The sequence below is a fragment of the Kogia breviceps genome, chromosome 5, assembly GCF_026419965.1.
Source record: "Kogia breviceps isolate mKogBre1 chromosome 5, mKogBre1 haplotype 1, whole genome shotgun sequence".
NCBI classification, from domain to species: domain Eukaryota; kingdom Metazoa; phylum Chordata; class Mammalia; order Artiodactyla; family Physeteridae; genus Kogia; species Kogia breviceps.
In genome coordinates this window covers 130,613,788-131,767,220 of record NC_081314.1, presented here as the reverse complement: position 1 = coordinate 131,767,220, position 1,153,433 = coordinate 130,613,788, and the positions used below count along the sequence as shown (strand labels likewise).

The 1,153,433-nt window shown below is 39.1% G+C and overlaps 5 protein-coding genes, 1 long non-coding RNA gene, 1 other non-coding gene and 3 pseudogenes across 30 annotated transcripts; 7 read left to right on the top strand and 3 right to left on the bottom strand.

The window, feature by feature from the left end:
* Positions 1–24,375: 24,375 nt before the first annotated feature.
* Positions 24,376–113,265, bottom strand: LOC131757664 (uncharacterized). The gene is made up of 3 exons (XR_010840822.1): positions 113,085–113,265; positions 51,881–51,981; positions 24,376–24,584 (listed from the first exon to the last, which is right to left on the bottom strand). It is a non-coding gene; the product is annotated as an uncharacterized lncRNA (long non-coding RNA).
* An 89,093-nt stretch (positions 113,266–202,358) lies between these two features.
* Positions 202,359–203,324, top strand: LOC131757658 (putative monooxygenase p33MONOX pseudogene; annotated as a pseudogene).
* Positions 203,325–250,097: 46,773 nt separating this feature from the next.
* Positions 250,098–533,947, top strand: APP (amyloid beta precursor protein). Of its 8 annotated transcripts, XM_059065308.2 has the most exons (18): positions 250,135–250,405; positions 308,408–308,575; positions 328,931–329,060; positions 362,992–363,104; positions 365,541–365,734; positions 411,466–411,668; positions 429,285–429,452; positions 432,013–432,069; positions 443,417–443,550; positions 448,881–448,955; positions 449,664–449,822; positions 465,919–466,047; positions 466,932–467,031; positions 506,199–506,420; positions 514,926–514,979; positions 521,358–521,458; positions 524,184–524,330; positions 532,713–533,947. In XM_059065308.2, exons 1-18 carry the CDS (start codon positions 250,349–250,351, stop codon positions 532,812–532,814), a joined length of 2,313 nt encoding a protein of 770 aa, XP_058921291.1. In that variant the 5' UTR covers positions 250,135–250,348; the 3' UTR covers positions 532,815–533,947. The 8 variants fall into 8 exon arrangements, with proteins under 8 accessions (XP_058921293.1, XP_058921292.1, XP_066891058.1 ...); XM_059065310.2 differs by lacking the exon at positions 432,013–432,069 and having other exon boundaries at positions 250,098–250,405; XM_059065309.2 differs by lacking the exon at positions 514,926–514,979 and having other exon boundaries at positions 250,115–250,405.
* On the bottom strand, positions 469,586–753,268 carry JAM2 (junctional adhesion molecule 2). 4 transcript variants are annotated; one of them, XM_067034971.1, is made up of 11 exons: positions 752,488–753,268; positions 712,816–712,881; positions 705,231–705,338; positions 703,179–703,331; positions 700,226–700,428; positions 696,056–696,155; positions 691,680–691,787; positions 691,531–691,556; positions 689,670–689,685; positions 686,872–686,915; positions 469,586–469,595 (listed from the first exon to the last, which is right to left on the bottom strand). In XM_067034971.1, the coding sequence occupies exons 1-10, from the start codon at positions 752,708–752,710 to the stop codon at positions 686,881–686,883; spliced, it is 1,038 nt and encodes a 345-aa protein (XP_066891072.1). In that variant the 5' UTR covers positions 752,711–753,268; the 3' UTR covers positions 469,586–469,595; positions 686,872–686,880. The 4 variants fall into 4 exon arrangements, with proteins under 4 accessions (XP_066891072.1, XP_066891073.1, XP_066891071.1 ...); XM_067034972.1 differs by lacking the exon at positions 469,586–469,595 and adding an exon at positions 604,818–604,827; XM_067034970.1 differs by lacking the exon at positions 469,586–469,595 and adding an exon at positions 685,213–685,310 and having other exon boundaries at positions 686,873–686,915.
* On the bottom strand, positions 632,862–670,544 carry GABPA (GA binding protein transcription factor subunit alpha). 12 transcript variants are annotated; one of them, XM_067034960.1, is made up of 12 exons: positions 669,507–669,724; positions 668,074–668,229; positions 665,280–665,417; positions 662,851–662,952; positions 658,949–659,093; positions 655,736–655,820; positions 653,403–653,648; positions 647,921–648,115; positions 644,086–644,139; positions 643,020–643,160; positions 642,576–642,768; positions 632,862–636,460 (listed from the first exon to the last, which is right to left on the bottom strand). In XM_067034960.1, exons 4-12 carry the CDS (start codon positions 662,925–662,927, stop codon positions 636,232–636,234), a joined length of 1,365 nt encoding a protein of 454 aa, XP_066891061.1. In that variant the 5' UTR covers positions 662,928–662,952; positions 665,280–665,417; positions 668,074–668,229; positions 669,507–669,724; the 3' UTR covers positions 632,862–636,231. The 12 variants fall into 12 exon arrangements, with proteins under 12 accessions (XP_066891061.1, XP_066891070.1, XP_066891062.1 ...); XM_067034969.1 differs by having other exon boundaries at positions 664,716–665,474; positions 669,507–669,716; XM_067034961.1 differs by having other exon boundaries at positions 665,280–665,474; positions 669,507–669,716.
* ATP5PF (ATP synthase peripheral stalk subunit F6) lies at positions 669,895–677,240 on the top strand. Of its 2 annotated transcripts, none has more exons than XM_059065324.2 (4): positions 669,895–670,509; positions 673,863–674,039; positions 676,487–676,611; positions 677,110–677,240. In XM_059065324.2, the coding sequence occupies exons 2-4, from the start codon at positions 673,876–673,878 to the stop codon at positions 677,145–677,147; spliced, it is 327 nt and encodes a 108-aa protein (XP_058921307.1). In that variant the 5' UTR covers positions 669,895–670,509; positions 673,863–673,875; the 3' UTR covers positions 677,148–677,240. The 2 variants fall into 2 exon arrangements, with proteins under 2 accessions (XP_058921307.1, XP_058921308.1); XM_059065325.2 differs by having other exon boundaries at positions 670,477–670,670.
* A 29,987-nt stretch (positions 753,269–783,255) lies between the features above and the next one.
* MRPL39 (mitochondrial ribosomal protein L39) lies at positions 783,256–806,458 on the top strand. 2 transcript variants are annotated; one of them, XM_067034953.1, is made up of 10 exons: positions 783,258–783,371; positions 784,165–784,371; positions 786,154–786,293; positions 788,974–789,073; positions 790,410–790,477; positions 794,359–794,471; positions 797,136–797,201; positions 798,414–798,567; positions 803,391–803,454; positions 806,355–806,458. In XM_067034953.1, exons 1-10 carry the CDS (start codon positions 783,308–783,310, stop codon positions 806,360–806,362), a joined length of 984 nt encoding a protein of 327 aa, XP_066891054.1. In that variant the 5' UTR covers positions 783,258–783,307; the 3' UTR covers positions 806,363–806,458. The 2 variants fall into 2 exon arrangements, with proteins under 2 accessions (XP_058921298.1, XP_066891054.1); XM_059065315.2 differs by lacking the exon at positions 806,355–806,458 and having other exon boundaries at positions 783,256–783,371; positions 803,391–803,591.
* A 61,075-nt stretch (positions 806,459–867,533) lies between these two features.
* Positions 867,534–869,754, top strand: LOC136794214 (protocadherin Fat 1 pseudogene; annotated as a pseudogene).
* A 71,860-nt stretch (positions 869,755–941,614) lies between these two features.
* On the top strand, positions 941,615–942,259 carry LOC131757663 (large ribosomal subunit protein uL30 pseudogene; annotated as a pseudogene).
* Positions 942,260–1,130,323: 188,064 nt separating this feature from the next.
* On the top strand, positions 1,130,324–1,130,427 carry LOC131757937 (U6 spliceosomal RNA). Its single transcript, XR_009336080.1, has one exon. It is a non-coding gene; the product is annotated as a U6 spliceosomal RNA (small nuclear RNA).
* Positions 1,130,428–1,153,433: the final 23,006 nt, after the last annotated feature.

Sequence of the window (1,153,433 nt, the reverse complement as noted above, 5' to 3'; positions counted from 1 at the left end):
CTTCTGTAAAACCCCTGCTCTTCTTTCCAGATATAGCTTTATACTCTGAGAATTCTGATCATTCTTCCAATCAGAACTAACTGAGTCCTACCTCTGCCCCTTTTTTGTACCTATCTTTGTACTCCGAGGACTATCTCTTGGACATCTGTCATCTCCAGGTGGTCACTCTATGATATTTGAAATATGAAATAGATGATTGAATATATTAAGTCAGCAAATAATATTTGGCATTAAAGAAAGTTAAAATAATTTTAAGAATGAAAGGAAGAGAGTTTATAGTGAGTAGCATATTCTAAAAGGGGTCCATAATCCAAGATATGGGTCAGGGAACTGGGAAAAAAGGCTATAGTTTTGTGGTTTTTAATTATGATGCATGTTCATCCAGATAAAGCTGGATTGTGTTTTTAAGCACAAGTTAACACATGTTGGCTAAGGTAAATGCACGCGCTAATCTTCACTGACTCACTTAGTCAAAACAAGACAACATGCTAGTTTGGGAGAGGCACTTTCATAATTCTTCAGATTAAAATTGAGCTTCTCATTTTTTCCATAAGAAAAATACCAACCAAATATCAGAGAAGATTTACCTCATAAATCACATTTCCATAGAATGGATCCTAATGTAATGTAGATTTCAGAAGCATTGTCCAAAGGATCCACTAAGGGCAGTTTTACTAAAATATGATGCCATTGTTTTCATATTACCATTCCTTCAAGGTATGTTGGAGAACCACTGAGTATTCTGAAATGAGACAAAAAAGACCCAAACTGCTGGAAACGGGTAATAAAGTGGCTACTAGCTTTTTGCTATTACTATTTTAATATGTACAGAGAGCAACAGAGCATTTATCCAAGTCCTGAAAAGCAATAATACCATTGTAAAAAAGATTGATTCTCAAGGGAATCCTCCCTAAAAATATCTAACTTTAAATCATAATAATAACAATAGTTTGGGGGGGGTGTTGGTGCCAGGCACTGTTGTAAGCACTTTACATTTAATTACATTTCATCTTCCAGTCCCATTGGTCTAGGTATTAAAATTATCCCCATTTTGCAGGAACTGTAGATACATCACTTCACAGTCCTAAAAAATATCTTTCAGTGACAATAAACTTTTAATGCTGCAAAGAAATATATACATATTTACACTTTGCTTGTAAGAGGTACCCATGGCAATCTTGGAGCTGATCATAGAAGCTTCCTGTTCATGGCTTGAGTTCCAAGTGGATGATTGTACATGTTTGAACAATCATGATGACTCATATCCTTCACTTGGTCTCTCTGTTGAAATTCATCACTTAGTCTCCATCAGTTCCAGTTCTTACATACTCTGTGGCTGAGATAGAGAGTGAAAGGACCCTTTCATTTCTGATACAGCACCTGGTCCCAGCAGATACTTTCACTCAGTTATCTCCCAGGTCATGACTTTTCACCTGTACAGAAACCACTATGAATTTTCAGTGGATGCTCTATATTTTCTTTTGACCAGACAAGGAATGAGTCAATATTTATGGAAAAGGGATAAAGGAAGGAGACATCTGCAAAACGATGTGAGCTTTTAACTAATTTTGAAGGGATAGTCATAAATATTGGTAAGAATGAATAAAAACTATAAAAACTGGTATCTACATTGTACACATCTCATTTTGTTATGGAATTGGTTGTTGGTTTTCTGTTGTGCATTTTTTTTTAGAAACTCGAGAGCTCTACAGAATTTTAAAAGAAAAAATACATATAAGCAAGAAAATATTAAAGGACATTAATAATATGTTAGAATAGTTAGGGAAGGACTTTTAAATGAGAAAAAGGAAATAGTAGCCTTCCAGATAATTCTGCACAAACAGCAGAGTTCTATACCAATCAAAAAATACAAGTTTTGCCCAGCACACAGCTGTCTATACATGAATGTCAAAATTAAAATATTTATGAAGTCTGTGCTTCTCCAGGACCTACTAATCTAATAAATGATATTTCTCCATCTTGGGCCTCATTTGCTACTGTAGGACTTCCACACTCCTGCAAAGTACAACCTATAATTATAATCGGGAGTCCCCAGAGGATATTTCTTATGGCCTTTCAGTTACCAGGTTGCATCTTCCAGTTTCTTTTTCTCCAGCTTCCTTCTACTGATGTAATTGGCTAGACATTTGCCAACCACTAGATTGCATGAAGGTCATGTGGCACTGCCCTGCTGCTGACGACCCCTATTAAGATCTGTGAATTGGTTTGCTGTGCCCAGACACCAGGATTCCTTCCAGGAGCTGCTATGTCACAGTATCACTGCCCACTATTGCAGTGGCTGAGCTATCATGAAGAATAACCCTGTGTGTCCACCTCCAGATGTTGTTGAAAGCTATTGGCCTCAGGTGCCATTAGAGTTAGGACACACACATCCTGAGGTCTGGGCCACTAAAAGGGTAGAGAATCCAGCATGCTAGAGTTTCCTCTGTTCTCTCCCTCCCTCAACAAGCCAAGAAAATATTGCACTATGAGATAAATGGGAAAACACATCTTTTTCTTTTACTGAAGACTTTAGGCTCAAAGCAGCAATACTTCATGTTCCCAATATCTCAGGGGTTATTTTGTGAAAATAGATCTTTCAGTTTTGACCTCACATCTTCTCCTCTCCCTCAAACTTAGACATGGATCTATAAGGATAGGACAAATTTTAGACAAATTCTAGTGATAGACACAGCGATATTATTATTAAAAAACATTCCACTCTCCTCTGAAGACTTAGACAGTTTTGAGAAATATAACTCTGGTTCTTTCCCCCTTTAAGATGAACCTTACCCAGGAGACTTCATAATCTCTCACGGAAGTAAACTCTTCGTGGACACGCTCTACCACTCAGTCCTTCGGACATGTCGGAGTGAACGGTTTAAGCTCAACATGGGCAACTGCCTTCTGCACTACTTACAAAATCCTATGATTTCAATGACTAGCCCATTTCTCCCAGGAAAGAATAAGTGGCCAAAATGTAGCACTTACCTGAAACTATTGTTTGGCTGAATTCAAATGAATTGAGGGAATAATTTTATCAAACTATTTAGATGGACTCATTATTTATTTCAATTTATTATATGAATTGACTATCATTTTGGATATCTGTAGACAAGTTCTTAAAGATATGTCAGTAGAAACCAAAATAAGGGCCAAATCCAAAGGTCTCTTCGTCGTATAATGATTTTTGAGCAAATGTATGGTACATGCCGCAACAAAGATCCTGCGTGCTGCAACTAAAAAAAAAAAGATCTCACATGCTGCAACAAAGATCCCGCATGCAGCAACAAAGACCTCGTGTGCTGTAACTAAGACCCAGCGTAGCCAAATAAATGATTTTTTTTTTTTTTAAAAAGATACCTTTTGGGTATCTTTAGTGTTGGATGAACAAAGTGTTGAATAGAAACAAAAGGTAAAAGAACCTTCTGCATTAAACCTTTCTGTACTGCCTACCTTCCCCCTTGCCCCTCTGGATCCAAACTCTACCCTTCTCCCCTCTATCTCTGCCCCAGGAGTATACACTGCATGACTGCATCAATGAGCTCCCTTGCCTACTAGGCTTCTGGTTGAGTCTGGTCAACAAGGAGCCCACTCAGAATATCATAAGGAAAACAGAGTAGGGATAGGGCATTTACTTGGGGTATTTCTGTGGGCTGTATCTCTCAAACAAAAGTCTCAATTCCCATGAGATGTCTTGCCCAAACAGATATTTCTGTTACCTCCCTCCTCTGGCCCATTCAGGACTAGGGCTAATAAAGCTTCCCCTCTGATACTAGCACAGGGTCCTGCATTATCCCTTGTTGCTTCCCTACACTTACCTATGCATTTCAGTAAATTCTCTTCAAATTACCCTGTCTGAGTGTGCCATTAGTTTCTTGCCCTGACTGAAACACTCATTCTTAAACAACAACAACAACAAATCTACACGAGTCATTTAATGTATTAAAATAGACAAGAGTCTCTTCTCAACTGCTCTAGATTTCATCACATATTTATTTGTTAAAGCAGGCAGGAGATCTGGGTTCCAGTCTCAGCTCTACCACTAACTAGCTTCAGGACAGTGAAGAATCCTCCAGGGCCATTATTGTCTTAAAAACAAAATGAAGGTGTTAGACTAAATGATCTTTAAGATAATTTTTAGCTTTGTGTCCTTGGAGGGACTACTAAATTACTATGTGGCAGCTCTCAACAATGAACAAGCCCATAAAAAGAATTGCATAGACTCAGAGCTATAAGGCACCATAGGAATATTTTAATGTAACAGCTTTATTTCTTAGGTGAGGAAACAGACACAGAAAAGAGAAGAGACATATTCAAAGTCACTGGTGATGAGCCAACTTGTTGGTGGCAACTAATAGGATCCCAAAGTCCTTGCTCTTATCCACTGCACAATGCCACTTCTCTACACAGCTGTTGGTTCAGGTTGTTATTTCCATTCTCTTTCCAACCTCAGGGCCTTTGCACATGCTGATCCCGATTTTTCTCACTGTTCAGATCTCAGTTTAAATACCAAACCATAAGATAAGGCTTCCCTGACAACCTGGTCTGAGAAAGGCTCCAACCACCCCTTACCATTACTCTGCATCACTATTTCCTGTGTGTTGTCTTCACATCACTTATTCCAAAATGTAATTAAATATTGTTTATTTGTTTCAATTATGTCCCCTTTCTCCACTAGACTGTAAGCTCCCTGAGACCAGGGGTGTGTCTGCTGGCTGTATAACTCTATATGTGGCCCCCTAGTAAAATGCCTGGGGCAGTACAGGCATTCAAAAGAAAGTATATGTTGAATTCACTATTGAATGTCTTTTACAAAACAACAAACTAGGGTATAGACTGCAGTTGCCCAAATGCTCTCCTAAGAGAAGAGTAAAGTTAGGTGTAAGCCCTAAATTTTCAAATTTCAAGGGATCGTCTCAGGAAATTATCTCCCTCCCTCTCTACTCCTTTTCTATACTGCCTCCCCTAAGGGGCACGATTCACAGTGAGGGCTGGTGGAAGAGGAAACAGCAGGCCAGAGGCTCACAACTCTTAACTAGATGAAGTAGATGAGATCTTCATCTACACATAAGGGCTCACAGGACCACTAAAGGGCAAAATGTAGCCGTGTATGTGCTTTATCTAAGGTCAGGCTTATAGCTGACATCATTACCACCGCAACCCAGGCCCAGGGCGTCTATGGAACAACATGGTAGCATTTGAGTTGATACAATGCCTAAGGAGATGCTACTGGCATTTAGTGTAGCACAAAAGACAATCCTATAAAACAAAGAATTTTCCTGCCCCAAAGGCCACAGGGGCCAACATTTTTCCCCAGATTTTGTTTCCTCAAGCACCTCAGAGTAAACCCAAAAGGTAAACATCCACAATTACATGAAGTATCATTAATTTAGAAATGTTTCAGAGAGTTAATGACCCCAAAACACGCTGTTAGCAGTGAATTGCTCCACTGACTGTGCTGGTCTGAGGAACAAGGGAGTATTAATAAATCTTCTACCTTCATTCTCTTCTTCAAACTTCAAAGACAGGCGGTTAAATAGCAAGAATAGCTCAAGTAGTGTTTTGGTCTCTCTGGGTGCAGTTTTGCTTCGACATCTATGTTTCACCCAAGTCATGGACATGTGTTCCGGCCTTCCAGTGATGGATGCAAATATCCATTGTTCAAGTCAGAATATACTTCTACCTGACAGCAAACTGTATTCTGTTCAGAGCGTAGCTGCTGCGTTTTATTGTTGGTGAAGAGGCGAGTGGTAACTTGTAGAAGTGGAAGTGTTGGAGTATGAATAATTGATGTTGGACATAAGTCCTTTCTTTTATGGACTCCATTCATTAGGGGAAAATCCAATCAGGAAGCATGGTTTTCATGACAGCAGGCTTAAGGTATATCTTTGGAAATAAAAACATTGGCTTTTTATATGTCCTGAGGGATTGGATTTAAATAAATCAGGTCCTGTAACTGTGAGAGACGACTGAAATTAAAATATTAGAGGCCACTTTTCTACTTATATAAGGAGAACAAAACAGAAAATTACTAAATGGGTCAATTGATCTAATGACATCTCCAGGCCTAGGTTTAAAAATATAAAGTTGGTAGATTTCAAAGGAAGGATAAGATAACCTCTTTCCAGCAAGTTACCAAAAGTAAGCCTGGAACATTTGTGGACACCCTCTTTAGAATTACTTTCATTCACTTATTCATTCATGCATTTGGGCATTTTTTTCAATCAATAGATTTTTTCTTTAATTGCAACCATCTTTTGTGTCAGACACTAAATGCTGGGTTGATAGCAATGAAGAAAATGGACAAGGTCCCTTGACTTATAGAGATTACAGCAGTCTCTGCTTACTGTATATGAAAAATACAAAATCCATTTATCGGATCCAATTGTAGGAAGTGCTGTGAAGACATATCAGTCCAAGATGCAACCTCAGAAGTCATTAAGCTTGACCCCATTATCTCAAAGGTGGGAAGGAGGAAGCAGAAGAAGTGACTTAAGTGAGTGTAACAGGGGAAGCAGCATGCAGGCAGCTCACACCAGTGAAGCGATTTTCTTCTGCGCGTAAGGCGGATAGGACCACTAATAGGCAAAATACAGCTGTGTATGTGCTTTAGCTATAATCAGGCTCATAGCTCATGTCATCTAAAGATTCTTCCTTAAGAACATCTGTCTTCTAAATATTTGTCTGAGAGTTCTTTTTTTATTGTTTGAATGTGACCAACACTGACTGTTTTCATTTAGTTTTATTTATTAAGCCTATATGTTATATCTGTCTATGATTTGTTTGCTTGGCTGTTGGTTGGTGGGCTATTTTTAGCAAGGCTTAACTAATTCACAGTTGTAAAAAGCCCTTCGTACAAGCCAATCAGAAAAGGCTACCTACTGATGACTCCGATTATAGGGTATTCTGGAAACAAACTACGGAGACAGTAAAAGAATCAGTGATTGGCAAGGGTTAAGTGGGAGGAAAGGAAGAACAGGAAGAGCACAGAGGATTTTTAGGGCCGTGAAACACTCTGTGATACCATAATGATGATTACATGTCATTACACATTTGTTAAAGCCCATAAATGTACAACACCAAGAGTGAACCCTAACGTAAAGTATGGACTCTGGGTGACAATGATGTGTCAACACAAGCAACAAATGTACCATTTTGGTGTGGGATTTTGATCGTGGGAGAGGCTGTGCTTGTGTAGGGGCTGGGAATATATGGGAAATCTCAGTACCTCCCTCTTGATTTTGCTGTGAACCTAAAACTGCTCTAAAAAAATAGTCTATTTTTTAAAGCCTTTTATAAAGAGACAAATCAACAATTCAGTAAACAAGGAAGAGACAAGTACTGCTATCTAGGCCTGCCTTTACTGATAGGCCTTCGTTCGTTCAACAGACGTTGACTGCACACCTACTGTGTGACACAACTCTAGGTGCTGGGGGTTTAGCAGGGAACACAAACTCCTTGGAGCTTCATTCTAATGGGGGAGAAGGACAGAATAAATAAATACATACATAAATAAGTGTGTCAACTGTGGAAAAGCTCTGAAGAAAATAAGCAAGGTCAAAGAAGAGAGGACAGAGTTGGGTAGCAAAAGGTTTTTTTTTTCTGGTAGGAAGATCAGGGGACTCTTGATTCAATGCCATTTAAGTAGAAAATGTAAAGTAGTGAGGGACTGAGGCGTGCAAATATCTAGGGCAAGCGTGTATACCAGGAAAAGGGAATAGCAAAAGATAAGAGTCTGGGATGGGAGAACACTCAACCCATTTGTGGCAGAGCAAGGAGGCCACTGTGGCCAGAACAGAGGGAACAAAAGGGAGATGAGGTCACATGAGTAACAGAACAGATAGGGGAAAGCCTTGTCAGCCACGGTAAAGATTCTGGATTTCATTCTGCGTGAAATGGGAAGTCACTGGAAGACGCTGAGGCATATAATGCTACTAGAATGTGAGTGTTTAATTCAAATGGCAAAATGGTATGAAATACGTTCGCTGTAATATTTAACACTTGTATATTGCTCTTCAGATTTCAAGGTGCTTTCATCTGCATGACTGCATTTGTATCCTCCTAGGGGTGTTTAATGGGAAAGTGCGAGAAAAAGCTGTGAAATAGAGATATATATGGATTAAGGCAAATATGCAAATACACAGCCTGAGACCATTTGGAATTAGGCCATGGTTATCTGTCCCATGGTAGCATGGTTTCCTTTATCAGGACGGCCCTTCCTTTAGCACATCCTTAATGGATATTTGTAGACTGTAGAAGATAAAGAAAATTTAGGGAATTGGGTCACTGCCGTGGATCTTGAGGGGGCGGGGAGCAGAGCTGGGTTATTGGGTAGCAGTTAGGAGCAGCTTACAGACAGGTGGTACTGGAATAAAATCAGGAGTACTTCAAAGCAGGGACTTACGGTCCCCTGAAATTTTTTCGACCCCCAAATGTCCCCTAATGCCTGGAGAATACTGGTCAAGCTCTATCCAGCCCTTCTCAGCCTATCCACCCGAGGCACATCCAGAAATAAAACTTCCCAGCACAAGATGAGGTGTGAAAAGTTCATTTTCATTTTAAAAAGCCTGTAGGTCTTCCCTCTGAAATGTTCTGTCGCCCTGTTCGTAGTTTCCTGGACTCTGGAAAATCTGGTTCTTTGCGTGGTTCAACCTATACTTCCTGATGTTTCTTATCTCTATAGTACACAAAAATACGCAGCCAATTTCATTCCTTTTTGGCCGGTGGGTATGTACAAGAAGGGTTGTGTCAGATAATTAGAAGTATAAGGACTGGTAAGTCCTTGGTTTTTGTAAATGTTCTTATGGACACTTTTACCACGTTTTTTGTTTGACAGAACTGACATGTAACATAGGGCCTTTTACTTCCAAAAGGTATTGTAATTTATGAAGTATATTTAATATCTTTTATGCATGCTTTGGGCAGGTATGAAGTAAGAATGGGAAATATTATTTTACTGTACTTCCCCTCTAAAATGAATTTAAGAAGTGTGTATACTTCTGAAAGTAGAAAATTTTAGTTTATTGCTATGAATATTTAATAGTCTACATTTCCAGTGATGAGTCATTTGATGTGTGTGCGTGTGTGCTGCTCATTTAAGCATGGGTACTAGCAAATGGATATGGAGGTGATGGCCAAATCCAGAGAATCCATCACATATTTATGAATATAAATCATTTTTCATCCCCCTATTAGTCCATTACAAAATAAAATTTACAAACCACGCAAATGTTTCCCATGTCAATTACCAGATTTTAATCCCTTACCTACATAAAACATTCAAAGGAGGACCTCAAATTTGGAAATAGCTACCGTGTTTTTCATTATAAGATTAACATTTTCCTTGAGTCAATAATTCATGACATTTTCCAGCTTTCTCTCGAAGCTATTCTTATAAGATGAATCAAACGACAGAAGATAAATGTGGACATTTTAAAGAAAACTGCTATCTCTGCCATCAAACTTCTTTTTTCTGAAATAATGATGCCGCCTCCCAACTCAAGAGCCAAAACATGACGATTTAGGGGTTGAATGATTATATTCTAAGGAAGGAATGCTATTTTATTTCTGACTTTTTAAACTTCCCATTTTCTATTTCTGAGTGGCATGAAGGAATGCACAAGCTCTTTGGCACATACAGAATAAAAATTAACTGAACTGAATATTGAAATTACCAAAGCACTCAATTTCTTAAGATGTAGCTGATCAAAAATAGGATATTCTGGGCTTCCCTGGTGGCGCAGTGGTTGAGAGTCTGCCTGCCGATACAGGGGGTGCGGGTTCGTGCCCCGGTCCGGGAGGATCCCACGTGTCGCGCAGCGGCTGGGCCCGTGGGCCATGGCCGCTGGGCCTGCGCGTCCGGAGCCTGTGCTCCACGAGGGGAGGGGCCACAGCGGTGAGAGGCCCGCGTACCGCAAAAAAAAAAAAAAAAAAAAAAAAGAATATTCTAATTTCCTTGGAAAGAGTGGAAGAGGGTGAGGAGTTTAAAGAGCTCTAAAATATATAAATTGTACCTATATACACACAGACATACAAACTATGGTTCTGTTTCTGGAAAACACTGACCAATACACTATCTCATGGTGTTTTTCTGAGGATGAAAGAACAAGTTCCGTATGGTGCTAGAATACCGTAGGTGTTTAGTAAGTTTTCATTTCTTTCCCCATTACTCATCCCCCCACCAAAAAAAAGTTGCAGGGAGTCCACTCATAAGGCAAGTTCTGCAAGCAAACTGGCTTTGTCCTCTGGGCTTTGTAGGAGAATCAGGGAAAGGGGTAGAAGGAGAGAAAGTCACAAGGTATGGACTCTCCCACAGGGGATGGAGCTGCCTAAGACACAAAAATTAAAGTCCAGGGTGTCATTAGCTGTCAACTTGGCCCAGATCCCAGATCCCACCCTAGGCTGGGTGTGACTCCACCAGAGCAGAACGCTCTATGCCCAGCCGGAGTCATTTTAAATGAGAGCTGTGGGCCTGGTTTCTGGAAACCATCTCACATCAAACCCAGAACCAAACTGTGTTTCACTTGAGCTCTGGCATCTAAGAAGCATGTGGAGAAAAAGAATTCAAAAATAACTCCATCAGAAGAAGCACTATAAAATGAGGCTAAGATTTTTCTCTGTCACTGAATGTGATAAAAATAATGCAATACCTTAAATACCATCACTGCTTTTTATCAGAATTTCTAAGGGAGAAACTTAAAGCCAAAGTCAGGTAAGTGAAAAAGTTGACACTAGTATCATATGGTAAACTGATCATATTTCTCAACAACCAGACATATAATTCACTCTCATCTCTCTCTCTCTCTGGACTCCCTCACTACCTTCTACTATGGGTTGAACTGATTTCACCCGGGAAGATGTTGAACTTTATGGTCATTGCTTGAGTAGACACAATCACAAACTTCCACAGTCAAACTAAACTGTTTCAAGACTTTAAAATTTTGGTGGTCTTCAAAATGCATTGAAAAAATAACTATTTTCAAAGATATGTGTCTAGTAAAGATGTGGGGTACAGGTACACTCATACCCTATGAGAATGTAAACTGCACAGCAGTTTGGCAAGTTCTGGAGAGCACTTTGGCAAAACATACACCAAAATGCCAAAGGTGCATATCTTTTGTTTCTAATTAATTTTTATTGAAGTATAGTTGCTTTACAATTTGTGTTTCTACTGTACAGCAAAATGAATCATGTATACATATACATATATCCCCTCTTTTTTGGATTTCCTTCCCATTTAGGTCACCACAGTGCATCAAGTAGACCTCCCTGTGCTATACAGTATGTTCTCATTAGTTGTCTATTTTATACATAGTATCAATAGTGTATATGCCAATCCCAATATCCCAATTCCTCCCACCCCACCCCTTTCCCCGTTGGTATCCATACATTTGTTCTCTACATCTGTGTCTCTATTTCTGCTTTGCAAATAAGATCATCTATACCATTTTTCTAGATTCCGCATATAAGCGTTAATATATGATATTTGTTTTACTCTTTCTGACTTCACTCTGTATGACACTCTCTAGGTCTATCCACGTCATATCTTTTGACTTCATGTTTTCACTCTGAGGAAATGATCTAAAAGAAATAATTGGACAAATACACAAAGGATGTATACATGAGAATCATAATAGCAATGTTGACTATAAACATAACATAAAATAATATCAATATAATTTTGAATCAAGAAGGCTAAATGCATAATGATCATTCACACAGGAAATACTCTACAACTACCACAAGTGAATCATGCAAAGCTATTTTATGTCTACATTGTATTAGGCATAAAAAGGAAGATTTAGAGTGTGCTGCCATTTTGCTTTTAACAAAAATACTATATGTACATAAAGTCCAGAAGAATATATACAAAATATATACAAAAAGATTAAAAATTGTTATCTTTGGATTGTTAGATAAAAGGGTAGTACTATTTTGTTCTTCCTTTTCTTTTTTTTTTTTTTTTTTACTTTCAGGATGAATAGCCCACTGATTTTTATAATCAGGAAACAATAGTAATTTAAAATTCTAACTAGATACAAATTAATATAAAAATTTGTTTTCACATATTTCAAGGAGTTTTAATATATGGAGTTTCAGAAAATTGGTCAATAATTTTTAATTTTTTGAGTTTCAGAAAATTGGCCAATAATTCTTAATGTAAGGCAGAAGCAGATTCAAACAAAACAGAATTCTCTGAAAGCCAAGGAAAACACAAGACAATATTTAAATGCTCAATGATCCTGCAAATAAGAGTGTAGGCTGAGATCCATGGTAACTACTGAATAAATACGTTTGTCAGTGTCTCTGAATCTGTGGGGCAGCATGAGTGGCTTGTCAATAAATGACTTATCGACGGTATCGTGAAGGTGAATTCCAAGCACTATCATTGACTCTATTATGAGCAAGTTGACAAAGCTTTTGTTATCTTCTCAGCTGGAGCGATTTTCACATTGTAAGTTTGTGTAGCAATTTCTCTCTGGGTATTCAAGCCCATCTTAAAATGAAACTTCAGCCAGAATATGGTTTAACATGCATTCAGTGATAAAGAGAGATCAATCATCTTTGAGGAGGGATGATGTGTTGAACAGAGAAATATAAAGTATTGGTCTGTCAAGACAACAAAATTAAGGGAGTGAATTGACTTTCTGTTCAAGGACTCACCCGTGAACAGAGAGTTGTGATCAGCCTAGTTTCTTCTAAGTTATATGAAAAGGGTGCCAATAAAATCAATATAAGTAATAAAGTGAATAAATAATCATAGATAATACAATTTAATAATAGATAAGGCTGATCCTGGAGTCCTCTGGTTATGCCAGTTTTAACCCTTGAGTTTCTGCACAGTGAGGAGGTGGGAAATGTGTCCTGTGGAGGAGAAAGTGCAGGGTGGGAGAATTTGGAGGACTCAGAAAAGCACCTATTTAGCAACTGGTATAAATTATTTCCATATTTTACCCATGCTGCAGCCCTCTGTATCTTTGATTCATGCAACTGGCACTGAGACTAGCTCTAGAAATGATGCCCTAAATCAGGATTTCCCTACATGTACTCCCTTAAGCCAGTGGTTCTAAAATGTGGGCATTTTTGCCATCCCCTGCCCACCAGGACATCTGGCGATTTCTGGGGACATTTTTGGTTGTCACAACTGGAGGAGAGGGCTACCAGCATTTAGCAGGTACAGGCCAGGAACACTGCTAACCATCCTATAGCCCCACAATAAACAATTATCTGACCCGAAATGTCAGTAGTGCCAAAGTTGAGAAACACTGCCTTAAGCATTGAATATAAAAGTTATAATGAAGTTTTCTAATAATATTCTTTGAATGGGTTAATTTGATACTTCAATATTTGGCACTTCTCAAAACAATGAGTAAAATAATGGCCATTTCAAATTATTTTTGCTCCTGGAAATTTTCAGCCATTTCTGGAGTTCTAGAAATCCAGACATGACACCATCTTTTAGTGATTTTCATTCTATGGACCTGCAGAAGGCAAATTCACAGAAAGACTTCAAAATCTTTTGATACAGCAGGGGTCTCAGTGAAAAACCAGGCATGAAATGGCAACTTTCAACATAAGCAAACATTTGAAAATTTCTACCATGCATTTCTTCTACAAAAGCTTATGAGGTTGCACAACAATGTGAATGTACTTAACACTATTGAATTGTACACTTAAAAACGGTTAATATGGTAAACAGAAAATGTAGAGAACAAATTTATGGTTACCAAAGGGGAAAGGGGGGGCATAAATTAGGAGTTTGGGATAAACATATTCACACTACTATGTATATAATAGATAAACAACAAGGACCTACTGTATAGCACAGGGAACTATACTCAATATTTTTAATAGCCTATAAGGGAAAAGAATCTGAAAAAAAATAGATACATATGTATGTACAACTGAATCACTTTGCTGTACACCTGAAATTAACACAACATTGTAAATCAACTATACTTCAATTTAACAAAATGAAATAACAAGAACTTATGTTTCTTTTTTTCTTCTTTCTCAGGAAATCTCATTCTTGGGATCTGTTGTGTTATTACCACTGTTTACTGGTCCACAGAAATAGATCTTCTGAATTTCTAAAACAGATCTGCACCAATTATTCATTAATGATCTGTGATTATATGTGTGTATGTGTGTGTGTGTGTTCAATTTTTTAAAAAAATGTTAAATTTTATGTCGTGTATATTTTCACACACACACACACACACCACACACACACACACACACACACACACACACACACACACAAGCCTACAATGAAAGCCTAGTAGGACAATCAATCCATGGTGTGAAAATTCTCCAGATGAGTCTCTTTCTAGAATTACAGGAATATATTAAAATTGAATCCATGCTAGAATCTCAGTATCACCTGTTTCTTGACCTCTCTTTAAGTGTGACGGGCTGTGCATACTCATACATAAATGGTCTGTGTGTTGGAAATCTTTAGTGCCTTTTCCCCTGTCCTCTTGGCTAACTGTTTTACTTCAAGCTGTTGCTCAGGGACGACCTCAGGTAGCCTGCCAGCCCCTCTCCTCAGGTGTGCCACCCACTTATCACTTTCTTCCCTAGGGCTTCTCTGCTGCTACTGCCTGGGACACCTTCAGGAAACCCACTCAGCGATTCAGATGTATGCACAATGTAGAAGTGGGAGGGTGTTAACACCACATGGGAAATCGGGCAACTCTGAGTCAGATTCTACACAGCTCATTAGAGGGTTCCCAGAATATAGTATATTTATATTTATAGATGTATATTCTTGTATATTCAGCTTAGAATCTCTCTGGAAGAATACCCAAAGAACTAGTGTCACTGTTGTTTCCAGAAAATGAAACTGGGTGGCTGAAGGACAAGGGTGAAGAGAGAATTTTCAATGATTATTCTCTTATGCCTTTAGACTTTTGAACCGTGTGAATATACTGCTTATTTAAGAATTAAATAAAATCAAAATTTAAATAAATGAAATTATCCTTCATAAAGTTAGAAACTCTGGGACTTCCCTGGTGGCGCAGTGGTTAAGAATCCACCTGCCAATTCAGGGGACACAGGTTCGAGCCCTGGTCCGGGAAGATCCCACATGCCGCGGAACAACTAAGCCCGTGCGCTGCAACTGCTGAGCCTGGGCTCTAGAGCCTACGAGCCACAACTACTGAGCCCGCATGCCACAACTACTGAAGCCCGTGCGCCTACAGCCCGTGCTCCGCAACAAGAGAAGCCACCGCAATGAGAAGTCCGCGCACTGCAACAAAGAGTAGCCCGCTCACCACAACTAGAGAAAGCCTGCACACAGCAACAAAGACCCAGTGCAGCCAAAAATAAATAAATAAATACTTTTTTTTTTTTTTTTAAAAAAAAGAGAACATCTTATTTGATGTGAGAAGACCTAATTATTCAGATTGATTCCAGTCCTATACGTTGGGGAAAAAAATAGATTAGATATGGCAAGGTTGTCAAGTTGAGAAATTACCTAAAAAACTCAAGCTTGTCACAGATTATCTGACCATAAAGGGGGCTTTTTATAGAGGAAATGGCATTTGTTGATCAGAAAGCAATTATCATATTATTTTGGTCATATTTTAAACAGTAAATGTCAGAAATGTTGGAATGAAACTTGGTTAGAAGATATTACTGGTGACTTCACATTGATTATATATCAAAAGTAGTGGAAAGGTGTGTCTCACACATCAGACTATTAAGCTAACTGACAAAGGCATTTTGCTTTTCTGTGATATTGTAGTAGAAGCCTTGGTCTAGAAGGACAATCAGGTGAATCCAGGTAAATTCTGTGCGATCATTTCAGAGAAAGAATTCCTTGATTTTGGTAGACTTCTTCTCAAAATAGCCCCACCTGCTTCTAGTGTCATATCAAACTTTGGCTACAAAACAGATTTTCATATCCTAAAATATAGAAACTCTGTATACTTTCATTACTTCTATTATAAACACAGTGGCTTGCTTTATTGTTGGTCTCTGTTATGTTTTAAACAAGCATGTGATATGAAAATCTGTTTTATAGGAAGGTTAATCAATGACATTTCAAATAATCAGTTTTCTATTCACATAATCTAGGTTGACAATGAAAACTTTCAGGAATATTTCTATGCATAAAACATTGTTATAATATTTTATATTACTTTAGGTAATCTTCTTCCTAACTATAATTTTTCCATTTTTATACATGGGAAACCTGAGGCTAGGAGATGGATCTGGCTTGCCTACCTCACACAGAGAGACAGCACAAGAAAATATATACAAGTTCCAAACCTCTATCTGTCTACACAAAGAGGGTGCTTTTCATTTGCACAGGCCAAACCATAAGCTGTGTTTCCCCTACTTCTTTCTGTGCTTTACTGATTAGCTAGGAATTTATTCTTGATAAGATTACAAAATAAAATATGAGTTGGATCAAACTAAGGAAAATGATAAAACTATGATTAAACTAGGCATTAGGCACAACAGCAAAGCAAAAGAACCACCACGCCATATGACTACCTTAAAAATTACACTATTGGTCGCAGTCCCAAGTGTTTGCTCACAATAATTCACGGGAAATACTATCACATGCTAGGAGAAAGCATAATTAAGTTTGCCTGCTGGCATTGCCCTACATAATATAATCTGTTTATTCAGAAGCCCCACTTTGTCTTCCAAAGGTTGATTCAGGAGCTTCTTAATCTGACAAGACAAGTTGTGTTATGTTTTCCTTTGTAATGAATATTGGAATAGTTAATGTAGGGGATGATTCTTTATTAAAAACAATATATTATAAGAAAAACTCTTACTCCGTCTGAGAAAGCAATCTCCCTGTTCCAGTGTGGGCTTATTAACCATCTAAATTTGATCTTTTCATGAAGCCAACTTTTAATTGTCATCAACAAATACATGCAAGGACTTATATCAGGAAAAAAAAGGTGACTGTTTTAAGCTAAACACTTATTAAGTAGCAAAAGCAATGAACCTCACTTAGTTTGTATTTATTAGGCCTTATATTTACTGAAGCCTGAAACTCTGGTTATTACTACTTATATAACATTGAACTTGGTGCTTGTGTAAAAGCATGATAAAGGTGACATTAACCAAATTAAAAAAAAAGAAAACTCCCTACGAGAGATTATCTGCTCATCATCAAGGGACATTTTAGAACTACCTAGAGATTTTAAATACTAAAGTTAGCTTCTAGGGTAGTTCAGAAAAATATTCCCTAGAACTCTGAGGGTGAACCATTCAGTTTCAAAACATTAGTTTCCCTTCCTATAACTGAGGTTGTTATGGAAGAATACATTTTTAGTCTCACATACGTAGTTTCTGGACCCCTGGTAACAAATGTTTTCTTCCTTCACTGTTCTAAAAATACATAGTTTTACTGGGAACAAAAACTGATTTTTTGGTTTTATTGTGTTTTGTTTTGTTACAAAAATAGTGTCTTTTAAATTCCAAAGTAGTCAAGGCATTGCTTGGGCAAATAAATTAGCCAATTCAACCCAAATTAAATCAGTGATATCATGTAAACAAAAACAAAATCATTGGTGATGATATTTCTTTAACCTGTCATTTGGTAATTTTATAGTTTTGAGAGAAAAAATATAAATTTATATTTTCAACTTTAACCCAGATGGAATTTATTCTCAATCCAATCTTGAACAGGTCCAGGTGAAATACCAAGGAGATATTTCAAGGCTAGTCTTCTAGTGTACATTTTAAGGAATGAAGAATCTGGACTTTTTTTTTCTCCCAAACTCACCTGAAGCACCTTTAAAGTATGAACACATCTTATCCATGAACTTGTTCCAAAAACATCCTTCTGTTTGTGACTCTCAGTAGCAGACAACCCCCCATCCCACCCCGGAGCTACTCTGGGCATGCTCGACACGATGCCTGACAATATATCGAATGAGAAATGACAGGCTGACCCTCCAGTTGGAATCGACCTGTCCTCTAAACTTTGAAGCTTGAAGAGTTATTTGTCATTTTCACTCAGTCTGCAGGTATGGAATTCTATCGTAACAGTTTATGGGGTTGAAGCTTTGGTGGCTGTGCAGGACTCGATTTCTTTTCCTACTGCAGGGATGCAAGGCCTGAATATGACTTATAGCCCAGGCGGTAACCAAAATGACAACATGTAGGAAAGAGTAAATCGACTGACCCCAGAGCTAAGTATCCATCTCAGAGATTTACAATAGGGACCACAAAGAGATATCCAGGAGCTAAGAAGTACTGCTAGACTCCTTGAATTCATGGTGTTCTTCATGTCAACCCACCTAAGAAATTGGGATTAAACTATAGTCTCACATCCCTCTCATACGACAGTAATGGTGGTACTAGTATTCATGCTATTAGTAGTAACAGTAATAATTGTCATAGAAACATTACAACCAATATCCTTAGAGTTCTACAGTACATTTTACCAGAAGCTTCTGAAGAAGGCTGAAGGAATCTAATAAAAGAACCACTAGGCCTATGTGTGATAAAGCCTCTTTTTTTAACATCTTTATTGAAGTATAATTGCTTTACAATGGTGTGTTAGTTTCTGCTGTATAACAAAGTGAATCAGCTATATGTATACATATATCCCCATATCCCCTTCCTCTTGCATCTCCCTCCCACCCTCCCTATCCCACCCTTCTAGGTGGTCACTAAGCACAGAGCTGATCTTCCTGTGCTATGCGGCTGCTTCCCACTGGCCATCTATTTTACGTTTGGTAGTGTGTTTACGTCCATGCTACTCTCTCATTTCGTCCCAGCTTGCCCTTCCCCCTCCCCATGTCCTCAGATCCAATCTCTATGTCTGCATCTTCACTCCTGTCCTGCCCCTAGGTTCCTCAGAACCATTTTTTTTTAGATTCCATATATATGTGTCAGCATACAGTATTTGTTTTTCTCTTTCTGACTTACTTCACTCTGGGTGACAGACTCTAGGTCCATCCACCTCACTACAAATAACTCATTTCTGTTTCTTTTTATGGCTGAGTAATATTCCATTGTATATATGTGCCACATCTTCTTTATTCATTCATCTGTCAAAGGACACTTAGGTTGCTTCCATGCCTGGGCTATTGTAAATAGTGCTGCAATGAACATTGTGGTACGTGTCTCTTTTTGAATTATGGTTTTCTCAGGGTATATGCCCAGTAGTGGGATTGCTGGGTCGTATGGTAGTTCTATTTTTAGTTTTTTAAGGAACCTCCATACTGTTCTACATAGTGGCTGTATCAATTTACATTCCCACCAACAGTGCAAGAGGGTTCCCTTTTCTGCACACTTTCTCCAGCATTTACTGTTTGTAGATATTGTGATGGCCGTTCTGACTGGTGTGAGGTGATACCTCTTTGCAGTTTTGATTTGCATTTGAGCATCCTTTCATGTGTTTGTTGGCAATCTATATATCTTCTCTGGAGAAATGTCTATTAAGGTCTTCCACTCATTTTTAGATTGTGTTGTTTGTTTTGATATTGAGCTGCATGAGCTGCTTGTATATTTTGGAGATTAATCATTTGTCAGTGTGCTTCATTTGCAAATATTTTGCAAGTCTCTTGGTTGCAGGTTTTTTCCCTTTCATCACTTTAAATATGTCCTGCCACTCCCTTCTGTCTTGCAGAGTTTCTGCTGAAATATCACCTGTTAACCTTATGGGGATTCCCTTGTATGTTATTTTCCCTTGATGCTTTTAAATATTTTTCTTTGTATTTAATTTTTGATAGTTTGATTAATATATGTCTTGTCGTGTTTCTCCTTGGATTTATCCTGTATGAGATTCTGTGTGCTTCCTGGACTTGATTATTTCCTTCCCCATGTTGGGAAGTGTTCAACTGTAATCTCTTCGAATGTTTTTTCAGAACTTTCTTTTTCTCTTCTTCTTCCGGGACCCATATAATTTGAATGTTGGTGTGTTTAATGTTGTCCCAGGAGTTTCTGAGACTGTCCTCAACTCTTTTCATTCTTTTTTCTTTATTCTGCTCTGTGGAAGTTATTTCCACTATTTTATCTTCCAGGTCACTTAGCCATTCTTCTGCCTCAGTTATTCTGCTATTGATTCCTTCTAGAGAATTTTTAATTTCATTTACTGTGTTGTTCATCATTGCTTGCTTCCTCTTTAGTTCTTCTAGGTTCTTGTTAAGGTTTCTTGTATTTTCTCTATTCTATTTCCAAGATTTTGAGTCATCTTTACTATCATTACTCTGAATTCTTTTTCAGGTAGACTGCCTATTTCCTCTTGATTTGTTTGGTCTGGTGGGTTTTTACCTTGCTCCTTCATCTGCTGTGTGTTTCTCTGTCTTATCATTTTGTTTAACTTACTGTTTTTGGGGTCTCCTTTTCACTGGCTGCAGGTTCATCATTCCCGTCTTTTTTTTGGTGTCTGCCTCCCGTGGGTGAGGTTGGTTCAGTGGGTTGTGTAGGCTTCTTGGTGGAGGGGACTGGTGCCTGTGTTCTGGTGGGTGGGACTGGATCTTGTCATTCTGGCATGGCAGAGTGGGCCATGTCCAGTGGTGTGTTTTGGGGTGTCTGTGAACTTAGTATGATTCTAGGCAGCCTCTCTTCTAATGGGTGTGGTTCTATTTCTGTCTTGCTAGTTGTTTTCCATGGGGTGTCCAGCACTGGGGCTTGTTGGTCATTGGGTAGAGCTGGGTCTTAGTGTTGAGACAGAGATCTCTGGGAGAGCTTTCACCAATAGATATTACGTGGGACCGGAAGGTGTCTGGTGGTCCAGTGTCATGGACTCAGCTCTCCCACCTTGAAGGCTCAGGCCTGACACCCAGCCGGAGCACCAAGACCCTGTCAGCCACACGGCTCAGAAAAAAAAGGAAGGAAAACAAAATAAATAAAATTTTAATAAAATAAAAAATAGTAATAAAATTTTAAGAAAAGGAAAAGAGGAGAGCAACCAAACCAATAAACCAATCCACCAATGATAACATGCACTAAAAACTAGACTAAGATAACCATAAAAATCAGAAACAAATCAGTCACAGACAGCAAAACTCCAAGTCTACAGTTGCTCCCAAAGTCCACCACCTCAATTTTGGGAACATTTTTTGTCTATTCAGGTATTCCACAGATGCAGGTTCATCAAGTTGATTGTGGGGATTTAATCCGCTGCTCCTGAGGCTGCATGGAGAAATTTCCCTGTCTCTTTTTTCGCACAGCTCCTGGGGTTCAGCTTTGGTTTTGGCCCCGCCTCTGCATGTGGGTCACCCTCAAGTGTCTGTTCCCCACCCAGACAGGAGGCGGTTAAAGTAGTGGCTGATTAGGGCTCTCTTGCTCTTTCAGGCTAGGCAGAGGGAGGGGTATGGTAGTCATAATTGGAATGCAGGGAGAGCCTGCAGCAGCAGCAGAGGCCAGCATGACATTGCAACAACCTGAGGTGTGCCATGTATTCTCCCGGGGAACTTGTCCTTGGATCTCAGGACCTTGACAGTGGCGGGCTGCACAGGCTCCCGGGAGGGGAGGTGTGAGGTAGTGATCTGCACTTGCTCACAGGATTCTTGGTGGCAGCGGCAGCAGCCTTGGCATTTCATGCCCATTTCTAGGGGGGTCTGAATTGATAGCCACGGCTCACACCCATCTCTGGATCTTGATTAGGCGGTGCTCTGCCTTCTGTGGGCACACAGGGAAGGAATCCCCTCTCCTTGCGCACCCCAAAACAATGGTCTCTTGCCTCTTCGGCAGCTCCAGACTTTTTCCCGGACTCCCTCCTGGCTAGTTGTGGTACACTAGCCCCCTTCAGGCTGTGTTCACGCAGCCAACCCCAGTCCTCTCCCTGGGATCCGACAGAAGCCCAAGCCTCAGCTCCCAGCCCCCACCCATCCCATCGGGTGAGCAGACAAGCCTCTCAGGTTGGTGAGTGCTGGTCAGCAACGATTCTCTGTGCGGGAATCTCTCCACTTTGCCCTCGGCACCCCTGTTGCTGCGCTCTCCTCCATGGCTCCGAAGCTCCCCCCTACCCACCCCCCGTTTCTGCCTGTGAAGGGGCTTCCAAGTGTGTGGAAACTTTTCCTCCATCACAGCTCCCTCCCTGAGGTGCAGGTTCTATCCCTATTCTTTTGCCTCTGTTTTTTATTTTTTCTTTTGCCCTACCCAGGTACGTGGGGCTTTTCTTGCCTTTTGGGAAGTCTGAGGTCTTTTGCCAGCATTCAGTAGGTGTTCTGTAGGAGTTGTTCCACATGTAGATGTATTTCTGATGTATTTGTGGGGCTGAAGGTGATCTCCAGGTTTTACTCCTCTGACATCTTGAAGGTCCCCTCAGGCTTTTTTTTTGGGGGGGGGGTCCAGTTTTATTGTGATATAATTGACATACAGCACTGTGTAAGTTTAAAGTAAACAGCATAATGATTTGACCTTCATATATTGTGAAATGATTTCCACAAGTAATTTAGTTAACATCCATCATCTTATACAGACATAAAAAAGAGGAGAAAAGTGTTATTTTCCTTTTAATGAGAACTCTTCAGATCTTTCTTAAAGGCTCTTGACAAGAGGAAAAAGGAAGAATCTTTAGGTGATGCAGAAAAAAATTGATGAGGCCAAGCAAAGAATTTGGACTCAAAAAAAATGTATACTCTTAAGGAACTATACAGACTTGAGTTATTCTAATCTCCCTTGCTCTCAGTTTTATCACTCACACAATGAGAGACTAAATGACATCTAATTTCCATCTCAATTTTGAAATTCTAAGATTCTATTATGAAATATGTCAAAGTGAATATTAGTTTCTTACCAAAATTACTTTAAAATCACATTTCATAAAATTACCACTTTAAAAATTTTGTATAAGGATTTTTTTTCATATTTAACCCTAAGCAACACTTGAGGAGGCATTTGACCAAGACTATCAAATACATTTCTTCATAGGGTGACCAGCAGTTAAAAGAGGACTGTCTCCGTTTTACAATTCAGAGGCCTATGTCCCAGGACTCCCCTTGGTCACCGGCAAGCCAGGAAGGCTCATCACCCTACGTCACCACAACACTATACTAGTCACTCCCTTCTACCACCTCCATAGCTCCCTTCTCCTAAAGGGATTAGTTCCTTCAATTGTCAGATTCAGTCCCAACCAGTTACTGATTCAATCTCAACCAAGAAAGACCTTCTATAAGGAACTATAATCTAGAATTGTCTTGGTTCTATTTCTCAGCTGCCATTTAATGAGCCTGGGAGAACCTTGGCCAGCTGCTTGCCCACTGAGAACTTGGTCCTGTATTGGTGGGAAATCCTGCTATAACAGCCTGACCTCTCATCTATGGCCTTGACAACTTGCCATGCCCTTCTCCCACTCCCATGTGGGAGCTGTACCTGCCATTTGTATTCCTTGATGAATAGCTGAACCTTGAAATTTGAACCAATTCAACTTTCCACCTGGTAGTAATAGACGTGAATCTCACTTCTACTCCTTTCATTTCTATGCAAAACCTCCCAGACTGGGCTGCCCTCTCACTATCCCAAACCACCCAAACACTCCTGAAAGAGAATCTAGGCCAGCCCAAATCTAGCTAGATGGCCATATCCCTATGAGCACCATCATTTGTGCCAACGACCATCTTTGCAACCATCCTTGGTTCCTCTCAATCCTAGCTTCCCTGTTCTCCCAATAGCTTGCATTGTTGGAGGTTCCAGTATGAGGTATGGAGGTTCCAGTCCAAAGTATGGCCAAGCTCACCCACAATGGGATATGGCCCTATCATTCTAAATGAGTCGAATTTCTCATATTTGACTCCTTCAGCTTGAATTTACTGTTGAAGGGACAGGTGATGCTAATGCTTGAGGCTCTGCTCCTTGCCCACACTGGTAGCAGCTCTGTCTCTGGAGTACAGAGTACAGAGTACTCTGTAGCTGGAGTACAGCTACAGAAAGGATGAAGTCAGTAGGAGAATGATCATGCTAACCCATCTCAGTCTCTTCAAATAATTGATGGCTAGTGAGAAGCAGCCGCATGGCACAGGGAGATCAGTTGGGTGCTTTGTGACCCACTAGAGGGGTGGGATAGGGAGGGTGGGAGGGAGGGAGACACAAGAGGGAGGAGATATGGTGACATATGTATATGTATAACTGATTCACTTTGTTGTACAGCAGAAACTAACACACTATTGTAAAGCAATTATACTCCAATAAAGATGTTAAAAAAGAAAGAAAGAAAAAAGGATCCGGGGGACTTCCCTGGTGGTGCAGTGGCTAAAGACTCCGCACTCCCAATGCAGGGGGCCCGGGTTCGTTCCCTGGTCAGGGAACTAGATCCCACACACATGCCACAACTAAGAGTTTGCGTGCCACAACTAAGGAGCCCACCGGCTGCAAATAAGACCTGGCGCAAACAAATAAATAAATAAAATAAAACAAATATTTAAAAAAATAATAATTGATGGCCAACTAGAATTTCATGCAATCTTTTTAATATACGTGGATTATATTATTTCATCACAGAAGAGTGTCCCTCAGAAAGAAATCAGGATCTTCAGCTTTAAAGGATGTCTTCAGAGGATACTGGGGAGGAGTCAGATCTGCTGTCAGCTGTCAGTCAGTAATCCAACCAGGAGATTCGTCTGAATCTAATCCACTCTTCCTGCGGGAGCTCTTCAGTCCTTAGTGGCAAGACCCAGGAATAATGAGCACAAGCTGAGTGAGAAATTAAGACCCCTCCCCCCACCACTCCCACCCTACGGTTAAGGTGGTGGCCATCTTCCAACCTTTAGGAAAGTAAGATCCTCACTCTAAGCTGAGCCATGGACCCCACAAAAGACCCAGTCAGATGTGGGAAGGAGAGAAAAAGCATGACAGTAAGTATTGTTCACTGGCCCTTTCCCCAAGAGTAGCTTCAGAGGATGGGATTCAAGTGCCTCCGAAAAGGGACAAATCTGCCGTTAAATAGTGCAGAAGACCTGTGCATACTACCTGCAGGTAGGGAATGTCATACAGCTTGGGAAATCTGGGGTAGAACAGAAAACAGACACAGAGGCAAAGTAAGTAGCAACAGGGAAGTGAACGATCATGGGGCAGGAGGCCAAGAGCCCCTGGAGCTGGAAAGTGCTGAAGAGGCCAGTTGGCAGCAACTCTGGAAAAGGGCAGCAGAGCAGAAGGAAGGGACAAAGGGAACCAACCAAGTCAGAGCAGCAGCAGCTGAGTCAGGGCAAAGCCTAGTTCTGTCTGGACCAGACAAAGTCAGACTGAGAGCAAAAGAGGTGTCATAGAGGTGACTCATGAGTACAACAGGTGGGAAACCATGGAGATGGGAAGCAGTGGGTTGGCTTGCCCATTATGACCTCATTGTTAAAACTCTTGACAAAAGGCACACCTTGTTAAGTTCTTGTTCCAGCTTTTCTTCACTGTAATCATTGCTTTCCAAATGCCAGAAGAATCAGTGTGTGAAAACACGTGACCAACCAGATATTTAAGTAGTCAACTAATGCACATCCAAGACTTTTATAGTCAGGGACCATGGAGGAAAAAAGTGATTACAATGATCTGAACCTACTAAAAATTTATACAGAATCTGAGAGTGATGAAACTGGCCAAACTCACTTTGCTCAATAGCACTCGCCACTGCCATTGGATTTTGGGTGTGTGAGATGGAGTACAGGACAGGCAATTGGCTTAGAAAGAGACAGTGTGTTTCTCTACTAATCCTCCAATTACCTACCCACCCATCACCCCTGCCCCCCAGCCAAAAAAAAAAAAAAAAATCTACATTGGAATAAGAAACCCTGAATCAATAGTTAAGAAACCAAAGGTCAAGATAAGAATATGCCACTCATAAATTATAAAATCTTAGACATTCATTGCCTAAATGTTAAGGAACTCAACTGCTTTATCTGTAAAATGAGGGTGATGCTGCTGCTTTCAAAGTGGAATGTGAAGAGGGTAAGGTACTATAAATGTACACTACAATTATGACCATATAGAGATCATAGGAGAGGCATTTTAAAATTTCTGTTTCATTTCCTTTCTTCCTTATTTCTGATTTTATTTCTCTATCTGAACAGACAGGGTATATTCTACTCTTTGACTGAACAACTTTCCAATTGTCTTCAAATAAGATAAAGTACAGAGAAGCCAAAAGGAATGTGGAACATCAGGTTTATCAGAAATGCTATTTATTGTGGGATCAATTGGGAGATTGGGATTGACATATATACACTAATATGTATAAAATAGATAACTACTAAGAACCTGCTGTATAAAAAATGAATAAAATCAAATTTAAAAACTAAAAATAAAAGAAATGCAATTATTAAGAAGAATTGTTAGATAACGTCTGCTTACTCATCATCGACAGAGGATGAGCATTAGCTCAATAGCACTAAGACATTGCCAACAGCCCTTTCTCTATGTTTTCCTTCCTGTCCTTCCATCATACATCTTACTTTGTTCTCCCTCCAAAATGGTGTCACTTTCCTGATTTTCAGCCAAGTAAGTCTTCTTGTCCTTGTGTATGGAATTTAAAGTCACTTGATTATACACAGAAACATTGTTAAAATAAACTTTGTTTAAAAATGTCTACATAATACGGTGACAATGTCTATTATTTGTCAGTCTCCATCTGATGGAGACAATATCTGAAGCCACTGGTCTGGCTTTTTTAACTTCCTTTACCCTCTAAGAAAAGGAAAGGGGGCAGGGGAAAGTGAAATAGGGAGAAATTGGAGAGTGGGAAATATCAGCAATAATTTAATTTAGCATTCGAAGTTGCCCTGTGCTATGAACTGAATATTTATGTCTCTGCCAACATTCACATGTTGGAACCTAATCCCTAATGTGATGGTATTTGGAGGTTGGGCATGTAGGAGGTGATTAGGTCATGAGGTTATATAACCTTCATGAATGGGAGTAGTGCCCTTATAAAAGAAGCCATGGAAAGATCCCTTGGCCCTTCTGCCATGTGAGGACACAGTGAGAAGGTACCTGTTAAGGAATCAGGCACTTAACAGACACTGAATATGATAGCACCTTGATCTTGGACTTCCAGCCTCCAGAACCATGAGAAATTAATTTCTCTTATTTATAAGCCACTCAGTCGATGGTATTTTGTTACAGCAGCCTGAAGGGACTAAGATATCCTGCAATCCCTCTTCTCCTGTATCCTCCACATCCAACTGGTCACTAAACCTATTTTTAAAATATATTTCTATTCTAGCTCCTCCCTCTTTTATTGCCATTTCTCTATTTCATATCCTTGTGATCAGAGATCTTATAATACTCATCTAACTGGTTCCTTCTTTCTGCCCTTTAATCTCCAGTCCATCCTCTAACTGTCATCAAGCTTCTCTGTTTAAAGACCTCTAATGGTTCCCTATTGCTTAGAGTCTGACATCAAGTCTCCAGAGCCTGACCCCAGATCAAACATCTAGTAAACCTGTCTTAACACTTTTTCACCATGTATTCTTCTCTTCCATCAGAGTGGACTATTTATAAATTATCACCATGGTGTGATTTTCTTTTAAATGAAGGCTCATAAAAATCATTTTAGAACAATCATATCTTTTGAAATTAGCCTTTCATTTAAAAGGTCCTTCTTTCCAGGAAATCAGTTTTTCCCATAGAACTTAGACCTGAGGAGAAAAACGTTACAAATCTAAATTTTAACATACTGATGTGGTTTCAGATGTCTTTTTACTCTTTCCACAAATATTTACAGAGTGTCCATCATGTATTCTTCTGTGTTTGGTGCAGTAGACCGAGTGAATGGTCATTGTCAACCGTGACTATTAAGGAATGCTTTGTAGAAGAAACAGAAATCCATCTAAGGTCCTGTAAATAGCAAGGAAAAGGACATTCCAAATGAAAAAGCCACAGGTGTACACGTGTATGGGGAAAAGGTTAAAGAAGGACATGGTTATAATGGGCATAGTTTGGTGGAGAATGTAAAATCAAAATATAATACCAAGGTCTAGTGCCACCTAAATGTTAAGGAATTTTTATAGACATTTTTGGAAATAAAAGTCACTATCATCTGACTGCAAGGGGATAAAAAATAAGGGTAAGCTTCATGATACACATGTTCAATGGATCACTATCAGCACTCAGGCATGGCAGGCCTTATTGTGCAGAAAAATTTTGATAGAGCACAGGAATGGAGAAAGATGAAACAAAAGGAAGGAGCACCCCAGAACTGAGATGTATGTCAATATTTTTGAGTATTTGGATCTCAAACAAAATGACACGTAGGCAAAATGGTACCACTGAATAGGCCTTTTGATGGCATCTTTTGCTATATCTGCAAAGAGATATGTTGGTAATATTAATTTTTTTGTGTTTGACTGACTTACTGGGTCAAACCATTTCAGGTCTTTTAGGATTGGAGTTGGGTTTCAGTCATAATTTATTTGGATAACATACTAATTATTTATTCTCACACTACTCTTGGAGTAGCAGAGCATATGAAATACTGTTCCAAAACAGTTCAAGAGCAGAATCGAAAGTCCAGAAATAGACTCATGGATTTATGATCAGTTGAGTCACAACAACTCGGGGAAAGGAGAGTAGAGAGCACAGCTTGACAATAAAAATGAACAACACAGGCAAAAAAGTGGGTAAATCTCAAAAATAGTATGTTGAGTGAAAGAAACTAGACACAAAAGAGAACATGCTGCATGATCCTATTTATATGAAGTTTAAGAAAAGTCTAATAAATCTATAGTGATAGAAATCAGATCAGTGTTTTGTCTGGAGTTGGGAGGAAGGGTGGAGACTGACTGCAGGGAGACACCAGGGAACTTTCACGGGTGATGATAATATTCTCTATCTTATTTGGAGTGATGGCTACAAGGTATATCAGTTTCCTAGGGCTGCCATCATGAAGAATCACAAACTGAGTGATTTAAACAAGAAAAATGGATTGACTCACCATTCTGGAGGCTAGAAGTCTAAGATTAAGATGTTAGCTGGTCCCTGTTCCTTCTGAAGGCAAAAAAGGGATCTGATTCAGGCCTCTCTCCTACCTTCTGGTAGTTGCTTGGCTTGTGGAAGCATAGGTGCAAACTTCACATGGCATTCTCCCTGCATGCATGCCTCTGTGTCCAAATTTCCCCTTTTTATAAGGTTACCAATTATATTGGATTAGGGCCTACTTAATTACTTCAATTTAACTCGATTACCTCTGTAAGACACTATCTCCAAATAAGGTCGCATTCTGAGGTTCTGAGGGTTAAGATTCCAACATAACTTTTTTGGGGAGGAGGGCACAATTTAACCCACAGCACATGGCTTTTACATTTGTCATAAGTCATAGAACTGTACACTTAAAATGTGTGCATTATATTGTATATAAATCATACATCAATAAAGTCGATTTTAGAAAAACCTGACATCTATGACATTTTTTGTTGTTGCTGTTGAGAGTTATGTTTTATTAGGAGGAAATTTTTAGGACTTCAAGCCCAAGGAGGCAGCATCTCAAGTAACCCTGAGAGAACTGCTACCAGGAGGTGAAGGGGAGAGCCAGGATATATAGGAGTTTTGCAACAAAGGGCAGGTAGTCGGAACATCAAAAGATTATTGTTAATTAAAGAAAACCAGATATGTCAAGTTAAGGAATTTAGCGCTTTTCTATGGATGGGAAAATGCAAGAGTCTGGGCTCACTGAAATCATTCCTTTGATAGGCACCTCAGTAATCTGGGACGAGTATCCTGTGTTTTCACATCCTGAGTTTCCTCAGGGAAAATTTTGACATCTGAAATGCATATTATAGAAGAGAACTCTTCTCTTAACCTTCTCATGTTATAGATGAACGCTCTTCTCTCAGTACAATAGTGTGTTGTAAGGACAAACCCTCATTTTGTCCTGCCTTTTTCCCAGCTATATTAAACCCAGCATATTAAACTTAGCAAAAAGACATCATTTGTGGGAATTCCCTGGTGGCGCAGTGGTTAAGAATCCGCCTGCCAATGCAGGGGACACAGGTTCAAGTCCTGGTCCGGGAAGTACCCACATGCCGCAGAGCAACTAATCCCATGTGCCATAATTACAGAGCCTGGGCTCTAGAGCTCATGAGCCACAACTATTGAAGCCCGCAGCCCTAGAGCCCGTGTCCACTGCAAGAGAAGCTACCGCAGTGAGAAGCCCGAGCACCGCAACCAGAGAGTAGCCCTCGCTTGCCGCGACTAGAGAAAGCCCACGCATAGAAATGAATACCCAACACAGCCAAGAATGAATAAATAAATTCATTTTTTAAAAAAGATATAATTCCCAAATGTTTCATAAGGAATATACTTTTTTTTTTAAAAAAAAAGACACCATTTGTCCCATTCATCCTCATGCAGGAACGTAACCAACTCTTACTGAATGCTGCTTATACCTTACATAACCCAAGTGACTTCCTGATGAAGAACTCACTCTTTTAAATACAAGGGTATGAATACAGTTAGACTCGAGGTAATGAAAACAGTAGCCCACATTTAGGATTCCAAATGATTTAAAAACCCTTTACTTTGGTCTCATCGGTGCAGTGCAGTGTTGAACAGGAGTATACCTCAGTGGAAAGAAATCTAGCCCTGGAATAAACTGGTGTGAACTTTATAAATCCAGAAACTAGTAGAGCAGCGGTCCGCAACATTTTTGGCACCAGCGACCGGTTTCGTGGAAGACAATTTTTCCACAGACCGGGGTTGGGGCGGGGGAGATGATTCAGGCAGTAATGCAAGCAATGGGGTGCGGCAGCTGAAGCTTTGCTCACTCACCCGCCGCTCACCTCCTGCTGTGTGGCCCAGTTCCTAACGGGCCACGGACCGGTACTGATCCACCGTCCAGGGGTTGGGGACCCCGTTGTAGAGTGAAAAACCATCGTAAAAGCCAATAAAACTACTCTCTTTTTGGAGACACAGAGAGGTTAGTGCTTTGCCCAAGGTCACATGGCTACTGAGAGGTAAAACAGGAACCGGAAACCACATATGCTGACAACTTGACTCATACCCTTTCCAAGTTCCTGCTCTTTCTACACTCAGTTCTTGTTACGCTGTGTGAAATGCAAAAGAGAGAAACAAGAGTCTAACACAATCACCACAGAAAGGGGAGGACAGAATTTCATGTCCAAGAAAGTAAAACTCTAATTTCTTTGTATGATAAAAATGCAAGAGTGGAAAAATACAATACTCCAAAAGTGAAGAAATCATCTGTATATGTCTTTATTGTAGATATGTAGTTTTTCCAGAAATTTCTGTCATGAGGAGTTGATATGTAAAAGCTTGAAAAACACAGATAATTTTGTCTTAAATGGTTCTCCACCTACAATTTAAGTATATTTGTAAGAGTTCGTATCTTTGGTTAATTAAAATACACTCATATTTTCCTTTCAGTGATAGAAAGTTCTTTTGCTTTAAACCTAGCTAAGTCATAGAGAAAGAATGTCACAATCATTTTAATACTTAGAGCAAAGTGAAATTATTTTGCCTCATTAAATAATATTTTTAACATTACAGGCATAGTTGTTACAAAATAAATAATTATCTGACAATCCAGTAATTTTAAATATGATCTCTGTGTAACTCATGTACATACACATATATTTGTGTTCATTCTTTCATTTCTTAATTCATTTATTCAACAAAAATTTGTTGAGAACTTATTATGGGTCTGGCTCACTACAGCAAGGTTTAAAACATAAAAATACAAAATGTTCTTTCTATTTCTTTATCAGAAATAGTTACTTAGACCTTAACAACTGTTAGAGCAAGATAACTCCAGGCCATCTGTCAAATGTTTACCATTATCAAAACTCTCCCTGGAGGGAGTTGCAACTTTGGCTCACCTCACCAGCAGTAATGTAATTTTTCCTAGGTTGAAAGTGTTCTAAATGCCTCAGGCACAGCAGAGAAATAAAATCAGATCCCTGGCTCTGGGAAGCTTACATTCCATTGGAAGGAACAAAAATAAACAAATAAATATACAATATAACTTCAGATAGTACAGAGTTCAAAGAAGAACAATAAGTGTAGTAGAAAGATGGCAAGCATGGGGGGAGGGGGGTGGCTATTCAAATAAGGTGGTCCAGAAAGTCCTCTCTGAATAGATGATGTTTGCACAGAGACCTGAATAAAATAAAAGGAAGCCTGTGTATACCTTGGGGGAAAGCCGTGTAGCCAAAGGAAACAGCAAGTGCAAAAATGTGGGTAGAAACATATTTAGTATCTTCAAGGAACAGCAAGGAGACGGGTGTGGCCAGGGTGCATGGAAAAGGGGGAGCGTGATAGAAAATGGCTTGGAAATGTAGACCTTTGTCTTTGTATTTTATAGTCACTGGGATGCAAAGTGTTTTGGAGGGTTCCGCGAGATAAGAATGGCATAATCTGATTGGCATTTCTAAAAGATCACTTTGTTTTCTGTATGCAAATTAGGATCTAGGAGAACAAGAGGGAGAGATGACTTGAAGGCTTTTGGTGGCAGTCCAGGTGAAAGCTTTTTCAAGGGTGATAATGATGAAGAATGGCTGGGGGCTTCCCTGGTGGAGCAGTGGTTGAGAGTCCGCCTGCCAATTCAGGGGACGCGGGTTCGTGCCCCGGTCCGGGAAGATCCCACATGCCGCGGAGCAGCTGGGCCCGTGAGCCATGGCCGCTGAGCCTGTGCGTCTGGAGCCTGTGCTCCTCAACGGGAGAGGCCACAGCAGTGAGAGGCCCGCGTACAAAAAAAAAAAAAAAAAAGAATGACTGGACTTTTGACATATTTCGGAGGTAGAGCCAAAGGATTTACTAGCATATTTGGGGTATAAGGAAAAGAAGCGTGATGGTTGAGGTTGAGTAACCAAGTAAGTGGTGGTGTCTTTCACTGAAATGGGCAAAAGTGGAGAGAGGAAGACATCAGGCTTCGGCTCGAGGGCATTGGTAAGTTTGAGACACTCACTAGACATCTAAATGGAGATGTCAAATAATTGAACACTTGACTCTGGAGTTCAGGGAGAACTCCTGGCTAGAAATAAAGATTTGGAAACCACCATCCTATTGATAATTTTTAAAACCTCAGGATTGCATGAGCGCAACTAAGAAATGAGTGTTAATTAGAAAAGACGCGGGACAAAGACTACATCCTCAACATCCTATGGACCTGAAAGAGGAAGAGGAGCAGGAAAGGGTTCTGATAAGGAACAGCCAGGGGAGAAGCAGGAAACCTGGAGAATGTGGCATTCAGAAAGGCAACAGAAGAAAATATATCAAGATGGAAAAAATGATCAACTGAGTCAAAACTGGTGAGAGAACAAGGTGAGGACTAAACACTCATCCCATGGAGATAAAGATGGAGGCTAAGACCTTGTCAACGCAGAGAGCATTAGTGATCTTGGTGAACGCTAGCGACAACACCTGCACAGAGTAGGTGCGAAAGAGTATAGAAGGTAGTGGTAATGTAGCTAACAAGTAGTAGAAACATTTTCCAAGAGTTTGGGTATAAAGAACAGAGATAGGTGGCAGTAGCTAGAGGAGAAACCCGTTCATATATTCTAGATTTTCTAGTTATAACTAGAAAATAATTTCTGCCCTACAATCAATGTAATGTTGGCAAGGGTTTCTACATGCACAGGCCTTTTCTTAAATTAGAAATTTTAATTTTCATAATGGCCATAATAAAACAAATTCAAGTTCAGGATGCACTTTTGATATTATCTGGAAATGTTCAGCAGGAAAATAAATGCTGAGAAATGCAAAGCAATATTTAGGTTCATTTAAGCTACCCAGCATCTGAGAGCTCTTCAGCATCTCCCAGAGGACATAACCATTACCATGCACACCAAAGCTCAGTAAATACTATTTAGATTGAATTTGACACCACCAAATCCAGAGAAATTAAGGTTTAAAGAAATACCAGAACAAAATATCTGAGGTTGCCTGCAGATAAGGTTCTGCCAAGAAATCTTAATGGCCATTTTCATAAAGCGTAGTACAAAGTCAAAGCAACTATGTGGGCAACTTGGATAAGATACATTGAAATAAAATCTGGAAAAGCTAGAAAAATGAAACCAAATCAACCAACAGAGAGAGGTAGATGTAGGGAATCTCTCTACATTTTTGTTTTATCCTTTGTGTCTTGTATACTGAAAATAAGGAGTGAGTCCTTTTTCAAAAAGTTATATTAATTCTCCATATAATCATTTGAGTTTTTTTCTGAATCTGGCAACATTTACAAGATCACTTCCTTTAATTAAAATGATTTTGGCTGTGCCCTCTGGGTTAAACATCTCCTCTCTATGCACCCAAGACTCCATCCTCAGGAGACGAGAAAGCCTCATGTCCTCAAAGTGAGACCACCCCTCCCTGGCCTCCACAGATCATTCAGAAGCCCTGAAGGAGGTGTCCTAGGCCCCCACTCCTTACTACCTCTAAACATTCAAAGAATCAACCTTGAGGCCATGAGGACTCACCTAATTATGGCCCATCTCACTAATTATATGTGTCAACCCAAGAAGCTCCAACTCCTAGGTGACCTTTCATCTCCTCTAATCTAATCCCCCAGATCTCACCATATCCCTGGGTCTGTTTCAATCCCTGACTCTCCCCTGAAACTCTTCCACTGTGCCCTCTGGAACTCGAGCCAGACGCCTTCAAAACATCCAATCGCCTAAACTCTCCGCAGGGGCTTTATTGACCTTCCTAGTCTAACAGATACCTGGATCTCCCCAAGGGCATGCTGCCCCCAAAACCCTCTCAAGAGGTGGTTACATTCTCCCACTGCCTCAGATTCTGAGTGGAGAGCTTGGGAAATGTCTTTCTTGATTCTCATGTCTACACCGTCTATCCTTCCTAAAAGCTCAGCTTCGAATTCCTCTTGTATCTCAAAAACCTTAGCGTCCAGCTCACTGTCATTCCCTCTCCAAAAATACCTCTATCTTTAATCCTACTGATTTTATTACTCATGTGAATGATGTTCCCAATACCCTAGAATCTCGGCTCATTAAACTCCTCTCTTCCATAATCTTGATCTGGACAGTTTCTCAGCCACAGACTCCCCTGGTCATGACCCAGGCCTAGTCATAGTAAATAAATGCAACCCCTCCTTAATATCAATTTCAAAAATTATATTCTCTAACATCCAACAGTCCTCTGCACCAATAAACAGTCATTCCTTTAACCCTGCCCCCTTTCCACTCATTCTCTTAGTGTCTTCCTTTTCCCCCTGAGCCCAAACTTAAATTCCACTTCAATCATTGTAAAACCTCCCTGGTGAACAATCTCAATCCCTTGCTCCTCTCTCACTTTGTAATACATTTTTAGCAAAACTTGAACCCTGGTCAAGTTCATCTCTCTACCTTCTCTACACTTGCATCTCTTCAACTAAACATGGCGAGGGTAAAATGGAAAAAACATGTTGGTTGGTCTCATTTTTAATTCATGACTACCAAATTGCAGTGGGTTCTGTTGCTCCCCCAAATTATGCTACGCTTCCTTAGACCACCCATGCTCATATTTATTCAATGATTGTGAGATACCTTCTCTTCTCTCCTGAATCTTTGACACCGTCCCACCCTTTCATCACACTCCAAGTGATCAGCTCTCTTTTCACTTCACTGAGAATCTTTAAATCATCGGAAGAGAACTTCCTCAAGTTGACCCACCTACCATCATTAGCCCCCATACACTATAATTTTCTCCTATTACTATCATCAGTGATCCTTAAAGAGTGGTCCCCAGCCCAGCAGCAACAATATCACCTGGGATATTAGAAACGCAAATTCTCAGATGGACTCAGATCTACTGAATCAGAAACTCTGGGGTTGGAGCCCAGCAATCTGCATTCTACCAAGTCCTAGGCGTGATTCTGACACACGCTAAAAGCTTAAAAGCCATGTGGGAAACATTTTTTTTTAATGTGTCTAAAAGTCCTCCCCCAATTAATGCACAGAAATCTCTGGCATTCTTATACACTAATGATGAAAAATCTGAGAGTGAAATTAAGAAAACACTCCCATTTACCACTGCAATAAAAAGAATAAAATATCTAGGAATAAACCTACCTAAGGAGACAAAAGACTTGTATGCAGAAAACTATAAGACACTGATGAAAGAAATTAAAGATGATACAAATAGGTGGAGAAATATACCATGTTCTTGGATTGGAAGAATCAACATTGTGAAAATGACTCTACTACCCAAAGCAATCTACATATTCATGCAATCCCTATCAAACTACCACTGGCATTTTTTACAAAACTAGAACAAAAAATTTCACAATTTGTATGGAAACACAAAAGACCCCGAATAGCCAAAGCAATCTTGAGAACAAAAAATGGGGCTGGAGGAATCAGGCTTCCTGACTTCAGACTATACTACAAGGCTACAGTAATCAAGATAGTATGGTACTGGCACAAAAGCAGAAATATAGATCAATAGAACAGGATAGAAAGCCCAGAGATAAAGCCACACACATATGGTCACCTTATCTTTGATAAAGGAGGGAAGGATATACAGTGGAGAAAAGACAGCCTCTTCAATAAGTGGTGCTGGGAAAACTGGACAGCTACATGTAAAAGTATGAAATTAGAACACTCCCTACACCACACACAAAAATAAACTCAAAATGGGTTAAAGACCTAAATGTAAGGCCAGACACTATCAAACTCTTAGAGGAAAACATAGGCAGAACACTCTACGACATAAATCACAGCAAGATCCTTTTTGACCCATCTCCTAGAGAAATGGAAATAAAAACAAAAATAAACAAATGGGACCTAATGAAACTTAAAAGCTTTTGCACAGCAAAGGTTACCATAAACAAGACCAAAAGACAACCCTCAGAATGGGAGAAAATTGTTGCAAATGAAGCAACTGACAAAGGATTAATCTCCAAAATTTATAAGCAACTCATGCAGCTCAATAACAAAAAAACAAACAATCCAATTCAAAAATGGGCAGAAGAAATAAATAGACATTTCTCCAAAGAAGATATACAGACTGCCAACAAACACATGAAAGAATGCTCAACATCATTAATCATTAGAGAAATGCAAATCAAAACTACAATGAGATATCATCTCACACCGGTCAGATTGGCCATCATCAAAAACTCTAGAAACAATAAATGCTGGAAAGGGTGTGGAGAAAAGGGAACCCTCTTGCACTGCTGGTGGGAATGTAAATTGATACAGCCACTATGGAGAACAGTATGGAGGTTCCTTAAAAAAGTAAAAATAGAAGTACCATCCGACCCAGCAATCCCACTACTGGGCGTATACCCTGAGAAAACCATAATTCAAAAAGAGTCATGTACCAAAATGTTCATTGCAGCTCTATTTACGATAGCCAGGACATGGAAGCAACCTAAGTTTCCATCAACAGATGAATGGATAAAGAAGATGTATATACACATATATACAATGGAATATTACTCAGCCATAAAAAGAAATGAAACCGAGTTATTTGTAGTGAGGTGGATGGACCTGGAGTCTGTCATACAGAGTGAAGTAAGTCAGAAGGAGAAAAACAAATACCATATGCTAACACATATATATGGAATCTAAGAAAAAAAATGTCATGAAGAGATTAGTGATCAGACGGGAATAAAACACAGACCTAGTAGAGCATGGACTTGAGGATATGGGGAGGGGGAAGGGTAAACTGTGACGAAGTGAGAGAGTGGCATGGACATATATACACTACCAAACGTAGGGTGGATAGCTAATGGGAAGCAGCCGCATGGCACAGGGAGATCACCTCTGTGCTTTGTGACCAAGAGGGGTGGGATAGGGAGGGTGGGAGGGAGGGTGATGCAAGAGGGAAGAGATATGGGAACATATGTATATGTATAACTGATTCACTTTGTTGTAAAGGAGAAACTAACACACTATTGTAAAACAGTTATACTCCAATAAAGATGTTAAAAAAAAAAAAAGTCCTCCCCCAGAGACTGTTTTTAAATTTTAGGGAATAAGAGGTGGACAATAGGAGTTTTAAAAGCTCCCGCATGGGGTTTCCCTGGTGGTGCAGTGGTTGAGAGTCTGCCTGCCGATTCAGGGGTCACGGGTTCGTGCCCCGGTCCGGGAAGATCCCACATGCCGCGGAGTGGCTGGGCCCGTGAGCCATGGCCGCTGAGCCTGTGCGTCCGGAGCCTGTGCTCCTCAACGGGAGAGGCCACAACAGTGAGAGGCCCGCAAAAAAAGCTCCTCCAAGTGATTCTAATGGGCTATTTTGAAAACCACTGCTATGAATGAATGTTCCACACTCATATCTAAGGACAACCTCTCAATATGATCAGTAGCTTCCCCCACCTTTGCCTCCTCAAAGACAATTCACCAGCAATTTCTTCTCTTCTCTCTCTCCTGAATCTTTGATTTTTCTTCTCTGCTAGAGTGTCCCCATCTCCCTAAAACATGCTGTTCTACCTCATTAAAATTTCTCTTAACTCCACCCACCTCCAGTTACTGCCCTATTTTTCTACTTATCTTTACAGCAAAACACCTCTTTTCCTTTATAAATTATTTTATCTCATTTTATTTATTTTTGGCTGCATTGGGTCTTCGTTGCTGCATGCGGGCTTTCTCTAGCTGTGGTGAGCAGGGGCTACTGCTCGCTGTGGTGCACGGGCTTCTCACTGCAGTGGCTTCTCTTTGTTGCAGAGCATGGGCTCTAGGTGCGTGGGCTTCCGTAGTTGTAGCTTGCAGGCTCAGTAGTTGTGGCACGCAGGCTCTGTAGTTGTGGCTCACGGGCTTAACTGCACTGCGGCATGTAGGATCCTCCCGGACCAGGGATGGAACCTGTGTCCCCTGTGTTGGCAGGCGGATTCTTAACCACTGTACCTCCAGGGAAGTCTCAAAACGCTTTGAGTGGTATCTTTTTTGATACAAAACACTCAAGAGAAATCTATGCTAATTATTTCCAGTGCACATATTTCCATTCCCATTCTCATTAAACCCACTCTAATCTAATCACTCTAGCTTTTCTCCCCGCTACCCTAGGAAATCTGGACATGCTAAGGACACGAATGACCTCCAAGCTTCTCGAGCCAATGGTTCGTCTCAGTCCTCATTATACTAGATTTATCAGCGGCAGCTGACATTGTTGATTACTCTCTGCCCCTGGAAATATGTTCTTAACTTTGTTTTCAGGAAACCATCTCCTCTTCTTGTTATTTTTTTCTCCCTGCTGTGCTGGCAGCTCCTTCTCTGTCTTCTTTGTTGATTTCTCCTTAGTGCTGGAGTGCTCCAGGCCCCAGTCTTTGGTCGCCCTGTCATGTCTCTCCACACTCACTCTTTTGGTGATCGCATCTCATTTAATGAATTTTAAGACCCTCTAACGTTAACATCTACAAAACTTCTATTTCCTGGTAAGACCTCACTCCAAGACTCATAAAGCCATCTGTCTATTCACCATGTCCCAACAGACACCTTAAACTCAACATGTCCAAAACTGATTGCTGAGCTTTCCTCCCCAGATGATGTTCTTTCCAATCTTCCCCAAATCAATCAACAGCAACTCTGTCCTTCCAACTAGGAGTCATCCTTGGTTCCTTGACTCCTGTCCTCTGCTCACACACACATATGTCATTCAGTCTGTCAGAAAATCCTGTTGGCTCTACTTTTAAATTTATTTGGAAACCCACCATTTCTTACAATCTCCATTGCATCCACCCGTAAACTACCATCTCTCTTGCCTGAATTAGGCAACAGCATCCTCGTTGGTCTCACGATTCCATCCTTGTCTCACCACAGTCTATTGTTAACCCAGCATCCAGAGAGAGAATTTTAAGATGTGCCAGCCCTCATCACCTTTTCACACAGAACTGTCCATCAGTTCCCTGTTTCATTCGTAGTAAGAGCTAAGGACTTTACAAGTCCCAACAACGCTCTCCGATTCTAGTCTGCTGTTTCTCTGACTCATTTCCTGGAACTCCTACTCAATCACTCCTCTGTAATCACAGGGACATCCTTGCTATTCCTCTTCATGTCAGCCATGATCTCACCTCAGAGCTTGTGCTGAGTGTCTTCAGTATAGGCCCCTCCAGACCCTCTCCCCACCCTTCTCAGCCCTGTTCTGTACCCTGGAAGGATGAACTCCACGAATGACCGTGACGGTCCCCCTGGCCCTCTGCTTCCAGGTGGATTCAGCCAGGGCGGAGCACAGCAGAAGATGCGAAGGAAGGACGAATGCGAGGTTAGAGTCTCCTTTTCTCTCCTTTGCGGTGCTTCCTTCCTGCAGTGTTGGTGCAGGCGCTGCGGCCCTCAACCTAAGGTCACGGCTCCCATCAGGCAGACTCTCCACGCAGCCTCTTATTCCGAGGTTCCCAAACCACTGCCCAGTCATCCTCTCAGGACCAGTGACAATTATAGTGCCCACATCTCTAGCTTCGGGAAACCACGCTGTCCCTTATCATTTCCTTACAGCCGGCCCACAGTTTTGTTTTTTATTTTTTTTGCAATACGCGGGCCTCTCACTGCTGTGGCGTCTCCCGTTGTGGAGCGCAAGTTCCAGACGCGCAGGCTCAGCGGCCATGGCTCATAGGCCCAGCCGCTCCGCGGCATGTGGGATCTTCCCGGACCGGGGCACGAACCCGCGTCCCCTGCATCGGCAAGCGGACTCTCAACCGCTGCGCCACCAGGGAAGTCCAAGTTTTTTTAATTGAAATGTAGTTGATTTATACAATATTGTGTAAAGTTTAGTGTTAGTTTTGGGTGTTAGTTTCAGGTGTACAGCAAAGTGATTCAATGTTTTATATATATATATATATCTTTTTTCCGATTCTTTCCTGTTATAGTTTATTACAAGATAGTATGGAGGGTCCTTTAAAAACTAAAAATAGGGCTTCCCTGGTGGCGCAGTGGTTGGGAGTCCGCCTGCCGATGCAGGGGACACGGGTTCGTGCCCCGGTCCGGGAAGATCCCACGTGCCGCACAGCGGCTGGGCCCGTGAGCCGTGGCCGCTGAGCCTGCACGTCCGGAGCCTGTGCTCCGCAACGGGAGAGGCCACAGCAGTGAGAGGCCTGCGTACCGCAAAAAAAAAAAAAAAAAAAAAAACTAAAAATAGAGTTACCATATGATCCAGCAGTCCCACTCCTGGGCATATATCCAAAAAAGACAAAAGCTCTAATTTGAAAAGATACATGCACTCCAATGTTCATAGCGAGCACTATTTACAGTAGCCAAGACATGGAAGCAATCTATAGGGCCCACATTTTAAAAAATAATCACTTTTTTTCAACTCTCCTCAAAATATCCAATGTGATTGTATCACCCGTCTCCTGCTCTGACTGATGCAAGGCCTTTGCACTTGCTGTTTCCTCTGCCTGGGTGCTCTTTTCCAAATATGTACATCACTCGCCCCTAAGCCTCTTTCAAGTCTTCACTCAAATGTCACCATCTCAGTGAGGCCCTCCCTGTTCTTCTGATTTAAAATTGCACTTTTCCTCACCCTCTTTCTCTGTACCTCTTCCCGACTTTGCTCTTTTCCATGGCATTTATCATCCTCTAATATGCCAACTTATTTATTTATTGCTTATCTCCCCCTCCTCCCACTAGAATTGAAACTCCCTGAAGACAGGGATTTTTGTTTGGTTTTAATTCACTGCTTATATTATGAACACGTAGAACAGTACTTAACTGCACGGGGCCAGTATGCAATAGAAGTTTCTTAAATGCATGCAAAACAAAAACCAAAAACAGAACAAACAGAAAAGCCCTCCTAAGATGCCAGGAGGTTAAGAAAACTTGAAAATCTTGCCAAGTTTTAGTAATGCGATCGGTTTAGCTTTATCCAAACCCAGGAGAATTGTTAACTACAGATTTTATTGAGTTTCACCACTGGTGACTTAAGATTCCTATTTGAAAAGGTAAAGTCTAGAAAGACAGACTTGTCCTTCAAATCCCACTTTTAAAGTGAATGTTAAAGTCTATAAATCATGTCAGTTGCTTAATTAGACATAAAGCCAGGTCTCAGAAGTGAACAGCAGAAATAGCTTTAGTTTGATTACATGTGATGACTCAGTGTTTTCTATCTCCTGGCAATATATTGAGCCTCCATTTTGTGAGTTTGTAGGAGAAAGAAATTTTTTACTCCAGTAATTTTGCATGGATGAATTCTCAGTACGTCAGTGCCATTATTCCTGACATGTAGAAAAGCCGAAAGCCCTGCATTTCTCTCAGTCTCTGGATCTATAATTCTTTCTATAATTTTCTTGCTCCCTTAGTTCACCTTCCCCTCATTGAAATTAGAAAAATTTTATTCTTTTGTGAATGAAGCCCTCTTGACACCAGCCTACCCAGGATGCAGGTATATAACCCACAAATTATTTAAAGTTAAAAGAGCTGTCATTCTAATGATTTCACTTGCATCTTATCCTTAGGAGTTTCCTTTCATGTGAGGATCTGAAAATGTTTTACAAGCATTATTGGATGATAATACCTGAATGTCCTCCTGCAGGTACCCTGGCCTGCTTTAAAAGTCTCCATCTCTGCCTTAAGCCTGCCAGGAGGACCCCACTGTTTCAACAGAAATAAAATGATGCTTTCCAAGGTTTGTGTATTGTGATTCATATCTTTCCAATGGTCCGTTTGAACATCTTTTATACTCTGGTAGAAATACAGGATACGATTAAAGTGGGCAGTATCTAGGGACTTCCCTGGTGGCGCAGCGGTTAAGAATTTGCCTGCCAATGCAGGGGACACGGGTTCGAGCCCTGATCTGGGAAGATCCCACATGCCGCAGAGCAACTAGGCCCGTGCACCACAACTACTGAGCCTGTGCTCTAGAGCCCGCGAGCCACAACTCCTGAAGTCTGTGCATCCAGAGCCCGTGCCCCACAACAAAGAGAAGCCACCGCAGTGAGAAGCCCACGCACCACAACCAAGAGTAGCCCCCGCTCTCCGCAACTAGAGGAAGCCTACACTCAGCAACGAAGACCCAACCCAGGCAAAAATAAATAAATAAATAAATAAAAGTAGGCAATATCTAAGGTTGATGCCCATTTCATATGCCAATATCAAATTTACAGTATGAACTGATATGACAGAACAATCATTTTATTTCAGATTCACAGGTGGATTCATAACTCCTTGATTTATTATGACGGAATGTGTTTAGGTGGTAGGGATCAGAATGTAACAATCTGAAATGGATATTTAATATGGAACTAATTGCTCAACAGTTAAAATTAGTTGTCATATATTATAATAGCTTATATTTCTTTTCTGACTAAAAAGTCACATTTATTGTTAGAAATGTGGAGTACATATAAATGCAAACTAAAGGAAAATAAAACTCACTCTTAGTCCCATGGGGCAGTCATAGAGATGTGTCACTCAGATGATGTTCAAAGAAGGAACTGTGGTCCAGCTTCAGTAAATGTGATTGGCAGACAACCTCCAAAGGTTAACTCCTTCAGCACCTGCGTCTGCTTCCAAGCTGAGGTCCTGCTCATCTCAGGGCAACCCCCACATGATGACTGAGCAAGGCCATGGTAGCCAAATTCACGGTAACCAAAGTCAAGGAAGTGATGCAAAGGACTAGCCATTTCTGCCCAATGCAGCCCCTTCTAATGGGCTGTCTTTGCTCCTGAGCTCCTACTGGCCTGACAGAGACCGTCTACAACATAATCTGGTGGTTCTCCTACTTAATATTCCTTCCTCCCCTTTTCTTTCACAGGTGTTACTCCCCAATAATCCATTTTTTAATTTCAATTGTGGTGAAATAATACACATAACATAAAATTTACCTTATTAACCCTTTTCAAGCATACAGTTCAACAGTACTACGTATATTCACATTGTTGAGACTGAAACTCTGTACCCATTTAACAATTCCCCATCTTCCCCTCCCCCAACCCCTGGCAACTACCATTCTACTTTCTGTTTCTATGAACTTGACTGCTCTAGATGACCTCATGTAAGTAGAATCATGCAGTATTTGTCTTTTTGACAAACACTGAGTACGATGTCCTCAAGGTTCAAGGATGTGTCCGAATTTCATTCCTTTGTTAAGGCTGAATAACATTACATTGTATGTATACATTACATTTTGTTCATCCATTCATTTGTTCATGGACACTTGGGTTGCTTCCACCTTTTGGCTATTATAAATAACACTGCTATGGACATGGGGATGCAAATATCTCTTTGAGACACTGCTTTCAATTCCTTTGGATATATACCCAGAAATGGAATTGCTAGATCATATGGTAAAAATATTTTTAGTTTTCTGAGGAAGCACTATATTGTTTTCCATAGTGGCTGCACCATTCTGCATTCCCACCAACAATGCTCAAGTGCTGTATTTTCTCCAGATTCTCATCAACACTTGTTATTTTTATTTTTTATTTTTTGATAGCAGCCATCCTAATGGGTATGAGGTAGTATCTTGTGATTTTGATTTGCACTTACCTAGTGATTAGTAATGTTGAGTATCCTTTCACATGCTTGTTGACCATTTGTATATCTTCTTTGGAGAACTGTTTATTCAAGTCCTTTGTCCATTTTTAAGTTGGATTATATGTTTTGTGTGTGTGTGTGGTTGAGTTGTAGTTGTTTACGTACTCTAGGTATTAACCTCTTTTCAAATATATAGTCTGTGAATATTTTCTCCCATTTCATAGGTTATCTTTTTACTCTGTTGAGTGTCCTTTGATGCACAGATGTTTTCAATTTTGATAGAGTCCAATTTACCTATTTTCATTTTTGTTGCCTGTGCTTTTGGTGTCATATCCGAGAAATCTTTGTAAAATCCAACGTTATCAAACTTTTCCCTCTTTTCTTCTAAGAGTTTTATAGTTTTAAGTCTTATATTTAGGTCTTTGATCACTTTGAGGTAACTTTTGTAGTATGTGGTAGTATAAGGTAGGGGGTCTAACTTGGTTCTTTTGCATATGGATATCCAGTTTTCCTAGCACCATTTGTCGAATTCCTAATAATCCTTTTACACTCCTAACTTTGTCACAGTGTCTGCTTCCCAGATGACCCAATTAGCACATCCCTGAATCAGAGGTAGCAACTGCTAAGGAAGGTTCTGTATCTATCCTCCCAGTCCTGTCACTCTCTCTCTTCTCCCTCTCCTCCCTACAATACACATACACACATGCCCTTCTTCATGCTGCTGTATATGCTGCTATTTAAACATAACAATATATTGTTATGTTTCTGTTTCATTAGATATTTTCAGCACCATCAAGTTTAAAAACTCTGTAGTGACTCATGTGGATGTACCATTATTTGCTTAACCAAAACACTATTTTTAATGATCATATATTAAAAGATTACTTCATTTTTTAGAAAAAAATCCTGTTTCCTTTAGAAGACTGACCTATGAAAAAGTATATGCTTGAATTACAGAAAAAAAAACTTTACTGGAAATGTATTGATTGTTGTTTTAATTTTTCTTAGTTTTTTTTCTTCCTTTATAGACTTTTGTGTAAAATATGAAAAAAATAAATATTTAGGCTTCTATGCCTTAGATAAAAATAGAATTCACTAGACCCTTCATATGGTGCACTGGGAGACCTAAAAATGAACTTCATCCAGGTTCTGGTTGGAAGTGATGGGGTTTTAATTCCTCGAGGAACAAGATGCCCTGGGATGGCAAAGCTATTTAGTGAGATTGTGAGTACATTTGACCTCAAGGCTGACCAGTGCTAAGAAACCCACTCTCCAGCAACCTCCAAGTTCTCTTTGCCTTGGATCTCCTTGCTCTATCTCCAGGAACTTACTGACTTCACTGGCTGCCAAAACTTTAAAAGATTCCTAGGAAGAGGGCAGAAGCAACTACAGGCAGAGCAAAGCCATGGAAGATGGGAAACCAAGTTCCCCTTTGGCCTCTTACTGGCTCTGTGATTCTAGATACATCTCTTACACATTCTAAGCCTTGTTTTCCTCATCTTTAAATTAGCGGTAGTAACTACCTTCTGCTCAAAGTTGTTATGAGCTTCAAATAAGGTAATATGTGGGGAAGTAATTTATAAATAGAAGGCATGATACAAATTTCAGTTGTTATTCTTAACAATTAGCTAGTGTGGTCAAGCGTGCAAGTAACCAGTGGCTTCAGTGCCCCGGGCATCACGGGGAAACAGGAGGGCTGGCAAACTTCAACTCTCACATGTAACAAACAACTTCACTCACCACAACTGGCCACATATTTGTCAAGCTGAGCCACGGCTCCCAAACACTACTCACTGATGGACTGATCTGCAGGTTTCAACCCAGTCAACGGCAGCTTTTTAACCACCACTGAGTATCCATAACAACCAGCAATGGAGATTTGCTGAGTCCTCAGACATTCAGTGGTGCCCAGCTGGTCTAAGTCCTCCTTACCAGAACAACCAGAGATTCCAGGGAGGGTTGGCAATCCCCTGGAGGAACAAGAAAATGTCATTCATTCCAGGCTATTTGATACTGTGTAAGAGTGAAGTCACAGGAACTCAGATGTGAAGAAAGTGCAGACTGCCTCACTGACCCTTGTGAAGTTAAAGCCTCCGTATAAGTACCGAAAGGCAGAGCCAACCTTCAATTCTATATCCTCCAGCATCCTCAGTCTCAGAGGTATCAAAAACAACTCCGTCTGAGGAAATTTCCACATCCATTTGACTCCCACTCTCTTCACTCCCTCCCCCACCCACCCCCACTGCAATGAAATGCTTCTGAAATCAATGGACTCCAACGTATTTTGAACATAAAGATGAACAGAACGTTCACCACGGTCCCTTTATAGGATTATAAATGCCTGTGCCCCTACTCTGGTCAAGAAAGGGAGAAGCTGTTTTCTGATTCTTGTATTAAAACACCTGAAATATGACACTGTTTAATCTTTCAATCAAAGAGAACTAAAACTGGAATCGAGGATTCGGCCTGCTTCTAAGGGAAGGATCAAGACTTAGGGAAAGAGAAAGTCAGGTTGACATTGTTGAGAACTCAGGATACAGCACTGTGTCAAATAAGCATCCTATTCCAGCTCAAAATCTTCCCCTGGCAGCATGGCGGTGGGGATTGTTCATATGAACTCACTGGAAAAAAAAAAAAATGTACTGATGGTGAATTAAAATCAAAACTCCTATTTTCTAAGCTCCTGTGCTTCCATAGGTAGAGAGAAAGAGGTAAAGAGGGAAGAAAGAGAGAAAAAAATATTTGATACTTAAAGAGTTAATAGTATTCGTGGAGGTTGCAAGTCTGAATAAAACTAGAAGGAGATATATAAATAGCATCTCCCCTCATACACACATTTGAAAGAAGTCAAAAATCTATTTCTTAGGGCTCTCAAAATAATTGCTGTTCAAGAAAAACCATTCCAACATTTCCTTGGAGTCAGTCCCCTCCCCCAAATCCTTCCCATCCTGCTCTAACCCCCATCCCACACCTCCCTCAGCCTATACCTTGGCTGCTCCAATCCCTCACTTCCATCTACTCCTCTATCTGCTACATGGGTCCAGCTTCCTCAATAACAAGTTGATTTTATTTTTGATAAGTTGAACAGTGACCCTGATATCATCAAATAAAATGGACATCTTTCTGTTCTTCTCTTACTTGTCCTTGTTGTGATTCTGTCCATCATTGGCCCTCTCAGCATCCCTCCTCCTCAGCATCTGGGATATCTCTCTATTCCAGCTTTAATCCCATTTCTCCTTCTGATCCCTTTCAAACACCTTTTGCACATTTCCTTCTCCTTTGTAATCTATGAAATGTTTAGGTTTCCACAGCTCTATTCTAAGCCCCCTGCTCTAATCGGTCTATGAACCAGCCATTGGTCAGCTGATCCATGTTTATGTGCCGATGGTTGTCTTCTAGCTCGTAACCCTCTGCTGGACTTCAATCCTGTATAACTGACTGTCCATGTTTTGCATCACACTGGCATCTGAACCCTCTCAAGCCTTCTAAGAATGGCCCTACCTTCCACCCAGTGACCACAGCCATAAACCTCATCGACATTCTAAACACTCTCCCTTTACTTGCTCTTCCACATCCAGTTAGTTGCTATCCTATAAATTCTATCTCCTTCATTTGTCTCAAAATCATATTTTCCCTCAATCTCCACTGCCATTGTTTAAGTCCACACTCTCATAATTTCACTCCAGGTTTAGTTAAATAGCATACTAATCCATTGCCCACATCAACTGTGCCACTATCTCCCTTCAACCTCTATTCTAGTTACAACTATGAGAATGGTGATTAAAAATTTCAAGTTTTTTAACTTCAAAGTATACTACAAATCTACAGTAATCAAAACAGTTTTGTACTGGCACAAAAACAGACACATAGATCAATGGAACAGAATAGAAAGCCCAGAAATGAACCCACACTTATATGGGTAATTAATCTACAACAAAGGATTCAAGAATGTACAATGGAGAAAAGACTGCCTATTCAATAAATGGTGTTGGGAAAGCTGGAAGACTACACACAAAAGAATCAAACTGGACTACTTTTTCACACCAAATATGAAAATAAACTCAAAATGGATTGAAGTCTTAACTGTAAGACCTGAAACAATAAAGCTTCTGGAAGAAAATATTATACTCTTTGATATGTGTCTTAGCAATTTTTTTTGGATATGTCTCCTCAGGTAAGGGAAATAAAAGCAAAAATAAACAAATGGGACTACATCAAACTAAGAAGCTTTTACACAGTGAAGGAAACTATCAACAGAATGAAAGAGCCATCTACTTACTAAATGGGAGAAGATCGTTGTAAAAGATATATCTGATGAGATGTTACTATCTAAAATATACAAAGAACTCATACAACTCAACATCACAAAAACAAACAACCTGATTAAAAAATGGGCAGAGTAGTGAATATACATTTTTCTAAAGAAGACATACAGATGGCCAATAGGCACATGAAAAAATGCTCAACATCACTAATCATCATGGAAATGCAAATCAAAACCATCCTGCTTTGTGACCACCTAGAGGGGTGGGATGACGCAAGAGGGAGGGGATATGGGGATAAATGTATACGTATAGCTGATTCACTTTGTTACACAGCAGCAACTAACACAACAATGTAAAGCAATTATACTCCAATAAAGATGTTTAAGAAAACCCACAATGAAATATCACCTCATATCTGTTAGAATGGCTAATATCAGAAGATAAGAAACAGCAAATGTTGACAAGGATGTGGAGAAAAGAGAACCACTGGGCACTGTTGGTGGGAATGTAAACTGGTGCAGCTAATAAGGAAAACAGTATGGAAATTCCTCAAAAAACCTACCATATGATCCAGCAATTCCACTCCTAGGTATTTATGCCCCCCAAAATGAAAACTCTAATTAGAAAAGATATATGCACCCCTAAGTTCCTTGATGCATCATTTACAATACCAAGATATAGAAGCAATCTAAGTGCCCATCAATAGATGAACGGATAAAGAAGATGTGGTACATATATATATATATATATATATATATATATATATAATGGAATATTACACAACCACAGAAAAGGAGGAAATCTTTCCATTTGCGACAACATGGATGGACCTAGAAGGTATTATTCTAAGTGAAATAAGTCAGACAGAGAAAGATAAATATTGTATGATTTCACTTATATGTGGAATCTAAAAAACAAAATAAAAGAATAAACAGAAACAGAGTCATCAATACAGAGAACAAACAGATGGTTGCCAGGGACTGGGATTAAGAGAGAGATAAGTGAGAGATTAAAAGGCACAAACTTTCAGTTACAAAATAAATGGGTCACAGCTATGAAATGTACGGCGTGGGGAATATAGTCAATAATTATGCAATACCTTTGTATGGTGACAGATGGTAACTAGACTTACCAGGATGATCATTTTGAAATATACAGAAATAGCGCATCACAATGTTGTATACCGGGAACTAATATAGTTGTAGTTCAATTATGCTTCAAGAACAAACAAACTTGTAGAAAAAGAGATCAGATTTGTGGTTACCAGAGGTGGGGGGGTAGGGGTAGAGGGAATTGGATGAAGGTGGTCAAAAAGTACAAACCTCCAGCTCTAAGATAAATAAGTATTAGGGATGTAATGTACAACATGATAAATATAATTAACACTGCTGTATGTTATAATATATAAAAGCTGTTAAGACAGTAAATCCTAAGAACTCTCATCACAATGAAAACGAATTTTCTACTTTTTTAATGTTGTATCTATATGAGATGATGGGTGTTCACTAAAGGTATTGTGATAATTATTTCATGATATATGTTAAGTCAAGTCATTATGTTGTACACCTGAAACTTATACAGTGTTGTACGTCAATTATATCTCAATAAAACTGGAAGAAAGGGCTTCCCTGGTGGCGCAGTGGTTGAGAGTCCGCCTGCCGATGCAGGGGACACGGGTTCGTGCCCCGGTCCGGGAAGATCCCACATGCCGCGGAGCGGCTGGGCCCGTGAGCCACGGCCACTGGGCCTGTGCGTCCGGAGCCTATGCTCCGCAACGGGAGAGGCCACAGCAGTGAGAGGCCTGCGTACTGCAAAAAAAGAAAAACAAACAAACAAACAAACAAAAACCCACCAAAAAAACAAACAAAAAAAAAACACTGGAAGAAAATAAAAAATAAAAAAATAAATATTTGAAAAATTAAAAAATAAAAGGGAAAAATGACTTTCAGGATTTTCAGTTAGAGGTCTGAGAATTCTGATCACACACTAACCAGATCCCTATGGGAAACTTCCCTAAATTTCCATTTCTTTACCTCTATAATGAGCCTAATTATACTTTTTTGGAAGTTTGTTAGGAGAATTGAATGAGATACTATGCAAGTAGCTCTTAAACATTGCCTGGCACATGAAAAGTTCCCAGTCAGTAAAGAAACTTTATCTTTGTTAATGTTACCTTATCATAACAAAATTCTGATTGTTTTACTTCCCTGGTTATAATCCTAAAATTACATTCCAGTGCACCCAGAATAAGTTCAGACTCTTCATTTTAGTTTCTATGAACTTCATAATCTGGCTTCTGCCTTCCTTTCACTTCATCTCCTTAACTGACCTCACGTGCCATGTCTTCCCTAGACACATGGGACAGCTATAGTTTCCAAAACATACCCTGCTATGTCCTCAGCATATCCACATTGCTGTCACTACTCTTGAATGCCTTTATTCTTTTTATCAGCCAAAAGATTCCTATTCATTCTTTAAAACTCAGATCAAATCTCAAAATCTGCTGGGAAATGTCCTTTTTCCACACAATCTCATTTATCCACACCTATGGGAATCGCATCTTGGGTGTACCTACATCTTTGTGTAACTACATCAAAGCTTTTATCATCTTCTTCTCTTTGTTTTTCTTAGCTTGACTCTCTCTCCCTGTTCCCCCAATCCAGTACCATAAACTCTATTGGTACATGGGTCTTGTCTGTGTGTTCACCTCCTCCTATGCCTGGCCCATAGCAAATGCTCAAAGCAAGTAGAGGAAGGAAGGAAGGAAGGGAGGGAGGGAGGGAAGGAGGGATGGAGCAAATGGGAAGATAAGAGTAAATAGATGAAAAAAGGAAAACCAGCCATTTCTTACTATGCTAAAGTCCCATGGTATTAGTTCTTCAGCTTCTCAAGTCTCATAGACCCCCATTTTGCTGCAGAGAGAGACGTTATAATCTCTCATATAGAGTTCGTGTCTTCATCTCCCTGCAAACAACCACCCAGGTAGCTTTGCTTCTGTGCTCCCAATTCAGTGGAATCCCTGCCTCCAGCCTTTCTTTTAATCCACTCTGATCCACAGATCTTCATCCTAACAAATGATCCTTTATTAATTCTGGAGAGATTTATCCCTTTGACTTCTTACAGTGCACTTTCAATGACGGAAACAGAAGGACAACCTGTGAAAAGAGCTAGAGAGGAATTTGTGCGTTACTTGTATGACTCCCCAGTAATTCAGTGATACATTTGAACAAATATATTTTGAACACTTGCTCTTTGCCTAATAGTGCATGATGCACGAGAACTACAAAACTTGATACACGAAGGTCCTGGTTTGGAAAGCTCACAGATTAGTGGATTCTTTCAACTGACCTTGTTTTGAGTTCCTACTATGTGCCAGGCACTGTACTTGGTGCTGGGGAAGTAGCAGCGAACAAAACATAAAAAGTTCCTGTTCTCATGGCAGTGACACCCTAGAAAGAAAAGCAGACAATAAACATTTGGGCTGCTCTGAGGATAAAAGAATAAAGAGGAACAAAGACGAGCACTGGGAGATCAATTATCTACTTGAGGTGGACCAATCAAGAAGTGATTGTAGGGCTTCCCTGGCGGCGCAGTGGTTGAGAGTCCGCCTGCCGATGCAGGGGACGCGGGTTTGTGCCCCGGTCCGGGAAGATCCCACGTGCTGCGGAGCGGCTGGGCCCGTGAGCCACGGCCGCTGAGCCTGCGCGTCCGGAGCCTGTGCTCCGCAACGGGAGAGGCCACAGCAGTGAGAGGCCCGCATACCGCGGGAAAAAAAAAAAAAAAAAAGTGATTGTACATTTCTTAGAGTAGGGTGGTAATGGTGGTAAAAGAAAACAAAAACAAAAAACTATTGAATTCTGTGGCATCGACTGAATCTGCTGACAGATTGAACATGAGTTCTTAAAGAGAAACATGAGTCACACTGACGTCAAGTATTTTTTGAATAGTACCTGAGAGAAAAGAGCTGCCTTTCCTTGATTTGGAAAAGTCAGCACGAGTAGATGTTTTTAGTGAAATAAGAAGCAAGATGATGATCTGAGAGTAAAGAATGAAGAGGAAGTGTAGAGAAGAGAGGAGAACTAGCTGTCTGGGAAAGTATTTAATTGTCTGTCTCCTCTGTGGTTTGAAGGTGAGAGGAAGATGAAAGATTAAAAATGTTTAAATTTATGTGGTATGTTTGAGATGCCTAGAAAGAATAACAGCATTTATATATAATCACTGGAAGATGTAATCACTAAAAGACATAACGGTGTAAATTTAAATCAGGATATACTGTGTTGGTGGAACTGTAACAGTGATATAACTTACCACAGTAGGGGTTCAGGACATCATTCTCCTGCATTAGAGTTAAGACAGGGGAATATTTTGTATTTTAGAAAATAATTGCTTTATTCTTTGTGGATTAGGATAAAGGACCACCAATACTTTAGGAGTATAATCTTTCTTTATGGCAGCAGAAGTTATAGATCATGAGAAATGGGGCTTATGTCGCAGAAAGAAATGAATATTCACCAACAGCCGAGAAAAGCATGGTTGACTCCTTCGCTGCAGGGGCACTGGCTTATTGCATGCCCGGCTTTATCAAACATTTAGCCTCAGCTGTACTAAGTACTAAGTACTTAGTACTTAGGCTGTACTTAGTACAGCCTCAGCTGTAAAAACTGTGGCAAGCAAAACCTTCAGTTCATATATCAGAAGAATCAGAGCGCATCTCAAAGTTTATCATCTGTATTTCAACCAAAGAACATTTGGTGGGTTTTGGTAGTGCTTTATGTAGAATGTGTTGAGTTCTTATATTTCAATAAATAGAATTTACCCCCTGCTTACATGGTAAAAAAAAAAAAAAAAGTGTTTTAAGAAGGAAGAAATGATGAACTGCAACAAATGTTACTGGTGGTTAAAATAAAATGAAGGCCGAGATTTACCTTTGAGCTTGACAATTTTAAAATCATTAGTGACCATGATAAAAACAGTTTTTCAGAAGGGGGAAGCAGGCCTGACAACAGGAGGTTCCAGAGAGAACAAAAGGAGAATAACTAGAAATACAGAATATAAATAACTCTTCTAAGGGGTTTTTCCCAAGAGGAGCAGAGATATGGACTCAAAGCTGCAGGAACATATGGGTTCAGGGAGGGTTGCTAAAATGGAAGATCTTATGGTTCCTTTGAAAGCTAATAGAAATGACACAGTGTGAGTAGAAATGATGATGCGGGAGGAGAGAAGTGGTAGGGAAGTAGAGAGAAAATGGAAACTAATGATGAAATAGAGGAATTGGCTTTAGATAAAATGAGGGAGGACAGATCAACCATGGTTACTGGAGATGAAGGCAAAGAAAAGATGTAAGTATTAGATTTATTAAGGGAACATGTCAAATCCTCTTTTTTTAAAGTTTTTTTCTTGATGTGGACCATTTTTTTAAAGTCTTTATTGAATTTGTTACAATATTGCTTCTGTTTTATTTTTTATGTTTTGGTTTTTTGGCCCCGAGGCATGTGGGATCTTAGCTCCCCAACCAGGGATTGAAGCCACACCCCCTGCATTGGAAGGCGAAGTCTTAACCACTGGACCGCCAGGGAAGTCCCTCAAATTCTCTTTTGATTGTTTTTCTTTTACGGCAAAATACAAAGCAAGGTTGAGACTAAGAAATGGAGAGATGGTGGAGGCTTGGGAGAGAGCAGAAGGGATGAACCAGTTAGTTACCTGGGACAGTTTTTAATTGTCTGTCCTCTCTGTGGAATATTTCCTGCAGAAGTCCCCCATCAAAACCACGTGAGTCTATGTCATGGTCACAGATCATGATGGAGAGGTGAACCCTTGTTCTAAATCTGGTTAATTCCGTCTTCTCTTAAGACCTCAACCTCCTGGATAAGCCTAGGAGTGAGGACCTCACACAAGATGGGCGAATACTGGTTCCTTCCATGGGAATTTCAGACCTGGAAATGAGAGTGTCAATCTCCCTCTGGAAAGGCTTGACTTGTGGAAACGCAAATCCTTATTTCATGCCAGGGGAAAATGAAAAGCATATTTGCGGGGACAGGGGTTGGGGAGAATAAAGTAGATGTGAATAAACAGCAAAGTGAGAGAGTCCTGAGAGTGTTGTTAACCTTAACTCCAGGCATTCCTGAATCCTAGACCTTGGATTGCAAGACAATCCCTAATACTGTCCCATACCCTTTTTTGCTTGGCATGGCTTGACTTTGTTTTCTATCACATGCAGCTATAAGGTTCCAAAAGAAGCCACCCTCCACCATGGCTGGCCTGGTGAATAGGCACTAAGGGTATATAATATGAGGGATTCAGGAAAGTGAACTTTCTTGAGCAAAGTATCTTCCCCAATTCACCAGCTGTGGTTTATGAAATTCCACAATGAGGGTGGAAGGGACTCCCCATTTACAGGGTGACTTCTAGAAGTCTAACCTTAAGCTAGGTGTCTTAAAAACATTATCTCATTGAGATAGTCCTTTGGCACTGGAGCAAAGCTTAATTTTCTAATGACCATGGAAGAAATGTCCCTTCCTAAAATATACACATAGATGTCCAAAATATCATTGTATATGTCTTTGTCCAGCTTTAGGTGGGAGTAACATTAATTATGATATTTAGAAATGATAAAATTATGATTTAATGAGAAGAAAGCAGTGAGGTAAGAAAATGTGAATTCTTGAGCTGGAGACAAAGACACTGAAAATAAGATTACAGTAGACAAAGGGCTAGGAGTGAAGTGGAAGTCATGAAAAATACAACAGCAGACAGAGGTAAATCAGGCATAAAAGGAAAAGCTATAGGCAGCTGCTAAAAGCAACACATTCAGACAGATAAAAAAAGTGTCTGGGAAGGAGAGAGACTGGTGTGTGGAAATGCCTATTAAGGGAATCAATTATTGCTCAATATGTCAGGTGAGCGTTCTCAACTGGATTATAAGGTTGGAAGGGATTACATAAAAAGTAATGTCCTTAGTTATCAGAAGTTCAAAAAAGAAAGGTCTGCCTGGATTCAGATTAAAAGCCAGTGGAGAAAAAGAATGTGATACAGAAAATAAATATCCATAAAAGCCAACTCTCTATCCCATGGAAAGCTTTTTATTTTCAGCTAGAATAAATAACAGGATGTTGTACTTACTGAAATTTAGCCACCAAAACAGAGAGATATCTAATGCATATATATCTATATAATACATATACTGGATACATATTGTATATCTCTTTGATTTGGTGGCTAAATTTAAAATATACAAATATAAATATATAAAGAAATATGTGTATATATATATATATATATATAAAATGCTCTACAAAAAATATTATTAAGAAAGGCTTATGGGGAGGATTCAAAGTTTAAGGGGCAAGGTTGTCATTTGGGGTGGAGAAATCCTTAGCAAAGAGCTCCCTGCAGTGGAAAAGATCAACAGTAGAATCTTTACACTCACCTCCCTTTTGGAACCAGGAAATCTACCCAATACTTAGTTTAAATCTTTGTTCTAGAACTTTTCTTCTCCCAGCATTCAGGCCCTGCTGAAGGAGAGCTCTTTACAATCTGGGAAGTATTCATACAATTATTTAGGCTCAATTCTCCCTTCTCCCTTTTCTTTTTCCATCTGAGTCTCATTTGAGAGATTTTTCCTCAAGCAATTCTCCAATCGAGGTGTGGGAAAAATATTTCTGAACAACAGGAATTGCAATGGTCCTCAAAGTGGCATATCCAAATGTGATTTGAAATGAATAACCCGAAACTTTAAAATTTTTCCCATCATCACAGACACACAGAATGAAAATGAAATGAATCTGAAAAGGAATTTAGGAACCATATGGTACAAAATGCTTACTTTGGTCATAAATAAACTAAGGCCCAGATAGCCAAAAAGATAGGACCACGGCCATACTGATTGGATCACACAACTGGAAGGAAATCGGAGATGTTCCACTCTCAGCCCCAATTTCTTCTGAAATATACCTTCTGGGACTTTTGAAGAACTTTCGTAAACTCCCGACAGCATTTGAATCTACACATTAATAGCTAATATAAAGGAGATCACTAAAAAGATGATTAACTAATTCAAAAATCTAAACAGCACATACCCTTTGTGAATGAAACGAAGCAATTCAGCAAAAATTGGAAGGGGAGAAAAAAAATCTTAAATAGTAAAAATAATGCTCTATAAAGTTATCCATGTACCACATAGATGAGCACCATAAAGTTACCCCTAAAATCCCACTCATTATAGAGTCACCAAAAAATGACTCTGGAAAAAAAAACATAGCAGAACCCTAGAAGGAGTGGTTACTGAGAGAGACTATCCAATTGATAGTCTTTTTCCATCAAAAGCATTGACAGCAGAGCACAACAGGTCTGCATCCAAGAAGATAGCTGAGAAAATACTAGAGTAGCTGGACAGGTACAGCAGAACTGTGAATTTTCTCTATTAAATTCAGGAACTGCTCTACATAGAAAAGGTTTGTTAAAATATAAGAATGAAGGCATTGATTAAATAGTAAAATGAGGGAGATTTCACTGAAGTCACTAAAGGGGGGCACTCACCCCAGCCTAGATCTAGTGCTCCCTACCCCGATATGGGGCAGGACTCAGAGACGGAAGATGTCAGCTGACTGGACTGAGGTCCAGAAACTCAGATGAGGTCTTTTCTATGGCAGTTAAGGAAGGGTGGAAAGATAGGAAACTTGGTATAGGAAGAAAGGTAAGAGACAAACCCTGCAGAAATGTGAGGAATATGGGAATAAAGTTGAGTCAGGCACCAACAGAGAGTCCATCAAGAACACAAATTGGGTGGGTAGCTTAATGGGTCATCGGCAGCCCCACCTAGTGGACAAGAGACCCAGTCAGGCTCAGCTGGCCAGCTTGGTTCTGTCTTAATGGACCCTTTGATTAGACAACCTGGGGCCTTAGCTCAACGCAGTGACTAAGAATCATGTGTTTCAACACTAAGCCATTTTAACGTAGTGCCAAATGAAAGTAAAGAAAATAGGGTGCCTGCCCAAAGGGGCAGAAATAATGGGCCTGCGAGAGCCCACTATTTCTTTGGTGTATTAACCTTCAAGGGAGAAAAGAGCTTTAAGGCCAGAGGAAGCAGCAGCTTCTCAGGCGTTAAGAAGATTAAGGGAAATAGTACTGGACTGGAACAGAGAGGAAATTATTTGCCTGTCTTGGAGAGGACATTTCTGTTGTTATTGCCCCTATAAACTATCTTCACCCTCAGTTCCAAATCAGGCAGGGCTGATGGGATTTGTGGAGGCAGTATATCAAATTAGTCTTGCTGAGGAAACTCTGGAGGGAGGCCTGTAGCCAAGGAGTGTCCTGAATTTATCTAAGTGACAGGACACTTATAAGAGCAAATGGAGCCCCTAGCTGCCACTGTGGACATCAAAGCCAAAATGATGCTAATTAGAAGGCCTGTGCCTTTAGTTCCAGGGAAGAAAGGAAGATTCGGAGAGCAGACCAATGTCCACCTAAAGTCTTTATTACCAGGCTTGAACTTGCGTGAAAATGAAAGACAACGTCATGAACACAATCAGAAGTTCAGAGATTTCCAGCACCATTAGGAGAACACATGAGGGCTATATAATGATGCACACCTACCCCGTTCATTGGATTCAGAATGATCAAGATCACACAAATATTATAAAAGCAAGTAAACTGTCTACTAAGCTTTAAGGCAAGAGGCTGTGGAAAGATATTCACCGGCTGAGTGAATCCTGAGGAGCCCCCTCCAGCCTGGAGAGCTGCCCTTTCGTCACCCTCAGGGTGTGGGAGGCATACATTGTGCTTAGCAAAGCCACAAGAGTCATCTGAGCTTCCCAGTGTAATGCAGTCAGCTTCAATAGACCACAGCCAAACACATCCTACGATTTATGTTCTTGAGGGTTCACAGCAAGTTCATCGTCTTCACACGGACTAGCTAAGCCCTCCCTGTCCCCCACCAACCTCCTCTGTCTCAAGCTGGGTTCCTCAAGAAGCAGACCCTAAGAGTTTAATGTGCAGAACGTTTACATGGGAGAGCCCTAAGTTTCAACACCCGAGCAAAGAAGGAAAAGGAAGCAAGATTCGGCAGAAGTTGAGTCATGATGCAGACCATGACAGCCTCAATCGATGTCATGGGCAGCTCTGAGGCAAGATGCCCCTTCAGAGTTGTCCTGAGATGGGTCAAGATGGCCAGGACTGTAAACCCTCCCTGATCAGTCACTAGATGTGGACCACTCGGGGAAGTGTGCAACCATTGGGCAGGGCAGCTCACTGTAGTTCAGGCAGTCTCTGAAGGGGCTGACAGCTGAAGGTTGGTGCCAACAGCATCCCAACAAGTGGAGCAACAAATCCTTCCTTAAAGGAGGATCTGGACAGCTCATCACTGTATCTACTACATGCTCTCCGTGTGTTTTCTAAATTTCCACGCAACTCCAGGAAGTGAACGTGGAATTGAAGTTTGAACCTCCCAACCATTTTCAATGCAGAAACCATGGCAGGAAAATCAAAAATGCCAAGTGTGAAAAATGCTTTGATGCCAAGCACCCTGAAGAATTAAAGTAACAGCCTCTGGTATTGCAATTATGAGACCAAGACTAAAAAGTGGCTTTGCTTTAAAACAATGTCTTCCCTTTGTCCCCTTCTGAGAAATGTTCACAAGTTTCATTCAGTCAGTGACTTCCTATAGAGAGTCTGCTATGTGCTCGGCATTGCACTAGATCCAGCTGTAGGAGATGTCAGAGAAATACAGAACATGATCTCTAACTTTGAGGACATTTTGGTCTAGATGGGGAGGAAAATAAACACACAAGAGCATAGGAGAGCATCTTTTTGCTCAACTACAAGCTCTTGGGAGGTCAAGGTAGCATAGTATAGCAAATTTTTACTTAATCACCATATGAACTTGGTCACATTACTGATATGAGGTTGATCGGGACAGCTACATCTATAAGGACCACTTTCCTCTTTTTTCTTTTTTTAAGTATGGTTGATGTATAATATATAAATTGCAGGTGTACAATAGAGTTTTTCACAAATTTTAAAGGTTATACTCCATTTATAGTTATTGTAAAATATTGGCTATATTCCCCCTGTTGTACAATATATCCTTGTAGCTTATTTTATATCTAATAGTTTGTACCTCTTCCCCTCCTATCCCTATATTGCCCCCTCCCCGCTGGATCTAGATCTACTGTACCTGGCTTACAAGTGTGTTGTGAAAATTAAGTAAGGCAAGGGTTATAAGCATGCTTTGTAAGTTGTAAGAAATAATGCGAGTATTTGCTGCTCCTTCCACACCTGACTGTTAGTGTGTCAAAGAAGGGAGAGAAAAACTGATGAGCTGGACAAGTTAGCGAGTTCAAAGAAGGAGACCTGAACATTGGAGCAAAGGCTGTGAGCTATTAGTGCTCTTCTGGCCCCAAATGCCCACAGCCTCTGTGATCTGTCCCACGCGATGCTACAGTTTGTTTATTCTGAATACCTTTAGAAGGGGCGTGTCATTCTAAACACGTTCTAGGTTCCAGCCAGGCACATCATTCCCCCTGTCTGTAAAGCCTACTGAACAAGCACTGTGAACAGAGCTGTGTCAAAGAGTTTGTTATTGAACTTGCTGCAGCATGGAGTGAAAACCCGAGGAACTGAGGGCCGTTGCAGGGGGATGTGGGAGGAGCTTCTTACGGGGTGTAGGCCTGTGTGAGAGGAGTCTGAGGAGGACTGAAGGAAGCCGGAACTAGCTGTGGACAGGAGGCTGTCGGGAGGTGGGGGTTTTTAAAGACTGATTAGCTTATTAAGTTTTATCTAGGAGGTGGGAGGGTTAAATTGAGGTTTAGAGTTGTCATGGGTATGTAGTAGACAGAAGAGGGGGAGCCTTAGTCATTTTTGTGTTTATAGGATATGGTCCTGTCTCGTCCCCAGTGTGGTGGCCGTGCAGCCCTGTCAGAACAGTGTATACACTCTGTGAACACGTTTATGATCCTCTGGGAAGGTCACGGCCTTGCTGGCAATGAAGCCACTTTCCATTTTTCGTATCTTCCATCCCACCACATGCACACATTTGCGTAAGTCTCTGGGTTTCTTTAGACATCTGGATTTGCTACTCTTGTAGGCTGAATTGTGTCCACCTAAAATTCATATGTTACAGCCCTAACCCAGTATCTTAGGATGTGACTGTCTTGGGAGATGGGGCCTTTAGAGAGGTGATTAAGTTAAATGAGGCCATTAGGGTGGGCCCTAATCCAATCTGACTGCAACCTTATAAGAAGAGGAGAGTAGGACCCACAGAGGGACATCAGGGATGTACCTCAGAGGAAGGACCATGTGAGGACACAGGCAAAAGACAGTTAACTGCAGGCCAAGCAGAGAGGTCTCAGAAGAAACCAAACCTGCCAACACTTTGATCTTGGACTTCCAGCCTCCAGAATTGTGAGAAAATAAATAATGTCTATTGTTTAAGCGCCCCCCCCCCCAGTCTGTGGTACTTCATTATGGCAGCCCTAGAAAATAAACACAGCTACCCTCCCTTAATTGAGATAGGACAACTTGTGAGTGAGAGTCCAGGCTGAAAGAAACCTAACTCTGCTGGGGGGCAGCCTTCAAGGAGCTGATATAAAGAGCAGTCTTGAGGATGAGTTAGAATGTGGCGAGCAGAGAAGCAGGCAAGGGTATCCCCTACAGCAGAGAATCTGGAAGTGTGGTCCCTGGACCAGCAGAATCAGCCTCACCGGGGAACTTGTCAGAAATGCAAATTCTCACCGCCCTTCTCACATGTACTAAATCAGAAACTCGGGGGTACGGCTCAGCCATATTTAACAAGCCCTTCAAGTGATGCAGATGCAGGCTAGGGTGTGAAAACCACAGCCCTCCAGTAGGCGAGAAGGCTCCCAAGTGCAATACTGAGTGGTGCAGGGTAGCTAATAAATACTAGCGTGACTCTGGAAAGGTTTAAAGAGAGAAGTGGGAGTTGCGTGGAGCCTTGAAAGAGGTAGAAAGGTGGGTCAGTGTAAGGAGGAGGAGAGGCAGTCGGGGATACAGAAATACAGACACACTTGTAAGCCAGGTACGGTAGATCTAGATCCAGCGGGGAGGGGGCAATATAGGGGTAGGAGGGAAAGAGGTACAAACTATTAGATATAAAATTAGCTACAAGGATATATTGTACAACAGGGGGAATATAGCCAATATTTTACAATAACTATAAATGGAGTATAACCTTTAAAATTTGTGAAAAACTCTATCGTACACCTGCAATACAGAGGCAGGAAACTCCTGCCTCTGGCTTAATCCTTAGCTTAGGACTTGAGGTCTAAACATTGCAGTGCTCGAAGGTCAAAATGACCCTAAAATTAAGAGGCTTAGGACCAAGGGCACATTATCCTGGATTTTCTACCAAAAGAAAGACTTAATGAAGAACTTGTTCAACATTAATCTGAAGTGATGAAAAACACTTAAAACGGTCCATCTGGAAAAGTTAAAAGTTCTCAAGCAGAGAACTGAAAGAGATATTGAAAGAGTTATTTTAGAGCCAAATTGAAGAGGACGTAAAAGTTGCATTAATCGTCCAGAAGGCATCTTTTGTGTGGAGCGCAACCTCAGCTACAGGTGTTTAGTGAAATTAAACCTCTTCACACCTCGCCAAACTTGGGACTTTTCCAAGTATGAGGAACTGGAGCCCACCTTCTGGAAAAGGGTGGGGGGAGGGTAGTGATGCAGAGGCTGAAGAGGAATGAAAACCATGAGCCCAGTGAAGAAAACACAATCTGCACCATGATACTTTGGACTTAACAAAATTCGCTGTTAGCAAATTGAGTCATTCAAATCTAAGATTGGAAAGTTTTAATTAGTCTTTCATTCATGCTGGGTTGTTTTCGTTCTTTGTTTTTACAGAATTGATAGTTGCCTTTGCTTTCCCATGCCACATGAATGCACCTGACCAATTACTTATTGTTTCTACCCCCTTGACAGGGATGAGTCTGTGTCCTGTAAATCATCGTCGCATTCAGTTTATTTGCTTGGAACTTGGACTTCTGTGTTGACAGTGTGTGACTAATTTTCATGTTTCTCTCTGCTCCCTTTCTCTATACCTTGCACAGATGTTATCATTTATGCTTTAGCTTTTTCAGATCCCTTTATAGCATAAACTAGTTTCTTCATGTTCATTTAATTGCACCCTGAGAAATTATCTATCCACATACTCAGTGGCAAAAGACAAGAACAGATGGTTCTAAAACTGAAATAGGAATTCTTCTGGACACTCAAAGGAAAAGATTGTGTTCAGGGACTGGATTGTGTGTATTTCACGTTTTTGGTTCCCATAAAGAAGCTGACTTCCTCAAATCAGATATAGATTTGACAAAACCATTTATTCAGCAATGGTTTCCTTGCCCTTCTTCAATGGTGACATAAAATACCTGAGCATTTTCTTTCCTCGCTGATAAGAAAATATTCAAATGCACTGCCATAATATTTATTTAATTAGTTTGCTGAAATCTTTCTACGGAGAAATAAATGTGACTCTACTCTTTCCCTTTCAGACTTGTAAAATGAAGCTGACTTCCAGGGCTACAATATTTTAGTGTCATTTGATTCTTCCAAAGATGAAACCTAGAAAATACAAATTTAAAAGGAGCCTCATATAAACTGTACTGTTATTTTAATCAGCACTTCTATTCACTTTCTTTTTTTTTATTTGCCAGCTTTTCTTCTGATTGTATCATAATATCTGTCTAGACACTGTTCTCAACTGTGATGGATTTTAAGAGACTGTACAACGGGGCCAGAAAAAAAATAAATTAGCAGTACTGTGCATTAAAGTGCCACAGTTTAAAACGTTATGAATAGAAAAATCATCGACTACTTACATGTCAGCTAAGATAGCCTGCTATCTATTCATTTTCTTCAAGCTTATAGCTTTTGATTAGGAAGTTCTTATCCACCTTGCTGTCAAAAGGTATAATAGATAATGACTTACAACAGTATGTTTCTATGTTCCCCATTTAACTTTTTGTTTTACACTAGATGTAAAAGCTTCATGGGAATCTTGATTTGGGGTTAAGTTACAGCTATGATTATAGTGGTCTTCGGGACTGGTCTTATGAGTTTCCGACTTCTTTGGGGATTTGCAGGACTGCCATAGGTTCAAAGCCACAGTTATTAATGCTTTACTTAAAGCAATAGAACAATGACAACAAACAATATCAGAAACAATTCTCCTGGTCTGATATTTAATCAGTAGGAACGGGTATAACCATAATGAAAGACTTCCTAACAGGCTGAAAATCAGCTTATGCCCTAAGCATCCCCTAACCCAAAGCCCTACCACTCCACCTCTGCTGCCTCAGCCCCTTCTCCAGTATCTCCATCTCTTAATGACCTGACACCCAAAGTTTAGCATCTGGCCCAGTAGGGAAACTCCATTCATGGTATGTTCTGACTGGCTACTACTCACTGATAAGCAAATATGCTATAAGTATTTTTAATGTTATTCCTGATTAAACCTTATCACTTATCACCTCAGCGAGCATGTTAATATCCAGGAAAGCCAGATAAAAATGGGTTTCAGAACAACTCCTAGATGTGTGAAACGAAAAAGAAGGAGGTAGAGGAAATCACGAAGGGGGGACTAAAAAAAGATGTATGGGGAGAGGGTTTCTGCTGCGAAGCTTCAAAAGACTGTTATAGTTGCAAACAAATCTCTATTTCAGCATTTTCTTTCAGGTCAACTTATCTTTGCCAATTACCTAATTGCTCTATAGGATTTTCTCAGAGGCAGGATGATTTACCAGTGTTCTGCAATGTGACCAAAGATATATTCAGCCCCTAAGGTTAGAATTTGGGAATATTCGTAAGTGGGCAGGATTCTGCCTGCAAGCTTACATGTATCCAGTAGATGGTACCCCACCCAGACCTCCTTTACTGAGCCAATGCACCCATCCCCCAGCAGCTGGTGTTCGTTTCTAGTGGTTCACAGGTGCACCCTCTTACAGGTAATTTGTGTCAGCCAAGGAGATCACCCTTGCCTGCAAATGCCTGGGAGGTATGCTTCCACCACCAGCAGAACAGCTTGCTCCTAAGGACTGATTCTATCCTTGCAGGATAATTTCCTGGTGCCATTCATGCTCCAGATCGTGGAATCAGGTTGAGCTAGATAACCACACCTTTGTTTAGCTTCTTCTCCTGCACCAGCCTGCTTTCCTGTGTCCTCGAAGACTTCTCCTGAAAGCACTCCCTTAAAGAATCCCTGTGTCAGTTTCCACTTTTAGATAACCCAATACTTTTTTTTCTTAAAGACTTGTTTTCCTAAATATAAATGACAAAAAATTATATTTTTACACTTTCATCAAGTCTAATTTTTAGACTTTTGTCAAACAAATTTGAGGGACATTAATAATGTTTAATGTTGCTTTTCTACAAATTATACCATTACAAATCTAAAATAGAATGTAGTCATAGTTTCCTTTTCTGTTGCAATACTTTTTTTCTTTTTGTTTGACTTCCGTATTTGAAACTCATGTTTTCCATTATGTTTTCCCTATTTCTGATTATCCTGCACATACAGAGATATAAAGGAAAGTGTCAATACATTGTAGACTACAATTAGCCACCTCAGCTAATAGAGAAGCCATCTGGGTATTGTTGATTTGCCCCCCACCCCATCCACTCTCCACCCTTCTCCATCCTGCTCTGAGCCCCAAGACTTTAACTTCTGGGGACTGTACCAACAGGCTTCCTTGCCCTCCAACTTTCAGTTCAGCCAAAGGAAGACATTTGCAAAGAAATTGAAGGATTAGTAAAGAATGAAGCAAGCATTTTTATTCTAGCAGCAACCTCCCTGCCAGGTCATCACAGGCTGGCTCTGACCCTCTATCCAAGGCCCCAGTTCCTTCTGGGCAGCCCTTTCCATCCAGCTATTTTCTCTGCATTCTGGTAACTAACTGCTTCCTACCCCAGACCCCTCAGAACCCCTGCTTTTGCTGGCTCTAGGGTACTGCCCTATCCTTTGTTATTTAACTCTGCCCACATCATTATAAACACTCCCTTCATTAAACTCCCTTCAGTGGTCCCTTTGAGAGTGTGATCTTCTGTCTGGACATTGGGTGAAACAATAGGATGTCCTAAATTGGTTAACATTGGAATGGAAAATATTTCTTACTTGGGAAAAAATGAATCTGCTAAAAATAAGTCATTCCTAGGGTATCTGTTTACTTAGGAACTCCTAGACTCATTATTACCCATTGACTTTTTTTTTTTTTTTTGGTTATAGTCATTCAATCATTCCTTTTTTTCATTTATTCCATAAACAGTTATTGATCACCAACTAAGACTGATGCTCTGTGAGCTATGGCAATCATGCAAGGCACAAAACTACAGTGTCATGCACTACATCATAAATTTCTCCTTGTGAATGATTTCCAGGTTACCTTTGAACAGTGACTGTAGGCGAATGAAAATGCTAAAGAATGGAAGTAAACATGCTGACCTCTATTTGGTACTGAAATGAGAAAGCCCAGGGATTAAAGGAATGCAAGTGACTTGTAAGACAATTGCTCTTACAGTAAGCAATTGAAGTACCACTCTGGAGAGGTCTCAATGGATGAAAAGGTGATCAACCCTTTGTATGGAAAAGCCTGTGCCCTAGAAGACGCCTGGTAGCTAAGTGGATGGTCTTAAAGCTGTGCTGAAAATTGGGGTGAAAAAAGCTGTGAATCCCAAATGCTTTGGAAACAACTTCCCAGGCTGTCTTACCTAAGGGGAACGTCATTCAACAGTGACTGAGCAGTCAATTTAAAAGTCAGTCAAACAAACTCTTTGATATTCTCAAGACTAAAAAACCAGTTGTGTGACTAAGTTTTTCATTTTTCAAGGCAGTCACTGTTGAAAGAATCTAAATTTTTCAGATGGTTGCTTTTAGAATAACACTGAGGTTTAATCTCTGAGTTGTTCTTTCTGCTACAGACATCTTGAAACAGAGGAAATAAATGCTGCAGAGTAAAAAAACAAAAAGTCTTCAGGACAAAAGCATGGTTTAGGGTACCACTTACAAAATATTTCTACATTTTGCTGCATGTTCTATATTGCTGAATCATAACTAAATATGTTTTGACCCCAAAAATGTATTTCTTTAAACTAAAGGAGCTAGGGGAATGCTGATATAATCAAGAAAAGGCATTGAACTTAACAGAAGTATAGAGTGTTGCCTTCCTTCTTAACCCCTACCACTTGGTCCAGTTTCCTGGCACTTCTGATTACGGCATGCAGATTGTTGAATGACTCAAAAAGAGCAGAAGTTATTTGTAGATGGCAATAATTCCATCTGTGTCTAAGAAAATGAAGAGACATTTGACAAGGATATTGACCAGTATACTAAATATTTGAGAGCTGGCCAATCCATGTAGGTAAATTTACCTGAAATAATATTATGCATAGATTTGTAAGCTCCTATCGCAATATAAAGATTTGCTGATATTTTCTGTGAAATACGGTGTTGTTTCTAGTCTATACTCATATTCATCACAGCTGCTATATGCAATCTGAAGACATTCAGATGGGGAATGGGAAGCATTAAATACTCCGGTTGCAAATTTATCTTCAAGAAGAATAGGACTAACCAATGAACATTCCTTTGTGGCTGTTGGTTGGCTGGTCTCTGTCAAATACAAGGGTTCCCTCCGATGATAAGAAATTTGGGAGTGAAACAAATTGTCAGCACAGGGCCTCTGAGTGCCTTGGGAGCCAGACGGTATGTCATTTTTATCCTGATATTCCAAAACCTAGGTCAGTGCTTGGTGTACACTACACACAGTGTATGCAAACAGTGGTCATAAATATCCGTGGAGTAAACCAGCGTGTTTTGAGTTTTAGCAAAGGGTAACATTCAGTGCTCCTCTTTAGGGCATGAAAGTGTCAAAACAATAAATGACCTCATTTGGCCAGGTAGGAAAACAGGTATGTCCACAATTTGACATGAAGTAACGCTGTGAGAGAGAAACATAATATGCACAATGTATTTATTTTCCTGGAAAACCAATGGCTTCCATTTATATGCAAGCCAAAAGGTTCAGCTCTTTATACATAGTCCTCAATGGTCAGCTCTGATAGAGATGAATTTTGTCCACACTAAGTGGGAGAAATATCACTTCTTTGTTTCTTTAAATCAGCTTAGTTGAGCTGTGATCCATCCCATTGGAATTCCTACTCATGCTTAGCCCCAGCTTCCAACGCCCACCTCCATGTGTGCATGAACGTGCGTACGCGTGCACACACACACACACGCACGCGCACACACACACACAGATGAGGCTCTGATGAGGCAAAGATAAGAATAAAACAAAGTTCTAGTCTTTGGAAAAAAGGTCCTTCTGAGATCTTTCAATTTTCACTCTCCTGAGTATGTTTAGTGTGTGGTTCCTTTATGTCTTGTAACCTGCCCCTGGGTCACACTGGGGGTATATAGGGGTTTGGTTGAGTCTGAGCAAACAGAGCCATTCCTTCCAGAGGACTCCTTACTCTCCCTGGTGCTGTCAGACTGAAGAGCTTGAGTCCACAACACCAGCAGCCTGTGGTCCTTTCTCCCCTTTTCATTCTGACTTAGCTCTTTCCCTGCTTCCAAATCCTCTCCCTTGTTCCTCACCAACTCTGGCACTCCATCACTTCTAAAGGGCTGAGATTTTTATATAAAAGAAAAAAGAAGCTTTGGGTTTGACTGCTTGTGTTTTCTGCCAGGCTAACATTATCCATGCAGCAAGAAATTTCAAAGCCTGGATTCTGCCTTGAAATAGAGCAAGGAAAAAGCAGAAGTAGAACAAATACCATTGAATATCTTAAATTGTCTGCTGCAAAACAAAGCCAAAGTGTTTTTGGTGAAATTCAAGAGAATGGTAGATGGCTATCTGTAATACTAACGTTGGCTAAAGGTGAATTTTAAAACTGTATTTTAGGAATTGTTTATTAATTACTCATTATGATTTTGAAAGAATCACTTTAATTGTACATTTTTACTTATGTCACCTGCAATTCTAGTAGATGATCTCGTGGTAGATTTGTGGTGGGACCACACTCAGTGTGATTTGTGAGGGTGTATCTGTGTGTTTCCTTATAAACTCCTACCTTGCAGTATAATTTCCTCCTAAGAGCTTAGCTGCTTTGAGAAATAAATTTATAACTCAGGTGAGGTGTCTGTTAAATAAAACCACAGAAAGCCTGGGAAACAATTTTTCTAATATTTGAATCTACCTCCAATTGGCAGGATTTACCATAATTCTATTTCAAACTTGACCCAATCTCTCCATATATATTTTTCATATGTGGCATGTTTTATCAAATATTTTACTTTAAATACAAAGAAAGTTCCTTTGTGAAAAAAAAACATATATTAAATCTTTTTCCTAACTGAGATGTTGGTCTAAAGCAATGTTTAAAATTAATGTAGAATTTAAAATTCTTTTTATAAGATCACTAAGACTACTTTTTGCCTAACAAAAAAAGGACCATTTATGGTAGGTAGGAAAGTGGATGGATAGATGTATTTTACATTAGGAAAGAGTAATAAATATTTAAGACTCATAGGCGTATCAACTGTGCTATATAGTTCGTGTGGAGTACATTTTCCTAAAATTTTGAACACCTATTTTTTGCAGAAAAAAATGCCCAGGTAATGCAGTCACTAAGCAACCAATTGGATGCCTGTTTTCAAGGACAGTTACACATACACACATACACATATAATATGCTTGCATGTATTTACCAAGTGTTTCCAAAATGCTTTGAAATCCAAACACACTCTAGGAATTAGCACTACTCTCAAATACGTCAAGGGCTCTGCAGTTCCCAGTAATAATCTGGATCAAAGGCCATTATGCATCCCCAGCTGGGCTCAACATCTGCTCTGAATATGTATTTACTAGTGAACACTTTAAGAATTTAGAGGCTAATCTGTAAGGACCAGATCAATTTGACCCGTGTTTTAATGTTCCTGTGTTTAATGCAATCTGTATTTGAACTCTTTGCTGACTCTCTGCACTTTTTCTTGAAGTTCCCGTCTAATATTGAAGAGAAAAGGTGTGGGAGGATCCCTTTTTTATTAATTGTCTCATTTGGTTAACAGATGCAGTTTGATAAAGAGTAAGAAGTCTTCGCAGGTGAGAAGGGTCTCAGATGTGGGCTCTTTCCTTGGCTCTATCAACTTTATTACTGTTTTTGAAATAGACTCCCAACCTGTTATAGACAAATCGATTTCACTGCATGACTTATAGAAATGTTGGTTGTCTCTGGGGCTTGTATTTGGCTGGTATGACTGGTTATTAAAATAGAAATCCTTGGGTACCCTTAGAATTATCCTAAAACTCCCTCCCCCACCACCCTTGGGACCCACTGACCTCCCCTGTACTCTAGCTCCATGACTGTGTCTGCTCTGATTGCTTTGTGGCCATCCACCAAGTTGTTAAATATTTTTCACATTATCTAAGTTCTTTTAATTATACTTGTTCTTCTGTGCTTAGAGATAGTAAGCCAAATTGATGGTAGGGTTTCCAGAATATTCTTTGTCAGGTGAGCTGTTCTCCATTATGAAATGAATCTTTTAATTCAGGAAGTGCATGACTTCGGAGACCCTACTCATGTTATCCTCAGGGCAGACAGGAATTGGAAATTAGATCATGTACCTAGTACTCCTCCACCCCCAGATTCTCATGATGACCCATGGAACTGGCACTCTCTGCTCCGTTGTGTAATGTGTACACCTTCTTCCCACCCCACTCTCATACACCTCACATTCAAACTGGTTTTCTTCATTCAACTTGCCCTACCTAGGACATCCTGTGTTCACCTTCACAAATTCCTCCCATCCTTTTCTTTTATTGCGGTAAAGTCACATAATATAAAACATACGATTTTAACCATATTTACCTGTACAGGTCAGTGGCATTCAGTACATTCACATTCTTGTGCAACTCTCACCATTATCCATCTCCTGAATTTTTCACCTTTCTAAACTGAAACTCTGTCCCCATTAAACACTAACTCCACTTTCCCCCCTCCACACCCCCCTGCCAAGCCCCAGCCCCTGGCATCAACCAATGTACTTTCTGACTTTATGAATTTGACTATTCTAGATACCTCATATAAGTGGAATCTAACAGTATTTGTCTGCACCTACTCTATACTGGAATGCATTTTTAAGGTTAATTTAATATATGTTCTACAAACAGATTGTACCTTTTTTCTTCCCCTGCACTATACAGTAGGTTCTCATTAGTTATCTGTTTTATACACAGTAGTGTATATATGTCAGTCCCAATCTCCCAATTTGTCCCACCCCTCCCCTTCCCCCCTTTGGTGTCCATACGTTTGTTCTCTATGTCCACGTCTCTCCCCACCCTCCATTTTATACAGTCCCTCCATCCATATGGCTCTGTGCTCATCCTTAGGACTTTGCTTTTGTCGTTCAAAGAAATTGATTATCTAAACACATCACTGCTGATGTGATGTTTACTGCTATCATGAGAAGAAAAGACTTGTACCTAGTGAATTGGGTTTGGACTGTGACATTCTGGAGTCAGGGTTAAAGACCTGCATTAGATCAGGTGTATCACTAAGGTCTGATAAAGTGGAAAAGATGTGATTCAATTTTACTTTGGTTTCAATTCTGTAGAATTGGTATGATCTTGCCATTTTTAGGTCTAATCTATTACGGTATGACAGTGGTTACCTTTAGTTTCTTTCAAACCTGTATAAATACAATAATTAGGAATATGTTGCAGAGATTGTGTGTGTGTGTGTGTGTGTGTGTGTGTGTGTGTGTGTCTGTGTGTGTGTAACTGTTCCTCTGGCTTTCAGTCCAACTATTGACAAGTGCTGTTTTGTCGTACTGTCCTATGGCAATGGCTTTTCAAGAAAATTAAGCAAGTGACAGTCTCCATTTTAGTACATCTTAGGTAATCTCCTAAAAACTAAAATGACTTTTCCTATCTAATGACAGAATGGTCCATCCTCCCAATTTGACTTTATTTATACAGGTAATTCTCAGAATCCTCACAGCAGCCAGTTTCCAAGACAGCTCCCTTGAATAATCCATACGATCACTTTTATTGCACTGTAGTCCAAATGTGAATCTTGCAGGGATTTTTTTTCATGGCAATTCATAAACATTCTAGCTCCTTTTTAGCTAGACTTGTCACTAACAAAGCATTTACAGTCAACATTTGCAAGGTGGCTATCAAAACTGAATTCTGTTCCTCCATACTAAAGATATTTATGTACTTATTAAAACAACTACTCAGATTCATTAAGTACAGCTATAAATCTTCCTCCTGAATTGGTGATTCTGCTATCTTCAAGTCTCTGCAGAAGCACAGTGCTAACTGCTGCAGGTTGACTTTAGCCTAGAGGCAGACTGCTACAGAGACCATATGGTAGCGTAGATAGAGTGTGAAAAGAATCCACCCCCCCCCAGTCTGCCCTGAGGTCCCAGGCAACCTTGAGCAAGTCATTTGGGCTTTTCTTTGCATTTCAGAGTTTCTTTCCACAACAATGGAAAAATCCTTGCATCTTCTCTCTTTGCAAGAATCATTCTGATATTGCCTTAATTTCTTCCTATTATATACATTTTTTTATTATTGTTTTCCTATTTAATTTCCCTTATGATATGACCATCCAACATTCCTGGGTAACTGTGTGATTATGTCAGAGAATCAGAGGACATTTATGCTTTGGGCAGGAAGTTGGATTAGAATAATTAGGCAACTGTTAAGGCCTATGATTCTCCTTCATTTCTCATGCTTCATTGACATGTTACAATATTTTCTTCATGGCCTTCTTTTTTTCATATCTGCTCCATGCCCCTTCCTCAGTCTTCTTTTATATAATCCACATTTGTTTTTAATATTTCAAACTTCCTAAACAAAAGAAAGGGCTAAAGATTACTGAGTTCTAGCATATGGGAGATGATTTATTCATTCAGCAAGCATGTAATCAATAACAGAGTTGAAGGACTGTCAGACAAAAATAGGACAAAGTTAGGAGAGTTTCAAAGAGAAAAATTTGTGACTCAGCATAAATTTTTTTCTTCCCATGTTGACTTGCTTAAATGTGAGACATGTAGGATAGAGAGCATTGCTTTGCTAGAAGAAGGCCATGTGCTGAAAAGGAAGGAAATTCTGGGTACTATCACAACCTGCATACAACTACCCTAGCTGCACAGGCTGGGCCAGCAGAATCACTGGCTTCTCCAATAGGGTTGTCAGAATAGGCCTGATGGCATCAGGCAGTGATACCAGTGGACCCTGTTCAGTTATTAAGGAGGTTCCCTTGCTATGATGTGAAGTCAGATTTCAAGATTCTGGTACATTATCCCATTCTCAACAGCACCCTAACCAGTGGCCAGAGAACCACCACCACCACCACCATTGTCCTTCTTCTCAGTGAAAAAGGACAGCCTAGAAATGGGGATAGTATCTGCCCCAACATACCTGGGTTCTGGCCCTATCCTAGTTTTAGAAAGAAACTGAGATACTGGGTAGTATAACCATGCAGACTACTGAGAAAAGAAAAGGGAAAAAAGCAGCCCCTGACATCGAGAAGGTGGCCTTGCACACACAGCTAGGTCATGTAATTTTCCAATTGGACATCAACAATCTCACAGAATACCAACATCAGACAAGGTTACTCTGAGACCAAGATAAAGTAAGACAAAACAAGCCTACTTCATAACCTTGTCTAAGCACAGATAAAACCGAGGTCACTGTACCACCCATAAAATACCAAACACCCCTTCTCTAGGCCACCATGAGTGGCTGCTCCTTCTTTACTAGTTTGCCCTGTCTATAGATAAGATTTCTTGATACCCGATTTTAGAACTGGCCCTGCTCTCTGAGAGCATCCAATCTAGAGTAAACGCCCTGCTTTTTTAGACCTTCCCTCATATCACTCAACCATAGCCCAGATCCTCGAAGACAGCGGTCCCCAACCTTTTTGGCACCAGGGACAGGTTTCCTGGAAGACAATTTTTCCACGGACAGGGGACAGGGATGGTTTCAGGATGATTCAAGCTCATTACATTTATTGTACACTTTATTTCTATTATTATTATTACACCGTAATATATAATGAAAGAATTATACAACTTACCATAATGTAGAATCAGTGGGAGCCCTGAGCTTGTTTTCCTGCAACTGGATGGTCCCATCTAGGGGTGATGGGAGACAGTGACACCTGAAGTGTGTGACTTATGTCCAGTCTACTCCGTAATCTCATTTTTGTTGCTGTCACTGCAGGAAACCCTGCTTCACAAAGACAGGATGTTGGAAATGGAAGCAGGCTTTTCAGTGTTTTTGTGGCCATATCAGGATATTCCACCTTGACTTTAATCCAGAACGCATGGAGATTTGAAGTTGTCTCAAACATATGTTTAAGGCCACCGTCATTTGCGATCTCAAGCAGCTGATCCTCTTCTAGCACGGCCAAAGTCGATTCACCTGGCTTATTCACAAATGGGTCACGGATCCATTCCTTCCCAGTTCCGGGGTCTTTTGTGGTTGGGAAGTAATGCTCAATCTCTTTTGAAAGCTGAGATAGGTGATCATGCTGGTAGAAAGAAGGCCCTGGCTCAGTCTCTTTCAAAATCTCTGCTAATGTTTGAAACATGTCAAAAATCCCAATGTTCACTCGTCGCCCCCATAATTCCAGTTTGGCTTGGAATGCAGCCACTTTATCTGCCAACTTGAACACAGCTGTCACTCCCCTCTGAAGTGACAGACTGAGTTCGTTGAGCAGGTTGAATATGTCACACAAGTAAACAAGTTTTGTGACCCATTCTGTGTCACTGAAATGTGCTGCCAGTGGTGACTGTTTTTCTAAAAGAAATCTCTGGAGTGGCTCTCGTAACTTAAAAGCTCTGGCCAGTGATCTACCTTCAGAAAGCCATCTCACTTCTGTGTATAAGAGAAGACGTATGTGCTCTGTGTCCATCTCCTCACAGAGCTGTGTGAACAGATGTGAGTTAAGAGCATGTACTTTAATGTGGTTGATAATTTTAATCACATCTTGCAAAACGTTAAGTTCAGGTGACATTTTTTGGCTAGGCTGCATTTCTCTATGGATGACACAGTGCATAGAGTCACATTCATAAGCAACCTCTTTGACCTGAGTAGTGAAACCAGAAAGCCGTCCAGTCGTGGCAGCCACTCTGTCCGTGCATATACCCACACGAAATGACCAATTCAGCTTTCCTCATATGTAATCATTCAAAGACTTGAACACTTCTGCAGCTGTGGTGTTGGTTGGCAACAAAAGTGCCACATAACATATCCTCATCACATCCTTCTGAAAAATATGTCGCACAAAAACAAGCACTGTTGCCTTGATGCCAACATCAGTAGACTAGTCAACCTGGATTGTGCACCACGGTGACTCATTAATCCTCTCTAACAATTGTGCCTCAATATCCTCTGCTATTTCTTCGATTCGTCTAGTTATGGTGCTATCCTAAAGAGGAACACATGCCACCTTTTGAACTGCAGCCTCTGCTAAAGGTTCACGACAAATGTCCTTAGCAGCAGGCAGCATCAACTCTTCACCAATAGTAAAGGGCGTCTTAGCTTTAGCCATGAGGTCAGCCACTAAGAATGATGTTCTCTGTGCAGATACATCTGAGGAAGGGGTGGCCTTCAATAATTGCTTCTGTTCTTCCTGTTCATTTTTTTTTTTTTTCTTTTGAAAAACTCTGAAGTCTTGTCTTTCAATGCAGGGTGCTTGGTCTCCATGTGGTGAAGCAGTTTTGAAGGTTCCGTGGCTTCCATGGCCTCGCCACATATTATACAAAGAGGGCTTGGAGAATGTGAATCACCTGTTGCAATGAACCCATAATTTAAGTAGGACTCTTGGTATTTTCTTTTAAATGCAGCTTTTTCTTGTTGGCAGTCTTAGAGTCTTCTGCTGTCTCATCACTGGGTCTTTCCCCCTTTTCAAAGAAGCTCTCCAGCAGCGTTTGTTTTTTACTCATTTTGTCTAGAGTTAGCTTGTGTGCTTACCAAAACTGTGACTGAGACAAGTGCATAGTGCAGGAAAGAGGCACGGATGGAAGTGGTAAATAAAATAATGGGTGGGCCACTTACAGACTAATATATGTCAGATTCTGACTTAAAGCCTGCCACCAGATGCAGCTTAATTGTCACTTGCCATTCAATGATAGGGTTTGGATATGAATCTGCAAGCAACTGATTCATTATGGTCTCTGTGCAGCCAAACCTCTCTGCTAATGATAACCTGTATTTGCAGCCGCTCCCTAGCGCTAGCATCACAGCCTCAGCTCCACCTCAGATCATCAGGCATTACATTCTCACCAGGAGCGCACAGCCTAGATCCCTCGCATGCGCAGTTCACAGTAGGGTTCAAGCTCCTATGAGAACCTAATGCTGCCACTGATCTGACAGGAGGCGGAGCTCAGGTGGGAATGCAATGGATGGGGAGCGGCGGTAAATACAGATGAAGCTTCACTCACTCACCCGCCACTCACCTCCTGCTGTGCAGCTTGGTTTCTAACAGGCCACAGACCGGTACCCAGGGGTTGGGGACCCCTGCTGTAAGAGGGTCTTTCTCATTTCTTACAGAGACACCCCATCGCTTCCTGTGGTGTGTGTTCTCCCTCACTGAAACAAGTGATAAACCCAACTTGTCCAATTGTAGGTGTGCTCCTCATGATCTTTGGCTGGAGGAACTCACACTGCAAAGTTGAATTCAAGACAGAAGCCCACTTCTAAGGAATGGGCCAACATTTAGAGGATGAACATTTATTACAACTGTAATACATTTAGAGTTACACAAACGGCTGAGGTTTGCCTCAGGCCTAGACCTTGGAACTAGTTCTCACCACAAGTCAATTCCAAACTACTCCAGAAAGTAGAGCTGATGTCACAGTTCTGGCTGAAATTGGGATCTTTAGGGTAACAGGAAACACTACTTGGGCCTGCTGTGGGGAGTTACGGAAAGAAGAAGCAAAGAGGGAAGGAAGCAGCAATTAGTGAGCTGAGCTGTTTTTATAACACTCAAAAAGCCATGTCATGTTATAGGCAAGGACCTTTATAATCAGAACTATCAAATCTGTCAACCACCCAGAGATACATTAAAGAAAACCAAAAATAATGATATTACTGTTGCTAGAATCTAGGAAAATCTTAAGAAAGTCTATGAGGCCATTTATACAGTATCCTTTTTAGTTTTATGCTGTCTTGCTTTCACTCTCTTTCATACACACAATACCTTGTTATCACTGTATCTTTATTTTTTTCTATTTTCAAGCCTTTTATACTTATTCTCAAGGCTAGGTGTTCTAACTTGTTTTATCTTCTGCTGAAAGCAGTAGTTCTTGACTTTGGTAGCTATGTGTTAAAATCCCCTGGGGAACATAAAAAAAAAAAGTTGTGTCTAGGACATACCCCAGACCAATTCAGTTAGAATCTCTGGAGTAAAACTCTGATATCAGTTTGATGTTTTGTTTTGTTTTATTGTCTGTCTCTTATGCACAGGTGACTCCAATGTACAGCCAAGATTGAGACCCACTGGCTTAGAGTTTCTGCCTTAGCTTTGCTAAGAGTCTCCTTATTTAACTGGTGAGTTCTTTTCCAAAGAACAGACCATACCCTTCAGCCATACTCCTCTAACACAATTCTTGACTTGCCTAGATCCCGCCTAGGGGCTTAATTTGAGAGTGCTGGGGTTGGCTCAGTCACCTGTATTGAGCACTGAACTTCCACCAGGTACACAGGGGGAATATTTAAAATAAGAATAGTTCATATCAACCAATTAGAATAGGTGATGACAGCTGTGCTGGGGGATTTGTGGGAAGAGGGTCAGAGAGACCTCCAAATGTGCTAAATATCAAATCTTAATTGCTGGATGAAGGTGAGGCACAAGGGATCCTAAGAAGTGGTCTGGGAAGCCAGGGCAGTCAAGTTTCATTTGGAGGACCTGCCACAGTGACCTTCAACCAGCAAAGAAGCATTTTCATGCTTTAACATCTGATGCAGGCTTTCCTGTGAGTCTGACCAGAATATCAGCACTCCACGAGCCTGCAGCTAGAGTAGCACCTGTCACTCTTGTGTAGCAACTATATATTTGCTATTTGAGAATGCATATCATGTGCTCAATAGATGCTTGATAAATGAATGAATGCATGAACTTTAATGCAAAGAGCCCTTTTATTCTTTCTCACAATCTTTAAAAATATTTTCTCTTTTAGACCATAGCCACCATCTTAGTATCTTTATAACTGTAAAGACCATGAAGAATATCATAATGGCTTTTTTGGAATATTGAGCATACTATGTGCTTAACATGGTATTTGGTATCATAAGGAAGAGCAGAATGTATAAGATAAGATTTCTGAGTTCCAGGTGCTTATGGATACCAGGTTAGACCCTTGGTGCCACTTCATCTCATGGTCTTACTAGGCCCTATGGAATCAGCACCCAGAGGGAGCATCTACAATGACAGCATCTCAGGTCTCATGGCTGGCTACTGGGGAAGGACAATTGGGGGCATGAAGACTTTTCTTTTACCCTCTTCCTTATAAATAACTTCTTATTCATAGGCACAAGAGATGAAATTTCCTGATCTATATCAAACTATATGTTGCTTGATATACATTATTTTAAGAGGCACCTCTTGATCCAATTACTTAACATAGCAGTGGAAGCCAAGGTCAGAACATTCAACCATCCTAACTCCAGTCATTAGTTCACATTATTTTTCATGCCTCCCTCTTGAAGAAAATTAAACCAAAGCCACCAGTAGGTAAAAAGCAGAAAGAAGAACTGCATTTTAATCCATAGACAGAGCCCATAGTGAGCATACATTTATACAGTAAGCATACATTTTAGCATTTCAGAAGTCTTAAAGTGATTTATTGATTCCAAAAATGTCCTAATTTTAAAGAACCTAGGCAAACCATTTTTTATTATATTTAAAATATATGGTTAATATATTTGATTTGTTTTAAATATTTGATATCCCCACAAGGATTCATATGATACACACATTTTAATCGGTCTTGAGAATTAATAATGATAATATTTGTTACTGTGAAATATCCACCCAAAGGTGCTCTCATGGGCATACAGTGCCCCAAACAAGTGTGGTCCTTGGCCAGGACCCTAACTTTAAGGATTACTTTCCTGGTCTTTCTCCAAACGGTGCCTCCATAGATAGAATGACTATCTTGATTTTTGGTCCAATGCACCTTCTCTTTATCTTAGAGTGTTTCTTTGCTGTAGTGGCATTAAAATTTTTTACAATTAGTTAATATCCAACACAGATCCATGAAGATAAATACTGGTCTATCCTATCAATGACCAAAATAAATTACTCAGTTCTCCATTGCATAGGAAAAGTCCATTTTCATGTTGGTATCAAGAAACACATTGAATGACCATAATTTAATCTTATAACTACAGGGTATTATTGTATGAAGCTCTTATCATTCAGGGACTTAATTTGATGGTTGGTATTCTTTATGATAAATGTCTGCATAATATTAGGTTTTGCTCCAGTTATTTGAATACCCAATGGAAGCCTAACATTCTATTAAGGTCAGTCTTCTGAAAATAAGCTGTGAGTTTAAGTTTTTTTAATGTAATCTTCCTTTGGTATCTCTCTGTGTTTGATAACTGTGAACACCTGTGTCTACAGGACACAGCTGGATGAATTTGCAGCTGGAATAATACATAAGCAGAAAAATATGCTGGGAATTCATATGAAGAGATAAAGCTTTCAATGAAAGGCCCAGCTAGCATAGAATATAACTCACAGAAGAACTCGCTCCATGCAGAAGGAATAAAGCATTTAAGTAAAAAGGATGGAAAGTAAACTCAAGCCTGTTCCTGGCCAGCCCCACTGTTGAAGGGATCTGAACTGAGGAATCAGGATGGAATGAGGCACTGGGACTTGTCTGCCGTGTTAGCTGTCAACTAGTCATGTGAGACAAGGGGATTTGCAATTGGAGGCAAGGCACAGCAGGCTGAGAGCAAACACCCAGAAACCTAGGGCATGGATTAGAATGAAATGGCAACAACGGGCTCCCCAGCTCAGCAACTGAGCTATCAGAGTAAGTACTACAGCCCACACCCAACCTGAACCCCAGTTGGGTCACACAAAGAAGGCAGTCACTGATGGAACTGTAAAAAGATGCTCTTGTTTAACATGTAAGGTTCCGTTTACCTCCGGGCACTGAAACTTCAAAAACGGCAGCCTGAAGAATATTTCCAGAACCTCTTGGCTACTTACTGAGGGGACAGCCAAGAGATCCATATGACAAATAAGTTAGAAAGGAGAATGAAAAAGATGGTAGCAGAAAAAATGCAAGGTCTCAGGACTTACTGATTGTTGTGTCCTATTAGTAAATCAGATCATTTCTAGGGCATATTTGCACTCCGTCAAGACCAAATTCTCAAATGCAATAAAATTGAACCAGACTCAAAATAAATCAGACTTAAGAAGACAAAATTTGTAATTTAAAAAATTGAATGATAAAACCAGATGCAATGCCATTGCAGCTTAGATGCATCAACTCATTAATTTATTCACGGAGCAAACATTTGTTGAGCAAATAACATGTGGTAGGCATTTTTCTAAACACCAGCGGACAAGACACAGAGATTTCTAATGGTGTGGGGGGGGCAAAAGAAATTAACAATAAAAATACAGAATAATTCCACATATTGTTTGTCACAGGAGGATAACAAAGTGGGTTCATGTGTTAGAGATTGACTGTGGAGGGGAAGTGAGAGGACTTCTTTAAATAGAGTGGTCAGGGGCTTCCCTGGTGGCGCAGTGGTTGAGAATCCGCCTGCCGATGCAGGGGACACGGGTTCGTGCCCCGGTCCGGGAGGATCCCACATGCCGCGGAGCAGCTGTGCCCGTGAGCCATGGCTGCTGAGCCTGTGCGTCCGGAGCCTGTGCTCCGCAACGGGAGACGCCACAACAGTGAGACGCCTGCGTACCACAAAAAACAAACAAACAAACAAAAAATTAAATAAATAAATAGAGTGGTCAGAATAGGCCTTTCCCAGAAGGGGTAGCTTTTGACTGAGACCTGAATGGTGGGAAGGACCTGGCAGAAGAAAGAGTTCCAAGCATAGAGTGAAGCAGTATCTGCTGCTTAGGGTTCAAGCACGTTTGGATGTGTTTTCTGAACTCATTTTCAGGTCCAAGAGATCCCAGTGTCTATGATTTCATCTGCTCATAGCCCTTGGTGTTTGGCTAAGATAGACACGAACAAAGGCCTGGTAAAAAGCAATGGAAGCATTGAGGAGGACTGAACAGTGTCTGTTACCCAGCATGGGTCCAGAGACCACCGTCTGAGACAAATGAAAACACCTGCTGCAGGTCAAAGATGGAGGAAGGCACTGTTTTCCAAGAGGCTCATGAGACACAAAGGAACACCATCTAGGGGACAAAGCACATTCCAGTGTAGAGGACGGGAATACCCTCTATTTTTTTGGGGGGGAAGCACGGTATATTTCAGGCTCATTGTAGACAAAAGGGAAAACAACACCGCTTTGACACCATGAGGGATTCAGAAAGTGAAGATTTCAGCATATTCATTAAGGGCCCCCCTATTGAGATGGTAAGAACTGCAACTCTCAAGAACTCTGGGGGAAGGATACTCCCCAAATGAGCTAGAGTAGAGGAGCAGGAGTAGACTGTTTACAAACATGTATATGACACCTGACTCCTAGAAGTATTTGCAGTCCACAAGAGAAACAGGGATTTGAGTTGGTAAAGCATGTATGTTACCACATTCCCGGCCCTAAAATCCCTTAGAAATTCACCCTCTTCTCTGAATCTTGCCTTCACTTTTTTGTACCCCTGAGGATACAGTTTTTCCTGCTGCTCCAAGGGGTGGCCTTGATAGCATTGGGTCTGCAGGTAGGGTAGGTGTCCTCATTGTTCTCTGTTGCCTCTTTCAGACAACTCTAATCCCTTTTTCCTAACCCCCGTCTCCAGCATCAATAGCATGTAATTATCAGTGTTATGGACTCAAATGTGTCCCTCCAAATTCATATGCTGAATTCCTAACCCCCAGTACCTCAAAATGCAACTGTATTTGGAGACTGGGTCTTTAAAGAGGTAATTAAGGTTAAACGAGGACTTTAGGGTGAGCCCTAATTCAATATGACTGGTGTCCTTATAAGAGGAAATTTGGACACAGACCCTCACAGAGGAAAGACCATGTGAAGACAAAGGGAAAAGATAGTCATCTACAAGCCAAGTAAAGAGGTTTCAGTGGAAACCAATTCTGCTGATGGACACCTTGATCTCAGATATCTAGCTTCCAGAACTGTGAGAAGATATGTCAGTTGTTTAAGCCACCCAGCCTATGGTATTTGTTCTGATGTCCCTAGCTGACTAATACAATCAGATACACATCTTCCTTGCTTCTGTTTATCTGTAGCCATCTTTGAAATTTTTTATTCTTAATTTCGTCTTGTTCCTCTCTCCTATACAACCTCTGTCTCAACCTTTGGTGATTTCTAGAACTATATGCATGATCCTTCCAACACCTCAGCTTCCCACTTCCTTGTTCCTCCCTCTGACCCAGTCACCCACCCCTAAGGTCATCATAGATCAGAACTCCTGAGTAGAGAGCTACTCTGCCCTCAAAGAGGCTGAGAATTGTGTGAGCCTGCAAAGCCCTCAGCCAATCACTACTGGCTTCAGGCCAGATTACTGTACAGATATGCTATAAACTGTTACCACTTTCTATGTGACCACAACAGGAAAAAGTGCTAGAAGGCACTGCACTAGATCTTATCACTACTAATAAGAGCACCCCATTCACAGCCTCACCTCAACAATGACTTTTTTACAAATCACCATCTCCCATTGTTCTGGCCTCCTTTCTCTAGTTATCTAAATCCAGAAATTTTTTACCCCATTAGGGCCTCTATGCTATTGAAACTTCCAAAATTAGTATTGGTTGAATAAATGAATAAATAGATGAATTTTTAGTGTCATCCCACCTTCTCTTTAACCTTTCTTTTTCCCCAAAGTCATGCGATTAGGATGGGGCTATCCGTGTTTCACTGAGGAAAGTGTGACTTTCCTAATACACATAGGGCAAAGGAATTAATCTCAAATGAGAATTATAATCTGTGGGACACAGCCTGAGAGCTAGGAAGCCCTCAGAGCAGCCCCACTCCACCTCTTCTCATGCTGCTCATCATGATTATCAAAACGGCATCAGGACTTTGTTTTTAGGGTTCTGAATATTTTTTTAGATGTTGTTCATCACAGCTGTTAACAAAAGCAAGTATTTTGCACTTGTCTTCAAGGACAGTGTGAAGCAACTGCTGTTATTCTGCAGAGGGTTGTCCATGTTTTATTTAAAGATTAGATGAGACAGTAAATTTGGAAGAAAATCCACTCAACGTGGATAGGGAAAAGTTCAATAGTCTACAGAAAATGTTGCAATCTGCTCAGATGTCCTATTATTCCCTATCTACTATCTTCAAAAACGTATAACTTCTTTCTTCTAAAGTTTTATATATGTATCTTCAAACCCTCCTGCTCAAATAATCTCACTGAGCTATGAAATTATAACTCTTGGCAAGACCATCAGAATTCACAATGACTGCAGATTCACTGTCAAGATCAATGTTCTGTCTTTCACCAGCCATTGACCAGAAGGCTGTCACCCACATGGTTGCTTAAAGCTCTGTCTCTTTAGTTACCCTCATCTTACCCCCTCCTCCTCCAAATTACAGAGACTTATCTGTTCTTGTTTTCCTCATTCCCCCATTCTCGTAACTATTTTACTTTTAATTCTCTAGAGTCTAGAAAATGTATGCCTTGTGGAGAGAATATGTTCCAAAAATATTAAAAAGAATTACTGTATATCATCATGCAGCCTACTAGGATTTTTTAAAAAAGAATTTAATGTGTATTCAGATCTCAGAGAGATATTTATATATAGCTAAAACTACATATGGTTTTATGGCTGTTACTAGCACTTTGTTCTTACTTTACAACACTTATTATGGTATATTACAGTCAACCATTTAGGTGTCTGTTTCCCAACTAAACAATAAGTTCTTCAAGGGAAAGTACAAGGTCTTATTCTTATTCATATCCAAAAGAATCTTGCCAAGGGTCAAGCACTTAGAATAAGTTGAATAACTATTTTTTTTCAGTGGAAAAGGCTACATGAAGTTATTTTATTTTGTGTGTGTGTTAATGTAAAAAAAAGCTGGCTGTTGAGTTCTACCTTCAGGAAAGTAAATAAATACATAGACTAAAATTCTATTTTAGGAATTTTTTTAAAAGACCTACAACCAAAAATATTTCATTGCAGAAACAGAGAAGCAATCAGAAACATGTGAAACAGTCACTCTAAAAGTGGCTTTGGAAGCTGGGCTTTGACATCATTGGTAAAACTGCATTGTCACCAAGAATAGAACAAGAGATCAAAAGTTGCTAAAAAAGCACAATGTGTAATGCATATTTGAATCACTATGCTTAAGGTCAAAACATTTCCCTTCTAGTTTACTATACACATATATGTGTGCTATGTATATATATACTTCACACACACACACACACACACACACACACACACACACACACACACACACTTTCCTAATTTCAAGTGTAGCCTTCAGGTCAGTTACAAATATTTATACCCAACTATCCCAAGTCACTTTGAGAAGAAAAATAATTGATTGCACTAGTAAAAAAAACTGACCATTTTTTTGTTTTTGTTGCTGTTTTTAATTGGAGTATAGTTGTTTTACAATGTTGTGTTAGTTTCTACTGTACAGTGAAGTAGAATTCCCTGTGCTATACAGCAGGTTCTCACTAGTTATCTATTTTATATATATTAGTGTATATATGTCAATCCCAATCACCCAATTCATCCCACCCCTCCTTTCCCCCCTTGGTGTCCATATGTTTGTTCTCTACATCTGTGTCTCTGTTTCTTCCTTGCAAACTGGTTCATCTGTACCATCTTTCTAGATTTCACATATATGCATTAATATATGATATTTTTCTCTTTCTGACTTACTTCACTCTGTATGACAGTATCTAGGTCCATCCACATCTCTACAAATGACCCAGTTTTGTTCCTTTTTATGGCTGAGTAATATTGCAGAGTATATATGTACCACATCTTCTTTATCCATTTGTCTGTCAGTGGGCATTTAGGTTGCTTCCATGACCTGGCTATTGTAAATAGTGCTGCAATGAATATTGGGATGCATGTATCTTTTTGATTTATAGTTTTCTCTGGGTATATGCCCAGTAGTGGATTTCTGGGTCATCTGGTAATTCTATTTTTAGTATTTTAAGGAACCTCCATACTGTTCTCCATAGTGGCTGTATCAATTTACATTCCCACTGACAGTGCAAGAGGGTTCCCTTTTCTCCACAGCCTCTCCAGCATTTATTGTTTGTAGATTTTCTGATGATGGCCATTCTGACCAATGTGAGGTGATACCTCATTGTAGTTCTGATTTGTATTTCTCTAATAATTAGTGATGTTGAGCAGCTTTTCATGTGCCTCTTGGCCATCTGTATGTCTTCTTTGGATAAATGTCTATTTAGGTCTTCCACCCATTTTTTGATTGGGTTGTTTGTTTTTTTGATATTAAGCTGCACGAGCTGTTTGTATATTTTGGAGATGAATCCATTGTCTGTTGATTTGTTTGCAAATATTTTTCTCATTCTGAGGGTTGTCTTTTTGTCTTGTTTATGGTTTCCTTTGTTGTGCAAAAGCTTTTAAGTTTCATTAGGTCCTATTTGTTTATTTTTGTTTTTATTCCCATTACTCTAGGAGGTGGGTCAAAAAAGATCTTGCTGTGATTTATGACAAAGAGTGTTCTTCCTATGTTTTCCTCTAAGAGTTTTATAGTGTCCGGTCTTACATTTAGGTCTCTGATCCATTTTGAGTTTACTTTTGTGTATGGTGTTAGGGAGTGTTCTAAGTTCTTTCTTTTACATGTAGCTGTCCAGTTTTTCCAGCACCAAAAGAGACTGTCTTTTCTCCATTGTATATCCTTGCCTCCTTTGTCATAGATTAGTTGACCATAGGTGTGTAGGTTTATGTCTGAGCTTTCTATCCTGTTCCATTGATCTATGTTTCTCTTTTTGTGCCAGTACCATACTGTTTTGATGACTGTAGCTTTGTAGTATAGTCTGGAGTAAGGGAGCCTGATTCCTCCAGCTCCTTTTTTTTTTCCCCCCCTCAAGATTGCTTTGGCTATTCAGGGTCTTTTGTGTCTCCATACAAATTTAAAAATTATTTTGTTCTAGTTCTGTGAAAACTGCCATTGGTGATTTGATAGGAAAACTGACCATTTGAATAGCCAACTGAATCTAATCAATTTGTTAAGAACCAGCTATCAATTATAGGCATACCCTAGAAATACTGCGGGTTCTATTCCAGACCACCTCACTAAAGTGAATATAGCAATAAACCAAGTTGCATGGACTTTTTTGGTTTCCCAGTGCATATAAAAGTTATGCTTACACTATAAAGTAGTCTGTTAAGTCTGCAATAGCATTATGTCTAAAAAAATGTACATACCTTAATTTAAAAATATGTTAGGGGCTTCCCTGGTGGTGTAGTGGTTCAGAGTCTGCCTGCCGATGCAGGAGACATGGGTTCGTGCCCAGTCCGGGAAGATCCCACATGCCGCGGAGCGGCTGAGCCCATGAGCCATGGCTGCTGAGCCTGCACGTCCGGAGCCTGTGCTCCGCAATGAGAGAGGCCACAACAGTGAGAGGCCTGTGTACTGCAATAAATAAATAAATAAATAAATAATATATATATATTTTTTATTGCTATAAAATATTAACCTTTATCTGAGCTCCAGCGAGTTATCATCTTTTTGCTGGTGAAGGGTCTTGCCTTGATGATGATGGCTGCTGACTGACCAGAGTGGTAGTTGATGAAGGTTGGAGTGGCTGTGGCCATTTCTTAAAATAAGACACCAATGAAATTTGCTGCATCAGTGACTCTTCCTTTCAGGAACAATTTCTCTGTAACATGCAATGCTGTTTGATAGCATTTTACCCACAGTAGAACTTCTTTCAAAACTGGAATTAATCCTTTCAAACTCTGCCACTGCCTATCAACCACGTTTATATAATATTCTAAATCCTCTGTTGTCATTTCAAAAATCTTTACAGATTTTTGTAAATCTGTAAAGGATGTAGTAGATTCCATCTCAAGAAACCACTTTCCTTGCTCAACCATTAGAAGTAACTCCTCATCCATAAAGTTTTATCATGAGATTGCAGCAAATCAATCACATCTTCAAGCTCCACTTCTAATTCCAGTTCTCTTGCTATTCCACCACATCTGTGGTTAATTTCTCCACTGAAGTCTTGAACCTCTCAAAGTCATCCACGAGGGTGAATCAACTTCAAATCTCCTCAAAATGTTGATATTTTGACCTCTTCCCATGAATAATAAATGTTCTTAATGGCATCTAGAATGGTAAATACTTTTCAGAAGGTTTCAAATTGACTTTATCCAGATCCATCAGAAGAATCATTATCTATGGTAGATATAGGCTTATGAAATGTATTTCCATTTTTTGTATTACTGACATACAATTGAGGTTCAAAATTATGTTACTTTCAGATGTATTACATAGTGATTTGACATAAGAATACATTATGAAATTATCATCACAATAATCCTAGTAACCATCAGTCCCCATAGTTACTGCAATATTATTGACCATATTCCTTATGTTGTATATTACATCCCTGTGGCTTATTTATTTTACAACTGAAGATTTATACCCTTCACTTATTGTACCTCTGCAACTCCCTCCCTCTGGCATTCATCTGTTTGTTTTCTGTATCTATGAATCTGTTTTCATTTTATTTTGTTTGGGTATTTTTGTTTGTTTTTTAGATTTTATATATAAGTGATAGCATACAGTATTTCTTTCTCTATCTGACTCATTTGATGTAGCATAATGACCTCTAGAACCATCCCTGTGGTCGCAAATGGTAAGATTTCATTTTTTTGGCTGAATAATACACACACACACACACAGAGAGAAAAAGAGAGAAAAAAATAATACACACACACGTGTGTGTGTGTCACATCTTTATCTATTCATACCATGAGCATGGTAAATCTTTCTATTTGTTGGTGTAATTTGAGAAGAATGGGTATTAGCTCTTCTCTAAATGTTTGATAGAATTCACCTCTGAAGCCATCTGGTCCTGAACTTTTGTTTGTTGGAAGATTTTTAATCACAGTTTCAATTTCATTACTTGTGATTGGTCTGTTCATATTTTCTATTTCTTCCTGGTTCAGTCTTGAAAGGTTAGACCTTTCTAAGAATTTGTCCATTTCTTCCAGGTTGTCCATTTTATTGGCATAGAGTTGCTTGTAGTAGTCTCTTAGGATGCTTTGTATTTCTGCGGTGTCTGCTGCAACTTCTTTTTCATTTCTAATTTTATTGACTTGAGTCCTCTCCCTCTTTTTCTTGATGAGTCTGGTTAAAGGTTTATCGATTTTGTTTATCTTCTCAAAGAACCAGATTTTAGTTTTACTGATCTTTGCTATTGTTTTCTTTGTTTCTATTTCATTTATTTCTGCTCTGGTCTTTATGATTTCTTTCCTTCTAATAACTTTGGATTTTGTTTGTTCTTTCTCTAGTTCCTATAGGTGTAAGGTTAAATTGTTTATTTGAGATTTTTCTTGTTTCTTGAGGTAGGATTGTATTGCTATAAACTTCCCTCTTAGAACTGCTTTTGCTGCATCCCATAGGTTTTGGATCGTCGTGTTTTTGTTGTCATTTGTCTCTAGGTATTTTTTGATTTCCACTTTGATTTCTTCAGTGATCTCTTGGTCATTTAGTAACGTACTGTTTAGCCTCCATGTGTTTGTGTTTTTTATGCTTTTTTCCCTGTAATTGATTTCTAATCTCATGGTATTTTGGCTGGAAAAGATGCTTGATATGATTTCAATTTTCTTAAATTTACTGAGGCTCGATTTGTGACCCAAGATGTGATCTATCCTGGAGAATGTTCCATGCACACTTGAGAAGAAAGTGTAATCTGCTGTTTTCAGATGGAATGTCCTATAAATATCAATTAAATCTATCTGTTATACTGTCATTTAAAGCTTGTGTTTCCTTATTAATTTTCAGTCTAGATGACCTGTCCATTGGTGTGACGTATTAAAGTCCCCCACTATAATAGTGTTACTGTTGATTTCCTCTTTTATAGCTGTTAGCATTTGCCTTATGTATTGAGGTACTCCTATGTTGGGTGCATATATATTTATAATTGTTATATCTTCTTGGATTGACGCCTTGATCATTATGTAGTGTCCTTCCTTGTCTGTTGTAACATTCTTTATTTTAAAGACTATTTTATGTGATATGAGTATTGCTATTCCAGCTTTCTTTTGATTTCCATTTGCATGGAATGTCTTCTTCCATCCCCTCACTTTCAGTCTGTATGTGTCCCTAGGTCTGAAGTGGGTTTCTTGTAGGCAGCATATATATGAGTCTTTTTTTGTATCCATTCAGCAAGCCTGTTTCTTTTGGTTAGAGCATTTAATCCATTCACATTTAGGGTAATTATTGATATGTATGTTCCTATTACCATTTTCTTAATTGTTCTGGGTTTATTTTTGTAGGTCCTTTTCTTCTCTTGTGTTTCCCACTTAGAGAAGCTCCTTTAGCATTTGTTGTCAAGCTGGTTTGGTGGTGCTGAACTCTCTTAGCTTTTGCTTGTCTTTAAAGCTTTTGATTTCTCCATTGTTTCTGAATGAGATCCTTGCCAGATAGAGTAATCTTGGTTGTAGGTTCTTCCCTTTCATCACTTTAAATATATCATCCTGCTTCCTTCTGGGTTTTAGAGTTTCTGCTGAGAAATCAGCTTTTAACCTTATGGGAGTTCTGTTGTATGTTATTTGTTGTTTTTCCCTAGTTGTTTTAAATAATTTTTCTTTGTCTTTAATTTCTGTCAATTTGATTGCTATGTGTCTGGGCATGTTTTCCATGGGTTTACCCTGCCTGGGACTCTCTGTGCTTCCTGGACTTGGGTGGCTATTTCCTTTCCCATGTTAGGGAAAATTCCAACTATAATCTCTTCAAATATTTTCTCAGGTCGTTTTTCTCTCCCTTCTCCTTCTGGGAACCCTATAATGCTAATGTTGGTATGTTTAATTTTGTCCCAAAGGTTTCTTAGGCTGTCTTAATTTCTTTTCGTTCTTTTTTCTTTATTCTGTTCTTCAGCAGTGAATCCCACCATTCTGTCTCCCAGGTCACTTATCCGTTCTTCTGTCTCAGTTATTTTGCTATGGATTCCTTCTAGTGTATTTTTCATTTTAGTTATTGTATTGTTCATCTCTGTTTGCTTGTTCTTTAATCCTTCTAGGTTTTTGTTCTTTAATTCTTCTAGGTCTTTGTTAAACATTCCTTGCATCTTCTCGATCTTTGCCTCCATTCTTTTTCCAAGGTCCTGGATCATCCTCACTATCATTATTGTGAATTTTTTTCCTGCCAGGTTGCCTATCTCCACTTCATTTAATTGTTTTTCTGGGGTTTTATCTTGTTCCTTCATCTGGTATATAGTCCTCTGCCTTTTCATTTTATCTATATTTCTGTGAATGTGGTTTTTGTTCCACAGGCTGCAGGATTGTAGTTCTTGCTTCTGCTGTCTGCCCTCTGGTGGATGAGGCTAACTAAGGGTTGTACAAGCTTCCTGATGTGAGGGACTGGTGGTGGGTAGAGCTAGGTGTTACTCTGGTGGGCAGAGCTCAGTAAAATTTTAATCTGCTCGTCTGCTGATGGGAGGGGCTGAGTTCCCTCCCTATTGGTCGTTTGGCCTGAGGCAACCCAGCACTGGAGGGTACAGGCTCTTTGGTGGGGCTAGTGGCAGATGGCAGGAGGGCTCATGCCAAGGGGTACTTCTCAGAATTTCCACTGCCAGTGTCCTTGTCCCCATGGTGAGTCACAGCCACCTCCCACGTCTGCATGCAGGAGACCGTCCAACACTAGCAGGCAGGTCTGGTTCAGTCTCCTGTGTAGTCACTGCTCCTTCCCCCTGGGTCCTGATGCACACACTACTTTGTGTGTGCCTTCCAAAAGTGGAGTATCTGTTTCTCCCAGTCCTGTCGAAATGCTGCAGTCAACTCTTGCTAGCCTTCAAAGTCTGATTCTCTGGGAACTCCTCCTCCCATTGCCGGACCCCAGGTTGGGAAGCCTGACATGGAGCTCAGAACCTTCACTCCAGTGGGTGGACTTCTGTGGTATAATTGTTCTCCAGTTTGTGAGTCACCCACTCAGCAGTTATGGAATTTGATTTGTGATTGTGCAACTCTTACCATCTCATTGCGGCTTCTCCTTTGTCTTTGGATGTGGCATATCTTTTTTGGTGAGTTCCAGTGTCTTCCTGTTGATGATTGTTCAGCAGTTAGTTGTGATTCCAGTGCTCTTACAAGAGTGAGTGAGTGCACATCCTTCTATTCTGCCATCTTGAACCAATCTCTCAGTTGCATCATCTTGTAGAATAAATACGAATAAAGCCAGCACTAGCCCTCTGAGGTACCCTGGATGTCAACAAGGTTTATTATTGGTGTAACTTCCTCACTCCCTTTTCCACTCGACCACACAGTTTGCACACCTTATTATAGCACTTATAATTTTGCATTGTGAGTGATTATGCTCTTTTCTGTTTTACCTGCTTTTCCTTAAATTCATCCAAGTAACTAACTACATCTTATTAATTTTGAATCTCTACTGTACCTAGCAGAGTTCACAGTTAAAGAGAAGCAAATGTTCTTAAACTAAATCACTTAGTTGATCAATTCTACCCAAAGATCAGTACAGTTGCTTGACAAAAGTCAGCTCTTTCATTTAAAACCAGCTTTCTAAAATATGAAGGCAAAAGTCAAAATTAAGGTAAAAAGAAGTGCTAAATAGAAAATAGCCTGAGTGAGTAGTCCGTTGAATATGTTAAAGGGAGTCTGAAACCCACTGGGGGGTCACAGGCTCCCTCTCGCTATTACCTCTATGTCAGCACAGTCCATGTTACATCAAATATTTCATTTGTGTGGCACTATATTAAAAGTTTCTCATTCCTTATTCATCTTTGCAACCCCAGTGCCTAGCACAGTGTGTGACATTAGGTAAGTGTCCAATAATATTAAATGATTAAAATGTCAAGTCCTGAATCTTAACTTTCTGAGAAAAATAAAGCTCTTAATGCTAACATGGATGAGATTTACATATTTTGACTCATCTTTAAAGAAACAACTTTCCTTCTCTTCTCCTCTTCTCTTGAGCATTATAAACTCATTCAAGTTTCTATCCAATTCTCATCTGTCCAAAAAGGGCTTCCCTTGACTACTTTTTCTAAAGTAGCTCTTCCTCAGTACCTTTCTATCCTTTCCCTCTATTTCTACCTTTTTTGTTGAATTGAGCACATGTGAATTCACCTTAGTCACCTGTTTTTGGTCCTCCTTTTTCACTCTGGAACATAAGTTTCCTTATCATCTTCCTGGTTTGCCACTGTATCCAGTGTCTAGAACAACATTCCCCAAACCTAATCTATATTGGAAACACAGGGAGCTTTTAAACAGATAGGTGCCCTGGCTCAATCCAGGACAATTAAACCAGACTCTCTGGAGCAAGAGATTCAAGCATCACTATTTTATCTTGCTTTAAGATTAACAAGCAATTGTAAAAGGCAGCCAAGTCAGAGAACCACTGATCTAGAACATAATGGATGATTACTAAGTACAAATGAATGAACTGACTAGAACTCAGTGCTCATTGTTCAGTATCTGATTTTTACATAGGATACACCCCTGTGCTTTGTTCAAAGCCACAGCTGGAATCCTAAATAACTCTCATGGATATAATGGCTTTTAATTTAAGCATCATCTCTTAACCGCAACTGGAAAAGCTACTTGTGATGAGTTAGTAGCAAATTCTGTTTATTAAAGGCAGTGCATTATGGAAACACAATAAGTAAAGGAAATCCTCAAAAATTCTAAGGATAAACAATCCTGTACATGATAAATGGATCAGTGTGATAAAGGAATTGACTAGCACAAACCAAGCCATAGGCAGATTTTGAAAAATGGGAGATGTCAGCTATACAGACAAAGCAAATATACAATACCCAAAATCACCATACCATGAAATTATTTTAAAATATTCTTGAAAAGATTTGTTTTATTCTGCCTTCTCTCAATCATTAAACTCTTCATGCAGTTCTCAGAGGAGGAAATATTCATGATTATATCTTGTACTTAAGTGAGCTTCTTAGACTAGACAGATTTATTTCTGCATTTTGTAAGTTATTCCATCACACTCTGCTTCAGTCAATAGTAGAGAAAACATCAAAAATCCTATCAATAATTATCTTTTGGGGTATTCCATATTTTTCTTTAGTCCTTCCCATCAGCCATGGAATGACAAGGATCATTTTTTCCGATTTCTAATTTAAAATGCTGCAAGTAACAACTAGGAACACTAGTTATTTAATAGAATCAACAATTCTTCAGGGTGAATACAAGCATAGAATTACCTTTGGGTAAAAATTATTGGCTAAACTATTTCTTTCCAAAGTGAGAGTAATTTATTTGACTCTAGGTAATACTCAAGAAAATAAAAGAGATAGAAAGGAATTCTATATTTTAAAAGAGATACCAACCAGTTGCGTTGTATGGATCTTATTTAGAACCCAGTTCAAATATACTGAAAAATAACTTTTAAATTCTATAAGACAACTGAGGAAACGTGAACACCGACAAGGTATTTGATGATATTAAAGAAATATCAAGTTCTTTTTGATAATGTATTATGGATGTAATATATTTAAGAGTCCTTTCCTTATAGAGATACATACTGAAATATTTACAATGAGATGACATGCCTGGGAATTGCTTTCAAACAAATCTAGAAGTAGGAATGTATGGGGGTATTGATGAAACAAAAATGGCCATATATTAATAAATGCTGAAGCTACATAATTAGATATAGGGTTTTTTTTTACTACCCTCTCTCTCTGTATAGGTAGATAGATATGTATAGATATGTACATCTATCTATACTTTATTATAGGAATTTTCAAATATATATATGTATACCAAATATATATATATATATTTGAAAATTCCCATAATAAAAAAATTATTTTTATGGGATTTTATGGGAATTTTAATGGACATTTTAATGGAAATTTATGGGAATTTTCAAATATATATACACATATATTTGAAAATATATGTATATATTTGAATATGTGTATATTTATATGAAAATGTATATATGTACATATATGTATATTTGAAAACTCCCATAACAAAAAGGTAAACAACCAAAAATACATTAGACAACAGTAAGGCCAATGATTACAATGATCAGATATTTCTTGGTGTGGTAATGCCAAAAAAAATAATAAATAGAAAAATGTGTACAACAAACTTTGATATATTGTACTTTGACCCCACTTTCATATAATTGAATGAAAAATAGATTTCAGTCCAGGACAATTCTATCTAGAACTCTATCCAAACACACTTAATTCTGAAAAGTAAAAAAAAAAGTGTTACTATATTAGATAGGCCCCCACATGGGTTATAGAGTAAGACAAGTAGTCTAAGGTACTCTATTTAAATTTTATGCTATCCTGTTTAAAGGGATTTCCCTTTACCATTTATTCCTTCAATAAATATTCTCCATCATATACTGTGTCTCAGGGACTATTCCAAGAGCTCGGAAGGCGGTGATGAATTGTATGGTCTCTGTCCTGGAAGAGCTTACTGGCTATGGGATAAATGATGTTGAACAGATCATCAAACAAATACACAATGAGATGTGTGATAAAAAATAAAGTAAATAAAATAAAATAAAAGACTTTATTTTAAAGCACTATAAAATAAAAATTACAGGCTATTTATTTTACAGAGATATTTGTTATATGGAAACATATAACAAGGCCACCTGATCTCCTCTGCGGGGTGGTGATGAGTAGCAAGAACTCATAAAGGAAGACTTTCCTGAGTCTTGCTCCTGATAGAAATGGGAAGCCTTTGCAGGGTTTTAAGTAGATATGACATGATCAGATTTTAATTTTTATAAAGAACTAAAGCACATCAGTAGAACATAGAAGATAAGTATAGAAGTCCCAGTTTTGCCACTTACTAGCCATCACCTTCAGTGTCCACACCTTTAAAGTCATAAAACTATAATTCCTCCTCTGAGGATTGTATTGATATTAAAGATCAAATGAGCTAGTCCATAGCAAGTTCTCAGAAATATTACCAATTTTTATCACAAGAGAAAGAAGATGGGAACTTGGGCCAGTCTATCAAATGCCAAGCGTTTGATTTGATGATTGAAGAAAAAACACATTTTCTTTCTATTAAGTATGCCTTTTTTGATATCAATACTTGGCTTTTAGAAGTCTTTAAAATTATAGCCAATTCTTCAAAATAAAAATAGACAATTTTCAAACTGATAATTAATGTAGAATACTCCCTTGTTAAAAGGTTAATAACACTTCTAAAAAGTCTATTTTATGTTCATATGCTGTGTTCATTTCTCATTTACAAGAATATCAGTTCATCTAAAGTGCATTAATAACATCGAAGTATTCAACCACAGCAATATTTTCCTAACTTTATCATTAGGTTCTGTCATGTCCATAGTCATGAAAACTATAGCTTGGCCAAGTAAGGAATTAGTCTGCATTTTGACTCCTACTTAAATATCTCATCATATAACATTCAAACAATTACAGATTTTTGTAAATCCCAAGATTTTTTATTGTATCCTCATTACCATTGTAAAAAAAAAAAAAAAAAAAAAAAACCACAAGCCTAGTATTCTTTGTTCACCAATTTTGGCTACTGTGAACTTCATGACAAGATAAAGAATTATGTTATTCCTTTGTTTCTTAAAAATTTTTGACAAAGGTTAAAATTTCTCTTCTAATAGCTAGCTATGTTTAGAATTCTGTTTCCTGAATTTTATTTTTCTTGTGTAATAGATTTCAGTGTTGTTCTATTCACAAATATCTAGAAATGAAGAGCAAAGATGAACTGGCTGTTCACTACTGTCTGCTACTTTCACTGATACAGCATCAGGCCCATAGCACAGGTTACTTAGAGAGGAAACAGCACTGCAGTGAAGTAAAGGCAGTTTGCTTCCAGGGTCTGACTTTGCAACTAATAGTTGTGTGACTTTGGTAAATCTTTCACTGATGATGGCATTCTGATGCTGTTATCAGCAAAATGAAGGAGGTTGACTAGATTAGGGGTAACAAATTTGACATTTGGACCAGGTTTCTTTGCAAGCCAAATCCATTGTCTTTTGTCAGTCTGCAGAATGCAGATAGGCAGGACATTCACTTTCTGGTACACCATAGCCCCACTCCTTCATTTTAATCTTTTTAAAATTAAGAGACATCATTTTTGAATAGTCTTATATTTACAGAAAAATTGACCAGATAGTACAGAGTTATATATCTCCTGCACAGTTTCCCCTATTATTACCATCTTATATTAGTATGGTACATTTGTTACAAGGAATGAACCAATGTTGTACTGATACATTATTATTAATAAAATCCTTAGTTATTTGAATTTCTTTACTTGTTGCCTCAAGTCTTTTGTAACAGACAACAAACCTGACTCTGTATCGGATCTGTTCCTTTAGCTTTAACCCTTGTGGTCTATTGCCTGTGCTTAGTCATGCTGCCTCTGCACCTTTTGTAAAAGGATATTGCCTAGAGCCTGAAATATACATGATAGCCCATTCTCAAGGCTCTGACCTTTAAAACCTAACACTTTTCCATTCATATAGAGATAGAAAGTTGCAGGACAGAGAATAACATTTGTCTTATTGGAGGTTTATGGAACATTGTGACCTACATGGACAGCTGCAAGAACAAGGATTCCTGCACCAAGAAGTTTGCAACAGGCAGCCATATCCCCTCCCCTTTTAGTACAAAAAAAGCCTGAATTCTAACTCGGGTAAGATGGTTCTTTGGGACACTAGTCCACCATTTTCTTGGTCTTCAGGCTTTCCAAATAAAGTCACTATCCCTTGCCCCAGCAATTCATCTCTCAATTTATTGGCCTGTTGTGCTGTAAGCAGTACAAGTTTAGACTCAGTAACACTTTTTCTGTTCTGGGATCCCCTCCAAGATACTATATTTCATTTAGTCATCATGTCTCTTGGGGTTAATCTGGATTGTGACATTTTCTCACACTTTTCCTTGTTTTTGATGACCATGACAGTTTTGAGGGGTACTGGTCAGGTATTTTGTAGGATGCTAATCTATTGAAATTTGCCTGATGTTTTTCTCATAAATAGGCTGGGGTTGTAGGTTTTGGGAAGGAAGATCACAGAAGGAAAGTACCATTCTCATCACATCATATCAACAGTACATACTATCAACATGATTTATGACTGCTGATATTGATCTGATCACCTGGATGAAGTAGTATTTGTTAGGCTTTTTCACTGGAAAGTTACTCCTTTTCTTCCTGTCCACATTATATACTTTAGAAGGAAGTAACTATGTGCAGCCCACACTTAAGGAATGGGTAGTTACACTCCTGCTCCTTGAGGTGGAATATCTCCACAAATTATTTGTAATTTTTCTGTATGGGAGATTTGTGGCTTTTTTCCTTTTAAAATTTATTCAATCACTTATTTATATCAATATGAACTCATGGATATTTATTTTATACTTTGGGGATTGTCCTAGCATTTGTTATCTGAAGCTTTTTCAGTTGGATCCTTTTCTTTGACACACCCCATCAATGTGGGTTTGGACTTTTTTTTTTTTTTTTTTTTTTTTTTAGCTCTTTCTTACTTTCCAATACTATAAGATGCTCAAGATTTATGTTTTACATTTCCTGCCCCAGTCCTAGAATCAACCATTTCTCCAGGAACCCTCATTTCTTTCACTGGAAAATGGTATTAGAAACCAAGATCTGGGTGGTAGGTATGCTCATTGCTACCAGGGTGTTGTTTCTTTTGGGTCCTCTCAGCTCACAGAGCCTCCCTTTAATTTTATACCTGACCTGAGCCACATATTTGGTTACTAGTCTGGGCATTGAAGACATTTGAGTTTTCTTGACCCAAGATCTAAATTACCTCTAAGTTTCCTTCCAACTGTTATAGCATTGTTAGTATTCCCTCAGTCAATGAAAAGATCACCAATTATGGGCCCAAACTGAAATGTAAGAAATGAAAATGGATAAATTTCAGGACAAATTTATTATGGGCTCTACCCAATCAGACACATCCTCCCATGAGTTCATTCTTTGCAATGACTCTGATATATATTGCTTCTTTTATTTACATTTCACCCTAGTCCAGGTCTTCCTCATCACCATGGACCTTTCCAATGCAAGATTTCTCAAACTTAACACTATTGACATTTTAAGCTGGATCATTCTTTGTTATGAGGGACTGTCCTGTGCAATGTAGGATGTGTATGCATGATGTCTACCTCCTAGATACCAGTAGTACCACCTCCCATTTTGGTGTGACAACCAAAATTATTTCCAGACATTACCAAATCTTCCTGAGGAGGCCAAATCACCCTGGCTTGAGAACCACTGCCCTAAAATGTAAAGTTAAATTTTCAGAACCTGCTGCTAAATCCTTCTGACACCACAGTTCACCTGCCTGCCTGGATAGACATGTTCATTTGGGAATGGCGCCTCTACTACAATGAGTACTATACTAAACTATCCCCAATTGTCTGCCCTGCCCCTGTGATCTCAGGGCTCTCGTTTTCTTATACTACCTTAGCCAACTACTGAAAAAGCCCTGGCTATGAACAACTCATTGTCTCTATCCTCTTGGTATTTGCTATTTGCTATTATCTCTTCATATGAATGTGTCTATCTCTACTTTTAACCTGCAAACATTTCAAAGTCAATGACTAAAATTTGAGCTTCTCTTTATCTCAGACATGTCTAGAAATGGCTATAATGTATAACTGTTGGTTCAGTGATCATTTTCCAACTCACTACATTAAGGAGTCTCAGTATATCAAAACAGTTTTTGAAAAAAAAATCAATAATAATTGGGAATAAGAGTAAAGTAAGTTTAAGTTATCTTCTTTGCCAAGTTAGCAATATTATTTTAATGGAGCAATAAGCTTTTATTGTTCTGGATCCCTATTCAAAGACTTATAAGGAGCATTTGGGGAATTATTTTTCCCAAAAATTGATTTTTGAGCTCTCTGCAACCCCTTGATTGTGGCAAAGATTTTTTTGTAACTATGGGACTAGGGAAGTGAAAATTTAAATGAAGATGGAAAAGTTCACGTTTTTCTATTGTTTTTTTATATTATGGCCTACTACCTTTCAGTAATGCCCACACAGCGGGCATCTCTTCTGGACTTCCCAGAACTTGCACCTACTTCTAGCAACAGCATCGACTGCCTTCCTTGAGGGAAACATTTTCCACCCACTCAAGACATGATTATGGACAAGCTGAAATCTCAGTGCTCTACTTTTAACCACATAGAATGGATTCTTGGGTGTGGCCAATCAGTCAAGGTTTTGTAAAGTAAAAGCTCCTTCTAACAAATCAGCCCATCAGGGATGTTCAGAACTAATTCCTGGAGAGAAGTCCTTATCCTTTTTGTTCCTAACAAGGAGAATGTAAACTTAGGACTGCTGTTCACTTCATCTTACTTTCCATAGTTGGAAGAAGCAGAGATGGTTACAATTGTGCCCCCAGGTCTAGGTCTGTCTCCATCTTCAATGATTCATCTTAACATCTGTGGTAGATTCTATTATTGCTCACAATGATCTGTGGCCTTCTCCTTAAGAGGACTCTACATCACTTCCTTGGTCATGTCACTTGCAATATCTCCCCATGGGAGGTGATACTTCCCTCACCTTTGCCATCAGTCTTGGCCATGTGGCTTGCTTTAACTGACAGAATACAACCAGAAGTAATTTATGATACATCCAGGCAAAAATTTTATGAGCCACCACCAGGTTCTACAATTATTTCTTTTCTTTTCCACAAGACTGAAATCAGGGGCGCTCCTTCAGCCCAGTTCCCAGAATGAGAATGTATGTGGAACAGAGACACAACCAGAATGTAACAGGAACAAGAAACAAACATCTGTTATTGTACAACAAAAACTCCTTCTAATAAATCAGCCTCTCTCTCTCTCTCTCTCTCTTTCTGTCTCTTCCAGATGGTTCCACCAGGTTTCTATCCTTGTAACTGGAAGCATTCTGACTAATTATCTTATGACTAATATATATTATTTATTTCATGACTAATACATACAGTTTAGCAACACATTTACAAAGCAGATTACGAAGATCCCAAAATGTGTGAAAGTATACATTTAACTAGTCTATCCTAGAAATGGTTATTTTAATGCCAAAGAATAAATTATCTTTAATGCAAAAGAAGAAATTATCTTAAACATCTCTGTTTAGCTCAGAGATGCTAAACAAGTTTTCACAGTAACACTAATTTGTTCTAACATTCATATTTACATTAAAGCTAATGTTTGTTTTCTCTTATCAAATACAAAAAATTATAATTTCAACTTATTTAATAATTCTTCAATGTATTTTCACTGCTTTTTATAGTTTAAAAAATTTAATTAGTTCTTAAGAATTGTTGAATTTACTTTGAACATGCAATATTATTTGTTTCATGTTGAAACTGAAACATATTAACATTTTCATATATGTTTAGATATATAGTAAAATTTATAAATTCCTCTATTTCCATTAGCTAATGTGTTATAGACTACTAGTGCATATTCATATCTGGTTCTCCTTTCCTTCTTACAAACACAAGAAGACCATTTTTCTCAACAATCTTGCAGTTAGAGCTGAATGACTAGTTCTAGTTCAATGGGTTTCAACCAAGAGCAATTTTCTCCCTCACTCCCCACCACTCCACCAGGGGACATTTAGTAATGTCTGGAGACATCTTTGGTTATCACAGCTGAAAAAGGTGCTACTGGCAACTAGTATAAAGAGCCCAGGATCCTGTGACACATCCTACCAAGTACAAGACAGCCTGCCAATAACAAAGGATTATTCAGCCCCAAATGCCAATAGGGCCAAGGTTAAGAAACCCTGTTCTAGGCAATGAAACTTCAGTGGAAGTAATTTAGTTCACTTCCAAACTGTGGCCTTCACGAGCCGCTCTTTGCTTTAGGAAGCAACCTTGGAAGCCATGTGTTGAAATGGAAGAACTATAAGAAGCAAATGGACTGGGTTCCTGGGTCATCACATGGAAAGGAGTGACCCTGGAGAGTTGCTTGAGCCTTAACAGTCTTTGTGTAATCATATATAAATCTCTTTTTGTCCCTAACCTTTATTGTGTTTCTTAGACCAGATTTCAGAGTTAATTTGTTACTGCAGCATAATTCATCCTATCCTTACTAATACCACTAGTTTCACAGATTTTCACTTATGTGCATATAAATATACTCCACTTTTTGTTACGCGGGCCTCTCACTGTTGTGGCCTCTCCCGTTGCGGAGCACAGGCTCCGGACGCGCAGGCTCAGAGGCCATGGCTCACAGGCCCAGCCGCTCCGCGGCATGTGGGATCTTCCCAGACCGGGGCACGAACCCGTATCCCCTGCATTGGCAGGCGGACCCCCAGCCATTGCGCCACCAGGGAAGCCCTATACTACATTTTTTAAATGACAGCTCATATTATATGCACAGCGTCAAGTAGCTTTCAAATATAACCTATTTTTAGGTAAATATCTTTTATTATTTCAGTCATTAATACATGCTGAAGATAGACAGGACATTATTCAAGCACGAACAGGATTTGAAGAATGTATTTTAAAGACCAGTTGACAGTACACTCAATAATCTTCCAAATGTAGAACATAATTGTGGGAGTGTGAGAAGAGGAGATCACTCAGGTTTGAAAATGAAACTGAGAATTTCTGACTTCCAGGGAATGTAGAATGTTTTTATCCACAAGTCATAAGAATATAAAATAAAGTTTGAAAATGATTTTTTTCCTCAGCAGAGTAGATACTGTGCTGCATTTCACAGCTGCCTAGCTACAGCGAGTGATGTATGCTCATAACACAGTGGATGGTGGCTTAGGAAGGTAATCCAATAAAATCTATGCTGGAGCCAAGAATTCAATTCAAGGAAAATGCCTCTAGTTATTCACCATAATCACTCCCCCTGTGTGCCAGAGAAGGGCTCACTTTCTTATTCAGTCTTACTGTAGATTATTTAAATTAGCCAAGAGCAGTGCTACAAAGCTAAGGCTCCCAAAATTTTAACTTAAAGGCAAGAGTTACCTGTTTTTTTCCATACTTTCCACTTTCTTCCTTTTTCAGTTAAAGGCATAATAATAATTTGTGAATCTTTCAATTCACATTTTAAAGTCCTTAACAACCATCCTATTATGAGACATAAAGTTGTTTGAAAAAGAAGAAAAAATGAATAAGAAATGTGAGTCCTACTGTGATGATGCCAGCGTGCAAAATATTGACAAGCTCCAAAATGGCAATACTTGCAGCAACTGTGTATTTAACTTCAGATTTTCCCAACGGAAACATTTTATTGACAAGGAAGCAATGAAAACCAGAACTCATATATATCTTTTTAAATCAAAAATTAATTCTATTGAGCATATCTCATGGCTACCTGGAGACCATTTTGATGTAAGCAAGGAAAATAATAGCTTTATCTAATAGTTATGTTTTTCCTTGATCAATAATTTTGACCTTGTGATGGTGCTTATTATTCTAAGACAGTCTCATGGAAGTGACACTGTATGATGTTCTGGAAGGTGAAACTGGCTGTAGTTCAGGGATTCAAATTCTGATACTAAAGAACTTCTAAAACTCTAGACTGCTATGCAAATATTGCTGAGTCTCAGACAGTCTCCACCACAAAACACTAGGACCTCACTTTCACCTGGAGAGGGGAAGAGGGAAAGTCCACATTTGAGACCACTGGATACTCAACTTTGCTGTAGGAGTAACCAACAAATTAATATATTTTGTTCAGGGTCACATAGAGAAGTCAGCCTGGTTCACACAGGTATGACTGTTCAAGAAGGTCCAATCCAAAGGGTGGGATGGACCAATAGAAGCATAAATGACAATATTAGTTCCTGTGGATGCTCAGAGAGGGAGGATGATCAAGTAGCTGATAGTACTGGAAGGATGATACAACATCACTTGGGAAATACCAGGGCCTCACAGATTGGAATTCCCAGTTGGGGGGTCCAAGCACTACAGGAAACTGGAGTTCTAGAGACACAGAGGTGCCAAACCCAACCCCATGACCTGGACTACCTCAACAGAGGAATGCACAGGCTGCCTAAGGAAAAAGACTACCAGGACTATGTCTGTAAAATTATATCACCTTCTACTTCCAGGTGGAACTAAAACTCCAAATTTACTCTCCATCTTAGTCAGAACTGGTGTCAAGACCAGAAAGGATGTTTGTTGATACTCACTTTGGAGTTAGGGAAAGGCCATAACTGAGAAAATACAAAGAATGATTTTTTTTTTCATCTTAACATTTTAAATATGCTTCTATACTTTCTTTGGAAGTACAAATGTAATCTCCTAATCCAAATGTTATTCAGTATATAAGCACTCCAGCACTGAGCATAAATGGCGTCAGTATTCTAATTTCACATTAACAGTATATAAGAAATTAGAAATTCAAGAGTTAAAATTAAGAGAGAATACTCAGCTATTTAGAATTGTTACGTAGTTAGAAACAAAAAATAAATATTGAACTCAGTTTATTCAAAGTATAACATAAACATTGTAAGAAACATTAAATTACATGACCTTTATTTTCTGACTGCATTTAAATTGTACCCACTGGTGCTAGACTGTGAAGATGGGTTATTCACCTTTGTAACTCTTCCAGTTTCATGATTCACAGTAGGTACTAATGTTCTCAAAAGGAATGTGTTCAAACCATGGCTGTGACATCTGCTTTATGATCTCAACTTTAACAGTAGGTTTACTGTACTGAAATTATGGCTATTTTACCCACATGGTCAATCAATAAAGTAACAACATTTTTAACAAGTACAAAACCCCCTGGGGCTTCATGAATTCAGTTCTAACTTGGTCCATAGGGAAAGTCATGTTGATTACAACTCTAAAATACAATTATCACACTGCAACAATAGGCCTTCATGCAATTGATTAGAGTTAGGTAATAGCTGCCTCTTTAACCAAGCATAAGCACTCTGGATTCTCATAGTTACAACCACTTCTTGACTCTGAGGTCTGTGTTATTTGCTATTTGTCACTCAATTTGAGTTGTTAAACTCAGCCTGCCCAATCGCTGTGGGCATCTGAGTTTGTCCCTGCTATTTAGCCTTGACAAAAAAAAATCCTGCGTTATCTTGCAAGTGTCCTCTCCTAGCTCTTGATTTCTCTCATATTTCTTGCAAAGCTTTGGAAAGGACCTATGGAAATATGACGAAGTCAGAGGACACTCACATAGCCAGCCAGATCAATGGCCTCAACCCATGCTATCAAGGGAAACAACTATTATACTTAAGAGCATTCTTTTCTCATGTCTGACATGCAAACATCATGAGGTCAATACGTTACTTTTAAATGCCATTAGAGTGATTTCCACTGACCATGTATTTTCTAAATGCCAAATATATCAAGAACCTTAATTTTTAAAGGCAAAAATTAAGGAAGTTTTCTTGGTATCATGATGTTATAATCATTTATCATAACTTCACAGTCTGGGTAGGTACACAGTTGCCCAAAACAACTCAAAGATGAGGTCCTTATAAAATAAAGAGAGATAACAGGTTATGCAGAATATGTTATTTTGCTGAAAGTCTTTAGTCAGCCACTAGGTTCATTTTTCTGAATGCCCAGCTTTCTCCTTCGGTGGTTTTGATTAAAATTTTGGAAACAGATGCAACTCTCTGGTAATATAGCAGGCAAAATGTAAAGCAGACCATATTAACCTGTCACTAGCTTTAAATATTCCTTCTCTTGTCTCATACAAAATGAGCCTCATCTACCATATATTTTCATGCCTCTGGCTCCTTTCAGGTTATTGATCTTTGTATTATTTCTACAAGCACATGGAAAGGTTTTATTATGTGTCTAAATTAAATCTATGATGCATAGAGGCTGCTTTACTCAGCCGAATGTGTCTTTAATACACTTCAAAGTGAATCTTTTTAAAAAAATCATCATTAAGAACTGTTTCCCATTATAACTTCTAAAATTATTTGATAGCCTTATGTAGTTTTACAACATGCACTAAATATAAATGAAGAGCAAATAAAAATAAATATTACACATCAGGAGTGATCATAAAATCACTGTGTAATTGTTCTGTCCTCTAACTAAGCCCAAGAAAGTAGCACCTAAAATCTTATTTTTAATGTTCTACACTTTCTATTAAAATGTTATGACTGCTCCCAAGATAAGGCCATACACTTAAACCAACATTAGGCAATTTCTCTTTTTCTCCCATTAAAGCAACAAAACAACACAAAAAAATCCAGAAGCTAAGCAAATTTAGCTTTGGCTTTTTAGTATCAACCTTTTTAATTAGGAAGATAAAGCATTTTAATCTTAAAAGCCAATTATTTATTCCTCAGCAGTTTATTTTTCCATAATATGTAATACTAAATGTTCTGAGCACATTATTTAAAATAGTAGATGGGTCTATTGGCCCCAGAGCATAAATACACACCATGATACTCTAACAATGAAGAAAGAGTTTATTCTCTTAATTACTTACAATGGTTTTGTTCTCTAATAACATTTATGGTGTGTTAAGAAAATAAATCAAGAACAATTTAAAAGTAGAAATATATGGAACAATCTCTACAGAGGTCACAAAATACAGCTGAAAGAAAAATGGAAATCTGAGTAGTTGAGGGATCTAACATTAATCTTGGGTGTCCACTTTCATGTAAATCATTTATTCTATTCCCTCTCATTAATTATTATTATTAATAATATTGCTATAATATTAATTCTTAAATAATGTAATAATATTAATTTGAGTTAATATTTAATTAATAATCAATCTGTAGGAATATGTAATTTATATATCCATCCAAAATGCTATTGTGCATTCTTATAGCAGACAGTATAACAACAGCATCTGGGGGACTAAAATTAAGATAGGAAAACTATCTTAAGAACTAGAGTCAATCCACAATGTATACAAAGATGAACACAAAGTGCAGCAAGGTTTAAAGTTCTCTGGGAATAAATCAATACACAAAAAAATTAAATTCTGCCCATGAAGGAGTGACTATTTCTTCCCCTAATTTGCCCAAGTACAAATAGAAAGGAATTTTCAATTTAAAAAAAAGGAGGATTTTCAATTTAAAAACAGTCAAAAACCTTGAAAAGGCATTTTATGAAAGAGTCTATCAAAATAGCCAATAAGCATATGAAAAGATGCTCAACATTACTCAATAGGGAAGTTCAAATTAAAGCCCCAAATAAGATACCACTAAACACCTACCTGTATGGCAAAAACTAAAAAGACCAACAATTCTTTTTTGGTTTGTCTTTTGTTTTTTATGTTTGTACAGCAAAGTGATTCAGTTATACATACATATCTTTTGTTTTCAGATTCTTTTCCCTTATAGGTTATTACAAAATATTGAGTATAGTTCCCTGTGCTATACAGTAGGCCCTTTTTGGTTATACATTATATAGATATAGATATAGATATATAGTAGTGTGTATATGTTAATCCCAAACTCTTAATTTATCCCCCCTTTCCCCTTCAGTAACTATAAGTTTTCTATGTCTGTGGGTCTATTTCTGTTTTGTATATAATTTCATTTGTATCATTTTTCTTTAGATTCCACATATAAGCAATATCATATGATATTTGTCTTTCTTTGTCTGGCTTACTTCACTTAGTATGACAATCTCTAGGTCCATCCATGTTGTTGCAAATGGCATTATTTCATTCTTTTTTATGGCTGAGTAATAGTCCATTGTATAAATAGACCACATCTTCTTTATCCATTTATCTGTCAATGGACACTTAGGTTGCTTCCATGTCTTGGCTATTGTAAATAGTGCTGCTGTAAACATTGAGGTGCATGTATCTTTTCAAATTACAATTTGCTCCAGATATATGTCCAGGATGGATTACTGGATCATATGGTAGCTCTATTTTTAGTTTTTTAAGGAAGCTCCATACTGTTCTCCATAGCGGTTGTACTAATTATATTCCCACCAACAGTGTAGGAGGGTTTCTTTTTCTCCACACCCTCTCCGGCATTTATTGTTTGTAGACTTTTTGATGGTGGCCATTCTGATTGGTATGAGGCAATACCTCATTTTAGTTTTGATTTGCATTTTTCTAATAATTAGCAATGTGAGCATCTTTTCATATGCCGAAAAGGCTAAAAATTCTAAGTGTTGGCAAGGACATGGAGCAAGTTAAACTCTCATACATTTTTGGTAAGAGTGTGAATTGCTACAATAAATTTGCTTTGGAATAGTACTTGATAGTATCTTTTAAAGCTACATATATACCTAACATATACTATCACCAAATAATTCCACTCTTACATATATATGCAAGAGAAATGAATGTATATGTCCACCAAAAAAAAAACAAAAAAACAAGAATTCTTAGCAACCTTCTTCATAATCACCAAAAACCTAACAACACAAATGTCTACTAACAGTAGAATAATTACCTAGCAGTGAAAAGAAAAAGAACATTGCTTAACGCAATGAACATGAATGATTTTCAAGGACATAAATAGTAACACCTATGTAATATGATAGCATGTGATAGAGGATAAAATTCTTCATGTAAAACTTCCTAATAAACAAGCTGAACAAATGTAGAAATGTTTGACTAAAAATATAAAATTTGTCCTTAACTGAAGCTAAGAAACTATGTTTTCTGTTTTCTCTTTTATAATGGCTAACTTTGGCCCACCTTAAGCAATAATAATATATATTTTTAATAATTCAATACATTTACTTTTCAAATATACATTATGTCTACAAGTTTAGAAATAGCAGTGTCTTTTACAAATATGTATTCTTTCTATTCTTTCCAAAATTATGTTATAAATATGTGTACTTTATATGTACTTTATATGTATACTATATATGTTCCAAATGAATTCCCTATTGTAATTAAGTATCTGAATTTATATTAGTGAACATTGAGCAATTATTTATATAAAAGAGATGTTCTACTAACAGAAAAAAAACTTATAAGTAATTTATGTATTGTATATTTAAAATGTAATTCCATTTATAAAAATTCGATTTTCATACAAGTATTTACCTTTGCATAGAATGAGACTCATCTCTGTAACTTATTTAAAATGCAGTGGTTATTGCATAAGAAACAACTTTGGTTTTCACCAGCTGGGTAAGTCATCACCACAAATCAAATATCCTTAACTGCTTTTTTGTCCTCTCAAACATAAAAAGAGAATTTCCATTTGTTAAATAGCTGCACAAAAATGGAGAATTGTCTTTTATTGTTGTGCAAAAGACAAGATTCTATGAAAACCACTAAGAAGCATTTTCCTGCAATCGCATTTTATGAGGTGTGGACTTAAAAAAGGTTTTTCTATTACCAATATTGTAACTAGGCAGAAGTCTGCTGCAAATATCCATGTCTGTGGGAATAAAGATGCAGACCTACTAGAGAATGGGCTTGAGGACACAGGGAGGGGACAGGGTAGGCTGGGACAAAGTGAGAGAGTGTTAGTGTATATATGGACATATATACACTACCAAATGTAAAATAGATAGCTAGTGGGAAGCAGCCGCATAGCACAGGGAGATCAGCTCCGTGCTTTGTGACCACCTAGAGGGGTGGGATAGGGAGGGTGGGAGGGAGGGTGATGCAAGTGGGAAGAGATATGGGAACATATGTATATGTATAACTAATTCACTTTGTTATAAAGCAGAAACTAACACACCATTGTAAAGCAATTATACACCAATAAATATGTTAAAAAATAAAATCCATGTCTGCATTAAGAGCCAGATTTTTCTAAGAGTCGACTATTGGAAGAACTTTGGATTATAGCACAAAATACTCATTATTTTGTAAATGAAAATTTTAGTTCCCTTGAATATTTTATAGGTGTTTTAGAAGATGGTCTTTAAAATGGAAACATAGGCAGTGGGACAAGAATGTAGCAAACCAGATACAAGAACATAAAGGAGAACAGCAGAGGCTGAGGGCTAGACCTTTTACCGAAGTCAGTAGCCATGTCCTATCATGGAGGCATCTTCCTCAAGGTATGCTGGGATTCCAAATAGTCTGGCAAAATGGGGAAGGGTGCCAGAAAGTAGTCTACCTGGATTGGGAGATACTACTTGGTTATGGATGCAAGTTAGAGGAGAATAGCTAACAGTATAACAAACTGCTTAAGTTTCAGTCATAACCAAGTTCAAATACTATGTCAGCTATTTATTGGTTGTGTGACTAGTAAATAATCTACTCTGACATCCTAAGACTTAGTTTACTTATCCAAAAAGCATGGATAGTAGTGGTATCTACCTTGTAGAGTTATGACTGGCATTTAGTGAGTAGTCAGTAAATGCTATTATCATGATTATTATTTTATTATTGCTTAGGGAGGTGATGAGGTAAAGCTCAACTAGTGTTTTTTGTTTGTTTTACTAGAAATTATACCTTTTCCTTCTCCTCTTTACTGAAGAAGCTCTAGAAGAGAAGGTGAAGTGATTCTGATGCTCAACCCCAGGTGAGAGCCTCCATCAAACGGAGAGAAGTTTGTGAAGAGCTAAGCAGAATATCCAGTCACCACCAATGCAGACTAAGATACAGGGCAACTGGAATATGCATTCAGGGGCCAATGTAAAGGACCAGATATGCAGATTTGCGAAACTCAGCAGCGTTTTGAGAAGATGCCATTTCTCTGGACAGGTAGGAGTTAGAGTCTCAGCCCAGATCCACTTGCTTAGACAAACTCCTCTTGCTGATGGGGCCATGGCCCTTGTGCTGTGTGGAACTGGTTGCACAATATAAAGAGGGGCAGACTTTGCTGGAGACCAGTAGTCATGGGCTGCATTGTGTTCCCCCCACAATCCATACATTGCAGTTTGAACCCCAGAACCTCAGGATGTGATTGTATATGGAAATAGAGCCTTCATTTAAAGAGAAAATTAAGTTGAGGGGCTTCCCTGGTGGCGCAGTCGTTAAGAATCCCTCTGTCAATGCAGGGGACACAGGTTCAAGCCCTGGTCTGGGAAAATCCCACATGCCATGGAGCAACTAAGCCCATGAGCCATAACTACTGAGCCTGCGAGCCACAACTACTGAGCCCATGCACCACAACTACTGAAGCCTGCGTACCTACAGCCTGTGTTCCACAACAAGAGAAGCCACCGTGATGAGAAGCCTGCGCACTGCAACAAAGAGCAGCCCCCACTCGCCGCAAGTAGAGAAAGCCCGCGTGCAGCAATGAAGACACAATGCTGCCAAACTTAATTAATTAACTAAAAAAAATTTTTAAAGAGATAATTAAGTTGAAAAGAGGTCATTAGGGTGGGCCTTAATCCAATATGACTTGTGTTCTTATAAGAGGAATTTGGACATTGACACATACAGAGGGAAGGACATGTAAAGACACAGGCAGAAGACCGTCTATAACTCAAGGAGAGAAGCCTGGGGCAGATTCTTCCCTCATGGCTCTCAGAAGAAATCAAATCTGCAGATACCTTGATCAAACTTCTAGCCTCCGGAAATGTAAGAAAATAATTTCTATGTTTAAGCCACCCAGCTTGTGACCTTTTCATCTATCTTCACGTAATCTTAACCATGTAAATACACCCACACAAACACGTCCCCACAAGTTAGCCTGTACGATGGAGCGATATTGTATTGAGTAGATTCCAAGTTACAGATTTTCCTCAGAATCAGGACGGTTTATTGTGCCTGTCCACCAATGTCCATGAGTCCTAGACAGCTGTTCCACTGTGAATGTTTAAGAGTCATTGGAACTTCTGATTCTGACCCTATAACCACCATTGCTACCAAACAGTTGGTGTTACTTCTAATTAATCAGGTGTATATTGAAGGTACTGTTAGATGGGGCCTCTAGCAGAGATGCAACTATTTTTAGCAAGAGAAAACCAGTGTTGTTTGTTTCTTTTATTGTACAACTGTAACATAAAAAAATATTATGAGTTGGGTAATTAACACATATGGTTCTTAAATGTAAATGTTTATAAATTATGATGGCTCTTCCTTCATATAATACACGTCATTCCAGGCACTGTGCTTGGCATTAGGAGTGTCACTATGTACAGGACAGGTATGATCCCTGCTGTTAAGGAGCTTACATTCAGGTGAAGGAGGTGGGAAAACAAACCAAGTGTCAAATAATTAAATAACTATTAGTGGTGGTAGCTGTGTGAAATAAACTAACAAGAATGAGCTAGGGAATAATAGCAGAGAGTAGATATTTTACAGGATAGTCTGGAAAGACCTCTCTGAGGAGGTGGCCTTTCTTTCAGACTTGATAACTGAACCACAGTCATGGTAAATTCTGTTCCATGATGACAATGTGAACATTTCAGCTATAAAGTACAATGTAAAAACAACGAACTTCTTCAATTAAACCTAAGTTACATGCTCATGTCCCTCTAAAAGCATGACAATCACTTGAACATGAAAAAGTTGATGTAAAAAGAAGATAAATGAGTAGGTTCTCATGCTTTGTCTTCTAGTTTTATGAAATTCCAAGCTCACTGTAAATAGCTTACAGAAATAAGCAGTTCATTGGGTTCAGTCCCTAGCAAGACAGCACACAGCACTTAATCTTCACCAGAGTATTACTGGTACATTCAAATCTATAAGAGAAATAAATTTCAGCACTCAATTACCAGCTCTAGTCACAGTGAACAGAAACAGGGAAAGATGTATTTACCCAATGTGAGAATAACATGAGTACTCAAGCAGTTTAGTTGCTTTGGTAAGTTGTAATAAATTACTATGTACTTTTAGCCAATGGAATAGCCAAAGGTACATAAAATATACAGTTCTTTCTAAATTTTCAACAAATTGCAATCTGCTCTAGTTTGGAAATTTTCCTTTATTAAACAAACTAGGCTTTATTGTAGAAAGATCATAAAATGTAGGAAAGCAAGGGAAAAAAAGAAAAAAAGTGTACCCCTGTGGTAAATAATGGCCCGAGTTTGTCACTCATCCCTATAGCTAGACCCTTTGTCTGTAACTCTATAGCAATCCTCCATCCTGTGCTCAGACATTTGACTCGCTTTAGGCCAATAAGATTATGATAAGTGCGACACAAACAAAGGCATGGAAGGCACCTGCATGATTGAGCTTACTTCTGACACTGCCATAAAAAGGACATGCCCCAGCAAGCCCTCTTGTACCAGGAGGAGAATGAGAGATGCAAGGACCAGAGCTGAGTTGTCCCAGTCATCCTAGCAGGACCATCCTAGAAGCCACGCAGATGTGGAAGAGAGCTTAGCCAAGCTCAGCAGAGTCCCTACCCAACCTATAGCTGACTGTAAACACAGGCAATGAGCCCAATCCAGGGCTGATCGGCTGAACCTGCAGACCGAAGCTAAATAAACACTTATTGCTGTATCCCACTGAGATTGTTGTTGTTTATTAAAGAGAATTATTGTGACAATCAATTTCTGATACACACACTACCCTGAAACAGAACAATTTAACATTGTTCTAATTTTTACTTTAGCTTTTTGTTCAATTTATGGACTTTTCTAAAGGTTAAAGATAGCAAACAACATCAGCATAAAGCATTATGAGTTCTAGTTTCCTAGATTTAATCATCACACTGGGCTAACAGAGATACTAGGAGAGAAAAATCCAACGTAGTTCTGATATTGAAAGTTCACTACAGTAAATTAGAGTAATTTCAGATTTGCTGTCCAGGCAATCAGCGGGGAAAAATTCTAGGGGGAAATAGTAGGCTATCCCTACTATATCCCTACTAAGTCAAGAAAGTAAAATGGGCTAGATGTAGGGCATGAAGCTGGAAATAGGGTTGGGTTGGGGGAAGACATTCCAAATGGAAAGAATAGTGTGACACTTAGGACTCTTTCCTTGCCAGCAACTCTGGCTAACTTAGGTAAACAAAAGAACTTATTAGAAAGTTTCTGGGTAGCTCACAAAATCAGAAAGAAAGCCAACCCAGCAAGCTTAAGTAAGGATAGGTAAGGGTAGCCCAAGAGAGCTCAGTAGTAGTAACATGTCTCTTCTGGATGCTTCCTCTAGGACAAGTCAGTTTTAACCACCTTTAGCCTAAGTTGTTACTCTGTTCAAAGTTAAAGACCTGGCAAAGATATCCAAATGTGCCAGGGTTACATACACTCCCTTCCCCCACTTACTGAGCAGGGGAAGAAGAGCAGGCCATTGTGGTCGACAGCTCTCCTGGACCCATGGAGTGAGCGGGGCGGATATGTATAAAGTAAGGGGGAAGTGTTTCAGGACAGGCAAAAACAATACACGTCTACTAGAAACACGAAGAGCAAGTGAGCAAAAGTTCTAGTTTATATGAGACAGTAAAGGGGAATAAACCACCTACTTTAGACTGGATTCCAGCTGAGATGGGAAATGGCCCATGTGCACCGAGGGATAGATGTCTCCAGAAAGGTCTCTCCATCTTAGCGAGGGCTGCTCCTCTCTTACCCTAAAGGAGCTTAGCAGTTGGGAGGTCTGTCTTGCCATGAAAATGCGATTGCTTCCCAGCATGGCTCTCACTTGGCCACAGGATACTGGAAAATGACCCAGTAAAAATAGCAATGCATATGCATCAGAGCAAAGGCAATGGGGACCACATGACTGACTCCAATGGGTGAAATGAATATGACCATAATTCCTAAAGAGAAATTCTCTATGCCCCATTATCTTTTTCTAAACCAAGTAAACTGAATTATCATATGAAAAATTAAATTTAAGGATCTCAATTGGGAAAATTTTTACTTCACAAGGTATGCCAAAGTGAATCTCGTGCTATGCAAAGTTCTGCTGAATTTATCGAGAAATGATCCAACAGGGACAAGTGGTCAGCTAAAGCCCCCACATTTGCAGGGCTCAGGGCAAGAGTACAAACGGAGGTCCCTATTCAATCTATCTTTAAAGATTTTTAAAGAGTTAAATCAAGTTAATACACTGTTAAATGAAATAAGTCCTACTCTCCTGCCTTGACAAATCCTCCGTCATGACAACCTGGGAGCCCAGGTTCAAATTTAGAATTCTCCAACATTTTGGTGTACTTTGCCAGAACATGAAGTGAGGGAAGAGCCAGCCCCCAGTCTCTGGCCTGAGGCCTGCTCCATTCCTTCCTACCCCAGCTCCATGCCACACCTCAAAGGCCTTCATAAACTCGCATGTAGAAATCCCAACTCAACAACTGAAACTCAACCGCAAGGCCCCACACCCCACAATCAGCCTCCCCTTGACCACACTTGGGAGCAGGGTATGTGTGCCAGTGCAGTTATCTCCTCTTTTGATAACAGACTCGAGGAAGGGGTCTGCTGTAGTGATCCCTGTGATGTGACTCCAAGACCCCCTTCAATGAAAGACTTGTTGCCCCATCCTACGGGACCGCTGCAGGCAGATAGATCTTTCTTTGTTATTAGCTTCTTTAGGATTGCTCAGCTGCAGGCAGATAGATCTTTCTTTGTTATTAGCTTCTTTAGGATTGCTCAGCTGCAAAAAGCTGCCTCACCCAAGGTCATGCTCATTCCACAGGCATCCCACATTCAATGACCGACTGATGTGAGACTATACAGGCCTGCCTCACCTGGTCCAATTCGAGCTCCCGAGCTCCCATGCAGTCAGCTAAGACTTGTGCTGGACGTGTAACACAGCTAAACTTCTCCCTCTGCCCAATCCTGCTTCCTTCCCCAAGCTTCCTCAAGCTTCCATCTCAAGACCACTCCTTTCTAAACACACTGTGTGCTAAGCTCCTCAGAATATGATTCCCGGGAAATCCAATCCTAGCACTGGCAGAGACACTAGAAGTAGGTTCAGTGATACGTGAGCAGGAATTCCAGGTTGCTGTGGTCCAAAGAGGCAGGGCACAGGCTCAGATGGGCACATTCCCTCTGCCCCATGGACACTTCATCTTAAGGTAAGAGGTCCTTCAGTACTAAACAGCTATGTTGCTTTTTAAAAAAAAAAAAAAAAAATTTATTTATTTATTTTTGGCTGTGTTGGGTCTTTGTTTCTGTGCGAGAGCTTTCTCCAGTTGAGGCGAGCAGGGGCCACTCTTCACTGTGGTGCATGGGCCTCTCACGGTCGCGGCCTCTCCCATTGCAGAGCACAGGCTCCAGACACACAGGCTCAGTAGTTGTGGCTCACAGGCCTAGCCGCTCCATGGCATGTGGGATCTTCCTGGACCGGGGCACGAACCCATGTCCCCTGCATTGGCAGGCGGATTCTTAACCACTGTGCCACCAGGGAAGCCCTGAAGGTGCTCAAATTGCCTCAAACTGAATGACTTATATACCTAGGCACATATTAATCAAACTATCAAAAATTAAATACAAAGAAAAAATATTAAAAGCAGCAAGGGAAAAACAACAAATAACACACAAAGAATCCCCATAAGGTTAACAGCTGACCTTTCAGCAGAAACTCTGCAAGCCAGAAGGGAGCAGCAGGACATATTTAAAGTGATGAAGGAGAAAAATCTACAACCAAGATTATTCTACCCAGCAAGGATCTCATTCAGAGTTGATGGAGAAATTAAAATCTTTAAAGACAAGCAAAAGCTAAGAGAATTCAGCACCACCAAACCAGCTCTACAACAAATGCTAAAGGAACTTCTCTAGGCAGGAAACACAAGAGAAGGAAAAGACATACAATAACAAACCCGAAACAATTAAGAAAATGGTCATAGGAACATACATATTGATAATTACCTTAAATGTAAATGGATTAAATGCTCCAAACAAAAGACATAGACTGGCTGAATGAATACAAAAACGAGACCCATATATATGCTGTCTACAAGAAACCCACTTCAGACCTAGGGACACATACAGACTGAAAGTGAGGGGATGGAAAAAGATATTCCATGCAAATGGAAATCAAAAGAAAGCTGGAGTATCAATTCTCATATCGCACAAAATAGACTTTAAAATAAAGACTATTACAACAGACAAAGAAGGACACTATATAATGATCAAGGGATCGATCCAAGAAGATGTAACAATTGTAAATATTTATGCACCCAACATAGGAGCACCTCAATACATAAGCCAAATGTTAAGAGCCATAAAAGGGGAAATGGACAGTAACAAAATCATAGTAGGGGACTTTAACACCCCACTTTTACCAATGGACAGATCATCCAAAATGAAAATAAATAATGAAATGCAAGCTTTAAATGATACATTAAACAAGATGTATTTAATTGATATTTATAGGACATTCCATCCATAAACAACAGAATACACATTCTTCTCAAGAGCTCATGGAACATTCTCCAGGACAGATTGTATCTTGGGTCACAAATCAAGCCTTGGTAAATTTAAGAAAATTGAAATCATATCAAGTATCTTTTCCAACAACAATGTTATGAGACTAGATATCAATTACTGGAAAACATCTGTAAAAAATATGAACACATGGAGGCTAAACAGTACACTACTTAATAAACAAGAGTTCACTAAAGAAATCAAAGAGAAAATCAAAAAATACCTAAAAACAAATGACAGTGAAAACAAGATGACCCAAAACCTTTGGGATGCAGCAAAACCAATTCTAAGAGGGAAGTTTATAGCAATACAATCCTACCTTAAGAATCAAGAAACATCTCAAATAAACAACGTAACCTTAAACCTAAAGCAATTAGAGAAAGAAGAACAAACCCCCCCCCCCAAAGTTAGCAGAAGGAAAGAAATCGTAAAGATCACATCAAAAATAAATGAAAAAGAAATGAAGGAAATGATACCAAAGATCAATAAAACTAAAAGCTGGTTCTCTGAGAAGATAAACAAAATTGATAAATCATTAGCCAGACTCATCAAGAAAAAAAGGGAGAAGACTCAAATCAATAGAATTAGAAATGAAAAATGTGAAGTAACAACTGACACTACAGAGAGATTACTACAAGCAACTATATGCCAATAAAATGGACAACCTGGAAAAAATGGACAAATTCTTAGAAATGAACAACCTTCCGAGACTGAAAAAGGAAGAAATAGAAAATATGAACAGACTAATCACAAGCACTGAAATTGAAACTGTGATTAAAAATCTTCCAACAAACAAAAGCCCAGGACCAGATGGCTTCACAGGCGAATTTTATCAAACATTTAGAGAAGAGCCAACACCTATCCTTCTCAAAATCTTCAAAAATATAGCAGAGGGAGGAACACTCCCAGACTCATTCTATGAGACCACCATCACTCTGATACCAAAACCAAAGATGTCACAAAGAAAGAAAACTACAGGCCAATATCACTGATGAACATAGATGCAAAAATTCTGAACAAAATACTAGCAAACAGAATCCAACAGCACATTAAAAGGATCATACACCATGACCAAGTGGATTTTATCCTAGGAATGCAAGGATTCTTCAATATACACAAATCAATCAATGTGATACACCATATTAACTAATTGAAGGAGAAAAACCATATGATCATCTCAATAGATGCAGAAAAAGCTTTCGACAAAATTCAACACCCATTTATGATAAAAACCCTGCAGAAAGTAGGCATAGAGGGAAATTTCCTCAACATAATAAAGGCCATATATGACAAACCCACAGCCAACATCGTCCTCAATGGTGAAAGACTGAAACCATTTCCACTAAGATCAGGAACAAGACAAGGTTGCCCACCCTCACCACTATTATTCAACATAGTTTTGGAAGTTTTAGCCACAACAATCAGAGAAGAAAAAGAAATAAGAGGAATCCAAATCAGAAAAGAAGAAGTAAAGCTGTCACTGTTTCCAGATTATATGATATTATACATAGAGAATCCTAAAGATGCTACCAGAAAACGACTAGAGCTAATCAATGAATGTGGTAGAGTAGCACGATACAAAACGAATGCACAGAAATCTCTTGCATTCCTATACACTAATGATGAAAAATCTGAAAGTGAAATTATGGAAAAACTCCCATTTACCACTGCAACAAAAATGATAAAATATCTAGAAATAAACCTACCTAAGGAGACAAAAGATCTCTATGCAGAAAATTATAAGACACTGATGAAAGAAATTAAAGATGATACAAATAGATGGAGAGTTATACCATGTTCTTGGATTGGAAGAATCAACATTGTGAAAATGACTGTACAACCCAAAGCAATATACAGATTCAATGTAATCCCTATGAAATTACCACTGGCATTTTTCACAGAACTAGAACAAAATATTTCACAATTTGTATGGAAACACAAAAGACCCTGAGTAGCCAAAGCAATCCTGCGAAAGAAAAACGGAGCTGGAGGAATCAGGCTCCCTGACTTCAGACTATACTACAAAGCTACAGTAATAAAGATAATATGGTACTGGCACAAAACCAGAAATACAGATCAATGGAACAGGATAGAAATCCCAGAGATAAAGCCACACACATATGGTCACATTATCTTTGATAAAGGAGGCAAGAATATACAGTGGAGAAAAGACAGCCTCTTCAATAAGTGGGTCTGGGAAAACTGGACAGGTACATGTAAAAGTATGAAATTAGAACACTCCCTAACACCATACACAAAAATAAACTCCAAATGGATTAAAGATCTAAATGTAAGGCCAGACACTATCAAACTCTAAGAGGAAAACATAGGCAGAACACTCTATGACACTAATCACAGCAAGATCTTTTTTTGTTGTTTTTTTATGTTGTTCTTCTGGTTGTTTTTGTGGTACGCAGGCCTCTCACTGTTGTGGCCTCTCCCGTTACGGAGCACAGGCTCCGGACACGCAGGCTCCGCAGCCATGGCTCACAGGTCCAGCTGCTCCATGGCATGTGGGATCTTCCCAGACTGGGGCACAAACCGATGTCCCCTGCATCAGCAGGCTGACTCTGAACCACTGCGCCACTAGGGAAGCCTGCAAGGTCGTTTTTGACCCACCTCTTAGAGAAATGGAAATTAAAACAAAATAAACAAATGGGACCTAATGAAACTTAAAAGCTTTTGCACAGCAAAAGAAACCATAAACAAGACGAAAAGACAACCCTCAGAATGGGAGAAATTATTTGCAAATGAAGCAACTGACAAAGGATTAATCTCCAGAATTTACAAGCAGCTCATGCAGCTCAATATCAAAAAAACAAACAACCCAATCCAAAAATGGGCAGAAGACCTAAATAGACATTTCTCCAAGGAAGATATACAGATTGCCATCAAAGAGATGAAAGAATGCTCAACATCATTAATCATTAGAGAAATGCAAATCAAAACTACAATGAGATATCATCTCACACCGGTCAGAATGGCCATCATCAAAAAGCTAGAAACAATAAATTCTGGAGCAGGTGTGGAGAAAAGGGAATACTCTTGCACTTTTGGTGGGAATGTAAATTGATACAGCCACTATTGAGAACAGTATGGAGGTTCCTTAAAAAACTAAAAATAGAACTACCATTCAACCCAGCAATACCACTATTGGGCATATACCCTGAGAAAACCATAATTCAAAAAGAATCATGTACCAAAATGTTCATTGCAGCTCTATTTACAATAGTCAGGACATGGAAGCAACCTAAGTGTCCATCAACAAATGAATGGATAAAGAAGATGTGGCACATATACACAATGGAATATTACTCAGCCATAAAAAGAAATGAAACCGAGTTATTTGTAGTGAGGTGGATGGACCTGGAGTCTGTCATACAGAGTGAAGTAAGTCAGAAGGAGAAAAACAAATACCATATGCTAACACATATATATGGAATCTAAGAAAAAAAATGTCATGAAGAGATTAGTGATCGGACGGGAATAAAACACAGACCTAGTAGAGCATGGACTTGAGGATATGGGGAAGGGGAAGGGTAAACTGTGACGAAGTGAGAGAGTGGCATGGACATATATACACTACCAAACGTAGGGTGGATAGCTAATGGGAAGCAGCCACATGGCACAGGGAGATCAGCTAGGTGGTTTGTGACCACCTAGAGGGGTGGGATAGGCAGGGTGGGAGGGAGACACAAGAGGGAAGAGATATGGGAACATATGTATATGTATAACTGATTCACTCTGTTGTAAAGCAGAAACTAACACACCATTGTAAAGCAATTATACTCCAATAAAGATGTTAAAAAAAAAAAAAAAAAGAGTCATGTACCAAAATGTTCATGAATGGCTGTGATAGTGAGGACTGCAGATCCTCTTGTATGACCGATGATAGAAATACCCTGGCGTAGGCAAGCCTTCTGGGTCACAACATCCCAATAGGCACCCATCCTGGTAATGCCAAGCCCTGACTGACAGAGCAATGTTAGCAAACATTTTTACAGCATTTTGTTGGAGTTAGGAAGTAAAAAGGGAAGAAGAGAAGAGAGACAAGAAACGGGGTAAAAGCTTAGAATCTGAGTTGATGGAAATGCCCAAGCGACTCCACAGAAACAGAAAGTTGGATATTCAACTCAACAGATCTAAAGCTGAGGTGTAACGTCCCTTTCCATTACCTGTGGCTTCAGTAAAGTTGGTGGCACACAAATGCCTGTGTGCTTAATGGTCCTCACTGGAACAACTAGATGAGGAAAAGGATGAGAATTCTCAAATTGACCAAATGAGCCATTTCCTGAATTTCTTCAGCAAAATAAGTCTCTGAGACAAAAAAAGTTTAGGAAAAATGTTTAGCCACATTTCTCCCTGGAAGCCTTCTGTGCTGCTGAGTCTCCTGGTCTTCAGGCACCACTGGGAGGGGGCGTCTAGCCAATTTCATCTGACTCTCAGGTCAAGCTGTCTCAAATGACATGTGAGCTACAGAAGCTAAACTGAAACATAAATAACATCAGTGCCATCCCATAGTCTCAGAACATGGTCAAAATAATGAGTCCTCACTGCACCAGGCATTTCCTATGAAAGTTACTGAACAAAAGCTATCAGGTCATGAGTTTCTTTTCTGTCATTTCACTTAAGTTTTCCTGGACTAGAAATTCTACCAAGACATATCTGAGCAACAGTCTCTCAGAAAAGATGAACCCAGGGCAAGCCAATTAGTACCTGTTGCCATGGATACCTGTAGATAATCTGAATGTAAGACTGGTCATTATGTTGCTTCTTCAGGGTCTTAATGAAGATGACAGAAGACAATTACTCAACCTGCCTGCTAGCTGGCTGGTTCAAACAAACAGAATCAGCTGGTAGCACACCAATATTTTTAACTCTTTCCTAGCTAGCTGCCTTTCCTCTTTCTCCCTTCTCCCCTCAACCCAAATAAAATGTAGCATTTTCCTGAATCTCTCAATCCAAACGTTACCCCCTTAACTCACCAATGACTCACTTGCTTACATATGTGTCTCCCTACTTCTCTAAAATACCTTGTTAGATCAAGGACATGAATTTTACATCTGACATTGAGCTTGGCATTTAGGAAATGTTTATAATACCTGTTGAATAAATGAAAAGTCATTTTGCCCTTCAGGGGCATTGCCCTTCCCTTGGAATTCTTCTTTCATGGCTTTTTAGATGTCTAGCACAATCTCGTCCTTAGGTCTTTGACTCAACTGGAACTTTTTATTGACTCATTACTTTCTCTAAAGCAGCCTCTCCCTGATTACTTTCTTAGGCATCACTTTGTTGATCTTCTTCACAGCAATTGTCACAATCTGTAATTACCTTATTTCTTTCTGTACTTTTAAAATTAATGTTTCTTTTATAAATTATCTGAGAGCAGGATCCTTATGTGTGCTGTTTACAGCTTTCTCCTCAACACCCAAAACACAGAAGCCCTCAAATTGTTGTTGAAAGAACGATTACCACATCTGAGTTGACAGGGGAGTTCTGTAATGGAGCTTTCTGCCCAGGACACAAACTAAGAAATACCAGCTACCCAAGCAGTAGTTTCTGAGTGTGATTGTTGTCGCTTATGTGCTAGGTTTGCACTTACTTGCTAGGTCTGTGAGGTGTGACATTGGATACAACAGTATGAATCTTACCTACCTGTGTAGATGTATAGACACAGAGCACCCTTGCCAATGGCAAGCCCATTGGCAGATGTCCAAATTCATGTTAGAGATCTTTAGGGCTGCAGAAGGATTCTGAAGGTTTTCCTCTTACACACATATAAATCTTTGTGATCTTTCACTTTATTTTGTTCTGACAAATCCAACTTTTTTCTCCCCCACCCCTTTTCTTTAAGGGAGAGAGGATTTGGTTGTTCAGTCAAAAATGTTTCTAAGTCTTAAATTAAATTATTTAATCTTGTTCCAAACTTTCACAAAAACAGTGATATTTTTGGAATGAAATATACTTACATGTGAGCATTTCTTACCATCTTAAGTATTTGAATAAATTTCCCTTTAAAGCTCTGCATGTATACACAAAGGCCTTCAAATATCTAATGAAGCACATTAATTTTTTTCATTTTGGAAACTTCAATTTACCTTGTTCTAAATGCTTTATTTGATTTGTTTCCTAATTATGGCAAATCTTCTTTTAATGAGGGAATTAAAATTCTGGATAACGTCATCATGGGAAAACTAGCATTCTTAAAATTTTCTTTAGGACAAAGTTATAGTTTTGGAACATATGTTCATTTCCCTTAAGAGTTTAATGTTTCTTGATAAAGAGAAATTTTTTTCCTTGAAAATATCTTGCTGTCTCAACTTTGTATATAGTTGTTGAATAATCCATGTCAATTTCCTGTCAAAAGCTAATGTGGAAAAAATATTTTGTTGTGGCCAAACATTTTATTTCATTTCATGTGCAAATGTCACAAAATTGGTCAGTCAAGAAAAGTAAACTTGTATTTTTAAAATAAACCTTTATCTGCTTGAAAGCAGAAAGTGAATTACTGTGTGTGTGCGGGGAGTGGTAACGAAAAGCCATGTAGTCCAAAATAAAATAAAATTTGATGTAAACTTTTGTAAGTAAACATTCCACATCATGTAGATATTTTTGATATATTTTTGTTACTCAAGTTCAGTATTTTTAACAAAACCAATTTTTACGTCTCAGCCACCCTTCTTTCTATGTCTCATCCTTTCCAATAAAGCAAGGTCCCTTCAGCCTGGTAACCAGGGTCTTCACAATCCATTGCTTGGGTTTTCTATCACCTCTCTTTTCCACACTTTATTTTTCAGGCACACTGAGGATGATTCTCCAACCTCAGATCATTGACATAAACATTCAGACTTCTGTGCTTTTCTGTATGATGTTTCTTCTTTCTCCTTCCCAGCTATCCAGCCTGCATAACCAATCAATTCCCCTGTGCTTCCATTCAACTTGATATATCTACAGTTATCAAATTAATTGTTCATACATCTGTCTCCCCATTGCCCCACCTCCTCAACTTCTCCAGAACAGAAGTCACTCCTTATTCATTTTTGTGTTCCTAGTACAGAGCATCATGTGGTCATACTCTGGCCTATGTAAACATGTAACAGATGTCTCAGCTTTGTCAATTTTTAAAATCTGCATGTATATTTTTCTGCTTTGTTCTGATTTTTCCAACTATTGCCAGAAAAAATTATATATATATATATACATATATATGTAAATATGTATAAAACATATCTATAATTAAAATGCTGTCAGTTAATATTTGGTGATTTAAATAATGGTCAAAGGAAATGATAGAATTTGTACCCCTTTGTATTTTTTGAAGGTCCTTATTGACTGACTGTCATGTAGTATTATATTATCAGGGTGAGTTGTTCAACTGAATATCCACATCTTCCATCTTTTCTTTAAAACAGAGGGGAAATAACGTGCATTATTCTGAGGACTAGGGGGAAATATCAAGATTGCTTACTCATTAATAATTCTTACTAATTTAAATAACTCATATTATGTGAGTAAGTCACTGAACCAGGAGTATACTGGGAAATCAAGTGAAGAAGAGCATATTTGCTGAAAGCCCTGATGAAAACATTAGAAAGAGAATAAATCTACACCAAGAAATGATGTATCTATTATTAGCAATCTATGATTTATATTAAAATAAAATCATAGATCAGATTACCTGTCTGTCTCAATCTCCTAATATAAATTACTTTCCCACCTTTGTCTTTCTGGTACAATGGAAAATTGCATGAAATCCAGCTCTTTTTGTTAAAGTCAGATCTATTAATATACACAGGTGTGATTTTTTTTTTATGGCCATAACTTCATCTTTGATTTCACTGGATTATAATAACACTGATGAAAACACTGGGGCTCAGGGTTTAGCAGTGGTGTGGTAAGCGAGGTTCTTTGAGGCCATGTAAACAGACTGTCTTTGCAGCCAGGGTAGCTATAATGTAAGCTCAGTCTAACTGGGACTACCATTGCTATGCATTTTCCAGCATTATCATATTTTTAGAGCACATAAAATATTAGAACTCTTATTTGTGTACATAAGAATGTGTACCAAATTTTGTTTTCTAAATGCCTATTAAAATAATAAGTTGCATAACTCTACCAACCTCTGGAAACTCCCCTTTCCATGGCATTGGGTATACCCTTAAATTAAAGCCAATCTTTAAAATTCCAACAAAGAATACACTAAAATAATTAAGGGAGAGTTAGAGGAATAATAGGTAGAAAATTTAAAATGAAATCTTAATAAATCATTATTTAAATGCTACAAAGAGACTAGCTATCATTTTTTGTTTTGTCGATATCTAGAAAGAGACAAGAATTCTATAAGGAATTGTTGAAGAAAATCTACCTTCTGTTGCCACAAAGCACACAAAACATTTTCGCATGCAAAGTTTGCACTCCTCCTTAAGACATTCCACATCATGTATGAATTTTTAAATTATTTAAACATTAGCTAACATATTTCATTTTTTTTATTCTGCAGAATAAGAAAAGCATACTTCTATAATGAGAAATACCTTTTGCACATCCTATAATCACCAAAGCTGATTTTGATTTTCAGAACATTGCAACATTCAATAATTTGATTTGTTGAACCTTCTTCTCAGACCAGTTTTACAGAAAACAGCATTTGAAGAGTGGGAAAGAAATAAAGCATAAAAGAATAAAATAACAATTTTGATTACTGGTGTACAGTAGTTCTTAAGCTCAAAAAAAATGGAATATTGCACAAGGAAAGATCCACTTTACAAAGAGATCAAATGATATGCAAAATGTTGCCAGCTTAGATTGTGCTCATTAAAGTTGTAAGACTGTAATCTTGTGACCTTTCTCAGAGGTGGCATTCAGCACTTGATGGTTGTCTCATGCTATTTGTATATGCATCTATGTGTAAAGAGATCAAAGTGAAGCCTGAAAGTAGACATCAAAGTGTTAGAATGTACTAATGCCTAATAGGATCTTTTTCCCATTATGGAACCAATAAAAAAATCCTTAACCAAATTTGGGAGTTACTCCGAGCAAAAATTATACACATATGTGCATACATACACACACACATGCACACCACATAATATATTGGCCTTCTTTTTTACAATAGTTTTATATTCTAAAGATTCTCAAGATAATACTATAATACTACTGCCCTCTCCTCTACAGACCAGATGATATGGCAGTTCAGATTGTGGTTCTGAAACCAAAATACTCAGGTTTAAATCCTGCCTATTCCATTCAAAGTGTATGAACTTGAAACAAATGGGACCTAATGAAATTTAAAAGCTTTTGCACAGCAAAGGATACCATAAACAAGACGAAAAGACAACCCTCAGAATGGGAGAAAATATTTGCAAATGAAGCAACTGACAAAGGATTAATCTCCAAAATTTACAAGCAACTCATGCAGCTCAACATTAAAAAAACAAACAACCCAATCCAAAAATGGGCAGAAGACCTAAATAGACATTTCTCCAAAGAAGACATGCAGATGGCCAAGAAGCACATGAAAAGCTGCTCAACATGAAAAGCTGCTCAACACTAATTATTAGAGAAATGCAACTCAAAACTACAATGAGGTATCACCTCACACTAGTTAGAATGGGCTTCATCAGAAAATCTAAAAATAACAAATGCTGGAGAGGGTGTGGAGAAAAGGGAACCCTCTTGCACTGTTGGTGGGAATGCAAACTGATACAGCCACTATGCAGAACAGTATGGAGGTTCCTTAAAAAACTAAAAATAGAACTACCATACAACCGAGCAATCCCACTACTGGGCATATACTCTGAGAAAACCATAATTTAAAAAGAGTCATGTACCACAATGTTCATTGCAGCTCTATTTACAATAGCCAGGACACGGAAGCAACCAAAGTGTCCATCAACAGATGAATAGATAAAGAAGATGTGGCACATATATACAATGGAATATTACTCAGCCATTAAAAGGAATGAAACTGAGTTATCTGTAGTGAGGTAGATGGACCTAGAGTCTGTCATACAGAGTGACGTAAGTCAGAAAGAGAAAAGCAAATACCATATGCTAACACATTTATATGGAATCTTAAAAAAAAAAGAAAAAAATGGTCATGAAGAACCTAGAGGCAAGATGGGAATAAAGATGCAGACCTACTAGAGAATGGACCTGAGGACACGGGGAGGGTGAAAGGTAAGCTGTGACAAAGTGAGAGAGTGGCATGGACATATATACACTACCAAACATAAAATAGATAGCTAGTGGGAAGCAGCTGCATAGCAGAGTGAGATCAGCTCAGTGCTTTGTGACCACCTAGAGGGGTGGGATAGGGAGGGTGGGAGGGATGGAGATGCAAGAGGGAAGAGATATGAGGACATATGTATAACTAATTCACTTTGTTATATAGCAGAAACTAACACACCTTTGTAAACCAACTATACTCCAATAAAGATGTTAAAAAAAAGTGTATGAATTGAAAAACTTACTTAACTTCATATTTTGATTTTCTCATGTTTAAAATGAAAATCTACTTCATACAGTTGTCAAGAAGTAGCACTTAAAATATGAAAAAAGTAGAATATGAATATTACCTGGTACTTTTGTAATAAAAGTAACCCTTTCATTCCTGCTCTAAAATATTGTTAGAAATTAAGAGGTAGACATTTTTGTTCATTAATTATGTAGAAAAAACAATGATTGGGTGATTTTCTTTTTCCAGAAACTAATTATAAGTAGCATCACAAGTAATAGATTTTCTGTGAACAAGTTTTGATTTGTCACTTATTTTCTATGTTCAGTGTTTGCTAATTCATTCATTTATTTAGTCACTTTGAGGGGAAAAAAAACCCTGAAAACATTTTAATTTAATTTTATCCACATAAATATGTTTATTGTTAATAAATCTCTACTCTTCACACATCAAATTATTTAAAATATAATCCATCACTTCTAAAATAGTTACATTATAATTATTTTAGACTTTAGAATAAAGTATGTTATCTTTACTTTATAACTTATTAGATATTTATATATTGGGTAATTTCTTTCTAAGAAATAAGAAGAGTTATAGGGATGGGTATGTAATACATAGTAAATCAATGATCCACTTTTTTTTTAAGGAAATTTTTCAGACCTATATGCTAGTAAGTTGTCTCAATTCCATTTGAGGTAGAAAATATTAGTTCTAAGTAGACTATGAAAAGTCAAGTATGTGTGTTGTAATCCCTAGAACACTAAACAAACTATAAACCGTATAAAGAAACATAGTAAAGAATACAATAGACAAACTAAAATGAAATATTAAAAACATTCAAAAAAACAAAAGGAGGCAGGAAAAGAGGAATACAGAGGAAGAAATAAAATAAATAATAAATGGTAGAGTTAAACCCACATATATAAACAATCATATTAAATATAAATCATTAAGCAGACCAATTAAGAGACAAAAATTGCCAGAATGGATTTGTTTTAATGACCTAACTATATTGTTTATAAGATACTCATTCAAATGTAATGAACTATGCACTTTAAAAAGTTAAAAGATAAACACTAATCACATGTAACACTAGTGTTACATGTAAACACTAATTACAATAAAGCAGAAGTGGTGGACTAAATACCAAAGTAGACTTCAGAGCAAAGAAAATAACCAAGGATAGAGAGGCAAACCACATAATAATAAAACCCTAAATCTGTATGTACATAAGAACAGAGCTTCAAAGTACAGAAAGAAAAGCTAACAAAATTAAAAGAAGAAACAGAGAAATCTATAGGTATATTTGGAAACTTCAAAACTCCACTCATAAGTAGAATGGTGGCTGCCAGGGGCTGGGGGTTGGGAGAAATGGGGAGGTATTGGTCAAAGGGTACAAACTTCCAGTTATAAGATGAATAAGTTCTAGAGATCTAAGGTATAGCATGGTAACTACAATTAACAATACTGTATTATATACTTGAAAACTGCTAAGAGAATAAGTCTTAAATATTCTTATCACCAAAAGGAAAAAGAAAACCAGGTAATTATGTGAGGTGATGGAGATGTTAACTAACCCTACTGTGGTAATCATTTCACAATATAAGTGTATCAAATTATCACATTACACATCTTAAACTTACACAATGTTATATGTCAGATATACCTCAATAAAGGTAGGAAAAACAAAAACTCCTCTCCCATCAAGCAATAGAAATAATAGAAAGTCAGAAAGGTTACAAAAGGACTGTCCAACATCAACCAACTGTAATTAAGTGACATTTGTAAAACATTCCACCCAACAAAACCAGAATAAACATTCTTTCAAGTGCACCTGGAACTGATACAGAAATAGACTATATCCCGGGTTAGAAAACAAGACCGAACAAATTTAAATTAAAGGATTTAAATCATACAAAATATGTTCTCTGAAAATAATGGAATTAAACTAGAAATCAATAACATAACTATAACACGAAAAACTCCACACACTTAGAAATTAAACAACAAACTCCTACATAATCCATAGGCCAAAGAGGAAATCTCAAGGAAAATTATGAAGCAATTTAAAGTGAACAAAAATAAAAATATAACATACCAAAATTTGTGGAATGCAGCTAAAAGAGTGCTCAGAGGGAAACTTATAGCAATAAATGCTTATATAGGCAGCCCTAGCTTTGGATAGTTTCAATATATATAAATTTCTGTTACCACAGTTTAACTAAATAATGTCAGCCTCCCAACAACACTCTTCAAATTTTAGTTACTAAAAACTATATTTTTAGTATATATTTACTGTGAATAATTGGATAAATTACAAGTTTTGTTTCTAGCTCTTTAGTCCACAAATCACTGTGTAAGTAACAGAAAAGCATCATGATCAGTGGCCAATTACTTCTTTCAAAGTCTATCAATAATTGGTCACTATAAACTTATTACTTAGTTCATGCACAGACAGCAAAAAGTGTAGTTGTGTTGAATCCTTTTTTCCCAGTGATAAACCTATCTGACATTTTCTAAAATGTATAATTAAAAGAGGAAACTGGCCAACAAAGAAGAATGTGCAGCTAAGAAGTGAAATGAAATTTGAATCCAACATAAATGGAGTTATAGAAGAAACAGCTGGCTGTGGAAATGGTGACAGTGTAGCCATTCAGGAGGTTCTGGAGGAGCCAGAGGAACTCTGTGCAGATGCACTTTTTGACAAACAAGGAAAGTGGTAGCAACCAAAAGGACAAAGAAGTCTCAAAGGAAATGACATTGACAAAACATCACATTAAAGAAACAATGGAAACAGTTCACAACATTAGGAACCCAAAGGAGAAACTATTGGAAAATAATCCAAACTTAGAAAGCAATAAGACAAATTGTCAAAGCATAGACAAGATGTTTGCTCCACACAAAGAGAAGTTCAAAATACTTTGATTAAGTTTTGATAAATAAAACATTTCATTTCTCAAAATTTATAACATTTTAAATTGCAGCATATTAAATAAGTATTAGTTTCATTGGTTATTTTTTTAAATTTGCCAAACACTTGTAACCAAGAAGAAGAAAGTATTTAATGTATTTACGAAAATTGTTAACAGTCATGGAGAAAAATAAAAACTTTTCTATGACTATTAAGACTATTTTGTACCATTTCAGCTTACATGGTCATTTTTGCAGCCCAGCACTAGCAGGCAAAGCAAGAACTGCCTGTATTAGAAAATAAGAAAGGTCGCAACCCAGTAACATAAACTTCCAACTTAAAAAATTAGAGAAAGAAAAGGGAAACAAATTCAAAACAAGCAGAGGAAGAAAAATAATAAAGTAATAAAGATGAGAGTAGAAATTGATGAAAAAGAAAAAAATCCAATGAAACCAAAAGTTGATTTTTTTTTTTTTTTTTTTTTTGCGGTAAGCAGGCCTCTCACTGTTGTGGTCTCTCCCGTTGCGGAGCACAGGCTCCGGACGCGCAGGCTCAGCGGTCATGGCTCACGGGCCTAGCCGCTCCATGGCATGTGGGATCTTCCCAGACCGGGGCACGAACTCGTGTCCCCTGCATCAGCAGGCGGACTCTCAACCACTGTGCCACCAGGGAAGCCCCAAAAGCTGATATTTTAAAAAGACCTCTAGCAAGACTGACAAAGAAAGAGAGAGAAATTACTGATACAAGGAATGGGAGAGAACATATCATTACTGACCCTGCAGATATTAAAAGTATCCTAAGACTATATTACAAACAACTATGCACATAAATGCAACAACTTAGATGAAATAAACCAATTCCTCAGAAACTAACCCAAGATGAAATAGACAACCTGAATAATCCTGTTATCTCTATCTCATAAAGAACTGAATTTCTAGATAAAACCCTTTTGAAAATAAAATCTACAAGCCCAGATGGCTTCACTAGTAAATTACGTCAAATATTTCAAGAAGAAATAATACCAACTTAACACGGTCTCTTCCAGAAAACTGGAGAGGATGGGACACCTCTCATTTTAGAGGCCAGTATTACCCTGATAACAAAATCAAACAAAGACAGTGAGAAAAGAAAGCCTCAGACCAATACCCCTCATGATACAGACACAAAGAGATCCTCAATAAAATTTTAGCAAATCAAATCCAGTAATATATAAAATGAAGAATATGCCCTGACCAAATGGAGTTTATCCCAGGAAAGAAAGACTGGTTCAAGATTTGAAAATCGATCAATGCAGTGTATCATATTAACAGCTTAAAGAAAAAAAATCACATGATTATATCAACTGACGCAAAATAAAGCACTTGACAAAATTCAATATTCATTCAATATAAAATCCCTCAGCAAACTAGGAATAGAGTGAAATTTTCTCTATCTGATAAAGGGCATTAATTAATGAAAAACCTACCTCCACATTACAGTTAATGATGAAAGATTGACTGCTTTCATCCTAATAGGAACAAGGTAAGTTTGCCCACTCTCACCACTCCTACTCAATATTATACTGGAAGTCCTAACCATAACAATAAGGGGGAGAAAAGTCATATAGATTATAAGGAAAAAAATAAAACTGTCTCTACTCACAGACAACATGATTTTCTACATAGACAATCTCAAGGAATCAACAAACCCCCCTCCCACAAAAAAAACCACTTCCTAGAACTAATAAGTGAATTTAGCAAGGTCACATGGTACAAGGTCAACATACAAAACTCAATCATATATTCCCATCTACTAACAATAAACAATCCAAAACAATATTTAAACATGCACATTTACAATAACTGCAAAAAAAATTAAAATCTATGTTCATGGAATGCAAGGTCCAACATAGTAAGAGAAGCCAACTCTCCCCAAGTGGATCTACAGATAAAACACAACTGCAATCAAAATCCCAGCAAGATTTTTTGGTAGATATAGACAACCTGATTCTAAAATTCATGTGGGCAAACAAAGTCAAAGCAATTTTGAGAAACAATAAAACTGGAAGGATGAATTTTAGGCCTACTGTAAAGCTATAATATGCTAATGGTAGAGGGATAGACACATAAACCAGTGAAACAGAACTGAATCCAGAAATAGACCTCCACATAAATGGCCAATTGATTTTTTCTTTTTTCTTTTCCCCTAAAAATCCTCTGTGTTCCACATATTCATTGCTCCCTCTTCATAACCCCTGGTAACCACTGATATTTTTACTGTCTCTATAGTTTTGCCTTTTTCTAGAATGTCATATAATTAGGCTCATAAGGTAGATACATCTTCAGATCACCTCTTTCACTTAGTAATGCATTTGAGATTCTTTCATGTCTTTCCATGGTTTGATAGCTCATTCCATTTTATCACTGAATAACTTTCCATTTTCTGGATGTACCATAGTTTATGTATCCATTCACCTACTGGACATCTTAGTTGCTTCCAAGTTTTTGGCAATTATGAATAAAGCTGTTATAAACATCTGTGTACATGTTTTTGAGTGGACATAAGTTTTCAGCTCATCTGGGTAAACATCAAAAAGCACAACTGCTAGATCGTACGGTAAGAGTGTGTTTAGTTTTGTAAGAAACTACCAACTGTCTTTCAAAGTGGGTATATCATTTTGCATTCCCACCAGCAATGAATGAGAGTTCCTGTTGCTCTACATCCTTGCCAACATTTAGCGTTTTCAGCGTTTTGGATTTTGGTGTGTAATGGCATCTCACTATTGAGATGGTTGAATTTGCAATTTCCTAATGATATATGATGTTGAGTATCTTTTCATATGCCTATTTGCCATCTGTACATCGTCTTTGACAAGTTGTCTGTCCAGGCCTTTTCCCATTTTTTAAACCAGATTCTTCACTTTCTTTTGACACTTCTTTTGACAACAGTCAAAAGTTCTGTTGACTTTTAAGAGTTCTTTTTATAGTCTGGATAACAGTCCTTTATCAGATATATCTTTTGCAAATATTCTCTCCCACTCTGTGGGTTGTCTTCTTATTCTCTTGAACCAATTGATTTTTTTTACACAAGTGTAAAGGTAATTAAATGCGGAAAAGATAGTCTTTTCCAAAACAGTTAAGACAACTGAACATACATAAGCAAAAAAAGTGAACCACAACTTAAATCTCATACCTCACACAAAAATTAACTCAAAATGAATCACAGATATACATATAAACGTAATACTATAAAACTTTTAAAATAGTTTTTCTTCATTACCTCAATTAAGTGAAGAAATTTTAGATATTACACCAAAAGCATGAATGCAACAAAAATAATCATAAATCAGACTTCATCAAAATTAAAAATTTTCACTCTGTGAAAGACACTATTAAGAGAATGAAAAGATAAGCTATAGACCAGGAGAAGATATTTTCAAATCTCATATCTGACAAAGCTTTGTATCTAAATAGAATATGTAAAGTACTCTCTAAATTCACCAGTAAGCAAACAAATAATCTGATTTTAGAAACAGTCAAAAGACTTAAATAAACATTTCACTAAGGAGGATATACAGATGGCTAGTAAGCACATGAAAAGATGTTCAACAGTGATCATTAGCCATCAGGGAAATGTAAATTAAAACCACTAGAAGATACTGCCATATACTCGTTAGAATGGCGAAAATAAGCAATACTGACAATACCAAGTTCTGACGAGGACACAGAGCATCAGTAACTCTTGTACACTGTTGATGGGAATACAAAATGGTAAAGCCACCCTAAAAAACAGCTAGGCAGTTTCTTATAAAGTTATATATACTTACCATATGGTCAAGCAATCTCTTTCCTGGGAATTTACACCAGAGAAATAAAAACTTATGTTAACCCAAAAATCTGTACGTGAATATTTATAGCAGTTCTATTGTTAATCACCAAAAAACTGGAAACAACCCAAATATCCTTCAACATGTAAATGAATAAACAAACTGTGATAGATCCTTAGAATGGAATACGACTCAGCAATAAAAAGTATCAATGCACATATATCAAACAACCTTAATGAATCTCAAGGACAGTATGCCTAGTGAAAGAAGTCAGTTCCAAAAGTTTATATACTGTATAATTCTATTTATATGACATTCTTTAAAAATACATAAACTATAGTGCCATAAAACTGATCAATATTTTCTAAGGACTGGAAGGAGGAGGGTAGTGGAACTGTTCTTATTCTGACTATGGTGTGATAATACAAAGCTATCACGTGTTAAAACTTATATACCTGTACTCCAAAAATTGTTTTAGTGTATGTTAATGTTACATTTTAAATTTAAAAATTACTTTTTAGAAATAGCCATATATCTAGGTGACTCATTCTAAGATGATTTTATCTTGACATGCTTCTTTGAATAATTATTTTTTTGTATTCTTATATATTTCTTTTATCCTGTACTATCTCTTTCGCTTTTTCATGTTATTAGTACTTGTGGTGTCATTCATTCTTGTGTTCCTTAGCACTCTTTATGCTTTTATTTACAGGACAGTAGATATATGGCACCAGAGTAGCATTCTTCAACTTTTATGTACATGGGAATCTGATGAGATGTGTGTCAAAAAGCAGATTTCTTACCCTTCTCCCTCAGAAATCATTTAGAGGGCTAGATTAGCTCCTTGAAAATCACCATGTGATATCAATGTGGGGTGTTACACTGACCACCCTTTGAAAAGTACTGTTAGAGGCATATGAGGCAAAATAATGAGAACTTCCTTAATTTGTTAAGCGTCTCTTCATGAAAGCACTCAATCATCTTGGAAACTGGTAGAAAATAAGATCAATTTGAAGAACTTCAGTCATTGTTACCTAGAAGATACTCTTAGCTTTGCCTATGGGGGTATAAACACCATGACCAGTATTTTAGTAATGCACCCAGCTATTTGCTGGAGGTCTGATGTCTGATATAAACACCTCCCCCAACTTTCACAAAAAATGGATCAAGTTTTTTCATAAGAAAAATATAATCACAGGTTGTATTTTCTCTAAGGATGTAAACTCAAATAAATTACAGATGTGCTTAGCAGTATGTCAAAAAACAGAGCTACAACTATTAACAATGTATTTGTTTAAATATTTAAATAATACCCTGAGCCCTATAAAATGGATATAGTTCTTTGTGTATGTACATGTTGGCATATATATACATATACATACATATACATGCAATATATATGTATACATATATGTATATCTATATCTAAGTGATATTGATAATAATAATAGATTCCAGGTATTAAGTACCTGCTATGTACTAGACAATGAGCTAACTGCTTTGTACTTTTTTTTTTTTTTTTTTTTTTTTTGCTGCACCTCTCGGCTTGTGGGATCTTAGTTCCCTGACCAGGGACTGAACCCAGCAGTGAAAGCGCTGAGTCCTAACCACTGGACCGCCAGGGAATTCCCTGTACCCATTTTCTTGTTTCATCTTGAAAGGAACATATTATTGTATTACCACTTTACAGATGATAAAATCCAGGAGCCAAGAGAAGCTAATTGTCTTGTCCAAGGTCACACAGCTAGAAAGTTCTATGGTAAACATGTAGGAACCAAATAAATATAACTATATTACGTCATGCATTTAACCTACTAAAATGAATATGCCAGCTATAATGACAATTAATAAACCATTTAGTTACCAATAATTCAGCTTTCTTTTAAACTTGTAAGAATTTTCTTATAATGATTTGGATGGCACATCTCAACAAAGTTATCCAGTAAAATTTCAGACAATACGTTATTTGAGTTTTCCTGAAAAATCCTCTGAGGCAAGAGAACTTCAAAGCTTATTCCAAAATAAATAAATAAATAAATAAATAAACACTGCTCAGTGTCATATTAAATTATGTCAATTTTCTTGTTTTGATATTGAACTATAGTTACATAAGTTACCACTCACTGTAGGAAGGCGGGTGAAAGATTCAAGGGATTCTATGTACTGTTTTTGCGACTTCTTATTAGTCCATAATCATTTCAAAATAAAAAGTTAAAATAAGTCTGCAGCATCCAAATATTTGAAGGCTTTCCAAAGCTAAGGTATGTAAGTATGGAGAACTTACCCTTACATTAATCCTGTCTAAATTCCAAACCACAACTTAGAAACAGCTTTGGAAGAGAAAAGGAGTCTCTTATGGGTGTTCGTGTGTGGAGAAGAGTAGAATCAAGACTAATAAGAGTCCTTGGCCTTGGTGCTATTGCGTTGTTGGATCTCTTGGGATAACTGCATTTGCAAGTAACAGAGAAGCCAGCATAAACTGGCTTAAACTGAAGTTCACTGGCTCATGCAGTTCAGAGGACATTTAGGCTTCTGGTAGCTTTGATAAGAACTTACCTCGCTTTATGGCACTTTGCAGATACTGTGTTTTTTTGTAAATTGAGAGTTTATGGCAACCATGCATAGAACAAGTCCATCAGCACCATTTTGCGAACAGCATTTTCTCACCTTGTGTCTCTGTCACATTTTGGTAATTCTCACTATATTTCCAACTTGTTCATTGTTGTATTTGTTACGGTGATCTGCGGTCAGTAATCTTTGATCACTATTGCAAAAAGATTACAACTCACCGAAGGCTTTATTTTTTAGCAATAAAATATTTTCTTAATTGAGGCATGTTCATTGTTTTTTAGACATAATGTTAATGCTCATTTAATAGACTACAGTATAGTGCAAACATAACTTTTATATGCACTGGGGAACCAAAAAGTTGTGTGCCTTGCTTTATCATGATATTCGCTTCATTGTGGTGGTCTGAAACTGAACTCACAATCTCTCCAAGGTATGCCTGTAGTTCTCTGTCATTCACTGAGCTTTACCACCCTGGTGTTCCAGCTTTATCCTGAGAGTGGCTTTCCTCATAGTAGCAAAGTATGTATAGCAGTTCCAGCCCTCACACCAAGACACTACACTATCCAGAAGGAGAGAGAACTTCTGTTCTCCCAAGCTTTGAATAAATGCCAGTCAGGGCTTCACCCTGATTGGAACAACTCATGTCATGTGAACCAATCTGAACCTATCTCCGTGAGCAGGGAGAAGGGATTGCACTATGGGCTAAGACAATTAGAGTCTAGTTCTAAAGCTAGAGCTCATGCCAATTATCTGGATTAGTGGCTCCTCTACTGTAAAGGAGGGATGGAATTGATGCTGGAGAAGCAACAATAATGTCCACTACAGACAAAGTCACATTTAAACAGAGGCTGTACCTACCTAACAATCATTTAGATAGTATTAACCAGAAAAGTCTGTTCCTTCATTCAAATAACAGATCTATGTAATCAAGTATGCAGGATGAAAGATATTTTTTGCTTATATGGTCAACCAATCATTCAAAAAACGTGATTAAAGCACTGAATCATTATTTCACTATTTTAACAAGACACCTTGAGAGAGTGGGCATCCAAATACTGGTTAAATTTTATATGAGTGTGTATTCAGACTGTGTTTATATAGGTCTATCATTTTGCAAGAATTTTACTGGCAGTTTTAAAAATCAATTAATTAAAGCAACAAGTAACTTACTCTTTTTAACAGGATTAATCAATAACCAAGTACTAATACCATCACGTTTTCTCTGCACAATATAAATTCAACCAACTGCAAAGTTGAGGAGCGCTGGGGAGTAGGCAAATAGTTTCTTTCTTCTGCAAGTTGACATATAACAGATTTATTACTACTTTCTCCTCCACCCATAAATCTGCTCGTAATTTTATCAGATCAACTGGTTGTTTTGGCACCGTAAAGCCACAATATATATTCAAGCTGTTCGACCAGTAAATGAACTACAATATTATGGAAGCATTTTTCATATGCAAATGAAGTGCACCAAACAGAAAACCAACAGCAGTTTCCTCTAAAATTTGAAAATCAACTCTTAAAATTGATCTTCTTTAACCATCTGGTCATAGTGCTAAATGACTTAGTAGAAAAACTGTCTCACATTTTTATTGGCTTAAGAGAGGGTAAATGTTTGTTTTTAATATGTTCTATTAATTTTGTATTCAAAGGAACCAAAAGAGAGCCACTGATATTAGTATATCTACTACGGAAAGCTCAGATAACTACTATGTATGTAGACTATTTTTGATCTAGAATTGTTCTTTTCTAAGTACTCCCACTTAAATGTTTCACTGTTATTCTCTTCCAGTCACATGGTTATTTTTTAAAAAGGGTTTTATACATACAAAAAGATCTTTTCATTTCTTTATTCTTTTGATTTATCGTCTTATCCTGACTGACTCATGGTTATTCCCCTCCTATATTTTAATTATACTGTGTCATCCTCTACCTGATTTTCCTTAGCTAATTTAGAGCAAAGGACCATGCAAATCCACTGAGTCTCTTTTATTTTTAAAATACAATATAAACCTTATTTCTTTTGTGATTTCCAGATCAGTATATTTTTAAATAATTGAATATTCTTTACAAATTCATAAAAATAAATTTTGCTCCTCTATTTCTCTCAAGATTTAGTCCTCAGGGATAGCTTGAGACTTCCTGGAACAGAAAAAAGATTACAAGCCATTTTATTTATAGAAAAAGAAAGTATGTTAACTGAGCAACTATAAGAAGAACTATTCAAATGTAAGATTTTAGAAATTTCAAAACCCCATATTTATCTTTCTCTCTGATCTAAATGTAGTTCTATTCCAAATTATAGTTTTTTTAATGCAAAGTTAATTTCCTAAATCAACATAACATTCTATAGTAGAAAAGATTAGAAACAGGCCCTCAAGAAGACAATTTTCACAATCAAAGCTATTTCCTTTAGCTATTTGCTCTTCTTTCTCCAAATATGGATGATGCAACTGCAATACAAGCTGTCTTGAAACAAAAATATATTGATTCCCAGTGACCTCTGGCAAACATTAATACCTTTTCTTACTTGTATAACTTAATTTTTAACCAACAAGAGAAGGAAGGAAGGAAGGAAGCAAGGAAGGAAGGAAAGAAGGGAGAGAGAGGGGGGAGAGGAGAAGAGGGGAGGGGGGGAAGGAGAGGAGAGGAGAAGAGAGGAGAGAAGAGAAGAGAAAAGAAAAGAAAAAAGAGAAGAAAAGAAAAGCCACTGTTTTGCAAGGACACCTTTGTCTTATACTCCTGGGGAGACAGGCCAAGTAACTTAGTAATTATATGACCAAAGGAGTTTTCATGCTTTTTGCTCTACTAAGATAACTAAGTAACCCAAAGGCAAATGGTCTCAGAGAAGGCGAAGCTAATGGTTCTGCTATTATGAGCTCACCTTTGCAGCTGGTCACAGTGAGGAAAGGATGCTGGCCACCCATATTCTGCACAAATGCCATCCAACCTCAATTGCACCTCAGGGGGACACCACCCTCACCCCAGCACTGCAATGACATCACACTGACTTGTTTTCAGATCCCAAACTCTACTCCAGTCTCTTCTCATAACCTCTTGCGTTGTTTTCCTCCATATGTAGAAAGGAGAAATTTACAGCACCAGTCTCAGGATTGGTATGAAGATTCAGTGAGATAATATACCAAAAATGTAAGACACATAGATTTTTCTTAAAAATAAATTTACAATCTAACCCTCTTTAAAGATCTAGAACAAGATTTGTTTTTTAAAAATACATCTTTATTGGAGTATAATTGCTTCACATGCTGTGTTAGTTTCTGTTGTACAACAAAGTGAGTCAGCCATATGCATACATATATCCCCATATCCCCTCCCTCTTGAGCCTCCCTCCCACCCTCCCTATCCCACCCCTCTTCACATGTCAATCACAAAGTCATTCAAAGATTCTGACTCATTATAACCAATATTATCTGGTTTTTTCCAACAGCAAAGGTACACTGCCAGCATCAAAACAATGGTGCAGTAATTTGATACAGAGAAAGCTGGTTCCCTCATATTTTTCCTCAAAAGAAACACAACTGAATATTATAATAACAAACATCTATAAAGTGCTTACTATCTGCCATACACACATATTAGTCATTCAATCTTTAAAACCTGAGTACTGTATTATTTATTATGCCCATTTTAGAGATGAGAAAATTGAGTAACCGAGAACTTAATTTTCCCAAGGGCAACAAGCAAAAGAATGGTAGAGCTGTGCTCTGAACCAAGTAGAATCTATGCTTTTTAACTTTAACTACTATATACTGTCTCCCTATGGATGAGATTCTATAATTGGGCCATTCTGTCATTAATGCCTAGCATTTGGTTCCTACTGGATGTGAACCAGTTCTTTCCTAGGAGACATCTGCGATGCCCCTCTTGATATGGCAAGTTGCAATTTCCTATCCAGAGGGAAAATAGTACACTTACAGCACAGTTGTTTAGCTCTAGCCTCTAGCAATTTGGCCTTGAGAAGCAGGACAAAGGGCCTTGAAAACAAACATCTCTGATGATTTAAACTATCTTTATGATTATTAATAAAAATCATCCAGAATGCATTCATTTTCCTCTTGTACTCACAAGTATAAGAATTGTTGCAAATTTGCAGAAACTTGAAGCACCTTACACAGAAACTTCTGGAAATGATACAAATCTAACATTTCACTGCCATGTAATTAATCAGTATCACCAGGTGATGAGAACTAGTATGATGGATCTTGGGCTTGATTATGATGGGTTTTGAATGGCAATTTATTCCCTAAAATAAAGCTTCCTACATCATCTACGTTTGACAATCTAGGTTTTATGGTGCTCATGGTGTATCCTTCAGTAGCTCAAAAAAAACCCTTTTATGATAGATGCTGTGATGTACCCACTCCAGAACTGAGAAATGTTCTAGCTGCTGCAATTACTGATTGCTGAGAGCTTTCAGCTGAGCCTCTCTCCAGGAATTGCTTGTGTAATAAAGAGTCACTTCACCCAAATTTCTGCCCCCTCTTCTGGGTCAGCCCATATCCAATGATGGTTAATATTGGGATCTAAGGCCCTGGCCCCTTTGCCTCTATTCGGAACACTCTAGAACCATCTCAGCTCCTCCACATCCCATGGGATCAACTGAGGCCTTTGTTGGAACCACATTAAAGTTCAACTTCACTGTCTGCCCAATCCTACTTCCTTCATTCTCCCAGAGCTATTGATCCCAAGAGCACTCCCCAATAAACCTCCTGCCACAAACCTCAGCTTCAGAATCTGTTTTCTGGGAACGTGACCTGCAACGATTGTTTAACAAAATTAGTCTCCATATCGTCTGGGGCACATATTTCCTGCCTTCTGCAGACCACACTGGCCTCATCCTTGGCTTTCCCATGATGAACAGTATTTGTATTCTGTGATAAACTGGCGGTGTCTCAGGTCAATATAATTATGAAAATTTCTTCAGTCAAGCACTGTCATTGAAAGGCTTTATTATAAACTCAAGAGTCAATCCCATAACATCATCTAAGAAATCCCTAAAACTTCATGTTGAAAAAGATAGTACAGTCTGCAAAATAAACAGCAATAACTTTACTGGACTATTGGCTCAACCTGTGAAATTCAAATCTCTTAAGAGTGGCTAATAATTCAATGGAAAATTATGATTTCAATGATAATAACAACTCATAAACCACTGATCTCAGGTAAAATAGGGAGAATATTCTGCTAGAATATGTTGATCTCCCTCCAATTCTTCAGGAGTATACATGCATCTCTTCAGAGCTCTCCATTTTGTTTGCTCAAGATTAAGACATTTTCATTCTAATAAATGGAGAGAGATGACATCAAAGCAAGGTATGCTCCACAGCCCAGAGCTCTGTTCAATTACCAACCAATACCAGAGTGTCTTCTTTATATACACTGAACTTGTGCAGCTATTTTCTCAACAGAAATAGACTTTTATAACCAGAAAAAAAAAAGTTCTGTTGGACAACTGCTTCAAAACAGGCAGACACACACACATACACACACACACACACGAAATAGCATCTCTCTAACAACAAAACCTTTTGTTTTTACAAAACTACTCTAGTCTTAGAGTGCCCTAATGGCAACTATGAGACCTTAGATGGACCTATACATTTGGGGCCTACGTGAACCTAAACAATCTTCCAAAGCATCTAAAATCTGAACCTAAAAATAAATAAAAAATAAAAAATAAAATAAAATAAAATCTGAACCTAAGACTAAGATTAATAAATTATTATTGTATTCACCAGCCAACCTTCCTAGAATCTGTAACTTTTCACTCGCTGATTATTTTTTATTGATTTAACATTATATTTAGAGATATCTTTATGTGATCTCTGTATTTCCTTAGAGGTTTATCTCTGTTCAAAAGAGAGAAGATATTTAAACCCAAATTTGTACTGACTTGCTCTTGTTTTACTTACAGCCAACTGTATTTTCCAAAGATGGCTGTAGCAATATCTCCCGTCTTTCTTGCTTTTCTTACAATATGATCATGTCATCTCTCACATGAAGCTGTAGTGTCTTTCTTTGAAACAGATGTATCCTTGTGACTGCTTTATCCAAGAGTATGAAAGAAGTGACACAATGTGAATTTCAAGGCTGGATCATAAATTGCATGTACTTCAGCCGTGGTCTCTTGGGGTTTGCTCTTGAAACCCAGCTGCCACGCTATAAGGAAACCCAAGCAACCTGAGCAAGAGCATCTCTTCATCAGGGAAAATTCTTTCTGAAGGCCAGAACTGGGTTAGGATCTCCCTTATATACTTTCATAGTACTGTGTATTTTCCCCATAGATGCATTAAAACAATAGTAATTAATTATTTGAATATTTATTCATTTCAGTCAACTTCTTCCACTAGAATTTAATTTCAGGAAGACTGCAACTGAGTCTGTATTATTCTTGGTTTTTTTTTTTTTTTTTTTTTTTTTTCCGGTACGCGGGCCTCTCACAGTTGTGGCCTCTCCCGTTGCAGAGCACAGGCTCCGGACGCGCAGGCTCAGCGGCCATGGCTCACGGGCCCAGCCGCTCCGTGGCAATGTGGGATCTTCCCGGACCGGGGCACGAACCCGCGTCCCCCGCATCGGCAGGCGGACTCTCAACCACTGCACCACCGGGGAAGCCCTCTGTCTTATTCTTATCTCCCTTATGTCTAGAATGCCTGCAGTGTAACAGACAGTCAACACATGTTGACTGAATTTAAAAAGGAATAAAACTGCCAAGCAATTGGCAATACCTCACACATCTGGTACTTGTGACCTTAAGGATAAGGTACAGCTCTTTCAAAGGATCTGAAAGCTTACAAAGGGACCATGACTATGGAGATATTTATATGTATTGCATGTTTCCCCAGATCACAGTTATCTGGCTCCACAGCCCTCGTTTTCGGCAGAAGCACCTTCCCTTTGCAGCCCTCTCACAAGGCTTGGAGTCCTTGTGCCTGTGGAACAGATCCTCTCATTTACTCAGAGATGCCTCCATATTTGTGCCTTCTTGTTCAAAACCACTACTGTGATACAGTCACAGGTGCAAGTTAGTCATAGGCGTTGGTGCTACTGACATGTTGAACTGGATAATTATTTGTTTTGGAGGGGAGGCGGGGACTTCCCTGAGTACTGCGGGATGTATACCAATATCCCTGGCCCCCACCCACCAGACAGCAGTAGCAACACTCCCTCACCCTCCCACCACATCCCCCCAAATTGAGTTAACTCAAAAATGTCTCTGGACATTGCCAGATGTCCCCGGCGGGAAAAAACTGCCACTAGTGGAGAATCACTGGTCACGGAGAAAACACAGAAAAGCTGCCAGGCAGCCATCAAGCCTCTGTCTAAGGAGCACAGTGCTGTCCACGTGGACACCAAGGGTGTCAGTGCCCACACAGTGTGGCTCGTGGCCTCCCCAGCTTCCCCTTACAGCCAAGTCCAGGCAGGTCTGGCCTGATGCTACATGGCCTCATTTTGTTCTATGTTGGGTCCATGTACCTACTGACCCCCAATAGCCAAGTACTCTTTACCCTCCTCTAAGGCTACACTCTGCAATAGAAGCCTCAAAGCAATGCTTTTGTGCATTAAATACCTTTTGGAGGTTTTAGACAGTTCTTTTATACATATTCTTTTTTATTGTAATCCCTCTTCACAGGGTCTGGGATGAGGCCAATTGGTCCATCCAGAGTACAAGTGATAGACACATGCTGCTCTTAGGATCCCCGCTACCCACCAAAGCCTCCTTCAGGACTCAAGATATACCCAAATATAGAGGAATCCAAGGGTGAGCATGGCTTAGATTGAGCCTAAGACCTTTACTGTAATCATGTATGAAACAAGTAGTGCCCATAGCAGGACAGAGCAATAAATAACTATATTGAGCTTCTGTTCACATTTCTATTCCCAAATCTTGCTGGAAACATTGGTGAAAAACCATCAGCTAACATTTCTCATAGGGATACCAGGCAAGTAAGTGTCATGAAATGAGTGTCTCTCCACATTCCTTAAAGTAGCCCAGGCTTCTCCAACGGTCATAATCCAAATGGCATTCCCTCAAAGTCAGTTCCACATTTCAACGCAGTAGAATTGATGTTGTTTCCCAAGCCCCAGGTAGTAGAGATTCAATAGCTCACACGCCTTTCTGCTTTCCTGCTGGTCTGTTTATAGAGTAGGCAGCCTGCTTACAAATTATTGGAACAGAAAAGCCAGATAATGATGTGTTTTGAGAACAGCCTCAGAAACATTGCCTGTGCTTAACTCCCTCTTGTGTTTGAGGGATGCCTATATCATATGGCTGTGAGAGTTCTGGTTTAATGGGGGTGATGCAGTTAAGGCCCAGCCCTCACATAGCCCTGTTTAAAAAATAGGGATTCCTGTGCAGAAGACAGATACTCCCAGGAGACTTGTGGTGGCCACTGTCTGATTTTAAAGCTCATGATTGCAAAGAGCCTCACCTAGGATTCAAAAGTTAGAATGAGGAGAATCTGTCTTCCTTCTCCGTATTGCTCTGGAGACGAATTTAAGGATGTCTTCCAAAGACTAATTGAATCACCACCCCTTGCTTCAGTTGCTCTGTGGAATGTTTTAAAATTATTTTATGTTGTTTAAAAGTTCAGATAACTCTTTACCTTCTGTGCAGTGATCTGACATTGGAAATCATTTTTCGGCAACAAGAACATTGAGAGTGAGATTTGAGGGTACTTTCCACCATGGCAACATAGGTATATGCGTCGCTCTTATTGCATCAATGAAGAGGAAGGCTCTAGAATCTCAAATAGGACATGAATATTCAGGTTATTTACAAGGAAACAGAACTCATCATTTACACAGATGCCAATGACTCTGACCTGCCTACCTTGTATAATTGGGAACCTGTTGGTGACACATTTGGGCTGCAGAGCATGTGCTCTGGAGGATGATACAGCTGAGCAAAGCAAAGCCCCAAGTAAGGAGAGCACCCTATTCCTTCCCAAAGGGGACAAGTGAATGAGGAGTCACAGGTCACCAGCCAATAGTGTTTAACGATTACCTGTATGATAAACAGTATTGGGCTCATCTACTTCAAGCAAGAAAAAAATGTTCTTTCACCTTAAGCAATTACTTCTATCAGCCAGTTAAAGTCCCAATCCAATGGAAAACGAGTTCAGGCAATCGTGTTCTTTGATTCGTAAGAAGAAAAAAAGACAGACTATTAAAAATAAAACTTCATGAGAGACCATGACCTTAGCATGATTTTGAAGGGAAAACAAAACCATGAAATATCAAAATTGCATAGCCAATCTGCAAAGCAGATTCCGAGTCAGCTCAACTAAAGCTTTCATTTGGGGTGAAGCTGAGCAGCTTCTCTGTCTTATCTGTTAGACTTTCCACATGCTTGACAGTGGATATCAGGTTTTTTTGCGGTATGCGGGCCTCTCACTGTTGCGGCCTCTCCCGTTGCGGAGCACAGGCTCTGGACGCGCAGGCTCAGCAGCCATGGCTCACGGGCCCAGCCGCTCCGCGGCATGTGGGATCTTCCCGGACCGGGGCACAAACCCGTGTTCCCTGCATCGGCAGGTGGACTCTCAACCACTGCGCCACCAGGGAAGCCCTGGATATCAGTTTTTGTTTCAAGACTCTCTAGGGCAAGAATTGCTGAAATTTTTCCACGTAGACTCTTTCCTGAGAACCAAAGCAGGTAAGCGTCATTAGGAATAAAAGGGAAAGAAGATGTAATGCAGAAGCCATGGTATTTGAAATTACTAACCATGCTTGGGGTAGCATTTGGGGTAGATTTCTGAGCTCTTCTGCTTCTATGTATATTGTCAGCTAACTGCAGGAAAGTCAATGTGGTGGAACAAATGAAGTAAAAATGGCAGAGAAAGGAAATTAAATAAGCATATTCTGAGATACTCTCAGGAACAACAGAAGCTGTGCCAAGTAATAAGCATAAACACAATGTCAAGCTAAATGTAGCTAAAACTGTCAAAACTTTTAAATATTTATTTACATGTCCAATTTTACCATTGCTGTGACCGCTGTCGTCAGAATGTCTTTGTTGCTACATTGGAAATATCTAGCCTGTCAACAGAAAATTGATATGCAAGAGAATAAAATGTGTTCAAATTCTAGTGTTCAGATATGTCCATTCTAGTTCATATTGTGCAGTCTCAGGAGGACGTTAGTATATGGACTGCAATTCGGCTACAGTGTAGTAGCGCTCTGTCCAGATCCTCTTTTGAGGGTGGCCCACCCAACTCCCAGTGGCTGAGGGCTTACAGCTGCATCCCACACTGGGAATTGCCTCTGTCACAGGAACTGCTTGGCCCGAGGTCACATCTCCTGGAGAAGGTGGTCCCACAGCTAATGACGAGCTGCTATGGGGACTGAAGGCCAAGCTCCCTTTCCTCTATTTAGGAGAACCTGAAGGACCATCCCAGCTCTAAAATTCCCCTTGGGATTAGCTGAAGCCTCCCTTGCAACTGTATTGGAGGTCAGCTTCTTGGTCTTCTCAATCTTATCCCCCTGACTTCCTTACCAGTGTATTTCCCAAGAACACTCCCCAACAAACCTTCTACTGCTGTCTGCAGCTCCTTATCTCAGAATCTTTCCAAGGAACCTAGTTTAAGTAGGTAGATGCCAGGAGTGATTCCAGGAAGAAGACACTAAATTCGGATTTGGGAGCTGGATCACCTGCCAGCTGGCTGGCAATGAGGACAGTAGGTAGCAGAAGGTAATAAATAGTATCTGGCATGCTATAGCAGTGCTATTGTTCAAACTTTCACTCGTACAGTGGATGTGATAGCACTGGAGGGCAAAGCACTAGCCAATGCAGTGTATCTAGTGTTTGAGAGAGAGGAGGAAAAAGGCAACTATAAGAATAGAAGTGGGTGGCTGTTGAGGTCCATTTATTCATACAAAGAAGCAATGACTAACTAAGGGTGATTTCGGCACCAATTCAAAGCAGAAGTGAATGTACCTATGGCTCTGCAGGAGCTGGTTAAAACATACGACCAGAAACTTGGAAAGTCCAGCTGTGAATATGGATTCTAAAAGAATGTTGGATCAAGGGATAAAGGGGAGGGATGTGAAGTTGGATTAGGAAGAGTTTATTAATCCTCTTTCAGAATACAGATTTAATAATCTGGCAAGGACCCTGGAAAACAATGCTTCTACACAACTAGGCTGGCTCTTGGAAACTGAGACAAAGCAATAGCCCACGCTCAGTGAAGTAGAAATGCCAGAACCGATATAACAGTGGGTAGGATAAGGAATCCAAGAACTCAAAAAGGTGGGCATGGTAAAGTAGATATACTACATAAAGCCTACTATTTTCTGCAAGTAGGCACACAGAAGACTCCCTTTGCTGATGCAGTAAGAATGCACTGGTGAGAAAGTTTTCAGCGTTACCAGGAAGCTCAGCAGTGGCCATATTCTGAAGAGCAGGGCTAGGATTGGCAACCTAATTTGCAGGGCCTCGTGCAAAATGAAAATGTGGAGTCCCTTGCTTAAGAAGAATTTCAAGCCTGCAACAGCAGAGCATGAAACAAAGTGTGGGACCCTTCCAAGTGTAGGGCTATGCGCAACTGCACAGGACACACGTTCACGAAGCCGGTCATGAATAGGGTTAATGGGAAAACTTGTTCTTAACAGAACCGGGCTCCCTCATGGCAATGGAGATGACAGAATCCTGAAATAACAGAGACCAAGTGGCAGCGCCTAACCCTGGGACGCAAGTGAGCACAATTATCCCGATAAGAAGCAAGGTTGGAATAACAGCCAGGAAGCCTGGCTCTCAGAGAACAATGGAAATGTTCCTAAAGGCAAAATGGGTAGCAGATGAGAGTCGTTCTCAACTTACATAATCAAGATGATCAGGAAGCTGAGAGCAGCCATCTCAATAAAAACTGGGTATCTCTTGCTCAATTTCCAGACATGAGCCTGTTCTCAGACCCTACAACCCACTGGCTATAGAAAGACCAGCTGCCCTTTGAAGAAAGAGTCTGAAACACCACAGTAAGTATATTTAGTAGTAAGTTCCCAAGTCCTTCCAAAGGGCTAATGCCATTTACTTAAGTAACTGTGAATTGAGGACAAAGAAATGCCCAGACCTGTCAAGAACTGAAAGATTCTAAATTGGATTGATACCCAGGGACCCAACACATCGCCATGGTCCCCTTATTGGGGCACATAAAGACCAGTAATGAATGAAGTCCTAGCCTAGGTCCCTCTCATCGTTCATTCACTCGGTCCGTGAACCCATCCAGTGGTCATTTCTACCAGACTCCAAATATATCACATTGGTTCCTTAATATGTGGTGTAAGCTATCCTAGTGGAGAAGGCCAAGTGAAAGGTCTGACACTGCTCCCTCCTTGACCAAGATAGTAAATCAAAACAAAAGCACGGTGGTGGGGAGGCATTGCCACCTTCACCGTTGAAAGAAGGCAGGGATGGTGGTCTCCGTGAGTTCTTAATTTAATCACTAGTCAGGCTTCTCAAACACCAAATTAATTATGGTGGAGGATAACAAGCTGTTACCGAATTAAACAAGCATGAGCCCAACGGCAGCTGCTGTGCTAGATAGGATACCTTTGCTATCACAGGTTAACACACAGGGTCTGCTACCTTTCATCTGACAAATTTGCATTCTTTTCTCTCCCTAACATGAAGAGGATCAGAAGCATTTTGTATTCACATAGAAGAGAAAATGGTAGACATCTATGGTAGACATCTAACAATAATATCTAACATCTAACAATAATATCTAATAATAATATCTAATAACATCTAACAATCATATACATCCTCTCACTCTTGTTATAATGTGGTCTGAAGAGGCCTGGACTGTCTTTTTGCACAAGATCACATTGGTCCACTATATAAATGACATGATATTAATCAAACCAGATGAACAGGAAGTGGCACATACAGTGGAGCCCTGACACATGTGACAGAATATAGAACATAAATCCTATGGCAGTCTCAGGAGGCCACCACACCAATCATGTGTCCAGGAGTCCAGGAGCCGGGGGTTTCCCAGAACATCACTTCTGAAGTTAAGGGCAAATTATTGCTCAGCGAATCTCCTAAGACAGAGGCATATTGCCTTATAAACGTTTTCAGCTTCTAGAGGCAGCACATTTCCTCATTTGGGAATACTATTTTGATCTATTTGGCAGCTGACAAGGAAGGCTGGTAGCTTTCAGAGAAGCCAAGAGCAGGTGCAGTCTGTGATCATTCAGCCCTGTCTCTTGGGTCATATAACCTGGCAGACCCTATGGTCGCAGAGGCCTGTGTGGTGGAAAAGAAACCATGTGGAGTTTATGACTGTTTCAAATAGCAGAATCACAATGTAGGCCCACAGCATTCTAGAGCAAGCCATACAGTCTCCAGTAAAGAACTACACACCAGGGGCTTCCCTGGTGGCGCAGTGGTTGAGCGTCTGCCTGCCGAGGCAGGGGTTGCGGGTTCGTGCCCCGGTCCGGGAGGATCCCACATGCTGCGGAGCGGCTGGGCCCGTGAGCCATGGCCGCTGAGCCGGCGCATCCGGAGCCTGTGCTCCGCAATGGGAGAGGCCACAGCAGTGAGAGGCCCGCGTACCACACACACACAAAAAAGAACTACACACCATGCAAAAAGCAGCTTCTAGCATTGCCCTTTTATTATCTGACTGTGGGACCCCAAGTGATCATGTGGCTGGAGCATCAAGACCTGGGCTCTGTCACATCCACTGAAAGGTAAAAGGTTGGGCAGGGGGAATTCCCTGGTGGTCCAGTGGTTAGGAATCCACGCTTTCACTGCCGAGGGTGTGGGTTCTATCCCTGGTCAGGGAACTAAGATCCTGCAAGTCAAGCAATGCGGTCAAAAAAAATTTTTTTTAATAAAAAAAATATTTTTGAATTAAAAAAAAATAAAGGTTGAGCAGGTCCAGCAGTCCATTGTAAAATGGATTAGATGCACACTCAGCCAGCAAACACAAGTAAGCTGCCTAATCAGGTGACCTAGACTATTATGTAAGCCACAATTGTCGCTTCATCACCTCTCCCTCAGCTCACACCTTTGGCCACACGGAAGGGTCCTTTATGACCAGCTGACAGAGGAGGATAAAGGCCAAGCTTGTTTCTCGGATGGGTTAACTCAGTAAGCAGGTGCCAGGCTTAACACTGTTTCATGTGATCTCACTCTCACTCAATCCTCATGGTCAGATTGAAAAAAACGCTTCATTAGGTCAGAAAGTTTGTCTGTCTTGTTCACCATTTAATCACCAGGGCCCAATACAGTGTCTATATGGTAAGTATTCTTTCAACAAATATTTATTGATCCCATAGTATATGCCTAAGGCTACAGCAATAAACACAACAGAATTTACTGAGTTATCATAGACTCAATAAGTATTTGTTGAAGAATGAAAGAATAATAACCTTTTATCATCTGGGGTCCCATCAGGAATCAGAATCCAATTCAAATGGCTAAAAAGTCTTTCTCATGATATGGTCAGAGACCGGAAATAGTGAGAAGACGTTACCACCCCTAGGCCTCAAGACCCGAGAGGTGGGGATGGTATGAGAGGGTTAGATTTGGAAATAGGAAGCCAGGACCATTCAGCAGAACAGTAGCCGAGGTGCTCAGCTATTACATAAAATACGGCCCACAGCAGAATGAGAGCCAGGAAGAAACAGCCCACCTCTCTCTTCCTTCACCCTCTGATCTCCACTGGTGCCTCTCTTTGGCAACAAATGGAAGCCAACCAACTGGTATGGAAACCTTGACAATGTGGTCTGCAGGCCTCTCCTTCCCAAAGAATTGACCTGAGCAGAGAAGATGAAACAATGGATGTGGGAGTAGGGGTAGAGGGCAGATGGAGAAAAGAGAATAAGCACTTTGGGAAAGGTATCCTTTTCTCCATTTTAACAGATGAGAAAACTGAAGCTATCCCTGATCATACAAGTAAAATTGCAGAGACACTATTCAAACCCAGGGCAAATGATTCCAGAGTCATCACTTTTAACCAGTACCTTACTTTGACTCTAGACATTCTGATTTCTGGAGAACCAGAAATTGCATAGATTGCATAAATTCTATTGTATATTCCCACAAGCACCTGCAAATTACTCTCAGTAAATGTTAGCTGATAAGGTGACAATACCCTAAATAACACACCTGGAAATTTGATCATAGAAAGTCTTGTAATGGACAACTCATTTCAGAGGGGAGTATGCACCAGGTCTGCGGATCGCTGACCCTCACAAAGGACAGTATTTGCAATATTGGCCCTACTGATAAGCTGGTGTGAAATAACAATGGAAAGTATCATACTTCCTACCCCTCCTCTGCGCATCTGGGCTTTATGCTCCTTGGCAGGCAGACATGAAGACTTCCCAGCAGATATGCATCATGGTGGTTTTACGTGAATCCACTTCCAGATCCTCAACTTCCACATGTATCCTTTCTACAATAAATTTGCCCAATAATGTGCCTGCAGGCTGCTAGTTTTCCTTTTCTGCCTCTCATCTCAAAATCACTGTTCTCTCACTTTACAAAAGAAAGGCATACCTCTCACTCATCCTGAGACCTACCGTGATATCTTGCCCGGAAGCTTACTAGCCAACCCGACACCAAGCAAAAGAACACTGGGAGACCATATTGCTCTTGAAGGTCAGTCTTTAAAGTACAAATTACAAAATACTCACGGCAAAGCTTCCTGCTTTAGCTAGCTAGCTAACTAGTTTTCTGAGTGTCGAATTATTGATTTAATCATCCTAGAATCTGTATTCTAAAATGAGACGGCTGTCACCAGGTTGCATGTTAACAAATGTATTTGAATGAAAAAAATAGTCAGACTTTTCTAATGAAAACTAAGTCTGACTTGGCTGAATGATTTGACAATAAGAACTGGCTTTGTTAATTAGATGATGTGGCAGCATGTACCATAAGCTAGATAAGTTAAATCTACAGGTCCACAGTTTTCATTAAAATACATTAAAAACCCTTATGCAACATACAATATGTTAGAAACGACATCCTTTGTAACTAAACTTATGACGTGTGGACTTAACAATATGGGGGGGTACACACCTCTTAAAAATTATTTTAGGAAGTACAAGAGCAAAACAGTTGGAGGATACTATCCTAGATCTGATAGTAGAACAAAATTTAAATCTAGAAGGGATATGGCCTATTTGGTACAACTTTATTTATAGAGAAGCCAACAAACACAGAGAAATTAAACAACCTGCAACCAATTTGTGACAGAGCTGAGATTAGATCCTGAGTCTCCTGGTCCCTAAAGAATAATTTCACTGGATACCCTTCTCTCCTAGGATTCTGCCCTCTATCCCACCCACACTGAGCCATGAAGGAGCCCCCCTCATGCAGAAAGCAGACATTAATTAAATAAATGAACAATTCGCTTCAGAATAGAAGTGCCAAAGTAGGCAGAATCATCTTGATTGCTTATCCTTAATGGCTTTTAACTGTGACACCAGTGGGAAGAAGTGGGATATGCAATCCTTGGAGTCTGAGGAATTAACATGAGTTACAAAAATATCTTGATGGGCCACAGGTTATTTCACAGTCCCGGGCCAGCCACTGAACTGGAAGATCAATTTCCCCAGCCTCACACAGTGATCACATCTGTCTTCTGAAATGTGTTCCTTGAGCTCACCCAGCTCCTCTTACTCCACTGCCAGATTTCAGCCTGACCCCTGGTTGCTTCTCAAAGTGTCTCTCTTTCAGATTTAATTAGCATGATGCTCTAGGGCAGCCCCTCACAGAGGTGCAATGGCCTGTGTCCCTAAGCACCTTTGGTCATGATTTTGCCTCACAGGCGATGAAATTATATCCCCCGTTGATTCAGTCATAACTTCCCTGCGACATAGTTCATGTTCTCTACTTTATTTTCCTGGTTTGGGTTTTTTGTTCTGTTTTCTTCCTATCCCAGAGAATTTCTATTTTTCTGTTCAGCTTAACTGAAGATGTTTACCTGCTTTAAGCTCAGAGGAATGAGGGCATATAAATGATCTCTGAAGGCAGGCAAGGGAAGGCATTTGGGTTTGTAAGATTCCACCGGCTTTCATTTACAATGACTAACAATGCTAACTAGACTAAAATCCGAAAACTGTATATGAATAGTGAAGAAATCGTCCATATTAATTGGGCATACAATTACAGTGGAACATTTAATAAGCAAAGTATAAGGGCCAAGAGAGCTCACAATAAAAATCATTGAAAGAAGTTCAGTGACCATTGATTTGGAATGGATGGCATTAATTTATGAGCAATCGATACTCTTTTAATTGGAATTTTGCTGCCTTTGGGTACATACAGAGCAAAGTCTATTAAAGCAAATGATAAGTCCTCTTTGTTTTAGAGCTTACGGCAGGGAATTGGAGATGAGATCTTGGATTACGACGTTTATAACACTGACTAGTATCATTTGTCTATGAAATAAAAGCAAAGAAGCAGCTCTGTTTACACCAGAGACTCTGAATCTAAAGAAGTATTCTCTCTCCTTCTGTGTATACAAATGCTGTCACCAATCACCCCCATCCTGCTTCCTTACTATCCACTATTTCAGAGAAAGCAAGGCCATGCACTTTAGAGAAGGATTGTTTCTTTTTCTTGCTAGGGAGATTAGATACTAGAAAAACCTATAGGAGCTTCCCTGGTGGCGCAGTGGCTGGGGGTCCGCCTGCCGATGCAGGGGACACGGGTTCGTGCCCCGGTCCGGGAGGATCCCACGTGCCGCGGAGCGGCTGGGCCCGTGAGCCATGGCCGCTGAGCCCGCGCGTCCGGAGCCTGTGCTCCGCAACGGGAGACGCCACAACAGTGAGAGGCCCGCATACCGGAAAAAAAACAACTATAAACAAGAGTGAGAGCTCCAGATTTCCTTCAGACGCCATTACTTATCAATTATCACACTTGACTTCTCTGAGATTTGGTTGGATCACCTAAGAAATAAAGATAATACTATTTACTTCCTCGGGTGGTAAGGATTAAATGTTAGAAGCAGTAGCCAATGTAAGTCAGTATGATGGCCTCTGCTAATGGATTCTTCTGGGTGAAGATTTCACTTGCTAGCCGTAAATGCTCACTCACTTTTCAAAACAAAATGCCCCCAAAGGGCTTCCCTGGTGGCACAGTGGTTGAGAATCTGCAGGGGACACGGGTTCAAGACCTGGTCTGGGAAGATCCCACATGCCACGGAGCAACTGGGCCCGTGAGCCATGGCCGCTGAGCCTGCGCGTCTGGAGCCTGCGCTCCTTAACAAGAGAGGCCGCGATAGTGAGAGGCCCGCGCACCGTGATAAAGAGTGGACCCCACTTGCCACAACTAGAGAAAGCCCTCGCACAGAAACGAAGACCCAACACAGCCATAATTAATTAATTAATTTAAAAAATTAAATTAAATTTTTAAAAAAAGTCCCCCAAGTTCTAGGAGACCAGGTAGTTCCATGGACAGTTCATCACGATCACATCCATATCACATTTTTCCTTGCCTTTCTACACATTCAAAATTCATGTGACTCCACAGGACATTTCCAGAAAAAGCCAAGTGCCCAAGCCTGCTGAACAATGCCAAACTCTCTTCCAACTTCAGACAATCTGAAGAACAGGAGGGATGCGGCCCTCAAAATGAAGGAGGGGAGTGAGGGAAGATGCTAGAAGGGCTGGCTGTCCTGAATGGCCTGATTCTAAGCAAATCAGTCCTGAGTGGACATTTTAAACATAATCTCTCCCCTTTCAGGACTCACATTCAATGGAGAAACGTGTGAGAGGAAAAGCCTCTTAAAAGGATAAGTTGCAGCAAAATTCCAAAAGCCTTGAGATGTGGGAGAAAAGTGCCAGAAGAAGATACTTGGAGCATGTTACACCCAATTGCATCATCTGTTCTGATGGGCAAATTTCATGAGGAGACAAACCTTGATGATTCTCCTCCCCTGTTTTTCAAAAACTGCTTCCTTAACCACCCCTCACTAAGTGGTGCAGTCTGCAGGTGTGCAGGTGTGCGCTTTGCTGGCCCCTCCCTCTCCATAAGGCTAATTCATTCAGGTGGGTGGTGCAGCTGGAGAGTGAGGAAGTGAGAAAAGTTGGGGGCAGCACATCTCCGCTGTCCCCAACAATGAGTCCCTGGCACACTTTCCCCTTATGCTCAGCTCTTGCCATGAATACATTTTCCATCTTGCAAATGTTATTGAGGGGGTTAGATTATTTGCTTGGGGAGCATTTGTTTCATTTCTTTGATAGTAAGTAGGACAGCAAAACAATGCCAATTCACTATAGGGTGTTGACATATTCTACAAACAGCATAGAAGAGCTGGTGACATAATGGGCATATCTTGCACAGTAAGAGTTTTGTATATTTTAATTGTGCTAGTGGAAGGGAATTAAAGAGGAAGATTAAAAATAAACAAAAACTACATTAAAAGTGTATTGAGGGAATTCCCTGGCGGTCCAGTGATCAGGTCTCCACGCCTTGACTGCCAAGGGCCCGGGTTCGATCCCTGGTCAGGGAATTAAGATCCCACAAGCGGCAAGGCGAGGCCAGAAAAAAGAAAGTGTTGTTGAGATGACTGTATAGGACGTGGAGCGCACACACACAGACACACACACAACTAAGTTTAGTGAATATTAGATCACAGTCTAAATGGGAAAGAATTTGAAAAAGAATAGATACATGTATATGTATAACTGAATCACTCTGCTGTACACGTGATTAACATTGTTAATCAACTATACTCCAGGGCTTCCCTGGTGGCGCAGTGGTTGGGAGTCTGCCTGCCGATGCGGGGGACACGGGTTCGTGCCCCGGTCTGGGAAGATCCCACATGCCGCGGAGCGGCTGGGCCCGTGAGCCATGGCCGCTGAGCCTGCGCGTCCGGAGCCTGTGCTCCGCGACAGGAGAGGCCACAGCAGCGAGAGACGTGCGTGCTGGAAAAACAAACAAACAAACAAACAAAAAACTATACTCCAATATCAAATAGAAAGTTAAAAAAAGGGACCCTATCCTGAAAATCTACCATATTAGCAGATGAAAAGATAGCGCTCTGAGCTATTTTAATAAATATTTATGTAATACGGCTATCCCAGGCCAAAAGAGGTTAAGACAACAGAAAGTCTACCTTTAGGCATGGGGGCCGTGAAATACTACAGGCAGAAGCGACTTCCATTTTCCTGTACGTTTTGCCCCAATACTAGAAGGTCTACCTCTCCACTGACCTATGTGCTTCTATTTTAAGCTCTAAACTATCTCCACTGCCTTGACCCAGAGATGATTTGGAAGTCAAACCAGAATATCCCACAGAAATGTATCAGCCCTTGAATTTTTTAAAGAGCTTGCTATTTGTCTCAAATGGTGACTCCTTTCTTAAAAGGACAAATGCTAGATTGATGTTGCTTTCCTGAGAAATTAAAATAAGTTATATCTTTGGTCCAAATCCCATTTCGTCTCCCCATTATGGCTCACTTAGGCAACAGACATTTATTTACTACTCCAGACCCAGATGGTGACATAGGAGGCTCCTGAATTTCCCTCCTCCCACGTATGCACCAAATGTACAGCTACACACACAAAGCAAATCCCTCTGAGAGATTCAGGCACTAGCCAAGTGACTGCTACACATCAGACAACTGAGAAAGTACATCGAGGGACTTCCCTGGTGGCACAGTGGTTAAGAATCCACCTGCCAATGCAGGGGATATGGGTTCGAGCCCTGGTCCGGGAAGATCCCACATGCTGCGTAGCAACTAAGCCCACGCGCCCGCAACTACTGAGCCTGCACTCTAGAGCCCGCACGCCACAACTACTGAGCCCATGTGCTGCAGTTACTGAAGCCCGCGTGCCTAGAGCCCGTGCTCCGCAATAAGAGAAGCCACCGCAATGAGAAACCCACGCACCGCAACGAAGAGTAGCCCCCACTCGAGAAAGCCTGCACACAGCAACAAAGACCCAACACAGCCAAAAATAAATAATGAATAAATAAATATTTTTTAAAAAAGCAAATACATCGAAACAGGTAGGAAAGGCTGAGACTCACTCTTGCCATAAATTCACCTGGCACAGCAACATACAACTGGGAGGGAACCCAAACTCTCAGCTTCTCCTGAGGAGAAAAGGGTTTGGACACCATATCTAGATCCTCAACTTTTAAGCCTCCCACAGAGGGGTGACACCAAGTCCCCTACCTCTGATAGCCAGTGAGGTCTTGTTCAACTAAGTCCCACAGGACTGTAGCAAACCAAGAAAGCGTTAACAGGACACAGGAGAACTCACCGCAGCGCAGAGAGAACAGACAAAAAGGCCCACCCCCCACGACCTTCCCCCGAGAAGGGTTTGACTGCATACTTTACAAGCCACTGCCTGAGAGTCTAGCTTCTAATTAGTAGGCATCTGGGTGATGACTGCGATCCTCCCCAGAGACTGAACGGGCTGGTGGGCACTTCCCCTCTCTCTGCTCCGGTTTGCCCCAACAATAAAACCAAGGGTCCAGTATCTCCCTGGAAGATGCTTGTCCACATACCTAGTGCTCCGAGTCTTATAGCAGCTACCTGAGGGCCTGGCCTCCAAAAAGCCCAGGTGATAGCCAACAGGACTCATGTGCACAAGTCCCACAGGACTACAGCAAACAAGGAAGCAGTTCTTAAACAGGTGCCTGAGTAACCAAGTACACACACACACACACACACACACACACACACACACACACACACACACACACACACACACACCCTGCAGCTCGACACCAGGACTCAGTGCAAAGGGAGCAGGCAAAAGTGCCCATAGCCCAGTTTCTACCCGGAAGGAGACTGACTGCTTCCTTTCCCAGTTACTGCCTGAGGGTCCAGCCTCTAATCAGCCTGCACCATCAGGGAAACGCAAATCACAACCACAATAAGCTATCACTCACACCTGTTAGGATCTCTGTTATCAAAAAGACAAGAATTAACAAGTGTGGGTGAGGACTTGGAGAAAGTGGAACCCTTGAGCAGTGTTGGTGGGAATGTAAGTTGGTGCAGGCACTGTAGAAAACAGCATGGAGGTTTCTCACCAAATTAAAAAGAGAACTACCATATGATCCAGGGATCTCACTCCCGGGTATACAGGCAGATCTCGTTTCACTGCCCTTCTCTTTATTACGCTTCACAGATACCGTGTTTTTCACAAATTGAAGGTGTGTGGCAACCCTGCATCCAGCAAGTCTACTGGCGCCATTTTTCCAACAGCACTTGCTCACTGCGTGTCTCTGGGTCACATTTTGGTACTTCTTTCAATATTTCAAACTTTTTTGTAATTATTTTATTTGTTATAGTGATCTGTGATCAGTGATCTTTGTTGTTATTACAACGACTTGCTGAAGGCTCAGATGATAGTTAGCATTTTTTAGTAATAAAGTATTTTTTAATTAAGGTATATACATTTTTTTAGACACAATGCTACTGTACACTTAACACAGTACAGCGTAAACATAACTTTTACATACACCGGGAAACCAAAAAATTCATATGACTCTATTATGATATTCACTTTATTTTGGTGGTCTAGAAGCAAACCCACAATATTTTCAAGATATTTCTGTACATGCAAAGGAAACAAAATCACTATCTCAAAAAGCTGGCTGTTTTGCCATGTTCATTGTGGCATTATTCACAAGAGCTACGGTATGGAAACTACTTAAGCATCCTTCCACAGATGAAGAGATAAAGAAAATGTGACAGATATAGACACAATGGAATACTATTTGGCCTAAAAAAAGAAAGAAATCCTGCCATTTGAGACAACACGAATGAACCTGGAGGGCATTACACTAAGTGAAATAAGCCAGACAGGGAAAGACAAAGAATACATGTTGTCACTTGTATTTGTAATCTAAAAAAAAAAAAAAAAAACAGTTTAACTCATAGAAACAGAGAGTAGAATGGTCATTGCCAGGGGCTGGGATGTGGGGGAAATAAGGAGAGGCTGGTAAAAGGCTATCAAACAGTTACATGGTAAGGTCTGAGTATATACAACATGGTGACTATTGTTGATAATACTGTACTGTATAACTGAAATGAGCTAAGAGAGTAAAACTTAGGTATTTAAATGTTCTCACACACCAAAAAAGGTAAGAATGCAAGGTGATGGATGTGTTAATTAACTCAGTGGGAATCCTTTCACTCTCTCTATGTGTATGTTGCTTCCCAAATTTAGGAGCTTCTCCCTACTCCCCACCAGTACACAGAGGGCAAGAAGTGACCAAAGAAAGAGGTAGACCACTCCAAGATTAGTATGTGGCAGTTTTAATAAGCAAGGGATTGAGGACACGGGAAGGGGGAAGGGTAAGCTGGGACGAAGTGAGAGAGTGGCATGGACATATATACACTCCCAAATGTAAACTAGATAGCTAGTGGGAAGCAGCTGCACAGCACAGGGAGATCAGCTCAGTGCTTAGTGACCACCTAGAGGGGTGGGATAGGGAGGGTGGGAGGGAGACACAAGTGGGAGGAGATATGGGGAAATATGTATATGTATAGCTGATTCACTTTGTTATAAAGTAGAAACTAACACATCATTGTAAAGCAATTATACTCCAATAAAGATGTTTTAAAAAAAAAAAAACCAAAGAGCCTGAACCAAGACGGCAGAGTATAAGGACATGCTTTCAGTCCCTCTTGCGAGAACACCAGAATCACAACTAGCTGCTGGACAATCATCGACTGGAAGACACTGGAACTCACCAAAAAAGATACCCCACATCCAAAGACAAAGGAGAAGCCACAGTGAGATGGTAGTAGGGGCGCAATCACAACAAAATCAAATCCCATAACTGCTGGGTGGGTGACTCACAGACTGGAGAACACTTATACCACAGAAGTCCATCCACTGGATTGAAGGTTCTGAGCCCCACGTCAGGCTTCCCAACCTGGGGGCCCAGCAACGGGAGGAGGAATTCCTAGAGAATCAGACTTTGAAGGCCAGTGGGATTTGATGACAGGACTTTGACAGGACTGGGGGAAACAGAGACTCCACTCTTGGAGGGCACACACAAAGTAGTGTGTGCATTGGGAACCAGGGGAAGGAGCAGTGACCCCATAGGAGACTGAACCAGACCTACCTGCTAGTGTTGGAGGGTCTCCTGCAAAGGCTGGGGGTGGCTGTGGCTCACCATGGGGACAAGAACACTGGCAGCAGAAATTCTGCGAAGTACTCCTTGGCTGAGCCCTCCCAGAGTCTGCCATTAGCCCCACCAAAGAGCCCAGGTAGGATCAAGTGTTGGGTTGCCTCAGGCCAAACAACCAACAGGGAGGAAACCCAGCCCCACCCATCAGCAGTCAAGTGAATTAAAGTTTTACTGAGGAGAACAAACGAAACCCAAAGTTAGCAGAAGGAAAGAAATCATACAGATCAGAGCAGAATTAACTGAAATAGAAACAATGAAAACAATAGCAAAGATCAATAAAACTAAAAGCTGGTTCTTTGAGAAGATAAACAATATCGATAAACCATTAGCCAGACCCATCAAGAAAAAGAGTGAGAGGACTCAAATCAATAAAATTAGAAATGAAAAAGGAGAAGTTACAATAGACACTGCAAAAATACAAAGCATCCTAAGAGACTACTACAAGCAACTCTATGCCAATAAAATGGACAACCTGGATGAAATGGACAAATTCTTAGAAAGGAATAACCTTCCAAGACTGAACCAGGAAGAAATAGAAAATATGAACAGACCAATCACAAGTAATGAAATTGAAACTGTGATTTAAAATCTTCCAACAGACAGAAGTCCAGGACCAGATGGATTCACAGGTGAATTCTATCAAACATTTAGAAAAGAGCTAACACCCATCCTTCTCAAACTCTTCCAAAAAATTGTGGAGGAAGGAATACTCCCAAACTCATTCTATGAGGCCACCATCACCCTGATACCAAAACCAGACAAAGATACTACAAAAAAAGAAAATTACAGACCAATATCACTAATGAATATAGATGCAAAATTCCTCAACAAAATACTAGCAAACAGAATCCAACAGCACATTAAAAGGACCATACACCGTGATCAAGTGGGATTTACCCCAGGGATGCAAGGATTCTTCAATATATGCAAATCAATCAATGTGATACACCATATTAACAAACTAAAGAATAAAAACCATATGATCATCTCAATAGATGCAGAGAAAGCTTTTGACAAAATTCAACACCGATTTATGATAAAAACTCTCCAGAAAGTGGGCATAGAGGGAAACTACCTCAACATAATAAAGGCCATATATGACAAACCCACAGCAAACGTCATTCTTAATGGTGAAAACCTGAAAGCATTTCCTCTAAGATCAGGAGCAAGACAAGGAGGTCCACTCTCACCGCTATTATTCAACATAGTTTTGGCAGTCCTAGCCTCAGCAATAAGAGAATAAAAAGAAATAAAAGGGATACAAATTGGAAAAGAAGAAGTAAAACTGTCACTGTTTGCAGATGACAAGATACTATACATAGAGAATCCTAAAAATCCCACCAGAAGACTACTAGAGCTAATCAATGAATTTGTAAAGTTGCAGGATACAAAATAATGCACACAAATCTCTTGCATTCCTATACACTAATGATGAAAAATCTGAAAGACAAATTAAGGAAACACTTCCATTTACCACTGCAACAAAAAGAATAAAATACCTAGGAATAAACCTACCTAGGGAGACAAAAGACTTGTATGCAGAAAACTATAAGACACTGATGAAAGAAATTAAAGATGATACCAACAGATGGAAAGATATACCATGTTCTTGGATTGGAAGAATCAATATTATGAAAATGACTATACCACCCAAAGCAATTTACAGATTCAATGCAATCACTATCAAATTGCCAATGGAATTTTTTATGGAACTAGAACAAAAATATCTTAAAATTTGTGAGGAGGCACAAAAGACCCCAAATAGCCAAAGCAGTCGAGGGAAAAAAATGGAGCTGGAGGAATCAGACTCCCTGAATTCAGACTATTCTACAAAGCTACAGTAATCAAGACAATGCGGTACTGGCACAAAAACAGAAACATAGATCAATGGAACAAGATAGAAAGCCCAGAGGTAAACCCACGCACCTATGGTCAACTAATCTATGACAAAGGAGGCAAGGATATACAATGGAGAAAAGACACTCTCTTCAATAAGTGGTGCTGGGAAAACTGGACAGCTACATGTAAAAGAATGAAATTAGGACACTCCGTAACACCATACAGAAAAATAAAAATAAACTCAAAATGGAGTAGAGACCTAAATGTAAGACCGGACACTATAAAACTCTTAGAGGAAAACATAGGAAGAACACTCTTTGTCATAAATCACAGCAAGATCTTTTTTGATCCACCTCCTAGAGTAATGGAAATAAAAACAAAAATAAACAAATGAGACCTAATGAAACTTAAAAGCTTTTGCACAGCAAAGGAAACCATAAACAAGATGAAAAGACAACCCTCAGAATGGGAGAACATATGTGCAAACAAATCAACGAACAAAGGATTAATCTCCAAAATATATAAACAGCTCATGCAGCTCAATATTAAAGAAATAAACAACCCAATCCAAAAATGGTCAGAAGACCTAAATAGACATTTCTCCAAAGAAGACATACAGATGGCCAAGAAGCACACGAAAAGCTTCTCAACATCACTAATTATTAGAGAAATGCAAATCAAAACTACAATGAGGTATCACCTCACACCAGTTAGAATGGACATCATCAAAAAATCTAGAAACAATAAATGCTGGAGAGGATGTGGAGAAAAGGGAACCCTCTTGCACTGCTGGTGGGAATGTAAATTGATACAGCCACTATGGAGAACAGTATGGAGGTTCCTTAAAGAACTAAAAATAGAACTACCATACGACCCAGCAATCCCACTACTGGGCATATACCCAGAGAAAACCATAATTCAAAAAGCCACATGTACCCGAATGTTCAGTGCAGCACTATTTACAATAGCCAGGTTATGGAAGCAACCTAAATGCCCATCGACAGACGAATGGATAAAGATGTGGCACATATATACAATGGAATACTATTCAGCCACGAAAAGGAATGAAATTGGGTCATTTGTTGAGATGTGGATGGATCTAGAGACTGTCATACAGAGTGAAGTAAGTCAGAAAGAGAAAAACAAATATTGTATATTAACGCATATATGTGGAACCTAGAAAATTGGTACAGATGAACCGGTTTGCAGGGCAGAAGCTGAGACACAGATGTAGAGAACAAACATATGGACAGCAAGGGGGGAAAGCCGTGGGGGGGTGGGAATGGTGGTGTGATGAATTGGGTGATTGGGATTGATATGTATACACTGATGTGTATAAAATTGATGACTAATAAGAACCTGCTGTATGAGAAAAATAATTTAAATTAAATTAAAAAAATTTTTTTAAAAAGAACTTCCCTACTCCCATCATAACCAATTTTCAGATGAAGAATCTGAGACTGAGGACATGTAAACTGCTTAAAGTCAAAGTGCTAATATAATCTGGAGCAAGGATTTAGATGCAAGTCTCTGTCACTTTCAACCACTGAACTCAAGAATATAATTCAGGTGTTGATTATAATTCATGCTTCATCTTTATTTACTATTCAAACATTCCTTAATGCAGCCAGTATGTTGTGTACAGCACTGTGTTGGGGACATAGTTGTGTAAAAATGTGTAACATAAACATAAATTATTTTCTGATAGAAGCTTTAGATTTCTGGTTCTAAATGGGGAGATATCTTCCATGAGGTGGCATCTGGGAAGGTTTTGGGGAGAGATTTTGGTGGTCATGATGATGACATGATTTAATAGGGAAGCCTGTTTAAATTTAGGGATTGGGGAAGGCCCTGGAGAAGATTTTAAATATTGCAACGATGCAAGATGAAGATGTATCCCTTGCCCTGAAAGACTGTCATGGAAGCAAGAAAGCTGTTTGTAATTATCTAAGGCTAGAACCCATCTTCCATTATTAACCGTTTTTTGTGTGTGATTAAAATATACAATGGACTTAAAAAAATAATAATAATAAGCAAGAGAATTTACATACAAGACTTGCCTTGGGTGGCCACAAGATGAGTAGATTTTCACACCCATTCGCCAGAACCTTAAAAGTTTATATAGAGGCCTTAATGGGGTTCAGTCACATACACAGTCCAGACGGTCTCAACAACACCTTGTTTTCTCAAGGCTGTGTCCTTGAATATGATTTCTACTGTGGGAACAGTGGGTGAATGTACATTCCAAGGACACGGGGCGGAGGTGAGGAACCTCTGATTGTCCTGGTCCGGCTCACAGCTAAACCAGCTGTCATACCCTCTTAATGACCTCCTCCAACAGCGTATCAAATTATCACATTGTACACCTTAAATACATTACAGTTTTATTTGTCCATTATACCACAACAAAGCTGGAAAAGAAAACATTTATTTACTGAGCTTCTGCTATTGTGCACTGAAAACATACATGAACATTTTAAAACCTGAAACTTGCCCTTAAGGATGTTTCTGTCTAAACAAAAAAGTTAAGACAGTCAATGAATTGTTATAATTCCAGACTGAAAATAATACACAAAACAAAAATGTAATTATAATTTACTATGATGAGAGAGGAGAGAGACTATTTTGCTGGGGTTAACAGGGGAGATTTTGTGAAAGAAATGACATCTAAACTGGATTTTGAAGGAAAGATAAAATTTGGAAATTTAAATCATGGAGGAACAAAAAGCACTCCGGAAAAGGCAAGGACTTGAATAAAGCAGAGAACAATCAAAAACTGTGTTAAATACGAGGATAACAAGTAGTTTGGTCTGGCTGGAATACAGATTTTATGAAAAAGATAGAAATCAAGTTGGAAGATTGTGGAAGACCTGAAATGCCAGGATATGGATTTTGAGTGGAGACTCCTGAAGATATTTTGAGCAGCAGTGTGGCATAATCAAACGCTTTGGGATGGTTGATCTGGCAGCCATGACCCAGACAGATTTGTTAGGGAGAAAGGAATCAACTGAAATTGTTTAAGTAAGTGGTCCTGAAGGGTTAAAATAAGGCAATGAGAATGGAAATGGAAAGAAGGGAAGAGCTAGGAAAGCAAAATGGACAGGAGTTCGCATCAACTGGAGCAAGAGAAGGTAACCGGGGCTCATGAGTTTTACAGCCCATGCAATTAGAACACAATGTCTCTTCGAAAGAAGACAGGGAAGATCTGAGACAGGATTCCATCAGGAAGACACTGTCACAAATAAGTGGTACCACTGATAACCACTGCCAGGCTACAGAGATGGTTGCCTGTGCAGAGAGTGTTATCAGCCCACTGGAAGCAGAAATAGCAATTTTTTATACATAAATATGCACACATAGCCATGGTCGGATGGAAGTAGGTATTGTCATGACAGAGTCACAATGTGCTTTCAGGAAGAAAAGGTGGAGCTCTCCTGCTGGGAGCTAGTCAAAATGTGTCAAAGGGCTCCCAGAGAAAGGGCTGAATAATGCTGGCACTCTCCACTGCCTGGTGGGAATGGGCATGGACCCACCCTTTGGAAGAATTTGGGTAGAATGTCCATCAAAAATTTCATAAAATGAGTCCACATTATTTCGCTTCTAGGAGCATACCCTAATAATCTAAATATACGGAAGCTTCTTATAGGTATTCATCACTGCACTATTAAAGTGAGTCAAGTAAATATTCTGTATCTGGTTGCGGTTATGGTTATTTGAATGTAAATGTTCATCCAAAGTCATCAAATTATTCATTTAGGATTGGTACATTTCACTATAAATTTTATCTCAAAAATTAAATAAGATATATATATATCAAATTTCTTTCTTTTTTAAAAACATCTTTATTGGAGTATAATTGCTTTACAATGGTGTGTTAGTTTCTGTTTTACAACAAAGTGAATCAGTTATACATATACATATGTTCCCATATCTCTTCCCTCTTGCGTCTCCCTCCCTCCCACCCTCCCTATACCACCCCTATAGGTGGTCACAAACCACCTAGCTGATCTCCCTGTGCCATGCAGCTGCTTCCCACTAGCTATCCACCCTACATTTGGTACTGTATATATGTCCATGCCACTCTCTCATTTCCTCACAGCTTACCCTTCCCCCTACCCATATCCTCAAGTCCATGCTCTAGTAGGTCTGTGTTTTATTCCTGTCCTACCCCTAGTCTCTTCATGACATTTTTTTTCTTAGATTCCATATATGTGTTAGCATACGGTATTTGTTTTTCTCCTTCTGACTTACTTCACTCTGTATGACAGACTCCAGGTCTATCCACCTCATTACAAATAACTCGGTTTCATTTCTTTTTATGGCTGAGTAATATTCCATTGTATATATGTGCCACATCTTCTTTATCCATTCATCTGTTGATGGACACTTAGGTTGCTTCCATGTCCTGGCTATTATAAATAGAGCTGCAATGAACATTTTGGTACATGACTCTTTTTAAATTACAGTTTTCTCAGGGTATATACCCAGTAGTGGGATTGCTGGGTCGTATGGTAGTTCTATTTTTAGTTCTTTAAGGAACCTCCATACTGTTCTCCATAGTGGCTGTATCAATTTACATTCCCACCAGCAGTGCAAGAGGGTTCCCTTTTCTCCACATCCTCTCCAGCATTTATTGTTTCTAGATTTTTTGATGATGGCTATTCTGACCGGTGTGAGATGATATCTCATTGTAATTTTGATTTGCATTTCTCAAATGATTAATGATGTTGAGCATTCTTTCATGTGTTTGTTGGCAATCTGTATATCTTCTTTGGAGAAATGTCTATTTAGGTCTTCTGCCCATTTTCAGATTGGGTTGTTTGTTTTTTTGTTATTGAGCTGCATGAGTTGCTTATAAATTTTGGAGATTAATCCTTTGTCAGTTGCTTCATTTGCAAATATTTTCTCCCATTCTGAGGGTTTTCTTTTGGTCTTGTTTATGGTATCCTTTGCTGTGCAAAAGCTTTTAAGTTTCATTTGGTCCCATTTGTTTATTTTTGTTTTTATTTCCATTTCTCTAGGAGGTGGGTCAAAAAGGATCTTGCTGTGATTTATGTCATAGAGTGTTCTGCCTATGTTTTCCTCTAAGAGTTTGATAGGGTCTGGCCTTACATTTAGGTCTTTAACCCATTTTGAGTTTATTTTTGTGTATGGTGTTAGGGAGTGTTCTAATTTCATACTTCTACAGGTAGCTGTCCAGTTTTCCCAGCACCACTTATTGAAGAGGCTGTCTTTTCTCCAATGTATATTCTTGCCTCCTTTATCAAAGATAAGGTGACCATATGTGTGTGGGTTTATCTCTGGGCTTTCTATCCTGTTCCATTGATCTATGTTTCTGTTTTTGTGCCAGTACCATACTGTCTTGATTACTGTGGCCTTTTAGTATAGTCTGAAGTCAGGGAGCCTGATTCCTCCAGCTCCATTTTTCGTTCTCAAGATTGCTTTGGCTATTCGGGGTCTTTTGTGTTTTCATACAAATTGTGAAATTTTTTGTTCTAGTTTTGTAAAAAATGCCAGTGGTAGTTTGATAGGGATTCCATTGAATTTGTAGATTGCTTTGGGTAGTAGAGTCATTTTCACAATGTTGATTCTTCCAATCCAAGAACATAGTATGTCTCTCCATCTATTCATATCATCTTTAATTTCTTTCATCAGTGTCTTATAAATTTCTGCATACAGGTCTTTTGTCTCCTTAGGTAGGTTTATTCCTAGATATTTTATTCTTTTTGTTGCAATGGTAAATGGGAGTGTTCTCTTAATTTCACTCTCAGATTTTTCATCATTAGTGTATAAGAATGCCAGAAGACACAAGAGGGAAGAGATATGGGAACATATGTACATGTATAACTGATTCATTTTGTTGTAAAGCAGAATCTAACACAGCATTGTAAAACAGTTATACTCCAATAAGGATGTAAAAAAAAAAAAAAACGAATGCCAGAGATTTCTGTGCATTAATTTTGTATCCTGCTACTTTACCAAATTCATTGATTAGCTCCAGTAGTTTTCTGATAGCATCCTTAGGATTCTCTATGTATAGTATCATGTCATCTGCAAACAGTGACAGCTTTACTTCTTCTTTTCCAATTTGGATTCCTTTTATTTCTTTTTCTTCTCTAATTGCTGTGGCTAGAACTTTCAAATCTATGTTGAATAACAGTGGTGAGAGTAGACAACTTGCCTTGTTCCTGATCTTAGTGGAAATTGTTTCAGTTTTTCACCACTGAGGACGATGTTGGCTGTGAGTTTGTCATATATGGATGGCCTTTATTATGTTGAGGAAAGTTCCCTCTATGCCTACTTTCTGAAGGGTTTTTATCATACATGAGCGTTGAATATTGTCAAAAGCTTTCTCTGCATCTATTGAGATGATCATATGGTTTTTCTCCTTCAGTTTGTTGATATGGTGTATCACGTTGATTGATTTGCATGTATTGAAGAATCCTTGCATTCCTGGAATAAACCCCACTTGATTGTGGTGTATGATCCCTTTAATGTGCTGTTGGATTCTATTTGCTAGTATTTTGTTGAGGATTTTTGCATCTATGTTCATCAGTGATATTGGCCTGAAGTTTTCTTTCTTTGTGACATCGTTGTCTGGTTTTGGTGTCAGGGTGATGGTGGCCTCATAGAATGAGTTTGGGAATGTTCCTCCCTCTGCTATGTTTTGGAAGAGTTTGAGAAGGATGGGTGTTAGCTCTTCTCTAAATGTTTGACAGAATTCGCCTGTGAAGCCACCTGGTCCTGGGCTTTTGTTTGTTGGAAGATTTTTAATCACAGTTTCAATTTCAGTGCTTGTGATTGGTCTGTTCATATTTTCTATTTCTTCCTGGTTCAGTCTTGGTACATCGTGCATTTCTAAGAATTTGTCCATTTCTTCCAGGTTGTCCACTTTATTGGCATACAGTTGCTTGTAGTAATCTCTAATAATCTTTTGTATTTCTGCAGTGTCTCTTGTTACTTCTCCTTTTTCATTTCTAATTCTATTGATTTGAGACTTTTCCCTTTTTTTCTTGATGAGTCTGGCTAATGGTTTATCAATTTTGTTTATCTTCTCAAAGAACAAGCTTTTAGTTTTATTGATCTTAGCTATAGTTTCCTTCATTTCTTTTTCATTTATTTCTGATCTGATCTTTATGATTTCTTAACTTCTGCTAAATTTGGGGGTTTTTTTGTTAATCTTTCTCTAATTGTTTTAGGTGCAAGGTTAGGTTGTTTATTCAAGATGTTTCCTGTTTCTTAAGGTAAGATTGTATTGCTATAAACTTCCCTCTTAGAACTGTTTTTGCTGCATCCCATAAGTTTTGGGTCGTCGTGTCTCCATTGTCATTTGTTTCTAAGTATTTTTTGACTTCTCTTTGACTTCTTCAGTGATCACTTCATTATTAAGTAGTGTATTGTTCAGCCTCCATGTGTTTGTATTTTTTACAGATCTTTTCCTGTAATTGATATCTAGTCTCATAGCGTTTTGGTCGGAAAAGATACTTGATACGATTTCAATTTTCTTAAATTTACCAAGGCTAGATTTGTGACCCAAAATATGATCTATCCTGGAGAAAGTTCCATGAGCACTTGAGAAAAATGTGTATTCTGTTGTTTTTGGATGGATTGTCCTATAAATATCAATTAAGTCCATCTTATTTAATGTATCATTTAAAACTTGTGTTTCCTTATTTATTTTCATTTTGGATGATCTGTCCATTGGTGAAAATGGCGTGTTAAAGTCCCCTACTATGATTGTGTTACTGTCGATTTCCCCTTTTATGGCTGTTAGTATTTGCCTTATGTATTGAGGTGCTCCTATGTTGGGTGCATAAATATTTACAATTGTTATATCTTCTTCATGGATCGATCCCTTGATCATTATGTAGTGTCCTTCTTTGTCTCTTGTAATAGCATTTATTTTAAAGTCTATTTTATCTGATATGAGAATTGCTACTCCAACTTTCTTCTGATTTCCATTTGCATGGAATATCTGTTTCCATCCCCTCACTTTCAGTCTGTATGTGTCCCTAGGTCTGAAGTGGCTCTCTTGTAGACGGCATATATATGGGTCTTGTTTTTGTATCCATTCAGCCAGTCTGTGTCTTTTGGTGGGAGCATTTAATCCATTTACATTTAAGGTAATTATCGATATGTATGTTCCTATTACCATTTACTTAATTGTTTCGAGTTTGTTCTTGTAGGTCTTTCCTTCTCTTGTGTTTCTTGCCTAGAGAAGTTCCTTTAGCATTTGTTGTAAAGCTGGTTTGGTGGTGCTGAACTCTCTCAGCTTGGGAGCTCTGGCTCAGGCCAGGGAGAGGGAGGGGTATGGATGCGGGGTGAGCCTGCAATGGCAGAGGCCAGCATGATGTTGCACCAGCCTGAGGCACACCGTGTGTTCTCCCGGGAAAGTTGTCCCTGGATCCTGGGACCCTGGCAGTGGCGGGCTGCACAGGCTCCTGGGAGGGGAGGTTTGGAGAGTGACCTGTGCTCGCACACAGGCTTCTTGGTGGCAGAGGCAGCAGCTTTAGCGTCTCATGCCTGTCTCTGGTGTCTGCGCTGATAGCCGCAGCTTGAACCCGTTTCTGGAGCTCCTTTATGCAGCTCACTTAATCCCCTCTCCTCGAGCACCAGGAGACAAAGAGGCAAGAAAAAGTCTCTTGTCTCTTTGGCAGCTCCACACCCGTCTCTCAAATTTATTTCTTAAAAATAAAGAGCCAAACACAAAATTAACCCAAATAGCCCAACACAGGGAAGTATCACCCTTGGAGGATCCATTTGATTATATCTCATGATATTATTAAAGTAAGGATTTAATCATGAATGTTTCTAATATTATAGAAAACATGTGCTAAGACATAAGTTGAAAATAAATACAAAATGCTATAGAGAATATAATGACAAGTATGTTAAAATATGCATAAGGCACAGACTGAAGGTTAACATGTCTAAATATTAACAGTAATTGTCATGATAGGATTATGCATTATTCTTTCTTCCTTTTATTTTTCTGTATTTTCTATATATTATAAACTGAAACTTATTACAGCAAAAAAAAAAAAAAAGTTTAATTATTTTAAATACTGAATAAGATGCTGCTCCCAGTCACTCCCCAACACATCTCCACTAAGTTCTTGAGCAAATTAGCAGGCCTGGGCAGCGCTATTCCTAATCAAGGATAAGAATTAATCCAAAAGGATCTAACATAAATACAATTCAAAAAGGAAATTCCCTCCAAAAAAGAAGTTAGCAAATTCATGACAACATTGGAAATAAGGTTGCCAGCAGACTAGAAAAATGAGGGATCTCCAGCAGTGATAGAGCAACAGCAAATAGCCTGGCAATATAACCCAAAAGAGCTGAGGAACCCCTCTCCGAAGACAAAACGTCCCCAAATAGTGCTCTTTCCCTGGAAAACTCCAGAATAATGCCACTGTCAGAGGCAGTGGAGGCAGGAAGGAGAGTATGATAGTGTTTTAGGTAATTAACTAACGAGTGACACAGATAAGACAGCAACTCCCCACTCACCCATTTACTGTATTTGTCCCCAGGTTAGAACTATGAGTAGCCCCTCCTAAGAAATCTGAGGTGTGAGACAACCAGGGTGGCTATTGAGCAAAAAAAAGGGAGAGAGTTTCTGTCTGCCAGGAGGTATGAGCAGTCTCATTCCCAAAGGTCAAGCCTGCTTCACACTTTCCTCTCCTCGCTTTGGTCTTCTTCTCCTGTAGACTCACCAGAGGTTATCAGAGTTGCGTCAACTGCCAGACAAACAGGGATTCTCATTTGGGCTGCGAAAATACACCCCAAAAGCAACAAAATGTTCAATCTAGAACTTTAACCACAAATAAGAGAAAACAAGAAACACTAAATAGTAAAGGAATTTAACACTGCAAAAGAGATACTCTGTACTCAATAAATACCTATTACAAGAAAAATTTTTTTACTAAAAAAACATTATTATAATTTTAAAAAAGTGTAAATATTGGAAAGAATAAGAACTACTATTACTATCAAACAATGTGAGTGTCCGTCTAGAATACCCAAAAGACTTGCTAATAAACTTTTAGAATAGACAGAGGGTTTAGTTAGGTGGATACAAGGTCAACATATGAGAATTAATAGTAGCTTTTATACCTCTGCAATAACCAATTAGAATGTATTTAAAGATTCCATCATAATAGCAAAGAAAAATATTACATATTATAATTGTGTCCAACAAGAGATGTACAATACATTTATGAAGAATGCTGTAAATTTTTACTGAAGAAAGAAAAAGAAGCTCTAAATTAATAGAAGGGCAAACTGGTTCTGGATGGGAAGACTCAATAAAGTATAAGATCTCTCCAAATTTATAGATAAATTTGATACAATTCCCAGTCAAAATTGTAAAAGGATGTCTTATGAAATAAATGAAATGAAGTGAAATAGCCAGTAAAGTTTGGGAAAAAGGAATGAATAATGAGGAGGGACTTACATGATCATTCTAAATATGAAAAATAGTGTGGCACTGGTCCAAAATTAGATAAAGAGATCAATATGAATAGATAAAGCAGGTGATATTTCAAATCGGGGAGAAAATAATTCAATAAGTGATGTTGGAATAATAGGCTAGCTATTTACAGACATTAAAAACTAAGCTCAATAAAACATTAAAAGCATTAAAAATTATATAAGTATTAGTAAAAATATATGAGAATTTTATGTCTTAATCTTAAAATGGGGAATGCTTCCATAAGCAAAAACAACAGAAGTTATAAAGTTAAAAGATTTGGCTATGTAAAAATTCAAATAGTTTGAATAATATAAAAATTATAAATAAAGTTCAAAGATGAGATACTGTGGGACAATATCAACATTGTAATAGGTAAGTATTAATAACCAATGTGAAGGGCCCCTAGAAATCAGTAAGAAGTGAAAAAAGGCCTTCAAAATATAGGCAAAGGAATTCACAAAGAAAAATGTCTAATGAGTATTTTTTAAAATATGCTGAAATTCCACTGTAATTTGGAATATGCATTTTTTTAAAATAATGAGTTAATATTTTTAACTTAGTGGGCAAAAGTGAAAAAGCAAGATACTGCTGCATTTTGACAAGGGTGTGTGCAGGGAAACAGACTCCCATTAAGAAGACATGGGGGGCTTTCCTGGTGGCACAGTGGTTGAGAGTCTGCCTGCCGATGCAGGGGACTCTGGTTTGTGCCCCGGTCTGGGAAGATCCCACGTGCCGCGGAGCGGCTGGGCCCGTGAGCCATGGCCGCTGGGCCTGCGCATCCAGAGCCTGTGCTCCACAAGGGGAGAGGCCACAACAGTGAGAGGCACGCGTACTGCAAAAAAAAAAAAAAAAAAAAAAAAAATTTACTTGTGCCTTTTCTTATACCTACAAAGTCCACTTCTAGGATTATATGTGATAAGTGCACTTGCAGGATCCATGTAGAAGACTGTTCATTGCAGCATTTTAGGGTAAATATGTGGCCAAGAACAGTAGATGGTTAAATAAACAATATTACAACCACAGCATGCAATAAGTCATTTGGTAGTAGAAAAATACGTACTGGTATTAAAAGGTCACCAAGATACACTAGTAAAGCAGAAAATTCTTATGTATAAGCATGCACAGGAAAAAGTCAAGAAGTAGACATAGAAAAGCATTAAACAGTAGTTACTTTTTAGATAGGGATGGGGTGAAGGATTGGGACTGTCACTTACTATCTATACTTTTTATGTTTGACTTTTAAAAAATGACCACATGTGGAGACCAGCAGAAATGATACACTTAACCAAGGTAAAGTAAATAACTTGGCCATTTAACACAAAGGTATACTTGATGGTAGTGTGAACATGGTTTTCTAGAGCTTTCCTTATGTAGGTGAGCTTATTCAGGTAGGTCAGGTAAGGGTCCTGACACTTAGACCAGCCTTATTCTACTCTTCACCCTCAAGCTCTATTTTCTCTATTTCCTGCAGCCTGGGAAGTCACATCCTAGAACCAGTACCTACCTTACACAATGGTGCTCTGCCCTGGGTCTCTCTCACCATCTAGGTCCAATTTTCCTAACACTGATGTCAGATTTATACCTCTCCCATCTAGGAATTGCTCTCAATATTGCATAAAAACTTTGCAAACAGCAGGACTGGTAATGGTATAATTGTTTAACACTTGTAAACCAAGGAGGGTGGAACTTACATCAAAAGAAGTACTACAGGAAATGGGGGGTGGGGGGGAACTTTGACAAATAATTCTCTACACTCCCAAAGAAACAAAAGAGGGAAAAGAACTCTCTGAAACGGAGAACTGCATGAAGAGGGATATGAAATTAAAGAGTAAATAAGATGGTGGCAAATGTGAATTGGCAGAGTTCATAAAAGATCGCCAAGTTAACGATACAGACACCAGAGAAATAAAAATGATATAGAAACACAAAAACAATACAAGAGATACTATTTTTGTAAAGAATTGGAACATGGAAGAGAGGCTTAAAAAAAAACGGCAAAGGACAAAGAAACAAAGGTAATTAGAAAGGTATATATGGAGAGAGATCAAAGACAGCCAACATAAGCTTGACCAGCAAAGGAAGTCAAACAAATGGATCAGAAATGATATTCAAACATTAAATACAACATGTTTCTGAAATAAAGGGAAACCTGAATCTGAGGATCAAAAGGACATACTGAGTTTCAGGGGGAAGCAGTTTGTTCCAGGCGGAAGCAGTCTGTTCCAGGCATCAACATGCTATGTTCTGGTGAAGGCTGCTCACCTTTAAGAATTCTATAGAATTCTATAAGCATTCAGCCAGAAGAAGCCGTTCATCTACCAAGGAGGAAAATCAGGGTGCGCTCAGATTTCTTCACAGCCACATTCAGTACCCCCAAAATTGTGAGCCAAGAAGTTTATAGGCAGCCTTTCTTGTGCAATAAAAAACTACTCGATGATAAAGTCTCACCAAACAAGGACTGTAATGAAAAGAATTGAGAAAGGAAGAATTCATGGCATAAAAGTATTTGTGATTTGCACTGAGTTGATTAGAATATAGAAGTAAGGCTGAACAATTATGGCAAAGGTATATACATTGAAATGTGTAATGCCGCCAGCCGCAGCGGGTCCTCAAAGTGCAGCAACAATCGACGAGAGGGGGTAGGGAATGGAAAGCACCAAGGTATGGGATCAGAAGGGCACAGACAACTGATGGTTGCAAGGCAAATTTAATAGCAAAGCATAGCCATATATATACCCCTAAAGCAGGGACTTTGCATAGTCATTGTAAAGCAGGGACTTTGCATAGTCATTGTAAAGCAGGGACTTTGCATAGACATTGTAAAGCAGGGACTTTGCATAGACATTTTTCTATAGAACTGGGCTTCTGTCTCGGCTAGTCGCCACCATATCTGCATCAGCGGGTTTATTGCTTGTTCCACAAAGGCACCAACTTCCCCTCCAGGGTTGGTTTTCCTAGCTTTAGGGAACAACCAGGGACTCCCAGTAACTGAGCAGGTCTCTGGAGCGATCTGGCCAAAGGCCATCTCCTTTTTTACGTTCATAGCATAAAGTCCAGGATGCATACCAAGGAGAGTACAATCGGGCCCTGAGGCTTATGAGGGTCTTAATGGTGCATTCCTCAGAGGGCAATGCTCGCCACAGTGTAAGTAAGAATATAGCTCAGAAAAATGGGCAATGGTGTGAAAAGATCAGAAAAAAGTACAAATATGCTAATTTCTTAATCTTTCATGTCAGGATTTAAAAGACATTATTTACTCTTGATGCTCCAATATTCCCTTCTGTCTGAAAAAGTTCCTTTAGTAATCCTTTAGCTGTAATGTAAGGTTGATTTAACATTAGAAAAAATATGAGTCATCGTATATTAATAGATTAAAATTGAACGACCAGTAGATGCAGGAAAAAATATTTTACAAACTTCAACACCCATTTGTGATAGAAGCACTTGCAGCAAACTAGGAATAAACAGAACCTCCTCAATCCAATAAAAAGAAATTTATAAATAAAACGCTAGAGACAAAAAACTACTAAACATTACTGAGAGGAATTAAAAGACTACTAGATAAATGGAGAGATATACTGTGTTCAGGAATCAGAAAATGCAAAACTGTTAAAGTAAGATATCAAGTATCCTCACATTAATCTATAGATTTGACACAATTCCAAAATCTCAAGTGTTTTTCGTAGAAATTACACACAGATTGTAAAATTTATAGAGAAATGCAAAACGCCCAGAATAGCCAAAAGAAAGGAAAAATTAAAGTTGGGAGTCTTTTGAAAAAGAAAAACAAAGTTGGAAGTATTAAACTCCCACTTAGTATAAAGCTTACAGTTTGACTTAGTATAAAACTACAGTAATCAAGTTAATCTGATATTGACATATAAATCAATGTAACAGAATAGTAAGTCCAGAAGTAGACCTATACATACATAGCTCATTCATTACCAACAAAGGGGTCAGTGTATTTCAGTGTGATAAGGATATTCTTTTCACAAATAGTGTTATAAAGTTGGATATTCACATACAAAAACAAAAGAAAGAACTTCAACCCTCATCTTCACACGTATCCAAAATTTAACTCAAAAAGGATCATATAGATAAATGTAAGAGTTAAAGCTTTAAAACTTCTAGAAGAAGTTTTAGGAGAAAAATTTATTACCTTTAGTTACATTAGATTTCTATAAAAACATAAACCATAAAAGCATGAAAAAAAGTTGGACTTTAAAAATTAAAGTTTGCCAAATGTGTATAACAAAACAGACTCTCAGACATAGAAAGCAAACAAGTGGTTACCAGTGGGAGAGGGAAGCGGGGAAGGGCAAGATATGGGTATGGGATTAAGAGGTACAAACTACTATGTATAAAATAAATAAGCTACAAGTCCATACTGTATAGCACAGGGAAATATAGCCATTGTTTTGAAAAAACTTTAAATGGAGTATAATCTATAAAAATGTTGAACCACTATGTCTGAAACTAATACAATATTGTAACGCAACTATACTTTAATTTTTTTTTTTTTTTTTTTTTTGCGGTACGCGGGCCTCTCACTGTTGTGGCCTCTCCCGTTGTGGAGCACAGGTTCCAGACGCACAGGCTCAGCGGCCATGGCTCACGGGCCCAGCTGCTCCGCGGCACATGGGATCTTCCCGGACCGGGGCACGAACACGTGTCCCCTGCATCAGCAGGCGGACTCTCAACCACCGCACCACCAGGGAAGCCCTCTACTTTAATTTTTTTTTTTAATTAAGTTTGCTCTTAAAAAGACACTGTTAAGAAAATACAAGGATAAACTGTAGACTGCGATAAAATATTTGCAAAGCATATAGCTGATAAAGGATTTGCTTCAAGAATATATAAAGAACTCTTACAACTCAATAAGACAAACAATCTAAATTTAAAATTGGGGAATTTTTTTGAAAAGACACTTCGTCAAATAAGATAGATAAATGGTAAGTGAACATATACAAAGATGCTCAACATTATTAGTCATGAGGAAAATGCAAGTTAAAACCACACTGATATACCACAAAACACTCACTAGAATTAAAAACAAAAAACAAAAAAACCCACTTCACTTAAAATATCAAATGCTGGTGAGAATGTAGACCTCCTGGATCACTCATACATTGCTGATGGAAATACAAAATGGTACATCCACACGAAAAAAAACAGATTAGTGGTTTCTTATTAACTGAAATATACTCTTACCATACAACTCAGCAATCTCACTCCTAAGTATTCACCCAGGAGAAATAACATATGCCCAAACAGAAATATGTATTTGAATGTTCATAGTCACGTTGTTCGCTAACCAAAAATGTGCAACCAACGCAAATGTCCATCAACTATTGAGTATCAATAAAGTGTTGTATATCCATGCTCGAATACTAAGTGAAAAAATCCAGACACAAAAAAACTGCATGTTGTGTGACTCCATTCACACAAAACTCTAGGAAGGGCAAAAGTACAATGACAAAAGGCCATTTAGTGGTTGCCAGCACAGGCGGAGGCCATTGACTACAACAGACCAGGAGGGAACTTTCAGGAGTGAAAGACATGTTCCAGATCATGATTGTGGTGGTTATTGCGCAACTGTCATAAACTTTATTTTTATGTAACTACACAAAATACAGCTGTATACATTTTTCAAAACTCAGAATTGCAAACATAAAATTGGCAAATTTTGTTGTATGTATATTTACTTCATTAAAGGTGATTTTTTTTTAATGCAAGATAATATATAATTAAGGGAAAGTCATTAGCATATCAAGACAATAACTGCAATGACACTTTAATGTTCTGAGTACGGTCAGTGAATTATGTTACATACCAGATGTTAAATGTCAGTAAGGCATTGTCCCTTCTGGGAAATCGTAGTTTATTTCTAGAATGTTAGCTTCATGGGGAGCAGGGATCAGACCCTTCTTTCCTACTATATCTGTTGGACCTAGTAGGGTACCTGATACCTAATAGATGCTTAATATGCTTTTTTTTTTTTTTTTGATTGGCTGACTGAGTCCCTATACCCACATGTTTCAAATGTGGATATAGGGACTTCCCTCGCGGTCCAGTGGGCAAAACTCCGCGCTCCCAATGCAGGGGGCCCAGGCTCCATCCCTGCGGAGGAACCAGATCCTGCACACATGCCACAACTAAGTGTGACCACGTCACAACCAAGAAGTTCATCCGCATGCCGCAACTAAAAAAAAGATCCCACAGGCCGCAGCCAAGATCCCTCGTGCTGCAACCAAGACCCGGCGCAGCCAAAACAAACAAACAAACACTGGGAATTATCATTTAAAAAAATAAAACGTGAATATAAAAAATAAAAGGAAGGAAACAATTTAAAGCTGAGAGACAGCACTATGAACTAGAACGCTCTAAACCATGTCTTTGGATTAGGTTTTCAAGCTGAACCTTGATGGATGAGTATGATGTAGAGGGATTTAGTCATGGAAAGGAGCATGGACATGACCTTCTGCTTTACAGTGGATCTGCTGGAGCAGAGGTTTCATCTGGCGGAGAAGGATACCAGGTTACACCCAGATGGAGGAGGGCTTTTAAAGTTGAATAAAGATGTTCAAATCTTTCAGAAGGTTAACATAAAGCCCACAAAAATGTTTGAACAGGAAAGTAAAAGATGAAAGTAATTTATGAAATATTAATTTCTTGGCAGAAGAAAGGCAATTGTAAGGCTATCACAGATTTGCTGTAACAAGCATCCTTAACATCTCAGTGGCTTAATACAAGCAATGTTTCACTTAGGTATAATATGATTATATCTTTGCTAAGTGGCCTTCCATGTAGTGATTTAAGATGTGGTTCCTTCCCTTTTTTGGTGCCAACACCCACAGCTTCCTTGGGGGTCCCTAATGGACACTTTGCCTTCAGCTTCCCAAGGAGTGAAGCAAGTAAGGAAAATGAGGTGGGACATCTGATGATCAGACCTGGAAATGGCACATATCACTCTGACCATGTTCTATTGGATGGAACCAGTCACATGGCCCAAACCTTAATAATAAAGCATCAGGAAAATGTGGCAATCCTATGTGTCTAGGTATAGAAAAGAGAAGTGGACAGCAATTAGCCAGTCTCTGCTGTGGAAGTCTAAAAGCTCAGAGAAATCTTGTAATAAAAAGTCTGTTTAACTACGTTTGCTTCATACTTTCTAAACTTACTTATGATTTTTAGTTTTTAGAATAATAAAAGGTGATATTTTTTAAAGCAGGAAATTAGAAAGGTCATATTCTCCTACAAAACACACTTCATAATAAAAGTCTAATCTCATAAATAGGATACTTTATATTATTTGTAGATGACTATTGCCACCTTGAAGAGCCCATAGGAATCCTTCAAACACTAACATATGAGAATTCAGTAAGATGACTGGCTATGAAATTAATCCACAAAGGTATTGATTGTGCTTTCCTACATGCAAATAATTAGTAAAAACTATAATGGGGGAAACATCACACTTAGGAATTCACAAATATATTTTAAAAATATGCAACACCTATATAAAGAAAGTTTTAAATCACTCCTGAGGAAAGAAAGAAAAAATGAGTAACTATGAAAGTGTACTCTGTTCTTGGTTAAGAAAACTTTGTATTAAAATTAAAGGTCTTTCTTTTCCCTAAATTGAACTATAAATTAATTTCAATCTCAATAGAACAGGCTCTAGAAATAATCCCAACTATACTTTCTGATTTTGAATTTGATTAATAAGCTACTTCAAATCATTGGAGACAAGACAAGTTATTTAATAAATGAAATTGGGATAACTTTTAAGCTTTAGGAAAATATGTTTACGTGTATATTTCAATCCTTAAGTAATAATAAATTCTGTTCACATCAAAGACTTACGTGCTAAAAATAAAACCATAAAGTTTAGAGGAAAATAGGAATATTTTTTTTTTATTATCCTAGGGTTGGGAAGATCTACCTAAGTTTACATAAAATTCAGAAATATAAAAACTATTAAATTTGACTTCATGAAAAATTTATCTGTGATGCAAAAATTTACTGTAACTAAATTCAAATGATAAATGACAAACTGGGTTAAAAGTAATTGGCAACACAAATGTCAAAGAGCTAATTTCCTTAAAATTAAAATTGTTCTCACAAGGAACAAAGAAGAGACAACCAACCAATAGAAAATGTGGCAAAGAACATAAAAAGGTAATAGTAAAGGGGAAAAAAGTGCAAATGGCCTATGAAATGAGATGATGCTCATTTCACTTCACTTACAATTAAAGAAATTAATATTAAATAGAGATAAGGTGCCATTTTTCACATAGATGAGAAGCCAACATTTGTTAATATTTGGCCATGTCCACTGCATGCCTCCTAATGCAGTAAGAAATAGGACATAGAACTTTATGACTAAGGGCAGCAGGAGTTGCCATTTATGGGAGTAATTACTCCATTGAGTGGTACCGTGGCCCCTGCCTCACCCAAATGGTATGAGATGCAGAGAGTATGCAGTCCTGGACACCTTCAATCTGAACCAGAGATTCCCAGGTTCACCTCCAAGAGGCATAAAGAAAGCTTTGGGCAAGCTCTACTGCAGTCATTCTCAAACTTTGGTAAGCATCAGAATCGCATGGGGGGCTTGTTAAAACTCGGATTGCTGGGTCCTGGTGTGGGAATGTATGATTCAGGAGGTCTACGGTGGCACCTGAGAACTTGCATTTATAACAAGTTCCTAGGAGGTACTGATGCTCCCCGGCCAGGGACCGCACTTTGAGAGCCTCTGGCCTAGTGAATACCTTTTGCCCTGCTTGCTTGCCGTTACAGTGGTAAACTGAAATAAAGGCAACATTAATCAGAGTCCCATTCTTCCTTGCCAGTTTTCAAAGCCAGACCAGCCCTCTGTGGTTTGGCTCAGTTTACCAGTTGGTAAAGACTCAGATAAAAAAATATTTTCCCTGAGTATTAGTGAAAAAATAAACACATGCAGCCCTTTCCAATTTAGCAATATTTCTCAAAATTCATATGCACATATTCTTGGCCCCAAAATTCCATTTCTAGATATTTATCCTGCACATATGCTCCCCCCAAAATGCAAAGATTATATGTATGAATATGTTTATTGCAGCATATTGACAATAGCTAAAAACTGGAAAGAACTTAAATGTCATTCAGTTGGGAACTGTTTAAATAAATTAGGGTACATCTCAAGGGAATACTTTGCAGCCATTAGGATGAATGTGGTAGATTGATCATACTGAAATGGAAATATGCCCACAATGTATAATTAAGCACAAGAAAGAAACCACAGAATGGTACATGGAATGAGGTCCATTTTTTGTCAAAATTAAAAGGATATATCTTATATAGAAGATATGACACATGATACATATGTAATATATATAAAGATATGATTGATACATATGCACAGAGTATGCACGCATGTGTGTGTATTCAAAGGTTTCTGAAAAGCTTCTTACAGGCTTAGCCCAGGGAAAGGGGGCTGGAGCTTCAAAGGCAGTGATACTGCACGGCTAGCGGGAGAGCAGGTATGACACTGAAGGACAATTAGTTCAAAATTTTCCTGTTTGAATTATTTTACAACAAGCACATATACCATGTCCTATCTCATTTATTTTTAAAGTACGTTTTCAAAGTCAAACCAAGAGCAACAACTTAATACCACTAGTGTCTTGGCCTTAAGCAAGTTTTATCTGTTGATTATAGATGGTTCTCCAGGGACTCTAATAGGGAACAATTTCTTTGCCTAGTTTTTAATCACTGGGTATAAATGAGATTAATAAAACAATGACATAAGAAAGATAAAAATAAGATAGGAAATAAATAAGCGGCCCACTTCAAATAGAGAGGGACCCAGTGGGCCTGGGCTCCTGCCACACTCTGTCCTCTGTTCCATTTTAATTCTCTCTCCAACATCTTGAGGAAAATTTAGCATCATATAATTGAAAATGTAAATGTTTATCTTGTGTCCGCAATTTCTCTGTTGACTCAATGGTTGCTTCGATAACTGTAAACTGAGTTGGTATGACACCTGCCTACTTCACGTGGCTACCATTTCTATGGGTTCTGGAAAAGCAAGGACAGTATATGATGCCAGTATATGATGATAATACACACGCCAGGTTATGCTAAAAATACTGGGGACCTAGAATCCCCTCGTGGCAAGGGTGTACCTGAAATTAGCAACATTTAGGAGAATAACAGGAAATTACCAACTTGTAAAGAGAAATTAATGAATTCTGCTGTGGGCCTGACAGGCAGCTAGGTCTTTCAGGCAGCTAGGTCAAGCTGGCATTTCGACATGCAAACCTACTGCTCCAAGGTATAAGGCCAGCTCTCAGGGGAGAGAGAGCAGGGCTAAAGGTACAATCCAATTTTAAACTTCTCTTTAGAGTCATGAAAGCTTAAGCCATGAGATAAATATTTATATGCTCTGGATTTAAAAAAAAAAAAAAAAATTCCAAAAAGCCATAATGGAACAAAAGCCTATATCACTCTTCAACCTGAAAGAATAAAATAAGAATGAAAATCTCAAAGAATCACACATTTTCTCATTCTCCCAAAAGCATATGGAAGAGGCCCTGGTACAATCTCTTAGTCACTCCATAAAGAGGCACTGATATTATCCATAAAGTTTGTATCCTTTGGTGGAAAATTCTGTAAAACTGGATCACCAACATCCAAACAGACTCAAAAGTTTATGTGTCAAACAATATAAACTAAGAAGTTTCTTGCATCCTGGAACCAGTTGTCCTTTTGCCTTAGCAGGCCCAAAACATCATGTGTTATATGTCGTATGTCATTTGCCATGGACTTAACACTTCGGTTATGTAACTGATTGATTTTGGCCACTCATGGATAATCTTTCTTCACTCAAACCAACTTAAGTGTTTTCCTTAGTCACCTTAAGGCTGGCTAAAAATCCTCAAACTTTTCTAATTTTTTTTACATCTACCCAACAGGTTAATTTGATTATAGCACCATCATTTGGGATACAGGATAGATAGGACATCATTGCACACTTGCAATTGTATAAAGGGAAATTGACTGGAATTGGGAAAGCCACAGAAAAGCAGCTGAACTACAAAGGAATCAGAGACTTGACTAATGCCAAAAGACTTTCCAATTAATAACACCAGATAAATCTTGTGATCCTAGCTTTCTCTAAGGGATTCAAAGTGCTTTACAACAATTATTGAATGAGTAACCCAAACATCCTTGCACATCGGCAGGGAGAATGTACTATAATAGTCACTTAATGGATTGGAAAAACTGGCACTGCAGAAACGTTAAGTGATTTACCAAATATTACAAAATGAGTCAGGATGAGAACAGAAAATAGTCCTCAATGACCCCGATCGGGTCACTGGCCCTAGCTGCATAAGCACCTTTGTTGTCTATTTTAACTTTCTCCAGGTAATAGTGACTAACAAAGGATTTAATCTTCTCCCCATGGGCTGCTCTTTGTTGGTTCTCTTTTGCTCCTCCTTATTTTTACTCCATAATAATGAAAATGATGCTAGTAATATTTGAATAGCATCATATCTCACAAAGTGCTTTCTATAGTCACTATCTCCTCTAATTAAGCAAACCCAGTCTCTGCATTCTGCATTTCTCTACTCCCTAACTCAAGCTGACTTGAAATTGTCAAAAGACATCATACATGAAATGTAGGGGCAAGAGTGGGATTTCCTTTCAGCCACTATTTTCACGATAGACACCCAATATGGGAGTGCCCACCATCTTTTACTCCTTTACTCAGTAAACATTCATTGGGCACCATTCTGTAAAGCTAAATACGAAGGATATGAAGATAATTAAGACAGAGCATTTAGCTTCAAGATGGCGGAGGAGTGAGATGTGGAGATCACCTTCCTCCCCACAAATACATCAGAAATACAACTACATGCGGAACAACTCCTACAGAACATTTACTGAATGCTGGCAGAAGACCTCAGACCTCCCAAAAGGCAAGAAACTCCCCCACATACCTGGGTAGGGCAAAAGAAAAAAGTTAAAAACAGAGACAAAAGAATAGGGATGCGACCTGCACCTCTGGGATGGAGCTGTGTAGGAGGAAAAGTTTCCACACACTAGGAAGCCTCTTCACTGGCGGGGACAGGGGATGGGGGGGAGCTTTGGAGCCACAGAGGAGAGCGCAGCAACAGGGGTGCAAAGGGCAAAGCAGAGAGATTCCCGCACAGAGGATCAGTGCCTACCAGCCACTCACCAGACCGAGAGGCTTGTCTGCTCACCCAATGGGACAGGTGGGGGCTGGGAGCTGAAGCTCGGCATTCGGAAGTCAGATACAAGGGAGCAGACTGGGGTTGGTTGCATGAAAACAGCCTGAAGGGGACGAGTGAGCCACAGCTAGCCGGGAGGGAGCCCAGGAAAAAGTATGGAACTGCCTAAGAGGCAAGATACCATTGTTTCGGGGTGTGCAAGGAGAGGAGATTCAGAGCACCGCCTAAATGAGCTCCAGAGATGGATGCGAGCCGCGGCTATCGGTGCGGACGCCAGAGACTGACATAAAAGGCTAAGGCTGCTGCTGCCACCACCAAGAAGCCTGTGTGCAAGCACATGTCACTCTCCTCACCTCCCCTTCCCAGGAGCCTATGCAGCCCGCCACTGCCAGGTCCTATGATCCAGGGACAACTTCTCCAGGAGAACACACAGCGCGTCTCAGGCTGCTGCAACATCACTCCAGCCTCTGCCGCCGCAGGCTCTCCCCGCATCCATACCCCTCCCTCCCCCCGGCCTGAGTGACCCAGAGCCCCCTAATCACCTGCTCCTTTAACCCCGTCCTGTCTGAGCAAGAACAGACGCCCTCAGGTGACCTACAAGCAGAGGCGGGTCCAAATCCAAAGCTGAACCCCAGGAGCTGTGCAAACAAAGAAGAGAAAGGGAAATCTCTCCCAGCAGCCTCAGGAGCAGCGGATTAAATCTCCACAGTCAACTTGATGTACCCTGCATCTGTGGAATACCTGAATACACAATGAATCATCCTAAAATTGAGGTGGTGGACTTTGGGAGCAGCTGTAGACATGGGGTTTGCTTTCTGCATGTAATTTTTTTCTAGTTTTATTTTTATTTTAGTTTACTACTTAGAGTTTATTATCATTGGTAGATTTGTTTATTGATTTGGTTGCTCTCTTCTTTTTTCTATATATATATATTTTTTTTTTTTTCCCTTTTCTCTTTTTGTGAGTGTGTATGTGTATGCTTCTTTGTGTGATTTTGTCTGTATAGCTTTACTTTTACCACTTATCCTAGGGCTCTGTCAGTCTGTATTTTTGTTTGTTTGTTTGTTTTTTTAGTATAGTTTTTCTGGCTTCTTAGCATTGGTGGATTTCATTTTTGGTTTGGTTGCTCTCTTCGTTCTTTTTTTAAAATTATTTTTTAACCTTTTTTATTTTTAATAATTCTTTTATTTTTTATTTTAATAATTTTATTTTATATTATTTCATTTTATTCTTTCATACTTTTTTTGTCCCCCTTTTCTTCTGAGCTGTGGGGCTGACAGGGTCTTGGTGCTCTGGCCAGGTGTGAGGCCTGTGCCTCTGAGGTGGGACAGCTGAGATCAGGGCATTGGTCCATCAGAGACGTCCCAGCTCCACATAATATCAAATGGCGAAAGCTCTTCCACAGATCTCCATCTCAAAGCTAAGACCAAACTCCACTCAACGACCAGCAAGCTACAGTGCTGGACACCCTATGGCAAACAACTAGCAAAACAGAAACACAAGCCCACCCATTAGCATAGAGGCTGCCCAAAATTATAATAAGGTCACAGGCACCCCAAAACACACAACAGCATGCACTTCTCCCCACCAGAAAGACAAGATACAGCCTCAGCCTACAAGCACCAGTCCCGTCCACCAGGAAGCCTATACAATCCACTGAACCAAACTTACCCACTGGGGGCAGACACAAACAACATCAGGAACAATGAACCTGCAGCCTGTGAAAAGGAGACCCCAAACACAGTAAGTTAAGCAAAATGAGAAGACAGAGAAACACACAGCAGATGAAGGAGCAAGGTAAAAACCCACCAGACCAAACAAATGCAGAGGAAACAAGCAGTCTACCAGAAAAATAATTCAGAGCAGTGATAGTAAAGATGACCCCAAATCTTGGAAATAGAATGGAGAAAATGCAAGGAACATTTAACAAGGACCTAGAAGAACTAAAGAGCAAACAAAGAATGATGAACAACACAATAAATGAGATTTAAAATTCTCTACAAGGAATCAATAGCAGAATAACTGAGACAAAAGAATGGATAAGTGACTTGGAAGATAAAATAGTGGAAATAACTACCACAGAGCAGAATGAAGAAAAAAGAATGAAAAGAATTGAGGATAGTCTCAGAGACTTCTGGGACAACATTAAACACACCACATTCGAATTATAGGGGTCCCAGAAGAAAAAGAGAAAAAGAAAGGGACTGAGAAAATAATTGAAGAGATTATAGTTGAAAACTTCCCTAATATGGGAAAGGAAATAGTCAAGTCCAGGAAGTGCAAAGAGTACCAAATAGGATAAATCCAAGGAGAAACATGCCAAGACACATATTAATCAAACTATCAAAAATTAAACACAAAGAAAAGCAGCAAGGGAAAAACAACAAATAACACACAAGGGAATCCCCAAGAGGTTAACAGCTGATCTTTCAGCACAAACTCTGCAAGCCAGAAAGGAGTGGCAGCAGGACATATTGAGAGTGATGAAAGGGAAAAACCTACAACCAAGATTACACTACCCAGCAAGGATCTCCTTCAGATTTCACAGAGAAAGTAAAACCTTTACAGACAAGCAAAAGCTAAGAGAATTCAGCACCACCAAACCACCTTGAAAACAAATGCTAAAGGAACTTCTCTAGGCAGGAAACACAAGAGAAGGAAAAGAACTACAATAACAAACCCAAAACAATTAAGAAAATGGTAATAGGAACATACATATTGATAACTACCTTTAATAACCTTAAATGCTCCAACCAAGAGACACAGACTAGCTGAATGGATACAAAAACAAGACCCGTATATATGCTGTCTACAAGCGACCCACTTCAGACCTAGGGACACATACAGACTGAAAGTGAAGGGTTGGAAAAAGATATTCCATGCAAATGGAAATCAAAAGAAAGCTGGAGTAGCAATTCTCATATCAGACAAAATAGACTTTAAAACAAAGACTATTACAAGAGACAAAGACGGACATGACATAATGATCAAGGGATCAATCCAAGAAGAAGATATAACAATTGTAAATATTTATGCACCCAACATAGGAGCACCTCAATACATAAGGCAAATATGAACAGCCATTAAAAGGGAAATCAACAGTAACACAATCATAGTAGGGGACTTTAACACCCCACTTTCACCAATGGAAAGATCATCCAAAATGAAAATAAATAAGGAAACACAAGCTTTAAATGATGCATTAATCAAGATGGACTTAATTGATATTTATAGGACATTCCATCCAAAAACAACAGAATACACTTTCTTCTCAAGGGCACATGGAATATTCTCCAGGATAGATCATATCTTGGGTCACAAATCAGCTTTGGTAAATTTAAGAAAATTGAAATCGTATCAAGTATCTTTTCTGACCACAACGCTATGAGACTAGATATCAATTACATGAAAAAAATTGTAAAAAATACAAACACATAGAAGCTAAACAATATACTACTTAATAACTAAGATATGATGGGGGAATTCAAAGAGGAAATCATAAAAAACTAAAAACCAATGAAAATGAAAACACGATGACCCAAAACCTTTGGGATGCAGCAAAAGCAGTTCTAAGAGGGAAGTTGATAGCAATACCATTCCACCTTAAGAAGCAAGAAACATCTCAAATAAACAACTTAACCTTACATCTAAAGCAATTAGAGAAAGAAGAACAAAAAACCCCCAAATTTAGCAGAAGTCAAGAAATCATAAAGATCAGATCAGATATAAATGAAAAAGAAATGATGGAAATAATAGCAAAGAACAATAAAACTAAAAGCTGGTTCTTTGAGAAGATAAACAAAATTGATAAACCATTAGCCAGATGCATCAAGAAAAAAAGGGAGAAGACTCAAATCAATAGAATTAGAAATGAAAACGGAGAAGTAACAACTGACACTGCAGAAATACAAAGGATCATGAGAGATTACTACAAGCAACTGTATGCCAATAAAAGGGACAACCTGGAAGAAATGGTTTCCTTAGAAATTCTTAGAAATGCACAACCTTCAGAGACTGAACCAGGAAGAAATAGAAAACATGAACAGACCAATCATAAGCACTGAAATTGAAACTGTGATTAAAAATTTTCCAACAAACAAAAGCCCAGGACCAGATGGATTCACAGGCAAATTCTATCAAACATTTAGAAAAAAGCTAACACCTATCCTTCTCAAACTCTTCCAAAATATAGCAGAGGGAGGAACACTCCCAAACTCATTCTATGAGGACACCATAACCCTGATACTAAAACCAAAAAACGATGCCACAAAGAAAGAAAACTACAGGCCAATATCACTGATGAACATAGATACAAAAATTCTCAACAAAATACTAGCAAACAGAATCCAAAAGCACATTAAAAGGATCATACACCATGATCAAGTGGTTTATTCCAGGAATGCAAGGATGCTTCAATATATGCAAATCAATCAATGTGATACACCATATTAACAAATTGAAGAATGAAAGCCATATGATCATCTCAATAGATGCAGAGAAAGCTTTTGACAGAATTCAACACCCATTTATAATAAAAACTTTTCAGAAAGTAGGCATAGAGGGAACTTTCCTCAACATAATAAAGGCCATATATGACAAATCCACAGCCAATATCACCCTCAATGGTGAAAAACTGAAGCCATTTCCACTAAGTTCAGGAACAAGACAAGGTTGCCCCCTCTCACCACTATTATTCAACATAATTTTGGAAGTTTTAGCCACAGCAATCAGAGACGAAGAAGAAATAAAAGGAATCCAAATTGGAAAAGAGGAAGTAAAGCTGTCACTGTTTGCAGATGACATGATACTATACATAGAGAATCCTAAATATGCTACCAGGAAACTATTGGAGCTAATCAATGAATTTGGTAAATTAGCAGGATGCAAAATTAATGCACAGAATTCTCTTGCATTCCTATACACTAATATGAAAAATCTGAAAGTGAAATTAAGAAAACAGTCCCATGTACCATTGCAACAAAAAGAATAAAATATCTAGGAATAAACCTACCTAAGGAGATAGAAGACCTGTATGCAGAAAATTATAAGACATTGGTGAAAGAAATTAAAGATGATATGAATAGATGGAGAGATATACCATGTTCTTGGATTGGAAGAATCAACATTGTGAAAATGACTCTACTACCCAAAGCAATCCACATATTCATGCAATCCCTATCAAACTACCACTGGCATTTTTTACAGAACTAGAACAAAATATTTCACAATTTGTATGGAAACACAAAAGACCCCGAATAGCAAAAGCAATCTTGAGAAAGGAAAACGGAGCTGGAGGAATCAGGCTCCCTGACTTCAGACTATACTACAAAGCTACAGTAATCAAGACAGTATGGTACTGGCACAAAAACAGAAGTATAGATCAATGGAAGAGGATAGAAAGCCCAGAGATAAACCCACACACATATGGTTACCTTATCTTTGATAAAGGAGGCAAGAATATACAGTGGAGAAAAGACAGCCTCTTCATAAGTGGTGCTGGAACAACTGGACAGCCAGAGGTAAAAGAATGAAATTAGCACACTCCCTAACACCATACACACACAAAAAAAATCAAAATGGATTAAAGACCTCAATGTAAGGCCAAACACTTATACCTCTTAGAGGAAAACATAGGCAGAACACTCTATGACATAAATTACAGCAAGATCCTTTGAACCCACCTCCTAGAGAAATGGAAATAAAAACAAAAATAAACAAATGGGACCTAATGAAACTTAAAAGCTTTTGCACAGCAAAGGACAACATAAACAAATGAAAAGACAACCCTCAGAATGGGAGAAAATATTTGCAAATGAAGCAACTGACAAAGGATTAATCTCCAAAATTTACAAGAAGCTCCTGCAGCTCAATATCAAAAAAACAAACAACCCAATCCAAAAATGGGCAGAAGACCTAAATAGACATTTCTCCAAGGAAGATATACAGATGGCCAACAAACACATGAAAGGATGCTCAACGTCACTAATCATTAAAGAAATGCAAATCAAAACTACAATGAGGTATTACCTCACACCAGTCAGAATGGCCATCATCAAAAAAATGTACAAACAATAAATCCTGGAGAGGATGTGGAGAAAAGGGAACCCTCTTGCACTGTTGGTGGGAATGTAAATTGATACAGCCACTATGGAGAACAGTATGGACGTTCCTTACAAAACTAAAAATAGAAGTACCATCGGACCCAGCAATTCCACTACTGAGCATATATATACCCTGGGAAAACCATAATTTAAAATGCGTCATGCATATACACACACTACCAAATAGATAGCTAGTGGGAAGCAGCCACATAGCACAGGGAGATCAGCTCCGTGCTTTGTGACCACCTAAAGGGATTGGATAGGGAGGGTGGGAGGGAGACTCTAGGGGGAGGAGATATGAGGATATACATATATGTATGGCTGATTCACTCTGTTATATACTGCAATTATATATGGCAGTTATACTCCAATAAAGATGGTTAGAAAAAAGAGCCTTTAAATTAAGGAGTTTATCATCTAAACATGGAAATAAATGACAAATATAATATCACAGGTGCCTGAGTGAAGGAATGAATAAAATGTCCTTGGAAATTCAATGAGGGAGAAATGAGTTCAGCTTGGGGGAATTAGAAAAAGCTGCTCTGCTGAATTGCCTTCAGCAATTTGCCCTTTCCCCCCGACATCCTCTCTCCACCTGATCTGTACCCCAGGGAGCTAATATTTGTGGACAGCATCACCATGCTCCCTTGCTTGCCTTCTAGCTTTTGGCAGGGTTGGGTAATGGCTATTTTCAGCAGGAGAGCATAGGGCGTGTAGAGACAGGTGGGGTGTTATTTCCCCGTTCCCTAGCTGCCCAGTTACAGTTTGGCAGTGACCATATTCTTCTATCAAAAGCCAGCATGCCTGCCCTAAAGTCACAAGTTCACTCAGGGTCACTGTTCCCTTACTTACTTCCTCTGGCCGAGGGGTGGTAGGTTGCCACCCTTAATAGCCCCAGAGAACCTCACCATCTTTGTACTGTCTTAACCCTTGGTAAATAATATATCCATGAAGATTTTCAAGTAGGAGAATGACTGAATGAGTTTACAGTGGGGAGTTATTAAATAAGGACGACCCTGGAAGCAGGGGTCCTAATTAGAAGCTGCTGGGATCTTGAATTCATACTAGAACATAAATTAAGTCAATGGTAGCATAGGATGGAAAAAAAAAAATAACTGACTTGCAGGATATTTTTGGAAGTTGAATTGCTATGCTCAACTGGACATTGAGGAGGGTGAGGAAATATGAGTGAAGCTGAAGGTAACTTCGAGGCTCTTTAAAAATGTATATGTATACGTACGGCTGAGTCACTTTGCTGTGTACCTGAAACTATCACAACATTGTTAATTGGCTACACTCCAATATAAAATTTAAAGTTTTTTAAAAATGAAACAAACATTTGAAAAGTAAAATATATATATATATATATATATTTCTGAAAAAATTTTAAAGTTATATTGGTATGAGTGATATATTTTTAATTAAATGTAATTCAGCAAAAAATACTGCTGTTTATTAAGTGTTCTGCCCTTACATTTGGCAGGAAATCAATAGTCACCTTCAAGAAGGTTTGCATTACAAACTGTGCCACCTGAGCACAGGTACCCTCAGGTGTAACACAATGTTATATGTCAATTACATCTCAGTAAAACTGGGGTGGGTGAGAACTCCTGCTATTGTTGCTTTCTCTCTAGGGCTCTACTGCTTTGGGGGGAGGTCATCAAGAGGACATGGGTGCCAGTTGACCCAAGAGCTGGACTTGGGCAATCAGAGGCTCCTTCCTCACTCTCTCCCTTGTCCTCGGAATATGCATTCTGTCCACCGTTCCTATAGCTGGAACCATTTCAAGGATTACCCTTGAGAGAGTAATGTGTTACTGAGACCATCTGGACTGAATACCTGACTGAACCCCACTAAGGCCTCTATATAAACTCTTAAGATTCTGGACGGCGGGTGCAGTGATCTTCTTATCTTGCTGGCCGCCCAAGCCTCAAATGTAAAACTGCCACCTGCCAATCTCAAGTGGTCTGCCTCTTTCTTCGGCCTCTCCCTGCCCTCTGGGTACGGGGGGCCATTTCGGATTTCACCCAGGAAGCTCCCGAGGGTGTAGACCAACAGCTGCCCACTTTAAATTTCCATTAACCTCAGAAGTGCAAACAAAAGTTTCTTTAATTCTATCATCAGAGTACTTCCACATGGCTGAAATTTCCGTAGAAATGCTTGTAAAATATATACTTATAAATAGATGAAGACCTAGGTGAGAATGAAATCTCAGAGGCCATAACAAATACATCCTTCTTTCTGGAATATGAATAATTAGGTATTATAACCATATTACAAATGCATTCCACTTCCACCAAAAGCGGAGACTGAACCTTAACAAATATTCATACTCAAATAAAAACCGAGGCTCAAATAACCTTAACGTGTCTTCTATTTATGAAATAAGGGGGGAAAACATTTTTAGGTCTTTATAAGGAAATCCTTTCCTTTAAATAAAATCTCACGAAGTCCGAGGAAGCAGGAGCTTTTCTGGAGGCGCTCTGACACAAAGCAACACATAAAATGTGAGGGTAAAAAGGAATAACGTAAAAAAAAAAAAAAAAGGAATAACGTGCAAAAATGTATGTACAAAGATATTGATGACACTATTCATAATAACTGAAAACCACACGCATCAGTGTTCAACGATAGAGAACTGGTTTGCTACATCTTCTTGGATGCCAAGGAGATGTTTTTTTGTTCAGCCTCATGTAGCCAACCCTTATTCCAGCAGCGTAAGTAGCACACTGGGTCACCGGCACAGTCTACTCTGTTCTCAAGGCGAACTTCTCTCTGGAGTTCTTCGTGCTCCTTCTTGTCTGCAGCCTTTGATCACTGCAAAGGTTTTCCTTAACACTGAATTTTGAAAAGCGAGATTAGTATTTCTTCCAGAAGGCACTGAGGCTTCTTATGCAAATTATTCCCCAACACTGGCATCTAATTCTGCATACCAAGAGAAAGGGCAAACTTGAAAAGTGACACAGCCTTTGAAATGTGGCTCAGATTGAAAACATGTGTTTACATCTTCTGTTCTCTCGCAAAACACTGCTAAAATGATGATTAAAAAAAAAAAAATCCACCTGCAAAAATAAGGAGATGAGGAGAGGAGACTACAGCAATCAAACTTGGATACCAAAAAGTAGACAGCAAAGCCGGGACTGAGAGAGAAAAAAAATAGGTCATACACACAGGTTAGGAATTAGAAGGGCATCTTCCTTCTTAACAGAAGCTCTGGACACAAGAAGAAAATAAAGCAATACCTTCCAAACCCTAAAGGAAAATGACTTCCAACTGGGAACTCCATATTGAGCCCCACGCTTATTAGAGTATGAGAGTAAAATAAAGATTTTTTTTCAAGATATGAAAAATTCCCCAAAACATTTACCTCCTGTTCCGCTTTACTCAGGAAGCTATCTGAGTAGGTGTTCTTCCGCATCAGAGAGTTTACTAAGAAAGCAAAAACAGAAACTCAGGGTCCATTTCAGAACCAGCAACATAATTTGCAGGATGAGACCCAGTATAAAATGAAAACACAAGACCCCTTGTTCAAAATTTATTAAGAATTTCAAGATGGTGACAACTGAGCACTAAGCCAAATGCAGACCCTTCCAAGCGTGATGGCACAGGACCCAGACCCCATGAAACCAGCCCTGGGTCCAATCCAGGAGAGGGAAGAGAGAATTCCCAGGATGATGGTGAAGGGAGATCCCAGGACAACAGCTATGAAGCGAGTCTAGACATCACCAGTCCACACTGGAGCTAGAAAATGGAGTGCTTCAAGAAGGGTATCTTCAAGGAAAACAATGAATTACTCAATGTAATTGTAAGGGGTTGAGAGGACATTTCCACTTCTTGGGGGAAGCACATGGAAGAATTAAGGATGGACACAGTTAAAGCAACTTTCCAGACAAATCCATTACTGGCAAGTGTCAATATTTTATGATAAGCCTGCTGTGAGAGCAAAGGCACTGTGCTCTGGAGCTCTGAAGACAGATAAACAAGAAACTGACCTCCAATCACTTACATATTCTTGGAAGACACAGGTGTTAAACAAAGCCTGTCTTGGTAGAACAGTGGGACTTTTTTAGGAATCTGAGATGGAGAGAGGCCTTCTGGTAGAATATAGAACAACATATACAAAGGCATGACAGAGCACAAAAAATGCTGAACAAGCCTGGATGAACTGAACTCTTGGCTAATGATGAGTGCCAGAATGGGGAAACGTTCTAGATTTTTCCCTCATCATCCCTCACAAATTTCCATTCAAAGGCTGATGTGCTAGAAATATATGTGAGTGAATGGCTCCTATTTGGGATCCTATTAGGACCTGTAAAACAAGCACATTTTGTTTTGTGCATATGGATTTCAGTGTATTGATTTTAATTTATTTGCTGTAATTAAACTTGTGTAATTATTGCAACGAAATTCAATGAAAACAGGCACAGGCATTTCTGTTCCACCAGCTCTCTCCATTGCTACAGTTCATTGAGATTCTCTCGCGGCTTGAAGGTAGGCATTCGAGGTCAAAGCAGAACGCTCCCCAATAGTAAGGGAGAGAGTAAGAGGCACAATTCAGAGCAGAATTATTTTTCCTTTGAAAGTAGCTTTATTACTGTTCTTACGATACCAGAACTTTCTGCAAGTTCTCACAGTAAAGAAAATCTCAAAGGAGAAATTAAAAAGTAATCCCAAATCCCACCATTTAGAGGTAAGCACGATTCACTTTTATCAGTTATCCTGCTGGACGTCTCCCTATGTACATAAATACAAAGAGAAGAAGACGAACACGAACATGAATGGTAAAACTGCATGTTACTCTGTGATCCACTTTGTTCATTCCATAATATATCTTAGGTATTTTATATGTCAAGATATTTATTTCTATGTCATCACTTTAATAGCTGCATGGTATACCATCTTATGTATGAAATAATTTATTTTAGAAACTTTTTTGCTGAGTGTATTTCCAATTTTTCTTTATTATAAAAATCATTGGGGTAACTTAAGTGTACATTATGCTTGTCTAATTATCTCCTTCAGGTAAATTCCCATAAGTGGGTTTGTTGGCTCAAAAAGAACAAAATTGCCACCTGTCGTCCAAAGTTGTTTTTTTTTTAAATCAATTTACACTTGCACTAGCAGCATAAGAAATACAAACGCCAATAAGTATATGAAAAGATATTAGCCATCAGGGAAATGCAAGTCAAAACCACAATGAGATATTACTTCATATTCACTAGCATAGTTATCATCAAAAAGACAGATAGGGGGCTTCCCTGGTGGCACAGTGGTTGAGAATCTTCCTGCTAATGCAGGGGACACGGGTTCGAGCCCAGGGCTGGGAGGATCTCACATGCCGCGGAGCAACGAGGCCCGTGAGCCACAACTACTGAGCCTGCGCGTCTGGAGCCTGTGGTCCACAACAAGAGAGGCCATGATAGTGAGAGGCCCGCGCACCACGATGAAGAGTGGCCCCCGCTTGCCACAACTAGAGAAAGCCCTCGCACAGAAACGAAGACCCAACACAGCAAAATTAAATTAATTAATTAATAAACTCCTACCCCCAACATCTTCTTTTAAAAAAAAAAAAAAAGACAGATAATAACAAGTACTGCTGAAGCTATGGAGAACTTGGAGCCCTCGCGCACTACTGGTGGGAATGTAAATTGGTGCAGCCACTTTGGAAAACGGTCTGGCAGTTTCCAAAAAAGAGTTACCTGACGACCCAGCAATTGCACTCCTAGGTATATGCTCCAAAAAATTGAAATCAGGGATTCGTATTCACAATAGCCAAAAAGTAGAAACGACCCAAGTCTTCATCAACAGTGAATGTATAAACAAAATGTGGTATATCCATACAGTTGAGTATTATTCATCTATAAAAGAAAAGGAAGTTCTAATATATGCTGCAACACAGATGAACCCTGAAAACATCATGCTAAGTGAAATAAGTCAGACACAAAAGGATAAATATTGCATGATTTCACTTAAATGTAATATCTAGAATAGGAAAATTCATAGAGACAGAAAGGAGATTAGAGGTTATCAGGGGCTGGAGGCAGAGGGGGAAATAGGGAGTTACTGCTTAATGGTTACATTTCTATTTAGGGTAAAGAACAGTTTGGAAATAGACACTGGTGTTTGTTGCATGGCATTGTGACTGTAACTAATGCCACTGAATTATGCATTTAAAAATGGTTAAAATTGCAAATTTTATGTTATATATATTTTACCACAACAAAAAAATGAAAAAAATATAAGTTCTAAAAATGTTTTAAAGGAATTCAGTACGGATACATGCTACAATATGGATAAACCTTGAAAACATTTTACAAGATGAAATAAGTTGGTCACAAAAGACAACATATTGTATGATTCCAATCTATATAAAATGTTCAGAATTGGCAAATCTACAGAGACAGAAAGTACATCAGTGGCTGCCTAGGGCTGGGGGCCCGGGGTAAGGTGGAGTGAAAAGAGGAGGGACGGGATGGGGGTATGAAAATGTTCTGAAATTAATTGTAGTGATGGTTGTACAACTATGTGAATATACTAAAAACCACTGAAATTTACACTATAAATAGGTGAACTGTATGCTATATGAAATATATCTCAAAACAATCTGTTGTCTTTTTTAATTGTGGCTTTCTCTGTGATGGATGAGTTGGACCATTTTTTCCATATTTAATGGCCATCTGTATTTATTCTATTGTAAATGACTTGTTCGTGTTCTTTGTTCTGGTTGTTTTGTTTTTGTTTTTATAAATGCAAAGATATATGCAGAGTCTACATTGACAAGTATTTCTCTAAGTACATTATTTTCTGGTAGAAAATACTGCAGGTGGCATGCCTCAAGCCAAAAGAGAAGGCCAGTTCTGAAGCTGCTGACAGTCTAACAGGTTGAATTGATTTTCTTTGCAGCAGAGTAAACTCAGCATGGAAGGGAGCACAAAGAGAACACTCCCTGAATTCGTCAGTACCAAACCAGGTGCTTTACAAATATGACCTCATGTAATCCATCATACCCATTTACGAAGGAAAGAGGTCAAGTTCCCCAAGGTTACACAGCCAGCTGCTGCAACTGGGATGTGAACCTCGTTCTCTCTGTCTTCAAAGTGCTAGTCCATTCTAAGTGCCCTCTGTAGAGTACTGATCACATAAGCATGACCAGTAATATAGGAAGCTATGATGATGCCCTTTGTACTGAGTTCCAGACACCTATGACTTCAGGGATGCTGAGCAGCCACTGGCAATAGGAAATCGCAGCTGTCAGAACGTACATTTCCTTCACTGCTCCCAGGGATGCCGCGTGGAGAAATTTACCAACACAAACATAACTTCTTCAAGGTCCCTCAAATGTCCCTGTGGAGAATGATGAGACTCCCTGGGTTATAAGGATTATACTTGGACATCTCTGCTCAGCCAAAGCTCTGATTCAGGATGTAGCAGTAATAGGTCAGATGTCACACACAGACCAAGAAAAGTCAAAGTCACACGAAGAATGACATACAGCCATCAAAAGAGCTAATAGATACCTCACTTGGGAAATTAATTTGTAGATTCCATAGGATTATGCTTCTGTGTAATTATGGAGAGTGTCATACAAAGATCAAATTTCTCCATTGAAAGAGATCTTAGAGTTTCTCTCTTCAGACCTTTTATTTTACAGAGGTAGAAACTGAGATCCTGAGATTTTAATTAAGTATTTTACTTAGAAAAATCTCTGAGGGAAAGGCAGCATGATTTCTGATGACTCCAAATCCCTAGCTTGGCGGCCCTTCCTCCTCACTCGGAAAAACGTCCAAAGTCATTTTTCTATGGCAAAACCGTATCCTGTGAATTTAATATTTTCTAGCTCTCTGTGCTGCACTGGGAATTGTTCAACTCTAACTCCCTTTAGCTATGAAGACTGGAAGAGAATACAGTTCTCAACACTGCTCATGTTTTCAAGTCACATGTCCTCAGGTTGCTAAAAATCTCCAGTCTGTGAAACACGAAATGAAATGCCAGGATGCTATTTTTGATTGACAGAGAAAGCAAGGAAGCAGATTTATATCCACTGGCAAAATTGTATGCTGATAGTGAGAAACTGCTAGGGATGATATGAATGTTACCACATTGCATCGATGAAGATTCCACTTTTCTGTTTAATATGATAGAGTGCTTTCCTTTGTCCTGTACTTTCTGATTCTAAAGTTAGACATTTAACTTTATTTTTAAATTAATTGTAAATGTAATTGTATCATAAGTGTGATTCAGCAAAGAGTGAAAAGAACAACAAATGGAGGTCACAAACCACTTGCTTTATCATCTTCTTTTTTTTGTGTGGTACACGGGCCTCTCACTGTTGTGGCCTCTCCCATTGCGGAGCACAGGCTCTGGACGCGCAGGCTCAGTGGCCATGGCTCACGGGCCCAGTCGCTCCGCGGCATGTGGGATCTTCCCGGACCAGGGCACGAACCCGTGTCCCCTGCACTGGCAGGCGGACTCTCAACCACTGCGCCACCAGGAAAGCCCATATCATCTTCTATTTCATCTATGTTTTCCTCCCCTTGGAATTTAATTATCTTCATATAATTTAATTTTTTTAAATACTTCTACAAATAGATATGCTCAGAAAATTTATATGAATTAATTTTTCAAGCAGATATTACAAGGGACAAAACCGAGTTCAATAACTATAAATATATTTTTAATCCTTATGTATAATCTAGCACAATAGAATGGATTGCTTTTAAAGATAGAAAGTGTTCATTTAATTTTTAAAAATATATTTCATGTGTATTCTGGTATCAGCCAACCCTGTGCCCTAGTAGCAGGTAATTCAAGATAAACACACTTAAACTATAAGGAAAATACTTAAAATGTCAAAGTCTGTGGCACATTTACATAGCAATATAGAATTCTGCTTCACTCCTTGGTTAATGAACATAATAGTCAGGCTTAAAAATAAATATTTAATATATATGCATATCTGACATATTCATATAATATATAACATTAAATAATTGCTTATATTTAATATATATTACATAGTTATTTTAGAATACAGTTGGAATCAATTGGAAAGTCAAAATATAATTTTATATATAAAGAGGTAGATATATACTGAACTAAATATATGTTAAATACAGAAATATATATCAAAAAAAAAGAGAAATACATATCAATGTAATGTATATATATATTATATATATATATATAAAATTAAAAACCTGACATCTTCTTTCTCTCCATTCAGTTAACTGACTGGTGATTTTTCACAATCATGTAGATAAAAGTACAAACACGAATATGCACTATGTAGCCAAGAAAAATCTAGAGTATTGTCTTTTTATCTTAACTCCACTTTTATTGTCTTTTATTTTCTAAGGGATTAGACTACTTCCAGACTTCCGTGTTTTTATGTTAGTTTTTTTCCAAGTTGATTTTGTTTTACTCTTTCAGTGCATGCCATTGTTTGCTGACATAGTGAAACGTGACTTACAGCACAATAACTGGCCAACTGGAGAACATATTATCTGGAAACTGGGAATGCAAACAGTAAAGAAGGTCAGGATCCACTAAAAATAGGTTTTTTGTTTGTTTGTGGTACACGGGCCTCTCACTGTTGTGGGCTCTCCCGTTGCGGAGCACAGGCTCCGGACGTGCAGGCGCAGCGGCCACGGCTCACGGGCCCAGCCGCTCCGCGGCATGTGGGGTCCTCCCGGACCGGGGCACGAACCCGTGTCTCCTGCATCGGCAGGCGGACTCTCAACCACTGCGCCACCAGGGAAGCCCAAATAGAAGGTTTTATACTTTCAATTTAGTCATCTTTGTTTGGGAATTAAAATCTTTTACTTCAGCTCATCGTGAGTTTTTTGGGGTTTTTTTTTTTTTAAAAGCATAGCGGGGGGAACAATTCAATGTGAAAGTTATTTTTTTTTAACTTTTTTTTTAGTCCATCAAATTTCAGTATACATAGTTAATAACCACTTCAAATTGCTATGCCAGGAGAAACCACTCTTACCTAATTGCCTGCCAAGGCTCATAAAGCACCTCTGTGCCACTGGTAATTCATTGCTATATTGATATCGTAACTCACAGTGATATTTTCTGGCTGTCATCTTTTACACTCTCTGATGCTCACTTCCTTCAATTTTTACATCCAGTAGTTCCAAAATTAAAGGCTATGTCTTGGCCATACGATTTTTAGTAGGTTCTTTACAAGTTCTCCTAAGTGGATTTTCTCTTTGTCTATACCACACACATATGCACACATATGCATGCATGCATGCATACACACCCAGACTTTAAACGGTTGAATATATTCTCCTCTGAGTAGAATTTTTTCATTAGATGTAAAACACTTCATTTTCATACTGATCTACAGTGCCTTTTAAAGCTACTCCAAAGCCTCGTTATGTGACACATTGGTGATCAAACCACTTTATCTCACAATGCCAGAATCTTTACAAGATCACAGCTAATGACTTCGTTTCCAGCATGGTGTCATGTGGCTCAGTTCCCAGTACCAAATCATATCTGTCAGTTCTTTTCACAGGAGCACGCATCTTCTCTGTTGGTATAGAGTGTCATGCGGTGCCTGGCACTGAGCAATGGCAAACAGCTCATATCAGGACCCTCCGTCTCTTTCCCCGGATGACTGCACGAGGTGAAGAAATAATGTTCACATCTGCCAAATTTCAGCCTCTCAGGCCACACACTAATTCATTTCACATTCTCAAGAGTGTGAAGAGCTGTCTTTTGGCAGCAACCTGACTGTCCTCTACTACCTCGGAGGAAAGTAGAATTCATCTTTCCTAGTAGAATGGAGAAAAGTTTGAGACATGATGGGAAATGGTTCCTGTAGGGAGAGAAGTTTCCTCGGATGTGTCAAATCACTGTTAGCTTCAGTAAACATGGCGACTCAGCTCCAAGTGGGTCAGACTCCTCATTTCTCTCAACACCACTTCCTGGGCCGTTACAGGACACGAGCAAAGGGTAGAAACTTGATCAATGAGGTCTGTGGAACCCAAGGTTGGCCAGGTTACATGCCACAAAGAAATCAGTTAAACAGAAATCAGTCCACTTCAGCTATAGGGCTGCCACATCAACCACAGCTTACAATTCTGTTTGAAAAAATGTACATTTGGATTGTTTTCCAGAAAGTGGCTATGACATTATACCCTGACTGCCTTTGCCTTTGAAAAAAATTAATACAATATTCTGTATAACTGTCCAGCTTACAGTGACAAGCTATTGAGCTTACTGCCTGCATCTATCTACCTCACAGATCTTAAAGTAACTCAAAAGAGCCATCTGAATGATGAAACGGTAATCTGTTTGCAAAATCATTTTGTCCACCAAAAATCACCTTCTAACATCCTTAGACCAATCAGTTCCTCCCTGGGTTTTTAAGCCAGAATTCTACAACTAACGTGGAAAAAGGCCACATTTTTTTTTTCTGACAGTGGTGTGAACTTTTTAACTTTTCTAGTTGTTGCTTCATTAAGGATCATATTCTTGAAAATTTCAAAAGAAATGTTATTGCTGTCAAGTCACCACTCAGCATTCATGTAAATGATGTGATGTTGTGATTCATAATAAGAAATATATTTCTGGGTCCCTCCCTGGTTGGTGCTTGGGGCCTTCTGTGTCTCCACGGGCACAGCACCACTCACACCATGGCTTGGGTCACGAATGCGCCACAGCCTCTCGAGAGATATGGGTGCTCGGAGCCTGTTTAGTGCCGGAGCTCGGGCTGCAGGTGGCTCCGCAGAGGCGGAAAAGCAGAAGCTCTGGAATGGATGGACTCTTCCGGAGCAGCTTTGCTAATTTGCAGCAGCTGGACAACGCTCCTCTTTAATACCTGTCAGCATAATCTTCACATCATTTCACTCTGGTGGCAGGGACTCAGCTCTGCATCCTGTATAGAAAAAGCACCTGGATCCCAGTCTTTCAATGGCTTCGAGACAACCAGAAGTGCCTGCTCTTGAGCCTAGTGGGCCTCTAGGCAAGGTGTCTCTGCCCATCAGGATGTACCAGTGGGCATTCAGCTATGATGAAGCCCTGGAAGACGGTACGCCCTTGACCCCTCCTCCATCAAACATGGGCAGCATCCCCTAGAAGCCAGTGATTCCAGAGTGCAAGTATCAGCACCTCGCCAAGGTGGAGGAAGGAGAGGCCAGTGTCTCGTCCCGGGCCCTGCCATCGGCCACTGACGGTGCGGACAAGGTCCCCGTGCTGAAGGCTAAAGCTTACCCATGTCATCATGAGGTCTCTGATCACAAAACGGACCCAGGAGAGCATTCAGCGTTTTGAGCAGCAGGCAGGGCTGAGAGATGCTGGCTGCACAGCCCACAAGGGCCTCACCACCGAGCAGACCAAGTACCCTCAAGTAGCAGAAGCACTCCACAAACTAAAGCTCCGGAGCGGAGAGATGACAAGAGAGGAGAAGCAGCCGGCCTCCACCCAGTCCACCCCAAGCAGCAGGCCCCACTCGTCCCCTAAGCAGAAGCCCAGGGGCTGGTTCACTTCTGGTTCTTCCACAGCCTCGCCTGGCCCCAATCCTAGCGCCATGGATTCTGGAAGCGAGGAAAAAGACAGAAGCTCGGCAGATAAGTGGAGCCTCTTTGGACCAAGATCCCTCCAGAAGTTTGATTCTGGAGGTTTTGCCATCCAGGCCTGCAAAGGAGCCCAGAAGCCTCCTCCAATGGAACTGATTTGCATGCAGGCCACCCGAATGGCCGAGGAACCAGCAGTGTTCAAGCCACCCAAAATGGACATCCCGCTGATAGGAGGGAAGAAACAGCTGCCGCGGGCCCACAATCTCAACCCGTAGGACTTGAATGTTCTCACACCCACTGGCTGCTAGAGCACCTTCCGTTCCAGGGACTCTGGATAGAGCGTATCTTGAGCCCAGCTCCCCTTGACCTTGGCTCTGACATAGGAAAAGTTTTGTTTTGTCTTTTAAAAAAATCTCTCAAGCTGAGGCTAGAGCTGGAGACTTAATTGATCTTTGAGAAACATTAGTGCAAAGTTTGTCCTTTTGCAGAAGAAGCCATTTTGTACTGCTTTCATTTAAAGTTAGATTAAACCTCAGCAGTGATGTATGGGGACCCCATTACCTATTTTTGTATCTTTACTCTACCCAAGAACTTTGATCATTACTTACTAGGTAAATAATGTTTGTGCTGTTCCAAAACCAAGGCTTCTTGATTCCTTTACCACTATCCATGTGCACAAAGACAAATCATGGCATTGCCGCCAGCCGCGCGGGTCCTCACAGTGTAGCAACAATCGACGAGAGGGGGCTAGGGAACTGAACGCACCCAGGTATGGGATCAGAAGGGCACAAGCAACTGATGGTTACAAGGCAAGTTTAACAACAAACCGTAGCCGTATATATACCCCTAAAGCAGGGAATTTGCTTAGTCACGCCTTATCGGCATCAGCTGGTTGATTGGCTTCTCGGCTTCTCCCTCAAAGGCACCAATTTCCCCTCCAGGGTTGCTTTTCCTAGCTTTAGGGAACAACCAGGGACTCCCAGTAACTGAGCAGGTCCCTAGAGCGATTTGGCCAAAGGCCATCTCCCTTTTTACGTTCATCCCATAAAGTCCAGGATGCATACCAAGGAGAGTACAATCGGGCCCTGAGGCTTATGAGGGTCTTAATGGTGCCTTCCTCAGAGGGCAATGCTCGCCACATTCCCCCCTCTTTTATTTTTTAAAGCTTGATAATGCAAATTTCAACCCATACACCTCCGGACGAAGAGCAGCGAGACGGCCAACAATAAAGCGTAATAAACAAGGTAATGCAATTAACATCAACAATACACATGACCCCACGGTAATCAATCCTGTGAGTCCATTTTGAAACCAATGCATTGGGTTTAACCATTGAAGCTGATCCAAGAGTCCTTGAATTAACTGTTGGGGCCCGTCTTCTTGTAGATGAGCTTCTTGAATTGCTTGTATTTCCGCATTAAGTTTTTGTATGTCCAAACTAATGTGTCCATCAGTCCATACACTTATTCAAATGAATCGTTTAGGTCTTTTTTTAAAGCTTCAGATAATTCTAGCCAAGCTTGTATACTAGTACTGTGATACCATGGTTCAGAAATATTTACAGGCAGCATTACATAGGAAGGTTGTTTTAACATCATAACAGAAAAAGTTCCTTTCATAGGCAGAATGCAAGTACTAAAAATACAATTCTGACAAGTTATATTATATCCTAAGGAACCAGAAGTAAACTCAATCTGTAAATCTCCTATTAGCAAGGCATATGAGGGTGTAACACAAGTAATAACCGGTTGATAAGAATAAGACAATGCAAACTTCCCAAAATCCCAATGCTTATAAAAAACCAAACTATTATCGGTAACAGAAACTGAAGAAATTAGAATGGTACCATTATTATAATTTAAGGTGCACCAGATTTGAGAATTCAAAATCAGATTGGGGAAAATCAGAAGGAAAAAAGGAGGGAAACTTCAAACTTGTAACAGCTTTAACTACCTTTAAACTATGGCCGGCCAGTAAAGTCCCTTGTCCTCCTACATATATTTCAACACAAAAATAGTATCTTTACCAGTCTCATTCTTTCCATTTTTGTTATTGTTGCCCTGTGAAATCATTATTTCTAGAACAGCAAGAAGATGTAAAGCTTTCTCAGCTTGGTAGGTTAATATATACAGGTCTACGAACAAAAAACACACTGCTTGGGCAAATTTTTCTTCAAAAGGTTCTATGAACTGATAAAGTTTTTCACCAATGGATATGGCTTCTGTATACTGTCAGACATGATACAGGATGACTGCTTGATTGTAATACAACATACTGTTTTCAACATCACCTAATCCATCCATTTCTTCCTGATTCTTCAACTGGTTAAGTGTCTGTCTTAAACTATCTGTTGTTGTCTGGTTACTTTTGAAAAACTCAGCTACAGCCATATTCAAAATTATATTATAATCGTCTTTGTTTATATCTTGTAGGCAGGCAAGATGTTGCAGACAGACATCATAATTTCTAGGTGTGAAAGCCTGGAAAACACTGGTGGACAACTCCTTCTCTTGATCAGTGATCCCTGGTCGCTTCTTGGATACTTCTTGTCCCATATTTTTTTACTTCTGACTATTGCCCCGAATTACTATCAACTTTACTATGTGGCCACACTTTCACTCGTAACTCCGGGGATTCACCTACCGAGATTCAGATGTCCCTCTCGTCCGGTCCCTGTTCGGGCGCCACTTGCCGCCAGCCGCGCGGGTCCTCATAGTGTAGCAACAATCGACGAGAGGTGGTAGGGAACTGAACGCACCAAGGTATGGGATCAGAAAGGCACAGACAACTGATGGTTGCAAGGCAAGCTTAGTAACAAAGCGTAGCCTATATATACCCCTAAAGCAGGGAATTTGCTTAGTCATGCCTTATCGGCATCAGCTGGTTGATTGGCTTCTCGGCTTAGTCACGCCTTATCGGCATCAGCTGGTTGATTGGCTTCTCGGCTTAGTCACGCCTTATCGGCATCAGCTGGTTGATTGGCTTCTCGGCTTCTCCCTCAAAGGCACCAATTTCCCCTCCAGGGTTGCTTTTCCTAGCTTTAGGGAACAACCAGGGACTCCCAGTAACTGAGCAGGTCCCTGGAAAGATTTGGCCAAAGGCCATCTCCCTTTTTACGTTCATCCCATAAAGTCCAGGATGCATACCAAGGAGAGTACAATTGGGCCCTGAGGTTTATGAGGGTCTTAATGGTGCCTTCCTCAGAGGGCAATGCTCGCCACAATGGCATAGAGGCATTCACACTGACTAGTTTAGACTTTAGCCCTCTTGGCTATGCTGGCACTGTGTGCTCCAGCCTCATCAGTTATGGGGACCCAAGATCTCTTTGAGATATGGGTATAGTTAAGAGCCAGCCTTGGCAGGGATCCCCTCTGTTTTCTGCTGAAACCGGGATCTCCTTGCTTTTGGTAGACCTCATGGATCACTTTGTCCTGCAGCCAGTTCTTACTGTAGAACCTCTTGGCCCAGTGCTGTTGGAGGGATGCTTCTTTTTCGTGTGTCACAGAACAAACACTAGCCTTACATATCCTTTGTTGCACTTGAAAGTGAGATTAATTTAACTCCCATTTGGTTGAAAACTTCCTAAGGGAGAAAGTTCAGTCTACTGGTTTGGTACAGATAAATGGACATTAAACTTTCTTAAAGGAGGCAGCAACTGCAGTTTGAGTATAGTTTTGCGGTTCATATGAAACTAGTGTCACTCTACTTTGAGTTTCTTGTTCAGGCCAGGGCCTGAAAATTTTTTTCCTGGAAGGTGGAAGAATTAAAAAATTTTCTGTATGCAATCATTTTCCCCCAAAATGAGCCTCATACCTTTATAAACACGTACCTCACTGAGGAAAGGAACTAGGGAAACCACCTTTTCATTTCTCCTCACTGTGTACATGTTCAATCATTGTCTTGAACACTGTCTCAAATTCCTGCTGTCTTTTGCTTTGGACAGTATGGTGTCTACACAAGGAGCTGAGCTGATCTTCCCACAGAGATGCCCTGGAGTCTAAAATGATCAGAACAATTAATTTATTTGTGTCTTCTGTTATGCTTGTTTCTCTTAACTTGTTTTGGCAATAAAAATCCTTACTACTTTCTCAAAAAAAAATAAATATATATATATTCTTGGTCTTAGTCCCTGTTTCTGGCACAGAGCTCCTAAAACTCTCAGAATTTCCTAAAGGTGTTTCCTAAAGGTGTTATGTTAATGAGGTGACTTGTGCAAAGCACCTAAAGATGGGGTCTGGTTGCCAGGGGAACCAACCATATGATTAGAGCCTTGGAACTTTCAGCCTCACCACCCCAGGGAGGGGAGAGGGGCTGGAGATTAAGTTCAGTCATCAATGGCCAATGATTTAATCAACCATGCCTAGGTAATGAAGCCTCCATAAAACCCCAAAAGGACAGGGTTGGGAGAGCTTCTGGGTTGATGAACACGTACAGATTTGGGGAGAGTGGCCCTCAGTGAGGGCGTGGAAGCTTCTCACCCTTTCCCCTTTCCTTGCCCTATTCATCTCTTCCATCTGGCTCTTCCTGAGTTATATCCTTTTAAAATAAACAGGTACTCTAGTAAGTAAAATGTTTCCCTGAGTTCTGTGCTGCTCTAGTACATTAATCAAACTCAAGGAGGAGGTCCCTGGAACCTCCAACCTATAGCTGATCAGTCAGAAGCACAGGTGATAAACTGGACTTGCAGTTGGGGTCTGAATTTGGGGGCGGGGTTAGTCTTGTAGGACTGAGTCCTAACCTATGGGATCTGATGCTACCTCTAGGTAGATAGTGTCAGAATTGAGTTGAATTGTAAGACACCCAGTTGGCGTCAGAGACTTGCTTGGTGGTGTGGGAAAATTTCCCCACACACATACATCTTGGAACTGGGTGCAGAATAAGAGATGTACCTTGAGGGAAGAAGAACCTGCAACTTAAAAGTGTGAACTTTTCTATGCGGGGACGAGTTGTGGATGATGGATAGAAGGGTAGTGGGAGGGCTTGGGGAAAAAGAAAACACAGGTGGGCAAACAAACAATCTGTGATGAAGGGCCAACTATTCTTCTAATTTGTATTTGAAAATAAAACAAAATGGAAATAAAATCTTAAAAGTCCAAGACTCACACAATATACACCCGCAGATTCCACACTGTGATGTCATAGCAATAGCAAGTTGCTATCAAATTCTCTCAATGTTTACTCTGAATCACTCGCCTAGGACCTAAGAAGCAATTCGCAGGCTGACTGCCTCATGTCACCAGTGGAACCTGCAGCCATTTCATGTCGGCCTGCTGCTATGATGGGCCTGGCAGAATTTTAGGATCTGAGTTTTCAGTCTTTTCACCAGCTGTGGCCCCCAGAGAGCAGCCGCTTTGTTCTGGGTTGCTGCATTTCAGCTCTGCAGTTACTCTGGCCCTCTGGAGAGTCCTGGAACACTGCTTCTCAGGTGAGAAAAGCCTTTCCCAATCTTTGCCAACCCCTCTTCACTCATCCCTGTGGTCCTGGGACCGGGGGTTGCATTCTTACATCCTGGCTTGTACTGCTTCCTAAAATACATGCTTTCTCTGCTAACAGCTGGTTTAACTGCTGGGAGAAGCTCAACTTCTTTCTCTGTGCTTTTGGACAGGCGGAAATGCCCATTTTATGTGGAATAAGATGACGGACTCCATGACCTTAATTCTTCCCTCTCTCTTGATGCTTTAGATGGATTCCAGAACTTGTTCCTGAGCCCACTTTGATCCTCCTGCTTACTGTGGAGTTTTAGCCTGAGAAATACACTCTATCCACAGTCCATTTGAAGACCTCAGGTGATTTACATACCCCAGACATATTGCTGTCCTTTACAGGTCCCAAATCTAATTTCACTCCTAACTGCAGGATGCTAGCTGTTGCCACCCACAATTATGGCACAAAAATTTGACATCAAAAACCCTCCCTGTGCATTCAGGAATGCTATCACATGTAAAGACAGGAGAGCTATTTTCTCACATCCCTTCAGGAAGGAAAATTGAGATTTATGGACTTTGAGTGGAATTTTTCCTGACTCTTGATGACTGGCTAGACAGAAACAGAGATTTACTTTCTCACTGGAGAAAGCCTGGAGAGAAAGCCTCCTCACTGGAGGCTTGCACATAGCCTCCTCACATAGGAGGCTATGTGCAAGCTCAGTCAACTGCAACCCAGCTTATTGGAAAGGTCAGTGGTACCTTTTGAGCAAAGCAGAGAAACAGACCTGAGCCAAACTGCAAATGTACATATTACTGTGACTGTGCCCCACTGAAGCAGTGGGAGGACTAAGAATAATGCTCACACCTGCCCAGTGGAGAACCTTTGTGAGACATTCTTTAACGCAAAGGATTGAAGGCTACTGCAGGAGAGGTCACTGTCAGTAGACTCGGTGCAAAATTAATAACACAGTGTGGTTGGTACCGTGTTTCATTGCTCCTGCAGAAGAGAATGTCTGCATTATGGATAAAGGAAAGGTATAAGAATAAGAAGGAAAGATGAAGTATGAAATGTTCCTCAATAACGGACCATAGCTGAGCAACAGAAGCTACAACATGCCACCTGAATCCTTCCTGAAGTGCAACGGAGGGTGCCATATTTCTTGAGCATTTGGTACACTCCAGACACAGTTATTAAGGTAAATTTCTATACTATAGAAGTAATAAACTACTGGCTTCTTTTCATCACTGAGAAAGCAGAGATTCAGAGAAGTTAAATAATATGCCTGAGGTTACATAACCAGCAAGTGGAAAATATGGGACCAATGTCTGTCTGAATCCAAAGCCCATCCTCTATGTACCAACTGACACCACAAAGAAAGTACGTAAAATGTTTCTGACTTCAGATCACTAGATACACTATTGCTACTTCAATTCTACTCTTCTATCAAAACAAAATACTAGCAGAGGACAGACAGAGGAAACAAGAAGAACTACAATCCTGCAGCCTGTGGAACAAAATCCACATTCACAGAAAGATAGACAAGAGTAAAAGGCAGAGGGCTTTGTACCAGATGAAGGAACAAGATAAAACCCCAGGGGCTTCCCTGGTGGCACAGTGGTTGGGAGACCGCCTGCCAATGCAGGGGACACAGGTTCGTGCCCCGGTCAGGGAAGATCCCACATGCCGTGGAGCAGCTGGGCCCGTGAGCCATGGCTGCTGAGCCTGTGTGTCTGGAGCCTGTGCTCCGCAACGGGAGGGGCCACAACAGTGAGAGACCCACGTACCACAAAAAAAAAAAAAAAAAAAAAAAAAAAAAAAACCCAGAAAATCAACTAAATGAAGTGGAGATACGCAACCTTCCAGAAAAAGAATTCAGAATAATGATAGTGAAGATGATCAAGGACCTCAGAAAAACAATGGAGGCAAAGATCGAGAAGATGCAAGAAATGTTTAACAGAGACCTAGAAGAATTAAAAAACAAACAAACAGAGATGAACAATACAATAACTGAAATGAAACTACACTAGAAGGAATCAATAGCAGAATAACTGAGGCAGAAGAACGGATAAGTGACCTGGAAGACAGAATGGTGGAATTCACTGCTGCAGAACAGAATAAAGAAAAAAGAATGAAAAGACATGAAGACAGTCTAAAAGACCTCTGGGACAACATTAAATGCAACAACAGTCTCATTATAGGGGACTTAGAAGGAGAAGAGAGAGAGAAAGGATCCGAGAAAATATTTGAGAGATTATAGTCGAAAACTTCCCTAACATGGGAAAGGAAATAGCCACCCAAGTCCAGGAAGCGCAGTGAGTTCCATACAGGATAAACCCAAGGAGAAACATGCCTAGACACACAGTAATCAAATTGGCAAAAATTAAAGACAAAGAAAACTTATTGAAAGCAGCAAGGGAAAAATGACAAATAACATACGAGGGAACTCCCATAAGGTTAACAGCTGATTTCTCAGCAGAAACTCTACAAGCCAGAAGGGAGTGGCATGATATACATAAAGTGATGAAAGGGAAGAACCTACAAGGTTACTCTACCCGGCAAGGATCTCATTCAGATTTGATGGAGAAATCAAAAGTTTTACAGACAAGCAAAAGCTAAGAGAATTCAGCACCACCAAACCAGCTCTACAACAAATGCTAAAGGAACTTCTCTAGGCAGGAAACACAAGAGAAGAAAAGGACCTACAAAAACAAACCCAAAACAATTAAGAAAATGGTCATAGGAACATACATATGGATAATTACCTTAAACGTGAATGGATTAAATGCTCCTACCAAAAGACACAGGCTTGCTGAATGGATATAAAAACAAGACCCATCTATATGCTGTCTACAAGAGACCCACTTCAGACTTAGGGACACACACAGACTGAAAGTGAGGGGATGGAAAAAGATATTCCATGCAAACGGAAATCAAAAGACAGCTGGAGTAGCAATACTCATATCAGATAAAATAGACTTTCAAATAAAGAATGTTACAAGAGAAAAGGAAGGACACTATATAATGATCAAGGGATCAATCCAAGAAGAAGATATAACAATTATAAATGTATATGCACCCAAAATAGGAGCACCTCAATATGTAAGGCAACTGCTAACAGCTGTAAAAGAGGAAATCGACAGTAACACAATAATAGGAGGGACTTTAACACCTCACTTACACCAATGGACAGATCATCCAAACAGAAAATTAATAAGGAAAGAGAAGCTTTAAATGATACAATAGACCAGATAGATTTAATTGATATTTATAGGACATTCCATTAAAAAACAGCACATTACACTTTCTTCTCAAGTGCGCATGGAACATTATCCAGGATACATCACATTTTGGGTCACAAATCGAGCCACAGTAAATTTAAGAAAATTGAAATCATATCAAGCATCTTTTCTGACCACAACGCTATAAGATTAGAAATGGATTACAGGGGAAAAAACATAAAAAACACAAACACATGGAAGCTAAACACTACGTTACTAAATAGCCAAGAGATCACTGAAGAAATCAAAGAGGAAGACAAATGACAATGAAAACATGACAATCCAAAGCCTATGGGATGCAGTAAAAGCAGTTCTAAGAGGGAAGTTTATAGCTATACAAACCTACCTCAAGAAACAAGAAAAAACTCAAATAAACAATCTAACCTTACACCTAAAGGAACTAGAGAAAGAAGAACAAAGGAAATCCAAATTTAGCAGAAGGAAAGAAATCATAAAGATCAGAGCAGAAATAAATGAAATAGAAACAAATAAAACAATAGCAAAGATCAATAAAATTAAAAGCTGGTTCTTTGAGAAGATAGACAAAATTGATAAACCATTAGCCAGACCCATCAAGAAAAAGAGTGAGAGGACTCAAATCAATAAAATTAGAAATGAAAAGGGAGAAGTTACAACAGACACCACAGAAATACAAAGCATCCTAAGACACTACTACAAGCAACTCTATGTCAATAAAATGGAGAACCTGGAAGCAATGGACAAATTCTTAGAAAGGTATAACCTTCCAAGACTGAACCAGGAAGGAATAGAAAACATGAACAGACTAATCACAAGTAAGGAAATTGAAACTGTGATTAAAAATCTTCCAAAAACAAAAGTCCAGGACCAGATGGATTCATAGGTGAATTCTATCAAACATTTAGAGAAGAGCTAACACCCAACCTTCTCAAACTCTTCCAAAAAATTGCAGAGGAAGGAACACTCCCAAACTCATTCTATGAGGCCACCATCACCCTGACACCAAAACCACACAAAGATACCATAAAAAAGAAAATTACAGACCAATATCACTGATGAATATAGATGCAAAAATCTTCAACAAAATACTAGCAAACAGAATCCAACAACACATTAAAAGGATCATACACCATGATCAAGTGGGATTTATCCCAGGGATGCAAGGATTCTTCAATATATGCAAATCAATCAATGTGATACACCATATTCACAAGTTAAAGAATAAAAACCATATGATCATCTCAATAGCTGCAGAGAAAGCTTTTGACAAAATCCAACACCCATTTATGATAAAAACTCTCCAGAAAGTGGGCATAGAGGGAACCTACCTCAACATAATAAAGGCCATATATGACAAACCCACAGCAAACATCATTCTCAATGGTGAAAACCTGAAAGCATTTCCTCTAAGATCAGGAACAAGACAAGGATGTCCACTCTCACTGCTATTATTCAACAGAGTTTTGGAAGTCCTAGCCTCAGCAATCAGAGAGGAAAAAGAAATAAAAGGGATACAAATTGGAAAAGAAGTAAAATTGTCACTGTTCGCAGATGACATGATACTATACATAGAGCATCCTAAAGATGTCACCAGAAAACTACTAGAGCTAATCAATGAATCTGGTAAAGCTGCAGGATACAAAATTAATGCACACAAATCTCTTGCATTCCTATACACTAATGATGAAAATCTGAAAGAGAAATTAAGGAAATACTCCCATTTACCACTGCAACAAAAAGAATAAAATACCTATGAATAAACCCACCTAGGGAGACAAAAGACCTGTATGCAGAAAACTATAAGACACTGATGAAAGAAATTAAAGATGATACCAACAAATGGAAAGATATACCATGTTCTTGGATTGGAAGAATCAATATTGTGAAAATGACTATACTACCCAAAGCAAACTACAGATTCAATGCAATCGCTATCAAATTACCAATGGCATTCTTTAGGGAACTAGAATAAAAAATCGTAAAATTTGTATGGAGGGCTTCCCTGGTGGCGCAGTGGTTGAGAGCCCACCTGCCGATGCAGGGGACGAGGGTTCGTACCCCAGTCCGGGAAGATCCCGCATGCCGCGGAGCGGCTGGGCCCATAAGCCATGGCTGCTGAGCCTGCGTGTCCAGAGCCTGTGCTTGAGGGAAAAAAATGGAGCTGGAGGAATCAGACTCCCTGAATTCAGACTATACTACAAAGGTACAGTAATCAAGACACTATGGTACTGGCACAAAAACAGAAACATAGATCAACTGAACAAGATAGAAAGCCCAGAGGTAAACCCACGCACCTATGGTCAACTAATCTATGACAAAGGAGGAAAGGATATACAATGGAGAAAAGACAGTCTCTTCAATAAGTGGTGCTGGGAAAACTGGACAGCTACATGTAAAAGAATGAAATTAGAACACTCCCTAACACCATGCACAAAAATAAACTCAAAATGGAGTAGAGACCTAAATATAAGACCAGACACTATAAAACTCTTAGAGGAAAACATAGGAAGAACACTCTTTGACATAAATCACAGCAAGATCTTTTTTTGTTTGTTTGTTTTTTTGTGGTACACGGGCCTCTCACTGCTGCGGCCTCTCCCGTCGCAGAGCACAGGGTCCGGATGCACAGGCCCAGCAGCCACGGCTCACAGGCCCAGCCACTCTGCAGCACGCAGGACCCTCCCGGACAAGGGCATGAACCCACGGCCACCGCACCGGCAGGCGGACTCCCAACCACTGCGCCACCAGGGAAGTCCGCAAGATCTTTTTTGATGCACCTCCTAGAGTAATGGAAATAAAATCAAAATAAACAAATGGGACCTAATGAAACTTCAAAGCTTTTGCACAGCAAAGGAAATCATAAACAAGACAAAAAGACAACCCTCAGAATGGGAGAAAATATGTGCAAATGAATCAACAGACAAAGGATTAATCTCCAAAATATATAAACAGCTCATGCAGCTCAATATTAAAAAAACAAACAACCCAATCAAAAAATGGTCAGAAGACCTAAATAGACATTTCTCCAAAGAAGACATACAGATGGCCAAGAAGTACATGAAAAACTGCTCAACATCATTAATTATTAGAGAAATGCAAATCAAAACTACAATGAGGTATCACCTCACACCAGTTAGAATGGGCTTCATCGGAAAATCTACAAACAACAAATGCTGGAGAGGGTGTGGAGAAAAGGAAACCCTCTTGCACTGTTGGTGGGAATGTAAATTGATACAGCCACTCTGGAGAACAGTATGGAGGTTCCTTAAAAAACTCAAAATAGAAGTACCATGTGATCCAGCAATCCCACTACTGGGCATATACCCAGAGAAAACCATAATTCAAAAAGACACATGCACCCCAATGTTCACTGCAGCACTATTTACAATAGCCAGGTCATGGAAGCAACCTAAATGCCCATCAACAGATGAATGGATAAAGAAGATGGGGTACATATATACAATGGAATATTACTCAACGTTAAAAAGGAATGAAATTGGGTCATTTGTTGAGACGTGGATTGATGTAGAGACTGTCATACAGAGTGAAGTAAGTCAGAAAGAGAAAAACAAATATCGTATATTAACGCATATATGTGGAACCTAGAAAAATGGTACAGATGAACGGGTTTGCAGGGCAGAAATGGACACCAAGAGGGGAAAGCTGGGGGGGGGGGGGGGTGTTGTGATGAATTGGGCGATTGGGATTGACATGTGTACACTAATATGTATAAAACTGATGACTAATAAGAACCTTCTGTATATTAAAAAAACAACTAAATACTATTCAAATGATAAAATATTATATTAAATTACTATAATTTAATACTATAATTATAATATAACAACATCATGTTAGATTATAATTAAAGCACTGGGACAGTGCCTAGTCCATGTTTGTTAAATAATAAAACATATAAATATGCAAAATGTGAACTTTTGTAAGTGCACAGACACGAATCTGTTTGTTGTATTACGTTATCCAAACAGCTCTATGAAATTTTATTCAATTAGATTACATTCCAGTGCAAGAACTACAAGTATGCTCAGAGTCTCAGTACATTTATTAGCTGTGAGACTTGATGAAAAAAATGAAATTTCTCTAGAACTTATCAAGCTTTGAGAACAACAGGAAACTATGCCATCCATGGACATCGGAACGTTTTTGAAGCCCTTTGCTACTGATGTGACTAGTGTTTTATCTATAATAGAGGCTCTACCAAAATTATCCCAGCCCATTTGAGCTGCAGGCTCAAAGTTCTGCCTTCATTCCCACATGGTGGGTTTGACATATCCCCAGGGATATCTGCCATAAGTATGAATAAGAAGGTTCTAGCATGTTTGTGAACATGCAAATTCTTGGACCTCACCTCAGGGAAATTTTGTTCCAGTCGGCCGGAGGTGGAGCCGAGGAATCTGCATTTTAACATACATCCATTTCCGACATAGGTGGTCTAATGCCTACTGATTAAGAATCACTGGACTAGAGGATCCTCCACTCAGTTTAGGATGAGCCCTCAGGTTCATGCGTGTACTCACAGTGTGGCTGTCACAGGCTTTCCAGCTGAGTCTAAAGTGTTTGAGGTTTTCCTGGATTCTCGAATTGCTGGAGCATTGCTTAAATGGAACCAAGTCTACGTATGATAAATCCCAAGGATATATCTGCATGAGTCTGACCTTTGCAACAGGAGTGCTGAAGTTCTATTCCAATAAGAATTTGCTTCCTTTTATTTGCTCTGGGCTGTTCTCAAAATGAAGCTGTGAACTGGAAGAATTTGGTCTTTGCATCCTACCTCCTATGCCTTCACCACTTCTAGCTTCAATATCCAAACGACATGTGGGAAACTGAAGCTTCTGGGCTCCTGAGGATCCACCAACTGAGGCACCAAAGCAGCCTAACCCTCCTTCCCCTGCTCTGTATTTCTCTCTGTCTCCTCCATCCAAATGCACTTCATCCATTTCCCATCTGGTCAGGATCCTAGCTAGCATCAGCACAGTGACAAAACTTTGATGTGATACAGCAAAATGAACTAACAGACTAATATTTTATTTGGAAGCCAAACTAGAGCTAAGAGAAGCAGCTTTTCTCTCGGGTCTCACACATTGCAAAATAAAGTTAATGAATAAAGTTAAAATGATGGTGCCAGGTGACGTGGGCATGCAAAGATGTTCCTTCCTCCACTTTTTTGTTAGAGAGAATAAGAACATACTCAATTTGTCAGAAATCTACAACCTTTGTTGACAATTCAACCAGGTCATAGAAAGTCTTAGCCAACTAATAGGGTTTGGAATTCAACATGGCAAAACCTAGACCTCAAGACGTTTCAATTTTTGGAAGGAAAATTGAGAATAATTTATTAGAATACAAAATATAATAAAAATTAAAAATAGGGGTCATATACCAAAAATATTGTTTGGTTAAAATGAGGTTCCACTGCACTGTTCAAACCTAAGACCAACTATTGTAGCATTAAAACAGACACAACAGCCAAGCAAAATTCTCAGGGGAAAACCGAGAAAACCGGTTCTCCCATAAAAGCTTTAAAAAGGCAGTAGAGACTTACTATATTTTAGACCATCATTGATGATGTCACAGTATCCAACATGATTAACACTTAAATATATCATGAAATAGTAGTAGTTTAGGGTAAGATAAAGGGGAGGAGGGGAATATCCCGTAATTTACTGATATTTTTGCATTGTTAGAATCATTCAAACTTTGGCTCTGTCCTTGGATTCAGACCTATCTAGAGGCCTTTGGCTTCTTAGTAGTAAGTCATTTACCCATAACTTTCAAACTTCATGGTTACAATTAACATTTAAGCCTTAATGGATGCTAATGGGTTATTTTTAAGGTAGCATGTTATTTTACAGGGGATTTTTTTATACAACGCCTTACAAATTTCAGGGAATGACTCAAAGTTAGAAACAGCATGCACTATATAAGATAGGAAGAAAGATATCAGGAGGGAGGTAAGCAGTCTTGCAACTTCTAAAATGAACAATACTATCTTGTCACCTACAGTCTCCAATGTATAGGAAAAAACCTTGCTGATTATAGGGCTTCCCACATGGTCCAATTTCAGCAGCAATCTCTAAGGGGAAGAGTAGAAATATGGTTCATATTGAAAAAGATCTATCAGGCAATAAGGCAAAATTCCAGCTCATATGGGCAGAAATCTTAATAACATCTATAACTTTAGGACAATTCATTTTGCTTTGCCTTGGACTGAGCTGCAGGTTTCTAAGGAGATCCTGTTAGCTTTGGAGAGTAGGAGAAGAAACACAGGCAGTCCTCTACAGAAACTCACTTTCAGGATGAAGAAAGGTCCTGGGAAGTCGCTGTGTCTGAATTGTATATTTTCGATACATGAGCATATACCTGGGGCTGAAAACTGACACAATGGTAGTAATAAACGGTCCTAGTGGCCACTGACTTAGAGTCAACCACTGCACTCAGTTCTTCACTGTGTGACTGCAGTGGGGTTCTGCATCTCTCTCAGCTTTTGCTTCCACATCTGTACAGTGGATATGGTAATAATCCATATCTCTCAGGCTACGGTGAAGAAGAAATGACACCACAGGTAAAAACACTTGATAAATGCTCAAGCACTACACAGTTCTTCCATAATCGTGATATAAAATCAGATGCTTTTCTCTCCTATGTATATTTTTTCGTAAATGAATAATTGGTCCCACCCAGATAGAGAGAAGCTTTAAGAATCACTTTAAGAGAGGCCTGTTTACAACCTGATTGTTTGAGCTTTGGATAAACATAATTGGCTGAAGCATAACACATGTTTTAGAGATTTGTGAGAAATTTCAGTGCAGTTGAGGAGGATGGCTGGAGAGCCAGAGCCCCTGGCTGTCTGTCTGCAGAAGAACAGCTGCTAAGTGGCTAATTCCACAACCTCGGCCCTCTCTCCTGCTGTTCTAAACCATACTGACCTTGTGTGCTCCGGTGGCAGATATCCTGTCGTCACTTCACAGATAATGTCTCAGTCGAAGGTCATTTTCTCAGGGAAAAGTGAACCACTGACCCCATTCAGACTAAGTTAGACCCTTCTGTTACATTCTCATAGTATTCTGTATTTTCTTTCTAGCACCTAGCAGAGTGGATGAATAACATTGATAAATAGGATTCTTTGATTTAATGTCTGCCTCTTCTGAAGTATAAGCTCATTAGGGTGCAAAGTATGACTGTTGACCTCCTCATTATAGCAACCCAGAACCTAGCTCATGGTCTGGCACACAGTGGGAGCTAAATAAATGTTTGATGCTTTAATCAAGAGTGAGGACTTGAAGCCAAACCCTCTGATGCCAAAGCCAGGGTTCATTTTACTAACAAAGAAATGGCTCTAAGTATTACCTGGGGAGCCCAGTAAAATACAGATTCCCAAGTATAGCTCCAACCCCACAGAATTAGAAACTCCCAGGGCCAAAGGACTCTTCATTTTCCGGTTGCAGCCAGTCAAAGAACAGCTATAAGAACCACTGCACTACACCCACGTGTGCAACAGCTTAACAAACGGTATTCTGCCAGAGGATCCAGAATCCTGGTCTCTTCAGTTCCTACCCTCTGCTCAATGTTGGAAGGGAACACCTTCCAGTCTGCCTCATATCGTGTCAGGTAAGTGGATGAAACTCAAAAGCAGCTCCCATGTCTTCACAGGGAACATGCACCGTGTAATCCTTCCCATAACTAAATCAAATGCATTTGAAAAAGCAAAACTTTAAAGCATATTGCTAAGTGAAAGAAGCCAGCCTGAAAAGGATACATACCATATCATCCCAACCATGTGACATTTTGGAAAAGGAAAAACTATAGCAATAGTAAGATGACCTGTGGCTGCCCAAGGCTTGGGGGGAGGGACGTAGTGATGAACAGAGGAAGCACAGGGAATTCTTAGGATGGTGAAATCGTTCTGTTCGAAACTGGAATGGTGGATACATGACATCACACATTTGTCAAAACCGAGAGAACTATGCAACACCAAAAGGGAGCCCCCTAATAGAAACTACAGACTTTGGTTAATAGTAACTTATCAATATTGGTTCATTGATTGTAACCACAGAACCACCTGAATGCAAGATATTAGTAATAGGGGAAATAATGGGGTAAATGGGAAGCTGGGCGAGTGCATGCAACTCTAGGTACTATCTGCTCAGTTACACTATAAATCTAAAACTGTACTTTTTCAAAAGCTTAAAAAATGAAAACATGCGCCAAAAATGATGGTGGAAGTGCAATACCACGGCTTCATCACACTCTCATTTACACAGTGCTTAGTGCATGGGGAGCACCAAGCTGAGAATTTTCAAACATCACCTCATTTAACCCCAACGATACTGCTCTGTGGCAGCGAATGCCAATATCCTCACACTCCCTTGAGGGTTAGGGAACCGCAAGTAGGTGCTGCTAAGTCCCTGCCCAAAAGAACACAGCCAGCCAGTGTCACTAGGTTTCAAACTCAGGGCCAGGTTGCCCCAAACCCCACACGTTTACCCACCGTGGGAACCTGCTTCGATTTATTTACTTGTAGTTGCTTTGGCCTATGCACAAACAAGTGGTTTACTATGACGTTTAATCCATAACTGTAAGTCAAAATGATTAGGGTATTATAACACAAGGTCAGATGAAAAGATTCTCACCATGAAGCAATGCCTGCAGATAGGCCTGGGACACACGCACAGAGGAAAACACACAGTGCCCTCCAGGAGCATGGGATGGTGGAAAAGCAGGGCTTATGAGCAACAGCATAATGAAATCAGGTTTCAAATGTTGAAATCATTTTCTAGGTCCAAGATGGAGCCACTCCTGCCCAGGGTCCCCTATCAGGGAACTGAAACTTAGATAACCTTTGCATCCCTAGAAATGCTCCCATTGACCAGAAACACAGAATATCCGGTCAGCCAATCCCCAAACGAGGCTGACTATGTGGCCCCAGCCAATCGGATATTTTCTATTTTTCTCTTCCTTGTTCTTTATTCTTTATCCTGGAAAAGCTTCCTGCCTCAGTCCCATTCTGCAGTTCTCTGAAAGGAGTATTAAATAAAGTTTATGTCACCTAAATTGTTTTCTGTAATCATTTTTTACCATGAATAAACCAATCACGGTAACACTGATGTATGAACTTAAACGACAACGTTTTGCTTTAAAACCAAACTATTTCTAAAATAACAATGACAATAAAAAAGGCCATAAAAAAGAGAGAGAGACTAGGAACCACCACACTGAAAGAGACTTAAGGGTCATATCAGCCTCGTGCAAAGTGTGAGTCTCATGGATCTTTATTCAAACCAACTATGGAGAAATTAGTAAATTTTGAACACAGATTGAACATTATATGATGCTAAGGAATTAAGTTTTAGGTGTAGTAATTTTATTAGAATTAGGTCTTTTTAAAAACATATATCAAAACTATTAAAGATAAACCTCACGGAGATGAAGTATTATATCTGGGATCTGCTTCAAAACAATTTGAGAATGGGTGGAGAACCGGTACAGGTCAAATGAAATTAGCTGTTGACTGATAATTGTATAATTGTTGGAGAGAACAATGGGTATGTGGAGTTCATTATACTCCTCTCTCCTTTTGAAAATGTTTGAAATTTTCCATTATAAACATATTTTTAAACTTTATTATCCAGCATTAGTTCTAGCACTTATCTAACCATGTACATAGCTCTCATTCAATAAATATGAATATGAACATTAATTATAAAAATAATAATTGTAACTAAAGCATGAGGTCCATATACAAGCATTTTCACTCTGATTGTTTTAATAAATCATGCTCTACAGTTTCTGTTAACGTTTTCAGGAAACAGCTCCACATCAATCGTTTTTTTTTTTGGCCGCGTTGGGTGTCGGTTGCTGCACGTGGGCTTTCTTTAGTTGCAGCCAGCGGGGGCTACTCTTCATTGCAGCGCCCGGGCTTCTCATTGCGGTGGCTTCTCTTGTTGCAGAGCACGGGCTCTAGGTGCGCAGGCTTCAGTAGTTGTGGCTCGTGGGCTCAGGAGTCGTGGCTCACGGGCTCTAGAGGGCAGGCTCAGTAGTTGTGGCATGCAGGCTCAGTAGTTGTGGCACACAGGCTTAGTTGCTCTGCAGCATGTGGGATCTTCCGACCAGGGATCGAACCCACCTTCCCTGCATTGGCAGGCGGATTCTTAACCACTGTGCCACCAGGGACACCCACCCACATCAATCTTCACTGTTTCTGTTGTCTCTCTGTCCTGGGTCTCTCACTGTTCATTTCCCTCAGGAGCCTGTGGCCAGAAGGAAGAAGTCCACGGAGCACTGTTACCTATTGATGTCTTCCCCTCAAGTGGAGGCCAGGATGCACTCTCAGGGCTGCTTGTGGCTGCCCTGAATACAGTAACAGGTCTCCTTCATCCCTGGGCATCACGCACTGCCACAGACACCCACATCTGGATCCAGGTGACCCAGAGCATCTTACAATCTGCATCATCCCCGCCCCCCACACCCGGGGTTTGGATTAGTTCTTCACTTAAGATACTTCGGAAGGACCATTCCAAGGACTCTGAGAGATTCACAGAAGATGTATAAGGGAAAATGAGGTTCTACCTCCCTCCCAAATGGAACAGGACAAGCCCTTGGCTAGCCACAGGGAGACATTAGCCAGCAGGCTGCTGCCAAACAGGAGGAAACAGTAGTGAAACAGGAGGGAAGGGGGCAGGGCACAACCTTTAAAAGAATGACATAGCCATAGTACAGGACGAAAACTAGTGAGAACCAACTAGGTCCAAGATGGCACTCAACTTCCAGTAGACCTTGAGCCTCATTATACGCTCATTGTAATACATTAGCATGCTAAATGACACACCCACCAGCGCCATGACAGTTCTGAAGCCAACCATAAAAGGTCAAAAAGTGGGCGGTGGCCCAATTCCTGGAAATCCCCACCCCTTCCCCAAATAGTTGGAACAATCCGCCCACTCATTGGCCCATAAAAATTAACCATGCCACATTTCGAAGCCTCTTGCCTCTTGCTTCTTGCCTTTCGAGATGGCCCACACTCTGTCTGTGGAGTGTGTTTCTCTCTAAATAAATCCGCTTCTTACCTATCACTTCATCTCCAAATTCTTTGGGGACAAAGAAAGAACCTTAAATTCACTGGCAACAGGAGGGATTCCATTTCCCCAGCAACAAAAGTATAAGCCTAAGTCATGAAGTACCTTCATGAAATCTAACTTCAGAGGTTGGCACATTAATTTTGTTGCAGAAGTTTCTTTGACAGTAATGTCCTAGGCCTGCCCAGACGTGGGATGATCACAGCAGTCTGAATCCCACGCCATGGGCGTTCTAGGATTATAAAGTTTAGTTTTGTGTTACGTTACATACGGAGCATATGAATAACTATGCAGCACATTATGATTGCAGAGGAAGCAAGAGGTGAAAATGTTTACCTCTACCCTCTTTCCTCCAGGGAGTCCCTCACTCCGAGGAAGAAAAATTTCACAGACAAGTGAAGTTTCAACTTTGGTTGATTTATTCAGCCAGCTGTTAAGGCATTCTTTGTAAACTCTTGTCATTTACTCGTGCAGTTTTGGCTTTTGGTATTCAAAACATTCCAGAAGCCTGCATTCATTTTCCTTTCCACAAGTTCTTAAAGGTGTCTGGGGAATTTCACTAAGCTCAGTGAATTAAAATTCTAAAGGTCAGGAAGTGTATCACTGTGTACTTAAACAGTGACCCTGTGTGGTACAAAAGTGAAAGATTGATTATGCAAATTGGCAAGTGCGTATTATCTGAGATGCTGTTGCAGAATATTGAACTGAATTCCAGGAGGGACAGAGGAGCTGGTCCCAGCCTGTCCATTCACAAAATGATGTTAGGTAAATTATGAAATTCCTCTGAGCCTCTGTAAGAGAAAGGATGCAGATTAGATGAGGGTCACTCAAAATCTCAGATTCAGTGAAATGCTTATTAACCTAATAACCCTTCAATTTACAATGATTTGGGTTTCTCTGGTATGCTAAGAGTTTGAAACATGATAAGCCTCCAAGAGGCTGCCTCAAACCCAAACTCCAATATGGTATTCCATGCAACGGGAACTTTCTCTGAAAAATGGCCATTTGCACAAAAGAATCCCTTTCTGAGGGTAGGTTCATCCAGGATAGCAAATTGTCATAGGGAAGAACAAATCTGACGCCATATTAGATCTGTTTTTTTTTTTTTACTTTAATCTTTGTATTCTATTGCTTTTGCTTCAAGTTAAGAAAGTTGCCTACAGCCTGAAATACACAGGATCGCTGATTCTCAAGGCTCTGGCCTTTAAGGGTGTAACACTTTTCCATTCATATAGAGATAAAAAGTTACAGAACAGAGACTAACATTTGTCTTGTTGGAGGTTTACAGGAACATCATGACCTGACCTACCTGGAGAGCTGCAAGAACAAAGGATTCCGATACCAAGAAGTTTTCACCAACCAACCAGGCCCCTCCCTCACCTAGCCTTTAAAAATGCTTTGCTGAAACCCTTCAAGGCGTTGAGGGTTTGGGGGGCATGAGCCACCAGTTCTCCTTGCATGGGCTGCAATAAACCTTTCTCTGCTCCAAACTCTGACATTTCGGTTTGTTTGACCTCACTGCGTGTCAGGCACATGAACTTGCGTTTGGTAACAAAATCACAGATCAGATGTTGCTTAGTGAACTTAGGATCAGAACATATGACATTGTGTTTCTGAAAACCTGTTTCCTGCAAACAAAAATAGCTTGTAAGAATTCAGCCATTACAAAAATATATCCATTTAGATACTCAGCATTAACCATGAGAATCACAGCATTCTCTCTTCGGATGAATTCTAGAGAAATGCTTTTGACGCTCCTTTTCCACTCCATACAGCCAGTGATCCTACAATTACAACATTATCTCACCTCTATAATAAATGATTACATAATGACTTCTCTTACGCTCTCTGCTTTCTCCTCCTTGTAGCAGACACTTGGCCACATCGCCTGGCCCACCAGATTTCAGCAGGACAATACTGTGCAAGGGACCAGCATCCACTTCAAGCCACACTGTGGCACCTCTCAGATTTGGGGCTTTCTCTGATGTCACACAAGGCAGCACAGCCCACAACTCCCCCCCACTAAGCACAGCTTGGAAGTGCATAGAGCTAATGAGCCTCCAGGGGCAGCCCTCAACCAACAGGAGACGGGAATTAACGGAGCCAGCCTCCCTGTCCTTCGCTGGAACATCTCTAAGGTGAATTCTTAAAGGGCTCCGACAGAATTGATCACCAACTGTCCACAGAGGTGGCCAGCGCAATAACTCACCATTTTCCCCACTTCGTGTCTCCCTCTCCCTCACCTCTGCTTCCTGGGATTAACTCCCAAGTAAACTATGTGTACCCACATATTTGTCTCAGGCTCTGCTTTCAGGGAGACTCAAACTAAGTCTGTTTTCATGGTCCCCTCATTTAGGATGATGACCATCAAAATATACTTCTTCCTTTTGTCTAATACATCAGGTTTGTTGAGGGAGATAAATGTCTGCCAGTCTGCTGGGGCCAATACAGTTCTCCCATGACAGAGAATTTTAACGCATATTGGCTGAAAGAGTTACGGTGGTTGGTCCACTTTATGGTAACATCTGATTGCGTCTTCTGGAGTCTCTAAATCATTGCTCCTCATTTTCGTTGTCTTGGATGCTAGCTGACTTGGAATCAACTGTGCATTCTGAATAAAGACTTAACACCTCCCCTTACGTTAATACTCTTAGACTTATTGCTTAGAGATGATTTGGGGAAAGAGTAGGTATATTGCCCTTGAAATTAAACTTTCTTTCAAAGCAAGGCAATGACTTTTTGAAGTGAACATTTTTGAAACTTTTTAGAACTTACAGTAACTAGTTAAACATTAAGAGTAAATATATTTGCATTTATTAAGTACGAAAACAAACTTACATTTGCAAAACCAAAATTCTCTCAACAGTTCTTAAGATAATTTTATTTATTACTTTGCTTTCATTTGGACTTTTCCTTATAATGAATTGTTTTACCTTTAAAGAAATGACTTTTTACAAAATACTAATACTTTTTACAATATACTAATATTGCATTTGCATTGCACTTTCTTGAATTATTTTATTTGAGGCTCAGAAAAAACTTTGTGAGATAATGATAATACCCAGTTTTACAAATAAGGAAACTGAGACCACATTGCTAATAAGCAGCAGTGTCAGCATTCAAATCTAGGTCTTCCAGCTCCAAGTTCAATAATAAGCCATTTGTCTCATAAGTATTAACACTTCCATGAAGAATGCCTAAAAATCACTTCCTAGCATTCCACAGAGTGAAACAGAAGCACATTTCTCAGCAATGGTATTCCAAAAGTAAGACAAAAAGTGAAGTCTCCTTCACGGAACAAAGGACAGAAACAAGTAACAACATCAGGTCATCAAGAAGAGACACCGGTCACCTCCTAGGTATTCAGACTCCAGGAAAGATAGTTTCATTGAGCATGCAACCCTGATAAATCCAGCCACCTGACAAAACACGAGAGCTTTAAAGGGCTCATTTTGGTTTGTCAAATCAATGATCCATAAAGTCAAAACTCTCTCCAAAGGAGAACTTGACATGACAGGACAGCAACAATTCTGTAGGGGCCGTTAGGGTTTATCACATTAAAGGCATTCTGCTCTGATTGACTAGAACAAATCTTAGAGATACGCTGATACTCAGGAAAGAAGTGACCACTGATCAAGGACATGAAATGGTAGGGTGTTAACACTGGGACCCTGGACGAAAGACCCCTGTGGCTCCACCTGGACACCCCGTGACCTGCTTCTGTGTGTCGAGACTAACTTTGTTATGCTCTTGTCTTACTAGCAGTTATATTTTGAGGAAGTGGGTCCCCATCCCTCACATAAAATGTGTTTGGTACTCTGTGAACTAGAAAAGTTAAAAAAAGACTTAAATGACTTAACACGTCCAAAAAAATATTATTTAAGAGCATTAACATTGATGGTACAGAAAAGTAGGTCCTTTGCAATCACAAAATCCAGAACCATTTCTCAGTAACAAAGAAATGAAAAAGTAACCATTGCAAAGGGTAAAAGAGTATGATTCAGTGAATCTTGACTGAAGGAAGGGAAGCAGGTCCTAAAGCTTTGTCTGTGGCAGAAATTGTATTGGTCACTCACCTCCATCAACGTTAAGCTATCAATCAAGGCTTTCTTCTCCAAGGTGCTGCAATTAACTTTGCGAGCAAAGCTTAGCCTTCTTAGTCTTTGTCCAGCACTCTTTTTATAAACTAATACCAGAAAAACCCCACCAAACTTTCCAGAAATATACTCCATCCTTCTCCTTTAATAATACACTGAGTCACTTAAATATTTTAGAAGTTTGACATTTAATTTTAAAATCTAACGAGTTGTTTTCCCTTTCTCTTCCTTTCCTCCTTGAACAATTTAATCATAAATCCAATAAGTAGGGCATAGGGTTCAGCAAAGTAGGCAAACAGGCCAGCAGGCATTGGGGTGTGGAGAGCTGAATGGCCCAGCTCAGGGTGCCAGAAACTGAAGTGAGTGAGAAGGACATTTGTGTAGGAACGCTACCCAGAGTAGAGTGTCATAGCCTAGAAGAGTGAAGAAGCAACTTCATGGAAGGGTGATCTGGCACGGGGTGTCAGAGGCCAAGCAGAGTGAGGAGAGCTTCCATGAAGAGCAGGGAATATAGCAGGGTCAATGGAAGCCTGGTTACATAGTGATCAAACAAGTATACATATTCAGTGTAATTGGAGCCGTTCACTGTCAGAGAAGGAAGATACAAATACTGAAATGGAAAAAATTAGAAAGCACTCAATGAACAAATTTAATTAGACTCAGCTATTATCTATCCCTCTACCCACAGCTAAAGAGAAGTTGAGGAAAATCATTCAGTAGAATATAGGTCTATTTAGATTCATAGTATTGCAAAATGAGATCTGTTAGACTTGTTTTGCCCCTTCTGGATTATTTCCAGACAGATTTGACTGACTTACATCAAATCAAAAGGAAGAAGGAGAGAATTTTATGGTTGAAGAAAATACAACCTCTTTCCTTTATACAAGATTTAAACGTATATATAATTTTTAATAATTTGATTCGGTAATTAAATTTCTCTGGTAGCATTTGCCTCATTATACCAGTGATTGATAACTGGTGAAAATAATGTTGCAGATTGTCATTTCAGCTTGCCAAGTCTGAGATGGATGTTCCAGAATGGTGCTTCCTCTCCTAAATACTGTTGTTTCGGCCCATGTGTGATTACAGTTCACTATTTTTCCAATTGGTTTTTCTTAAGCAATTACGATTATCTGGCACGTGTTCTTCTGTCATAGGAGGCAGTGGCAGGCATGAAAGTGGACTGGAAGAGAGTCAGGAGCAGACTCTGGAACAATCTAACCACGACTTTGGATAAATCACTTAAGCTCAGCATGTCTCAGTTTCCACTCCTATAAAATTAGAATATCAAGCAAGACCATTTCTAATGTTCCTTTCAACTTGTCTTCATTTTCATTCCAGATATTGCCTTAATTAAATTGCAAACAACCAACTTTAATTTTTGTTTTTATTTCTCACAGTTTTTCTGTTGTGGTTTTTCGTGGATTTTTGTTTATCATAGGGCCTCAGACATGTTAACAAATTATCAATATCTTGTCTTAAATTTGTAGAAAATTTTTACAATATTGCAGAAATTATCCACAATAAGCAAACTTGTTATTTCGGTGTTGTCTCAATTTATAGCTTCAATTTTGCACCTGCTAAGAAAATGTATTCTTTTTTTTTTTTTTTTTTTCGGTATGCGGGCCTCACACTGTTGTGGCCTCTCCCGTTGCAGAGCGCAGGCTCCAGAAGCACAGGCTCAGCGGCCATGGCTCACGGGCCTAGCGGCTCCGCGGCATGTGGGATCTTCCCAAACCGGGGCACAAACCCGTGTCCCCTGCATTGGCAGGCAGATTCTCAACCACTGCGCCACCAGGGAAGCCCCAAGAAAATGTATTCTTATTAGGAGTGATAAAAGCCTGCCCAATTTCAGCCATCTCTGTGTTTGCTTTCTGATATACACACCTGAGGACCAACCCCAGTAATACGAGCCATGTTAAAAATTTAAGCTATTTATAGAATACCAATCAATCAGTAAACATAGTAGAAATATATGTATAGTAGAAACAGTGACTGGAATCTATAAAATATAGAATTTCTCTAAAGCACACCTTTGCTACTTCAAGATACCCCTAAATAAAACCTTATTAAAGTTTTTTTTATAAATTGACAATTTACTTAGAAATTCATTTCCTTAGAAATTAACAATCTAAGTACTGATTTAGAACAAATGACCTTCAAATCAGGTTATAACTATTCGAATTTTTAATCTTTCTTAATGTATATAATTTATGTCCATTGTTTCATTATGTGAATTATTTGCAGAATATAAGCTTTTAAAAATGTGGTGAGGGCTTCCCTGGTGGCGCAGTGGTTGGGAGTCCGCCTGCCGATGCAGGGGACACGGGTTCGTGCCCCGGTCCGGGAGGATCCCACGTGCCGCGGAGCGGCTGGGCCCGTGAGCCATGGCCGCTGAGCCTGAGCGTCCGGAGCCTGTGCTCCGCAGCGGGAGAGGCCACAACAGTGAGAGGCCCGCGTACTGAAAAAAAAAAAAAAAAAAAACAATAAAAATGTGGTGAAATGAATAGAAGGTTGCTAAGTAATATAATTTATTCCTGATAAGTTAACTTTCTCAGAGATTGAATGTTATAAATGAAGAGCTCTTTGTAACATCAGATAAAATATTGCTTTTCTTTTAACTAGGTACTACTCTTATATTGAGAATCCACTTGCTTCCAATGGATTTTTAAAAGTCCAACAACCCATAAATCCCAAGAGGCTCTATGAGAATTAAGTTGACACAGGCACAAACACACTAGTAAGACTCCATCCATAAAGATAACATATTAAGAATCTGTTTACACACTAAATTAAGGCACAATAGTGTGCGAGTTCTCATACAGTATGGTTTTATGAAAAGAAAGTCATTTATGGAAATTTAAAGTACTTGGTTCCCAAAGTCCAAATTTTATTTACATATTTCTATTCTAAAAATAAGATACAAAATCTTTATAATCATTAAGAGAAAGATAACACTCTTCCATTAACAGATGAAAGAGCCATCATAAATAATTTTCTTTAAAGTACTTGGGAAATTTATCCCCATCAATCCATCTCCAGAGTTAGTCAACATATTCATCAAAATATAACAAGCTATTTAGCAAAATAGAACAAACTCCTGTTCTTTAGAAGGTTACATTCTAGCTACATATTCAGAATCCTAACTGCATACACTGTTTAAGATATTTAATTTACTTAAATAAAATCCTCAAAGTTGTGACAAACCAGATATAATGAAAAGATATCTACAAATACTAGTTGCTATGATTACTGAAATACAGATGGATTAGGGATAGAATAGGATAAATAAATTAACACACTAAATTCTAATGCATGACACAAGATGGCCCGATCTCTCACAAGTGGGAGTTCTTGGGTCCAAAAATCTTGAAGAATTTTACAACTTGGATGCCAATACTCAGCATAAGACTCCCAGAGATATAAGTAGCATTTTCATTTTCTCTGGGAAAAACAATTAAGATACAGAATATTTAATGAACACTATTCACCATTAAATTATCATAATTGTAGGGTTGGGGCTTTTTAGGGGCACAGGGAGAGAGATCCATTTTTCCCTATGACAATTTTGGAATGTGAATTAACTGAAGAGTTTAAGGCAATTGGGAAAAGCTTAGACATGGTTAAGTATTTGAAAGCCCTAGGAAACCACACAAATGTAGAACAAGACTGTAAACTCCAGAAATCATTTGCAAAAAGCATGGAAGTCAGACCAGGAATGATTACAATACAGCAAACTTGGCTTGGGAGCCCATTTCTGCCTTTCCATGTCTGTAACCACAGCAAGGAGCACAGAATCCCAGCACAGAAGAGGTGCTCTCTAAATACTGGTTAAATCAATCAATGAATGATCCTTAATCTCAAATCTATCATCTTTTTCTTTTGAAAAATCAGAACAGAACTTCTTGTCCAGTGCCTGGCTCAGCATTCGGCATTTCCCTTTCTGCTCATTTCCCAGTATCGTGCTTTTCTGGACTTACATAAACTTCTCCGGCCATACCGGCCACCCAAGCACAACACCATAGGGGAGATGTGTATTCCATCCCTGATCATGTAGGGTAAAAAGGATTGCTTCAATTTCCTTGCCCTTTGGGAAACCAATTTAAAACATTTGTAATCTTCATCCTCTCCAAACCAACAGTTTTTAGTCAATCGTTAATAAAATGTGTTAAAGATTCTGTTTTTGAGTGATTCATAATGCTAATGAATTGATCAATCCCATTATCACACATCTTTCTGTACATGTCAAACCGGATGCAGCTGACAAGGTTATGGCCATTAAATACAGGTTCATGGACATACACATTTGCTCTCGACAGGAGTCCTCTATGGCTAACCTTTGACTTTCTATGCTTCTATTACTTGAATGTCAATAATTGCATACAATTTTCACATTACTCTGTCACTGCATGTCAAAATTTCCAAATATCAATACATATTTTTATATATTTAAATGGATATCCTTTATTACTTTGTAACTGTCCTTTTTCCAAAAATGGTTTATATAACTTTAACATTTTTCAATAGTTATCCTACTTTGGGACTAGTGAGCGTTTTCACATAGCCTTTGTTTGAGTTTCCAAGAGGCTGAGCCTGAGATAAGGGTTCTTATGTTACTGATTCTTTGAGGGAGTGTTTCAGAAGAAACTTGTAAGGAAGTGAAGGAAGCAGGATAGGACACGGCGGGTGGGGGGAAAGCAAAGATGTCGTTTCAGCTGAAGTCTAGTCTCAGCCTGATCGCATAGTTTTGGAACAAGAGTGACACCACAAACATTGTCCCACCTTGAGGCAAAGGAGCAGGACGTTCATATTTCCTTACCGGTCAAGTGGGTGTGTGCTGCTCCTGGTTGGGGGTGAGGGGTGTTTCCCTCCAGGCAACGTCTGGGAAGGTGGGTCCCATCTGTGGAGGTCAATTCTTTATCAAATGGAGCAGCTGTGGCTTTTAGCAGCTAACACACATAGTAGCTGGGTGTGGGCATGCACGCCTCCCAGAGGGTTTTTTCCTGATATTTAATTTGACCAAAAAAAAGAACTTCCTATGGCTTGGTGGTTGTTTTATTGTCTTAGTAATACATACATGAACTATGTTTTCACTATGTAGACATTTTACTGAAAAAAATTTCAGTGATTTGGTAGCCCACCAATGGACAACTAAAAAATTACAAAGCAGATGAAAACAGAAAGCTTAAGTGATGCTTGTAATAAAACCTTAAATTCCAAATGCAGCTTTTCCTAGGAATTCAGTGCTGGAAATTGCATTCCATGAATGATGGCTACTGTGCAAATTTCATTAGATTATGCAAATTTTTATTTCATAAAAGAAAAAAATTTAAATGACTCACATTTTTATGTCACAAATGGTAGTAATTCCAGAAGCTTCTGTGCCATGTAAGTCAACAGCAGATTTACCAGCACAGGTGGGAGTTTTCCTTTCCAGGGTAAGGTCTCCCGTCATTAATGGCAATGCACCCACTTTAGCAATGGCCCTTCCCAAGGAGCAAGGAGCACTATATGATCTTAGAGCAACTTGGGAACCATAGACTTTAGTTAATTAACCTGTTCTCTAATAGCACAGTGTGTCTCCATTTCTTCTTTCTATGCCCCTTACATTTAATGCCTTGCAGGTTTCATCATGCCTTCTTCCCTGTTCATTTTCCATGCCATAGATTGCTTGTTCCTCTTTCAAAGGATTGACTATTAAAGAAGCAAGACTAGACTACCTCTCAGGTGGACCAACTGGATGGAAGAATTGGCAACAGTCCTTCTCCTTCCTTTTTGTGCTTCTGTACATTTACAGCCTGTGTTTGGGGACAGTTGGGCACCAAGGTTACCCCCTGCTCTCCCTTGTTGCTTTATCAATATGGAGTAAAGTACGAGGGCAAAGGCTCTGGAGGCTGGCACAGACCCAACTTAAAGGGTTGCTGTGGCACTTGGAATGTCAGGCACTTTCTCTTCTATTTGCTTGTTGTAGGGCTGCCTTGAGCTAGAAGCAGCAAATGAAGGTCCAAGATAACAATGTATAGTAGCTTTCAAAAAGGAAAAGGGGAACCAGTGACCACTGCTAGCAACACATATAAGAATAAAATGTGATGCCGGCCCTGATAGAGCCCCATATATCATCTTGAAGACCTAGGAATAGCCAAATTTCACAGGAGAACACAGCACCACTTTGTGAAGAAATAAATGAGTACTGTGAATACTATGGGATAGCTACATAGGCTCACAATCCACTATCTGCAGAGACGCATCAAAATTTCCAAAACAAGTATTAGGAGAGGATTTGAGGTCAGATAATAGTTGTGCCCTTTTCATGAATCATGGAGGGTGGAGTTTGGGAAGGATAGGTGTAGACTTGAATTTGGGGCTTGGGAATTTTCTTTTGTAGGCAGTCAGCACAACTGGGGCACCAAGCCAGGTCTGAAATTCATCTGTTTCCTTTATGCAGAGTTCTACAATCTGTTTAATCTGGAATATTATCTATGACATACCTCCTTTATCTCGTATAGTTCTGTCTTTCCAGGACTTGGCTGTATTGGGGACAACATTAGAATGTTCTTTAAGACTTTCTTTTTAGCAATTTATGTGTCACTTTAGAAAGGAGGTATTCATGAAATCTGTTTCCCACTCAACATCTGATGACAAATGAGGCACAGAGATGTTAATGGCTTATCTTATGTCACACAGCTATTTAGCAGGCAGTTGTAAATTATTGCATAATCATTCATTCCCACTGGCAGGCTACATATTAAGTAATTATATTTTCCCTGTGAAGATTCTTTATCTCAGATGCACTTTATGATCCAGCAATACTAAACTACTTGTACCATGATATTTCTTATTTATGTATCTCCTTTCACTGTTCCCTCTTCCTAGAAAGTTCCCCACCTTACCCTGGTCTGTCTCTATATACGTCCTGTACATTTTCACCTTTCAGGAAGCCTTCCCCCGGAACCCCAAAATGGGTTAGGAACATCTCATCAATACCACAGTGTATTATAACAACCTATTTTTGTATATTTCTCTCCAAAGAGCAGTGTGTGTCTTATCTTTATATCATCTAAGTATAGTATAATGATTGAGCGTACGTGCTTACTAAATTTGTATGGAATGAATGGATGAGGAGATGAATGAATACAACTATCAATGTATAAATAAGCAGTGTGAACAACAAGCTTCTATAAGAGGTAATGGACAGTGTTTATAAGACGAGCTAAGAAATGATGATGTTTATTTAGATAATCAAGAAAGATGCAGGTTAAGTGCTATTTTTGCTTTCCTGCATAAGATAGTCTTCGATTACATTTGCTACGGATAAAAGTAATTACCCTGGGCTTCTCTGGTGGCGCAGTGGTTGGGAATCTGCCTGCCAAGGTAGGTGACATGGGTTCGAGCCCTGGTCCGGGAAGATCCCGCGTGCCGTGAAGCAACTAAGCCCATGCGCCACAACTACTGAGCCTGCACTCTAGAGTCCACGAGCCACAACTACTGAGCCCTCGAGCCACAACTCCTGAAGCCCAGGTGCCTAGAGCCCATACTCTGCAACAAGAGAACCCACCGCAATGAGAAGTCCGCGCACCGCAACGAAGAGTAGCCCCTGCTCACCGCAAATAGAGAAGAGCCCGCGTGCAGCAACAAAGACCCAACACAGCCGCAGATAAATAAATAGATTTAAAAAAAAAAAAAAAAAAAAGGTAATTACCCTACTGTCAGGTTCCATCTAGATCTTGAAGAGTCTGGAACCCAAAGAGCCCACCAAAGTTGCCTGGTGCCTAAAATGTTACCTGATTTGCAGTTATTTCTCAGTAATTATTAACTAAGTGAATAAAATGCAGAAAATTAAGGACTGTCACAGGAAAGTGTTTCAGGCAGATGATGGTAGAATCACTAACTCTTAACATTCCCAGTGATGAGTATCAAGAGAAGTCTAAAATCCAGCAATTCTACTCCGAAGTATATACTTAAGAGAAATAAAAACATGTGTCTGCACACATACAAAAAATATACATTAATGTTCAGAGCAGCAGTATTCAAAATGGCCAAAAGACAGGAGACAACCCAAATGTCCACCAACCAAGATATCAATAAAATGTAGTATGTATATATACAATGGAATATTGTTTGGCCATACAGTACTGATACATGCTACCACATAGATGAACCTTGAAAACATTATGCTAAATGAAAGAAGCTAGCTACGTAAGACCACATATTATATGATTCCAATCATATGAAATGTCCAGAACAGGGAAATCTACAGAGACAGAAAGTAGATTAGCGGCTATTTAGGGCACGGGGAGGAAGTGTAGGGGATGTGATAGCTAAAGGTTATGGGGTTTCTTTTAGAGGTGATGAATTGACTGTGCTGATAGCTACACATATCTGTAAAATTCTAATATCCACTGAATTGTACACTTCACTTATGTTTTGGGGTGAATTATATGATATGAGAATTATACCTCAGTAAAGCTGTTTAAAAATGAAAGCGGGGGGAGAGAGACAGAGAGAGAATGCTGAAAGCATCTCAGACTAAGGCTAAAGGCTGCTCCTAAGAATCTTCCCAGTATGTTAATGAGATCCATTTCATTTCAGGCATTTGCTGAAGATGTTCCATATTAAGGACTTCATTTCTACCCAGCCAATTTCTAAGGCCCCAGTCAGAGGTCATTAACACTCAGCCTGTTTTAGTCCGCTACTGCATGGTGAACTCTTCTTTTTTGCTGTTGTGTATAACCAGTCGAACCATATAAAAGTCCCTGTCCAAGCCACATCCACAGTTTCAGTACCAAACCAGCATTTATTGCATGCCATTATGTGCCAAGCACTTAGCATATGTCATGTCTAAGCCTCACCATAACCCCAGGAAGTAGGTTGTATTACCTCATTTTACAGAGGAAGATACGGGACAGAGCTTAGCTAATTGCCATGGTGTTACTATGTGGGAACTGACGGAGCCAGGTGTAAGGTACATGTGTGATTTACAAGATCTGTGCTCTATTCACCAATTTGTGTCCTCGAAGTCTAGTGTAGTAGAGCGAAATACATAAAACCCGTATAAGAGAGGGAATAAAGAAGGAGAGAATGGACTGTCTGATAAAGACAACACGATCTGGTGTTCCAGTGTGGAACAGTGATGTGAGACTCCTGTTTAAAATCCTGCCCTAATGGCCTGCACGATGACAGAGTCCTCCTGGATCTGGGACCACTCAGGCCATCTGCCTGAAGAGGGAGCCTTTAAATTCTTGCTCTATCTGAGCAAGCAATAGCATACTCCCAGGTCAGTCTCTCTTGCAAAAGACCCCCGCTTTTGTTCATAATTCTAGTTGTCAGCCCTATTCCACCAACACTTGGTGCCGTATTTACTCTAAATACCTTATGTTTAATGTGTCCAGAATTAAACTCCTGGTCCTCCCCATTAACACCTGTCCTCCCTCTAAAACTGGCTACTCCTACAGTCTTTCCTACCTCTGTGCACGTTAACCCCATTCTTCCCACTGCTTTGGACAAAAGCTTTGGGTCAGCCTCGAGTCTTTTCTCTGCCACATCACAAATGCAATCCGTGAGAAAATCAGCTTGGCTCGAACTTCAAAATATATTCCAAAACTTCTCTCATATTGCCACCTCCCACCCTCATATAAATTTTTGCAATAACCTCCTACCTGACTTTCCTTCCTCTGCCCTTGCCTCACAATAGACAACTTTCAATTCCGAAGCCAGAGTGATGCCTTTAAAACAGGAGACAAATCATGCTCTTACTCTCTGCAAAGCCTCAAGTTGGCTCCTATTGCACTCAAAGGACTTAACAATGGCTTCCAGGGGTCTACATTATCTGGCCCTTTCCACCTCTCTATTAGTCTGCTAGGGCTGCCATAACAAAGTACCACAGACTGGGGGGGGGGGGGACACTTAAACAACAGAAATTTATTTTCTCACAGTTCTGGAGGCTAGAAGTCCAAGATCAAAGTGTCCCCAGCGTTGGTTTCTTCTGAGGCCTGTCTCCTTGGTTTCTAGATGGCCGCCTTCTCCTCGTGTCCTCGCACGGCCTTCCATCTGTGTGCGTCCGTGTCCTAACCTCCTCTTTATATAAAGATATCAGTCATATAGGACTAGGACCCACCCTAAAAACTTCATTTTAACTTAATTACCTCTTTAAAGACCCTATCTCCATATACAGTCATATTCAGAGGTACTGGGGGTTAGGACTTCATAATATGAATTTTTAGGGAGTAGGGACACAATTCAGCCTGTAACAACCTCTGTGACCTCACCTCCTACCACGACCCTCCCTCATTCCCTACACTAGGGCCTCAAGAGTCATCCTGCCCCTCTTCCAACAGTCAGGCTTATTCCTGCTTTAGGAGCTATTCTTCACGTTTGAATCCTCTTGCCCCCAAACACTTGCAAGCCCTCCTCTTCTCTCAATTCCTTTGTATGTGCACAAGAATGTCACCTTATCAGTGAGGTTATTCCTACACCAAGCCTCAGACCTCTTAACTACACACAGATCCTCCATCTCCCCCGATTCTGCTTAATTTGTCTCCATAGCCTGTATCATTATTTACCATCTTTACTATCTATTTTCTTATTTACCTGCTTGTTTTTCTTTGATCTCCCTCCACTTAATAGGTACTCATTAAATATTTGCTGAATGAATCAATAAATAAAATATATTCATTTGCAGAAAGGGATACCTCCAAAGTTCAGCATCATGAGAGAGCTGGCAATGATATCCTATCAGCCACTGTTCAGAAAATCAAATGTTTTGATTAGAAAAGAGAAGAGAGGCCTAAGGGAACACTGGGGATAAACGACCTAAAACTTCTGAAGGAGTGTCCTGTGGATGGCCCCAAACTCACTCTTTGCATTGAGCATTCCTCCACTCGGCCAAGTGGGGACCAACGGATAGAACTGAAGAGAAGGTACATTTTAGCTCAATATAACAAGAAAAAAAATCCCAGCGAAACGTTTATGCTTCCAGAAGATGGCTCCCAATCATAGAAAATAAGGAAGCAGAAACCAAGGAATCACCTCAAGAATATTGCAGGGAAGATACTTGCGTTCACAAGTGGATCAAACGGGTGATTTTTAAGTTGGGTTCCAACTCCAAGATTCTAGAAAGATTAATCAACTTTAGATGAGGAAAAACATCACCTCTTCACAAAGTATGGCTGGTCTCAGTGCCCCACTGTTTTCGTGACTCGGGTCTGGTGAGATTGCCAGGTCTGGGAAGTATCACAAGATAAAATGAGAATGTGAAATCAGGGAGACGAGGGCCAAGATTTGCCAATAAGTTGTCACACGACTGTAGGCAAGATACTTCACTTCTCTGGGTCACCGGTAAGTCCTCACTAAATTGAAGGCTTGGGTACATATACACAATGGAATATTACTCAGCCATTAAAAAGAACGAAATAATGCCATGTGCAGCAATGTGGATGGACCTGGAGATTATCATAGTAAGTGAAGTAAGTCAGACAGAGAAAGACAAATACCATATGATACCTCTTATATGGGGAATCTAAAAAAATGATACCAATGAACTTATTTACAAAACAGAAATACACCCACAGACATAGAAAACAAACTTATGGTTACCAAAGGAGAAATGGGAGGGGAGGTATAAATTAGGAGTTTGGGACCGACACATACACACTACTATATTTAAAATAGATAACTGGGCTTCCCTGGTGGCGCAGTGGTTGAGAGTCCGCCTGCCGATGCAGGGGACACGGGTTCGTGCCCCGGTCCGGGAAGATCCCACGTGCCACGGAGCGGCTGGGCCCATGAGCCATGGCCGCTGAGCCTGCGCGTCCGGAGCCTGTGCTCCGCAACGGGAGAGGCCACAGCAGTGAGAGGCCAGCATACCGCACACAAAAAAAATAAATAAATGAAATAAGATAGATAACTAACAAGGACCTGCTGTATAGCACAGGGAACTCTGCTCAGTATCCTGTAACAACCTAAATGGGAAAAGAATTTGAAAAAGAATAGATATATGTATATGTATAACTGAATCACTTTGCTGTACACCTGAAACTAACACAACTGTGTAATCAGACTATAGTCCAATATTTAAAATAAAAATTTAAAAAACAAAAGTATAATTTGCATATCAAAATGAATAAATAAAAGCTTGGCCTAGATGAGTACTATGTCCCTTCTGTTCTAAACACTGTAATTGTAGGTCCTTTTTCAAATCTCAGAAACTGGAAGAGAGTTGCAATGAAAGACGGTCACAGGGTATCATGGGATGGGGAGGAGGCACCCTGGCACGTTTGGATTGAAGGAAAATCATGTTAAATCAAATTCTTTCTTACCAGAGGAATTCAGAAATGAGAGAACAAGTTCCTCCGGGTCAGTCATCCAACATCTTCTCTTCAAGGGTGTGAAAGGTGAGAGAGCTCCAAGCCTCAAAAATCAGGATGAAACTGCTACTTATACTGAAGACTGCTTCCCACTCCCAAGCTACTAATAAAGCACTGGGGTGTGCTGTGTTGTGGTTCCTGGAGACTCAATCATACACGGAACGATTATCACTGAAGACTAATTCCAAACAGAAGTAAGCCTGTGAGTGAAAGCGCATTGCTGTGCTTGCCTGAGCTGCTTCATTTTGACTGAAAAACATCTCTTGTGGAAGTTTCCCAGGTGTTGAACTGAGACTAATAAGGCAGCAGTAAAGACTTGAGTTATTCCAGCTCCGTTTCTAACATCTTGGTCTACCTTCTGCTAGGCATGGCCTGCATATGGCTTTGGGGGCTGTTTAGAGATTTCGGTGGAAAAGTATCAAGCATTGTTGAACGAATCTGATTTTTTTAAAAAATTCCCAGTAGCTTCCAAGTAGTTGGGATTGAAATGGTACAATGGACTTTAAGCAAATCTGTGACCTATTTTCTTATGCAGGCCCAAAATTAGTACCAAATTTTATATTCTCCAAGATTTAATCCAGGGTAGATGCTCCAAGTCTAGAATTACCTGAGACCATAATCTGTGTTTTCACCATTGTCCTCATTTATTTCCATCTTATTTCACTCTTCTTCTGTGAAAGAAAGCAGACCTGCCTGGTTTCCCTTTTTATTTCATCAGTATCTCTTCCCAGGCTTCACAAACTCACCAGAACAAGGTGGATTATTTGGACCCTCGGTCCCATGAGGTTTAGATAACAGAACCTGTTTTTACTGAGAGCTGAAAAACAGAAATGACAACATGACTTTTCAGACTGGCCTCCCTAAGCCTTTTCCTTATTCTTCTTTTTGGTACAATAACGAGGGCTGGCAGGGCCCCTTGACACCATTAATGGTAAATGAATTTTGCAGTCAAGACTAACAGAGAAAAACTATGGAAGTTCAGATTTATTTTTTTGATCCAGAGAGTTCTGTAACTCCTTATGCCTTTGCTTTCCAGGTATACTTTATGAGAAATTTCAGCAAAAGCTTCTTAAAATTAATCCAGTAGCTGTCTCCTTCAACTCTCCTGCCTGGAACTCTTCACCCATCTGCGTAGAGGTCCTAGACACTTCTTAAGGGCCCCTATCCCAAAAGATTAAAGGCAGTGCAGTCAACTCAAGTCTTATCCTGAGCCTTATCTTCGTAAACTTAGCAATACTTCCTCCTTTTCACGTAAGAACATTTACAGAGAAGCAGTCTCACACGTGAATTGGATTCTGTCCCATTTCTCTCCCAAACTGGGAAGAAGCTGGTCATATACTTGCACATTTGTATTATAAATATTCAAAGACTCTAATCCGGTATCTTCCATATAACACACATTTTAACTCCTACTTTAAACTTTCAGAATGCTTTTTATGGCATCTGTTATGCCCTACTTTAAAACATCTGTCAGCCTAATATTTCTACTTTTTTTTCCTTTATTAATTTATCTTCAAGGTCATGCGTGGAAACACCTTTCAGGGGAAAGAACCCATCTGCTTTGGCGAAAATGTACACTATAAACCTCATTTCTGCAAGGGTATAAATTTTAAAAAAATCCTAGAGTCTATTAGAATTCCTTCAAAGCAGAGTTCCCTAAAGCTTGCTTTGTGTGACACTGATACCAGGAGTCCACGCAGCAAACAAAACAAAAGCAGGGGGGCGGCGGGGGGAGGGGTGTAGGTTCAGCATTAGGAGCTATCCTCTTTAAAATTCAAAATGCAAAGCAGCATTGTAAACGGTTGTAGGCATTCTAAAGAAAAGATATTTGCTTCATTTTATTTAACTGCTTAGTTCTCAAACGTATTTGATCAGACTCTTCTCCTGTATGAACACAATTAATAGTAACATGCTGCTGTACTAGGGTTCCACGGTACACAGTTTGGAAATTGTGCTAGGTGATACTACTCTTCATTTTTCAGAAAGGACTATTCCAATGCATTCCTGTATTGGAAAATAATCTCGAGATAGAAATATAGCTCACTTCTTTCTCACACTGTATTTACAGGGGTATCTAGGGGTCATCTCACAACAGTAAACCTCCAAGTGACTATTTGGTTCTTATAAGTAAACACAAAAATGTATCTTCTTTTTTTAACTTCATCTGAATCATCAACAGCTCATTGGCTGGGGATAAATCATCAAATCACAGACAACAACCACAGTCACATGGCCAGTGTTCATCTCTCACTCGCCTTCCCTTGTTTTTATTTGTCACACTTCAGGTACTTCTTACTGTATGTACTTCGGATCCCTAAATACAAACAAACACACAAAGACTCTAATTTATTATTTCCCTCATTAAAAAAAAAAAAAAACCATCATCAGTGATGTCCAGGTGAGACAGAGCAGGTGCCTTGCTCTTCCATCCCTTTTTGGCTGATTTAACCTCTCTCACTTCCTCATTTGTGACATGGAGGGTCACCGCAACACAACTGACGAGTATTCCCTGAGGTCCTGCGTGTAAAGTCCCCAGCTTGGCACACAGTAATCCTGACGCCTTATCAGTCGTAAAGTGTCCGACCGTGATGTCCTCATACACTTTTTATGGTCACACATGGAACATCTGGCATTCCCTTCTCACTCTTCCCGATCCCAACATTTTCATCCTCCAAATTACCCTACAACTTCCCCACTGACAGACCTTTCTCTAGAAACGTTAGAATATGTCCGATTGATGAGGAAACCTGTGGTGAGCAGCAGCCTGCAGAAGCCCAGTCCATCTGACCGAAGTTCCCCAGCTCCTCAAATATGAACACCTCCCTGCAGCTAACTCCCAATTAACAGCCCCATCAGGAACACTCTTGATGTATTCACATAACCCTTCCTTAAAACATTTTCCTTCTTGCCCCTTTTTCTTCCCTTTATATCGTGATATCCAATCCCCTGCAAAAAAAATAAAACCTCTTCCTGATGTCCCAGATTAACCCTTTCCAATACCACAGGTCTATGATTCTAATTTTCTTCTGATGAATTCATATATATACACTCAAGTTGTACTTACTGATGTATGTTTTTCACTATTTAAAAAAAATTTAATTGAGATAATTGACATATTGTATTAGTTTTAAGTGTATAAGAATGATCTGATATATGGATATAGTGTGAAATGATCACCACAATAAGTTAATATCCCTCACCACCATAGTTACAATTTTGTGTGTGTGTGTGATGAGAACTTTTTTGTTTGTTTTTTTGTTTGTTTTTTGTGGTACACAGGCCTCTCACTGCTGTGGCCTCTCCCGTTGCGGAGCACAGGCTCCGGACGCGCAGGCTCAGCGGCCATGGCTCACGGGCCCAGCCACTCCGCGGCATGTGGGATCTTCCCGGACCGGGGCACAAACCCGTGTCCCCTACATCGGCAGGCGGACTCTGAACCACTGCGACACCAGGGAAGCCCTCAAATGAATTTATTATTTTTTTATTAATTTTTTTTTTTTTTGCGGTACGAGGACCTCTCACTGTTGTGGCCTCTCCCGTTGCGGAGCACAGGCTCCAGACGCACAGGCTCAGCGGCCATGGCTCAGGGGCCCAGCCACTCTGCGGCATGTGGGATCCTCCCGGACTGGGGCACGAACCCGTGTCCCCTGCATTGGCAGGCAGACTCCCAACCACTGCACCACCAGGGAAGTCCGATGAGAACTTTTAAGATCTACTCTTGTGGCAACTTTCAAATACACAGTACAGTATTGTTAACTACAGTCACCATTCACTATGGCTTTTATTCCCCCGGATATTTTTCTCACATAAACATAAGCTCTTTAAGGGGAGTGAATGTATCAGTTTTTTACTCCGCCCACAGTGGAAGTGTAAAAAATTATGACTGATCCACCAGTACCGAACACTTTCATTCCTAGGAGTTATATTTATTCCAGTTTAACTGGAATAAATTACACATAGGACAGAAAATATTAATTGAGGGATATAGCAAAGTTGGATATAGCAAAGTTGCGGTGTTTACTTAGGGACAAATGACTGTGAAGCTTTTATTTATTTGGTAGTTGGTTTGTGTGTTTGTTTTGTCATTCAGGATATTGTTTATTTACAAAATGTGTTCAGGAATACTCAAGTTTTATCTGCCTGGAATCTTTCCAATCATTTTTGGTTTAGGGAACACTTCTCTGGCTACAGCCTTAACTCATCAAAGACTCTAGAACCTCTCTCTCTTTAAAAAGGAAACCATGAAGGACAATCCCTAGGCATGATATATGGAGACAAAGAGGTCTAGTTGCCTTGGAGCATAACAGCCCTCAGCCTCAACATTTGTCACCAACGTTGAGCAACACAGGCCACAGCAATCCTAGTAAGAGCTGTGACTTCCAGTGGCTGCTCTGGGGAGTGACTCTTCTTGCACATGATGTGGTCCTCCATCCTGCAGGAGGCGGCCAGCCCCATGTACTCCTCCTCTCTGCACCTCTGGCAAGCGGCCTTTCCAAGCACTGTGCCACCTGCAGACAGGATGCCTGTCTTTCACGTACCTGGCACACGCCCCTGGGGGTGGTGAAGGTTTTTTCCTAATTCTTAGCATATTGCCTAATCCTACATTATTGGAATACAAATGAGCAGCCTGATAAAAGAGTAACTTGAGTCTGCTCTCATTTCTGCGTCAAAAAAGTAAATCACTCACAAATATGGAACTTTTTTTTTTTTTTTTTTTTTTTTTTTGCGGTACGCGGGCCTCTCACTGTTGTGGCGTCTCCCGTTGCGGGGCACAGGCTCCGGACGCGCAGGCTCAGCGGCCATGGCTCACGGGCCCAGCCGCTCCGCGGCACGTGGGATCTTCCCGGACCGGGGCACGAACCCGTGTCCCCTGCATCAGCAGGTGGACTCTCAATCACTGCACCACCAGAGAAGCACCCCAGAGGGCTAATTTTTAAAGTGTTGTATTGTTTGAAGATATATGAACACTTCACAGGTGCGTTAGTGAAGTAAAGACCCATGAATGAAGCAGTAACTTAAGAAACAGGGCAAATAAAATGTTGCATCTTCTGTATAGGTGAAGGTATGTTAGCTATGTCCAGTAAAATAGAGGTACGTTAAGGGTTAATTATTCATTTAAAATTTTCTTTACGTCTGTTCATTAAAAAGAAAGAAAATCTTATTATGTGAAAAACTGTACCCATTATTGTGAGAAAGAATTTTATCATGAAAAGCTTGAATGACATGTACAGTTTAGACGTCTGTGGATATTGAAGGCTGTAGTCAAGATAAAGAAATATATAAGTCCCTCCATCTCAGAGAAGGTAAAAAGAAATGAGAGAGAATGCAACTCAAGATCCACTTCTGGTCCGTCCACAGAGAAGAATTGGCATTAATTTCTAGAAGGGAAGACAGGTGGTGAAGCATGTGAAACTCTCAAATATGTCACAGTATCTGCCATCACAGCTAATACTCAACAAGGTAGAAACTTTCTAGAAGGTACCATGATTTATAACACTATTGGAAGTCTGGAGTGACCAAGTTATCCAAATATTCAACCAGGAGGCAGCTAAAGAAACCACTCTGGTTACCTAGGAAGCAGGCTGGTTTCAAAAGGACGTGAATCAAAGGTGGCAGGAATCCACTCTCAAGAACAGATAGGAGAGGAGCTTAAATGTGAGGATAATGTTAGGGGTTCTGACATGGACTGAACTGTGCTCCCCCCAAATTCATATGTTGAATCCTAGTTCCCAGTACCTTAGAACGTGACTATATGAGGCATAGGGCTTTAAAGGGATACTTAACTTAAAATCAGGTCATTGGAGTGGAACCCTAATCCAATCTGACCAATGTCCTTATAAGAAGAGGTTATTAGGACATATAGAAAGAGACGCCAAGCATGTGTGGTCATAGAGGAAAAACCCAGTGGGAACACAGCAAGAGAGTGGCCATAAGTTAGCCACGGAGAGAGGCCTCAGAATCCAACCCTGCAAGCACCTCGATGGACTTTTACCTTCTGGAACTGTGAGAAAAGAAATTTATGTGGCTTAAGCCCCCGGTCCGTGGTATTTTGTTATGGCAGCTCTGGCAAACTAATATAGATTTTAATTGTCATTATAATCTTAGGCTTTGATAACAATATCTAAGGAAAAATGTAGAAGAACATTTTATTTACTTTCAGAACCAGCTGATCTTGGTTAAGGGTAGCTGCTGCGGATCATGATGCAGCATGGGAGGGAGAAAAAGCAGAATTCTTCAATATATTTTTTTTTTTTGGTTGAGCTGCAGTAGCATGTGGGATCTTAGTTCCCCGATCAGGGATCAAATCCATGCCCCCTGCATTGGAAGCACAGAGTCTTAACCACTGGACCACAAGGGAAGTCCCCTAAATTTCTACTTTTTTCTGTTGAGCTGAATGATCTTCCAATTGAAAAGGGCAGAAGAACCACTGATCATTGGTAATAAATGTCAGAGATTAGTGACAGGATTATAGAACAAGTCTTAGCTGCTCTAAATGAGCACCTGTTATAGAATGAATTGTGTGCCCCTCCTCCTGCCCCAAATTCATATATTGAAATCCTAACCCCCAGTACCTCAGAAAAATGACTATAATTGGAGATAGGGTCTCTAAAGAGGTAATTAAGTTAAAATGAGGTCTTTAGGGTGGGCCCTAATCCAATATGACTGGTATCCTTAGAAGAGGGAATTAACACACAGATACACACAGGGAGAAGACCATGTGAAGACACAGACACCGGGAGAATATGACCATTTACAAGCAAAGGAGAGAGGCCCCAGAGGAAATCAACCTTATGGACACTTTGATCATGGACTTCTCACTTCCAGAACTACAAGAGAATAAATTTCTGTTGTTTAAGCCACCCAGACTGTGATACTTTGTTATGGTAACCCTAGCAGACTAATACAGGGCCCACCTTCTGGCTCAGATTAAGACTGCTTTTGGTGGAAACTGCAAAACTCCTAGAAGAAAACATAGGCGGAACACTCTTTGACATAAATTGTAGCGACATTTTTTTCAGATCTGTCTCCTAAAGCAAAGGAAATAAAAGGAAAAATAAACAATGGGACGTAATTAAATTTAAGGCTTTTGCACAGCAAAGGAAACCACTGACAAAACAAAAAGACACACACCCACAGAATGGGAGAAAGTATTTGCGAATGATATGACCAATAAGGGGTTAATATCCAAAATATATAAATAGTTCATACAACTCAACATCAAAGAAACAAATGATCTGATTAAAAAATGGGCAGAAGACCTGAAGAGACACATTTCCAAAGAAGACATGCAGATGGCCAAAAGGCACAAGAAAAGATGTTCAACATCGTTAATTAACAGAGAAATGCAAATTAAAACCACAATTAAAACCATCACACCTGTCAGATGATTACCATCAAAAAAAAATACAAATAACAAGTGTCGGCAAGGATGTGGAGAAAATGGAACCCTTGTACACTGTTGGTGGGAGTGTAGATTGGTGCAGCCACTGTGGAGAACAATACTATGGAGGTTTCACAAAAAGCTAAAAATAGAACTACCATATGACCCAGCAATTCCACACCTGAGTATATATACAAAAAAACTGAAAACACTAATTCAAAAAGATACACACCCCAACGTTCAGAGAAGCATTATTTACAATGGCCAAGATATGGAAGCCACCTAAGTGTCCATCAACAGATGAATGGATAAAGAAGATGTGGCACATACACACAATGGAATATTACTCAGCCATAAAAAAGAAATTTTGCCATTTGCAAAAACATGGATCAACTTGAAGGGTATTATGCTAAGTGAAATAAGTCAGACAGAGAAAGACAAATACTGCATGATATCACCCACACGTGGAATCTAAAAAATAAAACAAACCAGTGAATGTAACAAAAAAGAAACAGACTCGCAGATAAAGAGAACAAACTAGTGGTTACCAGTGGGGAGAGGGAAAGAGGGAGGGGCAATATAAGGGTAGGGGATTAAGAAGAACAAACTACTAGATAAAAATAAATAAGCTACAGGGATATATTGTACACCACAGGGAATATAGCCAATATTTTATAATAACTATAAATGGAGTATAACCACCTTTACAACTTATGAATCACTATATTGTACACCTGAAACATATAATATTGCACATCTACTATACCTTAATAACAAAAAGATTGCTTTCAGTGATATTTGCAGGGCACAGATAACACGTTAAACACAAGATGACAGAGATGCAACTCAGCAGGACCCTGCATAAAATAGACAGGAGATTTGGGAGCAAATGTGACCAATCTGAGTCCACCCAATCCAACGCAACACTCACCCACAGGCTGAGGTGGGCAACAGGCTCCTCCATGCTTCAGTGGCCACAGCATCCTTGGACTACTGTCAAAAGACACAAACCGGAACACATTTAGAGGCATGTAGAAGGAACCAGAAACAGGTGCCATTGTGCCATCTACACACCTGTTGAGGGAAGTGGAGACAGGACGCTGAGGCAGAAGCAGGATGAAAACTGCTGGTTTTATTTATATGACGATCTGTGGTGCGGAAAAGACTGGCTTGGCTTGGTCACAGAGGTGCAACAAGGACATCTGAGTGGGAGGTTAAAGGAAAGGAAAGTGGGCTTTAAGTGGGGTAAGAACTTTCTAGTGACCAGAGCAGCCCAAAGACAGGATGCACTGTTGGCAGAGCTAGTGAATGTCTCCCAAGCTGAGGCATTTGAGGCTGGGCTGGGAATGTTGTGAACATTCCAGCCAAGGGTTGGTCAGTCCCTGTCCCAGCATTTAGAGTTCTAACTAGAGATGTTCTTGTATTTACTGCTCAGAGGTTCCTGAAGATACTTCAGGGCAGGAAAGAGGATAAAGCGCAGAACAGAGACAGTGGCTGAAAAGTAAAAGCCATCAGGATCTCTGAGCAGTGATGAAATGGGAGAAAAAGTAAAGAACGTCCATTCATTCTGACACAGTCAGCAGCTAGACATCTTCCCCTGGGGAACATCTCTTCCAGGGATGGGTGAGGGGGGGGTTGTGTTTCAACAGTGGGAAGGGAAAATGCCAAATCTAAGGCCTTGTATTTTCATAGTTAAAACCTCACCTCTATATTTTTGAATTTTGTGCTCAGTGAAAGTCCCTTACTCTTAAAAATTACTTCTTCCCTCCCAGGCCTGGCTCCATGGGCATGCAATCTGTTGGGTCATACAGGGTCCCGTGCTCGGGAGGGCCCTGTATGAACATTCTGCTGTTGCCATCTTAAAATTCTTAATTTTGGAACAAAAGGTCCCACCTTTTGCGCTGGACCCTGCAAATTTGGGAGCTGATCCTGTTCCCTCCATATCTTTGAGTCATACTCCTATTTGCATTCAGATGCTTTCAATTGCTCCTATAAACCTGGGACAGACAGAATTGTAGTGGTGGGTAAACATGTTTGGAAGCAGCTGGGTTTTGCTGTCACTGGGGCTTATCTCCCCTGCGGTCCCAACTTTTTGTTACTTACTTGCTGTCAGATTAGGGAGGAGATCCTTAGTGTCAGCTCCTAACTTATAAATGGGAATAATAACAGTAAGGGCCTCATTGACGTTCATGGGAAGTGAATGACATACAGCATGTAAACAAATGACTTGCGGTAACAAATGTTTGTCATTATTTGTTGAGGACATTCAGAGGTCATTCAGGGGGAAAAGTAATCCATGGGCAAGGCTTGGATGCCTGGTAAGTAAAGACAGAAGACAACACCTAGGGGAGCTGGCAGAGAAATACCGATTTCTTGGGAAAGAAGCCAGCATCCTCCTGGCTGAGCCGAGATCCCACATCTGAAGTCCGTGGCTTCCTTCCCTCCCACCAGGCCCACTCTGGGCTGTGCCTTGGTGGCTGATGCTCTTTCAGGTCGAGCAGAGGTATCTGGGCAGTTCTAGCCCATTCTAGACTCACTGGATACTAACCCGGCATTGGATGGCTTGTGTTTAACCTGGGAGAAAGTGGCTTCCCAAAAGGCTGATTTTGTAATTTAGGACAGACACGAGGAAGAACAAGGACAGAGTCTGAGGTCAGAAGTTCTGAGGTATGGGGGTCTAATTGGAATCATCGTTCCAGACCCTTCCCCTCCTAACTTTCACTTCACCCACATCTCAGATGATGTTACATCTCTGCCTGATTAAAAACCACAACAACAAAAACCTCAGATGACCGTACCCTTCTCAAAACAAAAACAAACAAAAAATAAACCCAAAAAAGGTGTTTTTAAAAAAAAAAAAAAAAAAAAAAACCTTCTTTCAAGGAGAAGTAAATAGGTCGCTGCTTCTTCTCCAGGACCGGCGCCTTTCTCCTTCGGTTCGGTCTAAAGATAGAAATTCCAGGTTGCTCGTGGTTGCTTTTGACGGGAAAAAAAAAATGAGGCTTTTGCTTCCTTTACAAGCAAAGAAATCCTATTTCCTTTAAGCCTGTCTTGTTCTCATTCTCTTCCAGAAACGCCTCCCCCACCTCTTCAAACCGAGACAAAAAGCGAAATGCGGATAAAAACGCACCCCAGAAGCAGCCCTTTATACGATACCCCCGAGCGGCCTGCGGGGTCGGATGAGTCAAGCTCACGGGTCACAGCGCGGAGCGCTCTCGACTTTTCTACATCCCAGACGTCCTAGGACTCACCTTTCCCTGGTCCTCGGCCGTCCGTCTCCCGGCCCCAGCCTCTCCCTCCTACTGCTCGCGGGGCTCAGGCGGCCGGCGGCCAGGGAGGCGCTCGGGGAACCCGGGAAGCCGGGGTCGCCGCACCTGTGGGCGCCGGGGGCGCAGGCCCCTCCCGGCCGAGCGAGCGCAGCTCCCCAGCGGCTCCGCTAGGGGTCTCTCTCGGGTGCCGAGCGGGCTGGGCCGGATCAGCTGACTCGCCGGGCTCCGAGCCCCGCCGCCGCGCTGCTGCTCCGTCAGTTTCCTCGGCAGCGGTAGGAGAGAGCACCCGGAGCAGCGCTAGTGCGGGGCCACAGGAGACGGCGGCGGCGGCGGCGGAGGCGACACCGGCAGAGCAAGGGCGCGGCGGATCCCACTCGCACAGCAGCGCACTCGGTGCCCCGCGCAGGGTCGCGATGCTGCCCGGTTTGGCACTGGTCCTGCTGGCCGCCTGGACTGCTCGGGCGCTGGAGGTGGGTGCCGCGCCTCGGAATGGGGTGGGGGGGGGAGGAGGGGACCCGCTCCCTCTGAGTCTTTAATGCAGAGAGCCGGGGGGCAGTCGAGGGGACCCCTCTCCTCTCCGCGCCCAACACCCCCGCTTGCGGGCGCCCTGCGCATCCCCGCCTCCGGCCCAGCCCTGCCCTGGGGACGAGCGCTCCGCCAGCGGAGAGGGAGCGGGCGAGGCGTCGGGCCCCTGGGTCCGCGCCAGTCGGGGGCGAGAAGAGGAGGAGGCTGTCCTGAGCTCGGACCCTGACTCAGTCCCTTCCTTGGGGGCCGGGGGGAGGCGAGAGACGTCCAGATGAGAGATAGGGGGAGGGAGCACGTGGGGAAAACCGAAAACGCAGCGTCCCTGGATCCTGTCCCCGTCACTTAATCGCTGCCCTTCCCTTTCTCTCGGGCCCTGGCGAGGAGGAGTCGGGACAGCTCGGGAAGCTGGGCACCCCCCACCCCCCGCTTCCCTTTGCCTTTTCCGCCCCGTTTCACCTTTTCTTAGCATCCCCACCACCCCTTTCCGGCCAGACCTCCTTCCTCCTCTTTCCTCTTCACGGCTGCTCGGGGCTGCCGCCCGAGTGCGACCCCAACATGCAGGGTCGCGCAACACCCTCCGCAGGGCAAACTTTGTACATTTCTGCGTCTCCCTTTTGTGTTAAGTTGAGAGAGATGGGAGGGGTCGGACACCCGCAGACACCTCTCTCCTTCCCCAAGCCAAGACATTGCGGGCGTTCGCTCGCACCCTCCGATTCTCCCGGTGAGGGCGAAGGTCCCCGGGAACAAAAGCCGCGACACCCCGCCCTCGCCAGCCCGGGGCGCGGTGGGCTGAGCCGCGTTGGTCTGTGCGCCACCGAGGCTGCCGCCTGACTCCCTTCCCAGCGCTGCGCGTCTGTCCCGGAGGGGGCTCTGGCGGCGCCTCGGGGCCCCTCTACTTCCCCCCCACTTCCCATCACCTCCGCGGCTTGCTGATTCTGTGCTCGGTTGTGAAGTCCTTGGGGAGAGATACACGGAGAGTGGGGTGTGCGTCTGCAAAGGGCAGTGGCTGGTGGTGGGGAGGCACGAGCACTCCCCTCCTGTGCATCAAAGGAGGCGTTTGTCTGATGAAGGCGCGGCCTCTTCCCTGGCAGCGCTGGGCACTCTGGTTTAGCTCCTCTGGGGGCGCGGGCTGCTGTGGAGGGTCCTCAGGGTCTTTTTTTTAGGGTGCAGATGAAAGGGTTGAATTGAGTGAAGATTAAGACGGAGAAGATGGCGCCTCTGCAGTGCAGCAAAGAAAATCTGTGGAGGCTGCAGCCTGGTGAAATCCACCCACCGCTAGGTGTATAGCAAGTCTTCCCCATTGATCCAACTCTCGAACATTCAGCTAACGCCTGTGCAAAATAACTATTTTCCTTTTTATCTGAAGATGCTTAGAAGTTGTTTGCTTGGCAGCTGGGGCAGAAAAGGTTGTATTTCGCATCCTTTGGGTTCCCATTCTGTATTTTACCATTGGTAACCTCCCTTCCCCGTATGTTTGTTTGTTTGTTAGTTTCTCCTTTTCCCCTACCTCATAGTGATTTTCCAAGAAAGCAATTTCTGGACAAATGTTTTCCTGTAATTCCACTGAGACTATACTGAGTGTCACACCGTTACAGCTTTTTAGTCCCTGATTTACAAGGTCATTGAACTTTTTTCCTCTTGTTTTTCCTACAAGTGGCTCAGAAATCACCTCAGGGCTCGTTAAGGCAGATTGTTTTAAGAGTTGAAGAATTTGGTTTTCTATTTAAAAAATGCATTTAAGGGAGCTGGGATTTTTCCAATAGTTGAAGCTTTTGCCAAAAAGTAAATATTTAACTTTTTTGAGCAATATTTTTTTCTGTGTAAAAGGAGGCAGCGTGTAGGCAAATATGATTCAGATTTATTTTTTAGCCTTTTTGACTGCATTTTTTTGCTCTTCCTCCCATCCTTTTGGACATTTTCACTGGTTACTGTCACCTCCTTCAAAGGGTGGAGGTGAGATTCACAGTTTGCATTTTGCAAAGCGTTAATGGAAAAGTAGGCAATTCACTCTGATGAGGTTTGAGGGGGATTTATGCAGCTAAATCTCTGTCCACTGAAAAGATGTAATTATGAGTTGACTGTCTTTTGTAGGGCTTAGAAAATAGATCTGCTGCAGATGGCTCGAAAAAAGAATGGATAAGGGCAATGACAATGCGGGCTCAGCTTCTGGGGGAAGCTTCATTACCTGAATTGATGATTCTCCCTGGTACAGTGACAGAGTATGAGTTAAAAAGGCCCTGGCATTTATTTATTTAAACTTGATTCCTCGTAAGTTTTGTTTTCCTCTATTGTGGGATTTAACCTAATCACAAGTATCTGCTTTCATAGTGGTGCTGACTCACAGATAATATATACCTACTCACACTGGCCAGAACTAACCTAGTGGTAGATGCCTGAGCACAGAATAGTGGAGCTCAGATTTGATGGTGAGCTATAAGGAATCACTGTTTCTGCCTGATCTGTGGAAAGCCATGACACGGGCAGGGCACCCAAGCGGCTCTCTTGTCACCCTAACCAGCAGTTATGTGATGGGTACTTGGGAGGCCATGAGTACTCCAGAAAGAATAATGATCCCTGGTTCTGGTTGGGGAAATGAAGAGGAACATATAACTAAATAAATCACAAGGTTAAATTAGGAATGACCGATTGAAAAAAAAAAAAGGAAATAATGTGGCCCATTGAACATTGGCTTGAAGAAAAATGGAGAGGTCAGAAACAGACTCACGAATGTAGAGAGCAGACTATGGTTGCCAAGGGAGAAGGGGGGGCGGGGAGGTTGGATTGGGAGTTTGTGATTAGCAGATGCAAACTGTAATATTATATATAGAATGGATAAACAACAAGGCCCTACTGTGTAGCACAGGGAACCATATACAGTATCCTGTAATGAACTATAATGGAACAGGAAAAAGAACAGAAAAACATAGAAGTTATCCTTGTGGAAAAGGCTTTCTCCCTGTTGCTAGAGGACCTCTATTTTGTGTTACTTTTCATGGCATACTAGAGACTTCTATACAGATATTTGTATGAAGATGGTTGTCAGTGATTCTAGAAATAAACAGAGCTATTATGTGCCTTTCATGTGGCCACTAAACTACCATTGAGTGTGGTAAAATTCAGTAGAAATGTACCTTCTCTTTCTGCACATTTGATCTAGGAGGGGATATGTATTACCTTAAGAGACTTACAAAGCATCTTCGATGAATATACTTCTCTGATCTCTGCCTAGTTACATCAGTTACAAATGCAAAGATAAGCCTTATACATGTACTTTAAAAATAAACCTCCACGAAGTAAGGTTTAGATTGACTTGCATACACCTTATTTGCCCTCACCCTTCTTCTCCTGTTCCCAGGAAGTTTGCAGAGTAAATAAGACGGGCACATGATTATGAAAGAAAACAGAAAGTGTTAAGTACCAAGAGGAAAGTACAGATTAGGTTGCATACTGAGTAAAATATTAACAGTATAAACATCTATATATAAGGAATAAAGGAACAGCAGGATGAGATAATCCTGGAGAATTTCTTGGTGGTTCCTTTCCAGCCAGATTTGTATCTCAGGTTGGGGGAGGGGAGATTAAGTCTTTGCTTTTACATATTTGTTTACATACCTCTCTCCATCTTTCCCCTCTTAGACACACACACCTACACCCCTGAGGGTGTGGGTGGAGCCAGTGTTGGATTTGATTTTCTTAGTTTCTCATCTATTCATTTGGGACCTTTTTAATTGATTCTCCTTTTGGACCAAGCTCTGTCCTGTAGCCCTGAAGCTAGTCTGGTGAACAAAACCATCATTTGCTTCAGGAAGCTTCCAGTCTAGTGGGGACCGTACACAGACCATACACAAATCATTATACGTGTGTGCTCATGAACTGTGACATGCTAAGACAGAAAGCAAAGGTGCAGGGTACACTCTGGAGAGGAGTAGGGAATATTCCAAATAAGGAGGTGAAGGACCGAAGGTGAGGGGCTGAAAGCCAGGTCTCAGAGCTCTGAGTCGGCATCTTCAGTAGGACCTTGAATGAGGGGATGAGTACATGATGAAAAAAGTGATTCACTGGGCAGCAACGAGGAGGCTGGGGAAAATAAAATGTTCAGCTTGTTGTTGTTTCTGGTAGTCTTCTACCTCTTCATCTTCTACTTGACTATGAAATGGTTTCCTTTTTGTAGTAGGACCTCACATACATATGTACGGAGTGAGAATTGACACTAGCACCATCTTCTGCAAATCCTTGGGGATGCTGTCACCCTGTGTGTCACAGCCCATATCCAGATACACCCTCGTGAGTGGCTGGAGGAAGGTGGAGGGTGGCAGGCAGAGGAGGCCAAAGTGAAGGAATGAGCAGACCCCCTGAATGAGTAACAAGTTTAAGCCAGAAAATGTCTATTTCTTAGTTTTCCTTGTAGTTGTTAGTAAAAGGAAAGCAAATAGCACCTGAACCCTCAAACTGATGAAAACCAGAGGAAGGGGAAGATATGTAACTGTTTTTTTCAGTTTAACGTGGATAGTTTAAGAAATAACTGTTTCAGTGAGGACACTAGTGTTTTTCTTTGAAAAAAAAAAAAATCTGGTGAATTTTCCTCTTCAGATTAATGGTTAATAGAAATGCACCAAAAACTAGATTCCAATGGACTGCTCTAGGAATAAAGTAAGTCACTGAAAAAAAAGAAAAGAAAAAACCTGGACGTGTTCATGAACTAATAGATATCTGAAAAAGGGATGCTGAATAGATTAGTTAGCTGACTATTCAGAGTGGGATACGGAAGACTCAGTTTCACAGGTGAAGTCTTAGCTGAGATGGGGAGCTCAGAGGCCATTTTACTTATTTCGTGTAGCTACATTTGGAAGAAACATAACATACAGATTTAGCTTGAGTGTTGCTAGGATTGTAGTATTTTATGAAAGAAGGTAGTGGTTGAAATGGGGAAGATGAAAGGCTTTTAAAAGCCAGCTCTATGGAAAATAGTGGAACTGTTCCTACATTTATAGCCTTGATTTAGACCAAGGTGATGTCAGTCCAGCAACCAAGTCGTGGAGTTTCTCACGTGTTCTGGGAAGGCAGCATTTCACATTGATCAAGATATTGACTGTGGGTAGCTCCTGCCTCAGTTTCTTCCCTTGTAAAATGGGGATAATAATGTTTATGGTTGTTGAAGATTGAGTAAATATATATGTAAACTTCTAGTAACAGTAAATGAGTAAATATATGTGTAACATGATGGCACCTTATAAGCACTACCTGTTAGTTACAATTACTGTTTATGATGATGATGATGATGATAATGATGTAAAATAGATACATTTAATCTCATACATTGTTGAAAGTTTAAAAAAAAACTACATGATGTTTCATGACTTATTGACTAATGCACTTACCGACCAGTTAAGACTGTTACAGGAATTTGGCAGCTTGTTTCTGCAAAGAAGGAATTAATTTGATTTAAATTGTAGAAAAGACATTGCAGATAAAATTTTAATCACAAATAAAATTTTTAAAATATATATTATAAAATTTCATTTATTAAATATTCATATGTATTTTATATTTCAGTTGGCTTTTTTAAAAAGCATTAAAACAATTCATGCTAATAGAAAAACTTGAACAATATACAGAAATATGTAAAAAGCATAAGCAGTTGTTACACAAGTGAGTAAGACCTATTTTAAATGTGTGTGCCCTGGCAGCTTGCTAGACATGTCTAAAATTGAGCAAGTTTATATTCTGGCTCGATTATTAACTCAGCTATTAGTTGATTATCAGCTGTGTGCAAAGAGCTGTGAATAAGCTTGGTTTAGTTCTCAGCAAAACCTTTTCTAGAAAAGTGAATAAACAGGTTTGGCCAATCTAGGCAGAAATGGAAGACTTCAAATGCCAGCAAAAGAATTTTGATGCTACCTAGAATAGAAGCTTGAAATAATCTTCATCAGAGGACCAGGAAACCAAAAAGCAGACTGCTTGAGAAGGTAACACTTCTGTAAGAAATCAGTTTTCAAAATAAAATGAATTATTTTACTAGCTAGACGATCATAAATTCTATGGTGGTCTACTCTAAAACTTTATAGTGATCTACTGCTTCATTAAAAGCATAGTTTTTTAAGTCAGCATATTTTGCTCATTATAAAATAAAAGGTTTCTAATCTCAGTTTCAAAATTAGGCTGAAGATATCTGAGAATACCCCAAATTGGTGATACTGTGGTGAAGGTATTAACACATTGAAGAATCAATAAGCAGAATCCCAAGGAATCTATATGTTTTTTTAAAAATCACACCAGTTCATGTATTTCTTTATCACTGTCCTGTTCCGTCAAAAAAAGTGAGTTCAATTCAGAGGATGCAATTATTGTAGCCATGTTTGAAATAAACATGCTGCTCCGAATGGATACAGTGGGGAATGCAGGCCCCACAACCACTTATGTAGGGTGAAGGAGCAGGGGCAAGGAATAAGCAAGATGAACATTTCAGAAAAGGGAAAAGAACAATCACCCTGTTTTGTAGATGAACAAATTCTAGAATTCTTAAGGTCTTATTAGTGATGGACCCCAGTATTTGTATCTTCTAACTTCCAGATGGTCTCTCTATTTTTTCTTCCCGAGTTGCGATGACTTTTAGTTGAGAAGTTTGAGCAAGAAAAAAAATATTTGCTGATTTATTTTGTTGATATGAAATAGTTCTTTGCTTGAGTCTCTTTCATAGAGAATCTAATAATTTGGCCTATGCTGTCATTTTGCTTCCACAGAAACCCACATTCTATCTGCACTAAAGAATGTTTAAGACATCCTAGGTGATTGGGACCGATAAATTACTTTTCAGCCTTAAAGGATGCTTAAGAGAATAAGAGATCTGCTCTGTCAAAAAGAGTCATTTGGGGCTTCCCTGTTGGCGCAGTGGTTGAGAGTCCGCCTGCTGATGCGGGGAACGCGGGTTCGTGCCCCGGTCCGGGAGGATCCCACGTGCCGCGGAGCGGCTGGGCCCGTGAGCCATGGCCGCTGAGCCTGCGCGTCCGGAGCCTGTGCTCCGCAGCGGGAGGGGCCACAACAGCGGGAGGCCCGTGTACCGCAAAAAAAAAAAAAAGAGTCATTTGTATTAAGTGAAGAAATGCATTGTTACTCTTGTTGCTTTGTTAAATTTCAAAGCTTTAATGACTGATATATTTTGACCCGGTGGAGGCATTTTACAGGAATAAAGACAAGAGGTTTAGTCCTACACTTGAGACGCATTTGTCTACTTTAGACCTGACCTCTTACCCCCAAGTGACCACAAACTCATTTTTTGTTTCTCCTGTCTGCACGTGCTGGATTACAGTAAAACTAACAAGACAGCATAGTTTTTATTTTTAGGCAAAAATGAAGAAAATAGTATTGTCTATTAAGGCTTGGTTAGTCCAAAGAAAGGACTTTTTATTTTTGCTCTTACTAATGGATGGCTTTTCAAAAGCATAATTATTGTTTTTATAAATAACACAACTCAGTTATTTTGTAATGGAATTAATAGGCACACATGATAAAGATAGATAAGTGCTGCTTTGTAACCATATTTATTGATTTTTTTCATCTTTTGAAGAAAAGAGGCCTTATCTACTTGGAAGATTGAGCCTTTAAAACTGATGCAAACTTTTTGAAATCTTTGCTTAACTCTTCAGAGACTAACATAAAAACATCATATGAAAAGTTATATTTGAGAGCAAATATTCCCCATGCTGATGCTCTTAATTACTTATGTTTTTTTTGTTGTTTTTTGTTTTTATTGGTACGCGGGCCTCTCACTGTTGTGGCCTCTCCCGTTGTGGAGGGAGCGCAGGCTCAGCGGCCGTGACTCACGGGCCCAGCCGCTCAGCGGCATGTGGGATGTTCCCGGACCGGGGCACGAACCCGTGTCCCCTGCATCGGCAGGTGGACTCCCGACCACTGTGCCACCAGGGAAGCCCCCTTATTTTTTTTTTTTTTTTGAAACAAATAGTTTTGTCATTGCGGTGTATTGGTTTGAAGATACAAATGTTGAGTTTTTAAGATACTCCCATAGAAACTTGCAAACATGCAGACTGATCATTCCAATAATAATTTATTCAGATACTTACATATTAGATGAATGAGCAATTTAAAATTAAAATCAAATGTCTATAGAGAAGTTACTAGCATATTTTCATATACAGAAACTTAGATTTTTATAGGCACACCCAGGAAAGGAAAATTCACTCCTTCATCTAACCAATATTTCTGAGGTCCCTCCCCTCATGGGACTTTACAATATAATGAGGGGTAGACAGAATAAATAGCAAGTAATAGGGGACTTGGAAAAAATTAAGGTGGGTAAGGATATCATAAGCAAATGCTAGGTGGAAATCTGCTGTGAGTGTGATATTTTATGTGGTGTTATCAGGAAAATTCTCTGACCTGGTCACTACCCAGATGTAAACTTAGATATCTGGAGGAGAGAACTGTTTATTCACTGTGATGTAAAACAATAACCAGAGACACAGATCTACTTTGGCGGTTAGATATTAAAAACAAAAATGGTGGGGCAGGAACTCAGGAAGGTCTAGGAGGCTGAAGGAAGCCTATTTCCTACAAACAAGAAACGGGGGAAAGGATTTTTACCTGAGAGGGTCCTGCTCAGTTTCAAATCCAGCTCACCCCATTATTTCAGAATCCCTATCCACATGCGTGGCATGTCCTCCACATACGTATTTGTAGAACAGAACAATTTCCCAGGCGGTGAGAGTACCAGTTTCTTCCTTGTGCTTTTCTGTATTTTCCAAGTTGCCTAGAGAACTCTTGAACTGCTGCTATGACAAATCAACATGTAAAAATTTAAGTGGGAAGGGTGAAGTTATTCCTGCTTCAGAAGCATAGGAAAGTCAAGTAAGCAGAGGCAGAAAGCCCCAGGAGGGCAAAGAGTAGGTGTGGCCAGACTTCAGTCCATTCAATATTTGCAAATCTGAATGGTCCCTGTGTATAAAGGAGTTCCAGAGGCACACTGCCCCCTCTCTTTGCCTGAAGATAGAAGGTCCACACAGAGTTCCTGAATCCTGGAGATTTCTCCAAATGAAAAAGCTTCTTGGGACTTCCCTGGTGGCACAGTGGTTAGGAATCTTCCTGCCAATGCAGGGGACACGGGTTCGAGCCCCGGTCCGGGAAAATCCCACATGCCGTGTAGCAACTAAGCCCATGTGCCACAACTAATGAAGCCTGCATGCCTGGAGCCCATGCTCCGCAACAAGAGAAGCCACCGCGATGAGAAGCCTGCTCACCTCGACGAAGAGTAGTCCCCGTTCGCCACAACTAGAGAAAGCCCGTGCGCAACAAGGAAGACCCAATGCAGCCAAAAATAAATAAATAAATTTAGTTTTTAAAAGTTTATTTTATATTGGAGTATAGTTGATTTACAGTATTGTGTCAGTTTCAGGTATACAGCAAAGTGATTCCGTTATACATACATTTATTCTTTTTCAGATTCTTTTCCTGTATGGGTTATTACAGAGTATTAAATATGAGATCCCTGTGCTGTACAGTAGGTCCCTGTTGATTATTTTATGTCATTAGTGTGTATATGTCAATGCCAACCTTCTCATTTATCCCTCCCCCAAGCCCAAAATTGGGATGTTTAATATCCCCATTTAAGAGAAGGGCAAAATGAGGTTTGGCATAGGGGGAAATCATCTATGTAGTGATTGACGTCATGTCTTAATTGTGATAAGATCTCATTAATTGGGAAACTACCATTATATCATTATAGTGATAAGTAATACTATTGTTGTTTATTATTGTTTTCATAGGAATGTGTTACCATTATTACCACTATTTTTTGTTAGTACCTATAAGAATTACCACTATTACTTATAAATATTGCTATGATAGTAATAAGCATTACTATTAGGAACATAGTAAGCATTACTATTATAGTAATTAATATTACTTTAAGTATTATTATTATCATTAGTAGTGCTTAAAATGACTGTATTATTACTTACAATAAGTATTTTTTTCTTGTAATAAGTGTTACTGTGATTATCACTATTGCTTTTTTATTATTTAGAATAATAAATACTAGTATTATTTGAAAAACAAATGGTGGGGCAGAGAAGGGACTATTGAGTATGACCACACACGGTTTCCTATAATTTGTTCCGTACTCACTACAGTGCCTTACATCTTACATCTAGTGTTTACGAAATATTTGACAAAAGTTTTAAAATCAGGACTCTAGGAATTTTATACTGTAATGATAATTATGTTTGATTTTTGACAGTTGAATTAATTTCTCTTATGTTTATGAAAATTGTGAATGACACCTAACTATAAGTGTACAGAAAACAATTAAGCCTTTTAAATAAGATTTCTTTTTTTCAGGCTTTTCTAAAACATTTTATTGTGAAAAGGTTCTATAAATGCTGTCAACGACTTCATTTGCAACTCTTTACTTCAGACATTCAGTTGACCTAGCAGAAAAATGCCTTGTTCATGAACTATTTCATCAGTCCTCTGATTGACTGGGACATTTTCAATTGAGGATGCCTAGAAATGATTTTCTTTGAATAAGATAGTAGAATTTAGAAAGCACACATTATGTATTGGAATGAAATTGAGTGGACATCAAAATGAAAATTTCATTATCATTGTCTCTTTTCAGTTTTCTGCTTTTTTGCCATTTTACAGCTAATATTTACTTTTTACTTTAATGTGAACCGGGATCAAAATTGGCCCTTTAAGAAAAAAATTGAAATTCTATTACTTCTATTCTCTAAAGGAACTGTACTTTTCAAGTTCAAGGGCTTGAAGCCAATGCCACTATATACTATTAACTTGACAGGCATTGAAAATCTAATTGAGGTCGTCATGATTAGCATTGTGTCTTGTCAGTGTTTTCTCAGGCTTATTTTTAACGTTTTGTGTCAAGTGTTAAATCCTCTTACACCACAGAATCCAGAAAATTTCAATCCAATAAAAGTAAACTAAATTTGAAAATCCTATAGTTGTTTTGCGCGGGGCAGGTTCTTGGCTAACTGATAGGACGATGGAACAGAAAGGCAGCTTATGTACTTCTATTGATTTGAGGAATTGTGAAAAGCTCCAGTTTCAAGAATACATTTGTGACAAAACTGCAATTTTGGAATCACTGCATACTTGTTTAGTGAATTATGAGAGGAGGGAATTCTCTGAGCGTGACCATGTGACTGAATGGCTCAAATACTAGAAGCAAAGGCTGCTGGGTAGAGAGCTTAGTATAGTGCTAGTACCGGGAACTTGGGACTGAGTAATTAATCAACATGGCCATTTGAGACATCCAGGACAAAGATGATGAACAGGGAGGATATACTTAAATAAACAAGATAGGAAGCAGACCCACCCAGTTCCCAAGCAATTCCTTTCCTTGTCTGTATTTTCCATTTAAATATTTCACTTCACTTTCATGAGCCTGGACTCAAAGGTTAAATCTGTATCTTTGTGAATTTTCTGGGTGGTGCTGTAAGGACACAGATGGGAAGTATTGAGTTTGTTGGGAATATTTCTTGTGTGTGTGTTCTTTGTTGTATTATTGACTTCATAAGTAGCCAGTAAAGAGAAAAACATTTTAGCTTAAGTTTTGGGGTTTTTTCCTGGAAAAAAACAAAAAAACAAAACATTGGCTAAAATATCATTCTCAGGGTTTATTGCCACTGTTAAATTATTTATGCTTTTAAAAAAAATCTGACACATAACCTCATTGTTGGTTTGCTCATTCATCTCAGAAATGTAACATGTGAAACTCAAACCCAAGCCTGTGGATTGATCCTTCGGTTAGCAGATGAGGGGAAAGTTTAATGCAGGATGTTTAATTGGATACTTGGATTGTGTGTTCACCTGTTTTGTCTCTATTCCAAATTTTCTCAGGGTGTTGGTGGTTGGTGTCTGTGTTACTGACAGTCACTTGGATTTTTGATTTTCATTATTCCTAATTTTCTTATCTCACTGCATTTTTCTCCTACTTCTTGAATTTTTAAAAACATCATTCATTTTTTTGGACATGTGCTGGATGCCTTCTGTATTTCAGGGTGACAGGAGCCCTAGAATCTTCGTGGGGCTATGTATAAACAGAGAAGTGATTCAGTCTGTTCCTTGAAGGATTTTCAGCCTGACAGGGGAAGAAAGAGATGCAGAAATAATTAAGTACAGTGTGCCAAAGGTCACAATGGAAGAAGGTACAAAGTCTTCATGGAAAAGACTGGCAGCATTTGAACTGGGTTTCAAGGATGAGTGGAGGTTAATTGGCTCATGGTAGGGCTTTCCAGACAGAAGGGGCAGCAAGTGTGTAGAGGTTAAAAAGAGGAAGCCATGTGAATGTGGGTAGGGGGGATGGTGTGGGGACAGTAGGAGATTAAGAGCTTTGGATGCCTTGATGAGTTTGAACTTCATTTTCTCAGCAAAGGGGTCCTTTTAGATGTTCCTAAAATGGGAGTAGCCGTTGATGACTGTGGTTCAGTTAGGTTTAGGAGCCTTTGCAGAAGTCCTTGTCAATGTCTGCTTCATCTTGCTAGCCAGATGGTAGCACCTAGCTGCAAGGGAGGCTGGTACATGTGGTCTGTTAGCTGGGAGTATTGCCACCAGGAATACATTCCAGGTTTCCTTACTGATAAAGCAGAGGTAGGGTATTGGGTGACAGCTGGCATTCTGGGATGTAGAGGAAATACAATACAAAGGAATATAGACAAAAATGGGTAGACTAATAAACAAACCAAAGGAAAGGTTCTCTCTGAGCAATTAGATTAGGTTTTGGGGATTTGCCCACTTCTCCTTATCTGCTCGCTAACCTCATAAGAAGCACATCTTTGGGAAGTGATGGAGGAGGAGATGGAGAATGCTGTTTTATTTTTATGGCGGGAACACCCAAGAGCTAAGCCTTTACTGTGGCAGATTGTACCCAAGGTGGTGGGGTCCTGGAAATCCTTTCAATCAGAGTGATGGAAACAGGTGTAATTCCAGTGGCTCTGTGGATAATAATGGCAGTATCAGTTTACTCTCTGCACTGGTAGACTATCTTTCATTTGATCTAGAAGCTTCCCTAAAGCACCCTTGTTGTTGTGCTTGTTCTTTGAAAGGAATAGCAGATAAAACAAGCTTTGAGGTTTTAAGAGAAGAGGATGATACTGGGAATCTCTTTTGAGCTATATTTCCCTACCATGTTCAACTTCTTTTCCATTGCTACACACCCTTTCAGATCTGCTTATGTGCACCTGTGTTATTAAAACAATTGTAAAATCTGTGGAAAAGAGGAAAATAAGCCTTAATATATTAGTAAATTATTAGTAAATAAACCAGTAAAATTAATAAATAAATCAGTAAAAACGAGGCTGCCATTTTAAAATTCATCTTAACTACTTATCTATTTTCTTATTCATTTCAATTATTCTAGATGTGGACAAATGAAGATATTTACCAAAAGTATGTGATGAAATAAAGATGAGGGATAAAAACTTAGAATCTTGAGCAGGCTTGATATAATTATCCACGTTACGGCATAACTGAGTTTTTATAGTAGGCATTTTACTAGCACCTCAAGATTTATTTAAAATATGTCCCAATAGTTTGAAATATTGTACATGTTTCTGTCTTAAGGAAATGTCTAAAATATCATGGTTCCTCAAAAACTACTCTTGGTTTTATTTTCCACATTATTTCTTTTTGAACCCTTGGTTCTCTTTAAGACTAATCAAAAGCATAGTTCAAGTTTGATCATCTTAAATCTTGGCATTTCTTTTCTTTTTCCTTTTGAAGTGTCTAGCAAGGAAAATATTTTATCTTATCACTTAAAGAGACTGCCTTCAGAAAAACAATTGACAGTTTGTAGTGTCTGAAATAGTTGTTGATTAATCATGAGAATCAGAAAGAGGAGCCAGTATGTGTTTGAACATATATTTCTCTCACATTATCCTGGTCATATTTTGAAATTATACTGTTTTTTTCCCCATAAAAAGAGTGGGTGGTAAATTATATCATGGAAGTTTGAATATTTGTTTTAAATATATTAGCTAGAATTTGAAAATATAAGAAAACCTTGTTATTTAATTCCTGAATAGTTTTCTAATGGTCATATAGATTATATAGAAAATCTATTTTTAAACTTTATTTATGATTATTTATTATTTAAAAATTCCTCAAAGGGCATATTTTATTCTGAATTCTGTTCTGCTTTCATATATCTGAAAATATTTGACTTAATTACTGGCTATGGTTTAAGTCCAGTCTGAAATGGTTGTGCCTTTAGTTGGCTTTGGATTTCAGAGTTAGGGACTGTTGCTTGCTTTAAATAATTGGTAGTTGATTTTGCAGGCAATTATCAATAGATGGATTCCTTTGTTTAAGATTTCCTAATTGAAAAAGTTGGCAGTCCAAGAAAATGTTCTGAGAAGAATATTTATTCTCGACTTACCTGAATCTTATATTTTATTGGCTTTGTTCATAGCCTGTTGTATTTCTAAGTAAACAAGCTCTCTAGAAATGATCTCTGCTTCCTTGATCATTTAAAATACATTAAATTTAAAAAGTAATAAAATAAAATACATTAAATTAATTGATACAGATTGTAAAAATTAGTGGGAAAGTTTCTAGTTAGATATCAATGAAATGTGCTCCCTCCATGCAAGTTTATTTTAGTTGTTCCTATTAAATTCGAATGTGAGTTTTTAAAAAAGAAGATTCTGATCATCTTTGTGAAGGTAACTCAGTTATTACTTTAAATATATAAGCAATTCAAGGAAACGGAAAACAGTTGTGTGGGTGTGAAGGCGCATCCATTTACGATTATGCTTCAATCCTGTAATACAGCCCTACAGTTGATAATTAAGATTTAGCTTAGAGTAAATGAAATGATATTGATTATTTTTAGGCCCAGTGTTATTTGCTATTGATCCATTGTTGGTGAGCAGAACAAGAGAACAAAAGCAAGGCTTTAAAACAGCCATTTATAAGTATTGTGTGGAAATGATAAGCTCCAAGTCCTAATAGTGAATAGCCAGGGAATGGCAATGTTCCACTCAGATGCTCTCCTGATGTCATTTCATCTTAGAATTTCTCTGGCCCTCACTTAATGCCTAGGCCCAACTCCAAAACAATGCAGTTCAATACAGGTATAATAGGACCACAAGTATAATTTAAAATTTTCTAGTAGCCACATAAAAGAGAAAAGAAACTGGCAAAACTAGTGTGTTTTAGTGCACCCAATAAATGTAAAATATCATTTCAATTTATGGTCAGTATAAAAATTATTAATGAAATATATTACATTTTGGGGGGTCAGTATAAAAATTATTAATGAAATAGATTACATTTTTTGTGTGTCCTCAAAATTTTACCCATAGAGCATACTTTAATTCAGACCAGCCACATTTCATGTAGTCAATAGCTACATGTGGCTGGTGGCTACCATACTGGACAGTGCAGCTATAGAAGGGCCATCTCAACTCACTACTGTCTAGGAAAAGAATCAGTTTTTAGAGCAGGTAGTATCCTGCTCTATAAGGAGCAGGAGGAGGTCTATAAGACCTCCTGTCTATGCCTCTTCATCTTACAGATGAAGAAATTGGGATCTGGAGATGCTGAGTTGCCCAATATCATTTGAATATTAAGGGTCAAAGCCCTATCCTTGTCCTCTGGCTTCTAATATTTCTTCATCACCCTGATTCTTCCTTCTTTTCTATGTTGCAGAGTCCACTTAAATATGTACTAATGTTAGGTGGTTGCTATCAGTTAAATACTGAGTTTTAAGAAAGTCTGGCTCACCTGAGATAGGCATGGCCTGATCCAGACAAAACTCTCTTTTGAGGCAGGGTAGATAAAATTACCAGGGATATCTAGAATCTCTCAGGGGAATAGTAATGTGAGATGATGGCTGGGTCCAGTGATCAATTTTGTCTTTTTTTGATGTGGGCACTGTTGGAGTAGGAGTTGGGTGGACCCTTTGGGACTCATAGTATGTAACTCTGAACACTGGTTGAAATGTCAACTGCCCAGTGAAAGGAAAGGAGATCAACAAGGCATTATGTACTATGCACAATGTGTTGTGTGTATGAGGTCTCTTCCTGGAAACACTGGGTTAAGCTTTCTTTTTCTTTTTTCTTCCATTTTTTGGAAGGCTGCCCGTGTGTGCCCATAGCCCTTACCCAATTATACTTGAAGTATGATATTTTTTGACAACTTAAGCCCAGTGCACCCCTGGCATGTAAAGTAGTTATTTTCCAAATGCAAGCAAATGTGGAAAACTTACCACACAGCATTGTGGGTTGGCGAAGGCAGGAGGTTGATGTACTCCTGGGATCATTGCTGTAAAGTATTTGTTTTATGGTATGAAAAAGCACGATGAGTGAACTTTTAAAGTTGGAAGTTGTTTTAAAATATGTATCAGCCTGGATGTTGTAGATTGTATGAGTGCTTTGAAGAGAGTTTAAATTTACTCGGTGACTTAGGTTTAGTGATTTTGGATTTAGTCTTAAACGTGACAATTTTTCTATTTGAATCTTAGGACTTCCCAACTGTGGCTAGACTTTACCCACAAGGTGCGATTGATCTTTAAGTTAAGCATGCACTGCGTTTTCTTCATATTCTGGGGTGAAAACAATTGCATTTTTGCAAATGCTGATATATGAGACAATGCTTAAAGTGTTCAGGGCTTGCAGGAATGAGTTAAAAGTACAGGGATATCTGTATCTCCTTTGGCAGTTGACTATTAAACTTAAAAAAAAGATCTTTAAGCCTAAAAAAATTCACTTTTTTAGCCATTTTCCATATATTTTTCATAGTATATATAACCAAGAGAAACAGAAGTTAGAGCTTTACACTGTTTGGGGGTGTCATATTTTTTAAAACTACATATAAGAGTTTTTGAGTTAGAAAAGTATTACAACTTCACTGTAGGTAACTTAGAGAAAATATAAAAACATGCATGACCCTACCACCCACAAATGTGTTTTATTTCATCTTTTAAAGCATTTTTGAGATCATGCTGTAGATTCCATTTTATCCAATCCTGCATTTTATTCCTTAACATTAAATCTCATGCCATTCTCAGTTGTTCATAAGTATAATGTCTAATGGATGTATGAATCTGTGTAGGGCAACAGGAGCTCTGTAATAGTGGACATGTGCTTTTGGTATTTGGCATTTCCAACCCAAGGTTAGGATAAAAGTAGTGACGTAGGGAGGGACACTGTGCCGAATACTTGTCAGTATTTTAAGTAGTTATTGAATGATCTAAATTGCTGCTCTCAAGGAGTGTTCAACACAGTGGTCCGTCGGCTCTAATATAGTACTCAAAGAAAAATAGATGAACAGAAACTAGAGATTAACGAAGATGAAGAAATAAAGAAAACCTGACCTAGTAATTCAAACAAGCAGTTCTCTTATTCAGTAGTTCCATGATCACTTTTGTAGGAAGAAGTTTGACTGTAAGAAGTTATTAGACCTGACAAATACAGTCAGGGATCGAATGTAGACATCAGTGAAATTGTGATTTCAGTTTCTAGAGCCACTCATTGGAAGCGTTAATCAGGTAATGTGATTACACAGATGTAAATAAAGCATCCTCCTTCCATTTCCCTGCTGTTTAAGTTTCTCCTGATTTTATGTGGTTAAAAAATAAGTCAGAAACATTTACTCCATGAAGTTCCCCAAAGTAAGAATCTTTAGCCACAAAAAAGAAGTAGATTTGTCTTTTTTTTTTTTTTTTTTTTTTGTGGTACGCGGGCCTCTCACCGCTGTGGCCTCTCCCGTTGCGGAGCACAGGCTCCGGACGCACAGGCTCAGCGGCCATGACTCACGGGCCCAGCCACTCCTCGGCAATGTGGAATCTTCCCGGACCGGGGCACGAACCCGCATCCCCTGCATCGGCAGGCGGACTCTCAACCACTGCGCCACCAGGGAAGCCCGGATTTGTCTTTGAATTGAACAATGTGAGATGAAGTGTCACTTCCATAGAACCCTGTGTAAGGTTGTGGAACCCATTCAGCCAGACTCATATTAATCTTTGATTATTAACTGCTATTCACATGGACATGTAACCAGTTATATCTTACCATATTTCATATCATAGGTTTTTGGAGCAAGGACTATGTTGTTTACTTTTACTTATTTTAAATAAATAGAACACAGAAAATATACAATCAATAAACGCCACCCCTAGAAGCCCAAACCTCTTTTTCTTTGTCATGTCTCCACAATTAACTGCTCTTTCTTAAAATGTATATAATCTCTCAGACCGAGTCTCTTCTTTAGGGATGTCACTTCTTTTTTGTGAACCTCTTCTTACCCTCCCTGCCCTACAACCCATGTAAAAATGTTAACATCAAATAAAATGTGTATGCTTTTTCTCTGTTGATCTGTCTTTTGTCAGTTTAATTTGCATTGAACCAGGAACCAAACCTAAGAGGGTAGAGGAAAGAAACTGTTTTTTCCTCTCCTTCAAGTATTCAAGCTAGAGGGAATGGTAAATGCGAAGGCCGTGAGGAGTCTGAGGAAGTATGTGAGCTGTTACATGAATTATGTGTACATAATTTATCACTGACGGTTCACACTAATGAATCATTTATGGAAACTAATGGTCAGCGTCTTCCATATTGAATTTACTCAGTCTTGGAGAAGAATGTATGTTTCAATCAAGAGGGATTTATGGAAGACGTTCTGTGTTCTAAACATTCAAGAAAGCTCTTAGAGTGTGTAATAATTCATCTTTGCCTCTATTCAAAAAGTTAAAATGGGAAGAAATACTGTTTTACAGTTATTTCGGGTTTTTTGTTTTAGTTTTTGTTTCTAAGGTGCATTACAAATTTGGCAATCATGTTATGTTGGTGTGATTTATTAGTTCTAGAATAAACAGCTCTATTTCTGGCATATGGAAGTCTAGATGCTTTCTTGGCTTTTGCAAAAATAATATTTTTGCAAAAATAAAATTATTTTTTGCAATAATAAAATAAGGTATCTAGCTCTTTCTATGATCTGAGCAATGTTGGAAGTGCTTCTCATGTATTCAGCAGCTGCCTGTGAGGGAGCTACTGGTAAGTTATCCCCATTCCATGTATCAAGTCCATGAAGTATCAGCAGGGAAGAAGCTGGAAAGTGGACCAGGTTCAAGCTCTCTATCTTTACTCTCTGTATTCTTAACCACTTATCTCTTCTGCCTCTGGCAAAATGGAGTAGTGGATGGAGTTCAGCGGGTATTTCCTCTTGGACTAGGCATTTAGCTCCTTGAGGAAGCAGACCGGGGTTACAGTGGCTGCTTGTTGAGCAATAAGACTAATCTGTTCCACCTTCAGTTCCTGGAGGCTCCCCCTCCCTCCAGCCTCACCTGCACAAAATTCCAAGCACCAATGTCTCTACATGGTGCCCTCTCCCCTTCTACAATGACCCATTCCATCCCAATCCTGTTACTTCCCTTTCTCTCAACCCCAAACAAGATTGTTCAGAGTGTAGACGTTGGTGTCATTCAGACCTTGGATTTGAGTCACAACTCCTTCAATTAATTATAGAGCTACAACGAGCAGGAAAATGACTTAACTTCCCTAGACCTAAATTTCCACATCTACAAAGTATCTATAAATAAGCCGGTCAGGAGGAAAAGTCAATTTAGAATCAGATACAAAGCATAGAACCTGAACAGTAGCAGGCCCTGAATGAATAATGGCCCTGGTTTTCATTTGAAGTCTCTTTGTAACGTCTCCTCGGATCCTTCACAGCTATCCTTGATGTTCAAGTCAGCTCCATTTTACCCCTGTGAAAATGCAAAGGCTGGGGAAGCAGCCCAGTGGCCCGTGACACTGCACTGTTTAGCTTCACATTTCAGTGCTATCAAATAGCTGGAAGGCTGTGTTATCTCACCATTTCACTGATAACATTTTCAACATCTGAAAACAGGAATGACCTATTTTATTTTTTTTAACATCTTTATTGGAGTATAATTGCTTTACAATGGTGTTAGTTTCTGCTGCATAACAAAGTGAATCAGCTATATGTATACATATATCCCCATATTCCCTCCCTCTTACGTCTCCCTCCCACCCTCCCTGTCCCACCCCTCTAGGTGGTCACAAAGCACAGAGCTGATCTCCCTGTGCTATGCAGCTGCTTCCCACTAGCTATCTATTTTACATTTGGTAGCGTATATATGTCCATGCCACTCTCTGCCTTCGTCCCATCTTACCCTTCCCCCTCCCTGTGTCCTCAAGTCCATTCTGTACAAGGAATGACCTATTTAAAATCCTGCATAAACTTTGGTTAAGTTGTTCGAGTCTGAGATGTCTGTGAGCCCAGAAGAAAAACCACTAGGAAAGGAATGTCAAGCATGTGCATCGCATCCGGGATGCCACTGTCTTCCCCGCCCACTTTCCTGCCCCTCCCAGTTCTGCCCCTTGTTGGCATGTTCAGCAGTGACCCTATACAAGCGACAGTCTTGGCTGTTGGGACCAGCTGGAAGCAGCCACAAAATTCCTGGCTGCTCTCTTTCAAAGATCTCTGCTAACCCCTTTGAAAATAGAGATTGTTTGTCATGTATCAAAGGGGACTGGGAAGGAGATAATTGAGACATCTTTCTGATGGGACTCGTGGCTTCTAGCACCTGCAGAAGCTTCCTGAAATGGTAGTGCTCATGCTTTAGGTAGAAGCAACTTAAACCTCTGGGGACCTGCTCACATGTTGTTCATACTATGTATGAGGAATGTGCATTTCTCTTCACATTTGATCGGTGTACTTCTGTTCTCATGTCATGCAGACATTAGATTCAGGAAAAAAATCACCATGTACCTTTGATGGTTTCAGGTGACTCTTAAATTTCATTAACTCACAAAGTATGAATAGAATGGAGCAGTCTGTTTTTGTTTTGGGGGAGTTTTATTTCAGTGTTTATTTCAGGGGGTTAATCTGGATTGGGGAGGGGTTGAATTTTTCAAGACAGTCCCAAGAGACTGCAGGGGTGTTTGATGTTTTGATTCTAGAAGGATAAACATTCCCTCTTCTCCATTTCTTCCTTCTGACCTAGCAAGTGTAAGGCCCTATCAGGTGTTAGTCTGTGCGATCCTGTTACACTCACATCCTGTAGCTGCATCCAAGTGCTTTGAGGCTGACTTAACACAGATTAATTTAACAGTTGCTGTGTGAATACAGATGCTCTCTGCTGCTTATTTCAAATAAGTTGATCAAGCCATATAAAAAATACTTTTCCTCTTTAAGAAGTCTCGTCTTCCTATTAAGCTGTAGAGCAATAAAGAAAAACTGAAACGCTTAGGACTAAAATTAGTGTATTATATTTAAAGCTCTTCTCCTCATACTGGTTATGACATGCTCCTCTATTGAATTTCTAGTCAAGTGCTTATTCATAAAAATAAGACTGATATAAATGGTAGTGTTCAAATGTTACACCAGTCTGTTTTTGCAGTTTGACCTTTCACAGTAGCTAAATAAATATTTTTTGCACTGAGAAAAGAATTATTTAACATTCGTGAGCTAGCGGTATGTCAAGTGAATTCAGAATTTGAATGCAACAGATGAGACCCCAGGTAAAAACATACTGATGTCAAAGAAAAAACCAAGCTACACTGTGTTAGAGAAGCAGTTCTAGAGGGAGAGATATTTATAAGCATAATAGATACTTAGGAAAATTGACACAATTATTATAAAAGTCATCTGGGAAAATCATTAAGTAAGAACAGACAAAACAACTCAGGAAATATGTTGATATAGAAATTAAAACTGCATAACATATGCAAAGACAAGCCAAAAGGACAAAATGGAAGTCTAGAAATAAACTTGTCTGTAGATTGGAAATGAATGCAAGATAAAAGTGGTTTTCCAGGACTTCCCTGGTGGCGCAGTGGTTGAGAGTCCTCCTGCCGATGCAGGGGACACGGGTTCGTGCCCCGGTCTGGGAAGATCCCACATGCTGCAGAGCGGCTGGGCCCGTGAGCCATGGCCGCTGAGCCTGCGCATCCGGAGTCTGTGCTCCTCAACAGGAGAGGCCACAACAGCAAGAGGCCCATGTACCTCAAAAAAAAAAAAAGTGGTTTTCCACATCAGAGAGGGAAAAGATAGATTATTCAATAAATGGTGTTATTGATATCTGTCCATAGAGATTATTTACAGTTTCTGTAACAAAAGGCAAATTTCTTTATTCTGTAAAGTGTTCTTATAAATCAATTAAAATTACTACATATGATCCAGACAAAACTATAATTCGAAAAGATACATGCACACCTCTGTTCATAGCAGCACTATTGACAATAGCCAAGACATGGAAACAACCTAAATGTCCATTGACAAATGAATGGTTAAAGAAGATGTGGTATGTATATATATATATATATATATATATATATATATACACACATATATATATATACAATGGAATATTATTCAGCCATAAAAAAGAATGAAATCATGCCATCTGCAGCTACATGGCTGGAACTAGAGATTATCATACTAAGTGAAGTAAGTCAGAAAGAGAAAGACAAATACCATAAGATATCACTTATATGTGGAATCTCAAATATGACACAAATGAACTTATCTACAAAACAGAAACAGACTTGTGGACGCCACGGGAGAGAGGGAGTGGGGAAGGGAAGGATTGGGAGTCTGGAATTAGCAGATGCAGACTATTATATATAGAATGGATAAACAAGTAGGGCCTACTGTATAGCACAGTGAGCTATATCCAATATCCCATAATAAACCATAATGAAAAGAATATGAAAAAATACTACATGTGAAAATCATAAGAGAAAAATGAGAAAAGCACTTTAAAGAACTATATTATGAAAAAATTAAAACATGCAAAAGAGAAGAGTGTGATGAATTCCCAGGTACCTGTCACCCAGCCTCAGAAATTATAAATGTATTGCCAACTTTACTATCTGTTATCTTGTTTTACCTGTAAATACCTCCCCTCATTCTCCTCTTCCTCACTGGGTTATTTTGAAATAAATTCAGTCATATAATTTTATCCATATATACTTCGTTATGAACCTCTGAAAGAATTGAAAAGAAATCGACCTGAAAAAAGAAAGAAGCAAAGAATGTTAACGAGTAGTATTTTTCAGGAAAAAAAATAGACATAGCCAATAAACCTATAAAGATATGCTCAATCTCATTAGTAATCAAAGAAATGCAAATTAAAACAGTGAGATAAGTTTTTTTTTTTTTTTTTAACCTTCTGATTGGCAGAAACTGAACAGTCTTGCCAGAGTCAGGAACTATGTGAAGAAACACATTTTCTCCTACTGTCAATGCTACAAGAGCATTATCAAGAGCAATCATTCACAACTTTATGTGCATACCATCCCTGATTTAGCACTTCTAGGAATTAGAACTATAGCATATAAGTGCCCACAGATGAGGATGTTGTTGGAGCATTATTTGTATCACTTAAACAAACCTGTTTTTTCACTATATTGTACAAACCAGAATGTTATGCCATCATAAATGAAAAATAATGTTAAGTGAAAAGAGAAATTTTCAGAAAGCAGGCATAATAAATTACATTAAGGAAAGTTTTACAAATAAAACAAAATTTCTGTGCATAAAACGTATCTGAAAGATTCAAGTAAATCTAACAAAATTTGCCTCTAGATGGTAAGACGATGGAATGGAGGAGACAGTAGTACATATTTATTTATCATTGTTACCTTATGTAACATTTGGATCTTTTTAACCGTAAGCAGACACTTTAGAGGTGTCCCACCAAGATGTCTCACCACATCTTGGATGTATAACTCCTTGGTTCTGTCATTCCTGGTAGGTTGATCTAGCCTGGTAGCCTAGATCAACCTACCAAGCCTGCTAGGCTTCTAAACAGTTGTCCCCAGAGACTTCCTTCCACAGACAAGCCATCTCATTCCATTTAAAACATCTCTACTTTTAGGAAGACCTGTATTTTGATGAGATATCTAGAATCCTCCCAACTGTTCTTCTAAGGAACATTACTTTTATAAAGTTGAAAATAGCAAGTTTTATTGTATTATAAAACTAGGTCATTTCAGTGAATTTCATCTATTTTCATGGGTAACTGATTCTTATATCAAAACTTGCTTTTGAAAGTATTGGAAATATAAATTATTACTTAAGGCTCATTTGCCCTACATTGAACATCAAGAAGTAACTTCTTCACTGAGAAGTTTCTAGTGTGGATGCTTATAATATCCCTTCTCAAATTGATACTAATACTAGTGATGGAATTCTTATCAATTTAATGGAAATATTCTCTCCCCACTGAACTTAATTCTGAGATTTGTTATATTTTCTGCATTTTAACCCAGAAAGTTATTGAAAAGACTTGGCCGTGATACAATATTTGTCTTTATCTTATTTTATACTTCCTTAACAAATGGGAATTATAACTGACTTTTTAATTTAAGGTTGAATATAGACCCTCTTAAGGTAATAACAAACGTTTTAATGACTATGTAGGTATGGAGCAATATAATAAAATGTACATTGTTTAAGATAGAAAATATTTGTGCAGTATTATGCTGAATTAAAACTGTAAATTGAAGTTGTATCAGGGATAATGTAAACCAAATATGAAACATGGAGAACTTCTTTCCAATTTACCAAGATGTTTGGAGTATAAAGACACACTCACTAACTTGATATTCTTTACAGCTTTGTAAGAAAGGCAGGGCAAGTACTATCTCAAAATAAAATATGAACAACAACATCAGTGATTTAAAAAATTCAACCTCTTTTAATAAAAATCTAGTATTGACTATTTCACTTTAAGTTTTGCCTATTCCTGAAATACAGGTAGGGTTTATTTTTCCTAATTTTCTTAAGTGATGTTGAGTGACATTATCTTAATTTTGAAACATCTAATAGGGAAACATTTAATAGGATTGAAATGGCTCTGTGGAAAAATGGGTAAGCTCAGTGAAAAAAGTACATGATCTTCCCATCTTAGAAAAGTGTTAGTTACTGCAGTAAACCCGCAGCAATATTGTTGGCAAAGCTCATCAGGAGGAGGCATCAGGCTAGGGATGTCTGGTGGAGCAACTTGAGTTTTCCTAGCTTCTCAACGTTCTTCGCTTGGTTGCCAAGGTATTTCACCGGTCCTGGATGGGTCTCTAGCTTTAAAACCCAATGGGTATTTACCAAGCAACTTATACCCACAAACATGTTACAGTGAAACTCCAGCATAATCACCTTAATGGTTACAAAAACTTCTTTTGCAATACCCATCCTTGGGAACTAACATCTGGATTCTGGGTACCATTTCTTTTCCTTCGTCTTGCAGCCTTGTCCATAGTTTACATAGTATAACTAGGCAACTCATGTGTGCTCCTTACAGCCATGTAGACGTGACCTAATGGGGCTTACACAATTGGTTATCTCTGAGGTGTCGGCCATCTGTGCAGGTCAAGGGCCTTCCACAGGCCTTTCTGAATTCTTGAATGCTTTTATTTGTGAATCTCTGTGATGTCTTAACTGTTACCATTTCTTTTGAAAACTCACCTTACACCTCTCTGTTTCTTTATCTGTAAAGTGGGAATAATTAGAAAAGTACCTAACTTCTAGCGTTGTTGTGAGGATTAAAAGAAATAATATAGCCCATAGGACATAGTATATGCTCAGTAAACATTTATTATTATTACTACTCTGTAAGCCAGCATTGATGATTGGCATATAACATCTTCTATTTGCCAGACATTTTCAGAGGCTCTGCCAGTGTACACACCCATGTGTATAAGTGACAGCATGTAACCTTCTTAACCCCCTTCCTTCAGCATCAGTTCTTATCCCCAGAGTGAAAGAACTCAGTCATCCCCAACCCTGTCTTGCAGTTCCATTTTTCAATAGAAAATTAAAAGCACTTTATCTTTCCTTTGGTTTCATTGCTCTCTTTTCTCTTGTAATGTGACCATATCTAAAATGCAGGCAAAAATCAGGAAACTGTAAAACACCGTCAGGCTATTCATATTAAATGTAAAACATTTAAGTCAGATTCGAGGTAATTTGTGGCTTGTAAAAACTTCCAAGGCTCATGTAATGGACAAGTGATATGTAATTTTCTGAAAATTTTAATTAGACTCTCTGTGTTGGTATTTCCAAGTTCAGATTTACTGACATCATTAGCATCCCTATTTTTGCTTCTTAAGCAATTTGCATGCTCATTTAATTCCTGCTCTGTTCCTATGAGGTAGGTTCTGTTTTATCCCCACATTTACAGATGAAGAACCTAAATCATAGCCTTTTGTCCACTATCACAGTTAGGTGTTAGAATTTAAGTCTATGCAGTCTGATTTCAAATTCCCTATTTTTTCTTCTCTAGAAAGTCTATAAATGAATTGTTTTCTTAGACTTGTGATAAAGCTAGAAAGAAACTTGAGAATCTGTAGCGCAATCCCACCCCATAATGTTTGCAATATTTGTTGCCATTTTTTCAATAGATAAGTTGAGTTTAAGGGAAAGCCTGTGAATTGACACCAGCCAGGTTTTGGTGTCATGGTGAGAAGGTCATGAAGGCTACTACTTTTTTAAAATCAGAATTTTTAAAGGTGTTAATTCATGTATCTTCTGCCTAATAGGTTTCCTATGTTGATTAATTTATACTATCCTCATTTTTACACAGATGCAGTAGACTTTGAATTTGTTGAAATGTGAATTGCACCTCGAATTGTTGAAATCTTGAATTCTTACCGTGACTGACTCCAGCTGCTTTTTCAACAAGTTTGATTTAGAGGTGGGAGTTAGTGGGAATTAAATCACTGGTAAACCCTTAGATGGAATTTTTGGCCAATAGTTCTTTAGGATTCTGCCCCACCTCCCCTACTCCTGACACTGGGCTTTGTGTGAAGAAATTTACAAAAGGAAATTGATTTAAGATACCCAGGCTGTGGTTTTCCTTTGTTGGCTCCGTATCACCTCTTAACTTGGCCCCAGTGCCTGTAATCCACGCTTTGCTATGTCAAGTGGAAATTGGGTTAGTTCTGACGCTCTGTTGAATCACCCTACCAAGAAGGGAAGCTCTGACGCCGGTCAGTTGTGGTCACTGCAGCAATGGTTTGTTGATTGCAGGGAGCATTCCACAGCTGCTGATGTAGCTGAAGATGATTGGGGGTCAGCTGTCTCTCAGATTCAAACGGACCAATCAGAAGACTTAGCAACCTGTTTATCAGCTGTTTGAGTTCTGTGAAGGAAGCATTCTTTTAAGTATGTGTTTAGGTTTGTATTTGAGAACTCTGTTCTCAGATATTACTATCTTTTTGCAAATTACAACATTATAAAAATGTGTAACATCCAAAGTAGGGATAGGGTTTACAAATTACTTGGCACCTGTTTAATTTGTTAGTGTGTGAAATACAATTCTCTAACCAGGGTGAAAATTCTCTTTCTAAAACACTCCTGCTCTGCCTGAAAATTCTGATTAATAAAATGCTTCTCATAAATTGTATATTGAGTTTTTTAGAAATTGCGGCTGCTTTTAAAATCTGGTAATTTGCAGGAAATGATCATGGAATATCCCATAGTTCTCAAAGTGTAGTCTGCGGGTGGGCTGGGCAATCTATTTAACAATCCCTCTAGTGGATTCCGATGGAAGCTATAGTTTGAGAACCACTAATATAATTTTACATATAGAGTTACAATCTGTTTACCTTGAGCTTCTAGAAAAACAAGGTTTTGTATCTTTGGCAAGGTAAAGGATGATTTTTGACATAATCATTTGATAATGAGTAACCTTTGAAATTAAGGTATGTCCACATGATAAAATGCATTCTTTTCAAGGTCAAGGAGGGGGTGCATCTTTGGCTTTTCTGTCTTTTTCTTTCCAATTATTTGGTTTTGTGCATTGACACACCTTCTTTCCTTACTTACTTCTCATCTCTTAGTAAACATTGCATCATGGTGTTTCTTGTAGCTGCTGCAGTTCAAGGTATTGATCAGCCTTTTCTACCATATTAAAATGTACAGACTCCCTCTAAAATCATGATTCGGAGTAATCCAATATATACAAAAGGATGTCACAGTCTTTTCCTCCAGTCTACATAAAATTGCAAACACCTTATTGCTTGCCAAGAAGGTAGGCACCAATGCTGTAGAAAGCCTTCCTTTTCCTTTCGTTGGACCAAATAGCAAAGCAAATAAATGTCAGTTTGCTTTTCGATTCACTTAGACTTCCATTTTGTGTTTGCGATCGATGACTATTAACAGATACTGTATTGTATCCATTGGAAACTGTCCACTGACAGATTATTTGTGAAATTTGAGAGAATGATGTTCTATAAATTCTTTTAATCTGTTGGTTGAATCCTATATTTTGATCCTAGAACATGTATATTTGTGCATACTTTACATAATTTGCCATTTTCCCAAAGGGTTTAAAACAACTTATACTGTGGAAAATTTCAAACTTGTATGTCATCTAGCTTCAACGACTGGCTACATTTCATGTTCTGCTCAGCACAGCCCCCAACACACACGTGTTTTTTGTTTGTTTTCTGTGGTATTTTAAAGCAAGTCCCAAGCATCATATCGTTTTACTTGTAAACACTTCTACCCATAGAGTCCTAAAAGTATTTGATATAATTCAAACAGTACAGACCAGATAAAGGCCACCAGAAAATAGTACATGGTTTACTCTTAGTTTAGACAGTCATTGTAAAATACATTAGAGCCCTTATAAGTTTCTTAAAATATTCATTAGAACCACAAAAAATACCTATCAGACAACTCTCACTTCAGGGGGTGACCAGTTCCCTAGGAAGCCCTTTGTTTATAGAACAAATATATATTTTGTTTCATTAGTAAAGTCCTAGAGACAGCCGTGACGCATATCCACTACATGAATAAACAGAAATAGGATCCCCCCTGTATTTTTAATGTATCCCTGGGATGGGTGATTAGAATATTTTTATGTTATTGCTAAGTATTTCTTTTTTACTTTGACTTATATTATTTGAATTTTAGAAATATATACTTCTTTTTTTTCCTTTTTTTAGTTCTATCTAGAGTTTGCAAATGAGAGATTGTAGCTCCTAAAGTTTGTCTGGTTTCGGTGTCTTGGTTTCTGCTCTCAGCCTCTGAAGGTTTCTGTAAATTTCCAGCAAGGAAGGGGTCCTGCTGGGAGTGTTCTCCTGTTTAGATGAACGAGCCTTCCTCATCCCAGCCCATCCCTGGCAACTTGTTTTGTGACAGTGAACATTCTTAGAGTGTGATTTCTACTTTTTAAAAAAGATATAATTGACATATAACATGCTAATTTCAGGCGTACAACATAATGATTAGATACCTGTATATATTGGGGAAAAATTCACCACAGTAAGTTTAGTTAACATCCATAATCATACATAGTTACAAAATTCTACTTCTAATTGTAATATTTTTAGTCCAAGTGTAAGGCATGGGTTTTCACTTGGGTTTGAAAAAAAAGGCAACGTAACCAATTCTTTCAAACAAAAATATAGATTGGGTAGGACCTAAATTTATAAAATAGGTTAAAAAAAAAAACCATTTGCTTTCATTGACAACTTAAAAGACCTTTCTTTTATTTGGCCTTCTCTCAAATACTGAAGCACCTCTAAGGAACCCCAGGGTTCCTGAGAGCACTGTTTGCAAACCAATGGTCGAAGGGGGCTAGTTTGTGGTTTCTCAGGGAAGGGTCTTTTCTAATCTTTTACAGATCTAGCAGCAGAAGACAGATTTGCCTTGGAGTCAGGGCCAAGACTTGACCCTAGCTTAGAAACCAGCTTTATTTTTTAAGAAAACAACCAGCCTGTGTTCTGATTACAGTGTCTGCCTTGTAGGTTACTTAAAGCTTAGATACAAGGAAGTGATTGGCACACATTTCTGCAATAGCGTTCCTGAAAAAACAGATCACGTAGATCGAGGTAAATAAACTGTCCTTTAAAGATCCACATTTTGAAAATAATCTGTGAATCAAATTGCTGTAGATGTCAAATATGAATTGAAGGTCAACTTCTGTCTTAAATTCAAATTTCAGGTTTTCTAAGGGGATAAAACATTGCAGTAACTTACTAAGAGCCTAAACAAGCTTGTACACATTCAAAAATAGCATTCCCTAGTCTTGACAGCTCCATGATGGAATAGAATCATTGAATCATCTATTTATTTACTTCTTTAAAGATTTATCATGATTGTCCGGTGATTGCATCTATATGTAGTGGGGTGTGTGTGTGTGTGGTATGGTAGGGGGCGTCCTGCAGGGTGAGAGGGTATGGAATGTGGTGTATGCGTGGGTGTGGAGGAGGTATGTGGGAGGGTTGTGTGCGGTGGATGTAGTGTGTGTGTGTGATATGTGAGGGCAGCGTGTGTAGGTGTATATGTGTTTGTGTGTGATGGGGGGGAGGTGGTGTGCAGAGTGGGTGGTGTGTGGTATGCGGGGGGTGTGGGTGTGTATGTGTGTGTAGTGTTCTCATCCAGAGAGGCAATGGGGTGCAGTATGAGAGGATTACAAATGTGTGTATGTGGCAAAACTATTTCTAACAGACAATTCCACATATGCAGGACACCCCTAGTTTGGTGAAATTGGGGAGATGGAGGTGTAAGGTGAGGAAGAGGGAAAGGCACGTAGAACTCTTACACTTCCAGTGTCTTCCAGGTAAGACTTTCATTTAACCTCTGTTGAAGGACCCCCCATGTGGCAAATGAAAAGATTTATGTAAGAATGAGTTTGAGATAATAGCCAAGTGTGTCCACTTCTCTAACTAGTTTGCATTTTTCCTGATATATGAATAGGGAAATTTAAAAATTGAGATTTTTATGGTGGTTAAAATGAAAGAGGTCTATATGAAGTAATTGGATTGAGTTTGCATTTAGATTAAGCAGAAAACTCTTCTGGAATTTGCATGTTTTTTCATGGTTCTATGATTACTAGTTAGGAAGTTGTATAAAATTAAATGATTTATATCGATATGTACTTGAATGTGCTAAGTTATGGAAGTTGTGTATCTAATGTGGCTGTTTTCAATCCCTGTAAGCTTTCCGACGGGGGAGGTCTTGAATTCCTGAGTGAAAAATTCTGGTGCTACTGTAGAGGTAATCATCCATATTTGCCAGCTTCAGCTTGTTGATAAGCTAAGAATTTAAGAAGGTAATTCTAATCCTGGCTTTATCTTTGTCTTCCTGTCTGATTATGCACAGAGCACAATTATAATGAGGGATAATATCTCTTGCTGCCTTTTGACTAGCAATAGTGTGAGTGCAAAACTCTAAAAATAGTGGGAGATGGATACTCGTATATACAGAGAGATGTGGTGAAATGTTAAAATGGCGGACAATTTTGAAGGAGAATCTTATTGAAAGTGGAGTGGTGAAAATTTTATTTTTAGTCCTTTGTAGATCCCTTAGATATTTGGAAACATTTAGGTAATAAGAAATATCAAATATTTTTACTCCAGGAAAATGGTCAGCAGTGTTTTTTTTTTTTAACATCTTTATTGGAGTATAATTGCTTTACAACGGTGTGTTAGTTTCTGCTATATAAGAAAGTGAATCAGCTATATGCATACGTATATCCCCATATCCCCTCCCTCTTGCTTCTCCCTCCCACCCTCCCTATCCCACCTCTCAAGGTGGTCACAAAGCACCGAGCTGATCTCCCTGTGCTATGCAGCTGCTTCCCGCTAGCTGTCTATTTTACATTTGGTAGTGTATATATGTCAGTACTATTCTCTGGCTTTCTCCCAGCTTACCCTTCCCCTTCCCCATGTCCTCAAGTTTATTCTCTACATCTGCATCTTTATTCCTATCCTGCCCCTAGGTTCATCAGAACTTTTTTTTTTTTTTTAGATTCCATATGTGTGTGTTAGCATACAGTATTTGTTTTTCTCTTTCTGACTTACTTCACTCTGTATGACAGACTCCAGGTCCATCCACCTCACTACAAATAACTCAATTTCATTTCTTTTTATGGCTGAGTAATACTCCATTGTATATATGTGCCACATCTTCTCTATCCATTCATCTGTCAATGGACACTTAGGTTGTCAGCAAGGTTTTGGGGAGAAATCTTTGTAAATCTTGTGTTAAAAACATAATAGTCTCATTCTGAATTTTGATTTATTCACAACAGATTTTACACAGTAATCATGGAAAATTATTATCAATGTTCTGGAGCGAGGGGGAGGGAACTGAAGGGAAGAAATGAGGGACTCTGTATTTTCCTCTAGAATCACACTTAGAAAATTGCTGTGAAAAGTAAATTTTTTTAAAAGAAAAACTTTCACACTTAGTGTTAACTAAGAAGGCCTGAAAATTTCCTTAGGAAGAATTTCAAGAGTAAGTGAGTTTTGTTTTGTTTTGTTGTTTTAAATTCTGCTTTAGAAAATGGCCTTCTTGCCCATTTAAAATGTGTTGCTTGATTACCTGTTAATTAAATTTATTATGTGCTCTTTTAATTCATTTGCAGCCCAGGCTGTCTTTTCATGGATATTAATAATAGTGGTGGTTTCATATTTGTTATTCTCAGTAATTTTGTTTAAGAGAGTATGATAGGATGATGTTTCTAAGAATGTGTAAAATATGAACTAGAAAGAGAAGCAAATATATAATCGTAGACAGGCAAAAAGTTGCTTTTCCTCTAAATGCTGTACTGCTTTAACACCTTTGGAAAATTCGACAAGGGAATTCCAGCATCAGAGAGTCAGTATAAAATATTGAATGTCATTTTTTTAGATGTCTGAAATCAAAGTTGTTAACGAGGTTAAGGTCTAGATCAGAGTCAGGAAGAGAGATTTATTATCTAGTCATCCAGAAATAGATCTCTATTTGTTTTGTTTTGTTTTTTGCGGTACGCGGGCCTCTCACTGCTGTGGCCTCTCCCGTTGAGGAGCACAGGCTCCGGACGCGCAGGCGCAGCGGCCATGGCTCACGGGCCCAGCCGCTCCGCGGCATGTGGGATCCTCCCGGACCAGGACACGAACCCGTGTCTCCTGCATCGGCAGGCGGACTCTCAACCACTGCTCCACCAGGGAAGCCCCTAGATCTCTATTTTGATGGAGGAATATTTTCTTATATTGGTTCTGATTGGTTGGATAATGAAAGGGGAGCGTTTTCCTTTATTATCATTGTTAATCAGTTAACAGCCAAAAAGATGTAGAACAAGATTGTGCACCTAATCCATAGTCTAGTCTCCCTAGTAATTGTCATGAATAATTAAGACATTCAAACTTAGTTTGGATCTAGCATCACACAAACATTAGGCTGGTCCTAAAATCAAGATGTTGGCCAGTGTATTAATAAAAATTGCATATATGATATTGATAGGTTTCTTCCGATTACTCAGGAATTATCAGATTTTGTATCTTCTCTTTGACATTGTTTCAGCGATGAAGTATACATAGTGAACTTCTAGTATAGAATACATGAACTAGGAAGACCACTTATTCATTCACTCACTTCTTATGTGAAATCAAGCCATTCTTCATTCATTTTGACCTTTGGGGTCTTTTTACTAAGACGTTAACGTAGGCGCTCAAGGAGGATTCTGTTGTGAGTCAGCACAAAGTATGTTCCTTAGAAATGGTTTTAAAATTCAAGACTATATAATTATTTTTTTAAAAACGAAGTTGAAGTAACCAAATATTTGTGTGTTCGTTGGACAAGGCGGTGCTCTGTCAGCAGATTCAGGACTTGTGGAGATAAAATATACTCCGTGGATGCTAAACAAATATCCAAGTAATAAGGCAGATAATAATATACTGCATGATGGAAATGCAAAGTCCTGGAGTAGTTCAGGAGTAGGAGAGATTTTTTTTAATGTGGGGGAGAGCTAAATTTATTAAAGAGGAGTGACTTTTACATCTTGGATTTTATAAGTCTAATTCATTGCACTTGGGGCCCTGTTCTTTTTGTAGATTTTGGTTAGAAAGAGCTGTAGTTTGCCAGATTATCTAATTGGTGCAAGGTGCAGATTTAACTGTAAGGCTGAGGTAAACTCAGAATTCAGGAATATGGCATATGTATTATCAATTTAATTTTTTCCCCTTATATACTGCGTTATGACTGGTGAGCCTTAAATGCCATATATGAGGCATAACTTTTTACCACAGCAGAGCATTTTTATCTTGAGTTTGTTTGTTTTTAATTGTCCCTATTTGCAAGATTAATTGTCTATCTAGGGGCAAAACTAGAACCATCGGTTGTCATCTAAAGATTAGATGGGCAGCTTGGGGTTTTTTTGTAGCTGTTTAATGCAGTGAGGAATTTGTTCTAGTATTTTTCCTTGTTTTAGAAAATAAGATGTGAGCAGAAAAACCGAATTAATTATCACTATCTCTTGTGAAGTAGACACCCATCTGTGTAAATTGGGTGTCAAATTTGAGCTTCATGGCTTATCATTCTGAAAGTTTGAGATTCCAGACTTGGATATCTTTCAACCATATTGTGTTATGTATAACATTTATATTATATAACATTTTTCACTTATGAGAGCAATTATTTGGATTTCTCAGATGAATTAGGTATTAGTTCAAGTCAGTTGTCAATAAATTAAACTTTATAATCCAGAGGAGCTTGTTATGATTGGGTGTTTTTACTGAGTAGCTCATTTTGGCTCTAAAATGTTGTGCATCAATTCTGAAATTTTACTTTATGCAGTAGACATTTTCTTATTATTTAAGCATGCCGCCATTACACAGTTGATGTTTCCGCAAGAGTTTGATAATCTTTGTCTTGGCTTAGTAAAAGGAGCCAACAAATATTTTGATTGACTGGCTGAATATATTGTTCTAGGCTCGGTTGTTGTTGTTGTTGTTTTTAAATTTATTTATTTTATTTATTTATTATTTTTGGCTGCTTTGAGTCCTCATTGCTGCGCGTGGGCTTTCTCTAGTTGCGGCGAGCGGGAGCCACTCTTCGTTACGGTGCGCGGGCTTCTCACTGTAGTGGCTTCTCCTGTTGCTGAGCATGGGCTCTAGGCACGCGTCCTTCAGTAGTTGTGGCTCGCGGGCTGTAGAGCTCAGTCTCAGTAGTTGCGGCGCACGGGCTTAGTTGCTCCGCAGCATGTGGGATCTTCCCGGACCAGGGCTCGAACCCGTGTCCCCTGCATCGGCAGGCGGATTCTTAACCACTGCACCACCAGGGAAGCCCTAGGTGCAATTGTTTTCAAAGAAAAAAAAAAGTTTATAGAACCACTGTGAACTGTCAAATTTAGTGCTAGACAACTTTGGTGCTCCTTGGATAAAAAAATGAGTTGTTGGGGTTTTTTTGGGTTTTTTTTTTTTTGTGGTACGCGGGCCTCTCACTGCTGTGGCCTCTCCTGTTGCGGAGCACAGGCTCCGGACGCACAGGCTCAGCGGCCATGACTCACGGGCCCAGCTGCTCCGCGGCATGTGGGATCTTCCCAGACCGGGGCACGAACCTGTGATCCCTGCATCGGCAGGCAGACACTCAACCACTGCTCCACCAGGGAAGCCCCAAAAATGAGTCTTTTATTTTATGGGCCTTTTCACTACTTTAGTGATAACATCAATTTATATTACCCAAGAATGGGTATACTCAAAGGAAAATAATAGAATTTATTCTTAGTAGTGAACTCCCATCAAAAGATGGTGTTGGCTGTTTAAGTAAAAATGTTTTTCCTGCTTTGTTCTTTTCCGTGGCAGTGAGGGAGGAAGGAAGGGAAGAACTACTGCTAAAACTACAGATTGCTGAGTAGAAGTAAAGTCTTTGTTTGGGTGTCAGGCTCACATATTTGTGCTGTCCAGACCTGACACATTTAGAAATAGGAATTTGCCTTTGGCCATAATCGTTGTCAAACAGTTGAGCCATTGCTAAGTATTTTTAATGTTACAGACTGTCTTCTGGAACATTCTGAATATCCAAAGCAAGTTTTCTTGAGGATTTTATGAGTTTTGTAAATATGGAGAGGTACTTGCTGCTCAGAGCCTGTGCCTAAAATTCAAAGACAATTGTTAGTTGGTGTGCTTTTCGGCTAGAAGCCACTATTGTCAGGGACAAGCATGTCTCCTTATGAAGAGAGTCCTTGTTCTTTTCTGCAGAGATTTGGTCATCCTTTAAAAAGTTATGCATTGCTACCTCCAGAGAAACACTGAGAAACTTGGCGATCTTCAAACAGAAATTTAAAACAAGAAAAATTTTCTTTTCTGGATGGTTTAAAACTTTTGCCTAAATCTAATCTGTGACTAACTATACGGGCCTAATTATAGCATTTATGTTTAAAAATAATAGTACAAATTCTGCTGCCTTAAACATTACATACAAAATGCTCTGTGTCTAGTTTTGTTTCTGAATGTAACCTTCATATGAATTATAGTCTATGCATTTCTGATTGGAAGCATAACTAGTCTGCCTTTTGTGTGACGTTGAAAGCTTTCTGGCTTCTTTTTTAAACTTTTTTTAACATCTTTATTGGAGTATAATTGCTTTACAGTGTTGTGTTAGTTTCTGCTATATAACAAAGTGAATCAGCTATACGTATACATATATCCCCATGTTCCCTCCTTCTTGCATCTCCCTCCCACCCTCCCTATCCCACCCCTTTCTAGCTTCTTTACAGTGAAAATTAGCACAACTTTTTCATGTAATATTTGCAGAAAACAATATTTAAGAAATAGTGAGTTTCGGTGTATTATATTAATTACCTTTTACTTACCTGGTGCTTTTTATTCATCACCATAGATGAGCTCCACAATATCAGAAAACACATGTTAAAAAATCTGGGGCTTCCCTGGTGGCGCAGTGGTTGAGAGTCCGCCTGCCGATGCAGGGGACACGGGTTCGTGCCCCAGTCCGGGAAGATCTCACATGCCGTGGAGCCGCTAGACCCGTGAGCCATGGCCGCTGAGCCTGTGCGTCCGGAGCCTGTGCGTCCGCAACGGGAGAGGCCACAACAGTGAGAGGTCCGCATACCGAAAAAAAAAAAAAAAAAAATCTGTAAAAAAGAAGGTCTTCCTTATTTAGGAGCTGGGCTGACCTCTCTCTCACGTGTATGAAAATGGGAAAGTCAGAAGTAATTTGTATTCTCTATTGTGACCTCATTAGTGACTCACATGCTGGATATTGTGGAAACACAAGCACTAAACTTTCCTCCTCTTGGGTATGTGCTTCTGTTCAGAGTTACGATAGCCACGTCTTCTGCCTTTTCTTTTCTTAGTCTTTATTCACCCATTGTTTTTATTTAGCATCACTTTATTGAATTTTACAGATGTGATTTTGGAATCCCAGGATGTGATTTAAGCACATGGCACCTGTCAACCTTCTCACATTTATTTCCCAAAATGAAAATCTAACTTTTAACAAACCCCCTTAATTCAGTTTACCTGTATAGTTTAAAAGGCAAAAGACCTAGAATTTTATTGGGACCTTATAAAGTTATTAACTTTTCACTTTTTTGCATGTTCCTGAATGCTCATGACTTGCTTTTGAAGTATTTGGGGCATTGGGGAACACAGCTTCTTTCCTATCATCTCTTTTCTTGCTCTGCATTGTACATGTCGTATCATTACTTTGCCTAAAGCCAAATCGGATGCTTTATTATAATGAGTTCTGCAAGCGCTTGGTAACACTCACCGCTCTCTTCCCTCCAAGACTTCTTTTTGGTTTTATTTATTTTGTTTTACTTAAAGTGACCTGCTTACATTTTGCTTGATCATCCGTTTCAAATCTCTCGCAGTGTTTTTCAAACTCTGTTCCAAATACGTTACATTTGGGATGGAAGGGTTTCAAGGCCAAATATGTTTGGGAAAACTTGGTGTAAAAAAAGTCAAACTGGCTTCATTATTACAGGATTTTCTCAAAGCCTCCAATATCCATCTTGAAGGATCCATTTCCCATATGTGTTTGACAATGGAATTTCCCCTCCAGCAGGAAATAACCGTTAAAGTCTTTTGGAAACTCTTTTTGAGAACACTGAGAAATTAATTGAGGCGTACATTAATTCTTTGAAAAGCATGTCTTGAACTCCACCAGGCCATTTGGAGCATACATTATTCGTGGTGTATATATATATATATATATATATATATATATATACACGCATATATATATATATATATATATATACACACACACGTATTTTTAATAATTAATTGGTATGAGCTTGCAACAAAAATGTCTTAATGTAAAAGAAGCTTTCTATTAAAAGTGAATTTTTATACTATGGCTAAATAAACAGACCGAAAAATTCTTAACATCTTGAAATTTGCTACAGCTCCTTCACCCTGTTAAGAATTGTTGTGATTCACTGATAGTACACTGAGTGGACTTCATGAACCTATATTAGAGATTTTGAAAAGAGCTAAAATAGCCATGAACTTGAATGAATTAAAATATCTTAGATAGTTTAAAAATACTATTTAACACTTGGTGAGTCAGATCTGCCACACTGAGCTTGCAGGTTATGGCTGGGAATGACGCATGGGCTGCAGTGTCATTACTAGTTTGTCTCTCTTAGAAACCACCTGGCAGGCAGACATCTTGCAGATAAATGAGGAAAGATTGTCTATTTCAGGTAGCATAAGACATTCTTTACCAGTGTGTCGTCTCTGGTTATACAGTCAGCATTTTCTGGAAAGCAGGAAATCCTCTCAGAATTCCTGAATAAACAGCAAACATCTTTGTGGGGATAACTCTCAGGAGATTTCAAGGACTCTATATGCATTAGTTCAGTCTCACCAGATGTCTCTGGAAGCTTCTCATCCTGGAATTCCTTCTTTTCTTTCTTCCTGCTGGATACAAATGGAGTCATTATGGTTCGCTCTTAAATTGCTTACCATCCACTTTATGTATATTATTGAATTTCAATCCTCATAATAACCTGTGAGGTGGGGTATTAACATATCCATTTTAGAGATAAAGGAAATCAAGAGTCAGAGTTAAGAAGTTCCCCCCAAACAGCAGATACGTGCTAGACACGCATCTTTTCCTTTTGATACCAAGGTTTATAATGGTACCTTCAGGTGTGGGTTTCCTCAACTGGTCCCTCCTACAGGTACCCTGAACCTGTAAGTCCCTTGAGGTCTCTAGAGTTCTTTTAGTGATGGATTAAACTAGTTCATAGTTGCAGGCACAAGACATAAAGAAGCTTCTGGAAACAAGAAAATTTTAGTCACGACTTGTCAGAGGGTTTTTGATGTATGTAACCTGTTAGCATACACTTTTTATTCCAGTAGAGTTAATAAATTATTTAAAGGGATTCCAGTGGTTTAGCCCTCTTTCTCTTTCCCTTTGTCCAGCTCATTCATTATGAAATGATTGGATAGGATTAGAAAGTCTTTACTCAAGTAGAGAAGATCTGGCTGGATTCCTTGGTCTTGGAACCCTAGTTATGAGTGTGTGACCCTACTTTCATGTGAATTTTGCTCAGAAGCAGTTATCACCCCTTGTGTGTGTGTGTGTGAGAGAGATATCACAGCTGTGTGCCTCTCTTGGTTTATTTGAACAAATTCGTTTAAAAAGTCTTGCTCACATAAACAGTCCATAGTTAGATTTCTCTGTGGAACTTAAATCTTTCCAACACAATGTAATGCCTCTCTTCCTCAAGGGCAGGATGTAGATTGTATTGCAAGTTCTTTCTCTTATTTTTCTGTAGACAAGTCAGAAAGACATTCCTGTGGTTCGGGAATGGACTAGCAATGCAAGATTCCAGATCATTCTGTCCCCAGTTTACATAAGCACAGTGTTCCATGATGGAACAGCAACCCTGCACAGCTCCATTAAACAAAGGCTAGTTTTGAAAATTAAAATAATTTCTTATCACTCAAGGCAAGGAAATGTAGATGAATGGATGTACCAGACTGACTATAAGAACTCCTGGTGTGATCTGGGGGGGGTCACAGCAGTAGTGGCGGAATAGGTTGCTTGTTAATCAGGGAAGCCGTGACTAGCACGACTGCTTCCTTCCTTCTTCCACCCCATGGGGACGAACTCACATCTTCTAGCCTGATGCCTATTGCTGTTAGCTGTGAAGGCATTGCAAACTCATACCCCGCCCATGTGCTCTCATCCTGAAACTGACACTTCTCAGCGTCTTCTCCACCTCCACTTCCATCTTCTGTGCTCACCACTGGGGCTCTACTTCTTAATGCTTAAACTCATGCTGTGGTCTTGGCTATGCCCATCTCCCTTTTCCCTACACCCCAGGGCCAATTCTCCATTATGCATAGTAGACACAGTGCCTTGGGTGAAAATGTTTCAATGTTAATTTCTTCTAAAATCAGAAGAAAAATAGCTATAATAATGAATATATGCTAATGAATCCAGCCTGAACTACACTCATCTTTATACCATCACAGCCCCAAAGTGTAACTTTTAATGATTTTTGTTAGAGATGAAGGGGGCCCAGTAAAGGTGTCAGGAGCCACATATCCTCCTCGTACTTGTACGCGGCGGTTGCTCCCTGTGGCTTTGGATATTTCTTACGAATTCAAGGTGGTTCACACCCAACACTGTCCTACCTTTCACATCTCCTCTCTCCACACTCATCCTATGTAGATTTTCTGCTCCTGTCTTTGGTTCTGCCCATTCTACGCAAACTCCATTCTCCTCCTTCTCCAAATTAAACCAGTCAATGCTTTATCATATCAGCGACTTTTATGAGCGAGTGGGGCCTCCTCGTTTTCATCTCCACCATTGTATGTTCATTGAAATCAGGGGTGTTTGGGTCACCCCTCCATCCCCAGCCTTGAATGTGTTTGGTTCCAGGGAAATGTTTATCTTAATATATGGCATCGAGTCAGAACTTTCCTGAAACTTAACTCAGGAATCCAACAACTTTGGGACCTTGTCTCTTGGAGGTGGGAAGGGCAAGTGTTTGATAATCAAAAGCATATGCTATTTGGCCTAGGTGTTCAACAAATAGTTTCTGTCTCTTCCCTGTAGTATTTTCAGGTGTATTTTTTTTCAAACGAACCTTCACTTTCGGTGTTAAGTTACACTGAAATCTCTGAGAATCAGTTCAGTGCCGCTGAGGGCTTGAGCTGCAGGACTTTTTTAAATGGTTGATTGGACGCTTTATTAAAGGAGTCTGGCTGCCCACACTATTCGTGCAATTCTTGGAGTTTATAAATTTATTTTATTTTATTCTCATTTTTATTTTTTGCTGCGTTGGGTGTTCGTTGCTGCGCCTGGGCTTTTCTCTGGTTGCGGCAAGCGGGGGCTACTCTTCGTCGTGGTGCACGGGCTGCCCATTGCGGTGGCTTCTCTTGTTGTGGAGCACGGGCTCTAGGCGCACGGGCTTCAGTCGTTGTGGCTCGCAGGCTCTAGAGCGCAGGCTCAATACTTGTGGCACATGGGTTTAGTTGCTCTGTGGCATGTGGGATCTTCGCGGACCAGGGCTCGAACCCGTGTCCCCTGCGTTGGCAGGCGGATTCTTAATCACTGAACCACCAGGGAAGCCTTCTGATTTTTTTTTTTTTTTAAACCCGCTTGAATTGCAAATTGATGCTTTTCTCAGGAATGTGTTCTCAAAGAGTCAGGAAATTAACTCTGAAGCTTTGGAGCCACCTTGCTTTTTGTGCCCTATTGTTTTTTGTTCTTGTTTTTCTAGGAGGAGCCTGAGGTCTCCAACAAGTTGAGCTGTAGCTGGTATTTGGGAGTTGGTAAAGGCAGGGGGGTGTGGGTGCTGCAGTTTTCCCTTCTCCACAAGAGGAAATCACTCTCCTGGTACCACAAAAAAAGAAAATCTCACAAGTAACCAAGTGGAGCTATTGTTCCACGCCATCGTCAATAATTACATTTTCTACATTCGACTTTATTATTGTTTTTATTCTTCATGCCATGCATTCCTTAATGCCTTCCATAAATATTTATTGAGTGCTTGTATGTGGGAGAGAGAGAGACAGAGGGGGGAGGGCAAGTAGTAAAGAGCAAGGCAGATCTCATGTAGACAATGAAGTAATCCTCATCTTGTTTGCATTTATGTAAAAAAAAAAAAAAGGACTAGGATGCTTGTTCCACCAACTTGAAGCGTTTAGACATTATCTTTACTCCAACAGAGAAAACTTAGATGAATACTTACAGGTAGTACCATCAACTGCATCCTCATAGGAGCAGGACCTCACAATATTATCATTGCTGCTTTTTGATTGCCTCCGTGTAGATCCTATCTGGGCCCCCAAACAGCCCTCTGGGTTCTGTCCTCACTTAGAGATAAAGAAACTGAGACTCAGATGTTGTGTCACTGCAACTGACATTAGAAGTAAGACTGCAATATGTTTTTGGCTCCTGGCCTTCTATTGTTTCTGCAACAATTTTTTTATGTAGCTGAGAAAATAGAAATCAAGTCTTCACCAGTACCTTTCTTCTGAATTATTTTCTCCTCGTGTTGTAGTTGCTAATAGTCTTTATTCTGATAGAAAAGCCAATTTGAATAAATCTTATTGTGAGTCTTAGGGCTTTAGAAATGGAAAGCTTCTTTGAGAAGTGCCTTGGTGCCTTACTTAAGAAGGATAATCTTTCCGTGCTTATCAAGCAAACAGCCTGAAACTTGAACCTTGAGCATTCTTTAATGTTATAACCCTGGAGGAAGAGAAATAATCTTGGTTTACACTAAAAGTGATAAGTTAACAGAAAACACTTCGAACAATGAGCAGGAATGCTGTTTGAAAGTTATCATAGATTTTTCACATAAACTTAACCTTCTCTCTCATTTCTATTATGTTTGCAAAGCAGTTTTCTTCTATACCAAAAAGTCCCAGTAGGAGAAACACGGAAAAGGTAGATAAGTAAATATTACGCAACTTTGAAAGGACATAAACCAAAGGATAGAATGTAAATATCCTTTCTGCTAGTCAGAAATAAGATAACGTTCTCTTCCTGAAATCATTCTATCAGTATTCTAAAAACAGAAAGATAAAGGTCTAAGACCATGAATTCTTTGATGTACCTTATAGATATTTGAACTCTTATCCCATATAATGCATTTATTTATACTGTCTTGTTCCAGCAGGGTGTAGGTGGCTTCTTCCTCTCTAAACATAAATTGTGAAAGTGTGTGCATATGTGTGTATGTTTGAAGACGTGAGAAGAGAAATAAATGGTAAATATCTGAATCCCTTAGTCTCAGTTAGCTTTCACGAGTAAATTCTTTTATTTCCTCTTCCTGTTCACCTGATCGCCTCCAGTGTGACTTGCTTTAAGGACTTTTCAGGGTACCGATGAACTTATTTGCATAGCAGAAATAGAGACACAGATGTAGAAAACAAACGTATGGAAACCAAGGGGGGGATTGGGGGTTGAATTGGGAGATTGGGATTGACATATATATACTACTAGGTATAAAATAGATAACTAATGAGAACCTGCTGTATAGCACAGGGAACTCTACTCAATGCTCTGAGGTGACCTAAATGGGAAGGAAATCTAAACAAGAGGGGATATATAACTGATTCAGTTTGCTGTACAGCAGAAACTAACACAACGTTGTAAAGCAACTATACTCCAACAAAAATCTAAATAAATAATTTTTTTAAAATTGAAAAAAAGGCTTTTCAGAAACCTTTTCATGAAAGCTGTTGATTATCATTCTTCCCCTTAGGATCTTCCTCACACTGTTAATTGAAAACCATGTACTGATGTCAAGGACTTGTCGGTACCATCTTATAAAACACAAGCCCTTGTGTGTGTTGGGCCCATGCTAAAACCTACAGGTACCTTAAATTTGGCATATAACAGCATGCTAGCTGTCTCTCAAGTGCTCCGCCCCAGGCTAGTAGGAAATCTGTTGGAAATGACTTCCTAGAGGGTTTAACAGGGCTCTGAGGTTCCTGTGAGCACCCCTCATCCCCCTGAGAACTGCTCTTGAGATTTTAATATACAATGAAGGACAGCATTATATCTTAATTTACCTGGAAAATGAGAGAGCATTTTTGTAAGTCTTCAAAATTATGAGTAATTTCATGGCATTTTAGTATTAGAAATTATAAAGATATTAAGGGATATGGATAGTCTGGAGTGTACTGGGTCCAGATATGGATAACTCCTGCCTCACTGCAGCCTAAGACGCGGAATTCCATTAGCCACGTCTCCTCATTTTCGCCTCTCCACCTATGTCGGTTTCACAGTGGCCTGAAGCCTGAAACATAGTTGAGGCTGTAAAGGAAAATAGGGATGAATTTTTGGGCTGACAGAGTAAAGAAGTATGCTCTTTTTTCCCCTTGTCCAAGTAGTATGGGTAACTCTAACATGAGGATGTATGAGTTTGGCCCTACCGTACATGATCTAATTAAATGATGATCTGGCTCCATTTATAAATCCACTTCTTCTGGAAGCTTGTTTTCCATTTATTTCCCTCCTGCCACTTGTTCAAACACTGTTGTCTTCTCTCCATCAAGTGCTAAGTGCACCTGCCAGGTGATGAGTGAGGTACCGCAATTATGTCAACATCCAATATCTCATATTAAGAAGTGAGGGAGGAGGGGTCACTTCCCTGGTGGTCCAGTGATTAAGACTCTGTGCTCCCAATGAAAGGGGCCCAGATTCGATCCCTGGTCAGGGAACTAGATCCCATATGCATGCGCCAACTAAGAGTTGCATGCCACAACTAAGGAGCCCATGAGTCACAACTAAGAGTCCACATGCCTCAACTAAAAGATTCCGCATGCTGCAACTAAGACCTGGAGCAGCCAAATAAATAAATATTACAAAAAAAAAAAAGAAGTAAGGGGAATCACCCCAGGAATAGTCCTAACAATTTAGCTTGCAAATTATGTGGTGATAGTATATACAAAGGCAATAAAATAAATTATATCTAGAGCTCATAACTATTCCACTTACTTGGCTGTATCTAAGCACTAAGCTCAGGTGACATTGAGACTTTAACTTTGGGACTTGTTTGGTGCCACCTGGGTGAAATCTGGTATGATCTCAATGTGAGGTATCAAATGACAGAAGTACTTGACCCCACATTCCAGAACTACATGTGTCCCTATTTCTCACCCCACCCTCTTTTCTGCACACACATCTACCTCTCAGAGAGAGCTGGGCCTGGGCTATGTGTGGCAGGAACCCACTGCTTTTGTTCTATGGGTTTCAACAAGCACGTACTGGTTGGTAGAGTGTGATCTTAGTGGCTTGAGTATTTGGTGATGAAATTTGCATGTCCTTTGCTGGAGGAAGTGTAATTAGAGTAAGATGTAGTCACACAGCCACATGTAAAATGTGAGCAGGAGCGTGGTCTATTTAATAGCATTACACTTTTTATTAAAGTATCTCCTTTTAAAAACATATTGAGTGACAGATATACAGAACAAACTAGTGGTTCCCACAGGGGAGAGCAAAGGGGGGAGGTGCAATCTAGGGGTTAGGGGACTAAGAGATACAAACTATTATGTATAAAATAATATACAAGGACATATTGTGCAACATGGGGAATATAGCCAGTATTTTACAATAACTATAAATCGAGTATAACCTTTAAAAATTGTGAATCTAGGGCTGCCCTGGTGGCGCAGTGGTTGAGAGTACGCCTGCCGATGCAGGGGACACGGGTTCGTGCCCCGGTCCGGGAAGATCCCACATGCCGCGGAGTGGCTGGGCCCGTGAGCCATGGCCGCTGAGCCTACGCATCCGGAGCCTGTGCTCCGCAACGGGAGAGGCCACAACAGTGAGAGGCCCACGTACCGCAAAAAATAAATAAATAATTGTGAATCACTGTATTGTACACCTGCAATTTATATAATATCATATAATACAGCAACTACACTTCAATTTAAAAAAACAGTGAAAACAAAATACATTTAATTTTTTAAAACCGATGCACTTAAGCAAATTGTTTATCACTTACAGAGGTATAGAAAAAAAGAAAGAAAATGAAGAAGCCCACAGAATCAGTCAGATTTAAAGATAGCAGTCGATTGCCATCTTAAAAGCTTCAGTGCATGTGTTTGGAGCACCATCTTATTTCCCCCCAACTCAGACCTTCGTTTCCAGTTCTAGGAAATAAAACCAAGAGAGTGTGGCTCACCATGCTGTAGATGAGCTGTTTTCTTATCTGATCCCTACCTCATTGAATACATGAAATAGCAAATATTTGTTAGATTTCTGAATATCAGTGTCCTGGTTTGTGCTAGTTGAACTAATTGAAGTCCATACTTTCCAAGAGTTTACTAAAAAAAGGCTGAGAGGAAGTGATAAATGTGCAATGAGACTAATGAGAGACAAATGGGTAATATGTTGACATAAATGTAATTTATTATTGTGTTGTAAATTTTGTGCTGCCTTATGTCCGACAGTCCAGTAAAAATGTAATGCAAGCCCCATATATCATTAAAATGTTTCTGAGAGGCACATTTTAAAATGTAAAAAGAAAATTCGTCGTAATAATATATTTTATTTAACCCAATTATCATTTCAGCTTATAAAATTATTAATGAGGTATTTTATAACGTATCTTCCATACTAAGTCATCAAAATCTCAACTGGAGATTTTCATTGGAAAAATTTGATAGAGTGTATAAAATTTACAGTCAGAAAGTAGATTTGCTTACCCAAGTCGTTATCAACGTGCTTTAAAGTTTTTCATTAATAGGATTGAGTAATCGGTTTTTTAATTTAAATTTACATTAATTACAGTGAACTCAAGCAAACAATTCAGTTCCTCAGTTGAACTAGCTAGTCCTCAGCCTCGTTGGACAGTACAAGGTCACGGTGCTCTGCAGTATAGTCATCCCTGGGTATCCAGGTTTGGCCTCCAAGGAATGCGTGCTGTGTACCACTTCGTTTTGTTTAAGGTACTTGAGCATCTGGGGATTTTGGTAGGGAGGCACGGAGTGCGCTGGAGGGAGGGCCTGGGGCAAATCCCCTCCAGGTACTGAGGGACTGGATCACCTTTTTCTTGAGAACTAAGTAATAAGACCCATAGGCTAACAACAGAAAAAGTAGAAAAGCAGATTTTCTGGGAGACCAGTGCCTCAATAAGCTGGGTGGGGATGACATCCAGGTTCTGAGAGGAGAACCCAGCTGTGAGGGTTTCACACAAAATATGATTTGAGCACAAGATCCTTCTGCTTAAAAACTTTTGGAAACTGTTAACCTCATCTACGTCCCAACCCAGTTGAGCAGGTGACCCCTTCTGAAACCCTGATGGCTGGTTATCCATCCATTTAAGTGCCTCCTTGATGAGGCTGTTCTTTCCCAGCAACTGTTCATCACTGGTTTCCTGTTTCTAGCTTCTTCCTTGTGAATTTCCTTCTAATGTCTTCTTCCACCCTTATTCTTTCCTATGTCCCTTAGAGTCTTCCAATAAAATTTTGTTTCCCTCCAAGGTAACCTTTCTTTAATTTTTTAATGTTTATCTAAAAATGTGAGTACATCATCCTAGATGTGATTTAACACAGCAAGATTCCCCATGATATTTAGGGCCCTGTATTTGTAAAGCATGAGACTGCATTAACTGTTTTTTCTTTTATTTTCATCTCTTAAAACCTTTGGAACTTTTTCTTATGAAACAGCTACACAACTATGCCTTTCCTGTCCTGTACTACTTCAAAGAATTATTTCAAGCAAAATATAGGATCTTGTGTATACTTTAAAAATTCAACTTGAATTTTTACCTTCTCAAATAATCTTGAGCCCTGATTCTATCACTTAGTACTTTACTTATTCCTGGCAAATACATGCCTGTATTAGTTTCTCTTGCTATAAATAATGCTGCAAAGCCACAACCCACCCCAAAATTTAGTGGCTTAAAATAATAGCTCACAGGCCTATGGGTCAGCTGATCTTGGCTAAGCTTTGCCAAATTTGATAGAAAACATTAAAACTTAAGAAACTGAATATGTATAAATTGTCTCTTGTATCTAGAGTGGAGAGGAGTAATAGAATTTGATTTTTCTGCGTTGCATTATGTGCTGAATAATAGCTTATCTGCCCCAGCTGTCAGAACTAACGGAAATCATACTGGAAAACAGTTCAGCTGTTACCATCAAATATCTTTACAGAGAATGCCATTCAAACCAGCATCCCTGAGGACCCCAATTTCCACATCCTTCAGCTTTTTAGCAATATGACTTAAATGCAGTAATTCTACAGTGAGATTTTTAGCAAAGCACTGTCACTTGAGATTTGCTCTAATTGCTCTCTACCTGTAAACTCTGTGTGTGTATGTGTTTGTGTGTGTTTATTACTATTAACACCACCACTACATATTACACAGGTGGCCATATATAGTAGGTATATATATATACAGGGATATGCATATATAGGTATATGTTCATTGTTGAGAAATTAGCAAATAGAGATTAAATAAGGTAAGCCTTGAAGAACATGCGTTCACAATTTGGAATGTTGGAGATTCTGGACCCCTACTTTGGTAATTCAATTTGCTGTTTCTGATTTAAGGAAAGAACTAATTTAGGAGAAAGTTTTTTGTTTTCATTTCTGGGGAGGTTTCTTAAAGAGGAAGCAACCAAATGTAACTAGATGTTAACGGCTAGGGATTTAAATTTAAGACATGCAGATTAAACTTTTTTTTTTTTATATCTTTATTGGAGTATAACTGTTTTACAATAGTGTGTTAGTTTCTCCTGTACAACAAAGTGAATCGGTTATACATATACATATGTTCCCATATCTCTTCCCTCTTGCGTCACCCTCCCTCCCACCCTCCCTATCCCACCCCTCTAGGTGGTCACAAAGCAAGGAGCTGATCTCCTTGTGCTATGTGGCTACTTCCCACTAGCTATCTATTTTAAGTTTGGTAGTGACGAAGTGAGAGAGTGGCAGGGACATATATACACTACCAAATGTAAACCTAGAGGGGTGGGATAGGGAGGGTGGGAGGGAGGGTGACGCAAGAGGGAAGAGATATGGGAACATATGTATATGTATAACCGATTCACTTTGTTGTACAGGAGAAACTAACACATTGTTGTAAAACAGTTATACTCCAATAAAGATGTTAAAAAAATAAAATAAAATAAAATAAATAAAATTGTAATTTGCAAAGAAAAATAAAAGTTTGGTAGTGTATACATGTCCATGCCACTCTCTCACTTCATCCCAGCTTACCCTTCTCCCTCCCCATATCCTCAAGTCCATTCTCTAGTAGGTCTGTGTCTTTATTCCTGTCTTACCCCTAGGTTCTTCATGACATTTTTTTTTCTTAGATTCCATATATATGTGTTAGCATATGGTATTTGTCTTTCTCTTTCTGACTTACTTCACTCTGTATGACAGCCTCTAGGTCCATCCACCTCACTACAAATAACTCAATTTTGTTTCTTTTTATGGCTGAGTAATATTCCATTAGATTAAACATTTTTTAAACTGGATTTGCTTCCCCTTTACTTGGTCTAAAACTAATTTTTTAAGAACCAGTAACAAAGAACTGCAAAATACTACTATCATCAGGGGAAAAACTTATTTGAAAATAATATTCAAGAATTGAAAATAAAAAAGCTTGAGAACTCATAGCAGGAATGCCACCTGGCTTAGTATGAAAAAAAGTAAGCATGGGTTTTGGAGTAAACAGCCTTGATTAGACTCTTAGGCAGGTTTTGAGCCTTTCTGATTATCTAAGTAGATGTGGAAGTGAATTATCTAGGTTCTTCTGAGTCAAAGCAGATAATGAAAGGAAAGGCCTAAGTAGATGCTTCAGTCTTTGCCCTTAACTCTTTTCCGATCTCCATGTTCACATGATCAAGGCTGATGAGATATAACAATATTGAGATAGTCAAAATAGTATAAAGATCATGATACTGTATGTTTTTGTATGTGAAACATGCCAGTAAAACTACAAGACAGAATTGAAGAGATAAACATCAAAATGATGTTGAAAAGCATTTGAATATTACCAATGTCAGAGCACAATAAACACAGTTATACATGATCTAGTATATATATATATGATATATATGTGTATTTGCATGCAGTTAGAATATAGAACATTTACCATTTAAGACTAAGTGGGCATTAATTGGGTCGAAAACTATAGACAGAGTTTGTCATACATGAGGCTCTGTTTTTTTTTTTTTAATTCCAGTATTATGTCTGTTCTAGGCAGTAAGCATCACTCTTTCTTGGGCCTACCTAAATTCATGCTTTGAACATTGGTAATTAATTCCATGAGTGTTGAATAACAAAGGTTTCTATTGGGAGAACTGATTTTCTACGGGGCACCAGCAGCAAGAATTTATTTACAGGCCTTTGTCATGAATTGGAAGAAATTTGGGGTCAACTTTAGAATATTTATCCTTTAAGCAGAAAAAAAGCTTCATACTGTCATGGCAAAACTAAAACAATTTAATAATGAGTTTGTTGTCCTTTATTCAAAGGAAGACAATCCGTGGATTGGGGGAATACAGTGCCTCATAAGCAGTAGATCACCGTTCTAATGGGATTTGGGACAAGAGCGCGTTTATAGAACTTTAGAAGGGTCAACACTGAAAAGCATGATTGTCTAGGAGGTCGGGAAGGGAATTTCCTTCTAAGGCTAGCAGGTCCTATTTTGGGGGTAAATCAAGCTAGCTTAAGCTGAGTTGGAGGATTGTGATTGGTTTGTTAGGATTTCTTGACAGGTGTTTATCTTACGTGCAGGCTGGTGTAGGTTTAGATTTGTGACGTGGACCACACCACTGGGATGGCCTTCGTTTTTGGGGGTTCCAGTGTAAGAATTAGCTTTAACAGTATTAACAGAGGCCATGGATCCATCAAGGAGCTCTGTGACTTGTCATTTGAAGCCAGGTCAACAGTGTCCCCAAAAGAATGTCAAATTTCAAGGAGTGAAATACGTGGATTAGTTCTCTGAAATGAATGTTTACTCTCTTCACTCACTTTTTTTTTTTTCCAATTTATTTATTTTTGGCTGTGTTGGGTCTTCTTTGCGGTGCACAGGCTTCTCATTGCGGTGGCCTCTCTTTGTTGCGGAGCACAGACTCCAGGCACGGGGGCTTCAGTAGTTGTGGCATGCGGGCTCAGTAGTTGTGGCTCACGGGCTCTAGAGCACAGGCTTAGTAGTTGTAGCGCACTGGCTTAGTTGCTCCACGGCATGTGGGATCTTCCCAGACCAGGGCTCGAACCTGTGACCCCTGCATTAACAGGTGGATTCTTAACCACTGTGCCGCCAGGAAAATCCCATCCTTTTTCACGCACTTTTGTGGCACATCATTTTTAGCCTGAAACTCGAGCTCTGAAATAATTGTGCAGCACCTAATGGATGTGAGGAACGTGGCCACCTCTCCACACAGGGAATTTGAAGCTGTGTACAGTTTCATTAATCACACTTCAGTTTTCTGTGTGCTTTGATTAGCTCCTGCATTCTTTCTCACCACAGATACGTGCACACACGCACAGGGGCAAAACCTTGGAAAATTACAATTTTCCATTTTAATTTGAGAGTCAGCCTGGTTACATCAACGCAACCCTTGATGGTGTAGGTCCAACACCCAGCTCTGCCTCTTCATAATTCTGTGGCCTTTGGACAAATCCTTCAGAGCCTTTTCCTTCTGCTTAGAGTTGGGATGGATGATTTTACCGATTCTTTCAGTTCTGTGATTCTGATTTTAATTTCAGTTCTCCTCTGTTAGAGATAAAATGGGCAATTTCAGGTGTTCTGGTTCTGCTTAAGTTGTTTTGTTTTTTGGCATTTAAAGGAAAGCCCTACAGATAGTCTTTTCCTTTTGAGAATGAAAATTTGTTTATGTTAAGGATTAAGTGAGGTACTTTATTTGGCGTTGAAAGGAGTTCACACTCAAATCTTCTTGATTGTGATTCTACAGAGTAATTACATTGAAAATGGAATATTTGAATGTTTTAAAAGCATTTTTGTGGGGGTATAATTATATTATGCCCAGGCTAAGGGGAAATTATTTATGTGAGGAAACTACAGCTGGGATAGAAATAGCATTACTGTGTGCTTTTTAAAAGATACAAGAATCTGACCCCGAGGAAATTGTGAACTGATTAAATAGTACCAAATAACCAGTGAGAAGTTTATTTAAACGCAGAAGCAAGATGGTTTTCATTAGCCACAAACCTTAAAATTACATAAATCCACGGATGCACTGAGCTATGGATCCGTGCCTTCTCCTTGCCAAGCAAGACTTTTCAGCCAGTGAAACAGAGAGTTCCTTGTTCCCTTTCCCTTTTAGTTGGGGCTGTGTGGGGAAGAATGTTGCCAAGCCAGCTCTCTAAGGAATTTTGATCTCCTTGATGATAATAAAGAGAAACTTTTTGGGGAAAGGGAACACCCAGTTTGAAAGACAGCAGGAGAACTTGTTTGAGAAGCTACTTTTGCGCTTGTAAATTGCGTTGATTCCAGGTGTAGGTTTCGGGGTCACCTCTGCAGATTGGCCCAGATTAGGTATATATTTATATTTGTTTATTTTAATTTCCCCTGAAGCTTTTGGAAAGCCGTTTTCTAGCTAACTTGCTTTTAGAAAGTCCATTTTCACTTGAGTAGCTTGTCTATATGGTATGAGCCTAAAATATTCTTCTGGCAGCAAATGGTTGTTTTTAAAAGATTGACAGCATTTTTAGGTGTAGCGTTTGAGTCTCTGTAGTGCAGAGCGTTCTTCTGTAAATAGCCTGTTGCTTTTGAGGCAGTGTGTGCTTGTGCCATTGTTTCAGTCAATTATTCTGCCCGTTGTCACTGAGCACTGTTTTCCCATGGGAAAGCATCTCTGGTCTTATGATGTCAGTGGAAAGTCATTCAGGTTACAAGAATTATCTTCATCTTCAGTCTCTCAGAAATGCAGGGACCATGAATGGCCATTTATCGCAGGGTGCCAATCTTTTAGGTGTTGTCTTGGATTTCTGCCAAGGAACCTTAAGTTACTTTAGATAGTGTTAAGATGAAAACAAAATTAAAATGTAATAGTTATTTAAGTGGTTATATTTCCCATCCACTAAAGCTTTTATATTTCTTTTTATTAAGAGAAATGTTTTTTTTTTAAGTTAGGAATAATTATCTTTAGGATAACTTTGACAGGGTATGCATTTTCACTGGCTATAAATAACTTACTCTAGGACTGAAAGATTTAAGTTTTAAGAGCATCCATTTTAACACGTCCTGAATAGGACCTTGTGTATGATGTATTAGGCCATTTTTTGAGGTTTCATTCAGAAAAAAAGGGATTTGAGTAAACCTGTTTGGCCCTTGGAAGGCTAAGTATTATCTTCCATGTGACCACCTCCGCTGGTGATGGTTTCCTTCTGGATGAATGCCAGGGAGTGGGCTGCTCCTAGCAGCTAGGCTTTGTTTCTTAAGTGGGTTATTTGATTCCAGTAAGGATCCTGGGTTGTTTGTCTTGTTTTAATTAACTGAGCCAGGCATATGTTTCTTAAAACATGAAATTCTTTGCAGGTGGGCTTCAGAATAGAAAAGCTTCTGGTTCAATCTGTTATCTCCCAGCGCCTTACTCTGATTTGGCATTGGCTCGGGAAGGAATTTTTGCCCAAGAAACATGTCTTTGTGATTTAACTATTTATTTGTGAAGGGCCTCTTGTAATGTCAAATGTAACAGATATATACGTGCAGCCAATTTTATAATTTCTAGCATAATAAGTTACCCTAAGTATTGAGGAATCAAAGTTTGAACTATTACACAGCTCCATTCTGAGAAAACGGGTCATGTTAATGATCATGCTTATTTTTTTAAGTTAATATTAGATCTCATCTGGTAGAAAATCCAAAAGGAACTGAAGCATCTGTTTTCTTGTCTTAGCGCCCATTGTCAGAAGGAAGGGATCATAAGGCAATTAAAGATGTTTTCCAGGAATTTGATAGGGCCATAATCAATTCATTTGAAGGCAATGGGAGAAAGATTACCACCATTTGGTAGCTGGAACATACAAACATGCAAACAGATGGCATCAAAATAACTGTAAAGTCAAGAAGACGGAAGGATAACAAAGTGAAGAATGGAAGCAATAGAAAGATGTTAAGAAGTCAAACTAGGAAAAAATTGAGAAACATTTGATGTTTTTGCCAAGTAGGGTGACCAGTTGTCTCAGCTCGCTGAGGAGTCTACCAGTTTTAGCACTAAAAGTCTCACATCCTGGAAACCCCTCAGATCCAAGCAAACTGATCGCCCATCTTATTGTCAGGATAAGGACCTGCCTGACTTACTGCTTTGTCCCCAATACTATTGGACCCATCCAATACATCAGCGCCTAGCATGTGTTACGTACTCAAAATTTCTGCATGAAGAGATGTTAGCTGCTGTCATTTATTATTGTTGCTGTTGTTTTTATTGGAGTTGCCTCTCAGCAGCTAGGAGGTGAAAGCCTGCAAACACCAAGACTTCTTAAAGTAGGTAAAAGAGAAGCAATGGCCTAATCTTTAAGAATGTCTTATGCTGTGGAATTGAAGGACTTTGAGTTAGTAATGGGATAATCAGGAAAATAAAGAGAGCCAGGGTAGTTGATTGCGACAGAAGCTAAGGGAAAAGACTTCCAAGGAAGAATTCATGTATGGCAAAGAAAATGAAAAGTGACGGGTATTGAAGAAAAAGGCTTTCCTTTCTCAGGAGATTGTATGTAACCTTTGAGAAAATTTTTCGGATGGTAGGAATGTAAACCCAACTGCAAGGGTCCTGAGAAGCAGGTAAGAAGGTGGTATCTGTGAGTGTTTAAATCACTACCTGCTAGAATTTGTTGGAAGTAATGGGAAGATGACAGTTCCTCTAGAGCAGAGGCAGGCAAACTATGGCCCACTGGCCAGATCTGGCGTTCTGCCTGTTTTGTGAAGAAAACTTTATTGTAAAGTAGCCACACTCATTTCACATATTGTCTGAGACTGCTTTTGCATGGCAGCAACAGTGTTGATTAGTTACAAGGGACCGTAGGGTTCACAAAACCCAAAATATTTACTCTCTGTCCTTTTACATAGAAAATGTGCTGACACCCTCCTCTAGAGGATAATAGAATGGAAGGAGGTATTTTTTGTCTATTTGCTTTCTTTCAGTAGAGGAGATCAGAGCCTATTTGTGGATGTGTTATGGAGCTGGAGAAAAGGAGGAACTTATTGGGTATCTACAGCTGTGTAATAGGTTACCTCAAACCTAATGGTTTAAAACAACAAACACTATCTCAGTTTCTTTGGGTTGGGAATTCGGGAGTGTCTCTCTTGAGGTTTCAGTCATGTCAGCCAGGGCTGCCGCCCGATGAAGGCTGATGAGGCTGTAGGATGTTTCCCAGCTCTCTTACATTGCTGTATCACATGGGCCTCTCCACAGGACAACATGGCAGCTGACGTCCTTCACAGCAAGTGATCCCAGAGAGCAAGGAAGAAAACCTAGTGCCCTTAATGACCATGCCTTGGAAAACACATATTTTTGCCCTATTTTATTTGTTGCTACAACAAACCTTGATACATTATGGGATGGCCATGACAAGAGCATGAATCCCGGAAGTAGGGACCATTAGGGGTCATCTTGGAAGCTGGCTACCATGGACGAGAGAAATTGATACTTCATTGTTCCTTGAGGGGAGGATAGGGAACGAAGGGCCTTTGCATTGACAAGGAGATAGTAACTATGGAACACACTGTGGAGAGTCTGAGGTACAGAGAAATGTTAAGATGGTGGAGGTAGAATTTCTTCAGCAAAATAATTACCAACAGTGGTAAAGGGTCATTGGTCCCTCTGTTCAGTTAGGGGTAAGGCCCCAAGATTCTAAGACTGGAAATCTTTGGGACAGGAATGAGTTTTGATCAGAATAAAGTACCATGGGGAATGCAATGGTGATTTCATTACTAGATTTTAAATTCCTTGATAGTGGGATTTAAAACATGGGCAAAGCCCATATTTTATAAACAAATACATTAATAAATTGTATATATTTATCTATATATTATAAATGTATTTTATATCCTTCCTTGCATCTAAGATAGGGCCTTACCTATAGGTATCTGATCATTATTTGACTTTTTCACAATGTTATTATCTTACTACTTACTTCAGTAAAATGGACACAATTTATATTCTGATTTTGAGGATCAAAGCATTGGATTTTCTCTTATTCCCTCAGGAAAGCTGTGAAACTTACGTTTATGGAGCATTCTGCTTAGGCTGCTTCTTTGCATCTGTGGGAGAATGAGCCTGTCCGTTTCTGGCTTGGAAATTGCAGGGGGTGGGCAAGACCCCAAACTGGGGAGTTGAGGGGTCCTAGCTATTCTGCTGATGATCCGATACTGTGGCCTCAGCTGCTGTTTGTTACATCTGGCAGCAGAGGTAGAATTTTACTAAACATGCCATATAAAGTAGAACTAGAAATGCAGAAAATGTTACCTGAAACATGGTTTCAGAGATTGTGCCAGGAGCTTTTGCACTCAGGTCTGTGATAGGTCTCAGCTAAGTTCAGCACAAGATTATTTTTTTTTTAAAGGACAAAAATCCTCTTATGGATTTATGGACAAAATAAATATGATGATGACTAGAACTGACAGATGTTTGATCTATTTTTATATTTCTGTGGGGGGAAGTGTCAGGAAGCTATTTCTTTAACTGAAATCTCTGGTGTAATTTTAGTGTTGTTTTTTTTCCCTCCTGTGAACAATTTTTAGAAATGATACAAGTTATTATAGAATCACCCAGATCTCCGCTGCATGAATGGCTTCTGTTGGAAGTTAACTCTTCTTAGCATAGATCTCACACATTTCCTCCGAAGTTGGATTTAACAAGGGAGGGATTACTTTGCCACAGTGTCTTTTGATAACTTGGTTTCGCATGACACTTGCACTCCTGTGGATTTATTTTTCATCTTTTGCTGATTTGTATTTCTTTTTGAGCTATCAGAACCTATTAAGTGAGGTAGTATGGATATTTTAGAACTTCCATTTTCCCTTTTAAAAATATTTATATGGGGAATTCCCTGGTGGTCCAGTGGTTAGGACTCGGATCTTTCACTGCCCAGGGGCGGGGTTCAGTCCCTGGTCGGGGAACTAAGATCCCGCAAGCCGTGCCGTGTGGCCAAAAAAATATGTATATATTTATATGAACGTAATACCGGTGGGCAGAAGGGTTTGGAAATACAAAAGGGCACCCATTTCAAAGTTATTTTGGCAAAATGGTGTGTTGCCTGCAGTGGTCATAGCTAAGACCTATTGAGAGCTTGCTACACAGTAGGTGCTCTGCTGAGCCCTGGGTGAGAGACTTGTCACCTCTTTGCAGTGTAGCTGAGGAGATGAGACACCAGCACCCTTACTGTACTCTTCAGAGCTGACAGAGTGATAACCAGAGAATGTTCTGGAGAAAACCGATGGAATGGCCAACATATTCATTCATGTTTGTGCTTGGTAAATTCTACAGTAATTTTTCAGTCCAAAAAGTTATGAAGTTGTCACTTGCTAATTAGTAAAGCGCCACAGACACCATGCCCTCAGCTCTGACAGGTGACATACAGCCTTACTCACAGACCTGGTCACCATGCAGGGACTTGGCATTGTTCTTTGTGTGAGTCACTTGGAGGTTATTATGAGAATATGGTTTCCTCCAGAGTGATTCTATTTATTTCAGAAAAACGTCTGATTTTATTGTCAGGACCTTGCAGTAAGCAAAATGGATAAACTTGTCAATGAAATCTGCCATGGGGGAAATGTATAAGCTTTTCAATGAATAAATTCTTCTCAATACTGCTAATGTCTTCATTTCAATGTTAAAAAACCAACACTGTGGGCTTCCCTGGTGGCGCAGTGGTTGAGAGTCCGCCTGCCGATGCAGGGAACGCGGGTTCGTGCCCCGGTCAGGGAAGATCCCACATGCCGCGGGGCAGCTGGGCCCGTGGGCCATGGCCGCTGGGCCTGTGCGTCCAGAGCTTGTGCTCCACAACGGGAGAGGCCACAGCAGTGAGAGGCCCGTATACCACAAAAAAAAAAAAAAAACAAACCAACACTGTATTATATACGGTTGGAGATGTCTGTAGCATACATAATGCTTAACCCAAAGGAATTCATAATTGAGAATTAGGAGGAATAGAGCTATTTTGGGCATTGCTCCAGGCCACGTTTCTCTTTACAGCCCTTCCCCCCAGCCTCCACCCCAGAGCTATGGATTTTTGTAACTAACCAAAACTTATTTTTTCAGGTGCCCACGGATGGCAATGCTGGCCTGCTTGCAGAACCACAAGTCGCCATGTTCTGTGGCAAACTGAACATGCACATGAACGTGCAGAATGGCAAGTGGGAGTCAGATCCATCGGGGACTAAAACCTGCATTGGCACCAAGGAGGGCATCCTGCAGTACTGCCAGGAAGTAAGTCTCCGCTGGTGGCCAGCGGTTCATGTTGGATCACACGCACATTTTTAAAATTTAATTTCTTTTATGTTTGTATTTTATGTCTTGCAGTGAACGTCTTGGTTCCTAATGATTCACCATACCATTAATGTATTTACTTGCTTTACCCTACAGTATGCATAAATATTTTTAAAATTATGTCATATGATAACCATCAATAAACCAACTGAAATATAACCTTGTATGTCAGGTATACTTTAAAAAAGAGAGAGAGAAAAAACCTAACTGAGTAAAGTTTAAGATACCTTGGCTCTTCCTTTTATCTTTAGAGTATATCCCACTGTGGCTAATGCAAAGTATTGTGTTTAACAGTGACTAGAAATTGGGAGATTGAGATTGGCATGTACACACTACTGTATGGGGTAACTAATAAGGACCTACTGTATAGCACGGGGAACTCTACTCAATACTCTGTAATGACCTGTATGGGAAAATAATCTAAAAAAGAGTGGACAGGGCTTCCCTGGTGGCGCAGTGGTTGAGAATCCGCCTGCCGATGCAGGGGACACGGGTTCGTGCCCCGGTCCGGGAAGATCCCACATGCCGCTGAGCGGCTGGGCCCGTGAGCCATGGCCACTGCGCCTGCGCGTCCGGAGCCTGTGCTCCGCAACGGGAGAGGCCACAACAGTGAGAGGCCCGCGTACCGCAAAAAAAAAAAAAAAAAAAAAAAAGAGTGGATATATGTATATGTATAACTGATTCACCTTGCTGTACAGCAGAAAGTAACAGAACGTTGTAAATCAACTATACTCCAATAAAAATTTTTTAAAAATAAAATTAAAGTGACTAGAATTAATTTTCTCTATGTTACCAGTTTGATATATTTTAGTTCATTTATTTGTTTTGTTAAAAAATATTTTCATCGTTCTTGATTTATCCTTCTTGAAAAAAAGAGAATTTATATTTTTCCTTCTTTTGCTTATACAAGAGGTAGCTTACAATAAACACTGTTCTGTACTTTGCTCTTTTTTTTTTTCGCGGTACACGGGCTTCTCACTGCTACGGCCTCTCCCACCGCGGAGCACAGGCTCAGCGGCTCCGCAGCATATGGGATCCTCCCGGACCGGGGCACGAACCCATGTCCCCCACATCGGCAGGCGGACTCTTAGCCACTGCGCCACCAGGGAAGCCCTATATTTTGCTTTTTTAACATAACTTTTAGATCTTGGAAATCACCCCCTTGCCATTTGTAGAGATCATCAGCCTTTGTGTAATTTCTCCTAGTTTTCTTGCTGGTATTGTATAGGTTTTTTGGTTTTTTTTTAAATTAATTCAGTTTAAAATAACTGGAATCCAGGGCATTTTGTCCCACATTTCTAGACAGTTATATATTCCTACAATATGTGGCTCTATGTGTTTTGAGAACATTTAAAGGAATTAGTCTTACACCTCTTGGCAAAGCAAAATTTCTTACCCTACATAAACAATGGATAAACTGGCAACATTTCCTTTGTTGTAATCTTTTATGTACAAGAAAATTTTATTTAGCCCTGTTGGATCCAAAATGAGTGTTTAATGAAATATATATCTCTGTATATGTGTGTGTGTGTGTGTGTGTGTGTGTGTGTGTATATTTAACATATACATATATGCCCACATGTATTTTTTTTTTATTGGTAGCACTATAAGAAAGGACAATCTAACTCCTGTGTTTTAAGAAGCAAAGAAGCATCTGCATTATCACAATATATTGCATATCAAGTAATTTTTGTCTTGAAGGAGTATGAACGCTGATGTGAATAGATAATTTTTCATGTTTAAGTAGAAATCATTAATATTGGCATCCTTTATATTTTTTTAAAAACCATTTATTATATAGGGACTGATAATAAATTCACTTTTGTCTGGATATGACATTTCTAAAATATACATTTTGGGAAATAATATTCACATTCTATTGAAGAGTTCCTCTAGTACAGTTTTGTAGATGAGTTATGAGTTGGTAAATTGGAACTCTGTGCATGCGTGCTTTTAGATTTTTGATACCATTTTACTTATCTGATTACACATGCAGATTATGCATTCTGAATGTTAAATAAATTTTTTTAAAGGCTACAACTCAAATTTACTTAATGACGTTGATCACGTCATTTTCTGTTGAATGGCTATTTTGATGTATATATCATAGTTGGCATCTAAGTTTTTCGTCAGTGTCAGTCATGAATAATCAGATGTTTTCACATTTGTATGATGACTCTATAAAAATTACTCTTCATGACCCTGAGAACAACCCTATTCCCAGTCCACACAGAGATCCCACTAACGCCTGGGTAACTTCGCTTCCTGTTTTAGTCTGTTGTTTGTCCCAGGGATAAGCCACAGAGTGGTTCTTCGTAGTCCAAGCCTTTGCCAGATTGTTGGTGACCATGGGGTCGAGGTAGGGGGAGGAAAGTGAGCCCTTTGGTTGTTTTTCCTTTGTCTTGAAATTCTGGTTATATCTGCCTATCTCAATTTACCACCCCCTGAGGTCTCGTACAACAATACGCAACAGGCCAGAGTCTTACGATGGATTAGACAAACATTAGGCTAGAGGAGTTAAGAGAGGGCCATACCATCAGACCTTGTGGGCCCTTTTAATGAATTTGATCTCTATTCTGTAACAACAGGATGTGTCATGGAAGGTGTTTATTTTTTTAAAAGAAAGAGAATGACTGTACATTAGCATTTCCAAAAGTCACCCTCTAATAAGAACGTACTGTATAGCACAGAGAGCTCTACTCAGTACTCTGTAATGACCTATATGGGAATAGAATCACATATTCTATGTATATGTATCCAAAGGTACATATATCCACTCTAAAGAGTGGACATATGTAGGGCTTCCCTGGTGGCACAGTGGTTGAGAGTCCGCCTGCTGATGCAGGGGACAGGGGTTCGTGCCCCGGTCCAGGAAGATCCCACATGCCGCGGAGCGGCTGGGCCCGTGAGCCATGGCCGCTGAGCTTGCGAGTCCGGAGCCTGTGCTCCGCAACGGGAGAGGCCACAGCAGTGAGAGGCCTGCGTACCACCAAAAAAAAAAAAAGAATGGGTATATGTATATGTATAACTGATTCGCTATGCTGTACAGCAGAAACTAACACAACATTGTAAATCAAATATATTCCAATAAGAATTAATTTTAAATTAAAAAAAAAAATAAACGTATCAATCACCACTTTATTGTGAATCATCATGAAGGGTTGAGTCAGAAGGCTGGTCAATATGAGCACTCTGACCCGGAAAAAAATAAACAAAAACAAAAGTCACCCTCTTGCTTTGTCACTCTGACCTCATATCCAGTTTCTCAGTTCCCTGGGACCCAACTGGAGCCTCTACTCTGGAGCTGTCCAGGGCAGTAGCCACTAGCGGCACATGGCTGTCGAGCGCCTGCAGTGTAGCTATAATGTGTGCTATAAGTGTAAGATATCAATAAATACCATATTTCAAAGATTTACATGAAGAAAGAGTATAAAATAATCACATTAATAATTTCATATTGATTGCATATTGGAATGATAATATTTTGTGTATACTGTTGTAAACAGCATGTATATGTTACTAAATTGTGAATATGTATGTTACTAAAATGAATTTCAACCGTGTCTTTTTACTTTTCAGTGTAGCTACTGTGGAACTTAACATTTCACTGGCATTATGTTGCCATTATATTTCCAATGAACAGTGTTGCTCTCCTGCCCCGCCCCATTCCACCAGTGACTCTGGGCTGTAAGGGTCTTAGATCCCATAATCTAGCAAGTGGGAGAGGGAAGCGGAAGTGAAGAGTCCCTCCAGACCTTCCCCCAGAATTTTACTGGTTCTTGGGAGTTAGAGAGGCTTATTTGGGGCCTTTTAAATACATCTTTCATTTAAAATATTTCAGTGCAAAATGATTATATGAATAGTTTTCTAGAGTCCAGTGGTTCTCTCTTCCTCCTTCAGACTTATATCTCTGGGTGCTAAGGATGCAATGATGAGTAAGATACAGGACCTGTTCTTAAAGGGAGATCGCAGGGGCGAGAAAGGCTTATAAAATAATTTTAGCAACTTAAAAACTGATGATGATTATGTTGATAATGCTAGTACCAACTAAATTTTATTGAGCATTAACAAGGTACTGAGCTACCTTGCCAAGTGTTTGCCCTCATTTTACCCTCGTGATGCCTCTGGGAAAGAGTCCTGGGAAAGAAACTTGGTGATTTGCAACATTTAAGGGGAACAAAGTGAAAGATTCGATGGAGGAGGAGCAGTGGCCAGAATCCTAGGATCAGAACTAGGTGGTATATTATGTGCTGGAAGTCAAGCTAGGTTAATATCTAAATGAGGTAAATGATGAGAGTGCAAGTGTGATGCAGACCAGAAGTGACTGAAGTATAATTTTTGACAAGGCAACTCATGACTGTCTTGCAAAATGAATGCGTATCAAAACTTTGACTCAATTCATTAATTAATGAGGTAACCTGTAAGATGTTAACCAGTTTGCCTTGAAGAGATTTTTTTTTAACATCTTTATTGGAGTATAATTGCTTTACAATGGTGTGTTAGTTTCTGCTTTACAACAAAGTGAATCAGTTATACATATGTTCCCATATCTCTGACTTGAAGAGATTTAAATCCTTTTTCAACAAACTTCATTCACATGGCTGTGAACAGGAATTATCTGATCTGCATTGCGTGAGACAGGAAACATTTGCATTGCTATCAGGTATCTACAGTATCTACTCCTACTGGGTTGTAAAGTAGCCTATAGAGAGTTAATCAGAAAAACATACCCTGTTTAATCAGGTCATCTTTTCCCCTACCACCCCAGGCTCTGGAAGACAACACCTGCATTTCACTGCTGGGACACCCAGTACATAATCTCTTTTACCCATTTCTGAATAATGGACTTTTTAAAATAATAAAACGGTTTCCTAATTTGGCAAATAAAAGTTCATTATTGATCTTTAGGATAGCAATTTCAAGGGAATAGCATGGGAAGAGTCAAATTACAGTAGATTACAGGAAGAATAACATGTATGGGTGTTGAAGCCATCTGTGGTCCCTCTGAGGAAAGTCCAAGAGGCAAAGAGCCTGTGGGCAATTCATGGAAAAGGGAAAGGCTTTGTTTTTTGTTGCGCTTTGTTTTTAAAGGGAAGGAACTTTAGCTGAGGGAAGCTTAAACTAAACTGTAGGAAGGGTAGATCCATCATAAGAAAACTAGGGACTGGCTGAGACTTAGAAAAGAGAATAAAAGATGGGGAAATAGTCAGGGTGGGTTAATTAGGCAGTTTATGTTGGCAGGTGACTGAAATCTACTCTTACATGGAGAATATTTTCTCCCATTGATGGAGAGGATCTTAGGGTAGGGCTAGCTTACAGAATTTTATAAAAGGCATCCAGTAACTGGGTCCTCAGATATCGAAACTGAGACTCAGTGCTGCCTGGAATTTCTCTGTTGGGGTCTCTTGTTTTCTGCTTATCCTTTCTCCTTTACGTTCACTTCATTTTCTCCTGCAAAGATGGCTTCCTTTAGGAGGCCAGGGAAGATGGCAACTCTGGGAGTTTGTTGTTATCAGTTTGGATTTCCAACCCCATTCTGCCAGTGTGCATTCTAATTCCCAGATAGGGTTCTCGTTGGTCCTGCTTTCAGTCATGCATCTACCTTTGAACTAGTCACCATATCCACAAGGACTCAGTATGTACTGGGACTGGCCCACCTTGGTCATGAGGGTGTATGGCTTGTTTGCATCCCAACCAGAGCCAACTGGTGTGGGGAGAGGAGCTCTTGCCAGATAAAAGGTTGAAGATTGGCATGGGGGCAAAATAGAATAATGACCAAAGCCCCACACAATGGTCTTAGAAACACACAGTGCCTTTTAAAAGTTTTATAGATTTGAGAGCTGGTAGCTGAGGGAATTCACATCATGACTTTAACCAGCTTTGGGGAAGGTATTGGGGCATGGGTGTTGGAGAGGTGTTCACGTTTAAAGTGTTCAACTTTTTCTATTGAATGGTGCATCCTAAACTATCTAGAACATTGCTTATTGATATTTTAGGGTCTTTCTGCCACTTTCCACTTTGTAGGTAGTCTGAAATTTTTCTTTTATAATTAGAAATAATAGTTTCATTTGTAGGATTGAATTTTTTTGTGTGCTGTTGGAAAATGTTTATTTTCCTTTATTTTTTTTAGCTCCATATTTTAATTTTAGACAGTTGATTGATTCCTTGCTAAGAAAGCCAAAGAAAATAATGTTCGTAATTTTTCCAACTCCCCTTCTCACAGATATTGTAAGCTATATTATTTTTATATTTTTGAAGTTTAATATTATGGTCTGTTCTATTGTCATAATTCTCACAGTCGTAAGTTCTGTCTTTAACTGGATTCAGTGCTTACAGCCAATCCTTTCACCAAAGCATCTCTATTCCCATAATGTTTATTTTGATTCCTCTATTTTTTGGTGTGCCTGTCATCTTACTTAGTTATTTCCAGAAATTTTTCTTATTGAACAATAGTTTAGTTATGTATAGAATTCCAGGTTGACAAGTATTTTTGTTCAGCACCATGAAGATACTTATCCGCTATATTCTGGCATCATTGTGCAAATTCCCTTTTTAAAAAATGTACAAAAACCTTTACTGTCACCATTTACAGTGCTATTCATTTACTGATTACTTTCTCTCAATAGTGATGAATCATTTTTTTCTTTATGTTCTCAGTCCCTCCTGTGACCAAAACACAGATGTTTTAGAGACAGCTGGCTGAGTCAGAGAGGCAGCTGTGAGCAGTCTGTGGTCCTAGGACAGAATGAGACCAACTGAACCCATGACCGTGACCTCTTTTTGACCTTTTGCTAACCAATTTAACTCACTTGTTAAATTTGTTTTTCCAAAGGACTGCCTGTATAGCTGCACATCGTATCTGTTGGTGCTTAGCTTAATATGATGTGTCAAATATTATTTTTTTATGGTGAATTATCTAGTCCATATCTTTCATAGTTTCATGTTCCTCCCAGTTTGTATTCCCTGCTGTTGGTTGTTTTGTTGTTATTATTAATATTGGCATTTTTGCATCATGATTTCTTTGGTCCTATTGTTGGTCAAGGGCAAGATTAGGGAGAAAAAAGTAAAAATCGAGTCTTACCTTTGCTCTTATAAAGCCCTTATAAAGTGTGGTTGGGAAGATAGTTTGAAACTTAGGTTTGTGTAATCAGCATTTTATCTCATAGCATACACATTCTCGGTACCCATAAATTCCCTCCTGTTCCCCAATCATAATAATTATGTTTTGCCCAGTCATCATTCAAATACTTGAATATTTGAAATATAAAAATTTTCTTTACATTTTTATTAGCACAGTCAGCACTATTCTTTCATTTTTTTTTTTCCATCAAATGTGTATTGAGGACTGCTATAGACTTAATGTTTGTATCTTTCCCAGAATTCATATGGTGAAGCTTTAAGGTCCAATGGGATGGTGTTTGGAGATGGAGCCTGTGGTAGGTAATCAAGGTTAGATGAGGTCATGACGATGGGACCTTTGTGATGGGATTAGTGCCCTTATAAGAAAAGACACCAGAGAGCTTGCACAGTTTGCTTTCTCTGCCTGTTCACACAAATAGATAATGTGAGAATCCAGAGAGAAGGTGGCAGTCTGCAAGCCAGGAAGAGAAACTTCACCAGAACCCAACCATGCTGGTACCTTTATCTTAGACTTCCAGCCTCCAGAACTGTGAGAAAATATTATGTTATTTAAGCCACCTGGTCTATGGTAATTGTTATGGCAGCCTGAGCTAAGACTAGGACTTAACTTTGGCTCCTTTGGGCAAAAGGATTATAGCCCCAAAGTGTCACTGAGAATTACCGTTTCTAGAGATAATGCTCTATGAAGCATTTTATGCAACACTTGGCTCTGACTCAGAGCATGTGGGTTGTCATTTAGTAACTGCTTGTGGACGGCCTGTTGTTGGCACAGAGATTGGAACTGAATAGGGCAGATGTTCTGCCCTGCTCTCTACACTGAAAGAACCTCCCCTGAAATGGCCTTGTGGTCTCCTCCTGCAGAGACTGTTTCTTTCCACTGATAGAATTCTAAAGAAATTTTTAAGCAAGAGTTAGGGGTTGCTGGCCCTCAGTCCAAGTTTGCCCTCAGTTTATTTTTACCCAGTTAAGATGTAGGTGCCATGATAATGCTCAATAGTAGAGTGATAAACATATAGCAGGGCCTTAAATATTCAGTTAAATGTACTAAATGATCACTAAGTACACTTCCTGAAAACAGGAAGCAACCCTAGATTGTTCTTTCTGTGACCCTGTGTTAATGTGTTCTACCGTTGACTGTTGATGAATTATGTTTTCTAGCAGTTACAACCTCCCCTTCAATCTTGGTTGGACATGAGACTTGCTTTAACCAGTAGAATAGAGTGGTAGTGGTGCTGGTTTAGTTCTGGGTCTAAGCCTTAATTTGGCCTAGAAGTTTCTCCTTTTGCGCTCTGGGAAGGCAGCCATGTGGAGAAGCCCAAGTAGAAGAGAATGGAGGCCCTCATTCAATAGCTCTACCTGAGCTCCCAGGCAGCTGCCAGCACCAGCCACGTATGCAAGGCCAGGACGGACTTTGCAGGCTTCCTTGCAGTACTCTAGCTGACGACACCACGTGAAGAAGAGTCACTCAGTCAACTCACAGAATTGTGAGGAATTCTAAATTATTCTATGGTAGCTAACCTCCAAGATGGCTCCCAACAGGGCTGGCCTCCCTCCTCGTATTCACATCCACACGTAGTCCTTAGTCTCCTCCCGCAGTGTGCAGGAGGTTGTTACAGAAACGATGTGTATGACATTTGAGGCTGGATCGTAAAAAGCACGTGGCTTCTACCTTACATACTTTCGCTATGGTGGAAGCCAGCCGCCATGTCTTGAGGACACTCAAGCAGCACTGTAGGGATGTACATGTGCTGAGGACCTCAGCACTTCTGCCAGCAGCCAGCAATCTCTTGCCAGGTAATGAGTGAACCACTTGGAAGTGGATCCTGTAGCCTAGTCAAGCCTTCATTTGACCTCAGCCCCAGCTGACATCTTGACTGCACCCTTGTAAGGGACAGGATCACTCAGCTAAGTCTCTTCCAGACTCCTCACACACAGAAACTGTGTGAGATAAGAAATGCTTACTGTTTGAAACTACTAAGTTTGGGGATAGTTTGTGTGCAGTAATAGATGACCACAACCGACGCTCCCTTGACGATTATTTTCCTCTGTGGTCCTTTGGTAGAAAAAAGTTCCTTTCCTTCATTCTATACTAGATCTAGAAAGTGCTGCCATCACAGAAACAATTTGAAAATAACTATGTAAATTATTCATCATTTAACAGCCTAAAGTGGCCACTTGCCTTAATGAACTGTTACATTACCCAGATATTGGCCTAAGGAACCTAGAAGTCTTATAAGTAGATCAAAACTAGGATAATATTCCCCTTGAAACATACATTATAAAGCCTAGGGTCAAGTGTAGTGAAGGCAAAGCATGGGCGTCCCTATCAAACCTTCATTCAGATGCAGCCTTTGCTTTTTGACACCTGAGCAGTCAGGAAAGCTGCCTAACCAATCTTAGACCATGTCCTCCTTTTATGATAGGAGCACACAGGAGTGTATTGTAGAAGTTAAGTATGGTCAAGTCAGCGAGAAATTGTGTTAAGTCCCAGTACTGTTCTTCCTCCTCTTTTAAGGAGAGAACTTCAAACACAGGCTCTTCAACCCTCTGCATCCCCTACATGCAGAACACATCCTGGGAGGCAGGGGCTTAGAGCAGGTGTCCAGGGCTCTGCTAACTTATACTGGGAGCAGGTCTCTGGGGGGAGCTTTGAACAGGTTAAGCCTCTAGTGCTGGCAGAGATTTCCAGCTGGGAAACTTAGGTGAATGTGGCTTTGCTTCTAGTCTTTCTCTTAGATTATGAGTATACTTTCTTTTTCCTAAGTGTTTTCTTTTCCACAATTAAAAGTATGGGTTTTCTGTTTCTTTAAACTTCTTGCTCTCAATGAACCAGTTGTTCTGTCAATAAGTTAACAAGATCGCGGAACAAAGCACACCAGTGCCTGGACCAAACAAAAGCTGATGAGTTAAACAAAGCCATTTCCTTTGTTCAGCTGTCTACTCTAAAATATGTAACATGACAGGGACTCCCAGACGAGACTTGTTTGTCAACCTTGCTGCCTTCATTCTATAGTGTTGTGAAGTTAAAATTAATTTTTAAAAAAACACCACGAGATCCTTTTAATCTAACCAACTTTGAGGGCATAACATAGACACACTGCTATGGTAGAAGCTGTGGAACATTCTTGGCCATTATTATTTTGCTCTGTGTGCTGTCTACCTTTGTGAGCTTAAAATTGACCCATAGATGACAGGCACCTATGCATTGTGGTTTTGGTATTTGAAAGATGCAAGCATTCATATTAAGTGAAAATTTTTAAGTAGAGGGATCCAGCTATCTATATACGAGTACAGATATATTTTCTGCATTATTGGTCTGTATGCTAATAAGGGTTGCTTGCATCAACCATAGGATTCAGAGGTAAAAGAGATGAAACCAGTTTGGGTATTTTTTCCCACACAATTTTCATTTAATGAGGTTAATGTTTGATTTAACATTTGTCCTTGTTACTGTCTAGCTCTTTGCTAAATGCGTACTCAGTTATTACATATTTGCAGTAACACTACGGACTTTTATATTTGCCGCCTTATTTATTTAAAATGTTTTTTCCGTAATATATTTTTCTTTTTTCTTTTTACTTTTATTGAGGTACAGATAACAAATAATCTTGTATAGATTGAACATTTTTTTAAAGTTTGTTTTTTAATATATCTTTTTTAAATTTTTATTTTATATTGGAGCATACTTGATTAACAATAGATTTGACATTTTAAAAATGAGAAAATTAGACATAAATTGACAGAGGATGAGGATCTTGGCTGTACATGGACACATCTGTTTGTGTTTTCACATTCGTGTCCTGCCCTATTTATTTTGGTGTCCCTACCTTCCTCATTTGTCTTTACATTCAGCACGTTGGTATGAGTGACTTACACGTCATACAAAGTTCTTGCACAATATTTTCCAACTCTGAGTATGAATGTATGCATATGACAATATATTTATTACAATGTCAGAAACAGACTTGGGCTACATTATTGGGAAATAGGCTGGTGCCCTGAAACATTTTCTGTGCCTTACTCTTAGATAAGGTCATCATTGTGAAAGCACAGCACTGCAGGTACTTTCCATTATTGCACTGGTGTTTCATCAGCTGCATCTTGCTTCCCAGCACCTCATTAAATTGTAATCAGAGGGCTCCCCTGGTGGCGCAGTGGTTAAGAATCCGTCTGCCAATGCAGGGGACACGGCTTCAAGCCCTGGTCCGGGAATGCCGCAGAACAACTAAGCCCGTGTGCCAAATCTACTGAGCCTGTGCTCTACAGCCCACGAGCCACAACTACTGAGCCCACATGCCACAACTGCTGAAGCCCACACACCTAGAGCCCATGCTTTGCAACAAGAGAAGCCACTGCAATGAGAAGCCCGTGCACCACAACAAAGAGCGGCCCCCCTCGCCGCAACTAGAGAAAGCCTGCGCGCAACAACAAAGACCCAATGCAGCCCAAAATAAATTAATTAAATAAAATAAATTTTTTAAAAATCGTAATCAGAGGACAACTTCAGTTTCCAGTTCTCTTTGTCAATTAAATTAGATATTGTCTCCAATATCTCTCATTATTACAAGAATTTATGTTGGGAAACAATTTAAGATATTATTTTTCTTTGTGTTACAGAAAATTTTAAAGTACAGACTATGTTATTTTAATCCAGAAACAAAAATATATTGTCTAGCACACGCTTTGTTTTTGCTTAGACACTGAAGTAGTTTAGAACTTAGAATTAATACACTCTTTGAGTGCTCAGAGATATCATCTAATTTTTTTTTAAGTTTATGATAAATTTTCTTTTTTAAATTTATTTTATTGAAGTATAGCTGATTTACAATGCTGTGTCAATTGCTGCTGTACAGCAAAGTGATGTATGGAATCTAAATTATGACACAAATGAGCTTATCTACAAAACAGAAACAGACTCAGACATAGAGAACAGACTTGTGGTTGCCAAGAGGAAGCGGGGGTGGAGGAGGGAAGATTGGGAGTTTGGGATTAGCAGATGCAAATTATTATATATAGAATGGATAAACAACAAGGTCCTACTGTATAGCACAGGGAACTATATATTTAATTTCCTGTGATAAACCATAACGGAGATGTCACCTACTTTCATTGTTGTGTTCTAACTTCATCAATTTCATCTTCTATGAAATGGAGCCATTATCAACTGATAGAGGTTTACATGACCTACACATAAAACATTTGCAATGATTCAGGCACATAATAAACCTTCAATTATATATATTTTTTATCCTACTCTTGGATATGTTCTTTGAAAAAGAAATTGATATGTAAAACTTTCACAGGATGAAAATATCCTATGATTAGGCTACCTCTATACCATTTTACTATAGAGTTTGATTTTTTGTTTCATGTATTTGTTCATACATGCTACCTAGGTGCCATCATGCATTTACAATTAAGATCTTGATTTGTTTATATTTTTGTTTTTTCACTTGTAATGTAAATTTAGAAGTCTGACTTTGTTTCCACTGGACTAGTTTTTTAACTTTTAGTTCTTTTTAATTCAAAATTTCAAGCATATGTAAAGGTAGAAAGAATAGTATAATGAATGTCCCCTGTGCTTATCACTCAAATAATTATAAAATCTAGTCACTCTTGTTCTTTGAGAAGTCTGGAATCCCAGTTGTCTATCTGACCTCCTTCAGAGTCCACATTATTTTTGGCAAGCCCCTTGTGCAGATAGATGTGTTGCTTATCCCTTTTGCATAGCTGTAAATTGATTAAGATGAACTAAAGGAACACACGTTATTTATTGACTTCTAACTCACATGTTTAAAACACCATTTTAATAACACTACATAATTTCTAGCATATTTTTTCAAAAAGAAATATACTGGAGAATTTGATTAAAAATTGATTTTAAATGTTGAAAGTCTAGAAAGAACAGTAAGTAAATTTTTTTCAGAATTAGGAGCAATTCCCATGACCCTGACCATTAACTCTGTTTACAGCTTTTTATTAGCCATATTTGATTTTGTGTTCTTGAAATATCCTTGGTCATTTGGAATCTAGTTGTGTGTAAATATGACTTTTGGCATGAATTAATCCCTTGTCCCAGGTGGCCTGCTGCAAAAGGATACTCCAAGGGTTCCCCTGTTTGTCCTTAATGTTGCAAATAAAGGAAAGTTTTTGTAGGACTCTAACAATATATGTCTTAAGTATTTTTATATTTCTGTATATATACCTATATGTTCTTGGCTTTCTTAAATATCATCCATGTATTTTCTTGGTTTGTGTATTTAACAATTTAAATGTCATCTTGTCTGAGATTAATATATTTTCAATTTGGATAAAGAGAGAGAGAGAGAGAGAGAGAGACTCTTTAGATTGTTAAAATTTAGAATGAAAATGTTCTGATGGTGACCAAGTTTTAAGGTACTTTTCTGTAGTGAGGAAAACCAATTAAGTTACCAACTACAACCTTTTAATATGACTCTAAGATTGTTTCTACTCTACCTCTCTTGGTTGTTAGTATTTGAAATTTCTTCAGTTCACTTAAAAAATTTTTTTTAATATATATACAGATAGATTTGCTTTCAAAGATAAAACATGTTTGTATGGCCAAAATAACTGCTTGTTACAGATGCCTGGGCCAGTCAGATGGGCCTCCTTAGCCTAAGTGAGAGCTTGGCTTTTAATCTTCCTAAGTATCTTCCTCAGCTGTGTATTTATTAACACTTATTAACATTAATCTATTGCTTTTTATATAAGATGCTATCACTGGTAAAAGTTGCTACATCATACTTGGAAGAATAATATTAGAAGGCACTGAGATGCTTATTTTTCTTAAAAGCCTATAATCCAACTATAATATCATACTATTCAGATAATCTTTTTTTAAGAGATACATTGATAATACCCAATGGGAGCTTAATATATACTAAATTTCCCTATGTCTAATGGACCGAACTTAGCAAGAAATAATCATTACCTATGTATCAGGCACTTACTGTGCTATCACAGTGTTGACCTCCATTGAGGGAACACAAAAATGAATCATATTGTCCCCGCCTTCAAGGAGTGTATGTTCTAATGGAGCAGGAAGGCACCTCAGTGTAATAGGAGGTGGAAAGTGGTCGGTGATCAAATACAAGCGATCAGATAAAATGCTTTGGATTCAGAGGTTGAAGTGATCAGGGAAGGGAATATTAGTGAACCAACTTTTGAGCTGGGCATTTTTCTTGGGTGTTGCTCATTCAGAAGGGAAATAAAGCTACCAAAATAGCTTATGTTTAAAGGGGGGCTTATTGAAGGAGACGCGGCACGCCTCGCTGGCGTTAGAGGTGCTCAGGGGGTCTCTGTCTTGGGTACACAGCTGTCTCGTCTTAGCTTCTGTCTCTGTACCTCTTATTTCCCTGCTTCTTCCAGAGGCCTAGTTCCCATTCCGCTGCGGGTTTAGACAGGCACCATCTCTGGCTATGACTCACCCTGCCTGCCAGCCGTGTATCCTCCCTCATCTAACCAGAGCCTGGATGTGTCAGTTCACAACTCTTGAGGAAGGAGAATGCCATTGTCAGTGTGCTTTCCTCAGGCTGTGACCAGCTATGGGGCCGGAGCTGCAGAGTTAAAATATAGTCACTAATGGACTAGGGGGCTGGAGTGCTGCAGAGAGGGGCAGGCATTCTGGCAGCCTCCCGAACGCCTTAAACCAACGTTAATGAAGGTGGAGCAGCACAGGAGGAGGAAATTGTGCTTCCTGCCCTTGGAAAGTGTGTTTTCACTGGGGGGGTGGTGCACATATGTACCTAACCCAAATGCGAGGAGCACTGCCATAAATACAATAAAGCATTCCTGAAGGGGGAGAGAGGGATTAACATCTATTACACTGTGAGTGGAGGAGGTTTGTCTACATGGGAGACCCTACTGGGCCTGGGCATCTGAAGTGTGCTGTAAGGGTCTTAAGAAGAGTGTGTTTGGGGCACAGGGTGTGTATTTCTTCAGCGGCTGCCTGTGTAATTCAGGAAGGTTTGTAGGAACTGAGGATGGTTTGCATTTCAAGTAACTGGCACAAGCTGGATTTGTTTCTGCTTTAAGTATTTCTTAATACAGCTGTTGTCATCTAAATTTTTTAATAATGAAAAATAGTCACTCATAATTGGGATGCACATAGGATACATTTTAGAAAAGGAAGAGGGCTGTATAAAAGTCAGGTTTTGCTAAGGCCTGCTGTTTTAGCAAATTATCAGCAGTGCTCGTTGTGTTAGCAATACATGCAGTTGCATGTGTTGGAAAACATACAAATTAAATAGGTTAGGGATCTCAGATATCTTTATTTCCTACATTAAGATGTGAATGCACAAAGAAAATATAAAACATTGAGCTATGCTTATACTTAATTATGGTGAAAAGTCAGGGACTCAGCTAACCACGAGCACATTTGCATGCCTAATTACTTAAATTTTTATTCTTGCAGAAGACTATGCTACCTTTTCAACATAAGATGCTTATTTGTCTCATAACACAAAAACGCTTATTTGTCTCTGGTGATATACTGGAACTGCTTAATGAAAAATAAGATATAGTACTCGGAATTTTTGCCAGAAACTTTAGTGTGTTTTTTGTCGTGTTTTTGTGTTCTGGTTTTTGCTTTCTGACTTGGAGGTTTCTTGTGCGTGTGGTAATCACTGATTAACTGGGACTAGATGTGCTTCAGAAGAAGTTTTGTGACTGTAATGTTGGGTGTTCCTCCCCTGTTTAAAATAAAGCTCCTGAGAACAGCAAATTTTTATACTCTTTGGCAAAGTCGAATTAATAACTCCTTGTCTCAGGATAAAAGCGGCTGGAAGGGTGGAAGTTGTCACTTCCGTTTTCATTGTTAAGGCAGTAGGCAAACTACGTGCGGGATTCACGTGGTTCAGATTTTATAATCTCCTCCAGCTGCCTATTAACAATCATCATTGTCCACGTTCTGGAGAGAGAAGTTGAAGCACAGTAAATAACACATACGTCCTAGATTTCCAGGTGGGAACTGGAAGGGAATTTTGTGTTTGGCTGATCACCTCGTGAAGCTCTGGTGACATTCAGGGGAGAAGTCCTGTCTTCACTGATCTTAATTGGTCTGTATGCAATTCTATCTGCTAGAAAATTATCCACCAAGTAAGTTACTGCTCTGTTGTACCAGATATTATTGGTGCAATACCTTAGGACACTGAAGATGGAGCACATCATGAGCAAGAGACCTTTTGTGTGTGTGTGTGTGTGTGTGGTGTGCGGGCCTCTCACTGCTGTGGCCTCTCCCGTTGCGGAGCACAGGCTCCGGACGCGCAGGCTCAGCGGCCACGGCTCATGGGCCCAGCCGGTCCGCGGCATGTGGGATCTTCCCGGACCGGGGCACGAACCCGTGTCCCCTGCATCGGCAGGCGGACTCTCAACCACTGCACCACCAGGGAAGCCCGAGACCTTTATTTTTTTAACTTATCAATTTGTACCCTACAGATAGCTTTTTGGTTTTAAATTAAAAAGAAGAAAATATGACTTGACTGTGCCTGTAGGAGTTTTTTTTATAGAAAACTGAAAACTCCTGAGAAAATCCTCAGCAGGGTAATATTTCTGTGAAGTGGCAGCTAGAACCCCTTTAGAAAAATATAGTAACTCACACTTTATTGCACATAATGTTGTGTCCCTCATGGCAAGCTCTCTAGTGTCACAGAGTTTATGACTCATGAGTGCTGTACTTAGTGATATAATAAACAAGGAGAGGTGGTGGGAGAATTAGATTGCTGCACAAAAAGCCAATTCACCTTTCATACAGGAAAAAACCCTGGGGATATTAAATTTTAGTGGCATTTCAAGTGGAGCATTATCTACGACTGAAATGCATGCACTGAAGAGTTAAGATATTTAAGAACAAAATAAAATAAAGGGAAAGAGCTGTTTCCATTTACAGCTAAGTTACTGGCAAGTGTTTTGGAAGAATAACTTACTCAGTACCCGTCCAGGATCTGATTTAGATATCCTTTTCTGTGTGTTTTCATAGCATGTACCTTCCCATTGAATTTGCCTTATATGACACTGATCAAGCGTTTTATTGTTTTTAGAGCAGTTTTAGGTTTGTGGCAAAATGGAGAGGAGGGTGCAGAGATTTCCTGTGTACCCGCTTCCCCGACTCATACATAGCTTCTCCCCCTTTCTCAACATCCCCCAGCAGAATAGTACATTTATTTCAATTGATGAACCTACATTGTCACGTGATTATCACCCAAAGTCCATAATTTACCTTAAGGTCCACTCTTGGTGTTGTACATTCCGTGGGTTTGGACAAATGTATAATGACATGTACTCACCATGACAGTATCATATAGAATCATTTCACTGCCCCCCAAATCCTCTATGTGCTTCCTGTTCATCCCTCCTTCCCCCAACCCCTGGTAACCATTGGTCTTTTTACTGTCGCCATAGTTTTGCCTTTTCCAGAATGTCATGTAGTTAGAATCATACATGTATTTTCACACTGGCTTCTTTCACTTAGTAACCGTCAACTAAGATTCCTCCATGTCTTTTCATGGTTTGATAGCTACTTTCTTTTTAGTGCTAGGTAATCCATTGGATGTACCACAGTTCTTATTCATTCTCAGTGCCTGATTTTTTAATTGATTGACCTCGGGGTTGGGACAAGGGTGAGACAAGTGAGGCAATCAGGAAGCAAGATAAATAATATTCTAATGCACTATTTTTTAAAAATATAACCAATTTGTCATTTATTTATATATTTATTTATTGTTGGCTGTTTCACATGGCTTGTGGGATTTCCAGTTCCCTGCCCAGGGATTGAACCTGGGCCATGGCAGTGAAAGCCCAGAATCCTAACCATTAGGCCATCAGGGAACTCCTTTAACGCACTAAAAAGTAAAAATTAATGCCCAAAACTCCACAGTGACCAAAATATCAACGTTTCAGGTAAAGACAGGATCATGGCACGCTCTCTTTGAATGTGACTGATAATCACAAGAAAAATTCCTTCTATCTATAACCCACGTTGTGGACAGTATCTTCTTGCTCTGAAACCTGGTTTTTCCCCAAAGGCACTGCTTCCCCTGTAGCCTCCTCCGGTAGTTCTTCCCTTGCAACCCTCATAGCATTGTGCCTAGAGGTAAGGATGTGTTCCTTCTCACTCATTTTCACTTCCAAACCATTTTTTCCTTCTCCCTAAAATGTCCCCCACCCAAACTGTGAAATACATGCTCTTGGACTAATCTACCCCTCTCCTCCACCTGTTGGAGGCATCTGGAGAGCTCTTTCTACTGCAGTGGCATCCTCCTCAATCTTTGAAGGTTTTAGGTCCTGTCTGTCATTCAGTCAACTGCATCTTTTGTAATTCTTAGGTGATTTTTAATTTATTTATTTTATTTGTATTTATTTTGGGCTGTGTTGGGTCTTTATTGCTGTGTGTGGGCTTTCTCTAGTTGCGGTGAGAGGGGGCTATTCTTCGTTGTGGCACACGGGCTTCTCATTGCAGTGGCTTCTCTTGCTGCGGAGCATGGGCTCTAGGCGCACGAGCTTCAGTAGTTGTGGCATGCGGGCTTCAGTAGTTGTGGCACGTGGGCTCAGGAGTTGTGGCTCGTGGGCCCAGTAGTTGTGGCTCACGGGCTCTAGAGCGCAGGCTTAGTAGTTGTGGCACACAGGCTTAGTTGCTCCGCGGCATGTGGGATCTTCCCGGACCAGGGCTCGAACCCGTGTCCCCTGCATTGGCAGGCAGATTCTTAACTACTGCGCCACCACGGAAGCCCCGTTCTTAGGTGATTTTAATATCAACCTTGATGATCCAAGATTCCAGATTCTTTTTTTTTTTTAATTTTCATTCCTCCAGCGATCTTGCCTTTATCATTATTCTTCAGCCATGTCCTCTGATACTCATGTTACACTCCTTGCAATTACCAATAACTGTAACTCCCCCAGAATCTTAGTTTCAACTCTCTGACTCTCCAAGTACTGCTTCTAACCACCCCATTTTCTTTGGTATCTGTAGGACAAAAATTCAGTAGCGCATACCAGGGACTCATTGATACTACAGCCTTTTTTTGTGGTACGCGGGGCCTCTCACTGCTGCGGCCTCTCCCGTTGCGGAGCACAGGCTCCGGACGCGCAGGCTCAGCAGTCGTGGCTCGCGGGCCCAGCCGCTCCGCGGCATGTGGGATCTTCCCGGACCGGGACACGAACCCGCATCCCTTGCATCGGCAGACCGACTCTCAACCACTGCGCCACCAGAGAAGCCCAATACTACAGCCTTTTAAACGTGTATCTCAACCTTCATAGTCCCACTTTAGATTTCATGTCCCATCATTATAACCATCCCCTTGCTTCTACCCTCAGTTCTTGTATGCTTTTCTCTTTTCATTGTATTTAACTGGCAAAACAGCAACTCTGGTGAAATGCAAGATTTATGCAAGGGAAAGCCCATTTTGGAAATAAATTTTTATGTTTATATTTTTCCTTCAAATCTCTACTATTATTAATAAATAGAAGGGATTTGATATTTTCACAAATATATTTTAGTTCATCAAGTTTCACATTTCTTTCCAAGTGCTCAGTAAACACCATGATTTGTTGAGAACAGTAATCAGAGCAAAGGGCTGTAATTATCAAGGGAAGAGATTCAGCAGTGCAATTCTTTATCTAAATGACAGTCATGGTAACTGTTTGATAAATTATTCTTATGTAAATTACTTTGAATAAAGAGAAAGGTTTTTATGTAGGAAGCTTGCTGTGGCATGTCCTGTATGTGAAATATTTGCCTAATTGAGTAAGACATGGGCGGGTTGAATTTAAGTCATGGTAATGTTCCCAGGTGTATCTACTGTAACATTTATTTAAGGCATTACAGAGTATCATTGTCACACCAGTTTTATTTTGCATTGAAATGACCCCATGCTTTTAAGAGGGCCCCCTCCTCCCTTTCTATTTTATCTCCCCTAGAAAATATGTAAAGCCGGAATGGGTGCAGTAAAAGTTATATTGCTTAATGTTTTGAATGGAATGATAGGTTCTTGATCTTTTTCTTTACCCTGAATTCCCCAAGCTAGATCACAATTAGAGCAGGCTTGAGAAACCTTAGAATTAACAGTGGCGGTTCAATGGGTTGCCTGTGTGCCAGCCCTGCCTCTGGTAACGATTTACCCTTTTTGTATGCTCTCCCAGGTCTACCCTGAACTGCAGATCACCAATGTGGTGGAAGCCAACCAACCAGTGACCATCCAGAACTGGTGCAAGAGAGGCCGGAAGCAGTGCAAGACCCATGCCCACATTGTGATTCCCTACCGCTGCTTAGGTGAGCTGACTGACCTTGGAGCTGGCGTTGATTGGCTATGGGCTTTGGGGATGAAAAGGAAGGATGCTCTAATTATTAGACCAGATATGCAGGCTCTTCCTTCAGCATATTGCCAGTCTACATTGGACTATATTTTGGACTCTTAAAGTAGCCTGTGTCCTGCCGATAAAGGAGCAGTATGTCTGAGCTTCCTGCCTCAGAATGAATTTACCGAGTGTGTTTATTATCATTAAAAATGTGTGGACCTGTCGCATAACTGCTGAATGAAAATGCCGAGTCGTGGGGCCCAAGAATCTTAATTTTACCAGATTCTGTAGATGATTCTCATGCACACTAATTAACTGGACTTAGTAGAATTCAGACCTTGTGTGTTTCTCCAATAGACTTCATGGAAAAGAGAGCCTAATGTGCATTTTGCTAATTTCTTAAAAATCGCTTTCTACAGCAACCCGCTACACCTCCTGTTTGAAGATAATTGGGGAATTAGGGTTTAAGTTGGTTTTTTTTTTTTCCTGCTTACATCAAACTAGAGGGAACAGTTTGATCACTGAAGTTTAAATGTGTGTTCCTTTCTGACCTCAAATGTTACTTTAATTTGTTATTTTAGAAACTGAGTTGTTTTATGTGGTATCATATTTTTTCCTCTGGAAATACTCTCATACTCCATCTTTAATCTGACTTGGTTCTGTCTCTTCCTAGTTGATTTTTTAATGTAACCAGGCATTGGGAAAATCAGCAGTCTTTGATCTGATAGCTGGCATCTAGATGTTTTCCCGAAGTTTATTCATCGGTAGGATAGTTGTAAATAAGGACATAGCGATTTATCTGTGGAGGATGTGGATATTCATTCTAATGACATCTTGTAAAGACTAAAAGGGGTCTGTCTTTTTAAAAAGTCCCAACAGCAAACTTAGAGGGTCGGGATGACAGATTCTGGAGATCTTTGTAATACTTGGGTCAAACATGAATGTCATAAGAACATACTGATGACTGTTCTTGCCTGCACACAATTTGAGACATTAATAGAAAACTGGGCTAGTGCCCAATGAATGAAGATTTCATCTGGTGGATTTATGATAAAGAAAATGTGGAAAACCAGATTCTTAAACATTTGGCAATTGAAGCGTTTCCTTGTTCCTCCTTATCTGTTGTTCCTAGATACTTTACAAGGCTTCTAAGCCATTGCTGTCTGACTGGTCAAGAAGTAAAGTTTTAATAAGATTAAAATAAGTAATGTTTAAATACTAGGTACAGAACTCCAATGTCAAGAAATATGGAGGTCCGCTGTCTTCAGGAACTGTATATTTCAGTCTAATTTAGTTGTTAAACCTAAAAACCATTTCATTCAGTATAAGGTAGGAAGTAGATCGGAATCCAGTTAATTAATTAGGTGGGCCAGGTCTTGTTAATGATTTGTTTCTTTTGGTTCTCACTTACCCATTCTATGAAATGTTTCAAATACATTTTCTTTATGATATAAGCTCACTGGGAACAGGTACTAGGTCTCTGGATGCATGTTATTGCTGATGACACCTGATATAACACTCACAACTGTAGCTGTGTTTCAGGAATAAACTTAGAACATTTTGCTTAGATCTCCCTGCTTCATAATTCTATTCTGAATTGTCAGAATTAACTAAAGGGTGGAATCCACATTAAAATCGTGCTTCACGACCATCGTGCCACTATTGTGGCAAATTTCTTTTGACCCCAGATGGATTGTATCCTCCCTGCCCCTACTCCATACACCTCCCCGTCTCTGGAAAGCTCTCTTCCTATGGCATGAGTGTTGAAACTCCAAGGGAAAAACCACTGTGAGAAGGAACAAAAGATACCTAGAATGTGTTCAGATCTAAATACGAAGTCAGGAGATTTTGAGACTATGCTATGATTACTATCAGATACATGTTTTTATCATGATCAGCCGAGTTATATACCATTTGGAAAACCGCCATCCTAAGTAATTTGATTTTTGATAATTAATCTTACCCAGAAGGCATTTATTTAATAGTAATGTTAATGAGCTTTACTCACCGTATTTTGTTAACCACTGTGGAAAGAGGGCCACTTCAAAATGTGTCATGCCACTATATTTACAGAGCTATATATTCCACAAATGTTTACAGAGCTGTAATGTGCAGGGTGAAAATAGGCAAGAGGAAATGGAAAAGCTGATGCAATCATTCTTTCCCTGAAAGGCTGTGTAAAAGGATGGGAAGGAGTTGATTCCTGCTGAGGCTTTGGCATCAGCATGTATCAGATTTCTTTTTCATCTTTTGAACAGATTGCATAATTGCAGAAGACGTCACTTGTGATGTGTTTAGCCAATTTTCCAGGTCTGATATAGTAGCTGGTATTAAATTAACACATCGACACTACCGCTTCTTGACTACAAGTGGGACTAGATAATCCTAAGTGTTTCCAGTAGGTACCTGGCCTGTATGAATCCCTGGTATTTTTCCACTGAACCAAAAATTAGACCCTAACATGACAAGTGTCAATAGAACGTACAATGCTTTCTACTTTGTTACTGAGCTTAGATTAGAATTGAGGAATGTGGGTACTACTTGATTCCTAGGTGATATCAAATTTTCCAAAAGTCTTTTTTTCCTGCTTTTTTTTTTAATCAAATGAAAGATTCTTTAAATTCTGTAGTGCTTTACAATTTTCAGAAGTTTCACACACAAGATTTCATATAATCCCATAATAACCCCGTTTTTTCCCCTGCCCCTCCCCCTTCCCTCTCCCTACAGGTAACCACTAGTTTTTTTTTGTTTGTTTGTTTGTTTGTTCTCTTTATCTGATTCTTTTTTGTTTCATTCATTGGTTTGTTGTATTTTTTTTAGATTCCACATATAAGTGATATCATACAGTATTTGTCTTTCTCTGCCCGACTTCATTTAGCGTAATGCCCTCAAAGTCCATCCATGTTGCTGCGAATGGCAAAATTTCATTCTTTAACTAATAATATTATAAAAGGTGGTGTATACTATAACCACAATGAATACCACAGTGTGTTGTTTTCAGGAAAAGGAGTGGGAAAACATAAGTGTGTGATTTATATATTATTTTAATTCCGTTAATACTGCACAGTCCCAATAGTTTAAATATTGTTTTTCCTATTTTCTTCCTTTCCCTTTCCCTTTTGTTCCTTCCTTCTTTCCTCCCTTCCCTCTTTTTCCCTCCCTAGATTTTAACATCTGTTACACATAGCGCTGTCAAGCTCTTTATACTTGTATAGGGCACCCACTGAAATACTTCCTCTGTGAGGCAGGCAATGTTGGTTTTATTAGTCTCACTTCACAGGCACAAATAATGAGGGTCAGCGAGATTGAATTTCTTGCAGTAACTCACACAGCTATTTAGTGGTAGAATAAGGACCAAAGCCCAAGATCTTTCAATTCGCAATCCAATGTTCCTTACAGTATGAGAAGAGAATTGTACTAGAGCCAATAACCACCTGATTTACAAAATCAAATCATTGAGGAAAGGCTCTGAATTGGAGGCACTGAGTAAGACTTTTTTAAAAATCTCACTGTAAATGTGTCTCATAAAGGACACAGCCATGTCGCTGGAACCTCTGTGGTTCCAGGATAAATTTCTCTGCGTGATCAGGTTTCCACTTTATGGTAGTTAATAGGCAACATTCTTATATACTACTTGCTGCTTGAACAAAAAATTACTGTTTAGCATTACCATAAGTACCCTCTAAAATTTCTGGCTGTATCTAAATAAATACTTTAGACAAAAGAGATTATTTTACTAAAGTTCATTCTTAGAAAGGTGCTACCTAGAAAACAAATAAGATTGTCTTAAACATTAAGCATATTAAAATTCAAAGCAAAGCTTGAAGAGAGAAAAATGCCTGTTATGTTCAGCACACAGCCTTCCTGACCTTTTTATCAGATGCAGGATCCGGTGCCACACTGGGTTATTTTTCTCTAAGCCATGTATTTGCCTTGGGCATCCCTGCTCTAAGGTGTCTTGCATTCCTTGTCTAGATGGAGAAAGTGTATTAGGTTGCTGTTGCCCCTTTCCTCCCATGGAGTGGATGATTTCCCTTGAGAGTGAGCTGGCTTTCTCATTTCACCCTTTGCTTTTAGTTATGCCTCTAGCACCAGACGGTAAGATCTGTCTTAATCATTTGAACATTTTATTAATTATCTCATACGGGATTCAAGCACATCATTATTACCCAAGAATATTTTCTTTGCAAAGCATTCAACCCCTTTCCATTTGAATTACTACTTTTCATGGTGTTATAGATCCACTATTGAAACTGATGCTCTTCTGCATTTGCCACCGTCCAGTAAAGGCAAGGTACACTGCATAAGGAGAGTCACTGTTGATTTATGGGGGCAAAGTAGGGTTAATAGTTTAATCCAAAGGAATTAGAAATTAAGGAATTACTACCTTGAATCTCATTTTATTTCATTTTATACTCAAGGCTTTCCAAACTTACAAGTAGTAATGACAAGGAAGCTATTCGGATATGGTCAGATGAGAAATGAAAGTTGTTCAGTTCCTTTTAATTTTGAATTTTATTGTTTCAATAAAATTTTAGGGCAAGCAAACATTGTTTTCTAGGTGACTGCTTTTGTGTCAATTATCTACAGCTAACTTAATCTTCTTTAGTGTGAAAAGCATGTATTTGGATACTTTGACAGATATTGTACCAGCGTAGTTTTTTGGATTTATCCTAAACAATTCTCTTGAGACACAATAAACAGCAGAACAACATTCAAGATTGCTACATAAGACTCCATCTAGCTTTAAGAATGGGGATAGGGATGGGAGAACATTTTTATTGTGGACTCTAAGGATTTTTTTAAATGCCCAGATGCCCCAGCGCGATAATCCAATAGGATAGCTAGTCAATGCCTCTGGCTCCTCCAGTCCTGTGACCTCTGAACTCTGTAGATCCGATCCCTTATGAAGTCCTGGAAGATGTGTGCGCTGGGACTGTATAAATGTCCAGTGGGAACGATGCTTGATGAGCCTGGCCTCTGCACATGAGATGGATACAAACCCTTGAATACTCTATACTTTTAAGGATTGTCTAGATTGTTCTCTCATAAGGAATGATCAGAATCCCTGAGCATTTCTTCATCGGGGAAGGCTAATCACCCACCTCGGAGAGACATCAGACTTCTTTTTATGTGATCTTCCACTTTAAATATGAGTCATACTCCAAAACCAGTTTATAGAGTCTGATTCTCAACTGTGTAAAACAAAATATGCATGGAAAAGAAATCTCACCAGTGTTTATCTCCAAACAGTGGGGTTACAGGTGATTTTTATTTTAAGGCCTTTTCTATTAATTTCTATAATAAACGAATAGTTTTTATGTTCAGAAAAAGCTGGGCCATGAAATCAGTACATAAAATTCTGTATCTACCTTCAGTTTAGTGATGGTTAAAAAAGAGTCAAAAGGCTTGAAAGGACACACAGAATGATTCTTAATTTGTTTTATCTAGTGGTAGATATGCTTTAGGAGTTTTATATAGTAGCAATAACTTCTTATGGGAAAATATATTTTAGAAACACCATGCTGCCGAAATAAAAGGATAATGTCTCCCTTACCTTTAACCAAGTTTAAGCAGCATTAATCATCAAAAATTCTTCAGAAAAGATCCTTTTTTAAACATTTATTTATTTTATTATTTTAATTTTGGCTGTGTTGGGTCTTAGTTGCGGCACGTGGGATCTTTCATTGAGGGGCGAGGGCTTCTCTCTAGTTGTGGGGCACAGGCTCCAGAGCACGTGGGCTCTGTAGTTTGTGGCACGCGGGCTCTCTAGTTGAGGCACATGCACTCTGTAGTTGTGGCGCGCCAGTTCCAGAGCGGGCTTTGTTGCCCCGCGGCATGTGGGATCTTAGTTCCCTGACCAAGGATCGAACCCCGAGTCCCCTGCATTGAAAGGTGGATTCTTCACCACTGGACCACCAGGGAAGTGCTGAAAAGATCCTTGATCTTGCTTAATGTTTGTTTGTTTCTTTGTTTTCTCAAAAAATTGCATCTGGAAGCTACATTTGTTTCAGGGTGGATTGTTGAATAGGAAGACTACATTTATCCTGTAGATTCCTTCTGGGTGGGGAAGGACTTAGAAGGTGAAGCCCCTCCCATTTGGCTAAGCAGGAAAACCCATAAAAATGTTTTCTTTCCATTTAGGCCATCTGCCAAGATCAGTGATCCTTGTTGGTCCCAGTTATGCTGGCTCCAGCTTGATTTGCTTTCTGAAAGTTTGTGAAGGGGAATGAGTTGAAAGATTGATTTTTAAAATCAAACTTAGAGGGGCTTCCCTGGTGGCGCAGTGGTTGAGAATCCGCCTGCCGATGCAGGGGACACGGGTTCGTGCCCCGGTCTGGGAAGATCCCACATGCCGCGGAGCGGCTGGGCCCGTGAGCCGTGGCCGCTGAGCCTGCGCGTCCGGAGCCTGTGCCCCGCAATGGAAGAGGCCACAGCAGTGAGAGGTCCGCGTACTGCAAAAAGAAAAAAGAAAAAAATAAAATCAAACTTAGAAAAGAGAAATTTAGTGTTTTTTGTTGCCTCCAATGCCAATTTAGCTTCCTCTTCTCGTTTTAATTGTTGTATCTGCTATTATGTCCCTATTCTGGGACTTTTAATAACTTATGTTTTGTAGGGATAAGAGCTATGATAGCATGAATAATTTACTTAGTGAAATGTTTGATTTTGTCTTTTTTAACTGGAGGTATATTTAGGAGTTATTAAGTAATATGAGTCATTAAGAAAGAAACAACAACTTTCGAAAATTTGCCGTTATACTCTATGGGTATGCTCCATTGTCAGTGTTGTACTAAAATACACAGTTATCTGCATGGGTCCTAGATGATAGGCAAGAAAAAGAAATCTCAGTTTATTTGACATGATATTGTTCCAACACCTCTCAGTAATGCATTGAAAAGTATATATACTGAGGTTAATAGGCATCTCATTTGTAATGTGTGCTGCAAGTTGCGGTTGTGTGCTTGAAATTCGCTGATTACAGAAATAACACATGTTCATTTTACGAAGTTTAGAAAATGTGACCACTACCAAAAAACCATTTGGCTTCCTTTCAGTGTATTTTTTGGCATATACGTTTTGTTTTTATTATTTTTAATAGTTATGTAATTCTGTTTCCCATTTTGTCACCAGCTTTTTTTTCATCTAACATTTTTATACTTTATTCGTGAAATTTAATTTTCTTTGAAAACACTCTTTTTAATCTAGCATTACACCAGGCACTACAATGTGTCTGTTCTTTATTTTTGGCAGTTAGGTTGCTTGTTTTGTTGTGATTGTTGTAAATGATGCTGTGACAAACATCGTGGTAGATATATTTGCTTTCATTTGATTTTTACAAACAGTTATTACCTGCAGGTGTTGCACATCTTATAGTTGCTTTTATAAAAAATATGTACTATTTAATTGTATGTCTTAAAATATGGAGGAAATTTTTTAATTGATATGTGATCCTGAGTATACAGATACCTCTGTATTTAGCTCTGATATTTTTATTGATAATGAGTTAAAAACCATTCATAGGGCTTCCCTGGTGGCGCAGTGGTTGAGAGGCCGCCTGCCGATGCAGGAGACACGGGTTCGTGCCCCGGTCCGGGAAGATCCCACATGCCGCGGAGCGACTGGGCCCGTGAGCCATGGCCGCTGGGCCTGCGCGTCCGGAGCCTGTGCTCCGCAACGGGAGAGGCCACACACAACAGTGAGAGGCCCGCATACCGCAAAAAAAAAAAAAAACAAACAAAAAAAAAACCCATTCATAATTTCTATTATTTGTTAATAATAAAGAGACTATTTAAAATTTTTTTTCTCTAAATTTCCAAAGTGGGAAATAGTCAATTGACTATTCACAAAGAAATAAGCCCTACAAAAGTGACTAGTAAGAGTTGTAATTTATATATTCATTGTGTAAGGTTTTATTGACCACCTGCATGTGCTTGACCCTGAAGATAGGTGAGATGTGGTCCCTCTTTCTGGGTTTATAATGTAGGAGTAGGGGGCTTCTGGCTGAGGACTTTGAGGAAGACTTGGCAAGAAGTAGCATTGTGCCAGGATTTCAAGGATGGGGGCAAGAATGGAGATATATTTTAGGTATTTAGACAATGATGAGCAAAGTCCTGAAGGTAGGACCTTAAAGGCTATGCATCATTTTCAGGAAGAGCGAGTAGTTGGTTATGACAGGGTATTACTTTTTTAAAAGCATTAGTGTTTTCCTTCATTTATAGTAAATACTATTTTGTTATCATTTTAAATTTAAATCTAACTGCTTATTTTCAGGCTGGCATCGAATATATACCTCTTTCCTTTTATGTATATGCACATGATCCTTAACTGTTGTCTTTTGGCAACTGAGGTTAGAATTTTTGAGAGTAGAAAACATTTTTTTAAGCTAATAATTCAATCATAATAAAAAAAGATGAGTAGAAACTCAGGAATCACCTGCTGCTCTGGTTGCCATTTTTATATGAAATACCAGCACTATTTGAGTTGTATATATGTATTGTGACTCTCTCTAAGAGATACTGGGATATGAATTTTTTTTTTAATTGAGATTATTATGGATTCTCCATACAAGTAAATTATGACCCCCATTATTTACTGTTTGCTTTTATAAACAGCAGTTAAATTCATGAAAAGTATATTCTGTGTTTAATTTCTTTTATTTTTTATATTGCTTTTAGATTGTTTCCATATATATAAAGAGACAGACAGACAGATGCTGACATCCCAGAAATTTTAAAAAATTACATGTAACTTAAATTTCACAGGGCCACATTTTCACCCACTTTATTAAAAAAGGGCAAAAATGGCTTTAGATTTAGTAACACATCAGCTAGAGTGGATGTATGTTATTTTGAGTTTTTAATTTCTCTATGTATCTGGAATTGGTACTGTCATATCAGATCTGATGGTCTTGAAACATTTACTTTTCTGTGCCAACCAGTAAACAGCTGCTTCCTGGTTGCATCTGCATAATGTAACCATGGTAATCATTAGCTTGCTGTTTTAACATAAATTTAATATGAAGGACCATTGTTTCCAGCTAACCTCAAGCTGTGTCTTTTGTCATGGACTTTTCTTTTTTCCTGATGTGATTGAGTAGAAGTGATTATGGTAGGGAATCAAGAAAGAAATGGACTTCCATCAAAGTTCTCTTTTCACTCTGGGAACTTCTTTTTTAGGTGGTGTGTTGCTTGCCATCACTTTCTACCTGCAACAGAGAAAGGAAACTGATTTTCCCTTTTGTGTTTACAGCTCAATTCTCGTCATGTCATTTCCCAAAACAAATAACACATTTGAGATCTTTTCTTGATTTTGCTTATTGTTTTGGCCAGTAAATAACTTTCCAAAGAACTATAGTAGAAAATATAATTTGCCTGACAGTTATATAAGATTTGGGGGGAATTAGAGTACCATGTTTTATACCACATGAATAATTGTAACCAGAAAGAGAATATAAAATGTAAGAAAATCTCTAGAGTGGTACAGACAACTATCATTATGGTTCCTAGGATGGGAAAGTGGCTTAAACCCAACATAACAATTGGAATTCAGTAAATTAACTCAGACTCTTACCACAAAATCCTAGTTTTCATTATATTTTAATTAGCAAACTATATTTTTAAAATTATGTAAATATTATGTAAAATATATTAGATATAGACAATGCCATCACAAATTATAGGAAATTTTTGATGTATTTCTTCTTTAGGAAAAAGTGTTGAGAAATGCTTTTTTGTGGTCTTAAAAAATTTTAGTTTTGATATTGTTTAATTAGGTACAGCATATCTTTATAATACCTCCAAACAGTACCCATTAAAGTATAACTGTATTTACTATGAAGGGAAGAGTTCATTATATTAAACATACTACAGTGAAATTTGGGGAAATAATTTCTCTGAGGTATTTTAATGCATTTCAGAAAAGTAATTTGATGTTTGTATGTAATGAAAGAATTGACCAAAGAGCATTGAGGCAAAAAGTATGCACAAAAGAAAACATCATGAATGTAAGAAATGACATCAAGATGACAGCCAAGATAAAGCCCGAGTAAAGAAGTATTTCAATGTTCAAATTTTAGCACTCGACACTGCGAGCGCTCCGTGTTTGTTTTACTCAGCAGTCTATAGATAAATTCTGTTAGTTTTCTTTTTTATCGCAGTAGTCACTGAGTGGCTTCATTAAAGTTTCTTTCTCTTCCACATCCCTTGATAAATTTCAGCTCTTGCTGGTGATGTGATGTGTCCCAGGAATCTTTTTTTTTTTTCTTCTGTCAATGACTTTAGCTTTGAAACCTGGTGGTGAAGGGAAGTCCCAAGGCAACAGCTGTGCTGCAGTCTGGAGAGAAATCTCTCCATTAAAAAAATGTAATTTGGGGCTTCCCTGGTGGCGCAGTGGTTGAGAGTCCGCCTGCCGATGCAGGGCACACGGGTTTGTGCCACCATCGGGGAAGATCCCACATGCCGTGGAGCGGCTGGGCCCATGAGCCATGGCCGCTGAGCCTGTGCGTCCAGAGCCTGTGCTCCGCAACAGGAGAGGCCACAACAGTGAGAGGCCCGTGTACCGCAGGAAAAAATATATATATATATGGGGGTGTATAGCAGAGAGACAGCTAAATGAGATGGCAATAAATGATTTTTATTACCTCTTTTTGCTACAGAGAAATTGATCAAGTAGGTCTATGGCAGGAAGAAGTTGAGTTTAGGCTTCCAGGGATTTTTTTTAATCTAGAAATTTTCTTTTAAGATTAGAATTTGCAAGTGAAAGTAGTGTTAGAGGTGACCTTATTTAGCTAACGTTGAGCTGGATAAAGTTAAACTGTGATTTCATAGAGGGGAGCTTGTTGTGTATTGTGTATTTCCTTAGAAGATGCTTGCTTCTCCATGGGCATAATTTATGACTATATGCATATAAAATTATCCTTATACCTATTTTACAGAATTCAGGGCAGAATTTGACTGTTTTAGATGTTGTAGAGGTCTGTAGTTGTGATTGTTTCTACTCTGGAAACATGCTGATCTTCTCTGCTGATTTAGTGACAGGTGTTTGTTCAAGGACCCAAACTCAACATGATCAAAACTCGACTCCTCTCCCCCGGAAGTTCTCTCCTAACCACAAATCTGTTGAAATCTCTAATCATTTTTACACTTGCTTCAAATTTGCTTTATTACCGGATGGTATGAACTTTTTCTGTGAGTAAGATGAGGGATTGCTGTAAGAATAGCAGATAAGGCTGGAGCATACAGTAGAAGTTTCTGGAAAGAAGATGAGGCATAGTATGGATCCTAAGGCATAAGTAGAGAAAATGAAGAGATATGAATCAGAAAACATTTTCCGGGGACAACAGTTTGTGTCGGTAATATTGGTACATAATGTTGGAAAATTAGAACAGAACTAAGATGGCTGATTTAAGTTTGGGATAGCACAGAAATCACATTTTTATTTGCAAAGACATTAAATTCATTTGATTGTTTCTTTTATGTGGTGTCTAGGAAAATATCTGAACAGTCAATGCAGTTTTAAGCCTTTAATTATGTCAGTTCTTTTAATAGATGGTATATTGGATTAGAGAAAAAACTCCTTATACTTTGGAGTAATATTTCCATAAATTGTAGTAAACTGGCCACACAGCGCCTCAACATGTTTTGAATTTAAATAGCAGATCCATAATAGGGTAGTAAATTGGGAGAAAGTTTTACAGTTAGTGGATTTGAGGGCCTGATGAGGGAAAATAATAATCATAGAGCTATACTGGGAATAAACAATACATGGTCCTGAAGACTAAGAATCCCTTCCTGCAATGCTTGTAAATTTGGAAATAATTGTTTTTTATCAGAAATGTAAGCTCTATGAAAATTGGGACTTTTGTTTCATTCACTGAAATATATTCCCAGAGCTTTAAGCGTGTCATGACACGTAGTAGGTACTTAATAAGTGCATATTGAATGAATGAATTGAGGAGTTAGATGAATATTTTAAAAGGAAGGAAATCTTAAAGAAGAAAGAGCCTAAACACTGGGAAGGCAAAGGGCGTAAAGCAGTAATTTCACATGTCTAAAAGAATCTCCAAGATTACAGAAATAAGTGTCATTTACTCATGCCAGGATTTATCAGTAGGGGAAGGGCAGGTTTTATTTAACAACCAAGAAGTAACATAGGAATCTCAGATTAGGTAGAAACTAAGATTTTTTTGGACCTGGATAAAAGATCGTTAAATTCTCATCTCTGGGAAATTAGCGTCTAATCTATATGTGTCTAGTTTAAAGCCAGTGTAAAAATTAAAAAAGAGAAACCTCATTTAAAATGGAGTCAGGCATCCCTGAAGTGGGAACTCTTATGTACACACCACCCATCGCAGCTTTACTATTTCTGAGCAGCAAGGTCTCTACTACCCCAGCAGGAGGAAGGAAGATTTCCTCCTTGCCCAATAAACAAGCCCAGCCAATGGGAAACTCTGCAACTCAGCCAATGAGAAGCCATCACCACCCTGAACTCTCCCTTTCCCTTCAAGGGACTTTTGCTTAGATCAGCCCCACCCAATTTCCTCCTCTTTCTCTATAAGGTAACCTTCCTCTCCTTCATTTGCTGGGCTTGCCTGTGATATTTGCTATAGCTTGATTGTCCCAAATTGCAATTCCTCCGCTATTCCTGAATAAACTCACTTTGCTGGTAAAATAACTGGCTGTTTTATTTTTAACGTTGACACCAGTATTACCAGAAGCGTCTGTATTCAGACATAAAACATACCATTAGATTAGTTTATGACAGTTTCATTATCTTTAGCTTTTAAGTCTAATAATAATAAAGGGTTGTTTTAACAGAAACCCACTTCTAAGTATCATGTATAATGGTAATGGAATTTACAAACTTATTTCAGATTTTTATGTTGTATCTTAAGAGTTAGGATAATATATGTGTATACTAACCATTAATTCCTATCATATTGAAATGCCTTTGTTAGATGATGAGGTGAATGTGGTGCTTAGCAGGTACTTGATATGTAGATGTTAATTACTCCCCTTCTAGAGGTTTAAATTTGCTTATGACATTAAAATTTGGGCCATCCTATTGATTTATTAATTTAGGGGTACATGTATTTTCATAAATGTTACCCAGCTGGAGTTCCCCTAAATCTTTCACTTTTAGTCTTAACTACTTTGAGAGAATTTTTTTTTTTTTCTGCTGTCACTGAAGATCTCCTTTTTTATTGTATATCTTCATCAGCTCCAGGTCGCTGGTTTCCTGTGAGTTGGTCATGTGACTCTTTCTTCTTGCTTTATTGAAAACAGAATTAATTGTCAGTCAGGGGCTTATGATATTCGGCATTATCTAAGCATATTTAATATAGCAGGCTCGTTTTCAGTATGCGAAGAAGTTATCCTGTTTTGCCATTTAAATAATTTTAGCTTCTTTTTCTATTTTTGTTCTCATTTTAAATTTTTAGCCAAAATTCTCAATTGAGTCATGGGTACCAGTGCATATATTTTCTTCAATAGGTTCTTTAACTTCACTGTATCTGAGATTGACTTCATAATGACCTTTGGTCAGTAGACCCTTTATTTTATTTTATGTATCAGCAATTTTTAGCCTTCTCGTATTTTCCTGTTCATCAAAGACCCCTGGGTCCTCAGGTCAATCACTTAACCCCATATCTTTAATTTCCACCCTTGCTCTACACATTCACAGCTGTGCTTCTTGATATGATAGTCAGCCATTCCTATCTTATCTTTGCAACATCGGCCTCCCTCCAGTTAGCCATTATCAGGTATCCATCCCTTCAACTCCAGTGAATGAGCTCTTTGCCCAGACATGTTTTTGTCCTTCTTGACGTCTCAGTGGTATCTAGCCCTGCTGATCACTGCCTTCTCCCCACACTATTATTATGCTCTTGCCTTCGTTATTCTCTCTGCTGACTCCCATTCTTCCTCTGGCTCATTTTTCTGCAGCCTTCTCAATATTGGTGTTTATATTTGTCCTCCTGGAGTTGTTTATTTTCTCACAATACACATACTAGGAAACCTCATCAGTGCATTGGTTTCCCAAAGGCCTGGCTTGATGAATCCTGAGTTATTAAATCCAGGCCAGGCCTCCAAGTACTTACTCATCAACAGACTTCCTATGACTCCCAGAGTCTTGATAATTAGCCTTGTCCCTGCAGGATAAGAGCAGGCAGCATACTGCTAAGAGTGCAGAGTATTGGTTGGCTCTTAGCTTTCCTGGACATTTCATCTAAGATGTATGCCAGATTTCCTTATCAATAACTGGTGAATTTAGGAGTCTCAGATTAAACACAGAGCACAGGCTATTGATGCAAAAATACACCTCATGCTGGGCTATCACCATCATCAAGGGCTTTTGTTGTTGCTTTGTTTTATTTTGCTTTTTCTGTGGGTTAATGACAACTAGTATGCAAGAATAAAATGAATCAAACTTAAGTCCCTAGGAAATACTCATGTATTCATTTTTCACATTTTTTAAAGAAATGAAGATATGCAATTAAGCATAATCCCCTCTTAAAATTTGACTTTAAAAAACATTTTTAGCTATTTTAAATATATAAATTTCTTACAAGATATATATTTTTTATATAGATGTGATCTCAGTGTTGGATTTACCATCTTACGCTGTGAGGATATCTTCCATTCGTACTAAGATTTGTAACTGGAAGAAGAGAACTAAATCTTTGGAAGCAAAACATGGAAAACTGCCCCAGCATAGGAATATTAATGATACAGCTGCTTAAATGATAAAAGAACGATAAGATGGTCTTATCAAGTGCTCATATTTCCAAGAAAGCACACATACCACCTATTAGTTATTGTTATAGTTGATGAATGTTTATATGCACTTGAGAACTGTTATCAAAGATGTCTTTTGTACTTACTTGGTGTGCAGTTGGCTTTTTCAATACCTCAGCCCTGTCTTCCCAAAGAGATTGCCTTCTATATATGGTCTTTGAAATATGCATTTTCTAAGATTTATGTAAGTAGCCAACTTCTTCCCTGTTATAGAAATTTAAAAGCTAAGGCTTTGAGATATCCAGATAGTTTAAACATCAGTCAAAAATGAAACATCTAGAATTATCATGTAATGGCATGAGTGGGAAGGGTGTCAGGCCAAGAGGGGGAACTGTCCTTATGCTTCTTTTGACTGGGAGAAAGGCAGACATGCCTGCCTTATGTAATGGTGACCTTGAGTAAACCCTACGTTAAGCCATTTAATGGGTTACCTTGAGCTTACATAATGTAGATCCTGTGACCTGTTAGCCTGATTGCGTTGTTAGAAAGTCTGCTTTGGGCCAGAAAATAGCAAAACACTTACACTTTTCTTAGATGATTCTGATAACCAGATATTCTTACCAAAAATCAAAAGTTTTTCCTTGGCATTTTCCCAAAACCAGAACATTTCTAGGTTAAAACAACTGAGACTCTAAGTATGATTCTCCTTTGGTTTACATTTTAGTCATCTTTACAATTTTGAATGAAAGGCAGAAACTGTATTATTTGGAATGAGAGATACCTTGGAATTACCCCTGTATTTGAAAGCCTTAATCATATATAAATTCCTCATTTATAAATGTTAAATCTGAAATGAGAGATTTGCCTTCTTCAAACATGTTTTGTGCGCCTTCTCTCTGCAAACAGGGCCTTACTTTGAAAAACTAGCTCAGATTTAGTTTGACTTAAAGGCTGAGCTTCTGCATGCCTGGAATTCTTGCTCTTCAGAGTATTTGCTCCCTGGAAAAGTCAACTGAAGACGGAGTTGTCATGTGACTTCGGACTGTTTACCCGGAAGATGTTTGGGTAATGGAATGGACTTTGGCAGAGTTCTGCTGCTTTCTGGTTGAGGAGGGCAGGGCTGCACAGGGCTGGCTGTGTTCAGATGGGAAGAACCAGTCTGAAAATGTTTGAAGCCTGAATGTACCTTCATTTGATCATTTACTTTAGTGCTTAAGAGAATTTTAAGCTGCCACATCCATAGTGGGCTGTAGCTTGTAGTGACACATATTTAAATGATCTTGCATCTAAACAAATGCATTCACTGCCTGCCTGCTGTGTAAAATCGGAATGACACCTGTACTCTGTTGGAAAGGAACAGACGTTTTCATTACAAACTTCAGTCAAGCAGAAAAGTAGCAAAGTGAGCAGAAATTTTCATTTACATCCATGATTGAAGTTGCAGTGATAAAAAGAAAATTGCTAGGTTCAAGAATAGCCTTGTTCTCGTTCTGTTATACAACACGGGGGATTTGGTCAATACAGAAATCGTTTTTAATACTTTTAATAGTTTTTAATACTTATGTTGAGAATGGCTCTGATCAATAGTTTCAAATTGTGCATATCTTTTAACTGACCTTAGATTTTTTCGAGGGTTTTTGTAGTATCTTTAAACAGATTCCAGTATCCCCTTAGTATCAAGTTCATTATTTATTTGTTAAAATGTGGGCTTTATGTTGCATTACCACAGAGATTCACAGTAATTTCTTTGCCTGTAGTTGTGAGTTTCAGCAAGTGTAGACAGATAATTCAGTTGGGCCAACCTTAGAAGCCATCATAAGACGCTGGATTAGAGAGAGGATCAGAATCTTCCAGGGGAAATTCTCCAAATAGTTCATGATATACCTTTTGGAATATATATATATATATATATATATATATATATATATATATAAGCTTTAATGTCGTAATTTCCTGCCCCAAACCCTCTTCCTTGGAAGTCTAGAAATTCAGTTATTTCAGTGCTCTCAGGAGCAATAAGCTCTGGCAAACTGATTGGCAGTAATGAAGCTAAGCCTTGTTTACAAATCTGAGTGGCCGTTCCTAAGTCCACTGTGGAGCGGTAACAGAGGGAGAGATTCTAATTTAGCTGGATCCATCACCACTGAAAAGATCACATGATATTTGAAACATGACTCAGTAGAACTGGGTAATTTCTAAAACATGTTTTTATTGAAGAGCTTGATGAATCATGTATACTTATATTTTCTTATTCTGTTAGATATTGTGTCCCTCTCCCCTTAATAGTGTTTCGGGTACAATGACAGAATTCTTTTTTGTTTTTTGTTTTTGTGGTACGCGGGCCTCTCACTGTTGTGGCCTCTCGCGTCGCGGAGCACAGGCTCCGGACGTGGAGGCTCAGCGGCCATGGCTCACGGGCCCAGCCGCTCCACGGCATGTGGGATCTTCCCGGACCGGGGCACGAACCCGCGTCCCCTGAATCGGCAGGTGGGCTCTCAACCACTGAGCCACCAGGGAAGCCCACAATGATAGAATTCTAATCTTTTTTCTATGTTTTAACAAAGCCTTGGGAATTTAGAACCGTGTACTCATACCCGTAAAAGGTTGTACTAATTCCAAATACCACATCCTAGATATTTCCTGGCTAGCTCTTTTGCTGTGCTTTTTTCTGCGTCATTCTCTCCTTATCTACTTCCTCTTGCCCTAAATAGTTTTGCATCTTTTAAGATATAATTTTTGCGGGGGGGGGGAGTTATGAATTAGAACATTCCTGAAATATAGAGCAACATTTACTCCCCTGAGTGTTAGGAGACAACTCCATTGTCTCCTAAAGCTAGACATTTCAAGTCTAGTCTGTACACAAGAGAATCCAGAAGGGACACTTAGTAAGCTCTCAAGGGGCACAGTGTGGCAATTGGGTGTTAGGGGTCTCCCACTTAGGAGAGAGGTGGGCTGGGACAACCGAGTCTGGGCATCATGAACTCGCGGAGTCGTAGCTGGTTGTAAACACGGAGAATGAATGGATGCGTTAAAGGTCCTAGGCCAGACCAGCAGGGAAACGGAACGAAGGTAGTGAAACTCCACTGCTAAACTTAGCAAATGATAAAGAGTCCGGGACATGGGGTCATGGGTAGTAGCTGTAGAGGTGAAAAGGAGAAGGGAGGACTAGAAGGATATATATCTTTTTTCACTCGGAGAATGGTTTACTGGAGTTCAGAATTTCAGAACCTTTTTACATCTGACATGATGTGAGCTCCATCTGCCGAAATATGCATAGTTTGAGTGGAGTAGAGGTACAGCCCGTGGAGACAGGGACACAAATCGGTGATAAGTATTCCTGGAGAAAATAGAAGCATAGCTTAGTGGGAAAGGAGCCCTGGGTTTTGCAACCAAGCAGAATTTCTTCAAGCCCCAATTTGGGGCTCCCTCAAAATGTTGAATGTTGTGATATGATGCAGAGTCTGAGAAATCCCCCCAAACCTTCACCAGAAAGCAGTAGAAAGGGAGCAGAGCAGATGTCAGTGGAGGGTGGGAACCTGGAGGAAGATGAAGTGGTAGAGAGTAATAGCTACTCTGAGGGGTGTGTTCCCTCCCCTACCCGGCTGGCCCAGGTCAACAAAGTGGATAAGGCCACCCAGTGTGACAGGAGCTGGTGGTACCAACGATCCACAGCTCTAGAAACCCCCTGGGCAGATGCCGTCCATGGGTCGAGCGTCCTCTCCGTGCTGCAAAATAAAGGGATCGTGGGAAAAACCAAAAGCAGAAGTAATCACAAGTGATGAGGTTGAGGAGGTGTAGAATGAGAGCTTCAAAAAAGTGTGCAGAGATGACAACTGTGAAAGCAGGAAGCTGGAAGACCTGAGTAGCTTCTCAAACGTTAAGACAGTCTCTTAGTTGAGGGAAAACGCTGGTTTGAGCGTTGTGCTTCCTGAGGATTCAGAAGACTCTTGAGTTGGAAGAGGAAGTTGTTAGAATGTATGAGGTAGACTGTCTCCTTGAAGAAGTTAGCCCACAGGGCCCTCTGACATCTTCCAAAGGAAGGTTTTATCTCAAGGCTGATACGATAATCAGGGTGCCACCTGAGAGCTCTCTCCCTCCCCAGCTTATTGTCTGACCCACCAGAAATAAATACAATGAAATCACGGTGGATACGAGCACATCCCTGTGGTTTACAAAGTGAAGGGACGGGGTGACTAAGAAACCCCTCACAGCAGTCTCTGAAAGGAACGTACCATGGCTGGGCAGGAGGGATTGGAGTTCAAGAGAGCCTCTCACAAATCACTGGAATGTAACTGTGAGAGATCAAAGTAACAGAGATTCAAGGAAGATGCTGTAAAGTTTAGGAAATCTGCAGCAGATATAGAGGAAACAAATTGCTGAGTCGAGCTACAAGGAAGAGCTAAGTATTACATCATTACATCGTCATGATGGGTTACAATGTGTGACCTCCCTCTTGATTGGAACTACTAAAGTTATTTTGCCAATAAACAAGGTAAGAAAATGTATTGTAAAATCTTTGGAATTATAAGTTGTAAAACAGCAAATAAATTGAATTGTATGTGAAAAAAAAAGTTGAATGTTGGTTTTATTCTCTTCTATTGCTTCCGTATAAGATAGATTTTGACCCAGTGAGGACTTGCTTATTGTTCTTTGGGTACAGTTCCAGGAGTTGATGGTCAGTTGGTACGTGATTCTAATATGATTGCTAAAAGCAATGCTCTCCATGTAAGTGTCCAGCAAGGGAATGGAAATGTTGACTGAAAGGTCAACACTGAGAGTAGAGAAGGCTGTTGAATCCTTAGGCATGACTAAGGAGCGAGAAAGTACTAGCAGAGGGTCAAGGACAGAGTCTTACTTTATAATCAGAGTTACTCAAAGAGGAGTCAATGAGAGGGAAAGGATGAGTAGCTTAAGATAGAGGACGGGAGGACAAGTGTACCTAGAGAAGACAGAATTTAAGGAAGAAAGTGATGTGGTAGAGAGCACACAGCTGATTTGAGGGCTGAGAAGAGACTAATGCATTTGTTGCTGCTGACCTTGAAAGAAGACTTGCAGAAGATTGTTGGAGCAAGGTCAGATGGTGATGGGTTGGAAAGAGCAAGTCAGGGGCTTGAAAGTGACAGTCCACGACTCTGTTGAGAAGTTTATCTGTGAAAGCACCTCTTCCTGTTTTTGATTATAGCCTGCCTCACACATGGGTTTCTGAGTAAGGTATGTGGACAAAACATGCTGTATATTTTTTACCTCTCTGTATAATTTAAGGTTTTGGTAATAACTGGTGGTTCTTTTGCCTCACCGTGCATCAGCCTGATTGGTATTTTGTTGGCAATTATGTGGCTTTTTAAAAGGCCCCATACATAACCCCAATTAATTGCATCTTTAAAACCCATCAGGCTATGAATGTTTTAATGTCAGAAAGCCAGAAAGTGTTAGGAGAAAGCAGCCAGTGAGGATACTTGCGTTTTCAAGAGATGAAAAAGAGAATTTAACAGGATATCTCTATAATATCAGCTTTTTACCTCATCTCTCAAAATATAGAAGACTGAACTAGGCTAAAAATGAGTAGATGTAAAGGAAACCTTATTTAAATGTCTGCATTTGAATTAATCGCATGTTCATGAGTACAAATTATGAGAAGTGCAAAAAGAGAAATGAGGGAAGAAGGGCAGTTGGCTGATAAATAGGGTTAACAGTAGTAACAAATTGAATATCCCTTTCAGTGATTAAATATATGGTGTTGTGATATCATATAGATCTGTGTATATAGTCTTCTCAGTGTATTCAATCTTACGTTTATTTCTGTTTACACACGTATCCTTAGATTCAGTTTCCCTCATAACCTCAACCTCAAGATATTCGTGATCGTTAAAATTTGAAGCTAAGCTAGTACTGACCACTAGCCACACATGGCCGTTGAGCACTTGGAATGTTCTAGTCCATAGTGGTGTGTGCTATAAGTGGAATATACACATCAGATATCAGAGAGTTAGTCTCAGGGGTAAAAAAAACAAAAAGAATGTAGACTGTCTTAGTAATAACTTTTTACGTTGATTGTATGTTGAAATGATAAAATCCTAGGTTATACTGGGTTAAAGAAAGTATATTATAAAATTAATTTTACCCATTTCTTTTTACTTTTGTAATGTGGCTACTAGAAATTAAAAACTACATATATGGCCCACATTACATTTCCATTGGACAGGGCTGCTCAAAGCTCTTCTGGTGCAGGATTATGTCTCAGTTCTTTTGTATCCTTCATGGAACTGAGTACACAGGGCTATTCAGAATTACTCAGTGGTAATAGAGATGATCCATTAAGTTCAACCAAATCATGTTGGGTGTTAATGTTTATTCTTGTTCCTCATCCTATGTGAACATCTTTGGCCGGGAGGCTTTGTTCGCCTCACCTTTTCACGTACAGAAATCATTCCATCCCCCTGAGTCACTGTGTAATTAGTTTCCTCCCCTCTGCCTCAAATCTAGAACTCTTTCTACCCTATTTTGTGATAACTTCTGGGATTAAAGAAACAAAAGACAAAACAAGAGAGACTTGGCTCTTAGGGATGTGTGAAAAGGTGCTCAATTCTTAAGATGGTGCCAATGTCACAAATCTATGGGACAGAACACAGGCTTATGGAAGGAAGGTGTAGAAGGTTTGCTTATTTTTTTTCAAAATAGGGACAGACCAAGCCAGTCACAAAAAGACAAATACAGTATGATTCCACTCATATGAGGTACCTAGAATAGTCAAATTCATAAAGACAGAAAGTATTGTAGGATAGTGGTTGCCAGGGGATTGGGGGAGAGGGAAATGGGGACTTGTTTAATGGGTATAGAGTTTCAGTTTTGCAGGATGAAAAGAGTTCTGGAGATTGGTTTCACAACAGTGTGTGAGTGTACTTAACGCTGCTGAACTGTACACTTAAAAATGGTTAAGATGGTAAATTCTATGTTATGTGTATTTTACTATTAAAAAGAAAAAGAAAAGCCATTCTAAAAAGTGTTTCATAATGCAATAACCTGTAATTTAAAAAAAAAAAAAACTTAGTGAGTTATAATGGATTATCTTAAGGATACCCTTGCTACCTGAAGGAACAGCTGAATCCAGTCACTTGGGAGCTTGTTAGAAAAGCAGAATCAGTCCCACCCTGGACTTGTCCAATCAGAAACTGCATTTTAACAAGATCCCCAGGTGATTCGGGTACACGTTAAAGCTTGAGAAGCCCTGTTCCAAACATCATTTCTCAAAGTGTGGTCCATGAACCACCTGAATCCGAATCCCTCTGAGGGAGGTGTGTTTTCACACCCATCCCAGATCAGGTCCAGGTCTTGGGGCCAGAAGGGGATGGATCTGCTGCTCGATCAAGCATCCCAAGGTGACTCTGAAGCACGTTAAAGTTTGAGAACCACCGACCTGGAAAGATTTAACAACCATTATTTTCATAATTCCATCTTGTAACTGATGTTGGGATAATTACAAATATGAGTAATAAAAAGGCCCATTATTAATAAAATCAAGAATATGAGTAAGAAAGCAATAAAAAAGGGGCAAGAGAAAAAACACATGTAACTTAACTAATGTTGGGTGGTTTGGTGAGGAAGGCATGTTTCAGAATTTGTGGAATATTGTCATCTGCAGCAACATGAATGGACCTAGAGATTATCGTACTAGGTGAAGTAAATCAGACAGAGAAAGACAAATATCATATGATATCACTTATATGTGGAATCCAAAAAAAAAAGACACACATGAACTTATTTCCAAAACAGAAAGAGACTCACACACACAGAAAACAAACTTATGGGTACCAAAGGGGAAAGGGGTGGGGGTAGGGATTAATTAGGAGGCTGGGATTAACATATACACATGACTTTGTATAACATAGATAACCAACAAGGACCTAGTGTATAGCTCAGGGAACTATATTCAATATTATGTAATAACCTATTAGGGAAAAGTCTGAAAAAGAACATATATATATCTGAATTGCTGTGCTGTTCACCTGAGACTTATACAATATTGTAAATCAACTATACTTCACTTAAAAAATTAAAAACAAAAACAGAAAAAGAATTTGTGGAATACTGTAACACTTTGCTGAAATAGTGAGCATTCCAAAAGATTTAGGGCCCAAAGTTGAACCTGGTTCTGTTATTAACTAGACAGAAACCAGATCAGGCCTAAGTTTCCTAATCTGTAAGGAGGAATTGAATTCTGTGAGTAGTGACTTTTACATTTCTAAGACAAGGTTAAACTTGAAAAGCAAAGACTTTCCTTTATTATTGATATCTGTGTGAATATTCTGAAATTTTTAAACGAATTTAAATGCCACACATTACACAAATTATTGAAAAAGAGATTTGCTAAGAATATCTAAAACTAAGCTTTGTCTAGTTATTTTAGATGCCATAGATGAGAAACCCAAGTTAGTAAAGATCTTTTGTAACACAAGTTCTTTTCAGTTGACAGTAATTTCATGGATAGTTTTTGAAGGCCACAATGTTGATATAGATGCAAATAGGTATGTCCTTATTAAAATTTGTTGCAGAAGCTTCAAATATTTTTAAGTAGGCATTACTTTAAGTTTTAGATTAACAGAAAAATTGAGAGGATAGCCCAGAGAGTTCCCATACACCACCTTGCCCAGTTTCCCCTAATATTAACATCTTACATTAATATGGTACATTCGTTACAGTTAATGAACCAATTCTGATACATTATTATTAATAAAGTCTGTCCTTTATTCATACTTTATTTATGTCCTTAGTTTTTACCTAAAGTCCTTTCTCTGTTCCAAGATCCCATCCAGAACACCACATGACATTTACCTACCAGGCCTTCTCAGCCCCTTCTTGGCCATGACAATTTCTCATACCTTCCTTTTTTGTGTTGTTTTTTTTGCGGTACGCGGGCCTCTCACTGTTGTGGCCTCTCCCGTTGCGGAGCACAGGCTCCGGACGCGCAGGCCCAGCGGCCATGGCTCACGGGCCCAGCCGCTCCGCGCGGCATGTGGGATCTTCCCGGACCGGGGCATGAACCCGTGTCCCCTGCATTGGCAGGCGGACTCTCAACCACTGCGCCACCAGGGAAGTCCCCTCATACCTTCCTTTTTGATGACCTTGGCAGTTTTGAGGAGTACTGGTCAGGTATTTTGTTAGATGCCCCTCGGTTGCAATTTTCTCATGCTTAGGCTGGGGTTATGGGTTTTTGGAAGAAAGACTACACAGGTAAAGTGCCCTTTTCATCATATCACATCAAGGGCACCTATTATCAACATGATACGTAACTGTTGTTGACTTTGATCGCATGGCTGGGCTAGTGGTTGTCAGGTTTCTCCACTATAAAGATGCTCTTTTCTCCCCACTGTGTGTTGAACTCTTCAAAAGGAAATCACTAGACATAGCCCACAATTAAGAGCTTTATGCCTCACCTCCTCAAGGGCATAGATGATGTGTCATTCTGCACAGGCAGAATTTACCTCTTTCCACCATTTATTTATTCAGTTATTTTGACTCATAAATAAATATTTTATATTTTGTGTTATAATCTAACACTACTTTATTAATTTTATATATATATATATTTACTCAAATTGTTCCAGTTTTGGCCTTTGGGAGCTCATTCATTTAGCTCCTGTGCTTATTTGAAATACCCTCTTTTATTTTTTTCTCCACAAGATGCTCCAAGTCATCTTGTATATTTTATGCCCCATTCCTAGAATCCATTATTCCTCTAAGGAGCTCTGGTTCCTTTTATTGGAGAATAATATTAAAAACTGAGATCTGGGCATCAGGTGTGCTCATTGCTACTGGAACATCTTTGCTTTTCTTTTTTTTGATCGTTGTTTTTAAGTCCTCTCAACTGACAGAGTGAGGCGTTATATTTGTGTCCAGTCCTCCTTGTATGAATATTTCTATAGCTAACCATTTGTATCTATATTAAGCTAAATGTCAGTTCATCCTGATGTCTCCAACTCTAATCTATTATTACACGGATGCTTCTTCGAGAAGCTCCTCATCTGTAAATTCTCACTCCAACAGTGGGAAACCTGGCCCCACCCTCCACCTTCTATTTACACAGTTGTTCAATTGTGCACTTGCAGAGCGGTATCAGAGTTGTTAACTCATACCTTTGTGAGGCTTTAAAAAAGCTGCAAAACTGCTAACAAGCGTTTATTTTATTCTTGTCTTTTTAACATATGTCCTTTGCACTGTTTTGATCATCTTAAGACCAGTGTTATTCAGAGCCTGGGTCACACACCATTTCTATCTAGTACAAGCTGCCATTTGTGTATTGAAAAAATTAGAGAGAGGATTTAGGGGAAACTTTTAGTTTTCACTTCTTTTGCCTTTTTCTTATCTTGATTCATGTAATTTCTGCCATCGGGCAAACAGTTCTCATCTGAAGACTGACACCTGTCAGTTCTCACTGCTCTCTGGTGATACTTACTGTGAGATGTTGGTGATAGCAACAGTCAACGGTTTTTGTTGTTGCTGTTGTTTTAATTGAAGTATAGTTGATTTACAATGTTGTGTTAGTTTCAGGTGTACAGCACAATGATTCAGTTATACATAACGTGTGTGTGTGTGTGTATATATATATATTCTTTTTCAGATCTTTTCCCTTATAGGGTATTACAAAATATTGAGTACAGTTCCCTGTGCTATACAGTAGGTCCTTGGTAGTTATCTGTTTCATATATAGTAGTGTGTATATGTTAATACCAAGCTCCTAATTTATCCCTCCTCCTGCTTTCCCCTTTGGTAACCATAAGTTTGTTTTCGATGTCTGTGGGTGTATTGCTGTTTTGCAAATAAGTTCATTTGTATATTTTTTTTAGATTCCACATATAAGTGATATCATATGGTGTTTGTCTTCCTCTGTCTGGCTTATTCACTTAGTGTGATAATCTCTAGGTCCATCCATGTTGCTGCAAATGGCATTATTTCCTTCTTTATTATGGTTGAGTAATATTCCATATATATATATATATATATATATATATATATATATACACACATATATACATACCACATCTTCTTTATCCATTCATTTGTTGATGGACATTTAAGTTGCTTCCGTGTCTTGGCTATTGTAAATAGTGCTGCTATGAACTTTGGGGTGCATGTATCTTTTCAAATGGGTAATTCACCCTTGTCCCATGTCCTGTTTGAGAACCCAGTAACTACCCATTCTCTGAAGTCAAGACCATAACAGTTCTATCACATGAGAAGTTTGTTGAAAAGTATTCTGGGTGCTTCTGTAACTATTCTTTCCATCTGTTGAACACAAATACCTTCCAGAAAAATGTCCCAGCCTATTTGTTAACATGTGAAAGTTACAAAATATCAATATGTAATGAGCAAATTCAATAAAAATGTTAGCAGAGGAAGAGTCTGACATGGTAAAATTAAAAATCACCTGAGTGGGGCTTCCCTGGTGGCGCAGTGGTTGGGTCTCCGCCTGCCGATGCAGGGGACACGGGTTCGTGCCCCGGTCCGGGAAGATCCCACATGCCGCAGAGCGGCTGGGCCCGTGAGCCATGGCCGCTGAGCCTGTGCGTCCGGAGCCTGTGCTCCGCAACGGGAGAGGCCACGACAGTGAGAGGCCCGCGTACCGCAAAAAAAAAAAAAAAAAAAAAAAACACCTGAGTGAATACTTGTTTACAGCTCTCACTTTGACGTGCATGGGTGCAGTAGCGTAGGTTACTAAGCCCATGAATCTGGAATGTTCTACTCGGCTGCATATGCCTGGGGAAAGATTAGGAGAGTCTTGCCCAATCGTTTTCTGCCGTCTTCAGCATAAAGCATCTTCTAGCTCCTGGAATGGAACCAGTGAGATCCTTGACACTTTTTCTCTTATGCCCCTCAATTAATCCTTTAGATTCTATCTTCACACTGTATCCAGACTCTTACCACTACCCACCATCTCTACTGCCATCATCCTGGTCCAAGCCATTGTCATCTCCCACCTGGATCACTGCCACAGCTCACTACCGGGTCTTCCTCCTTCCAATCTTGCCCTCTTGGGCAAGAATAAGTCGCTTAGAAAACCACACCAGAGTCTTCCAGTGTTCCTCAGAGTGTGGGCAATGTTTACGGCCCCGTGCAGTCTGGTCCCCTTGCTATTCTGTAAACCCACCAGGCAGGCTCCTGCCTCAGGGCCTTTGCACTTGTCCCTCCCTCTGGGATCTGGTTGGTTGGTTACCTCACTTCCTCAGGTCTTCACGCACATGTCCTGTTTTTAGTAAGACTTTCCCTGAACACTATTTAAAATTTTACCCCTTCCTCCACCAAAGCCTCTATCCCTTCATCAGCCTTATCTCCATAAGTTCATTACCATCTGACATTCTCTTTTACTTTTTTGTTTTAGCTTTCCCCACCAGAATCCCATTTAGTTTCATCTCTTTAGTCAACTGCTGTATTCCCAGCACTAAGGAAAAATAGAAGGTATGCAGTGGAGAGTTAGTGCATGAAGGACGGTGAGCACCGGAGGGGATTCAGGAAACACCCTCACAGCCAGGGCGCGCGAGTCCAGTGCGAAAGGTGAAAGCACTGATCCCTCGGGTTCCCTACTTCTCCAGTCCTAGGGAATCCACCCCACCCTAGTGACCGCTGGTTTTTCCTCTCACATCATAAGGAGTACTCAAATGTAATACCATTTATCTATAGAACTATAACTTGGTAGAGGCGTAATGAAAATAAAACCCCATTGCCTTCAGTAGCTGTCACCATTCTAAGTAACTATAATTAGTATTAATATGAGAAGCCTTAGTGGTTGATGACATACTGGGGAAAAGGTATTAGTTTTGTTTTTTTGTTGGTTTTTTTTTTTTTGCGGTACGCGGGCCTCTCACTGCTGTGGCCTCTCCCGTTGCGGAGCACAGGCTCCGGACGCGCAGGCTCAGCGGCCATGGCTCACGGGCCCAGCCGCTCCGCGGCACGTGGGATCTTCCCGGACCGGGGCACGAACCCGTGTCCCCTGCATCGGCAGGCGGACTCTCAACCGCTGCGCCACCAGGGAAGCCCAAATAATAATATTAATAAAATAATTTATTGAGCACCTTTGTTGTGGGCACTGAGTTGAGTGCTTTATGAATATTAACTCATACTCCCAACTCCTCCATTTACTACATGTGTGAGCTGGGCTGATTATGTAACATCTTAGTCTCACCTTCTTCTCTTATAAAGTGAGATCATTGTAGCTGCTTCGGTGTGCGGTTCTGAGTGTGATGTGAGATGATGTCCAAGAAGCATTTAGACCAGTGCTGGGCACAGGGTCCAGAATTACTGGAACTATTGAATCTTACCTTAGAGAGCCAGGTCTGGGCCACATCTCATCTCTCATAGAAGAGTATAGCACAAGGAAGGAAACGGAGGCTTTGCCATTTTTCAGGAATTCCATTGCTAGAATGTTCTCCCGCCCCCTTTCCCTTAACTCTTGAGAGACAAGGAAGAGAGGTTACACCTTGGGCCAAAATACAAAGACTTCAGATGCTTCTAGCCAACACCATTTCAGTCTTTGTGAATTCATAGAAACACAGCTTATTCATCTGAGCTCTCTGTGTCTTGAAGAACATATGTGTGGTTCTAGAATCTTTTTTAATCAATCTGTTCAATCCCACTCGGACTCTCAAAAACTTAGCAGCCTCAGTTTTGAAAACTTCTGTTCTTTCCTCTGATATCCTTTCCCCCCTTTTCTCCCTGTGCCAAGGATTCACAGTCTCTTTGGTTTTAGTTGTAATACTTTCGCTCTATTCTGTCTTCTTCCTGGAATTATCTGTCTTTTGAAAAGGAACATAAAGAAATTGAAAAATACATTCCTGTCTTCAAACTTCATAGTACTTGCCTATTTAATATTCATTTCCCGTTCTCCTTTTTGAATAGAATTCCAGATTTTTTTTATTCATGGTGACAATGTGCTCAGCCAAAAATACTTTTTGCAGATTCCCTTGCCAGCTTAGTGTGCCAGATAACATATCTGTGGTATATAGGATGTGGATACTGGGGAGGATGTTCCTCCCATGTAAGACAGCAAAGCTTTAATAGGGGAAAAAAACAAGCAAAAAACCTTCATCCCTTGGCCTTTTCTTCCTTTCCTGTCTGAAACTTGTATATGAAGTCTTAAGAGTCTGTGGCTATTTTGTGACCATAAAACATCATGACTAATGCCAGCATGCTAAGGACAGCAGTACAGAAAGATAGGAATAGCCTAGTCCCTGAGGGCATCATTGAACATCTGCAGTAGCTTCAGCCTCAATACCAGAGTTCTTTTTTTTTTTTTTTTTGCAGTACGCGGGCCTCTCACTGTTGTGGCCTCTCCCGTTGCGGAGCACAGGCTCCGGACGCGCAGGCTCAGCGGCCATGGCTCACGGGCCCAGCCGCTCCGCGGCATGTGGGATCTTCCCGGACCGGGGCACGAACCCGTGTTCCCTGCATCGGCAGGCAGACTCTCAACCACTGCGCCACCAGGGAAGCCCACCAGACTTCTTATGGGAGAGAAATAACCCCATCGTGTTTTTAAGCCACTGTTTGTCATGCATTCTCTTCTGTGTTTATCCTGTGTTCTATTCTGTGCAGTGGAATGCATTTTCAGCTGTTTCACATGACTTGCTAGCTAATTTAAATCCAGTTTTATTGTCAAACTGACCACATTGTAGATCACAACATTGAAGTATTTTGTAGTCCAAAAGTGAATCTACTTTTATGAAAGCCAAAGGGAATTAGCCAAATAACCCATTTCGAACAGACTTTAAATGGCAGCAAGTTGAGTTACCACACTTGGATGGAGAGTCCAGAGATTCAGATTTTCAGGTCAGTTCCACCGCCAGCTGGCTCTGTGGGCAGGCCACTTGACCTGGATTATTTTCCTCCCATCTGCAAAATGAGGTAATTTGAGTAAGCCAATCCTCTCAAAGACCACCAAAGAGCCAGTGGATTGATGCCTGCAGAGTCCCAGCTGAATTTGGCATTATTGTTTACCTTGCCAAGACTTTTTAGCTAAGAAGCCAAGCACAGATCTTGTTCCTTAGCTGTGAAAATTCCCTTTCAATTGCAATGGGTGTAATATAAATTGTGAATTTTTAAAACAAGAAATCAGGTTGTATGATTATCAGTAAATATGCACAGTGTACACTGAATTGAACCACTAGGATTAAATGGTGCCAAATTCTTGAAGTTCAGCATTAGCTGAAACATTATGATACTTAATTATCTCATTATGATACTTAACTTATTTTGGTCTCTTTCACTTGAATTCTGTTAAAATTTTTTTTACCTGAGGATCAAACCAAACAAACAGAAAATTTGTTTTAAAAATTAATATGTGCATGGTTCTATTATGGAACTCCAGGTATATACTATCAGATTTTTTTTCATTAAAAAACTATTTTTTAGAGCAATTTTAGGTTCACAGCAAAATTGAGTGGAAAGTACAGAGAGTTCCCACATAATCCCGTCATATCATAGATTTTTAAGAATAATGCTTTTAGAATTAAAAAGAGGAGAAATGTAAACCATGTTAAACTAAACCCGTTTCTGAAAAAGGATTTGTTATATTTTTACTACTTCTCTTTAATTCCTTATTTAAAAAATTTTAACAGATTTTTGTGGTTTAATTACTTTAAAATTTCTGATGTGTAACATTCTAGTATGTTTCATCAGTTTTGAAAGTAATATAAGCAAGGTTGTAAAACCTAGCCTTTGCTGAATTTTATTTTGATGTTAGAGTACAATGAGTTTTCTATTTTTCCATTAGTCCCGAGGGCCTATTAAATAACCAGTATTAGTCCTTTAAAAAAACAATCTCATTTGAGGGACATACATTTCTTGGCTTACGTGCAATATTAGAAACCTAAGAGCATCTTTACACTATGAAATGAAGTATCATTTTCCAAATTAAAAAGAAATCAAATATCCTTGTATAAATTAATGCTGTACGTGTCCTTTTGATGAACATTAGAGTTTACCAAGGTAAATATCTTTCAGTGACTTTGACTTTGCATTAAAATCTACTCCTCAGCAGATTGGCCTAATGTCAAGTAAAACAAGACAGTTTGTTGTCTGGCAGCTATTACCCAGTTTATGCCACAAGAACTATTTCAGGACAAAGTTGGGAATATCTGATATCTTCTCCTGATTGTCTCATAAACTGATTTAATAGCTTTGGGCCAGACATTGAATCTTTCCAGATAACTACTAGTAAAATACAAAAACATTGCTTAGTATTTCGGACATTTGTAAATATGGCAGTATGGCTTGACCGACCAGAGCTAATAAATCAGGCAAGCATCTGTAGGCCACTGGTCACTTCTGGCTTCCTGTGGCTTTGAAAATTGGGATGCCTCAGATATAAAGTATTCTTGCTATCATTGATTGCCCGCCCTGAGAAACCATGAAGAGTCCACTTGGAGAAAGATATATTGGTTTTGGATGAGGATTTTTTTTTTTCCATTCTCCCAACTCATCTGGGTTTTAGTTTGGTTTTTTTTTTGTTTGTTTGTTTGTTTTATTTGTTCCTTTTTTTTTTTTTTTTACAGTATTCTACATAAAAGCAAAAGAAAAATGTGACATCACTTGCATTATGTCATTTCTTTCCTTATAATTTATATCTTAATGTTTATCTCTGGGGCTAGGTTATCATCTCCTGACGGTAAGCGGCCTTAGACATGTTTCTGGGAGATGAGATTTATATTATAAGACGTCCATCACACAGTGTTGTGGAGCTGAGATGCAGTGATGCACGTGGAGAACTAGACACTCCATGGACTCAAGGGTTCCTTCCTCACCAAGTACCAACTGCACACAGCCCTTGGGAGCGCCGTGTCTCATTAATTCTTGCATTCTCTGTGACTCACAATACGATGCTGTGGGCACCATCGATTGTTTCAAAGATTTGAGGAATGACAAGATGACGCTGTTTATCCCCTGTGATTTGCTTAGATTTTGATCTAAATATTATTTATTAAAACAAATACGTAGGGTTTCCCTGGTGGCGCAGTGGTTGAGAGTCCGCCTGCCGATGCAGGGGACACGGGTTCGTGCTCCGGTCCGGGAGGATCCCACATGCCGCGGAGCGGCTGGTCCCGTGAGCCGTGGCCGCTGAGCCTGCGCGTCCGGAGCCTGTGCTCCGCAACGGGAGAGGCCACGACAATGAGAGGCCCGTGTACCGCAAAAAACAAACAAACAAAAAAAACAACGTAAATATCATGAGACGTGCATGTTTGAGCTAGAAACAGACTAAAATTTAAGCGCCTTTATAGAAAGAGTTTTAAAGAACCCTTTTAGGGAATTCCCCAGTGGTCCAGTGGTTAGGACTCCGCACTTTCACTGCCAAGGGCCCGAGTTCAATCCCTGGTCAGAACTAAGATCCCACAAGCCCTTTTATATAAAGGGAATGAAAAGGTTTTTTTCTTCCCCTTCTTAGGACATTTATCTCTTTATGTAGCATTTCAGAAAATTTCATGTAATGGACTATGAAAGTAAAAAAATTGTTCTTATCTTTGCTAATATGTGGACAACTTGTATTCCTCGCTCCCTTGTAGTCGTTGCTTTAAATCTCTTCTTGCATGTCTTGCTTGAAGGAGTGCAGACCTTACACAGTGGTCTCCCTGCTTTCATGGTCTCACAACGCTAGTCCATCCTTCACTTGATTAAAGCGTTTACCTGAAAATCAAACTTGAGCACATCATTCTTGTTTAAAATATCCTTTGGCCTATGTTGCGTCCAAAATGGCATCTAAAACCTTAGACTCTAAAACTGGAGTCCACCATATTTCTCCAGTCTTATTTATTTCTGGACATTTTTTCCCACTTACCATGTGTTCCAGCCACAGTGAACTTCTGCCTCTTCTACAGATATGCTTTGTCCTTTATTCTTTGTTCGCACAGAAGGTTTCCTTTTGCCACCCTTCCAACCATCCATCCATCCATCCAATATGGTCATGTTTGCCAGCACTGGACCATGGATTGGGAATAGGGTGTTAAACGAGATAGACACTGTCCTTAACATCTGGCAGCTTCCCATTCATTTGCTACAGGTCACACTCCTGCTCATCCATTTAGACTCATCTCTAATGTTATTTCTATTTTGAGGTCTTTCCCAGCACAGCCAAGCAGATGCGTTCACTATGTTGGCCCATCACTTTATCCGTATTACAGCATTTAATTTCTTCATTCATCAAGACATTTATTGCCTCCTGTGTGCACAATCTACGCTGAAAGCTGGGGGTACTGTAGTGAACAAAGCAAATAAAAATTAAGCCCACAGCTTATACATTATGTTGTAATTATCCAACTTTCACCCTTATGAGAATGTGAATTCTTATAGGACTTTATGTATCAATAATATCTTTATATCTGAAGTACCAGCAATGCTAAAAATACTTTGCATGATATACAATTTAAAATGTAATATATATATATATATAGCAAAAGTCTAAGGAGTTTTCATAATTTAATTAAATTAAACTCTGTGTATATATGTGTATTGTATATAAACATATAATACATATATGTGTATTTGCTTCAGATTTTTTTTAAGAAGTGAAATTTTATAGATCTAGTTGAATTTCTCTGTTTTCCTCTGTGATTCCATACACTTGAAAAGTAACCATTACTTTAATTAAATTTCTTGATGATCAAAAAAAATAAATAAAAACACTAAGCATATATTAAAAATAATAATAATACACATATGTGTATATAGAGATTTTGTTTGTTTAGGAAGTAGAAAAATGCTAAATTTTCTATTAACTTACAAAGAGATTAGAATGTCCAAGAAAGAGGAGTGGACAATTATTTATTTTGATTCTTCTCAGTGATTGCCTAGGCAGTGTCAATCTGTCGTTTTTTAATCCTTGTTGCAATTGAATGGCAATTTTTTGTATGATTAATTTGCAGTCAGAGTTTCATACTAGTTAAGTTAAAATTTCACTTAAGACATGTAGGAAGTATTTTAACCATCAAGGTAATGTGGCAAGGAACTTGCCTGTTTAAGGAAGCAGGACTCAACATTCTAAAGGTACTAGTCTTTCCTGGATTGATTACTTCATCATTCTAAAAGCTGTGTAACCTCTCTGAAGTTCTTTCAGCCCGTCTTTCCTTGTTACTGTCACTGGGATAAGACCCTTGGGATGCAGACGGGATGACATGAAGCTGTTTTCCTTTCTTGCAGTTGGTGAGTTTGTAAGCGATGCCCTCCTCGTTCCCGACAAGTGCAAATTCTTACACCAAGAGAGGATGGATGTTTGTGAAACCCACCTTCACTGGCACACCGTTGCCAAAGAGGTACCAACCCATTCATTGTTTCTACTTTTAAAGTGAAGATTTCCTAGGAACTATGCACAGTGACATTTCAGAGGGTATTTGGAGGCAACAGTTGTCTTGATAAATATGTTTTTTAAATTATTATTGGTAAAAATAAGAGACTTCATGAATATTTTAAGAGGCTATCTTGAGGCAATAGCTGTGTTGATAAATAAGTTATTATTATTGAAAAAACATCCATGAGTATTTTATATTTAGATTTATGTCTATGCCATGTTTCATAATTTAGAAACTACAATTTTATACTCCCTATAAACCTTAAAACATACCTTTAAAATTTTTTTTAAAATTTAACTCTTGTTTTCTTTTGTCATATACCAAGTTTTTATAATTTAATCTTTTTCTCTATTATCTGTTTGGGAATACAGTGGTAGAACAATAGCTTGTCCTGTACCAACCTGAAAGCTCCAGTTAGAAATCTCAGTTTCTAAGTGGTGCCACCCAATTTTGTGTTCACCATGCCATGCTCCCACCTTCATTGATCCATAGTAGATGAGTCTATGGCACCAATTCTAAGCTTTGCTAACCCCTGCTTTTGGCAAAGCTGATAAGAGACATTAAAAAAATTAGCATACAATGACACCGTTGGGGGGGGGGCGTGCCACGTGGCTGGGGGGATTTTAGTTCCCCCACCAGGAATCAAACCCGGGCCCTCAGCAGTGGAAGCGCAGAGTCCTAACCACTGGACCACCAGGGAATTCCCCAAATGTCACTTTTTTTTTTTTTTTTTTTTTTGCGGTATGCGGGCCTCTCACTGTTGTGGCCTCTCCCGTTGCGGAGCACAGGCTCCGCGGCCATGGCTCACGGGCTTAGCTGCTCCGCGGCATGTGGGATCTTCCCGGACCAGGGCACGAACCCGTGTCTCCTGCATCCGCAGGCGGATTCTCAACCACTGCGCCACCAGGGAAGCCCCAAATGTCACTTTTTGATATTACTACCTTCAAAACTGCTTTGTCCCTTTGATACATTATGAGGTTTTTCTAGTAAATGTGTATAGTTTGTTTGTAATCGATCAGTCTCCTAGAAGTAGCCTACTTTATGTAGCTCAGTGGTTCTCGAATGGGGTCAGTTTTACTCCACATCCCTTCCCAGAAACATGAGCCAATGTCTGGAGACATTATTGGCTTAAGGGGTGGTACTACTGTCATTGGTGGCCAGAGGCCGGAGCTTCTGCTAAACATTCTTCAGTGAACAGGACTGCTTTTCCTCTCCCCTTGCCCTGAAGAATGATCTGGTCCAAAATGTCAGTGATACTGAGGTTGAGAAACCCTGATCTACCTTCATTTAAACATTGCATCATAGCCTTAACGCTGTTAGGCAGGAAATACCACTTGAGATCCAGCATTAATTTTGCCAACTAGGTAATTTAAAACCCAGTACCCATCTGATAACCTCATTTTTCATTTCTTCTTGAGTTTAAAAAAATTTGTTTTTCATTGCTAAGAAACAAAATGACTCTAATTCCTATGAGATCAAAATACACTCTGTAAAATTTCATTGTTTACCTATGTGTGTTGAATTATCCTCTGTCACCGCTGGATGCTTTCAAAGCTTTATGTTAATGTAAATGTGTGAGAATTTAGCCAATCCCAGGAAAGCAAAAGGATATTGAAGGAGAAAACTCTACTGACTTTAACTTCTGATTCATAGCAGAGGATAATTTCTTCTCTTCCCAGGAGGAAGAAGTGAGTTGGGGGGATATATGTGAAACTATCACTACTTCCTGATATGCTAATGAAGCCAGAAAGCACTGATTCTCTAATAACTATTCACAGTGCAGCCTCTTCTACATCTTAGCTCCCAATTAGTTTCTATTCTTATTTTTAATTAATTTCTATAGTATAACAACATATCCTTATTAAATAAGTAACAAAGTTAAAAATTAAGCATACCAAAAAAGCCTGTGCTGAAGACACTCTGTTATAAATCCCCTCAAAAAGCAAATGAGGGGCTTCCCTCGTGGCGCAGTGGTTGAGAGTCTGCCTGCTAATGCAGGGGACACGGGTTTGAGCCCTGGTCTGGGAGGATCCCACATGCCACGGAGCAACTAGGCCCGTGAGCCACAACTACTGAGCCTGCGTGTCTGGAGCCTGTGCTCTGCAACAAGAGAGGCCGCGATAGTGAGAGGCCCGCGCACCACAATGACGAGTGGCCCCCACTTGCCACAATTAGAGAAAGCCCTCGCACAGAAACGAAGACCCAACACAGCAAAAATAAATAAATTAATTAATAAACTCCTACCCCCAACATTTTCAAAAAAAAATAAAGCAAATGATTCTTTCCATTGTGAAATTCATTCTTGAAACACTGGGCCTGTGTGTTGTCATAATTGAGATTTTCTTACAATGAAGCACATCTATTGCAATACTCTCACTGTTTTCTCCTTACTTTTTGTAGACCTGTAGTGAGAAGAGTACCAACTTGCATGACTATGGCATGCTGCTGCCCTGTGGAATTGACAAGTTCAGAGGGGTGGAGTTTGTTTGTTGCCCACTGGCCGACGAAAGTGACAATATTGATGCAGCAGATGCAGAGGAGGATGACTCGGACGTCTGGTGGGGTGGAGCAGATACAGACTATGCAGATGGGAGGTAAGGTAGCCTTTATGTTAGTTCTTTTGTAGGTGCCAGAACATCTAGCATATGGTTTTGTTTCTTCTATAAATCTATCTCTCTTTCTGTTTCTCATTTAAATAATCTCTGCCCACTCCTATCAGATTTTGTTCTGATGGAAAAAAATCTAACCATGAGGTTCTGTTCTGGTTATGGCCTGCCATTTAATTTTAGTATAGTTGATCAGCCATCACTGAGATAATTTTAACTATTTTACTTTAATCTCAAGAGTTGGGTTCAAAATTCCACTGATATTATAATAGGTCACTGGTAGTACTACAGAGAATTGAGATCTGGGTGAGTGACATGGCATTTTGTTTTGGTCTGTAATTTAGAAATTTGCAGGGGGTATTTAGGGATCATTTCATCACTCATTAGCTAAATCTGAATTTTGTTAAGAAAGGTTTTGTTTTGTTTCTGTTATTGTGGGTTTTTGTTTTTTGTTTTTGTGAGGTTTTTGTGTTTTGTCATCTTTTCCTATATAAATGAACTCAGAGGCAAACTTAAACATTTGCTAAAGTTCTTTAACTGGGAGGGACCTTCAAGATGGCAGAGGAGTAAGACGTAGAGATCACCTTCCTCCCCACAAATACATCAGAAATACATCTACATGTGGAACAACTCCTAGAGAACACCTACTGAATGCTGGCACAAGACCTGAGACCTCCCAAAAGGCAAGAAACTCCCCATGTACCTGGGTAGGGCAAAAGAAAAAAAGAAAAAACAGAGACAAAAGAATAGGGACAGGACCTGCACCAGTGGGAGGGAGCTGTGAAGGAGGAAACGTTTCCACACACTAGGAAGCCCCTTCATGGGCGGAGACTGCGGGTGGCGGAGTGGGGGAGGCTTCAGAGCCACGGAGGAGGGCGCAACAACGGGGGTGCAGAGGGCAAAGCAGAGAGATTCCTGCACAGACAATCAGTGCTGACCAGCACTCACCAGCCAGAGACGCTTGTCTGCCCAGGCGCCTGGGCAGGTAGGAGCTGGGAGCTGAGGCTTGGGCTTCGGAGGTCAGATCCCAGGGAGAGGACTGGGGTTGGCTTTGTGAACACAGCCTGCAGGGGGATAGCGCGCCACAGCTAGCCAGGAGGGAGCCCAGGAAAAAGACTGGAACTGCCTAAGAGGCAAGAGACCATTGTTTTGGAGTGCGCGGTGAGAGGGGATTCAGAGCACCGCCTAAACGAGCTCCACAGACGGGCGCAGACCCCAGAGACGGGCATGAGACACTAAGGCTGCTGCTGAAGCCACCAAGAAGCCTCTGTGCGAGCACAGGTCACTCTCCACACCGCCCCTCCCGGGAGCCTGTGCAGCCCGCCACTGCCAGGGTCCCAGGATACAGGGACAACTTCCCCGGGAGAACACATGGTGCGCCTCAGGCTGGCGCAACATCATGCCAGCCTCTGCCACTGCAGGCTCGCCCCACATTCTGTACCCCTCCCTCCCCCCGGCCTGAGTGAGTCAGACCCACTAATCAGCTGTTCCTGTAACCCCATCCTGTCTGGGTGGAGAACAGATGCCCTCACGTGACCTACACACAGAGGCAGAGCCAAATCCAAAGCTGAACCCCAGGAGATGTGCGAACAAAGAAGAGAAAGGGAAATCTCTCCCAGCAGCCTCAGGAGCAGTGGATTAAATCTCCACAATCAAATTGATGTACCCTGCATCTGTGGAATACCTAAGTAGACAACGAATCATCCCAAAACTGAGGCAGTGGACTTTGGGAGCAACTATAAATGGGATTTACTTTCTGTATCTAATTAGTTTCTGGTTTTATGTTTATCTTAGTTTAGTATTTAGATCTTATTATCATTGGTAGATTTGTCTATTGATTTGGTTGCCCTCTTCCTTTTTATTTTATATATATATATTTTTTTCCTTTTCCTCTTTTTGCAAGCATGTGTGTGTATTTTTGTATGATTTTGTCTGTACAGCTTTGCTTTTACCATTAGTTCTAGGATTCTGTCTGTCCATTTTCTTTTTTTTTTTTTAAGTATAGTTTTTAGCCCTTGTTATCATTGGTGGATTTGTTTCTTAGTTTGGTTGCTCTCTTCTTTCTTACCTGTTTTTTTAATCTTTAATATATTTTTTTTTATTTTAAGAACTTTATTTTACTTTTTTCTTTCTTTCTTTATTCTTTTTCTCCCTTTTCTTCTGAGCCATGTGACTGACAGGGTCTTGGTGCTTTGGCTGGGTGTCAGACCCGAGCCTCTGAGGTGGGAGAGGTGAGTTCAGGACATTGGTCAACCAGAGACCTCCCGGCTGCACATAATATCAAACAGTGAAACCTCTCTCAGAGCTCTCCATATCAATGCTAAGACCCAGCTCCACTCAATGACCAGCAAGCTACAGTACTCAACACCCTATGGCAAACAACTAGCAAGACAGAACACAACCCCACCCATTATCAGAGAGGGTGCCTAAAATCATAATAAGGTCACAGACACCCCAAAACATACCACCAGATGCCATTCTGCCTGCCAGAAAGACACAATCCAGCCTCATACACCAGAACACAGGCACCAGTCCCCTCCACCAGAAAGTCAACACAACCCAATGAATCAACCTTACACACTGGGGGCAGACACCAAAAACAACGTGAACTACGAACCTGCAGCCTGCAAAAAGAAGACCCCAAACATAATAAGTTAAGCAAAATGAGAAGACCGAGAAATACATAGCAGATGAAGGAGCAAGGTAAAAATCCACCAGACCAAAAAATGAAGAGGAAATAGGCAACCTACCTGAAAAAGAATTCAGAGTAATGATAGTAAATATGATCCAAAATCTTGGAAATAGAATGGAGAAAATACAAGAAACATTTAACAAGGACCTAGAAGAACTAAAGAGCAAACAAACAATCATGAACAACACAAAAGGAATCAGTAGCAGAATAACTGAGACAGAAAACGGATAAGTGACCTGGAGATAAAATAGTGAAAATAACTACTGCAGAGCAGAATAAAGAAGAAAGAATGAAAAGAGTTGAGGACAGTCTCAGAAACCTCTGGGACAACATTAAACGCGCCAATATTCAAATTATAGGTGTCCCACAAGAAGAAGAGAAAAAGAAAGGGACTGAGAAAATACTTGGAGAGATTATCGTTGAAAACTTCTCTAATATGGGAAAGGAAATAATCCACCACTTTCACCAATGGACAGACAATCCAAAATGAAAATAAATAAGGACACACAGGCTTTAAATAATACATTACACAAGATAGACTTAATTGATATTTATAGAACATTCCATCCAAAAACAACAGAATACACTTTATTCTCAAGTGCTCATGTAACATTCTCCAGGTTAGATCATATCTTGGGTCACAAATCAAGCCTTGGTAAATTTAAGAAAATTGAAATCATATCAAGTATCTTTTCCAACCACAATGCTGAGAGACTAGATATCAGTTACAGGAAAAAAATCTGTAAAAAATAGAAACACATGGAGGCTAAACAATACACTGCTAAATAACCAAGAGATCACTGAAGAAATCAAAGAGGGAATCAAAAAATACCTAGAGACAAATGACAATGAAAATATGATGACCCAAAACCTATGGGATGCAGCAAAAGCAGTTCTAAGAGGGAAGTTGGTAGCGATACAATCCTACCTCAAGAAACAAGAAAAATCTCCAATAAACAACCTAACCTTACACCTAAAGCAACTGGAGAAAGAAGAACAAAAAAACCCAGAGTTACCAGAAGGAAAGAAATCATGAAGATCAGCTCAGAAATAAATGAAGTAATGATAGCAAAGATCAATAAAACTAAAATCTGGTTCTTTCAGAAGATAAACAAAATTGATAAACCATTAGCCAGACTCATCAAAAAAAAAGAGAGAAGACTTAAATCAATAGAATTAGAAATGAAAAAGGAGAAGTAACAATGGACCCTGCAGAAATACAAATGATCATGAGAGATTACTACAAGCAGCTCTATGCCAATAAAATGGACAACCTGAAGGAAGTGGACAAATTCTTAGAAAAGCACAACTTTCCAAGACTGAACCAGGAAGAAATAGAACATGTAAACAGACCAATCACAAACACTGAAATTGAGACTGTGATTAAAAATCTTCCAACAATTTTTTACAGAACTAGAACAAAAAATTTCACAATTTGTATGGAAACACAAAAGACCCTGAATAGCCAAAGCAATCTTGAGAACGAGAAATGGAGCTGGAGGAATTAGGCTCCCTGACTTCAGACTCTACTACAAGGCTACAGTAATCAAGACAATATGGTACTGGCACAAAAACAGAAATATAGATCAATGGAACAGGATAGAGAGCCCAGAGATAAACCCACACACATATGGTCACCTTATCTTTGATAAAGGAGGGAAGGATATACAGTGGAGAGAAAAGACAGCCTCTTCAATAAGTGGTGCTGGGAAAACTGGACAGCTACATGTAAAAGTATGAAATTAGAACAATCCCTAACACCACACACAAAAATAAACTCAAAATGGGTTAAAGACCTAAATGTAAGGCCAGACACTATCAAACTCTTAGAGGAAAACATAGGCAGAACACTATACGACATAAATCACAGCAAGATCCTTTTTGACCCATCTCCTAGAGAAATGGAAATAAAAACACAAATAAACAAATGGGACCTAATGAAACTTAAAAGCTTTTGCACAGCAAAGGATACCATAAACAAGACCAAAAGACAACCCTCAGAATGGGAGAAAATATTTGCAAATGAAGCAACTGACAAAGGATTAATTTCCAAAATTTATAAGCAACTCATGCAGCTCAATAACAAAAAAACAAACAACCCAATCCAAAAATGGGCAGAAGAACTAAATAGACATTTCTCCAAAGAAGATATACAGATTGCTAACAAACACATGAAAGAATGCTCAACCTCATTAATCATTAGAGAAATGCAAATCAAAACTACAATGAGATATCATCTCACACCGGTCAGATTGGCCATCATCAAAAACTCTAGAAACAATAAATGCTGGAGAGGGTGTGGAGAAAAGGGAACCCTCTTGCACTGCTGGTGGGAATGTAAATTGATACAGCCGCTATGGAGAACAGTATGGAGGTTCCTTAAAAAACTACAAATAGAACTACCATACGACCCAGCAATCCCACTACTGGGCATATACCCTGAGAAAACCATAATTCAGAAAGACTCATGTACCAAAATGTTCATTGCAGCTCTATTTACAATAGCCAGGACATGGAAGTAACCTAAGTGTCCATCAACAGATGAATGGATAAAGAAGATGTGGCACATATATACAATGGAATATTACTCAGCCATAAAAAGGAATGAAACTGAGTTATTTATAATGAGGTGGATGGACCTGGAGTCTGTCATACAGAGTGAAGTAAGTCAAAAGGAGAAAAACAAATACCGTATGCTAACACATATATATGGACTCTAAGGGAAAAAAATGTCATGAAGAGATTAGTGGTAGGACGGGAATAAAACACAGACTTACTCGAGCATGGACTTGAGGATATGGGGAGGGGGAAGGGTGGGATGTGACGAAGTGAGAGAGTGGCAGGGACATATATACACTATCAAATGTAAATTAGATAGCTAGTGGGAAGCTGCTGCATAGCACAGGGAGATCACCTCTGTGCTTTGTGACCACCTAGAGGGGTGGGATAGGGAGGGTGGGAGATAGGGTGATGCAAGAGGGAAGAGATATGGGAACATATTTATATGTATAACTGATTCAGTTTGTTGTAAAGGAAAAACTAACACACTATTGTAAAACAATTATACTCCAATAAAGATGTTAAAAAAAAAAAAAAATCTTCCAGCAAACAAAAGACCAGGACCAGATGGCTTCACAGGCGAATTCTATCAAACATTTAAAGAAGAGCTAACACCTATCCTTCTCAAACTCTTCCAAAACATATCAGAGGAACACTCCCAAACTCATTCTATGAGGCCACCATCACCCTGATACCAAAACCAGACAAAGATGTCACAAAAAAAGAAAACTACAGGCCAGTATCTGTGATGAACATAGATGAAAAAATCCTCAACAAAATACTAGCAAATAGAATCCAAAAGCACATTAAAATGATCATATATCATGATCACGTGGGGTTTATCCCAGGAATGCAAGTATTCTTCAATATACATAAATCAATCAATGTGATAAACCATATTAACTAACTGAAGGAGAAAAACCATATGATCATCTCAATAGCTCCAGAAAAAGCTTTAGACAAAATTTGAACAGCCATTTATGATAAAAACCCTCCAGAACGTATGCATAGAGGGAACTTACCTCAACATAATAAAGGCCATATATGACAAACCCATCCTTCTTAATGGTGAAAAACTGAAACCATTTGCACTAAGATCAAGAACAAGACTAGGTTGCCCACTCTCACCACTGTAATTCAACAGTTTTGGAAATTGTAGCCACAGCGATCAGAGAGAAAAAGAAATAAGAGAAATCCAAATCGGAAAAGAAGAAGTAAAACTGTCTCTGTTACTATACATAGAGTATTCTAAAGATGCTACCAGAAAACTACTAGAGCTAATCAATGAATTTGGTAGAGTAGCAAGATACAAAATTAATGCACAGAAATCTCTTGCATTCCTGTACACTAATGATGAGAAATCTGAAAGAGAAATTAAGGAAACACTCCCATTTACCATTGCAACAAAAAGGATAAAATACCTAGGAAAAAACCTACCTAAGAGTACAAAAGACCTGTATGCAGAAAAGTATAAGACACTCATGAAAGAAATTACAAATGATACAAACGGAGGGAGAGTTGTACCATTTTCTTGGATTGGAGGAATCAACATTGTGAAAATGACTCTACTACCCAAAGCAATCTACTGATTCAGTGCAAGCCCTATCAAACTACTAATCACATTTTTCAGAGAGCTAGAACAAAAAATTTCAAAATTTGTATGGAAACACAAGTGACCCCGAATAGCCTAAGCAATCTTGAGAAAGAAAAGCAGAGCTGGAGGAATCAGGCTCCCTGACTTCAGACTCTACTACAAAGCTACAGTAATCAAGATAGTATGGTACTGGCACAAAAACAGAAATATAGATCAATGGAACAGGATAGAAAGCCTTGAATTTAACCCACTCACATATGGTCACCTTATTTTTGATAAAGGAGGCAAGAATATACAATGGAGAAAAGACAGTCTCTTCAATAAGTGGTGCTGGGAAAACTAGACAGCTACGTGTAAAAGGATGAAAGTAGAACAATCCCTAACACCATACACAAAAATAAACTCAAAATGGATGAAAGACCTAAATATAAGGCCAGACACTATAAAACTCTTAGAGGAAAACATAGGCAGAGCACTCTGACATAAATCACAGCAAGATCCTTTTTGACCCACCTCCTAGAGAAATAGAAATAAAACCAAAAATAAACTAGTGGGACCTAATGAAACTTAAAAGCTTTTGCACAGGAAAGGAAACCATAAATAAGATGAAAAGACAACCCTCAGAATGGAAGAAAATATTTGCAAACGAAGCAACTGACAAAGGATTAATCTCCAAAATTTACATGCAGCTCATGCAGCTCAATATCAAAAAGACAAACAGCCCAGTCCAAAAATGGGCAGAAGACTTAGACATTCTTCCAAAGAAGATATACAGATTGCCAACAAACACATGAAAGAATGCTCAGCATCATTAATCATTAGAGAAATCCAAGTCAAAACTACAATGAGATATCATCTCACACCGGTCAGAATGGCCATCATCAAAATATCTACAAACAGTAAATGCTGGAGAGGGTGTGGAGAAAAGGGAACTCTCCTGCACTGTTGGTGGGAATGTAAATTGATACAGCCACTATGGAGAACGGTATGGAGGTTCCTTAAAAAACTAGAAATAGAACCACCATACGACCCAGCAATCCCACTACTGGGCATATATCCTGAGAAAACCATAATTCAAAAAGAGTCATGTACCACAGTGTTTATTGCACTCTATTTACAATAGCCAGGACATGGAAGCAACCTAAGTGTCCACCAACAGATGAATGGATAAAGAAGGTGTGGCACATATATACAATGGAATATTACTCAGCCATAAAAAGAAACGAAATTCAGTTATTTGTAGTGAGGTGGATGGACCTAGAGTCTGTCATACAGCATGAAGTAAGTCAGAAAGAGAAAAACAAATACCATATGCTCACACAAATATATATGGAATCTAAAAAAAAAAAAAAAGGTTCTGAAGAACCTAGGGACAGGACAGGAATAAAGACACAGATGTGGAGAATTCACTTGAGGACACGGGGAGGGGGAAAGTTAAGCTGGGACGAAGTGAGAGAGTGTCATGGACATATATACACAACCAAATATAAAATAGATAGCTAGTGGGAAGCAGCCACATAGCACAGGTGCTTTGTGTCCACCTAGAGGGGTGGGATACGAGGGTGGGAGGTAGACACGAGGGAAGAGATATGGGGATATTTGTATACGTATAGCTGATTCACTTTGTTATAAAGCAGAAACTATCACACCATAGTAAAGCAATTATACTCCAATAAAGATGTTAAAAGAAAAAGTTCTTTGTCTGGTTTTGTGATTTTTAAGAAATATATTTTCACCTCTTTTTCTTTGGAATCTTAATCCCATAACTTATAGAGTCTTTTTTTTTTTTAATTAAAGGCAAACATTTATATTCAGATCATAAAATTATAAAATCAGCAACTTTTGGTTAGAAAGGCCACCTGGTTCAGCCATCAGTTTCATCCTGTCTTCATCCCCTAAAGGTGATGATGACATATCACTTCACTTTTTCCTTCTGTATTTTCTCAGATGTTCCCTAGTGTTACAGATTTCCAAATAAAACATTAAATATGAATTGTAAGACTTATAATAATTAATATAAAGTGTTCTGATTTTTATATAGTCACGCACAGATTTTTAATAACATTTTGTAGAATTTTAAAAACAATTTTACAGAAGTATAATATTTTACAAATATATAAGAATCTTTGTACCCTGAGGTACCCTAGTTTTCATTTCTTTTTCTTTTTTTTTTTTTTTTGCGGTATGCGGGCCTCTCACTGTTGTGGCCTCTCCCGTTGCGGAGCACAGGCTCCGGACGCACAGGCTCAGCGGCCATGGCTCACGGGCTTAGTTGCTCCGCGGCATGTGGGATCTTCCCGGACCAGGGCACGAACCCGTGTCTCCTGCATTGGCAGGCGGACTCTCAACCACTGCGCCACCAGGGAAGCCCTTCATTTCTTATCAGTTAATAATGCAGGCTTCTCTGGTGGCTCTTGCCCAATATTATCACGAGTCTCTTATTGTTTGTTAAGCTCTTTTGTGTTTCTTCTGTACGCGGTTTAGAAAAATTGAGTTTAATGTAGCAAACAGAAAGCTAAACAAACAAATTCTAAAGATCGGGCAAAAGTTAACTGTATGTTTACAATATTTCTTTATGTTTCTAAGAGATGAAAGTTAAATAGTATAAATTCTTCTTCTGCCGTGGCAGGAAACGTCAGTGAGAGCAGGACTGGCCAGTGGGAAATCTTCTGAGCATTGCATTCTGGTCCATGGCTGGTCCCCTCACCTGTGTTCCACGTGCCACGTGTAGAAATGTCCATTGGTTTGGATTTCATTGCCACTTTGTCTAAAAGTTGGAGTTGCTTACTTATTATTATTTTTATAGCTTTTTCATATTATTCGTCAGTCATATGTGGATTTGAACGTTTAAGGGTGACTTCTTGAAATGATTTTTGTCTTGTTACCGGGGCTCTTACTATATGATGTCAATGCAGTCAGTATTAAAGAGGAAATTTGAGGTTGTTCAGCCATTTTCTTTATTCCGGTCTGTTGGATACTTGATCACTTGTTACTGAATTGACTCCATACTTAGTAAACAACCCAAATAATGGTGAGTAAACCAAGTTCCATGACTGCTGTTAAAATCGTATGGAGCTAGCTGTGTAATAACCCTGTATCAAGGTGAGTTACCGGCCATTCATGATGATCTATATACGAGGGACTTTTATAATTAAAAATGGGTATTTGTGCTTTACCTGAGAGTGACAGACTTTTGTCAGGCCCTTCTCCCCAATTCACATATCTTTTGTGTCTTTTAAAACCTACCTTTTATTGGGAATAGATTTCAATGTGTCTTGATCTTTTCCTCCTACACTCCTTCCAACTTACTGACCTAATTGAAAGCATTACTAACATCATATCTTATGAAATCGTTCTCAGTGGCCCTTTCTTTTCCTACACCCTGTCTCACCATTCCTGGAAAGAGACCCACACGGCTTCCCATTCTGGCCTCAATTCCCTCACTTATTTATTACCATCAGTCAGTAACTGTACCTTCTTTTATACCCATGTCTCTGGTTATGCGACTACTATATGCCTTCTTTGTTACAATCACCAAACTGTAGGACACTAGTATACTGTTTTTTAACACTTTTTTTTTTCTTTTGACTTATTGCATTACCTATTACTCGGGCAACTACACAGTTTGTTATTCAAACCAAGTTTGATACTAGGACCACAGTCTTAACTAAAGGACTTAGACAAAACCAGGCCATATGGTCACCTTGCCTATTTCTGTTTTCAGTTATATCACTGTTCAAATTGACATTCAGTTGAAACGTAGCTGGCTTTTCATAGTCACCTTCATTTAGGTGCCATTTCTGCTGTCTGCAACAGTCTTCCATTGAACTCTGGCATCACCATCACTAAGAAATGCTGCACCTACACGGTTTCCAGATTCAACAGTACTCTCTAAATATGATTTTCTGATCTTAGACCTACAACACTAATTATGTCCTACTGATTTCACCCTTCCCTCATAATAATCACCTCCCCAATTCAGGCTTTTAGTCCGTTATCCTCTTTCTTTATTTGGTTCTTTCTGACCAGGATGGACCCAATGGATAACCGTTTTTACGTATTCATTTGAATATCCTGGACTTACTGATACCCTTCACATCTTCTAAAGATATTTTTCATCAGTCCTCCATATTTGGGAAAAATTAATTTCTCCCTTTAAGTGCTTCATAGTTTTCTAAGGTTGATGTATCATGTCATATAACCCCACCAGTTAATTCCATTTCTTATTCATGCTGTAACATCAGCTGGGATCTTAATGTTACTGGATACACCGAATTATCACTATTTGATGACCTATCACCTTCCACATAGCAATTGATCCAAGCCAACTCCATTCTCCTTGGTTCCTAATATCACTCTCCTTCATGCTCCTCAAATGACCCCTTCACAGTCATCGGTCATCCATTGTGAATTTCTGCATCGTGGTACCTGCGATTGGGTAGGTGCTTGGTACATGTTTGTTGAATAAATTAGTGAATTTTCTCCGCTACCTCAACATCTCTTTTTACCTTCCTCCATCTCTTGGTTCCCCATCATCCCTTTTATGATTATGTTACATCTGCATACTTGATCACCTCCACTTCCTGTCTTGGATTTTTAAAAATTTATTCAAGATTAATTTTTAGAGTAATTTTAGGTTTACAGCAAAATTGAACAGAAGGTACAGAGATTTCCCGTATACCCCCTGCCCCCACACGTGCATAGCCTCCCCCATCGTCAATATCGCCACCAGCGTGGTACATGTGTTAACAGTCAATGAACCTGCATTGACCCATCATTTTCACCCAAAGTCCATAGTTCACTTCTGATATTGTAGAAATGGGTTTGGACAAATGTGTGATGACATGCATCTATCATTCTAAGTGTCATACAGAGTATTTTCACTAAAAATCCTCTGTGTTCCACCTATTCGTTTCTCCCAACCTCACAAACCCTGGCAACCACTGAGTTTTTTATTGTCTTCATAGTTTAACCTTTTCCAGAATATCATATAGTTGAAATTATACAGTATGTAGCCCTTTCTTGTTATGTTCTTCTACTTACTAATAAGCATTTAAGGTTCCTCCATGTCTTTTCATGGCTTGATAGCTCATTTCTTTTTAGTGAGGAGTAATATTCCATTGTCTGGATCTACATACACAGTTTATTTATCCATTCATCTACTGAAGGACACCTTTGTTGCTTCCAAGTTTTGGCAATTAGGAGTAAACATCTGTGTGCAGGTTTTTGTGTGACTAAGTTTTCAACTCCTTTGAGTAAATATTAAGGAGCTCAGTCACTGGATCACATGGTAAGAGTCTGTTTAGTTTTATAAGAAACCAACAAACTGTCTAACAAGTGGCTGTACCATTCTGCCTTCCCACCAACAATAAATGAGAGCTTCTGTTGCTCTACATCCTTGTCAGCATTTGGTGTCATCAGTGTGCTGGATTTGGGCCATTCTATTAGGTGTGTAGTGGTATGTCACTGTTTTAATTTGCATTTCCCTGGTTATATATGATGTGGAGTATCTTTTCATATGTTTATTTGCCATCCACATAGCCATTCTTTTATTTTCAGTCTCCCTTGTCATTTGCTCCTTCACCTCTACCTGCAACCGTGCTATTTTCCCGAACTGCCACTTCCTGACCATCATTTACCTCCTACTAGACTGACTTCACTGATTAATCCTTACTACATCAACGCCTTATTTTGTTCTGTTACCCTTGTACTTTCTTGTGTTCTTATAGGACCTTGACTTCTATTCCCATCCCTTGGAATTCATTCTTCTTGCCCCACAAGCCTTTGCTTACTCTTTTTTCAGGAATACTCCATGCCTTAGTAATGTTTCTATTCTGCATTTTCAATCCTATTGACACTTGCTGGGAAACAGTGATGGTTCCTGCTGTCTATAGAAAAGTCTAACTTCCCCAGAAGGGCATTTAGAACTCTCATTACTTGGCTCCAGCCTGCGTTTTAGCCTTACACTAAAATTTGGGGGTTTCATTTGCCTTAAATGAAACCCCCAAACCCTTGGCCATTTCTTTCTCTGAGCTTTTGTTTTCACTTCTCTGCCCCTTTTGAAAATGTATTTCTTTTTTGTCAAATGGTGTTAATGTACCACAAAGACATTTGTCAATTCTGAGTTGCTACATCTTATCAGGATGTGTAAAATCTGATGTATTTTTTTTTAATAGGCAGTGTATTAGAGTTACTGCTAGATAGCTTTGACCTTTTTTTTTTTTTTGGCTGCATTGGATCTTTGTTGCTGCATGTGGGCTTTCTCTAGTTGAGGCGAGCTGGGGCTACTCGTCATTGTGGTGCGTGAGCTTCTTGTTGCAGTGGCTTCTCTTGTTGCGGAGCACAGGCTCTAGGCACGCGGGCTTCAGTAGTTGTGGCTCGTGGGCTCTAGAGCGCAGGCTCAGTACTTGTGGTTCACGGGCTTAGTTGCTCCGCTGCATGTGGGATCTTCCCAGACCAGGGCTTGAACCCGTGTCCCCTGCATTGACCAGGGCTTGAACCCGTGTCCACTGTGCCACCAGGGAAGCCCAAATCCTATGTATTTTTTAATGCTCTCCCCAAAAGACACCTCCTTTACAAGTTTTCTCCAACTTCCCCATGAAATACTCTTTCTTCTCCTACCCTTGCTCTTCCTTTGTATTCTTTTATTTATACTGCGATTTCTCTTCCAATTAAATGTCATCATTTCTCCTTTTATCTGCTAGAATTCAAGCTGCAGATTATGTGCCAGATATATTTTGCACATTGGTCTTTAAGAAATATTGACCAAATTGAATTGTATATTTTTTTTAATTTTTCATAGCTTTTGGTAATGATTTTGTGGTCCATAAATGGATGTTACAGAATCTCTTGTATTTTAGCTCAGATCTATCCCATAGAAATATAATATGAGCTACATAATGTACTTTTTACACTTTCTAATAGCCACTGTCAAAATAGTAAAAAGAAACTGGTGAATTAATTTTAATAACATTTTATTTAATCCAGTATATTCAAAATATTATTTCAACATGTAACCAATATGAAATAATTATCTATGAGATACTTCACAATCTTTTTCGTTTGTTTCTTTCATACAAGGTCCTCAAAGTTAGCACATATTTTACACCTACAGACCATCTCATTGTCATTTGTCACATTTCATGTGCTCAGTAGTCACATGTAGCTAGTGGTATTGGTCATTTGGTCACTGTAGCTCTGGATGCTTAAAATTTCTAATCACTCTTTATTTTCCATTCAGATGAAAGGTTTATACACCCAGTAATACATTCTAAGGTTGAACTAGGAATTTTTATTTTATTTATTTATTTATTTATTTTAATTTTTTTTGCGGTACGCGGGCCTCTCACTGTTGTGGCCTCTCCCGTTGCGGAGCACAGGCTCCGGACGCGCAGGCTCGGCAGCCATGGCTCACGGGCCCAGCCGCTCCGCGGCATGTGCGATCTTCCCGGACCGGGGCACGAACCCGTGTCCCCTGCATCGGCAGGTGGACTCTCAACCACTGCGCCACCAGGGAAGCCTGGAATTTTTATTTTTTTTGTAACTTGATTTTTTAAGATTCAAAGACATACAGAGGGCCAACAGACACATGAAAAGATACTCAACATTGATAATTATCAGAGAAATGCAAATCAAAACTACAAAAACGTATCACCTCACACCAGTCAGAATGGCCATCATTAAAAAGTCTACAAATAAATGCTGGAGAGAGTGTGGATAGAAGGAAACCCTCCTACACTGTTGGTTGGAATATAAACTTGTGCAGCCACTATGGAAAACAGTATGGAGTTTTCTTTAAAAACTAAAAATAAAACTACCATATGATCCAGCAGTCCCAATCCTGGGCATATATCCAGAGAAAACTCTAATTTGAAAAGATACATGCACCCCAGTGTTCACTGAAGCCCTGTTTACGACATGGAAGCAACCTAAATGTCCCTCAACAGATGAATGGATAAAGAAGATGTGGGGTGTGTGTGTGTGTGTGTGTGTGTGTGTGTGTGTGTGTGTGTATCCACATATATATATGTGAATATATATATACACATATGTATATACACACAATAGAATTTTACTCAGTTATAAAAAAGAATGAAATAATGCCATTTGCAGCAACATGGGTGGACCCAGAGATTATCATACTAAGTGGAGTAAGGTAGAGAATGACAGATATCATATGATATCACTTACCTGTGCAATCTAAAATATGTTACAAGTAAACTTATTTACAAAACAGAAACAGACTCACAGACACAGAAAACAAACTTATGGTTACCAAAGGGGAAAGGGGAGAGGGATAAATTGGGATTAGCAAATACAAACAACTGTGTATAAAATATCAATAGATGAACAACAAGGTCCTACTGTATAGCACAGGGAATGATATTCAATATCTTGTAATAATGGAAAAGAATATGAAAAAGAATATACATATGTATAACTGAATCACTTTGCTGTACACTAGAAACTAGCACAACATTGTAAATCAACTATATTTCAGTTTTCAAAATAAAAGTTTTTTAAAAAGAAAGATAAATTAGAACTGGAAAAAAACGTAAAATAATTGTTTTGAACTTAATGTAATTAGGACATCAAGTCACTTGCATCATAGACCGTGTTTTTCTGTTAGCCCTGCAGGCATGTATGCCTTGTTTCTCATCTGGCAAAGCCAGTTGACAGAGGGAAAGAGGTATTGCATCACTGACCCACACACAAGGTGGGCTCCTGCCGCTGGTGGGTGCCTGGTTCCAGAAACAAGCCTGCCTTTTGACACTGGAAATGTAGAATCAGAGTAAGAATTTAACACATCCTGCTTGAGAGGTCCTTAGGGGACACTATATGACACTTCTTGAAGAGGGGAAAAGAAAGCGGAGCTCTGCTCCTCCAAAATGAAATTTGATCCACAGCTTAATGAACTTTGTTGATTGGTAGGTAATGAGATTTCTTGTGGAAGGAGATGAGTGTTTTCCTATTGGTAATGAGGCATTTCGAGAAACATTCTTTATAGGATGAGCTCTATTTTATGAACTCATTGAAAAAGAGGTAAGTCTTTTAAAAGATTGAGTAGAAACAAATCAGTCACTGTTCCCAAAATTTACTTGTAAATAACTCAGTGTTTATTTCTCCGGTATTGTAGTGATTAAGTTCTCAGGCCACCTCAAAATACCTAGTTATGTGATCAGTAATGCAGCTTAGTATACAGATTCCAGCCACCTTGGGTAAGAATTTTTCCATGGGAAAATTCATTGGAAAACTAACGTGTAAAGACCAATCACATATCCAGTCTAACCTTGGGAGTAAGGGCTTGGAGGGTGAGTTTTCCCCCACCTGGAACTGCAAAATCTGACTGAAACCACATAATCCACAGAGGATGATGAATTTGTAACACAGATGACTTAAAGGAAGACCCTCTAATTCTTTTATAACAGCACATTGCCTCTAGGGAGTATGTCATTACATTTTTTTCAAAACGGAATCTCTAAGGATACAGCTTCTTGTTTTTAAAGTTGCAGGCAGGGCTTCCCTGGTGGCGCAGTGGTTGAGAGTCCGCCTGCCGATGCAGGAGACACGGGTTCGTGCCCCGGTCCGGGAGGATCCCACATGCCGCGGAGCGGCTGGGCCCGTGAGCCATGGCCGCTGGGCCTGCGCGTCCGGAGCCTGTGCTCCGCGACGGAGGAGGCCACGGCAGTGAGAGGCCCGCATACCACACAAAAAAATAAATAAATAAAAAATAAAGTTGCAGGCATTAGTGAGAATGTGCTGACAGGTAACCTGATATATATATTCCTGGATAATTAGATGATATATTTTTCTTTTCCCTTTTAATTAAAAAAAGAGTCATTAAGATAGATTCAGATGAGTGATTGTTTGTAACCGCATCTCACCATGCCCTGCTTTAAGGCTGTATTTTGTAGCTCAGGAGAGTTTTTTGTTGTTGTTTTTTTTTTTTTTTTTTTTTTTGTAGTACATGGGCCTCTCACTGTTGTGGCCTCTCCCGTTGCGGAGCACAGGCTCCGGACGCGCAGGCCCAGCGGCCATGGCTCACGGGCCCAGCCGCTCCGCGGCATGTGGGATCTTCCCGGACCGGGGCACGAACCCGTGTCCCCTGCATCGGCAGGCGGACTCTCAACCACTGCGCCACCAGGGAAGCCCTAGGAGTGTTTTCTTTAGTTGAAGGTTTCCTCAGTAGTGTGTGCGCACGTGGGAACATGTAACACCTTACGATGCTCACTGAGCCCAGTCAGCTGAATCAGTTCCGGTGACGCCTTGCCCTGCACTGTACTTGAAAAGCCCGTCCACCATCGTTGGCTCTCTGGGTACAGTGGGCCCTTTTTATTATTATAGTTTTTATATTTTTAAATTACTTTACAGATGATTTACAAAAACAAGAATAAAGGGATGGTGAGCAATAACTTCATTTAGAAATTTTAATAAGAATTAATATAGTAAATATCTTAATTTAAATTAAAATTTAAATACAGTTAAGCCAGGGGCTTCTCTGGCAGTCCAGTGGTTAAGACTTCACCTTCCAATGCAGGGGGTACGGGTTCGATCCCTGGTCAGGGAGCTAAGATCCCACATGCCTCGTGGCCAAAACATAAAACAGAAGCCACGTTGTAACAAATTCAATAAAGACTTTAAAAATGGTCCACATCTAAATAAATAAATAAATACAGTTAAGCCAGATTTTTATTTCATCTTTTCCTGGTTTTGAAGGTAAGGATTTCTGAAACGGGCAGTATCCTTTGAATAAAACTAGCAGCTAATCATCTGCCATGCATGAACCTGAACTGTAACCATCTTACAAATACTGATTCCAGGTTCAAATACATCTCTGTTCAGTTCTAGCCTCGTACTTCTTAGTCGTTTTCTTGCACTTGCATTTTCTCTTGATAATTGTAAAAAAAAAAAAAAAAATCAACACTTCAGACACTTTAAGAGCTCATAATTTTGTTGGAGAGAAAACACCTATCTTCTGTCCATAACTGCAAAATATTTTCAAGTTAGGATTTATAAACACCCATGAGAATCATTAATCCAGTCCTTTTTTTTTTTTTTTTTTTTTTTCTGTACACGGGCCTCTCACTGTTGTGGCCTCTCCCGTTGCAGAGCACAGGCTCCGGACGCGCAGGCTCAGCGGCCGTGGCTCACGGGCCCAGCCGCTCTGCGGCATGTGGGATCTTCCCGGACCGGGGCACGAACCCGTGTCCCCTGCATCGGCAGGCGGACTCTCAACCACTGCGCCACCAGGGAAGCCCCAGTCCTTTTTTTATTCATTTTACATTTGTTCTTTACTTCTCATTGCTTTTTAGATACTCCTGCATTTGGTATTTGTCTACTTCTAAAGTATATCAAAAATATTCTGTTGCACAAACATCATACAATTTGTTGCACATACATCACAAAGGAGGAAAGAATACTGTCACACATGTTTTTAGCAATAGTTTCTGCTTTTGTTGCAAAATACTGAATAACGTCATCCAATGACTAACTAGATGAGAATACCATATTTTCTTTTTGTTCTTAGAAATGCATTGCTCAGGGCTTCCTTGGGGGCGCAGTGGTTGAGAGTCCGCCTGCCGATGCAGCAGACACGGGTTCGTGCCCCGGTCCGGGAAGATCCCACATGCCGCGGAGCGGCTGGGCCCGTGAGCCATGGCCGCTGAGCCTGCGCGTCCGGAGCCTGTGCTCCGCAGCGGGAGAGGCCACAGCAGTGAGAGGCCCGCGTACCGCAAAAAAAAAAAAAAAACCAAAAAATGCATTGCTCAATTTGCAGTTCTTGAGCTTGAGAAAATTCATCTAGGGCATCATCATCTGAAGACTCATGGTCTGAGGTTTTGCTTATGTGATCAATTTTAGTCATTTTCTGATTTGTTTAATAATTGTGAAATATCTCCTGTAAATTTTCTCCTATTTGGCAATGTGGAAAATGAAAATTTTTGATTTTCGCTTGTATTCAGGGAATGTCTCTAGACTTATTTTATTCCTTCTTGAAAGATGATGCAGTATTTGGGGGACACAGTAATAAAGCTGTGACAATTCCCCTCTTGCATCATCCTTCTAGGTAATTCCTTTATTCTTTTATTTTCATGTTGTTTGGTCTTCCTTAACACAGTGGGAAATAATTAGTGAGTAATGATGAAATAATTCTTGGGATGATAAAAATAAGAAAATTGCAGAAAAAAATGTCTTAAGCATCAAAAAAGTTCCAGTTGAGTGATATGGTAATTAGAAGATAGAATGAGTTTTATTCCATTTGAAAAAAATATTTTAAGAAAAAAATATTTTAAGAAAGTGTAAAAGTTAGAATTATTGACCCTTAGAAGTAGATACAACTGCTCAAAATGAAACTTAAAATGTAAAATTGTGTCCAGTGGACCCTGGTAGCATTCCAAGGGTCATCAAGAGTTTACATTTATTATGAGACCTGTGTGACTTTATTAAACACTTGACCTAATTTTCTACAAGCCAGGTACTCAACAAATATTTGAGTTGAATTGAATTGACATTCAGGTTAAACGCATACACAGACATAATTGGTATCTCAAGGTTAAGGTAACTGGGCTTTAAAACAAAAGCTTCCAAGGAATATCATTGCAGACATGCAAGAATTAAGAGAAATTGCATCAGGAGTCTCTAAAGCTAGAAATATTGGGGAAAAAAATACTAAGGCCTTTAGGAACATTTATTACAACCGCTTAGCACCCTTACTGTAGTTACTCATAGAATATCTTTCCATTGCTTCAAAAAGTAAAATAAAATAGAATAAAATGAAATTAAATTGGAGTTGTAAATGAAGGTAAGATTCATCTTTATTTGAACTTTTGGATAAAAGTCCATTCTTAAAGTGGCTTTCTTATTTGAACCAGCAAGCATTTTTTGTTCCCTAGTGTCACATTGGAGCTCTTTATTAAAAACATGAGTAGGCAAAAATTTCAGGAAGTACAAGTTATAGTCGTGAGACCATCTCACCTCCCTTAGCTGTTGGCAAGCACTGTGTGATTTTAAAAATGAGTAAACAGACATTGGTTTAGAGCAATGGTTGTCAACTGGGGGCGATTTTGATGCCCAAGGAACCTTTGGAAATATCTGCGGACATTTTTAATTGTCTCAGTTAGTGAGGTGGATGCTCCTGGCATTTGGTGGGTAGAGACCAGGGATACTGCTCAGCATCCCAAATACACAGGACAGCCCCACAGCAAAGAAATGTTCGTAGAGCTGAGGTTGAGAAACTGCTTTAGAAGTTTCTTTAGTACGGGAAAGCTAGGGATATTATTCTTTTAAAAAACAAAAAAAACACAACTTCCATTCCAAGCTTTTGCCTCACCCTGATCTCCTATGGACAGAAAAGCAAACACCCCAGGAATCTGCCTCTTGAATGCAGCTTTTGTGCACATGGGCATGTTTGAGATCAAAATAAACCTTTCAGACATAACTGCATCCAGAGCTTAAAGTGTGCTCAATACAGTGAATGATTAAGTCTCCTTATTTGCACTCAATTACTTCATTAATTCTAATCATTCTGTCAATTATTTTTTTCCTTTTATTAGTATCACTACTGTCCATTTTGACTACACTAATATCAGCATACTTTCTGGGACAAAAATGATCATATTTTGAAATATTTGGTGTATTTAGAGTCCTGGAAAACTATCTCCACTTAAAATATTTTCCCTTACATCTAATTAGAAAAATGTTTAAAGTATGATAATTTTTCCAAAGGAATTGGGTCAAGGAAAATCACCTATAATTTGACCTTATTGTAAGTTTTATGTTTCTATTTGTTGTTTTTATTTAGTTCTGTTTGAAACAGAAACTTTTCATTTTTAAAATAATATTTTAAAATACATTTATAATTTTCATATTTACCCCTTTAATCATGTATATTCCTTCAAAATTTATTCATCCATATCTTTATTGTCAGACATTTTTTGCTTCCTTTTTTTACGTTATAGAAGCCAAGCTTTTGAATTCCTTAATGCGTCTAGATTTTCCTCCCATATTATATTATATTATAATTGATTTAAAGTACTTTTCCTAAAATAGGACAACTGGGTTAAAAGATATGAATGTTTTGACAGGACTTAAAGTTTATCTAAATGTCTATGCCCATTTACAGTGAGATATGGACAGCAGGTGGATTTATTTTGTCATTGCATACTTACCAGTACTGGATTTTTACTGTTATTAATAACTTGTTCCTTCCACATACTGTCAAGTTTTCAGGCTTTTCTAGACTATGAGTGTCATGAGGGCATGGACTAAATTTTATTGCCTTCTTATATCCTTGTCTATGGGCAAGTAGTAATAATCGTAATAGATATTATGTAATTTTGCTATGTGCAAACCAGTGTTCTGAACACCTAGCATATATTAACCTGTCTAATGTTCACCACTTTTTAATATCTATTAGTTTCTTGTAGAATGATTTAATGAATGTTACTTGGGCTTTTCCAAAACTAGGAATAGATTTGTGCTGATTTATCTGTTCTTGAGGATTTACATTTTTTTTTTCTTCTGCCAAATAAATATTACAGGTATTTCAGGTGTAACATTCAACAGAACCCTTCTGTTGATTCTCTTCCATTGATTCCACATTAATGAAATATCATTAATAATCTGCACTTTTGCCATTCAACTAAATTTCTTCCATTCTACCTTGAGCACATATAAATTATAATTTTAAGAATGATTAATTTATTCACTTTTTATTTTAAAAGTTTCAGACCAATAAATAATTTTTATTGAATAAGTCATACTTGAGAGAAGTTAAAAATGTTTGATGTTTACTGATAGTATAGTGTACGTTGGTTCCATGTTTAATCTGCCCTACTTTCGAGCTTTCCATGGGGGAAGCAGGGGCTGGGAGTATGTATAGTCTCAAGCTTTAGATTAGTTTAATATTTACGATGGGAAATGTGAAAAAATACATATACGTTGTGTCACACGCCTAGAAAAAGGCCACAACCTGCAGAGGGCTAACTTAGGGTACCTAAAATAAGGGAGTTATTTCTCTTCAAGTTCTTGCCTTTTATTTATTTGTTTACTGGGGGGGGGGCGGTTGGGGGAGTGTGAGATTAATGGAGGGACAGAGAATTTATAGACTCTACTACTAGGTTAGTAGAGGTCTCTTCAGTCTGATTCCCTTTAAAAGGAGAAGCATCTTATTTCTATGTAAAATGTTCCACAGAGATATGTCTATTTTATAAAGAATGGGATTGTTATGAACAGAGAGAAATATACATTAAAATTACATCTCCCTTTGGTCAATAGCTAGGCCATTTTAATGTTGTTATTGATGTTTTCAGTTGATTTGGTCACATGATTAGAATCAAATAAGGTAGAGATGGAGCTGATAATACAGCCTGTGAGCCCATCATGTTAAAACTGACTATTTCCGGAGGGAGAAATGATAGTCGAGTAACCCCAACCCAAGGTAACATGTCAAAGTATAAAACATAATGATGGTAAGTTTACTTGGAATTGAGGACATTTGTGTCCATGGCTTCATTTGAAGCTATTAATGGAGTTCTGGTGTAAATAACAGGAATATGATTTCATGGTGTCTTGATCTATCTTTCCTGTAAGAATATGTGGCGCATGAAATACGTTGATGTAGGCACACCTATTGGGAGTGTTTTATTGTACCCGCTACATGAGCACGATTATGAGATTTTTTAAAAATCCATTTATTAAGCCCTCTAGGGACTTGGGACTCACTCACCTTTGCTCCAGAAGCAGAGAGAATTGCTAATAACACTGGATACAGACCATTTCCAGTCATTTCCCAGAAACTTGAGCAGAGACCGACACAAGCTGATGCTCAACATAAGGGATAAAATATTGATCATGGTCACTATTGCAGGCAGCATAAAAAGCTCTTATTAAGGCTGGATTTGTGGGTGGCACAATGCTAGTATAGTTGAAAGTCAATTTAACTATGGTCTGTGTGCTCCAAGAACTCTTCTCAGAAAATAATCACCAGATGGTAGCGTGGAGGGTGCATTTCACAAACACGTTATTTGTGGTTTGTGAGAAGTTGTCATTGAATCATGGAGTAAGTTACGCCCATGTTGTCTTCCAGTTACCTTGGGATGCGGAAACATTCATAGCCTTACCTGATCTCAGGCTGTTGTGAGAATGTGTCTGTTAGTGGATCAGTACTTTCTCTGTCTTTAAAATTGGTTCTGAGAAAGAGAGGAAGAGAGATTGGGGGAGAGAGAGGCTTCATTTGGCTTTATATCTTATTTGGATGTCTAGAGTTAAAATTCTTTGCATATATTATCTTTCAGCTGCTTTTCTGCCTTGCATTTTGAGAAGGTGGTAGTAAGTGCTGACAGGGGGAAAAAAACTAACAACTTTGGAAGAGGGTCACAAAGTGAATCATGCAAATGATACATTACAGCCTTAAGTCTTTGCCAGTGGATGAGTCAAGAAAGACTAGATTTGATGAAACAGTTTGTGGCTTTGAGAAATGACCGTCTCAGTGATGGGTTGGCAGCATCTAGCACTGTCTGAGGCTGTAACTGTATCACTGAGTATTGTACTGAAATATGGGAACTAATTTGAAAATGATGAATAGGAGAGAAGCAGAAGCTTGCATTTTCTCTTGAGGGAACTGGCTGCCAGCTCTGAGGTCTTACTAAAAATGCTGAATTTCTGTATTGAATAATCTTGGACTGCATGTATGTCAAAAAGAAAAAACAAAACCCTTTAATAACCTTAACCAGATTATAAATGTGTGACCAAACCAGTGGGGTTTGTTTGGGTTTCTAAGCAGGTGATGGCTGGAAGAGGAGATACCTTTGAAGTTCAGGGTTGGGTTGCTGCCATCCCAGCTACATCTGGCAGTGATCACTGTGCTTACTGGGACCTAATGGCGCAAGCTGCCCCAGTAACCAGATATCACTGAATGAGAAGTGCTGGGGAATGATTCATTTGGAGAGTTGGATTATTCAGTGCTGAGAATTTTATGCCTTTGAGGCATGGAGGGTTTCTCTTTATCCTCCCAATGTATTTTTTTTTAATTTTTAAAACAAAATTTAAAATTTTTATACAAGTTTTAAAGGTTACTTTCCATTTACAGTTATTACAAAATATTGGCTATATTCCTTGGGTTGTACAATACATCCTTGCACCTATCTTACACTCAGTAGTTAGTGCCTCCCACTCCCCCAGCCCTATACTTCCCCTCCCCGCTTCCCGCTCTCCACTGGTAACCAGTAGTCTGTTCTCTATATCTGTGGGTCTGCTTCCTTTTTCCTGTTGTTTTTTTTTTGTTTGTTTTTTTGTTTGTTTTTTTTTTTTTTTTCAGTACGCGGGCCTCTCACTGTTGTGGCCTCTCCCGTTGCGGAGCACAGGCTCAGCGGCCATGGCTCACGGGCCCAGCCGCTCCGCGGCATGTGGGATCTTCCTGGACCGGGGCACGAACCCGTGTCCCCTGCATCGGCAGGCGGATTCTCAACCACTGCGCCACCAGGGAAGCCCTTCCTGTTGTATTTTTTGGATTCTCATGTCATAACAGTATTTGTTTTTATCTGTCTGACTTATTTCATTTAGCATAATGCCCTCCAAGTCCATCCATATTGCTGCAGGTGGCAAATTGTGTTCTTTTTATGGCTTAGTAGTATTCCATTGTTTGTGTGTGTGTATACATATATATATATATATATATATATATATATATATATATATATATATCACATCTTCTTTATCCATTCACTGTTTGATGGACACAGGTTGCTCCCATATCTTGGCAAGTGTAAATAACGCTACTATGAACATTGGGGTACGTGTATCTTTTTGACTTGGTAATCAAAACCTATTTCTGTACTGGCACAGAAATAGGCACATAGATCAATGGAACAGGTTAGAGAGCCCAGAAATAAACCCACCTACTTATGGTCAAGTAATCTACAACAAAGGAGGCTAGAATACACTGTGGAAAAAAGAGTCTTTTTAATAAATGGTGCTGGGAAAACTGGATAGCCACATGTCAAAGAATGAAATTAGAACATTCTCTACCACCATTTACAAAAATAAACTCAAAATGGATTATAGACCTAAATGTAAGACCGGATACTATAAAACTCCTAGAGGTAAACATAGGCGGAACACTCTTTGACATAAATCACAGCAATATTTTTTTGGATCCATCTCCTAAAGCAAAAAATTAAAGCAAAAATAAACAAATGGGACCCAATTAAACTTAAAGGAAAGGAAACCATAGACAAAGCAAAAAGACAACCTACTGCATGGGAGAAAATATTTGCAAATTATATGACAAATAAGGGATTAATATCCAACATATATAAACAGCCCATACAACTCAAAAAACCAAACAACCTGATTAAAAAATGGGCAGAAGAACTGAATAGACATTTTCCCAAAGAGGAAATGCAGATGGCCAGCAGGCACGTGAAAAGATGCTCAACATCACTAATCATTAGAGAAATGCAAATCAAAACCACAATGAGATATCATCTCACACCTGTCAGAATGGCTATCATCAAAAAGAACACAAAGAGCAAAAGTTGGTGAGGATGTGGAGAAAAGGGCACCCTCTTGCACTGTTGGTGAGAATGTAAACTGATGCCGCCACTGTGGAAAACAGTATGGAGGTTTCTCAAAAAATGAAAAATAGGATTACCATATGACCTAGCAGTTCCACTCCTGGGTATATATCCTCCCAATGTCTTTTAATTAAACTGTCCAGATTTTCTGGATTACAAAATAGTAGAAGAGGAAGAAAATACCAATTCTTATTGATTATGATAGGTTTCTGGCAGTAGTAACCCCAAAACACTAATTCTTTGCTAAAACCAACATTTGGATTTTGTTATCTTCAGTGTAGAACCCCTAGTTTAGATGAGATTCACCATTGTTCATGTCTAGGGGGCCCTTAAAGTTATATATCTTTTTGTATGTTTTCTTTTGGCCTCAAGATCCACATAACAGCATTATTACGCCTAGAAATGTTTCCTTCACTTGAGCCATGTGGCTCATCAAATCCCTGGTAACAATTGCATGTTGGAACTTTATCTTGAACTTAGTTACATGTACGTCGGCTTCTGGGAACCCTAAAATAGAAGAAGTACATGAAGTTTCCCCCACTCCGTCTAAACTAGTACCAAGACCCCATCACAAAGAACTTAGCAAAACGTTCATAACCCTGTGTTTGTTTTGGAAGGAAGTCACTCGTCTGGAAAATAATTTCCAGGTACAGTTGGCCCTCCATATTCACGATTCTGCATCTAATGCTTCAACCAACCATGAATCAGAAATATTCACACAAAAAAGATTTTTTCAGGAAGTTCCCAAAAAACAAAACTTGAATTGGCCGTGCACCAGCAACTATTTACATGGCACTTACTTAGTACTTATAACTGTTTACATGGTATTAGGTATTAAAAGTAATCTGCAGATGACTTAAAGTATAATGGAGGATGTACATTAAGTTATATGCAGATACAGTAGAACCATGAACAACTTGGTGGGGGGGCAGGTAGAGGCTAGGGGCACAGACCCTAAGCGCAGTGGGAGATTGGAATGGACATATATATATATATACACTACTATGTATAAAATAGATAACTAATGAGAACCCACTGTATAGCACAGGGAACTCGGTGCTCTGTGGTGACCTAAATGGGAAGGAAATCTAAAAAGAGGGGATATAGGTATACGTATGGCTGATTCACTTTGCTGTATAGCAGTGTAAAGCAACTATACTCCAATAAAAAAAAAAATAGCCTCAGTTATCTGAAAATGAAATTGTCTCCTCAGTTAACCTGTAGCAAATTTCCTGTATGGAGTGAGACATTAGAAGAACAGTCTTCACTAGTTAAAATTTTAGAATGTACACTATTTGAAAGCAATGAATTTATTACTACCAGATAAATATAGTAGCTCAAACTTTTGTATTTACATTATGAGTAGTAATATTTTCGTCTACCATTTGTATTATTTTGTATATGTATGTGTTCTATATTATATATATTTATTTATACAAATAAATTATTATTTGTTTGTAATTGACCCAAATAGTGTGAGCACATTATACATATCCCTAGTGTTGATAACATTATTTACTTAAAAAACACACACGTCACATAAAGATAGGCATATTTTTGTCTCTTTTAAAACTGTATCACTGATCATATTTAAGCACCTTTAAATGGGTATGATTTTACTTGCATCAGATGTTATGGTTATCTTTAATCAATAAGATTCCTGTAGGAAATAAAAACATACGTGTAATACTTTATTGACTCCAGCTGGTTTCCCAGTTTCTTAATTGTATACATAATCTAGTATCATAGAATTTTATAGCATCTTCATAAACTTTTTGAAGGTAGCTAAAGTGCAAATTATGAATGTTTATATGTTTTAAAAGAATCCTAGCAGTAGTGGTTTCTTTAGCCCTACATTTTATTAATCTCTATTCATTTGTCGTAAAAAATAAGTACACACAGACCATCGATCTGGTTATACTATCTTTACACATTTGAAGACACAACAGATGGATATTCATTGTTGTAATTTATGTCCTCTTTTACCAAACACGTTGTGCCATATAAATAGTTGTAAAGAGAACTGAACACTGAGCACACAATGGGCTATAAATGCTTGTGTATTGACTAAATTGTTTTAGTAAAATATAATTCTGGAAAAGATTTGCCAGTGGATATCCCAAAATAGAGCATTATATTAGAAGTTACTTGAAAAAATATTTATAGGAGAGCACCATTTTATTGAGAGCAATAGTAACTCAAATTATATAAATGAGTTGCTATTGTATCTGCTTGTAGCATATAATGAACTTTTCTTTTGCATTTGAGACCATTGTTTACTGTTAATTGAACTTGTCTTCTAGTGTGTTCTGCCTAGCAACCTGTTGCCAGGCCTATGTGAAGAGCTCTTACTGTGGTTGTAGAGGTTGCAGTGGAATTTTGCTATCTTGTTATGTCAGCTGTTCCAATACAAGTAGTCATGAGATTAATGTGTTAGATACTAAAAATGCTAACACATGTTAGCTACCAACCTGGAAAAGAGAGAATCATCATGAAGGAAAGGGCAATATTGCATTTATGTTCATTTAATGATGGTAGAATTAATCTGCATTTAAAAAGAAGAAAAACATTTTGTGTGGAGACAGAAATCTAATGTAATAGATGCACCCAAGTAGTTTAGGAAAGAAAGGACTTGTTAGTGAATAAGATGATCTTTGCTTCAGAAGTGTCTTTGAAGGTTCAAAGTATGCTTTGAACCTAATAAAACTTTCTTGGGCCTGTTTCTTTACATCTAACATGGGAAAAATTAGAATAACCTGTATCGTACTTGCTTTCAGAACTGAGTTAAAGAATAGATATCGATGCATGTGGAACTGCAAAATGTACAGTTGACTTGTTTGTAATGCATGGCTAGGAATTGCAAGGGCAGGCCAGTGTGGGGCTGGTGTTTCCTTAATCAATTCACTCTCACACTGTCAAAGAGAAAAGCTCTCCTTAGGGTCTAATGACTAATCTACTACCTCTGGTTTGATAATCATGGCTATTATAACATGTCCCTTTTTAATTAAGTCTTTAGAAAGTAGTGTAGGCCTTGTAATTATTATAATCAAAAATAATAGATAATGACTTAGGTAATTTCTGTCCTAGATGAGACTGAGAACACTGTTAAAATAAATAAATTTTGGTAGTAAACAACTATTGATATTTTATGACTTGAAATATGCAGGAGTCCTTTTTATTTTAAGGAAGCAAAAAATGTTAGAAAATGTGATTTCCTAGGACTGGAAAATGACTAAAAATTAATGTAGATTAATTTGGGCTCTTTTGTACATTGTAAATAAAAATTCAATAGATGTTCAAATAGCAGTAAATCATTTTGCTTTCAACTTCTGTATATTTGAAGACCTTCAATTTTATGTTTAAATTATGTTTCAGAAAGAGTTTCAGAAGAATTATGGTATCTTAAACTTTACTGGTAAATAAGGGAAAATATATATCAAAGTTTTAATATTTTTCTTCCTGGAACATGCTGTTCATTTCTTTCCATTTAAGTGTTTATACCTCCTTTGAGGTATAGGTGGTTCACCTCAAGTAGTTCTCAGGAGAATTTTATAGTTAAAAATTATTAGAAAATTGGAACCAAGGAGTCATATACATGTTGAAGTGGTAATGAAGCACTTTGGTTTTATGAATTGTTTATAAAGTAGTCACAGGCAGCAACATTGCATTTGAAATAATTTAATGATGGTAGAACCAATCACAGAGGAGCAGGATGCCAAGACCACACTTTCATAGCATCTATATGTACCTAATCCACTTAGCGTCCAACCTCAAATACAACGCATTTTCGGTGCTGAAACACACTTAGCAATTCTTATGCCCAGGCAGTTCTTAACAAGATAGGCTTTCCCACTTCCTTCCATTTGGAAATGTTCTTCCCCAACATGCATATTGGTAAATTGACTCTGTAGGTCCAATTTCTGTCTTGAATACTATATCTAGAACATCTGTGATCTTTGACCATGACTCCTAAATAGGACACTATGTTTTTGTTCTGTCGTTGGTATTAGTTGACAAACAAAGTAGTACTTTTCCTCCCTCTTCATCTGCCTAATCAAAGTACCAGTACAAATGGTATTAGTTGACAAACAAAGTAGTACTTTTCCTCCCTCTTCATCTGCCTAATCAAAGTACCAGTACAAACAGGCCCAGTTGGCCTCTGGGTTCAGGAATCTAAATATTCATAGGATAGAAATTTCCATATAAAGCTCCTTAGCATAAATAAGCTCTTAAAACCAATTATCTTTGTTATTTCTCAGAAGCCCTTTTTCTTACATAACTTGTCTGTCATTGTCATTTCCAACCAGTCTTTTCTATACATTCTTTGCACAAGGCTTTGGAGGTTTTTTGTTCTTTTGTCGTCAGCTATCCTGCCATCACTGTTTTTGTTGCTATTGTTGTTTTAATATTGTTCTTTAAATTACTGACTCTGGTTATTTCTTTTTGATCATTATAGTATCTCCCTTAATGGCCCTTTGTTCCTGCTTGCTGCAGTCCTACACCCTTGACTTTAAATACCAGTCCTAACTCCAGTTAAACTCTACTTGGATATTTCGTAGACATTTGAATTCTAATATGTCCAAAAGAGAGTTCGTAATTCCCACCCTCCCTGCCCCTCCCATGGATCTCTCAAAGCTGTTTTAACTCAGTAGTGACCCCACACCCTCTCCTAGGAATTAGAGCTAAGATCCTGGGGCTCCTATTGTGCCTTCCGCAAAATCCCGTCGGTTCTGGATTCATGTACTTCTTTCCATCTTTTCCAATACAGTCCTAGTCTAAACTACCATTATTTCTGGAGTTACTGTGGTATCCTATTCATTTACTGCTGGGGTTACTGCAGTATCCTACTCATTTCTGTTCCCATTGTCTCTTCCCTATGCACCCCACCCTTTTCCACTTACATACACCCTAAGCCATTCTCTATATGGCAGCCGGGATGTGGAGTATACGTATAGACAGATACATAGAGCCGATCATGGAACTTCCAAGATTAAGTTGTGTTAGTGGCTTTCCTTAAAAACACAAATACACAGAGTAAATACAAGAAAGCCCTTTTTTGGAGGCTGAGGATGACATTAGCAATTACTGAACGTGTTCTTTGTGCCAAGCCCTCATCCACGTTCTTTTTAGCATTAACCTCTCTCACCCAGCTCCTCCCCTACCTCTCTCCCCACTGCTGACTCCACCTCACACAAGTCAACAGGGCAAGCTTTCCCCACCCCAAGACTGATGAATCTCTCTAGAATGTTTTTTTCCCCAGCTTTCTGGGTTTCTGTTGATCCACCCCGACCGTTCTTTTCAAGACACCCTCCTCCCAATAGTCTCAGTCTTAGCAGCCTATTTATTTGCTCCTGACACTGATTACACCTTTTCTGTTTTATTTGCTTATTGCCTGTCTCTCCTCAATAGAATGTAAGCTTCCTGAGGGCAGGGACCTTATCCTTTTCTCATTTAGAGCCTCCGATCTAGCAGAGTGTCTGGTCCACAGTCTATATCCACTAACAGTTTTGACTGAACTTTTCTTAATACTGTTGTTTTGAACATAGTAGAATGTCCTGATTCAGCTCTTTAATCGATACTACAGAATACCATCTCAGGGAATTTTTCACATCGACCTCTGAACTGGGAAGCAGCTTGAATTATGTTTGTAGGGTGTGAGGGCAAGCAGAGAGGAATGGCGTAATTAGACCTCAGAAGGCTAGATTCTATTTCTAGTTACATATGGTATCAAAGCAGAACCTATTAGCAACGCAGAAAGTAAGTGGCCATCTAGTCAGTTATCTGTGATCGTTCAAGAAGGGTAGCTCTTCAGTTTTAAAAAAAAAGAATGTGCAGCACTGTTTACTTAATGGAAATAGAAATATAGTGCCTCCCAAATTTGTGTATTTGTGTCCCGAATTTCTAGTCCTTTATTTCCAGCTGTCTGCTGGAGGCCTCTGCAGTAGACTCTTATAGCATCTGAAATCCATCATGGTCAAAGCTGAACCCATTCGTTTCCATTCCTGGCCATCCATGCTTCCTGCTGTATTCTGTTACCATGAGTAACTGTTCTCCACCCAGTCTCTCCCTCTGGAGACATCAGCCTCATCTTCTAACTAACCCCCTCCATCTAGACGGTCACTAGTTCTGTCGTGTTATTTTTTCACTTCCTGAGTCGTCCTCAGCTAGAATCCTCAAGAGCCTCCCCCCATCCCCCCGACCTATTTGTCCTTTATACTTCTGCCAGCTCATACCTGTTGAAATGAAACTAATCTTGCCACTCTTCTGCTTAAAGCTTTTCTACTAAGCTCTGCATCACTGGTAGAATAAGGGCAAATTCCTTAGTCTGCAACACGAGGTCCTTCCTGGTGTATCTGAAGCCTGCATTCTGCTCACTTCCTGGTGTCCACTCCCAATCTCCAGCCAGACTGAGCCATTTGCAGTTACTGCAGACACTTCATGTGTTTACAGCTGACATTCTCTGTTTCTGCAGTGCCCCTCTGCCATCGTCTTCTCTGCAGACATTTATTCATTCATCAGTTCCCAGTTCACCTGTAACCTCTTCAACCCATCCCTCCCAGGTCCTCTTAGCAGATAATCCATTCCAGTTTATGTTCACCTCTCTTACAGCACCACTTTATGCATTTTTACCTGTCCATCTCTGCAGGACTCTGAACTGTGGTCAGCGATTGGAACTCTAGTGCCATAATGCCTGAGAAAAATAGGTCTTCAGAGATTTTTTTTCCTAAATAATAAACCCCAAGGAAAAAGTATATGAAAAACAAATGATAATTTTAATTACACCATTTTCAAAAGCTAATAGCATTAAAAAGGGAAAAAAATATATTATAAATATAAATTTAAGCCACAGCCTAATTAAGAGCAAATAGGTACAATATTTGGCTCCTACCATGTACTTGACGTACGTTAACTGGTCACAGCGTCTCCTAAGATAATGGTATCATTCCATTTTAAAGATGAAGAGACTAAGTCACAGCAGAGTAAGTCACTTGGCCACAGTCACACCAGAGTGGTAGGTGGCTTCCGAAAATAATTACCATGCTGTACCTCCTCTCTACGACCCAGAGAACTAGAATATTCAGTTGACTGCAGTATGGTGCAGCATAATTTTTCCTTGATAAAAAGAAAAATATTCACAAAAATGTTCTCAGTAGTTCAACCTAAAATATAATGCACTTACACATTAATTTCCTTGCCGTGTACCTCCTGCATATGTCATATTGTACAAGGAGTGTTGATACTTGATAGTTTGACTCTACAAATTTCTCAGCTGTCAACTACAGATAACCTTTAAAGATATACTTACCAAGGCAAGGACATGGGCTTGTTTGTTGGAAGAGGAAGAGGGTGGGCTCGTTAATGAAAAATGAGCTAGAAGTTTCAGCTCTCCAAAACATGCTTTTCCTAAATATTCTGGCTCATCAAGGCTTTCATAATGAAAAGTGAAAAGTGAAAGCCACGCTATACTTGGCTCTACCTTTTGTCTTTCCCATATAATTTAAAATACGTATTTCAAGAAATAAGTGCTAAGGATGTAATGTAATGAACACTGCTGTGTGTTATACAGGAAAGGTGTTAAGAGAGTACACCCTGAAAGTTCTCATCACAAAGAAAAAATTTTTTTTTCTATTTGATTTTGTATCTATATGAGAGGATGGGCGTGAATTGAATTTACTGTGGTCATCACTTCAAAAATAAAATGAATACTTATTTCAAGCCCTCAGAACAAAGAGGCAAGGGAGCCTTGTGGCTTGTTTTTCCTTAGGGATAAATGGCACTTTGTACCCCCTGAGGATTGGTGTTAAATGTACAGGCAGACCTCAGAGACATTGTGGGTTTGGTTTCAAAGCACCACAGTAAAGCAAGTATCACAATAAAAGGAAGCACACAAAATAAAAGTTATGCTTACACTATGCTCTAGTCTCTTAAGTGTGCAATCGCACTGTCTTAAAAAAAATGTGCATACCTTAATTAAAAAATTCTTTATTGCTAAAAATGCTAACCGTCATCTGAGTCTTCCACAAACCATAATCTTTTTGCAATAGTAACATCAGAGATCACTGATCGCCAGTCACCATCACAAATATAATAATAATGAAAAGATTTTTTAAATGGTGAGAATTACCAAAATGTGACACAGAAAACGTGAAGTGAGCCAATGCTGTTGGGAAAGTGGCACCGAGAGACTCGCTGCCACAAACCTTCAATATGTGAAAAAATGCATTATCTACAAGCACAGTAAAACGAAGTATGCCTGTTTCTCTTTCTTCCTGGGAATCCCCGCGCCCCCACCCCCACCCCCCAGGAATCTGGGGCAGGCGGACGGATCCAGGCAGCTTCTGCTTGTGCTGGAGGGAGGAGGAGGGTTGCTTGTTATTGCTTCCCAAGTAGAACCCCTTAGTTTTTCACAGGAGAGATGATGGGGGGAGCCACAGAATCGGGGAGCTTCTCTCCTTTCTAAGGAGCAGGTACTTAACAAGGTGTCCCCAAAAGAAAGGTTAGGCTGGTGTCTTTGCTTTGCGGCTTTTCTAAAGGGCTTTGTGGCCATTTTGTGCGGAAACCATCTAGAGCTTTATATCAGTGCCCATGTATGTAGATCCAGTGGAAAAGGATGCTAGGCGTGTCGCCTTTGCTGAAAGGGCACCTGTTCAGGGCATGTTCTCTTACTACTCTCTTTATTTTTATTTCTTTTATTGAGGTATAGTTAATTTACATTGTTGTGTTAGTTTCAGGTGTATAGTGAAGTGATTCAGTTATACATACACACGTATATATTCTTCTTAAGATTCCTTTCCATTATAGGTTATTACAAGATACTGAGTAGAATTCCCTGGGCTATACAGTAGGTCCTTGTTGTTTTTCTGTTTTATATATAGTAGTGTGTATATATTAATCCCAAACTCCTCATTTATCTCTCCCCGCCCCCATCCCCTTTGGTAATCAGAAGTTTGTTTTCCATGTCCGTGAGTCTATTTCTGTTTTTCTTACTACTCTCTAAAAACATTAACAGTCCTCCAACTACCGACTCCAGTGTACCTTACTTAGCCTTCCCGTGTTCATTTTCTCCATAATGGTTGTCACCCTGGCATGTGCTGGGATAACATTTTTGCTTTGGTTTCTTATATTTCTACCTCTCCCCCCAGTAGAATATAAGTACCAGGAGGACAGGGAAGTTTTTGTTTTATTCCCAGCAATAACTTCAGTGTCTGGAACAGACCCTGTGGAACCTAGTACCCACTCAGATATATGTTAGATGGCTAAAGATCATATATTTCCAACTCTTCACCCAAAATGTACACAGATCACCTATACTTACCAGCAACCTTAATCTTTGGATGTGAGGAATTTGCTCATTCAAAGTTTTCTGGCATAGCATCTGAATAACCAAGATTTTGTTTCATGTATCAAGATTTTTAAATGACTCTGAAAGTTTTTATCACCTTAGGTGCTTCTCTTTAATCCTACTTGGTTCATGAAGCTGTCAGGAAAAGAACCTGCTTTTGATTATATATGGCTTTTCTTGCCTCCAAGATAGTCTTTTAAAAAGCAATTTAGCTTCTTACTATAATTATATTCCCAACTTAATATTTCTTAAGTCTTGCCAGAATAACATTTTCTCCCTTGCAACATATTTTTATGATTTAAGGGTAAGACAGCAAGTGTACTTCGTACTTTAAGACTATATCTTGAAAATCTAAGAACATTTTTCTACAGATCCCAAATGATACAATCTCACCCACAAAATTAACAATACTTTTTTTTTTTTTTTTTTTTTTTTTTGTGGTACGCGTACCTTTCACTGTTGTGGCCTCTCCCGTTGCGGAGCACAGGCTCTGGACGCGCAGGCTCAGCGGCCGTGGCTCACGGGCCCAGCCGCTTAGCGGCACGTGGGACCTTCCCGGACCGGGGCACGAACCTGTGTCTCCTGCATTGGCAGCCAGACTCTCAACCACTGTGCCACCAGGGAAGCCCCAACAATACTTTTAAAATATCATCAGGTAGTCATATTTTCCCTAAACCTGAGGAATGACGTTCCCTGCTTGTTTTTCCGCACCATATCCCATGCAGGACCAGGCCTAGCATCTTACATCTTTAAATCTTAGGATTCAGAACAGCCCTTTTTACATCATGACATCGATGTACTAAAGAAGCTGTACCCGTCTTCCTAGAAACTGCCCATCCTTTGACTTGTCTTAGGTCCTAGAGGTATTATTTAGATTGTTTCTCTATTCCTGGACTATTTTTCTTCTGATGAGTATGTACTGAGCAAATGAAGAAAAGATCAATTATTTTTCAAATGTTCTAAACAAGTGCTGCTACTTGCACCAGACCTTGCTTTAATGCTTCTCTTATCTCTTTGCTGTTCTTGTTTTTTAGACATTCACTAATTTAAGCAGGGTAACATTTAAAAGCTGGTATGAAGAAAAGTTGATTTTATGCTAAACTATCATTTTTATAATCTTTCTTCCATTTTCTTTCCTGTCTAGCATCTTACAGTGAATACCATTAGTTTTATTCTTGGAATTGGCAAGAACCTGAGTAGTTAATACACCCATGAATTTAACACTGGATTCTGTAGTCTTCTATTCATATCAGTGTGCCAAGTGATAATAGAATTCTGAAAATATAATCTGTAGCATAAGCGTTTTTTTTAACTTTAAAGATTAAGTACTTTTGTATTCCCTCTCAAGATCTTTCCTAGAACTGCCTAACATCTGACTCTTTTACGTTTTCTAATAAAGTCAAACTCTTCATGTAGTTGTCATAGATTATTTCAGTTCTGAGTGTTTTGGAGGACTGTCTCCTTGGGATTTAGTCATGACATCATTCATTCATTTATACGCTTGAGCCACATGCCATGCCAAGCACTGTGCCTGTGGCCTTGGCTTTATTTCTCTCTTATGTGATGCTTGCTGTGGGTCCGGTGCTCTTCTAAGTGCATTGCAAGTTTTAACCCATTTGTTCCTCATCATACCCTATGAAGCTACCTGTTATAAGTTTGCCATTTACAGATAAGGATAAGGAGGCACAGAGAGGTTAAGTAATTTTCTCCTGGTCACAGAGCTGAGATTCAGATCCAGGCAGTCTGGCCCCAGAGTTCATACTTTGAACCACTCTGCCATGCTGAGGAGCCTCGCCTCCTTGGAGCCTGCATTCTGCCCTCTCTGAAGAAGGCGAGAGGCAGGGATCACGTTGCTTCTGCTGTAGAATTTTAGAACTTGGACACCCTAGTGCCCGTGAGGCCTCTCTCTTTGTCTCCTTGTATCTCCTTTGTCCTCAGATCAGGACATAGCACAGCCTCCCACTCTTCCCATCTCCACCCCACCCCACCCCACCCCTCTATGCCAGGGGTCAGCAATATTTCTGTAAAGAGCTACATAATAAATATTTGAGGCTCTGCGGGCCACATATGGTCTCTGTCACATATTTTTCTTTCTGTGTGTGTGTGTGTGGTTTTTTTTCCTTTTCATCTTATAACACTTTAAAAATGTGAAAATCACCCTTAGCTCACAAGATGTCCAGGAACAAGTCACGGGCCGTAGTTTGCCACCCCCTGCTCCACGCCACTGCTCATTTGTCCTCCTTTGAGCACTCTGTGTTCTTGTCAGCTGATCTGTTTCAGGCACTCAGGCTTTCTTCTCCCCTCTACCACAGGACCTTTGCACATGTTCTACCCATTCTGCCTTTCGACAGCTGTCTTTAGCCTCTGGGCTTCATTAATTTGGAGCTTTTTTTTAGGCCACATTTCAGAGCCCTTCTCCGTGGATGCCTTGTTTTACACCCCCAGAGCTGTTCAGATCTCATTTGTTTGGGTCTCCTAGCCCTCCATGATTGTTATCACAGTAGCAATTTTACGTTTATACAGGTGATGATATCATTGTCCTTTGGGCTGTTAGCCCATGTGAATTACCCTTGCGCCCCAGTGTATCTCTAGCTCCCAGCAAGTGTCCCTAACCAGGCTCCCAGCTCTGCTGTCATCTCCCTAGAGCCCACTCTCCACCCAGCAACCAGAGTCATCTTTAAAACAAACCGTATTTAGTCATTCCCATTGCATATAAATAAACATGCTGTTTCTGACCATAACCAGCATGGCCTTGCTGGGTCATGCCCCACCTGTCTGTCTCTACCACCCTAACGTACACTTCTTCCCCCTGCCTCACTCCCCGCAAGCTCACTGGCTCTTTGTTGTATTTTTTTTCATGATCATGCTAAGCTTGCCCTTGCATTCAGGGCCTTTGCACATTCTCTTACTCCTATCTTAGCCATCCGCCCACCTTGACTTTCAGCATTCCAAGTCTCGGTGCCCACGACCCTTTCTCGGTGGCCTTCCCCTGATCGTCCTATTTGAAATGCTCCCCCTACACCCCCCCCACACACACATCTGTTATAGCCATTGGTTAACACATTAGCCTTTCTTTTCTCAATCAACTTCTTTGCATTTTTTTTTTTGTTATTTATTTGCTCCTATTGTGCCTCCCCCACTAAAATATGTTCCGAGAAAGCAGAGGCTTTGTCATGTTCACTCATCTACCCCCAGTGCCCGGAATAGCACCTGGCACTTGGTAAAAGCACAGTCAGCGCTGTTGATTGAATCACTGGTGTGTGGCATTGAGAGGCACTTAATGGAATGGTCGGATGGATGGGTGAATTAATGCATTACCCTTTTTTTTTTTTGCTGATTATCAATCAGTGCACATGTCTCTCAACTCAAATACTTAACTGTTCACTGACTAAAGAAAAAATACCTGAACACCTGGTCTCCACCGTTGAGCAGCCATCGCTGTTAAAACCCAAAGCCTGTGTAAAATTCCGTTGTAGTCAGGCTAAGGTATTTGTTATTCCTGCATGTGCATTATTAGGATATCTCTTCTTCATCCTCACACACACTTTTCACGCCCTACCAGATCCAACACCTCTACCTCACAAGAATCACTTTCCCCTTGGAATTTCTAAAGCATGTGGTATGCAGTACGTCTATTCCTCAGTAATTAGTGTAGATTATCTCTCCTGGAATAGGGATTCATTAAATGTGTAAGAATGATACATCCTAGCTTAGACTAAGGTTGTGACCTATCTAGCTCACCCCTAATGCCTGAATCATGAATTTTTGGTGTCTCAATTTGGTCCTTATCTTCCTAAAGCAGGAGTCTGTGACCTGAGGTCCAGAGTAAGCTAGTGAACGGTCTGCAAGGAATGCCTTTAGCCGCAAGTAACAGAAACCCAATCATTGGTGGTAGGAGCACTGGGCTGGTGCAGTGCCACAGAGATGCCACCTTTTTGTATCTTGCCACCCCACCATCCTAAATCAGCTTCTGCATCCTAATGTTTATCACCTAACAATTGACAGCTGGCTGTTGCCCCTCCAGGCAGAGACCAAGTAGAAGAGCAGGGGGTAAAGGAACAAAAGCGCTCTCACCACCAGTAGGTATCTTCTCATCTGGAAAGTAAGAGCCCTCCTAAAAGCCCCACCTAAAAGTCCAAGCAGGTGTCCTCTGGCATCTGATTATCCAGAAATACCTCAGTCACGTGGCCTTCCCTGTCCCCAAGGGCATGGAGTGTTTGGTTTCTTACTTTCTCTGGTCAAAAAAAGGATGGGGGAAGGAGTTAAGAGTGGCTTTGGGGTAGCTTTCAAACAGTTTCTGCTGCAGGGCATTTTTCAGGAGAGATGAGTCAGATTCTCAGAGATCCTTTCATTGACAAATTAATAATTTACCTAAGGAATGCCATCAAAACAACTATACCGAAATTCCGCAGGCTGCTAAAGTGGGGGTCAGTTTTAGATATTACCTATAGGTAACAGGGATTCTGACAGTACATTAAAGGTAGATAATTTTTTTTTAGTAATCATCAACATATGATGGAGTGAATCCTATGAGCACCAAATTCATTTATGAAATATCTAAACTAATGAATTAATTTAGAGAATTACTTACTTAACTAATTCAGTGAGGCCATGACTGAAGGAGCCATAGGTTTGTAAGTATCATAATCTTCTCTTTTTTTGTGTGTTCAGCTCCTTATAATTTGTGCCCATAGGGGGTCGGGGGCTTGGAGTGGAGGTATATTTTTTCAGATTTGCAGGCCCTGAAGATAACAATTTTATTAATCAACAAGCTCTTATTCTAGGCCTGTCATGAGAGTACTTAAGAAGAGTGAGGCATTACAGGAGCAGTGTCTTCTCCTTTTTAACCCTTTTTGCTGAAATGTAATGTACATAAAGAGAAGTGCACGTAACACAGGTGTACAGCTCGATGAATTTTCAAAACTGAACACAACCAGGTAGCTGACACCCAGATCAAAACACAGCCTTGCCAGCCCCCAGAAGCCTCTCTCCTGTTTCCTCCGCGTCACTAAACTTCCCCTTGCCAACATGTGACAGCTCCTCTGAGTTCTGTCAGTGGCGAGGAGTAAGTGTTTTCATAGTTTAATATAAATGGAATCAGGCGGTGTGTCTTGTGTCTTATATGTTTGGCCTCTAATGGTGCCTTTAGGTGGGAGAAAGAGTGGCTTTTTCTTACTGAGCTGTCCCCCGTCTTGAAACATTTACTCAGAACCAGGAAGAATATGTGTAGGGCCTTAACTATACTTACACCCCTACTTCCCTATCGATACTTTTGAGCTTTTTCGGCTGGCAATAAGATACTGGAATGTCCCCCCTGGGCAGAAACCGTTCCGAGCAAACAAGTATGGCGGGGGATAAGACCTCGAGCAAACAAGTATGGCGGGTGATAAGAATGATTAAGCCAGAGTTTAAAGGTCGCCCTAGCCAACCATAACTCATGTGACTCAACCCCCCCACCACAAAAACACGAAAATGTAAAGTAGGCATCCGACAGCTAACCAATCAAGGAACTAGAGCCAAGACCCCACTCCGGTAAATGTAAAGTAGGCATCCGACAGCCAACCAATCAAGGAACTAGAGCCAAGTCCCCACTCCGGTCCAGAACAAACAAACCAATGAAAAAAAAAACCCTTGATATATCCACACTTTGCATAATGAAAAATGAAAGCTATAAAATGTATGTGATTCCGCTTGGGGGGGGGGGGTTCCTCTTCGGCCTCCTGCGTGAGGACCAAGGAACCCCGGTGCACCGGCTCCTAATAAACCTCTTGCGTGTTGCAGCGACTCTCGACTCTTGGCGGTTCTTGGGCGAGCTGGGATCCCTCGGAGACCGTTCAGGTCTAACATATGCTTCCTACTTTCTCACATTTTCTGGCAGCTTCTAATTTTCCTAATTTAACAGCAATAATTTCAGAGACTGCTTTCCTCTGGGACAAACTGACTTATCCAACCATTGTACCTTGCAGGCTAAACTGGCAGTACTAAGAAGACCTGGGGAGGAATGGGTGGGAAAGAACTGTTTCCTTTTTTCAACATTTTGCTTTATTTTCTGTCTCTATTTCCAGCCCTGGGAGACTCTTCCCCGTTCTAGGTCAACACGGAAGTGTCTGAGTGTCTTCCTGTTGAGGCTTGCCCTTCTGGCCCCCGGTTGGTCCTTACATTTGGGGAGCCGACAGCTGTTCTGTTTTCGCTCTCCCCTCGTCTCTGCAGTGGTTCAGGTCTCGTGATTGTCCAATTCACATAAACCATGGGAATCAGCTTTCTCTCTGCCATTTCCTCTCCTTTGTCCTCCAAAGCGGAAAAAACATCAGTCTTAACAGAGACGATGAAAGAATAAATATAGCTTTTTTAGAGAATGCAAATGGTGAATTGTTTTGCATACTTAAACAAAAAGGAATTAAAATGTGAATAAAAATCTTTGACTGTCTAAAGGGACTATCAGGGAGGCAATGGTAAGTGGAATCAAGGTCAGCCTTTACTTAGAAATACAAGAAGAGCTACCGTTGTGATGCAGTATATCCTTCACCAAACTAAAGCCTTGTGTGCTGACACATAAAATTTTATCATCAGTGATTTATTTCCTCAAAATAATGTCCCTTTGACCCTTTAACCTTCTTATTTAATTCAGATACTCCTGAGATGATGAGCATTTTCAGATAGTCCCCTCATGCTTTAGAAGTATTTTGTTTGTTTGTTTGTTTTTTTGCGGTATGCGGGCCTCTCACTGTTGTGGCCTCTCCCGTTGCGGAGCACAGGCTCCGGACGCACAGGCTCTGCGGCCATGGCTCACGGGCTTAGTTGCTCCGCGGCACGTGGGATCTTCCCGGACCAGGGCACGAACCCGTGTCTCCTGCATCGGCAGGCGGATTCTCAACCACTGCGCCACCAGGGAAGCCCTAGAAGTATTTTTTATTATTGGAATTTAAAAGCTGTAAAAGCTGTCTGCTTTAAATTGACAGATGCTAAAATGTATGAGTGAATGAATATTCCACCGTGTTCTCGGGGGACTATTTTATTGTGACTTGTTTGTTTCTAAGGAAATTGCTTTATGATGCTCAGCCTCACCTTTCCATACACTAACCCTTCCTTGCAGTTTTCTTGCACTGTGATCACCTCTCTAAAACCGGCCCACCTTGGTCACATCACAGAACAAAGCTGTCCAGCAGTTGAAAAAGAAGTGGAAAATATGTTTTCCCCTTTCTGTGTTTCCAGTTATTTATGAGAACTGCAGCTGGAAGTTGTAATGTTGGCATGTTGCACCTTCTTTGGGAAGATGCCCCATCTTTAAAACATGACTGTGTGCTACTGTTTTAATGGTGTCCAAGTAGATAATTGAATTCGTGGACATCTAAATTTAATTCCAGAAATCAAAGCTGTGGTAATAAGAACTGGACGCGAGTTCTCTTAGGCCAAGTAATTTAATTCCTCAGCCAGCTGAAATATTATGTGTCTCTGTTCCTTTTTATGCTGCCAGTAAATTGCTCAGGCAGATGCAGTGATGGATGGTGGGCATCTATTTCACTCTTTTTCATGGCTCCACGCATACTAGAATGCAGATCACTTTAAACACAGCTGTTTTTATACGCATGTTTTGTTTGGAGTTTTAAATGTAACAGTCAAGTCATAACAGAGATGTTTGGGGTCCAGGGTCGTGTTTTCACCATCCCACCTGGAAGCACAGTGCTGTCTCAAGCCTGGGTCACATACCTGGACCCTGTCACTCCATCCGTGCTTCAGGACAGCATGCACATGTCATGATTTAAGGAGAAGCCTCATTGGATTTGACTTTTCTCCCTAGTTTGACCTGAATTGTCCACTTAATTTGGATAACTAAAGAATATCGGTGCCTGTGACTTGAATGAACACAGAAGAGAGCTCAAACGCAAGAAATTGGCTTATGGCATGCATTAGGTCGTCTTTATTTTATTCACTAGCAGTACAACATCAAGATTCTGTAGAAAAATAAAGAGGCAGCATCCTGGGTAAAATTGGCATCTAAGCAACTGTTGAGTTGAGGATTCTTTTGAAATGTTGTCTTAAGTGGTAGACTTTTGTGCAGGAATTCAGTCAATCAAGAAATCAGGGATCGTACCCCACTTATCTCTAAGCAGGTGAAGGCTTATACCATCTGAGTATCTGTGCGGGTGTTTCTCTTCCTCTTCTTACCTATTTTTCACGGTCTCATGGAAGCGTTAAAAAAACTGGTTAGGGTTTTCTCTGTGTTAACACTTCATTTGTTCAATTAATAATAATTTATCTATAAATAAGGTTTTTTTTTTTTTTTTTTGTGGTACGTGGGCCTCTCACTGTTGTGGCCTCTCCCGTTGCGGGGCACAGGCTCCGGACGCGCAGGCCCAGCGGCCATGGCTCACGAGCTTAGTTGCTCCGCGGCATGTGGGATCCTCCCGGACCGGGGCACGAACCCGCGTCTCCCGCATCGGCAGGCGGACTCAACCACTGCGCCACCAGGGAAGCCCTATAAATAAGTTATTATTGATTTTACTCTGTCAAATAAGTTTCTCCTTATTCTCTTATTTAAGCACATATTTCAACCACTTTTGATGTGTCCATTTATTATCTGTAAGTCATATTTAGTCAGAGTTTAAAAGACGTTCCACTTGGGGGATGGGGGGAGGTTATACACAATTTTTTAGAACTTATAAAAGTCCTTTAAATTCTGAGTTAATCAGGGAATTCTTTCTTTTTTCAATACATCTTTATTGGAGTATAATTGCTTCACAATAGTGTGTTAGTTTCTGCTGTACAATAAAGTGAATCAGCCATACGCATACATATATCCCCATATCCCCTCCCTCTTAAGCCTCCCTCCCACCCTCCCTCTCCTACCTCTCTAGGTCGTCGCAAAGGGAATTCTTTCTAGTGCTATATTATTCTTTTTACATATCTTTCTCTTTTTCACCCGCAGTACTTGTGGCTCTCCTGTCAGACTTTCAGTCTTTGAAAGCCTTTTGCCGTCTTCCTTTCTGTCCCCGTACACCATGGAATCCTGAAATCTGATTTTCTGTACAATGCACGAACTCACACTAGCATCCCAAGGCTCCAGGTTGTGGCTGACACAAACTCTCCAGATTCCTGTCATGTCTCCCAAACAGTGAGCTTCTCCTTGTGGGCAAGAATCAACTCTGGGGTAAAATTTAAATGTCAACATGGCAGTTCTCAATCCTGTTCCTCTAGTGCTTCTGGTTAAATAGAACTGGGGCAGATGCGCTGGGGAGTTGAAGTCCTCCACCACATCTAGATCTTTTTCCTGTATTGATTTTCTGATCTGATCAAGGATGAAATGTCTATTTCTCCTCTCCAGCCAGATGGCACATGAGATACTGTCACTGTTTGACACTTAGATTCCTATCTTCATTTATCATCTTCCAGATGCTCTTGACCGTGTCTGTACTGGCAGGTATATGACTGCCACAAGAATATCTTCCTTGGACTTTCTGATTTTGTTCTAGACATACTCTTCTTTGGCCATCCAAATTTGCTGATTTATTACTTGCCACTGACTAAGTATATACATGTTTAATGCCATAAATATTATTTCTGATCCCCTTCCCAATTATACTGTGACTTACTGCCTATCTGTTACCATTATTCTCAGTGTTGCATATTTCAGTGGTTCTCAGAATATTGTCCCCCAACCATCAGTATCAACATCACCTGGGAAATTGTTAGAAAGGGAAATTCTCAGGCCCTGTCCCACCACTGATTCAGAAATCTGGGGCTGGCGCCTGGTGATCTGTGTTTCAATAAGCCTTTCAGGTACATCTTTTTTTTTTTTTTTTTTTTTTTTTTTTTTGTGGTACGCGGGCCTCTCACTGTCGTGGCTTCTCCCGTTGCGGAGCACAGGCTCCGGACGCGCAGGCTCAGCGGCCATGGCTCACGGACCCAGCCGCTCCGTGGCATGTGGGATCTTCCCGGACCGGGGCTCGAACCCGTGTCCCCTGCATCGGCAGGCGGACTGTCAACCACTGCGCCGCCAGGGAAGCCCTCAGGTGCATCCTTTTGATGCTCACTGAAGTTTGGGGACCAAAGACATATCTGATATTCTAGAAAGCTTACACAACCTGCAAAAGGGAGCATAGGTGTAGTTTCAGTAGGCATCCCTGACCATGGAGCTCACAGGCCTATTGAAGCCAATTTCTTCTTCCCCTTTCATTTCCAGTTTAAACTTTCAATAGTAATTTTTAACGAATTTCCACCTCCCCTTATTGAATATCTACTCTGCAGGTGCTGTGGGGTATTTTCACATACAGGAGGAAAAGTAATCCCGGTAACACAGTAAACTTCGTTTTGGTCTCCCCCCACCCCAGCCTTTTTAATAGATTTATTTTTTAGAGCAGTCTTAGGGTTAGAAAAAATTTGTACAGGAAGTGCAGAGAGCTCTCCCTGCTGCATTATTAACATTTTGCATTAGCATTGTATGCTTGAACCAATATTGATACATTATGATTAAAGTAAAAAGTTTACATTAGAGCTCACTTTTTGTATTGTACAGTTCTTAGGGTTTCCACAAATGCATGATGTTGTATACACACTGTATCAGTGGATATCCACGATGCAGTATTTTACAGAGCAGTTTCACCGCCCTAAAAATCCCCTGTCCTCTGCCTATTCATCACTTCCTTCCTACCCCAAACTCCTAGCAACCACTGGTCTTCTTCATAACTTTGCCTTTTCCAAAATGTCATACAGTTGGAATCCGGCTATTCTCTTTTTTGCAACTGCAGAAACTAAGAAGAGCTGTGCTCAGGGGTAAAAAAAGTTGCAGATATACTGAGCTGGAATTCATTTCTGACCTGCTGGCTTCAAACCTTGTGTGTGTTTTTATTCAATGTCAGATTTCCTCTCAGATGTCCAAACTTCCTTGTCATTGATTTTTTATTTTCCTCTCCTGAAATTTGTTTCAATGACTATCGTTGTTATTTCTCTTTACTGATCCAGTGAAGACAAAGTCGTGGAAGTAGCAGAAGAGGAAGAAGTGGCTGATGTCGAGGAAGAGGAAGCCGAGGATGATGAGGATGAAGAGGATGGTGATGAGGTAGAGGAAGAGGCTGAGGAACCCTATGAAGAGGCCACAGAGAAGACCACCAGCATCGCCACCACCACGACCACCACCACGGAGTCTGTGGAAGAGGTGGTCCGAGGTAATCCACTGTTTACTTGGATTTTCTTTCTTGGGGAAAAGGAAAGGATCACACCAGAGTTTAAAATTTCTATCCACCCTACCACCATTGCATCCCCCAACCAAAAATAAAAATTCATAATAACGAGTTGTCTTGTGCTTGTTGAACTCTTTTTGGTTGAACAAGCAGTCTAACAGTTCATTTCAAATACATGAAATCCTGACTTTACAGGATTTTAATCCTGTTCTGTGCCTTGTGTACGCTACTTGGTACACTGTTCTGTAAAGCTCCACCTAACTGGGGGCCATGTCATTTGACAAAGGCTGAGTTAGGCAACCTCCTTGGTATTCTCCTGACAGTGGGTGTTTATTACAGTCCATTGTATGTTGCCCCTTTCACATCTAGACTGTGAGGTCCTTGATGTCAAAGACTGGGTTTTACTTAATATGATGCAGAGTGCCTGCCTTATAGAAACTTTTCAATAAATCTTGGTTGAGTGAGTAGTTGCAATTAGATTTCGTTAAAGCAAAAGGCGGCTATTTGGTGAGTATCACAGTATTTTTTGCTGTTAAATTTACCTTGGATGACTTGCGTTGCCTTTACAGTATTTTATTGGGGGAAGTGACAGTGAGAGGTAGATGTAGTGTTACTATCTTAGACTTTTCTTTTCTGTTTCATTAATGCTCCTATTGGAAATGTTGTAAACAGAATGAACTAAAAGACTTCCTTTTTGTCTCCATGAAATAAAAGCAAGCATTCAGTTTACATTAAACAACCAAAGCTAGTGAATTGTTGAGTTGCCTTTCTTAAAGCGTATGCATTTCTTTTGCAAAGAGTAAAAGATGGTCCTAGGATTAGATTGAATGAGTGTGGACAGAATTATTGTTTTAATGTATTGCAAATACTTTTAAAGTCTATCCACAAATGCTATAACATTGTAGGTCTTTTTCTTACTTTTATTAAAGTAAAATGATTTCTGCTCTGTTGTTAAATTGGAGTTTAAAATGGGCTACATTTTTGCCTCAAGTAGATTCCTGATGATCATTGTAGTATCTTCTTCCTTTCACTGCGTTATTTATAACTTTATTGAGGTATAATTTACATATAAAATTCATTCACTTTAAGTGTATAGGTGTATAATTCTATGGCATTAATAAATTTACCCAATTGTGAAACCATCACCATAATCCAATCTTATAACATTCTCATCATCCCAGTACAAGCCCTCACACCCATTCACTGTTAACTCTTGTTCTCACTGCCAGCCCCCAGCAACCATTAATCTACTTTATGTCTCTACAGATGTGCCTTTTCTAGGCATTTCATGTAAGTGTGGTCATACGTAGTCATTTGTGTCTGGCTTCTTTCACTTAACATAGTAGTTTTGAAGTTCTGCATTTCTTTAACGTGTAGCTTTTTTAAAAAAAAATAATAAATTTATTTATTTATTTTTGGCTGCATTGGGTCTTCACTGCTGTGCGCGGGCTTTCTTTAGTTGCAGTGAGTGGGGGCCACTCTTCGTTGCATTGTGCAGGCTTTAGTAGTTGTGGCTTGTGCGCTCTAGAGCGCAGGCTCAGCTGTTGTGGCGCACGGGCTTAGCTGCTCTACAGCATGTGGGATCTTCCCAGACCAGGGCTTAAACCCATGTCCCCTGCCTTGGCAGACGGATTCCCAACCACTGTGCCACCAGGGAAGCCCTAACTTGCGGCTTTTAAAACTGAGATTATTCTGAGTTGAACACTCAGGGTTAGCTTGAAATCCACTGAAGGTATCACATATTCTTTTAAAATATACATATAGTACCAGATAGATTGTTTAACTTTATCATTCCCGACGTAATGACAACTTCTTATTCAATTTAGCATGTAGAGTAGATACACATTTAAGTAAAGGCACATTTTGTTGGAGGCACTGTTTTTCAGGGTGTTTTTCGTGTACCTCTTAGGACCATTTGTGGCAGATCTGGCTACATGAACTTGTTAGCTTCTATTTTCCTAGCAGGGAAGGACATATTTTACAGGGCTGCTGCTTCTTGAAACCTAAAAGTTGTGTGACTACCAATCACAGCAGCTAGTATTCTGCTGTGGGACTCAAGTTCTTGTGCTCTCCATCAAGATAGCTGTTTGTGGGCCTCCCTGGTGGCACAGTGGTTGAGAATCCGCCTGCCAATGCAGGGAACGCGGGTTCGAGCCCTGGTCTGGGAAGATCCCACATGCCGCGGAGCAACTGGGCCCGTGAGCCACAGCTACTGAGCCTGCGCGTCCAGAGGCCGTGCTCCGCAACAAGAGAGGCCGCAATAGTGCGGAGGCCGCGATAGTGCGAAGCCCGCGCACCGCGATTAAGAGTGGCCCCCGCTCGCCACAACTAGAGAAAGCCCTCGCACAGAAACGAAGACCCAACACAGCCTAAATAAATAAAAATTTTTTAAAAAAGATAGCTGTTTGCATAATAATCGTTCTCCACTTATTCAACATTCATTTTTGGAGTACCTTTTGGAATGAGCCATTTTGCTGGGCTTAGTGGATCAATCATACGATGAGAATACACAGGATAGCTGACCCTCATGGATGTTAAAGTCTAGTAGGAAACATAAGTCAAAGAGATACAAAGTGTGCTGTAAAAACACTACGAGCCCAGAGCCTACTTCAGAGAATAGGAGATTGATCAGGGAAGGGTCTATGAAAAAGATGGCATTTTAAGGGGAACTGGAAGGGCTGGTGGTAGAGCTACTGATGGATTTTCTTGTAGCCTACTTTAGAGTCAGTAGGAATAACAAAACCAATATGGGGCCTTGGGAAGGTACGTGGCAAGCTTGGGAGACAAGGTTAGTCCAGTTTAAACTAGAGCAAGTGAATCTTCCATAAGAGGGTTACAGGAAATTAGGTCGGGCCTACAATATGGAGACCTTTAATGCCAGACTGGCAAGTATGGTTATTAACTGAGGGTGATCAATTCAGGACCTGCTATGTGGTAAGGGTTTTTCTAGTAGAAACAGTGAAGAGATTTTGTTTTTATGTTACCGCTATTGAGGGGATGGGTGAACAAGGGAGTGACATAATTTATTCAGTATGTGAGAGAATGCCACAAAAACTTATGCCTGTATTCCAAACCAAGACAGAACTCTCTTGAGATAATATGGTCTTGTTACATTCTGAATAAGTCCAGTTCTTTTGCTTCAGTTTTTCTCTACATGTAGCATTATTAGGTATTAAGATAGAACATAGAGGGACATATATGTTTTGGTATTTTTATAGAAAGACAAAGGCAATTAAAAGAGAATTTAGAAACAAATCTCCAGGCTAAAGATTAAAAAAAATTAAAGAAACTAGCCTTAAAAGATAAGTTAATAATGCTGATGTCAAGAAGAGCATTAAAAGTGACCTACGAAATACCTGATCATTTAGAGGTACCAACTGTTATTGCTAGAGATAGAAGAGCCTTTAATGGGAATCCATGCGTCCATCTAAGACTCCTGAAATGGACAAAAGCTATGATTGAAGCAAGTCCTTCTGGGAAAGGAGACCTAAGAGGAAAAACATGTTGTGGTATATTGCATCCATGTCAGAGAGTTTTCTGTGTTCCCAGCTAATTCTGATAAAGGAGTAGAAGAAGTTTTTGAGGGTAGCATTAAAGCGACCAGTCATCTAGAGCCTTTTCCCTCCACACCACGGGTGTAGGAGGTGAGTTACAGCTCTTCCCTGGTGAAGAACAATGCCAATGCCAATAGGTGATTGCTAACTTTGTAAAACTCTAATTACGAGTAGCCTGCCCCTGTGCTGAGAATAAAAGTTGGAAATGACTTGCAAAGCAGAGAGATTGAAAAGAGGCTTACCCTCTCGTGTCCAGTGTTAATGTTTCAGTGCCCGAGAGAAAATGTGATTTACAACCGTACTTAATAATGAACATTCTTCATTACCAGCCACTGATACGAGTCTTCCATGTACTTCATAAAACAACTCAATAGTTTTGTAACCCATTAAAATTTGAAAGAAATAGAGGGAAGAAAAATATAGGACATTTCAGCTTGCCATATTGTGTTAGAATCATTGATACCAACCTAGAAGATGTCAGTTCTGACTATGTTACTGATTCCAGAGGAGAAAGATTGGATCTGTTGTTCTGACCAAGTGGAAAAAGCCAATACCAATTTGAGTACAATGATCGTATATTTAGACACTTGCTCCTGATTTTCTGTGTTTTGAGAAGGGATTGCACGTCCTAAACCTAAGACATCAAGGTAATCTGTGACTCACTAGTGAATTTTAAACTCCGATTAAACATGAGTATTGTAATAAATGACATAGTCTGTGAGTTAAGCTAGCCAGTTTTGTCCATCCAGAGTAACACTGGTTTTTTCCGTATGTTCATTGATTCAGCAAATACATATTCATTACACCTCTGCTGATGGCTCAGCACTTTGCTGCTGTGGAAGGTGTGATGGGGGGTTGGCTGTCACCATATTGTGGCAGATCAGCCTGGAATTTCTTGTGTTTGCACCACTGCCCTTGCCCTTTGGGGCAGTGATTCTGTCTGTTAATCCTTGATTAATTTGTGCCGACTGGTAGAAATTTTACTTGCCCATTTAAAGCCAAGACAATTAAAGCTGAGAGAAATTTTTTTTAAATTGTCCATGATCACAGAGCTGGTAAGTGGTGAAGCCACGATTTGAACCCAGAGGGACCAGAGTATTTCTACCACCCTAATGTCAATTTTTTCTTTGTCCTTTTATATTTAAATACATACTAGTTCAGTTTCCCCTGTGTTCCCTTGTAAATGTGTATTCCTTTGCTATAGCATATATTCACCTTACTATTATTTCACTCTGAGCATTTCCTACATTTTAGAATTCTTATTTAAATAATAATGATATTACTATTATTATTATTTCAAGCTATGGCCATGGGGTGAAAATGGGCTGTCACCTATTTTCTTGTGTGTGTGTGTGTGTGTGTGTGTGTGTGTGTGTGGTACGCAGGCCTCTCACTGTTGTGGCCTCTCCCGTTGCGGAGCACAGGCTCCGGACGCGCAGGCTCAGCGGCCATGGCTCACGGGCCCAGCAGCTCCGCGGCATGTGGCATCTTCCCGGACCGGGGCACGAACCCATGTCCCCTGCATCGGCAGGCGGACTCTCAACCACTGCGCCACCAGGGAAGCCCAGTTACCTATTTTCTAATCAAAAGGTTTTATTGGACACAAGCAATTCCATTTGTTTACATATTATCTATGGCTGCTTTCATGCTACAGAGGTGAAGTTGAGTAGTTGCAAAAGATACCATGTAGCCTGCAAAGCTGAAAATATTTACTTTTCAAGCCTTTATAGGAAACCTCTGATACTGATCATTAGAAACATACTAAGAAGTTTTTATATTTCAGATTTTACCACACCAAGTAAATTTCATTTAGGTAGTTTTCATATGGTTAGAGAAGACTAGTAAAGTGTTTAAAAAGAGAATTTTTAATAGTTTTTTGGCTTTGGGCCAGTTACATAACCTTGGTAAGTCTGTATTTTCATGAGTGTTTTATAGATGCTGATATGATGTTGCATGTTTTTTATATGAATTACTTTAGATGATTCCTGTTAAGTATTTACCATATAATGCCTGGCACATTCTAAGTGTTCAGTTTGTTTCACAAGGACAGGCTGCTCTGAGTCGAATCCTGGCTTTACAACCTACTAACTTAGTATATTTGTATCAGTGAAATAACCTTTATGCCTCATTGCTTCCCTCTTGAAAATGGGATTTAATAATACGTACCTAATTTTAACCATTTTGTGAGCAATATATGAAGTAATCCACAGGAAACACTTGGCACTGTTCCTGGTGGAGAGTAAGCACTCAGTTAACCTAAGCTACTATAGTTGCCCTGGTTATACACATCATTTTGATCCACCAGAGAACTAATGTTTACTGCTAATTAGGAATGCCAAAGCTAAGCCAACAGACTGTCTTTTTTAATTATAAAAAGCATAAATGTGATGTATCCATTTCTATTGGTATCATAGAGCTGATATTTACGGACATATGTTAAGGCAAAAATCAGCTTAAACTTGGTTTCTTGATTGAAATATCTTTTGTGAATATATTGTATATTTAAATATCTGCAGTTAAATTTTATATCTGGCTGAAAATTGAACCAAGATAGTATTAAATGCTATTGCATTTCAAGATGGAGTTTCATTTCTTGAGGGTATTTTAAACCTCTTGCAAGTTCATCTATTAAATGGACAGAGACACCAATAGGGGTGACACTTTAAGCATACCATATGATGATGAAGTTTAAAAGTTTGATCTAAATGTTGCTTGCCTTGGGCAGGGTGACTGACCTCACAGAATTAAATTATTGTTCTTCTCCCTCTGGTTACCGTTAATCTCTAAGAAGCATCATGTGATTTGCTGCTGTCCACCAACGTGGACCAGGCACTCCTAGGTACTGGGTGTTGCACCAGTTCCTGAGGGCACAGGGATATGAAAAGGGTGGTTCACTCAGGTTGCTTCCAGACATAGCTGTACACTCAGTCTTGGGGAGAAATAAGTCTCTCTGACCTGGCTGGGGAAGAACTTTGGCACACAGGGAAAGGAAAGTGCTCGTCCAGGGACAGAAGTTTCCACCAAGCATTGCCAAGAAGTTGTCGTTTGAGTGATTTTTAAAGGAGAATAGGGATTTGCCAGTTAATGGAGCACCAAATAGAACAAATCCAAGAAGTACCATAAATAAATCAGAACAACTTGCATTGATCTCAAGGGTAGAACAAACAGAGCTTAGCCTAATTCTCACGTCTCCGGTGTGACCTGTCTGTAATGAATGTCCCTCTTGCAAGGTATCCCATAATTCACAAATACGATCCTTGCTTATCATTCATATTTAACTTTTCACAAAGTTTGGAGAAAACTGTGAGCTTGACTTGCTGCAAACATGGAAGTGTATTCACCTACTTTTGTTGGACGCCTCATAGGAGCACACTGGCCCAAAATGAAAATTAAGCTCCATTTTGGGTTTGGGAACAGGGCAAAGGGATAATGGCTGCTCCCTTTGGAGGAAGTCTTTACCTCTCTGTGTTATGACCACGGGCAAGTAAGATCCACTCCTGTTCCTGGATCAGAATGTAGCATCCTTTCTAATGACTTTGAGAGAGCTAGTATCAACACTAGGCATAGATGTGACAGGTGGCAGCCTTATTATTTTGTGCCCCATGGCACCACAGCCATTTATTTTGAGGTGTTTGATATACGCTTTGGTAGAGGCAGAGTGAAGCGTGACATTAACAAGCTTCTTTCCATGTCATTTAATGGTCCCAGTTTAGAAAGCCCACTCAAATCGTTTGCTTAAAATGTGAGAGTGAGAAACAGAGCCATAGACAAAACACTGTGTGGTGTGTGTATATATATAATTTTCTACTTTAAGTAACAAATGTATTGAAGTATAGGTTGCATACCATGGAATAGAGAAGTCAATGGTTTAGTATATTCACAAAGATCTGCATTGCCACCTAGAAAATTATATTTTTGAACTTAATTTTGTGTGGAATTTTACATGGCTAGTAGTGCTTAGTTAGTTTTACCTTCTACACTTTTATTTGGGTCAAGATTGTTTAATTCAATGTTAGAAAAGGAAATAATCAGCTAAAGGTATTTTAATACAGTTGTCTAAATTTATTAAAAATAAAAATAAAATTTCCAGCCCAATTCAATTAAAGTCCAGAAAGCAGGTTTTTAAAAATTCTAGTCTTTTTTTATGCTTTTCCCCAAATCAGTAGCTGTTCAAAAAAATATGCAAATGTTGACAATTGTATGTATTTCCACAGCACAGAGTTTGCAATTAAGAAAAACATCAAACCTAGTAAAAGAAATCCAGCAAATGGGAGAACAGTTCATCTAAACATGCATGTCATTTTCAGCTAATTTTTAGCTAATCCATATGTCTGATTGAGTAGGGACTCTGATTCCTTGGGCAGGTAACAGTTGTGTGTTTTAATGGACATATTTAGTTGCCTTGTAGAAAAATGCTTTCTGGAGTTTTTAAGCAAGGTAGATTTCAACCTAAACATCTTTTTCTCTCAGTCTTGGATCATTTTGCCCCCCTAAAAACTTATCACCTCTTCCAACATCTGACCTTTGGGGATTCTGTTAGTGGAAGAGTAAGAAGTCAGGAGGAAGCAAGACTGAACGAATCTCATACAAAAATGATGTTCAGTGGTATATCTATACAATGGAATATTACTCAGCCACAAAAAAGAACGAAATAATGCCATTTGCAGCAACATGAATGGACCTAGAGATCGTCCTACTAGGTGAAGTAAACCAGACAAAGACAAATATCATATGATATCACCTATATGTGGAATCTAAAAATAAAGATAGAAATGAACTTATATACAAAACAGAAACAGACTCACAGACATAGAAAACAAAGTTACTGCTACCAAAGGCAAAAGGCGGGGGTGGAGATAAATTAGGAGTTTGAGATTAACATATACACATTACATACATAAAATGGATAACCAATAAGGACATACAGTATAGCACAGGGAACTCTACTCAATATTTCACTATAAGGGAAAAGAATCTGAATATATATATATATATATATATATATATATATATATATATGTATGTATGTATGTATAACTGAGTCACTTTGCTGTACACCTGAGACTAACACAGCATTGAAAATCAACTACACTTCAATAAAAACACATTTTTTAAACGATGTTCAGGAAAACCCCTTGGCCTTCAAGACAGCAGTGCAAATTTTCAAAACTAGGAGACTCTTGAAACAGTGAAAGGAGTTTAGAATAGTCCACTTTGTTAAAAGTGCACTATATTGAGTTAATAGTGGTAAGACAGTTCCAGTGTTAACCGTGAGGGTGGGGTTGTCTCTGTCCCTTGAATTTACTTGTGTTCTTGTTGGGTATAATTTCAGAGAACAGAATATGGACAGGAATTTCATGCTGCTTGCATGTAACTTTATGTTCCTGATGTTTCGTGATAGAAGAAACGAACAACCTTGTTGGCTAATGCTTACGATTCTATCTCTCCTGGAGTTTCATAGCATTTGTTACCCAGGATTTCTGACGTGCTGGTGACTGCTGCACAGTAGCTTTGGTCGAGTGATTGGGCAAAATTACTAAAACGCAGCATGAATCCTGGTGTTTACTTGGACTATGGCAGGGTTCCTTGACCTCAGCATTATCGATGTTTTAAGCTGGACAGTTCTTTGTTGTGGAGACTGTACTGTCCGTTGTAGGATGTTTTGCAGGATCCCTGGCTCTACCCACTAGATGTCTGTAGCACCCCCCAGGTATGATGACCAAAAACGTCTTTAGTCATTGATGCATGTCCCTTGGGAGGGGATAGGGGGCAGGATCTCTCTGGTTGCAGACCACTGGGCTATGACATTGAGGTCGACAGTGATATCTGGCTTTAAATATACAAGCAGAGAAATACCCCTACAATACTGTATCTCATGTTACTGTCAGTCGTAACACCTCATTCCATGCTTTGCACATTGTAGGTAGCAGTGAACATTTTTTTTATTTGAGAAGAAAAAGTAAAACAAAACATGCTAAAAAAAGTTGATAAGTACTCATTTAGTAAGATAAAAACTGATATTTGATGTGTCATGTACAATCTCATAGTTTATATTTACAGACAAATCAACATACAATTATTATTTTTAAAATATTACGTATGCATATTTGCCATGTAGGCAAATGAGAGGTAGAGGAAAACTGCCTTCCGGGTTTCGTTTTTTATTCTTCCACAAGAAATTCACTCTCACCTCATCCCCTGTCATAAAATAGCAAATGGTGGTTACCATCCGTAGAGCAAACAGGGATACTGCTGTTTTCAGCTGGAAGCCACCCACTCTTTTCTGCTGAGTGCCATGACAGGGACGAGTTTAACATAGTGAGGCGGACATGCTTGGTGAACCCCAGAAAAGGACCATCTTTCCAATCCTTGACTCTCATATCTAGAAACATCGTTTTCTTGCAGTAACAGAAATGCCATGTAATTCTTTCATACAGAGAAGTGGTGCAAAGGAAGCAAATTCCAAGCTCAGTGACCTATCCTCGATCTTATGTCAGCTTTCTTAATTATTTTTCCCCAATAAAAATAAAAGCTTTGATATTTCTAACGTTCTGACAAGTTACAAGAACAATATCACTTAAATTTGGGTTTCTGAGAAGTCTCAGTTTTCATAGACTTAAATATGAGTAAGAAAAATATTGTGTTGGTGTTAAATTTAAGGCAGAAGTATCAAAGCTGCTTTGACTTTTCATGAAACAGCACTTCAGAGTAAAAGGAATATGTATAGATAATCTCTTAAAATTAAGATTTTGGTATATGTATAAATGTGAATCTCTCAGCTCTATTAAAATATGTTATACCCCTCATTTCCCAAATATGTGTACCTTCTTTTAATAAGCTAAAACCTATGCAACTTTTTACTAATCCTTTCCCGCTGGTCTTTTTAGAAAGTGATTGAATCTTTTATATATATATATATATTTATTTATTTATTTATATTTATATTTTTATATATATATGTATGTATGTATGTATACTTTTGACATTTTAACTGCATGTAAAAGATGTGGTTGATCATGGTGTCTCTCAAACATTAATGCCCATACAAGGGACCTGAAGTGCTTCCTAAACACAGATTCTAAGACAGTAGGTCTGAGGTAGGTCCTGAGTCCCAGGTGATGCCGGTCCTATGGGTCCACTGGCTGGCTACACTTTGAGGAATGGTCTCTAGTAGCATTACATGCCCCCATACTGTGCAGATTTCGATTGAGACAGAGTAAGAAACTGAAAAGGAAAATCATTCTTATCTATGGTGGTGAAACCATCATTATCTATGGTGTCATCGCTCTTACTATAGTATCAAACATCACCAAGTATGAAAGAATCCTGCTAGCTCTACTTACTGAGTAACGTTGTAAAAATTCAACTCTCATGACTGAGCAAATTAGAAAAGCCTTACAATTTCCCAAACTATATAATTGTTCCTAGTTTCATCTGTGCCCCTATTTCCTGTCATAGATCTGGTATAGCTGACTCCTGCTAGCCTGTAAAAGCTGATTATTCAAGTATTGAGGAATTTTGTGAACCACTACCATTGGTAGCTTGAAATACCAGTGGTGGGAGTATTTACACCATGGAAGTCGACAAACAGTATAAATCAGAGAGTTTTATTTTTGTCGTTTTCCGGACAACAGTCAGATTTCCCAGCATACCTCACCTCTCAGTCAAGAAGAAAAATCTCTTCCTCTTATTTCCAGCAAAGGACATGATATCTTGTCTTATCAGAGTTTAGAGCTTCTTGTGATATTGTGTTGTGCTTCAGACTAACCACACAGCTTGATGACAAATCAGTTTATTCCCATAACAAACAGGAAACAAAGGTATTAGGAAAAACAGCAGTGCCCTTTTGTGAATGCTGGTGACCAGCATCACCAACACGAGAGTATGGTTAGTCTAAACACTTTACAAGTACTTTTTCAGGTGGCGTTTTTATAAGTAATCTTTCATCATTGACAGAAGTGAGAATCGGGCCAGGTGTAACTCGAATGACACATGTACTGGATAGCCTTAGAGAATCAACACAATTCAGTAAAAGGCAAGCCAACTGCAGATATCTTCTAGAGACTTCCGGGACAAATTAGCACCCGTCATTTCATTCTGAGTCAGTGATTTCATTACCATGCACAGCTGTTTCCATCATTTGTTTATATATTTCAACCCATACTTGGGGCTTAAGTGAGATTTGTCATAAGACTTTAGTTCAAATTTGCTTGCATAATTTTATATGCCTCTATTTAGTAAAATAGGATTAGTAGGTAATAAATATCTGATCACTATTGTTCAATTAGGAGAATTTTCTATTGGACTTTTTAAAATTACTGTTTGCTATTAGTTGCAAGCACATTATAAATACTCTTACCCATTAAAAGTACGTGCATCTATTTTTGCAAAAAATACATTCTTAAAAAACTAACTGGTTTTCTAGCATGTTGGAATGATTTAATCAGGCTGAAAAGTGAAGTTGTTATAAAACGGCATTGAGGTCAGCCATTTTCATTATTAACAGATTGAATGATTGGGCAGGTAAATCAACATTTATTTGAAATATTAAAAATAAGCACATTTAGTAGGTTTCTGTACTTCTGTCATTGTTTCATTTTATTTTACTATTAATATTAAACAAGTGATTTGTCACAAGACCAAATTATATTTGTGTTCATACATTTGCCCTTTCTACTCTAGTTTAAAACTGCAAGATATGTCATTTTTAACTTAAATGAACCTTAATTGTGTACATATTCTTGTATCATAGGAGGAATTATGCTACTTTTTTTGTTTTTTTTAAACAATATCAGAATATATAATTCCTGGGTTTCTATAAGTAACGCTCTAGTTTGATTGGTTTGATTATTCAAGTGGTTACTTTCTCAAAATTTGTAAATTTAAACTTTATGCATTCCATATAATGCACGGTTTTATTTCAGATACATTCCTATAGTCTTAGAATAATTGAAATTCAGTTATTTAAATGAAATAATAATAAAAAACTTTACATTATGAGATTATTCTTTAGTTAATGCTTTATTTAAAGCTAATTACTTGCTACTCTGTTAACTCTGCTTTTTAAGAAGGTATTATAATAACTGAATATTATAATATTCAGTTATTTAAGAAGGCATTATAATAACTGAAAATGGGGATTTTCTCCTTATCCTAGTTGCCACTTTCACAGCTGTCTTTATGTTGAAATTTTTTTTTAAGTGTAAAATTAGCTTTCTAAATTTGGTTGTTCACAAAAAAATTTTGCTCCAATTTGACATCTATTCAGAGTTAATTTTTTGTGGTTAAGCATTACATTTTGAACAGTGAATTGCATAGTCATTTTATATAATGTAGGAAATATTATACATTTTAATAAAATATTAATATTTTAATAAAATATTAAATATTGTATTTGTATAGTATTGATTTTTAGGTAATGGAATTTAGTGTTGAAACCAGCACAAATCTCAGCAAGGACCTACCTTAAAAGATATAAAATGCTTAATACTCTTTTTTTTTAAGCATATGAACACTTTGATACTGTTGTGTGTACACTAGCATTTCAGTTTATTAAATGGTCTTTGTCTTGAAAGGTGAATAGAGCTGTTATAAAAGAAGAGATAAGCCTTCCTTGCCAGAAGAATTCAGCTAGGTGAATATTAGGAAACCTATTTGTGATCTTAAAAGTCTGAGAATTAAATATGAATAAACAAAGATCATAGTTCCTTAGATGTTTAAGTCTTGCCTGTGTTTCTATCTAACTTGAAACATTTGCTTTGAGAAGTATCCCTACTTCAATTCTGGGCAAATTATCTCCTTCATTATTATATGTAACATTTACTTTGAATAGAAACAAAGGTGGACTGGAATTCAAAAAATAAAGTTAGCAAATAATTTTTAAATGTTCATCTTTTCATTTATTATTTTAGATTTTGAGAAGAGAATGAAGATAAGAAACGGAAGCTGCAGTTTTAATTTTCAGATGAATTCTGTTTGAAGTTACAATTATATAAGCTCTAATTTTACATGCTCTACATTTAGTGGATGATTTTGTTAATAATTTTCCACTGGCTGATTATAGTAATGAATATGAAGCACGTTTTTCACTGAAGTTTTTCAGTGTTTCCAAAAGATTAGGAAGGAAAAAGTTTCCCTATTCAGAAAAATAATAATGTAAACATAAGCATTTAAAATGTCTTGAAAAAATAATAAAATGTCTCACGATTTCTTTTTCTCTGAATCTAGTCATGGAGCTTTCAAATTATATATTTCAGGCTTAATTCTTTAAAAGTGTTTTACTTTGTTAGGATCTTGATTGGATAGATTTCCTGGTAATTTCTCAGTGCTAGAAAGAAATTTAAAGGAATGCTTCTCAAACTGAAATTTGTAGCCTTTCAGGGAAATGACTCTGAAACGATAAATGATTCAAGGAAAGAGACAAGATAGAATTCCAAGGCAAACTGAACTACCAACGTTCCTCTTCTATGTTTCTTAATGTGAGATTTTTTTTTTCTTTTACATTTTTTGCAGATAATTGTAGATTTACATGCGGTGAAGGAATTAATAGAAAGATATCCTGAATAGTCTTCACCCAGTTTTCCCCATTTATAGCATAATATCACAGCTATGAACTTGACACTGACCACTTAACACTTCTTCAGCCCAAGGATGTGCTTCTTCTCACTCTTGGGAGAGTCACTGGCCGTCTCCTTTATACTTACTAATACCGTGTGTAAAGGCATTAACATAATACTTCCCCAATGCTGACCCCATGACTACCCCTCAACCTCTCCCAGACTAATGAAACGTTCTCTTCTCAATTACATGGACAATGTTTTTGTGAAGAGAAAGGTTAGAGAAAAGGTCAGAGAGATCAAACACTTGTGTGCTCTACAGTAGAGTAGAAATACCGTTATGAGTGAGAGATGAAAAGTGATCCATCCCACTCCAGAATTCCCTCTGAAATCAGCTTTACTGCTCTAGGACGCTGATGTTCTAGTCATTGCCAGAAAGAAAGTGCTAGGAAATGCGAGGTTGATGGCTGATCAGCAGTGCTGATAATTGGAGGGATTACAATGAGATACCCTTTATCTCTCGTCCATGCTCGCTCAGAGCGTCTGGAGCACACTCCTCCGTGTCGGCAGATCAGAGGTTCCAAAGTGACAGGTACATTCGCACTCCTGTTCCTCTAGGCTCACATGTGTCTGTTGCTCTATATATTATGTATTTGACATTTGATTATCCTATGCTATTATACCAACTCCTGACCACGTTATCTCGAATATCCTCTCGTATGTGAGTACCATGGGATTGATTCTCATTCCCCACTATGTCCACACACACCAGAGTCATGCAAGTATTTGGGCCCATTTAAAGTCAGGAGTGCCGGCAGCCATGCTAATGTCAGGGAGAACCAACAAAACACTCCAAATGGAGATTATCTGCCTTTAGGGATTGATGAGTCAGGGGTGTTATAACTGGAAACTCCAACAATAATTGCAGGCTCCTCAGGGAGTTGATTTTATTTGCTTAGTTTAAATGAATTTGAGTCCTGAATCCTTTTTCTTCTTCACTGGGGCTCTAACGATTAGCTGTAACAGAGGGTTTCATAGCCATTTAGAATGAGGCAGAAGAAAAACAAAAATGAAGAAAATAAAAATGAATGTTTCACCCGTAGTATAGGAAAATGACAATATATTGTACTATCACCTGGGTTCTAGACCAGGAAGTTTTGCTTTCGTGAAAAAGTAAGAAATCGTATTAGGTCACATACAAGGGAAAATATCTATCAAGGATTAACTCCTTTGAGATCCCATTACTTAACTTGCACCCACCCGAAATTCTACCAGTTTTATTTAGTACATCGGATGTAGCATAAAGACGTTTTCTGCCCCTGCACAGCTGTGATGTATAAATGGACCTGTGGCAGGCAAGTATCAGAAGATATGTATTTGGTGCTGTAAGAGGTAGAAAACGTGAAGAGCAGCATGAATTGTTGAGACAGTGAGGTTTGCTGCCCACGCTCCTGGGACTTAGGGTCGTGTTTCTGTGCCTCTCTTTGTAGCAGAAGCCACTTGCAACTTCAGTCTGACTTCAGCCACAGCGTAGGCTCGGAAGACACGGTTGCCTGGCAGTCTTTCTGGAATCGGTACAAGGATGAGTATCATTATGTGTTAGAAACAGGAAAGCACATCACGTGAACTGTACAGATTGGTGAGGGAGGTATAGAAAAGGGAGGGTAAAGCCAACCTGTTCATGTTTCTTATAACTGAGAAAGAGAGAAAGAGAGAGAGAAGATAACATCCAGGAGTGGAGACAGCTGATAGCTGTGGTTTGCAGGGACTCCACATGTGGCCACACATGGCTTCTAGATCTGCAGCCCAGAAGCTGCTTTGTCAGTAACTCAGAGGTGATGAGACCCACCCCCCCCTACACACACACACCAAAACTAACTTAATCCTTTGTGAGTTAGAAGGCTAGTCGTTTAATTTGGGGAATAAATCAAATTACCAGCTGGATGAGATACCGTCAACAGTTTGGCAGATTTTTATCATACAGGAGAATTCCATAAAGAAAACTAACTAGAAACACATCATGGCTTGGCACGCATGGACTTTGAAAGTAACTGTCAAATGAGCTGACCAGAATGATGGGTGATGTTGAGCTTGATGCTCTGGGAGCCAGTTGTTTCCATCCTAAAACCATCCAGAGAGAGCCAGAGTCATCTTAGACTTCTATAACACAGGACACTTCTCCTGCAAAGAGCGTGACACTCGCCTTCTGGGCTCAGTGCTGACTGCCCCTCCGGCCTGTGTTGACATCATCATGATGGCAGCAGCTTCTGGTTTTGCCATCACCTCTTTACCTTGAGTGCAAAGAACAATGAGTGGTATGTGTAGAGAAAAGCAAAACAGTAGTTCCTTTTACATCAACATTGTGGATCTTTGTCTTTGAGTGATTGATTGATGACTCTTTCTAGAACAGTCTGTTGAATATTCCTAATAGGAAGCTCTGGGTTATGCATGGATTTTTGTCTTTTAGAAGAAGGTTGCTTTTCCCTGGCATGTTAGTAAAACTAAGAATAAGCAAGACATCTGAGTGCACTGAGGTATCAGAAGCATCTCTGTAAGCCTAGCTAGGGTGGGACGCAAACCGAGTAGGAAAATCGTTTTTACTTCTAACAAAAATGGAATATACGTGGGAGGTAGACTTCTAATTCTAATTTCAGTACCTTTACGAATGGAATCCTGCAGGTTGCTACACTGTCAGTCAATCAGGGACTGTGCACCTGATTTGGGTGAGGGTGGCGAGGCATGTTGACAGGTAAGCTGTGTTATAATGTAAAACAATGTATGGTATGTATTAACAAATGGGAGTCGTTTGACCGTGTTTTGTTATTTGAAACATTTTTGGCCAAGGGACAGACGAATATTCAAAGAAAAATTTGTCTTTAATTAGAGTTAACGTAATCGACTTAAAGTCACTTTCACAGGTTTTGTGTATGTTTTCAAATATAGTCAGTGGACAGGCTGGGTCTCTCTGAAAACTGGATCACATTCAGGATATGTATAATCAGTTTATACTTTAAGTCAAGGCAGTCATAATTCATTCAAGGAAAACAATCAGGTGTTTGTGACAGGTGAAACTTTTTGCATCATAACCAGACATAATCCTTTTAACCTTTAAAGTTGCCTTGAAATTATTTAAAAGAGAAGTTTATGTTTTATAGGGAAGAAATATTTTGATGTGCACACATCTTCAGGCATTTAATATTAATCTGAAAGCACCGAAAAGGTCTGTTCACCTCTAGCTGGAATCCTTTTGTTACTACTGAGAGCTACACTCATTAAACAAGACGAGCATGCACTGCTTTGTTTCAGAAGTAATTCTAAAGTCCTGGTAGATAATTGAATTCCTCAGTAGATGTCTGTCACATGCTGCCGGATAAACCCAGCCCAATTACCACTGGGAGGACTAACGCGTTAAGAATAGTAAACGTGTGTACATGCACCGCCAGCCGTACCTTGTCATGCTAAATGTGGTTCCCTACATCTCCTCTGATTAGAGGTGTGCTCTGAACAAGCCGAGACGGGGCCATGCCGAGCAATGATCTCCCGCTGGTACTTTGATGTGACTGAAGGGAAGTGCGCCCCGTTCTTTTACGGCGGATGTGGCGGCAACCGAAACAACTTTGACACAGAGGAGTACTGCATGGCCGTGTGTGGCAGCGTCAGTAAGTGGACCTTCCTGCAGCCTGGCCACCTTTTCATCTTTCTCGCCACTGACTCTGCTCTTTGTAACAGACTGGTTTTCCGACGGTCTTCCTGGTTCTCGGGAATGGGTCTGTTGCTACCACTAACCACGTTTCTGTCAATGTCTCTAATTGCCGGGCATCTCCTCCAGGGCGTTCAGCCATGAGCACACATCTCCGTCTTTCTCTAATAAAGCATGGCTGTGAGTGTGTTCCTGTACTAGCTGTGGTGCACCCGTCTTGCAGTCTCGAGGGACTTTCGAGTGCTTCTCCTTAAGCCAAGCTGGAGTTGCTGTTTTGTCTTCTCAGCTGTTTCTGCAAATGTATACTTCCGTGTTTGTCCGTGTACCTCTGTGTTCGGGCCTCTGCATGTGCACTCCACGTGCAAATAAGGATTACCACCGGAAGCCTGGCCGATGACGCTTCCGTGCCACTGGCAAGGCATACTGGCGTGATGAGTATCATTTCATAACACGTGACGTTTATTGTGGTGGCGAGGGAATGGGCTTGAGTTGAGCACATGCACATGAGATGCCAGAGGATAGAAATGCCCGGGTGGCACCTGAGCTCACACAGGGACATTTGCAATGGCGGGTTTCTGTGTCTTATCTTGGAGTGGACAGAAGAAAACTCCTCACTTAGCGTTAGAAGCCTTCAGTGACTAAGGCTCAGGGAATATAATTTTCCAAGCCTTTTTCTCTTCCACTTTAAGTTTTTCATAACTCAGGGGGAATAAATATATGAAGTCATGATGACTTAAATGCAGGTTGAAACTATTTCCACAGAGATAGTTGTCCAGAGGTAACGTACCAAACATTTGGGACCTCTGTTCTTCTTAACAGCCTTTCACATTAAATCCCCTGTCTATCTGTCTATCTATCTATCTGTCTGTCTATCTATCTGCCTGTGTGTCTGTCTATCTATCTATGTATCTACCTGACTACCTGCCTACCTATGTATCTATCTATCTATTCCACTAGAAGGAAGTGTGAGCTACTCAAGGAATAGTTACTCAACTTGATAAATTAAAGGTTAAACTCAATAATTACGCTTTTCTCTTTTGAGAGATTCCTGCCTTTTTCCCATTGTTCTGGGTGAGAGTGACAGCCACCATTTCCTGCCTAGGATTCCCAGGGATTATATAAATTGTTTTCCAGTGTGATCATAAGATTAAGCTAAACAACAAAGGGTCTGCAATATCAACACCTTCTACTGTGAAGCCCAGTATCTAAGTGGAATCTACTGGAAAAGTTCCTGTTGGTCTCTTGGGTGAGAGATGACTCCCCTTCTACCCTGTGTGAGAACAGGTTTAGGAACTGGTAACCCCAAGGGCTCCTTTTCTGGCTCTGATGGGAAGATTGTGGCTTCCAGCTCAAAAGACTCCTTTCTTGAGTTTCAAACAAAAAGGTTAATTAGGTCGGGTAACTTGGAGGACAATGGCGGATTCTGTTGCCAGGAGCCTCTTAAACAAAGGGCTTTTGTTATAATGATTCTCGCTGGTTTCACTGCTGGGGGAGATTTCCTGGCAGATTTCCAACTTTTTTCTCCCTTTCCCTGGGGTGGATTTATGTTTTGAAATATAAATATGTATGTGTGGGTATATATACAAATATATACATATATATATAATAAGAAAGAGGGTTTTAAAAGTTATTAGCAGTGATGAATTTGCATCAAGGAGTAGAAATTATCAGGAATTCCCTGGCGGTCCAGTGGTTAGGCCGCAGCGCTTCCACTGCAGGGGGCGCAGGCTCAATCTCTAGTCAAGAGAACTCAGATCCTGCATGCCCCGCAGTGCCGCCAAAAAAAAAAAAAAAAAAATTAAAAATTATCCTCCGCCCCCCCCCCCCAAAATCTCACTATTACCCTCACTGCACACCCTCTCCATTTGATTAGTTTGATTTGACTCAGACTGAGAGCAAGAACGATGGCCACCACAGATCAGATGGAGTCTCTAGAGGTGCTCTGGATGGCACACCCTTTGCCAAGAAATTTGCAAAAGATAGATGCTCCCAACAAAGGTGTAATGGACAAACAGTCAGTAATTTCAGGGGAGGTGGGTTATAGAATAATGTATCCGGAGAGCAAACACGGGAGGCTGAAGGCCAGTGAGAAGAGTGGACAGATGTAAGTGGAGAGTAAAAGCTTCAATCAGTAGCCAGAGCTGACGGCCAGGGCTGCCCTTGGAATGAGTGAAAAGAATAGAGATACCAAGAAGACGGGACAGCTGGGAATTGGTGATCCTGGCACTAAGGAGGGAGATGGGGGCAAGAAATCCTTCCACGGGGTATTGGGATGTACTATCAGAGACAGAATATCCACAACCCAAGATGTTTTTGTGGAAAAATATATCTTGTGTGTGTGTTTACCGTGGTTCCATGCTGGGGCCCAAGCTCAGGATATTTGTTTAGTTTTCGTTTTTAATTCAATGTTTTCGTTTTTGTTATTTCCTTCGGTCAGTAGAATCGTGTGAGTGAGTTTCATCCATCATTCCCATGTTTCCATTTTTGTTTTTAGTTATGTTCTCTTATTTTCTCCATAGTGTCCCAAAGTTTACTCAAGACCACCCAGGAACCTCTTCCCCAAGATCCTGTTAAACGTATGTTGTCATTCACTCAGGGGAGGGGAGGAGAGGGAGGAGTACGTTGCATGGCTGGACTGTAGCTCCAGCCTCCTCACCTTTGCATGGTTTTGTGTTTCTTGAACACCTGTCTTTTAACCAAATGTTTATTTCCATTGCCTTGCTTGTAATTACGTCTAATTTTGCCAGATAGCTTCCACTGTTGGGCTAAGAGCTTTGACTAAGCTTCTTCTGTTTCTGATCAGTTTCCTTTTTATTTCATGTGGTTCTATAAAATATTATTATTTTGTGTTTTATTTGGCATCACTATTTTATTTCCTAAAGCTCACAAGATGGCACGATTTAGCAAAAGCCTGTGTGTCTAAGTGACTTGTTTCCCAGAAAAATATTTAATATGCATGCATTGTACTAACTTTATGGACCAATATCATATGCGAAGGCTTCAGTTGGGTGTATTTCAAGATAGCTGTTACGCTTTAGGAAGTAAACAGTCGCTTTTAGAAGTCAAGACCTCTCCGTCCCCTCCCTGAATGCATACTAGTGGGACGGAAGTGCCTATCTTCTGATTTCATCATTAAGATGTAGGGAAAGAGCTTCCTATAAAGAAATATTATATCAACCTACCTTATAACATCTGTGCATTGTGATGATTTCAGTTGGCCTATCAGTCTAGCTTTGTTTAAAAATGTGTTGTCAAACACACAAATACTCATTTTGAAATGTGGATTATATCCCAGAATAGATTCCTCCAGCATTAGGTTAGGGATGAGATATACTATGGATGCTTATGGTTACTGGGGGAAGAGACACAATTTCGGTTGTAGCTTAGGTATAGTGAAAATTAGCATTTATCTATATCATCCTGGAAAAAAAAAAACCTAGTCTCACAATTGATGAAGCTAACGATCTTTTGTTTAAAAAGATAAACAATAGTTGAAAGTATGGCAAGTGGGCAGACATAGAAGAACTAAGGAGAAGTCTAGATTTTATACTGTGGGCTTGATAGTACATTGAGCTGCATGGCGTGTTACATTTTTACGAGGCATTTTTCATAGATCATTTCTTTTTCTCAAGAATATTTTGTGGCCATTTTCCTCATTTCCTTTGTGCGTACGAGAAAATGCGGCTTCAAGAGCTTGGTGACTTGTCCCCCTCCAACAAATGTGGCAGGACCAGGTTTGAAACTTAAATGACATGTGTGGCTATGCCCTGCACTCCAAATGGCCAACTATCTGGTTCTGATATTGTTTTCCCGGTTAGAAAAATTATATTTGAGCTTCAGAAGCACATTTTAAGAATACAGAAAATCATGGGAAGTGGATGACAGATATTAAAAACATTTTTTCCTAAATGCCAGGAATACAGTGTGTATCAGTAAATTAAATCTTTCCCACCCTTTTACAAAACAGTCATTATTTTTACTTTGTTTCATTTTATATCATTTGTAAGCATATGAAAGAATTGTCTTTTTCTATTTTTATTAATTACTGGGAATGAACATCATCACTCGATAAATTTATTTTCGTGAGGTCCTTGTGTCCTCAACTCTTCAAAACAGACATTGACAATCTCTTGTAGTTTTCTCTTTCCTGGTAATTTTCTCCATCTACTTGTAGTGTGTGTGGGATCATGACACCTTTTCACTATAGGAGGGTGAGGGTGATTTTTGGCAGCTGTATTTTCTTGTCTTCCTACAGAGACTGTTCAATCACAGAAAGTGAAGGGTTTTGCAATGCTAGTACAAACAGACTAGAGAAAGCATATAATTTCTAGTTATTTATAGCCTGTGCAGCTCTGCTCTCTTATTTATAGCAAAGCTGTACATTTGAATTGAAAAACTTATAGTCATCTGGAGGTCAAACGCAGATAGCAGACTGGCGTTGGAGAAAATGAGCCAAACTGAGAGAGGTGAGCGAGCCCGTTTGATGAGACAGCTGGGGCTTGCCCTTGGCTGCTTCACCAACCTAGGGCTAATCGGAGGACATCTTGTTTCACAAAAGTGGGCGGTCTTCTAAGTTTCTCAGTCTGAGTTGCTTCTGGTCAAATAATAAATGTGAAATGAGCTAGACAAAGCTCCTCAGTTAAACTGATAATAAGATTGCTTGTGTGGAGAAAATATGTGGTGTTCTACATTATAAATACAATCATTTTCCTGTCAAGACTTCTTATTATAATTAGACATTCCTAGATTTTAAATCTTTGTCATAAAAACCGATTTTGAGTATTGCAATTTTACGGGACACTTGATGTTTTTGGTTTTTTTATCATAGGTAAGAATCTAAACTACAGGTAGAGAGGGTAGAGACATGAGGCTAAGAGCTTTCATTTTACTCATAAATTTATGGATTTGAGTCCTTTAAAAAAAAATCCCTTTCCCGTTTGGAATTAAAAATCTTATGAAACTTGAGTTGCTTCTGACATGAATTTTGTGTCTGCCCATTTGGGCTAGGATGATACAAAGGTTTCACATTCACTTGGTCCAGTGCAGTGTTTGTGAGCAATAAGCTTACGACAGAAATATTTATTGATAAGTTTATGTTTCAAACATAAACATCATGAGAGTATGATCTTTATTTCCCCTAGTGTTCTTCCCATCAGATTGCATCTCCAAAGGCAAACACATGCTTTTAATCTCAAAGAGCATCATACCACTTTCAAGTCGGCCAACTGCACCAAGGGGTCTGGCCAAAGAGAATGACCAATGACTTTGACCCCTTTACCTGCAGTGAGTTTGTGGCACTGTGAATAACGTACTGTGTGTCCTTTGAATGGCATGTGCCACCTTCGTCCCAGAGTTGCAGTGTCCTGTCATAATACCAAGGCCATCTAGTCTTTAGGCAGACTTGAATCATTGTTCTTAACTATACTTGTTCTTCTGATTGTGAAAGAGCAAATATTAGTTCCCGTTAACACATTCTCTGCTACTAATAGAACTCTGATATTTTTATGAAACTGCCAGGCATTATTAAAAACAATTAAAAGACGCGGTGGTGCATTAAATTACATGTCACATCAGTGCCAATACAATCTATTGCATTGACAAGTATGAGAAGCCATATCTTTTGTATCCAGAAATTGTCAGGATAAAAGGAATGGGTTTTTTTTCCCACCAAGCTACCATAGTGAAAAACCCGAAGATTGAAAAGAATTGATTTGCTCAGCAAACCAGCATTTAACAAAAAAGAAGAAGAAAGTTCATTTACTAAGAACAGTAAAAACTGCTCATTATGTATATGCTCTGTTCTTTAGCTACAATAGTTCCCAAGAAGAGTAACGAGATACTTTAATAAAAGAGTTGGCAAAAATTTTCTGTAAAAGACCAAAGAGTCCATTTTTTTTAGGTTCCACAGGCCAAATGGTCTCTGTTATAAGTACTCAACTCGTCAGTTGTAAGTGTGACAGCAGCCTCAGACAATAGGTAAATGAATAGATACAGCGGTGTTCCAATAAAACCTTATTTACCAAAAGAGACCAGCAGGCCAACCCCTGGTTTAATAAAGCTGTTACTTTTGAGCCTGGGACATGCTGGTACTAAGCTAGGTATTTCAAGGGACACCAGCAAACTAAACCAGAGACCCTACTTTCAATAACTTGGCGGTTTTATCAATGTGAGACTCAAGTATGTGCTGGAATTAAATAACAATATAAACTAAAATGCACCAGTGGAGGGAAACATGGCTGTGGAAGCCTGGAGTAGAATGAAATTGGTTTTATCCTTAAGACCTCCAGAGAGGTTAACAGTTCCATGTGGCTTTTATGGCTACAGTCTCTATGAAAGTGGGCAATACTGAAGATGTTGGCTTTTTGAACTCATCTGTTGAGCATCAAGTGATGGTGGCAGGTCAGCCCTTTATGAGCCACCATTAGTGAAATAGAGCATAGCTCTGACAAATTGACAGAAAACAATAACTGAAGGTTAAGACATCCTAGGTGCCAGTGATTGCCCTCTCATATGGTTTTTAGATTCAGACTTGAAGTTGCTGTTACATTTTGGTGCATTGTGCTAAATAGGCTATAGACATTAATAAAAGTAACACCAGCATTGACTCGTTCATGCTCATTTCACATATTTGACAAAATTCCCACATCAGTACATGTCCATAAGACATAAAAAAGAAATGTAGCTTGACTAGAGTAAATGCAGCATAGATTACATTCTTATTACCTTATGTCCACACGATGCATTGATAAGACGTCTGCCAACTATGACTGCACTGACTATAAAATAAGTGTGTTACAAGGGCATGTCAGGGGAAAGGGCCTTCGTTCTTTTTTTTGTAGAGTCTGGTACCACATGTAAGGATCACAGACTATTTCCACATTATAAATGTCTCATCTAACTGGGACTTGATAAATACTTGAGTTTAGAATGCATGAGGGATCTTAGTTATTTTGCAATTAGAGAAATGGAGAGACATATTTTTCTCTTTTTTAAAGTTGGGGTATCAGTCTATAAGTTCTGCCGTGTGGAGAGATGACATTTTTGCATCAAATCTTCCTTTACAGGTTTGCATTTCCTATATATAAATTATCCTCATTGCCACCCATCATATAAATCACAGCCATTTCATGTGACAGCATTGCTAGCTCTGTATAAAATAGGATTTTCAATGATGAGGCAATGACTGTATGGGTCTTCATTTACTTTTATCTTCTGTTGTCAATGCTATAGAGATAAATTGCCTTTTCGCTGATGAAAGGAGACCAACCAAATTTTCCTGTTAGACTCTAACATTAGTATATTGACTACATGCCATTCATGGCCTCTGTTTAGAGAGGTAGTCATAGTTGTTACTGTTTGAAGATGCGGTTATTTCTCCTTTTGCATCCTGAGCCCGTTATGACCTTAATATTATATGTCACCCTAGAGATTGAGGAAACAAACGGATATCAAAATGATAGCGGCAATTTTTCACCATGTCCCTACTTTTGACACCCCGTTCTTGCTGTCTTTAATATGAATAGGAAAGGGGCACTAACTATGCAGTGATTACAGAATCAGAACTAAAGCGAGCATTTGGTGCATTTGTAGTTAAATTTGATGGTGTCCCTGATACGGAGGTTCTCCATCTGTGCCAAAAAAGTGCTCTCTCCCACATTCTAAGACCATAGCCGTCTTTACCTTATTTGATGTAACGCCCCTTACAATTATTACATTTTCTGGGGGAAACACAGGAATGAAAAGGTTTCATTGGCACCATGTCGCCAATGATGGTGGCATATTTTGTGGCGGGAACGTTGGGTGCACCTCGAGGGTTCGCTAACAGATTGAAAGCAAATCTGCTCCTCTCTCCCACCATATCCTCACCCCACAAAAGATAGAGCTCTGCCTGACACTAAGAGAGGAGATTACAGTGTGAAGTGGAAATGTTGTGACAGGCATTGATGCATCATTATCAAAACTGAAATGAACCTTCAGCAACATGGGAAAACAATGTCTCCCTTAGTATCTGGTTACCCTCTGGTTTAGGAAACAGCATTTTGGGGTGAGAAGAAAAAAAAGTAAATTTGCGCTCTTTCTCATGTCTCTTTGTGTGGGTGTTGGGGGCTACCTTCCATGAGAACCCCTTACCAACTTCCTGCTACTTTTCCAAGCCATCCTCATCTTCATCTTTTACTCTTAAAAGATCACCTTCTGCTTTGTCCCTTAGCAGACAGAACGATCCTTTTAAGACACATCACATCACATTTTTCTCTCCTCAAAACAACCCCCATGGGTTCCTGACAGCCTTTACCGTGGCTTCAAGGCCGCCCATGATCTGTCCGCATTTCCTTTCTGCCTGTCTCACTCCTCTCTCCCTTGCTTCCTCTGCTGTGGTCACACAGACCTTGCTCATCTTGGAATTTTCCAGTTTCCAGGCATACTCACTTCCAAAGGCCTCTGTGGTAGTTTCTTCATCTGCCTGTTCTTCAGCAGGTAACTGGGAAGTAAGGTTCAGCTCTTTGTCTAAACGTCACCTTCTCAATTAGACTGAGCCCGGCCACCTACTTACTGCTGCAGTGTCCCCCCCTTCTTCCCCGGCACTCTTGTTTCTTCTTAACCCTGCTCGCTCTTTCTTTTTCTCCATAATACAAATCACATTCTAACAATATGATTTACTGTTGTCTTCGGACGCGTGCGTGCGTGCGTGCGTGCGTGTGTGTATGTGTGTGTGTGTGTGTGTGCTGTTCGTTTCTCTCACTAGAATATAATTCCACCAGGACAAGGGTCTTTGTTTCACTCATTGGTTTCTGCCATATGCCTCACAGGTACTAGGGGTTGTAATATCTGTTGATTGGGTGAATGGAGGAATAAAGAAATGAACAAGCACACTCGAGGCATCAGGGTCTACATCCAAGCTGCTATGCAGCTCCTCAGATACCTCTGACCTCCCAGGATTGCAAAAAAGACAAAAGAGATGAGGCTTATATCAAAAGCATTAGTCATCCAGTTCACGTTGAGGCAGTAACGTGCAATGAATTGGAACTGCGTTTCTGTTGCGTGTTTTCATTGAGTATTCCATTAGACACCCATTCTCAGTATTAAAAGGTCTATGTCTTATTATATTCTATAAGGCTGTTATGAGACTAGACTAAGAAAATCAATCTGAAGTTCATTTAAAAGTTAAAAGCCCATGCACGTGATGGTGAGAGTGCTGCTAATTATTTGCCAGCTGTAGAGGTGAAACCATAGAGCTAAGATGTTTAAGTCTGGTTTTCTGCAGAAGGGTGAATAGACCCAGTGAGCCTGCTTGCAGGAGGTACAAAGGAACATGTTTGAGCTGAGGCCAAAGGCCAAAAAGATCGTTCAGATTCGAGCTCAATGGGCTCTCTCTCCTGACCTGCTTCATAACCCTACTTCTGCTGCTGAAACGTTGGTTGGTGGTCATTTACCAGATAGCATTCAGGGCAGGAAACTGTTTGTTAGAAAATAGGCTGGCAGTTATCATAACAAAGCATATCTTTTGCCTGTACAGGTTGGTACAAACCAAACCCTTTCCAGTACCCCAGACATGTCGATGCATTAGCCCCTTTCTGCTCTAAGTATTAACTTTATAGCCTCTTCATGGCTTAGTAATCCTAAATTCAGACCTACTTGTGTGTGTCTGGGGATGTGAGTATGTTAAGTGACAGTATTTCCTTACTACACAATAAATGTATGTAACAGGGTAATGTTTTCTCCTCCCCACGTGTTAAATGAGAACACATGTAAAGTGCCTAGCGCAGTAGACGCTAATGAATGGAGGGTATTATTATTTGGCCAGCCTGGAAATCTGAGCCTGTATCACAGTTTCTAAGAAACCTCAAATGGGCTTCCCTGGTGGCGCAGTGGTTGAGAATCCGCCTGCGGATGCAGGAGACACGGGTTCGTGCCCTGGTCCGGGAAGATCCCACATGCCGCGGAGCAACTAAGCCCGTGAGCCATGGCCGCGGAGCCTGTGCGTCCGGAGTCTGTGCTCCGCAACGGGAGAGGCCACAACAGTGAGAGGCCCGCATACCGCAAAAAAAAAAAAAAAAAAAAAAAAAAAAAGAAACCTCAAAGGTCTCTGAACAGGATAACTGCTTTGTGCTTTTTGTTTAAAAAACACAACAAAAATAAACCCTCCTAAAAGTCAATTTGTTTCTGCTTTCTAAGCGGTTTAAGTGACTCATGATAAACAGCTTCCTGTTCCTTTGTACCCTGGAACATTCCTGACATTTCCTGAGCTGCTCCTTTCCCAAAAGGATGCACCTTGAAAGAGTAAGGGCATTAGGGCACAGGTTTCCCTGCCCCTACCCACCATCCTTGTTATCATGTCTCTGGCCTACCATGGTCATTATCACAAAATGGCAGCCAGTCCTGGTATGACCATGTCTTTAGGATGTAGGAAAATTAGGGGAAATAGAAGCTGAGCTCTCTGTACAAACTTAAAACATTTTCCCCTTTCTCCTCACCAACTGCAAGGTAGTGCTAATATACTAAATACATTTTAAAATATTAAGAAATACCATCATTCTCTCCTTGACTGGTCAGTGATCCAATTTGGTGATTGGTATGAATACAGAAATTTTTCAATTACTTACCCCAGTTGAGATGGAGGGCTAGTATGAATGACTAAAAAGTTTGAATTAAAAATTAAAAGAGAGAGCTTCTCTTAAAGCCCTCAACTAAAGAAAATATCAGGGGCCACTAACAAGGATTTACTGAGAAATATTTCTCAATTAAATGGAATGAATCTGTAATACAAGATTTGTATTTATTTCCTTGTTCTTAAAGTGTAAGTTTTAATACTTAAAGTATTCTTCATCCTGTTAAATATACCTTGCTTGCTCAGTTCTTTCTTATTCTTTTATTCTTAATATCGCAAAGCTGCATTTCAACTTAGACTAATGAGATTACAGTAACTAGGATTTTAGTGTTTCTCTCCATAAAACAGTAGATTTGCAAATCATAAGAGTCGGAGAAAACCATAAGAGTTGGAGAATCTTTCTACTTATATAGTAAATTTTACAATTTCAGTTTTCCAAAGAGGGTACCATGCTATGGTTACAGCAACTTACAGCAGATAGTTATCTTGATCTGTAAATATGACCCCAAACATTTATACATTTTCATTTGTGCAAAATGTGAAATATAGATTGCCTAATTATATCATTCTGCCAGATTGTACTATGCCAAAAGAACTTTAACTTGTTCTCATTTGCTACCAGAAAAGATGAGAAAATGTTTAAAATCATGGGGAAAAATGCTAAATACCACTTCCATTTCAAGTGGGGACATGGTTAGGTAAAATACATGCATATTGAGTTGCTTAAGCTGATGCAGAAAAACATTTACCTTTGTTGTTGGTTTTTTTTTTTTTTTTTTTTTTGCGGGCCTCTCACTGTTGTGGCCTCTCCCATTGCGGAGCACAGGCTCCGGACGCCCAGGCTCAGCGGCCATGGCTCACGGGCCCAGCCGCTCCGCGGCACGTGGGATCCTCCCGGACCGGGGCACGAACCCGCGTCCCCTGCACCGGCAGGCGGACTCTCAACCACTGCGCCACCAGGGAAGCCCCTACCTTTGTTTTTTTTAACAAAAAAATTTAATTGAAAATTATTTTTCAGTCTTAAAAATTAGGATACATTTTCAATAATTTCAGCCTTTTATGCAGGTCATACCAAATTTTTTTAGAAAAGTACCTGTTACTTTTCCTATCCATGGTACTTCATGATCCTGTGTGTAATTCGTTTTCAGCAGATGTGAAATAAAAGTAGCTGTTTTTTCCTATGGTTAGGATAAATGCTAAGATTTGAATTAGGATGTAATAATGAGCAAAGGAGGAGGGAAGGGCGGTAACATGAATGAAGTGTCATGTGTGCCACCCTTTCTGCAGGGTGGCTACCACATGGCATAGCAGCTCATTTTCCCAGCACTCCTAGTATGTTGGCCTGTTGTCACCACTCGATAGATGAATAAACTGGAACATAGAGTGCTTAAGTTCCTTGCTCTGGGTCACAACTAACCTAAGATCAAGATGTTATTGAAATCAAGGTGCGCCTGATTACACAGTTCCTGTTCTTTGCTTCTTTCTTTCTTTGTGCTGCTGAAATACACCTCCCCCTTGTCTATTACACAGAAGCCGGGGGCAGATGGGGGCAGATGTCTTTCACTAGGTATGCCGGGTGCCAATCCCAGACCAGTTGACTCAAAATCCCCTGGTGTTTTGAAAACAATTCCAGGGATATGCCCTGAAGTGAAGTATCCTTCCACTTCAGGGCAACATCTGCATTGACAACTAAACTGCTTTTAGTTTTTAAAGAAAGAATTATTAAACAGTGATTGAAGGAGAAGGGAAGAAACCCGAATGAATAGTTCTCTTTAAATTTATTATTTAATTATATAACAAGAACGCTTTCTCGTTTGGGTTCAAATCTTGGAGCCTTCAGATTGGGAATTTTCAGACGTTTTCTTGAAATACACATAAAAGACACTTATCTTACGGTTTAGTTTCAAAATGACCTAGCAATTAATTCTTCTCATTTAAGTTCTTTTGGGGTTATTGTATCTGAGATATCTTAGATAAGATTAGGGAAGAAGAATACTTGGAACATCGGAGATAGTTGAGTAATCTTTTGAATAAAATACATAAATTGATTCGACCTGAGAATATAGTGAAAACACCTAATTTTATTTTTCTGGTTGAACATGCTTTTTTTTTTTTTTTTTTTTTGGCTGCATTGGGTCTTCGTTGCTGCTGCGCATGGGCTTTCTCTAGTTGTAGCTAACGGGGGCTGCTCTTTGTTGCGATGTGCAGGCTTCTCAATGCAGTGGCTTCTCTTGTTGTGGAGCATGGGCTCTAGGGTGTGCAGGCTTCAGTAGTTGTGGCTCGCAGGCTCAGTAGTTGTGGTGCACGGGCTTAGTTGCTCCGCAGCATGTGGGATCTTCCCGGACCAGGGATCAAACTCATGTCCCCTGCGTTGGCAGGCAGATTCTCAACCACTGCGCGACGAGCGAAGTCCCCAGGCTTTCTTCTTTAAATCAAAATCTTGTTTTCTTTTCATGTTGGGTTTTTTCCTTTTTAATAAGCTCATAAATGCTCTGAATTCTCACTAGTCATTACTGATCTTTTGTAAAACTGCTGGTATAAGCACTATTAATCACTTGGCTCATGAGTTTCAGACATTTTTGCTTTATAGTACACTCTTCAGTTTTATGGGTATTTATTTTTCCACATAATATAGCAGTATATGCTGCAATTCAGTAATAATGCTCAGCAGTATTAGTGGAATTCAAAATAGAAATCACTTTCCTTTCGATAACTAGTATAATGCATTGGTTGACTATTGCCAAATTCGTGAAGGCAGAAAGATCCTTTTGTAATTTCAAAAATGAATTAGACATTTATGAGTTTTTTGGTACTGTTTCACATACCTGCTTACCAGCTATCTAAAATATATAGTGTAGGATTTATCTTTACTCTGAGGTGCAGTTATTCTGCATAGGCTAATTTCGAGATTTCTTTGGGGTTTTCAGGAATCTTAAGGTGTGATATTGATACCACCATTTACTTTCAAGGTTACAAACATTAATCTAGCAAGGCATAGGGATTTGGAGCAACATGTGTGTATTAAACACCAACTGTTTTTACTCTATGCATGCTTGTTTTGCAAAGAATTTTAAATATAATACTGTAATCGCAAAATGGACTGTTTTCAAGATTTTTCTTCACCCTATCCTTGAAAGGGGGGAAAAACATCCTTACTGTGCTGCAAAATGTCTCGTGGTCTCTTAAACAGCATTAACATCTTGTATGTGCTTCTTTACTAAATTCTTTGTTCTGGAGTAAATGGAAAATAGGGCTTTCTTTGAAATGACTGGATATTCTGTCACTCGCCTCAAGCCTTCTTTCCTTCTACTTTATAGTTCCTACAACAGCAGCCAGCACCCCTGACGCCGTTGACAAGTATCTCGAGACACCTGGAGATGAGAATGAACACGCCCATTTCCAGAAAGCCAAAGAGAGGCTCGAGGCCAAGCACCGCGAGAGGATGTCCCAGGTACGTGTGATTTTCCATCCTTCAGTCGTACAATACTGGGGAAATCTGGATTTGCCTCTGCCTCAGAGTCTCCCCAGGGCCCCTATGGTTGATGAATGCCTAGGGGTGGGTAAGGCTCTTTAATTTTATCCTGATCTTAAAGACATAACATTTTTCATTGTAAATGTTTGCAATAAGGGCACCGATTTGGGGCTTTTTGCATTCTCCTTGAACTTGCCACCTAGGAAAGACCCAGGTATAGTAAGTATAGTAAGATTTTATAAGCACAAATTAAGTTGTGTGTACACCTTTCTTGATGGTTTTATCACTCTGTGTTTAGCGTAGTCCTGTAATGGTGTTGTAAATTAAAATCACTTTAAATGTTCGTTAGCAAAGATGAGTATTTTTGTATGGAATACAAAATTATGAAAACTTTGAACCTAATATTTCTTACTGTGTTAATTCATAGGACTGTAGGAGCTTAAAACCAAAGTGAACCATAATGATCATTTCATCTAGGCCCATAAGTGACAGATAATCCAGTAAACTTTCAAGCGTTTAGCTTCCCACTCTAGAACAAAGCAATATAAGTGACACAGAGAGGCATTTGGAACCCAAGCCTTTCTTGCTCCTAGTACAATGCTCTTTTCACTACATTGTGCTACAAACCCTGTTTTTTTAAATCATGTTCTTTAGGAAACAAAAAATTGTTTCCAAAACAACTAATTTACGTGTAATAATACCCACTACAATTTAAGTTACGCCTGCTACCAGGTGCTAGATGTTGTATTAGAGGTAGATAATACTGAGGATTTTAGTCCTTTGTCAGATTCTTTTTTTTTTTTTAATTGTTTTTAAAAAATTTTTAAATTATTATTATTTTTTAATGTGGACCATTTCTAAAGTCTTTATTGAATTTGTTACAATATTGCTTCTGTTTTATGTTTTGGGTTTTTGGCCCTGAGGCATGTGGGACCTTAGCTCCCCAACCAGGGATCAAACCCACACCCACTGCATTGGAAGACGAAGTCTGTAACCACTAGACCGCCAGGGAAGTTCCCTTTCTCAGATCCTTTATTCATTCATTCAGTCATTCAACACATACATATCCATCACTCACTTGTCAATCACCGTTCCAACTCATAGTCTATACCCTGAAGAGTGAACATGAAGAAATAATAGGAAAAGTCAGATTTAAGGAAACATAAATGAGTGAATGAAGAAAGAAAAATAGGGTTTTTCTTTAGGAAAGATACACACAATATGTAATCACTGTTAAGAAGGAATAGGATGACAATCAGCGCCATACTTATCGCCACTGAAAAGACATCTCTTCAACTTAAATCCTGTCTCACTGCTTGTTTCTGAATCTCTCAGAACCTTGCTATTGCCCGCAAAATCCATTTGTGGGACAGTGAAGGCCCCCAAAAGAAAAATAACAGGGCTTCCCTGGTGGCGCAGTGGTTGAGAATCCGCCTGCCGATGCAGGGGTCATGGGTTCGTGCCCCGGTCCGGGAAGATCCCACGTACCGCGTTGCGGCTGGGCCCGTGAGCCGTGGCCGCTGAGCCAGTGCGTCCGGAGCCTGTGCTTCCCAACGGGAGAGGCCACAACAGTGAGAGGCCCGCGTACCGCAAAAAAAAAAAAAAAAAAAAAAGATGATTAAAAGAAAAATAACAAAATAAACCCTGAACGCTCAGCTTGGCATTTCCAGTGCCTGCCCCCTCACCCAACCTCCTGCACCCCAAATCCAGTCATCTTACTTCCTCTCCCACCTCAACTGCTACCATCGTCACATGGTCAGCCTTAAACCACTCTGCTCAACGTATGCTAAACCCATCACGGACTCTCTCTGCTCTCAGCATTGATCTCTGGAAAGGCGTCCCACTCTTCCTCACGCTGGCACATCTCAGCCATTCCTTACACTCAGAGTGAGACAAGCAGTCATTGCTTTTTTGCATTTAACTAAATATTTGCTCACCAGTTTTATTCCTCCAGCCAGATTGTAAACGTTTAGTCCCTATACATTTATATAAGTACCTTCCTAACCTTGCATTTCTATCTTGAACCCACTTAGTGATTATTTTTTTAAAAAATACAGATTCTGAATTTATTCCAGTATTTATTGGTCATTTTGAGCCTGTTAATAGCACTGGTTTCAACTACTCTTTCAGATATTGTAGATCTCTCCTAGAATAGTAACTTTATTTTAGCACACCTATTTAAGCCATGACTTAGTTCATATATGTTTTGATGGACTTTCTTCATCTTTTAGTTACTACCTATATCTGAGATAATTTAAAGAATGTTATCCTGGAGCAGAGAATGTTGTCTCTTAGGTTCCAGTGATCATAGGAATATGAGATGCTTGAGATCAACATTTATCATCATAATCTATGGTACTGAATTCTGGAGGCTGTTTGACGTTGAACTTGCCTGCCTCTTAAATCTCTCCGTATTAGTTGTCATTTTCTCTGCGTGAAACAGCAAAGTCTTTGAAGATCCGTAAATCCGGATGATACTGATACTTTCGTGCGTGCAGTGGAAAATTGCTTTATAAGACTATATGGGGCCACTGTGAAGTCTAGATCCTGAGAATTTTTAATTTAAAAATTTCATCTTTTAAAATGATTTTTATTACAGTTTTTGTTATTATTTGTTTTCTTACAATACAGAGAATTGGGGGGCTTTTGTTGTTGCTGGGGCTCATGATAACTCTGAACTTATAGATTTCTGTTGTTCTATGTTATGAATAGTATCTAGCAAATATAAGAAGGTGCAGGATCATTTATTCCATATGATTTTAACAGTTTTACTATACCCTTAAAGTAAGGTTCTTCAAAATGGAAGTTGACCTTTCTCTATATTTATTATTTTTACGATAGAAGCATCAACATCTTAGGAACGGCCTCTTCTCCTGTCACCAAATATAAATAAACTTAGCTCACCTGTTGGATTTGCCATTTTATAATGGCTAATTGGGTCACAGGGGACAAAAGCACAGTCTTCAGAGCCACAGAGATCTCGGTTTATATCCTTCCTTCTCCATTTTTTTTCTGCATAACTTTGAGCAGGTAACTTAACCTGATCCATAAAAATAGGGATGGCCAAGGCTAATCTCAAGTGAGAAGTCAATTAAACGAGAGAGATTTTGGAAAGCTCTTAATCTGGTATTTAGCAGGTCAGGAGTGATGCACTCTATTATCAGTGGACCTCAGTGGAAGCCATTGTTTAAAGGGAGATGTTGAGCCCACGGTATGTGTTTATCTTTGAGTAAGTAGGCCTAGTGTGATGGTGTAGGTGAATTGTTTTATTTGGAAGGATGGAGGATATTATTAAATTGCTTTGAAAATCAAAATTTTATTTCATTTCTATAGGAATGCTTATTTTCAATCAATTAGCTAAATAAGTCTCCTTAATTATTCCATGGATTCCCCTGCTCAAAGGTGGAAGATCTGAATATACAAAGGAAGATGGTAAAGATTTAAATGTAATGCAGGAAATCAGTTTTTCACATTCCAATAAGACATCTGACTTTTCTCTCAAACTAATTTTTTTTTTTTTTTTTTGCGGTACGTGGACCTCTCACTGTTGTGGTGTCTCCCGTTGCGGAGCACAGGCTCCGGACGCGCAGGCTCAGCGGCCATGGCTCACGGGCCCAGCCGCTCCACGGCATGTGGGATCTTCCCGGACCGGGGCACGAACCCATGTCCCCTGCATCGGCAGGTGGACTCTCAACCACTGCGCCACCAGGGAAGCCCTCTCAAACTAATTTTGAGATTCCTTACCTGAAGAATTTGTGGTAGAATACCGCCACTATGAACATTTTCGAAGCAGGAAATTCAAATATTTTTATTTCAAGGTTTATCTCATCTGTAAAGCAAAAGTAGTCTTCAGTAGCCCCCATCTCACAGGTGCTCTTCATTAACTCTTGGACCCACCAAAGCATCTGGGGCAATATGTTTCTCTTCCTTCTATATCCTGTTCTTGTTCGTAGCAGCTGCACATTTTCCCCAATTTTGCTGTGAATGTGTTAGGTTATTTCTTACATGCTCTTTACTTGTAACAGAGAATTCATTCCATTCTTTTATTCTCCATAATTTCATGTAAGCAACATAGGGAAGCTTGTCTTGTACTTTATACAGTGGATCGATGCTAACTTGGCAATGAAGTATCTAATTAAAAACTGACATGATGATGTGATGTGATATTCTCACAGAACTTCTCTATCAGTAGTTACTTATGCCAAGCGTCAAGAATGTCTGAAAAAAATCAGTTCCTTAGGAATAAATACCTGCAAATAACAGGCTCTTATACTACAGAAATCAGGGTTTCTTGTGCTTTTTATGTCCACAAAGTATGCAAGTACACAGCTGTCAACAAACCATTATTTTGCATACTGGATCTTTCTGTTTTTTATATTACCTTGCTCAGGTATGAGCTACACTTAAAAAAAAGACTACTTGATAGTGAGTAGTACACTTGAAAAGGAAAAGGAAGCTGTAAGTGGTAAGAATCAAATATCGTTTCCTTTCAGCAGCATCCACAGCTGCAGACCTTTCCTCTTTGCATTCAGATCAGTGAGTGAATTTCTCTCAGAGATCTCCTGAGTGAACATCATGGATGCGAAGAGGAAGTCTCATTTTCCTACAAAACAGATTAGCCTGGTTGCCAAATTAGTGTTACTTACCAAGAATACTTTTTGCTACATTCAGAACATTATAATGTCTTGGAATTTCTGGAGTAATTTAGAGTATTCTTTGCTGTTCGTGAGGCAAGTTGGCAAGCAAAATGTTCTAACTGACCATCAGTTCTTCAGTGGGGTGGACCTTGGGATTTCTGACAACTGAAATATTCTTTTCCTTCCTCTATTATATACTTCTTGGTACTGTGCTCATGGCATGTGTACACATGCGTAACGTGTTATATATGCTTTTTCCCCCTTCGTACTGTTTGAATTTTTATAACTTGCTTTCACAAAAGACTAAAACCAGTGTGTTCGATTTAATGTCGGAAGACCTCGTACAGGTAATATAGGCCTTTTATGAATCATTGACATTTGTGCACATCAAGTAAAATGACTTTCAGCTATATCTGAAAGTAATAGAAAAGAAAAAAGACCAACGTTGTTTCAAAGGGCCATATAAAGGTGAACATTTATGTTTACTGTAGTGCTGTGATAGATTATATACATCTTAGTGGGAGGTCAAACGTTATTGAGCTAGGAATGGGACGTGTTCATTTTTTTCATGTTTAAAATGTCAAGTGTAGAAAAAAAAAACAGTGATCTAGCTCATTAAATCTATATTTGAAAAAAGAACGGATGGTTTTAAATGATTTCCTCCTTTTGTAGGTCATGAGAGAGTGGGAAGAGGCAGAGCGTCAAGCAAAGAACTTGCCTAAAGCTGATAAGAAAGCAGTGATCCAGGTAAGCCCTGAGTCCCTCCTCCACCAAGCGTCCTACCCTTGTTGATATAGTGCCTGCACCTTTTCAAGCATCTGCTGGGACCTCTTGCATGATCGTTCATATTTCCCTCAACTTGGACTACTGCTCTTCATTGTCTAATAATTCAGTTGCTGAAACCCTGCCTTACTTTTGCTCCCAATTAGCTCATTATAATTCATTTCTTTAAAGCTCAGCTTGTTATGTAAAGTCTAATTTTTATCAGTAATATATCTTTCTGGTTGCCATAATCTTCTGCTACTTCTTCCCCGTGGCAAATGTACATGATAATTTGAATTTCTGACTGGAACCCCTAACAGAATTACCTTCAGGAAACCATGATGTTATCATGGCCATTTGCTTAAAGTTCTTTGAGTAAGACAGGACTTTCATCAATATGCATGTAATTTAGAGTTTCGAGAATATATACATTTATTCTACCTTACGGTTGGTCAAATCAGTTTTCAGTGACCGTATAAAATAACGATTTACATTGAGAAATTAGGTCTGGGGATGAAAAGCAGGGAAATGGAGGGGAACCCATAAAACATGCTGAATTATAGTCGAAATGTTGGAATGACTGCAGTCTTTGAATACGACAAAGTATGATATCCCTTTTAAAAGACTTGAATTTGCTGCTCTGTCCTATTTGTCTGGTTCCCGATTGTCACGTGCCTGTGTTTATGACGGCAGCATTTCCAGGAAAAGGTGGAGTCTCTGGAGCAGGAAGCAGCCAACGAGAGGCAGCAGTTGGTGGAGACACACATGGCCAGAGTGGAAGCCATGCTCAATGACCGCCGCCGCCTGGCCCTGGAGAATTACATCACTGCTCTGCAGGCTGTGCCCCCTCGGGTAGGCTTTCCTTCACAGCTCAGGGCACAGCAGCCAGTAGGCATGGGGACACTGGGGACTGAAGGCCATAAGAAAGAAATCAGGAGACGTTTCTAAGAGCACCATTATTCACAGGTTCAACCTCAGTCTGTTTTATCTTGAAGGTTAAAGGGTCACAGGGCAGCTGCCTCCATAGGACCATCTCTGCACAGTAGATACACCTCTCCACCGAGGAGTCAGACAGGCTTCCCGGGGACTCACAATACAAGACCTGATTTGAGTTGATATCCCTGGATGGTGACAGTTCATGGTATAGTTGAAGTCAGGGAACCACAAGAGCTGGAAGGAATTTAGATGTAACCTAGCCCAGCCCCTTTGTAATGTGATGTAACTGAGATCAAGAAAAGCTGAGATTTGGCTGGGTTATAAGGATTTTCAGTGGAATAATAGAAACTGGAACTGAAATTTCCTACTGAGAGCTGCAGCCATATTTTCTGGGGATAGGATCCCTATTTGGTCATGACGTCCACAGCAAAGGGGTTTATTTGTGGTATTCAGGGATAAATGCCCAGAAAGGCTTACCAAGCACTGCAAGCGTAGGCTTCATGGGAGAGCTTACTTTGGATGTAAGGAACATTCTGAGCATGAGTGTGTGTACATCATGTCCGCCTATTCTATCCATTACTGAGTGAGGAATATTGAAATCTCCAACTATAATTGTGGATTGGACTCTTTCTCATGGGATACCCTCAGGTTTTGCTTTGTGTATTTTGAGGCTCTGTTCTTAGGTGCATAAACGTTCAGTGTTGTTGTGTCCTCTGTACCCACCTTATCATTATGAAATGTCCTTTATCCCTAGTAATATGTTTTGCTCTAAAATTACTGTGTCTGATATTAATTAAGCTACTCTAGCTTTCTTCTAATGTATCATAGTGTATTATTTTCCCATCCTTGTGTTTTTGTTTAACCTATTTGTTTATATTTGAAGTACATTTCTTGTAGGCAGCATATACTTGGGTCTTGCCCTTTAATTAAGAAGACCATTTAGGGCTTCCCTGGTGGCGCAGTGGTTGAGAATCTGCCTGCCGATGCAGGGGACACGGGTTCGTGCCCAGGTCCGGGAGGATCTCACATGCCGCAGAGCGGCTGGGCCCATGAGCCATGGCCGCTGAGCCTGTGCGTCCGGAGCCTGTGCTCCGCAATGGGAGAGGCCACAACAGTGAGGCCCGCATACCACCAAAAAAAAAAAAAAAAAAAAAAGAAGACCATTTAATGACGTTATTGATATGATTATGCCTAAATCCATCATCATGCTATTTGTTTTCTAGTTGTCCATCTGTTCCTTATTCCCCCCCCCCTTTTTTTTGCTACCTTTTGGATTAATTGAATATATTTTATGATTCTATTTTGTGTCCTTTGCTGGCTTTTACCTTTAACTCTTTATTATTTTAGTGTTTGCTTTAGAGTTTGTAGAAAACATCTTTAACTTTTCACAGTGGTATTATAGCGGTACAAATAATGTTATACCACTTCCCTTATATTACAAGAACCTTAGAATAAGGTATTTCCATTTCCCGTTTCCTACTCTTGGGGCTGTTGTTATCATACTTTTTCCATACTACATTATTGCTATTTTTTAAACAGTCAATTATCTTTTAAAGAGTTAAATAATAAGAAAAATATTTACTTACCTATATAGTTACCATTTCTGGTGTTCTTTGTTCCTTGTGTAGGTCCATCTGGAATCATTTTTCTTCTACCCAGAGGACTTCCTTTAAAATTTATTTTAATGCATTTAGATTTGTAAAGAATTCTTTTTGCATGGATATGCCTGAAAATATCCTTATTTCACCTTTCCTTTAAAAGACATTTTTACTGGGGTAGAATTCTGGGTTGAAGTTTTTCTTCAATTGCCTTAATGTTGATGCTCCATTGTCTTCTTATTTGTATTGTTTGCAACAAGAATACTTATATCATCCTTTTCCTTATGTCTCTGTAAAAAATATATCTTTTTTTACCTGGTAGCTTTTAGGGATTTTTCCTTTATCACTAGTTTTGAGCAATTTGATTATGATGTGTCCTAGTATATTTCAACCTGCCATTAATCCCCTCTGGCTGCTTTTCATATCATACATTATAGTTTTCATATCTAGAATTTTAATCTGGATTTTTGTATGTTTGTTTCATATTTTCCATACCTTTACTTAATTTTTGAACCTTTGGAAATTTTTTATTTGCTTTCCAGCATTGTGAAGTTCACCTTGTTGAGTGCTGGCTATTTTTGGATACCTATTGCTATTCCCGAGCTTTGTTCTGTAATGCAGTGAATTACTTGGAAACAGAGTAATTATCAACCTGTGGCTAATGATTCCTCAATCCTGAAGCAAGACGCTTCTGAGTAATCTACCATGAATGTTGAGTTTTTCCATCTAGATGATGGAAACAAGTACTATTTCTGACCCTGTGTGAACACCAGACACTGTTACCTCTAATCCTTTTGGGTGATTTTTTTTCCCATGGCCTCATGTTTCTTTCATGTGCGTGCATTGATCATTAGTCAGCTGCATTCTCATAGGGCATGATCTCCAGCTTCTCTCTGAGCAACTCCTTCCTCTGCAGTATTTTTTCCTGTGACTGCCAGCCACCTACGTCTCTTCAGACTCTCACCCCATATCTTCAGCTCTCTGGAATCTCCCAGGTTCTGCCTGGGTTCCCACGCCTGGAGCCACAGCCTGGAAACTCAAGGCAGTAAGCTTGGGCAATTGTAGAGCTCACAGTATTTGTTTCTTATTTCTCAGTGGTCTCTGTCCTTCACCTGGCGTCTGATATCTTACGGAAATATAGTCCTATATATTTTGTCCATTTTTTGGTGGTTACTGGCAGCAGGGTAAATCTAGTTTCCACTACTTATCTTGGCTGGAAGTGGCAGTCTGTGTGTACACGATGTAACTAAACCAAAAAAACACCCACTTGCACTGATTCTCCTCATCATTTTGATTTTTCTTTCTATACTAAGGTTCAGTGCAGAAAGCTCTGAGGAACCATAGAGAGCTCTGGTACTCTTCCAGATGGCGAAATAGTATTGACCCTGTTTTACCAATGACGTCACTGAGATTGAGTGGCTAGTTCAGGGTGACACCACTAATAATGGACAGGGTGGAGCTGTGAGTCACAGGTGACCACCACAGGGCCTTCTACCAGACCAGGCTTCCTCTTGGAACAAAAAGCTTCTGAAAAAGAATATTCACATTAACATTTTCATTTTCTCTTCAGAAAAAAATCTGTCCTGGCACTGTTCAGTAAAATTATGTTTATGTATCTGGAGAATGAGTTCCTTGGTTACTTTCTTTTTTTACAGGACTTTATTTTGGGGTGCGGGGCCGTCAGCTTCATTTGCCAGAGCAAGGCAGGGTGGTGGGTGTTGAGACCAGAATCTGAATAGCTGACATTTAGTGAAGCATTCCAGCTAAAAGTCCGATTTCTGAAGTAAGATCTTTGCTAAATGGTCATTGATAGAGCTAAAAGTAAGATGAGGACTGAATGGAGTCTTCAACAAATGCATATTTCAGATCTTTCAGTTCAGTCCTATCAGCCATCACAGGAAAGACGGTGACAAGAATAATGTTTGCCAAAGCTTCTTGTGTAACCAAAGGGGATAATTTCAGATTTGGTCATAATCATGCTTGCCCTGAGTCAGTTGATCACTCTGTGTAGAATTAGACAACATGTTTATTTGAAATAAAAATTTAAAATTGGATTAAGAAGAACTATTTTACTGTCAAAAAATCAGATTGTTGTTGATTGATCCAAGGATTCATGTTGAATTCTTACCTAGCAATGCATAAAACTCTCCCATCTAATAAAAACTGGGACTGGGTAGTTACAGGCATGCAATCTTGGCATTACCTACCATTTTTGTTAAGTTATTGTCTTTGTCTGTGGGTTTTATTTGAATTTTAATGTATAGCTTGACGTGGCACTTAGCTCCACACTTTGGAAAATGTGAGAAAATTCTAAATCCCTTCTTGAGGGCTTTTATATATTGCTGTTGAAAGACATAAATCAGAAGCTTTCCAGTAACTCTCTGAGAAAGGTCATGTCTTGTATTGGAGCCATAAATAAGTATTTCTGAAATCTCCCTCATACTTACACAGTGCCTGGAAAATACAAAATATTTACTCAATGTTAGCTGAATAGAAGAAAATGAATTAGTCACGTGTTTTTTCTGTAGATTCTGTAGCTGATAATCACGTCAGAATAACTATCCCCTTAACCCTGACCACTTCTGCCCAATAGTCCCCAACTTCACAAACAGGAATCTGGAGCAACATGGATTGTTTATACAGTCTCTTTGAAGCTTAGGTTTAATCCACGCTTTCATTTTTTTTTTTAAACCCAAGCTTGGAAGTATGACGTGATGATGTTTTTGTGCAGCTGGAATTCCTTGCTCTACCACGAATTTCATTTGTGAGTCCCTGTGTCTGTATGTGCTTTATGTTCCAAATTTCCTTTTTGATTAATTACATTCCTACTGGCCGATACACTGAATGGCCAACCTAGAAGTGCACTGTTTGAATCATATTTAGAATTTTTATGTACATATATACTTCACATATTACAGTTGTTAAAACAGTCTCTCCATGTCCGTCCATCCTCTTCCCCCCCTCTCTCAACCCCCAGGAATAAAAAAATTAGAATGCAGTTGTGTCTTTGCACTAGGATAAACTCTTAATCTGTAGAGGGCTAGTAACTCTTCTAAGGACCAGCTCTTCAAATTTTTCACTGGTCTAAAAGTGTCCTTGGAAAAATAAAGTAGTTACACTTTTTTTTCCAGAAAAGTTAAAGTCTTCTCCAAAGTGGCATCACACATCGCTAAACTTCTATCACCCTTGGAGACCTTTAAGCTACTAAACATAAGTACTGCTTTAAACTAAATTATCATCACAAAACACAGGACTTTGGCTTCTTACTTTCAGAGAGCTCAAATTGATGCAACTCATGAAATAATGAGTTTAATACTATCTGAGCCTTCCCTCCTGTAACTGGCAGGGTCTACTTCATAGATGGAGAAAAGATTATGATATTGCCTGACTGTTCAACATTCTCTGTAATCTGAAGAGAAACTAGACTTAAGTGGGATTCATATAGATAAACCAAAGGCTGCATAGGAATTTCTGTTTAAAATAAACCTTCCATTGTAGGCTTAGGTCTGGAAAAATTTAGGAGCTGGAGTAAGAACTGAAATGTTTTAAAGATAAGAGACAAAAAGCCAAAGCTTTCTATGTAATTCTGGGATTTTGGGTGTCTTTACAGATACTCAGTCTAAATCTCCATTAGACAACATCCTAATTACTATCCTGACTTCAACAACTTTTAAGAATTTTCTATGTGGAAGAAAGAATTAAGAAACATTTTCATGTATGTCTGTGTGTCTGTGTGCCAGTAGTGTTGTTTTGGGTTTTTTCCAGTGTCTCATGAGATATCTTATCCATACTAAATGTGGATACTAAATACTGCATTGCAGCCATCTCATCCATACTAGAATTGATTTCATGCTTGTATCTGATGCTTCACACTCAGACTCTCAACATTTAATAGAGCAAAAAAAAAAATTGGGGGCAGTTTCTTTAGCACCTTCACTCTTTCCTTTCTCGTTTCTTTTCTTTTTTTTTTTTTCTAATTGAAGTATAGTTGACTTACAATATATATTAGGTTCAGGTGTAAAACATAGTGATTATATATTTTTATAGATTGTATACCACACAAAATTATTATGTGATATTATTGACTATCTTCCCCATGCTGTACATTACATCCCTGTGACATGTTCGTTTTACAACTAGAGGTTTCTACCTCTTCATCCCCTTCACCAGTTTCACCCCTTATTCCCCTCTTCGCCTGCTGGGGACCATCAGTTTGTTCTCTGTATCTGTGAGTCTGTTTCTGTTTTTTTATATTTGTTCATTTGTTTTACTTTTTGGATTCCCCATATAAGTGAAAACATACAGTATCTGTCTTTGTCTGATTTATTTCACTAATTATAATACTCTCCAGATTCATCCATGCTGTTGCAAGTGTATATACCACATCTTCTTTACACGTTCATCTGGCAGCTGGCACTTAGGTTGCCTTTATGTCTTGGCTATCGTAAATAAACCTGCTATGAACATTGGGGTGCACACATCTTTCCGAATTAGTGTCTTCTTTCTCTTTGGGTAAATACCAAGGAATGGAATTGCTAGATTGTGTGGTAGTTCTATTTTTAATTTTTTGAGGAATCTCCATGCTGCTTTCCATAATGGCTGTACCAATTTACACTCCCACCAACAGTATACTAGATTAGTTCAGCCAAATGTTAAATTTTCTTGAGATTCCTGAAAATGTCTTCATACAATTCTTTAGTAGAATGATTTGTGAGATTTACCATTAAGGAGCATGGTTTTTCGCCTAAACTGAGATTTTGCTCACTGCTGTTAAGTGCATTTTAACAGCAGGGCAATACGTGTTCAATAAAAAGTAGCAATCATTGGAGAAAATAAAGGACAGCAATTAGTTGGTATGTCGTGGCAGGCAAACTAGTGACAGAATGAGGGAGGTACCAATTAAATCAGTCTTTAGCCAACATGAATGTTGGTGTAACTATATGTTTTATAACATAAACAGAAACTGAGGTGCTAAACTTGACTGTTTTCATTTTTATATAATTGCTAACTTCCCTTCTCCCCTCAGTTCTTCATTTTCTGCTAATCACTTCTGGTCACAAAAGAAATAGGAAGCATTGATAGAATATACGTAGATAATATATATCTCCAAGGTAAATATACTGCATCTACACCTCAATATAATGGATGGTAAATAAATTAAAAATTATTTGCTGACATCTTAATACGTGAAGGCACTGAGGGAGATGAGTACTAAGAACTTTCAAATATCCTACCCTCAAGTTTTTTGGCTTTTTAAAATTTATTTATTTTATTTATTTTTGGCTGCCTTGGGTTTCCATTGCTGCATGTGGGCTTTCTCTACTTGTGGTGAGCAGGGGCTACTCTTCACTGCAGTATGCAGGCTTCTCTTGGAGGTGGCTTCTCTTGTTGCAGAGCACGGGCTCTAGGCACGTGGGCTTCAGTAGTTGTGGCACGCGGGCTCAATAGTTGTGGGGCATGGGCTTAGTTGCTCCGCGGCATGTGGGTTCTTCCCGGACCAGGGCTTGAAGCTATGTCCCCTGCATCGGCAGGCGGATTCTTAACCACTGTGCCACCAGGGAAGCCCCCAAGTTTTGAATATAATCAAAATTCTGTAAAGCTGATCAGAATGTACTAAAAGACTACTGGCTTGAAAATCATCTTTGAGACATATAATTATCCTGTACCTTCTATATTTATTATTCATTCATTCATCATTCATTTATTTTTAGTTGAGGTTTGTAAAAATTGGTGAGCACAAGGGGACTTGTTAACTTGAGAGCTTTTAAGGACAGACCCCTTATCAAGTGGTGGGTAGAAAGACAAATGGGAGAATTCGCATTTATTAAACAAAGTCCTACAAACTATGCTGTGTGGTTTGCATGCTACTCCGGAAAAGCCTCTCAGTATTACCTCTTACCTTGCTTTGAATCTTTACCGAGCTGAATAGCCAGATCTTACTAAAGACCAGCAGGAAGCGTGTAACAACAGACACTAGTGTTTTCTGTTTTTAATCGAATTGAGTTAAATAGAAAATTAAGACGTATGTAGGCAAGGCATCCGCTTGAAAGCTGTCCTGTGCCTCTGAGACCCTATTCCTCACCCAGATTCCCTCCATAGCAGGGCCGCACTTAGTCACTGTCTTCAAAGTCAAAATAGCTCTTCAGCCGATGCTGTCAAACGTACAGCACTGGGATGTCATATTTCGTTCTAACAGAGTTTGCACATACATATTTATATGTCAATATCTATTTTCATTCATTCTGGAAAATGAAAACCCATTATGAAAACATAAATATGTAGTTTTTTTAGACAAATGCATAACACATTATTTAATAATCCGGTGGTTACTTAACTGTCTGGCGTTACAGATATCTGCCCTACAAAACAGATAGCAACAAGGGATCTTCTCCCTAGAAACGTGTGTGTGTGTGCACAAAATTACACATAGGTTTCAAGGAGTTCACTCATTTTGTGCACCTCATCCATGGATCAGTTTAAAGATCCTAGGTTATATTTGGATTTTTGTAAGTGTAGGGGAGCAAAATTTGCCACCCCAAAAATGTGTCTCTTTGGCATGAGGATTAATTTAGGCTGATTCGAGAAGAACCTTTGACCTTCCTTCCCCCTAACTGCCTAAAAGAATGTAGACAGAGGACCTGTTCCAGGGAAGGAGCTGTCACCATAGATCACTATAGTATGAACTAGGTGTGTAGACAGGGAGGAAAATCTGGTAAAGTTCTTCTCTCTGTCCCATTGTCTCTGCAAGGCCCAGCAGACATTTGTTTACCAAACATTTGATTTTTTTTCCCTTTCCATGTCAATTGCCTTCCTCCCATTTGAGGTCCCAACCCACTACCCCCAACATCCTCTTTTGTCTTTAGCTGAAGATGGTAGTTAAGGTGAGGGTTTCAGCCATTTTGGTGAGCTACTCAGTTTTCCTGGGTCTCTCCCATGCTATTCAACTTCCGTTAGATTTTTCTCCTCTTAATCTGTATCATGTCGATTTAATTCTTAGACCAGTCAGAAGACTAGAGGAAAATTTCTTCTTTCCTGACATAAGCTTTATCTTGAATTTCCTTATATTGTTTCTAGTAGGTCAAGGCACTGTGGTTAGCTAGAGTATGAGAAGAGAGTGAAATTGAAAGAAATATAAATATGCATATCTTTGAACATGGTGTAGCCACTTAGGGGATTTGTGAAGCAAAAATGTCAAAATCAGGCTGCCCTGGTGGCATAGTGGTTGAGAGTCCGCCTGCCGATGCAGGGGACACAGGTTCATGCCCCAGTCCGGGAAGATCCCACATGCCGCAGAGCGGCTGGGCCCGTGGGCCATGGCCGCTGAGCCTGCGCGTCCGGAGCCTGTGCTCCGCAACGGGGGACGCCACAACAGTGAGAGGCCTGCACACCGCAAATAAATAAATAAATAAGCAAAACCTACCAGATTTGACAAACTGTCCAAAGTTCCCTAATTTGTGAGCGACAGATTAAAACCACCCTTATTTTCCATATTTTATAGTACAGTATAAACACCTATTTTTAATTCCCAAGTTTGCCAATTGTAACTTAATTATAATCCTTAATTAGAAGGATTTTTCCTCCTCTATTTGTAAATTGGGGTTAATCATTCTACATTTTTTTGTAATTAACATTGTCTAGCTTTTTCTTAGCCATGATTAGAAAAACAAAAGGATTAATCGAAGGTTGAGATGAGACTCGTGAGGTAGAAAGATATCTTCCTCCCTGAGAAGAGGATGATTGTTAGGACAGACTATATATAGAGGCTTTGGTGCCTTGTCCCTATTAGGAAGCCGTCTGCCTCCTTGTGGAGGAGCAATGGGATGGGAGATGGCTTTGCCTGTGTGCTGCTGTGCTGTGTTACAGCACAAGCCAGAGCCAAATAGTAATCTGCATATGCAGGGAAGGGATGTAGCTAATGCCTCCATATTACCAAAGCTGAAGGAACACTGAATGGAGCCGGGCATGAGAATCTACTCCCATTTCCTCTGTTGCTTCTTCAAGGCTTCTGTGTTCAACCTGACATAGAATTGTCATTTGCCTTCTTACACGCATGTGAAACTATTACAAAAATCATTTATGTGCTCTTCTGAAGAAAGGAATATGCATGAATTTTGCAGTGGACTTTAGCTCAACTCCGAGCTTTAAACCTTTGTGATCAAACGTTCCCATGGAAGCTTCCCCAAATGGGATGGTTTTTTTTTCAGATTTTTCTTGCAACAGTGAGAGTGCATTTGAAATTCCGAGGAAGGTCTACTGTGGCAAAATAAACTCATCCAAGAGACCATCTCAAGCCAAAAGAGGTTTAACTCTCTTAAGGGAGTTTTTTAAACCTGCACACAGAGGTTTTGTACATTGTACATTTATGTGCTCAAGATATCTCAAAATCCAAGATGTAGAACTGTGAAAATAATGGCCCTGAACCTACTTATGAAAACAGGAGAGAATTGCATTGTCTTGGTAGGTGATTAACTTCCCCAGTCACCGGGTTGGAAACCACTAGGGTTCAATTTAATGCTTCAGGAGAGGGTTTTCTGAATACCTCCCTTGTGAACTAGAAAGGTTAGGGGTGCTTCCCCATAAAGTGACTCCTTTACTTCCTTCTTCTTGACAAGATTATGCTTAGGGCTTTTAAAGGCTCTTGACAGATCATTCCCTCCCATCAGGAGATGGTTACAGGCACAAGTGTCTGTTATGATAAAATGCCAGATTTCCACATCAAGCATAACACTGCAAAGAAGCACAGTGGAGCTGAACAATCATGTTTTAATACACCACAGTTCCAAGTGAACTGTGGAATAGAAACCTACCCACTCAGACGTGATTGGCATTGAGTCAGTCAAATGTGTCTGATTGATCCAAAGTCCATGGACACCAAATTTATGAAATTGCATAAAAGAACCAAGTGAAAAAGGCAATACATCTGAGAAGTGGGAACATTAATTTCTTAAAATTACCTATTTAGAGAGAGAGGCTGTGAAATTTCTTTCAAAAGTCCATGCATCAGCCTGACATCAAAACCCAAGCCACAAGAAGACAAACTATAACATCTTTTGAAATTAAGGATATGAATCTTGTGGACACTGAGGTTTGAATATTCTGTAGAGCCTATGAAATATTTTCTGGGAAGAGTTCTCCATTAAAACAACTCCCTAAAGGACCCCAACACACTGGGTGGATAGATTAATATGTACCAAAAAATTGGGAATGCATCTCTTCTTGGTTGAGAGACGGTTATTTTCAACTCAGATGCTGTGAAGAATGTATTTTGCCACTGGAACTACTTGTCCAAGTTATATTTAGCTCTAGGTTATTCATTAATTTAATTAACATTTTTTGACAACCAAATTATGCCAGGAACTGAGCCAGGAGCTAGCGATATGTTACACTCTTGTTCCAAGAAAGGGAAATGGTTAATGTTCCAAAATGTAAATCTTCTATTTTCAGGTTAAGTATAATCCATTTTAGTAGGGCCTACTCTTAATCCTTTATGAAATTTCTTTTTGAAATATTTTTTTTTTAATGCAGGGTGATTATGAAGTGAATTTAATGTGTACTGAAAAGTGCTACCTCTGATGCAAATAGATACTTTGTAATTATGGGCTAAACACTCAGAAACAATAATGACAATAAAAAAAGGATTGGATATAATTAGTCCCCCTGGGGCAGATCTTTTCCTTTTATTATCTCTGTTCTTTGCTATAAATTTTAACAATAAGATTAGCCATCCAATGGCAATATAACCAGATTTCAGTATTAATGCAGAGAATATTGTGAAATGAGGGGAATTTGGCAGAAAAAAACGTTATTGCTAGTTACAGAAGATGTTAAAGACCTGAGAAAGGTTGAAATTATATGCATAGAGGTTAAAATGTTTCCTAATCTCTGCTTACTGTCAATATCCTTACAATGAGCTGCTGAATTCTTAAGCTTGTTTGTCTAATCACCTGAATAATCCTGTCTTAAATGTAAGGATCATGACAATAGAATAGCAGTTACTTTAAGAGAATATATTTCTATAGAGATACCAGGTATTTTTTCCTATCATTTCTATATGAATGTTCTGAGTTTTTAATTAAAATTTTAAGAAATTCATCTTCGTCCTAACATAATGAAATAAAATTCCCAAAACAATGGAGGTTCCCTGTTATTCTGTGATATGTGAAATAGCTCTAGAAATAGTTTTAAGCCTTGGAAATTCTGCATTCTGGCTAAAAATTGTAAAGGCAGTTATTTCTGTATTTGAATGAAACGCGCATGAATCACATGCCAAAGGCAGAACTCTTTTTTTTTTTTAAACTAAAGCAAATGAATATACCAAAGTACAAAGGAATGTTATCTATTTTTCTTTCTTAACTAAAATAGCATTTATGAGGTACCATCTGCCATTTCGTTTGACATGATTTATCTGACTACTCCAACATAAAAACTAATCTGATTTTTATATTTTTCATTTCTAAGCATGATCGTTAGAAATACGCTTACATGAATAAGTCAACCAAACAGAACCTTGGAATTCCTTTAATGAGGGACATCAGAGTGTCTTTCTGAATGTCTTCCTGAATTCTCGTGTCCTGAGGTGTAGGCAGTGGTAAGGAAAGGCTGGTGTTTGTATAGATGCACACGCAGTGTGTATCTGAGCTCACATAAACAGTGGTGAGGTCATGGCTTACACTGGGCTCTTAGGGCTCATTATCCTCACAGGAGCTTTGTTTGCCAGCAGAGAGAGGCCTGGGCCATCACGAGAGCCCGGTCTGCTCCTGTTTCATTGTCAAGCTCTAGGGACTTGGGGGGGTGGGGTGGACGTTAGGAATATATTTCTGAATATACTTCTGAAACGTATAAAGAAATGTCAGTATTAAAGGAGATAAGCAATTTTCAGCATGTGAACACATTCACCATTTAATTATCCATCTTAGTAGAAGATAAGGATGGATTTAGAACTTGAATCCATGAATGTCACAAAAGCCTAACTTTTTATTAATACCTCTAATCTTTTTCCAGTAATCCTAAACAGATTGACAGAGGACCTTCCTATCTTGCTATTTCTCCTCCCTACATCCAAGACATTAGCTAAAGCACAGCAGAATGCCAAAAACCAAGGACAGTATTTCCAAGATTGAACAAATCTGGATGATTTTCAGCATAATTAAAAGAGCGGATATTAGTGTGTCCCAAAATAATATTATCTGGGCTTATAAAAACTAGAAATCCAGGCAAGGACTTCTAGAACAGGCTCTCATTTCTAACTATTCAGCGATTTCTTTCAGTTTCCAGTTCTACAGTTCACTTTGTGGAACATGTCTTTGGTGTGGTCCATTTTAGAGTTTCCTTGAAAGGCAGGATCACATAGTGATCAGGAGGACGGGCTGCGGGGCCAATGTTGGGCTACCTGTTCTTGCTGTACCCCTGACTCGCTCTGTAACTAAATGGAACCAGCTTCGCGGTCCTAAACCTCCTTTGTGCCCTGTTTGCTTCATCAATGTAGTGGGGCAAGCAGCTGTACCTCTCTGTCACAGGGCTGATAGGAAGATTTAATGAGTTCCTATGAATAAAGCAGTTGAAACATCATCTTATACATATAAGCAGTGAATAAGTGCTGAACTGTTATTGCTTAGAAGAAAGGGAAAGGGGGAGGGGTTGGAGGTAGGCACTGAGTAGAAGAAATAAGCGTGTACCTAATAGCAGCTGTGAATGCAGCGTTGTGTGGGTAACTAACACACAACGTTTTGTTTTGTTTTTTTTGTTTTGTTTTTTTTTGTGATATGCGGGCCTCTCACTGTTGTGGCCTCTCCCGTTGCGAAGCACAGGCTCCGGACGCGCAGGCTCAGAGGCCATGGCTCACGGGCCCAGCCGCTCCGCGGCATGTGGGATCTTCCCGGACTGGGGCACGAACCCGTGTCCCCTGCATCGGCAGGCAGATTCTCAACCACTGCGCCACCAGGGAAGCCCAACACACAACGTTTTTAATTCCCACATACACCATATGAAAGATCGTTATCTGAATGGTACAGATGAGGAAGATGAGGCTTAGATATTTCGTGACTTGTGTTTATTTTTAAGTTAATGTTAACATTAATAATAGCAAGTGGGAATCAATACTGTTTGTGGTGATAGTGGAAAAAAGCAGTGGGGGAGACGCAAGTGTCAGTTGGCAGAATTCAGCTTAGAGCAGCAATGCCAAGGCCAGTTTGGAGCAGTTATATCCTAGTGACCACGCTTGGAGGTGACAGTCCTCTGAGGACAACATGCCTTGTAGAAACATTTATAGGTGACTGACTACAAAAAAAAAAAAAAGAAAGAAAAAGAAGAAGAAAAGAAAGTTATGATGAAGAACAATCTTTATGTTCAAATGAAGTATTTTTTCTTACTTGAGCTCTTAAAAAAAATTCCATTTTCTTTAAAACAACAAAGCCTTTTCAAGAGGAAAGAAATGAAGTAGAACACCTGAGAAAGCACATTCAGCCAGTCGGCTGGGACACCTTTCATGAATGCAATTAGTTGAAGTCTCCAATTTTGGAAGCATAATTGCAGTAGAACTTGAGGGACTTTTTTAGGACTTGGTGTTGAGTAAGGAAAAAGCATGTATGTATAATATCCTGATTGCATATAAAATATCCATTGCATTCAACAATACTCAGCCTTTGATTTCTGACCCCAAAATCATCTTTTTTTTTTTTTTTTTTTGCTGTACGCCGGCCTCTCACTGCTGTGGCCTCTCCCGTTGCAGAGCACAGGCTCCGGACGCGCAGGCTCAGCGGCCATGGCTCACGGGCCCAGCCGCTCCGCGGCACGTGGGATCCTCCCGGATCTGGGCACGAACCCGCGTCCCCCGCATCGGCAGGCGGACTCTCAACCACTGCGCCACCAGGGAAGACCCCAACTTTTTAAATATACATATTTAAAACCTATTGTCTTTTAAATATGTATATTATCAATGAAGTTTGTCCGTTTTTATCTCTTTTACTACTTTTCTCCTTTTCAGATTTAAAAGGCCATTCCCTGATTTGTAGGGTCAACCAAATTTCAGAGTACCAATGAAAATTGTAATGATGTGCTGTCCAAAACTGTTTCCAACTGTGATGTCTGCCTTTTTTGGAGATTATGGAGAAGCATATTAGGATAAAAGGATAAAAGAAATAAATAAGGCAGATGAACTCAGGTTTACTTTCTTTTCATTGTATTTCTTTGTTTTTCTTAAGTATAGGAATGTGGCCTATGGAAGGTATAGTACAGAGCACCCTCTCTGAGTCAGGCACTGTATATTGTGTGATTCCTGATAAAGAAAGACAAAATCTAGCCCTTAAGATTCTCACAGTTGAAGAGAGCAGTCAGAAATGCAGTAATGGGGGTTTGCATAGCATTTCATGGGAGCACAGAGAAAGGGTACCACCTCCACCTGGCATGTCAGGGAGGTGGCCCTAAGTTAAGCAACAGAAGAAGGGGAGGCACATTCCATAAGGCATTGGAAAACACATACACCATCTCTGTGAATAAATTCTGTACCTTCCAACTGGTTTTCAAGGCGCCCATGACTCACAGGTTAATAATAACTAGATAGACCCAAATGGCCAAAATTCTATTTCTGATATGAACTTGCATAGGTAATTTTTCTTTGTTTGTTTTAATGAAGAAGAAACATGTATCTTTGGAAATCGTTTTTTAAAACCACATAGTAGAATGCAAGTAGCAAGAGAATTGTTAAAGATAGAGAAAGCAGACCTTGTCCCTTTTTTTTATGAGGATGAATGCTTTCAAGTAAGACTGGAATAAAAATGAAATGGAATCAATTAGAAAAAAAATAGAAGCACTTAAGAAGAAACTTAATTGTTGCTGAAAGAATTAGAATCTGATGGCATGGAAAGGATTTAATTAAACTCCAAGTAAAATAATACAGTGGCCTTTCTCCCAGAAAAATATGATGTCTTTTAGAGCTTATCAGCTATTTCTTGACCTGCAAATTAGTAGTGGATATCTAGTATTTTTCTCATTTTGATTATTACATGCTACTGATGGTGGGATTATTTGTGCAACAGTTACTGCTGAGACAACCATTAAGATTGTGCAGATAGAATTGTAGTCTCATATGCCCCTGTATATTTGGGTGGGAAAATGGAAAGTACCTAACAAATCTGACAGATCCAAAATAAACTCTCCTTCAATAGCAGAAGGCACTATTTTAAAAGAAAATGTTAACAAGGATAGCCATCATCATATGTGTCAAATGCTAAATGCTGTTACAGAAATGAAAAGCAACCAATCAAATAAGAATTACCTAGTAAGAAGGGAATGGAGAATTGCAAAAACGTGACTCACAGTGCTTTCACATCATGGAATGAATTAGCAGGACCTCTGACCCAAAGCCATTGGAAGAAGCAACATTTTGGACAAACCTGAACTTTTTCTTTCCCCTACAGCCTCGTCATGTGTTCAACATGCTAAAGAAGTATGTCCGTGCCGAACAGAAAGATAGACAGCATACCTTAAAGCATTTTGAACATGTTCGCATGGTGGATCCAAAGAAAGCTGCTCAGATCCGGTCCCAGGTAAGCACAGAATGTGGTAATCATGCAACTTGGACAATTCAGTGTTCTTGCCCTTTGAGTTGGATCTTTAGGTATTCCCAGAATAGCCATGGGTGTTGGACCTCTATAGCAAGAATTCTTTAATACCTAGTAAATTCTAAAGGCTTGTCCTAGGGCAACATGTATTTTGGCACTTTCTGAGTTATGAAAATAACAAAGAATATAAAAATCTTGAGTGTCTACTGCTACTGATTCTTAAGGAACCATCAAACTCTGATGACTAAAATGAAAACAAAATTGTATAAACCAAAACCACTAAAATTTGGTTCAACTAAATTATAGAAGACAATCATAAACTCCATTTCTACTGTAATGCTTGGAGATAATGTGAGACTAAATGAAGCTTGGTAGTGATAAGTTTTATACTCTGCCATTTTCAAAACTTGACAACTGGGATCTACCTCTGGAAATCTGAAATTTTACATTTCCTTAAACAGAAGAAGTTTGTGAAATATCTATCATGAAATATCTATATTTCATGTGAAATATCCATATGATCCCATCTATTGGAAACTTTGCAAAGACATATATATATGGAGCATCAGAGTTTATTTAGGAATCTCAATATTAGGAATCAGAATTGGGCAGAAATGGTCTTTTCAATTGGCTTTATGTTTTATGGTTACAAGCATATAACAGCATGGAAAGTTTAAATCAGCTCCAAAGTTAGAGAATAAAAAATGAGGGAACAAGAAAAATAAAGATGCCCTTTCAGGTTCAAAGTTCCAGCAGCATTTTGTCCATTTTATTTGGGAAGTTTGTATCTGTCTGCAGTGCTTGGTAAGGAAAGTAACTCTTCCTTACTCCAGAGATGGTTTACCTGGAGCTGTCATCCTTTGCTGCAGGTTATGACACACCTCCGTGTGATTTACGAGCGCATGAACCAGTCTCTCTCCCTGCTCTACAATGTTCCTGCTGTGGCTGAGGAAATTCAGGATGAAGTTGGTGAGTGAGCTGTTTTTTTGGTGCTGTGCGTATAAACATATTTTCCTCCTGTAGGAGAAAATCAGGGAACTGAGTTCATCTGCATCAGGAATCATCAGTGTTTTAATATGTGGAAGGAAAAAGAGCAGATTCCCTTCTACAGTGAAACTCTTGGGGAGTGGAAGTTTCTCTCATCTTAGCAATTGCATCAGGTCTTAACTGCATACTGACAAAAGCGGAGGGGGATATAATTTGACTTTGGTCTATTTGTGTGATAATGAGCCACTTGTTGTTGGATTATACTTGTCAACAGTTTTCTAATTTAGTCAATCTTATAAATATCACCTTATGATGCTTTGGTACTTTACAGTTTAATAGAAACAACCCTTCATCTCTTAATTCTTTATTATCATAATCTTATGAGTGCCATGATATCCTCATTTTTCAGATGAAGGAGCCCAAACTTACAATTTAAGAAACTTGCCTATGTCACGCATATCCCAAGGAGCACAGCAAAACCACAAAACACTGACTTTTGACTTTGAGGTTATTGTTATATTCAGTAACGCATCTTTCTTTGATGCACTCCCCGCCCCCTGCATAGCCATGAGTGTTCTCTAGACCATGTTGTTGTTTAAACTTAATTAACTATATGCCCACTATCTTTCGTTAAACTTTTAAAATAATCATACTCTCATAAGAAGTTGGAAAAATAATACAGAGTAGTCCAAGGTAGACATCACCCACCTTCCTCAGTAGTAACATCTTATGTAACATCATGCATTATCAAAACCAGGAAACCGACCTTGTGTGCCCACCGTCTCCTAATGACATCTTTAATATTTCGTATGAGTAAGTTCACCCTTTTCTGGTTTTCTTGGAAAGGGAGTAAAGTATCACATAACGTAATTCTCCACAAACCCCCCAAATGCCCATATGTGTCTAACTTTACCTCACAAAAGTACTTAGATGCAATTACCCTAGTGCATCTTTCAACATAAGGCAGATGTATGAATCCGGTCTTATATGGTGCACAAACCGTCTGTAAATAAGCAATATGTGTGTGGTGGATCCCTCTCCATAATGAGTCCTGTTCTTTGTTAATTGGGTTGGAAATAGATGCTTAATTTGGTTTAAAACAGATTCAGGTTATCTGAAAACAGAACACCCAGGATGTTGTAGATGCTGTACTGGTTGCAGGAATTCCTGCTTTGAAGTGGCCAAAACACGGCTTGGCTGGATTTTTACATTTCATACCAGTGCTGTTCTACTCTTTTTTTTTCCTAACTTAGTAATACCTTGCAAGTGTTGTTTGTATTACTACCAAGTATTTGGCACTTATCGGGTGTTAATGGTCTGTTCAGTGTTGTATATTAACACACAGGATCCTTTCTTTAAGAAACGAATATTCTTGTTATATATTAGGATAGACATGTGTAAGGAACCTTTAAAATACTGTGTATTAAATAAGTACAAGAAAGTCCTCCAATAAGTTGTAGAAGGGGGCTTCCCTGGTGGCGCAGTGGTTGAGAATCCGCCTGCCGATGCAGGAGACACGGGTTCGTGCCCTGGTCCGGGAAGATCCCACATGCCGCAGAGCAACTAAGCCCGTGAGCCATGGCCACTGAGCCTGCGCGTCCGGAGCCTGTGCTCCGCAACGGGAGAGGCCACAACAGGGAGAGGCCCGCATACTGCAAAAAAAAAAAAAAAAAAAAAAAAGTTGTAGAAGGGACAAAATCAAAGAAAAATCACGTTCTCAATGAACTGAAGCTCAAATCTTCTAGATGAATGTATTTTGGCCTTATAGCCATCTTATCAAGCTTATTTTCATAAGCAACTTCAACTGAGGTGTTGCCAGTAATACCAAACTATAGAGGAATAAGCCATTGCAAAGGATTCGAATATTTCACTCTCAGCCAGTAATTATGGTTGACTCTTTCTAATTAAATTACCAGACGTTTTCATTCAGCAAAATACTACTGAAAGCAGTGACCACTAATAAGTCCCAGTTCCACAGAACAGATGGCAATTCAGCTGTCTTGAGTGTTGCAAAATGCCCCAGGAGTAGAACCACACACTAAACTTCAAATCTCAGTGGCAGGGAGAATATTCCAATAATTAGAATCATGGAATTTTTTTCTTTAAAAAAAAAAAAACTGTTAAGTAGGATTAAGAGCATGTCATTTTTAAAAATAGTTTTGTCATTCTGAGTATACCGAACACCGAATCCTGAAAGACAATCATTTTAAAAAATCTTTCTTGCCTCCATTTTTAAATAGCTGTTTCCTGTAGGAAGAGAAGCTTGCATTAATGAACTTCCATTAAATAACTGTGTACCATTTGAGGTCCTAACACCAAAGCCAAAGAAGAGAGCTCCCTGGGGAGAATGGCTTTTCTGGGTTAAGCTTAGTTGTCTCATAGAAATGTTCTTCATTTGAAGGAACATTTAAAAATAACTTACTTTTAAAGTAGGACCATGGATGAAACAAGATGGGCTGTGAGTACTAATTATTTAAGCTGAGTGCTGTTTAAGCTGAGTGGGAGTTCTTTGTAGTATTCTCTTTACTTTTATATGCGCTTGAAATTTTCCATAATAGAAGTTGGTTTTTAGCTTACTTTCCAAATAGAATCTGCACAGATTTCTTCCAGGGTATGTCTTGTACATCTAATTTCTAATTAACTGCTTTGTCATGAGTCTGATATGCATGCATCTGCCTTTTCTGTGTGTAATCAGATTTTAGATTTGGAGTCAGTTCAGTGTAAGTCAGAAGCATACTAAAATTCAGAGCTGCTGGGAAAAGGAGAAGATCCAAAAGAACCTACAAATGCATGTTGTTTATATAAAAGTTTGTGCTTATAAAGGCAGGCAGTTAGAATATGTTTAATACAGTAAACCATCTGGAGAGAAATATAATAGTTTTGTTAAATAAGGATAATCGTTGCTCTGGAGATGAAGGGTTTTCACCAGTCCCGAGGAGCTGCTAGTATCTTTCTTGACGTAGGTTTATCTGCTTCAGGTAGTTTATGCCCCCACAAGGGTAGAATTCTCTATTATGCATGAAAATGAGGAAGAAGCTAGTCACACCAGAAAGAAAAGGGCAAAAGTGGGCACTGGCATGAAATTTGTGAGAACAGTGAAGTGTGACTGACTGACTAAAGCCTCAAATTCATCAGGCCCATGAGTTCCAGCCCTGACCGTTTTCACCCACTGTGCTTTCCTGAGAAAACCATCTGTTTATGCTGCTCTACTGTTAACTCCAGTAAATCCCATATCCATAACAACAACCTGTCTGCTGAGTCCCAGTGACATATTCCAGACGCAGAATACAGGCATACCTCGTTTTGTTGCGCTTTGCAGATATTGCATTTTTCACAGATGGAAGGTTTGTGGCAACCCCGTGTCGAGTGAGTCTGTCAGCACCGTTTTCCAACAGCATTTTCTCACTTCAGTCTCATTTTGGTAATTATTGTGATATTTCAAGCTATTTCATTGTTATTGCATTTGTGATGGTGATCTGTGATGAGTGATCTTCGATGTTACTGTGGCAAAAATATAGTGGCTCGCCAAAGTCTCAGATGATGGTTAGCATTTTTTAGCAATAAAATATTTTTTAGGGCTTCCCCGGTGGCGCAGTGGTTGAGAATCCGCCTGCCGATGCAGGAGACACGGGTTCGTGCCCTGGTCCGGGAAGATCCCACATGCCGCGGAGCAACTAAGCCCGTGAGCCATGGCCGCTAGGCCTGCGCGTCCAGAGCCTGTGCTCCGCAACGGGAGAGGCCACAACAGTGAGAGGCCCGCATACCGCAAAAAAAAAAAAAAAAAAAAAAAAAAAAAAAAAAAAAAAAAAAATTTAAATTAAGTTATGTTTATTGTTTTTTTAGACGTAATGCTATTGCACAGTTAATAGACTACAGTATAGGGTAAACATAACTTTTATAAGCACTGGGAAACCAAAAAATTCATGTGACTTGCTTTGTTGAGATATTTGCTTTATCGCGGTGGTCTGGAACCGAGCCTGCAGTGTCTCTGATGTATGCCTATATTTCACCCGTTTCTCAAACTCCAAACTATGTGTGCAAGGAAGAAATCATTGTGTCCCTCTTGACATTGACCCATTTTACAATCTCAGTTATGGGTTCTCCCAGTTGCCCTATACATATCCATGATGCCTTCCTCTACTCCACCCATGTTTGCTTATCAATCTGAAATCCTATATATTCTACCTCCTATATTCATGTGGAATCCCTGCTCTGTAAAGCCACGTTGTGAGCTCAGATCCCTGTCCTCTCACATGACTTTCGCTGGACTCTCAACTAGTCATCCTGCCTCTTGCCTTACCTTGGTCCCCTCCTACCCAAATTCTTCCTCTTCAGGGCTGAGTTGCCTGCTAAAATGAACATACAACCTGCACTTGGTTCCTCCTTGCTTTAAAAGCAGCATCCTTCAGTAGTCAACTGAAATGTCCACACTCCCGTAAGCCCTTGACTGATTTGCATAGGGAGCCAGAGGGAAGAGCTGGTGTTTGTGTGACAGTCATATAGCGAACCGATGAGAATCTCTTACTGATGATGTTGCTGGCCTGAGTTCTTTACGAAAGTTCACTCTTGTTGAGGTTCCGGGCCACCACATATAGACGTGGTAGGCGGTTTAGGGAAAAAGCGTAGACTGACATTCATTCCACATTCCACTGACGAAGCCAAGCCCTCTGGTATGGGGCCACCTCCACATGAAGTGGAGCTTTCTTATAATTCACACAAACGCAACATATGCGCTAGTGACAACACTGGTGAATTCAATGACAGCACCTCCAACTAACTTGCCCTTAACAGATAGTAAAGTGATGAAAGTGGAATTGGAGCCAAGGTCTGCATGAGTCCAAAATTCATACTCTCTCTGCTACCCACTTTCCTACTCACAATTCAGTAGAATTTTCTTCTACTAAACCTCAGTGTCTAAAGCACCATGTATCCACCTCTAATACCGTACTCTACTTTGTATTTAATTGTTTATTGACATGTCCACCAGCCCCCAATCCTGTGAGATCTTCCAGGACATGTCTTGGTCATGTCTGTATCCTTGGGATCCAGCAGAGGACCTGATACTCTAGTATTAGTCATCATAGCCTAGGTTGAAGCAAATCCCTAGGCTGCAAAGTAGATGCTCCTTAACTTAGGTGGGTCAGGTGATCTCCATAACCCTAAACACCCACCCTAAGCTCCTTCCTTAGCACCTAGCATAGCTACTGCTACACGAAACAAATCTCTTTCCTCGGCCACAGCATTCTCCAAAGCTATGACTGATCAAGCCAACAAAAATGGGTGCATTGGCAAAGGTATCAAAATAAAGAATAAAGCAGAGTTCTCAGGACTGTAATTAATAACATTTTACAATATTGTACTATATCATATCCATGACCCTCTGCTATTTGGCTTTCTGCCCAGTTCATATACTTTGACACTTGATTGATTAAATATGTTGTCTGGTTTGACTCTTCCATCAACCAGAGCCTGAGGCTATTTATTTGCTTTGCTTCACCAATAAGTATGAATTATCAAAACTACTCTATTAGTTTTATAAAAGCTTGCTGTTTATTCTTTTATAATAATTTTTCAGTTCAGTTTGAATTACTGTTACGTGTAAGTTCCCAGGCACCTCATTTATTACTCGATGTTTTCCTTTTTTAAAAAAATGTATTTGCATACAAATTATGAAGTTTTCTGTAAAGAAAGGTGTAAGGCGTTTGTAGAGGGGGAAAGAATCCCTTCCTCATTTAAAATAGCTGTTTAGGACAATTTTTTTGGTTTATTCAGCAAATGATAGAATCATTAATTTAAGGAAAATATGCCTCTTTTCAATGTCCATATTCTGTTTTAATCATCTTTTAACCCTTCAAAAAAGCAGAATTCCTTCATCTCTACTATGGTTCATCTCGGCTTTGCTTTGTCAGTTTGCTGTTTCAAAATGAGTGGATTTTTTTACCCTTTGTAATCTTCCTTAAATCTATGCTAAAAGGATTCTATTCTTCTATCAGCACTCACCAGAGTACTTCATTTTACAGCTTCCTCAAGGCTAAAAACATTGCAGCTCTCAACTCAGGGCTGGCTGTTTCACAGAATGCTGTAATGATCAAGTTATGAGAAAGGTAGGAGGAAGGAAAGGGGGAAGGAAGGCCTAATTGTTTCATACCCTGGGTTTGTTTTTTTTTTTTTTCTTTTAGCATTCAAAATTAGTAAAAACATGAATTATTGTAAACCAGATGTTGGAAGGATCTCTGATGGAACAAATCCATAGTGAATGGGGTGCGACTGAAATACGTGGCAGGAGATCAAGAAACTCAAGTTAATGAAAGAAGGCTTATAATTTTTTATTACAATTTGACTGTGGCCTCCTGATAAACTTTTCTCCTCTTTGGGAAAAATACAGCATGTTTATTTCAAGGACACTGTTTCCATTCTCTGTTCCTAGTAAACCTATTGATTTTTGGATTTAATGAATCCAAAGTAGTCTAGACTTAAAATAGAATATTTATGGCACTTGCCAGACCAACAAAATGGAACATTCATTACTACTGAGAATTTTAAGTATCCTTGTGTATAATTGTTAGTCAAGGGAGGGCATCAGGAAGAAAAAAAAATCATAAAAGTAAATAAAGTGAGAGAACTATTAACTTACTCCACTCTTACTCGTTTTCCATAGGAAATGACTTTTAAGTATAAGTAGATTTTAGAACTGATTTAAGTATTTGGCAACAAGAACATTTATTTGTATCATAAATTGCCAAAGACATTTTCTTCCTTTAGTTTTACAGTAGTCTCAGAGCTCCTTATTAGCATTTTTTCCAGTATTATTACCTGAATTACAAGTTTGACCAGTGTTTAATTGCCTGCCCTCTAAATGTGTATCTTTGTCCCCCTCTTAAGCAAGACAGTTACTCTTCCAAAATAGTACAACTCATTTTATAAATGAGAAAATGAAACTGCGTTGTCAAGTGACCTACATATAAGCACATTAATCTTCAAAACGGAAAAGTATACTATGACAACAGCAACCCAGTTTTCTGATGCTTTGCCTGCCATGTTGAAATGTCTCTAAACAGCAAAATATAGATGTGTCAATGCCAATGAGTTCATACCTCAAACCCAACTGGTCTGTAGATAGTCTTAGGAGGTTACAGCCCTTAAGCATTTAACTCATCCATAGTGGCTAGTTTAGTGCTTTGCAGACATTTAGTTCTTTATACCTTTTTTGGATATGATATGTAAGCTGTCTTTTTCTTAGGAGTTTAATTACTGAATCTATAAATATAATGTATGTCATTCAGATGATCTGTGGAAGTCAGTGATAGGGTCCTTTTGATATATGTAGGGACTTCCCTGGTGGTCCAGTGGCTAAGACTCCATGCTCCCAATGCAGGGGGCCTTGGGTCAATCCCTGGTCAGGGAACTAGATCCCACATGCTGCAATGGGAAGATTCCTGCATGCCGCAAATAAATATCCTCGCGTGCCACAACGAAGATCCCACACGCGGCAACGAAGATTTCATGTGCCGCAACTAAGACCCTAAGATTTTTAAATGCTGACTAATATTTTTTTTTAAAGTTGATGTATGTAACTTGACATATGTAAATTATTGACATGGAAATTATTCAGGGAAACAACATCAGTTTCCCTGGGTAATTTTTATAATATTCCCTTCTGGCAAACAGATGTGTTTTTTTCTGTATTTTCTGATCCATAATTTTAAAGGAAAAGTCAATCCTTTAGCATTATTTAAAAAGAATACATTTTCTAGGAAGAATGAATGTCAAAAAGTTTAATTTAAAACAAATAAGCATAATCTCTGCCATGCCAGCAGATAGATTGTAGGCATTAATATGTATAATTCAGAGTGGTATATTGATCTTATTTCTTGCGAACCCAGTGTACCCTGGCAGTCATTAAATGACTTACATATAAACAACATTGTTTATTTCATGCCATTGCAGTGGCTCTCTGGATTATGTTTTTAGTCTTCATAAGTAGGCAGTATCTATTAAAATCTTTTGCATATTTTTAATAGGGCTCTTTGCATTTTTATTATTGAGTTGTAAAAGGTCTTTATATATTCTGGATACTAAACTCTCATTAAATATATGATTTGAAAATATTTTCTCCTTTTTGTAGGTTTTCTTTTCACTTTCTTGACATCCTTTGAACACACAAAATTGTAAAACTTTGATGAAGTCCAGTTTATCAATTTGTTTTCGCTGTTGCTTATGCTTTAGTATTATATCTAAGAACCATTGCTCAATCCAAGGTCAAATATATTTATACCTGTGTTTCTTTCCAAGAGTCTTATTGTTTAACTCTTATAGTTAAATCTTTGATTCATTTTGAGGTTAATTTTTATACGTAGTGTGAGATAAGGATCCCCCTTCATTCTTTTACATGTGAATATCCAGTGTCCTATCACCATTTGTTGAAAAAAACTATTCTTTCTACTTTAATTGGTCTCGGAACCCTTGTCAAAAATGAGTTGACTAAGGACATATGGGTTTATTTCTTGACTCTCAATTCTATTCCTTCTATATATACATTCTTATTACAAAACCACACTTTTTTTTTTTTTTTTTTTTTTTTTGCGGTAAGCGGGCCTCTCCCTGTTGTGGCCTCTCCTGTTGCAGAGCACAGGCTCCGGACGCGCAGGCTCAGCGGCCATGGCTCACGGGCCCAGCCGCTCCGCGGCATGTGGGATCCTCCCGGACTGGGGCACAAACCCGCATCCCCTGCATTGGCAGGTGGACTCTCAACCACTGCGCCACCAGGGAAGCCCCAATACCACACTATTTTGATTACTGTAGCTCTGTAGTAAGCTTTGAAATCAGGCAATGTGAGTCTTCCTCCTTTGTTCTTTTTCAAAATTGTTTTGACTATTTGGGGTCCCTTGCTTTTCCATATGAATTTTAGTCTTTTTTTCCTCATTTCTGCAAAAAATGTAGTCAGAATTTTAATAGAGATTACCTTGAATCTATAGATCAATTCAAGGAGTATTTCTATTGTAATTTTTTTAATGAACTTTTAAAACACCATCACTACTTGAAGAGATATCCACTATGAGCTGATTCCACTTTGACCCCATTCAGGAGCGTAAATGTTTGAAGTCACAGGAAAATTGATTTAGCACTCTGTCACCCTTTACTCCAAATTTTGGTGAGATTCAAGGAAATTTCTTTGTGAACTCTTCCTTATATTGTGACACATTGGTGGGTTTTGTCTATTTTCATGCCATTCTCTGGTATGTGTGTGTGTGTGTGTGTGTGTGTGTGCGCGCGCGCGCCGCACGCACCTTGACCAAATGGGTGAAGCCTGAGGCAGTGCCTCTCACACCAAGCTCTGCTGGTGCCTGTGATGATCCAGTGAAGTTCCAGAGTTTTTCCTTAACTCACCAGCTCTTACACATGGCCCTGTAATTTGAATCAAAATCCAAAAAAAAATCCTAACTAAAATGATTGGGGGTTGAAGTCAGACCACAGTGGGGACTCCTAGACTACTTCTGGCAGGGAACCCTGCCACAGATGTATCCTGATTTTTTTTGGTAGATTCTGGGGAGCAACCAATGATTTTACACTGGGGAACAAGGGCTGGTTATTTTGTTTTTCACAATCAGCTGCCTTCAAGGTTCATATTTTTAAAGAGAAGAAAAAAATTGTAGTGATATTTGCCACCCTGAAAATAGAGATGCATTCAAATTGAGATTAATTTTGAAATCTGTTTCCACAAAGTCTTACTGGGAGAGAGATGAATGTATTTGCATGTGAGAAAGACTTTGGAAGGAATGTTAATTTTACTCTTGCTCTTCAACTCAGAAACAAATTTTGCAATGTACTCCCTGAGTAAACTCTGTTACTCTTTGTTAACTATTCTCCTGCCATCTATACCATGGCCTGCTTTAGAAAATCAGTCATAGACACTGGGGTATAATGTCTCATCAAAAACAGATCAATCTGTTAACCCATTCCAGATTATGAGGCATGTGTCCAAAGGAATGTTTACATCATATGAATCAAAACACTATTCAGAAACAATCTTTTGGACTTGGAGTGAAAAACAGGTGGTGAAAAGGCCAAAGTTAGGATGTTACTTAATTTCATCTACTGTTGCTAGATCCATTGACCTGAGACAGTGAATTTAAAATAGCCTATTTAATGTGTTTAATTTTTTACAAATATATTTATTTACATGTGCTCATAAAAGCATGAGTTAAATCTTATTATTTCTGTGGAACAGCAAATGGTGACTACTTGTATTGTCTTATGCATGTCTCAGTATCTTTGCTTTTGATCTGGGTGGTAGTTAGAAGAGTCTGCCCATCCCATGAGAGCAGATAGAGGAACTGTGTGTTCAGCTTCCTCTTTAACATTAAACTTGATAAAGCTTCTCCTAAGGCCAGTTGAGACCAGAGGCATTGTCATCTGAGAGCAGGAGGAAGGGCCAGCTCAAGTTTCATGCCTCTCAGAAGCAAGAGCCTGATCCAGCCTGGCCTTGGCAAATGATGCATTTCTTCTCTTTCAGAGGCTAGCATAGTGAAGGGAAGCTCTGGGGCTGTAGTGAGTTGCTTCTGAAGCTTTGCCAAGTTATGAAGGAACTTCCTGGGACCTGAACAGTGGAGAGCTGGGAATGCAAAAGGGAACATATCATATTAATATGATTATACTTATTAATGTCTTATATTGTTTTTATTTAGGAAACTCTAGAAGCAAAGCAAATTTCATACTCTAGGTTTTGGGCAGAGGGCAGGAGTTGTGGAGAGAGAAATTGGTGTTTGAAATTCTAAATTAGTGACTCTTTTGCAAAAACCTGCCTTCGTTTTGTTGATGATTACTGAGGCTTGAAATAATTAAAATGGGTTTACTCTCAAATGATAGTCAACATATTTGATAGAAAGGAAAGTTGCCAAAATGCCCTTTTTGATATGGCATACACAAGAAGAGTATCATGTATGGAGCTGGACTTAAAAGCGTAATATTCATAATGTGACATTTCTTTATTACACGAAAACTTTTTCTTTAGTCATGACTGTGACCAGATAACATAAGCTTCTTGCTGTCTATAAGTTTTCCATGATACCAAAAAGCAGTTTTCTAAAATTTTTGTATATGAAACTTTGTTAATAGTTATAGTTTTCTAATCAAAGAGCTTTAGTCAAATTTTAAAAAATCACTTTATCATTGCCACTGAGATATCACTAGGTAAATGCCTTAATTCTCAGTCACCACTCTAATAATATCAAGGGAATATTAGAGGGTTTCAAAAGTATATATGTAGGGCTTCCCTGGTGGCATGCTGGTTAAGAATCCATTAGCATGATAGCTAGTGCTTCCCACTAGCGATCTATTTTACATTTGGTACTGTATATATGTACATGCTACTCTCTCACTTCGTCCCAGCTTGCCCTTCTCCCTTCCCGTGTCATCAAGTCCATTCTCTATGTCTGTGTCTTTATTCCTGTCCTGCCCCTACATTCATCAAAACCATTTTTTTTTTATGTGTTAGCATACAGTATTTGTTTTTCTCTTTCTCACTTACTTCACTCTGTATGACAGACTCTAGGTCCATCCAACTCACTACAAATAACTCAATTTTGTTTCTGTTTATGGCTGAGTAATATTCCTTTGTATATATGCACCACATCTTCTTTATCCATTCATCTGTCAGTGGGCACTTAGGTTGCTTCCATGTCCTGGCTATTGTAAATAGTGATGCAATGAACATTGTTGTACATAACTCTTTTTGAATTATGGTTTTCTCAGGGTATATGCCCAGTGGTGGGATTGCTGGGTCATATGGTAGTTCTATTTTTACTTTTTTAAGGAACCTCCATACTGTTCTCCAAAGTAGCTGTATCAATTTACATTCCCACCAACAGTGCAAGAGGGTTCCCTTTTCTCCACACCTTCTCCAGCATTTATTGTTTCTAGATTTTTGGATGATGGCCATTCTGACCTGTGTGAGATGATACCTCATTGTACTTTTGATCTGCATTTCTCTAGTGATTAGTGAGGTTGAGCATCTTTTCATGTGTTTCTTGGCAATCTGTATATCTACTTTGGAGAAATGTCTATTTGGGTCTTCCACCCATTTTTGGATTGGGTTGTTTTTTGGATATTGAGCTGCATGAGCTGCTTGTAAATTTTGGAGATTAATCCTTTGTCAGTTGCTTCATTTGCAAATATTTTCTTCCATTCTGAGGGTTGTCTTTTCATCTTGTTTATGGTTTCCTTTGCTGTGCAAAAGCTTTTAAGTTTCATTAGGTCCCATTTGTTTATTTTTATTTTTGTTTCCATTTCTCTAGGAGGTGGGTCAAAAAGGATCTTGCTGTGATTTATGTCACAGAGTGTTCTGCCTATGTTTTCCTCTAAGAGTTTTATAGTGTCTGGCCTGAAATTTAGGTCTTTCATCCATTTTGAGTTTATTTTTGTGTATGGTGTGAGGAAGTGTTCTAATTTCATTCTTTTACATGTAGCTATCCAGTTTTCCCAGCACCACTTATTGAAGAGGCTGTCTTTTCTCCATTGTATATTCTTGCCTCCATTATCAAAGATAAGGTGACCATATGTGTGTGGGTTTATCTCTGGCTTTCTATCCTTTTCCATTGATCTATATTTCTGTTTTTGTGCCAGTACCATACTGTCTTGATTACTGTAGCTTTGTATAGTATAGTCTGAAGTCTGGGAGCCTGATTCCTCCAGCTCCATTTTTCTTTCTCAAGATTGTTTTGGCTATTCAGGGTCTTTTGTGTTTCCATACAAATTATGAAATTTTTTGTTCTAGTTCTGTGAAAAATGCCATTGGTAGTTTGATAAGGATTGCATTGAATCTGTAGATTGCTTTGGGTAGTATAGTCATTTTTGCAATGTTGATTCTTCCAATCCAAGAACATGGTATATCTCTCCATTTGTTTGTATCATCTTTCATTTCTTTCATCAGTGTCTTGTAGTTTTCTGCATACAAGTCTTTTGTCTTCTTAGGTATTTTGTATCCTGCTACTCTACGAAATTCATTGATGAGCTCTAGTAGTTTTCTGGTAGCATCTTTAGGACTCTCTATGTATAGTACCATGTCATCTGCAAATACTGACAGTTTTACTTTTACTTTTCTGATTTAGATTCCTTTTATTTCTTTTTCTTTTGTGATTGCTGTGGCTAAAACTTCCAAAACAGTGTTGAATAATAGTGGTGAGAGTGGGCAACCTTGTCTTGTTCCTGATCTTAGTGGAAGTGGTTTCAGTTTTTCACCATTCAGAACAATGTTGGCTGTGGGTTTGTCATATATAGCCTTTATTATGCTGAGAAAATTTCCCTCTATGCCTACTTTCTGGAGGGTTTTTATCATAAATGGGTGTTGAATTTTGTCAAAAGCTTTTTCTGCATCTATTGAGATGATCATATGTTTTTTATTTTTCCGTTTCATAATATGGTGTATCTTATTGATTGATTTGAATATATTGAAGAATCCTTGCATTCCTGGGATAAACCCCACTTGATCATGGTGTATGATCCTTTTAATGTGCTGTTGGATTCTGTTTGCTAGTATTTTGTTGAGGATTTTTGCACCTATGTTCATCAGTGATATTGGCCTGTAGTTTTATTTCTTTGTGACATCTTTGTCTGGTTTTGGTATCATGGTGATGGTGGCCTCAGAGAATCAGTTTGGGAGTGTTCCTCCCTCTGCTATATTTTGGAAGAGTTTGAGAAGGATGGGTGTTAGCTCTTTTCTAAATATTTGATAGAATTCGCCTGTGAAGCCATCTGGTCCTGGGCTTTTGTTTGTTGCAAGATTTTTAATCACAGTTTCAATTTCAGTGCTTCTGATTGGTCTGTTTATATTTTCTGTTTCTTCCTGGATCAGTCTCAGAGGTTGTGCTTTTCTAAGAATTTGTCCATTTCTTCCAGGTTGTCCACTTTATTGGCATATAGTTGCTTGTAGTAATCTCTCATGATCCTTTGTATTTCTGCAGTGTCAGTTGTTACTTCACCTTTTTCATTTCTAATTCTGTTGATTTGAGTCTTCTCTCTTTTTTTCTTGATGAGTCTGGCTAATGGTTTATCAATTTTGTTTATCTTCTCAGAGAACCAGCTTTTAGTTTTATTGATCTTTGGTATCGTTTCCTTCATTTCTTTTTCATTTATTTTTGATGTGATGTTTACGATTTCTTTCCTTCTGCTAACTTTGGGGGTTTTTTGTTCTTCTTTCTCTAATTTCTTTAGGTGTAAAGTTAGGTTGTTTATTTGAGATGTTTCTTGTTTCTTAAGGTAGGATTGTATTGCTATAAACTTCCCTCTTAGAACTGCTTTTGCTGCATCCCAAAGGTTTTGGGTCATCGTGTTTTCACTGTCATTTGTTTTTAAGTATTTTTTTATTTTCTCTTTGATTTCCTTAGTGATCTCTTGGTTATTATGTAGTGTATTGTTTAGCCTCCATGTGTTTGTATTTTTTATAGATTTTTTCCTGTAATTGATATCTAGTCTCATAGAGTTGTGGTCAGAATAGATACTTGATACGATTTCAATTTTCTTAAATTTACCAAGGCTTGATTTGTGACCCAAGATATGGTCTATCCTGGAGAATGTTCCATGAGCACTTGAGAAGAAAGTGTATTCTGTTGTTTTTAGATTGAATGTCCTATAAATGTCAAATAAGTCCATCTTGTTTAATGTATTATTTAAAGGTTGTGTTTCCTTATTTAGTTTCATTTTGAATGATCTGTCCATTGGTGAAAGTGGGGTGTTAAAGTCCCCTACTATGATTGTGTTAGTGTCTATTTAACTGTCTATTTACCCTTTTATGGCTGTTAGCATTTGCCTTATGTACTGAGGTGCTCCTATGTTGTGTGCATAAATACTTACAATTGTTATATCTTCTTCTTGGATTGATCCCTTGATCATTATGTAGTGTCCTTCTTTGTGTCTTGTAATAGTCTTTATTTTTAAGTCTATTTTGTCTGATATGAGAATTGCTACTCCAGCTTTCTTTTGATTTCCATTTGCATGGAATATCTTTTTCCATCCCCTTGCTTTCAGTCTGTATGTGTCCTTAAGTCTGAAGTGGGTGTCCTGTAGACAGCATATGTACAGGTCTTGTGTTTGTGTCCATTCAGCCAGTCTGTGTCTTTTGGTTGGAGCATTTAATCCATTTATATTAAGGTAGTTATCTATATGTATGTTCCTGTTACCATTTTCTTAATTGTTTTGGGTTTGCTATTGTAGGTCTTTTCCTTCTCTTGTTTATCCTGCCTAGAGAAGTTCCTTTAGCATTTGTTGTAAAGCTGGTTTGGTGGTGCTGACTTCTCTTAACTTTTGCTTATCTGTAAAGGTATCAATTTCTTCATCGAATCTAAATGAGATCCTTGCTGGGTAGAGTAATCTTGGTTGTAGGTTTTTCTCCTTCATCACTTTGAATATGTCCTGTCACTCCCTTCTGGCTTGCATAGTTTCTGCTGAAAAATCAGCTGTTAACCTTTTGGTGATTCCTTTTTATGTTATTTTGTTGCTTTTCCCTTGCTGCTTTTAATATTTTTTCTTTGTATTTAATTTTTGATAGTTTGATTAATATGTGTCTCGGAGTGTTTCTCTTTGGGTTTTTCCTGTATAGTACTCTCTGTGCTTCCTGTACTTGACTATTTCTTTTCCCATATTATGGAAGTTTTCTACTATAATCTCTTCAAATATTTTCTCAGACCCTTTCTTTTTCTCCTCTTCTTCTGGGACCGCTGTAACTCAAATGTTGGTGCATTTAATGTTGTCCCAGAGGTCTCTGAGACTTTCCTCAATTCTTTTCATTGTTTTTTCTTTATTCTGCTCCTTGGCAGTTATTTCCACCATTTTATCTTCCTAGTCACTTATCCATTCTTCTGCTTCAGTTATTCTGTTATTGATTCCTTCTAGAGTATTTTTAATTTCTGTTATTGCATTGTTCATCACTGTTTGTTTGGTCTTTAGTTCTTCTAGATCCTTGTGAAATGTTTCTTGTATTTACTCTATTCTGTTTCTGAGATTTTGGATCATCTTTACTATCATTACTCTGAATTCTTTTTCAGGTAGGTTGCCTATTTCATCTTCATTTATTTGGCCTTATAGGTTTTTACCTTGCTCCTTCGTCTGTAACATATTTTTTTGTTTGTTTCTTTTTTTTTTTTATGGGTGGTGCTTTATTCGTGCCAAACTGGTTGTTTGGCCTGAGACATCCGGCACTGGAGTTTGCAGGCAGTTATATAGAGCTGGGTCTTGGTACTGAGATGACGACGTCTGGGAGGCCTCACTCCGACTTGTACTCCCTGGGGTCTGAGTTTCTCTGTTAGTCCAGCGGTTTGGCCTCCAAGTTCCCATCACAGGAGCTCAGGCCCAACCTCCGGCTTGGGAACCAAGATCCCTCAAGCTTCATGGCATGGTAAAAAAAAAAAAAAAGGAAGTCAGAAAGAAAAACAGGAGCCGTACAAAAAATAAAAAACAAAATAAAATTAGAAAGATAAAAAATATATTAGGAAAAATAAAACTATAATTGAAACAACTGCAACAAGCTAAAATAAAACCACAGCAGAAAAAGGGGGGGGGGGCAACAAGCCAAAAGGAGTGATCACTAACAATGTATAAAGAATAAAATAAAATTAGAAAAATAAAAGATTTATTAGGAAAAATAAAAATATAAAAGAGTCAACAGCAATGGATCAACAAGGTAAAACAGAACCCCAATATAAAAGAGGAAAAGAAAAAAGGGAAAGAAAAGGAAAAGCCTTGGCTATGGGGGTGGAGTTTAGGCAGGGGTGGAACTTAGGCAGAGGTGGGGTTTAAGGTGGGGCAGGACCTAAGCGGGTGGGGGGTGACGTTTGAGCATGGGGCAGGGCCTCTGCTTAGGACCTGCGCAGAAGGGGAGGGGCAGCATGTCCAAAGGAGGGCCTCTGGAGTGTGGAGTTCTGGAGTTTGGAGGTAAGGCCCTGGGTGAGGGTGCATGGGTGGGGTTTAGGCCCAGTGCAGTTGGAGGGGCTCTCAAAGGGGGTCTCCTCTCTGAGTGTAGAGGTGGGGCCCCAGGTGGGGGTATAGGGGCAGGGGTTGGGCTCTGCACTGCGAGAGGGAGGCTTTGAGGGCAGAGGATTTAGGCCCAGGAGCCCAGCAGGCTCCCCGGTGCCTAAGTGGACAGGGAAAGCACTGGCCCAGTTTCCTTCTGTTCCTCTGCACCTCTCCCCCACCGTCCCTTCTGGACCCCTAACCATGGGTGGGTCCCGCTGGATGCAGGACGTCCACCCCTCAGGGGTACTGGTCCCAGAGGCCCAGCCTTTGCTTTTACTCTCCCTTCCCCTCCCCCAGCCGCCCCTCAGGGAAGCCAGTCCCATCCCGCCTCCACTTCTCCTCCCCCTTCACTCGCCCCACGTCCTCCCCGGTTGCTGGGGGTTCCTCCTGTCCCCTTAGGTGTCCGTGGTACCGCACTGGTGCTTGGTAGGTGCTCTCTTTTCTTCTCTCTCTCTTTTTTTTTTTTTTAGCCGCGCCATGCGGCATGCAGGATCTTAGTTCCCCAACCAGGGATCGAACCCACACCCCCTGCAGTGGAAGCCGGAGTCTTAAACACTGGACTGCTGGGGAAGTACCCTCTTCTCTTTTTTTTAAGACTCATTTGATTCTCAGAATAGCCCTGAACAGGCAAAGCAAATAGTGGGAAAAGAATCTGAAAAAGAATATATATATCTGAATCACTGTGCTGTACACCTGAAACTAACATGACACTGTAAATCAACTACGCTTCAATTTTTTAAAATAATAATAAAATAACTCTGGACAGGCAAAGCAAATAGTTGTTCCCTTTATTCTCCTTCAAGAGCCTAACCTTCCAAGAAGGTTGATCTTATGTCCACAGCCGTGGATACATATACATATGCTACTCCATCTGCATGCAATACCCCTACCCACTTTTGGCCTATTGAGATCTTTTTGAGCTTCCAAAACCCCAACTCTCATGTCACCTCTCCCTTTAATTCTTTAATTAACACAAAGCATCTGTACTCTGATCATTATAATGATCATTATATAGTACATGTGTCTGCTGTTGTTTTGATGTGTACATGTCAACTAATTGTCCTGTACTAATTATAATCTCTTTGAGGGTGTGAATCAAATTTCTTGTGCATTCGTTTCTCCTGAAACAAATTACTAGGTACAAGCCAGTATTACAGATACGTGTCTTCAAGGAACTCTTCAGTTAGAAGATTTGTGATTCTTGGGTCAGCAGCATCAGCATCCCCTGGGGACTTGCTAGAAACTCACATTCTCTGGTCCCATCCCAGACTTTCTGAATCAGCAATGCTGGGTTGAGGAATTAGCAATCTAGCTTTTAACAAGCCGTCCAGGTGACTGTGATGCATGCAGAACTTTGAGAATTACTGATTTAGAGTGTGTTCAACTTACAAAAAGTTAATAAATAAATGCGGATCTATTCTAGCCCACCAATAAGCCATTTAGATTTACCCATACTGTTATGTCCTAAATCCACATGATAAAAAACCATATACCACAAAAAGTGCTTAAGGTGAAAACCTAAATGGAGTTAATGTATTTGATTAACTCATGAATACAACAGCTCCATTTATAGAAAAAGATACATAATTGCTGAGTAGTTTTAGATGAAAAGATGCACTTCTCATGTTTAAATACTAAAAATCAAAACATAATTTTTTTAAATTATCAAATTGGTAATTTTTTAAATCTGTCATACCATGTCATAACGAGGGTAAGTGAAAAGGAATTTCATAAGCTGTTGATCATTAGATGGATATAACCTTTTTATGGAACTGCTTGCCTCTCCCTAATAAATTAAAACGTACAGTCTTCTCTACTTTGACACCATATTCCTCCAGATATCCTGGCCCACCTGTGGAGAAGAGAGGGACATTTCAACTGTCACTTGAAACCCCTCAGGACTATTTATATTTTTTGATAAGCATCACTGTCTTTAAAATAACTATAAAGAAAGGACAAATGACATGCATCAGACTTGGCTCCCCCTTCAGTTTATACTTATAAACTGACTCCTCTTCAGTTTATATTTCTCTCAGTTTGGAGTTCCGTGCCCCTAAGATTGTAGGGAAATTGGAGTACGTGATGTTAGGTGGAAATGGTTTTAAGTCGCGAGTCTAAATGATCAGTGAAAGTGTTAGACCATCTCTGGTTTTTTTCTTCCAAGGTTTTAGAGTCTACTGTAACCCTAGAGATCTCAATTTCTATGCTATTCTGTAAAAGAAGAACGGAGATACTTCCTAATACACTATTGCTGCCTTCCTCCTGTTTTTTAGGGTGTTGTCATCTGTCAAAACAAGTTCTTGGCGATTTTTTTTAATACTGAGAATGAACACTTGAAGCAAACCAACCAAATTTAAGTGTTTTGAGGATAATAATAATTACAGGAATAGCCTCTCGGTTTTCTGCTAAGAATCAATCTGAACAGTTTCTAAATTGCTGTTGGCAATGGCAGTTATCATGAGGAAAACAGAAAAAAAGAAGCTGTTTCAAGAAAGGTAGGAATAGATGGGATCTGAGGGAAGTACCTTTTCAATCTAGTGATCAGGCCTTGCCAGAATGGATTTCAAGTTTATAGGCTAAGTCTCTGCTTTATTTCTCTTTGCTTCCTTTTGGCAGAAAACCAATTTTCAACACTTCAGTGCCTTCTTTCTGTCTTGATGGAGAAGCTTTCTTATACCTGATGTACCTCTTTTGAGTATAAGAGAGGAATTAAGTTGAGACTGTCTGCAGAGTTACTAAAACAAAGTTATCCAAAAAAAAAAAAGGCCTAATTTCCTGTCCAGTAAGTCAAATACTGTTTGAATGTATGAGAGAGACCTTGCTTGCTTTCTAGATCTCTTTGATGTACGGTAAAGAGATGGGTCCACACTAACAGAGCAGGCTAGTGTGATGAGTGTATTGACTCAACAGCTCATAGCTTAGGCTTCCTTCACCGCCCTGTGTGATTTCTGCACCTTTGTACATCAGCCAAGGACAGAGGAAAATATCTGGCATTTGCTGGTTTGGTTGCTGTAAGTCCTTGGATGTGAAAAGCACCTGAGGACTCATCCAGTGCACTCCCTGTGGAAGTTTATTCTGGAAGCCATGTGCTCTTGAGGCCAAGTGATGCCCAATAATGTTGGGGCATTCTTGTTAAAAATGCAGATCTCTGGGCTCTGATTTACAAAAATCTTCATTTTCCTTACCCTACCCAGGTGATTCTTAAATATTCAAAAGTTTTAAAACTCATGTTTATATGAAGTACCAAAAATACAAGGATTCTTACAGGCTTAGATTATGTTTCTGTTGATCTTAAACATCGAAGAATAGCAGTTGCTGTCATTGAAAATTAGCCACGTGGATTTCAGGTGGTGCTTATTTCCGAAGCAGTGACTATCTAAAATATTAAAGTGGAGCATTATTAACCTTGAAGTTCAAATTTGTTTAGTTGTTTAGTTGTGACAGGGTTGGTGGCTATGTTTTCTTTATCCACGTTAAGACTTCTCATTAGCTATGAAAAGGGATTGGCATAAACAGCTTATTAACTTTGATTAACTATGTCTAAAAGAAATGAACAAGAATAGGGCAGGCTCCAGTCAGCAAATGCTGTCTCTCTTAATGTTTTCCCCATTTGCTCTTTTATTTGCTTTCAGAAGTTGTGAATTTACTACTCTACCTATCAGAATCTTTTCTTCCCTCTTTAGATTCTTCACTTTTCTATTATAGATACTGACATTTTATTCAAAGAAATTACTCATTTAGGCTCTCTTCAAATCGAAAGTGATATTATTTTAATAAGGGATAAAAGGGAAAATTGACAAAATACACCTGGAGTTGTCAGCATTGTAAATGACACACGGTAAAAGCTTAATCTTGGAGGATCGTCAGAGAGCCTAACATTCGCTCAGGAAGTGTGTGTCTCCTTAGAGAACTGACAAAAAACAATTACCAAGACAAGGCACGCTGGGTACCAACTTCAGGTGCCAGACCTGAGAGCATCTCACTCTGTTAAGCAACAGTGTATGTATTTTTTTTTGATAATACGGGAATACAAATTATATTCCTTTGCTACTTAAAGTATCTCCTGTGGAGACTTGGCATAAAAATCATACACCATCTATTTTTTTCCCCCAAAGCAAGTAGACCATGTAACTGGAAATGTCCCAGACGTGTGAGGAATTTGTCCTTTGGAATTTTCCCTCTGCCTGTAGTGAAGGCAGGTAGTGGAGCAGCTAGCACTTGAGAACTTTCTTGGCAAATGGCCAGAAAATGTAAGGAAAATGAAAAGCCTCAAAGGTCAAGTATACTTCCAACCTTGGACTGTGGCACATTTGAAAGAAATCACTTCCTTGTCATTTTTATGAAAGGGGCAGGACATAAAGTTCACTGCACATCCCCACTGATAATTTACACTCCTTTTCTCATCTTCAGCCATTACCTTTCCCCAAAAAAAAAAAAAAAAAAAAAAAGAAGGGCTTCCCTGGTGGCGCAGTGGTTGAGAGTCCGCCTGCCAATGCAGGGGACACGGGTTCGTGCCCTGGTCCGGGAAGATCCCACGTGCCACGGAGCGGCTGGGCCCGTGAGCCATGGCCGCTGAGCCTGCATGTCCGGAGCCTGTGCTCCGCAACGGGAGAGGCCACAACAGTGAGAGGCCCGCGTACCGCAAAGAAAAAAAAAAAAAAAGAAGAAGAAGAAAGCAACAAAATCCCTTTGAAAAAGCTGTTCTGACCTTTGATCTGGGTATGACTAGGTGGGCATTCTAGTCAACTCAGGCTGCCATAATAAAATACCATAGATTGGGTGGCTTAAGCAACAGAATTTGGTTTTCTCACAGTTCTGGAAGCTGGAAGTCCAAGATCAAAGGCTCAGCAAGTTTGGTTTCTCCTGAGGCCTCTCTCCTTAGCTTGCAGATGGCTGCTTTCTTGCTGTGTCCTCACGTGGCGTTTTCTCTGTACACAAGTGAGAGAGATCTTCCCGGCCTGTTGAAATAGGGCTCCACCTTATGACCCCGTTTTACCTTAATTACCTCCTTAAAGCTCCTGTCTCCAAATACAGTCACATTAGGGCTTAAGGCTTTAACATATGAATTTGGGGGAGGGGGGGTACAATCCAGTCCATAATAGTTGGCTACAGCATGTTTTTGGATAGATCCAGTGTACCCCGTCTTCAGTATTCCTCAACCATCATCTATTTAGTGCATGTGGGTTCTTTCATCCTCAGAAAATCAAGGGAGGCCATGAAAGACATTTTTCCTGCTTCTCTACCCTAAGTCATTGAAACCAGTTTTCATGTCAGCAACCTTCTACTCTCTCTTTGTGAACTTCAAATATAGACCTCTTTGATATATAAAAAGCATACACTTGACACAGAGAGATTTGATGGATTTTTAAATGTTGTTCTTTTACTAATTTCTCCATATTCTTTTCTTCATCTCTAAGTGGCTAAAGCCGGGCATTCCCTGTTTTGAGGCATAAGGACAGACCAGATAGGATGACAAAGTAGAGCAGGATAAATCCACAACCAGGTATTGGTAGCCAGCTTTTCTCATGTCTTAAGCCAAAAGTCACAAATAACCTAGTTGTAGTAAACATTCTTTCTGTAAAATATTCTATTCCAATCATCCATATTTCATACAAGAATAAAAGTAAAACTTTAGGCCACTGCAGAAGTTATATTAAGATCCAGCTTGTTGGGCTTCCCTGGTGGCGCAGTGGTTGAGAATCCTCCTGCCGATGCAGGGGACACGGGTTCGTGCCCCGGTCCGGGAAGATCCCACATGCCGCGGAGTGGCTGGGCCCGTGAGCCATGGCCGTTGAGCCTGTGCGTCTGGAGCCTGTGTTCCGCAAAGGGAGAGGCCACAACAGTGAGAGGCCCGTATACCACAAAAACAAAAAAAAAAAAAAAAAAGATCCAGCTTGTTGAATAGACTAAGTTCAAATTGATACGCTGAATGTTATAGATGACCCCAGCTATTCGAGCATCACTCCATTTAGCTGCTGAATGGAGGTATGACCTACGTCATACTGGCATATGCAGACTCAGTTCTGGCATGAGAGATGGTTATGCTTTCATCACCCTAGAGTTAATAAAACCTGAAACCTACCAGGCATTTACCATGCGTTGTGCTGCCAAGGACAATTCAGCTTCCAGCTTCTTAGAAAGAACATAACATAACCTCTGTGTTTACAAGGTTTTTGAAACTGAGGCCCTTCCACTGCCTTGCTGAGCTGGCGTTGACACTGGTACCCAGAATTCCCGTGCAGCCAGTGAGGGTCCAGAAGAGGGAGTGATTGGTTTCCCTGTAGAAGGGAAGAGAGATGCTGAGAGCTGAAACAGAGAAACCTTTTGGTCTCCATAAGCACTTCCTGGTGTTCAGAGGGAAAACATCTCTGCACTCATGGAGCCAAATTTTCTATTAGATTATAGAGCTCTTCACTCCTCTCTAATCCACTTATCCCAGCCTTGAATAAAGGGCCCACTAAAAATCTACATTCTACTCTTGTATGTTTATTTATAGTCAGAAATGGCTATCTCATTAGCAGGTGGTTAATATTCAGTTATACGGGTAGTGTAATAGTTTCCTAGGACTGCCAGAACAAATGACCATGAACTGGATGGCCTGAAACAACAGAAATTTATTCTTTCACCATTCTGGAGGTCAAACGCCTAAAATGAAGGTGTGCACAGGGCCATGCTCCCTCTGAAGAGCCTAGGGGAATATCTGTTTCATTCCTTTTTCTTGAATCTGCTGTGGCTGACAATCCACTGACGTTTCTTTGGCTTGTAGATACATCACTCCAACCTCTGCCTGTGTGTCTTTTCCAATACGACCAAGAGCCCACCTGACTCCTGTAGGGTCCATATGGGATTGAGGGCCTTATTCTAGTATGATCTCATCTTTACTTGATTACATCTGCAGAGATCCCATTTCCAAATAAGGTCATATTCAGAGGCATTGGCGGTTAGGACATCGGTATATTTTGGAGGGGGAACACAATTCAACCCATACCAGGCAGGGTTTTTTGGTGTTTTTATATATTTTTTGGCCACACCACACGGGCATGGGGGATCTTAGTTCCCCAACCAGCGATGGAACCCGCGCCCCCTGCAGTGGAAGCGTGGAGTCTTAACCACCGGACTGCCAGGGAGGTCCCAGGCAGTTTTATTTTTAATTTCCTTTGACTTCTACAAATCCAAAAAATTGTCCAAGTTTCTTTCCAAAACATTATCAAATTTAAGTCAAAGGACTGCATGTTTTTTTATGACCTCTTCATTTTAAAAAAATAATTTCCATATTTAATTGGTTCAAATTGTGAAAGGCTTTAAATCCTTTGCATTTGCTTGAGGCTGATTAATGAGTAAACTTGTAAACCATGACTGTTTTAATTAGCCAAGGTTAATTAATGTTTACTGCACTTGGAAGATGAAAGACATGGATAAATGCACCGTAAGGTGAATCATTTTTTAATTTGTTGTTGAAGCTTATAGTATATTCGAATAAAGACTGCTTATATCACAAACACACACACAAAAAGTTGTTGGAGCCCTGTGGTGATTAGTGTAGAGGGCTCTAAATTTGGGGTTAATTATTTACATATTGTTGAAGATGATCATGTTTTAATACTGTATATTCAGAGAAAGGTAGTTATATTTTTAATCTGATTGTGTAAAAGGGGAAAGAAAAGAAATCTGAGACCAAATTGATAACTCTTTATATACTATATCATAATTTAAGATGAAGTCTGTTTTTTGTTTTTTTATTTCTGAGTTGAGACTTTTTCAGAGCAGGGTGGAGGAGGACTCTGCTGAGATGAAAATAACATTTTTAAGCAACTTTTTTGAAGAAGGGAAATTACTAGAATTCCATGTAAGTTTTCAACAGGAAAAGCATCAGGGTCTTGGACGAGGTCTAATGCATTGGAAAGTGTGGAGATTAGAAACAGTTTAGAAGGAAAGACTAGGGCAAGATCCCTGTTACAAGGCAGCAAGGAGTATATCGTGGAAACAGTTGTCTCAGGCAGCAAAATGGGTTCTCCATTCTTGATGAGGACGTGGTCATCTGGGGTAATTTTCCACCATGTTCAGTGGAACACACCTGGCACCAGGGTTCGTGGCTTACAGGGAACTTGAAGCAGAGCTGGCTGGCCTCAGTGACAGCACCCCCATTTCATTTCATCATTGTCTGAAGGGAGAGCATATTCAAAGGTAAATTAGCAAAAGGGTTGGGTCTACTTTATTTTTTATCTCCTACACAGTTTTCTCATGTGTTCTCTGCAGAATAAAAAAAATAAGGTTGCTTTTTTTTTTTAATCATCTCATGGTTGCTCATACTGAAATGACTGGATTTAAGGGGGGGGGGGCGAGGAGAAGACCTGTGACGCATTCTGGATGCAAAATACTTTACTCCCTGTCGTTCTTAACAGTAACCACCAATCTGATGTTATTGTTAAGCACAGCAGTTCAACACTGTAAAGAATTTTTAGTGAGGATGCGACACTTCACTGTGGATGGAACTGTTCATTATCGAGCAGGATTCAATGTACGATAAATCCCTCTGGGGGAATCTAATGTGGGCTTTTTTACTAAAATACCTGAGAAAATGGGAAAACTCCCATTTTCATCCCAGTGCTTCCCAGTGGGCCTGTTTCAGTCTTTCCATGAGCTCTCCAGGCCCATATTTCCAGGGGCTCCAGACCTCTCCACCATGATGTGTTGGAATATCACAAACTCAACGTGTCTAAATAGAACCTGTCTTTCTCCCCCCATATTTGCTCTTTTGATGGACAAAACTGAGGTCAAGAATAAAAATATTACCAGCCACCCGATAACACCTCCACCCTATCCCAGTCACAACCTCCGCCCCCCCGCCGTGTACCTCCCGCCACCTCCAAAGTAACACTGTTGTTCTTTGTATCACTTCCTTAACCGTCTTTCAGTTTTTATCACTAGTGTACATCCTTGCCCACTGTCTTCTTCCCCTTTTTTTTTAATGTTGACATGTCTCTTTAGGATTTTATAATCCTCAGTTTTCCCCTCTATCTTTATTTTTCTTTTCTTTATAATTTACTTATTACTGAACTGCGGGCCACTCAACCCATGGAATAACCATAGTCTGGATTTTGCTAATGGCATACTTTTCCTGCAGGTCGGTATATTCCTTCTCCCTGGGTATATCCCACAAATGTAAAACCCCTAGCTTCTGTCTAAGCTGCTTCCCTTTTCACCTCCCTTGTGTCCCAGGAACCAGAAGAGTCCCAACTCTCGGACAGCCCATCCTCTGTGCCTTCATCCATGTACTTGTATCTACTAGAACAGTCGTCTGTCTTCCTTAGCAAATCTGTAATATCACTATCTCCTCCACCCCAAAGTCCCAGTTTCTTTCTTTCTCACTCTGTCTATGCCCCTTACCATAGCATTTGTATAGGAATTACTTTTATGCCCATCTGAGGCCATGAGCTTTGAGTAAAAAGAAACTGCCTTAGTTATTTCCTGCACTGGCCTGGAAGACGTAGGATTGCTGAACGGCTGAATAAATGAATGAGCTCATTAATTAATAATAAAATGATTCTGATTTTCTTGACTCCAGATTAGTTTTCTTAAAGTGAGTCCTTTCAGCCTCTCCACATCTGCTCTATTAATGCTTCCCCAAAGACAGACACTTTCCATCCGTCTCCAAGCTTCAGATGCCAAGCACTTTCCATCGCCAGGCTTGGTTCTCCCTATATTGTTAAGGGATCCCGTGAGTCCACTACTGCAGAAGAGGAAGAACCACTGCTGTTCTAAAAATGTTCACTGCAGAACCATTTTGTGTTAAAACAAAAATAGGCCAGTGTGCAGAAGAGCATAGAGGGCTGATGTGGTTTTTTTCAACCTGCATAAATAAATCTTTCAGATGCACTACCACTTATACAAACATGATATGCTGTCTGCAGGAACAGGAGCGTCCTCCCTTGTGATTTGCACTGATCTTATCCACCCTTGCCTGCACCCCTTCTACTTACCAGCATAAATCTTAGGCTCTTTGAGTGAAATCACCTCTGTATGGATGTTGAAAATGTTACTTTCTACCATGAGCTAGCCAGCCTTGGTAACCGATACCTTAACATCCTTTAAAATACAGGCATATCTAAGAGATCATTGCAAACTTGGTTCCAGACCACCAGAATAAAGTGAATATCTCAATAAAGCTAGTCATGTGAATTTTTTGGTTTCCCAAGTGCATGTCAAAGTTATGTTTAAACTATGCTGTAGTCTTTTGTATGCAACAGCACTATGTCTAAAAAACAACATACTTACTTCTGCTAGAAAATACCTTATTGCTTAAAATGCTAACCATCATCTGAGCCTTTATCGAGCTGTAATCTTTTTACATTGATAACATCAAAAATCACTGACCATAGATCACCATCCAAATATAATAATAATGAAAAAGTTTGAAATATTGCAACAATTACCAAAATGTGATCCAGAGACAAAAAGTGAGCAAATGCTGTTGGGAAAATGGCACCAATAGACTTGCTCGACACAGCGTTGCTAGAAACCTTCAGTCCGTAAAAAAATGCAAAGCACAGTAAAGCGAAGTATTGCCTTTATTGTATGCCTGTATAGAGTTCTGTCAATTAGGCATTTATCAGATATGAATCAATTAGCGTGCACTGTTTTCATAGCATAGCAAAGAATGATTACTAGCTGTTGAGAGGGGCACTGTTGCCCATAGGGTGACTCTTAACACAGGTAAGAAAGACTTCTCCCACAAGTTTGGGAGAAGGTGCCAGTCAGACAGGACTACTGCTTACAGGGCGCAGGTTGGACAGGACACACTGGTAGGGGCATCACTCAGACTCCCTCCCTTGTCACGTGCAGCTGGGGGTACAGGGTGGAGCTGAAATCCAGTCTGCACAGAGCTTGACGAGCCGTGTGCCCTATATGTGACACATCCTATGGGCTGGTGAGGGCCTGGCCTTTATCAGAAGTAAAGGTGATGTTTTAATCTCCAGCTGCTCTCTCTTCGTTGGTTTAGAGCTGAGGTGGGGCAAAAGGGGGGATACTGTGGGTTGGTGCCCAGAATGCCCCAGCATCCACAGCAAAGGCTCCAGGGGAGTATGTGCTCAGATTGTATACAGCTGCCAGAATGACTTTGCATGTTTAAAAATGTATGCAAGAGCAGCTAAACAGTCATTTGAGTCCTTTTTAAAAATAATCTTCCTCATTATCCTTTCTTGTGCTCACTAAAAGCATGAGCAATTTTTTTTTTTTTTTTTTTTTTTTTTTTTTTTTTTTTTTTTTTTGCGGTACACGGGCTTCTCACTGCTGTGGCCTCTCCCGTTGCGGAGCACAGGCTCCGGACGCGCAGGCTCAGTGGCCATGGCTCACGGGCCCAGCCGCTCTGAGGCATGTGGGATCCGGGGCACGAACCCGTGTCCCCTGCATCGGCAGGCGGACTCTCAACCACTGCACCACCAGGGAAGCCCAGCATGAGCAATTTTTTAAAAATGAAATGTGATACTGACCCAGATAGAGCAAACCTCAGGTTTGATTTCATGTTTCCAATTTACTGTATAGCATAGGACTTACAAGTACAAAGAAACAAACAATAAACTGTACCAACTACGCAGAACAACCTACCAGAGAACAAAGAAATACATACTCTGGAATGGCACTGGAGAAATACGGATTCTTGTGATTGCGTCTCTCTATGTCCTCAAATCTGATAACTCCAATTCCAGGGGCCTTCTTCAGTAATCTCACAAAATTCTGTCTCCTTGACCACAGTCATAACAACTAGATGATAAAGTGATGAGGGGACGAGATGAAATAATTGATTCCGGAAAGGATAAAACTATGTTAAAAATTATTTTTGGTGGGATGGCAAGTGAATTTTTGTTTCTTTTGTCTTCTTTGCACTGAATGTATGTGACTCATAATTAGCACCAAACTACGTTTTTATATAGGAGGAATCACAGTGAAGTGATGCTGCAGGGCTCTTAAAGACAATTTTGAAGAGAAAATTCTACCTAATCATAATTACTTTGAAACTCCTTGAGCTTAGCCATAAAAGTATACGTCTCTCAACTACCCCAAGACAGCCAGTTTTTCCTCTAGCATGTGAAGAGACAACTGTTTTGCTAGGTTGAAGGCCATAAGAAATAATTGACTTTTGTTTAAGGGATACAAGGCATAAAAATCACATTTATTTTAATTTAGTCTGCAGAGGACATTTAGTCTGCATCTGCTTACATTCATGGCCATATATGCATTTTTACTATATGTATTAACCAGAGGAAAACACCCATACACATGCAGGCTAAAGCTGGCACTACAGATTAGCTCCTAACACTGAAATTCTTCACTATGTGTTGTTTCTTCACAACTAGGACACATTTATATATGTGAATTATGCCCTCAACACAGCATACTTTGAGATTCTTTCTGTAATAGGTAAACTTGGTTTTTAGCTTTAAACTTTAGAAGATTTTCCCCCTCAGGATTGTTTAGGCTCCTGACTCCCCAGGCGAGACCAAGACTCCAACTGTGGTTGGAAATATCAGGTCATTGGCTCAAGTTCTACAAGTGAACATGAAGTAGGAGCTCTACTCTGTTTTTAGAAACCAGGGAGCCTGACTGACTTTTATCTTGGTTTCTGACGGCCATTGGTAGGTCTAAGTTGTTTGATCTGCGTTGTTTGAAAGTCAAAAGGAAATTTGTCTTGAAAAGGAACTTCTTCTGTACACTCCGTTTTAAGCGAGACAAGTGATGCTTCAGGAAAATGTCACTTGCAACAGGGAATGTTCTCACAAGTGAGGTGTAGCCATGTTTGTATCACCTTCAGGAATAGTTTGTTGCCATGAGCGCACAAAGCATGCGCCATTTAACGTCTCTGTCCAAGAAACTACTAAAGAAAAATAAACCCAGATTCAGAAGTGGAGTCTGAATTTTGAGACTGTGAGAGATTTTCAGGGTTGATAGTGTAGCTAAAAATAAGAGGACTTGACCCAGTTTTCTGGGAGGTCAAAATAAAAACTAGATTTGTGGGACAGTTTTGCTTTGTGATAATATATCTCATTTTTTCCTCATGTTGGAAAATATGGCAGCCTTGTACATTTAAATCGCTCAAAATCCAAAGCAGTCGAAATATCTTAAGTTTGACTCAGAATCGGTGAAACCTCGTGACAGTTCGTGTAGCTATCATATTTATACCAGTCTACCAGAGAAAGGGAAATCTAAAGAAGTGGGAGATGGGTGAGAGGAGAAACTGCTGCTGAGGGTGCACCATCAAAACAGGAGTGACAGGGCTTCCCTGGTGGCGCAGTGGTTGAGAGTCCGCCTGCCGATGCAGGGGACGCGGGTTCGTGCCCCGGTCCGGGAAGATCCCACGTGCCGCGGAGCGGCTGGGCCCGTGAGCCATGGCCGCTGAGCCTGCGCGTCCGGAGCCTGTGCTCCGCAACGGGAGAGGCCACAACGGTGAGAGGCCCGCGTACCACACACACACACAAAAAAAAACAGGAGTGACAGGTAAGCCTCACTTAGAGAAGGGAGCAGTGCGTGGCTGTGCATCTGGGAGCCACCTGGCCTGTCAGCTCTGCCCCACCATCAAGAAGCTCTGTGACCTTGGACTCCGGCTCTGTGATTACCTTGGTTTCTTCATAGGTAAAAAAGATATCATTAAATTCATCACTTTCCAAATCGATCCAAATAATGTATGCGAAACAGGATGCTTGTGATGATAGATGCGCAAGTATTTTTATAATATTAGTTACTAATCAAAGTGAAACGGCCACACGTCCTCCATAAAATGGTTTTTGTTCAACGGAATAGTGAGAAGGTTGCACTAGGAATCGGGATACTTGTGTGCAGATCCCAGTCGTGCTACTCGATAACTTTAAATGTATTTCTCAAGGTTGGTGTCACAGTCTGCTCAACTGTCATTGGGGGTAGTAACCCCGTTATGAAGGCTGATGTGGTCCAATGAGTTAAGAGCTATGTAGAGGCCACAGGCATGGAAGGCGTCATTGGTGCCGTGGATCTCACGCTATCAAGATGTCATAGCATGACACAGTTCCATCACAGTATTGCTGCCCTACCAGTCACACGCCGATCGACACATCCCAGCCGTGTGCAGTAATCACTTGAAGACCACATAGGTTCTGCCCCCAAATCAGCATTTCAAACAACTTCTGCTCCATTGAACTATAAGTCAGTCCATGCTTAGATGTGAATTCAGTCTTTATAGGGGAGAGCACCGCAGTGAAGTATGTCCTCTGGTGCCCTCTACTTTTTTAAGTACATTCTTTTTCTCAGGGTCTGAATAACAATGACCTGTTCGTTTCCTGAACACTGTCCTGCTCTAGCTCCTATGTAATTTCCTGCCTGACAAATAGTCCGGCAAAACAAAGGAAATTCATAACTAGTCTTTCCTTTCCTGGGGCTTTCTGGTTCAGAAAAATGTTATCGTGAATAGCAGCTTCAAGACAAGAGGGTGGGTTGGGTTTATGAACATGCCTTTGAGGTGTTTTGCAGCAAGTTTTTTTCTGGCAATATGGTGTCTTGGCCATACTCACCTTTCACACCTTGTTTCGTTTTGAGGCTTGTCTTGTAGGAAGGGGAGAACTGAGGCCATTTTGTAGTGATGCCTTTGTAGACCTCGTGGCAGTGCTCAGACTGTAATGTGCTTAAGACTCGCCTGGGATCAGATGTATTATGCTAAGTGAAATAAGTCAGATAGAGAAAGACAAATACTGTGTGATATCACTTATATGTGGAATCTAAAACATACAACAAACTAATGAATGTAACAAACAAGGAGCAGACTCAACAGATATAGAGAACAAACTAGTGGTTACCTGTGGGGAGAGGGAAGGGTGGAGGGGCAAGATAGGGGTAGGGGATTAAGAGGTAATAGGTATAAAATAAGCTGCAAGGATATATTGTACAACCCAGGGCATATAGCCAATATTTTATAATAACTATAAATGGACTATAACCTTTAAAAATTGTGAATCACTCTCTTGTACACCTGTAACTTATATAATACTGTATCTCAACTATACTTCAGTTTTTTAAAAATTGCCTGGGGATCATGTTAAACGTGCAGATTGTTTCCCTAGCTCTGGGTGGAACCCGAGATTATGCATTTCGACAAGCTCTCAGGGGATGCCCACGCAGCAAGATTATAGATAACAGGATTCAAAGTGAAGAAACTACAAAGACCATCCATCCAACTTCCCCTGATTTTAGGGATGTGGATCCAAGGCTTAGGGAGTCTCAGAGGCCATGGTGATGTTGAGTATAATGAACAACGTGGCGGCTATATGCTAAGCCATGTATCAGACATGCACAGACTGTGGTTGGAAAATTAAATCTGATCTCATCATCCTGGTGTGGGCAAAATGCCTAGAATGGATGACAGCAGATTTGTAGTAGAGCTTCTTGATGGGGGAAAAATTGCATCCCTTTTAAAAATACGTCCAGTGCAGCTGTGGCAGTTGCAGGGGTGGCATGGCGGAAGGATGCGTTGTACAGAGGTGTAATCCTCAGTCCTTTTAAATGCATAAGTAATCATTTGTTAAAATACAAGAATTGATCATGTGAGACTCTCCTGTTAGACAAGGTTGATAGGAAACTTCCATTTGGGGAAGAGGCTGCAGATAAGTGTGTCATTTTCCACTAGGAACCAGAAGAATCAGAAAATTGGGGGAAAATGAAGATAGCGATGCAGGGTCAATTCTATACAGTGGAAAAACCAGCAAGCCTGAGCATGTTCACCGGTCTCCCCATCAGAACTTTAACAGCCGTGTTTCACAGGGGAAAAGACTGAGGTTGGACCTCCTCTATGGGAAGGACGTTTCCCATCCACCCCAAAGGTGTTTAAAGGATGGAAAAGGTAGTTCAATAATTACAACTGAAGCTTGTAGAAGAACTGATTTAATGTTTATAAACTTCATTGTCTTGAAACCTAAAATATGGCAGTTAAACTTTTAGAAGGAGTTTGGCTAGTGGATTAATAATTAAAAGAAGAGCATTAGATGAATTATCCAGGATTCATCTGTTTCCCATTCATAGTCCTTTAGGAGGCCATTTCTCTCAAAATGAATTATCATGGAAGTCTATTGCTTCTACAGAAACAAAATATGTTAGTCATTTGAAGTTGAAATCACCACTGGGGATCTCTTTTGATATCGCTTTCTTTTTTTTTTTAATAAACTTATTTATTTTTGGCCGTGTGGGGTCTTCGTTGCCATGTGCGGGCTTTCTCTAGTTGCGGCGATGCACGGGCTTCTCATTGCGGTGGCTTCTCTTGTTGCGGAGCACAGGCTCTAGGTGCGCGGGCTTCAGTAGGTGTGGCACACGGGCTCTAGAGCGCAGGCTCAGTAGTTGTGGCCCACAGGCTTAGTTGTTCCGCTTCATGGTGGGATCCTCCCGGACCAGGGCTCGAACCTGTGTCCGCTGCATTGGCAGGCGGATTTTTAACCACTGTGCCACCAGGGAAGCCCTGATGTTGCTTTCTTTAAAATATTTTAAGTATTTTCAATAATAGCTAAGTGGTGAGGTGTTTTCGATTTCTTTCTCTTATTTACTATAAGTATGCCTGATATACATCCTCAAAACATTTTTAAGAGGGTAACATACAGTGGGGTTTATTGCATGTTTAATATTTGAAATTCAACATCTTTTTATTGTTTAAACTGCAGGTTAAATATTACCACCATTGAATTCAGTTAAATATTTCCACTTTAACTGCAAGGCTCATATGTTCGGGTATTACAGAAGATATTTAATTACAGAGGTAACTGCTGCAATTTTGGGCCGTATCAGTTAGCCTTTAAGAAAATAAAGAGTCTTGGGGGGGGAATGTGCCTTTTAGTTTAATACAGCAGTTGGCAAATGTAGATGCTTAAAAGTTTTGACATCCCAATATATGCCATCAAAGCACTGTAATAGAATATTAAATTAATTCATATAAAAGGATAATCCGTCGGGACCACCAACATAGAAGTGTGGTTTCTGTGTAATTAGTCTGACCACAAAGTTCAAAGATAAAGTCCTGCTCAGAATGAACAATGAAATGATCATATTTGGCTTTGAATTTTTTTTTTTATCATGAGAGGAGTTGCCTGGTGCCAATTGTGTTAACAGTTGGTAAAATCCTGAGCCCTTAATAATGTCAAGAAGTAGGTCTTAGACATTTTATGGTCACAAAATTGAATCCTACTCCAGCTAACAGTAATCCATCATTTCCACCCTCTTTTCTTCCCTTAAACCCAACAATGACCTCATTATTCCAAGTGAGATGACCAGAGGTGGTGGTTTCTAAATCTCCTATGTTAAATAGAGATAGGAAAGTGGATTTCTGCTTTGGTACCAAAAGTTTTTTTAAAGCTTAAGTGCTTCTCAGTCTGCCAAAAATGTAATGTTTGTTGAATATTTTGTTCTTTCATTTTCTGAAAATGAATATAATAAACCAGGGAAATTAACCACCATGGGGTTCTACATTTTAGCAGCCATTCGAAAGAAATTTCCTGCCAACAGTATAAAAGAGAAAAGGGGACACACCATGATTTGCTGCAATCTAAAATGCCATGCCTATTTTATGAAGCACAGATGTAAGATTTTCCACTGTGACAGTTCCCTACACTTTTTTACTGCCATGGCTGAGATGGGTACAGGACTCCCCCCAGCTCCCATGCCTGGGAAATGCCTATTTGAGGGGACAAAAGCAGTAACCATTCCATAGGGCTCATGGTGTTTAGGTCAGCTTACAAGGTAAACGTGGAAGACATTATGGAACAGTCATGCTTATAATGCCTGGTTTCTCCATTTCCTCTGTAAATGAACAGTCCAGTGATGAGAACAAGAGTGACCCTGGATAGGCAGGTGTTAAATCAGGGAGGTTGGTGTTATGTAGCCCGGGACTCGGATTTCAGCACTGATGCTACTGGCCATGCAATCTTGAAGAATCCATTCACCTCTCCTGGCCTCAGATTCATGTTCTGTAAAGGTAATGATGCCTGCGTCATAAAGGTATTGGGAGGAGAGCTGTAGAAGAGGGGGCATTGGAGATGGGCTCTAAAGAGTTGATTATAGTTTATATAAGCAGAGATGGGCTTCCCAGGTAGCAGGAATAGAGAGCAAAGATGTCCTGAGGGGAATGCATGCTCCCATCTGAGAGTAATCCAGACCGTTCAGATGTGGGATTATGATTCTGACACCAATTCCAATGTGTGGAGTTCTCCCCACACCAACACGTGATTCTCCAGCATTAGCTGAGTGTCCTACAGTTCAACCCAATCCTGATACTACTACCTGGAAGGTAGCGTCAGAGTCCACAGGTCAAGCAAGGGCTTAGTCCCACAAGACTGCCCACCCCACCCCCCTCCACAGCCAGTCTCGAGTCCTGGTTGTCACCTGGCCTTCTGATGGCCATCTGTGAATCAGAGACTCCAGCCACCTCCTCCTCAGGTTCTATTCATTTCCTAGAATGGTTCGCAGAACACAGATAAATGTTTCACTTACTGGATTTTTAATAAACCAGCAGGTTTATTAAAAAAGGATTTAACTCGGGAACAAGAGAAGGATAGGGCAGAGTATGTGGGAAGGAGCTCAGAGCTCTCCTGCCCCCTCCCAGCCCAGGACACTCCCACATCTCCACGTCACGTGTTCACCAACGCTGAAGCTCTCCGAACCCTGTTCTTTTTTTCACATAGTGTATTTTTTAAATGTTTACTTTCTGATTGTTGTGAGTGTATAATACAGCTGAGTTTTTATATTGACCGTGTATTCCGCAGCCTTGCTAAATTCACTTAATTTTTTTCTTCCCTTTTCTTATTGAGGTATTCTTGATTTTTAATATTATATAAGTTTCAGGTGTACAGCATAGTGATTCACAATTTTGAAAGCTTATACTCCATTTATAGTTATTATACAACGTCGGCTGTATTCCCTGTGCTGCACAATATATCCTTGTAGCTTATTTATTTTATACATAGTAGTCTGTACCTCTTAAACCCCTATCCATATCTAGTCCCTCCCCCTCCCCACTGGTAACCAGTTTGTTCTCTGTATCTGTGAGTCTGTTTCTTTTTTGTTATATTCACTAGTTTGTTGTATTTTTCAGATTCCTCATATAAGTGATATTATACAGTGTTTGTCTTTCTTTGTCTGACTTATTTCTCTAAGCATAATACTCTATAGGTCCATCCGTGTTGTTGCCAATGGCAAAATTTCATTCTTTTTTATGGCTGAGTAATACTCCATTGTATGTATATGTACCACATCTTCTTTATCGATTCACCTGTGGTGGACACCTAGGTTGCTTCCATATTTTGGCTATTGTAAATAATGAGAACCCTATTCTTTGGGGTTTTTACAGAGACTTCATTACATAGGCATGTTTGATTAAATCATTGGCCATTGGGGGTGAGGCTGAAAGTTCTAACCTTCTAAGTATGTTGTTAGTTCCCCTGATGACAAGCCCCCATCCTTAGGTGACCTAGGGGCTTTTCAGAAGTCACCTCATTAATGTAACAAGACACCTTTATAGGTCTCATCACCTAAGAAGTTCCAAGGGTTTTAGTACCTCTGTGCCTATAAAGACCAAATAAATATTTCTTATTATAAATCACAATATCACAGGTGTAGATAGCAAAGAGCTGTGAGCCTCAGGCTAAAAAGATGAGGTGGGCCCAGATCCCAGAGGGCCTTTAACATTTGGCGGAGGAGTTTGGGATTAAGTCATTAGAAACTGAGAAGCCGTTGAAATGGGGTGGAGCCATTCCTTAATATCAGGAAAATATCTGGGAAACAGAGGGATAAAAATTAGAGGAGGGAGAGCACTGAGGAGAGAATTATCACAAGTATCCAGGCAAAAAGTAATGATGGCTCAAGGGAGGTGGGTAATGGAAAAGGGGAGTGAGAAATGAATAAGAGGGAATCCAAAAATGGAATTAAAAAGGAGCCGTCAGTAATTCAAGTATGGGACACAAGAATATAGAGTCACAGGTGGTTCTGAAGGTTTCAAGCCTGTGGCTGGGAGAATAGTTCTGTCATGATTAGAAAATGGGAAGGCAGGAGGAGAGCCATGAGCTCAGTTTTGTACATACTAAGTTCATGGAAGATCTAAGTTAATAGTTCCAGAAAACTGTTAGAAATATATACGCTAGAGTGGGAGGGAGAAGTCAGACCCGGGGAAATACATTTCAGATTCAACCAAAAGTAGGGGGTCCTTAGCGTTTCAAGAGTGGATGGGATTTCCAAATGAAGAACTGAAGAAAGAGATGGAAAGAGATACAAGAAGAAAATGACAGAGACGAAGAGATTAGAAAAAATGAGCAGAGAGTTACTCAGAGAAATCGCAGGAAACAAGCTCAGTACCGTGTAATACAAGACAAAGAGAAAAAATTTCCAGAGGCAGGAAGAGGTTAAGTGATGGTAAATGCCACAAAGACACCAAGAACAACATGGCGCCAGGTAGGGCCAGGAGCGGATCCCGCTGGCAAAGGTTATTCATTCCCTCACAAGATGAACGTGTAAGCACCAATAATTATTCCAGAAGATCTTTTCTTTATATTCTAACTACTTAACAGTCACAAGCATAAGATTTGTATAAAAGACCCATTTAATTTATTAAAGTAGACATTGGCTAAGTTATTAGCCATTACCTATGACTCTGCAAGACATGAAAAAATTGGAAGAAATGTCATGCGGGCCTTTTATCTGTATGGGAAAGGTCATTGCAAGCATCAAATATTGAATTTTAGAATGGTACCCCAGCAAACAGATATATTATAACTCAAATTAGACTTCAGGAGGACCGATATGCTTGAGATTTTATCATTTAAAATATCTTGCAATAAAACTGACTTCATAGAAGGACATTAATCTCATACTTTAATGCTAGTCTGTCAAACTGTTTTAATAGATATATTTGAACAGAATTTTAATTTTTCAGATAAATTTTTTGTGAATTTAGAAGAGAATGTGAAGGCTAATAGTAAGATGTTACAAATCAAATTTAAATCCCGATTTTACTTTTTTCATTTTCTACATCAATAATACTAACCAATGATTGGTTTGAAATATATAAAACAGTAAACTCTTGACAGAGGTGTGATTGGAAAGTGAAAAGTTCTGATTAACGTTATTGTTGATAGCACACATGCTATTTAGAAGTCTCTAATGTTAAAAATATGTCACACGGAAAAACCTCGTGAATCTTTGGCCACATAACAGGAGAACACAGATCTTGTGATACTCAGTTTTTAAAACGGCAGTTGCACTCAATACAGAGTTATGTTCCCAGCTCTTTTTTCCAGTAAAAATGCATTTCAATAATGAAATGTGTAATTTGGGAATTTTCACTGGTCTACAAGAACTTCGGATAGGTTGATTGTGTTCCATAAAGTTGATTTTGTTTAGTCAGTCTTAAAAAGGGGTAACTGATAGTAGTTTTGCAAACGAGACACAGCAGAGTAAGACAGGATAGTTGGTTTGAGAGCCCGTGAGAAATGTTGGCAGGCGGGGCTGTTTATCCCACAGAAGAGAAGGCTGGAGCAGAGCTTCACATGTGCAAAGCCAAAACTGACCGTCTTTTGTTGCCTCAGAACATATATCGTGCAGCACCTGGGAGCCTTTGAGAAAGACAGATTTTTTTCAAGGCAAAACAATGAGAACTGTTGAAGAATGGAGCAGGCAGGCGGCCCATCACTTACGCTTTTCTTGTCCTTACACATGTTCATGGAAAGACTAGGGATTCGCTGGATATGTCCTTCAGCTTGAAAGAAACTGTACCTTGCACACTGCCACCACTCCACTGCAAACACCCCGCCAAAGCATGCTCTCCATTCCTCTGTGATCACAGTAGACTAGGAGAGAATGGCCATTTACGTCTCAAGGTTTTTCAGCACTGGGGGGGAGTGGTGCAGCGGGTCAGAGCATCAGCCTTGGTCTAAGCCACTCCACCTGGGCTCAAATCCCACCTTGGGCATTGCTAGCTACGATTTTGTGTAAGTGGCTTGGAGATGATAATGGCGCCCACCTCGTGGCTGTAAATAAGATCATGCATGTCAAGTGGTTACAGTCGTGCCTGGCAGACAGCAGATGGTAGCCCCTGCTACTCCTTCTATTGTGATTGTTGCTGTTACTCACCAAAGACATGGCTTTGTTTTGTTTAGATGAGCTGCTTCAGAAAGACCAGAACTACTCAGACGATGTCTTGGCCAACATGATCAGCGAACCAAGGATCAGTTATGGCAATGATGCTCTCATGCCATCTTTGACTGAAACCAAAACCACTGTGGAGCTTCTTCCCGTGAATGGAGAGTTCAGCCTGGATGATCTCCAGCCCTGGCATCCTTTTGGGGTCGACTCTGTGCCCGCCAACACAGAAAATGAAGGTAAGAAGCCCAGGAGGGAACAAGAACAGTCTGGTGTGTATAATCTCTCTCATGTTCTTAAGGGGTGACTTTTGATATGAATTTTTTTTAAAGTGCTTTCTCACTGAGAGGTATTTTGTTGCTTCTGGAATGAAAGCACAATATTCAATTAGTGTTTATGAGACAGTGGCCTAGAATGCACACCTTTGAAGAAAACAGACATGTGATAAAACTATGGAAATCACAGTTCACTCAGTGGAGAGAGAAGTTTTTTTTTTTTCCTTTTTTGGCCACACTGCTAGGCTTGCGGGTTCTTAGTTCCCCGACCAGGGATTGAACCTGAGCCCTCGGCAGTGAAGGCACAGAATCCTAATCACTGGACCGCCAGGGAATTCTCAGAGAGAGAAATTTTGATGGGGCCTGCATAAATGGAGGTTGGAAAGCCACCAAAATAGTCTTCATTGGTTATTTATTCTAGTGCATTACATTTCAGATCACATTAAATGTTAAAGGCAAAGATAAAGAACCACTTATGTCATGAAATGTAATTTTGCTTAAGAGTTACACAATTCTGTGCTTGGAAAGTTAAATATAGGCAGCTGTCAAAATTAAAAAGCACATTGACCTAAATATTTCTTCCTATGATAATTCAGGAAAGCAAGATTTTCTCTGTCAACAAATTTGCACAATGGATTATGTACTTTTCATTCACAGGGATTTCTTAGCAGAAATTTTCAAATAATATCTGCTTAGGAGAGAGAATTTTTTAGTTCTTATTCCATATCATTTTACATGTTCAGAGGTATAAAATTTTGAACATAGGAACACCTTGATTTCGAGATACTAATAGCTTGTTTTTCAAAAACACATAGGATTTTTTAAAATAAATTTATTTTATTTTTATTTATTTTTGGCTGTGTTGGGTCTTCGTTGCTGCACACAGGCTTTCTCTAGTTGCGGCGAGTGGGGTTTACTCTTCACTGTGGTGACTTCTCTTGTTGCAGAGCATGGGCTCTAGGCTCGCGGGCTTCAGTAGTTGTGGCTCACAGGCTCAGTAGTTGTGACTCGCGGGCTCTAGAGCACAGGCTCAGTAGTTGTGGTGCGTGGGCTTAGTTGCTCCTCGGCATGTGGGATCTTCCTGGACCAGGGCTCGAACCTGTGTCCCTCCCCTGCATTGGCAGGTGGATTCTTAACCACTGTGCCACCAGGGAAACCTGAGAACACGTAGGATTTTATCTGTTATTTTTCTTTGTTAAAGAAGCAACTTTTGACAGTAATATTGTGACAGTAATAAATAAGGATATATGTAGTATGGATACCTCAAAATACAATCACTTACTCCCCAGACTAAATATAAATCCAATATTAAACCATAAGAGCACTGGAGAAGCTTTTTTTAAAGAACCATTGCAGAAAATCTTTATATGGACTGTTTTCATAACATGAGTAATCACCCCAAAGGTGTTTCATTAATTTGGAAAAAGGTACCTTCTAGTAATAATATCAGACCATAAACAGCACTGTTATTTATAATATAAAAATAATTAAGACTACCATTTATAAAAATAGTTCTAACATAGAGGAAAAGAATTTAAGGATATTTATTTATCAAAGAGCTGGGTGACTTCCCTATTAAATTGTATTATTACTAGAATGCTAGTTTTGTCATTTTTTTAAGATAAATACATTTTGGTCATTTAAAATCCTCATCAAGGCTTCCCTGGTGGCGCAATGGTTGAGAGTCCGCCTGCCGATGCGGGGGATTGCGGGTTCGTGTCCCGGTCCGAGAGGGTCCCACATGTCGCGGAGCGGCTGGGCCCGTGAGCCATGGCCGCTGGGCCTGCGCGTCCGGAGCCTGTGCTCTGCACTGGGGGAGGCCGCGACAGTGAGAGGCCCACGTACCGGAAAAAAAAGAAAAAAAAAGTTAAAATCCTCATCAGTCAGTCTCTAATGAGAATTTTTTGTGAAAAATGTCCAATATCATTTTGTAAACTGAACACACACAAGATTTCTTCTTTTCCTTTAGGATACTGGGTTGTTTAATTGATGGAGAAATAGGTAACATGCATGGAGTCTAACAAACTTTGGTAGAAAATTGCAGTCCTTAATGCCCTTTTTATACCAAATAATGTTAAATGTGTAGTTTGTCATTTATGTTCAAGTTTTAGCTTTTTATGGAAAAATTTTAATATATAGATTATGCTCTATTTTTATTAAAAATTGCCTCTGACATTGAGAACTTATTCATCTCCAATGTGATTCTAAAATTATAATTTATAAAGAATTAAATATCAATTTCTTATAATTTAAGACCTTTTCACATGTCTTTTAAATATATTTTTTCCATAAATGAAGTGTTCCCATTTAATATTTTCCATTATTTATTGATTTTGGAAAAGTAGGATAAAACGTACTTTAGAGTTTACCTTAATCATTTTTATGATCACACACATACAAATAATAGAGGATAAATCTGTACAAATTGTAATTTGTACAATTTGTACTACAAATTTTACTACAGATCTGTACTACAAATTGTAATTTATTTATGGTAAAATTTATGGAAAGAGATTTAGAAAACTAACAACGTAAGCTAAGTTAGCATCAGAGTAAAATTAATTTACAGACATTAATGTGGATGTTTGGTGTAATATTTGGTATTTCCTTTAGAAATGTGAACTGTGCAAAGTTTAATGAAGATAAAAGACACCCCAGCCCCTGTTTTATGTTAACTCTTCAAATTTAGTGACTACAGTGAAATGCAATGAGCTTGACACCACAGACCACAATAGAGAATAGCAAAACGTTATAAACATTCCAGAAGGTGCTTCACTTCCTGAATTTCGGAATTTCCCTTTCTCTGTCAAATCTTGAGAGCTCAACTGCTTTATATATGAATATCAGCCTACATGTTTCCTTGGTGTCTTTAATGAGGTAAATTTAGCTTTGCATTTATCATATTAATAGTATAAGTAATACTACAGTTAAATAAATCTGCTCTTATATGCCCTAAGCATTTTATCTTGACTTTATGTGTACTCGTAGGCATATATGTGATCTCCACTAAAAATTATATGCCTTCTAGCCATATTTAAACATGCTTCTTATGTTAAAATTTTTAAATAGTAGCCAAACTGATCCATTTTGTTTAGGAAAAAAAAAATGGGATGAATACTGACTGTTCCTTTTACGTAGAAATATAAAAAGGAACTATTTCCTTTCACTAAAGCCGCTTCCTGAAATCCCACCCCTGATGCCATTGGCAGCACTCTCAACTCTTTTCCTGTTCTTCTGCCCCTTAACAATTCCCTCAAATCAAACAAGAAACAAGGAAGTGTTGGTACAAGTTAGAAAGCAAGCTGTGATTTTTTTTTTTCTCCTTCTCTTGCCAAATAAAAAAAAAAAAAAAAACTGGATTTATCCTGGCTTTCCCCAAGGTGATCAGTTTTTGGAAGGTCAAGAACAAAAATGGTTTGGAGATACCCCAGAACAGCAATGGACTGAACACACACCCCAGGGCCCTTGAGTATTGCCAAGATAGATGCCCAGTTGGACACAGTCCGTGACTGAGTGCCTCTGGATCCCTGACCAAGATACAGCTGTTACATTGCCTAGGGCTCATCAAAAGAGCTAACTAATATTCTTGTTAAATAAGGGTGTTATTGACAAACAGCAAAATCTTACATGAGAGTATTGGAGGCAAAAATATTTAAGATCTCAGAGCTTGCGTTCTGGTTTTCACCATCATCAGACCACCACTCCTTTTATAACATTTTGAAAAGTCTCTCTAACAATGAATCTTAAACCGAACTGAAAGAGTTTGGCAGGGGAGTCGATACAATGGATGTAATTTACAGTAAGTGTTTCAACAAGTGTTCAGGCTTGACTACCAGTGGAAACAATGGCAGTGAGGTGTTTGCCCCCTTATGGATGTGACAAAACAGATGCAGACTGATACAGGGGCCCTGAATTAGTTTTTCTTTCTTCATTTTATCCAATGGTGAGCTCCAGGAAGATCTACAGTAACAACTGTGCAGAAATGCACTGTGTTTATATATAAAGCTGAGTTCGGTTTTGGACTCACATAATCGTAAGTACATAAATGTCCAGCAGGAATTTAGGAAGCTGTGTAGGGTGCAGGACAATTTTTATTCATGTGGGATTGCCCTGTGCATGCCATCTAGCTTCCCTGGTCCCCAGCCACTAAAAGCCAATAATGTCCACCCTCCTTCTCCCATCATAGTGACAACCAAAAACACCTCCACATTCCCCACCATCCCATGCTACAGAATGATGTGCATCAGAGTTTAAGTTCCAGCGCTGTTACGTGATTTGGGGCAAGTCACAGAGCCTCTCGGGCTGCTTCCTAGTCTGTAAAATAAAGTTGGTAATAATTGCTAACTCAGAGACAGGGTGTGAGCATTAAATGAGATGGTATGGAAAACTCTTAGCAAAGTGCCTAGAATGTAGTAAATGTTCAGTGGTAGTTTTTTGTTGGTTGGTTGGTTTTATTTTGTTTGTTTGTTTGTTTGTTTTTAAATAGAACCAGATATTAGAGAGGTTTTACCAGCTTGTCTCAGACAGTCACCCAAACAGTATATCCTTAAAATTAATGAATATAACAAGCCGTATAATAGTCCTAAAATCACCCTTTCTCCCCATCTTCCTCTCCCCAGAGCCTGTTCCTTGTTAATCTTACAGACATGTGCTTGCACACAAAGCTATTGAAAATATCTAAAATTCTCAAAGGATTTCCTTTCATTGTTCATGCAATCCTTATCATCATCAGAGCTTCGAACGCTTACCAAAAATTTGTTGTTTTTCTCAAGAACAATCAGTCAAGTCCACAGAGCGCGTCAGACACCCAGGCATTCTGTTCATTTATATTGAAAAAATAAGCATATCACAAACACAGTTTTCCAATATTTTAGGCTCTTTGACCAGCTGCGATTTGCCTTCAGGGATTTTTTATTCTGTGGTTTTCTGAGCCACAAAACTGAAATGGCTAAACCGAAGTGAAGCTGTTGTTTATGAAGTTGTTCTCGTGGATTGTGAAATCATCTGGCTGAAAACTTTTGTGCTGATAGCATTTGTGTTTGCTCTGCATTTTCATGACTGCCTGACCAGGCCAGCCTGACGGTGAGGAAGAATGCAGTGGCAGCCAGCAAGTTTTTGTGGCCAGTAGTCAGCTTGTCTGTGTATAATGCATACGCAAAACACTCTAATATTCTTCAAGAGGCACACTAGGTCTTGTAAGATTGTATTGTGTAATTGCATCGTTGCATTTGCCCTCTGGTACAGTTTCACTTAGCCGTAAAGCAGCAATGAACAAAGCACTTTAAATGGGGAAATTGAGATTAAATAATGTCTTTCATCAAACCTGCAAGCCAGGGCTTTTCAGGCCCCTCTTATCTACGAGTAAAACTGATTTCCTGCTGATTCCTCCATCACCGTAGGCCTGATGGGGAGGGGAGGTTGTGCTGGGCAGCATTTAGCTTAGAACTGGTCTATTACAAGGAATGCCCGAGCTAAGAAACTCGAAAGTTCTAGCGCTTCCATCATTCTTTCTCTCTTTTTATAGGGGACTGTTTGATTCACAGCTGCTGATGGCAGTAGAATAACATATTTCTGCCTAAGTTTTATTTTAACTCTTTAAGACAATCTGTTTCTAATGTTTAATTTACTAAACAGCCAAAGTAACATGTTTTGAACACTATATTGAAGTTACTTGCTGGTTCAACAAGTAACGGTCCATTTGAAAAATTAGGAAGTATTTATTTTGGATTTGTTTTGAACACTATATTGAAGTTACTTGCTGGTTCAACAAGTAACGAACGGTCCATTTGAAAAATTAGAAAGTATTTATTTTGGATTGGGAAGTAATGCATTCCTTTTTCTTGTCCATGTATATTCTTTTTTGCAGTGATGAAATTATCTTTTAATTATTGATGTCTGATCACTGAAGACGAGTTACTTATTTTTTGAATATTTACTCATATTCAGTCAGCCTCACACTGTTAAAGCAGACTAAAGTTTAAGTCACCAAAATTATTATTGTTTATCTTCCTAAAAAATATAGTTTTATTACTGTTTTCAAATAATACATGCACCTTGAAACAGAAAGGCCAGGGAGATTTATAGGAATGATCTCCTCACCCAGAATAAACTAATGACAGCTTTTTGTGGTAATATCTTTCAGACCTTTATCTATGCGCATTTGATGCGTTTCCATATTCCCTTGAGTAATTATGGAATAGGGCTTTATCATTTGTAAGGGTCTTTGGCATACGTGTGCACATTTGAGCCCTGGAAAAACCCAGCTTCCCTGTGACAAAACAGAAGCTCAGAGAGGAGGTATGCCCAAGAGCGCAGAGAAAACAAGTGGTGGCATTAAAATGGACCCTGCGACTAGACTGACTACCACCTCTTCCGTCCAAATTTAAACCACAAACTCAACTGCTTTCCCCTGAGTGGAATATAGTTTCTACTGATTTAACCATTGATGAAGGTAATCACTTTAAGTTACTATTTTGCTCTGTGAGTCTGCTTTGGTACATTCTTACCTTCAGCTGAAGCACCATTTGGGGCTCTTGTCATCAGGAAGCTCTCAAAAAGTACAATAATCCTGCCGTTAACACCATTTTATAAGGAGTAATAAAGTCCCTCACTATACGCTGTTGCGGATGGGAAAAAGGATGAAATACAGAGAAACAGTATTGTTCACATGTATTCGTGAGTTGTAGAAGGAAGTATGTCTTCACCTGATATGTGAATAGAGTGCTAGTCATACTCACAATCGTTGTCATAGAATATTTCATAAGTAGGATATTTAATAAATGCAGTTTTATAATATTTGAGAGTTTTTGAAACAGATTTTTTTAATTTTTGGTTCCTCATTACAATTAGAAGATCACCGTTATTATTTCTATTTTACTTATGAAGAAACAGCCTCAGACGTGATCATTTGCCCCAAGTCGCCTGCGTTGCAGATGTTGGGTTTAGATGCCTCCGCCCTCCTTTTCTCCTCTGTGGTGCTGCCAGGCTGCATGATCAAGGACCAAACCACCTTTTTCTTTGGATACATCCAAATGTCTTGGTATTCTCAGCAACATTATTTTCTCCTATTTTGAAGACTTGGCTTGCTGCCACTTTCTTCTCCCTTCCTGTTCCCTGCTAACGTGTGGCATATTCAAAATCAACTTGGGCTTATAATCCCATATTTGAATGCCCGGGCTGCGTGCATCAAGTAAGCTGTATGGTCTTACTGAAATTTTTGATCCAAATGCCATCCCATCGAGCACACCTTCTCTTCCCATGGACACCTCTGCTCACTTTTCCTTACCTTCTTACTTTTATATTTCCCAGGCCTTACCCAAGAGGCTTTTTTATCCTCCCTCATGGCTTCACTGGCCCCTTGTCCATTGTTTATCCTAAAAGCTTTGTTTCTTTCCCTTGCCCGTTTCCTTCAAAGACCAGGGTAAGTTCAAGTTAATATTTTCTGAGAATCAGAAGCTCTTTGGAAATACCAGCTAATGGTCAAGAACAGTGGGCACTACTGTGCTGACTGCAATGTTTTCTCTGGGTCACACCCAGGATACTCGCAAAGGAAAAATTGTGAAAGTCGACAAATATGAAAGGAAGTATTTGCACTGCACACATTTCAACTCTATGTCATCTATTAAATAGAAACCAGTCTTTAAAAATACAGAGAGATGGGCTTCCCTGGTGGCGCAGTGGTTGAGAGTCCGCCTGCCGATGCAGGGGACGCGGGTTCGTGCCCCGGTCCGGGAAGATCCCACATGTCGCGGAGCAGCTGGGCCCGTGAGCCATGGCCGCGGAGCCTGTGCTCCGCAACGGGAGAGGCCACGACAGTGAAAGGCACACGAACCGCAAAAAAAAAAAAAAAAAAAAAAAATACAGAGAGGGGGGAGGAAACTCTGGTTTACCTCTTCTACCCTCAAACTGGGAACAGATTTGATTCGCTAAATGGCAGATTATGTGGTGAAATGTTCCTCTCCTGATAAATTCCTATTTGCATTTCTCCTGGCTATTTAACGGAGTCCTTTTGTAGTTAATTAACTGTAAAATAAAATAAGATTTTTTAAAAAGAGATAAGATTGGATAGTTGTAAAAGAAGGTATCTTTAAGATTTTCCACTGCGCTGGGTATAATGTATTTTATTTCTAATCAAAAGCCAAGAAACTATTTCTAAATTCGCTGAGAGGAAAACCCACACTCCCAGGCCCTCTTCTTTGATGTTGCCGCGTATCTTATCCTGGTGAGCGCATTTATGAGAAAACTAAGGAGTACGATAGGCACATCAATAGCGATAAGCCTTTTGAAGTGGTACCCCTCCCATCCTTGATGCTCAGGATTAACTGACTGTGGTTCTTTTCTAGCTGCTTTTTTTTTTTTTTAATAACTTGTGTATTGCACATGCTTTTCCTTGCGCTGTGTTCAGGAGCCACGACTTACCATCTCGATTTGTCTTGTTTGCTTTCCGTGTATCTTGCTTCCTGTGCCCAGTCGAGCCTGTTGACGCCCGCCCTGCCGCCGACCGAGGACTGACCACTCGACCAGGTATATCCCGGTGACCCTCCGCCCCTCCGCATCTCGCGCTTGCGCAGACGCAGCCCCTTTCTTGGGGGTTAGCCTCTCTGAATTGCAGATATGGAGAAGCAGGGTTTGAAATGACCATGGAAACCAAACTCTTTAAAACTCCCCTTTGCTTTTCCTTACACTTCATTTCCCAAGTTCCTAATTAGGTGATCAATTTCTTTCTTTCTGAGCATTCCTTTTGAAACAATAAAAAGGAGCCCTTCCAACGTTTGGTTTTTTTCTTTTGATTTTCTGGTGGAGAGGGTTCTGTAGAGCCTGTTGGTCCTCAAGAATGGAAACCTACACAGATGCAGACTCTAGCTGGTGACGACCTGGTTACTGCTGGAACATCTCATTCTTTCTTTCTTGTTTGGTATCCGGATGGTCCGTTTCTCACTGAACTGGGCTCAAACTTGAGTCACTTCCTCAAGTAGACATGAGTTCCTAAAAATACCAGAATTGGAATATCTTTAGAGCCCAGAAATATTTCCATTTTATCTTTTGTGGGTTGTATATACTTATTCTTGATGAGTGTCTAAAACACAGCAGAGGTATGTGCCTAATTTTCCATACAAGTTCTTTATTTTTTATACTACTTAAAATTCCCATTAACACTGATACGGACACTTCCTTTTTTTGGTAGTTTCCCAAGCATTAAGAAGAAGCACACTTTCACCTTCCTATGTCTCAAAGTTAGCTTTAAGAATAATGTCACACCCAACAAAAGCACATACATGCCAGGTTTTGACCCCATGCACTACCTCGCCCAGCTGATAAGTACTCATTTCTTTCAATGAATCAAAAAGAGAAGTTACTGAATTGACAAATCTATATATATTCTGTGGAGATTTTACTCCCAACAATGCAAACCTACCCATAAATGTTTTCTTCTGTATCTTCGTAATGTCCCCATGCGGTCATGTAGGAACAGGGCATTAACCTCATATGGAGATGTTAACACAAGGAGGCTGACCTTTGCTCCCAGGTTGAGATGCAGTCAGCAGTGGGGCCAGGAGCAGCCCCTGCCCCTCTCTGCCAGCACAGGCTCAGGTCTCATCAGCTTCTCACCACAGTCACTGACGAGAAATTCAGAGTCTGCCTTGTGGCACCTTCATGGCTCTGCGCTATAATTAACAGGGCAGCGGGGGCAGCGGAGTGACACATCTTGACAGCCAATCTCCTTGATTCTATGAATCTCTTTCTGTAGGGCTTTTCCGAGAAATTTAAATTATAGTAAGTCAGACCCAGTTGCAGCTCTTCTAACATCTTCCTTATTGCCTGTGTCACACAAGTAAATTTCAAGGAACCAGCAGTTGAAGCATCCCTGGCCTGCTCAGCTCACTGGTAGGGCCCAAGGCTGAGTGAGGGTCCGTTCCATTCTAACTGCAACCGATACCAGCTTAGGTTGGGCCTTTTTTTTATGGCACTTCCTACTTTATTTTTAAAGGAAGAGATGCTTTTCATCTACAAGCATGAAATGTGAATTAGAAGCGCTTGTTCAACCAATTTTATTAAGTTGCTACATTTTATGTTCCTATTGAAATACCCAGGAAGAGGTGACACCACTGAAGTAGATTTTTTTTTTATTTTAAAAAATCGAAAATGAAAAGGACTTTTCCATACATTCTTAAACAAAAACAATTTGTTTTAAGGGAAGAGCTTGAGAATCCTTAGAGGTAATACACAGATGGGAAGAAGCTCCTTCTACAGTCTTTGTGGTAACAATAGCAGCAGCTCATTTTGATATTTCACAAAGACTCTCCAACTGCTTTGGAAGTTCAAAAGAAATTAAGTAATAAGGCCCCTGTTCTCAGGAGCTTGAATAGAAAGACCACACTTTGTGTATTGAGAAAGATGAGATGGAATTCGAAAGGCACGGAAAGACAACGTAACATAAAGTGTATGTTTGTGATGTTTGTTTGTGATTTGAGCAGATGGGACATTAACCAAGGGATGCGTTAATCAGGGCACTCGCTGGAGATGAGCTTTAAGATAGGTTTGGGAAGGTTTGGGGCACATCCATTGTCAAGAGGGGAATGTTCTATACAGATAGATGAGAGAATGGCCTGGGCCAAACTTCCTTTCTTATACTATTGTAAGGCCTGGGTTCCCGAATAGAAGAGGGCCATAGCGGGGAAAGAATGCTCAGCTAGGAAGTGAGGGTGATTCCAGCTAAGGTATGTTTATGAACAGTCCTATTTGCTGCATATGTCTTAAGACGTACGTATGCTCTATATTTTTGTGCTTGTAGTGAGTCTTTCGAGCATTTGGACCAGTTTCCCCCTGTGTTTTCTAGCATTACTTTCAGTTCTTCACCATCACACTTTATGAGACCACGTGTTGGAGTCTAATGGGCTCAATTATATCATTAGATTTTCCAAACTTAGAAACCCTTTCCAGGATTGTCACATCATGTTATTCAATTGATGTCATTGTTTTTTAAATAATCACTGCTGTCACTCCGAAACAAGTAAAGAAAGGGCTTTTGTATAATCACAACTGAGGAAAATGACTTCTCCTTGACTTCCATATCTGGAATAACAGGGTACAGTAACTTCTAGAATGTAGTGTCAAGGAAGGAACACCGTTAATATCAGTGGTGATTTCTAGGGACGGTGACCATTACAGCTACTCCCCTGGGCTTATTTCCAGAGAGAAATAGACTCTGAAGGACAAGTAACACCATTTGACCAGAATAAAGGAGACAAATACAGGCATACCTCGCTTTATTGCTCTTCACAGATGTTGCATTTTTTACAGACTGAAGGTTTGTGGCAACCCTAAAGTGAACAAGTCTCTTGGCGCCATTTTCCCAAAAGCATTTGCTCACTTCATGTCTCTGTGTCACATTTTGGTAATTTCGCATAATTTCAAATTCTTTGTTATTATTATATTATGGTGACCCGTGATAGTGATCTTTGATGTTACTATTGCAAGATTACGACTAGCTGAAGGCTTAGATGATGGTTAGCATTTTTTAGCAACAAAGTATTTTTAATTAAGGTACACACATTGTTTTTCAGAACAGACTACAGTATGGTGCAAACATAGCTTTTATATGCACTGGGAACCCCCCAAAAATATTATGACTCGTGTTATTGCAATATTCACTACATTGTGATGGTCTGAAACTAAACCTGCAATGTCTCTGAGCTCTGTCTGTACATTATAAGGCTCTTCACAGGGTGGAAAGCTTACCCTTTCCACTATAATTTTAACCACACTTCTCCAGTCCTAATAAAGGAAACCAGATCCTTTGAGAAAGGTTTCTTGAAGGACATGCTTCCCTTCTTGCTGAGAGCCTGATGTCAGAGCTTAGAGAATGAGAGTCTGGCGTCAGAGCTTAAAATGGAATCAGGACAACTCAGAAAATGCATGTGGTAAAACTGTAAGTGAAGGTCCCTGCAATTCATTGAAAACTTCTCATCACTGTATGCAGTTTCAGCTTATTATCAATGACATTTTCATGGTGCAAGCTTATTAATTTTTTCCCCTTTTAATGACATTTGCTTAATATATGGAAAGGCTTTTCAGCGAATGACTATACATGCTGTACAAAAATGAACTAGGGAGAGCTCTTTCTGCTGAGAGTCCTGCAAACTATTGTGCTATAATTAATTATCTGTTCTGACTTGCTACATGAATTTGAAATTTTTTTGACTATTAAAAGTCATCTTCGTGTCCTTTCAGAAAGAGTGTGGGTTTTTCTAGAAGGAAAGACTCTTCAAGAGAGTTTTCTTAAAATCTCAGAAATATAATTTTAACTATTGCACTGTTCGATCCTGATGACAGAAAGAGGGTAAGGTATAAAGAAATCACTTTGGTTCTAAAGGGACCTCAGGTTTAAAAGGGTTTGTAGAAAGATAAAAGTATACAACTAATGAGAAATAAAAGAGCATTAGTATCACAGCCCAATAAACATTTGTGTCAGGAAGATTAGAGGTCAGAATAAGATGAAACTTATTAGAAAATGCTAATCATTTTAAAGCAAGAACATAAATAAGAATAGAGAGCCCTACAGCTCTTGGGATGGGGTTAGGGATCAGGGGACGGTCAGTGAGTGGACCAGTTAAAAGATGAGAGAGAATGGGAAACTGTCCCACTTTGATTGTGCTTCTGTCTTTCATGTGTATGTTAAACAGGATGGTCTTCTGTTAAAGGAAAGGAAAGTCCAGGACAGGTGAAGATGAGAAAACAAGGCACTAGCCCTTTGTCGTAGTTATCTATTACTATGTAATAAATAACCCCATAACTTAGCAACTTAAAAACAAACATTTACCTTCTTATAATGCATTCCAAGGATTTCGAACATGGTTTAGCTGGGTGCTTCAGGCTCAGGGTCTCTCAGGAGGTTGCAATCAAGACATCTGCCACAGCGGCAATCATCTGAGGGCTTGAAGTTTGGCTAGGGCTGGTGGGTCTTTTTCCAAGATGACTTGCTCACATGGCTGTTGGCAGGAGGCCTCAGTACCTCACCCTGTGAACTTTTGAGTGTCCTCACAACATGGCAGCTGGATTTCCCCAGACCAAGTGATCCAAGAGAGAGAATACAAAGGAAGCTGCCTTGTATGACCCAGTCTCAGAAGTCATACCCCATCACGTGCCATATTCTTTTTTTTTACTTTTGCCATATTCTAACAGTGGAAGCAAGTCACTATATCAGGTCTACACCTGAGGAAAAGGGAATTAAATCCCACCTCTTGCTGGGAGGAGCATACACAAATTTGTGGATATATTTTTAAACTACCACACTTCTCTACTCAAGTCCAAGTGCCCATAAATCATGGGCTAGGAGAACTTGAGGGCAAGATCGTAGAACCCCTCTCCCTGATCTTTGTGGACCCGGTAGAGCTAGGAATATAGGGATAAGAAAACATAGTTGTGACAAGCAGAAAGGAGAGAAGACAGCATCACAATCTACATGCCGGGTGGAGACTGACGTTGATCTTGGGTCCATTTTCCAATAGGTTATTAAATGGAAGCTTTCTGAGCAGTTGGCCAAGAATCAGTGATATGTCACAACCAGCATGGGTTCCCTGGATCTTGGATAATTATCCTCTTTTCTCTTTGTGTAGACTGTGCTGGTAGACTGGCACGTCATACGCTGTGGACATTGCTTTTCAATTTCAGCAAGATGTGTGACAAGGTTCACAGCAGCTTGTAGACAAGGCGTAAGAGTTGATAGACCAAAAGCAGGAAATCAGGTCCCATGGGAGCTGAAGGAACTTGGTAACATGTAGCCCGAGGAAGAGAAGAATCAGCAGGAACGTGATGCTTCTCCTTGGCCATCTGATCTGTAGTGCAGAAGGGAGAGTTAGGCTTGCTCTGTGTTGAACAGAGTGGAAGTTATAAGGAAACTGATTTTGGATTAATGTAAGAAAGGCCATTCTAGTAGACAAAGCCGTCCAAACATGGAGGCAAACTGATAATTCCTCTCTGTTTAAGGAGAGCTGAGAGTTTACCCCTGGGTGGGAACACCAGAGAAGAGATGATTTTAGAAGCCATTCTCATCCTGAAATTCTGACTTTTGATATTTAAATGCTGCAATGTGGAAACGATATTTATACTTTGTAATTTCACTTTTTGTTTTAAAAATTACTTTGCGTTTTGATGTTAAGCTTCAAATTACTATCTGAAAAATTAAATTCATTGTAACAATTAGTGTAAGAATCATATAGCAATTTATAGAGAAAGAAGAGTTAGTACGTTAGAAATTCTGTTAGTCCCACAGAAGCGTTTCTCAAAAATTATGTGCTGCAGTTCTTTACTCAGCAGATGAACCATTTGCATTATGTATCTGTAACTAAATCACTTCACTAAATAAATGATATGATTTTTAGAGTGCTTCACTGCATAGATGCACGAACATAATTGGAACAAAGTCCTAAAGTAGCAGTTTTGTTCTGCCAGGTAATTAATGCTCATTTTTAAAGCCTTTTATTATTTTTTCTGAAGGAATGAGAGCACATGGAAAAAGACATATAATAGGCTAAACAATAAGCACCTAAACCAAGCGAGCAAATATTCTAGGAGCAAATCCTTTCCGGCCACCCAACTAGCATTTAACTTCTGTTTTTTTTCCCCATTAAAAAATTATAGCATGTATTTAAAGGCAATAGAAGCCTGAAGTGCAAATTTCTTAAATCTTTAATTTATTTTTGTTTAAAATAGGTAGTGGTTAAGGATTTAAATATAGGTTGTCATTTTTCTGGAAGAAAGTCATTAATCTATTTTCCTCTAACTTCAGGCCTAGAAAGAAGTTTCTGTTAGGCTTTGTGTTGTAATGTTATTCTTTATAGATAAAACAAATGGACTGGCCTGCGTATTTGGTTATGATGTAATGCTTATGGTATCATGCAGGTTCGGGGTTGACAAATATCAAGACGGAAGAGATTTCAGAAGTGAAGATGGATGCAGAGTTCCGACATGATTCAGGATATGAAGTTCATCATCAAAAATTGGTACGTGACATAATCTACCTCTTCGGGCCACTCTGTCTTGCCAAATGACTTTCGTTCCTCTTGGGTCAGAAATCCAATTAAGGAAAAGATTAAAACAAAAATAAAACACTTGCCTATAGGATCATCATGAAAACGTGAAGAAAAGAAAAAGAAGCTCTTTATATAGTAGTTCTTTAGGTCTAGAAAGCAGCTGAGCCCACGTTGGGCTTCAAGTGAAATTACTTTGTATTCCAGCAGCCATTTTAATTAACTTCCTGTCTGTTTTCCAGGAAATCAGGTTTATAATAGGTTTGTGTGAAGGATAGAAATCTCAAATAAAACACGTGTAAACACTACTTGGGTTCACAGAACACGGCCATTGGCTTAATTTCACATTTGTATCTCTTCCCCGGGGCTTCGTCGCCTCTCACCCCTCCTTTCTGTTCCCTCCCCACATTTTAAATTCTGGGACTCCCTGGGGGTAGGTAGAGGGGTAGGTGAGCCAGACTGCATTAAGTTCCCGGCAGTGTGTTCAGCAGGAGGCTTGGGCAAGAAAGACTGTGGCTTCCTCTTCAGACAAAATTACCCTTTTTCCCCCCCAAATGTTGGAATTGGAGTAAATCAAAAGGCACCCATCTCCCTTAAGGTTACATAAAAACCTTTACCGAAAGCTTCAGATAAATCAGTCCTGCATTATGCTAGGGGTCCTCCCGTCTTAAGAGTAAATAAGCCAAGTAAGTGGCTTAAATTAATAAAGAAGACAATTTTGAGTGAACAAAAGTGGTAATCGAATTCTGAAAGCAGTAGTAATACTTGAGAAAGACTCTCTCAGGCACTTACTTTGTTTTTGTTTGTGTGTGTGTATACATGTGTTTTTCCCTTGCAAGGGGAAACTGTCTTTCACTATTCATAAATAAAATTTGTAAATCCAAGTATTAAACTCCAACAGAAACCCCTGTAAAGTACAGTGTATGCCTCTTTTCACTCTAAACAATTGAGGCAAGTTCAAAATTGACTTGAGATTCAGATTTGCATTTTGACTCCCATAATCTTTTTGATAAAAGCACAGTGAACTTTCTGAAGCGCGGTTTTCGTTGGCAAGTTAATCCAGTGTCAGTTACTATAGAATCAGGGGCACTCTTGATCTGGCTGGTGCTGAAGAGGTGAATAAACACTTGTGGAATCTGTTGAGGATTTGGGAGCTGGTGGGGCAGAGAGCTGAAGATTAATGTGTGGATTTGCGTTTTCTGGTGCCTGTGTCATAAAAGCCCATCTCCGCAATTACACTAACTCCTGTAATACGACCGACCGTGACTAATGGCAAGAGTAGCCGTTAAGAGAATCAGCTCCCTCTACTGAACTAGTTGATGAAATAATGTACTATAATGAGTGCAATGAATGTTACAAAATTACAGTATTTTCTTAAAGACATAGGAAGATGTCCAGACTTGCATTCATTTCTGATTACCTCATACTTTCATCGTTAGCTAATTAATGATTCACTTTTTAGAAATATGTTGAGTTGAGCATATTTGTTTAGAAAGGGGCATAATTATGAACAGTTTCTAATTTTGTTGCAGCTATACCATAAGTAAAACTCTTTTAGAAATTCGCTTTATTTGCTGTGTTTCATGTTGCCTTGTCAGACTGCTAGGATGTTAGTTCTAGCCATGACAATCAGTCATTTTACTGTCTTGAGATTATACTAAAAGAATTATTTAGGGAGCTGTTTTTATTAATTTACACAGCAAATGTGGTATATGTTCAGTAGTAGTTGGGCCAGATGATCTGTCATAAGATCATCTCCTTACATAAAAAAATGATAAAAGTTGCAGTGTGTTTTTATAATTCCATTCAAGTCAAGTTGAAAAATAATGACTTGCGTTTATAAACAGGATGGAGGAATGTAGTGTGATAAATTTATCACTGAAGAAATTTCTTCTTTCCAGTATTCTCTAAATTCTTTTCATGTTTAACACAAATAAACATCAAGAATAAAACAACATTTTTAGTTGAGTTGCCAGAGACAACATAGTAAGAAAGCGGGTGTTAATGTGTGGCTATTAAAATTCCTATCTTGTTGCCTACTACTTCTCCCGTTTGAAATAAGTGCCTTTTAAGCATTATGCTTCTCAAGGTTAATTAGCGTCTTGCTGAATTATTGTGGCTGAAAGTAGGTAACAAGATGCCTTTTTTCTTCTGTTTAATGCCTTTGTTTCAGGATGCTTGTTCCTATGTATTAAAAATGTCCCTCCAAGGAAATGAGGGCATCTATAGTTTGGAAAAGCACCTAAGGCATAGCGGTCATGCGTCAGGTCTCCCAGTTTAAACCTGCTGTGACTGGGAAAATACTGACCTCCTTTCATAATCACGATCTGTGACTTTCCAGTTTTTGATAGATCTGAGAGCTGCCGTCCCCTTCTTACAGAATGTTCCATCTGTCAAAGGGTTTCAGGTCCCTGCAGGCTTCTGTTTTGCCTTTCTAGAGACATGTGGGGAATGGGGGGAAGTGGACTTTCTAGGACTGGGGAAGCCACATGTTGTACACCATTCTATAGACTACAGATGTCATTCTTAGTAAGTAGAATGTGGGTTTTTTTTTTTTTCAAGTACGCACCAAGTAAATGAGTGACCAACAACTCAAACTTATGGCATAAAATATATACCGAATATACTGAAACTTTTCACATACCTAATCCAGGTATCTCGCGCAATTACAATCCTTTCTCTTGCGTTTGTTTTCAAGGTGTTCTTTGCAGAAGATGTGGGTTCAAACAAAGGTGCAATCATTGGACTCATGGTGGGCGGTGTTGTCATAGCAACAGTGATTGTCATCACCCTGGTGATGCTAAAGAAGAAACAGTACACGTCCATCCATCATGGTGTGGTGGAGGTAGGTAAAGGTGGCTGCATGTTTGCAAGTGGGAGGTAAAGGCTACGAAGAAAATCTTGCTGGGTGTTAGACGAAGAATCATCCAGGTATCTCTTCTTTGAACAAACAATCCATATTGCTGCTCAAGTTGCAGCTATTTTCTTGCTTCTGGTTTTTATTCATTCCAACTTATAACTACTGTGATCAAGACATTGGAGAAATATGCTGCTATCTCAACTTCTCATAATTTGTATTAAAATATCAAAATAATACTAATGGTAATGTCTGGCTTACGGATATGGTGATTACAGACATTTAAAAGAAAAAATAACAGCAGAAGTTACAAATGAAAAAGGAAGTGAAAGGCTGCTTTTAAAAAAAAAATTAGGCACATTTATTCCTGGATTTTTTCATCTTAAATAATTTGATTTCTAACTCAAGCCAGGTAATAGTAAATAATTTTCAGTAAAGAGTCTTACCTTTAAAGTTTCACAGAAAATCACATTGTACCAGAAGGCTGAGTGAAATATATAAGGTTGTTCAAGACCTTTAACCTGTCACCCTGCATACCCACCTGAAATATCTTAGTTTCAAGGTGTTAGTGCAGTGGCACTGGAGGTGGAGAGAAGACCCACAAAGTGACAATTACATTTACTTGAGACTGTCCAGACACCCCAACCTGTGAGAAACAGGAGTATGTACAACACAGAGGTAGCGAGTTACACCAACAAAATAGAGTAAGCTGCGGGATTCAAATATGATGCCTTAAACAAACCCCTGATACAAAATATTTTAAAATAAAATTAAATGTGCAAATAAGTTCTTTATATGCATTTAAAATGCAGGGTTTAGTGGAGGAACCTCACAGTATATGTATTTTTTAGGAAACCGTTAGACAAAGTGAATTAATACATCTTGAGAAGTTTAGAATTTTTAGAGCTGAAAGCGATCTCAATGATCAGTTAATTGATCTTCTCATTTTCTAGATGAGAAAACAGACCCAGACAGAAGACATGTCCTTTCGATGTCAAATCCCGTAGAGCCAAGTTCACAGTACAGATTTCCCCACATCCTGTCCATTGCTTTTTCCATCAGAGCAAAGTTCAGATATTTCCAGTGAGCTAAACTTCTCACTAACCCCAAGGAAATGTGCTCCAAACCTTTCTTGATTATAGGAGGGTAGGAACAGTTTAAATAAATTAAGTCTGTGGCAAAGCCAGAAACCTCATTTAGTTCAGCGCTTGGAACATCCAGGCTCCTCGTTTACGGGAGCTGCTGATGGAAACTGGTTTTGAGTCGTGTTTTCCATGTCCATCCTGGTGTGGATGTGCTAAAGAACAGTGAAATGAATGAATCCAGGAAACAGGCAAGATGGATGAGAACTGAATGATTGACAGATAGGAGGGTGAGCACATAAATAAGCGATGAAAACGTCATGAAGTGGGGGGCGTTGCTCTTCATAATAGTATTTCTGAGCTGCTGTCCTTTGTTACAGTATAAGATGTATTATTCGTTGTGTTATTAGCATCAGTAATCTCATTTCTACTCAAAACAATTTTTTTTTCTTTTTTCATTTTAATTCCATGTTTGAGCAAAAAAAAAACACAAAGTTTTCATACTTGAATAATTCAGAAGCCTGTTTTAATTTTTTTAATATAATCATACATTTTAATGGCCTTGAACTGATGAATCTACCCAAAAGGTGGCTTCCTTTTTATCAAAGTGCCTGTCTTTGGTGCCAAAGGACAAAGAGCCTATATTGGTTTGCTCAGGCTGCCATAGCAAAGCCACAGACTGGGTGGTTTAAACAACAGAAATGTATTTCCTCACAATTCCTGAGGCCTCTCTCCTGGGCTCATAGGTGGCCTCCCTGTGCCTTTACATCATCTTCCCCTGTGCAGGCCTGTGTCCTAATCTCCTCTTCTTGTAAGGACACTAGTATTAACTGCATAAGGTCCACACTAATGACCTCATTTAACCTTAATTTCATCTTTAAAGACCCTCCAAATACAGTTGTATTATGAGGTGTTAAGGATTAGGTTTTTAGCATCGGAATTTGGGGAGGACACAGTTCCGCCCATAACAGAGGCCAGTGGTGCTGGGCAGTAAAACAAGGCATCTCAGGGGCTCTTTGCCATGATTGCCATGATTATGCATGAGACTTACCAGGTACTGATTTCAAAGGACACATTCCCCAGGTCCCACCCCAGACCTAGGAAAACAGAATTTCTAAATAAGAGGCTGGAAATCTGAGTGTAGAAAATGTTCACAGCTGAATCAGACATGCAGTCAGTTTTGAGAATCACTGATGTATATATAGTGTTACCACTCCTGCCTCTTTGTTGTCTAAGCAAACCTTAGGGAGTAGAAAATGGTATCTCCTTGTCTCCAAGCTCACTAGTCTCTCACCAGTCGCCTTTTAAGCCTTCATACAGCTGCCTAGGTTAAATGTTTCTTTTGGTTAGTTAGCAAGAAAAGTCTCCTTGGTTTTGGAATATTAGAACAGTTGATGCTTTAACATGAGTTCTGAAAAAAAATAAATTAATTTTTAAACCAGAAGGCATCCTTGCAGGGAGGTCAGTCGATCAGCCCTTCTCTTGGTAGTTATTTTGTTAGCTACTTGAGAGCAACTAGGAATCTCTAGAGTGACAGCCCCACCTCCTTTTGTGTTTCTTTTCTTCATTTCCTCTCACTTCCTTCTTCCTTAAAGTAACAATGTTGTCAAGAGCCAGGAAACCATCCCTTTTTGCCTGGAAAGGCCTTCCTTTCTCTCCATTCCTTAGGTAACCCTTCCTCAGGCTCCATATTGAGCCAGTGTTCAACACAGAGCTTGAGGACCTTCAGGCTAACTTATCTAAGGGGCTCGTCACCATCCCTGCCCTCAAGAAGGTGATAGTCTAGCTGTGGTGGTTGAACTTGGACACAGAGAGCTGCAACCCAGCCTAGACACCTGGGGCGCCTCACGTGGTCTGGGAGATGCAGGGTGCGGGGGTGTTTCAACATGATTGCTCTCAGAATCTGTGCCGAATGCAGTGATACTCCACACACATTTCTCTGCCTGTCTTAGCAGGCCGTGACCCTCAAGGACTTGGAAATAAGTTTATTGCCAGCTCTGGTTAACCTATTTCATTAATGAGTAACCTTATTTCACTAAGAACAGAAATGAGTAAATGGGTATTCCCAGATGGATGGGTCTAAGTCTGTCAGAACAGAATACAGTCACACTTCACGCCATCCGTGCATGAAGGAGAAATCACGACAAAAGCCTTAGTGTCCAGGAAATCACTCCTTCTTAGGGGAAAAGATCCCTGCAGAAGATCACAGAGGTGTGGAAGTGAAAGCAAGCCCAGTACTTTTATTAATAGAATCGTTACCTGGTGAAAATGAGCAGTTGCTAGTTTTCGTTTTGAAAAACTAAGCAATAAATATTGATTTAATGACTTGCTTAGTCATAAGGCCAGAGATTCAGTCTGTAAGTCATTAGCCACGGTTTCCCAAGGAGATGACAGTGCTTCGTTTGTGCTTCAAGCAGTGACAAGATAGCCTTCTGTTATCCTGTTTCCCAAATGTGTGCACCATCTCTGGTGGCTGGGTATCCCAACGCCTGCTGAATTACCCACTTTCGTCCTGCTGTAATCAGGTTCTGCAAAGCCCGTTGACCCCGGGTTTTGTTTAGTAGCAGACAGGCCTTTTCTACACTGATGTCAGTTGACACTGAATATTTTAAAATATATATTGGACCAGTATGTCCACTACTCCTCATCTTTAATAAGAAGGGGGGGCACAAATTCTCTTTATTGAAGGACATTAAAAAATCTGATAACTAGAACACCAGAAGTCTCCCATCCCCGCCCCCGAGAGTTGATCACTTAGCTTTTTATGGAGATATGGCATATGACTCTTTCTAATGAATGTGCTATCAGATTGGTGACATTATAAAAATAGATCCTTATGGGTCCTTTCTTCCTGGCAAAGAGTCGGTTTTTAGTGGAGGCGCCTAGGAGCCGCTATAGCAGTCAGACAGATTGGTCAGGTTAAATTGGAAGCAGTGGTAAGAAAAAGTGAAGGTGGACTCAAAATCTTCAGGTGGCGGGAAGTGAAAGCAGGAGGGGAAATTGGAAGGTCAAAGAACATCCTCAGCATAGCGGGAGAGTTCCAGGGCAGGCCTGAAGAATTACTCGATGTAGGCACTAAATACAACTGAGCTACTTATAAAGAGATGGAAATATAATTAAGAAAATGAACATGTATACTGTAGAGTAGAAAACCAATACTGCAAGGTTACTAGAAGGGATAAACCATTAGCTTGAAAACGTCATTGCTGTTCTCTTTGCTTGTACTTTTCCTTCCCATGATCCTGATGTTTTTGATGTTCTTACACTCTCCAGTTATTCTGCATGTTTAGTTTATCTTATTCTCCATTCTTTGTCCACCTAGATGACCTGAAATGGAAAGCCTTACGGGCCGGGATTCTGTTGTTGAGCCATGCATAAAGGGACACACATCCTGCTGATCACTATACATAATAAAATTAAAATACAGTGTCCACTGGCCCTCCTCCAAGCTTAAAGTACCTACGCGAGAAACGGGATGGCGGGGGTATCTAGAAATGAAGGAGAAACCCAAATAGATTGTATGTCTACAGTCTAGTGGTTGAGCTATAAATTCTTCTGGATATAGTGAAGGAATAAATAGCTCCAAAGAGTCAAGTTCAGGGAGAAAGGGGTAGGAAGAGGGCATTAGCCAAACAGTAGTCAAAAGTTCTACTCAAGGTCATATTAGGACCAGATGAATCAGGCTCTTTGGGCTCAGTTCTTCGTGTGTGTCAGCAGCAGTGACCCGTGGAAGTCCAAGCTGGGGTGCAGCGCAGGGGCCCCGGGGTCTGTAACAAAGATGAAGACTTCAGATCGGTCACTGCTCCCATCAAGTCCAGAAAGTCCAGAGAGGGAACGCTCAGAGGTGCTGCGCCGGGTGGGTTTTCATCTCAGCAAGTGACACATGTTCCTGCCCCGAGGAGCAGATTGGGGTTCTGTCCCCCACTCCATTGTTCTGTGGTTTCTTCCAGAATAAGCACCACTGGCTACATCTTCCCCCAGCTCCATTTGAAGGGAAATAGTAAGTAACAGATGGCTGAGCCTTGCCAGGGAGGAAGGCTCCCCCTTACCTGCTGTCCTTCCTTCAGTGGTTGGTTTATCCATGGACATGAGTCCTGTGTTTCACTTTTAGCTCTCGAGGGGTTGGGAATAAAAAGATGCAGTCCACACTCCTTGGGTGCCATGTTGGAAAGGCAGTCCCTTCTGCTGTAGCTCCTGAGCCCTCTGAGGCCTGAGGGCCAAGCCGCCCCGCTGCAGGACTGGCCGAACAGCTGCCCTCCTAGCGGCAAAGGGTCCTGAGGATTGGCAAGTAGAAAAGAGGCCAAGAAAAGACAGGAAAGTTAGCTGCCTGACTTGCATACGGCCTCTGAGCCTGGCATTTACTGGCAGGGCTCTCTTAAAGAGTTGGGCTTTGGCCTTTGAAGAGAAGATCCACTATTAAGTTGCCAGGTGTTCCCCCGCCCTTGATGAATGCAGCTAGTATGAGGGTTGGTGTGGCTCCAGGGGGAGATACAAGTTTAATACTCCAACAATCAAGCAGCGCTGTTTTCTTCTACACTCAGAAACATAGCAGCTTTGTGCTTGATCTCCTCGGCAAGATTTTTTTTTTAATCTCCACATTCTCTGAAATCTCAGTTAAGAGGTGGCACGGCACGAAAAAGAAGCCCAAGTTCGAATGTCATAGGGCTGCAGACAGGCTGTTTCTTGCAAGCAGATTTGGAGAATGAATGAAATCTCTTGTTATTGGTGCTGACCTTTAATGATGGCGTTTTAACTCACAAGTCGGCGGCTAATGACACAGTTGCCGATTAAAGCAAGGTGACCTCACGTGTTGACAACAGAGCAGATCAAAGGAGGAGAAAGGGATGAGAAAACACCAGTGATTATTCCCCCAGGGCCAGCGATGGTGAGCATCCATTTGAGCTGTGTCCTCTGAGGGGAATTTTACGTCTTTTTATTCCAGCTGCCTTGAGATTAGCCAAGGTGATGATTCCAACTCATGACCAGACTGAAAGGCGTCAATTGGTCCATGAGGTGGAGTCACACAAAGCAACCTTGGGGGGCTTCCCTGGTGGCGCAGTGGTTGGGAGCCCGCCTGCCGATGCAGGGGACGCGGGTTCGTGCCCCGGTCCGGGAGGATCCCACGTGCCGCGGAGCGGCTGGGCCCGTGAGCCATGGCCGCTGAGCCTGCGCATCCGGAGCCTGTGCTCTGCAGCGGGAGAGGCCACAACAGTGAGAGGCCCGCATACCGCAAAAAAAAAAAAAAAAGCAACCTTGGGGGAACCAGATTACTCCAGTTTTATTGGGATATATTGACATATAACACTGTATTAGTTTTAAGTTTGCAGCATGATAATTTGATAGAGGTATATATTGTGAAATGATTACCAAAATAAGTTAACAACTATCACTTCACATAATTACAATTTTTTTCTTATTATGAGAACTTTGAAGATCTGTTCTCTTAACGACTTTCAAATATACAATGCAGCATTGTTGACTATAGTTACCATGCTCTACATAACATCCCCAGAACTTATGACTGGAAATTTGTGTCTTTCGACCATCTTCACCCATTTCAGCAACTCTGCAACCACCAGTCTTCTCACTGTATCTATGATTTGGGTTTTTTTTAGATTCCACGTATAAGTGAACTCCTATATTATTTGTCTTTTTCTCTGTCTGACTTATTTTGCTTAGCATAATGCCCTCAAGTTTCATCCATGTTGCCACAAACTGCAGGATTTCCTTCTTTATTATGGCTGAATAATATTCTGTCATGTGTGTACCACATTTTCTTTATCCATTCATCCATTAATGGGCACGTAGGTTGTGTCCATGTCTTGGCTATTGTAAATAATACTGCACTGAACATTGGGGTGCAGGTATCTTTGCAAGATAGTGATATCATTTCCTTTGGATACATACTCAGAAGTGGAATTGCTGGGTCATATGGTAGTTCTATGTTTGGTTTACTGAGGAGCCTCCATACTATGTTCCATAGTGACTGCACCATGCTTTCAGTCTAAATTATTCATTAGCCGGTGTGGTTTAGGCATTGTGTATCAATTGCCCTCCATCCCCTAGACCTAGTGTCCTAGCACCAACACACCCACTCTCTGGTGTTTATCCTTTGTCGGGTTAAGGGGGAAAAGCTGCTTCAGGAGCTAGATGTCACTTTGCAGCACTGGACCGTGGAGAACAGGCCTGTGGCATTCTCCTGGAAATGATGAAGGGAGCCCGATCTCATCATGTACAGAATAGAAAACATCCCTCTGAAGGAAAAACCAACTTCTGGACAGCACATCTTACCCTTTCCTGTGGACGACATGCTTCTTCACTCTGATTAAATTTGTGTTGATTTTCTCCATCTTTCAGCGGTTTTACAGAAGTTTTAAAGCAATCATAACAAAACTAAGCTTTCATTTATTCAGCAAAGAGTTAAGTATTTGCTTCCTCTCTTCTGTGGACTATTTGAGGTACAGCAAATATACTAGAAACCTAAACATCCCCCCACACACCCCAACACACACCTGGCCCAGCCTGCAGAGAGTAAGTAAGTGTAGCTCTGGCCTAACAGTGACACTGAGGAGAGGAACACAAGTTTACAGCTGCTGGCCTGATCTTGGAGGGGAACCACCATATCACAGAGGGAATCCCTGTAAACCTTCGGATGACATACTTTTAGAATCTTACTGCTAGGTTAAAAAATAATAATAATCTGCAACAGCATGTTCTTTCTGTGTTTTTTAATATCTTTTGATATACCTATATCATTATTTTAATTAAAAGAGTCTTTCTTTAACATCTTAAATTTAGTGAACACAGAGACAAACTAAAACGAGCTCGGGGAGCTATTCAGCCAGTCTTCCTTTCTACTTTCCTGAATCTCTCTCCGTAATACTGTTGGCTTTTTTTTCTAGCTTAACACCACACTTTTCAAGTAAGGGAGTCTTTCCTGGAAGCCTTTTGTCTTTTTTCGAGCCAACAGGGGAAGGAAAAAATATTTATTGCCCTAGATGTATCCAATTACTCTTCAGCTGGGGAAGCAACCAATGAGCGCTTCGCAAGCCAAGCCGGCAGATCAAGGTTTTAAGCGCCACCTAGTGGTAGGTGGAGCATCTGCATAACTGGTGGGCACAGGCGTTCTGCTCTATGTCAAAGTGGAGAAGAAAGAGGGAAAATTGTGGGTGTTCTGCAATCTTGGCAAGAGGGGAGTACAGTGCACCTTATCTTTTTACTGCTTCTCCTTGTGCACTCTTAAAAGATTGCTTTTCTTAACGCATTTGTCCTCGTTCTTGCTTTGCAGGTTGACGCTGCTGTGACCCCGGAGGAGCGCCACCTCTCCAAGATGCAGCAGAACGGCTACGAAAACCCAACTTACAAGTTCTTTGAGCAGATGCAGAACTAGAGCACCGCCGCAGCAGCCTCTGAAGTTGGACAGCAAAACCATTGCTTCGCAACCCATCGGTGTTCATTTAGAGAATAATGTGCAGAGAAACAAACCCTTCTGTTTTATTATTTACTCATTATCGCCTTTCGACAGCTGTGCTGTAACACAAGTAGATGCCTGAACTTGAATTAATATACAGATCAGTAATGTATTCTCTCTCTTCACATTTCGGTCTCTCCACTACATTATTAATGGGTTTTGTGTACTGTAAAGAATTTAGCTGTATCTAACTAGTGCATGAATAGATACCCTCCTGATTATTTATCACATAGCCCCTTAGCCAGTTGTATATTATTCTTGTGGTTTGTGACCCAATTAAGTCCTACTTTGAAATATGCTTTAAGAATCGATGGGGGATGCTTCATGTGAACGTGGGAGTTTAGCTGCTTCTCTTGCCTAAGTATTCTTTTCCTGATCACTATGCATTTTAAAAGTTAAACATTTTTATGTATTCCAAATGAGTGAGAGGATTTTTTTTTCCACAATGGCATTTTATTGTACAGATTGCTGCTTCTGCTATATTTGTGATATAGGAATTATGAGGATACACGTTTATTTCTTTGTGCCTGTTTTATGTGCACACGTTAGGCATTGAGAATTGAAACTTTTTTTGTCCACGTATCTTCGGATCTTTGATAAATAAAAGAATCCCTGTTCATTGTAAGCACTTTTACAGGTGGGGGAGGGTGGGATGGGATTGCTCTGCTGGTCTCCAATTACCAAGAATTCTCCCCAAAAATTTTCTGCAGGATGATTGTACAGAATCATTGCTTATGACCATGATAGCTTTCTACACTGTATTACATAAATAAATTAAATAAAATGACGCTGGGCGAGAGTTTTCTTTGAAGGATGACTCTGGATGTTAAATAGTCAAAGTAATTTGGGGCGGGGAAGAAGAGGTAGATTCAGTTTCTTTCACCCAGTCTGAAACACTTTACTTAGGATACCAAAAAAAAAGAAAAAAAGAAAGTGGAAGGGACAAAATCAAATCAGGGAATGCGGAAGGCAAGCCTGGACAAACCCTTTGAGATTTGTCTTCAATTTGTATAAAACGGTGTTTTCATGTAAATAAATACATTATTGGAGGAGCGCCATTGTGCTGGTGTGAATGATTCCGTGGCAACAACCTTCTGATCCTTGAGTCATCGGAAGACCGCTAAGAACATTCTAATGCTGGGCATCCACACCTGTGGTGTCTTAGCTGTAAGTCTGAGCAGGAAATCGGGGCCAACAGCCAATTCCCAGGGCTAGTGAACTACTTCATAGACCTAATTCAGTTTTTACTTGGTCCAAACTATTTTGCTGCCATATCTTCGTCCTCACGTTTGCCCCTGTCTTGGTCCATTCAGGCTACTGTACTAAAATTATAAGCTACTGGGTGGCTACTGGGTTGCTCACAGTTCTGGAGGCTGGATGTCTGAGATCCGGGTGCCAGCGTGGTCAGGTGAGGGCCCTCTTCCAGGTCGTAGACTTCTTGTGTCCTCACGTGGAAGGGGCTAGGGCCTCTCTGGAGCCTCCTTTACAAGGGCACATATCCCATTCGTGAGGACTCCACCGTCCTGACCTAATCACCTCCCAAAGGCCCGACCTCCTAATGCCGTCGCGTTGGACGTTAGGACTTCAATGTGAAGTTTGGGGGAAACACAAACATACAGATTGTAACAGTCCCTAATAAGACATGAAGAGAAAAGTTCTAGGGAAATAAACGAAGACCAGCTGACAGCTATCGATAAAGCAGGATTTCTCAACCGTGGCACTTTTGATATTTTGTAGGGAGTAATTCCTTGTTTTGAACATTGTAAGATGGTCAGCAGCGTTCCTGGTCTCCACCCACTTCATATGCCACTAGTGCTTCACGGTTAATGATCATCAAAAATGTCTCCAGACATTGCCAGATGTCATCCCCATTTGAGAACCTCTGCTCTATATCTATTTGAAAACAATGTCATGTGCACTGTACATGATTTTTAATTGGACGAGCCTGGGCAACCTGTATTCCAAAGGTCTAAGAACACGGTTGACCCTGGTGTTTTTGCTGTGCTGTGCTTGATAATGGGAACATGAGAAGCAGCCAGCAGGTTTTAGCCTTACATAGCAACCTTTTAAACACTAAGCACAGAAAATTAATCAAAATTCTTTCAGCATGTCACTATGCAGTATGAACGGACTCAATGAAAACTCATCTGACTGTGTCTTATTTTGAGGAGAACAAAATACTCAGCTCCCTCTTGCTGTTCAGGGCAATTAGACATGACTGCTATTTGAAGACGCTTAACTTGACAGTTTACATGTATACGCAACAGTTCCATTTTGCCTGACCCAGAGAGAGGTAGCTAATGGGGGGGAATTTGTCCTAATATAACAGCAATGAAATGACAGTAATGAAATGAAACCAAACCTTCTCAAACATATACGATGTTACTCCCAAGCCAGCCTTTAATGCCAATAGCTGCAACCTTTAGCTTTGATCGTTTTGGAGCTAATGAAAAGAAATTAAGTATATATATGTGTGTGTATGTATACACACAATTATGTATACATATACTGTATATAATTATGGAGGAAAAGAATAATACCTTATAATCTTATCTCAAATTAAGGTATAATGAGAGATTTCTCCAGATGGTCCGGGGATTAATCAATAGATAATTTACACAAAACTAAAGTGTTACAAAATAAAATTGTCATAGTAGTTGCCCAGGCAAAATTTCAATGATTTTGAGGGAGTTTGGCCTGGCAGGCCTGATGGACAAAGAATGGCATCCCAATATAGTTTGGGGTTTTTTTTTGGTTTTTGGTTTTTTTATTATTTATTTATTTATTTTCTTTAGAATAACGGGGTCTTCGTTGAGGCGTGTGGGATCTTTTCATTGAGGTGAGCAGGCTTCTCTCTGGTTGCGGCGTGCGGGTTTTGTCTCTCTCGTTGAGGCGCACGGGTTCAGTAGTTGTGGCGCGCAGGCTCAGTTGCCCCACGGCATGTGGGATCTTAGTTCCCCAACCAGGGCTCAAACCCGAGTCCTGCATTGGAAGACAGATTCTCTACCACTGGACCGCCAGGGAAATCCCTCAATATAATTTTAATTCATATGTATTTATTATGAGTGAAATTGGAAATTCTTTCATATGTTCAATGGCCATTTAATAACTCTGAATTTTCTGTTTATCTCTTTTGTTTTGGGCTTAAAGTCTACTTGGATATCAGGATCGCAACCCCTGCTGTCTTACTGTTTCCATTTGCCCAGTAAACCTTTGCCCAAGCTTTTATTTTTAGGTTTTTCAATTGCTGTGCTTTAAGTGTGTGTCTTGTATACAGCACAGGGTTGGGTTTTTGCTATGTGAGCCAGTTTGAAAATCTTTTAAGACACAAGTTAGGCCCATTCAGTTTTATGTTATGCCTGCTACGGTTGCTCTCAATTCTTTCATATCTCCTATAGTTACTGAGTGTATTATATTTACTTCTATGAGGGAAGGACTCTTGGTCTGTCGGGGGAGGGGAGTTATAGGAAGCTTTGTATTTTTTTTTTTTTTTTTTTCTGGTACGCGGGCCTCTCACTGCCGTGGCCTCTCCCGTTGCGGAGCACAGGCTCGGGACGGGCAGGCTCAGCGGCCACGGCTCACGGGCCCTGCCGCTCCGCGGCACGTGGGATCTTCCCGGACCGGGGCACGAACCCGCGTCCCCTGCATCGGCAGGCGGACTCTCAACCACTGCGCCACCAGGGAAGCCCGAAGCTTTGTATTTTTATTCTAGTAGTTACTGTTACATTAATATTTTTTCCAATGCTCTTAATCCCTTTTTTCTTAACCTTTCACTACCTGTCTTTTCTAAATGACATTCTTTGCCTCCCACTTATCTATACAACAATCAGTGGTCTTACTCTCCTTTCCCCTTTTTCTCTCTCTCCTCCCATTTTTTTGGTTGTGTTTGTTCTACTTTATCGGTACATAAGCGTTGACATGTTTTTTTTTTTTTAACTTTTATTACCAAGCTTCACTTCCTATATATCCTACTTGATGCTTTTCAACTGTTTCCCACCCTGTTTTAAATTTATTTATTTATGGCTGTGTTGGGTCTTCGTTTCTGTGTGAAGGCTTTCTCCAGTTGTGGCAAGCGGGGACCACTCTTCATTCCAGTGCGCGGGCCTCTCACTATCGAGTCAGACGCGCAGGCTCAGTAATTGTGGCTCATGGGCCCAGTTGCTCTGTGGCATGTGGGATCTTCCCAGACCAGGGCTCGAACCAGTGTCCCCTGCATTAGCAGGCAGACTCCAAACCACTGCGCCACCAGGGAAGCCCTTGACATGTTATTATTTTCAGCCCATGACCTCCACCCCCCATTTTAGTCTTAGCCCTGCGGTTGAGTATGTGGGATCTCTCCATCAGTCTTTTATTACCAGACATCTTTAGGTCGGACGGAGCTCACCCTCCAGTCAGTCAGTTCCTCAGCAGGAGCACATGGGAACAGCGTCCTGGAGTTCTAGCAGGTTCAAAACCGATTTTCTAGGACCTTGAAATTTGATGTGCAGCTTGTTTATCCTTAAGTTTCTTGAGAATGCTGCACCACTGTTTCCTTGCTTTGTATGTTATTTTTAGAAATCTGAGGCCAAATTAAGATCATGCATTTTGCATGATCACTCCCTTCCCTACAGTGACTACACAAGTCAGGAAAGATCATAAAAATCACTGTTTTGGTTGCTGGTGGCTCTGCCTTCGGGTTTCTCTCCTATACACTCTCTCTGAGTAATCTCAGCCACCTGGAAAATATTGGTAATAACTCACGTGCAAAGCAATAGCTTAAACCTAGACCCCTTCCCTGAGTCCCAAGCCCAGATTCCTATTTTTGGTTTTTTGTTTTGTTTTGTTTTGTTTTGTTTTGTTTTGTGGTATGCGGGCCTCTCACTGTTGTGGCGTCTCCCGTTGCGGAGCACAGGCTCCGGACGCACAGGCTCAGCGGCCATGGCTCACGGGCTTAGTTGCTCCGCGGCATGTGGGATCTTCCCGGACCAGGGCACGAACCCGCGTCCCCTGCATCGGCAGGCGGATTCTCAACCACTGCGCCACCAGGGAAGCCCCCTATTTTTGGTTTTGATAACATGCATTGTGATTATAAACACAAGGCATGTGAATTGCAGAAAATACAGAATATAGGAAGGAGAAGGATTCACTCATAATCCCACCATCCAGAGGCAAGTATTGTTAATACCTTTGCATATTTGCTTTTAGCAATTTTAAATCACATGCATTTACCTCATTTGCCATTTTTTTGTCACAGCTTATAGCCCATATCCTATTTTTTCCTGCCTTAATTAATATGTGCATGTTTTCATGTCATTTTAAAACCCTTAAAATAACCATTATAGGGCTTCCCTGGTGGCGCAGTGGTTGAGAGTCCACCTGCAGATGCAGGGGACACGGGTTCGTGCCCTGGTCCAGGAGGATCCCACATGCCACGGAGCGGCTGGGCCCATGAGCTATGACTGCTGAGCCTGTGCGTCTGGAGCCTGTGCTCCGCAACGCGAGAGGCCACAGCAGTGAAAGGCCCGCGTACTGTTAAGTGAAAAAAAAAAAAAAAAAAAAAAAAAAATCAACCATTATAATGACTGCATAAAGATATTTAATTCTTCTGGAAATTTTTAACTATTCTAAATAATGTTTGAACCAATATATTTGACCACAGGTCAATGTTTTACTTAGTTTTGGGGTTTTTAAAATAAAAACCAGATTAGCAACTGATTCAAGAATGCAGACTTGAGCCAGGCTCTGCCTTCGTTTCCTCATTTGTAAAATAAGATAATAGTACTTCATAGAGTGGTCGTGAAGATTCAACTTGAAAATAAATGTAAAGTGTTTAGAACATTGTCTGGTATATTGTAAATGGATATAAGTATTAGCTACTCAGGAGTGTCCAACGAGTAGAAGGGTATTTTTTTTAATTGAAGTATAGTTGGCTGATAATGTGTTAATTTCTGCTGTATAGCAAAGTGACTCAGTTATACCCATGTATACATTTCTTAAAATATTCTTTTCCATTATCGTTTATCCCAGGAGATTGGATATAGTTCCCTGTGCTATACAGTAGGACCTTGTTGTTTATCCATTCTAAATGTAATAGCTTGTATTTACTAACCCCAAACTCCCAGTCCATCCCTTCCCTCTCTCCCTCCCCATTTGAATGGTATTTTTAATTCGTATCTCTTTAGTCTAATACCAGATTGCTTTCCAAAAAAAAGGAAGTTCCACTCCCATCAGTAGAGTATGTGAATGCCCTCTCAAAATACCACAAGACTAAGGGACTTGGGTAATGTCATGTATCGCCAAGTTGAAATGAAAAAAGAGAGACTAATTTTGGCCACATCATACATACCATTTCCCTATTAGGCTGGTCACTCAGGGATAATTCTCTTGTAGAGAATTCTTGAAAAGTCCCTGAGGCCATTCTCTTATTCTCTGTCCCCTAACTCACAAGCATAAGGGCCCTATAGCAGTAAGATTTTCTGCATAGAGGAAAAATTGGAGCAGAAATCACTTATTAAATCCCTTGCTTTGATTATACATATTTACTTTGCAGAATACATTTGCAGATCAAATCAGAATATGACTCTCCACTGTGGTTATTTAAGCAACAAAAGCTGTTCTCCACCTCTTCCTGCCACCAGCACACAGCGTCTCATTTCTATCATCAATCAGGTTTTAATTTCCAAAGTAAATCACTTTAATTGTCAATACGTTTTCTTACTGACGGCCACAGCTGCTTCATTTGGGTCATTCATTCATGTAAAACAGTTATTGAGTGCCTACTGTATGCACTCAGACAATGCCAGAGATGGGGGATGCAATGCTTTAAAAGAAAATCAGTCCCACTCTTAAGTCTGCAACCATTACCACCCCAAACGATGGCTTGTATGCTAGCCATTTTTACTTGGCCACAGATCAGCAATTTGGGTAACGCCCAGTGGGAAGGCTTTGGTCTGCTCCACACAGCAACAGCTGGGCAGCTCAACTGAAGGCTGGAAGATCCATTTCCAAGATGACACAGTCACATGGCTGGTGAGCTCGTGCTGGCTCTCAGCTTGGAGCTGGGCTGGGAGACTCAGTTCCCCTCCACCGGTGCCTCTTCATACGGCCTGGGCTTCCTCATAGCATGGTGGCAGGGTTTCCAGGGTGAACGACCCAAATAGGAGGGCAGAAACTGTATTGCCTTTTATGCCCTAGTCTCTCAGAAGTTCCATGACATTGCGTCTGTCATTCCCAATTCATCAAGGCAGTCACAGGGCCTGCCCAGATCAAGGGGAGGGGACATAGATTCCATCTCTTGATAAGAAGCATATCAAAGAACATGCGGACATGTTTTAAAACCACTACATTAGAAAAAAAAATATTCTATTGGAATAAGTAGAGGTGACAGCCATTCCCCTTTCTTGATCTGCAGGGTGTAACTAACTAGCGACAAAAGACTGATTGGGGCAGAATAGGATGTGGCTTAATTCCCTCGGGTAGGGTGATTTCTTTTTATATTTTCCATTTTGGACCTGTCTGCTCAACTCCAGAATCCTTGCTGCTGTCTGGTCTCTCCATTTGAATATTTAGCAGACGTCTCACCCTTGATGCATGCAATGTCAAACTCCAGCTATCTTGCTCCTCATTTAGCATTTCCCGTCTCAACAAATGACAACTCCATTCTCCCAGTTGCTCAGGTCAAAAGCCACTGGTTAACGATTCATCTTATTTCCTTGTCTCCTTTAGGTCTTTGATTGAATGTTTTTGTCTGGATGATGTTGTACCTGCCCACGCCAGTTAAAACTACACTCCCTCCCTGCCCCAGCATTTCCTACACCCCTTCCCGCCACCATTTTTCTTCTTGGTACTGGCTCATACGTTTTACTCTTTTATTTGCTATTGCCCTTGTCTCATTCCGTTAGAAACTCCACAAAGGCGGGATTTTTTTTTTGTCCGTTTTGTTCACTGATGAATCCTTAGTGCCTAGAACAGGGTCTCACATGTGATGATTGTTCAATGAGTATTTATTTTTAAAATGCATTGGGCTTCCCTGGTGGCACAGTGGTTGGGAGTCCGCCTGCCGATGCAGGGGACGCAGGTTCGTGCCCCGGTCCGGGAAGATCCCACGTGCCGCAGAGAGGCTGGGCCTGTGAGCCATGGCCACTGAGCCTGCGCGTCCGGAGCCTGTGCTCCGCAATGGGAGAGGCCACAGTGGTGAGAGGCCCGCATAAAGCAAAAAAAAAAAAAAGCATGAATTTGAGTTGACACCCTTTGGCAACTAGCGAGGAGGAGAAATGAGAAGAAGGGGAAAAACTTACTCAAATATTATATAAAAACTAGAGAGAAACAGCAGAGCTGTATATCTTGTTTTGCTTTCTCAAGATCCGCTCGGAGACTAAATAGTTTTAAATATTATTCATAGTACGTTGGCTGGGTCTAAATAAAATGTCTATGCTTGTGTCCATTTCCTATGGTAGTTTCTTCCATGGCAGAATGGACTGGGAGGGCCTGGCAGAGAAAATAGGCTTCTCGTCATCTTATGTGTCAAAAAACGGGCTCCTAAATTGCTTCCGTCGTTTTTATTCATTTTTCCAAACCAGAGGGTTTTATCTCCGGCCAGCAATCTTTTCACATCAAGTGATAGAGCTCCAACAATAAGAAAAAGAAAGCAATTGTTTGATGAAAATTACACCTATTATTGAAGAATTTTACTTCAGCTTAGAAGTTACGATAAAAGCTTTGGTGAATTGCACCATGAAATACAGATATTTAATAGGAGAGATGAGAACGACAAACTCAGAGAAATAGAAACACCTTGGGGGGATCCAACCAAAGGCAATATTCAGTAGAGAACCTTTTTTTTTCTTCTGCTAAAATAATAACTTTGATGGAAGATATAAGACAAAAAAATTAGATAAGATTTGGTACAGTATAAGACACCAGCAGGATACAGTGCCAAATTAAGAACAGAAAAAAGGTCTTTAGAAGATAGCAGGTTCTAACATGTATATGTATAGCTGCTTCAATAGAATCTTTAATAAGCTTTAGGAATTGAGGAAGCAAAACTGTCTACAAGGAAATGGGCCAAAAAACATGAGTTACTGGAGGTCACACCTAGCCAATTTCAATGGAGATTTATAATCACATGTCTGGTCTCTCTTGGCTCATTTCAAACTTAGGTCATAAAAGGTCTGCATATATGGAAGGAGAATCTTCTTCAAGCCAAAAGATAATCCAGAAAACAGTGGACTCTCAGCAGAGACATCAGCACAATACTCTGTGAGCACCCCTTGACCGAGGCCAACGTGCGTGCAGGGCCTGGCCTTGGGACTCTTCTACGAGTCTCTAAAAATGTTTCCAGCTAAAGATTTTGCATCTTTACCTCCAAGAGAAGAGGAGTGCATTCCACTTGATTTTATGGCTGTCTTTAAAAAATAAAGGAAGAACAACAGAATTTTATATATGGCTATTATGCTTTTTTTTGTTTTGTTTTGTTAAATAAAACATCTGTGTTCTGTTACTTTTTTGATCTGGTTTCCTGGGTTTTTTGTTTTTTGGGTTTTTTACTTTTCTGCTTTTGCTTAGTTTTCTGATGTTAGAATTTTGTCTACTGTCTATTACAGGGTAAAGAAAAAAATTCCCTCGAGCTGTCTTTTGAGTGAGTGAGAGAATTCTCATTGTTTCTCCTAGGAAAACACAGGCTGCCAGGAAACAGATCACCTGCCAGAGGCATTACTCTACACAACTGCAAATGTTGGACCGCCAAGGCCAATTTCATCTTAAACCACAGCAAAATGGCATTAAATACATTATTTATCGTTTTCAAATTATGTCAGAAAAAGACCAACTTCAAGTTGCTAATAAGTTAAATAGTCATCTCTCAATAGGCCACACAGATAGGGACTGAGATAACTATCCTACCTGATCTTCATGCTGTGCAATTCCCTACCCCAATCCCAATATGATTTTGTTGAGCCAAAAGAATGAGGTTTTGTTCCTAGTTTTCACTATGATGTACCGCAGAGCATACGGTTGTTGAAAGGGCCAACGAGGCCAGCTTGGGACTAAAAATCACTAATGATGCTTTGCTAGAAGAACTTTTTAAAAAATTATCTGCTTCTAACCATTTTATTGTCTAAAAGGCAAAACCTCAAGAAAAAGTAAGTAAGGAAAGAAACTACATATCGTGGTGGGATTCTCCCCCACTTTTTTAAAGGAAGAACTTTGTTGTCTCACGTCGACTGAAAAATATTGCACAACATGAGAGCTGTGAGTTAAGTTGTATTGGGGGCAAAATGAGGACTCGAGCCCAGGAGACAGCATTTCTGATAGCTCTGAGAAACTGCTCTAGAGAGGTAGGGGGAAAGGTCAGGACACATGTGATTTTGGTGAAGGGGGAGTACATGCCATCAAGTACATATTTTTTGCAGAAGTTTCTGCTACTCTAGTAAAGGTCACTGCTAGTCAAGAGGAGCGGACATCACCATGAAGGATGTTAGTGCTTTTCTAGATATGAGGAGATGCAAGAATTGGGGTCATAAAATCTTTTCCTGAAAATATCTAACTCTCTGAAGACCTCTTCTGGCAGTTTTTCCCAGAGCACAGAATGCCTCATTTCTGCTCTTCACCTGAACTCCTTTCAGGGGGTGCTGAAGGTCAGGAGCTGCAGCAGCACATGATTTAATCCTTGTAGAGGTAGATGGCAAGTGCCAATGGCAAGTGCCAATTTGTAGGTGACACTCAGTTAAAGCTGCAGCTGCACCATGGGTCTCAGCTGCTGTGGGTCCCTGCCCTGCTGGGAGGTGCTTATCTTCTTGGTCTGGCCTTTCAGATGTCGCGACTGGAGTCTGTCATACAGAGTGAAGTAAGTCAGAAAGAGAAAAACAAATAACGTATGCTAACGCATATATATGGAATCTAAGAAAAAAAATGTCATGAAGAGCTTAGGGGTAGGACGGGAATAAAACACAGACCTACTAGAGCATGGACTTGAGGATATGGGGAGGGGGAAGGGTAAGCTGGGACAAAGTGAGAGAGTGGTAGTTTATATATGGACATATATACACTACCAAATGTAAACTAGATAGCTAGTGGGAAGCAGCCGCATAGCACAGGGAGATCAGCTCGATGCTTTGTGACCACCTAGAGGGGTGGGATAGGGAGGGTGGGAGGGAGGGAGATGCAAGAGGGAGGGTATATGGGAACATATGTATATGTATAACTGATTCACTTTGTTGTAAAGCAGAAACTAACACAACATTGTAAAGCAATTATACTCCAATAAAGATGTTAAAAAAATAAAAGACTGGAAGGGCTTGGTTCTCAGCAATTATCTAGAAAGTCAGAGGCAAAGCCACAGTGGCAGACGGCCTAACGCCCCGTGCCTTCCTAGGAGAAGCAATGAGAATTCTCTCATTCACTCAAAAGAGAGCTAGAGGGAATTTTTTCTTTACCCTGTAATAAACAGTAGACAAAACTCTAACATCAGAAAACTTTGAGGAAAAGAAAAAAAACCCCACAGAACAAAAAAGTAACAGAACACAGATGTTTTATTTTTTTAAAAAGAGCACAATAGCCATATATAAAAGAACCCAGAATTAAAGTCCAAAACAGTTCATCCCATTATGATGCAAACTGCTCTGACACCAGTAGTCTCATTGTATCTACATTTTATTAAACTAATTTCAATGCTATCACTGAGTCATCTGACCATTCATTTTTTATTGCTTATGCAAATGGATTTTTGTGGGTAGTGGATTAGTCGCATTTTAATGCCCAGCGGCAAAAGATGAAAATATTTCGATGACAGTAATGGATGGAAAAGCATCCTGCTGCTAGCTTCAGACACAGAACTACATGACTTTTTGTTTTAATGTATATTGCCTTTGCTGGTTTAATCCCTTTGACAATAACAGACCTCAGTTGCGCAGAGACTTTTCCCAAACAATCCAATGTCTCTTACATAATATTTTTCTCTGTTCCATCCCCTCAATCTTTCCTAAAATTCCCTAAAAATTACAGAGAAGTCTGGCAAGTGTATATGGTTCACCGCACATAAATCTATTTAACTTTCGTATATGAGTGAATTCACTTGAAGGAAAGAAAATAACACAGCACTGATCAAAATAATTCTTGGTTAAAAGTGGCAAAAGTTTGAGGGGAATAGAATGAAAATTCTGGGCTTATAGACCAGCCAAGGCTGGAGTATATCGTCTCTGGCTGCCCTGCAGGTAAGTCTCCCCACCTTAGTGTGATAAAATATTGGCTCTTACCCACAACCAGTATAATGTTTCCTGTAGTGGAAAGAAAGGAGAGCTTGGCAGGCACAATGGCCTCGGTAGATCTTGTCTTTTCTCTCCCTGTGGCGGAGTGGAGTCTTCAGAAAGCAAAGCAAATGCTGTAGACCTTCCAGAACTTAATGAAGTAATTATCCATTGTCAAGTACCAGCGCAGAGCCCTTTCAGATTAAATTCCGCTGGGCCAGAGGCTCAGACATCTCCTGCCACACAGAACCCAGCTATTTCTAATCATTTCACTGCCTGTGAGGGTCCAATGGTTATTTAAACAACCCGGACAACATACCGCAAAGGGTTTCTCTCTTTTTTTTTGCAGTGAGGAGGGAGCAGTATGGTAAGGTAAGTAGAGAGAGCTCAGGGACGCCATAAGTGACTCTTGTAAATAAATCTTTTCCACCCTGAATAGCAAACTGATCTATGAACTTTTCACCTTCGGCTTTTTCCTTCATTTCTTCAGTCAAGAAAATCTAGGCATTTGCTACCAACAAACCTCCGTAAGCAAGAAAGTTCAACACAAAACGTCTAATGGATTTTTCTTGTACTCCCCAGGGAAGAACGTCCCAGGAAGGATTTGTCTATTCTTGTGAAGAACAGGAAACCACTCCTGTGTTTGCCATTGATTTGGGAGACAGCAGGGATGTATGACACTGACCCCAAACCAACAGCTCCCTGTAAGATGCCACACCCATTTTACACACACACACACACACACACACACACACACACACACACAGAGCAAAACAAAGCTGGAGACATACACCGACAAGAACCCATGAGCTAGAAATGAGACCCTTCAAATGAATCTTCTCGGATTTTTTTATAAAGAAATATTTATATTTCTCTTTGCCTTCAGTATGAAATAGTCACCATATCTAAGCATTGTGAAAATCACTATAACAAACCAGAGGCTAGAGTTTGGAACCACCTTGAAATAAATGTCCAAGCTGAACATATTATCTCCATTATATAATGTAAGTTATAACGTATAATGTAATGTATACATATATATGTATATATAATGTACATGTAATGTATATATAATATACATATATACTCTCCATTATATATATATATATATATATATATGGGATTTTTTGATAAAGGAATGGTATTAACTAAAAAGGAGCTATACCTCTTATTAAGTAGAGCATATGCATGGGCCTGTGATAGATTTAGGTGATTAATATAAGCCCCCATGAGAAGATTTTGAGAGTTCTTAATACAGAAACAACAAGCCAAGATTCTGAGCTCCAGGCTAAAACAGTGGCATCTGACATCACAGAGGCCCGGGCTAATGAGAAGGTAGAATCCAGCTAAAAGAAGCACAGGGTTAGAGAATGAGTCTATTTGCCAGGACTGCCTATTATAAGTGTATCCCTCTCCAAAATTTGGTTTTACCTTTTCTGAGGTGGCAAAGTGGAAATCTAATGGGATGAGAAAGAAAAGAGTACCATCAGCTAGGATACGTTATTTCAAATTTGGAACAGCACTATATTCCTGATTTTTATAATTGTGCTATGATTACATGTAAGATGTTAGCATTAGGGGAAGCTGGATGAAGGGTATAGAGAGTGCTCTTTCTTATTTTTGCAGCTTTCTGTAAGCCTAAAATTATTTCAAGGTAAAAGATTTTTTAAAAAACAGTATTATATGGTACAGAATTTTTTAAAAGAAGTTAATAGGGGTGTATCAAAGTCCAGAGTCTTTATGAGCTGGTCTCTCTTTGGGATGATTATCATCATAAAAAACCTTGTGGCCACTATTTATAAAAAATTAAATACTCTCACGGGGATGCAATAGCTACTGCCAATGGAAACCTCAAAGTGTCCCAGTTTGAATCAATTTAAACTGAAATGACACAAAACATAAAGTAAGAAAGAAGCAGTTGATGGAGAACCACGAAATTTACCAGATAACCCAGAGGCTGAGAAAGAAAAGTTAGATTCACTGTTAAGCATGTATTTTATTTGCAGCCTGTAAGAGTAAATTAATTTGGCAAAAATGGAAGGAAATAGACATCTTTGGTCCCCTGTACTTTAGACAACTAAAAACAAGTTGCTCTCCATCTGGTTCTATTGATACAAGAATGAAATCACTAGCCACTGCAGTCGGCCTTCAACACACCCTGAAAGGAGTGCAGGGCGGAGCTCAGGAATCAAGCACTCTGTACTCTGGGGAAACTGGCAGAAGAGGTCTTCAGAGTGTTAGCTATTTCAAGAGAAAATTATATAAACCCCAATTCTTGCATCTTCCCATACTTAGAAAAGCACTAGAACCGTTAACGAAGATGTCTGTTCCTCATAACTAGCAGCAGTCTTCTAGAGGTGTGCTCGGTTGCATTACCCACTTCGCTAAAATCATATATACGGACCTGCCCCCCTTATCTCTTTGATACAGTTTCTCAGCACTGAGAGGCTGTCTCCAGGGCTATAGTCCTCAGTAAGACAATGAATAAACTTGACTCACAGCTTGTACGTTGTGCGTTTTTTTTTTTAAGTCCACACTTTTTACACGTTCTTTGTAATATGCTTCTTACCAGTTTGCTTACTTTTAACTACCCCTTCATTTCCCCTCAACACACCGATTTTGAACTTTCATTGAACTTTCATTAATGTTTACCATCTCTACAGCATGGCAATAACATTAAACAATTTGCATGGAGAACTTTAACATAAACTTTTTCATTTTCTATACTACTAATCTTTTATCATGTCTACTATCTTTTATCATTTGATTTTTTTTAAATAAAAAAATCAATAAATTGTATTTGTTAAGAAAACGAATACATTTTATTCTAAATACTCTTATACAGACATACCATATACCTTGGCATTCTCGATTATTCCCTAATTATTAAAATTTATAACTAACCCTAAATGCATGTTCTGTTGCCCAAAACTGTGGCACCAAAACTCATCTGGGAAGCAGAAAAGAAGTGGAGGCAGAGGTTGGAGGAAAAAGCAAAAATTTTCTTTTATAGCATTTCCAAATCCTTGAACAGCAAAGGGATCATTACATTCTTGTTGACACCTTTGCAGGTAATATACGAATAAATGGATGAATGAGTGAAATTTCAAAAGGTTTGCCACGTGAATGGAAAATGTTGCCTGCCATATCAGTAAACAAAGGATGTCGCAGCCATCAAGCCAGTACAGCCGTCCCTACAGTGAGCCCTGAAGGAACTCAGGATGGGAAAGAAGAAGGTACTGGCCATAGATAGCTAAGGTGCATATCGAAGGAATGATTTCAGTGAGCCCAGGCTCTTGCATCTTCCCATAGCTAGAAAAGCAGTACATTCCTTAACTGAGGTACCTGGTTTTCTTTAATGAACAGTAATATTTTGATGTTTTGATGACCTGGTCATTAACGCAGAAACTCCTATCTATCCTGCCTCCTCCCTGACCTCTTTGGAGCTGTCCCTCAGAGCTATCTGAGAAGGTCTCCTGGGCTTGAAGTCCTCAGAAAGTCTACCAAATAGAACATAATTCTCAACTTTTAGGTTGTGCGTTTTTTTTCTCGACAGCCACAAGGAGGCGCTCTGAGGGCGATGGGAAAGGGAAGGCTGACTGAACTGCTTAGCCTTGTCCAAACTTGCAGAAAAGTGACAAGTGAGCAGGTAATTATAAAGGAAAAAAATACAGATTTTCTTAGACAACATGAGCCAATGAATGAATGAAAAGTGGAGAAACTGCCAATTAGCCAAATATTTGCAAAATGAGAGTTTCCAGCTATTTGAATATTCTGCTTAATCGACCTTAATCAGATTTGGATCACCCATTTAAAAAAAAAAAAAGGCAATCAACAACATTTGATTCTTATTGAATAAAATTTGGTCTTTGTTTAGTTATTTAATAGAACACTGAGATCTTACAATGCTTTTGTGTGATTTGTTCCTTTATTTAACACATATTTATTGAGGACCTACTTTGTTCCAGGTACTAGGGAGAAAGCAGTGAACAAAACTGACAAAACGCCTGCCCTTGTGGACTTCACACGGTAAATATCAGTTATCACACAGATGCTCAGAGGGGTGGCTCTAAATTTCTTTTAGTTCATGGGCTACTTGAGAATGTGTTGGAAACTGTGGAGCTTCTCTCTTTAAAAAATAAATAAATAAACAGAAAGAAACATGTATGAACGTATATATACGATTCAGTTTATTTCAATATCAACTGTGACTATTGTTGCCACAATCTCTGAGATTTCAGAGATTTTGCTCTGTTTTTTGAACCTATAATTCATTGATTTATTAGAACAAGAGACAGATAAAAATTGGGCTATGTTTGCTAATTCCAGGTTATTTCAAAGAACCACTGAGCTGTCTTCTGGAATGCTAGTGTTTACGTATGATTTATAAAGACAGAAACCCACTGGCCTTTGTTTTCTTTGAGTCATATTGTTGAATCATTCGGTATATTCCATTGACTGTCCATGCCTTGGCATATTAAACTGGGTTAAGTTCTATTCTAATAAACAAAGTCATGCTTTTTAGCAGAAAACAATTACGAATTACCCTGAGAGAACGCTGGCTTCAGCCAGAAGAAGAAAAAGCATCATTAAGTTATTTAGCTTTCGGGAGAGCCACATTTAGAAGGCCTATCTTGGGGTTACTAGATATGTCATTTTTAGCATAAGAAATTAGGGCAGGCAACATGCAGATGAAAGGATAATTAACAAACATACATGGTTGCTGAGTTGTCTTGTCACAAAAGTAGGCACTCAGATTTCCTTAACCCAGGCAGAAGAAATTTATTTACCACTAAATCAAATTTATTCACCACTAAAAAGTCATTTACATTTTAAAGTAATGTAAAGAAAAGCTGGTGATCCAGAAAGACCATGTAACTTAGTCCTGAGTCAGGTTCCCTCGATGAGAATACAAGTCAATCCCAGGTGCCAAGGGGAGGTGGAGGGAGGAGGTGGAGAGGGTGAAGATCATCAAAGACTAAGCTATTGGATTTTAAACTAGTCCACATCCCCTTTTACTACACAAATCGCAAGCAAGTATTTTGTCATGCTCAAAAAACAAGGGCATTGCAAAAAAGCTAACCATCTCAATCTCCATCTCTCAGTGGGGTCACTAACATAAAAGCTACTGCTACTTAGGTCAAGTTTTGAACAGCGTAAGTAAGGCTTTAGAAAGTGTTGACTAAGTATGTCTTTGAGACCAAGTTATTGTCTAAACTGTGGTGGTCTCAAAAATAAAGAAAAAGAAGAAAAATTAGAAGAAAGGAAGGTAAGTAAGGAGGAAAGGAGGGAGGGAGGGTGCTTCCTGATGTATATATACTGTAAATTATAAGTTTTTCTCTCCTGAATAAAGAAAGGAAGGGACCAGCCGACTAAGCCGCGAATTCTATTACTTTTATAGAAGTTGTCACCTTAATTTATGATCCTTATAACCAAAACCAAGTCCTTTCATGTTATTTTTTTAGAAACTCCCTAACAGTCAATCTATTACACTCCTCATTAGACGTATCCACGCTTGTTTTTGGAGTCTAGTTTCTTTGGCTTGGGTGGATCGTTCAGCTCTTAGGAGATTCCTAATAGGCTCAATGCCAAACTCTTTTGCCTGATCAAATTGTAATGAGTTAATGACTTCACAACAATTTATTTTGATCCAAGCTTTCCCGGGTACACAGACTCTGTAAACGAATAATATTTTCAGACTTGGAGAAGAACAACAGAGCTTTTAAAATATTTGATTTCTTTCCTTGTCATCCTAGCTGAAAGCTTTCTTCATTCTCCATAGAGGTTGGTTTTAAAGGATATAAGCAAGTATACATCACCTGCCTGACTAGACTTAACCTTCACACACTTAGTGGACTGTAGATGGGCATTTCTGATTTACATTCTACATCTCCCCTGAGGGGTTAGTGAGTAATGAGCCAGTGGGGGAGAGGCAGAGAGCCCAATTGCGAGCCCTGCTGGGTGACCTTGATTAAGCCCTATTTTTTGGTTGCAGCTTCTGTATCTCTCAAGTAAGAAAGCTAAACTCCCAGGACTTTTCTGAGAAAGAGGCAGAGAGGTGACTGGGGCAGAAGCACAGAATGTCTGCTGAGGCCATTCGAGGCAGGAAGTTGAAGATCAGGAGTCCCCTGCTGGCAAGCTAGTGCCAGGCAGAACCACTGGGGCTCAAAACCATTCCATCTTTTCCAACATGGGATGTGCTAAGTGAAAGACTGTTGAAAAAAAAAAAAAAGAAGCAGAAAGTTCTGTAGTCACGGTCTATGTAAATTCCAGTCATGGCTTATCGTTGTGAAAGTGAAATAGAAATTATAAACCTAGCAAGTGTAACATTGTTTTTCAAAATAAAGTTATCCATCTTGATTTAAAACAGGAAAAAAATGGGCTTCCCTGGTGGCGCAGTGGTTGAGAATCCACCTGCTCATGCAGGCACACGGGTTCGTGCCCCGGTCCGGGAAGATCCGATCCCACATGCCGCGGAGCGGCTGGGCCCGTGAGCCATGGCCGCTGAGCCTGCGCATCCGGAGCCTGTGCTCTGAAACGGAAGCGGCCACAACAGTCAGAGGCCCGCGTACCACAAAAAAAAAAAAAAAAAAAAAGCAGGAAAAAAATGAATTTTTATGGTTGTATTGGTTAAAAAGACAGTTTTTACAACAGCACTGCAGACATTTTGGGCCAGATGATTCTACGTTGGAGGTACTGTCCTAGGCACTGCAGCATGTTTAGCAGCATTCCTGGTCTCTACCCACTAGATGCTAATACCACCCCTTCCCCAGTCCAGAGAATCAAAATGTCTCCATACGTTGAAAAATGTGCCCTGAAGGGCAAAATCACACCTGGCTGAAACCACTGTTGTTTTGGGCTTTTTTTTTTTTTAAGATAAGGAGCCACTTAAAAGCACCTTTAGGTTTTTGGTTTTTTGGTTTTTTTTTTTGGCGGTACGCGGGCCTCTCACTGTTGTGGCCTCTCCCGTTGCGGAGCACAGGCTCCGGACGCGCAGGCTCAGCGGCCATGGCTCACGGGCCCAGCCGATCCGCGGCATGTGGGATCTTCCCGGACCGGGGCACGAACCCGTGTGCCCTGAATCGGCAGGCGGACTCTCAACCACTGCGCCACCAGGGAAGCCCAAGCACCTTTAGTTTTTGCATGAAACTCTCAGGTCCAAATTTTTGATGCTTTGCCTTAGCTCATGAAGAAAATCTAAGACTTCTCATTTGGGGGCCTATCACTTTAAGAGAGCATTCCAAAAGTCTGTGAATATGTTAATTACACCAGGCTTGAAGGTTTGGAGAGGGAGCGCAGAGATTATGTATTTCCTATTTGTGCTACTTACCAGTTCCTGGCATTGTGTGAGCATTATAGAATGCTCTGGTAATTACTTTAATGGATGGATGGATGGACGAATGGATCAATGAATGAAAAAGTGAAATAAGAAAGAAGTCAACGTAGGGAGATACCAATTTATTTTCTTTGGTGTCTTTACCTACACTACACCAGGGTACACTAAGAGCATTTTAGTGATGAAGGAAGGTTAAAGTGTTTGACTCTAAAAGAAAATCCCAGTAAGCTTCTGAAGTTGTAATTTAAAGGGCCAGGTACACACTGTGTTACTTCGGGTCTCTAATCCATTCTGCAATAAATAATGCTGCCAGGTTAAGAATTAAATCAGCCATGGCCCTCGTAAGGGAAAGTAATGCACAACAGTAGGTACATAAATACACCAAGGTGTTAAGAGTCTCTTCCACCATTTGTATTACTCTGTTTCTTCCCTCCACCTTTCAGGGAAAAACTGCTTCAAGTGGGTCAGCAGATAGTATGATGAAGATGCAAGCTTCTCAGGACAAAAGCTCTCAATTCAAACTACATCTGAGGTTCCAGGCCTGCCTGAGGTCTATAAATGCAAATTCCTTTTCCACAGCAGTAATTTAATATGCCATCTTCTATTGTGGTTGGCCAAGTTTGTCTAAATTACCCCTTCTGTGACTCTGAAACTTGACCTTGTGGATTTGTTTTTGGAAAATTCTTTTTGTAGTCTGAAATCAGTCAGTTTCCAATTTGAAGATCTCATCTTTAGGTTATATAAATAAACAAAGTTCGGACATGATACCCCCAGTCTCAGTGGGCTCTGACTTTTCTAAAAGAACAAAACTGGGGCCTGTAGAAGGCTGGGGATGGATAGTTCCTAATGTTGCGATTTTGTGGGAGGTATTTTTATTGCTATAGAAGTGAGCAGAATATCCCCACTGGCCCCTTCATTAATAAGTCTGGCCAACACCCCATCTCTGCTGTGAGGAAAATGACGTGTTCATAATGCATTTATGGCAGGATTATTTGGCTCTCATAGATAAATGTCGCATAGGGATCTTCTACTTCCTAGAAATCACTGTCTTCCTAACTCCGGGGAGAGATTATTCCTGACTTTTAAATGGCACTTTCTGCTCAGCAGGCCAAGCAAAGAAAAGGAGTTAATCACCCCTTTTAAGGATCAAACTTGAGCACCGAGACAGAGATGGCAAAAAAAAAGGAAGAAAGCTTTTAGAGCATTGGGAATGTTAAAAAAAAAAAAAAAATTAAACATCTAATAGTTGTCAATGAGAACGAAATTTTCCTTTACCCTTCTAGGTTTTTCTGGCTGGTCTAAGAATTAAATTAACATGATACAGATTAACAGGAGAAAAAAAAACAAGTTTACTAACATGTATACATGGGAGAGACCCAGGAAAACTGAGTATCTTGCCAGAATGACTGACCCCTCACCTTAAATACCATTGTCAGCTAAAGACAAAGGAGCACGTGGGTGTAGTGGTTTGCGACTTGAAGGGGAGGAAGGCAATTCCCCTGGAGAGGAAAAAGCAAATGTTTGGTAAACAAATGTTCGCTGGGCTATGCAAAGACAACTGACACAGAGAGGAATTTTAACAAACAAATTTGCTGGGTTCCTCCCTGTCTACACACCTAGTTCATATTATAGTTATCTAACAGGTTTTCTATCCACATTCTTCTAGGCAGTTAGGGGGAAGGTCAAAGGTTCTTCCTGAGTCTGTTGCGCCTTAAAAATAATCAGCCTCAGGACTTCCCTGGTGGCGCAGTGGTTGAGAGTCCACCTACCAATGCAGGGGACACGGGTTCGTGCCCTGGTCCGGGAAGATCCTACATGCCGCGGAGCGGCTGGGCCCGTGAGCCATGGCCGCTGAGCCTGCGCGTCCGGAGCCTGTGCTCTGCAACGGGAGATGCCACAACAGTGAGAAGCCCGCGGCTAACTAACATAAAATTCTGAACTAGACAAGTGAAGAAGTAGTATTAGTCATATTCAGTATTACCCATATTGAAACCTGAGGCAAAAGGAAAGGAAAACTTGTGCACCCCAATATACATGCTTTTATGTATTTTTTAAATGGTGAATTTTTCCAGAACATTAAAGTAGTTTGAAAAAATGATGAAAAACTGAAGTATCAAAATTCACAATATTATTTTTAATTTAAATGCTATATTTATACTCAGACCTAATTTATTACAATTTTACATCAGCTTAGGCTAATTCAAAATTTTCCTTTGGAAAGGAGAAATGGTCAAACATGGTAATTCTCTCAATAAAAATTGAAATAAGGGGACTTCCCTGGTGGCGCAGTTGTTAAGAATCCACCTGCCAATGCAAGGGACACGGCTTTGAGCCCTGTTCTGGGAAGATCCCACATGCCATGGAGCAACTAAGTCCGTGCACCACAACTACTGAGCCTGTGCTCTAGAGCCCGCGAGCCACAACTACTGAGCCCGCGAGCCACAGCTACTGAAGCCCACACGGCTAGAGCAGGTGCTCCGTAACAAAAGAAGCCACCACGATGAGATGCCCGTGCACCACAACAAAGAGTAGCCCCCGCTGGCTGCAACTGGGGAAAGCCTGCGTGCAGCAGTGAAGACCCAACCCAGCCAAAAATAAATAAATAAAATAAATAATTTTAAAAAAAATATTGAAATAAGCAAAAAGGTATATTTTAAAGATACTATTGATGAGTTTGTGTCTATTAAAGCCAGTGGAGCACATTTTTTCCTTTAGCCTCAGGCTCTAAGATGCCTCAGCATGGCATTGATCTCTAAAATTTTGATATTTTGTTCATCATGGTTTGTGCTTTTAATTTTGATTTTTGAAAAGTATTGCATTCAAATATAGTTTACCTGGATTCCTGAGAATTTTGATGCCCCCTTGAATTCTATGCCCGAGACAGCTGACTTACTGACCTCACCCTGGTCTCTGCCCTGTGAAAATGTAGAAGAGAACTCTAATCGCCATATGATCCTGTAATCCCACTCCTGGGCATATATCCAGACAAAACTATAATTCAAAAAGATACATGCACCCCTATGTTCATAGCAGTACTATTTACAATAGCCAAAACATGGAAGCAACCTAAATGTCCATTGACGGATGAATGGATAAAGAAGATGTGGTACATATATACAATGGAATACTAGTCAGCCATAAAAAAGAATGAAATAGTGCCATATGCAGCCACATGGATGGACCTAGAGATTATCATACTAAGTGAAACAAGTCAGACAGAGAAAGACAAATACCATATGATATCATTTATATGTGGAATCTAAAATATGACACAAATGAACTTATTTATGAAACAGAAACAGACTCACAGACTTAAAGAGACTCGTGGTTGCCAAGGGGGTGAGGCAGTGAGGGAGGGATGGATTGGAAGTTTGGGAATAGCAGGTTCAAACTATTGTATATAGAATGGATAAACAACAAGGTTCTACTGTATAGCACAGAGAACTATACTCCATATCCTATAATAAACCATAATGGTAAAGAATATGAAATTCATATATGTGTATAACTGAATCACTTTGCTGTACAACAGAAATTAAACACAGCATTGTAAATCAACTATATTTCAATAAGAAATAAATTAAAAGAAAAAGAGAACTCTAAGATATCACAGCTAGGTGAATAAGTGTTGCTGGCTCCTAGGAACAGACAGCCTGAGGGAAGCACCCAGAAAACAAACAGGACGAATCAGTCCCTTCTTCTTCCTCCAGCCCTGCGGTCTCCCTCTCCCATCCCCTAGAGGAAGAGTCTAACAGGGAGCCTACAGGCAAAGCAGAGTCCTGGTCCAGCATCACAAAGCCAACTATGGAAGAGTGAGTTGGGAGCTAAAAGAAATAGCCAAATAACTGGCACGTGGATGATTTCCCTTGAGTTGGATCTTGAAGGATAAGTAAGATAATAATCATTTTTCGAGCACCATGCTAAGCTCTTTACAATGTCACACAATACCCCAAAGTGTCCTAAATCCAAACCTAGTTCAATGTCGCCCCAAAGCCTCTGCTCTAAATCACTGTGCCATAGGTGAAGAAGGAGAGGACATTTCAGGCAAAGGAAAACAGAACAGAGCAAGGCAAAGGGTTGAAAAATAACATGACATATGATGGAAACAAGTGGTCCAGTTATAGAACATCTCTTATGTGCCAGACACCTTACAGAATATTTTATTTAAAATATTTTATTTGGGGGACTTCCCTGGTGGTCCAGTGGTAAAGAATCCACCTTCCAATGTAGGGGACACCGGGTCCATCCCTGGTCGGGGAGCTAAGATCCCACACGCTGCGGGGCAACTAAGCCCGCGAGCCACAACTGCTGAACCCGCGTGCCTCAATGAGAGAGCCCGCATGCCACAAAGTTCAGAGCCCAGGCACCACAACTAGAGAGAGAAAACCCACATGCCACAACTAGAGAGAAGCCTGCAGCCGCAATGAGGACCCGATGCAGCCAAAAAAAAAAAGAAAAAGAAAATTTTACTTTTTACTTGTATGTGCTCCTTTTAGTCCCATGTTATAGATGGGAAACTAAATTATAGAACGTTAGTTAAATTTGCCCAGGATCACTCAGCTCATAGATGAAGCAACCAGAATACAACTTCAGCTCCAGAGCCCTTGTTCTCACTCACTAGCCACACTGCCCTGACAGAGCATAAAATGATCATGAGGCCAAAGATATGATAAAGTCAGGTCATGGAGGTCATCCAAAGGTGCAGGACTCAATTCTCTGTAGTAGGGGGCCTGCTAAAGCATGTTCAACGGCATTAGTTTTGTATGGATCACGATGGTCTGAGCCCAGTTTGGAGGATGGATTTTAAATATACAAACAGGAATTGGAGAAACCAATTAAGAAACTATTGCAATAATTCAATGAGTAGAGCTCTGGTGGAGTTGAGAATAGGGAACATATTTAAGAGACTAGAGATATTTATAACACTAATGATTGGATGTAGATGATAACGAACAGGAAAGACTAACAGACTACCAGGGTTTGGGGGGATGGCCAGTAGGTTAGCATGTCATCCACTGATAGAAACTAGTCTGCTGCAGTAGATTACTTACTTTCAACATTTGAGTCTTCTGGAGCTTTGAGCATGTGTAGAAGTATAAGGTAAGCCAAATCTGTATTTTCTTGGTTACTGAATGCCAGCGAAGGAATTTTAATTTTAATTTTACTGGAAACGAAAATCTCAAAAAAAAGTTTTTAATAAAATGCTATGACCATAATTGCACTGAAAGAACCGCAAATTTGCTCTTCCTTTGGTACAAACTCATGTGGTATCTCAGGCCTCTAAAATCTCTAACATGTTCCTTAAAAAAAAATGTATCTTCAGACCAGTTTTAAATATGTTCCAACACACATATCTCCTAAACTAATGAGCGTCAAGCTACTAAGATCCTCCCTAGAGCTGCAAAGGGTCTGATATTTTACCCCACATTCCAGCCAAGTTATCCTGCCACAATTTCACAGATGCAGGCAATAGACCCAAGAGTCCTGGGTCAGAGAACAATGGCAGTAGACAAACTATCAGCATTTGCATCAGCTCCTGGAGACCCAGTTCCCACAGGACAATGTGAAGAGAGCCAGGTGGTACCTATATAAGCAACAGAGTGTGTTAAAGACGAACCCCAAACAAAGGAAACCCATATATTTTACAAGGAGCATTAAGCAAACCTTCCTTAAAGGAAGATACTCTCTTTAGCTTCCAAGACAAATATTCTTGAAAAGATAACCTGGAACAAAGGCAGCTCCGCTCACAAGACATGTAGAAATGTGAGAGATCTATGAAGATTTGTCTCCCAACAATTCAATGTTTTTATAATTTTCAGGTGACTTTATAGAACTCTTGGCTTTGGCTTGACAAGTGCACAACACAAAGGTTTTAAAAGCATGCAACATAAGGAGAAAGAATTAATGTGGCTCAACAGATAGAATGTGTAGTAATAGCTAAAATAAGCCAACTAGCTAGATCAAACTCACTGGGAAATAGAGGGGCGATCACAAATGCAGATTCCAACAACCAATTTTGCAGTGCTTTGGGAAGTGAGAAACAGGGAGCCAAGAACAGGCCGAAAACCAGATGCTACTTATGTCTAGGGGAAAGAACAAAAGAATTTAGGGAGCGGTTCATTTGCTAGTTGGGGCTGACACTTGCAGTTCTGTCTGCAGCAGCAGAATATACCAGAAATTGGAGACCAGTGATTCATATCCTGGCTGCAAAGATACTGCACTAAGGAGTTGGGGATTAGAACGGGTTTTAATGAGAGATAATAATCCAAATTTGTATTCGCATTTGACTGTCTGAAAGGATTTTTACATATATCATCTTATATGCTTTCAATCAGCCAGAGATCAGCATAATAAGAGAAAACAAGAGGCTCACAGGGAGCTGAGAGAGAAAGAAAGTTCCTCTTTCTCCTCTGCTTACAAAGCCACAAACTTGTGCTGGGAACGATGTTGCCAGGCAACCGCCAACTTCTATAAGCTTTGAGACTAGATGTTCTTACTCTCTAGTAGAATGAAATATCAGATTGAAGGCACAGGAGAGAGAAGAATGATTTGCTTGCTGATGGTGGTGAACTTGCCTACATCCTGAGGGTCCTTGCTCACTGGGTCAGCTCCAAGGAAAGTCATGGGTCCAAGACAGGCCTTACACATATCAAATTTTAGAGGGTTTTTTTTTTTTAAGCTTATCTAAACAGCTGAAAAAATTATTTTGCCTTTCAGAAATTATCAACCAATCAAACATAATTACAGCATGCCTCTGGAGAAACTTGTGTGGCAACGTTGAAGTGATACAAGATGAAAGAGTTCAGCTTCCTTTCATGCTGCCCAAGTTTCTTTCTATTACAGTAGAGAAGAACAGGGAGAGAGGGAAAACAAAACGTCAAAGCCCCCTGGTCCATGGATTATTTAAGAAAATAAGAAGAGTGAATATTAAAGCAACGCAGATCTCCATCCACAAATACTAAATTTAGCCCAGTTACATGTTTGGGGTTGTTTTTCCCAGTAATATTCAGCATCATGTATGCAGGCAAGGAAAAAGGGAATGGTTTTCTAGGGCTGTAGCTTTATGAAATTGGCTGTACTGGATGGAGAGGGGAATAAGTCATTTGAGTGTAGATTCAAAAAAGTGATTACAATGATGAATTCAAACATATAAGCTGGTAAGGATGAAAGTGAAACCAAGAAGTGATAGAAAGAGTCAGTGACTTAAAAGATCCTAATGTTATACGGGAAAATTGGTCACAATGTTTCACATTTCTTTCTATCAAGAGGCGGAATTTATTTTCTAACTCCTTAAATCTGAGCTAGCGTTATGACTTGTTTTGATCCAGAGAGTATGGCAGACGTGATGAACAAGTGAGTTCCAAGCCTAGAGACCTCAAGAGCTTTGAATGCTTCTTCTTGTTTTGCTTTTGGAACTCTTCAAATTACACATGAACAAGCCCAAAGCTAGCCCATTGCTGGAGGAGAGACCACATGGAGAGAGACTTCAGTTACCCCAGTAGTCCCAGTCTTCCCAGTTGAGACCATAATAAATCAGCCAGCATAGTCATCACAACTGTGGACCACAGATGCATGAGAAAGTATAGGCAAGAGGTCATCTGAGCCTGGCCAAGAACTGAAGAACTTCCCAGCTGAACCCAGACCAGGCTGTCAGCATAGAGAATCATGAGCTGGATAACGGGCTCTTATTCAAATCCACTAAGTTTTGGGATAGTTGGTTATGTAGCAAAAACTAACTTTTACATCCTGATGAGAGAAAATAATTGTTTCCATGAGGTATTTTAAGCAAGTGATCTATAAATATAAGCAGTTATAGTTGGAGAATAGGATGTTCAAACTTGTAATGTTCACAGTCATGTTTCTGTTGAAGATAAGGTCCAAATCATGACCATGCCTAGCCATGTGGCTAAGACAGAGTGGATGAAAACGTCCTAGGAAGGGGGAGGTAAAGACACTGAGAAGTTGCAGTAATTAATGGCACGTTGACATCACGAAGGATGATGACAGAAATAGCATCAGAGAAGAAGTTTTGGTGTCAAGTGTAGAAAAATTAACATACAACCAAAGTGAGAGCAAAGTGCGGGTAAATGGGAGAAAAGCCAGATGCCACAAGCCAAAAAGGAGCTAGGATTTCATAAATGGGCAGAGGAGTAAAGGACTGAGTTAGGCATTGGAAAGCAAGAAGCAAGTGACTTGTCACTCTAGCCTGAAGTGTGAGGTGTGAATAAATAAATATCCTGTACTCGAGAAGGATGCAAATAAAGCAATATCAGTAGAGGACACAGTTCATGCTCGGGAGAGGAAATGAAGGATATGTAGTAGATGAGAATGAGATAAGAGAGGTGCAAAGGAGAAAGAGATAAAGGCAAAAAGAGTTTGAGAATAAACAGTGGTTGTCACCTCTTAAGATGGAGTTCCCAAGGACTTAATAAATAGGTTCAGGGAGTTGTATCTGGTGGTGAGGAGACGGTGTAGTAAACAAAGCAGAACAGAGTAAGATTTGGGGAGATAATATATGACTAACCACATAGAGTTTAACAGAGGTGTGGGGTTTGGTGGAGTTAGTCCTTGGAGTCTGAAGCAGCATGGTGAGCACATGGGCCTAGCAGGGAGGTCCTATAAGTGTAAGTAAGTCCATGGTTTGGTGCTGAAGGAGTTGAGATGGTTTATCCTGTGAGAGAAGCAGACAGCTATTCCAGCAGGCCTCAGCAGGAAGGTGGCCTGTGTGGAGTGTTTTGGGTAAAGCTTCCCTGTTTGAGAAGAAGATACAAACTGGTTATGAGGATCCAGCTCAGCTGCGGGAAGAACTAGCCCCACAGGAGGGCATGACAAAGGCTCCCCTTTTGTCATTTGAGGAGATGACAAGTGTGTGGTCCAAACAGAGCTATGTCACATGGCCCCATAGCCAGACAAGTGATCCCAGAGGGTAGGGGTATGGGCTGTGGATGCAAGGCCATGGGGACCATATTGCATAGTGAAAATGTGAGGCCTACGCCCCAGTGGAGTATAGATGGTGTCAACAGAGGATGAGATCTGTCTGCTGTGTTTCAGAGATGGGGGTCCCTGAGCCAACTGAAGACAGAGTATAGGATTTTCAGGACTTCAGTACCAACTACTCTGATAGAAGCTTAATGTGAAAAATACTGGTTTGAAGAATTAAAGGATAAAATATATCACATAAATGAGATTTTTATCCAGAGAGAGATTACGTGAGCCATGAGACCTCTTCTAGGATTGTATTCTATAAGGGCCATTGAAACATGATTCAGGAAATGAAAACCTTACCAGACGTGAACTGAAATGGAGAAAGGGGTTGCTAAATAGTATACATCTCAGAGGATGCTCCATGTGATGAGGAAGAATAATTTGAGGAGGGCTTCCCTGGTGGCGCAGTGGTTGAGAGTCCGCTGCTGATGCAGGGGACACGGGTTCGTGCCCCGGTCCGGGAAGATCCCACATGCCGCGGAGAGGCTGGGCCCGTGAGCCATGGCTGCTGAGCCTGTGCATCCGGAGCCTGTGGTCCGCAATGGGAAAGGCCACAGCAGTGAGAAGCCTGCGTATTCCAAAAAAAAAAAAAAAAAAAAGAATAATTTGAGGAGCTGCTGTTGATGGGGTGAGGGATGAGACAAGGCCCAGAAACCAGCTTCTCAGGAGGGTGAATTCTGTAATCAGTTTGTTTAGTGATGTGGGTTACACAAGTTTGGGGCCAAAGTTGAGATATTTGGAGCAAGAGCAAAGAAACTGAGCACGGGGAGATTGGGACTGACATATATACACTAATATGTATAAAATGGAGAACTAATAAGAACCTGCTGTATAAAAAAATAAATAAAATTCAAAAAAAAAAAAAAAGAAACTGAACACAGACTTCCATGCATCCTCCCCCACTACCACCTTTTTCTTCACAGCTCTTGGACTCTCCTCTTTACCCATGTTGGAAAATATTTAGAGAATTTTTGTTTACAAAGGTGCCTGATTTATTATTCTGCCTGTAGTACACATATCTGCATCTGGTTCTGACTTGTGGTAGCTTGCTTTCATAGACAAATGGCATTTTTAAGTCCATTATGGGTTACTCCAACACAGAGCTGGATAAACTCTGAAGAGTTTCTCTCTTTCCTGGACCTTTACAGTCTGAAACAGAGATCATCAATGCACTACATTCATAGGAGATACAAAATGACTCTTTTGATGAAACATGCATAACAGGTTGGGGAAGCAAACATCACAGAGGCAAAGGGCACTTTTTACATTATGTCTGCCTCAACCAAGAACAGATTCTGACAGTGAACAGTCCAGTGTTCCCCAAAAATGTTCTCCAAAACTAGCTGAGGGAGCAAGTAAATAATCCCTGATCCACGTATATAGGGATATTCAGCTGGTTAATCTAAATTAGTCATTATTATAACTAATCTCATCAGAGGGATCCTAAGCTGAATTGAAGAAAAGAGATATAAGTAGAGCACTGAAAAATAATTCTCTAGGGGAAGCAAGACTGATTAACCAATTCGTTTAAGGCAGGTTTCATTGCCTGTCATCATCTATATCTAAATAAAGATGTTTACACTCCAGAGCAAAAATTTTGAAATAATGAGCATATTTCTTAATAGCACATAATAATCAGTTTATGCAAATAGATAAATGCAAACAAAGGCTTATTTAGTAATACCAAATGACCACCACCATCACCAGCCACAGAGAGCCAGGAGTCCCAGTTGCCTGCCTCAGCATCTAAACAACAGGTGACAAAACACATGTTGAGAAATAAAACCTGTAAGCAAAAGCTAATAAACAAATTCAGTAAAGTTGCAGGATACAAAATCAATACATAAAAATCTGCTGCATTTCTACACTCAAGTAGACAAACTAGAAAAATAAAGAGAAATAAAGAAAATAATCCCACTTACAACTGCATCAAAAAGAATAAAATACCTAGGAATAAATTTAATCAAGGAAGTAAAAAATACATATACTGAAAACTACAGATATTAATGAAATAAACTGAAGAAGACACAAATAAATAGATACTCTGTGCTCATGAATTGGAAGAATCAATATTCTTAAAATGTCCATATATGCACACCTGTGTTCATTGCAGTGTTTATAATAGCAAAGACATGGAAATAACCTAAGTATCCATTGATAGATGAATGAATAAAAATTGTGGTTAAATATATATAATTATATTATTATATATAATGTGATATATATATTATTATATCATATTATATATAATGGAATATTATTCAGTCATAAAAAAGAATTAAATCTGTCATTTGCAATGTGGATGGATATCAATGGAAATGTGCTAAGTGAAATAAGTTACACAGAGAAAGACTTACAAACTGTATGTGGAACCTTAAAAAAAAAAGCTTATAGATAGAGAATAGATTGGTTGTTGCCAGAAGCAGAGGATGCAGGGAGGTGGATGGAGAAAAATAAACATATGGGAAGATTCAGCTGTAATTTTTCCCATAGTGTGGACATTTGTAGATATGGACATATATCTATAGATCCTCTATCGGTGTTTGTCTTAATTAGCTTAAAACAACTCAGTGCTATATGTGCTAGATTCTGGGGATATAAATATGGATTAAATAAAGATAATCCTTGCCCACAAAGAGCACAGAGAATAGTAGAGGAGAGATATGTGAACAAAGAATTGCAATAGAGAAGGTTAATTACTAGGTGCAGGGGAGACCTGGAGGAGTTAGGGCAGTTTCCCAGAGGAGAAGACACTTGACATTGGTTTATATGGATGGACTGAATTGGTGACAAGTACAGAATCTCCAAGCAAGTCCTTTGTGAAGAGCTGAAGTGGGGAGCTCAAATTACAGCTCTTGATAAATGTGGCACATATGACATAGCCAGAGACTCCAGGAAAAACTAATCATCTCGGCACTCAGAGGATAGAAGAGGAGTGATGCCTTGAGCCAAGCCAGACCTTGACGGTCAGGTACAAACATCAAAATTAAAACCTGATCATCCTCTCAGACATTTACTTGTTTGGCCTGCCTTCCAAAGAATATACCTGTTTACTTATTGTCCGTTTCCTCCAGAAGAACACAAGGTCTATGAAGGCAGAGATCACTGAGGTATCCCCCAGAAGTAGACCAGCATGTAGCATTTAAGAGGTTCTCAAAAAATATTTGTTGAATGAATGAGTAGAAGCACAAATGAATAAAACATTAAGCAAGGTTTTGAGTGTCTTTATCTGTAAGATACCCACAAACAAGTTTAGTGAAGACACTGAGATGACTCATGTAAAGCTATTTCTACTACATAGAAATCACTCAACGTTAACTATTATTTTCAAGAGTACTATCTTCAGCAACACCCTCGTCTATAACATGCCAGGCACTGAGTTAAGTACTCTCCAGTCATTATACCTCATTCTATTCCTAACACTTTCAAGAACGCTGGGAAGAGTAAGTAGGCAGCATTATTTTCATTTTAGAGGTCAGAAATTGGGATTTAGAGAGGTTTGCAAATTTGCCTGAGGTCACTGAGAGAATTGAAGAACCAGGATGGTGACCCCGTGTCCAATGCCCACTGTCTTATCTGCCATACTGTATCACCTTCCAGGGTCTTCCTTACTTTTAAAAGCAACTATCAAGTTGTGTGACAGCTAGTTCTGCATTAAGTACATAATATTTCCCCACTCAACTGTGAGCTCCCAAAGGGAAGGTGGTGTGTAGTCTGTTCATCATTGTGGCAACTTTCAAAGTGCGTTTCCAGCTGAATTCTGCAAGTCCAAGAGGCTGTCTTGGCGAGCCCGAGGGACACCCACAGGGAAGGAGAGAAGTGGAGTGCTCTGAGCTCCTTTCTCCCACCTCAGTTATTTGGTTTTACTCTTAGGTTTCTATACCATTTCCACTGAAGAAAGGATTCTGCTGGGAAAAAAAAAAAAGTCGAGTTCTAGAATCTACCAATGCCCGAGCACTCAATGATGTTAATTAAATAAAGACTAGTTAGAAGCAGAAGCAGAGGACAGCCTCTAAATATGAGGAGTATGGAAGGAACCAGTGATCTTCACACACTGGTCGTTTCTGTGTTACTTATTTGAATCAGTCTAAGATTGGAGTGTCATCTTTCCACATAAAAGGCAGCAGAGTACAGTCAGTGTGGACGCAAGAGAGAAATTAGGACTTGTACTTCAACCACAGATGTGAGGCCACCTGTTATACTGGATGACAAAAGCAGGACATGAAAACTGATAAAAATAAAACCCCAAAAAAGCACAATTAAGCTCGTTTATATAATTGAGAGACAGTAGACTTCTTTTAGGGAGTGCAAATTTAGTGTCACCCTAAGATTTCAGACTAGAAACATGCCCAAGTATAATAGAGCAATGAGAAAACACACTTTCTCCTTAGCAACGATCTGAAAACTCAGCTATATTCTTATTACCAAAGAGCATTGGACAGAGAAATCTTGAGAAGCAGTTTTTCTCCAGAGATTTATCAGGTGGCAGAAAGGGAATGTGGAAGAGAACTTGAAGAAGAACCAGTGCCAGAAGACGAAGTTACCAAGGTGTAGGAGGTGCTAAATGGGAGAGAAGCAGGGAATAATCCACAAAATTTATTTCAAAAATTCAAAAACATTGATGCCATGTAGAATTGTTGATTAACCAAATGCTGACTCACTCACCCACAAATCCAAAGCAGGGAAGCTGAAAAGCAAACTACTCACTCTTGACAAGGAGGCAACAGCCTGACCTTCAAAAAGGGACAGTGACATCAGACTAATCTGTTCCCTAGATAGGCCCAACATTGACTCCTACAGATGGGCCCTTGCCAAGGAGGATCTGGGCCACAAAGCTACTTGGGGCTCTGTGCAGAGATGCATTAACTTTCAAGAAGCACCTCCAAAAAGAAAAAAGAAAAAGAAGCACCTCCAGCACAAGAAAGGACACCAAGATGCCCAGATGATCACTTCTGAGGCCAGTCTTAGCCACTCAGTCAGAGCTGGGGTTAAAGTTCATTCATTCATTTAGTCAACAATTATTTAAGACGCTTTTACTGAACAGCTAAGCACTGAGAGATATTACAGGTGCAAAGATGAATAACATTGTCTAGGTGCTCAAGGACACCATTTGGGAAGGCAATGGTTAGTACTATGAAGGAGGGTTGAACAGAGAATGGGCAATAGGTCCCTGCAGTCAGAGAGACCTGGGTTCTAGTTCTAGGTCTGCCACTTCCCAACTGGATGTACATTGTTTAATCTCCCCTTGCTTCCATTTGGAAAGAGATTATTCTTCCTTTGCAGGATTGTTTTCCAGACTTTTGTGCTAGCGTAGAGAAGATTCTCAGCACTGACCTGAAAGCACTGTGATTGCTTTAAAAAAAAAAAAAGTGAGATTTTATTCTAATTTACTATTATGTACAGTGTGTTGAGAACACAGAAAATGGTCATGTAAATTGTTCTCTCTCTCCCCTTGGAGATTCTGTTCTTAGTCTGCACTTAGCAGCTGCCAAGATACACGTAGTGAAAAGGGATTAAACTACCTCTATGGATTTGAACAGCAAATACACAGTGGCCGACACGAGTGAGAACACCACAGCATAAAACAAAACGCAAACGCCCCGGCCAGGGTAACGCCAGAATAATTGGCCACCAGTCACTGCATGCTTTCTTTCTAACAAGTCTCCGATGTGTGTTGACGTGTCTTTTGCCACGCTGTCCAATTGTAACTTAAATCTGGGGCTTCAGGAGCCTACCATGGAAATCTGCTTACATTAAGGCTGTTTACTTCCTTTGTCACATCAAAGCGTGAAAGAAACTTCCCGGAGGGAAAGTTTCACAAAATACCCTCATTGCAAATCACTCTAGTAGAAGGTAGGTGAGGGTCTCAATGAGCAACCGTAATGAACAGCCGCCTCTGGACATACTGTCAAAAGTGTCATCTTATGACATTTACCCCTGTTCACTCGAAATGCATTATTCTCAGTCTCCGAAGGTGACAGGATTGAATTTCAAGGGCTCCCTGAATGAGTTACTTGGGCAGGGAATAAGTAATGAGACCCCAAGGCACTGGCTCTCTCAAGAGGTGCCAACCCCACTGCGAAGAGACAGAGGGGACCCCTGGATTGAGGGCCGGAGAAGCGGGCTCCGGGGGAGACAAGTACATGCCTTGGGACAGTCCCCACTTTGCCTTCTGCCTCAGTTGGGCTACTGACAAAATGGAGCCACTTCCAACCGCCTTCTCCCCTCCTCCCAGGGGATACTGGGTCTGCTGCTTGGTTGGTTCCAACAGGCTAACTTAAACCAGAAAGGACGAGTTGTTGGTAGCAAATCTGGGTCTCATTAGAGGAAGAACTGTAGACAGGGAAGTGAGGACCTCATGCGCTTTCTTTCCATCTCTCAGGGAGGCTGGCCTCTGCCTCTCTCTCCATCCCGTCCTCCCTCTCCAGGCCTCCTTTCTTTGCCGCCACCTCTCCTACCCCCACCCCCACCCCCGCACCGGCCACACACACAAGCCAAGGAAGGTTCATCATAAAGTTCGGGAAACTTAAGCTGCAGGATCTTTCACTTGCAGGGCCTCTTCCAAATAGATATTCTATTTCACACTCCATTTTGCTTAGCTGGTTTCTTTTTCCAGAAGGGGACCCTACGTCGTTGTGCTTCAGAAATCGGGATCTGTTCCTGCCCTCGAAGCATGTGTTGCTATAGCTGACAGCTTGTGCGCTCCCTATACCTTCCATTTATGTCACATAGCCCCAATTTAAGTCAACCCCATACCTGGAGCCTCAGAGAAGCTGGCTATACAGTGCTTTTTGCTTTTTCAAGGAATGGATTTTATTTTTTTAGAGCAGTTGTAGGTTTACAGAGGAATTGGGCAGGGAGTACAGAGAGTTCCCGGGTCTCCTCCTCCCTGCCTACCCACCCACACAGGTGCCCCCATTACTAACAGCTTGCATTACTGTGGTACATTTTTTTTTTTTTTTTTTTTTTTTTTGCGGGCCTCTCACTGTTGTGGCCTCTCCCATTGCGGAGCACAGGCTCCGGACGCGCAGGCTCAGTGGCCATGGCTCACGGGCCCAGCCGCTCAGCGGCATGTGGGATCCTCCCGGACCGGGGCACGAACCCGTGTCCCCTGCATCGGCAGGCGGATTCTCAACCACTGCGCCACCAGGGAAGCCCACTGTGGTACATTTGTTACAACTGATGAGCCAATATTTATACGTTATTATTAACGAAAGTCCATAGATTGAGACACTCTTTGTGTTGGATAGACAGAGTGTTTGAATCTCAATTCTAAGTTCCTAGATGAACAAATCTAACGGGCTTCGTGGAGTAGGTGTTCACCCCCCCAGGGGGTGAGACCACAGGGATCTGTTGCCCACTGAGCAGGGCTGAGAACAGATTCTGTGAAGTGGGACTGTGGCCACGGCTGTGTACGTGATAGGTAGCGTGGTTGCTGGGCAGGTATTTCTACCGAAGATCTACTGCAGAAAGAGAAACGAAATTATATATAAGGAAACAACTGGAGATCTTCGTAAAAATGGTATTACATATATAGAGGATGTCATTACCGCATCGTATTTTCCTGCAATACATTTGAAAGAACTTCTTTCCACTGTCCATTTCCATCCAAATGGGTCAACTATTTCTAAGAATTAATCAGATTTCCACTTGAAATATACCCCTTCTTCAAATTTTTAGTTTTGCTAGGTAAAAATCAAAGATTGACCAACTGAAGGAAAAGCCTACACAATTCCATGCTCAGATTTAGGGGAGGATGGAGGAGATAGATAATACGGCAAAAACTGGGCATAGTTTGAGATACGCGGGCCTCTCACTGTTGTGGCCTCTCCCGTTGCGGAGCACAGGCTCCCGACGCACAGGCTCAGAGGCCATGGCTCACGGGCCCAGCCGCTCCGCGGCATGTGGGACCTTCCCGGACCCGGGCACGAACCCGTGTCTCCTGCATCGGCAGGCGGATTCTCAACCACTGCGCCACCAGGGAAGCCCAGAGTTTTGAGTTGTCTCTCACTCCACCCAGCGCCAGAATGACTCAATAAAATATATTTACTAAGCAGGACAGCTCTGGACGAAGCCTCCTATCTTTTTGATCAGAAGAGGACACATAACTGACCTTTGCTCCTTGTGGTAGGCTAAAGAATGGTCCCCTAGGGGCTTCCCTGGTGGCGCAGTGGTTGAGAATCCGCCTGCCGATGCAGGAGACACGGGTTCGTGCCCGGGTCCGGGAAGGTCCCACATGCCGCGGAGCAACTAAGCCCGTGAGCCACGGCCGCTGAGCCTGTGCGTCCGGAGCCTGTGCTCCGCAATGGGAGAGGCCACAACAGTGAGAGGCCCGCGTACCGCAAAAAAAAAAAAAAAAAAAAAAAAAAAAAAAAAGAATGGTCCCCTAAACATGTCCATGTGCTATTCCCCATAACCTACAGATGTGTTAGCTTAACGTGCAAAGGGGAATTAAGATTATAGACGAAATTAAGTTTGCTTATCTGTTGCCCTTAAAATAAAGCTCTCCTGGATTACTTGCGTGGGCCGAATGTAAGGACAAAAGTTATTAAAGTGGAAGAAGGAGACAGAAGAAGTCAGCGTCAGTGATGAGAAAGACTTGACCAGCCTTTGCCGGCTTTGAAGACAGAAGTGGGACATGGAATGTGAACAGTCTTCAGAAGCTGGAAAAGGCGAGAGCCTTCCAGAAAGAATCCAGCCATGCCAACACTCTGATTTAAACCCCACGAGTCCCATATCAGACTTCTCACCTCCTGAACTGTACCTCTGTCAGTTCCACAGTTTCCAGTGCCTAGCTCTGCACATACCGAGTCTTAAGGAAATAAGGACTGAGTCCTAACTTCCATCTAAATGCAGATCAGATTGAAAGGAGAATGTGGGAAGCACTATCTAATTCCATTACTTACAACTTTTTTCTGCTTCCCAAAATGTTTTTTTTTTTTTTTAATTTTTTTTTGCGGTACGCGGGCTTCTCACTGTTGTGGCCTCTCCCACTGTGGAGCACAGGTTCCGGACGCGCAGGCTCAGCGGCCATGGCTCACGGGCCCAGCCTCTTCGCGACATGTGGGATCTTCCCAGACCGGGGCACGAACCCATGTCCCCTGCATCGGCAGGCGGACTCTCAACCACTGCGCCACCAGGGAAGCCCCAAAATGTTTTAATTGGAATTTCTGAACACTGATATAAAGGGAAAAGACTGATATTGAAAAGTCTTCTTTCAAGTGACTTCTCACCCATTCTGCCAATGTTTTGGAATTTAAGAGACTGAATTATTTGTGACAGCTGGTATGGTGAAAATTATTAGTCCTAGACAGCTCCAAAAACATGCAGGTCCCTAGTGACAGAAACTCAGTTCAGGAAAGAGTTCTGTCTGCTGTGACATCTTCGAACTCCAGGAAAATAATAGCACAGATGCACAATATTGTAAAGAATTCTAAAAATTATAAAATGAAATGCAGCCAAAGGATACTAATGTAATGCATAACTCTGAGAGCCAAATCATTCTAACTGTAAGGAAAGAAATATTTGGTTGATTTTGAAAGACCTTAATACTCAGAATACTATTCATCATGTAAGTGGCACAAATGCAAAAGGCTGAGGCCTAGCAAATTTCCTAAAATAAACTATACAAACTCTGAAGAGTTGCAGGCACCGTGGGGGATGGGGGTCATCAGGAACATGCTTTGTAACCTCACTGCACATAAAAAGACAATCTGAGAGTTGGATATTCTGATTCAGAAGATGTTATTCTCCCAAGGTACAGTGTATTGAAAATGGCTACAATTTTGACTAATTTTAAGAATTTTGTGAAATTGTAAGAGTGGTTTCCACTGGTCTTTCCAGTTTCCAAGGCAGACGTATCCAATTTGAAAAGAAAAGAAAGTGCTATTGGTGCCAGAATGAGTGGACAAATCTGTTTTCCACTACCCACAATTTCAGGATATAAGAAATCTGTGGGATTTTTAATTTTCCCAGAGAGATCCCAGCTTTAACCAATGCTTGAATGTGCAAAAGTCATAATTTGTTACTTAGTATACAAAGTTCATTCCTTGCATGCTAAGTGTGGACTCTTCTGCTGAGCTCATCTAAATACCTATTTCTCGATAGCCTTCTGTGGTTTGTGGAATTGAGTCTCCCCCACAAAAGATATGTTGAAGTCCTAACTACAAGTTTTGCATCTACAAGTAAATGCAAATTATCTTTGGAACTAGAGTACATCTTTGCAGATGTAATCAAGTTGAGATAAGGTCATACTGCATTAGGATGGGCCCTAATTTCAATAACTGTTGTCCTTATAAGAAAGCCATGTGAAGACACAGGAACACAGAGACACACAGGGAGAAAACCATGAGATGATGCAGGCAGAGAATGAAGTGATCAGGTTGCACCCCAAGGAACACCAAGGATTGTTGGCCACCACCAGAAGCTGGGAGACAGGCAAGGGACGGATTGTCCTTCAGAGCCTCCAAAAAGAACCAACCTTGCTGACATCTTGATTTTGGACTTCCAGCTTCCATAACTGTAAGAGAATACATTTCTGTTGCTTCAAGCCACCCTATTTGTAGTAATTTGTTCTGGCAGCCCTAGGAAACTAATATACCTTCTACTAGGGATGGCTTCAAAATTAGATCTCTGGGGGACAGGGGGTTTGTTTTTGTTTGTTTGTTTTATTTTGGCTTTAAGCTGGTTTTCACTTCCAGCAAAGTCCTCAGAAGGAATTGTTATTACTCTCAGGAAAAGCAGAGCTCTCTTACATGATTGCTGATGAACCAGTAAGATCATAGATGCACACTCCCTGTTCTTATGCCAACACACACAGGGTGCGGTCACAAGGGCCCAAGGAAAAAAGTGTGGGCCCACCACTCTGACTGATTTTTACCACACTTCGACCTCAAATCAGCAGTGAACAATACATTATGCAGAGATATTTCTCACCACTATAGATCTGTGAAATTATTATACACTCATGGTGTACTGTCTATCAAGGCATATCATCAATATTCACAAAAAAGGGTTAAGACGGTTGTCAAGTCTCAAATTGGATGAGTATCTAACAGTTTAAAACAAAACAAGGTTCACTTGTTTAACAATTTTTATTAACCACCACTCTGGAAATTACTAGAACTTGGTTGCATATTTATCTTGGGGGATTCTGGTTTTACCAGTCTGTCCGTTCCAAGGTCAGAGCTCGTATGGAGGACATAAAAAGAGGAAAATATGAGTCTTTGCAAGTTCTTTAGACACCATATCTGCAAAATTGGAAGGCGGGACGGTTTCCACTTAGTAACAAGGGTGTCAGGGGTCAGCTCTGCCTCGGAGAACAGCAGGAAAGTCCAAAGGCTCTCTGAACAGGTATCTCAAAAGGACGCTTCCTCAAAAGGCTTCTTCTGTCATCACTGGTGCCAAAGACTGAGCAAAGATTCCTCTGTGGACCCAGATTTGCTCAGCATTGAGCCTGGAAATGGTCCCCATGCAGAGTGCAGAAGCATCCTATGTTGGCCGTGACCTCTGCTCTTAGCGACACTTGCTCATTTCCAATGCTGTGTGACATGTCCATACATCTCTCATCTTTAAAAAAAAAAAAACAGTGCAATTTTCTATTGGCTCAGTCTCTCCCTCACTTAGAAAACGTCTCTCTCCTTTCAAAGAGATTCTTCTTGAAAGAGAAGCCCATAGTTCCCCATCTCTTGTTTATTCCTCAATCCATGGCAATCTGGCTCTCTAAAAACTCTCATTGGATCATTCCACAAAAGCTCCCACCCAGCATTGACATCCAGCATCTTTAGATACCAAACCAAAAGGGCAGTTTTAGTTGGGATCTCTTCTTGAGATCACTGAGGCACTTCATCACTCTCCTCTGGACGATTTCTCCTCTCGTGGTTTCTGAGTCACCACTTCTCTCCATCTGAATCTGACCTTCATTCATAATCTCCTTGCAAAGTCCTTCTTTGTATCTCTCTTTGAGACTTGTGTCTTGTGCAATTTCGTCCTGGCTCCCCTCTCTTTCTATAAACACTTCTTGGATGTTTTCTAAACCCATGGCTTTAATCAAATCGAATTCAACTAACTTCATCTCTCCTCTTCGCTCCAGACTCATATGTCCCCGGCTGTCAGCAGGGCATGTGCACAGGAATATCCAACAGGCAACCAGAAAATCACCACATCCAAATTTAACATTATCTCCACTTTCCACTCGATCCTTCTCCTGTGATTCCTGTCTCAGGAACTGTTCCAGATAATAGGGATAAAGTGGCTAATGAAAGAGTCAAAGCTCCTAACATTACAGACTTTTGTTCTACTTGGGGGAGATGAATAATAAACTACTAAGCATGGAAAACATCAGGGTGGGGGGAAGTGCTGGAGGAAAAAGATGGAGCAGGGTGAGTGGATCAAGAGTGACAGGTTTGTGTGATATGGATGCTGAAGGAAGTCCTTGCCAATCAGATGGTATTTGAGCAGAGAGCTGAAGCGAGTGAGAGATGCAGCCAGGTGAGGATCTGGGAGAAGACAATGCCAGGCAGATGGAAAAGCCAGTGCAGAGCTGATGAGGGCAGCGTGTGTCAGGATGGCTTGACTTGAACGACTAAGGAGTTCTGAGTGATTGGACTGAGAAAGTAAGGGGAAGAATGGTAGCGTGAAATGTCAGGGATGGAGCACAAAGGCACATGATGCAGGACCTCGTAGGCTAGAGCAGGGACTTTGGATTTTATTTTTATTGATACTAGAAGCCATTGTAGATATGATCTGACTTATGTTTTTAAATTATTATTCCTCCTGCCACACGGAGAAGAGACTGCAAGGGGGTTATTCATTCAGGAAATAGAAACCACCCTAGGTATTTCAGGATGATCCTAATTGGAGCAAAAAAAAAAGAAAAAGGAGTCATTTTTCCTTCCACTTACTTCTCAGCCTCTTCCTAGTGCCCCTCATTGTCAGAACTAGTGGGAAGCCAGGGGCAAAGAAGTGCAGTTTGTGCAAAGCAGGATCTAGAGAGCAGTTTGTATCACTTAGGGATGAAATAAGATGCACATCAAAGAGAAATCTATGAACAGTGGCTTCAATAAGTAAGGATTGATTTTTTTCAGTAGAAAGAAACGGGGTGCTGCTGGGATGGCTGTGAGCATTGGTTCCGTTATTTAATGGTGTCCAGGCATGTGTCTTGGAGATTCTCTGGGATGTTACAATTCCAGGCAAGGCATTCAGAGCATCTAGAAGGAAGTAACAGTACCAGCTCCCAGAGACCCTTGATCGTAATTCTTCTGACCTCTTATTGACCTGAATAGTCAAATGGCCACTTCTAGATGCAAAGAAGACTACGGAAGTGAGTGCTTGTCTTCCTGTTTCTCTAGTGGATGTTGGCAGGGGAGAAAGCTGTGGGACATCCGTGTTGAAACAGACAGCAGTGACCGCCATATGATCTAAGGGGGTCAAGCTTTTGAATCGGAGGAAGAGTAGGGAATGCTATGAAGACTCAATGAACAAGCTTACTCAAAGATGCTTCTTAAATGAAAGAAGCTTCTACTTGGCTCTGTCCAGTGTGGTAGACTCTATCTAGCAGCTACATGCAGCTGGTGAGCACTTGAATGTAGCTAGTCTGAATTCAGGTGTGCTATATGTGTAAAGTACACAGTAGATCCCAAATTTCTAATACAAAAAAATTTTTTTAATCTCATCAATAATTTCCTATGTTCATTACATGTTGAAATGATATTTTGGATATATAATAAAAATTTTAACCTATTCCTTTTTACTGTGTTTAATATAGCTGCTGAAGAGTCTTAAGTTACATATGTGCTTGCACTATATTTCTGTTGGATTATGTTGCTCTAGATTATTGAATGACCCTTTCTTTCTCTAAAGAGAGTCCTTAATTTCCTGCCTCTAAGTCAACTTTTCCTCTCCTGAGGATGCTGGTTGTTGTGGTTTTCTAAATCTGGGAAGAACTTACCAGAAGTGCTTCTTCCCTGATCTTTGTTGGTCTGCTAGTCAAAAGGTATCTTCCAGTGACAGGCTGAAAAAACAACCCAAATCCTCCTCACAAGACACTAGCCATGACTAGTGTATATATTTCAAGCTGAAGTAGAAAAGAACAATTAAAAAAGTGATTAATTCATGGAAAAGATTTAAATGAGGAATCAAATTATTCAACATCAGTAATACCCCAAGCTATATTCAACATCAGTAATACCCCAAGCTATCTGATGAGATGATTTGAATAACTGGTGAAAGGGAAATCCCAATTTAACTTAATCCTTTACTTAATCCCTAACTTTTTTTCCCCCACTGGATGCAAGCAATCATGAAATTCTAATTTGCTACAAGTCTGTCCATGGCTTCGCATTAAAAAATTTCTTCAGTGACTTTGGTGGGAAGATGGATGAGATGGGTGATGAAATCTATGCCCAACTTGTGGTAGGCAGAATTATTACTCCCCTCCCAGCAAAGATGTCAACGTTCTAATTCCCAGAACGTGTTAATATGTTACCGTATATGGCAGAGGAACTTTCCAGGTATGATTACCTTAATGGCTTTGAGGTGAAGAGATTATCCTGGATTATTTGGGTAAACCCAATCTAATCTCTCATAGGTCCTCACAGCAGAGAATCTTTCCCAGCTGGAATCAGAGGGAGATGTGACTACAGAAAAAAAGCACCAAGTGATGCAAAGCACTGCTGGCTTTGAAGATGGAGGAAGGGGCCATAAGCCAAGGAATGTGTGCAGCCTCTTGAATCTGGAAAAGTTAAAGGAAATAGATTCTTTCTGAGAGCCTCCAGAAAGGAACACAGCCCTCTTGACACCTTGATTTTGTCCCAGTGTGACTCTTCTAAGCTCCAGAACTATAAAATAATAAATTTATGTTGTTTTAAGACAGTTTGTGGTGATTTGTTCCAGCAGCAATAGGAAACTAATATAAAACCCAAAGAGATAAACATTAAAACAACAAAATGAAAACATTAAATTTTAAAAAAATATAAGTTTATTTATTTTATCTATTTTTATTTTTGGCTGCATTGGGTCTTCATTGTTGTGCACGGGCTTTCTCTAGTTGCGGCAAGCGGGGGCCACTCTTGGCTGCCGTGCGAGGGCTTCTCATTGCGTTGGCCTCTCTTGTTGTGGAGCACAGGCTCTAAGCGTGCAGGCTTCAGTAGTTGTGGCCCATGGGCTTAGTTGCTCCACAGCATGTGGGATCGTCCCGGACCAGGGCTCAAACCTGTGTCCCCTGTGTTGGCAGGTGGATTCTTAGCCACTGTGCCACCAGGGAAGCCTGAAAACATTAAATTTTGAGAATATTGTTGCTTTCTGTCAAACTTCTATCCTCGCAAAATTCTCACCAGCTTCCCTCCCTGTCAGCTTATTAGAGACTAAAAGTAATAGGGCAACCAGTTTATGAGACGTTATTCTAATGTGATATTCTCCTTTATTCATTATCCCTTCTCCCCACATACACACAAAAATACACAAACATTTCCCAAAGGATTAAAAACAAATTTCCCTCTCCTGCTACTTACTCTTTTCAAATAATACATAGCACTATAGGTTTAGGGGAAAAAGTATCTTTTCATTTCCATGTTTATATCTTATTTTTGCTAGCTGATAGATCGGTTTCTTTTGCCTTACCCTTTATCTTCGTTTCTTACTTACATTACAGAAGTCATTTTATCCATCCCTCTCAACTGTGGGGATACCTAGACTACCAGGCCTTGCTCAACACCGTTTGTCTGCATCAGGAAATAGGTTCGTGCAAGAGAATTTTGCTGTCAACGAAAGAAAAAATAAATTCTATCCATTTTGTACTTAGACCAGATGAAATCGAACAAAATCATATATGATGAAATACTATCCACTTCATGAGCAAGAGTTTATTTGAAAATTTAGCACTGGGTTGACAATAAAAATCACAGAGAACTAAGCAAATATAATCTGAGGGAAGAAATGGTAAGGAGATATCCATCTGTTACCAAAGTTTCCTTCAAGAGTCCTCTTTCAGATCTGCAGGAAAACTAGGGAGTCTTTAGGGTCTCTCTTTTTTTTTTTTTTTTCGGTACACGGGCCTCTCACTGTCGTGGCCTCTCCCGTTGCGGAGCACAGGCTCTGGACGCGCAGGCTCAGCGGCCATGGCTCACGGGCCCAGCCGCTCCGCGGCACGTGGGATCTTCCCGGACCGGGGCACGAACCCGTGTCCCCTGCATCGGCAGGTGGACTCTCAACCACTGCGCCACCAGGGAAGCCCTAGGGTATCTCTTACTCATATAAGTGAAAGGCCTTCAGTCTTCCAGTCATTAAATGTGTCCAGATGAAATAACTCCAAGCCCATGCATAAATGTGGGTGTTACAGCACACCCAGAATCCTGCTCATCTGCCCCTCCATCATGGCTGGCTCTCTGAATCTACCTCCTGATGCCTCTTTAGGTCTCTCTGCTCTGTGCTGTTCCTAAGCCCCGAGAGGTGACCTACTAACGTGAGGCTCTAGGGCATGAAGGATTAGGATTGTTAAAAACAAGATAACAGGGCTTCCCTGGTGGCGCAGTGGTTGAGAGTCCGCCTGCCGATGCGGGGGACACGGGTTCGTGCCCCGGTCCGGGAGGATCCCACATGCCGCGGAGCTGCTGGGCCCGTGAGCCATGGCCACTGAGCCTGCACGTCCGGAGCCTGTGCTCCGCAACGGGAGAGGCCACAACAGTGAGAGGCCCGCATACCGCAAAAAAAAAAAAAAAAAAAAAAACAAGATAACAGGCACAAAACAGAGTCATTTATGCTAAGCTCCATGTCACGAAATCAGGACTTAATTACAATTTCAGCTCTCTCAGAAATGGAATCCTAAACCAGTTCATCCGGAATCTCCTGATCAGCACTACTGAGGTCACCTGCCTGATAAGACCCTGCCATCCTCTAAAGGAAAGTGACCTTGCAATAACCCACCCGCTTTTTTTGTCTAGTCTAACTTCCTTGATCTCCTCCTTCTGCCAGTAAGCCTCTCATTTTGTACAGCTTGTCAGAGCTCCTTTCTATCTGCTACGTTGGATGCTGTCCAATTCGAATTGACTTTTCCTCAAACTCTTACAACTTTTCTTATGCCTCAGTTTATCTTTTATCAAAAGAGAATAATTTGCAGCAGGTAGAATCAGCAGCCCTGATGCTAAAGTTGATCTACCTTTCGCCGCCCCAGGGCATCTCTCGATGACTTTTCCTCCTCTAACCTCCCATTCGTCCTTCATGTCATTTCAGCCCGTTCCCTCCCCGTCTTCCCTAAGTTCCAGGGATCTGACATCTCCTCCTTCTGGAAGCCTACATAGCAGCTGCCATCCTAGGTCATTCTCTCCATCCCCAGGGAGGACACCATTTTAGTTGGTCTGTAACTTCCTCTCTAGCCCAGACTGGTTCAGGCCTTTTCGTTTTACAACCAAAGGGCCCACTAAGTAGTTTTTCTAAACCAAAGCATATGATTTTCCATGAGGTGAATTCTGCTATCCCCACAGAACAAAAATGTGGCCAGTCAGTTGAGGTTTTTCTTTGATAATAATATTTTTCTTCCCACTGAAATATAGGATGTATTTCTTCATCTGTTTTTGCTGTGTAAGCCCACAAATAGTTGCATTAACGTGGGATGTTGGTTTTAACAAAACGCTATCGCAGCACGTTGGAAAGTGGTTCTGCTCATCCAGCGGGGGTACAAAAGTGCTTTAAAGAGGGGGAAAGCACTGGGTTAGATCCTAATTGCATGTTATGCCCTGGGGTGATGCCAAAAAGGGCAACTCAAAATGAAATTTTCCTCTATTCCAGCATCACATAAATAGAAATGGCAATTTCTGAGTATATCCAGAATTTCTTCATTTCCCTTTACAGTGTAGGTCTATTTTCTCAAAGTGTATGTAGTCTAGAGACGACTGTATTAAAATAACCTCTGTTTGTTAAAAATGTGGGTTCCTGCCCAAGGTCTCCCTGTCCAAATGAATCAGAGTTTTCAGGAGTAGGACCCAGGAATGTGCATTTTAAAAAATGGTAATGCGGGAATTCCCTGGCCGTCTAGTGTTTAGGGCTCCGGGCTTCCCTGCAGGGGGCAAGGGTTCCATCCCTGGTTGGGGAACTGAGATCTGGCATGCTGTGTGGCACGGCCAAAGAAAATTAAAAAAAAAAAAAAAAAACGGCAATGCAACTTTTATGGCCAGCTAAACTTAAGAGCCATATCCAGAGTAAAGTAGCTTCAGTACCTGGATTAAGCCATTGAGCATTCCAGGAAACGTATCTTATCCTTTGCAGTCATCGTTTCCCAGAATAAAAAATAAGGGTCAAAATAAGGAGTAATTTTACAGGAGAGAAACCTGACAAATACTTCTCAGCCAGGTGATCACATTCAACAACTAGAGTGATAAATTGTGTCGAGAGTAGGTACCTTGATGTGATGTGATGAAAATGGTACTTTACCTCTGTGGTCTTCCCCTCAAAGCCCATAACCCCCATCAAATCATGAGAAAAACAGCAGATAAATTTCAACTGAGGGATATTCTACAAAATCCTAACCAGTACCCCTCAAAACTGTCAAGGTCATCAAAAACAAGGGAAATTTGAGAACCGTCACAGCCCAGAGGAGCCTCAGGAGACATGATGACTGAAAGTAATGTGGTTTCCTAGATGGAATCCTGGAACAGAAGAAAGACATTAGGGAAAAATGGAAGAAATCTAAAGAAAGTGTGGACTTTAGTTAATAATAATATATTAACACCGGTTCACCAATTGTGACAAATGTACTACATTAAGGTAAAATGCTAATGCTAATAACAGGGGAAGCTGGGTGGAGGATAGACAAAAACTCTCTTTACTACCTTCACAGCTTTTCTGTAAATCCAAACCTCTACTACAATTAAAAATTCATTTAAAGCTTTTTAGAAATGGGAGTCAAGACAGAGAAGATTGATCTACACTATTCTTTGCACTGACTACCTAGTCCATCAATCAAAGCTCTATTCCACACGGGTTAACATCACTAAGATAAAAATGTTGATCAAATAACCGACATCATGGTGTATATAACTGATAGGTTTAATTCTTCTATGTTGTTTACACACAGGGCTCCCATGCTGTACAAATCCAGAGGGTTCTAATCACATAAGGTGAGAGTGAAAGAAAATCATTTCTGTAGAACTGTAGGGGAGAAAAGACTCTCCCTACCTTCCTAGGTCCAAAAGCTGAGCCTATGAAATAAATTGACAGCGGTACATTAACAAGAGAAAATGTTTATAAATTTATTAACTTAGTACTACATGCATGGAAGCATCACGGAAAAAAAAAATACCCCCAAAAAGAGTGATATATGAGAGCTTATATATTGTCTTAATAGGTGGGGGGGTGATGTAGACCATTTAAAGGCAAGTAAATGATTTTTAGGAAAGACGAATGAGTCCTTAGAAAAACAGATGGGAGACCTGATAATTTGTGATCAAGTTTGTCTGATTGTGGTTTCCACTTCTACTCTCCTCTCCTGTGATTAAAGCAGATCTTCCCGGGTTGAAGAAATTCCTAGAGAGGAGATTTATAACTGCATTCCTTTTGAAGGATCTGTCTTTAGGCAGATAAGGGGAGTTCAGAGAAATTCTCTCCCTGCACTTGCTGTTTCTCAAGTGCCTATAGCTCAAAATAATCAATATACCAAAGTGGCATATTTTGGGGCAACAGGTCCTGAACTCCTTCAGAATACAATATGAGTATCTCTGGAATTGTTCTAACCTCTGGCCTATTTACATACCACGAGTAGAAATTATCCTCCCATTTAAGCTTCTAGTGGGTAAAGTGTACAAGTAGGATATAATCAGGGAGCGTTTGGTGTGCCATGTTTATTTCTCAAGTAAGTCTACCAAGAATTAAAAAAAGGCCACCCCCTAATGTATCTGCTCCTGCCACCACTAATCTTTTCTTACAAATGAATACTCTATTCACCTCCTCAACTGGCAGGACATTGCTTCTCTCCATCAGTAGTTATCTGCTGTGCTCATTTCTCCTCACTCCTTTTTAGATAACTTAGTCTCCTCCAACTGAGAACCCACTTCTCACCACTCAGCTCAAAATGTGAAGGGAAGAGTGAAAAGGGAGAAAAGTCCTAAGGGTCTTTCCCCAACCTCCTCTCCATGTGGGTTACCCTAGAGCAAGTGTTTATCGGCTTGCTTGCAAGAATCTGTTGTTAAAGCTACAGCAATTTTGTAATTGGTTGTTAAAGTATTAATAGCTTTAAATCATCATGATCGGAGTATTTTATACTCCAAAATTGGCAAACACTACAAATTGGGGCTTTTTCCCCCTCCAGTACCCACCACGCCTTATTTCATATACGAATCTACAGACCTCAGAGCTCTGTTCTCCTCCCCATTTCCTGTAAAAGTTCCTCTGACATGTAGAAGATGGGTTGTTTTTTTTTTTTTTTTCTTTTTTTGTTTTTATCCTTAAACACCTAGCTCCATTGTCTTGGTCAAACTGTTTTGGTCTCAAGAAACTGAGTCCCAGTCATGATAACTCAAAAAAAGAGATAAGAGTTGTGATAGTAACTGAAAAGACATAGAAGAATCTCAGATAAACCAAGGCAGAAAGTACACAGTCTGATGTTAGGGTACATGAACCCAACAGGTCCCCACCACTGGGAGTCACCCAGTTAGCTGGTTTGTGGTACAATCAGCCATAGGCTGGGGAATCTCTCAGTAAATTCGGCTGCCTCTCTGCTTACAGGGCCAAGGTTCACACAGGCTAACACAGTGAAACATGGCCAACACATCTTCCTTTCGAGTTAGGACTTGTCTTTCCCTACAGGATCTGGGTGGAAATCGATGCCCTATTTTTATTGAACTGTTTGCAATGAAATTCACAAGATGCATTCAAAAAGCTGAGTTCTTACCTAAGTTGACAGTAGAACTTGAGTTCTTTGTAAGAGGCAGGAGAGAAACTATCAAAGTATACAATCCTCCTTAACAGATCAGGAATGGTTAGAAACTGGAGGGATTTCATTTCAACGATGATATAGCCCCTCATATGTGACAGGAAATGTGGTTAAACAGTCATGATAAAGGATTTATCAAGGATCAATCTTTCCAGGAACTCATCTTTTAATAAGAAGCTCATGATCTAATTGGAAATAAAGGATGGTAACAGCAGAGTTTGTAGCATGTTGTAGATCAAGTCTTGGGGGTTTCAAAAAAGTCAGACTGAGTTCAGAGGTTACCCTGCAGGTGGTTCATGTTTTCCAGGTTCTTGTTGCCTCCTGACTTCTCACTGTCTGTTTGGTCCAGAGGAGTCACCTCCTGCTTAGGTGGAGAGTGGAAGCATCATTACTTTCAAAGACAGCAAGTAGAGGGTGGCGAGAAGTGTGGTCCCGAATTTCACTTTCAAGAAAGATACATTTCTGGCTCCCTAAATGGAGAGTCTAAAAACCTCCCATACAGCAATCATTACAAATGATGGCTGGATTTTCTAGCACTATTCATATCGAACTCCCCTTCTGAGTGAGACCAATAGGATTCCTTAATCTGGTTGTGAAACCTAACATTGTTACTCTAGGGAACCATCGGATTGCAGCTGGACTTTTGGAACCAGGGCATCCGTCCCAGCGAGCAGAAATAAGGCTGTTGATCTGGGTGAGAGTTCAACGCCACTGACCTCCCCTTCCTCACCTTGCAAGTGTGCCTGCAATTTAGGAGAAACAGGAAGTTAACCCTGAGAAGGGAATCATAAGTTATTGTAACAAATTAATTGAATTCTTGACTGGAGACTTCTCAAATGCAAGGATTTCCTATACACCTACAGATATTTTCCTGTTTTTCTTTTCATTCTTCAGTTTTCAGAGTAAAGGAAATTTTGAAGAGCATGGCTGTGAAAATTATGGATTTCCAGTCAATCTTTTCAGTGTCTAACACTCCAAAAATAATGTTCTAAGCAATTTTCATTGATGAAAACAGCTAATGTGAAAATAAACTTCCACCCTCTAAGCTATGTGGTTATAAGACATTGCGGCTCTCCTTCTAAGACCTGCTGAGTTCTTTTTGTGTTTGGGCTATGAACATAAGCAACCAGCTGTTCCTAATGCTTAAATTACAGAGTTTGGGAAAAACAAGAAAAAAAGAGGGCAAGAAGGCAAAACAAGAGCTTTGTCAGTCACTCCATGTACATATTTTGTTGCTATTAAGTCATTCACAAACATTTATTGAGTCCCACTATTTGCCAGACACTGTAGTTTGGCACTGGGGATATATTGGTGCACAAAAAAGATATATTTCCTGTCAACAGTCTTAAAGAAGTAAAAGCTAGAGAATTCCCTGTCAGTCCAGTGATTAGGACTCCACACTTTCACTGCTGACGGCCCAAGTTCAGTCCCTGGTCAGAGAACTAACATCCCACAAGCTGTGTGGCGTGCTCAAAAAAAAAAAAGGTAATAGCTAACATTTACATAGTGCTTATAGTTTCAGACTTGTTCTAAGCATTTTCTTATATTAAACTCATTTAATTTAATTTATGAAGTAGGTACTGCTATCATCTCCAATTTAGAGATGACGAAACTGAGACGCAATTATACTCCAATAAAGATGTTTAAAAAAAAGAGAGAGATGAGGAAACTGAGGCATAGAGAGTTTTAAATGATAATCACATAAATTGACTAGTGAATATATAATTTCAAAGCAATCTAAGGTCTCTGATGGAAAGTTATACCAGTGGCTCATTTCAAGCAGTGGATCCTGGGATCATACATCATTCCTTGAACAGTTCTATGGTAAAGGACAGATCCAAAAGATGTGTTATTAACCAAGTGACTTTAATCCTCAAAAAAAGAGCAGTCAGTTAAATATAGAGGAATTGTCTCTCTAGAATATCTCTCTAGACTTACAATGTTAAAACTCCATTCTGTATCTCTTTCTGCCGTTGCCCTGTGAGGAAATGTTTTAAGTCTTGGTCTTCCTGTTTTGGGGGAAAACATCTCCCACAAGATTGATGTCTGAATAAAGTTTCAGCCATTTTCAGCTACTATTGTAAAAAATGTTCTCTGTAGGAAAATGAATTTCATATCATCAGAGATGCAAACTACTACACTGAATTTTATCCTGGAGCAATAGTGAATGGGTGTGTCTAAACCTGGTAACCCAATGGCATGCATTGGAAACATGCTAAGTGGATCAAGAGATCTAATCTGGTCGAGGGGAGACAGTTTTTTCATTAGAGCTATGCTGTACCTTTGTCTCATCAGCACTGTGTTCTCATCAACCAAGCTTTCTGGACCAGCTCAAATGCTGTTAGTTTCAGTGGCAGAGCCTACCTCTCCCAGGAAATGTGCATAGCATTAGGTTAACAATTCGCATCAAACAATTAGCATTAAATTAGGACACAATCATTTGGAAATTTATGTATTCACTAAAATGATAATAGAAAATGGCATAGAAATGCTACCATTAAAATGATAACATAGGGCTTCCCTGGTGGCGCAGTGGTTGAGAGTCCGCCTGCCGATGCAGGGGACGCGGGTTCGTGCCCCGGTCCGGGAAGATCCCACATGCCGTGGAGCGGCTGGGCCCGTAAGCCATGGCCGCTGAGCCTGCGCCTCCAGAGCCTGTGCTCCGCAACGGGAGAGGCCACAGCAGTGAGAGGCCCGTGTACCACACACAAAAAAAGATAATATGAAGACTACATGGAAATATAATTTGTGACTTGAATTCATTGGGAAAAAATAGGATATAAAACTGTGTGATTTAATTAATTAATTAAATGAATTATCAAAGCACCATAGACTAGAAAGTCACAAAAAATAAAGAGTTCAAGATTGTATCAGAGTGAAGAAATTATGATGCTTCTTATACCTTTCTAGCTTTCTATAATGGGCTATGTCTTTTTAAATTGAAAGGAAGAACATGTAATGTTTTATGTGCTATTTTAAGATGTCAATGGCCTTGGTTTACTACTAACTGCTCTTGTCACAGTTCAGAAATGGGAGCCATACCATGACTAGAGGTATAAATCCACTGAGTTACAATGTCCTCCTTCATCAAAATAGAAATCTTGAAAAGAAGAAAACAAAATCTATCTGCATAGCTCCAGAGCACAGAAAAATCACATGGTGACTTTACTTAATAGGACATACACAACCATTTTTTAGTAGGGTTCTGGAATAATGCATATTTGTCTCTAGTCTTAAATACTTGTGATACTGTGTTGTTTAAAAAAAGATCTTGGAAATTCTCTGGCAGTCCAGTGGTTGGGACTCCGTGCTTCCAGTGCAGGGGGCCAAGTTCCATCCCTGGCTGGGGAACTAAGATCCTGCAAGCCACTGCTCAGTGGGGCCAAAAAAAAAAAAAAAAAGATCTTGTGCACATGTCTCTCTCCTCCCAGCTCCCAGGCAGCTTCTCCTTGCCAAGCCTGTGATTCAAGACTATCTGTGTTAGAGCATGGATAAGGGCTCTGCCCCACTGGCTCATCCCCGGTCCATATCTCACCTGCCTGGGAAGGGGCTGAAGGGATCAGCAATTGAGCCTCTGTCACACCCATATTTATTTACTTGAAGCAGATAGTTAATGTTCTTTCAGTGGTTCTCAAAGTGTTGTTTCCCCAGACCAACAGTGTCAGCCTCACCTTTTATCTGGTTAGAAATGCACATGTTTCAGGCCCCACCCCAGACCTACTGAATCAGAATTTCTGGATGAAGCTCAGTAATCTGTTTAAAAAAGACCTCCAGGTGATTGTGACACACTACTGAGAACCACTGTCCTGTTCCATAAGCCTAATTATAATATATTTCTACTTAGATACCAGCACAAACAGCAAGAATATATTACTTTACATTCTAATTTGCTATTGTATTCACAAATTATCTTAACATCTTATTTTTGAAATAATTATAGAAGTATAGAAGAAATGCAAAAAAAAAAAATGGTACAGAGATATTTTTATACCCTCCACCTAGCTTCCCCTAACGCTAACATCTCACATAATGAAGGAACATGAATCAAAACCGGGAGATTAATTTTGGCACAAGACTCTTAGCTAAACTACATTTTCCACTTGTATTTCACCAGTTTTCCCACCGACGTTTCTTTACTGTTCCAGGATCCAACCCAGGACTTCACATTGCATTTAACTGTCACGTCTCCTTGGTCTCTTCTCATCTGTGACAGTTCCTTGGTCTCCCTTTGCTTTCCATGACCTTGACATTTTTGACAAGTACTAATCAGATAGTTGCAGAGTATCCCTCAGTTTGAGTTTGTCTGATATTTTCTCATGATGAGATTGAAGTTATATGTTTTGAGGAAGTAAAACACAGTGGTGATGCACCTTTTTATTGCATCACATCAGCTGGTATAGTATGTTGATAATATACACCTTTTTATTACATCACATCAGCTGGTATAGTATGTTGATAATATATGTTATTAACGGTAATCCACTTGGTTAAGCTGGTATCTGCCAGGTCTCTCTACCATAAAGTTACTATTTTCCCCATTATTATTAATAATTGAGGCTATGCAAATATTCAGCATCTCTTTAAACATCCATCTACTGACCTTAGCATTTATTGGATAATCACATACTTTTAAAAAATATATCTCAGGCTTCCCTGGTGGTGCAGTGGTTAAGAATCCGCCTGCCAATGCAGGGGACACAGATTCAAGGCCTGGTCTGGGAAGATCCCACATGCCGGCAGAGCAACTAAGCATGTGCACCACAACTACAGAGCCTGCACTCTAAGCCCGTGGGCCACAACTGCTGAAGCCCGCGTGCCTAGAGCCCGTGCTCCGCGACAAGAGAAGCCACCACAATGAGAAGCCAGGGCAATGGCAGACCACGCACAGCAACGAAGACCCAACGCAGCCAAAAATAAATAAAATAAAATAAAATATTAAAATAATAATATATAAAATATATAAATAAATATATATATACACATATATATATATATATATATATATATATATAAATATATATATATATATAAAATCCACATCACCATAGTTTAGGTGGCTCTGGCTAAGATTGGCTGAGCAGGACACGCAGGTCTCATCTGTGAACGTGATGTTTGAGGCATAGTTGCTCGGGAAGGAGACAGAAGACCTGAAGAGACAGAGGGCAAGAGGATCTCACACTCTGCCAGTGCCAGGGATATGTCTGATCCCATATAGAACACTCCTGAAGGGAGTGATTTCCAGCAGGGATTTTTTTTTTTTTTTCGGTATGCGGGCCTCTCACTGCTGTGGCCTCTCCCGTTGCGGAGCACAGGCTCCGGACGCACAGGCCCAGCGGCCATGGCTCACGGGCTTAGTTGCTCCGCGGCATGTGGGATCTTCCCGGACCAGGGCACGAACCCGTGTCTCCTGCATCGGCAGGCGGATTCTCAACCACTGCGCCACCAGGGAAGCCCCAGCAGGGATTTTAAGAGCAGCTTGTGGTACTGCTCTGGGTCTCAGATGATAAAATGGAGCCCTGAAGTGGGAAGAGAGGCATACTGATTTCTGCAAGGAACGCCAGAAAAAGAGTGACAACTGACAAGAAAACCTAAGGAACTTTCTAGTAGGAGAATCATGTTCTTCCTTAGGGCAGGGGTGAACTACAGCCTGTGGGGAAGCCACCTTCAGAGAGGATGCCAGAGCTAAAGAAAAGAGTGGTCTTTTTCCAGAGGAGGGGGAGATTTTGTGAGGAGGCAGTGAGAATTGTGAGGTGGTGAGTTGCCAGGGGAGTGAATAAGCCAGAAAACTGAGCTGAATAATGTGACAGCACTCCATTTGCACCAAAAGACTCTGGTGGAGGCAGAAAAGAAGGGTCTGGGCATATAATTATGCAATCATACATTCAATTCATCACACGACCAATCAAAACTCTATTTTTTTTTTTTTTTAGGGGTTGCAAATATTTATTTCACAGTTGACACCTTTCTTTTCACTTTGTATAAAGCATTTCTTACCTTACAGAAATGAGTTGGGTTTTTTTAACATCTTTATTGGAGTATAATTCCTTTACAATGGTGTGTTAGTTTCTGCTTTATAACAAAGTGAATCAGCTATACATATACATATATCCCCATACCTCCTCCCTCTTGCATCTCCCTCAAACCTACTCTGTCCCACCCCTCTAGGTGGACACAAAGGACTGAGCTAATCTCCCTGTGCTGTGTGGCTGCTTCCCACTGGCTATTTATTTTACACTTGGTAGTGTATATATGTCCATGCCACTCTCTCACTTCGTCTCAGCTTACCCTTCCCCCTCCCCGTGTCCTCAAGTCCATTCTCTACATCTGCCTCTTTATTTCTGTCCTGTCCCTAGAGTCTTCAGAACCTTTTTTTCCTTCTTTAGATTCCATATGTATGTGTTAGCATATGGTATTTGTTTTTCTCTTTCTGACTTACTTCACTCAATATGACAGTCTCTAGGTCCATCCATCTCACTAAAAATAACTCAGTTTCATTTCTTTTTATGGCTGAGTAATATTCCATGGTATATATGTGCCACATCTTCATTATCCATTCATCTGTAGATGGACACTTAGGTTGCTTCTATGTCCTGGCTATCGTAAATAGAGCTGCAATGAAAATTGTGGTACTTGACCCTTTTTGTATTATGGTTTTCTCAGGGTATATGCCCAGTAGTGGGATTGCTGGGTCATATGGTAGTTCTATTTTTAGTTTTTTAAGGAACCTCCATACTGTTCTCCATAGTGGCTGTATCAATTTACATTCCCACCAGCAGTGCAAGAGGGTTCCCTTTTCTCCACACCCTCTCCAGCATTTATTGTTTCTAGAGTTTTTGATGATGGCCAATCTGACCAGTGTGAGCTGACACCGCATTGTAGTTTTGATTTGCATTTCTCCAATTATTAGTGATGTTGAGCATTCTTTCATGTGTTTGTTGGCAATCTGTATATCTTCTTTGGAGGAATGTCTATTTAGGTCTTCTGCCCATTTTTGGATTGGGTTGTTTGTTTTTTTGATATTGAGCTGCATGAGCTGCATGTAAATTTTGGAGATTAATCCTTTGTCAGTTGCTTCGTTGGCAAATATTTTCTTCCATTCTGAGGGTTGTCTTTTCGTCTTGTTTATGGTTTCCTTTGCTGTGCAAAAGTTTTAAGTTTCATTAGGTCCCATTTGTTTATTTTTGTTTTTATTTCCATTTCTCTAGGAGGTGGGTCAAAAAGGATCTTGCTGTGATTTATGTAATAGAGTGTTCTGCCTATGTTTTCCTCTGAGAGTTTGATAGGGTCTGGCCTTACATGTAGGTCTTTAACCCATTTTGAGTTTATTTTTGTGTATGGTGTTAGTGAGTGTTCTAATTTCATACTTTTACATGTAGCTGTCCAGTTTTCCCAGCACCACTTATTGAAGAGACTGTCTTTTCTCCATTGTATATTCTTGCCTCCTTTATCAAAAATAAGGTGACCATATGTGAGTGGGTTTACCTCTGAGCTTTCTATCCTGTTCCATTGTTCTACATTTCTTTTTTGTGCCAGTACCATACTCTCTTGATTACTGTAGCTTAGTAGTAATAGTCTGAAGTCAGGGAGCCTGATTCCTCCAGCTCTGCTTTACTTTCTCAAGATTGCTTTGGCTATTCCGGGTCTTTTGTGTTTCCATACAAATTGTGAAATTTTTTGTTCTAGTTCTATGAAAATGATGTTGGTAGTTTGGTAAGGATTGTATTGAATCTGTAGATTGCTCTGGGACGTATATTCATTTTCACAACGTTGATTCTTCCAATCCAAGAACATGGTATATCACTCCATCTGTTTGTATCATCTTTAATTTCCTTCATCAGTGTCTTATAGTTTTCTACATACAGGTCTTTTGTCTCCTTAGGTAGGTTTATTCCTAGGTATTTTATTCTTTTTGTTGCAATGGTAAATGGGAGTGTTTCCTTAATTTCACTTTCAGATTTTTCATCATTAGTGTATAAGAATGCAAGAGATTTCCTGCATTAATTTTATATCCTGCAATTTTACCAAATTCATTGATTAGCTCTAGTAGTTTTCTGATAACATCTTTAGGATTCTCTATGTATAGTATCATGTCATCTGCAAACAGTGACAGTTTTACTTCTCCTTTTCTGATGTGTATTCCTTTTATTTATTTTTCTTCTCTGATTTCTGTGGCTAAAACTTCCAAAACTAGTGCTCACTAGTGGTGAGCATGGGCAACCTTGTCTTGTTCCTGATCTTAGTGGAAATGGTTTCAGTTTTTCACCATTGAGAACAATGTTGTCTGTGGGTTTGTCATATATGGCCTTTATTATGTTGAGGTAAGTTCCCTCTATGCCCACTTTCTGGAGAGTTTTTATCATAAATGGGTGTTGAATTTTGTCAAAAGCTTTTTCTGCATCTATTGAGATGATCATATGGTTTTTCTCCTTCAATGTGTTAATATGGTGTATCACATTGATTGATTTGCATATATTGAAGAATCCTTGCATCCCTGGGATAAATCCCACTTGATCATGTTGTATGATTCTTTTAATGTGCTGTTGGATTCTGTTTGCTAGTATTTTGTTGAGGATTTTTGCATCTATGTTCATCAGTGATATTGGTCTGTAGTTTTCTTTTTTTGAGATATCTTTGTCTGGTTTTGGTATCAGGGTGGTGGTGGCCTAGGAGAATGAGTTTGAGAGTGTTCCTCCCTCTGCTATCTTTTGGAAGAGTTTGAGAAGGATGGGTGTTAGCTCTTCTCTAAATGTTTGACAGAATTCGTCTGTGAAGCCAACTGGTCCTCGGCTTTTGTTTGTTGGAAGATTTTTAATCACAGTTTCAATTTCAGTGCTTGTGATTGGTCTGTTCATAATTTCTATTTCTTCCTGGTTCAGTCTCAGGAGGTTGTGCTTTTCTAAGAATTTTTCCATTTCTTCCAGGTGGTCCATTTTATTGGCATATAGTTGCTTGTAGTAATCTTTCATGATCCTTTGTATTTTTGCAGTGTCAGTTGTTACTTCTCCTTTTTCATTTCTAATTCTATTGATTTGAGTCTTCTCCATTTTTTTTGATGAGTCTGGCTAGTGGTTTACCAATTTTGCTATCTTCTCAAAGAACCAGCTTTTAGTTTTATTGATCTTAGCTATTGTTTCCTTCATTTCTTTTTCATTTATTTCTTATCTGATCTTTATGATTTCTTTACTTATGCTAACTTTGAGGGTTTTTTGTTCTTCTTTCTCTAATTGCTTTAGGTGTAAGGTTAGGTTGTTTAATTGAGATGTTTCTTGTTTCTTGAGGTATGATTTTATTGCTTTAAACTTCCCTCTTATAACTGTTTTTGCTGCATCCCATAGGTTTTGGGTCATCGTGGTTTCATTGCCGTTTTTTTCTAGGTCTATTTTGCTTTCCTCTTTGATTTCTTCAGTGATCTCTTGGTTATTTAGTAGTGTATTGTTTAACCTCCATGTGTTTGTATATTTTACAGATTTTTTTCCTGTAATTGGTATCTAGTCTCACAGCACTGTGGTCAGAAAAGATACTTGATATGACTTCAATATTCTTAAATTTACCAAGGCTTGATTGTGACCCAAGATATGATCTATCCTGGGGAATGTTCCATGAGCACTTGAGAAGAAAGTGTATTCTGGTTTTTTTGGATGGAATGTCCTATAAATATCAATTAAGTCCATCTTGTTTCAAGTTTGTGTTTCCTTATTTATTTTCCTTTTGGATGATCTCTCTATTGGTGAAAGTGGGGTGTTAAAGTCCCCTACTATGATTGTGTTACTGTCAATTTCCCCTTTTATGGCTGTTAGCTTTTGACTTAAGTATTGAGGTGCTCCTATGTTGGGTGGATAAATATTTATGATTGTTATATCTTCTTCGATTGATCCCTTTATCATTATGTAGTGTCCTTCTTTGTCTCTTGTAATAGTCTTTATTATAAAGTCTATTTTGTCTGATATGAGAATTGCTACTCCAGCTTTCTTTTGATTTCCATTTACGTGGAATATCTTTTTCCATCCCCTCACTTTCAATCTGTATGTGTCCCTAGGTCTGAAGTGAGTCTCTTTTAGATAACATATGTACAAGTCTTGTTTTTGTGTCCTTTCAGCCAGTCTATGTATTTTGGTTGGAGCATTTGATACATTTAAGGTAGTTATCGATATGTGTGTTCTTATTATGATTTTCTTAATTGTTTTGGCTTTGTTATTGTAGGTCTTTTCCTTCTTCTGTGTTTCCTTCACTATAGATTAGTTCTGTAGCATCTGCTAAAGTTTATTGCTTCTGAACATTTTCTAATGCTTTTCTTTTCAAGTGGCACTAGAATAATCTTAGGAGTTGAGACCATATTATCCAACAAGGCCATGAGGGAATATCTAATATCCAATTAGATGTCATTTTAGTATCTAGTAGGAGTTGGGACCTTACAAGATAAGGAAATTAGGAAGAGGGTGAGGAATTCTCTCAAGATCACAGTGTTTTGGATCTAGCTGGGAAAACATTTAGGTATATTATGCACCAAAGAAATGTAAAATTCAGTTAAGTACTGTCCTTTGTCTGACCTGCAATCTTTTATTTGTAGATGGAAGGAAAAGATAAGGATATCAGGCAATCTCAGTTGTCATCCTTCACTTTATGTCAACTTGACTGGATCAGGGGTGCTCAGAGAATTGACTAAACATTGTTCCTGGGTCTGTCTGTGAGGGTGTTTCCAGATGAGCTAAGCATTTGAATCTGTAAAGTATATTGCCCTTCTTGGTATAGGTGGCTATCTTCCAATCCACTAGCATCTGAATAGACAAAAGACAGAGGAAGGGAGAATTTACCCCTTTTCGGTGGTGGAGTGCTTGAGCTCAGACATCAGTCTTCTCTGCCTTGGACTGAGACTTAACACCATTGGCTCTCCTGGTACTCAGGCCTTTGGATGTAAATTGAGCTATAGCATCAGCTCTTCTTGTTCTCCGGTTTGCGTATGGTGAATTCTGAGACCTACCCTTCATAATTGCATGAGCCAGTTCCTCATAATAAATATATATATATGTAAAATACATGTTTATAGATATAGATATAGAGGTATATGTTATTGGTTCTTTTCCTCTGGAGAACCCTAATACACCAGGTAAATGATAACTATCTTCTCTAACTTTGGAACCATGATACAATGACTGTGCTTGGCTTAGCAGTTGGGATGGGGAAGAATCAATCCAGTTGTCATCCTAAGCAACATTTCCACTTGTTATGCCACCTCAACCAGCTGTTTTCTGGAAAACTTTAGAATTAGGTCTAGAGATGTTTCAGAGAATCAAGCGCATAGTATTAATATTGTTTGTATTGTGCTTAAGAAAAATACATATAATATTTGGTACTTAAAACCTGTCACGCTTAAGAGAACTTGGCCTATTACAAAAACAATTCCGCCTGTGATATCAACTTAAAACATATCATTGATTAATTGATCTTAACTCATTTTAATAGAAAGGAATGAGAAAAATTCTTACTGAACTTATGACATTGAAGTTATACAAAGATTTAGGATATACCATATTAATAAACTTTATTTATTTATTTATTTTTTGCGGTATGCGGGCCTCTCACTGTTGTGGCCTCTCCCGTTGCGGAGCACAGGCTCCGGACGCGCAGGCTCAGCGGCCATGGCCCACGGGCCCAGCCGCTCGGCGGCATGATCTTCCCGGACGGGGGCACGAACCCGTGTCCCCTGCATCGGCAGGCAGACTCGCAACCACTGCGCCACCAGGGAAGCCCTAAACTTTATTTTTTATTGAAGGATAGTTGATGTACAATAATATAATATGTTACAGGTGTACAATGTAGTAATTCACACATTTTTTAAAGTTTTACTCCATTTATAGTTATAAATTATTGGCTATATTCCCCATGTTGTACAATATATTCTTGTAGCTTTATTTATTTATTTTTAATTTATTTTTCTTTTTGGCTGCATTGGGTCTTCACTGCCGCACGCAGATTTTCTCTAGTCGCAGTGAGCGGGGTCTACTCTTCGTTGTGGTGCGCGGGCTTCTCATTGTGGTGGCTTCTCTTCTTGCAGAGCCCGGGCTGTAGGCATGCGGGCTTCAGTAGTCACAGCACATGAGTTCAGTAGCTCTGGCTCTCGGGCTCAGGCTCAGTAATTGTGGTGCACGGCCTTAACTGCTCCGCAGCACGTGGGATCTTCCCAGACCAGGGCTCAAACCTGTGTCCCCTGCATTGGCAGGCAGATTCTTAACCACTGTGCCACGGAGGAAGACCCCCTCATAGCTTATTTTATACTTAATAGTTTGTACCTCTTAATCCCCTACCCCTATGTTGCCCCTCCCCCCTTCCCTCTCCCCACTGGTAACCACTAGTTTGTTCTTCGTATCCGTGAGTCTGCTATGTTTTTGTTACATTCACTAGTTTGTTGTGTTTTTTAGATTCCACATGTAAGTGATAACATACAGTATTTGTCTTTCTCTGATTTAGTTCACTTAACATAATGCCCTCCAAGTCCATTATGAGAGTTATAAGAATTTCAGTACGTTTGAGGTTTATTTGATAATTGAAGTATCTTAAAAGGTAATCAAATAGGTAAACTGGTTTAAGCTGCTGAAAGGAGTTTAAGTTTGTAAATGAAACCAAGGATCAAACCCCTATATTAGTTTCTATGGCTTCTGTAACAAATGACCACACATTATATGGCATAAAACAACAGAAGTTTATTGTTTCCCAGTTCTGAGGGCTAGAAGCCTGAGATTAAGATATCAGCAGGGCCACATTCCTTCCAAAGTTTCTAGGAAATAATCCTTCCTGCCTCTTTAAGCTTCTGGTGGCTCCTGGCTTTCCCCGGCTTGTGGCAGCACCCCTCCAATCCCTGCCTCTGTCTTCATATGACCCTATTCTCTGTGTATTTTCTGTCTCTAATAAGGACACTCTCATTGTATTTAGGGCCAGCCCTAATCCAGTATGACCTCATCTTGATCCTTACCTAAATATCAACTGCAAAAATCCTATTTCCCAAATAAAGTCACATTCTGAGGTTTTGAGTGGACATGAATTTGGAGGGGACACTATCCTACCCACTACACATTTTAAGAGTGATTGTTAGGGTTTGCTAGACTTATACGTAGAGTAATGAGATTTGTAATCTAAAGATTACTAAGAGCAAGGGTTTTGAGTATGTTTCTTTAACTAACTGATTATTAATTTGAAAACCAAGGTCACCTCTGAATAATCTATTCTGCACTCAGTTCTCTCGCAAGGTCACCCAGCAACTCACAGTCACACAAAAGAATACTTTTATTAAAAAGACTTTGACAAGGTGGCTTTCCTCATTCTCATTCTGCTCTAATATTTCTCTTTGAAGACAGCAGCATTTCTCCCTGTTATTCTCTTAAACTGACTAAACCTGGGCAAAACGAACACCTTTCATGATAAAGCAGTTTAAGAATAGGATACGTATCAAAGGCCAGAAGAATATCCCAAACACCAGGATGAAACAGCTCTGGAGAACAAAGCTGCAAAGGTACAGTCTCAGGTGAAGCCCAAAATACTCTTTAGCTGATTAAAAGAAAGTAGACCACAACAAAAACATAATTTGTCAGTGTTTGCTATTTTTAGAGTCTTCAGGAAGCAGAATTAAAAGACAGAAAGGATTTTCAGATAAAAACGTCTTAGCTAACTCTAGCAAATCTTGCAAAAGTCAAACGATCCTGAGTACAGATGAACTAACTCCTTCCAGATTTCTTGGATAATGGCTTCTACTCCACTGCCAGCTGCTGAGGGCTCAAGGCAAGGGGCTGCAGGTCTGGAGCCAGCCCACTGAGAACATTCAGGACTTTCATTACTTCCTAGAGACAACCTACAGCAAGAGCTTAGAAGAAATGGTGGGTGATAGGTCTGTCTCCAGGCGCTGGTCTGCAACAGGGCCAGGGAGGTAATGAGGAAGCTCCTATCAGACAGATAAGACATCACACAGAAGCTCCACTCAACTCAGCTTTACAAATGGTAAGAGAAGCAAAGGCACCCAGAGCAACAATTCCTAGAGGCTGATTTCCCCAAAGAAGTTTACATAAAGCAGTATTTGATCATAGGAAGTAGGCTTCTTTTTTAACATTAATTGTATGTGGCTTTTTAAATGTACATATTTTTCAGACAATTATGGTACTTCTCTAGCAATATCCTCATCTATAAGGAGACTGGATAACAAATTCTTTGATTTACAGGTGTAGTTCCAAGTTCTCTCTTTAGAAACATGACCGTTATTTGTTAAACAATCCTCAAACCAAGTAATGAGCATTCTTCAGACTGCTACCCTCCTCCAAAGAGCTGAAAGCACTTTATATTAGTTGCCGAAATAGAGTTCAGATTGGAGGTGAGGAAAAGAAGAAAATACAGAAAGTAAAAACTTTGATATAATAATGGGAAAGAGTTTTCTAGGCATAGAAGAAAATAAGAGATAAGATGCAATAAACAAATTGATAGGCAAATAGCAGACTGAAAAGAAGTTTTCAAATAATAAAACAAAGAAAAATACAAACAGTTAAGAGTCTTAGTTCCTCAAGAGCTTAAAATCAATGAGAAAATATTGATGGGCCATTACAATCTGGCAAAGGATTGAACAGGCATTTCCTAAAAGAAAAAAATATGACAAAAAAACATGTGAATATATATTCAACATAATTAATTGTCAAAGACATCCACAACAGAAATCACTGGGCACGGATTTAAGGTGTGAATGTAGCACTTATTAAACAGTATTATACAGCTTTGCATCTGCCAATCATTTAATTCTTGCAACAATTCAATATTAGTAGTACTATTATTATCCTCATTTTACAGTTGAAGAAACTGAGACACAGAAATGTTAGTAATTTAACCAAGGTCATGTGGCTAGTAATTGGCTTAGCCAGACTCCATGCCCAATAGTTGGGCTCCCTGCCCAGGCTCTTACCACCAGGCTTTACTGTCTTTCTGAATACTTACAAGGAACCGAATGTTTGGGTCCCCCTGAAATTAATATGTTGAAATCCTAACCCCCAACATGATGATATTAGGAGAAGGGGTATTTGGGAGGTATTTAGATACGAATGGGATTAATGCTCTTATAAAAGGGACCCCAGAGAGCTTTCTTGCCTTCTTTCTGACATATGAGGACACAGTGAGAAGTCAGGCAGTCTACAACCCTGAAGAGGGTTCTTACCAGAGCCTGTCCATGCTGGCATCCTGACCTTGGACTTCCAGCCTCCAGAACTGTGAGAAATAAATATCTGTTGTTTATAAGACATCCAGTCTATGATAGTCTGTTACAGCAGCCTGAATGGACACATATAGTACTGCTGGGTGCAGTGAGACTCCCTCTCACATATTGTCGGTGGGCAGGAAAATTGGTGCAATTGTTGTGGTAATAGGTACAATTGGTAAATGAAGCAGTGGCTTTGTGTAAAAGTTCTGAAATATCTTTGTATGGAGTAAGATTTTTTTTTTAAGGAATAAAAACCTTGATGACAATGAATAGCACAAATGTGGAATGGATCCCACTGACATCTACGGCGCCAGGAGTGATACAGAGAAAGGGGTCTCTACCTAGGACTAGGTTGCTGGCAAAGCTGGAACTGCAGAAGCAAAAAAGGGGACGATTGAACACGTGTAACCGAGGGAGTCACATTTGGTGGCCTCGTCTTCTCAGTAACCCTGGAAGCAAAGTCACTGGCAGAAAGCTTTGAGAAGCAGGAGAGAAAGGATGCCTGGAACAATCACTGCATGGATTGTGGTAAAGAATCAGAAGAGATGAATTGAAATTTTTCTGAGCCGCGGAAGGATGAACTTTAAGCAAGACAATGGGAATTTTCAACGGACTTGGATTTGGTAATGAATCATGTCAGCCTCGGTGTCACTCTGGACTAAGAAGCTCAATTGAAGATAGGGGCAGGAATCCAAGGTTTGGAGTGGATGAGAAGACAAGGGGAAAAGGACATAAGGATTACTGAGAACATGGGCATCGTGCTGGACCATTACAACATGATTCAGGGTAAATGACAGCAAAAAATACCCAGGAAAACAGCACACAAACCCTGAAGTTTCACATTTGTGAATTGCTTCCATGGGAGGTCTTCGAGCGCCTCACTGAAAATGTCAGGGAACAAGTCAATATTCTTACAAAACGCCAAGCATTTAAGAGAAAATGGAACAAAATTTCTTACACTCTCTCATTGACTTTATCAGAATCTGCGGAACGGACTTTCACTTACTTGACGGAGAAAGAGCGTTACCTGCTTCCTCCAATACTAATTGCACATATGGCCACCAACACGATTAGGATATAGGATGTTTTCCTAGAGAACGTACTTGTGGTTGCCAAGAGGGAGGGGGTGGGGGAGGGGTGGATTGGGAGTTTGGGATTAGCCGATTCAAACTATTATATACAGAATGGATAAACAACATGTCCTACTGTATAGCACAGGGAACTGTATTCACTATACTGTGATAGGGCTTCCCTGGTGGCGCAGGGGACACGGGTTCGTGCCCCGGTCCGGGAAGATCCCACATGCTGCGGAGTGGCTGAGCCCGTGAGCCATGGCCGCTGAGCCTGCGCGTCCGGAGCCTGTGCTCCGCAACGGGAGAGCCCACAACAGTGAGAGGCCCGCGTACCACAAAAAAATAAATATATATATATATACATATATATGTATATATATATAAAATATATGTGTATATATATATATATATATATACTGTGATAAACCATAATGGAAAAGAATATGAAAAAGAATATATGTATAACTGAATCACTTTGCTGTACAGTAGAAATTAACATAACATTGTAAATCAACTATACTTCAATAAAATAATTTTTTTTAAAAAGATACTGGACATTTCCATCATCCTGAACAGTTTTCTTGTGTCCCTTTGCAATCAATTTTCTGTCCCTTCCCTCTGGTCTGATCTGCTTCCCACTATTATAGATTAGTCTTGTCTGTTCTAGAAATTCAAATAAATGAACCATATAGTAAGTACTCTCTTGGTCTGGCTTCTTTGGTTCAGCTTAGTGTTTTAAAAATTCATCCAAATTATGTGTATCAATAATTCAGTCCTTTTTATTACTAATAAGTATTTCATTGTGAATTTTACAATTTGTTGATCTATTTACTTGTTGATGGATACCTGGGTCTTTTCCAGTTTGGGGCTATTAATGAAGCTTCTGTGAACATTCCTGTACAAGTCATCTTAAGGACATGTTTTCATTTCTCTTTGGTAAAGTGTAGCAGTGGAATTGCCAGGTCTTATGTAAAGCGTATGTCTATCTTAATATGAAAGTGCCAAATTGTTTTCAAAGTCGTTGTACCATACTATATTTTAAATTTTTCTTTAATTATGGTAAAATACACATAACTTACAATTTACCATATTAATCATCGTTAGGTGTATAAATTTCTGGAGTGTCAAGTACATTCACATTGTTGTGCAACCAGTTTCCAGAAGTCTATTCACTTTGCAAAACTGAAACTCCATATCTATTAAATAACAACTCTTCATTCCCCCGTCCCCCAGCCCCTGGCAACCACCATTCTACTTTCTGTCTCTATGAATTTGACTATTCTAGGTACCCCTTATAAGTGGAATCATACAGTATTTGTCTTTTTTGTGACGGGCTTATTTCACTTAGCATAGAGTCCCCAAGTTTCATCCATGTTCCTTTCATTTTTAAGGCTGAATAATATTCCATTGTATTTTTATAACATTTTGTTTATTCATCTGTTGATTGGGTTGCTTCTACTTTTTTGCTATTGTGATGATATTACTAAGAACATGGAGTACAAATATCTCTTCAAAACCCTGATTTCAATTCTTTTGGCTATATAATCAGTAATGGAACTGCTAGGATCATACGGTAAAAATATTTTCAATTTTTTGATGAGCCACCATGCTGTTTTCCATATCGGCTGTACCATTTTACATTCCCACCAACACTGCACAAGAGTTTCAATTTCTTCACATCCTCATCAATACTTGTTATTTTCTGTTTTTTTGATAGTAGCTACCCTAATGGGTATGAGGAGGTATCTCATTGTGATTTTGATTTATTTGCATTTCCTTAAAGATTAGTGATGTTGAGCAACTTTTCATGTGCTTATTGATCATTTGTATATCTTTTTTAGAGAAATATCTATTCAAGTCCTTTGCCCATTTTTAATTGGGTTATATTTGTTGTTGTTGAATTGTAGTTCTTTATATATTATGGATATTAATCCCTTATCAGATACATTATTTGAAAGTATTTTCTTCCATCCTATAGGTTGTTTTTTTCACACTGTTGATTGTGTCCTTTGATATAAAGAAGTTTTTTATTTTGATTTAGTTCAATTTATCCATGTTTACTTTTTTGGATATGCTTTTAGTGCTATGCTTTTAGTGTCATATACAAGAAATCATTGCCAAATCCAAAGTCATCAAACTTTTCCCTTGTTTTCTTCTAAATGTTTTATAGTTTTAGCTCTTATGCTTATGCTTTGATCCATTTTTAGTTAATTTTGTATATGGCGTGAGGTAATGTCCCAACTTTATTCATTTGCATGTGGATATCCAGTTTTCCCAGCACCCTTTGTCGAAGACTGCCTTTCCCTATTGAACAGTCTTGGCACCCTTGCTGAAAAATCATTTGACTATCTATGTGAAGGTTTATTTCTGAATTTTCCATTCAATTCCATTGTTCTATATGTCTGTGTTTACGCCAGTACCACATTGTTTTGATTACTGTAGATTTGTGTGCCATGCTATTTTATATTTCCACCAATAATGTATAAAAGTTCCAGGTGCTCCATATCCTCATCAAAATTTGGTATTGTCACTTTTTCATTTTAGCCATTACAGTGGAGATACAGTAGTATTTCAACATGGCTTTAATTTCCATTTATCTTGTTACTAATGAGACTGAGCATCTTCTCGTGTGCATATTAGCCATTCTTATATCTTTAGTGGAATGTTTGTTCTAATCTTTTGTCCATTTTTCACTGAGTTGTATGAGTTTTTTGCATATTCTGGATACAAGTTCTCCATCAGAAAAATGTATTGCAATTCCCGCCCCACCTCTGACTGTGGCTTGCCTTTTTCATTTTTTATAACACTGTTGTTCAAAGAACAGACACTTTTAATTTTTATTAAGTTCACTTTATCTTTTTTTTTTTTTTTTTGGTTAACAATTTTTGTATCCTAGTAAATCTTTACCTCCACTTCAAGATTGTTTTAGAAGGTTTTTTTAAAATAAATTTATTTATTTATTTTTGGCTGTGTTGGGTCTTTGTTTCTGTGCGAGGGCTTTCTCTAGTTGTGGCAAGCGGGGGCCACTCTTCATCGCGGTGCGCGGGCCTCTCACTATCGCGGCCTCTCTTGTTGCGGAGCACAGGCTCCAGACGCGCAGGCTCAGTAGTTGTGGCTCACGGGCGCAGTTGCTCCGTGGCATGTGGGATTCTCCCAGACCAGGGCTCGAGCCTGTGTCCCCTGCATTGGCAGACAGATTCTCAACCACTGTGCCACCAGGGAAGCCCTGTTTTAGAAGTTTTATTTTCCTTTCAAAGTATTTTTAGTTTTAACTTTTATATTCAGTTAATCAATTATTTAGAGTTAATTTTCATGTTGTAAGGGTTGAGGATCAGTTTTGTTCACACAGATACCCAATTGTTCCAGAACAATTTGTCAAAAAGACTCTTCTTTCTTCAAATATTATTTTAGCACCTTTGTCAAAAATTAATTGACTGGGCTTCCCTGGTGGCACAGTGGTTAAGAATCCGCCTGCCAATGCAGGGGACATGGGTTCGCGCCCTGGTCCAGGAACATCCCACATGCCGTGGAGCAACTAAGCTTGTGCACCACAACTACTGAGCCTGCACTCTAGAGCCCACAAACCACAACTGCTGAGCCCACGCACCACAACTACTGAAGCCTGCACACCTAGAGCCTGTGCTCTGCAACAAGAGAAGCCGCTGCAATGAGAAGTCTGCACAGCACAATGAAGAGTAGCCCCGTCTCGCCGCAACTAAAGAAAGCCCGCACACAGCAACAAAGACCCAATGCAGCCAAAAATAAATAAATTAAATAAATAAAATTTTTTTAATTAAAAAAATTAATTGACCACATAGTTAGTGGACTATTTTTTGACTTTCTATTTTACTTCATTGATCCTTACTCCAACACTATATTGTTGTGAATATTTTATTTTATGTCAGGAAATTGGGTAATGTAAATCTTCCAACTTTGTTCAAAATGGTCCTGGCTATTCCAGGTATTTTGTAATGATGTTTCACATAAATTCACAATTCACATAAATTGTAGAATCAGTTCATCAATTTCTACAAAAAAGCCTAAGGGATTCTGATTAAGGATGCATTGAATCTACAGATAAATTTGGGAAGAATTGTTATCTTAACAATATTGAATCTTCCAATCCAATGACATGGTGTATCTCTCCATTTACTTCTGTCTTCTTCCAGCAGTACTTAGTAGTCTTTGGTACACAGACAAATCTTACACAAAGTTTTTTTCAACTTATCCTTTAGGATAATAATGTTCTGGGTGCTGTTATAAATGGCATTCTTCATTTTAACTTAATTTTCCAATTATTTTCCACTAATCTTTAAAAATACAATTGATTTTTGTTCCTTGACTTCTTTCCTACGAACCTGCAAAATTTACATAGGTATCAGCTGCAATCAGTCAACAAAAAGAAAATTAGAAAACAATTAGAAAGATTGGAAAAGAATGTGTATTTCTAATCCATTAATTATTTTTAAATCTTTCTTTCTGAAAAAGTCTGATAGTCTATAAACTATGATATAAAGTAAACTGCAATTTGAAGTCCATGAGTTTTTTTTTTTTTAATTTAAATGTGATACTAGAAGAATAATGGCTCTCTACTGGAGCAGGATTTATAGAATCCAGGGTTTGAAGGAATCTTAAATTACCTAGTCCAACCAATCTTCTACATCTTCTCAGCCAAACACTTTTACTAACTGGGATTAAACCCCTTCAGAGATAGGAATTTCCTTTTTGCTCCACCCACTTCATCTTTGGTTGGCATTATAAGAATGTTCTTAATTTGAGCTCAAAGCTGTCTCTCTGAAGGTTCTATTCATTTCTTTTAAAATTTATGATATGACATAAGGGTGGGAATTCAGCTGGTACATACTGGTGCAATGTAGTAGTTGTTAAAATATTCAAGTACCAGTTATTTAAAAACCACACTACCTTGAATCCACACTACTGCCACTGGACACTTCTGGACCACTTCATAATCTGGGAATTAAATGACTCAGCAGAGGGCCTTGAGGCCCTGCTCCAGAAATATGACCTATACCCCTTCTGCTGTACTTGGTATTTTTAACATCATCCTTGCTTATACCTCTACCACATACAAGCTTGTTACTTGGCTTCTAAAAAGCTCGAAATCCTTGCTAGTCAAAGAATGATGCATCACCTTGGAGTTTTTGAGATATGCAAAATTGCAGGCACCACCCCAGACCTACTAAATCATAATCTACATTTTAATGAGACCTCCAGATGATTCATATGCAAATTTGGTTTGATTTGTGCTAGTTTAGAACTTGCTTCTAGGTTGGGGCTTGTAACCTAGTGGAAACAAGGCCATAACAGTAGTGAGGGCTCAAAGCAGTTGTTATTTAACAACCACTACATGAATATTTTAACAACTAGTACATTATACCAATATGTACCAGCTGAATGCCAACCCATGGGTTGTATGATAGATTTTCAGAGAAATGAATAGAATCTTCAGAGAGACAGCTTTGAACTGGTAGATTAATAATGTAGAGAGAGGGGAGTTCATCAAAGGATCTAAATCCTTGAGAAGGCAAAATGTTCTAAGTGCATTGGGCCAAACTGGCCTTTGAAAGGAAGAAGAAATAGGTAGGAAGAGGAAGCCAATGCAGAAGTAGGAGTTTTGAAGATTTGGTAATGAGAAGGTAAGGACATTTCTCTCAGATGGATTTTGTCATTTCTGTGAAACTTGAGGGAGTTTGTCAGCTGAAATGGGTGGGCAGGAGAATATGGAGGTTTAATCAAAGAGGAGAGGATGTTGAATTAGTCATTTCAGTGAGTAGACAGCCTTATTAGAAAAATGTTGGTAGATTCCTGGACAGCTTTAAGTGTGTTTGAATGTTGTAAACATGAATTTAAAGAGAAATCAGTCAGCCCATTTGGGGCTGTCTTTGCTCAAGTGCTAGCCCAAAGATGACAGATGACAGATGGTAGATTGCAGCCAGTGTTAGGATTTTGTTAGCCAGATAAGTCAGAAAGGTGAAAAAGCAAGGAGTCAAGGACATTGCAAGGATTTTCCATAATGTCATTCAAGATAGACAAGGAGGGAAGTGAATGCAGAAATGGGCTGGGAGATAAGTCAGAAAGTTGCTGTCATGTCAATGGATGGAGATCTTAATGAGACTGAGAATGCTGGAATGCTAGAATAAGTGGGCTTGAAATACAGGCATTTGTAGTGTGAGGGTGAAAGGGTAGAAATGATTTTGGAGGTGGTAATGTACCAGAAAACTGGGTTTACTTCTTGGTGGATGTCGAGGCAAAAGACACAACCAAACCAAAGATCAGGAGAAGGATTTATTACTTTCATCAAGTAAGGAGAACACCAGGGGTCTTTCTCAAAGCAGTGTCTCTCCGAAAGCAAAATTGGTAAAATTTTAAGCCAAGGGTACATGCATATTCATGACGGGGCTTCAAATGGAGAAGTCAGCGTAGAATTAGGGCAAAGGTCAACAGAGTCCAAGCTTTAGTTGACTGAAGTCACGAGGGTCAGAAAAGGTCAACATCATCATTCCTTAGGTTCCAGTTGATCTGATGGTAGAGCACTTCAGGCTAATCTTTACCACCGAACTGGGAGTCTCTACACCTGATTTATTATCTTGCTGTTGTTACTTTTCTTGCCTGATAACAGTTTGCTTCTGCATTCTCTTGTTCCCTTAAGATGATTAATTACTGAGACTTTTTCGAGGACAAGCATTGTAGCCAGGCTTAGATCACAAGTTGGCTTAGGACCAAAATGGTTTCTTTTTTTTTTTTTTTTTTTTTTTTTTTTTTTGTGATATGCGGGCCTCTCACTGTTGTGGCCTCTCCCGTTGCGGAACGCAGGCTCCGGACGCACAGGCTCAGCGGCCATGGCTCACGGGCCCAGCCGCTCCGCGGCATGTGGGATCTTCCCGGACCGGGGCACGAACCCGTGTCCCCTGCATCGGCAGGCCGACTCTCAACCACTGCGCCACCAGGGAAGCCCCAAAATGGTTTCTTTTATTTCAAGAAAGCCATGCCTGGTTCTCTTTCTCTGGGGACCCCTACCCTATCTGCTTACAGTAATTTGTGTTCGCAAGGTTAAGTATGACCATGACACTGAGTGATTCAAGTGGAGTAGAAGTCAAGGAACTGAGAGACCATGGTGTTGGCTGGGACACTTACAGATATTTCATTTAATGTTTTATTATGGAAAACTTTCAACATATACAAAAGCAGAGAGAAGGGTATAGTAAACCTCCATGTATACATCACCCACCTTCAACAATATCAACTCATGGCCAATCTTCTATTATCACTGGAAGCAAATCCAAACACCACATCTTGATATCTGTAAATATATCAGAATGCATCTGTAAAAAATAAGGACTCTTTTTAAAAACATATCCACTCTACATCATCACATTTAAAACAACTAACAATAAGGACATAATATCATCAAATACCAGATCAGTCACACTGATGGTTGAAGTTGCTTGTCATTATGACAGGAATTGATTTGGAGATAAAGGTTGACAGCCAGGAACTGATTCCCAAGGTAGGAGGAGGAGGGGCAGAGATGTTACCAGGTGACAGCAATAAAGAGGGGGGAGATTTTCAAGTCAGGTAGCCTAAGCCTCAAAAGTGCAGGTGAAATCCCCCCACTTCCAAGAAAGGTGGAGAAATGGCTTGGAAATGGCAGTGAGAAGCAAAAAGGAAAGCTTTGAGTCTCATGGTCTCACCTTGAGAAGCAAGGAGTTATTAGAGCAAAACTAGTCTCCACTTGAGAGATTTGAAGGGCAAAGACATTTCACGGGGAAGAGCCAGGTTTCAGGTGAATTCAGGAGGTGAAAAAACGTTTATCAAAGAGATGGAATGTATGAGGATCTGCTGATTGCAGACCTGGAGCGCATAGTGAATAATATGGACGTGGGTGAGGATGAGGGTACAGAGAATCAAGTTAGATTTATGGGGAGATGTGCTGGAGAGTGTAGGTCATGATTAGGGTGATGATACATCCCATTTTCCCAAGACTGTTCCCATTTATATCTGTCATCCTGACATGCAATTTACTATATGTCCAGGTTCAGATAATAAATTATGTGATCTCCCTAGATGGAAAGGTTGAGTGAAGTCTGTTCTCCAGGCAATGACTGAGTGAGCAAGGAAGCCCAGCATGGTGAGATTGGTTCTGAGAACCAGTCTGTTCTAGCTCCGTGTAACCTTGCGGTGACTATCACCCTGCAGTGCTGGGAGCTGGGCCTAGGATGGTCTTTTCTACACCAGTGAGTGCTTTGGGGGTGAAGAATGCGAAACTTTAGATCCAGACATTCCGAAGCTGAGAGTCTCTCCCTAAGGAGATAATACTGCAGACAAAGATTACTTACCAAAAAAATTCTTGCTTCAGTATTATTTAATAAGAAGCTTATAATTATTTATAAGAAGCTGGACTGTCCAGGATAAACAGAGACTATAATTAACCATCTCTAAATGAATAGCTCTACTTCTCTCCTGGGGAATAAGCTACACAGAATTATCCATGTGTGAAATGTCTGAATCTCAAATAACTACCTACAATTCTCAGCATCCGCCATCACGACCTTGGATTTGAAACTCATATATGACACCGCTAAGGGAGGCACTGATATCAGCGCATTTAAAATGCTTATCAATTTTTTGAGCTTTTCTCTTTTTCTTGAGCTAATTTTAATGCATATCATTTTTGAGATAATTACAAATGTGTAATTTTTCAAATTTATTGGTATGATATTCCTCAAAATACCTACTCATGATTTCTAAATTCCTTATGTTGTTCTTTGTTCTCTTCCTTTTACTTGATCCAGTTCTAGTTTTTTGACACTATCATTTCTTGTTTTATATCTCATTCATTTCTACTCCTGCCTTTATTTCTCTTCTTATTCTTACCTTGTTTATTTATCTAGCTCTTGAGATAACTTCTTACTTTTCAATCTTTCTTCATTTTTTAATGAATGTATTTCAGAATATAAATTTACTTCTAAAGGTAGATATTTGAATTCCACAAGTCTTGATATACCATATTTTAATTATTATTCAGTTCTAAATATTTTTTAATCTTCTCTTGGGAATTATTTTGGAGGAATTTTTTAGGATTGCAGCTTTTTAATGCAGTTTTTAGGATTGGGTATTTTAAAAAGTGATTTTATTGTTGATTTCTCATGTTACTGAGTTACAATGAGAGCACACCATATCATATTAACTGACATCTGCTGAAAATTCTCAGTGATCTAGTGAGTGGTTAATTTTTGAAATGTCCTGTATAATTTTTGTGGGAGGCAGAGTTCTAGATATCTATTAGATAAAGCTAGTTTATTTTGTATATCTTGTTTTTTTATATAAAAATTTATTTATTTTTGGCTGCATTGGGTCTTTGCTGCTGCACACAGGTTTTCTCTAGTTTCAGTGAGTGGGGTCTACTCTTTGTTGAGGTGCGTGGACTTCTCCTTGCGGTGGCTTCTCTTGTTGCAGAGCATGGGCTCTAGGCACTCGGCTTCAGTCGTGTGGAATGCAGGCTCAGTAGTTGTGACGCACAAGCTTAGTTGCTCCGCAGCATGTGGGATCTTCCCGGACCAGGGATCGAACCTGTGTCCCCTGCATTGGCAGGCGGATTCTTAACCACTGCACCACCAGGGAAGTCCTGTATATCTTCTGATCCTTACTAATTTTTGATCTAATTCATTGGCTTCTGATAGATATACATTAAAATCTTAGACATTAAAATCTATCACTATGGCTGTGGTTTTGTCCATGTCTACAGGTAATTCTATCAGACTTCCCTTCATAGAAGTCTGGGTTTTGTTATAGGTATAATCAAACTTATAAATATTATATTTGCTCAATGGATTTTTCCTTCAATTATTAGCAATTGATCCTTATCAATCCCTATTAATTTTGCCCTATATTTGATTTTGCATGGTATTAATATTGTTACACTTTTCTTTTTTTTTAATTTTATTGAAGGATAGTTGATTTACAATGTTGTGTTAATTTCTGCTGTATAGCAAAGTGATTTAGTTATAAATATATATTTTATTTTTTATATTCTTTTCCATTATGGTTTATCACAGGATATTGAATATAGTTCCCTGTGCTCTACAGTAGGACCTTATTGTTTATCCATCCTCTATATAATAGTTTGCATCTGCTAATCCCAAACTCCCAATCTACTGCTCCCTACCAACCACAAGTCTGTTCTCTATGTCTGTGAGTCTGTTTCTGTTTCATAGGTAAGTTCATTTGTTATACTTTTTTCTTTAGGTTTCTATTTGAATGGTATATCTTTTCTCCATCCCTTTTTTTTTTTTTTTTTTTTTTTTTTTTTTGCGGTACGCGGGCCTCTCACTGTTGTGGCCTCTCCCGTTGCGGAGCACAGGCTCCGGACGCACAGGCTCAGCAGCCATGGCTCACGGGCCCAGCCGCTCCACGGCATGTGGGATCTTCCCGGACCGGGGCACGAACCCGTGTCCCCTGCATCGGCAGGCGGACTCTCAACCACTGCGCCACCAGGGAAGCCCCCTTTTTTTAATAGTATATAACTTTTTTCTTTGAAATAATTACATATTCACAGAAATTTGAAACAACACAAAAATATACAGGGAGGTCCCATACACTGCAATCAGCCTCCCCCAGTATTCATATCTTGCATAACTATACATCCTTTTGTTTGAAATTTCTTAAGTATGCTTTTGTAAGCAAATTACAGCTAGATTTTGTTTCTTTATCCAATCTGATCACTTCAGCCACTTTAAAAGGTGAGTTTAATTTGCTTACCTTTGGAGTTATTTAAATAAGCTGCAATTGTTTCTACTTTCTTATTTTCTTTCTTTCTTTGCCTCGTTTTTCTGCTCACCACCCTTTTAATTTGCTTCTTTATTTCCTCTTTCCTACCCTTTCATTTTCTTGTTGCTTAGAGATATAATTTTATTTTTATAGTCAGTAATACTCTCACCAAAATATTATATCCATTTCCATACTTACAGTTACTTCTTGTCTCCCAATGCCTTTTCTCTGGGTTCAGTGTTCTTCATGCTGAAGTATATTTTTTTATAGTTTTTTTGTTTTTTGTAGTTGAGAGGATGTGTGTAGTAAATTCTTTTTTAAAAAATTTATTTAATTTATTTATTTTTGGCTGCATTGGGTCTTCGTTGTTGCGCATGGGCTTTCTCTAGCTGTGGTGAGCGGGGTCTACTCTTTGTTGAGGTACGCAGGCTTCTCATTGTGGTGGCCTCTCCTGTTACAGAGCGTGGGCTCTAGGCACGTGGGCTTCAGTAGTTGTGGCACACAGGCTCAGTAGTTGTGGTGCACGGGCTTAGTTGCTCCATGGCATGTGGGATCTTCCTGGACCAGGGCTCTAACCCGTGTCCCCTGCATTGGTAGGCGGATTCTTAACCACTGTGCCACCAGGGAAGCCCTGTTGTAAATTCTTAATCTTAGTATATCCATCATTCTTTTAGTATAAAAGTCTAGGCTGATAATTATTTGCCTTTAGGACATTTAAGATACTATTCTCCTGTCTCTATGCTTCTATCTTTGCTGATAATAATAATAAATCATGAACATGTGATAATCTTTCTCCCCAGTAATTTTAAAATTTGCTTAGAGAGTTTTACTATAATATATCTTGTTTCAATCTATTTCTATTCATCATCCTTGGTACTTAGAATACGCTTGTCACTTAAAAACTTAGGTTTACTTTCAATTCTGGGAAAGCCTTAGATAATCTCTTTAAATATAATTTCTCCACTATCCCCTCATTTTCTTTCTCTGTACCTTCCAATAAGGATATGGGGGTGCTTTTCAAGTTAATCGCTATTTCTGGGTGAATATTTCCACTAAGTAAGTTTTTTCTTCCATTATGTTCAGTAGTTTATCCCATTTCTTAAGGTATATTTATGATTATATTTTTCATTTCTAATCTTTTTATTTAGTTATATTTCATATCCATCTATTCTTGGTTCACTTATGCTTATTTTGTTTCATAATATTTTACTTTTACTTCTACTTTTTCATTCTGAGGAATATGTTTCCCTCTATTTTCTCTTTAAGTATCTTAAAATATTTATTTTAAAGTCTTCTTTTCAGAAGGTTCTATTATTTTAAATTTATTCTAACCACTTTTACCTCATGATTTTGCCAGTTGCCTTTCTTGGCATTATATTTCTAGATGCATTCTGAATATTTTGTTTGTAGGCTTTTTGGTTGTTGCTTTTGTTTCTGTTTTCACTCTCACTGGGCTCACCTCACACTGTCCGGTGGTCTGGCCATTGCTGGGCCCCAAGGCAGAACCAGTTCATCACAAGGAGGTGCCACTGGAGAGAAGACAGTCCAGTCACTGAGCAGCCGGGAGACTTGTTTTAAGCAGCTCCTACTCGTGAGTGTATGTATATCCTCTCTCTCTAGGTCTGCAGTGGCACAGAAACCCTAGTGTCAAGTAACAGTCAGCAGCAGAAATTCTGAATTATATTTCAGAGGCAGGGGATCCACATCAGCCTTTGCTTCAGCAATGAACTAACTCTGCCCTCTGTCTTCTACGGATCAATTTACCTTATCAAACTGCCCGTTCTCTCTGCCAGGTTCCAGAGCCACAGTCCTGGGTCTTCAGCTCTCCCACCTCTTGCTGGTTCCTAGTCTACATCAATTTTTTTTTTTTTTTTTAGTATAATAACTATGTCTTTTTACTTTTCCATTTTATACTTTATCTACTAATGCTGTATGTTGGAACAGAAGGAATGTCCCAAAGAGTGAAGTTAAGGCCCTCCTGAATGGAGATTCTGTATTAATTCCAGGTCAAGGGACTAAAAGGAAAAATATAGTTTTAATGGTTGGAATATTTTATTTTAGTTTTTCAAAAGAGTTGCAAAGCATAGTAACTATGCTCTGATACATAAGAGTTTGTAACAATGTTGTTCAGGGGCTATTAGGTGGTATTTTAAAATACTCTGTATGCAAACAACCCACTAAGCATTTTATTAAGTGTCTCGTGATTTTTTTTCTTTGTGAAGACTGGGACTTTTTCCAAATTTGCGTCCAGGCTCATAGTCTTTTCACTTTCTTGAGGATTGCAACAACCAATCAGGAAAATAAAAACCTCAAAGGGTGAATATTTTGCCAAACTAATAATGGCAGGTACAGAAAGCAGCAGAAAAATAGAATATCAGAAGTCAGAGTGACTTTACCTTTCCTAGCTCCATTCCCTGTTGGAAGGATGATCTTACTCCTTATTCCTTCCAATCCTGTTGGAAGGGTTGCTAGAATGGAGGGGAATCTAATTTCCATAGAGCAATTGGTTATAGGGAGAAAAAAAAAAAATCTATGCCACAGGGAATAAACTTTTTCTAAAAACCTATTTTTAGTTTCAGCTTCATGCTGTTTTAAATTCCCTCTGAGTATGATTCCTCTGACATTTTCTTCAACGAAATTCATGCCAAAGTGGAAGATTTTCTTAAAGTATGCATTTCCTACATTGAATTTAATGAAATGTTAATGTTCTAAATTTTAAAACATTAATACAATAGAAAATGTATTATTGTGCATAACTCAAAGTGCATAACTTGTGCATGACTCAAAGTCTTATATTTGAGGACTTGTCAGGCTGGAGCTCATCATATTGATTTCTAGCTTGTTAGTGTATGGTGATGGTGTTTGAGTTTAGTCTAACTATATTAGACAAGTTACTATTTAAATAACAGGGGACATGGAATGGTGAATAAAATCATTGCATGGCTATTGGTTGCAATTCTGAAAAGGTTGGAATGATCTTAAACTCCTTCCATTTTCCTTTAGTGGGTTTAAGAGTTTTATTTCTTTTATAAGCAATAAGCTGTATATTTCTATACGTTGTCAATTAAAAACCACTTTGGTACTTTTTTGAAAGGGAGTTTTGTGGATGTTGTGTACATGCGTGTGTGTCTAAATATACAAACAAACACATACATACACAGCACATATGTTGGCTGAGAGAGCCTTGTAAATGAACATCTTACGCCCCATTCTCTTAGGAAAACCTTTATAGATTTTTTTTGAACATCCCTGTCTTTAGCTATCAAATTGCTAATTGTGCAAAGAATGCTATAAAGTTGCTAGCTTATCATAAAGAGAAACATAAGCCCCTCATATTGAAAGCCAAAATATAGCAGCACTTTGGGAAGGAAGTTGTTGTGAGAGAGAAAGCACCAGCTTTGGAGTCAGGTAGATCTAGGCTGGACCTTGTCTCTGCCACTGACTCGCAGTGTAAACTTGACTTTGAACTTCTTTCCATGCATTTCCTTACCTGTAAAGTGAAGAGGATCTGTGGCCTGAACACTTGTGTGACGTCAACACTTTTTGACCAATGACACATCCAGAAACTAGGACAGGGATACTAGTAGAATAAGAAAATCAAAGATGTATGAATATGAAAATAATGTTTCAAAGCGAGTGGCATGCAATGTAAATGAGATATCTGAAGACACATGGGCTGTTATCTTCCTAAGAAAAGCAATCCCATCTGATGTAGCTTAGCTTTAGCTGGTGGATACTGGTCATGACATTTTGTTTCCTGAATTTTTCCATTGTTTCCCACTTCTCAAGACCCCCTGGATGTAATCTACTAAAACTCCTACAGATTATTAGTTCTCTATTCAAATGCTCTCCGACTTGGCATCAGGAAAGGAGCACTTATTCCAATGTTTGCTGGAAGATTAAGAAACATAGACAGTACATCAACAGATTTTACAGTGTTAGGAGCCCTTTAACAACTACAGCAGGGCATCCTTTTAGGGGCTATAAAAATGAACTTCAAATTAAAATGGGCATCCGGAGAGCACCTCCTACTGCAGTTACTGCAAAAGTTTTCATTAAAAATCTCTGCAAACACTGACATCGGTAAAAACTCATAATACACTGAAAACCAAGACTGACATACAGCCAGTGGCCTGAATCTCAAAGATATACCACAAATTGTAAGTCGAAATAGGAAAATTAATCAGTGGTGTGCCCTCTACCCTAGTGCTGCGGGCACTTGTGGTACCTTCCTGAGTCACCTCCCAAAACTATCGTACTCATCCCTTAACCAGTATTCCAGGGCAGAATGGGGTATAAATCCAGTCCTGCTGAGAGTTCAGTTCTGTCCCAGGTCTTAAAATTTGCTTTTGTCCCTCACATTTATGTCCAATCTATTCCCCATTCGAAGTCTGAGTAATAGTTAAAATGATGATGATAATAATCATTAAACAGCCCAAGAACCAGGTACTGTTATCATCAATTGTACAAATGAGGAAATCAAGCCCTGCTCAATCTACCTACAAATTTGATAAGGGAATGACATCAGCTTTCTATCTTGTTTAAGTTCCTGTTCATTGGGGTGTTCCTGTTCCTTAAACCAAAATTAGAAGAAATAGCAATATAATACCTCATTTTTTCTAAGGCTGATTTTATGAGGTCCGTGTTCCTCTTATCTTTCTTTCAAAATTACTCTTAAAAAAAGCCAGCAGTTAACCTAAGCAGTTTTTGCAAGTCTACGGTCATGCTGAACTTTCAGTTTTTAAATGCTATTTCCAGAGATAACCTTTCCGTCTTTTCTCTATGTCCTTGCTTTTGTATCCTTTTACACCTGATCTTTTAAATGCTACTGACTTATTTATACCCTGCTGCATTTGGAAATGGATGGGAGGTGACTGCTTAGAGATCTTACACAATTTCGTACTCAAGAAACCCCAAATATGCCTTGCCTGAGAACCTTGGCCGGGTCTGAGCTGCACTATCCCAAATACATGTGTTTTCTTACAGCTCTTCAAAAAAGCAGGTTCTGCCAGCTTGCTTGGTAATGAGGTCACCTTCTAAAGCTAGATATTTAATTTTTTAAAGAAACAATTTTTGTAACAGTTTTGGATTTACAGAAAAGTTACAAAGAAAGTAAAAAGTACTCAGAGATACACATGCCCCCTGCCCAGTTTCCTCTATTATTAACATATTACATTTGTCACAACTATTGAACCAATAACGATACAATTTTATTAACTGAAGTTCAGCTTTTCATTCATTTCATTCACTCATTTTGCCTATTGATTTCCTGTTTTCAATTTCAATGATTCCCACTCAAATTTTTATTTTATTTTTTCTGCTTGCTTTAGCCTTAAAATTGCTCTTCTTTCTCTCATTTTCTAAGGTAGGAGCTTATATAATAGATTTTAGATCTTTATTCTTTTCTAATATATGCACTTAATGTTATAAATTTCCCTCTAAGCACTGCTTTCACTGCATCCCAAGAATTTTGATAAGTTGTATTTTTGTTTTCCTTTAGTTCAAAACATTTTTAGTATCTCTTGAGACTTCATCCTTGACCCATGAGTTATTTAGGATTGTGTTGCTTCATTTCCAAACACTTGGGGGTTTTCCAGCCATCTTTCTGTTCTTTATTTCTATTTTACTGCCTTTGTGATCGAGAACATACTTGGTATGATATATATATTTTTTAACTTGTTCAGGTGTGCTCCATGTCTATATGTTCCATGTAAGCTTGAGAAAAATGTGTATTCTGCTATTTTGGATGAAGACTTCTATAACTGTCAATTAGATCCAATTGATTGATGGAGCTATTCACTCAACTATATTCTTATATATATCCTTACTGTTTTTCTGCCTGCTTAAACCATTAATTACTCAGAGAGGAATGTTGAAGTCTCCAGTTATAATTGTGGATTTATCTATTTCTCCTTGCAGTTCTATTCATTCTTGCCACATGTATTTTGACACTCCATTGCTAGGTGCATAAATGTTGAAGATGATTTGTTTTCTTGGAGAATTGACCCATTTATTTTTAGGTAACACCTATGTTTATCCCTGATAATTTTTCTTACTCTGAAAAGTCTGTTTGTCTGAAATTAATATAGCTACTCCATCTTTTTTTAAATTAATGGTATCATAGAGGACCTTTCTCTACTCTTTTAATTTGAGTCTTTATGTGTAAAGTGGGTTTCTTACAGACAACTTATAATTGAGTCTTGTTTTTTAATCTACTTTGACAATCTTTGTCTTTTAATTCATATATTTAGACCATTTCCATTTAAAGTAACTATTTCAATATTTAGATTATATCTACCATGTTTGTAAATGTTTTCTGTTTTTTTTTCCTATCTTTTTCTGCCTTCTTTGGTTTTAATTGGGTATTTTATATGACTTCATTTTATCTCCTTTCTTAGCATATCAATTAAACTTCTAATTTTTTAGTGATTGCGATTGCTCTAGAGTTTGCAACATACATTTGTAACTAATCTGTCAACATTCAGATAACATTATATACCACTTAACATATATCACAGATACTTTATAACAGAGTATTCCCAATTCCTCCTTCTCATCCCTTATGATATTTCTGTCATTCATTTCACTTATCTGTATAATCGCTCACAACATTGTTACTATTGTTACTTAAATAATTTCTTTTAGCTCAATAAGAATAAGAAAAATTAAAATTTTATTTTACTTTATTCCTTCTCCAACAGTCTTCCTTGCTTTATGTAGATCTGAGTTTCTGACCTATATCATTTTCCTTCTTCTTGAAGAACTTCTTTAAACATTTTTTATAGGACATGTCTGCTGGCAATGAATCCACTCAATTTGTGTTCATCTCAGAAAGACTATTTCTCCTTTAATTTTAAAGATAATTTTGTGGGATATAGAATTCTAGGTTGGTGGGGTTTTTTCTTTCAATGCTTTCAGTATTTCACTCCATTCTCTTCTTGCTTGCATGTTTTCTGATGAGACGTTCATTGTAATTCTTGTTCTTGTTTCCCTACATGTAAGGATTTATTTTCTACTCTCAAACTTCTTTTAAGATTTTCTCTCTGTCTTTGATTTTCTGCAGTTTGAATATGATATGTCTATGTATAGATATTTTGGTATTTATCTAGCTGGTGTTCTCTGAGATTTCTTGATCTATAGTTTTGTGCCTGTCATTAATTTGGGGAAATTCTCAGCTATAAATACTTCAAATATTTCTCCTGCTTTATCCTCATTCTTCTCTTGTTATCCTAATTATGGGTAAGTTATATCTTTTGAAATTGTTCCACCTTTGCTGGATGTTCTGTTCCATTTTATTCATTGTTTTTTTCTCTTTGTATTTCATTTGGGAAGTTTTTATTGACAAATCTTCAAGCTCACTGATTCTTTCCTCAGCCATGTCCAGGCTACTGATGAGCACATCAAAAGCACTGTGCGTTTCTGTTACAGTGCTTTTGATTTCTAACATTTCCTATTGATTCATTCTTAAAGTTTCCATCTCTCTGCCTATATTTTCCATCTGTTATTGCATTAGATCCTTTAACATATTAGTCATGGTTATTTTAAATTCCCTCTCTGATAATTCCAAAAGTTGTATCATAATTGAGTCTAGTTTTGATGTTTGGTTTCTCTTTCAGACTTTGTGGTTTCCATTCTTTTCTTTTCTTTCTTTCTTTCAATTTTTTCTCAATTTTTTTTTTTTTTTTTTTTTTTGCCTTTAGCATGGCTGGATATTTTTCTGTTGAAAGCCAGACATGATGTATCAGGTAATATGAGCTGAGGGTATAGGGTTTTCCAGTGAGTTTGTATGTTAATATGACTAGGAATTGTGCTGTGTGTAACTGTCTGTGCCAAAGACTTCAGATTCCTCTAGTGTCCTTGTTTTTGTCTCTATTGTTGACTTTGTGTTTCCTTAAGAACTCCTCAGAGAGAGTCTGCAGCTTGCAGCTTATGTATTTTCTAAGAAAGGAATCAAAAGGAAATTCTAGGAATGAAAATCATTGTGACAGCAATCCACTGCTATTATAGTGGAGCACTGCTGGTGTGGTGGTAAGGTGTGAGGGATGATAAATTTTCTATACTCTTAGAATAAACCCCAGTACTTCTGTAGAGCCTATGTCCTGGGCTATGACTTTCTTATCTTGTCTTCCTTCTTAAGTGAGAAGGGTAGAGGGCGGCTGGAGTGGGAGAAATGCCCTTTCTCAGTTGAGATAAAGTCTTGTTCACTAAAGAGTCTCCTTTGTTATGGAGAATGCTCTGGGCATGTTTCCTAACAGTCACTCTTTCTCTCTACCAGAGCCAGGAAGGGATCTTTCTTGGATCTTCATCATGAGAACCTGATGAGATTTTTGGAAAAACCTTTGAAAGAATGGAGTCCCCCTTAGACTGGACCCCAGGAGTTTTCAACTCTCAAGCTCGTCCAAATGAAGTCTCCAGCAGTTCATCAAAATTACCAGTTAAGTGTGTTCCTTCCTACCACTTTATAGCTCTACTAACTTCTATTTGAGTGGAACTGAACAGATATTGGCTCTCTGAATTCACTTGTTTTGCCAGGTTTCAGATGGCACGTCATCCTGTAACTTCAACTCTCTGATGGCTCCAAGAAAAGTCATAGATTTTCAATTTGTTCAGCTTTTTCTTATTGTGAGGACAGGAGTGATAACTTCCAATGCTCTACATTTTGGAGCTGGAATCAGAAGTCTTCCAGATATTTAATTGTAATGCTTACATTTTTCTAAACTCAAGAAAGTGCTGTGAATGTGACATAACAGTTCCACGGAAATGATTTATTCCAAGTGTGGGTAGAAATATTTTCAACTTGCCCTCATACCATATCCAAAAATAAGCATAAACACATCATATCAGAATGTACAGTTTCAGGCCAAGAATCTTATGCTACCAGTGATCTGTGTGTGATTGTCATATTTAGACTTACCATCGCCACCTCAAGGCTGTAGTTTTTCCCTTCCTCTCTCTTCTTTCTTCCGGACTCACTGTTAATTACCATTTACTGAGAAAGTTTTTAATATATATGCTGACAGCTCTTACAGTCATGAAATAATTTTATGTGCTTTGTTAAGCTTTTTCCTACTGTGATATAAAACATTATTGTTGTATCCCTTGTTCCATTTTCTGTGAACTTGGAAACTTAAAACTCCTTGTCTCATTGTAAAACAGACCGTGGAATTTTAGAGTTGAAAGAATTCAGAACTGATACTAAGGTGCGAAATTTACCAAAGCACCAAAAAACTCAATGAATGGGGTAAAAATATTTTAATACAATATTTTTTTAAATGTATGCAAAAAAAGATCCATGATGAACAAAATATAGGTTTTAAATTACATCAGGATCAGTATATTATCTTGTCTAAACATTGCAAATCCTTCACACCTGGGCCCAACATGGAACAAACTCTTTACTTGCTCAAAGCACATACGAGACAGAGCATACTCTTTAATAAGACTTTTTAATCAGGACTCAAAGGTTACAGAAAGTAATTTCAGTGTAATAGACAAGCAGTTTTATTTTTGCTATCAATGGATACTGCTGCTCTCAGAGCTCTTCAGACAAGAGTCATCCTGACTGGGTACCTTGGCCTAAACTGCATGAGAATAGAGGGTACTTTACCCTCCAATGAGAGTACCCTTGAGCTTGTCTCCTGACATTACTGTCCTATCCTACCAGCAGAAGATCTACACAACAGAGCAGAGCCAGGATCCATCCACCTCCTTCTAAGCTAATCTAAGGACTGTATGATCAGTCCTAATTTCCTTTTTTAGAATGCATTTCTTCCTGGGATAGTTGATGGTAGGAATATCCCCTTTGTTCAACAAAAGACTTGCCTACAGGGCTTTGAATTTGTCATAGGGCCTCAGTAGGAAACTACATCAGAACACATTAGTAAAATACCAGAACCTTTCTCCAAATATGGATGATTCTGTTTTAATAGGTCCACAAGCAGGAAATCAACAGCACAGTCCGGGCTGAATTCCATCTGAGCGATCTAGTTCCCTCTTCATGTGAGATGAAGATCGGGCTTCACATAATTTCCAGCAACATCAAGTCTCAGCTCCTGAGCCCTTATGAACAACTTCTCAAACAACAGGAGCAACAATAAGAACAGCAACAACACACACACACACCATCTCCATAAAAGAAAGTGGCAGATCAAAGGCATAGGGCACTTTAAATTCATACAGAGAAATATGATACACTCTACAAATGTCACCCTGCCTTCACGCCTCTCTTTCTCTCTCTCTTTTTCTTTCGATTATTATTACATAGACCCCTCTACCTCTTTAGGATCTCCTCTTCAGGTTTAAGGAACCTGCTTAATATATGCATCACCAAATAATCTCTTCTGGTGGTTTCCCCAAAACAAGAGGCCTCTGGATATATTCAGGTCTTCACTTCCTGTAAGGTTTTCACCAGGATGATTAAGGTTTTGAAAATGCTGGAACCAAATTTCAGATCAGGCACCAAGTTACAATAAGGTTGTCCTCGTATTTTAGCAGAACAGCCCCAGTCACTAATAAAGACTTCAAGATTTCACTCGTTCTAAAAACAAGGACAAATCTATAAGACATTTAGAAGGTTAAACGCATTTAGTTTACAGGCTATTCCTCTGTTCCTTGATTATAGCCTTATTACTTCTTGTTTTCTGTTAATAAATCATTTCTTTTATTAAATTATGATGGCATCATATGTTGCTTTTTTTAACTTCTGATTTGGCAAAATAAAAAGTTTGAAACTATGTGTCATCCATGTAGGGTTGTTGGTTTGTTGCTGTTGGTTTTTGCTCTGAGCTGAATTGGGTCCCTTCCCAAATTCATATGTTGAAGTCCTAACCTCTAGTACCTCAGCATTGGGTCTTTAAAGAGGTAATTAAGTTAAAATGAGGTCATTAAGGTGGACTCTAATGCAATATGGCTGGTGTCCTTATAGAGGCGATTGGGGCACAGACACACACAGAGTGAAGACCGCGTGAGGACACATGGAGAAGAAGGCCAAAGAGAGAGGCCTCTGAAAGAACCAACACTGTTAACACCCTGATCTTGGACTGTTAGCGTCCAGAACTGTAAGAAAATAAATTTCTGTTTTTTAAGCCATCCAGCCTGCGGTACCTTGTTATGGCAGCCCTAGGAAAATAATATATTCTTGCTTGTATTGTCTATGTAATTTTACCCTTCCGTGAAATCCCCAAATCTTAGGAATCTCATCTCAATTTATTTGCCTTACAAAGGGATGACAAATGCTTCTTTTGTATCTCTTAGCATAGAGTAGACATTTAATCAATATTTGTTGAAACCTTGGGATACAGAAAAAATTCCCAGAAAGATCACTGGGGAAATTCTAGATGAAGAAAATGCTTCAATACATACCTACCAGACAAACCAGCAACTGTCTTGCTGTTAATTCTAAACCCAGACTTGAAAAACAAGATGTATTTTGACAGAATTTGCTTCACAAAGACCATTTTCCTTTCTAGATTTTATTCTGTGAACGGGAACCAACATTTCCTCTCTCTCTTTTTTCTGTGCTCCGTTTTACCCTGGTCATAATTAGGGTTCCACTCCAAGGGGTTTCTCTCTCTGCCTCCCCTGGGATGAAGGTATTTCTCAGATACTTTCTAGGAACCAGCTGTGTCTTCCTAGCCACCTAGTCCAGGAATCCCATTCAAGGCCCATTTGTAACCAAGTCCTGGTCAAGGCCACGGAAACCCAGGTCCTCTCTGTATCTTTAAAACCCATTTCATGGTTTCAGTGGCTGTTTCTGAAACACAAGAGCATCAAGAGACTGATCTTGCCCATTTTTCCATCTTGGGCCTGATATCTTCCCCATAAAACCCGGCCTGAGGCCCCTCTCTGGGCACCCTGACCCCTCACTGATGGAGTAGTTCAGCATCTAAAGCTGTGGATGGCCATGTGAAAGTCAGGCTCCACAATTCTGACTTTCTCCAGCGGAATTCCAAATACACGTCCTCCATGTCATAGGTCTAAAACAGAAACAGCAATTCTTAGTTGATGCGCTTAGTTACGGCTTTAACACTCATGACATCGCACTGTCTTGCCTTGAATTTCCTTCGAGTTCACAAAACCTTTTTCTTCACTGGGAGCAGTCAGTATCTTGATGTGGAAAATTGAATTTTAACCAGGTTTGGTTTCCTACTTTTAGGCAGAGGAAAAACAAAACCATAAAACCAAGAGTAGTTGTTCTTTGAAACAAGGTAAAAGCAGCTTGTTAGTATCTTAATTAGAAAAAATCACCTTTCACATCAAGTGTGACAAGAGGAAACGGTCCGAAATGAGATTCTCCTTGAAAATCATGGTCCGATAAGAGTCAAGGTTTCATAACAGAAAACATTTGTGTAACCTCAGCTTGAGCACTTTCCCACTTGTATCACGATATGCTCTGTGGAGAGTGCTAATGAATTCGTCTGTTCGCATCCCTGCACAGCTGAGTAACATCTGAAAACAGATCAATTTTCCCATTTCAGAGAAACACCCAGGATATACTTGTGGATGAAGTGTTTTAGTTACGTAAGTTCCTTTACCTTGCCATTTAAACTAACACTGCAAGATAGAGGAAGCCCTAAACAGCTGCTGAAACTCAAGGACTTATTATTTACTTTGGAGCCTAATGTGCCCAAGTGGATGTTTTAATTTCAGCTTCTGTTAATTTTCGGATACTCTGAGCCATTACCACTCCTTTTAATAAACAACTTTGTCCTTGCTTTGGACTTCCTCTGTTATCTGTCCTGACTTCCAACCGGGAGAGAGATAGTACACCTGCCCATCGCCAGAAATTTAGCCTCAAAGGGTTCATTTACTACTTTCTAAAGAGCCTAGAAGCCAGGCTAAAGCTGTAATCGGCTCCCTCAATGCATCGTGGCAGTTCAGATTCACCGAGAGATTTACCTGCTGTGTCTTTGCAAAGAGCAGCAATTTCAGCAGCTTCCAAACTCATTATAGATTTGTTTGTTTACTTTTTTACTGACTCTTATAAGATCAGATAAATGCATTCACGTAGCCACTGATTCCCAAGAATTGAATTCTGATGTTTTGCCTTGTTCCCCACCCACATTTTAGCAACATCCCCCAAAATACATGTTTCCTCCTGATTCAGCCATATTATTAGATTTGTATCTCCTCTCTCTACTGCTTTATGCCAGATGTTTGAGATACCTTTGCCATAGTGACATCAACTGGAAAAAGTTGGAACTGGAACCTCTAAGCATCACAGAAACCCCCCAATTCATCACTTTCCTCACTACTAGCCTTTACAATTTTTAAAAAGTAGATTTCTAAATAAATTCATCATACAAATTAACAGCCAATTAATACTTTTGGATAAATTTATTGGACTAGTCATTCATTTACTAGGAAAACAAATCTTTTGAAATCAGATTATATGTAAGGCATCAACAATGCAAGATAGTTACAAATATACATAATTCTTGGGTGCTCTGCCTCCTGGGAATTTACAGTACAACTAGACAAAACCCACTTACCTTAAAATTGGACAAAACCCATAAAATATAGGGTGTCTCAATTGCCATAAAAGAATGCTCTAAGATTTTAGAAGAAGAAAATCAGCATCTTAGTTGGAATTTGAAGAATAAGAGTTTTTTTTAAATAATGCAAATAAGAAATACTATATTATTTTTATTTTTTTTTTTTATCTTATAAGGACTTTGAAGCTTTGTTCTGGGACTAAGCTTGTTTTTGAAAATTTGTTAGGTGGGACCAAAGCAGCTTTTAGTCCCTCGTCTTCTGAGTACCCTAGTCAATGCCTCATGAATTGCAAAGTTTTCTTCTTCGGCTGGTGGAAACAACTCTTCCAGCCCTGGGGGAGCTCTGAGCATTTGTCCCTGTTCTCCTGTCAGATGGCTCTTTCCTCAGCCCCGGGCAGTGTCCTCACTTCTCTGTACAAATCAGCACTCAGCAGAAGACTCCCAGGGAACCCCTTACGTGTCTCTCAAGCTCTGGCTCTACCTAGCCCTCTTCCCTCCAGGACCCCGTTCTGCAAACCCTACCTGTCTTGGCCTCCCGGTGGCATCTCCCCAGTTCCCTCGCCCCCATGCTGCACGCTGAAATCTCATTCCGGGCCGTATGCTGGGGCAACCACAGGGCTTACCTCATTTGTTTCCCCCTCTTATGATCGCCGTCCGGTGCTGCTTGATGTCCAAGGTCTGGAAAATGTTGTTTTATGGTTTTACATTTGTTTAAGGAAGGAGGGTAAATCCAGTCCCCATGTCTTAGTCTGTTTAGGCTACCATAACACTACCACAGACTGGGGGGCTTATAAACAACAGATATTTACTCTCACAGTTCTGGAGGCTCACAATCCAAGATCAGGGTGCCAGCGTGGCCAAGGCAGGACCCTCTTCTGAGCTGTAGACTTCTTACCGTACCTCATGGGTGGAAGGGCCAGGGAGCTCTCTCAGGCCTCTTTTATTATAAGGGGATGAATCTCGTTCATGAGGCCTCTGCCCTCATAACCGACTCACCTCCCTAAGGCCCCACCTCCTAACACTGACACATTAGGCATTAGAACTTCAACATATGAAGTTTGGGGGGACACAATCATTCAGACCATAGCACCCTGTTATTCCCCCTCGACCGTAAATGGAAGTATCACTACAGCCATATGGTTTTATCATAGAAAATTTGGAATATATAGTTAAAAAAAAAACAAACCCAAATCATAATTCTAGTACCTGGAGATAGATAACAAACATTTATATTTTAGTGAATTACCTTCTAATTCTTTAACCGTCATATACAATATACTCAAATGTATGCGCACAGAAACACAATGTCAGCCCAGAGGCTTTTTACTCCTCAGATGTAGTCATGTTTCTCAGTTAATTGGTTCCAAATCTACTATTCAGTTCATTTGTATGTGAAGCAGAGATTGTGCAGGTGCAGGAAGGCGATAGAGGAGGATATATATATACATATAGACAGAGAGATCTAGATTTATATCTCTGTCTCTATCATCTATCAATCTATCTATCTATCATCTATTTATTATAGCAATGCCAACATCTTAAAATTCCATATTTGGTATTAATTTTGCTAAAAGATTCTGCAACTCAGGTCTTACAGACACGTTTGTCAGCTCTCTTCTTTTCTCTTAGTTTCTGGGTCAAAAACAATGACAAGAAAAATCTTGTCCAGAACAACTTAGGCCTCCCCAGACCCTACCTTTAAATTCAGTTCTGGGTTTTCCTTCATGTACCCAAAGTCATGAAGATTCTGAAGAGAATAAAAGGGTCTGTTAAGGCACAGCATCCACATTTCTTATAAGTTAGCTGTGGTGTAAATGCCACATAAATACATGCAATTTACATATATAGATATAAATGTATGTACACTTCAAAGTGAAATTTTGAATACTATGTCATAATCTGTTTTTCCCTTAATAAAACGTTGCTTATATGCTCTGTGGCTTAATATGCAATATCATTTTTAATAGATTGAATTTTTATGGGTTTCCATAATAAACTCAAATGATACCCTCTTGTGAGAAATTTGGGTTATTCCTAACTTTTTACAATTATAAAAACACTGTGATTAATATTTGAAATTAAACAACATATTTTGAAATAATTCAAGGGTGCAAAACAGGAGATCATAAGAGAATTTAAGATATATTTGAAGTATAATGAAAATACAACATTCTAAAATTTGTGTGATGCAGCTAAAGCTGTGTTTAGAAGAAATGCACAGTTTTAAATATTTACAGTAAAAAAAATTTTTTTAACATCTTTATTGGAGTATAATTGCTTTACAATGGTGTGTTAGTTTCTGCTTTATAATAAAGTGGCTCAGCTATACATATATACATATCCCCATATCTCTTCCCTCTTGTGTCTCCCTCCCTCCCACCCTCCCTATCCCACCCCTCTAGGTGGTCACAAAGCACCGAGCTGATCTCCCTGTGCTATGTGGCTGCTTCCCATTAGCTATCTATTTTACATTTGGTAGTGTATATATGTCCATGCCACTCTCTCACTTTGTCACAGCTTACCCTTCCCCCTCCCCATATCCTCAAGGCCGTTCTCTAGTAGGTCTGTGTCTTTATTCCCGTCTGCCCCTAGGTTCATCATGACCTCTTTTTTTTTTTTCTTAGATTCCATATATATGCGTTAGCATACGGTATTTGATTTTCTCTTTCTGACTTACTTCACTCTGTATGACAGACTCTAGGTCCATCCACCTCACTACAAATAACTGAATTTCGTTTCTTTTTATGGCTGAGCAATATTCCATTGTATATATGTGCCACATCTTCTTTATCCATTCATCCGATGACGGACACTTAGGTTGCTTCCATGTCCTGGCTATTGTAAATAGAGCTGCAATGAACATTTTGGTACATGATTCTTTTTGAATTATGGTCTTCTCAGGGTATATGCCCAGTAATGGGCATATACACAAATACACAATACATATACACAAAAATAAACTCAGAATGGAGTAAAGTCCTAAATTTCAGGCCAGACACTATAAAACTCTTAGAGGAAAACATAGGCAGAACACTCTATTACATAAATCACAGCAAGATTCTTTTTGACCCACTTTCTAGAGAAATGGAGATAAAAACAAAAATAAACAAATGGGACCTAATGAAACTTAAAAGCTTTTGCACAGCAAATGAAACCATAAACAAGATGAAAAGACAGCCCTCAGAATGGGAGAAAATATTTGCAATCGAAGCAACTGACAAAGGATTAATCTCCAAATATACAAGCAGCTCATGCAGCTCAATATCAAAAAGACAAACAGCCCAATCCAAAAATGGGCAGAAGACTTAAATAGACATTCTTCCAAAGAAGATATACAGATTGCCAACAAACACATGAAAAAATGCTCAGCATCATTAATCATTAGAGAAATGCAACTCAAAGCTACAGTGAGGTATCACCTCACACCGGACAGAATGGCCATCATAAAAAAATCTACAAACAATAAGTGCTGGAGACAGTGTGGAGAAAAGGGAACCCTCTTGCACTGTTGGTGGGAATGTAAATTGATACAGCCACTATGGAGAACAGTATGGAGGTTCCTTAAAATGCTAAAAATAGAATTACCATATGACCCAGCAATCCCACTACTGGGCATATACCCTGAGAAAACTATAATTCAAAAAGAGTCATGTACAAAAATGTTCATTGCAGCTCTATTTACAATAGCCAGGACATGGAAGCAACCTAAGTGTCCATCAGCAGATGAATGGGTAAAGAAGATGTGGCACATATATACAATGGAATATTACTCAGACATAAAAAAAAATTGAGTTATTTGTAGTGAGGTGGATGGACCTAGAGTCTGTCATACAGAGTGAAGTAAGTCAGAAAGAGAAAAACAAATACCATATGCTAACTAACACATATATACGGAATCTAAGGGAAAAAAAAAGTAGTGAAGAACCTAGGGTAAGATGGGAATAAAGACACAGACCTACTAGAGCATGGACTTGAGGATATGGGGAGGGGGAAGGGTAATCTGGGACGAAGTGAGAGAGTGGCAGGGACATATACACACTACCAAATGTAAAATTGACATCTAGTGGGAAGCAGCTGCGTTGCACAGGGAGATCAGCTCGGTGCTTTGTGACCACCTAGAGGGGGGGGATGGCGAGGGTGGGAGGGAGGGAGACGCAAGAGGGAAGAGATATGGGCATATGTGTATGTGTACAGCTGAGCCACTTTATTATAAAGCAGAAACTAACACACCATTGTAAAGCAATTATACTCCAATAAAGATGTTAAATAAAAAGAATTAAAGCCAGTGAAAACGGAGAAATCTAAACACCTTCATTGTTAATTTCATTCTGGATATTTTCTATTCTTTACAGCCTTGTTACACTAAATGTCATCCCAGACAAGTAGCGTTAGCATCCTCTGGGAACTTGTCAGCAATTCAGAATCTCAGGTCTCACCCCAGACCTAATGAATCAGAATCTATATTTTAACAGGATCACCAGGTGGCTCATTCACAAATTAAAAGCTGAGAACAAATGCACAGAGCATTGCACACTGCTGAGTTTGATGCTTTCAATAAATGAAGAAGTGTTTATAATACATTAGTTCTATTGAAAAGAGCATTTCGTTTGTATAGACAAGTCCTGTAGTCAAGAAGTAACTTAAATGTATCCATGTATTACACACTAACTGGTTCTAGATTACTTAAATAAAATAATTTACTAATATCCAGTGACCTAAACTGATAGATTTATTAAAAGCTTATTTATGTTAGGTATTAGTTTTTAGCAATTTTGAAAATATCTGCAAAGTTGCATTTGATTAGTTTTCATTTTGTCTTAATAATATGTATTAAGTGTTTTCCTTGAAGAACAATAAAAAATATCAATGGATGTTTAATATTAAGGATCACAGGGTATTTAGTCTTATATTCAGAAAATTACGTTTTATCATTTTCTCACATTTCAGCATTTCATGTGGGAATTTTTCTGTTTATACTAATTTCTTTCAAACATCTTTAAATTTGTTTTGTTATTCTAAATTTTCAGCATTTTTAGGATTTCAGTGAATTCTAAAGTAGGTTCGTTTGTTATTTCTAATAACTTGGAGTCAAAATTTAGTATGTGACACAGCTGATTTCTGTCATTTCTGGGGTGGTTTTTTTTTTAAAGAAGAGGTAGGAGTCTATTAATTTATTAATTTATTTTTGCTGTGTTGGGTCTTCGTTTCTGTGCGAAGGCTTTCTCTAGTTGTGGCAAGCGGGGCCGCTCTTCATCGCGGTGCGCGGGCCTCTCACTATCGCGGCCTCTCTTGTTGCGGAGCACAGGCTCCAGACGCGTAGGCTCAGCAGTTGTGGCTCACGGGCCCAGTTGCTCCGCGGCATGTGGGATCCTCCCAGACCAGGGCTCGAACCCGTGTCCCCTGAATTAGCAGGCAGATTCCCAACCACTGCGCCACCATGGAAGCCCCGTATAATACTTATTCTTTATCTATAAAATAAGTGATATAAGATGCCATTCACGATGAATGCAAATCAAAACCACAATGAGATATCACCTCACACCTATCAGAATGGCAGTTATCTAAAAGACAACAGATAACAGGTGTCCGTGAGGATGCGGGGGGGAAAAAAGGGAACCTTTTATACACTGTTAGTGGGAATGTAAATTGCTGCAGCCACTGTGGAAAACAGTACGGATGTTCCTTAAAAAATTAAATGGCTCTTTCCTTGACATGCTGCCTTGTATATTCTGTACAGTTAGGTACTCTGTATTTGTTTAATCACTTAATGAATTTCAGACCAACAGGGTAGATAGTCACAGTTAAAGATTTTTCTTTAAACTAAAATATCCTCTCCATTTTATAGTCTGAGAGCTGAAGACAAGAATCCTATGAGGTTCTTAATGTGTAACTTTTTCCTTTAATCTCTAAGCCAAGCGAGCATTCTGGTTCAACTACACAGTAATGTTGATGGATGTACTAATGGAATGTGTACCATATCCTTTTATCCATAAAGTAAAACCAACCTGAGAGATAGGCTTCACTTTTCCTTTAGTATGGAGAATATAAGGACAATTTTTTTGCATAGATTTCTAAGCAAGTGAATTGAAGAGTTGCTCATAGATACACTCAATAGTTTATTATCTTTAAGTGTTGTTCTATTCCATTCATATCTAGTTACTGTTACACCTAAAAATAGCATAGGTGTTAATTGGGTATTAGTTGTGTCATGAAGTACAGACCCCAAGATCGATTACCTTGTTAGCAAATATCAGAAAATGCTTTCCTCAGATTACAGAGACATTTTCATACACTAGTGACATTGCCATAATCATTCAGTTAAAACTGATGCTCATCGCCTAATGACAAAATATTCTAAAAATCAGTGTGGTCTGCAGATGAGTATCAGTCAGTGAACTCTTGTTATCTGTCCACAGGGAGATAAGGACAGACATTGAAACAATTACAGCAATTTGACAGAGTAATCTATGTCTGTTGAACTTGATAAATTTTTTAAAGTGGGTATTTTTGTCTTTCTCATTTCATCATTCTAGTAATTCAGTTTTTAACTTTATTGGGGTGCAATTTACATAGCCTCATGCTCCCAGTTTTACAAGTACATTTAATTTTGGCAAATTTTTTCCACCCATGTAATTGCAGCATAACGTAGAATAGGCTCATCACCCCTCAAAATTTTATTGCGCCCAATGCAGAAAATCATCCCCCATCCCCAGCCCTAGGTGACCAGGGATCTGCCTTCTGTTCTTACACATTAGATGTGCCTTTTCTAGGGTTCTTGGTGAAGCAGTTGCTCGCTATTTTTTATTGCTGAGTGGTATTTCCATTGCATGAGTATTCCACAGTTTGTTTGTTCAGTCACCTGCTGATGAACATTTGTATTGTTTATAGTTTGGGGCCATTATGAATAAAGCTGCTATAAACGTTAATGTACAAGTCTTTCAGTAGATATGTTTTATTTCTCTTGGGTAAAAGCCTTGGATTGGAATTGCTGGGTTGTGACAAAAATGTGTTTAACTTTACCAAAGTAGTGTGCTATTATTTTACATTTTCACCAGCGACATGAATGATTTCCATTTGGTCCATGTCTTCACCAGCACTTGGTGTTGTGAGGCATTTAACTTTTAGCAGTTATAAGGAATATTTAGTGGTACTGAATTGTGATTTTGTGTTTCCCGATGACTGATAATGCTTAGCAGTTTTCCACAGACTTATTGACTATTTGTACATCTTTTGTGAAATGTCTTCAAATACTTTGACTGTATATTACTGGATGGTCTTACTAAGAGATCCATATGTATCTTTGAAATAAGAACTTTGTAAGATAAGTGTATTGCAAGTATTTTTCCCCAACCTGTGTTTTGCTTTTTACTTTTATTTTTTTTTTTTTTTGCTTTTTACTTTTAAATAGTATCTTTCAAAGAACTGAGCTTTCAAAAATTTGAAGTCTATTTTACTGATTTTTTTATGATTCTGCTTTATTATCTAAGAAGTCTTCGACTATCCCAAAGTCATGAAAATTTTGTTTTATAAGTTTCAGAGGTTTTAAATTTTAAATTTTTATTTTATTTTATTTTATTTTTGCGGTACGCAGGGCTCTCACTGTTGTGGCCTCTCCCGTTGTGGAGCACAGGCTCCGGACGCGCAGGCTCAGCAGCCATGGCTCACGGGCCCAGCCGCTCCACGGCATGTGGGATCCTCCCGGACCAGGGTACGAACTCGTGTCCCCTGCATCGGCAGGCAGACCCTCAGCCACTGTGCCATCAGGGAAGCCCTAAATTTTTTATTTTTAAATTGAGGTATAGTTGATCGACAATATTATGCTTCAAGAAGTTTGAGACTTTTTATGTTTAGATTTTATGTTAGGTTGATGATCCATTTTTAACCATCCAATTTTTATGTGTGATATGAGGTAAGGATTGAGGTTCACTTTTCTCCATAAATATATCGTTTGCATAACATTTGTTGAAAAGACTATCCTTTCCCTATTCAGGTACCTTGCACCGTTGTCAAAACCCAATTAGCTATATATGTGTGAGTCTATCTCTGGACTATTCTGTTCACTAGTCCATATCTATCCTTATCTCAATACATCTTGCTATATAAGAATAGCAAAGCTTTATACAGACAGTACAAGTTCTCTAATTTTTTTTTCACATTATTTTGGCTATTCTGGGTCATTTGCATTTACATACAGATTTTATAATCAGCTTGTTTACAAAAAAGACTCCCAGAACTTTGAGTTGATTATGGACTTAGAGACAATCAACATTTACAAAACTGAGTCTTCCAATTGACCATTGTGGTATCTTTTTTTCCTCACATTTCTTAGCAATTTCTGTGGTTTTCATTGGACCAGTCTTACACAAATTTTGCTACATCTTCCCATAATTACTTCATGCTTTTTAATACTATTGTAAATGGTAGCTTTAAATTTCAGTATCCAATTATTTGTTGCTAGCATGTAGAAATAACATTGAGTTTTGTATACTGACCTTGTCTTACCTCCCTAAACTCACTGATTCTAGGTTTTTTTTAAAAAAATCTATTCTTTAGGATTTTCAATGTATTTGATGTATTCTGAAGTTTATTTCCCACAATACATTTCTTGCCTCTTTTGTTCTTGCCTTACTTCCAAGTATTCTTCAGTATAGTGTTGACTAGAAATGGTGACAGCAGATATTTCTTTGCCTTTCCCCAAATCTTAGATGGAAAACAAACCACTGTGCATGATGCTAGCTGTAGGTTTTTCATACTCTTTATCAAGTTAAGGAAGTTCCCTTCTAATTCTAGTCTGCTCAGAGATTTCATCAAGAATGGATGTTGAATTTTACTGTATACTTTTCCTGCATCTACTGAGATGATTTTTTCCCCTCTGTACTGTTAATCTGGTGAGTTAATTGAATTTTTAAATTCTCCTAGTAACTGATTTTTTTAAAAATAAGCTTTAATTGTGGTAAAATACACATACCATAAAATTTATCATCTTACCCATGCCTAAGTGTACAATTCAGTAGTGTTAAGTATATTCACTGCTGTATAACCAATCTCCAGAACTTTTTCATCTTGTAAAACTGAAACTTTCTACCCACTAAACAACTCCAACTCCCCATTTCCTCCTCCCCACATTAATTCACTTTTTATTTTATGAAAGTTTTAGTCTGTGACAAATTGGAAATAAAACAGTCATCCTTCACACCACAGAAATTTTCAAAGTCGTGTTCGAAATCAGTTTGCCAGTAGTAAAAAGTCTTTTAAACATGTGCTTATTAGCTTGCAAATTTAAGCTTTAAAGTTGTACACAAAAAGTGTCTTGGGAGAACAAATATACCTCACTAATTTCCTAACAGATGATTTTCATCACTTCAAACTAGATAAAATTAGTGTGAAAAGCAGTTTATTTCACTCAAACTGTTTCTTTTTAAAGCATGTCAGTCAAAATGTGATCACTGCTTGACCATAAACAAAAGCGTAAGTCAGGTTTTTCTCCTGTTCCCTTTGAACCCTCTATACTCTGGCCCTGGTTTCTAAACCAACATGGAGAGGTCATTTTTCATAATTAAAAACAAAACAAACCAAAAAAATCACAAACTTTACTAAGAATTTCTATTTTAGTGATCATCGACTTGCCTTTTGACAAATACTGTTACCATTTCTTCTATTGCTATTCTGAAACAGTTCGGCTTTGTGGATAGGGTTTTCATTTATTTTCTTAAAAAGACTAAACTCTCTAACACCTAAATTTTAGTTCAGTGGAATTTGTTCTTCTCAAATTGATAGTTTTTAAGTAAAGTATATGGGAATTATATGCATAATATACTAGATGTGAACTGTCATATTTTCATTTAACCTAATATCCCAGGAATTTGAGACTATCTGTATGATGGGGAAAAAATTTCTAAAAAACACAGAAATATATATATATATATATAAAACACTGTATAATAGTTTTATTTTTCTCATTTTACTGTTTTTACATTTTATGCACAAATATTTTTTTATCTGAGTAAAAATAGAAAATAACTGTCTTATGTAAAATTACAAAAAAAAAGCCACAAAGAAATACATAATTGTTGTTATGACAGTACAAGTGTCTTTATTTAAAGAGTAAAAATGTATGCAAAAATCCTCTTCCCTCTTACAAAAGATTGAGAATATTTTTTTCTGGCAGCAAGTGAAATATCACTGAAATATCAATATTTTTATACCCTCTAGATATGAAGACATTAAGTTAGTCACATGTTGTTTTGAAATTATGAATTTTAAAACATTTTTGTGCTATTTCAAAGATACATTAGTTCTTTTTAAAAGGCAGTGGCATAAAATGATGAATATGTAAAACAGCAGACCTCACCAAAAATATTCGGAGGCACAATCCTTTAAAGAAATATCATAGTTGAATTTCACCATTTATTCAGGGGAGAAAAACAACTAAACAACTTTTCCTAATTAACTGACACAGACTGACACAAAAATAAATGTGATGAGTCGATTCATGTGACAATCAACTACAGAGCAATTCTGCCTAATTTGTTTGATTTTCTGATGCCAACACAAATTTCTAAACTTAAGGCCAGCGAGGTATGAAAGATGGCTCAATGAGAATCTCATGTGGAAAAAAAGTTTTAAAACAAAAATGAACACATTTCATTATTTTTGTACTTAATAGTTTGGAAGATGGCCAATCATTTTATCTTTCTCCCTTTTGAATATATTGTAAATTCTTCTATGGAAAATTCATAAAAGCAGAGCAAATTATATTTTCTTTCAAAACAAGTTATCTTTCAACAAAAGAAAAGATTACTTGGCTTCTGATAACTGCAACCTCAATAAGGACAATGGAAATAGTTTATAAGTTGAGACAAAGTAACAGAAGTTTCTTGAGTCAACTGGGGAAATTAGTCTCATTACTTATGTTATGGTGCATAAAACAATGGTGAGAGAGAAGAAAAAGGAAACAGCACCTGATCATGTATGAGAACTGTCTCTGTTCAAATGATAATGAGGAATAAAATAAAAACTGCAAAAAGGAAGAAAATGGATAGAATGTTTTTTTAAAAAAAGTATCTGACGAACACATAAGGAGAAAAGAAATAATAGTTTGATTTTAGGGATCTAGAAGAAATATGGGTGTTCCTTGTCTTAAAAATATATATACATACAGTTGAGACATAACGGAAATCTGTCATCTTGGCTAAAACTTTAACACATGTCTCCCCCAAAGTATTTTAAATCAAAAAGTCAATAATTTTAAGCTCTTGATAAATATACCAAAGAGTAAACTTTATTATTATTATTTTTAAACTGTAAGTGACTTGTCAACTTCCCAGGCCATAAGAGGATGGTGCAAACCTTCTTTTTAGCTATCTGTTATCTGAACTAGAGCTTCTATATATTCTTTCATATTGCTATTCTATTCAGATATTCTTGCAATCACAGCATCCAAATTAAACTAATAATTTGTCAGTCTATTCTGTATGTTTATAAAAAGGTAAAAATGGAAATTACAAATTTTATTCTTTTTAGATTCTACTTGCAGGGTCTTAAAGGACTTAGACATAATAAAAATATAAATGACCTGACATTACACATTGTAGTCCTACAGCATAACACTTAATATGATTTGAGGTTACCAGAAAAGGAGGTCACAGACGCCTTCCTCTGCTCCTTGTTCCTAAGATCCCTGTCCTTATGGTTCTCTCCAAACCACTATTTAGTACTAGTGGCAGCAACTGCTAACACTGCGTCTTTGACTGCATTAGCATGGCACTTTCCTCCTAGTTAGTCAAAAGTATTGAGCTCTTATTAAGCTGTTTAGAGGGATGGATTTAAAGGCAATGATGAGGGAGAAGGTACATAAAGTAATATTTGAGAATCAATCTTCTGCTATAAGAGGATTATTTGCCAGTATCTCATATCATGATTCGTGCATAATACCTTAAAACAAAAAGAAAAAAAGCAAGGAAACCAAGCACAGCAAGCAAGAAAAAAAGAAAGACATTTCTAGACATTTCTGTTTAGTGTTGGCTTGTAATAAGAGTTTTACATATGTAAGAATTATTAATTTTTAAAGAATTTTTTAAATGAGTTATCACTTTTTGAGTTATCACCTTTTGAAATATCTTTGCTTTGAATATTATGTCTTCATTTATATGTGTGTACATGTATATATATATAAGATGGTCAACTGGACATGTATATAGATATCTGTACACTCATATATAATATTCAAAGGAAAAAATTAAATAAATGGGAAATTTTGTTTTAAGAAGACTGCCTACACTGGAGTTCAAAATTTCCTTTCAAAACTATTTGCAAGTTATTTACTAATGTCTTGAAAGGTAAAGTACTACTGACTGATTTAAAGTCTTCACTTCATCAGAAACCCAGGACTATATAAGCTGCTTTGTATAATAAACCAGCACTACAGGGTAATTAAGAAAAAAAAAGCCATACCAAACCAAACTAAACCAAACTTTTATTTTCAGGTTGAGGTATACTTTTTCAGTTTTTTAAATCTCTGATAGGAAAAGCAGAGATCATTTGAGAATTTTTGTAATAGTTGGTTTATTAGAATTTAATTCCTCTCTTATAATAATTTAAATTCTTGGCCTGACATTATGAAATAGCTATACAGTAAATCCTTAAAATTGGCTTGACTAAAGCCAGATTTAAACCTGGATCTCTTTCTTCAGCACTGTTCCTCTGCCAGTCTTTTTACTGTCCTTTGCTTGCAAATATATAAATTACTTTAATAATGTGATGCTCTTAGTTTAGTAATTTATTAATATTATAATTTTATTTGATATGACTATTTTAGCTCTGCTTGATTAGATGAAACAGGCATACATGCTTCAGCTGTGAAAAATTCCATTTTCTGGTTCTATGTAAAGCAACATCTAAAGCAGCAGAGAGAGGAAACAGTTATATTTTCAAAAATAGTTAAGCCAGACTGTTTCCTGGAGATACTTTTATTTATTTTTCATCAATAGCTACTGGCTATTTTTGGTTGGGCTAGACATTAATACTGACCAGTTTAGCTTTCTTGACTGTTAACAAACTATCCCACAATGAACCTGCCTAAAGACATTGTGGTGATCGTTTAACATACACATTTTCTAAAATATATGCTCAAAGTAAAAAGATCCAAATTCACAAGAGTATGAAATATTTATAAAAAAATCATGCATCAGATTGTACAGTCTAGAAATAAAAGAAGATTCAAATTCAGTAATAAAGGTAAGAGCAATACTTGCTCTAACATTTAAGAAAGACCTTGGACTCCCAAAAGGTCCTGGGCTCAATTATCCTTTTCTGTTTGCAGAGATGCAGTAGCCAGGGCTACTGCTGTGACTGGCTGGGCAATTCCATGGAGTTGCATCTTTGCAAGTTTCTTCTGTTCACATTCTGTGACCAAACGGTTCAACTCTGCTGCACTGTATCCAATAAGAGTCTTCAAGTCACAGACAAACTTGTATACAAATCTCTTGCCTTGAACTTTACAAATCATGTCCCCATCATAATAATACCTTTAAAAAAGAGAAAACACATTAGGACTATATAAAAAAATTTTAAACTTGGATTTCTTGGGAATTCCCTGGTGGTCTGGTGATTAGGACGTGGGCTTTCACTGCCGTGGACCTGGGTTCAATCCCTGGTTGCCGAACTAAGATCCCACAGGCTGTGTGGTGTGGCCAAAAACAAAACAGAAGATAAAATTTGAAGTAGAACTACCATACGACCCAGCAATCCCACTACTGGGCATATACCCTGAGAAAACCATAAATCAAAAAGAGTCATGTACCACAATGTTCACTGCAGCTCTATTTACAATAGCCAGGACATGGAAGCAACCTAAGTGTCCATCAACAGATGAATGGATAAAGAAGATGTGGCACATATATACAATGGAATATTACTCAGTCATAAAAAGAAATGAAATTGAGTTATTTGTAGTGAGGTGGATGGACCTAGAGACTGTCATACAGAGTGAAATAAGTCAGAAAGAGAAAAACAAATACCATATGCTAACACAAATATATGGAACCTAAAAAAAATGGTTCTGAAGAACCTAGGGGCAGAACAGGAGTAAAGATGCAGATGTAGAGAATGAACTTGAGGACACGGGGATGGGGAAGGGTAAGCTGGGACGAAGTGAGAGAGTGACATGGACTTATATATACTACCAAACGTAAAACAGATAGCTAATGGGAGGCAGCCACATAGCACATGGAGATCAGCTCGGTGCTTTGTAACCACCTAGAGGGGTGGGATAGGGAGGGTAGGAGGGAGATGCAAAAGGAAGGAGATACAGGGATATATGTTTATGTATGGCTGATTCACTTTGTTATACAGCAGAAACTAACACACCATTGTAAAGCAATTATACTCCAATAAAGATGTAAATAAATAAATAAATAAAATTTAAACATTTGGACTTCTTACCATATTTCACGGATTATTCCATAAGAAGAAGCCTAGTATTGTATCTATCACAACAGCAATTAACACTGAGTTTACATAAAATATTTAATGTTATCATCCAAGGAAACTTCAGAATATTATTAACTAAAATTTCAAAGCTAAGCACTCAAATTTTATGTACTAAATCTTCAAAACATATTTTCAAAAATTACGATGAAACAATGATTTTAAAATAAACATTACTAAGCAAACAAAAAACCTTGGGATCAGTAATAGAGCCTAAGAATAAGGACTCTGAATCAGAATGCCGAGACTCAAAACCTAACATCTCAACTTATTACCCTTTGTGACCTCAGGAAAGGCACATTTTCTCTAAGCTTTTATTCCTCATTTATAAAATGACATTAAAAACAGTATTAACACTAATAGAATTGTTGAAGATTAAAAGGATTATCTTTGTAAAGTGCTTAGCACACAATGACTGCCACATATAGCCCTCTAGAAAATAGAAGCTATATTGATATATAGCTTTATTCATATAATATGAATAAAAATTTAATACACATATTCTTTGGATTGCTGGAATATCCATTTCCTCTCTGTCTTGTACAAAATCCTTTATTATGTAGCTATGCTTTCATCTTTATCATTTTAATATGTAAAGGCTCTCCCCTTACAGAGAAATTCTCCAAACCAACAGGGAGCCTCAAAAGAGTAAGCAAAAGGGCTTTTTAAAAAAAATAATAAAAATAAAAATAAAAAATAAAAAAAAGAAGAGGATACAGAGAAACATAAAAGAGGACATCATAAAGAAACAATGTTTCTAAACCTACACAGGTACATTTGGGGAAATCACTCTAGAAGTCTGGTTTACTGCTGTTTTCTATGGATATAAAACAGTTGGATTTATACTTTCTTTGGAAAACAGACTTTATTTACCCCTATGCACTGCCAATAATAGGAAAAAAAGGTAAGTCGAAACTTTTCTGGGCTGGCAGATTTTGGAGCCTTTATTTTAAAACTGCACTGCCCATTTGTGCCATTTGACAAAGAGCTGTTACAAAAGAAATAACTATTTGCAAAAAGTACCAGTGGTACAAACGATCATATTTAGCAGGATTTTATTATAAAAATCACTCAGTTTAACCAAAAATCCATTAATGAAAAGACTACATGCAGGAAATTATGTCATCTTTCCCTAATTCTAGAACAGCTAAAGTATAATGGTTATGTTCACTTTCCCAGTAAGAGATATAACACACTGGGCATAGTCTCCTGTCTCCTTTTTTGTCAATTACATTAATACAGAATTTAGATCTCAGCCCACAAACTACAAATGCTTGTCATCCAGTTAAAATGCTGTAGGCATTTCAATTCCTTAACAAAATTTCTACATAATAGGTAAGGCTGTTAACAAATAAGACACTTGGGAAAAAAGGAAAATGAAGAGGGAAAGTGGTTTTACATTTCTAAAACAAAACTGGAGTTGGTATAATCGTATGTTTCTTGGTAAGAGGTTATAAAACATCATACACATATGTTCTCATTTAAATTAACTAAATTTTACTTAATACTTCCTCCAATCTAGTCGATACGTCATACGACCACATATAACAGCACTCACTGCATTTGTTTCCTCCCTAAAATGAAGAAAGTAGAAAGGTACACAATGCCTGTATTTTCTTTCATTCATTCATTCATTCATTCATTTATGGCTGCGTTGAGTCTTCGTTGCTGCGCACAGGCTTTCTTTTTAGTTGCAGCGAGCGGAGCTACTCTTCACTGCGGTGCGCAGGCCTCTCATTAAGGCTTCTCTTGTTGCGGAGCATGGGGTCTACGTGCATGGGCTTCAGTAGTTGTGGTACATGGGCTCAGTAGTTGTGACTCGCGGACTCCAGGACGCAGGCTCAGTAGTTGTGGAACACAGACTTAACTGCTCCGTGGCATGTGGGATCTTCCCAGACCAGGGTTCAAACCCGTGTCCCATGCATTGGCAGGCGGATTCTTAACCACTGTGCCACCAGGGAAGCCTCGATGCCTGTATTTTCATGGATATGATTTCTTTTCTCCCCACCCCTTTTTTTAAACTTGTATTTTTAAAAAACTTTTAAATTGGGAAATATATTACACAAACAGAAAGGACACAAAGGCGAACAGCTCAGTGATTTATTACAAAGTGAACAGTCACCTGTTAACTATGACTCAGGTCAGGACACAGAACACTGTCAGCACCCTAGAGCTCCTCTGCGGTGCCTCCCCATCATCACCCCTCCCTTGCTCTAAAAGGTTACACAATCTTTGTTTCATTATAATAATTCCGTTGCTTCTTTTTATAGTCTTATCACCCAAACATGCATCCATAAATGCTATAATTTAGTTTTGCTGTTTTTTTTTTAAACTCTACTATATAAATCCAGTATATACTCTTTAGCATCTGGATTTTTTTCACTGAACATTATGTTTGTGACATTCACCCATATCAGTGCATTTTTAATGGATACACAGTATTCCCTGTATATTATAGTTAATTTATTCACTCTACTGTTGATAGATATTTGGGTGGTTTCTGGTTTGGGGATGTTATAAACAATGCTGCTATAAGCATGCATGTGAACATATATGTACATTTTTGTCTGGTACATCCTTAGAAGACAAACTGCTGGGTTATCGGTCACAGTTTACATTCCTACCAAAAGTGTAGAAGCATTCCCACTGCTCCGTATCCTCACCAACACTTGGTACAAGCAATTATTTTAATTTTAGCCACTCTGCGATGTGCACTGTACCATTTTATTGTAGTTTTAAAATACATTTCCCTGGGCTTCCCTGGTGGCGCAGTAGTTAAGAATCCGCCTGCCAATGCAGTGGGCACAGGTTCAAGCCCTGGTCCGGGAAGATGCCACACGCCACAGAGCAACTAAGCCTGCGTTCCACAACTTACTGAAGCCCGCGCGCCTAGAGCCTGTGCTCCGCAACAAGAGAAGCCACCGCAATGAGAAGCCCATGCACCACAACGAAGAGTAGCCCCTGCTCGCCACAACTAGAGAAAGCCCGCACGCAGCAACAGACCCAACGCAGCCAATAAATAAATAAATAAATATAAATAAATAAATAAAATACTGATTACTCATGAGGCTGTGCACCACTGCATATGTTCACTGGCCATTTGGACAATCTCTAGTCTACTGTGTCTGCTTAAGTTTCTTGCCCATTTTACCTAGTTTTCCTATGGATTTGTAAGAGTTCTTTAGATATTCCAGGTAAGAGTCTTACATCAGATATGTGTGGCTTGACTTTCACCCTCCTAATGATGGTTTCTGATGACCGGAAGTTTTAAATTTAAATGTAGTCCAATTTATTGATCTTTTCCATTATGTTAGTGCTTTTGGCTCTGTTAATGTCTTTCCTCATCTACTGAAGTCAAGTAGGTATTTCTAGATGCCTCCCTATTTTACTTTCACATTTAGAGCTACAAGCGACATAGAATTGATTTTTAGTATGCTATGAGGAAGGGGTCAATATGGATAGTCAACTGTCCCAGCACTACTGACTGAAAAGTAGGTCTTTTCCCCACTGCCATCTTTAAATCAAGTGTTCCTATATTCTTGGTTCTATTCAGGCTATCTACTCGAATCCTTGCTCTATTTGTCTATCCCAAGCAAAGAGCACGCTGTCTGACTGTTGTTGTAGCTTTACAGTGAGTCTCAATATCCTGTAGAGCAAGTCTTCCCACTTTAATTAATCTTCTTCAGGTGTCCTGGTTATCGTGATACTACCTTATATTCCTATATAAATTTTACAATTATCTTGTCAAGTTCTATGAAAACATTGATTCAGGCGGTTACTGCATTGAAAGACCAATCTGGGGAGAAGTGACATCTTAATTATTAATTCTAATAATTCATCTGTAGTTTTGAGGGGACTTGTATGTACACAATCACATCAACTGTCAAAACTGATTATACAGAAAGGATCTTTAGATAGTTGGCAAAGTGTTTGAGACTGAATAAGTGATAAGTACATTGAAAATAAAGCACTGTAGTAACTTACGTATGCTAAGGAAAACAAATGGTCATTTTGGAAAAGAAAAATAATCATGATAAACTATGTAATAGTACTTACATGCCATGATCCTGTAACAATGAATACTGATCTAACCAACACTTCCACATAATTATATAATTACACTTGGATGAAGGGATGGGAAGGGTGTGTGTGTTAATGATGAGAGGTAAATTGTAATCTCTGTGTGAAATTCACAATGCTCTAGTGAAACATGAAGTAGCAGTAAAAGCATGTTATTTAGGAATACAGAGGTAAACTGCAGAACTGCTTTACCAAATTCACTCTTCCAAAAATATAGACATAATTCCTATATATCCTACTTCTCAGATACTTAAGTGCACATACTGAATTTCTATTGCTGTAGTAAGCATAATTTGTAACAGTAATTATGTCAAAAACTTTCATACCACTTATGAGAAATTATAAATAATTATTCTATTCCAACTCAACTGATGTAAAGTTTGGACATTCAGATTTAGGCATATTGTGGGGGAAGGAAAAACAAAACAAAAAACAAAACAAAAAAAATGGGTTGACATTTTGCATCTAATTATAAAAACTGACAATATCTATGTATTTGCTAGAATTTACACGCATTCAGTTCACCTATACCAAATGATAGCATCTCTGTTATGTAACAGAAACCTCTAAGATTAGATATGTTGGTTTTAAACACAGTACATGCTTTTATTTTTTATTTATTTATTTTTTTGTGGTACGCGGGCCTCTCTGTTGTGGCCTCTCCCGTTGCGGAGCACAGGCTCCGGACGCACAGGCTCAGCGGCCATGGCTCATGGGCCACGGGCCCAGCCGCTCCGCGGCATGTGGGATCTTCCCAGACCGGGGCACGAACCCGTGTCCCCTGCATTGGCAGGTGTATTCTCAACCACTGCGCCACCAGGGAAGCCCAGTACATGCTTTTAAATCAGATAAAAACAAATAATCTTAGAATCATCTTTTAAAAAACTCTATGTACCTCAATTTATTACTAAAAATCTTTTTAAGAAGTAATTTTTAACATAAATGTGAAAAACTTTAGCTTTTTTATTTATATAAAGAAAACATTTTATAAACAAGTTTTAACATCATTACACTAGAATAAGAAGCTATTTTTAAGAAAAGTTTGATACTTAAAGAAAAGTAATAAATTCTTACCTTAATGCACGACTAAGTTTCTCATAGTTCATTGTAGGTTTATTTTTACGTTGTCCCCATTTTTGTGCAACCAGTTCAGGCTGATTTAGCTTAAATTCTCCTTCATCGCCAACCCAAGAAATGCAGTCTCGAGCATCCTTGTCAGTAAGAAGTTCTAGCAAAAACTGCCACAGTTGGATTTGGCCATTGTTTCCTAAAAATTGACAAGAATGACAAATATTGACCACAATGCTATGGATTAACAGAGGGCAAAAGACAACACACAGGTCTTCTGGTGCATACCTCAGCCATACTAAAAACACAATTTTTTTTTTTTTTTTTTACAAATGCTGCCTAAGTATCACCAGAGAAACAGTCCATATTCACATTTTCATACTGTGAAATAAAATGAAATATACATAATTTGACAAATTTTATAAATACCAGATGATAATGTAAAAATACCTGTTCTGTTCCCAGGTGAACTTCTATCTTCTCCTGAAATCCTTGGAGCTCTTTGTACTTTAGCTGCCTTTGCACTACTATTTATAGCTTTAATGGCTGTTGGTGTAGCAGACTGCACTGATGCTGGAATAATTTGCACAGCTGCAAAGCAAGACAAGGAAAAAAATTTTTTTTCTCCTTCCAATACAAACAGTGAAAATAATTACTGAAAGAAATAAAACGCAATTAGTTTAACTAATGCCCCTCTAATTACCTCAGCCCAAGTTCAGAGGATAAGGTATAACATCGGTATTACAGTTTGTGAATCTTAACATAGCGAATAGAAGTTGGTCTCATTTTGGAAAAACTTATTGATGTGATAAATCTAGTGATACATTAAAGTTATTTTAAAAATCTATTTTTTAAAATATTTGTTCATAAAAAATGGTTTATCAAATTTTGGAGAATGTGGACAAATGAGAATTCTCATTCCACTGCTGATAAGAGTACAAACATACCCCCTTTGAGAAAAACTTTGGTCTTACCTAGTAAGGTTAAAAGGGTAGAAACCCCATGATATTACAACCAGAGAATCTCATAAGCATTCTTACAATATTCATTCAATGATGTTCACAAAGTTTTAAAAATAATACATAGCAGTGACAATAAAATTGAGCTACATGTATCAACATGGGTCTCATAAATGTTAAACAAAAAAAGCAAGTTACAAAAGGATACGCACAGTACATCACCATTTTTCCCCAAAAGTTTAGACACGTATACAATGCCCCGAAGTGTTTATGGTTACGTAAGTTGGTTAAAAGATAAAGTATGCATTGAATAATAAACATCAAGTTCAGGATAGTCATTTAAAATGGGATCTACAACAGGTAAACCTGATATATAAAGTTTTATCTCTTATGGTATACGCAGATGTTGATTATACTTTATTATTTCTTTGTATATCTAAAATATTTCATATGAAATTTAAAAATTAGTTTTTCTTTTTACTACCTTGCAGTACTAAATAAAGAAAACATTTCTTATTGATAAATGGGCCGCATATTACGGGCACATGAATACTCACGTTGATCAATTGTAACTATCTCGTTCATCTGTTGTTCTTGGCTTGCCAATACATCTGAAGAACACACATAAAAATTTTTTGTTTTCACTTAAACCAGAAATGCATACTCCAATCCAGTAAAATTCAACTTAAAAAAAAAAAAAAAAGCAAAACTCCACAACTAAAACAAAAACCAAGCAAACAAAAAAGCAAAACATCAAACAACTGAAACTTATTGGCATAATAACCTAAGAAGATCCTTGATAGTTATTTTACAGGGAAAAAATATTTTTAAGAGAAGTAGCAGAAGGAAAGTTCCAAATTCTTTTCATGTTCAGAAAAGTTATTCAGAGAACCAGGGTTTTCTAAATGTAAATAGCTATTCTAAATCTATTTATCTATGTTTTATGTAAAATAGGAAATCTTCAAAATCAGATCAAAGATGAGAATACACATCACAATGAAATTATTTAGATACACTTTCTTCATCAAAAAGGCTCTTTCTCTTCAAGATGATCTGAGAGAGTGTCATCATTTACTTAAATAACATCCATTTTTTAATAAAACGGCTTTAACTTTAGAATGCTTCTTCTTAAAGACAGCTACATTTTCAGTGGAACTGTAGCTGTCCTCAGTGTCACAACTGAACTAAATAATTTAACATATCTACAAATACAGCTCTCGACATGAGTTACAGTGTAAAAGGTCCTAGTAACCCTTTGGAGAACCATTCATCACTCATCTGTTGCTATTCTCTACTTAAATGCTATTCTTTACCTCTCAGGCAAGAGTTACACTTCCCAGTCTATATTCCTTCAGCCTATTTAGTGCCCATCAGAGACTGGATGCTTCTCTCTTGAACTGAAATTGCACCTACCAGCAGTCGTCTGTGTACTGAGTGAGTCCTAGGGCCTGGGCTCCCAACGCAGTTCTACTTAGGATGCCACGCCAGGATCCAACTAAAGACACAGAGCTGGAGAGGACTGGGAAACTAAAAAGAGATCTGAATCCTACTTGTCAGATGGGAGCTTTCTCTGGGGGCCCTGAGTTTGGGAGTTTAAACAATCACATGGAACTAGTAGCCTCAGATCTGGGCTCTGATCTTAGTCACTCACTTTACTGGCTGTGTGACTATGGTAAATTATTCAACCAACTTCACCACTGATTTCTTCATACTGAAATGAGATACCCCCACCTACCACTTTATGAGGTGGTTTTAACGATTAAAGGAAAATATTTTTATGAAGCACAATGCCTGAAACATAGTTAACTTTTCAGTAAATTGAAGACACTATTCTTTTATCCACATTCCTAGTTCTGAGCATTCTCCCCAAGACCACTGTCCCTCTTGAAGAAAAATGCATGCTTTATGTTTATGGTATATTTTCCCTCAAATTTTATAAAAGTAACTTGAAAAGGCAAAGTGCTATTGGAATGAAATTGTTCCATTCGTGACTGTAAATGAACACAGTGCCCTAGACCAAAAAGAGGCAAAAGGGAGTCACCACCACACAACACAGGCATTACTGATCTGTAAGATCAACTTCTCAGCCCTGATTTTCAGAGTGCAGTTTGGTTTGTTTCCTGGGGAACTCTCAAGATAACAAGGCAGAACACAGAAAGAGAGGGGCTTTGGAAAGGCTGGTCCAAGACCATACAGGCACTCTTATTATCATGTTCCTCTACAGCCCTCAAATCCTGGTCACGCATGAAGGAAGCAGAGCCCTAAGGCGCAAAGCTCTGACCCTATGGAGCCATTTTATGAAGAAGCTTTGGACACTAAAGGTATAAGGCAATTCTTTTTTCTAAATAAGACTCTCAGCAAACAGAGCTTTGTGCCTTTGGTGACAGAAGACATATTCACATGAAGAAGGACATCACAGAGCTGGTACTACTGGAACATTTCCTAATTATCTTCCCCACGTATTGCAGGACTTCGATGAAGTTTCACCAGAAGGGAAGCTGCAGGAAGCTGGTGGCTCGGGGGGGGGGGAAACTAACACAAATATGTAAAGATGGAGCTCTATCTGTTCAGTACTGTGTCTCCTTGATAGATCATTGAGGAGAAGACAATAAATGCTGGGTTAATAAATGCCTTTCAGAAATATGCTGTAGACTTCACTCTACAGGAGGGGCCAGAGAACTAGACTGTGCCCAGAGGAGCCTGTTCTGAGAGGCAAGGCTTGTGAATTATGGAAAGTCTGCCAGAAATAGCCTTACACATCACCCTATCCATTCCCAGATTCTGAGAATTAGATTCCCAAACCAGATGGGATTTCCTCACCAGGCAAAGAACCACGGCCAGATAAGCAAGAAATTCCCTAAGATACTCATCTAGGCTCTGGGGCTTTGTTACTTTTGAAAACAAAACAATTCTAGAGCAGAGCTCTTCTGAAGAAGACCCATTCTACTACTGACTGCAAGGAGATGGAAAGATGCACAAGACTTCTCTGCCCCCTGTGCTAGGAAGAGTCTCCGAATGAGCTTTAACATTTGAGAAGCACTGGGAGAACCAGAGAGAAACAACCAAAAAGTGCTGACCCGGGAGACAGAGTGAAAACCATGAATTTGAGAAAAACTAAACTGTAGTCTAAACACTGTCCTTGTTCTATTCTCGAGAGTCCCTACAAGAAAATGTTTCTGTAAACATAACTTACATGTTAAAAACCTGAAACAATTCAGAATTTACCTTACTCAGCTGAAAAGCTCTGCAGAGAAGAAAACCTGTGAAGCCAAGGATAAACTTTCAACCAGAACATTCAACTTATTTATCTAATAGGAACTTAAACTGGAAATAAACCCTGTAAACATGATGAACGTAATAAGTCTTTTAAATATTTTTTTCCTCCTAATAGTTAAGAGAACCAACACAAGAGAGATACTACCAATAAAAACAATGAAGGAAAGCTTCTCTACAGAGCTCATTTCTTATTCAACAGCAGATGAAAACCCTAAACATTAAATGACTGTGAAAAATCCCTCTACCAGATCTGTCCCCTTACTGGGTACACAGTAGGATGAAATGCTACCAGTTACATTTTCATCCATAACCATTATAAAACAAAGTCAGCGTGTCCTATTCACACATTCTGAAAACTATATGGGTTTCGCTAGCATTCCTGATTTATTTAAGTGTCAGGGAATGGGTTACTGCTAAGATATTTTCACAGTCACTGAAATATAAGATGGATTAAAATTCAAGCAAAGTAATTTACATCTATTTGAGCTCTTTTCGTTGGACAGCCATAATCATAATAACAATGTCTGTCAAGCAACACAGTAACACTATAACCAGTGGCTTCCAATTCAGGATGGTGGGTTGCATACTTACACTTCCCCTTTCTCCTTAAGATCCCATTCAATTAAAAGACATTTTAAAAGATTTAATCCCAATAATGAAGGGAATGAGAGGGAAGCCATCTGTGAACAAATAATCTTAAATTTCTAGAAGATGAGCATAAAGGACAGAACTGACTGATGAAACAGAAGTCAACAACTAGAATATATGAACAGAGCTAAATGCAGGGCATAGACTCTTCCTTCAGAACTTGGATTCTAGGGTTAGTCTGCCTGGGTTTGGATCCTGGCTCTGCCTCACCCTAGGCTCTATAACCTTGTAGGGGCTCTCTAAGCCTCAGATTCGTATCTGAAGAGATAAGGAAAGTAATGATCTGTGGCATTAGTATGAGATCAAATGAGATAATACATATAAAGCTCTCAGCACAGCCTTACACAATTAATAAATGTTAATTATTATTGCTGTTATCAATGAACAATTTAGATGAAAACAAAGTTATAAAGAAATAAAACTAAACTTAAGCTACAATGCAAATAGACAATAATTTCAATTTTATACATTTTCGAAGAAGTTCCAGATGACTCCAGAGAATTTCTCCCCGAGGAACCCGCTGAAAAAAATCTTCTTGGTTGAGACTACAGAGTTCTCTTCCGGAAATATTCAGCGTAGTGAGGTCTATATCGGTCATGCTGAATTCCTTCATTACCCAAACCACCCAATGCAGGACTTGGTCTGTGGACCACTGTATGGGATCTAAAGAGAAAAATATTACCATTGGCCTAGTTGCATCTTAGATATTATATAAATTTAGTTAACTTGTCAACACACACAAACACGCAGATAAAATCCAGACAGGTTTCTTTTTTTTTTTACAAGTAAGTGAAGTAAATAAACTCATTATATGAAATAAAAAAGATTCTTATGCTCTATTTTCTCCTTAGCTCCTTTTCAATTTCTTAATCTGAATTTTTGGTGGATTCACTTATTTCTACAACAGTTAGTCTGGAATTTTACCAAGAAAAACAAAATGCAAAACTGCTCTCCAGTGGGCCAAATGGAAGAATAAAATACATGATTACCTTGTAGGAAATGGAGTAAATTAAACAAGTTTTAAAAATTATTTTGTAGTACTGTATGATTTGATGCACTGAAAAAAATACAACCATAAGGGGTTTCTGGGGAGACGTATTCTCCAAAATATGAACGCAATCTTTCCTCACTTTTACTTCTTGTAAAAAACTAGTTGTAGGGCTTCCCTGGTGGCGCAGTGGTTGAGAATCCGCCTGCCGATGCAGGGGTCACGGGTTCGTGCCCTGGTCCGGGAAGATCCCACATGCCGCGGAGCAACTGGGCCCGTGAGCCATGGCCGCTGGGCCTGCGCGTCCGGAGCCTGTGCTCCGCAGTGGGAGAGGCCACAGCAGTGAGAGGCCCGCATACCGCAAAAAAAAAAAAAAAAAAAAAAAAAAAACTAGTTGTTCCTGCACTTACCCTTATGGTGGCACTTACAATACAACATGCTGATTGCATGTCTACTCAGCTGTCTCCCCCTATAAAACCTTGAGGTCTTAAATATAAGGACTGTGTCTTGTAAACCACTGAATCTTCAGAGCTTACCATGGCGCTTTGTATGTACATTTGTTACATCTATAAAAGGTGAACCCAAATCGTTTCATTTTCTTCATCATTTTTTACTACTGAATGAATTCACAAATAAAAAAGATGGCCAACATGTGTAAATAGTTCATGACTGTATCCCTGGCACGTAACAGAATTTCTACTCACAGAATTTTAATAAATACTAGCTGAATTAATTTTGGTATAGGTATTTCTGCACGGAGAAGGTAATCTATTCAAATGGTATTGATTATATGTCCCCAAGATGCATGCTATTCAATTCGAAAATAAGTGAGGAAAAATAACACTTAGGTACTTATCAAGAGCCAATTTACAGTAAAAATGAATCAAACATAATACAGGATTGAAAGCCACAGAATTGATTTTTTATTTGATTTTTTTCACAAAGAAGTTAAGGAAGGAAGATTCTAAGATGGCAGCAAAGTTTAAAAATTTCTCTGAATGCACACATAAAACAAAACAAAACCCACCACTAAAAGCAACTAGAGAGCAAAACCAAAAATCCATGGACATTTACAATTAAACCAGGTGACATGATATCCCCATGGAACCCAAAATACATGCAGGTGAAGACAAAGCAGTAACAGTCACAAGACCTGTATGGTATCAGCATTTGTGCGGAAGAAAGCAGAGGGAAGCAAAGGAACATCTCACTCTCCATCCTGAGCATGCAAAAAACTGAACACAGCCAGGAAGTATTCTTTGAAAGCACAGTTTTGCCCAACCCAATAGCAGAGGAATACAAAGGTCCATGGTCAACTTTAAAGGGGATGGAGCAGTGAAGCACCTGTGAAATTTTCAAACTAGGCCAAGGATCACTTCCAGAAGAGAAGACCACAATAAGGAGAAACTGGTGGGAGTGGAACTGAAATTGAGTAGCATCGAAACAGAAGGAAAGGGAAAGGTAAACAGGAGGTCCAGATAAAAGTGAAGTCAAGGAACAGACAGGAACTGAGAAAAGAAGAGGCTCTATTTTTTAATACTACTCAAAAACAACAAACAGAAGGAGTTCTGGAATTAGAAAAGCTATCCTGAATCACACTTCATGTAAGCACATTTTATGTAAACATGAACAAAAAAGTATCAAGATCAAAATGTTAGGGGAAAATAGTTAGTCCACCTTGTTTTCTTAAATAATATCAGGTCTTCTAGTTTAACATAACTAATTGCCATGCATGTTCTCCCTGCCTCTTTTCTCTAAGTCCTTAGTAAAATGACAGCAAAGAAACTTCTGAAAGATGTAAACTCACAGGAACATGAGTGGGAAATGACAGAAATGGAAGCATCTCCCCACCAAGCAGGCACCAGGAACACTTTTGACCGGTCTACAAACCGAAGAGTGAGACCGTCTCCACCCACTCCACTTCCGTTTCCACTTCCAGAATGCAACATTCACACACACACATGAACCCTAAATCCTCACCCCAACCTTCTACTCCTGACAGGTGTTTGGCCAATTTTCCAGAGAAGTTGGGAGACCCAGAAAAGAGATCTATACATGCTGACACTTGAAAATCTTTTAACAAAATGACCAACACCCCATTTTACCAGCATAGTCAACAAACCCCTTCTAGACTTCAAACTAATTAGCTTTAAAGTTATTCACTCTTAAACATGACCAGACAGTCAAAAATAATCAGATATTTGAGAGACTAAAAGGAAACCACTAGACGACCAAAAATAAACAGAAAAACAGAACCCAGAGGAAGCAGAAATAATGCAATAACAAACTGCAAACAAACAAAGAATAATAATAAACCCCCACTTCACTGTAATCAACATAGAGAGGACAGAAAACATGATATCTATAAGATCAGAATGTTATGGAAAGGGAACAACCAAAATAAATAGCCCTTGTAAATTGAAAATAAAAATCAGGTTGCAATATAAAGACAAGAAAGGGACTTCCTTGGTGGCACAGTGGTTTAAGAATCCTCCTGCCAATGCAGGGGACACGGGTCCGAGCCCTGGTCCGGGAAGATCCCACATGCCACGGAGCAACTAAGCCCATGCGCCACAATTACTGAGCCCGTGAGCCGCAACTAATTGAAGCCCACGTGCCTAGAGCCTGTGCTCCGCCAACAAGAGAAGCAACTGCAAAGAGAAGCCCGCGCACCACAATGAAGAGTGGCCCCCACTCGCCGCAACTAGAGAAAAGCCCACGCTCAGCAATGAAGACCCAACACAGCCATAAATAAATAAATAAATAAATAATATATAATTTTTTTTAAAAAGACACGAAAATTTGGCAGAAAGTAGTACAAATAGATATGAAGATGTAAAACAAGGAAGAAAAAAGATGTAGAGGATCAACCCAGGAGATTCAATAGGAGTTCTAGGAAAAGAACAGAGAAACACAGAAGGTTATTATCAAAATAATAATGAAGGAAAACTCCCCAGTACTGAAGGCTGAAATTGTCTAGATCAGCACTGTCCAACATAACGCAGGCCACTATGTAACTTTAAAATTTTCTAATGGCTACATTAAAAAGGTAAAGAAACAGATGAAATTCGTTTTGATAATAATTTCACTTAATACATCCAAATGCTTTCATTTCAACATGTAATCTAGGTAAAAAAATTGTAAGATTTTACATTCTTTTCCTTTTGTACTGGGTGTTTTACTCTTACAGCATATCTCAATTCAGACCAGGCATACTTCAACTGCTCACATGGGCCTGGTGACTAGGGCACCGGGCAGCACAGGGCCAGACTGAGATGCTACACAAAAAACCTGAAATTGACAGCAAATGAAAAGATCCACACTGCCACTAGACTTGGTCTTAACAGCTTTCTTATTCTTTGAGGAATGGCTTAGGTCTCATCCTTCAAACTGGACACTTTTATCTTGTTATGCTCCAGTGAATAACTCCTATCCTTGCTTCTTTAATCTTTCCTTCTCCCACTAGTTCCACACCATTTATCTACAAATACACTCAGGTCACCACCAACTCTTGAACCTTCAATATTATTTATTTATTCCCCCAGCATTCTTCCCACCTGCCCCCCTCAATTAATACTCAATTTTTCTCCATTTCTACAATGTTTATTTAGTTCTTATAATTCAGCTTTGTCGCTCCAACTCAGCAGCTGCTTTTATCTAAATCTACCAACGAGCCTCTAATGACCAAATGTAATAGATATTACTCAGTCAGCATTCTTTGACTTTCTCAGCAGCGTTGAGACTTGTGACTATCTAAAACTCTTTCCCAATTTCATCAGCACTATATACAGTTCTTATTTTCCTTCTATCTGTTAAGCTTTCCATGTCTCCCTGCCTTCCTGTTCCTCAATCCTAAATGTTGACAAGGTCCAGCATTATATTCTCTTCCATTTTATCTCTCTCTGTCAGAGACTGCATCTACTTGTATGACAAGTAGACTCAATTTGACTGAGTCCCAGATAACATCTTTATCTCCAGTCCAAATTTTGTGTACCTGAAACTACTTTCTGGTGACCTCCAGTTGAATTTGTACTATTACTTGAAAATCAAGTACAATCAACACTTTCCCTTGAAAAATCTTTCAAATACCAGACTTTCCTACCTTCCTCACTAAGGTTTAGAAGGCATGGACTATCTTTCCTGTGCACTACTGAAAGCCCAGAATTTAACATGGTGCCTGGCTCAGGAAATATGTAGTGAAGATGTAACCAATTCTTATATTATTATTGTCTAGTCACCCAAGCTTGAGAAGTTAGATCAATACTTGAATCTCCCCTCTGTACCCTCACACAATCCATCAATCAGTTGCTCAGTCCCATCACTATTTTTGATTCATCTCCTCCTTTCTCCTCCCATAGAAATCACCTGGTCTAGGCTAACCTAAATATTATCACCTAGTCACATCCAAACTACCTGCTCCAACTTATGCCACATACCACTACCACATTCATTTTCAACGGTCACTTCCATCAATCAAAAACAGTTCTGCAATGCTACAGAGCATCTCCTTACCCAGTGCATCTTCTCACTACTCACACATACTCCCACTGCTCAGCTTTGCACAAACATTTCCTGTCGGCAATGTCTAGCAGTTTCCTTGTCTATAATAAACTCTTTCCCAATTTTCCCCCAGACCACCTTTTGAGATTCTAACAGTATGTTTCTTTATACCAGTTATTGACAGCTTAAAAACATGTTACCTTTATAGCAATTATCTTTTTTCATTTATCTTCTCTCTCTTCAACTACACTGTGAATGCCCTAAGGGCAGCTTTTTTTCTCTGTATCTTTGTATGCCCAGCACCATCGTATGTTACAATCCAAAAAAACCAAAAACAAAGAAAATCAATATATTTCCTAAAAATTCTACATTTAAGATAGATAATTTACCCACCCTACTGTCTTCCATGTCAAGCTTAATTCTTATTATTCTACCTAACATAATTACTACATATTTTATTACCATAGGGTATCCCAAGACGTTCTTGCTCTTTCCTATAACCTTCCAGAGCAGCAGCCCATCTCGTCACTTGTTCTGAGGTTTCATCTGAAATGGTTGTAATGTGTTTTGTGCCATCGAGAGTTATCACTTGAGCTTCTTCAACAAGATGTGCTTCTGCTTCAGCATGGTGGGCATCTGGATCAATAACTACTTCAACTGTTTCCGCAGGTTTAACAATTTCCAGGATGTTTAGCTTTGGTTCAATTCCTTACCAGTGATTAAAAAGAAAAAAAGTACATCTAAGTGAAAACAAAAAGTCTCTAACAAATTAAAATTTACTTTAGTTTATATGTTCTCAAATGGTAGAGCAAGGCTCCATTGTAAATATTTTTAGCATTATTTCTAGAGAACTTAAACAGATTTCTATTAAATGATAAAAAACAACAACAATTCAACAGAACTTTGATAGATTAGATAACACTATTGTGCCAATATTAATTTCTTCATTTGATAACTGAACTGTGGTCATGCAAAAGAATTTCTTGTTTTTGGAAAATACACTAATGTATTTAGAGATAGAAAGGAATAATGTCTACATCTCATTCTTAACCAGGTCAAAAAAATAACGTGGGGATGAGGGAGAGAGAGAGTAAAGCAAACATAATAAAAGTTAACATTTGGGGAATCTGGGTGAAGGATATCCATGAATTCTTCTACTACACTTGCAACTCTTCTGTAAGTCTAAAATAATTGAAGAATACCACCACCACCGTGCATATATACACACATGCATGCACGCAAGAACACACACACCCCACCTACAAACATGAGGAAAAAAAGTACCACTATGGAATAGAAAATTAAAACTACACTATGGAGAGTATAAATGAGTAGCTACTTATCCTCAGAAGCTGAAAAAATTAAAATTATTTACTGACTCCTTTCTTTTTAGAAGACAAAGTACATGTACTAAAAATGAACAGACACTAAGTTTTTTACATTAAATTCACATCATTAAATTCTGATTTTCATTTTCAACTGAATGAAGAAAAACCCAAATACTTAAGATATTCAAAACAGAATAAACTAGCCCTTTATGAAATAATCTCAGATATTTATGTTAAAATAACAGCTCTAAAAAACTATCATACTACTTAACAGCTACTGTTTGCTCACTGATTCAGTTACAATCTATATCAAAAATTTAATCAAAGTGTATTTGAAAGAAAAAACAAAACTCAATTTCAATATTCTGAAGTTCAATCAGGAAAATCATTATTACAAGAAAATATACAGCTATCACTCAGGTGGTATAAATAGAAGTCATTTCTTTCAAATATACATGAGGAAAAAAATTATAATTTTTGAATAAGATTTTTCCTAAAAATTATCCCCTAATCCTCCATTCAAATTGCATCAAGTCAGCTCTTCTTAAACACACCTGTACTGAGAGGTCACTAAACTTTTAAAGATAAAAAACAAAGACTGATTTTCTTTCCTACTCCCAACAATTGTAAATCCTGGGGAAATTAAGGATCGTAAGTAGGTAATTACCATTTTCATAATGTGAAGAAAACTTTGGTTTGTGAAACATAATTGTAAGCAATACAATATGTTCAGAGATGAAAATTAGTCTAAAACTCTGGTTAGAAATCCCAAAAAGCCACATTTAAAAAAACTAAAATTCAACCCACCAAAAATGGTTTCCTAGTTTTCTAACTTGTGTATTTACACAGATTAGTAAAATACTGTGATGGATATGGCTGACTGGGTCACATCACCTCCTTTGCAAATTTCTCTCTCTGTGCTTAACTGTAGAGACTATACATGTCCTTGCAGCTAGGGTTGTAGATGTGATTTAGGTTCTAGAATCACTGCCATGAGCGTTCTACCTGGAGATGAGTTAAGAGGGGACGAGCAAGCACACGGCATCCATTTTTTGGCTAATGTGAATCACTGAAAAGGCAGCATGGTTCCAAGTCGACAGCTATAGTTGTGGCTTTCAGATTTGGCATTTTCCAGATCCCGGCAGAACAGCAGCTTCCTTGGCAGTCCAGTTCTACAGCGTGGCTGAGGCATTCTTAGAAAGCCAACTAGAACCTCTTCTTTCAGCCCTCCCTGTGATCCTGTTATTTACTACCCTGTAATATACCCTTTCTTGATTAAAGTAGGTAGAATGTGTTATACTATCTGCTTCATCCTGACAGATAAAACAATTAAATCAAAAGCATGAATATTTGGCTATAACATCACATTAACTAATCTAGACAACCATCTAAAACTTATAAAATTGAGTTCCCATATTAGAAAAACATGAGCTAAACTTTTAAATAACAACATTAAAAGGAACTTACCTTGGTAAGAAATTACCTGTACACTAAGCTGTACAGTTCCGTCTGTCTTTACTCCTTGGTCAAATAAACTTCGTTCTGGATCCAGCTAAACATGGATGAAATGATTAAGATTATTTTAGCTCAGTCATCTTGTTTAATATAAATGGATGTGCCAAACAGGACTTAATTACTGAGGCATACTAATTAAGTTATAAGGACACGTTTAATTATTCAAGTTGTCCTATCATTTAATTATTTGCCAAAACTGAAAATAACTTATCCACTGTGGTAGCAATTAAGGACAACACAAACGACAGGATTTATTGTAAGTGGTGGATTTCTCTAGCTCTGGAGTCTAGTTTAGAATTTTAAATAATGCCAAAAGGCAACTATTTTTTTCTGTAAAAGTATTTAAAGTAGAAGATAATGCTATTTATCTGCCATGAATAAGCAAGGGTGTTTTATCAGTGGGGACAATTTATATAAATTTATTTACATAATTCTTGCCACATCTCCCTTGTAACCAATGATACACATTTAAGATCAGGGTTAACTCTAAATTTCTGATCATAAAGTTAATGAATTTAAAGGACTTATAACCTTACTACTTGACCTAGCTATGAATATCTTTAATCATAATTCTGTATCCTTTCAGTATCAGTGCTTTTGAATACATTTCACACAAATGGCAAAAAGTAATTCTGACTTCTAGACATTTTGTCACTCATTTAAAAACAGGCTTCTGTTGTAATTATTCTGAATAATCTGTATCTCTGTGTGTCTGCATATCATACAGCTGGAGGTACAAAGCTCCTCCCACTCTAATTCCCAAGAATTCAGCCAATACTGTAGTCATGGTACAAACATATTTTCTAATATTAAAAACATCATACACATAAAGCCTAAAATCTTAAGTGACTATGCATCTAACTTAAACAGACACAAGACAAACTTTGTAACCCTACATTTGGACAGGTCAAACGTGGCAGCTTCACTCCTTAATACAATAGTCTCTGCCTGACATTTCGTTAAAAATTCTCCACATAGCAAGATTTCTCCCCTCTCCAGTAGACATTGGTATATTATCTACTAGAAGCTAAAGCCTGTGTATCTCTGAAGAAGGCTCTCAGGTACTGGACACTCTAGCTAGGTCAGTTAAGAGCTGGCACAAGGTCAAAACTCAAGCATGATATTTGATCTCAGGTCATACTCCTTAGAGAAGTGCAACTCAACTGTCGTTCATCAGCTCTGAAGTCAGCACTCATCTGAAAATACAAAAGCATTACCACAAGCAGCAAGCATTCTGACTCCAACTGTATATTTGCATTAATTGACATGGAGAACAGAAGTTACTATCCTCAGATCCTTTTTGAGGAGGAGAAGGGGGAGGGGGACAGGAAGAAATGCAAAATGTCCTAGAGCGAGGCCAGCTCTGAATTCTATGATACTACAAATTATGCATATTTCCATTTATTCTACCAATATATATTGAGATCCTATGATAGGTTGGGTACTTTGCAGGTGTTACTTTAGTTTTGGTTAGGTCAGGTATTATAAGAGCAGCAACAAATATCAGAGCTAAAAAACAAGTTATTGAGTCCAGATTCCCCTTAATTTTACATATGAGAAAAAAACAGGTCAAGTCCCGTGACAATGAATTATTCAATAAAAACTTTATTAAAAAGTCAGCCTCAAACAAGTGAAGAGTTTTAGAGTCACCCAGGCTTGGGTTCACATTCCAATGCATCCCTTTGTAGCTATGCATTGGGCAAACTATTTACTTTCTTTAAATCTCAGTTGCTATATCTGCAGAATATGATTAAGAATATCCTGACTTCAAACAATGATGTGAAGAATAAATGAGATAACTCAGAAATGTTTTGCAAATGTTTTTTCATTCAATCTAAACTGCCCATATAGCTCTAGTTCACCATTTTTTAATGGCTGCCTTGAATTCCAATCTATAGAATTTATCTAATTCTCTATTTTTGGATCATTTGAGATATTTTCAGTTTCTGCCCAATCATGCAATATACACCTTTGCTCACCGAGGTGAGCATTTCTTGAAGAACAATTCCTTGAGGAGAAACTGCTAGATATTTCATATTCAACATTAACAGACACTAAATGCCAAGTTACCTTCCAAAAAGATTATGTTCATTTACCCTCTCACTGTTGAGAGAAGTGAAACCTTAAATCCTAAAATTATAATAATATTAGAGCCACCTATATTCCCTTTAGAACAACAACTTCCCTCCTCCCCCAACGTTTATTACACTTGCTGAAAAAAAAGTATGGTTAAAAGGGCAACTAAAATTCACAAATTTCATTAAAATTTCAACTTATTCTACATCAAAATCTGATCTAAAAATAGACATATGATGATTTGAATTTTTAAAAATCTAAGGCAAAAATTCTATAATATATGGAATAGCTATATTATAAAGCAGGGAGGGGGAGGAGTAAAGAAGAAAACAAACCAAACAATCCAAAAGATGACATAATATACATTAGTATAAAAGAGTCTTAAAAAACAGAATAAACTTCTAGTACTTATTCATATGTTCAAGGAAGGTCTGGAGAAACTATTTGAGCAATCCTATCTAGGCAACTACCTTTGATACATATTGTAAAAATACTCCTTTTCTTGAAAGAATACCATAAAACACGACTAAAAATATGTTGCAAACACAATGTGTTATTATAATACTACCACAGGTAAAATCCTACTACAGTAATTTCCAAGAAATATACATATATATTGGTAATTAAATCCTTATCCAAAATTTACTGCTGGAGCAAATAAAGATGGAAGGGAATGAAAAATCATTTGGTCAAATTATCTCTAAAAGATGAGGAAACTGATGCACAAAGAAGTTAAAAGTTAGTTAGAAACAGGGTGTGAGGACACACTTCTTCAGCTTCCAAGGTCAATGTGTTTCTCACTACTCTATGTTTTAAGCTCTGATTAAAATGTATTTAAACTTCTCATTTTATATTTGTCAAAGTTAAAAAAAGAATGCTTGATTTATTACTGTCTTTTAAAAATAATTTTAAGTGGAGGAAATTTTTCTGAAAGAATTCTTTTTACTTCTAAATGCTTACATTTTATAATAATATAGGTCAAATGGAGAAAAAGGCTATAGCTAGAGAGAAAAGGCCAACAACAACAAAACATTTCTAACGCAGACATAAATGCTGAAATACAAATTTCAAAAAAGAAAAAAATAATACCTGGATATCTTGCAGGCAAATTTCATGAGCATCCAAAGAACACTGCAGTCTTGGTTCTAGTAGTTTCTTTAAATTGCCTATTGGCTCATTGATGTCTATGGCCTGGCTTACACATTCAGCTGGAGTGTAGGTTTGTTCAACAATGCTAAAGAATATAATGTTAAAGGATCCAGTGTTAAAGAATATAATGGTTAACAATTACATTCTTACCCTGGATATTAATACAATGATATGGTGAAAACAAAATTCAACACCAAAACACATTTCTGGCCTTTGAAACTCCTTTCTGCACAGACACCTTTCACAGTGGTAGGCTCATCACCAGCTAGTGTTGCCAAGCTTAATACTGAATCACATCGCACAGAGACATGCTAGCTTGAAATTTAAGGCACCTTTGCAAATACACCTCATTATATACATACATATGTATGCATGTGTGTATACACATACAAATATTGCACATACAATATTTAAGGGGAAACATTTGCATTTATATTTCCAAGTTATTTTGAAGAATTTTAGGCTCAGAAAGGAACATAAAAAGCCTTTTCAAAACTTGTATGCCATCTCTACTAGTCAATTTCTCTTCCTAAGATAAATTCAATAATGTAAATTATAAGACATGAAAATGTTACCAAAATATTTTCCATTTAATCTAATCTGAAAACTATTAGTTATAATCAGTCTAGATCCACCTTAAAAATTATAATATTCCTTTAAAACTCTCTAAGGGCTCTTTTACATTATTATTTCTTACTTTGAATTCTACAAAGTTCCTTGAGGGTAAAATCTCTGGTAAGTAATTCTATGTATCTTTTGTGAATCCTTATTTGAGGCCAAACAGAAAATAGGCACCAATTAGTATTTGCTGAATTGATAAACCTAGAATTCAATCAAGTTTCACGACATGTTTAATTTATATATGGTTTAAATATCATTTGCAGTTGTCAAAAACAGTATGTATTTAAAAATTTGTCAAGTTCCATTTTCACATAAATTCCAAGTATAATGCAATATACACGATATTCACTGAATGTATTCAGCCTAAATTCCTAAAACTTTTAAAATTCATAAAAGAGAACAGTCATGACTGAAAAAAACAAGATTATTTTAAAATAATAGTAAACATATTCTTATTATTACTATTTGTTAAGGTAAAATAATTGGGTCTTTTGGCTAAGTGAGTATTTTTACTAATTCTTCAGCTATAGCAGAGTGGGCTATATTTTTCTTTTTTTCGTAACAATAATCTTTAAAAGAGTCAAATGTTACTTTAACACAGATTTTTAAAGACCTATTTTACATGAGCTCAACATTTAAAACATTTTTTAATATTCTGTTGCCACCATTTAAACCTTGGGAGATCCATGTAAACAATCTGATTACCAATTTCCCTTGATAAAGTGTGGATGATCTCACATCACTGGACCTAAATTTCTGCATAGCAATCTGCTACAACTAGACAGCTAGTAGCTATAACTGCTCCCTTTACATAGCTACTCCCCAGGTCAACAGTAACTATCAACCACAGTCTTACATGAGACATCAGCAAAGGTTTTCTCTAAGGGGTCAAACAGTAAAAACTTCAGACTTTGTGGACCATTTGTATGTATGTATATATAAAAATAAATACATGCATGTCAATCTCCAAGACAGCCCAAATGATTCTTACCTCCTAATATTCACACCTTTTTATAGTTCCCTTCCAAATTGTACCAAGGTTGGACTGTGTGACCAAAGGACTAAGGACTAAGAGTGATATATGTACTGCTTCTTAGATTCGGTTATTTAAAAATAAGACACTGTGGGGCTTCCCTGGTGGCGCAGTGGTCAAGAGTCCGCCTGCTGATGCAGGGAACACGGGTTTGTGCCCTGGTCCGGGAGGATGTCACATGCTGCAGAGTGGCTGGGCCTGTGAGCCATGGCTGCTGAGCCTGTGCGTCCAGAACCTGTGCTCCGCAACGGGAGAGGCCACAGCAGTGAGAGGCCCGCATACAGCAAAAAAAAAAAAAAAAAAGACACTGTGGCAAAGGCTCTCTCTCAGACCATCTGCTTTAGGGAAAGCCAGCCACCATGTCACGAGCAGCTCTACACGGAAAGAAGCCCATGTGGTGAGGAAGCGAATGGTCCTGTCACCAGTCTTATGAGTGATCTCAGAAACAGATACTCCAGCCTCAGTCAGCTCTTCAGATGACTGTAGCCCAGACGAACAGCTTCACTGCAGGCTCACAAAGTACCTTGAGCCAGAGCCATCCAGCTAAACTGTCCCCAGGTTCTGGACTCTGAGGAACTCTGTGTGATAATAACAGTTGTGTGCTTTAAGCTGCAAAGTTCTGGGTTAATGTGCTACATAAATAAATAAGTAAATGTATGTATGTACGTATACACACACAACCTAAACATTCATATGTGCATATGTATGAAAATTAAGAAAAGCATGCAGCCTATTGTTTCTTCTGTTGAAGAAAACAGCATAATCAAACATGTTGAAAAGCCCCATTAAAAATTTATGGTTTCCCAGGCAGTCATGTCAAGGTATTTTAGACCTTTTCTATCAGGAAAATGTTTCTGTGCCAGGGCATGTGGGAGAGGACAGGACGGAGGACACTAAACTGGGGGTTGTCTTTTGAGCTAGAGCCAAACGTCTCCTCTGAGCAGAAGAGGTGGCATAAGTAACCGTGGCCTCAGGGCAGAAAGAATGGGGGAGTTGCTAGTTAAGTGGCATGAAATCTCAATTATGCAAGACGAATAAGTTGTAGAGATCCATTGCACAACATTGTGCCTACAGTTGACAATACTGTATTGTACACTTATATCAAGGGTAGATCTTGTGTTAAATATTCTTACCACAATAAAGTACAATTTAAAAAAATTTAAGGTCTTTAACCTCAGCTGCACTCTCAACACTCAGCATCCTACTCAACTTTAGTGAACTTCTCCATTCCCATCACAGTTGTTCCAAACCTTCGTTACTCTATGTAAGTTTTCTACTACCCTTTAGGTCCTTTTACTTTCGGCATATTATCTCCTGCTTTACAGAGTAAAGTAGGACTATCAGCCATTACCCTCCTCAACCTTCTTGACTCCCAAATCCCTATTTTTACCCATATTCTGTCCTTGGATTCTGAACTCATTACCACTGCCCTCCTTCGTTAATGGAGTAAGTAATATTCTATCACTATTCCAAAAACTAACACCTTTCACTTCTCTGTATGCTTAGTACTGTGATGGCTCATACAGATGTATGTTTCCTCAAATACCAGGTAGTCTCTACAAGGGCAAGTTACAGTCTCATTTATTCATGTACTCCAGACAGCTGTTATTTGTTGAATTAGTTCAGGCTGTGGATTAAACTCTTACTGAAATAAAAGTAATCAGCACTGACAAAAGGAAAAAGAATCAAATAGTGCCTGAGGGGGAAAAACCATCACAATCAATTGCTTGATCATTATCAACTATGCTTATTACTATCTTTAGTTTAAAACTATCTTTTCCTCCCAGCTACAAAACCAACAAACCCAGTAGGTCTGAGGAAAAAGGCAATACATTATCCCCCAAAATGCTGAGGTCAGTTGAAAAAAAAAAAAAAGGCCCCCAAAAGAACTTGGCTTGATTCTTAATTTTTTTTTTTTTTTTTTTTTTGGTGGTACGCGGACCTCTCACTGTTGTGGCCTCTCCCGTTGCGGAGCACAGGCTCTGGACGCGCAGGCCCAGCGGCCATGGCTCACGGGCCCCAGCCGCTCCACGGCGTGTGGAATCTTCCTGGACCAGGGCACGAACCCATGTCCCCTGCATCGGCAGGCGGACTCTCAACCACTGCACCACCAGGGAAGCCCCCTGATTCTTAATTTTTATTAGGCATGTTGATAATATAAAAAGTGGTAAATTCAAAAAATACCAACCTTTCTTCTGTGCACTCTGGTTTCTCTGTTCCATCAATCTCAATTTCTATCAGCTCCTCTGCTTCTCTTTTCGTCATGATTAAAGTATTTCAAAAGCTGACCCTACAAAAGTTAAAATGTAAGACATTCTGAAATTATCTGCATAAGCAGACACGGTATACAAGAAGTAAAGACCCAATTCAAATAAAAGCGGAGGATAAGCAGAAGAGGAGGAAGTAATCTTCACATATAAAAGAAAATCCACAAGTAATATTTATAAACTAGTTTTTGTTTAAATGGTGTTTATTAGCCTGACATGACATCACTATCATTCCCTTGGATTTACTGGGACGTTTTCAGCCCAATCTCAGTCAATAAATTAATTCAGGTTACTTCAAAATTAAGGGAAGGCATGTCAACTATATTACAGCAATTCAGTCTTAATAACAGATTCAAACCTGCAGCTTAAAAATCAACATGGAAATTCCCTGGCGGCCCAGTGGTTTGGACTCTGCGCTTCCACTGCGGAGGGCACGGGTTCCATCCCTGGTCAGGGAGCTAAGATCCCTCATGCTGCATGGTGTGGCCAAACAAAAAACAACATGGAGATGAACAATTTACAGTCAATCGTTCAGCTAAAAGCTGTACCTTACTAGCAGTTTATTGCAAACCATTATACTGACAGAATAATATAAATTAAAAGTTAATCCCAGCTTTGTGTTACAAATTCCATTTCTTATAAATGCCAGTACAGTATTCTCAAACAGCAAAATAAAGTAACAAAATCATTATAGATATGTGCATTATTGCCCTGATTACACACTAGAATTTTTTTTTTTTTTTTTTTGTCTGCGTTGGGTCTTTGTTGCTGAGCGCCGGCTTTCTCTAGTTGCAGGGAGCGGGGGCCACTCTTCGTTGTGGTGTGCGGGCTTCTCACTGCGGTGGCTTCTCTTGTTGTGGAGCACGGGCTCTAGATGTGCAGGCTTCAGTAGTTGTGGCGCACGGGCTCAGTCGTTGTGGCTTGCAGGCTCTAGAGCACAGGCTCAGTAGTTGTGGCACACAGGCTTAGTTGCTCCGCAGCATGTGGGATCTTCCTGGACCAAGGATCGAGGATCGAACCTGTGTCCCCTGCACTGGCAGGCAGATTCTCAACCACTACGCCACCAGGGAAGTCCCGACACTAGAATTTTTTATGATTGTTCTTTAGATGTGGTTTTATATATTTTAAACAAACCATTACTTCAGTTTTTAATTCTCTCGTGTAAAATTATTACCTGCTACATTAAACTTCCATTGATTTTTGATACATTATGTGCCATTTTGTACCATTTGTACTCCTGATACTAAAATATTATAATTTTAAAAATGCTAAGTAATGCATAAAATAGCTGCATATATTGGTATTTCTTTATGGCCATTTCCAAGGTGTCAATGTTGTAAGTTTCAGGCTGTTAGGACCTCACAATTTGTCTCTGGACTCGATATATACTCTCAGTCCAGAATAGAGTTTTCTAAGTTTACTACTACATCTAAAAAAGTACTTCTAAGTGCCTTCGACTCTTTGACTTACAAGGAATGGTCCTCTAAATCTAGTATTTTAATGTTTACACAGGAGTCCATGCTCCCACTTTAAAGATGTGACAAAATGAATTCAAATATTCATTCCTATTAATAATAACCATTATTTACTGAGTATCAGGCACCACATTCAAATGCTTTACACAGAACAATCTTATTCTGAGTCCGCCCTCATAAGAAAACTATCCAGAGGTTAGTGAGGCTAAACTGCCTGTGACTCCATAATGTCATGCTTTAGGTCTATCAACTGAAGTACATGCTCTATACTGCACATATACACTAGAACAAGAGCCACCACCATCTCTTACCTGGAATAGCCTCCTCCTAACACGCTTCCCTGTGTTGGTGCCCTTCCCCCCCTGCAGTCTGTTCTCAGTCAGTACAACTGCCAGTGTGATCCTTTTTAAAAGTGAAGTTACATCATAGCGCTCCTTTGATACCAGTCACAGTAAAAAAATCTACAGACTTCACAGTGGCCAACAAGGTCCTACATGATCTACTCCCCATCCCCATTCTACTACTGCTCTGACTCCCTCTCCCACACTGGCCTCCTTACTGGTCCTTGCATCTTTCTTCTTGTCCATAGCACTCATACTCTAACATACTAATAACGGACTACATTTATTGTCTTTCTTTCTCTGTTGGATAATTGTCAGGGTGCAAAACCCAAAACTGTCCAAAAGTGACCCCAGGAACTGAAGTTGGTTTCCTGGACAACGGACTTCCCTTAGCTACTGGAGGTGGGAGGGGCTTCCCCAGGTCCCAGCTTCTCAAGGGACCAAGGTCTTTGTGGCAGGCACAATAACAACCCAGAGCCTGTGATTATGCTAAATCACATGGCCAAGGGGAATTAAGTTTACTAATAAACTGACCTTAAAATACAGAGATTATCCTGGTTTATCTAGGTGAGTCCAAGGAAATCACAAGGATCCTTAAGAGTGCAAGAGGGAATCTGAAGACATCCAGAGTTATTCAAAGTGAGAAGGACTTGACTGGCCGGCTATGACTGGCTTTGAAGATGAAAGAAAGGAGTCACAAACCAAGGAACGGCAGGCAGCCTCTAAAACCTGGAAAAAGGAAACAGATTCTCCCCTAGAGCCTCCAGAAGAAGCGCAACTCTGCCAACATCTGATTTTAGCCCATAAAGACCCATGTCAGACTTCTGACTTCAAGAAATGTATGCTAATAAACTGTTTTCAAGCCACTAAGTTTGTAGTAATTTGTTACAGTAGCTCTGGGAAACTAACACAGTCTTCTTTCCCACTTTAAAAAGGAGTGCAACTCTCCTCAGGTCCAAACTTCTCCAAATGCTGGGGAGCTGGTTTTCTGAAAACTTAGTCTATAAATCGCTGGCATCCAAATCTACACTGCCTAGTACAAAAATGATCTGGCCTCCCCCACATTATTAAGGTTGCTCTCACAGCTTCCCTACAATAAGAAAGCATAATAAGAGGGTGGGGCTCTCCACTGAAACAGGCACACATCATGCACATCCAGCAGAATGCCTAGGCCCCAGCAGATTTTGGTTGGGATGATGAAAGAATGAAGGGCTTCTGTTTTCTTTTCTTGCTGACCCTGGCCTAGTAAGTCTTCCCTTTCCCCATAAAGCCCATTTCTTAACAGATACTATGTGTAAAATATGTGCTCATCCTGACCACTAGAGCAAAACAGGAGGTGGTGACCCAATAGGGACTATCCTTGCAGGACAACACAAGCTCACCTGGGAAGGGATATTTGTTCACAGATGTACACAAAGAACTTTGAACAGCGCCTCTCCCTTTGTAGGCACTCTATTAACATGTGTTGGATAAGTGAATGTTATAACAACTATTACATACTGTATAACTGACTCCAGAAGCCTAAAAGGCTGCAATGTGAAAGGTAAAACTATGAAGCTATTAGAAGAAAATGGTGAGAATTTTTTTGTGGTCTAATGATAGAAAAGGATTTATTTCTTAAATAAAATTCCAAAAACATAAACCATAAGGAAAAAAAACTGACAGATTTTCTTACATAAAAATTAAGAGATATGTTTAACTGACAGGCTACAGAGTAGAAAAAGATATTTCCAATATCCATACATGACAAGGGACTAATCACTGGAATACACAGTGAACTCCTGCAAGTTGATAACAACCCCCCCAAAAGTCAGGACAAATGAGAAAAGTCAGTAAAGCACAGAAAAAGGAAACTCACATAAAGAGAAACCAAAATGGCTACGGACATGAAGAAATGCTCACATTCAAATTATTCACTTTATACTGTGCATATATGGCAAAGATTAGAATGTTGAATACTGTAAAGAGTTAGCAGGGACATGGGGGCATAGAATATAGACAGGACTATTGATCGAGTATAGACAGGACTATTTTGGAGAAAAATCTAGCAGCACTTGCTCAAATAAAGTGCTTATACCTATGACCCAGCAATCGTGCCCTTAGATAAGCATTCCAGAGACATTCTCACAATGATTGATAATAGGATGTTAAGGGCCGCTTTGCTGGAGATAGCTGAAAGCTGAAGCCAATACAAGTATCCAGGGTAAGAGAGTACTGCGGATACAAGAAAATGTGAAAGAAGCACACACTATGGAACTATAGTAGCCGTTAGAAACAAGGAGATAATGTACACACACATACACGCAAAAATCATAAAAACTGTACAGAAAAAAGTAAGAAACAGAATAAGGTTTATAGCAGGACAGCACTTAAAAGGATCATTTATGTTATATTTTCAGGGCCTACAAGGACATCCACTCCCATCGCCATAACCAACTTTTAAAAAAAGATTAGAAAACAAGTGAATTTTCTAGGAACTTTGGAAAAACAGAAAGCCTAAGAAGAAGTAACTGTAAGCAGATAGGGTAGGCGGTACCCAGAGAAGAAGGACCAGGCATGGCTTTCTTGACATGAGAAGCCATTTTTGGCCTAAGCCATTTGGGGATCTGAGCCTGGCCACAATGCTTACCCTTGAACAGGTCTCAGTAATAATGCTCTTAAGGAGTAACAATAGCAAAGATAATAAATCAGTTATAAAGACTCCCAGTTCTGTTTGCATGGTAAAGGTTGGCCTGAAGCACTTTCTTAAGCTGTTTTTCAGAATTTAAATCCCCCTCTAGCGCTCAACCACCAGATCAACTGTAACCTAAGGGATGATAATATTGACCTTTTCCGACCCTTGTGACTTCAATCAACTAAAGCAGGGATGCTGTCAACCTCTGCCCCAATTCTATGCTGAATTCTCCTGCTGAAGGCCCTTCATGAATAGGCATGCACCACCCAAGACCCTTCATGAATATGCAAGTAGCCTCAGCTTAAAAGGTCTTCAATTTTGCTGTCAGGACACCCCTTTGGGAAGATCCTGGTATTCTCCTTGCTGCAAGTAGTAGGTCCTTTCTTCCGATCTTTGGCTTGGTTGTGTCTTTTGTCTTGCCACCCACCAAGAGATGAACCTAGTTTTCTGGTAACAACCAGAGGCTGAGAAATGGCCCTGAGGGCTTATCAGCAGGGACACCTTTGGTACCTCTTAGTATAAGCACTAAGACAGGATTGTTAAGAAATTTACCCTGTGATCTTCCAAAAAAGTCATAGATCAGTCTCTAGAAGGTGCCAAACAAAGAAAGAAAAATGAATCCAATATACTTCTGGAGAAAATCATGCTACTTACAGTCCCTGAATTGATCTTCCTCTTTCTCAATTCTCTAAATTTAAGATAAAGAAGCAATGGAGAGATTTGGGAAACTGTCCAAATCTTTGATATCACTGCTTGAGTGGGTCTTAGCTCTTTTTCTGGAAACAATTCCCCAGGATTCTATATCAATACCTAAGAAAATGAAGAGAGCATTACTTGGGGCCTTTCCCCCTAGGAAAAGGTGCCCCTTGACATCCTGGTTTCTCCTAGACTAAATCTAACCTGGGTTCAGAACATTTCACAAAATGAATACAAACTAAATTTGTATTTAACTAACAATTCTAGGAAAAACTACTATTCTTTAAAATACAGTTATGTTTATCATTCTCTTTTAGAGCCACAGATAAATTTGAGGATTATTCTTCACTGGAACACATTATTAGTTTACAGAGTTTAAGTCAATTTTTCCCAGTAAAGGACAATAAATAACTAAAGGATACATAAATACAAGTGCAATCTGGGAGTACCTGCCAGATAACTGCACATTTTCTCAAGCTAAAAAATACTGTTAAATATCCTGAGTAAATTAAAAGACATTTTTGTTTTTTAAAGATAAAGTCAATAGCTAAGAAAAAGTAACAAACATACATCTGTGTGTATACACACGGAGAAAGAAAGCAAGTGTGGAGAAAGGTTAACACTTGGTGACCCTGGGAGTGAAGGTGTTCCTTGTATAATTTTTTTCAATTTTCCTGTAAACTTGAAGTTTCATAAATAAAAGCTGGAGGAAGACTAAAGTCAACAGTTTTAATTTAGTATTCAGCCTCCACATGTTCTCATGACTTGCCTCAACGAAACACTTAGCTCATAATTTTCTTACTTCAAGACTACACGCCCCTCATGGCATTGGTCCTATAGACGCAATCCACGTAAAAACTGCTTAAGTCCACCTAGTGTCAGAATATGTTTAAAAATAAATAAGCTTGGAAAGCTTGGGTCAAACCCTAAGAGAGAGAGATTATGATTCCCTTAAAGTAGTTCAGAACGAGTTGACCAGTTTCTTTTGATATTTAAGATAACAAAGTACCTAAGAACGTTATCTCTGCCCAGTTCTTCACTTTGCTTAAGTGGACCTTTCTAAAACTTTGCTCCTCTCACGACTCAGACCTACTGCGTGTATTTCTAAGTCACTACTCGTCATCTTGCAGTGCAACATTAGGCGTTGTCCTCTCTGCCGTTAACCTAATCAAACTAGGGTTCCTAAATACAAACGCGCGGGCGTATCTTCCAGTCCACAAAAAACTAAAAAAGCTGACAAGCTACATTAACCCATCACTCTCCCCTTGCCTCACACTTCCTCGTTTTTAAAAGAAACCCAACGGACACCATATACATTAATAGATAGCTTTGATGCAACTGTAAGAATTCTAGAAAGACAACTGGATACGAAGTGAAAGCGAATCGCTGACTTGGCAAGGAGGCTGGTTTTGCATGTTCCTCTGAAATCCCCGGGGCGTCAGGATCAGATCCCGACCGCGGCGAATGCGGACCACGGCGGACAGTCGAGCAGGGGACAGTGAGGAAAGGGGGCGGCGAAGGGTGACACGAACGACCGGGGCCCCGAGGACGCGCGGCTTAGGAGAGCCCCGCGCCGCGCGCCCCCCGCCCCTCCCCTCCGCTCCCCGCACAGCCTCCCCGCCCCTCCCCACCCGGCTCCCTCAAGTCTCCACGAACGGAAATGGGAGTCACAGCGCCGGGGACCAGCGGAAACAAAACACAGAGGCGGCTGCGGGGGGGCCGCTGTGGGGGAGAAGGCCCCGGAACGAAGTCGGCCCGCGCGGACCCGCGCTCCCCTCCTCCCCAGCGGCCGCACTCACCAGCTCCGGATTCGGCCCCGTCGCCCCCTCCCGCAGTCCAGAACCGGCTGAAAACCGCAGCGGCGCGGGCTCCACGTGCAGCGTCTCTCCCGGTAAGACCCGCAGCTCCAGCGACTCGAAGTGAGAGGCCCCTGGGCCCTTCCCGCGAAAACGGCGCAGAGAAACTCCAACCCCCCCTCCCGCCTCCCAGGCACCCCCGGGTCCGGGACTACAACTCCCAGCAGGTTGCGCGAAACGAACGCCCGAGGCAACGGATGCTCACGAGGCACAAGGGAGCCCAACGCCCAAATCCGCTTTGTTTTACACTCTGTCACTTTGCCTGCACAGTCGTACACCTCAACCACCCCAAGGAAGAGGACGCTGACTCGGGGCGGTGGGGATTGAACTAGGGGAAAGGCCAGTCCAAGTGCGCATGCGTACATAACAAGGGTTCCGAGAGGGAAAAAGAGAGCAGGTCAACTTGGGAGAAGAAAAGATGGCGGAGGCATCGCCAGGGGACCCGGAAGCACTTACCCTCCACTTCCTCCTCCTGTTTGGCTTCTGTCTCACCTAGAGCCGTCCGGTCGCCGACTGTCTCCGAGACGCTTCCTGTCCGGTGAGTGTCGACCGACTGAAACGGCGGCCCATAATGCATTGCGATGGCGGGTAGGCGGAGGGGGGGCGGAGCCAGGGCCGGAAGTAAAACGGTGGCGGCGGTGGCGGCGGTGGCGGCGGCGGCTCTGGCAGCTCCGGGCCGAATGCAAGGTGACTGAGAGGGTAAGTGGACTCACTTGGGTGTTTCTTCACGAGGTGTGGGATGCCTATCACCTCTCCCCTTCTGGAAGAGAGAGCAGCCTGTATCCCGGACACCTTCACGGCCTGGCCCGGAGTCATTGCTGACCTCGGCGCTTTTAGGCCTTGAAGTTTGCGGTAGACTCAGTAGGTAGCCCTGATAATACCGCTTTCAGGGACAGCCTGATGTTCTGGGTGGCGTGGGAGGCAGGGGGGCCGGCGCTTCATGGACCCGCCGCCCGGCTGGGGCCGCCAAGGTCATGCTCCCGGGGCCGGTCTGCAGCGAGGCCTGCTCAGCCCTAGCGCGCGGGCGATTGTTCTGAATTACAGCATTTAAAAGTAGAACGTAAGAGGGGAAAGGGTAATAGTAATCTTAAAAGTTTGCAACCCACCTAAAAACATTGGTGGTGCTAAAACTTGGTTAAGCAGCTTTGTTTTACATCACGGATTCCAGGAGGGAAAAATAGAGCCGGCTAAGGCGAGTTGTGGATTGACTTCAGCAATGAACATGCGCCGAATATGCAGCGAAAGACTGGTCAGTCATCCCTGTAAACAGGAGAACTGTGCTCCCTCTCGGCACGAGACCGCCTGTTACGCTGTACTCTTTTATTGCTGTTGCCTTCCCCAGTCTTTCTGAGTGTGTCAAATCCCTCTCATAGGCTGGCGTGGCCCCTCATAGTACTCGAATAGAGAACTTAATCATAGTTGGTATTTTATACTTATTTGTGTAATAACATGTATCTTTCTCACTAGATATTTTAATCAGTGGGGAAAAAATTGAAACGGAATAAAGGAAAAGGAGCAAGTTTTGATAGTGAGATTATGTGTTCATTTTTTAGGTAGGTTGAATTTGAGGGCCCGGTAGGGCTTAGGAAAGGATGAGAGCTGTCAAATGTATAGGTTTGGAGTTCAGGAAAAAGACCAAAATTAGAGGTGTGATTTGGGGATCATTCGTAATTAGATGATAGAAATAGAAAAAATGAAAATATTTTACCCATGTTGCAGTAGGAGTAACATGATCTTTGCAGTGTTAGACTTAGAGCAAATTAACTGTGGGATTATGAATAATCACTTTTCTTAAACATTTTCTTATCTGTAAAGGAGGGATAAGAACACCTTCCTCTGTTTCTTCACAGTATTGGCATAAGGGTACAAGGAGAGAATATGTCTAGAAGTACTTTGCAAAATACCTAGGGCTGAACAAGTGTTAGGTGACCACATTGCAGAGTGTTGTGTGTCTTTACGTTGCCAAAAGGAAAAATATACACTGAATTGCACAGTTTGAAAAATATGTTTGTGCCCTGTCAAATTCTACTGTGTAACCTGGGATCAGGTACTTACCGCTAAGCCTCGGTTTCTGTGTGTGTAAAATGAGAGTGCTATTAAGTGGCACCTTAAGGGCATTTGTTGTTTGCTTGGAGTCTCCCCCCCTCCCCCTTTTTTCCTCTGATGAGGTATAAGAGTGATGTATGATGAAATCTTTAATTTTTTCAAATAGTTTTCTTTCATGCTGGCAGGTGAAGGATATTTGGTTGGCTGTAGGATTTCTTTTTGGTGGTTTTTATGTGCAATTTCAGGGCTTCTCAACCTTAGTACTATTGACATTTTCGACCAGGTATTTCTTTGTTGTGGGCAGGCTATTGTTATTATTGTTGTTGTTATAGGATGTTTGGTAGCATCCTGGTTTTTATCCACTAGAGGCCAGTAACACTCGCCGCTATCAAGACAACCAAAAATGTCTTCAGACATTGCCAGATATCTCCCGGGGGAAACCGCCACCTGTATTTGAGAACTGCCGTGCTACTCCGCCGTCGTCTAGCTTAGTGCTTTCCAACTCTCATTAGTAAAGGGCCATTTTCCCCTCAACCCTTGTGGATATTTTTGAAGAATACAGTAAAAATGAATTACTGGAAAAATTAGTAGATGAAAGACAAAACAGTGAAGACACACACAATATGAACTCTTTTTTGTATTATTAAATTCAACAGATATGAATTACTCTGTCAATTTGCTGTAAAAGTTTCTAAATGCTTATTGCCAATTTTGGTATTACTATAGACCAGTAAGACAATACTGCCGCTGGTCCCCAGACCACACTTTGAGCAGTAGTATTATAATTTAATAGTAGTCCAGTGTCAGTGAGATGATGCTTATTGTTATTGTTGTTATTAGGTAATTGGGGGGGGGCATGGGAATCATGTTAGCATGTTGGGTTTTCACTTTAAGGTTCAGAAATTTTACCAGGCTGTATTGAGGTGTGAATCTTTATCATCATTCCAGAACGGTTTGCTAAGCCCTTTCAGTTTAATCAGTCTTTCTTCATCTTGGGCAGTTTTTTCTAATTATTTATGGTCTCTTTATTTTTTTTCTTTTGGAATTTCTGTTTGCATACAATATTTTTTTTTTTGCATTTGATGTTTTCAGGACATTAAATGAGGTCTCAACTGAGATCATCCTCTAATTTATATACTGTAATTCTTTTAGTTAGATAACCATGTATTTTCGCTTCAGGAAGTCTAAGGACTTAGAAGTCTTTAAGTCCTTATTTTAAAAGTTCAGACTTTCTTCTCCTTCACAAATTGTATTTCACTGATTAGATTGTACTGCTTGATTTTTCCTCTCTTGTTGATGGGCTCCCTTGGACTAGTTGCTGTTTTCCTTACTGGTTCTTTTGGACTTAGATTTGGTTTTTACAGTGTCCTTGCGTGTCAAGAATCCTGCAGTTGTAACAAGCAGAGCAGTTTCTTTCCCTGTGGGCCCAGGAAGTAGAAACTGAGGCTCAGGCAACTGTCTCCAGTCTCCCTGCACAGCTCCCTTTTTGCCTTTTGAGGGAGTCAGGGAAACCTGGTACGTTAATTTGGGGATCAGTATTATTCTTTTTCTGCTGAGGGTGGGCAGCCAAGACTAATAAATTCATGGAGAAGAAAGCAGGCCTGAGTGGTTCCTAACTGCTGCTAGGTCCCGGGCCTTTTGGATAAGAAGCAAAAAACTTGCAGTGGCGGGTAGAGAGGGGAAGGGAGCTATGGTCAGGTGACTGTTCTTAGTGTTTATTGAGTTCTGGTATGATTTAAGTTTTGTAGCAATTAGTAGAATTAGATGCCCACTATAACATACTAACAGGTTTTTTACAGTTATATCTATTTTAAAGTATCTTCACATTCTGGTGCTTGTTTCCAGTAACAGAATCACCATGATTCTTCAGAGGCTCTTCAGGTTGACCTCTGTCATTCAGTCTGCAGTCTCGGTCTCTTTGAGGAGGAACATTGGTTTTACGGCAGTGGCATTTAATAAGGAACTTGATCCTGTACAGAAACTCTTCGTGGACAAGATTAGAGAATATAGAACTAAGCGACAGTAAGTGGGTAGATAATCAACCGTGGTGTAAGTGTGAATATTCAAAGTATGTAAGTTTTGAGATGGTAATAAAAAATTACTTGGCGTTTGAAAGTGTCTAAGACCTTCACTGAGCTGATCTCTTTCATAAAGGTTCATTACCTGCTCCAAAGAAGAAGATGAGACTCTTGATTTTTTTTTTTTAAGTCCCAAATTTTATCTTCCTTATATGGGTTCCAAGGGAGAATCCCATTAAATCTAGTGCCATTTTAGATATATCTCTACTATAATGTCATTTATTATAAACTAGAATCCATTCATACAAGTACATGGGATCTTGGAAATCATTTAGGAACCATATATGAGAAAACTAAGCCCCTTAGACATTGATTAGCCTAAGGTCATAAACCTAATTGTGGGGAAAACATAATCAAAATATTCTGACTCTCAATTCAGTGCTCTTTCTGTGACATCATGATTTGGGGGAAATGTATAGACACAGCATTTTTTCTTTAATGCTACTTCCATATTTATATATTTCTGGGGATATCAGAAAACTCCTGCTGTATGGCATAAAGCAAGTCCAGGAGCAACATAATAATAGAACCACACAGTTTTGGAGATGAATGATGACCTTAGTCAGCAACAAGTTCCACGCCCAAATCTTTGGAAAAGTGATACAGATCAATTCAGAGTTTTGTTTTATTTGGTTGTCTACCATGTGCAAAGCACTGGACTATTAACAGTGGTGGGCTACAAAGAAAGAAGCCACTTTGCGTTTCCACAATATTCGTCAAGTCTGATGGGGTAGAAGGTTTCTAAGCAAGTAAATACAATATAAGTTTAAATAGGTTAGATGCTAAGATAGTGACACATTCAATGTTTGGAGAACTCATAGGAAGAAATGGTCCTTTCTAGCTGGTGCATTTTGGAAGGCGGCTTGGAAGAGTGAATGTTTCCAAAAGCTTGTGGATCCCAGAGCTGGACAACAGCCATCAAATATCTGGGTGAAGGCCCTATCTAGAACTGAACTGTATATCTCTGTAGCTATTAATTACATGTGACTATTCAAATTCTAATGAAGTGTAAACAAAAATTCAGTTCCTCAGTTGCCTTAGCCACATTTCTATTGCTCAATACCAGATATGGCTAGTGGTTACCATATTAGACAGCACATATATAGAGCATTTCCATTATCACAGAAGGTTCTATTGCACATACTGATGTAGAAGAAAATTGGGTCCACAACAAGAAACATCATTAACAAGTTCTTAAATTAGAGCTGGCTCAGTATTTTTTGTGGAAATTCTGTAGCATAAATAAGATCCTATGCTTTTATCACAGGCATGGGTGAAAATATTAGCCTTGATAGAATTTTCACTTATAAATTTATTTATTATATTCATTGATAAGTGGGCAGTAACATTATGACAAACAGAATTTGTGCACATAATTAGATCTAATTGGCCCACTGCTGGTCCACGATGCTATATTTATCTTTCCGAAGCACAGCTCTAATTTTGTCATTTTATTGCTTAGCAAACAAAATACAAACTCCCAGGCTTAACATTCTCGGCCTCCTGTGATCTGGGTCCCGCTGGCTTTTCCATCTAGGCTGTTTGGTGTTCCCCACATACAGCCAGTGCTTTACCACCTCCTCCTCCTTGCTTTTTCAGTCTTAGAATGTCTCAAATTAAAATCTGACCCAGATGCATGGTTTGTCACACACAAATGCCACCTTTTTAAAATGAAATTTCCCTGTTTAGCTTAGCAAAAGTGATCCCTCAATTCAAGTAGCTTTTTGTTAAACCGTGTCTCCCTTACAGCATAATTGTTTATAAACATGTTATTTTTTTCTCTTAAAAAAACCTCTGGGGGTAGGAAGTAATTTGCTTCTTTGTCGGGCCCCTCCCTATTCTAGAGACTTAACGTTTTTGAATGCCGTCCAGTGGTGGTTGGTTTAAATCATAGTGATAGTAGATAACTGAGTGCTCACTGTGAGGGAAGCACTATGCTGAGTGGTGCATGTACACAATCGCTCTTTCTCTCAGTGCCACCGTCAGGTAAGACTTCGAGTTGTAGATGCAGAGTTTAGTTCACACCGTTTGCTCTAGTTCACACAGTTACTAAATTGTAGAGCTGACACTGAAACGGAAGCAGTCATTCACCCCAGACCCCGCAGACTTGGCCATTGTACCTTATTGCTGCTTAGACCCTCAGAGGTTCTGACTTTTAATAAGTATCCTTGATACTGACAGACCTTGAATGTTAGAGGTTTGTTTGAAGTTGCTTCAGTTATGTGAAACCTCGTAATAGTTAAAATAGTTTGAGCTGAAATTCGAGTGGGAATGCTTGTTATCTTTCAGAAAAGTCTGCTTTTCCCTACATTGAGAAGATCTATGAAACTTAATTTTGTTTTTGTAAACTAATGCTTAAAATCTGTTTTTACTTGATCGTTTACACAACAGGACATCTGGAGGACCTGTTGATGCTGGCCCAGAGTATCAGCAAGAACTAGACAGGGAGCTTTTTAAGCTTAAGCAAATGTATGGTAAAGCAGACATGAATACGTTCCCTAACTTCACATTTGAAGGTAAGTCTTCTTAATCACAGATTCATTGTTGTGGGAGATCATTTTAAGTGGAGAATATTTATACTTACTTGTGTAGAGGATTAAATGACGATTACATGTGAATTTGTTAGAACAGTGGCATGTGCATGGGAAGCTCTGGGATAAATGCCATTGGAGTAGGGGATCACATAGCATAGAGGTTAAGCGGCAGGGATCTAAAATCAAACTCCTGACAATATCACTTATGAGCTGTATGATTTTGGATAGTTAATTGGTCCCTCTTTCTCATCTGACATTTGGGGAGAATTACGCTGTTTTCCTCATAATGATAGTTGTAGTTAAATGACATAGAGAGCCTGGCTCACTGTAAGTCCTGAATAAATCTTAAGCAGTTGTTATATTTCCACGTAGATGTTTCTTTAAAAAATCAGAAGATTGATGAGTTAAATATTAAAACTTTCTAGAAGATGCACTTTATTGCAGTATGGCTAAGCTTGAACCTATTTTTCCTCTTCTTAGATCCCAAGTTTGAAGTTGTCGAAAAACCACAGTCCTGAGGAAATAATGTAAAATTTATCTGGTAATTTGTCCTAGATTAATTGTACAACTGATCAGAAGTAACAGAATAAACATACATTTCACAACTGTCATATGTTCTTTTAATTCTGATTTCAAATAAATTATTTGGTGGTGTTGGGTGTACACCTGAGTGTATTGAATTCTGTGTTTTTAGGTCCTCCCATTTGGTTATATCAAAGCAGATGGAGACCTTGGATTAATTGGGTACCACTTGCCCATGACTTTCCAGATTCTTCTGAGTGCAGGGATGTCCTTTTTGTTGCAGAGACATACTGCTGGAGGGGAGCCACCTTGACTTAAGGAATGTTTGCTGTGGAGAATGTTATACCCGTTCCCAGAATATGAAGCAATCGTTCATAAATCCTTTCTCTTAGCTTTTTCCGGAAACTCAAGTGTGATTGTGAATATGTCCAGGAACATCCATTGTGTTTTAACTTCCATCTCCTCATATGTTAAATTCTTTTATTGTCCCAGTAACTCAGGTCCCTCCTCTTCCCTTGCAGTGTAATGATCACAGTGTCTATTATGGGGCTACGTGGATAGATCAGCGGGAGCTGGGAGCTGGGAGCTGGGGAGGGGAGGGTTCTACATAGGAATTTCCTTTAAGATATTAAGCTGTATGGTGTTGTTTGCCCAGCTGATGGAAGATCCAGCAGATGTGATGTGCCAGAGAAGTGGCAGAGCAAGCACATCAAAATTTCAGAGAGTAGATGGTTCTTATAATTATTCTTTTTTAAAAACAGGAAAAACAGGGGCTTCCCTGGTGGCGCAGTGGTTGAGAGTCCGCCTGCCGATGCAGGGGACAGGGGTTCGTGCCCCGGTCCGGGAAGATCCCACATGCCGCGGAGCGGCTGGGCCCGTGAGCCATGGCCGCTGAGCCTGTGCGTCCGGAGCCTGTGCTCCGCGACGGGAGAGGCCACAACAGTGAAGAGGCCCATGTACCACAAAAAAACCCCTACAAAAAAAACAGGAAAAACAGCTGTGCCTTTTTCTATCTGACAATCTCTCTGACTTGTGTCAGTAAATATCTGTCTTTAGTAAAGCTTTAGAGATTTTCTTTAAAAATGTGAAGTCAAAAATACAGCCTTTCTTATGAGGTTAGCTCACTTCAAAAGAGAAATAGATTTTTACTGTGGCATGCCATACTAGCTGAAGTCTCAACCTGGTGAGGAATACCTTTTTCAAAAGATCCACAAATATTTCCTAATGGTATAGGTGTGATGAGTAAGATGTGAAGAGTACCGGGGAGGGTAAAGTAGTAGGAAGAAACTGCCCAATTTTCTTCAAATGAAGCTAAGCAATGACGGGTCAGTTGGACTACTTTTAAATAGCTGTAGACATTGAAACAGAGTTCGATGTTTCATTGTGGCACCATTAAAGGTAACCAAGGAAGCCTCATTGATCTGTTCCTTTGTCTAACCTCCCCTCCCCTGAAGTGGCTCTACTCCACCCTCCTGTGGCAGGGGAGCAGCCTGGGGTCAACAAGCGACCCTGCCAGTCTAGGTGGAGATGGGGCTGACCCTTTCCGTTCATGTTTCCCTCCCCCATTCAGAGTTCAGTTGAATTTTACCTTTTATGATCTCACACTTACCTTCATAAACTTTTTTTTTGTCTGTCTCGCAACTACTTGGAGTTTGCTTGAACATAGTCTCTTCATTATGTAAACAGGAGGACTCTATTTGTGGCTTTTTGCAAGAATACTGTGTTAAGCATCCTACATCTTAAGGCTATGCATTTAGCTAAATCTTGACCAGAGAAGTGCTCTTGTTTTTTCCAGCTGAATGCTGTAGTGGTGCTTTGAGTCATGGATGTTAACCATTGCCCCATCTTCCTCATAGCCCCTTCAACTTTCTGGTAAGGCTGCCCCAAATTTGCAAACTCCAGCGTTTATGTGTTACTTCAGCCTACAAGAAAGTGGTCCAGCACTTACCATTTGGGACCACCTTGTAGGATATTACAAATGACCTCAACCTTCTAGGCTTTTAGCTGTTTAAAATGGCATTTTTCTCCCTTGCCTGGTGGTGTGGGCTGAATCGTGTTCCCCTAAAACTCATATATTGAAACCCTAACTCTCAGAACCTCCCAATGTGATTGTATTGGGGGATTGGGACCCTTAAAGGGGATTAAGTTAAAATGAGGTTGTTAGGGTGGGCTTGAATCCGGTCTGACCGGTGTCCTTATGAGAAGACTGGTGTTCTTATAAGGGCATATTTGAGTTGAGGAAAGTTACAGGAACTGGAAATGGCCACGTGCCTGCCTGTTATGTGTCTAGTACTCCCTTTAATAATAATAGCAATAACCAAAGAGGGCTTCAGTTCTAGGTGATTTGTACTCAAATCCATTTAGTGTAGAATTTTGTTTCTGATTGTTGCTACCCTTGGTGTGGCAGGCCTATAAACGCTTACTCTGGTTAGGTTCTTAATGTATGAGTTCTTGGAAGGCTCTGTAGGCTAGAAAGTTTCCTCATTTTGCAGATTACCTTAAATGGGAGGTCCGACCCATCTCTTCCAAACTCCCCTCAGCTCCCACCTTAATGGTGCAGTTCACAGACTCTTATTTCAGATGTTTGCTCTCAGACACTGGCAAGAAGGCTCAAGGCCAGCTACTTTTAAAGATGCCAACTTGTCCACAGGAAACTCACACATCCTTGCCCTGAGACACAATGGGAAGATAGGTGCTTCACCATTTCCCCTGCTCTCTACCTTGACATCTTTTTCCAACTGTCTTTTCACTCTGCTCAAATAGCTCTTTGCTTCTTGGCAGGTGCCTTCAATTGTTGCAGGTGATTCTCTTTAAAATTCTCTTTACTTGCCTTGGGGGTGAGTTGGGAAATAGAACTCACAACTTTGACAAACTCACACGACTTGGACAATTCGTTCTCTGTCTCTCTCCATTGTTCCCCACCCCCAATCCATCCCTACACACTTCAGTTTATGGATTTTGTGTGGTGGGGTAAAGGAGAGAGGACCAGGGTAATAATTTCAGGGTAGCACAACTGTCTCTTCATGAACATCAAAGCAGGTATTTATACCCAAATTAGTTATGGGTTTCTTTAGAAAGTGAGGTACTTGTCAGCCTTCAGGCAACAGGAAAAATCCCAGTCGACATTCTGTTACATGAATATGTCTTTATGTATAAAACTTTTTCTAATTCTTTTTGCTATACGTTATCCTAAAATTTAGAAAACTAAGTTTCTTAACCTACAGCAACTTCAGTATAATTCATGGTAGTTAAATATTTGGAAGCAAAGGAAGCTTGAGAATGAAAAGTTAAATGGCAGGGGGCAACTTTAGGAATCTAACTACAGGTCGTAAAAAAAATCTCAATTTTTACACCATCTTTAAGAAGCACTTCTGTGTAGCACATTCAGTGTTGAAAACATCATAAAATGGAGCTTTAAAACCATCTGCCCTCGGTCTTAAAGAAGTTAAACAAGTCCTTTGTTGACACACTATTCATTTGTTTTTGAGAACATTTTCTTAGTAAAAAGTATAAAGACATACTCTAGTATATACATCTTACTTGAAAGTAGAAAAATATTTTAAGATCGTTTTAAGAACTGTGTGGAAATGGATGCCTAATAACTAATAGGAGTAGAATAAAAGTCATGTCTGTCCAGCCTTAATTCATGGAGCATTAATTTGTGTGACTGCATAACAAATGAACTGGATTATAATAAAATTGCAAAATACAGTATTTTATTAATATTCTAAATCTATGGAGAAATTTTATCAATAAATACTCTTTAAATTGCCCTTTCACAAGTGCTCTTTTGATCTTAAAAAAATTCATTTAGCACTTACTGGATACCGACTACACATTAGATACAGTTAAATACTTTGGGGCTTATAAATGTTTGTAAAACGTGGCTCTTTTCCCAAAGTGCTTCTATTAATAGATTGGTGGTGATGCCAGAGATGTACATACATAACTGTTTTAAGAAACATAAAACCAACAAGTGCCATAAGAAAACCAAGAGCTATGGAAATTCAGAGAAGAAACTTCTTCCAGAAGGGAGAGCAAGGGAAGGCTGCATAGAGAGGTGGAATTTGAAAGACGTCCTGAAGAGTAACTAGAATCTACATATCTTGTGATTAGGAGAATCAGCTTTCCAGGTAAAGGAGGACAAAAAAAGGGTCGTTGAGATACAGTGACCTTAGTTCAGTTCGATGGGTGCATAAGGCAACTAAAGAGGAACAGGGGAACATGTGGCTGAACAGGTAGGTGTGACAATATGACAACGTGTGTACGTCGAGGGAGGCCCTGAATTTCAGGCTAAAATGTTTAGACTCGGTGAGAGACTATGTAAAGGAAAAGAGTGGAAGGTTTTCAGCAAGGGGATGGGAGAAAAGGGAGAAGGGAGGTGACTGTTCAAGAGAGTAATCTGGCAGTAACTGTTAGACTGATGGGGTGTGTGAGGGGGCGACTAGAGGGCAAAGGAGCCTTCAGGACGGGAGAGATTAAAAGTGCTACGAAGTGTATATATGTCCATGCCACTCTCTCACTTTGTCACAGCTTACCCTTCCCCCTCCCCATATCCTCAAGTCCATGCTCTAGTAGGTCTGTGTCTTTATTCCCGTCTTACCCCTAGGTTCTTCATGACCTTTTTTTTTTTCTTAGATTCCATATATATGCGTTAGCATACGGTATTTGTTTTTCTCTTTCTGACTTACTTCACTCTGTATGACAGACTCTAGGTCCATCCACCTCACTACAAATAACTCAATTTCTTTTTATGGCTGAGTAACATTCCATTGTATATATGTGCCACATCTTCTTTATCCATTCATCTGTCGATGGACACTTAGGTTGCTTCCATGTCCCGGCTATTGTAAAGAGAGATGCAATGAATATTTTGGTACATGACTCTTTTTGAATTATGGTTTTCTTAGGGTATATGCCCAGTAGTGGGATTACCAAACGTAAAATAGATAGCTAGTGGGAAGTAGCCGCATAGCACAGGGAGATCAGCTCGGTGGTTTGTGACCACCTAGAGGGGTGGGATAGGGAGGGTGGGAGGGAGGGAGACGCAAGAGGGAAGAGATATGGGAACATATGTATATGTATAACTGATTCACTGTTATAAAGCAGAAACTAACACACCATTTTAAAGCAATTATACTCCAATAAAGATGTTAAAAAAATTAGAAACTAAAAAGTAAAACAGAAAACATTGTTATTATATATATATATATATATTTTAAAAGTGCTATTAAGAGAGGGGGTACTTGAGGGAAGAAGGTACCAGAAGACAAAAGGTGTGAGATAGTAGCCGGAGATAAAAAGTAGTGACAATCGTACCAATGAATGATGGAATCTGTGAAAAAATGGGAGGTTGAAAATGGAGATAGGGAGGGTGGTAGTGGTAGAGAATATAATTTAAATGGTGGTTAAATTTAAATCGTGGTTAGCTTCAATCTTGAAAAAAAAGATTGAAGATTTGGGTATCTGGCGAGGGGACGAAATGATCCACCGTGGCATTTACCTGGGGTAGGGGCAAAGGGAAGACAGCATCACAGGCTGTGAGACTAGGCAGGGTGAAAGGGAAGCTGTCCTAGGAGAGAAGAAGTTGAGAATTTAAAAGGAAGGAATGTTGGGGGCAGAGAAAAAACATCTTGCGTAAAACATCCTGCATCCGATAGACCTGGGTCACATAGACACTGCCTCTTCACTTGTGAGCTTTGTAAAGTTGGCAGTCACTGACTCAGTTCATCTCAGTTTCTTCATCTGTAAAATGACGACATTGCCCTCTTTATACAATTGTTGAGGTGAATGAGATTTTATGCAGCCTCACCTCCATCCACCGCCCCCCACAACTTCCACGACGTATATAAAGTGTTCAATAAATAGTTGTGACATTTTACTTTCAGAGCATTTTTTCGGCATTGGAAAGGTTGGCAGGCATCCAGACTGAGAGATGAGATTCTCATCTCAGGCAGCTAAAGCGTTAGCCTTGTAGCTACACACGGTAAGAGGGACTAGTTAGTTTCCTGGTTTCGTTGAATAACAATAGCTGAATGACTCTTCCCCTGCACCATTAAATGGGACTAGAAAATTGAACATGTTCAGCTATTTTTATTAATGTAGACTTTAATCAGACAAAACCACCTGTGAGATAAAGTTTTTGGCAAGGCTGTACTGAAAAACAGTTGTTCCAGATTTAGTTAGGTTAAACCCCCAAGTAAAAATAAATCTAGTTACAACGATAATAATTAAAACAAAACTTGCTATTAAAGATACTAACGCCCTAACCTTTATAAAACACTATTTGACTTCATGAAAACAAAATCAAAATGCTCTAAGAATTATAATGATAGTTTTTGTTTTTTTTTTCTTTTCATGCTCCATTACCAAGAGTTGGGAAACTATGCATGTGGGCCAGATCCTGTCTGTGCCTGCTGTTCTAAGAACACAAACATGACCATTTAAAAAGTATTGTCTGTGGCTGCTTTCCTGCTACAATACAATGACATGAAAAATGGCAGCGTTGAGTACAGTACAGGCAGTTATGGCAGGAACCATATGGCCTACATGTCTTAAAATATCTACTACCTGGCCCTTTACGGAAACTGCTGGAAGGGGTCTGGTGAGAATCACTGAATGTCACAGACAAGTGGGGGCAGTGTGACAACAGGCATCTTCCCAGTGACCTGGGGTCCAGGCACATACTGGGCACTTGGTGAGTACTTAATCCAATTGTCTGTCCCGTGAATCCTGGCGATTTGCTCTGCCTATTGGGCAAAAAAGAGTGGACTCCTTTAAAAGCAGTTTAACCGTGTTCAGAGTTGTCAAAGGTAGTGAGGGACCTTTTCGTCTAGATTTGCCTGGAACTGGAAATGCCCTAGCCATGTTGTCTTTTCAATATGAAATGAATCATCAAGATAAGTTCTGGATGATTATGCTTTTAACACAGTCAAATTACTCTCCCTATTACATGGATCATTGGAATTTTCACTTTGTAACACTAGCTGGAGGTCTTTGTGATCTATCAGTTTAGAAACCAGATGATCGGACCCATTTTTCACTTCATTTCTCCTGTGTTTTTTATGTATCAAGCGTAGCACCAGGTGCCAGGAGCCACACTGAGCTGTTTCATCTCATTTTACTTGTCAGGCAACCTCTCCTCCCCTCCGTATCCCTGACTTTGCCATAAGCAGGGTTGGAAAACTACTGGCCGTAACAGCAAGGGACTCGGCCCAATCAAAATTTCACTGCACGATTTTTAGAGACGGAGAGATATGAAGTCACCATCACGCAGGGACAAGTATGTGTAGGGTTATGTGTGTTGGTTCCAATGGCGAGTTCTGATGTCAAAGTCACTGATCCTCTTCAAAGGGGTCTTAGGGGAAGGAAATAGCAACAAGCAGCTCTGGGGGTGAAATAAGACACTTGGGTTTGTGTTTAACCCTCAGAGGGATGTTTAATGAAGAAATCAATGACACACACCAGGTGAGCAAGCTCTGGTCATTAGGTATTTTTCTTCATGTTGCTTTTGGTTCTCAGACGTGAAAGTAACAAAAAGTGCAAATCCTTGGGTATAAGACCCTTCCTGCCACTTCCCTTCTGTGAATATATTAGTGATAAATGAGCGACAGAATAAGGATTGTATTAGGGGGAAAAGGAGGATTCTGGTAGAAGTGAGACCAGAGGTTCCTTTTGCATCTGTCAGAGTATTTTTTTTTTTGGTGGTACACGGGCCTATGTCAGAGTATTTTCTGAACCCTCTAAATCAGACTCTTGCACAGAGGGTGCGTACAGCTTATATTTTCATGCTCTGTGGATTAATTTCACAACCAGCATGATATATTTTTAGTAACTTACTCTAGAAGTTACGATATTTAACATTTCACAAGCCCCAGAATATTACAAAGTATTTTGACTCCTTTAACTTTGTCCAGACACAAGAAGCCAGACTGTATTTTAGCTGCTGACAAAACTATTTGTGTAAAATAAAAATTTCAAGTGATGTAGCAGTCATAATGATTATAATGAAACACCAATTTCACGTCCTCATGTACTTCTTTGCAAATGTAAGACAAAGGAGAGTTTTACAATCTTTTAATAGTGCAACAACTGTGGTTTTGGTGCATCGCCAAGGTGGAATTCTTTTAAATTATAAAGGATTTTGTGTGCTTGAAATCCTAGGAAGAGAAAGAAAAACCAAGTTTAAATATGATGTATTACTTAACATTTAAAGAAATATAGAAATCTTATGAATACAAAGATACATCCACTATGAGAATCTTGCAGGTACAAACCAGCGTATATTTAATTAAATCTATTTTATGGGGAATTAAATAATTAAATACCAGGAGACAAATCCTTGAGACTTTGCCTAAAGAGTAAAGAAGTAGGAGTGGGAATTAGAACAGGAGAAGTCCTGTTCCTGCTGGGGGGATGCTACTGGCATCTAGCAGGCAGTCAGGTGCTCCTAAGCATCCTACAACGTACAGGACAGCAAAGAATTATGTGAAGTTATGAAAAATTCATTATATAAGCCTTAGAAGAAATTGTCATTTCTTATATAAATCGTTATATAAGAATTAGAAGAACATGTCAGTAGTGCCAATGTTGAGAAACCCTGCTCTAGGGCAGAATTCAGATTGGACACTCTTGCTCTTGGCTGATGAGGGCAACGGAGAGGAAGACAAAAAAGAAAAAGAGCGAAGCTTTTGTTCTTCCTCTGTTTGGTCAGGTGACATTATTCTACTCCGCACTCAAGGAGTATTTTCTACAAATTATAGGAGCACGTATAGAGTTAACATGTTGCTTGTCTGCTAATTAATGAACAATATGCTTTGGTATCGTAAACCACAAAATAAAGTGATTTCCATGATAGATTCTGGAGTAGACAATTTTTTAACTTTTTGGCGGAAAAACAGTCTATGGAACAGTATGTAGGTCTTAAAGGTTAGTGTCCCATCAGAGTCACTTAAGTGTTTAAAATACACGCCCCACCCCAAGCTCTACTGAGAGGAAATCTAAGCAAATCCCTGCCACAGAGTACTAAGGAATTCAGGGAAGTAGCGCTCCATTTCTCAAGAAAGGGCTTAGACTTCTAAAAACATCAGGAACCTCCCTTCCCTCACTGTATTGCTGAAAAATAGTCCAAAAGGCTGAATAACCATCCAAAGAGCTACAAAATCTGAGCAACGATGGTATTTACTGTTTCAATGCAGTGCTTACAAATGCAAAAGTACACAAGGGTCCAAGCATCTAAATTATGTTCCCTTAACCATCTGAATTAGATAATTCTTGCATCTTGTCAAGGATTTCTGATATGTTCCTTTCTGCAAAGGCAGAGGATATTCCCTATCCCTAAAATTTCCAAGTGCTTTGAATAACCACCGGAGAAGTCCTGGAACCACAGATCTTCTGGAAGTGATCTCCCCGGTCAAGCTGACAAGAATCAAGGTACCTGGGTCCCAGCTTGGCCATTGTAATACTGTGAGGACGTGTGTCCTAATTTCTTCATCTATAAAATGGAGCCGATAATACCAGATCTAATGAAACTAAGGAGGCCGACTAATAATAGAAAACACCATGAGAGAGAATAATGGCATGGTAAAGCCCCACTGCTCTACAAATGCTGCCCTCCCAGACAGGGGATGGTAGCTAACATTTACTTAGCTCCTTCTAAAGACCAGCGGTAGACACTAGTACAAGGTATATTAAAAGTGAAATATGCTTTAAAAATACTCACACTTTCACTCATTGCAGTGGCTTTAGATGCAGAACTACTCTTCCTGTTTGTGGAACATAAAAGACAGCATTTACTGTATTATTGCTTCCAATTCTAAAACATATATCCTCTCTTAGTTAATGTTACCTTCCACACATTTTCTCAACAGGAAGATGAACATTTATCTTAGCCAGGTACAAAAGCCCCCAGCAATCCTAACTGAGTTTCTTATATTTATAGACAACATTCATAGAGAAAACCATGCAAAAAATATCAGTATGTGTGAAGCCCTGTGTGTCTACTTGTAGCCCAGGGCTAGATACTAACGACTTTTGCGGAATATGCAAACCAGAGACTTACTAACTTTTAACTCAACTCATTGACATTTATATTTTGCAAGTTTAATCATTATAATCTCAAATTTCATTTTTTCCAGGGAAAGAAACTTTTATGTGGTGACTACGGTTCCAGTTACCTGTTATGGGCTGAACTGTGTCCCCACCAAACATTCACAGGTTCAAGTCCCAACCTCCCAGTACCTCAGAATGTGACCGTATTTAGAGACAGGGTCTTTAAAGAGCTAATTAAATTAAAATGAAGTAATGAGGGTGGGTCCTAATCCAATATGACTGATATCCTTATAAGAACAGGAAATTCAGACATAAACAGGAATGTTTAAACATCAGATCGTGTGAAGACAGGGAAAACACCACCTTTAAGTCAAGGAAAGAGGCCTGGACTTCCAGCCTCCAGAACTATAAGAAAATAAATTTCTGTTGTTTAAGCCACCAGTTGATGGCACTTTTAAGGCAGCCCTAGCAGACTAATACAACATCCAATTCATTGTCCAACAAATTTTGAGGAGCATGGATTTGACAAACGGAAGATGTGTCTAGGAATAAAGATACTGCCTCCCTGGGTTAATAGAGACGGTAATAGGGACTGAATGAAAGAATAATAACCTCCCTCACCCTAGCATTGCCAGCCTTTCTCCATATATGAGATGATGTCTCTCCTCTGTTCATAACCCTCCCTCCAATCACTTTCCATCTCACTCAGTAAAAGTGGAAATCCTCACAGTTGCCTGGGGTGCGATGGGGGACTGGCCATGCCACCATCAGGCTACCCTGCTTTTCAGAACTCACTCCTGACCTGGTTACTGCTAGTCCTGCTAACTTGGACCTCATCCTGGACTTGCACTGGGATATTATAAGGCTCAGAGACCATCACTAAGGAGCAAGTCTAGGAACAGGAAGTCAATCGCACCTTCAGTCTTCAAAAGACTTAGGAGATGACAAAGTCTCCGAAGCATGGCAGCTGAGGGTAGAGGGGAACGCCCATAGAGTCGAGGTTGGGTCTGCCATTTCCATACATACAAGAAGGACAGGCACAGATCAACTGCAAATACACTGGAGACTCTGGTGATCTCATCCAGATCTCATGTACCAATGACTCCTAAATTTCTAACTCGAGTTAAGATGTTTCCCCAAACTCCAGATTCATATATCCAGTTACTCACTAATTATGTCTACTTGGCAGTATAATAGGCATCTCAAAATTAAAATTTCAAAGCACTCCAGACAGACCTCTCTACCTACCTCCACCACCACTCTCAAACATGCTCCTCCTGAAACCTTTCACACTTCAGTAAATGGTAACTTCATCTTTCCCAGAGCCTTGGAGCCACCTTTGATTTCTCTCTTCTTCTCACAGCCCACATCCAATCAACCAGCAGACCGTTCAAAATATATCCGGAATCCTATCACTTCTCAACATTTCAGACACCTTCACTTTGGGACCAGCCGCCATTTTCTCTTGTCTAGATTAGTTAGTAGTTTTCCTAACTGTTCTCCCTGCTTCCTCCACCCTCTGTCACCTTACAGTTTATTCTCAACAGAGCAGTCAGTGTGAGCTTCTAAGAATTAAGTAAGAAGATGCTAGCCCTCTGTTCAAGGTCCTCCAATGATGTCCCATCTTACTCAGAACCAAAGCCAAACTCCTCACAACTGCCTGGAACAGACTCCATATAATCTGGCCCTCACTACACTACTTGTGTTCACTCGTCTCCTCCCTGCACTGTTCTCACTCTGTTCCAACCACAACGGTCCCCTTGCTGTTCCTCAGATACTCCAGGCATGCCCGGCTTCGAGATCTTTCCCTTTGTTCTCTCCCCTCTGCTTATCTGCATATCTCACTCCCTCAGCTCCTTCAGGCCTTTCTCAGACGTGCCCTCATCAGTGAGGCCCTCTCTAACCACCTATTTACAAGGGCAATCTCCACTCCTCGCCTGTGCATTCTCGGTTCTCTTACCTGCTTTATCTTCCTCCGTAATACGTATCACAACCTGACATACTGTTGCGCTCATGTAATTGTTTACTTTCTGCCTTACTCTACTGGAATGCAAGCTCCATGGGGCAGAGGGGTTTTTTGGTCTATTTTATTCACCGCTCTGTTATCGGTCCCTAGGACAGGGTTGGACATATATTTGGTATTCAATTAAATGTAAAAATGACTGTTAGGGAAAAATTTATATGAACATTTTAAATCTAGCAAAACACAGAAAAAAAAGTTTTTCAAATAGTACTAAGGAAATGCCTACAAAGTCAAATTAGTGACTATATTTCTTCTCTAGGTAACTAAACATCGTTGACAAGTTGGCATAAGGCATGAGGTGGGATGTTCCTTGACGAATCTGAGTCACCGCCCATGGAATTCAACCCACACAAACAACCCAACTTCCCACTTTTGACTTTAAACGGATGATGAACAAAAAAGCAGTTGATATGGGGGAAGGCATGCATTAAGAAAGTGTACTTACTGGAAGGAGGTTTCTTCTACAAAAGAAGAAGTATATATCATTAATGCACGAATTAATAGGGTATGATACAGATTCATATAAAAATGAGTTTGAGCTTAATTCCTTTTTCTCAATTTTGATTCTCACTTGCTGACATTGTATACCTTCTAAATCAAACGTTGGCAAACTTCTTCTGTAAAGGTCCACATGGCAAATATTTTAGGCTTTGTGGGCAAAGAGGTAAAATGGAGGATATTAAGTAAGTACTTACATAACAAAAGAGGAAACAAATTTTCAAAAATTTTAATCAATGAATTAAAAATATAATAATAATCAAAGTCTTGTAATACAGGTCTCCTGATTAGAAGAATGGCATTCTTTGGAGGGATAAGATTTCTCTTATTTGGGGGTTCAACGTTAGGGTTCCCTATTATCAAATAGACTGCAATGTTTATATGTAAAAACCATTCTTAGCTCGTGGGCCATAGAAAATCAAGTGGCAGACCAGATTTGGTCCATGGGTCACAGTTTGCCAACCCCTGTGCGAAATGCAAGCTCAAGAAAATGGTTCTCTTAGATAGATTTTCTGCTAGATGAAAACGGGAGTAACATTCTTAGCTAATGAACTAACAATATTCACGTAAAATCTTTAATTAATTCAGTGTTTTAAGAAAAACCGTTTACCAAATCTTTAATAAAAACAGACAGGTATTCTTTGCAGGTAGAGAGAAAAGACAAGAATTTTGAAAGAGCAACCTTATCTGTCTGTAGTTCCAATGTTGACCAGCAGGGGGACTCAGCCGGATTACATTACACTGGACTGGCTGGATAAGAGCGCTACGCAACAGCTACTATTAATTCACAGAGCAGTTATTCTTAATTATAGGGAATAGCCTTGAAACCACATTCATGGAAACATTTTATTTTATTTTTTAAATTTTTGTGTGTGTGTGGTACGCGGGCCTCTCACTGCCGTGGCGTCTCCCATTGCAGAGCACAGGCTCCGGACGCGCAGGCTCAGCCGCCATGGCTCACGGGCCCAGCCGCTCCGCGGCATGTGGGATTTTCCCGGACCGGGGCACGAACCTGTGTCCCCTGCATCGGCAGGCGGATTCTCAACCACTGCGCCACCAGGGATGCCCCATGGAAACATTTTACAATACCTATTTATAGGTATTATTAGAAACCCCCTTTAAATTTAAGTTTTATTTTGGTATAAGATATTTTTTAAACCTAAATTTCAAAATTAATGTTCAGTATAAAACAGCAGGTCTAAAATTTGTTCATGCTATAAAGTTATTATCCTTAAAAATTCTACTTTATACAGTATTTTTAGTGAACTTGATGGATTTGTGAAACTTTGAAGGTCTCAGATAATTTTAAAGGCTGGGAGTAAAGAAACAAATTAAGAGAATAAAACTTTAAAAAATCTCATCAATTTACATCAAACCTATTGTATCACCAAACGGGAGTTCCAAGAGACCTAAACTTGAAGAATTAAAAACCTCAGAAGCAACTATAATAGGTTTCTAGTTTTTAATTGAACAATTGTCTTCTAAATACAGTTGGGCTAAACTTGACATTCAACATTCCACTGTTCTATACTGATAAAACATTTCACAGATTTATTCCAATGAAATTTCTTATCATAAAATGAGAAATTAATTTTCATTTTGAGATATACAATCCCTTACTTAAAATAAAAGGATCTTAGATACATGTACATGTACTATAAATATCCATCCATACTGCACATCTCTCAGTATCGCTGCACTATGCCCCTCCCCGGTGCCTCTCACATATTCTGTGATGATTCCTGGATGTTGCGATGAGACACCTCTGCCTTTCCTCCCTATATTCGCCGGGGTGCTTCATGACTCACCTTCATGTCATCTTGGACATTTTCTACTGCAGGAAAATTAACGAAAAATATTCTCCAGAGTCTGTTAGAACATCTTAGGAAAAACAGTGTCTCAGAAGAAAACTCTATATCCACAGGAAGTTGTCTGGCAAAGAGTGAAATTCACTTACTTGAAAAGTAGCCTTTCCTCTGAGCATAGCACACGCCAAGGCCACAGACAGAAATCACTAAGGCCACAACTACTACAGCTGCTATGATGCCACTTATGTTGAGATCATCTGGAATGCAAAATAAACCATGCATGAGTTCATGTCAAAAAGATGGACCGATGTAGTCATTAAATCGAAAAAGCTCAAAAAACTCCCCTCGGACTTCCCTGGCGGCGCAGCGGTTAAGAATCCGCCTACCGATGCAGGGGACACAGGTTCGAGCCCTGGTCTGGGAAGATCCCACATGCCACGGAGTAACGAAGCCCGTGCACCACAACTACTAAGCCTGCGGCTCTAGAGCCTGTGAGCCACAACTACTGAGCCCGTGTGCCACAACTACTGAAGCCCACGCGCCTAGAGCCCATGCTCCACAACAAGAGAAGCCACTGCAGTGAGAAGCCCGCACACTGCATTGAAGAGTAGCTTCTGCTCGCCACAACTAGAGAAAGCCCACGCACAGCAACGAAGACCCAACACAGCCAAAAGTAAATAAATAAATAAATTTATTAAAACCAAACCAAAACAAAACAAAAAAAAAGCTCCCCTTTGTAGCTATACCATAAACACAGATAGTTTCATGCTTTTTAAGCCTGTTCCACTAACTCACTTCCACGGACATGGTTCAAAATTGATTGAAAATATTAACAGAGCTAAGTCTTGCAAGAATCTTAAATTTTAAAAAGTTCCATATCCAGAAATAAAATGTATGGTGTTCTCTTGCATGCATTTGGAGATGCAATAATCCGTATGATTAAATATCAGATTGGAAGTGAGCTTTGAAATTCAGTGAGTTCAAGTATTCTACTACAACACTCCCCTCAAATTTTCCTTAAAATTCCTCTACATCGTCATCTGTGTCAATTTCACAAATATGGAAAATTCATTCAGCCCCAAAGAAAGCCCATGCCACTCTTGTTCTATCAAATTAAGTATCAGAAACGTCGTCTTTCTTGAATTTTTATGGGTTTGTGTGTGGGTGTGTGTACACATGCACACATACACACCCACATACATATACGCCATTAAACTGTTATCCCATTAAGTCAAAAATGAATTAAACTTCCCAGGGCTTTTTCCTGTTACTACTAAGTCATCTTTCCTCTAGCCCAATATAACTGCATTTTTTGGACCTAACTTTGAAAAATCACTACCATGTTACCAACTTGTGAGGTTTTTCCAGTTACTGATTCTGTTGCCCAAGAATTAGATTATTAACCTTCTGAGGTTAGTATTTCTGCAACTGGGAACTGCATCAAAAATACATTCAAGTCATTAATAAAATGATAAACATGACTTTGGGAAAGAACTATTTAACAGGCTATTAGACATATATATTCATATAACAAAATTTACTAACTCTGGCTGAGGGATCCAACCATGTGTGAATCCATCTACACATTCAATTTGGGTCACATCTTTCCATCTTATCCATGAGGATTTCATGAGCCACACTCTTCTGTCATTTAGACACTTCTTATGTATTGATTAATATGCAAATTCCTACACTTTTTAAAGGAACAAAGGGTTCTTTTTTTAAAAGCAAGTATTAATTAACATATGGTTAAATAACTTGGAGAAAATATTAGGTAGCAGTTTCTCAATAGTAATTTTAGATATTTTAAAGCAGTGCACATTTTGGGAATGATTTTTAAAGAAATATTATTTGAATGAGTCTGCTTATCATAAAACTTCCTGGTCTTAAATTTTTTTTCTTAATGCCAAGTGTTATTAATTTTTCCAGATGCCTCTGAAATATTAACTGATGTTTTTTAAAAACAGGAAACTGGGTCAATCTTTCGAAAGGCTGAGTAATTTGACTAGAATAGGAAACCTTAATTATTGCTTGATATAAACTCAGTTCATATTTGCTTGGGTATTGGGAGGTCGAGATTCATCTATTTATTCACTTGGACAAAAAATAGCAGAGAGGAAAAAAAGAACTCCACAATAATCATAATCTAAGGCAAAATTAAATGAATAAATAAATAAAACTCCTGAGAACCAAACTGCCTACAATTTTCTTTCTAATAGTCAATGATTTGACACCTACAAAGGGTTTAACCTAAGGGCTATAATCACCCTTAGATTGAAATTTTCATTGACAAAAAACTGTCCTGTAGTTTGTCAATGAATCTGACATCCATGAAGGATTCAAGCTAAAGGCAAATTCTAAACAAAAAACTCTCTTATCCTGTAAGTACTAATTCATGGTATAAATGTTATTTTATTTCCTTCAAAGAAATAGAAGATAGAAGACTTGTAAGTTAGAGGTAAGTTATGTTCTTCTTATTTGTCATTACCGTGAGATTCTGAGCAAGTAATATGCCCACCTTATTATGCCTCACTAAAGAGAAAATGGAATAACACGTATGAAAATATTGTGTGTTCTTTCTTCATAAAAAAGCCACAATAAAAGGAGGGTATCATTATTCTAAAATAAAGGGAAAGGAACCAAATGCTAAAATGCTAAGTGTAATCAGAATTTTCTAGACTTGTACAATGAAGCAGCCTGGGACTACGGCAAACCCATGATTTACTTTCTTTCTGTACTTCAGAAAGGATGTATTTAGAACAGTACACAGATCTGGTTTTGGTTACAAGTTGTCGGTGATAATTCACAAAGAAAACTGGAAATGAGACTTCATGAATTATGTGTTTCCAAAGATCTGAATTCCGAACCAAGGATGTAAAACATCGAGGATCAATGGATGAGCTTTAAACAAAGCAATTCTAACTTTTAAGTCAACTTATACCAGAAAGAATAGATATGTGGAAATCATGTTCAAATTAAAGTGATACTACTAGCAAAACACAGAACTCTAAAGTTTGTTATGTATTTGTTCACTGCATGCTAGGAAAAATTTAACTAGTATGTCAAAACCATGAATTCACCTATATTATTTCTTAAGATAAAACTAAATTAGGCACTGAAATTAAACATGGTCATTTAAAGAAAAAATGAAATGTGACAGTGAATTTTCTAATAACTCCAAAGCAGCATTGAGAGGGATATTTTCTGATAATTTAAGCAAATGCTATGGTTGACTTTAAATGTCAACACTTGAGTGAGTTGGGTAGATAATATGTGTCCCCGAATTTTAAAAACAAACCTGAAATTCAAACTTACTTGTGGAAATTAGAGTATACTATTGAATATCTTATACTTTAGGATATCCTGAAGTCTAATAAGATTATATTTTCTTTAAAATATCATGCTAAGAGTTAACTGTACACAGACAATATAAATTACTGCCCACGTATCTGCATAGCTCAAGACGCATTGAAAAAATGAATTTCTGACCCCACAAAGCTGAGGACAAGCTCCTGAAACCTAGGGTGCAGCCCCCTCCCCTCGGGTGCCATCTCCAGCTCGTCCCTCTCTATTACACAACCATTTTCAAAACACAGCTTTCATATGAGAACGAATTTAACCAAATTGTTAAAAGTAAAATGAAAAACAATGTTTGCTCTGAAACTCACCTAAATCTGAAAAGATAATTGAGCCTGAATTTTACTCGACTCTAAGAAGCTTATTTTGTGTAATATAATATATGGCAGCTATGTTTTATAGCAAATTAGATCCATAACTATATTCAACATGTCTTGGGGAGTTCCCTGATGGCCTAGGACTCGGCGCTTTCACTGCCGTGGCCCGGGTTCAGCTCCTGGTTGGGGAACTGAGATCTTGCAAGCCGCGCAGCATGGCCAAAAAAAAAAAAAAATGTCTTTTTGGACAGCCTACTCTGCAATAAGTATAAATATAATAAGTATAAACATAGTATTTCAGGGGTTTGAAACAAATTATCAACAATTAAAATAGCCAGTACCTATACAGTGCTCAAAATACACCAGTGCCATTCTAACACTTTTGAATATTAATTATTTTAATCTTCCTAACAACTCTATGAGGACAGTGTATTATAACTTCAATTTTGGGGAGACTGAGGCACGGAGGTTAATTAACTTGCCCAAGAGCATGTAGTTAATAAGTGGCAGAGCTGGAATTCGAGCCCCCATTCTGAATTCTTCACTCCGAGCAACCTACAGGACTCTTAGCTTTTGTTTGAAAGAGGATTGCTCAGATGAGCATATTTTAAAATTAATTATTTGAAAGATTCAAAAATCTGTAAAATACAATGATAAATATTCCTGTCTTGCTTGGAAGCTGGATTAAAACAGCATGTTTGCTTTTTGTAACATTATGTCAGACTGATTTTAAACATTCCCTTCCATTTATCCTTCAAATCAGCTCTTACTTACTCCTTGCTCCTTCCACCCCCAAATATTTGCACGTACTAATTGCAAACCATTTGTTCCTCCCAGTATTTTGCGCTTACCTACTTGCATTCGTTTCCCAGGACACCTGCGATGTCCAACAGAATTACGGGCTTCGCAGGAATATTCTCCACTGTCCAGTTTTGAAACAGTATTAAATTGCTATTTGTAGAAGAAAAAAACACATATTTATTTAAGCAATAAATCAGTAGACTCCCCAAAAAACTGTGTTCCTTAAATTTATCATTAAGTTGGTCTTTCCTTTTCAGTGACTTAGGACTTTATAAATTTTTTTAAAACATTTTATTTTATTTTTGGCTGCAGTGGGTCTTCGTTACTGCACGCAGGCTTTCTCTAGTTGTGGCGAGCGGGGGCTACTCTTCTCTGCAGTGTGCAGGCTTCTCATTGCGGTGGCTTCTCTTGCTGCGGAGCATGGGCTCTAGTCGAGTGGGCTTCAGTAGTTGTGGCTCGCGGGCTCTAGAGCACAGGCTCAGTAGTTGTGGCACATGGGCTTCGTTGCTCCACGGCATGTGGGATCTTCCCGGACCAGGGATCAAACCCGTGACCCCTGCACTGGCAGGCAGATTCCCAATCACTGTGCCACAGGGAAGTCCCTAGGACTTTATATCTTTACAGTGAATTCAGAAATCTGCCATGTCTTCAAGGAGTCATTAGCTAGGCCTCTGTTTCTCTGTTGACAGAGAAAGACTTAAATACATACAGGAAGTGTCTTTTTTAGTGTGTGATACTGAAAAAGTAGTACAGTTAGGAAGACGGCATTTTTTAAAGTTTACAGCACACGGCAGTATTATGTATTGTAGGTAGTTCTAAGTCCTAGGAAACACCATTTATAAATAAAGGCCTCCTTGGCCTTAAAGGCAGTTTTCTAAGTCACAAATGAGTTCACTGCAGCAGCAAACAATGAACACTTCCTCTAAAGAGCCAGAGTTACTACCAGGAAGTAGCATAGGGCCTAGGAAAGTCTTAAGGTCATTTATAAGATTACAAATTCTATCAGTTGTAGAATTTGTGAAAATTATGAAAAGATAAAGTCCAACCAACCCTTGTTCTGTCTACTCTGTGCCAAAGCAACTGAAAGGTAAGACTTTTTTTTTTTTTTTTTTAATTTATTTATTTATTAATTATTATTTTTTTGCGGTACGCGGGCCTCTCACTGCCGTGGCCCCTCCCTTTGCGGAGCGCAGGCTCCGGACGCGCAGGCGCAGCGGCCACGGCTCACGGGCCCGGCCGCTCCGTGGCACGTGGGATCCTCCCAGACCGGGGCACGAACCCGCGTCCCCTGCATCGGCAGGCGGACTCTCAACCACTGCGCCACCAGGGAAGCCCGAAAGGTAAGACTTTGATGTAACAGGCTTCACAGTAGTTTGGCCCCTTGGAGAATCTCAGGAAGGAAGGAAGGAAAGAAAGAAGGAAGGGAGGCAGGCGGGCAGACAGGAGGAAAGAACAATGGGTAGATAGATGGACTGAAGGAGAGAAGTTGGTTAGGTAGTTAGTAGGAGGGAGGGAATTCAGTGTGTTCTGGACACCTTCAAGGATCCTGTCAGGACCTAAGCGGGGTGAGAGGGGTGCTCAGACCCATTCTTTCAGTATCTTCCTGTCACACCCTCAGTACCACAGTGGTCACTGCCGACTGCATCCAAGAGAGGTCATGAACCTCTAAGGAGCACCTCCTTATTGTCTTGTATCCTCATGTAATACATGTGCCTAAAAACAGCCAGGGCTCTGATCTATTTAGGCCTTTTCCTCTCTTTTCCCTACCCACTACCCATAGACCTCTTCTTTCTGTATCCTTCAACATGGTGGGATAGAAAGCTTTTGCTTGTGTATTCTCACTTTATGAAATCGTCAGTCCCAAGAGCCAGACTCCTTTAAAGATATTCACCATGAACTCAAAGCCAAGGTTATGTATAAACAATAAGCTAGACTGAAACCGAAAATGATCTTCCAGGACATTATAACTGGTGATTAAAAGGAAGCCGTTGTCTTCCATACACTGGAGGCTTTGTTTATGCTCATTTTTCAGAAAATAACCCATCCTGGTTCTGCCCTGGTGCACGCCTTTGACATCACAGATATTTCAAGGGTTGAGCTGAGGAAAGTGAATCTATATCTTTTCAGACTTGCCTTGGGACTTTTCATCACCTGCTCTGAGAACAAACAAATTTGAAAAGTAAATATAGCGAAGTGTGACAGCAGGTTTTCTACCCAACTTCTCGGTGTAAAATCACTCGGACCTGCTGACTGAGCCTGCTGATGCTGAAAGGGCCAGAGCGTCCCTTCCTTAGGGCGTAGCCACATCAATCCACCGATATGTTTATCTTTCAGTCACTTTATCAATATGCTTTATTACTTACCAGAGGATCTAGTTTTTAAATGTTATCATGCACTTGTAGATTGAAGGGATGAAAGGAAATATTATACCTCCTCTAAAAATTTATTAAAATTTTTATTACCATGCCTTTAAGATTCTTTCGATAATGGTTGTGACAGTGATTCTGCCTTGCTAGAAATGCAGCATTTTTAAACTGACATATTACTTTGAAAAAAAAAAAAGCTTCAAATTTAATTGTCTTTTTTTACTCCCACCTCTACCCTAAAAAGTCAGAGACAAAAACAGTAAAAATACTTTTATTTGTAAATGTCATTAACTTTAAAGATCTTATTTACAGATTTCCAACAGGATTCCTTAGAAAGGCTTTTCAATTGATCAGACAATCTGGACTAAACCTAAAGTAACAGATACTCAAGTCACAAAGTCAATTGTTGACGAGCTAGTCATGGAAGAGTTCAATGACACAGACAGGCTATCATAGATTGGCAAGAGTCACTATTCTCACATGGCTGGTACTGAGGTCAAGGCATCCCCAAGAGAGTTTTTATTTAAAAAAATTTTTTTATTCAAGTATAGTTGATTTACAATGTTGTGTTAGTTTCTGGTGTTCAGTTATACATACATGTATATCTCTATTCTTTTTCAGAATCTTTTCCCTTATGGCTGATTACAAGATAGTGAATATAGTTCCCTGCACTATATAGTAGGACCTTCTTGTTTACCTTTTTTAAAAAAAAATTATTTATTAATTTTTGGCTGCGTTGGGTCTTCATTGCTTTCTCTGTTTGCAGCGAGCGGGGGCTACTCTTCGTTGTGGTGCGCGGGCTTCTCATTGTGGTGGCTTCTCTTACTGTGGAGCACTGGCTCTAGGCACGTGGGCTTCAGTAGTTGCGGCACGCGGGCTTCAGTAGTTGTGGCTTGCGGGCTCTAGAGTACAGGCTCAGTAGTTGCGGTGCATGGGCTTAGTTGTTCTGCAGCATGTAGGATCTTCCTGGACCAGGGCTCGAACCCGAGTCTCCTGCACTGGCAAGTGGATTCTTACCCACTGCGCCACCAGGGAAGCCCTGTATCACATTTTAGATTCCACAGATAAGTGATGTCATATGATATTTGTCTTTCTCTGTCTGACTTACTTCACTTATTATGATGATCTCTAGGTCCATCCATGTTGCTGCAAATGGCATTATTTCATTCTTTTATATATAAATATAAAAGAATGAAATATATGAGATATATATGTGTGTGTATATATATGTGTGTGTGTATATATATATATACAGCACATCTTTTTTATACTTTCATCTGTCAATGGACATTTCGGTTGCTTCTATGTCTTGGTTATTGTAAATAGTGCTGCTATGAACATTGAGGTGCATGTATCTTTTCAAATTAGTTTTCTCTGGATATATGCCCAGGATTGGGACTGCAGGATCATATAGTAGCTCTATTTTTAGTTTTTTAAGGAACCTCCATATTGTTTTCCATAGTGGCTGCATCAGTTTACATTCCTACCAACAAGGTACGAGGGTCCCCTTTCCAAGGGAGTTTTCATGCATTTCCCTGATATTATAAATATGAGACTGCACCTAGTACCTTTCCAGGCCTGATCCATCATCATGACTCCATCTTGGCCTGCGTCAGGCCCCTGGTGCAGACCTTACGTGTCCAACTCCCTAGTTCTCTGTTTTGCCTTCTTCTCTTCTGTGGCAATCTTTGCCATCACTTCTCTGTATGAGTGCTGCCAACTTTCCTTCTATCCTTTCCTCTCTCTACTTAATGAGCAATGGTATCAGCCCTCTACTCTCCATTATTTTAGTTCTAATATTTATTTTTTCCAAATGCAAGACAGTTATTAGGCCAATGCTTGAAATGACCTTACCAGAGTTCCAGATTTCTTATTCATCGTGTATGAGCTGTTGGCACTTGGGGAGCCAAGTTTTGGATTCTCTAGCAAACGGATGCCATCCTTAAACCACGTGTATTCAGGAGCCGGGTTGCCTTCTTTGTCTTGGCATCGCAACTCCACCACAGTTCCACGCAGTGCAGAACTGGGTACTTCACATGATGGAACCGCCGGAGCCACTGGAGGATGGAAGTCAAACGGCATTGGTTATTTACAAGCTAAATGAGGATTTTAACAGCCAGCTAAATATGTATTTATTGGACACCTGCGACAGAGACTGGCTACTTGTTCAAGAGACCCACTTCCTTTCTTCACAGGCACACAGCTAGACCACATTTGCCAGCCCCCTTGTAGCCAGATGGGATCACATGCATGAGTTCTGACCAATGGAATCTGGGGAAAAGTCATATATGCTATTCCCATGCCTGAGCCATAAAAGCTTCCTGTATGATTCTCCATCCATTCTCTCCCCCTCCCCCTCCCCCTCCCACTACCAAGGAGGTGTCAATACCCATGGTGACCTCAGAAAGCTATATATCAAAGATGTCACGCTTACATTAGCTTGGGTCCCTACTGATTTCATTAAGTAGGGCAATATAGTTCCACCACTGCTATCTCTGTCTCCAATTATTTAGACTTTACTTACATAAGAAAGAAACTTCTATTATGTAAGCCACTCACTGAGAGTTCAGGGCTTACCTGTTAACACTTGCAAACACTACATTAGCTACTACAACAGCTATTCTTTTCAGATAAACAATCTCTACTTTTCCCCTCATCAATGATTTTAATGTATTATTATCAACTATATTCAAACAAAGTCAAACCTGAGTATATTTTCAGGATCAGTACTCAAACTAAAATCCCATTCAGGCCAAGATAGAGAATACCTGAATTAAGGTTATTCTGGTCCCAGGGATTTGTAAAGTAAACCAGACTTTACTTAAATCCAGGAAAACCCAGGACTGTCTGTGTAGGCAGAGTTCTAACACGGTCCCCCAAGTTCCCCAGCCCTGGTGTATGTACACGTTCTCTCAGTTATTCAACCAAACACGAATGTAAGTACTACTCTGAAGGGATTTTAGAGATGTAATTAAGGTCCCAAATCTCTTGTCTTTAAGGTAGGGGAGATGATTTAGATGGGTCTGCCCTAATGACATGACCTCTTTTTAAAAAAAAATATTTTATTTATTTATTTAGGCTGCACCAGGTCTTGTGGCATGCAGGACCTTCGTTGTGGCCTGCGGACTTCTTAGTTGCGGGCGTGCATGCGGGATCTAGTTCACCGACCAGGGATCAAACCCATGCCCCCTGCATTGGAAGTGTGAGGTCTTACCCACTGGACCACCGGGAAAGTCCCCAAATGACATCTTTAAAAGTAGTTTTCTCTGGGTGGTCACAGAAGGGAAATTCAGAGATTCAAAACACAAGAAGGATTCAACATGCTTTTGTTGGGTTGTAGATAGAGAGGCCCCATGGCAAGGAATGTGGTGGCTCTAGGAACTGAGTGCGGCCTCCAGCTGATAGCCAGCATGGAAAGGGGACCTCAGTTCTACAACCGTAAGGAACTGAAATCTGCCAACAAGAATAAATGAGCTTGACGGCAGATTTGCTTCCAGAGCCTCCAGTCAAGAATTGAGCCCAGCTGACTCCTCGATCTCAGCCTTGTGATATCCTGGGCAGAGAACCCAGCCACGTTGTGCTGAGCTTCTGATCTACAGAACCGTGAGCTAATAAATGGGTGGTTGTTTTAAGCAGCTAAGTTTGTGATCGTTTGGTATGTAGCAGAAGACTAATACACCAGCTGAATCTCCTGCAAGGTTTTCCGAATGAAATTCCTTCTATAACAGTAAGTACATCATTAGAATTTTAGAAAGAGCCTGGACTATGTAGAAAAAGGAAGAGGAGTTGTTTTACTCTCTTTGCGTAGTAGTCTACAGTACATCTGTGGAGAAGAACTGATCATTTCCTCCACCAGTTTTCATCATGGGCAGTTACTATCTATCAGTGAGTCTTCGAGTAACTAAATATATTGGCTTTGAAGTTAACCCCATCTGGATCCAAATCCTGGCCCAGGTACTTACTAGCTCTGCAGCCTTAGGAAAATCACTTAGCATCTATCTCCTCATCTGTAAAAATCAGGTTGTCAGTGAAGATTAAGTAAAATTACACATGTGAAAAAGCCTAATGCATACTAGCTGCATAATAAATGCTAATTTCCTTTCTTTACCAAAATAACTTCTATACTTCCCCAGCCTACATTTTTAAAAAAATTTATTTTATTGAAGTATAGTTGATTTATAATGTTGTGTTAATTTCTGCTGTACAGCAAAGTGATTCAGTTATACATATACATACATTGGTCTTCATATTCTTTTCCATTCTGGTTTATCACAGGATATTGAATATGGTTCCCTGTGCTATACAGTAGGACTTTGTTGTTTATTCATTCTATATACATAATAGCTTGCATCTGCTAATCCCAATACATTTTTTGTTTTATTGCTTTTCTATCATCTCATTTGAGACTATTTTATATGGTAAGAGAATTACTACTACCTATGCTGAAAGTGATTGAAAAACTCTTGATAAGGCAGAAACGAACACACCATTGTAAAGCAATTATACTCCAATCAAGATGTTAAAAAGTAAACTCTTGGGGAAAATGCTTCTATGTACAGTGGAGGACCATTAAGGTTTACCTCAATCTTAATTGAAAAGAGATTTTGTCATCATAAGTTAGTAACAGTAAAATTTCAGCAGCCAACGAGGTGAAAAGGAGTAATAGCCAAGATTTTGCAGGAACAGCGGTGCTGGTGGTCCACCATTATAACTTTACTCACTGGGGCCCTGAGTTGCCTCATTGCTCCAGGGTTGGATGATGGGGATGAGGGTGGGAACAGTAATCACACAGATACAAGCATATCACCTAATACTTCTAGAGTGAGTGTATCCTCTTCCAGGTTTTGACCTTGTTCAGATGGGGCACTAACTTCACAACGATATTTCCCGGCATCATTTCTCGTAACATTTTTGATCCGTATGCTGAAATCGATCATCTCAGCCCGATCTTTAAAATCTCCTTTTAGAAAAAGAGGACAATGATGTTAATAATGATATAATAACTTTCTATATACTGCCTTTCTCTAGTCACTTCATTCAGTAACCACTGCATTTATTTTCCTATTAATAAGCTCAATTAAAAAATTTAAAAATTGTATATGAGTGCTGCTCTTCCAAATTTCTCTTGCTTTTTTAGAATGTCATACTGTTCACAAAGGAACACTCAGTTCCATATTCCCATATTTCATTTTAAAGACTTCAACCCTCATTCCTGCCTCATCCCCTTTCTAGTATGCTAGAATAAATAGATTCACATTGGGCTTCCCTGGTGGCGCAGTGGTTGAGGGCCCGCCTGCCGATGCAGGGGACACGGGTTCGTGCCCCGGTCCGGGAGGATCCCACATGCCGCGGAGCGGCTGGGCCCGTGAGCCATGGCCGCTGAGCCTGCGCGTCTGGAGCCTGTGCTCCGCAAAGGGAGAGGACACAGCAGTGAGAGGCCCGCGTACCACAAAAAAAAAAGGAGGGCTTCCCTGGTGGCGCAGTGGTTGAGAATCCGCCTGCCGATGCAGGGGATACGGGTTCGTGCCCCGGTCCGGGAAGATCCCACATGCCGCGGAGCGGCTGGGCCCGTGAGCCATGGCCGCTGAGCCTGTGCGTCCGGAGCCTGCGCTCCGCAACGGGAGAGGCCACAACAGTGAGAGGCCCGCGTACCACCAAAAAGAAAAAAAAGAAAAAAAAATAGATTCACATCTTCAAAAGATACTGGAGAGCCTAGTTTTAACTAGCTGGAACAGTAACTGTATGTGTGGTGGCTTGCATGATACTGCCACAGAAAATAAGGTGAGTGTGTGTGGTGGCTTGCATGATACTGCCACAGAAAAGAAGGTGAGGGGGTCTTTAAAAACATTCTTTGGATTAGTTTTTGACAGTAATTCTTGTGGAATTAAAATAGTGTTTTGTATCACATTAGATTAGCATTACAGAAAATTCAAGTAAAGACAGCTGTGCTATTAGGCCTCTGCTGCCCGTAATCCTATCTTAACAGGTAAGAACCAGAAGGATATTTTAAATTTTCTATGAACTTTAAACATTTGCTCACTTGTTTAATTCTTTAAAATTAAAGTAAGACGTATTTTAAAATAACCTGTTTATTACACTTAAGTTATATTTCCAACTTTTAAAATAATTATAATGGAAAATTTCAAGCATGCACAAAAATCAGAGAGTATAGTAAAATGAACCTCAACAAACCATCACCCAACTGTAATTTTAATCAATGCTAGGCCTGTCTTACTACATCTGTACCTTTAACCACTGGATTATTTTGAACTAAATCCCAGACATCATTGCATTTTATCTATCATTACCAATACTTTAAATTAAAAGCTCACTATATATTCAACAAGAAGGATAGGGAGTATAAAGAAATGTATAACAATAAAAAATGTAAACAAGAAAGCACTGGATAAGGGTAGCTGTATTTATCTTCCCCTGAGTCTTAACACCCTAAACTTCTCAGTGATGGCCTTGCTTTCTCAATGGTGATATGGAAATAGGGGAAAGTTACTACAATTGAGCAGTGACCCTCCATCCCAACCCCACACCATTTTTTTCTTCCTTTCTCTCAAGAGTTTAATCTGCTGGGCCAGCAAGAACAATTGCATCTTACATCCTCTAGAAGTGAGGTGAGAAATGTGAGGCCTCCATGGAGTTCATGCGTGGAGGTGAACTTCTTCTGTTCTCTGTCCTCTGTCTTTGTGGTTGTTGTGTTTTGGGTCTCAGTCTCTATTGGTTTCATCTCACGCTTACAGAAACACATTCCCAGTCATCAGCCATGTCCTGCCCTCATTGGTTAATTAAAGGACCTGGGCTATCTGGTGCTCTCTTGCTCTCACCTTATCGAGTCCCAGCCTCTTACCTTGAAGAGCTTGTTGATAGTACACAAAGGAGACACTGCGCCCCAGCTTCTTCCACTCCAATCTGGAGGAAATGGTCTTCTTTGGGTATTTACAGGCTAAAATAACCTCTAGGAACAAAAACAAAAATACTTTTTAAAAAAATTGTCCCTCTGAAATAATATTTTACTTAATTAACAAATTTTTAACATCCTTAAATTATTCTCTTATCCATTCATCCACTTATTCATAAACTTCCTCAACAGGTACCATGTTGGCTTAATTCAAAGATGAATTGAAAGCATTATGATTATTTCGCAAAATAATTTTGTGACACTATGCTACTTTCCCTAGTTCTTGAGCCTCAGTTATCATCTGTAAAATAAGATGGTATCTCGTAGAGTTGTTGAGTCTTCATATACAATAATATATGCAAAGCACACATGCCTGGACATAGTAAGTCTTTAAAAATGGCAGCTATGATTAATTATTTATATTTTTCTTCCCCATCTCAGTCTTCAAGGAGTTTACAGTCTGGTAGAAGAGACAAATAAGACAGTGTAATTTCAGTCCAAGGTGATGAGTGCCCGGATGGAGGTAAATAGTGGATGCTTCACACCTACTGTCTAAGAAAGGCACTTAGCCCAGTCCAGGCCATGCTATGGACCCCCGAATGGTCCCTCAACATGCTATATTCTCACTCAGATCCCTTTTTTGATACCCTTCTCCGAAAATACATTAATACACACCCAATATGGTCTCCTAATAAATCATTGACTACTACCCCTCACCTCAATCCAGAAAAATTATTCAAAGATTTAATCTTGGCATCAGGTTTAACCACCTCAATGTAGCTCACTAAGATTACTTTACCACAGGGAATTTACTGCACTTATGTCATTAAAGAATTCCTGGAACTACCCAAGGAGCCCCCTCTTTTAACTGTCCAAACAAGATGGACGGAAGAAAAACCCAGGGCCTGCCTGCCAACTGCTTCAAGTTGCCAAATGGAAACCTCTAGTTCTATTTTTGCAGTATGTTTCCAGCCAGCTATACGGAGTGTCAACTTCATATTTTTTTAAGTTTTTATTTTATATTGGAATATAGTTGATTTACAATGTTGTGTTAGTTTCAGGTGTACAGCAAAGTGATCCAGTTATATATATACATATATCCATTCTTTTTCAGATTCTTTTCCCATATAGGTTATTACAGAGTACTGAGCAGAGTTCCCTCAACTTCGTATTTCTGAAACTATTTTCCTCCAAAATGCATACAGTTTGACCTAAAAAACACAGTATCTTTGACTAGAAGAGAAACTATGTTAAAATCCTTCTCATACCTCTGATTTTGATGTTAAGCAGACTTAATGCCGTTAAAAAAAATAATTCAGGATATTACATGACATGGCAGGTTAGAAAGCAATACTTATAATATTTATCCCAGGTTTTATAAAAAGTATACGCATAGATATGGACAAAAAGCCTGTATGAATATGTATGAAAATATTAACCCAGTGATGATTTCTGTGTGACAGAATTATGATTTTTCTGTTAAAATGTAGTTTCTAATTTTTTTTTTTAGTTCCACACACATTGCTAGAAATATAGAAATAGAATAACAGGTAATGGAAGATAGAAAGTAGGATAGAGAAAAGAAAGACAAGGGAAAAAACTCCAAAAGTTGTTTTTAAGGATGCCTAGTTTTAAAAGCAGGTTTTATGTTACAAACAGACATCATTTTACAGACATGTTTACAATTATGCTACACATACAAATGTGTGCCGAGGGACTTGTCTGAGGAAACATGGCTCTGTTCTGTTGATTAAGGAGAATGGGTGGTGGCCTTCCGGAGTCTTGAGTTTTAGATAGGTTTCCTTCCCGTATTTTGTTGAGTTTCCAGCAATTAAACACACACCCACACTCATTTTTAGCTCACACTCCTGGGTCTTAGGAATAAATTTACACTCAAAAAATCATATTGTTTCACATATTTAACTGGACACACACACTCCTTTTGGTGAATTCTTCCTGATTTCTATACTTATTACTCTATGGAAAATCTCTGCAGAAATTATGTTTAAAATGTAACCAATGGTTTTCTTAAGTGAAGTGACTCCACTCCAGCGTCAATCTCATTGACCATATAAAATGTGGAGAAATGGTCTATGCAATTTGTGCAAAATATATTATTTACTGTGTGTCTGGCATTGTTCTTGAGCTATAGCAGTGGGCAAAACAAAGATCCCTCCCCTTTGGGATCTTACAATTTGCAGGGGGTCAGACACACAAGAAACATCACGAAGTGAATTATACAGTACGTTAAGAGGTCATTGGGCTTCCCTGGTGGCGCAGTGGTTGAGAGTCCGCCTGCCGATGCAGGGGACACGCATTCGTGTCCCAGTCCGGGAGGATCCCACATGCCGCGGAGCGGCTGGGCCCGTGGGCCATGGCCGCTGAGCCTGCGCGTCCGGAGCCTCTGCTCCTCGTGGCTGGGCCCGTGAGCCATGGCCGCTGAGCCTGCGCGTCCGGAGCCTGTGCTCCTCAACGGGAGAGGCCACAACAGTGAGAGGCTCGCGTACCGGGGGAAAAAAAAAAAATAGAGGTCATGAGTGCTATGAAAATACGAGTAGATCAGAGTACAGGAGGTTTGGGAATCTGGGGAATGGGGGTGCAATTTTAAAAAACAGAGTAGTCAGAGTTCACCTCATTTAGAAGGTGATAATTAACCAAAGACTTCAAAGAGGGAATTTGAATTTCCTGGAAAGATCCGAATTTCGCCTTGTGGCTCTTTGGGAGTGTTCCAAGCAGGGGAACACCTTGACCTCCAAAACTGTGAGAAACAGTAAATCTACTAGAATCATGGGGCCAACATCTGAGGATAGAGAACTAAGTGAACTGAGAAGCTAACTACCATGGACTCTCCTCTCTCTTTTCAGCCAAAATTCAACATTCATGGCCAGCATAATTTTCTGTGTCAAGCCCTCGGCGTTATCGTGCCATAATATAGTAGTTTAAGGCACAGGCTTTGAAGTTAGACCTCTGCCATAAACCAGATGTGTGATACTGAGCAAATTATTTAACTTTTAAAAAAAAGATGTGATTGTGTTCACACATCTGTAAAATGATAAGAACAACATTATTCATCTTGCAAAGCTGTGGTAAACATTAAATGAGGTAATATATTTACATACTTGGGTACACATGGTACTCTGTATATAGTCCATGTTCCACTAATGGTTATTATTACTTTTACCCATGAGGCACTTCTCTTACTTGTAGTTGTAAGCTTGCCTTGGCATGGTAGAAATCCATACTTAATAGCATCATAAATCTACCCCCAAATTATTCAGATTTGAGCTAAAGTGTTTCCTGTGTTTGAGACAGCAAAGAAAACAATATAGACATAAATCATCCTTTCTCAAAGCAAGGCATATTAGAACAGAAAAATGCACCAAGTTTTTCTATTAAGATGATTATTACATTGCCAAAAATATCTGTTCCAGTTTGGATTGAGAAAAGATAATTCCTTGTTTGGAAAAAGCATTTGTTCAACAGGCAGCAAAATAATCACTTTAAGGAATTACACAGCTAGAATCACTGTGAATTTGAATTTTTCTAACATTCTGTGTTGTTGACTCTTGTTTGATTTCATTCTCTGTGCTCAAGTTAAAAAATCATCAAAATCTTACATCATGCAAGAAGAGAATGGATACTACCAAAGTAGTTCTGGAGAATTACCATAAATTATTACTTCTGTGGAGAAAAGCATGCTATTAAATTCTGGTTTACTGCTCTCAGGGTTGTGCTGTCTTCATAAGGCTGCTCATGTAATTTACAAGCCCAGCAGAGCAGCCCTCGCTTTACCCTCATTCTGCTTTTGGCATCACTATGGGAAGTGATACAGAAAAGCAGTGCTGAAAAGAAGGAATTAATTAATTCATGATGTATTGACATCAGAGGGACAAGAGACAAAAAAACTGAATGAATTGGGGGGAACACACATACACAAATCATAAAATATTTTCGTACAACTCAACAACAAAAACACAAAAAAATCAAAAAATAGGCAGAAGACCTAAATAGACATTTCTCCAAAGAAGACATACAGATGGCCAATAGGCACATGAAAGATGCTCAATATTGTTAATTATTAGAGAAATGCAAATCAGAACTACAATGAGGTATCACGTCACACCAGTCAGAATGGCCATCATTAAAAAGTCTACAAATACCAAATGCTGGAGAGGGTGTGGAGAAAAGGGAACCCTCTTGCACTGTTGGTGGGAATGTAAGCTCGTGCAGCCACGAGCTGCACGGAGGTGCATGGAGGTCCCTCAGAAAACTAAAAATAGAATTACCATATGATCCAGCAATCCCATTCCTGGGCATATATCCCGACAAAACTATAATTCAAAAAGATACATGCACCCCTATGTTCATAGCAGCACTATTCACAACAGCCAAGACATGGAAACAACCTAAATGTCCATCGACAGATGAATGGATAAAGAAGAGGTGGTACATATATACAGTGGAATACTAACAACTCAGCCATTAAAAAAAAAAAAAGCCATTTACAGGGGGCTTCCCTGGTAGAGCAGTGGTTAAGAATCTGCCTGCCAATGCAGGGGACATGGGTTCGAGCCCTTGTCCAGGAAGATGCCACATGCTGTGGAGCAACTAAGCCTATGTGCCACAACTACTGAGCCTGCACTCTGGAGCCCGCGAGCCACAACTACTGAACCCAAGTGCCACAACTACTGAAGCCCGCCTGCTCTGAAACAAGAGAAGCCACTGCAGTGAGAAGCCCACGCACCGCAACGAAGAGTAGCCCCCACTCACTGCAACCAGAGAAAAGCCTGCGCGCAGCAACAAAGACCCGACACAGCCAAAAATAAAATAAATAAATTTAAAAAAAGAAAAAGCCATTTGCGGCAACATGGATGCCGCTAGAGATTATCATACTACGTGAAGTAAGTCAGAAAGAGAAAGACAAATACCATATGATATCACTTATATGTGGAATCTAAAATATGACACAAATGAACCTATCTAAAAAACAGAAACAGACTCACAGCCATAGAGAACAGACTTGTGGTTGCCAAGAGCGAGGGAAGGTGGGGGAGGATAGACTGGGAGATTAGGGTTAGTAGATACAAATTATTACATATAGAATGGATGGACAAGGTCCTACTGTATAGCACAGGGAACTTATATTCAATGTCCTGGGGTAAACTGTAATGGAAAAGAATATAAAAAAGAATGTATAATGTATATATGCATAACCAACCGAGTCATTTTGCTGTGCAGCAGAAATTAACACAACATTGTAAATCAACTATACTTCAATTAAAAAAAGTAAAACCAAAAAATATATTTTAGACTTTAAGTAAAATTAAGTTACTGCATAAAATATCTTAAAAGTGAAATGTTGAAGAAGATAGATAGAAATTTATTTTTGCTTTATGGAAAGCCAAGTTGGAATGATTGGAGCACATATAAAATAGATTCAAAATGTAATTTTTAATTAAAAGGAGCAGAGGCGAGATTAAAAAAATAGAAAATACTTACTTGGGAGTAAATAAGACTAACATTTGAGTGCAATAAACCTAGAAGGATTTTCTATTTCCTATCTGTAGAAAGATTTATTTTAAAAATAAAACATACATTTTAAAGTGATATAAAAACGGTACAGGGTTTTAGTCTAGAGTGTTGGCAATGCTTTGAAACTAGATAGAGGTGGTGGTCACACAGCATTGTGGATATAATACATGACACTTAATTGTTCACTTTAACATCGTGAATTTTATGTTATGTGAATTTCACCTTAATACTTTTTTAAAAAGTAACGTTAAGACTAAAGAATATACTTTTGGCATCCTAATTCAGATATCACGGCACAGGGCCTGGGGAGGCAGGGATGAGTGTATCCATGGTATCCAGTTGGACCAACAGTAAGATCCTCCAGAAAAGTAAAAAGTGAGAGAAATTAACTTTGTTTCCTTCGTCCCACACGGATGTCCTGCTCCATCTTTTCCTCTCACTGTGCTCACTCATTGGCTTTTCCAGTCTCCTTTTTGGCATCTCACCCCGCCGCGTCTGTCTTCCCTATAAGTACTCCACACAGTCCCAAATTACTACCAGTCATTAATTTCTTTTTCCCACCTCTCCCCATTTAAAACTACGTCATGATCAAGAGTGTTTTATTAGGGCTTCCCTGGTGGCGCAGTGGTTGAGAATCCGCCTGCCGATGCAGGAGACACGGGTTCGTGCCCTGGTCCGGGAAGATCCCACGTGCCGCGGAGCAACTAAGCCCGTGAGCCATGGCCGCTAGGCCTGCGCGTCCGGAGCCTGTGCTCCGCAACGGGAGAGGCCACAGCAGTGAGAGGCCCGCATACCGCAAAAAAAAAAAAAAAAAGAGTGTTTTATTAGCTTAATCATGTGAAATATGAGGACTTCAAAGAACCTGAATAACCTAAATAATTATTTAAGTGAATGACTGATTCACTGATTCTTATTATAGCATATTATTATTTAACAAGCACATATAACTTACTATATGCCAGTCATGACTGTGAGCACTGGTTAAATACTAGATCATTTAATTCTTCTCACGCCAGGCCCCTTTTTAAAACCTTTTTCTCTTTACTCCAAACCTATCTCTCTCCAACTGCAGGGAACTAAGACATGCCTAAAGAAAAGGGATCAGACATTTGAAATCAGTTTCTCAAATGTTTATGGTCTAAAGAAGCATCACATTCACTTCGTTGTAAAGCAGAAACTCACACACCATTGTAAAACAGTTATACTCCAATAAAGATGTTAAAAAAAAATAAAATAAAATAAATAAAAAATAAAGAAGCATCACATTTAAGAAACAGTAATTTTTCAGGTTGCCCAGTATTATTCATGTGTTCTAGGTAAAAACCCTTCAGAGAAGTAGTAGATAGTCAAACATTTGAAGTAAATTTATAAAGGCTCATAATTCTTTTTGGTTATTAGATCCTTAAAAAAAAATTTAATTGTGATAAAATATACATAACTTAAAATTTACCTTCTTCATGATTTTTACTGTACAGTTCAGTAGCGTTAGATATATTCACACTATTGTGCAAGCAATCTCCAGAACGTTTTCATCTTGCAAAATTGAAACTTTATACCTGTTAAATACCAACCCCTCCCTTATAAATATTTTAAGAGGCTAAAATAAATAGCAAAATGATACCCCAACAATAGGCTATATTAACGTTACCTTAAATACACAGAGTGGGGTTTGCAGTGTTAATTCCCATTTACCAAATGTAGCTGACTGGAAACTTTGCAAGAGCTCCTTCTCCCAGTTTCACAAATTAGATTTGCTTTGTTGCAGATACTTTATGTAATGAGACATTCTTTGTACATCGGGTCTCTCGTGGAATGTCCAAAATTTCTACTGAGGAGGTGGAGAAAGAGTTCTCAAGGGGGGAACAGCAGGAAGCAGCATTTCAGCAGAGGAGTTAGCGTGAAGCGAGACAGAGATTCCTGACAAACAGAAAGGCACTAACGTGTGTCATCTCTGTGAGTTATTTCAACAATACAGACCGTGAACATCAGTAAGGTACTCTACCTTGATACTCTATTGCTGTGACTACTTGATGATCCTTTGAGGCAGAGAATCCATAGGCCTTATGATCTGAAAGATTAAAACAGGTAGGATAATTAAAATAGTGCAAAAGGCCATTTTCAAATGTTTGAATGGGATGCCATATTAAAGAAAACTAGCCTGAAGTTTGGTGACAGTTTCACACAATTCATTACACATAAGTTTTAAAGTATCAAAATAGGAAAAGCTAAGGCAAACTATATGTTTTTTCCATTTTCTGTACTGTGGTTTTGCCCTTTAAGCATTTCCCAAAGCAGAGCTCATGCAACTATTTGCGCCCCTCCCCCCTGCTGCCCCCTTGCTGCCCCCCCAGACAACACACTCTCACAAGCTCAACTGTTAAACAAGAGTTTATGTATGTCCTTAATTCAGTCTAATGTGCGATCTAGTACTGTCACAGGTATTGCCCCCTGCAAATAAAAGCTAATTATTTTTAGTGCTTTATGTAAGGACATCAATTGCTTTATGAACTTATCCCTGACTATACCTATATCATATAGAAATGAGTCATTCAACGTATGTATGTACATAGTACATACATAGTATGTACATGATATATACATAGTACATATGTACATAGTATATACATAATATATAATGATTATAAACTTTGTATAATAAAGTTCTGATAAAAAATGCAAACAGAACACCTTTGTTATCCCCCTAAACAGTTCCATGATTTTCCAACCCTGGAAAAATCACTGATCTATAGGACTGAAATCCCTAATGGGATCTGATATGATGATGATGATGATGATGGTGATTGATGGTGATGATATTATCAGTTTCCCTCCCTGATGACATCCACATTTTTTTCAGGTGGGGAAACTGAGGCACAGAGAGGGTAAGAAACTTGGCCAAGGTTATATTAGTAGTAAGTGGTGGATCTGGGATTTTAACTTACCTAAATTACACCCAAAGCCCACATTGTTTATTACTGTTCTATACTGGGCCTCACGTCACGTTCCTCCCAAGCTGAACTATGAGGAAGGACTGCGGATGAACAAAGATGCCTGGTGGAAAAGTCCGCTGGTCTAATGAAGATGCCATAGGTTGAGAAATTGGTGGTAATAAGCAAGGCAAGGACTGGCTCAGAAGAATAACAGCAAGGTGGAAGCTAAGAGGCTATGACTGGAGAAGTAGGACACTTAGGTGATCTCAGGAAAGCTCTAGATCAAGCTTTCTCAATGTTGACACTATTGACATTTGAGACTAGATCATTCTTTGTTGTGGGAGGCTGTCCTGTGCATTGTAGGATGCTTTGCAGTATCACTTGCTTCTACCCACCAGATGCCAGTAGCATCCCTACCCCCACTACCCCAAGTCATGACAACCGAAAATGTTCCTAGATATTGCCAAAGGTCCCCTGAGTGTAGGATGGGGAGGTCCTACCTGGTTGAGAACCACTGCTCTAGACTTACAGCTAGGCTGGTTTGACAACCCAGGAATAGACTTAAGGAGGGCAAGGAACCATGAGTTCAAGGATTTTGAAAGTCCCTATAAGATCAGAATTTCTTAACTATGAAATAATTTATTACACTTTTGTGAAGGAGAGAAAAATCCTTCATATGACATGGCATCTTGTCTTTCCATCATTTATCTATAAGTACATTGACATGTAAATGAATCTTCCACTGTGCCAGATTTTACCACTCCTGAAGAATACATGCTATTCTGGATACTTTTTTTTCCCTTTCTCTCTTCTCTTGGAAGCCTGGACAGCAAATCTAATTGTGAAATTAAAAATCTCAAAAAACTATAAACCTCAAATGTCTAGCTCAACTGTTCAACTCAGGTTCTACGTATCTCTAAATTGCAAACATCTTCACTAAGGAAACTGGCAAATCTATGTGAAGAATGTAGGCCTGAACTGATCCTTCTTACTCCCCTTGTAAATATATTTGTATAAAGCAGTAACCCACTTGGCTCAGTCTTAGAGAGGTATTGGAGCCACCAAAGAGTAATTTCAAAATAACTCTTTTGCTTGCATATTTCAAAAACCATGAAGGGGTCCAAGAAATCTTTTAAAATACCCTATTTTCCCTTTTCCATGTACTTTTGTCACATACTAGAATATGTCCCATAGTCCTCTGAACCGCTCCCCCCCCCCCGCAGCCCCTCCTGCCTTTCTTTTCCAGCTTCTCCTCTCCTGCCTCAGTTTTATTTTGTAGAGTCCAAAAGGGGGTTTGGATTTTCAGAGAGCAGAGGAAGGGAAGAGACTAAGCTGGCCAAGCCAGAATCCTCTTAAGTGAGCTAGAGAAACGTTAGGGTCTCACGGGTCCTTGTGCATTACACCTACGTTTAAATGACATGATCGCTGAATGTTTCTGCCTGGGATTCTGATTCTAAACCATTATTCTGTGAAACGTTCGAAGTACACTTTGAAAGAGTCTCTTTTCTCCTTTAGAAATGTGCAAATTAGTGTGCTCAGAGAAGCTCCAATTATGACTGGCATTTCTCGTGACTTTTGAACTATTTTAGTATACTTTTTAGACAAAACAATGAAGATTCATATTCCCTAGAAACCAGTGGAGGGGACAATGTTGGCAAAACAGGAAAAGATAATCTTTGTTCCCGGCACATCATATCTTTGAACTTTTCAAACACCACACTGCCTACTGAGAATGTTTATTTTCTTTAGGAGTCTTGGGCCTTCTTTCATTTGAGGCAAACATTAGTCCAATCTGAGACTGGAAGATTTAGGACCAGATTGAATCATCTTTCCCTTTTCCTTTTTTAAAAAAGTAATTAATTAATTAATTTTTGGCTGCGTTGGGTCTTTGTTGCTGTGTGCGGGCTTTCTCTAGTTGTGGCGAGTGGGGTCTACTCTTCGTTGCGGTGCACAGGCTTCTCATTGCGGTGTCTTCTCTTGGTGCAGTTGCAGAGCACGGGCTCTAGGCGCGCAGGCTTCAGTCGTTGTGGCACGCGGGCTCAGTGGTTGTGGCGCACAGGCTTAGTTGCTCTGTGGCATGTGGGATCTTCCCAGACCAGGGCTCGACCTGTGTCCCCTGCATTGGCAGGCTGCTGGCTGGTTTCTTGAACTGATTTTTTTTTCTTCACTTTTCTTGAGTAAGTTAAGTAGAAAAATAAACAAAAACTTGTCATGCAGGGCCGCTGGTTAAGGTCAAAAGTTGTTTTAAACCTAGCTACAAAACGTCTTTCATAGCTATGGATGTGTTCCAAAATCACTGGCAGAAGTTCATAAAATGAGATTAAGAGATGATTATTTCCATAACTTCTAAATCTCCAAGTCAAGTAATTCCTAGTCAAATAAAACCTTTGTGATTCTTTTCTCTCCCCACTGTAAGAATGAAAGTTCTTATATGTCTATCACCCGTTTAAAATAATTTGGTTTGACTAAGAATAAATATGTATTCACACTATTACAACTTACAAATTTACTATGAAAGTGTTATTTAAGTGAATACTTTTCATTGAAAACATGATTAGGAAAAACTGAGATGTTACAGAGGTTTTCTCTTTGTTTTAAAAGTACATTACAGGGCTTCCCTGGTGGCGCAGTGGTTGAGAATCCGCCTGCCGATGCAGGAGACACGGGTTCGTGCCCTGGTCCGGGAAGATCCCACATGCCGCGGAGCAACTAAGCCCGTGAGCCATGGCCGCTGAGCCTGTGCGTCCGGAGCCTGTGCTCCGCAACGGGAGAGGCCACAACAGTGAGAGGCCCGCATACCGCAGGAAAAAAAAAAAAAAAAAAAAAAAGTACATTACAGAGGACTACCCTGGTGGCGCAGTGGTTAAGAATCTGCCTGCTGATGCAGGGGACACAGGTTCGAGCCCTGGTCCAGGAAGATCCCACATGCCGGGGAGCAACTAAGCCCATATGCAACAATTACTGAGCCTGTGCTCTAGAGCCTGTGAGCCACAACTACTGAAGCCTGCATGCCTAGAGCCTGTACTCCACAAGAGAAGCCACCACAGTGAGAAGCCCACACACCACAACAAAGAGTAGCCCCTGCTCGCCACAACTAGAGAAAGCCCGTGCACAGACAGCAACGAAGACCCAATGCAGCCAAAAATAAATATATGTAACTAATAAGGTCCTACTGTATAGCACAGGGAACTCTACTCAATACTCTGTAATGACCTATATGGGAAAAGAATCTAAAAAAGAGTGGATATACGTATATGTATAACTGATTCACTTTGCTGTATGCCTGAAACTAACACAGTATTGTAAATCAACTATACCCTAATAAAAAAACATTTTTTTAAGTACATTAGAGAGAATACCGTGCATAAAAGCAAGTCATAAAAACTGTGGGTATAAATTATTTCATAAGTTTTCAAAAAGAAAAATTAATAGCCATGTGTTTTCTTTTTTAAAATTTATTTATATTATTATTATTTTTTTGGCTGCATTGGGTCTTCGTTGCTACATGTGGGCTTTCTCTAGTTGCGGCGGCGAGCGGGGGCTACTCTGTTGCGGTGCACGGGCTTCTCATTGTGGTGGCTTCTCTTGCTGTGGAACATGGTCTCTAGGCGTGCAGGCTTCAGTTGGGGCACACGGCCTCAGCAATTGTGCCTCTTGGGCTCAGTAGTTGTGGCTCGCGGGCTCTAGAGCACAGGCTCAGTAGTTGTGGTGCAAGGGCTTAGTTGCTCTGCAGCATGTGGGATGTTCCTGGACCAGGGCTTGAACCCATGTCCCCTGCATTGGCAGGTGGATTCTTAACCACTGCGCCACCAGGGAAGCCCTTAGCCATGTGGTTTAATCACTTATATACAATTATTAGAGTAACAAATATTTTAAAAATCCATAGGGCTAGCAGTAACAATAATACCATCCAGTAATTATTACAGATAAATATTTATATGGATAGAAAGTAACCCAATGATGTAGGAATTAGGATATATTAGATAATATACTCATCTCTCTCACTATCTGTCATTCAACCATAATAGGTCATAGAAGGGGAGGGAGAGGAGAGGGCAGCGGAGGGAGAGGAAGGGAGTAAGGGAAAGGGAGAGAGAAACAGACACACAGACGGACACATTCTTCTAGTCTCGGGCCATTCTGGCCCTTCTTCTTAATGAGACATTGGCATCCTATGTTCAGAGAAAGGGGAGCCACACCAAAGCGCAAGGAGGAATAAAAAATGTATTTGACTTTGGAGCTACCCATGGCTGATGTCCTGGTGAGCCAGTGATGACCTGAAGAATTTAAGGGTGATTTTGACAATGAATAAATTTTCCCCTTAAGAACCTAGCATCTAACAAAGATGTGACTCCACTCTGTTAATATCCTTATTTGACAGATGTGACAATTGAGAGAGGTTAAGTACCTTGCTCAAGGTCACAACACTAGAAAGCAGGGAAGCCAAGATGTGCATCTACCTACAGATAGTTTAGTCTGGCTCCACAGACCTCCTCCCACCCCACCCCCTCATCCCCCATTCTCAAATCTGTGTAAGGCATTGGGAGAAATCAGTATCAAACAATGCTACTCTCAGGCACTCTGCAGACAACTTCACATCCACTATCAATCTTTACGGTTGTAAAAATATTATTCAGGGAGTTCATAACAAATTGCCATTTTAACAGAGAAAGTGTTAATGGACAGATGTTTATGGTGAATGAATTAATTCGAACAAACTTTGTATATTTGTTATATATGCCACAAAAGTTTTATGCTCCCTCCCTTTTCTGATTTTTTAATCATTTGAATACAAGAAGGACAAATGATGCTTTGGAACTAAGTATAAGTTGTTTTCATAAAACTATATGCGTTAGTAAACTTAGGGAAACTTTCACAGGTTTCCGTTACCCAAACCACTGGACGATTAAATTTTTCATGTGATATTCGCAATGAAGTAAATAAATTAACTTCTTACAGTAAAATAAATTCTCAAAAATTTCAAAGAAATGTCCTTCAAGCACATCTTCAAATGTTTAATGGTGGCCAACAGCATCAGAAAGCCATAAGTAACTGAATTTCTCACCAGATCCTCACCACTAGGACATGAAAGAAGCCCTTTGAGCATTCTGAGATCTTTCTTTGACACTCCCCAAGTGACAACCTCAGCCAAACACAATGTGTTCACCAGTGGCATTGACTATAGATTTTAGATAGACAACAACAGTCAACTCAAATCCAGCAGACTCTCAGACAAGATGAGGAAATGCTATCTTCCAACACTGACGCTAATAGGAATCACGTACTCAATGTAAGACATGGATATTAACCATGCTATGTCCTAGTTCGTTCTCCCTAAGATTAGGGTGCCAGAAAACAATGGCCTTAACACTCTGTTAGTGTCAAATAAGAAATCATTACTAAAGATGTCAAGTATCAAAAAAGACAACGGCCAAGATACTAAAATGGGAGATAAACCTGAGTGTCTCTCGTCACTAATTGATTTGTAGTCTGGGTTGTGTCTCAGGAACATCCTTAAAATATAGATGGTACATCAGGCTTTGAGAACTTGATGATACTCTAATTTAAGATGATTCATTCCCCTTTATTCTAAAATTATAGTTGCTAATTCTTAAACTTCAATATAGTTTTTCAAGATTAAAAGTCCAGAACCACCACCAGCATTCGATAGTTACATTTCTCAGCAATAAACATACTAATATAATTGTCAAATAAACAATTTTTGAGAAGACGTATTGTTAGTCACTTCTCCAGAATTTTGATCAGCTCTGAGCAAAGAGCTAAAACCAAGCTTCTGAATCTGGATTCTGAACTCTGGTTCTGAATCTCTACGACATGCAAATCTGCACAGAAAGTCCTAACAACTGACAACACAGATTATTCAGGGGTTGTTTGGGTCAGGGGACAATGAAATGGTTATTCTACAGTCATTTGATATCTATAAATCCACTTAAGCAACATATGTGAGAAGACAGCTCTTTACCATCTGTTAAGCTCTCTCTATCCCCTACTCTATATAGATGTTTTAAACATTCTTTACACTTCAAGAGTTTTATTTCTCCACCTTACTGACTGAATTTCAGGAATCAATAGCAACCATTTAATGCAGCAAAAGTTATGTTTTGAAAGAGTGAACATGCAGCTATGAATACAAATTGTGTTTTACAGAGACTAGCATAAAAAGTATCAAAAAGTTCTCTAATATCACCAGTCTGTTAAATTTATAATCTGCAAATGAAGTTATCTTTGCATTTCTCACATGAAGATAGTTCACAGCTAATGTTTTCAATCTTTTTCTGAATTCGAAGATTTACAGAATACAATGAATAGACACATAACAGGAGACAGACTGACTGAGTTTAATAAGGCTTAAGCTATGGGGTCCTCCCTTGCCTGGACACCTCCTAAGGGCCTGGGGGTGAAGTGAAGAGGGCCTAGTAATTTGTGCACATTTTGTAAAATTTGCAAGGATAAGATTTTTTTGTATAGTTTTTCTTAGTGAGAATTCTAATAATCCATCCCGGCCCACACTTATGGACTGCTCCTTATTAATGAGTTTATTTAGCTTTCTAAATTTGACCACCCACAATAAAGTGTCTGATAGTTCAAGCTTTAAAATAGTAAGATTTTTTTTTTAATTTTTTAAATTTATTTATTTAATTTATTTTATTTTTGGCTGTGTTGAGTCTTTGTTGCTGTGTGCGGGCTTTTCTCTAGTTGAGGTGAGCAGAGGTTACTCTTCATTGTGGTGTACAGGTTTCTCATTGCAGTGGCTTCTCTTGTTGCAGAGCATGGGCTCTAGGCGCGTGGGCTTCACTAGTTGTGGCACGCGGGGTCAGTAGTTGTGTCTCGTGGGCTCTAGAGCACAGGCTCAGTAGTTTTGGTGCACAGGATTAGCTGCTCCGCGGCATGTGGGATCTTCCCGGACCAGGGCTCTATCCTGTGTCCCCTGCATTGGCAGGCAGATTCTTAGCCTCTGCGCCACCAGGGAGGCCCCTAAAATACTAAGATTTTATATGACCAAGTAAATTGTATTCTCTTTCTCAAATTTCAATTCTTAAAATATGAGTTGAATAAATTTTAGTTTTTAACTCTCCTGCTGGATGATGATTCATAAAAGCTTTAGCCCTTACATTTCATACATGTGTTATTAATTAAATTCTATTACCTTAAATGCTTCCAGAAAAGATCTGAAAACTAAGGGAAAGCTTCCCAGTTTACTGTTGCTTCTTGTTTCCCTTGATTAATCGTCAGGAAGCCAAAGGAACAAGAACCATTTATTTTGAAGTGCAGAACATGGAAACAATGGCTTGGCGTTGTTTAACTGTCATATTTTACTACTGTCAGGCAAGACTGCTCAGGGTTAGTTACTCTGATTTCTAGGGTGCTCAAATCCAAGAACTATAATTTCCCCTTCCTTTTATTAAAGACAGTTCTCTGACTCATTCTTTTATTTCAAAACTGGTCCTACACATCCAACTGTGAGCTAACACCAGAATGCATTTTTTAGGGCCAGTCAACTAAGCCAACTGAAAGAAATGATTTAATGAACATCTGTGTTATGGACTGAATGTTTGTGTCTCCCCAAAATTAATATGTTGAAATCCTAACCCCCAATGTGATGGTATTAGGAGGTAGGGTTTGGGGGAGGTGATTAGGTCTTGAGGATGCCGTGCCCTCATGCATGGGATTAGTGTCCTTATAAAAGGGACCCCAGAGAGCACTCTCTCTCCACCATGTGAGGATATGAGGAGTTGGCAGTCTGTATTATTACTAAAATCCCCAAAGTCGAAACAAACCAAATGTCTATCAACTGATGAATGGATAAATAAAATGAGGTCTAGCCATACAATAGCATATTATTTGGCAATGAAAAGGAATGTAGTTCAGATAACATGATACAACATGGAAAAACTTTGAAAATATTATAAGTGAAAGAAGCCAGTCACAAAGGCCATAAATTATGACTCCACTTTTATGAAATTTCCAGCATAGGCAAATCCACAGAGACAGAAAACAGCACGTAGTTGCCAAGGGCTGGGGAGAGTGAGTGTTACAGGTGTGGGGTTTCTTTTGGGAGTAATGAAATCCTTTGGAATTGGATAGGGGTGACAGTTGCACAAATCTGTGAATATGTTAAGATAAAACACTGAATTATCTACTTTAAAAGGGTGAATTGTATGGTATGCGAATTATATCTCAATAAAGCTGTTTAAAAAACAAAACAAAAAAGTATCAGTCTGCAACAAGGAAGCAGGCTCTCACAGACACCGAATCTTCAAACACATTGATCTTGGACTTTTAGCCTCCAGAACCATGAGAAATAAATGTCTGTTGCTACCCAGTCTGTGGTATTTTTGTGATAGCAGCTCAACATAACTAAGACAATCTGCATGCATTCAAATCAGTGGGGCCTACATAGCTACATCCTGGAATGGTCGTAAAATGAGTATTAGAGATCCAATTTTTGACCCTTATTCAGATCAAGTATTAAAAAGGTGGACAAAGGTATTTGTGTCCAAATATGGCATGCAAAAGTCTAATTGCTGGGACTTCCCTGGTGGTGCAGTGGTTAAAGAATCTGCCTGCCAATTCAGGGGACACAGGTTCGAGCCCTGGTCCGGGAAGATCCCACATGCCGTGGAGCAACTAAGCCCGTGCACCATAACTACTGAGCCTGCGCTCTAAAGCTCGCGAGCCACAACTACTGAGCCCAAGAGCCACAATTACTGAGGCTGAGTGCCACAACTACTGAAGCCCGCATGCCTGGAGCCTGTGCTCTGCAACAAGAGAAGCCACCGCAATGAGAAGCCCGTGCACCGCAATGAAGAGTAACCCCCCGCTCTCCACAGTTAGAGAAAGCCCGCGTGCAGCAATGAATACCCAACACAGCCAAAAATAAATTTAAAAAAAAAGTCTAATTGCCATAACATAATTCAAGCGAAATGGCTTTGACATCCTGGACAGCATGAGGAAGATTGAATTTGTGGCAGAATCAGCGAGATATTTTGAATTATGTAGAGTCAGTCTCAGCATTTCAAGTTTCTGATGAGGAGATATTAGAACTGACTTCTCACCCATGGAGATAAAGAGCTAAATAGTATTGTACCACCAACACGACCACCTTCCACAGGTTGGCTTTTTTTTTTTTTTTTTTTTTTGTGGTACGCGGGCCTCTCACTGTCGTGGCCTCTCCCGTTGCGGAGCACAGGCTCCGGACGCGCAGGCTCAGCGGTCATGGCTCACGGACCCAGTCGCTCCGCGGCATGTGGGATCTTCCCGGACCGGGGCACGAACCCGTGTCCCCTGCATCGGCAGGCGGATTCTCAACCACTGCGCCACCAGGGAAGCCCACAGGTTGGCTTTTTGACTGAATATCATCCAAAGGCAAACAAAAAGCAACATTAAAGTCCAGATGGGTGCAGGAAGGTCTGATAGAAATGTGACCTAAGTCTTTATTCCAGATGAAAACAGAATCATCCTTTGTCTTCAGGAAGTCAGAACTCACAGAGAGGAAATGAGATCTATCTAGGTTTGAAACCCTTTGCTATGAATGGTTAGTCACTTCGCCTTGGGCAAGCTACAGCCTCAATCTTCTAAACCTTAGTTTCCACTTAGGTAAAATGAAGCTACCAATGCCTTCCTTAGAGGTTGTAAAGATTAAATTAAACTATGTAATTGCTTAGCCTTGATGCTGGCAAGGGTCCAATCTCTACAAACATTTGTTTCTCCTCTCCCTCCCCTCACTTCACATTGTTTTCTATCCAATGTATCGATGCAAATTTAGTGTTTCATAAATGACTCCATAGTAATCATGTATTAGGATGGACTATAAAAATAGAGAATTAATTATTAGAGTTATTACTTTTTCTTCCTTTTTAAAATTAATTAATTAGGCTGTGCAGCTTGCCTTGTGGGATCTCAGTTCCCCCACCAGGGATTGAACCCAGGCCATGGCAGTGAAAGCATCAAATCCTAACCACTAGACTGCCAAGGAACTCCTATTTTCTTCCTTTTTAAAATGACTAGCTTGACTTCCTCATTACAGTGGCTGCCTAGAGAAGGGAAGGCCTAGGTTTAAATTCTCACTTTGACATATTTGGGACACTTATAGCTTCTTTGGATTGTGTTTTGTCATTTGTAAGACATGATTTATGATGACACCTTCCCTAACTACCTTAATCTCACAGAATTCATCATACCCTTCTCCTTTATATGCTTTTTGCCCTTAACGTCCAGGACAACACACTTGTCTAGGTTTCCTTCTCATGGATCTTATCCTGGGACATCTCCTCTTCTCTGTCTATACGTCCTTCCTTAATGACGTGAACCAAACTCAGGGCATTAAACACTCCCAGATGTTAACAACTCCCCAATACATAGCTCCAGTCTAGGTGTCTCTGCTGAACTCTGGACTCAGATCCAAACGCCTATTCGACCTTCAAGGTTTAACAGACATTTCAAACACTATGTCCAAACCTCATCTTTATTTCTGAACCTGCTCCACTTTCCCCACCTCAGATGATTATTCTGGTTGCTCTGGCCCCAAATCTTGCAGTTATCTTTAATAATTCCACTTCCCAAAGCCCATGCCATATCCAGTTCATCAGCAAACCCTATTAGCTCTACCTTCAAAATGCATCCAGAAACTGTCCATTCTCACTAATTCCATTGCTACCACCTGATCTGAGCACCACTGTCTCTTGCCTGGATCACTGCAATAAATTCCTGACTGGCCTTCTACTCTATCCTGCTCCTGCAGAATTTAATCTCAACACACACACTAAGGTGATCCTTTAAAATGCTAAATCAGATCGTGGCACCTTGGATTAGTTCTTTATTTCACCAGAGTAAGGGTAAAAGTCCTTCATTGGCCGAGATGGCTCTATACAATTTGGCCTCATTGCCTTTCAGACCTTCTTGCCTTAACTCTTCCCTCCGAGCTCTGCTCCAGGGATAATGGCCTTCTTCTTCTTCCTCAAAACAGGCCAGGCTCTGTCTATTTCCTCTTCCTGAAAGCCTCTTCCTTCAGAGGTCTACAAAGTCCTTCACGTCTTCAAGTTTATTCTCAAAAGATACCTTCTTGATGAAGTCTACTCTGATAATACTGTTTAATATCACAATCTCATCTGCACCTGAACTCTTCCCTTTCAAACTCCTGCTTTGATTTCTCTTTTTTCCACTGAACCTGTCATTCTAACATAGTATATAATGTACTTATGTATGGAGGGCAGGGGCCTTTATTTCTTTATCAATAGCCCAAGGGCTAAGAATAATGCTTGATGTGTAGTAGATACTCAATAAATATTTGCCAAATGAATGGAAATGAATTTAATTATGGAGAAAATGAAAATGGAATATAAAGAGCTATGCTTAATTTTTTAAATTAAGGGATGAGACACACAAGATTAAACAATGAAAAATTTTGAAGCAGCCAATTGGAAACTAAAAACACTTAAGTGCATCACTGCAGAGAATCAATTTTCATATTATGCTGCAACACAAAATTAAACATATTTGATGCTAAAAATGATGAGTCAACTCCTAAAATATCTTTCTGAGTAGTTACCTTAAATGTGATTTTAAATGCCATAAATCACCATTCTTGTTTTAAAAACATCTTTGTCACCTAAAAGTAAAAATAAATTTAATAAAAAATTCTAATTTTAATAACCACAACAGTGAGAAGTTTTATCTTTAAAAAAATTACTTGCTTTTTAAAAGTTTTGATGTATGATTTAAAATAGCATTGTGATGGTTAATTTTGTGTTGACTTGGCTGGGCCACATTGCCCAGATATGTGGTCAAACATTTTTCTGGATGTTTCCATGAGGCTGTTTTTGGATGAGACTAACATTTAAATTGGTAGACTTTGAGTGAAGCAGATTGCCCTCCATAGTGTGGGTGGACCTCATCTAATCAGTAGATGTTCTGAATAGAACAAAAGACTGAGCTCCCTCAAGCAAGAAGGAATTATGCCAGCAGACACCCTTGGAACTTGAACTGCAGCGTTGGCTCTTCCTTGGTCTCCAGCCTGCTGGCCCACTCTGCAGATTTTGGACTTGCCTGTCTTTTTAATCGCATGAGATAATTCCTTAAAATAAATCTATATATCTATATATTTATATCTATACACACACATATCCTATTGGTTCTGTTTCTCCAGAGAATTCTGACTAATACAAACATCATAATGAATTACAGTAATAAATTAATTTTGGAGTGTCTAATTTAAGTGTTCTTTGTTTCTTAGGAGTTCCTTCTGGAGGTTCAGCAATACACTGTAATTTTAAGAAATGTTCCATAATCATTTATGTTCTGAGAAAGCTCATCTAGAATAAACTTACAAAGTCAATCACTCCTCTTTAAACTTTAGCAAACACCCTTCTCAGAGCCACGTCTATATCTTCAAGAACATGTTTAATTTAATCTTCCTTATTATTTTCACATAAGTCTTCACTTGGAGGGGAGGTGTGGTCATTAAAATTCTCCATTAAAATTCTTTCCAATCTTCAAGGTCCCTCTTAAGTCCCACCACCTCTAGGAAGTTCTCCTGTGAAAGCTCTGATTGACATTTTGACTACCCATGGAACTTTCCTTTCCAATCTACTTTGATAAAATTAAATAGCATTTTATGATTTGGCTCATTTGGTGGCTTTTGTGACACCATTTCCCTCTTGGTTCTTTTTTCTGATGCTCCTTTTCTGTCTCCCATCCCTCAGATTGGCCATTGAATTTTAGCAATTCATAGAAGATGAAGGTTCCATGGTCATAAAGATTTGACAAACATTGGGTTAGCAAGTTAAATCAAAGTTATCTATTGTAGGACTTTACAGAGCTCTTAATATGCTAAGGATTATTGTTACTTTCCAAGGGGGGGGATATGATTTATAGTAGAATAAGAGAGAAAAAGTCGAAGAGAAAAGTATGTAGAAGATTGAGAAGAGGCAATCAGAGAAGTAAGAGAAACCAGGGAAGAATGATGTCATGGAAATCAAAGATGGGCAGACTTGCAAAAAGAGAGTATCAACGACGTCTGAAGTCCCAGAGGTCAAGTTAGGTTTTGATGAAAGTAAGCTGTGAATTTAGGAACTAGTAAGTTACTGGTGATACAATGACAGCAATTTCAATGGCATGGGAAGGGCAGTTTGACGCAGGTTGAATGGTCAGTAAAAAATGGAGAAAATAAATAGAGCATCAATTCAAGATGTTTGACTGTAGAATCATGGTGGATCTTTTTCCCTCTCGAAATTGCAGAGACTTGAACATGTCTATAGCCTGCAACAAAAGAGTTAATAATGAGGATAAGTTGAAGATATATGAGATAGGGAATAACTGCTGAAGAAAAGGACCCAATGAGACTAGAAGAATAGCATCATGAGCACAAGTAAGGAATTAGCTTTCGACAGGAGACACTCCACTTCCTCTGATTCAGGAGGGAAATAGCCAAGAATGAATACAGATGTGGACAAGTTTGCAATTCATCTGCCTCCCTCCTACACGAGTTAGATTCTGAAAAGACTATCTGATCATATTTAGCTTCCTTCAGAGGCTTCCTCTTTGCCTTCAGGATGAATTCCAAATTCCTTCAAATGGCCTTTCAGAACTAGCTCTTTCAATCTCCCCCTCAATCACTGCCCCCCCCTCCATACCCTATGTTCAAGTCACCCACCATGGGGCTCCCACTCACATGGGCTCTTTTCACTCCAAAAGCCTTTGCAGTCTCAAAGGCTCTCTGCCTCAAATCCCCGTTCCCCAACACTCTCCTGAGAAATGCTGAACTTCTCTGTATAATTCAACACCCCGCTGAAATATCAGGAAAGGTAAAGGCTTCACCAGCCCCTTCTGTCCTTCTATATATACTCATCCATTCTTCTATCTGACACAGCACTTTTTACAAGCCCTTATTTGTTTATTTTTACAAACTGTCTCTTACATATCTGATTCTTCCATTGGGTAGTGTTGGCACATGGTGATATTAGGAACTGTACCTATATTGTGCTTAACACACAAAAGGAGATAATTAAATGTCTGCTGTAAACAAGACTGAACATGTTTAGTCTTCAAATCAGATGTATTATACATTCTTTTACAGTATTTTATATGTAGTATAAACTATATACCTAATGTAAAACATACTTTAAATATACTATAAACTATATATATACACATATATTTTTATATTTTATTAATTTATTTTTCACTGCTTTGGGTCTTTATTGCTGAGCGCAGGCTTTCTCTAGTTGTGGCGAGCAGGGGCTACTCTTCGTTGTGGTGCACGGGCTTCTCCTTCTGGTGTTTTCTCTTGTTGAGGATCATGGGCTCTAGGTGTGTGGGCTTCAGTAGTTGTGGCATGTAGGCTTCAGTAGTTGTGGCTTCCAGGCTGTAGAGCGCAGGCTCAGTAGTTGTGGCGCACAGGCTTAGTTGCTCTGCGGCATGTGGGATCTTCCCAGACCAGGGCTCGAACCCGTGTCCCTTTCATTGGCAGGCAGATTCTTAACCACTGCGCCACCAGGGAAGTCCCTAAACTATATATATTTTTAATCTAGCACAATACCTGACATACTAGATCAATGACTAAAACTCGCTGAATTAAAATTAAGTATTAAGCTTTAGTTCCGCTCTGCGGCATGTGGGATCTTCCCGGACCGGGGCACGAACCCGTGTCCCCTGCATCGGCAGGCGGATTCTCAACCACTGCGCCACCAGGGAAGCCCTAACATTTCTTTGATTGTAATAAGGTTTATAGCCTCTTTGTACAAAAATCTAAAATACTGACACTGCATAACTCTAAATTAGCAATACCTTCACTACATATAAAAGGAAAAAAACTACTTTAGCATATTTTAGTGAAATGTGCATATATGCACATATAGTTTTACTGCAGTGCATTCTGTAGTGTCATTATTTTTAACATTTTTCTCCCATTTCACTTTTTTTTCTCATGTCAGCTTTTAAATGGACCTTGGAAAGGGAAAAGTTGGTTCCCTAAAAATAGAATATATAATAAATTTCCTACCTTCAACTGCCACAAACTGAAGAATTTAGTGCAATGATGAAATACATGTAATTTACATTTATTTATTTTAACTCATTGGTTCTCAGCACTATCAGAATCTCTTTTCATAATAAATTTTTGTTGTCTCTTTTATTATACTGAAACCAAATTTATAGATAATTAACATTATATATTTATATTATATATACAGAATTTGGAAAACTAAATATAAATAATATTTATAATAAATATAAATATATTATGTATTTATAATATATAAAAATATATTTATATAGTATATAAATATATTTATATAAACATAATATTTATATATTATATAAATATAATATTTATATAAACTAAATATAAATATAATATTCCTTTAATATTAAGGAGAAATAAAAGGAAACAATTTATAGTAACATAATATATATTTCAATTTATAAACGCTTATACATGAGTACTCTAGAAGACACAGTGAAGAAGTCAGATACTAATCTACACTTATTGACAACAGCCAAGATACGGAAACTACTATCGACGGGCAAACGCATAAAGAAGCTGAATAAATATTATTCAGCCATTAAAAAAGAGTGAAATTTTGCCATTTGCAACAACATGAATGGACCTTATGCTATGTGAAATAAGTCAGAAAGAGAAAGACAAATACCATACGACCTCTCTTATATGTAGAATATTTTTAAAAATAAAATTCCTTAAAAAGCTCATAAAACAGACTTCCTTGGTGGTCCAGTGGTTAAGACTCCATGCTTCCACTGCAGGGAGTGTAGGTTTGATCCCTGGTCGGAGAACTAAGATCCCGCATGCCATGGTGTGTGGCCAAAAAAAAAAGCTCATAAAAAATAATAATAACATTAAATTGGATTTAAGAGAAGTAAGAAAACCAGAAGCCATTCCAAATGGTACCGAAAAATAAAGCACCGGTTTACTGTGGACATTAGAATAGAAAATTGTATATTTAGATATATATTAAGGCTGTGCAACAACAAGGAAACTGTGTTCATAGGTAAAAAGCTTGCACTTATATGAACATGCAATGGAATCTGAGAAAGTCATGGAGGATGAAAGGTGAGGGACACAGGGAAGTTATTTTGCAGCATGGCTTGGCACACAGATGTTTATCAGCCTGGTCCCTGCCCGGCAAACCACCTATCACTCTGACAATTAAATAGGTCCTACAGAACTCCATGACACCCCCTAGGGCAGGAACACCCCTCCTGGGGGTAGTTCCCAATTGAATTCCTTGAACACACTCTGAGCTAGCGGAAATTTGGGCTTTGTTTAATAAACTGAAAATGTTCTCCACTTATACAGCTGATGTAACATAACCATAAAGTTAATTTTTCAAGAGTGAAACTTATGATCAGTATCATGATACACTTGTGGTAACCTGTCCTCACAACAAAACTGCAAATGGGGTACCGGAGAGGATACAGGATTTATTCAAGACCTGTTTTACACAGTTTGGAGGCTTTTCAATTCTGTTACTTTCTATCTTACCTCTTTCAACTTTGAATTAGTCACTGCTCCAAATTGAAGCCCAGTATAATTCTTCCTACTCACAATATGCTGTATTTCAAAGGATAACATTTTCAGCTAAGAAAACTTATAACTAATTTTGATGAATTTAACTGGGATAATTGATGTCTCTTAAGTCTTCTTATCTCTCAATAACAGTAAGCCTAAAACTATTTTATTCTTTTTCAGGCATGTACTATCACCCTTAAATGATCTTTAAGATCTCTGATCCACATCCTCAATAAAAATCTTTGAAAAGGTAAGCATTATTGTGAAATCATAACCCAGTTTTCTCCACCTTCAAAGATATAACACAGGGCTTCCCTGGTGGCGCAGTGTTTAAGAATCCGCCTGCCAATGCAGCGGATACGGGTTCGAGCCCTGGTCCAGGAATATCCCACGTGCCGCGGAGCAACTAAGTCTGTGCGCCACAACTACTGAGCCTGCGCTCTAGAGCCCGTGAGCCACACCTACTGAAGCCCGCGTGCCGCAACTACTGAAGCCTGCGTGCCTAGAGCCTGTGCTCTGCAACGAGAAGCCACCGCAATGAGAAGCCCGCGCACCACAACGAAGAGTAGCCCCCGCTCCCCGCAACTAGAGAAAAGCCCGTGCACAGCAACAAAGACCCAACGCAGTCAAAAATAAGTAAAAATAAATTTATTTTTTAAAAAAGATATACACAGAGCCTCATATTAATTAAGCTAGAAGTGCCCGAAGCCTAATTAGAAATCCTGGACTCAACATTCTGAAAGATCTTATAATATTAACTTTTAGAAAAAAGGCTAGAAATTAGGGGGACTTTTTCCATTTCCCTTTTAAATGATCTGTGATGCTCTTAGGTTGACTAAATTCGATAATAAATGCTTGATGATATTGAATATGCTCATATTTGATATTTTTCCCATTTACTTAAACAAGATTTTCAGATCATGAAATATTTATTGCAGGCTTATGGGTTACCCTTCGAGTTAATATTGCTCTGAATTCAATTTGAGTTGTAAACATGGAAGGCATTTATATATGTTGAGACAACCACAGTGCAAATATACGAAATATCAAAAAGTATTTAATAACTTATTAAGATATTTACACATTCCAAATAGCATATTCAAATTATTTTTTCTTATTACGATAGAAACAATGAGTCATTTTTGCACTGCGCCTGCAGGGCACTGTGTGCTGATTCTAAATCTGCACATAACAAGACGGAGCGAAGCTCCCTCCCTCCCTGCCTCGTGCATCACGTTGCTGAAGTGAACACCTGGAAACAGCATCTTCATTTCCCCCCGAATCTCCTCAGCCTTCTACCTTTCCTGATACTTTGTCACCCAGAAACGAAAAACAATGAGATTTGGAGTCAGCAGTTCTAACTTCAGGTCCTGCCTCTAAGTACTGTATCCCTAAAGACATTCTAAGTCTCTGTTTCTCATTTATGAAACCGTGATAAAAATAGTTCTAGGTACCACAAAGGGATGTTAACACGAGAATTAAATACCATAATTCCGGTGAAAGTATTTTTTTTTAATCCTAGAGTTCAATTCAAATGCTAATATTGTTCTTTCTTTACTTTTTAATCCCTCAGGTTGCCAGTTACTTCACTCTGATCTTTCCCCTTCTTCATCCTACTTAGCCTCCAGATAACACCTGACTTGGCAAAATTCCTCGCCTCATCCATGACATTGTTCTGTTGCTTGTCTATTATTTCCCTGGGCACTTTTTCTTCATTGTCTCTGCTCCTTTACATTTTTTAAAACATCTTTATTGGAGTATAATTGCTTTACAATGGTGTGTTAGTTTCTGCTTTATAACAAAGTGAATCAGTTACACATATACATATGTTCCCATATCTCTTCCCTCTTGCATCTCCCTCCCTCCCACCCTCCCTATCCCACCCCTCTAGGTGGTCACAAAGCACCGAGCTGATCTCCCTGTGCTATGCAGCTGCTTCCCACTGGCTATCTGTTTTACATTTGGTAGTGTATATATGTCCATGCCACTCTCTCACTTTGTCACAGCTTACACTTCCCCCCCCATATCCTCAAGTCCATTCTCTAGTAGGTCTGTGTCTTTATTCCTGTCTTACCCCTAGGTTCTTCAAGACCTTTTTTCCCCCCTTAGATTCCATATATATGTGTTAGCATACAGTATTTTCTGACTTACTTCACTCTGTATGACAGACTCTAGGTCCATCCACCTCACTACAAATAACTGAATTTCATTTCTTTTTATGGCTGAGTAATATTCCATTGTATATATGTGCCACATCTTCTTTATCCATTCATCTGTCGATGGACACTTAGGTTGCTTCCATGCCCTGACTATTGTAAATAGAGCTGCAATGAACATTGTGGTACATGACTCTTTTTGAATTATGGTTTTCTCAGGGTATATGCCCAGTAGTGGGATTGCTGGGTCATATGGTAGTTCTATTTTTAGTCACTTCTCCACTCTTTCCAATAGTCTATACAGACATTTTTAGTTGGCTATTTTGTTGCCTCCTGAACTATAGACAATAATCACTCCTTTTCCATTTAAATACTATGATTTCTCTGGTTTTTCATGTTTACAATACTTGGAAGTATTGTTCTGATTTCTTTGATGTCCCCTATATTTAATCAAGCACTGAGACTTACCAATTTCTATTTTAAATGTCTTCTGGATTTAACTCTTTTTAAACAATTTTTTTGACAGCTACCACTTTAATCTTGGACTCTATTACCTAATACCTGGGCTAAAGTTACCTTTTTCCTCCTGTCTATCCTACATGTAGGGGTCAAAATTATTGTTTACTTCAAATACCGATTTTCTGGCATATTGTTTCACTCGTCAAAACTTCCAGCAACTTGGTGCCTACTGCATCAAATAGAAACTAAACATAATATACATGAAGATATGAGCTCCATGAATACCAAGCCACTTTTGGAGCCCATGTCTTGCTTCTTTTCAAAACAAACTCTGTGTTTTAACCAATAAGAACTCTTAAAAAGGCAGTTTAGAATTAAAACATGTTCACAACTCCACATAATTTTATCATCACAGGCTAAGTCTGGTACATTTCCCCCATTAAAAAATATAAAACGTTAAATTATAAAGAACATCATCATTAAATCAAACCTCCTCCCTCATTTTACAAATAAGGAAAATAAGGCCCGAATAAAATTAAGCCGTTTTCTAAGGCCATATCATTACTAAGAGCAGAACTGACACAATCTTAGTTCCTTGGATCCCAAGCTCCATTTTATTTACATCATACTTTTTGCTTCTTTGTGAACAAATGTGACATTTATGGTTTAAAATATAAAGAGGTTCTTTGAACCATCCAGTAGAGACATTTCACATGGATATTTAACCTATAAATTCGATAATGTATCACTGTCAAATATACATTAGAAATATAATTCATCAAATTAATTTTAAAAGTGAAGGTGATTCTGGCCATCATCCCAGGCTGTTTGAACATGCCTCAGAGTCACCCTGTCAGGGAAAATGTAATGGGTATTCCTTCAGGTAAAAGATGGGAATCCACTGTCCTCTGGGAAAAAACATTACTATTCTACACACTCATTGGTAAGGTAACTTAGCTTTATTAAAAAAGTACCTCTGTGTCCCACTGCCAAAATTACTTGTCCTTTTTCTTCCTAATAATCAGAAAAAATGCATTTCTTCAGCTATTCTAGCCCATGTAATGCAAAAGGCTAGTTTTGACTGGTCTCATCATTCCGCAGAAGATTTGGGTGTCTCACCACTAAACATATAAAGAGTTGAATGTGTAAAATGGTACAGGCTAGAGAGATATGACTTGTTTGTTCAAATAATTAGGACTCTAAATATATAAATTCTGTTAGAGGGTTGTGATGCAATCTTGCTTGCACTCTAAAACCATGAAATAATAGAATGGAAGGTGAAGTGAAACTCTTTCCTCTATCAACATCTACATTCTCTTGCTCATGAATTCATGGCGCATTGGGGGAAAGTATTGAAAATAGCTTCTGACATAAAGTGTGCATAAGCTGCTGACACAGGCTCTAGGTTGCTTCCAAAGGCCTCTATCTCTTCCATTTTTTCCCCACCACCAGAGTCTTCTCTAGAGAATCTTTAGAGCTTTGGAGTCTTCAGGGTTCGAGGAACTATGGGAAATTAAATCATATAAAGAACTCATTTCGGGGACTTCTTTGGTGGCGCAGTGGTTAAGAATCCTCCTGCCAATGCAGGGGACACAGGTTCGACTCCTGGTCCTGGAAGATCCCACATGCCGCGGAGCAACTAACCCTGTGCGCCACAACTACTGAGCCCACGTGCCACAACTAGAGAAAGCCTGCTCGCAGCAACAAAGACCCAACGCAGCCATAAATAAATAAATAAATAGAAGAACTCATTTGGGACTTGACATTAAGTTATTAATGACATGGGTTTGAACATTAAATATTTTAGAAAGTATGAGCAATTTTGAAAGAGTTGATAATGTCAAATGCTGGATATGCCCTTACCCTATAAGAGGGCTGCAAGTGTTCTCTTTTGTTGTTTAGAAGAGCCAGAGGCTTGATAAGAAAGGCCTGATTGAGTCAGCCTCCATTAAATAAATGCAGGAGAAAAAATTTTAAATAATTAGGAATTTAATCAACTCACTTTTTTACATTCATCTTTTCTTGCCATCAGTCTATGAATATGACATGCACTCATCTAATGGGTCCTTTCACATTTTAGGGAATAAAATATTAAAGTCCCTTTCAAAATAAATGAACCGAAAGATCCACACTACATCATGAAGAAAAACGGCTGTTATGCAGTGGATTTACTAACAGATTTTGTTGTGTAACCCAGGATCGTGGAATTCCAGTTATTGGCAGGGTGTTCATTTGTTTGTCTGAAGGCATTTTATTACTGTGAAAGAGACAAACTAGATTGAAAAGGGGGTTATTTAAACAGAATGTGGGTTTCTTATATTGACTACCCTGGCTAAGGTGTGGAGTTTAAGAAAACAGACAATTCAGATATCTTTTTTTTTTTTTGCGGTACACGGGCCTATCACTGACGCGCAGGCCCGTGAGCCATGGCTCACAGGCCCAGCCGCCCCGAGGCATGTGGGATCTTCCCAGACCGGGGCACGAACCCGTGTCCCCTGCATTGGCAGGCAGACTCTCAACCACTGTGCCACCAGGAAAGCCCCCAGATATCTTATGTAGACTCACTTTGTTCTATTTATTTTCTCTTTAAAGCAGTAGACTCTAAGGTAGAATGTATAAGAAAACCCAGAGGGGTGAATAAAAATAGTAGAATTTCTATATATTTGTCACATTCTTCTCTTTATTTGTATTTATGGGTTTAAGTAGTTTTTTTACCATGAAAAATTTCCAAATAGACATAAAAAGTGGAGAAAACAGAACAATAACCCCCATATTTCATTATTTGGATTCAACAGTTATAAAGACTTTGCCACACTTATTTCATCTACCCCTTTTTGTTGTTGAGGAATTTTCAAGCAAATCATGTATATTAAAAAAATTTTCTTTATTAAATATTTAAGTAGGTATCAACTCAAATTGAAGACATATGTCTACAACTCCATTAGAACAACTAACAAAATTTAAAATAATTCCTTGGTATAATCTAATATCCAGCCCTAGCCCAATTTCCTTGATGTTTTATTTGAATCAGGATCCAAACCATGTCTCAACATTACATTTGCTTTGTAGGCTTTTTGTCTTGGTTTGTTCTAATCTAGAGCTAACCTGCTCTTTCCTCCCTTTTATTTTTTCCTTTCATGCCATTGACTTGTTGAAGAAACCTGGTCAGTTATTCTGTAGAAAAGCCCAGTTTCTGAGTTTGTGTGTGGCCTTGTGGGGTCATTTAATCTATGTATCTACTCTCCTTCAAAAAGAAGTTAGCTTGTCTAGAGGGTTGATTCAAGGAAAGGTCACCTTTTTTTTGAGGGATGGTCAAGAGTACTACATAGGGAATGTTATATGCTTCCTATTGTATCACTGAATGTTTGGTTGTCCCACTTTTAATGATGTTAAGACTAAATAGTGGTTTCAGGTGATAAACAGACTGATCCCTCCATTGTAAAGTTTCCCATCAACATTTTTTCTGTTTTTACCCATTAATAATCATATCCTAAGCCAATTACAAGTTGCAGGATAATGATAATTAGATTCTATTTTTTTTTATTATCTTTGCACATTTATTAGCTTGAATTCTATAAAGAAGAACTTTTCCTTGTCAATTAAGGATGTGGTTACATATGCAAACATAAAGGAAAGCAGGACCAAGCCTTATTGACTGCCAAATATCAGAGGAAGAAGAAACTGACTTAGTTCAGATGGTGACCAAAGGGTTGTAACTGTGTCTTTTTTTTAAATTGACTTTCTCTCTCTTTTTGGTATCTGCATAATTAATACATTAAAAAATATATTCAACATCTTTAAATCAATTGCATTCAATATTTTAAAAATATTTTTGGTTCTCAAATTGCCTCTAATTTGGCCAAAGGGAGCCCTTTTATGTTGATTCCTGTGTCTTTGAGACACAACCTCAGTAGCTCTGAGAGTTGTAACTTGCTTTCTGGTGCAACAAAATGTCCCACACTCATATATGCCCAACTCTAAACACGGAATCAGATGCTCCTCCAAAGATCCTGAGTCACTGTTAGTGTGGAATGGTATCTAGATCACAGTCTGTTTGTGATCATTTTTATGGGGTTGTAGAACAGATTATATTATTATTCCCAACTACTCATTCCCTTCCCACTTATTATCTCATGATTTCCAGGGCATTCTGGCAGCCAGAATACACTCCCCTACCCCAATTCCAGGTCTGGCCATGTGACGTGCTTTGACCAGTGGACATCCATCATGTTAAGTGGATGCTTTCAGAGCTGTTGCATGATTTAGCTCTGCCTCCTGCCTTTGCCCTTGGCCACAAGGACTGTCTCTTTCAAATAGGGGCAGCTCTTTCAGCCTGGGGCCTGGAATGAGACATGTAGAGCAGAGATTTTGCAGCTGACCTGGAGCCACCAAAATTGAAAAGCAGCAAAAATGATGCGTATAGTTGCAAACTACTGAGATTTGGGGGGTTTTTGTTACTTCATAAAAGCTGACTGATACAGGTTGTGATTTCATCTAGGCCTTTTTAGTGGACAGACACAGATAATGTGTCACTTTTTTTTTTCTTTCATTTAAAAAAATTTAAGTATAGTTGATTTATAATGTTAGTTAGTTTCAGGTATACAGCAAGGTGATTCAGTTACTGTATATATATATATATATACATATATATGTTTATGTATATATATATATATTCTTTTTCAGATTCTTGCATCTGAAAAAAGCATCATGAGTTCATAGTGATTTTTCAAATCAAATATAACATTATAGAGCTTTTACTTACCTTTTTAAGAAACATTATACATGTATCTCTTTTTTCCTACAATGAAAATCTCTATCTTTCTATATCGATATAATTACTGATTTGAATTGTCCTGTAATACAAAGTAGTTTCAAAAGAACAAAACCACTATTTTAAATTACTTTAGTTTACAAAGTATTTGTAGCTTTATTCATCCCTAAAGTATATCCTACTATTCAGGGGAATATTATTTTCTAAGCTCAGACTGGAGCTTCTTTCCTCTATGTGTTTATATCATTGATTTGATATATAGTAGGTTCATCTCTTTCCATCTGTTTTCAATTTTCACAGATGGATTCTTTAATGAATTTTATCTTTTAAATACAACCTTTAAGTTTTCAAAATCAAATCTGTGTAACAAGTTATTAAGAGAAATCTGTTCTATTCCTGTCCCTTCTACCCATTGTGAATAGTTTTCATTTAACTTCCCAGCATTTCTTTCTTACGAAAAATGTAGCATGTGAAGCTATACAGTTCTGTACCTTGCTTTTTTCACTTCCTATATCCATACATGGAGACTGCCCTCATTCCTTTTCATGACTACAGTGCACACCATTTTATTTATTCAGCCAACCCCCTACTGATGGGTATTTGATTGTTTTCAGTCTTTTTTTAAGAAATAATTTTGAAATAAATAATATTATGCATGAATCATGTCCTGTTTTATACAGCTCTGGAACAGGCTCCCAGTAGTGGGGTGGGTGAGTCAAAGGGTAGATATGTAATTCTTCTACACATTGCTGAATTCCACTCCAGAGCAGACACCTCATTACACAGCCCATCAAGAGTGTGTGAAAGTGCCTATTTCCATACAACCTCAGTAAAGGAACATGCAGATGAGTTCTGTGTTTTTGCTAATCTGGTAGGCAAGAGACGCTGTCTTTGTGAAGGTTTAATAATTTACATTTCAAGTTTTGTTGAGCAGAGCTTCATACTTAACAGTTGTTGTTTTTTTTTGTTTGTTTTTTTGGCTGCGCAGCTTGTGGGATCTTAGTTCCCTGACCAGGGATTGAACCCGGGAGGCTTGGCAGTGAAAGCGAGGAGTCCTATCACTAGACGGCCAGTGAATTCCCAAGAGCTTCATACTTTAAGAATCATCTGAATTTTTCTTCTGGGAACTCTCTGGGGTTTGCGTGTGTGTGTTTGTGTGTGTGTGTGTGTGGTGGCATGCCCATGTGCCATTTTTCTATTTTGTTCTTTATATTTTTATTCTCTTTCCATTTTTATGGGCTCTTCGTTATATCAGTGATAATACTCTTTGGTTGAGGATTAAACTGCAAATATATTTTCCCAGTTAGACATTTATCTTTTGATTTGTGTATAGTGTTTTATCTTTTTCATGCAGATGCTCTTTGGATATATAGTCCAATTCACAGAAGAACATACCATGCTTTGTTCTGTTTTGTTTCGTTTGTTTTGTTTTGGGGCAATGGTCTTATTTATTTGCTTACTTACTTACATTTAGATTCATTTGGACTTTATCCCTATGTACACTATCAGGTTCAGATCCAATTTACCTTAAATCACTGCACAACTGTTGCAACAATATTTAATAAGAATCCTCAATGGTTTGAGATGCTACCATTTTATATGTAGATAAATAAACAGATAGATAAATACAGACATATAGAAAGGGAGGTTTATATATATATATATATATATATTTTTTTTTTTTTTCGTTACGCGGGCCTCTCACTGCTGTGGCCTCTCCCGTTGCAGAGCACAGGCTCCGGACGTGCAGGCTCAGCGGCCATGGCTCACGGGCCCAGCCGCTCTGAGGCACGTGGGATCTTCCCGGACCGGGGCACGAACCCGTATCCCCTGCATCGGCAGGCGGATTCTCAATCCCTGTGCCACCAGGGAAGCCCCAGATCTCTATTTTTATCCCTATCTATCCTAAATTTATAAATAAACTTGGGCCAATTTCTGGACTTTATATTCTGTTCCATCAGTCTGTCTCTTCATGAACCAGTCCCACAGTGTTTTAATTACAGAGGCTTTATCAAATTCTGTAATATATGGCTACCACCACTTCATTTCTGCGCAAAGGTATTTGTGTTCGTTTATTTTCCAGCATCTAGTATAATATTTCTTTTATGTGTATTTTATAATTAATGTAATATATTGATACAAAAAATACATGTATATAATTTATAACCAAAAACTTATGTTTGGGCATATGCTCTTTAAAAAAAAAAAAGTAGAATATGGAATCAAAAAAAGTTTGAGGACCAGTGCTACAGACAGTGATTTTTGAATATTCCAGCATCCTCAGACAGACTTTTGGGGGGAGTAGCACAACAGAGCTGAGATTCTTAAGATGCATCTAATCTTGGCATTTGCCTAATGCTGAATTATGTGATGGTACCCTTGGACTGAGATATGAGTCACTGGGATTCTGAGGAAACTTTTTCAGTGCTAATGAGGAGATCCCACAAGAAAATGTTACTGGACAAGAATGCCTAGGAAAACCATCTTCGGTTTGGAAATAAAGATCACTTTATCAGGCCCTGTCCTCTCATCTTTCTTAATAAACGTTTGACTATTGTGGGACATGAATTGCTATAATATCAACTAAGTGGCAAAGGGGAAAATCTGGAATCCCTTGTTCCAGAGAGTACTTTAAAAACTCTGTGGGAATTCCCTAGCGGTCCAGTGGTCAGGACTCTACGCTCTCATTGCAAAAGGCCTGAGTTCAATCCCTGGTCGGGGAACTAAAAAAATTCCACAAGTTGCGAGGTGCAGAAAACAAAACCAACCAACCAAACAAACAAACAAAAAAACCTCGGTAACATCCTATGTTGTGTTTTATCTCAGGCAATTTGTGAGGAGGTATTGTTTAATTCATCTGAGTTTATAATCAATGTTTGTCAATTCAAGAGAAGCTTATGTGTTTTGACGATACAAGGAGGCATCCAGCAATCGGCACCTGTTTAAGGCAGATCTGTCTCTATACTTCCTAGTAACTCTAAGGAGGTCTCAGTTAACAAGCAAGGAGGAAGTTCGAGGAGCAGTAAAATCATACATTCATTAAGGACTATGAATTTTACATGTCTCCTGGGATTTTTTTTTTTTTTTTTTTGCGGTATGCGGGCCTCTCACTGTTGTGGCCTCTCCTGTTGCGGAGCCCAGCCACTCCGTGGCATGTGGGATCCTCCCGGGCCGGGGCACGAACCCGTGTCCCCTGCATCGGCAGGCGGACTCTCAACCACTGCGCCACCAGGGAAGCCCTCCTGGGATTTTTATTACAAAAAGTTACGTTATTTTATGAAGCTAAGAGGCAAATAAACAAACATTTAAACTCCAGGTTACTTACTTTTATTTAACTAATTATTAAAGAATCGCTATGTGCCAAGCACCACACTAGGTGCTGGGGACACAAAGATGTTTTGTCTCTGCCCTCAGCGAACTCATAATCCAGATGCACGTGTAAAATGATAACTGTACAGCCCAATAAGTGCCGTAAGAAAACCAGGAACATGCCAAGAGCACCAGAATTATAATAAGCAGTAGACTTTGGCTTTGAAAAATGGATGACTTGGAAAGATCTAAAAGAAGAGGTAAGGGATTTTGGACTTAGACCTTCAGAGAGGACTTGCGTTTGGCAACGAACAAGGATGACAACAACAGTAGAAGAGATGGAGGCTGGGAGGAGAAACATTGTATCTAGATAAAATGGCATAGAGGTTCACTCCCTTACACACACACACACACACACACACACACACACACACGGGGCACAACCACAAAAGAACCTGACTTCTTCTGGGACCAAAAGCATTATACGGGGTCATAGTACAATGATACCATAGCTCCAATCAGTTTATGTAAAACTTTTATATATTTAATGGCAAGCCCACTGTGTTTAGATTATTGGATTAAATAATAATAACCAGTAATTAAATTATTGGATTGAATAGATCAGTGTTTATTTATACTTGAGTCATTGTTTATTTCATTATGTCCATTCTACCTCTGATTCGAATCCATTCCTATTTTAAAGTGACTCTAGAGCATTTTTTTAAAACATAAACACTATTCTCTATTTTCAAATTTAGCACTTTCCCAGTAGCTCAATGTGTTCCAATTTTATGTGTGGTCATTACTTCTTTCCTCTCCTTTAAAAATAGCAGCAGCTTGCACTTGTCTGTAAATCCTAGCTGGTGCTGGTGTCTCTGTCCTCTCTGGCCCTTACTCTCTTCTCCTTTGGAATTTTTCACTGGGTCTAGGTTGGAATTTTTCTCTTTCTAGTTTTGATCACTGGTTTGGGAGTTTATTTCCCTCTGTTTTGTTATAGCACTTGGTTTCACTACTTATATTTAGTGGTTTTAACTAGAAGATAGTCCCTGCTGCATCTTGGCATAGGGTTTTAAAAAGGCTACTTCAAGATGTTATCATGAGTCCTGTTTGGCGACCCAGCTTTGGGTTGTGGCTTTAGTTACTGGTAAAAATAGATACTTTGTAGGAAAGCACAGAATATTATACACAATATGATTTGATCTGTTGGAAGGTGCAGAACATTAAGCACAGTAATTTTGATTTTTATTTTTAAAGAAACTATACAGGTATGCTCATATATGCTGGAACTACATTCCCCCCACCACGATTTTTCTGGAATCACATGCAAGAAACTTAAGAGTGGGCTACTTCATTGATGAGGAAGTGGAGAAAAGGGAACCCTTCTACACTATTGGTAGGAATGTAAATTAGTGCAACCACTGTGAAAAACAGCATGGGGGTTCCTCAAAAAACTAAAAACAGAGCTACCATATGATGCAGCAATTCCATTTCAGGGCATATATCTGAAGAAAACAAAAACACTAATTCAAAAAGATACATGCACCCCAATGTTCATAGCAGCATTATTTACAGTAGTCAAGATATAGAAGCAACCTAAGTGCCTATCAACAGATGAATGGATAAAGAAGATGTCTCATACACACACACACACACACACACACACACACACACACACACACACACACTGCAATATTACTCAGCCGTAAAAAGAGAATGAAAATTTGACATTTGCAACAACATGGGTGGACTTGGAGGGTATTATGCTTAGTGAAATAAATGAGAGAAAGACAAATACTGTATAATATCACTTATATGTGGAATCTAAAAAATAAAACAAACTAGTGAATATAACAAAAAAGAAACAGACTCACAGGTATAGAGAACGAACTAGTGGTTACGAGTGGAGGTTGTGAGGGAAAGGGACAACAGGGGTAGGAGATTAAGAGGTACAACCTACTATGCATAAGATAAACAAGCTACAAGGATATATTGTACAGCACAGGGAATATAGCCAATATCGTATAATAACTATAAAAGGAGTATAACCTTTAAAAATTGTGAATGTCGTATATCTGAAACTTACATAATATTGTACATCAACTATACCTCAATTAAACAATCAGATTAAAAGAGTGGGAGTGGAATAAAAATCGGGAGGACTGTAAAGGAGACAGTTCTCATTTGATAACTTTTCTGGGATGTTCGAATTCACCATTATACATAAATTATGCTAGTTGAACATGTAAGTAGATGCATTTAACAGTGAACTATTTTTGTCTTTGATCATGTCCATCATAAAGTATTGAGCAAGTTTTCACAGTGTGAGAAAAGCTAAAGCTGAAAACAGCAGGTGACTGTTTTGACAAGATGTGAGCCAGCAAACCGGAAACACCTTGCATAAAGGAGAGAGACCAGCTAGGCTTCTTCACAATGTACAAATATAAAGACAAATTTGTCCCCAAATGTCCCTGTGAGGCATTTTGAAAACTAAAACAAAATAGAAAATCCAACGAAACAAATAAAATCTTGAGTCCAATGACATGAGAGAGAGAGAGAGAGAAAGACAAGACTCTTTAGTTAAGGACTAAAACTCATGTCAGTTAAGCTCACAAGGATTCTTGCTCAGGGCTTATGGAGCCCAGACAGTGGAAAGCTAAGAGAGTAGCTCTTTTTCTTTTTTTAAATCATTCAAGAGCACTTTATTTACTCACATAGAGTCCCCTCTTGTACGTTTCCCCACTTCCAGTTTCTAGAAGGAAATATTTGACATTTTTCTCCACAAAGTTTCTTTCCCAGTGGGCTGTTAGCAATGTCAACAACAACAGTAGGAGATCCTCTGAAGATCTGGAGAACGCAGTTGAACAGGCATAATGACCCCTTTACTTAGAGTGAAATGAAGTGTTTACCTCTATTTTCAACAGTTTTAGAGTATTTCTGGGACGAAAATTACGGTTTAATCAATACTCGTCGAATTCTGTCCCTTAGAACATTATACAGTTCTGTGGTTGTACTTTGGGAACCGTTCAAAATTGTTTCCGAAAAATATATTTTTTAAATTATTATTTTTTTATTGAAGTATAGTTGACCTACAATGTTGTGTTAGTTTCAGGTGTACAGCAAAGTATATATATATATATATATATATATGTATTCTTTTTCAGATTCTTTTCCACTATAGGTTATTATAAGATATTGAATATAGTTCCCTGTGCTACATGGTAAGTCCTTGTTGTTTATCTATTTTATATATAGTAGTGTGAATCTATTAATCCCAAACTCCTAATTTATCCCTCCCCACCCTTCCTTTTTAGTAACCATAAGTTTTTTTTCTATGTCTGTAAGTCTATTTCTGTTTTGGAAATAAGTTCATTTTAGATTCCACATATAAGTGATATTATATGCTATTTATATTTCTCTGTCTGACTTACTGCATTATTTCATTCTTTTTACAGCTGAGTAATATTCCACTGTATATATCTACCACATCTTCTTTATCCATTCATCTGTCAATAGACATTTAGGTTGCTTCCATGTCTTGGCTATTGTAAATAGAGCTGCAATGAACACTGGGGTGCCTGTATCTTTTCAAATTAGAGTTTTTGTCTTTTCCGGATCTGTGCTCAGGAATGGGATTGCTGGATCATATGGTAAGTCTATTTTTAGTTTTTTAAGGAACCTCCATACTGTTTCCATAGTGACTGCACCAATTTACATTCCCATCAACAGTGTAGGAGGGTTCCCTTTAAGAGAGCAGCTCTTGGGCTCCCCTGGTGGCACAGTGGTTGAGAGTCCGCCTGCCGATGCAGGGGACACGGGTTCGTACCCCAGTCCGGGAGGATCCCACATGCTGCGGAGCGGCTGGGCCCGTGAGCTGTGGTCGCTGAGCCTGCGCGTCCGGAGCCTGTGCTCCGCAAAGGGAGAGGCCACAGCGGTGAGAGGCCCGCGTACCGCAAAAAAAAAAAAGAAAAAAGAGAGCAGCTCTTGACCTACATCACAGGACTAGGTCCAGGACAGTGTTTTGCTTCTCTCCTCGTAAAACATAAGAACAATTCAAACTGCAGAACACTGCTGACCCACTCATTGGTTTGAAGATCCTGTGGGCCTGTCAGCAGGCGTTCATTTGAGCACACATCTTCTCCCCTTCCCCCTCCCCCTCCCCCTCCCCCTCCCCCTCCCCCTCCCCCTCCCCCTCCCCCTCCCCCTCCCCCTCCCCCTCCCCCTCTCTCTCTCTCACGCACACACTCATACCCTTAGTAACATAGAAGGCTACTCTTCTTCCCATCACAAGTAATCAAATCACCCTCCAAAGGGTGGCAACTTGGTGAAACTCTAAAAACACTTCAAACAATACTGATGGAAGACAAACTCAGGTATTGGAAAAGAGAACAACACTGAAAGAAGAGAAATAGTAACCCAAAGAGCTACTGTTTTACGTTTATATGCTGGGAACTGAACAGGAAGTTGGAAACACCTGCAGTATACATGATTTTTTTAAAAATTCCTTAAAATTCCTTAAAAACCAAAGAACAATTTTTCTCAAATCCCTGATGAATTAACTACATTTCAAATAATAAAACCATTTTCTGTGGGTATATGTATATGTTTAATGATACCCATTTGTGTATGTATATATTTCAGTAAACTATATAAAAGACATACTTAGGAAGTCATTGCCTGGACCACTCCAATCGCTGGTCTCCCCACTTCCAACTTCCCACTTACCTATTCTGCCCATTCTCTACCCTCCATCCACTGCGTTCTCTTTTTGAAATGCAAATCCGACTAATATTCAGTGTTTAAAAGCCTTCAATGGCTTCTCCTTACTTTAGGATAAATTCCAAATCCTAATTGTGTCTCCCAAAGCCCTCCACCGCCTGGCTGCCGCCTCTCACCCCCCCCCCCCTGCTCTCCATACTCTGGCCTTAAAGAACTTATTTTATTCCTTCATCCTCTTGCTGAACGATCTCCCCCAACGACATCTGTGCATGCTGTTGACGCCATCAGAAATGGTCTCCCTCATCTTCTTTACCTGGTTACAGGTATAATCTTTTCATGGATAGATACAGATGTATGTGTGTGTATTTTGTAATAAAACTTTAAAAAACACATTCTAAAAAAATTCTCATTTTAAAGTTTTTAATCTAACATTTTAGTTATTTTATTTTATTTTACTTTTTGGCCATGCTGCACGGCTTGTGAGATCTTAATTCCTGACCAGGGATTGAACCAGTGCCCACTGCAGTGGAAGCGTGGAGTCTTAACCATTAGACCGTCAGGAAATTCCCTAAAAATTTTTTTATGCATTCTTTTTTGTTTTCTTTTGTTTTGGGTTTTTTTTAAATTTATTTATTTATTTTTGGCTATGTTGGGTCTTCATTTCTGTGCAAGGGCTTTCTCTAGTTGTGGCAAGCGGGGGCCACTCTTCATCGCCGTGCATGGGCCTCTCACTATCGCGGCCTCTCTTGTTGCGGAGCACAGGCTCCGGACGCGCAGGCTCAGCGGCCATGGCTCACGGGCCCAGCCGCTCCGCCACATGTGGGATCTTCCCGGACTGGGGCACGAACCCGTGTCCCCTGCATTAGAAGGCAGATTCTCAACCACTGTGCCACCAGGGAAGCCCCTAAAATAAACTCTTAAAATAATAAAAGTAAATAAAACAGGCTGTTTAAACTAGTACAGTACTTATGAAACAGCCTGTTCTTTGTCTATGACTCAAAAATGTCAGAAATCCATTTTAAGTGATAATATGAATGTTTAACTTCATTGCCCCCAAATTTTAACAATAATAACAGTAACAGTTTTTTAAGTGCTTTATACATGTGAACACATTTCCTTCTCCCTAAACCTCTATGAGGTAAGTACTGTTATTGGGATTATCACCATTACAGATGGGTCAACTAACACACACAAAAGTCAAATAACTTGTACAAGGTCACAGAGCTAGTAAGCGAGCAGAGTTCAGCATCAGAGTACGTGCTCTTTACCACTATACTATGCCAGCTGAAATACAGCTCAAAAAATGCAAATCTATAACACTATGAAGTATAATTTAAAGGGAAGAGTTATGGTTGCTCCACAGGCTCTAGAATGTTCTTGGCCACAACACTGATTACACACATCCTAATTTTGGTTGCTGTGGTAGGCAAAATAATGGTCCCCCCCCCAAGGTGTCCACATCCTAATTCCAGGAACCTATAAATATGTTACCTTACATGGTAAATAGGAAATAAGGTTGTAGATGGAATTAAAGTCGCTAACCAGATGATCTTGAGATGAGTAGATTATTCTGGATTACCCAGGTGGGCCTGATGTAATTTTAAGGGTCCCTATAAGTGGAAGACAGAGGCAGAAGAGAGAGAACCAGAGATATGGCAGCCTGGCATTGCTGGCTTTGCATCTGGAAGAATGGGGCCATGGCTGGCCTCTAGAAGCTGGAAAACACATGGAAACAGATTCTCCCCTAGACTCTCCAGAAGGAACACTGCCCTTCCCATACCTCGATTTTAGCCCAGTGAGACCTATTTCACACTTCTGATCTCTAGAAATTTAAGATAATAAATTTGTGCTGCATTAAATTTATCGTAATTTGTTACTGCAACAATAGGAAACGAATACAGTTGGGCTTATTTTGTCTGAGTTCTGACCTCAGTAACACCTTCTAAGAAAGTGGTGCCCAGTTTTGAGTTTTCTTTTTCTTCTTTTGCCAAAGAAAGCACTTGACCCAGATTATGACTCACCCTCATCTTCCTCGGAACATCAATCTGGGGGGCTTCCCTGGTGGCGCAGTGGTTAAGAATCCGCCTGCCAGTGCAGGGGACAGGGATTCGAGCCCTGGTCCGAGAAAATCCCACATGCCGTGGAGCAACTAAGCCCGTGCAACACAACTACTAAGCCTGCGCTCTAGAGCCCACAAGCCACAACTACTGAAGCCCGTGTGCCTAGAGCCCATGCTCCGCAACAAGAGACGCCACTGCAGGGAGAAGCCCGCGCATCGCAACGAGGAGTAGCCCTCACTCACCGCAACTAGAGAAAGCCCGCGTGCAGCAACAGAGACCCATCCAAAAATAAAATAAATAAATTTATTTTAAAAAAAACATCAATCTGGAGATACAGGTGGCCTGGAGTATCGGCTCAGCAGTGGTGTCACTACATTGTTATGGGATGTAAAGAAATGTTATTTTAAACAATGGCTTTTACAGATTTCTGCTGGTCTGACTTTAACACAGTGGCTCTTGCCTCTATGGTCTAATACATCTTCTCCACCAAAGAGGCCCACTGGAGGAAGACAGTGTGATAGAAACCACGGGCAGAGCAAATGTGTGTAAATTCACACGGGCTTCTCTCATTGAACTACTCATGTGGAGGGGTCAATGAGGGTCCTCAGCCATGGGGAACTCACTGTTCTCTTTACGCTGATACTTTTGCTTTTGACATCTTCCTTTTTCATGTCATGTCTGTTACTGTCTTAAACTGATTATCAGGACTACCAGCAAGCACAATTTGACCTTTGCATTAATCTTGACTATGTCAAGATGGAACCAGTTCTCTTCAGCAAGTTGAATATGACGCTTTGCTCTTAATAATGTTGACAGAGGGCAGAATTTTCCTGGCACCTGTTTCCTGGAGTGCTGTTTTGGGTCAATTCCATCATAGAGGCAGAACTTTGTAATTTTGCAGAAGATCCAAACCTCTCTCCCCCTCCACGGTCCTTGTCAGTTGATGAGAGATTACAAACGCAGGCCGAGTTCCCTGGCTTGGGTTCCCTGGCCGAGTTCCCTGGCAGCTTGGGTCCCTGAGGACCAGCTGCCACCAGCTGTGTATTGCCAAGAGCAGCACACTGCTCTCGTTCCCATCCAACTCCTTTTCTTACGTGTTACCTCAGAGAAATCTGACATCTCACCTATGTAGAATAAGTTAGGGCTTCATGATTTATAATACAATCATTAACTCTACCCATACATTTCTTCCACCCACTCCACCTTCTCCCCTTCCCCTTCGACAGGTGTATATTATTTACCCATACTATTAACCAAGCACTTCGCTCAGCGCTGGACATACAGTAGTGAGCAAACATCAAGAAATTTCTTCCCACATGGAGCTTCTATTTTAGTGGGAAAGAAAGATATAATTCAACTAAACACACAAATAAATGTCCATCTATCAACAGGTACACTGAAATCATAATTTAAATAACAGCAACAACAACAAAAAGCAATCCTCCTGACTACCAAAAAGAAACAAAGAATATTGACAGATAGAAGTAAAAGGAAAGAATGGGAATGAGCATGATATTATACACATTAGGATTGAGACAAAAGAGCGCTACAGTTGTATTTGGGATGAATATCAAGAAGATGAGTATATAAGTAGAGCATAAGGAATCCACTGTCTTTTCTTGAATGAAGATGGCAAAAAGAGTTAAGTGCTCAGAAAAATGAGAGGAGTGAAGGCCAGCTATCTAATGCAACAAAGTCTCTGATCTTCAAATCCCGGTTCCACCTCTTTCCAGCCTAGATAAGTGAGCTTAGACAAGTAACTTAGCTTTCCTGAGCCTTAGGGTCCCTACCTGTAAGTTGAAGATACATTCTATCTCATGCATTTGTTGAGAACTTAAAAAGAGAAAACATACAGGAAAGTCCTAGGAACAGTGTGATACATAGGTAAGCCTCCAGTACAGTTTTTGGATCTGAACGTGAAACCTGAGTGGATAAATCACAAATAGAACGGTGGAGTGAAAACTTAGCCTCGAAGAACGTTCTTGTTTTTTCAACAACACCCTAAAAGCAATGAATGTACCTAGTGCCAGATCTTGGTTTCTAATACCATTCTCCAATCAAAGGAACCAGGGCTCCTTGGAGCAGTGGCTGATTCTGGAACTGGAGCAGAAAATGTACAGGATCAGCCTGGAGCATTTTGTGGGACCAGAAAGTAAGGAAGTGCTAAAAACAAACAAACACACACACATATATACACAATGATGGGCGGATGTCAAAGGGACACAGGAACCAATTTTAAGAACTCCCAATGGCCAAAGCTGGACAATCTAAAATAAATAAAATAGTATTGGACTGTAATCCAGAGTGCAAAATAAATATTGATGAGCTTATACTGATATAAAAAAACCAGATGAATGAATGAATGGAGTGGGGGGAGAGACATCTCTCAAGCAGAGAAATTCCAAGTAATTTATGGAGCTACTCCACTCTCAAGGAGGTACAGTATAACTCTTCTTCCTTAAGTGTGGGTTGTACATAGTGATTTCCTTCCAAAAAATACAGTATGGAAAGTGGGGGGGAAGGTAACCCATGGAGATACCTGGCATACACTACCCGACCAGGTGATAAAGGTTAATATCAACAGTGATAAGTTATGGTCACAGTATGTACCCTTGATATGATGTGATGAAAATGATACTTTACCTCGGAGATCTCCCTCCAAAAAAAACCATAAACCCAGTCCAGTCATGAGAAAAATATCAGAGGAATACCAATTGAGGGACATTCTACAAAATATTTCGCCAATACACCTCAAACCTGTCACGGTAATAACAAAACAAGGGAAGTCTGAGAAACTGTCACAGCTAAGAGGAGCCTAAGGATACACACAGGCTTACTAAATGTACTGTGGTGTCCTGGATGGGATCCTGGCGCAGAAAAGAACATCAGGGAAGAATGAAGGAAATCTGAATAAACTATGGACTTCAGTTAATAATAATGTATCAGTATTGGTTCCTTAATTGTGACAAATGTGTCACACTAATGTAAAATATTAATAATAGGGGAAAGTGGAGGTGGTGTATATGAGAACTCTATACCATCTTTGCAATTTTTCTTTAAGTCTAAGCTGTTATAAAATTTAAAAAAATTTAAAAAGCAAATAAAACATTCTTGCAATACCAGGCCTTTTGGTATCCCAGGAACAATACAGAAAAGATCCCTTCACACTTCAAAATTAATTCCCTGTAGGAGTCAGGGTTAGGAGGGCCAAAGTGTTAGCTTTACCCAAAGCTTGAAAAAGCGCTTATTCTGCCTATTCATACAAGCCTGTGTTTGCCTCTGGGTTATTCTTGGCTACAGTTTCAAACTTAGGGTGTATTGTTTCTATTTTGATTACTGTATAGGGATACCAGAGTAAAATAATTTTCTCTGTTTTTAATTAGTGATGATTCTACACTGAAGTCAGTCCTTTTTATTTCAAATTTAAGACTGTCAGTGAAATACATAACTTTCCCAGTAGTTTTGTTACAATTCCTCCAGTCTGCCTCTTTGTTTGTTGCCTTTTAGCATTAGTGATTTTTTGGTCGGTGTGTTCAACATGATACCAATTGATATGTCAAAATTGCGTAATGGTTTTTATTGTGAAGCCTTGACTTCTTGGTTTGATTTCCTATAATATAGGTCAGCACATGCCCCCTTCACTGAGACAACTTGCACCTTCTTTCCCCACTCAGGGACAAAAACTCACACCACGCTGAGCTGAGATATACTCACTTAGGCAATGAGAGCTCGAGAAAAAGTCATTGTTTTACGCTATCAGACAAGGAACCTGTAGGTTATTTTAAGTATTATATTACCAGAACTTGAATAGCAACAATAATGCACTCTATTAAAAATAAATAAAAGGAAAGTAAAAAGAAAAAAGGGAAAAAGGAAAGAAAAAGGAAAACTTCGTTTCTTAAGTGCGCTAAAGATCTATTGTAATCTCCATTTTTCTAAAAAGTTAACGCGAGGAAAACAAAATAATAGGAAACATTCCCAGGAGTTTAAATCTTACGAGCCCTGAAATCCTGTTCAGAACCATCCCGTGAAGTTGGCTTTGGGACGTCTCCCGCTACTGCATCAGAGCTTCTGTATCTTTCTAACAATGATCCCGTTGGACGTCCCCTGAGGACACAGCAGCTGGCTGGAGCGCCCAGACCAGACTCCTTCTAACTGAATGTAGATGTGCAGGTGGAGAGGATACAAGTAATTCTGGCTCGGCAGCCAGGAATTCCCTCCCACCCCGCGTCCCAAAAGTGCACTGCATATTAGCGGCACAACTTGGACCCTCAAAAGCCAAGAAAATTCTAATAGTGCCTCCTGCTCTAGTGCTAAGAGTGTGGCCGGCGCCTGCCTCCGAGTGATGCCATCTTGGGATCTTAGCATCTTTTAAGGAGTTAGTAGTGAGTTTTGCATTCTATTCACGTCTCCGTGTCTTTGAAAACTTAACCCAACTTTGCAAGAAGATGAGAACCTGCTGGTGTGGACCCTCAACTTTGTCTAACTAGAACTGACAAAATCAGATGCGATTTACACTAAACCGAAGACCTCCGGACCCCCGCCGCAGACGGCACCCCCGAATTCTGGGCTCGCTGGGTGTCAAGTCAGCTGCCCCGCGGCAGACCTTCCGTCCGGGGCCCCAGAGAAAGCCCTCCGTCAGCGCCGCGCGTAGTAGGGGCTGGAGGTTTGGGGGAGCTGGTCTCAGCAGGAGTGGGTAGGAGGGTGGCGGTACCCCAGCAACTTACAGTCCAGGGCGACCACCAGGTAGCGCAGCACCAGCAGAAGGAGGCGGTGGCGGCTCCTCCTCGCCATCTTCGCGGGGTCGGGAGCTGCCGGCTCCTCGGAAGCCGAGGGTCCCGGCGGCGGGAGCGCGGGAGCGCGGGAGGCAGCCCGGGGGGGCGCTGAACTTCTCCGCGCGGGAGAGGAGAGACTCGTGAGGGGGAGGGGCGGGGCGGGGCCTGATGGCATGTCAGTTTCCCCGTTCCAGGGGCGTCTTCTTAGCCGGCTGCTAGAGGCGGGTCTGGCCTAACCAGGGACCTGGGGGCTGGGGGGGGGGGGTCTGGAGAGTTCTTTTTTTTGGGGGGGGGGCGTGTGGAGGAGGTTGGGACGGGGCGGGCCGAGGAAGCCGGACGAGGTGTCGGCTGGGTTCTAATGAGGGGGCCGGAGGAGGCGACGGGCGGAAGGGAAGCCCTGGCGGGGCGGGCGGCCCCCGCCCCCGCGCCGCGGGGATTGATCGGCTTTGTCTGGTCCGGCGCGGGGCTGCCAGCTGTCCCCCAGGGCGAGGATCCCGGGCGCCGGAGGCGCTGGCCGCAGGGCTTGGGGGTGGGGCGCGGAGGAGGGGGGACCGCGCCTGCCTTGCTCCGACTCCTCTCTTCCCCTCCTTGGCACAAAACTTCTTTGGGGGTTTTCAGCCTAAGGGTGGAGATTTGGGGAAAATTTCTGGCCAACCCGCGAACCTGCAGGGGAGGCGCTCCGGGGAGATGGGTTTCGCCGGCTCCGCCTTGGAGGCGAAGGGGGGAAAAAAGCAATCAAGACTCGAGCTGGAAGGCAGGACTCAGATTTTAGCAATCGCCTTGGCCTCTTCTCGGTGTAAGCTTTCTGCTTCTTTGGAGAGTTGAGGTGTGTTTTGTGTTCTTTGCTTTTCATGTGTCAGAGTTAGAAGTTCATCTAACGGTATGAAATATTTATCATGTTTCTTTCCAGTTATATAACTGCCGCCTGTGGAGTTTTCCACATGTTAAAACTCTACAGCTGCCCTTTGTCAGGTTTATTTTTGGTCTACAGTGCTTTTAAAAGCGAAACCCATTATGAATGCTCTGTTGCGTGCTTTAAAACTGACCCGCACTTACAGTGCACACAGTGCGAGGGCTAAACAGGCAATTTTTATATTTACTCCTAGGGACCGAAAATGTCCGCTGCATTCAACAGTACTGACAGGTCTGGAAAAAGACCATTCCCAAGAGAAGAAATAGTTATAATATTTTTTTCTTTTTAAACGTAGAATAACGGATAAAGTTCTGTGTAGAAGACAGTTGATTTAGTGGTGTGCACACGAAGAATTGTTAGCTCAGTGGACAAAGGCAACCAGAGTTCAGATATGCAGAGCTGTGAAGAATGAGCATCCCTGCTGTTTCCTTGGTGACAGTGATGGAAGCTTAATGCCAGTGGCGGGAGAGGGGCAGAGGACCCAGAAAGGAAAGTCAAAGTGGCAAAAATGTGAGAGCTGTACTCTAGTCAAGCAAGGAGAAAGGACACAGATTCAACAACAGGCTTACGCCAGTTTCTCTGGGCAGTAACAAGAAAGATTTAATGCTTTACAAGAAAAGTTGTCAGCACCCTCTTTTCTCATTCTTGCCGCAACTATCTGCCTCTTTTGCTCCTTGCTAAAGATACACACAAAAGGGGTACTTAAAAAAATATTCTGTGACACCCTATGTGAATAATTGACTCACTCAGCTATCTGTCCCCCAGTCAAGGCATTTGTCAAATAGCTACAATATGCTGGCTGCTGGAGGACAATGATGAACAAGATTAAGTCTTTGCTGCTAAGGAGCTCACAGTCTTGAGGAAAGAGACAGTGAGTCCCATCTGGAAAGACCTCTGATACCACGTCATAAGTGTTACGGGAGGACAGAAAATAATACGTTTTTTATTGAGTGCTTTCTCAGCAGTGGAGTCTGAATAGTGCAATATCTAATCCTCCAACAACTCTGTTAGAGAGAAAATATTATCATTCCCACTCTACAGATGAGATAACCAGGCGGAGAGACGCTAAACAGCTTGTTCAAGGTCAAGGGTCAAGGCTAAGGGGAGGTTCCTATGTTGGGGATGCATGCAGGACATATAACCTACACACATCCTCCCATACACTCTTTATCGTCATGGAAAGTTGGGGCAACTTTTGAAAGGAAGGAAATAAGGGAAGGACATTCTAGGCAGAGCAAAGAGCAGGCTCAAAAGCTGAGAGACCTAAAAATTATGGCTTGTTTAGGAAAAGCAAGTTTCTACAGTGCTAGAGTAGAACATGTGGAATGGGGGCAGGGGAGGTGGCAGAAACTGAAAAGACGATTGGATTGTGAGTGTCATTCAATGTCATACTATAGACTCTAGACCTTATCCTGTAGGTAAAGAGCTTTCTGAAAGCACTAGGGTTGGATATAAAATAATCCACAGTAGAACTGCTCTGTCCATTACGGTAGCCTCTAGATTCATGTGGCTGTATAAATTTGAATTCCATTAAATTTAAAATCCAGTTCTCCGGTCATACTTGTTACGTTTGAAGTTCTCCATAGCCACATGGGTGCAGTGTCTGTCCTCCTGGACAATGCAGATATGTAGCATTGCCGTCATTCCAGAAAGTTCTATAAGACACTGTTGCCTTAGAATGATGATGCATATGGAAATGTAGAGAATGGTTTAGAGATAAGAGAATCAGAATGTTAGACAAGTCTGAAAACCATTGCAGTGTTCTGAGAAAGAGATGAGGCATGAAGTAAATGGTCACAGTACGTGAAGAGGCAGGTAGATTCCAATGGTATTCCACAGCAGGATTGTGTTATCTATCTAGATGATTTTGTCAGCTATAGAGGTGAGAAAGCGGGGGAATTGTAGTAATGGAGATTTCTAGCCTGGGTGGCTATATGTGGTTATAGATAGCATCATTACCCGAAAAAGAAACATAGGCAGCATACATACATAGTTCCAACAGGACTGGGATGAGTTGACTAAAGGTTATCTAGTGAGATGACCAGCAACTATTAGAAAAATTGGGCTAGAATTCAGGAAGCCCTCAGAATTGATAAAGAAATAAATGTAGGGCTTCCCTGGTGATAGAGTGGTTAAGAATCCGCCTGCCAATGCAGGGGACACGGGTTGGAGCCCTGGTCCAGGAAGATCCCACATGCTGTAGAGCAACAAAGCCAGAGTGCCACAACTACCGAGACTGCGCTCTAGAGCCCGCGAACCACAACTACTGAAGCCTGTGCTCCTAGAACCTGTGCTCTGCAACGAGAGAAGCCACTGCAATGAGAAGCCCACATACCACAACGAAGAGTAGCCCCCGCTCACCACAACTAGAGAAAGCCCGCACGCAGCAATGAAGACTCAACACAGCCAAAAATAAATAAATAAAATAAATTTATTTTTAAAAAAGAAGTAGCTGTAAATATCATCAGTTTCCCCTAGAACAGTGATCGCTAAGATTGCTCTTTGGAATCTCCTAGAGATCCTTAAGTATGATTCTCTGCTTAAAATTACGTTAAAAATTCTGAGTCCCAGAAGTTTCAGCTCAGGGGCTCCTGGGAAGCTGTACAGTCTCGTCCTTGGTGTCTGAGGGGGATTGGTTTCTGGACTCCCCGTGGATACCAAAATCTGAGGATGCTCAAGTCACTTATATAAAATGGCACTAGTATTTGCATATAACCTACACAATCCTCCCATATACTTTAAATCACCTCTAGATTATTTATAATACCTAATACAATAGGTATTACAATAGGAAGTGCTATGTAAACAGTTGCCAGCATGCATCAAATTCAAATTTTGCTTTTTGGAATTTTCTGGAATTTTTTTTCAAATATTTTTGATCCGTGGTTGGTTGAATCTGAGGATGCAGCACCTGTGGATACAGAGGCCTGACTGCATTACTGATAAGCACCCTGGTTGACTCTGATGAAACTCTTCAATGGACTGGTATTTGAGAACCTTTCTAGAAGATGGGAGAAGCCATGAGAGTGAATGAATGAGATCAATCAGAAAAAAGAAGTGAATATTCATCTAGAGGTAAATCTAAGGAAATAAATCCAATAAGAGGTAGGTAGAAGATCCATGTTAAAAAATAAAAGTGGGGGCTTCCCTGGTGGCGCAGTGGTTGAGAGTCCGCCTGCCGATGCAGGGGACACGGGTTCGTGCCCCGGTCCAGGAAGATCCCACATGCCGCGGAGCGGCTGGGCCTGTGGGCCATGGCCTATGAGCCTGCGCGTCCGGAGCCTGTGCTCCGCAACGGGAGAGGCCACAACAGTGAGAGGCCCGCGTACCGCAAAAAAATAAAAAAAATAATAAAAGTGAATCTAGACACAGACCTTATATTTTTCACAAAAAATGAACTCAAAACGGATCACAGACTACAAAACTCCTAGAAGATAATGTGGAGAAGGAAAAATAATTTTTCCTCTCCCCTTTTAGGTTCTTGGCTGAGATCCCTCCGTAATGAAAAGACAGGTTAATGGGAGAAAAACAAACACATTTAGGAACTTGTATACCTTCTATATTCAAGGGAGATATCCAAGAACACTGAGTAACTCTCCCAAATGGCCCAAGTCACCACCTTAGACGTTGTCTGTAATTAAAGACAAAAGATGCTGTGGTCTCCCCCTACCCACCGCCCCCCCCAGTTATGTGAGGTGACCAGCAAAAGCACAGTAAACAAGGGTAAGGTTGTTCTGCAGATTTAATTCACTGCCTTCTCCATTAATAAGTGTTTCCAGAGATTTAGAATCACCTTTCTCTTCCAGGTACAGAGAGGGAGATACCCATACAAATAGAGATTTCCCCTAGAAATATAAATGTCTCCTACAAAAGGAGCTTTTGTACTTCTACTCAGTTTTCAGGGCTTTTCCTATGTTTGCTGTTTCTTAAAAGTATCAGCCTAAAATAATTCTCCTGCCAAAGAGGCATATTTTGGGGTGACAGATTCTGCTCCCCTTCAATAACAAAGGACAAAATCTAGAAGACCTTGGGTTTGATGGTGACTTTTTTTGTTTACTATGTGCCAGATCTTAGTTGCAGCATGCGAGATCCTTAGTTGCAGCATGTGGGATCTAGTTCCCTGACCAGAGATCGAACCCAGGCTCCCTGCATTGGGAGCACTGGACTACCACAGAAGTCCCTGGTAGTGACTTTTTAGATAAAATACCAAAGGTGTGATTCACGCAAAAAAGAATTGATAAACTAGACTTCATTAAAGTTTTTAAAACTAAAAACTTCTGCTCTTTGAAAGACAATTTCAAGAGAGTTAGAAGCCGTAGATTGGGAGAAAATATTTGCAAAAAAATGTAAATGTATCTGATCAAGAGCTATTACCCCCAATATACAAAGAACTCTTAAAACTCAACAATAAGAAAACAACCCCATCTTAAAAATTGGTCAGGGGACTTCCCTGGCAGTCCAGTGGTTATAGACTTCACCTTCCAATGCAGCGGGTGCTGGTTTGGTCCCTGGTTGGGGAGCTAAGATCCCACATGCTTTGTGGCCAAAAAACCAAAACATAGAACGAAAGCAATATTGTAACAAATTCAATAAAGACTTAAAAACAAAACAAAAAAATGGTCAAAGACCTTAGTAGACACCTCACCAAAGAAGATATAGAGATAGTAAGCATAAAAAAATTAATTAACAGAAACTTCGGGCTTCCCTGGTGGCACAATGGTTAAGAATCCTCCTGCCAATGCAGAGGACACGGGTTTGATCCCTGGTCCGGGAAGATCCCACATGCCGCGAAGCAACTAAGTCCGTGTGCCACAACTACTGAGCCTGCGCTCTAGAACCCGAGAGCCACAACTACTGAAGCCTGTGCAGCTAGAGCCTGTGCTCTGCAACAAGAGAAGCCACCGCAATGAGAAGCCTGCACACGGCAACGAAGATTAGCCCCTGCTTGCCGCAACTAGAGAAAGCCTGCGTGGCAGCAAAGAAGACCCAACACAGCCAAAGATAAATTAAAAACAAAAACAGAAACTTCAATTAAATAGAGTCGGGGGACCAGAATGAGAAGCTCTCATGCCCTGTGACAATAGCAGAGCCCAAGAGGAAGAAGAAAGACTCCTTCCCTGGCAAGGACTCAACCAATGAAAAGCCACGGACTCTGTTTATTTTAGCCCTCCCAACTTCCTTTTACCCTCTATAAAAGTGTTCTCCTTCCCTTGCAGTGCAGGGACTTGCATTTGGCTCACCATGGATGCAGACCCCAAATTGCAATTGTCTGCAGATCCCAAGTAAACCCATCTTTGCTGGAGAAATAACTCTCAGTCTATCTGTTTTAGGTCAACGCACGCAACTATATGAAAAGATACTCCACATAATATGTTATCAAGGAAGTCCAAATTAAAACAACAAGATACCACTATCACACTTATTACAATGACCAAAATCCAGAACACTGACAACACCAACACCGTCCAATGCTGGTGGAGATGTGGACCAAAAGGAACCCTCATTCATTGATGGTGGCAATGCAAAATGGTACAGCCAATTTGGAAGAGACTTCGGCAGTTTCCTACCAAACTAAACATACACTTAGTGTATATGATCTTTTTGCATGGGATTTTCTTCCCTTATACCAGACAATTCTCCCACTTTCTAGACACCGAGGGGGTGTCCTGCAATTCAATTCAATTCTGACACTAACTACCCAGAATTAGTGCAGACCTCCCAGGTTCAGGGCTCAGTCCCATGACAACTGAAAAAAAAAAAAAAAAAAAAAAAGCACAACCTAGAAGTTGAGAATTATGTTTTATTCGGCAAACTTTCTGAGGGCTTAAGCTTGGGATACAGCCTCTCAGCTAAGCTCTGAGAGACTGCTCGGAAGGGGTAAGGCAGGAACCAGGAGATATAGGAGTTTTTGCTACAACAAACAAACAAACCCATGTAGTAGAATGTCAAAAGATTACTGCTAATCACAAAAACAGACATTTCAAGTTAATGAGCTTAGTGCTTTTCTATGTAGGGAAGATGCAAGAGTCAGAGCTCATTAAAATCCTTCCTTTGACATGCATCTTAACTATCTAGGGCCAGTATCCTGTTTTTCACCATCCTGAATTCCCCCTCAGGGTGCACCCCTGCGGGGAACCTGCAGTGGTTGATGGCTTGATGGCAGGTAATATTCCTTGATTACTAAAATGTCAGGCAATATTTCTTCCTCCATAGTCCAAACCCATAGAATGTACAATACCAAGAATGAACCCTAATGTAAACTATGGACTCTGGGTGATTGTGATATGTCAGTGTATATTCATCAGTTGTAACCAATGTATGACTCTCGTGGGAGACATTGATCATGGGGGAGGCTACGATGTGCTGGGGGCCAGGCAGTATATGGGAAATCTCCATACTTCTGCTTAATTTTGTTGTGAATCTAAAACCTAAAAAAATAAAGTCTAATAACAAACTTGAAACAAACAAAAAGAACACAAGAAAGAGCAGTCAAAAGTGTATGAGAGGAACTCGGAGAGAATCAGGAGCCAAAGGTGGAGGTATTTACTGTCTTCAGTGCTAAAAAGACGATTGAAAATTGTCTCCTGCATTTAGTAATTGTCAGGGCATTAACCACTTGGACAATAGAGAAAGCAAGCCTCCAAAGAACTTGTAGAAAAAAATTTAAAGACTCGTGTTCTTTACTTAATAAAGTATAAAACTAGTGCAAAGATTAAAATGAATACTGAAATGATTACAAACAGCAGCAGCGTAGGACTTCCCCAGTGGTCCAGGGGTTAGGACTCAGCGCTTTCACTGCCAAGGGCCCAGGTTCGATCCCTGGTCAGGGAACTAAGATCCCACAAGCTGCATGGCAGGGCCAAAAAAACAAAAAGAAAAACAAACAAAAAAACCCAAGACAGCAGCAGGATGGTGAAAGGAATAGTAATAGTTAATGCTGCTTCGTTAATGCGTGGTTGGGAGTGTTTTATTATTGATCTGCTTGTAAGAATGCCTGCCCCCATGGGCGTCCCTCCAAACTCTGTTCTCCAGGATTGTATTGGCCCTCCTTACCCACTCCCATGTGTCATCATCACTTTCACTCTGATACTATAAGCATTTTGTCAGGTAAACATAAATGGGGTATTTTAGGATGTCTTACCATTTTTCCTTCTTTCCACCCACTCTAATTCTGAATTCAAAGTAATGTTGAGGAGGTGACAAGGCTCATTTCCTAAAACAAGCAATGCAGAGAAGGGCTGGGTTTAAACTGAGTGACTTCTCACATCTCAGATTTGGTATTTCTGTGTTGAATGGGTTATTTTTCCTCACGGGTGTGGAGAAGTTGCTGGTAAATGCCCGCACTCTGCAAATTAGAGAAAAGAGCGGAAAAAAGTCTTCTGTTTCCAGAACCACATAAAATTCCCAAGTGTCTCTCATATACATTTTAACTGCCTGTGGATAGAATTTAAGGTCTTTCATGGGATCCTTATTACTCATTATCCCTCAGATTGCTTTCTGGAATAAGCCTGATTTCAGCTTTTCATTCTGATATGCCCATAAGCACACTCATGACTTGTGCTCAAATAAACCTATTTAGAGAAGCCCTATTCTTCAGCCCCTCCAGAATGTACTCTTAATGACTCTCCCAAAGTGACATCTTTCTTCCAGGTATTATAACAGTACAGTGCTCAAAGCTTTCTTCCAAGAAAGAAAAAAAACCCTCACTAGCCTTGTAATAGGGGAGAGCTACACCGGACTCCATGTTTCTTTGACTTTAACCTCTGCTTTTCGTTGCTTTTGTTATTATCATCAAACATAGTGGCCTGCCTGAGGGAACCCTGTCCCTCTCCCTGAATGTTAAAGTGCCTTGTTCAGCTCACAGGGAGACCATCTGACCCGGCAGTCGCGCTGGTGGAAGGCTGCAAGAAACAAGAAGTTAACACATCCCCTCCCCGAGGCTGGCCATTCCAGGGGATATTTGCAAAATTATCGCCTTTTTACTTTACTTCCTCATCTCCTCCCCCTCTCTGTGCTATAAAAGAAACTGGCATCCAAACCCGCGTAAGATGGTTTATCAGAGACACAGGTCTGCTTTCCGAATATTCCTCGCCTCAACACCTCGTCTCCGATTCACTGGCCTGTGGTGCGGTGAGCAGAGAGAGCTTGGACTCGGTAACAGCCTCACCTGGACTCGCTAACAGCCTCACCTGGACTCGCTAACAGCCTCACCTGGTTCTAATTACTACAAGCAGGACAGTCTCACAGTCTCTGCTCCTGCATGACTTAACAGCTCCAGCGTGGTTCTACCTGACAATTAAGTAGTTCACCAGTGATCAGTAATTTAGTTATTAATGCTTTTTTTCCTTTTTTTTTTTTTTTTTTTTTGCGGTACGCGGGCCTCTCACTGCTGTGGCCTCTCCCATTGCGGAGCGCAGGCTCCGGGCGCGCAGGCGCAGCGGCCATGGCTCACGGGCGCAGCCGCTCCACGGCATGTGGGATCTTCCCGGACCGGGGCACGAACCCGTGTCCCCTGCATCGGCAGGCGGAGTCTCAACCACTGCGCCACCAGGGAAGCCCTGTTTCCTTTTTTAAAAGCTCATTTATTATCAACTCAGTGGTTGTTTTTTTAAAATTGAAGGATAATTAGCAACTTCATAGGGAATTAAGTAATACGAAAATGACTTTTTAAATGGAATTTTCTTGGGGAAGAGACAGCATTTAACAAACATTTGCCAGGGTCAAACAAAGGATGGACAGGTATCAGTCTATAAGGATAGAGTCATAACAACTAAAACTTGGGGAGAAAGGTACTTCCCAACTCCATCTCCTCCCTACATTTCCCCTCCCTCATTTCACAGTTAAGAATGATGAGAACCAAAGGAGTGATATAATTTACCCAAGGTCACACAGCAAGATAAGAAAAGAGCCAGTCCTGGAATGAATGCTAGTTGTGTCTTTCCTCTGCAAACCCCCAAAGAGTGTAGATCCCTCAGCACTGGCTGGAATGGATTTGCCCTTTTGTATATAACTTGACCCACATTATATCTAATTTTCTCCTGAGACCCCTTGCCTAGGACAGTTACATTTAATGTATGTCCTCAATTCAAGAGCGAGTGGGGGAAGTAAAACTCCACTGGGTTGTGGGAGCTTTGCAGTCTCACTCACCATCTTGGATCTATAGCAATACAGCCCAGATGAGAGGATGCTAAAAAGATTTAGGAAAGATGCAGTGATTCTTTCATTTGGTTGGTGCTCTCCAGAACACTTCTAAAGACGATGATGATATTAATTGTTGCCATGAATTAAGTACTATTTTCTGGCACTGTGCAGAGCACTTTATAGGCATTATTTGATAAACAACTTTGTGAAGAGGTACTATTATCATCTTACAGATGAGAACAAAGGCTTAGCAAAGTTAAGTCCCTGATCCAGGACTAGGCAACTAGGAAATAACTGAGCCAGCTTTAAACCCAGATTTGTCTGACTTCCAAGACCCATGTTCTTAATGACTAAGATATCTGAGAAGATGAACTCCAGGGGAATGCATTTCTCTCTTCTCCCAGGGAGAAGAAAAAGCCGTCCTGAATGTTGTGACTTGTTCTCTGTCATGATAATGTCGTCTTCATTTGTTTGACACGATATTTTGCAGGTCCTTTCATACGTATTTTCTCTTTGGATCTCTGCAACAACCCAGTGAGAGAGCTGGGGAAAGGTATGAGTATGCATTTTTTTTTTTTTTTTTGCGGTATGCGGGCCTCTCACTGTTGTGGCCTCTCCCGTTGCGGAGCACAGGCTCCGGACGCGCAGGGCCAGCGGCCATGGCTCACGGGCTTAGTTGCTCCGCGGCATGTGGGATCTTCCCGGACCAGGGCACGAACCCGTGTCTCCTGCATCGGCAGGCGGATTCTCAACCACTGCGCCACCAGGGAAGCCCCTGATTATGCATTTTTAAACAGCCCAGTCTATAACTGCTGGGTATCAGTAAGTACCTGATCAACTCCAGAGGCTAAACAAACAGAAGATCAAGATCTGTGTGATTTCTGTATGATGAACGTTCAGGGTACTCTGAGTGACCAGCTGGGTATGAGGCGGCCTGGGGATGTGGGGAACACACTATTGGCAGTCTGGCTGGCTATGATAGGGACCTATCTCTCTATACCTGTCTGGTGACTTAGAGACTTACTAACCTGCCCACCTTCACACGGGTAATGAACCCAAACCATCTGTCTCTAAAGACCCTGCTATTCCCCATTCTGTTACTTCAGTTACCTTTCCTGTTCTAATAACTCTGTAGTCTAGATCTCTCTAGCTCAGATCTTTCTCTTGAACTCCAAATCAGTTTTCCCTGTTTTTAGAATATCTAGATGTTCCACTCAAAATCAGTTACAATTGATTTTTAAACATTTAAATGAAAATCAAGTCTAAAATTGAGTTGATTTTATCACTGCTTCACCCCACTTCAATTTTCTCCACTTCTTTACCTTCCTCCTTCTCTCCCATCCTTTCTCTCTTTCATTACCCAACATGAAATAAGCACCTACTATAGGCCAACCACTATGCTGATGGCTTGGGACACAATTATGTGCAGTAACAGACAATATCTCATCTCGTGGATGAGATAGACATCCATCAGGCAAAGCAAGCATGGATACTGGGGGGGGGGGCTAATTAATTAAGGGTTTGAATATTTGGGAAGTCAGGGAAGGCTAGTCTGAGAGAGTGACGCTAAGTCTGAAAGTTGAAGGGAGTAGGAGAAAACAGGTGGGAAGAACAGTCTATGAAAAGGGAACACCAGGTACACAGACCCTGTGACAAGTACACAGAGTGAGAGTTGGCAGGTGGGACTGTGGCACAAAGGTTGAGAGGGAGAGCAATGGAAGCCATGGAGAGCCTGGCTGAAAACCTTCAAGGATTCCAGCAGCTTTTAGAATAAAAGGAGAATATACAGCACCACTTCATTTTCTTTTTCTCATCATGCTACCACAGGGCCTTTGCATATACTGTTCCTCCTTTGCACATGGATCTTCATCTTTGTTCTTTCTTTAGTATTATCTGGCATGTATTGAATATTTGCTATATATATATTAGGCACTATGCTAAATTCTTTTCATATTACCTACTTTAATCCTCATAATCATATAAATGAGAAAATCTATTATTTCCATTTTACAGGTGAGGTCATTGGGACAGAGAGATTGAGTGACAAGCCCAGAATCACAACAACTTGTTGGGGGTAGAGTAAGGTTTGCAACGGCACTGGGCTTAGTCCAGATTCAATGTGCTGAACTGTTATGTGCACTGCTGTCAGTTCACCTCCATCTCAGCTGGTCACCACCTCTTCATCCTTCTGTCTCTGCTAAACTTCAATTTCCTTAGGAAATTTTCCTGCCCTTCCTGACTAGATCAAATCTTACTATTGCAAGCTCTTGTTACCCTCTTCCTCTCTGGTATCAAAGCTGGGATTTTAAACTCAATTGGTCACAATCAGTCACCAGTAGTAGACTGTGAACTCCATGAAGACAGGGTCTAATTTTTAATCTCATTATTGTAGTCTCTTTTCCTAAAAAAGTGCTTGTCAGTTATTAAATGCTCAATAGATCTATAGCTACTGGTTGGATATATGGATCCGTATATCTTTGACAAGAGTGTGATTGTACCGTAAGTTTTTTTTTTAACGTAACAACTTAGTTCAGGCTGCTATAACAAAGCACCAGAGTCTGAGTGGTTTATAAACAACAGAAATTTATTTCTCAAGTTCTGAAGGATAGGAAGTTCAAGATCAGGGCGTTGGGACAATCAGGTTCCAGCAAGGGCCCCCTTCCAGGTTGTAGACAGCCAATGTCTTGTTGTGTCCTCACAAGGAGGAAAGAGAGCTCTGGCATCTTCTCATAAGGAGACTTATCCCATTCATGAGGGCTCCACCCTCATGACCTAATCACCTCCCAAAGGTCCTACTTCCAAATACCGTCACATTAGGATTAGGGTCTCAACATATGATTTTTGAGGGAACACAAACATTCAGTCCATAACATCTAACAATGTCTTTTTAAAGTCAGTAGTACTGCTTTTAAGCTTCAGTATCTCTACATGCCAATCTCATTGCTAAGTGCTCTGTGTTCATGATCTCCTTTGATTCTACATATGAAGGAACTGAGGGTCTGAATGAGGTCCAATAAATTGCCCCAGGACACCCAGTTGGTCAATGGTACAACAAGACATGGTTCCAGGTCTGTCTATATCTAAAGCCTTTACTCTGTAGCACTGCCATGTTACCTCCACCCTTATAACCATTTTTCCAAGTCAGCCAATCTACTGCGATATCAGTGCTGATGGCACCATTGTATTCACTCTAGGGATATAATAACTGTTTACAGATCCATATTTATTTACTTTTAGGTTGTTTTGATTTTTTAACATCATAAAGAAAGCTGTGATGCACATTCTTGTATGTTTGTACTCTTGTGTGATTATTTCCTCAGGATAGTTGGTGGTAAAAAGTCAGAAGTTTTGATTCATATGGCCAAATTGGCAGCAGTAGAATTTGCGTTTTTAGTAGTGGATTCTATTACCTGCCTATTTGCCAAGAGGGTATGTTTTGCCATTGGCCAACAAAGAAAAACATGACATAAAAATATTCTTTGCATTTTCATTAATTTATCCTGGAGTACAGAAAAAAAGATAAAATCCACTGCAGCCCTTTTTCTTTGGACCTAGTTCTCAAGGCATTTTTTTTTTTTTTTTTTTTTTTTGCGGTACGCGGGCCTCTCACTGTTGTGGCCTCTCCCGTTGCGGAGCACAGGCTCCGGACGCGCAGGCTCAGCAGCCATGGGTCACAGCCCCAGCCGCTCCGCGGCATGTGGGATCTTCCCGGACCGGGGCACGAACCTGTGTCCCCTGCATCGGCAGGCAGACTCGCAACCTCTGCGCCACCAGGGAAGCCCTCAAGGCATATTTTTGAAGTACAGAATTTAGTATGTACTCCAACTTAAGACAGATAAATAGGAGTATACTTGTAGCAAAAACAGGATGCTTTTGATTTGTTTAGCGTTTACTATGTATCCTGAACACATTTTTCTCTAATGTATCTGTATAAACCTTTAATGTTTTTGCGTAATCAAATTCTTAATGCTGATGAAATTCTATACCTAAAATAACTTTTCTTACCAGCATCTCAACTGCATTTTTCTTCTTTAAGACCTTTGGGAAGGGGTTAGAGAACATGAATAAACTTGCTACAGAAAAAATTAGATGGCTAGACAAGAAACAGAATGACGCCTTTTTACTCCCAAAGATTTAGGAACCTGCTGTGTTCTTGGATCTGTCCCCTTTAAAGCAGGTGGATAGTTTTAATCTTTCTGGAATGCTCTTTTTGACCCCGATGAAAAGTAGCTGACTGTTAGGGCAGCAGAAGGTTACCCTTTGGTTTCACGACTGATGTAACGCTCTAAGTGACAACATTCTGTCTACCAAACAAGCCGAGATTTGTGTTTCTCTGGAGAGGTCAAGAAAGGGCACGTTTCCTCCTATGATAAGCTTTCAAACCCTCTTGCTTTTCACTGAATTTTAAGGTTTGCCTTGTGCCTTATAGACGTAAGTGCTCCTAGGAATTGGAAGAGTTTTCAAAAATATTTTTTTCTTGGAAGTGTGATATTCTAACAAAGGCCAGGCTGTTGATTCCCTGAAGTGCTAGGAATCCTCACAGGGACAGAAGTTCAAATGTTTGTCTGCTGGCTTGGAGCCAGTGAACACAATGGCAGGGAACTTTGGTGGAGACCTTGAAAATGCTTGATGGGGTGGATGCAGTTTAAGAAGCAGGATATGGGGGTTAGAGCCTATGGCGGAAATGGCCATCCTTGTCGTTCCTCCCTAGGATAGGGCCTACACATCCTGGAGCACTGTAAAGCAAAAGTGGAGATATATTGGCCATTCCAGAAACTACATCTTTTTCCCTAGAGACACTTTTATTTTTAAATTTTTCTTAAATTTACCTATTAATTTATTTACCTCTGGCTGCATTGGGTCTCTGTTGCTGCGTGTGGGCTTTCCCCAGTTCCGGTGAGTGGGGGCCACTCTTCGTTGCTGTGCACGGGCTTCTCACTGCGGTGGCCTCCCCTGCTGTGGAGCGTGGGTTCTAGGCACATGGACTTCAGTAGTTGTGGCACGCGGGCTCAGCAGTTGTGGCTCTCATGCTCAGTTGTTGTGGCACCCGGGCTTAGCTGCTCCACAGCATGTGGGATCCTCCCGGACCAGGGCTCGAACCCGCATCCCCCGCATTGGCAGGCAGACTCTCAACCACTGTGCCACCAAGGAAGCCCTAGAGACACTTTTAGATAAGCCATCTAAAACCTCTGGAACTTTGGTTCCTCATATTTAGAAAATGGAACTGAGGTATGTGAGTTTAAAGGCATTTTCAACTATAAAACTAGGCTACTGTTCAAATTCAGAAACAGAGAATAAGCAAGTCTTCTAGTAACAGTACCATATTTTATTGCTGCTGGAAAGTTGTCAGTATGATAAGCAACCTCTACTCAACTACTACAGATTTTTTCTTTTCCCTTCTGCCCCAACTACTGAAAACACACACACACACACACACACACACACACACACACACACACACACACACACACACACACACACATGGTCTCTCTCTCTCTCTCACAAACTGTTTAAAGCATATTTAATTTTATCCTAGTAAGTCAAGAATCTTAGAACAGGACTTCCCTGGTGGTGCAGTGGTTAAGAATCCGCCTGCCAATGCAAGGGACACGGGTTCTATCCCTGGTCCAGGAAGATCCCACATGCTGCGGAGCAACTAAGTCCGTGCACCACAGCTACTGAGCCTGCGTTCTGGAGCCCGCGAGCCACAACTACTGAGCCCCCGTGCTACAACTACTGAAGCCCATGAACCTAGAGCCCGTGCTCCACAACAAGAGAAGCCACCGCAATGAGAAACCCGCGCACCGCAACGAAGAGTAGCCCCTGCTCGCCGCAACTAGAGAAAGCCCACACGCAGCAACGAAGACCCAACGCAGCCAAAAATAAATAAATTTATTTTAAAAAAAAAGAATCTTAGAACAGAAAGGGATATAGGGAGATAGAAGAATGAGATGCCTTGATTGTGGTATCTGAGCTGGGGTTTATAAGACTGTTTCTTTTCTTCTCTCTTCTGCTCTTCCTCTTATCATCACTTTTCTCTTTTCTATACTCCCTTCACTTCTTTCTGCATTCAAAACCTCCAACATGCTGACTGAGATTCTTAATTTTAAAAAAGCTACTGGTATTTAGCCAGATCTTTCCACTGCATTTTTCAATGAGGAGCGCTTAGGCTTTTGGCGTAAGTTGACCACAGTCTTTGTCAATAGTTTAGAATTAAAGAGATTTTTGCTTTCTGATGTCAGGGCCTTTCTGGAAACACCAAAAAATAAAGTCTCAGCTGGTACTTGGACCAATTCTAACAGGTCCAAGTTTTTCCCTCCTCCCCTGCTAGTAACGGAAAGAGTGATGGGAATAATAATGAAAGCTTTGTGGTACTGCAAATCTCTCCAGTTTTAACCTCAAAAGTTTTAGTCAAGTGTAACTTGCTTTTATGTAAGAAAATGTCATTATTATTAAAAATATACACACTGAAAAATTAGAAGTGAAATGTCATAACATCTGTAATTTATATTAAAATGGTCAATAATATTACAATAGCTTTGTACAGGGACAGATGGTTACTAGACTTACTGTGGTGATCATTTCATAATGTGTGCAAATGTCAAATTGCTGTATAGTACACCTGAAGTAACATAATATTGTACATCAACTCCACTTCAATTTTAAAAATGAATAAAAGAAAATATTTCATAAAAACATGGAAGAAGCAAAATGTGGCAAATTGTTAATCTAGACAGTGGGTATATGGCATTTGTTATACTATTTTTTCTTCTTTTCTGTACAGCTGAAATGTTTTATACGTATTTCACACACATTTCAAAATTTCATACACATAACAAAAAGTGAATGAAAAATTAACCTCATCTTCATAAATAAGAAACCAAAGACTTAATTTGGTATCCTCTCCTCCTATGCAAACTTGCTGGATCTTCAAAATTTCTCTGCTGTGTTACTGGCTCCACTTATTCAGTTGATCCAAGAGAAGTAATCACTATCAAAACAAGTTTAATTTTTCGAGACCTTGACTGCAAGTTGGAAGGCCAATTCACTGGGGGAGAGAAACAGAAACTTCTCTTCACTGTTTTTATCTTGATCTCTCCAACTGATTCTAGCACTCCTGCTGTTCTTTGGGGGAGAAGAACAAAGGAAAGAAAGGGGAGGCAAGGGAGCCTGATGACACCTCACCAGGATTTTCACTTGCCTAGGGGAAGTAAATAAAATAAACTTTTCTGAAGAAAAACAAAACACTCCCAACCTAATTAAGCTTAAAAGCTTTTGTACATCAAAGAAAGCCATAAACAAAATGAAAAGACAACCTAGAGAATGGGAGAAAATTTTTGCAAATGATGCAACTGACAAGGGATTAATTTCTAAAATATACAAACAACTGTACAACTCAATAACAAACAAACGAACAAAAAAACACCGAATGACCCAATCAAAAAATGGGCAGGGGCTTCCCTGGTGGCACAGTGGTTGAGAATCCGCCTGCCGATGCAGGGGACACGGGTTCGTGCCCCGGTCCGGGAAGATCCCACATGCCGCGGAGCAACTAAGCCCGTGAGCCATGGCCTCTGAGCCTGTGCGTCCGGAGCCTGTGCTCCGCAACGGGAGAGGCCACAACAGTGAGAGGTCCGTGTACCACAAAAACCAAAAAAAAAAAAAAAAAAAAAAAAAGGGCAGAAGACCTAAACAGTCATTTCTCCAGACGAGATTGGGCATATTCAGGATGGTATGGCCATAGACAGACATTTCTCCAAAGAAGACATGGCCAACAGGCACATGAAAATATGGTCAACATCATTAATTATTAGAGAAATGGAAATCAAAACTACAATGAGGTATCACCTCACACCAGTAAGAATGGCCATCATCAATCAAAAAGTCTACAAATAACAAATGCTGGAGAGGTTGTGGAGAAAAGGGAACCCTCCTACACTGTAGGTGGAAATGTAAATTGGTACAGTCATTGTGGAGAACAGTATGGAGGTTTCTTAAAAAACTGAAAATAGAGCTACCATATGATCCAGCAATCCCACTCCCAGGCACATATCTGGAGAAAACTATGGTTTGAAAGGATACATGCACCCCATTGTTCATTGCAGCACTATTTATAATAGCCAGGACACGGAAGCAACCTAAATATTCATCAACAGGAGAAGATGTGGTATGTGTGCATACACACACACACACACACACACACACACACACACACACACACACACAATGGAATATTACTGAGCCATAAAAAGGAATGAAATAATGCCATTTTCAGCAACATGGATGGACCTGGAGATTATCATACTAAATAAAGTAAGTAAGGCAGAGAAAGACAAATATCATACAATTTCACTTATATGCGGAAACTAAAAAATGATAGAAATGAACTTGTTTACAAAACAGAAATAGATTGACAGATATACAAAACAAACTTATGGTTACCAATGGGAAGAGCGGAGGTGGTGGTGGGAGGTTGGGGAGAGAGATAAATTAGGAGTTTGGGATTAACATACACACACTACTATATATAAAATAGGTAAACAACAAGGACCTACTGTATAGCACAGGGAACTATACTCAATATCTTGTAGTAACCTATAATGGAAAAAAAATCTAAAAAAGAATATATATATGTATAACTGAATCACTTTGCTGTACACTTGAAACTAACACAACATTGTAAATTAACTCTACTTCAATAAAAAAAAATAAATAAAATTATTTAAAAAAACAAACAAGCATCCCAAATGGCTCTGTGACAGGTCTTTCCCTATTATGCCTTGGCACATTTGTCAAAAATCAACTGATCATAAACATAAGAGTTTATTTCTGGACATTCAGTTTACTCTGTCATTCTATGTCTATCTTTATGCCAGCACCACATTGTATTGATTCATGTAGTTTTGTACTGAGTTCAGAAGTCATGAGGTATGAGTCTTCCAACTTTGTTCTTCTTTTTTGAGATTATTTTTTAATTCTGTATGAATTTTAGAGTCAGCTTGTCAGTTTCTTCAAAGCCAGCTAGGATTTTGATGGGGATTATATTGAAACTGTGAATCAATTTGAGGGGTGTCACTATCTTAGCAATATTAAGTCCATGAACATGGGATGTCTTTCCATTTATTTAGGTCTTTAATTATTTTCAGCAATCTTTTGTGGTATTCAGTGTACAAGTCTTGCACTTCTTTGCTAAATTTATACCTAAGTAATTTGTTCTTTTTGATGATATTGTAAGTGGAATTATTTTCTTCATTCTATTTTCAGAAGTTTCATTGCTAGTCTATAGAAATAGAATTGATTTTGGGGGGCTTCCCTGGTGGCGCAGTGGTTGAGAATCCGCCTGCGGATGCAGGGGATACGGGTTCGTGCCCCGGTCTGGGAAGATCCCACATGCCGTGGAGCGGCTGGGCCTGTGAGCCATGGCCACTGAGCCTGTGCATCCGGAGCCTGTGCTCCGCAAAGGGAGAGGCCACAATAGTGAGAGGCCCACGTACCACCAAAAAAAAAAAAAAAAAGAATTGATTTTTGTATATTGATCTTGTATCCTGCAATTTTCTTGTACTCTTTTATTCTAATAATTTTTTGGTGGATTCCTTAGGATTTTTTATATACAAGATCATGTCATCTACAAATAGAGATAGTATTACTTCCTCCTTTCCCATCTAGATGTTTTTACTTATTTTCTTTCCTAATTGTCCGGATGTAACCTCCAGTACAATGTTAAATAGAAGTGGAAAGAGTAGATATCCTTTTCTTTCTTGTTCCTGATTTAAGGGAAAGTATTTAGTTTTTCACGGTTGTATATAATGTTAGCTGTGGGTAGTTGAGGAAGGTCCTTTCTAGTTCTATTAGATTGGCCAAAAAGTTCATTCAGGTTGTTCTGTAACATCTTATGGAAAAACCCAAACGAACTTTTTGTCCAACCAATAGTTGAATGTTTTTAATTAGGAAAGGGTGTTGTAGATCAGTGGAACAGGATAGAAAGTCCAGAAATAAAACCATGTACTCATGGTCAATCAATCTATGACACAGGAGGCAAGAATACACAATGGAGAAAAGACAGTCTCTTTAATAAGTAGTGCTGGGAAGACTGGATAGCTATATGTAAAACAATGAAATTAGAACATTCTCTAGCACCATATACAAAAAATAAACTCAAAATGGATTAAAGACCTAAATGTAAGGCTGGAAACTATAAAATTCCTAGAGGAAAACATAGGCAGAACAGTCTTTGACATAAATCACAGCAATATTTTTTTGGATATGTCTTCTAGAGTAATGGAAACAAAAGCAAAAATAAACAAATGGGACCTTATTAAACTTAAAAACTTTTGTACAGCAAAGGAAACCATAAGCAAAATGAAAAGACAACCTACAGAGTGGGAGAAACTATTTGCAAATGATGCAACCCACAAGGAATTAATTTCCAAAATCTACAAACAGCTCATACAGTTCAATATCAAAAAAACAAACAACCCAATCAAAAAATGAGCAGAAGACCTAAACAGACATTTCTCCAAAGAAGACATACAGAGGGCCAACAGGCACATGAAAAGATGTTCTACATCGCTAATTATTAGAAAAATGCAAATCAGAACTACAATGAGGTATCACCTCACACCATTCAGAATGGCCATCATCAAAAAGTCTACAAATAATAAATGCTGGAGAGGGTGTGGAGAAAAGGGAACCTTCCTACACTGTTGGTAGGAATGCAAATTGGTGCAGCCACTATGGAGAACAGTATGGAGATTCCTTAAAAAATGGAAATACAGTTACCATATGATCCAGCAAACCTCCTTGGCATATATTCGGAAAAGATGAAAACTCAAATTCAGAAAGATACATGCACCCCAGTGTTCACTGCAGCACTATGTACAATAGCCAAGACAGGGAAGCAACCTAAATGTCCATCGATAGATGGATAGATGAACGGATAAAGATGTGGTATATATGTGGTATACACACACACACACACACACACACACACACACACACACACACACACACAATGGAATATTAATCAGCCATAAAAAAGAATGAAATAATGCCATTTACAGCAATGAGGATGGACCTAGAGCTTGTCATACTAAGTGAGATAAATTAGACAAAGAAAGACAAATATATGGCATCACTTATATGTGGAATCTAAAAAAGTGATACAAATGAGCTTGTTTACAAAAGAGAAATAGAATCACAGACATAGAAAACAAATTTAGTTACCAAAGGGTAAAGGGGGGAGGGATAAATTAGGCGTTTGGGATTAACATATACACACTACTATATATAAAATATATAAACAGCAGGGACTTACTGTATAGCACAGGGAACTATACTCAATATCTTGTAATAGCCTATAATGGAAAAGAATCTGGAAAGGAACATATATATATTATATTATATATATATACAATTTATGTGTGAATCACTTTGCTGTACACTTGAAATTAACACATTTGTAAATCAATAGAAAAAAAAGAAAGGGTGTTGGATTTTTCAAATGTCTTTTCTTTTTTAAAAATTAATTTATTAATTTATTATTTATTTTTGGTTGCATTGGGTCTGTTGCTGCGCACGGGCTTTCTCTAGTTGATGCGAGCGGGGGCTACTCTTCGTTGCGGTGCATGGGCTTCTCATTGCAGTGGCTTCTCTTGTTGCACAGCATGGGCTCTAGGTATGCAGGCTTCAGTAGTTGTGGCTCACGAGCTCAGTAGTTGTGTCCTGCGGGCTCTAGAGTGCAGGCTCAGTAGTTGTGGTGCACAGGCTTAGTTGCTCCGCAGCATGTGGGATCTTCCTGGACCAGGGATTGAACCCATGTCTCCTGCATTGGCAGGCCGATTCTTAACCACTGCGCCACCAGAGAAGTCCTCAAATGTCTTTTCTTCATCTACTGAGATTATCATTTCTTTGTCCTTTATTCTATTTTATAGGTATTATACTGATTGATATTCATGTATTAAACCACCCTGGAATTCCTGGGATAAATCCCATTTGGTCATGGTATATAATATTTGTGTAGATTACTTAATTCAGTTTGCTAGTATTTTGTTGGGAATTTTTTTGCACAGATATTCGTAAGGAATATTGGTCTGTATATTTTTCTTTCTTTTTTTTTTTTTTTTGCGGTACGCGGGCCTCTCACTGTTGCGGCCTCTCCCATTGCGGAGCACAGGCTCCGGACGCGCAGGCCCAGCGGCCATGGCTCACGGGCTTAGTTGCTCCGCGGCATGTGGGATCTTCCCGGACCAGGGCACGAACCCGTGCCTCCTGCATCGGCAGGCGGACTCTCAACCACTGCGCCACCAGGGAAGCCCTATATTTTTCTTTTGATATCTTTCTCTGGTTTTCAGAGTAATTCTGGTCTCATAAAATGAGTTGGAAAGTTTTCCTGTCTCTCCTATCTTTTGGAAGAGTTTGTAAAAAATTAATATTAATTTTCCTTGAAATGTTTAGCTGACTTCACCAGTAAAATCATCTGAACCTGGTCTTTTATTGGTGGGAAGTTTAAAAATTACTAATGTGATCTCTTTTCTTATTATAGGCTTATTTTCTACTTTTTCTTGAGTCAGTTTTGGTAGTTTGTGCCTTTCTAGGAATTTGTCCATTTCCTCTAAGTTATCTAATTTTCTGGTATACAGTTGTTCATAGCTTTCCTTATAATCCATTTTAGTACATTAAGGTTGGTAGTAATGTGCCCTCTTTCATTCCTGATTTTAGTAATTTTCTTTTTCTCTCTTTTTTTCTTGGTCAGTCTAGCTAAATGTGTGTCAGTTTTGTTTATTTTGTCAAAGAACCAACTTTTGGTTTCATTGATTATCTCTATCATTTTTCTGTTCTCTATTTCTGCTTTAATCCTTATTACTTCCTTTTTTTTCCTGCTAGCTTTGGGCTTAGTATGCTCTTCTTATTCTACTTCTTTAAGGTATAAAGTTAGCTATTGATTTGAAATCTTTTTTTAATGTAGGCATTCACAGTTATATTTTTAGGGAAGGAATGTGGACTATTTCTGGCCTGAAGAAGATGTAATAGTTTGACAGAAACCTACCACTAAAACTGAATTATAATTTTACTTGGATGTTTTTGCTTAGCCTCTGATTCCACGGCAGACAATGATCCAAAATGCACAGGTTAAATACATACACCAGTGAGCTTTTGTTTCAGCAGTTACACTTATTGAAAGAGTTCATATAATTTTTAATTTTGAAGGGTGATTTACTGGATGATAATTGTGAAACATTCTCAAACCTGTCGCATGTAGTAATTCTGCAGTCTGAGAAATTGTTACTGGCTTTTGCAAGCATGGCAGAAATTTAATAAACTGTCGCCAAACCATTTGCTTGTTTGAATGCCAGTGTTTCCTTCCCCACATCACATGCAGTGTCCTGCTGCCAACAGTTATCAAAATACTCCCACAGTTGTCACAGAAAGAAATGTTCAGGGAGTTACTATTTCTTTATTCTTATTGTCCCTGTATTTCATTGCTTTTGCCACTTCTACTTGGAGAGTTATTTGAATAACTCGAATAATGTCAGTATAGAGCAGTTAGACACTAAGTAATGGATTGAAAAAATAAGAATATCTGAGACATAGCTGTAGATATATAGAAACAGAGTGCAGCAAGCTCTGGAAGGATGTCTTTCATACTTTACTCTCTATATGTTCCTAATGTTTGGATTTTCATAGAGAGACTATTGCTTGTGTAATGTAAAACAGCAATGAAAAATGTAAAAATAGTTGAGAGGGAGTCTAGAGGAAAACACTAAGAAAAGTCTAATTAGATCAACTCATTCTAATCAACGATATGCAATTATTTGGCACAAGCCTTTATAATAGGATTTAGAGATACAGTCCAGCCCTCTGAACTACACATTGACAGAAGCTGAAATTATTGGCTCTGAGTTTGCGTTTTCTTTGATGACTCCAGCAAATAAATGCCAGACTCGAACAGGCGAATGCCTGGCCAGGTTAAAAAAGCTCTTGCATCTGAAACATGAAAGGTGCAGATTGGAGGGTGTGACCTTGGACCTCAGTTGCAAATTCAAAGATTCGGGGAAAGTGTAGCCTTTTACCACTATGATAATATTCGAAACTATCATCTGGAATAAACGTATCTCTGCTTTTTCTTGTATGTTAATGGCTTTGGTGGACACTTTGGAAGCACTTATCAATATTTCAAATGATATACATTTGACCAAGCAATTCCACTGCTAGGAAGCTCTTCTATAGGAATACTTATACCAGTGTGCAGAGTTTTAGATACATAGATACTCATTGCTGCAAAATATTTCAAATATCCTAAGTGTATCTCAAAGAAAGTATGGTTATGTAAGTTACGGTCCAAGTGGCCCAAGGCCACAGGGCTAAGAAGTAGAGATCTGTGATCTAACTGATGCTTTTACTCCTCACGATACTGTTATTTCCTGAGTTAGTCTGTGGGTGAAGGTGGCTGTGGGTGATCAGGACTCAGCTTGTGTGTTCTTCCCAGGGCAGGTCAAGATTGGATGGTGGGGAGAGGAGAAAGGATAGGCAGATGTCATAGCCAAGTGATAAGGTATAAGACGGGGGGAGTCAAGAGTTTCAAACAACAATAAAGACTGGGAAAAAGGCTATGTATAATTAAGGGAGAGCGATTCTGGAGGAAAGTATTCTGTTTCATCGAAAGAGCATTGCCTTAGTTAATTTTCAGCCCACCACCCCAAGAGCATGAACCCCTCACTCTGAAAAACTCTGTATTTGTAGGTGATCTTTCTCACTCTGAAATAGGGTGGATGGGTGGTGCTGAAGGAGGAGCTTACTTCTGGAGATGCAAGCTTATATCTGTCCCTCTTCAGCAAAGAAAACACATATATTAACAAGTGTTTGAGGGATTAGTGCATCTTTGAAACCCTAAGCAAATGGCAGAATTCTTGCAGTGCCCACAACACTATGCAATGAAGGATTTGGTGTGGCTGCCGCAGGGTGGGATAATCCAGAGCATTCGAAAGAACACATGCCGATTTCAGGAGTCCTGGCATTTTTCACATGCCCTGGTGTTTCCCGTCATCCCAGATGCTACGCTAGCATTCTGTATGACCTTGAGCCAAACACTAGCCTTTCTGTAACTTATTTTCCCTATCAATTAAACGAGTTGGGGGTGAGTTGAGTAAATGATCCTTACTATCTCTTCAACTGTGGTTTAATTTATAGTTTTCAAGACTTACTGAATCATTAGTATTTTAAATAAACATTATCTGGTATCTATTAATACGAGTCAGAAACAAAAAATCGTGTTACTTTCTTAACACAATTTATATACACACATGCACACACATACATGCATATTTTTTAATAATGAAAAAGAAAATATTATGTACAAGAAACTCTATGCCTTGATGATCTGAATCCTTGGTTCTCTCTTTACTATTAGGAAAAGCACTGATAAGATTTTCTTGTGGTATAAAGAAGAAAGGGATGGTTTAAGGAGGAATGGTAGTGGAAGAAGTGGACTATATGTACATCTTTACATTCAACTGCATTTCATTTCTCCAGAAACACACCAACGCATACAGGCACCCAGTCACACCCCCACACACCCTCCGCTGCCACCTCAGCCCATTAGAGAGTGGGTAAGGACGGATGTTGAAGTTTAGCTATGGGTTGCACCTGCTTTTTCTCTCTCGTTGTTTCTTAGGGGGAGCTTGTCCGCCCTCATCTGTCAGGCCAGGTGCAAGCGGAGGGTATTGTGCCCTGATGTGAGATAACTGTTAGAATGTGCATGTGTGCACGTGTGTGCGTGTGTGCGTGTGTGTGTGTTTAACACGTAGGGAATGTAAAATGCATAGCAAGTGCTTCTTTAACTTCTTCAACACAGCTTATTTTTGTGCTTCACACACCTCCAAGTACAGGGAGCGTCATTGACCGAGAGCCCCAGCTGCTGACTCCGAAATCCATGGCCATGTTTGCAGCCACACCCCGCAAAGGCTGCTCCCAGCCAAAGACTGGGCGTGGCCAGGACACTAAAGCAGGTCCACTCCTGCGAGACTGGGACCCCTCTGGTGGTGGGCTTTGGCTCAAGGACACCCCTCAAGGCCTTGAAGACCCTTCTTTAGCCCCCTCTCTACCTTCCTTCCTTCTCTATTTTATGAGGGGTCAGCTTTACCAGGCCCCGCCCCCTTTTCTCTCATAGGTGTTTCACCTAATAAAACCCTTCCTTGATTAACTCTGTCTTGGTGGCTCTTCCTCAGGGGAAACAGATGAACACAAGCTGATTAAAAGTACAGCTTTTCCAGGCAAAGAACCACATGTCTGCTTGGTTGCATTTTGGGTCAAAAAGGGTGGAAAATAAGATGATCTGTTTGGGTTAGCAGACTGAGGCCTCAAGAACTCTCAAGGATACATAAGAAATTAACAACAGTGGTAACCCCTGTCAGGTTTTGGTTAAGAACTTGTGAATGGGGAAAGAAGCTGGGAGGAGATTTTCCACAGTATGATATTTTTTTTGATTTTTCCAAGCGAGTAAATGTATAATAATTTGAAGATGTGAAATCAACTATTAGGATTTAAGAAAACGTGTAAATTTGAGAAATAAGAAAGCATCGGCTTTGGAGGTCGATCTGCATTTAAGTCTCAGCTCACCTCGTGATTGTGGGAGAATAACGGTGTTACTGGCTTCTAGATTTCAGTGTTCTGTTTCTCGAAGGAGACTTTTATAACCTCATTTACCGGCTCCCTGCAGAAGGCAGACACCTCCTGCCGGACTCCACCGGGCTTGGCTGTGGGACTTGCTGGGGTAAGGGGACTCGGAGGCTGAGAACCGGCTGGATCTAAGCAGGAGCTCTGAAGGGTCCTGATGAGTCCTTGCTCTCTTTTCTGTTTGCCACAGAACCGCAAGTCCCAAGCGGGGGCTGCTTTTACAGCGTGGATTCTGGGATAATATTGCGGAGCCCCAGCGGGCCTGTAGCTGCTGCCCCTGACAGGCAGTGTGTGCAAAACCGACTTCTGTGGTTGAAAACTACTGTGGTTATTCCCCCCAACTTTTAATTTGGAAACATTTGAGAATAAAGTTGAAAGAGTGGGCCCATCAGCACTGTCACTTAGCTTCACCAGTTGGTAACATTTTGCCACATTTGCCTCCTTTCTCTTGCTCCCTCTCTATGTTTACTGGACTGTTTGAGAGTTACAGGTGTGAAGATACCGCATCCCTAAATATTTCAACATTATACCCTGAGAACAAAGCCTTTCTCCTATATCAATACAATGATCACACCCAAGAAATATAACATTGATACAATAATATTAATTAGCATACAGTTTTTATTCAAATTTCTTTCATAATAATATCCTTTGTACAGTTTTTTTCTTTCTGATCCATGATCCAAGCAAGGATCATACACAGGTACCAGTTGTATGTTTCTTTAATCTGCTTTCATTTAGAGCAGGTCCCTGACCTTTTTTGGGCCATCTTTCACGAAACTGATGTTTTTGAAGAGTACAGGCCAGTTGCTTTATAGAATGTATCATTTTCTGGATATATCTGATCTTGCTTCCTCACAATTCTTTAGATTCAGGGTTAACATTTACGGTAGGAATACTACGTGGATTATTTGTTTATATCACAACAAAGGAGGCACAAATAATGTCAAACTGTCCCATTTTGGGTGATAACAAGTTTGACCACAATGTTAAGGTGGTATCCTCCATTGAAAAGTTTCCTTTATCCCTTTATGTTTTGTCAGTAATCTGTGGGGTGATATTTGTGAATATCTTGACCCTCAACAAACATTCCCCATTGGTTTTAGTAGCCACAGATGATCCCTCCTTGAATTAAACATTACACTGGTAGTTGCAGAATGGTTGACTTTTTCCCATTCTGTTATTCCTACTCTATGTGTTACCTGGCATTCTTTCGCAAAGAAAACGTCCTCTCCACTCTCTACTCCCATTTATTTTTGAGTATCACTATGGGCTCATGGATTTTTAGCATATATAGCGTTATAATCCTTCTTCATTATTCTTTTTGTAATTCAAACTAAATTTGTACAATGGGAGCCCCCTTTAAGCTGGATCCTGCGTCCTTTTAACATGTCTCTTCCTGTCTTTGAGTATTTTCTTGCCTTCGGGCACAATAAGATGCTCCAAGTTCACCTTCGATATTTACTGTCACAAACCTGATTCTTTTTATTTGGGGGGGAAATCGAGAGAGTTGAGACTAAGATTTGGGGAGAGGGGTGATAAAGAAGGGGGCAAGATAGGAGATTTAGGGTAAGGAAATATTTTGGGGGATTCTTGGCCAAATATCCAACTCAGGTAGGTCTCTCAAGTTTTCCCAACCTGAATTTCCTCTCCTAGAAAATGAAGATTAATATGCTTATTGCGGGGCTTCCCTGGTGGCGCAGTGGTTGAGAATCCGCCTGCCGATGCAGGGGACGCGGGTTCGTGCCCCTGTCCGGGAAGATCCCACATGCCGCGGAGCGGCTGGGCCCGTGAGCCATGGCCGCTGAGCCTGTGCATCCGGAGCCTGCGCTCCGCAATGGGAGAGGCCACAACAGTGAGAGGCCCGCGTACCACAAAAAAAAAAAAAAAAAAAAAAAAAAAATGCTTATTGCGTGAGTAGGTTGTGAGAAAACCTGATGGATTGGCATGTTCAGCATGACTGGCCAGACATTCAGTATTTGTTGGACATTATCATTTCTGACATCCTTCCAGCCAAGTTAATTTCTGTGATACTTGACTTCCAGTCATTGCTTCCTGTGCAATTCATGATTAAACTTGCTTAAATTTATGTTCTGAGGCTTTGTTTAAGTATCACTCTAAAATGTTCCGAAGGCAACTACACGAGGTTAAATGGGGACAGACTCTAAAAGGCTAGCGAAACAAAGATCACCAAGGGATCAAATTTAAGGAGGAAGCAAAAAATACACATTTTTTGCTGATACATACACATCACACATATATATTGATGTATGCATATTTCGTGTTTTGTAATAGTATCTTAATTGAGAGGTGGTCCGGTAAAACGCAGACTGGGTTTAAATCCAAGTTCGGACACTTACTTACATTCCTCATTTAAAAAGTGAAGATAGGGCTTCCCTGGTGGCGCAGTGGTTGAGGGTCCGCCTGCGGATGCGGGGGACGCGGGTTCGTGCCCCGGTCCGGGAGGATCCCACATGCCGCGGAGCGGCTGGGCCCGTGAGCCATGGCCGCTGGGCCTGCGCGTCCGGAGCCTGTGCTCCTCAATGGGAGAGGCCACAACGGTGAGAGGCCCGCGTAACGCAAAAAAAAAAAAAAAAAAAAAAAAAAAAGTGAAGATAATTATACTTTCCCTGTGCAGGTATTGCGAATGTACAATTTGGGCCAAGGTGACAGGTCTAACAAGCACAGATTCTTCTTTTTTTCTTGCAGTTTTACAAATAATGTACAACTCTGTTGAAGGTGTACAGCATAATGATTTGACATATGTATATATTGCAAAAGGATTATACCACAATAAGTTTAGTTAACATCCATCACCTCATAAAGTTACGAAAACAAAATACTTTTTCCTTGTGGTGAGAACTTTTAGAATTTCCTCTTTTAGCAAGTTTCTAATACACCATATAGCATTGTTGATTATAGTCATCACGTTCTACGTTACATCCCCAGTACTTATAACTAAGTTTGTGCCTTATGACCACCGTTCCCTAATTTCCCTGCCGGAGGGAGTCTTACGGTGCCCATCTGTTCCTTAGCCAGTATCGCCACCTGGTGGTGGTGTCTTTCAATTGCAAGTCAAGGAGCAGAGTGGGGAAAGGCCTTGGGCTGAATTTGTCAATTTACACGATTTAAATAAAGCTATAGCAGTAAACAACATTGAATAAGAGCATTTCCATACTAAACCTCTGGGATGCTTACTGCAATAGCAGCAACATCCTAGTCGGACAAAGGAATCAGACACTGCGCTGAATGCAAAGGCATTCAGTTGTTCAACAAATACATGTTGAGCGCCTACTGTGTGCCACGCTGTGTTCTGGGTGCTTGGGATCCGTCAGTGAACAAGAGACAAAAATTCCACCCTTTAACTGGGATCCTTTTAACGTGTTCTCTATATAGTATATAAATTAATCTAGATAATTTGTAAAACGCTCTGCGGATTACAAAGTTCCCTCCAACGTCAACAGGACACGTTTTGAGGTCCATATTACTACGGCTAAATAAATGGAGAAGCCGGGTGCAGACCCACTCCAGCTACCCTAAGAACTCACCCTTGCAAATCCGAGAGTTAAGCCAAGAGCTTGAAGATGCCATCGACGTGGCCGGCCGGGCTGACCACGAAAGTAAGAGTAAACAGAAGTCATCTTTTCTGTTTTTCTCCCCAGAAACATACTTTGAGAGAAGCAAGGGTTTGCAGGCGGGGATCGAACCTGCGGAGGGTGGAGGGTGACGACGCGTGTCGGGCTCTGCTGCTCCAAAGGAGACGCTTGTCCCCGTGCAGAGCCCCCCGGGTGGCAGACCGGCCGCCGTGGGGCCCAGGACCTCCGGGTCATCCTCCGCGCGCCGGGAACAGGCCGGGCTCTGGACTCCAGACCTCCAGCGACTGACTCTCAGAGAGGCGCTAGCGCGCCCCCTGGTGGCGGATGCAGCCTGACAGCCCGGCCCGGAACAAAACTGTCCGACGGAACCTGGGGTGAGCGCTCGGAGTTTCCGGGGAAGAAGACGGAGAAGGACCTGCGCGCGGCGGTTCCTGGGGCCGCGGAGGAGGCAATGGCCGTGGGAGTCTGGGGCATGCGGCTCTGGCGGGCCGCCCCCGGCGGCGGGGCTGGCTGGAGTGAGTTTTAGCGGCCACAGGGTCAGGGAGGGAGGCTTAGAGGATGGTGTCTGCCCAGATTGGGCCCGAGGCGGGTCTTGGGGGGGTCCCGCGGGGTTGGGGGCCGAGGAGGGTCTTTTGAGGCCCTGCTGTGTTGGCCGCCCCCTCCCGGCCTTGGGGTGCTTATCTCTGGACGCGACAGGGCCGGGGAGGGTAGGGGCGGGGCCGCGGGAGGAGCTTGGGGCGCCCCTGGGAGGGAGACCACGTCCCGGTGCAAACGTGTCTTATTTTTCCATTGGACTCGTACATGCCTTGTCAAATCCTCTGATTTGGGGTTTGGAAAATAAGTTTAGCATTTCTCGCTCTACATATGGAGAGTTTTGGCATGGGACCTACAGTCTCGTGGAGCTTTCTTGTCCCCAAGACCTTTTCAGAGCGATAGTTTTGCTCAACTTGCCAATGACTGGTCTGGTTTTGACTCCACTTCCTGGTTACTTTTTGCCCCTTATTGTAAAGCACAGATTGGAATACGACCGAGGGAACTGGTGGGAAGTGGCGAATCTGATGGTGAAAGAGCAAATTTGAAGTAAAGGCGCGGATCAGGGCAGGGTGCAGTTCTTTTCCCTGGGTGTTTTAATTATTAATATTAGAAAGGGGTTTAAGTTTACTTCTGAACTCATTTTGGTGAACAGCGTTTAAAATTCCCTTGCCTCCTATTTTTTCCTTTTTGGAGGATGGTGATACGGGAGGGGAACAGGGTGGGGCAATATATTGTTTTGGGTCAGTATTCACATTTATTGTAACTTCTGCACAGGATTTATAGCAACATCACCTGCTTCTCAGCTGTCACCGACCGAACTGACAGAAATGCAGAATGATCTCTTTAACAAAGAGAAAAACAGGCAGCTATCATTAACTCCCCGGACTGAGAAGATTGAAGTTAAGCACGTTGGGAAAGCTGACCCTGGCACTGTCTTTGTCATGAATAAAGACATTTCAACCCCTTACAGTTGTGCCATGCGTAAGTAACGAAGCAGGATACCATTTTGAAGATTTTGCATAAATCAGGAGAAGGACCGGTGCAGAGGAGACAAGATGCTGTAATTGCTCCCTGAACTTCCCGGAAGTTCTCCTTTATCTAGCATCTTACTGCGTGTTCCCTGCGGGCTTAGCAGTTGAGGGCACTGTGGGTCTTGAAAGGTTGGTGCTGTAACGCATAGGTTGTCCTGGGACTTGCTGGAATCTGGCTGAGTTTAGAGGGCTGTCATTGTTTCCTGCAGGAGGCAGACCCGAAAGCATTGCTACTAGCGTGCTTGCCCCTTTTAGACACACTGTGGTGTAATGGGAGCAGTCACCATGTGAGTCCCATTAAAGGATTTTGCGGTGGAGGGACTGCCCTGGCCTCAGATGATCAGCTTTTTTTGGCCTTCTTTTCCTTTACTGCTCTTTATAGCCTATCTGCTCACCACTTGCCTCTCTGTGTGCTGTGTCTTTGTTTACCTTTACATGTACATGTAGTAAATGTGTGAGTGCATGGGGTGAATGTGATTGGGGTAAAAATATTTGTTGTGTTCATATCTTAAGGGAGAAAACAAGGCCCTGTGTGTGATTTGGTGTGGAAATGAAGGGAACAAGGCCTCTATGTTATTTTCGATCAAAGTGCTTTTGTAGTAGCTTTGATAGAACTGGTAACGTTTAAATTACGAAAGAACAAAAAGTAGATATGTACACTTACATGCTCGCTCATATATGACTGGCTGCATTGTTCAGATTTTTGGAAAACTCAGTAATGATTCCGTTTAAGTAATTAACTTTAATTAAAAGCTTAAGCTGACCTGCTCAGTGTGTACTCTCAATCTTCCTCTACTTTGGCACTTGAATTAGTACTTATAATTGCTTACTGTTTGGCAAGCATTTATTGAACCTCTGCTGTAGGATATGCATTAGGAATACAGAGGAGGCTAAGACAAAGCTCAGGCCCTTAAGGAGTTTTACACACATCACATGTAGAGATGAAGCCTCTGAACCACTCTTAGCATGACTGCTGCCCTCAGACTTGCTTGTCACTCATACCGTCAATCATTCAATAAATTTTATTGAGTACCTAGTGTATTTCAAGCCTGATGCTAGTCTCTAGCTATACTGGCGAGTGGGCAAAAATAGGCATGATCCCCTCCTTATGGAACTCATTTAGAACTGTGGTTTGACCACTTCTGTGAATAGCTGGGTACTCAAAAAACATCTAATCAGAGTTGGAGTTGCATTCTGGAGTCATATAACAGACCAGAGCTGATTGGTTTATGTGTGAATTCATACTGATAATTATTGAATAAAAACTGGTAACTATGGTACTTAACTTGAAGAGTCTGTGTTAGGGAAGTAAAGATGGTTTGGGAACAAGACCCCAAACCCATCTAGAACAGACTTACTGGGATGTATATTTATATATTTTCCCTTTTAAGTTGTGTGTGCCTATAGCCAAATATCTCTATGATGCTGCTCTCTGAATATTTAAGTGTAGCTCTTGGAAAACTATTTTATTACTCAGTAATTCACAGATTAATTTCAAGTTAGACTTGGCCTTAATGATTTTTGTTTGGGTAATTTCATTAATAATTAGCAGTACATTGGATGTGTTGGGAATTATTTTTTTATTGGCTACCAATCTTTTTTTTTTTCTCCCCCAAAAAGCTTGCAAAATCTTGCCTTTCTGTTGTTTTATTTCTTAACGTAGCACTTAAACATGTAATTTTTCACTTGGGTTTTGTTAGAGTTAGATCTTCAATCTGTTTTAAATTCCTAGATTTAAGTGAGTGGTACTGCAGGAGGTCCATTCTGGCTCTTGTGGACGGACAGCCTTGGGACATGTATAAGCCTTTGACCAAGTCATGTGAAATTAAATTTCTTACTTTCAAAGATGATGATCCAGGAGAAGTCAATAAGGTATTTCTGCCTCTATGTTCTTTTGTACCCCTCCCCCCCCATTTTTTTCCTAGTCTTTTTAAAAATTAAAATCTGTTTCCTATGGAGTTTGAAATGTACAAATCTGGCCAAGGTCAAATGTTGTACTGTACTAGATAATCAGGGTTTTCCTTGGTAGATTAGGCATGTTCATAGTTCAAACATCCTCCGTGGCATTAATGTCTCTGTATTTTGGTTTGAGAAAACGAAACGACATTCATATCTTTGTTCAGCTTACTTTTATTAATCACCCTGTATATTGCAGTAATTTCATTCTTGTCTTTCACCATCTTTTCTGGATTATTTCAATAACTTTTAAACTCTCCCACCCACCCCCCTTTTTTAATCTGAAAGTCTTCCTTAATAGTCCTGCAAGAGTTTTATTAAATGATGTGACTAAGGATGATGTCACTTATCCCTAAAGAACTTGCCTACCTGATAACCATTCATATAACTTTCCCAGCTCTGCATGGACACTTTTCTCACTCTCGCCTGCCTTTTTTTTTTTTTTTTTTTTTTTTTTTGTGGTACGCGGGCCTCTCACTGTGTGGCCTCTCCCGTTGCGGAGCACAGGCTCCGGACGCGCAGGCTCAGCGGCCATGGCTCACGGGCTCAGCCGCTCCGCGGCATGTGGGATCCTCCCGGACCGGGGCACGAACCCGTGTCCCCTGCATCGGCAGGCGGACTCTCAACCACTGCGCCACCAGGGAAGCCCTCGCTTGCCTTTTGAGCTTCACCTTCCATGGCATCTTTCCACTTCCTCTTTGCTCCAGCCACACTGGAGGGCTTGGTCACTGATGGTTTCTGTTGTGTTATCCTCCTTGCTTTTGTTGATGCTCTTTGAGTATTTTCTTTCCTCCCTATTAAAATCCTGTTTATCTGTTATAGGTCAATTAAAATGCCATATGCTCTGTGGAACCTTCTCAGTTTCTTCTTGTCAGAATGAATCCCTCTTTTCTTCTGGGCCTCACAACACGTGGCTCGTGTCTCTAGATACAGTAGTTTGATATTCCCTTGTAATATGAACTGTTGAATGTACTGGATTCTTGGCTCTGTAAAGACAGGGATCATGTCCCTTATTAGATCTTGTCCTTGACTTACATACAGTAGGTATTTAATAAATATTTGTTGAAATGAAATACTTAAAGAAGGAAATGGTAGACATGATAATAGTAGTAGCTAACATTGAACATTTATTGTATATCAGGCACTGTTTTAGTGATTCACAGGTATTAACTAATTTAATCCTCATTAAAAAAAATCCCATAAAAGGTGCTATTATCTCCTTTTTACAGATAAATAAACTGAGGCAAAGAGAGGTGTAGTAGCCTGATCAAGGTTACCAGTTTGCTAAGTGGCTGAGCCTGGATTTGAACCTAGGCATTGACCTTGGAGTTCACCAGACTTCAAAAACAATCAAGTCAGATAGATGAGGAAGTGCGTCTTGCCGCTGGTCTTCAAGGCCTGGGTTTGCATTTGTTTTTGGTGTGTCTGTGTGGTTGTGTAGGACACACTCTGGAGCAGTCTCTGCCACGTGCAGCCAAGTGAGCTCACTCGTGCTGTCCCCAGATATGGAGAGGAGCTCAGGAAATTCAAGTGCCTAGTTATAGGAGTGCCAGTACAGAGCTTAAGATGGTGTAGGACTTACGCTTCTGTTTATGACTCTGGGAAGGTCGTTGCATGGACACCCATATTGGGCATGTCTGTGGATCAAAATGCTAGTGAGATGAAAGCCCAGTTAATAGTGAGGTTGCTTTGTTATAAATATGAGTAACCTAAGTGATGTGTGATGTTAGGTATAGGATAGGAGTCATAAATAATTCTTTTTCTTAAAAATTTTATTATTTTTTAAATTTTTATTTATTTATTTTTGGCTGCATTGGGTCTTTGTTGCCGTGTGCGGGCTTTCTCTAGCTGCAGCAAGTGGGGGCTACTCTTCATTGCGGTGCGTGGGCTTCTTACTGAGGTGGCTTCTCTTATTGCGGAGCACGGGCTCTAGGCGCACAGGCTTCAGTAGTTGTGGCACGCGGGCTCGGTAGTTGTGGCTCGTGGGCTCTGGAGCGCAGGCTCAGTAGTTGTGGTGCACGGGCTTAGTTGCTCCACGGCCTGTGGGATCTTCCCGGAGCAGTGCTTGAACCCGTGTCCCCTGCATTGGCAGGCGGATTCTTAACCACTGTGCCACCAGGGAAGCCCATAAATAATTCTTAAAAGTTGGCTTCCATTGTAAAGCAATTATACACCAATAAAGATGTTAGGGAAAAAAATAACATTGGGTTATCCCTCCATATATATGTATGTTATAAACAGGTACATTTTAATATATTTATTTTACTTCAGCACAAGTTGGTTAACAAGTTAACTTTATCCTGGGTTAAAAATAAAATTACTACCGATAGTAAAACTGTTTATTGGTTGATAAATATTATAGTGTCTGATATCTTATACAAACATTGCTAACCACATGAAGTTGGTGCTTCATTCTTTTGTGGGTTTTGCTTGGTGGTGGTCAGGTCATGGTCTGATGGTAACCATTGCTAAATGCAGAGGATGGACAGATATTTGAGAAATGGTTCCTAAGTCAAAAGTCAACCTAAATTTTAATATTAAAGAAATGTTAGTAAATCTTGTGTTTATTATATTTGTGTGTATTTTATTTTTCTAGGCTTATTGGCGTTCTTGTGCCATGATGATGGGCTGTGTGATAGAGAGGGCATTCAAAGATGAATATGTGGTCAGTTTGGTCAGAGCTCCAGAAGTTCCAGGTGACGTACACACATAAATAAATAAATAAATAAATAAATATATATGTGTGTGTGTGTGTGTGTCTATATATATATATATATAGAGAGAGAGAGAGAGAGAGAGAGACACACACACACACACACACTTTCTGTAATCTTTGAATATTTTGGTACCTATTTTTGTTGTTGTATAGAGTTCACTTCTAATTTAGTCTAATATAAATTACCATCATACGTACATTCCATTTATTATGGGTAACAAAATCCATCCTATTACTGTCATATATACCTTCTATTTATAATGGTAAAAGAACCCATTTTATTTAATTATTGGAGGTCAATTATTAACATAATAGAATTAGAGGAGAATGTTTCTTTTGAATGTGAATTTCATGTAATTATATTGTGTCAGTATTTATTTCTTACCATTTTAAGCACTTATTTCCAAACAGAATGTGAGGAGGAGGAGATATGAGTATAAATAGACTTCTGTAGAAAACTGTGTTTAGGTGGTACCATTTCACCAGAAACGACCCTGACCCTGGAGAGGAATACCATTTTGGGGAGGTGGAAGAGTTCACATTCTTTGTAATTTTCCTAAAACTAGGATTTTGCAACAGGATGTGTAGTAGGATCACAATTGTATTTTTTTTTAAAAAGGTGGCAGTTTATATACCAAAAAATATTTGATTTGGCAATAAATGATTCTAAGCAAAACAAAACAACAAAAAAATGAAGAAATTTAGAAGATATTAAAAAAGAAATTAAACATTTCATGTCCATTTAGTTATTCAACTACTTATTAAATGTCTTACTCTTTAGGAATTTTTCTTTCTTTTTTTTTTTTTTTTTTTTTTTTTGGCGGTAGGCGGGCCTCTCACTGTTGTGGCCTCTCCCGTTGCGGAGCACAGGCTCCAGACGCGCAGGCTCAGTAGCCATGGCTCACGGGCCCAGCCGCTCTGCGGCATGTGGGATCCTCCCAGATGGGAGCACGAACTCGCGTCTCCTGCATCGGCAGGTGGACTCTCAACCACTGCGCCACCAGGGAAGCCCCAGGAATTTTTATATCTAGTAACTAATATTTGAGATCTCTGTGGTGGTCATATTCCTGACGAAAATGTGAATGGTTAAAAAATACTGGTGATGTTGGGTTAACAAAAAGGTGAGTTTTATGGTGGGGGGAAAGTTGGTACAGCTCTGACAAGCAGCTGGAATAATGGTGACAATTTTATAATTTGTAGTGTTGGGAGAGATTGTTGACCCTGCATTTTGTGGTCTAAATATTCATTTGTTGCAAATTAGTAACTTTCTACCCTAACAGATTTGACTTTGCTTTTTATTTTGGTTGGATTTACAGTCATCACTGGAGCCTTCTGCTATGATGTAGTTTTGGATAAGAGACTTGATGAGTGGATGCCAACGAAAGTAAGTCTACTCTTTGGAGTGTTAATTTTAGAGTCTGTGCCTTTCTTTGTCAGAACGATTCCTGTGTTAGTATTGTTGAATGGTGCTGCATGTCGAGGATATTTAAAAGAATCAGTCAGTCTTTATTGTTGCTTTTTAGTGTATTTAAGACAGATGTATATGACTGAGGGTATTCACAACAGCGTGGTACCCAGAATAAAATATAGAAGCTTAACTATCTTGGTTGATGTAGGGGTGAGGGGCCTGGAGCCTTACCTCCTTGGATCTTCAGGGCACAATTTGAAAAGCACTGCCCTAAGCCATTTTAAGCCTATTGCATCCTGAGATCTTCCTGTCAACAAGGGTTACATTGTGAGTGGGGGAGGGGTGAATTAAAATATCAGGCTTTGACAAAGGTAACCCAAATAGCAGCAAACTAAATAGCAGCAAACTAGCGTCTTCTGGAATGGTCTGCCTTCATAAGGAGGGTGCTCCTTGTTGGTCTGGGACTGGGGTAGCAGCAGGAGCCTGGCGAGCAGAGTGAATCTAGGTCAGGTGCTGTATAGGTAGAGGATGCTGACGGCTTACAGAAGTCAAGCCTAGGGGCTCAGTTATCATCGGGGAGAACAGACAAATGCCTAATTCTTAATTAAGCAAAACTGTATGTCCTACAGATTGGAAGTCTGGAGATCAGAAGAGGGGAGGCAGTGTAGCATACCATTTTATCAATTCCACTATGTACATTTTGTTCACGTTTTAATATCTCTGAAAACAAATGTCTTTTGTTTGTTTCTATAACTTTTTTTTTTTTTTTTTTTTTTTTTTTTTTTGCGGTACGCGGGCCTCTCACTGTTGTGGCCTCTCCCGTTGCGGAGCACAGGCTCCGGACGCGCAGGCTCAGCGGCCATGGCTCACGGGCCCAGCCGCTCCGCGGCATGTGGGATCTTCCCGGACCGGGGCACGAACCCGTGTCCCCTGCATCGGCAGGCGGATTCTCAACCACTGCGCCACCAGGGAAGCCCTATAACTTTTTTTAATTAAACTTTTTTTAGTTGAAGAAAATTATAGATACACTTGGAGTTGTAAGGAATAATACATAGAGATTCCATGTTCCTTTTACTCAGTTTCCCCAGTGGTATTATCTTGCAAAACCATAGTACTGTATCACAACCAGGATACAGACACTGATACAGCCAAGAACATTTCCATCACTGCCAAAATTACCCACGTTTCTCTTTAGTCTCCATCCCCCCCCGCCTTAAGTGGCAACCACTAATCTGCTCTCTATTTGTATAGTTCTGTCATTTCAAGAATGTTATGTAAATGAAATCATTCAGTATGTAATCTTTTGGGATTGACTTATTTCACTCAGTGTAATTCTCTGGAGCAAATGTGACTTACAGTAGATAGCATCTTATGATTATAACTGGTAATGTTTTTTCTTAGTGTTGCATCTTGGATTTAGTGAAATATTGTAGTTTCTAAAAGCAAAAATTTTGGAGTCAGCCAGCAAATGCATGGAAAGGTGCTCAACATCACCAGTCATTAGAGAAATGCAAATCAAAACCACAATGAGGTATCACCTCACACCAGTCCAAATGGCCATCATCAAAAAATCTGCAAACAATAAATGCTGGAGAGGGTGGGGAGAAAAGGGAGCCCTCTTGCACTGTTGGTGGGAATGTAAATTGATACAGCCACTATGGAGAACAGTATGGAGGTTCCTTAAAAAACTAAAAATAGAACTACCATATGACCCATCAATCCCACTACTGGGCATATACCCTGAGAAAACCATAATTCAAAAAGAGTCATGTACCACAATGTTCATTGCAGTACTGTTTACAATAGCCAGGACACAGAAACAACCTAAATGTCCATTAACAGATGAATGGATAAAGAAGATGTGGCACATATAGACAATGGAATATTACTCAGCCATAAAAAGAAACGAAATTGAGTTATTTGTAGTGAGGTGGATGGACCTGGAATCTGTCATACAGAGTGAAGTAAGTAAGAAAGTGAAAAACAAATACCATATGCTAATGCATATATATGGAATTTTAGAAAGCCGTACTGATGAAGCTAGTGGCAGGGCAGGAATAAAGACGCAGATATAGAGAACAGACTTGAGGGCACGGTGGGGGGGGAAGGTTGGGGGCAGGGAGGGGAAGGTTGAACAAAGTGAGAGAGTAGCACTGACGTATATACACTACCAAATGTAAGCTAGATAGCTAGTGGGAAGCAGCCGCATAGCACAGGGAGATCAGCTCTGTGCTTTGTGATGACCTAGAAGGGTGGGATAGGGAGGGTGGGAGGGAGACACAAGAGGGAGGAGATATGGCGCTATATGTATATGTATAACTGATTCACTTTGTTGTATAGCAGAAACTAACACAACATTGTAAAGCATTTAGACTCCAATAAAGATGTGGGGAAAAAAAAAGGAAATCACAAATGACACCTGAAAAAAAACAGTTTGGAGTCAGGGAAGATCCAGGTTTAAATGCTGGCTTTGACAGTTATTTCTTGTGTAATCCTGCCGTTACTGCTTAATACCAAGAGAGAGAGGAGGGAAACAGGAAGGAAAAAAGAGAGATAAAGGGAGAGGGGGAAGAGAGGTATTGGGAGAGATGGGGGTGTGAGGGGACAGGTTGGAATGGTTTCTTCATGATCTGTGGACTTGCGGCAATAGAATTTCTTTTTTTTTTCAAGTCTGTCAAGATTCTTACTTCATTGGGGGAGTTAAGTAAAAACTAAGGAGATGAAAATTTAAGTCTCATTATGTATGAAACTTGCTGCCTCTTTTTCCTTTTTTAATTTTTATTTATTTATTTAAAAAAATTTTTTTTTTTTTTGGCGGTACGCTGGCCTCTCCCATTGCGGAGCACAGGCTCCGGGCGCGCAGGTTCAGCGGCCATGGCTCATGGGCCCAGCCGCTCCGCAGCATGTGGGATCTTCCCGGACCAGAGCATGAACCCGTGTCGCCTGCCACTCTCAACCACTGCGCCACCAGGGAAGCCCTCCTTTTTTTAAAGATAAAACTTTAAAAAAGAAATGTACTAGTTAATTGCAGGCACCATGGGATTTAGAAAGTGGGGGAAAGTTACAGTCAAGTAACAGCTATATTAAACCATGAATGTGCATTGGTTATACAGAAAATTATCCATTTAAGAATGGAGAAGAGTCATTTCGTTCAAAAGAGTCTGTTAGGAAGTTTATGGAAAGAATTTTATTATAAAAATTATTTGCGTAATAGTGCTTGATCTTTTCTGTATTAGTTATGATTTATAGTGTGAAAACTCAACTATAGTTTTTATTAAACTCATAAATATTGTTAATGTGTATTATTAATCATTTTAATTGTGTAAAATTGACATTTTCATTAAACAGAAATTTCTAATATTGGATTTATGCTATACTTTGGACATGGCCAATGATGACATTACATTTCCTAGTGAAAGTTTCTGAATCACATAAATAATAATTTTTTCCTCATGCATTTATTTGAAAAGCTTAGTTTTACTCATAGTGTAAACAAATTTTTGTATCTTACCATTTACTTATTAGTATTTCTACTTGTTGCACCATCATTATAATAGACATTTATAGGGCTGTATAATTTGAATGAAATGTTTATTAAAATTCTTTGTAGGATTATCCATAATAATAATTTCTAATACAGGCAGCTATTTAATTACAAGTTTTATAGTTTGTAGAATTGGGAGAAATTGCTAATGGTACATTTAATTGTTGCAAATCAATGCTTTCTTTCCTAGCAAATTTGCTTTTTGCTTTTTGTTGTAGTTGGACTTATAATATTAAGCATACAGTTTTATCTGCCTTATAGGGAAATGTTTTTAAGTAAATTGTTACAAAAGGTTAATGCTTTCATTTTTAAGGAGAATCTATGTTCCTTCACAAAAGATGCTCGTGCTTTAATTTATAAAGATCTTCCATTTGAAACTCTGGAAGTTGAAGCAAAAGTGGCGTTAGAAATATTTCAACACAATAAGTAAGTGTTGGCTTCCTTTTAAACAAAATTAAACCTCCCAAAGTTGTATGTAATGAAGAAAATTCAGCTCTTAATAACTTTCATATTTGATGTATTTATATAGTACACTTTTTACTTTTTAGCTCTGGGATCTCTTTTCTGCACCAGCCTATTTGCTTTTGTTCATCTCATTATTTCACTGAGAAGAAGTGCCCCTGCCACACCTTTGACAATTTTCTTACTTTGTCTTACTTCTCTTTTTCTTTAGCTAGTCCTTTTTTTTTTTTTTCTGTGGTACGCGGCCCTTTCACTGTTGTGGTCTCTCCCGTTGCGGAGCACAGGCTCCGGACGCGCAGGCTCAGCAGCCATGGCTCACAGGCCTAAGCCACTCCGCGGCATGTGGGATCTTCCCGGACCGGGGCACGAACCCGTGTCCCCTGCATCGGCAGGCAGACTCTCAACCACTGTGCCACCAGGGAAGCCCTAGTCCTTTTCTTTATATCACCATAGCAATATGTTTCCCTTTTTTCCTTCCATTGTGAAGTGGTAGCCTACATTAAGAAACTGCATTATTTTGAATTTAAACTTAAATTTATCTAAACTGTTGCATTTGGCAACCTTTCCTTCCCATTTTTCCACTCTTCAGATGAAAAGGGTAAGACAGAAAATACCAGCTGTTTGGAGGCAGCTAACAGCTGAAGTAAAACGTTCACACAGATCTTAGTCTTCTGTATGGGAATTAACCATTTGATAGATTTTCTTCACCAACATGTTAAATCCTGCCTGCCTTCCCAATTCCCTTTTTCACTCAGAAAACTTCCAATTTATCTTCTACTAATTGTGAGAACATAAACTAAATTTTAATGTTAAACTAATTAAAATTAGAATTAATTAGAAAGGAATATCTGCATTGCAAAAAATCATATAGATACTAGATTCTAAAGCCAAAATGTGCACCTGCAAATTGTTAAAGGTAATGGTTTGGAATTTCTTTAGCTATTTATAAAATGAGGCACAGATTCTCATGGGGCTAGTTTATAATATTTAGCATATTTTGGAACCAGTGTACTTAGAAAGCAGTAGGAATATACTGAACTGGAGTACAAATAATTCTTTACAACAAAATTACCATTAATTCTATAAGAAAATTCCTTAAATTATCAGAATTTATCAAGTCACCTCCCCCACCAAAATTCTAGGGCTGTGTTGTCCAATAGAAATATAATGTGAGTCATCTATATAACTAAATTTCCTAGTTAGCTACATTAAAAAAAAATTCAAAATAAAGGTGAAGTTAATTTTAATAAAACAGTTTTATTTAAACAATGTATCTGAAACATTTCAACATGTGATTGATATTAAAAACTTAATATAATTCTCTTTTTCATACTAAGTCTTCAGAATCTGATGTGTATTTTACACTTAAGGCACATTTCAATTAGGACTAATTACATTTAAGTGTTCCATAGCTACCATACTGGGCAACGTACTCTAGACTTTCATTTCATGTTACATTGAGATTTCCCTTTCCTCCCACTCAACTGTCAAAGTCTAGGAGAGGCCTGTAGGATTTTGGTAACTTTAGGTGAATGTGTAAAGGGAGGTGGGAGATCATTTAGGGGCAAGTTTGAGGAGACAGAGAGTTTTGGAGGTTGAAGGTGGATCAGTGATGGGGCCTTTCTCCTGTAGGGGGAACTTTCAGTGGCTTTGCCTCCCAGGGGACAGGAGTTTCTCTTAGAAGTGGGTCAAGGGGAACAAGTATTCAAGTGAATTGGCTCCCTCAGTAATCATCGGGGCTCTGGAAGAAGGAGTGTGGCAGTAAGTGGATGTTTTTGCACAAACCGACGCTTCCCAACCTTGCCACACATGTGTAATGTTTGTTTAGCATTCTGGGGTAAATAGGCAAGGCTCTTAATAGTAAGTGGTAAGGTCATGATTTGAACCTGGTCTGTGCAGTTCCATCTGTACTATTCATTATACTGACAGACCCTAGTGGATTTGAGAGACATTTAGGCAGTAGAATTGATGTGACTTGGTAATGCATTGGATGGAGGGAATGTGGTGGGAGAAACAGGAATCAAGGAAATCTCTGAAGTTTTTCACTTGGAGATGTGGGTAGTTGGTGGTGTCATTTACTGAACTAGGGAATTCAGGGATAAGAATAAGTCTGGTGAGAAAAGAGAGGGTAAGTTTTTGTTCAGTTTGAGAACTTGGGAGTGTAAGATGCTTGTAGACACCCTGGTGGATGTCTGGAGTGTTTTGGATATACAGTCTGGGGCTCAGAAGAGGTATGTGGATTAGAAGCAGAGGTGTAGAAGATATAAACACATAAGTGGTAATTAAAACTGTGCAAATCAAGGAGCTAGCCCAGAGAGGATGCTTAGAGTGAAAGGAGGTTATGGACAGAACCCTTGAAGGGCAGGGCAAAAGAAGGGTGACCAGAGAGTGAAAATAACAAGCAGTAGGGAATGCCACAGAAGCCGGTGGAAAAGAACACTTTGAGAAGTGTGAAGCTGTGGCCAGATTGAAGGTGGTGAGGTGTGAATGGGAGGTGAGGAAGGGGAGGTTCCAAGTGTAAACCCCTCTTGCAAAAGTTATGGCTGAAGAGGAAGAGAAAGGGAAGTGGCTTTAAACACCTTTCTGTACATTTAGAATTAAAACATTTGTTTCTTTCCTGCTTTTTAGGTACAAATTAGATTTCATAGAAGAGAAGGCATCTCAGAACCCTGAGAGAATAGTCAAGCTACACAGGTAAGTAAAAATATAAAAGTTGACTGCTATGCTAATTGATAGGAAGGTTTAGTTTTATTGTTACCTGACTGGTGTATGACTGGAAAAGATTTGTACCTTAATTTATTGGTCTTATTACCTTACTTTTTACTGCTTTGTTCAATTTTTTGCTGTGGTGGTAATTGGAAGCTTTAAGTCATCTTTAGGAACAGTTGTGGTTTCTGTTCCTCATTTTATTGTTTGTTATTTTTATTTCTGAAAGAGTTGGAAAACATTGTAATAAAATGTAATTTTTAGAGTTAATTTTGAAATTGGGCAAAATACTCATTGTTATGCATTGAACGTGATTCATATGTTTATAGAAACATGAATACTGACTAATTAGTTACTACTTATGTTACATATAAGGAAGTTATATCACAATGTGCTTTCTGATGCTGGGATGAGAAAGGTAAGAATGCATTATGCAGAAATGGCTTCATGGCCTGTATCTGTTTTCTCAACTTCATGTTTTCCTGACTCGGATTTAAATGTTTTCCTCTAGGAAGCTGTCTTACATGCTAAATTCTAAATTTTGTTGCAGTTAGTTGTTATAAGGTGATAGGATATCAGTTTTAGACATTGGATCCACTTGATAGCATGATGTGTTCAGTGATCTTAAAAATCTATAAGGGACCTCCCTGGTGGTGCAGTGGTTAAGAATCTGCCTGCCAATGCAGGGGACACAGGTTCCAGCCCTGGTCCGGGAAGATCCCACATGCTGCGGAGCAACTAAGCCCGTGTGCCACAACTTCTGAGCCTGTGCTCTAGAGCCCACGAGCCACAACTACTGAAGCCTGTGCGCCTAGAGCCCATGCTCCGCAACAAGAGAAGCCACCGCAGTGAGAAGACCGCTCACTGCAACGAAAAGTAGCCCTGCTCGCCTCAACTAGAGAAAGCCCGCGTGCAGCAACAAAGACCCAAAGCAGCCAATTAATTAATTAAAAAATTATTTTAAAAATCTTTTAAATTATATCAATGCTAAGTAAGAAAAAGATTCATTGATTTTAATTTCTAAAATTTTAGTCTCATCACTTGAGATTGTTGTGTCAGGGGCTACTAGAGATGGAATTGATCCACATGGATTGTTCTTGATTAGGGACGTAGTGGCAAAAAGAATGAATAGATTTTTTTAAACTATTGTAAGTGATTTGATTTTGAGGTTTTGTTTGTTTATTTTTTAAATCAAATCAGATTTGGTGACTTCATTGATGTGAGTGAGGGCCCTCTTATTCCAAGAACAAGTATTTGTTTCCAGTATGAAGTGTCAGCAGTTCATAATCTTCAAGCCACCCAGTCGAGCCTTGTACGAAGATTCCAGGGTCTCTCTTTACCTGTGCACTTAAGAGTAAGTAAAGCTTAAAGTTTCAGATCATTCAGTATGGGTGTGGGTGTGATTCTGGTCTTGATTTTATACCAATTTGAAGGACATACGTTTTAATTTTCATTAAGTTGTATAACACTAATATTTTGTCAACTTGGGTTTATGATTAAAAATAATTTTACCCAGGATGTAAACAGATAATTTACAAAAGAAGTATTAGTTGAAAAAATTAATCAAATTGAGATAGTTTTCTTTTTTAAATAAATAAATAAATAAATTAATTAATTTATTTATTTATTCTTGGCTACATTGGGTCTTGTTGCTGCGCATGGGCTTTCTCTAGTTGTGGCGAGCGGGGGCTACTCTTTGTTGCAGTGTGTGGGCTTCTCATTACGGTGGCCTCTCTCACTGTGGAGCATGGGCTCTAGGTGCATGGACTTCAGTAGTTGTGGCATGCGGGCTCAGTAGTTGTGGCTCGCGGGCTCTAGAGCACAGGCGCAGTAGCTGTAGCGTATGGGCTTAATTGCTTCGCGACATGTGGGACCTTCCTGGACCAGGTCTCGAACCCGTGTCCCCTGCATTGGCAGGCGGATTCTTAACTACTGCACCACCAGGGAAGTCTGAGATAGTATTTTTAATACTTCAAATTAGTATAGGGGAGGGTGCAGTGAGGAGTAATGGAGCACATACTGATAGGACCTTCAGGAGTGCCTTTTGGCCTTAACATTTGGCATGTTCTTCTCCCTAATCTATTTTGAGGATCTATTCCATATCATTTTCCATATTACTCCCACCCCTTGCTAATCCTTTTTTTTTTTAATTAAAGCTCTGATTTTGAGATAATTGTAGATTTATATGCAGTCCTAAGAAATACAGAGAGATCCCAAGTACCGCTACCTAGTTTTTCTGATGGTAACATCTTGCAAAACTATAGCACACTATCACAGCCAGAGTATGGACATTGATACAGTGAAGATACAGAGCAATTCCTTCACAAGGATCCCTCATGTTGGCCTTTGATAGCCACAGCCACTCACACCCACTCCCCTCTGCCCTGCGTCTACCTCCTTGCTTCTGGTAACTTCTCACTTGTTCTCCATTTCTATAATTTTGTCATTTCAAGAATGTCATATGAATGGGATCATTCACTATTGTGATCTTTTGGGACTGGGTTTTTTCACTCAGCGTAATTCTCTGGAGATTCATCTAAATTGTTGCATGTATCAGTTTATCAATAGTTTGTTCCTTCTGGGCTTCCCTGGTGGCACAGTGGTTAAGAATCCACCTGCCAGTGCAAGGGACACGGGTTCGATCCCTGGTCTGGGAAGATCCCACATGCTGCAGAGCAACTAATCCTGTGCGCCACAACTACTGAGCCTGCGCTCTAGATCCCGCGAGCCACAACTGCGGAGCCCGAGTGCCACAGCTACTGAAGCCCGCGCACCTAGAGCCTGTGCTCTGCAACAAGAGAAGCCATCCAATGAGTAGCACGCGCACTGCAACGAAGAGTGGCCCCTGCTCACCACAACTAGAGAAAGCCCACGTGCAGCAACAAAGACCCAGGGCAGCCAAAAATAAAAATAAATAAATTAAAAACAAAACAAAACAAAAAAACCAGAAAAACAATTGTTCCTTTTAATTGCTGAGTGGTATTCCTTGGTGTGGATATACCACAGTTTGTTTAGCTACTCACTTGTTAAAAGATATTTGGGTTGCTTCTGGCTACTTTGAATAAAGCTATTATGAATAAAGCTGCTGTAAATGTTAGTGTATAGGTTTTTGTGAATAAATGTTTTCATTTCTTTGGGATAAATGCCCAGGAGTGCAATTGCTGGGTCATATGGCAGGGGCATGTTTAGTTTTTAAAGAAAATACCAAGCTAAGTTCCAGTTTCTATTCCCTCCAGCAGTGTGTGGATAATCAGTTTTTCTAATCCTTGCCAGCACTTGGTGTTGTCAGTAATTTTTATTTTAACTATTTTGATGGGTTTGTAGTGGTTTCTTATTTAATTTTAATTTGCATTTCCCTACTGGCCAGTTATGTTGAACATCTTTTCATGGGCTTACTTGCCATCTGTATACCTTTTTTTGATGAAATGTCTGTTTTTCTCTTTTGCCCACATTCTTCCTTTTTTTTTTTTTTTTTTTTTGTGGTACGTGGGCCTCTCACTGTTGTGGCCTCTCCCATTGCGGAGCACAGGCTCCGGATGCACAGGCTCAGTGGCCATGGCTCACGGGCCCAGCCACTCCGCGGCATGTGGGATCTCGCCGGACCGGGGCATGAACCCGTGTCCCCCGCATTGGCAGGCGGATTCTCAACCACTGCGCCACCAGGGAAGCCCTTGCCCACATTCTAATTGGATTGTTTGCTTTTTTACTGTTGTTTTGAGAGTTTTTTGTGTTTTGTTTTTTTGATATTCTAGATGCTAGTTCTTTGCTAGATATGTAGTTGGCAAATATTTTCTTTCTGTCTGTAGCTTGTCTTTTCATTCTCTTAACAGGTTTTTACAGATAGCAGTTTTTAATTTTGATGAAGTCTGGTTATCAGTTTTTCCCTTTATGGATCATGCTTTTGGTGTCAATTCTAAGAATTAAAGGCCCCGCCCTATATCCCAAAGATTCTCCCCTATTGTTTTTCCTGAAAGTTTAATAGTTTTATATTTAAGTTTGTAGTTTATTTTGAGTTAAATTTTGTATAAAGTGTGAGATTTAGGGTGAGGTTCATTGTTTTCTTTTTCCCTATACTTGTCAAATTGCTCCAGTACCATTTGTTGAAAAGGCTATCCTTCCTCTGTTGAGTTGCTTTTGTACTGTTGACAAAAATCAGTGGTTGTATATGTGTGGGTCTGTTTCTGGGTTCTCAGTTGTGTTCCATTGATTTATGTGTCTCTCTTCCCGATATCACACAATCTTGATTACTATAGCTTTAATAGGTCTTAAAATGAGGTAGAATAATTCCTCCCATGTTATTATTTGTTATAAAAATTGTTTTAGCTGTTCTAGATCCATTGCCTTTCCATTTAACTTTAGGGTAATCTTTTTTCCATCAATAAATCTTGCTGGGGTTTTCTTTTTTCTCTTGCCCTACCCAGGTACGTGGGTAGTTTCTTGCCTTTTGGGAAGTCTGAGGTCTTCTACCAGAGTTCAGTAGGTGTTCTGTAGGAGTTGTTCCACATGTAGGTGTATTTCTGATGTATTTGTGGGGAGGAAGGTGATCTCTGCATCTTACTTTCCTGCCATCTTCAATGGTTCTCCGTTGCTGGGATTTTGATAGGAATTTTATTAAACCTGTATATCAGTTTGGGGAGAATTGATGTCTTTACTGCATTGAGCCTTCCAATCTATGAACACAGTATATCTTTTCGTTTATTAAAATCTTCTTTCATCCCTTTCATCAGCATTTTTTAGTTTTTACCATACGTGTCCTTTACATGTTTTTTCCACACACTTTCCTTTTCTAGCTTTCTCCATTTCAGTAAATGATACTGTCGTCTAGCCGGCTGTTTGAGGTAATCCTTGATTCTCTGTTTCCCTCATAGCCATGCCCCATCCCATCCATCAGCAAGTCCTTTCAACTCTTAATCCTAAAACGTATTCCTAATGCATCCACGGCATAGCAACTCATCTACTACTGCTTCCCTCATCCCTATCACTCTTTCTTTTCACTCCACTTCTTTGCTTTCATTCTTGCCCCCTACAGCACGTTCTCTGCTGAGTAGGCAAAATGAAGCTTTTAATATACAAATCAGATGATGCAGTTCCTCTGCCCCAGACGTTCCAGTGGCTTCTCATGAACAAGTGCCAACCCTTCACTCTGTCTCACAAAGCCCTACGTTGTCTGGCTCCTGCCTCTCTCTCTCTCTCTCTGACTTCATCTCATACCGCTTTCTCCATCACCCGTTATATTCCACTCACACCTTAAAGTCTCCCACCCGCTGTTCATTCTGCCTGAGCCAGGTGTGGTTTTCCTGTTAACATACCATGATGCTCTTCCTCCAGAAGGTTTGCATGTACATATTTAGTAATTTTACCTTTTATTACAGATTTTACCAGCTCATCCAGTTTGAAATAGTCCCTGACCCACCCATATCCCTCAATATCACCTTCAATTGAGTTAGTAACATTGATGTGGTCGTTTGCACTTTGCAGTTTTCCTTTATGGATTCTGATAATCCTCTGCTACATAAGATTGTTAAGAATTAAGGAAATTGGTTCTATAACTTTACTGTTGTCTTCATTAGTTTTTACTTGTTCTTTAGGGTAATTTACTAAATCCTCTAGGTCTGCTCTTTCAGTGTGAGATGTCACAGTTGTTTTTTTTTTTTTTAACATCTTTATTGGAGTATAATTGCTTTACAATGTTGTATTAGTTTCTGCTGTATAACAAAGTGAATCAGCTATACGTATACATCTATCCCCATATCCCCTCCCTCTTGCATCAGTTGGTTCTTAATGAGCCTTTCCTTGTGATTGCTTGTGATTTGAAGAATGACCACTAACATGTTGGAATTGGCTATTTAAGAAAAGAACGGGTGGAAAAGTGGGACAGATTTTTGCTTCCCATTAGAAGGAATGTGTTCTACGGTGGTAATGATTAAGAAGGACAAAGAGGAAGAATGGCATATTCAGTCCTTAAGTCTTTTTTTCTTAAATGCTAAACAAAGCAGCTGTTCTGTATAGTATGTACCCTTTTTCCCTACTTGAACTCACTTTTGGAACCACTTAGCCTCATTAGTACTGCCTAACTTTTTATGTATTTGTTTTGTTTAAAACCTATGTAAAGACTCAGCCTCTTTTATTGTAACTTTTGTGCTTTATATAATTCATAGTAAATATTTTCTTCTCAAGGCACATTTTACGATATGGAATAAACTATTGGAAAGGTCTCGGAAAATGGTGTCTTTGACAACATGTGAGTACATTTCTATGAAGAAATTTTCTTTGAAATTAAGCAACCACTACTACCACAACAACAAAATAATAAAGAAAAAAGAGAAAGAAAGAAAAAAAGTAATTAGTTGTCTAAATAGCTAAAGTGGTATTGTGGTTGTTGACCCTGTAGTATTTTGGCAAGAGAAAAGTTGTTATTTGGCAATTCTTTTCATTTTTATTTGTTAGTATCTTAGGAATGATATTACAGAACTTGAAGAAAAATAAGAATATTACTGGATAGTAGTTGTATTTCTTAATGGTTGTAATGGTGTTAATTAGGTCTTGATAATTTTTTGGTAAACTTAATGAACATTTAAAGATTTGCCACATATGACTTAAAGCTGCCTCGACAGTTGACATGTTAAATATGCAAATGTCCTGAAGAACCAAATTTGAATACTTGTGTTACTGTTGTTTATTCTGTGTCACTAGCATCTAGATTTCACAAATAGGAATGATTATATTTCTTGACCACGATTATCCCTGTTCACTCTTTCAGAGACTAAGTGTTAACTTTTTACTTACATTATCTCTTAACTATCCTGTGTAATCTGGCCTCATGAACCCTTCCTAGCTACCCTAAGTTTCCACTCTAGTCAAGCTTACAAATCCACATCAAACTTACTTTCTTGTTTCTTTGTTTTTTGTTTTAGTTTACCTTCTGTCACTTCATTTTTTTCCAGCTTTATTGAAATACAGTTGCCATACAACATTGTGTAATTATAAGGTATACTGTGTAATGACTCGTTATATCTATATATTGCAAAATGATTAACACAGTAAGGTTAGTTAACACATCCATTATCTCAGAGAGTTAGCTTTTATTAATGGTGCGAATGTTTAAAATTTTCTCTCTTAGCAACTTTCAAATACGTATTGCATATTGTTAACTCAAACTTATGCTCAAGTTTGTTTCTTTATGACAGTTATGTCTAGACTCTGTTTCCCATCCTCCTCCTGTCTATTTACATCCTACTCATTCTGCAAGACCTTGTCCAAATCTTACCTTCTCCATGTAACATTCTCAGAGTAATCTCTGAACAAATATCTATCCCTGCAATTTCTGCTTGATTGTATACCTCCTCATATTGTTTTCTGATTATTTTTGCTAATACATTTACATTGTGTTAACCCATTCAGGGTTTGTTGTATACTATGTGTAATGCCAAAGTTTGAACACAGCACTTGGCATATGAGGGATTACCCAATAAATTTTTATTGATTATTTTGCATGATGATGTGTAAACCTAGTCTTTATTAATGACTTTACAGATAGAATTCACTATTTAGGCACTTAGCTATAGTGTTTTTGTGTAAAGGTGATGTAAATTTTCTTTTTCTCATGAGAAGGAAGTGTTTTTGAATAGGGAGAATAACTTTGTCTCTTTGGTTGGTCACAATGTCCATTTTAGATTAAGAAACTAGAGAAAGAAATGAGTCTGTAAGAAAAGCAGAAAAATAGTAAAGACAGTAACCTAGGATATCTAGTAGAAATCAGTGAGTAGCTGTTTTTGCAACATTTATTTTGGTTCAGTTTCCTTCTTTCACTGTTCGTTTGCTTGTCTAAAGGGAGTAGGTTAAACATGGTTCATTGATTTAACTACACAGACTTATTGAATGTTTGTCGTGTGCCAGCAACAGTGGGTACAGTAATGAACAAAATCTTCTTGCTGTCCTCAAGGAAGTTACTTGAACAGGATAACTAGACTTAGAAGCAGACAATTCAGGTGTACATGTGGGGCTCTGGCATAAAGAAGAGAAGGACCCAAGCCAAGCTGGGAGGGGTTGGTTAAGGAAGCTTCCCAGGAATTGGTGTTTCTTAAGCTGGTTTTAATGGGTGAATAAAAGTGGGCCAGGTAGATAATTTACTTGGGGATGGGTTTATCTCAGAGGAAGCTACTCGCCTAAGAGGCGTGGAGGAATGGAGTGCGTGGTGAATGTAAGATGAATCTGGATGTACAGTCACGTGTAGGGTGGGTGATGAGTCCAGATCAGTTTGTTGGAAATAGAACATGAGGGGCTTGTCTTCCATGTTGTGGAATTTGCATTCCCCTCCTGAAGGTGATTGGAGGCAGCTGGAGAAGTTGAGTAAGGTAGTGACAGGTAACTGGAGAATTTGAATAAAGAAGTGACCTATTGGTAAACTATTCCTGTGTAAAAGTTCATTCTGGGGGCAGCATGGAAGATAACTGTGACTTAAGCCATCGTAGATGATGAGATCCTGAAGTTCTGGCAGGGCAGTGAAAATGGCTATGAGAGTTACTTAGGTGGAATTAATAGGACTGTTGATTAAATATGCAGGTAAGAGAACTGTGGATTCTGTCATGCCAGGCTTGGGCACCTGGCTAGAGCCCTTCACTGAAATAGATAATGCAAGAAGTAGAGCAGGTTTTGGGGGTGATGAGTGATACAGTTTAGCTCTGTTTGTTTGCTATGTCTGAGTGACATATAATAGAAATATTAACATACAGATATCTATTTCTACTAAACCTGTATTATACTATATTCAAAGTAGAATTATTGATTTTTTTTCAACAAAATAGATTGATTTAAAATACCTTGTTGCAGCACTGCTGCTATTTTCCTTATACTAATGATTTCATTTTATAGATGAAAAATAAAATGACCATCTTGAGAAGCCTAGATATATGCCTCAGGTTGTATTTTTAATGGAATTGTTGTACTTGGTAATTTGTATTGGGAACTTGGTCATGTAAGTTTTCTTCTCTTTCTACTTAACTTTCTATAATAATTACTATTGAAGGAGAAAGACAAAGACAGGGTCATTATAAGAGAAAGGCTGTGCAGTGATTTTAAATGGTAGGAAGGGTAAAACTAAAAGTGTTTATTAGAAAAGTAAAGCTATTTATGTTTTTACAGGTAACTGAAGATCAAACTCAGCCTACAGAGGAAAGTACATCTGCCTAGTAACTTCCTCAAAGTTAGATATGTATAGTAAATTAAAATAAAAGTTTTCTATGTAATGTTTGTGCGTGCTTTTTGTCTTTTTTTCCCTACGTTGCATACTGATGTTTACTTTTTCCTTTCTCTAAAGGATAGCACAACTTATGTTCACAATAAAAATTTTACACTGAAACAACCCTGTCTCCTCCTCTCCCCAAATGTAACATTTTGGCATGTTTTCTCCTTTCAGTCCTTTTTTGTACATGTATAAACATATGCACAAATACAAATGCCATCTTTTACAGACATAAATAGGACCATCCTGGTTGCCATTTTTCACTGTTGTAAACAGTGATGCAGTAAACATCATTGTGCCAAGTGGCAAGTGTTTGTGGATGGATTAACTGACTCTTTACTGAGTAACTGAGTATTTCCTATATACAGGCCATTGTGCTGAGCTTTTCACGTGGAGTCTCTTATTTAATCCTCACAACAACCTGTTGAGAAGGTGTGTTTCCATTTTGTAAATGAGGAAACTGGGGAGCATAGAACTGGCAAGTAGCAAAGCTGGAACTTGGACCCAAGTGCTTTCACTGACGTGTTCTTATGTACCGCTCTCTTGTTCACGTTTAACAATTATAGTATGTATTTGTGAATCTTTCTGAAGATGCTAATAGAGTTATATTCATTGATTTCTTCATTCATCTATTTCCTAGTCCCTGAATGATCTCTTTCCTCTAGAGTTGGATTTTTTGCTTATCTCAGTCTTTCATATTTCAGGCTTTTTTTTTTTTTTTTTTTTTTTCAAATCTAGCGATTGTTGGCTGTTAGTTGCTGATGTGGCTGTAGGGAGGTTGAGTGGTAGCTCTGTGGTATGGGCGAGGTTTGGCTTCTCTAAAGATGAGTAGGTGAAGCTGGCTGTTATGATGGGGATTTTCTAACGCTAGAATGAAGAGATTGTCAGTCTTGGTGACTGGTTTCTATAATAACTATTCTCGTTCTCCCCAGACTGTTTTATTTGATGAGATCCCTCCAGTATCTTACCTGTGGGCAAATATCTGGATTCAGGCCCTTCTGTATTGGGAGGTAGGGGGTATGGGGTAGAGATCAACTGGTTTGTATATAGACCTTTAGTTGATCCCATTCTCTTTAGCCCCTCTTCTGCCTTCTGTCTTCCTGCATCTTTGAGCTTCTCCAGGCCAACTGGGCAGGTCGGCTCTCTTCTGCTGGACTCCCGCATGTATTCTAGGCGGTGACATCCTCTACTGTTGCATTGTCACTTCACTGTCCATCCTTTAGCAACTGGGTGAAATTTCTTCTCTGCTGCTGCTTTCCTCTCCCATCCCCTTTGTTGTTTGTGGATTTATACTTTGAATTTTGTTTTATTTTTAAAAATTGTGAAATATTTTGAGCTTACAAAAAATAATTTAACAAACCCTTATTTGGATGGACATTTTTCCTGCTTTTTGGGCACCTAGCCCTGCTTGAACATCCACTGTTTTGTGACTTCCCCCCTTATGTATCTTACCAAGTGGAGAGTGAAACTTGATTTCCAAACCTTCCTTGCAGTCAGGGCCCAGACAGGCATCCTAGGCTCACTAGTTAGACACACCTGTGTGAAATTTGAAAGTGATGCTGTGAAGACCGTGGCACATGGGGTCCAGTTTGTCGAGGGGAACAGTGACATGTGGCTTTTAAGGCAGCAGCGGTGGAGGGTCCCGTGTCGTGGTACAAGGTGTGGGGCTGTGCTCAGTGGTTTTCTCCCTGCAGCTGCTCTGTGCTGTAATAATGGGCATTTCTTTGAGTCTTGTAACCGGATCTCTGAGCCTTGTGAGCCATTTGGTTTTTGCTTAAACTAGTAGAGCAGATCTTGTTTGCAACCAAGAATGTTGACATATAGCCACTATCCAAATTAACCACTGTTAACCTTTTTCCTTTCGTTTTTAAATAAAGAAAAAGCTGCCTAGCCATTGAAAGTTTTCCTCCTGTCATTTCCAAGAAGAACTACTGTCCTTTTTTGGTGCATATCCTTACCATTCATGATTTGCAATGCATATTATTCTCTGTATTTTATACTAAGCATAATTGGTTTCATGATATGCATATCCTTTTGAAATTTGCTTCCGTTGCTCAGTATTGTATGTTCACATTTAACACGTTGATACATGTAGAGCTAGTACATGTGCTGAGCTGGTTAATACCTGTAGGAGTATATAGTATCCCGTTTGTATGATTAATCCCACAATTAGTGCATTCTCTTATTGACCATTGAGGATGGTCTTGACTTTTTAGTATTATAAACAGTACTGCAGAAAATACTCTTGTTTATGTTTCTTTGTGTACACATTTGACAGTATCTCTAGGGTACATACCTAGAAGTAGAACATGCATCTTCAACTCTACTAAATATTGTTAGTCAGTCACCACAATAGTTGTACCAGTTTGCTCCCTATCAGCAGTCTGATAGTTCCTGTTTCCCTACTCCCTCACAAATACTTGTCATTGTCAGACATTCATATATTTGGTCGGTTGGATATGCATGATCCTATCTAATTAAATTAATTTGTTTAATACTGAGCATATAGTGACAATGAGCATTTCTCCCTTTCTTTAGTATCCAATAAGATTTCCTCTTCTGTGAGTTACCAGTTTAAGGCTTTGCCCCATTTATTTTTTTTTTATTGGATCTTTGGTCCTTTTATTTTTAAATTATTATTATTTCTTTTAATAGAATTATTTATTGGCTGCGTTGGGTCTTCGTTGCTGGGTGTGGGCTTTCTCTAGTTATGGCGAGCAGGGGCTACTCTTTGTGGCAGTGTGTGGGCTTCTCATTGTGGTGGCTTCTCTTTGTTGAGGGGCACAGGCTCTAGGCAAGCAAGCTGCAGTAGTTGTGGCACGTGGGCTCAGTAGTTGTGGCGCACGGGCTGTAGAGTGCAGCCTCAGTAGTTGTGGTGCACGGGCTTAGCTGCTCTGTGACATGTGGGATCTTCCCCGGCCAGGGCTCGAACCCATGTCCCCTGCATTGGCAGGCACATTCTTAACGACTGCACCACCAGGGAAGTCCCCTCTTTGGTCCTTTTAATACGAGTTCTTTATATGTTCAGAAAGTTAAACCTTTGTCACTGCAAATATCTTTAGTCTGGCTTACCTTTTAACTTCGTTGATCCTGTCTCTGTGTGGTCAGAATTAACTCATCTTTTCCTTTATGATTTATAAGTGTTTAGGAAATTTTAAAAAGCCTTCCCTAACTTGAAGTTATAAGGTATTCTTTTGTATTTTTTAATGTTTTAAAGTCTTTTCATATTTAATTGTGTCATTTATTTGACATTTAATTTTGCATATAGATTGAGGGAAGGGATCTAATTTTGAATCCTCTCCACCCCCACATGGATAGTCAGTTATTCTGTACCATATATTTTCTTCCTACTCTTAGAGGTTATACCACACATGTGTCAGATTCCTTTGAATGCCTGGGTGCACCTCGCTTGTCCATTTGTCTATCCCTGCACCACTGTCACACAGTTTTAATTATTACAGCTTTATAAAACGTTTTAATTTATGGTATGGTGACTTCTTATTTTTTTTTTTCAAAATTGTGACAGTTGTTGGATCAGTGTGTCAACTTCTGAGTGCTAGTCTGAAAATCTGTTTTTCTGATACCAATACTTCTTTTTTTTTTGAATTTTATTTTTTTATACAGCAGGTTCTTATTAATTATCCATTTTATACATATTAGTGTATACATGTCAATCCCAATCTCCCAATTCATCCTACCACCACCACCACCCGCCACTTTCCCCCCTTGGTGTCCATACATTTGTTCTCTACATCTGTGTCTCTATTTCTGCCCTGCAAACTGGTTCATCTGTACCATTTTTCTAGATTCCACATATATACGTTAATATACGATATTTGTTTTTCTCTTTCTGACTTCACTGTGCATAACAGTCTCTAGATCCATCCACGTCTCTACAAATGACCCAATTTAGTTCCTTTTTATGGCTGAGTAATATTCCATTGTATATATGTACCACATCTTCTTTATCCATTCATATGTAGATGGACATTTAGGTTGTTTCCATGACCTGACTATTGTAAATAGTGCTGCAGTGAACATTGCAGTGCATGTGTCTTTTTGAATTATTCTCTGGGTATATGCCCAGTAGTGGGATTGCTGGGTCATATGGTAGCTCTATTTATAGTTTTCTAAGGAACCTCCATACTGTTCTCCACAGTGGCTGTATCAATTTACATTCCCACCAACAGTGCAAGAGGGTTCCCTTTTCTCCACACCTCCTCCAGCATTTGTTGTTTGTAGATTTTCTGATGATGCCCATTCTAACTGGTGTGAGGTGATACCTCATTGTAGTTTTGACTTGCATTTCTCTAATAATTAGTGATGTTGAGCAGCTTTTCATGTGCCTCTTGGCCATCTGTATGCCTTCTTTGGAGAAATGTCTATTTAGGTCTTCTGCCCATTTTTGGATTGAGTTGTTTGTTTTTTTGATATTGAGCTGCATGAGCTATTTATATATTTTGGAGATTAATTCTTTGTCCATTGATTCGTTTGCAAATATTTTCTCCCATTCTGAGGGTTGTCTTCCTCTTGTTTGTAGATTCCTTTGCTTTGCAGAAGCTTTTAAGTTTCATTAGGTCCCATTCGTTTTTTTTGTTTTTATTTCCATTACTCTAGGAGGTGGATCAAAAAAGATCTTGCTGTGATTTTTGTCAAAGGGAGTTCTTCCTACGTTTTCTTCTAAGAGTTTTATAGTGTCTGGTCTTACATTTAGGTCTCTAATCCATTTTGAGTTTATTTTTGTGTATGGTGTTAGGGAGTGTTCTAATTTCATTCTTTTACATGTAGCTGTCCAGTTTTCCCAGCACCACTTACTGAAGAGACTTTTCTCCATTGTATATCCTTGCATCCTTTGTCATAGATTAGTTGACCATAGGTGAGTGGGTTTATCTCTGGGCTTTCTATCCTGTTCTGTTGATCTATATCTGTTTTTGTGCCAGTACCATATTGTCTTGATTACTGTAGCTTTTTAGTATAGTCTGAAGTCAGGAAGTCTGATTCCTCCAGCTCCATTTTTTCCCTTCAAGACTGCTTTGGCTATTCGGGGTCTTTTGTGTCTCCATACAAATTTTAAGATTTTTTTTTTGTAGTTCTGTAAAAAATGCCATTGGTAATTTGATAGGGATTGCATGGAATCTGTAGATTGCTTTGGGTAGTATAATCATTTTCACAATGTTGATTCTTCCAATCCAAGAACATAGTATATCTCTCCATCTGTTTGTATCATCTTTAATTTCTTTCATCAGTGTCTTATTATTTTCTGCATACAGGTCTTTTGTCTCCTTAGATAGGTTTATTCCTAGCTATTTTATTCCTTTTGTTGCCATGGTAAATGAGAGTGTTTCCTTAATTTCTCTTTCAGATTTTTCATCATTAGTGTATCGGAATGCAGGAGATATCTGTGCATTAATTTTGTATCTGGATACTTAACCAAATTCATTGATTAGCTCTAGTAATTTTCTGGTGACATCTTTAGGAGGCTTTATGTATAGTATCATGTCATCTGCAAACAGTGACAGTTTTACTACTTCTTTTCCAATTTGTATTCCTTTTATTTCTTTTTCTTCTCTGATTGCTCTGGCTAGAACTTACAAAACAATGTTGAATAAGAGTGATGAGAGTGGGCAACCTTGTCTTGTTCCTGATCTTAGTGGAAATGGTTTCAGTTTTTCACCATTGAGGACAGTGTTGGCTGTGGGTTTGTCATATATGGCCTTTATTATGTTGAGGAAAGTTCCCTCTATACCTACTTTCTGCAGGGTTTTTATCATAAATGGGTGTTGAATTTTGTCAAAAGCCTTCTCTGCATCTATTGAGATGATCATGTGGTTTTTCTCCTTCAGTTTGTTGATATGGTGTATCACGTTGATTGATTTGTGTATATTGAAGAATCCTTGCATTCGTGGAATAAACCCCAGTTGATCATGGTGTATGATCCTTTTAATGTGCTGTTGGATTCTGTTTGCTAGTATTTTGTTGATGGTTTTTGCATCTATGTTCATCAGTGTTATTGGCCTGTAGTTTTCTTTCTTTGTGACGTCTTTGTCTGGTTTTGGTATCAGGGTGATGGTGCCCTCGTCAAATGAGTTTGGGAGTGTTCCTCTCTCTGCTCTCTTTTGGAAAAGTTTGAGAAGGATAGGTCTTAGCTCTTCTCTAAGTGTTTGATAGAATTCCCCTGTCAAGCCATCTGGTCCTGGGCTTTTGTTTGTTGGAGATTTTATTTATTTATTTATTATTTTGTGGTATGCGGGCCTCTCACTGCTGTGGTCTCTCCCGTTGCAGAGCACAGGCTCTGGACGTGCAGGCTCAGCAGCCATGGCTCACGGGCCCAGCCGCTCCGCGGCATGTGGGATTTTCCCAGACCAGGGCACGAACCCGTGTCCCCTGCATTGGCAGGCAGACTCACAACCACCGCGCCACCAGGGAAGCCCCTGTTGGAAGATTTTTAATCACAGTTTCAATTTCAGTGCTTGTGATGGGTCTGTTCATATTTTCTATTTCTTCCTGGTTCAGTATCAGCAGGTTGTGTATTTCTAAGAATTTGTCCATTTCTTCCAGGTTGTCCATTTTATTGGCATGCAGTTATTTGTAGTAATCTCTAATAATCTTTTGTATTTCTGCAGTGTCCATTGGTACTTCTTCTTTTTCATTTCTAATTCTGTTGATTTGAGTCTTCTCCCTTTTTTTCTTGATGAGTCTGGCAAAGGTTTATGAATTTTGTTTATCTTCTCAAAGAACCAGCTTTTTGTTTTATTGATCTTTGCTATCATTTCCTTCATTTCTTTTCCATTTATTTCTGATCTGATCTTTATGATTTGTTTCCTTCTGCTAAATTTGGGGTTTTTTTGTTCTTCATTCTCTAATTGCTTTAGGTGCAAGGTTAGGTTGTTTATTTGAGATGTTTTCTGTTTCTTAAGGTAGGATTGTATTGCTATAAATTTCCCTCTTAAAACTGCTTTTGCTGCATCCCATAGGTTTTGGGTCGTCGTGTCTCCATTGTCATTTGTTTCTAAGTATTTTTTGATTTCCTCTTTGATTTCTTCAGTGATCACTTCGTTATTAAGTAGTGTATTGTTCAGCCTCCATGTGTTTGTATTTTTTACAGATCTTTTCCTGTAATTAATATCTAGTCTCATAGCATTGTGGTCGGAAAAGATATTTGATATGAATTCAATTTTCTTAAATTTACCAAGGCTAGATTTGTGACCCAAGATATGATCTATCTTGGAGAATGTTCCATGAGCACTTGAGAAAAATGTGTGTTCTGTTGTTTTTGGATGGGTTGTCCTATAAATATCAATTAAGTCCATCTTGTTTAATGTATCATTTAAAGCTTGTGTTTCCTTATTTATTTTCATTTTGGATGATCTGTCCATTGGTGAAAGTGAGGTGTTAACGTCCCCTACTATGATTGTGTTACTGTCGAATTCCCCTTTTATGGCTGTTAGTATTTGTCTTATGTATTGAGGTGTTCCTATGTTGGGTGCGTAAATATTTACAATTGTTATATCTTCTTCATGGATTGATCCCTTGATCATTATGTTGTGTCATTCTTTGTCTCTTGTAATAGTCTTTATTTTAAAGTCTATTTCGTCTGATATGAGAATTGCTAGTCCAGCTTTCTTCTGATTTCCATTTTCATGGAATATCTTTTTCCATCCCCTCACTTTCAGTCTGTATGTGTCCCTAGGTCTGAAGTGGGTCGCTTGTAGACAGCATATATATGGGTCTTGTTTTTGTATCCATTCAGCCAGTCTGTGTGTTTCGGTGGGAGCATTTAATCCATTTACATTTAAGGTAATTATCGATATGTATGTTCCTATTACCATTTACTTAATTGTTCCGAGTTTGTTCTTGCAGGTCCTTTCCCTTCTCTTGTGTTTCTTGCCTAGAGAAGTTCCTTTAGCATTTGTTGTAAAGCTGGTTTGGTGGTGCTGAACTCTCTCAGCTTTTGCTTGTCTGTAAAGGTTTTAATTTCTCCATCAAATCTGAATGAGATCCTTGCTGCATAGAGTAATCTTGTTGTAGGTGTTTCTCCTTCATCACTTTAAATATATCCTGCCACTCCCTGCTGGCTTGCAGAGTTTCTGCTGAAAGATCAGCTGTTAACCTTATGGGGATTCCCTTGTGTATTATTTGCTGTTTTTCCCTTGCTGCTTTTAATATGTTTTATTTGTATTTAATTTTTGATAGTTTGATTAATTTGTGTCTTGGCATGTTTCTCCTTGGATTTATCTTGTATAGGACTGTCTGTGCTTCCTGGACTTGATTAACTATTTCCTTTCCCATATTAGGGAAGTTTTCAACTATAATCTCTTCAAATATTTTCTCAGTCCCTTTCTTTTTCTCTTCTTCTTCTGGGACCCCTATAATTCGAATGTTGGTGCGTTTAATGTTGTCCTAGAGGTCTCTGAGACTGTCCTCAGTTCTTTTCATTCTTTTTTCTTTATTCTGCTCTGCAGTAATTATTTCCACTATTTTATCTTCCAGGTCACTTATCCGTTCTTCTGCCTCAGTTATTCTGCTATTGATCCCATCTAGAGTATTTTAAATTTCATTTATTGTGTTGTTCGTCATTGCTTGCTTCCTCTTTAGTTCTTCTAGGTCCTTGTTAAATGTTTCTTGCATTTTCTCCATTCTATTTCCAAGATTTTGGATCATCTTTACTATCATTATTCTGAATTCTTTTTCAGGTAGACTTCCTATTTCCGCTTCATTTGTTAGTCCTGGTGTGTTTTTATCTTCCTCCTTCATCTGCTGTGTGTTTTTCTGTCTTTTCATTTTGCTTATTTTACTGTGTTTGGGGTCTCCTTTTTGCAGGCTGCAGGTTCATAGTTCCCATTGTTTTTGGTGTCTGTCCCCAGTGGCTAAGGTTGGTTCAGTGGGTTGAGTAGGTTTCCTGGTTGAGGGGACTAGTGCCTGTGTTCTGGTGGATGAGGCTGGATCTTGTCTTTCTGGTGGGCAGGTCCACGTCTGGTGGTGTGTTTTGGGGTATCTGTAGCCTTATTATGATTTTAGGCACCTCTCTGCTAATGGATGGGTCTGTGGTCGTGTCTTACTAGTTGTTGGGCATAGGGTGTCTAGCACTGTGCTTGCTGGTCCTTGAGTGAAGCTGGGTCTTGGTGTTGAAATGGAGATCTCTGGGAGATTTTCGCCATTTGATATTATGTGGAGCTGGGAGGTCTCTTGTGGACCAGTGTCCTGAAGTTGGTTCTCCCACCTCAGAGACACACCCCTGACTCCTGGCTGGAGCACCAAGAGCCTTTAATCCACACGGGTCAGAATAAAATGGAGAAAAAAATGAAAGGAAAGGAAAGGAAGGAAGGAAGGAAGGGGAAGGAAGGAAGAAAGAAATGAAAGAAAGAAAAGATAAAAAGATAAAGTAGGATAAAATAAAGTTATTAAAATAAAAATAATTATTAAGAGGAAAAATTTTAAAAAGTAAAAAAGAAATAAAACGTGATGGTCAGAATCCTAGGACAAATGGTGAAAGCAAAGCTATACAGACAAAAATCTCACACAGAAGCACATACATACACTTTCACAAAAAGAGAAAAATGGGAAAAAAAAAAAAAAATCTTCCTCCCAAAGTCCACCTCCTCAACTTGGGATGATTCGCTGGCTATTCAGGTAGTCCACTGATGCAGGGCTTCAAGTTGATTGTGGAGCTTTAATCCACTGCTTCTGAGGCTGTTGGGAGAGACCTCCCCCTCTCATCTTTGTTTGCACAGCTCCTGGGGTTCAGCTTTGGACTTGGCCCCGCCTCTGCACGTAGGTCTCCCGAAGGCATCTGCTCTTCGCTTAGACAGGATGGGGTTAAAGGAGCAGCTGATTCGGGGGCTCTGGCTCACTCAGGCCATGGGGAGGGAAGGAGGGGTACGGATGCAGGGTGAGCCTGCAGCGGCAGAGGCCAGTGTGATGTTGCACCAGCCTGAGGCGCACCGTGTGCTCTCCCAGGGAAGCCGTCCATGGATCCCAAGACCCTGGCAGTGGTGGGCTGCACAGGCTCCTGGGAGGGGAGGTGTGGAAAGTGACCTGTGCTCACACACAGGGTTCTTGGTGGTGGCAGCAGCAGCCTTAGCATCTCATGCCCGTCTCTGGTGTCCGCGCTGATCGATCATATGGTTTTTATCCTTCAGTTTGTTAATGTGGTGTATCACATTGATTAATTTTTGTGTATTGAAGAATCCTTGCATCCCTGGGATAAATCCCACTTGATCATGGTGTATGATCCTTTTAATGTGTTGTTGGATTCTGTTTCCTAGTATTTGGTTGAGGATTGTTGCATCTATATTCATCAGTGATATTGGTCTGTAATTTTCTTTTTTTGTAGTATCTTTGTCTGGTTTTGGTATCAGGGTGATGGTGGCCTCAGAGAATGAGTTTGGGAGTGTTCCTTCCTCTACAGTTTTTTGGAAGAGTTTGAGAAGGATGGGTGTTGGCTCTTCTCTAAATGTTTGATAGAATTCACCTGTGAAGCCATCTGGTCCTGCACTTTTGTTTGTTGGAAGATTTTTAATCACAGTTTCAATTTCATTACTTGTGATTGGTCTGTTCATATTTTCTATTTCTTCCTGGTTCAGTCTGGGCAGGTTATAGCTTTCTAAGAATTTGTCCATTTCTTCCAGGTTGTCCATTTTATTGGCCTAGAGTTGCTTGTAGTAGTCACTTAGGATGCTTTGTATTTCTGCGGTGTCTGTTTTGACTTCTTTTTGATTTCTAATTTTATTTTTTAAAATTGATTAATTATTTATGTATTTATTGCATTATGTGGACCTCTCACTCTTGTGGCCTCTCCCATTGTGGAACACAGGCTCTGGACATGCAGGCTCAGCGGCCATGGCTCATGGGCCCAGCTGATCCGTGGCATGTGGGATCTTCCTGGACCCGGTCATGAACCCATGTCCCCTGCATTGGCAGTCAGACTCTCAACCACTGCGCCACCAGGAAAGCCCTCTAATTTTATTGATTTGAGTCCTCTCACTCTTTTTTTTGATGAGTCTGACTAATGGTTTATCAATTTTGTTTATCTTCTCAAAGAACCAGCTTTTAGTTTTATTGATCTTTGCTATTGTTTTCTTTGTTTCTATTTCATTTATTTCTGCCCTCATCTTTATGATTTCTTTCCTTCTACTAACTTTTGTTTTTGTTTGTTCTTCTTTCTCTAGTTCTTTTACTTGTAAGGTTAGATTGTTTATTTTAGATTTTTCTTGTTTCTTGAGGTAGGCTTGTATTGCTATAAACTTCCCTCTTAGAACTGCTTTTGCTGCATCCCATAGGTTTTGGACCATTGTGTTTTCATTGTTATTTATCTCTAGGTGTTTTTTGATTTCCTCTTTTATTTCTTTAGTGATCTCTTGGTTATTTAGTAACGCATTGTTTAGCATCCATATGTTTGCGCTTTTTATGTTTTTTTCCCTGTAATTGATTCCTAATCTCATAGCATTGTGGTCAGAAAGGATGCTTGATATGATTTCAGTTTTCTAAAATTTACTGAGGCTTGATTTGTGACCCAAGATGTCATCTATCCTGGAGAATGTTCTGAGCACACTTGAGAAGAAAGTGTAATCTGGTTTTGGATGGAATGTCCTATAAATCTCAATTAACTCTGTCTGGCCTTTTGTGTCATTTAAAGCTTGTGTTTCCTTATTAATTTTCTGTTTGGATGATCTGTCCATTGGTGTAAGTGAGGTGTTAAAGTCCCCAACTACTATTGTGTTACTGTCAATTTCCTCTTTTATAGCTGTTAGCATTTGCCTTATGTATTGAGGTGCTTCTATGTTGGGTGCATATATATTTATAATTGTTGTATATTCTTCTTGGATTGATCCCTTGATCATTATGTAGTGTCCTTCCTTGTCTCTTATACATTCTTTATTTTAAAGTCTATTTTATTGGATATGAATATTGCTATTCCAGCTTCCTTTTGATTTCCATTTGCATGGAATATCTTTTTCCATCTGCTCACTTTCAGTCTGAATGTGTCCGTAGGTCCAAAGTGGGTCTCTTGTAGACAGCATATATATGGGTCTTGTTTTTGTGTCCATTCAGCGAGCCTGTGCCTTTTGGTTGGAGCGTTTAATCCATTCACATTTAAGGTAATTATCAATATGTATGTTCCTATGACCATTTTCTTAATTGTTTTGGGTTTGTTTTTGTAGGTCCTTTTCTTCTCTTGTGTTTCCCACTTAGAGAACTTCCTTTAGCATTTGTTGTAGAGCTGGTTTGGTGGTGCTGAATTCTCTTAGCTTTTGATTGTCTGTAAAGGTTTTAATTTCTTCATTGACTATGAATGAGATCCTTGCTGGGTTGAGTAATCTTTGTTTTAGGGTCTTCCCTTTCATCACTTTAAATATGTCATGCCACTCCCTGCTGGCTTGTAGAGTTTCTGCTGAGAAAAGAGCTGTTAACCTTATGGGAGTTCCCTTGTATGTTATTTGTCATTTTTCCCTTGCTGCTTTCAGTAATTTTTCTTTGTCTTTAATTTTTGCCAGTTTGATTACTGTGTGTCTCAGCGTGTTTCTCCTTGGGTTTATCCTGTCTGGGACTCTCTGTGCTTCCTGGATTTTGGTGGCTATTTTCTTTCCCATGTTAGGGAAGTTTTCAACTGTAATCTCTTCAAATATTTTCTTGGGTCCTTTCTCTCTTCTCCCTCTGGGACCCCTATAATGCAAATATTGTTACGTTTAATGTTGTCCCAGAGGTCTCTTAGGCTGTCTTCATTTCTTTTCATTCCTTTTTCTTTATTCTGTTCAGCAACAGTGAATTCTATCATCTGTCTTCCAGGTCACTTATCTGTTCTGCTGCCTCAGTTATTCTGCTATTCATTCCTTCTAGTGTATTTTTCATTTCAGTTATTGTATTGTTCATCTCTGTTTGTTCTTTAATTCTTCTAGGTCTTTGTTAAACATTTCTTGCATCTTCTCAGTCTTTGCCTCCATTCTTTTTCTAAGGTCCTGGATCATCTTCACTATCATTATTCTGAATTCTTTTTCTGGAAAGTGGCTATCTCCACTTCATTTTGTTGTTTTTCTGGGGTTTTATCTTGTTCCTTCATCTGGTACATAGCCCTCTGCCTTTTCATTTTGTCTGTCTTTCTGTGAGTGTGGTTTTTGTTCCACAGGCTGTAGGATTGTAGTTCCTTTTGCTTCTGCTGTCTGCCCTCTGGTCAATACTGATACTTCTACATGAGATTTCTTTAGGTTAGTGGTAAATATTTTTCCATTCCTTTTAACTTTTCATATCATTATGTTTTAGGTTTTCTCTATAAGAAAGCACATAGGAATTTTTTTTGTTTATTTATTCTGCCTTAAATCTATTCTCCTACAATGTGGATTTGACAATTTATATTTGCTTATTTTATTTTGATACTTCTGTTAGCATTATGTATTCTGGTTTGGAATTTTTATAACTTGGTGGCAAATTGTTTCTTTTTTATCAGTAAATAAGGATCCTCTGTATCCCTAATAATGCTTTTCCTCCTTAATCTGGTTTCCTTAATCTATTTTTTCTTTAATCTGGTTCTATTTTTACATTAGATTTTTGTTAGTATTTATATGGTATACATTTTTCTTTCCCTTTTCAACTTTTTAAATGTTGTTATATTTTAAGTCTTTCTTTTATAAACAGCATAAAACTGTTATTTTCTTTTTAAATCCAGTTTTGGAATTACTGTCTTTTAAGAAATAGGTTTTCATTGATATACCCCTTCCTGTGATTACCATTTCTTTGCATTCTTTTGTCTTCTTTCTTGCCATATACTGGATTGATCCAATTTTCCTAATTTTCCTTTTTCTTTTCTGTTTTAGAAGTTACATACATTGTTTCTATTCTTTCAGTATATAGTATTCTGTTTGTACTGAATATTGTATTTGTGTTAAATAAAGGTGTACCATTATTTAGTTGGAACCCTGTTGATGTTTGATTTAAAATTTTTGCTATTAAAATAATGCTTCTTTTGGTAACCTTGAACATATGATGCTCCACGTGTGCTAGTAGTTCTATAATATAAATTCTTGTAGGTGATCCTATAGGTCACAAAGTATGTGTATTTTCAGTTTTGAAAAATATAGATAACATCATTTTGAAGATAAATTTATTCAATTAGATTTTAGATTTTATACATGGTTAAATATATTGAAAGAAAGGGAAAATATTTATAGTTTTGGGGGTGGCTACTACTGCAGTGTTATTTCTAAGGGATTGCAAAGTTGCATGTTATTATACCAAACCTTTCTGGAGAGAGAGAAAGGACAAATTTTCATATATATTTTTTAAATGGTAGAATTTCTTAAAATGAATATGGAGACTGCCTTCTTGAGCTGCAGAATTTAGGAAAAGCCAAATTGATGTTTGAGCTGTCTGTAATGAGTCCATACAAGTCAACCTGAAAACCAATCCCTCAGGTCTGGACATACACATATGCCAGGTACAGATAGTCTCCGGCATCAGAACAAGCTGTATTTCCAAAGTCAGTGGAGACTTGGATACGTTTTCCCATTCCACTTAAGCAACTGTGAGCAAGGCCCTTAGCTGAGTGGAATACAGAAAAGTTTAACATGATATTTCTTCCCTACGGGAGCTCATGATCTAGAAGAGAGGACAACGTGTACGCAAATAACACTGCGAAGCAGTTTTATGAGATACAAACTGTACTTTGGGATAACAGAGGAGAAGGATCACTTTGGGGTGCAACCCTTTTCAGGGCTCTTTTCCTATGTGCTCAGCATGGGCAAAGGGGTCAGAAATTGCTGAGCTGTCAGCATTTGGGAAAGGGTAGGATTTTCCTAAGCAGAGACTGTGTATAAATGTTGGTGAGGCCTTGACAGCCCAGGGGTGAGAGGATGAGATAGGATGGCAGTGACATTTCATGCTTGTTTCTTTAGTCAGCCCACTCCTTTGTCAGGAACTGCACCGAATTCCTTCTACTTGACCCTCCCTAACTGCTGCTCTAAGTAGCAGCTGATCTGTTAGGCCTAAATAGTATGAGGTCATTGATTGGTATAGCTGGTTTCAGTGGGCAACTTTCAAGTCAGGTGGATTTTATTGAGATGGTTAAGATGTTTTTGGCAGGGAAGGATAATGGGACCTGAACTTTATTGCTGCTTATCCCCCAAAGAAATCAATGAGAAGGGCATCTCATCACTCAGCCCACATTGCAGAACCTCTTATTACACAGAGTGAATGGTGTGTAAACAGACATTACACCTGTATGTTGCAGCATTTCTGCTGAACATCATTCCTAGATGCCACACCAACAGCAGCACTGGGTATAAACTCCTGTTCCTCAGAGTCAGTTTATGAACCACTTGCATCTGGATCACCTGGTTAGCTTGGTAAAAAGGTAGTTTCCTCAGCTTCATTACAGAATAAGAACCTTGTGGGGTGGAAGCCTGGGAACCTGCACCTTGACAAGTTTCCATGGTGAGAGTCACTGCCCTAGCTCTTCAGTTATATGTAGAACTTTCCAGTCATTTGTTTGCTATAATGAACCTTTATTTACCCAAAATCACCTCTTTGAGCCTATCAGCATAAAGTGAAATGTTTATTGTATTTAAACTTATTTCTGTTTTTACAGTTGGACTTGGAATGGTAGTGGTGTGATTAAGTCAGTAAACATTGAGTGGGATACAGAAATGCAAGATGGTGGGTGGGCCCTCAGGGGTACCACTTCCTCTAGGGCAATCATTCACACAGCAAAACAAATTAGGATACAGTGTGTTAAGTGCTAGTCATCTGGGAAACCCCTGAGCTTTGCAAAGAAGGGTGGAAGCGTGATCCAAGATAGAGAAGACATCTTTGGGACGATAGTTGAGAAATCCACCTAAAAAAATCATTACTTAAGTGGTTATGAATATGTATGTGTTAGCCAGCTGAAGACTAATACTGGAACACTTAGATTAGTTAAAATACAATAGTAATAACAACAACAAACCTTTTATGTGTATATTATTTCTTTATACTCACTGCATATAAGAGAATTTGAAATATAAAGAGGAAAGCTTATGTGCAAGTTTCATCAGTTGGTTTCACTGTTTTCTGGTCATTGTAAGTGGAGAACCACATAATGGGTCAGCTTTTCTGAATGCTGCCCATTTATGGGCTCTATTTTCTTCAAGCTTTTTTCCTCTTCGGGTTTCCCCACCTTCTTTGAACAAAGCCCTGTTCATCTCTATTTTTTTGGAAATTCTAATACTCCATGTTTTCTATGCATTCTTTAATCCCCTGACTTCATTTTTTTTCTTCTTTTTCCTCTATTTCTTTTCCCTTTATTTTATTTTTTAAAAAATATTTATTTATTTGGCTGCGCTGGGTCTTAGTTGCGGCATGTGGGATCTTCATTGCTGTGTGCGGAATCCTCGTTGCATCACGTGAGATCTTTTTTCAGTTGCAGCATGCGGGCTCTTAGTTGCAGCATGGGGGTTCTTTGTTGTGGTATGCGGGATCTAGTTCCCTGACCAGGAATCGAACCCGGGCCCCCTGCATTGGGAGCGTGGAGTCTTAACCACTGGACCACCAGGGAAGTTCCTTCCCTTTATTTTTAAGCTACTGGGTCTATCTGGCTGCTGACAGTGGATAGGAAAGGACTGGTCTCTAATTTAGCAAGTTTCTGGGGAAGTGGGTCAGATCCTAGAAACCCATCTTGACATTCTTCAATTTTTTTTTAAGAAATCAGGTCCTGCATAATGTAGTGCTTCATTCAATTCAGTTATTCTGTGTACAAAATTGGGTTCCTTTTCCCTACACCATCTACCATAGAGCTGACTTTCTCTTCAGCCATCCTTAGTTGTCACTTCAAAACACACACACACACACACACACACACACACACACACTCTTTCTTGTCACTTACCCTTTCCTTCAACCCAAACACACACCCAGTCTTACTCATGCTCCAAGAATAATTTTTGAACTGACTGAATATATTGCTTGGAAGGACTCCATCTAAGACCATGAGATCAGGAACTAGAATCCTGAGAGGATGGGGCCAAGAGAAAACCCAGTGGCCCTGGCAGTATCTAGCTTTTCTTGGTTGTCATCATAGGCTTACAGTTAGACTGAAGTTACTGGGGAGATCTGCTATGGTAGATAACTTGATTTAAAGACTGAAATTTGAAAGTTTAAAAGCTAGTGTTTAACACTTAACGCATAGTGGGCATGGCGCTCTTTACAAACACTTTCATTTAAGCCTTCGGTCCTCCTTATGAAATATATTCATCATTTTACTGAGGAGGAGACTGAGGCTTACAGAGATTAAGTAACTCCCTTTAGTTTCATGTAGCGTAGTTTAGTGCTCTTCAAAGGAAGCATTTCACAGCGCAGTTTTTCTTAATCTGCCTTTTTGTTGGTCATAGCTTTTCATTATCAGAGCAGGAAGGTAATACAAGCTTAGTGTATTCCAGGCCCAGCACTATGGGACTTGGTGGCTGTTGGTAGCAAGCAGGGTTTTGAAGAATTGGGACTCAAAACAAGGACTCCCCTTGTAGACAAGCAGTGCAGATGAGATGCACAGTCCGAAGAAATACCCTTCAGCGTGACATACCTACATGGGGGCTCCATGGAGCCAAATTTTCACTCAGGGGTGAGGAGAAATTTATCTTGGTAACACATAACTTGAACAGAAATGGGGGACAGGACAAGGGGATGCCCTCAGATGAGAATACTGTGTCCTAGGAGTCAGGAATGTTCCCCTTAGTATTCGCATAATTTTTTCCCTTTTTTTTTTTGTGTGTGTGTGTGTGTGTAAATAACTTCTGAAATTACAGTTTGTACTTTGCAAAAGAAAAAAGGCCATAACAAAAAAAATTATTTTAAATCAACTAAAGACTCAAGAGATTTATTTGGTTACAGTGCATAACCCCTTTGACAAAATGTTAAGAAGAGTTGCTAATACAAATACACATTAAATATGCTAACAATTACAATTAGCTACATATTTGTAAGGATATAGTTCTATAATTATGGAGAAAGGTTGCATAGAAATCCAAACCTGAAAAATTCTGTAAACCAAATCATTAGCTTTTCTCTAACAAAGTAGGGGGACTAGTTCTTGGATTAATTTTACTATAACATTAATGTAGCACTTTACATTTTACAAACATAGTTCTCTGTCTCATGTAAGTCTCACACCAACATCGTAAAGTATTAGCCCAATTCTGTGGAAGGAGAAACAGGCTGAGAGAGGAAAAGTGGATTCTCTGACCTCACGGTGTTATTATGTGGCTAGATTTGGGACTTAATTTCAAATATTAAACTTTTGATTAAATCTTTGTATCTTGTAGGGAAAAGCCAGGGGTTAGATCTCAGATGTCAATTACCATACTAATTTTTAAAAATATGAAAGACAAATTCTTGATAATTGTCATAGCCTTTCAATTCCCCCTTAAGATTCAAATGAAAGTATCCATCTTACACTAAAGTTGTCTAAATAGAATTGTTACATGGGGGAAAATACCAATTTCTAAATTTTTTTATACACGTTTCTGGACAATCCATGATGTAACTAGTGGATAGTGGTAGTCCTTTTAATTTTCAACTACAAGGATATTCTAGAAGCTTGTTTCAGAATGTTTAGTCCATATTTTTTCCAGTTGAATTATTGAAAGTGTTTGTGAACAGTTACAAGGGACAAACCATAACTTCACATGAAAAATGACACGAATATATTTTCCATTAAAGATAAAAATAAGGATGTGGGCTTGAGGATTAAAGTAAAAATGTTGGCATTCAGGATACAGCTGATAAGTCTTTTAAATGACCTTGCTCTTAACACTTAATTTAACATGGAACATCCCAGTGACCATATTATGATTAACAAAAATAAATAAAGCCTGAAGTCTGAGTTTATCTAACGGGGTGACATGCTTCTTTGCCATCCTCCCACGTCGGCCGTTTGTCCCATGTGAATGCTAGTAACAGGCACCATACCCTGCTAATGCTAACATGAAGGAGTCAGTCAGAGGTAAAAACCCCTATCACGATTAGCATTAACAGCATACAGCCTCCAGCAAGCCTCCAGCCTTCAGAGGATGAGGCATAAAGAATTTAAACCACAGATTTCCCCTTCCTGGTCTGTGCCACCTGCAAGAGAGACAGAAATTGTTGTGTACGCACATGCAGTTATAAAGTTGGAGTCACAGACTACAAATCTGAAAGCAAAGTCAGTCTCTTTCTTCTTTAAGGGAGAGAGTTCATTAAATCCTAGTTAGTCATTTGTTCAGGGTAGAGAAATTGGCAATTAAAGGGTGATATTTTTACCTTTAAGTGTATTGGAAGACTCTTTTAAAATTTGTTTTCAATTCTAATATAGTTCTGAATTATTTACACATACGGATCATCTTTAAAACAAAAATGAAACCATTGTTCAAAGTCCCCAAATGCTAAAATGCAAAGGCGAGACCTTGTGTTCTGACATAGTACTATCTTTTCTGATTTATATCTCACCTGAAAAGTAGGTAATTGAGGTAAAAGGCCAAAACATTAAAAATGGTACTTAGTGACTTATGAAGATTAAAACAGAATTAACTTATTTTACAGAGGAGTTTGGGCTAGATTTTCATTCTGTAATAAATAGTTGTGGTTCTACCTTTATTTATTTTTTTTCAGGAGATATGATACAGGCAGTGGAGGCCTTGCCTACAAATGAATCCATCATAAAATGGCCCCATCTTCTATTTAGAGATTCCTTAAGGGGAAGCACTACCCAGTGGCTTTGGTTTTGATCTGCGTAAAGGAAGTATGACTTACAGAGTGCTGTGTTTCAAACTACTTGCCTTCGGGCAGAGTGGATTGAAAAAAGAAAAAGAAGAATTTGCTACTTCCTGTTGGAGTCTGATTTTACTCTCTCAGATAAAGTGACACTTCTCCCACAAGCTTCTGGTTTTGGTGTTACTATAGCAGAACCTAGAAGTTAGAGTATCATTCAAGTATGTGGTTACCTTTAGCACAAGAGGGGAATCACCTTCTCTTTTATTTAATCATGAAGCCAGCTCGATGTGAAATTGTGATTAAGTTCAAAAGAAGTGTATAAAGTTAAAAATTCCCCAGTGAATATATTTTGACAGGGCAGAATATCGTGGTTTGGAAATTTCCAGACCAAGGAAATTTGTCATTCTTACTGATAGTACTTTTTTTCTTTAACTTTGCTGTTTTCTGAGATGAATTAGTTTAACGATGAAGAGCTTTGAATTAAATAATGGATTCTAGTTTACTTATATAGATTTTCGGTCAATAAAGCTTATAAAAATAAGGACATTTTTTTCCCCTTCCACAGAGCCTTGGACTCAGTAAATGCTCAATGCTCAATAAATGTATATTAATATCCTAATGTTAGTTCCTCCAGCCAATATCATTCAACCTTCTTTTTAAAAAGCTGTGTCTGAAAAAAAAAAAAAAAAAAAAAAAAAAAAAAGCTGTGTCTAATTCGTATTTAAGGTGAATTACTTGCGTACTGGTCTTCCCATAAATTTTACTCCTGTTCTTTAAAGGTGACATCTGAGCACAGGTATTAAAAGAAATGCATTTAGTATAATAATCAGATTTTTTTCTCTTTCATCTTTTTTCACAATTGCCCGATTCGATTGCTCAGAAAAGTGACAGTGGTTTTCACAATACTATATTAAAAATTCTAACTGCTTTTATTTTTTTATTGGTTCAGACACTAAAGGTATGCTGAAATACAAGCACCACACAGGTCCCCTTTTGTTCACAGTGTTCAGACGGACACTGTGGTACTGTGTTATCTAGACAGACCCCCTCAGACATGATGGATTCCTAAAACTGCACAGAACGAGCTGTTTGTCCAAATATACTACACGATCTTAAATCTCATTTAAAACATAATGAGAGATGAAAAGCACTAACCCCAATAAACAGAATAAAGGAGAAATTATCCCAGAATAGTATTTTTAAACGTATAGTCAGTAGACTTTAGATATTAGAACGACCAGAAGGTCATTCAGCCAGCGGGGAAGCTGTGCTCACTGACTGTTTTTGCCTGGGTTTGCAAGGAGGACCCAAGCTCACCAAAACCAGAACTGCTCTGTGTGTCTGAGTGGAAATCAGTGATCACAGACAACAAAGGCTAGTCTATTAGCCAAGGCATTGGGCACAGGATGATGTCATGAGGTAATAAGAAAAGAAGTGGCTTATTCTGGAATCAGTACAGCCATCCAGCTGGTAGGGTGGCAGAAGAATTGTATATAATTATAGGCCCAGCAATCAACAGCTACAGCTGCTAACCATTTGATAAGACTGTAACAAACATCATGGGTAATATATAGCAATACAGAGAAATTCATATGGATTATACAATATAAATTAGAGTGAGGGTCTTGACGAGGGCAGTTCTAAAGACATACTTTAAACCCTGTGACCCACACTACTTTTAGGCCCACAGCATGAAATGTCCATTGTGAATATAAACTTGACTATAGCACAGTTCTTTTCAGTAGCTGAAGATAGGTTACAAGTTCAATGTAGTACTTGACAGAATTTATTACTCAGTAATTGAGTGTCAGAACCATTCCTTCTACCAAAATGAAGCTCTAGATATACTAGATAAATAACAACAATAGATATCTTTCATTATATGGCAGATCGATTCTCCCTCTGGTGGTTGGCACTAAACTGAAGGCAGCACTCTGGGGAAAATTTCCTTAAATTATGCTTTTCTGAAGGATGATTTTTGTAGCGGGGGGGGCATATTATTTCAATGTATCCTTTTGTTCTTACCTTATTGATTTGCCAGGAAAGATGTCAGTAGCTGTACATTCAGAGTAGCATAGGTCTTAAGTTTGTCACTAAGGATCTCTTCTTCATATATGAATCATAAGTTAGATCCTTCCACAATTTTATATACCTATATATTTTCTTATTTTGCTGCTTATCCTCAGCACCAACCACTTCATATTTGCATACCAAAAGAACTGCATTCCGCGAGCTATTGTTACTATACATCCTAGCTGACTCAAAGATCCACGCTCTTTTCTCTATTCTCACTGCCCCTGCCTTCTTATCCTGAAGCCTTTGACTTCAGATTACTCCACCGTTAGCAGGGCATACATGTGACTTGTCCTCTCTCTCTAGCCCATCTCCCATCACACCCTGCACCCAGGCCTTTCCCCTTTGCATATGGTGTTTCTGCTGCCTGGGGTGACTCTCTCTCCTTTTCCCCCCTAGCCAATAACTTCCCATTCTGGAAAACATCACTTTCTCGGAGAAGGTCTTCTGATCTCTCAAAACAAGAAAAGAACACTTCTTCAGTGCTCCGATAATACTCTGCACCTCTGTCATAGAGTATATCACACCATGATTAAATTACCTGTTTATCAGTCTCTCTTACTACACTGAGACAATCTAATGTCTTCTTCATTTTCTTATTCCTATGTTTAATAGAGGTCCTGGAATATAGTAGGCACTCGATAATGCTTGTTGAATGAATGAATGAATACCAAGCATTTCCAGTATCTTCTTTCATGGGTCCTGCATAACTCTTGTCACTCAATTTGAAAGATTACCCCTTTCCTATTATAGAAAGCCTCAAGAATTTTAGTGTAATATCCTCTTCTAATAAACCCAAACACAGGAAAACAAACAAAAAAGCAGAAATCTGAATTGTTGATGTAACAGATATGAAGAGTCTGTCAATATAACAAATGTTATAGAGACATAAAGATATAGATATAGATGGAAATAGATATGGATTCACAAGATATCTCACTTCACAAGGCTTTTATAATAGGTAATTAACATGAATTTGGAATATATAATATTTTTCCTCTTGGTAAGAAAATTTAGAATACTGTAACCTTTTTCAGAAATACCTCTTTTTTGTTGGGAATTATGAATGTGGACATGTTTACAACTCTTGTTAGTGTTTGAGTGTGCATATTACTTTCAGATAAACTCAAGAAAAAGGAAACACATTCAAAGGACTTTTTTTTTTTTTTTGCGGTACGCCGGCCTCTCACTGTTGTGGCCTCCCCCGTTGCAGAGCACAGGCTCCGGACGCGCATGCTCAGCGGCCATGGCTCACGGGCCCAGCCGCTCCGCGGCACGTGGGATCTTCCCGGACCGGGGCACGAACCCGTGTCCCCTGCATCAGCAGGCGGATTCTCAACCACTGCACCACCAGGGAAGCCCTCAAAGGGCTTTTGATACATAAAAAATTAAAAATAAGTGAACAACAACAACAACAAAAGACCTGCATGCTATGAAATTTTCTTTAAAAAGAGTCACAATGATGACTCTCATAACCAAGTCACCATAAGACAGCCCTGACTTTACTCACCATGAAAGGTATAAATACGTGGAAACTATTAATTTGTTGCTACAAAGTGAATATACACTTATTTCTACTGAAAGGCATGATCCTATGTTGATGTAGCTGTACAAATCCTAGCTCCAAAGCCATTTTAATAGGTGAAAACTAATGTAATTATGCTTTTGAAAATTAAAATGATTAAATTTCGATAACTTCCTTTAAATATTTCCCCATTTTTGTTTAATTTTTTTATGTACCAGTAAAAAACATAATCATTAAAATGGAATTCAATGTTGATTCCTATTTGGATCTGCTCACTGAAAGAGACTAGCATATCATTCATTGCATAAGAAAGCAGTATCTGGCTTTCCCACCAGAACTTACTCTAATTCCCTGTGTTCTGAAGTTGCTCTTTTGATTTAGGTCATAAAACTAAGCAGTGAAGTTTAATGAAGGTATGTAAAAATCAAGATCCTGAGAAAGCTTGTACTTGTCGTTGTTCATCTTTGTAAGAACAATTTCTTGGTTAACTTTTGACTAGAGTGCTGCACACGTGATGCCCCAAGGACCTGCCCCTCTAACAAATCTACACAGTAGTGCTTCCCTTCGCTTCTACGTAGTCTGAATTTCTTACAATTAGAACCATCTCCTTTGGGTGGGAGAACCATGGTGGCAGGTAATGTTTCAGGTAAAATGTCCTTGAAAGGCAAATCAGTTATTTGGAGAAGGAGGAGAAGAGTGGGGTTGAAGTCCCTCCATGGACACCTCAACTTAGACTTGTTTGTTAGGTTAGTTAGCTAGTCATGTCTGAAAGCAGAGAGCAAGGACTGAGGAGGGAGGACCAGGGTGGGTAAGTTTTAATGGAGATAAAGAGTGATTTGGAGGAAAGATGAGGATATACCCTCACATCATCCGAGAGCTCATTCTTTTCGTGTCCAGCCTACAAGAGCCACAAATTAAGTATTTAAAACAGTCTCACCTGAGTCGTAGTTCAGTCCTCTGTGTTTCAACCTCCACGTGTTACAGAACCACATATAAATTGTTCAATTTCTCAATAATTCTTCATAAAGACCTTCAGTATTTGGTGACAAAAAGAAATATTTAAGTGACTCATTTTCTAAAGTGTGTTTAGCCGTGTGAAGCTTTTTTTTAAAATCGTTTTCTGTAGAATATGATTATTCTGTGTTACATCTCAGTAACTTATTTTAGAGTTAAGTCAACTTCTGTGCTGTCAGGAAATGCGGCAAAGCGTATTATGTTCCTCTTGTATTCACATGAATTCCATCATTAAAGGGAGATTGACGGTGTGACCTGCTACTGATTGAGATGGTGAGGATACCTGCATATGTATAGCTGATTCACTTCCCTGTACAGCAGAAACTAATACACCATTATAAAGCAATTATACTCCAATAAAAAAAAAAAGCACAAAAATGCATCTTCTAAAAGTAAAATGGATTGTTCTGTAGAAATAACCCATATCCTGACCTCTTGATAAATGATAAAATTACTTTTCATATCATTAACTTTACATTTAAGGAAAATTCCCTGTATAAGCCATTGGGAAAAATATTATCAACTCACTATGTCATGATACTTTCTTTCATTTGCTTCCATAAAAAACCTAACATCCCTTTTCTTAATAGTTCTAATTAAGAATTCTTTAACGAAAATACCTCCTTTTTCTAAATTAAGAGCTCCTTACTGGAAAGACTGGTTTGCGCCTGAAACAGCTTTAATAGAACATACCTTTCTGTATTTTGAAATTCAGAAAATGAGTTTTTAAAGATATATGCCAATAATGATTTTGAAACATAAAACTAAGTACTTCATACTTTTGAACTTTCTCAGAAGAAAGCCAGTGTGGATACACAGGATCACCATGGAAACATACAGAGTGACCATTTGATTGTGAATATGAAAGTGAGAAAGAATATTGGCCTTAGAGGATTATTCTGCTTTTCCCAATTTTAAAACCAGGACGTTTTTAGTGAAACTTCCTTGGAACTTATTTACAAGCTAAGTAGCCTTCCCAATAGTTCTATTATGGACAGAGATTAATACCTTCACTTTGCAGATAAGGATGTGGAAAAAAACAGGTTAGAAATATTTTCCCCCAGAGTCATTCTATGGAGTGAGAAGGAGGTGGAGAGCCAGCCTGAGTCCAGCCCGACTCCTGGACCAGCATATCACAGAGGGGACTTCCTCCATGCCCCGACCTCACTGGCACAGCTTCAGGCCCGGGGAAAATGTTATCAAACAATCATGGATAAAAACAAGGGTCGGGAAGGAGAGAGCTCAGGGGAGATGCATTCTATTGCTTTAAATCATAGCCGTTCATTCTCCTTTCATATTTACACAAAAGGTTTTCCATGTGCCTAACAACTTAAACTTTAAAGTATCATATTCCAGAAGAGAATTTTAATAATTTTCTTTTTCATTTATAATTTATTTTCAATATCTTTTCTCTCCCCTTCCCCTCACCTCCCCCGCCTCAGGAAAAAGGAAAGGTGATGGCAGGTGTCAACTCTGGGTGTTTGCCATCCTTCAAGGGTCACCTCTTCTAGGCCTCCTCTGTGCATTTGAGTTTATAGTGCATATTCTCAACAGTGAATTTCAATAAAATGCCTCCTTTGGAACTTACTATGTGTAACCTGTTTGTTAGTTATAGGTACATGGTCCCCTATGTCTGGCATTATCGGAAAAATCAGCTTTTCTACAAGACACAGTTCATAAATTTCTATTTCTACACACCATCATGGCAAGGAAAATTTTGTGTTAGACAAACTAAGCAAGTTCTGGGAACGGTTTAGTTTTGCCCGTTTAAAAATTAATTTTCTTAAGATGCCGCGTGTATAGGATACCCTGTGTTACAAGGCAAACACCGTGCCATTTACTTCTTCCAGCCCCATAGCATTTTAGTCAGGGCCGTAACACCCCAAATGAGGGTTCTGTCTACTGCTCCACACGAAGTCATCTCTAGACATAACCTCATACATACTCTCACGCACTAGATATTCCTCCAAATTTCTCCTCAAAGATAGTCCTGCCCACCTTGCCTTCTTTCTCTTTCTCCGGCAGAGAGCAAACTCCTGGAGGCTGGGTTCTCTTTGTCTTCTGATGTGACCCTCCCTCCTGCTGTCTCCCCCAAAGTGGCCAGTCCTCTCTCCATGCTCGGTCGGGGCACTCATCACACGGCACTGTGACTCGGTCGTTCCCTAGTGCTGAGGCGTGCTTGAGGGCAGGGACTCGGTCCTACCTCAGTACTTGATACATAGCTCACGCTCAGTAAATGCTTTGAATAAGTGCTTGAGATCCTCCAAAGGCATTTCTGTCTGCACAGCTGGCTTGGATCTGACATGGGAGCGTTTCAGTAAGATTTAACGAATATGCAGATTCTTGGAGAGTTAGGGCAGTAGAAGCTTATAAATGTGGAAGCAGATCAGTGAGGTTTGTTGGTATTCCAGATGAGTAGTGGACCATTTACATTCAGAAGATTCTAGGCTTTGATCTCAGTCTACAGCGTATAATCATTATAGGATAAAGCTGGAGAATTCTGCCAGATACAATTATCTGAAGTTGTGGATAAAAACTAGGTTCCATTCCTGTTTTTTTTTAAATTTTGGAACCACAGTTGGATGCATGATCATGTGTTTTCATTGTGTGGGAGCATGTTCTCATTCTTAGGAGACAACATGCCAAAGTATTTAGAGGTGAGATGCCAGGTCTGCATATAGATACAGTCATAGAGAGAGAGGTGGATAGAGAGAAATAAAGCAAACGTGGCAGATGTTAACAACGACTGAGTCTAAGTGAAAGGCTCAGGGTGTTATTGTTCTGTTGTTTTCAACCTGCCTGGGTCCCATTCCTGACGCCAGCAATGTTACTAGCTGTGTGGTACTTGGTAAGTTAATTGACTTCTTTAAGTGTTAGCTGTTTCTCTAAAAGTAGACATAATGATAGAACCTACTGAAAAGGTCGTTGTGAAGATGAAGTGGCATAATACACATAAAGCATTTGTCGGGTGCCAGGCTCATAATCACGGTGGGTGCGAGCTACCGCGCGAATGGCATCAGTCATGAATACTGGCCGAGTGCCCATAAGTCTCTGTACATCTATTACATGTTGCACTTGTTGTTTTAAAAGCACAAGTCAAGATACACTTACTACTGTATAACTGAATCATTATATAAATTAGAGGTTACTGAAAAACCTGTAGAAGCCAAATAATCCTTTTGTATCCTAATCTCTAAGGCACAGGTAACTGCTAAAAGGTACAGCAAGATGTTTCCTTGGAAATGATTTTCTAAAATGCTTCACTAGTTTTTCTTTGGCATCAGGAGAGAAATGCATTCTGAAACTGTTAGAAGCTCTTTAAAACAAACAACCTTCTACTTTGTCAAGAACTTTTAGAGACCACTTTGTACATGTATACTTTACTTTCTTAGCCTGTTTTTGTATCTCATTTTCCAAATTGGTTTCCTGAAATATAAAAGATCATAAACGTATTCATAATCGTAGCAAACACTCACACAGGGCACCCTCTGGACAGGGCAGCGGTTTGACTGCTCGATGTAGGCTAACTGTTGGCTTATTTCTCTCAACAACCTTCAGAATGAGTATTATCACCTGCCCATTTGCACCTGGGGGCATGGAGGCACAGACAGGTGAAGTAACTTGCCCAAGGTTAAACTGCTGGGATACCAACGAGGGCGATCTGGCACCAGCGTCCATGCTCTGAACCACAATGCTGGCCTGACCGTGGCTGAGCCACATAAAAGAGCATAGCATTTTGTTAAGACAGCCAAGAACCTCTCCTGTGTATAGAACATTCTCATTTATGGAGTCGTGACACAAACGTTATTATCTGTCATTGTCCTTATCCAAACATCAGCTTCACAATTTCATGAAATCAGCTGTTTGATAGCCTTCATTAATCTTTCCTTCTGCCAGTGCCTTAACCCCATGTACCCACGCATGGTTCCTGTTTCTCAGAATTAGCACAGATGTAGTCACAGGCTATGTAGTACCATGCCCCCTGACTGATGTGAAGCCCCATTTTCTGGCTAGTGTGTCATCTTGCATAAGGGTGGGAACTGTGCCTTTTGGTTCAAAGTGTTTTTCCACATTGCTGTGAGCCTTGGAGTTGTGAGTGAGGGTGTGGAACTGTTCAGACACGTGGCATATTTATTTAAGGATAGATGTGCTTTGGGGGTGGTCTTGCTTGAGGCCCCGGGTATTGTAAGCCGAAGACAAGATTGATGGACAGAGCTTAAGTGTTTCGTGGCAGATGAAAATTATACAGCAGTGATCAAATTAAAAATGCTACATTTACGTAAGAGTCTGAGATAAAGATGTATTCAGAAGGTGGGATAAAGAGCAGCTTTTAAAATGTAAAATTTTAATATTTTTTCCTTGAGAAAAATACGTTTCACAGTTTTCTTACTCTAGCCAGTTTCAGCCAACACGTGACAGTTTTGAAGCAGTAAGATCAGTGAAAGACAAACATATATATTCTCTAGTCAATTATACTGGTACTTACTTACGCTCTCTTTGGACATAGAGGATATGAATTCACTGAGCCCAGCTGTGTCTTAGGAGCTATATGAAAATGAAGTGGTAGTCACGCTGGAATCATAGAATTTCATCAGTTTTAGAGACTTCGGAAATGACTTTAATCCCAGCCACCCATTATAGAGATGCGAAGAATAAGGCACAGGCATTTGCTCAGAGCACGGGACTTAGAAACCTTGCATGATTCCCGGGCTGGTGCTCTTTGCATAATACCAGGCTTCGGAGGCCTAGCACCAAAGCAACGAAGGTATAAAAAAACCGATGGTTTCATCTGAGCAATAGCCAATGACCTCACAAAACTGTAGAGACGCCAGCCTGTCAAAGACGGGAGTGCTCAATCCAGGGGCAAGGTAGAGCCCACCCACCAGTCTCTACCACTCAAGCTATTTAGTCCTACTAGGTTTAGAACAGAGATTATGAAACTCCACCCCCAGGAGGATCATGGCTGAGATTCAAGGAAGCCTGGAGCATCCTGACACTGAATGTGACATTGGGTGTGAGCATGCATATTAAAAAAGAAAAAATTCCGGGAAAAGCATACGTAACCTCCATTAGATTTGAGATAGGAAAAAAAAAAACAGTTAAGAACTATTACTTTGATATGAAAAACCTCCTTTCCGTTGAACGGTAGCTCTTAGTCATGACATAAAACAGCTGATGAAAAAAACCTTTCAAAAAACTTAGGGCTTTTTTGGGTGGCTGTTTTGATTCACAGAAGGCCGATTTGACGACAGAAGCAGAAAGATGAAGGTTATTAATTTCCCATGTTTGCGATTGGAAAGTACAGAATGACAAAATTCACAGCACATTCTAACTAGTTATGTTACTGCAACTGAATTGCATGCACAGCAATGGCGTTCAGGGATTTTGTTTTTTTGTTTTGTTAAGACCAAGAAGTTACACTTTTTACACATGATTAGTTAAGTAAAAGCAAGACTAGAAGTTTGTGCCAATGCCACTGTCCTGCCTTGAAAGAGCGCAGGTTCCAGCCCGTGCTCAGGTTTCTCTTTGTTAATACATGTGGTTCAGAAGCTTGGTCTGGTGGCCAGGGAGAGCTGACCCACTGCATGAGGGAACTCGGTTACTACCAGCCATTACCTACTAGTCCGTGCAGCAGAAGTAATTACTCAGTGTGCTTTGGCCCCCCGAAAGAAATCAGGGGGGCAGCAAGTACAATGGACATGAGCTTAAATGGAGTCAAAAGGCTCCTGGGCTGCACAGCCCCACGCCCCACATCCCACATCCCACATCCGTCCCTAGAAGCAGGCTTTATACTAAGGACCTAGTGACCTTACCAGAGAAAACATAAATTCTCCGAGCCACAAGTCCTCATGGGCAAAATGGGGATAACACCACCTACCCTGCTAATTTGCTCTTACGATGACTCTATCAAACTAGACAATAGGCAGGAACTTGCCTTGGCAACTTTATAGCTTATATTACTGTTCACATGGATAGACAATTCAATACTTTATACATATCCATTTTTAAAAGCTCAGTCCCACGATTATTCAAAGTTCAGCTGCCCTACAGTCATTTAGAGTATACATTATGTTAAAGCCATACATCAGAGGCACTACTTCTTCAGAGAGATGAATGGAGAGAAAGAGTAACTCCGGCTTTATGTAATCTTCTACATAAGGTCGTATGAAAAGAATATGTCCACTTGACCTCAACTATTTGACATCAAATATAGACTAAATTATGGCATTATTAGATACCTTTGGCCTCTTCAAATCACACGGGGTCTTGGATCTGCTGTGTGACATTGGAAAAGTAACTTCACCTCCCGAGTCCTCAGTCTTCTCATTTTAAAGGACTGGATTCTGGCTTATATGTTTGTCAGCTGTCAGCTTCAGTAATTCCAGGTTAAATTGTTACTCATAATCATCCCAATATGCCTGCTTTAGATGACAGAAAATTCAAAGAACTGGTCCACCCTTGGGACGTGGAGGACAGACACATACGGGGGGGTTCTGTGGGAATAAAGAGAGCTAACCAACGCGTTCTGCCAAAGTGCATCCCGGCACGATGGGAGCAAATAAAAACACAAGCTCACAGAACGTCTGCTCAGTCCTCACGTCGATTAAATAAAGACCTTGATATCTAAGACGTTACGATTCTAACTTTATAAAATGAAGGTATATTATTTGTGATTTTTCAAAAGAAAATAGAAAAGGCTCCTGTCCTGAAGGCAGTCCCTTTTGATCCAATCCACCCCGCCCCTCAAGTCTGTTCTGCACACTTGTCTGGCCGCTCCATTAGCTAAGCTTGTCCAGGGCCACGTCCCTGATATCCCTCCTACCAACCAAGGGAACGTTGGGGAGAAGCCGAGGGCCGGGTCTTGAGCACCCCTCCTTCCCCTTCCCCCTTCCTCCCCAGAAATCCATCCCGAGCCACCTGATGGCCCGGGCGAGGTCCCCCCGACGGCGCCCCTCGGACGGACGCTCGCGGGCACCGGCGGGGCGTTAGGTGGTGGCCACGTGCGCGCCGCCCCCGCCCCCGGCGCCCTGCGCGGGGCGGGTGGGGGGGGTACCCGGGAGCCGCCGCCGCCGCCGCCCACCGCGTCCCGGCGCGGAGAAGCAGAGGGCAAAGTCGGCGTACCTTCCTTCCTTCCCCGCGTCGCGTGATCGCCGCTGGGCTCGGCTCCGCTCGCGTCCCGAGGCCGGAGGCGGCCCGACGGGACCTCGGGGCTGCGACCCGGCTCGGCCGCGCACAGGAAGCCCGCGCCTGCGAACGTGCGACCCTTTTATAACCCACTTGTGACTCATAACCGACCAGGCGCCTTTTCTGTAAACCCCCGCCTCTCCCCCCCTTCTGCCTGTTCTTGGAACCTACAGCTTGAAAAACTTTTTTCTTTTTAAAGGAAAAGTCGAAAAAGCCCAGCGCGGGATTGGTGTTTTCCCCTTTCCCTTTCTCGTGGGTCATTGTGTGTGTGTGTGTGTGTGTGTGTGTGTGTGTGTGCGCGCGCGCGCGCGTGTTTGCTCTCGACACAGGTCGTGTACTTTCCGGCCCCCGCGCTGCGAGGCTCGGACTCCAGCCTTTGTTCTTAATGAAAAGGAAACGCATTCAAATGAGCGTTCAGTCGGCGGGCAGAGGGGAAGTTGCTAACTGGGTGACAGGGGTGTCTTTACACTATCATTGCGGATGAGAAAGAAGAGGAAGCAAGTGGGAGACTTTTTCTTCCCCAACGGAATCAGCTGGAGGCAAGCGGGTCCCAACAGAGGTAGACACACGGTCAAGGGACCCCTCCATGTGACCCCTCCCCTCGGTACCCTTCAGGAGTCAGCGTGTGGTTTGGGATGTACACCTGGGGTTTGAGTGCATTCGTGCCTTGCCTGTTACCCACATTTATACTTGAGGGTGGTAGGATATAGGGCCCCGACCTTATTTAACTTTGGCCTCACCAATATTTTTTCGCCCGCACCTCCTCCAACCCCGCATTCCCACTCTAAGGTTATATTCCTGGAGCACAAAGGACTTGAGTTTTAATTTTGGTTTCATTGTCTCTCTCTTCACTTTCTCTCATCCTGTCAAGAGCCGGTGGGGGGGGGGGAGCATTTTCCTGGATCAGGTCCTTTGACACATTGGATGGAAATGAATAAAATCAATGTAAAACATGACACGTGTATACCGCAAGCCTAGTTGAGTAACTCATTTTTGAGCCTCAGTTCAATAAACTTGTAGCCAGTAAGAAGGAAGAAGAAAGAAATTTGAGGGGGAGGGAGGAGGTGGAGAGGAGGAGGGGAAAGTCAGGAATGGACTTGGCCCCATAGCCACGTGACTCATACCTTTTTTGTGGCTAAGTCAGGGGCAGTGCTGGATTCCAGCACAAGAGTCTCCTATAGTGGGATCTCCATCCCAAGGTGGGGCAGGAGACATTTTAGAATAGTTTGTATTAAGCTGATGTCAGAAAATTAGTTTCTAGAATGCCTGATGGCATGGAAGCTAGAAATGCTGTAGTCAATTTACAGATGGCCGAGGTTGGTTAAGGAAGTTGGAGACATTTCAAAACCCTCTGTTCTTAATGCTTACATTTTCTCTGTTCCTTGTAATTCGAAAAAGAATGATTATAATAACAAATAACATTTATAAAGCATTTACTATGTGCCAGGCCCTGTTCTAAAACTCCTTACAGGTATTAATTCTTTTGGTCCTCACTGTTTTTGTAAGAGGGAAGGACACAAAGGCACACAGAGATTAAGCCCTTTGCCTTAGGTCACAGTAAGAAGTCAAAAAGAGATTCAGACCCAGCTCTGCCTCAGGTGTATGTCTCCACAGTCCTATCTCCCTGCCAGATCCACGTTGGTCCAGGAGCTGGAGAAGGGCGGTAAAGTGTGTGGTGGGGAAAGGAGTCATGATCTCCACCAGGATGGGTCATACCCCCTGCTGGTTGTAGACACCTGCAAAGCCTGTCCAAATTCCCTTTTCTCATATTAGGTCCTAGTTTGGGATACACAGTAATGGTATATAGGTTAATGTTTTGTTTTTTCTTTTAATTTTAAATTTTATTTATTTATTTATTTTTGCCTGCGTTGGGTCTTCGTTGCTGTGCGCGGGCTTCCTCTAGTTGCAGCGAGCGGGAGCTACTCTTCGTTGCGGTGCACGGGCTTCTCATTGCGGTGGCTTCTCCTGTTGCAGAGCACGGGCTCTAGGCGCACGGGCTTCAGTAGTTGCAGCACCCGGGCTCGATAGTTGAGGCTTGTGGGCTCTAGAGCGCAGGCTCAGTAGTTGTGGCTCATGGGCTTAATCGCTCCACAGCACGTGGGATCTTCCCGGACCGGGGCTCGGACCCGTGTCCCCTGCATTGGCAGGCGGATTCTTAACCACTGCGCAACCAGGGAAGTCTGATAAACCTTTTTTTGAAATTGAACTGACTGACATTTTACACTAGTTCTAGCTGTGGTACCTGGGGATTAACCTCTCTGTGCCTCAGTTTCCTCATCTGTAAAATGAAGATAATAATGTCTTCCATTAGGGATCGCTATGGAGTGAATCGTTTCCCTCAAATTGTTTCCCCCAAATTCGTGTGTTGAAGCCCTAAGCCCTAATGTGACTGTATTAAGAAATAGCGCCTCTGAGGAGGTGATAAAGGTTAAATGAGGTCATCAGAGTGGGAACCTAATCTGATAGGGCTGGTGTGCTTATGAGAAGAGGAAGAGATCCCAGAGCTCCCTTTCTCCACACTCACACAAAGAAAAATTCAGCCAGGAGGAGTCCTCACCAGAAACCGAATCCTGCTTGACCTTGATCTTGGACTTTCCAACCTCCAGATCTGAGAAAATATATGTCTGTTGTTTAAGCCACCTGTCTATGGTATTTTGTTATGGCAGCCTTAGCAGATCAAGACAGGGATACAATGATTAAATAAGATAATGTATACATAATGCCTGTTTCAAATGAGAGCTTGAGAAAGTAGGAGCCACTTGCTGGCACAAGTGTTGTTTCATGGATGTTGTTATGGGTTGAATTGCATCTCCCCTGAATTTATACATTGAAGTCCTAACCCCAGTACCTTAGAATGTGACCTTATTTGGAAGTAGGGTCACTGCAGATGTAATTACTTAAGATGAAGTCTTCAGGTGGGCTCCTATTCCAATAGGACTGGTGTCCTTAAAAAAAATTGCCGTGTGTAGAGAAAAAGATACACATAAAGGGAAGGTGATATAAAGTGACACAGAGAGAAGATGGCCATCTACACACCAAGGGCAGAGGACTGGACCAGATCCTTCCCTCACAACCGTCAGAAGGAACCAACCCTGCCAATACCTTCATTTTGGACTTCCAGCCTCCATAATGGTGTAAGGCAATAAAGTTCTGTTGTTGAGGACACCTAGTTTGTGTTAATTTGTTACGGCACCTCTAGCAAACTAATCCATGTGTGTGTCCAGGGCTGATCTGGCTGGCATCCTTGTCCTTCTCCTCATGACTCATGTCCACCAGAGGCTGAGCAGGCCAGTGACCTCCCAGATCACAGTGGTACTTGTTGATATTACTTATTATAGATAACGATGAATTGATTGTGGCAACTGACACAGCTATATACCAATGAAGAAGTCTTGGTAAGCACACCATAAGTTCATGAAATTCTGCAGAAACCACAATAATCACAGGGAATGATTAGGAACCAACCTACAACCTCTCTCCTTAAAAATTAATCATGGAAAAAATTAAAAATAATTCCAGGAAGCTTAGTATTAAACTCATCTTGAAGCTCAGCCTTTTGGAAGAATATAAGAAAGAGGCATTTGTCAGAGTGGATCATAGATTTTAGATGGTGGGTGAAGAAATAGACTGACATTTCAGGCTTGGCCAGCTTATGTAATGTAGCACAGCGTTTCAGTTGAATAATAAAATGGAGATAATTCACTACTCCATGAACTTGTGGATGCTTTCCGTTCCTGGGGATGTAACGGGTTGAACTGGCATCCTCTAGACCCCATCAGTGGCACAAGGTTGATTAATGCCCAAGGCTAAAAATTTGCATGCATAAGATGTCCAGACTTAATGAATGGTGTTTGTTTTTGTTTTTCATACATAGAGCATCAGAAGTTGGGTTTTTTTCCTATCATAATTTAACTTTTATTCCTTTCACTGTTATAATGTCTTGGAAGTAGATCTGAAGTCTGTGTTTTCCTACTGACTTTTCCTCTGTAAATGGGTTTCTGGTTGAGTGTTACATGATACTCTTCAATGCTGGGATGCCTGTCTTCCCCCTTCAGAGGATAAAGGCGTGTCCCCTTTTCCTTTTTAACTCCCTTTCCATTAAAGAGATGAAGTTTACAAATTACAATTAACCTTTCAACTTTGTCTTTCCCTTTCACCCCTTCCAAAAGCACAGTGGAATGAAGTCAGACATCTAAATAAGAGCGTAGTGTTTGTTGCACTGAGTTACAGTCTCTGATTAGCTATGCCCTAATTGTCAATCATTTGTACACACCAATCACCTCATGAGAATCCTTTTGTCTATATATATGCTGCCTGCCTTCTGTAGATAACTTGTTTTATAACCGTAATGTTTAAACATTATGGTAAAGAAGACTTTTTGCTCTTAGACAATTTCTCCTTCTTTATGTTTTGGGAAGCCAACACACTGTCACAAGTGTGTTGGAAAATTTCAAGTAATAAAGGAAGAGTTAGAGTCTTGGGGTTGAACGGAGATCCTAAAAATATTTTGGTTTATGAACAATATTGGCAGGGAACCATTCTGCTTCCCCATGTACCATCATCACATATAGAGAAAACTCCTCCAGCCACCCCACCCCCCCCACGGCACTCCCTTCACTCAGTATCGGACCCCAGCCGAGCTCTTATCTCTACTGGCCCGGCCCAGCGTTCTTAGCTTCAGTTGGTGAATTGATGAGTCACTCGCAGTAAATCACTCTCCACTGACTTTTTGGTTTTTTTCTTCTTCTCTGAAATGACCAGAGAGACTTCTCTGATCACCAGCACTATCCGTTCCTGTGTTCTGTTTCTGCCTGAAGACCAGTGTGTACAAACCAGGCCCTGGAACCATTCTGCAAACTCAGTGGTACTTTGATGTGTTAACTTAGTTGGCTTGGGCTGACATAAAAATTAATGTAGATTAGGGGGCCTACAAAGCAGACATCAATTTCTCACAGTTCTGGAGGTTGGGAAGTACAAGATCAAGGTGCCAGACAATTTGGTTCCTGGTGAGGACTCTCTCTCTCTTCCTGGTTTCCAGATGGTTAACTTCTTGCCATGGCCTCCCATGGCCTTTCCTCAGAGCATGCACATAGAGAGGGATGTCTCTCTGTTTTATAAGACCACTAGTCCTGTTGAATTAGGACTTCACCCTTATGACCTTGTTTAACCTTAATTACCTCCTAAAAGCTCCATCTCCAAGTACAATTACTTTGGGGGCTAGGGGTTCATCATATGAATTTTGGGGGGTATAATTCAGTCCATAGCACTCATTGACTATCATAATGGCGTTTGGTTTTCTCTCTGTATTCTTTTATATAAATAAAATAATCTCAGTTTTCTCTTTTCAGAGATTTATTTTTAAATTATCTAGATATTCCCTGTGGCTCTTTTGTACCCTCTTCTGCATCTCCAGGTCTGTTTTTTTTGTTTTGTTTTGTTTTTTGTTTGTTTTTTTTGTGGTATGCGGGCCTCTCACTGCTGTGTCCCCTCCCATTGCGGAGCACAGGCTCCGGATGTGCAGGCTCAGCGGCCATGGCTCACAGGCCCAGCCGCTCCGCGGCATGTGGGATCTTCCTGGACCGGGGCACGAACCCGTGTCCCCTGCATCGGCAAGTGGACTCTCAACTACTGTGCCACCAGGAAAGCCCTCCAGGCCTGTTTTTAAATTTTTTTTTTTTAAATAGAAGTATAGCTGATTTACAATATTGTGTTAGTTTCAGGTGTACAGCAAAGTGATTTGGATATATATATATATACACTTTTTCAGATTCTTTTCCATTATAGGTTATTACAAGATATTGAATATAGTTCCCTTTGCTATTCAGTTGGACCTTGTTGTTTATCTATTTTATATATAGTATATATTATATATATACTATATATATACTATATATATTATATATAGTATATATATACTATATGTATTCTATATATATATATATATATATATATATATATATACTATATATATATACATCTGTTAACCCCAAACTCCTAATATATCCCTCCCCTGCCCTTTCCTCTTTGGTAATCGTAAGTTTGTTTTCTATGTCTGTAAGTCTGTTTCTGTTTTGTAAATAAGTTCATTTGTATCATTTTTTAGATTCTACATGTAAGTGATATCATATGATATTTGTATTACTCTGTCTGACTTACTTCACTTAGTATGATAATCTCTAGGTCCATTCATGTTGCTGCAAATGGCATTATGTAATTATTTTTTATGGCTGAGTAGTATTCCATATATATATATATAAAACATCTTCTTTATCCATTCATCTGTCAATGGATATTTAGGTTGCTTCCACGTCTTGGCTATTGTAAATAGTGCTGCTGTGAACACTGGGGCCATGTATCTTTTCGAGTTAAAGTTTTCTCCAGATATATGTCCAGGAGTTGGATTGCTGGATCATATGGTAACTCTAATTTTAGTTTTTTAGAGAATCTCCGTACTGCTCTCCATAGTGTCTGTACCAGTTTACATTCCCACCAGCCATGTAGGAGGGCTCCCTTTTCTCCACACCCTCTCCAGCATTTATTATTTGTAGCCTTTTTGATTATGGCCATTCTGACTGGTGTGAAGTGGTACCTCATTGTAGTTTTGATTTGCATTTCTCTAATAATTGGTGATGTTGAGCAGCTTTTCATGTGCCTCTTGGCCATCTGTATGTCATCTTTGGAGAAATGTCTATTTAGTTCTTCTGCCCATTTTTTGATTGAGTTGTTTGTTTTTTTGTTATTGAGCTGCATGAGCTGTTTGTATATTTTTGAAATTATGCCTTTGTTGGTCACATTGTTTGCAAGTATTTTCTCCCAGTCCATAAGTTGTCTTTTTGTTTTGTTTATGGTTTCCTTTGCTGTGCAAAAGCTCATAAGTTTGATTAGGTCCCATTTGTTTATTTTTACTTTTATTTCTATTGCCTTGGGAGACTGACCTAAGAAAACACTGCTATGATTTATGTCAGAGAATGTTTTGCCTATGTTCTCTTCTAGGAGTTTTATGGTGTTATGTCTTATATTTAAGTCTTTAAGCCATTTTGAGTTTATTTTTGTGTATGGTGTGAGAGAGTGTTTTAACTTTATTAATTTACATGTGGCTGTCCAACTTTCCCAACACCACTTGCTGAAGAGACTGAAAGCCTTAAATCTTAAAGGTCTTTGTTCTATTCTTCTTGTTCCTCTAACCATTAAATGATCATTTTTGCATTTACATGCTGTCTTTACCACTATACTTGGAAATCATATTCACAAATTATACTGAGAAATGATGTAAAATAATTCAAGAAGTTCTACCTCCATTGGGTTGATTTGTAGAAAACAGAAAATTCCCACCTCATAGGGAGAAAAAGTGTGCATAGATTAGTTTATTAATAACTTTGGCTTCCTTGGAGTAATAAATTGTGTGCAAATACTAATATAATCTTTTAGGGCATTAGATATGCTGGGATCATGAATCTACTGGGAAAGTGTCCAAGGATGTACAGGCGAATCCAGGACAAGTTGTGTATTCTTTTTTAATTTTTTTCTTTAAAGACTTTACTTTTTAAGAATAGTTTCAGAGACACAGCAAAACTGAGAAGGTACAGAGATTTCGCATATACCCCCTGCCCTCACACATGCAGAGACTGCCCCATTATTAACATTCCCACCAGATTGGTATGTTTGTTAAAACCAATGAACCTGCATTGACACATCATAGTCACCCCGAATCTATAGTTTATCTTAGAGTTCACTCTTGGTGTTGTACATTCTATGGGTTTGGACAAAAGTATAAAGACACATATCTGCCATTATGGTATCATTCAGAGTTTTTCATTGCCCTAAAAATCCTGTGTTCTTCCTACTCATTCCTGCCTCATACTCCAACCCCTGGCAACCACTGACCTTTTTACTGTCCCCATAGTTTTAGAGTTCCAAGAATGTCATATAGTAAATAGCCTTTACGATTGGCTATTTTCACCTAGTAATATGCATTTAAGATACCTCCATGTCTTTTCATGGCTCGATAGCTCATTTAAGTGCTGATAATATCCCATTGTTTGGATGTACTACAGTTTATTCATTCACCTACTGAAGGACATCTTGTTTGCTTCCAAGTTTTGGCAATTATGAATAAAGCTGCTGTAAACATCTATGTGCAGGTTTTTGTGTGGCCATAAATCTTCAGTTTTAGCGTCATTTTAGGAATTTAGGTAATTAAGTTTTAGATACTTAGGTAAACACCAGGATGCATGATTGCTGGGTTGTATGGCAAAATTATATTTAGTTTTGTAAGAAACTGCCAAACTGTCTTCCAAAGTGTCTGTGTCATTTTGCATTCTTTCCAGCAATGAATGAGAATTCCTGTTGCTCCACATCCTCACAGCATTTGCTGTCAATGTCCTGGATTTTGGACATTTTAATATGTGTAGTGGTATCTAGCTGTTTTAGTTTGCATTTTCCTGATGACATATGAGGTAGAGCATCTTTTGATATGCTTACTTGCCATCTGTATATCATCTTTGGTGAGGTATCTGTTAAGGTGTTTGACCCATTTTTTAATCAGGTTGTTTATTTTCTTATTGTTGAGTTTTAGTAGTTCTTTGTATACTTTGGATAACAGTATTTCAACAGTTAGGTCTTATGCAAATATTTTCTCCCAGCCTGTCATTTGTCTTCTCATTTTCTTGACATTGTCTTTCACAGAGAAGTTTTTAATTTTAAAAAGTTTAGCTTATCAATTATTTCATTCGTGTATCATGTAGCCTTCAGAGTTGTATCTAAAAAGTCATCAACACACCCAAGATCTTCTTGGTCTTCTATGTTTTCTTCTAGGAGTTTTAGAGTTTTGCATTTTACATTTAGGTCTATGATCCATTTTGAATTAATTTTTGTTCATGCTGCATATTCTTAAATTTAAAAAAATATGTTATGCAACAGGCAAACTTAGCTCTAGAAATAGCTACCGGTGTAACTAACTATGAGACTTCTAGGGATTTAAGAAGCCTGGTACCATGAAGACAGTAAGATCATTTTTGTCTCATCCCAGTGAGAGAAACTACAAGTACCCTGTTCTTGCTGTAGCTGACCACCCATTTGGTTTTACTGTCCCTGTCTCTCTGGATTGTGTGAATATGGGTTCTGGATAGTGTAGATTTTCTGTCATTGTTCTTTTCTCTTCTCATTACTGCATTACTATCTTCTGTAACAAAATGTTTGCTTTAATTCCCTAGAGTGTTAAGTACTTTCATTTGCTCTTATCAAAATTATCTGATGGGGCAGGCTCCAAGCATTTTGAATGACCACAATTGAATGCTTTAAGCACTAGGTTGTATTCAATTTACATGGAGCAAATAATTTAATAGCACCAAAGCTGCTGGGTTGGTGTTCATTGGGGAAAATTCATGAGTACATTGGCAGCAGAAGATGTGAACTTTCCTTGTTACCATTCACATTTTAAGGTGGGTCACAGCAACCTGATAGGAAAAGACTTAGATTTGGGGAGAGTGATATTGACTCCTGGGCTGTGTGGCTTTAAGCATCATCATGATTAGGGAGGCACTTGCCCTTCTCCTGATGTGATCGGGGGCCAGGGTCCCAGCCTTCTGGCTGTAGCTGTATGATATAACAAGTTAGTGACAGAATTCACCACATTAGCATTCGTAGTTGGGGAAGCATAAACCTCTTTCCTGGCATGTCCTGGGTGAGGTGTTTAGTAAGCAGAATAATGGTCTTCTCAGAGATATCCTCATCCTAATCCCTGGATCCTGTGAATATGTTATGTTACATGGAAAGTGAGAATTAAGGTTTTAGTTAGAATTACATTTGCCAATCAGCTGACCTTAAAATTAGATTATACTAAATTCTTCAGGTGGACCCAATTTGATCACAAGAGTCATTTAAATGTAACAGAGGGAAGCAAAAAAGTTGGTATCAGAGTATAACTTGATGTGAGAAAGACTGGCCCAGCCATCACTGGCTTTGAATATGGAAGAAAGCCATGAGCCAAGGAATGTGGGCAGCTTCTAGAAGCTGGAACAGGCAGGAAAACAGATTCTCCCCTAGAGCCTTCTAAAGGAACAGAGCTCTGCTGATCCGTTTTACAACTCTGCTTTTCAGAACTGTAGAATAATAAATCTATGTTGTTTTAAAGTATTAAGTTTGTGGAGGTTTGTTACAGCAGCATAGGAAACTAATACAGAGGGAGTTGCTAGGTCTAAACACCATGCTTGGACAGAACTGATTGCCTTGGGTGTCTGGGTTGTAGCCAGTTGTCACATAGCTTCACAGAGGCCAGCTCCTTCTCCTTGCAGGTGACCATTCTTGGACAAGTTAACCCTTATCACTAACTACTACCTCTCACTAATATTTCTAATTCATATTTAAAACTACATGGTGTTACTTTACTTTGATGTCACACCTGTATCTCTTCTCTCCCATGCCAGGTATCTTTACTTTACTACTTGTTTACTTTATCCTACTACACACACACCAGAGTGTATAACACCAACACTGTTGCTGGTAATATTACTACTGAAAACAGCTTAATACTTTATAATTTTTTTTCACTTCTCTTTGTCCTCAGAGGATAGCCCACAGGGGATGTATAGTCCAAATACTTAGTTTTAAAGTCACTTGAAGTAATTTCTCCCTGTTGGCTAATAACGTGATTCACAATTAAGTTCACTTCTTTAATTTACTTTCAATTTTTAAGTATTGCTTTTTTATTTTGAGTTATTTTTGTTTTATGTATTTTCATAAGTCATTTGCATGGTTTCAAACTCAAATTTAGAAAACAAGTATATTTAGAGAAGTTTATCTTCTCTCCCTGTCTTCTCTCTGTTTCTTCTTTTACTTTCCTTAAAATATATCTTTATAATTTATCCTTCAATTTTTGAACATATATCTTCCTTTCTTACATAAATGTCAGTGTGCTATCTACACTTTTCTTTATCTTGTGTTTCTTGATTTGCAATACATTTTGGATATCACACTGTAGCAGAAGATAGAGTTAGTCTTTATTCCTTATTTTAGATGCATAATTGTCTTATACAGTTTAGGCTGCTATAACAAATATCATAGACTAGGTCAACAGAAATTTATTTCTTACTGTTCTGTAGGATGGAAGTCCAAGATCAAGGTGTTAGCAGATCTGGGGTGTAATAAGAATCTTCTTCCAGGTTTGTAGATATTGCCTTCTCATGTCCTCACACGATGGAGAGAGGAAACAAACTGTCTCCTGATTCTTCTTATAAAGGCACTAATCTCATACGGAGGGTTCTATTCTCATGACCTAATTACCTCCTAAAGGCCCCATCTCCAAACACCATCGCATTGGGGATGAAGGTTTCAACATATGAACTTTGGGGGAACACTAGCATACAGTCCATAGCAATAGTCCTCCATTGCAGTCCCCATACTGATGGATATTTTCAATTTTCTGCAATTATAAGTAGTGCTATAATGAACACTCTTTTGTTATGTCTTTTGATATTTTTACCAATTTTATTAGTCAGGGTTCCACCAGAGAAACAGAACTAGTAGGATATTTATTGCAAGGAATTGGCTTGAGTGATTGTTGAGACTGACTAGGTCAGTTGAAATTGGCAGGGCAGGGTGTCAGGAAGGCTAGAAATCTTGCTTGTAAGGTGAAGTTCTAGTTCACAGGTAGGAATTTGTTCTTCCTCAGGGAAACTTCTGCTCTTAAAACTTTCAAACTGAAAGAATCAGGCCCATTCAGACTACTTAGTATAATCCTTCTTACTTAAAGTAAACTGATTATGGCCATCAATCACATCTACAAAATACCTTCACAGCAACACCTAGATTAGTGTTTGAATGAATAACTGAGGACTATAATCTAGCCAAGCTGACACATAAAAACTGATAGTCACACCAATGTGTCTTTTGCATAGATTGCTAGATATGGAATCACTGGGTCAAAGGATAAATGCATATATAATTTTTCTAGAGGTTGCCAAATTCCCTTTCAGAGGGACTGTTTTGTATTCTAACTACTAACGTATGAGAATGACTGTTTACCCATAGCCTCACCAAGAAAATATATTTAGGATTTTTCTCAATTGCATAGGTAAGAAATGTTACCTCACTGTAGTCTTATTTTTCATATCAGTTACTGTGGTAAATTGAGCTTTGTGGTACATTGGATTACTGTTCTTAATCCATTACTATTTCCTTCTGGCATATAACCATACAGTACACTGGCGTGGGTGTGGTATATTTTCATGCCTGCTATAGAATGAATGCTTTTGCCTCCTGAAATTCATATGTGAAAGTTATAATCCCCAGTGTGATAATATTTGGAGGTGGGGCTTTTGGGAGGTAATTAGGACATGAGGGTGGAGCCCTCATGAATGGGAATAGTGACGTGATAAAGAGAGACACATGAGAGATGATCTCTCCACCATGTGAGGATACAGCAAGAAAGCAGTCATCTACAAACTGGAAGAGAATCTGACCATGCTGGCACCTTGATCTTGCCTCCAAAACTGTGAGAAATATATGTTGTTTAAGCTACCCAATCTATGGCACTCTGTTATAGCCTGAACTGGTTAAGACATTGCCCCATTGTCTACCTTTGGACAATAGAATGTTAGTGGATGGATGCTTGTAAAGGCATTAAGTGTGCCTGCATAATTTTGCTTGGTCTCTTGTATGCCTGTGATCTGTCATGAGAAGAGAATGCAATGAACAATCTCTGGTCCAAGATGAAGATGACGATACATGGAATAGAACTGAACATAGCATTTAGCCTGGAGCCTTGGGGCTTAGAGCTTGAACACCAGAATCTGGAACTCAACATAGTCCAGCAGATATGTAGCCAACTTGCAGACCTACAAGTGAGAAGCATGTGCTTTAAAAGTTCTGTTCTGTATTTGTTTCTATATTCTTTAAGAAATTTAATGTTTGTTCATTCATTTTTTTGATTTAACAAATATCTACAGAGTACCTATATGTACCAGGCAATTTTCTTGGTGCTGAGAATACAGTGGCAAATAAGGCTCTCATGGAGCTTAATTCTAGTGATGTTTTCCTTCATTAGACTTGCTTGGAGTTTGTGTACTTCATTGCTCTTTTTCAAAGAACCAGTTCCTATATTTATTTTCCAAGATTCATTTTCTCTTCCGAACTTCATTACTTTCTTCTTTTAACTGTATGCTTTTCTTCCTTCTATTTTATTTTGGTTTATTTTATTGTTCTTTTTCTAATTTCTTAAGACCTTTCTCCCTCCCTCCCTTCCTTCCTTCCTTCCTTCCTTTTCTTCTCTTTCTCTCTCTTTCTTTCTTTCTTATGAATAATTGTAAAGCTAAAAATACTTCTTTTGTGGGGCTTCCCTGGTGATGCACTGGTTGAGAGTCCGCCTGCTGATGCAGGGGACACAAGTTCATGCCCCGGTCCGGGAAGATCCACATGCCATGGAGCGGCTGAGCCCGTGAGTCATGGCCACTGAACCTGCGTGTCCAGATCCTGTGCTCCGCAATGGGAGAGGCCACAACAGTGAGAGGCCCGCGTACCACAAAAAAACCCACCAAAAACAAAAAAAAACAACTTATTTGTGTACCACTCTAGCACAATTTCATTAGTTTTCATATGTGTTGTCCTAACTTTATTAATTTCTAATTAGTACATAATCAGAGTTTAAATTTCTTAGTATTCAAGCACTTTTCATAAGACTCAAACATTTCTAAGTGGCTAGATTTTTGGTGTGATTTGTTTTATAACAGTCTGTTCTTGTGTTTTTAGGTGGTATTTTTTCTCAAATCTCTTTGAGGGAAGGCAAATCCAGTTATGAAGCTGTGAAGAGGTTGGGCACTGGAAATAATCCAAAGTCAGATAACAAATTGAGAAGCATTTATTCTTGAAAAAATGCTAGAACTTCAGGTAAGGACAGTAGAATGTGGCCTTTTGACTGGGACTGTATTCATCCTTCCTGCACTTGCCCCACCCAAACTTGGCTGGCAAGAGTGATAGTTTTATCAGCATGGGGATGATCTTGAAACAAACAGCTTTGCTGCAAGGGAAGTGAACTAAATTTGGGTGGGGGGTGAAAATACTTGGCTTTGTTGTTTAAAAGGGGTGGACATGGTTGGGAATAAATGGGGAATAGCTATAGCTTTGCAAGCCTGACTTTGTGGTTCTGGTTGGGGTGAATGGTAGACTAGCCAGAAATTTAATGGGGAGACCCTGGAAATGAGTTATCCATAGAAAGCCTGATATAAACTCTCTATACATTCTTGGCTGACTATAAAACTATACATGCTTGGGGGAGACCTGAGAGAGCCTGGTGAAAAGTGAAAGTCAAGGAAAACTTGAGAACTGGTTGTAACTTTGCATTTTGCAAGCAACACAAAAATCAATTGACAGAGATGGAAGTCCTATGGGAATGAGGAATTTGAGCTCAACCTCTTCCCACATCATTGGTTTATCAATGAGCTATGTGTATAAAAGGGAGACCTTTAGATAAATAGTCTAAAAAATAATTAAAAAACTGAGAATAGACATCAGTGATTCCACAGCTTAAGTCCGGATAAATTACTAAAAAAAAGTTAAAAACACTCCACAACCCTAAGAAAGATAAAACAGAATCAAGGATTCCTAAAATATTTATCTAAAAATGTTCATTTTTAAAAACAAAATTTACTTGATATGCAAGACACAGAAAAATATAACTCATACTCAGTTTAAAAAAAGTAAAAAAGAAAGAAGTCCACAGAAACTTCTCAGAGTGAGCCCAAGTTTGGGGTTATAGACAAAAACTTCAAAGCAGCTATTATAAATATTTTCAAAGAATTAAAGGAAATTATGTTCAAATAATGAAAGGAAAATGTGATGATGACTTAATACACAGAACATATAGAGAACTATAAAGTATAAAAAAAACCCAAATGTAAATTCTAGAGTTGAAAAATACAATTACTGAAATAAAAATTTTTATCAGACAGGCTTAACAGCAGATTTGAAATGGCAGAGGAAAAAAATAAGAGACTTGAAGGAAGAAAAATATCAATAGAAATAATTCAATCTGAAAAATGAAAAGAAGAAAATTGAAGAAAAAGGAAACCTTAGGACAACATAAAGTGTACAGCATACATGTAATGGGAGTTCCAGAAAGAGAGGAGAGAGAAAGGAGTAGAAAAAAAAGTTTTATGAAGAAATAAGGGCCAAAAACGTCCTTAATTTTTTACTGAAGTATAGTTGACTTACAATATTATATTAGTTTCCAGTGTAAAACATAGTAATTCAATATTTTTATAGATTACACTCCATACAAAGTTATAAAATAATGACTAAGTTCCCTCTGCTGTACAATTACATCCTTGTAACTTATTTATTTTATACCTAGTAGTTTGTACCTCTTAATCCCCTTCACCTGTTTTGCCTGCCCCCACCCCACTCCTCTCTGTTAACCCCTAAATTGTTCTCTGTATCTGTGAGTCTTTTTCTGTTTTGTTATATTTCTTCATATGTTTTATTTTTTAGATTCCATATGTAAGTGAAGCATACAGTATTTGTCTTTCTCTGAGTTATTTCACTAAGTGTAATATCCTCCAGCTCCATCCATGTTGTTGCAAATGGCAAAATTTCATTCTCTTTTATGGCTGAGTAATATTCTGTTGTATATATATGACACACTTTCTTTATCCATTCATCTTTTGGAAGCAAACTATATTGCTTCCATATCTTTACTATTGTAAATAATACTGCTATGAACATTGGGGTGCATATATCTTTCAGATTAGTGTTTTTGTTTTCTTTGGATAAATACCCAGGAGTAGAGTTGCTGGATTGTATAATAGTTATATTTATAATTTTTTTGAGGAACCTCCATACTGTTTCCATAGTGGCTATACCAATTTACATTCCCACCAACAGTGCATGAGAATTCATTTTAATCCACATCTTTGCCAACACTTGTTATTTCTTGTCTTTTTGATGATGTCCATTCTAACAAGTGGGAGGTGATATCTCATTGTGGTTTTGATTTGCATTTCCCTGATGATTAGTGATGTTGAGCATCTTTTCATGTGCCTGTTAGCCATTTGTATGTCTTCTTTGGAAATATGTCTATTCAAGTCCTCTGCCCATTTTAAAATCAGATTGTTTGCTTTTTTGCTTTTGAGTTTATGAGCTTTTTGTATATTTTGGATATCAACCTCTTATCAGACATATCATTTGCAAATATCTTTTCCCATTCAGTAGATTGCCCTTTCGTTTTGTTGATGGCTTCCTTTGCTGTGAAAAAGCTTTTAAGTTTAATTAGGTCCCATTTGTTTATTTTTGCTTTTGTTTCCCTTGCCTGAGACATATCCCAAAAGTATTGCTAAGACCAATGTCAAAGAGCATACTGCCTGTGTTTTCTTCTAGGAGTTTTATGGTTTCAGGTTTTACATTTAAGTCTTGAATTCACTTTGAGTTTATTTTTGAGAAAATGTTCTAGTTTCATTTTATTACATGTAGCTGTCCAGTTTTCCCAACACCACTTATTGAAGGGGCTATCTTTTCCCCATTGTATATTCTTGCCTCCTTTTTCATAGATTAGTTGACCATATGTGTGTGGGTTTATTTCTGTGCTTTCTATTCTGTTCCATTGATCTATGTGGTTGTTTTTGTGCCAGTATCATACTTTTCTTAAAAAATTTATTTATTTATTTATTTATTTTTGGCTGAGTTGGGTCTTTGTTGCTGGGCATGGGCTTTCTCTAGTTGTGGCGAGTGGGGGCTACTCTTCATTGCGGTGCACAGGCTTCTCATTTCAGTGGCTTCTCTTGTTGTGGAGCATGGGATCTAGGCACGTGGGCTTCAGTAGTTGTGGCTCATGGGCTCTAGAGCACAGGCTCAGTAGCTGTGGTGCACAGGCTTCGTTGCTCCATGGCATGTGGGATCTTCCCTGACCAGGGCTCAAGCCTGTGTCCCCTGCATTGGCAGGTGGATTATTAACCACTGTGCCACCAGTGAATCCCCATACTGTTTTCATTACTGTAACTTTGTAGTATAGTCTAAAGTCAGGGAGTATGATTTTTCCAGCTCTATTCTTTCTCAAGATTGTTTTGGTTATTGAGGGTCTTTTGTGTTTCCATACAAATTTTAGAATTATTTATTCTAGTTCTGTGAAAAATGCCATGGGTATTTTGATAGGGATTGCATTGAATCTGCATATTGCTTTGGATAGTATAAATTTTTTAACAATATTAATTCTTCCAATCCATGAACACAGGATATCTTTCCATTTATTTGTATTGCATTTAATTTCCTTCATTAATGTTTTATAGTTTTCAGAGTACAGGTCTTTCACTTTCTTGGTTAAATTGATGCCTAGGTATTTTATTCTTTTTGATTTGATTGTAAATGGGATTGTTTTCTTGATTTCTCTTTCTGATATTTCATTATTAGTGTATAGAAATGCAACAGATTTCTGTATATTAATCTTGTATCCTACAGCTTTACTGAATTTATTTATTGGTTCTAATAGTTCTTTGGTGGAGTCTTTATTCTATATAAAGTATCATATCATCTGCAAGTAGTGACAGCTTTACTTCTTCTCTTCAAATTTGGATTTCTTTTATCCCTTTTTATTGTCTGATTTCTGTGGCTAGCACTTCCAATACTATATTTAAAAAGTGATGAGAGAAGGTATCCTTGTCTTGTTCCTGATCTCAGAGGAAATGCTTTCAGATTTTCACCATTTAGTGTGAAGTTAGCAGTGGGTTTGTCATAAATGGCCTTTATTACGGTGAGGTATGTTCCTTCTATACAACTTTGTTGTTAGTTTCTATCATGTATATATGTTGAATTTTGTCAAATGCTTTTTCTGCATCTATTGAGATGATCATGTGATTTTTTTCCTTTGTTTTGTTAATGTAGTGTATCACATTGATTATTTTCCAGATATTGGCCCATCTTGGCATAGATTTGAAAGTTGTGTTTCTATTTTCATTTGTTTCAAGGTATTTTTTGATTTCCTTTTTGATTTCTTCATTGACCTATTAGTTTTTTAGTAGCATGTTTTTTTTTTTTCTTTTCTAGTCTCATGTGTTTGTGTATTTTCTAGCTTTCTTCCTGTAATTGATTTCTAATTTCATGTTGTTGTGGTTGGAAAAACTGCTTGATATGATTTCAGTCTTCTTAAATTTATTGAGACTTGTTATGTGGCCTAGCATGTTATCTATTCTGAACAAAGTTTCATGTACTTGAAAAGAATGTGTATTCTACTGCTTTTGGTTGGAATGTTCTATAGAGATCAAGTTCATCTGGTCTAATGTGTCATCCAAGGCCACTGTTTCCATATTGATTTTCTCTCTGAATGGTCTGTCCCTTGATGTAAATGGGGTATTAAAGTCCCCTACTATTATTGTATTACTTTCAGTTTCTCCCTTTATGTCTGTTATTACTTTGCTTTATATATTTAGGTGCTCCTATATTAGGTACATATATGTTTATGAATGTTATATCCTCTTCTTCAATTGACCCTTTTATCATTAGTGACCTTTTTTGTCTTTTGTTATAGACTTTGTCTTAATGTTTATTTTGTTTGATATGAGTGTTGCTACCCCAGCTTTCTTTTCATTTCCATTTGCACCACATATCTTTTTCCATCCCTTTGCTTTCAGTCTGTATGTGTCTTAAGTTCTGAAGTCTTAAGATAGCATATAGATGGGTATTGTTTTTTATCCATTCAGCCACCCTATGTCTTTTGGTTGGAGCATTTAGTCTATTTACATTTAAAGTGATTATTGATAGGTATGTACTTACTGCCATTTTGTTAATTGTTTTTGGATTGTTTTTATAGTTCTGTTTTTTTCTTCTTTTAGTTTCCTCTCGTGATTTGATGATTTTCTTTAGTGTTATGTTTGGCTTCCTTTCTCTCTGTTTTTTTTTTTTTTTTTTTTTGGTATCTGTTTTAGGTTTTTGATTTGTGGTTACCATGAGGTTCATATATATCGACCTATATTTACAGCTACTTGTTTTAAAAAACTTCCCAAATTTGATGAAAAACATTTACCTACACATCTGAGAATCTCAATGAATCTAGTATAAACATAAAGAGAATCACATTTAGACATATCATAGTGCAACTACTGAAAGCCAAAACTAAAGAGAAATCTTGAAAGCCACAAGAAAAAAACAACTCACCACCCAGAGAGCATTAACAATATAGGAATAACCGGTTGACTTCTCATCAGAAACAATGGAGATCCAAAGACAGTGAAATGACATAATCAAAGTTCTGGGGATAAACAAACTTGCCAATAGCCAACAAAATTATTCTTCAAAAATTATAAGATAAAATGAAGACATTCCTAGATTACAAAAGCTGAGAGAATTCATTGCTAGCAGTCTTTCCCTTTAAGGAATACTAAAAAAAAGTCCAGCAAAAAGGAAGGAAATGACAGAAGATGTTAACTCAGATCCACAGGAAAGATGCAGACCACAGGAAATGTTAAATATGTAGGTATGTGTAACAGTCTGCATATGTATTTTTCCATCTTTTATATTTCCTTAAAAATGTAAGAATGTTTAAATCAATAATGAAATAATTATAACACCATATTTTTGAGTATACACTATGTATATGAAAATATATGCATTAAAATATATATTTGACAATAAATAGTATATTTGAAAATAACAATACAGAAGGAGATAATAAAGCAATATGGAGCAAATTTTCTTTATTTATCCCAGGGACAATTTCAGCAGCAGGCTGGTGTGAGAGTAGGAGTGGTAAATCTACTCTGCATGCAGTCCAGCTCATTTCATTTCATTTCATTCCATTTCATTATTTCATTTCATTATCCAGAGGTTAATAACAACTTTGTTATTCATTTAAAATAAACATTTACCAAACACATCATTAGAAAATCAAATGCAGTGAGACTTATGCTTAAAAACATCAATTCTGCCCCATCCCTTCCACTCCCACTTCTGCTTCCCAGAGTCATTTTAAACACTTTTACCTGTTTTTTTAATAGGTGATTTCAACCCTATTTATAAGTGACACATTTATATCACTGTTACTTACTTGATCAGATTTAGACATTTTAATTCACTTATACCACATACTCCCTCTTTTCTCTCTTTACAATATAGTTCCATTATCACTTTTGATTTCTGTATTGGTCAGCATTGTACCTTTATTACTTGATACATCAGAGTCCTGCCTCACTCTGTAAGATGAAGATATTACAAAGAGAAGAGAGCTTTCCTTTAAGTCTCCTCTCCCCTTAATCTTTCAGCCTTTTTGATCTGTATTTTTCCTTTTACACTGTAATGATTGATGACATTTACTTTCCTTTTTGCAGTCATGATTGAATCTTCCATGTTTGCTTACAGGCTCATGGTACACATTGAAACTCAATAGTCAGTATTTACATTATTAGAGAAAATAGAGTTCTCTCCTTGAAGAGTATTGCCTTCACCATAGCCTCATTTCCCCACTACCTCAGTCTCTTCATTATGTCAATCCCGTCAAGTTCTGTTTCCTAGAGACCTCTCCTCTGTCTTCCCAGCACAGTATGGATTGGGTTCCCTGACTTGCTGCACAGCTGTCATCCTTACACTTTTCTTACTATTCTCTGACGTAAGAGCCATTGTTTTCTGGATCACACTTCCTTTTCTTTTCTGCGTTATGACTCCACTTGTGTATTCCATTCTCCAAGAGGGAATGATAGATTAAGCTATTAGTTCTTCCATGTTTGTAAATATATCTTACCCTCCATCTTGCATTATGGTTTGGAAGGTTGTAGAAATCTAGGTTGATAATCATTTTCCTGAAGAGCAGTGGTCAGCAAACTTCTGTAACGGGCCAGATAGTAAATATTTTAGGCTTTGTGAGCCATATGGTTTCTGTTGCAACTACTCAACTCTGCCTTTGTAGCATAAAAGAAGTTATAGACAAGAGGTAAATGAATGAGTCTGGCTGTGTTCCAGTAAAACTTCATTTTCAAAAGAGGCAGCAGGCTGCGTCTGGCCCATGGCCTGTACTTTGCCAATCCCTTCTTTAGAACTTTGAAGCCACGTTTTGTTGTAATGTTGCATCTAGTGTTGCAAATGAGAAGTCTGATGCTGGGTTAATTCTTGTTTCTTTGTATGTGGCTTCGTTTTATGTTTTGATTTTTCTCTAACTGGGAATGTTTAGAATATTGTCTTTAATTCTTGTATTCTAAAATTTCACAATAGTATGTACAGGTGTGGGTCTTTACTCATCAACTTTTGGGCATGTAGGGGGATATTTTAGTCTGAAAATCTGAGTGCGTCTTTAACCCAGGGAAATTCTCCTCTTTCATTTTATACTTATCTCTGTTCTACTGTCGCTAATCGTTTTTCTAGAACCTTTCTTTATTGGTCTGATGATGGGCCACTTGGTTTAATCCTCTTTGTGTCTAATCTTTTCTCTCTCTCTCTTTCTTTTAAAAAAAATATTTATTGATTGATTTTTGCTGTGCCAGATCTTAGTTGGGGCATGCGGACCCCTCAGTTGTGGCATGCGAGCTCTTAGTTGCGGCGTGCAGGATCTAGTTCCCTGGCCAGGGACTGAACCCAGGCCCCCTGCATTGGGAGCATAGAGTCTTACCCTCTGGACTACCAGGGAAACCCCTTTCCTCTCTTTTTTAAGGAGGAGTTCTTTGACTTATTTTTTGAGAGGTTTCCTCAACTTTGTCTTTCAAAACTTTTATTGATTTTTGTTTTTTGGCAGTAACATTAAAAATACCTCTTTCTTACTCTCTAATCTTAATTCTACTCCCCCTCCTTTTTTTTCTTTGCCAGAATAAATTTACCACAAAACTAATGACCCCACACTTGAGTTCAGAAAGTTACTGGGAGTTGTAGAGTATTCTAAGTGAGCATGTAAAGCTATATTACAATCAGGAAACAGTTTTATGAAAGGTCTCTGGCTGAATGGATCTCAAAAAAGGATTGGAATCTCTAAGATCATGTAATTTAAATTGTGACATATTTTTCATATATAAATATTCTTTTTTTTTTTTTTTTTTTTTTTCGGTATGCGGGCCTCTCACTGTTGTGGCCTCTCCCGTTGTGGAGCACAGGCTCCGGACGCGCAGGCCCAGCGGCCATGGCTCACGGGCCCAATCGCTCCGCGGCATGTGGGATATTCCCGGACCAGGGCACGAACCCATGTCTCCTGCATCGGCAGGCGGACTCTCAACCACTGCGCCACCAGGGAAGCCCATAAATATTCATTTTTTCAGCAAGTTTTATATTTCTAATTTTATATTTTAAAAAAGACCCCCAGTATTGATTAAGTTTTAGGTTACACAAAACCGAGATTTTTATCTTAGTTTAATTTCTCCTAGGGTACTAATTAGCATTTTCTAAGTTATTTTCTGCCTTTTTTTTGGGGGGGGGTTATCTGTTTCCTTGAGGTTATTTGTAGTTAGTATACTATGTTTTTTTCCACAAATGCCTGGTGATCCTTGGTTTTCCATTCGTATTTCAAAATGAGAAAATAAAAAAGCTGACCATGAGGTCTGTGAACAAGGGTGGGACCTGTCAGCTGGCAAGTTTTCTTTTAGGGAACCTGGAGGTGGTGGTGAGGTCTCTGGGGGTGCTGACTCCCAGCTACTTCAGTTTTTCCCAGAGAGTTTACTCCATTTTTAAAGAGAATTCCCCACTTTTTTTTTCTCCCTTAAGGAGAAACACCTTGCTGTCAGGAGAGGATTGACTGTTTCTCTGCAGTCTCTTGTTTTTAGGGCCTGAACCTCCCTTCAACCATCTGATGTACCAAGTATAGTATTTCTGAGTCTTACCAACAGACCGGGTAGATACTTCCCAGTGGTACAGCCTCTGTGTGTGTGTGTGTGTGTGTGTGTGTGTGTGTGTGTGTGTTTTAGGCTATACCTTCCTCTGTTCTGCATCATCAATAGCTATTCCTTCGTATGCTTTTTGTCTTCCAGAAATTTATTGAATCCCTTATTTACTGATAGTACTCCTCCTGTTCTCTCAGCTGTGGGTTTACTATGCTGTAAGAGGAACTTAGCAGATAGAGAAAATTATGGTGTACTCAACTATACCTTGAACTTGGAGCCCTATGGAGCTTTAATCTCCTTACCAACCAACTCATAGCTTAATAGATGGCAGTGTTAGCTGCCTATGCTTTTAGGATTTAAAAAAATTTTTTTAATTAAAAACAAAATTTTATACAGCAGGTTCTTATTAGTCATCCATTTTATACACATCAGTGTATACATGTCAATCACAATCTCCCAATTCATCACACCACCACCTCGACCTGCCACTGCTTTCTCCCCTTGGTATCCATACATTTGTTCTCTATGTCTGTGTCTCTATTTCTGCCCTGCAAACCGGTTCATCTGTACCATTTTTCTAGGTTCCACGTCTATGCGTTAATATGAGATATTTGTTTTTCTCTTTCTGACTTACTTCACTCTGTATGACAGTCTCTAGATTCAACCACATCTCTACAAATGACCTAATTTCGTTCCTTTTTATGGATGAGCAATATCCCATTGTATATATATACCACATCTTCTTTATCCATTTGTCTGTCAATGGGCATTTAGGTAGCTTCCATGACCTGGCTATTGTAAATAGTGCTGCAATGAACATTGGGGTGCATGTGTATTTTTGAATTATGATTTTCTCTTGGTATATGCTCAGTAGTGGGATTGCTGGGTCCTATGGTAATTCTACTTTTAGTTTTTTAAGGAACCTCCATACTGTTCTCCATAGTGGCTGTATCAATTTACATTCCCACCAACAGTGCATGAGGGTTCCCTTTTCTCCACACCCTCTCCAGCATTTGTTGTTTGTTGATTATCTGATGATGCCCATTCTAACTGGTGTGAGGTGATACCTCATTTTAGCTTTGATTTGCATTTCTCTAATACTTAGTGATGTTGAGCAGCTTTTCATGTCCTTCTTGGCCATCTGTATGTCCTCTTTGGAGAAATGTCTATTTCGGTCTTCTGCCCATTTTTTAATTGGGATGTTTGTTTTTTTAATATTGAGCTGCATGAGCTGTTTATATATTTTGGAGATTAATCCTTTGTCCGATGATTCATTTGCAAATATTTTTTCCCATTCTGAGGGTTGTCTTTTCATCTTGTTTGTACTTTCTTTGCTTTGCAAAAGGTTTTAAATTTCATTAGGTCCCATTTGTTTATTTTTGTTTTTATTTCCATTACTCTAGGAAGTGAATCAAAGAAGATCTTGCTGTGATTCATGTCAAAGAGTGTTCTTCCTATGTTTTCCTCTAAGAGTTTTACAGTGTCTAGTCTTACATTTAGGTCTCTAATCCATTTTGAGTTTATTTTTGTGTATGGTGTTAGGGAGTGTTCTAATTTCATTCTTTTACATGTAGCTGTCCAGTTTTCCCAGCACCACTTATTGAAGAGACTGTCTTTTCTCCATTGTATATCCTTGCATCCTTTGTCATAGATTAGTTGACCATATGTGAATGGGTTTATCTCTGGGCTTTCTATCCTGTTCCATTGATCTATATTTCTGTTTTTGTGCCAGTACCATATTGTCTTGATTACTGTAGCTATGTAGTATAGTCTGAAGTCAGGAAGTCTGATTCCTCCAGCTCCGTTTTTTTCCCTCAAGACTGCTTTGGCTGTTCGGGGTCTTTTGTGTCTCCATACAAATTTTAAGATTTTTTTGCTCTAGTTCTGTAAAAATGCCATTGGTAACTTGATAGGGATTGCATTGAATCTGTAGACTGCTTTGGGTAGTATAGTCATTTTCACAGTGTTGATTCTTCCAATCCAAGAACATGGTATATCTCTCCATCTGTGTGGATCATCTTTAATTTCTTTCAACAGTGTCATAATTTTATGCATACAGGTCTTTTGTCTCCCTAGGTAGGTTTATTCCTAGGTATTTTATTCTTTTTGTTGCAATGGTAAATGGGAGAGTTTCCTTAATTTCTCTTTCAGATTTTTCATCATTAGTGTATAGGAAAACAAGAGATTTCTGTGCATTAATTTTGTATCCTGCAACTTTACCAAATTCATTGATTAACTCTAGTAGTTTTCTGGTGGCTTCTTTAGGATTCTCTATGTATAGTATTGTGTCATCTGCAAAAAGTGACAGTTTTACTTCTTCTTTTCCAATTTGTATCTCTTTTGTTTCTTTTTATTCTCTGATTGCCGTGGCTAGGACTTAAACTATGTTGAAGAATAGTGGCGAGAGTGGACATCATTGTCTTGTTCCTGATCTTGGAGGAAATGCTTTCAATTTTTCACCATTGAGAATGATGTTTGCTGTGGGTTTCTCATATACTACCTTTATTATGTTGACATAGGTTCCCTGTAAGCCCACTTTCTCTAGAGTATTTATCATAAATGTGTGTTGAATATTGTCAAAAGCTTTCTCTGCATCTATTGAGATGATCATATGGTTTTTATCCTTCAGTTTGTTAATATGGTATATCACATTGATTGATTTGTGTATATTGAAGAATCCTTGCATCCCTGGGATAAATCCCACTTGATCATGGTGTATGATCCTTTTAATGTGTTGTTGGATTCTGTTCCCTATTATTTTGTTGATGATTTTTGCATCTATATTCATCAGTGATATTGATCTGTAATATTCTTTTTTGTAGTATCTCTGTCTGGTTTTGGTATCAGGGTGATGGTGGCCTCATAGAATGAGGTTGGGAGTCTTCCTTCCTCTGCAATTTTTTGTAAGAGTTTGAGAAGGATGGGTGTTGGTTCTTTAAATGTTTGATAGAATTCACCTGTGAAGCCATCTGGTCCTGGACTTCTGTTTGTTCGAAGATTTTAAATCACAGTTTCAATTTCATTACTTGTGATCAGTCTGTTCATATTTTCTATTTCTTCCTGGTTCAGTCTGGGCAGGTTATAGCTTTCTAAGAATTTGTCCATTTCTTCCAGGTTGTCCATTTTATTGGCATAGAGTTGCTTATAGTAGTCTCTTAGGATGCTTTGTATTTCTGCAGTGTCTGTTGTAACTTCTCCTTTTTCACTTCTAATTTTATTGATTTGGGTCCTCTCCCTCTTTTTCTTGATGAGTCTGGCTAATGGTTTATCAATTTTTTTTTATCTTCTCAAAGAACCAGTTTTTAGTTTTATTGATCTTTGCTGTTGTTTTCTTTGTTTCTCTTTCATTTATGTCTGCTCTGGTCTTTATGATTTCTTTCCTTCTACTCACTTTTGGCTTTGTTTGTTCTTCTTTCTCTAGTTCCTTTAGCTGTAAGGTTAGATTGTTTATTTGAGATTTTTCTTGTTTCTTGAGGTAGGCTAGTATAGCTGTAAACTTCCCTCTTAGAACTGCTTTTGCTGCATCCTACAGGTTTTGGATCATTGTGTTTTCATTGTCATTTGTTTCTAGGTATTTTTAAATTTCCTCTTTGATTTCTTCAGTGATCTCTTGGTTATTTAGTAACATATTGTTTAGCCTCCATGTGTTTGTGTTTTTTCCTTTTTTTCCCCCTGTAACTGATTCCTAATCTCACAGCATTGTGGTCAGAAAGGATGCTTGATATGATTTCAATTTTCTTAAATTTACTGAGCTTGATTTGTGACTCAAGATGTGATCTGTCCTGGAGAATATTCCATCCGCACTTGAGAAGAAAGTGTAATCTGCTGTTTTGGGATGGAATGTCCTATAAATATCAATTAAATCTATCTGGTGTATTGTGTCATTTAAAGCGTCTGTTTCCTTATTTATTTGCATTTTGGATGATCTGTACATTGGTGTAAGTGAGGTGCTAAAGTCCCGCATTATTAATGTGTTACTGTCAATTTCCTCTTTTATAGCTGTTAGCAGTTGCCTTATGTATTGAGGTGCTCCTATGTTGGGTGCATATATGTTTATAATTGTTATATCTTCTTCTTGGATTGATCTCTTGAACTTTATGTAGTGTCCTTCCTTGTCTCTTGTAACATTCTTTATTTTAAAGTCTATTTTAGTGGATATGAGTATTGCCACTCCAGGTTTTTTTAGATTTACATTTGCATAGACTATCTTTTCCGTCCCCTCACTTTCAGTGTGAATGTGTCCCTTGGTCTGAAGTGGGCCTCTTATAGACAGCATATATATGGGTCTTGTTTTTGTATCCATTCAGCAAGCCTGTGCCTTTTGGTTGGAGCATTTAATCCATTCACGTTTAAGGTAATTACCGATATGTATGTTTCTATTAAAATTTTCTTAATTGTTTTGGGTTTGTTTTTGTAGGTGCTTTTCTTCTCTTTTGTTTCCCACTTACAACAGTTCCTTTAGCATTTGTTGTAGAGCTGGTTTGGTGGTACTGAATTCTCTTTGGTTTTGCTTGTCTGTAAAGCTTTTGATTTCTCCAACAAATCTGAATGAGATCCTTGCTGCATAAAGTAATCTTGGTTGTAGGTTCTTCCCTTTCATCACTTTAAGTATATCATGCCACTACCTTCTGGCTTGTAGAGTTTCTACTGAGAAATCAGCTGTTAACCTTATGGAAGTTCCCTTGTATGTTATTTGTCATTTTTCCCTTGCTGCTTTCAATAAGTTTTCTTTGTCTTAATTTTTGCCAATTTGATTACTATGTGTCTCAGCATGTTTCTCCTTGGGTTTATCCTGTATGGGACTGTCTGCATTTCCTGGACTTGGGTGGCTATTTCCTTTTCCATGTTAGGGAACTTTTCGACTATAATCTCTTCAAAGAGAAAGAGATTCTCTTTCTCAGGTCCTTTCTCTCTCTCTTCTCCTCTAGGACCCCTATAATGTGAATGTTGTTGCGTTTAATGTTGTCCCAGAGGTCTCTTAGGCTGTCTTCATTTCTTTTCATTCTTTTTTCTTTATTCTGTTCTGCAACAGTGAATTCCACCATTCTGTCTTCCAGGTCACTTATCTGTACTTCTGCCTCAGTTATTCTGCTATTCATTCCTTCTAGTGTAGTTTTCATTTCAGTTATTGTGTTGTTCATCTCTGTTTGCTCTTTAATTCTTCTAGATCTTTGTTAAACATTTCTTGCATCTTCTTGTTTTTTGCCTTTATTGTTTTTCCAGGGTCCTGAATCATCTTCACTATCATTATTCTGAATTCTTTTTCTGGATGGTTTTTCTATCTCCACTTCATTTAGTTGTTTTTCTGGGGTTTTATCTTGTTCTTTCATCTGGTACATAGCCCTCTCTCTTTTCATCTTGTCTATTTTTCTATGAATGTGGTTGTTTTTCCACAGGCTGCAGGATTGTAGTTCTTCTTGCTTCTGTTGTCTGCTCTCTCTCCTTTAGGATTTTTTTTCAGGATTTCTTCTGAAAAAGGACTCAGTTTTTGAATTAAAACCGAATTTGTTTATATCTTGTTTTGAAAGACATTCAACATCCATTTAATCTCCTTTATATGTTCAAGAAATCCTCATTGTTTCTGTCCAAGCCTTCCTGGCTTTCCTGCATTACCATAGTTATTCATATTTTTATATTGTGTTACTTCAGAGGGATTTGTGATGCAAAGAAAAGGAAATGTGTATGTTTAGTCAACCATCTTCTATTTGAAGGCAAAACTTTCAAATTTTTAAATGATATAATTCAATGTTTTTTTCTCTTTTCATAAAAGCCTTATAGCCTATAAACCAGAAAGCTTTCAGAAAAAGCAGTCTAAAAATATAATTATGCACACACATTTAGAGAAGTTTCTAGTTAACTTCTCTTCAAAAATATTTGATCCTGAAGGCATAATCTAAAACTTCTTAGCAATTACATTCTATTTTTGACTTATTTTCTTCTCACAACATATATATTCTTGTCTGTCCCTTCCTCTTTTGGTTGGGTATTTAACGCCTTCATACTGTGTGATTCAAGTCCTTCCTGTCTTTCTTTGCAATTTTACCGTGTTTTAAATTCTTTTCTTACATAGCTCTTCTTCCAAAGACCACTGATATTTTAGGTGAACCAGAATCCACTGAAAATTACAAGAAATATTCTGTGTACTATGTTATTTAAACTGAATGGAAAATATAGTGTTTTGCTGAGTACTCTCAGATTTGTATATATCCATGAATTAATCCAATAAGAGATTTTTTTTGAATGCATACAACATGCCAGAGATATTTTAGGCTCTAAATGTGACCAAGTGACCAGTGACCAAGCCAGAAAAATCCCTGACCTCATGATTTTAGATTCCAGTGGAAGACAGGCAATAAGATAAATGGGTAAAAGATATGTGTATTATGGCTCTCTAGAGAAACAGAACCAATAGAAGGTATATATATAAAGAGATTTATTATAAAAAAATTGGCTGATACAATTATGGAAGTAGGTAAGACTCAAGATCTGCCCAATGAGTTGGCAAGCTGGAGACCCAGGAGAGCTGATGGTTTAGTTCTAGTCTGGGTCCTAAGGCCTGAGAACCAGGAGAGCCAAAGACATAGTCCCATTCCAAAATCTGGCAGGTTTGAGACCCAGGAAGAGCCTGTGTTTCAGTTTGAGCTTGAAGGCAAGAGAAAGCCAATGTCCCTTCTCAAATGCAGTCAAGCAGAAGGAGCTCCCTCCTATTCAGGAGGATCCGTCTTTTGTTCTATTCTGGCCTTTGATTAATTGCACAAGCCCCGTGTATATTAGGGAGGACAATCTGCTTTACTCAGTCAATCTCTTAAAATGGAAATCTTGAAAATAAAAATGAATTAGAGATGAAACTGACCCCGAGGCTTAGAACATATTCTACTCATGCAGTTGTAATGTATACACAAGGAGCTGACTATAGCATCGTGGAGATTCATAATGAAAGACTACAAAGCAAATTTAACTGTAGAAGTGGCCCTGAAATTGTGTTTGTTTGAAGCATTCAAGTCAATGATGGGCTGTGACATGCAGTGTCACTTGAAGTGAATGGAAACTATGCCATATTTGTTCTAGACCAAGTCCACACTGCATCAGGCACAGCCCCAGGGACTCTGAAAACCTGGATAATCAATAATTATCAAAACCTGGATAATTATGTGTTTTAGGAGGTCATATCCACCAGCAAGGCACAAGGTGTGGAAGAAGTTAGTAATGGTTTCAGGGGTTGTATGGATTCCATTTATTTGAATGGGCAGGAGATCCCTTTAAATAGCAAACCAAGAAGCTATGTGCACATTGAATAATCAGTGGATCTCTCTCTTGGGTGCTTATGAACAGCTACAGAGGACTGCTCAAGTAACCCCTGCCAGGATGGAGGCATTTACAATTCATCACCTACTAGAGGTTATTACTGCAAATGCAGTGCCTTAAACATAGGGGAGGTGAACATCAATCTGTGTTCCTCCAATCCATGCCTATATGGTGGTACATGCATTGTGGACAATGGACTTTGTTTGCCAATGTAAACAATTATGTACTGGTCAGAGATGCCAGCTTAGTTCATGATGCAAAGATGAACCCTGTAAAAATGGTGGAACATGTTTTGACAGTTTGGATGGTACTGTTAGTCAGTATGATTCAGGTTTTAGGGGAGAAATGTATCAGAGTGACATCGATGAATGTGCTAGAAACTTCTGCCATAACAGGGCCCTTTGTGAGAATACACATGGCTCCTATCACTGTAACTGCATCCACGAGTACAGAGGAAAATACTGTGAGAATGCCACCTCCTATCAACATGTGTTGACTCCATGGCATGTTAAATTGGCTGAAAGAATAGGAATATTTTTTATAACAAGGATAGTTTTACTGGTGGTGGTGTTCGTCCTTTGCCATAAGATGTTTAGCTGAAAGAAGAAACACCAGGCTGAACCTGAAGACAGACACTTGGGACCAACCACAGCTTTCTTGCCAAGACCATAGTTTGATTCAAAGCTAAATAAGAACATTTACTCAGACATACCACCCCAGGTGTCTATCCATCCTATTTCCCACACTCCAAGCATTCCAAGTGGCTCTTGGAACATTCTTTACTGAAATTCCTTTGAAGGACCTGTTATACCAGAGCATCCTGAATTCAATACCTTTAACCCTGAGTCTGTGTACAGACATGGAAAAGAATAGATGTCTGTACATAGCCCCAAACTTGCCTCCCTCTCCTCCTTTGAACTCTCCTCCTGACAGTGACTCAACAGAGAAGCCTAACAGAGACATCCACCATGGTACTAAAGTAGTGGATCTAGATCCTTGGCTCTCCAAGAAACCTCTAGAGGAAGGGCTTTCTCACTCATACAGTGCCTGGGAAAGCCTGTCTGAAGGGCAACCCCCTAGCTCCTTTCCGTCTGAATCATGTGATGACACTGTGTATCACTGGGATACATCCGATTGGATGCCAAATGTTCCTATGCCACATATATAAGAAATCCCCAATTATCGATGAGCAGACACTCCTGTACTCAGCATATCCAAATGCCGTTGATACAGACTATTACCCTGGAGGTTACAACTTTGAAAGTGATTTTTCTGCCATCACTAGAAGACTTTCGTGCGCCTGATGAACGATCAACATGACCTCCAGAATTCAGTGATCAGTTTGAATCCATAAACCCTCCTAGAGACATGCTTGCTGCAGGTAGTTTGGGCTCTTCATTGACAACCGGCCAAAGTTCAACTTGAATCACGTATCTGCCCAGTTTCTATCATGTCAGTACGTCTGAACCTCAAAAAGTAGGCACTGGTGAGAACAGTACTGGTAGAGAACCCTATGCCCCTTACTCTTCAGGATATCAAAAACTTTGAAGCCTCCACTATAGCAAACATGCCCATGTCTGTGTACATGCCCACACCTTCTTCTCCAGATATGTCAGCATGTTCAGAGTCTGAGGTCTTGACGAGTGTCCATGAGAGAGCAATGACGGCCACTTTGAAGAGGTGACAGTCCCTCCACTAGATTCATAACAACATATGGAAGTCTGATGCTCAAACTCCTCCCAAAGTGCCTGGACTTAAATGAACCCAGAGATTATATAAGTAATTTTCTGCATTGTTCTTTGCAGTTGTGCTTAAGTGCTTTTTCTTGGTGAGCTAAAATGGGCACGGCTGTACTGAATTCCACAGTTCTTGATGTGTGAATCATTTCTAGTGTCCTAACTTACTGTCACTGGATGAAATTTACATTGATGGTGCCATTTATGAAAATCTTTTTTGTATTTACATTTGTGTTAAAATCATGAAATGAAAATCAGTCTTGACATCTTGTTAACATGATTCATGTATTTATATAGATTCTATCATTTTAATTTTCCTGTTTTTTTAAGATAAATTTTATATACGGATTTGATTTTTTATAGTTTTAACTAGATTTTCAAGATGTTTTGTGCATTTTTCTTTGGCCGAATTTTGATGGTGTTAGTGTCATTGCCTAGCACCCTGATTTTTTAATATAATTGGAGTTTCACTATTTGCCATTTTCCACTGAAGTATGGCATCTCACTGATACATTTCAATATAATCATTCATTTCTAGCAGTATGTAAGATGAGGAAAGATCTGATACATGGACATGTCTTAAACGTGTTGCTGTAATTTAGAATTATAAGCATTTTTCATTATTGGAAAGTGTAAGGGGGATCTTCTGCATACCTGTTTAGAACCCAAACCAACCATGACAGTTTTTTTTTTTTTCATAGTGTCTGTATATTTGTGATGCAGTGGTCTTGTAAAGGTTTTTTACTGAAAACTACCATTAGCCAGTCCTCTTACTGACAATAAATTATTGATAAAATTAAAACAAGTATTAACCTCATTCAGAAACACCCTCACAGGTACACTCAGAATAATGTTTGACCACATGTACAGGCACCTCATGACCTGGTCAAGGGGACACATAAAATTAATCATCATACAATGGTATATTAGGTGTAGTGTGTGTGTCAAGTTGAGGAATAGCCAGGAGGCTGGTGTGTCTGGAATGGAGTGAACATGAGGAACAGAAGTAGGAGATGAGGCCAGAGAGGTAACTGGGGGCCAGATATACTCAAGCTTGGTAGACCATTGGGCTGTTACTGGAAGTGCGAGCCAATAGAGGGATTTGAATGAAGAAGTGATTTGATCTGATTTAAGGTGTTTTGTTTTGTTTTATTTTAAAAATTTTTATTGGAGTATAGTTGATTTAGAGTGTTGTGTTAGTTTCAGGTGTACAGCAAAGTGAACCAGTTATACACACACACACACACACACACACACACACACACACACACATCTCCACTCTTTTTTACATTTTTTTCCCATATAGGTCATTACAGAGTATTGAGTCGAGTCCCCTGTGCTATAGAGTAGGTCCTTATTAATTATCTTTTATATATAATAGTGTGTATATGTCAATCCCAATCTCCCAATTTATCCCTGCCCCCCCACCCCACTTCCCACCCTGGTAACCATAAGTTTGTTTTCTACATCTGTGACTTAAGTTTTGAGTCTCGTTGGCTGCAGTTTTGGGGATTGACTGAAGGACACAGTGGTGAAAGCAAAGAATTCACTTAGGATGCCTGTAGTGGATTGAATGATTCTCCCCCCAAATATGTCCACATTCTAATCCCCAGAACTATGAAGCTTACCTTATTCAGAAAAAGGGTCTTTGTAGATACGATTAAGTATCCTGAGATGAGGAGATCATCCTGAATTGTAAGAGAAAGACAGAAGAAGGTTTGGGATGGACAGAAGAGGAGGAGGCAATGTAACCATGGAAGCAGAGATTGGAGTGGTGAGGTCACAAATGTAGGAACCCTGACAGCCTCCAGAAGAGGCTGGAAGAGGCAAGGAAAGATTCTCCTCCAGAACCTCCAGAGGGAGCACGGCCCTGCCCAGACCTTGACTTCGGACTTCTGGCCTTCAAGACTCTGAGGGAATCAGTTTCTGTTGTTTCAAGCCACCGAGTTTATGGTAGTTTATTACGGCGGCTTCAGAAAAAAATAATACTAGGCCCTTGTGGTAATCCTGGTGTGAGAAGTCTCTAGCTCAGCTCTTTCCCATGAACTCTGGATTCTGGCTGCCTGATGGCTGGCACTTGGATTACCCAAAGGCCCCTCAATCTCAACTTCCAGTTGTCCTCTCTTCCTCCCTCAGATTCTGCTCCACTTCCTAAATTCCCTACTTAGTTGACTGTACCTCATTCTTCTTGGCATTTGTTTCACTCTAGGTAGTTTTTACAAACTACTTATTCCCAAGCAGAGTTAAGCACTTTCTTTTTTTCCCCCCTAGGACCTTGCCTACAGATCTATAATAACATTGATTATGTTCTATTGTGTGTTTTATCTCTTTCACTGAACACCGTGAAGGGCAGGGTCTATGTTTTTATGTATTCATCTCGTGGTCTAAGCACCTGGTACATTGCCCGTTTAGAGCATATGCTTAATATGACTTGATGATTTACAAAATGAGTAATCTATCTTCCGAGTCAGTCAAGCCACAAGTCTTGGAGTTGCTCATGGTTCTTAATGCCTCATTAACTCCTATATTGAATTGGCCATTGATTCCTATTCACTTTACTTTCCAAGTGTCATTTATATCTGCTCCCCGCTCTCTATCCTTGCTGTCATCAGTTTGGTTTTCATGATTGTTCACTCGAACCATTTCAAAGCACTTGCTTCCTCCAGTTCTATTCTTCTATGGTCTATTTACCACATGGCCATGAGTATAGGTTTTAAACATGTACATTTGGTCATATCCTTTCCTGTTAAGATGACTTGTCTGACACACAAGTTTTTTCATGATCTGGCTATTTTCCTGTATGTCTTCATAATACATCTATGCTGAACTACTTGTTGTTCATTCATATAAATCTATAAATCTATATCTTGATCATGGGGCATTGGTGACAGGCCCTCAGGGCAGAGAATTTGTAAGGCATAATTCCTGCCCTCAATGAATTCTTAGTTGAATATTGGAGACAGTTATTTAAAATTATAAATGTGACATTAAAAATGATTATAAAGATGATATAAACACTTAAAAATATGTAACCCAGATTGGGGGATGAAATTGTCAGATCCAAACTAGTAGAGAGGATAGGGGATAACATATGAGCTATCTGAAAGGATAAGTAGGAATTGCTCAGGTAAGGAAGAAAAGGTGTCTTTTAAATTTTCAGTTGGAAGGAACTATATATGCAAAGGGAGAAAGTGCTTTGTTTGGGAAAATGCTTGCATGAGCCTGTTCATATGAGTTGGGGTAGTGATGAGACTGCAGTTAATGGAAGGGGTTAGATCAGAAACTACCTTGTATACCAGGTTAGGTATTTGAATACTCTGTTCAAGGCAGTGAAGAGTTATCAAAAGATGGAAGTATATAAGTGGCATGATTATATTTGTGTTTTAGGGAAATAATTCTGTGAGGAATCTAATGAATGGATTCGAGTGGAGCAAGAAAGGTGATGATGGAAGACCTTGGCAATGATCCAATATGGTAAATTATGAGAACTTGAATTAAGCCAGTTGTGGGGAATCAGAGAAGAAGCTATAAATTTGAAAAGTAGAAATAGTAGTAATTGATGCCTGACCATATGGGTCAGGGAGACGGAGTCAGGGATAATTCTTAGGTTTCTGGTTTCGAAGAAGAGAAAAACACAGGGAATATAGGAAAAGAGTATTGGGAGGAAGATGGACACGTTGAACTAAGATGCTTATTGGATATCCAAGTGGAGACATGAATGCACAATTACGTGTAATGCTCTGGAGCCCAGAACATTAATTTTGGTTTCAGATATATATATTTTGGAGTCACTGGTATATAGACATTATTTGATGCCATGGAGATTATACCATATCAGACAGGAAAAGTACTAGTGTAAGAAGAGAATAGATGAGAAAAAGGGTCCTGTTTAAACTCAAAAAGTCTGAGAACCTCAACACTTAAGAGATGATTGAAGGAAGAGAGAAAAGTAGAAGGACAAGGAAGGAGGAAAACCACAGAAGAGTCTTAAAAGCCAACTTAGGAGAGAGTTTAGTGACACAGGAGATGGTCTACAAATTTAGGTGTGGCAGGGAAGTCAAGTAACATAAAAATTTCTTTGATTTTCTGCAACAGGAAGGTCTTTGATGATGTTGGTGACAGCAGTGTCAGGCGAGAGCTGAGGATAGAAACTGGCTTACAGCAGTGATTTAAGAGCAGACGGGTGTTTATAAATTGGACTTAAGAGTGTAGATAACTTTTTCAAGTAGGAAGTAGTTTGGCATTGAAGAGAATGATGTAGGGTAGTAGCTACAAGAAACAAGGGGTCAAACACACGACTTTTCAAACAGAAAAGGTGGTGAGGATATTTATACGCTGAAGGAAAAGAGCTAGAAAGAGAGGGAGAGCTAGATATATGGTCAAGAGGGGATAATTAACTTAGCAATATCCCTAAAGATATGGAGGACTAATTAGATACAGACCTCAGGAAAATATATTTAGCCATTTACCTTTCAGAATCTAGAATTTTTCAGGGAAAATGGTACCTAAAGAATAGCAAGATAATGGCTTAAAAGACCTAGATATGAACACTAAACTAGTTGAAATAAAGATACATTTAACTTACCTTGTTAAAATCTGAGACAAAAGTCAACGTTTTCTCCTGAATGCAAAATGGTAAACTAATAGCAAATATCTAAGCATAAAACATCAGATAATATTAGTAACAACTGAGAAGTAGTGATGGTAGGGAAGAGGATCAAACATGTTCTAAGTTAAATAATAAAGCTTAAAAGGTCTTAACTGACTCCCGCTCAATCTCAAGGTCTTGGCTGAGATGTCATTTCCTCCATAAAATGTTCTCTGAACATCTTAGTCAAGTTGGGGGGTCTCTCCTACACGCTTCCATAGCATCTTTTGCTTTCCTATAGTTGCCCTTGTAATGCTGAGTTGTAACTGCCTGTTCACTTGCTTATATTTCGAATAGATTTTAAGCTATGTATGGACAAGGACTAGGTTTATCTTTTTTTGCCATTTGATTTTCAAGTCTCGTTATAGTAGTTGGCATAGCATAAGGGCTCAGTATGTATTTGTTGACTGAATATATGAGTTTCATTTATGATTCTGAAATTTGGAATTATAGATTAAAAATGATTTTAAAACATAAATGGAACTATAGATTTTTAAAAAAAGGATATATTTTTCCTATATATTAAAGACCAGCGTAGATAGCTGAATCATATTGTACATTATAAACAAGAAATGATTAAAAACAGCTATAAAGGATAGATTTAATATGAAATATAAAAATTATGACAATATTTATAAATGAGTTAAACTTCTCTATTAAATGAACAATACTTTCATGTAGGGTTTTAAAAATTCAACAAAATAATGTTAAAAAAGATACCATTTAAGCAAAATCACCAAAAAAGTTAAAAGTTAAAGAATGAGCAAAGATCAATACAAACAAAAAGAAAGCTGGCATCCAAAGCAAAACCATTACCAATCTATACTGATAAAGGGTAAATTTACATTTCGCCATTATTTTTTCATCGCTCTCTACCCCTTTTATGTGTGTGTGCATTTCATTAGTGAGTTATTGCTGTTGTGTTTTAAGGCATATTCCAGAGATCATATTCTTTCACTAATAACCACTTAAATAATGTAGATAATATCATTTTTTGTATCCCACACACAAAGAATATGTTCATAGGACATTAAAACATGATCACGTATTAGAACACATAAACTCAACATGTTATAAAAAAATAAAGTTTACAGGACCCAACCCCTGAACACAATGTAGGACAAACAGAAATTAACACTATAAGTTTGATTTAAAGACCCAATAACTTGGAAATTTAAAAAAATTATCCTGAGTAACTTCAAGGTCTAGAGGAAAACAAAATTGCAATTACAGGATATTTAGAATAGAGTGAAAACCAGAGTAGTAAGAATGTACTCAAGATTTTTAATGTGTCATTTATTTTATTAAATAAGAAAAAATAAAGCTTAAACAGGCTGTGTTAATACAAGGAGTTAAAAGAGGGTTATACAAGGAATCTAGGAACATCAGTAGAACAGAACCAAAGAGATTAAAATTATGAATTTAAAACCAAATTCTAGTATATACATTCCAAACACAGTTCATTGCAAGGATCAATTACTAGACAAACCTCAAGCAAAACAATAAAAACAGTAACAGCAACAGGATAGAGAACAAAAGAAAGAGAGAGAGAGAGAGAGAGAGAGAGAGAGAGAGGGAATTTAAATGAAAGTGGTCATAACCACTAATTCCTGAAGTTTCGTTATTATAGAGGTAATAATTCTTCCCCAAATTACATATAAATATAATGCATTTCAATTAAAGTTGTAAATTTTTTTCAGGGACAGATTTGACAAAATAATTCTAAAGTCATCTATAAAAATAACGTTTTCTGAAGTTAAAAAACAAGTAAAATAAAGTGTTTGGTTAAACATGCTGATATGTAAAAATTGTTTCAAAAAGTAAGGAAATAGGGGCTTCCTTGGTGGTGCAGTGGTTAAGAATCCGCCTGCCAATGCAGGGGACACGGGTTCGAGCCCTGGTCCAGGAGGATCCCACATGCCATGGAGCAGCTGCGCCCATGCACCACAACTACTGAGCCTGTACTCTAGAGCTTGTGAGCCACAACTACTGAAGCCTGTGCGCCTAGAGCGTGTGCTCCACAAGAGAAGCCACCGCAATGAGAAGCCTGCGCACAGCAACGAAGGGTAGCCCCCGCTCGCCGCAACTAGAGAAAGCCCGCACACAACAACGAAGACCCAACGCAGCCAAAAAAAAAAAAAAAGTAAGGAAATAATATACACAAAAATGAGGATAGTGGTTACCTCCAGACGTGTGTGTGCAAAAGAGAGGCAGGGGAATAGGATGGGGGGTACATAGGTAAATGTAAGTTAATGTTCCTGTTCTTGGGCTACGTGATAGATTAATGGGTACCCATTTTATTATTAAATAATAAATGAATAAATGCTAAATAAATAAAGTAATATAGGTCTATTCCAACAACTATGATTGACCAAGAATTATGATTAATTCAATTTCATGCACCTGAAGCTCATTGTGAAAATTTAATGAGAGAGAAAAGCTAAAGAAAATTTTAAATAGAAGAGTAGTAAGTGTGTGTGCGGGGGAGGAGAGAAGGCACTAAGGAATAGGATTTAAGCTTCTTGGCATTTAAATATATTGTAAAGCTATGTTAATAAAAATAGCGTGTTTCTGGTCCAAGAATACATGGCCAATCTAAAGAAACAGAGTAGGAAGTCCAGAAATAGAAGTGTTTGTGTGTGTTAATGATGATGAATGATTTATTGAAGAGAATTTAGCATAGTGAACCTGGACTATCTACTTCTCAATAGATTTCTACTATCTTCCTTAATTTGATATTTCAAAGCAATATAAGATAGAATAACTCATTTAAAAATTATTTTGAATCAGTTGCTAAAAATTTAGAAAAAGATTAAGTTCCTCCCTTGCTTCCATAATAACTAAAATTCTAGTTGGATTAACTGTTTAAATAGAAAAGGAAACCATAGAGATTTTATGAAACAATATGAGCAAATATTTATATAATCAAGAATAATCTTACAAAGAAAGGCTTTGTAAGGATAAAGTCAAAGGAGTAAATAAAAAGCTGCAAGAAGGAAATAAATCAAAAGCTTTTGATTTTCACCTCTTCTGTTAAACAATATCTTGGAGTGTGCCCTTCCTCCTCTAGGACTCTGGATAGTTGCCTTCAGGAAATCTTGGCCAGACTCATTTCTATGACCTTTTCAGAGAGATTTGCCTTTTCTTTGGGGGTATATGAATATTTTTTGATTTATCCTTGAAGTCAAACAATTAAAAAGGATATAAGTGAGTTATGAGTGAGTCATAGTCTGCAACAGATGCACCTGAAACACATATACTCTTTTACTTGACATAGTCAAGTTCTTTCTTCACTTTCAAAAGATTTTTCTATATTATATCTTTGAATATTTATTTATTTATTTATTTATTTATGGCTGAATTGGATCTTCGTTGCTGTGAGCGGGCTGTCTCCAGCTGCAGTGAGTGGGGCCATCCCTTGCTGTGGTGCACGGGCCTCTCATCGTGGGCCCCCCACCCGCTGCAGAGCATGGGCTCCAGGCGCGCGGGCCTCAGCAATTGTGGCACATGGGCTCAGTAGTTGTGGCTTGCAAGCTCTAGAATGCAGGCTCAGCAGTTGTGGCGCATGGGCCCAGCTGCTCCACGGCATGTGGGATCCTCCCAGACCAGGGCTCGAACCTGTGTCCCCTGCATTGGCAGGCAGACCGTCAACCACTGCGCCACCAGGGAAGCCCTCTTTGAGTATTTTTAATAAAAATATTTTGTTGAATTTAGGGGGACTGGTGAATATTACCCAATTCTTTCCCTCTCAAGTTTGAAAGCAAGAAAGAAATAAGACCCAGAAGACAGATTCATAGAGTTTAAGATGTTATCCTTATTATGATAAAGCTGGAAAGTATGCGCTGAGAGCTGAGGCCAAGTGGGTTTGTGATATTCCTCCTGAATTAGACAGATTTGCTCACTGTGTTTCATGCCCCTCAGTCAGCCCTCTAACTTGCCCTGAGATGCAGAGCTGGCTGTACCTCTCCACAAACAGGAAGGTCTGAAGCAAGGGCCAAAAGGCACAGATCCACCCCTTTCCATTCCTGTATTCCAAATTCACCCAAGGTAAATCAATCTGTCCTTGGGGAAAACAGAATGAAAGAACAGACTCAAGCTGCAATGGTTGTTTCATATGTTTTCCTCTTAGGGAACTGAGTAGAGCTTCCCTCCTCTCAGTAGAAAGATGAGCAGGAGATTCTTTGCTTGAGCAAACTTTAGTCGGGTTCCTGAATCTCCTCCTAGGCCCATCTGCGCCCTTCCTTGTAAAATCTAGTTTTAGGAAGAACTTCGCTAAGTCATTTTGACAAGAACCCTGCATACCTGATGTCTGATCACCTTCGAGCTCTGATCAGATTCCTCACCCTCACCCTCCCTTATCCCGCAGGTGATGTTTTCTCATCCTGGCCTGTCTTCAGCAAAGGATCTTGTCAGGTCAGTTTAGTCAGAATCCCCCTTACCCCTGATGTCTCCTCTTAGTAATTTTCTGTCCACTGACCCTCACCCTGTCCCTTGGCTATAAATTCCCACCTGCATGTGCTGTATTCAGAGTTGAGCCTAATCTCTTTCTCCTGCTGTAAAATTCCATTGCAGTGGTCCCTGTACCTGTTACAGTGGTCCCAAATAAAGCCTGCATGACCATCTTTAACAAGTGTCCCTGAATATTTTTTTTTCCATTAAAAGGGTTGTCCCAACATTATTTGGAGGGTTTTCTGCTCCAGACATCAATTATGACAGGTTATCGTTACCTAGATTCCATCATTTTCAGTTTTTCTCAGATTGCTTTAATCTCTCTTTCTTCTGTCTTCCTTGTGACTAGCTCTGTCTTTCCTTCGTGACAATTATTCAGTCTGTAGCCATGCGTATTATGTTTCCTGTTTTTAACAATCCATCCATTAGGTCTCTGATAATACTGTTTAGGTCCTCAGATTGTTTCATTAAACCTGCAATGCTCTCATGTCATTCTTTAAAAAAAAAAAGTTTGAGCATTTTTGTTAATGTTCTAAATAGTTTGAAGCACTTGGGAATTTTTTCCCCTTAGGTTGTGTATATTTTCTTCTTTCTCTCTCTCACCCCCTTCTGTCCTCCCTCCCTTCCTTGCTGTCTTTCTTCCTTTCTCCATGTAGCTTGCATGCGTGCCCCGCCATTTCTTCTTCTAGCTTACTCGTGCTTGCGTGGCTCTGCCCAGAAATTTCATTTAGTCTGAGACAGTGGGCAGATTCTTACCCCCCTTTCCACCATACCTTTGACACATTTCCTTACTCCACTGATTCACAGTTTGAGTGCTGAATTTTTGGCGGTCCATCTACTTTTTGTAGCACCTTAGCACAGTGGTGACCGAGAGGAAGAGCTCAGCTTCCGAAGAAGGGGGTGTGCCATCATTATTGGCAGACGTGAGCTCTGCTGTCTCTTCCAAGATTGTGTAAACCGGTGGAGCCACTCTAGGACCCACTCTACCCCCCCCTCTACCCAACTGGGGGTTGTATTCCATCCCTGGGGGAGAATATCTTTGCATTTCAGGTGGGATCTCCACCCCTCCTTCCCCCAGTTTGGTATGTGTAACTCTGGATCTTGTCTCCTGACAAGTTTTTTGTTTTGTTTTGTTTTGTTTTTTTACTAATTTCTACAAATGCTTTATAGTATTCTAGAGTCAGAAGAGGGGAAAGATGAGACCTCTAACCCTCTGCATTTAGCTCCTTTGAGATGTGGGGTGTGGTTGGCATAAGGTCCATTCCCTCCCCTAAAGATGTCTATGCCCTAATCCCTGGAACCTCTGAATAGGTTATGTTACATAGCAAATGTGACTTTTGTAATTAAAAAATTGCAGATGTAATTAAAGTTAGTGACCGTAAAATAGGGAGATTATTTTGGATTATCCAAGAGGACCGAAGCTAATCACATAAACCTTTAAAAGTAGAGAACTTTCTCCAGCTGGAGGCAGAAAGGATGAGGTAGAAAGAGAATTCAGAGAGATTCAAAGCATGAGGAGGACCTAACAGGAAGTTGTTGGTTTGCAGTTGTGGGAACAACATGATGAGGAATTCAGGCTGAGAGAGGCTCCTGGCTGACAGCCAGCAAGGAAACAGAGACCTCAGCCCTGCAGCCCAAATAACTGAATTCTGTCAACAGCCTGGATGAGCTTGGAAACCAACGCTCCCTCAGAGCCTCCAGATAAGAGTCCAGCTTGCCAACAACTTGATCTCAGCCTGCAAAACCCGGGCCAGAGGAACCAGCTGAGCTCACCAGACTCCTGACCTACAGAACGGTGGGATCATAAATTAGTGTTGTGTTAAGTGGCTAAATTTGTGGTAATTTGTTATGGAAGCTATAGAAAATGAACACATGGATATATTAGTTAGAAATGTCACAATTTTGATGACCAGACTGGTCTGTGAGCAGGATGGGAGCGGGGAGGGAGTAGGGTTGGGGTTCACTCTGCTCTGCTACCTGATTCTGCTTCAGGTTCTTCTTGGGTACCTTTCTTGGAAAGAATACATATTTAGACTCTGCTTTTTTGGGGGGAGTATATTGGTGAACTTATTTTGTTAATTTTGAGATATATGTGCTTTAAATCATGGTGTATTGGAAGTGAGAGAATCAGTATAGCTTCATTTAGCCATCTGAATCCAGAAATCTCTTGCTCATCAAATCATCAGATATGAGAGTGAAGGAGCATTCCATGAGTCTAGAATCAAAACACATTAGTGAAAATAAAGGCTATTTAAAAATAAAATAAATTATATATATGTGTGTGTGATAGTCAGTTTTATGTGTCAGCTTCACTGGGCCAGGGGGTGCCCAGATATTTGGTTAAATGTGATTTCTGGGTGTGTCTTTGTGGTGTCTCCAGAAGAGATTAGCATTTGAATTCATAGATTGAGTTAAGCAGATTTCCCTTCTCAATTTGGATGGACATCATCCAATCTGTTGAGGGCCTGAGTAGAATCAAAGTTGGGGTAAGGGATAACTTGCTGTCTCTGCCTGACTGCATGAACTGAGACATGGATCTTATGCCCTTGAACTGGGACTTACATAATTGGCTCTCCTGGTCCTCAGGCCTTTGGACTCAGACTGGAACTACACTACTGACTTTCCTGGGTCTCCAGCCTGCAGACAGACTGTGGGACTTCTCAGCTTCCATAGTCCATAATGTGCACCAATGCCTTACAATAAGCCTCTATCTGTGTCTGTCTGTCTGTCTATCTATCCATCTATCTATATCTATCTATCTATCTATCTATCTATCTATCTATCTATCTATCTATCTATCATCTATCTATCTATCATCTGTCTCCTATTGGTCCTGTTTCTCCAGAACGCTGACTAATACAGGGTATGTGTATATTTATATGTACACACATAAGACATAATAGACTATCATTTTATTCATATATTAAAGTTGAAAATAGAAATTATAAAATATTTTTTATTCTTCCTGCTGGAAAAGAAAAGTATAAAAGGCAGTTATCACTTTAACTTTGAAGAGAATATCAATAGTAGCCCCAAACACTCACCTTGGTGGCAGGAATCAAAATTGGAATCCAAGAATGAATTTCTCAAAAAGACCAAGATTTTATTGTTTTGGTCTTTTAGTGTTTTCATTCCACAAAAATTTGCTGGGAACCCATCTTGTGTCAGTACTAGATGTTGAGGAGTGAATGATGAGCAAGATGGATATTATCCCTGCCTTTTATGAGCATTTGTGATAGCCCAGGAGAGGAAGTTTGGTCCAATTAAATTAGCAAGGGTAGATTCGTATTGATGCAAATATGGTTGACCCAGGCACTCTTCTGTACTATTGGGCTGTACGGGTGTTCCTGATTTAGGGTGTACTGGAAAATACCAGTCACTAAACAAATGTCATGAAGTAGAGGATGTGAGCATTTATGGGAATATGCAATAAGAGCCTGCCAGAGGCAGCAGCAAGCTTGAAGACCTAGGAGACAGAGAGCATGGTAAAGTGATCTGACTGGTAGGTTTTTTTCATGGTGGGAGGAAGGGAGTGGAGTGAGATTGGGCTAATTGCTGGACAAAGGTCAGCAGCTGTAAGGTAATACCATTTTGTCAGTCTTGATCAACTGCCACAATAACCTGGGAAACTGTGAGATAAGCCTGATTTTACTTTTTCCAACTTTATTGAGATATAAGTGACATATAATATTGTGTAAGTTTAAGGTATACAATGTAGTGATTTTTTTTATGTGTATGTTGCAAAATGATCACCACAAAAAGCTTAGTTAACACATCCATCACCTCATATAGTTACAATTGTTCTTTTGTTGTGAGAAATTTCAAAATCTACTCTCCTAGCAACTTTCAAATATACAACACAGTGTTGTTAACTATGGTCAGCATGTTGTACATTGCATCCCCAGGACTTATTCATGTTATAACTGGAAGTTTATACCCTTTGACCAGCTTCATCCATTTCCCCTACCTACCACCTTCCACCTGTGGCAACCACCAATCTGTTCTCTGTTTCTATGAGAAACATAGAAGAGCCCACATATAAGTGAGATCACACCATATTTTCTTTCCCTGATTGACTTATTTCACTTAACATAATGCCCTCAAGGTTCATTCATCCATGTTATTACAAATATCAGGACTTCTTTCTTTTTTACAGATGAATAATATTCCTTTGGATATATATATTTTATATATTTATTTATTATTTTTTTTCTTTATCCATTCATTCACCGATAGACACTTAGGTTGTTTCCATGTATTGGTTATTGTAAATAATGCTGTAATGAACACAGAGGTGTAGATATCTCTTCAAAATAGTTATTTCATTTTCTTCAGATATGTACTCAGAAATGGAAGTGCTGGATCATATGGTAGTTCTACTTTTAATTTTTTGAGGAACCTCCATACTGTTTTCCATGGTGGTTGTACCAATTTACATTCCCACCGACAGTGCCCAAGGGTCCCCTTCCCTCCCGATCCTTGCCAAACTTGTTATTTATTGTCTTTTTGATGATAGCCTTTCTAACAGGTGTGACGTCATAGCTTATTGTGATTTTGATATGCATCTCCCTGATGGTTAGTAATGTTGAGCACCTCTTCATGTATTTGTTTAAGCCTGACTTTTAACACATATTCCTCACCAGGCATGTTTTATCCACACTCCATAGGATGGGAAAGTCCAGGGAAGTTGATGCTGAGTCTATAGATCAATTGTTATTATCATGTTCTGTGGCTGATGACTCTCTTATCTTTGATGGACCCCAGAGTGTGGTGGCCAACTGCCTCATATTCCTTTATTCACTCATTTCTCCATTTTTTTCAACAAACACTGATTGAATATCCTGTTCGTCCCCTTTAGTTTGTTCTCAGTCATTGGGCACAGATCTGTGTTAGTTTTCTACCATGGCCAACAAGTTACCACAAACTTAGTGGCTTAAAACAACACAAATTTATTATCTCACAGTTCTATAGGTCAGAGTAGGACACTGATCATTGAGCTAAAGTCAAGGTATTGGTAAGCCTGCATTCCTTCCTTGAGGTTATAGGGAGAATCTGTTTCCTTGCTTTTCCCAGATTCTAGAGGCTGCCCACATTCCTTGGCTTGAGGGACCCCTTTATATTTTCAAAGCCAACAGCATAGCACCTCTTTGACCCTGCTTGCCTTGTCATATTTCTGATTCCTTTCTGTTTCCCTCTTCCATTTCTAGGAACCCTTGTGATGACATTGGGTCTACACAGATAATACAGGAAATCTCCCTATCTTAAGGTCAGCCGAATAGCAACCTTAATTCCACCTGTGACCTTAATTCCCTTTGCCATGTGACATAACATAGTCACAGGTTCTAGGAATTAGAACGTGGACATCTTTGCTGGGGCCATTATTCTGTCTACCACATGATTCCCTGGACTCTGCTTCTTGTCTTTTCTTACTGGGTGGCATAAAAGTCTGATTTCTTGAGTTTTTTCCCTCTAGGCACTCCTCTCTCTAGAGGAGTTGATCTCTTGCCTGTGGCCCCCTCCCCCTGACCACATTCTTTTTACACTTCACTCAGCTCCCATCCCTACCTGCCTAGCTGACTCCCAGGCCTGACATTTTCTGGCTGTTTTTTTCCATCCTCTGTTATCAACTACATTTTTGAGTTCAAGGCACCTCTTATACATTGTCTTTGGACAAGCAAGCTATTCTTCCTAATATTGTGAGTTATGTGGTTAAAAAGGTAGAGAGTTAATCATAGCAAGTGATGATAATAAGCCCTCCTATGGTTTCCAGCTGTGAGAAAGGACAGCTACTGCCCTTCTGCATAGTGTTATACGGTAATAGCTGCTGTTCTTAAAATTTCAATGCAAGCTCATTCATCACTTTATTTTTCAATTAGCTTTATCACAGTAAGAATAGTGTTAGAAATGGCTTATGAGGAAGGACTTACAGAGCCAGAGAGTATGAGAAGCAGTGACATTATTTTAAATTTTTACAAGGCTTGCAAAGTACTTAGAATCAAGGAGATTATTTTTATTTGCACTTAGAGGAAATGTTAGTAGAGAAAACAATTTTTTTAAGAAAAAGTGCCAGTCAAATAAGCCGTTAATCATGTGAAAACAGTGAGGAAGCTTTTAGTTTACATTTAACAAACATGATGATTAGGTGAAAATTTCACAACAAATCACAAAAACCTATTAAATTCACAGCTGAAGACTTTTTCAGTGACTTGGGAATATTTTGTTTTATGGTTTAAGTATTTTATTCCATTCTATTAGAAATCTGGATCTACAATAAATGGGGAAGATAACCTAAAGGTACATCGATGATACCAATTTTCTAAAATGGCAATTTGAACAATTTGGTTATGTTCTATTTTAATTACAGATAATGCTCATTTTTCTTTAGTCTTTATTCAACAGGCAAAGCAATGTCTATTCTTACAAATTAAGTTTCTAAACCTTACATTTGTTGTGGACAGAAACTAAACCTACCTAGAATGTTGATATTTTATTACTACAATAAACCAGTTTCAAGGTTCTCTAAAATATACAATATTTCAATGAAAAGTGATCAATGAGGAAAAATGAGAAAATAACATGCACTTTCATGGTTTTTAAAATTTTTCCATTTTTAAAAAACAGGTCAAGCTATCAGCAGGAACAATATACATACCATAACAAGTTCTAGGTGAAAAAAGTAGACCTGGTTTAGTTTCTTTGATTACCCTCAGGCTGAATTATCTACCTCTAAGATTAAGGCCAAGTTTCATAACCAAATCAGGTGGAAGGATAGAAAGTCTTTAGTGGACTTTCAGTTCATTTTGCCAGTAAATAGCAATTTAGAAAAGAGGTATAAAAATACATGTCTTAACATGACCTCTCAGAAACCTACCCACATACTTTTGTCTCTCCAGTAAATGAATTCTGTTTGATGGTGGTGATGCATCTTTGATTTAGTGAAAGTTTGAAATCCTGATGGTATTGGAGAATAGTTAGAGCAATCTGTATTATTCATTTTAGCTTTTCTCCTATGGATCAAAAATGAACAACCAATTTATGATGAACTCTCCTAGGCATTCAGGTGAATTTGGTTTTCCTTGGCTGGTTCAATTTACTGTATGGAATTGCAGTGCAGTAATCCAATATGGTTTAAAACATTTGAGTGAATAAGTCACTTGAGTAATTCTTATTGCTCCTGAAGTTCCCAATCAGCCATTTGTAATTTGCTTGTAACATTGGCAACAAATCTGATTAGTAAATATTTGCTTATCTGACAGACCCACTGTGCTTTTTGACAAGTGTTAATAGGAAGAAAAAGACTTTTACTCAGAACCTTCTCTACCCAGTTTGAAACATACTCAAACTTTCTGCGGCCTGGGCTGAAAATGCTTAACGTGGTCACTGAACGTATCACCCGGACTCATTTCATAGATCTTAGAGTTATCAGAGATCTGGGAGCAGAGAACTAATAAGACATGATATGAAATATATAAAAAATGAATGCAAAAGGCAGTCCTTCATTAATTAAAATATTGACAGAATTTTACTTAGCTGATGTTTGAAAGAGACTCACAGACACAGAAAACAAATTTATGGTTGCCAAAGGGGAAAGGGGGTGTGGGGAGAGGGATAAATTAGGAGGCTGGGATTAACATATACACATGACTTTGTATAAAATATATAACCAACAGGGACCTACTGTATAGCACAGGAAACTATACTCAATTATGTAATAACCTATAAGGCAAAAGCATCTGAGAAAGAATATATATATATATATATATATATATATATATATATATACACACACACACATATGTATATTAAACACTGAATTGCTGTGCTGTACATCTGAAACTTACAAGATATTATAAATCAACTATACTTCAATAAAAAATTTTAAAAAATAAAGAACTGATGTTTAAGAGGAACACGAGCAGTAAGGAGAGGGGATTTTTTATGTGTGCGTGTGTGTTATATTGCAGTAATGAGAAGAATCTAAATCACATTTCCTGTAATGTCCCAAGATTGAATGTTATGTTTGACTTTAAAAAAGCACATGTTGAGAAAAAGAAACCAACGTGTCTTCTATGCTAAGGAATGGGACTTTGAGACACGCTTCAGAGAACATTGTGGGTGGGGAATTTTTTAAATGAATTATCCACTTGCCACGTATACAGAAAATTTTGATCAAGAGAGTGCTTTGAGTTTTAGTAACACATGGGATTTCACACTTTCTCTGAGCAATTCAAGTTTCCTTCTTAGAATCTTTTAACTGCCTAGCTTGAATTGTATCATGTAATAAACTGAAGAATTTATGGGCTCAAATGTAAAATTGTTCTTAAAAATAAAGTAGAAAAATAATTTTAGTAATAAAAATATTGGGTAAGGTTTGAAAATTCATATTAAATGTAGTACTCAGTGGAAGAGAAAAGACTTCTTAAGTAGATAAAATAGATTCCAGTGCATCACTGTTCCATCCATACTTGGGATTATGAATTAAAACCCTTATGTAGTAGAAGATGGATAATCAGAGATTGGATTTTAAAATTAATTAATCTAAATGCCTCCTATTTATGCTATTAAAAATTCAAGTGTAGAAAATTGTATTTGGTACTGAGAGAACAACAGAGGATGCAAAAGTAATCATTGGTGAAAAATGAATTATTTAATTTTAATACAAAAATCAAAATCATAAAATTTAATGGATCTTATTCTGGGAAACCTATTTAAAGAATTTGTCAATTTAAAGAATTTAAAGCATAACATTATATATTAGTTCTTTTCTAGTTAACATTCAAAAATGTACTTAGTATAAAACAGAGCTTTGTTATATAAAAACCTATGTTTAGTGTAGACTATCAGAGCTTAAGTGAGATAATTAGACATTTTGGATAATTTTGTTTCTGTGTACCTCTTTCTTCCTAAAATTTTACCGAAAGGATAATGCTTCTGTGAGTAGCAGGCAATTATACTGTTAACTTAAGTATTTACTTTAGAAGAGATGGTTTGGATGTTACTCATAAATGAGTTTGAAAGTGCTTGATCTTACAGCAATTGGCATGAGTCAACGTGGATTTTTGACAAATAAATCCCGTCAAATGAATTGACTTTTTAAAAATTGAAATAATCATGCTCATAGATAATCCCCTTCAAAAAAACCACAAAAACAAAAACCCACCTGTCTAGACGCAGTTGCTATAGTTACTATTTTATTTTAGAATTTCTGGAATATAGTAATAACACCTATTATTTGCTGGCCAACTACTTTATGCCAGACACTTTTCTAGGAACTTTTCATGACCTCTCATTACATTCTCAAAAAAGTCATGGGGCTATTACCCTCATATTACAGGTAAAGAAAATAGGGTCTCGGTTTAAATGGCTTGTCCCGGATGTGACTGAAAGTGCAGGAGGCAGAGTTGGAATATGTCTGTCTTTTCCTCAAGCCTCTGTTTTTTGCCTTCACTTTGGGTGGCCTCACCCAAGGCCAAAGACAGCACTGGCTCTAGGATGACCAACTCTTTCAGTTTTCCCACGAAAGAGGGATGTTTGGAACGTGGGACTTCAAGGCTAAGCTTGAGAAACTCTTAGGCAAACCCAGGTAAATTCGTTACTTTATCTGTAGGTGTGCTCTTCTGGTTACTGCATAGTCAGCAAGGCCATACGACTGTATTAGAAGATTCCTATTCCTGTTAAATTATCTGCACTGGTCAAGCCATTTCTCTAACCAATAAGATAAAACCAGAGAGCTGCCTCCTACAATAGCTGGGTAACTGTGCTGGCCAGCTCTTGACATACAGGGAGAATTGAACCTGCTATTCATCAATTAATCCCAATCCTTAGCATAACTTCAGAACTCTTAGCTAAAATTAGTTCAAGACATTATATCATAAATCTATAAAGTAGGACAGTACAAAACATATTAAAGCAGAAAATTATGAATTAAAAAAGAAATTCCAGTATATACATTCCACAGTTCATTGAAAGGGTCAAATACTAGACAAACCTGAAGCAAGACAACAAAAACAATGACAGCAACAGGAGAGAGATGTATTTTCATCCTTTGTGCCTAATGCAAGCAGAATTGGGGTATTCTGGTTAAAATGCTCTTTTAATTTATTTGGTTTTTTATTTTTTAATTTTATTTTTATAGGTATAGTTAATTTACAATTGTGTACAATTTATAGTTGTGTTAGTTTCAAGTGTACAGCAAAGTGAATCAGTTATACATATGTATCATATATATATTCTTTTTCAGATTCTTTTCCATTATAGGTTATTATATAATATTGAGTTTAATTTCCTGTGTTATACAATAGGTCCTTGTTGTTTACCTATTTTATGTATAGTAGTGGGTATATGTTAATTCCAAACTCCTGATTTATCTCTCCTTATCTCCAATTGGTCCTCCTCTTCCCACCCTCCTATCCCCTTTGGTAACCATAAGTTTGTTTTTTACTTCTGTGAGTCTATTTCTGTTTTTTAAATAAGTTCATTTGTATCATTTTTTTATTTTTAACTTTTTATTAATTAATTTAGTTTTGGCTGCATTGGGTCTTCATTGCTGAGTGCAGGCTTTCTCTAGTTGCAGTGAGCGGGGGCTACCCTTTGTTGGGGTATGCGGGCTTCTCACTGCAGTGGCTTCTCTTGTTGTGGAGCACGTGCTCTAGGCACATGGGCTCAGTAGTTGTGGTGCGCGGGCTCAGGAGTTGTGGTGCATAGACTTAGTGGCTCCATGGCACGTGGGATCTTCCCAGACCAGGGATTGAACCCATGTCCCCTGCAGTGGCAGGTGGATTCTTAACCACTGTGTCACCATGGAAGCCCTCTATCATTTTTTTTAGATTTCACATTTAAGTGATATCATATGAAATTTGTCTTTCTTTCTGACTTACTTCGCTTAGTATGATAATCTCTAGGTCCATCCATGTTGCTGCAAATGGCATTATTTCATTCTTTTTTATGGCTGAATAATATTCCATTGTATATATATATAGCACATTTCTTTTATCTATTCATCTTTTGGAAGCAACTTATATTGCTTCCATTTCTTGGCTATTGTAAACTGTGATGCAATGAACATTTGGGTGCATATATCATTCAGATTAGTGTTTTTGTTTTCATTGGATAAATATGCAGTAGTGGAGTTGCTGGATTGTATAGTAGTTATATATATTATATATATATATATATATATATATACACACACACACATATATAAATATATATATACGGCATCTTCCTCATCCATTCATCTGTCTTCCATGTCTTACTATTGTAAATAGTGCTGCTATAAACATTGGGGTGCATGTATCTTTTCGAATCAGAGTTTTCATCTTTTCCAAATAAATGCCCAGGAGCAGGATTGCAGGATCATAAGGTAACTCTGTTTTTAGTTTTTTAAGAAACTAAAGAGTTTCAAGATGGTGGAGGAGTAAGATGTAGAGATCACTTTCCTCTCCACAAATACATCAGAAATACATCTACATGTGGGACAACTCCTACAGAACACCTACTGAACGCTGGCAGAAGACCTTGGACTTTTCAAAAGGCAAGAAACTCCCCACGTACCTGGGTAGGGCAAAAGAAAAAACAGAGACAAAGAATAGGGACGGGACCTGCACCAGTGGGAGGGAGCTGTGAACGAGGAAAGGTTTCCACACACTAGGAAACCCCTTTGCGGGTGGAGACAGGCAGTGGTGGGGGTGAAGATTCAGAGCCACAGAGGAGAGCGCAGCAACAAGGGTGTGGAGGGCAAAGCGGAGAGATTCCCGCACAGAGGATCGGTGCTGACCAGTACTCACCGGCCCGAGAGGCTTGTCTGCTCACCTGCCAGGACGGGTGGGGGCTGGGAGCTGAGGCTCGGGCTTCGGAGGTCGGATCCCAGGGAGAGGACTGGGGTTGGCTGTGTGAACACAGCCTGAAGGGACTAGTGCACCACGGCTAGCCAGGAGGGAGTCCAGAAAAAAGTCTGGAACTGCCTAAGAGGCAAGAGGCCATTGTTTTGGGGTGCGCAAGGAGAGAGGATTCAGAGCACAGCCTAAACGAGCTCCAGAAACTGGCACAAGCCACGGCTATCAGCGCGGAACCCAGAGACGGGCATGGGATGCTAAGGCTGCTGCTGCCACCACCAAGAAGCCTGTGTGCGAGCACAGGTCACTATCCACACCTCCCCTCCTGGGAGCCTATGCAGCCCGCCACTGCCGGGGTCCTGTGATCCAGGGACAACTTTTCTGGGAGAGCACACGGTGTGCCGCAGGCTGGTGCAACGTCACACTGACCTCTGCCACCGCAGGCTTGACCCACACTCCGTGCCCCTCCCTCCCCCTGGCCCTCTGAGTGAGCCAGAGCCCCCAAATCAGCTGCTCCTTTAACCCCATCTTGTCTGAGCGAAGAACAGATGCTCTCAGGTGACCTGCACGCAGAGGTGGGGCCACATCCAAAGCTGAACTCCAGGAACTGTGCGAACAAAGAAGAGAAAGGGAAATCTCTCCCAGCAGCCTCAGAAGCAGCGGATTAAATCTCCACAATCAACTTGATGTACCCTGCATCTGTGGAATACCGGAATAGACAACAAATCATCCCAAAATTGAGGCAGTGGACTTTGGGAGCAACTGTAGACTTGGGGTTTGCTTTCTGCAGCTAATTTGTTTCTGGTTTTATGTTTATCTTAGTTTAGTATTTAGAGTTTATTATGATTGGTACATACATATTTTTCCTTTTTCTCTTTTATTTATTTATTTATTTTTTGCATTATGCGGACCTGTCACTGTTGTGGCCTCTCCCGTTGTGGAGCACAGGCTCCGGATGCACAGGCCCAGCGGCCATGGCTCACGGGCCCAGCCGCCCCGTGGCATGTGGGATCTTCCTGGACTGGGGCATGAACCCGTGTCCCCTGCATCGGCAGGCAAACTCTCAACCACTGTGCCACCAGGGGAAGCCCCTTTTTCTCTTTTTGTGAGTGTGTATGTTTCTTTGTGTGATTTTGTCTGTATAGCTTTGCTTTTACCATTTGTCCTAGGGTTCTCTGGTTTTTAAAAAATTATTTTTAATTTTTTTAAATTTTTAATATTTTTATTTTAATAACTTTTTCATTTTATTTTATTCTTTCTTTCTTTCTTTCTTTCTTTCTTTCTTTCTTTCTTTCTTTCTTTCTTTCTTTCTTTCTTTCTTTCTTTCTTTCTTTCTTTCTTTCTTTCTTTCTTTCTTTCTTTCTTTCTTTCTTTCTTTCTTTCTTTCTTTCTTTCTTTTTTTCTCTCCCTTTTCTTCTGAGCTGTTTGGCTGACAGTGTCTTGGTGCTCTGGCCGGGTGTCAGGCCTGAGCCTCTGAGGTGGGAGAGCTGAATTCAGGACATTGGTCCACCAGAGACCTTCCGGCTCCATGTAATATCAAATGACGAAAGGTCTCCCAGAGATCTCCATCTCAACGCTAAGACCCAGCTTCACTCACCGACCAGGAAGCTACAGTGCTGGACACCCTAAGCCAAAGAAGTAGCAAGACAGGAGCAGAACCCCACCCATTAGCAGAGAGGCTGCCTAAAATCATGATAAGGTCACAGACACCCCAAAACACACCACGGCATGCTGTCCTGCCCACCAGAAAGACAAGATACAGCCTCATCCACCAGAACACAAGCACCTCCCACAGTCCCCTCCACCAGGAAGCCTACACAACCCACTGAACCAACCTTAGCCTTTGGGGGCAGACACCCAAAACAATGGGAACTACAAACCTGCAGCCCATGAAAAGGAGACCCCAAACACAGTAAGTTAAGCAAAATGAGAAGACAGGGAAACACACAGCAGATGAAGGATCAAGGTAAAAACCCATCAGACCAAACAAATGAAGAGGAAATAGGCAGCCTACCTGAAAAAGAATTCAGAGTAATGATAGTAAAGATGATCCAAAATCTTGGAAATAGAATGGAGAAAATACAAGAAACGTTTAAAGGACCTAGAAGAACTAAAGAGCAAACAAAGAATGATGAACAACACAATCAATGAAATTAAAAATTCTCTAGAAGGAATCAGTAGCAGAATAACTGAGGCAGAAGAATGAATAAGTGACCTGGAAGATAAAATAGTGGAAATAAATACCACAGAGCAGAATAAAGAAAAAAGAATGAAAAGAATTGAGGACAGTCTCAGAGACCTCTGGGAAAACATTAAACGCACCAACATTCGAATTACAGGGGTCCCAGAAGAAGAAGAGAAAAAGAAAGGGAATGAGAAAATATTTGAAGAGATTATAGTTGAAAACTTCCCTAATATGGGAAAGGAAATAATCAATCAAGTCCAGGAAGCACAGAGTCCCATATAGGGTAAATCCAAGGAGAAACACGTCAAGACACATATTAATCAAACTATCAAAAATTAAGTACAAAGAAAAAATATTAAAAGCTACAAGGGAAAAACAACAAATAACATACAAGGGAATACCCATAAGGTTAACAGCTGATCTTTCAGCAGAAGCTCTGCAAGCCAGAAGGGAGTGACAGGACATATTTAAAGTGATGAAAGAGAAAAACATGATTGGACATATTACTACACATAGAGAATCGCAAAGATGGTACCAGACAACTAGAGCTAATCAATGAATTTGGCAAAGTAGCAGGATACAAAATTAATGCACAGAAATTTCTTGAATTCCTATACATTACTGTTGAAAAATCTGAAAGAGAAATTAAGGAAACACTCCCATTTACCATTGCAACCAAAAGGATAAAATACTTAGGAATAAACCTACCTAAGGAAACAAAAGACCTGTATGCAGAAAAGTATAAGAAACTGATGAAAGAAATTAAAGGTGATACAAACAGATGGAGAGGTATATCATGTTCTTGGATTGGAAGAATGAACATTGTGATAATGACTGTAATACCCAAAGCAATCTACAGATTCAGTGCAATCCCTACCAAACTACCCATGGCATTTTTCACAGAACTAGAACAAAAAATTTCACAATTTGTATGGTAACACAAAAGACTCCAAATAGCGAAAGCAATCTTGAAAAAGGAAAACGGAGCTGGAGGAATTGGGCTCCCAGATTTCAGACTATACTACAAAGCTACAGTAATCAAGACAATATGGTACTGGCACAAAAACAGAAATCTAGATCAATGGAGCAGGATAGAAAGCCCAGAGATAAACCCATTCACATATGGTCACCTTATCTTTGACAAAGGAGGAAAGAATATACAATGGAGAAAAGAAAGCCTCTTCAATAAGTGGTGCTGGGAAAACTGGACAGCTACATGTAAAATAATGTAATTAGAACACTCCCTAACACCATACACAAAAATAAACTCAAAATGGATCAAAGACCTAAATGTAAGGCCAGACACTATAAAACTCTTAGAGGAAAGCATAAGCAGAACACTCTATGACATAAATCACAGCAAGATTCTTTTTGACCCACCTCCTAGAGAAAAGGAAATAAAAACAAAAATAAACAAATGGAACCTAATGAAATTTAAAAACTTTTTCAGCAAAGGAAACAACAAACAAAACGAAAGGACAACCCTCAGAATGGGAGAAAATATTTGCCAATGAAGCAACTGACAAAGGATTAATCTCCAAAATATACAAGCACCTCATGCAGCTCAATATCAAAAAAACAAACAACCCAATCCAAAAATGGGCAGAAGACCTGAATAGATGTTTCTCCAAAGAAGTTATAGAGATTGCCAACAAACACATGAAAGGATGCTCAACATCACTAATTATTAGCGAAATGCAAATTAAAACTACAATGAGGTATCACTTCACACAACTTAGAATGGGTATCATCAGAAAATCTACAAACAGGAAATGCTGGAGAGGGTGTGGAGAAAAGCAAACCCTCCTGCAGTGCTGATTGGAATGTAAATTGATACAGCCACTATGGAGAACAGTATAGAGCTTCCTTAAAAAACTAAAAATTGAACATCTTTCTCTCTCTCCCTCTCTTTCCATCTCTCTCTCTCTCAATTGGCTTATGTGATTATGGAGGTTGGCAAGTCCATGATATGCAGAGCCAAGATCACAGTTTGAGTCTGAAGGCCAGCAGGCTGCAATAGAGCCAAGAACTGATGTCCTAGTTCACAGGCTACCAGGCAGGACAATTCTCTCTTACTTGGGGGAGAGCCAGCCTTTTTCTACTATTCAGGCCTTCAACTAATTGGATAAGGCCCATCCACTTTAGGGAGGACAATCTGCTTTACTCAGTCTACCATATAATTGTTAAGCTCATCCCAAGACACTTCTGTAGACACACTCAGAATAATTTTTGACAAAATTTCTGGGAACCCTGTGGCCTAGTCAAGTTGATACATAAAATTAACCATCATAGGGACTAACAAGAGATGGTGCAACACCACTAGAAATGGTGGGGATTTTGATGAGTTAAGGGAGGGAATAGTTTTCACTGGAGCTAGAAAGAACTTGAATCAGAAGAGATGCTGCCTCATATAGTCTGTGACTACAAAGAAAAGTAACTCTGCCAGAACTATAGCTATACAAGTAAAGGTGTGGGGGTGGAGATTATGGTAAATAAATATGTGATCCTTTCTCTTCCTACTTAAGCCAGAGGTCAGAAGAGCTTGGGAGATGCTGTTTATGGAGGTCAGCCTCCTGGGACATGGAACAGGGCAGAGATTGGTGAAGGTAAGTGGGGAGATTGAGATTAACCAGCACACGTTAATAATTTAAGCCATTCTTAACTTCATTAAGTTAATTTATAAAAACCAGTGTAGGGTAATTAAGCTGCTCAATCAATTGCAATCCTAGCGATACAGAAGGTGACAAATGAGTAATTTTAGTCACTGGACTTTATTTTCTTGATTGACACACTATTCATATTGAACCATATGGATGATGGCTTTCAATGTATTGCTCAATTAAGGTACACTATAGTGCAGTTTACCAGAATTATGTGGTTTGCTTATTTACATATTAAATGGTTTCATAGGTTTCTTAATAAATTTTCTCACTGGAATAATAAAAAAATAAAGAAGAGAGATGCAGATGATTTGTGAGAATGGAAAATTAGTACCTCTGTATTTCTGCTAAAGGACTGTTGAACAAATATTCAAAGAACATTGATTTGAAGGGGAGCCAAGTTACTAGTCTCCCTTGTTCAGACACTGGGTCTAAGTTTCTAGCTAATTCCTACTTTATGGATTGAGGTGTTTCTAACATCTGAAGAGACAGTTTGGTCTTGTGGTTGGATGACATATTATCTAGCTATTGCTGGTGCTTTCTGGCACTGACTAAGGCAGGGACTCAGTTTATTTTTGCAGGAATCTGCACATGGGGCAATGTCTGGATCTTCCAGGACTCTAGTTGATTCCTGTGGGTCTTGGAGTTTGGCTCAGGAAGCAGAAGGCAGCAGCTCTGGTTACACGATGCAGAACTACTGGGGTTTGGGATGCTGGCCAATCTGCTTATGGAGAAGAGAAACTGTTTTCAATGATACTGTCAAGCAGTTTATCTGATGGTGGGCAAAAACACTGAATCAGTCATGAACTCAAAACCCCTATTTGAAAGCAGACATGGCTAAGTGCTTATCTAGCTCTTCTATGACTACAGTTAAATATCTTTAAATGTGTGGGTGTGGCAGTCCAGGATGCAAATAAGCCAAAGATCTGAATTACCCAGTGAAAATAACAACTTCACTGATCCAAACTTGGCAGCTTTGCACACTGTTGTTAAATAACACTGACTCACACAGATGTGGTCATTTCCAAGCGGCCAAAAGGATTGGATGGAGGGACAAGAATCTCACAGTGTGTGATGGTTGCCTAAATTGAATAGCATGGCCCCTTGAGTGCTTGAAACCTTTCTCAAATATACTACAGTGTGAGGATCCGTGGCATTAGGGACCCATATGCTGAAGAGTCTAGGTTTCTTTAACAGACTATAATATTGGCATGGGTCTAGATGCTGAGGGCTGGGTGTTCTGTTCAAAATAGTATACCAAGTGGGGGCCCTTAGTTTCTACATCCTTTACAATAAAACAGTTGATGGATAGTGTTCTTTGGAGAGGAGTATGGAGAAAACAATGAAAGTTTTTTTTTTTTTTTACATCTTATTGGAGTATAATTGCTCTATGATGGTGTGTTAGTTTCTGCTTTATAACAAAATATGTTCCCATATCTGTTCCCTCTTGTGTCTCCCTCCTTCCCACCCTCCCTATTCCACCCCTCTAGGTGGTCACAAACCACCTAGCTTTTCTCCCTGTGCTATGTTGCTGCTTCCCACTAGCTATCTATTTTACGTTTGGTAGTCTATATATATCCATGCCACTCTCTCACTTTGTCACATCTTACCCTTCCCCCTCCCCATATCCTCAAGTCCATGCTCCAGTAGGTCTGTGTCTTTATTCCCATCTTACCCCTAGGCTCTTCATGACATTTTTTTTCTTAGATTCCATATATATGTATTAGCATACAGTATTTGTTTTTCTCCTTCTGACTTACTTCACTCTGAGTGACAGACTCTGGGTCCATCCACCTCACTACAAATAACTCAATTTCATTTCTTTTTATGGCTGAGTAATATTCCATTGTATATATGTGCCACATCTTCTTTATCCATTCATCTGTTGATGGACTCTTAGGTTGCTTCCATGTCCTGGCTATTGTAAATAGAGCTGCAATGAACATTTTGGTACATGACTCTTTTTGAATTATGGTTTTCTCAGGGTATATGCCCAGTAGTGGGATTGCTGGGTCGTATGGTAGTTCTATCTGTAGTTTTTTTTTTTTTTTTCGGTTTGCGGGCCTCTCACTGCTGTGACCTCTCCCATTGCAGAGCGCAGAGTTCGGAAGTGCAGGCTTAGCGGCCATGGCTCACTGGCCCAGCCGCTCCATGGCACGTGGGATCCTCCCAGACCGGGGCACGAACCTGCGCCCCCTGCATCAGTAGGCAGACTGTCAACAACTGCGCTACCAGGGAAGCCCTGTCTGTAGTTTTTTAAGGAACCTCCATACTGTTCTCCATAGTGGCTGTATCAATTTACATTCCCACCAACAGTGCAAGAGGGTTCCCTTTTCTCCACACCCTCTCCAGCATTTATTGTTTCTAGATTTTTTGATGATGGCCATTCTGACTGATGTGAGATGATATCTCATTGTAATTTTCACTTGCATTTCTCTCATGATTAATGATGTTAAGCATTCTTTCATGTGTTTGTTGGCAATGTATATCTTCTTTGGAGAAATGTCTATTTAGGTCTTCTGCCCGTTTTGGGGTTGGGTTGTTTGTTATTGAGTTGCATGAGCTGCTTGTAAATTTTGGAGATTAATCCTTTGTCAGTTTCTTCATTTGCAAATATTTTCTCCCATTCTGAGGGTTGTCTTTTCATCTTGTTTATGGTTTCTTTTGCTGTGCAGAAGCTTTTAAGTTTCATTAGGTCCCATTTGTTTATTTTTGTTTTTATTTCCATTTCTCTAGGAGGAGGGTCAAAAAGGATCTTGCTGTGATTTATGTCATAGAGTGCTCGGCCTATGTTTTCCTCTAAGAGTTTGATAGTGTGTGGCCTTACATTTAGGTCTTTAATCCATTTTGAGTTTATTTTTGAGTATGGTGTCAGGGAGTGTTCTAATTTCATACTTTTACATGTACCTGTCCCATTTTCCCAGCACCACTTATTGAAGAGGCTGTCTTTTCTCCACTGTATATTCTTGCCTCCTTTATCAAAGATAAGGTGACCATATGTGCATGGGTTTATCTCTGGGCTTTCTATCCTGTTCCATTGATCTAGATTTCTGTTTTTGTGCCAGTACCATACTGTCTTGATTACTGTAGCTTTGTAGTATAGTCTAAAGTCAGGGAGCCTGATTCCTCCAGCTCCATTTTTCGTTCTCAAGATTGCTTTGGCTATTCGGGAGAAATTTTGACTATTTGTAGCTACTACAAATTTTATGGATTGTTAGAGATTTTTTTCATGTACTTTTATCATTTTTTTTGAGTAGTTAGCATGAAAATTCAGTACTTTTTGCATGGGTATGGAAAACATGATTTTTGTGCTAACTATTCAGAGCTGCTTGTTGACATTATATTGTGTAGACCATTAAGGCATATATGTCTCATTCCATCTCGACACTCAGCTGACATATAGAGATAACTGAAAAGCAAATTAATTCTTTTTAGTTCAATCTCTTGAGAACAGAGAGAGCATACATCCATAGCATCCAGTTAAATATCTTAAAAATCTTTTTCTCCTAGATTTAGTGGCTGAATATCAATAACTGGTTTGATGATGTTGGCTGGGCAGTAGTTCTGTTCTCATGCTGTTGGCTGGTGCTGCGGTCATTTGGAAGGTCATTTGGGTGTGTGTAAGAGGCCAGTGCAGATCTTTTCAGATTCAGCCTTGGAAGTTACACAGTATAACTTCTGTCACATTCTATTGGCCAAAGCAAATCACAGACTCAAAGGGATCAAAGAAGAGTCTCCCTCTTGATAGGTGTAGTGACAACGTTTGTGGCCATCTTTAATCCTCTAACAGCCTGTCTTTCTCAATATCCTTCACACATGGTCGCTGCTCCTGAATCTCTCTCCTCTCTCACTCCCAACTCTGCCCGGACCTGCCCCACTCCAGTTCTCTCTCTCAAATAGTTTCTCTCATCTCTCCTCTGCTTCCTTTCCAATCCATGTCTTCCATCCCTCTTTTTTCTCTGTCCTTTCCAGGTTGAACCCAGCTAGACTTTTTAGTTTATCCAGTATTTCTCCCTTACTCATTACCTTGATTTTCATAATAAATTGTTAATTTTTTAGGATTGTTAGTAACATAATGCTTCTTTTTAAAAAAAGTTATTGGGGGTATGGTTGATTTACAGTGTTTTTTAAATTAATTTTTATTGGAGTATAGTTGATTTACAATGTTGTGTTAGTTTCAGCTGCACAACAAAGTGAATCAGTTATACATATACATGTATCCACTCTTTTTAAGATTCTTTTCCCATATATGTCATTACAGAGTATTGAGTAGAGTTCCCTGTGCTATACAGTAGGTTCTTATTAGTTATCTATTATATATAGTAGTGTGTTTATATCAATCCCCATCTCCCAATTTATTCCTTCTCTCCCCCTTTCCCCTCTGGCAACCATAAGTTTGTTTTCTACATCTGTAACTCTATTTGTTTTGTAAAGAAGTTCATTAGTACCTTTTTTTTTTTTTAAGATTCCACATATAAGCAATATCATGATATTTGTCATAATGCTTCTTAATGGGAGCCAACAGACTGGAGAGTGGGTGTGATTGTTAATTTTATTCCTGCTGTCTCTATGTTTAGGTGATGCACAGCACTATGGAAACTGATTTTGGTTTTCACTGCACATGACACCAGTTGATTTTTAGAAATGTGATCCAAGGGGAGGGCTAGCAGAGAAGGTGACTGACTCAGGACCGAGTCCTGGAGATTGCCTGCAGTACATCATACCTCAGGATTGATGGGAATGGTGCTTACTGGGTACCACATTACTTTGAAGAGCAATGGTGCTGGTCCAAGGAAAATCTTAAAGAGTTTATTTTGTGACTTGAGGCGTCTTAGGAGTATATTCCTTGCAGAAGTTAGTTTCTGAAGATGATGAAACTTTACACAAATGTATCTTTCATCAGGTCTGCCCCTAATTTTGTCTCCAGAACAAGAGTGCTAATTGAGGCCATATAGTTATATGTCTAAATATTAAAAAATCATAACTCAAGTGAGAATCTGTTAAATAAAATTTGTTCTGTCCTCTTTCTTTGGCAAATCTACCTTTATGTTGACGGGAGGCCAGGTGCAAATTTATGATTCTCAGACTTCTCAGAATTCTGTGCTAAAACGTGGCATCCTGGGGAGAGCTGGCCCCAGCTCCTCTTTCCTCCCCCGTGACTAGCACTCCCTTGTGCTGAGAGGAGTCTCACTACGCGTGTGTGGATAATCCAGACTGCACTTCAAAGCTGTGTCCCTAGTCCCTAAATACAGCAGCGCCTCAGCCCCTCCTCTGACCTAGGAGGAGCAAAAAGCCAGTGCCATCTGCTTGCAGGAGACACCTCTGGTGAAGAGTTCCATTCTGGCCTCGGAAGCAGACTCAGTGATGTCTGGTTGGGGAATTCCAGGGTCCCAGGTACCCAGAGCCTGGTCTATAAGGGGAGGCAAAAGTTCCACATGAGCAAGTTTACCTCCATAAGCTCTTTGCCTTGGGAGGGACATGGTGAGAAGGGGGGCTAGGGTGAGCCCTCTAGAACACAGGGCTCAGGGCTGGGACCTCACCCAGGTCAAAGGCAATGATGCCTTAAACTATGGTATGCAAATATTCAACCTTTTTTTTTTCCATACTCGAGTATCTCAGCCAAAGTCTTACCTTGCACTTTTCTTCACACTGCAGAGGTCCACAAGAGGGTGAGGCTGTATTCGGATTAGAGTGCAAATGGGTGGAAAGTGCTGTGGTTAGTGGAAGAATGAATGGGACTGAGACTGGCTGTGGACTTCTGCCAGGAGGGAATTAGGGAGCTGATTGAGTCACTGTCGGGGGCTGGACCAGGTCATGTGATCTTGATAGCATATGGCCCTCATCCAGGGAGGCTACCTTAGAGTAGATGGCTACATTAGGACTTTAAGGATTCAGATTATTGGAATGGTGGGTATTATAGAATACCCACGTGTAAGCTATACATAAGAAATCCAAAACACTGAAGGAGTTTTAAAAGCATTACAAACAGTTTTTTCCACCCAGAGATTAAATGAAGGAGAAAGTTTTGTACAGGATGTCCTGAACCATCCTTCCTTCTTGATCTGATTCAGTTTCCTTGGAAGTGCATTCTGTGCATGGGTAATTGTTTATATCTGATACTTTCTGAGTCATCGGTTAGTGCAGGTTTGCCTCATGAGATACATGTTTTAAACCAACGTTCGGAACATTTACAAGTCATTTTCTGTGATTATATCATGGTGAGAATTTACATTCTTTCCCTGCTGATGACTGTTGTCTGTTCTCTAGGAAAAGTTGGTGTCGGTTCTATCTTGTTATATTGATGCTTACTCTTTGGAGAGTATCTCTAGTGCCAAGAAATGTCTGGAACACCCTGACCCATATGGGAATTTCAAACTCTGATAGATTCATGTTATAATGAATGCCTGCCAGGCCAGATATCTATGGAGAAAGAGAAGGGTCAGGTGTTTGGACCTCTGGGGTTAACTGCCACTTAATCTTTTCCTAAAGTCAGAGATGTCTTTTGACTACTGATAACACTGATAACACTCTCAATGCCATTTTGGACTAAAATACAAGTGCAGATGAAGTGAGCCATCCTGAAGTTTGCAATAGAATATGACGTGGGTGGTTGGTCTTCTGAACTGAGCTTGGGTTATTGCCTTACTTCTGGGATGCACTGTGTAGTTAAATAAAACCTGAGCTTCTGCAACTCAAACAGGTCTCTGGTTTTTGTTTGTTTGTTTGTTTGTTTTTTGCGGTACGCGGGCCTCTCACCACTGTGGCCTCTCCTGTTGTGGAGCACAGGCTCCGGACACGCAGGCTCAGCAGCTATGGCTCACGGGCCCAGCCGCTCCGCAGCATGTAGGATCTTCCTGGACCGGGGCATGAACCCATGTCCCCTGCATCAGCAGGTGGACTCTCAACCACTGAGCCACCAGGGAAACCCAGGTCTCTGTTTTTAACTAAAATATTTTAAGATTCCCAGGTACCACTGAGGTCCTGGTTGTGCATTCTGGGTCATCAGAATTAGTTTTTTTTTTTTCATTTGGGGAAATTTACCGTAACGCTGGAATAGGGATGGCAATGCAGAATATGTGTTCATGTGATTATGTACACATGTGTGGACATGCATATGTGCCATTTGGTTGCTCCTGGAATCAATCAGGGAAATCCAGAGTGAGGTTGAAGGAGGAACTATCTCTTAGGCTTCCAGAATACTGGGAAATGTAGAGTCTTTTATTTATTTTAAAAATCTTTATTGGAGTATAAATGCTTCACAATACTGTGTTACTTTCTGTTGTACAACAAAATGAATCAGCCATGTGCATACATATATCCCCATATCCCCTCCCTCTTGCGTCTCCCTCCCACCCTCCGTATCCCACTCCTCTAGGTGGTCACAAAGCACCAAGCTGATCTCCCTGTGCTATGCGGCTGCTTCCCACTAGCTATCTATTTTACATTCGGTACTGTATACATATCGAGTCTTTTAACATGAAAGAGAATGAGTTGCACAAATCAGCTCAAATTTAATTTCCTGGGAAAATTAAAACTCAACAGAAGAATCAGAACATATTCCTTCTCTTAGTTCTCCACCTTTTTTTCCCCTTAGTTGAATGTAAAAGGGTAGACAAGAGAAAATTAATTTTTTATTTTGCAATTTACAGCTCTGAAATAATCAAGGTTATAATAAGTAGTCATATAATTGTTGTCATCAAGAATGACAAGATTTTTCTGATTGAAAATATCTCCCAGTTGGCAAGAAATAGGGCGGAAGTTTGTACTATTTGTGTCACTTCATGTGGTTATGAAGCAGATTTCAGGAAGCTCTGTTAAAATCAGAAATGTCATCTGAGAAAAATGTACCCATTATGATCTCTTAGAAAGGATTGCATTCTTTTTCAGATCGAGTGCAATGAAACATAGATAGCACAAGTAAATTTTATAAAGATTCCAAGGAGAAATCCAGGATGGAGAGGAGGCAGGTCAGGGTGGGTCCTTTCCGGGGAGGGCTTTGAGTTTCCAGGGGCCTAGCCTGTGTGTGCTAGGGACGTGGAGTGAGCAAGGTTAGAAGTATTTCAAAGAAAATCGAGAAAGGATGGAAGAAAAGTTTGACTTTACAATTTTTCCCAGAGTAAATCTTGAACATTTAATATATTTAATGTATTTCATAAGTGGTGTTTGGTGCTTTCTGTATGCCAATGATTCCAAGTTATTTACAAATATTAACTGTTTTAAACCTCAAACTATGAGGTGGATAGTGTTAGTATTATCCTTATCATACAGGTTAGGAAACTGAGGAAAGGGGAAGTTGTTTTTCCAGATGTTACAAGTAGCCATGACTAAAATCCGGGTGCTCTACCTCTTTCTTTCTTTTGTAGTTAATTAATTTATTATTTTTTTGGCTGCATCAGGTCTTAGTTGCGTCACGTGGGTTCTTTTGTTGTGGCGTGCAGGCTTCTCTCTAGTTGCGGCATGCGGGTTTTCTCTCTCTAGCTGTGGCGCGTGTGCTCCAGGGCACGTGGGCTCTGTAGTTTGCGGCCTGCAGGCTCTCTCCTTGAGGCACGTGAGCTCAGTAGTTGTGGTGCGCGGGCTTAGTTGCCCTCTGGCACGTGGAATCTTAGTTCCCCGATCAGGGATGGAACCCGCGTCCCCACCAGGGAAGTCCTGAGTGTACTCTGTCTCTGAGTCAGCAGTCTCACCACTACACATGCTGCCTGCCATGCATGTACAATACAAAAATTTAATGAATGTCAGGATTCAGAGAAAAGCACAACTGTGCTTACTCCTTTACCTTAATTTTTCTTTAAGAAGATCTGATAATGATGATGATGATGTATCTTGATGGTTTTCCATCTGTCTGCTCCCATTCTTTCTGTTATTAAATCACCATCTTCACATGCTAGGATGGCATCCTTCTCTAGTTCATTTGTTCCTTCCTTCCTTCCTTCCTTCCTTCCTTCCTTCCTTCCTTCCTTCCTTCCTTCCTTCCTTCCTTCTTTCCTTCCTCTTCCCTTCCTTCCTTCACTCATTCATTCCTGTGCAGGGCATAGCATGCTACTCTCTTTTTAGTTTCTAATATTTGAAGGTGAATGGTCTTGTGGACTATCTCACAATGCTTGAGTTTACAAAAGTTGAGTATTTCTAGGCAAGATAAACCAGAAACTATCATTTAGTAAAGATTTATTCAGCACTTACCACATGTTAGGCATCATGTTAAGTAAAAAAGATTTGCTCATTTAATGCTTACCACAAACCTACAAAGTAGCCACTATTATTGCCTTTATTTTGTAAATGAGAAAACCGAGGATTAAAGAAGTAAAAACAAAAGAAGAAAAAACAACAGAAACGAAACAAACCACCTAGAAAGTACAAAGCCCAGATTTAAATCAGCACTCAGACTGTCTGCTTTAGAATCCCGGATTTGGCTCCATTACTATAGATGCAATGAGTTAGCATGTAAGAAAGACATAAACATCAACTAGAACAAAACCAAGTACTTAATAAAGGATATCTATTAGTTTCTTTTCAGTTTGTTTTCAACTTTTATGTCTTTTTTCATTTACTTTATTAAACTTTAAAAAAAGTGAAGTCTACATAAAGGGCATATATTCTAAAGTGTAGAACTCATTGAATTTTTACCAATTGAACACTCCCATGTAATCAAAGAATATGGTCAGCACCCAGAGACCCATTTTGCCCCCTTCCAGGCACTATCCCTTCAGTCCCCAGGAATCTCGACTTATAGGAGCATCAATTTGCTTTCACCTGGTTTTGTTCCTTATATAAATGGAAGTATATAGTTTTATTTGTTTCTGTCAGGCTTCTTTCACTCAAATTACATTTGTGAGATTCACCTATATTATTGCATGTAATTAAGTGTGTTTCTTCTTATTGTATTACATTGCAGAAATATACCACAATTTTTTAATCCAACCTACTGTTAAAAGGCATTTGGTTAGTTTCCAGTTTGGGGTGCTTGTGAATAGTGCTGTCTTAAATGTTCTAGTACATGTCTTTTGGTGAGTGTATGTTAGCTATTTTTATTAAACATTATGTACACTAAAGACAGTGCAGCATAATGGTTTAGTCAGGAGGAAGCCAAGAAGAAGAGCTAAGCTATTAGCATGTATTAAAAACTAATGTCAAGAGTGAGAAAATTTGGCAAAACAGAAATAATAGGGCAAAACAATCAGAACTCAGTAGAGCTAGCCATAGTTCTCTGGTTCATCCCATGTTGTGTGAACCTTACTTTCAAAAAATAAGATGCACTCTATAACTCATGGAAAAAAAAAAAGGACCAATGGACACTAGACCTTGGGAGGATTCTGTTACAATTTCCAGGAAGACAAGAGTGTGTGATGGTGGCTCTGAGCTGAGGGCCATGGACTACCCTGGAAGACATAACGTGGCCATTTAGGAAAAGTGCTGATTTTTCAGGGGGCATATCTGAGTTAGGATGAAGAGTTTTCTAAGACTCATTAACTCACTCTCTATGTAACAAAAAGTTGAGTGTGGAACAGGATGAGTCATTTTAAATAAGAGCCATTGGTAAGAAGTGTATGATCATGGTTCCAAATAATCACAGTTGGATACAGTCAGTATGTATCTCACATGGAAACAAACAACATGGTAGGAAGTAAGGTGCAGTGTGCATCTGGTGATTTTAAAGTCTGGGTGGCAGACTGCTTGTGGAGCATTAATAAATATTTCCAGCTGAGGGTTACAGCTTGGAAGAGAAAGAGGATATGGAGAGAGAATAGTTGGAGATATAGAAAATGTCAAGATATAGGATTTGATTTTTAGAGTCATCAGGTTCTGGCAAAAGACGTATTGAAATGATAAATATTGGGGAAAATACAAAGGTCAGGTTTGCTGACCTGATCAAACTAGCTTTACATTCATTTAAAGTTACAGTTAACAATTGTCAAGCTAAATAGTGTGTCTTCTTCCACAAACAACTCACAGAAATAAATACCATTGTGAAGGAGGATCCCCATCTTCCACAAGAAAATGACAGAGAAATGGGGCTAATTCGTCAAAATCAAAGCATTGAAGATGGACATTTCATCTTTAGGAAGGTAGATGAGGCAATGGGAATGTGTCAGAGAAATTTAGTCTTGAAATATATCTTAGGGATTGTCTGATCCAACCCTTGCACTTTATAGATGAATAAAATGGTAACTTGTAGACACTGAGTTAGGCTCTTGAATCAAGCTATCTGGGTTCAAGTTGCAACTGTCAGACTTACTCTGCCCAAGTTCTCATGTGTAAAATGAGATGATAATTGTGTCCATCTCAGATTGTTTTGAAGATTAATGACATAACCTATGTAATGCTTAATGAGTGCCTGCCATAGAGTTAGTTATTGGTTTTGAGGGACTGGCCTACAGTTCCACAGAAAGTTAGCACTAATGTTGCATCTGGATTCCAAGTCCAGCTGGTTCACAAACTTCCAATTTAGTGTTGGCCAGCCATATCACACTATATCTTGCTGGAATTTCGGAAACAATTTTACTTTGCTCTGAATTCAGAACAAGGTTTTGGGTAGATACAAGAGTCAGACAAATGATACTAAAATAATCAATTTTTTTACTCATAAAAGTTGGATTGAAGGTTATGACTTAGATGTGGGACAACAATCAAATCCCTGCCCTATTCTCTTGCCCATCCGTGTGCCCCAATCTAAACTTTGGTAGAACAAATCCAAAGGAAAGTCAACTAAGACTGCCACCTTGCTGAGGTAGGGGAAGGAGTATGAGAGACAGGGGGAGAAAGAAAAGAAAAATCCCAAATCCTTCTTGTGCAGAAGTTTTGCAATGTTAACTCTATTCAGTCAATATAGACCAATAATTGTCATCCACTAACTAGAGGATGTAGTCAACTTTCAGATATCAATTACTCAGTAGGCCTCTTTGGGAGATGACCAAGAGTTTGTCAGGAAAAGAAGGGGAGAAAGGACATTCTGACTTTTCTGTGTGAAAAAGCCATTCTTGGAGATCGAGACATTGAAGTGAGGGCAGACTCTGGAAGGAAGATTGCCATCAGCCAAGACTAGGGCACCAATGTTCTTCTCCAGCTTCTTCCAATATTGAAACCTCAATTCAAGATTTAAAAATTAACACAAAGAATTTGCTGATGATATGGAAATGAAGGGATCATAATGTATTCATTTATTCAACAATTATGGAACAACTGTGTTTTTAGATGCAAGGTAGATTGTATCACTATTTTAAAGCCCTGTAGTGACTTGCAATAGCAGTAGAACAAAATCCAAATGCCTAACCACTGCTTTCAAGGTCTTACCTGATCTGTCCTCTGCCTACCTCTCTCTCTGTCTCTTTTTTTTTTTCCTGGCCGCACAGAGCATCATGTGAGATTTTAGTTCCCGGACCAGGGATGGAACCCGTGGCCTCTGCAGTGGAAGCATGGAGTCTTAACCAATGGACCACCAGGGGAGTCCCCTCTCTTTCTTTCTTACTTGCTAAGATCCACCCACTTAGACCTCTTTCTGCTCCTTGGGCATGCTCCTGCTATAAGGTCTGTGTCCATAGCTTCTTCTTTTTTGAAAAAATTATTTCAGAATATTTTCCCCCCAGATTTATTGAGATATTACTGACTCATAACATACATAAGTTTAAGATGTACAATATGATGACTTGATACATGCATGTATTGTAAAATGATGACAAGGATAAAGTTAGTTAACATGTCCATCCTTTCATATAATTACCATATTTTTATGCGTGGTGGTAACATTTAAAATCTTCTCTTCTCAACAACTTGCAAATATATAATACAGTATTGTTACTTATAGTCATCATGCTGTACATTACATCCCCAGAACTTCTTCATCTTATAGATGGAAGTTTGTATCCTTTGATCAACATCTCCCATTTTCCCCACTTCAGGACCTAGCAACTACCATTTTATTCTGTTTCTTTGAGTTCACTCTTTTAGATTCCTCATATAAGTGAGAACATATAGTATTTGTCTTTATCTGTCTGACTTCTTTCACTTAGCATAATGTCCTCAAGCTTCATCCATGTTGCTGCAAGAAGCAGAATTTCCTTCGTTTCATGGCTGAATAATAATCCATTGTATATAAATATGCCACATTTTCTTTAACCATTTATCTCTTGCTGGACACTCAGGTGGTTTCCACACCTTTGTTATTGTTAATGATGCTGCAGTGAACATGGGGGTGCAGATATCTCTTTGAGATAGTGATTTCATTTCTTTGAATAAATATTCAGAAGTAGAATTGCTGGATTTTATGGTAGTTCTATTTTTAATTTTTTGAACAACCTCCGTACTGTTTTCCATAAAGGTTGCACCAATTTACATTCCCACCAACGGTACACAAAAGTTGTCTTTTCTCCACAGCCTTGCCAACGCTTGTCTCTTGTTTATTGATAATAGCCATTCTAACAGGTATGAGGTGATATCTCATTGTGGTTTTGGTTTGCATTTCTCTGACCAGATCTTCTTGATGTTTTTTCACACCATTTGGACTGCAGCTCAAATATCATCACCCAGAGAGTTTTGGTCTCACCACCCTATCTATAGTACCCTTTCCATCACACTATACTGGCCTTTTTATATATTTTTTGGACACCAATTAACAATTGAAATTATCTTGTTCATTTATTTGTTTACTTGCTCATTGTCAGGCTTCTTCCTACTAAAATAAAGGCTTCCAGAGAACAGAAATCTTATTTGTGTCATTCACTGGTGATCTTTGGAGACAAAAAAACTGCGGGCATACAGTAGGCACTTGAAAAGTACTTTTTAAAAATAAATTTATTTATTTATTTTTTGGCTGTGTTGAGTCTTCGTTGCTGTGTGTGGACTTTCTCTAGTTGCCGGAGCAGGGACTTCTCTTTGTTGTGGAGCACAGGCTCTAAGCACGCGGGCTGCAGTAGTTGTGGCACGTGGGCTCAGTAGTTGTGGTTTGCAGGCTCTAGAGTGCAAGCTCAGTAGTTGTGGTGCATGGGATTTAGTTGCTCCGTGGCATGTGGGATCTTCCTGGACCAGGGCTCGAACCCGTGTCCCCTGCATTGGCAGACAGATTCTTAACCACTGCACCACCAGGAAAGTCCCTTGAAAAGTATTTTAAAATGCATGATTCAATGAATAAATAAATGAATAAGTGAATACAATGTATAAGCACTGGGGACTTCGAGGTTAAGAGTTTGATGCAAGAGCTCAGTCTAGGTCACTAGTTTTAAAGAAATGTGCTAAGTGTTAATAGAGGCAGATGTAAAATGTTGGAGAAAAGTAGAAAAGGGGGACAGGAAGGCTTCAGAGAAAAAGTGATTGCTAAGTAGATTCTCTTCGGGGATGACAGAGAGTTGGCCAGAAAAGAAGGGTGGAAGGACATTCTGCGTAGAAGTAACAGTATGTGAATAGCCTGTTCTTGGAAATCAAAACAATCAAGGGAGCGCAACTCCAGGCACTCAGAAATGTCATTCTGGTTTTTCGTGAAACAAATTTCAAATACAACTAATACTAAAAAGTGGGTAATTCCATGGCAGGGATAACAGTACATAGACACGTGGTTTAAGAGGAATTAGAAGAATCTTTCTAAACAATAACTATAAATCTCTAACAAGAAAGGAGGTGCATCTAAGAGGCTCTTGGATATATTTACATTTTAATAGAAAAATGAACAGGATGTAGACACTTCTCCACACTCTTGGAGAAGTGGAATGAGGGAGATGAACCTCAGGAATTGTGTGAGGTCAGAAGAAGCTGTGGCTTAGAAAAATTCTAACAGCCCCAAAGGACTTTCAGACCCCCAGTAGGAAAAAGAAATATAAACCAACAAAGTAGAGACCATCCCTCCACTCATGGAATTAGCATAATACAATTGTTGACAGAAAGAAGGCAAACCTTTCAGACTGGAAATATTATAAGCAGCAGCAAGCACAGGGAATAAAGAACAAGGTGGATGAATGTCATTTTACATAAATTTATGCTTCCAAACTAAAAACACATTTAAATTAATTGAAATAATTGAAAGTTTTGATAATGGAGAGATTTATCAATTTCCCTAAAATATGGAGAATGGGCAAAGGAAGTATCAGAACAAATAATGAAAAGTACAGAATAAAAATATTGTTGCACCAGCCAGTAATGACAGATATAGGATGTTGTAGCTAATTTTGGTTTAAGAGGAGACACAAATTACTTTCAATCTCCAAAAAATACCCCTTTGGGTTAAAGTCACTGTGTCTAAATCCAAACGTCTCCTGGCTTGGCTTTTCTGTGAAGATTTGGGCTTTTGTTTTTTAAATATATTTTTCCATTAAATTTCCCTAGACCTCAGATATTGCACCAAAATGTGTCCTCTGGCTGAACTGTGCAATGTAGAAAATCTCTCAGAACCAGAATACTTTGGTTTGGACATTGATCCCTTAATGAATACTAAGGAGTTATTGTGAATATTGAGTTTTAAGGGTCTATTTTCAACTATATGGGAAAGCTATCCTTTAGCTCACAAAGACCTGCTCTTCCACTCCTAATTCTTTAACAGGAAATATATTTTCTAAATGTCTCTGGTACACATGTACATTTATGACATACAACCGGATTTTTTGAGGTCTTTAAAGGGTAAAATGGTTAAGGCATCCCTGGGGAAATATGAAGAACTCTTTGAGTCACAAAATTACCCCCAAATAGAGCATGTTCAAAGGGACTTTTTGTCTGCATAGTGAGTAAAATTATTTATTTTTTTCATGCAAACTACATACACTTTTACAATGTAGAATTTAGCAACTCATCCAAACCACCGAACGTTAGGAAGTATCCTTGCCCAGTTTCTTAGAACTTTCACTGTTCCCTTTTCTTCTGAAGGCTGTTGTTATGAACATATATGTCAAAAGTGATTTATGCGCTTCAGGATAAGTCTTGGTCCATGTTGTTATTCAAAATCTTCCTGTGCTGATTCAAGACCGCATCAAAAACAAATTTATGAGTTGACGTGATCGAGCTCTGAAAAACTGACCTTAAGGTTTTAGACTGTTTCAGATAATTGCCTTACTGAGGTCCAGACCTCTCTGTTCAAATGGTTTTAAATTTTAATTTTACACTGCATGAAGACTGTATGTATAAAGCATTTATCACTGGCACTCACTAAATTTAATATTATAAACTAGGAGGAAGCATATTTTTTTTTGCCTCCAGACAACAGATAATAGTTCAGCTATACTAATTATGTTCCACATAATTGATATAATTTTTATGTCCCAAAGAAGAATTTTTCCAGTCAGTACCCTTTAAAGTTGTATTTTCTTTTTTAAAAAAAATATTTATTTATTTATTTTTGGCTGTGTTGGGTCTTCGTGGCTGTGTGCTGCATTTCACTAGTTGCGAGCGGAGGCTACTCTTGGTTGCGGTGTGCAGGCTTCTCATTGTGGTGGCTTCTCTTGTTGTGGAGCATGGGCTCTAGGCGCACGGGCTTCAGTAGTTGTGGCTCATGGGATTAGTTGCTCTGCTGCATGTGGGATCTTCCCGGACCAGTACTCGAACTCGTGTCCCCTGCATTGGCAGGCGGATGCTTAACAGCTGCACCACCAGGGAAGTCCTAAGCTGTATTTTCTAAATACATACATTCCCAAGCTATAATAGCATGCACTCAAGAGGTGCTGAAAACTAAGTTTTTCTGTTAAGTCCAAGGACTACTAAAGAAGAGTCTATAAATAATGGGAAGAATTGGTAAAGATTCTTTCGCCTTTTCCTGTCAACATTAGGGTGGGAAGGGAAGACTTTTTAAGAGGCTATCTGGGAGGCCCAATAATATATTGAAGCTACCCTAGAAATACTATCAGTAAATATTACCAAGCATGTTGAAATGTTCAAAGAAGTAAAGATTATATGGGGGAAAATATGAAATAGAGATGAACGGTATTGAGGTTGGTTAAAAGTCAATACAGGGACTTCCCTCGTGGTGTAGTGGTTAAGAATCCACCTGCCAATGCAGGGGACATGGGTTCGAGCCCTGGTCTGGGAAGATCCCACATGCCATGAAGCAACTAAGCCCGTGTGCCACAACTACTGAGCCTGCATCCTAGAGCCCGTGAGTCGACACTACTGAGCCCACGTGCTGCAACTACTGAAGCCCACACATCCAGAGCCCATGTTCCGCAACAAGAAAAGCCACTGCAATGAAAAACCAGTGCACCGCAAAGAAGAGTAGCCCCCGCTCGCTGCCACTAGAGAAAGCCTGCACACAGCAACAAAGACCCAACACAGCTAAAAACAAAACAAAACAAAAGTCAGCATAAATGTAAGAGTTGTGATATGGAAAAAGATATTTATAATCTCTATAATGGTTATCTAAGACCAATCTCTTGATGTAGGGTAGATTGTGGTTGTTACTCAAAAGGAAAAGTTTGCTTGTGATATAGAATGAGGGCAAAAATAACACTTTCATCCCTCTCTCCCTCCTTCTCTCTTTTTCTCTCTTCCTCTCTTCCCTCCTCTCCTTTGAACACTTACCATGTGCTCCCACTCTGGTAAGTACTGGTTTTATTTTAATTAGCAAGACAGAGGGTCTCCCTGCTCTTATGGAGACTGCCAATACAGATATAAAAATGGGGGCACAGAAGGAGATGTCCCTGAATTCTGGGTCTTTGTAGGTTCTCCAAGGCTGATTTCCTCTCTTTGCTGTTTCTTTCTTTTTTTTTTCCTGTGGTACGCGGGCCTCTCACTGTTGTGGCCTCTCCCGTTGAGGAGCACAGGCTCCGGACGCGCAGGCTCAGTGGCCATAGCTCACGAGCCCAGCCGCTCCGCGGCATGTGGGATCTTCCCGGACCGGGGCATGAACCCGTGTCCCCTGCATCGGCAGGCGGATTCTCAACCACTGCGCCACCAGGGAAGCCCTCTTTGCTGTTTATTTAAATGTTCTCTTGCTATTGGAGCGTCTCTATTAGTATGATTATAAATAAGCTCAAGACTTTCAATCGTTAAAAAAAAAAAACTCAAAATGGATTAAAGACCTAAATGTAAGGGTAGACACTATCAAACTCTTAGAGGAAAACATAGGCCGAGCACTCTATGACATAAATCACAGCAAGATCCTTTTTGACCCACCTCCTAGAGAATGGAAATAAAAACAAAAATAAACAAATGGGACCTAACGAAACTTAAAAGCTTTTGCACAGCAAAGGAAACCATAAACAAGATGAAAAGACAACCCTCAGAATGGGAGAAAATATTTGCAAATGAAGCAACTGACAAAGGATTAATCTCCAAAATTTACAAGCAGCTCATGCAACTCAATATCAAAAAAACAAACAACCCAATCCAAAAATGCGCAGAAGACCTAAATGGACATTTCTCCAAAGAAGATATACAGATTGCCAACAAACACATGAAAGAATGCTCAACATCATTAATCATGAGAGAAATGCAAATGAAAACTACAATGAGATATCATCTCACACCGGTCAGAATGGCCATCATCAAAAAATCTAGAAACAATAAATGCTGGAGAGGGTGTGGAGAAAAGGGAACCCTCTTGCACTGTTGGTGGGAATGTAAATTGATACAGCCACTATGGAGAACAGTACAGAGGTTCCTTAAAAAACTAAAAATAGAACTACCATACGACCCAGCAATCCCACTACTGGGCATATACCCTGAGAAAACTATAATTCAAAAGGAGTCATGCACCAAGATGTTCATTGCAGCTCTATTTACAATAGCCAGGACATGGAAGCCACCTAAGTGTCCATCAACAGATGAATGGATAAAGCAGATGTGGCACATATATACAATGGAATATTACTCAGCCATAAAAAGAAATGAAATTGAGTTATTTGTAGTGAGGTGGATGGACCCAGAGTCTGTCACTCACAGTGAAGTAAGTCAGAAAGAGAAAAACAAATACCGTATGCTAACACATATATATGGAATCTAAGAAAAAAAAAAGGTCATGAAGAACCTAGGGACAAGATGGGAATAAAGACACAGACCTACTAGAGAATGGACTTGAGGATATGGGGGGGGAAGGGTAAGCTGTGACAAAGTGAGAGAGTGGCATGGACATATATACACTACCAAATGTAAAATAGATAGTGGGAAGCAGCCGCATAGCACAGGGAGATCAGCTCGTTGCTTTGTGACCACCTAGAGGGGTGGGATAGGGAGGGTGGGAGGGAGGGAGATGCAAGAGAGAAGAGATATGGGGACATATGTATATGTATAACTGATTCACTTTGTTACAAAACTGAAACTAACACACCATTGTAAAGCAATTATACTCCAATAAAGATGTTTAAAAAAAAATCGTCCTAAATTTTCAACTTCCTTTCCATTTTTCTTTCCTTTCTTCCTCTTCTTTTTGTCTTTTACTTTTATTTATTTATTTATTTTTAAGAAGTGAAAAGGGGTGACACAGAGCTTAGACAAACAGATGGGTTTGCTCTACAATCCCTATCTGATAGGACAGAAGCCATTCTGAATTGAAAGCATCTCAGAGATAGAGCTTTGGCTGGAATCCCTTGGCAGTAGAGGGAAGATAAGGAGGAGACAATGGAAGCAGGACAGCAAGAGGTCTTATATGCGTACTTAGGTCACTCCACCATCATCAGGGTCTGTGTTGCTCCAGATCCTGTCAGCAACATCAGATTATTGTGAAAATAAGCCCATAGACTCAACATTTACTTAAAAATCTGCACACAAGGAGAAATGAGGAGGATTGACTGCCAGCTGGAAGCCAAGGACCATTATACTTTACTTCTCTTTTATACACGAATAAAACCCAAGATTCCCCTGATCTTTCTGGGCATTGTTTTTGGATCCAAAGTTGAGGGAGACCCTTGTAGTCACAAAGAAATGAACTTATAAACTTCTATTATACATTTGAAAAGAGATTTAAGTATATATTTTGAAAAAAGGGTGGAGTAAATGTAGTGGAGGTCAAACATATATATGAAGAGATTCAAATTTATATTTTGGAAAGAAAAGGAGTTGTAGTAAACAATGCAAGATACATCTATGGAAGGATTTTCAGGTTTATTTAAAAAGCAAAACAAGAAACAGAGCCACCATACTTGTTCCAGAGAACAAAGAAAATTATGACATTTAGGGAGTGAAGCATGTAAGATATTGTCTGTAGGTTGAGTTAACTTTTGAACACATAAAATCAGTTTCTGTTGATTGTGATGGGGAGGGCTGATTTTCCTCATCAGAAGAGATGGCATGAGCATTGACCATGAAGAAAGATGTAGCAAGCTTTATAATAGTATTACAAACAATTTTTTTAATGGCAGCACAAGGACAAGAGAGAATTTTAACTCGGGATCAGGAGACACTTCACAGAAAAGATGTAAATGTGTGCACCTTGAGGAAGAAGCCACTTTTCTAAAGGTGGGGATGGGAGAGGACAATAATGTGGGGTGATTCTAGCCACTCTGAGGGAAGGTGCAGTCATTTGTGTATTCGGCAAATTTATTTTGAGCCTCAGGTTTGCACTTGGTTTACTGAGAGCATTGTGTAATTGGAACTTAGGAAGTGTATAAGAAGTATAAGGAGAGTTAAGGTTGGAAAAGGTAGGTTGGGGCATGGAGATATGAAATATAGCTTACTTTTTAAGCAATTTTATATAACTTTGGTCAATACTTTTGGATCTTATTTAAAATAAGAAGGGTTGTAAAAGCAGGGGTGAGAGTTGAGATGTTCACTCTATCGCTTGATAGCTTGCTTTTCTGAGGCACTTTAAAAAATAGCTCGTGTTGGCCAAATATTCTCACCTCTAGAGGAAATTGAACACCTCTAGGGGTGTTCTGCCACACCCCCCATCCATCTCCAAGGAGAAAGGTGTGTGATTCAGGACATGGGACAAGGTCACATAATTGGGCTTGGGAGATGAGGAAGAAAATAGCAATAAAGGAATGAACATTTACCTTCATTATGGAGTTTTCTTTTAATTTTGATCTCTATCACTCTCTCCTGCTTCCAAATTGGATCATTTACCTTTTTGTTTTATGTGGCCTCTTTTAGAGATTTTTAATTTTCATGTAAGATGTCTGGCTTTGGACCACCTTTCTCTTCAGAGTAATCCTGGGCCGTAGAAAGCCAAGGAGGAAACATTCTGGAGTCCAGGGTAGAAAAAGGAGAAGGAGGATACATTGGTATACACACATACCTTGTTTTATTGCACTTAGCAAATAATTGCGTTTTTCACAGATTGAAGGTTTCTGGTAGCCCTGCACTGAGCAAGTCTATTGGTACCACTTTTTCCAACAGCATTTTCTCATTTCATGTCTCTGTATCACATTTTGGTAATTCTTGCACTATTTCAAACTTTTTCATTATTATTATATTTATTATGGTGATCTGTGATCATTGATGTTCCTATTGTCATTGTTCTGGGACACTGCAAACTGTGCCCATATAAGATGGAGAACTTATAAATTATAAATGTTGTATGTGTTATGACTGCTCCATCGGCCAGTTATTCCCCCATCTCTCTCCCTCTCCTTAGGCCTCCCTATTCCCTGAGGTACAAGGATATTGAAATAGGCCAATTAGTAACCTTGCAATGGCCTCAAAGTGTTCAAGTGAAAGAAAGAGTCACACATCCCTCATTTTATTTATTTATTTATTTATAAATATTTATTTATTTATTTGGCTCTTTTGGGTCTTCGTTGCAGCATATGGGCTCTTCGTTGCAGCTCACAGGCTTCTCTCTAGTTGTGGCTTGTGGGTTCCAGGGCACGTGGGCTCTGTAGTCTGTGGCATTGGGCTCTCTGGTTGAGGCACTCGAGCTCAGTAGTTGTGGCGCACAGGCTTAGTTGCCCCGCGGCATGTGGGATCTTAGTTCCCCATCCAGGGATGGAACCCGCATCCCCTGCATTGGAAGGCAGATTCTCTACCACTGAACCACCAGGGAAGTCCGCATCCCTCATTTTAAATCAGAAGCTAGAAATGATTAAGCGTAGTGAGTAAGGTATGTCAAAAGCTGAGATAAGCTGAAAGATAGGCCTCTTCGGCCGAACAGTTAACCAAGTTGTGAATGCAAAAAAAAAGTTCTTGAAGGAAATTAAAAGTTCTCCTCCAGTGAACACACAAATTATAAGAAAGTGAAACAAGCTTATTGCTGATATGGAGAAAACTTTAGTGGTCTGGATAGAAGATCAAACCAGCCACAACATTCCCTTAAGCTAAAGCTTAATCCAGAGCAAGGCCCTAACTCTCTGCAGTCTTTGAAGGCTGGAAGAGGTGAGGAAGTTGCAGAAGAAAAGTTTGAAGCTAGCAGAGTTGGTTCATGAGGTTTAAGGAAAGAAACCATCTCTATAAGATCTAAGTTCAAGGTGAAGCAGCAAGTGCTGCAGCAAGTTATCTACAAGATCTAGCTAAGATAATTAATAAAGGTGGTTACACTAAACAACAGATTTTCAATGTAGACAGAACAGCTATATATTGGGAGAAGATACTATCTGTGACTTTCGTAGCTAGAGAGGTGATGTCAATGCCTGGTTTCAAAGGACAGGCTGACTCTCTTGTTAGGGGCTAATGGAGCTGGTGACTTGAAGTTGAAGCCAGTGCTCATTCACCATTCCCCAAATCCTAGGGCCCTTAATAATTATGCTCACTCTACTCAGCCCATGCTCTATAACTGGCACAACACACCTGGATAAGTCATTCGGACTTTTGAGTCTTATTATTAAAGAAATACATTTCTTAAGGCTATAGCTGCCATATATAGTGATTCTATAGTGATTCCTCTGATAGATCTGGGAAAAGTAAATTGAAAAAGGACTCACCATTCTAGATGCCATTAAGAACATTCATGATACATACAAAGAGGTCAAAATGTAAAAATTAACAGGAGTTTTGAAGAAGTTGATTCCAACTCTCATGGATGACTTTGAGGGATTCAAGACTTTAGTAAAGTAAATAACACAGATGTGGTGGAAATAGCAAGAGCCTTAAAGTAGAAGATGTGGAACTGAAGATGTGACTGAATTGCTGCGATCTCATGGTAAAACACAAACAGATGAGGAGCTGCTTCTTATGGATGAGCAAATAAAATGTTTTTTTGAGATGGAATCTACTCCCAGTAAAGACGCTGTGAAGATTGTTGAAATGACAACAAAGGATTTAGAATATTACCTAAACTTAGTTGATAAAGCAGAGGCAGGGTTTGAGAGGATTGTTTTCCATTCAGAAAGTTCTACTGTTGGTAAAATGCTGTCAAACAGCATTGAATGCCACAGAAAAATCATTCACGAAAAGAAGAGTCAACTGATGCAACAAACTTCACTGTCTTGTTTTAAGAAATCGCCACCGCCAACCCAAACTTCCACAACCTCCACCCTGATCAGTGGTTGGTCATTAACATTAAGGCAAGACCCTCCACCAAAAAAAAGATTATGACTCATTGAAGGCTCAGATGATGGTTAGTATTTTTCGTTTTTTTTTTTTTTTTTTTTTTTTTTTTTTTTGCGGTACGCGGGCCTCTCACTGTTGTGGCCTCTCCCGTTGCGGGGCACAGGCTCCGGACGCGCAGGCTCAGCGGCCATGGCTCACGGGCCCAGCCGCTCCGCGGCATGTGGGATCTTCCCGGACCGGGGCACGAACCCGTGTCCCCTGCATCGGCAGGCGGACTCTCAACCACTGCGCCACCAGGGAAGCCCTCAGCAGTATTTTTTGATTAAAGTATGTACATTGTTTTTTTAGACATAATGCTATTGCACACTTAATAGACTACTGTATAGTGTAAACATAACTTTAATTTGCACCAGGAAATAAAAAAATTCATGGGACTTGCTTTATTGTGATACTCATTCTATTGCAGTGGTCTGGCACCAAACCTGCAATATCTCTGAGGTATGCCTGTATCTGTATTACCTGTGGGTCACAGGTGGTCAAAATTAGGTGGCTGTTTAGGTGGTGCTAAGCAACTTTTGGAGTTCAAAGTCCCAGCCAGTAATAGACAGTGTACCTGGGCTTCTCATGTTTTCTGTGTTCTATAGAAATCTCCTTGAAAATCTAGCTATGCCAGGACCTGATGGCTTACACAATAAAGAATTCAAAGACTTGACTATGTTTTTGATCAAAACTAGACTAATTTCTCCTCTTATTCTGTTGGTTTAGGAACTTGAGGGCAATTAAACATGACCGTATATTAGGTTCTAGCTATTACATGCCTGTGCATTTACAGGTTTGGAAATCCCTGTAGCCTACATTCCAGCAATCTGGACATAATATTTTATTTTAGTTCACTTTTTGTTTCTTTAAATTAAACTATAGCACACATGGAGTAAAGTGTGTAAAATAGTATCTTAACTGTAAGTCTCATTGAGTGTTTAAATTATCCAGATCAGATATAGAATATTTCAAAAATCCCATAAATTTCCCTCATGTATCTTCTCAGACAATAACCACCCCTTCTTCAGAAAAACCCACTATTTTGACTTCTATGATTATCTAGTAGTTCTATTATTGAACTTCATACACATGGAATCATATTATATATACACTTTTGTGTCTGTCTTCCTTCACTCAACATAATGGTTATGAGATGCACCCATGCCCTGAGTGTGTATTTCTTCTTTTTATTCCAATGTCGTATTCCATTGTATAATCACAATTTATTTATCCATTTCCTTATTTGGGACATTTGGATTATTTCCAGTTTTCGGTTATTTTAAATAAAGCTGCTTTGAATATTCTAATTAGGATTAGTGTAGAGGTATGATTGGTGAATAGTTATGTCTAGCTTTAGTAGATTCTACTAAACTCTTTTCCAAAGCGGTTGTTCCAATTTACACTCTACCAGCAATGTTTGAGCTTTCCATTTGCTCTATGTCCTTGCCAATGCCTTCCATTGTCATCTTTTTACATTTTAAACAGTCTGTGGGTATGTAGGGTTTTCTCATATGGTTATGACTTGTCTTCCCCTGACAAATAATGATACTGATCCTCTTTTTAATTTTTATTGCCCATTTCGATTCTTCTTTTGTGAAGTCCCTTCCCAAGTCTTTTGCCCATTTTTAAAGGTGGGTTGTCTGTCGTTTTATTATAGATCTGGGGGAGTTACTTTTATATTCTGGATACAATTCTATTGTGGGATATATGTGTAATAAATCTCTCCTCCCAGTCTGTGTCTTGCCTTTTCAATCTTTAATGGTCGTCCCATAAATGGGTGTTCTTAATTGTAATGAGGTCAGATGCATTTGTTTTCCATGACTGCTGGAACAAATGACCACAGACTTCGTGGCTAAAACAACACACTTCTTATCATACAGTCCTGTACATCAGAAGTCTGACAGGTCCCAGTGGGCTAAAATCAAGGTGTCAGAGGGGTGGTGTTCCTTTCTGGGGGTTCTAGGAAAGAATTCCTTTCCTAGCTTTTTCCACCTTCTAGGAAAGTAGCTTCTGTATTTCTTGGCTTGTGTTTCCATAGTCCATCTTCAAAGCCAGCAAACTTAATTCCATCTCAAACTTCATTCACTTTTACAATGTAATCTAACATATTCACCGGTTCTGGGGACTAGGATGTGGGCATCTTTTAGGGGGCTATTACTCATATTTAATAATACCACATCATATTTAATAATATATTTCTTTAATGGTTAGTGGTGTTTTCCCTTAAATCTCTGACTGTCCTAAGGATATAAACATATATTCTCTTATGTTCTCATCCAGAAGCTCGACTATTTTAGCTTTCATGTTTCAGTCTATTAAGTTTGTGTATGGTGTGAGAGAAGGTTTTTTTTTTTTTCCCTCATGAATATTCAATTGACCCCAAACCCTGTATTGAAAAGACCTTTTTTTCTTAACTGAATTGCATTACAGTGTTGTTGTTCAAGTTACTCTGTAAAGGTAGGTCTGTATTTGGAGTCTCTTCTGTTTTTTCTCCTATTAGTTTCCTGAAGTGACACTAATACAATGACACAAACTGGTGGCTCAAGGCAAAAGAAATGTATTCCCTCTTAGTTGGGGAGGCCAGAGTTCTGAAATCAAGGATTGGCAGGATCAAGCTCCTCCAAAGGCTACAGAGGAGAATCCTTCCTTGCTTCTTCCAGCTTCCGGTGGAGCCATATATTTCTTGGCATAGAGCTATGACTCTAACTGCTGCCTTCTCCCCAGGGTGTCTGAGTCTCAAATCTCCCCCTGCTTTTCTCTTATTAGGATGCCTGTTATTGAATTTAGGTCCTACATTAATTTCATTACATCTATGATCTAATCAGACCTCTTTTTCCAAACGAGATCATTTTCACAAGTTCTGGACATATCCTTCTGGGGCCACCACTCAACCCACTGCATTTCTGTTTCATTGGTCTATTTATCTATTCTCATATGAATACCCAAAACCTAGTGTTAATTACTGTAGCTTGATAGTAAGTCATGAAATTGAATTATATAAAAATTTCAACTTCATTCTTCTTCATTATTGTCTTGGCTATGCTAGGTCCTTTAACTACCTATATAAGTCTTAGAATTACCTATTTCCACAATAAACCTACTGGCGTTTTGATTGGGATCACATTGAATCTACAAGGCAATTTGTGCCTAATTAAAATTTTAATAATATTAAAACTCCTAATCCATACTTGTGGGATATCTGTCCATTTATTTAGGTCTTTAAAAAAGTCTGTCAGCAATGTTTTATAGTTTTCATTTTAGAGGGCTTGTTTAACTTTCATTAGATTTATTCCTAGATATTTTATTTCTGATGCTATTATAAACTGTAAAAATTGCATTTTCTAATTGTTGCTGGTGTATAGAAACATAACTGATCTTTACATATTATTCTGGTATCCAGAGTTTCTGCTAAATTTACTTACTAATTCGGATGGTTTGTAATATAGATCCTTTGAATTTTCTATGTATACTACCATGTCATCTACAAATACTGACAGTTTTACTGCTTTCATTCCAATCTTTATACCCACTCCTCCACCCTTTTACTTTATTGCACTTTTTAGAATTTCTATACAATGTTGAATGAAACTAATAATGGTAGCTGTAGGTGATTTGTAGGTGCAGTTTTATCAGATTATCAGATTAAGGGACTTCTATTTATCTGATTAAGGAATTTCCCTTTAATTCTTTTTTTGCTGTCAGTTTTTATCATGACCAAGTGTTTCTTTAATCAAATGCCTTTTCACTATCCTTTGGTACAATTGCTTTTTCCCCTTTATTCTGTTAATGTGTTAAATGATATTGATTGGTGTTCAAATGTTAAAACCGCCTTGTATTCCTGGGATAAACCCCACTTCCTTTTTTAAAATATGTTATTTGACTCTCTTTGCTAATATTTTATTAAGGATTTTTGTATCTATATTCATGAGAGATACTGGCCTATGCTTTTCTTTTTTTCACTGTATCATTATTATGCCAACTTCATAAAATACGTTGGGAGACATTCTCCCTTTCCTTAATCTCTGAGAACATTTGTGTGGGTTTGATATTATTTCTTCCTTAAATGTTAGTAATAATTCTTCCGGGCCCAGAGTTTTCTTTGTGAGAGGTTTTAAATTATGGATTAAGTATAATCAAGCTCAGCTTTATATAAAGCATATATATGGTCACACAGCATATATATTTGTATTTTCATACTGTTTCCTTAAACTTTTAATGCATCTTTACATATTCAAAATCTCAAATTTATATTTGAAACACTTCTATCCTGTATCTGAATGACCTACAAATAGCCAAAGTAACCCTGCTAAGAAAAAGAAATATTTTCTCAGAATGTCTGAGAAGATTAATTAATTAAACCAATGCTTATTGTATGCCTACTATGTGTCAGGAATTTTGCTAGTTAGCAGTACTACCAGCTGCTCAAAATAGAGTGAAGCCCACAGATACTTAAGCAATTAAGTTATGGGACATTGTCACACATAGGCACACAAAGGAGATATCTATTAACCCGGCAGGGATGGGAAGACATCACAGAGGAGTTTGTATTTGGGCTGGACCTTGAAGGACCAATAGGATTTCACCAGCCAGAGAAGAGAGGAAGGACTAGGCTGATGGTAGGTTACATGTGATGGCACATCTGTGGGAAAAAGTCAGATGTAAAAGAGGGATGAGCTTAGTGTCAGAGGGGAATAGAGTATTTGGGGGACAGTAGTAAGAGTTGTTGCTCTAAAGAAATATCAGGACCTTTGGGAAGGACCATTCTTTGCCACATAATAAGTTGAATTCTATTCATTAGGCAGTCTACAACCACCAAAGGATTTAACCAATGGACTGACCTAATTAGAGCTGTCCAATGACAGTTAGTCTGGCAGCAGGGTGGAAAATGTATTTGAGTGAGGAAAGACTAGAGGAAGATAAAAACACATGGTGCATGACTAAACACAATGAAAATTGTACAAATATCAAGGAATAGTTTGTTTCACTAAAGTTATATGAGAACTAAAAATTCAGTACTCAAGTTCTTTTTACAGTGGCATACTCAAACACTTTTTAATTTGTTTATCTAACTTCTATCAGTTGATTCATTTTTATAGCAGGCTTGGAAAGACATCACTGTTTGTATTATAGCAGTCAGCACTCAGGGAAGCAGAGCCATGATGAGAGCTATGAGATAAGGGGTCTATTACAGGAACTAGATCTTATTAATTGTGCAAGAAGCTAAGTAAGTGAAGAGAAGGGGAAAATGGAAGATGAGAGTCACAGTCACTAACTAGACTTCCTGAAATTCTGGTGGACAAATAAGAACATGCAAGGGAGAATGCTGAAAAGATGTGTCCAGCCACCATGGCACCTTGAAGGAGAAGCTGTAGAGAAGTCTATGGAAAGCTTTCCTCTGTGTAGCTACCACCTGTATGAGTTTCAGCCAAATATCAGTGGCCCTTGGGCTGCTGTTGGTCAGCAGGGCCAGCGATTGGGAAGAAGATATGTAATGTGGAGCGGATGAGAGTGAGGTCAAGCTGAGATCTGCAGGGCAACCTTGCCTCTGACTGCAAAAGAACTTTCAAAGAACAAGTTTTATCATTTTCACTCTGCACCAGAATCTCTCACATGTTCTCCTTTTGGCCAACTCTAACCTGGAACAAGACATGAAAGATGACTTTGGGGAATGTATCTACCCTAACTGGGTTGATCATAGAACAGGTATTACATATAACACTTAAATATGGGATATAATAAGATATAGGACATAAGGTGTAAGATATACCAAGCATTATGGAATGCTTCTTTATCTGATAATGTATGTAAGGTATTTAGTCTGGGACTTGATACATAGCAAGTGCTCAGTGAATGCCGTGATTATCCCAGAATCTTATCCCTATTTTTAAAGTGTCCTGCACAAAGCAACAGGAAGCACATTGCAGTGTCAATGATTGTGTTAGGTTTGTCAAAAGTATAAACTTGAGGAGAGAGTCCAGGGGTAGCAGGTACTCTTTGTTGCCCACAGTATCATTCTTATATTTATTACCAACAGAACACAGATTTGTTTGTGGTGGCATTGAAGCCCTGAGGTCTGATTGTGTACCAATGAGATGAAAACCAATGTTCCTGGTAGGGTTCCTCAGACAGCCTCTAAAAAGGCAGGCAGAATCAGGCTCTTTGATTTTCCACTTCTTTTCTTCTGCCTGGAACCCAGACATGGTCTTCTTGTGACCACGAGGAGTCACACACATGCTAAGGATTGCTGAGCATAAAGCAATTAGTCATAACAACACAAAGCAAAAAGAGTTGGAAGAGTAGATCTATCTGCTAAAATAAAGACATTTCCAAAAGAACTGCAAATCACTAGAGGTCAATTTGAAAGCAAAAGGATAAGCAGCTTGCAGTCTGAGGTTAATGAAAAGGATGTTTAAGTGCATCTTTATAATAAAGTTCTCTGCAAAACGTCATTGTGAGTGTCCTCTTGGAATTTTAATAGGGTTCTTGGATGTAGAATTTTCACTTCTCTTCTGCTTTGGGAATATTGAACTCTTCTTTGCTCAATTATATTTAGGACATGCTCTGAATGAGCAGCTAAAGTCATCTCCACTTATAATAGCTGGTTAGTTATTTGAGTACTCCTGTTGCCCTTCTAGAAATAGTGGGCGTTTCAAGTGAAAATAGAGGCCAATAACTGCCAGAAACATTAGACAATTAGGAAGAAAGAGGCACTCAAGGAATTCCAGGGTTCTCAATCCTCATTCAGGTTCTCTGATATTTTTCTCCTTTCCCCAACATGAATGTTCCATCCTAGCTTGTCTTAACTGCTTGCCATTTTCTTTTTTAACATCTTTATTTGAGTATAACTGTTTTACAATAGTGTGTTAGTTTCTCCTTTACAACAAAGTGAATCAGTTATACATATACATATGTTCCCATAACTCTTCCCTCTTGTGTCACCCTCCCTCCCACCCTCCCTATCCCACCCCTCTAGGTGGTCACAAAGCACAGACTGCTTGCCATTTTCTGAACACAAATGATCCATTTCCATCTCTGTACCATATCTCACATTGTTTCCTTGGTGTCTTAGTCTACTCAGGCTGCTGGAACAAGCCCATAAATGACAGAAATTTATTTCTCACAGTTACCGAGGCTGGGAAGTCCAAGATCAAGTTGCTGGCAGATTCAGGGTCTGGTGAGGACCTGCTCCCTAGCTTGTAGACAACCACCTTCTAGCTGGGTGCTCACATGGCCTTTCCTTAGTGTGTGCTAGTAAGGAAAGGGGAGATGGGGAGAAGAGAAGGAGAGAGATGGGGGAGAGAGAGAGCCCTGGTGTCTCTTCTCCTTATTATAAGGGCACTAATCCCATCATGAGGACACCACCCTCATGATCTCATCTAAACCTAATTACCTCCCAAAGGCCCTGCCTCCAAATAACCATCACATTGAGCTTTAGGGCCTTAATATAAATTTGGTGGGGGGGGGCACAAATATTCAGTCCATAACACTTGGCATACCCTCACCCACTAGCTTCCCTTAGTAGTAATCATTGGGGAATGATTATATACTTATTATAATATACTTATTATACTTATACACTATAATAATCTACTTATTATATTATGGATTATATGCATAACTCAATTTAATTCTCAGAACAGGCTTACAAGATAGGTATTGTTATTACCTTTATAGATGGTAAAATGATATCCTGAGAGGTTGAGACTTTTCTGAAGATCAGCTACCATGTTTTCAATCCAGGGTTCCATTTTAGGTGCTATAAAGCACCAAAGCAGGTGCTTTAAATGAATTGCTCCCAAATTGTGGTTGTTGGACCAGCAATATCAGCGTCACCTGGGAACCGAAGTGCTTGGGTCCTACCCCAAACTCACTAAATCAGAAGCATTGTGGGAGGAGCAGAAATTTGTGTTCCAACAAGCTTCTCAAGTGATTCTGACACATGCTCAGCTAGAGAATTACTGCTCTAAATAAGTGTGAGAAAGGAATGATACGTAATTGGTTATTTATTAGTGGACCAGGTTGTTTGCATGTTAATATTGGGTATATATTGATGTGAACAATATTCGTCAGATGTGTTATTATGTTAATACAGGCACCTGTGGCTCAAAACCACTATATGAAAAACCTCCCCATCCTCCTAGGTCTAGTTTAAATCTGACTTCTTCTGTAAAGGTATTTTTTGTTTGTTTGCTTTTTTTTTTTCCTTTTTGCCTTCATTTCCATTTTGCTTGTCTTACACATGGTAGATATAAAATATCATCTAGGGTTTCCCTGGTGGTGCAGTGGTTAATAATCCGCCTGCCAATGCAGGGGACACGGGTTCGAGCCCTGGTCTGGGAAGATCCCACATGTCATGGAACAGACAAGCATGTGCGCCACAACTACTGAGCCCACATGACACAACTACTGAAGCCCACGGGCAGCAACAAAGACCCAACACAGCCCAAAATAAATAAATAAATAAATAAATAAAAATATCATCTATTCATCTCCTTCAGGGTTGGGACTACCTTCCATGTTTTGACTCAGTACAGCAACAAGCATTGTCTCATGTATACTATTTGCTCAATAAACATGTTGGATTAATAAATCTGTTTCTATTTACAGAAATGTTTTACTTTGTTCCTTATACCTGAAATTCTGCACCAGAAAAATCTGTGATCATACACACAAAAAATCTAGTGCTTTTCTCTCTTTTCACTCTGGTGTATATTTATGTTGAACAATTGCTAGCTTGCAATAGAGAGGAGCATCCCATTTGTATAAAATCCATAGCTAATTCCCAAATGTAATATTGAATTGACAGATAACACATAACAGTTTAAAATGCCCAAGCATTAAAGAATAGGAAGGATGAAGAAGGAAATGAGGAAATCTGAGAAATATATATTATTTTTGGAAGAATTGCACATTGGCCACATGCTGAATCGGCTTAGGATCAAGTGAATAAAGACATCTCTGACAATGCTATTACTTTTTATTTGCCTCCTGTTTGCCAGTCCATCCATAACACTGCTTTCAATGTTACTTAATAAGATAATATTAAGAATTTGGTCCAATTAGAAATAAAGATTGACAGACCCTGGTGTATACAAATAACATTTTTGCCTGTTTGTACTAGTACTGAAGTGTAATACTGCATACATGTTCTGCACCACTGGTTTCTGTGGTTACGTGATCCTTCATCCACCTGATATATCTTTGCATCCTAAGCAGGTTCTAGAAGTACTAGCCAAGGAGTACTGTCTTTGCAGCCCCCTTGGTACTACAAATTCAGTGGGATGCAATAGATGTTGCTGACATCCGTGATTCTCAGGTGACCAAAGCTACTATGGAGACTAAAAGCCAAGGGTCCAAGTGACTGCATAAACTGTGATGCTTGCTACCTTACCCGGATCGCCAAGAAAAAAAAGAAAGAAAATCCTGATTTGTAGCATTTACTGGTTTCAAGACATCAACTTGAACATGTGCATAATCAAATCTCCAGCAATACCACTGGGCTAAACAGAAATGGACTTAAAAAAAATTTAAGAATCAACCCCAATTTTTGCTTCCTATGCTTTAATAGAAATTAGGGACTTAGCAACAATACACACCATATTACAATATCATCTTTTTTTTTTTTTTTTTTTTTTTTTTTTGCGGTACGCGGACCTCTCACTGCCATGGCCTCTCCCATTGCGGAGCACAGGTTCTGGACGCGCAGGCTCAGCGGCCATGGCTCACGGGCCCAGCCGCTCCGCGGCATGTGGGATCTTCCCGGACCAGGGTATGAACCCGTGTCCCCTGCATCGGCAGGCAGACTCTCAACCACTGTGCCACCAGGGAAGCCCTACAAATATCATCTTTTGATTTCAAATGTCATCCTAGGCCAGTCAATACAAGAACTGAAGGTTGAAATTGAGAGAAATCTCCTTAAATGTGTATTTCAGTTTTGTCTCAGATAGGTACTTATCTTCAAAAACTAATTTTTCAGTTCCTTTCTCTCTCTTGAAAGCCAAATTTTACCACAATCTTTGATATATTCAGAATCAATAGAATCATGTTTTGTCCTGCAGCCAATGTTTGGACACAAAACTTTCAGATACAGTTTCTGTGATAGTGCAGGAAGAGATGGGGATTCGGTGCAGGAGAGCATTTCTTATTTTAGTCTAAGTTCAATGAAAGCTCTTAAACTGTGTAAACTTTGGGTTTAGATGAATGAGTCTGACCAATGAAATTTGGTGAATATTTTAAACAGAAGGAAAGGCTGCAATGGTAGTAGAGGGTATTTTGGATATGACAAAACTACTGATAAATTTTCTTATATAACAGCTACAATCATCTGAGAAATAGGAGGACATTCTTTGTCTTAATGTTTTGCTCCAAATAAAGAAGAAATATTTTGTCTTTTGTCTTGAAATATATATAATCCTTTTTGTCCTCAGTAGATAACTTTCTGAAAATTGATATACGAGCACAGAAATGTAAATCTTATTAAAAATTAAATTTCTTTTGTTAGTTTATTACCAAACCTGTAATCATAAAAGAAAAAAATCAAAAGATGCAGATCAGCAGAAAGAACGTAATATTGGTGCATGTACTTTCACATACTTTAATGTATTACTATTTTTGTTACCTGATTTTTTTCCCTTAAAATATGTTTACATGTCAATAAGTACATATTACCACATGATTTTAACTGAATTTACAGCCTTTCATTATGTGGGTGTACCCTAACTTAACCAATCCCTTTTGTTGTATCTTTATATTATTATAAATTTTTCTAGGTTAATTTTTCTTCATATTTTATATTTATTTTCTTGTAAAATACATCTAAAATTATTTTCTTAGTACAAAGAGGTAGAATTACTGGATCAAAGTTAAGAAATACTACTGGAATTATTTCCTAAAAAATAGATGTGGAATTTTAGGTCAAAGGTCAAACATGTTATCCTGACTTCTTAAACATATCACCAATTACTTTCCCAAAACTTTGGACCAATTTATATGACCATCAGGAGTTCATCACACATGACGCAATGCACTTCTCAACCACAATTTCTTTTTATACATTTTCCCAACATAACTAGTAAAACATTAAATTAAAATTATTTCTCTTTCTTTATTTGTACTAGGAATAAGTCTTTTAAAATGTTGTTAGCTATTGGGTCTTTTTAATGTTAAGTAGGATGTATTTGTTACCTATTACAACCTTAAAATTATTGCAAATTTAGCCACTTAATACAACACTAATTTATGATCCCACAGTTCTGTAGGTCAGGAGTCTGGTGAGCTCAGTTGGTTCCTCTGGCCCGGGTTTCGCAGGCTGAGATCAAGTTGTTGGCAAGCTGGACTCTTATCTGGAGACTCTGAGGGCGAGTCTGTTTCCAACTCGTCCAGGCTGTTGACAGAATTCAGTTATTTGGGCTGCAGGGCTGAGGTCTCTGTTTCCTTGCTGGCTGTCAGCCAGAAGCCTCTCTCAGCTCCTTAAATCCTCCTGAATTCCTCATCATGTTGACCCTCCATCTTCAAGGCAGCGACGTCCTGTTAAGTCCTCTTCATGCTTTGAATTTCTCTGAATTCTCCTGCTGCATCTCTTCTGCCTCCAGAAAGTTCTCTGCTCTTAAAGACTCATGTAATTAGATTGGACTCCCTTGCATAGGACAAGCCAGGATAATCTCCCTGTTTTAGGTCTGTAAACTTATTTATACTTGCAAAGCCCCTTTTGCCATGTAAGTGTATTAGTCAGTATTCTCCAGAGAAACAAGCAATAGGAGATCTATATCTATATCTATATCTGTGCATATATATAGATCTATCTACCTATTCATCTATCTACCATCTCTCTATCTATCTAAGCCAAAGTCCTTAAAACCAGGGAAGCTGATGTTACAAATCTTAGTTCTACTGCATCAATCAGTGAGGCAGAAAAAAGGAGTAAATTCCTCCTTTGCCTTTTGTTTTATCCCAGTCCTCAGTGGATTAGATGATACCCACCCATATTGGGGAGGGGAATCTATTGTACATTACTGAGTCCATCTATTCAAATGCTAATCTCCTCCAGGAATATCCTCAGAGACACAGAAATAATGTTTAATTTGGATACTCCATGGCCAGTCAAGATGACACATGAAAATAACCATCACATTACGTAATATATTTATTGGTTCCAGGGGTTAGGGTGTGGATATTTGGGGGTCCGTTCTTCCTACCACACCATACAAGGCCTCCACTATTTGGCTTGCCTACTGCATTCCTTAATTCTAGAGCAGGAATATGATGTTTTTGTCTTTTGAAACTAAAGGAGACTGCTCACAAACATCTGTAATAAGAATTATTTATTACTTATATTATTTACTTATAAATGAACATATTCAAACATACTCAAAACTAGAGTGAAGAGTCAAGAGAAATCCATGTATCCAGCACCCAACTTCAACAATGCTCAGTATTTTACCAATCTTGATACATCTATTTGTTCACACCCTGATTTTTTTGTTTTGATGTATCTTTTGTTGGAGGAAAATATCTTTATTTGTGAAGACTAATTAAGCTTCATTTTGGGGGGAATTGGTGTAGTTTCATATAATACAAATTAAAGAACAAAAAGTTAATAATCTAACAAAGCAAAAAGAATGCTAGTGCTTTCCTCTCATTTAGTCGGGGGTATTAAAGTCTTGCCTAATTTACATAATTACCATTATGATTCATTGACATTTTGTATTAATTGTCTCACAATATAGGATTCTCTTATTTTATTCTTGTGCCAGTACATAAGGGAAAGCTGAATGAAAGGGAATGGGAGAAATAGTCAGCTTTTCTCAGAGAATTTAAGAAACGAAACCCAGATTGCACATTTCTGCTTTTTTTTTTTTCCCTCTCTTTTCTCTCTATGCCAAGCCTTGGGTATTTGCAGGGTAAGTTGTAATAGAAGATATTTTACTATAATAACATGATTAGTTACCATCATTGGGCAGCATGGAGGTATAAATAGACCAAAATCCATGTATAATCCAAAAATAACATTTCTGTATTTGCAATGTGCTTTCATATCATATTTAACTGAGCATGTTCTGGGAATTTAGTTGGAACAAAGTAATAAAGTACACCATAAAAATCTGGCTTCAGTCTGCGGACACCTGGCTCCGAGACTGGTGGAAAGGATTCCTCTTTCCAACTGTTACAGTGAAGACAAAAATCATGACCAACTGTTTCATTTAAAAAGCTCTTCTCTATGTAAATATTTTTTAGATTAAACTACATATAAAATATTGTTTAGAGAATCATCCTCAAACCTGTCATGTTACAAAACTGTATGATCTTATTCCTTTCCCCCCCCCCATTTTAGAGAATGATACATTCCTCTTTTACAACAAACGCTTGTGCTTTTTTAAAAAAAAAATTTTATTGGAGTATAGTTGATTTACAATGTTTTGTTAGTCTCTGCTGTACAGCAAAGTGAATTGGTTATACATATACATATATCCACTCTTTTTTAGATTCTTTTCCCATATAGGTCATTACAGAGTATTGAGAAGAGTTCCCTGTGCTCTACAGTAGGCCCTTATTAGTTATCTATTCTATATATAGAGTAGTGTGTATATGTTGAACACTTGTGCTTTTAATTCCAAACTTTCTCATCTCCTCTGGAACTATGCTCCATTAAGTATCACTTTTTTTTTGCCTCTATCAGAGCCTTCTTACATTTTCACTCATTTAATTTCACCATCACTTACAAATATGATTCGCTTCTGTCTGAGAAACCCAATCCCTCTATTTCTTTTTGCCTTTACCAATGAATTTTTTTTTTTTTTTTTTTTTTTTTTTTCCAGCACGCGCGTCTCTCACTGCCGCGGTCTCTCCTGTTGCGGAGCACAGGCTCCGGACGCGCAGGCTCAGCGGCCACGGCTCACGGGCCCAGCCGCTCCGCGGCATGTGGGATCTTCCCGGGCCGGGGCACGAACCTGCGTCCCCTGCACCGGCAGGCGGACTCTCAACCACTGCGCCACCAGGGAAGACCACCAATGAATTTCTTAAATATCCACCTCATAAGCAGTGATGTGGTTTTAAATTTGTTCTAATTTGTTTTCTGTCCCCATCAGGTTTACACAGCATTCTTCACAACCCCCAACAGCTTACTATTCCTTGAATCCAGCCATTTTTTCAGTTGTCATATTCTTTAACCTTCAGTATTAATTGACACCATTAACCAATCCACCTACCCACCATTTCTTTGCAGAAATCTCTCCTTTGTGTCGCTTCAGACGTGTCCTTATCTTGTTCTTATGCTACTCCTCCAACTACTCTTTACTTTTTTCACATGCGATATCCACTTAGATATGGGAGTCCAAGGAATATCTACTCCTTGTTGCTTCCTTTGCTCTCTGTTTTGAGTTCTCCTCCTGGACAATATAATTCCATGGCTTCAACTTTACTTTCTGTGTAAATGGCTTCCAAATCCATGTTTATACTCCTGAATTTTCCTCCAAAGTTCAGTCTCAATTTTCCAGTTTCTGGCTTGACATTTCTGTCTGGATATACTTCTAGCACATTCTACTTAACAATTCAAAGAACTGAACTTCTTGTCTTCCCTTTTAAATCTGTGTCTATCACCGTTTCCCATTTTCAGTACAACTACTACCTTGTCATTTAGGCTCAACATATCAAGGTCACCTTTGATTCCCATTGTTCCTGTCTCTTGTCAAAACATCAAATGTTAATAAGCCTGTCTGAGTGTATACCCATAATGAGTGTCTCTCTCCCTCCACAAATTAAATCTCATTTAATCGCTCACTTCCGATTCCGTGAGCTCTTTTATGTTTCAGAACTCTATTACCTTTGACTAGGAACATTGCAAAAATATGTTAGCTTTTCTCTCCCACCTACTCTACCCGGTTAGCTTTTGAAGTCTTGCCAGTTTAATCTTTCTTCAATTTAGTTTTTATAATGTCGTCCTCCGGTTCTAATCATCAATGACTCTCTTTTGTTAAAGCAGCAGTTCTCAGCTGATGCTGCTTACCTCACCCCACCCCCAGCACCTGCTCGGGATCATTTGGCAATATTTGTGGCCATATTTGACTGTCATAACTAGGGTAAGGGGTGCCTGGAGTGCTGTTAAAGATCCTACAGTGCACAGGACAGCTCCCTATAGAAAAAAATGATCTGGCTCCAAATGTCAATTGTAATGAGGTTGAAAAACCCTGGTCTAAAGAATAATAGATGAATAATTAACTTGTCCTCATCTACACTTCATTTACAACTCCATGGGATTTTTACAATTTTTCCTCTTCTCCATTTCCCACCTTTGGGTCTTCGCTTATACGTTTCCCTCCCTCATTGGTGTTTACTTTTCTTAACTTGTCTTCTCATTAAACAAAAATCCCAATACTATCCATCTCTCAGTGTTCAGCTTTATTGCTATATTTTTCATAGGACCCCAAAATAATCCCAGTTGAAAGTGATGATCCTTTTTTCTGAATCCTGATGAGGATTTTTTGGTGTGTGTCTGTCTTACCATTTCTTGCCTTTTAATAGTTATTTATATAAATGCTTTTAATATTTATTAACCTTTACATTTATTTAAATAAAAACTTTATTGAGCTATAATTCACATGCCATAAAATTCACCCTCGTAAGTATACAGTTAAGTGGTTTTTAGTATATTCACAGAATTGTGCACCCATCACCACTATCCAATTCCAGAACATTTTCATCACCCCCAAAAGAAAGCCATACCCATTAGCATTTACTGCCCGTTTGCTCCCTCCGCCAGCCCCTGACAAGAACTAGCTTATCTTCTGTGCCTATGTTTTAGTATTCTGGACATTTCATATGAATGTAATCATATGATATGTTGTGACTTCTTTCACTTAACAAAATGTCTTTAGGATTAAAGACTATCTTGGGAAAAGCATGATATGAGATGTCTTATCCATATGACTGGCTTTTCACTTTGTAGTTACTGAGCAGTTCGTTCAAGACTTTCCTGGCTTGTTTTATTCATCAACCCAGTCCCATTCATTTTTGATCTTTCAGAAATACGTTAATATTTCTTGTTTGTTGGCAAAACACCCTCCCAACCATTTCTTTACCACATTATCTTCTCTGTAATGACTTTATTCCTTTTTATACGTTTTTATCAGCAGGGTTTGTAAAGTATTAGAGAAAAATATGTGAACAAATCTGCCATCTTGACAGAATTTTAAAGGCAAGAAAATTATCCTTTCTTGTTCAAATTTTCAAGTTCAGCTATGGCATTTGTGGAATAATTAATGCCATTAGTCAGGCTATATTAACTATGACTTATGTTAAACCATGGTTTATGTTAAAATTGGGATCTGGCAAAAATGAGTGTCAAGTATATGGTGTTGATGGATATAATTCAGCTTCTCTGAGTGGACAAAAATACTTAGAGCAAGAATTAAAGTGTCTGTAAAGTATCTGTATGAGGATCTTGCTAATATAACCAAATTGGGCTTGAGGTCAGTACAAAATAATGTGTGGTCTGCGTTCTAACATTTTATTTTATTTTTATGTTTTTGGGGTATAGTTGATTTACAATGTTGTGTTAGTTTCAGGTGTCCAGCAAAGTGACTCAGTTATACATATACATATATCCACTCTTTTTTAGATTCTTTTCCCATATAGGCCATTACAGAGTATTGAGTAGAGTTCCCTGTGCTATACCAGAGGTATTTATTAGTTATCTATTTTATATATAGTAGTGTGTATATGTCAATCTGCATTCTCCCATTTTAAAAGAAATGCAAATTTTAAACTTTTAACTGTGCACTCCATGGCTTCTTGAGATCATTTGGATTATTGGGGGAAAAAGCATTTCAGGCAGAGGCAACATTAAGCACAAAGCCTTCCTTAACAAGGGACTTGCCTGCTTTGTTGAAAGAATAGTGATGAAGCCAATTGAGTTAAGGTGGAATGAAAAAGTAGGGGGAGATGTAGTCAGAGAAGAAATGTGGATCAGATCACATTGGTCCCCATATATCACGGTAAGGACATTTAACTTTTATTCTGAGTGACCCGGGGAGACACTGAAAGTTGTGAGTAGAGGAATTAGATTATATTTTAATAGAATCTCTATATCTGCAGTTTGGAGAATATGCTGAATCTGGACAACCATATAAAACAGGGAAGGCAGTTAGGGGCTGACTATAATAATACAGGCAAAAATAATTGTGTCTTGGACTGGGTTGATGTGTGATAAACAACCAGATTCTGGATTTGTTCTGAAGATAGAGCAAATAGAATTTGCTGACAAATTTTGTGTAGAGTTTAAAAGAAGGAAAGACATCAAGGAGGATGCCTGAAATGTTTGGTTGATAACTAAAAGGATGGAGTTGCCACTATATATGATGGAAAAGACTGGAGAGGGACATGTCTGGAGTTTGAGGGAGAAGGGAAGATAGCTAGTTATCAGGAGTTGGGTTTTAGTCATTTTGTTTGAACTGCCTTCCAAGTGGATTTGTTGGGCAGGCATTTGGAATTCAGAGGAGAGATTCCAATTGGGGATGTACATTTAGGAGTCACTAGTGTGTGGATAGTACTTACAGCCCTGAGACTGGATGAGATCAACTACAGGAAAAGTGTAGATGAAAGAGAAGCAATAAGGACTGAGCTCTGGAGCACTCCAGAATCTAGACATCAGGAGATCAGGAAGAACCAGCAAAGGAGGCGGGAAAAAAGGAGAAAAGGCAAGTGAGCGTGGAATCTAGCTCCTCATTAGATAGTAAGCTGTGTAGGAACAGGAGTCCTATGTGCTTGTTCAGGTTGTATCCTTTTCTAGCATCTCATCCACAGGAAACAATAATCAGTACTGACTAAATAAATAAAACAATGTTGTCACTGCATCGATTGCTTGTAAATGAAGCAGAGAGCAGAGAGGAAGAGGCTTCCTTTTCACATCCACGTGTCTCTTCCAGATGTCCTCCTGTTATTCTAACACTGGTGGCTGTAGCCCTGAAAGGCAGCAACTGGTAATTCCTTTATTCTTCTAGATCACTCAGGACAAGGTGTTGTGGGGACCAGCTTCCTGTGCTTCTTCTAAGACTCATGGAAGATAATCAGCCTGCGTGTGCGTTCTCAGGGAGGAAGAGAGGGCTTAGGTCTTTTCTTCTAAGCTTTCCACATTTTCTTTTCTCTCGGTCCAACACACTGTTCTAGTTGATGCTTTTGTCTTTTGGAAGAGAGTCACTTATGCCCTCTCAAAGAGACATCCACAATTGCATCAGTCTTCAGAGCGCTCAATTTAGCACCACTTGCAGCACCGAGCACCCCAACAAAGAACCCCATGAGTCATTTTTGTCCTGTTACTCTGGTAATATTGTAATATGGGTAGAACAAAGTGATTTCCTTGGTGGTGCCTAGAAACTGTGTATGTTGACCTAGTTACAAATGTTCTCTGCATGGTGCAATACTACACAGCATGGAAGATTTATTCGAACATATATTTTAGAGTAAAATGATACAATGAAAAATAAAACTCAGAATTTTACTTTCAAAGTTTTTGCCAAAGGAAAAAAATTAATTCATGAGGCTCATAATTCTCAATAAAAAGGCATGGAAAATAAAAGAGAATACATTTTTGAGCTTTAGTTTGCAACAGTTCACATACTACTGTGACCATTCTTAAAGTTGTTGGAGACATGGTGATGACAAATAGTTAGCCTAGAAATAAGCAGCATATTCAGGTCATCAACTGACTGAGGCAGATCCAAATTTTTAAGGAAAAAAAGAAAAGCAAACCAGAGAAAAAGTTATCTTCAGAAGAACCAAACCACTGTCCTTCTTCAATTGCTTGCATTGTTATGAAGATGTCAAGCATCCTTGTGATCATGGCTTAGGACATCCTTCCATTTACTGCTTTAAAAGTTTGCTAAAGTGTGAAAGTAAACTACCTAGAGCGGTGGGATAGGGAAGGTGGGGGGGAGGGAGGCGCAAGAGGTAAGAGATATGGAGACATATGTATATGGATAACTGATTCACTTTGTTATAAAGCAGAAACTAACACACCATTGTAAAGCTATTATACTCCAATAAAGATGTTAAAAAAAAATAAAGACATTATTTTGCTTACCAAAAAAACCCCCCTAGATCTTGATTTCTAAATCTACATTAGTATGTTACTGAGCACAAGAATGGTAAATGTGTAAAGCATGTGTCAAATTTCTCAGTTATTCCCTTTACTTCATAAAGGCAACTTTCATTCAAGGAGTCCATAATGAGGGTGAAGTTGCACATTATTATCTTACTAATTTTGATTTGCAAATTTCTGATGATCAACTTTACATAAATACATGTAATATCATGAGACAAATATGAGAAATAAATATTTCTTTTTCTGTAGATCTTATGCTTTCTAAAATAGGCTGAAGGGTTTCCTTTCTCCAATTTAGAAAATGCATTGGGGTTATATTTTAAAAGTAACACTTATGCAATTGGTTACCAAGTCTGGATGAAATCTAAGAAAAGAATGGAGCATTTGCATTAGGTCAAAATGATTTTCAAACTTCCTCAAGGTTAATCAAACTTAATCAAAGAGTCTTCTGTTAAATGAGATGGAGGCTGGATAAAAGTTCCCATATAGAACAAGACCTTTTTGTGTTTACACTAACTCATATTTTATCTTCTCTTCTTACTTAGTTACAAAGTATTCTCAAGCTTTTGGGTCACTCTTAAATTCATGCATGTCAAATATTGTGCTAAAATTGTTTCTTGGATGATAGTTACAATGACTTAAAAAGCCATTTTTCTTTGGTTTTCTTTATTGTCATAAAATCAATGAAAAACGTCAGAAGTTTGGGTTATTGGTTGTCTGAACAAAATGCAATAGAGTGGGTGGCTTAAAGAACAAAAATTTATTTTCTCACAGTTTGGAAACTAGAAGTCCAAGATCAAAATGTGGGTCAGCTCTGTTTTGGCAAGAGGGCTTGTAGATGTGTGCTCACATAACTTTCCTTGGTGTGTTTATTTGGAGTGATCTCTCTATTTTCCTCTTCTTATAAAGCCACCAATCCTATTGGATCAGGACTCTACTAGTATGAACTCATTTAACCTTAATTACCTCCTAAAAGCCCCATCTCCAAATACAATCACAATGGGGGTTAGGGCTTCAACATATGAATTTGGGGGAGACAAAATTCAGTCCATAGTCCTGATATAGCATCAGACCTAACGATATCAATATTCCCAGTGGTTTAGTATCCTGCACAATGTTTCAGTTTCTACAAGCAACATTTACAGAGCATGTACTCTGTACCTGACACTGTGCTAGACCTGTGGTGTTATAAAGATGAACAAGAGTCTTCTGCCTAGAAGCTTACAGTCTATTGGGTGAGATTGACGTGTATGCCCACAAACATCATAATACCATGTGAGAAGCAAATAGAAATGTGCACGTGCTAATTCAGCAAAAAATTTCACTCTATACTCTATTTCCCATCAATATATCTTAATTCATGATATATATATTTTTACATAGAAGCAGTCCATTTTTTTTCTGCTCTGACCTCTGATATAGCATGAATTGTCCATTGAACCACAAGAAACCTATATTATGTTTTAGGTAGAGCATGTTATTTCTGAACTGCCTTAGGATCTTGTGCCAGAAGTTTTGCTTGTTTCAGTGACTGTGGCAAAGGCTATCCTTGTGGCATCATTTCTCTTCAATCTTTTCTCTTCCTCGATGTATGATCAGTATGATTTAGAATGCTTAGATGATTTTCACATCCTTGAAAAGTTAATTCATTTCCCCATCAACGCATAGGACTGTTTTTTTAAATTGAGGGATAGTTGATTTACAATGTTTTGGGTGTACAGCAAAGTGATTCAGTTCTTTTTCAGACTCTTGTCCATTATAGGTTATTACAAGACATTGAATACAGTTCCTTCTGCTATGCAGTAGGTCCTTGTTGGTTACCTATTTTGTATATAGTAGTGTATATCTGTTAATCCCAGCCTCCTAATTTATCTCTTCCCTCTCCTTTCCCCTTTGGTAACCATAAGTTTGTTTTCTATGTCTGTGAGTCTATTTCTGTATTATAAATAAGTTCATTTGTATCATTTTTGAGGTTCTACATATAGGTCATATCATGATATTTGTCTTTTTCTGATTTACTTCACATAGTATGATAATCTCTAGGTCCATCCATGTTGCCACAAATGGCATCATTTCATTCTTTTTATGGCTGATTAATATTCCATTGTATATATGTTCCACATCTTCTATATCCATTCATCCGTCGATGGACATTTAGGTTGCTTCCAAGTCTTAGCTACTGTAAATAGTGCTGCTATGAACATTGAGGTGCAGGTATCTTTTCAAATTCGAGTTTTGTCTGGATATATGCCCAGGAGTGGGACTGCTGGATCATATGGTAACTCTATTTTAGTTTTTTAAGGAACCTCCATAGGACTGTTTTTAATTAGAGTTGAATCACTTGGCACTTCTGAAGAATATTTTCTCACAGATTTTTGAAATAAAATTAAGCAAGCGTTAAAGTTTTGCCATTGTGTCAATTTCTGTTTTGATGTAAAATGAAGTTATGTGTGTCCATACATCAGTGTATTATGTAATTTATGCTTGGTAACCCTTTCATTGGTCACAAATAGTTCTGAAATCGTTGGTATCAAGAGTGGCCAAAAGACCACAGTTAATACACTTTTGAAATCCTCTTTAATATTGATGCCACTATCAGACCTTTTCAAGGCTGTTCTATGGTTAGTTTCCCAAGTGAGGCTGTAAGAGGTCAGGAGTACCCTGAGTTTACAAGCATTAAGCCTGGCTTTGTCCTACCAGCTTCCTCAGTACTATTGTAAGTGTCGGGGTTTGAAACTCTTTCTATGTGTTTTGCCCTTTTATTTATTTTAGCCGGTGGACACACCTTTTCCTTTTTAAACTGGTATGTCGATTGCCTTTCCTTGTAATAACAGTTGACATAATCCTCTTGAGCTGAAAGAAAACACTATTAAGGAAAACGTTGGCTATTTCCAACTTTCTCAGACCTCTGGAAGGAGGAATGCAGGTCTCTACCAGGATCAGGTGGAGACAGAGCTACCAATGGGTACAACTAAGACTTTCAGGTTCTCTGGCAGAATTCTCTGTGCTTGGGATTTACATCTTTGCTCCTAGCCTGGGATGCTGAATTGGGACAATAATGAGAAATCATTTTTTTCACCTGTTGGATTTGCAAATGTTTTAAACAAGCAATAACAACCATCGCTGGCAAATACTCAGGGATGTGAACGTTCCCTTACTTCGGTGGTAGGAATGTGAATTCCTCAACTGTCCTGGCACCAATTATTTGAATTAAAATACTATACGTTATATAGCGATTCCAGTTCTTGAATTCTACCTTGCATTAAAAAAATTACACCTGATAAAGGACTATGTGGACATAACGCTATTTGTAGTATGGTTTGTAGTGTCAAAAAACCATAAACAATTTGAATGTTCATGAGTAGGGAATTGAATAAATCATGGCACATGTGTGTGCACACGCACAGGCACATACACACACACACACACTGAAAAATGATATATTGGGGTATATTAATGTCCCAAATGGGATGACTGTTCACAATATACAGTGAGATTAAATAAAGCAAATTCAAAGTAAAGTGAATAATATCAACCTTAAGAAAACCCACACCTAAAAATAGGTTATGTAGCCCTTTTCCCCATCTGGAACCATGAAGGATGCAGAAGAGAAGAAAAGATGGTTCCTGCTGAAACTCCTAAAAAAAGTGAAGGAATTTCACAGAGCTCAAGATCAGGCACCTGAGAAAGAATTTTGCCCCAAAGATGTTTTGAAAGGCAAGGACTAATCTTATATATGAAAAGGTAAGCCCAATCACAAGGAATATGGGCAGATGTACAGAACTGACACAAAAATGGTTAGGGTGGCAAGATAAGCTGGCAACTTCCATGTACCTGCAGAACCCATACTGGCATTTGTCATCAGGATCGGTATCCATGGTGTGACCCCAAAGGTCTGCAAAGTGTTGCAGCTTCTTCATCATTGCCATATCTTTGGTGGTACATTTGTGAAGATCAACAAGGCTTCAGTTAACATGCTGAGGATTGTGGAACCACATATTTCACATAAATTGCCCTGACAGACAAAACATTGATTGCTAGCTCTCTTGTTAAATTTGGAATCATCTTCATGGAAGATGTGATTCACGAGATCTATACTGTTGAACAATGCTTTCAAGAAACCAACAACTTCTACTGGCCCTTCAAATGATCTTTTCCATGAGGTAGAATGAAGATGATGAAGATCATCTATTTTGTAGAAGGTAGAGATACTGGCAACAGAAAAGATCAAATCAACAAGCTTATTAGAAGGATGAACTAAGGTGTCTACCTTGATTTGTTTTGTAATCTAGTCAGTTAATAAACAGTGACTGCTTTCAATTTGAAATGTAAAACAAACATCCTTCCCCCCAAAAACCAAATTATGTGATTAACAAAAGAGAAAATGGGACAAGTGTATACCCAATTCTTCACATGTTTTAACTATGGGAGATATGGGGAATTATTTACTTGTCATTCATTCATTTATTCATTATATTAAAAAAGAGAAGACACAGAGAGTAGAAGAAAAGAGGTGGAACCCTCTCCTGGTGTTGGATGTTGGGTGAGAAGAGGGCTGGACACCAATATGGCAGTCAACCTCATTATCTCCTCCCTAAATGGGAGCAGGGGGCTTCCTCTTACTTTTTAAGCACAGAGGTTTGGAGAAGGATGTTGCCTGAGAAGGAAGAGAATGGCTGGACCACCAAATTGCTTGCACTTACTGACAGCCCCTCTCCCTTGTACAGTTGTCTTTAGGTTGCCCAGTGCACCTCTTTTCACAGCTATGTGCAACCACCCAGTAATACCTTGCCTCAGGAGATGTTCTGCCCTTACCAGTGACAAGCTCAAGCTCCTAGGGTGGGGAGGATGAGGTTCAGCATAAGGTTATTGATGGGTGAAGGTACATCTACTCCAGGTATGAGTCAAAACTTCCAGATGAGTCAAGAAATTTGCCCCATATCCATGCTTCCCTCCTTATCCCACCCACAGAGCTAGGCACCAATTTGTGTGTGGGTTTGACTACCAAAGATTTGCTAGGAGAATAATATAATAGGATAATATTTGAAGTTATTAATCCATACTTTTTCTTCTCCCTGTATATATCTTTTCCTCTCTCTGTTCCTCCTCATTTAAACAGATCCTGGGGAAGTGTGAGGCAGGATATTGTTTCTGGCTATTAATTGCCAGTGACCGAAATTTGAAGGAGAAATCAGGCAAGATTGCCAGAAAAGGCAAAAAAGAAAGAGAGTCTGGACCTCGACCAAGTAAGTGTCTGGGCCAGAGATATGATGGGGGGTGGAATTTTCCAAGCTAGAAAGTACTTCCCATAGGAATAGGGAAGTGTGGGGTGGAGATGAAGAGAGGAGTCTGTAGGAGCAAGGAGATAGGGTCAGTGCCTGATTTCCAACTATGTTAAGAAGGGAGTAGTAAGACTCCATGCAGAAAATGGATGCTTGGTATTGAAGCAAATGAAACTAAGGGGATCCATTTCCTCAATGGCAGACATTTTGGTATTACAAAAAATGTTGCAATGACTTATCCTTGTGTCCCTGTACTAGATGTTTTTGGAATTTATATTTTATTTGTGTTTTTGGAATTTATAAATATATTTTATATTTAAAGTTGACTTTCTGGGTCCTACCCTTCAAACTTTGCTAGATATTGCAAAAAGTTTTTAGCGTTATATCAATTTGCTCTCTCAATCTCTTAATCTTTTTCTTCTTAAATTTAAACTACACTCCCAATTGTAAAACTTCACTGCTCATTAATCATGGGTAATTAAGAACTTGAAAGTTCCCGTTTCCCTGACTTCCTTACCACTACTTGTCATCGACAAACTTTTGAATTTTTTCCATTGTGACGAAATGAAATGGTATCTTGTTTTAATTTGCATGCTTCTATTACTAGTAAGTTACAACTTTTTTTTTTCATACCTTTATTGGTCCTATAGAGCTTCTTGTCTATGAACTGAAGTTTTATATTCATTTCTTTACTGGGCTTTTTGTCTTTTTCTTACTTATAGGATATTTTTATATATTCTAGATGGCAGTTATTTCTCAAATGCCTTGTAAGTATTTTCTCTGTCTCTAGCTTGCCTTTTAAACTTTGTTTATGATATCTAAAGTATGATATTTAAAATGTTTCTGTTATCAAATTTATTCATCTTTTAGTTTGTACTTAATGGTGTGGTTTTTTTTATTCTTAAAAGACTTTGTTTCAGAACAGTTTTAGCTTCATAGTAAAATTGAGAAGAAGGTACCCAGAAATCCCATATACTCCCTGCCCCTATACATGCACAGCCTCCTCCATTATCAATATCCCCACCAGAGTCATACATGTGTTACAATTGATGAAACTTTTTAATTTTTAAGAGATCTTTCTTTACTTCAGTGTTATGAGATTGTCTCCTACATTTTCTTCTAAAACTTTTGAGGGTTGCCTTTAAGTCTTTAATCCATGTGTTCTTCCTATTTGTGTATGGAATAAGGAGGAATTCAATATTCTGATACATTTTAAAATTTATTCCTCAATCACATGAGGTCAACCCATCCTATTGTCAGTTTCACCTGCAGCCACACTGAAAGATCGAGGGTAGCAAAGCAGTTCATAGCAGGCATCAGGACTGAGCATTGTGGGTAAACCACTGGGCTCAGGGGTGAGCCTCATAAACCAAACAGTGAACTAGTGGTGTTACCTGGATTAGTGAGTGGGATGACCTCTGTGGAATCCCCCATATCATGAACATTAACTAATGGGGAACCAGGAACATTCAACTGGTTGAAAAATGATACAGCGGGCCTAGACTCACAACTGGATATCAGGGTCTGGGTCAAAACAACAAACCAACCAGCAAACATAGCAGCAAATATGGTAGAACTAACACAGCCAAAGTATTATCCAACCAAATGTAGACAATCCAGAGGAAAGTATTTTCTGGATGTTTCCTCTCTGTAATGTCACTAATTTATTTAACATACACTGTAGTCTTCTTTAAGTTCTTGAAAAACTCGACACAGTGGAGAAAAAAGAAATATACTATTTTAATTGTTTAGTTGGAAAAAATAAAATTTATATTTATTTCTCCCCTGCTAAAATAAAACAAAACAAAAATAAAATCAATTTTAATGATTTGAGCAGAGATTACAATTTTGTCCTATAAGTAAAACAACTACAAGAAATTTCACAGTAATTTTAGTATTTATACAGCTTTTTAAAGAAAATAAAACATTGAATTATAAAAAGCATTTATACTGGAGCACAGAGAGCTATATTCAATATCTCGTAATAACCTATAATGGAAAAGAATATGTAAAAGAATATAGAGATATATTCACTTTGCTGTACACCAGAAATTAACACACCATTGTAAGTCAACTACACTTCAACTTAAAAAAAAAAAAAAAAGCATTTATACTGGTATTATGCCTTCTGAAGTAAAATCTCAGTGTACGTCATGTAAGTTTTCAGAATTAAAATGTATAACCCAGAATCCAGCGTGTAATTTCCAAGGTGAGTGTCAATTTAAGTATTTGAAATACAGCTTGATCTTTGTGATAAAATTAAAAAAAGAAATTAGCTGGGACTATCCCACATGCGTTCTAAAGCCCCCAGTTAGCCTAGGTAATTTTTCTTATTCTCCCACAACACATGGCATTCTTTCTATGAATGACATCAGTTTGGAAATACCCCGTGGTTTCTGAGTTATAAATGGATAGCTCACCATGAACTCCTGATTATATTATGATTCATACTTTCACTTCTGTTTTTATACTATCATTTTGAAAAAATGAAAGTGAAACTGTGTTTCACTGGCAAACAGTTCACCAGGGAGAAGAAAAATATGGTTGAATATAATAATTTACAAAATATTTAAGGTTTATTGTCTAAGAATATTGTGAAAACCATTTCTTAAGGAAAAATCAATGTAGCTGTGACCAAAAGATTGCTCTTAGAAAGTGAATCTGGGCGTAAACAGTGACGATTGTCAGACTTCTGTTTTACATTGGAGCATTGCTTATGATTCTATCTGGCATCTATCTATCTATCTATCTATCTATCTATCTATCTATCTATCAATAAATCTTTTACAACTCTTTTTCTTCATGGAACTGGTTTATGAATCATAGCCTTTTACCTCTAGAATTTGTTCTCTTAACAATTTCACTACGGTAGAAAGATGATGCTAGCTAGTTAGAGAAAGAAAGAAAGAAAAAGAAAGAAAGAAAGAAAGAAAGAAAGCAAGCAAGAAAGAAAGAAAGAGCAAGTAAAAAAGAACCATATGGAAATTTCCAACATAATTCCAGGCTTGAGAGCCTTTATTCATATTTCAAGTTTCCTTAGGGCAGGTGTCAAGCCTGTTCATTGCTGTGTCTCTTGTACCTTTGCCAGTTCTTGGCACATAGCAACATTCAACAAATATTTGTTGAGTAAATAAACACAGCAGGTTAAAAGCAACTTCTTGTACTTCATGGTTTTCTGTGGAAAACCACAAGAAAAAAATGTGTTCTGAGGTCTCATCATTCTAGTAACCAAGAAGGATCAGGAATCTAATGAGATCCTTCTCTTATGAGATCCTTCTCTTATGAGATCCTTAACATAGCAATGCTACTTTAAGGGTATCATAAGCTATGAGGTCTAAAACTAGATGCCTCAATGTCTTGTGATTCTTCATTTAACATTATTTGTAGAATGGGAATTTTCCCAAAGATTATAAACCCTTTCTAAAGACTAATGTGATTTAAAATATCTTTTATTAAGTATAAATTTATCTTCCTGGGCTGTCTGTCACCAAAGGACAGTTCCTACCAAAGAATTATGTCTTGTGGGTCAATATGTGTTTTTCTATGAATGAATGAATTCCTCAAAATCAAATGTCTCCTTCTCAGAACAAAAATATTTTTCTATCTACACTGCTTTAATATTTGTACTTCAGATCTACCAGCTCCTTTAGCTTAAGGCATTGAAGAATGATCTTATCTAAGAGAGGATGTACCCTTCTATTTTAAACCATAATTAACATCTTAAAATGGGGTAATCTAACAGATCAGTTAGTCAGTCACTCTTTGTATTTCTAAGAGGTCGGAACACAGGAGGGATATGACTGTATAAGTGGTAAGGAGTGAAAAATGTTTAGAAGACTGTTTAGTAGGAAATAGAAAAGTTACTCCTTCCAAAAATTGTCTGGAAGCTCCCAAATATCATTTAAAAATATTAAAACATCCCAATGCCAGTTATACCAATAACCTGAGCTGAAAATAACATTGAGAATATGCTGAGAATAGCAGTGATAGTAAAAAAAAAAAAAAAAAAAAAAAAAAAAGGTTCTTGCTTTAAGCCATTACATTTTGGGATAGCAAAAGATTAATCAGTAATAGATTACCATAACAAAATTGCTATAAAGATTAAATGGATATTACTGAAAGAATGTCAAACAGTGAGCTTCTCTTCAGAAAATTAACAGCAGAAATATGGAAGTTATCTTACTGAGACAGAATAGCTTATAAGCCATTAAGACTTGATTTATAACCTGTTAAATATTTTTTAAAGAAATAATAAGTTGGGCTTCCCTGGTGGCGCAGTGGTTGAGAATCTGCCTGCCGACTCAGAGGACACGGGTTCGTGCCCCGGTCTGGGAAGATCCCACATGCCGTGGAGCAGCTGGGCCCGTGAGCCGTGGCCGCTGAGCCTGCGCGTCCGGAGCCTGTGCTCCGCAATGGGAGAGGCCACAACAGTGAGAGGCCCGCATACCACAAAAAAAAAAAAAAAAAAAAAAAAAAAAAGAAATAATAAGTTAAGAAGAAAGGGAGTTCGTCCGCCTGGCATATGAAAGAAGAAAACAAAGAACCTATGAAGTACACTTTGGCAGAGAATTTTAGAGACATTTTTTTCCTGCGATTTGTCCTTTCTAGTGCTGATTGTTGAAACTGTAGCATTATTCTTTGCTTGATGCCATTAAACATCTTGTTTATATCAACCCTCACTTACTCTGAATTCATATTCACTCAGTAATATCTTTATTATAATTTGATTTCTGATATAACTTTACAAGGAAGGAATGCTTTGGCTAGAGGACCCTTTGGCAGTTATATCTCTCATTATAATTAATAAGAGATTTTTTTTTCCTGGTTTGTGCAGAACTCTCTTGAATATAGCTTGAATAAGTTACAATTCCCAGGTCTGACCAAGTCTGGGACACTGAGGAAATTGAATTTTCAGATAGACAAAGTTCAGCAACAGATTGATCTGCAATGACTTCCCCAAGGGTGTTGCCACTTTGGTGAGCTCTCCTCACTTCTTATGGGGACCGTATGAAAGAGTGTTTGGTAAAATGCATGGCATATAGTGGTGCACCACTTACATGAGGAAGAGGGAAAGAAAATAGTGTACTGAGAAGAAGCAGAGCCGGGAGAAAAAAGAGAGCATTCAGCATCCTTGCTTTATTGCTATATTAAGCTCCGATATATGGTACCTTGTCAGGTATGATGGTTAGTTTCAGGTGTCAACTTAACTGGGTCATGGGGTTCACAGATATTTGGTCAAACAGTATTGATGATGATGATGATGAAGTCAGTGAGGGTGAGTACTGATGAGACTGACATTTGAATTGGTAGACTGAGTAAAGCAGACAGTCCTCTGCAATGTGGATGGGTCTTATCCAATCAGTTGAAGGCTTGGAACGAATAGAATGTTGAACGTCCTGCATGAGAGAAAACTCCTTCTGCCCTGGCTGACTTTGAGCTGAGGCATCAGTTTTTTTGCTGCTTTCAGACTCTAATTGAAACATCAGCTCTTCCTGGGTCTGCCTGCTGGTATTCAGACTGGAACTACATCATCAGTTCTAGTGAGTCTCCAGCTGGCCGATTGAAGATCTTGGAACTTGTCAGCCTTCATAATCATGTGAGCTTGTTCCTTATAAATAAATCTCTTTCCCCATCTATATACCTCCTATTTGTTCTGTTTTTCTAGAGAACCCTGACTAAATACATCAGGGGTCTTCCTGAAATGGCAGTCACAAGAACATTTTACTGTTGCAAATGAATTAGGTCCTTCATGTACTCACTGGCAGGGGAAAAATGTTTTCATCTACACTAGATTTTTCTGTGACTCAGTGTGAATATGTTTCTTATTTGTTTCTTAAATGAGAATACACCCCATCTCATTAACACTTGTCAAATCTATACTTAGTAATGGAAAGTTATATACAGTAATGAACTTAAAAGTTTGGTGTCCTCTTATGTCAGAGTTGTCTGTGGTACATCTCACCTGGTTGGTTTTCTTTGTGTTGCTGCGCCATTTGCTTTAGCTTAACAGGTTCTTCCGTCAAATCCCCAAACTCAAACTTGACTCACCTCTCCACTACAATGTCAACAATTCCACAACTTGCAAGCCCTACAAAAGTATTTTTAAGACTCATGTATTAAAGGAAAATATAAATCAACAAGTGGACATACTCCACGATGGTAACTAAAGACCATGCATTAATTCCACAAGCATTTATTGGGCACGAACCAGACTGGAGAAACAAATATGAAACAAACACAGACCCTTTTCTTAAAGAGGGAAGATAGGAAAACAGATATGAAGGCTAAGAGGAAAAAGAAAGTGCCTGGTGTTTATGCAGCTTCTACGCTTTACCAGACGCTATTAAAGACTTTACAATGGATCTTCCCAACAGCTCTCTAAAGTAGGTACTATTATCCCTCTCTCATGTATGAGGACACCTAGGCTCAGAGAGGTCCTCCATTTAGGACAGTGGAAATTAAGGCTAGCATTCACTGAGCCTCAGTGACAGAGTGGAGTTCAAACGGGGTTTATACCTTCACACATTTTCTGCTTTCTACTTCACCTCGTTGCTTTGTTCTAGAGCCACATTGTGTGATATGATAGCCACTAGATACATGTGGCTATTAGGCACTTGAAATGTGGCCAGTCCACAAATGCAGAAATATAGATCAATGGAACAAGATAGAAAGCCCAGAGATAAACCCAGGCACATATGGTTACCTTATCTGTGATAAAGGAGGCAAGAATGTACAGTGGAGAAAAAGACAGCCTCTTCAGTAAGTGGTGCTGGGAAAACTGGACAACTGCATGTAAAAGAATGAAATTAGAATACTCCCTAACACCATACATAAAAATAAACTCAAAATGGATTAAAGACCTAAATGTAAGGTCAGACACTATGAAACTCTTAGAGGAAAACATAGGCAGAACACTGTCTAAGACAAATCACAGCAAGATCCTTTTTGACCCACCTCCTAGAGAAAAGGAAATAAGAACAAAAATAAACAAATGGGACCTAATGAAACTTAAAAGCCTTTGCACAGCAGAGGAAACCATAAACAAGATGAAAAGACAACCCTCAGAATGGGAGAAAATATTTGCAAATGAAGCAACAGGCAAAGGATTAATCTCCAAAATTTACAAGCAGATCATGAAGCTCAATATCAAAAAAACAAACAACCCAATCCAAAAATGGGCAGAAGACCTAAACGGACATTTCTCCAAAGAAGATATACAGATTGCCAACAAACACATGAAAGAATGCTCAACATCATTAATCATGAGAGAAATGCAAATCAAAACTACAATGAGATATCATCTCACACCGGTCAGAATGGCCATGATCAAAAACTCTACAAACAGTAAATGCTGGAGAGGGTGTGGAGAAAAGGGAACCCTCTTGCACTGTTGCTGGGAATGTAAATTGATACAGCCACTATGGAGAACAGTACAGAGGTTCCTTAAAAAACTAAAAATAGAGCTACCATATGACCCAGCAACCCCATTACTGAGCCCCAGTTAGGACATATACCCTGAGAAAACCATAATTCAAAAAGAGTCATGTACAAAAATGTTCATTACAGCTCTATTTACAATAGCCAGGACATGGAAGCAACCTAAGTGTCCATCAACAGATGAATGGATAAAGAAGATGTGGCACATATATACAATGGAATATTACTCAGCCATAAAAAGAAATGAAATTGAGTTATTTGTAGTGAGGTGGATGGACCTAGAGTCTGTCATACAGAGTGAAGTAAGTCAGAAAGAGAAAAACAAATACCGTATGCTAACACATATATATGGAATCTAAAAAAAAAAAAAAAGGTCATGAAGAACCTAGGGGCAAGATGGGAATAAAGACACAGACCTACTAGAGAATGGACTTGAGGATACGGGGAGGGGGAAGTGTAAGCTGGGACAAAGTAAGAGAGTGGCACGGACATATATACACTATCAAACTTAAAATAGATAGCTAGTGGGAAGCAGCCGCATAGCACAGAGAGATCAGCTCGGTGTTTTGTGACCAGCTAGGGGGGTTCAATAGGGACGGTGGGAGGGTGGGAGGGAAGGAGATGCAAGAGGGAAGAGGTATGGGGACATATGTTTATGTATAACTGATTCACTTTGTTATAAAGCAGAAGCTAACACACCATTGTAAAGCAATTATACTCCAATAAAGATGTTAAAAAAAGGAAATTACATTAAAAAAAAATGTGGCCAGTCCAAACTGAGATACACTATAAGCATAGACTGCAAACCAGATTTCAGAGACTGAGCATGAAAAAGAATGTAAAATATCTTATTAATAATTTTTATATTGATTACTTGTAGAATTGATAATTTATGGATATACTGATGTATTTGTCATGGCTTTCCAGAGAAACAGATCCCATAGTACTTATCTGTCCATCTGTCTATCTATCTATCTATCTATCTATCTATCTATCTATCTATCTATCTATCTATCTATCATCATCTATCTTTCATCTATCTATCTATCTGACAGAGAGACACAGAGATAAAGAAAGAGACAGAGAGGAGAGAGAGAAAGGGATTTATTTTAAGGAATTGGCTCATGTGTTTGTAGGGGCTGGCAGGAGTGAAATCTACAGAGTAGGCTGGCAGTCTGGAGATACAGGTAAAAGTTGCTATTGCAGTCTTGAGTCTGTGATCTGCAGGGCAGACCAGGCAGGCTGGAAACTCAGGTAGTGTAAGGGACTGAATTGTTCCCACCTCTTTTCCCTCGGCCAACAATTCATATATAGAAGCACTAATCCACGATGCAACTATATTTGAAGATATGGCCTTTAAGAGGTAATGAAGGTTAAATGAGGTCATAAGGGTGGGGCCCTGATCTAATATGACTTGTATCTTTAAAAGAAGAGGAGGAGTCACAAGGAATGCATGAACTCAGAGTAATGGCCATGTGTATACACAGTGAGAAAAAGGCTCTCTGAAAGCCAAGGAGAGAGGCCTCAGGAAAAATTAAACTGCCAACCTTGATCTTGGACTTCCAGCCTCCAGAACTGTGAAAAAATATGTTTTTATTATTTAAGCCACCTAGTCTGTGGTATTTTGTTAAGACAGGCCTAAGAAACTAATACAGGCAGGGTTTCTATTCTGCAATCTTGAGGTTGAATTCCTTCTTCTTTGGGAAATCTCAGTCCTTGCTTTTAAGGCCTTCAACTGATTGGATCAGGCCCACCCACATTATAGAGAGTAATTTGCTTTACTTAAAATCTATTAATTAAATGTTAATCACATCTAAAAAATATTTTCACAGCAATATTTGGATTAATGTTTGAGCAAACAACTGGGTGCCATAGCCTAGCCACACTGACACACACAATTAACCATCACACTTGGGCTCAATAAAAGATACGATTAAAATTATTTCCTTTTTTTCTTTTTAAAATGTGATTACTAGAAAATCAAAAATTTTGTATGTGGCTCACATTTGTCACTCTTATCAGATTTCTATTAGACTCTACTGCTCTAGACATTTATGAAAGTAGATAGCAAGTTTCATAGAAGATATATGCACAAAGTGCCATGTGAGCATAAAAGAAAGACATTGACACCTATTTGGGGCTGTTAAGGAAGACTTTGCAGGGATGGTAAGATGATTAAAGTACAAACCCTGGAACCAGAATGCTTGGGTTGAATCTCTGCTCTATCACTTCACTGGATGGATGGACTAGAGCAAGAAATTTACTCTCTCTGTGCCTTGTTTTCCTTATCTGTAAAGTGGGGGTAGTAATTAAGCCTCCTGCATGGGGTTGTTATGTAGTTTAAATGATTTTATACACTGAAGTATTTATAACGGTGTCTGAGATAGTGTATTTCTGTAAATATTACTTAAAGAAGGTTGTGCTTGAGCGGAATCTGGATGAATGGGGAGCTGGACAAATCCTGAAGGGTTAATTGAAACGGAATGAATTTCCAGTGAAGGGAACGTCAGACCCTCTTCTCTGGCCTTCACTTTCTGTCTTACCACAGGGAAATCAGCAGCTGGGTCTCAATTAATATATTCTGTGACTTAGTGTTCAACCAACTTGAGTAGACTTCTTGTATCATTTGGCAAATGCACTTGGCACTGTTCTTGGCACTCCTTTTGGTTCTGATTCTACCTGACCTCAGCAGCATTCAGCAGTGCTGACCATGGCCTTCTTTTCAAAACACTGGATTTTTAACATGATTGTTTCTTGGTTTTCCCCAGTCTCCTGTGTGCTCCAACTCTGGCTCCTTTGCACAATTCGTCCTCTTCTGGGTCAAGTTCAATCCTTATCTCTGTATTCTTCTCATTTTAAGCTCTCTTCCTAGAAAATTCCATACATACTCGTGCAAGGCCTTGGTTACCATATATACCGCACATGACTCACAAATTTGTAGCTATAGTCCAAACTTTTCCACTGAGCTCTAGATCTGAATAATCAAATGCCTACCTGATTCCCTCCACTCTACGTCTCAGAGACATCTCATATTCAAGTCTTAAAACGTGTTCACCTGCCTCTCCCCATCACATACACCTTGTTCATTTTCAGTGTTTCCAACTTGTATCTTACAAAGCCAGAAACTTATGAGTTATACCTTATCCCTCTCCTTTATTCTCCAAATCCAACACAACATCAAGACTTAGTTCTATTCCTTTGAATCCAAGGCTGCCATTGTTTCTCACTGGATCACTGGATTAATCTTTGCACTCTTTTTGACCCCCTTCTAATTTCTTATCCACACTGTAGCCAGACTGGTATTTTTGAATTTCAAATCTCATCATATCATTTCTCTTCTAAAAATATTTAACAATTTCTCATGTTCATTGGATAAATTAAGGTTGTAATTTCTGGACCCTAACTATAACTGTAGCCCCATTTCATATCAGGCTTCTCGTCATTTGGCCACACAGATCTTTTGCCATTACTTTGTTCCAATCATGTGCCTTTTGGCCATAGGACCTATTCCTCTGTCTGCATCCCCCTTCCCTATGTTCTCAGGGCATTATTCTCCTTCAGAGAATTTACCTTAATTATTCATTACCTTTGTTCATGTGATCCTTTGATTATTATCTGTGTCCTCCACTGGAATATAAGCACTCAGAAGTCCAAAAGGGCCTGTGTCTTTTTCCTCTCCTATTGTATCTCTGTTCTAACAGAGAAGGACAAATAAGTATATGGTTGCAATCAGTGCTCACATCAACTCTCCCTCATAGCTGCTTTCATTCCACAGTTTCCAAGTACAGCCAGAGAGGTTCAGTTGGTTTACTGACATGCCCAAGATTGCAAAATTGGTAGGTGGAAGAACTTGGAACTGAAATCAGGTCATGCTGTTTTTACTCTTCCATATTTTATTTTAGACCTCCCTGTTTCTGAAGCTTGGGGAAAAAGAACCACATGACTATGCCCATCTCCTCTTTTTTTGTTAGTGATTTTACTGGACATCTAGGCTCTCAGGGACTGTACTTATTTACGCACATGTATGTAGTTTTTGGTTTTCTTTTGTTTATTAATTAACTTATTTTGGGAGAACAGTTTTATTTATTTGTTTATTTGAAGTATAACTGTTCAGGTTTGTTACAGTAAAGTGATTCAGTTTTATATATATATGTATTCTTTATATATTCATATATGTATACTTTTTCAGATTCTTTTCCATTTTATGTTATTACAAGATATTTAATGTAATTCCCTGTGCTATTCAGTAGGTCCTTTAAAAATCTATTTTATATACAGTAGTGTGTATCAGTTAACTCCAAACTTCTAATTTATCCCTCCCTCACCCACCTCTTTCTCCTCTGGTAACCATAAGTTTGTTTTCTATGAACATGCTTTTTTTTTGTTTGTTTTGGAAAAATAAACTGACCAATTTTTAATGAAATGTGATTAAGAGAAAATCACCTCTGATGGTCCATTAACCAGGACCTCTGGATATTTTTGATTAAGTGGAAGAAAAATATAGACTCAGAAAACTGAGAAAAAAATCTTTATTAATGAATAGAAAGATTATTCCAGATATTCTGCAAGAAAAACAAATCCATTGAGGTGAAAAGCAGGATGGTTTAATTCAAGTACATAAATAAATACATTAACAAAATTTTACCATCTCTCATAGCAATAATCAGAATGATCTGTCTGGTTATACATTTTTTATTAAGTTGGACCACATAACATTGATGATGTTTGACTCTTTTTGACCAGAAAACATCATTTTCTTATGGTTCAATTCCCTCATAAAGAGATATTTCCCTATTTCTTCTCTGAGATCCAGGGAAATTTTACTTAACAACCCGTTAAAAAGAGGCCAAATTTGATTGACTTTGCTGACTAGAATGTTGATTCTTTTTTTCTTCCGCATTACCATATATGCACCCATTTTCCATCTGGATGCCGTGGACTAGTTAGAGGGAATTGCTATTTGATCGAGGGTAATGGGGCCCCATGTAGAATGGAGGAGCTCATGAAACTCCAAAGATCTACTGTACTTATAATTTCCTTTTAGAGAAAATGGCCTGAAGCAGTATCTTCCTGCAAATTTTGATATGACTCATGCTGAGTGAAAACAATGAGCGTGGTGGATTAGACCAGGGATCAGGAGGTAAAGTCTGTTAGAGAGAAGGAGATGAGAAATCATGTTGACCAGGAGAGATGTTCTCAGTTACTGAATTTTCAGTTCCTAATCTCTAAGGGGCCCTGCTATACTTTATATCTTACCTATGAATACCCATGAAAATTTCCTTTTGTAGCCTTCTAATAAAACTCCTTTTATTTGCCCTTGTTGGAGAAAATGCTTTCCCTCGCCACCAAACAATAATTGACCAAGACAAGAACTAAATGGGGTGATATATGTGAGGTTTTTTCCTTTTCTTTGATAAACTATAAAGATAAATATGAAGACCAACTATTGAAAAAAATGAATTATTCTTCCTCTTGGGAAACGTAGGTTTCAGAATGGAAATTTATTTCCTGTTGCCCAAATAGATTGTGAAAAACCAGTAGCCAAGTAAAGGAAGATGTTGCTTCAATGAGGTATGAAATGCATGTTATTAGATGGGTTTTTATCTTAGACTGTCAGCATAAGTGTACAAGCAAGCATCATTTGTTTCCAATCCAGAGAATTTTAGAAGTCATTCAGTTGGATTTTCCCTTTTTCCTTCAGAAGGGATTAGTCTGAGCTCTTGCAGTTTATGGACAACCAAAGAGATCACCTCTAACCATACTTCAAGATTTAGTGATACAGCCATAATATCAATTGGCCTAGTCCTTAGGTCTCATTCCTTATGAGAAGGTTTCATCCCTGTAGCTGTATGAACAAGTGTTTTTAGAAAAATTGTTTTCTACAGCATAGAGAAACACACTGGAGGATATTATAAATGTATTTTATTTATTTCACAAACGTTTTTATTGGCCTTCAGAGGGGGTTATTCAAACAAAGATCGAGGTGAACTCCAAGGTTAAAGATCTGAAATCAGAAGACTCATATTTCTTTTCAGTAGATATATGTATATGTATAACTAAATCACTTTGCTGTACACCTGAAACTGACACAACATTGTAAATCAGCTATACTCCAATATAAAATAAAAATTTAAAAAAATTAAAAAAAGAAAAATCATCTTTATTTTGTTTATTGCAGAACATCAGTTCTTCATAGCTCTCTAATATCTAGCCTTATCTATGGATAAGAAGATCTGGGGTTGACCTACAGTTCCTTTTGAAATGTTTTTTCAGTAATTTAGAACAGATATCTTCATCTTTTTTATGTGTTATCCCTGGTACCAGATATCAGTAGGATATAGGATGATTTTGGAACTTTCCCAAGGGTAAATAATGAGTGTAGAGTTCACATCAAGAGCTTTTAAGAAGGTAACGTTTTCTGGTTTAGAGACCCAAAGACAATATCTCTGAACTGGGAGTAAAGATTGGATATGAAGGATTATGTTTCTTATTCCTGACAAGCAATATGTTGCATACGATGGGATGTAGATTTTATGGTGATTACAGAGGGACTGAGCTTGGAGGGAACTTTTTATTATGAGATAAAAGTGCAGACCTTCATGAAAGTGTTTTCCTTAAAGCCGAGCTTGAGACTTTGTATAGCCTTTCATCGATGCCTGCAATCATTCAGGCACTCTAGGATCAATAAAAGTGTGTCAAGATTCTGAAGGCTCCATAAGTTCTCTGTCTGCTTGCCATGGCTTCAGGAGTTCACTGACCACCGCTGTCAACAAGGGGGCATCCATAGCAAATGTTTATATCCTTTAAATATCTACTATGTACCAGTTACCCGTTGGGCAAAATGGGTGAAATGATGTCACTCTATCATATTTTAGGCACTGTGTCAAAGCCCATGTACTATTTTGGTTTAATCTTAAAAGAAACCCTAAAAAGAAGATATTATTGAAATATATTTTACAGATACAGAGGCTGGAGTTTAGAGAGGTGAGCCTGCCTGCTCCCCTCCACACACATACACATAACTATTAAGTGAAAGCTTCAGGATTCAGATCCAAGTTTATTTTATTCTTAATCTGGTGTTCTTAACTAATATACCTACTGCTTCCAGATATCATTTTTTTTTTTGTCTTCAAGGTGAAACCATGGGTAATCATTAATTAAATCCATTTTGCCTATAATCTGCCTTTACTAGTCAAGGTCATTTTAATTGCTGCCACAAAAGACTTGCATGTCCTCCAAGTTGCACATAGCCTAAACAATAAGATGTTTGCTTAAACCATAAATAGTTTTCAAGAAACAGTTCTGTCTAGTTCGAGCTGAACTGGTTAAGACTGCATGGGACCAGTGACCCTTCAACTGGGCATGTGCAAGTGTCTGCTTGGTGACCTTTTGAATGTGCAGAGGCCTGTAGCCTAGTTATACCTGCACAGGATGATCACTTTGGCACCTTTTTCCAATCACATATATCTACGCCCCCCATGCTTCCCACCCTGCTTCTTTACTCTTTATGCCATAAATACCACAAGTCCCTTGCCTTCAGGGAAGTGGATTTGAGGTTTTTCTCCTGTCTCCACGTTGGCTACCTTTCAAATAAACCCTCTCCTTACTGCAGATTTCTGTGTCTTGGCATTTTGGCTTAAAGTGCATCGGGCAAAAATAACCTAGTTTGGTAACAGAGGGACTGAAATTTGGGTCAGAGTAGTAAACCTGTTAGTAATCAATCAAGCAGATTATGATGGAGGAAAGAACAGACACTAAGAGAATATGGGGGAAACAAACAAACTTGATTGATGCGATAAGACATGGTACCCTGGAGAAAGTGATCATGCTGATAAGTAGGAATCAGTCAACAGTGATGGAAGAAAACCGTATTTCAGGCATTGGGAAGGGCATGTGCACATATTGGAAATGACATATTATTTTTCTGCAGTTGACACCCAGACAGATTTTTCTATTAAAAAGTAACTTATGCAAGAAGAGATGAGTCCCCAAATATGATATTTATGCTGTGGATGAAGAGGAAGGGAGAGTTGAGAGATGTTGAGAATAGGATTTACTAAATTTGGTGATTGGATTGAACGTAAAGAGGACATGAAAAAGAAGAAAACCTCAAAGATGATTGCTAGTTTTCTGTATTGGCTGACTGTTTTATCAAAGGAGTGGCTACATATGAGGAACAGGTTATTAAGAAAATGATGGGGTACTTCTACAGGACACACAGAGGGGGAGGTTTAGAGTTGTACCAATGGATCTGGAGCTCAGCAGAGAGGTCCAAGCTAAAGATATGCTTCTAGAACTCATCAGCATAAAGGATTTGGTAATTCAAGTCCTTAGAGGGAATGAGATGTTTTAGGATAGTGTGAAGAAAGAGAAAGAAGAGGATGAGGAGAGGAAGCTCCAACATTTAAAGGATGGACAGAGGAAGAGGAGCCTGTGAAAAGTGAAGAGAAGGAAAAAGCAGGTAGGTGGAAAATAATCCAGGGTTGACTATAGTCAATAAAACAAAGGGAGGTGAGAACTTCCAAAAAAGTATGTATGGAACTGCTGCAAATTCTACAGAGAAGTGAGAAAAGATTGAAAAGAATCCTTTGAATTTAGCAATGGGGGAAGATTGAGATAACATGCTCTTTAGTTTAATGACAAATTTTGTTGCTCACTTACCTCACTGGGATAGGGCTTTGTGTGGTTAGAGATGGCTAGGGAGAGAGGTGTCAACTTGGGATTTGCACACTGCTCCAATATCCATAAAGAGGTAGCATGGTAGAAAAGCATTTCTTCTGGCTCCTTGAAGTAAGATTACTGAAATCAGCCTCACATAATTTCTCTATGTGTGCACCCCACTCATGGAGATCAAGGGACTTCTCCTTAGAAGGAGACTGCTGCACGAATAAGGGTTTATTCTTCTCCACCTTCAGAGCCTCTCTGAGTATAATCTATGCAGCAAACATTGGATGAAGAGACTGTATTTTCAGTATCAGAAGTTGTGGGTGCCCAAATTATGTGTTTGTAGATTAGTTTTAAGAATATAACTTCTACCAATCACACTGAATGAGCATTGTGCTTTTATGCCTTGTGACACCAGGCAATTAATCAGAAATAAGCATTTTCAAGGTTAAGCTTGAAGTCAGGTAAGCTTATGTGTGGATAATGCCTCATGCCTTCTGGGTGATCTTAAGCAGTTACTTAACTTCTTTTAGTTTCAATTTCCTCCTAGATGAAACGGGAATGATGACAAAATTTTTATAAGTATTTAAGGAGATAATGTAGACCTCTTTGCACATAACCACTGCTCAGTAAATGTTAACCACTATTATTTCTACTTTAATCTCTAAAGTTAATTTTTCTTCTCTGTGTTGGAACCCATCCTTGAATGGAGATTTTCATGCATTGCTCCCATACCTCACCATAACTCATTCTCCTTAGGGTACTCAATCTCTCTTTTTGTTTCTTTCTTTAAAAAAATTTTTCTTGCTATTAGTCATGCCTAGTGGTCAATTACTTTAAACAAATTAATGCTTTTCTTTGGAACCTGATGCCTATTGAATGAACTTTGAATTAATTTTCTTCCTTTTCATGACCAACACTTTCAAGAAATAGTCTACACTCACTCTCATTTTTCCATTATCTGTTTTGTTCATAAACTTTGGCATGGAATCTTAGCCTCCTGAAACTGCTTATGGGAAGGTCATTGGTGACATAGTTCTAGTGAAAATCAATGGCCTTTTAAAATTCTCAACCTCTTGGGCTGTTCAGCTGCATGTGATTCTATTGAGAACTGCTTTCTTGAAAAAATATCTTACCCTTTCCTGTGTCACTACAACATCCCCAATTTTTTCCCCATTGGAACTTCTTTTCTCCCTACATCCCAGTCAGTGGAGTTTCTCAAGGATTAGTCTTTAACTTTCTTTTTTCTTTTATACACTGATTTCTTCACAGAGTTTTATTTACTTAGAGTTTTCATCATAACTTTGATGATGAAAATTATCACATCTTCATGTGTTCTGAATTTTTAACTTGTACTCAACCTTCACATTTCTAAATACCTTGAACCCCTGCTATCTTCTCATTTTTCATCATTTACTTTCATCTCTTTCTTAGGTTTTACTACTTTCTAGCCAATAAGGACAACTCCCTCTTCTATATTTCTTTTGTGCTGTAACATTCAGGTTAGAATCTGCTTTGAACTCTGTGAAAACACTGTTCTCAAAGAGCTTATTTGTACTTTGAGGACAGCACTCAAATTGATATTTCTTCTGTGAAACTTAAATGCTCGATAATTAATTAGTATGTCCATTAAAAAAAATGTCAATGTTGTAGATGAAAAACAAAACATAGGTAAACATTGGAGAATAAATAGTTTTACACCCTAGAGTGGTGTAAGACTTATTTGGGAACTTGTGTTTATTGTCAAGCTAAGTTTATTTAATAATATTAAGAGACATAATCGGAATATGAGATTTAAATATATTAAACATTGGGGGGTCATATAAAACAAACATACTGCACAAATTATTTTCCTCTTTTTTTGTTAATTATTTGGCTTTGGAACTTAATCCATTTAATATGTTTCACCATAACCCTGGTTAAGAAATGAATAAAAAATTTTTCTGGAACATTAAAATTGGATATTTAGCAAACATTTTATGATTCACAATTTGGAGAAGGCAATTAATGCTGAATATAATTATTTTCATTAAAATCTGATTTGTGCAGTTAATTAGAAAAAAATCCATGGGTGGCAAATTCTATGTTGAAGAAATACTTTATTTTGTATGGTATTGAGAAAGCTTTCCTAAACTTTCAGGTTATTTTATTTGAAAAAATCCAAACTAAATCTCAAATAAATTGTAAATTCAGTGAGAAAAAAATTATTTATATATATTATATATATATATATATATATATATATGAAACAATCTCCTTGATACAAATCCACACAAAAAGGGAACAATTTTTCACTGAGTTGAGAAAACGAACTATTTCTCTTATTCCTACCTAGTATACCTAGATTAGTCTCAGAAAGTACATAGACTTATTCATGTGTTGTCTGGTTGAGAAATGACTAAGATTCTATTCTGGACGAGGTCACTTGGAAAGCTTCTTGGTGGTGATCAAACAATAATTATGATACTATTTGGGGCTATATGTCAGAATACTGAAAGCTCAGTTTGAAGTCTTTTCAGCAGCTGAGTCACTGTAGTGCCCTTGCAAACGACTTTTATGTTTGCACCTCAATTTTTTCTATCACAATCCAAAGGGGAATTTCAATACAAAAATACAATGAATTGCTTAATAATGAGAAAAATTTGAAATTAGAAAAAGGGAAAAGTTAAAAAGCTAATAAAGTCTTGCAGGAATTTTGCCAGCTGAGAGGTAAGGGCCAAATGTGGGTGAATTACAACTGAGACAATTGGATAACACCAGTCTTTTATTTTAGTCTCTCTGAAGGAAATACATCTCCAAGATGGCATATTTTTAGCCCCAGATATCAGCTTTATTTGATATGTTGCTATTGTGCTTTTATTCATTCACTCCTTTATTCTATCAAACAGATATATGTTAAATACCAACTATAAAAAAGTACTAATACATATACATATGTCCACTCTTTTTTAGATTCTTTTCCCATATAGGCCATTGCAGAGTACTGAGTAGAGTTCCCTGTGCTATACAGTAGGTCCTTATTAGTTATCTGTTTTATATATAGTAGTGTGTATACATCAATCCCAATATGTATATATAACAGAGTCACATTGATGTACATCTGAAATGAATACAACATTGTAAATCATCTATACTCCAATAAAAAAAGATGTTTTGGGAAGACTATGGAAGAGCCAGTTTTAATGTGGATGTTGAAAAAGGAATAAATAAGCAACATTTAAAAATTTTTAAAAATAGTACTTATGATGGGTGCCACCAGCAAAGTGTGTGATGAAGTTACAGCCCTTACCCATAAGCAGTTCTTCTCATTCATCCTCACACAGGCTTTATTCCAAGATGGGAGCCATTTGTAGGCTTTATATGTTGGAGATTATGGGAACAATGGAGGCTACAGATTGGGAAAATGTGTTCCTGGATTTTTTAACTCATCATATTTACTTTGTTGTCTCTACCCTGCTGAAAACAGCAAGGAATTAAAGACTAAGAGGTATACCTTGGAAAGTCAGAAACCTATTTTAAATGGCTCAGTTTCCCTGGAGAAGGGGATGATGACCGCTGTGAGTTCCAGCTGTGTGGGTGTGGAGTCTGTTGCTAAGACTACACTTAGTGATTTTGTGATACATGTTTAAGTGGTAGCTGAGATTTTTTACAGATCTTTTCAAGAAGAGATTTTTATTCCAGGTGTACTTTTCTTTATATTCTGTTTCCTTTCTTTCTCCCTCCTTTTTACTGTTACACTCTGTGTAACTTCAAAGATCTAATCCTTTTCCTTATAAAAAATTTAAAAATTTTAGAAGTTTATAAATAAACATACCCACAAAAACAACAGGATGGACCCTCTTTTTTACAGTTAGGTTTATGAAAATATAGAGGAAAATAACTTAGTTGGAAATAGATTGATTCTATTATGCTAGGGATAGAAAAGGCAGAGAGAAGTGAATTTGCATGGTGTTTTCATATGACACATAAAGTTCAAGTTACTCCCATAGGGACTTGTCAGTCCTGAAGGATATTTTTTACATAGGGAGGAAACTTACTACTGTATTACTGGTAACCTCCTACGGTTTGTCCCAGGCCATGTCTACTCTTCTAGGCATCTCTGACCCAGTATAAGTTACAATCAGAGGGGAATTTCCTTATTTGATGTCTTGTCACTTCAGTGACTTTATAATTAGAAATGAAAGAACCCAGAAAATTTTGAAAAAAATTTTAGTTCTTCCTGGCAATTACATATTCTTTTTTCTGTATGTCATTTGTACATGATAAACTCTTATTATCTTAGGAACAAATATAAAACAGTTCTCTGGAAAAAGGAATTTGATTTTGGGTCAACATCTGGAGAACACTTTTTTTTCTCTAGTAGCTCCATGATAAAATGTATGTTCAATATAACTGAGGAGAAAGACTACAAATATTGCTTCTAATTTATGTGTGTCCCTCTGTATAAGTACAATGAAGGTAAAATTTGAGTAATTAAGAGTATAACATTTTAATATTTTTAAAAAATTGTATACTATGGACAACCATCTAGAAATTTACTTCAAATTTCCACTGATTTTCCTATATAGAAACAGGTACTTTCATATTCTTTTTCTGAAAAGTAAAAAAGGGAGCAACCATGAGCAAATGTTTCATAGGTTATTGATTATAAGACTCAAGAAGATTGTGTGTGTGTGTGTGTGTGTAGGTATGTAAGAAAGAACAAAAGAAAGAGAGAGACAGAGAGAAAGAAACAGAGACAGACAGGGAGACAGAAAAAGAGGTGTTTGAAGGAGGAGAAAGAAGACTGGTAAATAAAAAGTACACGTCTATACTTAAAGTATAGACTTTGGTCTAAAATAATGCAAAGTAGAAAAACATGGGTATAAAGGAATACTAGGGAGAAAAAGATTGGTTAGATAGGATATTGTCCTTAGTAATTAAAAAAAAATTTTTTTTGGCTTCGTTGGGTATTTGTTGCTGTGTGTGGGCTTTCTCTTGTTGCAGTGGGTGGGGGCTAATCTTCATTGTGGTGCACGGGCGTCTCATTGTGGTGGCTTCTCTTATTGTGGAGCACAGGCTTTAGGTGCACGGGCTTAAGTAGTTGTAGCTTGCGGGCTCTAGAGTGCAGGGTCAATAGTTGTTGTACACAGGCTTAGTTGCTCTGTGGCATGTGGGATCTTCCCAGACCAGGGCTCAAACCTGTGTCCCCTGCATTGGCAGGTGGATTCTTAACCACTGTGCCACCAGGGAAGCCCTGTCCATAGTAATTTAAAAATTCTATAGTTATGCATTTATTTCCTAAGGTACATGAATAGGTTCTGGTCCAAAATTTTACCTCAGTTTATAATTTGGATTTGAATTTTCTGTTTTCTGTCATATAACTGTCAAGATGATCACACCATTGATAAGAAGGATTAGGTAAAATTAATATAATTATTTGTATTATATTATTAAAATTATTAGATCAATGAATGAGACCAGAATCATCCTTTAAAAAGTTTTAAAGTACAGTAAATTAAATCTATTCAAGCATTTTGCCATAAAAGAATGAAAAACAGAGACCAGAGACCTTCAAGATGGCAGAGGAGTAAGACGCGAAGTTCACCTTCCTCCCCACAAATACATCAGAAATACATCTACATGTGGAACAACTCCTACAGAACACCTACTGAATGCTGGCAGAAGACCTCAGACCTCCCAAAAGGAAAGAAACTCCCCACGTACTTGGGTAGGGCAAAAGAAAAAAGAAAAAACAGAGACGAAAGAATAGGAACAGGACCTGCACCTTGGGGAGGGAGCTGTGAAGGAGGAAAGGTTTCCACACACTAGAAGCCCCTTCGCGGGTGGAGACTGAGGGTGATGGAGGGGGGAAGCTTTGGAGCCGTGGAGGAGAGCGTGCAACAGGGGTGTGGAGGGCAGAGCAGAGAGATTCCCACAGAGAGGATTGGTGCTGACCAACACTCACCAGCCCAAGAGGCTTGTCTGCTCACCCGCTGGGGCAGGCGGGGGCTGGGAGTTGAGACTTGGGCTTCGGAGGTCAGATCCCAGGGAGAGGACTGGGGTTGGCTGTGTGAACACAGCCTGAAGGGGTCTAGTGCACCACAGCTAGCTGGGAGGTAGTCCGGGAAAATGTCTGGAACTGCCTAAGAGGCAAGAGACCATTGTTTCAGGGTGCATGAGGAGAGGGGTTTCAGAGCACTGCCTAAATGAGCTCCAGAAACTGGCACGAGCCATGGCTATCAGCGTCGACACCAGAGACTGGTATGAAATGCTAAGGCTGCTGCTGCCACCACCAAGAAGCCTGTGTGCAAGCGCAGATCTCTATCCACAACTGCCCTCCTGGGAGCCTATGCAGCCCGCCACTGCCAGGGTCCCGTGATCCAGGGACAACTTTCCCACGAGAACACACAGCACATCTCAGGCTGTTACAACGTCATGTTGGCCTCTGCTGCCGCAGGCTTGCCCCGCATTCCTTACACCTCCCTCCACCCGACCTGAGTGAGCCAGAGCCCCTGAATCAGCTGTTCCTTTAGCCCCATCCTGTCTGGACATGGAACAGATGCCTTCAGGTGACCTACACGCAGAGACGGGTCCAAATCCAAGCTGAACCCCAGGAGCTGTGTGAACAATGAAGAGAAAGGGAAATCTCTCCCAGCAGCCTCAGGAGCAGCGGATTAAATCTCCACAATCAACTTGATGTACCCTGCATCTGTAGAATGCCTGAATAGACAACGAATCATTCCAAAATTGAGGTGTTGGACTTTGGGAGAGACTGTAGACTTGGGGTTTGCTTTCTGCATCTAATTGTTTCTGGTTTTATGTTTATCTTAGTTTACTATTTAGAGTTTATTATCACTGGTAGATTTGTTTATTGATTTGGTTGCTCTCTTCCTTTTTTTAAAAAAAATATATATTTTTCCCTTTTTCTCTTTTTGTGAGTTTGTATGTGTATGCTTCTTTGTGTGATTTTGTCTGTATAGCTTTGCTTTTACCATTTGTCCTAGGGTTCTGTCTGTCCGTTTTTTCTTTTTCTTACTATAGGTTTTAGTGCTTGTTATCTTTCGTGGATATGTTTTTTGATTTGGTTGCTCTCTTCTTTCTTTCTTTTTATTACTCAAAAAATTTTTTTATTTTTTGTTTTAATAACTCTTTCTTTCTTTCTTTCTTTCTTTCTTTCTTTCTTTCTTTCTTTCTTTCTTTCTTTCTTTCTTTCTTTCTTTCTTTCTTTCTTTCTTTCTTTCTTTCTTTCTCACTTTCCTTCTGAGCCTTGTGTCTGACAGGATCTTGTTGCTCCAGGCGTGTGTCAGGCCTGTGCCTCAGAGGTGGGAGAGCCAAGTTCAGGACATTGATCCATGAGAGACCTCCTGAATCCACATAATATCAAATAGCAAAGGCTCTCCCAGAGATCTCCCTCTAAACGCTAAGACCCAGCTCCACTCAACCACTAGCAAGCTACAGCGCTCGACACCCGATGCCAAACAAATAACAAGACAGGAACACAACTCCACCCATTAGCAGAGAGGCTGCCTAAAGTCATAATAAGGTCACATACACCCCCAAACACATAACAAGACCCAGTCTGGCCCACCAGACAGACAAGATCCAGACTCATCAACCAGAACACAAGCACCAGTCCCCTCCACTAGGAAGCCTACACAACCCACTGAACCAACTTTAGCTACTGGAGGAAGACACCAAAAACAACAGGAAGTACAAACCTGCAGCCTGTGAAAAGGAGACCCTAAACACAGTAAGTTAAGCAAAATGAGAAGACAGAGAAAAACACAGCAGATGAAGGAGCAAGGTAAAAACTCACCAGACCAAACAAATGAAGAAGAAATAGGCAGTCTACCTGAAAAAGAATTCAGATTAATGATAGTAAAGATGATCCAAAATCTTGGAAATACAATAGAGAAAATAAATGAAATGTTGAACAAGGATTTAGAAGAACTAAAGAGCAAACAAACAATGATGAACAACACAATAAATGAATTTACAAATACTCTAGAAGGAATCAATAGCAGAATAACTGAGGCAGAAGAATGGATAAGTGACCTGGAAGATAAAATAGTGGAAATAACTACCACAGAGCAGAATAAAGAAAAAAGAATGAAAAGAATTGAGGACAGTCTCAGAGACTTCTGAGACATTAAATGCACCAACATTCGAATTATAGGGGTCCCAGAAGAAGAAGAGAAAAAGAAAGGGACTGAGAAAATATTTGAAGAGATTATAGCTGAAAACTTCCTTAATATGGGAAAGGAAATAGTCAATCAAGTCCAGGAAGCACAGAGAGTCCCATACAGGATAAATCCAAGGAGACACGCCAAGACACATACTAATCAAACTATCAAAAATTAAAAAAAAAATTAAAAGCAGCAAGGGAAAAACAACAAATAACATACAAGAGAATCCCCAAAAGGTTGACATCTGAACTTTCAGCAGAAAATCTGCAAGCCAGAAGGTAGTGGCAGGACATATTTAAAGTGATGAAAGAGAAAAACCTACAACCAAGGATTCTCTACTCAGCAAGGATCCCATTCAGATTCAACGGAGAAATTAAAACCTTTACAGACAAGCAAAAGCTAAGAGAACTCAGTGTGACCAAACCAGCTTTACAACAAATGCTAAAGGAACTTCTCTAGGCAGGAGACACAAGAGAAGGAAAAGAACTACAATAACAAACTCAAAACAATTAAGAAAATGGTAAGAGGAACATACATATTGACAGGTACCTTAAATGTAAATTGATTAAATACTCCCACCAAAAGACATAGACTGGCTGAATGGATACAAAAACAAGATCTGTATATATGGTGTGTACAAGAGACCCACTTCAGACCTAGGGACACATACAGACTGAAAGTGAGGGGATGAAAAAAGATATTCCATGCAAATGGAAATCAAAGAAAGCTGGAGTAGCAATTCTCATATCAGACAAAATAGACTTTAAAATAAAGACTATTACAAGAGACAAAGAAGGACACTACATAATGATCAAGAGATCAATCCAAAAGAAGACATAAGAGTTGTAGATATTTATGCACTCAACATAGGAGCACCTCAATACATAAGGCAAATGCTAACAGCCATAAAAGGGGAAATCAACAGTAACACAATCATAGTAGGGGACTTTAACACCCCACTTCCACCAATGGACAGATCATCCAAAATGAAAATAAATAAGGAAACACAAGCTTTAAATGATACATTAAACAAGATGGACTTAATTGATATTTATAGGACATTCCATCCAAAAACAACAGAATACACTTTCTTCTCAAGTGCTCATGGAATATTCTCCAGGATAGATCATATCTTGGGTCACAAATGAATCCTTGGTAAATTTAAGAAAATTGAATTCATATCAAATATCTTTTCTGACCACAATGCTATGAGAGTAGATATCAATTATAGGAAAAAATATGTAAAAAATACCAACACATGGAGGCTAAACAGTAGACTACTTAATAACCAAGAGATCACTGAAGAAATGAAAGAGGAAATCAAAAAATACCTAGAAACAAATGACAATGAAAACACGACAACACAAAACCGATGGGATGCAGCAAAAGCAGTCCTAAGAGGGAAGTTTATAGCAGTACAATCCTACCTCAAGAAACAAGAAACATCTCAAATAAACAACCAAACCTTACATCTAAAGCAATTAGAGAAAGAACAAAAATACCCCAAAGTTAGCAGAAGGAAAGAAATCATAAATATCAGATCAGAAATAAATGAAAAAGAAATGAAGGAAACAATAGCAAAAATCAATAAAACTAAAAGCTGGTTCTTTGAGAAGGTAAACAAAACTGATAAATGACTAGCCAGACCCATCAAGAAAAAAAGGGAGAAAACTCAAATCAATGGACGTAGAAACGAAAAAGGAGATGTAACAACTGATATTGCAGAAATACAAAGGATCATGAGAGATTACTACAAGCAACTCTATGCCAATAAAATGGACAACCTGGAAGAAATGGACAAATTCTTAGAAATGCACAACCTTCCGAGATTGAACCAGGAAGAAATAGAAAATATGAACAGACCAATCACAAGCACTGAAATTGAAACTGTGATTAAAAATATTCCAACAAACAAAAGCCCAGGACCAGATGGCTTCACAGGTAAATTCTATCAAACATTTAGAGAAGAGCTTACACCTACCCTTCTCAAATTCTTCCGTAATATAGCCATGGGAGGAACACTCCCCAACTCATTCTACAAGGCCACCAACACCCTGATACCAAAACTAGACAAAGATGTCACAAAGAAAGAAAACTACAGGCCAATATCACTGATGAAGATAGATGCAAAAATCCTCAACATAATACTAGCAAACAGAATCCAACAGCACATTAAAAGGATGATACAACATGATCAAGTGGGGTTTATCCCAGGAATGCAAGGATTCTTCAATATATGTCAATCAATCAATGTGATAAACCATAATAACAAATTGAAGGATAAAAACCATATGATCAGGCTTCCCTGGCGGTGCAGTGGTTGAGGGTCCGCCTGCCAATGCAGGGGACATGGGTTCGTGTTCCGGTCCAGGAAGATCCCACATGCCACAGAGCGGCTAGGCCCGTGAGCCATGGCTGCTGAGCCTGTGTGTCTGGAGTCTGTGCTCCACAACAGGAGAGGCCACAACAGTGAGAGGCCTGCGTATGGCAAAAAAACAAACAAACAAACCATATGATCATCTCAATAGATGCAGAAAAAGCTTTTGACAAAATTCAAAAGTAGGCTTACAGGGAACTTACCTCAACATAATAAAGGTCATATATGACAACCTCACAGCCAACGTCATTCTCAAAGGTGGAAAACTGCAACCATTTCCTCTAAGATCAGGAACAAGACAAGTTTCTGCACTCTCACCACTATTATTCAACATAGTTTTGGAAGTTTTAGCAACAGCAATCAGAGAAGAAAAAGAAATAAAAGGAATCCAAATTGAAAAAGAAACAGTAAAGTTGTCACTGTTTGCAGATGATATGATACTATACATAGAGAATCCTAAAGATGCCACCAGAAAACTACTAGAGTTAATCAATGAATTTGGTAAAGTTGCAGGATACAAAATTAATGCACAGAAATCTCTTGTTTTCCTATACACTAATGATGAAAAATCTGAAAGAGAAATTAAGGAAACACTCCCATTTACCATTGCAACAAAAAGAATAAAATACCTAGGAATAAACCTACCTAAGGAGACAAAAGACCTGTATGCAGAATACTATAAGACACTGATGAAAGAAATTAAAGATGATACAAACAGATGGAGAGATATACCATGTTCTTGGATTGGAAGAATCAACATTGAGAAAATGACTATACTACCCAAAGCAATCTACAGATTCATTGCAATCCCTATCAAACTACCAATGGTGCTTATCACAGAAGTAGAACAAAAAAATTCACAATTTGTATGGAAACACAAAAGACTCTGAATAGCCTAAGCAATCTTGAGAAAGAAAAACGGAGCTGGAAGAATCAGGCTCCCAGACTTCAGACTCTACTTCAAAGCTACAATAATCAAGACAGTATGGTACTGGCACAAAAAAGAAATGTAGATCAATGGAACAGGATAGAAAGCCCAGAGATAAACCCACACACATATGGTCACCTTATTTTTGATAAACGTTGCAAGTATATACAATGGAGAAAAGACAGTCTCTTCAATAAGCGGTGCAGGGAAAACTCGACAGCTACATATAAAATAATGAAACAGAACACTCCCTAACACCATACACAAAAATAAACTCAAAATGGATTAAAGACCTAAATGTAAGGCCAGACCCTACAAAACTCTTAGAGGAAAACATAGTCAGAACACTCTGTGACATAAATCACAGCAAGATCCTTTTTGACCCACCTCCTAGAGAAATGAAAATAAAAACAAAAGTAAATAAATGGGACCTAATGAAACTTAAAATCCTTTGCATAGCAAAGGAAACCATAAACAAGATGAAAAGACAACCCTCAGAATGGGAGAAAATATTTGCAAATGACGCAAATGACAAAGGATTAATATCCAAAATATATAAGCAGCTCACACAGCTCAATATCAAAAAAAGAAACAACACAATCCAAAAATGCACAGAAGACCTAAATAGGCATTTCTCTAAAGAAGATATACAGATTGCCAACAAACACATGAAAGGGTGTTCAACATTACTAATCATTAGAGAAATGCAAATCAAAACTACAATGAGGTATCAGCTCACACCAGTCAGAGTGGTCATCATCAGAGAGTCTACCAACAATAAATGCTGGAGAGGGTGTGGAGAAAAGGGGAGCCTCTGGCACTGTTGGTAGGAATGTAAATTGATACAGCCACTATGGAGAACAGTATGTAGGTTCCTTAAAAAACTAAAAAAAGAACTGTCATATGACCCAGCAATCCCACTACCTGACATATACCCTGAGAAAACCATAATTCAAAAAGGGTTATGTACCAAAATGTTCATTGCAGCTCTATTTACAATAGCCAGGACATGGAAGCCACCTAAGTGTCCATCAGCAGATGAATGGATAAAGAAGATGTGGCACGTATGTACAATGAAATATTACTCAGCCATAAAAAGAAGTGAATTTGAGTTATTTGTAGTGAGGTGGATGGACCTAGTCTGTCATACAGAGTGAAGTAAGTCAGAAAGAGAAAAACAAATACTGTAAGCTAACACATATATATGGAATCTAAAAAAAAAAAAAAAGCTTATGAAGAACCTAGGGACAGGACAGGAAAAAAGATGCAGATGTGGAGAATGGACTTGAGGACACAGGGAGGGCAAAGGGTAAGCTGGGACGATGTGAGAGAGTGACATGGACATACATACACTATGAAATGTAAAATAGATAGCTAGTGGGAAGCAGCTGCATAGCACAGGGAGATCAGCTCGGTGCTTTGTGACCACGTAGAGAGGTGGGATAGGGAGGGTGGGAGGGAGACACAAGAGGGAGGAGATATGGGGATATATGTATATGTATAGCTGATTCACTTTATTATAAAGCAGAATCTAACACACCATTGTAAATCAATTATAATCCAATAAAGATGTTAAAAAAAAAGAATGAAAAAGAGTGTCTAAAGTGAGCCTACGAAGAGAGACACATTCAAAATTTGAAAGCATTCTTTTCATATTGAAATATCTAATAATATTTTTCATATAAGAAAATCAATTTCCTAGAATAAATCTTTTTCTGATTTTTTAAAGCTTACCTATTAGGGCATGAAACTGACCCAATTTCTGATACATAGCTCTGTAATGTATTAATAAACTCATTCAGGACTCTTCTTCTCTGCTTGTTCAAATCTTGAAATAAAAACTTTGTTTTATACCGACTGATGTCTGGTGGATCCCAGTATATTTATAGACCTAGCATGAGTTTTGAGGCTTTAAAATGCTTTCCAATATAATTTAGTATAAATAGGATGTTTGATTTTGAGTTCCTTGATATTTGGGATTAACATATAGAGCAATATTTGGCTCATAGTAGGTACTCAATAAGTGTTTGTGGAAAGAATGAAATTTGCAAATTGAATATTCTAGAGACACTGGTTAGCTTTGATTTGCTCCGTAAAAATAAGCTGCTTTCCTAAACTTATATACTACTTTGCAACTTTCTGCTATAAGTCATAACTAAACTCAGCCCTCTTTGGTATATAGAGGTACCTGAACCAATTGACCACCAATTCTACAAAAAATGATTTAAAAGTTGTCCAAGGATTATTCCTCTGGAAAAGTATATCAAGTATTTGTTGGTATTCAAATTAAAATGTAATTCACACATAAAAGTTAAACTTTACCAAATTTTACAAAATTAAAAGTGAAAACAAAGCACCTAGTTTTATAACTATTGTTGAATTGGAAACCCAGACAAGCTACTGCACTGCTGACATTCTGGCCAAGGCCAGGTTCAATCAACAGCCAACACCATGAGCATTGCAGATAGAATGCTGTTTAGGTGGGCATACCCACCTCCCACCCCAGAAAATGTGTAGGCCCCAGAGACCCCAGATACATATTAGAGAAGAGGTTCATACCTTGGAGAGGAGCAACTAGTCTCCCATATTTCCACTTATTTGTATATAGAGATGAAGCTTGTGATGAATCCTTAATATTCATAAATATCCAAATAATTCTAATAAACCACTTAAAATGTATACTTTCTAGATTATGAAAATAAATAAATTTTCCTGGAACATTAATTACCTGTTGTTTCAGGGAAGGTAAATAAGCAGATTCCTTGAGATACAGTATTAGACCTCCTGGGTTCCATGTTTGCCCTTCCTTGATGAGTTGGTATCTGGTCTACTATGGAATACTCCTAAAACTCTTGTAGATGATAGAATTTCAAGAGATTATAAATATCACTCATTCACTTATTCTTTAAAATCATTCACCAGATATTGAGAGGGTTTGTACTGAGGGTAGAGAAGTAAAAAAGACAGAAATAGCCTGTCTTCATGGGACGAACATGAAAAAGTTCTTACACATAAAAAACTGTTATGAAGGCAAAGCCTAAGGCACTATCATTGGATATAAAAGTTGGAAGGAATAAATAAGGAAAACAGAAGTGTACAGAATGCGGATTTTTCTCGTGGCCTTTTAAAAGCTCTTTCATGACACCCTTCAGGGGGATGTCACTGACCACAGTCCCACACCCCAGCCTGGGCTAAGGGCTCCATCTCTGTCCTCGTTTAGTGTTTTGTGTCCATGTTTGTACTATTTCATTGTCTTCACCATGTTATTAGAAATGATCTCTTCACGTGTTTGTGTCTGTCAGTGAATCATATAGTTCATGAGTGCAGTGACAGATATTATTCATCTTTCAATCCCGATCACTAACAATTTATTTATTTATTTTAATAATTTATGGAATACCTTTAATAGATACTGCACTAAGATCAGAATTATACACAGTCTCCATTGACACGCCCAGATTGTGCACGACCTCAGTGCACACACGAGTCTCATGAGGTAGCCTTCTGGATGGGTGCTGCTTACATGGTTTTGACTCACGTCAATCACTAACAATTTAATTGAATAAGTAGACTGAGTGATTTGCAGAAGGTTGAGTTTGGGGGAGGAGGCGTGATGAAGAGGAAAAGTTTCTCTTTGGGGGGAACAGGAAGACTGAATTCTACTGTTGGGCTGCTACGAACAAGTTTGTTGTGGGAACTGAAAAGAAGAACATGACATGAACTTGGGTGTGTGCTTTGGGCACTGAGTTTTGGCGGCTGCTCTTGGTACCCTGCATCTCTTCCTCTTAGCCCACCTCTGATTTCAGCCACAGCTTTGCTGGACAGTCCCTGGGAGTTCAGACTCATCTCCTGCTGGCAGATGTGTCCTGTTTTCCTGGGAATTGGCTCAGGAAAGTTCAGACTGGAAGTAGCAGGACCTTCTGTCCCTGGAAGCAATCCTTAACCAAAGATGATGGGAAGCTGTTGGAGAAATGCTTCCTCCTCTTGGCCTTTAGGGGATGATTGTGAGACCTCAAAGAGGCCTTTGTTTCTCTTTTCAGTGGTCCTGGCAGAATCTAACCCTCCTTTATGATAATGCAGCCTTATATTCCCTTTTCTTTTTCTTTGCTCACTCTTTTGCTCCCTCATTCCTGCTTCCTGGGATCTCATTTCAAAGAAATACCCAAGTCCAAGTCCCCATCTTAGACTCTTTTGTCAGGGAAACCCAAACCAAGACACCAGCCAAGTGGCAGAAGTCTTAGAACATTAGTAACCTAATATGGCCAGTACTTTTCTGCTCCAGGTTTCCATAAAACACCCAATATTATTTCCCTAACAGCCTGCATGCACTTCCTTATTTATGGTTAGGTGCAACCAAGGACAACCTGACTGATATGTTTTGTCTTACAATATCTTTCCTCTATTTGCTATGTAAGAGTTATGTCATTTTGGTATTTGTCTCATTTGTTGACAGGGAACTCTGGCCAGTAAACACACACAAACCCGTGTAGTTGCCTAAGGAACAAACTCACCCAGCTGTATTTGGAAACCTTTGTAATTCTCAATGGCAGGGACCCTAAGTGACAAGATTTCAAGAATCCTTAAGAAGAAGAATGTGTGAGTTAACTATTCCCAAGACCTTCAGCTGTCTGGAGTTCTCTGCTCTTTCAAATACAAATTCAATAACTGAGACCCAAACGCAGTAAATGATACAATCAGTCTAATTCCCTTTCTCTTATTTCCCAGGTAAGAGAGTGAAGGAGAATGGGTACGAGATGCCCTTGGCTCATTTATTCTTCCATTTGCCATGCCTCCCAAGCTCCCAATATCCATTTCCTATCTAACTTTCTTCAACTTTGGATCTATCATCTTGTTGTGCCTGTGTCCTGCCCACACTAGTTCATTCAAAGACAGGTGAACAGAACAGTCACCTGTCCTCTGTTCCTTCGTGTGTCACCAGCCCAGAGCTGCTATGGAGATTTTTTTTTTTTCTTGCGGTACGCGGGCCTCTCACCGCTGTGGCCTCTCCCGTTGCGGAGCACAGGCTCCGGACGCGCAGGCTCAGCGGCCATGGCTCACGGGCCCAGCCGCTCCGCTGCATGTGGGATCTTCCCGGACCGGGGCACGAACCTGTGTCCCCTGCATCGGCAGGCGGACTCTCAACCACGGTGCCACCAGGGAAGCCCTGCTATGGAGATTTTTATGTGAAGTCTTGGTGACAGTGGTGAGTAATTAAAGCACAAATCAGCAAACAACCTAAATTCGCATAAGTGAATCACTTTGCCTCGAGTTCATCAGCCATTTCTCCTCTACGGGATTCTTACTTTTTGTCCTTTTTTTGGACTCCTGGCCTGCTGACGTTTTTGTGGGTCTTCTCTCTCACTATACAGTCTTTTTTCCCCTCCTCTTTACTCCAAGTCCCCAAATTCACCTGCACCTCATTTTAATGAAAAAAAAAATTAAAAGATGTTATTATTGCATGTGGAATTTACTGATAATTTGTTAAATGGAACAATTTAGCTTCCTCTTTGTCAACCTCCTCATTCCAGACTCTGCCCCAGACATCGTCTTTTAACGTCCCCAAAATATGTCCTCTCAAACAAAATTCCAGTTTTCAATGCATATTTAGCAATCCAAGAATTGATAGAAACTGAAAAATCACAGCTTTTCTTGAACTGTTTAAAGATAAAATTCTTAGGTTGTCTCAAGGTCAAAGTGCTACTCAAGGCTCCTTGACCAGGGGCTTTTGTTAAAGGAAGTAGGGCAAACGCAGACTTCTTTACCCACCCCCAGAACAGAAAATCCAAGGGTCAGATTTACCACATCCGCCCCTCCCTCTTGACCTAATACAGCTGCTACTGCCAAATTTGGGGTGTGGTCCCCTTGACAATCCTACTCTTTGTCTCTGGAGTGTTCTCAGGTTTATATCATGGGAAGGGACTGGAACTGATAGTGAACTTGAAAATTATTAGGGTTAGAAAAGGAGTTTTTGAGTTTTACAACATATATATATATGTATCTATTTATTTATTTATACTTTTGGCTGTGTTGGGTTTTCATTGCTGCACATGGATTTCTCTAGTTGCGGTGAGTGGGGGCTGCTCTTAGATGCAGTGCGCAGGCTTCTCGTTGCGGTGCTTCTCTTGTTGCGGAGCACGGGCTCTAGGCACACAGGCTTCCATAGTTGTGGCACACAGGCTGTAGAGTGCAGCCTCAGTAGTTGTGGCGCACAGACTTAGTTGCTCCGCTGCATGTGGGATCTTCCCGGACCGGGGCTTGAACCCATGGCCCCTGCATCGGCAGGCGGATTCTTAACCACTGCGCCACCAGGGAAGCCCTATATATGTATCTTTGAATTGGGCTTGGGATGCTACACTGACTACCCTCTGGTGCCGTATCATGAAGCCAATATGATCCTTCTAAAATTTAGCAAGCCAGACTCTAGCTTCCAAGGGTAAGTGAAGTGGGAGAAGCAGGGAATTGATGGTGCTAACTTAAAAGAGTGTTATTCAGATCTTTAGATTCTTTCTCTGAATACATTTCCAGCCTCATTCTCTTTCTCCTTCCTTTCTAAGACTCCAATGACACATAAGTTAGATATTTTGTTATGGTTCCACAGGTCCCTGAGGTTCTGCTCATTTTTCCTCTCAGTCTATCTGCTATCTGTTTTCAGACTGGGAAATTTCTATTGTTCTATCTTCAAGTTCACTGCTTCTTTCTTCCATCTTCTCTATTCAGCTGTTGAGGCTATCCATTACTTTTTTTGTTATTATATTTCTCAATTCTAAAATTTCCATTTGATTCTTCTTTATATTTTTTATATCTTTGCTGAGACTTTCTATGCTTTTATTTGTTTCAAGTATGTTCATAATTGCTTGTTGAAGCAGTCGTATGATTCCTGCTTTCACATCATTGTTAGATATTTCTAACCTCTGTGTCTTCTTGGTGTTGATGTTTGTTTATAATCTTTTCTCGTTCATGTTGAGATTTCTTTTTTTATTAGGTTAATGTATATTTGTAAACAAACAATCTCCCCCAACCCCCCAAACCCCAAAAACTTTGATGGACTTCGCCTCTTTTGAGGTGATGGAAAGTGCATGAGTAAAGGAAATTCTGACTGGCTTTGATAATTAAAGAGTGTAAGAAAGTCAGGATTTCTTACAGCTATTTTAGTAGGCAGAGTGCTTCCACTTGGGGAATAATGACACAAGAAAATGTTGAGATTTTCTTGGTTCCTAGTAGGATGAGTGATTTTTGGTGAAAACCTGGATGTTTGGGGTATTCTGTTATGAGACTCTGGAGTTTATTTAAAGCTTCTGTTACAGCAGGCCTCCCCTGACTCCACTCTGGTAGTTGCAGGGGGGCTCTGCCTTGTTACTTCCAGGTGGGAGTGGAAGTCCAAGTTCCCCACAGACACATATAGGGAAGTTGCTCCTCAACACTGCTTGGTGTGGGTGGGAATTCTGGATTTTTGCTAAGCTTCCGATGATACTACCCTGGTTTGGAGGGGCAGGAGTGCCTTGTTACTTCTCCCCATGTGACCTCTCTCAACACCATGGGTATGAGGATATCCTTCTTACCTATAGGTAGTGATGAAAGTCCTGACTTTCCTCTAGGCCTCCTCTGACACACGCAGTGGGGAGAGAGAAAGGTGGGTTTGGAAGTCCAGCTTCCCCACTGACACTACCAGGATGGAGTTGGTGTGGGGGTGGGGCCTAACATGAAAATCTACTCCCAAGTGCAGATTCTCTGACACCCAAGATTCTCTGACACTACTTTGGTGGAAGGGTGGGTACCTCATTCTTTGCCTTCCACCCTGGCAAGGGTGGAAGTCTAGGTACACACTTTGCCTTTGCTGGTGGGAGCAGGATGGGGGAGATACACAGTTTTTTCTGAGGTACTTAGCTAGAGTAGAATAGTATTTTCTGAAAATTTTCTGTCTTGCTGGGATGCTCCTTTTGAATAAGGGGAGCAAGCTTTTCTTTGGGATTTTTTTTTTTTTTTCTGGTGTCCATTTGTGTTTCTGGGTTGCTAGCTTCTCTAGAAAGAAGTCTGGAATATACAAGGCAAAGAAAACCCAGAAAACAAAATCCAAACCTAGAGAACTCACTGTTGTGTCTTCTCGTGGGTCCTGAGGTCCCTAGCCAGTTTTCCTTCTTCTCTTCACCTTTATCTTCATCTTCTTATATGACGTCCACCCAATCCGCCCCCACTTTTCCACTGTAGTTAGCAGAAGGAATAGGGAAAATTATATCTAGTCCATTTTCCCAGAAATAGAAAGTCTCTGATGTCTTTTAAGATAGACTAGCTTCCAGGCTTTGCTCAGCATCGAACTATCTAGCCAACCTTTGAGTTCTCAAGGCTCAGTCGGCTCTCCCCAGACTCTCACTGTCTTAATACCAAGCCACTCAGAGGATTATCTAGCTGTATAATAGGTGTGATTTTTCCAGCCCAGGCTGCTATTTCATGAATTCCCCACTCTGCCCTTATATCGTCATGTATGTATCTTTTCATATACTTCCTGTAGGTCCTTCCCAGTGTCTAGTCTATCTCTGCACTTTGTTGAAAAATTGAATAAAAATTCTCTATAGATTGGAGAATAAGTACCAAAAGGGATAAGAATGAGTACCGAAAGGGATGAAAATAACCTCAGTTATGTTATGATTTGACGCTCTCTAATATTTGTTCAAGTCAAATTTAAAGTTATCATTTAGTGATTTCATTTTTAAATGGGTTTACTTGAATATTATAAAACAACAATTTTCTCAAAATAAAAAGCTTTGATTTTCTTTGTAAGAAAACCATTGTGCATGTGCTATATTGTTGAATAGTAGAGAAAGACTAAATAATGTTGAGAATAATAGAATAAATGAAAAGAATTTAGCTTACAAACTGTCTCTGTCTTGTTAAAATACTACTTGTATAGATATTTTAAATTCCAAATGCTTCTATATTCGTCATTACCATTTTTTTTCCTGGCATTGAGATTTTTAAAAGCCAGACAGGAAGAATGTGAAAGAGAATGGTTGATAATGCAGAAAGTGTGTTTAACCCCAGAACCCTAATATCAATTAAACTAATATTATGGCTTCATGATTTTCTTTCAAAAATAATTTCCCCTCTCTAAACCATCTCTGACAAGCTACTTCTTGGTACCAGCCATGTCTCAAGGGATATGTACTGACTGGAAATTTTGAGCATCTATAAAAGAGTTTATTGAGTTTTTGAATAATTAGCTTAAAAACCAACAATAAGCAATTATCATTTTCATGTTTGTTGAGCAATTGTTCCAAGTTGAACCACAAACTTGGGCTACAAAATTCTGAAGAAAGGGCAATGTTTTTTGCAAGGATAACACATTTGTAGTCACTAAAAAACAAATAAACCAACCAATCAACCAAACAAACATCAACTAAAAACAAATCAAACATGAAAATGACATTGGAACAAGTCCAATATACCTGGAGGAAGAAAATTATAACAACAGTGTGTGTTAAACACAGTTCTTTTCTGAAGAGTTTATGTCCAACTTTTCTTTTTTATGCAAATTTCCTCCTTTAAACTTAGGATGGCTTAAAGAGAAGAGGGTTGATGTATCAATTTTTTCTTTTCCTTAACTTACAAAGGAAACCTGAGACTGTGGAAAGTTCTTCAGGGTTCAGACCCTGCAACTACCTGTCCAATGAAGAAATGCCTCTTCAAGATCACGTCTGATTAAACAAGAGCAGGGGCAGAGAACTGCTGCCTCTTTTATACAGGCTGGGTTTTTTTTGTTAGCTGCAATGGTTGGAAAGTCTTTCCTCATACTGAGCTGAACTGTTTCTCCATGTTCTAGTTTCCTCCTAGGGAACACTTTTGGGGTCTCTTCCATAAGATGGGCTTATAAATGTTTTTTTTTTTTTTTTCTTCTTCTGAACGTTAAATATTCCCAGGTTCTTCAGCAGTCCATTTTGGCTAGCTCTTCTAGACCGTTTATCATTGTAATAACCCCCTTCTTTCAGTGCTCCCTATAACAACATCTACTAAAATATGATAGGAAAAGTCGTTTTAAGAAAACTTCCATTCAGTTCAATTCAGAGAATAGTTATCAAGCACTTATGATGTGCCAGACACTCTTTTGGGCCCTGGAGCTAAGTCAGTGAACATGGCCATCTGACCTTCTAAAGATCACAGTTAGCAAATGCAGATATTCAATGAGTGATTACAGCTGTGATGAGTGTTTTGGAAGAGGCTGTAAAGTTGTTGAAAGCAAGGCAAATTTAATTAATCCTGAAGAATCATGGAAGCTTTCTATGATGAAGAGATGTGTAAGGGAGGATTTGAAGTATAAGTAGAAATTAGTCAGGATACAAAGATACAGGTAATGGAAATGATACATGAGGAAATGATACGTGGGGAAGATGTGGGGTTGAGAGATGTCCCAAAGTCCAAGGGAAAAGAGTGTTTCAGAAGAGGATTCCAAGTTCTCATATCAGTGGAGAACGTCCTGGGTGGTTGCCACCACAAGGAGCTCAGTTGTTCAGAAAAGAGCAAACCTTTGACTCTCTCCTTTCTGTGTCAGGCTCCCTAGCTTTCATACTGTTTCCTCTACTTATGTACACATGGTTTTAACAACTGCCCCTGTTATGTGAACATACTATCTCAAAAATAAACGCTTTAAAGTTTTAATTTTTTAAAGAAGTGCTCAAGGCAAACAATCTTGCTTCTTTCTACTTAGCTATATTTTTGTGACACATGGCCTATTAGGTAAAGACCCAGAAGTGTTCAATGGATTTAGCGATAAGGAATTCATTGGTCACACTGCAAACAGCCCTTAGTGGCTTAGTGGGAAACGAAATCTGGTTGCAGTGGGTTTTGGAGTGAATAGGAAGTGAATAGGAGATGAGTGCAGTGAGGTGAGTGCAGTGGGTTTCTCTAGTGAATACAGAGAATGCAGGCATTCAAGAATCTTAGCTGTAGAGGACAGAAAAGAGATAGGGTAAGTATCTAGAGGAAAAGAGGAATAAAGAAATGTCAAATTTTTTGGAGAGGAGATTGGCAAGTTTAAATATTGCTGGAAGGGCATTACTATCTAGGTAAAGTAAGAAATATGGGGAAGAGTTTCCCCCAAGGAATGCTTTGTCTATGTTCTTTGTTTCCAGCTTGGTTGGGTAGACAAATTTAACATCTAAGTAATGTCTAGAATAAGACATCCTGTGATAAAGAACTTAGTTATTTGATGAAAGAGAAAAAAAAGAAAAAAGAAAACTAGGTAGTATATATTGGGGTGACCATACATTAAAAAGGTGGTAGCTAGCCTGGAGATCAACTTGGGATGGAGCTTTAGAAGCAGAAAAGATTTGGGACTTCCTTGGTGGTCCAGTGGTTAAGACTCTGCACTTCCACTGTAGGGGGTATGGGTTCGATCCCTGGTCAGGGAACTAAGATCCGGCATGCTGCACAGCCAAAAAAAGTTGAAAAGATTTGGAAGCTTTCAGTCAATTTGACTTTAGGCAAGTTATATAGCCTTTCCAAGCCTCTGATTTCTGTTTGTAAAAAGGGCATCATGATGCTGAACTCAATTTTTTGTGTGGGTTTGTGAAGAAGAGATAGTTTCTGTAAAGCTTCTACTATGGTCAATATACAATAAATGAGAGTTCATATAAAAATTTAATAGAACATGGTACTTGAAGGACAGAGAGACTATTACTCTATCATGCTTTGCACATAGTAGGTGTTCACTAAAAAAAATAACTGGGGAGAAGGAAGAAACAAGAAATGCATATTATGAACAAATATATGAAGCTAAGAGAACATATGTGAGGGCAGATAATAACAAAGTAGCTGTGTCTATAAGTCACGCAGCAGCATTTCACTGTGTTCATGGTATTAAGAAAATCTGGGATATTAAGTATTTGGAAGCTAATTCATAAATTGTCATTCATGAATTAGCTTCCAAAAACCTAATCATATTATCTGATTGTTAATCATATTATCTGTTATACGGGAACAAATCTCAGTCCAAAATATACCAGATGTGTAAGAAGCATAACTTTATTCTTCTACATATCAACCAGATTCTTCTTTGAATTTTCCATTCCCCAGGACATCAAACACTAAAATTGTCTCTCTTTTCTCTGACTTGTGTCTAAGTTCCAGGGAGATGTATGTAATTTCAAGGTGTTGTAGGACCCGTCTTGTCCAAGAGTGATCTGTTCACACAGATATTTGCCAATCAACCCAAGGTTCCATTTGGTCTTTCCTCACTGATCCATGCAGGAAACTGTCAAGATAACAATCATTCCTGTTTACCCAGGGCTTCAAGTCCAGGGGGTCTCTCTGCTGCCTTCATGCCAGGCTTGAGATCTGAGGCATTATTCTATTGCTTCCGTGCTATTCCCTGGTAAGGAAGTTTCCCTGGGACATATCTATGGCTTCATTTGCCTTAATGCTTACTCTGTGGCTTTATCGCATCTATGGGTTTATGATCTAAGAAAAGGAGCAAATATCCACATTTGTTCTCTGTCTCCTAAACCATATCAGGGTCTTGCCTTCTCACTGTAGTTCCAGTATAGAAAGCAGAGTCAGTAATTACCTTTCTTTAAACCACCATTCTTTGGCTTTCTTTGCTCTCCCCCAGCCTGGTAGAATGTTTTTCCAACCTTCAGGGAAAATCTCTCTCTATATAAATTTTGATAGCTTCCCTCAGAGTCATTTTTGCTCCTAAAATAACTCTTTTATGGGTTTAAGATTTTGGAAAATATAAATCAAAACTTATAGGAAGTTTCTGTTTTCTACCCCACCTTGTCACACCCATATCCTCAGGAAATAACTAGAATAGACTATTTGCCTGAATTGGGTGAGCAGGTGGGAAAGAGAAAGTGGGAACTTTAGGGAAAAATCCATTTATATTTCAACCTCCTGTGATAATGACAGTGGATTGCATTACCTTACAATTTGCTACATAAATTATAAATAGTAAATTGATAAAGTCCTACATTGTTTACTTCAGTTTGATCAGTCTTCTACAGCCATGTACTTCAGCATGTGTTTATTCATCTGCATTTCTCATCCACATTGTTTGGGGAAAAATTTCTGGACAAATTCCTTTAACTCAACTGATGAAAAGTCAGATTGGTTGGCAGAAATGTGAGTTCTGGCAATCACAATTCTGAGATTATAGTGACAACATTTTAAGATGGCTTGGATGGGTCTTGTGGCCCATTTCACAAGGGAGATTACCACAATCCAGACTTTCTTCTCTTGGAAGAGTCTTGAAAAGTCAATATTTATTTTTGCCCAAGGATTCTTGGTCAATTCCCAAGGGCATAAAATTAGCTTTGGCAGTTTTGTGCTAAGAAGTATAGCATATTCTATTTTCATTTACTTAAAATTTTATTTATATAAAATCAATTAACAGGCTGGTAGATTTCCAGTTTTAGTCAGTGCCTTCATGGAAATAAATCCCTGATCTGTGCTATGAAGAATTGACAAAACATCAGAACGAGTTCCATTTGAAAGCAGATTTTCTAATCTAAGGAGTGTTATAGGGTTTGTAATTGCTTTTATTATCCAGGAAGTTTCTCTCATAGAGATCCTCTTGACACTGACCTCAAGATAGTTTAGCATTCCCCAGAAATATTTATAGGATTTGATATTCTAACATCAATATTTTCATACATAGCACAATATATTTGGAGATTGGCAAGGTGATGGTTCATGGCATGAGTATATGATATTGCTTTTCTAAGTGTCCAAATAATTATTTTGTTCTAGATTTTGGACATAAACTTCCAGTGTTACATAGAGGAATTCATAGTTAAGAGTAGTACAGACCTTTGGGAGAGTTTCTAAAGAAGCTCGTGATCTGTATTAGTTGTACAAGAACAAGAGTGAGTGAGGCTATAAGATGCTCATCACCCATGGTAGCAGCAGAGCCGTTGTTAAACCATACTGCCATTCAAAGTGTGTACGATGTTATTCTTGAACAATTGATGTCTCTGGGACATCTGGCATTTCATGGTTGGGCCCTGCACCAGCATCATATGGTGAAGTGCCGGGGGCAGGAAACTGTGGCTTTTTTCATTGTGCTTTGCTAACAAAGACTCAAAAGTCAGTAACTGCCTGACATTCCTGCAAGTGTCCTCCAGTCGGAGAGTCCACACTTAGACGATGAAATAATGAAAGGGTTGTGCAGTGAATGTGCATGTGCATGTGCGTGTGTGTGTGTGTGTGTGTGTGTGTGTGTGTGTGTGTGCAACACACAGAGTCACGCCAGGGATATGTGAAGGTCTGGTTTTCTCTCTGGAGCAGATCAGTTATAAAGTGCTGTGATGGCCAGCATAACAGTTTGGAATGAGTGAAGTAATTCAAGCAGACAAATATTTTAAAATGTTAGAATTTCGGGCTTCCCTGGTGGCGCAGTGGTTGAGAGTCCGCCTGCCAATGCAGGGGACACGGGTTCGTGCCCCGGTCCGGGAAGATCCCACTTGCCGCGGAGCGGCTGGGCCCGTGAGCCACGGCCGCTGAGCCTGTGTGTCCGGAGTCTGTGCTCCGCAACAGGAGAGGCCACAGCAGTGAGAAGCCCACGCACCGCAAAAAAAAAAAAAAAAAAAAAAAAAAAAAAAAAATGGGAGGGCCTGAGTCTCAGTGAACAGCCTCTCAAACTGTTATAAAAAAAAAAAATGTTAGAATTTCATTTTCTATTTCCTTCCTCGCTCAGACACATGATGTATAACCTACACGAGGTACCTAGAATAGTCAAATTCATAGAGTCAGAAAGTTCATTGGTAGATGCCAGGGGCTGGGGGAGGCAGGGTAGAGGGGGGGGAAGGGTAGTTAGTGTTTAATGGGGACAGAGTTTCAGTTTAGGAAGGTGAAAAATTCAGGAGATGGATAATGGTGAGAGTTGCACAAGAATGTGAATGTACTGAATGCCACTGACCTGTACAGGTAAATACGGCTAAAATAGTACGTTTTATATTATGTGACTTTTACCACAATAAAAACAACAACACAACCACAACAGTAACAAAAAAGACAAAGGAGTCCTCTTGATTTCTGCCTCTGACTGTGTCTGAGCTTAGTCCTGTAGTTAGGTCTCATTTACCCAGGACAACACACCAGGAATCCCAGGTGTCAGGGCTTTCATCAGAAGCATTAGAAAATTCCAGGAGATGCAGACTTTCAAATTGCTTTACCTGGAACATCTATCAACAGGTGTCAGTTGTTTGATGTCTACAGTGGCATCTGATGATCAAAACCATTGCTACGTTTGGGCCAGAACGTCACAGAGTGGCTAACTACGGTTCTTTCCACACAATTGTGCTTAAAGTCAGGATGATATGGTTGAAACATAAAACTAACCACTGCACTGTTTTTACTGTTGAAATAATAAAACATTAAACTTAATGAAAAATCATAGCATGAATCAAAACTTGTCCTTGGAACTTTAGTTTTCCAGAGCTTGATAATTCCTCTTTGGAGAGTATGTCATTTCTCTCAGATCCAGGATTTATTTTAAGTTTTCTTCAAAATTCTAAGTGCTCCTAGAAGTTATTGCCCAGATCCTCCCTTACAATCCTCCTAAAATTTGCCTTTTTAACTGATATCAAAATATTCAAATATTATCCAGCCCTAGGAAAGAACAAATGTTATTTCAATTTTCTTAAATTTATCAACGTTTTTTAGGATGATCATTTAGAAAATAACATTTGTTTCACATTCCATATGTCCTTGATAGATATTTCAAACTTGCTTGTGTGCAGAATTTCCACTGGAGTGATCATCTCTATTCAATTCCCATAAAACAACTCTCACACCAAGAAAGCTGCCTTGGATTTTTATATGTTTTTAAGCAGGTTCATAAAAAAAGAGGTCCCTTGCTCTTTCATAGAGAGAAAGAGCAATAAATATACTTAATATCATACACAGAAGTGTGAACATAGAATGAACTTCATGCACCCTGATTCTAATTGCAAATCGTTCTCACTCTTTTATGGTCACATCGCATATAACAAAATGTAATGTGAGGTTACCTTTAAGAGCGAATCCTTGGCCTAACCTGCTTGCTTGCTCCAATTCTCTGTCTCCTACACTCAGGTCCTCTGGGTCTTCTGCTCTCACTGTTAAATTCAAGTCCCCACATAGGCTCTTGTTTCAAGCCAGGGGTTAGATGAAATAACTGTGACTTCAACTGAATTGTGACTTAAATGAGAATCTGTGTCAAGCCATATGTTCTTTCATTTGTGCTTTGAGTGGCCTTCACCCCATGAACAGTAACAAATTTAAATTAGGGGAAAAATGACTGTTAAAAATTAAATTTGCTCTGTGTTTACATAGGTAATGAAACATACCCAAATAAATAATTTTTTAAAAATCCTTTGCTTCAAGGTTGACCTTATATACAGCTAGAATAGTTAACTATAATGTATGTGGTGTGACTTAGAGTGAGGTCTCATGGCTGCCTAATACATTCTTCCTGTTAATAATAATTAACATGGCTGTGGTACTTTTACCGTGTGCCAGGCTCTGTTCTCCATCCCTCCTCTACCAGAAAACGTTCACATCCTGGAATAAACTCAACTCTCATAAAGCGCCACCTACACCACCCAGAACCACTCTCCAAGTGCAAATATTTTCATTATCCTTTTCCCAGTGACCTCTTTTCCCGATATCTGCTATTCAAAATCCCACAAGAAGACACAAATTCTATTCTTCTAGAATAGTCTTCCTAAATTTCACTAAAGAATGCTTCTTTCTTCTTATACCTTAGTCATGTTAACACCTTAACTAATGCACTTTTCCATTTTAATTATTAGAAATCATGTAGACTTGACCACTAGACTTCCCTCATAAATAAATTCCTTCTCCCCACAAGGCAGGCATCTAATCGAGATAGCTGAACTTTAAGGGCTACATTACAAATGGATCGTTATTCCTGAAACTAGTTAAGACTCAATTTGTATAGAAAAATAAATCAATTGCATGAAATCAGATATTAGATTAAAATGCTTTTCAGAACATTTTTATGTAATTAGAAGATGATTGAACTTAAATTCAGAAACTTCAAGGAAAGTTTTTTTTTACTGGAACACATTTTAAGTAAGATTATCAAAAGGTGACATTGAATCAACCATCAGAAAATTCAAATATAAGTAACAACATAGATTGGAAGTTCTTCCAGTGGAGATTTTTAGACATAATAATTTTATGAAATAGGTATATATTATAGAGGTAATTAATTAGTTTCAGGTTTCTAAAGTTTTAAAAAGAATCCATTTAGGGACTTCCGTGAAGGTCCAGTGGTTAAGACTCCAAGCTTACACTGCAGGGGGCATGGGTTTGAGCCCTGGTTGGGGAACTAAGATCCCACATGCCACAAAAAAAAAAAAAAAAAAAAAAAATCCATTTAATCTCTATCTCTGTATTATAATGTAGAGTGTATTCACGGCCAGATGAGCTCTTTAGGTGGATTGCTTGATTTGAATGAAGTAGAATAGAACCTAGTACTTGCATTGACTGGAAAGGTTTAATATTTTTGGCATTTGAAGTGGCATCGGGCTTGTACCTTCTATAACATTTATGATTTTCCTTTTGATTTTCCCACAATACTTATATAGGTTTAATTGAGGTCTCGCATTAGCTGTCTGGAATAAAGAGATGAGCTGAGGTCTGGAAAACTTCCCCACCGCAGTCAAGTTTCTGTTGACTAATTCTGTGATCATCAAGAACAGCCTCTGAGTCCTTGCGGCTAAAGGTGGTGGCACAGGCTCTGCCTGGAGTCGAGAGTGTGGTTTCTGAGAGATATCATCTCTCAGAAATGGATGAGGGGAGGATCCAGCAGAACTCTAGTCACACATTCACAAGCCCTGTTGATGGTGGGGGGATGAGGGCGTGAGTGGAGCGTCTGTGGGCGTGATGAATGCCTGAATGACTCACAGGGGAGAGGGGTGTTCACAGGAGTTTGAATCGGATGCTACTTGCTATAATTTTCATATGATACGCTTGGAAAGCACCTCTGCATGGAAGAAAGATAGGTTGATGCTCTCTCTTTCAAATGTACTCCAGTAGAGAAAGGTATTTTCATTTTGAAAAACTCTGAAAGAATCCCTGAGAGAATATCTGATGAGTCAATGACCTGGAGTCCTCGTCCTCATCCCAAATTGTGCTGTTTTTTCTCCACCCTGGAGACCTGTACTGCCCCCCACTGCAACTTGAATCTCAGAGAGGCCTAAACCCGTTCAACTGTTTAACCCTTCTCTCAGCTCATATAAGTTTGTGTCTCAGCTACCCAAGGGTAACTTCTCCACCTAGGTTTCCTATTTTATTTACTTAATAAATTTATTCATTTTTAAAAAATTTATTTTTGTCTGTGTTGGGTCTTTGTTGCTGCGCGTGGGCTTTCTCTAGTTGCAGTGAGCGGGGGCTACTCTTCGTTGTGGTGCGTGACCTTCTCATCACAGTGGCTTCTCTTGTTGTGAAGCACGGGCTCTAGGCGTGTAGCTTCAGTAGATGTGGAACGTGGGCTCAGTAGTTGTGGCTCGCGGGCTCTAGAGCACAGGCTCAGTAGTTGTGGCTCACGGACTTAGTTGCTCCACGGCATGTGGGATCTTCCCGGACCAGGGATAGAACCAGTGTCCCCTGTGCTGGCAGGTGGATTCTTAACCACTGTACCACCAGGGAAGTCCCCAAGTTTCCTATTTTATATTTTAAATATTATTTTGAAAATTTAATGGGTTTGGAGGACTTCCTTCACTCCCTTACACCCTTAATAAAGAGAATAATTTCTCACTACAGAAAAATTGGAAAAGTAAAAAGAAAACAAAATTATTTACTGTTCTGATCAACCAAAGTAGACCATAGCTAATAGTTTTTTTCTTTTAAATCCAAACTCCCTCCCCCTCTTGCTCCATATACACTTGTCCCATCCCTTTTAATGTTGGCTTTTGTCATATAGTTATAACTCTCTTAAGAGTTGTATGTGTTCGCTTTAGATAATTTGGTAAATGAAAAATATACATATATAGAAGCAGAAAACACAACCATCACCCATGTTAACATTTTGGCGTATTTCTCTATCAGTGGTGGTTCATTGTCAACATATAAGAAAGTTTCCTTTATAAACAAAAACTTTTACTTTTGAAAGCTGAATAAGATAGAACATTTTAAGAATCTATCAAAACTTAAACAAAAACAATGCCCTTCCCCCTCCCAGTAAGCTGGGACGAAGTGAGAGAGTGGCATGGACATATACACACTACCAAATGTAAACTAAAAAGCTAGTGGGAAGCAGCCGCATAGCACAGGGAGATCAGCTCGGTGCTTTGTGACCACCTAGAGGCGTGGGGTGGGGTAGGGAGGGTGGGAGGGAGACTCAAGAGGGAGGAGATACTGGGGTATATGTATATGTATAGCTGATTCACATTGTTATAAAGCAGAAACTAACACACCACTCTAAAGCAATTATGCGCCAACAAAGATGTTAAAAAACAAAAACAAAAAAACAATGCCTCCAGAGTATTTCCGATATATTGTTTGTTGAGGAAACAAAGCATATGGACCATATTTGAGAAGCTTGCCTCCTGGAGGGACTTCTTCCACATGGTCCTGCTTCTCTTCCCTTCCTTTTTCAGGCTTTGATCCCTAATAAACATTTTGCGCCCAAACTCCATCTCCAGGTCTGCTTCCAGACATCCCTCTCTGTGACACTCAAAAGAAACCGGAAAATTTTATCTCATTTTGATTTTTCTCCAATCCCTGCAAATATCGGTTCTCTGAAAATGTACAACGATTTACAGCAAGGAATGGCAGCTTGTATTATTTTAGTCATTTTATGTACTTCCTACTAGTTTTATTTCTGTTTTTATAGACTCTGTCTTATCTATAGTTCATGAGGAATATTTCAAAACACAGACAATGGTTATTTTTCATGTAACAAAGAGTTTTGTGTACCTACTGAGGGCAAGGCATATATCAGATGCATTTCCTGTTGTTAAGAAACAAGACGGAATGAATGACTTGTGTTTATGTTATATCAGAAAACAGATGAAAAGCTCAAGGCTGTCCTCTGGAATACAAGAATCCAGAGAGCCACATAAATGCATGAGAGAGCACGCCTGGAAGAACGTCAGGGAACCAAAGATTCCAACTTCTGTGTTTGGGAAGAATCGCAGATGTGATGAACTTCACAATTAGAATCCTTTAGTTTGAAAGCTTTTATTTAATTTTCCAAGTAGCCCTGCACTTTCCCTAGATTTATTAACAAAAACTTACAGAAAGAATAATTTTAGTAGCTTTTCACTGGCCATGATCAATGCAGTCAAAATCATCTAGTATTTTGATTACACAAGAAAAGTCCCAAGTTATGATTAATTGATCTAATTTTCTAAAAGATCAATGAAACATTCTTTTTGCTATTAACATGTGAGTTTTTTCTTACTCTCCTTCCCTCCTTCCTTCCTTGCCTTCCCTCTCTTCCTGCCTCTTTCCCTCACTTTCTTTCCTCATCCTTTATTTCATTTAATAGAATTTTAAAGACCTTCAAGGTATAATAGTAATGTGTGCTGTAAAAGAATTTTTGTTACATTATTGAGATATTTCATATTGAATTACCATTTCATTCATCATATTTATCCCAAATTTGAATGAACGCAGTTTGTGTGTGTGTGTATGTGTGTGTTTGTGTGTGTGTGTGTTTGGCTGTGTTGTGTCTTCATTGCGGCGTTCAGGCTTTCTCTAGTCGCGGTGAGCAGGGGCTGCTCTTTGTTGCAGTGCGCCATCTTCTCATTGTGGTGGCTTCTCTCGTTTCGGAACATGGGCTCTAGGCACGTGGGATTCAGCAGTTGTGGCACACAGACTCAGTAGTTGTGGCACATGGGCTTAGCTGCTCCACGGCATGTGGCATCTTCCCGGACCAGGGCTCGAACCCGTGTCCCCTGCATTGGCAGGCGGATTCTTAACCCCTGCGCCACCAGGGAAACCCAACGCATTTGCTTTAAATAAATTTGTTTTAAAATAAATATGTCCTGGTCTAATTATCAAATACTATTTTTAAACTGATTCACAAGAGATTTTGTGTAGAAATCAGCAACTTCCCACTTATGCTCATGAACTCCCTGAATCCTTATCATTGAACGAGATGTGCTGAGAAGTGGGTTGTTGACAAGGACTACATTCTGGCAGCGTTGGATATTGTCTTTCTGAGGAGGTGTGGAGACGGAGTATTATGTCTTCCAGCGTGGAGCTTCCTTTTCCCAGGTAGGTAGTTGATGAATAATCTGAGCAACTAAACATCCTCAGTATTTTCTCAGATTTGATTCTGGTTATACCAGTGAGTAGAGATCAAGACATAAATGACGTGACAGCACCTTGGACTCTGGTTAGCACGCAGTGTAAGGGAGAGAGAGACCTAATGCTTTTGGTTACTGGCTGGTGTAAAACAGAGGGGATTTGACAGCGAGCAGCTGAAGGGTTTGATCTCACAGTCACCAGCCCTTGCTTGAGGGACCTACAGTAGAGGAGGGGGCAGTCAGTTGTCAAGGCTTTAGCCCAAAGTCCAACTTCCAGAAAAGTGCTACCAGCCCTGGAAAAGGTAGGGAGGAATCTTTAGACTCTGAAAGGAAGTGCTCTCTACTCAGACTTGGAGGACACGCCCTTAAGCTGCACCCCCAATCCAACCAGAGGATACCAGGAACCATCTTGTGCAAATGAGAACAAATCTGCTGCCACGGGTGCAAGCACAGTCAAGGGAGACCACTGCTGGCTGCAGGTCTACTCTTCATACCTGAGCAGAGAGATGCTGAGGGTCCCCCCGACCCCAAGGACCACAGCCAGCCTCTTCTTAGAGCACTAAGACCCACAAGCTGGGAACCCTACTGGTGTCTCAGACACAACGCATTCAGATGGCTCTGGTGCCGTCTGGGATAGTGTGGTCACCGTCCATCTCCTCACTGAAGCTGTTTGGAGTTTTCCTAATCATCTCTGCCTGATCCTGTCGTGGGTGTTCACGTGTGATCAAGCTCCAGCTGCCCTACTACTGACAGATTAGCCCCATTGCTCCCTGGAAGGGTCTCTTGCTCTTGCAGCTGAAGCAATCCAAGAGACATGCGTAAGCTCGAAGTAAGTGGCAGTGGGAAAGGAGAAATAGGTTTGCCTTAGAGAGACATGGAAGGTTGAATGTGCAAGATTTGGTAGTAGATTGGGTGTGGCTGTTATAGAAGAGAGAAGAAGCACAGCTAACGCTAGGTCATGGTGTTTAAACTCTTTTGAGTTCTGAAGCTAAGGATATTATCCCCAGAAAGACCCACATACACACCTTTTACCTACAATCTCAGCAGGTTCTCATGTGTGGTAGCCAAAAGGTAAGAAGCTGTAGAGGAAAATCCTGGAGTAGAACTGGATGACCTGAGAGAGTCCCTTTGATTGCTCATCATTAGGGTGGTTATAGAACTTAAGTACTGAGACATTGTTGGAGACATTGATAGCAAGTCAGGATGCTGGTGCATATGTGAGGCACTAGGTAGTGTATGGGGAAAATGCATTTTGTTTAGACCTGGTCAATCTGAAGTGCTGGTAAGGCGTATAAGGAGATGTTGAGCAGATCATTAAAGGCACACTTTGGTAATGTGTTTATTGCATTAGATCTGCACTGTCTAATATGGTAGCCATTGGCCACGTGTGGTCACTGAGGATTTTAAAGAAATATGGTTAATCCTGAGATGTGCTGTAAGTGGAAAGCACACATTTGTTTCAAAGACAGTCCAAAAAGCAAACCGAAGGGGAAAAAAAAAAAGATAAATATCATACTTTTAAATCATTGATTACATGTTGAAATAATATTTTGGATATACTGGGTTAAATAAAATGTTATTAAAATTAACTTCCTCTGCTTCTTCTTAAATGTGGCTACTAGAAAACTTAACATTACATATGTGGCTTGTATTTACGGCTTACATTATCTTTCTCTCGTACAACACTGCTGTAGATAATGTTTATGGGTCGTTATTGGTGACGACTTGGGAAGAGTTGCGATCTCTGTGGGGAGGATATAGAAAAGGAAATGTGGAGGGTTGAGGACATAATTATGGAAATGCCTACATTCATAGGTCTAGAAGGAAAAGGAGGCTAAGAACGAGCTAGAGAGTAAACAGAAGATCAAGAAGAAGGAGCTACATCACAGGAACAAGAGGAAGAGGCAGCTTTAGGGAGGAGGGTCTAGGGAAGAAGATCACACGAAATAATTTGGCCGTTATTCTATTGCAGAGGTTCTTCCCCCAGAAAGTGAAATGATCAAATTTAAATTTTAAGATGATTTTTGGCAACAAAATAAAGGATTGGGTTGAGGGAGAAGCTGAAGTCCAGGTGGCCAGTTAGAAATTCAGGGAAAAAGAACAACCCCGAAGCTCTTAGCATCTACCAAGCCAAACAGAAAAGAATCGTTTTCACTTTGAGAAAGAACTTTCTATTTATTTATCTTTTTTTTTTTTTTTGCGTGAAAAATGGTAATTTAAAGCGGTGAAAAATGGAAATTTAAAGCATGTGTCTTCTGTTTCTAGAATCCAGGAAAATGGGTTGCAATGAAAATCAATGTCACAGATGATTAAAGATGCTTTGTGTAAGAAAATAGAAAGATGTAAACAAACTAAGGACACGAAAATTATAGGATTTCTAAGAAACAAATGTTGTCTTTTGTATAAATGTCTCACTTAGGAAAAAGAGAAGAGAACGTTATTCTTCATCCTTGAGAACATGGCAGTAGGAAAGAATGGTTTCTAAAAAGAGTTTTCCTTGAGGCTCTCGTTCCATAACTATGATAATTTCAGGTACTTCTAAGTGTTTACAAATCGAACAAACTGTGTCCTAGCATGTCCTTTAAACAGAAAATTTGGTACATATAATGAATGATTTGGAGCTCCATTTAAGGCAAAGAACAGGTTGAAGTCTATGAAAGTACAAAACTCAGGGCACCAAGTAAAGGTGAGCTGAATGTTTTGAAGGTATTTGGATGCTGTTTAAATTTATGTTTTAAATCCTTTGCTAGTTTAAAGGAAAAGAGGAAAAAAATGATGGTAAAAGAAAATCAATGGGGGACCTTCTTGACAATCCAGCGATTAAGACTCTATGCTTCCAGTGCAGGGGGAGTGGGTTCAATCCCTGGTCGGGGAACTAAGACCCCACATGCTGCATGGTGTGGCCAAAAAACCAACAACAACACAAAACCAGAAAATCAATGGAAGTAGTTCTTTGAGGGGACTAAAAAAAGGGAAATGGCTGATTCATTAAAGACACTTGGAAGATAGGTCTAGGTGGGGCACCATATGAGTCAGACACTGTGCTGGAAACTATATACAGAATTAGGATAAAACATATGTCTGTTGTGGAATAATAATAGTAATAATAATAATAATTACTAAGTAGCAGTAACAAACACTTACTAAGCATATATTATGTACTAGATAGTTATTTATGTATTTATAAGTTTTCACTCATTTATTTATCACCATAACCTCACAAAATAGGTATTATCTTAATGTTATAGATGAGGCACAGTGAGATTAGGTCATTTGTCCAAGGTCACACAGCTAGCCCACTGTATCGTGGGAGGACACAAGTTGTATCAGGCAGCATTAGCTGGGTTATGCTGGGGTAACAAATGGCTCCTAAAATCTTAGTGGTCTCTAACAATAAGCGTATACAATTTTTGTTAGTTTCTAAACTCCATCGTAGGATACTTGCTCTGCTTCATTTCTGGACTTGGGCTGAAGAAGCAGCCCCTGTCTAGGGCATTGTTAGTCTTTCAGCAGAGGAAGTAGAAAGCAATGAACGAACCATGTGATGGCTCTAATAGCTTCTATTGGAAGTGGAACATACCACTTCGACATTTCTTTGACCAAAGTACGTCCTGTGACAAGCCTGCCAGTGGTTGGAGAAGTGTAATGCCTCCTTAGATATGGGCTTTGGAGTACGAGAACCCAGGGGGAGTGTGTTTTTTTCTTTGTTTTGTTTTGTTTTGGTCATATGACTCTTTAGCTTTACAAGGGTAAGAATCAAAGATTGCCTGATTTGACTTTGTTTCACCGCAAGGAGTAATGTTATGATCCCAAAAGTTAATTCGTGGGTTGTGGTAGTGAATGGGGATGGACAGAGGGTCATGCAAATGGAAGACTCTGAAATGGAGAAGAGCTATCCCTCACCTTGACCAGTGAGGGCAGCTAGGTCACTGCCAAAATCCTTGCTGAGCAAGGCACGTGGGAGGAAGACTGAATTTCAACAATGTATCAGGTCACAGGTAACAGAAGGTAAGGACTGAGCTGGGTTGAGAGCTGGAAGGGAGGGTCAATCAAGCAAGGAGAGAGCAATCTCAGGGTTTAGTGAAGGCTGGGGTTAAGTTCAGTTATCAGGGGGGAAAAACCAATTTTTGAGGGGGTGCATGCCCTGAATTCCTTTGTCTGAAAACCCCTCCCCTCCATGAATTCCTGGGGAGTGTGCTATGAACTAATGGACATTAATAAGTGAAAACAGGAAAAATTATAGACAGTCCTACTTATTAAAATGCACAGGAAGCTGAACACAACATGTCTATACCAACCAAGCAACTAGAACGTGGGCTCATGTAGGCCTGTAGGTAGAACAGACACAGGAGAAAATGGAAAGAGCACTTTAGTTCTTGAACTGATGTTAAATTCAGCCTGAGTTTATTGGACAAATTGCTCACTTTCATGCAAGTAAATCTGGTTTCCAGACTCTCACTAAAGACCTTTCCACAGAGATGTAAATTGATATTGATGAATACAATAAAAGCAGGAAATAATCACTTTTTGGAACCTAGAATAAATTCACATCAGGTGAGGGTAAAACATTTAGAAACAAGACAGTTTCTTTGCCTTTCCAAAACTAGAGAACTGTAACAATTGTGGCAATAAATTGGAACATTTGGGAAAGGGAGATTAAAAATAAGATTTAATCTCATCACCCAGATATGCAAAAATTCTAATTTTTGCGTGTTCTTTATAGTCCTTCCCCAGAAATATATAAAAACTGTGTAATTACAGATGAAAATGGTACAGATGAACTGGTTTGCAGGGCAGAAATTGAGACAGATGTAAAGAACAAATGTAGGGACACCAAGGGGGGGAGGCGGCAGGTGGGGGGGTGGTGGTGTGACGAACTGGGAGACTGGGATTGACTTGTATACACTGATGTGTATAAAATGGATGACTAATAAGAACCTGCTGTATAAAAAAATAAATAAAACAAAATTCAAAAGTTCCCCCCCAAATTTTATTATAATACAGCATTTTCCATAAACAATTTTCAATATTGAAGCATAGTCCTTATGATTATAATGGCAGGAAAATAGTCCACTGCATAGAATTAACATAATTTAATTCATTATTTTCTTATTATTAAACATTTAGTTTCTTTCAGTTCTTCATCATTATTAGCAATGCTGACTAAACGGCTAAGTAAAATATATGTATTTAAAACATTATTTTGTTATGGCACAATTCTAAAACTAGGTCAAGTGTTATAAACTCTTTATGACTACATATAAGTTGATTTTAAAAATAACTGCATCAATTTACCTAAAATGTGTATGCAATTCACTACACTTTCACTTGGTTTAGGAATTATATTTAAAGGTCATAAAAATTGGCTAATGAATACAAAAAAAATCTTACTTACAAAAATATCTTTTTAACATTTGTATGTTTGAATACTTGCAAGGCTGAGTATTGTTTCATATGTTTATTTACCAACAGTGTGGGTCATTAATTCATCAATTTACTCTTTCTTTCATTCAATCACTGGACAAATATTTTTTTGAGCATCTACAATGTGCCAGGTACTGTTTTTGTTTCTGAGCACACAGCACTGAAGAAAACAAAAATCCCCGCTTCGGATTTGTATTTTGTATTATAGGGTAGAAAAGACAGTAAGCATAATCAGTATTAAAATTGTGTAGTATGTTGAATGTTATAATTCCTATGGAAAAAATAAAGCATGGTAAGAAGAATAAGCAGTTTGTTGGTAGGGAGTTGTATTTATAAATAGGAGGGTCCGTGATAAACATATGTTTGAACAAAGCCTGAAGGAGGCCCCATGTGGGTACCTGAGGAAAGACTGCTCCAGCCAGAAACACTAGGTGGTCCAAGCCCTAAGTGGGGTCGTATTTGATGTGTTGGAGAAGCAGAGAGGCTAGGTTGGCTGGAGTGGAGGGAGATCTTTTGATGATGTTCATTTGTTCGGTAGGAGGAGAATAAAGGGAGAAAAATCTAACTAAACCAAACAGAAGAAAAAGTTTCAGAAAAGAGCTTGCCACCAATGCCCACATTAGCCACCGTATCAGGGTTGAAGACATTGGAAACAAGGCAACCACAGTCAACAAAGATGGAGGCGGCCAGATTCCATTGGCCAGAGCTCAGTCACGTGGCCATACCCTGCTAAAGAGAAGCAATAAGTGGAATTTAGCTGTGAGCCCAGAAAGAAGAGGATACTGGTTGTGTAGGAAAAGCTTACAAGGTCTGTCACATCCAATCTAAAATCAATTGTGTATCATCAACTGAGGTAATTGCAAAACTATCCGAGGCCCTTCCCTCAAATACAAGATCAAAATATCAAGGGATGGACCCCACGAATGTGTTTTCTGGTAACCCTGTTAGGCATCCCGGTTTGGAAACCACTGAGTGAACCTATCTTTTGGAAATAAGAATACATTAAAACATGTCTTAAACAAAACACCCACAAGCCTAGAATAAAGTAGGTCTGGTTATAATACAAAAGAGCCACCAGGTGGCAGAAGAACTCCATTCTTGTAAGCTTCTCGGTGGCTTCCTTATTTCACCTTCCCTATTCCTCCATTTAATTTTCTTCTTTTTTTTTTTTCTTGGCTTGTTGGCTTGAAATATATAGGATTAAGTTCCTTAAAAAGATTGATGCTAACATTCTAAATAGATTGCAATATTAAGAATATCTTTCCTTATCGAGAAGAAAAATACCTAGAGTATTATGTAGTGAACTGAATTAATTTTTTTTTTTTTTTTTTTTTTTTCGGTATGCGGGCCTCTCACTGTTGTGGCCTCTCCCGTTGCGGAGCACAGGCTCCGGACGCGCAGGCTCAGCGGCCATAGCTCACGGGCTTAGTTGCTCCGCGGCATGTGGGATCTTCCCGGACCAGGGCACGAACCCGTGTCTCCTGCATCGGCAGGTGGATTCTCAACCACTGCGCCACCAGGGAAGCCCTGAATTAATGCTATTAAAATTTTTTTTTGGTTTTCGATTGAAGCAAAATGTGTTAACTGAATAACACTAAATATCAGGAGGACAAATAACCATAAAAAACTTTTTTTAGTGTTTAATAAGCAAGTTTTGAGGCACAGGTTTTATATACATTATTAACATATATTGTATATGCTAAATTTATTCTTAAGGAAAATTTTAATTTTTGTTTTCGTAAAATTAACAGCTCTAATGGTAGTTTTATACACTGAATTCTCATGAGAACTGTGTCCTGGACTTTGAAGAGTCAAGGCTATTGGTTCACATAGATCTTGTATAAATCTGGGTTCCACTTCTTTGGAGATTGATCTTGATCAAGTTTCTCAGTACTTCTCAGCTTCTGCTATAAAAGTGGGATAATGATGCCTCTTCTATAAGGTTGCTGTGGAGAGTCAGTGATGACACAAGCAAGTGCTTTATACATACAAAACTAGGTAAATAAAGTAAATAAAAGAATTCCTTCCCCTATTCCAATTTTTTCTAATGGCAATTACTACTTGTGCTTTAATGCAAGACAGAAGGCTAAACTACACATGTAGCTGGCAGAATCATAATCTAGTTCAGATGTTAAAAAACATCACGCTGTAAAAAGGCTTCAGAGTTGGAAACCTGTGTTCACTGTTCTGAATCTCTCCACTTCCTCTTAGGAAACATGATATTCTTTGAAGTGCGTATTTTGGCTTCGTGAGTTGTAATTATTCATTTACTGTATAAAGTATATAATAACTTATGCCCTATGGTGTTATTCAACATTGTAGAGAAAGGAGAGTAAAGAATGTGTTTCGGGCTTCCCTGGTGGCACAGTGGTTGGGAGTCCGCCTGCCGATGCAGGGGACGTGGGTTCGTGCCCCGGTCCTGGAAGATCCCACGTGCCGCGGAGCGGCTGGGCCCGTGAGCCATGGCCGCTGAGCCTGCGCGTCCGGAGCCTGTGCTCCGCAACGGGAGAGGCCACAGCAGTGAGAGGCCCGCGTACCGCAAAAAAGAAAAAAAAAAAAAAGAATGTGTTTTATCAGCAGGCAAGAATCGTCCTCTTTACCCTCACATGTAATTTACTAAAGAGCTGACAAAATCACAGCACAGGCTGCCTCTTACCATATTCGTCTGCAGACAGTGAAGAGACGAACTCTGAGGCTATGCTTTCTAACTGGGCCCATGTAAGGAATCTGATGAGGTTATATAGATTCTTCATTTCTATACTGTGAAAGAATGAGGTTGCTTATAAAAAGGAGGCAGGCATAAAGGCATGTGCTTTGGACCAAGCCCCTGGCAAAGATGCTACGAGGATGCTTAGCAACCCAATATTTGAACACTGAAAAGGCATCAGGTTCCTCTTTCATTTGGCCGCAAGGAAGAAAAGGAAACATTAAAGAAAAGGTCCGAAAAAGAAAGGCACTGGGGGGGAAACGTAGGGAGTTGGTGTTGCTGATGCAAGGCCCGTCTATATCAGGGGTCCCCACCCCCGGGCCACGGACCAGTAGTGGTCCGCGGCCTGTTAGGAACCGGGCCGCACAGCAGGAGGAGGTGAGAGGTGGGTGAGTGATCGAAGCTTCATGTGCTTCTATCACTCACATTACCGCCTGAACCCACTCCCACCCCCCACCCCCGTCCGTGGAAAAACTGTCTTCCACGGAAGCGGTCCCTGGTGCCAAAAAACCTGGGGACCACTGATCTATATGAAGTAGATGATATATATTTACATTTGATATATAGATTTAATTTTAAGTAATTTTGTAATAAATACCTTTAATTCTAAGAATTGAAAACCTTGAGAGGAATTCAAATGTGTATTTAATTTTATTCCAACAGCCTGATGGTCTTGAAAATTCGAGGTTTTAAAAATCTATTTGATGATGGGCTTCCCTGGTGGCGCAGTGGTTGAGAATCCGCCTGCCGATGCAGGGGACACGGGTTCGTGCCCCGGTCCGGGAAGATCCCACATGCCGCGGAGCGGCTGGGCCCGTGAGCCATGGCCGCTGAGCCTGCGCTCCGCAATGGGAGAGGGCCACAACAGTGAGAGGCCCGCATACAAAAAAAAATAAATAAATAAATAAAAATAAATAAAAAATCTATTTGATGACCTTGAGAAGCAGGGAGAAGTACTTTCAGAAGAACTTGAGTGGGGAAATGGAGACCCTGCATTTCACTGGGTACCTCTTTCTTCACAAATGTCAACTATTTCCTGTAATTACTGTCTCCTCCCTCTTCTCGGATAGTTAGCAATCATGAAAATGGAAATTACCTTAGCGGTGTATTCAGAGTATGTCCTAGATGTGATTGAACAAAGATTTCAATATTCCCAAGGCAGAAGAGCCAATGCCTTTGCTTCTGCAGTTGAAAAGTCTGGAATAATCTCCCCAATGTCCAGTGTGGAAATTCTTCCTGTCCTCAAGGGCTCCGTCATGAGATGCCTCCATGATGTTTTTCCTGACTCTCTGAGTTAAAATACTCTTTCCCTTCCCTACACTCACATAGCCATTATTTTATCAAGTGGTAATGGTTTCCCCAAACACAACAGGTGGCCCCAGTGTGGCTCTCTCAACTTCTGACATTGGTAGTGGCTACTGGTCTGGAATTTTTCTCAATTCCCAACAACAAAGAAAATCAAAGGCAGTTTTTCTTTTCTTTTATTGTGGTAAAATATACCATCTAAACCATTTTAAGTGGTTGATTCTGTGGCATTAAGTGCATTCTCAATGCTGTGCAACGTCAGCACTCATATTTTTTTGCGTGGAAGTCTTAGGGTTGTCTACATGTCACCTGTGAACAGAGATCGAATGTACTTCTTCCTTTCCAATTTGGATGATTTTTATTTCTTTGTCTTGCTTAATAGTTGTGGCTAGAACTTCTAATACTATGTTGAATTGAAGCCAGAAACAAAAGGACAAATATTGTATGATTCCACTTATATGAGGACATAGAATAGTAGCCATATTCATAAAGATAGAAAGTAGAAGAGTGTCTATGAGGGCTTTGGGGAGGGAGTAATGAGGAGTTATTGTTTAATGGGTATGGAGTTTCAGTTTGGGAAGGTAAAAACGTTCCGGAGATGGTATATGAGCTTTTGTCTTAGACTCTACGTTCAGAGGAAAATGGTTAATACATGATGCTCTTTTGCTAGTGGCTAGAGAACAAGGGTCTGAGAACCGCAGGGTAGAAGTAGGGTCGGCTCTTGTAAACATCATTCCCAGAGACTCACTTGGGGACCAGAGTTGCCCTCACAACCTCAGGCTCTTCCTGAATAGGAAGTGTGGTTCTTATGTGTATAACACATCTATCGAGGATACACTAAGGGTTCCACTGAATGAAGCTATACTACCCCAGTTACTGTTGGATCCTCATGTGAGAGGACCAGTAGGACAAGACACAAGTTCTATACTGGTGGGGAACTTGAACAAACTCCTATTATACATTTAGTTTCCTTCATTTTCACAGCTGGTCCAGTGACTGATTGATTGAGTAGAATGATGTATAATTATGCTGAAGTTTAGAGGTGTGGTGTATATTTTGAAGGTATTGGGGTCCGAAGAATGAGTGGATACAGCTCTGGATCCGGAACTTCTCCCTGTAGGATGCCTTATGAGAGGAATGACAAACTGAACGTTTAATAGCCAAAAACGAAGTCGAGTGCATCTCATCATGGCCAAGTGTGAATTTATTAATCTCTCTCAATACAGACTCATTGGTTAAACCAAAGGAAGGACTCCTTCTTTTTTCATGAATCTAATACTATTCAACTGTGTGCTCAGTGGAAAAGAAAGGAGAGAATGAGGGAAAGAGAGAGAGAAAGAAAGAGAGGGAAGGGAGAAAGAATTGATTCTGGAGAGTCAGGCCTCACCTGGGTCTGCTTACTATGAAAATTCAGAAAGGAGGAGGGCAAAACAGAGTGTTCGTGGAGTCTCTTTCAGGTACAATGTGCCCCTAACCATCTCCATTTCTTCTCTTGTGGAAGAGTTAATAAGGGGTGGGTCAAGGAGCAGAAGTGGGTGTGGAGAGAGATGGGAAGTGAGAGGACCGAAAACTCATCCTGCACTCCAGGCATAGATGATGATGTGAGATGAAGAGGAGGGGGTGTTTCCTTGGCTCCAAATATTAGCTGCATTTCCCCATATGCTGGGGAGAGTTTCACTCTGATCCCCAAACGCTTGATCTCCTGCTCCAGCTCTGAGTACCTGGCGTGTTTAGCAATTTCCTGAGCCTGGAAAATGTATCTAAGGCAGGTAATCAAACGTTCAATAAGGGATTCTCAGCCGAAGGCAGAGAAGCCTGTGGCTCATTTATATGAGGACCTTGCTAGATCACAGTAACACAAGGTAAACAAGGTCCTCTGAGAGTCACCTGAGAATGCAGCGCACGTAATCCTTCACCCGGACACTTTCCTACGTTAGTCATAGAAGTACAGTTTACATGAATGAGTACAAGATAAAAATGAGTCTATTGTAGGCTTTTCTTTCTTTTTTTTTTTTTTTTTTTTTGAGGTGGTGGGGAAAGCTTATGTTTGTGGGCATTTTGTCTGCAGAATCCTTTGAACTGGAGATTATCCCGAGTTTACTTAGAACAAATGCTATTCTGTACTAAGTAAAATCACAATTGTGTGCAACATCTCCTGATCAAGGAGTTAACTGCAACCTAATCAAGTTCAGAACATTCAAGTCCAAAGGTTATCCAACCAAATAGGACTAAAGAACGTTCAGAGGGGTCCGCGATCCACAGCACTGCCTGCCTTGGCAGCTGTCAGGCGTCTGCGGCTAAACTAAAGCAAGGAGGCGACGGTGACCATCTGAAAAAGTGACTCTCCTGTGGTTAGTGACTGGAAATAAAAGAATAAGTTTACACCCACACAGTGCCTCTGAGCGGAACGCGACGAAGGGCGTTTATTTGAATCAACTTATGCAGGTTGATTCCGGAAAACTGCATTTGCCTTACATGTCTCACTTTCTTCCCTTTTAAGGACTCTGCTAAGCCCAGAGTCAAGTCTCAATATGGAGAAATATTGTCGTTTTGGAGGGAATCTGGGATTCGGTGTTAGAAAAATGCTATGGTCAGAATAGTTGTGTCACCCCAAAGTTCATATATTGAAGTCCAAGTGCCCAGGGTGATGGAATGAGGAGGTGGGGCCTCTGGGAAGTGCTTAGATCATGAGTGTTCGGTCCTCAGGAATGAGATTTCATGTCCTTATAAAACAGTCTCAAAGAGCGAGCTCCTCTTTTCGCTGTGTGTGCAAAGGCGTCAGCTATGAACCAGGAAGGGAGCCCTCATCACAAAGCAACCATGCTGATGCCTTTATTTTAGACTTCCCAGCCTTCTGAATTGAGAAAAATACATTTCTCTTATTTATAAGCCACCCAACCTATGGTATATTGTTATAGCAGCCCAGATGGACTAAGACAAAGAAAGTGATGTCTGTCCCAGCTATGCAGCTTGCCAACTGTGTGACTTTGGGTAATTTATTTAACCCTGCTGTGCTTCCATTTCCTCCTCTTTATTATTTTTTTTAATTTTTACATTTTAATAGCAGTATTTTAATGCGAAGGAATTTATATAAATTAAATGTATGTAATATGCACGTCCTCTGTCATAACACCCACATTTGTAGATTTCTTCCATTGAATAAATTTCAGATGGGCCACTACCTAACAATATGTATTGAGATACTTGTCTTTTATTTTTAAAAATTTTATTGGAGTATAGTTGTTTACAATGTTGTGTTAGTTTCAGGTGAGCAGCAAAGTGATTCAGTAATACGTATACATATATTCATTCTTTTTTAGACTCTTTTCTCATATAGGTTACCACAGAATGTTGAGTAGAGTTCCCTGTGCTATACAGTAGGTCCTTGTTGGTTATCTATCTTATATATAGTAGTGTGTGTGTGTGTGTGTGTGTGTGTGTGTGTGTGTGTGTTCATCCCAAGCTCCTGATATAATGTTATCAATTGTGTGGAGAACTGGAATATTTATACAGATGTATATTCATGGGAGTGTTCTCAGAGTGACATCACGGTGCAGCGGCTTGAACCGAGATCTTAGTTCCCTGCCCAGGAATTGAACCAGGGCCCCGGTGGTAAGAGCACAAAATCCTAACCACTAGACCATCAGAGGCTAGTGCCTCCTGTTAAAAATAAGGTATATAATAATACCTATGCCATAGTTTAGAAAATCAAGTGACAAGAGTGAAATTATTTATAAATAGAAAATTGCTGTCTACCTCCAAGTTACAGCGTGTCTCCTTTTCCTGGGGAAAGCTTGGGGATTTCCACGACATGAAATGGATGTCACAGATTGGAAATTTACCTTTTCCTCTGCCTGTCCTTTTGTCTGCTTTACTCTTCATCCCATTTGGAGGGCATGGTGCCATCCAACTGTGCATGGTTCTATACCTCAATAACAACTCCGCGGAAATTGAACTTAATGTATGTTGCAACACGTGTCTGAGGATAAATGGGCTGTGAGCAGGGAAATGCCTGTTCCGCCTCACTCCCGGTGAAATCAAGATGACAGCTGTGCCTATAAATGAAGCCATTTGAAGAGTTAACATGGAAGACAGCCCCACGTAATTTTGAACATCTGTGGAACTACTCACAGACCATGTCTGGAAATTAATAAAGGTCCTGAAGAAGGTGGGAAGGGTATACAAAATGAAGCCAAATGAATAATTAGTTTTCCCATCTGACTCAACAGCACTGAACCCAAAGACCGCTAGGCTCTGCCGGTCTATGGTTTAAATGGTCTTTTGAATGATTTACACCAAGGCTGTGTAGGAAATCAAAGCAAAGCAGGATAAAAATAAAGAATGATTACACTTTTGTTCCTAGTGGGTAAAACACATTGGAAAAAAGAAATAAACTGGTAACTAAAAATAAAGAATTCCTTATGTTTGTCGCTGACTAGAGAGCTAACACATTATGTCTGTCAACATTTTCAGCATTCATTTAATTTCACAAGAGATTCTCATCCATCCAAAATGTTTGTTTGTTTATTCATCGATTCATCACCCCAAATCACAGTTTCTTCTATGTACCGGATACCAGGCTTAGAGCTTGCATAAACTCCTCATTTAATTCTCACAACCATCATTCTCCACAGGTATTATTATTATCCCAAGTGTTTTTAGTGAAGGAAACTGAAATGCTGAGCTGTTAGGAACGTGTCAATATGATCAATTTAACCAGAAATGGAACTAAGATTTGAATCCATTTGTTTTTCCTTCAGTATCCGATATCCTTTCCACTACAAAACCTTTTATATATTCAAGTGGTATGTTAAAGTGAGCTGAAATTTTTTGAATTAAAAAAATGTGAAGTGTTTTTTCTTTTTTTCAGTTTCTTTGTGGCCTCTGAAAATTGGAGGCAACATAATTGGGCAGAGTGAGAGAGGATGGTGAAATTCTGTCTTTCTCTTTGTGCCATTAATGTCTCTTTTATTGCATTATATATACCGTGGTTCATTCTGACCAGGTATAAGATAATTTCTTTATCTTTTTTGTTTCACAGTTCCACCTAGACCATGCTTTCCCATCAGAAACCTACAACAGAATCAAGTGGCAAGTTTTAAAAATGCAGATTTTGGAGTTCCATCCATGTTTTATTGAATCAGAATCTCTGGGGTTGGGTCAAGGAAGCTGCACTTTTACCAAGCAGACTTGTTTATTCTGACACGTGTTCAAGAACCACTGTCATAGTTGATCCTCTAGACAGAGCCCACCCACAGTGGTTGGTGGCAGTATAGCTGACCCTTTGAGTCTGGTTTGGCTCATAATTTCTGGTCCACTACCAAGTCAGGCCCTTCTACATGTGCTACATCACAGGAAATTGAATCACATCAATGCCCATCTATCTTTTTTTTGCGGTACGCAGGCCTCTCACTGCTGCGGCCCCTCCCGTTGTGGAGCACAGACTCTGGACGTGCAGGCCCAGCGGCCATGGCTCACGGGCCCAGCCGCCCCGCTGCATGTGGGATCTTCCCGGACCGGGGCACGAACCCGTGTCCCCTGCATCGGCAGGCGGACTCTCAACCACTGCGCCACCAGGGAAGCCCCCATCTATCATTTTGATGCACATCACATCAAAGCCCACATCCCATAATGGCTCCTAGGTCACACAAGTCCCCACTCGGAGTTCAGAGTCAGCCTCTATGGCTCCTGGAAGCTCTGGCACATTTTCTATCAGAACCTCAGTCAGGTTGTGGACCCTCCTTCTTGCCTCCAATATCTAGTCCTGTGCTATGACCCTGATATGATACCTGGATTCTTTCTTGGCCAACATAGGCATCTAGTTCTATAGAAGAAATCTCTCATTGTCAACTAAGTAAAATACTTTTTTTTGCTGGTTGATTTAGGTATCGAAATGAAAGATATAAAAATATTTATTTACTCAGTTAATGATGAATTAGAATCTTGCAGGAGTCAGGAGCAATCATGCTCCACCTAGAAGCCAGTGCCAAAATGACTCTGCTAATAGGATCCATCAACTGCTGAAGACAGTGATTGCACTGAAGGACACTTTATTGTTTAGTTCCTTAGTTTTATATTCTAGTTGTATATTGATATTCCCTAATAAAAATTGTTTGGATTTCTCTCTGAAAAATTTGAGGTGAGTCTTGAGGAGGTAATTTGCATTAGCTAAACACTGAATCATGAAACTATTTCCATTATTCTGGCAAGGCAAAGCATAGTTTATTCTATGAGATTTAAGCAATCCTTAAAAAAATCCTTAAAAAATCCTTAAGCATTTCAGCAATTCCAGTCCCGGGCATACATCTGGGAAAGATGGAAACTCTAATTCGAAAAGATACATGCACCCCAATGTGCATAGCAGCACTATTTACAATAGCCAAGACACGGAAGCAACCTAAATGTCCATCGACAGATGAATGGATAAAGAAGATGTGGTATATATACAATGGGATATTACTCAGCCATAAAAAAGAATGAAATAGTGTCATTTGCAGCAATGTGAATGGACCTGGAGATCATCATACTAAAAGTGAAGTAAGTCAGACAAAGAGAGACAAATATCATATGATATCACTTATGTGTGGAATCTAAAAATGTGATACAGATGAACTTATTTACAAAACAGAAATAGGCTCACAGACAGAAAACTAACTTATGGTTACCAGAGGGGAAGAGGGGTAGGGATAAATTAGGAATTTGAGATTAACAGATACACACTACTATATATAAAATAGATAAACAACAAGGACCTACTGTTTAGCACAGGGTACTGTATTCAATATCTTATAATAACCTATAATGGAAAAGAGTCTAAAAAAGAATATGTATATAGCTGAATCACTTTGTTGTATACCTGAAACTATCACAACATTGTAAATTAACTATACTTCAAGAGAAAAATTAAAAAAATAAAATTATCATGTCAGAACAGCAAAAATAATAATTGTTAAAAGCATGAGGACTATAACATTATATTAAAAGAGTACTCACTCATTAATCAAAGTATTTCTTTGCTGCCTCCCATACATGGGTAGGTCAACATTTTGTGTGAGTAATGGAATAGCTGAGGTTAGACGTAACCTTCCAGAAGTCTTCACGATCAGTGATTTTCTAGCGCAGAACGAAGTTTTGCTGTCAACTCAACCAGCCATCAGGGGAGCTTTGGCAGCTGGAAAAGGCCTTCATAGCTCTGTCTGTGTTACTGTTGTCAGCTGTTTGCTTGGATTTGATTTTTGTTCCTAATGGGAACAACAGGGCAAGGGGACAAATGCCTTGGAGAATCAAGTTGGCTCTCGACACACCTGGGAAGGTTGGACAATTTTATATCCTCTATTGCCATTTTCAGTCCTGAACTTTGATGGAAGTGGACTAAACAAGATTTTCAGAGTCACGGCTGAGTCTGAATCCTTGCTTCACATTTTACAAGGAATCTGGGAGTTAAATTTTGGGTTCTCCTCTCATTTTTACATAGAGTGCCTCATCTTAAACCACCCTGGCCATATGTTTTCACCTGGCTAAGCTTCATGACTCGGCTCAGATATTAATTCCTCTTGGAAACCTACTCTTAATGCTCAGGTCAAAGAGGTAACCCTTTTCTCCTTTTCTCTACACTTCATGTCCCTCATCATATTCTACTTTGCCTGGGTAATATCTGCACATTTGAGGGCAAGTAACTTTGTGGTTCAGACACGTCACTCAGGAAGCTGTGAATAAACATTTGTGCAAAGTTTGATCTGTCAAATATGGACAGAATACCTTTTTCAAAAAATGGTCATAAAGACTGAATGACAATAACATTTGTAGGGACTTCCCTGGTGGTGCAGTGGTTGAGAATATGCCTGCGAATGCAGGGGACATGGGTTCGAGCCCTGGTCCGGGAGGATCCCACATGCCAGAGAGCAGCTAAGCCCTATGCTACAACTACTGAAGTCCGTGCGCCTAGAGCCCGTGCTCTGCAGCAGGAGAAGCCACCGCAATGAGAAACCCGTGTACCGCAACTAGAGAAAGCCTGCGTGCAGCAAAGAAGGCCCAACGCAGCCAAAAATAAACACATTTATTATTTTTAAAAAGTGGATGTATTAGGGCTTCCCTGGTGGCGCAGTGGTTGAGAATACGCCTGCCGATGCAGGGGACATGGGTTCGTGCCCCGGTCCGGGAAGATCCCACATGCCGCGGAGCGGCTGGGCCTGTGAGCTATGGCCGCTGAGCCTGCGCGTCCGGAGCCTGTGCTCTGCAACGGGAGAGGCCACAACAGTGAGAGGCCCGTGTACCACAAAAAAAAAAAAAAAAAAAAAAAAAAAAAAGTGGATGTATTAAAAAAATTTAAAAAAACATTTGTAAAGTTCCTGCCATATAGTAGGAATTCAATAAATTCTAGTTTGCATTCTTCTTCTGTTCCTGACAATGCTATAAACACTATGGCCTGTCCTTCTCCATCACCACCCCTGCACGCCCCCCCGCCCCACCTCCACCAAGTTTTATGAGGCAGCCCAGTGTGGTCTTTTCTTAGCTTTATGACATTGTCATAAATCCCACCTGATAGGTCTTTGTCTGTTGCGGGGTGCATTCTCCTGAAGCTGAGGTAGAGTTTGGAGTACGAAATGTTTATTGGGAGAAATGCCTGTGAAAAAAAGGGGGGAGGAAGCAGAGTTGAGCAGATGCTACAGATCTCTGCAGCCTGCCAGGGAGTCCCAGAACAAAGCTTGCTCCTTGGAGAAGTCCTGCCCTGGGTCGAAATGATGAAGTCCTTTGCAGCCCTGCCTTTCTGGGTCATTGGCTGGAAGTATCCTGAGAAAAACATGACCTTGACTACCATCATCTTGATAAGTGGCCACAGCCACTACACACTGAGAAAAGTGTGACCTGGTCTCACACGCTGAGGTGGATTGTGAAACCGCTGACAGCTGGAGAGGCTCAGTCAGCTACACTCCTCACAGCTGGGCAGGGAGTCCTTTCATCATGGGGGTTCTGAGTGGTGCCTTTCTGTGTCTGCCTTCGTGACAAGGAGTTAGAGTTAGTGTAATATTCTTCTAGGGATGCTGTGTGTTTATGGAATTCTCTTAAAAGGCAAGAAGACTTATGAGCCACTAGAATACCTTCATGGCCCTGAGATACAGGCGAACGTTTGAACTGGGAGCTTTTACACACCTTTCCGAAACTCGCCTATTCTACCTGTGACCAAAGTTCTAAAAACTGGGTGTGGTTGATGCTGTTTGTGTGCTCTTCCTTTCTTGTTTACCTTCCTCAGTCATGCCTCTTGGGACAACAGATTGTGGGTGTCTAGTTGACTCCTGTGGTCTACATCTTCCTTGGGCAAGGAATAGAGATAGGTAGTCAAGCAGGCTTGTGGTTACAGAGACCCTTGTCCCTTGTGTTGAGGGCAACCGAATGCCATTCGTATAATGAAGGAGAGTAGTATTAAAATATACTACATAAATACATAAGTACATTTTATAAAAACGATCATATAAGTAGATGTCACTCTCATCTTATTTTAACATTCAACCAGAGATTAACAGTGCATTTTTATATCAGAAGATATGTACCTAGAACATCTCTCTCTATAAAACTACAAGACATAGGATAGAAAGTGGAGATACTAGAGTCAGACTACAGAATGGGGTTATACTCAGAGCTAGATTCAGTGTAGACAGATCAACAAGCAGGGCACTTGGGAGTGCTGGGGTAGGACTAGCTGGGTGGGCTCTACCCTAGCTCTTGCTTATTAGTCAGTTACTATTCAGATGCCATAAATGTGTGCAGTGTTTTGCAAAAATGTGTGCAATATTTTGCTAAAATAATTTTCTTAGGAGAGAGTTCTACATGTTTTAAAACACAACTCATTTTCAGAGGTTAAGAATACAGGGGCTTCCCTGGCGGCGCAGTGATTGGGGGTCCGCCTGCCGATGCAGGGGACATGGGTTCGTGCCGTGGTCCGGGAAGATCCCACATGCCGTGGAGCGGCTGGGCCCGTGAGCCATGGCCGCTGAGCCTGCGCGTCCGGAGCCTGTGCTCCGCAACGGGAGACGCCACAACGATGAGAGGCCCGTGTACCGCAAAAAAAAAAAAAAAAAAAAAAAAAAAAGAATACAGTAAAATATGTATGACACATGGGTTGTACGGATTAAATGGTTTTTTTTTTACAAAGATATCGTATTTTATTTAATTTTTTAACATCTTTATTGGAATATAATTGCTTTACAATGGTGTGTTAGTTTCCGCTTTATAACAAAGTGAATCAGCTATACATATACATATATCCCCATATCTCCTCCCTCTTGTGTCTCCCTCCCACCCTCTCTAGTTTGTCACAAAGCACTGAGCTGATCTCCCTGTGCTATGCGGCTGCTTCCCACTAGCTATCTATTGTACATTTGGTAGTATATATAAGTCCATGCCACTCTCTCACTTCGTCCCATGGGTTTTTGTTCAAGATTTGGAAAACTGATTAAGAATTTTGTAATGTTCTGTAACTGTGTAGTCCAGGCAGACAGGGATTATTATGAAGATGTTGGTGGAACAGATAACAGAAGTTGGGGACTCACAGTTCAGTCTAGACTCAAGGTCTAGGGTTAACTATGGAATAGAAGATAACTTTTGAGAGGGGAGACCTAACAGATCCCTATAAAAGGATGGTACAGCATATAAAACCAACATGCGAGTGGTTTCCAAGCGAGCACTGATTTCACCAGGACAGCTGTGGTCCTCCTAAGTCACTCGTGGTATAGGAGGTGTGGAAATGAAATACCTGCTGGGACTCTAGTCTCTTACTTAGTGAGTGCAGTGATCTCCACTCATGGTACCTGCTGGCTGGGGCAATGATTTGTACTACATCCTGAGGTTAAACTTGGATTTTCCTTGGGGATGAGAGATGGGCAAGGTGACTGACTGGTTTCTCTCTTACCGAATTACATATTCACTTTTGATATATAGAGGGTTAGTGGTGGGATTCCATGTATTCTAATCTCAGCTCTTTTAAGAGCAAGAAAAGAATGTTAGAAATAACTATACTTAGAAAATTCTTTTCATACTCATCAGATTAGGCATTGTGTTCCTGTGAAAAACACAAACTAAGAGCAGCTTAAAGATACCTTTATATATTTTAAAGTATTTATATATTTCTAAAGATAAAACATATATCTTTTATTTGTCTGTAGAGTTTACAAAATACCTTTTTTTTTCTTTTGGTTTATAGTACTCAATGAACAGTTCTTAAAAAAGTATAAGATGAAATGCAAGGGTGCAGGAGAAGAGGAAACTTGTTAAGAGAGAATCGTCATTTTTTTGAAGGAGGTGAATGTTTTTTTTTTTTTTTAAAGATTTATTTATTACTTATTTATTTATTTAATTTTCATTTTTGGCTGCATCGGGTCTTAGATGAGGCACTCGGGATCTTCCTTGAGGCATGCGGGATCTTTGTTGTGGTGCGCGGGCTTCTCTCTAGTTGTGGCGTGTGGATTTTCTCTTCTCTAGTTGTGGCTCGCAGGCTCCAGGGAGCCTGGGTTGTGGCACGAGGGCTCTGTAGTTTGCAGCACGCAGGCTCTAGTTGAGGCACGCGCGAGCTCAGTAGTTGTGACGCGCGGGCTTATTTGTCGCCTGGCAAGTGGGATCTTAGTTCCCCAACCAGGGATCGGAACCCGCATTACCTGCATTGGAAGGCGGATTCTTTACTATGGAGCACCAGGGAAGTCCCGAAGGACATGAATCTTAATTTTCAGTTTTTTAAAAAAATTGCTACGTGTTTTAAATCACTAAAATAAATGCAACATCTGAATCCAAAGCATCCTTAAACCCCAATTCTTAATTTATTCTTTCTTCCCCTTCTCCAAGGAAAAAAACTATTATCATAAATTTAATGTATGTTCTTATAGTTTATTTTCATTGTTTTACACAAATATAGCATTCTTGAGCTGTATAAAATATTATTTTGGTATGATTTAAAATTTTATACAAATGATAGCATATTTTAATAAATTCTGAAATAAGCTTTCTCCAGCTACATCCATAATGATACAGATATTTTATTTTTTAAATTGCCTTGAAGAAATCTATCATACAGTATGCCACATTTTATTTATCCATTACTCCACTAATGGGACATTTAAAAAATGTGTATCATTTAATGACATTCATCAATCTAACATTTATTTTAAAATAATTTTCTGAACTAGTATTATGTGTGGGGTGTTCCAATAAAATGTTTTGGAGTATGAAGAGCTTCTGCCTGTGCTATATATAGGAAGTTCCTATTTTTAGAGAGTTTAAATACAATGAGACAAAACCTGAAATATTTCCTGAATATATTTCTATTCTATTATGTTTCAAGTGGTTCTTAAAGATATTGTCAAGTTTTATGTACAAATTTTGTTGTACTCAAGAAGAATGTTGTCGGGTTTGGGGAATGCTAATTCTTGTAATCAACTAACACTTTCACTTTTGTACGATTCTAGCCTACAAGGGCAATAGATACAAGAATGACATGGTGAGGAAGCATAGTATTATTGTTTTTTTAACCTCAAAATACAATACAATGAGCATTTTATAAAGTAAAGGCATTACACAAATAGAAGACTTCACTTGTGTTGTGAACAACCTGCCTTTTCAGGCACTAGCTATTTGAGCTCTTACTACCATTTGCCTGCACACCTAAATGTTACCACCAATACATTAGCTTTCCCTAGAGCACTACTCTGGTCATATCATTCACCAATGCATAGCTTTCAATGATGCACGGTGACCTAACAGATGCATTAAAAACCCTTCAATCTAACAATCCACTTTCCTACCACACCCCATTCATGTGTATTTTGAGGCCAAAATGTAGCCTTCTACTATTCTCCCACTGGCTCGTCACACCTCCATGCCTGAAATAATTAAACTACTAGAGAGGCTGCATTTATTTTCTTGCTGTAGTTCTGAATTTTCACTCATGGAAACTATTAGAGGTTGGGTTTGAAGAGGCATGGCTTGTAAAAAAATGGCTCCACAGAACACATCCTGTAGTCCAGAACTGTGTTAGCAAACTACAGAATAGGATCAGTTATATGATTATTTTAGGTTGAAATATTGCGGGTGTAAACATTTTGAGGAATGGACTAGACATTTTATCCAATGATGCATTTTATCATCATGCCCTCTTGATCTTTAACTCATAGGTATATGTACATTGCATACACAATCTCGATAAACGTTTAAGTGAATCAGAATGCCTAGTATCTTAACAAAGCAAAATGCAATAGGTAGTAATACTGCCCCAAATCTATATTTTATAGAATTTGTTGCAATTATGAGTAGACAGTTGTGTTGAGTAATTATTTTAGTGTTTTAAAAATGTGCCCATTAAGAACTTATATAAAATAAAATGTTAATACTCTTTCAGAACATAATGCATTGGCAAAGTATGGAAGCACTTTCATTATCTTTATACACAGGAGACCTCGGTAATGACTTTACATAGATAATTTTACCTCAACAGAAATAATAGAGCCATAGACATTGTTGACAAGAAAGTCTCAAGAGGTACTTTAGTCCATTAGCATGAAACATTACTGCATATCTTAAACTTCCTGTGTTGATTTTAATTTGTATGATTCTAATGATACCACTTTTAACAATTTCTGAGGAAAAGTTTTGTTGTTGTTTTTTTTTTCCAGTATGTGGGCCTCTCACTGTTGTGGCCTCTCCCGTTGCGGAGCACAGGCTCCGGACGCGCAGGCTCAGTGGCCATGGCTCACGGGCCCAGTTGCTCCGCGGCATGTGGGATCTTCCCGGACCGGGGCACGAACCCACGTTCCCTGCATCGGCAGGCGGACTCTCAACCACTGTGCCACCAGGGAAGCCCGTGAGGAAAAGTTTTTTAATTTTCAATTGAGATAGTTCTAATTTTACCTAAGCTAATAACCAGAAACTGCATGATAGAAATTAGAGGCCATGCAATCTTCAGATAGATGTTAGGTGGCTGGCTTCAAGTTTTTTGTTTTTCCTTCTAAACACAATTTATGGTCTCATTTTATCAAATCACAAGAATATAACACCAACTAGTTGACTGGGAGATCCTTTGTGGAGGCAATTATACTTTCCTGGTCAGTGTTGAAGAGATAGACATGCTACTCATGTGCCTAAAGCTTGCAAAGCCACCTCTGGTCACAATTGAAAGCAGATTTTGTTTCTGTTCAAATATTTTAACTGACAGTTTCACGGTAAGTCTCTAGCATTTGCTCCCTTTCTTTTCTTTTTATAACTTTTAATTTTGAAATAATTATAAATTCACAGGAAGTTACAAAGTTACAGAGTTACTACAGAGAGATCCTGTGTACCCTTCAGCCAGTTTCCTCAATGGTTGCGTCTTATGTAACTGCAGAACAATATCAAACCAAGGAATCTGACATTGGTACAGTGTGTGGATACGGTGCAATGCCATTTTATCACATATGTAGATTCATGTAAAAACCATTGCAACTAAGATACAGGACTAGTCCATCACCACAAAGATCTCCTTTATGCCATCCCTTTACAGTACCCACACCCCACTCCCCTCTCTGAGAACCACTAATTTGTTTTCCATCTTTATCATTTTGTCATTTCAAGAACATTATATAAATGGAATCATATACCATGTGACCACCTTTATTGACAGTTTCATGGAAAGTCCCTAGTTCCTGCTCCTCCTTTTAAAACTCCCTCTGGTTATTGTCTACATTTCACCCATGTACAGTTATTTTTAGCTCTGACATTTTATAATATTTGTCAAAGAATCAAGTGTAAAAATGTAAAATGACTTAGTCACTCTGTTAATTACTATGAAAATTTGGAGCTCTTATTTTTGGATGAAGAACTCATTATGAATGTATATATTACTTCAGGATTTCATTCGTATGGAGGGGTAGAATATATCTTCTTTGCAAGAGCATGCCTTACCTATGACCATATCTTCACACATAGACTAGTATTTGACATGTCTTTAATATATTTTGTGGGGAGGATGAATGAGTAAAGACGTTTTTATTTCTAGGAAGGGTGAAGTTGATGGCTTGTGAGAGTCTGTATCTGTGTTAATGAACACCTTATGCTAAATGGCCATCAATAGTCATTTAGCACAAGGAACATCAAATGACGAAAATGCTACTGATGACTACCACCTGTTTGCTTAGTGATTGCTTCCTGCCTGTGCTGCAGGTGAGTACAGGTGTCTCCCAGCCCAAGTAGAGGCACATTCTGCCATTTGTGGCTTAGGGGTTCCTACCTGGCAGAATATGGGTTCCTTCTCCTGGTTTTGGTCCTCAGATGAGAACTCAGGACACTCTCCTAAATGCATCATGCTGAGGCACTGTCCACCTCTTAGCCTATGACCTCAGGAGGTCCTAATGCTCACCTTTCCTCTTCTCACTGGTCATTTAAGTTAGTTTCTTTGGTTACCAAATACAAAGTATAACTCCAATTGTCTTAGCTTAATACGTTTTACATGAGTATTTCTTAGATTACATAATAAGTCTATACCATGGTGATAGGAATAAACAAATCCCTCACACAAAGTATTGCTTTTTTCTCCACTCTCTGATAATCTTTCACAAGATCCTCTGGACATCTTTCCAGGTCCTACTTACTGGGAATGTAGCCAGAAAAAGATGAGCAAAAGCCATCAAAATGGAGAAATAAATATTTATTAAGACAATGACCAGTTGTGAATAAATCTCAAGTCTCTTCCCACTTAGCGCTAACGATTATCTGTACCCATTGCATCAAGTTTGTCAGCTTCAAAATACACGTGAATGGGGTGTGGTAGGAAAGTGGATTGTTAGATTGAAGGGTTTTTAATGCATCTGTTAGGTCACCGTGCATCATTGAAAGCTATGCATTGGTGAATGATATGACCAGAGTAGTGCTCTAGGGAAAGCTAATGTATTGGTGGTAACATTTAGGTGTGCAGGTAAATGGTAGTAAGAGCTCAAATAGCTAGTGCCTGAAAAGGCAGGTTGTTCACAATACAAGTGAAGTCTTCTATTTGTGTAATGCCTTTACTTTATAAAAAGCTTATTGTATTCATATATTAAAGGTCCTTAAAGACTAATTGAGTCTGGGTAGATTTTAAAGTGAGGAGAACAAGGGATAAGAGGGCATGTGGCTTGTTCAAGGCCACACATTTAGGAAGAAAATAAGGCCAGAGTTACAGTACAAGTGGTACTAACAATCATGATTAGTTTTAATTCTGTTATTAAAGCTTGGCCAGTGAGCGAACCAGTGAAGGACATACTGTGTTGGTCAGTGTAGGAGTGGGGCCAGTTGCGTTGGGCAGGGGCTGAATTGTATAGAGTTTGAATATTCCTGAAAGGCAAAAGAGAGGCCTTTTATTCCGGGATAACGTGACCCAATAGATGTAGAGAACATTTCAGATATTCAGGTAAAATAATATCAAATAATATTTTTCAAGCTGTTGCAAACTTGTTCCTATGCCTTGTTGTACACTGAATCAGGTAAACAGGCATGATCCTTAGTACTGTGCAAATTGGTAAATGGCTGTATAGATGCATGAATAAAGTATGTTTTGACAGCTCAGCTGCCTTCTACACAGATTTGTCAATTGAAAATATAGTCAGAGCATGTAATGCATGAAAACCTCATTTCAATTTGTGCCCTATCTCTGTTAATAACAGTATCTATTAAGACCCTCTTATAAAAGGCTATGATATTAATTTAATGAAATGATTCCAATTGACCCTTATGAGACATTTTTCTGTCTGTTATGTGAATGCTGGCACCATAATAGATGTCTTAATTTAATGAGCATTTACACTAATTGAAATAAAAACCTAGGGGTGTAGAAATAGCAGAGTAACACTTGCTAATCATCACCCAAATATTAAATTTTTGACACAGAAGATCACCTTAATTATTATAGAATTAAAGACAAAATATTCATTTAAAAAGAAAAAAAATAGCAATCTAGGAGAGACCAAAGGCAAACAAATGGAATTGATTAAAAATGATTTAACAGTAATGCAGAAATGGAAAACTTAAAAAATCAAACACCACTTAAATAAAAATAAACATACAACATTAAATAAAGGTGGAAAAGGGGAATACCCTGGTGGTCCAGTGGTTAGGACTCAGCACTTTCACCGTGGTGACCCAGGTTCAGTCCCTGGTTGGGGAACTAAGATCCCACAAGCTGTGCTGTGCAGCCAAAAAAAAAAAGTTGGGTAAGTAAACTAATTTTAGAGAGAATAATGTAGACCTGAAAGCCTAAAACACTCAATAAACACAATAAATAATGTTACATAAAAATCCGTATCTAGAATCACCCACATGATGGGAAGGGGGGACTTTAGACATCATCTAATTCTATCCTGTCTTGGCAAATATTCACTTAAAAAGTCTTTCTTGAGCACCTACTCTGTCCCAGGAACTCTGCCAAAAGCTGGGGCTACGAAAATAAGAAAACAGGCATTGTCCCTGCTGTCATGGAGCCGAGAGTTTAGCAAACCTTATTTAAATCACCATAAATAATAAATATAAAATACTTTATAAAATATAAATATAAAAATTTAAAATGTTAAAAGTAAAGCATGTGATGGACTGAGCTGATTTGGTTTAGGTCAGAGAAAGACTCCCAGAAGGAACAATATTTAGGCAGCCATCTGAAGGCTGGAGACGGTCAACTAGGTAAGGTGACAGAAGAATACTGAGAGCATTCCAGGCAGAGAAAACTACGTCTGTGGCAAAAAGGAGCTTGGTGTCCTTAGGGACCTGAAAGAAATCCACTGTACTGGAATATAGGGAATGTGGAAGCAATATATGCACATGAGCTTGAGCCATGGGAGGGGATCAGAAAACATGGAACTTCCTAGAAGACCCAGTCTAGGAGGATACCAGCAATGCAGCAATGGGCATACACCAAAGGGTTTCAAACTTGGTTATGAATTGTCATACTTGTTTTGAAAAGATTATGCTATCAGATGGAGAATAGATGGGAAATGGGGCAAGAATAGATGTCCTCAGAGCAGTTACTTCTAACTTATAGAATTCTTAAAGAATTTGGTGACAGTGTTGGTCTCTTGGACCAGGGTGATATTGGAGGAAATACAAAGAAGTGGGCAGGTCTGGGAAATCAACAGAATTTGATAACCAGATTTTACAGAATGTGGAGAGGGAAATATGCATTTGATGTTTAGGATTCTGGCTTGTGCATAACTGGGTGGGCAATGGTAAAGGATACTGAGACAGGGAACATAAGAAGAGGAGTAGATTTCAGGGGGGCAGGGAGATTGGGGAGAGAGTGGAGATCTTGAGTTCAGTTTTGAATGTGTTGAATTTGAAGTACTTTTGCCAAGGCTACGTGTTCCGTAATTCCAGAAGGTGCTATTCACATAGATTTCAATACAAACATTGCCCCCAGAAAGGGTCATTGTGGTGCTGCTCTTTCAAGCATTCAAGTGGAAACAGTGGCTAGATATATGGGTCTGATTTTTCAAGGAAAGACTTTATTTCATTGTATCTGTATTTCATTGTACCATTATTTTATACACCACTGAGAAAGAGAAAAATACAGCCACCACTAGGGCATGCCATCCACTGCGAGACCCACTTTCATTTCAAAGATGTTAGAATGTGGAAAATAAACATCTTATAATTGATTAAATGTAGTATAAATTTGAATGACATAGGCCTAGTTGGGTGATTTTAATTGTATGTGCAGATGAAATGCCTAGGGAAAGAGTGTTGAGGGAGATGAAAAGATAGTCTAATAAGCAGTCTGAAGGGAATACATTAATGACCAGGAGGGAAGGATAATTTAAGGAAGTCAAAGAAGTAAGACAGGTCACTGGGGAGGCACAGAAACCCAAGGAGAGAAAAAGATATTTGAGAAGGAAATAAAGTGTGCTAAATGCTACCCCCAAATACCCATGGAATTTATTAAAATGGAAATTTCGGTGACCTTGGAGAGTGATATTTGGTTGAGTGGTGGGGATGGAAGTCGTATTGGAGTGGGTGGAGGGTGAGAAGGAGATGAGAAAATGAATTCAGTAGGTGAAGACAAGTTTTTCAAGAAGTTTGGTTCTGAAGGGTAGGAGAGAGACACAGGAGTAGTTGAGGAAAGAGAGCTTGAGTGACACTTTCTTTGTAAGATGAGAGAGATGTGGGCACGTTTAAAGGCCAGTGGAAGAGATTGGATATACAAGAGGAGATGGGAAAAGACGGGGTCCAAAGCACAGGTGGAAGGATAGGTTTCTGATAAACTCTTATATTGAACACAGGCAGAAAGAAAGAAAACAGATGAGACCAACCAGAACGGGGTTTTGCTAAATAGGTAAAAGGAAAGGCAGAGTGAGAAAGGATTTTATGATGTAGGAAAGAATGTTACTAAAATGATGGCTCATGGAATCTAAGGTGAAGATTGAAGTGATGAAAGGGAAGTTCTGACAGACCACGGAAAGTTAGAGGTATTAATGCACAAGATTCTTTTTTTTTAAACATCTTTATTGGAGTATAATTGCTTTACAATGGTGTGTTAGTTTCTGCTGTATAACAAAGTGAACACGATTCTTATTCGATCAACTCTTATCTTCTCTTGTACGTTCAGCCTGCTTCAAACAAGTGGATCTTTCTCACTGGCATTGAAACATACACATATCTGTCCCATCTTAAAATGATCTTAATCGTGTACCAGTGAGTCTAGAATGATACAGCATTGTGGTAGAAAAGCAGGAGGCTTGATTTACAAATTTTTCATGCAGAGCAGCTATGGGTTAATAGAGTATGATCGTGGTTGTATGTGAGTTAAGTGGAAGAAAGAGAAAGCCATTAGAGGAAGGAAAACGTCTTCAGAGACAAAGAGATTAAGGGGTTTGGGTGAAACCAACTCCTTGCTGTGCATGTGGATGCCACAGGATGTAACCTGGCATGACTGGGATGGCTGTGAACAGGAAGCTGGTGGTGGACATCAACAAGCAGAGGGGCAGTGGGCAGAGCTAAATAGCAGGAGCGACAAAGGGGTGAGTTAATTTTTTTAAAGAAAATCCTTTCAGCTTCAGAGTTTACCAATTTAGGTAATATGGTGTGTGTGAAATGAATGCCATAGGGAGGGAAAGATGGCAGGAAAAGACATAAAAAATATACGTGTATGTGAATCTAAACCTAATCAATTCTACACAGAAAGGATTACTATCTCTTTTCTTCTTGCCTCATTTAATAGCAGAGCTTCTACCGTAACCAAAGAATGGAACCAGTTCCCATACAGATTTGTCTTGTTGCTTGAAAACAGAGTCAGGTTAAGAATGCTTGATCATTACCTGTGCACAGAGGGGCCCTTTTGGAGTCGGTGCTTCAGCATTGAAGCCCTAGCTGAGCAGCCTAGCCTCTTACGTGAGTGTTAAGGATCACTTTGCCTGCCTCTGTTAAGACTTCTTTTGAACTTGCAAGAGAGTAGCACTATTCTCGAACTTTCCTAGGTCCTGCTCAGCCTTCTAGCTACATTAAGAGGAAGAAGAAATGAGTGGAGGAAGTGAATTTTGACTATTATTTGGTCTTCACAACCTTCTATAATAGACCCACTGAGAGCCCTTGACAGCTATATTTTACCTTTGATACTGATTTACTATTTTACTGTGTAAGGATGCAGTGACGGTAGAGACCTAAATGAATGTGCACAACCTTGAACTCCCCTGCAGGGGTAGAGGGTCATCAAAAAGAATGTTCCCATCAATCATATTTATGCTTATTATTTTGAGAAAGTGAGATTTTACAAGAGTCATTTTATTCCTTAGGATAAGATACAAAATTATTCAGCTTAGACTTACTTTAGATGAATTGTTTAGGTGGTTAATGATATTTAGTCAATTTTAGCTTCAGTAACATACCACTGGGGACACATATAGTCCATTTTTCTCCCTATCATGCAGTATAATATTCCACCACATATCATAAATGAGCACATTGAGATTGAAAGGCCCAATTTAATATGAAATTCATAGATCTCTTCTTGAGATAATATTTTGTAGGTTATTTTGGCTTTATTTCCTGTTAGAATGAGAAGACAGAGAAGCATGTTCCATTTGAAAGAACAAGATAAAACCCCAGGGAAAAAACCCTAAAGAACTGGAGATAAGTAATTTACCCAATAAAGAGCTCAAAGTAGCAGTCATAAAAATGCTCACTGAATTCAGGAGAAGAATGGAGGAACATGGTGAGAACTTCAACACAGAATTAGAAAGTATCAAAAAAGAACCAATCAGAACTGAAGAATACATTAACTGAAATGAAAAATACACTAGAGGGAATCAGCAGCAGATTAGGTCATATGGAAAAACACATAAGTCACTTGGAAGACAAAATAGTGGAAATCACCCAATCAGAACACCAAAAGGAAAAAAACAATTTTAAATTAAAATGGTTTCAGGGATTTATGTGACAACATTAAGCATACTAACATTTGCATTATATGGGTCCCAGAAGGAGAAGAGACAGAAAGGGGCAGAAAAACTATTTGATGAAATAATGGATGAAAGCAATTTAATTTTTATACTGTAACAGCACAAATTCAAGTGTGACTGTCATTTTACAATATAAGCCAGTGATTTCATGTATTATTGTTTTATGTTTCAGCTTATTTTAAACAATTTTATTTTTGTTCTTTTCAGTGCTGGCTCTTTTGAGTTTGCATGTGCATTTATGCATGGATGCTGAGGAAGAGGGGGTCTGAATGTACAGTCTATGTGCCCCACACCCATACTTTTGTACTACCGAGTTGAACAGAACTGCAGTTGTGTGAGTGCTATAGGAAATGCATCCTGATGATTTTTGCCCGTGGACCAAATACTTGCTTTACCAGTGAAAGAGCCTGGGCTCTGCAGAGAGATACTCTGCCTACAGCTTACCAGCTTTTGGACACTGACATGATGATAATTTTTCTGAATCTCATCTTTCTTCTCCATAAAATGGGAACAATTCTACCTTCAGCCTACTTTTTTTGAAAGTATCACACCAGATATGTACCTGTCAAGACATTTGTAGAGCACCCAACACGTATTAGGTACAGAAAAGTTTCCTTTCTTTTTCCCACGTTGGAATAATACACTTAAAAAATTACAACAGATTACTTTTCACTTTAAGGGTACACTGGAAAGAGGAAAAACCTGAACATTTTTATTTTTAAAATAAATTTTTATTTATTTATTTTTGGCGGTGTTGGGTCTTCGGGACTGCGACCTGGCTTTCTCTTGTCGTGGCGAGCGGGGGCTACTCTTCATTGCAGTGCGCGGGCTTCTCATTGCGGTGGCTTCCCTTGTTGCGGAGCACGGGCTCTAGGCGCGCGGGCTTCAGTAGCTGTGGCTCGCGGGCTCTAGAGCGCAGGCTCAGTAGTTGTGGCACATGGACTTAGTTGCTCTGTGGCATGTGGCATCTTCCCGGACCAGGGCTCGAACCCATGTTCCCTGCATTGGCACGTGGTTTCTTAACCACTGTGCCACCAGAGAGGTCCCTACCTGTACGTTTTTTATCAATATTATAATAGGCAGAGAAATGACTTAGTATTAATCCGATGATTCTATCCAATTTTGTTCTTGAAACTTGACATGATTTATTTCAGCAGGAATTTGTTTTGAGCATCCTTCATTATAATTTAACAATGGTGGATATTCAGTACTGTTAACATTTATTCAGGGAATAAAGCCAAGTGTTTCTTCAGTGACGTCAAAATAGGAAACATTTTTTTAAAAATATATGATTTTTTTTGCAAGAAAAAAAGGGCATGCATATATGCATGTGTGTGTATAAGCTCCATAACGTTTAAACAGACCTCAGGGATGAATATGTTACTAAAAGTTCTTTTGAAAATGGCACACATATTTAGTTATTTTAGAAAAAGATTTTTTTTTTGGGGGGGGGTGCTAGTTTTCTCTCCCGTAATAAAAACTGAAATAATCTAGTTGGGAGTTTATTAAAATATCATATGAAAATTTTGTCATTAAGAAATTTGAGATTGCAGAGTTATAAAAGCACTCAGTTGATTGAATGCTTAGATTTTAATTATTTATACATATAATCCTGAATTCTTTTTTTGAGGGTAAGGAAAAGATCAAAAGTTTTCATTGTTTCAAGACTCCATTAAGTGCACATTTTTATTCCATTCTCCCTTCTGTAGGTTCATAGACACCTTTAAAATCAAATTGCCTTGTTAGGTGTTGTCAATTTTTTTTCCTCTCATCTTCTTCAGTAAACATTAAGAATTCCTTTGACAAGGTTTGTTATTTTTTTAGCTAGTACACTAAATTCAGAGTGAGTAGTACTTTGAGAATGAACATGAAAACAGGCTTACTTTGAATTTCTTTGTTTTTAACTATTTAATGAAATATTTGGAAAGTCATCTCTGTTTGCCTTCTCCATCACAATGTCTGATCCCAAGTTAGGCTAAAATATTTTAGAGTGCTCCTGGGGTGCTCTAATAATTAAGAAGTTATGAGCTAGTTTGAGCTTAGGAATAAGCAATGACAAATTCTCTAAGCATACCGGCATGTGAAGATCGCTAGGGACAATTAACATAAGATATTATAGGTCCGATAATCTTGTATAATCCTTTCAACACCACTGTCAGGATCAGGATTGTTATCATCACTGCATTGATAAAAACAAGGAAGCAAGCACTATATGACCAAGAGGCTGTAAGTTGTTCTGTAGTTCTAGCTTTGCATTCTCCACTGCTGATGAGCTTACCTACAATCTTAAGCAACTCTAGGCAGAGCGTGAAATCTTGCCTCTTGTCAGAATGTTGTATAAAACATGTCCAAAGGTCTAGAAAATGGTGGAACGGAGCTACATTTTAAGAAAATATTGATTAGGGTAAAATTATTGGTTGCTTATTTTTCTGTTCTTGGTTATCTCTTTTTTTTTGTTAGGTTTATGTAAACGGATCCCAGACTAAGGATTTGTTCACTATAGAACTGCACAATATATTTGTCATCTATAATTAATCCTTAAAGCAGTTATATTCTAAGTTCTTGCAACTTAACTTGAGGTCTATGGGCCAACAGCATGGGCAGCACCTGGGAACTTGTTAGATTTGCAGAATCTCCGTCCCCACCCCAGACCCGTGCAATCAGAAGCTGCATTTTAAAAAGACTCCCTAGGTAATTAGAAGGCATTGCCCTGAGCCAGTATCTCAAAGTGAGGGCGAGCATACCCAGGGTGGGGCAAAAATAAGCCACTGTGGTGCACTTTAAGTTTTATTTATTTTTATTTAACATGTGTAAGAAAGGAGTCAAGCTTATGAATATTTACTCTATGGACTGACTCTGGCGCCCCTACGTGGTCCTACACCCGCAGCCAGGATGCTCAAGGTCTCAGAGGTCCCCACAGGATTGCTTCCGCTAGTTCATCAGCTTTCAGTGAATTGCAGTGAACTGTCATTTCTCTGTGCCTCTTTAAGTGGAAATATCTGGTTCTAACTTAATTAATCCTCCCCAAATGGACAAGCTAAAAGATTCTCCTAAACAAACTGGAGACGAAAGGTCAAGTTAAACTGCTAGTAAAGTGAATAATAACATTTTCAAGGGTGTTAGCTTCACTCAGTCCAAGTAGAAGTTCTTTGTAAGCCCAGTTGGGACATTAAGGAAGCAAAACACAAGAAAACCCCACAACGATCTGATCAGATCTTACGATAAATCGAAAAAAATTCGGAATCACCATGATTATTGAAATACGGATCCATTACCGTTAGCCATGAACTGTCCCTAAGTACATATTGCATATTGTAGCTTCATGAAATATCTAATTCAATTTTGATATACACTGAAACCACTATAAGTATAAGCTGAACTTAGAATACCTCTAACTATCTGGATCTCAAAATGTTAAAGCAGGCAAAATCAATCACATTGCTCTAAAATATTATTGAATCAAAATAAATTCTTTTCTTATACAATAAATAATTAAAATAGTTCAATTTTTAATAAGAACAAAAAGCTTTCTATATCTTTAATAAATAAAATCTAAAGTATATTTTTTATTTTTACATTGTCATCTAAAGTTTCTAGGTTTTAACTTTCATAATTACATATTAATTCAGTAACAAAAGCATGTAATTGTAAATTGTACACACACACAAACATATAAGATTAGAAACTTTTTTACTGATAGAGGTACAATGTAAAAAATTTTTCTGCTTTACCACTTAGAATAAAATCTAATATGTTATTTCTCTTCAAAGGACCTACAGAATAGTAAAATACACAAGAAAAACAGCAAGATATTTGTTTTACGTTAGTAACCCTGAGAAAGAGTGTAAATGGAGACATTCATTATGAGGCAAATTATTGTCAAAAATATTTTGTTAAATTTTAAAAAGTAACTTAAATATTGAATTAATAGACTGTAAATTCTACTTGTTCTTAGAATTTTAAAAACTGAGTAGAAGAAAAGAATTGGTGTTTTAAAAAAAGCTTTATATGAATGTACATAGCTTTACAACATTTCAAAATCTTTCTCTGTTTTATCTCTTTTTAATTGTTTATCACAGATATCCTAAGATTAACTGTTAGGAAGAAATCTGGGCATTATCTCTCTCTCTCTCTCTCTCTTTTTTTTTTTTTAAGATCTTTATTGGTGTATAATTGCTTTATAATGGTGTGTTAGTTTCTGCTTTATAAGAAAACATATATCCCCATATCTCCTCCCTCTTACATCTCCCTCCCACTCTCTCTATCCCACCCCTCTAGGAGGTCACAAAGCACTGAGCTGATCTCCCTGTGCTATGCGACTGCTTCCCACAAGCTATCTATTTTACATTTGGTAGTGTATATAAATTCATGCCACTCTCTCACTTCGTCCCAGCTTACCCGCCCTCCTCCCCCCCCACCCACCCCCCCCCCCGCCGTGTCCTCAAGTCCATTCTCTACATCTGTGTTTCAGGCATTATCTCTTTAAAGAGATAAAGAAGAGAAATTGGAATATGAAGAGGTTATTGCTTAATCTCACATTTTAAATGAAGGGACTCATATACAGGTCTTAAAAAATTCATTTTCTCTTCCCTATTTTCTACTGTCTCAGAATTATTTTAATTCCCATTGATGCCATATTTGGTTGATGGTACATTGATGTCACAAAATTAGCATCCTGAAATCTGTTACCACTTGTGTTCTCAAATCAATGGCTTATTTTCATGAGAGAGCAAAATGATTGTAATTATCTTTATATTTTTGTTACTTTGCATCATAATTACTCTAGCTTCCTTGTAATGTGTTAAAATACTTTTCCAACAATTAAATGTGTTAGAACAGTAGTATCAACAAGAATTTTGTGTACAACACATATTGCATATACCCTTATTTCCGTGATTTGTTGGATACCAGAATCCCTTCTCCCCTTCTTCTTGGGCACTTGGCAAGACTATGGTTTTCAAACTCCCTTGCAGCAAAATCAATCAAAGGACCACACTTTGAGGTCTTCATCATGGACTGAGAGTGGAAAGACTGCTTCTAGGCTGGGGTCTTTATCTGAGTGGATGTACCTCCTCCATGGTCTTTTCCCCTCTCTGCCACTTAACCTTGGGCATGACATAACAGCCTGTAGGATGTGGACAATGATGGCAGAGTCCTGGATGCAAACAGCCTGGAGATCTTCATCCCTGTGTGGAGGAGAGCTGCTTGTCAACCAGGAACACCTGCCTGGACTATCGCGAGAGCAAGAAATATAAACTCTATATGGGTTCCTTTGTTGCAGCAGTTTATCCTATATTAACAATGTGCTTTTAGGACAATGTGTTTAATGCAGTATGCTTAATGAAGTATATTTTAATTTGAATGATTTGAGGTGAGTTCTTTCGAAGTTCACAACCTAGTGTGTGTCTCTGTTGACCTTGCTTGGATATTTTTTGTGTCTCTGGGCTATAATTTCTGGGTCATACCGTGGTGGGCAAACTGATATTTAAATCTTATTTCCCATCACATTTGATAGGAAAGCCTCTTGCATCTTTTCTGTCTGCCTGTTTATGGTTTTCTGCTAGGCTTGCTTAATGTACTGATTTACACAGTGGGATAAACTAGAAAACATATTTTAAATCTGAAAGCTTATAGTCTGCTGAACATAGCAAATATTGTGAAAAAGCACTAAAATGTACAAAATCTGTCAATTCTCTACACCCCTGCATTGTAAAGTCTCTTGTTAAAAACTCAGAAATGGCAGAATGCAGGTTGTGCTTATGAAAAGTTGTCTTCCTGTGTAGCACACATAATACATTGGATGCTTCTGCCTGAAGAAATTTTATGTTGAACATTAGCCATTTTAGGAGATAGTCCTACACACTTGACCACATTCATAACTATTTTATACTCTGCTTTGCAAATCCCTGGTTATTATGGAGCCTTGAGAGCGACCATCACAATTGGGAAAATATACAAGTGTGGTTCATTCTGGGACGTCTTACTGTACTGCTGACTTCCTCATCTCTAGGGGATATAATTCTAAGTCCATTTCTAAGGTTCAGAGACTTTCCCCTTCATGAATCATAGAATTATTAGGCTGGGAAAGTCCTCAAGAGACTATCTGATATGAATTCCTGCACCCACATAGACCACAGTCTATGGAGAAAGTAAATTCTTCGAAATCCCCTGGTGAATCATTTCCACACTTAAAATCATCCTTCCATGTATTACTTGAGGATGTAGGCAACAGATTAACAGAAAAATAATGACACTGTGAGAGAGGAAAAAATTAGCCCGAAATCAAATGTTTCAAACACGAGGAAGTAGGGGATAGAAGTCACTTCCTGGAGTAGGAATAAATATGATACTAAAATCTTCTTATATTTTGTTGCATTTGACTCTCAAAATGAAGCCTAGGTACTAGAATAATTTGAAACTTAGAGAAGTTTTGTAGCTTACTTTGAGAAAACAAAATAGGGGTACCTGGGGATAAAAGGCAGGTTTTTCTTTATGCTGCTCCAGTGCCATTTCCTCCTGTGACACACAGTACATGTCATTTCTTCTACACAATATGGTCTCCTTTTCCATTTCGCCCTAATTCAGAAAACCAGAGCACAGCAGGAGCAATTTATATCAGGGGTAATTTTCTGGTTGGGAATTTTAGAGATTTTTGCAAAACCAACTCTCTTGGAAACAATTATTAGGTGGGTGGGAGGTCACCAGTTTCTGATAGGTAGGGTAGAGAGATGCAGAGTCTGGTAAAATTTGCATTTAATGGTCAAGTATGGGTGTACCACACAATAGACCTGCTTTAATGAAAGTAATTTGGAAACTATTCCTAAAATTATTCTCTTGATGCTGAAGAATGTGATTCTTGATACAGTGAAAACCAAAAGTAACATCATATTTAAAATGCAAGCAAACACATACCTTAATTTTGATGACTAAAATTAAAAACAAAATAGAGAAAGCTACAAAAAACCACTTTATTTAGCTTTCTCCTTCAACACACAAATTTTAATATTTTAAGCTTTTTAGTTTTACTCTTGGCTTTTTAGACCGATTTTAGTTGTGTTTAATCCCTATTAATTTTATTTAAAGGTAGTCTCACTATAAAAAAGTGGATTATTTTCCAGGATTTGCTATTCATGAAGAGAATGTTCTGATGTGCGTATTGCTAAGGGTCTTGGGAAGCTGTGAAGTCTTGATGGCTTCCCAAATTATACAGTTAGGAAATTGTCACATACCTGAAAACTTGAAGCCTAAGCAAATTTTAAACCATTGCCTATGTCACTCAGCTGACAAACGCACATTGCTTTACCCATTGGAGCATCAGACTAATGAAAACAATGTTGGTTGGATCTAACAAAATCAAAAGTTTCTTAACACCTTTAAAACCACAGAGTTTGTATCAATTAGGATGCCTCCAGGAACAGTTAAAAGAAAACTCATTTCGAAGTGGCTCAGAGGTTGAGAAAGTTTATTGCCTCATATAATTGGAAGTCCAGAACTAGCAATCCGGTGGTTCTGGCCTCCTTTTCTTACCTTTTTCTTGGCTCTGCTAATCTATCGGTGCCATTACTAAAAAGGATTTTGCAGGTTGGGGGTATTGCAGGACAGTATGCAGAGGAAGGTGTTGAGCACTCCGTTCCACACTGCCAAGCAAGAGTCCTCCAACCTACTCAGAATTTGACCATTTGGGAATATTAACTGTGTCTGGGGGAATGGAGTGAACTCTTTGGCTTAAACTGAAGGGATCCATTCCAGGAGCTGGGCTGGGGGTGAAGATGTTCAGCTTCTTCTGAACCACACGTGCTGTGTGAGAATAAAGGGATGAATGTTGAGTGGACAGCCACCCTTGACCATGGGAGATTTATTGAGAATTACTAAAACAACACTGTGTAATTAAATATATTTGTTGTATTAGACTATATACTCACAGTCTGAAGCAAAATTTACAAAGAACTACAGGAATGACTGTAATGTGTTGTGGAGTGAATCTACCAATCTTAGTTCTTGGATAGGAGAATGTCTTTGTTGCCTCCAAACATGAATGATAGCACGGCTGGACACAGATTTCTTGAGTCCAAATCAATAGTCATCTTAACATTATGGATGTCGAACAGTTTGCTTTTGAAATATAGAATTGTGAAGGAGAATTATGATATTGAGATGGTTTTCTTTTTTTGGCTGTTGCCCAGTTTTCTACCAGCATGGTTTTAGTTTTCTTCTTTTTTCTTTATTCTTGTACTTACCAAGACCTGTTTTTGTCTTTTATTTTGCATTCATTTTGTGTAGTATCCAGGTACAATTTTTGATTTACGATCTCAGCTCCCTTCAGCTCAGTGAACTTATCTTCATTTTTATCTTCTTTGCTGCTTCTCCCTCCACCTTCTGCAGATAGCTTTTCTCCATCAAATCACTGCTTTTGGAATTTTTATTATGAACATAGGGGAACTCCTGGATCAATTTTCCATCTTCCCATTATCTTTTCACTTACCGTATTGATCCCTTGGCTATTTTCCTCTATGTTCTGTAAATATTTCTTGGGATAGGCTAGGACATATTTTACTTTCTGTGGCAACCAGTCTACTACTCACCGCCTCCATTGGTTCATATTCAAAAACATAATTTCCATCTGGAAGCAACTTCTCCTTATCTCAGACTGTTCTGTTTTATGTACTGCCCTTTCAAAGTTCATGAACAGGGCTTCCCTGGTGGCGCAGTGGTTGAGAATCTGCCTGCCGATGCAGGGGACACGGGTTCGTGCCCTGGTCCGGGAAGATCCCACATGCCGCGGAGCAACTAAGTCCATGAGCCATGGCCGCCAGGCCTGCGCGTCCGGAGCCTGTGCTCCGCAACGGGAGAGGCCACAACAGTGAGAGGCCCGCATACCGCAAAAAAAAACAAAGTTCATGAACAATAAAAATAAGAGACTTTCAAAGTTTTCTGTTTCGCTCAAGAAGGCTGTTTCATAGGTGGAAATGAGCTCTGATATTTCAGATAGGTATGCATGCTTATAAACAAATTTAAACACGTTTAGTGTTTAACGTGTTAAAACAGGTTTTATTTTTCTGTGTGTTCATCCTTACAGAAAATATGGGTTTATTTACTATTTAGAAGTGAAATCGTTCTTACTGGGATTATATGGAACCCCATTTAAAACTTGTGGATTCAGAGACACAGTATGTATGTTTATTTATTTTTGCATATTAGCATTGAAATGGTCTTTAAGGAGAGGAAGAATGCTACAAGCAGAGACATTTGCAAGGTAGAGAGTTTCATTCCTGTGAGACTTTCAAGTGTTGGCAGTGGTTGTCCAAAATTAACTCTAGCAATGTCAAATTCTCACCACCACGTTGAGGTACTTCCATGCCCCGTGTGACAGGTCATTTCTCCACACCAAATACCAGCTTGGAAGGACTGCTGGAACATACTGCTTGGTGTGCCAACGTTTATTACATTTTCCAAAGTGTCTTTTGAGGTTGTAATCTGCCACTCAATGCCTGACCTGTCACTCTGAATTAGGGTTCTGCTTAAGTTCTCACACACTTCCTCCCCAGGCTGGCTTTGTCTTTGAATTGTTACCCCTCAGAATGGCCCTTGTCTTCATATGGTCTTGTCAAAAGTCATTACAGTGGAGATTCCTGAAGTTTCTGCCTATGTATACCACCTTTTTATTTTTATAAACTTCTTGTGATGATAGACATTTGTCCCCATTTCCTAAACTTCTTGTGATGATAGACATTTGTCCCCATTTCCTTTTATTTATTTGGTTATTCTACTGAGAATTTGAGAGGTGGAAGGCTGATGAATTAAGGGAGCTTCACTTGTTATCTCTGTCTTTGTCCTAAACTTCTTCTTTGGTTATGTTTGGCTCGGAGTCTTTCTGGTTTTGTTCCACAATATTCACTTCTGAGCCCCATCCTGGATGGGTCATTCCCTGAAACCAAAACTAGTTTTCGATTCTCAGTTTTTTGTCTCTTATTGTTCAAATCCATCATTAGATTCTTTTTCTTTAACTATTCGGAATCCATCAACCGTCTATCCAGAATTCCCAATTTTGCTATTTCCTTATCTATTTCCATTGCACAAATTTATACAGAGCAGAGTCTATGGGATTTCTCTATGCAGTTCTCTTTGAATTCCTTGGAGTAACTGCTGTCTTTGGTGATTGCTGGATTGTATACCTCTTCTAGCTTCCAGAAAAGAAAAGAAAAACCAACTTCTTGATGAATATTGTCCATATACTCTCACTCTTACATTTTTTTTCCTCCTGCTTATTATACAAAGCTCTACTTCAAAGAAGCTTCTGCTCTTGGTGGTTAGATTAGCCCAGCAGGCAGAATCACAGTGTTGCTATTTAATTGTTTTAAGTCCATTACATAAGAGGAAGATGAAATTATTAGGAAAAAAGTCTCAAAGACTTTTTAAAGTTAAATAATTCAGTAATATTGTTTACAAAACAAACTTTCTCCATGAGAGATTCTCAAAGAAGTATTTCCAAAAAAGGAGTGTTTTCATTCATTCTAACACATTTGCTTAATTCTTCTACTGATCTTTTGAATAACATTAACTAAAATCAACTTCAGGGGATCAAACATTTCATACCCTTAAGTCACTCTTCTGAAACAGTTTTCCCTTTTTAGAAGCAGGAGGCTGGAAATGGTAATGAGATGAAAATATTAACATTTTCATCATTTTTATTTCATTACAGGTCAAATCACAACATTAATCAGATTGTACTATTTGGTTTTACTATACTCAATGAATCAAAACAAAACCAAAGTTAGAATTTTGTCTCTTAAATATTTATTCTTTTATTCACATAGCGGCTTTAATGGTTGGAGTCAGAGCGCGCCACGAAAATAGGAATGAAGCAGCTTCTCCATCTGTTGCGCCTTCAGATCCATGACATAATCCACAGTCAAGATTAGCACATGTTCTGGGGCAGAGTTAGCGATGGTGGTGGTGATAATGTTGTTCATGATCATGATGTCATACTAGAGCCACATCTTCTTCCAGGTGTCCAGGCTACTATTTGAGAAGCATCTCAAATTAGCAGAAGTATCTTAGGAAACAAGATGGTCTTAGCTCTGCGTTTACTTATGAAGATGCACTGAAAAATTCTTTTTTACCCTATTGTCTTCCCTTCGTCCAAATCCCGCTTTGTTCTAGCTGTTCTTGACATATGGGCCTCATGAGTCAGGTAGTTTCAATTTAAATACCTAAACACTTTCAATGTAGTAGAATTTGTACAGGAAAATTTTGTAAAACATCAGGGTTTTCTACACTTTCTCGAGGAAGGTGGCTGTAGATATTACTTGTGGCCACCCCATTATTTGGATTGTTTTCCAAATGAAGTTTGGAAATCCCAGAGTGGTTGCTGGGAGAGACCTCTCCACTTGTCTATATTTCCATTGTAATTTGGGTTTCTGGGAAATATCAATATATTTTGTATTTTTATTCTTTTTTTAAAAGCTATTGAGTTTCAAGCTTAAAATACTAGTAGATTGAGATTTTATTCTTTGTAAACGGTGGTCCACTAACTCTGCTTCTTTACCTTCTGAAGCTCTGCAGTATTCTACAACTCCTGTCAGTCTTAATAGTGGGCATTTCCTAAAATGGGACCTTTGAATTTTTCCTTGTTTCTGTCTCTTCATTTCTTGCTCAGAAAAATGATCTATTTTCACAAACTGAGTGTTCACCATACTTTTTGTGCTTCTGTTTTATGGTTTGTACTAACTAATGATTATCACAATGGTGAAAAAACAGCAAGGTGTGGCCACTACTTATAAAACTACTTTCATAATATCATCTTCCAAATCAATAATACCTTCCAGATTCTTTATTGTATCAATGGCTAATATGTTTAAATCTTATCCTTTTCAAAGAAGGTATGTTTTCTGAGGTCCAAAGCCTATTCTTACATTATTTTCATTTCCTCTAAATCCTTGCTACTCAAAGTGTGGTCCATGGACAGACAGCATTGATGTCATCTGGGAGTTTGTTAGAAATGCAGAGTCTTGGGCCCTATTCCAGAATTTCTGAATCAGAATCTGCATTTTAACACAATTCCCCATGTAAAAGCATTATGTCTGAAAGTTAAGTGTGAATATGAATCACCTCATATCTTGTTTTAACAATTGTAACAAGAGTTTAGCACACACCCACGTTAGGCTGATGTGAAACTTGGATCTCGTTTTGAATAGCAAGACTGGAGAGCAGTGCTGTCCAGTAGAACTGTCTATGATGATGGCAGTGTTCTATAGTTGCTGTTCGGTAAAGTAACCACAGGCCTTGTGTGGCTAATGGGCTAATAGGCTTAATTAATTTAAATTCAAGTTTAAATGGTCACGTGTGGCTAGTAGCTATCCTATTGGACAGTAGAGCAAAATCTAGGTCACTTAGTGGGAATTTAATAAACACCAGGGAAGTGAAATCTAAAACCTTAATGCCATTAAAATAAAAATTAATTTCAGACTCTGATACATGTACGTTAAAAAAAGGAAAGTAGATTGAATATATGTAGAGTTCCTAATAGCCACACCTGTTGCCTGCCAACAAACTGTCTTCAACTGTTATCAGTAGAGTGTGTTATACCCAAATCACTTGTACTATTTGTCAAAGTGGATTATTCCTTTGTACCAAGAAACTGACATGATTTTTTTAAAACCCAAATTTGCACAGACTTGGGAATTATTGGAAACAGCACAATGTTCCTAAATGAGGACTTTTTAAAAATTACTTGGGCTTCCCTGGTGGCGCAGTGGTTGAGAGTCCACCTGCCGATGCAGGGGACACGGGTTTGTGCCCCGGTCTGGGAAGATCCCACGTGCCGTGGAGCAGCTGGGCCCGTGAGCCATGGCCGCTGAGCCTGCGCGTCCAGAGCCTGTGCTCCACAACGGGAGAGGCCACAACAGTGAGAGGCCCGTGTACCGCAAAAAAAAAAAAAAAAAAAAAAAAATTAATTAATTTTTGGCTGTGTTGGGTCTTCGTTGCTGCATGTGGGCTTTCTCTAGTTGCGGTGAGCGGGGCTACTCTTTGGTGTGGTGCGTGGGCTTCTCATTGTGTGGTCTCTCTTGTTGCGGAGCATGAGCCCTAGAGTGCACGGGCTTCAGTAGTTGTGGCTTGCGGGCTCTGGAGTGCAGGCTCAGTAGTTGTGGTGCACGAGCTTAGTTGCTGTGCGGCATGCGGGATCTTCCCGGACCAGGGCTCGAACCCGTGTCCCCTTCATTGGCAGGTGGATTTCTAACCACTGTGCCACCAGGGAAGTCTCTAAAGGACTTTTGTGCCTTCTGTTTCAGCACTTCATTTCCATAGTTTTCTGTTTTTTTTTTTTTCCTATTTAAATGTCCCTATTTACTTATTTCCTATTTAGATTTATTTCAGTTACCACTGAAAACTCCATATGTTAAAAGGAGCTGGTAAAGCTTGTTTCTCTGATGATTTATTTTTAAGTTTGGAATGGGACACAGAACAATAAGAAATTTTGAACAACACATTTTAGAGCATTACGATGTTTTGATTTTAATGTGACTCAATTACTTAAGTATGACTATTCATATGATTTTTAAAATAAAATATTGATTTGTTAAAATGTTAAATAAATTTATTTAAAGAGTGCGCTCATATTTATAAAAGCGTTCTGCATCCTTTAATGTAAATAATGTAATTTTGCTTTTTGCCAATGGGAGTGTTTTCCGCTGTATAAAACATTTTCACTCAACCGATATTAATCGAACTGGAAACAGTATGAGAATAAAGGAAGCAGTGATCAAAGGCAAGACTGCGGCGGGCACAGATGTGAGAAGGAAGATGGGTCTAAGAAAGGGCAGGAGCTGTGTTCGAAGGCACCCTGCTCTGGCTGGGGCCAGGCCAAGGCCAGAGGAGCAACTATCTCTTTCATCCTCCTCATCCCCCCACCTCCTGGTGTCTATACTGGAATGGAGAGTTAAAGGTTTTCTTATTTCTCTTTCCTGACACTCCATCTCTGACTTAGAATGGGGCCCAGAACCATTATTAAAACCATTGCCAATGTCATGTATCTTCTGTAATTTCTTCTTTTGATTAGTAACTCCTTAATTTACACTTGCAGGGACAGCACTGTCTCCAGAAGCTTATTTCCTCTTATCAAAAGGAACAGTGGAAGATATAAGTACCAGACCTTAAGTAGATTAAAGCACAGTTGTTAAGTCCATCCACCAAGGAGATCTGTGAGTATTAAGGATACCCTGGAGGTGAATGGCAGCTTACTTTAGAAGTGTCATTGCTTTTGTACTTTGAGGATTTCTTGTGAGTTTTTTTTTCAACTTTCAATTTAGAAAGTGGGTCATTAAGGATTGTCATTTGCTGAAAAATTAACCCTGAGTGCTATAAGTGCCTTGAAAGGAAATGAAGTAGATTTTTAAAAGTTAGACAATGCAAGTACTTTAGAAAATGTTTAGAAAAGAATGAAAAGGGTTTACATTTAGTATATTTTAGAAGAGACATAATATAAACTTACCTGCTGCCAGCAATGCATGTCTACTACTACTCTTGCTCAGAAAAAATACTCTTGTCAACTTCCTTGTGTATAATGAAGCATCTCTCCCGGCAGTGCTCCTTTTGTTTAGAATTATTTCTAGTACTTAGTAGACATTCTACTTATTTATTCTGTGGAATAAGTGAATGCATAAAAAAATGAACAAATTATAAGACTGAGAGTGAAGATCAGCCAGTCATTAGCCTAAAGAAGGAATTTTTATAAGCATGGTTTGTTCTAACAGATTCTGGTAGAAATGAGAATGTATTTTTTTATTCTCCATAACTTTAATCAATATTAATTACAGTGGAATACAAACAAAGTGAAACACTAATTTATTGGAAAGTTTGTGTCTATATATCTTTGAGCCTTTGGATGGATAATATAATTTAAAGTTTATTTCTTCTCCCAACATTACTTACACCAGCTATATTTCATCCTCTGGAAAATCTCTTCTGATGCTTAGCGTTTGACATAAAATTCCAATGACCTTGCTCCCTGGTTTCACTGAATTCATTGCCAAAGGAAACTTGTACAAACAGAAATATTCTTCCTTTAAGGTAAGTAGGAAGAATGACCAGGCTTGAATTTGAGTTCTCATAAAAAACTGTACACAGTTCAATTCTACTACATAATTTTTTATTTTTTATTTTTATTTTTTTGCGGTACGCGGGCCTCTCACTGTTGTGGCCTCTTCCGCTGCGGAGCACAGGCTCCAGACGCGCAGGCTCAGAGGCCATGGCTCACGGGCCCAGCCGCTCCACGGCACGTGGGATCTTCCCGGACCGGGGCACGAACCCGTGTCCCCTGCATCAGCAGGTGAACTCTCAACCACTGTGCCACCAGGGAAGCCCTCTACTACATAATTTTAAACTGTATAATTTGCACCATTTTTATTTCAGGCAAAATAATCCAATTTGGTAAGCGTTATTAAAGTTCCCCTTATTATGGCCAATTCCAAGGAAAATTGTTAAGCTTCCTTTCATTAGCTGATGATTTTGCTATAATCATGAGCAAAATATCTAAAATTTAATGACCAAAACTCATGCAGAATGAAGAGTGAGACTTGAGATAAGTATCTCAATACTGATTCTGCTGATCAAAAATCACCAGATTCCTGCTCAAACCTTTGCTGCAGTTTGCCCATGTAAACATGAAATTTATAATCTTGGAGTCAATTCAATGGGAAGAAATTGTTAGAGCCTTAGAGAATAGTAGACACATATAGTCTATGTTTATACAAAACTTAAACTTTGATTAAATGTCTTCCTATTTATGCTTTACAATGAAGGAATCAGAAATTACATCTAAGTAGTCTTGGGAAAACCATCATGTATTTATTGTATGTACAGTGTATACTCAGGTCTAATGTTTTGTCATACAAATTTCAATATATCCTCTTTTTAGGAGAAGAAACAAGAATTTAATTCTTTATTGCAAGCAATGCTTTAGGTGCAATAAATTCAACCATTCTACTTGTCTTTTTTGCGAATGCCTTCCAGTTTTTCAGTTAATTGATACCTCTTTTCTGTTTATATAGTTTATCAGGGGTTACTTATGAGACTAAAACTAATTTTACAACGTTATGGCCCCTTAATCATCTCACATTTTTAACATGGAATTACACTTTTTCTTTACCTATCCAGAGGGCCTCTCTTAAGGTCACTGATGCATTCGCATTACATCGTTCTGCATTTTCACGTGAAGAGGATGAAGTAGAGAGTCAATGTGTTATTTGAACATATTCAAATTGAGCGGTCTCATTGTCACAAATCCACCTCCTGGCCTGACCACTGTTTGGGCACTGGCCAAAAGAGCAAGAGAGAGTGATTCAGTGTGACTTTGATACTCTTAATGCAATATTCAAATATCTTGATAAGCCACTCATTTTTCTTAAACAGGATGATTATTATGAGGATTAACATATACAAAATGCTTACAGTGTACAGTCTGGGTCATTTTACATATATTATAACCTTTAGAATTAAACCACAAATTTGTGTTCCATTCTGCGTCTCAGTCAGGGTCCTGGCACGTTCATTCTGGGCAATTTGAAGAAACTTTATGAAGGTACGATTTACACATCTGTAGGTAGGGTTTAAGGAAAACAATTAGCACAGTACTGTATAGTACAAAGCCCCGGGGCTAGCAAAGAAAGGAGGCCATTCCCACCCCAAGGCCTGATGGTACAAGGGGAGAGAGCAGTTACCGGAATCTGAAGAGCACAGTTGGATGGAAAGCGACAACGGAAGGGAGCCGTGGCTTTTATAGAAGAGTACGCTGAGCCGTTAGGGATTTAATAGGAAAACAGCTGGGAGAATCAAAACCCTTACCCCACTCTCCTCCAGCCTTCTGAGCCCCTGCTAGTACCCTACACTGTCGAACCCAACTCAGAGGGATCCTTTTATTGGAGTGGAAGTGAGCTTCCTGGGCACAAAGCAGGATGCAGAAGGGTAGAGAGGGGATTTGGAGAGGCAAATGGAAGGCATCCTGCATAGTCTCCAAGCACAGTTTACATCTGTCCCTGTCTATACTGCCCCCCCGCCACCCCATGCCTAGCTTTGGGTCACCTTACCTACTGTTTGTTTCATCACTTTGTTTGTTCTGGCCTTTGTATTTTTTTCTAAAACTCAAGCTCCCAGAAGCCCTAGAGACTTTGTACCTGCTGAAACGCATGTTTAGAATGCTCCCGTCTGGGGTCTAGACTTGGCTGGCTTCCTCATCCCATTTATGTCAGTCTCCATTGTCATTTCCTTCTAGATTGCATCTCTAATCATGTCATATGTCCCCTTCGTTAGTCACTCCTTTACACATCATTCCCTTTATTTTACTCATAATACACATCATGAAAATTCTCTTGGTTCTTTATTAGAATTTATGTTTATAGGACAAAAACATGTATATCTTTTTAATCACTGCATTTTCCAGTGTATGGACCAGTATGTAGAAGCAATTCACTAATTTTTAAATGAATCATATATAATGAGGTCCTTATAACAATGTTCCTAATTTTACAAAGGAAGACCTGAGGGATAGGTGTGTCTAAGAGAATACAGCTAGTAAATGACAGGACTAAAGTGCAAACACAGATATCCTTCATGCCAGTGGAAGACATCTAAAGCGCTAAGTTATACCGTCTTTTAAGAGGTTGAGAGGAAAAACCCTATGTCTTTGTTCATGATCTGGCAAAGTACGAAACTTTACAAGATGACTAACGTGTAAAACGGAATAGGTTAGCAGTGTAGAAGATTCTGAGTCAATGTTAGCAGCAGAGTATAGAGGAGAATTTAAAATTCTTAACTCCAGGTTAAGTAAATCTACATAATGGTGGTTTCAGAATATGCCTTTGGACTATAAACATTTTCCAGTCTACCATATTTCATACAGAAAGCAACCTCTTCTCCGCGTTGCTTTTCACGATGGCTGGGCAAAACCAGAAATAGCTTGTTTGCTGAAATGTTAGCTCTTTTGATAAAAAAAAAAAAAAAAAAATGCAAATTCAGCTCTTGTTGAAAAGAAAATGTACAATTTATATCCCTTTCTCATTTTATATGTCAGTGAAGCTAATTTCTCCCCCTTCTCTCTTGCCTTTTGAATCAAATCCAGTTGAAATGTGGAGAGTAATGTCACCTCTGGTCAAAAATGGACATCTTTGCATTTATGTAGCTGTTTCTACTATTCTTCCCTGGCTTTTGTTACACAAAATGAAAACAAAAGCTGATAAAGATGTTGGCAGAAGAGGTGGAAGTGGGAGGGAGTAGAAATGGGGAGAAGAGAACGGGAAAGAAAAGTATGTTTCAGGCATGAACAACGTTATTGTTTCCACAATTTCTTTGTATGTATAATTCCACTGGGAGCAGCCCTTCTGCTGGGTGCTTTCTTTCCATACAGTACACATTTCGCACTCACATCCACTGCTCCTTGTTTTGTGAAAAGCTATGTGCAGAGGGGGAGATAAACACTACCTTGACTATCTGGATTTCTCACCTTGACATTTACTCTCACAATTTATTACATTTGTTTTTGGTCAGCAGTGGGAAAGAAAGCATTTTATCTCCATAATTAGTCCATTTTATCCATTTCTGCTTCCTAAGCTTCCAAACCAACCCTACTTTCCAGGGTTGTGTTTCTGTGCAACTATTTCCACGTTAGGCTCCTGGTCAAGAGATGTTTACTCAGTGATAGACATAACCGTATTTAATGCCCTGTCCCAACGACTCATCATGTTGGGGGGACCCTAAACAGGTGCCTGGAGAACATCACTCTTCATGCAGTAGCTGACCATTTTTGTAATGAACCTGAGTTTTGTCCAAGATTTCAGGAACTCTCTGTTTCTTAGTGTCGTTAAACGTAAGATAGTTGACATAACATATTTGTTGTTTTCAAACATCATAGTGATGTTGAAAGAATTTTGGACCAAAATATAGGACAGCTTGAAATAAATCTCTTTTTAAATGTACAGATATTTTGCTATAAAACTGGTGCAGTTTTTTATGGTTTTTACACTTCTCTTTAATTCCCACCTAAACCTCTGGGTAATATTGTTTAAAAATGCATCAGCCTGGGCTTCCCTGGTGGCGCAGTGGTTGAGAATCTGCCTGCCGATGCAGGGGTCATGGGTTCGAGCCCCGGTCCAGGAAGATCCCACATGCCGCGGAGCGGCTGGGCCCGTGAGCCATGGCCGCTGAGCCTGCGCGTCCGGAGCCTGTGCTCCGCAACGGGAGAGGCCACGACAGTGAGAGGCCCGCGTAAGACAAAAAAAAAAAAAAAAAAAAGAATGCATCAGGCTATGCTATACAATCTGAATGTTATTTTAACTTATAGGGTTTTCTTTTTTAATATATATTTAACTACAAGGACAGTTTAGGGATCAGTTACTACATTTCACTTTAGCATATCTATTTACAGAAAGATTACTTTAAACTGATACCTGCTAGCACATTTTTTGTTTGTTTTTGTGTGGGGGGGGGCGGGGGGGGTACGCGGGCCTCTCACTGTTGTGGCCTCTCCCGTTGTGGAGCACAGGCTCCGGACGCGCAGGCTCAGCCGCCATGGCTCACGGGCCCAGCCGCCCCGTGGCACGTGGGATCTTCCCGGACCGGGGCACGAACCCTCGTCCCCTGCACCGGCAGGCAGACTCTGAGCCACTGCGCCACCAGGGAAGCCCTAGCACATTTTTTATAATGTGTACGTTAAAAAAGAACATGCCAAGATTTTGTCTGACTCAACATTCATTTTGATGAAAAAGCAATTTGACCATAAGATATAACACAGATAGGTAGGTGGTCCTTTACCACAAAGCAGCTATTTTCCAAAGCTCAATACTGATGAACATATATTAAAATAATTGCCTATTTATTAATCTACAAATAGACAATAATGTTGGCATGTTCTTTTCTGTTTGTCTCTTAAGGGGCCTGCTTCTTAGTGATATTAGAAATGTTTTATAACAGCAGTTCATGTTACTTTTCTGGTCTTTTCATGGCATATGAGTAAATAAACTATTTACGCTACTAAAAAAAATGATGCAAATGAATAAAACCTTGTCTCTAAAAGAAACATGCAGAGAGGATCTTCTTTGCTTTGCTACAGCATTGCTAATTAGCATAACTATAATTTTCAAAAGGTCACATGACCTCCTTTTTTTTCTGCTCACATAGTAAATATAACTACTTGTGGGTTTTTTTTTTTTTTTTTTTTAAATAAATTTATTTATCTTTGACTGCGTTGGGTCTTTGTTGCTGCGCGTGGGCTTTCTCTAGTTGCAGTAAGTGGGGCTACTCTTCATTGTGGTGCACGGGCTTCTCACTGTGGCGGCCTCTCCCGTTGCAGAGCACAGGCCCTAGGCGCGTGGGCTTCAGTAGTTGCAGCACGTGGGCTCAGTAGTTGTGGCTCACGGGCTCTAGAGAGCAGGCTCAGTAGTCGTGGTGCACGGTCCCAGCCGCTCCGTGGCATGTGGGATCCTCCCGGACCGGGGCTCAAACCCGTGTCCCCTGCATTGGCAGGCAGACTCTCAACCACTGCACCACCAGGGAAGCCCTGTGGTCTTTTTTTATTGAAGTAAAATCTGGCATGAAGCAATTTACTGCCAATCTTGCCTTCAGGAGCAAGCTAATGCTACCTACCTTGAATTGAGATGACCATAGTGCTTCGTTTCTTTGGTTGTTTTATGTTTTTTAAAATTCCAAGTTGGATTGAGAATTAGATAAGAAAATCATAAATGTGGAAGTTTAAGGAAAGCTACATTGCTCCAATGTAATTTCAAGGAAAGAAAATAAAATGAGACTTGGAAAAATGAGTTGTTACGAAAAGCTTTACTAATTTAAGGCATTGTTATTACTATTCCAAGTGAGTCACTCATTGCTGGATTGTGTGACTAAAGTCATTCTAGAGAGTTATTTCAAGGACAGCATTTTTGATGTGAGATAATTTGTTTTTGGCCTAACTGACTAGATGCATTTGTATTTTGAGGCTATGTTTGTCACATACCCTTTGTTGTTATTGCTTCTGAAATAGTTCATCTTCTACACTTCCCCTATTACTCACTGGGGTCCAGAGTTCACTTGACTACAAGCTTATGGATGTCCTGGCAAGTACTGTTCTCAGGCCTGAATAAAGTCTTCTTGTTCAAAGGGGGAAATGCATGGTCTGAATCAAGAATCGCTCCAGCCTCATGGTAGTTTTCAGAGTTTAGCTTTACAGGGTCTTCAAAGTTGAGAAGTCAGAGGCTGATGGCTTGCTTGAGAAGTTTAGAGCATTCTGACTGCAGATGATCTTGAGCTATAAATCCAGAGTCTGGCATATGACATGTAGTCAGTATTGTCTCAATTGAATTTACTTTGTGAATACATACTAATTTTTTTTTAGCAGGTAGTAGTAGGTTTATGAACAAAAACAACACATCACAGGTAAGAATTAGAGAAACCGTGATATAGCAGAGATATCCTGAAAGCAGCAGGAACAGGCAAGTTCAGCAGAAGTTGTGTCGGCCCACTTCTGAATGTAGAAGAGAGGGTTTGGGTGTTGAGGGGATAGGTTATATTTTCTCTCTCCTTATTCCACTCGATTTGCCTTCCCCATCAATTATACTCTTGAAGCCCTTCGAAATTTGAAGCAGATTCCGCATGGTGAATGGCTAGGAAATATGACAGGAAGGTCTCTAAGGAGATGGTCTTTGTGTCTGTTTATTTCACCCTTCCTTTGTAGTGGGAGTTCTAAGTGAACTAAATAGAAGTGGAATGAACGAGAAGCTCCCCAGCCCATAACCCCATCAGGTGGGATACTACCTGCCCCCACAGTCTCGGGGAACTTGGGTTTTTAAACACTTATATCTAACTCTCCCCTTTCACATACAACATGCTTCTTTTTAATTCCTCAAGCGACCGAAGAGTTTCCGAGGCACACTGTGAACTCCTTATGCCCCAACTATTGTTTGTTTGTTTGGTTTTGCTTTCCACTCTCTTCAACAACTTTTTGTTTTTGTTCTTTTTTCTACTCAGAGTAGTCATTTGGTCAGAAGCCTTTATCAATCCATGCCCACATTTTAGTGGGTCTTATTTCTCTGGCTGTAATTCATGCAAAGCACAGTTCTTGATTCTAATCTCTTCTATCCTGAGTTTTGGATGAAATGGAATGAGAAGAGAGGCTCTTGAAGTGAATGTCCTATTGGCTATGTTTTGGCCTCAGAGTGGGAACCTAAGAAATGTAACTGACACTTTTAATTTGGAATAATCTTGGGTTGTGTAGCCCATAACATTATCAATTTTTTGTTTGTTTTCTGTCTCCATTATTCTCATATCTGTTTTTCTTGGTCAACTTCTTGGCACATCATTTTTCTCTTGTTCCCTAACAATCATATTGATATTCATACTTTGGCCTTTGACTTTTGTTATAATAATCATTATGATAATAATGGTAATGATAATGGCTAACATTTATTGAACATATACTATATTCCAAACATTTCTTCAGCATTTAATTTATATTTTCATCTAGCTCTCATACAATGCTTTGAATCAGGCACTCTTATCCTCATTTTGCAAGTTAAGAAGCAGAGTGCAAGAAAAGTTAACTCACTTGCCAAAAATCTCATAGTTAATAATTGATAGAATTCCAAAATTTGTCTAAATTCAGAGCCTATATTCACTTTAAAATTTTCATTTATTTATCTATTTATTTATTTTTGATTATACAATGCAGTGTTATCATCAACTATAGTTTCTCAGCTATCCATTAGATTCTCAGACCTTATTCATCCTATAACTGGAAGTTCATACACTTTTACCAATCTCTCCCTATCTTCATACACTTTTACCAATCTCTCCCTATCTCCCCCACCCCTCGAGCCCCTGGCAACCATTTTTCTACTTTCAGAGCCTATGTTCTTAATCATGACATTTTATTGTGAGTTCCACTCATGAAATATTTATTACCATACCCTGGTTTGCATCACAAGCTTAGGGTATCAACTTCTTATTTCTCTTTTTATTTTATTATATTTTTATGCGCTGAATTAAAAAAAAAGTCTGTTCTGGTAGAGATGAGCTCATATAATGGGAGATGAGAATCCTCACATGTCTTCAGCCTCACCAAGATGGTACTGGGAAGAGACTGGGCAGGGACCAGAAGCTAAGGAAACACCTGAGCAGTCATGCCCACGGGAGTGAGTCAGATTCACCAGTGGGACCATAATCTGGCTGGTTGCTCTGAAGTCTTCGGACAAACACGTAGACCAAAATTCCCAGAAGTCATTTCCCAACAATTATCATGGTCTTATATAATGAGAAAGATGATAAACTATTCATTGACCAGGATATCACAAGATCATGGTTATAGGAAAGTTAAATGCTTCAGTGACTTTGGTATGTGATTTAGTCATATTTCTACCAGGAGTCTTTCAACCCTACATTAATTATGGCCTATTATGTTTGGGGCAGGAAGATAGAACTGTTGCGATTTTTTTCAGTTCTTTGATTTCCGTGTTGAGAGCCCTCAGCTTTGATGCATTCTTGAAACAACTCTATTAAAGCAATGTGTTTTATTTTCTATTTAATAAGGTAAAACCAGTGGGATGTCCTACTTTCAGAAATGTTTGATAAAGTATCCCTCTCACTGAGCTGAGAGAAAAGACAATGGGTTTTTTTTTTCCATTTTATGAGCTCTAGGATGCAAAGTCCCTAAGTATATTACACTGTTCTTTATGTGACTTACTCACAACATCCTGTTTTGTCTCTTCCAGTTCTTCTGAATATAATTCTCACAGTCCTTGGTGAGCTGCTAATCAGTTTATTCTGTGAATCTAGGATGGAACAAAGTACATTACAGGTGCAGGGAGATGAAGTTTTTCTAATATGGCATGGCTATCTGACACCTTTTTTCATTTAATCAGAACTGAGATTTAATAACATTTTTAGTAAACTATAGCTTTACTTTGTTTCCTTAAATTAATATATTATATTTATATGAATTAACATCAGATAATACATATTATGCACTGACATTAATTATACATGTTTCTGTGTTTGCAAGAGCAGGGTTTACTTTTAGGCCTTTTATTAGCATATGTGAGCCACTATCAGAAATAACTCAGTCTCAACTTAGCGAACACCTGTTGCTGTACTGGGCAATACCTTGTAGGACTTTATATATAGCAAGTCATGAGTAAATGACAGCCAGAAGCACACTCTCTTTACTTATGTGGTTTCTGTAATTACCTACAGCATTTTGAGGCTATGTACATGTCCATCCACATTTCATTATTTGCTTTCATTATATTGATTGTGGCTTAGTTTCTGTGGGTTTAGAAATAGTACAAATCAAATAGTAAATCATTTTGAAATTACATATAATTTAAAAGAAAACCCCAGGGAGATTTTACATAGACTTCTGACTCTGGCAATGTAAGTGAAGCTGAGCCACTATTTTCAACACCACCATTTCCCTGGTGGCTAATACATATGTTGGGTGTTGGAGTATAAGAAGCATTTTTACAGTGATTTTAAGAAAAATTTCTTAGATTTTTACATATCAGAGGAAGCTCTCATATGCTCTTCTTTTCTTAATGACATTGGGTTTCCAGACCTCAATTCTTTTCATTTTGGCTTTATTTTGAGAGTTCACAAATTATTATTATTATTTTAAAAATAATTTATGTCCTGATATTATTAAAGATATGAGTATTCATTATTATTTAAAGATATTGGCTATGTTCTTTTTTAGCCTATGTGATGATGATAGAAAATTGGACATCAACATATTGGATAACTCATAAAACCTTTTTGCTTTATCTTCCATTATGTGGATGAAGGCTCTGTGAACTTCCAAACTCTCTCATCATCCCCCAAATCTCCTTGAATAGAAGTGCTCAAACTTTGGTTTGTATGGGCATCATCTGGGGATATTGGTAAAAATACAGATTCCATGTACCCCATCCTAGAGATTCTGATTTGGAAGAACTAGGACATGTTACATGACTGTATTTTTAACAAGTCGCCCAGATAATTCTGATACCAGTAGTCCATATTCACACTTTGGGAAACACTGGCCTGTGTCATGGTCATTAACAAAGAATGGGAAACGGGCTTCCCTGGTGGCGCAGTGCTTGCGAGTTCACCTGCCGATGCAGTGGACACGGGTTCGTGCCCCGGTCCGGGAAGATCCCACATGCCGTGGAGCGGCTGGGCCCGTGAGCCATGGCCGCTGAGCCTGTGCTCCGCAACGGGAGAGGCCACAGCAGTGAGAGGCCCGCGTACCGCAAAAAAAAGAAAAAAAAAAAAAATGGGAAAAAATTTACCAGCAGCCGCGGGGAGTTCACAAATTATAATGGAACATTGTTATTATTATCTCCTTGCTGAACATTCTTTTCGTATGAAACTCATGTTTCATAAAATGAACAATGACTCGGCTTTGAAATTTTGTTAAACAAGTTTATTTGAAATGAGAAACAACTATGTGTAGAGCTCATCTTTTACATTTGCTTTGAAAGCAATTTTAAGAGGCTTTACTGACAAAAAACCCTGAATGCATTCAAGTATTCTTTTTTACCCCCCAAGTCAAATATTTTTCTTTGGAGTGTTCATTATAATAAGAAACTGCTAGAAAAGAAAAACAGTCTCAGAATTTATCTCATTAAAGATTTTCCTGGTTAGTATCATGCCAGTCCTACTCTAAATTTTGTCAGTTTGGAAAAACTTAGTGAAAACAAACAAAGGTTTTTTGGTAAGTTATTTAAAAACTGGACTGTACTTGACTGAAAGGTCAGCTCAAAGGAAAAAAACACTTCATACTCCAGTTCCATCAAGAGGCAGGTGGTCTCCACTTGTGTCATCTTTTTAAGGTTGCTTGCTGGTCACAGATAATTTTTTTTTTTTTTTAGTGCCCAGAAAAGCAAACAGCTTAAATGACATTTTAAAGCAGACAGTATCAAAAGAAAAAAAAAATAATAATAAACTCTCTGACCTCTCTGGAGAGAACTCTCTGGTAACCAAAATCAATATTTTTTTGTCAACCTGGGGAAAGAAATAAGAAATATATGGGTGCAATGGAGGGGAAACTGTACAACTTTCAAAAAAGAAACAAATTGAAAACTCTATTCAGGCATATGTATTTCCAGGCAAAGACTCCTAACTATAGGGGGTTCAGCTTTGGTGTAAAGATTTGAACTTCGCAGATCTGATCTCAGTAGCTTTGCAGGATAATCCTCCAGTGACTTCAATGGTTTTAAAAGCCTCCTTAGATCAAAACAAGTTGGATTCATTTGCACTTTCCAAATCAAAATTCATTTATTTACTGAAATGCCAAGCAAACTTGGCTTCTGTTTTTGATAACTATACAGTGACAGCTACAATACTTTGATGTTAATTATCTTGCTTAATTCCATGATAGGTGTTCTATCAGTATCTCCATTTTCAGAAGAGAAAGTGAAGGATCATAGGAGATGAAGTAATACACACAGAGCCATGTAACTAGGAAGAGGCAGAGCTGGGATTTTATCTAGGTCCATCTGATTTTACAGCCCACATAATTAAAAAAAAATTTTTATGGAAGTATAGTTGATTTACAATGTTGTGTTAGTTTCTGGTATACAGAAAGTGATTCAGTGATTCAGAATACAAAAAAGAATATACACACATATTTATTCTTTTCTATGTTCTTTTCCATTATGGTTTATTACAAAATACTGAATATGGTTCCCTGTGCTATAGAGTAGGTCCTTGTTGTTTATCTATTTTATATATAGTAGTTTGTATCTGCTAATCCCAAACTCTGAATTTACCCCTCCCCAACTCCCCTTCACCTTTGGTAAACATAAATTTGTTTTCTATGTCTATGAGTTTGTTTCTGTTTTGTAAATAAGTTCATTTGTATCATATTTTAGATTCCACATATAAGTGATATCACATGACATTTGTCTTTCTCTTTCTGATTTATTTCATTTAGTATGATAATCGTTATGTCCATCCATGTTGCTGCAGATGGCATTATTTCATTCTTTTTTACGGCAGAGAAGTATTCCATTGTATATGAATATCCCACATCTTCTTTATCCATTCATCTGTTGATGGACATTTAGGTTGCTTCCATGTCTTAGCTATTGTAAATACTGCTGCTATGAATGCTGAGTGCATGTATCTTTTCGAATTAGAGTTTTCTCTGAATATATAGCGCCCACACGCTTAACTGCTATGTTTTATGTGTAAGGATGCTGGGGGATTATCTATATTTAATTCATTATAGTGGACCATCTCTAATTCTTGATTATGCTTTAATGCTTTTGAAGCACTTGAGTGGAAATATGCACTCTGTTGAAATATCTAGGAATAAGCTATTGCATGTTAAAAATGTAAATTTAGCCATGGATATCCCCATCAGTGTGCTTAGTCACGTTATTCATATCCTCTACGTCCTTGCTGATTTACTGTCTGGTTGATCAAGTAGAAGAATATTATGTCCCTCCAAGAAAATTTTATTTTAGATATTGTATATTTTGAGTTGTAGGATTTCTTTTGATCTTTTTAAAATTTTATTTTTATTATTTATTTTTTTTGCTGCTGCTGTAATTTCCTATATTTCATTCATCGACAGCATATTTTAGTTTACTTCATTGAGAGAATTATAACAGCTTCTTAAAAATCCTTGCCTGTTAGTTCCAACATTTGGGTAATTTTGAGGTTGGTCATCTTTGATTTCCTTTTCTTTTGAGAATGTGTTCTATTTTCTTAGTTCTTCATAATTCTGAATTGTATACTGGATGTTTTAAGTGTAAGTCTGGAAACACTAGATTATGTTATTTTTCTCTGATGAGTGTTCTATTTCTTTCTGAAGGATACTGCATCAATTAGATATGAACTGCAAACACTTGGGTAGCAACTCTAGTCTCAGATAGGCTCTTTGGTCCTCAGCTGAACTACTTTGAGTCTGCTTTGCATAAGTGTAGTTCAAGGGTCAGCCAGAGATGTGGGAAGACAAATATGGAGAGATGCTCTCAGACTCTTTCTCTTCTAAGATCCTCTCTATCTCTCCAGTAGCCATACTTTCTTCAGATGCAGCATTCTGGTCCTCCAGGTCAGAAAGACTTGGGTTTTCATAGTTTTCCCTGCTGTCCTGTGGATCACATACACTGCTGTTGGCACAGGGTAAAAACTGCAAAAACATTAAGTCACTTTGTACATCTTCCCTCCTTTGAGTGTGTCCTTCCCATCAGAATCTACCTGCTTCTTGTTCAGATTTTACAATTGTTTCTCGCAAGTCATCCTACTAGAATGACTTACTTACTTATTAATTACTTAATTAATACTTAATTATTAATTAATTAATTCTTAATTACTTATTACCAGAAGACAAAGTCCAATCAGATGTATTCTTTTTTTTTTTTTGGTGGCATGCGGGCCTCTCACTGTTGTGGCCTCTCCCGTTGTAGAGCACAGGCTCCGGACGCGCAGGCTCAGCGGCCATGGCTCACGGGCCCAGCCGCTCCGCGGCATGTGGGATCTTCCCAGACCGGGGCACGAACCCGTGTCCCCTGCATCGGCAGGCGGATTCTCAACCACTGTGCCACCAGGGAAGCCCCAGACGTTTTCTTAACAAAACGATCATGAAGAAAAACCCGTGATGGTTAATTTAGGGAGGTGTCTCTTGATATATCTCTGAGGCTATTTTTTGTTTGCTTGTTTGTTTTTCCCACTCAAGAGATGTTTAGCACTGTGGCATTGTTGGCAAATGCATTAAATAGTTTTCTATCATAACTTTTAGTAGAGTTGGGAACAGAACATTTCATGTTACTCTTATGCTAGTTCACTGTTTTTAAGTGATATAAATATAGAAGAAACAAAGTGAAGCAGGAACACTTTACAGATGTCAGGTGGTGGAGTGGGGAGAGGAAAGAACAATCCAGCACTGAGCACTACCTCCTTGTTTCTGTTTTCACAAGTAGAAGAAATGGCAGGTGACCAAGAATTATTTTCCCCAGAGTCTCTTTGTGACGTTCTTCATTTTTTGCTTATCCTTTCTTCCCTTTCACCATCATAGAGATCTCTGATCTCTCCCTCCATTGTTTCTTATAGGAAGTGGAGGTGACCTGTAGATGAACCGCGGAAACATGGCCCCAGGGAGTGGTGGGATCCCACCTGCATTGGTCTGCAGATTTCCTTTCTTAAACTGCATAGTGTGGCAAGAAGCTGACTTAGCATTTACTGCGTAGCAAGCTCCCAAGTGCAATAATACACTTAACTTCACTGACACTCTGAAAGGGACACAAAGACCCTTAGGGGTCCATGGAATATAGTTTGAAAACTGTTATTCTAAGCCATATAAACAGCGACCAACATAAAGTTTGTTTTGTTTTATTTTGCATATAAGTCAGGGATAAACTAGATATTTGATGGGATTCCCAAACCTGTGTGTTCACATGATAAGAGGAAAAAGAATCAGTGTTTCTTTGATAATTAATATCCCAAGGATCATAAACACTTGGAAAATACTGTAATACCTCTAATAATTATAATAGCACAGTCTTATATTAACTTTAATTCTTGTAAAATCCCATTAATAAGATTTGAGTCTTAGATGCTCTTTGAAACAAAATGCTGGGATAAAATATATATAAAGAAAATACAAATGAATGATAAATGATGGTAAAAGATGCATCAGTTATAAAAAGTTTTTCTTAAAATGTGAATAATTTTTCTCTCATTAACTGAATATATTCTGAAATGTATGATGAGAGTTTTTTGATAATCATAGAATCATGGAACCTCAAGGTTGGAAGCTATTCCTTCCAAATGATGTTTCCTGTTCATGTTTGGACAGCTTTTGTGACGATAACCTCATTATCAAACTTAAGGTATTTGGTTATGTCTCTGGTATCTATTTCCCAGTTTTAGATATTCTTATTTCACTGTTTATTTACATAGTGAATATGTTCCTGATATTGCCTTCATTTTGCTCATCTTACTTATGGAAAGGTCTTGGACCATGATCTTCCTAGATGGGGAGTGAGGGGCCTCTAAATCAGATTTTTAAAAGTCAATTACAAGAAGCTATTTGCCTTCTAAACTCTCTTTAAGGGTCTTCATTGGCTCGCTAGTTTGGAGACTGAAATCAGGTTTTCTGAGTGTATAATTGGCCCAGAAAACTGATTTTGATTTAAATTGCAGTCTTACACAAAAAAGAGCACATAATATTGTTCTTCCACCTGACTCAAAGGAAATTTCACAGCCAGCATTGATGCTATTTTCTAAGGCCAGCTTCAAATTCATGACATTTTGGCAAGTGGAACAATATGATATTCACTGTTCTAGAAACACATAGTAAGATGGATGTCACCAAGCTACCAATATTCCTTCACGTCAGAACCTGTTTTAACACTCAGTGTGAGACTGTAGCTGTCATTTTCATCTTTCAGTTAAAAGGTTTCACCTTCACTGAGCCAAGATTATGAGTTTTGAAAGTTAAAAAGAAATAAAAAAGACCTCATAAAATATTTGCAGGTAATGTGCAGCCATAGCAGTCTGAATTCTGATAAATAAATTATATTTTTCTCTATAAATGAATTATTCTCACAGGAAACAACATCAACAAAAAGAATGTTTCCATATCCAGGAAAACCCAATATGCCGAGAGGTTAAAATCAGCACAAGAAGAATTCAGAAGTATTATTGTGGATTAAATATCAGCATTTTCCAAATAGTCTGAAACAGAAACACCACTTTCTCTCAAATAGTAATGCTCTGAACTGTTTGTTATCAGGAAATGCAATTTAAAATTAGAGCAATATATATCATAAAAACTACTTTGGTATGTTAAAAGTGGCATTATATGCAACTTACTGATTTCTGGGTTTACTTAATGCCAATTATCCTTCTTGTCTGTCTTCTATGATGTCTTTCTTATATTCTCATATCCACCTTTTATGAAGGCATCAAATGCCAAGTCTGAGATTCAGTGGGCCTTGCTGAGAAAAGGAATGAGATAGTGAAATAAATAATCATGCCATCTTGCCTTTACTACCTTGGGAGCTCATCTGGTTTTAGGTTATCCCAACAATTTCCTGTTCCAAATAGGACGGGCTATGGATGTGAAATGTCCACAGATGTGGTCTAGAGGACCCTCATAGATTTTAAAATTTAATTTATTTTTAAAAAATCAATTAATTATTAAATTATTATTGGTTATGATTAATACTTATTATTTATTTCAGGAAATGTGTGGGGACTACGGTTCTGAGTTTGTCATTCTTCTCTCTCAGCATAGAATTATGGCCCAATGAGACCACAGATGGAATTCAGATTCTCTGGAAGATGTTGAGCTAGGGTAGCCAGATAAAATACAGATAAATTTGAACTTCAGTATAAAGTACAGTTAAATTAGTATTTCAGATGAATATATTTTCAGTATGAAAGATAGTTAAATTAGCATTTCAGATAAATAGCAAATACTGTTTTTTTAGAAGTATGTTCCAAATAGTGCATGGGCTATACTAAACATTATTTGCTGTTTATCTGAAATTCAAATTTCATTGGGTGTCCCCTTTTTTCCCCTCTTTAAATCTGGCTAACCCATTCTGGGCTGAGGATGTCCCTGTGCTGGACTGGATCTTGGTACTACAGTAGAGTATCTGAGGAGAGTGATATGATCTAGCAAGTGTAGACCCTTGTGTTGTGGAGGTATGGAGAACATACTACGTTGCGACATTGGAGGATGACAACTGCCTACTGGCATTAAGCTTGATATTTGCTGAAAATTAAAGTTGAGCTTTTTATAGGATACCACCTGAAACTTCACTCAACTTTGTTATTAAACATAGGATGACCAATTAATAATGCTAAATATTTTATTTGAAATATAACAACTTTGGTTGAAGAATTTGAGATTTTTGTGGCCGTGGTGAGGCTCAGTGGGAAGAACATGATGTGTACAGTCAGAACAAGGTTTTGCAACAAGTCAGGCAAGCTTCTTACCTTTTGAGTCTTGACCTCCATATCTATAAATAAGGTTAATTTAAGCCTTCCTGATAGAGGAATGGTGAGTATTAAGTGAGATAATGAAGATGGAAAACTTGCAAGGTGACTTCTCCCCACCCCACCCTCGCCCCCAGTAATGGGAACTCTGATGTTAGGTATCAAACTCCACTATGGAACCAAGTCAGTTTCTCAGCCAGATGGAAAATTGGACGTCTAAGTTTCTCTCTTTTTATAACTTTTCCTGCAACACCTGGCCTGAACTGATTTCATGATAGCTTTTTATTTTCAGAACCATGGTAATATTATTTAATGAGAGAGTCTTAGTCTACTTGTGAAAAAAGTGCCTTGTGCTTCACTGACCCCCATAATTCAGCATTGCTGTGTTTAAGACATACTTATTTTATACCAATTTTACCTTCTTATTGAAATGTAATGGAAAGAGACTGAGAGCAGTTTCTGGCGAGTAGCATTTTAACAGGTTTTATCATTAAGTATAGGAAGGGCAACATATCAGTAAACACCTGCTATTGAAAAGGTAGTTTGTTATAACCACAGATCCCAAGAGAAGGGAATTGGGCATGCCATGGGGGCTAGATAGGAAACCACTGGGTTTGGTCAGGAGACAGAGGGAGACAGGGAACTGTGGGCAAGAACATTTATTGTAGTTTCCAAGGGAAAGAATCAACGAGGCAGGGCAAACAGGTTTAGGATTGGCCAGTTTAAATACTTTCAGTGGGCTCTGGGGCATATGTGTTGTCCCTAGTTGTCTGGTACCTGGCCGTGGGGGTATTGGCTGTTGGATGGTTGTCCAGAGTGTAATAGCCCCATAAAAGAGGTGTTTGGGGATTTGGGTCCGGGATTGGGTGGTTTGCATTTGAAAAGTACCCTCATGGGTGAGTTGCTTATCATCTCTGGCAATTCACTAACCTTGGGAGGGGCAGTCCCTCCAGGGTTTGCAAGGCCCCAGGTGCTAAAACATTAGAATACAGAAAATATAAGACATGATTAACATAAAGAGAGAGCCTAGAGGTTGACACCATGGTTACTTATCTTGGTTCTGCTTGGTTTTAAAATATTTTTCAAAAGAGAGCTTATCTTTAGAGATAAATACTGAAATATCTATAGATGTATGTAATTTGCTTTGTAGTCATCTGGAGTGGAGTGGGAAATAGGTGTAGAAAATGTATTTATATCCATTTTGTTCTAAAAATAATCTCAGATGATTCTCTGCCAGTAAATGATTGTACAGTGTTTCAGTAACTTACATTAGCTTTATGAGTCTCATTTTCCTCACCTCTTAGGTAAGAATAGTAATATTTCTCTCACAGATACTGTATTGGAGAAATCTAAAATATGGGCAAAATTAATATTATTAATAATGTGGTGTCCGGCAACGTATTGTGTCTTAATGTCTGATGTGTCTAGTTATGAACTAATATGAATATAAAAAATCTGTTCATCTTATTCAGAAACAGTACTGTGGTTTTGGTCCCTGATAATTTTATTATGTGTTTTCACTTTTATCAAGGTCTTCTTTCCTAAGTGGTGATGACTTGACTTTTTAACAATATCAGGTGGTAATTTCAAATTCTTTGCTCTCTATCTTTTAATAATTGTAAATATGCATTTTTGATTAATCACTTGTTTTTCTATGAGAAACCACAGATACTAACATGTATACTGCTGAGATGGAGTCTTTATATAGGAAAGATTCTTCAGGGTTGAAAAAGAAATACCGTAGTAGAAAAATTCCTTATCTAGAAAGAAAAAACATGAACCATCTTCAATGTAAAACATTTTTTGAGGGTCAGCAGGGGGCACTAAGATTCCACAGGAAAAATATATCCCTGTAGCATTCATAAATTATTTTTATTTTGCTTTAACTCCAAACTGATAACACCATAAACTGCACCTTTTTATCTTCACTATAGCTGATAGTGTATCTTTTCTTTTTCACCCTCAAGTTGTAGGTGCACTTAACAAATTTATTTATCTGCCAGTTTAAAAAAAAACCTTCTGATTAACTCATCTGCACACTGGTTTACTCCTCATTCAACATTCAAATGCAATGTTATTTTCCTCTCTTTGACAAACGTACAGTAATTAGGATTTTTCACAGACAAGTGATTACCTAATAAATGACCTTCTGCAGGCAGCTCTATTAAATTGGAGCAAAAAGGATGTTTACTACAAGTAGTGGCCAAGAAAGAAGGTGCAGGGAGAAGACAAGTTCTGCATAACCAACAGCTTCTTCATCTCCAAGAATAATGAAAGCACTTACTGGACTAGCAGATCTGCACTAAAAATAATTATAAGCCTGACAAGACACTAAAGTATAAACACAAATTGTGATTGGCTATTGCAACAGTTCATTAATTCTGTGGAAGTCCAAGGATAAGGTAATAATGCTTATATTCATGCGGGACATCTGCAAGTAAGAAAAAAATCAAAGTGTATAAACTAGGGAAGAATGAAAAGAATACTGATCGATTTTCATGTCTTCTCTGATTCTAGTACATTTAAAGAATGAGAAAAAGATTGAACTCTAAATGGAATATCTTTGAAGTATATTTTTGTGAAGATGTAATATTTTTATAAAACAAATTGCTGCAGGGTCCCTGGAATGGAATATTGGCTATGGCCACATAATTTTGCCTGTACCCTTAATTTATGTTTATAAACTACTTAAAAATATAGGCTTTGCTTTGGGTTATACTGGCCATGGCTTCAGATAACTTATAGATTCCTAGTAAATATCCTTAGATCATAGAACTTTAGAAGTGAGAGAAGCTTTGTTGATTATCTCAGCCAATCCTTTAATTTTATAAATGAGAAATCTATAAGGTACAGAAAAATCACTCAGAAAGCTTTATAAACTGAAGTGAACTATCCACCCTAGTATCTGAACTGGCAGTAAGAAGATTAACCTATTCACTCACAGTTTATATGTAAACTGTGTTTATATACATATATATGTTATATATCAATATAGCATATTAAAACAGGCATATATACAACATATTGTAAAACAGTTATTATACATGCTATTATATACCAGTTATAGAATTGCCATTATGAAATGGTTATATATGTTATATAATGACATATTTGTATATTATATTAAATATATGTATAATATCATATTATATATACACAATATGTAAATATATACATATATGTGTTATTTTATTTTTAACAATTTGATAACAATGTGATCCTAAGGTAAACAGGTGAAAGGTGACTCCATGTGCATTTGGTAAATGTCCCTGGACTTTTTAAGCGGAGGATACTTTGGATTACAAGAATGAATATCCAGGATGATTAAGGAGAGGTCCAAAGGAATGAGCATGCCACTTATTGTTTTCCCTACTGGTACAGTGGATGGTCTAGGAAGAATAAATAAGACATCCAGCAAGGGAGAGTTGCTTTTCAGTCAGACTAGCACTGCTACCAGACAGGACACCTGAGGACAGCAAAGTCAAAAAGGAGCATCTCAGCTCTACACTGAAAGCGTAACACTTCTCTATAATTTGGAGTTGGGAGTTGGGTGCCTTGCTCGCCTCTGATTGGTTCAGTCCATCTCCTCTCTCTTCTCTTCAACATAATTAAATCAATTTTATTATGCTGAGTCTGTGATGACTCAGTGTGGCTGTGTTAGCTGCCAGTGGAAATGGTTTGTGCACTACATTTCATGCTGGTTCTTTTTCTATTAACAAAAATGGAATTTTCAGGCTTCATTACAAGATTAAACTCCTGATAGAATGAAAGACTGTTGACCCTCTCTAGGCAGTTTTCTCCCTGGGGACTACCACCCTGGAAACTAGAGCTCCAGACCTCAATTCCTTCAGGATTGCATTTTTCTGTGCTCACAAGGAGAAAACTTCACAGTGTATCACTGAACCTGGCAAAAGAGGTAGACAGCATACAAATAAATGAATTCTTTGAAATAAATGAAAGGATCTTGCAGAATAGACCACCTCAAAATACCCATGAGCTGTACTATATTAGTTGTGACTCTAGGGACATGGAAAGCTGATATTTCTGTAAGATGGTAAAAGATGCCTTTTAACTTGATAGAACAATGATTTGTTTATTCCTTTTGGGTACTGAAAATGTAAGCAAACTTTCTTTTAAGTGGGCTTGGGATCGGTTTCCTTCTCCCTTGTAGCAAAAAATTCTTACAGAAACACTATATCATTGTCTGTTTATTTTTGCTACATGTGTTGAGTTGTCAGTATATTTTTGTTATGGCTTATCAAGAATTAGCCACAGGAGTCTGTGGCTAACAGATATAGACCCTAATGAAAGTGAAGGTGCAAACTATTCATTAAACAGACAATTTCGATTGAAGTACCATATTTTTTTGGACATATTCTTTTTCATAGTGAATTAAAGAAAATAGTTGAATCCAAGAAAATGCAAGAGTTTATGCATGAAAATATGGTTGGATGGGGCTTCTTCTGCATTTCTGCATGTGGGCCCAGTTGTTAAGAATGCACCTGCCAATGCAGGCGATGTGGTTCAAGCCCTGATCCGGGAAGATGCCACATGCTGCAGAGCAACTAAGCCCATGTGCCACAACTACTGAGCGTGAGCTCTAGAGCCTGAGAGCCATAGCTACTGAGCCTGCGAGCCACAACTACTGAAGCCCGAGGACCTAGAGCCTATGCTCCACAACAAGAGAAGCCACCACAATGCTATGCCCACGCACCACAATGAAAAGTAGCACCAGCTTGCCAGAACTAGACAAAGCCTGCGTGCAACAACGAAGACCTAAGACAGCAAAAAGTAAATAAATAAATTTATTTTTTAAAAAAGAAAATATGTTTGGAGAAGTTCTGCTATTTAATGTGACTTGCTAAATGTGAGTTTGACAATCTCAATGAAGAATGCTAATTAAATATTTTTATTTTTATTGAATTATTTTTTTCTCAAATAGCTTAAATGTGGACCTAAGAATCTCTATAAGATTGGAGAGTTCTGAGCTGAATTTCCCTGGGTTCTTCCCTGTCCCTTTCTTATTATTTTTGACAAAGAATGAACTAATACATTAGAAAAGGGAAATTTGTTCAATAGCCAGTATGTATAATCACTATACCGCATGTGAGGTTAGAGTGGCCAAGTAATTTGGCCAAAGTCAAAAGGTAGTAAGTTGCAGAATTGAAATTTGAATCCAGGTCTATCTGATGTCAAAAACTATGTATATTTCCCCCTCTACATTATATTTCCTTTTATGTTCAATTCAATGGGCCAATGAATCTTTTAAAACAATGGAAGCATTTTTAATTGCCTCCATTAAAATATATCTATGTATTGTTTTTTGGGAAAAACTTCCTAAGACCCAAGATCATGTCCCAAACAGTCAACAGTATGATATATACTCACTTCAAAGATAGTAACATGGAGGGGACTTATTATGTTTTTTTAAATATTGAAGATTCACATCTAATAAAATGACAGTATGACAACTTTTCTCTTGCCTTTTGGCTTTGTTCCTTGATTTGGTTGCTAGCCTGGATTTCTCTGTCTGCTTTAAGTTAGTCAACAAAGCTCATTTGGTTTTATAGGAATATGGACATGGAAAAAAGTTGTAAACATATTTGGAATAATGGGAGAGAGATGTGATTGGGTGATTCCAAAAGGGTTCCTAATTCTTCACTTTTTCGTGTATAATGAGTTTTGCTGTGTGACACTGAAGCTTCTTCCATCAAGAGGTAAAGTGTAGGTCCCTTTTTTTTTGGATCTCAGATAACCTTGTGACTTGCTTTGGACAAAAGAACATGGCAGAATTTAACTGCATCAGTTCTAGGGTTCTAGGCTTAAACTTCAGGGGATCTTGAAAGCTTCTGCTTGATCCCTGCCCAGCTGCTGTGAGGGAAGCCCAAACTAGCCTGGTGGATGATGAGAGACAGGTGGCCCAATATCCCTGTTGCCCCAGCCAACAACCAACCATGCACCAGACATATGAGTGAGACTATCTTTGAAGATCCAGGCCACAGCTGACCTGCACATACATAGATAAGCCTACATGACAGCAAACGAGCATAGCCCAGGTTAGCAGAACCACTCAATCAACCTGTAGTCATGAGCTAAAATAAGTGGTTATTACTTTAAGCCACTTATTTCTGAGATTGTTTGTTACATAGCAATAGCCAGATGATAAAGAAGACTAAGGAGCAGGTCAACTGAGCATAGCATAAGGGAGGAGGAGTGGATGGGTCATCCTCTGGGAAGCATAATGAAGAAGTAGGGAAAAGAGAAAGTTAAGAACTGGAAACCAAGGAGCAGGTGAACTGGAAATACAGCTCAATTTGTGTGTGTGCATTGCTAATTCTAAAGACTAAGGTAGTTAAAAATAAGTATGCATACTTAAAATGGCAAACAAAAAGTAATATCTACAAAAAGAAATATCTATGATTTAGTAAAACGTGTCAACAGACATTAGCACTAGGCAAAAATGTTTGGCTTTCTCTCCCGATGGAAGAAAAAAAAAAATTCATTCCTTGCATTTTATTAGAATTTAAGTGGTCTGGCCTTAAGTTTCCTGCTATTTCCTGCCATCAGTTGTTTGAAATGGCTGAATAAAATAAATCATTTTGTTTTGGTATATGAGCTTTATTTTACTATTCTCTTTGTAGTTGAAATGAACGGTGGAAAATAGCCTTTCTGCAAGGTTAGTCTTTTAAAATATGCACCACTGCTCCAGACAGCAGGCTAATTTTCGAGTTCATCAGATGTGTATTTATATGGTGAATGTACCTGTCACATAAACGTTTTGTCAATCATGCCTTCCTTCTGTTCTGACACAGTGTGCTAGAGCACCATCAAAATGTGCTGAGGGAGAATTAATTAGGGCAATGACAAGTGTGCTTCCAAAGCCACTCATTTTCTATGACAATACTTCATTAACAGAAGCAACCATTGAAGTTTCAAATAAAAATTAAGTCCACAGATAATTTAGCAAATCCTTTAGTTTGGCCCTTAAATTACTTTATCTTTTAAATGAAATTTTTGCCTAAATCAACTCAATATAAACACTTGTCAAATGTCTAAGGTCTGAAACTGATCAGAATGAGGGAAATAATCATAAGTTCAGTGAGAAAATCATTTATTCTACTTTTACTCTGTATCCTTTAAGACTGATTTTAAAAAATTATAATGATATAAAAATAGCTTAAGAATTCAAAAAAGAGATACAGCAGAAGCAAGAAGAACTACAATTCTGCAGCCTGTGGAAGGAAAACCACATTCACAGAAAGAGAGACAAAATGAAAAGGCAGAGGACTTTGCACCAGATGAAGGAACAACATAAAACCCCAGAAAAACAACTAAATGAAGTGGAGATAGGCAACTTTCCAGAAAAAGAATTCAGAATAATGATAGTGAAGATGATCCAGGACCTCAGAAAAAGAATGGAGGCAAAGATCAAGAAGATGTAAGAAATGTTTAACAAAGACCTAGAAGAATTAAAGAACAAACAGCTAGAAAAATTAGAGAACAAACAAACAGGATGAACAATACAATAACTGAAATGAAAAATACACTAGAACGAATCAATGTTAGAATAACTGAGGCAGAAGAACAGATAAGTGACCTGGAAGACAGAATGGTGGAATTCACTGCTGCAGGACAGAATAAAGAAAAAAGAATGAAAAGAAATGAAGACAGTCTGAGACCTCTGGGACAACATTAAACACAACAACATTTGCATTATAGGGGTCCCAGAAGGAGAAGAGAGAAAGAAAGGACCTGGGAAAATATTTGAAGAGATTATAGTTGAAAACGTCCATAACATGGGAAAGGAAATAGCCACCGAGGTCCAGGGAGTGCAGAGAGTCCCAGGCAGGAGAAACCCAAGGATAAACATGATGAGGCATATAGTAATCCAACTGACAAAAATTAAAGACAAAGAAAAATTATTGAAAGCAGCAAGGGAAAATCAACAAATAACATACAAGGGAACTCCCATAAGGCTAACAGCTGATTTCTCATCAGAAACTCTACAAGCCAGAAGGCAGTGGCACGATACATTTAAAGTGATATGAAAGGGAAAAACCTACAACCAAGATGACTTTACCCAGCAAGAATCTCATTCAGATTTGGTGGAGAAATCAAAAGCTTTACAGACAAGCAAAAGCTAAGAGAATTCAGCACCACCAAACCAGCTCTACAACAAATGCTAAAGGAACATCTTTAAGTGGGAAACACAAGAGAAGAAAAAGACCTACAAAAACAAACCCATAACAATTAAGAAAATGGTAATAGGAACATACATGTTGATAATTACCTTAAACGTGAATGGATTAAATACCCCAACCAAAAGACACAGGTTTGCTGAATGGATACACAAACAAGACCCATATATATGCTGTCTACAAGATATCCACTTCAGACCTAGGGACACATACAGACTGAAAGTGAGGGCATGGAAAAAGATACTCCATGCAAATGGAAATCAAAAGAAAGCTGGAGTAGCAATATTCATATCAGATAAAATAGATTTTATTAAAAAATTTTTTTAAAGTTTATTTTATTTATTTTTATTTTTGGCTTAGTTGGGTCAGTCTGCATTGCTGCATGCGGGCTTTTCTCTAGTTGCAGAGAGTGGGGGGACTACTCTTTGTTGTCATGCATGGGCTTCTCACTGTGGTGGCTTCTCTTGCTGTGGAGCCTGGGCTCTAGGCATGTGGGCTTCAGTAGTTGTGGCACATGGGCTTCAGTAGTTGTGGCACACAGGCTCAGTAGTTGTGGCTTGCAGGCTCTAGAGTGCAGTCTCAGTAGTTGTTGTGTATGGGCTTTGTTGTTCTGCGGCATGTGGGACGTTCCCAGACCAGGGCTTGAATCTGTGTTCCCTGCATTGGCAGGTGGATTCTTAACCATTGTGCCACCAGGGAAGCCCCTAAAATAGACTTTAAAATAAAGAATTTTATAAGAGACAAGGAAAGACACTACATAATGATCAACGGATCAATCCAAGAAGCAGATATAACAATTATAAATATATATACATCCAACATAGGAGCACCTCAATACATAAGGCAAGTGCTAACAGCTATAAAAGAGGAAATTGACAGTAACACGTAATAGTGGAGGACTTTAACACCTCACTTACACCATGAACAGATCATCCAGACAGAAAATTAATAAGGAAACACAAGCTTTAAATGACACAAAAGATGAAATAGATTTAATTGATATTGATAGGGCATTCCATCTAAAAACAGCAGATTACACTTTCTTCTCAAGTGCACATGGAACATTCTCAAGGATAGATCACAACTTGGGTCACAAATCAAGCCTTGGTAAATTTAAGAAAAATGAAATCATATTAAGCATCTTTTCCAACAACAATGCTATGAGACTAGAAATCAATTACAGGGAAAGAAACATAAAAAACTCATATACATGGAGGCTAAACAATACACTACTAAATAACCAAGAGATCACTGAAGAAACCAAAGAGGAAATAAAAAAAATACCTAGAGACAAATTACAATGAAAACATGACAATACAAAGCCTATGGGATGCAGCAAAAGCAGTTCTAAGAGGGAAGTTAATATCAATACAATCCTACCTCAAGAAACAAGAAAAATCTCAAATAAACAAATTAACCTTACACCTAAAGGAACTAGAGAAAGAAGAACAAAAAAAAAAACCCCAAAGTTAGTAGAAGAAATCATAAAGATCAGAGCAGAAATAAATGAAATAGAAACAAAGAAAACAATAGCCAAGATCAATAAAACTAAAAGCTGGTTCTTTGAGAATATAAACAAAATTGATAAACCATTAGCCAGACTCATCAAGAAAAAGAGGGAGAGGACTCAAATCAATAAAATTAGAAATGAAAAAGGAGAAGTTACAAGAGACACACAGAAATACAAAGCATCCTATGAGACTACTACAAGTAACTCTATGCCAATAAAATGGACAACCCGGAAGAAACAGACAAATTCTTAGAAAGGTATAACCTTCCAAGACTGAACCAGGAAGAAATAGAAAATATGAACAAAGCAATCACAAGTAATGAAATTGAAACTGTGATTAAAACTCTCCCAACAAATGAAAGTCCAGGACCAGATGGCTTCACAGGTGAATTCTATCAAACATATAGAGAAGAGCTAACACCTATCCTTCTCAAAATCTTATAAAAAATTGCAGAGGAAGGAACACTCCCAAACTCATTCTATGAGGCCACCATCACCCTGATACCAAAACCAGACAAAGATACTACAATAAAAGAAAATTACAGGCCAATATCACTGATTAATATAGATGTAAAAATCCTCAACAAAATACTAGCAAACAGAATCCAACAACACATTAAAAGGATCATACACCATGATCAAGAGGGATTTATCCCAGTGATGCAAGGATTCTTCAGTATACGCAAATCAATCAATGTGATACACCATATTAGAAAACTAAAGAATAAAAACCATATGATCATCTCAATAGATGCAGAAAAACTTTTGACAAAATTCAACATCCATTTATGATAAAAACTCTCCAGAAAGTGGGCATAGAGGGAACCTACCTCAACATAATAAAGGCCATATATGACAAACCCACAGCAAACATCATTTTCAATGCTGAAGAACTGAAAGCATTTCCTCTAAGGTCAGGAACAAGACAAGGATGTCCACTCTCACCACTATTATTCAACACAGTTTTGGAAGCCCTAGCCACAGCAATCAGAGAAGAAAAAGAAATAAAAGGAATACAATTAGAAAAGAAGTAAAACTGTCACTGTTTGCATATGACATAATCCTATACATAGAGAATCCTAAAGATGTCACGAGAAAACTACTAGAGCTAATCGATGAATTTGGTAAAGTATCAGGGTACAAAATTAATGCACAGAAATCTCTTGCATTCCTATATAGTAACAATGAAAGATCAGAAAGAGAAATTAAAGAAACAATCCCATTCACCATTCAACAAAAAGAATAAAATACCTAGGAATAAACCTACCGAAGGAGGTAAAAGACCTGTACTCAGAAAACTATAAGACACTGATGAAAGAAATCAAAGAAGACACAAACAGATGGAGAGATATACCATGTTCTTGGATTGGAAGAATCAATATTGTGAAAATGACTATACTATCTAAAGCAATTTACAGATTCAATGCAATTCCTATCAAATTACCAATGGCATTTTTTACAGAGCTAGCACAAAAAAATCTTAAAAATTGTATGGAGACACAAAAGACCCTGAAGAGCCAAAGCAGTCTTGAGGGGAAAAATATGGAGCTGGAGGAATAAGACTCCCTGACTTTAGACTATACTACAAAGCTACTGTAATCCAGATAATATGGTACTGGCACAAAAACAGAAATATGGATCAATGGAACAGGATAGAAAGCTCAGAGATAAACCCACTTCCCCATGGTCAACTAATCTATGACAAAGGAGGCAAGGATATACAATGGAGAAAAGACAGTCTCTTCAATAAGTGGTGCTGGGAAAACTGGACAGCTACATGTAAAAGAATAAAACTAGAACACTCCTTAATACCATACACAAAAATAAAGTCAAATGGATTAGAGACCTAAATGTAAGACAGGACACCATAAAACTCTTAGAGGAAAACATAGGAAGAACAGTCTTTGACATAAATCACAACAAGATCTTTTTTGATCCACCTCCTATAGTAATGGAAATAAAAACAAAAATAAGCAAATGGGACCTAATGAAATTTAAAATCTTTTGCAAAGCAAAGGAAACTACAAACAAGACAAAAGGAAAACCCTCAGAATGGGAGAAAATATTTGCAAAACAATCAATGGACAAAGGATTAATCTCCAAAATATGTAAACAGCTCATGCAGCTCAACATTAAAAAAACAAACAACCCAATCAAAAAATGGGCAGAATACCTAAATAGACATTTCTCCAAAGAAGACATATAGATGGCCAAGAAGCACATGAAAAGCTGCTCAGCATCACTAGCTATTAGAGAAATGTAAATCAAAACTGCAATGAGCTATCACCTCACTCCGGTTAGAATGGGCATCATCAGAAAATCTACAAACAACAAATGCTGGAGACGGTGTGGAGCAAAGGGAACCCTCTTGCACTGTTGGTGGGAATGTAAATTGATACAGCTACTATGGAGAACAGTATGGAGGTTCCCTAAAAACTAAAAATAGAACTACCCTATGACCCAGCAATCCTGCTACTCAGTATATACCCTAAGAAAATCATAATTTAAAAGGACACATGTACATCAATATTCATTGCAGCACTATTTACAATAGCCAGGGCATGGAAGTGATATAAATGCCCATCGACAGATGAATGCATAAAGAAGATGTGGTACATATATACAATGAAATATTATTCAGCCATAAAATAGGAAAGAAATTCAGTCATTTGTAGAGTCGTGGATGGGCCTAGAGACTGTCATACAGAATGAAGTAAGTCAGAAAGAGAAAAACAAATGTTGTGTATTAACACATATATGTGGAACCTAGAAAAATGGTACAGATGAACCGGTTTGCAGGGCAGAAATAGAGACACAGATGTAAAGAACAAACGTATGGACATCAAGGGGGGAAAGTGGGAGGGGGTCATGGTGGTGGGATGAATTGGGAGATTGGGATTGACATATATACACTAATCTGTTTAAAATAGATAACTAATAAGAACCTGCTGTATATAAAAAGAAGAATTGAAAAAAGATTTGAAGATTTTTGCCTGTAGATTTGATCCATGCAAATTTGAATAGAAATAATGATAAACTGGAATATTTGATATGTTTGCAGTATGATATTTTGGAATACATAATATATCTAGATCATTTCCTTTGGACTTATTTTCTCAAGAACTTATTTGCTCCTGAGGAATATTATTGTAAAGAGGATAACATTAGTTTGTGAACATGACTGGATATAAATATAATCAAACAAGTAGCCTGAAGATGATAAATACTCAAATCTGGCAATTTAAAAATAAGTTTAGAATGACTAAAGAACGTTAAATTATATCCTCAGAGATCTCAATATAAAATGACTATTCAAGCACTGTACACACATACTTGAGTAGAATACCTGAGATATTATATCAGACTCTCCTTATAGACAGCACTGAATTAGTTTAAATAATAATGATGATGATGATATAGTAATAATTAAAAAAATAGCATGTAAAAAAGCCCTTTTGTGTCAAGCATTTGGCCTACATTTATCTCACAAAATTCTTTAATATTTTTTCCAAATATACATTACAAATTAGAGATGACCCATCTTAAATTGTCAACATTTTACCGTATTTTACCTAAAAAATGGCAATTTCATGTAGTTTAATCTAACAGGAGTACGGGCGAGCAGACCATAAGTATTTGGATGCCTAAAGCCTGCTAGGTCTACTAAGTTAAAAGGAAGAGAAGCAAATCAAAGAAAAGAGGATAACAAACCAGACCCAGTGAAAAGTGTGGAATGGGAAGAGTGTAGCTCTTCTGATCCCTGGAAGAAAGAATAGCTACAGAATTCATGACCAAACAGATGAAGCTGGTGAGATAGAGACAAGTTACCAAATACACTCAAATGTAAATCTGTAGCGTATAAATAAGACATTGTGATACGTTTTATGGAGGCAGAGAGACAAAGCATGATGTCCTCTAAAAAGCATTTACAAATAAGTTACAAATCTGTCTCATTGCCCTATAGCGCATGCTCATCTCCAAGGCTTTTTTGTATTGCAACTTTTAATTGAATTTTAAGGGAAGAGAAATATATATTTTATTATTAATTCTTTGAATGATATGAAGCATCTGAAAAGTTGTCAATTTAGCCATTGGAAATTAAACACTACTTAAAAAATTAATAAGTGATATATTCACACATCACTGGTACGTTTTAGCAAAAGAAAAATGAAGGGAAGTAAAAGGATGGCAATAAGGTATTCCCCAAACTTCTAGAGTCTCTGAGTAAAATTAAGAAAAATCAATGTACGTTGGGGAGTGCTATTGTGGAGGACCCTGGGAAGCCTTCTGTGCGGGCCTGGAGGTCTCCTGAAACCACCATTTCCTGGCAAATAAATGGGATGTAACTATTGATTATTTTTCCTGAACAAGGTACATCAAGGCCTTTGTGTGCTTTCTGAAAGCAAGCTGAATTAGTACAACAGCAGAGGAGAAGGTATACTGTCTGCTGATAAGTGATAAAAAGATCTGTTTAGAAGTTGTGTCTGCTTGCTTTCTATTTTATATAGAATAGGATAAAACCTGCTCTCCCGGCTCCTTAGAGCCCCAGGGTAGGTGAAGCATCATGACCCATAACTCTTGCTTGTAATAAAGTGCAAAGAGGATTAAAATCAGCTTTTTCCTTCACTGGGAGCTGTAGATAAAACCCTCTGTTGCTTGCTCACCTCCATCCTCATCATGGGTAATGGCAACTCTGCAGCTTAGACTGGATATCATCTCTGACTATTTCTGCCTTTGGATGACCTCTAGGCATTGGCCAGGCACTGTATTTGGTAAAATATGTAAAAGTCAGACTGTATGTTTGCCTTTTTGTGTCCTGAAATTTTTTCTCATTCTGAAAAGAATAAGAATAAGAAGTATGATCTGGTCTGGACAGGTAAGATAGCCCAAGTTTGACAGATCTGTAGTACATGAACTAACTTTATAATTCCTGTCAAACACTTTAAAGATTGTGCAAAATTTTGTGTGTGTGTACCATATTTTTTTTCTGGGAAAAGGCCTAAAATGTTAGTATATCTTTAAGAGTATCTGAGATATAAGTAAATAAGTACAATTAAGAACCACTGATATAATGAAAAATGTAGGGGACTTCCCTGGTGGTCCAGTGGTTAAGACTCCGTGCTTCCAATGCAGGGATGCAGGGTGTGCGGGTTCCATCCCTGTTCAGGGAACTAAGATCCCACATGGTGCACAGAGTTGGGGCAGGGGGAAGAAAATGGAAAAGGTAGACCATGTACAGAAGGAGCCTGACATCATTACCAAAAGAGATATAGCAGCACAGCAAGAATGTACTGATTGGAAAGTATCTGAAAAAAACAAACCGCACACACACTCACACACACACCAAAATACAATCCAATGCATACTCTCTATCTGAAGGAAAATTGAGAAACTGGTCTGAAAAGTGACATGCAGTCATCACTTTTCAATGTATCTCTAACATTTTGGCTAGAAAGAAGATTGACTCAATAACTCAAGAATCTATCTATAAAATGTTACATAGGTCATTGTTTGATGATACCAACATAAAGATCATTCTCCCTTCTCTGTGTCCATACTCACCAAGCAAGCTGATAACAATTTGTCTTTTCGTGTAGATATATACATCCACAGGTAGACAGTTTACTGCTTAGTGGATATGAGTATTTGCTTTCTTTGCTAGTTGAACTTCTCAATGTAAATTAACAAATTGGCATCTGATTTATACATATGTCCATGAATTTGGTTACTGACCATGTAGTCCACTATCTCTACCTGAAACACAAATAGTATGTTCAGGGTCTAATAATTCATGTTAGTAAAACTTCCCTGAAAATCTTTTCTGCTTTCCAAAGAAGAATGCTGTCATGGAGAATAATTGTTCACCAAGAAAAGTCTTGTAAATAGCTTCTTACAGTTTAAAAAAAATGTATAACATTTATAATTATCAGTCAGCTTCTCAGATTTTGAAGGGACCTCAGACACTGAAAATGTTTTAGTAGATTAACTCATTGGATTAAAATTTGAAAACCATTCTTTATGTATACTGAATTTTCATGTAATCAATAGATAATATTTAAGGTGATTGTTAGGGTTTTCTAAGGCTCTAGGAAACCCTGAACATATAGATAATACAAACGCAGTCAGATGTTCTGATTTTCCAGGAAGTGCCCTTTATCTGAAAAAAAGTTTTCTAGGTTATTGGATGTTAATGACTAATGTTGTGCTATCTAGGAAGATATGTGAGCTAGCAAGGCAAGATTAGATGCAGGGAAAAGTAAGCCTAACATGAGAGTGGGCAGCCAGACATTGTGACATCTGCACTGCAGCAGGAGAACACGGGGACATATTATCCAGGCATTGTCATTTGACCTATGTTGGTAGTGGTGAATATGCCATTTAAAAAATACTTTCTTACATTCAAAGGGGAGGTACAATAATAATATAAGAAGGTTCAAATGAGATAAAAATATAGCAGTAATTCACAGTTAATAAAATGAATACAATTTATTATTATACTTATGTGCATGGTTTTACACCATGGTCTGATGGTTTGTCTATGTCGGATGTCACTTACATTAACATGCAGAAAAAAGGTTCTAAGACGAACAACAACTTGATACCACTACTATTGAAATGACCCATAAAAGTGTTGCGATTTTTTTTTGTGCGTGTGCAGTACGCGGGCCTCTCACTGTTGTGGCCTCTCCCATTGCGGAGCACAGGCTCCGGACGCGCAGGCTCAGCGGCCATGGCTCACGGGCCCAGCCACTCCGCGGCACGTGGGATCTTCCCGGACCGGGGCACGAACCCGTGTCCCCTGCATCGGCAGGCGGACTCTCAACCACTGCGCCACCAGGGAAGCCCGGGTTGCCATTTTTTTAAGTAAGAAGATTTATGGGGACTTCTCTGGCAGTCCAGTGGTTAAGACTCCACACTTCCACTGCAGGGGGCACAGGCTGGATCCCTGTTCGGGGAACTAAGATCCTGCATGCCAAGCAGCACGGCCTAAAATAAATAAAGAAAGAAAATAAAAATAAAGAAAAAAAAAGCTTTATGGCAAATTTGAGTAGCCTTTCCAATATTTTTAAACTTGTATGTAAGTCTCATAATGTATGTTTCATAATATACCTGAGACTTGGCTACTTGGCTCCTTGGGGTTATTATTTTGTCTATGTGGATTCCATCTAAGATAACAAAAAAAACCACATTCTCTAACATCTTGGCTTAAGAACAAGTAAAGTTTCTGGACATAAATGATCTGTCAGTTTCTGAGGAACATTAGGAGAGAGAAATATTTTGCCCTGAATACATGCAAATAGGGTGGTAGGAATACTGAAGTGGGAAAGTTTAATGTTTTCTATGCACATGACTGGTAATTTCCTGATTACCTGCTTCATTCTGAAATTGTGTTCCATCTCATGCTTTACAGCTGGTAATACCAAGGAGATGTTCGGTGGTTGAGGAATGATTATTTACAAATAATCATTTGTAATGAACAAAATAAGCGTTGGGGAAATCATGGGCTAGGGAATTAGTGTCTTCTGAAGTAAAGTCAAAAACAATGGATGATTTACATACAATTAGAAAGAGGAGATGATGGATTAATCATTTATTTATTTATTCAGATATTGCATGAATATTGACTTGATATCTGGACCTTTGCTCCATTCACTAGTACAAAACATTCACTCAGTTACTGAGTTTTTACTATACAATGTGGTCATTTACCTTGGCTTGTAAAGTTCTAGAAGGCAGAGTCTAAGGAAATCCTCATAATGCAATGCTTATAACATTAGCACATGTCATTTCATGTTTTAAGATGATGATAATGATGATGATTCTGATGATAGAAAATATTGAAAAAGCCTCTTAAAATACAATGTTGAAAAATGATACAAGAATGAAAGTGAAAAATAAAGCAACATACTTAGTTTTATATTATTTTGCGGGAAAGGGAATGATTACTACTGAGGCAAGATGGTGAAGAGGTCTAAAAATACTTTGTATCGTCTTTAAAAACTTGCTAGTATAGCTTAAAATGTTGCATAACAATCCATTATATGGCTGTACCACAATTGACTTAGTCATGTCCTAAGTGATCATCATACATTTACGTTGGTTAATAACTGTTTACTGGTTCAAGCTTTAACTCAACATAGATTCTCAGAAGTAGAATTTTGCGTCAAAGGGCATGGTTAATTTTATGGCTATTTGGGCATACCATCAAACTGATTTCTAGAAATTTGTACCACTTGATTCTCAAACCAGCAGTGTATGGTGAGGATTAACATAGACCTGAATGACTAAGAATAGAAAAGTTACACTTAGTTTATACCTACTGCTCCAGGCACAATGCTTTCACACATACTGCATTATTTAAAGATCACAGCTACTCTGTGGAAAGTTTTGTGGTTGAAGTTAAGACCTGAGAAAAAACTTGAACGATGCATAGATTTGGAAAAGGTGAAAAGAATGAGGAAGTGCCTTCCAGATGGCAGAAACTCCTGGAACACGAAGTCGTAAATATATATAGTTCTGCGGTCTTTGAGGTGAGCCTGAAATGGCACCCTTGGTCCCTCTGTGTGCTCTGAACCGATTGAAAAATATGACAGTAGTAAAGCAGAGGGGAAGAAAAATGCTCCTTCTGTGGTCAAGAGTTTTCTAAAGCGAAAAGCCCCAAACCAGTCAGCAAAGGGCAGCCTTCCCATTCCAACCCACTTCACTCCACTACAGCTTCATTTGGGAGCAGAACCGTTTAAAATTTGAGGCATGGAGTAAGGGGGAATATGTGTGTTTCCTGTAGGTACGCTTGTTCACAAGGGAGAAGACAGGAGGCTGAATGGGGGTGCCTAATTTCTCTTTCCAATCTCAGCAGTGGTAAATTCTTCCTCACTGGGGAAAAGCAGTGAGTGAGAGGATGAGGAAATGCTGGGATTCCTACAGCTAGAAGAGTTCCCTCCCCAAGGAAGACAAAATCAGGAGTAGGGAATGAGTAGTTTACCTCTGACCACAGGGCACCTTGAGGAACAGTGCAGAGCGTGGCCCAGTTAAGGGCGATGCTGGGAATTACTAGAAGGCTGAACTCTGGGCCATCTGAAGTGTCTCGTTGAGGTATCCGCTTTTGCCTTTGGGGACCTCTGGTGACTCCAGAGCAGTCAAGATGTAACATAACCTTTCTCTCTCTTTCATATTGTAATTGTCCCTTTTGACTGCTCCAGCTGTTGAACTCAATGCCAATGGTGAAGACGCAAGGTCTTAAGTAACAATTCTAGTTTATCTGGGTCCTTCCTCTGGGTGGCGTTCTGTCTTCTACTGTGTTCTTGTTTTGTGGGCCAAAAGCGCCAACACAAAAATTGGCCGTAATTCCATTACGGAAATCATTCTGAAAGTAAGGCTCAAGGTTATGAACTGTCAGTGGCCAGAAATGAGGTAATACAATTATTAATGTAATCTTTAGCGTGACGTGGCAGGATGGCCAAATCATTACTATTTTGCTCCACAGCAAACTCCCTCTCTGAGAAGAGATAATTCCATGGGCAACTCAGTGCGCCTGTCACTTACAGTTCATAGCACGGCTAATGCCTTCAGGGTGGAAGTGAGTAGGAGAATGATGGTGCTTAAAGAAGTGAAAGGAAAGTGATGCCCGCTACTAGTTTTTGGCTAGAGGATAACGCTACCCTCAGTAACAGACAATGGCTTCACATATGTGTGCCTTACAGAGTCAGATGTAGGTTCTGTTTCAGTTTATGACCGTAATGGCCTTAATCTGTCAAGACAAAGTCTTCATTGCCATGGACAATTACCTGTGCTTTAGGGCTCTGTTCTAACCTAAAAGTCACTGTAAGCCTTGGTCCTTCCACATTCCCATAAATAACCAGTACAATGCATTTTTTAGGGCCCCAAGACAGCTCAAATCAGGGAACAGAGTATTTTTTTTCCCCATAGATTTTACAATATTGTTATAGAGTATATTTGAACACAGTATTTTTTCCAAGAGGGTAAAATGTTCGTTTTTTTTTTTTTTTTTTTTTTTACACGATTGAAGTATAGTTGATTTTCAACTTTGTGTTAGTTTCTGGTGTATAGCAAAGTGATTCAGTTTATATAAATATATATATATATACGCACATATATACACATATATACACATATATATACACATATATCACATATATATACATGTATATACACATATACATATATACATATACACACATATATATATACATGTACATATTCTTTTTCATATTCTTTTCCATTATTGTTTATTATAAGATACGAATATAGTTCCTTGTTGTTTATCTATTTTATATATAGCAGTTTGTATCTGCTAATCCCAAGCTCCTAATTTAACCCTCCCCAACCCCCTTCCGCCTTGGGTAACCATAAATTTGTTTTCTATGTCTGTGAGTCTGTTTCCGTTTCATAAATAAGTTCACTTGTGTCATGTTTTAGATTCCACATATAAGTGATATCATACGGTACTTGTCTTTCTCTGTCTGACTTACTTCTCTTATAATGATAATCTCTAGGGCCATCCATGTTGCTGCAAATGGGATTATTTCTAAACTGTTCTTGTTTTTAATACTTGGAGGTCTATTAAAGTGAGCAATGAAAGCCACCCCACTGTTGCGTGGAGTTGCTCTTCACGGTGACTCTTACCTCGCAGGGTGGAGGCAGACAGCTCTGCAGAGCCCTGGCTGGCGTTGTGCTCAGCAAGGCCAGCTGGAAGGAGAAGGGCTCTGGGTGTGGCTTGCCCCCTGCTGAGTTGAAATGATGGTCCCTACTTCCCCCACATGGATGTTCTGCACTAGATACTTGTCTACATTTGGCACGTCCATAGTGTCTTTTGCATTCCCACCACGGCAGTAACTCATTCCTCTGTGTTTTCTCAGCACTTTCCAGAGTCCACTCTTGTGCTTCAGCCTATATTTCCAGAGATCCTTGAGTGGTGACCACTATCCATCAGGGAACAGAGGATGGTCTGTGGTTTGCAAATATAATGTTCATAATTTGCCATAGAATGAATTTCCCCCTCTTCCTCCTCCTTCTCCTGCTCCTTCTGGTGAAAGAAACAACTAAACCACATTCCTTTTACTCCCAGTACATTCATAGAGATAATTTTTGCAGATTAACTAGGAAAGTGGCAGAGTTTAGGTACACCATTTTAATATGAGACAGGGAATATATTACAATGTAAATTTTTGTTAACAAGCACTCTTAAAATATTTCTTTCAATATTTGTAAAAAGACATGTATGTGGTTACAGAAACTATGACTGCATGATAAAGAAACCCAATATATACTTTTAACCTGGTTTAGGACAGCCAAAAGTCCAAAGTGTTTTTAGTTGTATTTCATGTAATGGCAGGGAGACAGTACTGACACCCGATCTTCACACCCCATCACACAAGAGAATTTGAAGGCCATTGAACACTGAATTTTCCATTGTACTGCAATTACAGGAACACCTGTGCTACCTAGCTGTGCACTGAGGCCCAAGAAAGGCAATGTTCCAGAGCTGTCAAAATGTCTCATTTCTTGCCTTTAATTAAGGTCTCTAATTGTGGTTGATCTGGTTATTATGTTGTACTATGCTTCATTTATGAGCATACAGCAGAAAGGCTAATAATTTTAGGTTAAATCCAGAGGGCTCTTGTAAATATTCACCCAGGTCTGTGTACCTTTCTTTAAATAGGACTTGTAGTATATTTGCAAAAGGAAAATGGGGTTTTCTGTAATATAAAAATAATCCTTAAATGATGAGGATGCTTTAGCAGGACATGTTAAACTGGACTCAAATGCATGTTCTTGGATACCTCTCAGCTCTAAGGTCTGAGTTATGTAGTTTAAGCTCTGTCCAATACAAGTAGAGGGAAAGTTGACTTTATTCACTGGCTGATACAGTATAGTTGGAACATCTGAACAAATTCACAGTGATTTAAAAAAAAATCTCAAATAATATTAAGTGATCTGGAAAGGACATCATCTAATGGATGAAATTATTTATATGACTAATTCAGAAATTTTAGATTATATATTTAATAGATTAGCTTTATTGAAATGAATACAACTCTTAAGGATCAATGCTCTGCTGGAAACTCCCTTAGAGCTATGACGTGTCATTTCCAAATTTAAGAGTTTTCAAGAAAATGGTTGAGAAGAAAATGGTACAATTTGGTAAATATGGCAACAAAGTTGGATTCCAAAAAGATGTGTTCTATGATACAGGTGTATACCAGGTTAAAGACTATGCTCTTGTTAAATTTTTCTAACACAGATGTTTCCTTCCACATATTCTTTAATTTAATATAAAATTCTATTGGGCTATGAGCTCTTTGAGGCTGAGGCTGCGCTTGGTCTCTATTATCATCAGATCATATAATACCCAGTAGGTCCTCAAATATCAGTAACATTTGTTGAATTGAAATAAGACTCATATTTGGTTATTAAATATTTTTAGTGAAGCTTTGTAGCTATGAATTTCTCTGACATCTGACTTTTAACTTTTCCTGAGTATCCAACTGAATTTAGATTTGCATTTGGTGAAAATCGAGACAGTTGTACATGAAATGCCCTTGCAATGTGCTCCCATATTGCCTTATGCTTATCTCTGACTGTGAGACCATTTCATTCTATAACTGTGTTTATGTGTCTGTTACTTCAGCTAGCTACCTAAAAGACAGATGCTGGGTCTTTTTCATTTTTTGTATTCACTGCCTGGTACTATTTGCTTTGCGAATAGTGGGCTTTTAAACTTAATTAATTAAAGCTTACATTTTGGTAATGGTAGGTAAGTCACATATTATTCTGTTCACTGATATATGAGAACTTTTATGCTTAGAAGATTAATCTTAGCAATGCATTTTTGTTTTTAGATTTTACTGTATTTCAATCTTTTTTGGTGTATAGTTTGTCAATATTCTAGAAATGTTTTAGGATTCTTAAAAATGTTAGTCTATAAGTTTAATAAGTTATTTTACAAAATCATTGTATCAGAAAAAAAGAGTTAGATTCTGTTGCTCAGCCTTTTCAGATTTTGTGTTATTTTATTTCTATTCTTAGGTCTAATTCCCACCCTGCTTATAAATGTATTAAAACAAAGTCATCAGAGTCCTGTACTGTACATAATGGGCTTTCCCTGGTGTTCTACCATCAGGGAGAGTTGATGCTTCATTAGAAATAGAAGTTAAGTTAAGGAATCAATTTTCTTCAGTTCTGTTTTTCTTTTGTGAAGCTATGGTGCAGTTATGACACTAGATCAGAATTTTTTTTATAATTTAGAGAAACTGATTCATATGGAGATGGACTCTGATAGAAACCTTATTTATGCCATTTATTGACCAATGAATTACACTTTCTAAATGAATATATTGAAAAGTTGAGTAAAGGAAAATCATTTTGAGAACATCACTAGTTTAAAACCTTTAGATTTCCTAATACTGTGGCAAATTTCAGCTGCATGCTTGATACAAAGATCAATTTTGAAAGTAGCACCTATAACAAACCATATTACTATGCTAATGTGTTATTAAAGGCTTTTATTCTGTAATGAAAGAGGTACCCCAGACATCCTCTAATTAAAGGATATTATCTGGCAAGAAATAAAATTAAATCCATGGAATGGAGAGATGATAACAATATTTATACAAACATTTTATATAATTAAATATAATATTTACAAAATACTTCTAGGTCCAACTGAAAAGACTCTTACTATGTCTATGGAGTTAGATCAACCCTTCCTGTTAAACTTACCATCTTCCTTTTTCTCACAAAGCAAATGTTGTCATTCATGCCACTTTTAAATTTTAAGCATATAGTAAGAAGCAAGATGATTCTAGAGTCATTCCTGAAGCCACGTGTGGTGTGAAAACAAAATGCTATCAGGTCTGTGAAGTGGCTATTTGAGTTCAACGCAAATGAGACTAAGTCACTGTCATTTTAGACCTTCCCATGGTCCCTTCTGCCCTCTGGATGAGCTTCAAACACCCTAGAGAACTCTCTCCTTCCCCCCAACTTCTGCCCATCTCTTCTGCCTTCTGCCTATGAACCACCTTTCACTTGGGCTTTAGCCAGACCGATCTATTTGCTAATCACCCAAATGGCCCACACTCTCCTTTGGCCCTGGGCATTGGCACATGTTTGCCTTGTCTGGAGTGCTTTTGTCCTGTTTTGATTGATTAATTCCTCATCCAGTCTAGAAGATAGTTGTTCCAAGAGTCTCTGCTCATCCTCAAAGTCGTGGTTAGTGTGCCTATGATGGGCCCTCCCAGGTGCATGGGGCTTCCACTGCTGCAACACTCAACTGCTCAAGGGGAAATTGATTGCCTCTTTTCTCCTCCGACTTTTTCACTTGATTTCACACTCCCTGAGAGCAGGAACTATGTCTTCCTTAACTCCACTGTATCCCCAGTAGCAAGTACACTCAGTGCCTGGCAATGAGAAGGCTCTCAGTAAGTGTTCCTGAATGAATGAATGATTGAATGCATGTAACCTGTTATAGGTACCTGTGTTTTCTTCTGAGAAGGGTTTTATTACAAGTGTAACTATTTAAACTTGATAAGATATTTAATAATTGCTATTGTTGCACTTATTTTTGAAGGGTTAAGACCAAGGTTACTTATCTATTTTGTAGACTTTAGTTTTCTTTTAATGGCTTTCTAATGCTGTTTTTTGAAGGTAGAAAGAAAAAAAGAAGTCAGTCCAACTCTGTCATTTGCCTAAGATCAATACTCAATACTAATGAATAAAACGTGGCCAGAGCTCACCACAATTTGCTTGCTTTTGTAGTTTGATGTTAAGCGTGTCATTATCTAAATATACCCAAAGGATCTCATTACCCAAAGCATTCCTTCAACATATATGGCGAGCTGCGTCTGACCAGCAGAATAACAGTCGCCACACGCTAGATTCTTCTCGTATCACACTTTATTGGAGTACAGCTTGGTTAGAGAAAGATGGAAGGAAGACCCCGCAGCCTTAGCGGCAGCTGCCTATATAAGGTTCGGGATACTGTGCAAGTCTCTGATTGGTTCATATCGAAGGCATAATTACACGTCGCCTTCGGACTGGTTACTGCTCTAAAACCTTGTTAGCATATCTCAACGCATGCGCACTGGCTACAGGATGGATGACTCAGCTTTTTCTACCCTGCTTTGCGGCAACGCTTTGCCGCGCCCCACATCTCCCCCTTATTTATTTACTATAGCACAGTGAAGTTTTGCCGGTACACATGCTCACACCATGGTGTGCTCACGGTTCAACGGCAGTTTTCCACTGGCACATCCATGACACCCTCCTGCGTGCAATGCCATCATAGGGCGGCAGGGTGCAAGGGCTGTCGATGGCACATCTACGACACCCTCCTGCGTGCAATGCCATCATAGGGCGGCAGGGTGCAAGGGCTGTCGAGACCTAAAACAGAGCTCCCTATGGAGGTGCAATGGCAGCAACGCCTCTCCGTGCAAGGGCAGTCATCTGGGATTATTCAGGGCAGAGAGCCAGGCAGCAGGGAAATCACCTTCACCGATAGCCAAAAGCGCCTGAGTGAGCAGAACCTTATCTCGACGCGCTCGGACACGAATTCGACAGACCAACCAGAGACATAGCACAATCCCAAACAGGCAGCAGGCTGCAAACGTAGCTACTCCCACCCACTCTTTGAAAAAGAAGAAAGCAGAGGAAAGCCAAGAGGTAAAGTCCCCGAAAGTAACTGGCTCCAGTTTGGTAGCATTAAGCCGCAATATTTGAATCTTCCGTTTCAGTATCATCCGTTCCGCCTCTCGGGACCAATTTCCCGCTAGGAATCTTCCGATCACTCTGCTTTTATTGAGTGCATGATCATCCATTGTTGCATCATCCGTGCGACACTCGGCATCCCTTTCGAGTTTCTCTTCCACGCTCCGTGTCAGTCTTGACGGCACCCAAATCGGGTCCTGATCCTGTGGAGAGACACAAAGAGATCCCCTGGATCGAGCAATAACGCGATCCGGGCCTTTCCATTGGTTGGATAACACATCTTTCCACATCACTGTACTATATTCTTTATGAGTCAATGCCACATGACGCTCTGCAGCAGTTTTATCATCATCATGCACATTCAAAAAATTTATAGTAAATAAGGCAAGTGATACAAGCGCGGAAGCTCGTGCCGCAGCGGGGGCATATAATGGCTGACGAGCACACGGGGAACTCCCATACTGTCCCCGTTCATACTCTGCAGCTGCCTCTTCTTTGGGATTCAATTCTTCCTGAGATAAATGTAAAGCTTTAAACTCATCTAAGAGCGGATACAATCTTGGCGCCGGCCCTTGTTTTTCTGCTTGTTTTTCTTTTCTTCTTCTTGGATTTTTAGGCCTATTTACAGTAGTCCCTACATTTTCGCCTTCTGACGCACTATCTTGACACATACTAAGAGCCTTGCGTCCCCTTTGAATTATATCCTCACATCCTCCCCCCTTGAGACACGAGTGTATCAACCTCCACAACGGGAGGGTGCACCGAGAAAGCTCTCCCAGCTTACTGTGCTCAGTTAGATCTCTTCCGAGTTTTTCCCATGATGGAACAGTCAAGCTGCCAGATACTGCAAACCAGGGTGCAGCGCCATCAATATCTTGTAATAACTTGTTTATGGCTTTCTGTGACAGCTTAAGACCCCGATCTCTCAATAAGGCTTGAATGGGTTCATGAAACTCAATGGCAGTTTCGGCAGATGAGCTATTCCCCATACCGCCGATTCCTACTGAAAGCAGCTGGAGAACACTCGAACTGTTTACCGACCAGGGGTGCGCACTCGGCCACGCCAACAACACACAAAGGAAGAACGCGAGGACAACAAAAGGAACAAAAGTGAAAGCGAAAATTTACCTGACTGGACTACTCACCGACGGTTCACTCCGACGGTTCACTCCGTGTGTCGAGTTCTGAATCGGTCCTCCATGCGAGGTGCAACGATTCCCGGGTTTCGGCACCACTTATGGCGAGCTGCGTCTGACCAGCAGAATAACAGTCGCCACACGCTAGATTCTTCTCGTATCACACTTTATTGGAGTACAGCTTGGTTAGAGAAAGATGGAAGGAAGACCCCGCAGCCTTAGCGGCAGCTGCCTATATAAGGTTCGGGATACTGTGCAAGTCTCTGATTGGTTCATATCGAAGGCATAATTACACGTCGCCTTCGGACTGGTTACTGCTCTAAAACCTTGTTAGCATATCTCAACGCATGCGCACTGGCTACAGGATGGATGACTCAGCTTTTTCTACCCTGCTTTGCGGCAACGCTTTGCCGCGCCCCACAAACATAAATGACCCTCCAGCTTTGGCTCCCCAAGCACTGTGATGGAGCAAAGACTTACTACAGTTATTTTGGAGGTATAATAGATGAATGAACTACATTTTAAAAACATGACTTTTAGTACAATTTTCACTATATGAATTTCTTTTGTAATAATGAGAATGGACATTTTCATGTAGATTTCATTTCATGTAGATGTAGAAGCCTACCATCATTCCGTGACACAGTAGAAAAGGGTGTTACAGACCACTGGGATACCCAAAACATAATTTTGCACTTATTGGAGTTCTTTTGACATCACTTTCTTTATATTAATTTCTTACTTCTAACATAAAACATATTAATTTCTCAAATACTTTGACTTTATGGAAAAGAACCTTAGACTGAAAAGTTCTAAGTCTTAATTACCCTTATCTTTTGGGCAAAATAGAAATAAAAGGTGTAAAAATAATTTTCCCAGAGAATAAAGTAAATTAGTTTGAATATCTTTATCTTTGCTGATGGAAGCCTGCCTTCTAGAAGTAACATTAGCTTAGCAATCTAGGGCCTCTGTCCATTTGCATCTGTTCCACATTGCATGGCATTAGTGTTCTTAGCGTATACTGGGGTGGCCTCCCCTCTCTCAGGATCTCTGTCCATAGTTATCTCCTCCATATATAGTATAACATTCTCAGCTTATATGGGGATTACCTTGCCTCTTAAGCATAGTTTGTCTGGATGGAACACCCAGCACAGAGCCAGGGCATTTTGCTCCCACGTGAGAAGGTCAGTCTGAACTCCTGCATTCCTTTCAAGTTAATTTTAAAATCTGTCTTCTTTATCTTGCCTGATGATGATACCTTATGAAAGCACGGTTGATGGGAACAAGTAGTAGAAGTTAACTTAGCCTTTCTATAGCTATTGTTTTTCACAATATATAACAAAACTCTGTTATAAAACTACTATAATTATGAGATTTTAATTTCATTGAACTTTATTTTGTGTTCTCCCATTGAAGCATAGACTCATTGTCCTTATTGGAAAGAGTTCTGGTTTTATTTATTTATTTATTTATTTATTTATTTATTTATTTTGCGGTACGCGGGCCTCTCACTGTTGTGGCCTCTCCCGTTGCGGAGCACAGGCTCCGGACGCACAGGCTCAGCGGCCGTGGCTCACGGGCCCAGCCGCTCCGCGGCATGTGGGATCTTCGCGGACCCGGGCACAAACCCGTGTCCCCTGCATCGGCAGGCGGACTCTCAACCGCTGCGCCACCAGGGAAGCCCAAGAGTTCTGTTTTAATGATCAAGAAAGTAATAGGTATTGCTAAGAAACCAGTAACTGTAATTTTGTTTCTGAATGAAGGCAAGAACTACCCAAAAAGAATTGGAATAGTCTTGGCTTAAATAAAACTTCTTATTTGCAAGCAGAAAGTGTTTAAAATTATTTGTACTGAGTTTTTAGTAAATTAATTAAATTTTATTAGATAAATGTCATTTTGATGTTATATATACATATATTTAAAGGACACAGGATACCGTTTTTTTACAGTGATGTATTAAATAAATGGGCATTTCTTGAGCTATGCTTCAGAGAACACTAGTGTCCTGAGAACTGTTAATAGGTGTTTTGAGAGAAAAAGAATTTCTTGGCTAAATTAGATTGTTAAATGTTGCAAGCTAAATTACCGTCCTAACTGTTCACAATTTGCACTGGCATTTTAAAGGCTCTAAGAGCTACCAAGATAAAGAAACCTGTCTAACCATGTTGAATCTATAATTTTTTAAACTTCTTAGAAAGTTTTTTAACCTTAATGGTCATTATTGTATAAATTCAGAAAATCACATCAATGTACAGCTTAATGATTTGTAAGGTGTACACCCTGGTAACCACCATCCAGGTTAGGACCTAGAACATTCCCAGCCATCTTATGTACTATCCATGTACTCCCTCTTTTCCTCCCAATCAAACTTTAACCACTACCACCCCTACCAAAAGGAACCACTATCCTGGCTTCTTTGGTAATCTATTTCTTAGACTTTTCCTCACAAATGCCATGTAATTTAGTTTTGTCTTTTAATATATGTCTTTAAGCATTTAAAAATCCCTCTCTCTCTTTTCGTATAAATATATATGTAATATCTATAAATGTAAATCAAAAATGTATGTCCAACATCTTGGATTAGCTGTCTACTTCAGATACCATCTGATTGTGCTGGTCTTAGTCAGTAAAAGTCAGGTGTCAGAGACAGGAGTTGCAGTCCATTCAGGACAGAAGGCCTGATATGGCTCCTTCCAAGGCAGCTATAAAGAATCCTTTGTCTGCTGTGTTTTCCAATGTGCATAATCTCCTAGTTTCAGGACATGGGGTATCTGATCTTCATCCAAAGATAGATAACGGTGATAAGCTTCAGGACCAAACCTAGAATGTCCTTTTAATAATTCAATTAAACTTTACAATAATGTAATATCACAACAAGGAGCCATCTGGAAAGTGAGTCTTAGACAGTAAATACAAAAACCTCAAAGACAACAACACTAGAACTTAATATCCACTAAAAACTAATTTCTTCTCTCCAAAATTACACAAATGTCTACCAAATATAGCCAAATTAAGACTAATTTGTCTGCAAAATAAGTCTGGTTCAGTAAACTTGGCCTGATTATTTACATAAGTGTAATTGATCATACAGACTCTTAAGTTGGTCGTGCAGGAACTTTTTGTAAAGAATCTCAAATCGAACTTTTAAAAGGCCTCTCAAGGCCAGAAAGGTCATGCCAACGGCTTGCCATTAGATTCTGCCTGTGATATGTATAGATTTGGTTGAATTCCTCTCTTCTTGAGGTCCCTCAAATATCTGGAGATTTCCGCACCTGTCAGGAGGTGGCCTTTCTTATTCACCTGAGAATGCTGCTGGGAACCTAAGTGTTTCCTATTTCTGGAGGGATCAGGTAGGGAGAAAAGATAAATGTTCAACTCTGCTCACAAAGGTATACTTTACCAAACTACTCTTAAGTCGTAATTAGCATAAGGGTAAAGATTTCCTTATCTCTGAAAAATAAAGATTAAATAGCCCTATGTTACTAATTCTTGTTGATCTTTTTTTTAGCAGTTTATTATGAAGCCATCAGTTTTTCTGTTAGAATTCTTTAGCTTCTTAGGCAGTTCAGCGGTATGATCTGAAATTTATCAGAAACCTGTACTTGTCAAATGTCCTTTCTATGAATCTTCTTGACAATGAAGCATTCTTTGAAAAGCATCAGAGTATAACAATAACTGTCTATAAATGACAAAATACTCAAAAATGCACTGTTAAAGACCTGATTACAATGTATTTGATAAAATAAACTTGGTTACCACTATGACATACAACATTTTAAGATAATTAGACTCATAACTGAAAACATTATACCAGGACATTTTTAAATTTTAGAAGTTTTATATAGTTTCTGGAACATTTATATTAATGGCATTTACCTGTATGCCTGTTTGCCATAAACCAGCAAGGATTATCACCACTCATTTGACAATGTGTCCCATGTAATTTAACATACCAAATAAGCTTAATTAGTTTAATGTAGCTTTCTGGGCTCTCGGAAGCATCACAAAACTTAGCTGGGGGTCAAAAGAACTCAGAATTTGTTGCTTGGGAAGTTTTTCAAAAGTATCAGAAAAGGGCTTCCCTGGTGGCGCAGTGGTTGAGAATCTGCCTGCCGATGCAGGGGACACGGGTTCGCACCCTGGTCTGGGAAGATCCCACATGCCGTGGAGCAGCTGGGCCCGTGAGCCAGAACTACTGAGCCTGCGCGTCTGGAGCCTGTGCTCCGCAACAAGAGAGGCCACGATAGTGAGAGGCCCGCGCACCGCGATGAAGAGTGGCCCCCACTTGCCACAACTAGAGAAAGCCCTCGCACAGAAACAAAGACCCAACACAGCCAAAAATAAATAAATTAAAAAAAAAAAAAAAAAAAGTATCAGAAAAGTTTTAAAACACTTGGTCAAATAGGATCATAGGTCACTGTGAAACAATACTTATTCACTTAACCAAAGTGGCAGTAAAAGATTTCAAGGAAAAATATAGAAAGTTACAACAAATTACTTAAAGGGTAAAGAATTCTACAATCTGTTACCAAAAGGACATCAATATTCTAAGAAAACTTTGTCCTCATAATGGAGAAAGAAACCAAATTCAGGTTTTGCACCATCTTACCTTTAATATTAAAATCCATTTACTCAACTAAATTTATTCTAATCTTAGTCAGTCCTGACCACATACTCCTTTCTAAAGATTCCCCCCCCCCTTTTTTGCTTACAAACCTTCTGCATCTTTCTATATCCATGTTAATTTGTACCTTATTTTATTTCCCATTTAGAAATAACCAGCTTTAGGACAAAATTAGTTTCTTTTCCCTTAACAAAATGTATTCCCTTCCTTTATACCTTCTTTTTTGCTTGTATTCAAAGATGTTTTCCTCCTTAATTTTCAGTAGTTTTAGTTTCATATTTTGATTAGAATTCTTAACCTTTAAAAAACTTAATTTCTTAGGAAAATTAAGAATGCAATTATGAACTTTTACGTTAACATTCCATAAATTGGCAAATTTATAAATATTATTTATGGTTTCTAAAAAACTCGTGTTCTTTTACAGAGTTTTTTTTTCAGTGTGACACCAAACATATTTATTAATAGTCCTAAATCTCTTTAGTTTCTCTGTAAAAGGAAACCTATGTTCAGTAATTAATATTCCAGTGTCTTATTTTATTTTGGACTGACCTAGATATTTAATAAACTTCCATCATTTAACTTCATTTATCAAGACTATAAAGTTTAAAGCTAAAAAAATTCTGGAAACTATTTTTAAGTAGACATACTATAAACAAATTTCTCTTAAAAAATTTACCTAAAAACTCTTAACCTATTTACATTTAATTTACTTATAAAAATTTTATCATACTAAGTTATTTTTCTTGCTGACAAACTTTGTAACAGAAATAATAAGACCTTATTTGACTTTTAGTAAACCTAGGTACAATCAAAGTATTGTACTTAATGACTCTAAAGACATGTCTACATTAATTAAACCAACAAACATAAACTTGTTTTTATTCATTAAAAATTAATCCTAGATCACATAATCTTGAAATTCATTTGGGTTATTTTCTATTTCTGAGTTTTTATATAAACACATAGTTTCCTTTAAGCCAATTAAATGGAGCTCTTTTACAAATTAATTTAGGCAATACCACACATCTACAACATATATATATATATGTATGTGTATGTGTGTGTGCATGTTTGTATACACACACATAGACACAAACAGAGACCCCATGGTTCACATAGCAAAAATTCTGCCATGAGTCAGGTTCAATAATATAAAAGTCATCAATTACAAATGAGGTTGTATTTGGATTGGGTTTCTGGCAGATGAAACAAATCAAGGTCATCTGTTTAGATGGCTAAACCCTTTTTACTAATGTTTATGGAGAAGACACTGAAGATTTGTATTTGCCCTTGACAAGTGAAATTCCAAACGACTTATCACCCTTTCATTTTTTCTTTTGATAAGACTTAACTTCCTGAAATTTGCATTTTAAAAAGATTGCCTAGATAAGAGATCCTGGAATAGACCAAGTAGAACATTTACATCTCAAAGGCATAGGAGGAGAAATGCAAGCAAGTTCCTCCTAGGAGTTTTGTTCCCTAAAGGCCATTTTTATTTTTAAAATATTTATGTATGTATGTATATATATATGTATGTATGTATTTATTTTTTTACTTACAAGCTTCTTAAATAGGGGAGGTGTTGGGAGTAATAAAAAGAATGGGGTTTGAATTGTTTCTGGAGCCACACTACTAGTGCTGTAAAGACTAGATTTGTAAAACAATAACAGCTGTTTTTAATTCTTCAAAGAATTGGGTGGCCAACTAAATGATATCAAAGGACAGACATACCTATCTACCCATGTTGGAATGTGTTCCTTTCTCTCATTTAGCTTAGGAGAGAAGACCAAAAACAAACAAACAAATCCTATCAAGCTCTGAATATCAACTATGGTCACAAGTTTCGTCATATAGGTGGCCTTTCATCTTGATAATCCATTTACAAAAATTTTTAAGGATCCTTTCAAGGTTCAAAAAGTTCTTTAACTATGACCTTCTGTTCAGCCTTGACCTGAAAAGGATCACCTACAGCCTCAAGTGGCCCCATTTCTAAAGGTAACCTTTTAATAACCTTTTCAGAGTGAAAAGGCAATTCAGATAGAAGATTACTAGAATAAGTACTCAAGGGATAGGGGGCATCCTCTATGTCAGGTTATAGTTTTTTCTTTTAGGTACCTCATATTATTATTATTTTAATTAATTAATTAACTAATTTTTGGCTGCATTGGGTCTTCATTGCTGTGCATGGGTTTTCTCTAGTTTTGGCGAGCGGTGCCTACTCCTCATTGCGGTGTGTGGGCTTCTCATTGCAATGGCTTCTCTTGTTGTGCAGCATGGGCTCTAGGCTCATGGGCTTCAGTAGTTGTGGAATGCGGGCTCAGCAGCCGTGGCTCGTGGGCTCTAGAGCTCAGGCTCATTAGCTGTGGCCCATAGGCTTAGTTGCTGCATGGCATGTGGGCTTTTCCCAGACCAGGGCTCGAACCTGTGTCCCCTGCACTGGCAGGTGGATTCTTAACCACTGCACCACCAGGGAAGTCCCTATATTATTAATCTTCCATTAGCCTTCTACAAAAAAATCCTTAAATGAGGCTCATTTGAAATTACAAAACCTTTGAGGCTTCTGCATACCAATTAAAATAGGTACAGGTACAATAGTTTAAAATGAGAGCTCTTTAAAATGTTAGCTTCATTTTAAAATGACGTCTTTCCATTTCAAAAGATCCACAGAGCTAACCCTACAAATATTTTCTCCTGCTAATCTAATTTTAGAAAAGAGAAATGCTCTTACCACTATTGTTTCCAGTAGACCCTGCAGGCAGGGATCCAGGAGACTGACATGGTAAGAATTCTTACCTTCTGTTGACTTTGTGCGTGCAAAACTCAATTTTGGAATGCCGAAAGAACCCCATCTTGGCCATTTTAGGGCAGGACTTCCTTTAAGTCCCAATTAGGTAAGTAGTTGCAAGTATCAGTTCTGTAAGTGTTATACATAAACCCAGCACGTATCCTAATAGGTCGCTATCCATCAGGGAGCTGTTTGTCCTCTGAGGTACAATTTCCTGTTATTAATTTGGTAGCCTAATTTAGACATGAGATATGATCTGAACAATTTTCTGAGGACAGTGTGGTGGATCAGATCTGTGCTGCTTCTGAGTTAGCTCGCAAGGAGTCATCCTTGGGTTGATTTGACTCTTTCATGTGTCTCAGTTTCTCCTTCCAACAGTCTAAAACTGCTGTGGGTGCTTGGAGCACTAGGTGATCAGTCCATCTTGTTATGTCCTCGGAGGAGCATTATTTGCTTAAGTTGTGGTGGGGTTCCCCGTGGGACTACTGCACATTACAAGGATTCATCCTCAGACACTTCCACTGTGTTCTCAGTCACCTGAGGATACCTTGTGGTTGGAAGGAGCAAATGTCCCTCTTTCTTCCTGAATAATGCTTTTATAGAGGGGACAGAAAGCTGGGATGGCTCTAGTAAACAAAGAGTCCATGACCTGTCATTGGCTGAGTCCTTGCCAGGAAAGAAGTGGAGTCTTTCTTCTTCCTTTTGGGCTCTGCTCTCATCACAGGGCAGGACAGCTCCCCCCCTCTGGTTTCCCAACTCTATTTAATTGAGGTTTCTGTTTATTAATTTTTTACACTTACAAAATGGCAATATCTACTCTTTTCAGATTTTCCTCTGTCTATCAAAAATAATCAGCGCAGAATAATAAATTTTCCAAACAAGCATATTTTGGTGAGGTTCATTTTGCTCCCCTCCAATAATGACCAAGACAGCGTTAGTGTTTCCCCTCAGCTTGACTAAACTTTAGACAGACTTTTTCTTCACTCTAGACCCCTGATGTCTCTTTTCTTAGGACACTTACTTTAGACAACTTGTAATTATAATTTTTTTCTATGATCCTTTGAGATGTAAATCTTTTTAAAACCCTCTTGTTAGTTTTACAGCCTAGGATTGTCTTTCAAAGGAAGCCATGCCTTTGAAATATAATCATTTAGGGAGCTAGTGCCGCCATCTCTCAGTCTCTGTGGGAAGGTAGGAACTTAATTTCAGTGGGCACTTTACTTCAAGTGAAACCAAGCAGGACCCTGTGGCCCTCCTGGGTACAAATCCTTTCTGTGTCCCACGTTTCTTGTTCGTAGGAAATAGGCTTCTTTCAGCCTCCATGAACTTCCCTGAGTTCCAAAGGGCAGGTTCAAACTGTTGCTAATCAGGGAAGGGAGGGGATACAGAAACAAGGGAGGAGCATTCAAGAAACAATAGAGCAGCTATTAAAGTAGGGTCCTGGTTCCTCTTCAGGGAATATACATAACAATATCTTTGAGTTCTGTAGGAACTAAGGCGCACACCCTGGTGGAGGATGGCAACTTCGGGCTGAGCACAAGATTTCCTGAGCGCTGTCCTGTTACCTCACCACCAGCCAATCAGAAGAAAGTCCCAAACCCTGCAGCTCTCACCTCAAATTTTACTTATAAAAACTTTTCCCCCCAAACCATTGGGGAGTTTGGGGTTTTTGCGCTCGAGCCAACTGTTATCTTTGCTTTGCCCTGCAATAACCTTTCTCTGCTCCAAACTCCGATGTTTTGGTTTATTTGGCCTCACTGTGCAATGGGCACATGACTTGGTTCAGTAACACAAGTTGTAAAATTTCCTCCTGACAAGAAGATAGGAGAAAGTTTACTTTTCCTTTGAGTAAAAAAAATTAGTAAATACAGATGGTCTATGATTCTCCCCCCTCCACCCCAATTCTTTAAAAGCCTTCCCGTTCTTTGTTTCAGAAGGGCATAGTGTCAGAATTCTATCTGTGGGCTCTTTTCTCTGTTGCTGGCTTTGCTCATCTTGTCCAGTGTGATTTTTCTTTAACAATGATATTTGATTATTATGGAGAACAATGCTAACGCAGTTGGTAGTGTTAAAAATTAACATATTAAAAAATCCAGCTGTACCTATGTCTAAAACTTGAATTTTAGAGTCTACATATTTGCTGTTAGTAAATGTGATGGGATTCTGTTCATATAATGGGATCTGGATATGGAAAATAAGCCTTTTATCAAAGGATATATTTGTTCATAAATAAAAGTTAAAAAATATATATATATCTCATGTTAAGGTGGAAAAAAATGAAAAGCTAGATATTCAAACTCATGGGCAAGGAACACTCGTTTAAAAAACAATAACAACAAGGAAACGACTTCATTACTACTAACAAGAAAGTATTTGACCTGTATTCTTCAGATATTTCAAGTAACTGGGTATTGTTTTTATATAACACCTTTCACCCAGGAATTCCATAGGTGTCTGAAATAGCAAGGATTATAGATGACATCTGGTACGTGAGGAAAATGAATGCTTAAATAAATCTTCCAAGGTCACAAATCAATTAGTGGTGGTCTTGTGCTATTTTACATCATTTGTAAACTTACTCAATGACAAAGCTCATTTTGAACGCAATATTTCAATATGATGGCTTAAGGAAAATCATTTAAACAATTAAGGAAATAACTTTTTAATCAAAGGTGTAGGAAAAATCAGTGATAAAGACTTTAAATAGATGTATATTAAAAAAAACACACACACAGAATACCTGTCTGTGAATATTAGAAGTCAATTTTCTAGTTTATTATTCCTTCTCATTTAAAATTGCTTTTCTTGATTGTTGTTTCCTTTTCTCTCCCTTGTAGCACCTCTCTGATGTGCTGATTACTTAATGGACGTTTATCTTTGTGTACACAAGTTGAGAATGTTTGTATTGTTGAATGTTGCTTTTCTAGGTCTTGCTTTTATTTGAGCTACAAATGTTACACTAAAGAAAGTAATAATAATCTCCTTAGATTCCATGAATGCAATATAAAAGCCTAAGTATTGAGGAAGTAAAGTTTTTTTTATAGAAAATGTGATATTATTAGTAAAAACAAACAGATATTCAGGCATTTTACAGTAATTATAAAAGTTTCCTGGCAGCCAATATTGCTCAGAAATTAAATTAAAAGTTTCTTTACAACTATGATTGGAAGATTCATTATTACTGACCGAGGTCTATTTTGTTTAAGAATGTGAATCCTTTACCTTTTATGGTTACACTTATTTTGAATTACTGGAAAAGGATTTAAAAATTCTGAAAAAGTAGGGGTATTGTCTATACGGCCTTTATTCATGTTTTAAAAAGTGTTCTTTTATTTTTAAGAACATTAGTAGCTTTGTAATATATTTTTTTACTTCTTCAACTTATATGATAGTTAACTATTAATTACAGCATAGGGAATTTAGATTCGTTTTCTTTCCAAAGTAGTTCCATAGGGTGATCTTTGAAAAAAGAAGTCCAATATTTTATTAGAAATCTATGTGCACAGTTGCAAATCCTCCTGACTCTACCTCTTTCTCAGAAGCTGCTGCAGCCACCAGCTCTGAGCAGGCTCTGGATAATTTAGGGTAAATGTAATCTGACAGCACTTTTCCTCAAGCCCTATCCACATACTTCTCACAGCAGTTGGCCTTCCATAACCACAGGTTCAATGAACAAGTGATCAAAAATACTTGAAAAGAAATTCCAGAAAATTCCCAAAACCAAAACTTGAATTTGTAACTATGTATGTAGCATCTACACTGTATTTACAACTATTTACATAGCATTTACATTGCATTAGGTATTATAAGTAATCCAGAGATGTTTTAAATATGAGGATATGCATACTACACCATTTTATATAAGGGGCTTGAGCATTTGTGGATTTTGGTATGCAGGGGATGGGGGTAATGGGGACCTGCAACCAATCCCCTGTGCATACGGATGGATAACTCTCTATCCTCTGTGCTCCTCTGACATTACAGAGTGGACTGCTTGAGAAAACTTACTTGTACTCACACATTTAAATTCTGGAAATACTGGGGATGTTGATACCTGTGAAATCACCCTAGACTAACAGGGTCTGAAGTCTGGAAAATGAGGGCTTTCCCCTTAAATCCCCTAAGTGTAGAGTTTTAAGACTGATTTCATAAGCCATCTCAGATGCCAGAGAAAACTAGCACTAGTTGCTCACAATGACGAATTTGTAATGAGACCTTTTATTAGTGTTTTCTAGTTTTTCATACCTGCTTCCTGAGATTAAAGCTCTGCTTTGGAGGAGAATGAAGGATAAGATGTGCGTGTAGATATTTTCGGCAGATGCTATCCTATCTTCCTCAATTAATTCGTAAAATGTGTTTATCATACTGGAGGCTCTGAATAGTTCTGTACTAAATAAACATGTTTAGCTTTGTGAATCTCAGAATTTCTCAAAGTTAGCAAGACCATTTCTGCCCTCAAGAAGCTTAAAAATTAAAAAATACATATGAAAGAAAAGTTGTGGTAGCTTTTCTACTATTTATAACATCCTTTTCCTCGACTTCCAGCCACATGGAAGATGGCACTTCTGTACCCCTTAAAGTTAGCTGTGGCTGGGTACCTTCCTTTGATCAATGAAGGTGAGAAGAAGTGACATGTGACACTTGTAGGGGAAAGCATTTGATTTCAGATACTCAATTCCTGAGGCAGCTATTTCTCAGAAATTGTGGCAGCAGCAGTTTATGTGGAGAAAACATAGATGGAATCAGCCAGAATGCAGAGCCAACAGGTGGAACACAGTTGTCCTGGAGATTCACCTGGAAACACTGCCGACTTGGCCTGAATGAAACACTGTATTAAAACATTTTTTTATTACTGCAGGTTGACTTACCGTGTGCTAACTAATGTAATGAAGAGGGTAACAAAGAGGGTAACAAAGAAGCAAGTAAGTATTACTTGTCAAGAACTGTGACCGTCTGAGATTTTATCTTACATAGAAGCTAACAAGTTAGCCACCTATAGTTTAAAGGATGCAGGCAGAAGATACCAGACTCTTGGGTCGGAAACAATGACAGCAGCCAGAGTATCAACATTTGTACCAGTTCTCTGAGCCTCAGTTCCCACAGGGAAGCACAAAGAGCAGAAGACAATACCTGTGCACACAGTGGGATGTGTTATAGAACAAGAACTCTGAGTTTAGAGAGTCTGATTTTCTTCTAAGGGTCAGTGGGCCTGCATGACCTCTGTCCTGAAGGGAGATATTATTGTACTAGATAAGACTATGTCATATGAGTATGGAGAAAAGTCTTCTCCAAAGGGAATCGCTATCTCCATCTTCCAAGACTGGCAACAAACTTGCCCTTGGCTCCAGAAGGAGACACTGTGTCTATCTTTCCAAGACTGTTCATACGCAAACTTGCCTGAAGCGATAGTCTAGCACAAAGACAGTCAGTGCCTCTGCCTCTAAGATGCCCAGAAACTTGGGAGAATCACAGAAAATTGTCTCCCGACAGTACTTGAGGTAATTTCCAAATAACTTATTCATTCATTTATATATAAATATTTATTGCATATTTAGTAAGGACCAACTGCTCTTCCAGGCTCTGGTGATTGAATAACCAAGATTAAAAAAGGTTTCTGCCCTCAGGGAACTTATATTGCAGTGTGGAGACTCAAACAATAAATACAAAGCAATTAGAAATAGTGATAATAATTTTAAAAATACAGAGCAATAAAATGGAGAGTCATTTGAATGCAAGAACAGGCCACTTTAAGGGAAAAGTAGGTCTCTCTGAAGAGGAGGCAACACTGGATTAAGAACTGAATGATAAGATCTAGATATTGATAGGGGAAGATCTGGGATAAGGTTACTCCAAACAGTGGTGGAATGAACTTAGCTTTTATGAGGGGAGGAATTCTGCTACTGTTATCATTAGCACTACCAATTACTACAACTACTATAGCAACAGCAAGATGGTGGATCTCTTCCAATCATTTTGCATGTTGACATGAGAAGAGTAATGCTCAAAGAAGAAGGAGAGTGGTGATGATTAAGCAAAGTGTGAAGGAGGAGAAAGTGGTGTGAAATAAGATCAAAATCATGGTAATGGCCAGAGGAGAGAGGAGAGATGACAGGTTTGAGGTTGTAGTGATGTCAAATCTTTCCAGGAGAGGTGGATTCTGAGCAAGGTTTAAATAGGCAAAGAGAAGGGGATGAGGGTATGATGGATCTGGAATCTTATAAACGGAAATAATGGGCAAAGGGAAGATCCACGGCAGTGCAATGAAAGATGAAGAAGAATGTGTATTTGTGACTCGGTTTATGGTTCAGGTGTATGATTGTATGGGTTGATTGTGGAAGACAGGACTGGGAAGAGTATTTAATTGGATTTAGGAGGCAAACAGTCCTTATGAGATATAGGCCCAGAATTCATGCGGCATAGATAAATCTACTGGTGGCAGTATTTGTTAGATGAAACTGATTCGATGTGGAGAGACTGAGGAGACCTGGAGATTTTGTAGGAGTGACTCTGGGAAACAAATATATGTATCTCTATCAATTCTTAATTATTTTAAAAGGCTAAACCCTACAGCTTAGGTACAGCCTGGAAGCCTGCTCTGATTTCTTTCACCTTCCTGGAAAGGTAAGCATCTTGTGGAACTGCTTGAGTAGCTTTGCTCTAAAGCTAGCTGAAGACAAATTTTGGAATGTTACAAGTCAATGTGTTAAAAATTTTAGCCAGTGTTTGAGCTGGTGATAATTCAAGCAGGAATGTGTATTGCTGCTGAACCATTGGTCAACAGAGTGTTGGCACAATCTCTTTCCATGGATCTTTCATGAAAAAAAGTCATGTACTCCACTTCCACGGTTATTGTAAGACTTCATTAAAGAAAAGTCTGACTTCAGAGAAAACTGGAAGCAAAGGTGAACCTTAGTTCAAGGTTTCTCACTCTTCATCATTGCTGTTATCCTAAAGTGAAAGGAAAGGGAAAGACAGTGCTATTTTTTTGTTTTTTTTTTCATTTTGGTAAGAACACTTGAGAGCTACCCTCTTAACAAATTTTTGAGTTCAATACATTATTGTTGGCTGTAGGTACAGTGTCTACAACAAATCTCTAGACCTTGCTCCTCTTGCGTGATTGAAGGTTTATAATTAATAACTTTCTGTTTCCCCATCCTCAGAGTCCCTGGCAATCACCAATTTCACTCTTTGCTTCTGTGAATTTGACTATTTTATTTAGATACTCGTATAGGTGGAATAATGTAGTATTCACCTGTCTGTGACTGGATTATTTCACTTACCAAAATGTCCTTAAGACTCATCCGTGTTGTTACATATTGCAGAATTTCCTTCTTTTTAAAAAGCTGAATAGTATTCCATTCTGTATATATACCACATTCTCTTTATCCATTCATTCATTAATGGACATTTATGTTGTTTCCATACCTTGGTTATTATAAATAGTGCTGCAGTGAACAAAGGAGTACTTACATCTCTTTGATATCATGATTCAATTCTTTTGGATAAGTACCCATAGGTGGATTGCTGGATCATATGACAGTTCTGTTTTTAAGATCCTGTAGAACCTCCATACTGTGTCCCATGGTGACTGCACCATTCTACATTCCTACCAGCAATGTGTGAGGGTTTCAATTTCTCCACATCCTTGCCAACACTTGTTGTCTTTCGTTTTTTTGTTAATAGCCATCCTGACAGGTGTGGGATATCTTACTGCAGTTTTGAGTTACATTTCCCTGATGATTAGTGATATTGAGCATATCAGTGTAGATTGGATGAGACTCATCTACTTTGGGGAGGGCAATCTGCTTTACTCAGTCTACCTATTTTCAAAGGTTAATCTCATCCAGAAATAAACTCATAGATACACCCTGAATAAGTTTAACTAAATATTGGGATACCTCATGACCCAGTCAAGGTGACACATAAAATTAACCATCACACTTCCTAAGAAATCTTCCCTGATCTTTTCATAGAGAGGTGTTGCCTCACTTCTGTGAACTCTCACACCATGTGGAGCTTATCTCCTTTTTAGTTTTGTGCAGTCAGTGCATTAGTGTTAGTTATGTATGTGGCCTGTCTTATCTGGCTGATGGTAAGTACTTAATATATGGTTATTATTATCCTTGTGTTTGAATATTAATATGAAATCCCAGGTTCTCTCTACTCTTCTGCCCAGAATGCTGTGAAAGTTTAGCTACAGTGAAAGCAGCTAGAAAATGGATTGACTTCTTTATTTTTGAACATTAGCCTAAGTGTGTCTGAATATGCATGTGCAGTTTCTACACCTATGGTTCAGAGACTGGATTTTCACTCTGGGGAGTAGAGATACTATATTGTTTCTAGCCTATGGAAAAACTCCTTCTACTTTCAAATCCATGCAAGTATTTTTATTTCTTTAAAATAATCTTTAGGTCTATTTAAATCTGTGTGATAAAACTAGATAAAAGATAGTTAAATAACATAAGGGAAAAATAATGCAAGATTATTGTTGAATTTTTGTAATGACAATTGTTTTCTGTTCACTTGAGGCACTATTTTGATGCAGGAGCACAATTAAAAGAACTTTTAAATAGCAAAAAATAAATCTTTCATAAAATAAGTGAAAGACATCAAAACCTTTTTTCTAAATATAGGCCATTGGAGATTTATAGGCACATTGTTATGTGTCTATAAGATAATTGGGGGAAAAAAAGTGTTGAGACTTCAAAAGCATATTTATAAAACAATCCTTTACAGTGGTTTTATAAAACAGGAGAAAATCATACATATTAGGCTTTATTGGTGAATACACCTTTGCCGTCTGATACTTTTTTTTAGACATTCTTTGAAGAAACTACTTGGAAGTTCTTGAAAATTTGAATCAGATTTGGAGTTCAGGTATCTAGTTAACTATAAATGTATATTTTAATGACTAATTTTATTGGCCCTAACCAAAATTTGACTCTCAATCTTAGATATTAATTGAAAAACATTTTGAGACCTGAAATTTAGATATTTTAACATCTACATGAATGAAGTAGAGCAAATATTTTATTTGTAGATCCATTATATTTTTATTCTTATTCAATGTGAACCAAAAAGTTTCCTCGTTTGAGTATGAGGCATACTCTTTTGAGTATGTCTATATTTTAAAGTCAGTGTAACCACCTGCCTTAAAATGAGAAACTAAGGAGTGTACTGCACAACATCATGTTCTTGACAGGGGAAGGTTATAGTTCGATTCACTTTAACCCCAGGGATGCAGGCCCAGTACTATGTGATCTGTAAGCTTCCTACCTATGAAGCCAGAAGGGATACTCAGCTGCTGCACTATAGGTGGCTTAAAAAATCATACCTTCAGATTACACATCTGCTGGAGATGAGTAAGAAGTTAGATCTTGAAGACATAATTATTTGATACTTTCTTGTGCCCACCCATTATGATTCATTTACAACAGGAGTTAGCACAATAGACAATATTGAACAGAATTTGCACCTAGGTTTCTTCCAACAGGATGCTTAAAAGTGGTGCATGACTCAGAAGCTTAGTCAAATGGTCTCTTATTTTAGTCCATTGAGACAAATACTTGTAGACCTCCTTGAAAACTTTTTAAAAAAGAATCACCCACATGATTTCCTATTCCCTAGTTATTTGGCTAGAACATTTTCAATGTTCAAATTGGAAAAGGTAAAATAGAATATTGCCTGTATTTTTGTCTCTAGTTTGGGTAGAGCCTATTATATATCTAATATAATATATACCTAAAGATAATTTTTTTTCTCTTCTTCATCCAGTTCATAATCAGAAATTATAGCTGTAGTCATGATTAGAGGGATCATCGAGCTAACATTTACTGATCATTTACTATGTGACAGGCATTGGTTACTGCTTCATATACATTTTCTCACTGAAAGGTCCCAGCTATTCTATGCCTAAGGTTCTATATTTTACAGAAGAGAAAACTGAGGCTCAGAAAAGTGAAGAACTTGGCTGAGGTTCAAAAACCATTAAGTGGTGGAGGTGAAATTTGAACCCAAGTTTATCATGTTAAATCTCCTACTTTAATATCCTTCTGCTTCTCTAATAGAAATCCTTAAGGAGATGAAAGTTGTGAATATAAAAAAGAAATCAGGGGCTCCCCTCGTGGCGCAGTGGTTGAGAGTCCGCCTGCCGATGCAGGGGATATGGGTTTGTGCCCCGGTCCGGGAGGATCCCACATGCTGCGGAGCGGCTGGGCCCGTGAGCCACGGCCGCTGAGCCTGCGCGTCCGGAGCCTGTGCTCCGCAACGGGAGAGGCCACAGCAGTGAGAGGTCCGCGTACAGAAAAAAAAAAAAAAAAAGAAAGAAATCATATATGTATAAAATCTAGGGGCTCAAAGTAAGGAAAAATGGGAGAATATTTGTCTATAGAGCTTAGCTTCAGATACACTGTAAGAGGAAGATTGGTAATAAGGAGGATGAGAGTAAAATTTTGTTGAAACTTTTTGGTGCACTGGTGAAGGAGTACCACTTCTAGAGGTACTGATTGGTACTTTCCAAACTGAAGCAATATGAACTTATATCTTATAGGGTCATCGGAGAATGATACAGAATTATATTTTGCAAAAATACAGAAATAAAAAAGGTAATTAAAAACACCATGCTATGTTATTTGTAGTCCAAGAAGTTGTTTAAAAAAAAAGTTGTTTAAAAAGATGAAAAACAACATGAATGTCTTTTATTTTGTGTCTAAGCCTCATTTTTTAAATCATTACTAGGCTCATTTTATTTTTCTACTAGAAGTTATTCCAACCTGAAGAGTATACATTGTATTTTCTTCCATCATCATTGCAACAAAAATTAAAAGTTGTAGTTTTCATGAGTAGATAACATTATTGCAGCGTCTTGCAAAAAATAATAAGTTGAGAGAAGCACAGGCTGGGAAAAGAAATGCCAAGATGTCATGGTGCTGACAATAATACTATAGTGACAGGATGAGTGATGTTGAGGGTTCTGGTGGCAGGTGCAATTATCTTAAATTGCCAGGCTAACAAACTGAATTACTACCTGGGTTACAAACATATTACTTAAGTCTTAGAAACCCCAGAGTAGTTCTGTATTTATTAGGTATTAGAAAGGGGAGCCACAAAACTTGTTATAATGTGGGGAATATCTTTTTTTTTCTCTTCCTCTCTCTCACACCTCACTCCATAAGATAGATGTGCATTCATATATTATGTGAAAAAATCAGAAGAGGGAACTTAATGAAAGACTCTAAATTTTGCTTAAGGGAGAAAGCATATTTATTTCTCTGGTACCTTTCTGTTTTGGGTCAAAATCGTATAAGGGTTAAGAGTTTGCCCGGGAAGGGGGGCAGGGAGCAGGGAATGGGGAAAGATTATAAAAGGACAGAAGGAAATTTTGGAGGGTAATGCATATGCTCATTGTCTTGATATTGGTGATCTTTACATGGGTGTGTAAACATATGTCCAACCTTCTCAAAATTTACCTTTCAAGTACCTGCAATTTACTGTATGTCAATTACTCTTCAATAAAGCTGTTAAAAAAAACCCACATAAGAATTATGGCAGATAAACTGACTGTATTTCTCAATTAAACCTAATCTACCTTTGTATGTATAAGAGGTGGTTCATAGGTCCATAGCTCCTGCCTGGGTTCTCCAAGGATATTGTAATTTGTTCCTTTTTATTTATTTTTTATAACTTATAATTGCTTTACAAAGTTGTGATAGTTTCTGCTGTATAACAAAGTGAATCAGCTATACATATACATATATCCCCATATATCCTCCCTCTTGAGCCTCCCTCCCACCCTCCCTATCCCACCCCTCTAGGTGGTCACAAAGCACCGAGCTGATCTCTCTGTGCTATGTGGCTGCTTCCCACTAGCTATCTATTTTATATTTGGTAGTGTATATATGTCCATGCCACTCTCTCCCTTCATCCCAGCTTACCCTTCCCCATCCCCGTGCCCTCAAGTCCATTTTCTATGTCTGCGTCTTTATTCCTTTCTTGCCCCTAGGTTTTCAGAACCACCTGTATTTTTTAGCTTCCATATATATGTGTTAGAATACGGTATTTGTTTTTTTCTTTCTGACTTACTTCACTCTGTATGACAGTCTCTAGGTCCATCCACCTCACTACAAATAACTCAGTTTCATTTCTTTATATGGCTGAGTTATATTCCATTGTATATATGTGCCACATCTTCTTTATCAGTTCATCTGTTGATGGACAATTAGGTTGCTTCCATTTCCTGGCTATTGTAAATAGAGCTGCAAAGAACATTGTGGTACATGACTCTTTTTGAATAATGGTTTTCTCAGGGTATATGCCCAGTAGTGGAATTGCTGGGTCATATGGTCGTTCTAGTTTTGGATTTTTAAGGAACCTCCATACTGTTCTCCATACTGGCTGTATCAATTTACATTCTCACCAACAGTGCAAGAGGGTTCCCTTTTGTCCACATCCTCTACAGCATTTATTGTTTGTAGATATTTTGATGATGGCCATTCTGACTGGTGTGAGGTGATACCTCATTGTAGTTTTGATTTGCATTTCTCTAATGATTAGTGATATTGAGCAATCTTTCATGTGTCTGTTGGCCATCTGTATGTCTTCTTTGGAGAAATGTCTATTTAGGTCTTCTGCCCATGTGGGGGTTGGGTTTTTTGTTTTTTTGATATTGAGCTGCATGAGATGCTTGTATATTTTGGAAATTAATACTTTGTCAGTTGCTTTGTTTGAAAATATTTTCTCCCATTCTGGGAGTTGTCTTTTCATCTTGTTTATGGTTTCCTTTGCTATGCAAAGCTTTGAAGTTTCATTAGGTCCCATTTTTTAATTTTTGTTTTTATTTCCATTTCTCTAGGAGGTGGGTCAAAAAGGATCTTGCTGTGATTTATGTCATAGAGTGTTCTGCCTATGTTTTCCTCAAAAAGTTTTATGCGGGCCTTACATTTAGGTCTTTAATCCATTTTGAGTTTATTTTTGTGTATGGTGTTAGGGAGTGTTTTAATTTCATTTTTTTACATGTAGCTGTTCAGTTTTCCCAGTACCACGTATTGAAGAGGCTGTCTTTTCTCCATTGTATATTCTTGCTTCCTTTACCAAAAATAAGGTGACCATATGTGCGTGGGTTTATCTCTGGGCTTTCTATCCTTTTCCATTGATCTATATTTATGTTTGTGTGCCAGTACCATACTTTCTTGATCACTGTAGCTTTGTAGTATAGTCTGAAGTCAGGGAACCTGATTCCTCCAGCTCCATTTTTCTTTCTCAAGGTTGCTTAGGCTATTTGGGGTCTTTTGTGTTTCCATACAAACTGAAATTTTTTGTTCTAGTTCTGTGAAAAGTGATGTTGGTAGTTGGATAGGGATTGCATTGAATCTGTAGATTGCTTTGGGTGATATAGTCATTTTCACTATGTTGATTCTTCCTGTCCAAGAACGTGGTGTATCTCTCCATCTGTTTGTACTGTCTTATTTTCTTTCGTCAGTGCCTTATAGTTTTCTGCATACAGGCCTTTTGTCTCCTTAGGTAGGTTTATTCCTATGTATTTTATTCTTTTTGTTGCAATGGTGAATGAGAGTGTTTCCTTAATTTCTCTTTCAGATTTTTCATCATTAGTGTGTAGGAATGCAAGAGATTTCTGTGCACTAATTTTGTATCCTGCTAATTTACCACATTCATTGATTAGCTGTAGAGGTTTTCTGGTAACATCTTTAGGATTCTCTCTGTATAGTATCCTGTCATCTGCAAACAGTGACAGATTTACTGCTTCTTTTCTGATTTGGATTCCTTTATTTCTTTTTCTTCTCCGATTACTGTGGCTAAAACTTACAGAACTATGTTGAATAACAGTGGTGAGAGTGGACAACCTTGTCTTGTTCCTGATCTTAGAGGAAATAGTTTCAGTTTTTCACCATTGAGAACTGTGTTGGCTGTGGGTTTGTCATATATGGCCTTATGTTGACGGAAGTTCCCCCTATGACTACTTTACGGAGAGTTTTTATCATAAATAGTGTTGCATTTTGTCGAAAGCTTTTTCTGCATCTATTGAGATGATCGTATGATTTGTACCCTTCAATTTGTTAATATGGTGTGTCACATTGATTAATTTGCATATATTGAAGAATCCTTGCATTCCTGGGATAAACCCCAGTTGATCATGGTGTATGATGCTTTTAAAGTGCTGTTGGATTCTGTTGCTAATATTTTGTTGAGGATTTTTGAGTCTATGTTTGCCAGTGATATTGGCCTGTAATTTTCTTTCTTTGTGACATCTTTGTCTGGTTTTGGTATGAGGGTGATGGTGGCCTCGTAGAATGAGTTTGGGAGTGTTCCTCTCTCTGCAGTATTTTGGAAGAGTTTGAGAAGGATAGGTGTCAGCTCTTCTCTATATGTTTGATAGAATTTGCCTGTGAAGCCATCTGTTCCTGGACTTCTGTTTGTTGGAAGATTTTTAATCACAGTATCAGTTTCAGTGCTTGTGATTGGCCTGTTTATATTTTCTATTTCTTCCTGGTTCAGTCTCAGAAGGTTGTGCTTTTCTAAGAATTTGTCCATTTCTTCCAGGTTGTACATTTTATTAGCATATAGTTGCTTGTAGTAATCTCTCCTGATCTTTTGTATTTCTGCAGTATCAGTTGTTACTTCTCCTTTTTCATTTCTAATTCTATTGATTTGAATCTTCTCCCTTTTTTTGTTGATGAGTGTGACTAATGGTTTATCAATTTTGTCTATCTTGTCAAAGAACCAGCTTTTAGTTTTATTGATCTTTGCTCTTGTTTCCTTCATTTCTTTGTCATTTATTTCTGATCTGATCTTTATGATTTCTTTCCTTCTGCTAACTTTGGGGTTTTATTGTTCTTGTTTCTCTCATTGCTTTAGGTGTAAGGTTAGGTCGTTTATTTGAGATGTTTCTTGTTTCTTGAGGTAGGATTATATTGCTATAAACTTCCCTCTTAGAACTGCTTTTGCTGCATCCCATAGGTTTTGGATCATCGTGTTTTCATTGTCATCTGTTTCGAGGTATTTTTTGATTTCCTCTTTGATTTCTTCAGTGATGTCTTGGTAATTAAGTAGTGTATTGTTTAGCCTCCATTTGTTTGTATTTTTTACAGTTTTTTTTCCTGTAATCGATATCTATTCTCATAGCATTGTGGTCGGAAAAGATACTTGACAGCATTTCAATTTTCTTAAATTTACCAAGGTTTGATTTGTGACACAAGATATGATCTATCCTGGAGAATATTCCATGAGCACTTGAGAAGGAATTGTATTCTGTTGTTTTTGGATGGATTGTCCTATAAATATCAGTTAAGTTCATCTTGTTTAATGTGTCATTTAAAGCTTGTGTTTCCTTATTTATTTTCATTTTGGATGATCTGTCCATTGGTGAAAGTGGGGTGTTACTCTTGCACTGTTGGTGGGAATGTAAATTGATACAGCCACTATGGAGAACAGTATGGAGGTTCCTTAAAAATCTACAAATAGAAGTACGATACAACCCAGCAATCCCACTACTGGGCATATACCCTTAGAAAACCATAATTCAAAAAGAGTCATGCACCAAATTGTTCATTGCATCTCTGTTTACAATAGCCAGGACATGGAAGCAACCTAAGTGTCCATCAACATATGAATGGATAAAGAAGATGTGGCACATATAGACAATGGAATATTACTCATCCATAAAAAGAAACAAAATTGAGTTATTTGTAGTGAGGTGGATGGACTTGGAGTCTGTCATACAGAGTGAAGTAAGTCAGGACAAAAACAAATACCATATGCTAACACATATATGTGGAATCTAAGAAAAAAAAATGTCATGAAGAGCCTAGGGGTAGGACGGGAATAAAACACAGACCTACTAGAGCATGAACTTGAGGATATGGGGAGGGGGAAGGGTAAGCTGTGACGAAGTGAGAGAGTGGCATGGACATATATACACTACCAAACGTAGTGCGGATAGCTAGTGGGAAGCAGCCGTATGGCAGAGGGAGATCAGCTAGGTGGTTTGTGACCACCTAGAGGGGTGGGATAGGGAGGGTGGGAGGTTGGGAGATGCAAGAGGGAAGAGATATGGGAACATATGTATATGTATAACTGATTCACTTTGTTGTAAAGCAGAAACTAACACACCATTGTAAAGCAATTATACTCCAATAAAGATGTTAAAAAAAAAGTCTTATCTAATAATTCTCTCCTACCTTAACACTAGTCAAACCACTTGAAACCATTTGAAATAGTTTGATGGGGCTTTGTGACATAGTGTAACCCATTTTCTACCACTGATTTTCAAGGATCAGATAATGAAAATGAGTGGAATACATTTTTTTTTTTTCTAGAAAGCATACTACTCTTTAGAAGACCAAGCAGTTTTACCTTTCAGTTCTCCATGATTGTATTTTCCTGATTGTAATCATCTTTGGCAGTAATTAGATTTCCATTTGGAATTTATGAAATGAATATTGGTAATATTAGTTATGCTAGGAGTTTTAAGAGTTCAGAAATGCATAGAGCTTAGAGTAAATATTTGACCAGGATAAATATGGCATATAAATTTTAGAGCAGCACATACTATCATAGAAAGAAAATGAATGTTGTCCAAATAGCAATCATTCCATATAGTTGGGATTTAATGGAGCAAAGAATTATCTTGAAGGGCATAGAGCTTTACTTTGCTTTGATATGATAAATAGTGAACACATACAATATGAATTAATTCATTTAAAGCACATATTTCAAGAAATATTAAATCATCTTTTCTAAATACCTAGTATTCAATGAGATTTTAAAAAGCAAAAGCTTTACATTTGCTTTAGAATTTATATTTATCTTCCTTATAACCAATTTCTCATTTGGGGAAAAAAAAAAGATTTCTATTCATATTTCCAATTCCAAGTTTCTTTTGACATGTAAAGGACTTATTTTTTAAGGATCCCAAATAATGTTTTAGTACAGTTACATTATAACTTTAAACCCTTGGTAGCTTTTGTGTATGTAACTTTGATGATAAGGTATTCAGTAAGTGAAGAATACAGTTTTGATTTTGATAGTAAAGAGAAAAACAAAATAATGGATTTGAAACTGGAGTGAAAGGATACAAGTATTTGTCAATTTAACTACTGCATTTATTGAAAACAGAAAAGAGTAAATTTAGAATTCTCTTTAGATTAGATTTTAAAATTAATAGTGGGATCATTACATCAAACTATTGCCAAATTCCTATTTATTGTTAAAAATAACACTTTTATAAATTAGATCAGCTAGATAAGACCATTTAAGTTAATGAAATGAACAGTTGAAATATCTGCTAATGAGAAATTACCCAATTAAAAATTGTTGATGTTGATCATTGGGATTGAGGGGAGAATTAGAGATTCATTTTGTGATTCTGTGTGTTATTTGGGTAGGTTAAGATAGGAAATGGAAGGTTAGATTTTCTGTACCATTTATGTAAACTTGCCTTATAGGTAATTAAAATAAACATAAATAAAATCCTTCACTGTGTTTGTATTATGTCCAAATAATTGCAGTAATTATTACAGAGTCTAACGATGAAGAACACAGGGTACTGTCATCAGAAATTATGACATTTCAACTTACTGCTTACTTTTTAAAAAATAAAAGATAAGTTTATTAACTGTATGACATGATGCTTATTTATTGTTCATCATGTGGAAGTGGATCATCATGAAGGTTTTCCCTAATATCTCTCTCACACTGTTGTTGGGTAGATGAAATGAGATTAAAAGGTAGCTGATATTAATATTATTTTCATCTTCACTATCATTATTGTCTTTTAGAAGTTACCTTTTCAGGGATTCAACTGAAGCAGCTCAGTTCTCCTAATTCCAAAGGGCTGGAAATGCTCGACCAGTTTGGGAGCTCCTGCTGTTCTGTTGGAGAATCAGAGGCCACTGGATCTTGACTCTGGTTCCCACATAGGTCTGCTTTGGAGCAGCAACTCGAATCAACTCCAACCACCCATCATAGGTCTTATCTGATAGCAGGCTCTTGGTCTTCAAGGACTGCTGACTTTCTAGGAACCTGAATTACACTGAAAATAAAATGTCTAAAATCAAACATCTTTGCTAAGATCCTTTTACAGGCTGATTATTTATCAGTTTTTCTCACCTAATAAACTAACAATCTGCTTTCTGGCGTTAGGTTTTCTGGACATATTTACTTGGCTACCATGTACTATATTATACATGGGGGATCTCTGTGGTACATTGTCTCTGTCACATGATGCATCTTCATTCAGGCTGATATGAGTGGGTCACAGGAGATTAAATTGGGTCAGTGAAATGGTTATTTAACAGGACCAGAGCAGGAAAGTGCCAGAGGAGGAGGGCAGGCATGTTGGAAGGAACACCCTAAGTCAAGTAGTGCATGTCTTAAGTTTGAGCTCAGAGCAAGAAAGGTGAGATGAACATAAAAGGTTCAGGAGTTGTCCGGACACTGAGACAGAATAAGCTGACAGAGAACCCTAAGCAAAGCAAAGTACAAAATAGTGATGAATGAATTTAGAGGGTCCCAGGCTCATTTCATGATATTTCTTTTCTGTTGAGTAGAAATAAATCATTTTCTAAGTGGTTAGCTATCTCTTAAAGAACAAACCTCAAAGGTAACAATTATTCTTAGCAATTAACATTGGGCTGCCTTCTCTCTTCCCTATTTGTTCCTGACTTGTTCTCATCTCCCAGACCACGACTCCAAATTCCAGCTTTACAACCCACTTCTGAGCCCTCTTACTTTGGGATACACCAGACCTTCTCTCCATCTCCAGTGCTTCATGAGAGCTGTGCTCTTCCTGGCTTTGTTCTCTGGTTTTTGCCACTTCTACTTGCTGTGAGGACTGCCAGCTTCAGCTTCAGTCCCACAGAATCATGCCTCCAGCCGGCCCTTCTCACCATCATATTCATCCATGGAGAAGCAGGTGGAGGTCAGGTGGAGACATGAGAGTGACAAAAGAACAATGTGGAGGAATGGACTGAGTTTGAATTTTTCCACATGCAATCAGGTTAGTTTTTAAGACCATTAGATTTTTTTTTTAACATCTTTATTGGAGTATCATTGCTTTACAATGGTGTGTTAGTTTCTGCTGTATAACAAAATGAATCAGCTATATATATACATACATCTCCATATCTCCTCCCTCTTGCATCTCCCTTCCACCTTCCCTATCCCACCCCTCTAGGTGGACACAAAGTACCGAGCTGATCTCCCTGTGCTATGCAGCTGCTTCCCACTAGCTTTTTAGTTTACATTTGGTAGTGTGTATATGACCATACCACTCTCTCACTTCGTCCCAGCTTACCCTTCCCCCTCCCCATAAGACAATTAGATTTTAAAATAGCTTTGGGTAATATGATATATGCTGTTGGTGTGTGTGTGTGCATATTGTCAATACTAATTAAACCAAACTTTTAAGATGTGTGCTTTTTATTATTTGTGCTTTTCACCTCAATTTTTTTAAAAAAGTAGGTCTGCAAAAACGTGTATAATATAAACCTATTCATGCATAGTGATTACATACAAATATCAATTTGCAAAGAAGAAAGTAAATTATTGGCATTCCCACTGTTCAAAGGTAACCACTACACTTATTTTGGTAAACATTCCTTCAGATACCATTTCTTGTGTATGTGTGTACATATAGATCAATGATTCTCAACCAGATCATTTTACCTACCCCTCCCAGCCCAGGAGATATTTGCCAATATCTGAAGAGATTTTTGGTTGTCACAACTGGAGGATGCTACTGAAATCTTGGGGGTTGGGGCCAGGGATGCTTATAAACATCATACAATGCATAGGACAGCTTTGTTTGGCTCCCCAGCAAAGACTTATATAGTCCAAAATGTCAATAGTGCCAAGGTGGAGAAACTCTGATGTAAATAGACAGATAAATGTATATTATCATTATGTATGGATGAATTCATAGCATAAATGCTTTTGCAGATTTACTTTTTATTCATTCATTTTTTATTGTGGTAAAAAGCATAAACAATGAAAAAGCACCAATCTTAAAGTTTGTTTCATTAACTCTGACAAATGGATACATCCATGTAGCCACCACCAAAAATAACACAGAAAACACTTTCATCACTTAAAAAAAATCTCTTGTGTGTTCTTCCAGTCAATTTCCTCTACCCACAGAGGTGCAATTTCTGACTTCCATCATCATACACTTGGAAGTCCTGTAAATGTGTCATGCAGTATGGACGTGTGTGTGTGTATGTGTGTGTGTGTGTGTGTGTGTATGTATTCCTTCAGTAAATGCTTTTTGAGAGCGTCTCATTAAATGTTTATGAAATTTAACCCTGTTCTTGTGTCTAGTTCATCTCTTTTCTATCACTGAGTGATATTTTTTTGTATGGATATAACACCATTTGTTTATTCATTTTTTGGTTGATTAAGGATATTAAGACAGCATTGTGCTATGCCTTAGAACAAACAGGAAGTGCAATTCAAAAGAAAATATTAGCAAATATTGTGAACTAAACTGCCTTAACATAAAATACTATTATAACTTTGATTACATTATTAGGAGTGACATTGATCACATGATAATATCTATTATCTATGTGAAACAAATAAATTATGCAAATATCCTAAACATTATAAAAATAAAACAACTTTCTTGACATAAAAATTTTGCTTCAATAAAAAAAATTTTGAAGGAAGTGGGTGGTAGTAACAAATAAGAAAATTAGGGATTAGTGAGATAGTCTGTCTATGTGTATATTACAAACATTTATCTTTCAGGGTTTGAACATCATTCCTCCTGATAGACTATTAAAACCAAGTAAAATTGAGATCCATACAAACTTAAGTGCCATTAAATCAGCCAACAAGTTCTGGGAGAGAATTCTTTCTTTACTACTCATTGGACGTGCATCTGCTGAACCGCTCTTATACAGGAATTGTTTCAGTTGTCTAAGCAAGAGAAACAAGCTCAGACTATTTGCTTTGAAAAGCATTTCTTTAGAACCAGCCAAGCTTAGAAGTGGCCCAGGCTTTCAAGTGTCACTTGTGGAGCAAATACTTAATCTAATATACAGTAAAATGCATTAACATAGATGCAAAGTACTAGGGGCGCTAGAGTGAGGTGGCTTTAAGAGTAGACTCTAGTCTGGCCATCTGGGTTTTAATCCAACTTCACTGTCTGTTAGCTCTGGGACATTGGGCATTTGACTTTACCTCTCAGTGGCTTAATTTCCTCAAGAGTGAAGTGGAAATCTGACTTCGGTTTTATGAATCTTAAATGAGAAAGTGCTTTGTGAAATACTTAAATAATGTCAGGTACCTAGAAACACTCAAAAATATTAGTTATAATTGAGCTACAACAGGCATTTGATAGAAAAACTAATATCCAGTTTTTTAAATAAGCTGTATGTATTTCAAGTTGGGAATAAAATTTAGGTCCGCATCAGCACGTGCTTACTGAACTACAATTAACTTCCCCAAACGCTTTAACTTTCCCAAAGGTTGTTAAATGCCAGAGGTGAGAGTAACCAAGATAACATGCTTCATGAACGTGACTTCCCAGAACCCTGTGCTCTTTCCTCACCTCCAGGTCCACTGTCCCCAGCCTAACTAAAAGCCTGAAATGGAAATTTCCTAATCAATCAGGCTTGGAATATCACATATACAGATTTAAGTGTATTTTAAGTGATATTTTATAATAGCAACATTATAGAAACCTGATTTGTTTCCTTCTCCTCTTTTTCAGCTTTGGCTTATTTCTGTTATATTTCTTTTGTGGTTTTATAATAATTTATTTTCTTTTATGTCCTCCTATCTAGACTATGAACTCCTTAGAGACAGGGATCTGAATCTTGGTCATCTCTGAATCCTGGGCTCCTGGCTTAATTAACTAAAGATAATTTTGAATAAAAAATATATAGCTGAGATTGATGTGAAGTTTGAAGTGTGGACCAGGTTGAATACAGCCTTGGGAACAGGGATTAGATCTATCTATAATCTATCTATCTATCTATCAATCTATCTATCATTAATCATCTATCATCTCTCTCCAGACACTCGTCTGCCCATCTATCCATCATCTATCTATTATCTCTCTCTCTCTTTCTTTCTATCTATCCAACCATTTTCTGTTTTTTTCTTTTATTGGTCTTACTTACGCATCAGCTGATGACCCTGACTTGCTCTATATGTGAGACACTCTAGTGAAGCATAGGGTCTCTGAAGCAAGATAATAGGGATTTGAGTCCAGGCTCTGCCTCTTACTAATTGTGCAAAGAAGTTTGTCTGTTTCTCTGTTTCACCTCATCAATAAAATAAGAAAATAATAATACCTGTAATATTAGGTTTATTGTGAAGGCTAAATGAGTTAATACATTTTTACCTTGAGGAAGAGTGGGAGGCATAAATTAAATGTGCTCAATAAATGTTAATTACTCTTTGCTGCTTCTTGAACTCAATCTTTATCTGTCCAGTTGGTTCTAGAGTAATTGAATTCATGTTTCTGGTTATATTTTATCAATTTATTCATTGAAAAATTCTCTGTAATATAATAAAGCTTTCCAAAAATTTCACGTAAAAAATCGATTATCTTCAAACTCCTTCATATGGCCTATTAAATTCTGCTACCATATTTAAAAAAATACACAACACTAATTTAGAACTAAAACCTGGAAGTTTCTGCCTGTAGCTATTGAAAACCTAAGTTGAGCAAATAAAAAATGTACTCAAGAGATTTTTTTAACTGGCCAGAAAGAAACACACAGTCATTTTCTTAACATACTTTAAAAACATTTGGAGAGAGCAGTGCATCAAAGGTATAAACTACAAAGGATCCTGAGAGAGAAAGGACCCTGCCTTTCAGGTCGGGTGAGTCTTAGCATATGGCTCAGCTCCACTCTGCACTTTGTTGCAGAAGAATGTTTGCATGATGACAGCATATGTTCTACATGTGACACTCAATGTGGGTACTTCTGAGTAGTGAAAGAGAAGCACATTTTATTGTAAACTGGGCCCTTAGCTACATAGAACAAAGGATAGAAAGTAAAAATTGGTTTAAGGTCAGATACATTTTTCCAGGAATGGATAAAGGGGGGGCTGTCCAAGGAAGTAAACAGAGAAATCTGTGGAATGCTCCAGCCTTTCTTGGGTGAACAAAAATGTGAAATATTTTACACCCATTGGAGCATAATGGATTATGTGATGAATTTACTGTAGGGACCCAGCCAGGGATGGCATGGTATCAGACCACAGCGATGAATGAAAAATTCTATGAAGGAGACAGAAAGAAATAAAGGAAATGAAACCCTTGCTCACGTGTGGGTACTTGTGGGCTATTGTCAGTTGTGTTTGTTAAGACTCCATGGTCTGCTGATGTGACATTTACATCTTTCTGAGTTCTGTTTTTTCACAGCCCAGAAGAATCCCATTCTTTCTTGACTTTTTGAAATGCAAAGCAAATTATTATTCCTTCTATCAGAAACAAAAATTATTTTTACTTAAACAACTTAGTTGTTAAAATATAAAATTACACGATGAGACCCAACAATGCAATGGGAAGAAAAATTACTTCCACCTTGCTAGTTAGCAAATAAGCTTCTCCATGCAGAATAGCAAATGTGTAAAATGGCTGTTGGAAGCTCATATTACCTATAAGTTATAATATTTGTTTCAAGCCACACATGAGTTTTTTTTTTCCTGTTAAGCAAAAAGGCCTTTTTTTTCTCCCGTAAGAAGGCTACATTAAAATTTTTCCCCTGGAAATTTACATAAACTACTCAAGAAAAGTTTCAAGTCTAAACCAAACAATTGCGTTTTTGTCCCTAGACTCTCTCTCTCTCTTTAGTTATAGCCCTTGTCATGGAGGTAAGATTTCAGCATTAAAACCTAGAATATTGTTATAAATGAGATCAGTTGGATCTGCTCCTCTCCACTCACATAGGGTTTGAACAAGAGAGGAAAAAGCCCACAGGTTTACTCTTGTCAAAAGAAGGAGGGCTTCCCTGGTGGCGCAGTGGTTGAGAGTCCACCTGCCGATGTTGGGGACACGGGTTCGTGCCCCGGTCCGGGAGGATCCCACATGCTGCGGAGCGGCTGGGCCCGTGAGCCATGGCCGCTGAGCCTGTGTTCCGCAATGGGAGAGGCCACAGCGGTGAGAGGCCCGCGCACCGAGAAAAAAAAAAAAAAAAAAAAAGAAGGAAAGAAAAGATTGTGAAACAATTGTGAAAATTCTTGTGAAAGAAGAGATCAGTTGGTGATTGGCAAGGAAGGGAGACAGGAACAGGCAGAGGGTACAGATGGGTCATTGAGTCCTCTACCATCGCCTGTCCTTTCTCGAATCCTTTGGACACCTATTATGCCATCTAGATGATGAACACGGTACCACGCAGGTCACTACTGTATTTTTCTTCTTTTCTATTCTCATAACCATGTAAGTTCTCTCTGGACTCCTTGTTGGTTCAAGAAGATCATTCTACTGCCGCCTGGCCCCGCTCTGGACTTCAGGTCCCTGTGTGAAACTATCTAAAGTCTGCACCTGTGTCATGCTGCTCTCAGGTGCGGGGGAAATCTTTTGCTTTTGCAGGCCCTGCTGAGGCATGAGGAATTCTTTGAGGCTGCCTCACTCCCAGCTGCCTTAATACATTCCCCAGGCATGTCTGCTCTGGGATTTTATTGCTTCCTAGGGTTTCTATTCAGGAAAGGGGGCCAATAGAGAAAGGTACCTTCTACTCTCAAATACCCATAACCCTTACTGCCAAGCTCCCGCCCATGTTCGGGTTAGAAGGTTGGGTGGGCCTTTCTCAGGGACCCACACCACCCACTCATCTTTCACTTTTCTTCTATCTTTCCTCCATTTCAGACCAGGGGACATTTATTGCATCTGCAGCGTCCAGAATCTTTCACATACTTCCATAGTTTCTCCCTGCCATGTATTATTCATACACTGTAGTCTTTTGGTGTCTTCCTGAAGAGTGAATTTATAAATTGAAAGCAAGGAAAATGTTTGTCTCTTCTGTTTGCTATGTCATCTTTTCTTGGAGACAAAAACATCCTAGACAGCGAGGAAGGGACAGGGATAAAAGGAATTAAAAAAAAAAAATCACTACCACGCAAAGCATATTAGTTAATATTTTTGAAATTTTATAGTAGTGCACAACACAGAGGATGTATCTGAACTTGCCTCTCTGACAGTGGACTGGTATGGGAGGAAAAGTAATGTCAGTAAACTGGGACTTAGTGTGAAATGCAAGAATAAATTGTACTTTCTTGCGTAAGGCTACACTGACTCCTGAAATACTTAAAGCACTGATTTTCACTTTCTTTAAATTTTGACACTTCTTTTTAGGCACTGGACAAGAACTGCTTAGAGTATTAAAATGAGATGTCACTAATTCTTGAGCTTTTCAGCCAGAAGATGTCAGTTTCAAAGGAAAGAGTATACTTTTAAATACAGACACATTTGATGAAAATGATTCATTGCTCAAAAGTATTTATCAGTCATTAACAATATGCATAGGAAGTGTAAAACTTCATTGGACGTTTGAAACTGCCTAGGAATTACCTTGATAGAGTTAGTTTGTTTTGTTGTTTGTTTGTTTTTTAATCTGTTGTGGACTTAAGAAGGAACCCAAGTGATTTTTATATAAAGTTTAAGTTTAAAGAATAAACTTAAATAGTTAATTCTTACAAGCCTGTGATTTCACTTGCCTTTGTTGAAACAGGCTGGGTCTACAGCTCCTATAAATTGGAATCTAAGTGTTTTTTCTTATTGTTTAGCTCAGGATCACATGCACTTTTAGGATCCAGATAGTGAGTACTCAGTTCTGCCTTCTGCAGATAATAATTCACAGTACATATTCAATGGTGCTGATTTCTTTATGATGGTGACTGCTGCACAAATCTCTTGTACACTGAATGTTGAACAACATTTACCATTATTTTGAAAAATATCCTTAGGTCTTTGGCACTAGTTTTGACAAATGGTCATAATGAAGCTGATTCAAATGGATGACAGGCAGCTGTAGTGCAGTTCTACCAATCGATTTTTTGTCATGGAATTATTCAAAAAGGCTAAGGAAAGTGTTAATCCGACTTGACAGTGGGAGATCCGTCTGCACTGTGAACTGTCGGTATTGTTAATGGGCTGGAAATACTAGGCAGAGGGTATCTTCGCCAGAGCAAATCAAATAATTACCGCTGTCAACTCCCTCCATTGTAAAACCCTGGCCTATATGATTGTGCCTAAAAGTGTGTTTATATAAAAATAAAAATAAACTTTATATGAGCTTGCTTGTCATGTATTTAAAATGGATTAGCCAAGTCATTAGGATTCATCTAGATAAGAGCTGTGTGTGTGTGTGTCTGTGAGTTCAAAATATACAACCCAGTTAGTAAATTTTTTTTTTTTTTTTTTTTTTGCGGTATGCGGGCCTCTCACTGTTGTGGCCTCTCCCGTTGCGGAGCACAGGCTCAGCGGCCATGGCTCACGGGCCCAGCCGCTCCGCGGCACGTGGGATCTTCCCGGACCAGGGCACGAACCCGTGTTTCCTGCATCGGCAGGCGGATTCTCAACCACTGCGCCACCAGGGAAGCCCCCAGTTAGTAAATTTTGAGTGATGTTTTAAATAGTGAAACCAAATAACAAGAAAATAAAATACACAAAGTACAAAATATCCTCATGTAAGTAAATCTTATGTGTTACCTTGGTTTTCAAAGAAGGTATGTTTGTAAAATTTCTCTCGGTTTTTTTTTTCTTTTAACTGCTGAAGTGGCTATGCCATGAAAGAAAGAAGATTGAACTCAATCAGAAAATCTGCTTTGGAGTCCTGCCTCTGTAAATTTACCCAATTCATTTAACACAGTGTTTTTCAACTTTTTCTCATTATTGCTCTTCCAAGGAGACTTATTAAGCATTTTCTTAATTAGCCCATCTTCACTGAAATGTTCCTTTCACAGATACACTGTTTATCTGCTTGTGTACTATATAGTACATCCATGATTGTATATTATGTATATAGTATATGAGTTTTTTTTTATTAGTCACTACCCAAGAGTCAATTTTTGTCCCTGTTGGCAGTGATATCATTCCCATTGAGAGTGCACAATTTATACTTTTCAATAATGTAAGAACCATTTATTAAGCACCTTCTCTATATCAGATATTGTACTATGCATTAAGGATATGAAAATGAATGATACTCTTGACCAATAGACTTTTACAGTCAGTAAAGAAGATTCCACCATGCAAAAGAAATTATGATACTGTGAAAGCTCTAGCAGAAATATGTGCATGAAGATGATGGGAGAATTTAATTCTGCAGTAGTCAGGGGACACATCAAGAGGAAGACAGAGTAAAACTGGGTTTTGAAGCATGAGGAGGAGTTTGTTGGATAAAGGTGGCATGCAGGGCTTTCCAGGTAAACAAACAAAACCTGTGAATCACGAAAGCATGCAGTCACAATCTTTGAGATTTACTCTTGTGTGTAAATAAACAAAATAACATCATTATAGAACTATTAAAAGATTAGAAAAATACTCTATGATACAAACCTTTGGAGACCACAGAATGCTATATACACTTATGAAATTATTCATATTACTAATTCCTTGCTGATTAAACAACCTATTATTCAAAGTATTCATTTAATTGGGTGTTTTGTTTATAGCAAGTTTTTGGTAGACTGAAAATGAAATATAAAATCTTTTTGATTTCAGCACTTCTTAAAATAGAAATCTTAATAAATTAGGATGGAAATGTATATGTTCCATTGACTAAGCAAACTACATGGATCACAGCTTATTTATATATTTATGTATAAATTTTTATTACTTTTTATTGCTGCCTAGCTATCACCTCAAAATATTGCAGCTTGAAACAATATTTATCGTCTCACAATTTCTGTGGGTTAGGGATCTGGGTGTAGCTTAGCTGGGGACCCCTCAGGGTCTCTCAAGGGGTTACAATCAAGGCATAGGATGGAGCTCTGCTTTCCTCAGAAGACTCCACTAGTGGGATGAGAGTGGGGCAGCAAGATTTCCTTCTAAATTCACTCGAGTTGTTGTTGGCAACATTTAGTTACTAACAGGGTATGGGACAGAGGGCCCCGTTTCCTTACTTATTCCTTCCCAGAGGCCACCCTTAGTTCCTTGCCATGTAGACCCCTCCTTAGGGCAGCTTGTGACATGGCAGATGGTTTCCCTCAGAGTGAGCAAACAAGAGAGAGAAAGAGAGCCCAAGATGGAAGCCCATTCTTTTTGTAACCTAATCTCAGGACTAACATCCAGACACTTTGTCATATCCTATTTTTTGAAGAAGGTCATTAGGGACCCCCTCCCCCCATTACCCAAGGAAAGGAATGAATATCAGGAAGCAGGAGCTATTGGAGGCCATTTTTCAGGTTACCTACCATATATGCATTAATTCATTTCTCAATCCAGTTGAGACTATCGAAAGTAAGTAATATTTTTATAGTCTCACAGAATCATTTAGTTCTAAAGTATAGTTCACGTACGATTATTAAACCCCGATTAAAGATATCTAGCAACAGGGCTTCCCTGGTGGCGCAGTGGTTAAGAATCCGCCTGTCAATGCAGGGGACATGGGTTCAAGTCCCGGTCTGGGAAGATCCCACATGCTGTGGAGCGACTAAGTCCGTGCACCACAACTACTGAGCCTGTGTCTAGAGCCTGCGAGCCACAACTACTGAAGCCTGTGTGCCTAGAACCTGTGCTCTGCAACAAGAGAAGCCACTGCAATGAAAAGCCCATGCACCGTAAGGAAGAGTAGCCCCCGCTCACCACAACTAGAGAAAACCTGTGTGCAGCAACAAAGACCCAACTCAGCCAAAAAAAAAAAATCTAGCAACAGATACCTCGTTGGTAATGAAGGTATAATTTCCACTTCCGGATAGCTGTGATGGTATAAATTTTTCTATAATTTCTCAAGGTAATATTAGAAGACTGAGCCTATTAATGCATTTTAACGTTTATAAGTAGATGTTTGAGACCCTTAGGATGTGGAGGACGTGAGCTAGAGGTTAGAGGAGGCTGACTAGGGGGAAATTGAGTTAACGCCCCTTGTTTCTGCAAGGGACGCATTCTTTCATTCCAACAACTACTGAGAATGTAAAAAGCTCTGGACCAGGCACTGAAAATACATGAAAAAAATCCCACCTTTGTGCTGTTAGTTCCAAGTGAAGGGAAGGGTGTGAGAGCAGAAAAGTCAGGACCTGGTGTCACACAGCAAACTGATACAGGACAGGATAGGGTTACTGGAAAGAAATAGGTTGCGGTATGCATTAAATTGTTAAAATGGAATTCCTACGATCTCCGCGTCCCTTGAGTCACAAAAGGAAGAGCAATACAATAGGTCCAGAGCACTCACTTATCATTAGGAAGGGCCTGGGCCAGGGGTTACCAACCGCTAGCAGTAAAAGCATTCAAAGGAGTATTTAGTAATACAATTATTTGCAGAGTTGTTGAAATGCGTGTTCCCCTCCCTGTCGCTGCCCTCAGCCCCCCAGCATGAATAAGAAGGAGATATTCTCCCTTTATCTGATTCTAAGAGAGAGGTGATGAAGAAACTCACCAGGAGAGTAGAGGAGTTTGTATGCGTCTCCTGGGTTTGGGGAGCCTAAGCCTGCAGTGGGAGGTGTGCCTAGATCTGTCAAGAGAGTGAGTAGAAAGAGACAGGGTGCACTGCGTTGGGGATAACTTGGTGAAGTGAATGTCTGCGTTTTCTGTGCCCACACTGAGACAGCCTCCAAGAGCATCCTCTGGAGCAGTAAACAACGCCCAGAAACCGAGGCAGAAACAGAGAGCAGCCACGAGAGGGCGCATGACTGCCTTAAGCGAATTGCAGTTGGAGGACTGAGACGCTCCCCCAGCCTTTGAGAAGGAAGATTCAGACCTGAGTGTTTGCCAAACCCAGAGGACACTCTTATAGAGCCAGACAGCACCAGTCCCCTAAAATCGTACCCACTATCCTCTAATCCTCTCACATCCTGTGCCTGACCCTAGGTGAGTCAGAATCTAAGCCGGCACATTAAGGCGGAACCCAGTAGAAAAGTAAATTGGGGCAAGAGAATACGCTCACATGTCTCTTCCCCAAAAGAATCTGTCGAGCTAGGAGTGACCTCAAGACTGAGGAACGGAGGAGCCTCCACTTTAAATTAAGATGCTCAATGATTTTTTGCTGAGGAGTGAGAGGGTGGGCGCTCTTTTGAGGGTACATCGTAGGCATGATCGTTACTGAATGATAGTTATGGGGTGAGGGATTGGGTGAAACACATCATACCCGGGCAAAGAGAAGTGACATGGAAATGTACAGAGAGGAAGGGAGTGTTCAGTCAAGACTCCAGCTCCAGGATCAGATTGACTTGTGTTTGCCCCTCAGGTCCTTTGTTCCCCTCCTGCACATTCCTGGACAGATCACTAAATCTCTTGGATACTAAGTTTCTTCGTATATGAAATGAGAATCAAAATAGACTCACCTCATAGGGCTGGGATGAGGATTAAATGTGAGAAGAGCTGTAAAGTGCCAGGCACAGAAGAAGGCTCAATAAATGCTTCTTGTTGCTATGAAGTAACTGAAGCATTTGAAATTGGGGTGCAATAAAGCTTACCCCAAATCAGCAGCCAATATCCAGTGTGGGCTGTGTTTTGCTTCAAATATTAGTGAATCAACATTTTTAAATTCAGTCTTTCTGCACTACCTTTTGCTTTCTCTAACACACTACAACTTTTGAAAAAAAAAGTAAACCTTTGCTTTCCTGAAAAATATATAATTTAAATAGAGAAATCTTACCCCCCAAAATTTCATGCTGCACATTTCACAAGTCAAAGGCATGTGGAACAATGAAATTATAAAATTAAAAATAAATTAGTTCTTACAGAGTCAAATAACACTAGCACACAGAAATCTTACTCATGACAGGATTTGGGTGAATCTACTAAATCATATATACATTTGTCAATAAATCATATAAAAACATAGCAGGTAGGAAAAATATGTTTATCAATGTAATTTCTTGTTTAAAAGATATAACAACAGTAAAGTCAATTAAAAATAATAAAAACCCTTGTTTCCAAAATCTTAATAAGCCTACTTTTCAATTTTTAACATCTTTATTGGAGTATAATTGCTTTACAATGGCGTGTTAGTTTCTGCTTTATAACAGAGTGAATCAGCTATACATATACATATGTCCCCATAACCTCCTCCCTTTTGCATCTCCCTCCCACCCTCCCTATCCCACCCCTGTAGGTGGTCACAAAGCACCGAGGTGATCTCCCTGTGGTATGTGGCTGCTTCCCACTAGCTATCTATTTTACATTTGGTAAGACTACTTTTTAAAATTAAGATACCCTACCGCCCTTGATCATATTTTTACAAACTTCAATTTTAGTTAATAGTGAATAACAAATATATTCATGTAACAAATATATGCATGTTTTTTTAAAAAGAAGCCTATTAATTCCACCAAACTAGAATAACCATTATAACCACTTGATATTTTTCTTTTTATCAAATCCAATTTTGTCACACATGTATACATGTGTGCTTTAAAAAATATTTTTATTCTCCTTAGAGTAGATACGATATAGTTTGCTAATTTTTCCACTTGGTTGGCTACAAAATAAGTATACTAATTTGCCGGAAGTGTAGTGATTTTTATCTTCATTGGCATTTGATTTTTGGGCCCAGAGTTTTGACTATTCCTAATTATGTTAGCAAAATATGACATCATAATTGCTCTCATTTCCACTTACATAACTTTAGTGATACTAAATATACCCCACAAATTTTGTTTTAATCTAAATATCTTACTTTGTGTCAATGTTTTTTGCTCATTTACACATGGAGATCTTAGATATTTCTTTTCAATTCTTTTAACTTTTTTATATGATAAAATATTAGCCTACTGGTAACATTTTAAATACAAGTATTGCCTCTATAGTTAACTTTTTGGTTGTTATTTCAAGATAACAATTTTATAAAGTATTTATAACAGCAAGATTTTTGAATTAATATATACAATATAATCAATTTATCTTCCATCTCCTCCAAATGAAGACTGGTTAAATTAGTATCTACAAAAGAGTACAAAAGATTTTCTGCAATTTTGCTTAATTTAATTGTTAATTTTTATTCTTTTAAAGTGTGCTATCTTAAATCACAGATTTATAGGATTTGTAAGAATTCTACAGATGAATCTTTCACAGGACATAGTGGCACTGTAGGTGCCAGGCAAGACAGTTCCTACCTAGGTTTGAAATTCTTATGACATTTCAAGTCCATTTTTAACTTAAAGAGAATGAGAAATGGCAAGGACTTCAAATTTACAGTGTGCCTGAGGCGGAGATGGAACTGAATTCAGCTGTACTATTATTCATGGTAGACAAAGCTAAAAATTGAAGTTGTATTCCTTAAATAGTATATTAAATGTGTCTTGAGAAAAAGTTCATTTAATGAGGGAAAGTTTTCCAATTTTAGGCTCTCTAAATGACTAAAGCCATTATAAAATGCAAATAATCTGAATTGAAATTATTTTGTCTTTAGGTTTGAGGGAAAACTTTATATGAGTGCTTTATTTTTAAGAAAAAGTCATACTTATAGATAGTAAAATCTGGTCGGTAAATTTCCGTAGTCTCAATTTAAAAGAACACATCAATGTTTTAAAACTTTTTAAGAAGTGAATTTCTTAAATGAGCATTAAAGTTAATATAAGCAATCCAGTGGAAAAAATTACACACTTTCATAATAAAACCTAAGTCTTAGAACATTTGGGTCATCAAGAAAATAACATCTTACAAGTTATGATGATTATGTGTCAACTTGGCTGGGCTAAGGGATGCCCAGATAGCTAGTATAACAGTATTTCTGGGTGTGTCTGTGAGGGTGCTTCCAGCAGAGGTTAGCATTTGAATCTGTAGACTAAGGATGACCTTCCCCAATGCGGGTGGGCATCATACAATCCATTGAGGGCCTGAATAGAACACAAGAAAGCAGAGGAAGGGAGAATTTGCTCTTTGCTTGAGCTGAGACATCTATCTTCTGACCTCTAACATCTGTGCCCCTAGTTCTCTGGCTTTCAGACTCAGATGAGAATGCATGCCATTGGCTCCCCTGGTTCTTGGGGCTCTCATTCTGGACTGGAACTGTACCACTGGCTTTCCTGGTTCACCAGCTTGCATATGGCAGACCATGGAACTTCTCAGCCTCCATAATCATATGAGCCAATTCCTATAATAAATCCCACCTTATATATATCTATATATATCCTATTAGTTCTGTTTCTCTCTAGAACCCAATATACAGGTTAAAGGTTGATGAACTGTCTAAAGAACTATTGATAGGAGATTGGGAAATGTCAATAAACTTATTCACTTGCTTTCTCGCTTTCTTCATTATTCACCGTAAAAGCAGGAAAACAAAGTACTTTGGAAGCGATTAGTTTATCCCTTCCTTATGGTGATGAGTTCCCTGTTAGTTTCAGAGCCAGGAGTTCTAGAGTCTTGCTCTACACCGTTTGTTTTTGGCACATCTGTTCTTACACACGGTCCTCTGTGTAGCTGAACTGTGCAATGCTCAGCCTACGAATGTACAGTTCAGCTTTCAGGTCCGCTCTTAATCCTTATCTCACTTGTTAAGACCAGTGCACTATTTATCAGTGAATTGTCGAGGCATCGTGACTGCTAAACCCCCCCATAGGCATCTTACTGATATCACTTTCCGATCGCAAGAAGCCCAGTTTAATTGAACACAGCTGGCTCAAAGGTATGAGACCTTGAATCCCATCAGCAATCCTTCTTTACTGTGTAATCCACATGCAGTGTGATTTAAGCCACTTCCTAAGTTTTGTCTAAGTTACATTACCCTCCAGAGATTTCATTTTCCTCTAAGAGGGAAATTGCTCCTTTGCTCTTCAATTACATGTGTAGATAAGATGTAGTATGACAGCTCTTTTGGAGAGAGGATTCCCACCACTGATCTAGTATACAATGTACCTGAAGCTGTGAAATCTTCTGGTATTACTCATGAAAATAAATATGATGCAGGAGTTGAAGCCTGCAAAGTTACAGCTGGCACTTGCATCTTTAAAAAGGAGGGGATATTTTCATTGCAATATTGAAATATCATTTTGTTAGTTTCCACATTTGTTAAACTTTATAGAGTTTATATCAAGGGATGTGTAGAAAAACAAAAATAATGATTGAATATCTGTCTTAAGGACACTCAAAATCTATTTCATTAATGGTCATTTTTGTCAACATTTATTTTATTTATAAAAATAACTAGAAGTTAAATTAATCATGATGCATTGCATCATTTTACTGTGTGACTTATTTCACTAATAATGACTATCTGCCAGACTCATTTTATTCATTCATTTGCATATTTGTTTAACATATATGTGTGAATAAATATACATATATATATAGTTATTTTTTTTTGAGTACCTATTAGGTGCTAATGAGAAAGACAGACAAAAATTTAATAAATACATAATATATACTCAGAAGATGTGGCGGCCCTGGATGTGTGTCACTAGTATCTCCCTTCAAGAGAAAATCTGCTGCAAAAAGTGCAGTCGGCTTACAGCTTCCAGAAATAATGCCCTTGGAATCTGCTTCCACCCTGAAGCCGTGAGTGGACAGCACCAGCCAATGACCGGGCAGTAGGGAGAGTAGGGCATATCCACTTTCGCCCATCACAACTCAACTCTAACAACCCATCTTTGCTCTGGAGCTCTCTGTTGGGCTGGTCAAGAACTTCCCAGGGTTGCACTTTAGTCTAAAGCTCTGTTCAACCCTCTCTTTCCCTCCTTCTTCTCCAATACCTGTCAGACCTACATTGTGGCTTACCTACACCTGCTCCTTTTCTCCTTATCTTCCACAGAAATACTGCCAATTGAATTACTTGTGCTTCTAACTCTGTCTTGGTGCCTGCTTCCAGAAAGACATGACCTGACACAGATGGTGATAAATATAATTTAAAAAATGGAAGCATAATGTGTGGTAAGGGGTTGGGTTTACCATATGGGAAATGGAGGTTAGCAACTTTAAAGCATGGTAAGAGAGGCGTCCCTGAGAAGATGAATTTTGAGTAAATCCTTAAAGGAAAAAGGAGTGATCTATATGGATAGCAAGACAGAGGGAACTGCCAGCCAAAACTCCCTTCGAGACCCATATGCTGGTTCAGTGTGACATGCTCTTTGCTCATCACTGAAAAAAGCTTGTTGGAAGAAGGATGATTTCATGAGTCCCTACATGATGTAGAGGCCACAGTTCTCAAGTTGTGAAGTCAGGGACGATGTTCCCACAATGCAACGCAGCACTTTAATTAAGTCATGCTTGTAGAAAAGGAATAAGCCAGTGAAACGGCTTTGCATATATTTTTTATAAGGTGAACGATTGTCCTAGGAGGAGTCAAAGTTGGTATGAAATTCTCTAGTGGTTTTCAAGCACTTCTGAGAATAAAAGCTAAAAAATATGATGTAATAGTTATAAAAAAAATTAGAGTGAAATGCATTGTTAAAATAATGCACATGTACCTTGTATATTTACTCTGAATATTTGTTCATCTTTCATCAATATTATTGTACATATCTTTAGGAATAACGTTTTGAAGTTTTTCTGTTTCATCCCATTATGAAAACAATAAGAATACAAAACCAAACCATTAGATTACTTTGGGTCTCAGGATGAATATACTACTCTGCTGTCAATTATTCTCAAATCTATGCAAAATCAGTTAAAATGCCCTCTTGAGAAGCAGCTAAAAAATAAGTGTCATGTGTTCCTCTGGTTTGAAATAGAAAACCAAATGATGTGTAGTAAATACACAGGGAGGAAATGGGAAGTGTGACAAGATAAATGATGTTAAAATAATTCCCAAAGGTTAAGGTTGCCCTCTGCCTATATAGTAGTGGAAAAACATTGGACTGGGAGGCGTAAGTCACCAAATGAAAAGTGCTAACAGTGTGAAGTAGATGAATGACACATATACAAGAGGCGGAGTAGATGGCAAGCATATTTGAATTGAGGTGGGTATGTAGTGAAGAGTTGGTTAATTAATTTATTTTTTTAATTTAAAAATTTATTTATTTAATTTTATTTTTGGCTGTGTTGGGGCTTCATTGCTGCGTGTGGACTTTCTCTAGTTGCAGCGAGTGGGGGCTACTCTTCATAGTGGTCCACAGGCTTCTCATTGCGGTAGCTTCTCCTGTTGTGGAGCACTGGCTCTAGGCTCTCGGGCTTTAGTAGTTGTGGCACATGGGCCCAGTAGTTGTGGCTTGTGGGTTCTAGAGCACAGGCTCAGTAGCTGTGGTGCACTGGCTTAGTTGCTCCGTGGCATGTGGGATCTTCCCAGACCAGGGCTTGAACCTGTGTCCCCTGCATTGGCAGGTGGATTCTTAACAACTGTGCCACCAGGGAAGTCCCTGGTTAATTTATTATAAGCTCTGCAAATGCTCAAATGGAATCCAAGACGAAGGTTGAAGAAAGAAGCCTAATAAATCTTAAATCTCACAGTACTTAAAGACGAACTGAAGTGCACATATCCTCAGCAAACTTTTCAATTCTGACACTCTCTTCTGGAAGGAGGGGCCTGTGAAAATAGGTTTCAGTGGTCAGATGATGCATCTTCTTCCCCAACACAGAGCAGCACTTTCTGGTTTGATGAGAAAATGTTAAGTTTACCCTTTGGACGTCTAGTCCTAGTCAGTGCATTGCTTTAACAACTGTTTTCCAGGGACTGTAGCAATAAAACATGACAAGAGCAATGGATTTGCAGAAGATGAAGGCATTGCCAAATCCCCAAAGCTTTGTCTGCTTCTGTGTTGACAGAGGAAGGCAGAGGAACAGATGCTAGAAACAAACAGTTCTTAGGGCAGGAAAAATAAACACTAAAGGAAAACTGTATTTTCCCAGAACACATGATTAAGAAATTAGATGATTAAGAAATTAAAATATCTGATGATAAAGGCTAGGTCCAGATGGCATTTATTTCTGACCACCCAAAGAAAAGAAACATTATGGACAAAAAAAATGCAGATCCCAGAGATAACTAAATTCCCTATGAAACTCTGGAATATACAGAAGACAAGGAAACTATTTTTTTTTTATTTAGAAAGGAATATGGGCATAATAGTTACTATAATGCTATCTGAATAAATATCAAAAATAATATTGCATATACTTACTAATTATTAATATCAGATTAAGGTAATGATGAAAATTTTAATGATTAGCTCTTTTAACTTGTAGAAAAACAGCAATTAATGTTTTGGTTTTTATTTTTTTAAAACCAAAAGTTTCTCCTCCTGGCATTTCTTGAAGTTAGGTGTGGTCATGTGACTTAGTTGATCATTGAAATGGGTGGAAGAAATGGGTGTCACCTGCAGGTGGGAGATTTAATGTCTAGTGCATAATTCACCATGTCCCTTTTTTCAGTCTTGGCAATTGTGGAAGCAACTGAGTAGCAGTGTGGTGTCCTGAATAAGATGATGTACAGCAGAGCGAGGTATAGCAAAACTGTTATAATTCTAAGTCACTGAATTTGGAGTTTTTGCAAAGCATAACCTTGACTCTCCTGATGGATGCAAATATTTAGTAAAATCAACATATTCACAGGATAACAACTTAATTTTTTATTCAATGGCTTTTATAAAATAGCAGTTGTGTGGAATCTTACCCAAAGAGCTTTGGCCAGTTCAAAGAAATAGAATTAGCAGGTCTTGTGCAAAAGATTATGTCATCTAATAAATATTGAAGAACTATTTTTTTTTCCCAGAAACATTAACATATAGACATGATTCTCATCTCAGAGCTAAAGAATCTGGGGACCTGTGCATCACATGTACTAACTGAGACTCAAAAAGCAGTGATACTAAGAAGGGTGAGGTTGGAGTACCTAAGTAGAGGCTGAATTTAGATTTTTAAATCTATTCTTGGGCCTGTACTATAAGAAATAAGGATTTGAGCCCAGAAAATTGATCCAAAGACAGGCAATAAATCATAGAGGGCAGGGGAGGGACAAGGTGGTATAATATGTTACATTTTCCAGCATTAATGAAAGACAGGCAACCCCAGATCCAAGAAGCCCAGATAGCCCTAAGCAATACAGATATCAAAACAAAATAAAACAACAACAATGAAAACAACTTCACACAGATACATCATAGTCAATCTTCTAAAAACCAAAGATAAAAAGAAAAATTAAAGGGAGCCTATGGGGACGTGGCGGGAGTGAAGCATTATGTAGAGAGGACCAAAGGTAAGAAATACTCAGATTTTTCATCAAAGATTTTACAGGACAGAACACAGTTGAATGGGAATGCTTAAAATGCTGAAACAAACAATAATGTCAACCAGATTTCTATATCTAGTGAAAATATCTTTCAAAAATGGAGGCATAATAAATACTTTTTCAAACAAAGACCAAGAGAATTTATTGACAGAGACCTGTAATACAAGATACGTGCAAAGAAATTCCTCAGACGGAAGTATGAAATCTGATGGAAATTTAACATTAAACTCTTTAAAAGATAATCGATTTTTTTTTTTTTTTTTTTTTTTGTGGTACGCGGGCCTCTCACTGTTGTGGCCTCTCCCATTACGGATGGAGCACAGGCTCCGGAGGCTCAGGCTCAGCGGCCATGGCTCAAGGGCCTAGCCGCTCCACGGCATGTGGGATCTTCCCGGACCGGGACATGAACCCGTGTCCCCTGCATCAGCAGGCAGACTCTCAACCACTGCACCACCAGGGGAGCCCAAGATAATCTATTTTAAAGACAAATTGTAATAAAGTACTCTGAGTTTATGACATATGTAGAAGTAAAATGTATGAAAAATAGTTCAGAACGTGGGAGAGAGGAAATGGAAGTATACATGAACGGTGTAAAAATATTTGGTAGTACTAAGTTAAAAATGTTTATTGTACACCCTTGAGAAATTCACTAAAATTTTTTAAAAGTGACATAGTTATTAAGTCAATAGTAGAGATAAAGAAGAAAAATAAATGATAATTAATACAGAAGAAGGTGGGAAAGAGGAATAAAGGAATAAATAACAGAGGTAGCAAATAAAAAACAGAAAGCAAGATGATAGGCTGAAATCCAACTATATCAATAATCACATTACATATAAAAGGAAAGTCCATCAGTTTAGATAAAACACAGTATATTACCTATAAGAAAGTAACCCTTGTGAACACAGATAAAAATTATCAAGAAATTTAAACAAATTGAATCCTGTAATATATAAAAATGAAATATGTATCATGATCAAATGGGGTTTCTCCCAGGAATGGAAAACTGTTTCAACATTCAAAAATCAGTGACTATAATTTACCATATCAACAGAATAAAAAAAACCACATAATCTTCTCTATTTTATGCACAAAAAGTATTTTACAAAACTCAACATCCATTCATGATAAACTCTCAGTAAACCTGGAGTAGAAGGAAACTTCCTCATCTTGACAAAGGGTCCACAGAGTCCTGTATGATCTGGACTCTGTTACCTTTCCCACTGTATCACTTTATACTCTCTCACTGGCTCATTCTTTATTAGTTGCACTGGATTTCTTGCTGTTCCCCAAGATGCCAGCCTGTTCCCACCTCATGGACTTTGCTTTAGCTGCTTCCTCTGACTGGAACTTTTTTCCATCAGGCAGCTGCATGGATCATTCTATCTCTTCTTTCATTTTCTTGGCCAGATGTCACATTCTTAGTGAGCATTACCACAGCCATTCCTTTCAAAATTCCCAATCACTCTCTCTGATCTGCTTTTGTACTTATTATTATTTCTTTTAATTAAGACTTTTTTTAAAAAAAGTAGTTTAAAGTTCACATCAGAATTAAGGGGGAATGTAGAGACATACCTCACATTACTCCCTGCCCCCCTCACACATGCACAGGCTCCCTCATTATCAACATCCCACCAGAGTGGTACCATTTATTACAACTGATGAACCTTCATTGACACATCCTTATCAGCCGAAGTTCATAGTTTACATTACAACATTACATTTCATTTTTGGTGTTGTACATTCTATGGGTTTGGACAAAAGTATAATAACATGTGTCTATCATTACGGCATCACACAGAATATTTTCACTGCTCTAAAAATCCTCTCTGTGCTATATATTCATCGCACTCCTCCTCTCCATCAACCTCTGATTTTTTTTTTGTTTACTGTTTCCATAGTTTTCCTTTTTCCAAAATATCATATAGTTGGAATCATACAGTATGTAGCCTTTTCAGATTCACTTCTTTCACTTAGTAATATGCATTTAAATTTTCTCCATGCCTTTTCCTTTTTTGATAGCTCATTTCTTTTTCATGTTGAATAATATTCCATTGTCTAGATGTACCACAGTTTATTTATCCATTCACCTGCTGAAGGAAATCTTGGTTGCTTCCATATTTTGACAATTATGAATAAAGCTGCTATAAACATCTGTGTGCAGGTTTTTGTGTGGACATGTTTTTAAGCCCTTTGGGTAAATACCAAGGAGTGTGATTGCTGAATCATACGGTAAGAGAATGTTTACATTTGTAAGAAACTGCCAAACTGTCTTCTGAAGTATCTGAACTATTTTGCATTCCCACTAGCAATGAATGAGAATTCTGTTGTTCTACATCTTCTCCAGCATTTGGTGTTGTCAGCGTTCTGGATTTGGGCCATTCTAATAGATGTGTAGTGGTATCTCATTGTTGTTTCAATTTGCATTTCCCTCAAGACTTATGATGTAGAATATCTTTTAGTATGTTTATTTGCCATCTGTATATCTTCCTTTTTTAAATATAAATTTATTTATTTATGGCTGCCTTGGGTCTTTGTTGCTGCGTGCAGGCTTTCTCTAATTGTGGTGAGTGGGGGCTACTTTTTGTTGTGGTGCACAGGCTTCTCATTGTGATGGCTTCTCTTGTTGTGAAGCACGGGCTCTAGCCACACAGGCTTCAGTAGTTGTGGTTCGTGGGCCCAGTAGTTGTGGCTTGCAGGCTCTAGAGCGCAGGCTCAGTAGTTGTGGCGCATGGGCTTAGTTGCTCCGCGGCATGTGGGATCTTCCCGGACCAGGGCTCGAACCTGTGTCCCCTGCATTGGCAGGAAGATTCTTAACCACTGCACCACCAGGGAAGCCCCTGTATATCTTCTTTAATGAGGTTTCTGTTAAGGTCTTTGGCCCATTTTTTAATCAGCTTGTTTGTTTTCTTACTGTTGAGTTTTAAAAGTTCTTTGCCTATTTTGGATAACAGCCCTTCATCAGATGTGTCCTTTGCAAATAGTTTTTCCCAGTCTATGGTTTGTCTTCTTATTTTCTCGACATTGTCTTTCACAGAGCAGAATTTTTTAATTTTAATGAAGTACAACTTACAGTTATTTCTTTTCATGGGGTGTGCCTTTGACGATGTATCTAAAAAGTTATTGCCATGCTCACTTCAGCAGCACATGTACTAAAATTGGAACAACACAGAGATTAGCATAGCCCCTGTGTAAGGATGATGTGCAAATTCGTGAAGTGTTCCATGTTTAAAAAAATAAAAATAAAAAAAATAAAAAGTTATCACCACACCTAAGTTCATCTACGTTTTCTCCTATGTTATCTTTTAGGGGTTTTAAAATTTTGTGCTGTTTTACATTTAGGTTTTGTTATCCATTTTGAGTTAATTTTTGTGTAGGGTGTAAGGTTTGTGTCTAGGTTCATTTCTTTTTTTTTTTTTTTTTTTTTTTGTGGTATGCGGGCCTCACTGTTGTGGCCTCTCCCTTGCGGAGCACAGGCTCCGGACGCGCAGGCTCAGCGGCCATGGCTCACGGGCCCAGCCGCTCCGCGGCATGTGGGATCTTCCCAGACCGGGGCACGAACCCGTGTCCCCTGCATCGGCAGGCGGATTCTCAACCACTGCGCCACCAGGGAAGCCCTAGGTTCATTTCTTTCTTTTTTTTTTTTTTTTGCATGTGGATGTCCATTTGTTCCAGCAACATTTGTTGAAAAGATTATCTTTGCTCCGTTGTATTGCTTTTGTTTCTTTGTCAAACATCAGTTGACTATATTTATGTGGACCTACTTCTGGGCTCTCTGCTCTGTTCCTGTTTTTAAAAAATAGTACTTCCTTCTAACAACTATGCAATTAACTTATTTTTATGTTATTTTTTAGTTTATTTTACTATGTAAGATACATAAGAGCAAGCACTTTTAAAAAACTACTGTATCCCCAGTAAAGAACACGTTTCACAATATATATAGACACTGTAAAAATTTGTTGAATGAATGAGTGAATCACTGAATCAGAAAGTTTCAGAATAAGGTATAATAACACTGACTGCTTGAACTTAGCAGCTTCTGTCCTCTGGTAAATAGAGATGTGAAAGAGGGACTTCCCTTGCTCTTGAAGAAAATACAAAGTTTTAGATCCTATATATTTTTAATTTACAGATTCTATGTCCAGAGCTGGTAAGATTCTAATTCTTGTTTTTAAGAATAAATGTAAAAGGAGTCTGACAGAGAGAGAGATGAGTGCTATATTGAGACAATAGGAACTATACACCATTTATTATGTTTTCTCCGATGTCTTTGAAGTTTATTAAGGAAAGGGGACATTCCTTTTCTCAAAAGAATTGTGATTTTTCTCCTCTTTTCTTGGAAATACCTGTGGATGGTACTGAGCTTACAGAATCAGGCATCGAAGAAAGCTCTATTCTGCACTGTAGTGAACTAAAGTAGACTACAGTTTAAGAACTGTTGTTTCCTTATGCATTTCTCCCTTTGGAGACATTGACACACACATTTCTGAAATAACTTGGAGCACTGGGTAAGTTTCATCTACAGGCTTTTGCTTATCACACAAAGCTTCTTGGCTTAAATTGTGCTTTGGTGGACGTCCCCCTGTGCCTGCGACTAAGAGGTGTGGCTTTCACAGGGATGGCAACTCCTGCCGGAAGAGCAGCCTGTGTGATAATTCAGACATAACTAGGTCAATTTCCTTTACTTATCACTTTGCCATAGATTGTATTCATGTTTCCTTTTGTCCTTGGAGACAGTGTTTCAAATTGTAGAAGTAATGATTACATTGAGCAGGCAAGGTCATTTTGCTGAACATATACTTGGTGTTATAATAAAATTATACAATACTACTTATGTTATTTTATTGAGATAATAATAACAGTTTCTATTTTCCTTCCAAGCCACTCAGGAGAGATTGTGTGTGTTGTGGGGGAGGGCGGAGGTGTTGCTTCAAAAAGGTTTATTTCATTACATGATGTTAGTTCAAAGAGAATTTATTACTTTTATATTTAGAGAGAGATGGCCATTGGATAAATTTTTCAAATTACTATCTATGGTCATGCAGATATAGACAGACTATGATTGTTATTTTTAGTAAGGGCAGCTGAAGAGATGAACCCATAATGATAAATCCAATATAATCAAAATGTTTTTGTTCATCCTTGACTGAGATACACTTTTTCACAAAATATCAGTTTTGAAGAGAAATTAGACTAAGATGAAGTGCATTGCTTTTATATTTTGGAAGGATTAAAATTTAAATAAGTAGGAAATGGAGGCCCATAGTGTTTATTTTTTCCCCACTAGAGAGGAGGGGTGATTTGTGAAATGACAGCACTATTGAAACAAGGAAAGCTAATTGTTGGAATTCGGCACAATTCCAGGAGAGAGAACCGAGAGCTTCATTTTATCTCGGATTGATCAATAGATTATGTTCACTCATACAACATTTATTAAACACCTCCTATGGGCTGAGCACAGTGCTAGAAGCTTGGGATGCAAATATGAACACACTGAAACTCTTGGTCTCATGGAGTATATGTTTCAAAAATAAACTACTACATATGCTTTCAGATGGCAAGTTTCTTATGCAGCTTGGTTTGCACTGTAAAATGATATTTTATCAAAAATTTTCTCATTACAGATATGGTATGTGAAACTACCCATAACTCTACTGCCTAAACAACTGTAAACATTGTTTTATCTTTCTAATTATATAACTATATTAAAATATCACTTTTCACTTAGTAGCTCTTTGTACATTTAAACATACTGATCCTAATGGTTATAAGATTACACAGAAATGAATAATCTATTCTTCAGCATTTAGGTTGCTTTTAATTTCCTGCTGTTAGGAAGAAGATCTTTGTAAAATGTCTTTGGGTGAATCAGAAATCATTTTTAGGATAAATTCCTATAAGTGATGTTAGTCAATACAATAATAGGGACATTTAAAAAACTTTTGGTAATATTTTCAAATTGTACACTTTGCAAGAACAATCTATTTTAAAGCTGTTCAGTTAGGGTCTTAGATTAGTGACAATTTCCATTTTCACTTTCACTCTAATATTGGTTATTGTGTTGCATATTTCTCAGTACTCTGTGCAAAATGCAACATTTTCTCAAACATTATTCACTTATCTTGCTCCTTCAGTTAAGAGGATTATGGTGATGGATAAAAAAAATTGCAGAGTGCAGATAATTTCTTGGAATGACAAAGCCTCTGCATATATTCAAATTTGACTTCTGCATTCTCTGGTTATTGCATTTTCAAAGTTAGTTTTTATCCGGAAAGATTTCACCTGTTTTCGTGAAAAGCAACAATGCATTGTTCAGCATAACTCGTTGAGGTCAATCTAAATACCACACACTACCCTAGTTTTGTTGCTCTAAATACCATTTTTAGCATTGGGAATCATCAGAGAAAGGGAAGAAGGTAACCCTGAGCTACTTCAGCTCAATTCAACAAACGTTTATTTATCGTCTATGACATATCTGACTCCCTCTAGGTACAGGTACTGTAACTATGTGAGTTGAGGCCCAGTTACCTTGGGTATTGAATTTAGCTCTGGAATTTCCTCACAGCTAGCAGAAAATTCCCAATACTTGGGATTACGTCCCATATGGTGCCCTGTGCTATTCTTTCTATATAATAATTATGATTTATATTTTTCTCACAAGAGCTATCCTGTAGTATTCAATTCTGAGAAGTAAGGAGAAGAAAGTGTTTCATATTTTCTAGACATACATCAACTGGAAATTGACTGATTCCCTGAATATGCCCTTAATATTGGTTAGACAGAGTCAATACATGGGAGGTTTTTGCTAGTCACTTTGAATCACCATAAAAGACTGTGGATGTAGCTCCGGGAGAATATGATGGATGCTCAGTGCAGGGTAAAACTGAAGAAAGAAACTCAAAACTCGATTTAAAAGATAGAAAGGAAATGTAATTTCAAGAACATAAATCAAAGTTTGTTTCCTGAAATGTGTGTTTTAAGTGAATCTGATGTTTTTCCACTTAGTGAATATAAATTGAAAGTATAAAGAAATGAATTCTGAGACATATTTGTAGTCTTATCAGATATTGGGTTACCGACGTCTCATTTAGTGTGGTGATACCAACTCATGGTGAAATATTATATATATATATTTTTCTTCTTCCCTCCCTCCTTCCTCTTTTTCTCTTTCTTTCTTTCTTTCTCTTTCTTTCTTGCTTTTCCTTCCTTCCTTCCTTCCTTTCTCTCTTTCCCTTTCTTTCTTCCTTTCCCTCCCTCCCTCCCTCCGTCTCTCTCTCTCTCTCTCTCTCTCTTTCTTTCTTTCTTTTCTTCCCTTTTGTGTTAAATGGTAGTAAGGAAGCCCCATCACATCAGAATTCTTCTCAGAAAACTCCTGGCAAGGGACACACTGCCAAATACAGAGTGAGTGTGTATGCCAGATTGAAATCTCCATGTGATTTTGTCATGCAGCATAATGAGCTGGCAGCTAAAAATGAGGGCAAGCAGATTGCCTTTCCTTCCTTCTATTTGCAGTTATTCCTTTGGAGAATATTCTTCACCTTTGGATGGAGCTGAATTCCAAATATTTTGCTCATTTCCAAATACAATTTTGAAAAAATTCTATTTGCATTATCAGACAGATGACCCTCCAATTTATCAGCTCTGGTCTTAGATTACATTCTCCCACTTTTTAAAGATGCACATAATATCATGGTCTTAAATGCACTGACTTAAAATTATCCTTTTAATAGGAGGAAACTCATTTTTTTCCCCCAAACTGGTTTTCAGCACTGTCTTCTGTCTGAAAGTGTATCTGAATTCAAGACCATTGTCAAATAACTAGATGCGTGTGTGTGTGTGTTAATAATGCTCAGAAATTGCCAGAACTCCTAAGATTAAATCTATCTTCTAACTAGAGGAGAAAAAAAACCAACCAAACAATTGTTAAAGAACATATCATTGTAAGTAAATTTTTTTTTTTTTTTTTTTTAGAAAACATATATTTTTGTCTATTAAACTCACAGCTGAATATCACTGTCTGTTTGGAGCAGAAAAACATGAAGCAGTTGATTAAAACATTTTGCATATCTATACTATAACAGTAGTATAAGCTAAAGCTGTATTTTAAGAAAGTTGTGGTTTAGTGGAAAGAAGTTCAGGGTCCTGAAAGAACAAAGCAAAAGGAGCCAATCATCTTTAAATTGTCTGGTTCAATAGGAAGAATTCTTTCATCTTTTTTGACTGAAAGCATTTTTAGCCAAGCCTAATATCACTATTTCATACTATTCTGTGTTTTTCCTGGACCCTGAGTGCCTTTGGGTCAAATGCTAGCATTGCTATAGTGTTCCTGATTTGGGGTAAGTTACACAAATTTCCTGAGAGTTGTTTTATTTGTCTGTTAAGACATGAGACACAGTGTGAGGTTTCACTGAGTACATGTGAAAAAAAATCTCAACTTTGTTAGGTTTAGGATACACTGGTTCACTTATTCTGTCATTTGAACTAGAGAGCTACCAGCTGCACCCTTGTCCCTTAGCATATATTTTACCTTCATTAAGAATTAATGAGCTTCCTCAACTTGGCAAAGGACACCTACAAAAACCCTACAGGCAACATTACACTTAATGGTGAAAGACTAAATGCTTTTTCCTAAGATCCAGAGCAAGACAAGGAAGTCAACTCTCACCACTTCTATTCAACATTGTACTGGGGGTTCTAGTTAGGACAATTAGGCAATAAAATGGAAAAAATAAAGGCAGACAGTTTGGAAAGGAAGAATTAAAACTATCCTCATTTGCAGAAGGCATGATCTTATAGAAAACCCTAAGGAATTCACTAAAAAAAAACTGTTAGAACTAATAAAGTTCAGCAAGTTTGCAGGATTCAAGATCAATATATTGAAAAATTGTACCTCTATATATTTGCAAAGAAGATTCCAAGAATGAAATTGAGAAAAAAATTTTATTTATAATAGTATCAAAAAGAATAGTACACACATCAAAATTAAACAAAAGGAATACAAAACTTATGCTCTAAATACTGTATGGCATAGTTAACAGAAAACAATAAATGGAAAAACATTCCATTTTTCATGGATTGGAAGTCTTAATATTGTTAAGATGGCAATATTTGGCAATATTCCCAAATTGATCTACAGATTCAATGCAATCCTTTTCAAAATTACAGCTAGCTACTTTGCAGAAAATTACAAACTGTTCCTAAAATTCATATGGAAATTCAAGGGATCTAGAATAACCAAAATGATCTTCAAAGAAAAATAAAAAATGTAGAGACTCACACTTTCAGACTTTAAAGCTTACAACAAAGCTATAGTAATCAAGACTGGCATATACAGAACATTAAAACAGAATTGAGAGTCCAGAATAAATGCTCACATTTATGCCCAACTAATTTTTTACAACAATGCCAAGATCCTTCAGTGGGGGATGGAATAGTCTTTTTAACAAATGGTCCTGGGACAACTGGATATCCATACACAAAATAATCAAGTTGAACCCCTACTTGATACCATATATGTAAGTTAAATAAAAATGGATCAAAGAACTTGGTGTAAGAACTAAAACTATAAAACTCTTAGGAGAAAGCATAGGCATAAATCTTTGTGATTTTGAATTAGTCAATGGTATCTTAAATGGGACATCCAAAGTGCAAACAATAGAAGAAAAAAGAAATAATTAGATTTTATAAAAATTAATTTTGTATTTCAAAGGATACTGTGAAGAAATTAAAAAGGCCACAGAATGAGAGAAAATATTTGCAAATCATATGTTTAATAGAGGACTTGTATCTAGAATATGTAAAGAACTCTTACAAAACAACAATAAAAAGGCAAATTACTCAATTAAAAATGGACAAATGATGTGGATTAATATTCCTCAAAGAATAGATACAAATGGCCAGTAAACACATGAAAAGATGCTCAATGTCTTTAGCCATCAGAGAAATGCAAAAAAAGAACAATAATATACTACTTCACACCAAGTAGGATGGCTATAATAAAAATGACAGATTATAATTGTTGGTGAGAATGTGGAGAAATCACAGCCCTCAAACACTGAGGGTAGGAATGTAAAATAGCACAGCGTCTTTGGAAAACAGTTTAGAAGATCGATCCTCAGAATGTTAAGTATGGAGTTACCATATGAACCAGCAATTCCACTCCTAGGTATATATCAAGAGAAATAAAAACATATGCACAGGGCTTCCCTGGTGGCGCAGTGGTTGAGAGTCCACCTGCCAATGCAGGGGACACAGGTGCGTGCCCCGGTCCGGGAAGATCCCACATGCCGCTGAGTGGCTGGGCCTGTGAGCCATGGCCGCTGAGCCTGTGCGTCCAGAGCCTGTGCTCCGCAACGGGAGAGGCCACAGCAGTGAGAGGCCTGCGTACCACCAAAAAAAAAAAAAAAAAATGCACATACAAAACTATGTATTAACTATTTTAATACACTAAAAACCATTGAACTGTACAGCTTAAATGGATGAATTGTATGGCATGTGAATTATATCTCAATAAAGCTATTAAAAATGGAATTAATGAATGTAAGTGGCTTTTAGCTTGTGTGGTATGAAAACATTTAAATTCAGAGCATACTTCCTATAAAAAGCAATCATATTTAGACAGGACATATCTAGTTGGAATAAATGGCTAAATTCATGTGGGCACCAAAAGCAGTCTAGTACGGAACATATTCTGTTTGGCTAAAGTAGCCATTTGATCTAAAACAAATAAAAATGGAAAAGTCAAGTTAACCTGTACTTGATTTACTAGGAATGTTATGTATTGGCATGCACATAAAGTAAATTTTATACACATACAAATACATATACACTATATATATAATATACACTATATACTATATATATATAGCATATAGTTATATATATGCCTGTACATGCATGTATATACAGTTGTGTTTTTATATGTTTTATTATTATTTTAAATTTTATTTATTTTTGGCTGCATTGGGTCTTCGTTGCTGTGCGCAGGCTTTCTCTAGTTGTGAAGAGCGGGGGCTACTCTTCGTTGCGGTGCGCTGGCTTCTCATTGCGGTGGCTTCTCTTGTTGAGGAGCATGGGCTCTTGGCGCGTGGGCTTCAATAGTTGTGGCACACGGGCTCAGTAGTTGTGGCACGCGAGCTCTAGAGTACAGGCTCAGTACTTGTGGCGCACAGGCTTAGTTGCTCCGCCGCATGTGGGATCCTCCTGGACCAGGGCTCGAACTCATGTCCCCTGAATTGGCAGGCAGATTCTTAACCACTGTGCCACCAGGGAAGCCCTTATTATTATTTTTTAATCTGGAGAATTTTAATATTTGTGGATGGATATTTTCAGTTACTTTTTAAAAAAGATATATACTATAGTGATCATGGAGAGAAAATGGAATTCAATATGTGTGCTGTAAGTGTCTGTGTTTATATACATATCTATATATATCTGTATAAAGTGTACTTCACATGTTGAATGAGTTAATGATTGATTTCTTACATTTTCAGCTATGTCTTTTTTTTTTTTTTTTGCGGTACGCGGGCCTCTCGCTGCTGTGACCTCTCCCGTTGCAGAGCACAGGCTCCAGACGCGCAGGCTCAGCGGCCATGGATCACAGGCCCAGCCGCTCCGCGGCACGTGGGATCCTCCTAGACCGGGGCACGAACCCGTGTCCCCTGTATCGCCAGGCGGACTCTCAACAACTGCACCACCAGGGAAGCCCTCAGCTGTGTCATTTTATTTTATATTTTAAAGCTCTGCACAGAGCATCTATAATAAATAAAGCAGTGGAGTGAACGCAGGGACTTCCAGGCTTATCCAGTAATGAGTGCTTCTAAAATGATACAATTTCATCTTATATTTTAATGTTACTTCTCTTCAGGGTGTTACGTTTGTGCTATTGGAAAAAATGTTAAATTACTGTTTGCATACTCTGAAGAATACTGTGCCTGAGAGGAGACAACTTTTCGTATGCAGAGGCATCGGCAAGTGGGAAGTTCCTTCTTCCTGCTTGTACATTCCAGGAACATAACCAGGGAACAAAACAGGTTACGAAAAAGAGAAAGAGTATAGGACTGATTGACTGCTAATTTAAAAATTGGCAACTGTCCTATGTAGCTAGCCGGCTTGAAAATTATCCCAGGGGCTCCCCTGGTGGCAGAGTGGTTGAGAGTCTGCCTGCCAATGCAGGGGACATGGGTTCGTGCCCCGGTCTGGGAAGATCCCACGTGCCGTGGAGCGGCTGGGCCCGTGAGCCATGGCCGCTGAGCCTGTGCGTCTGGAGCCTGTGCTCTGCAACGGGAGAGGCCCAGCAGTGAGAGGCCCGCGTACCGAAAAAAAAAAAAAAAAGAAAAGAAAATTATCCCAAACTAGCGTCATTGCTGCTTAATTGTAGACATGCCTAAGCATCCAAATCAGTCTATCTCCAAATGACACAAGTGCTTCTTGTATGATGGAAATGCAGGTGAATGTTTCCTACATGCCTAGAGTACCAACCTAGGTGTAGTTTTAGATGCTCAAATGAAAGCTATGCCATACTGGTATCTTTCTTTCTTATTCTCCTCACCATGTCTGAATACAGATACTGGCATGAATGTACATTAGTGTAGTTTATAAACAAGATGAAAGCAACAAACGAACAATGTTCCCTATTGATCCCTAGACCATGTACTGAATTAAACATACAGTGTAAAAGTGGTAATGAAAGTGGGTAAATCTTTGTGCATTTATTAAAAGTTACAATCTGATATTTAAGAATTTTGGAAACCACTTCAAAGTGAAATGAGTATTTTGGTTGATATTTGGGTTACCTTTGATTATTAATATAAAAGAATTAGATAAAAATTATCTAAAATGTTGGCAAGTTTTACATAGTTAGAACTAAGTATTTTACCTCTCCTCTGGCTTTGCCCTCAACAGAATTATTTAATGATAATAAATAAGTGATATCTATTTTTGTTACCTTAACAACCCCTAAAATTAGCTTCAGAGATTTCCCTCTCTATCATTCTATGTAGGCTAGCTGGGGCTCCACTCTCATCTTCAAAGTTTGCAAAAGTGACTTAGGCCAAAGCCATTTTGTTTAGAGATGAGCAGATGACCAAAACTAAGCTTTAAGTATGAATCATATGACCTATATAGGAACACTCAGAAAGAAATTTCCTTCTTATTTGTTGGTTGGAAATTAATTGGCTGCTACCGTGTAACCACAAGGGAAGCATCTTTCTGAGGTTGAGGAGTAATGCTGAGGTTGCCCAAGAAAATGTAAGAAATCAGACCCCAAATATATTATTAGTATTCAGTCAGTAACACAAATCAATAAACTACTTTTTGCTTAAGACAGCTTCAGTCAGGGTTTCTATCATTTGCACTGAAATGAACCCAATTTCACAAATTGTGGGAAATCCTCTTTACACTGAATAATTGCTTTTTACCAAAAATTGTAGTGTTTTAGAAGAAGTTAGATCTGGATGTGATGGAAATTGGCTAATCCTTAAAAATATCCCATTGGAATTACAACTTAAGAATTCTCATTTTATCTTTGTCATTCTTTTCTTAGAAATATTGTTATTTTCCTCCAATACAGAAGGTGGTTGACATAATTTTATTAAGGCTTTACAAATTATGAGAAAGTAGATGGCCTTTGGAAACAAGGATTCTGCTGCATTTTGGGTTTCTGTCTTTGATTTATTCCTTTGTGCAAGAGTCAGATATTGAATAGTCACAATCTTTAGGCATCCACAAAGCTACCAGGAAGAGAGTAAGAGGCACAAATGAAATTTTAGCCTTATATCTTGACTTATGGATGATGTTAGTCTTGGTCAGGTCCTTATTTCAGGGATCTTCTGTATGTTGACTTATTCACTTCTGAAAAAGACAGTTGTAGTCAAAGAATAAAAGTGTCCAGTGATCTCTGTTAAGATTTGCCCACCCAGTACCCAGATCTTTGTAGGCAGGAATTTGTATGCAACCACAGGCTTCTGACTCAATGGTGAGGGGAGTTTGGTATCAGACACTTCCTTGAATAGACTGTAATAGTGATCATCCCTGATTTAAGACTTGGTGTTCCTCCTGTATTCTCTGAAACTGAAGCTCACTCTCAGCACTTCTTTCTGCATTTTTCCTATCCTGTTAATGTTTATCACTATTTATCACATGTCCTGGTTCTAATGTGCAGGGACTGTTACTCAGGTTAACTTTGGCTGAACTTTTGAATATTTTGAATATTTCCTCCTTTTCTCCAGTCTTCTCTTTCTTCAATTAGATTGTGGTATAGTTTGATCAGGCAGTCAGACATCCAAAGGGGTCATCATACCTAATTCCAATTTCAGTATAAAAATATGTATGTATGTATATATATATGTATTTATATATATATTTTTCTGGCTCTTCTCAGAGCATGAGAATTCTGCCTTGCTTTTTCTCACCTTTCTTCTAGAAAATAAAACCCATCTCAAAGTGTTCCTATCTGCTTGCCTTTTGCTTCAAATACAGACTCCTTTAGCTTCCCTGTTACCAAGTTTCACTCACACATGAGGAAACTTGGCTTTTAGTTGGGGCTGCTGACAACTCGGTCCCTGAATTTTTCTTTGAGCATTTCAGCTGTAACCCTTGGATCCAGTCCTTCTTGACAAATCCTCACTGTCTATGGGACTTCCCACTGGTGGCTGCCTTTCCTTAAGGGTGTGCCCTTGTCAGAGTTCAGCTCTTACTTCCTGACCCTGTATTGATAATGCATTCTGATACATCACATCAACTCTTTTCCCTTGGTTTTCAGTTCTCTTTGCCTAGTTGCCCAAAGGAATAACAAAGGGTTTTTCATGCTATGAGATACATTATGACTGGATTTTCATTGTGTTAAATATTGTAAGATATGGACTTTTAAAAATGTTTCTTAGAAATCACCATTTCAGTGTTGGGAAAGTTTAGAATTAGAGAATATCTCAAATTTTAAAAAAGGTGGATTTTGTTTGTATTCTTTTTTTGGTCTTGCTTTAAAAAATATGTGAACTCATTATATAATAGCTAGTAATTCCAAGTAGTTCTCTTTTGTTCTTAATTTAGTTCAATGCTGTTATTTAGTATGAACTTCTAAATTTTATTTTTATTAATGGTGAGGAAAATCAAGGCAATAGTAAACATAGGGATATACTCACAGAGTCCCTATGACTCAACCAATATGAACAATACCAACAATCTAACGCAATGTGAAATATGATTTTTATTTTTCAAGCTTTGTGTGTTAGCTCGACTTCTGGGAAAATAACACTTTCCTTGGTCTGCTTTGAAAACAGGGAGTTTTCTCTCCTCGACTTTCCTGAACTTTGTTAAACATTTGTTGCTGTTTCCTACTTGTCCTCTCTTTCTCTAATTAAATGGTGATATAGTTTGACAAGACAGTCAAAAATTCAAAGTGACATATGGAGGCTTTCCACTCTGGTTTCTATCTGGGAGAATGATGAAACAACAATGAGGGAAAGGGGGAGGAATGGTGAAAAATAGAGTTATTGCAGGGATGAAGGGTAGAAGGAAATGTGATGTGAGACAGGAATGAAGCCAAACAGGTAAAAGAATTGGGGATGTGCATTGGGTCTTTCAATGAATTTTTGCAAATGGGGTCCCTGACTGAAACAACATTATTACTGAGGATGGAATTGAAAGAGTATGATGCCTGCCTCCTTCTCTCTCTGCCTTCCTTTGTTTTTCTTTTAACCTTTTATTGAAAAATGACACTTTCCAGTTTCTCTTACTTCCACACTACTTATACTGTTTTATTACACTTTCAAGTGGTTTAAACTAACTTAAAAGATTGACTTTAAAGTTTAAGTAATTAAGTATAGAATTAATGCAGAAAATGTTAAAGTTATGGGCCTTTGACAACTTAGAAATAAAATTGCAAATTGATTCCCAGATACAAGATGAGCCTGCATCAAGTTCTATAAACCAGAAGCAAAATAGATTTAGCTAAAAAATGAATTCTTCTGCAATAACAATAACTTTTGTTCGGCTGATTTCAACTTTAAAAAAATTGGAAAATGATTCTTGTCTTTTGACACAGCCAGAATTAATGAGAATCGATGGGAACTATTGCAAGATAAGAAAGTGTTATCCATTAAATGTGACAGGAAAACTCTACTCGTTTGTTTGCTTGGGATCTTACAGTCACTTTTCATGTGAAGAATTAATTGAATGCATTAAACATGTTAATTTAAAATCAAAATGAGCGTTTCTTTGCTCACCCTTGAGTAGGAACACGCTGAGTGAAATGAGTAGAAATGCTGCTCCATCTGATGTAGTGAATTGGCTTTTTCTCTGAGTACATATTGTTTAAGCAATTGGAAAATCTTCACTGCTTACTACGTATATTAAGGCATAGGGTAGGCAAAAGTTCACTAAAGCTGTTGATTCACCTGCATATGAAATGTCAAGTGCTATCCAGGAAAGAGTGGTAAATGTTCCACAGCCTTGTAAATTTGCCTAATAGAGGAGAGAGTGCATTAATTTACCATTAACTTGTTAAACCTCATTGCAATATTTTCACTTTTTATACACTTTATGAGTCAATTGAAGTAAAAACTGCAAGAGTTTTATGCAGTCAGAGGAAAAACATAACTAGATTTTGCCTTTTGAATACTATCATAGAATGTTAGAATGCTTTAGTCTACAAGCAGTGAAGGTTATTCATTTAAGACAGATATGAACTTCCAGATGGTAAGTAAAACACTTTCTAATCAATTTTTATTTATACCTTCTATAAAGATGCTGCTTTAGTAAGTGAAGACTACAATACGCTCTTTGGTGGCAACTAACATCTTGTGTAAAGCTTGTCATAACAACCTTCTGAAGAGAAACAGGATAAGGTTGACAAATTGAAAACAAGCATGTTGATACATGCTTGCCATCTCAGAATTTCAATCAAGCTGTGGTAGAAAATATTAAGAAAGGCTTCTTGTGATAAGCATAGAAATGACTAAGAAAAGTCATAGTGGTTCGAGTTTACATAAAGAAGATAATTTAACATAATTCTCATTATAAACATAATTTTCATTAAATCCATGGCTGTGCGTGGGCGTAGGTTTGAGTTTCCTTACATTCTGTAGATTACGTAAAATGTTGTTTTTGAAAAAACTGTTTTTTAATTTTTTTCCCCAGAAAACGTTAGAACAAATAGCCAACCATTGAAAATATCTCTATTTTTTTTGTATGGGAGAAAAAAATGCAAATATTTTATACTGAATTTTTATATGAACTATGAAGCTACATCTTCCCAAATCAGTGAAGAGTTATAGGAAGAAAACAAATAGTTTGACTTTATTCATTCCCAAAACGTCTCTATATTGCATATCCTATCGAATGGATTTTATGATGTTCTTTTTGAATATTTGCAGTCATTATCTGGAAAATGTAAATATTTTGAAATGTGTCATCAAAGGTATACATTATTTTCTATATTTTAAGCTAGCCAATATGAAGAAACATTTTTGAACCCTGCAGGTAGGATTCTTTAAAAAGAGATTAATTCCTTCCAAATAGCATCACCTCTATGTAAACACAAAGTATAATTGAAACTGTAAGAGGGGTGGGGCAGATGAAACCCTAGAGCAGCCCCGCTCAGACATTGGCCCGCACAGCAGTGGCCCCGCCCTCTTCCCTCTCCTCTGTATAAAAGGAACCTAAATTCAGACTGGGACAAGATGGTCTTTTTCAGATGCTAGTGTGCCATCTTAGTCTGCTAGCTTTCCGATTAAAGTCATTATTCCTTGCCCCCAAAACGTATCTCCCTATTTATCGGTCTGTCTTGCTGCGAGCAGAGCGAGCTTGGGCTGGGTAACAAAATTACTTTTTTTTTTTTTTTCTTTTTTTTTTCCCCTTTTGTGGTACACGGGCCTCTCACTGCTGTGGCCTCTCCCGTTGCGGAGCACAGGCTCTGGACGCGCAGGCTCAGCGGCCATGGCTCACGGGCCCAGCCGCTCCGCGGCATGTGGGATCTTCCCGGACCAGGGCACGAACCCGTGTCCCCTGCATCGGCAGGCGGACTCCCAAGCACTGCGCCACCAGGGAAGCCCAACAAAACTACTTTTTAAGGCTTTGTACACTTGTATGATTTTAGGTGACTGTGTTTCTTTTATGTCTTTGCTGATTGTCTCCCATCCCTACTTTCCCCATTCTGGAGTGCCTTCCATCACTCTCCTAGAGTTTGGTTCTGTGAGTTAAGCACACAGGTTAGTCTTGTCTGTGCATTTGGCTAAACTACTCATAAAAACCTTTTTTTTTGCTCCATCTGATGCCTTTAGTCATAGACACCTAACATCATACCCAGAGGTCAAACAATCTGAAACTCACTATAGATAGCCACTCTCTTCATTTGCAATCCTCTTCCTTTACTCCCAGAATGAGAAATTCTAGTACAAAAATGGGCTTCTGAATTACAGAAGCAGTTTTATTTAAATTTCTTGGAAAGAAAATATCACTTCACACCGAAAACTCATTTGTTCTTAAAACCCTGGCTAACATGTGTTGCTTCTTTGAGCAAATTAGAACTCTCCTCTCCCCACACAAACCCACATACCTCCCTTTGAGTAGATACAGCTCTGTGGCTGCACAAGATTTTAAGCAGAGCACATGCTAGATTTCTGCTGCCATGTGCTCCTGAGCTGGGCACCGTTCTGCCGTGACCCAGCACGTTCAGTCCTATATAAATCGTATTCTCTAGATTGAAAGATGTAGAGATGATTTCTGAAAAGAAATAGCTGATGGATAAATTGGAAACTGGAATAAACCTGCATGTACAAAATACAAAGTATTTAACTTTTACATTATACTGATAGGTTTACTTTTGACTATATTAATAATACATGTTTATTTTAGTAGAGTTCAAACATAAAGAAAAAAGAAAAGAAAAATACCAATTTTCCCACAGTTAGCTGTTATGAATATGAAGTTTTCATACTGTTTTTATTTTTTTCCAACAAAGCTCTCACGTATTTATTACTGAGCCAAAGCACTAGTGTAGAAACACTGACACAAAGAGAAAAATCATTTTCCCAATAAAACACATCCAGCTGTTCAGATAGTAGTGATGTTTTCAGAGTGACTTAAGTGACCCTGACACAGAATAAATATATGTGCCACCTGACATAGGGTTACTTATACACCCAGCTTAGTTCTTCTCCATTGTCTTCTCTTGGAGTGGTACCTGATTTTATTACCAGTTTTCATTTGAATCCATTGGGGAATGGACCAGTTCTTTCGTTTCTTGGCCGAAAATCTCATGACCCTTAGAGTCTTATGACAAGTCATGGCCAGGAGCAAATGCAACTGCTAATAGGATGGCAGAGAAGAGCAGAGAGAGCTGTTTTTATTTAAAAAGAAAGAATAAACATTAATTAAGTCACTTAATGCTTATGTATATTGTAACAATATCTTCTAATTTTATAATGTTTCAAAATTGATATACCAAAATTTACTAATCCTTAGTTGTTGGAAGTGAATAGCTTTAAGTAAAATATCTTTCTACAACTTGAATTTCTAATGTTATTCATCTGAATAATGAATTATTTGCCTTTTAATGACATAAAAATTTCCATCCAACCTAAAGTAGAGGCCACTGCTAGGGAACGGTCTTTTTCTGTTAACATGCATTATTAAATACTGTTGTAATTATAACCACATTGCTACTGGAGAAAATTATTTTATTATGAGTTTCAGTGTCTGATATTAAGGATTAGATTTTATTCTCCATACTGCAGTTTTAATAGCATAATATATCAAGGGTTTATTTACTGTTTTAGGTAGAGCCACAGATTTGTTTATTCATAGACTCTTAAGTAACCAGATTGCACAGCTGAAAATAATTTGCAAATTTGATTCCTTTTCTGACTTAATCAGGCTTCAACTTTAAGAACATAAATACTGAAACACAAAACATTATTTCTGTTGTGATTATTCTAACTTGGAAAAGTGTAAGAAAGTAATATTATTGCCTATGGTACTATGCAGGTTGCTATTTCTTTGCTTGAAAAGACTCCTTAACTAGAAAAATTGTTTATATCACTGTTTTAATGTTTGCACTTGTTACACATGAAAACACGGAGCCACTTAATTGAAGAAAAAATTGTCTAATTTCCTTCCTGTGGACTGACAAACAATGGGTGTGCAAGAGATATTTTTCAATCTATTTAGACATAGTTGCTTTTAAGCCAGTGGTTCTCTCTTTTACCACCCACTAAGTGCTTCTCTCAGCATCCAAGGTCAGTGGCTATTTTCAATGAAAATTCTATTAACTGTAACTCATTGTAACTCATTACCAATCAGATAGTATCTCTCTAATAGCTAACCAGGATTTCTCATAGTAAACTGGAGTAATTTTCAAGGACATATAAAGTGACTGGTTTTCTTACCTAAACCACAATTTACCTGTGGTACTATGGACCCAATGAACACATTTGACTGGCTATGGATGGCTACTGCTAATAATGCAGATGCCCAGGAAGCCAAGACAGTTGAATTTGACCATGGGATGTCCAGCCTCCTTTAATGAACAAAACATTTGCCACTGACTTGCAGGCTTCCACCCCAGCACCCATTGAGACACATTCATTCTGCTTCAAAATGACGTCAGTCATTGGAAGGTCAGAAGCACCTCTTCCATGCTTTATGGGGCAGCATTTTGTTTTTGCTCCTGGGAAGTAGGTACATGTATGAGCACACGCACAATTGCTTTCTAAGAAAAGTCTTTCCTTTCAGATATTTCCACTGCCCACATCCATGGAGGTTGGGGAAGAGCTCTGCCCACACACCTCGCAACCTGGATGCTAATTTGTGCATAACTCACCCTGTTACACAGCCAACTGAGGCAACGCTTCATTTAAAAGAAACAGCCTCAAGATGATGCTTTGTCCTTGTCTCAATTCATAGCTCCACAGAGTTTGATAAGTAGGCTACACGACTGGGCAATCCTTTTATGCCTCTGCTTCATGTTTCCCAAAATTATGTCCTAATATTTTACCAAAAAAACATTTATGAAAAAGCCGTATGTCTGCATTTCAATTAAACTTGCTGTTGACCATATCATTTATTACTTTGTTCCTAGGGAGTAATACCACTTAGAAAAAAAAAAGGGGAGGGGTTTAAAAAGTTATTTTTCACATTGAATTGGTATATTTTCTACTGTTAGATAATGACATTTTCCTCTTTCTGTTGATTGCTAAGATACTCAGGTAAACTGTATGCTCATTTGTTGGTCTTTCCTTCAGCTACAGCGTATGGCCTACAGTGGAAGCTCAATAAATTTTTGTGATTTTTTTTTATTGCATGCTGACTCAACTAGCTCTTGCAATGAATAAGTTTCCTCCCACACTTTTCTTCCTCTTTTTTCTACAAATCTGTTGATTAAATTAAATATGACAGGAGTACATGGAGACTTCTGGGTGGGATGGAAATGTCCTGTACCCTGATAATAACTATTACATGGGTGTGTACAATTGTTAAAATTCACCAAGCTGTATCTCTTTAAGAATAGGTGTTGTTTATAGTATCCAAATTATACCTCAATAAAGATGACTGAAAAAGAGTGTACAGAGTCAGTATTCATGTGTTGAGTGCAGTTCCTTTTGGCATGCTAAACTATCAATACTATCTTTACATGAAAGAAACATATTATTTCAAAATGTAATAAAAAGTATCCTCGAGAAAGCTTGCAATATTTATATTAAAGATAGTCACTGTGTTTAGAAGTGAGAACAAGAAATTGAGTCATATGAAACAGAGGCAAGTCTCACGTAGAAAATTAACTCAGAGTAGAACCTTGGGAAATGCTTCCTCTTTTGTAAAATTGGACTCAGTAGCTTCTGATTAAGATTGTTGTAAGATTTTGTGTCTCTACAAGAATTCTGCAGTCAATATGTAGTAAATATATATTTATATATGTATTTTTCTATTGTATTAACAAAAGGCTAAATTGACAGTTTACATAATCTTTTACAAGTCCACATATATTAAAATGCAATATCCATGATTCCATAGAACACAGGAAATGGAATATTTTAGCGGTCTTACCATGCATACCAATTCTCCAGGTGTGTTATCAAAAACCTGTAAGAAGAATTATGTGGGGCCCTCTGCTAGGGCCTGGACCCAGGATTCTGGATGTGAGGTCACAGAATTTGGTATTGTATCCTTGAAATTTGCTAAGAATTTGCTAAAAAGTGGAGCTTAAGAGTCTTCACCCCCCACAATGTGATAGATATGTTAATTAACTTGATTGTGGTAAATATTACACAGCATATACATATATTAAATCCTCACATTCTACACTTTAAATACGTCCAATTTTTGGTCAGTTATACCTCAATAAAGTTGAGAAAAAAGAATTCAGGATCAGAGCTATAACAGTTCTGGGTCATGTCTCCCAGAGGACCCTCAGACCAAGATAAAAAGAACAAGGTGATGCAATCACCACATATGGGTCACCTATCAGCAGGAAGGAGGCTGAAGAGAGTGATAAATGGGCAAACAGAATGCATCTCACAATCAAATTAGACACTTTTAATGGTTAGGAACCAAAGCTATAGATAAATCAAGGCAGTTACAAATGATAACCTAAAATGATAATAGGCGTGGTGACAGAAGAATAAATCATTTAAACAAGGAAATGAGCCAACTGAAGGCAATCTATTCACTTTGAGTCTGAATGAGAGAGGCAGAGAGAAAAGTTCAGTGTCATAAAATACAAGTAGCAGCTAAACGTTAAAGCAGAGGCCACGACATCAGATGTTATAGAGACCTGGGAGGATGAGGAATAAGAAAGAACGCACATAAGTATGAACACACACGTCCCCCCCCCGGCATATGCTCTTCTCCCACCAATAGTCTCATACTTTGTGTGTTTGAAAGAAATCATCCAAAATATTATTAAAAGAGAAGTCAGATGTAAAGGTATTTGTGAGCGAAGAAGCAGAGGCAGGGATTGTAGACTACACGTTTGAGAAATGGGATGGTATAATATTAGCTACAGAAGGTATCAGTCTTGAGGGAATATTTTTAGGGTGTGCAGACGTGAGCAGTTTTGTGATCTGATTGAAGGGAACAGACAGAGGAAGATCGAGGATGAGAAATGTGTGTAAAGGTGTCTTTTGGGAGAGTAAGAAAATAAATGGATATTTAAGAAAGAATGGAGGGTAAGGTTAATTTATTCATTATTATGTGGCAGTCCCATAGGACATTGTCAACAGGGCACTAATAGGGGTTGGGTATTGGCTCAGGAAAGTGTGGATCGTGTCTGTTAAGGAGTAGAATGGAGTCACATATAGAATTGAATTTTGGAAGAAAGGATGGAGGGAAAGATATATGTTTATATGTACATATTTGCCTTAGTATGTTTGGAAACTACGAATAATAGAGGCAGGAGGCTGGGGGATAGATGAGGACACACTAAATACATGACTTGGTGAGTAGGCTGAGTTATGTAACTCAGGGTAGGACTATCGGTCTTTAACAAGTCCCAAGTTCTAGTGGGACAGTTGGTGTGACTTTGTAAGGCTGAGTCGAGTTGCTCAGTGGTAGAGCAGGCAGGGTCATAGAATGGCAGGTGGAAAATCTGCATTAAAATTAACAGCCAACGCTTCCTGAGCGTTACTAAGTGAAGGGCACTCTTCTAAGTAAACTGCATGGTTTAACTTATTTATTATTTATATGAGATAGGAGCTATTAATATCTCCATTTTTTTTTTTTCAGAGGCACACAGAATTTAAATAACTAGGCCAAGATTTCACAGCTTGTAAATGGAGAAGCCAGGTGTAGGACCCAAGCTTCTGACTCTAGAGATCACGCTTTCAACCACAACATTATTTCGCCTCCCATAGTAGTGAACTCAATGAGTTGCTAAGTGAGAGTCCAACTTTCTCTTAGGCTGCTCTTCAAGGGAAGGTTCAGGCCTACAAAGGAGGTCTGGATAAACTTGCCCTTCTCATCATCCAGAGCAGGCCCTACGCTTTCTGCTGGGTAGAGACTCACGTTCCTTCCTGCCTCCGAGTACCCATGTTTTCATTTTCTGCCTCATGTTAGCCTGGGTCTGGTACTGGGTATTGGCTCAGGAAAGTGTGAACTGTGTTTGTTCATGCGTAGGATGGAGTAACATAGAGATCTGAATTTGGGAAGAAAGGGTCATTCATTTTTTTTCCCATAAACCTACAATTACTTCCCAGACTATCATAAGATTACAAAGGCCATTGAAGATAATGGGGATTGTTTCTGTCACCTACTGCTGTGTGAGATACCACATCAAAATTTAATGCCATGAAAAGGTGACCATTTGTTATTTCTTATGCTTATGAAATCTTGGAAATTATTGGCTTTCCTTAAGTGATAGAGAGTAATAGTTACTAGTATGTATTGTCATCAATAGGAACAGCAGTAGTGCAATACAAACAATCCACAACCAGGTATTGGAGAACTTATACCTCTTCTATTCCTGGCACCCCAATACCCTCGAGTCAGGGATGTGAAAGGTGGGGATGGTCACAGACTGTTCTAGGTGACTCCAGGAACGTTTCAATGAACTTAGCATAGTACGTAAAGAGAGCATTGAATCAAACATAAGAAGACTTGGGGACAGTCTTGTTTCCACCACTGGGTAGCTATGCTAACTTGGGCAAACCATAGTCACTTAGATTCTGAGTCAGTTTCTCAGTATGGCCAGTGGGGCTGATACTCACCTCACTGGCTTGTTACAGTGTGGCAGTAACAATCAGATTAACAATGTGTGCAGGGCGCTTTGAAAAGGGTAAAACAGTAAGCCAGCAATACCTAATATGTATTAGAATCTTTCATACTGTGTTCCTATCTGAAATGCTTTACATGTTATTAAATCGTCTATGAAGTTGGTGGTATTATTCCTATCTTACTGCAAGTGAGGAACCAATGAGAAGGTGCTCAAGGCTGATAGGAACCAAGGAGAGAGGGGCTTGCTCCTGATAGGAAGGGAACTAGAGAAGCCTGTAGTAGGTGCTATCACGATGACACAGAATGAATGGATCCAGTGGAGGCAGGGGCGGGTGTCTGCACGGGGCTGACAGGGAGTAGCTGAGTACAACCTTGCTTGATTATTGGTTCCTGTTCTCTTGGAGGCATTAGATGTGGCAGAGGAAAGCTATTGTGCCTCAGGCTTTATCTCGAGGTCACTAATCAGTCCTTCAGTGAACGCCACCCCAACTTCTTCCCTCAGGAGCTTGAGGCTGTAAGCAAGTGCTTTTTAGTCACTTGGTTTTATACAGAGAAATGAGCTTGGTCCTTAGTGATTTTGTTTACTACACTAGAATTTATATCTTATTGTTTCTTTCATCCTATTTTTCATTCTGTGAAACAGGAAAGAAGATAAAATGTGAGCTTCATAACCTTGGGGATAGCCCAGGCCCTAGATGCTCATCTTCCAAGGCCCGAGTCAGAATCCTTAGCTGAACATTCAGGCAATTCCCTCTCCTCCCTACAGAGAGTGATGATCCTTAGGACTCTGGAGAATGCAAACCATTCCATGCATAAAATTAATGCTGTAATAAAATTAGATGGTGAAAATCCAGGAAAAAATTCACCCCCAAATTATATGCACTCAGCCTGACAAGTGGATAGACTTGGCAAAAATCCTGCTTTCTTACAATTTGTACATTTGTTAGCTCTCTAAATGATACCTATAAAGTAGACTGTGGCCTTGACTTTCCTAACTTTGCCAAGTGCTTATAACTTGAGTTGAAGTCAAATCACTGATGAAGGATAAGATACTAATCATTTGCTACTTATTTAGCAAAACATTGCTTCATTTCCTCCTTTAGGGAACCACTGTGCTACAGCAAAGGCGAGGAAGAGATAAACTTCAAGGGATTCCTAAAAGGGAGACTATTAGATGAAGAAGAATTCCAAAACCAAAGGAAGGACTAGTTCACAGGAGCCTATCCCTTCAGTGGAAATCCAGAGAAGTTGGAGAGCTGGGACCATGTTGTCAAAAGGGTTCCAAGAGGGAGTGCATGTACATAAGCCAAGGTGGAGAAAGATCTGGGCCACTTTCTCACGTGCTCAGCTAAAGGAGTAAGCCATGAAAGACTACTAGTATACACATGCCAGAATCTAACCGTGATAGAAGGTTCTAGTGAACAGAGATGTGTCACAAAAGTGAAAATCAGTGACAGCAGAGTGAGTCAAGATATATGTATGGTGGGTACTTAGGGCAAAAACCAAGACAAAAGCTAGTTTACAGGCCTTGTG

Bases quoted from the DNA above. Each gene is read 5' to 3' on its own strand.
- APP (XM_059065308.2), top strand. From the start codon at position 250,349: ATGCTGCCCGGTTTGGCACTGGTCCTGCTGGCCGCCTGGACTGCTCGG. The intron at 448,956-449,663 runs GTAAGCCCTGAG...TTATGACGGCAG, and splicing joins ATAAGAAAGCAGTGATCCAG to CATTTCCAGGAAAAGGTGGA. The intron at 524,331-532,712 runs GTAGGTAAAGGT...CTTGCTTTGCAG, and splicing joins TCCATCATGGTGTGGTGGAG to GTTGACGCTGCTGTGACCCC.
- GABPA (XM_059065313.2), bottom strand. From the start codon at position 662,927: ATGACGAAAAGAGAAGCAGAGGAGCTGATAGAAATTGAGATTGATGGA. The intron at 642,769-643,019 runs GTATTTTTACAT...GTCAATTTTTAG, and splicing joins TTCACCTGGGAACAGAACAG to GAAACAATGGCCAAATCCAA. The intron at 636,461-642,575 runs GTAAGAATTTAT...TCTTTTTTAAAG, and splicing joins AAACTTAGTCGTGCATTAAG to GTATTATTATGATGGGGACA.
- ATP5PF (XM_059065324.2), top strand. From the start codon at position 673,876: ATGATTCTTCAGAGGCTCTTCAGGTTGACCTCTGTCATTCAGTCTGCA. The intron at 674,040-676,486 runs GTAAGTGGGTAG...TTTACACAACAG, and splicing joins GAATATAGAACTAAGCGACA to GACATCTGGAGGACCTGTTG. The intron at 676,612-677,109 runs GTAAGTCTTCTT...TCCTCTTCTTAG, and splicing joins CCCTAACTTCACATTTGAAG to ATCCCAAGTTTGAAGTTGTC.
- JAM2 (XM_059065317.2), bottom strand. From the start codon at position 752,710: ATGCCATCAGGCCCCGCCCCGCCCCTCCCCCTCACGAGTCTCTCCTCT. The intron at 705,339-712,815 runs GTAGAGTACCTT...TTTTGTTCCTAG, and splicing joins CACAGCAATAGAGTATCAAG to AGGTTATTTTAGCCTGTAAA. The intron at 703,332-705,230 runs GTAAGAGGCTGG...TTTTTCTAAAAG, and splicing joins CTATCAACAAGCTCTTCAAG to GAGATTTTAAAGATCGGGCT.
- MRPL39 (XM_059065315.2), top strand. From the start codon at position 783,308: ATGGCCGTGGGAGTCTGGGGCATGCGGCTCTGGCGGGCCGCCCCCGGC. The intron at 794,472-797,135 runs GTAAGTGTTGGC...CCTGCTTTTTAG, and splicing joins GAAATATTTCAACACAATAA to GTACAAATTAGATTTCATAG. The intron at 798,568-803,390 runs GTAAGTAAAGCT...TTTCTTCTCAAG, and splicing joins CTTTACCTGTGCACTTAAGA to GCACATTTTACGATATGGAA.